This window comes from Plectropomus leopardus, chromosome 5, assembly GCF_026936395.1.
Source record: "Plectropomus leopardus strain MGB_pleo_1.0 chromosome 5, ASM2693639v1, whole genome shotgun sequence".
In the NCBI taxonomy this organism is placed as follows: Eukaryota; Metazoa; Chordata; class Actinopteri; order Perciformes; family Serranidae; genus Plectropomus; species Plectropomus leopardus.
This window is the reverse complement of record NC_142180.1, coordinates 20908760-21916807: the sequence shown is the minus strand read 5'-3', so window position 1 is coordinate 21916807 and position 1008048 is coordinate 20908760. Positions and strand designations below refer to the sequence as shown.

Here is a 1008048-nt window from a genome sequence, read left to right as displayed (position 1 = left end):
ATTTAGATCAGGTGACTGTTCCCTTTTGCTGCGTTTACAGGCTGTAGACTCAGGCGAGTATGTTTAAAACTACATATGATATTACTGGAGATACACACAGCCAGGTGGATGGACTTTCCTTTAGGATGTAGAAACTAAGAGCTCATCCTCCTTCATAAAAAATTTACCGAAAAAGAAAATTCAGAGCTGATTATATTGTGAAATTCCAGTCAGTTTTAAAGCAAATAACAGTTTTTTTCAGTGCATTTGCTCCTTAATTCATTGTTGTTGGTGGTTTTCTTTGTTATTGTTGTTGGGTTTTTTTTTGGCATTGTTTTAGTTCTGGAAACTAATTTATGCATCCTCATAAATATTGTTTATATACCCATATTATCACATGATATTAGTCATTTGGCAAGTTTATGCTATTTGAATTGTGTTTGTTTTTGAATTTGTGTTTGATTTTACTCAAATTGTATTTTTATTTCATTAAATTTTTTAGAATGTCAATTAATTAAAGTGTCATTTATTTTACAATATGCTATTGAAATTGGTTTTATCTATTTTATTATAAAATCAAATAATTTCAAAATTTGTTGAATTTGGTCGTAATTTGTCAGTGCTCTATAAAGAAATATTATAATCATTATTTCAATATTGAAGGTGTAGCATGAACCTCAGCTTTTCAGTTATAATGTTTAATGTCCTAATTACAATATTAATTATATTACAATTTGAATATTTTTGTAATAATAGACCTGTGAAGTGGCATAGCATTTGTATAGTCTTAATAGATGTAAAAGCTTGTTGAAACACCGTATTTATAGAGACTACGTTTCTCTGCGGATGAAGCTGTGTGTTTGAGTAGAAATCAGTAAAAAAAAAAAAATGAATGGAGTTGTGTCACTCTATCATCAGAGGGGCATGTCATTCAGACATGCGCACTACAGACAGCGTCGATGAAGCCGATTTGAAGCCGAACTTCCTGGTCCGGGAAAATCTGACATTATCGCGATAGACAGCCTGTTCGTATGCAGCTCAGCGGCAGGGGCCTGACGCTGGAATGCGAAACTACAAGTTATTTAGTCAAAACAAGACATTGACAAACCTCAGCGCACCATTTTGGAAATATTACAACTCTCTTCGGGACTCAGCGATGGTCCGAGACATGAGGGAAACTCTTAACACACGGTAAGTTTTATAAAGCCGTCAGTGGCTAACGCTCGCTGACTTTAGCATGGCTAGCCTGCTAATCCATCAACACCCAGGCTTGTGACAGCTGACCAGCCAGCAGCACCAAGCTAACGTTAGCATTAGCAAATTTAGCTGGCAGGCAATTGACGAATTGAGTTAATCTTGTTTACACGGGAGACTTGTTTAGGTGATTGTGCAACTGATTTAGTTACGGGTAACATCGGACAACCTCCCGGGAATGGTGATGTTGTTTCCAGTCGTTGCCACACAGCACACCGGTGTGTTTGAGTGATGTACGGAGGCTAACAGATGCTGATAATTAGCCTGTTAGCTAGCAGAGGTATGTCGTCGTTGCTTGGTGCAACAGTATGGCTAAACAAACAACAACAGACTGACAGGCACCTTACCAGCACTCGTGTGCTAATGTGAATGAATACCAGTAAGGCTGGGGTGTTTTCTTTCTGCTAGTGTGTTACATCCCACTAGTTTCACCCCTCTTGGTGGATAAATTATGCTCTCCTTGACAATTCAGGTTGACACACCTCTTAACGACAATTCATTGAATATGTTGCATTTAATTACTGCTGACACATTGGGTGTGTGACAAACATTTGGCAGACCAGCAGTGCTTATAGGATTATTGCGAGCACTCCCATGACATTTCAGTTTTGTCTCTCAACTCTGCATCTTCAGGGGATGAGACGAAACTGGTTATTTCAGCATTTGCAGCTTTGGGCTCGTTGACTCTCTGTGTTGGGTCAGGATGGCGCAGGGAGGCTCTCAGCTTGACTACCACATCCTGCAGGACCTCAAGCAGCGTTTCCCAGAGATCCCAGAAGGGGTAGTGTCACAGTGCCTTCTGCAGGTACACACACACACACACACACACACACACATATCTATTCCTCTATATGCGCAGAAAAGCAGTTAAGAGAATGTTGGAAATTGTGATAGTCACTTGGGACAAACGTTGTTTTGTTTAAGGATTTCTTGCTTTGTTTGCACCATCCAGTATCTAGTATTACTCTTTAAAGGAGAAATCTGCCGTGTTTTAAGTGGATATCCAATCAGCTTTGATTGTAAATGCAGTTAATTGAAGCAATATATTCCTCAGTGCGTGCTTTACTGACAGATAATCTGAGTTTTTCTTCTTGCACAGCCCTTTTTACAGTTTCTATGTGTACATAGATGCAGTGCATCTGAGCTATTAACACTCAACTCCCTAATACTCCCCAAACCTGCCCAGCACATGGAGGTGGAAGTGTCACATGTATCTTTGTTTACAAAAGTAAAGATGTCTGAAATACCACTAACAGTATAAATCTAATGATATTATACTGTAAGGCATGTTGGTTGTTCATGACACCAAAGTGCCTGGAAGCTGTTTATGACCACCGTAGCCAAAAGCTATTATTTTTTTGGCCAAAGCACAGCATCAGGTGGCAAATATGTCAGGTGGCAAATATGTTCACTCAGTTATCTTGTGCCCTCTCGGCCGGCTGGTTGCTTATTCCCCTTTTTCTTCGTGATCCTGAAGAAAGGCTCGAATGAGTTTCCAGTCAGTCACAGTCTGCTCAAAAACAGGTGAAATGTGAAACACTCCCCACTGTCTCTCAGCTGACAGCAGAGCAGCAGCTCTTGATCACATTGAAGGCGGAGGCAAAATTAAATTACAAAAAACAGCTGACCATGTACTCAACCAGTCATCAAATATTTCTCCAATAGTCCAACTGTAGTCTCCAGCACAACTCTGTCCAAGTGAGGAGCAAAAATTTTAAGCATAGTAATGCACACACACACACACACACACACACACAGGCTCTCTCTGGTGTGTAACTGCGTTGGCCAGTACACTGTAAAAGCCAGGTAACATCCTCTGTCTGCACTCATAATAAATTATGCCATTTTCACTGATAGACATGCAGCTAGTTATCCATGTCAGACAAGAAGGAATAGTTGTTTTTGGGTGCATTAGAGCAGACCCCATGGATACCCAGATGAGGAGACTAGAAGTAAAAGTCAAAATAACATAAATTTCTTCTGTGTACCACTGACATCTGTGGTTCCCATAAGCACAGCAGAATTTGAAGCTGCCCCCAGAGACACAGAGAACGTATCAAAACATTATGTTATTTTATATCACCTTATACTCCAAACTTGATAAGATGAAGTTAATTTTGAAAATGGCAATGTTCTCTTCAAAGATGTATCCTTATCTGCACAACTGACACTGCTCTCTGTTGCTGCCTCAGAACAACAATAACCTGGATCTTTGCTGCCACCTGCTGGCTCAGGAGAGTAACAGATACCTGTATGGAGAGTTCCATCACAGTCCAGAGGAGGGGCGGCTGAGTCGAAACCACATGCTGCACATTAGCCTGGGATACCCAGGCTCAGAGGCAAGCAAAGCAAATGGAGGAGCAGCAGGAGTAGGACGATCCCTTGTGCACAGCACCAGTGACAGTCACATCGAACCTCAGCGGCCCAGCTATCCTGAGCCACTGTCCGCCCCCGCCACCATGGCTCCCTCCCCAGGTTACAATCCCTTCTTCATGAACGATCAGAGCCGCTCGGCTAGCACTCCCACTCCCCCACCCACAATGCAGGGCATGTCTCCCACATACTCCCCTGTCCCACGTTACACTATGAACCCTATAACTGTCACGCTTTCACAAAGTATACCCAGTGTCCCACAAGCTCTACAGATTCCCCCTGGGCACTACGCTAACAGCTCCAATACCACACTGTATATCCGACCCTCGCCCTCCCAGAGCCCGCAGCCAGCATCCTGGTCCTCCTCAGGGGCGCCTGTTTATCAGCATCAGCAGTCCCCCTATAGTACACCCACTTACGGCTCACCTTACAGCTCCCCGCAGCATCAGGTCCAGCCCCAACCACAGCCCCAACCGCAACCCCAGCACCAGCAATATGTCTTCCTCCCTATTAGCTCGCCAACTGTTCCCAGCATGCCCTACCACCACCAGCAACAACCCCAGCAACAGCCTGCTGTTTACAGGCCCTACCACACAAAAAGCTCCCTCAAAAACCAGATAGAGATTACCCTTGAGGGTCCACGACCTCGCAGCAACTCACCTGTGCACAACCCACATCCCCAGGGATCGCTTTACATGGCTACCAGCCCCTCGCCAAGCTCCCCTTCGAGGGGTATCACTATGAGTGGACCTCCAGGCCCGGCGTCTTTCCACCCTGGGATGTACCTGCAGCATCAGGGCCCTGCAAGGCCTCGGCCTGCCTCCTCTCCTCAGCCGGGCCAGTCCGCCTACACCTTCAAAATTAAAGTGTCCCCGGGAGGTCAGGCCCAGAGGCCACTCAGCTCACCTCCTGTGGCCGAAGCGGAGTCTCTTCTCAACATAGTAGATCAAGGAGAGCACAACGCTGCCCCTGCACCCATCCTGCCCATCTCTGCTCTGCCGGGGAACATTGTCAGTCAGTTTCAGCATATGCCCCGACGTTCAAGCTCAGGCTCTGATGACTATGCCTACACACAAGGTAGGGGATTCTTCGTATTTCCTATCTATTGCTTTGCATGCTTGTGGTTTTCTTTCCTTAGTCAGGGTTCCCACGGTCATGAAATTCCTGGAAAAGTTATGAAATAAGAAAAACTTTTTCCACGCCGCCTGGAAATGCTTTGGAATTAAAAGAATGTTTTGGAAAAGTTTTGAATAAACATTGTTTTGCCCAGTGGTTAAAATATGTTTATGAAAATCCCAAAACATGTCTAATGTTACGCAAAACACATATTGTTTATTTAAAAAGTGATGCTGCGATGCTGCGATGCTGCATGTTCATCAATTGAATCTTTGGTTTTCTATCCCCAAAGAGGATACGGCCTTGACATTTTGTATATGTGCCGGTCTGGTCTATTGATGTATAAAGTTAGTAGGCATGGATATGGGGCCAAGTATTATGGAAAAGTGTTGAAAATTAATTGGTAAAAATGTGTGGGAACCCTGCTTAGTGTTTCGCAGTTGGAGTTAACATTCGATGTATGTTTGGGGCAGTGTCGTCTAAAATAAAGACTAGACTAAAGCCTTTAGCCTGAGAATAGCTGCTTCCAAGCTTCATCTTAGAAGAAGTCCTACTGGTGTTCATGAAACCACTGTTGAGCAGAGTTTATAGTTGCATATCATCTAAGAATTTGATCACTAGGCTGTTTTGTGTGTTGGTGTTTAAGACATGGACTATATAACTGTAATGTCTCTGGTTTGATTCCAGCTCGGTGTAGTTGTTTTTTTGTCGTACTCCTCTCTCTGTCTTTAAAAGGATCTACGTTGTCACTAATTAGATACCAAAAAAGGCTTAAAAAATAAAATTCACGTTCACTTTACTGATACAGATAAATTACTTACATGTCTTACTTATCTTTTTCATATTTTAACATATTTATACATATATTTGCCAGTGTTTAAGATTTCAACAGTAATACAGAATTTATTGGATACGATCTAACATGTTACTCAGCTACATATTAATTTTTTTTCGTCAGGTGTGAGAGATGCAGGCAAAATCTTCTATCACAGTATATGTTGGTTTTATTGTTTTTTTCTCCAAGTTATGTGTATTGGCTTTTTTGTTCATTTTAAATAAACAGAGCAAACATTCACAAACCCCACCCCACATAATCTTTCTCAGCAAAAGGAAAAAAACCTAGACAAACATAGTCTCAAATATAAATAAGCAAGTGGTTATGAGTAAGGATAATCATAATGATGTAATAAATACACAACAATAACAATAGTAATTTAAAAGAAAAAAAATACACATTTGTTGTGCAATGCTTACAACATACCTTAATACATTCATACCAAAAATCCAATAAACATAATTCTAATTAAAAATCATGATGGTGCAAAACAGTCATCATCCTAATCTCTCTTCATATTACTAACCATTTTACTCTAGCTGTAGTATTTCATCACAGTATATGTACTTCGATATCATATATATATATATATATATATATATATATATATATATATATATATATATATATATATATATATATATATATATATATATTTTGGTAACAGTATTTATCACCATATAGTAGTTGTTCTATGAATTCTTATAACAAATAGTCTAAAATAGCCATACTGTACTTCATCACATTTATTTTCTTTCATTATTTGGAAATTCCATACAAATAGAAAACAAACAGGCGACACTTGAGTGAAAAACAAGAGACTCACCAGAGAAGCAACAATTATTTTAAAGTAAAAGATGTGCAGTTCATGGGAACAATGATTTCAAGTGTAAGAGGTTTCTATTTTTATAACTTCACTCTTGTTCTCCATGTCTGCCCAAATCATGTTACCCAGATGGCTAGGTTTGCATGATCACGAGATCATGCAAGAATCCAGCCCTAATTTGCCACATAGCTGGCCCTGAAGAGCTCCTGTGATAGAAATGTTATTGCTACATCTGTGATGGACACATTTCTATCGTTGCATGGAACATACTGTTATATAGCCAAACGCTACACTTTACATGGATAATGTTTGCTCCTAACGTAATTAGCAGAAATCCTCACCTGCTACCTTTTGGTTTAAAATGTACACATATTTAAAAAAAACACTATGGCAAAGACATGTTGGTTAAGTCTGAAGTTACCATAATTTTTTGTTGTTTATGCACAATCTTGTTGCTTGCTATCACATTTTCCTTTTTCTCCCCAGCCATATAAGCTAGTGTAGTTTGTGTGACTGCTTTGTGTTTGTTTGGCCCCTCTGACTATGTTTGTTGTCTTGTGCAACATGCTGTTAAACTGGTGATGGTCAGACTTCTTAGAGAGCAAACATTGTGCAAGTTTGGCTTTATTTCACAAAGGCTGACTCTGTTTCTGTTTTTTAGTCTTTTCTCATGAGATATTTTGTTCTGGGCTTTTACATTGGTATGGAGAAGTAACAGAGCATGAAAGTGGGGGAATGTTTTATATGATGCTGTATTTTTTTGTCCTTGAATTTCAAGCATTTTATGTTTGGCGTGTTTCCCTCCAGCTCTCCTGCTCCACCAGCGGGCCAGGATGGAGCGTCTAATGAAGGAGCTTCTGATGGAGAAGCAGAAACTAGAGCACCTCAAGGCTGATGTCAACAACATGGAATATGATGCCCTTCAAAGACGCTTTCGACGAGTCAACTCCACCAGTCTGATACCCCGAGTGAGGACTGAATGTGCACATTGTCTCATCTATACAATTTTACTTTTTCACATGCTCACAAAAGTTGATTTACAACAGTAGGGTTAAATCACAAGTTCAAGATTCAGAATATTTTGGACTTTCTTTATCCCATAGTCGTGGAGGCTCAGTACATTATAGCAGCTACATTGCTCCTGACTGACTGGGTTTAAATAAGGCTTTGAACTTAATCATATGTGCTGTCCAAAGGCAGAAAGGACTCAGTTTATTCAAGTTAGTATTCAAGGTGCAATCAAATTGCAGCAATGATTAGAAAAAATGCTCTATACTGTCATGCAAAGTGATGTTTAAAACAATTTCTCACTCATAAGAAGTTTGGACAGAGGGATGTGGAACACTTGGGTGTTTATTTTTGTCTAATATAACTGGGTTGTGTGTTTTTTGCTGGCTGCAGCCTGAAGAGATGACCCGATTGCGGAGTCTGAACAGACAGCTTCAGATTGATATCGACTGTACCCTGAAGGAGACAGATCTACTGCAGTCGAGAGGTATACATACACACACACACACACACACACACACACACACACACACACACACACACACACACACACACACACGAATGAAATGCACATTCCTACACATAAACCTTTGAAGTGTGTCTCTGATTTATTTGAAAGCATTGATCTTAAAAGAACCAAGCCCAGAAGCAGACAGAGTTGGGTCTAAAGTGATGGATGAGGCTCCATCACACTGCATACAGATGCAGTGCTCTAAAATGACCAGCTGGTCTGTGACAGTATCCAGGCTGATCCAGTGTTGACCCTCACTGGGCCCATGACGCACAGTGTTTGGCTGGTGCGTGATCCATGTTGATTATCTAATTGATAACAGCATTGCCTTGATACGCTCCTAATTACAGTATGTGAAAATGAGTTGCAGTGCTTTATTTATTTACCAGGCGTGGTGTTTTCAAAGCAACAGTCTAGCTGGCAGCAGGCTCAACAGTGCGACCGTTTACTTGCAGTTTGCCCAGGGCCGCTGAACATTTGGGTCGTCCTGGAAAACTTAACACGGGCTTTCTCTTGGGTGAACTTCAATAAAGCTGCGAATGGTGGGGCACCCGCATAACAGTTGTTATATATACAAAGTCTCTCCTCTGAGACTTTGAACGCTGTCTTACTTTACCAGTGCCCTTCTCAGCTCTTTGTTTTCAAGGATGGCCTGCTCCGTCAATGAAGAAATACAAACTTGCAGCAAAAACAGCTGCTGCATAATAATTGTATTTTCTGGTCTAAATGTATGCATTTTTGGTGCATTGCATTTATTTCAGTGTAAAGTGTTAAGCAATGCAAGTTTATGTCTTTGTAGGCAGACAATAAATTATGTGTTCATAATTAGGGTTTTATATTGTCAGCACAGGTACCCAACAAGTTATTACTGTTTCTGTTATTTAATTTAATTTAATTTTGTCTGCTTTTTGGTTTTGGTGACCTGCAAAGTATTTCATATTTCGGGCTGTGTCCAGTTTTTTGAATCGCCAAAACTTGCAGTAGTTGTAGAGAATAGTTGAATAGATGGATGTTGTTGTTGTTGTTTGCATTTGAAATATGATGTATAGTGTTGCCTTTGTTGTGACAAACAGCCAAATATAAAGGCACAGCTTGTGTGAGTGATCTGTTCATGCCTCTCAGTGCCCAGCTTTCATACATTCTCAGAGCAGCATGTTGCAAAAATAAATCAGAAAACCAACATCAGCATCTGACTGCAAGCATGTAGTTGTTAGGCTTTCAATTCTTTTGATGCTGATAAAACAATGCATCTAAGCAGACATTGAAATCCCATGTCCATTATTGTGTCATAAATCTAATTTGGAAAGAGTATGCCATTGGCTATAAACACCCAATAAAGACAGTAAGCTTCCTCATGTCATGTTGCAGTCAATTAAAAAATATTTATCTCATATCTAAATGAAGACTTGCCAGAAAGAAACAAGGTTTTATCTCCTGGCAAAATCCTGTTAATGTGTGAAGAGTCAGTGCTTGAATTGGCTTATTTATTGTAGCATCAGTGATTGCCCTAGCGGCCATTTAAACCAACTCAATTATGCATTAACAAAACACAAGTGGCTGCGTTAGTTAGGGTATGTTGCTTTGGGTGCTAGTGAGATGATTAAATACAACCAGGGATGGTCAGAATGAGTAATGGATCCAAAAGTTTAAGGTTGTTAGGATGCCAAACATTGCACAGTGGTTTATAATACAACTCTGGAGAGTTATTCAGCAGCAGTGTCTTTTTTTTATTTAACTGTCTTGAAGTAAACTGTAGGATTGCACTGTTCATGTTACAAAGTAGTCTAAGAGAAATGTGTGTAAACATGCATGTGTCTGATTGGCCAATCTAGTGTAAAGCCAGGTGATGTTTCATTGCGTTTCTGTAAGAATGTTGCCATAATCAGTCTTTTTGCTTGTTGACCCTGCTTTCTTCTCTGTTACTGTCCATCCAAACACAACAGTCAGTCAAAAGGATTCAGTAAAATAGCCGGAAATTGATCAGACTGATTGGACCTCTGCTTGGTATGTGTCCATCTAAACAAAACTTCTGTGTCTGATTTCTGCTTTGCCCCACAGGGAAGTTTGATCCAAAAGCAATGAACAACTTTTATGACAATATTCAGCCCGGTCCGGTTGTGCCGCCCAAACCTGGGAAGAAAGGTGAGAACTTTCCAGCACAGTTTGAGTCATGAGTCATGGGCCATTTTCATAAGGATGAGTAAAGAAGAGGAGAAAGATAGATGTTTCTACGGGGTATAATCACACATTAATCCTGTTACCAGGATACAGATTTGAGTTTCAATGCAGGACCATTCAGGTCATTAATCACTTACAGTAGTTGTCTTATGCCTATTACAAACTAAATGACCTTGAAAATACTTTTACAAGACTAAAGTCTGACGGCCTCTCAGGTCTGACGACAATTTGAGTTTTTAGTCACATATTGTAAGATTATGCAAAGACTAGGGATCTTACAGGTTCAATATTTGTAAGACTACAAGTAGATTCCTTGTTAGATTAATTCCCATCCTGCTCCTGGTGGAAAATATTATGCCCATCTCCCTCTCTCCCCTGCCAATTCAAAATCAATATGACTCATAAAGATAAACTGTATTTGCATACAAGTTTGAATTTTTTCCCCTTATCTTGTCACCAGCCTCTGTTGATTAGCTGTGTTATTTTAGTGGGAGGAGACTGTGGGGATGAGGCAAACCGTTTCAAAACTGAAATTTCTAAATAAAATAAGTGCCAGTTAATGAATTAGGTACCAAATCAAAAGAATAAAAAACTTGTGAACTCTATTCCACGAGTTTCTCCTCCATTTCCACAGTACAAGAGAGCTGAGACTTGTTCATGTTCTTGCGCCTCCGTGGAGTCCTCTCCAAGTCAACCTGCTTCAGTCCTCGTGTGGTTTTGGAGAGAGTGCAGCTGGTGGTTGTTGATGAAGTTAACGTTACTGAGCTTCAGTATTTGCATTAAGTTAAGACTTAAAACTTTGGATTGTATTAAACAGGTTTGATTTTGTCAGAACGTCGAGATGAGAAACAGACTTCAGACAACTCTGAGTTTTATGATCAACTTACCATAAACAATAAAAATCACGCACGCACCATCAGAGGTAAAATCCTCATGATTATACTGTAATGTTACATTGGAAATTTGTCTGAAATAGTGAAATCGCTTGAAAACTTGTCGGGTGTAAGGTCAGCATTATCTGGCCTCCGGAACATTAAACATTTGGGACATTTTTATTTACATTTACATTTACATTTACATTACTGAATGGTTGACGCTTGAATGCATGCCTCATCTGTGTTGAGTGACAGACATTGTTAATTCCTGCGCTTAGTTGATGACACTTAAATTGTTGCATTATGCACTTTATCGCATAAATAAACAGCTTGTGTCATGTAATGCGTCTCTTTTTTTTTTTTTTTGTTAGAAGGGGAGCAAGGTCCCAAGCCAGTGCCGGGGCCCCAGAGGGACGAGGACTTTGAAGGCGCCCAGTGGAACTGTGAAAGCTGCACCTTCCTCAACCACCCTGCACTCAACCGCTGTGAACAGTGCGAGATGCCGCGCTACACCTGAGCTTGGCGCTGCGCAGCGTTGCCCCACCCCTGCCTCTTCTCCTGCCAGTCCTTGGATAGTATAAGCCCCACCCTTCCAAAATCTGCAGAATCTGACTAGAGGTCTTCCCCTGTCAATCAATATATAAGCCCCTCTTACCTGCTGAGGAAGAGCCACTATCCCTCTCTGCTCCCGTCTACTACTCCTGTGCACTTTGACCCATTTTTTTCCATTGGAGGATGATGATTCAGGACAGTTGGAGACTCTTAATCATGGCAAATGTATAAAAGACGGAGTGATACTGCGACTCTGGCAGTGGGTGGGTAGGGGCTTCAGAAAGGTCAAAGCGATCAAGGATTGAGGAGGAGCTACAGTTTACCTAGAGAACATTCCACGCAGAAAGAGAGACTGCCCTGTTTACACAACTGCGCCCATTCCTGAACTCAAAATGGAGGCACTTCCACTCTAATCTAGGACCTGTAACTCCCTCTCTGACAGTGGAGCAATGAAAGCAATGGTATATACATTCTGACTAATGCGAAATGTAGACTGTACACTGTATCTGGCTCTGTATTAGAGCTCACTTCACTGAAAGAAGAACACTAAGAGACATTTGCATATGAGTATATTCCTGGTACTTCTATGCATATTATGCCACCCTGTATTATGTGTTCAGAAGATGTTGATTTCCTGTGCAAACGCCTCAACTTGCTGTACTTAATAAAGGAGCTGATTCTATGTGACTTGACCACGCACAGCTGGCATGTCTGCATAGTTTTTAATGTCGATAGCTGTGAATGGAGGCATTTGTTTTTACGAGTTGTCTGTCCATGTGTTTTCTTTGCAGCAACATCTATATTTGAAGCATTTTCAACTGTCGTGGCCACATATGAGTCTGGACAGACATGGATGTTAACTGCAACTTGACCTGTTTGCAGAGGCATATGAACGGGAAGCTGTAATTCTAGTTTTTAATTTGCAGATTCTCTTTTATTCCCACATAAACCAAACACACTTCTTTGTGTCTTCAGTACATATTTTATTATGTAAGTAATCAAACCTGTGGGAATCAGGAGCACAGCAGCAAATGGCATTGGCATGCACACACTCACTCACTTTCACTAATGTTGCAAGAGGAAGTTAGACCACGTAGAATGAGGTTTGAGAAGACAGCGATAACCACTGCAGATCTTCTGCCGCCACAGATCTCTCTTCTGCATCACACCATCCTTCAGGTTTGAAACTTTCCATTTTCTAATTGATTCCCATAGTCTGCATAACACTATTCATGCACAGCACATTGCACTCTGGCATCTCCTGAAGTACTTTATGAAGGAGTTTCATTTAGATGCAAAACTACTGACATTTTCAATAACTACAATAATTTTCTGCAACAGCCTCTATCTAAAATGTGTCATATTCTTACTGCTGCTTACTCTACATCCCCATTTCCTACAGGGTGAGAAGACAAGGAGGCATCACATGGGACATGTGTGAGCACATGCTGGCTGGTATGATCATGCGCACACTCTCAGCAGACATGGTCATTTGCCATCTTCCTTCCCACTGGTGTTTTTATAATGAATATTACTTTATTATGCTTATTGTGCATACTTACATATAATACAACCATTTTTTATCAAAAAAGCAGGTATACTTTGTGTTATGCTGCGCGTTTACATTAGCAGCCAAAAGTTTTCATTTGACAGACTGCTATTCATTAACCAGTAAATGTTCCTCTCACCAGTATGCTGTCATTTGGAAGGTGGCTGTGGAATGTTTTTACTGTCTTAGGTAGATTCTGTTTATTATCAGTATCTCTGACGCTTTAAATAGACTCAGGACAAGCCATTCCAGCTGTAGAGTATCTCTGGGGAAAAGTAGTATTTCCTTAGGTGTGTCCTGTCTCCCTCACTCTGTCATGTTACTTCAATAGGGCATTTTGCTCCCTGTATCCGTGACTTCCCTGATTGGCCCTAGTTTACAGCATTCTCTGCTTCGATTGGTTAATTATTCCAGCAATTCGTCCTGGTATGAGGTCAGTGAATCCATCTGTTTCCTCCAGATTTTCTGCCCAAATTTAATGACCTACTGGAATTCCACTTAAAGGGGACGCAGAGTTATCTGAGCTGACATTCTCTCCCAAATTAAACCGGCTGATTTCCTTTTCACAGCCGTGTTTGCTGCCAAACCTTCTGAGAGAGCACGGGGCTCTGGTCCAGTGCGTGAGGATCGTCTTTGAGACAACAAGTTCACAGTATCAAATGGAAGAGCCCGTTTCCAGTCCTGAAACTAACAATAAGTCAATTTATAAGCGTTTGTATTTCCTGTTTTTTCTAGTCTGTGGTTGTGTAATGTGTAACAGACAGAGAGTTCCTATTACTGAGAGGACACCGGTGAAACTGAGAGTCTCAATTTCTCCTTTTGTCTCACACATTTTAGTAGTAGTCTTCATAGTTCTTGGGGTTCAGGCAGTAGAGGATGGCTCCTCCAAAAGAGAAGATGGTGGATCCCCAGGCCAGGCCATAGCCCCAGTTGAACTCATGGTACACCCTCAGACTGACCGTCTCGATGAACTTGATGGGGAACAGGACCAAGCTGCACACCTGGAGCACCACTGCAGAGGAAAACGGGAAGAGGAGAAGGTACTGTTGTCACAATGAGTGTGCTAAATACTATCAAACATCTGGTTTAGTTTCAGCTGTTTAACTTGTTCTTCAACAGCTAATATTCCAATGTGCTTCGATTCTACAGGTCCTACATGTATCTGATGACATTTTTCTGTTACCTGCAATTTCTTTTTAAGCTTTTGGATAAGCCCACTATAACATGCATCACAAGCATAGCCAAAATGGCACTGGTTTTAAGAGGCAATTATTTTTTTTCACTCTATTATTAAAAAGCTTGTATAACAATAGAAAAACTTTTTTGCAATTTTTGATAACATTGCTGCTGTCATTTCCTCTCCAGAGACCGATTGGTCAAGAAAGATGAAAAAAAAAAGGTACTTGACACTGGTGTTTACATTCAATAATATTTCTTTCACATTGTACTTTAATTGTATTGCTTTTCTTAAGCTTGTGCTTCAGTCTGTTAGCGGAGACAGCTCTCTACTCAGTTTCCTGTAATATTCTGGTGTTTTTACTGGATATTTGTAAGGAATCATCTGCGTAAAGCATGATTTTAGATGTCACAGCTGCTGGCATATTGCTATTATATAAATTAAAAACAATAGTGGTCCCAAATTGGAACCCAGTGGAACCCCATGTTACATTTCTATAACTGTGGACAGGGCGTTACCTCTTTTCCTGACACCTTTCCTGGATGTAGATTATTTTGGAAGCAGGACAGTCATTGCTTTGTATTTTGGACTGTCCTTAAACTCTTTCTTCTTGTATGTTTTGCTACAGACTTTCTTCACCTACCTGCAGAGAACAGCATGACAGCCACAGGCTTGTAGCAGCGACTCCTGGAGCCGAAGCACAGGGAGATCAGTGCCACGAGAAAGGAGAGCAGGGTGAGGGCCGCTCCCCCCAACAGCAAGGCCAGTGTGGCAATCTGCCAGTCTGAGACACACACACACACACACACACACACACACAGGGACAGAGAGGAGGGAGGAAAGGCATGAAATCACACTGAGATAGAGAATGACATAGGTAGCTAAAACGAGGTTACTCTGCAGAGACGTGTCTGCGCTGTTGACAGGAGGGAGGAAAGTGTTTAGATAAATGAAAAGGGATAAAAGGACAGAGTAGGTCACAGCCCATATTGGTGAGCCACAATAACACTGCCATGCTCAATCTTATACAAAAGAAAAATGCTTCCACCCACTAACGTTTGTAGTGAATTGCCACAGTGTGAACACAAACTATCTGTGGCTTTGGAGGCTCAGACAACTCCTCGTGCATATTCTGAGAAGCTGGCGATGGCTCATCATGTTTTGATGTGAGCCCCAGGGGATCCGTGGCCAGTGGCAGAAGAAGAAGAATGTGAACCATGCGGTGAATAACCCCTTGAACCAAGCGCAGCAGTTTCTGGCTGACAAGAAACAAACAGACACACACACGCCTGACTACGCACGGATATCAGCGGGTTCAGTAATGGATCCTCGATGCAGCAGAAAGGCTTCTGTGAGAGGTGACTCAGATAATGAGTATCCCTCCCTCTTGGCTGATGCCAGCTCAGCAGCTTTCTCAGCATTTCATTCAGATTTACTCCAAAAACAGTCAACTGGAAATAACTACAGGCCCAATCTCGCTTTTTCGATGCTTGCTGAAATACCGAAGCCGAACAAAAAAAAGGACAAAATCGGAATATGTTTATCAAAAATAGAAAAAAACATTATATTTATTTACTTTTTGCACAAAAAACTAAATTCAGCAGAAGACTTTGTTTGATGAAAAAATGTTTTTTAGAAGCTTAATTAGCCATGGGAAGTTAACTGATGGCTGTTGAGAGACACACTATATGTTACTGTTTAGAGATTAAGGGTCCCTTTCGTAGTTTTTCTATGTACTTGCGGAAACAGGAGGTCTATATGTAAACAGGGAGAGGATATTATGAGGAAGAATTTGATTACACAAGAGGAAATAATTTAAAGTACAGTGGGTGGGAAAAATAACATCAAAGCATAAAGGAGATTGGTCTCGGCATAAGTGAGTCAATATTACAGTGTGTGGAAAAAAATCACATTAAAATACTTTAATTTAGAGTATATTTTGTCTCTTTTTAGTAAGAACACATGGTATTGTCTTATATGGAGCCCAGGAAATAAAAATGATGAAGCGTTGCCAAGAATATTTCCTCTCTATTGAGGCAGAAAATCATTAAAACATCCACCAGTGGAGAGAAAGTGACGGAACATAAGCGGCTTAAAACACAGTTCCCACTCTTGTTGGAGGGAAACTTTATTCCAGGGGCCAAGCAGCTCAAATATAAACAAACATCAACTACTTCTGACCAAATATGGCTCAGGATTTAGAGTTTAAAAATGGGCCCTGTCACCACAGGATGTTGGAAAGAGCCCACAAAAAGCAGAGCACCCGCTCCCTCCAGCCCTCCAGCTTGCACAACACGAGGCCCCCTTGAAGACTGACCCCCTCTGCCACAGCCTCACTGGTTTCCTCCCAGAAAAGGACCACAGTGACTTGACCTGCAGTTGTCAAAGCCTATCTTCTCTCGGTCAGTTTGGTGCCTTCAGCTCAGCCAGCCTGCAACCAAAAGCCTTATCAGCGCGCTCACGAAAAACAGGAGGATGCAGAAAGTCATCTCATCTCTGATTTTGGAACAGGCCCTGTTCGCTGTGCAAGAAACACAGCCAGAGTCGGAGTGCTTAAAGGCTTTGACGAGCAGGAAGCGCCAAAGTATTAATCTGAGCCCCACATGATGACAGATGGAAAGGGAGATACAGTACACAAGATCCAATCTGAGCATTAATTATGGTCCAATGTGTGCATGTCAGGCACTGCTCAAGTGTTAATCGAAAAAATCCCGCAGGGCCCCATTTCTGTTTCTTTGTCTGAGACAATGGTGGAAGATCTGTGTCACAGAGGAGCCTCGAGTGTCTCTGCTGGTGTCACACGCACTCAGTCTCACTCTCAGGGCAGCAGGATGGAGAAGTTTAGGAAACAGGAGGATCAACCACAGATTCCTGGTTCAAGACCTGAGCGTCTGTGAGAAAGAACCTTTACAAGCTCTTTGTATCCAACATTGTGCAGTGACCTCCCTCAAAGAAAAGACACCCAAATACAGGATCAATAACGTATTACATTATTAATATGCTTTGGCATCACTGCGTCTGACTGAGTTGGGCTCGCTCACACTCTGGCTCCACATTCGCTCCGTCATCTCACACCAACCTGGCATCCACACACACACTGCTCTTGCATGACCGTTCCACATTCCTAGCCCTGTAAACTCTGTGTCTTTCATACTTCAACTCCGACCTTCGGCCCAAGTGTGTTTGTGAGTGTGAGAGAGAAACTGACAGAGACAAGGAGTCAGTATTTGAGTGTATATTTTAAACACTTCAGGATCTTATCACAAGGCCATATCTCATGTCTGCTTTCCAGTGTTGGGATGTAACAAAGTACATTGACTCAAGAAGTGTGTTTAAGTACAAATTAAAGGAAATATTGTGCTTTTTACACATTTATCTGAGCACTTTAGTTACTTAATTAAAAAATTAAGATTTCTGAACTAGATCAAAACTGGAGTTTAAAATATATGATGTTTTGAAATAAATTAAATTACCAAACAGTTTATACAAGTACAGCTTCAACAATTAGTTGAAAATTTAGGGTTTGTTTTTTTTCCTTTTTAAATGTAAGGTTTGGGGATGTTTGTTAGTTTATTTTTAATATATTTTTACAATATTTATATATTATTATATTTATATATTTATATAATATATTTATTTTTGTTATCTTTTGTGATTACTTTAAGTTTTGTGTTGTTTTTTCTATTTTCTTCTAATAATTTTTTGGGGGTATTTTTTTTTTCTTTTTTTGATGATATAGAGTTTTGGGGTGCTATATTTTGTTAAATTATTCTGATCTTTTTATTTAATTTTTTTTTCCCTAATAATTTTAAGGTTTTAGTTTTTTTTTTTTCATCTTTCCTGCATTGGGTACCTTTACATGTAATACTTTAAATACATTTCCCTGATAATACTTACTTAATTTTACTTAAGTAATAATTTCAATGGAGGGGTTTCACTTGTAAAAGAGTATATTCATAGAGTGGTATAAGTGCTTTTACTTAAGAAAAAATCTTAATACTTCATCTACCACGACTGCTTTCTAATTCAAATTGCATATCATTTTCGGGACACACACACATGCAGGTCTTGCAGAGAAAGCTCAAAACATCTGAGCAGCCAGCTGGTGTTTCACAACTAACAGGATTTGTTTAATGCCCAGAGCATGACACTGAGGAAATATTGGGGGACTGACAAAGGAGGGGAGGGGGGCCAGTAGAAACTGATTACTGGGATTCAAATCAATAAGCCTAGCCAAGCACACGCCTGAGGAAATGGGCAGTTTGCTGTGTGCATTTACGGTGGTATGCTGCTGAGAGCTGAGAGCTGACACAGAGACTGCATGTCTTTATATGGCACCAAAGTGCACTTTGTCTGCGCTGACAGAGGAGGATCGGGGCCAGCGTGACCCACAGTTACTCATCTCTCAGACAGAAAGAAAACATTTTGTCAGACTAACAAAAACACAATTCACCACTCAGCACACAGGAGGAGGTCAGACGCAGCAAAAAAATAAAATATATATTTATATATCAGAGCGCACAAAGACATACACAGAAAAATGAAAGACGCTGGAGTCAGGAGTGTAGCATGAAATACACCTATTTGACATTTGCAGAATAGTTTAGACAAAATTTATGCTGATAAATAAGACAATATTAAATGCTATGAAGCTGCAGAGCGGACACAAGAAAACACCTAGTGACTGTTAGTTATTTATGAGAGGAGAGAAGATGATGTAAAACTGAGGGGGCACTTCAAATCATTTTTTTTTAAGCGCTGGGATGGGATTCATGTTTTTTAATTTTGCTTAGAGGATGGTGTTCATATTTTGTTTTTATTTTGAATAACCTCAATATTATTTATTTATATATCTCCAAAATCCCAACATTTATCATAGCCAGAAACTGTGGAATATGATTTTTTATGGTGGATGAAGGGCCATGCATTTTCCCTCAGTCACTCAGTGATGCTTACGTAAACATATTTGTAGCTCTAAGGAGGGTCATGATATTAAAAATGGAAGAAAAAAAAAACAAAGTCACACCCTAGCCACTCCCCTATTTTGATTAAAAAAAAAAGTACAGTCCTCTTCAAAAAACTTGCAGTTAATACTTTAGGAAGCTTTTAAATTCTATTTTTTCTCATAATTTTTTAGGCTAGTCTGTGGTGTTTTATTGGACTGGATTAAATTTGTGTTCATCTTATTTTGTCGACTTTACAATCTAGTGAAATCTACTACAGCAATACCACAAATTGTGCCCAAAAAAAGTTGAATATGTCTAAATGAAAATGATTATTACAAATTGCCATGCTGTTGTATTAGATTACATGGCATTTTATATTGTACAATGGAGCATAAATAGATGTTTTCCTGAGACAGGAATGATTTTGTTGATGCCGTTTACATGGTGACCTTCTCTCAACCAACTTTCTACCCCTGAATATCTGGCTGTGATGGAAATATGAAATGCATCCAGAAAAAAAAAAAAACACCTTCATGGGGACTCCACAAAGAAGTTTCCTTAAAAGAGGAAAATCAGCATTTCTGGAGTGCTTCACTTGTTCCCCTGGTAACTAATCTCCAGGCATCTGGATCTCTGGGGAGCTCTCTGCTCTGAGTTGCCCTCGCTCCTTGGCCGGTGAAGAAACCCACACAAAGGCTCATTTTGTGCGCAACAAAAGGCCAAATGAAACCCCAGCTGGACCGCTCCTGGCGAGGCAACATTCCCACATCATTCAGTGGCGCACTGGGCAAGTGTTACAGCAGAAAAGTTAACTATTCTAGACAGAAAAAACAAACATGTCTTATTCATCAAACTTAGCAGATGAACTTTTTTTTTTATTTCCCACGTGGAAAGCAGCAATATGCAGCCCATCGTTCAATATCTTATTTCATGTAGAAAAGTTCTCCAGTTTAAATTAACCAGGCAATAGCTAATTATAAAGTAATTAACATTTAGCTCTCTCTTGGGTGATGTTTTATAATTCTCACTCACAGAACAGATTGGTTCGGCAGTGCGCTGTCTGCAGGGACCCTTTGTTATCCCTGAGCTGTGCATCTGACTTTCATTTGAATATGAATGTGGGTGTCTGTCTGCACCCCGAAATCTGCCATTTTAAGGGTGAAACATCCCAAAAACTACAACAGCCCCTCTGGTTTAAAACATCCAAAACAACATGGTGGCGCATCACCCCATCAGCTACAATAAGTCAGAGTGTTTGAGCACATGAGCGTGCGTCTCACCGGTGCCCAGCGTGCTGTTGCAGGACCACTCCGCGGAGCTGACGGGCTTCCAGCAGGACACCCACATGGACAGGTAGTACTGATCATCCGCCGTGACCCACGCCGGGCTCAAGACGGCCCCGACATCCAGGCACAGGGCGAGAAACACGCACACCAGTCCCACCAACTTCAGGGGCGTCAACGCCGACACCCGGACCTCCTCTGTGCCGCTCACGGATGAAGCCATCTCTAAAGTATCTTACTCATTTAAAAAACAAGAAAAAGAAGAAGAACGTGTGTTTGGGGATTCTTTGCTGTTCCTCAAGTCCACAAAAAGAGTTGGGTTAAAGTTGTCCCCCCTGCCCGTGGTGTGGGTAGCAGGATGGGGAGCCGCCGCTCACTCCGCGTCCCGAGTCCAGAGGACGCTGCTGCCGCTCTGCTGACGGGACCGAGCTGCAGCCCGCTGAAATAACACCGAGCTGCACCTGCTGGGTCCTAGTGCCTAAAACTGCTCCCACACTTTACACTGCGTCTCCCCCTCTCTGTCTGCTTGTCCTCAGATGCACTGATGCAAGGCAGTGGTTATACTGGGGGTGGACACATCCCGCCCAATATTCAAATATGCTTATAATGCCCACCTTCCCCCAATAAAGGCTACTTATTATTAAAATATGACCTCAACAAACAAAAAAGACAATTCTGTGAAAGGCAACCATGCACCCCCTGTACGAAATAATAATTCAATCGTGTAGCCTAATCATTCATAATCTTAAAAAAACGTATACTTTTATTTAGTTATTGAAAAAATGTTGGTTACATGGCGAGGGTCTTGCACTGAACTTGTGTAGGCTTTGGTTGTATATGTTGCCTTAATTATCTTTTTTTCCAGAGGTGAGGGACTGGGGTGGGTTTACTTTAGTATTATTCTGATGGTTGTTATTTATTGGTTGATTGATTGATTTATTTACTGTCTTTTCTTTTTGTGCTGCCCTTTTCCACTTGATTGAAATGTGATTTGTCCTGTTTGTTTTGTTTTGTTTTGTTTTTTGGGTGTATGTAATAGGCCTACTTCTATAAACTACATGTTAAAAAAAGAAAAAAGAAAAGAGCTTGAATAGACTTTTAAAATGATGAGGTGCTCACCTTTTTTTCACCAATTTTATTCCTGTGAAGCACTATGTGACCTTGCTCTGTGAAAGGTGCTAAAATTAGCTTGCTTTACTTTTCATTGATGGTTTGTTTTGTATTTGAGCTATGCATCTCGACAATCAATCAGGTTTGCGATTTACGAATGAGGTGCTACGGAAGTGAGATGCAGGAATGTTTTATGTTCTTAACTTACGTTTTCTAAGTGCTTATTCCACTTTCAACAAGACTAAGTATAGGCCAGAATATAATGCAAAAAACTGAAGAACAAAAATGCAGTTCTTCAAATGACCACTTGAGGCTGGCTCCAAAACAAAGTAAATCCCCACTGACCCCCATGTTTAAATGCCTAACTTTACAACACCTATTTCAAAACTAATGACAACTGATAAAACTGACTTTATTGCTGTAAAATTTCAAAAGTTGCTTGAAAGAGACATGGGTTAAGCAAGAGAGAGTGCAGGAGCCTACAGAGACTGCTTATGCACAGGGCCCTGAATTTGGTGCTACATCCCTGCATGTAACTGTATTGAAACTGTATTGGAAAATATGCTGGTTTAGTCTTTTTCCTGCTGTATTTTGGGGAAAAATGTAAAATATATGTGGAATGAAATGGAGCCACCACAAGGCAAAAACATCCATAAAAAACTTTAGGTTGCAGACAAGTAATTTATGTTTTTTACTTACATCTAATATGGACAAACTTAGTTTTCGTGGGTTTACCTTTTAACTACATCCCTGCTTTCCTCTTGTGTCGCACTTTATCCCTGTTTTTTTTCTTCAGGTTGCACTTTGTTTAAAACCCTGTTTTCTATCTTTCTCTCTCTCTCTCTCTCTCACACACACACACACACACACACACACACACACACACACACACACACAAACACACACAGACACACAAACACACATTGTGCTGAGGGAAGCTTACACAGCTCATTTTTTTCCTAATTGAACTTAGCTAATCCTTTGTCCTTAGGGAAGAATCTCAAAATTAATTCATATTGATTAGCACACTTGCACACTCACAAACATGCAGAATATATATATGCACACACACACACACACACACACACACACACACACACACAAACAAGTAATTTTTGAATCAGATTAACTTCATAGTTACATTTGAAAAGAAATGCAAAATCAGCATGAGATTACTTGTTAATTGAGGTTTCTGTAAATTGAAGTGAAAGGTTGCTGGCTGGTTGGTGGAACACCGGATTAAATACAATGTTGTTCATCAAACTATTATTAAGTTTTAGTGAGTTAGTGAGTTCAATTTCATGAACAGAAAAGATTGCTTCTTTTATACGTGCAGTTTCATAATATGACAGAATTAAATACTCTTTTACAGAAGTTTTGATTTGTCCTAGTGTGTGTGTGTGTGTGTGTGTGTGTGTGTGTGTGTGTGTGTGTGTGTGTGTGTGTGTGTGTGTGTGTGCGTGCAGGAGTGTAGGTCAACTGTTCCTGGCGGCAAAGTCTTTCAACATCATTACTGATGATTACAGATTGTAATCAGTACAGACTCGGTGAGTAAAAAACAGGAACACACACACAAACACACACACACAAACATAGTCCTCTCATCAGCCTTAATTCAGTATAACAGTACTGGTGTGGAGTTGCAGCATCTAGTTGCGTGTGTGAGGTACAAAATGTCACTGCTCAAATTGAAAATTTTAAATTGACTGACACAGAACATTAAGCAAAAGTTAAACCGCATGGAAACAAATTGATAACTGTTGTCTCTCCCTCTGCCATCAATAACTGCTGGGCACTGCACCAAAGCTGATTAGTTGATGTGAGCAAAATACAAAATTAAAGCAGGTAAGGAGAAATGTGGGACATACTACCAATACATATATTGTTTAGTAATAAATGATGAAAATTAATTTGCCCTGTCCTCAAAGCCATTAAGATGTCAAAGCTGTGGTTGGATTTAATTTAATTTGTTATTTGTGTGTTATATTTTAAACCTTACTGTTAGTTATTTTTTTATATTTTGAACTGTACTGTGAGCTTTTTCTTATATTTTGCACCTTACTGTTAGCAAGTTTAATAATTTCTATACTGCTAGCAATATTTTTATATTTTGAACCTCACTGTGAACTAGAGCTTTTATTTTGCAACTTTCTGTATAGTAGTTGATATTTAGTTTTATATTTGATATATATTGTGTTTCATATTTGCTATACAGTGCTTTTTTTCATTTTTTTCATTCGGCACGTCATCAGCATCTTTAGATATTGGCTTTAAAATATAATATATCTGAATCTGCCAATGTGTCGATTTCTGCCGACATCACAAACCTTTTTTTTTTTATTGCCAAAGTGAACGGGTACAAATCATCAAACCTAAGTTGAAGTATTTTTCTTACTTTGAACAGTCAATGAATATTACATACACTGAAAAGCATTGTAGGCTATTTCATGTCTCCATCTGCTGGTAAGCCATCACCATAAGAGTATGCATAATAGGATGTTAATTCCACTACAGAAGAGGCTTGATGATCACAAAAATCATGTGGGGAAAAGTGTATATATTTATATATGTATCGGTTATTGGCCAAAGATAGAGTGCTCCAGGGAGGATGTTTTACTGAAGGCAAACCCAAAAACTAACTTCTCCCTGGCTCCCTCATCAAAAAGCCTATGGGATTTTTCCATTGGGTTTTGGATCATTGCAGAAAATTAGCTCTGTTTTAAACAAACGTTCATGATCGGCTACTAACATGTTTTCTTCCAGCAAGATAATCTTCATAAATGAACACTACTTTCAGGACTTTTGACACCTAAATGCAGTCGCCAGAACTAAGAAGCAACTGCTGGGCTACTTAGGGGCTGATCGCACTGAGACATGACGCTAGAGAACCGTCACCAGCATAGGTGTGCATAAAATTTTAAATATTTTCAACTTTTCTGCTCAGTATTTTATGTTCTAGAACAAAATATGAAAGTCTCTTCAGTGTGTTGTAAACACAGACCTTTTGTAAGGTTTCTAACCAAAAAAACAATCACAAAACCCACTGACTTTGAGACGAGGAAACCAGCGCTGTGCGGTGCTGGAATGCTAACTGATTTCAGGGTTTCAGGATTCATTCCTGGGGTTCTCTGTATCAGCATATTTGTTAAAAAAAATCAATTATCTTGCGTCACTAGTTCTTGCCTATTGCATGCTTTGTATTTACGTACCCCTGCAACTGCTGCACAGCAATTTCCCTCATCATAAAGACCTATGGTGCTTTAAATATTCTACAATTCTACAATTCTACAATTTCATTTAGCAGACGCTTTTATCCAAAGCGACGTACAACACAAGCAAGAATTTAGACTTAAGGAAAAAACCCTTAGTAAGTGCAAAAAGTGCTTCAGGTGTGATTGGTCACAGGTATTGCCATCTAGTGGCAGAAGAAGTGCCGCACAGCCCCCCCCCCCCCCTTTTTTTTTTTTTTTTTTGGAAACCAAAGTAATAACCAGTAGCGATCTCAGCATCTGAGATTCAGCAATCTCAGTATCACTACTTACGATGACAATCAACATACAACATCACACAACTTTGTCAGTGCTAGATAATCATTAGGTGCTGGGTTTTGGACCATCTGTCTTACTCTACCCCAAAGGGCGAAGCGGAGAAGAGTCAGGTTAAGTGCCTAGGTGTTCTCAGAACAATTGAGTTTTCAATTGTCTCTTAAAAGTAGAAAGGGACTCAGCAGAACGCACAGAGTTTGGAAGTTTGTTCCACCATTTGGGAACAACAGAAGAGAAGAGTCTGGCTAGCGTTTTAGAGCCGTGCTGGGCTGGAAGCACCAGGCGTCTTTCGCATGCAGAGCGTAGTGGGCGAGAAGGAGAGTAGACCTGGATCAGGGATTCCAGGTAGGCTGGAGTAGTTCTTGTGATTGTTTTGTAAGCCAAGAGAAGTGCTTTGAATTTGATTCTGGCTGCCACTGGAAGCCAGTGAAGAGAAATTAGTAGCGGGGGTGACATGTGCTCTTTTGGGCTGGTTGAAGACCAGACGTGCTGCTGCATTCTGGATCATCTGAAGAGGTTTGAATGAGCAAATATGTTATCTTAACACTGTATGTGAAAGCACATTAGTTAGCAAGTTAGTTTTAATTCCGTTATCCTCATATGATGTGTTTTATAAAGTCATTTTATGATACATAAACTTATTATGTGAGTTATTGTGGTTTGTAGAGCCTGAGTTGATCTCTGGACTTTCCCCTTTAACTAAGGGGAAGGGGCTGTTCATGAGGCCGCTGTGGGCAAACACAGCTGTGCGCATGCGCACCGCGCACAGCAACATTCTGGGGCAGCAGAGGAGACGACGGATCGTTTATGCGCATTTTTGGGACGAAAAGAGGTGAGTTGAAGTGACAAAGTTTATCTAGACACTAAAAGAGGACTTCGACAGGAAGCCAGCACCTTTAATAGTGAGCGGAGGTCCTTCTACCGTTCTCTGTTTCGCGATATCCGGACGTTTGAATCATGTGTCGCCCGTTTATTCGCATCCGACGCTGGAGACGCACTGATCCTGCAAATCATCTCCGCTTGTCAATACACGGGGAGCTAACCAGCCGCACACAGCTGAGCTAACAGGGCTGCTAATACGGACGAGAACACAGCATTAACAGCGGCCGTGAAGCTTAGCTAACATTGTTGTAGCTTGGAGAGGTTGTCCTGTCTCTTTTGTGATTCGTGTAACGGGGCGGCGGCGCTTTGTTTGGGATGTTTCCGCCGGTCTATTTCTGGCAGCTACGAGCAGGATTCCCGTAACACATCCATGTGTAACACTGGCCGCCATTGGTCCCTGTCACTGGTCAAGGATATTATCATACCCACAACACGCCCGTGCGCTGTAATGTTATTATCCATTCATTCTGTTATTACGGTGTATGGATAGTCTCACATGATTTAGTAGATGTTGACAGAAGGATGTGGTGTTTTTACATGAATTTCCTACTGATATGGCCTGCATTGACTCACAATTTCCTTTTTTTTTTTTTTTTTTTTTTTAACTTTATTTTTTTTAGTTCAGATTTTGTACAAGTAACATAGAAGCATCATTGCAACATCACAAGAACATGAAAGGTGACGCTGCATATAGATCCAGTTACATACAATTACACATGGAAGCTGAGAAAAAAAAAACAATGTAAAAAAAAAACCAGTTAGGGGTTACGAGCAGGACACCAAGGACTACAATATCAACTTAGTTTTTATCAATCTAAGCACATCAAATACAAGGGAAGTTATCACCTCTTTTTGCAAAGTACGTCTCCCATTTCTCCCACAAAGCATCACATTTGTCCTTTTGCAAGCTTAAGTCTACTTAAATCTTAACAATTTCCTTTTCAAATGAAGTTTTTTTAGATGAATTTGCCTAAAAGGTGAATTGTTATGAGTAATCGTGCTAAAATCAGAAGTCCCTCCCTGTATTACGTGTTCAAATGTGTGGCATTACCTCCTTTATTTAACCTCTTGTTATTGTGTTATTGCTGTTGTGTTGGATTCTTTAAAAAGCTCTTTAAGAAAGGAGGGACAGTTTTTTAAAGGGAGTCTTGGTGGTTAATTATTGTCTGACTTGTATCAGCAGGATCAAAGCTCTACATTGATGTGTGTTTGGTTTTCTACAGATAAAGCACCCTAAACAGACTCGCAGGATCATGGGGAGTGGTAAGTTTATCAACACTATACTTATGTGCTTTTATCCCTCGGGCAGAGAAGGCTAAATTTCATCACAAACCCTACTCCAATGTCTTTTCCCTTCATATTTGTTGATTTTCAACGTGTTTGTCAAACACAAATTGGTCATTGGAATGTGACTCTTCATGTTTTTTTTCTGTTTTCCTTAGCAAACAATTCCTATTCTTTCCTGAGGGAATTTCCTGTTTTTCTGCATTATTTCTTCTCAGGGTTCTCGCAGATCCTTAAAAAGTCTTAAAAGGCATTCAAATTAATTCATCTAAAAATAAGGCCTTAATTGGCATTAAAATGTCTTAATAGATCAGATTCAAAGAGTGAAGTTTTAAGTTTTGTTTTTTTTTTAATCAACATTTGAAGTGGTTTGTCTGACTTTTTAACTTGACATGTTACAATAAATGTTTCCGTAAAATTGTCCCTAACTGAGTAATTCATGTCACTTCATGTCTTTTTCCTTCAGTGTTGGTTATTGTAAATTTGGTCTCAAGTTGAATTCCGAATGGCATTAAAAACATCTTAAAAAGTCTTAAATCTAACCAGCCTCAAGCTGAAGGAACCTTGTTTTCTGCTTTTCTGGACGTTTGCAGATCACATCCGTTAATTTATGACTCACATGGACGCCATTACTCGTTCATTCGTCAGCACATCAAACATTCCCAGGGCGTGTTGTGACATCTTGCGCTCAGTTTCTGTTTGAGAGTTTATGTTCCCGTGCAGGATGTGTAAAACAGAGGGCCGCTCTGTCTCTCTAAGTTCATTCCTCTAGTTTGTCTTATGTGAAACAGGGATTGATGCCTAAATCAAAGGAGCTTTTGTTTTTATGCAGAAATGTGGGCACTGGGCAGTGCTCGGCTCTCCTCCACTGCCTTTGTTTCAGTCCCCACCTCTCTCCTTTTTTTGGCATCTCTATCCTCCTTTCCTCCTCTTGCTTCACTCCTCTCTCTTTCAATACACTCTCTCTTGAACCCCCCCCCACCCCCCCCCCCATGCTGTTCTGTTTACTGACTCACCCCTACTTTCCTCTTTTTGTCACTTATTTTCTTGTCTCCGTTTACGATCTTGATTTATGCTTTTTTTTGACTCTCACATCTCTCAAACTTACATCCTCTCCCCTTCTCTGCCCTTGTCTTTCTCTTCCCCTCCACTGCTCGCCTCTCAGTGTTCCTGCCGGCGGACGCAGCCCACTCGGTGCTGCGACGGCTGCGCAGGGCCAACTTCTTGCTGGAGGAGATGAAACAGGGGAACATCCAGAGAGAGTGCCGCGAGGAGATCTGCACCTATGAGGAGGCCCGTGAGGCTTTTGAGAACGACGAGAAGACGGTGAGGGGACCAGAGGCACATCACATCAGACCTAAAGTCTGTCCTTTCTTCAAGACTAAATACACACAGGAACAGAAAAGTAGAACACATTCAAAAACCAGCCTCACATTGCTTATGGCTACATGTAGGCATGAAGGGATAGTTGTTCTTTTTAGCTTTAGGTTGTTTGAGTTACTCATCAGGGATGGTAGCTCCCGCAGGGAGTCATGTGTTCAGAGATTTCACAGTCAGCCTGTGACTGATCAGACAGAAATTTACCTCATGGGGCCATTAAAAAAAAATTACCAACAACAGTCGGGTTCACATGATCATGGAAAACCTAGTAAAGTCATGGAATTTCAAAATCACATTTTCCAGGCTGCGGGGAGGTCATGGAAATAGTAAAAATCATTGAACGTTTTGGAAAAATCATGGAAATGTGTTGTGTGTGTGAAATATTACATTAATGTAATAAACAATGACTTCCTTTTTTTTAGGCTTTTTTTTCTTATTTAAAAAATTATAGAAAACTTTTGACAATATAGATTATTTCTTTTTTTTTGCAGTTTTTAAAGACAACTTTTAGGGGATAAAAAAAATGGTTTGAAGATATGTTTTCTTTAAAAAGTTTCTGCGAATTTTTTCTGTTGGTTTTTTCTTATTTTTTTGGAAGGCATGTTTTATTTAAAACAAAAAAACAACCAAAATGACACCATTGATCAGCCAGAAACTGAAAACAGAAATTACCGTTTTATCTTCAGTTTTGTGACGGTCCTTTAACACGCTGAATTCACGTTTTAATCTGATATGTTTGAAGAACATTGGGCCAGTGGGGCAAGAAAAAAAAATTGGTGTCTGGTTATAGGGTGAATCATGGAAAAGTTTTGAAAATGTGTGGGAACCCTGAACAACACAGAAAACAAAATACACAAATCCATGTAGTATAGAAACCCAGTTATCTTTCTGCTGCTTTCTTTTCATAATTAGTTTGTATGTTCACCCTCAGCTGGCTGGAAATCTCTGAACACAGGACTCCCAGCTGGAGCTAAAAGCCACAAATCAATATTACTACTGCTGAGTGACTCGTACCAGCCGCCCTTTGTGGAAAAAAAAAAAAAAATCAAAAGTATCCCTTTAAAGTTCTATTTTGTGGGGTTCATGTGTCCAAAAATGAAACCCTATGCCAAGAGTGGTAGCTTGTGGAATGTGGGTATTTTTCAGGAAGTGATGATTATCAGCAGGAAGAACAGCCGAGTCCATGCTAGAGAGGGAGGAGTGTTTGTAAAACTATTGTGAGAAGCCAGAGAGCAAAGTCACGCAGATGGACGTCCACAATCATGTGGTCGCTTTTTGTTGGGACATTGTTCTCACTGCCTTTGTGTTGCAGTAATCCAGACAGAAAGTATTCATTCAGTGGACAGTGTGTGTACTGTGACCCTGTGTTTTGAAAACAGCTTTGTGTCACTGTGTTTACACCGTAGCCTGTACGAATGTACAGTTGAGTGTAATCTTGAAGAAAATATATTTTTTTGCCTTCTCCGCCGACGACAGCCGTGGCAAGAGGCACTAGTTTTTGGGTGGTCTGTATGTCCATCAGTCTGGGTGTCTCATTCTTGTGAATTCCATATTTCGGCCCAAACGTCCACTTGGACTCAACAATGAACAGATTAGATTTTAGTTGGCTAAAAGTCAAGCTCACTGTGACCTCACAAAAATGTTTTGGGGAATAAATCAAGAATTAATGGTAATGGTGATGGGGATTTATTTTGGTCCTTTTTAACAATTTTTCATGAGAAATGTACATGATAACATCAAGGCATTAAGTCAAAAGGAATAGCAAAACAAAAAAAAGTTAAAAAGGTGTAGGTCGAGGCTAAAGCTTATTATACATATTCTTTGACTTAGAATATTCATGTGAATAACTCGTTTACCACTACGTTTTATTGAAAAATAAAACAAGAAAAAACAACAGAAGGACAAAAAAGAAAAAGATTCTGAAACTTTTCAAAGTAATGATAATACCGTAGTTTTATGTTCATACTTGCAGCCTGTGAATACAGGTACAAATGTTATTTATATCAAGAGTTCATAGCATATTATGACAAAAAAAAATCAAGAAAATGTTAAATTTAATAAAGTGACAATATTTTATATCTAAAAGGTCAGAGGTCAACTTCACTATGACATCATAATGTTCTGCAAAACACTTTTCTGGCTGTTGTTTAATGTTGTAATTAACTGTTGTAACTAATAACTCAGGACTCAACAGAAGGGCAGACATTTGGTCAGATACTGAATTGGTGACACTAATCTTTGACGTCCACCTCCATCGTTAAAGTGTGTGAAGATGCATGTTTTAGAAATGTTTAGCTTTTTTGCAGTTACATCCATATTTAACGCATTGCCAGCTGTCATGGCTACATGAGTGTGGACAGATATGGATGTCAGCTGCATCTCGACAGGTGTGCGGAGGCGTCCAACCTCCAGGAGGTAGTACTGGTTGTCTTTGTTTTCGTTTTGACAACATGTGTGTCTGCCTTTTGATTGGCTGCAGAGACGGTTTTGGGACGAATATGTGCGGGAGAGCAGTCCGTCAGGAGGGCTGGAGACGGTGGTTGGAGGAGTCCACTCTCTTTACTTGATAGTGCCGTTGCTGCTGGTTGTGCTCATCATCGCCGCCGTGGCCATCACTGTGTGGCGCTGCCACTCCCGCAAGCGCTCGCAGCGCAGCCCCAGCCTGGGACACTCGCATCACGACCACGTCCTGTCAGTGGTCTCTATGGACCATTGGGGGAGGGATTATCACCATGGTGACCAATCAGAACTCAGCGTCCACAGCAGCCCTGCTTATCCAGGCTCAGAGCTCACATCAGGGAGAGGGAGCGCCGGAGACCCGCCACCATCTTATGAGGAGGCCGTGGGCCATGCAGACGTCCAAATAGAGACAGAGCCACCTCCGCAGTATGAGGACATAGTCAACACCAGCTCTACTAATGTCAGTGGTGGCCATGGGAAGTAAACTTGTCTCTCACCTTCACCCCAACAGAAGCCCTAACCTACACTGAGACCATCTGATCATTTAGCAGTATTACTGTTGTGATATCACCAGCCTTCCCCGTTCAACACATACAGAAACACTTTTAACTCTCTGGTCAGTGGACTAATGCCATCTTTTGCGGAGCCAGCGCTGTTGAAATTTGCACTAACCTTTCATCAATGAGGCAAAGTGATAGCAGGAAGGATATCGCAATACCAAAATCAACCAGCCTCTGCTGATTTTCCTCGAGTTACAACCGTCAAACTGTAGCAAGTCATTTAACTCAGCAGACCTAACAAATGTTGCATGTGGCGTAAAAAAAAAGGGTTCTGATTGCCATAATGACAGACATTATTCTAAAAGTGTAAATGGGGGTTGGACCGATGCTTAATTGAAGGTTAGTGCCAAGACTTAGTTGGCCAACAGCAGATATTTTGCACCTATTTTTAATATCTTTATATTGGACTTCTGTCTTGTAAAAAGGGAAAAGTGTTTGCTGTTTTGAGCTGTTTATAAGTGTGCATATTGCATAAAAAATTTTGCTTTGCAAGATTGAGAAACGGCAGTTAGCCCACAAAGCAACAATTCCAGACAAATTAAACTTGCATTAAGTGATTTTGGACCTCCAGGGGGCAGAAAGAGAAAAACAGGTTCAAAATTAAGCACATAATTGGTGATGATTTTTCTTTAAGTCAACAATTGTCTGTAGTAATTGATGCTTGGCTTGTCTAGGCTTGTCAACAAAAATAGTAAATATAATTAAATGTAAATAGCTGCCCAAAGTTTGAAAGTGGGAGTTAAAGTGATCATTGAGACCCAAACATTTAGTAAATTATAAGGTGTCAGAGCCAAAACAATTCATCAAAACTGTAATGCGCTGCAGAGTTGCATGCTAATTATTGTTATCAAAATGATCATTTAATGCAGGTTTATAGTTAAATTGCCAAATGAATGCATCAGTCCAACTCCAGTATACACTTCTGAATGTTTTAAAGTTTAAAACTGGGGATAAGACCAGCAGTTATAACAGGTGCTGTTGAAACGTGTTTTGTGTTTGTGTTTGTGTTATTTTGTGCTTATATTTTGGTCATGCATGCAGCTTGGTCTGTACACCTGAGGTTGGATCTGGCTGTGCACTGTTTGTTGATGGTCAGCGCTTGCTGGCCCATGTCTGTCTCTGGGCTGTTGGCAGTAGCTCAGAGCCTGCTTTAACTGTGAAAACCTTTCCCTACGCTTTCCTCTAAAGCAAATGTAACCATGTTGGACATGACTACAGTCTTCTGCTGTGCCACTAACACTAAAAGCACACTGAGGATTCTACAAATAGGTTTGCAGCGACACTAATAATGTAAGTTGTGGAGTGACTTGCACAGGAATGTAGGACAGAAAGCAATATAATCAGAAGCTTTGGAAAAAGATGTATCAGAGAGGAGAAATTCTGTATGTAGAGACACTATGGACAGAGTTCACATTTAGCATGTGTTATGTACCTGTATATAAATATATGTAGTCTATATGTGTGAAGGTCAGTTACAGTGAGATTGCCTTTTACTGCATAGGAGTGCAGTGAATACATTAACACGTGTTTAACTATAATACAGTAGGTGGATAAATGAAGGCACTTTGTGTTTAAGCTCAAAATGAGCTGTGTGATGAAAACTAGGACGGTCTGGTTTGACGTCTTTAGCGTCTTTCTCAGCCATTACGATGTCACTGTAATCCTTGGGGAAAAAAGTGCTCATACTCTATATGCAATGTTGCTGCATACACTCTAAAAACCAAATATATCTGTCTAATGTTCACGGATACTGATAAATGTTACATTTGCTGTCTACACCTCACAGACTTTGAGCACTGATTATCCTTTTTTTTGAGTTGACCTGTGAACCTCAGCACTTGCTATGACCTTGACCTGAGTTGTGCTGGCAGGTTAGCCATTTTGGTTGGGTCACTTTACCTGTTGCAGAGCCCTTTTTTCCTTTTTTTTTTTTTTTTTTACAATGCCTTATAAAATAAACAAAATGTTATATAACATTTAATGCAAGAGAACTTGTTATAAATCCTTGATATGTGCAGAAGCTTGAATTAATTTGTAATAAAACATCAAAAAATGTTCCAATGGTTTCCTTAATTTCATTGAGTAAAAAAAACACACAATACTATGATGTTTATTACATTTTTTTGTGACATGCATACTATGACTTTTTGTGTCACACTATACTATATAACTTTCTGACTTTTTATGACATATCATACTATGACTTATGAATTTATGACATACTATACAATGACATTTTCTGGCATATCTAGCATACATTTGTTGAATTTGTTTATGCAATGTAATATCCAGCCACGCCACTAGGTGGCAGCTACTGGTTGATGCAGCCTGGAGTACGTGGAGGTTCTTGCATGTGTTGCTGAACAAACAGTTTTTGACTGTGCTCAGGTCAAGTTTTTTATGGCTGTATTTATTTTGACTCTTTGTTTGTTTGTTTTTTTAAGTTATACACGAGTGAGAAAATAAACGAATATATAATATAATATATATAATATAATATAATTTAATTTAATTTTATTTAATTTAATTATACATATATATATATATATATATATATATATATATATATATATATATATATATATAATAATTATATATAATAATATATAAAATATTGGTTACGTTTTCTGAGTACACGTCTGACCTTATCAGCAGCCATTAGTGGTTGAAAGTGTAGGACTGTCATTGCAGTATACTTTTCGGGCTGTGTGTGTTTCGGTCATTAGATTTTCCGTTCAAAAACGGATATTATAAACTCAATCTCCTAGCAGATGACATTATTTTATACTGAAAAGATCCTGGTAACTCCCTTTCCAAATTACAAACTATATTAAATACCTATGGTAGTATTTCAGGTTATAGGGTGAATTTGGAAAAAAGTGAAATTATTCCATTGACAAACTTCGACCACTCCAACCTCCAGCGCACGAGTCCATTTAGATGGCCTATGGATGGTATAAAATACCTTAGGATAATTGTAGACAACAACCTCAAAAACCTGTATAAATTGAATTACCTCCCACTGCTCAGTAAGATTGAAGATGATTTACGTAGGTGGATGGGTTTGCCTCTCACCTTGATTGGCAGAGTTAATTGTATTAAAATGAATGTACAACCAAGATTGCAATATTTGTTTCAATCCCTGCCCATTCCATTACCACAATCATTTTTTAAAACTCTCAATAGATATGTTAGACAATTCATATGGAACTGTAAAGTACCCCGGATATCCATGGGAAAGTTAACGTGGGACTATGGTTCAGGGGGACTTCGACTACCCAGTTTTAAAAATTACTACTTGACAGCTCAAATGAGGTTCATTTCATCATTTTTTGAGGGCAGTGACGCCCCCTCTTGGACACACATCGCGCTGCATCCCCTGAGAGAAAAGGTCCACAGTGACTTCATTTATAAACATAATTCTGGAACTATAAACAAGAGGACAGATAACCCTATACTGAGGCATCTGATTAAAATTTGGTATGAGGTTCACAAAAGTCTTGGATTGAAGGTGGGATTGTCACCTAAAACGCCTTTAAAACAAAATGAACTTATAACCATGACTCTTGACAATAAGATTGTGGATATATGGCATCATAAAGGAATCCAACACTTGGAGGACTGCTTCGAGAAAGGACTTTTCATGTCATTTGAACACCTGAAGAGGAAATATAACTTGTCCAATCAGACCTTTTTCTGTTATCTCCAGATAAGATCCTTCTTGAGAACTAATCTTGGTCCCGAAATGACTCTGCCTGTCATGAATGATATTGAGAGATTTCTTTATGAGGGGAACACATATAAATTCATTTCTAAAATGTATCGCCTGTTGATGAATGAATGCCCAAAGCCAGGTTTGCATAAGTCTAGAATGAAATGGGAGTCGGATCTTAATGTCACAATTGATGAACAATTTTGGGAAGATTAAAGTCAGAAAAGCTTGTCAACTACTATCAATGCCCGGTATAGACTGATTAACTATAATATTCTACATCAGTTATACCTTACCCCAGAAAAATTACATTCATTCAAATCTGACCTGTCAGAGATGTGCTTCAGATGTGATACTGAAGGTGGTTCCTTTCTACATTGTACCTGGCACTGTACCAAAGTGAGGCCTTTCTGGCATGATATCTGTTCCACTTTAACCAGGATCACAGGAGTTAGTGCTCCACTGGACCCAGAACTGTGTTTATTGGGGAACTTTACATGTATTCGCGGTTCTCTAAACAATGCACAACTCAAGTTTATGGAGGTCGCTCTATGTGTGGCCAAGAAGTGCATTGCTGTGTCATGGAAATCTGATTCCCCTCTTTTTATTGACAGGTGGTCTTTTGAGATGAATAGTTGCGTCCCCCTGGAAAAAATTACATATTGTCTCAGAAAACGATACAACATGTTTTTGAAAATTTGGCAACCATATTTAGACCATATCGGTACATCTCTTACTCCAAGTACTTAATATAGTTGTTTGTATTGCCTCTGCACACTGACTGTATGTTTTTTTTTTTTTTTTTTTGGGGGGGGGGGGTCCTCTTTGTTAAGGTAAGGAAGCTCACCCTTTACGCCTCACCTTATGTTATGTCCATATACTGTTGGTATAATGGTATGTTTGTAAACACTGCAAAACTGAAAATAAAATAGTAAAAAAAAAAAACAACGGATATTAGAAATAAAAAAGTGGTTATTGGATTTTCGTATAAAAATGAAAAAGTACGTTTTTCTTGGTCAAAGGGGATAAGAGAAATTTAAAATGTGGTTTGATTTTCATTTTCTATTTAGTGTATCAGAAAACAAAATCACTTAGAGGCAGAAACAAAAAAAAGGCCACTTTTTTCACTTTCTGCGACCGGATGTTGTCATAGCGAGAGCGCCAGCAGAGATGAAAATAAAACGAGGGTAAACAGGAGCGGCTTTTCCGAAGTGGCGACAGCTAACAGGACCTGAACAGACTCCAAACCACGGTGAGTTAGCCTCATTTCTGCTTCACAGCTTAACAGTTTTGTAAGTTTGGGTTTATTACTGATATTTATATATGCGCTCGCAGTATAATTTTGTCATCACCACTGCTGTACCGCTTAGTTAGCTCTCTGTTAACCACAGTCTCTGCTATCAAACACCTGCAGTGCAAAAAGCACTTGTTTTTTTGTCTGTTTTGCTAAATAGAAACCGCTGTACGTAAGTTTTCATAGCAAAACGATTTATCCGTCAGGTCATGTGTCTGTCGACATACAGGCTGCGGTTGTTGGAAAACAATGTTGTGCCTGTCACAGCTGTAGTTGTGGCGCTGTCATGTAGTGAAATGGCAAAATACATCTGGTGGTAAAAAAAAAACAAAACTGTCAGATCACACATCTAAATATTTGTGGTCTTTCCACAGGCCCGATGTCACCACCGAGAAAAAGACTGGCCTTTGCATCAGGGATCAAATCCTCCAGCGCCATTTAATCCTATTAAAGTCTTGTTTTAATATTTAACAAACTTTGTGGCATGGTGCACATATTTGTAAATGAACTTACTTTGTATTTTATTTATTTGTATCGGAGCATAATGCACATATTTTTGAATACATTTTTATTTAGCGTTATTATTCTCTTTGCTTATATATATACACTCACCGGCCACTTTATTAGGCACACCTGTCCAACTGCTCCTGAACGCAAATTTCTAATCAGCCAATCACATGGCAGCAACTCAATGCATTTAGGCATGTAGACATGGTCAGGATGATCTGCTGCAGTTCAAACCGAGCATCAGAATGGGGAAGAAAGGTGATTTAAGTGACTTTGAACGTGGCAAGGTTGTTGGTGCCAGACGGGCTGGTCTGAGTATTTCAGAAACTGCTGATCTACTGGGATTTTCACGCACAACCATCTCTAGGGTTTACAGAGAATGGTCCGAAAAAGAGAAAATATTCAATGAGCGGCAGTTCTGTGGGCGAAAATGCCTTGTTGATGCCAGAGGTCAGAGGAGAATGGCCAGACTGGTTCGAGCTGATAGAAAGGCAACAGTAATTCAAATAACCACTCGTTACAACCGAGGTATGCAGAAGAGCATCTCTGAACGCACAACACGTCGAACCTTGAGGCAGATGGGCTACAGCAGCAGAAGAGCACACCGGGTGCCACTCCTGTCAGCTAAGAACAGGAAACTGAGGCTACAATTCGCACAGGCTCACCAAAATTGGACAATAGAAAATTGGAAAAACGTTGCCTGGTCTGATGAGTCTCGATTTCTGCTGCGACATTCGGATGGTAGGGTCAAGAATTAGGCGCAAACAACATGAAAGCATGGATCCATCCTGCCTTGTATCAACGGTTTAGGCTGGTGGTGGTGGTGTAATGGTGTGGGGGATATTTTCTTGGCACACTTTGGGCCCCTTAGTACCAATTGAGTATCGTTGCAACGCCACAGCCTACCTGAGTATTGTTGCTGACCATGTCCATCCCTTTATGACCACAGTGTACTCATCTTCTGATGGCTACTTCCAGCAGGATAACGCGCCATGTCATAAAGCTCGAATCATCCCAGACTGGTTTCTTGAACATGACAATGAGTTCACTGTACTCAAATGGCCTCCACAGTCACCAGATCTCAATCCAATAGAGCACCTTTGGGATGTGGTGGAACGGGAGATTCGCATCATGGATGTGCAGCCGACAAATCTGCAGCAACTGCGTGATGCTATCATGTCAATATGGACCAAACTCTCTGAGGACTGTTTCCAGTACCTTGTTGAATCTATGCCACGAAGGATTAAGGCAGTTCTGAAGGCAAAAGGGGGTCCAACCCGGTATTAGCAAGGTGTACCTAATAAAGTGGCTGGTGAGTGTAGATTGAGAGCCAACTGTATAGAATGTGCATTTATGATTCTGTTCCAACCGTAAATTTGCTATTTACCCATGTATTGTACCCACGTACCTTGTATTTCTATTAAATAAAACTTGAAAATATGTTAAGTGCCACTATTTGTTTTCATAAGCTTCTTCTCCGGTATTACTTTTGAGACATTGCATTCTAGTACTGACTGTGAATCTCAATGCTAAGAAAAGTAGGTCTTTATATTGTTTGCATGTGGTTCAAAAAGCATTGTGATAATATATTATGATAATGTGTTTTATTTATGCAAGTAGAAACAAGTCACTTTGTAGAACAAATTTAATTATAGAATGTTAAAGTTGCACACATTTTAAAAGAATTTGAAGATATACGGGCTGGCCAAAACAATCTATTTACAACACTCTTTACCGATTTCCAGCTCATTACAGACAATACTACTACTGTTATTTTTTGTAAAGAACTGTCCAGCTACATTAACCACCATGATCATGTGTGAGGGTCCCATACTGCCATGTAACACGACGGGACTGTTTGCTTTCCTCCCCTGCATCTAGAGGGTCAGCTAAAGACCCCCCTGCCAGGCGCAAGCCTCCCCCTGCAAAGGCCAAGGTCCTCGGTTGTTTGGTCCACACACCGCCCCAGCTCCCAGTCCAGGGTCACGCTCTCAAAATAACTTTTGACAACAACATTCTTTGCTATGGTGTATATCACCACGCTATTCTATGTCGTTTAATGATGTTTTCAGCAGTTTTTTGGACGTCATTTTTTGATATTTTTGCCATACTATAGCCTTGCATTTCTGGTAGATCTTTCAACATGCTATTTTTTTTGTGTGTGTGTTTTTGGCCGTTTTTGCAACTTTCTTTGCTATGGCGTGTCTCAGCATGCTATTCTGTGTCGTTTAATGTGGTTTTAAGCAGTTTTTGGGAGATGTCATATTTTGACGTTTTTGCCTTGCGTCTTTGGTGGATTTTTCAACATGCTAATTTTTTGTGTTTTTGGCCGTTTTTGCAACATCCTTTGCTATGGCGCGCCTAAGCACGCTATTCTGTGTCATCTAATGTGGTTTTCAGCAGTTTTTGGGACATGTCATTTTTTGACGTTTTTGCCATACTATAGCCTTGCATCTCTGGTGGGTTTTTCAAAATGCTATTTTTTTTTGTGTTTTGGGCCGTTTTTGCAATATTCTTTGCTATGGCGCGCCTAAGCACGCTATTCTGTGTCATCTAATGTGGTTTTCAGCAGTTTTTTGGGACATGTCAATTTTTGACATTTTTGCCATACTATAGCCTTGCGTCTTTGGTGGATTTTTCAACATGCTAATTTTTTGTGTTTTTGGCTGTTTTTGCAATATGATTTGCTATGGAGCGCCTAAGCACGCTATTCTGTGTCTTCTAATGTGGTTTTCAGCAGTTTTTGGGACATGTCATATTTTGACTATTTTGCCATACTATAGCCTTGCATCTCTGGTGGGTTTTTCAAAATGCTATTTTTTGTGTTTTTGGCCGTTTTTGCAACATTCTTTGCTATGGCGCGCCTAAGCACGCTATTCTGTGTCATCTAATGTGGTTTTCAGCAGTTTTTGGGACATGTCATATTTTGACTTTTTTGCCATAGTATAGCCTTGTGTCTTTGGTGAATTTTTCAACATACTAATTTTCTATGTTTTTGGCCATTTTTGCAACATCCTTTGCTATGGCGCGCCTAAGCATGCTATTCTGTGTCATCTAATGTGGTTTTCAGCAGTTTTTGGGACATGTCATTTTTGGACATTTTTGCCATACTATAGCCTTGCGTCTTTGGTGGATTTTTCAACATGCTAATTTTTTGTGTTTTTGGCTGTTTTTGCAGCATGCTATGCTATGGCGCGCCTAAGCACGCTATTCTGTGTCATCTAATGTGGTTTTCAGCAGTTTTTGGGACATGTCATATTTTGACATTTTTGCCATACTATAGCCTTGCGTCTTTGGTGGATTTTTCAACATGCTAATTTTTTGTTTTTTTGGCCGTTTCTGCAATTATCTTTGCTATGGCGCGCCTAAGCACGCTATTCTGTGTCATCTAATGTGGTTTTCAGCAGTTTTTGGGACATGTCATATTTTGACATTTTTGCCATACTATAGCCTTGCGTCTTTGGTGGATTTTTCAACATGCTAATTTTTTGTGTTTTCGGCTGTTTTTGCAACATCCTTTGCTATGGCGCGCCTAAGCACACTATTCTGTGTCATCTAATGTGGTTTTCAGCAGTTTTTGGGACATGTCATTTTTGGACATTTTTGCCATACTATAGCCTTGCGTTTTTGGTGGATTTTTCAACATGCTAATTTTTTGTGTTTTTGGCCGTTTTTGCAGCATGCTATGCTATGGCGCGCCTAAGCACGCTATTCTGTGTCATCTAATGTGGTTTTCAGCAGTTTTTGGGACATGTCATATTTTGACATTTTTGCCATACTATAGCCTTGCGTCTTTGGTGGATTTTTCAACATGCTAATTTTTTGTTTTTTTGGCCGTTTTTGCAACATCCTTTGCTATATGGCGCCTAAGCACGCTATTCTGTGTCGTCTAATGTGGTTTTCAGCAGTTTTTGGGACATGTCATATTTTGACTTTTTTGCCATAGTATAGCCTTGCGTCTTTGGTGGATTTTTCAACATGCTAAGTTTCTATGTTTTTGGCCGTTTTTGCAACTTTCTTTGCTATGGCGTGTCTCAGCATGCTATTCTGTGTCGTTTAATGTGGTTTTAAGCAGTTTTGGGGAGATGTCATATTTTGACATTTTTGCCATACTATAGCCTTGCGTCTTTGGTGGATTTTTCAACATGCTAATTTTTTTGTTTTTGGCCGTTTTTGCAGCATGCTATGCTATGGCGCGCCTAAGCACGTTATTCTGTGTCTTCTAATGTGGTTTTCAGCAGTTTTGGGACATGTCATATTTTGACATTTTTGCCATACTATAGCCTTGCGTCTTTGGTGGATTTTTCAACATGCTAATTTTTTGTGTTTTGGCCGTTTTGCAACATCCTTTGCTATGGGGCGCCTAAGCACGCTATTCTGTGTCATCTAATGTGGTTTTCAGCAGTTTTTGGGACATGTCATTTTTTGACATTTTTGCCATACTATAGCCTTATGCGTTTTGGTGGATTTTTCAACATGCTAATTTTTTGTGTTTTTGGCCGTTTTGCAACATCCTTTGCTATGGCGCGCTTAAGCATGCTATTCTGTGTCATCTAATGTGGTTTTCAGCAGTTTTTGGGACATGTCATATTTTGACATTTTTGCCATACTATAGCCTTGCGTCTTTGGTGGATTTTTCAACATGCTAATTTTTTGTGTTTTTGGCCGTTTTTGCAACATTCTTTGCTATGGCGCGCCTAAGCACGCTATTCTGTGTCATCTAATGTGGTTTTCAGCAGTTTTTGGGACATGTCATATTTTGACATTTTTGCCATACTATAGCCTTGCGTTTTTGGTGGATTTTTCAACATGCTAATTTTTTGTGTTTTGGCTGTTTTGCAACATTCTTTGCTATGGCGGCGCCTAAGCACGCTTATTCTGTGTCATCTAATGTGGTTTTCAGCAGTTTTTGGGACATGTCATATTTTGACATTTTGCCATACTATAGCCTTGCGTCTTTGGTGGATTTTTCAACATGCTAATTTTTTGTGTTTTTGGCCGTTTTGCAACATTCTTTGCTATATGCCGCCTAAGCACGCTATTCTGTGTCATCTAATGTGGTTTTCAGCAGTTTTTGGGACATGTCATATTTTGACATTTTTGCCATACTATAGCCTTGCGTCTTTGGTGGATTTTTCAACATGCTAATTTTTTGTGTTTTTGGCCGTTTTTGCAACATTCTTTGCTATGGCGCGCCTAAGCACGCTATTCTGTGTCATCTAATGTGGTTTTCAGCAGTTTTTGGGACATGTCATATTTTGACATTTTTGCCATACTATAGCCTTGCGTCTTTGGTGGATTTTTCAACATGCTAATTTTTTTGTTTTTTGCCGTTTTGCAACATTCTTTGCTATGGCGGCGCCTAAAGCACGCTATTCTGTGTCATCTAATGTGGTTTTCAGCAGTTTTTGGGACATGTCATATTTTGACATTTTTGCCATACTATAGCCTTGCGTCTTTGGTGGATTTTTCAACATGCTAATTTTTTGTGTTTTTGGCTGTTTTTGCAACATTCTTTGCTATGGCGCCACCTAAGCACGCTTATTCTGTGTCATCTAATGTGGTTTTCAGCAGTTTTTGGGACATGTCATATTTTGACATTTTTGCCATACTATAGCCTTGCGTCTTTGGTGGATTTTTCAACATGCTAATTTTTTGTGTTTTTGGCCGTTTTTGCAACATTCTTTGCTATGGCGCGCCTAAGCACGCTATTCTGTGTCATCTAATGTGGTTTTCAGCAGTTTTTGGGACATGTCATATTTTGACATTTTTGCCATACTATAGCCTTGCGTCTTTGGTGGATTTTTCAACATGCTAATTTTTTTGTTTTTGGCCGTTTTTGCAACATTCTTTGCTATGGCGCGCCTAAGCACGCTATTCTGTGTCATCTAATGTGGTTTTCAGCAGTTTTTGGGACATGTCATATTTTGACATTTTTGCCATACTATAGCCTTGCGTCTTTGGAGGATTTTCCAACCTGCTATTTTTTTGTGTTTTTGGCCGTTTTTGCAACATTCTTTGCTATGGCGCCTAAGCACGCTTATTCTGTGTCGTCTAATGTGGTTTTCAGCAGTTTTTGGGACATGTCATATTTTGACTTTTTTGCCATAGTATAGCCTTGCGTCTTTGGTGGATTTTTCAACATGCTAAGTTTCTATGTTTTTGGCCGTTTTTGCAACTTTCTTTGCTATGGCGTGTCTCAGCATGCTATTCTGTGTCGTTTGATGTGGTTTTAAGCAGTTTTGGGGAGATGTCATATTTTGACATTTTTGCCATACTATAGCCTTGCGTCTTTGGTGGATTTTTCAACATGCTAATTTTTTTGTTTTTGGCCGTTTTTGCAGCATGCTATGCTATGGCGCGCCTAAGCACGTTATTCTGTGTCTTCTAATGTGGTTTTCAGCAGTTTTTGGGACATGTCATTTTTGGACGTTTTTGCCATACTATAGCCTTGCGTCTTTGGTGGATTTTTCAACATGCTAATTTTTTGTGTTTTTGGCCGTTTTTGCAACATTCTTTGCTATGGCGCGCCTAAGCACGCTATTCTGTGTCATCTAATGTGGTTTTCAGCAGTTTTTGGGACATGTCATATTTTGACATTTTTGCCATACTATAGCCTTGCGTCTTTGGTGGATTTTTCAACATGCTAATTTTTTGTGTTTTTGGCCGTTTTTGCAACATCCTTTGCTATGGCGCGCCTAAGCACGCTATTCTGTGTCATCTAATGTGGTTTTCAGCAGTTTTTGGGACATGTCATTTTTTGACATTTTTGCCATACTATAGCCTTGCGTCTTTGGTGGATTTTTCAACATGCTAATTTTTTGTGTTTTTGGCCGTTTTTGCAGCATGCTATGCTATGGCTGCCTAAGCACGTTATTCTGTGTCTTCTAATGTGGTTTTCAGCAGTTTTTGGGACATGTCATATTTTGACTTTTTTGCCATACTATAGCCTTGCGTTTTTGGTGGATTTTTCAACATGCTAATTTTTTGTGTTTTTGGCCGTTTTTGCAACATCCTTTGCTATGGCGCGCCTAAGCACGCTATTCTGTGTCATCTAATGTGGTTTTCAGCAGTTTTTGGGACATGTCATATTTTGACATTTTTGCCATACTATAGCCTTGCGTCTTTGGTGGATTTTTCAACATGCTAATTTTTTGTGTTTTTGGCTGTTTTTGCAACATCCTTTGCTATGGCGCGCCTAAGCACGCTATTCTGTGTCATCTAATGTGGTTTTCAGCAGTTTTTGGGACATGTCATTTTTTGACATTTTTGCCATACTATAGCCTTGCGTCTTTGGTGGATTTTTCAACATGCTAATTTTTTGTGTTTTTGGCCGTTTTTGCAACATTCTTTGCTATGGCGCGCCTAAGCACGTTATTCTGTGTCTTCTAATGTGGTTTTCAGCAGTTTTTGGGACATGTCATATTTTGACATTTTTGCCATAGTATAGCCTTGCGTCTTTGGTGGATTTTTCAACATGCTAATTTTTTGTTTTTTTGGCCGTTTTTGCAATTATCTTTGCTGTGGCGCGCCTAAGCACGCTATTCTGTGTCATCTAATGTGGTTTTAAGCAGTTTTTGGGACATGTCATATTTTGACTTTTTTGCCATAGTATAGCCTTGCGTTTTTGGTGGATTTTTCAACATGCTAATTTTTTGTGTTTTTGGCTGTTTTTGCAACATCCTTTGCTATGGCGCGCCTAAGCACGCTATTCTGTGTCATCTAATGTGGTTTTCAGCAGTTTTTGGGACATGTCATTTTTTGACATTTTTGCCATACTATAGCCTTGCGTCTTTGGTGGATTTTTCAACATGCTAATTTTTTGTGTTTTTGGCCGTTTTTGCAGCATGCTATGCTATGGCGCGCCTAAGCAGGTTATTCTGTGTCTTCTAATGTGGTTTTCAGCAGTTTTTGGGACATGTCATATTTTGACGTTTTTGCCATACTATAGCCTTGCGTCTTTGGTGGATTTTTCAACATGCTAATTTTTTGTGTTTTTGGCTGTTTTTGCAACATCCTTTGCTATGGCGCGCCTAAGCACGCTATTCTGTGTCATCTAATGTGGTTTTCAGCAGTTTTTGGGACATGTCATTTTTTGACATTTTTGCCATACTATAGCCTTGCGTCTTTGGTGGATTTTTCAACATGCTAATTTTTTGTGTTTTTGGCCGTTTTTGCAACATCCTTTGCTATGGCGCGCCTAAGCACGCTATTCTGTGTCATCTAATGTGGTTTTCAGCAGTTTTTGGGACATGTCATATTTTGACATTTTTGCCATACTATAGCCTTGCGTCTTTGGTGGATTTTTCAACATGCTAAGTTTCTATGTTTTTGGCCGTTTTTGCAACTTTCTTTGCTATGGCGTGTCTCAGCATGCTATTCTGTGTCGTTTAATGTGGTTTTAAGCAGTTTTTGGGACATGTCATATTTTGACATTTTTGCCATACTATAGCCTTGCGTCTTTGGTGGATTTTTCAACATGCTAATTTTTTGTGTTTTTGGCCGTTTTTGCAACATTCTTTGCTATGGCGCGCCTAAGCACGCTATTCTGTGTCATCTAATGTGGTTTTCAGCAGTTTTTGGGACATGTCATATTTCTACATTTTTGCCATACTATAGCCTTGCGTCTTTGGTGGATTTTTCAACATGCTAATTTTTTGTTTTTTTGGCCGTTTTTGCAACTTTCTTTGCTATGGCGTGTCTCAGCATGCTATTCTGTGTCGTTTAATGTGGTTTTAAGCAGTTTTGGGGAGATGTCATATTTTGACATTTTTGCCATACTATAGCCTTGCGTCTTTGGTGGATTTTTCAACATGCTAATTTTTTGTGTTTTTGGCCGTTTTTGCAACATTCTTTGCTATGGCGCGCCTAAGCACGCTATTCTGTGTCATCTAATGTGGTTTTCAGCAGTTTTTGGGACATGTCATATTTTGACATTTTTGCCATACTATAGCCTTGCGTCTTTGGTGGATTTTTCAACATGCTAATTTTTTTGTTTTTGGCCGTTTTTGCAGCATGCTATGCTATGGCGCGCCTAAGCACGTTATTCTGTGTCTTCTAATGTGGTTTTCAGCAGTTTTTGGGACATGTCATATTTCTACATTTTTGCCATACTATAGCCTTGCGTCTTTGGTGGATTTTTCAACATGCTAATTTTTTGTGTTTTTGGCCGTTTTTGCAACATTCTTTGCTATGGCGCGCCTAAGCACGCTATTCTGTGTCATCTAATGTGGTTTTCAGCAGTTTTTGGGACATGTCATATTTTGACATTTTTGCCATACTATAGCCTTGCGTCTTTGGTGGATTTTTCAACATGCTAAGTTTCTATGTTTTTGGCCGTTTTTGCAACTTTCTTTGCTATGGCGTGTCTCAGCATGCTATTCTGTGTCGTTTAATGTGGTTTTAAGCAGTTTTGGGGAGATGTCATATTTTGACATTTTTGCCATACTATAGCCTTGCGTCTTTGGTGGATTTTTCAACATGCTAATTTTTTGTGTTTTTGGCTGTTTTTGCAACATCCTTTGCTATGGCGCGCCTAAGCACGCTATTCTGTGTCATCTAATGTGGTTTTCAGCAGTTTTTGGGACATGTCATATTTTGACTTTTTTGCCATACTATAGCCTTGCCTTTGGTGGATTTTTCAACATGCTAATTTTTTGTGTTTTTGGCCGTTTTTGCAACATTCTTTGCTATGGCGCGCCTAAGCACGCTATTCTGTGTCATCTAATGTGGTTTTCAGCAGTTTTTGGGACATGTCATATTTTGACATTTTTGCCATACTATAGCCTTGCGTCTTTGGTGGATTTTTCAACATGCTAATTTTTTGTGTTTTTGGCTGTTTTTGCAACATCCTTTGCTATGGCGCGCCTAAGCACGCTATTCTGTGTCATCTAATGTGGTTTTCAGCAGTTTTTGGGACATGTCATTTTTGGACATTTTTGCCATACTATAGCCTTGCGTCTTTGGTGGATTTTTCAACATGCTAATTTTTTGTGTTTTTGGCCGTTTTTGCAACATTCTTTGCTATGGCGCCTAAAGCACGCTATTCTGTGTCATCTAATGTGGTTTTCAGCAGTTTTTGGGACATGTCATATTTTGACATTTTTGCCATACTATAGCCTTGCGTCTTTGGTGGATTTTTCAACATGCTAATTTTTTGTGTTTTTGGCTGTTTTTGCAACATCCTTTGCTATGGCGCGCCTAAGCACGCTATTCTGTGTCATCTAATGTGGTTTTCAGCAGTTTTTGGGACATGTCATTTTTGGACATTTTTGCCATACTATAGCCTTGCGTCTTTGGTGGATTTTTCAACATGCTAATTTTTTGTGTTTTTGGCCGTTTTTGCAACATTCTTTGCTATGGCGCGCCTAAGCAGGTTATTCTGTGTCATCTAATGTGGTTTTCAGCAGTTTTTGGGACATGTCATATTTTGACATTTTTGCCATACTATAGCCTTGCGTCTTTGGTGGATTTTTCAACATGCTAATTTTTTGTGTTTTTGGCTGTTTTTGCAACATCCTTTGCTATGGCGCGCCTAAGCACGCTATTCTGTGTCATCTAATGTGGTTTTCAGCAGTTTTTGGGACATGTCATTTTTTGACATTTTTGCCATACTATAGCCTTGCGTCTTTGGTGGATTTTTCAACATGCTAATTTTTTGTGTTTTTGGCTGTTTTTGCAACATCCTTTGCTATGGCGCGCCTAAGCACGCTATTCTGTGTCATCTAATGTGGTTTTCAGCAGTTTTTGGGACATGTCATTTTTGGACATTTTTGCCATACTATAGCCTTGCGTCTTTGGTGGATTTTTCAACATGCTAATTTTTTGTTTTTTTGGCCGTTTCTGCAATTATCTTTGCTATGGCGCGCCTAAGCACGCTATTCTGTGTCATCTAATGTGGTTTTCAGCAGTTTTTGGGACATGTCATATTTTGACATTTTTGCCATACTATAGCCTTGCGTCTTTGGTGGATTTTTCAACATGCTAATTTTTTGTGTTTTTGGCCGTTTTTGCAACTTTCTTTGCTATGGCGTGTCTCAGCATGCTATTCTGTGTCGTTTAATGTGGTTTTAAGCAGTTTTTGGGACATGTCATATTTTGACATTTTTGCCATACTATAGCCTTGCGTCTTTGGTGGATTTTTCAACATGCTAATTTTTTGTGTTTTTGGCTGTTTTTGCAACATCCTTTGCTATGGCGCGCCTAAGCACGCTATTCTGTGTCATCTAATGTGGTTTTCAGCAGTTTTTGGGACATGTCATTTTTTGACATTTTTGCCATACTATAGCCTTGCGTCTTTGGTGGATTTTTCAACATGCTAATTTTTTGTGTTTTTGGCCGTTTTTGCAACATCCTTTGCTATGGCGTGTCTCAGCATGCTATTCTGTGTCGTTTAATGTGGTTTTAAGCAGTTTTGGGACATGTCATTTTTTGACATTTTTGCCATACTATAGCCTTGCGTCTTTGGTGGATTTTTCAACATGCTAATTTTTTGTGTTTTTGGCTGTTTTTGCAACATCCTTTGCTATGGCGCGCCTAAGCACGCTATTCTGTGTCATCTAATGTGGTTTTCAGCAGTTTTTGGGACATGTCATTTTTTGACATTTTTGCCATACTATAGCCTTGCGTCTTTGGTGGATTTTTCAACATGCTAATTTTTTGTTTTTTTGGCCGTTTTTGCAGCATGCTATGCTATGGCGCGCCTAAGCACGTTATTCTGTGTCATCTAATGTGGTTTTCAGCAGTTTTTGGGACATGTCATATTTTGACATTTTTGCCATACTATAGCCTTGCGTCTTTGGTGGATTTTTCAACATGCTAATTTTTTGTGTTTTTGGCTGTTTTTGCAACATTCTTTGCTATGGTGCGCCTAAGCAAGCTATTCGGTGTCATTTAATGTGGTTTTCAGCAGTTTTTGGGACATGTCATATTTTGACATTTTTGCCATACTATAGCCTTGCGTCTTTGGTGAATTTTTCAAGATGCTAAGTTTCTATGTTTTTGGCCGTTTTTGCAACTTTCTTTGCTATGGCGTGTCTCAGCATGCTATTCTGTGTCGTTTAATGTGGTTTTAAGCAGTTTTGGGGAGATGTCATATTTTGACATTTTTGCCATACTATAGCCTTGCGTCTTTGGTGGATTTTTCAACATGCTAATTTTTTGTTTTTTTGGCCGTTTTTGCAACATCCTTTGCTATGGCGCGCCTAAGCACGCTATTCTGTGTCATCTAATGTGGTTTTCAGCAGTTTTTGGGACATGTCATATTTTGACATTTTTGCCATACTATAGCCTTGCGTCTTTGGTGGATTTTTCAACATGCTAATTTTTTGTGTTTTTGGCCGTTTTTGCAACATTCTTTGCTATGGCGCGCCTAAGCACGCTATTCTGTGTCATCTAATGTGGTTTTCAGCAGTTTTTGGGACATGTCATATTTTGACATTTTTGCCATACTATAGCCTTGCGTCTTTGGTGGATTTTTCAACATGCTAATTTTTTGTGTTTTTGGCCGTTTTTGCAACATCCTTTGCTATGGCGCGCCTAAGCACGCTATTCTGTGTCATCTAATGTGGTTTTCAGCAGTTTTTGGGACATGTCATTTTTTGACATTTTTGCCATACTATAGCCTTGCGTCTTTGGTGGATTTTTCAACATGCTAATTTTTTGTGTTTTTGGCTGTTTTTGCAACATCCTTTGCTATGGCGCGCCTAAGCACGCTATTCTGTGTCATCTAATGTGGTTTTCAGCAGTTTTTGGGACATGTCATATTTTGACATTTTTGCCATACTATAGCCTTGCGTCTTTGGTGGATTTTTCAACATGCTAATTTTTTGTTTTTTTGGCCGTTTTTGCAACATCCTTTGCTATGGCGCGCCTAAGCACGCTATTCTGTGTCATCTAATGTGGTTTTCAGCAGTTTTTGGGACATGTCATTTTTGGACATTTTTGCCATACTATAGCCTTGCGTCTTTGGTGGATTTTTCAACATGCTAATTTTTTGTTTTTTTGGCCGTTTCTGCAATTATCTTTGCTATGGCGCGCCTAAGCACGCTATTCTGTGTCATCTAATGTGGTTTTCAGCAGTTTTTGGGACATGTCATATTTTGACTTTTTTGCCATACTATAGCCTTGCGTCTTTGGTGAATTTTTCAACATACTAATTTTCTATGTTTTTGGCCATTTTTGCAACTTTCTTTGCTATGGCGTGTCTCAGCATGCTATTCTGTGTCGTTTAATGTGGTTTTAAGCAGTTTTTGGGACATGTCATATTTTGACATTTTTGCCATACTATAGCCTTGCGTCTTTGGTGGATTTTTCAACATGCTAATTTTTTGTGTTTTTGGCCGTTTTTGCAACATTCTTTGCTATGGCGCGCCTAAGCACGCTATTCTGTGTCATCTAATGTGGTTTTCAGCAGTTTTTGGGACATGTCATTTTTTGACATTTTTGCCATACTATAGCCTTGCGTCTTTGGTGGATTTTTCAACATGCTAATTTTTTGTTTTTTTGGCCGTTTCTGCAATTATCTTTGCTATGGCGCGCCTAAGCACGCTATTCTGTGTCATTTAATGTGGTTTTCAGCAGTTTTTGGGACATGTCATATTTTGACATTTTTGCCATAGTATAGCCTTGCGTCTTTGGTGAATTTTTCAACATGCTAATTTTCTATGTTTTTGGCCGTTTTTGCAACTTTCTTTGCTATGGCGTGTCTCAGCATGCTATTCTGTGTCGTTTAATGCGGTTTTAAGCAGTTTTGGGACATGTCATATTTTGACATTTTGCCATACTATAGCCTTGCGTCTTTGGTGGATTTTTCAACATGCTAATTTTTTGTGTTTTTGGCCGTTTTTGCAACATCCTTTGCTATGGCGCGCCTAAGCACGCTATTCTGTGTCATCTAATGTGGTTTTCAGCAGTTTTTGGGACATGTCATATTTTGACATTTTTGCCATACTATAGCCTTGCGTCTTTGGTGGATTTTTCAACATGCTAATTTTTTGTGTTTTTGGCCGTTTTTGCAGCATGCTATGCTATGGCGCGCCTAAGCAGGTTATTCTGTGTCTTCTAATGTGGTTTTCAGCAGTTTTTGGGAGATGTCATATTTTGACATTTTTGCCATACTATAGCCTTGCGTCTTTGGTGGATTTTTCAACATGCTAATTTTTTGTGTTTTTGGCCGTTTTTGCAACATTCTTTGCTATGGCGCGCCTAAGCGAGCTATTCTGTGTCATTTAATGTGGTTTTCAGCAGTTTTTGGGACATGTCATATTTTGCCATTTTTGCCATACTATAGCCTTGCGTCTTTGGTGGATTTTTCAACATGCTAATTTTTTGTGTTTTTGGCCGTTTTTGCAACATCCTTTGCTATGGCACGCCTAAGCACGCTATTCTGTGTCATCTAATGTGGTTTTCAGCAGTTTTTGGGACATGTCATATTTTGACATTTTTGCCATACTATAGCCTTGCGTCTTTGGTGGATTTTTCAACATGCTAATTTTTTTGTTTTTTGGCCGTTTTGCAACATTCTTTGCTATGGCCTCTCAGCACGCTATTCTGTGTCATCTAATGTGGTTTTCAGCAGTTTTTGGGACATGTCATATTTTGACATTTTTGCCATACTATAGCCTTGCGTCTTTGGTGGATTTTTCAACATGCTAATTTTTTGTGTTTTTGGCCGTTTGTGCAACATTCTTTGCTATATGGCGCCTAAGCACGCTATTCTGTGTCATCTAATGTGGTTTTCAGCAGTTTTTGGGACATGTCATATTTTGACATTTTTGCCATACTATAGCCTTGCGTCTTTGGTGGATTTTTCAACATGCTAATTTTTTGTGTTTTTGGCCGTTTTTGCAACATTCTTTGCTATGGCGCGCCTAAGCACGCTATTCTGTGTCGTCTAATGTGCTTTTCAGCAGTTTTTGGGACATGTCATATTTTGACTTTTTTGCCATAGTATAGCCTTGCGTCTTTGGTGGATTTTTCAACATGCTAAGTTTCTATGTTTTTGGCCGTTTTTGCAACATCCTTTGCTATGGCGTGTCTCAGCATGCTATTCTGTGTCGTTTAATGTGGTTTTCAGCAGTTTTGGGACATGTCATATTTTGCCATTTTTGCCATACTATAGCCTTATGTCTTTGGTGGATTTTTCAACATGCTATTTTTTTGTGTTTTTGGCCGTTTCTGCAATATTCTTTGCTATGGCGCGCCTAAACACGCTATTCTGTGTCATCTAATGTGGTTTTCAGCAGTTTTTGGGACATGTCATATTTTGACATTTTTGCCATAGTATAGCCTTGCGTCTTTGGTGGATTTTTCAACATGCTAATTTTTTGTGTTTTTGGCCGTTTTTGCAACATTCTTTGCTATGGCACGCCTAAGCACGCTATTCTGTGTCATCTAATGTGGTTTTAAGCAGTTTTTGGGACATGTCATATTTTGACTTTTTTGCCATAGTATAGCCTTGCGTTTTTGGTGGATTTTTCAACATGCTAATTTTTTTGTGTTTTGGCGTTTTGCAACATCCTTTGCTATGGCGCGCCTAAGCACGCTATTCTGTGTCATCTAATGTGGTTTTCAGCAGTTTTTGGGACATGTCATTTTTTGACATTTTTGCCATACTATAGCCTTGCGTCTTTGGTGGATTTTTCAACATGCTAATTTTTTGTGTTTTTGGCCGTTTTTGCAACATCCTTTGCTATGGCACGCCTAAGCACGCTATTCTGTGTCATCTAATGTGGTTTTCAGCAGTTTTTGGGACATGTCATTTTTTGACATTTTTGCCATACTATAGCCTTGCGTCTTTGGTGGATTTTTCAACCTGCTAATTTTTTGTTTTTGGCCGTTTTGCAACATTCTTTGCTATGGCGGCGCCTAAGCACGCTTATTCTGTGTCATCTAATGTGGTTTTCAGCAGTTTTTGGGACATGTCATATTTTGACATTTTTGCCATACTATAGCCTTGCGTCTTTGGTGGATTTTTTCAACATGCTAATTTTTTGTGTTTTTGGCTGTTTTGCAACATCCTTTGCTATGGCGCCTAAGCACGCTATTCTGTGTCATCTAATGTGGTTTTCAGCAGTTTTTGGGACATGTCATATTTTGACATTTTTGCCATACTATAGCCTTGCGTCTTTGGTGGATTTTTCAACATGCTAATTTTTTTGTTTTTTGCCGTTTTGCAACATTCTTTGCTATATGGCGCCTAAGCACGCTATTCTGTGTCATCTAATGTGGTTTTCAGCAGTTTTTGGGACATGTCATATTTTCACATTTTTGCCATACTATAGCCTTGCGTCTTTGGTGGATTTTTCAACATGCTAATTTTTTGTGTTTTGGCCGTTTTGCAACATCCTTTGCTATGGCGCTCTAAGCACGCTATTCTGTGTCATCTAATGTGGTTTTCAGCAGTTTTGGGACATGTCATATTTTGACATTTTGCCATACTATAGCCTTGCGTCTTTGGTGGATTTTTCAACATGCTAATTTTTTTGTGTTTTGGCTTTTTGCAACATCCTTTGCTATGGCGTGTCTCAGCACGCTATTCTGTGTCATCTAATGTGGTTTTCAGCAGTTTTTGGGACATGTCATTTTTGACATTTTTGCCATACTATAGCCTTGCGTCTTTGGTGGATTTTTCAACATGCTAATTTTTTTGTGTTTTTTGGCCGTTTTGCAACATCCTTTGCTATGGCGCGCCTAAGCACGCTATTCTGTGTCATCTAATGTGGTTTTCAGCAGTTTTTGGGACATGTCATATTTTGACATTTTTGCCATACTATAGCCTTGCGTCTTTGGTGGATTTTTCAACATGCTAATTTTTTGTGTTTTTGGCCGTTTTTGCAACTTTCTTTGCTATGGCGTGTCTCAGCATGCTATTCTGTGTCGTTTAATGCGGTTTTAAGCAGTTTTTTAGACATGTCATATTTTGACATTTTTGCCATACTATAGCCTTGCGTCTTTGGTGGATTTTTCAACATGCTAATTTTTTGTGTTTTTGGCTGTTTTTGCAACATTCTTTGCTATGACGCGCCTAATCACGCTTATTCTGTGTCATCTAATGTGGTTTTCAGCAGTTTTTGGGACATGTCATATTTTGACATTTTTGCCATACTATAGCCTTGCGTCTTTGGTGGATTTTTCAACATGCTAATTTTTTGTGTTTTTGGCCGTTTTTGCAACATCCTTTGCTATGGCACGCCTAAGCACGCTATTCTGTGTCATCTAATGTGGTTTTCAGCAGTTTTTGGGACATGTCATTTTTTGACATTTTTGCCATACTATAGCCTTGCGTCTTTGGTGGATTTTTCAACATGCTAATTTTTTGTGTTTTTGGCCGTTTTTGCAACATTCTTTGCTATGGCGCGCCTAAGCACGCTATTCTGTGTCATCTAATGTGGTTTTCAGCAGTTTTTGGGACATGTCATATTTTGACATTTTTGCCATACTATAGCCTTGCGTCTTTGGTGGATTTTTCAACATGCTAATTTTTTGTGTTTTTGGCCATTTCTGCAATTATCTTTGCTATGGCGCGCCTAAGCATGCTATTCTGTGTCATTTAATGTGGTTTTCAGCAGTTTTTGGGACATGTCATATTTTGACATTTTTGCCATAGTATAGCCTTGCGTCTTTGGTGAATTTTTCAACATGCTAATTTTCTATGTTTTTGGCCGTTTTTGCAACTTTCTTTGCTATATGGCGCGCCTAAGCACGCTATTCTGTGTCATCTAATGTGGTTTTCAGCAGTTTTTGGGACATGTCATTTTTTGACATTTTTGCCATACTATAGCCTTGCGTCTTTGGTGGATTTTTCAACATGCTAATTTTTTGTGTTTTTGGCCGTTTTTGCAACATCCTTTGCTATGGCGCGCCTAAACACGCTATTCTGTGTCATCTAATGTGGTTTTCAGCAGTTTTTGGGACATGTCATATTTTGACATTTTTGCCATAGTATAGCCTTGCGTCTTTGGTGAATTTTTCAACATGCTAATTTTCTATGTTTTTGGCTGTTTTTGCAACATCCTTTGCTATGGCGCGCCTAAGCACGCTATTCTGTGTCATCTAATGTGGTTTTCAGCAGTTTTTGGGACATGTCATTTTTTGACATTTTTGCCATACTATAGCCTTGCGTCTTTGGTGGATTTTTCAACATGCTAATTTTTTGTGTTTTTGGCCGTTTTTGCAACATTCTTTGCTATGGCGCGCCTAAGCACGCTATTCTGTGTCATCTAATGTGGTTTTCAGCAGTTTTTGGGACATGTCATATTTTGACATTTTTGCCATACTATAGCCTTGCGTCTTTGGTGGATTTTTCAACATGCTAATTTTTTGTGTTTTTGGCCGTTTTTGCAACATTCTTTGCTATGGCGCGCCTAAGCACGCTATTCTGTGTCATCTAATGTGGTTTTCAGCAGTTTTTGGGACATGTCATATTTTGACATTTTTGCCATACTATAGCCTTGCGTCTTTGGTGGATTTTTCAACATGCTAATTTTTTGTGTTTTTGGCCGTTTTTGCAACATTCTTTGCTATGGCGTGCCTAAGCACGCTATTCTGTGTCATCTAATGTGGTTTTCAGCAGTTTTTGGGACATGTCATTTTTTGACATTTTTGCCATACTATAGCCTTGCGTCTTTGGTGGATTTTTCAACATGCTAATTTTTTGTGTTTTTGGCCGTTTTTGCAACATTCTTTGCTATGGCGCACCTAAGCACGCTATTCTGTGTCATCTAATGTGGTTTTCAGCAGTTTTTGGGACATGTCATATTTTGCCATTTTTGCCATACTATAGCCTTGCGTCTTTGGTGGATTTTTCAACATGCTAATTTTTTGTGTTTTTGGCCGTTTTTGCAACATTCTTTGCTATGGCGCGCCTAAGCACGCTATTCTGTGTCATCTAATGTGGTTTTCAGCAGTTTTTGGGACATGTCATATTTTGACATTTTTGCCATACTATAGCCTTGCGTCTTTGGTGGATTTTTTCAACATGCTAATTTTTGTGTTTTTGGCCGTTTTGCAACATTCTTTGCTATGGCGCCTAAGCACGCTATTCTGTGTCATCTAATGTGGTTTTCAGCAGTTTTTGGGACATGTCATATTTTCACATTTTTGCCATACTATAGCCTTGCGACTTTGGTGGATTTTTCAACATGCTAATTTTTTGTGTTTTGGCCGCTTTTTGCAACATCCTTTGCTATGGCGTGCCTAAGCACTCTATTCTGTGTCATTTAATGTGGTTTTCAGCAGTTTTTGGGACATGTCATATTTTGACATTTTTGCCATACTATAGCCTTGCGTCTTTGGTGGATTTTTCAACATGCTAATTTTTTGTGTTTTTGGCCTTTTTTGCAACATTCTTTGCTATGGCGCACCTAAGCACGCTATTCTGTGTCATCTAATGTGGTTTTCAGCAGTTTTTGGGACATGTCATATTTTGACATTTTTGCCATAGTATAGCCTTGCGTCTTTGGTGGATTTTTCAAAACGCTATTTTTTTGTGTTTTTGGCCATTTCTACAACATCCTTTGCTATGGCGCGCCTAAGCACGCTATTCTGTGTCATCTAATGTGGTTTTCAGCAGTTTTTGGGACATGTCATATTTTGACATTTTTGCCATACTATAGCCTTGCATCTCTGGTGGGTTTTTCAAAACGCTATTTTTTTGTGTTTTTGGCCGTTTCTGCAATATTCTTTGCTATGGCGCGCCTAAGCACGCTATTCTGTGTCATCTAATGTGGTTTTCAGCAGTTTTTGGGACATGTCATATTTTGACGTTTTTGCCATACTATAGCCTTGCATCTCTGGTGGGTTTTTCAACATGCTAATTTTTGTGTTTTTGGCCGTTTTGCAACATTCTTTGCTATGGCGTATCTAAGCACGCTTATTCTGTGTCATCTAATGTGGTTTTCAGCAGTTTTTGGGACATGTCATTTTTTGACATTTTTGCCATACTATAGCCTTGCATCTCTGGTGGGTTTTTCAAAACGCTATTTTTTTGTGTTTTTGGCCGTTTCTGCAATATTCTTTGCTATGGCGCGCCTAAGCACGCTATTCTGTGTCATCTAATGTGGTTTTCAGCAGTTTTTGGGACATGTCATTTTTTGACATTTTTGCCATACTATAGCCTTGCATCTCTGGTGGGTTTTTCAAAATGCTATTTTTTTGTGTTTTTGGCCGTTTCTGCAATATTCTTTGCTATGGCGCGCCTAAGCACGCTATTCTGTGTCATCTAATGTGGTTTTCAGCAGTTTTTGGGACATGTCATTTTTTGACATTTTTGCCATACTATAGCCTTGCGTCTTTGGTGGATTTTTCAACATGCTAATTTTTTGTGTTTTTGGCCGTTTTTGCAACATTCTTTGCTATATGGCGCCTAAGCACGCTATTCTGTGTCATCTAATGTGGTTTTCAGCAGTTTTTGGGACATGTCAATTTTGACATTTTTGCCATACTATAGCCTTGTGTCTTTGGTGAATGTTTTTAACATGCTAAGTTTCTATGTTTTTGGCCGTTTTTGCAACTTTCTTTGCTATGGCGCGCCTAAGCACGCTATTCTGTGTCGTTTAATGTGGTTTTCAGCAGTTTTTGGGACATGTCATATTTTGACATTTTTGCCATACTATAGCCTTGCGTCTTTGGTGGATTTTTCAACATGCTAATTTTTTGTGTTTTTGGCCGTTTTTGCAACATTCTTTGCTATGGCGCGCCTAAGCACGCTATTCTGTGTCATCTAATGTGGTTTTCAGCAGTTTTTGGGACATGTCATTTTTTGACATTTTTGCCATACTATAGCCTTGCGTCTTTGGTGGATTTTTCAACATGCTAATTTTTTGTGTTTTTGGCCGTTTTTGCAACATTCTTTGCTATGGCGCCTAAGCACGTTATTCTGTGTAATCTAATGTGGTTTTAAGCAGTTTTTTAGACATGTCATGTTTTGACATTTTTGCCATACTATAGCCTTGCATCTCTGGTGGATTTTTCAAAATGCTATTTCTTTGTGTTTTAAGACGTTTCTGCAATATTCTTTGCTATGGCGCGCCTAAGCACGCTATTCTGTGTCATTTAATGTGGTTTTCAGCAGTTTTTGGGACATGTCATATTTTGACATTTTTGCCATAGTATAGCCTTGCGTCTTTGGTGGATTTTTCAACATGCTAATTTTTTGTGTTTTTGGCCGTTTTGCAACATTCTTTGCTATGGCGCCTAAGCACGCTTATTCTGTGTCATCTAATGTGGTTTTCAGCAGTTTTTGGGACATGTCATTTTTGACATTTTTGCCATACTATAGCCTTGCGTCTTTGGTGGATTTTTCAACATGCTAATTTTTGTGTTTTTGGCCGTTTTGCAACATTCTTTGCTATGGCGCGCCTAAGCACGCTATTCTGTGTCATCTAATGTGGTTTTCAGCAGTTTTTGGGACATGTCATATTTTGACATTTTTGCCATACTATAGCCTTGCGTCTTTGGTGGATTTTTCAACATGCTAATTTTTTGTGTTTTTGGCCGTTTTTGCAACATTCTTTGCTATGGCGCGCCTAAGCACGCTATTCTGTGTCATCTAATGTGGTTTTCAGCAGTTTTTGGGACATGTCATATTTTGACATTTTTGCCATAGTATAGCCTTGCGTCTTTGGTGGATTTTTCAACATGCTAATTTTTTGTGTTTTTGGCCGTTTTTGCAACATTGTTTGCTACGGCATGTCTCAGCAAGCTGTTCTATTTAGTTTAATGCTGTTTTCAGCAGTTTTTTAGACATGTCATAATTTGACATTTTTGCCATACTATAGCCTTGCGTCTTTGGTGGATATTTCAAAATGCTATTTTTTGGTGTTTTAATATGTTTTTGCAACATTGTTTGCTACAGCATGTCTCAGCACGCTATTCTGTTTCATTTAATGCTGTTTTCAGCAGTTTTTAGACATGTCATATTTTGACATTTTGCCATACTATAGCCTTGCATCTCTGGTGGATTTTTCAAAATGCTATTTTTTGTGTTTGGGCGTTTTTGCAACATTCTTTGCTATGGCGTGTCTCAGCATGCTATTCTGTGTCTTCTAATGTGGTTTTTCAGCAGTTTTTGGGACATGTCATATTTTGACGTTTTTGCCATACTATAGCCTTGCATCTCTGGTGGGTTTTTCAAAATGCTATTTTTTTGTGTTTTTGGCCGTTTTTGCAACATTCTTTGCTATGGCGCGCCTAAGCACGCTATTCTGTGTCATTTAATGCGGTTTTAAGCAGTTTTTTAGACATGTCATGTTTTGACATTTTTGCCATACTATAGCCTTGCATCTCTGGTGGGTTTTTCAAAATGCTATTTTTTTGTGTTTTTGGCCGTTTCTGCAATATTCTTTGCTATGGCGCGCCTAAGCACGCTATTCTGTGTCATCTAATGTGGTTTTCAGCAGTTTTTGGGACATGTCATATTTTGACGTTTTTGCCATACTATAGCCTTGCGTCTTTGGTGGATTTTTCAACATGCTAATTTTTTGTGTTTTTGGCCGTTTTTGCAACATTCTTTGCTATGGCGCACCTAAGCACGCTATTCTGTGTCATCTAATGTGGTTTTCAGCAGTTTTTGGGACATGTCATTTTTTGCCATTTTTGCCATACTATAGCCTTGCGTCTTTGGTAGATTTTTCAACATGCTAATTTTCTGTTTTTTTGGCCGTTTGTACAGCATGTTATCCTATAGCGTATCTTAGCACTGTATAAAATGTCATTTAATGGGGTTTTAAGCAGTTTTTTAGACATGTCACATTTTGACATTTTTGCCATACTATAGCCTTGCGTCGTTGGTGGATTTTTCAACATGCTAATTTTTTGTGTTTTTGGCCGTTTGTGCAACATTCTTTGCTATGGCGCGCCTAAGCACGCTATTCTGTGTCATCTAATGTGGTTTTCAGCAGTTTTTGGGACATGTCATATTTTGCCATTTTTGCCATACTATAGCCTTGCGTCTTTGGTGGATTTTTCAACATGCTAATTTTTTGTGTTTTTGGCCGTTTTTGCAGCATGTTATCCTATGGCGTATCTTAGCACTCTATAAAATGTCATTTAATGCGGTTTTAAGCAGTTTTTTAGACATGTCATGTTTTGACATTTTTGCCATACTATAGCCTTGCGTCTTTGGTGGATATTTCAAAATGCTATTTTTTTGTGTTTTAATACGTTTTTGCAACATTGTTTGCTACAGCATGTCTCAGCACGCTGTTCTATTTAGTTTAATGCTGTTTTCAGCAGTTTTTTAGACATGTCATTTTTTGACATTTTTGCCATACTATAGCCTTGCATCTCTGGTGGGTTTTTCAAAATGCTATTTTTTTGTGTTTTGGGCCGTTTTTGCAACATTCTTTGCTATGGCGCGCCTAAGCACGCTATTCTGTGTCATCTAATGTGGTTTTCAGCAGTTTTTGGGACATGTCATATTTTGACATTTTTGCCATAGTATAGCCTTGCGTCTTTGGTGAATTTTTCAACATGCTAATTTTCTATGTTTTTGGCCGTTTTTGCAACTTTCTTTGCTATGGCGTGTCTCAGCATGCTATTCTATGTCATTTAATGCGGTTTTAAGCAGTTTTTTAGACATGTCATGTTATGACATTTTTGCCATACTATAGCCTTGCGTCTTTGGTGTATTTTTCAACATGCTATTTTTTTTGTGTTTCAAGACGTTTTTGCAACATCCTTTGCTACGGCATGTCTCAGCACGCTGTTCTATTTAGTTTAATGCTGTTTTCAGCAGTTTTTTAGACATGTCATTTTTTGACGTTTTTGCCATACTATAGCCTTGCGTCTTTGGTGGATTTTTCAACATGCTAATTTTTTGTGTTTTTGGCCGTTTTTGCAGCATGTTATCCTATGGCGTATCTTAGCACTCTATAAAATGTCATTTAATGCGGTTTTAAGCAGTTTTTTAGACATGTCATGTTTTGACATTTTTGCCATACTATAGCCTTGCATCTCTGGTGGATTTTTCAAAATGCTATTTTTTTGTGTTTTTGGCCGTTTTTACAACAATCTGTGCTATGGCGGGCCTTAGCACACTAAAAACGTTATTTGATGTGGTTTTTAGCAGTTTTTTGGACATGTCTTATTTTGTCATTTTTGCCAGACTATAGCCTTGCAGTTTTGGTGGATTTTTCAACATGCTATTTTCTTTGTGTTTTTGGCCGTTTTTACAACAATCTGTGCTATGGCGGGCCTTAGCACACTAAAAACGTTATTTGATGTGGTTTTTAGCAGTTTTTTGGACATGTCTTATTTTGTCATTTTTGCCAGACTATAGCCTTGCAGTTTTGGTGGATTTTTCAACATGCTATTTTCTTTGTGTTTTTGGCCGTTTTTGCAACAATCTATGCTATGGTGTGTCTTAGCACGCTATAAAACGTTGTTTAATGTGGTTTTCAGCAGTTTTTTAAACATGTCATGTTGTGACATTTTTGCCATCTATATATATATATATATATATATATATATATATATATATATATATACACAAGACGAAGAGGTAGATAGCACCTGACCCTGACATTGTTCACACCTACTGGCTAAAGAAGCTGATTGCACTCCATGAGCACCTAGCAGCCCAAATGTGTGCTTTGTCTGGATTGACTTACCAGAAAGACTTACCAATGACTTGATGCCACATTAATTGCTCCAGGAATGATTGGAACGTACAACATCAACAGGACACTCAGAGCCTTCATCAAGAACTCGATGTTATTGTGGAGGACAACCCCAGAGGCCAACTCAAAGCCAGCTGCACAAGTCATCATCTAGTGTGGCATACACCAAGAAGATGCTCTGTCTCAGCTGCTGGTTCTGCATAGGTCTGAAGCCGTTCAGCCAGATGACTATGGGTACCTGTTTCACAGTGGAGAAACCATTAGCCACTTTCTATACATGGATGACATCAAACTGTATGCTAATAGAGAGCGTGACTTTGACTCGCTGATCCATATCACCAGGATCTAAAGCAACTACATCAAGATGTCATTTGGTATGTCAACATAGCGGATATACAGGACATAGCAGATACACAGGAAAGATATACAGGACAGACAAGTACAGTACCTTGGAATCCTGCAGGCAAATGGTAACCATAATGAGGCCTCAAGGAAGTCAGTCACAACCAAATACCTCCACCTAGTAAGGACTAGTGAGCATCAGGGCCAGTGTCCAGGATGAAACAGCCAAAATCCAGGAGTAAGTTAGGAAGATGGCCCCAAGCGTTGACTTGCTAAGTGAATGTCGTGGGCAGCAGAAGCCCACATGACAATGATGAGGAGTTGTCATGGAAGGAAAAGCCCCTGCATGGCTTGTACCACCACCAGACGACAGAAGTGGCTGTTACTGAGAACTCCAACCAATGTCTGGAAAAAGCTTATCTGAAGGAAAGCACAGAGGCACTGAATATGGCAGCACAAGAACAGGTACTCAGCACAACAGCAATAGAGGCCGGGGTTTACCACAACAGGCAGGACCCCAGGTGAGGCTAAGTACTGGCTAGAAATCCCAAGCTCCAAATGAAAGACTCCTCCAAAGGTGGTGAAGAATGACTGTGCTAAGATCCTGTGGGACTTTAAGATCCTGATGAAAAAAACTGGTGATAGCTAACTAACCAGACATTGTAGTGGTTGATAAACAGCAGAGGGCAGCAGTAGTGATAGATGTAGGAATCCTGAGCAGTAGCAACATCAGGAAGAAGGAAATCAAGAAGCTTGAGAAATACCAAGAGCTGCAGGGATAGTGCGATAGCATTATGTGTCACTTCCTTCTCCCATATGCCTTCTCCAGTACTGTGTGGTCTCAGCTCTGGGGTGTACTGGTGCTGCTCGTGCATTACCATTAGCCTGACACTGTGAGTACACTTTGAATGATTGGTTGGCGAACATCCTGTTTACTCTCCTCCCTTCTACCATTCTAGTGTACCTTTTTGTTTGGCAGTCTATGGCATGGACAGATTGGTGTACTTCTTAGGTAGCCCTTTCTTGGTCACATTATTCTGCAGCTCTGTTGGAAGACTGACTTCCCTCTGTGTTGCCTTGATTTTGGCCTCCAGTCTTGCATCCAGTCAAGCATCTCTAGGATCACAGCCGCTGTACTAGGTATCAGCTTGTTGGTCTCTGTAATGGTCTCAGTAGAGACAGTTTGTAGCGCTGCATTCACATCCTCTAGCAGACTTTCAGAGGGTAATTTAGACGTCAGTCATGGTAATCCACCACAGGGTTTTCAGGTTTCCAGCTTGCTTATGATCTTCTTACTCAGGTCAGCCGCCTCTGCATTCAGTGTATCCGTTCCTGGGGCTTGTCAGCCAATCTCTGATTGTGGGGGTGATGACTGTATGACTGGTGATGGCCCCCAGTCTGACCTGTCATCCTGGCTCCCCCTTGCCGTAGCATCATTGTTGTACCGCTTCAATCTATAGTTTTGATGTTTTGATAGCACCTTGCAATTGCAGATATTGGAACACTGAGCAACCAGCTGTTTCTTAGTAAGTTCTTCACTGGTGGATCTTTAAGATTCAAAAGTACATTAAAGGTGAATTATACTGTTTGTAAAATGATCAACAAGAGATTAAGAATGAAGCCAGTAAGACTCTAAAGGTAACAGAACAACATTTTTATTATAATTCTTAGCTATAAATTATTGTTGTTGTTTTGACAAATGTTCTTCATTCTTCAATGAGCAACATGGCCTGTGATTCACATTTATCCTCTCTGTGGCACATGACCCACCTATTGTTTTACCACTGCTCAAACAAACCAGGAAGTGACTCATTAAACACAAATGATTAACCAACCACAACATAAATGAACAGTCCATTACAGTCCGTTATTATTTAGCTTTGAATGAAATAACCCATTGTTGTGAGGAAATGCATCAAAACATAAAAAAACATGAACATTTGATGCTAGTGATGGCACACACATATATGCCATGGATCAGTTTGTCCGTATTTTACCCTCTGGGGCTTTGTTAAAGAAGAGTAAGGCTCAAAAGCTTCAAGCATAGCAAGCCAGATTTAGAACAGTCATATAAAAAAAAGCACAAAAAGAAGCACATCGTCACAGTGAGCGAGATGACCTCAAAGCAAGTACAATGGCCACCTGTGGCCACCAGTAGTAATTCTGTCCCAGTGTGATTCAGTGTTTACACTGATCTGACGAAACATGGCAAACAGAAAGATAAAAGTACCACTGCAGATTTTGAAAAAACTAAAATCTTTAGACAAGTGCAAGGCAATATTCTTTTGGTAAACACAGTCAGCTGTTGCTGATCTTGTCAAACAGGACGTTTTGTTCATATTTACATATGTAAACCTGTGATCACACCCACTCCTTGGGGTTTCGTAACACTTCCAGAATCTCCGCCTCCAGGGTACCTTTGGCAGGCTCATGCATGTATTCCCACCTGAGGATGAAGGGTAAATCCATTACTAAGCAACACAGACAGCTCATTCCTGTCATAGAAGAGCTAATGTTGGTTCAAAGCAGTGTTATCTTACCTGGCAGTGAGGGGGAGCGACATGAGAATGCTCTCAATCCTGGAGCCAGGTGTGGCCAAGCCAAACTTCACACCCCTGTCATACACCAGGTTGAACTCCACATATCTACAACAAAAACACACAAAACCCTGTAGTCACCTAGCTTCATGGGACTCATGATACATTAAGTAGACACCGTTAAAACCTGTTGTGCCTTAATCCAAATAAAAACAACACACAAGAGTTTCTCAATGAAGATTCAAATCAATAACACCATTAAAAACTTGCTTGAGATAATGTAGGTAATCCAGCATTGTGAACATTTAGTCACCTTTGTTTTAAGTTAAAAGTTGTCTTTGCATGGTAATCGAAGTCTTCCAGATTGGTGCATTAATGTGGTGGTGACCAGCTCTGATAAAAGAGTCCTGCCTGCACTGCAGGAATATTTGTAATAAGGGGTAGACAGATCATCAGCTTGGCCGATAATCGGGGTAGATATTAGGGCTGGGTAAAAAAATCGATTAATCAGTGCATAAGATTATCTGTGAATCCCTACAAGCAAGCAAGTTGTAAAGGGTTTTGGGGAGTCTATTTATAGTCAGTATATCATTGATTTGGATGACTTTATCAGCAGTAATGGTATCTACAAAGAATTATAATTTGGCCCTTACTTCTGATGGATTCTTGGTTGAAGGTTAGGTTTATTAAGTAAAGCCAGTTTTAAAAATTGCTAGGGATGCACAAAAATATCAGCACGCCATTATTATCAGCAGATAAAGGAAATATCAGGATCGGCCAACATGTGGATTTCTGCAGATATCACAAACCCATTTTTTTGGTTGACAAAGTCAACATGTACAAAACATCAACTCTACGTTGAAGTATTTTGCACAATGAATAACACTGAAAAGCATTGTATTTCATGTCTCCGTCTGCTGGTGTGTCTTGAAAGCACGCATAATATGATGTTAATTCCACTACAGGAGAGAAGTAATGATCGCTGAAATTAGGTGGACTGGATATATATCGGTATTGGTTATCAGCCAAATGGGTTGTTTTAATGTCAGCATATCAAATATCGGCAAAAAAAATCAATATCACTAAAAATTGCACCTATAACGTGATCAAACAAGTAAAAAATTGAATCCGAGAGGTCCTAAAAACTGTTAAGGCAGTGTCTTATGGTGCTTTAGCCAATGAAAAAGAAAGACATTTGAGTCACTGAACTAAAATGCACCATAAAATACAAAAACCCCTTTTAACAATCCCCTATGTGAAACGTTACATACTTATTAACAGCCACTGCTTCCTCCATGAGCCTCATACTCACCTTCCTCGTCGCACTTGCTGCCAGTCCTTCTCTTCATCGGTGAAGGAGTCGTTGAGGTGTTTGTACACTATAGGCAGGTAACAGGGAACCACAGTGCGGGCACAGCTTCTGACAAAGTTGAACGCCTCCTCCTGACTTGGGGAGTCCAGATCATCGAAGAAGATTCCTCCGATGCCCCGAGTCTCTCCTCTGTGCCGGATGTAGAAGTATCTGTCACACCTAGAAAAAACATACCCAAATATATCCATCCGTAGCTGTTCAGATGTGTGATAGGGTTTTTACGGTGCAACAGTTCTTTTATATCACTGTCATAAGTGCAATAACTGGTGCAATAATTCAACTACAGCAATCCTCTGTGCAATTATTCAAATGTGCAATATTCTTTCAATTCTTGGATGTAAGCTATATTTAAGGAAATTGCATAATTACATACTGTATTATATATATTCTTATCGTTCTTACTAATGTATATATCTGATGTACATTGTAGCATCACACACATATTTTATATTTCTAACTTTACATACTAGTTTTTTTTACATTGCATTGTAGCATAAGGCACGTAGTTCACATTTTTACACACCCAGCACTTTATTCATATTTATAATTTTAAATATTCACGTTTATTATTACCGTATTCCTATTTTAGATTCATATTTTGACACAATTTACATACTCTACACATTACACATAATTATAATTTTTAAATATTCACATACTAGTGCTAATTGTTTTCATTATTACTGTATTTCTGTTTTAGATTTTTACATATTTTGTGCTGTTACTTATTTCCACTTTCTATAAATATCTATGCTTCGCATCACAACGACTGTAATGAACCACAATTTCTTTCTGGGATCAATAAAGTATTTCTGATTCTGAAGTTCATCTTTTGTTTTTAACTTAAAATAATCAGTGAATTTGGGCTATGCAAATATACTATTTAAAGGCAAGATGACAAAAATAATTTAAAAATTAAGTCAGGTAAAAGCACATCTCTAGAGACAGTTTATACGGGAATTTAATAATATACCATATTTTATGACACATAATACTATGACTATTGTTTATTAATTTTATGACATTCTTTACTATTACTTTTTTATGATTTGCTATTATTTTATTTTATTTTAAATGTTATGGCATAGTATACTATAACATTTTAATTAATTTTATGTCATACTTTGCAGTAGAATTTTTCTGAGGATTTTTATGTCCTGCTATATTATGACTTTAAACTTATTTTTTACATAAATTAATTTTTCTGACATGTAATACTATGGCTATTTTATCAATTTTATGAGATTCTGTATGATTATTTTTTTTCTGACATGCTTTAGTATTTTTTTAATGGTATACTATACTAAGACATTTTTTACAGCGACTACAACTTTTTTTGACATTCTATACTATAACTGATATGACATACTTTACTGTGACTTTTTAATGTATACTATGACATTTTGATGAGTTTTTTGGCACATTATACCATGACATTTCTCAGATTTTTATGAAATGCTACATTATCATTTTTAAATTGATTTTATGACATACTATGACATTTTTAAGGCGTTCCATACATATATATATATATATATATACATATATATATATATATATATATATATATATATATATATATATATATATATATATATATATATATATATATATATGACATTTTTAGGACTTATTATTATGATTTAAGGGAGAAACAGCTAGCCTGACTCTGTCCATACATTGAGAAAAAAACACTGCCTTACAGCTCATACCTTTACAGCACAGCTCAAGCTAACCAGCTGCTGTCTGTAGCTTAATTTTTAATGGACAGATATGACGTTCATATCAATTGTCATCTAACTTCTGGCAAGAAAGCTTATTTCCCAACTATTGCTATTAAACGTAACTTCAAATTAACTTGACAATGTACTTCTTAGAAGCCACATCAGATAAACCACACCCACCCCTTTCACATCCCAGTGGTCATCCACTGGCTAACGTCAGGGCTCAACGGTAGGCAGAAACTTCCTCTTATCACCATCTTACAGTGAGGATACACCCTTTGTAATCCACGCACACAAACGCACAAAAATCAGACATGCATACGTGCTAAAGTGCACACACATTTCCACAAATGCAGGACTAATCTCAAATTGAACTGTACCATTTCTTAAAGTCGGGGTAGTACTGCGGGTGGTGCTTGTCACAGGCCTCTTTCAGGGTGTTGTGGAAGTGAAAGGCATCTTCTTCATTAATATAAACTGGAGTCAGGTCTGTGCCTCCACCAAACCACCACTGTTTAGAGCCTGAAACACACATTCACGCACAGAGACAAGGAAGAAAAAACAAGGGTAATCATTCATTCAGGCAGTCAATAGTGTCACTGACACCAAGACACAGCTGCTGACGTCAAGGACTGATACTCACCATCCTCCTCTTCAATCTCAAAGTATCTGTAGTTAAAGTGCACTGTGGGGATGTGGGGGTTCTTGGGGTGGATGACGGAGCTCACACCCATGGCACAAAACGGCAGCTTACCTGAGAGGAAAGAAGAGCATGACGTGAAATTGTATCCATTACATACTACTGAGACTGGATTGACCCAACAAGGATTCACTTTTTAACTTTTTAAATCTGGGCTTAAGTTTAAATTCTGGTGCATCAAACTTTGAAACATTACATTAAAATTGTAACTTTAACTGTAGGTAACTTTAAGCCTACAGTTTAGGAGGTTTAACTTGCTGTCTTTCTGAGATGGATTGCGCAACATAATCAAGTTCCTCAAAGAAAGTTGAGAGACTGACTCAACTCGCTTGTCTTTTATGATAATAAGGATTTTTTGGCAATATACTGGTGCACCAAGGAAACTGTTCTGGAGCTAAACAGGAAGATTGGGTTAACCGTCAAACATGGCAGTGACAGGAACACAGCTGTACCAACAACACTGAAACTCAAATCTTTTTTTTGGTAAATATTCTATGATTTGTGATAATGTTTCATTAATTTAGCCAACAACTTTTTCTCAAATAAGGAAAAATCCGAGCCTCTCTGCAGAGCCTTTTATACTTACTAGATGCTGACAGCATGCTGATTATGTATTTATTCAAGTCTTTATTCATTATCTTAATTTTCATATGATGCTTGTCCCTATTAAACTCAACTTGAATTCTGTTTCAATAAATAAACTTTACTAAACCAAGATAAAATTGTAATGGTGCAACAGAGCCTGAATGTAGGTTTCAACAAACACTATAACAAGCTTTAAGCCTGCATACACATATCAAGTGAACGGAGCATACCATCTTTCCCTTTGAGGACTTTCCCTCTGCTCCTCATCTGCTTGGCGGCCTCCTCCGTCAGGTTTCCAAACACCACCGACACATTGACCCCTGCCTTCTCAAACACCTTTCCATCTTGCATCACACAGCTGATTCCTCCACCACCTGAAACAAAGGGTCAAAAAGGGAAGCACGTGATTTCAGTTGTTTCATTTCCTTACAGTTAAGGCTGTTTTGTTACTTTACGGCAGTGTTCCTTGCCTAAATCTGTGAACACCATACTAAGCCTGGGGAACCAGCATTAAGTGTTTATGCACCACACATCTGGAACAAACTCCAAGAAAACTGCAGGTCCGCTGTAAATCAAGGCTGAAGACTTCTCTCACCACTAAAAATAATATTTATTAATTTCTTACAATGCACTGTAACTTTTATTTTTGTATTTTGCACCTGTCTCAGTCACTTTTAACTTGTTTTAATTTTCCATTGTTATGCTCTCTCTGATTAAGTTTTTAATTGCATTCAAATGTTCTTTTATAATGTGTTTCTTTTAAAGTATGTCTTGATGCTTTTGGTGTATGTAGAGCACTCTGAACTGCCTTGTTGCTGAAATATGCTTTATAAATAAACCTGCCATGCAAACACGTGCACAGATAGACCCTCAGTCGTGTTTGAGTACCTGCCCTTTTGTCCTTTGACTTGATAAGTGCCGCTTTTGCAAAACATGTTTTTCAATATTCTTTTTTAAAAACTTTATATTTAGTATTTTATTTTGAACAGTCCGTGATATAAAACCTCTTTATATATATATACACACACACACACATATATACTTGAAAAAACAACAAAAAGTCAAACAAAAAAAAACAATCAAAAGTACACAGTATTGAGCGTACATTTAAATATGCTAAATCAAATTAATACAAAAGTCAGATTTACAAAAAGAGGAGGCATTTAAATTATAGCAGAGAAGGTTCAGTTTTAATTATCATAACTAGGTATTTAACGTCTTTCTTTTTTTAAAAACAGAATTATCGTAATTTTAAGCACTTTTTCCGCTTTTTTAATTTTGCTTTTTATTTGATTGTTTTTATGGCTAATTTTCAGGTCATTTATTTTGTACTTTTGATAATTTCTGACAGATTTTTGGGTCATTTCTTCTGAAGCTGCTCATTGTCTTTTTCCTATGTTTTTCAAAGAGAGCAAGCCAATTTACCCAGGTTTCAAAGGGTTAAACTTCACTGCAGGACATGCTCCCTCTAAACAAAATGAGGTCCTTGTCTGCCTCATTGTATGGGTGTTTAAATAACAAAAGCAAATGACCCGCCACTGTATTTAACATGATCTTTTTTATTAATAATAATGAGAGGGATGGTCTTTATTTTTGCTTGAGCACCAGGAAAATGTCTGTGCACAGCCCTGTTGCCTTGCATATTGCTTTAGAAAAAAAAATCAACATGCTTGAAATTCCAATACTTTAGGTAGTGGTGGAGTACAGAGTACAGTACATTTATTCATGCACTGTACTTGAGTTTGAATTTGTGGTACTTGTACATTACTTGAGTATTTTCTTCTCACGCTACCGTCTACTTTTGCTACACTACTTTACCTGACAGCTTTAGTTTCGGTACAGTTTCAGTTTTGCTATAAATTTAATTACCTAAAAGTTTTTCAGCTGGTTAGCCATTAGTTGATTAATCAGTTTATTCACAGAAAAAATAGTAACCAACTGTTTGAAAAACATTTAAGTTGTTTGTTTTTTTAAAAAATAATCTTTATTTTTAGTTTTTTTTCCTGTTATAATAATGTTTAGTTTTTATGTTCTTTTTTAATAGTTTGGAGTTTTAATTTTTTAAATATATATTTAAATTTGACGGTTTGTGTGTGATTTTTCTGCATTGGATACTTTTACTTTTGATATCTCAAGTAGTTTTTCCTGATTATACTTACTTTTACTTAACTATTTTATATGCAGGATTTTTACTTGTAAGGAGTATTTTCGCAGTCAGGTATTAGTACTTTCACTTAAGTAGGATCTGAATATTTCTTCCACCACTGATTTTAGGCATTATGGCCAGGATGACTTGGATGTGTTCTGCTCCACATTGAGCTCTGCAGTGTCTTCACCATGTCAGGTGAGGCTTTCTCACCTTCATGCCTCTGCCAGCGGTCCACCTTGAACGTCCCACCGTCCACCTCCTGGAGGGCTTTGCAGAAGTCGGCCTGCGTCTCCATGATCAGCATCTCCATCCTCGTACGCATCTCTCCTTTCCTCCCCTGCAGCACACTGATGTCAGTCACCGGAGGAGACATGAAGCCCCGACATCTCTCCAAGATATCCCCCTCTCGCTGCTTCTCCTCAGCGGCTGGGGATACCTTCGTTGCCATTTCAGCGCGCTGGAAGTGGTTTGCGTTGGCTAAGAAGCCCGCCACCGCCGCTGCTGCTGTGACTGCTGCGGCTCCACTGAGCGCCGCGGCTCCCCTCCTGCTTCTCCCGGCTGCGGTTCTGCCTGCGGTCCCATGGGACATGAACCGTACGCTGGATCCCCTGGAAAACCATCTCGTACCCGGAAGGAGAGTCACTGACGAGCTGTGAGTGCAGGATAACGGCAGACGTGACTCTCCTGAACTACCGAGTCCTTTTAAATGTGAAGTCAAACATCGTCTCGCGGTGGTCTGAGCCGTTTTGTTGACCGAGCAGAAGACGATGGTCGCCATTTGTAGCAGAAGAACCCGCTCTTTTCCCGGTGCCCAGCGGTCGTGAACAGTTATATACTAACTCAAAACATTATCAGAAGTTGTGCCTGCGTGCTATCAGTCGCGTTTCAAGTCAAGGGGCGTGTATTTCCGCGGTAGTGACAGAGGCACCATGGGAAATGTCGTTTTCCTTTGAGCTCTTCACCTAGTGAAAAGCTCTCGCTGAACTTCAGTACCCAGAATGCAGTGCGCCTAAAAACCAATGTTGCGTTGATGGGTCGTCATATGTTCCGTATTTTGTGTACAGTTAAGACGAGTGAAAAAAACACAAAATAAAAAGCAAACAAAACAGAACTACATTCACATTTCATAATGTAAAGTGACATCATATTACAATCACATCATAACTTAAATGTGTTGTTTTTTTCTTTACTTCAGCTAACAGGTTGCTATATTGCCAAGTCATTAAAAAAGCGCAGGAAAGTTAGTTTAATGTCCGACCAAAAAATAAGGCATTCTTGTCTTTTTTCACCTCATATGCTCATTTAAGCAATAGGCCTAAAACTGTAATATTTTTCAGAGCAACAATAGATCCCTGCTAGATCCCATTCTGACAGGTGCAGTAAGTTATTCTGTCAGCTACAAATAACTATCTGAATGAACTACTTCCTGTATAAATGTAGTTAGATGGGGAGTAGGTCATTCTAATAGATAGAGTAGGCCATTCTGTCAGGTACAAATATCATTTAGAATAGATCACAACATGTATAAATGTAGTTAAATAAAACAGACCACAACTTGTATCAATGTAGTTAAATGTGGAGTAGGTCATTCTGATAGGTGGAGTGGGTCATTCTGTCAATAAATATATAAATAATAATAAATATAAATATCTATTAGAATAGACCACAACCTGTATAAATGTAGTTAATTGGGGGGTAGGTCATTTTGATAGATGAGTATATTATTCTGTCAGGCACAAATATCTATAAGAATAGACCACAACTTGTATCAATATGGTTAAATAGGGAGTAGGTCATTCTGTCAGGTAAAAATATCTATTTGACTAGAACACCTTTATAAAAGTAGTTAAATGGGGAGTTGGTCATTCTGATAGGTGGAGAAGGCCATTCTTTTAGGTACTTTTACTCTTAACAGGCTACATTTAGTACTTGTTCCTGAATATACTTACTTACTTTTACTTAAGTAAAAATTTCAATGCAGGATTTTAACATTTACATAGTATTTTTTACAGTTTGCATTTCATATTTGTACTTAAGTAAAGGATCTGAATACTTCTTCCACCACCAGAAAACACTGTGATTCTCATAATTTTTACTAATTCTTAACCTCATATGATACTGTTGCTACTCATAGGTGACAGTGCTATTTATTTAATTTACCTTTTAAAATTCTCTACACGGTTAGCCTATTTAAGATCTTTTTGTGATGGGTTCCGGGAACAATTTGTCTGTTTTCTCTTGTTTACAGTGTGTACATGGAGATTTTATGACTTGTCAGCGAGTTGTGCGTGCGCATGCGCAAGTAGTAAAGCGTGTTGTAGGTCTCTATGGCGACGGGTCTATTAAACCTTTTAGGGAAGCAGAGGGACTAGAAGCAGATTATGTGCACAGGTGTCGCTCCGCAGACTGTCGGCCACTAATGTGGGCCAGATAGATGGCGTGATAGTCACAAAATAACCCGCCTGGATGAGCTCTTTCACCGCGTTTAACTCAACAGGAATACTACGCAAGAACCTGCTGCTGGTGAGTTCATCAACAACCATTATGGACACTATTTTCATCGCTATTAATTCCCAATAGACAAAAAACAAAAAATAGTATGATTTATTTGGGAGCGAACTGTGCCCTTCAAGACAGTCTCTAAATTCTGTCTCAGTCTTGTTTATTTACACAGCCCGCAAAGCTATAAAAACATACAGGACTTTAATCTAATATAGACGCACACTCCGCATTGTAGCCAGTGACACTGCCTCTGAGTCATAATAGAGTCATAGTTACTATTAAACATAACCAACATGTCAGCAGAGCAGAGGATGTTTGTAACAAAAAAGAAAAATAGTTTACTGATCACCCTGCAGTACTGGTCTGTGTCCAGTGGGTGACAACAAATCCCCAATACAAGTACGTCTCAAATATGTGAGAATTAGTGTCACAATTATCCAAGCCAAGGGATACAAAACCCCAAGTAAATGTGCAATATTTTGCTTGTGATTAATACTGTGTGATAATCTGAATACATGGAACCCAATGGGGCACCCTAATCTGTACTGTATGGCCTACTTTACTGTAGGTGAGACTATGTATTGTCTGTTTACATCCTTAGTCATGCAGATCATAGGATTACTAGCAGTGGTGGATGAAGTACCTGAAAGCTATACTTGAGTAAAAGTACAATTAATTATTTGATTTTATTTATTTATTTTTAAGTTTTTGGGTTTTTTTTTTTTAAAGAGAAAATGACTGGTAGAAGTTAAAGCCAGCTATTAGAGTATTACTTAAGTAAAAGTCTTAAATTATCTGATATTTATTTTACTTAAATATCAAAAGTAATTTTATGGTATTAAATATACTTAAGTATTGAAAACAAAAGTACAAGCAAATGCAAACAGTCAGAAGTCAGAGAATAATGAAGCTGATTTCTTTGTAAAATACACCACCTAAAAAAAGAGCATACATTAAACTTTAAGAGAAACTAGGTCTTTTTTTACGATTTAAATGATTCAAAGAGCAAAATCCAGTTTTTCCTCCCCTCCCATTCCCTGATTTGTCTGTCACCTCCTTCCTTCTTCCCTTCTTTCCCAATTTTGTTGTAAATAACTGAGATACCTAGGGGAAATATAGTGGATCAAAAGTATGTATTTTATTTAGTTAATGTCATAGAGTAAAAGTAAAAGTTGATAGAAATATAAAAACTTAAGAAAAATACTTCCATAATGACACGAAGTATTATATATTACACCTCTGATGTCCAGCAGTGCCAAACCTTCTCTGGCTATCATCTACCTTATTGTCATGAAGTGGCAATATTGTGGCAAAAATGTCACCTGAGATGTCGGCATTATGATTCCACTGACAACACATTCATAATTTGTTATTTGTATTGAATTGTTTTAATATCTACTTTAATGTGACTGTCACGTCATTGTATATTTATTATTCACGCAACTGTCAAGTTTTTAAAAAAATTGTGCTTTAAATTTCAAACTGTGCAACTATTAAAAAACTGCTTTTATATGGTTATATCCATAATAGAGTTGCAAAAGTATATATATTTTTTTAATGGTAGCATAACTGTCTCAGAATATATCAAGGTTCAACACACTTATTATTAGTAATATTGTTATTATCAGATACAATGACCTTCAAAGGACTTCAATCAAAACGGTTCTTTATTTTTTTTTTGGTTGAAGAACATGTAGGTTAGCGTCTCCATCTGGTTGCAAAAAAAAAGTCAAACACCAGTGATATATTTTAAAAATATATTATATAAAGACTGCACAGGCCTAAAAAAAAAAAAATCATGCAGTGACCATGAATTTCCAAAACAAATTTGTAGGTTATGTGGTGGTAGACGATGTGATACTGTGTTCGGGATGGACTGATATCACTTTCCTCAGGCTCTGCTGATACTGTGGCGTGAATGTTGACTGAAATCTGTGTCTGATCTTCCTCCAGTGAAGATTATGAGTGAGGTGGTTTACACAAAGGCTCAGGAGGAATATGAGGACGACTTTGAGAAGGATCTGGACTGGCTGATAAGTGAGGAAAGCCGCAGCGAGGACCAGGTAAGTCATTTATATGCAGCGCTCCTACTACTTAGGGCAAGTGGGATTTAAGACTTTTTAAGACTTTATTAATCCACTTGGACTAAAATTTAGTCAAAGACCACTTTGACGGTAGCCAATTAAAGGGAAGAAAGCATGATCTGACATCAATTACAAATAAATATTGTAAGATGAAACATGACTTTTTTGGTGATGTGAATGTGAGTGACATTTAGTTAATTATTATTATACATTCTTAAAAAAATAAAGTTACCCATTTTGAGCTTTTGCAATGCAATGTCAGAGAAAAACAGTCAACAACAAAAACAAGCCTACTTCCCATGTCTGAGCATTTTTAAGACTCCTGAAAGACTCATTTATGACATTATAATGCCAGTTAAGGCCATCTATTTAGATCAGTAGATTTAATGGCTTTTGAAACTTTTTAAGGATCTGTGGGAACGCTGTGTATAAGATTATTGAACAGGCGAATTGCATATCCCCTTTCTACTTTTTAATTTTTAATTTTATTTTTATCCTGCGAAACTAAGCTTGGAGTGCTGCTCTACTTAGTGCATCAGCCCCTGACCCTGCTCTGTCACAGTGCCCCTGTGAGTCGTGTTGAGTTACCCAACCTGGCACAACTCCCTGTTTGCATGCGAAACCCGCTCTATTGACATACTTCCACTGTGCGCCACTGCTGGATGCAATATTGATGAACACACTTACACATGTCTGTTATCACACCAGTGCACCTATTACCTGCCAACTATCAATGTTGCTTATTCATTTACCTTCAAAGCTAATTAATAAATGCAGCGTGTTTGCCTTTTCTGCCCCACAGGGTCCAGACTATGAGGACATAGAAGCAGAAATAGACAAAGAACTGGAGGAGGATGAGAAACAGAAAGGAAAGAAAAGAAAGCCGACAAGCCACAAGGAGGAGAAGCGAGGCAAGAAAGCAGGAGAGGTGGAAGAGGATGAAGAGAGGTGGCCCTCGCCTATGGAGCCATTGGAGTATGATTCAGACAGAGACAGCCCAAATAAGTCACCACCTCTAGTCCCACCTCCTCCTGGGGTGGATGACCAGACAGATGAGGAGAAGAAGTACATTCTGGAGAAGATCCAGCAGGCGAATCGGGAGCTGCAGGACCAGGAGGCTCCGGATATGACGAGACGCAGGCGGCTGCATTTTAAAGAGAAGCTGGTGGACCTGGTGGTGCCTCCGCTGCAGTTTGAGAAAAATGGAAACAGCGGTGAGGTGGAAGGCGGCTGCAAAGATAAATCAAAGGATTCAGAGGCAGAGAGAGAAGTGTCAGGGAAGCTCTCGGAGCTAAAGCTTTCCCCTCGAGAGGAAAGCGTAGGATTTAGAGGATGTGGCAGGGCTGAGGAGAGCAGTGAGGGGGGTGTAAAGGAGGGCAGAGTTCTTGTAGAAAAGGATGGTAAGTTTGACCTGGTCAGCCTGAATGAGGTGGAGAGTCAGGGACTTCTCCCTCCTATAGCAAACAGTGACTCCTCCTCCCCACGTTACAAAGAGCAGACTGTGAGTTCTGGTAAGACTCACAGGTCCTCCTCGTCTCCTCGTACTCGAGCCGGTTCTTCCCCCTTCCAGCAAGGCACCGATCACCTCCGTGCCCCCAGACCTCCAGCTCAGCCCCGGAGCAGGCCCAGCTCAGCCAGCCACAGCCAGAGAGGCAGCCAGAGGAGAGGCAGCAAGCGGCGGGTGCAGTCGGCCACCGGGACACCCTGCCAAGCCACCTACACCCTCTCCCCCCAGCAGAAAGAGCTGCTGCAGAGGATCCAGGAGAGGAAGGAGAGGCTGGCCAGAGAGGTACTGAAATGACTGAATAACATTTCTACTCTGAGGTCTGCTGTTTATTAGGGATGTCCTGATCGGTTAGGAAAGATCGATATCAGGCCTTATCAATGCATTTTTCAATCGATTAGGATCAGTTATTTCTAGCATGCATCTCGCTTAATCATTTGTTTACATCCGCCGTCACACAGGGGGTGTAAACAGAGAGCGCGATTTGCAGCAGATATTCAGATTTTTATTGTAATGCTGCTACTTTGGAAATGGTCCAGCTCAGCTACAACGCTACTTTGAAGTGGAATTGTGATTATATTACTAATTTATGGTGTTCTGCACTTTTGTTACAGTACTACACTAAGTAGATTTAAGAGCTATTTCTAAAGACACATTTTATTTTTACTAAAACAAATGCTGCACTAAGTGGAATTGTGATGAAAGCCATATGAAAATATTTTTAGTTTGTTTATTATTTTGTCAAATTAACAAAAAAGTCTTTTGTTTGGATGCAGGCATTTTTCTAGCACTGCACTGTAGTTATTAAACTGGCAAGCATATACACTGGATTGATTTTAATAACTTTTCATAACTTTAAGTACTTGAAATGTGCAGCTGTATTATGCAGGTAAATACAAGTATCAGATCGGCAGATTCTCGACATTAAATGACTCGGATCGGGAGCAAAAAAAAAAATGTATTAAGGACATCCCTCTTTGTAATTTCTTAAATCACTGTTTTAATCACTCTTGGATTACAATGTCAGGAGGAGCAGAGGAAACAGGAGGAAGAGGAGCAGAAGCGGCAGGAGAACGAGCTGGCGTTTAAGGCCTGGCTGCTGAGAAAAAGAGAGCAGATTCAGGAGGAGAGAAGGATCCATCGAGCCCAGGAGATGGAGAGGATGAACACTAAGGTACGACCACGAGGGCCCGCACCAACCCAACAAAGCACAGATGTACTGCAGTGATAGGGTTTCATTTATGTTTTGATCAGACTTTAACACTGTTTTTAATATAATTTTAACAGTATCTGACAATTATTAGTTAGGAATTAGTACTTATTTTCGAATAAGTAAAGTGCAGCAGTGGAGAATTAGTACGCAGACAACAGAAGAGATAAGACTGGAGTCTGGATTTTTAAAATGCCCAGTATTTACATGATGGGGTCCATCGTCATGGAAAACCTGGAAAAGTCAGGGAATTTCATAATCACATTTTCCAGGCCTTGAAAAGTCACAGAATTAGTAAAAGCCATTGAACGTTTTGGAAAAGTCATGGAATTTTGTTGTGTGTTAGCCCAGTGTTAACCTTCCACGTAATGTAACAGAACGACATAACGTAGCTCTTACGAGCTTCGATGGGTGACAACGTTTTGTTTACCATCATGTGTGTTTCCTCATTTTCTCCTCGCCTTCTGTTTCTGCCTGCTAGGTAAATTTATGTTTCAGTAGAATCTGAATCTGATATGTTCAGTAAGTGGGGGAAAAAAAAGATTGAAAAATTGTTGAATTGAAAGAAAAAATGTTGCAGGTCCTTGAAAAGTCATGCAAACTTTGTACAATAGTGTTGTCAGAAATGCCAATGTATCAATATCGATTCTGAACGGCTGAAATGGTTTCAGTACTCATTTTCCACAGTACTGATAGACCTGTAGTCGACTAGCTGTGGTCTGGCTCCCTCTTACTGTTAAAGTTTACTACAGTCGTTCTGCTGTTCTCTTTTCCTAGACAAGAAATGAAAAGTTGTCATTGTCATGTTTTGCTACATTAACCAATATTTGGAACCAATATGACAAGAGATGAAAATCTTTCTGTCAATATTTAGAATTTGGAATATCACAAACTCCAACATAAAACTTTTTTTAAAATGCATTTGGCAAATGTTTAATCAAGACTGAAACTTTCAACATCATACAAGTTCCCAGCAACTTTTCATTTATAAAGTGAACATTTAAATGAAAAAGGAATAAATAAAAATAGCTCCCTGTCCCATGCTGACATTTTCTTTACACTTTTTAATTAATTACTTTTACTGGCAATCATTAAAATAAAACACCAATATAGATAATCAGTAAAACGCCAAATACGCCGATAATCTGTCGACCCCGATTAAAAATGGTACTGAATAATGATATTTTTCAAAGTATTGTAGGAAGTTACAAATTTCCATATCATGACAACACTACTATACAGAGAGTGCAAAGAGTGTGCTAAAGTTTTAATCCATGTTGGAGTTTCCTCATTGCAAAAAATATATAGATATGGCATTAAAAAACCCAGATTCTAGTCTTAACTCTTTTGTTGTCTGTGTAAGTCCTAAATTGCTGCACTCTACTTTTTCCCTGACTACTGTGCTGAAGAAGAACAGAGGACAGTTTTTAAGGCAGAACTCAACCCTTGTAAACCACTTATTTTCCAATAAACACATCATTTTGCTCACACTAACCCTCTTTAATCCACAAAAGCCAAGCCCTGCTTAAGAATTTAATGGTTCATTAACTATAAATGACTGTATTATTTAGGTTATTATTATTATTATTATTATTTAGAACTACAACTTTTATGATACCTTTAAGAAATTCTAATTTAACTATAATTTATCTCATCTATCTATATCTACAACAGTTTCATGTTAACAACTTTATGCCGGGATGTCAAACTCATTTTAGTCCGCAGGCTACATACAGCCAATTTTTGATCTCAAGTGGGTTGGACCAGTAAAACCACTGAAGAATAACCAATTAACAACACCTCCAAAAAGAAGTATATTCCGAAAACCTCATCCATTCACAAAACACACCATAAAAAACCTGAAATGTCTTTAGAAAAATAAGTGCAATCCCAACAGTAGGTTTTCCACATACAGTCAGTCACTGTCAATACATGAGCATTTTTCCATACATTTCCACTTCTGTGTAATAACGCTGGCGGCACCACAGCAAACTTAAGTAGAAACTATTGAGGAAGCTTCTAAGTCTGAACCAGACTCTTTTGTACTGAAGCTGCTAATTGACGATATTTTGCAGAATGTTTATTATAAATTTGACCACAATAAGTATTCTCTTTTTTTTCAGAGAGCTGTATTTTGGTAAGGGTGGAAAAGCCTCTAAAGCAGCATTTCACAGAAAGCAGGCTAAAAACTGGCACCTTTTAGCACATCACAAGTGAATTATTATTAAGTGAGCAAAGTCATGCAGTGGGCCGGATAAGACCTTTTGGCGGGGTTTGGCACCTCTGACTTAATGCATGAAAGCTTCTGCATTTTGCACTCCATTAAGCTTTTTAGGCATCTGGTAGGGGAACAGTCAAACAGTCAACAAGGAAAAGCAAATCACAGCACTGGTCAGGGCAATTTAAAACGCTGCAATACTAAATGCTTGCCATAGCTAGCTTACCTCTTCACTGATGGATGAATCTCTGCTTCCTCGAGCAGAAAGACTGCAGTGATCCGGAGGAGTCCTTCAAACAGTGGCTCCAGAGGAAGCACGAGCAGCAGCAGAGAGAGAAACAGCTCGTGGAGCTCAAGAAGCTCGAGGAAGACAGTGGTTACCTCCTCCGCAGCCGCGAGGAGTGTGAACGTGCCTTCAAACTGTGAGCTCGCCTTCGCATTTTCAACTTTACAAAGTTTGGCTGTTTTGATGTTGCATCCACACGTAGTTTGCTTACGTTAATCGTGATGTGGCGACAGGGATGTTTGAAAACTCACTCGGTGTGCTCACGTTGCTTGCAATCCTGGTACTCTCTTCCTCAGGTGGCTAAAGCGGAAACGGATGGAAAAGCGCGCGGAACAGCAGGCGGCTCGAGAGCGCTCCCGCAGGTTGGTGCTGGAGGAGCGCCGCGCGCGACGCATGAGGGATTTGCTCTGTACTGTCAATGAAACCAAACCATTCAGATTTACTGAACAGCTGGCCTACCGCTTCTGAACCAAACACATCCAACATGTCTGCAGGATTCACATTACATCACCTCACATCAAAACGCACAGCGCGGACAACACAAGACTTAATGTGGAATATAGGACATAGTGTGAAGTCAGGTAGGACAATTTTTTGGTAGATTACCAAGAAAACCACTACCTTAAGTGTTACTTTTATAACTTGTTATGGTTTTCTACCATATTTCTATGAAGAAAATATGTTGTTAACTAAAATAATTTAAAAACGTTGGCCCTTCAGACATATCAAGAGTCCAAAACTCACTCTAGTGACATGTTCAGGTAAAATGGGACTATCAAAATCTGTTTTTAAATGGTTAAGCCATTTATCAGTTCAGTCACTTTTCATTAAATAATAAGTGTTGTGGTTCACATGGGATCACAGCATCCATCATATTTAATATAGCCTATTTCAAGTGAAATGTGACTAGGTGGCTACAAAAGCATAAGTCTTAATTTTATGGCACATGGTAGACTAAAGACATGCTGGTTTTACTTCAGAAAAATGTCCCATTTTACCCGAATGCATCAAATAGTCACTCCAAACCCTTTATCATAAAAAGTAAAGAGTTTTGTGAAAGTATTTTGATCATAAGTCAGACAGTTGATTAAAAGCAACACCATACAATCATTTTTGTTGTTTTACCCTTATTCTTTTAGCTACAATAGGCTACTGAGAAAACCAACATGGCACATAAGTTTTCTGGCAAGTTCTTGGACAAGTCATTTTTTAACTTTTTGCTTCGCCCACACTATTTTTTTTTTAAATCAATAGAAATGATTGTTTCATGTCAAGCACATTTGAAGCAATGACTTAAGAGCGTGTTTGGTGACTGGCTGCTAATATTTCAAGAGCCCAACATGTAAAACCTCATTACCTGACTTCACCCTAGTTTGTTCTGTGTTCAGTTGTTTTATCATTTCTATTTCTTTGCTGTGTTGAAGCACATTTGAAAAGAAAAAAAAATAGAATATGTTTACCGCAGTGACCTCTACTTAGTGTGATAAAATATAATGAGTGACTGATTTTCTACTTTATTTGTGTAGTGGCAAACGCACTTTACTTTAAATGAAGCTGAACCATTTCTTAGCCGACTGTATGCCTTTTGTCAAGTGTTAGATTACAAGGATACCATCAAGTTTACGACAAGTTACTTGAACAGATGAAACTGTAAAGGAATGAAAATTTGTAAAATGGTACCATGCCTGCTTGTTTCAGAGACGTGAAACAAACAAAAGCACAAATAATTTATAGGGGTGGGAATCATCAGAGGTCCCATGATAAAATAATATCATGATACTTAAGTCACGATACATTGTTATAATGATTGTACACATGTTGCAATATGCTGAGTATTGGAATAAAATGTATTGCGACATGTTGCAATTTATTACTTTTTTTTCAACAACAAATTCTGTCCCCAAGGGAAAACTTTGTCAGTCTTATTAGTTAACAGATATGTTAAGTTTTTAGGCTATTTATCTCATGTCAGTCATTTTTATTACAGCAAAATGTATTTAGTGGACTGAAAAGGCAACCAATTTTATTATTGAAGTAGGCTAAAAAAAAGTTGAATTTGTATTTGCATTAATAATTTAGAATTTAAAAAATCAATACTTAGCACTGGTGTAACAATATTGCCACACAAAAATATCGTGATACTATGCTGTGTCAATATTTTCCCTGACCCCAAGTAATTTATGAGTTTCTTTGGTAATGTATTCTAATTTGATACAAAAGAATGGAAATTGTTTAATTTCAAGGTTTGAAAAAAATAAACAAAAATACACCATTAAATACAGATGTTGAATTTTATATTTTTAATTTATAGGCATGTCCACATACATTTTTTTTTTTGTGTGTGTGCTACAGCATTTCAGAATTAAATATCAGTGAAACAAAAGTGGCCAACCTCACAAAACGACAGGATTAAGTTTCTGGTTAGCAGTTTAAACCTATGTAGGAATTAAAAAAAAAAAAGCTCTTTGTTTGTTGCTTTCCATTGGATTTACAGTGCACGACTCTGCCTATCATCTGAATCAACAACACAGATATAAAGACATAAAAGATAGTTACACATTATTTATTCCTTGAAACAGGAATGAATGAAGTCTTTTATGAAAAAAGTTCCTCATATTTAATGCCGACAGTTACGAAAGCAGCTGTCTATTATTATAAAACACATAAATAAAAGTAAAACATAAACACCATGTCCCTATGTCAGTGGACATGTAAACCAATATATTCTGCTCTGTGTGCCCAGAGAAAAGGGAGTGATTCATCAAACCAACAACAACAGGAAAAGTGGACAAAGTAGGAGACAGAGGACATTCTCAGTTTCAGACTTGACACACGGAGTGACAGAGTGCATGATCATTAAATATTCAGCATATTAGAACATATCTCTTTCTTAAACTCTTTGTAATGTGAAAATCAGGTACCGAAATTAGAAAAACAGTGCACTGTCTACATGGAAAACAGTTATTACTGGCACTGAGAAAAAAAAACATTACTGACTGACATAATGTTAGTAAAAGCATATATAACAGTACCATTTGTAAATTATTTTTAACAAATGACCACTGAAATAGGTATATTTCAGGATAGGAAATAGGTATCTGTTAAAATATCTGCACATAGTGTTTGAATAAGACCCATTAAATATGTTGTCCAGAACAGGAAAAAAAAAAAAAGTCAACTGCCGTTCTTCTCTTTGGCTTCTTCACAGTTCAGTGAGATTACAGATCAATTTTACGTAAAACAGTCTACTTTACCAGGTACAACAAAACAAAGTGAATTGGATTGTGTCTCTCTACTAGAATCTGTCACTGGAGGGAAAGACAAAGAACAAAAGATAAACTCAAGTACTCGTGTGTAAGGAAACATGGAAAAAATACAATTGACAACACAAAAATGACAATATTATTAATCTTGCACTTCAAACAGTACAAAAATAGAAAAGTTCTGATCCAAAGGTCGATTCAATAAATAGTTTAAAATATAGGAGGATTTAAAGGAACAGTGTGTAAGATTTAGGGGTATTTAGTGGCATTTAGTGATGACTACAGATTACAGCCAGCTGAAATTTCTCCTGGTTAAAATTCCTTTAGCGTTCATTGTTCAAGAGGTTTTTACCAGGGGACAAAATTATCAGCAGAGGTGTCTTTCTCTCCAAACCAAATAGGCCAAATGTATTAAAACCACTAAAGCCATTGGATGAAGCAATTTCATGCTAAAAATCAGTGTTTTTCCCAAACTGTTTGGCATGTTGTGGATGTGTGCTCACCTTTATTCTCTGATAACCTAAGATCCAGGCATTTAGGAGGTTTTAACCAGGAGCCAAACTGTCTGCAGGGGTCTCTTCCTCTCCAAAACAAACGGACCTAGTGATTTAAACTGGTAAAAACAATGAATACTGCTCTTTCTAACGTAACAAAAACACGACAATTCTCACTGTCAGGTGATTATAAACTAAAGAAAATATACTTTTTATATTATATTGTATATCTGCCAATATATCACCCTAAATCCTACACACTGGACCTTTAATAGAAGGGGACGGGGTTGGGTGAAGCTGCTCCTACAGTTCATCTTTAGGGTTGATGTTGAGGCCTTGACCCCACACAGCCTGTGTGTCCAGGGCTTGGATCACCTCATCTGCCTGCAGTCTCTCCTAGGACACAAAAAGAAAAAAAAAGTGCATATTCATGTTAGAGAAAAACTTATGTTCAAGTTAACTAAAGCACAGGGATTGTCAAATAATTCATCAGAGGGGATTTCTCATAGAAAATCTACAAGATTTCCTGTGTTGGTCTGTCTTGCCTCCTAAACTGAGTTGGTTTTGTCTTTGGCATCTGGATTACTAGAGTATACTTAACTTGAAAACAATTAGTGAATTTCATGAGCACGTGATTAATACAGGAAAAGTGTGCTATTTTGGAGTGCACTATCAATGTAATTGATATACTTAATATATGTTATAGTGCTACTAAAAACATACTGAAAAACATCTTAGTGTACTTGACTGAACTATTTTTAGACACCAATAAGATGCACTTAAATATATTTATGCACATATTGTATTACTAATTCTTCATGTTTTAAAAATATACTTTAATTCAACTTTGTTTATACTGAAAATATTTTTTAATCACAATTAAGGAGCACTTAAAATACATTAGTCAAATAAACTGTACTTAATTTGTTTTAATACATTTTACTTTCATTATAAATATATTTATTCTATATTCTACTATATCTAGTATAATAGTCATTTAAAATGTATTGAAATATACTTTAAGTGGAGAAAGTAAAACTAAATTGATTATTACCCCTATGGTGGTTACTGTTGTATAACTGAAACATTCGTTTACCAGTTCTCTGAAGAGCGGGTCCAGGGTGAACCACAGAGCGACGGCACATCTCTGCCCGCTGGTGACAGCCTTCACCCCGTGTGGATTCTCCCCTCCTGATGAGAAACCCACCATCCTGCCACACCTGGGCTTCACTGACGCCTGAAGAGGATGGAGAAGGAGCAGGAACAGAGATGAGGAAAAAAAATCACCATTATCTGTTAGTAAGACCAACACTTCACAACTTTATTTTTTTCAGCCTGGTTATTAACGCTTTGAAACCTGGGAAAATTGGCTTGATTTCTTTCAAAAACATGGAGAAAGGGCTATGAGCAACTTAAGAAGAAACAACCAATTTAACAAAATGAGTTGTTTCAAAAAAGTACAAAATATATCTAAAATTTGGAAGAAAATAAAAGACAAAAAAAGAAAAGAAAATGACCTGAAAAAAGTGCTTTAAAGATAATAATTTTGTAAAAAAATAAATAAATAAATAAAATAAATATATAATTCTGGTAATTATAAATATGTTTTTGGACATCTTTCTCTATTTCTTCTATCTTAAAAAAAGTTTTCAAAAGCTACAAATTTCTTGTAATGTGTGGAACAGTTCTTGCCAAGTTGCTCATTGCCCTTTTCCCAAAAAGAAAGCAAACCAATTTGATCAGATTTTGAAGATTTACATACAAGAAAAGTGATATCGATCTAGGTTTCAAAGGGTTAAAGCAGGTATTTGTCCTGATGGAGGCTGCCAGAGTTTAATCCCAAGTAAGCATTACAGCCAACATGTTTAGTTTTTCAACTACAGTGTTTGTGGCCATAGTGAGTCGGATGAGATTACTATGAAATGATTTCTCCCTTCTCATATATACTTTTAAAACTCTTATAAGACCTCCTCTAGAAGAGTTTGTGTGGTTATTTCGGCCAGAGGAGGGGGTCCAAACAAAGAGACTGGCTAAATGTTGGGAGAATCCAAGTGTCTTTCTCCAGCCTTCAAAAGCAGACTAACATGCTGCAGATTTAGAAAGAATTCAGGCTGAAATAAAGTTATATTTTTCGGTTTCTCAACAGTGAGATCAATAACTTAGAGTTTACAATAAACCTTTGTACTAATTCCAGTTGCCTCAAATTTCAATAAGTAACTCATCATCAAGTAACAAATAACCAGCATTTATATAAAGTATGGCTGTCCCTTGTCGGTATCAAACCCATGACATGAGCATGATCACTGCTTTCCTGTGCAATGAAATAACTTTGAAGCGAATCTCACATCTTACCGTGACTGTTTTGGCATCCATTTCTGTGAATATGAACTCCCCCCCTTCAAAATCTCCATTTAGATATAACAGTGCACTGAAAATTAAAAGAAAAAAAGAAAGAAAAAATCAGTAAAGACTAAACATTGAATTAAAAGAGATTATAGTGACAATTATTTGTATTTCACTGTGTAATACAGAGAAGTGAGTTTATGACACAGGAAGGACTACACACCTGTAGTCTCTGTATGTATACGCTGGAGGTTCTTTCCAGCACTCGTTGGCCTCGGGGTCCAGCAGACAGTTGTCAGCATGGATGGGATGGCTTAGGTCATTCCTGTGATCTTGCTGGCCTTTGAATGAACAACCAACAAACAAAAAGTATAAATAAATAAATATCAATAAATCACTCATCTTTTGTGCTTTTCCAGGTTTTTCTTCTTGGGTCTTCTTCTTGAGGTTCTTTATGCTGACCGATCAGATTAGACTGAGCTTTATCGGGAGGGTTGGCTTAAAGGGATAGGCACTAAAACAGAGTATTTCATACAGAGTGTGAATATAGGTTTATTCAGACAGTGTGAGAAATATTAAGTGTTTTTTGAAAACTAAAGCACGTAAACATATTCTTGTAGAAACCCCAAATACAAGTATGAACCTGAAAACAAGCATATGATTGGGCCTTTAAATCTACCGTTACGGTGTTTTCTTTTCTTCATGACTGCCTTGACTGTTATTATCACAGTACTACAACTTAATCTTGTTCTTAAGAGCACCATTTCAAGACAAACTGTATGTGTTTCAGAGTCAAGTGAGAAATGTTTCTGTGTGTGAGCGACCTGTGATGGCTGTCCGGCACACCAAGTGTGTGTAGGAGAAGTGCAGGGTGGAGTTCAGCAGGAAGTAAGACTCCATAACCCGTCTTGCTCGCTCACTGATTTCGTAGAATAGGCGAGCGCTCCTCATCGGCACTCTGCCCTCATAGCCATACTGCAGGGAGGAAACACCAAAAGGAAGACTGTAACATGTAGAGTCAACAAATCAAGATGTGACACATTTTTTGGACGTAGTTTTAGATAAAGCTGCTGACGTGATGACAGCAATCCCCAAGTTTAAAGTTTGACATTAATTCATTTGTCCTCTTTTAATATTTTGCGTGTCCTTCACGATTAATCTTGTAGATGAAGGATGCAATCCTTTGTTTATGTTTAGTAATTAGTGTACCTGCAGGGTTTTGAGTACAGTGGCTCCTTCAAACTTCTCATTGGGAGTGTGCGGAGACATCCTCCCTCGGTAACCGTCTCCTGCCATGGTGACCGCCTGGAAGAAAAGAGAGGACAAAAAGTCTTAATCAAGTTTATTTTTTCTTTTTGTGGACAGCAGTTGATGTTACAGAACATACATCAAGACGGACACAGATTAATTTCCCCTGCTGTTCAGATTTTCCAAAATTTTGGGAAAATGTTGTATAATTTAGGAGAGATAAAATATGGGTTTGAAAGCTCATTCAAATATGTCAAAAGGAAGCTTGAGAAAACATTCAGAATAACACAACATAATAGGGTAATTTATCCAACACCTCCACAAAATCTGTCTGTAAGGGTCTTACATATTTCATCCACTTGGTCCAGAGCCCAATGAACACATTTTTCTTAAGGTGAAGAGAATGTTTTTTTATAACATAAATATAATGTATTGTATCTATTCACTTGTCCTGTGAGGGGTTCAGGAAGTAGCCTGTGCCTTGTGAGGGCTCTTTGCAAGCAGATATCAAAATACTTAAAATATATTTATCAGGACGCTTTGCCTGAAAATCAGCAAGTCGTAAAAAAGTGTGAGAAACTGCAATGGCAGATCAGTATTAAGTATGTTTTTTACTGCTTTGTAAAATTCTGCCCAGAAAGGAGTGATCACTGGACACGCCAATGATTGGCTTCCTGAAATCCACATGGTTTCCAACATTTGGCGTTCCCTCCAGCAAAATGTGCTTTCTACTTTGGTGTGATAAAAAAACCAATAAAACATTTCTACCCAAACTTGCACCACACATGTGCATTTTCATTGGAGTTAACACCCAGAATTAAGTTTTAAAGTTAACATTTTCAAATCTGCATTTTATAAATGTTGTGTAATGTCTTCACATGTGCCAGGTGCCTGAGGTCTGCACACTCCTCCTCAGATATAACATGATCCAGCAGCACTCGCTGGGTCCCGTTCAAGGCTGCCGAGTTCTGCACCAGCTGCACGCTGTCATACACCAAAGGGCCACCTACACAGATCAAAGAACAGTATTAAGGAGTGCAACATGTTATCTCAGCAATGCTGGTCAGAGAAGATTTAGCTGAACACCACTGATTTTCTCTTTAACTCCTGTATCGCCTCATCTCTGGTTGCAGGGAGGTTTACCTTCTTTGAGTTGCTGTGGAGCAGCGACAGAGACGTTCTTCTTCTCTGAGATGGGAACATACTCCATCCAGCCATCTGTACCCGAGGGGATCCTGGAAGAACACGCAATAACGTTTCCAATCTGTCATTAGGGATCAAAATTATTATAACTAACTTTCTATAATTCTCTATGCTTGGCATCTGAGCGACTGTAACAAACCAGAATTTCCCCTCAGGGATCAATAAAGTATTTCTGATTCTGGTTGCTGATTAGACCTGCAAACCCTGATTTTATTGGCCAATTCGGGATGGCAGAAACACACACAATCAAAACCTAATGGTGGTGTACTCTTTGCTAGTTTTACAGATGCAGCGATCTCTTTACCTGTTTGAGTCCTCTCTTCCACCTGTGCTGCTCCAGTAATTCTACAACACATAGAAGGGAAAATCTGTAACCTGCACATTTTTTACTTTTAAAATCTCTGGTGCCAGAAAGTTAATAAACACATAAAGTGAACACCAGACCAGTTGCACTGATTTAAATGATGCTTTATGTGCTGATGCTGCGTTCAGGCATCAGGAAGACGGCAGACAGCAAACTCAATATCATTTTAGTGAATGACAGCAGGGCAGTAAAATTGGGTGAGGCCAGCAGAGAATGACAGCAACATTAATTGTAGATGGCACTGTTGTTGAAAGTTAAAATATGTTAACTTTTTGCCATCCTTCACAACAGAGTTTACAACCAGATGTTGAGTAGCTTCTTTACACAAGGAGGAAACACAGTGAATTATAACCATTACTGGACATTACTAGAAAAATAACAAACACACAAAAAAATAAAAGTTATTCTATTCCATTCTTTGCAAACAATACAGCATTGCCATCACAACATATTGTCATGCATGTTTTGTTTCACTGTTTGTTTTTCCTGTGATATCCAGAATGTGCTGTCTGTCTGCAGTCTACCGTCGGCCTGATTCCATCTGGACACAGTCTAATTAATACCACATGTAATTTTATAAATGCTGTGTGGATAGAAATATGAAATATGACACGCGTCTAAATGACCAGTAGGTGTCGTTGTTGGCTGAGAGGACAGCAGAGGATGGCAGCTGTGCCAGACACCTGTTCCCCTGCTCTGAGTCAGCCAGCAGCAGGCAGCAGGGGCACATAAATGTGTTTACACACCCAGCAGGAGATCTGCTCTGCATCACACAAATGTGGACTGGCTTACAGATAACTGCCTGTTGAATTACACAATCTCTTTTCATTTCTGAGTAAAACTGAGAATTAAAGGGCCAGTAAATTAATACTCATAATCTGTTTTGAGTTTGTAGTTATACATAAGTAATGAACAGGATTTGGGATAATGTTGTATTGTGTTAACTCACCCCTTCTGTAAATTCTGCATCCATGGTTTTGCTGCCGATCAAAAGGAGCTCGAGTTCCTGTTTGTGCCTCCTCATGTACCGTGCAGCTTCCTGCAAACACACAAAACATAGGTTTATGGTGATCAGTTTCCTGAGTCATTAAGGTAAATGTTAACACATGCTTCTGTCCGTGACAGATGTTGGTACGAGGAAAGTAACAACAGAAGCCCAGTGTTTTTAAAGTAAATGTTGCACAGTTGTGCCGATGTTTTAGCTGAGAGAATCATCTTTTAAATCATTACATTGTTTGCATCCTCAAAGTAGAGACAAAAGTTTTAATATTCATCTCTTATGAATTAAAGCTAAGCACCTCAACTTTTCCAAACTCTTACAGTGTATTTTTGTCCTTGATCTTTTGCTTTACTCTCGAAATACCAGGATGAGTTTATCTTTCCCGAAGCTCTCCTCGCCTCAGTGCCAGGACTAATGGAGTGCGATGGCCTCTCTCTTTCTTTGTGTCCTCTCAGAGGGACTGTTTTACTACTTTTTCCTGCCTGGAATAAAAACTTGACTGGAAGCAAAAATGACATAAGCCTTGAGCCGCACAGTAACAACTGGTGCTGTTTTGACTGTGACAGAAAGAGAATGACAGAAAGTGTGTTTGCATCTTCAGGATTTTACAGGATTGACAGGCCATTGCTGGAATATGGTTATATTTAAGAAAAAATGCTCGTATGTATTCATTCCTACATAGACACATTAAATTGAAATTTCTGATTAAGTTTTCTTAAATACTAAGCGGGACATTTTACAGTGGAACATTTAGAGAGTGTCCTCACGCAAAATAATGCCAGAGTCAATTGTACAAGCAGTTTACCGGGATTATAACCTATTTTTACATTTATGCAGTGACCTCTAGAGGCCTCAGTTATTGCGATGGGAGTAAAGCAATGAGGGTTATAAGAGAAGAAGTCATGGTTTCAAATTACGTCACAATATTGGGGTACAACACATGCACAGTGAAACTTGATCTGCAGTTGCCGAAAGGCTCAGTCGCTGGCGCACTATCATAGAACAAATAAGTCTCTAATAAAAGACAATAAACAAATGCTTTCTGTATGCAATGCTCTATTGAATGTTGGCCAACATTAATGTTAGTTTACCTGAAAGTTTTATTGGGCTGAGCGCACCCACGAAGGCTAAAAATAGCTCACCCAAACAACATCTGAGGGGACATTTTCCCTTCTTTTTCTAGCACCATCTGCTGTAACCCTCCAATATCACAGCTAGAGTTACACTGTGCATGTGCCTTAACCACAGACATACAGTCTATGGTCATAACCGAAGCACCCATGGGTCCAAGAGCGTGACTGCCTCTTTCGGCTAGCCTTGGAGCAAAGGAAGAAATAACCAAGCAGTAGCCAAGAAGAACCCAAAAGTCAATGTTGAGTTATTTTAATTTATGTACTTACCTAATATCCTGTTGTCAAGTTATGATGTATGTAAGTATGTTACATAACAACATGTCATTACATACAAATGCAAGTTAGGTCATGTAACATACTTATTTTAACCAAAAACATAATTCTTTTCTAAACCTAACCGCATTTGTAGTGGCACTAATTAAAAAATGCTTCTGTGGCATGTAGAGCTGTCTATTCTCAACCAGGGGCCTGAGGCTCAAGAAAAATAGAGAATAGTTTATTCTCTTTGTCTAATTCTCCATAGAAGTGAGGCCAGTGTTAACAAGAGTGATGAGAGGGACATCCTCCGAGTTATCTCTTCAACTGCCATTGACCTCTAAAGAATTCTGGTCTTAATTATATCTAACAACCACAATCTTTTAAGACGGAGGTTTCTGAAATGAAATCTTATTAAATGGGGGTCAGTGACCTAAAGTGTATGAATTCTGGGGTCCTTGACATGAAAAAGGTTGAGAACCAATGTAACAGTGGGTTGGAGGGCACAATTTGTCATACGTATTGTATCTTTAGCATTTTTGTACTTTGTTTTCTAATTCTAGTTGTTTATAGTGCATGTGACAGGAATAGTACAGTTAATTTGAGTGTAAATATGCTCTAACAGAGCATTGGGGGAGTGAGGCCATCATAATGAGTATTATGAAATTTGAGCATCCAGTAGCATTTTTCTTGCAGTGGTTTTTTAAAAAAAAGAGAAGCCCTCGCTTCCAGCACCCTTAATACAAACAGCCCCAAAATTGTTCCAAAAACTTCAGTGGGCACTCTGACATGACTTTTCCTCCTCCTCCACCGTTCCTAAAAGGCAGGACTCTTTGGCAGCGAGGCAGGTCGGGCCTGGCACCGAGATCTATGGCTCTGTAAATGAGCTCCCTGCGGCCGGAGGGAGAGAGGACACAGAGAGGAGAGGCGATCTGTGGGCCAACGACTGTGCTGAAAACTGACAGGACTGGAAAGAGTTGAGGGCTAGAAAAATGTAAGCTATGAGTAGAAAAACATAAGCATGAGCTGCAACACGTCGGCCTCTCTTTATCTCACACACACACATACACAATGTCAGCCACACACACTCACACATTCACACAGTCCTGCTGGGAGCCTTGCTCACTATAATGAGTACCAGGCTTTCTAGGAAAAAGGGGTTGTGTCACTGAGACTTAAACAAGGCGCTGCTTGACTTTTCAAAGCAGCCGATCAGAGTTTTAGGAAGAACAAATTCTTGATGCTGAAGTAGCTGATGGGTAGCCAGACTTAACAAATTCGATTTTCCTCTTGTGAGCAGACATTCAGCCTTTAATCATTCAGAGTTTTATAAACACCAGGGGGCAAGGAAATAATAAAGAGTACGCCCAGAGGGAGAAATATGTTGTCGTAAACACATTGACGTAGCAGAATTAGATTAGTACTTCCAGCTGGATGAAGAACATATACAAGCAAAAAGCAAACTTTGAGAGGCGAGAGCTGCCAAGCAGCGAGTAGCAAGTTCATCCAAGAAATACAGCAAACGGCCTGCTGCCTCCTGTCTCCTCCTTTCCCCTCAAATCCACGCTTTTCCTCTCAATCTCTTTCCATACGATCCAGAAGAATGTTATTGAACTTACTGGAGACTACACCATCCTTAATGATGTTTAAAGTTCTAACTTTCCCACCAGCTACACTTAGATCTTGTAGTTGTGGTCCCTAAAATCTGAAGCAGCTTTCCATATCACGTCTGCAGAAAAGTTAAATATTTAAAGTTTAGTCTAATTGTTTTAATCTGGAAATCTTTCATTTCAAACCAACTTTTAATATGTCTCACTTACATTTGTTCTTTTCAAATTCCTTCTAATAATTTCCGAGTGAGTTTGAAATTTGCCTTTGAGGTCTTCTACCATTCCTTAAGTGCGCCTTTCAGTCTAGCAGGAAGAATAAGTTTGCATGTCTCCATGGCATTTTTTTAAACCAGTTTTTTTTAAGAACTTAATTGTGTCTAGATAAGAATTTGCCTCGTTGCTGTGGTGAACTCATGGCTCATGGGGTTCGTTTGCTGGCCATCTTAAATTGATGAACTATATAAATACATTTTAGCCAGTCTCAGTCTAAGTTTCAGCCAGTCATTGCTGTTGATCCATTTATTCTTTCTTTCACACAATGATCCATTCATCCTTCAAAACAACCTCATGATAAGACTGCTCTCCTCAGTTAATCAAGTTCAGTTACCCTTCTATCTCTTTGCCTCCAAACCATCTATCCCTCCCCAACCCACGATAACAGTAGTTCCTGACCTCTCTTGGCTTGCCATCATGTCCCAGCACCTCTCTGTAGTAATCCACGTTTTCCGTCATGAACTCCTCTCCCTCATGGAATAACAGGTAGGTCAGAGCGCACTGCAGCGCCTCTTCCAGCCTGTGCACTGCAGAGAGAAACAGAGAAGTTAAAGTCATTTTCTTTGTGGTTTACATATGAACACAATTAAAGTTAACCTGTGGAGTTTTTGACCTATACAGTAGCAACACTATGGAGCTGTTTATTTATAGTTGCTGAGCTATCTACTGGATGGATTGCTTGACCAGCGTGTGCATGTGAAATGTGGAAATGTATCTGTAACGGCCGACATTCTCAAACCATTACTACATTGGAGCAAAAGCTGCACTCTGGTTGACATAGTGGAAAAAGTGCACACAAGCACAAGTGCGCACACACACACATACACACACACACACACACACACACACACACACACACACACACACACACACACACACACACACACACACACACACGGGTGATTCTGATGATTTTATCACTTGCGACAGCGAGGAAGCGAGGCAAACATACAGCAGGACCGCCTTGTACTGTTTTCTTGCTTTGAACACACTTTCACATCTTTCAATCACAGATCCAAAAACACACGCAAACTCATCTGTGACCACACACACACCTTCTGCTCTGCACTGCTGCTGCTAAGTGCACACACAAACACATTCTTTACTGGCTTGTAAAGGTGGAGGGTTAACCAAAGACTTCCTGTCTTGGCTGAAGCGAAGGCAGCGTTTCTGCTGCTGTCAGCTGAGGGTTCCCTGGTCAATAAGAGTCTGGAGAATTGAGCTCAGTCAAACAGAAAAACGTCATTGAGAATTTATTTAGGAAACTTAAGCAGCTAAAGCACAATCTGAGGCTGCTGAGTGATGGCAAACGTCCACCTCTAAAGAGTGTAAAACACAGCAGGTGGCAGTGCTGCTGGGTGTTTTAGCACTCAGATTACTGACTTGTGGCAACTAACTGCCACAGACTTCCAACTTTAACAGAAACAATGCCAGCACTTAAAAAAAAGAAGTAAAAATTGGGCTGCATTCAAATAAATAAAAATGACTGTAAATGTGTAAATCATACAATTTAAATCTCTCCTGGAAAAGGAGGATTCCCGGTAAATATGAAATCAATCGTTCTATACAGAGAGGAAGAATACAAATACAGTAGTGAATGGGTATTGCTGAAAAATGCTTGCAATCTTATTAATATTGTAAAAGGGGTTTGATAGTGGGAAAAAGGTAAATATAACTTTAAATGTAACTTTAAAAACAAAAGTGGATTAAAGAAAGACAGTCAATTCACACGGGCTGTTAGCCCTTTCCACCTTTCCACCAGTAGAACAACTCACTGAGAGACTTTTTCTAAACTCAGGTAACAAAAGCTTTTCAAGTTTCGATTTACAAACAGACAAAAACACAGACTCACGCTGCACACACCCATCAACGGCTGCTGAAACTCAAAGCCTGCTCTCGGTGTGTTTGCACAGACCCAATGATCCACTTTGCTTTATTAGAGCCACATGCTTATGGGTCATTAAGTATAATCTGGTGATCTCACAACCACTCAGCACACTGTCTTTCCCAACTACGCTTTGTTGTTGTGCCAACACCCTTGTCTAGAGGAGTTTTTCACTACTTCAACAACAACAGAAGTCTTGGCCAATCTACTCACACACAAAACACACACACACACTCACAGACACACAAAGAAACAAACACCTGAGAGCCTGACATCAGACTGGATATGCACACAAAAAAGTTGCCCAGACAGACATACACCACATAATGTCATTAAAACTTGTGAAACAATGTGAAACTCTAAACAGGGTGCGGCCGACTGCTGATTGACTCGACCTGCTTGCAGTTATGTGTGGTCACCACAAGTTCTTATATGTACATGCATGTGACTTACAGGTATTATTCATAATTTTTGTTCATAATTACAGCAAACAGAATCAGATGGACGTCCTGTTAGGTAACATTTTTGTTCCCTATGCTGTGCAGTGTAGAAAAGACAGTCTATTAAAAAAAAAGTGGTTATGAATTAAATCTGTAATTCCACTGAAAGGTCTGAAGAAGTTGAACAATTTACCTTGGAAGTAGGCAAACTGAAGGTAGTCGTAGTGCAGAGGCAGGTAGTTCTCCATGGGGGAGAGGCGGCCTGGCCGGGTGGCGAGGTCACGAACACACTCGTGTTCACAGTGCAGCACCTGAGTGTAGTGATCTGCAAAAAAGGAGTCTCAGATCAGATTTCAGATTATCAGATGGACTTTGAAATAGTAAGGCGCTCCTTCATTGTGGCATTTGAATTATTTATTGTCGATGAGTTTTCCCTTAGGTGCTGGATACCGGTGTTCTCATCACCTATATAACTTATACGAAGACATTAAACATCAGTCTGGTAATCCCAGAATAGTCACTTATTTACACAGCCTTAAAAACCTGCCAATTCAATCCCCAGAATGCATAGGTAAAGTGTAGGTTACAATAGCCTGAATGCTGTTTAGACACTTTTTATCTGTGCTTGCAATACGGTCAAAAATTCAGAATATTGTCTAATTAGAACATTAACATTCATCATCATTTTTCCCCCCAATAAATGTTTTTTTTGGGGGGAGTTTTACCTTAGTCACTGTGAGGGTCCACGGACCAACGGATGCCATATGCTGTAAAGCCCTCTGAGGCAAATTTTGATTTGTGATAATGGGCTTTATAAATGAAATTGAATTGAACTGAATTAATGCCATGGTAGCTACAGCCATTATTTTTACAGTCTATGTTGTTAATATAAAACTGTATGCCTCCATGCACCAGTCAAGTTGCATTTAACAATTTCCATCTACATCTGTGAAAACATGGACACTTCACACACACTTTCCCCCCAGCAGGACAGAAAATCTATGAAATCAGCACAGATTTTTGGGTGGACATCAAAGTTTAGTGTCAACAATTCAGTATCTGACCAAATGTCTCCCCTTCTGTTCCTGACTCATGAAGCTGAGTAATGGCAAGAAAAGTGTTTTTGCAGAACATTATGACATAAAATAACAGAACTTCATCATTATCTCCTATTAGATATTAGTGTGAAATTTGAGTGTATAAATTCTTGAGTTATGGTCAAAAACAGGTTTTATGAGGTCATCATTACCTTGACCTTTGACCACCAAATTTTAATTAGTTCATTGCTGAATCCAAATGGATTTGTGCCAAATTTGAAGAAATTCCCTCAAGGTATTCTAAGGACATCACTTTCACAAAAATGGGCCGGACCGCCGGATACCCCAAAAATGTAATGCCTCTGGCCTCGGCTGTTGCTGGACTGGAGGCATAAAAAATAACAAATTAAAAAGTGGTTCACATTTGCACCTCACTTCTTTGAAACTGCATTTGTACATGTCTGAAAATAATTAGTGTTTTATAATCAAAGGTCTTAAAAGTTTTACAACAGTTCAAGATATGGTCTCTTTCATTTAATAACTGCATAATTGCATATATTGTATTTTATAATGAAAACAATAGTTTGAGCAGTTCAACATAGTTCAAACCTTATCTGATTTTCATAAAACCAGAACAGTGGCCACCAGCTCCCAGTACATAGTGTTTACACCACAGTTACAGTTTGCTATATGTCTAACACCACTGGACCTATTGAGTCAGTTAAAAGAGTCTGTGTGGTCTGTTGCAAATTTAATGCACTGATGCAATATGGTCACCATTACATTACGGTCTCGTGCCCAAAGCCATCAACTCCGCTGACATCATTGGTGTGATATCAGCTTTAAGGACCACTTGAGAAAACAGCTGAAAATAATGAATTACTTGTCAGAATTACAGTCAATGTGATGGAAACTAACTGCAACAGCTCATCACACTGATTGCATGGAGTACAGACGGACCTGTTTGGCATTAAGGCATATGATCAAAGCTACATCAAATAGTCGAGAAAGTTTGTGCTATATAGGTCTCCACTGAGCACGAGAGCATAACATTACGTGTCTGAAAATATTGTATATAAAACAGATGTTGAAAATTACTCTTAAAGTGCATCAATGGTGTTTTTTGTTCCCTTTCGTCAAGATTTGGTGTAGTTCTGTTATGGGGGAAAAAACGTTGGAATGAGGACGACTTGATGAGCTGTATCAAATCAAATATGTCCAACATCATGTTTTTCTCTGTCGCTGTGAAGTAGATCAACTTAATGTTGTTCTCTTTTGAACAGTAAAGTGCTTTTCATCATGTCGTCTTCCCTGAAAGATCGGCAAATTCATCACCACCTGAGGAGCAACAGATTTTACAGAGCGCTACATATCATTTCCTTATGTCGAGCCCCAGGAGAAGAGCCAGTAGAGTGGATGATAGCATGCTTGTGTGTGTTTTGAGCATGAATATACAGTGAGGTCACTCGTGAGCAGCTGCAATGCTACTTTCCTCACCCTCACATAGCTGAGTTGCGGTTTGTTTCGATATCTGCAAGAGTCTCAGAGGAACAGAGATATGAAATGTTTCAGGCCAGAATAAAACAGGACTGTAAAGGTTTTCTTCTGAACACTAAACTGCTACACGAGGAAGCCATTCTGTAAAATACTTTCTCGTTTATTAAATTCACGTAACAGATTATTTTACTCTCAAAAATACATATGTACATCTTAACATAAATAAACATCATAATCACAGACTCTACTACAGTGGTGCTATGGAAAATAATCCCCTGATTGTAAGTAAAACAAAGCACGGCCAAAACTAATTAGTCATCTTTTCTGTGTTTATGCAACCCAGCCGAATGTATTTGAGACAAAGCACACTTGTCAGCAATTAAGCTGCGGCTACTGCACAAAACCCGCCTCAATTTCCACAGAGAAAGGCCTGACTCGTGTCATCAAAGGCACCACTGACCAGAGTAGATGTGTATGTATAACAGCGTAATGGCATAATTATGATCTGGCGCTTTGCTGTGGACACACACATCCCTCCACATCAAACATGCCCCATTCTCTGCAGGAAGACAGTAAAAAACTGACTTGGCTCCACACCAGGTTGTAAACAAGATAAAATAATAACAGTATGTAAAATGTGAGTTTAGCGCTCGTTATTCACGAAGGTCATTAAAACTTTACGACTAAAACTTGGGGATGAAATACCACTGAGGCTCCTCTCTTTAACTGCCAGTGTCATGAATGCCAGCTGCTGCTGGGATGAGCTGTAACTGTCTTACAGTGACCTCTGTCGTCAAACTGCTCTGTTGTGTTTGAGACGCAGAGAGCAGCAGAGAGAGGAAGAGAAAACAGAGCTATGGAGACTAGGAGAGGTGCAGTTTTCCCAAAAAATGATGAATATATTTCCCTCCGATGGGTTTTGAATTATTTCCCTAGGGTATTAAATTGCATATTACTCGAAATAAAAAAAATAGATAAATAAAATTGGAAACAGTTGTCTACATTCTTTACGCATTCACACACACACACACACACACACACACACACACACACACACACACACACACACACACACACACACACACGAGCACTTTTACACACTTTTACGAGCCAGATGATGCCTCCTTATGATATCGGTTCATGGCTATGTGTGGTATGATGTGGTAAAATGGTGCACTGTAACATCTGACAAGATGATCTTACTTATAATTATAATTTATATAATTATTATTAATTATCTTGGAAACCGATTGCCTTGAACAAGGATCATAAAATATAACTATTAATCTTGATTTATTTTTGCTTTATATCTATATGTTAAGTGTACTAAAAATTTAGCAGCATTACTCGATAATGTACAGCTGTTGCAACATAAAAATGACAACTGAAATGACCTTGTTCTTTTAAAGTGTTAGCAGCTTCAGTAAACTAAGTTAGTCTGATTTAACTTGATCATCACAAAGAGGAATTTTGCCAATGATGAAGTCAGGATATCTGCATGCTCCATTTTGTTAACATGTTTATGAAAATACGAATATGATCGACTAGTTTACAACCAGCAGAACACAGATACAGAGCAGCACAGTAAACGTGGTTTACTGAAGTTGCTAAAATTTGGAGGATTGATTTTTATTAAACTTGTCATATTTAATTTGCGACAACTTCACAAAAAGTGCCTCGCCCTTGGCTCTGGTACATATTTTTCCCAAACTAAGGTCCCTTGGTGGTCCACCAGAAGGGAGAGACTTCCCCTGTGTAACATTTGCAATGTGTAATAAATGAGTGGAAACATACAAGAAATTTCCATTAAGCAAAGATGCCAAGAAAAAGCCCTCAGGTGAAGACAGGAGGTCAAGTGAGGTTAAATTCAGACAAAAAGAGGCAAAGGTTTGTCTTGTAGTGACTCAGTGTGGGTTTGGGTGTAATCGGGCTGCTATCCTGGCTTCGATTCAGGCCTTTTTCCAGGACTGTTGAAGATGGTAATAGAGCATGTCTACCAAATCCCAGGACTGAAACTGAACACAGCCCAGCTCAGAGAATATCACTCAACACATCGACTCTAAGCGAGGCTAAGGACGATTGTCCTTGAGTTATTCTATATGGTTATTTTTTAAATCATTTGGACAGCAACCACAGATTTCACTGTACTGGCTCTACTCGATTTGTACCTATGAATCTGCTCCGAAGCTTTTGCATAGAAATTTATTAACATCTTTCTAAAAAAAAGTTACATCTTACATCATTCTAAAGTCTTTCTTGGCATTTTGGGCGTTTTTCCACAAAGACTGACAGTAACTAGTAGGCCACCACGATGCCCCGTGATTGAATATTTCTATTGCCACATCTTAATAAGAATACATAAAACACAACTCCCTTCTTAACGGCTGTCATCCCTCGTCTGCCCTTTGACCCAGTGCCAACTTCCATCCAGTGCCAAGCCACTGCCAGGGAGATTTGATCACCTAGTGAGCATGGAGGGTGTTGTTTGGCCTTGTCTAAGCATCCCCAGGCTCTGAGTACAACAAAGCCCGGCTCGGGCTCAGTGCCACGCTGCACAGTCAGACATGTTGGTAGAAAAGTCACGATAAGTTGAGAAAATTTTCCACCACTAAACAATCTAATTTCTTCGATCTAAGACTTTTGAGGACTTTTGGGACTTTTCAGAGTCAACTGTAGACAGGATTTATTAAACTACTGTCAAGGGGCAGACAGTGTATCTAAAAATGAACACGGGAGTTTTTTAGAAGGCAAAGAACAGATTTCACTGCCCTGCATGGAGGTCATTATGTTACAATGTCATATTTACACTAAAACAACTTTGAAAACCCGAAGCCTGATGTCACCTTACTTTTCTCTCTGTATTTGCATGAGTTTTTAAATGAATGCCAGCAATCATATCAACATCTTTTTAATTTTAGCATGTTGTTGTAGATGTAACACACATAGGGGGGTGTAAATAATTTAAACCACAAACCTAAAAAACAAAGACCTGGTCCTAATTAAAAACTAGCAGCTTGTAAAAAGTTCAGTATTTCTCTGATTTTGCTAATTTCAAAAATAAATACAGCTAATTGCACCAACAAATCATATCCCACATCCATATTATGTCCATGTTAATGCTGGGATTTACAGAGACAGTTCCCCAAAATCAGAAATAAATATTTTACATCTTAACTGTAGTGCTGTTTAACTAGATTGTTTTGGTGTGAGTTGCAGAGTGTTGGAGATATCAGCCATAGAAATGTTTGCCTTGTGACTTTACAACCAGATGACACTGGCCTTGTGGTGCTGGAAAGGAATATTGTTGCTGGGTTTGTTAAATGTATTCTTTGGCACTTAAAGCACCACAAGCCCAGTGCCGTCGACTTCCATTATATTCAAGAGAAGACTGACATCTAAATGGCCAATATCTCCAACACTTTGCAAGTCACACCAAAACAATGTAGAGTAACAAACAGCACTAGAGGTGAGAGGAAAATGTGTTTTTCTGTAATGCAATATATGTATATGGCCTTATTTATTTACCTGGTTATCCACATTTAATATGCAACTCAGGAACATTTTTTGTGCTACTTGAGGATAAATGCATGGCAGCAACAGTTTCTGTGCAAGGATTCAGATGTTGGCTCTTACCTGAAACAAGCTCATAAAGGCTGTAGCGGTAGCGGAGGTAGTCATGGCCCTCAAACCTCTGGGGCCACTGACACAGGACCCGACACTCCGTGTCTGCTTTATAGTACTCCACCAAAGCCTCCTCAAACAGAACGATGGCTCCTTCATAGTCGCCTTTATCATACAGCCTCACTGCTGCTGTGAAGGAGCGCTGTGATCCAGCAGAGACAGGGGATCATGAGAGAGAGGAATGATGGGATGAGTATTTATGACCTCCAGTGTTCAGCAAAGCTCTTTATGGTTTGATGGTAGTACTTATCTTTGACATTTATATATAAGCAAATATTTGTTTTTGACTTAAAGTAAACATATAACCAGTTCATAAAAGTTTTTATGAGCCCTTTGGCGCACATCAAGTTTGCTGCAGCAGCGGTGATCATTTGTTTGAAATAAACAGAAGAAGATGGAGGTTGGTTAACCCAAACCATTTCCAGGAAGCACTGTCACTTTTTTCTGAATACATTTATAATAAAATGTAAAAAACATTCATTTATAGTCCTCTAAAAAATTGACTAAGACGTAAAGGGAAGTTACAGATTATCAGTCATGCCTCAAAGTTTAAGGGGGTGGAGGGTGTTTTGCCTTTATTGTGGGACAGCTTGAGAATGACAGGAAAGGGGGGAGAGAGGGGGAGGACATGCAGCCTATATGGGCCACAAACTCTACCAGGTGAGCCAGAGGTCGCCCCAGTGCTTTCAAGTGTAATTAATGTTTTAGTTGCTATGAATGACACATTACAGAAATACTTCACCTGCCAACTGATCATTCACGTATCAGTTACTCACCCTGTGTCACAGTGAATATGGAAAGAAAAACTTTGCTTTTCTCGCATGCCTCCACGGTGAACAAAGAATCCAAAAACAGAGACAATTTTGATAAATTGAAGTCATAAGTGTCAGCATTTAACAACAGCAAAACTATATCAAAACATCTGTTTATAAAATCTCATACAATTTGTGCAATATAATGCAAGACTCATTTTTCCAGCCGCATACTCACTTCCCTAACAGATGCATGTTTTGCCAAAACCATATACTATTTTAGAACTTTGACATAAAAAGGGCAGGTGCGCAACTTTTCTGTGCACGATGCATCATAAATATTATGGTTTTAGCAAAAATGCACATGTACTTAAAAACTGAGCTTACAACTGCAATCCCATATGACTTTAGTTTATCAAGAATTTTCTCTGTTTTTGGATTCTTCGCTCACCATGGAAAAATGAGAGGAAAATAAAGTTTTCTTCCTGAATTCAACATAACACAGGAACAGTTATTGATACACAAATGATCATTTGGGGCTGAATTTTTCATTTAAAGTAATTAGATTTGTACTGAGTTTGTAGCTGTCTCCACAAGGATCTGTGTTGTGGAGCTAGAACAGGGACAGTAAATTTGGCATAGAAAATAAAATTGGGATGAAAAAAGAAATAATAAAAATAATAATTTTAAAATAATTTTATCTTATTTTCATAATTTTTGCATTTCTCAAATCTTCTGATTTTTTTGTCATGTCACTTTTTTTGTGTGTCTGTTTTCAAATTTTTGTCACTGTTTTGAGTGATGGAGACAAGGGATTTAAGGGGAGGCGTTATGTGCATCTGCATACTAAGGAGAGAATATCTCCTCTGGACTGACAGAATGACATAAAGAAAATTTCCAATGCCAAAACTTACTGTCACTGTTCTGGTGTCATACTTTAGTTAATAGCACAAACTTGACTTGAAGACAAAGAGAAAATAGATGGGCAGAGAGTGAAGTGAGAGGGGGTGAAAAGTGGTAAAAAAAAAACAACAAAAAAAAAAAAAACTGTAAATGAATCAGAGTACAAAGGATCCAAAACTCTTCGGTATTCAGGGCTTCACTGCAACCAGCTCTAAAAGGCCTAAATGAGTTTCCACTCATTAAACTGCAAGAACCATTAACACAAAGCTCCCTTCATACAGTGACAACAGCTGTACTTTTCCCTTTAGAAAAGAAGTGAAGTAGAAAAAGTAGTCCCATTACTTAGGGCCAGGACTGAAAAAAAGATGGCAGCAGGTCACACTGATTATCTGAAACATGCTCAGGTGATAGTGCCAGTAGGTGAGAGGCATGAGAAGGTAAGAGAGAGTGAGAAATAACCAAAAAGTTAACCTGTATCTATGTCCTGTCTTACCTGGTGAGGCCGTGCTTCTCGGTCCACAAAGTGTTCCTCCTTAACACCCTGCAGGTCTTTGTACTGCTCCAGGTTCTGACCCATCTCCACGTGCTCTGGGTTGGCCTGGAAATAAGTGTGAGCCGCTGCCGCTGCTTTGTCAGACTGCTTCAACTGAAGAGACACAGAGAGAAGAAAAGAGAAACTTCAAACACTGCAGTTGAGCTTTCTGCACAACTATTCCAAAATCTGTTATTATACAAATTCACCTGTGCAGCTAAAAAAGAGTTAGTTAAAGTTAAAATCAGCCATTACAGGGTAAATAAGTGTAACTGCAAGAAGAACGTGTTTGCTTTAGTTCCAACATAATAAAGTGTGTTATTCTTTCATAACCTTTATTGACAAATGTTCGACGTAAACAGATGGACAGGTCCGTGCTTAAAAATTACCAAAGTTCTCATTACTCTGAATCTGAAGCTGACTGAAGTCTGAAGTTTAACTGCTTTTTAAAGATAAGGAAAAACAGATAATTTGCAGCTGTTCCTCTAAAGCGGCTCCTGTAGGATGAACAGGCTACTCGCCAAAGTACGACAGTGCATTCAACCGTTTCCTAAAAAAGTGATTCTTGGCAAATCAACTGCAATCCACTTGAAAGAAGTAATATTTCTTATTTAGATTTAACAGAAAACAGAAGAACTGAGCCGATTTACAGGAACGCACTGTTCCCATCCACATCCTGTCATTAGAGAGAGCTGTCATTATTACAGCTAACAAGACAGATGAGGTCTTTGCACTCAAGGCATAACAACTTGATGAATGTTGGGAGGATTAAACTGAAATAATCACCACAGTCATTCAAGCCTTTCCCTAAGAAATGTATCTAACATAAACACAAGAGCGAAGAGACAGTTAACTGTTGCGGGCAAGATAAGACAAACACTGAGCGGCAACGAAGCATTTGTCAACCCATGTTTGTCAGTGATACTGATACAGTGTTGACTTCCTGTGTAAATGACTTGAAGATGAAAAGGATGAAAGACAGCAGCTGTTATTTTTTAGTTGGTTGACTAGCAAATGGGAATGACAGAAAAAGTACATTTTACAAACTGGGTAATTACATATACTAGAATATGTTAATAGTAGGGATGATATCAGATATGCTGATATATAATAACTCATTTGGGCCATAATTGATATTGATATCTGAACATGCACTTTTTTCCATACCTAATTTTAAAAATCATCTAGTCGCTTCTGTAGTGGAATTAACATCATATTATGCATACTCTTCTCATGATGTCCCACCAGCAGATAGAGACATCAAAGACAATGCTTTGTAGTGTATGTTATATTCATTCATTGTGCAAAATAAGAAAAATACTTCAACTTAGGTCTGATGTTTTGTACATGTTCATTTTGAATCGGTTTGTGATATCGGCAGAAATCAGCATACTGGCTGATTCTGATATTCCATTTGAAAGTCAATATCGGCCGATACCAATGACGGGCTGACATTATGCTGCAGTTAATGGATGTTTCGTGTAGCAGAGTTGATATATGATACGCATAGGAAATGATTCAACACATCAAAACCATACAAGAGGACATTAAAAAACGGCACAAAGCGATAAGAAGCCCAGAGGAGCTTATCAGGACATCATTAGGGCTGGCAAATACATTTATATTGTACAAGACATTTTCTTAGATTTTGGACATTGTAATATATAAATATAATCTTTGCATAAAAGAGTGAGCCAACGGGACAATGTGACGTTTTGATGACGTAAGAAGGCAGCAGTCGTATCGGGGATATTCTCAATGATTTTTTGTACAGTGGGAGAAAGATGCATTGTCCATCTTTACAAGTATTGGCCCTGACTTATTTAAAAACAAGTTCATAATCCGACATATTTAGTAGAATATTCCCTGTAGTGGCAATCACCTCTGAATTTAATATCTTTCTGAGGTTCTCTAGCTTTCTTGTTTTCGACTCTATTCTCCACATTTAGTTGCTACACAGGTGTAAAGTAATAAAAAAGAAGTGAAAAGTTATTGTAGTTATAGTCCCCCTTCGCAACCATGACCATCAAATTCCTTTAACACCTAAAATATGTAAACCTCTACTCTATTACACAGCATACAATACTACACAGCAAACAAACGCCTCAGTTCAGAGATCAAAGATATCTGGTGCAAGTTATCATGTAGCTTTCTAAGATGCTCTGTTATCCCTCAACGTCATTTGGGAAGAACTCGACCATCAGAGCCGCCTGGTCCTCATCAGATAAGATCCTAATCAAGCTCAAGCCTCAACATGGGCCGCCTGCATAACCAACTTACACAATAAGCCTTCACTGAATGGGTCCATGAACATAACACAGACACACTCAAAAGAAAGACTGCTGAAGATAAATGGTGCCCTGTGACCCTTGTTGCATGTCTACTTTTTCTCCTTTTTCCATTCACTCTCTACAGCACATGAACATCATAAATAACTGATAAAAAATATTTATATAGTTACATTGTGCTTGACAGTAACTGAACTGGGAAAAAGTGAGTTAAGCAGCAAATAGGAGGATGACATGGTGAGAAAATTAAACACAGATTGGTAGCGGTAAAAGTAGACAAGGTTGGAGTCAGAGCTCGCTCTCTTGTGAAGGATTTGAGTATCTCTTGCGGCAACATTATCTCAGTATCTCACAGACATGACAGCATTTATTTAAATCCTTCATGTTCCCAACAGGTGCAAATGTAAAGCAGACTCCAGTGTTTCACAGTTGAGACGGTCAGTCTGGCACTGCTGCCAAAATCATAACTGACTTCGACAGGCCTCCTCCACACACTCAGCTGTCTGTTCTGCTGCTCAGCATTGATTTACTTTTGCTATTATGAAAACCTTTGTATTTTGTTTGTATTGTTTATGGGATGAATTAGCTAGATAAGGCTCGGGAAAGTGATCTTTTCTGCACACAGCTGAATGTATAGACCTACACAGATGCAAAAAGAAAGTACTTTGTGTTCCCACAAAGTCTGCACAATACTTCATAAAACACAAAGTCTGCTCTCATTGAAGAAGCAGAAATTCTTTTTCCCACAAACAACCCACTTCTTTATGAAGAATGACTTCCCTGTGAGACAATATTGGGTCTCTTTCATGTGGTAGCAGAAGAGGCAGGAGAGAAAAGCCCAGCTGGACATGCTCGGTTAGCCGTGAAAGGCCAAAGAGTTGATGTGGCGTCAAGCGCATTCTTGGTCAGATCACCTGGCTAGAGCCACCGGGAGACGCACTCAGAACGCTCGGGTAGGTGAGTGGCACATAAAAGGTGTTCTTGTCCATTCATGTGTGCTGCATGACATGTTTTATGACACACTGTATGTTAACAGCTTAAGAACAAATTTAATACTGAATAAGAACAAAATTCAAACATCATGACAGTCAACAGAACAGATACTTCCTGATTCTTATTGAATATTTGTAGCGTGTGTATCGAGCAAATTACTTTTCTTATTCATATGGATTACCAGACCAACATAGAATATCTGATGCCATGCTGCTAAATTTCCAGTGCAAAAGTGATATTAATTTGAGATTGAGCTGAGACAGCTGCCAAACTGCAGACCACTGTTCAAGACCAACAAAAAAAAACAAGACAAGACATCGAGGCGTCTCCACTAGTATTTCAGGCCCCTAATGTGGGTGTTTTTTTTCGTGACCTCTGGCTGTGTTTCCAATAACTTCTGAAGCATCAAACCCAGGTGTTTAAAGACAAAATAAGAACAATTTTTAACCATAACCGAGTAGTTTTTGTGACTTAACATAGCTGCTAGTTTTTGTCAGTGGTCATTTAATAATGTTGTACCAGCATTCTGAACATAAATATGTGTGGCAGGAGCCTTCTGATCTACATAAATAAGGTAATAACCGCTACTAATGCCTATCTAATAGAGTGAAAACCATTAAAAATGGGTGTATGAGGTCTTGAGTTTGTCATATATTTAGAACTGAATGATGAAACACAGAGCGACGAACCACACATGCACATTCGAACATGTAGCAAGTTAAAACCAACTTGCTGACTGAGTTCTTACTAAATACGCAGCTGTAAATCACTATCAAGTAAAGTAGAAATAGACTGCATGCCGAGGGAAGCTGGGTAAGCCAAAAATTCAGTTGCAACACTTGAGCACACAGTAAAACGTGGAGTGCATTAGACACTGTCGAAATCAGTGTAAGTGTATCTGGGGGTGGATTTTTCTTTTTTTTCCTCTGTAACTGATGGCGCAACCTTGAGCACACAACCCAGATCAATCATGTGTCCTCTGCTGCTGCATTCCTGACAAAGTCTCCCCCAAGGTTATTCAGGGAGAACATCCCCCTTAAAGACGCTATTGTCGTCTTAGCTTTACTGGATTTGATAACCATCTGCTGATATGTTTAGTCCAGACTCCCGGAGACTAAACAGATCACAGCAACTGTGATGCACAAAGGAAGGAAGGGGTAAGTCTGCAGCCACAAACTTGCACTCACCTGCCTCCATCATTTCTGGCTCTGGCCACCCTCGGCCCCTCAGGGATAACCTGGCTCAGGCCTGAGGGTCAACTGGAGGGAGAGGGGAATTACCCCAGTACGCCATCCCAGCACAAACACAGCTGTGGTCAAACACTGCCAGATCTATTGTCCCTAGACTAGACATCCCAAAATCTGGGGAAGCCTTGAACACGGGAGGGTCACTGTGTTTTTCCTCTTTTATCACGGGGTTTTCACAGTAATAGCTAACAATATGTTTTTGGAGGAACTCTTTATTTACACAAATGTACGATGACTAAACCCTGAAATTTCCATTAGATAAGTAAAAAAAAAATCCTCTCCATGAGTTATCTGGAACTGTCATGCAGAAGGAAAAAGACCAGATCTACTGTGTGTTTCAGTGCAAACTCACACTTGGATGATAATTGATTTATGATCATATTTAACAGCACCTGAGCTCACACGTACAAAATGGTCATTACTACTTTATGGAGACAGATAATTCAAACGTGGAGGATTTCTGGGAGTATGAGCACTGTGTCAAACTGTCAAAAACCCAAAACAGTCCAGGCTTGGAGGTTCTGAATTGAAAACATATGCTCATCTATCAAACAGCACAGAGTGAAAGGTTAAAACACCCCCTCAGGATGACAGAGCAGAAATCAATCATGGGTTTAAAGTGAGATTACCGTTATACTGAATGGTGTAATGGAAAACAATGCAGCCTAGAAACAGTCACGTGTGGGTTCATCAAAATAACTTGTCTCCTCTGCGTCTGCCACAGAGGGGAAATGGATACTATGAAAGTAGGTTATTTTCTATGAAAAGCTTTTTTAGTCATTGTGCTCCTTCTCTCCATAGGAGTGTAAGAAAACAGATCTGCCTGTTGCAAACATAAACACCACTTCTCCTCATACTTCCATGTGAACTTAATAATACCACAGATCCAGACATAGATGATAATAGCAGTGGTGGAGGAAGAATTGAGTTCCTGTACTGAAGTAAAAGTACTAATACCACATTGTGAAAAATCTCTGTTTAAAGTAAGTCATGTATTAAAAATGTTACTTTAGTAAAAGTAAGTATAATCAGAAAAATGTACTTAATGTATGAAAAGTAAAAGTACCCAATGTTGCCAACCCAATTCAGGAAATTTTAAAAAAACACCTCCAAAATTCACAACTATTAAAAAAAAGAAAAGAAAGACAATGACTGAAGTGCTTTTTAGAATAATAGCCAAAGAACCTAATTCAGAAAATTAAAAAAAAACATACCAAAAACTCACAACTACTCAAAAAAAGAACACAAAAAAACAAACAAGAAAATGACCTAAATGTTTATCAAAATGCCAATTAATTTTCTACCAATTAGCTAATGGATTGATCGACTGATCAGCTGTATTGAGCTAGTACTAAATGACATGAGTATTTGATCTGAACTCCATAAATGAACTCTGACATTAATTTGAACAAGATTTAAACTCACAGTAAGCCCTGAAACGCTGCCATTAAAAGCAAATCCCTGAACACACTAAGAAGTGTACATTTTGTACCACATGAGTACATTTTTTCCTTTCACATAAATTTCAAAGGAGCACCTGTGGAGGTGAATGACTACCACTCAATCTGAGCCCTCAGTCTGCCCTCCTCTCTAAACAGCAACCTGTGTTCGAGCTGCTGGACCGCCCTGCCACTCTGAGAGGTGCGCTCTTGATGTGGGCACTGAGGAGTGCCAAGGCAAACGCACATTTGCATGCCTTTCTCCTCTGGGCCTCCTACTCGATTCGCAGGTATGTAAATAGGCCTGGGCTGGCGCCACAGATGCAGAAATGATGTTGTGACAAAAAGCACATATCCCATTGCAACGAATGAGCCTGGAAACAGTTGGATCTGTCAGCGGCAGAACTACCACCCAGAAAATTAGAGAGGAGCTGGCAACAAGTGGTCAACGAGTGTCAAACTTGGCAACAGCTGCTTCAAAGAGTCCCTACAGCTCCCAAGAGGTTAGGAAACTCCAATGAAGTAGACAGAGGTTAGTGTAAGGGTTAACACTGGACACACAAACAGCTGCCATAAATCAGAAGACGCCCACATGCAGCGAGGAATCACAAGTAAAAGAGAGTCCTTCAGACCTCCTGGTGCAGGTCGGCGTCAGTTTACTGCTTCCAAAGAGCTTGACGTGTGGATGAACAGTATCTAAAAACCCCCTCCACCCACAACTTTCTTACAAAAGACTTCCATTGGGCTGTCGGAACAATTTTTGTAACTGTAGGGAAACTAACGCACACCCACTTCAACAAAGTTCGGTATCTAAGCGTGCATTTGGAAGAGAGAGTGCGCAGTGGTGCGGTGTCGATTTATGCTGCCTTGTCAAAAATGTTACTGTCGCACAAATGGATAGAGTCTGACTGACCTATCAAAAATTACTAACAGGTCCAGGTGTGTTGTAAGAATAAGGGGATCATATTTTGATTCTGTCTTACAACATCTTTGCTTGAGTTCACTGATATCCCCTGTTGAAAAATGCTCCCACTGCAAAGATTTCTCACTCCACGAAAACTGTAAGAACATGCAGAGTAGCACATCTAAATAGGTACCATGTATCAACAGATCGCAGCCGCTCTACAGGGTTACCACAGTCATGGAAACCCTGGAAAAGTCATGTCATTTCACAATCACATTTTCCAGGCCTGGAAAAGCCATGGATTTGGGGAAAAACATTGAAAGTAACAGCAAATTTATTTTCTGTAGCTGTCAATGTAATGCAGCACTAACATGCTTCGATGTGTGAGGTTTGTTTCATATGTTTCTAAATTTTTCTCCCGGCGTTCTGTTTCTCCCTCCTTGTATGGCTGCTGGCTGAAATTACAATCATAGGCAGGTAGGGTATAGAAAAACAATATTTTAGGTCCTTGAAAAGTCATGGAGTTTTGAAAGTTTTGAAATTTTGTCCATTTTCCTCATTTTCTTTTTCCTCATTATTATCAAACAGAAGATAAAATGATAATTTTGACATCTAATGACCCTTAAAACACATGTATGACTTCCGAGACCATACATTATCTTCTCACTGCCTATTGCACCACATGCACATCATTCCAGCCATTTTTAGTCTGAACTCTAGTTAAGTGCTAATTGCTCCAAAAGAAAGAAAAGAAAAGAAAAAAAAAGTCATATGACTGCAGCTAAATAAACCATTTCAGCCTACTAAATCTTGACTGACCCTTCCTGAAAAGGTGCATTAAATCATTACAGGCTACCTGCAGTACAGTATGGCCTTGCACAACTTTGCATTGAACTTTTTCCAGCTGAAACATCTGCATACAGGATAACAACATCCTTATACAGCCAGCAGTGGTTTCAGGCCAGTAATGTGAGTGAGGTGGTGTCTGCTCTAAAAGGTCCATGTGAAACAGTTGTTTAGGAATGTACTGCAGAGGGACTTTTCAGACATACAACAAAATGTGTTTGAAGCTAAATGTCAAAGTCTCAAAGGAAGAGGATAGAGAGACAATAATGCTTGTTAAATCTTATTTAAGTGGAACTTGGATCTCTGTATTGTAAAAAAAGACAATAACTGCCAAGAGCTCTTACCAATCTGACACTATGGACTTATAAACACAAGGAAAAACATATTTGCTGCACAGCTGGGCCCTCAGCATCCTGGCAATCCGTATGAGGAACACTGAGTCTGTTTATACCAATACCGAGTGTTTAAACCAGAATAATATTTACTCTTCTGTAAACACAGGAGCCATTTTTCTGGCCAAACCAATAGCAACTGTCACTAAAATGTGTCATGAGCTGGAAAGTTTCATGCATATTTGTCTCTCAGGTATTTATCCCCCAAACAAGCCACATAATTACCACCAAGAAGGTCATGCATTTAACTCAGTCTGTGTGTTTGTCTGTTTGTTAGCAAGATAAAAGCAAAACTATGGGCCTGATTTTAGTGAAACTAAGTGGAAGGGTAAGGCATGGGCAAAGGAAGAACCCATTATAATATACAGCAGTCATAGTCCGGGCCATTATTTCACATTGCACTCACCTCAGATGTCATGAGCAAAGAGGCAGGTGGCTGAGACAAAATGGTAGCGACTAGCAGTGCATTGACCTAACAACTGTAACAGTGCTGACAGAGCTGGGGACAGGGGTTGGCTCACAGCCACTGGGGAAGCCAGTGGTGGCGGGGAGAGGGGGACCAGAGAGTTTAGTTTAGTGTATTTAATTTATCAAAAGTACGAGGACTGCCTCCTGAAAGTTGCAGATTCTAATCATCAGTTAAAGACCGCCAAGTCGACTGAGATTCTTCAAGTCATGCAGCTTTGGGGGCGCCTGGTGGCTCAGTGGATAGAGCGCCCCATGTATAGAGGCTGTGTCCTTGTTGCAGTGGCCATCGGCCTTCACTGCATGTTGCCCCATCTCTCTCTCCCCCTTTCACACTCATGCTGTCCTATCATTTAAAGGCAAAAATGCCCCAAAAAATATCTTTAAAAAAAAAATGTCGAGCAGTTTTGTTTGTTTTTTTGTAATTCAGTGAACTGTGCAGTGTACTGCTGTGAATGTTTTGGTCCCCACATTTTGCAATGCAGTTTGCTACGTATTTATTCACAATAACTACATTTTTAAAGTGACAAAGTTCCTCATGCAGTGACTAATACAGATTTCTTGTACTATAAAATAATAACTACAAATTGCACAAATATACATATAATATGAACTACATAATGACATTAAAAAATCTGCACTGATGACTTAAATGACCAAGTCATCAGTGCGGACTTCTCACACTATGAAAAAAAGTCGGTGAGTACGGCACATTATAAATTACATTTAGTGGGTGCTACACTTTTGATACAATGCTATTCCACCACCATGGGTCATGATGGTGTTATCAGCAGTGCTAACAGCCAATACTGTCAACAATGCCAGCAGTGCTAACAGAGTGATCATACACATCTGTATCTACCGTGCTCACTCAGTGCAGGTAGTGCCCAGTGCAGAGCAGCAGCAATTAGCTAGCATGTGGAGACATGAATATTCGTAGCTTGCCACTAAATTAATGTTCTGAATGCCGTATACTGCACCCTCAACTTTGGGAGATAGGGTATTTGGCGTTCTTTGCGTTCTTCCCTTGTAGATATCTATCTGTGGTTCAAAAGCAAATTAAGAATGCATACATCGAACCAAACATTTCAGCAGTTTAGACACAACATGAGATGAATGTTATGATAAGAGAATACGTTTGTGGTTGAGTTTATCAACTGAATCGTGTCAAGACTTGAGAGATACTTTAAGTTATATTGTTGCTTTTTGCTGGGCTGCAAGTTTATTACAAGGGTTGCATATCAAAACTCAAAACTTTATTGGTGCCACTTTAACTGTATTCGAAGCACAGAATAGAGGGCTTTTGAGGGTACTTGTGTTAAGACAAAAGTTAAAGTTTGATAAGTTTGGATTTTGTTGAATAAAAAAAATCAAATGATTTAAGTATTGATGCCAAAATACAGGTATTTTATTCATTAGAGCTGCAACAATTGGTCATTCAAAAAAAATATTAGTCAGCAACTACTTGTCAAACACTGAGAATTTACTGCTTTTCTACTACATTGAATTTACTATTCAATGTAGTAAATTGAATATTTGCTGGTTGGACACACATGACATTTGACGACATGACCTTGTCCTCTAGGACATTGTGGTCTCCTTTGTTTTCTGATGGTCAACAGACCAAGACATTTATCAATTAACTGAGAAAATAGTCAGTGCAGAATAATTGATAATGAAAATAAATAATTAGTTGCAGCACTGGCATTGATTTAATGCATTTAACTATCTTGTTAAATCTTATTAAATAGCGTACTGACATACAATTCATAGTAGTCTTTCTACTTGTATGTCGCACATGGACAATGTGAGTCTTATGGTTTTCGTTAAAGGGTCATTAAATTAATGGGTTTCCAGCTTGAGAAAACATATGGCACATTTAGAGGCTTGCACTTATGAGCATCTGTTTTGAAGGAGGATCAAGACTATTTCACAATACTTGTGAATCATTAGCAAATAGGAGAAGGATTGAGATTACATTTGCCTAGCAATAAGAGCTGCATACAACCAAACTACTGCTATCAAACAGAGCATTTTGTTGCCAGTGATATCTGCAGCAGCTATGCTGAGGCGAGGTATTGGCACCAACGCCTGGCACATAGGGAGTGAGAACGGGTTGCACGAGGAGCTCGCTGTAGGAAAGTTTGTCTAAATGGCTGATTAGCTCCCCATGAGGCAAGCGCCCCCACTTCCTTCCACTCTGGCTCGTTTCAAAGGCACACAGCGAGCACTTTGATTGACGATTCAAAGAACTTCAGAAATTCCTGGAAGTCTGGAAAACGACTTGTGTCTGTTTTTGAGTCTTTACACTGGAAGATCCCTTCTGGAGGACAATATGTCAAAACCTTTATCATACCAGCCTTAAGGGGAATTTACAGAAGATAAAGAAGAGGACATTGTAGTCAACTCAAATACCTGCACGTATGTCCAAACACACACACTCAAACTTGAAATACACACAGGCAAAAGGTGCTCATGATGTATGTGTGACACTAATTGGACAGGAAAACATTACAGCCTCTACAAATTAACCTCTCCATCATTAAGTCTTTCATTAACTCAGTAGCTCTGTTGGACAAAAAGCTGCTTCAGCGCATGCTTACTGTACACACAGGCCACATAATGTCTTCACTGTACACTGGAGGTGTGAATTAGTCATTTGATAATCTCAGCTAAATGAACCAGACAAGGGTTTGTTTTCACTCTGCTGCAAAATCAAATAACACTTTAACACAAGACCTGGACTGTGACTCAATTTTTTGCCACGCCAGTCAGGAAACCAGCCAGCCGCTCAGCGTGTACATTACACGGCTAACACGTTAAGCACATGCTGTGGAAAAGAAAAACAAGGGGAGCCTTCCCTCTGAGTGATGTCATGGCTAAAAGTTGTCCACCTTGATGTCCTCCCTCCATCTCCTCCTTGCTCTCTCCATCACACCGCCCCTCTTCCTCTCATCTGTCTATCCTGCTGACAGCTCTGCACAGTGGCCTCTTTCTGCCCGTCCTCACCCCACCCTGGGCCGAAGCGTGTTCCTCCTATATGGTCATGTCAAAGGAATGCCTGAAAAAGCCTCACCGCACTGTCGCTGCTAAAAAGCCTCTTTCATTACTCTATGATAGACACAGGAGGCATGACGGACCTCACTCCGTCCTTCAGCGGCCTCCATCCATCATCCATCTCAATAAAACCCCCAGCAACAGTGGTGGAAGAAGATTTCAGATCCTTTACATAAGTGAAAGTACTGATACCACACAATGAAAATGCTCTGTTACAAGCAAGTCTGCTTTGAAAATGGTACTTATGTAAAAGTAGGTATAAGCACAAAAATATAGGTAAAGAATTAAAATTAAAAGTGCTGTGCAGAAAAATCTTTAAAAAACTAAAAAAAAAAAGAAAAACATACCCCAAATGATTAAAAAAAAAAGATTTAGAAAAAAAACACCCCAGAAAAAAATCCAAAAAACAAAAAAAAAACCTTTTTAAAGAAAAAAACGAAACAAACCAACACTCAAAATTAATAAGACTAAAAAAAAAACACTTGAATGTTTATAAAATAGTTGGTACTTCATTTTCCTTGAATTGTCTGATTGATTAATCACCTAACTATTGTATCTGTACCTGTATAAACTGTTTTTGGTGTAACTAAAGCTGACATTACTTGAGTAAATGTACTTAGTTGCATTTCATCAGTGGCCGGCAGGCAGGGACTGTACATCGAAAAGAAAACAGAAGTGGAACAATAATAATGCCACTGTACGCTGGAGCGAACTTGCGTGCCAGAGCTGTGTGCTCTAAAGCTGCTGGCTTCGATTAGGAGGAAAAAAGAGTGAATGACCGCAGTTGCCTGAACTCATAGAGAACCCAAAATGTGGAGCAGGCACTTATGATCCAGAATCTATTAGTTATCAAAACACACTGTACGTCTATTATGAGCTAATCTGGATCAGGCAACTTGACCTGTTGTTTGTACATCTGTAGTTGTGTTTGCCCTCTGGCTGACATCATTTGGCTGTAGAGGGAAGTGACTGCTTCCATTATCCTCTCCATCTCCAGTGACAGCCCAGTTAAACTTTATTAAGAGTTAACGCTGAGAGACAACCCAACCTTTTTCTCTAAGCTATCCTAAGGCCATCCGACACCACATTAGCTACTGTATCCTTAGTCAACCATCACACTCTTTCCCATGTCTGATCTCGCTTCCTGGGCAGTTTCAGGACACACAAGGCCAGCTTTGTGTGGAAACCTCAAAAACACAAGGTGTGTACGTTTTAAGCAGTGCAGACGGTGTGGAAAATCACCTATAATGTCTTCCTCCTCCCCTGCCGCCTACATGCCCTCCTCCCGACACCTCTCTCACGTTCCCTCCTGCCCAAAATACAGTTACACACACACTCTTTTCTCTAAGAGACTTCTAAAAACAGCTGCACTGACCTACGTCTTATTTTTACGCTACAATCCTCTGATCTCACACTCAAACAGTTTCCATTCACATAAAGGTGCCTTTTTCAAAACTGGAAAAACACACTGTGACTGGCCCCAGAAATCTGAAATGTGGCTAACAGTTGGGTTTTGTCTCTCTAACTTTGCCTTTGGTTGAGGATGTGGTGTGTATATCGAAGGTGTATACAGACTGGAACTGGAGCACACACGGGATACCATAAATGTTATTAGTCAGGCTTTTCCTCAGAGACCTCTACTATATTGCAATTGCTTGAAAGAACAGTTCGCCATGTAAAAAAATGGACTTATTTGCAAGGCCGCTGCCTTGTAGTCCCCCCACCTTTTTTTACGAACCCAATTTATCACTTTTTGACCCGGATGCCTGAGCAGCTGTCCCCAGTACTGGAGCATAGGAGGGATAAACATATCTGCTGTTCAGCGTCATGCTTGCTGTCATTGCAATATAACCTTCGGCACAAATTCCATTTTTAACAGTTTGTTACAGTATAATACGCCACTGGTCGGGTGAATTACAATATCAGTCATTAGAGCTGGACACAACTTGCCGCAGCCAAACACCACTGAATGGCATCAAGTTAAAACTCTGGCTCTAACGGCATAATGTGAGTTTGGAGGAGGCTCTTATCAAGCAGGCAGGAGGGGTGGTGGATGGGTTCAACAAAACCCCTGACTTTTACCCTTGAGCCCGGGGTTCGCTTTCCATATGAATGTTTTTTCTAAACCATGTGCTTTTGTTGAGGTCCAGGCGTTGGCTGTGGCATCCCTGAATGTCAACAGCAGACGCAGGAGGATACCTATATGCATCTATATGTCCATGCGAAAGTCTACTGCCAAATGGCAATTTGTGACAACTGGAAATGAAAATGTGTTGCACTGTCTCACCCATTTACACTGTTAAATCCAAAATTATGTACATTTGTTTCATGAATATTGTGGGATGTTTACACTGTCACCTAAATATTGACTTCTGTCCCTCAAATTACAGTGTAACAAGTATAAAAGAAACACACTTGTCCAAATTACACCCATTAACATACCTGTAACTGCAGCCTGCAGAGACAAAATTCCAGCTTAACTCTCTGCAAGAAAGCATTTAAGCATTTTTCCAAAAATGTCAAACTATTCCTTTAACATGTTTGTCTGTGAAGTCACCACTATCTCAGAGGAGATAACATGAGACCAAACCACTCCAGAAATCTTGTAGACCTTTTACTCGTTTTCCCCATAAGGCTCCAGAGATGAGGGGATTTCCCGTCTGAGGGGAACATTACGAGGAGCACACATTTGAAGGAAACATTTACGGGCAAGCCACTCAAGAGACAGGGGTCAAAGGTTGCCCTTGCTCTCACATGAGCGTGGGTGCATTCAGCTTTTTCCACTTTCCACTGGAAAATCAGAAAAAAGGTGAACACGTTGTGGTGTTTACGTGTTAAATCTAAAGCAGACAAAAATTTAATATAAACACAACATCTTCCTCACATCTTCAGGAAAGCACAAACGAGGAGGACGCTATGAGGATCTGTGTGTGTGTGTGTGTGTGTGTGTGTGTCTGTGTGTGTGTGTGTGTGTGTGTGTGTGTGTGTGTGTGTGTGAGTGTGCGTGCCCCGGTAGACAATGCCAGCATTCATCCAGCCACTCAGTTCTCACCCAGTCCAGCCTCCACACACCCCAGAGAAATATAAAATATATTTGTTCATGTTGAAATCTGCTTCTAAAAAGCTGCTTCTAAAAGACAAAGAGCATTAAACAATGCCCACAACACTCAACTTTAACAGGGGAGTTAAAAATTAAGAAACTATTTGAAGCAATTAAACATGTTTAATCTACCTTATCTTGTGAAGTTGTTTTGACTGAAAAATAGCAAGTTTATTAAGTCATTCTTTTCAAGTTTTAGCAACTTCAGTACACCAAGTTTACTGTGCTGTACTGTATGTCTGTATTTTGCGGGCTACAAACTAGTGAATCATATTTATATATTCTTTAACATGTTAGCAAAACAGAACTCGCAGATCTAACTTTATCATTGGCAAAATCCTCTTTGTGATGATCAAGTTACATCAGAATAACTTTGTTTGCTGAAGCTGCTAAACACTTAGGACGAACAAAATAATTTCACTCGTCATTTCTAAGTTGCAACACCTACACAAAACATATATTAAGATTAAGTTATATTTACTTTCCTTTTTTCACGGCATTGTTGTAGCATGAAAATGCAACTTTCCAAGTCACAAAAAATGTGAATCAGCAGAGTTGATGATGATGATGAGTGAGTGGACTGCCATGACAGAGGCATCATCTAAATGAGTTAAACTGCTGAGTGTCAGAAGATTTCCCCCGCAGATTAGAGTATGAAAGGTTCAAGTGGCCTGAAGGAGTGTTTCCTGGTTCAAACTTCAAACATGGCTCAGCCTCTGGTGAGGTAATGGATACACTTTTTTTCTGGGGGGCTTAATCAAATAATGGCTGAGCGGCCCTGTCTAATATTTCATCATAAAAATCAACTCATCAATCAAGCCACCACCCTCTGAGCCTTGGAAAAAGAAAAAACTCCCCAGGCGCACTTGAGGCAATGGTATGGAAAAGGTCAAGAAATGGCCAAGAAAGTAAGCAAAAACAGAGAAGCCTGCGTGATTTAAGGATTACCTAAAGGAGAGAAGAATGCACCTCCTTCAGTCTCTTTGTAAAGCCACTGGTGGTATGCGAGCTCAGACTAAAGCCCACAGCAGAACATGAGGGGCTAAAATGACAACCAGGAGACCAATACACAAAGCCGCTTTAAGCCGTTCAACATCATGAAGAACCAGCTCAACAGTTTCTAATGGGGAAATGGTCCTGTGATGGGTCCTTTGCCCATAAGGGCCCTGACACATCAAGCCAACAGTTAGCTGACAGTCAGCCGTCAATCAGCCGTCAGTCAGCGTCTGTCGCGTTCTGCTAGTCTGCCCTTGTTGGCATGTTGAATCATGGCAAAGCAGAAATATTTTTATAACCCTTTGTGCCTAACTTTTTCCTTTTGGTGATTGCATTTAGTTTACCACAGATTTTCTTTTCTGCTACTTCCAATGGAAAAATCCCATGTAGGCTTTTTGAAGAGAGACCCAAGGCGACATTAGCTTCAAGGTTGGCCTACAGAAAAAGGTCATCCCCAGGGCACTCTAGGTGCTAACTGTCTAACTAGTGTCATGAATCTGTCCTGTTGTTCCTCCAGTTTCCCTTTTTGAATGACAATCACAGACTAATGGCACCTGCAGGTATGGACTTATTTCCTCGCACACAGACAGAACATATGTGCAAGTTGCCCGTCGACTGTATTCTTTGCTGGTGTATTTAAGTGCAACTTTTTTGCCAAGACAAAGGCGATGTGATGCAATGCAAAAGTCTGCCTTCATGACCACTAGTTCTTTGATGTTATTTTTTGGTTCCTCCTCAACCCAATCTTCCCATGCACTGAACAGGTAGAAATATTGTGGAGTTTTCCCTCTCTCTACCTCCCCTTGGGTTACACAGTTCAGTCCCCCTGCAGAGACCACCGCCAGAGAGGATGCAACCGGATCCAGGATATGCTCCCCCACTGCTGAACAGTCTGACTTTATGGGGGGGGAGAAGGGGGAGATAAGCTTAGTGCTCAGCTGCAAAATTGAGGCAACTGCAGGCTGCTCGTGTAAACACTCAGCGGGAGGCAAAAGGCAGATTCCAGCTCAGAAGATATAGGCAGTGTGACTTTCAGCTGCAGTGTTTAGAGAAAACTTAACATTTCTCTTCCTAAAGCAAAAATAAGAGACACCTGTTGCTTTAGCTCATGTATCGCTCAGACTGGTTTGCTAGTCATCTGCATTGTTTTACTGATGGTAAGCAAGGCATCCATCACCAGCTGAGACAATTTTGGTTGTTTTTCACTACAAAGAAAATCCAACGGCTTATTTAATACTGTCCTCTGGTTTGTCGTAAATCTGGGACAATAGTGGGAGGCTTTCTGAGTTATATTGTCCAATAAAGAAAGATAAATGGCAAAAACAACAAGAGAATAATTCAAATTTGTGCCAAGTGAATGGAGAAATCTATGATGGCAAATAAATCACTGTGCAGTAAATTCATTAAGGCCTTTTGAGAACGTAAGTATGAAGTAACAACAAAGTTGGGTGTAAATTGCACTGACAGGCTGGAACCATTATTGTGGGTAGAAGAAATTCTCGGCATAGTTGGAAACTCAACCAGCAACCGAGAGATGATTTAAGGTCCAACTGTAAGACTTACACTGTTACATTCACCCACTGGAATATCTTGGCACAGGCCGCGTTCGTGTGACAAAAACTATAAATCAAATTTACTGCAAGTCCATTTTACCAGTCAGAATACACTCTGCACATAATGAGATGACACATAAATCTTCTGTGGAGGTGTCTGGAGAAAAAGCTGACAAGACTTCATTTCAGTCATTTTCTCAGCCCGTCACCACTTCCCTCTGGGGTGCTGTTTGTAAAACTCTGGCCGTGCTGCCGTGTCAGAGGGTCGACACACCGCCGCATTTCATCTGGCTTTTTTACACACACAGCCGCTGCAAGACGGAGTGTGTGGACAGATGTGTGAGAAAACCCAAACCTGTGAATTTGTTTGCATGTGTGAGAGGCCGTGTCTGGTGGCGAGTGTGTAAGCGTGCGGCCGTAACTTTTCGATACGAGAGCATACACACATGTGAACATGAGGAAAGTTATTTTTACTGCAGAGAGCCTTGTGACACTGTTCTCGTGTAGAGCCAAAATTGACATGAATTAAAAAACAATAGGTGGGAAAGGCATCGATTTGGCAACTTACTGCACTAAATTTGATTTTCACAGAAATCCTTATTATAAAGGTGGATGTCATTTGAACATTAGAGAGCCTTCAACTCCAAAGAATTAACTGAAAATAATCTTGCATCTACCATTTCCCACATATAGACTGGTATATATATATATATATATATATATTTTTTTTTTTAAAGAGTGCAGTGTGAAAGGGGAACACACTAGCATACTTCAGACTGTATCTACACACCTTTTTAGAGCCAGATGCAGATAAAATGATGAAGTAAAGAAAAAATAAGTTATGAGATGTACTAGAACCTCATAATACAACGGTATGTCTTTAGATTGCCAATTTTACTGATTAAGTTATAATGGTTTGCAGTCGCTTTTATTTACTTCATTTTAATAATTACTTATGAGTGCTGCATTTATTTAAATCTGACACATCCTTTTTCTATTAATACTCTTTTCTAGGGCTGTACTTGACTCAGAATTATCAAGTAAAATCAGATTTGTCAGTTCAATAAGAATATACCATGATTCATGTATTTTCCATGTAAAGTTCTAAAGTTTGAACAGGATTTAGGCAGTCATTCAGTCATCCAGTGTGACAGTGGCATTCATGCATAAAGTAAACAAGCTAACGGCGCCAATAACAGATTGCAAATGTGCAACAACATTTTCTCCATCACTACATATCAAAACAAATCCAGACTTTATTGTATTAACTTACTGTGAGCTGTAAAGTTACCTGAAGAGAGAAGATAATGTTAGCTAGTAGCCTTATAGTACAGAGTGCACTGCACAGCACATTGACTAAAAAACAACAACAACAAACCTGACTGATATGAGGCAATCTCAGTCAAATGACAGACTGATGATTCAAATCTCTGACTTTCAAAGAGCAGCCCTGCTCTTTTCATTTTATTCTCAGTTTGCAGAGTGTGTTTAACAGAAACACTATCAATTAATTATCTTTCTGATGTTTAATAATGCTGTCTTAGCATAATTGTTAAGCTGCTTTCACAGTAACAGCATCAACATCATACCCCAAAAGCTGCATACTGTAGCAGGATGACAGAATTCACTGAAATGACCCAAGATTGCTACATATTTGGACAATTTTCCAGTCATCTGAAGTCTAGTGGAAACGTCATCCAAGGCCCAGTTTTTCTTCTGGCTACCCTACAAGTTACTGGCGCTGTGTTGTACAACTGTGGATATTCAGACAACAACATTATCAGCTCCTCTATCTTGCTGTCTTTCTGCTTTGATGATGACACCGCCTCCTTCTATTTGATTGATAAAACTCAGGGGACTGCAACCAGAAGTTCAACACTGAGAACTCTGCGCAACAGAGCAAAACCTGTGCATTCAAAAACAGCTTCCCCTCTGCTGCCTTCCCCTCACTGAAATGACCAGAGGCAGCAAGTTAAAGTGCAGTAGTGTGAAACCCTCTATATAGCTGAAACCCTGTTAACTACAGGATGATCCCCAGAAAAATCACGACGATTTCAGTCCCCCATCAAGCTTTTCACATTCTGTCCAACACACGACATCAGTTTATTACTACTTGAGATATCTTAGTTCAAAATAGCGTGACCTCCTTTGGTTAGTCTTCTTTACTGGTGGAGGTAATTAAGAGCCCCCCACAGGGTGATGGGGGTAAATCTCTTCAAAGGCCTCTAGAAGTGATTTGTACTCTCCTCATAAACACGACATGTTCCTGTTGCTGCTGTCACATTACACAAATCTAGTTTTCTTGACACACAGCATGCTGACCGGAATTCAGTACAAATACAGTCTCTCTCTTTCTCTCTCTCTCTCTCTCTCTCTTTCTCACACACACACACACACACACACACCTGCCCAACCACTCCTCCATCCACCCACACACACGCTCGAGATCACATGATATTGATTACCGGACATTTTTCTAAGATATAAAAATTGAGAATTTTGGGACTCAGGTATGTGTATGTGTGTGTGTGTGTGTGTGTGTGTGTGTGTGTGCACGTGTACATTTTTCTATAATCAGATGTTCCCAACAACAGTAAAATCCAAATGATCAGTTTGTACTGTATTTACTTTCAGTAGAAATGTTATTTGCTCTCAGCTTAACAGACTCAGGCATAAACAAGTGCTGTGTAAAAGAAAGAAGTAAGCAAGTCTGCGCCTGTTCACCTTTTCCTGTCTACAGCTCAACTCCCCTGCCCAGGTGTGGACTCCCTCCGCTGTCTTTTTCTTTGATGTGGCTGGTTGTGAGCGGCTGGACAAGGCTGAGGTCAGGGGGTTGTGTTGGGTCCAGGCTGATGACTTAGTGGTGAGACGTCCCAGGGACCAGCATGCCTCACATTCTCAAGCAGTGACGGAAGAGTTAGGGTGTTCAGACGAGACACAGTGCTGGAGGCAGCTACAGCCCACCAACCATGGATTACTACCCACTTGCCAGGCACCAGGTCCCTGAGTGTCAGGGCCCACTCTGGCCTTCACTGGCAAAATGTCACTCAAATTAACAGTTACCAAACAAGAAGAGACTCAAAATGACCACAAAGAGATTAAAAGGAACTCCAGAGAGACACAAAATTACTACAAAAATTAGAAAAACAACCACAGAGTGTCACAAAACCACAAATATATGCACACTCGCCCCTTCCATGGTTGTCTTTCTGACTTCACAAACCTCGCTTCAGCGCTGTTACTACCTTTTTTTCCGTTCACAAGTGAGACAAGTTTGCCCCCCCTTCCCGCAATCTCTACATAATGGCGAGGTGGCACAACAGCATGATATTCCCACCATGAACAGGTACTGTAAAAACAGCTGCGGAGTGGTGCACAAAAAGTGACACAGAAGAGAGGGAAGCAAACAAAGGGCTAAAGTCGAGGGCGAGAGAATGAAAGAAACATGTTATGTGAGATATCACTTTTTAGCCATTGATGATCTCCTATGCAGAAACCGATCCGAAGTGTTTGCTATTGTTCATGACAACACAGTCAACGTCATTTTTTCTTCCAACATCAGGTTGTGTTGTTAATGTGCTAACTGCCTCGCTTCTTGAATCGGTCCTGTCTGTCTTTTGGCTTCCCTTTTTGAATGATGAATACAGACTACCACCACCTGCTGCTATGGAGAGTTATTTCCTCTCACATAGGTGCAGAACGTACCTGCTTGTCGGCTGTAATCTTTGGGTGTATGTTAATGTGCAACTTTTTGGCCGATACATAGTTCTTCAATGTCAGTTTTGTGTGTCTGGGCCATAAGTTATCATCAAGCAACATTTAAATCACCCTGACTAATTTATCCACCACAGACAAGTTCTAGGAACATCTGATACTCGATGTGGCTTTCAGACTCAGTTTCTAAAAGGCAATAAAATACTTTTAACTTCACACTCACAAGAGTCCTAAGAGCAGCCTCGATCTCCACTGTGGAAAACACTGCAAAGGACTTTCCTTTTCTCTTAGTCTTTAATTTTTCTCTTAGTCTTTAAACTTTGGTGTGTTTTACTATACCATCTGGAAATCTGGGCGTAAAAAAGATGTCATTAAAAGCCCAACCAAACCCAAAGTGTGGTTAAGGGGTGAGTACAGTGACAGTGGAACAGCCCAGCACCCTGCTTCATAAAGGAGACTGTGTTGGGCAGGGTAGGACTGTCTGACTGCACTGTGTAATCTGGGGTTGTGGTTTTGTACAACATGAATGAAACAGTCAAGAGTTGGATCATGTAATTTCAGTGATGCCGCTGGCTCGTCTTTGCTGCTGCAGCTTTAGGGTCATCAGCCAAACGCATGCAGCATTTTCTATAAAATTTACTGAATCAGAGGACACCACAGTCAAAATCTTACCTTGAAATGAAAATATACAATATAAAGCCACACTAATCTCCTACAATCATAAATGCTGATCTGGCAATAATATGCTCCATGTGTTTTTCCCTTGAGACCTAAATCTGGCTCCAGAAAGGATTTCCATCATTCATTATGAAAAGCTGCTTCCACTTTACTTCTGCCCTCCATTGTTCTTTGTTACGAGGGCAACCCTCACATGCCTCTGCTGTCAGAGGTATTGGGACTGCTGGCAATGTGGGTGCAGGCTAATAGAAACCAATTGACCCCAGTTGTGCCCAAGTCTGTCCATTTGGTTTTCATTCCATGCCAAATTAAAGAAAAAGTAAAAGCCTGTGTCTCCATGATTGGACCTATTTAGGGAAACTGAGCACTCATAAGCTGCAGGAACTCAGTCCAGGCCTAAATTATCCACTTTGATAAGTAGGAAAAAAAGGAAAGGAGAAAGAGCTGGTCCAGATATGGGCAGTATTTTTGCAGTGTTACACTATTTGCTTGTCTGTTGATAAAATCATTTAAAGTCCATTTCCTGTGTGGCCACACACTGAGAGCTGCGGGTCCTGAAAGTGTGTTTGGGTCACATTATGAGTGTTTAGGTGAATGAGAGAGAGTATGAGATATACAATACAACATAGACTCAACAAGTGGCAGTTTATCAGTGCGACTCAGAAAGAATGTTGTTTTGAAGTTGGAGAAACCATGGAAAAAAAATTAACTGGACAGAACAAAAACAACCAGAGCAGATTTCACTGTAAAAACGTGACCTTTCCAGTTGTTTTTCTTTGTGGTTATAAATCATAGAAGCTACAAAAAAGAAAAAAAGAATTAAAAATGTCACTGACTATTCCAGACCTCACCACCGCCGCAGACTTAGAGCAGCACCTGAGGCCACTTTCAGAGGGAAGCACTGTGGGAGATGAAAATAATCACCTCCATCTCTCTGAAAAAGATCTCATATCCTGTGGAGATAGAGTCTTGAACATACCTTATGAGGACTTTTACCTCTCTGAGACATATGATTGACTGACAGGCATCATATACAAACTGTTATGTGCACTTATTCTGGTATGTATTTCCTAATCAGTATGAAAAGACAGACAAAAGAATTTTTTTTCCACATCTAGTGGTTTAGCTTTCCTCCAACTTGCATTTGACTATTCAAAATTGTCAGCACTGCAAAGACAGCATTATTTAAAAGAAACAATGGTTTATAATAGTGGAAACCACGGGAGCTTGGCAGAGCTATCATTAGTCTGGAGCACAAAAAGAAAATGGAAACAAATCACAGAGTTGCTGTGACTAGTAATTAAAGGGATACTTTGCCGATTTTCAACCTGCTTTGTATCATAACAATGTACGTAGAACGTGTAATGTGGTAAACTTCCCTCCATCTTAACTGTGCCAAGAACTGTGCTTATCTCTCAGCTCAAATTTGCTGGATGACACAAAACTCACTGGCTCTTAGGCTATTGCTCAAACAACAGTTTTTACTTCTGCATTTTTATATTGCTCACCACCACAGACACAAAGAGTAAAGAAGTGGATCTTCTCTCTCTCTCTCTCTAATTCAAATTCAAATTAGGCAGTACTAATTAAACATTAACCAAGATTTTGTTTGTAATGAATAATATATTTTAGTGCACTGGCTGGCTGTTGTATGCAAATTTGTGAACCAGAAGTGGGCTGAAAAACTGGTAAAACTAAGCAGCGCTGATAAAATATGAGCCAAGATTCTGTTACGTTGCCTATTTCTCACCGCAAATGTTTGTAGAAAAATATTTTAGCTCATTTAACTGTTATTCGAGATCATTTGTTACCAGTCAGCTGCCATATTGTTTCGTACAGAAAAATAGCCCAGCTTGTATTACGTCACCCACCAGTGGGATCATTTATTGGTTCAGTGTAGTGCAGTGCATTCTGGTAGTTGTAGGTTTTCTACCTCTAGAGCAAAAGCAAATGCCACAGCCCTATTTCTCTGTTTCCCTGTTCAGGTAGCACAAATTCCAAACAGCCCAGTTTTATCAAAAGAAGCTTTACCAGCAATTCGACACTTTTAAAGGAAACACTTCAATTCAAAGCCTCCAAGCTCAAAAAACAATTTTTGCATATCTGCATACTAACAATTGCCTAATTGCATTCAACACATAGTGTAGCTGAGGAAGATGGGGATGTAATTAGTTATATATTTGGACAAAACAAATTTGACCCAACGATGTGTCCAAATAAAGAGTTGAGGGAAGAGGCCATCAATGTTTGTACTAAACTAACCCTTTCAACAGTGCAGACATTTGGCTCAATACAATAAATGTGAGCCTCGTGATGGCACAAGATAAAAAGTCCAGGCATCACCAGGGTCATTAGGAGTCCTCCTTTGTGCACATCAGATATCTGTAATAAATTTACAACAATACATCTGACTGTGGTTGAAACATCCCACTAAAAACAAGAATGGCAGCTTCATGCTCACACAAGAGGAAAAGTGGGTTAACTAAATTTTACAGCAATCCATCCAATAATTGTTGAGATATTTCAGTCTGGACTGAACTGGTGGACCAACCAATTGACTGCCAAAGAGTCGCGCCACTAGCATGGCTAAAATGGTCTTTGTTTAATTGTTACTCTTTAAATCTTTATTGCTTTTGGTTTATGCTTTCAGCAGAAGGATTTTAAACCTCAGGGTAAAAATAAACAGTCTAAAAACTAGCAAAAATTCAAAGTACTCATCAAGTTTCTAAAATCTGGGAACCCTTTATTGAACATATCAACAGGGTAAAGAAGCAAGCTGGTAACTAACCACAGTGGACTGCTTCTTTGCATTAGACTGCACATTTTGCTTCAGTCTGCCAGGACACAAGGCTCTGTTGGACCATCCCTGATCATGCATGGTCCCATGGATGCTTTCTTTCAGTCTCAATATTCCTATGGACAACCTACTCATAGTATGAACTGACATATACCACAATTACACTTTTTCCCCTTTTAACAAGCAGTGTGTTACCTTCTATTATTAGTATAATTGTTTTTTATTTGTTTTCTTTGTCGCTGTGTTTTTGTCTGATATTCCTTAAGTCTGTGTTTTTGTATTGTTAAAATGTAAAAAACTTCGGAAATAAAATCTTTACAAGAAAATTGAAAAAGTCTAAGTACTTGAATACTGAAGGCCTGCGAGTGCAGCTTCACTGACTGACTGATGGACAGGTTGTCTGGATGACTTCCCATGGTGACAGCACACAATTCATCCTGACACTGTCTCAACAACAAACCCCCCAGCAGGACTCCTTTTGCAATAAAAGTGTTCCTCAAAACGATGAATGACGGACAGCAGCAAAGCCGCCATACTGCCCATCCTGAAATACTTAGAGACAGAAATATCTATCTGCATCTCTCAGTCTGCACGGCGGAGCACCCCACCTGGCAATGGTTTCTGCTACGGTCATGCTGGGTCACAGGCAATAAAATCAACACACTTTCTACTGTACAATCGAACCCCGGCCCCTTCCTCCAAACGGCAACTCAGGAAATAAAAACATGTGCAGAGATTACCTGTCTGGGTTAAACAAGAGTCACTATGAGATCAGCTTTGATTGGAGAGAGGTGGAAAAGATGTGTGTGTGGGCAGGAGGATGCATGTGTCGAGTTATTGCTTGTTGATGTGTCCCACCTGCGTCGGCTTCCCGGCCTGTGTGTGCAGTCTCACATGTGTACACCTCAGGCAGAGGATTGTTTGAGCATCTGTGTGCTCATGCATAAATGTGTGTATCTACATGTCCGCCCATGTGCACACCAATCTCGCTGCTGGAGTTGAGAGTTTACAGGCCCTCCGGCCTAATTTAGCAGGGAGAATAAATAATTATGAGCACTGACCCTCGAAAAGGGCCGCAAGAGCTCTCTCAACTTTTTGCACGTTTTACCCCAGGGATGTCTCTACCTCCCCTGTAGTGCACGAAAGCAGACGGAGACAAACAGTCCTGTTTTTTTTCTGCCAAACATCATAACACAGGCTAAGAGGATCTCCTCCTCCAAGAATCTTGAACATTCAGACTCTGGCAGCTCTCAAAAACTTATTTTCAGGGTTGTGACACTGGCAGGAAACAATGCCAGCTAGCACTTAAAATAGTAAACAGAGAGGCTTCTGGACCTCAGCAACTAGTAAAGTATTTTGAGACATTCATTTGATGGATGTCACCTGTAGCTACAGAGGTGAGAGGTTTAAAGGTCTCAGTTTCAGGTCTGGACTCATGGTCCTGTTAAACTACTGTGAGGAAGTGGTTTGGCAAAGAAGGACACACAGGAGGTCTGGAATTAGACATCTGTTCGTTATAAAAAAAAAAAAAAGTCTGCTTCTATTCTGCAGAAAAACCCTGGTTGTGGCTGGCAGACTGTGGTCAACAGAACCCCCCTCCAACATCTGGCTTTTTTTCACAAACACATACTGAAAATTGAGCTATGAAATAGTCTATTTAACATCTAAAAACACAGCTGATGTGATTGTGCATGAAAGAAAAAAGTAAACAGAGAAATATCTTAAAAAGTTTCCAAAACAACTACAAGTAGCACGTGTGCCACATAATGAAATCCTTACCGATCCCAGAACAGTCCAAAAAAAAAGGCTAATGAATGATTACAAGTAAGTGAGAAACACTAATCCGGTTTTGTAGGCGTGTACCGCAATTGAATTATAGTAATTCGCCTTCAGATTATCTGGTTTGCAAGTGACATTGTCCAAGTGCACCAATGAAGTAAAATAATCTCACAAATGCTACCTGGATTAAGTTTTGGATTAAGGGCTGCCTTTGAAAGTTGGAGGCTTGAATCATCAGTCCGTGACCCTCAGTCAACTGAGATTGCTTCAAATTACTGTACTTCTGGGGACATTTTGGTCTCCAGTTTTTGATGCAGAATGAGTGCTCATGACTGTCAAGTTACTCTTTGCAGTTGCAGACATACAGGGACTGTCTAAAAACATTGTTGCACATTTGCAATCCGTCGTTAGCGCCATTAGCATGTTTACTACATGACGTGGATGCCACTGTCACACTGAACATCCTGCAGAGCTCATTGAGACTTTAAAACTTATTATAGAAAACAAAAAGACTCATCAAATGTCCATACTGACCTGCCAAATCGTATTTGACTGGCATAACTCTGAGTCGGATGTAGCCCTAGATTTTGGTCATATAAACTCAAAAATCAGTTAGAAAAAAAAGCACAATCAGGCCTTTGCTGCATGTCATTCCCTCTGTCTCCCCCTTTCACATTACAACTGTCCTGTCAAGTACAGGCAAAAGCCAAGGTGACAACCAGGTGACAATATTTCAAAAATGATTGCTCTGAAGCCGCTGTCTTTGCAATTTCAACAAACTCTCAGGTTTATGAATAAATATGTGTCTCCTGAAGCCTGATGGGGATTAATTAATAAATTCCAGACTCACATTCTTCACATACACACGCTGATCCCAACATCCTGAACCAGATCTGAGAGGCTTTTGCCCCTGTAATACTTCCTTTACAACACACATGAAAATGAGATCATTGTGCTGAGCTTCAGTGAAGGGGAAATGAAGAGAGGAAAATGTCTGATACTAAAATGGACACAATTCAGACCATGAGTCAGAAGTCTTAGGAACTCAAGTTTACTCATAATCCTGGAGTTTTTTAGGTGCAAACAGCTGTTAACGCTGATGTTTGGAGTAAGGTGTTTGTGCCTCAAATACAGTGAAATATGCTCAAACTTTAAACATTTACATCTCTGTCTTTCACAGCAACTTTCATCATGACTCGAACCCCACTCTGCTTCAGTAAAAGAGCATGTTATGGGTGTGACTCTGCAGAAATAGCATTAATAAGAGTCCTTCTAGGGAGGAGATGAAAATGGCAAACTGACATGTTAACCAAAGTACGGGCCAGGGAGGCCACAGTTCACCCCACCCAGCTGTTTAACAGGAGGCCCTCGGGCTCAACTGGCTTATAGGTCTATCAGCGACCTTCCCTCTGCTGGAGACAGAGTGATGTACATTACCCTTTGGAGAGACCTTGTGTGACACAGAGCTGGCTTGACCAAACTGTTATCTAACTAATCAGAGCTGGGCTACAAGCTAAGGGCGAAGGTCAGGTCCTTTTTAACTGGAGTGTACTTAAATCAAAAGGTAAACACAAGAGAAATCTGCAGGGAGAGTGTTGTCAAGGCATGAGCTCACTCTGTCAGTGATGTGTTAAAGCTGTCTGATCTAGTGTCTGAAAAAACATATTCACAGGTAGAGGATGTTAGCAGAGACTCATGCAGACAGTTTGACTTCATCTGGTATGGTTATGTCAAAAACAAGCACAGTATCTATACAAGTTTTCCCCAAAAAATACAAATACACAAAATATACCACAAACAACACAATCCCTGTATGACAACAAATGGACATTAATTGAAAAGAGAAAGGACCAATATCATCAGAAGTCACCTTCAAGGGACCCAAGAAGATTTTTTTTCTCAATCCTGCCACCAGTTCTGAAGATGTTTCAGTTTGGGTCAAAGTGTGGGACGAACAGACTGACGAGACAGCGTCAGTCGTTTCAGCAGGTACCCGAAAAAAACATATATTTACGTTAAAGTGACAAAGCCCTCTAGTGGCCGCAGTAATTATAACGGGAGCGAAAGAGAAAGTCATATGACATTACCTAAGACAGAGGTGTCAAACTGATTTTAGTTAGACACAGTCCACATACAGTCCATTTTGATGTCAAGTGGGCCAGACCAGTAAAACCGTCAGCTATTATACAGTTTAACAAACTCTGATATGCTAAAAATACTTAAAATTTTCAGTATGGGTGGAGATTGAACTGTCCTGAACTCAAATATTTCACTAATTGTCAGGAATTATAGGGATTTTTTTAGCACCTCAGTTTTTAGAATATGAAAATTCACTGTAAATTTACTAACTCTATGCAGAAGGTCTCTGCTCTCTCCTCCGTGCCACTGTCAGCACGTCTGCAGCTCCGTGTTATCAAAGAGAAAGTCAAGAGCACTCACTCTGCAGCAAAATTTGGGGACCAAAACGACCTCAGAAGTACACTGCACAGAAAAAGATATTTCAATATTACAATCCACATTTATATTTTAAGAAGCTGCAAATTAAATTTAGCTATAAAATAAGCCTGAAAAGCTGAATTTGAAACAGAGGTACTGAGAGTTGATGCGATGGTGATGATATATCGTCACATTGGTGTAAAAACTGTCAGGTTTTCAAAATATTGCATCTCAGCGCATTGTAAATAGTTGCAAGTTTCAACTCATCTTGTTACGAATCTTTGGTCTAAACTGGGCTCCAGTTCTAGGACTGTTGTATTGGATGAACGCTTGTTCATTGGTTTAGTGCCAAATCATTCAAACTCCTCCACACCACCAAATTACCTTGCTACCTGAATTAAATTATTTGTACTGAACTATTTTTCCATGACAGTGATTCAGTTTAAACATATGAACTTTGAATTTTTCAACCCTCACATTCTTCTTAAACCACACAGAAAAACTCACAAGTTTTTCTTTCCACAAAAAGGAATTTTAGAGTTGAGCTGTTATATTAATTCCCCACTCTGTATTTCCTCTTGTCCAGACCTGAGTCATCCCACACACAGCTGCTAAAGTTATAAGAGAGAGTGATTGATTTTTATTTCAATGGTTATATTCTCTAACCTTATTAAATACAGGAACAATGCCGCAAAATGGAACCAAGGTCCTTAATGTGGAGTTTTAGATTAGAAAAATTGCCTACATTAATCAAATGTCGTAATCCAGAGGGAAGAAGAGGGTCCAGCTACTGAGAGCAGGCCTTTCCACTGAGTCACTGCTCAGACAACAGGATGTCCCCAGGGGAGGAGAGGAAATCCCCAGCAATCTGGAGGGGGAAAACTCCTCCAGACCTCCCAAAACAAGAGCTTTCTGGAGAGCTCGACCACTAACACTATAATGAATCAGGTGGCTCTCCTGTTCAACAAGTGCCCCATAAAAATGCATTTGAATGAAGTGTGGTGATTAAAAAGAGCTGAAGAAATGTATCATCATTATTGGTGTGGGCGGTTCCAAACATGTGACTCCCTTAGTGGGGACTGACCTCATTTCCTCCCTTTTCACAGCTGGCTCATACTGAGCCTGAGAATAAAACCAGTCACATCTTCCTGCCTTTCCTTCACCAGGGGCAAAATGTGACATCCAGCTACAACTGCTGTTTTCATTAACTTCATTAGCTTGCAGACCGCAATCCACAGACACAATATTCCAATGACAGCTCTTTTGTTTGGGTTTTATTGTGGGGACAGGAATTCACTGTGATCTTTATTATGCGTGCCGCTGTGAGGAGGAGTAATAGCTGGAAACAGGCAGAAAATGAAATAATCACAGTAATAAAACCTGAGATTGTCTTTCTTCACCATCACGTCATTGGAAAAAGAGACGCACTTGATGGTTCTGATGGCCCGAGGAGGCAACACGCCTATTGAATGCATACGTTAGCAGCCGAAAACATAATAACATGCTGACAAAAGAGAGGTAATTCCCAAAACACAATCCCTGTATGACAAAGTAGGGGGTTGACATGACCAAACTTTCACTGAACAATCCACAAAGGTATGTGCCCACAAACTGTTGGAATAAGCCGCCTGTGAGGCAGTAAATTATACCCACTGTAGTCTTTCTAAGGCCTGCAGGATAACCCAGGATGAAGGATTGTTTTGAGTATAAATTTCTTCACTAAGCCATGACAGCTGTAAGTGGTGGGACTGACAAAACCAAACCAGGCCTGAGAAATTTCTAGAGACCTTCAAACATTTACCTTGCCTTTTAAACTCAAGCAGGAGGGAGAAAGTGACAAAGTACTCTTATTTTCTTCTTGCATAACAGATTGAGGCACAGGGCTAGAAAGCGACCATTGTCTTCTCCATCATACATCCTCAGATATGGTGGGAATGTGTGTTTGCCTCAAGGCGTAGATGAGAGGTTAGAACAAAGGTGAGGGTTATTTAGAGACAAGGCTGCCATGATTGAAAACACGCAAGGGGGGTTATTTTTCAGACGCCTGACTCCGACCTGGTGATCCGCTTTAAGTAGAGAGAAAACCAATATAAACAGAAGCTCTTTCTATCCAACAGCTAATACCTCGTCTTCAGGCACTGGATACTGTGACAGTTCAAATCCAGTTTAATTCAGTGGGCCAGCAACTTTCAAGGTGGAACATTTACTTATAATGTTATTCAATGCATGAGCTGACCATGTGAATCCATCACACCTTAAATTTCAAACTGATAACTATGATAATTCAGTCTGATTTTATTGTCTCTCTAGGATGACATGCATGTTTAGCTATGAGTGGATATTCAAGGGTAATAAAAAAAGAAATTATATTAATTGTGACCGTATGATGTGAACTGCATATATATTTTAATCCGCACTTGGAGGGAAAAAAATGTGTCAGAGTTTCATTCAGTGTGCTCCAGCAGCACTAATCCACCACTCTTGCTTGACAAGGACTCAATGCACAAACCTTTTTTTAAATATTTCGTAGAGAGAGACTCTCACTCCAGCCTGCAGCCCTGTTCTGCGGACGATAAACGGGGCATAGACCTCACTCTGTATCTCTGATGAACAAGGAAATACAGCAAGTTTTTCTATACCGAGCAGTGAGTGACAACAACCCGCCCACATGTCACAGTATTGTCTGCGGTGGAAACACTACAAAGATCTGGGGTCTTGATAGCTCTTTGTAGATGATACTTTTGGTCCCAGAGGCACTATAGTGAAAGCCTTTGATGGAAAAGAAGCTATAGAGTGAGACCAAGAGATTGGCTTAGTAGAGCTGGGTGTTGGTACCTGATACCTTTAGGGTATCAACTGAAATAACCTGGTGCCCGGTAGAAACAAAACCTCTTGTTCTTTTTCACACTGGCTTTTTCACAAGGGTCAGCTTAACTCCTCGCAGGATCAGCAAACTTTCTGCCACTTAAATGTCTGAAGTCTGCGCTTCTCCAGGTGGATGTTTAACTCATTGTCTTTGCAGTTAGCACACGCAATACAGCAGCAGTGTCTCCCATCCAACACAGAGGCGTTAAATGGTCCCAAAAAAGCTCACTCCAACACCAACATGGCTCAACTCTGTCATTAAACCTGAAATAATAGTTGGGTAAAGTTAACTGTGTGATGGTGGACTCTCTTGGCGCAGAGCTCACACTCCTGCAGCAGCTGCTGCAATCCATAGAGTCTGTGGTGTGGTGAAGATGAGTGCAGTGTATTTGACAGAGTTGGCAGTTCAACAAGCTGAGTTGACTCCTAACTTTAACAAGTACATTTATACTACACTCCACTCCTAGTACTCTATTAGTATCAGTATCACGCTAAGTTTACCAATATTTGATTTTAGTATTGTATCATTTTTAAATAATACTCTGTCTTACTACTCAGTATATATCTTGGTCACAGTTCTGACAAAAGTGAAAAATAAGAAAAATATTTGTGTTTATATGAATACATATCATCATTAGATTTCTTTAAACTATCAACAATCAATATTATTTTCAGCCTCAGTAGCTAATATTGGGCTATAATGTCCCAAACATCTAAGTTAGGGCTGGGAAACAAAATCACAAATCAATCACAATATTTTTGTCCAAATACCTTGATACTAATATTGTTACATAAATGACTATTGGTGCTTTTTACAAAATATTCATTTCTGATAAATAATCATCGGTAATATGGATATAATGACCAAGTGGGTAAAGGCAAATAACAGAAAAGCTAAAGCAGTCTGCTAAGTTCAAAAAATTACAAATTACATCACTTTACTGCAATGAAGGCTAAAAAACCACGAAAAGACAAAAATTAAAATAATACAATATCTCCAATCTCATCTTATATCACAATATTGATATAATATTGTAATACTGTGCAGCATTGAGTCCAAGACAAATTTCCCCTATGGCGACAATGAAATGTACCGTATCGTATCGTACTGCCCATCCTTAATTTTAATACCATTTTAAGTTCATACAAGCTCACACATACTGAACTAATAACTGCTCCAGGGTTTGAGTAATTCTGCTCAGACATGTTTGGTGTGAAGATGGCACATCTGTGTGAATAAAAGAAGACAGAATTCATGTTGGGAAAACTATGATTTCACGATACACATCATTCATTCCACACTTAAAATTCTATTGTATAACCACTAACTCACATGAGCTCATCCTGCCCTGGCAGTGATGCGACGTCTGAGGCCAAGTCAGCGCCTGTGCATCCCATTACTAAGCCTCTCGGCTATGCCTCTCACACCACACGTGCAGCCTTTAGCTGAAGCCTCCTACGGGCTGACGGTGCACTAAAACCTCACCGCCTCAACCATAAACCACAGGCAGGCTATATAGTAGAAGCACGTAGCTCATGGAAAACATGAAACAGGGAGGCCTCAGTGTATGTATGACATGTCTACACTTTACTGAAAACCACACTGCACCCGGCAAGTGAGAGGACAAAACGAGGCTGTGTTATTGTTGGCCACTCAGAGAACAGGCCCACACAGGACTTAAAAGGACCAGTGTGTAGGATTTAGGGAGATACATATATTGGCAGTGATGAAATGTAATATAATAAGTACATTTTCTATAGTGTATTACCACCTGAAAATAAAAATCATTGTGTTTTCCTTATCTAATAATAAGCCATTTATATCTACAAAGGGAGCAGGTCCTCCTTTATGGGGATTTCAATGTTTCGCTGCCATGTTTCTACAGTAGCCCACAAATCAAACTTGGGCTCTAAATAGGGCCATTTGAGTTTTTGCATCAACCACCAAAGCCCATCTGCAATAAGCAGTGCCGGAGTTTCACTGATTTGTAACGTGGAATTACTTCAGTGTTTCTAGCTGTTTAGGTCACCAAGTCCGTTTGTTTTGGCAGGGAAGAGACCTCTGCGGATAATTCATCTACCTGTGAAAACCTCCTAAATGTCTGAATTTTAAGCTATCGAAGACAAAGGCGACCACACATTAGCATGGATTGGACAAGCCGCCTGCAGCAACATGCCAAACAGCGTCTGAAATACATTATTTTTAACATGAAACTGATTTATTCTGTGTTTTTACCCATTTAAATCACTGGGTCTGTTTGTATTGGAGAGGAGACCTCTGCGATAATCCAGCTCCAGGTAAAAACCTCCTGAATGTCTGGATCAGAAAAAAGTGAGCACACATAGCCAAATAGCGCCAGAGAAACACTGACTTGTAACAGGAAACTGCTGGTCCATTTGTTTTGGGGAGGAAGAGACCTCTGTGGATAATTCGGCTCCTAATAAAAACTTCCTAAACAATGACCACTGGGCGAACCTAACCAGGAGAAGTTCTAGCTGTTTGTAATCTGCAATCCTCACCAATAGATGCCACTAAATCCCCCTAAATATTACCACACTTTACCTTTAAGGAGTAAGGAGGCAGAGAAGATGGGGAGGCTCATTCATTAAAATAAACTCTCTTGGGGCTCCTAGTAGCTCACCTAGTAGAGTGAGCGCCCCATATATGAAGGCTATGTCCTTGCTGCAGCGGCCGAAGATTCGAATCCAACCATGGCCCTTTGCTGCATGTCATCCCCTCTTTCTCGACCTTTTACTCTGAAGTCTGTCCAATCTAATGAAGCTGAAAAATCCTAAAAAAAAAACATCTTAAAAAAATAAAATAAAAATAAACCCTCATAAAAAATAAGCTATTTGAAAAGATCCTTGATGAAGATGATCTGGTGTTTCATGACAGCAGGTCAAACTGGTGCCAGCTGCCGTCTGGTGGATATTAAAATATGTCAAGACAAAGTGACACGCTGCCAGTTGAGTAAAACCAATAAAACTTTACTTCAGAGAAAGTAAACTATGAAATTCTTATAACTCGTAGCGAGAGTTTCCCACTCAAACTGTGTACAACAAAGAATAGTTGTTTACTGTCCAACATCTACATGATGTCATGAGGCGGTTTCTGTACAACGCTACAATAGCCTTACTGTACAGAAAGTCATATTCCTCGCTAGTCCCAATATGAGTCCATGTTACAGACTCTCTTGGGGAATTAACCGCTCATTTCCTCAACATGACAGTCTCCAAGATTCAGCTTTCTGCCCAAACCATGTATAAATTCCTCTGTAGTGAAGAGATGCTGCGAACCACTAAACCACGGAGCAGAAGTCTCTCATTGGTTCTGTTTGTATCCCAGCTGCTGCTTAGAAACCAGCCCACAAGGTGAGCTCCTGCATTGGGTTTCATTAATTAGTAGCCTCTCAGGAAGTAGTATCAAAAGAATGCCGGAGACATGTAACATTCAACATCTTAACTAGATGTGGTTTAGTTTGTGTGAACAGAAGTTAAAGTGAGGAATTTACTTAATTACAATACACAGTTTGTGCTCTACTTCAGCTGTGCCAAAGCAAAACATCACACCGTTGCTAACCTGTGCCATAAACACGTGAGATATTCTTAGAGCTTAATACCTATAATTAACTGAAACCACTCTAACTGCATGACGCAGCCTGATTTAGACCATTAAAAGCAAACATTTGGGACTTACTTTACAAGGGTTTGGGGTTTGCCAGTAAAGCAACATGAAAGGAAATATTTGAGTAATGTGGATTGAATGCGTCAGCACTTTAAAGCTCTATAACCCCTCCACAGAAAAATGTACAGTACTCCAAAGAAGCCAAATAGAGCTAAAGGTATCCCAACTCATCTGTACTGAAGAGAGAAAGCTTTGCTATCTGCTACACCCAGTAACAACAGCATGGATGGATTACGGCACAGTCCCAGGAGCCACTCTTCACCTGCCAAGAAGTCACTCAAATGAACACGTACAGACCAGAAAGAAACACAAAGAAGATGCAAAGGAACTGAAAAGACATGCAAAATTACTACAAAAAGGGGCAAAGCAACAAAAAAAGTGACACAAAACAACTACAAAGACACATAAAATGACAAAAAAAGACACAAAATTACCTAAAAAACGAAGAGGAGCAAAACAACCAAATAGATAGACAAAATGAGCAAAAAAGACAAAATTTCTACAGACAAAAGAAAAAAAAATACCTCAGAAACACACAATAACTATAGAATGGGGGAAAGCAACCAGAGGCACAAAATGACAACAAAGAAATGCGAAATGAGCAAACAGACAAAATAACCTAAAAAATACTAATTACCTCACAGAGACACAAAATAAGTACAAAAGGGGCAAAACAACTAAAAAGAGACACAAAATGACCAAAAAAGACACTAAATGTCATCAAAGACACACAAAATGACCAAAAAGATACACAATTACCTTGAAAACAAAAGAAAGACCTCAAAACAATTACAACAAGAGACACAAAATGACCAAAAGAGAGAAAAAAAATTACCTCAGAGACACAAACTACCTACAAAAGGGGGAAAGCAACCAAATGAGACACATAACAACCAAAAAACACATAAATGACAATTAAGAGAAAAAAGAAGCAAAATCACCACAAACTCTATGTGTGTGTTACCGGGAGAGGTGGGGGGGGGCTTTATTAAGTCTGTGCCCAGGGGCCCATTGTCTCAATGTCCCCCAATGAACAGCAATATTACACAATAATGCAGTCTTTAACTGGAGGACACAATAATGGATGTTCCCAGCAGGATTTTGTTTTGCAGTCTGTGCCAGTAGAGATAATTAAAAGTTCATCATGATTTTGGAATGCAGTGGTGTAATTATTATTACAAGATAACAGTTTTTCCTGTCTGTCAAATAGAGTTTTATCATGGAGCCAGTGTACCTCAATATCAACTTGGCCAGCATTGATATAATTACCATAGCATCAACTGTTTACTCATTATAATAAACATCCATGGTTGCAACTTAGCAACAATAAACATAGCGCTACAACCCCTACCTCGAAAAATAAACATGCCATGACCATGAACTGTTAGTGTGATAGAATAATGCTGATTAAAAAAATATTGGATGAGTTGGTAACTAAGTAAACAAGTCTTAAACTTAAGTGAAAGTCATGTTTGATCAAGTTTATCTTCCCATGAAGGGAAACGTACTGCCAAGTTTAATACCAACCCCACAATTGCAATATCAGCTAATGCATTGAACTGTAAGAGTCAAAGATCAGAAGATAAGATAAAGTGATGGGAGTATAACATGCAAATACATGTACAAGAGGAGATTTCACAGAGCACAAGGAGGCATAGAGGGCAGCTTTTAATGTGCATGAGCTATTCCATGTTGAACATTATTGACGACCTGCAGCCTGGTTGTCCTCCTGGCACGTACTCCGCAGCAGTGGCCTGATGGCAGGAGTTCAAACTCTTTGTACCAGTCTGGTCTAGACAGTCTCGGATGGCCTTGGCCTTCCAGAGGATTCACATTCTGTAAATACCTCTGAGCCAGGCCGAAACACCTAACACATTTGCTGCTAAATTAAGAAGCATGTCAAGCCTATTTTACTGACCATCTCAAAGTTTCCACACCAGAGAACAACAAAAGAGGATAATCCTGTTTCTATTAAATTCCTATAAACTGGGAATGTCACGGCAGAGGAAAAAGTTAGTTTTTCCTCAAAGAGAAAAGACAGCTGCCCTTGTTAAAATGGCATTTATATTAAAAATCAAAATAGTTGGATTTTGGACCACTGCAGAAAATAAGCTCGTAAGCTGCTTTCTTCCTGCTCTCGCTGCCCAGTTAGCACGAGCACAGCCGCATCAGCGGACAATGAGACAATGAGTTTAACATCCACCTGGAGAAGCGCAGCTTTGAGTTCAGACACTTAAGTGGCGGACATTTTGCTGATCCTACGAGGAGTCAGGTTGGTCCACGATCAAACTGCCAGCACGAAAAAGATCAAGAAGTTTTGTTACAACTGGGCACTGGGTTTTTTCAGTCGATACCCTAAAGCAGCCCTGTTACTGTTTGAGCGTGTGATTTTGTCCCCGAAGAGGAGCTCACATTCCCGCATCACTAGTCTAATGCTAAACACAGAGAGCAGGGCAAGAAGAGGCTGAGTGAATCAATATGCTGCTGGCAGCTCTACATTGAAATTAAATTTTACCCATTATAGTAAAATTTGTGGTGACTGGTAACTATAGTGACGTCGCACAGAATTCACATGGATTTGCTGAATTTGTGCTAATTGTTGCAACAGCAATATTGCAACAGCCTGGAAGAACTGACTAGATCCTACACACTTAACCATTTACAGTTGGTAAGAATTGAGCGAAACAAGGAATCAACCTCCTTTTTGTTTATATTTTGCCGAATCTAAGCTGTAAATAACATCTTCTGTTCCTCTCTCCCAAAAGGCCTCTTTAACGAACAATAATATCCACCATAACTATAACAACAAAACTTGAGCAAACAGAAACCTGAGATGGTACAACAAAGCAGCTTCAAGGCCAAAATGATAAATGATTGTAAACATGCCACACCATTATACAAAGCAGACATATCCAGGATGACACTGGATACCCTCTGCATGAACACCAAACAGTCTGTGAACTTTCTAGAAGTCTCTTTTCCCCAAAACTGAACAGGTCTCTGACCTTGGCTGTGTCACAGTGTTTATGATTACAGCAGGCGGAAGAGTTTATTTTCCTGTATTCATGTGACTCCACAAGTTACATGATTACTTCTGCACGCAGACATTCAAGAAGACTGATGCCTTCCCTCTGTATCGAGTGCATGCGGTCACAGGGTAATACATCGTCTTCAAATGGCAGTGCTGAGGTTGTTTTCTCTCAAAATCACGACTGGAGCCAAAAAGTTTACATTCTTTGCGGGGGCTCTCCCACTGGGTGACATCAACGCTCCTCTGCACGCTTTACATAAGCTGAACTTACAAATCTTCACTTTAATGGCACTCATTACTAAATTGGCAGACAGTGCTGATCATAAACACTCGCCTCAAGCAGAAGCCAAGTGTAAAAAGCTGTTGTAAAATAAATTGAAACTTGGTCATGTAGCGTTAGCGGACAGCAGTCTTCAGGGATTTAAACGAGGCTTACATGGTTCAGGATGGACCTTTGTGAGGAAATCATTTTACATCATCCTGAATGTCTCAAGGTGTATTTGTTACTGTAAGAAATACTTTGCAGAGTGAATAAACCCATGGTTGCAGCTAATTTTTGAAGACATAAGTTGACAGAAAGTGAAAGCACAAGCCAGTGATGATATGTGGTACAATGTATCAGTTTGAATGGGACAAATACACATACTGATTCAGGTGTGGCCAGAGCTGTAAGCTGTAATTAAAGCTTTCAACCCACAGTGCAGCAAGTTTTATCCCCAGAAGAGGATGTCATTATCGTAAAAAGATTACGTACAAGGCAAATCATTTCGTACCACATAAAAGCCATAAAACCATGATTTGTTTGTGTATCCTGCAGCTTTGGTTGATGCTTATCAGAGGTGGTGCCACAAGATTGTTTTTCTCTGTGTACTCATCACAGCCTTCGTTTGGCACCGGACCATAAAAAATACTTAAAAATACACATTGAAACTGTGAATGACTTCTACAATTTTGGGCAGGACACAGAGCGGAAACTGGAATATAATGTTGAGTTAACTCCTTATGTACCTGTTTTGTTAGTATGGTGCTCTCTGAACTTCACCTAAATAGTAGTTTTTTCTAAAGTTTATTTATTTATTTATTTTTTTTCAATTACCTGACAGGTGATGGCGATGTGATAGCAACGATGCAACTTCTTCTTAAAGCGGCTATCATAAATTTATGTATTCACAAAGGACCATATGGCTTCTTGGATGTGAAAGGAGTTGCTTATAGCCACAAACCCACTGAGAATTAATGAGTGATAATAGCTTTAGCTTTATAGCACCTCTCAGCTCATTGTTTTGGTTTTACAGCTGTAACTGAAATGTTTTGGTTGTCTCTCACCACTTTTATTGTTTTCAGCCGCAGCATGCAGCTGTTTTCAATTTTAAGCAAAGCTCTAAAAACTGTGTGCACTACCTGCCTTGCACCAAACAGCAAACAAATGCAGTTAGAGACTAGCAAGTGAACAAAGTGAAGCATTTAGCATCTAGAGGTGCAACGCCATTGTTGTGATGGCCCGATATTCCAAATCCTTATTGGTCTAAAAAGTGTCCCGTTTGACTGAAAGTCCATTTCTCTGACAACCAGATGCCACCACCCCGAATCCATTGTGCTAAAGTCCTGTTTCTCCAAAAATACATAGTCCCTGCAGTTAGTTATCCAGCATTTCAGCAGCGTTTGAGCCGCCAATCACAGATGTTTTTACCCACTTTTTACTGTGTTTCTCAGCGTCATTTGAGCCACCGATCCTAGGTAATGCTAGTCGGTGTGCTGTGCAGTGTACTTCTGGGGACATTTTAGTCCCCAGATTTTGCTGTGGTTGAAGTGCTCTTGACTTTTGATACTTCAGAACAAGCAGCCTTAGTCAAGCACGTCAGCAGCATCATGGAGGATGAGACTCTGCCACGTAAGGCTCTGAGATAACATTACCTTCTCTCTTCTGCTTAGAAATGAATTTATAGATCATAGCAACTTATTATGACACAGTCTCTGGATTTTTCTTTTTTATCGATCTGTCGTTAATGTATATAAACTTTATATGGAAAATAAACAAATAGTCAAATATTCATATTGAACTGCCGAATCTGATTCAGCTGAAAAAAAAATCTGAATCAGGTGCAATCCTCATGTTTTTACCAACACTTCAACACAAGTGGTCCAGAAGGCAAAGTGAATTTTAAGCCAACCAGACCATGTGCTCAAAAAAGAATGTGTCATTATGCCCTCAGGCCGATGTTAATACAGTATGTCTCGGCTCAGAAAACAAACTGTTACACAAATTCTTTTATTCCTTAATCCATAAGGCTGCTTAATACTCAGACATAAATCTTACACCCTTCCTATAGATCTTGGTTCCCAATATTCTGTTGTTTTAATAAACTGTCACTGGCTGGCGTTGATACTGTTGTGATGAGGCTGTTGATGGTGTTTGACTGTGGATGTGTGTTGCTGTACACATCTATTTTTTACTATTTATTTATTTATTTATTTATTTTACTATTGATGGGTTGACTGCATAAATGAATTGCCCTTCTGGGACTAATAAAGTATTCTGAATCTGAATACGAATCATAATGTTTCCCAGTGGTGTTTGAGTAACTGAATCTGTGTGTTTCTCACTAATCCCCTCCAGCTTTTCTGGCAACTTTTTTTTTGCCACCAACTGTGGTAAAAGCCAAAATATGACATTTTCATAACAATAACTAATTGGTTTTCGTGCCTAACCCTAACCACAAATTCACCATAGCCTTGTAACTGTGGTTTACAGAAACAAAAAATGCAAATATTTTTCTGGCACTTGGGCTGTCTATGTGGAGGGAGTGTGTATTGTCAAGCAACAGGACTTTGAGTCGATGAGCATTTAACTTTCGGATAACAGGCTGTCAGAGAAATTAGCATTTAGTCCTATGGGACCTTCCAATCCAAAAAGTTGATTTTCATTGCTGAGTACTCCTTCTGTCTCACTTTTGGTTCTATTCATCAGTTCAGGTAATCGTAAAGGCTTTCTGTAGGAGCCAGCAGGAGATGATGTAGAACCGACCTCACTTTTAAGTCTTTGCAGATGATATACCCCTGCTGCTTGGAAAAGTCCTAAATTTGGAGCAAATGTTCTTTAAGGACATTTGGCTCTTATGAGAGATCAACACTCTGTTTTATTCTGTTTAATCACCATCTAGGCAGCCATGAGACATAACCCCTCCACATGTTTAGAGTCCAAAACTACTTTCAGCTTTCTTAGAGGAATTAGGGGGATTTCTTTTAGAAACAGATGAATTATTTTCTCTAAATAATTCTCTCAGATCAATTTAAGCTGGATGGATAATGAACAACAGTCAAGAGGCAGCTTTGTGAAATAAAGGCCACTTATTAGATCCACAATTCATACATCTAATAGATAAAAATTGAGACTAGCAGTATGTTGATAGCCATGACCTCATCGTCACACTGAGAAGGACCTCTTATTGGCTAAAAATGACACCACTGCAACCAAAGGGGGGAAAAAGCGCCTTAACATCTTTTTCTCCTCATCCATAACACATTGATGAAGAAGATAGGGCTGTCTGTGACTCCTTGTGCTTAATGCTGTTTAACACTGTTATTAGCTGCAATTCATTCCAATCTGAACCAGATGTGGAGACGCTGCGAGGTCAGTGTCGGCCAGGGGTCAGGTCAACGTGGGATCATGAAAACCACTCTCTCCCCTGTCTTCTAATTTGGTGTAATACTACCTGTTGCCCTGCAGAGAAAAACCTCTCAGGGAGAGGAGACGCTGAGATCTAACGACAAAGATAAGCAGGTCACAGAGCGGCAGGGGATAATAGTTGGAAATCCTGGCGTTATGCACCGCTAAGATGAAATATTCTTTGGCAGTGGTAGGTAGAAGGAAGGAGGAGGGGGGTGTGCAAACTGGAAATAGTTCCCTTCTCTATGCCAACTGTCAAAGTTAACTTGGTGGTGTGTAACATAGGGGGGAATCAGAGAGCTGAAATGTTGTCTTTTACAACATTTATAAAACAAGACAGGACATGGCTGAAGTGCACCTCAGGTTCAAACTTGGACCTTTTAATGTGAGGCATATTCTGATATCAAACTATGCACCCAAGTTTTTCACACGCACTGAAACACATATAAACAGTGCCACATAGCCACTCATTTTCTACAGAGTCACCATGGGACCATCGCCCTGCAGGCTGACGACAGCAGAGAGGGCCTGGATAAACAATCAACACTTCTAATTGAATTTTACAGGAAACAGCTGTGGGGTCAAAAAGGCAAACAAACTGCCCTCAAAAGATGAATGACTCTCACTCCTGAGGAGTACTGCAGGATTTGGCACAGGATCCTTAATTTACATTTCAAATTTAGATTGAATTTGTTCTGTGTCAGGGACAACACATGTTAATTACATCAAATTGATGCAAATGCATTGGATTTTGCCAAAAAGCGAATTTTCCTCTGCAGTCCCTGTGGAGGTTTACGTAATACATTAAAAGAAACAGCATCTACCAAATGTAGCGTGATAAGAGTTCACCCATTTTTACATTATTACTGTATTCTGGATACTGTAACTAATGATTTACGATTCATCTGAAACATGTTTTCTTATTTTCTTCATACATTATTTGGTCAGGGCACCAAGTAGCTCAGTTGGTAGCACCTCATGTACAGAGGCTGTATCCTCGCCTCACAGGCTGCGGGTTCGAGTGCGCTCTCAGCCCTTTGCTGCGTGTCATCCCCCCTCTCCCCCCTTTTACGCTATGTCTGTCCTATACAGTAAAGGGCACAAAAAGCCCATAAAAATATCTTTTAAAATAAATAAAAACAGTAAAAAATGTCTATCAAAGTTTCGGCAACCCAGGGTGCGTCTGGAAATATCTTGCTTTGTCTAATGAACAGCCCCAAACCCCAAAGATATCACATTAATTAGCATATAAAACCTTCAATAATTTACATTTGAGAAGGTGTCACCATCTGTAATTCAGCCTTGGACTGCAAAGTCATATAGATCTATGCTGTTTATCTAGGGCTGGGCGATAAAGTTATATCAATAATATATTAGTTTCCTCGATAGTGATAAAATAAGTGTTCCATAAGTCTCCTATTAATCTTTCATTTGCTATTTTATTGCTACTTCAATATGTCATCAAAGTCTGTCTGTTTGTAATGTTTTGATTGAGAAATGGCAGAAATGAATACTGTGGGTGTAAAATTTATTAAGGGATGAGCACAGTTGAGATTTTTGTCTTGTTTATTTACTCTGCTTACACTGTCAGCTCAAACACTTACAATAGTATTTAACTGTCTGTACAAAGAGTTTGACATGCAGCTGACCAGAAATAATATTTATATATCTATTTTTTTTGTGTTATTTATTAACGTTATTTTGTTTAGCTATGAGTGGGGTTTAGTTACTCTTTAAGACTGATGTTTTTAATCTACCTCAGATGTGTTGGATGTTCTACTGTTTGGAAAATGTCTTGTTCTGACGATAATTACTACTTAAATTCTACATTTTTTATTTTTCCTTTATGTTAATTGTTTTGCACCAAAACATCAAGTCAAATTCCTTGTATCTGTAAATGTACTTGGCAAATAAAACGGATTCTGATTCTGATAAATGGTAGTTTAAACTACAGTTAACTATCAGGTTTCTTCAACTTTCACTCAGGAGCAAAAATATGCTTTTAAACTAAAAAATAAACAATGATTTGACTTTTTTGGTAGATATCTATCAATATGAAACTCTTTATCATAGTAACACTTTTAGCCATATCCCAGAGCCCTAACAGTACTCAATAAACAACATTAACACCAGAGCCACACAGCTGTGATCTCCTATTCTGCTCTCCTTCTGCTAACTTGTGTTCAGAGTCCACTGCTTTACACCCAGATTTATACTGATCCGGCCGATGCCACAGCTCAGTTGAGGGCAGAGACCTCAACTCTGAAGCAGAACCATAATATCAGAACAATAGTCCATCAGTTACCCCTGCTTTGAGGGCCCGGTGGAAATATATACGATCACATCATGTGATCAGTAATGTGTGCTTCGCCAAGCCAGTGGAAAAAGGCCATAGGAGACATGTGACCCTGCTGTGGCTCTGAACAGGCTCCCTGCTGCTGGGACCACAGCGCAACGGGCACATACCAAATACCACAAACCTTCTGCCATACAGGACAGAAATTCTACCAATTTTCCAGAGGAGCTCTTAGTGCAATACAGGACCCCAGATCAAATATTTATTAAACTATATTGTGTACATTTGAGCCATTGAAAGACAAAAAAATATAGAAACCTTCTACACTCTAACTTAAAATGAAGGCAGCGTAGAAAACGATTTCATTTTCCAGTGTTTTCCACATCAGATTTGACTTCCCGTACCCTCTACCCTCTTTATGGTTTCCACCCTGAAGCCCACAGCTCTCCACTTCCTAGAAATGATCTGCTGAGGACAGAAGCAACCTGAGACGTTAACACAGTTTATAGCTCACAGTTGTGCAGAACAAGCTGTGAGGTGGATATAGGATACCTCAGTCAACCTGTGGAACATTTTACTCTTTTTGTGGACTAAACGGTTGGCCTCAATATGTGCCCAAAGCCAAATACGTGTTTAGTCACAGTCAGAATAAATTGTGAAAAGGCTACTGGCTTCATTTGAACAAACATTTTGGTAAAATTAACAACACCAATGGTCAGTGTACACTGGCCTTTTTAATCTCCCCTGATTTAACAACTAGTGTATGACACACCCATGGGTGTATGAATAACAACAGGGATCAATGTACACTCCTCATATTCAACATGAAAGCTTCCCTCTCTTTGATGCAACCACTGCATGTTCACAGCAAACTGCTTGTCTGAAGCGGTTTGTTCTCAAAACTGTCCAAAGTTGACTTAAAGAAGCTGTTTATGACAGTCAGAGCATTAATACAGCAGCAAAGAACTATTTGCTGTGTAAATATGTAATAGAGTAACAGTGTCCTGAGTCACCTCTGTGTGTTGTGATCTGATCTTCTCTGTTCTTTGTTGTTATGATGCATGTGTGTTAGTGCATGTGACTCCCTGCATAAGTATCCCACCGCCAAGTTAATCCCCACGCTCTGCAATGCACTCATACGGTAGATACCCCTAAAAACGGTGTCCCGACCCATGGCGTAGTTGTGGAAGTGAGGTAACAACTCTTCGGCTCCCCCCCAGGTTAACACCATTAGCTCTGTCAGCACTGTTGTCATTGTAAGTGCTGTTAGCTCCATTTGCTGCAAGAAACATGCTCAGTCATCTCTATGTTGAAAACCCTGTGCAGACAATCTCAATAAGAAACTGCTTATACACAGAGATCAGGTTATAGGGCTGCTACAACGTCCCTTAGTTAAACTACTTTTGCATTTTTTCACATGACCAAAGGACAGCGCATTATTCCACTCCAGGGTGTGATTTTATACAGCATGCCAGCATTGAGGAAGCATGGAAAGAGGCATGGCAGGTGTGATGTACAGTATAAGACAACTGAGTTGGCCTCTGGTATGAAATATAACATACACATCAGCAGCATTTTCTAAATAATAACAATGGCATAACATGGCAATAACAATCTATTACCTGTTATATGGTGGCTGATTTAGCCATTAACTGCTGCTAGATGCTTTTTAAATCTCACATGGGTTGCATACATAAAACGCCGTCAAAATATCCCACCCATCCCATCAATGGTCCCGTCCTGCCGGCTGTCCCTTTTACTAAGATGTTGTTAAAGTGCTGTTACTACCTCTGCTGCCAGCTTTAAGGCAAGACAACTCTGTCCCCCCTTTCTGTGACTGTACCTTGAATAGGCAGTTTAAAACAGGGCTGGACTCTGAATCAAAGATATGCTCTGAATATCATATACAGCTCCTTTAAGTACTTTTCTCAGAAACTAATTTCTGCTCAGCTTGTGTGTATATGCACGTGTTACAGTTGACTGAAAGAAATATTTTCCACTTTTTCATGATTTCATGGAAAAGCAAAGGGGATTCTGTCTGTTTTGTAGAAGACAACATGACAGAGAAAAGTGGTTTCTCTGCTTGCACCCCCGCAGCAGCCAATGCATAGTTCAAGTCACTAGTGAAGCTGAACAGATGCCTGGCAAACACTGCTTTTTCCATCCCAGCCCTGATTTCTCCACTCAGACACCCAGGAGTCTTTGGCCAGACTGATAATCACCAAACACAAAGATTAATACACACACAACCAGAATTTACAGGCAGAAACACACGCGCGCACACACACACATACATACGCACACGCGCACACTCATATCTAAATGCCGTTCTCCAGCTGGTTGGATCAAGACTTTGAATCTCAGTCCAAATCCTCCTTTTTGTGATATTGTGATCTTCCATAAATTGAGAATACACCGTGCTCAGAATGCAGTCACTGTGATAAATGTTTCTCAGTTAATCAAGAGTTTGGAACTTGAAGCAAAAAAACTTCCTGACTGCTGTCAGCTCCCGCCTCAGCCCGATCTGCTGTTCTTTTCGGCCTCAGCCACACATGCACAGGTGCCAGCTCTTGACAAAGTCACCTCTGGGCCAAATCCGACTCCCTTCCATGACCTGCTGCTGTCTTGTCCCAGCTCACAAACCACTACAGTGACCCATTAGCAGCCTCCTGCCTCCTCCTCTCCTGCAGCCATTTAATTGTTAATCAGGGCGAGAACAATATTGGTGTGTTGCGCCACAGCGTGCCCCCACATTCCTGTAGTGCGTTATCCACTCAAATCCAGTCATGCATAAGGCCTTTGGCACAGCCAAGTGCCACAATGTCTGGCCGTCTGGGCAAAGCACAGCCCTGCACGCTAGGTTAGGGGAGCCAGGAGAGCAGCTTGTTGGCACTGCAGGTGTGTGCAGAGGAGAAGGAAATAGGGATCACTGCTATGGTGATTATACGATAGTATCCAGTGTCATATCTCTTTACTGATGCCCTTTTTCAATTACCAATATCATTTGTTTTTTGAAAGTTTTGATGAGTGTTGATCTAAACTATTTTAATGTTGACGTTTTACTGCCAAGCAAGTACAAGCAGAATATTTAAACCTAAATTACATCACAGAATGCTTTTAATTTTATTATGTTAATGTTAGAAACAGAGAAGTTAAATGACCTTTTTTTGTTTGGCTGAAAACCTTTTTTTGTGCAATAATCCTCTCACTTCAGGGATGAGTCTTTTTATTGTTTCACAAACAGTGAGTGTCACTTAATCCATCACTAGCAGTGTATCAAGTGGCTTTCTCGGGTGTTAGCTTTGTATTTCAGCAGGTTTAAGATACACTATAAGATAATCACAAAGAACATTAAAGAGATAGTTCGACAAATTTAGAATTACTTTTACTTTCTTAACGAGGGTTAGATGCTTTGATTGATAACACGGTCATGTCTGTTTGGTAAATAGGAAGGCGTACACATGTTTTTTGTGCATACACATCATTTATGCATCTGGCCTCAGGTCCTAAAATGTTGAATTATTCCTTTAAAGTATGAGACTTAACTGGAAGCTGAACACACCACAGTATATTATATTATCGCTTCATGCCCCAGATGCTCCAAAAATGTATCACAAACTTAAAAGGATCCTTGAATCACAGTCTTCATTTTTCCCTGTTAGGCACATATTTTTCTAAGATTTCTTTCTGTCATCTGCTCCTGGACTACTTTCTGTCCCGCTCCCAGTCAGTTTACAAATAGGATAACCGCAAAACGACCCTTTGGATACATCAAACACATAAATCTGACTTGGCGGCGAACGCCCGGCCTGCATCTGAGCAAATGGCAGCGTTACTGCTCATTTTATCCAATCCAAAGACAGAGCTCATCCTCCCTCCATCCCATTAATATCAGCTGCAGATGACACCAACACATAATCTAGTGCACAAACACTCACTGCTGTGAGTCCGGTCTGTAAAAAATGTCTTAATTTACCACTCAAATGTTCACTGCGTCCAACATTCTTCTCTAGGGTTCAAGCTAATGTGTGAAATGGAAACAGACATGTCTTCCCATGCTGCTGTGTGCTCGGCTAATGCTGTCAATTTCTCTCAATAAGCTGGAAAGGGAAGATAAAACTAATCACAGCAAGAATGCACCAAAGCGTTGCAATCATTACACTTTACACTCACACACCAAACCTTTAACAACAACAAGGCCAACAGATTTCAGCTCACCACGTGGCCATCTGAAGGGGGACTGTAATTGAGCCACAAACTACCTGCTGAGCTTTAATCAAATCATCACATTCATGAATGGATCGGACTTTAAAGAGAAAATTCCAGAAGAGGCTCACGACATCAGCAGGCCTCAGAGACTTTCCTGACCTACTGTCACCTTTTAACATCGTGCTGGGAGACACGGAGAAGTTCTCAAAACAAAATGTCAATGTGATACTTGTTGAGTTATGTGTCCCACATTCCCAGGACTTGACTATTATGTCAGTGCAATTAGAAAACTTGTGTAGTCAGCTTACATTTGCAAATTTATGGAGCTTGTACATTCTTGTTCTACAGTACAATAATGACTACAAATATCTTAACTAGCCTCAGATGTGGGATTATACTAGACGCACACGATGTGCATATCAACAGGGTTAATATGGGTCATCAATATCTTCCTTAATTACTAGTAACTGCTGTCCCCGTCTACCAAACTCATGTAGAGTTTAACATGTCCAGTCTGACATATTTGGTATCTTTGGGAACTCCCCTAAAAATGTTACCTGATAACATCAGTTTATCCATCAGTCCAAGTGGAGGTTTGAGCCAAATTTAAAGAAAATCCCTCAAGGTGTTCATAAGATTATGTGTTCACAAGAATGGCGCAGATGCAAGGTCACACTGACCTTGACCTTTGACCACCAAAATCTAATCAGCTCATCACTGAATCCAAGTGAATGTTTGTGTCAAATTTGAAAAAAATAAATCCCTCAAGATTTTCTTAAGATACTGGGTTCACATGATGGAGACAAACAAGGTCACAGGGGCCTTGAACTTTGACCTATGACCATCAAAATCTAATCAGTTCATCGCTGAGTCCAACTTAATATTTGTATCAAATTTGAAGAAATTCCCTCAAGGCACTCTTGAGATATCGCATTCACAAGAATGTGCCGCACGGACGGAAGACCAACAGACGGACAACCTGACACATAATACCTCACAAGACTCCATCTGAGTAAAAATAAAACTTACATTATTTGCAAGTCATTCAGTACTCTTAAAACCAAATTTGTTTCTGGATATTTGTATTAGGATTTTTATCTGAGTTTTACTTATTTTTCATAATCAAAATAAATATTGATAAATTTACAGACCACACAGAATGAGTCCTTCTTTCACAATCACTCCTTGGGGCAGCAGCGCTGTGAGACTGATCAGATTAAAGATAAAGGGGCAGGTGATATGATCTCTCCTTGTCCCTGAGGGCAGTTCAGGGCCTTTGATCGCTCTGCAGTTAGGTAACTGTAGTGAGAGCTGCAGCCAGAGCCAGAGATCACTGAAGGCCGTCGGCCCAGTCAGTGGTAGCCACATAAGTTGCCCTTTAATACCTGCAAAAGGTGGCGTGTCTCTCTTTTTTTAGAAAAGCAAACAGACCACAACAGGAAAATAAAATATTTGCCAGGCTAGATGATGGGCGAGCTGGGGACATATGCGGCAGCCTGAGTGCGGAGAACAGTTGGTGACTGTGGAGCCTCTTCTAACAGGCCCAATGGCAGCATTGTGCCAGCGGCTGTCAGGAGGAGGGTGTGTGACGCTGGAATGTGCAGGAATGTTATTTATTTTCGCAAACACCACCCCCAGTACCCCCATACTAACGTACACGTGAGGGTGTCTGCACACATATACAAACACACAGAAGAGTCAGATACTAATGTGCGCATGTACACACTGACTGGTCTGATGTGCTCTGATCCACTCGGCCAATAGGAACGCTCCAGCTCGGCCTCTCCTTACCTGTGGTAAGATAAACATGAGAGCTCTTAGCCTTGATGTGCTGCCATGTACTCAGTTCATTAAGACGTCAGCACGCAAGGACACACAGTGGAGGACGAAAAAAAAGATCTGCTAAAACATTCATGAAAGCCTCAGTTTCTGCTTTGTTGTGGGTTAAAAAAACCCTTTTTCTCTAACAGATGTTAAATAAATCATAATACCTTTACGCAAAACATCAGTAATATTTTGACAGCTGGGCGAGGATCTGTGTGTAAGGCCGCGTCTGTGCTCATGTCTAGACAGGAGCGTGCCCTTTTATGAGAGGATCACATCTCTTTCTCTGCTGATTCAGAAAAAAATGAGAAACCACTTGCCCAGCAGACAGTAACGGGGCAGAATAACTTCCCACCACTTCCGAGGAGGCTGTGTGTCATCACACTGGCATTTAGAGCTGGTCTGCAGTCAGGGACAGTGAAAGTCCACTGAGTCTCAGGTTCATGTGAGGAGATGGTGCCAGTTTCCCATCTAAGCTCCAAATGGGTTAAAGTGTCACTCTCTTGCTCACAAAAAGTTAATAAGCCAAATAATACTCAACCATAACCTGAGTTAAATACTAACATGTAGTCAGCGCTGTGTGATAGTCACGCTTCAAGCCACTGAAACTGCGACTATCAGCCCCCTAAAGTGTCCTGAATTTGATCTTAAAGGTGCTGCTGAAGGACAGAAGCAGAAAGACAACTCCCCTGCAGGAATCATTGCACCATTGTTGTCATAATGCATCTTATTGTCTGCCTGCATGATGAACTGTTTGCAAAGCTCAAGTTCCACTCTTTTCATCTGCCGGAAGTCCACAATAATAGACGGCATAAAAGGAGGTTGGGAGACAATAAGGATGTTCTCTTTACAGTTTCTCCCACATTAAACCTGAATGAATAGATCATTTCATAAAAGGGGAGGTTTCCAACTCTTTCTATATAAGGAGTTTTGAATAAGAAAATCCATCGAGTGGGAGAATAATTGCAAATATTTGACAGACGACTTGCTCCCGGGGGACCAATATAGCACAGAGTCCCACAGAGTCTGAATCAGCAATTACACTTTGTTCCCAGCTCTCCTGTTTTATCTGTCTCTTGGATTGTTCCCACGCCTAGCACTCAACATCGTCCAAGCCGAAAGATGGACCTCATGGGAAATGCTTTGGAAATTTGCATGAATGTATTGCAAACAACAAAGAATTCTAATGTGTAAAAAGTGATGAAAAAAATGCAAAAACGCACTGAATCTACAACCTGACTACACTTTTAAGTGAACCGTGAGTGATGCACTCTCATCTAGCAAGCTTGTGGCTACAACTACGGATGAAGCAGAAGAGAGAAGAGAGCTGCCAAAACAGAAAATACACAAACATTTGCTCAAAAATAACACTGCACACAGAGGAGCCATAAAAACCAGAGCGCGGCTGTCAACAAAGGACTGAAGCAAGTGCACAGACATCTGAAGAGTCAACCTGCTGTGATCGGGCTGCTGAGCCTTGATCTACCTGTAACTCAATCTAATGTCAACAACATAATAATCGTGTGTGTGTGTGTGTGTGTGTGTGTGTGTGTGTGTGTGTGTGTGTGAGATACATGGAAAGAGAAACGCATGTAGTGCACGTTACATCACACTGTTGCATACTGCTGCTGTTGGGACTGAATACGTCACGCTTGCATAATATTAACTTTTAAAGAACTATCATACAAACCTTGTTATTCAGGTTTCTGCACAGTCTGACTGATATCATCAGTCTACTATTATTGGTCAGTATTGGCTTATCACACATATGTATCTGATTCAGATAGATGTAGTATATTCGTGTTTTTTTTTTTATCCTAATTCTATACTTATTTTGCCAATTTATATTTTTTCCTCTCTGTTTAAACTTTACTCTCAAAATTGAAATTAAAATGTATTGTGCTTTTACACACTAACTTGCTCATTCACACGATTCACAATTCACACCCCTTGTGTTTTTGGTTGATTTACATTGCTTATTTTATGTTTGCTTACTGACCCTTTGCTGGCTTGTTTGATTACACTGCTTGATTACATGACTTTTGTATTTAATTATTGTGCTTTTAAAGATGACATTCTTTGTTAGTTCCAAGTGGTTTTCTTAAATCTCACCTGCACAGCTTTTTTTTTTAAATTTTGTTGTTGTATTTCTACTACTTAGTTTTGCACAAAAAAACTTGCAATGTTCAACTGTAAAACATCCTGTTTTTGCTTTGCATAATGTTATTTGGAAAAAATAAATAATACATGTCTTAAAAACTCTTCAATATTAATATTGAGACCTAAAAAACAACATTGGCTGGGCTTTACTCCTGCAGCCAGTGCTGATTTTTCCAGAATGTTCTCAACTTTCAGAGGTTATGTAGGCTGTGTGGCTCATGTATGTGGTTATTTTGCACAGAGGTGAGGCACTGGCACGTGCATACATGCCCAATTTTATATGCACAAATACCACAGTGTTCTAGTAAAGTGGAAACTAAATTGAATTCCCATGAGCAGCAGTTGTTTTCTGCTCGTGCAGCTGACCTCTCATCACTCTGCATCACGTTGCTGGGCAGCAGCAACAGCTGATGAAGACTGTAGGTAATGTGAAGCAGCGAGATAAATAATTCCCCGTGGAGTGGACAACAGTAGAGCTCATTCAGAGCCAGATTGCGGTGTAACTCCACATGCAGACCCCCTCCCCCTACCTTCTGATACGCCAGCTGCAGATAGTTGTAGGGGATCCTCCTGTTGAAGTCCTGCACCACATCCTCGCTGACTTTGTGCAAAGACTGAGTGCCAAGTTTCTCCTCGATGCATGTGTTCATACACGCCGCTCTCCGAAGCACCACGTCTGGGAAGCGCAGCTCCGAGAACGTCCCATCAAAAGGATGCTGGTCCTGGCACCTCAGCCGGCACCGGACCTTAGTGCGTCGGACCTCTGCGTAGCTGCTGAGCGCTGCCTCCATGTAGCGCACCACGTTTGTGTAGTCGTTGTTGTAAAACGCCTGCACGGCATTGTCATATAAAAGGTCGTAAGGCTCCAGGAAAGCAGCTGAGGATGACAACACGACGGTGATCAGGACTACGGAGAAGACAGCAGCCGGTGAAACGTTTCCATCCATCCTCTGCGTAGGTTCAGACGGTGAGGAGCGAGCGGCGGAGAGCAGACCTGTCAGTCACAACGATATCAGCTTCGACTCGTGTTAGAGTCCATTTAAAAGACACTCAGGACGGCACCGGACCAGGGCGGAAATAATGTTGCCCTAGTCGGGGACACACATTTTGTTCTGACCCCTCTCAGGCTCCGCTAACTCCTCCCCTCCAAGACATGAATGGCCGGAGTACAATCACTGCTCCCCCCGCGAGGCTCCTTCAGGGAGTCCCGAGGGTCGCCTCAAACACCAGAAATAACTTTTGATTCACGTCATTTTAACACGATTTCGTTAAGTTTAAAAAAGTTGTTGTTTCGTGACACAAATGTTAAATCTGAGGAAACTGGCAAAAGAGAAATCAGGTTTCTTCTCCCTTTGAATAAATTCACTAAAAAAAATGCCTGAAAAAGTGACTTTCCTCTGATAAACAAATGGCACCAAAGACGGCTCTCATTATAGACCAGTCAGCAATACGTAAGTCAAATTAAAAATTGTGACAGTTTAAAACTATTTTAATAAGATTTTACAACTTTTGATTGGGCCATTAATCCCTTAAAATTTCAGTAAACAGGCTTGATTTCTTTCCAAAACACGGTAAGTAGGCAATGAGCGACGGAAGACGAAATTGCCCCAAAATTAGCAAGACATTAATAAGAATACAAGAACATTTCCTAAAAATCTGCTTTTTGCCCCTTTTTTAACGGAGTTACTCAATGCCTTTTTCCCGTGTTTTTTGCTCTGGGTTCAAAGGTATAAAATACTTGTGAAAGGCATTTGACAGCAGCACGAGAAAACCGATGTTGCTCCAGGTTTCAGAGGGTTAATTATCAATATAGCTATACATTTAAGTTTTCCAAGAAAATGGCACACAGATGATAAGTCTTTGTAATATTAATCATATATTTTTTTTTGGGATGACTTATCTAATATCTGTCCACTACCTACAGAATAAAAATGGCCCCTTGTTTTTTAACTTGCACTCAATCAATAAATAATTAAAATAGCCTTAATAAGAAAACCTTTACATTTTTCGTTTGTTTACCTCACCCAATCTATTATGGCAAGACATACATGTACATATACTTGTACTGCTGGCTTCTGGAAGTTTCTTTTGTTTCGGGTGTTCAGTGTGAGAGTCAGAAAACAGAAAGCACCCATGTAAAGGAGACTGTCTCCCTCTGCAGGCTGTTTCAGTTGCAAGCAGTTTGATCAGACTTATAAAAGCAAAATCTCAGCCCAGACATTCCTGTGAATCTTAAATAAATGAACATGAGGTGAAGTCAGGAAATTAACCTTTTACTTCATTCCTCAGTCATTAATTTATTCAGCCATCAATGTACTTTAACCATTAAAAAAGATTGTCCACAAATTCTTGTTTTCCCTGTTCTTTTACTGCCTGTTTCCTTGGTGCCATATTGTATAAAATGTGTGTGTGTGTGTGTGTGTGTGTGTGTGTGTGTGTGCACGCGTGCTTGCATGCATGTCACCCAACAATCATGGTTTATATCAATAAGGCACAGCATCAAAACCTACTGACAGGTGAAGTGAACCCACAGGACTCAAATGACTCAGGACACCCCCCTGATTGACTGGGATCTGAGGACTCTGGAGGCCAGGTCAAGGCCTTGAGCAGTTTTTGAGATGTGGCATGGTGCATTGTCCTGCTGGGTGGTCACTGCCATTGTGGAGTCCGTTGCAATGTCCACAATATGACAGAGTGGCAAAAAATAGCATAAGTCACTGGTCTTCAACAGGGGTCAGCGACCCCCTTAAAGTTACTGCAGGGGGGCCGCCAAATTGTTCATTCAGTTATTAGCTCACATTCACACTTACAGCCAATTTAGAGTCACCAGTCACCTTTATGTCTTTGTAATGTGGGAAGAACCCGGAGAGAACCCACGCTGACACCGGGAGAAAATGCAAACTCCACACAGAAAGGTTACCCCAGTCCAAGGTCCAAACCCCACCCCAACCTGGTTCAAAACCTATGACTCTCCTGTTGGGTGTCCATATTAGGACATCCTCAGGTTTCAGGGTTCAGAGTCAGACCTTAGATGAAAAGGCATCAGGTCTCAGTAAAAAACACCATCAGGTCTCAGAGAAAACACGGTCAGACTTCAGAGAAAACACGGTCAGACTTCAGAAAAATCAGTCATTAGACCAAACGGCCTCAGAAAAAAAGTTGTCAGAAAAAACAGACTCCTGGGAATAACCGACTGGGGACAGTAAATATGTCATCCAGATGCGACTTGAACTGTACTGATGCAGGCGCCGAGTACATGGAAGAAACCGAGTGTAAGTTTTATTTATTCTCTTTATTTTGTCTTACTTCAGCCACTGTTGAGATATGTTCTTTTGAACGCTATGTTTTTAACATTAATGGTGTAGTGGTAGTACTGTGAGTCAACAGTACTACCACTACACCACTGTGCCATCGCTGCCAAATTATTGTGATAATATTTTAGATTCCTTTGTTTTTCATAAATAAAATACATAAAATAATGAAAATGATTAAATATGAAGATGCAAATTGACATGCATCAAAAATAGCAAAGATAAATTGGCCTAATTAAAAAAAATCTGTCAAACAGGCTGTTACCTATGAATCCTACTGCAATCACCTAAATAATCTACATAAATCTATGTTTAACATAACAACACAATGTATAAATATATTAATCTGACAATAACACTATTTAAATAGCTAAGAATTGTATGTACTGAGGTTTCTTTACACCTAACAGTAGATTACCCAGTAAACCACCTAAAACTCTGAATACTACCTTAAGTGTTACTTTTGTAATGGATCTCTCCTATATTTCAATAAAGAAAATATGTTGCCATGTAAACCACTTCAGAAAATGCGGACTTTCAAGCACATGGAAAACCCCTACCTCACTTTGATGACATGTTCAGACAAAATGGGACAGTTATGTTTGTTTAAGTGATAATATCCATTTATCAGTTTAGTAATAAATTAAATAAATCATTAATGTAACCTGTGGCTACTCATTAAAAAAGATTGTCAAACTTTTCTGCCAAGCTTTCCCAGCTCTTTTACTGGCCATTTCTTTCGTGCTGTATTGTCTTCAAGGGATGTCTTACTTCATTAGTCTATCTTTAATATTAAAAATATATTTTTAAAAAATACTAAAAATGTCTGTAATGTGACAAAGTGGCACAAAAAACATAACTTGTGATTTTATGGGCCCTGGTAATCTAAAATCATGCTGGTTTCACACAAAAAAAAACCTGCACCATTTTACCTGAAAGCATTAAGTAACTACTTACTGAGAATCCTTTCCAATAAAAAACAGCCATTAACTGTTTGATTATGAGCCAAACACTTCATAAAATGCAACATACCTACACCCATTTTGTTGTTCTACCCTTACCATTTTAGCTGCAGTGTTATTTTTTTTTAACCAAAAAGAGAGCATCAACATGCCACAAAGCTCATACTGTGGCCTCTCGCCCTGGGGCCTGTCATTTTCTGAATCTTTGTGTTGCCCGTACTAGTTCTAAAACTTAACCTTGACACAACTATGACTATGAGTATTGGCTATCCGGCTAAAATACTTGAGGAACCTGTAAAACCTCTTTTTAAGCCCTTTACCTGTCTTCCCCCTATGACATTAGCACTCTGCACATATAGAACTAGAGTACCTGGTCTTTACAGGAACTCCACTGACATTTGGTTTCGCACAGGACATAAGCAGCAGCCTTTTGGGTTAATGCTCAGATTTTGTTTGACCCATCAACTACCCTCCCAACCGGCCTGAGTGGACTTTCTTGCAGTTTATACTACAGTAGTTGGAGGAGTTGGAGACTTGCCACATTGGAGATTGTTGCCTCAAGGTCTGTATCACACCACAGCTGGACTGGGTTCTTTCATCTGTAGGGATTCTCTAAAAACATCTGTAAAACCTGTGGGGCACCATAGGCCTGCTATCTGTACTATATAGAGAAACTTGTGCGTAACAGACAGCAACAAAAAGTCTCCAGTCTCTGCGTCTTCGGGATTTGATCACATTTTTTTAAGCTAGATATGGCGGAAAAAGTACAGAGAAAAGATGTCCAAAAACATGGCAAAGGACTAAAAGCACAAAACAGACCTAAAACTCTAGTTGTGCGTGAGTTTGAACCTGCAGACAAAACGGAAGTTCATCGGATCTTTAATGACGGGCTGATGGAGATGGTAACAGATACTGCCTTTAGAGGCTTGAGACATCATCCTGAGAGTCTCCTGCTCTACACTGCTATGACACTTGTATGTTATGTCATAACCGCATGTTGGTGGATGATAGTACTCCTCCCTGTTATTATTCTGTGTGGGCGCTACTTCTACAGCAGACGCGTGATCCATGGTTACCTGGAGCGGGCCATGGGCACAGACATGACAGACATCGAAGGGTATTACATGAAACCACCAGATTCCTGTATGTGGGTGGCAGTGCTCGAGGGCGAGGTGGTGGGTGTGGTGGCAGCAGACGGACAGCAGAAGTCAGAAGGTGCTGTGGAGTTGCGGCGGATGTCTGTTGACCAGGGCTGTCGTAGACATGGAGTCGGCATTGCGCTGGGACAGAAGTTGCTGGAGTTTGCTGTCACTCACAAATACTCCTCTGTTTTCCTGGGAACCACAGCGTACACGCCAGCGGCTCACAAGCTCTACATGCGTTTGGGCTTCCGCTGTGTGGGAGTCACCAACGGGTACATCACACCTGGTACCAGATGGTCCTTACTGGAGCGGATTTTCTACAGAGTCAGCCATCATCACTACAGCCTCCACGTGGCAAATAATAACATCTCTTAATCGGTTCGGATCCTTTTTCTATTCCGATTGGCTGTAACTTCTCTACGATGTCTAGATCTATGATGCCGTGTGCAGGGGCCCTATGCAGAGGCGGTCTCTGTGGGCCCCCCGCCTTTCCTCTCTTGATCTCATGTATTTTGGGATTTTTGGTTGGGTTTTTTTTTGTTTTTGTTTTAAGTCAGTGTGCCTTCTTTCCCTGTCAGTTCTTTCTTCTCTTTTTTGGAACTGTGATCTCCCTTTTTTGGGGAAAAAAGTAACAGTCAATGGTTCTTCAGCAGCATAACCAGTCACTCACTCAAACCAGTTTGTGCTTTTAAGAGGTGAGCGGGGCCTAAAAGGGTTTTCAATATTTTTTTTAAATAAAGAAACTAATATTCTTTACTCATTTATTTGGCCAATATTAGTTTAGTTATGGTAGGAATTACTTAAAATAGTAAACTGTAAACAAAACAAAACTTTTCATGCCAGGTTTTTTGAGCCCCCACCCCCACTGGGTAATCAGTCCCACCCCCACCCCCACTATGACGCCCCTGACTGTCAAATCCACCCAAATGCACAGACTTACTTGATGAGATGTTTTTGAGCCAATCACTGTGTTTCACATCATCTGACATGGACTGCAGGAAAGCCACGCCCCTTTTTAAACAAGCACGGTTGACTGTGAGGCAAGGAGAAAGCACAAGGCACGTTTCAGTCTATTAATCATATTTTTGAAGAACATAATTTGTGTTTAAATCGTTGTTACTTGTCAAACTATCATATGAAAGATTTCTAGCTTTTACACAGGAGTTTTTCAAACACATGATCTGTGTCACTGGAAAATTAATACAGATTTACTGTTCTGATTTGATTTTTTAATGGTACAATCATCTTATAATGCATTGTATTGATTATGTGTGCAGGTTATTAACTTAGGAGGTTTTCAACATACAATTCAAAATATATATGCAGTGTGTTTTAAACCATCACTTTAGTCAATTATATGAGTAAAGCATTCACGAAAAAATAAATAATCTTACATTATTTTGTTGAAAAAAAAAGTCTGGTAAGATCATTTATTCTCATTTTCATTATTTTGTGGTTTCTGCCTTAAGATTCTTGACATAAAAAATAAGACATAATAAGGTGTCATAATTTTTTTAAAAATGTTGCTACTGATTTATGTGCTCTTTAAAAGTAGAAATCCAGCTACAATATTATTTTTTTGTGTGTGTGTTTGGAGCTTATTTGGGTTGTGAATGGGCTAAAATGGACAACACTGACTTAGTGGGAAAGCAGAAAACTCACTTATTGTCTGTACCAGGGAAATTCCTATCATATGTCCTGAAGTACAACCTGTTAGGGCAGAGTTTAGCGTGGCCTTTCAGCAGTTTACCTCTGACTCACACCAGCTGTGGCTTCTTTGAACCATAACCACAAATGCAATTTTTCCAGGAAGTTTTCCATTTACCAAACTATTTTTAGGCCTATTTGTAGAGTTAGCAAATCAAAAGGGCCAACTATTTAGTTAATATGCGGTGTGCTGACAGGAGTCCAGTGTGTGTGAGAGTATTAAAAGCAATTTATTTAAGTACTTTTTAAAAGTTAATTCTATTTTGATGCCATGTAAAATGCCTTAATATGACCCGATGGGCATATATCTCAATAAATATGATATATCAATAAAATTAAAAACAATATATCAACATGTTGACCAACTGTTAACTTAATAATAATATGATAATAGAGCCAAAAAGGTAAAAGCACTTAAGAACCTATACACTCACATTTACAGTAAATACTGTTCTTTGGCTACTCAGCTGTAAATGTAAACACATGATATGATGCATGGATCTTTGACAGGGGGTCCTTTACGTAAATTCAGGGTGGCCACAAAATTATTATTATTATTATTATTTTTCAAAAATGAAATATGTCTGAAAATACACATAAAGATGAATCCAACATACTAGCAAAGATAAAACAGCCTATCCATAAGAGGAAAAACAAAAACAAGCATTTACAGTACACAGCACTGATGACAGGCTAACTATTACTCATGAATCCTTAATTTATAATTCTGTCTATAATTTTTATTTTTATAGTTCAGTTTTGTATGCATCAGACAAAGGGACATTTATATGTGGCTCTTTAGGCCCTACACATTAAAGTAGGCCCAATTTAACTCAATTTAACATGTGGTTGGGGGTCCCTGCTCTGTTTCTTTTTCAGCTGAGGGGTCCACTTTTATGAGGAAGTAATCCCAGGTGTTTATTTTAATCTTCGTTGTTTTGTAAAATTAAATCTGGGACCAAACTTCTCTATTATTTATTATAACTTTTTAAATCAGTATTAGAATTACTAGGACTGATTAGTATTGTTATCATTCTTAGTATTGTTATCATTAATTATTATTATTATTATTATTATTATTATTATTATTATGTCTATGTCCATGTCTATGTCTATGTCTACGTCTATGTGATTGTTTTAACTATCACATCAAGCAAAAGCTTTTCCGGGTAAAGCTTTAAAAACAAAATGAAAAAGCTGCTATATTTAAACAGACCACTGGAGGGCAGTCATTTTCTTTTTCTTTTTTTTTTTAATGAAGGTGAAAATTACACTTTCATGGCACCCTGAATTCTTCGCTGTATTTGGATCAGTGACATGTGATCTATTTACATTTCTGCATCATCCATTCATAATTGTGTTAGCAAAGCACCAAAGGCTGTAGAGAAATGATAATACCTCAGAAAAAAATATGGACAATCTAGGTTTTTAGGAGTTAACTGCATCCAGGTATGGTCCAGTGGAAACATGCAAGGTAACATTTTTGAGAATTTTTTAGCCTCAAACACTTGATTTCCTGTCTTCTAGTGTACCAATTTATGGTGTAAATATCTTTAATTTTGTCTAAATAAAAGTCTTCTGCTACTTTTATGTTTTTATTGGGAGGAGAAAAATGCACATATTCTAATGAGAGGGATGTGACACCTGAATGGGTTTCCGTTTTTGTCGAAAAATCCAAAACACCTTCAAGTAATGGACAAAATAATAGGAATGTCTTGAGGGCCTTGTGTGTGCAATTTAGCGGCATCTGGTGGTGACGTTGCAGAACTGAAACTTCTTCTGTGTGCCAGGCAAGAGCGACCGAGGCCAGAGGCCAACAAGAAAACTATTCTCACCTAATGCTAAAATCATTCACAATTTCAATCTTATTTTCAGCTGATTATCACTACAGGCCAGCACCTCAAAAATGACCACAGCGTCAAATCATCAAACCCTAAATGATACTCACCATAGGATGGTTCCCAACTGCTCCAGCCACCGGGTTCAGGGTCTGCAAATAAGAGAAATTACCACATAATCAGTTTGATTTGACAAAATGTAATAGCACCTCTGTAGGAAAATTAATCACCCAAAGTTTTTTGTAATGTTTTTTTTCTTTTTTTTTTTAAAGAAAACGTGGTTTCCAAACCCATGGGCATGTTTTCTTCAAATTCTGCAAATTCACTGTACTTCAAAATAAAGTGTGTTTTTGTCAAACCACATGGTTGCAAGTCACTTGTGGTCCATTCAGAATGGACCCGCGGCCCACTTTTGGACCAAAACCCACCAGTTGGGAACCACCGCACTAAACGACTGTTGCATTGGACTGTATGTCAAAGTACAAGTCAAGTACACTGGTGATCTAATGACGTCACTACAAAAAAGACAGATCCACCCATGTGTGTTTGTCCAGTCTGCTGTCTTTAGTCCTGAAGGTTTAATTATTGCAGAGACTCCAATAATTGTCTATATCAACAGGGATCTGTGTGTAAATACTATTGTAGAGAGATAGAGATCTGTCACTTGTTTAACTCTGTGGTCGTTGTAATCAGTGATGCATTGTTAAAAACTGTCTGGGTGAAGTTGTACGTGCTCTTTAATCTCGCATCTATGAAACTGATATTCTTGGGGTTTTTTTAGAGAGTGTTTTGGTTGGAATCTGACAGAAATATCAATAAACCTCAGGTCCAGGGGCCCAAAGTGTCACATGACCCCTGGCCTTCACTTGCACAATATAAAATGCCGAATTACCACGTACCAACCAGAAAAGACACAAAATAACCACAAAGAGACAAAAACCGCATACAGAAATGCAAACTACAACTACAAAGACATGCAAAAAACTATGAAGTCAGTGTGTCGGCCCATGCAGAGTATGCAGAGTACAAACATTTTAACACTGTGCACTTTTCTCACAGAGGCACTTGAAAGGTTAATATGTACAACACTATGTAAATACAGCATGATAAAATGTCAAATCTTTGAGTTATTAAAATGTTTTTTTAAGGTTTTCTAAAATGATTAAAAAGGAGAACAAATGTCACAGTGCTTTCAAAGCCAAGTTCAAAAGGAAGCAAGTTACATTTAGCATGTCAGGCTACCTGTTTCTGCAGGTACTTTGCAGAGTGCCATGGCCACAAAACATGCGTCACGCCATTATTTTCTCCCGCTTCACTTTCATTTGTTCTCTGAGAGTTCAGGAAGAATCTGGGCAGCAACGTGCCAGTCCCATGAGATTCCTACAATAGTTTACATCCAGTAAGGACACAACACAATCTACCGCTTATTGTTGTTTCAGCAGAGGAATGATGTCATTTCTTGTTTCAGTTTGTCCCTGTCCAGGATGGCCTACATCAAATTCCTCTCCAATGAGTATCGTTAAAAGATCAAGTATGTCAAACAAGGAATTAAGCCCCTCTCTCACACACACACACACACACACACACACACACACACACACACACACACACACACACACACACACACACACACACACACACACACACACACACACACACACACACACACACACACACACACACACACACACACACCCTGAGACACGCACATGCACTTTGCATAAGGAATGAGATGGTAGCAAACTGTAGTTGCAACCTACTCTGGTGTATAATATTGCAGTTATGTGTTGTATATCATATATGATATATGTGTAGTGTGGGATGCATGTATATATTTTATATAATATATAATAATATACTCACAAACAAAAAGACAACTTGTCAATATGATAAATATGTAAGTAATCAATTGTATTTTGATTAAGATTCATTTATAAGTAATGAGTTTGTATTTTTGATTGATATAAATATGTAAATAATTATATTAATAATTATATATCTTACATTACATAATACGGATATCATATCAGTAATTACTATTTTTTTTGTATGACAAAGATGAAAAGTAATAAATATTTTTATTTAGACAAGTTTAGGAAAATTAGAGCAGGCCTATAGGTTTAGATCAATAAGGAAGCTGGTTAATAAATCAATGACTTATGGAGAAAGGGTGGGATTAAATAAGTTTGTACTTTTCCCAATTCAATCAATGAAATCAAAGTGTAAGACTGAAGGCAAAGGGATTTTGTGGTCTTGACTTCAAGATCTTTTAGAGGTCAAGTTAGAAAATATGGATGTGTTTAAATCATTTATCTATTACTACTTATACATTTTCAGACTTGATTTCTTCTTTTCGCTTGTTTTGTTTGTATCCTTCGTCACAAAATGTAGAGCCACCCAGTTTGAGATAACAATCCTGTTTCCTCAGGCGGATCTCAAACTGACCCTAAACTGGGTTTCTACAGAAAGTGCTGAGTTCATCATAATGGCGGCTATAATAACCGATGTGAGTTTAAACAGAATTTAGAGGGTAAAACAGCAGCAGATATGAGAGGAAGGAAACTGTTTGTGTGTCAGGAAAGATCTCATTACTGGAGCACCAAAGGCAGCAGGATCCACTTTGTCACAGCTAACAGCAATGTCACATATTAAGTTTAAACTGAACAAAATCTCATTTAATGTGGGTTGAATGTAAAAATTGATGACACACTGGATTAAATAATCGCACAAATGACTACAGGCTAAATAAAATTAATTAATTAGCTTAAATTCATTATTTGATTATATAAACTGGAGCCATGAGAATTCCCCATGTTAGCGATTTCTTTCGTTATAGACAACAAAATTAAGCCTAATGATCTTTGTAATATAATTGAACATAAAACCCAAATTAAGATAGCAAAATAATTTTATTTTTCTTTTCAAAATATACATACCCATATTATTCCTCAAACTGCCACAGAATGTGCCACATAACAATAAAGACCAAATTACAAAAACATATGGAAAGAAAATATAAAACTTGTCACATAATTAACAACATACACAAACAACTCTATATTTACACCAATGTGAAACTGAAGAGGAATTAACTGCAAGGCAAAGTACAGTTTAAAATTACAGAAATCGGAGTGTCACAATTCATGTCTAAACTGTAAACTACTGAAAAAAGCGTTCTTCATGGTAGCTGTGAAGAGTAACGTCATAATTTCATACTTACACAGACGGACAACGCTCAGGACCTTTAGAACTGAAAGAAATAATTAATGTGTACTTTTAATGATTGAAATTATTTAAAAACGTAATACTTTTATTTCTAAGAATGGAAAAACAACATCAGCTAACAGTAGCGGAAAACACAGCAGTGTTTTAATGCATTCACTTGAGAAAAAAAATGGCATGGGGAAAAAAAAATCTGCTTTGTTTTTCTGAATTAACGCAGTAACAATCTTATAAATTCTAACTTTCTGAAAGGACAATATTATTATTTTGTTAATTCAGAGAAACAGATTTTTTTTTCTCAAGCAAATGCCTCACACGTCTGTAGCGGTGACTGACCACATCCAGCTAAGAAAGTGCTACAGAAAAATTCAAGCTGTAAAATGGGATTCAAAGTCATGACAAACAGCCTGATCTTGTGTGTAATCCTGATCCTGGTTACCGGCTTGATGTTCAGTAAATAGTATTTATAATCCCACAGTGGGACATGTCCTCACTGTAGCAACACAAACTGCTCCAGTTTGTAAATGCACCGCTGGACTGACTGAGTCAAAGCCTCTCCTCCACTAGACATAGTTGGACTTGGAGTGTGTCGTGGTGGCGAGGAGTTGGTTGGAGCTGATGGACCCGTTCGACTGAGACCGCGAGCATCTCCGACAGCTCAGGAAAGCACCACCAGCCATCGTGAGGAGGCCACCAGCCCAGCTGACAAACACAGCCTTTCCAAACTCATAACTGTGGAGAAAAACGGACACATTTAAATGCACATGAATGTATATGTATGTGCGTGTGTATATGTATATCCGTAGGTATACATGTATGTATCCATATATGCAATTTACTTAATGCACATAAAAATGTGCAGTGAACAACCTGTTTGTCTTATCCCAATATATTATTTTTTGTTTTGTTCTTTTTTTTGGGAAAATTTTCTTTGTAATGAATTGCATGAAATGGGTATTTAAGACATAAAATAAAAATTAGATGCAAATGTAGAGTCAAGTGTGTGCGTCTGTGTGTGTGTGTGTGCACGTGTACCTCTGCAGGCGATGGGATTCATTGAAGATCTGAACAATCATTTTGACGTACCAGGAGGTTATGATGAGGGTCAATAAACCTGGAAAATCACAGAAGATTTGAATTCTTTTATTTGTTTTTTTTTCTTGTGTAATTTTCAAATAGTTTAGAGCATTGATTTTAATATTTTTAATGGTAAAAAAATGACTGCCGAGAACACAGACAGAGAATGAAGAAAATTTAAATGAATGAGGTACTCTAAGATTACTACTGTCAATGTAATCCACTACATTTTTAAAGGATTACCTAAAAGAATTATGAAAAGATTAAGGTAACATCTTAAACCTAACATAGGTGCACTAATGCTCATGTGCTGATGATATTTCTGCTCGTGCTGCTGCAGAAACTCAGCTGCGCTCTCTTCTGGCTGCCGATGTTTTGCAGTATTTTAGCCTCTTGATGCTTTAGTTATTATTCTGAATTAATCTTAGTTACACATACAAAGAACAAGAGCCAGGAGGTCTCAAATTAATGCAAACAACCACAAAATCTTAAAAGTATCATTTAGGCCATTTTTGGGATATAATCTTTTGCGTGATTGCATGAGATGTCACTAAGGATTTCATAACCACTTTTCTGCATTTTAAAAATAAAAGTATTTGTTTTGACTTAAAGAGGTTAGCGTCCAGGCTGCTAAGTTGACTGAATTTGAGAATACAAGTTGACGCAATCAAAATGATTACAAATAAATAATCAAAATGTCATGATACAACTTGCCTTTTCAAATTCAGTGAACTTAAATGTTTACAGCAACGTGGATCTTTTTTGAAGTTGGAACAAATATGTTTTACAGTGTGTTTGGTTTTGTGATGTATTTTTGTGCTTTGAATAAAAATCTATTTAAAAAATGTGATCAAAGATGATGCACATTATTAGCATATTATATCTGACATCATTTAGTCCCTGTGTCAGTGAAAGCCTGTCAGGTCCTGCTGCTACTGAACACACCTGCAACCATGAACATGATTCCTCCAACCATAGCTGTTAGGGATTTGCTCTCTGGTTTGCCGTCCATGAAGCGCGTGCACTTCATTCCCACCGTGGAGACCATCAGCGCCACAGTGGAGAGGATGATGCTGAGCAGCATCACGGCTCTGGTCGCCTGGACCTCAGCTGGAGGAGCAGAGGGAAAAATGTAGTTTACATATATACAGTGATAAATTATGATACATTCAGTGTTGTTGGAAGTGATCACTGCATACAGAACATTTTACTTTTTTCTGTAGGAAAATGTAAAGAAGTCTTTTTGTTAACTCTTTTTGGCTTAAACTTTGTCAACAGGACAACATTGTAGAAAATAAAGAGATTATTATAATTCTACAAAATAAACCTGCAAATTCCACAAAAACCTAAATTCCACAAGAATAAAACAATAAAATCCTACTTGACCCTTTATGAATATCAGACATGCCATAAAGTCAGCTGAGGTCAATCCAAAGAGTTTACACGACAAAGACGCACTTCTGGCTAATTATAGTAACTTATTGTCAGTGGAAGGTATCTCAACGAGCAGTGTCTGGTTTTTAGAGCAGAGGATGCAGATAAAAACTTACTTGGTAGCTTGAGGAGGTACATGTGAAATTCACAGGTTGTTCTCTCGTTGCCACTGCAGCTCATCCACAAGCCCTCGTAGATGCGGTGCGTCTTGCCCTGATATTGCTTCTTCCATTCAACCATCAGCGTTGCGGCCACGGTGGCGGCGAGACCGAAAAGCGCGAGGAAGAAACCGAGGAGCTGCAGCCCGGAGCTTGCCATCGTGTCCAAATCACAGCCGAGCCGGAGAGATGAATTAAAATGTCCGAAAACTTCGTTGTAAATTGAGCAGAAAACCGTAAAAACGACGTGAAGTAGCCGAAGTCGTGTAAACAAAAAGTTTATTTCCTTTTAGATGCCGCCTCAGCTCTGAAGACCGTTATGCATGCGCTCCTCTGCGCGCTCTATTTAAAGTGCAAGGCGCGTGACGCATGTGAGATGTCCACCTGCGGTGGATGATGGGAAGAGACTTTCCCAATACATTCCATAAGATTAGTTAATAAATTGCGGTAAATACAGGCTATTCTAAAGAAGAGGAGGAAAAGGGAAAGTCTGGCTGTAGATGATTGCCGGTCAAACATGTGCCAAAGGTTAAAATAATAATCCGAGATTGATGTCACTGGTCCTTGATGTAAAAACCACGCAAGTGCCGTCCAAATACAAAATGTACCAGTAATCAGAGCCTATATACCGAAACAAACATATTCATATATGAATTACTTACGTCTAAACTAAGGCGACACTTTTACACTTCCGATTCCGATTAGCCGCAATTGATTTTTTTTTATTATCAAAGACAGTAAGCTTACTGCAGCCTACCAGCAACAAATCAATCAATGATATATATACAATTATTTAAGATACAACTTCAGTGTAAGGCAATCCCGTTAGTTCCATCAATTTGAGAATTTCAAAACGACTGTAATAGTAAATAAAAGATTATAAGATTAGGCACTATTTTAGCATCCTGGTGGCCTGAGGGTAGAAGCTCTTCCTGAGTGTCCTTTTTCCACAAACATGGAACAGTTTCCGTCCCAGCTGCAGTACATAATTTGAACTATTGTGAGCATTTCCTCTAGAGATAAATTATTTAAGGACCAAAAAAAGCTGTTTTTTTATTTAACGTGGAGTGTGAATCATGACAACACCAGTGGGCCTGTCATATTCAACAGGTTGGAAAGAGAAAATGGAGAAAGCAACAGCTGAGACATCAACAATGTACAATCTGACAAGTTGATCTTACTTAAAATTATCTTGGAAACTGATTGCCTTGAAAAAGTAAATATTACTATACATCTTAATTTATGTTTACTTTGTATCTAATGTTTATGTTTACTCAAAATTTAGCTGCACTAACTTAATTTTGGGAAACTGTTGCAACTTCAAAATATACTATATATATAGATATATATAGATACCATGTTCTTTCTAGCGTTAGCAGTTTCAGTAAACTCATTTGGTGTGTTTCTTCCTCAGACCAGAGATATGTCTTTTCCGCATGCATTTCTACACCTAGCTTGCAAACTGGTGGCAAGTTGGTTTGCGTATCCATGACAACGTACAGAGCCCACTGTAAACAGATAACAAGCCATGTGTTGCAAACTACAGTAAAAGACACATATTCCAAATTGGCCGTATACATGCCCAAATAACTCTCCTAGAAGCTAAACAATACCAGCATATCAAAAAAGTCTTAATCAGAAAATGCTGTGTTGTCAGCAAACTCAATGACAGTGTTTAAGTGCAATGTAATGTTAATCCTCACTATTGTATTCCAACTGCAGAAAGGATATTTCCTTAACAATATGCTCTTGTTGCTGCACATGGGTCAGTGATGATGGGCTGGCATACAAGCATGAACCCATAAGTTGGTTCTGTGTTTGTCACCATGTGGATTTTGGCCTGGATCACAAAGCTAGTGTGCAAATTTAAGCATAAAATTAAGTAAAATCACTCGCTGTACAGGACAGAGCTTAATGCAACAAGTGTCTGTCATTGTTGAGATTGAGTTTCATGTCAGCAGCAACTTCAGCAAAAAACATGAGAAACAAACGGACAAAAACATCAGCAAAAGAGGAGATCTTTCATCAAAACAAGTGACAGTTAAAATGCTCAATTGTCATTCCTTTCCTCAGCAAATTAGACCCCAAGCTTGTGTTTATGTGCAAAAACAGTCTTCATTTAACCCAGACAATTAGCAAATTATTTGACCATATTTGGTGAAGGGGATGCCAGTTTATAAACACTCTGCATTTGTCTGTCAGATCAGATCAGCGTCCACCCTTTCCTGCAATAAGTCTCCATCAAAATATTATGCTGCAATTAAAGTCACAGCTCCCATCTGAATAAGCCTGAAGTAAGTCATTATGTACCCCCCAGCCCCCCTCCCCTTTACAGGCGCTTAGTTTATTTATTTAATTTCTTTCACAGCCATTGTTTTATATCACTTTAAAGGTCTGCCAGGCTCAAACTTTATTTCCAAGGAATTCCTGCTGCATGTTGGCAGACTGTATACCAGATGGTTAGTGACAATATCAGGAAAAGTGTTCTTATTTCCATGCGATTCTCTTGTGTGGCAAAAAATATCCATCAACAGTTAAAATGGCGAAAATGCACCATTAAAAGAGTAATTAAACCATGCGCTCTCTGTCAGAACACAAACAAACTTCCTCTTTTGGTGCGCTGTGCCAGAGAACTGTCGGCCAGCTTGAAGAAAAGATATCCTGTTGCATCCAGCCAATCTCCTCCCAAATAAACAACATCGTGTTTCTACATTAGCTGTGCCCTCCTTAACGGGGAATCACTGATTCATATCCCGGGAGGATTTCTTGAGGAGAGTTTAGTAAGGTGTGTAAGGTGTATAGTAAGTGTTTCCTCTGTGTGAAAAAGGGGTGGAGGGCAATTTGAAGTTGCTGGTTCACACATTTTTCACTTCTTTGGACTGTACAAGGAAATTCACTTAAACCCCTTTTCCATCAAAATTAGCATGTGTACATTGGTTTTTTAAACATGGGTAAATCCACCAAAAATAGGCTATAGACTGCTTTTCCACTGCCAGCTGACCAGAGCTGTGTACACAGCTCTGCAGCAGATAAGTATGCCCTTGTATGTTTTTTTGTTCTTTTTTGGGGTGTGTCACATTCGAGGTCACGGACAGGCCGGAGAGCAGGTCAGTACACAGAAGAAACCAGCAGGGATGAAGGCTGGAGGTTACTTTTTGTCTGAAAAAACCTCATCTCACCACAAAGACAAATGTTTTAAGTAATGTTAAAATTGTTAGTGAGACTAATCTATTTATGTTGTATGTAGTTCCTGCACTTGAAAAATCCTCGGTCCAGTTGATAACCAGCTTTGTGAGAACGGCCTGAGTGAACCCGGATAATTCAAACTAATCAAACTGACTATTTTAGACTTCATGATACAGTAAACCAAAGAACTGCAAACATCTGTTTGTGATGATATAATTTAAGGACAATCACAATACTTTGAGTGATCATGACAGATGTGGCTGTGAATCATCTTGCATCATCATGTCATGGGCATTATGTTTTGCAATGTGCAACCAAAATTAAATTAAGCCTTAATACTTCCCTTTTAGTTGCCAAAAAGCTGTTTCCCTTGATCTTATTACGGAAATAATGCCAATGAAAAGGGCAAGAGGTCGTAGAGTGTGTGTGGGTGTACAACTTAGTCATCTGTAAAATTAATTATGACACTTTTTATAGCGTGGTTCAAAACAAGGGAGGGGTCACTGTGTGTGTCAGCTCAGATTATGGACAAGGTGATCAGAATGACTGACACCAGGATCAGCAGATACTCCCACTCCCTTTAGACAGACGTTATGCCCGAGATGAAGACATTTGGGAAAAAATTTATTGTGACACACAAACACCCGTGTGTATCACACTGACACAGTATGTGACCCGTTCTATAATTTGTGACTAAATTCCTGCAGAATTAGTGACATTCAGTGACATCAGCCTCAGCATGGTTGTGTTAAACTCTAATTAGTAAATATTAGCATGGGATGCACAATATTGAATTTTTTGCAAATATCCGATATGCCGAAATAACTTTTTTCGTTGATGACCTATAACGATATATATATTTTATTTCCCACCTAATTTTAGTGATCATCAAATCTCTTTTGTAGTGCAATAAACATCATATCATCATACCATATATATATATATATATATATATATATATATATATATATATATATATATATATATATATATATATATATATATAAAATCATCTGATAGATGAGTTTCCAATCTGGAAAATTACTTAAAAAACTCAAGTCAGAACAACAACTCCCCAAACTGGTAGAGGATAAACTTTAAACAGTGCAAAAGGCTAAGATGCCATAATCACATTTTGAACACTTACATTTTTATGAAAGTGAAAATTGATTTGAAAACTGACCTTATGTCACTGCGGTAAAATTCAGAAACCTTATCACGCACCCAAAACATTCCCTGAATTAACCCTCCAAACAAAGAAAGAGGCAATTATTCAGGTCTTTATCAAAATTCAACAGGCTGAGATAATTTCCTGTAACAATTAAATGTCTGGGTGTTTATGTGGCTATGAAATATGTAATGGCCAGAAAGTATAAATGTGGTGCTTAAAAGGCACCGTGCAAGTTGTTTTTCTCAGGAAACTAAAGTCCAGTGAGATCAGTTGTAAACTCTTAACTGTTTTCTATAAAAACTTTGTGACCGGTGCATTGTTTTATAATGTGATTCTACAGTATGTTTGGGTGACAGCATTACTTTGATTGATTTGGGAAGTTATTTCGAATATGAAAAAAAAGAGAATGGATCATACAACCTTGCTAAGCGTGTTAGTCATATTTACAGACAATGAAAATCCTAAAGCAAAAGTATTGTCCAGCACTTGATGACTTAGTTTATATATTTGAAAATAAGTGAGAAGAAGTACAAACTTATTTAATCCTACTCCTTCTCCATAATTCATTGATTTATAAATAACCGGCTTCCTTAAACCTATACTATAATTAATTAAACATATATCCCCATAATATCAAATAATCAATATCTACATTTATGCTATTATTTGCAGAAATAAAGAAGACAAACTAAGAAATAATACATATTACAATACCAAATAAATAAACAATAACCCCTGTAAATACCTGTAAAAAAAAATCCACTTTCAATAAAACGAGAACAGGATTGTTAAACTGCAAATGCGAAAGAAAATCTTTTTAGGTATTTTTTTAACAGCACTGAGCTGTGAAACGTTTTCGCGTTGTGTGTGATTTTCTGTCATCTGTATGATTTGCTGTTCACATAAAAGTAACTAAACCATTTTTCCTTCATCAATGATCTTTTCTATCAACTTTTATCACATCTATCAGCCTTGACAGGAAGTAAAGATCAAACAAAACAAGCACAGAGATGCCCAAAGCTGATCTTTAGGGGAACTGGATCATGACTTTCTACATATCGGTTTACAACTTTCAGTTTCGGGTGCTCAAGTGAACAAATCAAACTGATCTGATACATCATGCCAAGAGAAAGATCAGCCATGGACAGACCACAGCACATCACAGATCATGGACTGAGCACTTTTGAAGAGTTCAGCGGGTACACAGTGGAGTCCAGTTTAGCTGAAATACAAACAGGCTTCATTCTGTGTAAAACAGCACCTGTTTGACTCACAGTGAATACGGTTATCGTCACAGTTCACTGTTAAAATGTCTTTTCCCTGACAAAGTGGAAAAGAATGGATGTCACTCTGCTTGGCTTCTCAGGATTTCTGTGCGTAGTTGTCTAACGTGGCTTCCTGAAAGTGCTGCTTAATGCACTCTATCAGCGCACAAAAGGAGGAAGCAGAAATCAGAGAGGAGCTACAGTGTAATCTCTGTTCTGGGAATAGCAGCGAGCCCTCTAGTTAATTACACCAAAATATTTATACAATTAAGTCGCTAAGTAGAGAGGGCGGAATCAAAAGTAGGTTAAAGTCATGTGCCTTCCTATAATGTCTAAATTTCTAAAGGATGTAACTATAGCAAACGTGATTTCTCAAAGGGGACAGCAGCCAACACCTACTGATACTACGAAATTACGAGGAAGTCAAGATCTGCAAACACAACCCAAGCAAAGCTCACGTTCAGTTTCACAACCTGAAAAGTGCCCCTGAAGACGCATCTTGCCAACCGATCATTTATTTATTAATGCTGAGGTTGGAATTTGTGTCTGTTTGTCATTTTCATCAGACAAAAATCAATGCTGGAAAATATGTGAGATGGACACCATCTAGTGGTCCCTCTTAGCAGGACAACCACAACGAGCAGGTGTCACTGAGGACACATTGAGACACCCAGGGTTCCCACACATTTTTACCAATAAATAATAAATAAAATAAAAATTTTTCCATAATATTTTACCCACCATGACTTTTTTAAAGCATTTTAAAAGGGGCAGGACTAAAAACCCTCACTTCCAAGACATTTAAACAAACTGGTAGAGCTTGCCATTTTTAATCACAAATTAGACATTTAACTCTAAGCAAATTGATGAAATTTCTTTCAGAAACATGGGAAAAGAGGCAATGAACAACTTGATCAGAAACCTTCCACAAATTCCAAGAAATTAGTATATTTAGAAAATTATATTTTAAAAGTTAGTGAAAATGTCTAGGGGTAAAAAGAAAAAAAGGTAGGTAAATGTATCATAATTATATATTTTAAATTATATCTTACAAAATTATTGTCATGCACTTTTCCAGGTCATTTCCCTGTCACTGTTTTTTTTTTCTTTTTTAAAAAAAAAGTTTGTTTTTTTAGTCAACTGTCTTGTACATTTTAATAATTTCTTTTACATTTTTGGGTCATTTCTTCTGTCATTGCTCACTGCCTTCTTCTTCAATGTATTTTGATGACTTTTCCAAAACTTTCTGCTGATTCAAAACATTTCCAGGCCTGGAAAGTAGTTTTTCTAATTTCCTAACTTTTCCAGGAATTTCATGATCGTGGAAACATTAAACACCTGTTACAATTCCTGATGCTGTCGTCACACTGCAGCAGCGCTTTAAAGTTTCTGTCCTTTCTTTACATCTACAACATTCATTACACAAATAACAGAAGTGTGGACTCAAGTCTGACCAAACTCACAAATCTGGTGACTTTGAACAAAACAAAAAGGGTCTTGCAACTCAGCTCAGACCTAAACACCAATAACTCGTGACTTCACTTGGATTTGAGCCTTTTAACTAGAAACCACCTGAGAACTTTTCCCTAAACCCAAGATTAAAAAGCAGCCTATGTTATTAAAAAGTGTGCCACAAATCAATTCATTATTTCTTCAATTCCAGACTCAACAAAAAATATAAATTAACCATTCATTCCCAGGAAGTCCACACTTGATAATCTGCTTTGTTTGAACCAATCTGACAGCATCCAGTCCAGTTACCGAGGAGGAACCATAAAGAACTGATGCTACTGAGAGAAACCTGGAGGAAATTATACCAAAGATAATTTTGTTTGTTTACAAAAAGTATGCAGTGGTTGATAAAAAGACAAATTGCTGTATGCTTAACACGCAACTTTAAAAAATTAAAAAGCATTCACTAGACATTCACTAGGGATGCATGATATTGGATTTTTTGCTGATACCTGATATGCTGATATATAAAGACTAATTTGGCCGATAGCCAATACCAATATCGATATATCCACTTTTTAACCCACCTAATTTTGGGATCATTAAGTCTCTTTTGTAGTGCAAATAACATAATATTAAGCATTCTCTATTGTGATGGCTGACCAGCAGATGGAGACATAAAAAACAATGCTTTTCAGTGTATGTAATCAATCACTGAGCAAAATGAGAAAAGTACTGCAGCTTAGGGCTGATGTTTTGTACACGTTCACTGTCGGTTAAATCAACCAATCAATCAATCAATCAATCAATCAATCAATCAATCAGTTTGTCATATTGGCAGAAATCAACATGTTATCACATACTGATATTTCATTTCAAAGCCAATATCTGCAGATAACTATGATGCGCCAATATTATTGTGCATCCTAATCATTCACAATTTTTATAAATTTAATAATATTACTACGGCATCAGATTCTGTAAAAAAGCTCATTATGACAAGCTCAACGTTTAGGACTGAGAACTTGACTTGAGACTGGAAACTTAGGACTTGCGCAACAATAACTTGGGCCCACCTCTGACAAATTATATATGCATATAGTACCCATGTCATTTTTTTTTTGTCATATTTATACTGCAATAGTAAATTGTTGTTGAGACGTAAAAGTCAATTAATCAACACCTAAACAAATGACTCACAAAAGGCTTTGACTACTGAAACTGTCACTCTTACTTAGTTCTTTTAAAAAAGGTGAAATCAGGTAAACTGAAACATCAGATTAAAAATTAAGGTTTTACATCTTGGCCTCTTTAAGTATTTACAGCGAGTCACCAAACATGTTCTTTAGTTGTTTCTAGAAATGTGCTTTACATGAAACATCATTTTTATTGATTTGAGATAGCTATTATGGGCAGAGCTAAAAGTAAAAAAATGACCGGTCCCAAAACTTGCTTTTTATTAACTGTTTATAATCAGAATATTTGTACAACACTCTTCACTTTCCATGGTTAAGGGTTTGAGTGAGTACCTCAAGAATTCAGCTGTTTTTCTAAAATGAAACCAGCATGTTTTTAGGCTACCAGCTGCCATAAAATTATGAGTTATGCTACTGTGTGCAACTCTTAAACATTTTAGACATTTTTTGTATTTTTGTCCCTCAGAAAATATTAAATGTGATGCTGTGAGTCCATATCTGCCACAATACTTCAGGATTAACCATAACTGCTTCAAACATGCATGTCCATTGTATATAATATGGCAGCACGGAAACAGGCAACAAAAGAAAGGGGAAAGAATGGCAGAAAAGTCGGACAATCTTTTTTTTATTAATGAATTGCCACAGGTTATTTTATGATTTAATGAATTAATGACTAAACTGATAATTGGATTTAACCATTAAAAAAAAACAAACATGATTGCCCCATTTTAGCTGATCATGTCATCAAAGTGAGATCAGGGTTCTCGACACGTTTGAAGGTCCAAAATGTTTAAATTATTTATTTACCATAACAAGTTATAATAGTAGCACTTAAGATGGTTTTCTTGATAATCTATCAAAAAGTGTCCCAAATTACCTGATGTCACCCTACTGTAGTTGCTTGTCTCACTCACACTATTATACAACGATACCATGGGATTAGGTACACAATGGTCACAGTTGGCTGCTGGGAAGACTGGGACTGGCTGACAGTAAGACTGGGTGTAACTATAATTGATAGCAATATGATGGCTCCGGCCCATGAAATGTTTCAGTGCCAAAACTCTGCTACTATATTTAGTTACCATGTACTTCTCCTGAAAAATATCATTGCCGGTCGTGATGAAGCTTGGAAGAGAGTTACTGGTTTGTACCACGGCTCCTGCAGCAAGTTAAATTTAAGACTTCTTGAGACTTTTTAAATGCTTCTCCGTATAAAGTTTAAGACAAATTTTCTAATAACCAAAACTGAAGACGGACCATTTTAATTTTGCCTAAATGTTTAGTATGACGTAAAACACGAAATGTCTCTACCATTGAAAAAGTTAGATTATATACCCTTTTTGAGTGAAGCACATGGAAGACAATGAATATGTTATATTATCATAAAAGTATTTTTTTGTTTTTTCAACCCAAGTGAGAAATATCTGGCACTTTTGAGAGTTTTCTTTGTGTTTTTTAAATCTGCATGTGAGTTTTAACTACTTGGATTTAAGAGTTTAAGAGGAGAAATTTATTAAATTATTTATCAAAAATAAAAAGAAAGATGTTACCAGTTATTTTTAGATTTTACAGCCCAACTTCAGAAAAACAATTCTTAAAATGCTACTTCCCATGTCTGAGCATTTTGAAGAATTTTGAAAGATTAAGTAATTTTAATAACAATGAAGGTCTTATTTTTAAGTAACTTAATGCCTTTTAAGAGTTTCTAGGGATCCGTGGAAACCCTGTGTAAAAATACAACAAGGCTAGTGGATTTAGCGAGGTCCTGATAATCTGTAAGCAGTTTTAATTCACATTTACTGTGTTGAAGAACTGTGTACTTGTTGGCTGAAGTTGCATCTTTCTCTAACATTTGTTTGTGCCACTGACATTTTGTGCCTTTTGCTTTGATATTTACTTGACTGTTTTTGATGCTTTGTGGGGGAGATTTCAGCCTCTCAGTGAAGGCATTCACAAAGTGAGTTTCTGAAAAAACAGAACAAAACAAAACTCACCAGAAGGTCGAAAGTCTTCTTTGTGACTTTGGAGGCAGAACAAAAATAATACCAGATGCATGGAAACCACACGAAAAATGATCATGCTTAATTTTGACAAAGAGAAGATGTCTTCCATTGCAACATGTGAACTCAAAGATGGTGCAGGTTTTCTTCTCCCCCATCTTGAGTGTTGCTCAGCAGCAGTAAAGCGCTCAAGGCTGCCCCGAGTGGATGGAGGAGATTATACAGCAGAGCTGGACTGCTCGGGGTCACCTGAGGTCAGGGAAGCACCTGCCTACACAGCATTTCTACAGCGCATATTTAACAGATTTTTAGGCTACTCAGAAATATAGAAATAAATAAAAAAAAAAATTTTTAGCAGGAGTGTTTGGGGCTGTAGTTCAAACTCTTCAAAATCAAGCACATAAAAGCTGTTTGGTGAGAACTCACAACGTGCTGCCTGTTTGTTAAGTAATTCAGGGACTTAAATAGGCTGACGCATCCCAACAGGACTTTTTTTTTACAGACATTTTGACTTGTCATGGCAGGAAAAAAGTGTTTCTATTAACAATTTTCAAATCATTCCAGTAAGTCATGACAGTGTGACAGTGAGCCATTTATTTTATAATTTACTGTGCTTTTCTTCCTGTATCCATACCAACATGTCTTTGGTGAATAAGACCAATTATTAGCACATTTGATCAATAGGCCAAATGACTGAAAGTCAAGCAAGCTGTCCCCAAGATGTCTGAATTATCGGTTTTACACCTTAACCTTTTGAAACCTGGATGGACATCAGTTTATCTGGTGCTGCTTTCACAAACATTTAAACCTTTGAACACGAAGCAAAAATGTTTAATTATCTTCAAAAACACAGGGAAATTATTTAAGAGAAATTATTTAAAATGTTCATAGAAATAACAGAATCATATTTTCCAAACATGTTACAAAATAATTATAAACTTTTGCAATTTTTGAGCACTTTTTTTAGGTCATTTTCTTGTCACCTTTTTTACTAATTTGTTGCTGTTTTGGGGATATTTCTTATTATGTTGCTCATTTCCTTTCTTCCATGTCTTCTAAAGAAATCAAGCCATCTTGCTTAGATTTAAAAGGGTTAACTGTGATTAAAATTAACCACCATAATTAAAAGTCTGTGCTTAATCTTACAAATAACTGATGCGTTTTCCTACATCCAATCTTTTGCGTTTTTTTTCTGTGGTCCCGTGCTTTTAACTGCAACTGTATATCAGTGGATCAGTGTCGTCAAATAAATTGAGTAGTTCTGTGTCCTTTAGTGCAAGATAAAACAAAACACCAGAGGATTGCCTTGGCATGCATACAAGGGTGACTCCCTGCAGAGATGGGCCGTGGTGCTCCTCCAAACCAGTCCGATGTCATTCCTGCATCAGGCACAGCACAGAGTGCCTCGGGCCAAACGGCCTGTTTAATTTTTACACCTCACGATGGGAATGTTTGCTTTTGTCCCCATGCCAGCACTCAGGAGCCGTCACCTTCTGCAGCTCCATTTTAACCTTTGAAATATGACAGACACTCCTTAAGGACTGTGAGAGCGTCATGTCTTCACTTGATAAAGTTCATTGAAGAAGTTTTGAGCCAAAATGAATTTTAAAAAAAGTGAACAGAGGAGATGCAAATGGATATGGTCTACTTCTGACCAGTATTGTGGAGTATGTAGTCACTTGTAACTAGTAAAATGTAAAGAAATAGCAAAATAAATGTGATTATTATCAGCTGCAATAACAAAAAAAGTGATAACATTCAAATGTGTATAATAAATCATTAATTCTGTTTCTTTGCATCTTTGCATCAGGTATGTACGTACTTTTGTCATAGCCTATTTCCAGACATTTTCTTCACTGTCACATTACACATTACTTTTTTAACATTTGTTACAAAAGTAATCAAAAATAGCTTCCATTACTTTGATTTCATAATAAACCAGTGGCAACAGAGTAATTAGTCATTTGTACTTTTTTGCATTGTTGACAAACTATACTATGATGTTTTTAATGGCATGTTAGGACTTCTTTGACATATTTTAATATGATTTATTTTTATTTTTATTTTTATTTTTTACTTTTTTATGACATACTATACTATGTTTTTTTTAATGGCATATTATACTAGGACGTCTGTGACATGCTATACTATGATTTATTTATTTATTTTACATTTTTGACATAGTATACTATGACCTTTTCATGCTACACTGTACTATGACTTTCATGACATACTATACTATTATTATTTTACATTTTTGACATGCTGTACTATAACCTTTTTGACATACTTTGACTTTTGATCGCACACTATATTAAGACTTTTTGATACATTTTTGACATATATCATGGCTTTTTTTTAATACATTTTTGTACCTGAGGCCTATTTACAATTCAAAAGTGACCTTCCCATCACTGCCTCTGATATTAGCTTGACACAATAAGACTACCTCATATCAAGTGATCTGAATTTACTAAATGTCTTCTTTACAGATTGTTGAACTCTTTCTGCAAATGCAAAACGGATGGATTAATTAATTCAGAAAAAAAGACAGTGTGTGGCTGAAGGTGTGGCACCACATGCAACTTTGCTGATGCAATCCTGTTTGTGCAGGATCCGGAGTGTATTAAGGGTTCAGATTAAAAACAGAAAAGTTGTGTTTCAATTATTTAGTTTGAGTCTCTCTTTTTTTTCGTTTTAATTTACATTTTAATGTGCAACAGGCTATGATGAGTCCCTTCCATTAAAAAAAGGACAGTGTTGAGCTTGGCTCAGTTGAGGGTTGGATCAGTTGAGCGTCTGACAAAATAGCTCTCTGACTACCTGCACCGGTTTTTCCTGAAGATGCGCCCGAGGCCGAGAGAGAGAGAGAGAGAGAGAGAGAGAGAGAGAGAGAGAGAGAGAGAGAGAGAGAGAGAGAGAGAGAGAGAGAGATGGAGAGAGAGAGACGGAGACAGATGCATTAGATTAAACTGACAGGCGTTTTTCCCTTTTCAGACTCATATCAAAGAGTTTGGAGAGCAAACAAGTTTTTATTTTCTCTCTATCACCTGGATAGAAAAAAAACTTGCAGTATGTTGTAATTAGCCTATGTACCTCTCTCTCTCTCTCTCTCTCTCTCTCTCTCTCTCTCTCTCTAATAAGTGGGTGTGTCTTCGTGTCTCAACACGGCGTGCAGCAGTTGATAGACAGCTGCACTCACCTTCTTACCTGCCAGGTGAGACACGCAAAAAAACATTCAGTCCTCAGAGATCATTTCGTTCACTCGGTGAATACAGCAGCTAAAGTTCATCACTGTCGTGCCACCTGATTACCTGGAGGACAGGTGAGTTCATTTTTCTACCTGTATAGGCCTACTTATAGATCTGTTTTGCACTTATGCAACACTGTTGGTTGTGGTGCGTGTCCCCGCGCTCTTCTCTCAGTTTCCAGCGCAAACACCTGTCGCGGCAGTTGAACCAGAGTGTGCACCACAGTGATGAGTCCAGTTAATGAACTAACACATCAAACGAGTTTCAGCAAATGAACATGGATCAATATTTGCTTGTAGTTGTGAGCTGCAGGATTATTGTGTGTATTTTGTGTTGCAGCCAGTGTTAGAGGAGCACGATCCAACACGCAGGCCTGCTAATAAGGACGCACAGCTATGGGCTGTTATTTATTGTTGGTAATAACTCTGGTTTCTTTTCGCAGGATTATTTCGCAGCTTTTCTGTTGCCCGTACAGCTGGAAACTTTGCCTGGGAATTTCTGTGTTCAAAAATTTCAGTCATTGTTTCTGGTCGTGTGTGTAATGTACATCCAAGAGCAAAGAGAGGAGCCACACTGAAGGTTTGGATGGATTTTTTGTTTGTTTTTGTTTTTTCAGTTTTCAGGCTGAAGTGCAAAATAGATGTCTGTGTTTGTTTAAAAGAAGTAAAGAAAGACAAAGAAATTGACACCAGCCAGAAACTGCTAAGCACAGCTGCCTGGGAAGCAAAATCTGCATCATCATTTTAGCCTTGATCAAAATGTGGGAGCTGCATTGCAAATTAGGCAGTCCCAGCCAAATGTTGTTGAACTTCATGACTAATTTTGTCATCTAAGCTTTTTTTTTTTTTTTTTTTTTTTTACAAATTCACCTGATACTAATGCCACCAGGAGTGAAAGAGATCGCCTGTCTGATTTCAACACTGTATAATCACCCAACAGCAGCAGACGCTTTTTTGGTTTTGGAGGTGTAGCTTCCAGTAGTTTGGTTGTGACATATCCCACTGAGGGCATGGCAGTGGTGTTACCACATGCAGACGAGGCATCAGTATGTCAGGTATGTTGGTGAACCAGATCCACTCAGCCGTTCTCAGATGATGGGTGTAACTCTGTATTTTTTCCTTGAGAGATTTATTGAAAGAGCTGACAATAAAAGACAAGCTGATACTACGCACAAGGAAATTAGATCACATTTAAGATGAGTGCAAGAGATTAAGGATCAAAGTGTTTTATATAAAACTCCCTTAAGGGCGAATGTTGCATATTTCTTCCAGTGATTGTGTATTTGTGTTTCTGCAGAAATAAACATGAGAAACAAATGCAGCCGTCAATAGTGTATGTGGGGCGGTTTTCTTGTCTCAGAAGTCTAGGTTTTTGTTAATATTTGTATGTGCAAACAGCTGGAGGTCAACACAGATCGAACAGGTTTCTTCGCACTCATTTGTGATTGCTGAGGTGCAGAGTTAACTTGAATAGTGACCAGCTGTATCACTGGTAACAGGTGAGTGAGACATGATGTAACATTCAGATGACCACAGGTGTCAGCCAACACTGCCACAACTTAAGATGAAAATGTTATTTTTGCTATGTAGATTTGCTCTGGGCCAAAAGCTCCTGCAGATCAGTGGCTGAAGGGGAAAAATGCAGCTGTAGATAACACATAAAATTTATTTTTTTTTGTCTTTCCTGGAAAGCTAAAAACCTGACTTACAGGTTCACAATGTGTATTCTTTGTGTTTAGGTGACATTCTGGCAATTAAAGTGTAAAGTGAAGTATATAAAGGACGTAAAGAAACACACTCATGGTGTTTCCTGAGGGTTATTTGAGACCTTTGATTAACAGGTTGAACTCAACTCACTGAGCAGTTTCTGTGACTTAATGAATGAGTCATATTCATGAACAGTTTGAAATGCTGATACAGTTTATTACATTTTGAGATGCTATAGATAAAAGCAACTTAATTCATTTTACTTAACAAAAAGTTCTGTTACAGCAAGTGTTGATTGGTAGATTGCATACAAGCCCTGGATTAAAGAAAATTTAACAAGAAACGTAGCACTCGATGTTTGATGTAGACAGCACTTGATTCCAGAGTCATGTCTGGTACACAACATCTACAAATACACAAAGACGCATCCTGATCCATTTTTTTCTTCAATTGTCCACACGGTGGTGCTCTCACCAAAAGAATAAATAAGGAGTCCCACCTCAGTGGGTGTGGTAGCTCTGCTACAACCACAACTACTTTAAGCTTCCCCCAATTTTAAGTCCCTGAAAACAATGACAAACATATGGCACAAATCTCATTCTGTCAACAATTAGCACATTACATATTTCAATACCCCCTGCATGTTTGTTTTTGGCAATACAAACATCTCATACGTCCTCTGAAGAGGGAGGGAGTCATTTTGGAAGGCGTTCTATAATTTCAACATTTATTACAACTTGGATACATAAAAAAAAAACAAACAAAGAGTAAACTCAAAAGCTTTGACGTACTCTACATTTTCCTCATCCTTATTATTCAATATGAACAGAAAATAATGGATCCCGGAGTATTAAGAAAATGCTAAAACAGATCCCTTTGAGCAATAATTTGTATTTCAGCTGATGCTGTGTCTGATCTCCCTCCATCCAGATGGTTTCTATTGTGGGAATGTTTTTTCTGCAGGCAGGAAGTGTTGTCTGCCTTTGAGCTGGACACAAAGAGAGGAGGACTGGAAGTGACGGCAGGGGGATGGAAATTTAGGGAACAATCTGAGGAAAGACCAACATAATATTGTAGAAAAATAAAATATAAAGTTCCCTTTCTAAACAAACAAGACGTGGGAGACAAAGATATAGGGACTGAGGGGAGAATTGGGTGTTTTCCACATTGGGGAACATGATTTGGTTGCACAAGTGTTAAAAAAAAAAAAAAAAGAAGAGATATTTACATTTAAATAAAACAGGAGCAAATATTCAATCGCACGTCCGTGCCATAAGCACAAGCATTATTTCAGGTTTGACACCCACAAGCAATGCACATGCATTTCATTTTGGTACTGGTTCTTCTATGGGCCAGTTTTGGTTTGTAAATGACCAGCCGATATGAAACAGTGGTATATGAGCTAAGATATTTTGTTCATTCACAAAGAGAAGATTATTGGCTTTTTGAGGCTTTAGCCCTTTTTGACAATAAAGAGGGAGCCAGATAGTTTGATACTGAGCTGAAATGCAAGTACACAGTTGTACTTTCAGTAAGCATGCACATAGAAACAGTGAGTCATACACAAGAACATCATCCATCCACAGTTTTAAGGGTGATGGGGTTAAAAAAGTGCCCCGGCACAAGCAGAAGACAGCCGAATAAATGTCCATGGATCATCACAAAGCTCCACCTCCTCTGCACTGGAACAAGGTGGTAAAACAGGTCAAAGCCAAAACTACCAGCATCTTGATAAAGGCTTATTTTTTGTGTTGTTTGAATACAGCAACAGAAGCGTATCCCTCCGGGGTGGTACGCTGTGTGGCACATGGACAGGGCCCGTTGAGCCTCGTTGCACGACATGACGGAGAACAGAACTGCAGCACGGGTGTACAAAGCAGCTGCCATGTTGGAATCTAAGACACTGTAGCAGCCAGGCACGTCCCATGAAAGAGTCATGAGGAATTTTGAGATTGCACGGTTATATCCAGCGGAGGCCTTGAGCCCTTGTGATGGCATGGTCCACAGACGGGACGATCAGCACATGATGACCACAGAGGATGAGGGGCCGGTTCCCCGATTTCGGGGGGGGGTTAATGTCACAAGTCTGTGATATTGGCTTGTCTTGATGTCCAGTCAGTTAAAAGAAATAATAATACATTTTCAAATTAAAAAAAAAAAGGAAAAGAAGAGTGGTCTAGCACCCACCGACCCACTTCCTTAACTCAGGGCGAACTTTGGAGGGTATTAAAAAAAATCCCATTGCCAACTCATTAGATTGTCCCAATGCTTTTGGTCAACAGAGTGCAAATGGTTTAAAACAAAAAGATAAATTAAAAAAAGAAGACGGAGGAGGACTGACAGCATGTCTGGACATGGTGGAGAGCCTGAGTCACCGTTTGTAATAGGCACCTGGAAAAGATGGAAGAGACACAGAGATCCATCAGCAGCTTGATACATCACACTACAATCTAAGTTGGATGCTAGTAGTAGTGTTTTTGGAATTGCACTTTTCAGACATCAGTTTATTTCATTTTTTAAATCTGGGCCGTATTCATAAAGCTTCCTGGTACAAAGTGTTGCTCCTCATGGCAGAATTCTATGAAAACTCTTATAATCATGATGTTTTCAGAATTTCCCTTAAAATTAAAACTACATCGTAGCGAAAACAAAAGTTATTCACAAAGCGTCTTAGCCCTTAAAAGAGATCCAGAGGGAAAAAAAACAAACAAAACAGGAGTAAGGAGGAGGACTAAGAGTTTCTTAAATAGAGGAGAAAATAGGGGAAACACAAAGAAGAAGGATAAATATTATACAATTGCTGAATGACAATGATTTAATTTAATGCCAAAGATTAGATGGTGCAGGGATCATGTTTGTGGTCAACCTCATCAAAGATGAGCTCCCGCCTCCCAACGCTGTGACGATAAAACACCAAAAATGAGTGATCACAACTCTAAGATCTCTGGCTACTGAAAAAAAAATGCTGAAGCGCAGCAGTGTGATCAGACAAAAAGTGCTTTCACAGTTTCATAATGTGACACAGTTCATTTTATTTTCAGAGTGTTTGTGAATACCGTCCTTTGAAGATATTTCTGCTGTTTGGTTTCTTCACATAACTCTTCTACTAATGTAAAACAAGCTCTGCTTCTGCTTCAGTGACATATGTCACTCCTCATGGCACCCTGGTGGCCTAAAGGTTAAGGCGCAGATCTGCAATAACATCTCCTGTTTATTTCCCATCTCTCCCTTTGTCCTCATTTCCTGTCATCTCTCAACTGCCAACTCACTAAGAAAACGGAAAGAAAGCCCCATAAAGCCATAACCTCCTGTATGCCACTGGCCTCGCAAAACATCTACTCGACACTGAGTGTTAGAAACAGCAAATGTTGAGTTGCTGTGGTTCCTAAACGCTTCCACTTTGCAATAAAACCATTTACAGTTGATTATATCTACGGGGGAAGAAATTTCACAAACTGACTTGTGACAATGGCAAATTCAGTGAGCTCTTAAGAACAACCTGTTTTTTCACAAATGTTTGTAGAGGCAGACTGCATGGCTAGGTGCTTGTTTTTATACACCTGTGGCAACGGTACTGAAGGAAACTGGATTAAATGGTTAAAGAGCTGTGGCCCAATACTTTTGTCCATGTAGTGTATGTAAGATTGCAAATGTGGGACTTTCGCTTGTAATTAAGTATTTCTATACTGCTGTATTCCTACTTTTTAAGTAGAAGATCTGAGAACTTCTTTCATTACTGGTCCTTAGCCTTTCTTTAGGTGGCTTTCTGAACAAAGAACTACGTTTTGGCCCACAGCCATGTTGCATGCCTTCAAGTTGACATCACTGAAACCTGTCTGTATATGCTACTGGGAGAAGCTGCAACAGCAGAGGGCGCTCGTAGCCTTGTAGAGAGAGGGTGTGCCAGACATGTCATTCACGGGGCTGAAGTCGGTCTGTCTGGTAAGGCATTTCTGCCAGTCTGACTGCGAGGTAAATTCCACACCGCTGCAAACGTTGGCTAAACAGAGGCCAATGCGGAAGTTAGCTCCGCCCTGGTTCCCTTGTCGAAAAGCCTAAAGGGATTTTTCCATTGGATTTTAGATCACTGCAATTAAGCTCTGTGGTGAACAAATGTTTACGATACTTACACATTTTGTTCAGCATGACAATCTTCAGAAATGAACACCACTTTAAGGATTTTTGAAGCCTAAATGCAATAGCCAGAAGTAAACCGCTATTGTTAAGCTATCAACAAACTGCACTATGGTTGTGTCGCCACCACTACGAGGCTGTAGAGCCGTGTTCGTGGCGATGGGGTGTTATTACGTTCTGCAGTTGAAATTTTATATCGTTGAACAAAAACATTAAAGTCTCTTAAGCTTGTGTTAACCACAGACCTTATTTTAGACTTCTTTTCATAAACTCATTCAAAAAATCCATTGACTTTGAGACGAGGGACCCAGATTTGCTGAAATGCTAATACATTTCCAGGTTTTAGGACTAAAAACTGACACTGCTGCAAATGTGCACGTGGATTTCCTGCTTTGTAAGCGCTAGATTTGTGGTAACTGATGAAAATGGATGCATTGCAATTCAGGCTACAAGGTCCATCCTTATGTCGTTTGATAGTACTTCATGCTATATTAAGTAAATACATCCACTCTTTTGCATGGGCATCATACCTTTGTAAGCAGCCTCAGGTCTGGTGGGAGCGCGAGGGGGAGCAGGGTGGTCCATATAGCCATAGCCAGCGTTCACATTCTCATAGTTTGGTGCATGAGGCTGAGGAGGCCTGAGACACAGAAAAACAACAGAGACAGAAAACTAAATTCCTGCTTCTTGACTGACTGGAAATACTTGGTCATATTAAGTAATGGGTCTTGTACCTGGTGGGCTTGTGGTTCTTCTGCCTCTGGTATTCATACTCATCTCGTGTTCGCGGCCGAACTACTTCCTCCGAATTTGGCTGGAAAGCAACAAAAATTATGGTTTTAGTGCCACAGTGGAAATACATTTTTATATAAAATAAAGTCAGAGACTGCAAAAATATTCTAGCCCAAAGCAAATATTTTTAAATGGAGTCTGGTTAGGGAAAATTACCCTGTAGTCTCCCTCTTGCCGCCTTCTTTCCATTGCCATCCTCTCCATGGCCAACCTCTCCCTGTCCCTCTCTCGCTCCTTCTCTTTCTCCCGCTCTCTTTCATGCTCCCGCTCTCGATTCCTCCTGTACTCCTTCTTCTCTTGTTCCATTATCTGTCGGGCGATTTCCTGCCAGAACGAGACATCAGACACATCAGCTGTTAAACAGAACCACAGAAAAACCTCCACACTGGATTCAATGTGAAACGTCAATTTAGTTTCATGGCACTACTTATTTGTACTGTACATGAGATTTGTATTCTAAAGAAAAAAACAAAACAAAAGGAACATGTTGCCATATTTAAAAGGGCATTTTATAAATATAATGTCACTTGTACAAGAGATTATTTCTTCTTATGCATTCCTGCGCTAGTCATGGTTTAGACATGGCTTTATTTACTCAGGGTTATATGACAATAAAGCCAATTTAAGTGGCAGGAAAAGAAAGAATATAATAAGCAAAACAAAAGTTTCCAGACTTCATGCCCACTCACCTCATCCTGCGCCACTTGGGCTGCGCGCACATGCATCTTGCTGGCCTGAAACCACAGAACAATCAAAAAGTCGCATTTTCCCCAGAGTGGAGCACATTGTTCCAATGTTATATAACATAGGAAACGACTGAGATTGAGGCTTTTCAGTATGTTTTTTTCAGGCTTCTAGTCATTTACAGCACAGACTGTCAGAATATATCACTATATCACTTCATTATACTAATTGCAAGCCCCTTACTCATCACTGTATCCTGTGTGCTCGGGTTGGGTGGCTCTTTACAACTGCATAGACTTTTTCATTGCATTCTCTAATTACAAAACTGTTCTTGGCCTAGTTCCTGCATATTTATGTCTTTATTAAGCAAAAAACTGAAAATGGCTATGGTCTCCATTCACACTACTTGTTCTTACTGTCTGTACCTGAGGTACGTAAGGAGTCTGGCAGAAGAGCCTTTACATATGCAGCTCCATATACTGTATGTGAAATCTTCTGCAGAAGGACTTACAGCTGCACTCATTGGTTCCTCTTGGCCAAAGGACTTTTGTATGTAATTTTCTACATGCCAATGTCAGGGATTATCTTAGCTGGTCTTTCAATTTTTTCTTGTTTTTATGTTTCACTTAAAGCATATATGAACAACTTTGTAGTCCCTCCTTTTGGTTACTTATTTTGTGTTCTTGTTGTGTTTTATATCGTTTGTGTTGGAGTTGTATATTTTGATTTTGTATTATTTGCTTAATGTTGTCAGTTTGTAAACTTTTAATGCTGCCCATTTTGGCCAGGACACTCTTAAAAGAGATATTTATAATCTTGAAAGGTTTTTTTTTTTAAATGGTAAAATAAAAAAAGAAAATTCCAGAGCTTCGTTCATCCAGTATTTGCTCCAGATATTGAAGCTGCTGCATCAGTGTAGATGCAATGTTTATTTAAAGATATACTAAGAGCCAATGTACATACTCACACAGAAGTTATTCCTCTCAAACATCATTTATGATCCACTAAAAATTTGTAGAGGTGTGTTTATCTGCAGACTCTGACCCTTGTATAGTCTCCTTCCTATTTTCTGTGCTCTGGACGTTTATGAGTGTGTACCCCCACAGCGCTCAGGTGAGACTCTGGCTTTTTAAAAAGGTAGCAACCAGGTGCCAGAGTATAGTACAGTACTACATATAGTATGTAGAGAAACAGTGCTGGAAAAATGCAAATACAGCAAGGCAAAATGGCAATCAAGAGTGAATGTGGGGTTGGCTTTTACTTTCACTTTAGCTGGAGAGCGTGTTTACACACATAACTGACAACCCTGCATCGTATACCTTTAAGCACGCCAAATGAGAAGTAGACTTTGCAAATCATTTGAGTGATATGAAACCAAAACCTTATGTTTTTCCTTTTTGGAATTTTTCTCATGTGTTCATGCCCAAGAAACTTATTCCATAAAAGCTGAATAACCTCCACCAGACCAAGTCCAAAAGTATAAAGAACTGATATTGTAAGATTTGCACTGAGTCTATTATTTTGATATCAGACTTATTACTAGCCTTCTATCAGACTCTGATATCAGATTTATTAACAGCTCAATATCTAACCTTTTACATCTGACCTGACTTCCCATTCAAGCGTTATCCAGAAGCTGAGTGTTGCTCTTTGTAGCCTTCAGTAAAACCAAGTTAAAGAGTTTGAGGTTGGTATTGGTTTACATGCACAAACAGCGAACAGCGGATTATAGCAGCTTAGTGCAGAAAAAATAGTTAGAAAATGAGTATCTTGAGTGTCTTTGCTTTTTAGATTAATTGGATCTCACCTTGATTTCCTCCTCTTGCAGTTTCCTGGCCACCTCCATGTCCTTCAGCTCCTGCTCACGGATGTCAAGCTTTGTCAACCCCTTAGTGGCCTCAGTCACTCCGAACTCAGTTTCTGCTACCACCGTGCCACTCCCTCGGTGTACAATACGCCCTGCGGATGTTGGCACAATATATTACAAATAAATAATGTCTGCAATTAAGGATTGTTTTCATTAGCGGATAATCTGCAAAGTGTTCAAGACACCTGAAAATCGTGATCAGGATCTATTGTTTTGCGTGATTTTTGGAGGGTAATTTTTTGGGATGTCCCGATCAAGTATTCTTGTCCCTGATCACGAGTCATTTGATACTGAGTACTGCAAACAGTCCTGATTCCATACTTGTATTTACCTGAATAATATAGCTGCACAATTCAAACTTTAAAGTTATTAAAATCAATCCACTGTACATGCTTGACAGTTTAATAGTTCTGCAATGCAATACAAGAAAAAATGTCTGCATTCAAACAGCTCCGTAAGGATTTTTATTTTATTTTTACAAAATAACAAAGTAAACAAACTAAAAATACTTTTGTATGGCTCTCATCATAATTCTACTTAGTGCAGCATTGGATTTTAAACAAAATAATAAACTAAAACTAAAATGAGTCTTTAGAAATTGCTATGAGATCCACTTAGCGTAGCATTATAATAAAAGTACAGAACACTAAAAAATAGTAATATAATCACAATTCGGCTTAAGAGTAGTGTCATAGCTGAACTTTAACATTCCTAGTTACAACAAATAAAAATTGGTAACAATTGTGCTTATTACAGCATTATGGTAAAACTAGTTCACAAAAAATCAACAAAAAAATCAGTTCCACTTAAGGTGGTTTAGCAGCTTAAGTTGAACATGAAAAAAAATCAGTTTCTAGTTACAGTGTTTCAATAAAATCTGAATATCTGCCACAAATTGTGTTCTCCGCTTACCACACCTGGAGAGGCGCATGCTTAAAATAACTGATCCTGACCTTTTAAAAAATGGTTTGATCAGGCCCGATACCGATCTTTCCACTACGATCGGGACATCACTAGCAATTTTTCTTCATCAATGACAAAGTGATTAGAATGATCAAAATAATTTTCTGACCAATCAAGTTATTATTTCTGCACTAATATAGATACATCCATAGTTGGATTAAAGCTATAAGGCATCTATAAGGGCTTCAGTGCTTCTCTGGTGTTTATCGCTGTATGTTGTTAAATGCCTTGAACAGCTCTGGGATAACAAAACCAGCTCGCCAGCCCTGAAACCCTTTGTGAATGCCAAATTTTAGCTCATCAAAATCCATGAAGCTATTCTACTCACACAGCACACATTTCAGTCTCAGCAGAGTAATCTTTTCTTGCTCAATACAAAAACCCAGCAGAAAATACAAGAACGAGCAAACCCCACAGCACAACAGCAACAATTCCAGTAATTTCAAACCATCAAAATCTGAATCACTTAACTCATCAGAAATTAATGTGGAATTGTCATCGTCCTCATGAGAAGAGAAGAAATTAGTGTTGTGATTAGTGACTGTAATGCCAAATCAACCCACCACCTGAGATTGCCAAAGCAAAAAAGCAACAGCAGCACACCACTCAAACACCCCCGCAGAGCCCAGAGGGGGGCTCAGGGCGGTACCTGGATCTTCTCTGGGCTGAGAATGACTGCGTTCCCTGCCAGGACCCCAGCCCTGCTCTTCCAGCTCGTCAAACACTTCCTCTGGGCCGGAGTGGACACGCTGCCGGCCCCCGGCCCTCCTCTCCCTCTCACCATCATCCCCCTCCTCCTCCCAAGAAGCTCTGCCCTCCCTCGGCCAGTCCCTGCTGTGTCCCAGCTCCTCTTCAAGTTCTCTCTCTCTGCTTCTGGTTCTCACTCGTTGTCTGTCTTTGTCTTTCTGTCTCTGTCTGTCTCTCTCTCTCTGTCGGTCCCCACTCAGTCCTCTCTCTCTGGATCTTTCCCTGTCCCTTCCTCCTGCTCTCGCCCCCCTGAGATCCTGCTCTCTGTCTCTCTTCTGCTCTTTTCCCATATACCTCTCCCATTCCACGTCTCTACCCCTGTCTCGCTCATGTTGCCTGTCCAATCTTCTGTCCAAGGCCTTGTCTCTCTCTATTTGGCTCTGTTGAGGAGGTGGCCTGGCTGGTCTCTCCTTCCTCCTCACCACTCTCTCTGTGTCCTCCCACCTGTGGTCCCTGGCTCTTCCAGTCTCTGTGGGCTCATGATGTGGGTACTTGTCCCCATGCTTGGCTCTAGAGGGCAGCAGGTGCTCTGGGTACGGATCTGCGTGCCTGCTTCGCCCTCCTTCTGCCACTAGGTAGTGCTCAGGGTATCTGGAGCGGCTGTGGGGCGCTGCTGGGTCCTGTTTTGGGTACCTGCTCCTTTTGGGCTCTGTGGAGCTGTAATCTGGGGAGTAATCTCGATGGGAGCTCACTGGAGCATACGCATCATGTCGACCCGGGGAATTTGACTTGTGACGAGAACGTTTGTCCAAGTCAAGGGGTCTTCTTGCGGCTGAACAGGGCAGAGAAGAAGCAGCGAGGGTGGGAGGAGGGCAGCGTGGGGAGAATGATGATGATGGTTGATGAGAACATGGAAACGTGGAAGAAAAACAACACAGACAGGATTGGAATAATACAAGCTAGGATGGTTAGTAAGCACTGAGTTAGACACAGCACCTGTGAGGACAGTGATGGTCAAAAGAAAAAGTAAATGCTACAGATGTAAGTGTAGGAGTGTTGGAATTAGCTGCACCCAAAATCTCCAGAGATATGGCCACTACCCTGGCCTTATTTAAACAGTGGCAACAAGTGTTTAATATAAAAATATTAATAAGAGAGTAGTCCTGAAGAATGGTAAAAAGCCCCAAACACTTCAGAGTTTTGATCTGACATATTGAACAAACGTGTGTTTAATGGGGATGGGGACCAAAACCTGGTATGAAATGGGCACCGGTGCCGAATTATTTAAGACTTGACGACTGATCTGTGTTGGAGAAATGAAGAAAATATTTTTCTAATGTGTTTAGGTTACATAAATGTTACCTTTAACAGTTTTCATCTCACCCAATTTGTTTCTAATTTGCAACAAGATTAAAACATTCGTCTATGATGCATTTTCCCTCTGTAATCCAGAGGAGAGCCCTCTGTGTCGAAGGCTGCAGCCTGCTGTGTGTGCGAGGGGCAGGGCGGGGTCAGCTCTGCTACTTTGTCTAACACACACAGGAGCCCCGCTCTCAGTGAGACAAACACCGAAATCTGGTTATACTTCTCAAGAGTTGATGCAAACACTGCTCATTGCCACAAGTGCAACAACAAAAGGGCGTAAAAGTGCATCACATACAGGCGGAGAAATGCATGGTGTACAACTGCCTAGCTCGTAGTTCATATCCCATTACCCCGCCCACCTCAGGTATGTTAGAGTCTATAAAAGTGATTTGCTCAAAACTATGGTATTGCTGAATGATCTGATGATATATTATACTTACATACATAAAAACAAAAAATCCTAAAAAGAACCAATCAGTGTACCATTAAAGTACCAGATCGATAAACAGTATTGGTGAGAGTTGTAGTACCATTAAAATCTTAATGATACTCATTCCTACTGCAGTAACACTCCTTAATACTGTATCATATTTGGATACAGTTGAAAATGAATGTGTGGCACACATCATGGTAACAAAGCAAATGCCGTTTTATAACAAGAGCATAACTGATTTTAAAGGGGTAAACCTGAACAAATTGTTCATCACTTAAAAACCTCCCATTGTGCACGGACTTGTCTTGTGACTGACAAAGGTTTGAATTGAAACAAACGAGCTGAACAGCACAGTGAGGAAGCACACAGCAGAGGCCAATACTCAGTCAGCTCAATGGAATTCAAGTTATCTAACTGGCTGCTTGACGTCTTATCTAATTTGTTGATGTTCAAACTTTTGAAAAAGGAGGCAGGTACAAAGACAGCCTGGCTGCTACCTCCGCAGAAGGACTGGGCTAGCTTAAAGCTACAGTTGGTAACTTTTATAAAAAAAAAAAAACAACCCTTTTTCACATTTGTTGAAACTGTCACTATATTCACACAGTACTAAATGAGAAAATGAGCAATTTCTGAAAAAAAAATGCTCTTCTGCCTACTCCATTGCCTTGTAGCATTTCTAATGGTCAAAGTGCACGTGAACGGAAACAACTCATCCGAACCCTCGAGTCTCTAACGCAGCGGACTATCATGTCAGTCATGACTCGTGAACTACAGTCAAACTGTAACACTAGGCAGTGCTGATCAAATATAAATCAAGACTTTGTTACTACATTGCACATTTCACACCAAAAATTTTCAGAAAACAAAATCAGAAACATATTTTTGTGTACTGTTTAGCTGTAAAATGAGAAAATGTTTGACCTGGCTGCCATGTTGAATACAGTTAAATGGGAGTACTAAGCACCGCCCACCAGTTGGACCAACTTTCCTATTTTACATCTTAAAAGTACACTAAAAAATGTTTCCGAAAACATTTAAGACAAGAATTAGGCAATGCAGTAACAGAATCCTGATTCAGATTTGATCAGTGCTGCCTAGTTTGACAGTTTGACCACAGTTGACGTGCAGTTATTGACATTATTGGAAGCCGCTTTGACTCCTTTGCTATGACTGGTAGTTGCTGAACGTGCCGTGGTCTGATTCTAGCAAATGCAATAAGAGGCAGTGGGATGAGGAGTAAATAAATATGACACAAAGCTATTTTCATAAATGTTACCAACCCTATCATTAAGTGTTTGCCATTTTGTGCTTTCACTTTTAGATACGCTTTCTCACTTCCTCACAATTTTCTCTTGGTCATGTATTTGTCAAGCAGAGACAGAGTCTGCCCCCACGCTGTTTTTTGTGCAACTGTAATCCACTGGATTAAGTCAAACACAGCTAGCAGCCCCTCATTTCCTGAGAGGAGCAGCCAATCACATGGCCAGAAAAAAAGCAACACGATTTCACAGTTGTGTGAATGTATGAGAGGAGGATTTTTAAAAAAAAAAAAAAAAAGAAAAGAAAAAGAGACTGAGTCTCAAAGCTTAACACTCTCTGAACAGTGACAATCCTGTAACCAGCATGAATGTATCTGGTTACTCACTGTGACGTCTGGGCCGCAAGTGTTAGATACAGGGTAAACAAAGGAGCTCAATCTTTGTTCTACTCTGAGTACATTTGCACTGCCAGAGATGTATTCACACACACACTGAGCAGGGACATTATAGGTGAATGATTATGCAACTTGCAAGGCAATACTACAAACATAGTGATCTTGGCAAAGTGCACAGAAAAAATATTCTAGTATAAATAGAGCAGGGCAGAGTTGCACAGTCAGCAAGGACATACTGAGGCGTCATCCCAACCACCTGCTGTGTGTGACATCTTTAGGAAGCACAGCTGGTGATCTATACAGACACAACAGGACAGGCAGCCTGACAGCTGAGGACATTAACGCAGTCATGTTTGTCAACAAAGAGTACACACAGACACTGTACCGTCTAAACTGCGCCTCTGTAGCTGTAACTCTCTGTTGACAACACTGCCCCTCCTTTTGTCCTGTTTTGCATCCCATGTTTAACTAATACACATATCCTGAAAGCCTAAGGAGTGGAAAAACTTTAAACTCCCTTTGAAAGCAGAAAATAATAACCAGGGTTTCCCACACATTCATTTATTTGTGGAATCATCCGCTGGTTATTAGGAGCCCTAATAGAATATATATATATATATATATATATATATATATATATATATATATATATATATATATATATATATATATACAGTGGGATATTTAAAGCGTTTTTGGGGCAGAGACAGAACATCAGGCACTTAACCGTTCATTCTGTTGGGTTTTAAAGTGTACGGTCATTTACAAACTGCTTCTCTGATCCATCTACGTGATCAGCTGTGGATGGATCAACACAATTATCCACCCAGCGAGTGACCAACTGCTGATAAGGGGACAAAAAAGACTCATGCTGCGTTCACGGATCCGCAGTTACCTTTGAATTTAGAGAGAGGTGATACAATAGAATGCAGTCCGATAGCTGAAATCTGATTAAAGTACTTTTGATCATTACTTCTTTTTTTTTTTTTTACCTGGCAACAGAAGAAAACAAGGCGGAGAAAGTACAACTGATTAGTTTTTGTAGTATAAATAAAGTTTTTTCCCCATTCATTACCCATCTAGGAAAGATATGAATGCAGTTGTGTGTTCCAAAACTTCCATTACATTCAAACATGCACAAGGGATGAGGCAGGAAAACTGTATCTGACAGATTAAAGTCAGCAGGCTGACAAAGCTGCAGAGAAAAAGCTGAGCTTTTATGAGTCAGAGGGGGACATTATAACTGTGTGAAATATGCTTTCCTCCTTCATGCAGAGTCACACCTTTGGTTTAAGAACTATAACTGCATTCAGACCCAGCAACACTGTCAGACTGCTGCTATATTTCTGCAGCAAAAATTCTCATGCTGACAAACTGGTAGCACTTTTCTGGAAAAAAAACCCTCATTGAACCTACAATCCTCGACATGGAGATGACGCAGGATCAAGCCCAATCTCGAGGTGAATTGCCTGCACAGGTTAAACAAGACAGAGTAACACTATTTACAAAGAGGCCAGAGAAGAGAGGAAGATTATAAATGAGATGCTGTTTCTCTTTCTGCAGAATATGAACAGACCTCCAGTAGGATGAATCACGCAATCGAGTGACGTGTGCGTAAAGAGACTTGAGACAGATTCCAATATGTGTCACTGGGACAGATATGTTATAGAAGCACTACAAACACAGATTTGTGGGTATGTGAATTCAGATGGCAGATCTAAAGGCTTTTCTCAATTACCCATTTACTGGATATTCGTTTAATATCTGAGGTAAAATCTGCTACCAGAGCACATTCTAGCTGTATCTTTAAAGTGGAGCACTGTTAAACCCATTTCACAGCTGTGTTTTCTCTTGAATGGGAGCAAAATGACGAATTATTTCTCTGTAGGAACATGTAAGCCTTCCTTAAAGGTTAATTATGTGCTTATAAATGCATTCCAAAACCATTGCCTCCAGTCAGCCACACTCTCCAACACTGCAGCATCAAAAGCACACCCTCACACATCCTCAGCGGAAAGAAAATCCCAGTCCACGGAAAGAGGAGCTGCATCTTCTCATGTTTTCACAGACAGGAGATTCGCACACACAGCCACACATGAACATGAGCCACTTGTGCTCTCCCTACCTCCGTGATCCTCAAAGTACTCCTCCTCAAAGTTTGCTTCCAGCTGCTTCTGTCTCCTCTTTTCCTCTTTCATCTCCTTCTCCTGCAGCTTACGAGCTATGGCCTACAAACAAACGAGGCCACAGTAAACACATCATCCCACCGGAATATTGAAGAAAAAAAAGGGTCTGTTTTGGCCAATCTGTAACAAATATGTCACTTTGTTTTGAGGTTTCTCTTTGAGCGAGTTTTCCTTCAAACATATCAGATTACAGTGGTGAGATGCATCATTCTCTGATGTTTGTGCCATACTGGGGCCAATTTGTGTTATTTCACAGAACCAGGGAGAAGAGAGACCCATCACTTCCTCAATTTAAAGCAAGAAATAATCAGTGACATCAGAGATATTTTGGCAGATTTACTAAAATTTTAATAAAAGGGGAAAAAAAGTGAACTGAAGCTCTTTGTCTAATCTCATTGGACACACACACACACACACACACACACACACACACACACACACACACACACACACACACACACACACACCTACCTCTGAAACAGTCTCATTTATCAACAATGCAAAAACATTTACAACAACCTAAAACTGTCTCATACAAACATACTTAAATATCTGCTCTTATGTAGGCCATAAAGATAATAAAAAAAATACAGGTCAGGTAACTATAGACGTCATTCCATAACAACAATGAAGAGGCACAAAGAAAGTGATGATTCAAATGAAATGACCCACCCAGTACCGAGCAGCGATACCTGGAGTCAGTGAAGGTTGCATGTACCTTACATTGTGCTTGACTGGGCAGAAATGTCAGTATGGGTGCGTGTTTCTTACCGCATCCTTCTCTTCCTGCTGTCGTTGTTGCTCTGCCTGTCGGACCAGTTGATCCTGAATCTCCTGGGCGATCTCAATGTCTTGACGCTCTCTGAGGTTCCCAAAGGTTCATGAGTACATGGGGAGGGATTTGGAGAACATTAAAACATATAGACAAATGGTACTAGCTTCAGGATCATGACAGTTAAGAACTAAAAATGTTTAATTAGTAATGTTTGTAAATTATATGGATTGGGAAAATATTGTTGCCAAGATGTTGTTACCATTTCAGGGTTCCTAAAGCTTCAGGAAAGTTTTTTAAGACTTTTAAAGATTTTTTTTATGACATTCAGAATTAAAACCAATTTTAAAATAACCAAAACTGGAGAAAAATAAGCCTGAACCAACAGAAATTCTTAGTAAGGGACAATTTTGCCCACGTGTTTAATTCAATATAAAACAGGATATTTTTATATTCAAGTTAAAATGTTTGGTGATTTAAATCTTTCAAGAATAAAAAATGAAAATAACATGAAATAATGTCACCGTTAAAGTATCCATTCCTTGAAAAAAGCGTGGTCATTTTTCGATTGATTGGATGTTGTAAATGTATATGTGTGTTGTCGGTTCTTCTATCCTGATATGCTTGACATAGAATTAAGTTAATTATTTAAAAAACAGATATTACGAATTATTTGGAATTTATAATGAAATGTCAGAAAAAAATGGTTCATAATATCCTACTTAGCATACCTGAGCATTTTAAGACTTTTGAAAGCCTAATTTAAGACTTTTTAATACCAACTGAGGTCTTATTTATAGATTAATGAATCGAATGCCTTTTAAGATTTTTAAGGGACCGTATGAACCGTACATGAGCCAGGGTTCAGATACTACTTATACACCTGCATAAACATATCATGTAATGTATAAATGCTTTAAATACACAACTTTATTCCTTTATCTTTCTCATACAAATTTATTTAGTTCTTCAGTGTCTCCCTTTTCGAGCATGTCTTGCTGATGCTTTAGTTTAGTTCCCCTAATCCTCAATACTATTATCTCACACCACTAGGTACTTAACATTACATATCCTCATTTCCCACCAAAATTAGCACGTATATGCAAATTTTTAGCCAGGGTTCAACACGTTCTTTCATCACACGCTCAGTCAGGTCAGAAGTGGGTTGGAAATGTTAGTGGGTTTTTTATCTAGTGGGCAAAGGCTATGGGGTACATGTTAGCCTGACTTGCTGTGAGTATAAAGTTAACTCTGGCCCTCACAGTCAGGACAGTATTAATAGAGCAAACTGAGACTTTCAAAGAAAACGAAAACACTAAATAAGTGCAAAACCTCAATTAATCATGAAAACATAAATTCTGTGTTATTATATATGAAAAAACACACAGTGATCTAAGAAGTGCACGACAGTTGAATTAATCATGTAACACCAGAGAAACACAGAGCAGCGGGGAAGTTATCTAACATGTTTTAAGAAGTAGCGTGTTTGCTGCAGGCAGGAACCCGTTGCGATGTTGATCATAACAGCTCACTTTGACTCACTCACATCTTTAAACGTCGTGATTTTGAAAATAACACCATCTGCCTGGAGGGCTGCTAGGCAAATATCATTTCTCGGTTTGTGTGTGTAGATGTTCATGAGTGTAATGCTTTACTTAAAAAGAAGAGTAACAGCATAATTAGCCAGCGCTGCACCTGTATTTGACCCGAGCTTCCAACAGCTCAGGAGGACTTAAGCTGACAAAAGTTAACAGACAGAAGCACCTTAATAAGTCTTTATCAGTACATACTAAGAAACAAGTGATGCTGCATTTCTCTGTGTGTGTGTGTGTATTTATTTGAACGTCTGAGAGTGGGTGTACATGAGGTGGCACTGAAAGTGTGGGGTGGATGGCAGTGTGCAACATGGCAGGCAGCATTGGCCGGCCTGCATTGATGGTGGAGCATCTGGTCTCTCCCTGGGGGTGCAATCCAACCACTACATGTCTGCAGAGCTTTGGACGTGCAGCCGGAGCTGACCCAAACCCCACAGAAAATATAATGATATATCAGGGCTACGGAGATACCACAGAGAGACCACAAAAACTGTGAACTATCTGCTGAGGCTGCTTGTGTTTCTCCTCTGTGTTTATGAAGACAACACATCAAGCTGTTGTCAGGCTCGATACACTTCTTTTTCATTAAAGCTAGACACGTTTATGTTGTGTGATCTTTTGTGAGCACAAACTCTTTGTCACAAAGTGAGATTAGAAATGTTCAGTAAAATACATCTTATATGTGTTCTCTAAATATATGAATCCGTCTTTTCAGTAACCAGAGAAATGCTTATCTTTGACCCGGCTAGCAAAGCCAAACCTTCGCATCTTTGTTCTCCGGTAGTAACTGAATGAAAGAGCATAAGCAAGCTGGTACTGAATGCAAGACATGACTGACTCATTTACAACAATAAAAGGGTTGACTCTACACTGAACAACAAATCAGTTTAGAGTTGTCTTTGGCAGGGACGATGGATCACTTCATTGAAGAAGCATAAATCTGTCTAGGTAGGGTTTGGGAGTATTTAAACAAGATTAAATTAATCTGAAACAGATGCTGTCAGCGACGCAACTGTACATAGCTATTGCAGAAGTAAGCTGGCAACCTAATGAAGACTTTGAGCACCATTTAAGCTCAGAAATTAAACTGATACAAAGTCTGCTCTTAGAAGGATGGTTATAGCTACACCTAAATGATTAAATAAATGTATACTTTTTAAATAAAGTAAACGCTAACTGTCAAGTAATTTATCATATTAAATGAGTGTTTGTGGTTTTATCATCAATTTCTCCCACTGAGATTGTACTTTGATAAAGACATATACTGATCAGATACAATATTAAAACCCCCAACAGACGGGGAGTAGCAATCTTTGCGTCCTGTGTGTGAGTTGGGGTGTTGGCACGATCTACAGCTGCTTGATCGGATTGGGATCTGGTGAATTTGAAGGCCAGGTGGACACCTTGAGCTCTTCTAGCGTTCCTCATCAGTGTGGCATGGCGCACTCTCCCGCTGGGGGTAGGCCACTGGAGAGAGCTGTTGCCATGAGTTGATATACTTGGTCTGCATATAAATGTGTGTGTGTGTGTGTGTGACACCTACATTTCACCATGCTTGTTCTGGTTCTGGACCTTGGCCCTCTGATCCTCCTCCTCCTGCAGCTTCTTTGCCACCTGCAGGTCCTTCTGCACCAGACGGCTCTTATTGACGTTGGACGCCAAGTGGCTCTCAACTGTTAGACATAAACACATAAGCACTGCTCTTAAAACACATGTACACACAAACCAGGAGTAGCTCAGCAGGCTTGGCCGGCTTGGAGTGACGAAGAATTAGATGAGCGACACAGCAGAGCACTGGGGAGTTTATTTACAGATCCACACATTCTTGATGTTTTCTTCTCTGAGGAGCGGTAGTGTTGTGATGGTCAGAAGAGAACAAGATAAACATTGTGGACACAGACGCTTCAGTCTCTGGTAATAAACAGAGAGCGCTCTTAGTCAGTGAGAAATGAATGTTCGCAGCTGAGGTGCCGTTCCAAGGTTGTGTGATGGCACGCTTTGGGCCATAACAGATGATAAATCCTGCTTGCTGACGCACACCGAGCACTTGGTGAGCATGGAGAGCATCACTCACTAGCTCAGCTCTGTTTCACCTGCCTATCGATCTGTTCCCAGCTTTCATGTGAAAAGGACCAAATTACGTTTGGCAATTTACCCGTGAGAGGCTCCATAAAGTTTCTGCTTTCTGAGCGGTGGGATTGAAAGAGGAAACTGTGAGTCACAGCTGCGGCGACCTGATAAAAAGTCAAGGGGGTTGACATTGATTTTTTGGGGGGATGACGCCAATCAATTGTTTGAGTTTATGACATCTCACGAAAAGATATTTGAGTGGAAAAACTGGTGTCACAACTCAAGATAGGGCTATCATTTATCTGCTGACACATTTTTCTACAGGAAAATTGATTCATCTTTCAAGGCAGCAAAAACTAAAAAGTGACTAGACATTGTGACGTTAGTTCATTCAACAAACTCAACCCTGAAGAGGTCTCGCATCATTTAAAGAAAGGGGACTTGAGGTGAGAACGCTGGACTATCTGAACCACAGACATATCCGTGAGGAGCTGCACACTGAAATAGAGAAAACTAATTCCAGAGACAAACACAGCAAATGCTGATACAGCCATAAAGAAATGTTTTCCATGTGACATTTGGATGCTTCATGCTCTGCACTCTGAATGGAGGTAAAAGCCAGCTTTAACTGCACATTATCTTAAAGTGATTGTGCTAAAAAGCCTCTTTTGGGATGGCCATCTGTTGATGTGATCCAGGAAAAAAGGGACATTCAGGGATATTTAGAAAACTGTCAGGCCATGTCAGCCAGCATTTGTCTCAGTGACCTCCAGGGTCAACGGTGAAACAAAGATTTTTCCAGCTCAAAGCAGATCAGTTAGTGTGGCAATAAAGTGAGCAAAGGGAGATGGGCCTTGGTCATGGATCACAAAGGCTCTGAAAGGGTTAATGACAACACATCGACAGGCAGTCAGAGCTCAATTAATCGCAGCTAAAACAGAGCCTAATCTGTACTTAGGGTGAGGCTGGCTGACATCTGGCCTTCTATCTTGCAGAACTTGATGAGTAATTTTAGTTTTTAGGGTGACGTATTTATGGAAACTGAAAAAAACCCAATATTGTCTAGTGCAGATAAGCAGAAGCATTCATGTTTCTACTGTCTACTCTCAAGTCATCCATTCATTAAAATCAAATGCTGAACAAAGAAATCTAAATAATTTCCTGCACAACCTAAAAGCAGTAGCCTCTTTCTTATGGTTCCTGGTAGGTGAAGAATATAAGGAGTTGTGGTGGCTATTAACTATCTTCAGATATTCATTTATGTGTGATTAAATGAAGGCCATGTTATATCACGGTCAGAAAATGTCCTGTCTCCAGCAGGAGATGACCTACAGTGAGAGGCAAGCAATTCCTGAGACTATTTCAACAAGAAACCCAAAAGCAAAATAAGCTTTTGATAAGAGAGAGAAACAAGTTGTAATGTTATTATCATCATGAGATTTCAGCAGTTTATCTTAATGTAACTTACTGAGAAAAAAAATCAGCAGCAGCATGGGAACAAACCCTCTCTAAAGTCTCTAAAGTGCCTTTTATATCATGTGAAAGAGATGCCGGCTAATTACACGCATATGAGCTCACATAAAAGCACCAGCTAATCTAATGAGGCATGCAGGCACAAGCACTTGCACAACATGTACACACAAACACAAGCACGCGTGCACACACACACACACACACACACACACACACACACACACACACACACACACAGTAAGAGACAATAGCATCTCACAGTGTGCTCCCTATAAAACCCCTTGCTAAGCTGACTGTGCCTTTAGCTTCAGATCCAGCTTCTCTGTGCTCTAGCTGCATCACACACATCAGTTTGATCCAAACAAATCACATGCACCAGTCCACTGTAGTCTGCCACAGCCCTGCCCTGATACAGTATTGCTGTGGCATCCTGCACCATTCACACAGTTAACTGTGTGGCTGAAGCAGGCTTTATGTGGGCTTAAACAGGTTGCAGCCACTGACGCTGCAGTTTGTTAGACTTGACAAACTTTCCAGAAGGGAAAAAAAGGAGCATCGTGGACTGCATTCATTTTCTTCTGTCACGCTCTAAAAACCATCTTTCATAGTTTGTTCTTTCACAAAGTAAGCATGAAGTGCCCTACAGGAGGAATACAGCTGGGCTGCTTGACTAAAACAGTTCACAGTGACATAACGGTCTGATGAAGAAAACACTACAACAATAGATGACTTAAGTGTTTAAACAGACCGTCCAGAAAAGGGAAAAGACCTACAGTGTCTGTATGAACACACCAGTTTTTTTCATCTCGATAAAGCATCCAAGCTTTCTCTGACTAAAGTTGATCACAAATCACTGATCAGAAATGTTCAAAGTAGAAAAGCAGGAGGGCAGACATCCCCTGTTTGAGCTAAATAGGAGTTTTCCCGTCTCTCCCGGGAGTCAATCGAATCTATGAGCTTTGGTTTTATTTGCTCTGGCAGATGTGTCTAGTTCCCCCCTCATCTGCTGTGCAAATCACAACCATTCATCCAATATGAGACATTTAAGATGATGGCGATAAAGAGGAGCCTGGTTGAGGTATTTTTGAGAGCAACAGAGACAACGGCAGGCAGCTGATATGGAACTTTCTGTTCAAGCTGCTATCACATCAGTATTGACCAAACTAGGTGACACTTTCTCTAACAAAAGAAAAATCAACTTAAAGCTTTTATTGACTACAAGGATTTTTGCTATACTTCTTTCTTTTTTGGCTTTTTGCCTTTATATTATAAGACAGCTTAAGCATGAAAGGGGGAGAGAGAGGGGATGACATGCAGCAAAGGCTCACAGGTTGGAGTTGAACCCGCGGCCGCTGCGGCAAGGACAAAGCCTTTGTAAATGGGTCTACCAGGTGACCTACCAGGCACTCCATTTTTGTCGAACTTCTGACCAGATTTGGCCAAAGTTATATATACCAACTTATAATAAACCAACTTGCAGTTTGTTTACATATTTCCTTTATTTGGGTGTTTTTTTATTTCCCGTTGTATCAAGTCAGGCGTTCATGTACTGTGATTGGCTGGAACCACTGTGCTCTAGACTGAGCAGACCTGATGAGATAGAACTGATTAATGTAATTCAAGCTTGCCCAAAATCATATGTGAACATTACTGTCCATGCAGGCAGTTATTTTTCAACTGGGGAACACTACCATGGTTTTTACCCTGTAGGGTGACATTGTTGTTTGTTTTGTCAGCTGAAAATGACATGGTTGCTGCTGCTGGCTGACAGATTTCATTCCACTGAAACAGTTTTCCCAGCTATTGTCATTGCAACAGGGCACTTAAATGAAACAGTCCCAGTGCTCCGTAACATGTTAATAACCCCTTGATAACGCCTCTTGGAAATCGAGAATTAACAGAGGTTCCAGACTAATTCACATTTGCAATATGGTCTGGGAGGAAAAGAAAAATCATTTGCTGATTTGTAGTTTCTTACTTTCTTGCTCCTGGAGGTTGTAGGCCAGGCAGTGGTCCTCCAGCACAGCAAAGTCTCGGCACACTGAAGAAAAAAAAGAAAGAAATTAAAAAAGTGATGCTAAGAACACCAAAGTTTAAAATTAGTTTCAACTGTGTGCCTGTGGTTTTTCAGACTCTAAGCTATGCAGCTAGTACAAGTCAAACTTGAGGCAGTTGAGATGTTAGATCTTTATCTGACAATAAGAGCTGTAGGTGTTCAACATCTGGCTGATCTGCCTGCACGTTTACAAAGAAAAAACACCTAAAATTTGAACCAAAATCAAGAACAGGAAATCTCAGTTTAGGTGAGGTTTAATTTGTGAGTATCTTTTATGTACAGTTGCTCTTGTTGTCAGTTTACAATGTAATGTAATGTAATCGAGGCAAAATCAAACAATCTGTGTCACACTTAATGCCCCAAGGATATATGACAGGTTGAATATGAAATAAGACATTTAAAAACTGTACGTTTGTATTTTTCACAGAGAAGAAACGGGACCAAACATTTTCTCAGTCTGATAAAAAGTGTGGACATCTGGCAAGTGGTGTGTGGTTTGGTTATTTTCTGTCTGCAAAGACAAAGTGAAACTATGAATGAGGAACAATCATTCGCCCTTTGACCGCAGTAGGCCAAACAAAGGCTGATGTTGTGGAAATGAGGTCTACTTATTAAACTTCCCCCTAACAAAAAATAATTTGTGTTTATCAGTAAGACACAGACAGAGAAAAATATCTAATTATAGGTTTTCAAAATCAAGTAATGAATCCAAATGCTGATGTAGTTACAATACATTAATCAGCCACAAAGAATGAGTTATCTTATCGAAGCTCCGACCTAATTTATTAGTCAGCATGAGGTCTTTTAGCCTGTGAGACATTTTTCTGCTCAGTTTCCATTTTACGCCATCTTTACTAGAAAATCTAAAATCTACAGCCGACTTTCCATTTATGGTTTTAATATTAGAGATACTGCCAAAATGCTGCGAACACTCATTCTGGAAACAACTGTGCTTACGGTTGTAGGAGGGGAGAATTTCTCCTTAAAAACTGATACCATCACCACATATCCCAATCAACTGTTCTGAAATGAGGCAGCCTCTCTTTCTTTGAATACTCGAGATCCACCAGCAGTCTTCAACTGTTGACACTTTCCTACGTAGGAGACAAGAGAAGCTAAGGGGACATGTAAGACCTTTCTTACAACCTCAGCTAATTATGGAAGCATAGGGCGTATGTACCTTAAAGCATGTAACTCTACAGTTCAGTCAACATGGATTTAACTCCCCTCTGTTAAGCACATCTTAAAATACTGCAGTAAGAAAGTTTTCTCCAGCTGCAAAACCTGAGTAAACATTATCACATCAAATATAAGGACAAAATTAAGCCATAATTTCATCCTGCAAGCAGCCATGCAACACTTTACTATTGGCTGCCGTTCTGTTCAGTGAAGACCCAACTCCACAAATATTTAATTTCCTTTCTTTTACCTACTCTTGATATACGATGACAATGATTTATGCCATTTCGTATCAGTCCTTTCTATGACACTAATCTTGTATTTACTCCTTTGAGCTTTCCTTACAGAGAACAGCCACACTCAACAACCTCACACTGCCAGGCCCACAGCTCATCGTCTGCTCTCAAACATTACCTCATCCACATAAAAAATGAATAACCACCAACAGTCGGTGACTATGTGTTGGCGTGCATTATTGACAAGCACAAAAACGCCCGGGATTCAAACAAAACACTGATGAGTGGTCCAGATTGTCTGGTTTAATATGTTGGGCGGCAACTGTGTGGATGGTTGGGTTTTCAGCAGATGCTGTGAAGAGGAGGGCGAGACCTCCACAAAACCCCCCACTCACTGCCTCCGACCAGTATGGGATTTGATTAACACAGAGCATTTTTCAACCATATGCCTAATCTTCTTAGCCAAGAAACTGAGATTGATTCTGGCTGTTGAAGCTCTATACACTAGTTGTTTGTAACAATTTGGGGTTTGTGGGCAAGTTCCTTAAAAGCCTGTAGAAGTTAACATTTAGGCAAAATGCTAAATTTAACTGAGTCTAGTTTTCACAACAGCTGCTCTGATTTAAGCTCTCGCACCATCATTTGATCCCTTTGTGCTGGAAACAGAAAATCAGCCACAATACACAAATGACCACAAGAGTCGAGTCTTTGTGCTTTATGTGCAGAGGGAAAATGCAAATTACACGCTCAGTGAGGTACACTACAGCGGGACAGCTAGACAGCTCACAATATTTACTATTTTTATAACACATGAGGAATGAAATTGAAAATTGTCCAACAGCTTTCTCAGTCTTTCCCCCTGCAGACCAGCAAAGCGGTGGGGATGCATGTTCCTTCTCTCTGACCAGAATAACAAGCATCCTGCTGAGCAGCTGCTTCACACTAACAGGACAGGTCCTCCCTTCCAGCGCAGCATCCCATCCAAAACCTGCCTCGGTGTGGAAAAACCCACTCTCCACCTGCTTCTCAACTTTACATCAGAAACAGCAGGTAAAGTTTTGAGTGTGTATAAAAGGCATGAGGAAGGGGGCTGGTTCTTTCTTACTGCTCACAAAGTCTTTCAGGATAATGTTTCAAAGCAGTTAGAGACTTTACAGCCAAAAGCAAAGTGTAATCGGATATGTCAGATAAGAAATTTGAAAAGAAGAGGTCCCTTTCCATGCTGCTTTCATCAAAGCATCTTGTCCTCCACATACCTTACTACAGGCAAACACCTGCATGTGTCAGCACTACGGCTACAAGTCACCTGACTATACTTTCCAAAACAACTCCAATCCTATACTTTCCGCTCTACTTCCAAGTCACAGTACGAGACAGGAATGCATCACTAAATCAGTTTTGCATGCACTTATTCCTGTGTTGCCTCCAAAAAACAATTATGGTCAGAGATCCTTCTTTCACACCCAGTTTAACCCTTTGAGACCTGGAAAGACATCAGTTTTCTCATGCTGCCTTCAGATGCCTTTCACATGCACTTAGACTTTTGAAATCTGAGCAAATTGGTCTCTTTCTTTTGAAAATGTGGCTAAAAAGGCAAAAAGCAATTCGGTGACTAACAAGTTACAATAAAATAGGGAAAAGAAATGACCTTAAAATTAGTTTTTAAAAAGAGAGAGCGTGAGCGAAAAAATATTGAAAGATAATAATAAAATAGAGAAAAATGTCCATAAAATTACATTTATTTATAATTATAATTATCATTATTTATTGTGCTAAATTCCTGCTTATTTTCTTACAACATACATATATTTCATATATATCAAGCTCATATAGTATCTACACTAGACTTCCTATGTTTTTATGTCTCATTTTGTGTTTTTATTTTTGTTTGTGATGCTGAGGACCAGCTTGTAGCTGAGTTAAGGCAGTTTTATTGTAACACATCTAATGTTACAGTTAACCCTTAAAACCTTGAGCAAATTGGCTTAATTTCTTTAGGAAAATCATAAGAAGAAGGTTATAAGCAACAAAACCCCAAAAATGAGCAAGAAATTGGCAAAAAGTATGAGAAAATTAACTTTAAGTCAGAAAAATAAATGAATTTTAAAAAACAAATTTAAAAGGAAATGACATGGAAAAAGTGCTTGAAATTATAATTACTCTGGAACTTAATTTTAAATGCCACTATGATAAGCTATAAATATAGTTTTCCCTGGCTTTTTCTTTTTTCCCCGGACATTTTCTCCTAGCTTTTGGTTTTTTTTAGATAAATTTCTTGAAACACTTTTTACCAGGTTGCTTGTTGCCTTTCCCCCCATGATTTTGAAAGAAATCACACTAAACTGCTAAGGTTTCAAAGGTTGAAATACTTGTGTTGCGTCTGAAAGTACAGTGATGTAGCTCCAGGTTTAAAAATCTCTGAGACATTCCCTGTACAAATGAAAATAAATGAAATGACACGTTTCCCACTCTGTATTTCCACACACTGGTGTCGTGTCAGATTGTGTAAATCCACCAGTGTGTCCCCTTAGCTGTGCCCACAAACCATTTCACCAACAATCAAACAGAGGAAAATATGAAGTGAGATACAATGTCCAAACAAGCTAAATGCATGTTTCACCTCCCTGCCTTGACTGGAAACAGACACTGACTGGTAGAAAATCTGTACCCAGTTACTGAGAGGTCTTATCAGTGCTTGCTACCTGACTCCAGCATTAACTCTTTCGACCTAGCATCAACTAGCAGGCTGTGCTAACAACCATCACGCCAAACAGAAACACCTGTGTTAGCATTAGCCAAGCGTCACCTAACTAGCTACGTGTGATGCTAACAGCTAACAGCAGCAGTGTGTCGTGGTCGTTACCCTCTTTCACTCCAGGTAGTTTATTCTTGTCGATGCTAACGTTACATTCAGCCATGTTGTCACCGATAATAAGTCAAAAGACACCGTTGACGTTGAATTACACTTCCGCGTATCACCGAAGGTTAACCGCAGGCTGATTGATCGCCTTTACTCATAAACCCGATTGATGGTTCAGGTGCTGGACGGCGCTCCTGATTAGTTTCGGTGGCCACCCTCTCCCGGTGCGTCGCTGCCGGACGTTAATTGCCTTGCAGCTACACTGCTGAAGCTGGCGTGTCAGGGTTTTCTACGAGCGTCCCTCCCTCCCTGAACCTCCATACAACCTGCACAACACGCCACCGCGGCTCAACGCACGACTTCCGCTCACCCATGTCAAAATAAAAGACTTCGATTTTTCAGGATCAGACTGTGCTGATGTCCTCGTCCCTTTTCTTGTTCTATAATTTGTCGAAACACACTGTAAGTTTTGTGTTTCTTCATTGTTTTATCATTTGTTGATGGGCTGATTTAAGATTTTTTTAATTGAATATTAACAGACTAAATCACACAAAAACACATGACTTTAGTTTATTTAAAAACTATAGTGGTTAAATGACAAATCAAAAAAATCAAGACTTATTGTGTATTTAGTATTTACAGCATTTATTTGTTTATTTTTTACAGATCATTACCAGCTGCCGTGAACGATGCTTTTTAACTTGCGATTTAATTTTGAAGACTGAATTATCATACTTCCGGTAAAATTATAGTTGCTGCTGCTTAACTTGATGCAACTCCCTCCCCAAGGTCCAGTGACTATAGACATCTGCAGCTGCAAGAAGTCTTCAGCACGAAGCAAAAAGGAGCACACCTCCCTGAGCTTAATCAATGCTCCAAATGAATAATGATGCTTCGACGCGCTGCACGCGGCTAAAATCAAATATTGACCACACACGTCGTGTTTGTTTGAATGAAGAGGACACACGTGTGCACATAGACGTGACGGTGTGTAGCAAGCAGTCTATGTGCTCCTCGTGTTCACTCTCTCTTATCTGCACAAACAAATACAGTAGGCTAGTGCACTAGAATAAACATAATCTCTTAAAGGGCTCTGTTGTAGGCCACACACGCACGCGCGCGCACACACACACACACACACACACACACACACACACACACACAGAGAGAGAGAGAGACATACACAGAGAGAAACGTGTCACATGATATTACAGCAGCTGGTATTATTATGTTAATGTAATTGCTCCCTCTAGTGTTCATCATGTCAACCTGCAGGTGTTTCCCACACCTGCACTATGCCTGTTTGAAATTAATTTTCTTTACTGAACATCAGTCATACTGAACAGGTATTAGTGGTCAATTCAACAGACAATCAATGACACTTTTGGTAGACGCCTTCATATTGTGTTCATTCTCAATGTTGCTTTACTGTTAATTCTTCAGTGACATATGAGGTCAACACGGCCCTGACCTCTGTCATTAATGACTGAGTGGACTGGATGGGAGCAGAAACAGGATTAACCACTCTCAGACTGCTCTGACCTCAACACTTTCAAATCCCATCTCAAGACCCACCTTTTAAAATCTGCTTTCAATGTTTGATTTATCCACATTTCATGCTTTTTGTCCTGCTTTTACTGATCTTGTTTTTATTTATTCTGTATGATTTATTGACTTTAGTTGACATGTCTCCGTTAAGCGTCTTTGAGTACTGTGAAAAGTACTCTATAAATAAAATGTGTTGTTATTATTATCATTATTATTATTAATATTAATCACAGCACACATCAAACACATTAACAGAGACTCAAATTGGGTTAATCAGTAATAGCCAACCTACCGCAGGCCAAATCTGGCCCCCAATACAGTGCTGGGTGGCCCCCCAACCATTTTCTACTTCACAATACAAATAAAGTGATTCACACTGGGAATTGTTTTTGTACTTTAAGTATACATAAGGTGCCAGAATACATAAAAAAGCATCAAAATAGAGCATGTTTATCAAAAAAATTGCCAGTGAAAGATCCCCCACACTCCCGACAAATGTCCTAGCGAAGCCCTTGAAGCCGAAAAATCCTGGAAATGTCCTGAAATTCTAGAAATGTCCTAAAATCCTAGAAACAGCCTAAAATGTGGGGCACCTGGTAGGTTAGTGGGTATAGTGGGTGCCCCATGCCCCAGGCAATGTCCTGGCTTCAGTGGCTGCAGGTTCACTTCCAGCCTCTGGACCTTTACTGCATATCATCCCCTCCCTCCCCTTTCATGCTTTCTCTGTCCTTCAGCTGACATTTACTTGATATGAACAATAAGCTCCCTTGTGTCTCTGTTTTGGGGATATGACTGTTTCAGGTGCCTCGTAAATCCATTTAGTTTTACTCTATATGGCTGAAATTACAAATTGCTGATTTGACACTTTGAGGTTGCTACACATTGCTAGTTTGGGTGTTCATCAGACTCAGACATCAGATCAGCTGCTGTGTGTTCAAAAAGTGAAGTGACTAAAGTGAGGAATTTATAAAAGGATCTTGGATGCGAGACGCCAGACGTCACCAGGCTCCTAAGTTAAGTGTGAAGGCCAGCAAGGCAGATTTTATGAGACCTCACCAGCCAAAGTCAGTAGATGCCAGCCAGCTCATTTCCCTAACACTGCACATGCACAATGCCTACTCCACTGGCAGAGGTATGAGACGTGATTTCCTTGATGCACAAAATAGACCACCCTGAATTGGGAGGTGTTGGGCAGTTGGCTCGGTCGCAGTGATGGATGTCCCTTCAGCTCCAAATCAGTCCTGAAGCCAAGATTGAGGATCTCATCTCCGGCTATGATGCACTTAGAGACTGAATCAATTTACTCCCCCCACCACCTCGTTCCCCAGACCAACACACTCCCATGTATCTATTTAAAGAAGCAATTAATATAAAAGAAAAAGACTTGCAAGTGCCAAGAACATCTGATTCTCGTCTCTCATAACCAACAGGCTGATTGATAACTTCCTCGCTCGGTTTGATTCACACATGTCAGAGTGATGTAGGGTTACTGGCTTCGCCTTCAGCGTCAGATCACCATATTTCAATCAGACGCTCCATGGTCCATGTGAAAAGGTGGCCTATTGACGAAACTCCCGATGACTAGCTATTGATTTAATACGCAAGGGGCTGACTGGCCCCTCCTCCCGGCCCCTGAGAGGATAAATGTATTGACGGGATGGACCCAAGGCAGTGGATTGCTTGTCTTGCTTGAGGGAGTGTTCATAGTGTAGCGATAGTTTGGGACATTACAATGCGTACTATGGATAGGGTTACAGTTGTGAACTACTGCTTAGGACTGCTGGGTTTGTTACTGCTGCAGGGTGCGCTAAATGTGGAGGGACGGAGCATATTTAATCAAGGTAAGTGTGCAAAAATTGTATTGTTTTAGATTAAAAATGCTGCTGAGGATTCTGCATGCAACTACTGCACCCCTTAAATTAGTGCTACTGTGGGTTTAATTGTTCAGCTTTGCCAAAGTGCAATAGGTTAAAAGATGACACTGCTCTATGAAATGGGATGGATGTGATTTTCTGTGTATGTTTTGTGATATTCATGGTGCTTAAAGTTGCATTTTTATTTGCTTTATATGTGCAGGGAACCATGTTTTTATTCCAAAAGAAGATGCAGATCCTCAGAGCAAGATTCTCGCACTGTTGCTACACAAGAGCTTAGTTCCTGATGAAAAGGATGATGCTCTAGGTGAGAGATTAAATAAAATGGTGGAACATATGTTAATGAAACAGATGCATCCCTTTCTTTGACGATGATTGGTTTTCCTATCTGCAGGTCTGGAGCTGGCCAACAATTTAGCTGAATTAGAGGAGGTAAGAATATTTACTGATTCACCTTGAAGTAACTTTGGAAAAAAAATCATTATATAATTTGCTAAGTGTTTTTGTCTTGTTATTTTCTCCTCAAAATGTTAATTCTACATAGACATGAGGCTCTGAATGAAAAAGCTGTGAAACTGCTTCCTGAATAGATGGTGTATCGATACTGAGGTGACGTCTACCTGTCGTGGTGCATTTAATCACTCTGATCTCTGCCTGTAGCTGCGGGCGCTGAGGGAGGACCTGGAGCTGGAGAGGGAGCTCACAGCCAATTTGGCAGAGGGCAAATCCATATCAAGGAAGAGGGGTGAACGTGAGTTAGATTCAGTACTTCTGGATAAAAATGCAGAATATAAACTAATTAAGAGACCGTTTGTTATTTGTGAGAGGGGAGGAGGTGGTGCAAAATGCAAAATATTTTTTTTAATTGCTGGGAAAGAAGTGATGTTTCTTGATTTTGGATTTTAAATACCCTCAAAACCCCAGAGCCCATAGGTGGGTTTTAAAGGCGTGTTTTCTTTAAAAACCACCAATAATTACACCATTTACGCTACAGTGTGTGAAATATGGTTATTTATGGCAGTCACTTGAGGAGGCTCAAGGAAAAAAACAGTTGTATCTCCAAGGAGGGTCATGATATTTAAAAAAAAAAAAAAAAAAAAAAATCACACGCCAGCTGACGCCCTCTGATAAATGAAGTACAGTCCCTAATATCTGCAGTTAATAATCTGCATGTAAGACATCTTCATCTCCTTTTGTCTGCAGCTTGCTTCTGGAAGTACTGCGTCTGACACTGATGCATGAGGACGAGGACCACTGTGAAATCTGGCTGCAAAGCCCAACCTAGCCTTAAGACTCAAAACACCAGTAATATAACCACACTGCATTTATTCCAGCAATATAGATTTATGCCATAATCAAAGTCATGAATAAATATTTCCACAGCAGTGAGTTGCTTTCATGAAAGATCTTCAGACTGCAGCTGTACATCTGTAAATAATCAGCTACTCACTGGAAATACTTGAGGGTCACATATGACAAAGTGGACTTGACTGCAAAGACATTATTATTATTTTCACAGGGATTTTATTTGCCTGCTGCTTGTGTTTATGTCGCTCTCTTGTGGCAGAATTGGGCATAACATGTTTTTGTATCGCTGCCAACAAACATCACATCTGTCACTGCTAGAAATGCTGAGCTTTTGTTTATTTTACAAAATAAATAATGTGAATATGTACTTTTCGTTTTGTTATCTTTTGTAAAAAAAAAAAAAAAAAAGAAGAAGAGAAGAAGTATTGCAGATGTTTTGGTCACAGAATGCACACTTTTTAGAGGTTTGAAAAGGAGACAATAAGTTGCATTGCTTTCCAATCAAAAATGGTCACAATATTACTGAACAACGTATCAATAAATTAACCTCTATACCTACTTTTATTCTGTATTTACTTCAGAAATATTTTAAGCAGTCGATACTAGTCAAGTCAATTCCAAACACAACCAAAGTGTTGCACAGAACAGAGCTAAAAACACAAATAAAAGTTCAAACAAAATAAACAAAACATGAAAATCAATGCACACAGCTCATCAGCACATGCACAAATAAATAAAAACAAAACAGCCAAATGAGGAGGAATCAAATGCTGGTGAGTAAAGTATGTTTTGAGCCTGGACCTAAAAGAGTCAATAGAGGGATCAGATCGGAGTGAAACCTCAAAGTGAAGGAATGTGGCACATGTTGCACATCTGCGGTGACGTGTGATTTAATGCACAGTGAGGTTCATTAGACTGGGTCTTTTGGTGGTGGACGCTGACTCACAGGCTTTAGTCCACACAATGTGAGAGCTGCTGTGAAAAGATCTGAATCACACAGAGGTTGATGAAGCGAGAATGTTTCAGAGAAACCAGACTAAATATGATGCACAGCTTTGTTCACAGCAGCATCAAAGAAAATGTTGACATCTGCTTTGAGCCATTGATTCACTGAGCCACTTGCACACAAAAATAGCCAAATGCACACAATTATACTCGGACATTATGGTATAACCCTTTAATAAATATCTAAAGTAGGGATGATGACACATTACTCTGTGCAAAACAGCAAAATAATTTTTTTGATCAGCGAGTGCTACAAGGGCAAATGTCCAAAATTTTCCTTTCTTCAAAAAGGGAAGAAACTAATAAGACCAAATTCCACAGAACAACTGACTCTTCTGTTATTTTCTATTACACACACATATTCTTATTTTCTGTTTTGCATTGTATATTTTGAAATCATGCTGTATAATTAATAATCAATAAAACAATTCATAATTCATTTGTTATTACTTATAATATTTGTTTTGGTACTGCATCTGCTGTTGCAAGACATGCTCGAAGACAATTGCCAGTAAGATGCAATTTAAAGTAAAAAGAAAAGAAATAAAAATTCCAGATCACATAATCACCAATAGGTTCTATTTATGGACTCTGTTTTGAAAATGCAAGACTATGTTTTAGATAATCTTGAGTTAATTCTCAATTTTATGACAAAAGTTCAGCAAATAACAGCAACACACACTCGCTCAGAAAAGAAAAATATGTGAGAAGAACTTAACTTGATCGAGCTAATCAGCAATTAATAACAATTTATTCTGACACAAAGAATCTGCCCGAAATTAACAATTCAGCTTAATCTGCACACGTTGCTCATGCTGATGTGATTATCTTGCCCCTAAATTCAAGGGGGTGGAAGTTGACTCAACATTTAGACACACTAGGCTAACGTGGAACGCTTTTGTCAACCTGTTGGTTTCCAGTAACTCAGTAGTACATCATCAGCGCCTGACACTAGGTTTAGACAGTGAGAGGCTAATTAATCACAAACACAAGCACTTTCTTTATATCTTTAAAAAAACATGCTGAGAGGTGACACATTAAAGAAGCTCTACTGCAGCTGTCAAATCTACACAAATCTATGACAAAGTGACATCTTTTTATTTATTTACCAAAATGTTGTTACTATAACTGCCAAGTTCATACAACCGTTCTGTCACACTGCAGACACAAAACACCCTGACTGACTCGATTTAGAAATGGTTGTTATCTGTTTCAGCTCAGTCCATAAACAGGACCGCAGGCAGAGTGGGGTCAGAGCATCCTGTCAAGATAAGTCAACAGGAAATGACAGAGCATACTCTGTGCTACTCATACGATGGTCAAACCCATGTCAAGTAGAGTTCTTGTACGTCAAAGGCTTAACAATTTTTGACACTGTCCAAGATGAGAAATAAAAACTCTTCAAAACCTGAGCACACAAGTAAAACTAAAGAAACCATGTTAAAGGCAATTCAATACTCCTCTCGTGGGGTGGCAGTAGGAAACTCGTAATTAATGTTGTAACAAGGGATGTCCCGATCGGATCAGAGGGATGTGTATCAGGCCCGGTCAGTGCATTTTTTAATTGATCTGGACCGGTTAGTTTAATTGAGTGTGTGCCCCTCCTGATCCTTCGTTTACGTCTGCCATCACACAGGCATTGTAAACAGAGAGCACAATTTGCAGCAGATATTCAGGTTTTATTGTAATGCTGCTAGTCCATTAAGTAAAAAAATGATTTTTTTCATATTCAACTTAAGCCGCTACACCACTTTAAGCAGAATTGCAATTTTTGTTATTCAACTAGTTTTATTGTAATGCTGCAATAAGTGCAATTCTGACCATTTTGTATTTGTAGTGACTGGAAATAAAAGTTCTGTTATAACTACTACTTTGACGTGGAATTGTGATGATATTACTTGTATAGTGTTCTTTATACTTAGATTTTTTAAAATTGGATTTCAGAGCAATTTCTGAAGACACATTTTAGTTTGCTTACTTTTGAACTAAACTTATTTCGTTAAAAAAAAACCAAATGCTGCACTAAGTGGAATTTAAAGCAATTTATTCCCTTTCCCATTAAGACATTTGAGTTTGTTTACTTGGCTATTTTAAGATAACATTTTAAAAACCCTTAAGGAAGTGTGTGTGAGATAGGGGGCTAAGATCAGTGGTTGGGCAGTGTGAAGGATGTGGAGTGTGATAAATGACTTGTGGGTGGGCATTTTGATGGGGCAGGGTGACCTGATACGCAGGGTGCCCAGCTCTTTATGGAGAAGAGCAATTGTAATATCATACCAACAATGATGGATTCTCAATTCAGAGGTTGGTAGAATATTTAACTTCTTTAAAACTTCTTTTTTAAAATTGCATGTCAGGTTTTATGCTTTTTGTTGTTACTTATCATAATTATTCTCTGAGAATTATGTCAAGAATTGAATTTCAGGTATTCATTAAAAAACTGACATGATGATATTTGAGTTGAGTAAGATTAATGGCAAAACAGTTAAAAACTTTTACTATACACTGCCATGAAGGGTGACGTTAATGAGACATACTTAATATCAGATTAGGGATGTTGCGATATATGGGCTGTGATGATAGCCATGACAATTAAAGTGAAATATTGATATTATGTTAATAATAAAGATCTGATAATACCCTAATAACTTAGCAGCGTTTAATTCCTTTCACTTTCTTTTTGTTCTCACTTTGTCTCCTTCCCCAACACCATCTGGCTTTCCATCAAGTGTAATTTCTCTTTTTCTACAATTTCGTGCAGTTATGGTTACAGACTTTTTCTTCACCACCCTATGCCCATATATCTAGTTTAATTCATTTTCCATTTATTTGCACGTTTTAGTATTGATTAATTTTAAGGTTTTAAATGGTCAGACGCCACTTCTCATTGGCGTATGATTTTCCTTTTACCTGCCCTTGTTTTATGACTGTTTTTTATGTGCACGTGTTCAATTGTGATTATATTTTTTAAGCACTGCTGGGAGGGGCACTCGCAATTTCATTGTATTTTTGATACAATGACAGTAAAGGCTTCTTATCTTATCGGAGCATGAAACCTTGATAGATCCTCCTTTGTGCAGCTCTGTATGTCTATTGTTTCCTTTTGGCCTGTCTCAAAGTTTTGTGCCTGTTCAGCACTTTAGTCAAGTTGACTAAAGTGCTGAACAGGCACAAAAAGTTGAAGTTTTTAAATGTGCTCTACAAAAAAAGTTTGACTTGCCTTGACTTGAGAAAAGGAGAAAAAAAATACAAAATCAATAATGCTAAAGATGATAATTGATAGCATTATTATTATTTTTATTTTAAACTGTCTATAGATATTACAGTGATACTATTATTGTATTGTAGAGTCTTTTGGCCAGGATAATCATCAAAAATCTGATATCGTGCCAGCCCTATATCAGATTTAATCTCATGTGTCTTTATTTCAACTTTGCAGGCTCCATTTGGACGATACTCGTCCTCTTCACACTGCCACACGTCACCTGTAACATGCTTTGCCCCAGCAGTTGCAGGTGTAATTTCATAGGTGCAGTCACGTGTACTGGTGACACCATCACAGATCTACCAAAACAGCTGACTGCTGACACGTACCTGCTGCAGCTTGACAGGACAAGCATGAATGTCATAAATGAGCAGAGCTTGGCAAACCAGGACCTCCTGTTGCGTTTCAGTCTGACCCGCAGCCATTTACACACGATCCATCCTAGCGCCTTCCAAGTTGCTCCACAGCTCAAGTCTGTCAAACTGTCATCCAATGATCTCTCTACCCTCCCTGCTCGGGTTTTCAGTCCACTGACCACTCTGGAACAGTTGCATTTAAATGACAACGAGTTAGAAACCATAAGCTCAGATATTTTTGAAGGACTGGGCGGGTTGCTGAATCTGGACCTGAATAAGAACAAACTGAGGAGTCTTGATTCAGAGACTTTTGATGGACTGGTCAACCTCACCTTTCTGAACCTCGGCAGAAACTTAATAAAGAGGCTTCCACCGACCATCTTTCACTCATTAACTAATCTTATTGAGCTCAATGTCTATAAAAACGAGATAGGGGTGCTAGAAGCTGGAATTTTTGATAAACTAATCAATCTTCAGGTGCTGAAAATCCATGAGAACCACATTACAAGCATTCCACCTCAGGTGTTCTGGTCCCTGAGGAACCTGAAGAACCTCACCATGTCCTCCAACCGACTTCAGGCCATCCCGGAAAAAAGCTTCTACCACATGCCACAACTGATCAAGCTTACCATTTACAAAAACCCTTTGTTATTTCTACCAGACCAGCTAATGGGTCACATGCCTTACATAACAGAATTTTTTCTGTATGCCACTAACCTCACCACTGTGCCTGGAAATTTGTTTGCCAACATGTCTGGACTCATGCAGCTTAACTTCAATGTAAACGAAAAGCTTAGAGAATTGCCCTCAGACCTCTTTTGCTGCCTTCCTGTGCTCGAGAAGCTCTCACTGAAAGCCAATGACCTCCATTATCTACATCCTCAGTTGTTTTCTAGACTAACCACACTGGGCATTCTGCATCTTAATGATAACAGGCTGCAGAGCCTACCAGAGAACATCTTTCAGGGCCTTAGAAGGGTATATTCAGTTGTTTTGAAGAATAACCACTTTAAGACTCTTCCAGGAGATATTTTCTTGTCAAATGCAGCTTTGAAGGCTGTAAGTCTGAGTGGCAACCCTTGGAACTGTACATGTAGTATCAGAGGTATTGCGAAATGGATAAGACATAATGAGGAAGTGGTTCTTGACAGACATGATGTGATGTGTCATAGTCCAACATACCAACTGCTCCGTACTGTTGGCTCCCTGCATGATGAGGAGTTCAACTTTTGCGACGCTCCAAAAGTCACGCCAAGTTATTTTTCGACAAATGAGCCCACAGAACAATTCAAAACCATTCCTACCAGTGGTCAAACATCTGTTGTTGGTTCAACAACCACACCGACCCCAAAAATATTACCCACCACTCAAGGAGCTACCCAAAAAGTCACCACCCCAACAACCATTCCAACCGCAAACCCATCTGCCTTACATACCACAATCCTACCAACAACTCTCCAAACTCCCACCGCCACCCTGCCTAACAAGAAGAATCTTCCCATTAATGAGACTCCCTCACCTCTGTTCTACGACGTACTGGTGATTGAACAGGGGCCGGAGTTTGTTCACCACCACCGTCACAGGGGCTGGGTGTCTGTGTGGTTTCTGCCCTCGGATATGACCATGGCCGGACTCCTCATGTTTTGTCACATCGTTCTTGTGGTCATAGGCTTTTTCCTTATTCTTGGTGCCATGTTTTACATGTATCGCCTCAACAAGACCATTAATGAGCTGAAGGCTGAGTGTACAGATAAGCCAGTGGAACAAAACATGTGATATTAGGCTGGTGCACAGCAGATCATAATCAACTATCCCTTTCCACGGGCTGCAGTTCACAAAAGTAATCCCTCTAGGGCAGGGGTGTCAAACATATGGCCTGTGGGCCAGAACCAGCCCACCAAAGGGTCCAATACAGCCCTCTGGATGACTTTGCAAAGTGTGAAATTTTAACGAAGTCATTATTACAAAAGCCCGACCAATTTTATCACAGATTATTTGGGTTGCTGGAGGTAAAAATGAAATACATTATTCCTGACACTGAGTGGTACATTTCTGTTTAGGACATCTCTGACAATGTACAGACACAAAAATCAAGCATGTTAACTGTATAAATTTAGAAATATTCTAAATTAAAATGCCCATATTTCTTGAAATGTCCTGAAATCTGAAAATTGAGGCATCATAAAAAAAAAAATGAAAACAAATTGCTGCATAGTTCCTGACAATAACTGAAATATTAGAGTTCAGGACATCTCAAACTACACCCATACTGAAAATCAAGCATTTTTATTGTACTAAACTTTGTCAAATTGTAAAATATATGATCAGTTTTACTGGTCTGGCCCTCTTGACATTAAATTGAGCTTTATGTGGCGGCTGAACTAAAATTAGTTTGACACCACCAAAAATTTATATAATATTGTATAATACAGAATGTATGCTTCAAAACAGCTGATGGAAGATTTTTGTACCCCTTTTTTGTTCATAATTTTATATAATCCATATAGAAGTAAGGATTGATCGATTAATCAATTAGTCAATCAAAAGAATCAACCTGCAACTATTTTGAGAATTGATCAATGGTTTAAGTGATTTTATGTCAAAAACAATTAATCGGCAAATTAATCAGTGATTGAAATAATAAACATGCCTGTGTTTGATATAATTAAATAAATGACTTATTAATAATTAGTTGCAGCTCTATATGAAATAAAACTTTCTTTTTGTAATGTTTACTTTGCTATCTCCCCGTCTTAAGGCAGTCAGCTAAAAGTGATACTAATGTCTAACAGTGTGTGTAAATTTTACATATTTTATTAATATGTGTTTACCTTTTGAGAACAAAACCTACGTAGTGGGCAGTGTTAAGTCAAGCCCATATTGTCAATGGTGATCGCAAGTTATTTGTTTCCCTGTAATGGTAAAACTTTAAACTGTGTATAGAGACATCACTCACAACTTAAAAATATTGTTTAGTAACTTATGAATAATCCGCCTAAATTAATTGTATTATGTGCAAATGTCCTTGTTTCTTCCATCATTTTGGTGAAAACAAGATGCTTATTTGTCTGTACAGGTTTTGATTTCTTGCTGATAAGAGAGGTAATAATCATTAAGCTGCAACAATAATGCTATTCCTACCTCGCCCAACCAGAATTACATTTACAGTTTGTTTTTTTTTTGGCATCTGATAATGGCCGCACATTCCAGTATCAATATCATGATTAGGTGGTTAATGGGTCGCACAGTCAGGCGACTAATCTCTCACATGCACTTTTGCTAATTGGTATCTGGTAAAGGGAGCTCAGTTGTGCAGTCCATTTTGGTTGTATTTCAGAATTCACTAAAATATCAATTTCTGTAGGGAAGTTGGTTTTTTTTTGCCTCCAATTCAAATAATTAAGTTTTGAGTATGAGCCAGCCCCCAGTCCCAGATATGGTACCTCTATTTTTTTCCTAGATAGTACAGCTGTGCAGTACAAACTTTAAACAGGCTTCTGTAAAATTATCAAAGTCAATCCAAGCCTAAGCTTGACAATATAAATGAATGATTAACTATACAATGCATTAACAAAAACCCTGCATCCATGTTGTTCCTTACTGTTTTTTATTAATGAGTCTATTTTTATTATCATTTATATATTTTTTTTTAATAAAGTATAAATACAAACTTACAAACTTCTTTTATCTTTTTGTCCTAGGTGCTGTCTCTAAGGGAATATCTGTCTCTTTACAAGAGTATTCTCTAGTGTTTGTCACTTCGTTGCAGCCTTGTCTGAGTTATTTTGAGTGTTTATTTTCATCATCTGCACATCTTTTGCAGGGATTTCACTTCTTAAGCCACATGACGCTTTTTGCTCATGCTTTCGATGCACTTGCAGTGACGTGTAGAGTGTGGCTGTTGTAAACTCTAGTATGTGCTATAACTGAAAGCAAAACACTCTAACACTTAGTTGACCCTGCTAGTCTTTGCAAAAATGGTGTCAGCAATAGTACTTGGAAACACTAGGTTGGGATAGAACTGAAAAGTTTCCACTTTGAGAAAGCATGTGTAACATACTCCAGCATTGCATTGTGCGTTCTCGCCCATTCCTGTAACCACACAGCTGAATGTATGCACAATAAATCAATGAGTGTATTTTAAGTGTGTTGCTTCATTAACTTACTCTAAATCGCTTCTCTGAGTTTCCTGCACAAAATGACAGTGGATGCTACAAATTTCCTGAGGAGGGATTGGACTTCAAAACAAATACCAAACAAAAGAGGATGAGTTCGTGAAAAGAAACCAAGTTCATTGCTATGGCAACAGCTGATCAGGCCTTTCCTGTATGCTGAGTTCACATAACAGTGTGCATACACAGACCTAAGCAGACACACAGACACAGAAACACACACACACTTATACTGCAGGGGTCACAAGCAGTACATCAGATCTCCTAAGGGTGGGACTTCTTCTTGCTTGCTTGATCCCCTATCACAACATTTCGCAAAAAAGAGAAGAAGTACAGTTCAAGTTCTCTTTTCACTTTATAATCAGCCGTGACTGGAGGTAAGTTCAACAAAATGGCATGCATAACGGTATAACTGTAACGAAACTTGTTGAGGACAGTTAGGCAGGAAGATTGCATGGACAAAGCTAAGGATGATGATCAATAAGGTGCTGTGTTAACAGCTAGACCAAACAAGTCAACTTTTGAATTCATTAGCTTTCTACTTCTAATGATCAAATGTACCAGCCAGTATTCCTCTTCGTGTGTGCTGTAAAAAGAGAACAGACTGAGGCGAAGGTTTAAATATGAGAGAAGAAGTAGTAGTATTCATTTTATGAAATAAAGTATAATTAAAGTAACTATAAGGAGCTTTTGACTCGTTGTAAAACAGTCTCAATAAGTCAGAGGGCCCAGCACTAGGTTTTAAGTCCACACTCCTTCTAGCATGCTCACTAGTCAGCAGTTGTGTCGGTACAGCTGGAGATATGGCTGTCAGAAGAATCCAATACGCCAATACAGAAACATGATGGACGGCACACAACATCATATCCAACATGTTGTAAAAGGGGAAAGTTATTGGCTACTGAAATGCTCTATAACAACCACCACAGCCTGCACTAATGACGAATTTGATGACATGCTTGTTGGGGACCTTCAGGATGCATTAGGGTTTACACCACTAAAGATATATAAGATCTTTGAGTGTTGCCCAGATCACCTCTACACTGTGATCACACTGTGTCTTGGTGGGCATTTACACTTAGCTCTGATCATTTTAGCAAGACAGAAAGAGCCTATGTTTACATTTTCCCAGGCAAAGTGCAGTAAGTATTGCATTAGCCAGTGTGGTTGTTTCTTAAGTAGCAATGATGTGTGGAAGATGAAGAAACCTCCGCGGACACTGACTTGGTTGCATAATAATCAATTTATTACAACAAAGTTCAGCATCCACCAGGCACCATGGTCTGCCTGGGAGAGGATTCAGGACCAATGCGAATCTCTCTATTTTACAGCTCATACAAGTCTCTTATATAGGTACAGGCATCAATACATTTGTCAGTAAAGCAACTTCTCACCTGCTGTGATCAATCACAAGACCCCACAAATATGTCCTTTTATGAAAGTAGCCTCATTCCATGTTACTTTTAGCCTGGTGCCAGTATTCTGTACACTTGGCTTCCAGGCCTAACCATCCCTAGACCTTTGACCTCACGGCCTCCTTGCCTAACCGAAATAAGAACCTTAAGAAACGGAACATAATACACCACACCAGTCAAAAGGAAAAGGAGGAAATTTTTTATTTTTGTTTTTATAATTTGTGGTTATGGCTGCATTCTTCTTCTCTTTTCAGATTTGAAAAGAGAAGAAGAAAATAATATACTGAAGAACAAAAAATGAATAAATAAATAAAAAATAAATAAAAAAGACAGCAAAAGAGCATGTGCAGAGAATAGAGAGTCAACCTAGGTCCATTAATTTAAGAGATAGAAAGAATTGTGGGATTCGGCAGATTTTAAGCAGATCCTAAATTGGCTCTCTTCCTCTTTGATAGGTAGCCCATGTAATATTTCAACTCTATTTATGACACCTTGTAAGATGTGGTTTTGCTGACTGGAATTTACTGTAGGTTTGTGGCTAAAAGAGAAAAAATTTAGCTTTATCATTATTATATAAGTTATTAAACTTCCGTAGCAGCAGAGCATGTGAGCGTGAGTGAGCAGGGTGCACAAGTGGGAGGATTTTGGCTTAAGAGCCTTTTATAAAAAAGAGCATCATTATTGTATTTGTTTTCTTTTTACAGTTAATGAACATGTCCAGAGGAGGAATCGTCATTCTTTTTTTGTCTTTATTGTTTGAGTCTTCATCATCTCAACAACAATGCGAAAAGGAGACAGACTGCCCCAAAGAGAACCAGAATGTTTTCAGTTCATCTACGACAGAAATCCCACGCTTCCTGAAACCAGGTGTGACAGAGCTTTTCTTTGTGGATAGCCAGATTCAAACAATCCCCAAAGAAGCCTTTGCTGAAAACCGCCAGCTTGAAAAGGTGGATTTCATGAACACCGGCACGACATCCATCGAGCTGGGAGCTTTTGAAGGTTTGGTAAACCTCAAGCATATTGAGATCTCCAGCACTCCATTAAAGTCGATCCCAGTCGGAGTCTTTAAGGACCTCAGCAACCTCGAAAAGATTGTACTGAAGCTAAACAAGCTCCAAAGCCTGGAGAAAGGCTTGTTTGACGGCCTTGAAAAATTACAAGAGCTCCAGCTGAATTCGAATGCGATCGAAACGATTGAAGACGGGACCTTTGATGGACTTGAGAACCTTAAATACCTTCATTTGGCTAGAAACAATCTCTCTGCTTTATCTGTCGACTGGTTCTCAAAGCTAAACAAACTGCAGATACTACGGCTTTATGAGAATCAGCTGACCACCATTCCTGAAGAGATTTTTCAAAACTTGCCAAACTTGAAAGAAATTGGCTTGCAGGGAAACAAGATAGCAGAATTGTCACCTAATCTATTTCCACATAAAGACAAACTAAACAAGCTCTTATTGGATAGCAATCTTCTGACTAGTTTACCTGAAGGATTCTTCGTTGGCTTCACTCAGCTTAAAACACTGACCCTACACAAGAATACACTCACAAGTCTACCGCCTGTACTTTTTGGAGAAATGCCTAAACTTACACAGTTAAGCTTCAGTCAGAACAATCTCAGCACTCTTCCCAGAGGAATATTCAGCCCGCTGAAGAAAGTCAAGAAGTTAGATCTGTCTAAGAATCAGTTTGTCACTTTGAATGCTGAATACTTTGAAGGCCCTGAGAAGCTCACAGACCTGAATCTGCAGAACAACAAGATAAAGTCACTGGACGCAGATGTGTTTGAAAAGCTACAATCACTGACCACGCTCAAGCTAGCTCACAACGACCTCCAGACACTTCCTGGGGATATTTTTGAGACTTTACCAAAACTAAAAATACTTTACCTCAATGACAACCCTTGGCACTGTGAGTGTAATCTGATAGAGCTTCACCTTTGGATGAAGGCAAACTCTGAAAAGATTGTGTCTCCTGCTGTCTGTGAGTATCCAGAGAATCTTAAAGGGCAAGAAATCAAATTATTAACAGAGGATCAGTTAATCTGCCCCACCCTTCCCCCTACAACCACCATCACCACAACTACTCCCACAACAACCACGACTCTCCCAACTACAGAACCAACAACCACCATTCTTACTACCCCGACAACAACACCCACCACTTTGGCAACCACCACTTCACCCCCCACAACCACCACACTTCCAATGGCAGAACCAACAGCCACCATTCTTACTACCACAACACCACTTTCTACAACACCAGTCATCATCAGACTGCCCACAACCACCACAACTCCACTTTCAACAGCAAACCTAACTACCATTAAAAAGGTACCAACAACCACTGGTCTGCCAATACCCACAACAACTCCTGCCACCATGACCACCGCCACAACAACTTCAACAAGTCCACTAACCACCACCACAAGTGCACCCACAACCATTCTGACCACATCTACGCCTTTGTCCATGACGGCCAGCCTCAGCATACCACCAATCACCAGCCAAACAACAACGCCTCCTTCACAAACCACTCCTGTGATTATCTGCATCGCACTGCTCGCGCTTGTGGTCATTTGCATGCTGGCACTGGCTACGCTCACTTTTTACCGACTGCTGCAGAGAAGAAAGAGGATGAACCAGAGGGTCAAACTCATCAGCATCTCTTACACGACAGAGTTAATCCTTAGGCCTCTATGAGCAGCAGATGTATAGCCTAACATAATATTTAAAGAGTTCCAACACATTTTCATGGACAAAATTTCAAAACGTTTCCATGACTTTTCAAGGGCCCACGATACATTTTTTTTCCCCATTTCCTGGCATTTTTTAAAATATATTGAAGTCAAGCACAATTTCAGCTAGCTGACGTACATGAAGGTAGAGACGGGATGCAGGGAGAAAATGAAGAGATGTATGTGATGGTAAACAAAATGTCACATAAATGCATATCAGAGCTATGTGACATTGACAGCTACACAAAATAGAATTATATATATCTATATATATCTATAACTACAATATAACTATACCAACTTCATTACGTAAAACAAAATTCCATGACTTTTCCAAAGCTCTCAATGATTTTCTAATCTTTCGAAGCCTGGATCGACATTAATTTTTTTTGGGCTGCGTTGAAATGCCTTTTGTAGGTGTTTTGAGTGCTGAGCAAATTGGTTTGATTTCTTCTGAAAACATGGAAAAAAGTCAATCAGCAACTTGGAAATAAATGTCCTGAAAATTGTGAAAGAAATTTACACTAGGGGAAATGTTAAGAAAACCACATTAATAGTTAGCATAATAATCTATTTAAATTTGTGCTACAGAATTATTACTTTTTAAGCATTTTTTCAGGTCATTTCCTTGTTTGTTATTGTTTTTCTTAACTTTCTTTTTTGCTTATGGTTAGGTAGTTTTGTCTTACTTTTTTTTTATTTAGTTGCAAATTTTTGGGTAATTTCTTCGTCTAAGTTGCGTGTTTTGCCATGAATACATGAAATAAAAATATATAAAAATGTTAAAGGTAGGCAGGAGTTGTTGGTTACTGCTTGTAAACATTATCCCCAGCAAAAGTGAAAGTGAAAGCTAACCCCAGATTCACTTTCATTCATTGTATTTGTGCTGTTTCTTTAATGCTGTGTCAATAGTTATACATTCCTGGTATTATTATTTTACTAATGACTTGCTTTAGTATGTTGTATATACATGGGGGATTATCACATGTGGAAATTATCTTTTTGTTTTTTGATGGTAAAACATTTTGTTATAAGCTTCATGCATCATAAGATGATTAAAATTCTTCTACCTAGAAATCTGTCTTGTTATGATTGGAATCCAGGCACTTGGCCACAACAAACACCATCTTACATCAGGGGGGATCCTCGAGACTACATTCTCTGTGTCATTCAAAGAAAACAAGAAACTTTATCTATACCAGGGGAGTCAAACTCATTTTATTTTATGGGCCACATGAAGCCAAATTGATCTCAAGTGTACTGAACAAGTAAATCCATTGCATATTGACCTCTAAATATTAACACTTCCAAAATGTTCCCTTTCTTTTAGTATAAAGTACATTCTGAAATCTTTCATCCGTTCACTAAAAAGATGATGAACAGACTATGGTGTTTCAGAAAACTAAGTGCAAACTGCAATAATATGTCAAAGTTTTTCCACATTTAGTCTACTACTCATCATTCATTAGATGCACATTTTTGCTACATTTCCACTCCTGTGTAATAACGCTGGCATCATGACACCAAACTAAAGTGGAAGCTACAACTGCAAGACAAACCATCTACAAATCAAACGTTTTGGCAGTGCCTTAGCAATAGAGTTTTTTCTAAGAAAGAAGTCGGATACAGAAGCTGCTGATTGACAATATTTCACACAAAGTTCAATATCTTTAAATCTAACATCAAAAAGCATTTTTTAGGGCTCCCACACATTTTCACTGACAACATTTCTCAACTTTTCTGCTACCCATAATATTAATAATAATAATAATAATAATGAAAAATCTGAACCAGAATTCTCAAAACATATCACATTTAACCCCTTTGAAACATGGAGCAACATCACTTTTCTTGTGCTGCATTCAGACACCTTCACAAGCTCCTTTTTCCCATGAAAACATGGGAAAAACGGGCAATGAGCAACTTAGCAAGAAATGTTTCCCAAATTGTCAGATAATAGTAGATTTGGAAAATTATTCTTAAAAAAGCAAGGAAAATGTTTAAAAAGGATTTTATAATTATAATAATAATACATTTTAAATTATTTTAAAGAATTACTATTATTTTTGAGCAGACTTTTCAGGTCTTTCACTTATTTATTTGTTTATTGTTTTTCTTCTATTTTTTCTAATTTTCAGGTAATTTTCTTGCACTTTTTACATTTTTTGTGCCAATTTTTGTGTCATTTCTTAGCAAGTTTCTCCTTGCCTTATCACGTGTGTTGATTTGTTTCCCTCTAGTGGTGAAATCTCCAAACAGCATGAGGAGACATCAGAACTTCAAAACATTGTTTACTGTACCGTTGAGTGATCAGTCTGAATCAATCTCATAATGTCTATGTGTCTTGCACCATATTGGTGGATAGGAAATGCTTGTTTATTGTAGAGCCTGGGTCTTCAACAGGGGGGGTCCACATTCATGTCATTTACATATATGCACAAACACAAATAGTATATATATATATATGTGTGTGTGTGTGTGTGTGTGTGTGTGTGTGTGTGTGTGTGTGAGAGAGAGATAATATATGCTATAATCCTAACATTTACAACTTTCAAACAGGTTCGTGTAAATCTAGTTTATATTTGTGAATTAAAAAGGCCTTTGTGGATCTAATTTCTTCATTTGTGGATTTGCATTTTACAAACAAAGTTTTTAGGCATATTACACACAGAGTTTTCAGCTATTTTTGAGTTACAGTTCACATTGACACACAGATTGTCAATCTCTTAACACATTATTGAGACAAATATATCTCCATAGAAATATTCAGGGAGTTATCTCAACTGCAACTCAATATTGTACAATGCAGTAGGGGCTCCCTGACCCTGCTCTGTCTCTCTTTGAGCTAAAGGGCCCTTGGCTTGACAAATGTTAAAAACTACTACTGAGTTATGGAAAAAGCTGTTATGATAATGTTATTCCTTTCTCTCCCATCAGTAATTCCGATTGTATTTCTTTACATCTGTTATCTGTTTGCATCTAAACCAAGGTTTAGAATTAAATTTTAGCAATGAGAACCTACAGTATAAATATCAGACCCCTTATGTGTCAGAAATTTTGAATTCTGTTGGCCTTATTTCTCCCCACATGCACTTTACACACTGGTATCTGGTAAAAGGACTTCAGTATTTCATTGAAACTTGGTTGTATTTGGTATATCAGTAAAATAATAAGTTATTCAAGTGTTTTCTGAAAGCTTACTGTTATGTAGCCTGGTTGAACACTGCAGTGTGTGGGTTTAGGCCCACTCCTGTGATCTCACAGCTGAAACAATGCACCAATAAATCAATGTCTATGCATGAATCTGTCCTGTTTCGTAAACTTGTACCAGGGCACCAGCTGCTTCTGTAAATATCCCTCTTATCTGAGTTTCTTTATGGGAATGAGGGAGAAATGTAAAATCCCAGAATGAATCTTATGGTGGATAACGGGAAGAATAACCACATCATCTTTGAGAAATCCTTCAAACAGGAAGCTCAGATTTAGTCATCTTCCGGATTTCACAGGTTCAGGGAGGAAAATGACTGTTGAGATGACTCCTCTGCAAAACAGTGCCCCTGTAATTTCACAAGCTTCCTCTATCAAACAAAACCGCAACAGTGAGTCCACTGTTATGATTGCCTTTTATGGAGTCTTCACATACAACATTACTTACAATATTGCCTAGAAAAGGATTAAAAAAAAACACAGTTGTCATACAAGTTTTCATAGAAACGTTTTTACTCAAGAATTTTGAAGAGAATTATAAATGATGCTCATACAGCTAAAGTTACGTTTGTTACCAGCTGTGTTGATAATTGCACTTTAAACCAATAATACTGTTTATCATTATTCTTTGAAACAACAGAGAATGGTCTACCGCTGGTCAAAAAAAGCTTTCAGAGCTTTTAAACCTGCACAAAATGACAGCAGATGCCGCAAATTCCATGAGAAGTGATTGGACTTTAAAACAAACAGCAAACAAAGGAGGATGAATTGGTGAACAGCACCCAAGTTCATTGCTATGGCAACGAGTGATTAGGCCTTTCCAGTACACTGAGCTCACACAACAGTGAGCGCGCAAACATGCACATACACACACACACACACACACACACACACACACACACACACACACACACAGTAAGAGCAGGAGAGCATGGGGAGAGGAAATCAAACTGCTGGAGTCATGACGGATTTTTCATGGTGGAAAACAAGTGGAGATTCTATTCATTGTTCCAACCTTTATTTGTCTGCAATTAACTTACTTAACCTTTTACTCAGAGGGATTTTTTTCACATTTGTAACACTGGTCTTATCAGACTTTTGGCTGCAGTGTTGAGTGATAACCTTTTTACTAACAGGAAGAAGAAAGTATTCTGTCATTAAAAAGGGTATAGTTTGCCATAGAAAGCTACAACAACATCCTTGTAATGTATTTCTCTTTGGTCAGTCTTTTGTTGTTTTACATAAAAAATACATGTTTACATCTATTTACACACAGTGAGTTTTCTAAACTTAAATATTACACTTATAGGAATAATAAAGAACACAAAATGAAACTTAAAGGTCTAGTGTGTAGGATTTATCAAGATATACTGAATGGAATAGAACAAATAAAGTATATTTTCTATAGTGGATAATCATCTGACAATGAGAGTCACTGTGTTTGTCTTCCTTTAGAGTGAGCCGTTTACATCTACATAGGGAGCAGGTCCTCATTTACGGAGATTGCCATGTGTCACCATGTTTCTACTATAGCCCAGAACGGACAAACCAAGCAGTAGCTCGAGACAGGGTCACTAGTGTTTTTGTGTCGACCACTGTAGTTAGAAGCAGATCTGCAACAAGCAGCGCTAGAATTACATTCTTTTGTAACACAAAATGCTTCATACCAAGTTTTTACTGTTTTTATTTTTACTGGTTTAAATCACCAGGTTTGTTTGTTCTGGAGAGCAAGACTTCTCTGTGTATAGTTTGGCTTCTGGTGAAAACCTACTGAATGTCTGGTTATCTCAAAAAAGTGAGCACACATTAGCAAGTGGTAAAAGAGCCGCCCCCACCACCATGCCAAATGGAGTCAGAGAAACACTGATTTGTAACGTGAAACTGATTTATCCAGTGTTTCTAACAGCTTTAATCACCTGTTCCATTTGTGTTAGAGAGAAAGTTTCCTCTGTGGATAATTCAGTTCTCAATAAAAACCAACCTCCTGAACAGTCAGTAGGTTTACATGTACATGAAAAACCCATTTATGAGGCCTATCGTAGTTATGGTTATATTCAGGATATAGTGTTAACATGAGCACAGAGAAATCAGGTTATTCATATTGCATTGTACATGATAAACACTAATGTCACAGTCACTGCCGACCGTATTCTGTTTGTGCAGGCCCAATGATGTTTACAAAACAAACTGTCAGTCTGCAACAGTTTATCTGACTTTCTCACATCCTGTAACTGTTACACTTCAAATAATTTGTGGCTTAAAATGATGTTATTAATATGCATGTACACACACTGAATAAACACTGGAGTAATTGTAGCCAGGAGAAGTCGCTGGTTGCAATTTGCAATTCACTGCTGGACATCACAGAATCCCCCTAAATTTTACACACTTCACCTATAAATATTAAGTCAATGTAACTTAAAATGCTGAAGTTGAATAGGATAAAGAGTAGTTGATTTTAGTTTATTAATTTAAATTGCCACTTCGAAGCTTATTAGCATTTAAGTCAGTTTCACTTAAATAAATTTGTTTTGGTTGATACTTAATTCTTTCCTGGACAATCACTTCCCTCAAAATACTTCAGTCACTTATCCAGGTTTGCAGTGTAAACAGAGTTCTTTTGTTGTAAAACTGAGGTTTAGTCATGCCTTATTTAGCTATCTCATTATTCATCCTTAAATATTTTGTGAAAAATGTACACTTGTTATATTACTATGTACGGATACTGCTGTATCTCGCTCTAAACTCATCAATCTAGTGTCATTACTCACATCAATCTGTGAGTCTTACTCATCTAGTCGCAACACCCCTGGAGCAAATTCAATGATTTTTAACCATTGAAAAGCTCCTCAAATGCCAAGGAATGTACGCGTATGTATATGAGAAGTGTAAAAGCTCAGACATTTAACTCTCTTTCTACTTATCAAACAGGGAGAAATAAAGTATTGTATACTGCCTTATTACAACTTTCCTCAGCTGTCTGCTCACGGCTGCTCTTTTCACCTCACTCAGATGAGGACAGGGAACTTCTGCAACGCTGCAAGATGTTAAGCTGATTTCACCGACAATTTGTGTGACAATATCCAAAGTAAAGTTTGGCAATAACAATATGAACATTATGGGACAGAGGGGGAATGTCCCTCCCTCTTGCTATAGTGAATAACATGTGTGCCAGCGTACTGACAAAAGGACTTCACACTGATCTCATTCAAGATCTCTGGTTGGTATAACCAGTTGCGGAAGTTATAACTTTCATACCAGCAAACCAGCATACTTCCAGTGTGTGACCAACTGACTTTCTATACGTTAACTCCACCCTCACTATCTGTTTTCTGTGGTCAGGAGCTTGTTTGTCATGTGACAGAACAGATGGATTCACTTACAGCAACTCAGGAATGTTAAAAGCAGCATAACACTCCCTGCTCGGCCTTTTTTTTACCCGACTGATTTACTGAAGAACAGACCAGTTCACATTTAAGCACCAGACCTAAATCTCACTGAATTTACATGAACAGGTTGAGAAAAACCAAATACTTAAACTATTTTTTTTAACAAAGAACATTTTCTTAAGCAGTTTTCTGTCATACTGCCTCACCATGTCATTTCATCCAGAATTAGACAATTCTCAATGTTCTTTACACATTTTCCCAAACCTCATTATTAATCAGCACAAGTGAAACTGAACAGATGTTTGCAGGTTGTTTGGTTGCTATTCGGATCATTTTGCAATCTATAATTCCCTAACAGTGGATTTGTGAAAGTCCAAAACTGCAGAGTGCCCAAACTATCGGCTTACAAGCGTACGGTGGACGTCATACCAAAAATATGTGCAGCTGACGTTAAAATTTGCACACCCAAACAGAGAACTATGTACAAACAAAACAATGCTACAAACAAAAAACACAAAAAAACTTCTTTGTCTTCAACCAAACCAAACCTCACCCTCCTTGACCTCCGACCGAAATACCACTTTTTCTTGGAAGGGAAATGTGTATTGACAATGTCAAAAACATAAGCCTGCCCTGAGATGAAGCTCACACATCCCCTTACATGCATTCAAACAACCACAGACACCCATACACTGTAATCACGAGAGGGTGGGGCTTCTGCCTGCTTGCTTAATCCCCCACCACCACGTTAAGCAAAAAATGTGAGCATGAGTGTGTGAGAGGAACAGAGGGGGCAGGGGGTACAGCCGGGACGCTGAGCAGTGCCACCGAAGCCTCAGAAACAGGACCTGCAGATTACATGAGCTCAGGCAAAAACTAAAATCTGGTTGGTAAGGGGAATCGAGTGATGACGAAGAGCAGGAAAATGTGATGGTGTGAGAGTTCAGACGTGCTGGAAACTTTCATCAGAGCATCTGGGAAGCTGAGGAGGAAAGGAGGACGTATATAAAAGATAACCACAGCAGCACTCTGTTCACTCAATCATCAGCTAGCACCAGAGGTAAGTTCAACAAAACGCTGGTTAACAAAGTGCTAATACTGACTTACTTAATTGTAACATACTTTTTGAAGATAATGTGGAAGGAAGATAAGGATAACAGCTTGTATAATCTATGGCAATCTATGGTATTGTAAAAAGTACAACTTTTTATAAATAATTCAACCTTGATTTTGTTAAATTACGTTATGTTTTTTCCTGTGTAAAGTATAATACTGACTTTCTGACTCTAGATTGCACTGAATTTAGTTCAAGTTTTTGTTAAAAAATGTTTATTGTGGATAACTTAAGTCTTAACGCTGTTAGATAAAGTGGTGGTCAAAAACCTTTTATATAAAACAAAAACCTACTTGACTGGCTTGACTGCTGCTCTCTGGCAATACAGTGCCCCACTTTGCTAGTTCAGTCTTTTCATGACAGACAAAGTGCTGATCTTTCAACTCTGGCAAGAGAGAAAAAAAAAATCAAAGCAATTAATGGTGAACTGGAAATGCTTTAGCCATTACAGTGTGCAGCAGAACGTTCCAGGTTGTCCCAGTCAAGAGCAGACAGTGGTTTTAGTTGGACTGGGATGTTATAACATATACCACAGAGGAAACATGGTTTAGCTGTCAGGCTTTGTTGATTTTGTGTCTGGAAGCTGTGATGCTACAATGTGTCTGAAAACTACAAAAGCTGTTTAAAATCTATTGTTCCTGATAGTGTTTTCTTTTAACAAGGTAATGTTTTCACTGCAACACAGGCAATAGGAGAAATTTATAAGAAGATAACACTCAAATGATAACTAACTAGTAGTTTTCAGTTGTTTTTTTAAAATCAGAGACATATTCCTGTCTTAAATATACTGAACAAACATATATATGCAACACTTTTGTTTTTGCTCCCATTTTTCATGAGCTGAACTCAAAGATCTAAAACATTTTCTATACACAAAAGACACATTTCTCTCAAATATTGTTCACAAATCTGTCTAAATCTGTGTTAGTGAGCACTTCTCCTTTGCCGAGATAATCCATCCCACCTCACAGGTGTGGCATATCAAGATGCTGATTAGAAAGCATGATTATTGCACAGGTGTGCCTTAGGCTGGCCACAATAAAAGGCCACTCTAAAATGTGCAGCGTTGCTTTACTGGGGGGGTCAGAACTGGCATGCCAACTGACATCTACTGTTTGTAAAATCCTGTCTATGGATAAATACCCCACATAACCCCACTTCAAAAAATGTGAACTTTCCCTTAAATGTTGCAGCAGTTAAAGGTGGAGCTTATTATAACTACTTTATATGCAGCTGGTAACTTATGTTATAACAGTATATCATAATTTATTAGTTGATTCATGTTATGTTAATAGTCTAAATTTGTATGTAACTAGCGACTACAGTTATCTAACAAATATGGTGCCGTAAAAGTACAATGTTTGCCTCCAAAATGTAGAGTAATATAAGTATAAAGTAAAGTTAAAGTACTTCGGCAAAGTACAAGTATGACAAACTTGTACTTATGTGCAGTATAAAGAACATGTTTTTAAAAAGCACAGTAATAACATTTTATTAACAATGAAAACATTATTTCTCCTCTCACAGGACTTATCCACCACTTATTGAATGAGAGTAAACATAGGAACAAAACAGCTCTGACGCACCTGGATGAGTTTTATGAGCCTCTATCCTCCTCAAAGAAAGAAAGAAAGAAAGTGAAAAAAAAATAAATCTGGTACCTCTGTGGCTGAGCTCATTTTAGGGACATACTGGTCTCTTTAGAAACTTACTTCCTCGGAAAGACTCTCTCTGCACCCTAATACACCTCAGCCTCTGAGAAACAACTCATGCTTGCCAACCTTAGGTTGCAGAACTTTAAATGGATTTGTACGGAGAAGCAGGTCATTATGTTGGCACAGCTTCGCCTTTGGAGCCTGCTGTGCCATCACAAACACTGAGCACAGCCTTTGCCACAGACTCAAACATGTGCAGGCAGTCCCTCATGTTTGGATGCACTGTAGACACAACAAAGAGATCATTTTTGCATGTGGCAGCAAACCAAAGACCATGCCCATATTCAGAGTATACTCTGTGGTTTTGGGAATTTACTTTTTATAGAACAATATGTGGCAAACTTTATATTTCAGTGCCTACAAATGCTGTTGAACCCAAATACTGAATGCATGGTTTTAATCCCAAAAGGCTACTAAGCATGGTGATTATACCAGCCAACCCTTTTGGCAATGTTGATGGGCAACGCTCCTAGCCACAGGCAGCAAAGTACAGCACTGGATCAATTTATGCAAATGTCTCCTTTTCGGTTTAAACAAGAATGCTGAGGCTGCAACATGTAGGCACTGTTACTAATTAGAGTTGCCTTCAGCTTAACTGCCTTATTTTGGTGATTTAAAGTGCAGAGAATCCCGAGTTTGTGGCTGTTCTTTCAGTAAGAGGAGAAAAAAACAAACCAAAGTCTCTCTCTCTTACTGTCTGATCCAATCTCAGAGAGCAGTTCCCTTCATGAGCAAGAGTAGCAAGAATATCCCTAATATTGTAAAACAAGCAATTCTGTGATTTCAAATTTAAATCAGAATCACTTTTCAGAGCTCCAAATATGTTTTTTAGTTAATTTCAGTGCTTTATCTCGAATGTTTTGTGTTACTTTAATTGGACTGCATTTGGAATGCATTTCCTGTTATGCATCAAGATAGCATCTTTTACTACGCACTTCCTGCATGGTAAATGAATGTTTTTCAAACACCACACAACGATTTGTGACACAGACATTCTGTAAAATGTAAAGTAATATCATTTATGTATCTTAGACTTGACTCCAGTCCTCCAGCGCCACCGAGGGCATGAAAAATGTTCACATGCTGAGTGAAAGTACTCCCAGTGACTAGTTAACTGACTTGGACATGTAATATTGATTAAGTATTTAGCATTAAATGAAAATGACATGTTCACAAAGCCGTTTGTCATCTATGTAAATCTGATACAAGATTTATAGCCAACCTTGACTGTAACATAGCCATTTCTTTTGTTCTAGGGTAAATAATGGACCTGACCCCGACCCTTCATGTGCTCCTACTTCTCTGTTTCATCAACGCTGTTGTTCAGGCATGCCCGGATGGATGCAAATGTCATGACACCAAAATACTCTGCAGTGGTCTTTCGGACTTCCCCACAACTGTGCCGTCATCCACCACAGGCCTCTACTTCTCCAATTGCAGTATCTACTTCCTGAAACCAGAGGATCTGGCTGATTTTGCTAATGCCCTTGGCATCTTTGTGATTAAGGACACTGTTTTAAGGGAAGTGCGCACTGGCACATTTGATTCCACTCCAAACATAGGTGCCTTAGCGTTTACCACCACTGAGCTGCAGGATCTCCCCGAGGCCTTGTTCCAACATCTTAAGAGCCTTGAGTCTCTGAATCTGAAGAGCAACAAGCTCCTGGTACTCCGCCCTAACTGGTTTGCCCCATTGACACAGCTGAAACTCCTTGACCTCAGTAAGAACTTTTTCACTTCTGTACCCGTGGAAACATTTCACCCTCTTACTGAGTTGCAGTACCTTATGCTCTCTGGAAACAATATCAGTCAACTACCAAGTGAGACATTCAAAGGTCTTACTAAGGTAAAAACCTTACGGCTTAACAAAAACTCGCTAAAGGAACTTCCCCTGGGCATTTTTGATGACCTTGGAGACCTGGAGGAACTATCTCTACATGATAATCTAATCACTCATCTCCATCGTAACATCTTCTCCAAGACTTCAAAACTCCAAAAGCTGTTCCTCTCTAACAACAGGCTCACATCTCTTCCACAAGGGATCTTATTAAACCTGCCCTTGCTTTCCCAGATCTCTCTGTATGAAAACCAGCTGGAGAGTCTGGGACCAGGGGTGTTTGGGCCCATGCCGTTGCACGAGTTGTGGCTGTATGACAACAAACTGAAGCATGTGGAGGATGACACATTCAGGAACCTGACACAGTTGCGTCTCCTTGTGCTCAGTCGCAACCAGATTAGCTCTGTATCCATAAGGGCCTTTGAAGGGTTGGAGCAGCTGGGAGAGGTATCACTTCACACCAATCTGCTCACAACCCTTCAAGCTGGGACTTTCCAAGGTCTGCCCAGGCTGGTCAACATTTCCCTGGAGCACAACTTCATCAGCTCCCTCCCTGTGGGTTTTCTCAAGGGACTGAGCAACCTGGGGCAGATAGACTTGCAAAATAACTCCCTTCCCAACCTGCCACAGGAGAGTCTAGATGCCCTCAGTGCAGCAAGGGAAGTTCTCTTGCAGCAGAACCCCTGGAAGTGTGACAAGGATATTCTGCCACTAAGAGACTGGCTGACAAGGCACCCATCCAAAACCAACCAAACTCTTGTGGTCTGTGAAACACCTCTCAGTCTGACTGGTGAGGTCATTGCTCTGCTGGCAGATGAGAACTTCCTGCCTCTCAGCTCAACAGAGGAGCCCATGTTGACCTCAACAGAGAAAAGGAGGAAACCCCAAACTCCCCCAACAAGACGAAGTACTCCCTCACCGGCTGTCAAGACCACCCCCACTTCAGAGCACGAGGAGGTCACTGGCAGTGGACAAGGGGAGAAGGGAACAGTTTCTAATGATACTTCAATCATCCTAATCGTCATCGCAGTAGTGGCCACTGTTATCATCAGCACTGTCATTATCAGCTGTGTGTGCTGGAAGAGGAACAAGAAAGGCAGGGGAAATATAGGCCGCAGAAATAAGAACTCTGTGCTGTAGATTAGACCACCCAATATTAGCAACCCAAGAACTTTTAAAGCCAAGGGAAAATGCTCACTGATTACTGTGGTTTACTCGGAAAATGTGGAGCCCAGGATTGATTTTAGAGCCTCAAAGGCAACAGACAGGATCACTTCAGCTCCATTCAGATCAGCTAGAACAAACAAGTTAACCTTTGAATTTGTTAGCTTCTTTAATGATCAAATTTACCAGCCAGTATTTAAATTCATGTATGCTGTAAGAAGAGAACGGACATTGTATGTACTAACGGTAAAAGAAACACCCACATTGCCATCTTGTGGGCAAAGTGGACATTTTGGTGAATGTAAAATCTGATGCACTGAAACAGTGTTTTTTAATTATAGAATTAAGGCTGCATTCAGTATTGGGGTTTTTTTCCTTCATTTTTCAGTATTAATAATTGCAGCTTGACAATGGCTTTTTGTGCTAACAACAATACATTTAGGAGACAGTTTTACTTTTTGTTGCAAAATGGCTATCATTACATAATCAGACATGGTATTTTGACTCAGCTGTAACACAATTCATTCAGTGGTTTTTAACTTGACAATGCAAAATGCTACTGCTATATGTTGAATAAATGCACTACTCTTAGTGGGAGCAATCTTATATTGTGCTAATCATTTACTGATCTAAGTGGAATTACATGCAAGCGTACCCTTATCTACACATTATTCAGGAGGAGGTTATATGAGTTAATCCATAATTATAGATTAGGTTATAACTACAAGTCATCACTGAATGCCTCCACAAACCAGTCAAGCTGCAGTTAACATCCATGTCTGTCCAGACTCTTAAGTAGCCAGTACAGTTGACAATGCTTCAAATGTGGATGTTGCTGCAAAGAGGCTACAAAATCTAAAATGTGGATGCTTCATAGACATCTTCTCCCCAGCAGTTCAGAAGATCTATACAATCACCATCATTTCACCCAAAAGTAGTGCTACCAATTCTGTATCCAGCCACATCACTCCACCTCTGTTTTTGAGTTATGATGCTGAGCAGTGGCCAAAAAGTGTTTTGCAGATCATTATTATGTCACAGTAAAGTTGACCTTTTGGATATGAAATGCCATCACTTCATAATTTTATTCCATAAAACACTTATGTGAAATTTTGTCAAAATAAGTGTTTCAACTCTTGAGTTATGGCAAATTACATGACACAGTGACCTCTGACTTTTCACCACTAAAATCTAATCCATTCTTGAGTCAAAGTGGATGTTTGTGCCAAATTTGAGGAATTCCCTCAAGGCCTTCTTAAAATATCACATTCATGAGAATGAGATGGATACAGGGTCACAGTGACCTTGACCTTGACCATAAAAATCAAATCAGTCTATTGTTGAGTCATTTGAAGAAATTCCCTCAAGGCAATCTTTAGATATTCCATTCACGAGATGGGACGGACAAACAGACAGGCAGGCAGGCAGACAACCCAAAAAACATAATTTCTCTGGTCATGGCTATTACTATGGTGTGGAGATAGAAAAACGTATATTGACATACTGTATCATACCTTAAAAGAAAAGGGAAAAACGACTTCAACACATCTAAAAGTAATAAGATTATGTTAGTTATACGGCATGTTATGGCCTACTTTTTGCATAATGATGATCATACTGTGATCACTGAGAGGTTATTAGCAGTATTTTAAATCACCAGTATGTTTCTGATTATGCTGATTGTGCCAATTCAACTTGTGGGATGTCCAGGAGAACAAAAGGAAGTTTAGACTAAGTAGGTGTTGGTGTTGAATTCACAGAAATCTGAATTATTGTTTTCATAAACTGAGAGTACTGGAGTGATGGTATAAATCCGAGACACTTTTTACCAGCTAATCATCTAACCAGTGTCTACTTTCCTCTCCACTAAATCCATTATATATAAACGACTGCCATCTAATGGAAGGAAGTCAGAATAATGTTCAAAACATCTGGCAAAAATCCAAATACTCCACCCACTGCTTTGCTTGCAATTACTGATACCAACCAAAACAAAATAGTTCGAAATGCTGTAAAGTATGTCTAATTGTTGCCTGACTATAATAATGTTCTTGGAAGGAAGTGAAAAGAAAACATAATCAACAAACTGAAGGTAGACACATGCAAGATAGAGGTGTCTGAATTTCCTGATATGGGAACAGTTGCAAATTTTCAAAATGATGGTTATCAATATTCCAGCTTTAATCTGTTGTTTATATAGTTTAGGTGAATACACTAATATATAACACATTAAATGTTAGTTACTTTTAGTCAGAGGTAAAAACATAATCAAATCTAAAATTAACATTCATTTCATTTGTGTGCAGTGATGGCAGAAGGCACTTGCCTTTTGCCTTTTGAAGGCACTGTATTTTAATCTACATATTCATAATATTGAAAATAAAAAGTTTGTAGATGCTGCTGAAATGTCACTGCTTATAGGAATTGAGATTTTGTTTTTTTTTTAAAGCAACAACTTTCCGTCTGCTCTTATCTGAAGTTGCAGAAGTGTGTTACACCACGCCTCACATGGGATGTAATACATTGGAGACCTGCTGGCTGACATTGATACAAACGATAACTAGTGAGACTGGGCTTGTTTGTGTCTCCTCACTGCTACAACAACTTCCTGAAACAGGAAATAATAAGGTAGGTTTCTGGCATTTGACCGTAAACAGAATGTAGATTTAATGGCAACTTGACATAGCAAAGCATTTTATGGCGCTATTGATACTATTTGATATTGATAATACTATTAAGAGAAAGAAAAATCGTACTGCATTCTAAGTTGTATACATTGTCCAAGTAGAATTTACTCAGTTTTATGAATTATCACTTTTTTTTTTAAGTGAATGAACATGTCCAGAGGAGAAATCATCGTTCTTATTTTGTCTTTATTGTTTGAGTCTTCATCATCTCAACAACAATGTGAAAAGGAGACAGACTGCCCCAAAGAGAACCAGAATGTTTTCAGTTCAACTACGACAGAAATCCCACGCTTCCTGAAACCAGGTGTGACAGAGGTTTTCTTTGTGGATAGCCAGATTCAAACAATCCCCAAAGAAGCCTTTGCTGAAAACCCCCAGCTTGAAAAGGTGGATTTCATGAACACTGGCACGACATCCATCGAGCTGGGAGCTTTTGAAGGTTTGGTAAACCTCAAGCATATTGAGATCTCCAGCACTCCATTAAAGTTGATCCCAGTCGGAGTCTTTAAGGACCTCAGCAACCTCGAGAAGATTGTACTGAAGCTAAACAAGCTCCGAAGCCTGGAGAAAGGCTTGTTTGACGGCCTTGAAAAATTACAAGAGCTCCAGCTGCATTCGAATGCGATCGAAACGATTGAAGACGGGACCTTTGATGGACTTGAGAACCTTAAATACCTTCATTTGGCTAGAAACAATCTCTCTGCTTTATCTGTCGACTGGTTCTCAAAGCTAAACAAACTGCAGATACTACGGCTTTATGAGAATCAGCTGACCACCATTCCTGAAGAGATTTTTCAAAACTTGCCAAACTTGAAAGAAATTGGCTTGCATGGAAACAAGATAGCAGAATTGTCACCTAATCTATTTCCTCATAAAGACAAACTAAACAAGCTCTTATTGGATAGCAATCTTCTGACTAGTTTACCTGAAGGATTCTTCGTTGGCTTCACTCAGCTTAAAACACTGACCCTACACAAGAATACACTCACAAGTCTACCGCCTGTACTTTTTGGAGAAATGCCTAAACTTACACAGTTAAGCTTCAGTCAGAACAATCTCAGCACTCTTCCCAGAGGAATATTCAGCCCGCTGAAGAAAGTCAAGAAGTTAGATCTGTCTAAGAATCAGTTTGTCACTTTGAATGCTGAATACTTTGAAGGCCCTGAGAAGCTCACAGACCTGAATCTGCAGAACAACAAGATAAAGTCGCTGGACGCAGATGTGTTTGGAAAGCTACAATCACTGACCACGCTCAAGCTAGCTCACAACAACCTCCAGACACTTCCTGGGGATATTTTTGAGACTTTACCAAAACTAAAAATACTTTACCTCAATGACAACCCTTGGCACTGTGACTGTAATCTGATAGAGCTTCACCTTTGGATAAAGGCAAACTCTGAAAAGATTGTGTCTCCTGCTGTCTGTGAGTATCCAGAGAATCTTAAAGGGCAAGAAATCAAATTATTAACAGAGGATCAATTAATCTGCCCCACCCTTCCCCCTACAACCACCATCACCACAATTACTCCCACAACAACCACGACTCTCCCAACTACAGAACCAACAACCACCATTCTTACTACCCCGACAACAACACCCACCACTTTGACAACCACAACTTCACCCCCCACAACTACCACGACTCTCCCAACTACAGAACCGACAACCACCATTCTTACTACCACAACAACACTTCCAACAACACCAACCACCACTTTGCCAATCACCACTACAGTCCCAACAACCACCACACTACCAACCACAGAACCAACAACAACCACTCTTACTACAACCACAACTACTACAACACCAACCACTATTCTGCCAACCACCACACCTGTCACCACACTCCCAACCACAGAGCTAACTACCACCACACCTACAACAACCACAACTACCACGACACAAACAACCACTTTACCAACTACAGCTATAACGACCACCTCTTTGTCCACAACATTGTTAACCACAACCACCACAACAATAACAACAACTACCACAGCACTAACAACCACAATATCGACAACTGCACCCAGAACCACACGCACAACCACAATAACAATAACCACACCCACAACAACAATAACAACAACCACACCAACAACCACGACAGCAACTACCACACCAACAACCACAATAACAACAACCACACCAACAACCACTATGACAACAACTCCACCAACGACCACCACCACCACAACTACGCCCACAACTACTAAGACCACGACGACACCTTCAACAACTATGCCAACAACAACCACCCTCCCAACTACCCAAACAACTACGCATCCTCTACAAACCACTCCAGTGATCTTCACCTGTCCCATGAAGCCGGTCACTCAGGAGCCATCACCTTCCTTCATGCATAACTACAGAAACAAAATTCAGGGGTGCAAATCTCAGCTGATGATGTACACCGTATTGCTGGTGGTGGAAATCACCTGCACACTGGCTCTGGCTAAGTTTACCCTGTCTCTTTACCGCCTGCTGCAGCACAGGGAGAGGATGAACCAGAGGGTCAAACTCACCAGCTTCTCCTACAGGAGAGAGGTCATCCTCAGACCTCTATGAGAGGCACAGACTGAAGGACAGCACTTTAGAGGAGTTCACTCTTGTTATGCCAATGATGATAAATAAGCACATCAGCAGCCGTATGACCTGCCAAAGCCTCCCTAAGTAATATGTTGAACACCTATTTGCTCATATAAAGGCTAGCATGTAGCACTTAAAAAGACAGTTACAAGCTGCTCAGCTCTGTACTCACCGACCATATAATGTGGACTTTAAACGTATTTTCAATCTGAGAAGCATTCACTTGCAATGTGCTGTTATGTGTAGTTTTATCTTGTGTGTTTTGTATGTGGTGTGCTTTTTTATGTAGCTGTATGTTGCATTGTCTGTCTTGTGTTTTCTTCTTTATATCACTTTATATCGTGCTATTGTGGGTATTGCTTGTTTTATGTGGGTTTTTTTTTTTTTCTTTGGTGCAACTTTATATTGTCATGTCATTGTGCAGTGTCTATGTTCAGACCTGCTCAGGAACTGCAAATGAAAATTTGCTCCAAGCTATAATCTGGTACAGTGCATCAAATTGTAACATTTATGATTTAAACTGTACATGGCCCCTTTTAAGTAAATAAGTATATTAAGAGATACATGTTTGAAAAAAGTTTGACAAAATATCAACAAAAGTAATCATGTTACTGATCACATGCTTTAGCAGGTTGTATTTACCCTGTGGAAATGTCTCCATGTATCAGTGAGGAAAGATCTGGAATTTTTATTTATTTATTTACTTATTGCCAATGATTTCTGAAATATATATTTTTTGTCAGCGTTAAAAAGTGTAACACGCATAATGCATTGTACAATGATTAAAAATGTTTTGGTATAACTGATATCCAGGCACTTGGTCACAATAAATCCTCTCTTACAGCAGGGGGAGACAAAGATCCACAGGACCTCATTTTCTGTCTCATTCACAGAAAACACTGGGAGCTTTGGAAGCTTTATCTAGCACTATCTGAAATTGGTGAGCAAGGCTCTACAATTTAAATGACATCCTTGTAGATTGAATATAATGCATGAGCATGTTAAGTCTGCTCATGTTCAGATATTAAGTTTTTCTTTTATTTTAAAGAAGGAATCATATGATGTTACTTACTAAATAGTGAAATTATTTCCACAAGTTCTAAATGGATCTTTTAAACTAAAAAAAACAACATATCCCACAGGTCAATTCATAAAGTGGAAAACACTGAGCAGGGGTGTGGGACTGGGATTTCTGTTTGGTAGGGTTTTCTGCCTGATAACTGAAGGTCAAATACATTAATTAGGCCTTTTAGCAGAGAGAGAGAATGGTAGACCAAATTAATTAAGTCTGTGTCAGCATGTGTGTGGGTTTGTATAGATTTGTGTGGGAGATAATAAGCGAACTGAAAACTAAAATTCCCTTAAAACATGGTTTGGAACAGCAGTAGACAACTTGCATCACCAGGGCTGCACGATGGCTCTGAAGCCCCTCTCCAGTGGCTTTGATGAAGAAAATGTATTGAAATGAATAGCAGGTTTTCGTTTTGGTTTTTTTTGCATTTTAATTTTCATTTATCATTGTTGTAGATCTTAAGTTAGTCTCAGTGTGTCCAATTGGAAAAATGTGTTGTCTATAGACTGAATAAAGAAATGTTTAAAGATTTTCAAAACAATAAAGTGTGTATACATCTACATGCATCTACAGCCTGGTGCCTTAACTAAGTCCCAGAGGAAAATAGAGAATTTAATGTGAGTGAACAGATTTGTTTGTTTTTATCACCATCTCTGCAAAGTTTAAGTACCAAATAGATCATAAATAGCCCATTGCAGAGTAGTCACCTTGTGGTAAAATATATAAATGAATTCTTGTGTTGAAGGGGTAATTTAGACTTTGCAGGCTGTGTTCCCTTCATTTATTTGACTTTGGCACTGAAGCGTACCTACAAGGTTAAATGTCAACCTCTTTTTACGGTTTTTACATACATGTTCAATGAACTCTGTTAAAGTGTAGTTTTTAAATTAACTGACAGGTACCAAAAGGGTAAAAAGGCCTTTGATTCCCTACACTGTTCATACCCAAGACTGAAAACCTTAACCTCCTGGTTACTGAATAAAGCCACAACAGTAAAAAACGTATCACTATAGAGTATATCACATAATAACAGCAAACACTGCAAACTATACTTTATATTTTGTTCAACATGCCATCATTTCTGCAATTAACTTGAGCAATTAAGTTTAGTGACTTAATTTAGTGACATTATTGTTGTAGATTGTTCTTAAAAACAACAGTCCTTTCCTTCACTGTAAACTTTATCATTTTATTGTACTATATTATATTTTGTTTTGTGTTTTTTTAACCACACTATTTGTTCATATTGTAGCCAACTAGGGTCCCCCCTCAGAAGAAGTCTAACAGCCAAAATTGTTGTTCCTCAATGTGTTTGATTAGCCTTTCAGGTAAAAAGCATCACAGCAGATTATGTTTCCATCCCCACTTAAATAACTCAAAGTATAACCATACTGACTGAAACAACAGATGGAATGAGGAAACAATCTGAAAACTATAAAGGACAAAACATCAAAAACAATAGTATTAGTAACACTGCAGAAACCTGCAAAAGATATTAATGTCCATCAATCTGTTGCTCCTGTACATGCTGCGAGGCTTCTCTCTACACCGTCTCCCCAGAACACAAAAACATTAATCATGTAATTATTCCAGAACAGATAGTGTAGATGGAAACAACACAACTCACTTAACTATACAATGGCCTGCACATTTCTGTCTATCATGGTGAGAGCATGTACAGGCAAGTATCAACATCTGCTCTCAGAGGGCACTGCATGTTTTCAACTATTCTGTTTGAATGCAAAACTTAACAGCACTAATGATATCACGTGTTTGCCTGAACCATTAATAAACAGCTGTGTTGTAATATTTTATAGAAATAGTTTCTCTGTCTTAGCTGTGTCTTTTACTCATTGTTATTGCTCCTGGAGGCATTGCGTTTTTAGGTTCTACATCCATCTCATTCTCATTAACAGAATATCCCAAAAAATCTGAAGGGATTTTTTTTTTTTTTAATTTGGCACAAACGTTCCCTGAGACTCAGGGATTAACTGCTTAGATTTTCCTGGTCAAAAGTTAAGGTGACCATGACCTCATCTTTCTCTTTCTCATGAATGGGATCTTTCGAGAGCACCTTGAGTGAATTTCTTCAGATTTTCCAAAAACATCCACTTGGACTCAGTGATGAACGGATAAGAATTTTGTGATCAAAAGTCAAGGTCAATATGATCACACAATGTGATTTGGGCCATAACTCAAGAAATCTTATGGTAATTATGACAAAATTTTACACAGATGTCTAATAAGATAAAATGATGAAGTGATGACATTTTATATCCAAAAGGTCCCAGTCAACTTCACTGTGACATCATAATGTTCTGCATAAACACTCAAACAACTCATAACTAATGTCATAACTCAGGAACAGAAGGGGAGACATTTGGTCAGATGCTGAATTGATGACACTAATCGTGGGCGCCCACCATGAAACTGTGCTGATTGTATAGATCATCTGTGGGAAAAGTGTGTGTGAAGCATCCGTGTATTCACAGACGTAGATGTAAACCGTAAATGCAACTTGACTGGTTCCTGGAAAACCGCAAGGTAGTAATTCTAGTCGTTTCCTTGTTTTTGCAAATATGACACTCAGCAACGTGGAGATGCATAGAAAAGATATGAATATCTTCCACTTGAGGGCATTTCTGCATTGGATAAAACAGCAGCTTACATACACAGAGACTAGAAAGGATTTATGGTTTAACTTGTTAAAATGTTCCCAGTGATGTTTCTCCCCTCGCTAAAACTGTTATATTGAATAGCAGAGCAAATTCCAGCTGAAACCAAGCGGCACAGACGAGAGAGTCTGGTTTCAAGTAAAATAAAATATGTGTTCATATTTAATCAGATGGGATCCAGTCTGAGACTACTCCAGACACAGCAACTTACATAAATCCCTTTGGAGGAGTCTTCTGAGAGGGTGAAAAATGTTATGAAGTTGTGCCAGGCAGCAAGACTTGTGAATGAAGAGACTGAATGAGGGTAACACAACTTTGCTTTATCAGATATACCTCAAGGATGTGAGTAGAAACAAACAGACTATGTTACACCAAATATGTTCTGCATATGCAGTAAGTGGAAGATGATTTAAAAAGCACTAATATCAGAAAGGACAGAATATAAAACAAACTTGAATCTATTTATTAATATGAGCTCCTTAATTACTCAACAAGTTTCGACCAGTCACTGAATGTAGAAAACCAGATGTCTGATACTGACACCGACATACTGCATAACTCATAAGAGTTGCATCGCTAAATATTTCATCCCGCTCTGAATTGCAGCTAAGTGTCATGCACAGTTAGCAATTGTTAAGTCCTCTCCTGCGATGTTGCATCACAAAGCTATTCTTGTCTCCCAATGAAGTAAGCGGTCTGATGCCTTTATTATTTATCTCGATTTGAGTGACTGGTGTATTTTAGTCCGCTCTACACTTGCTTTCCTATGTCTCTGTGATTACAGATGAAGTAGCTGCAGTTAGGGGAATTTGTGATTTTCCGAAAGGGCAAAAAAAGGAGACACAGCTGAAATGATCTAGTTCATGACACTTAAATTGTGCCAAAACCTTCAAGTTTTAATTTAAATATGAGAATCAGCTCATGAATACCCACCTTGTCTATGTGTTTAGTTGTAAACTTCAAACAGAGAATAAAACTAGAATAACCACTGCACAGTTGTATGCACCAGTCTGGATGGATGTATGGACTTACAGATGGACAACTCCAAAATATAATGCCTTTGGCCACAGCTATTGCTGGCGCGTGGGCATAAAAAAAAAAAGAAAAAGTAAGAGGATCTGACCTCAGTGTGTCCTTAATGGCATCTTTGACTCTTCCGCGCACTGCAATGTAGAAGCACCTCAGCATATAAGTGTATGAAATGAATGTTTTTTGTAAATATTTCTATAATGTGGGTCCAAAATTAATATTTTAATCCATGCACTCTAAACACAGCAATATGCAAGCAGTTTAGCTTTTCACACATTCAATTTAGCATTAGTTATTATAGAGAAGAAAGACTCACTTTGGTAAATGAACTACAAGCGAAAGGCTACAAGGCTACCCTTCACAACCCCTGGAACCACCATATCTGACCAATCGTCTTTCTGCCTGTGTTCTTTGAGCCAATCACTCTCAGGAACCTAATCTTTCTGACCTGCTTTTGCACCAACCACCACCTCCCCAACACCACCATGACCTCCAGGATGTTCAAAAAGATTTAACTTAGAGTTTCCATCAACCACCTGCTGGCTTCACTCAGCCACCATCAGCATCTTGACTTCAGGGGATCGCCTATCTTCATATGGGCCTCAGCTTAAGAAAGTCTAAATGCCAAAGTCTCTCTCTGACCTCAAAAAACATCATTACACCCTTCAAATTAATCTCTTCTGTCTTAGGCATTCTGGCAGCTCCAGTTGTGTGTTTAAAAATATTTATCTGTACTATTCCAGTGTGTCCATCGAAATGTCCTGTTTTACTTCTAGGAACTTCAAAACAACCATTTATATCCTCGGGTGAAACAACATCCTGGTCCACCAAACCCCGGGGACAAAGGCTTAAACTCTCGGCACTTTAAAAACATGTTAAAAAAAACTACTACTGGCAATTTTGTGTTTGATGTTAGGTTTACAATTTTGTTCTTTCTCAATAAAAACAAAAATCCCATAACAGATGATACAAAGTAAGACTTACAGTGCAGAGGTCCAAGTGTTCCTGATACAAAACAATTTATTTGCAGACAATAACTGACATCAAAAGGTCAGCTCCATCTAACAAGCTAACAGGTGACCTTGCCACGAGGCAGTGGGACCATAATGACGGGATGAGGCTCTGTATTTGCTGAGTATGGAGTTTAATGCCCTGCTCTGAAGGTTATCTAGGTTTAAATGTTTTCAAAGAACGGCAATTGAGCCTCTACTACATGGGCTTACACCTGACAATAAGTAGCTGACCCTCTTTTATCCACAGAAACATAGAATGAGATAGAGGGCATCTTGCACTTTCTAAAAGCCTCCCTGATAGGAGTTTGTCCAGGTGATTTAAAATAAGCATGGAAGAATCTGCAGCAGAAATCCTTTCTGCTACTAAAACAGTGTCAGTAGCCTGAGTGATGAAAGTATGACTTGATATGATAACTTCAAACATGAATTTATCTTCCCTCAGTGATCCTATCTATCATAAGAAAACACACTCAGTTCAGCTCACTTTAATTTCTCACTTTGAAAATAAATGGCTTTACAGTTCTGTAGTTTTAGCTGAGCAAAACGATGGTCTTCCACACACAGAAGAACTTGTCATATCCCTCAAAGCCTCTGCTTTTAGGGCGGGATAAGCCTGCAAGTCCTGCTAATGAGCCTGAAATGGAGCTGAGGAGGTAATTGCGTGTGAAAAGGGCAATGTGCTGAAGAACATAAGAGGCCATAAAATGAGGAGGAGCCCATTACAGCCAAACTAAGACATTTCAACTGGAAAATAGCTTGAAGTAAGACGGCGGATTTTCAGCTGGGGTGGAACACCTGATTACCTGGGGTTAATGACCAACAGAGGCCCATGATGGAGAATATGTGGAACATACGACAGAGATGTGGCTGACTGATTTCCAGCACTCTACCTCCCATAATTCAGAGTATTTTTTTGCTTTATTAAGTCGTAAGAGAAGCTGAGAGAAAGCTTTTGGGGGAGATTCGGTTCTTGATCAACTGTGGCTACAAAACAGAAATCTTTAGGCAGAAGTCAGTTTAGAAAAAAAAGCACACAATGTCTGCTGATGTACAGTTCTGCAACAAGTTCACATCCCCTTTTGTGACTCTTGACAAAAGTCATTCTGGGAAATTGCCAAGTACAAGTGGATGTAGCGGGCTGAGGAAAATTGCATAAAGTAATGACAGTTCTGCTTCAATCACGCTGACCACCACTATTTCATGATAAACATTGGGCATTTTTTACTTTAAAAAACCCCATTTAATAATAATTTCAAGGCTCTATTAAACTGTCATTCATTTTTATTAGTATGAGTAGTGGGATCCCACGTGACCGCAACATTTTCTGTTAGCACAGATTAGAAAGATTTTTGATTTCCGAGTTCTTGTCCTTTCTAGAGACATTACAAATTACGATGCAGCTATCAGAGATTAGTAGTACTTGAATCAAAATCTGATGAGAGCTGTTTGGTTAAGCTGTCAATCACATTGGATCAAACTACACCCCCATAGTCCTGGTGTAGCAGATTAGCTAAGTTTTTAGTGTTAACCCTTTAAAATCTGGACTGGACTGATCACTTTTCTTGTGCTTCTGTCGGATGCCTTTCAAAAGTATTTCAACTTTGAACTCAGAGCAATTTGGGGTGATTTCTTTCAATAACATGGAAAAAATGGTGGAAAACAACAAGATTTAAACACACCGCGAGACAGCTAGATTAAGTATGTAATTATACAAAAGCAAATCACTGTCAAATACGGGAAACACAACACATCGACAGGGGGAACAGACTTTGACACTAACGCTGATGTGCTGATGACACTACCGCTCATCCCAGCGCAAGCAGTAGTGGAGAAAGCAGAAAGCGAGAGAGCAAATTTCTCAAAGAGGGAGAAGGAGTAGAACTTCTACAAGCTCAGTTTTTTTTACTATTATGTGGTAAATTTCAAACATTTTTCAGGGGCATTAATATTGCCCCTGAAATATTGAGAGTCTAATTACCCCCTGCAATGTGACAGGATCGCCAGTGCTGCAGAATCAACACTAAACTACAGCCATGTGCTGCTTTCAGACCGTGGTTTTGGTTGACATGGCTGTCAGGTTGACTACCTACAGCTCTCACCATATAAAACCAAAGGCTGTCACTCTGAACAAACAAGCTCAGACAAACTGACAATATGTTATAGCATGAAGACAAGGTCAATGATTGGCTACTGAATAACATGAAACATCTAGCAGACCCAGACATTATTTGCCAGAATAGGCCAGAGATAAAAAAAGCAAGTGAATACTGGACTTACATTGGAAGGTTGTGACTGTCGCTGTACGGGTCTTGTCATGGCTCTGCTGTCATGAGGCTGTCTTGGCATCTTTCAATCGCATAATAGTCAAATGCAGCTTTAATGGCCACATCACCTGTGGACATAAAGGAAATACTATAGTGACTTAAGAGCTGTAAAACCCCCTTTCTTTAATTTCCCATGCTTTCACAATACATACTGTCTATATTCTGCATTCAGACTTTCTAAGTACATATCTTACAAATAATGGTAATAATTCATGCCTTGAGCTTTGAATGACTGTGTTGATCATCATGTCTTACACATGGACAGACAGATGTCTTATCTTGGCTCAGTGGACTCAGTCCTACAGCTGCCCTCCAGCCTCCACAAGCCTCCTTATAAATAGCCTGAAAGCACAGATGAGATACAGTAAAGAAAATACCAAAGCTCAGGACAATTATTTGAGCCACAAATGATAAATGTTCCCTCAAAATCTCCCTTAAGTACCAGGTAAAAGCTCCCTGGGACTTCTTTCGTTCCTGTGCACAATGGTAAAAAGACAGCCTGGAACAAACTGTCCAATCATTAAGTTCGTTAGATATCTTAGATAACTACCTCCCAGATATTAGACGCAGGGTCTGCAAGGGCTTCATTTGCATATCAACACAAAGTTTACTCTGTGCCATATTTCATAAAGACACAGAACACCTGCCACCCCAAAATCATCTTCTGATGTCTTGCTTCGACTTTTAATCCTCTGTTTTTATCTGTCATCAGGAGGCTGTATATTATCCCTTTGAAACCTTGGCAAATTGGCTTGAATTCTCTTCAAAACATGGAAAGAAGGCAATGAACAATGAAAGAGGAAAGGATCAAAACATGAGCAAGAAATTAATTAAGAGTAGAAGAAAATTACCTACAAATTAGTTGCACCCACACACACAAAAAAAACATAAAAAACAATTAATATATGACCTTTAAAAGAGTGCTTAAAAGTTATAATAATTTTGTAACATGATTTGGAAAATGTAATTATGATAATTATAAATATAGTTTTTCCCAAGCTTCTTTTCTTTTTCCCTACATGTTTCTCACAAGCTTTTTGGGGATCATTTTTACTTTTTACTTTTCTACTTATTTCTACTTATTTCTTGCAATATGTGGAACATTTCCTACAAATTTGCTCATTGCCTTTTTTCCATGTTTTTGAAAAACAAAAAAAAAGTTATACCAATTTGCTCAGAATTTAAAGTTTTTAATAAACTTTATGTCACTCCAGGTTTCAACGGGCTAAACAAAATGAAAATTATCATGATTCAGGCTTTAAATCAGCAAGGACCAGCACATTGTTACCACATTCAAAGCAGCTTCCTCAGTCTTGTATTGTTTTGAAGCAATGGTCTTCATAAGTACAGAGAAATGAGAGCACATATGCACACAAGCAGCCTAACACACGCAGACAGCACTGAGGGGCAGTCCTGGCCTCTGGCGCTGGAAAACACAGCCACCTTGGCACTGGTGTCTCACGCAACCCCCCCCTACCCAACCTCCCACCCGAGGAGTCTCCAGCAGTGCCAGCTGAGTCCAATCTCTGCCTGCCAGCTGCACCCCCCCGGGCAGGCTGCAGCAACATGGAGCTGGGGTCACCATGACACCTTCTTACTCGCTGCTAAAAATGGAATCTGTCAGGTACTGATACTCGTCATGGTGGCACAGTGGACACAGGGAATACTAAATAGTTTTAATACCATATATTTGCATAAAACAATTTGCTCAAGACAAATCTATGAAAGTGATTATGTCCCTCAGTGAATAAATAGATTGGTAAACTGTCTCCATGGATTTCAATGTAACTTAAGTAACCTGTGCAAATCGGCTTGGTTTCTTTCAAAACATGCAAAGGAGGCAATAAACAATGACAAAAGAAATGATGCGAAAATTTGCAAGAAATAAGTAAAAAGTACCCAAAATTACCCAAAATTAAAAAATAAAATAAAAATAAATAACTAAATCACGATGTGCTTAAAAATTAAAATAATTCTGCAACATAATTTAAATAAGTAATTATGATCATTTTAAATATGTTTTTTTCCTAGCTTTTGTTTCCCTAATGCAGTTTTCCCTAGCTCTTTAAAACGAATTTTCTAAATCTATTAATTTCTTGCAATTTGTAAAAAACTTCTTACCAATTTGCTCATTGCCTTATTCCCTTATGTTTTGGAATGAAGTCACCCCGAATTGCTCAAATTTCAAAGGTTAAAATACTTTTGAAAGGCGTCTGAAAGCAGCACAAGAAAAGTGATGTTGCTCCAGGTTTCAAAGGGTTAATGCAAAATATAAATCAACTTATTAAATATTATGTAAAATTATAGATTAGGCAACCCAGCAGTTTCTTAAGCAATAAATTGAGCTCCACCTTACGAACTGCAACATTAAAGTGATGAAGACATTAATGCATCAATAATTACAATCCTATCATATAAAATGCATTATTCTTTAACGGACCATTCTGCATACAGAACACTTTCACTTCTCTTACTTTAAAAATATTTGAGTGCTAGGTTGCAACAGTCGGAGATTTTCATGGTACAAAAACCTTTTCAGAAAATATTGTGGTTTCATGGTATTACAGACTTTTATTATCCTCAGATTATTTGAGAACTTTGCCCACCACTTTACTGCCACTGTGTTAGAAGCACATGGTTGTTAATGATATGGTAGTTGGGATGATTACTGTGTTCGCAACCATGGCTGAACAAAAAAAGTCAAACAGTGGCCCCCGCAGAAACTTTATCAACTGCAAAACAACAACAAATCTGAGGAAAATCATCACACTTCTTTCCACAGTTTTGCTGCGTAGTGAGAAAATATCACATAATGGCTGTACATGACAAACATCAACAAAGCCCACTCTAAGGATCTAACAAATACCTCAGACAAAATAAATGTTTTCTTGCATGTGGCCCACTGATGCTGACATTAAATGTAAAAATAAAACACCACTTTTTAGGCTTTTTTTTTTTTAGGCCTACAGAGGGAGTTTTCCTTATTTTTGCATGTAAAGACCAATTTTCACCCAGAGGCACCCCTGGGAAAATGTTTAAGATACCAACATAAAATGATCAATACACAGTGAGATGTGTCTGTGCACTGAGAAAATGTTAAAGGTGAGAATACAAACACAGCTGATGTGACATGTATGGTCATGTTTGAAAAATGTATGCAAACTTATGCAATCTATAACAACCTATAACTACAGTAATCGCAGCATTTGTAACTACAGAATATAAACAGTCCCTGAGGTAAATGTTGGAAAAAAAGGAAGTGAAAAATGTTCAAGCGCCTGAGCTGATGAGAAGATGAATCTTGGATGATACTTTGAATAACGATGCCAACGACCCAGCTGCCAAAACAAGAAGAAATAATGGCTTCAAATAATGACTTGTCAGGATTTGTATGAGGAAATGAGACCAAAATAGCTCTACTTGAAAAAAAAGAAAAGACATGCCTATTTTTACTCTGTCCTCTTCTGCTTTGTCTAATTTTAGTTAAGAATTACTCTTGCTGGCTGCCCAGGCAGAGGTCTCATCCATCTGCACAAGGGTGTTTAAAAAAAAATTACAGGAACAACTCTGTCATCCACATCTTAACACCTGGAGCCACACAGAATGCTTAGTTTTCAAAGTCGCATTGTTTTGTTTATTTAGAGGTCAGTTTGAGTCACTAGATTAGAGGGAAGTTTAAGATATTTTGGGATATATGATGTCACTCTAAAACAAACCAGTGATAATGGCGTCATTGACTTAATGAGCTGTTTCACCTTTGCTGTACCCCACGTAGGCCTGGATGGTGTGGCATTAGCCCAGCGTACAGGACACCAGAGACCACTTTGCCATTCAACTTCCTGATTCACGGGCGAAACATTTGGCTCTTAATTGGCCATTTGCAATTAGAGCGACTCTGTCTCCTCTATTCTCCTACCCCACAGGACTGCTCTGTGGGTCAACTCTGAGTAAAGGTTTGGGGTTTAATTAGAAAGAAGTGAGCTATATGGCAGTTTTCAACATGACCTATAGATAATTCTATATCAAACTGTGCAGACTGTCAGTATATTTCTATGCTGTGTTGCTTACAGTCACTCACTTTCATAAAAGGCGCAACTTAAAGTTTAAAAGAGCAATTAAGGGCTTGGCAACAACATTTTTAACTGGGGGATTTATATACAAGATTCAAGATTCAAAATTCACAAAACATTATTGTCTATCACATAGTGATAACATTGCCTTTGGTTTGGGGTTCAAACAACTTGAGAAAAAAAAGCATTCACACCTATGAGGCTCACACAAAATCACACAACAGTTCAAAAACATGGCTACATTAAAAAAGTAGTGACTATGTTGCCTTCTTTAAAAAGTGTATTGCTATGGGAATAAAAAAAAGGTTCTTGCAAGTTCTCCTTTTGTGTTCTGATCGGTGGTTTCTTCACACTATGTTATATGCATACACTGTAAAATAATGGATGTAGCCACCATGATGTCACGCATTGGTTTGTGGACTCTAAGCGTCTAGTTTGGCATTGTGGCTGTCACTATCTTGAATTTTTGGAGCCACTGATGACCACATTTGCACGAGAGGAGCTGAGGAGGAGCAAGGGCTGGGTATGACTGAAAACCTGAGGACACCATCAGCAGTCAGCCTGTCCCGAAAAACGGCCACGCCCTTAATAATGTGTACTTAGAGCCTTAAAAACATTTAAATGGGTGAATTATATAAAAATTCAGCCCCTGTACAGTTGTCATCAATGTTGAATTTAGCTATAGAGACCAAAACCATTTCCTGCACCAGACTGTAAACATGTTTATTTCTGCTGTACAGTTGAGATTAAGGACAAAAATGAAAGACTCATCTACTGCGAAGAGAAGTATCCTGAGTGAACATTAATATTTAAAGTGATAAATAAACTGCTAGAAGAGTAACAGTATTAAAATCAGAGATTAAAGTCAATATACATCTTAATTTACCTACTGTATATATATTAAGATTGTTTCTGAAGGAAAATTTGTTCAGAACAACTGCCAAAATAAATCAGTGTAACATATCTTTAAACTACACACATTAAACCTTTATTAACCAGTATTTTGATTTTTAACATTCAATAAAATGGCCTTTAAATCTGGAAGAAGCTTTTAATGAGCAATTTCCACTGAACTCTGCAGCCCTACAGCAATATAAACCTCATTTAGCGTGTTTTATTGTGGGTTTATGGCTCAAATATTTGTTATTTGGTTATATCTGGGGTGTTTTTTTTAGTTTTCTTTAAAGCAGCTTTTACAAGCTCAGTTTCTGCTACATTCTTAGTTAGCAATTAGCTTGTGGAGAAAGTCAAACATCTTCAAGCTGAATATGTAGATATTTGTCTCAGGAGTTCGTGGTGAGCAAACCAGTACAAAGAAAAGTGAATTTTGGGGGAAAAATTGTCAGGTGGACAGAAACACATCATTGCTAATGTCTGCTGGAGGTGCAACTGTGAATATTTTATACCTGACATAAACTGATAATGAGGTGGTAGCTGTATTTTGATATTTTTTGCCCCCTAGTGGCCAAATTATGGTAATTATTATGGATACAGTATTTTTATAAGCATGTGGCAGTTTAATGCAACCAATTTCTCACTTAATTTCTGACAAACACTTATGCAAAGTAAAAGTTAGAACTGTTTATCTTTAAAAATAGGAACCTACATTGCACACAATATATATATATCACCTACAGACATCCATTCACACAGCCACATTTTAATAATAAACAAGCAGGCAAAACAATAGAAACCCTAGATTAAAACAATAAAAACCCTAATGGGCTGTTACATTTGCATTTTACACACAAAACATACACTTTGACACAAAATAAGAGAAAATAATAACTTTTAAAGTGATTTATATGCATTCTCTGTCCTTAGTTGCACTTCCTCATGTTCAAAATGAAAGCTGGACATTTTTAGATAAGAATATCACCATTCTGTCAAATTAGAATCAAACGTTATGAGACGGGCAATGAAATCCTCCAAACAATCCAACAACAAAGACTCATCAGTCAAACTGCCTCGAATAGGACGGCCAGTGCAGATGATTATATCACACTGCACAACGAACATACATGCACGCACACACACACACACACACACACACACACACACACTCACAAACGTGTATAACTGTAGTTAAAATCTCTCATCTTGTGCAGAAGAATCTTTCTTTCTTTCTTTCATAACAGGATGTTTGTTTATAATGTATATCAGAATTTGAGATTCTTATTTCATTAACATCTCTGAAGAGTTGAAATAGGTTCATTACAGAAAGAGGGCACAAATGCCTTCTTTGGAGGTTTGCTTGTAAATTTGCAAGATACAGATTTCCGCTTGTTTCAAAATATATCAGAAATAAAAATATATATTGAAAAATAAAAATTGCTTTGTGCATCCACCAGTCTTTAAGGTGTTCAGGCTCATTCACAAGAGAATCAGCAAATCCTCACATCTAAGAAACAGGAACCTGACAGTGATATTTAAGCTCACCACTATTATTTCATTATCAAAATAGTTGCTTATTAGTTTTAAAGCGTGCTACCTGAAAATGCAAGATGTATTTTCTATAATCTGTTTTCTTGTTCTCATTTGTTGTTTATTAAATGTATCCGTCTTTAGGCTTTTATCCGTCACCCAGGTATCTTGGATAAACAAGCAACTCTATCGAGAAGGTGCCTTTAAGGTTATACAGCTCAGGCCTGATGACGCAGCAGCCTGGATCACAACATCCTCACTGTAAATGCATTTGTGTAGATGTGGTGAGGTGTCACCTCAGCTAGAAATCAATCGTACTGTGCCTCCACTGTAGTCTCCCAGGAGCTGCTGTTCCTCCACCCTGCAGTGCCACACCGCTCGCCCAGCACCAAGGATGAGCGCTGCTGTATCTGGACTATCTGGTAAACTGTTGTATTGATGGTGCACAGAATAAAAAAAAGTATAGAATCTCGTATCAAGTGTAAAAGTGTTGTATCTCTTTTGCACAAACATTTGTAATGATGAAGACATCCAGTTTGTTGCGTGCGTTGTTCTCAGTGCCTCTCAGTCAGTGTGGAGTGAGAGTGCAGGGTGAGATGGAACAGCAGGTGATTTGGAGCCCAGCGGGTGGCCGTCATCAGACAGATTTACAGTTTGGACAATATCAGCATCCACATGATTTGTCTCTGCACGCAATATTCTCTGCCAAAGTCCAGATAAAATTAGTGTGATTGTCAGATTATCTGTTTGAGGAGAACAGGTTTCATTTCAGATGTCTTCTTAAAACCTCAGCTTGAGGAATATTCTAAATCAGCCAACTTCTGAGTTAATTCAATGAATAACACTGCCTGAAGTAAATTTAGTTCAGATTTAATTGCAGTGCCATTTGAGTCAGCCTGGCTGCCAGAAGAATATGTTGAAATTGTATATTTCTGCAAACAGACATGTTACATATGTACGTTTGATACACAATAAATTAATATTTCCAAAGTGACTTCTCTTAGTTTTTATTAGCTGACTTTTGTCAGCTGGAGGTGGAAGGGATGGTGGATGTCTTGCAGCCTAGGTGAGACACCTGCCAAGCTGTAGACCACTAATCAAGACCAACAAACAGCAAAACCAATTCATCTCTGTGTTTTCATTTACTTTTTCATTAAAAAAAAGTTGTTTTTTTTAAAAAAATGAAACATTGCTACGTTTCCTGCTTCACCTGCCTTGATTGTGCCACCAAAGCCATGTCTCTTTTTTCTTTTTTTTTCTAAACCAAATGTTTTTGTGCCTTAATCCAACCACAAGTTAACCACAGCACTGTTGAAATGTAAGGAAATGTTAAGCTTTACATAATCACTACTTGACAATGTAAAAATGTAACATATCCTTGGTTTCTAGAAACAGACAATGCCAAAAGTTATTCTGACAATTGGGTTGTGTGCATGGTATGTCAATCTTGATTTTCGAACATCTTTCAATTCAGCATTTTAAAAGATTCAGATTTTTTTTGTATGGGAGCCCAGTCTATCAAAAAAGGAAGGCCTGTGCCATGTTTTACATACTACATAGAAGCACTGATGTAATACTATGCATGTGTTATACATTAAAAGAAATAATGGTTTTGAATCTATGACCTTCTCTTGCCCTTCTCTGCTGAATTTTCTGATTTAAATTATTTTTTTAAACAAAAGTTTTTAAAGCTGAATTATTTTTGTTATGATGCTCATATTGAATAAATGTATTTCTATTAACAATGTTATGTGAAAGGGTTTATTTGGATAACGCATTTACTCTTGTTTATCACATGAAAAGGGCAACATTAGTTCAAATCCCAAAGAAACTAGCAAAACAGACAAATGTTTGATTGCTCAGTGAACTCTGGTGCCAAATGTCAGCTCCTCAGGAAACTGTGAGGAAGTCTGATAATAAGTGTCAACGCTGACATGATGTACTTTTACACAAAAGCTCTGATAATCTGTTATCCTGGTCTTGAAACCTGGAAACAAACTGAAAAGAGCCTCACAGAGAGTCTGTTAAGCTTTTGGCTACTGATCCTGTAAATACAATAAGATCAAATTTGAATCTTAACTACATATAATCCAGTTTATATATCATCTATGTACTGAAAAAGCAGCCATATATTTTACTCCTACGGTTGTAAACATCGTTGATGTACATAGACTTTTGCCAGCATAAAGATACAGTAAAACTCTGATTGATAGTACATCCCAACATGTTTAAGGAGACGCTTTCCTTTTCTTATTTGGATGACAATTTTTTTTCTTTTAAAGAATCACATACAAGTATTTGTGGTAATAGGATAACTTCAGGCTGTTTGTTTATGTTGCTATCATATCAGTTCCATCCTCCAACAAGCAACACTAATGCCAATAAAATTGCATGCATGCATTTCATACCTTACTCTAAGACAACATCCAGTCTCTCTCATTTGCTATCTTTGAACACACACATGCACGCACACGTACACACACACACACACACACACAAGCAAACACACGCACACACACTCTACCTAAGCCTCCCTTCTCAATGACATTCAGACGACCCATGAGGAGTCGTCTCGGCACACATATCAGCAGTGTCGGCCCAGCGAGGGGCCTGTCTGCTGTGTCAGGGTGCACCCAGAGTTAACCTTAGCGTGAGCATTAAGTAGCAATATAAATGGAGATTAGGCCCTCCAATGTTGAAAAGATAGAGTGCAAGGAAACAATACACGTCTCCAGATCAGTAACAATGATAAAAATGCCACGGAAATGACTGTCTGGATTATGTGCTTGTTGAGTGGATATAATCCTCAGAGTGGATGCCTCTTTTGAGAAATGTGCAGTAATTTCTTGATGTCTATGGTTAAAAAGGACTCTATTCTTTCAACCTGAATGATAGTTGTATTTTTTTACCTGAGGTTGCTGCAAACTCATTCAAACAGAGAGAATTTTGACCCTTTCCTAAGCCCCTCCCCTTTAGCAAGGTACCTACACTGTAACTAACGGCACGCCCTGAAGAAATGCTATCTAATTTGGAGGTGAAATGATAAAATGATTTCACAGAGAAGCACACAGAAAGGTCTACAAAATGTATTTGAAGGATATATCAAGGATGTCCACCTCACTCAGCAGCAAAAACAGGTTAAAAAGATAAAGTTAGAAGCTAAAACGTGCAGATCACAGTGTAACCACCACATCACCACCAAAAATTAAATTTAAGATAAACTGCACAGATATTCAATCAGCTGTGTGTGGCCATTTGTCATCGCAGTTTGTGCAGATAAACAGTGTTTGGCTTACCCCCTTGCCGCCATCAGCGCCTGGTCCTCCACAAGACCCCCCAAGTCCATCAGCTGGACAGGACTGTGATGGCACCAAGCTGGGTGAATATCCGCAAAGTTTCTCTGAATCTTTCCACTGTTCCTGTAGAGCAAGGTAGGACTTTACTCACTGTTATAATCATTAAAAAACAAAAGCAGCATGTGTTTACATTCATGATAGCATGATTTTCTAGGATGACTTCCTCTGGAAATGAGACACCAGTCAGTACAGAGACAAGATAGAAAGGTGCAAGTTGCTGTCTGACACAGCACACAGAGAAAGAAGTGGTATTTGTACTTCTTGCTGTTGACATATGCGATGTCTATCAGTTTCCAACACGTCAGGTGTGAGAGTTCAGAGATTTGCTTTGAGGATGTCTTGTCAGACTTGCTGGCACCGTTCCAGCATGAGAATACAAAAACATGGCACTTTCTGTCCCTTAAATATTGTTACCATATGTCCAAACACAGCTTACAGAAACAAAGAACTTACTGTAGGTAGATACATATTTATAAAAACGTAAGAAAAATCATACTTACAGTTCACCAGCTAAGTCAGCTAGCTAGCTAGTTAACGTTAGCTGCTAACCCTACACCTTTAAGGGTTTGGTTTTGGTTGTGGGGCAGGGAAGAAACATTTATCTCCTTCCAACCTCATGGGGTAACAAGTATAATTATTACATGTAACCCAGTCACAATGTTCAGCTCGAAATCCACAGAACCAGCCCGAAAAAGAAGAAATTCTGACAAAATGACATTAGCGTATAGAGCACAGCCGTGAAGCTGTCGCATCCCTGTTGGTACACTATGATTGGCCAATCTGCCCTGAAGGGCGGGACTCAGCAAAGGGTCAATTAGATATAAATAAATTGGAGTACCTCAAAATTGTACTAAAGTACAGTATATGAGTAAATGCACTTTGTTATTGTACATCACTGCATTCTGTTCATATGAAACACGAACATTCATCCTCATTTATAAACTGCACTGTAATAAAGAGTATGATTCTATGATTTATGATAATATGTGACTCCTGGGTGTAAGTTAAACAGCTGAAACTTGCCTCTCAGCCAGTGTGTGCTGGGAAATGCTCCAGCCCTCTGTGACCCTGCACAGAATAAGCAGGTACAGAAAATGGATGGATGTTTGCTGTTGTTTGTGTGGAGAGGGAGCATGACTCAGTGGTCAACCCCTGGGATCAGCAGGTTAGAGGGGAACCGTCTGTTTACAGAGCGCTCAAACGTCATATAACAATCTCACATCTCAGCCTGCCTGAACCTGCCACATTTCATTTGATGTTTGTTTATCAGACTGAGGTCGCACACCTCCTCCTCCTCCTCCTCAATCATAAAAACAAGACTTTTTCAAGACAAGGTACTCTGAACAATACATAGTTTCAACAAATTTGTTTTTGGTTCAAAACAAAGGGAATCATGCAAATGCTGCTTGCAGATGTATGCAAATCAATTATCACAGCAAGACCCAGTAACAAAAAGAAAACAACATGCATACAAATGAAACAAAAGTGCTGATAGACTGAGAAAGATTTAGATAAGAATAAAATAATAAGTGTCAAACAAGTATGGATCATATGACTTTAAGTAAACTAAATCAAGTGTGCATGTAAATATACATCAATAAATATAAAAACATATTTTGCTGGAATGTGGAGGGCAGCTCTGGAGATGGACCACAGTCAGCGGATGTAACGCCCAAGACACACTGCCTGTGTGAGCAGCAAGTGAGCATTGTGGAACCTGTTGTTGTTTTTTTCAGTGCCCATTGTAACACGTTAAAGCAGCCACACTGCCAGCATCAGCAGCGCTGGTCAGGTGCGTTTCAGCTGCAGCTGACATCTGACATCTAGGGAAGTGAGTGAAGTTTTTTTTCTCGTGATGCGCACGGTTGACACAGAAATGCACAGCATGAATGGTGTATTGATAATTATAGTGACATTATACCACCTTTTACAGCAGTTTGTGCATTGGCAAAGAGAAGGAGAGACTCTGCACTGTTAGGCTCTGAGATAACATTATCTTCTCTCTTCTGCTTAGAAGTGGTGAATTTACAGCTCACAGCAACTTAATATGACACAGTCTCTGCATTTGTTTGATATCTAGTGTCAGAAAAAAATGTTGTTGCACACTGCCAGTCTTTCAATAGCAGCGTTATATTGTTTAGTATGTTACACACATGCCACTGTCACACTGAGCGTCCCACTAAACCAAGCTCAAACTTCAAAACCTTACATGGAAAAACACGAACCATCAAATATCCGTAATGAACTGTCAAATCTGCTTTGACTGATATGATTCTGAGTCAGGTACAGCCATAAAATTAACATACCGAACCTTTAAAGGCCCTGACATACCGGACAATGGTGGGCTGCTGGTGGGCCGCTGGTCAATGTTGGGCCGTGTCCATTTCCCTAGTTGTCAGAATGTGTCCCACACTCTTGTGCATTAGTCAGCTTTTTTTTCCTCCCTGTTGGTTAACTGACAGTTCAGCTTTGCGCAAGAGGTGAGAAACGAAAGTGAGGAATGTAAACAAACAGCTAAAGTCAAGAGGCACTAAGACTACAATAAAACTTGTGGAGGTAAGATTTTTTTAGCCATTAAGCTCTTGAACAGAATTTTTTCCTGATGGTTTGTGTTGTTGTTCACTGGTGCAACATAAATGTGCTTTTTTCTTTAAATATTTCATTGTGTTGTTGATGTGCTAACTGGCTAACAAGCAGATTTCCCTTTTTTAATGACGAGTACAGACTACCGGCATCTGCTGGTATGGAGGGGTGTTTTTCTGTCATGCAGGCGCGTTGGGCGTTGGTTGTAGTCTTTGCAGTGTGCTCATGTGCAACTTTTTGGCTGAGACACAAGTGATGTGAGGCAACACAGCAGGCAGCTTTTGTCACTGCCAGTTAACTGATGTCAGTTTGGTGTGTCTGGGCCTTAAGAGACAATGAATCTCCACCTGCTTACGCCAAATGCGATAATGACTTAAGAGTAGTACATAAATCATGCAGTGGTCCATTAGATGTATTCAAATTTACAAGTCAATGAGCTGTATTCTCTCGTGTGCATCTCATGTGGACAGAACAGTTTTGTTAGTTGTTGATGTGCTTACACAACTAATACATCTCTACTACAGTGGCAGATTTTAATTCTGTCTCACTCCATTTGAATCTACATCCGTGGGTAAACCTCTCTGCTGCCACCAGACTTCTGTCACTCCTCTCACTGCTCTCACTGATACACAGACTAATACTGCACGAGTGTAGAGGACTTTGTATTAACCTGATAACCCTTTTAATTTCAAAAGAAGATGAAAACTTCAGCACTCTTTCTTGCTCACTGCTGGTATATTTATTCATTTCCGATGCTTAAAAATGTGTAAATTAATAAATATACCAGCGACGAGATGCTGTGTGGGAGTGTTTTTATTCAAGCTTTGCTTTCTCCGACATACGTCACATATTCAGGTGAGAAAAGATCAAATAAAATTTTAAACTAAAGTGAAGAACCTTTTTTGAGAATTACACATTTAGTCATGAGCTGCCCAGGATCTGAATTATTTTTTCTTTTGTTTTCCTAAAAAGAATTGTTTATCAGGCTACTTTTAAGCTGTAGATACATCAGTTGTTCACTCACTATAGTAGAAATCTAACTCAATCATTCCCTTCACATTTAGTTTGGATTTTCGTCATGACAATCCCCCAGTGAGAGAGACTAATTACCCGCGATGATTAGTGAAGAAATACGGGCTGTTGTCAGCTCACAGACTGAGGAGTTGCACAGAGTGACAGTAATGTGGCAGAGAAGTTTTAATGGATGAAGAGTATTTAAGAGCTGATGCACTTTGATGCAGAACTACAGGCTAAACAGCCTGATTGTGTTAAAATTCAGTTTGAACTCCTCAAATATTAAACCCTACCATCAACCTGCAGCTCAGTCACTGTGATCCATGCCCAAGATAGGCATGATTACACTTCAAATTCACGTACTGATCTCTTTTTCAGTTGCAGCAATCAGAGTTTCTGATTGAGACACTTGCGTCACAACTTAAACCAGTGGTCAAGGTTTCTTCAGCGTTTGGTGGTTGCAGTCATCTCAACAAGAAAGAAAATGCAAATGAAGTGCAACAACATCTTGAGGCCTTTCAGGCAAGTGCCTGCAAGGTCACATTACTGGTGGTAAGTGGACTACTTGAATTTTCATGAAGTGAACACATTACTGATGTGAGGTCAGGAGCTTTCTCAACGGCTTTGAGTGTATGCCACGGGGATAGCCTTTTAAAACACAGTATGTTTGTTGTTTTATTTAGTATATAATCTCTATTAACAGATTCTGCATATCCCTGCTGTCTCTCTCTGTCTCTGCCGTCCGCTGAGCAGTGGCTCTCACTTGTTTGTTGAATGTAGCCTCTGTATAATACATCATGTTTCTGTTAACATGCAATTAATGGTAACACAGGAAACAGAAAAGAAAAGTTATGGTAATCTTTTAAAAGTACAGACTGCTCTTTGTAAATTGCACTACTACGACTGCTTGTTGACTGTTATAGCAAGACATCACCTCAGTGAATTTGTGACTTATCGCAAATCACTTTGCTTATACAGAAGTTAGCCGGCTACAACGGTTGCTATGGCAACAGTACCCATAAAAATGGTTGCTGCTTTTTTCATAGTGGCCAAACAGTGGAATTACAACCCCCAAATCTGTCACTTTATGCCATTGTGCCCCACAACACTTTGTAAACTTATGTCAATCATTTCTTTGAGTGCTATAACTTCATGAAATGACTTGTTTCACTATCAGGGTCTGATCCATTCAGTCTGATGACATCTGCAAAGTCTGGAAGAGCCACACAATGAAATCCTTTTATCCTCATTTAAGTTATCAGAGTGTTGAACTGGAAGTAGCCAGCTTGGACAGGGGAAGTCTCTTGTGTACTTGCTCTATGGGCCCAACGATGCAGAAGCAGCGCCGACCATTCAGGTAATTCTACACACAACATTTTAACAATTTTGCCCTCATAAGCCACGAAGCAACTTTCATAGAAATGAAGGGGTCCCGCCCCTTAACATGTTGAACAGCAGGTAAACAGTCCATGTGGAGAGACAGAATAGTCTCTAAGACTAAGACACATTAGTTGAAGTTCAAATTCAGAGTCCATCAGCTATAGTCTGACAATGATTTTATATATATATATATATATATATATATATATATATATTATCTGATCTCGGATATTTGTTTACAGAGATTAGCTGAAATGGCAGGTGCATAAAAGTCTAGGCTCAAATATTGTCTGGCTACATCGCATCAGCCAGAAATATTGGCCCTCACCCCCAGAGACTTTATCGCCACTGATAGTCGATTGGTTTTGAGATTGTGTCCTGTGGCTAATACTCAAAATCAGTAAGGTTTGCAACCACAATGCAAGGTGCTTCATCACTTTTCTTTTCTAACTATTAACCGGCTTTTGTTATTTTATCCCCATTAAAAATAAATATGCATATGTACACACACACCAGAAACAGGAGCAAGCTGTTCCCATATAAACCATTTCTATCTGCATAGAATAGCTATGTGTGTATATGTGGATATTTGTTGTTGCTCACACACAGGAGACTTGTTCAGAATGAAGAGAGAACTGTGAATTCCCTTAGAGGCAATACAGCGGACTTGCCAGTGTTACGTAAGGCAGTGATTGCTCCTTTTAAAGACACTGGCTCCTCTGTGCTTTCCTCAACTCCTGGCTCACATTTCTACATTGGCAAAGATTGGATCTATTACATGCTGAGATGTCAGTCGCTTGGCTCTAACTTGGAAACAATGGAATGAATGGACCAGATTTATCACAGATTTTTCTCAGTTCTTAAGGGAAAAAGGACACTCGCCTTTAATCTGTAAGAGGCTGTACCCCTCCTACTGTGAGAGGAAGTAATGTTTATAATCCTTACAGACACAAGTTTATCAAAGTTGCGGTGTTAGTGATGGAGCATCCTCACAGCACTGTCCTTCATCAGAATCAGTTCAGACTAGTTGGAAAGAAAACCCACCCTCAGATGACATGTAGTTTACTTATGATACATAAGCGATCGTCTATACAGAAAATACTAGTGATGTTTTTGGGATACATACTTTCTCTTGATTTGTGTCAGCTACTTGAAGTTGTTCTTGATCGGTCTGAATTCGTAGTATTTTCCAGCGTTAATTCATGCTTTCTTATGGATTCTACTGTTGTGAGCAAAGTCCAACATCTCTCCAAGATTAATATCAGAACCAAAACTAAAACAAACCCACAAACATATTTAACCATAATTTTAAAAATTATTATCCTCAACTTAAATCTTGATCCAGGTCACAGCTCAGGTGGGCATAGGAATACAGAAGCTATATGGTTGAGAAATACAGCACCAAAAAAAGGGCTGTGTGACTGCAAGATCATATGGTGAAAATACTCTCAATAAAGCATGAACTTAGTCTGATATAGTTTTCTTTATGTAGGCCTTTTTATGATGTGGCTAAAATATGTATTGATATCGACTCTCCTATACTGCAGTTTTCCCAGGACATTATACCCTATCCATCCATCCAAAAAAATCCACACTTTCAAGTGGCTTAGAAAAAAAAAACAATTATCTTGTTTGTAAAAGCATTACAGCAAAGATGGCATCTATTGAATAAAACATTGATGTCACTTTCACTGTGTAAAAAATGTGTGTTTTCAATACTGAGCAGCATTTTTCACTTTAGTTGTGTGGTATTTTCTCCCCTTAGGGATTCCCATCCATATTCCAATACACTGTGCTGATCGAGCTCAGTATTGGCTTTTAGTCACCTTATTAAAAAAACTTAAACTTGACTCAGCTTGGCAGAGGCACTGAATGTTGGGGCTGTTTCAGTGTGTGCTGCTGTTTGAACAATTTATTCAGGAGCAGCACACACTGAGATCTTCTCATGTGTCAGCTATAGACTAGTTTTTACATTTCATTAGCTCAAGCCATTTGTCTTTTTTATAAAGTAGAATCTTTAAGAAACAGACAAAGGATAATCTATTATGCTGACATTGGTTATAAGTAATACATTAGGATAAATGAACTGAATTAATAGTCAAGTAGCCAACACATACTTCATATTCATGCCCTGCCCTCCACAGGCCCCAAGCATGAACTACACTGACATGAGACCCAGAGGTGAAGTACATGCACAATAAGGTTTCTTTTCTGGTGCAGTTTCAGTTTTCTGTACAGCATTGCCTGTATCTTTGCCAGACTGTCATGCAACACAGCAATTCCAAGTCAAAGAAGCAAAACCAGTTCATCACGATTTGTTCCTCTAACAGCAAAAGGACATGAATATAGAAGAAAAGAGCAATAATAGTGCCATTCATTAAACATCTGATTCTCCACACTGGCTCAACACAAAGATGACTGTAAAGTATTAAGCTGAATCCTCAGTTCGGAGAATGTGAACACAGTTACAAAAAACAGAAAGTAGATTTTCATTTGTGATGACTCATTTTACTCACTGAAGCTGCACAAGGACAGAGGATTAAGTAATGTAACCGTGAGACTTTCACACAATCTCCTAAAGCCCTCACTTCACTGCATGAGATCGCTGTGATGTCACGTTCACAGGTCACTAAAGGTCACCAGTAATTGGTCACTGATGACTTAGGTGCTTCAGACGGCTAGAGAGACAGCTAATCAGCATGTGATCCGTGTGCGTTCACTCAAGAAAACAAGATAATTTTCTGACTGTGCAATCCTGGAGTAAGATGTTTTTCCCGACTTCGGTGGCATATAAATTAGCACCTGCAATGCTGAGTCACCTGGTGTGCAGACAATACAATGTACAATGACTAGACTAATTTACATATTGTCGTGCTATTTTTAACTCTCACTCCGTTTTAATTAAAAGCACAAAATGCACAAATTGCAGAGAGTGGAAAAATGTGTCAGCAGTCTCACCAGTAAATAACATGGCAAAAATTGTTCAAAAATAAAGGAAAACGTGTGTGTGAATGTGTGATGGGGGGGGGTTCTTACATGCTTGTGTTTGTGTAAGTGATGAAAAAGTACAGGAGGTAAACATGACTACAAAAGAGTGGAAGGAAACACACTCTGTCCCTTTCCCTCTAGACTGATACCTCATATGTTTCCTAAAAGGAGAGAGCACAACAAATACATTATGCTTTTCCTCCTGCTCAGCTGTCACAATGGTGACAAGACTGGGCTCCAAAAAGAAAAGAGACAGACAGGCAGGCAGAGAGAGAGAGAGTAATAGAGGGAGCGGTTCTTTGCTTCATTGCTGGGCTTGCGCCCCATCATTTCTCCATCTCATTTAATTTATCAGATATAGCCTGGCAGGATCACCCGACCTTGGCAGTGATTATGCTCACCTTGTCAGTAATTCTCTTGGGATGTGTCTGTTGAGTCACGAGAGTTGCAGCAATGCCAAGAAAAGTCATTATAAACAAATGGAGCTACATAAAGTATTTGTCAGATAGCTCTCTATAGCGTGGGTTTATTTGGTAATGTTATGTTTCAATAGAGATGCGTCACACAGTATGAGATTAAATATTTTCTCTAAAATTAAAAATAGTGGTTGTATTGCAAGCATTTACATTTTGTATGTTTTTCTAGACTCTAACACACAAGAATAACTGAAAATGTGTTGATTTTAACAGACTGTTATAGCCGTTCTATTATTTGCCTTACCCATTTAGTCATTATATCCACATTACTGATAATTATTTATTAAAAATCCCATTGTGTAAACATTTTGTGAAAGCACAAATAATCAACTGTATCGTCACAACATGAATATCGAGGTATTTGGTCCAGCCATACTCAAGACGAGGTTAAATGCAAAAATTCGAGTGGTCTACTGAAATAAAATTCAAAACAGCACCTAAAACTGCAGCCTTCAATATGACCATAAAGTTGAACTAGAGACCATCTTGCAATGGGATCACTCCTGCAATCTGCAACTTGAAACAAATGTGGGCCAGGGGCACAATGTGGAGGGGCCTCTGGCATCCTCCCTAATTCCTACTCCCCCTACTGCTAGCCCACTTGCTCAGACTATGTCTTCTTCAAACTCGGCCTGATGATCTAAACTACACACCTAAATTTTGTGACTGCATTTTGCATGGTAGTGACATCCTTGCGATGACAAAATCAACAAACACTGCAGACCATAGACTGTAAAAAACTTCTTTTTTTTCTACTTATGGTGCAGACAAACAGACACACTGAAACTCAGGGCAAAAGACACAAAACCTCTGCTATGGTAGTTCCTGCTACAAATTCCTGTTTTGTCAGGACCACAATTTTTGCATCACACACACACACACACAGACTCACAGAGTGAAAACAATATCAGCCAGCTGGTAATTAACACCTCTCTAAAACAGTTTCAACAAAAACTGAACATTATAAGTCATGATTGTAGGATATATTACAACACGGTTAAAATAAACTGCATTAGTTTTAGCTGTGTATGTACCTAAATAACTGGTGTTTATACTGTACATCATGCTGCACAGAATTGTTCCAAAAATATGATACAGTGAGCACAAATTCCCTCCACAACTGACGCAGCATTTAACTGTTGAGACACCATATGGTGACGTGATTAACACATGCTTACTTGCATGTTAAAGTCCCTAGTGTCAATTTATCAGAACAGCAGCCATCTGCTGTGGTGTAAGGGGTCAGCACAGGATTGTCTTGACTCCATATGACACCACACAGCTGCCAGAGTGGGTGACATGATGACACAGTTGGGATGTAGTTTCCATCAGTGGCTGTTATGCCAAGATGCCCTTGAGAAAATGTGAATTTCCCAGCAGGCCTGTTTACTGTTAAGAGCGACTGCAGATGGATGAGAGTCCTATGCAGCTCCCAGATGAGAATATAGATGTAGCAGTGATTTTAAGAGTAAGAGGGCCACCGATGAAAGGAAACAGAATGAAGCCTTCAACCTCTGGCAGCCAAAGCAGGGGTTACCTCTCTACAGCTGAGAACATAAAGACTCAACCTGCTTTGCCTGGGCTGAGAGGGTTAGGCAGGGGCGTGTCGAGGGAGCGATTGGCCACCCCAGGTTAGACTCTATTACCATCTGTCCAATCAGTTTGAACTGTTTGACAAATAAACTGAATTTTCGTTTATAGGTGCAATTGAGTCTTAAACAAGATGACAAATAAACTGATGCAAGTGTTAATAAGTGTGTTCAAAAGAGCTTATTTATTTAAATTCTTTGGCATGTTAAATTTATTGCAACTTTATACTTGCTATTGTACTATGTACTTTTGGAGACACATTTTCATCAGTAAAGTATGGAAGGGTTATTTTGTATTTGTGTCACTCTGTTGTGTTGAGATCAGTAGGTCTATTCATCTTTTAAACTAAACAATAAACAGGAATGTAAAACACTGAGACTGAAATGATAAATTAAAGCTATGCCGACCCATGTGCCCTCTGCAGCGCTGGTATTTCATGCCACCCCTGCATAAGTCAGTGCCCTACTTGGTCTACCCCAGTAAAAAAAAAGTCTGGACATGCCACTGAGGTCAGGGCCAGTTGCAAACATTTAAAATTAATATATAAATAATTAGCTCAGGCATCTGTCTGGGGTTCTGGTGGTTTGACCCATGGCACTATTTCAATTTAAAAGGTCTATTTTGATGCTTTTTTGCACACTTTTGTTTTCATTCAAAGTACAAAAAAACAAAAGACTATATTTACTCTAAAACCACATAACAATGGGAGTAATGAATACAAATCTGATATGAATTAATACTAGGATCATGAAAGATGAGTTCCTATGTGCATTAAACAACAAAATATGACAGATGTGCAATGTTGCCATAATGAAAGAAATGCTGTCCTGAGGAGAAACCCTTGACACTGTCTCCACATCATTAGTCCTGTCTCTGAACACTTGTTCCTTCAGTCTAATATTGACAAATGATGAGTAATAATGTTTTGGGTCTATTGAGTTTTGTCCTTAAAGGTCTCGTGTGAAGGATTTTGGGGGATATATTGGCAGAAATTGAATATGATATAATGTTTCATTTGGTGTATGAACATCTGAACATAAGAACTGTTGTGTTTTCATAACCTTAGCATGAGCCTTTTATATCGACAAAGGGAGCAGGCACTTGTTTATTTTTTTGCACAAAATGGATAAACCAAACCAAACGGACAAACAAACACTAGCTCTAAATAGAGCCAGTCATGTTCTCATGTCGGCCACCATAGTTAGCGGTCCCTCTGCAATGTGTTTTTATCGCTTTTTACCACTGTTTGTTTTGGAGAGGAAGAGACCTTTGCTGATAATTTGGCTCCCAGTTAAAACCTCCTGAATGATGAATATTGAAGGAATCCTGATGGTAGAAGATTCAGCTGGTTGCAATTTGCAGTCCTCACCACTAGATGCCACTGAATCCAACAAACTTCCTCTAACTGTTAGAGGGCTCCGGAGAACCGTCCACTGCGGCCTGAACTGAGCCACGGTTATAAGACTTGTGTGAATTTTATTCTGGGAGGTCGGACTAGGTTATTTACATAGACTGGATGGTCAGTATGAGCAGCAGTGGCTGAAGAGACAATAATTAAAGAGCACCATCTACACTTCTGCCCACTCCCTCTGACTGGTGATCTGTGACTTGCTGTGAATAAAAAACTCAAGACTTGACCTATCAAGCATGATGGGAGGTAGAGGAATTTCATGAAGCAGCTTTAAAACATGAAAACAAAAAAACAGTTTTTCCTAGCTTGTAAGTTGCATTTGGTTTCACTTCACTCACTCATTCTGGAGCTGACCCGAACAAAAATAAAGATTGTTTTTTTTTAATCGTGTAATCTAGAATTATAAATTAGTGTTAGGCTTTAACCTAACCCAGGATGAGCAAAAACACCTCCTGCCAATAAGGAGTGCTTGACTTTAAGCAATACCAGTCGACTGAGAGACGGATTATTCAAATCTCCGACTTTCAAGCAGAACCCCTAAATAGGATATCAATGTTTTTCTCTGCAACTATCATGTTTTTTTCCAAATGATGCACAGATTTTTAGGCATTCTATTATTAAATGGCTTGAAAGTAGTGCATGTAGCTGCTGTACATGGGAAAAAAACATGAGGAAGAATGGTACCGGACCCCCTCCCCCCCAGATGTGGGCTGAACCCCAAATGTTTACAACACCAAGCTCCGCCCTTGAGTTGTACATGAACCCACACAAACTGCTCAGCTCACAAATCATCTCCCCAAAGCAATCCATCTTTAAAAGTAGTCCAATTGATCGAGGAGCACAAGAGCAGTCTTTAATAATCTGAACAGCTGAGAGAGGGTGGGGGATGTGACCCTATTTCTGGGTTTTAATGTGTGTGTGAGGAATGAGGAAATTAATGAGGCTTACTAGGGGTGCATATATGCTGTATGGGATGGTTAGAGCCAACATTGTGTGTGCATGCGTGTATGTGTGTGTGTGTGTGTGTGTGTGTGTGTGTGTGTGTGTGTGTGTGTGTGTGTGTGCCTGCCTCTATTGCACCATACTACAACACTAGCAGTGCCCTCTGACAAGGTGACACTGCCTGACACTTGACAAGGCGTAAGATAGAATTTGCAATGTCTCAACATTGTGTGTTTTACAGTTAAGTAAAAGCTGGGTGATGTTTGCCGCTGAGGACAGAGCAATGACACCATTAAGTGCTGAAAGGTATTTAAATCAATTTGGGGGATTATTTAGCATCTGTCTCTCCCTAAAAAAGCTGAATTATATGTTGCTCTTAGAGGACATAAATACTGTCATATTAGTCGTTATGTTGCTAATCCATTCAAATCAATTAGAACTGAGGCTGAATTCTGAGATAGATATTTTTCAAACAAACTAAAGAGCACACTGATGGCTTCACCACTTGCCTTATTGTAAATATGTTGTTAACCATTCCTCCTTGACAGCCTGAAGACTGTCTCTGAGCTGCAGCATTCATTCTAAGACAAACCGAAACCGACAAATATACATTTAATACTCCTAATTTGTGCTTCACTCCAATCCTGCAGATTTTCATCACATCTCATCAAATACCACCATATGAAACATACCAACAGCATATGTAAACAAAAACTTTTTAGTTTTATTTCCTTAAGTTAAAGCAACGGTCCACGGTTAGGTTAAGAAAAAAACATGGCTTATTTTACAATCAGTATAATTGCTACTAACGTCATGCAAAGTCACGTGATATACGTAACGCGACATATATCGCTACCGCAGCATGCTACACATACCAGCACGCTATGCTGTTATTAAAATAGCTTAATTGAGTTGTGCTTTCACACAGGAAACAAACAGCTGGGTTGGCTCTTGCTGTGAAAGGTGCCTCGGTGTTTGATGCTGTCACCATTGACAAAGTGTTGGTATACAACAACTTGGGTTTGAGAACGGGCTTCCCAATCCCATCCACCATCACTCTCGCTCAACCACACAGTCGCAAATACAAGCTACATGAGCCATGCTACTTTTACAACCATGTAATATACAAACATGTGGACTGCACTTCAACTTGGCCTTGGTCATTTTCACACGCAGCATTTTACAAATAGTTTTCTTCATGTACGCTCATGTCACATGGCGCGTAGGACAATATGTGTGTGGGTGAAGCCATGGGTCCATGTGAGTCTGACAATCCTGTTGTTGAAACATTTTTAAAATCTCAGCTTTTACAATCTTTCAGAAAATTGTGTTCCACCACATCGCACTGTCTGTTTGAATACGATTAATCCTTTATCCCTGATGTTAACCACATAAAACCTCACATGCAGTCTGACTTTTACTGTATGTTAGTCATCTTTGCCACATACCTGCTCTTTTGTTGCATTTCAACAACCTTGGAAACTTGTTATCACGACTCTCCCAGCAGGAAACACAGTCTGGAGCGGGCTTGCACATCGATATTTCAGGTGACGTCTCTTAGCTCCTGTTTGAAAAGAAGAATGAAACCAATGTCAGTCAAAATGGCTGAAATGAAGCTGTCCGCAGGTAACAATGCAAGAGTCAGAAATTTGTTACATAATACATGAATACAGTCCAGCTTCAGAGTTAGAGCAGCTGACAGTATGATCTCACCTAAAGTTTTCAACAAACTCATTGTCTTCATTAGCAGAATGAGTTGTCATGGATACAAAGATGTTTCTGAGCACTTTGAGGACTTCTCATTCATAGTGGCACAAAGGTTGATACTGACATTGATCAAAAGATTTTAACCCTGTGTTCAGACGCCTTTCACAACCTGTTTGACCCTTTGAAACCTGAGCTATTTGGTTTGATCAATTTGGCAAGCAATATCCCACAAAATTGCAAGTAAATAGTAAAAGATGACAAGAAAATTACCTAAAAAATATTTTTAAGAAAGAGGGGAGGATTTTTTAAAATTATCCCAAAAAAGGGAAAGATGTCAAGAAAACGATATTATAAGTATAATAATTTCAAACTTAAAATTATATTACAGAAAAAATATAAACGCTTTAAGATAAATACAATTTCTTTTTTTCTGCACTTCTCTCCGGTCATTTTCTTGTTTGTTTTTGCTTTTTACTTCTTTTTTCTGCTTATTTTAAGGTAATTTTCATACTATTTTTTTTTTGGCTAATTTTAGGGCCATGTCTTGGTAATTACTTTGTTGTCCATCCCCAAATGTTTCTGAATGAAATCAAACCAATTTAGTCAGGTTTGAAAGGGTTTTGTTGAGAAAACCAACATTTTCTCAAAAGAGGTAATCCATCATCAACATGAAAAATCGACATTTTGAGGTTCTCATATTACGCCTGTATGTGTGTTTATCACTGTGACTCTATCCACCTAATTATCCCATGGTGCTCTAACATGTTGGGAGGTCACAGAAGGGTTATTGGCTGTCACCACTAACAGGCGGCACTGAGAGATGATCGCACCATCTCTGTCAGACCCAAAGCCTGAGTATACTGCATCCAGTCAAAACACACACCAGGCGTGCAGCCAACTCTGATGGGATTTACACAAGAGTAGAAAAAAACCCCACTGATGTCAAATCCTTCGTGAGCCAAATGTAATCATTTTTTGTCATGCAGGTTAAATATGAAAATATCTGTCACACCTGGCACAAATGTTACATGTTTTTTGTTCAGAACTAAATCCAGCTCAAAACGCTAAATGTGGGCTTATGTAATGTTGTCATATTAATACACAGAATTTGATAAAGTGACTGTAGATTTTAATCCTGGTCACAAATTCCTGACACTCTCACAATGTACTCTGTCCTATCTTTACCGCCACATCTTAACTTAAACAAGTCCCCAGTTTGAATGCAGCAAATGTTTAATTCCCAAAGAAAAATGCTGGTTTGCAAGCACCTCGCATGTGAATCAGTACAGCTGGCACTAATGGACCCAGAATGGTGGATAATTGAGTATAATGAGGTGTGGTGTCTCTGCACCAGCAATAAGCTGTATCAAAACCTTAAAACATGCCGTTATTTCAGATCAGTAAAGTTTACATTTTACCATAACCTTGCAGCCTCCAGACAGATTTAACAAATCACTGAACAAAAATCAATGAGTACATAGAGGATAACAAATAACCTCAAAATGGAAAACATCTTCTCTGTGAGCAAACAAATACGTAGGAAAGTGTCTGCACCATCCATCCAAATGCAAATAACCTATAATGGATACATAAAATTCACTAGTCCTGCTCCTCTGTTAGAGGAATACATGATGCTGGGCAGACATGCTTGTACATGTGCATGTTTCCAAAAAATATTTAAGCAATTTGTCACAAGAGCCGTGGTTTTTCAAAGATTTTAGAACAGCTAAGGGGCGCTGCTGAGCACAATGCGGAGCAGACTTTAAAGTTGCATTATGCAATGTATCCACAGGATTTATCATTTCCGGTCTTTTCATCCACTGTCTGTAAGCAGCTGTGCAATGCATTCTGGTAGTCTTATGTTGCTTTTCAAGTTAAATCCATGCTACTTATAGCAAATAAAGGGCATCCAGCATGATGCACCACCTCTGAGAACTTTTTGGCTTATTTTTCCCCTCAAACATTTTCAGAAACACATTTAAGTTAACTATTTGTTCTTAGATAACAAAATGAAATATGTAAACAAAACTTTTTCTCAACCTTTTGATGGCTTATTTGTCCTTTGGTGGAGACTAGCTGTTTGTGCCTGCTCCAAGTTAAATTGGACTATAAACTGATATTGATTTTCTCACCTAATTCCTGAGAAGAAAGTAAATAGTCATAGTTCCCAAAAATTTCAATAACGATCAGATTTGTTTTTCACTTAAAATGTTCACTTTCCACTTAAAACAACGTCCTGTGATAATGATGGGGCACAGTGTGCTCTCTTTAGGAGCTCCATACCCACAGAAACGCCGCAGTATATGGGAGTCCCAGTGCTAACAGGATGCCTAATTAGCATCTTAGTGAAACTAAGGTAGTTATGAACCTGCTGCGACAATTAACCACCCTCAGGCTACACACCCCGTCTGCCTCATATCTCATCTCATCATATCCTCATCCCTTTGTTCTGTGGGTATCTAGTCACTATTCATGGGATGGAGCCAACAGATGAGACAGGAAGGTGGGAGACACACAGATCAGATACAGGGACGACTAACTGCTCATTGTTGTGAACAGGGAGCTTGTTTTTCCTTATAAGCCAAACTGACACAGTGACGCCAAACTACCATGAAAACATTGTACGATGTGCCTCCTCTCTTCCTGGCACAGAGGATGAATGCACAAAATACAGATTTAAATAAATGTTTTATTCAGCTGTTGAGTGATTTATCAACTCTTCATAATAATTTAAAAGGCACAGGAGAACATACAGCATTTTTGAACTGTAAACTAAAGTGTCTGGAAATTCAACCATCTAAAGTCCTGGTTAAATTCACGGTCAAGTGCATTTACTGCATCAGTGCGCTGATGAAAGAGTCAAGTAGGCACTTATGATCAGGATGGAAACACGACTCACCAGCCAAGTCCTGCTATGTTTTGGCTGCTTTGAGCTTTCTCCTCAACCGGCCAGCAGGTTATAAACTGGATGACTTATTCTACTAGCGTTTACAAACAGCTATGGTGTTTAACTGCAAGGGATGGGGGGATTGATACCTAAAATATATGTATATATGTAAACACACACACACAGATATATATATATAAAACAGAATTGCAGCTACAACGAAAACTGTATGTATTAACCTGTACTGTCTCAATAGGTTTTTATCTGGTTAAATAAAGGTTATATATAATTTGCTGTACAGTATACAGTTTGCTTGCGTACAGTGATTTGCTCCATAATAGTCGCAAAATTAGGGATGCATTACATTAAATTATACATAATTGTGATTTAGTGTATTGTAAAGTTATAAAAGAATGGACCACATAAATATAATATAGAACCTGTGTATATGTTACCTGTGAATTTAATATGTAATATTAAACATCTTTATTGACATAAACAAATGTTTTGTTTATGCAAACAACAGTTGTTTCATTTTCTTTAAAAAAAATGAACACAATAGAATGAAATGCCATGATGTCATAAAGCACTGCACCAGAATCCAGTGACATCATCATTAAAGTCAATGATGTAATGTTCTAGAATGTTGGGAGTCTATATATTGGGCTGATTCAGTTCAGTTTTTTAGTTCGTGTACTGTTCAGAGAGGATTGACAGCGAGATCAAACTCAGAGAAGATGACACTTGCAGAATTCATTGCATCAACTCGACAAAGAAGAAGATGGAAACTTAAATTAATTTCTATCTCAGCACACTAGAGGAGCAGGCTCGGTGCGAGCTCAATGACAAGTCCAACAGAGGGGAGAGTCCTCCTGAACATTCAGGACTCCTGAACGCTGCCTTCACGTCCTCCGTGGAGGAGGCAGAGTCTGAAGACTTGGGGGAACCTTCATCCATATCCCTGGCAGAGGTCGCTGAGGTACTTAAAAAGCTCCTTGGTGGCAAGGCGCCTGGTGTGGATGAGATTTGCCCTGAGATGCTTAAGGCTCTGGACATTGTAGGGCTATCTTGGCTGAAATGCCTGTTCAGTGTCGCGTGGAGGTCGGGTACAGTGCCTGTGGAGTGGCAGACCGGGATGGAGGTCCCCTTTTTCAAAAAGGTGGACTGGAGGGTGTGCTCCAGTTATCGGGGTATCACACTACTCAGCCTCCCAGGGAAAGTCTACTACAGGGTGCTGGAAAGAGGTTCCGTCCGACTGTCGAACCTCAGATTTAGGAGGAACAATGCGGCTTCCGTCCGGGCCGTGGAACAGTGGATCAGCTCTTCACTCTAGCGAGGCTGCTGGAGGGGTCGTGGGAGTTTGCTCATCCAGTCTACATGTGCTTTGTGGACTTGGAGAAGGCCCTCGACCCGCGTCCCTCAGGGAGTCCTGTGGGGGGTACTGCGGGAGTACAGGGTACTGGTGTCGCTTCTGCGAGCCATGCAGTCCCTGTAAAACCAAAGTGGGAGCTGTGTCTGCATACTCGGTGTGAAGTCAAACACGTTCCCAGTTGGTGTTGGCCTCCGCCAGGGTTGTCCCTTGTCTGACCCTGTATGTGATTTTCACGGACAGGATCTCAAGGCGCAGCCGGGGAGGAAGGGGTCCGGTTTGGGGACATTAGAATTGGGTCACTGCTTTTTGCAGATGATGTGGTTCTGTTGGCTCCATCACACCGTGATCTTCAGCATGCACTGGGGCGGTTTGCAGCCGAGTGTTAAGCGGTCGGGATGCTAGTCAGCACCTCCAAATCTGAGGCCATGGTTCTCTGCTGGAAAACGCTGGACTGTTCTCTCTTGGTGGGGAGTGAGTTGCTATCCTAAGCAAATGAGTTTGGGTATCTCAGTACTTGTTCGCGAGTGAGGGTAGAATGGAGTGTGAGATGGACAGACGGTTTGGTGCGGCGGTGAGTTGGATCAAGTGGCGGGGAAGGCTGCTGGACAACCTGGTAAACCCTAGCATGTAGTGAGGGTGGACTGGGAAGGTCTGGTGGAGGCCCCTGCCTGCGAGATCTTCAATTCACGCCTCCGGAGGAACTTTTCGTGCATCCCGGGGGGAGGTTGGGGACATGGTATCCCAGTGGTCCTTGTTCAAAGTCTCCATTGTGGAGGCGGCTGCTAGAAGCTGTGGTCAGAAGGCCTTCTGTGCTTGTCGTGGCGGCAACCGAAGGAGGCCGTCAAGCTGAAGAAGGAGGCCTTCCGGGCTCTGTTTGCCCAGAGGTCTCTTGAAACAGTGGACAAGTACCGGATGGCCAGAAGGGCTGCAGTTAAAAGGGGTCGCCAAAGCAAAAACTCGGGTGTGGGAGGAGTTCGGGAGGCCGTGGAGGAGGACTTTCGGTCGGCCTCCAGGAAGTTCTGGCAAAGTGAGAGACGTCTCCGAAAGGGGAAGCAGGGCTTGTCTCAGGCTGTCCTCAGCAGGAGAGGAGAACTGCTGACCCGGACTGGGGATATTGTCAAACTTGAGAAGGAACACTTTGAGGAACTCCTGAACCCTGCCTTCACGTCCTCCGTGGAGGAGGCAGAGTCTGAAGACTTGGGGGAACCTTCATCCATATCCCTGGCAGAGGTCGCTGAGGTACTTAAAAAGCTCCTTGGTGGCAAGGCGCCTGGTGTGGATGAGATTTGCCCTGAGATGCTGAAGGCTCTGGACATTGTAGGGCTATCTTGGCTGAAATGCCTGTTCAGTGTCGCGTGGAGGTCGGGTACAGTGCCTGTGGAGTGGCAGACCGGGGTGGTGGTCCCCTTTTTCAAAAAGGTGGACTGGAGGGTGTGCTCCAGTTATCGGGGTGTCACACTACTCAGCCTCCCAGGGAAAGTCTACTACAGGGTGCTGGAAAGAGGTTCCGTCCGACTGTCGAACCTCAGATTTAGGAGGAACAATGCGGCTTCCGTCCGGGCCGTGGAACAGTGGATCAGCTCTTCACCCTAGCGAGGCTGCTGGAGGGGTCGTGGGAGTTTGCTCATCCAGTCTACATGTGCTTTGTGGACTTGGAGAAGGCCTACGACCGCGTCCCTCAGGGAGTCCTGTGGGGGGTACTGCGGGAGTACAGGGTACTGGTGTCGCTTCTGCGAGCCATGCAGTCCCTGTAAAACCAAAGTGGGAGCTGTGTCTGCATACTCGGTGTGAAGTCAAACACGTTCCCAGTTGGTGTTGGCCTCCGCCAGGGTTGTCCCTTGTCTGACCCTGTTTGTGATTTTCACGGACAGGATCTCAAGGCGCAGCCGGGGGGAGGAAGGGGTCCGGTTTGGGGACATTAGAATTGGGTCTCTGCTTTTTGCAGATGATGTGGTTCTGTTGGCTCCATCACACCGTGATCTTCAGCATGCACTGGGGCGGTTTGCAGCCGAGTGTTAAGCGGTCGGGATGCTAGTCAGCACCTCCAAATCTGAGGCCATGGTTCTCTGCTGGAAAACGCTGGACTGTTCTCTCTTGGTGGGGAGTGAGTTGCTACCCCAAGCAAATGAGTTTGGGTATCTCAGTACTTGTTCGCGAGTGAGGGTAGAATGGAGTGTGAGATGGACAGACGGTTTGGTGCGGCGGTGAGTTGGATCAAGTGGCGGGGAAGGCTGCTGGACAACCTGGTAAACCCTAGCATGTCGTGAGGGTGGACTGGGAAGGTCTGGTGGAGGCCCCTGTCTGCGAGATCTTCAATTCACGCCTCCGGAGGAACTTTTCGTGCATCCCGGGGGGAGGTTGGGGACATGGTATCCCAGTGGTCCTTGTTCAAAGTCTCCATTGTGGAGGCGGCTGCTAGAAGCTGTGGTCAGAAGGCCTTCTGTGCTTGTCGTGGCGGCAACCGAAGGAGGCCGTCAAGCTGAAGAAGGAGGCCTTCCGGGCTCTGTTTGCCCGGAGGTCTCTTGAAACAGTGGACAAGTACCGGATGGCCAGAAGGGCTGCAGTTAAAAGGGGTCGCCAAAGCAAAAACTCGGGTGTGGGAGGAGTTCGGGAGGCCGTGGAGGAGGACTTTCGGTCGGCCTCCAGGAAGTTCTGGCAAAGTGAGAGACGTCTCCGAAAGGGGAAGCAGGGCTTGTCTCAGGCTGTCCTCAGCAGGAGAGGAGAACTGCTGACCCGGACTGGGGATATTGTCAAACTTGAGAAGGAACACTTTGAGGAACTCCTGAACCCTGCCTTCACGTCCTCCGTGGAGGAGGCAGAGTCTGAAGACTTGGGGGAACCTTCATCCATATCCCTGGCAGAGGTCGCTGAGGTACTTAAAAAGCTCCTTGGTGGCAAGGCGCCTGGTGTGGATGAGATTTGCCCTGAGATGCTGAGGGCTCTGGACATTGTAGGGCTATCTTGGCTGAAATGCCTGTTCAGTGTCGCGTGGAGGTCGGGTACAGTGCCTGTGGAGTGGCAGACCGGGGTGGTGGTCCCCTTTTTCAAAAAGGTGGACTGGAGGGTGTGCTCCAGTTATCGGGGTGTCACACTACTCAGCCTCCCAGGGAAAGTCTACTACAGGGTGCTGGAAAGAGGTTCCGTCAGATTTACCTCAGATTTAGGAGGAACAATGCGGCTTCCGTCCGGGCCGTGGAACAGTGGATCAGCTCTTCACCCTAGCGAGGCTGCTGGAGGGGTCGTGGGAGTTTGCTCATCCAGTCTACATGTGCTTTGTGGACTTGGAGAAGGCCTACGACCGCGTCCCTCAGGGAGTCCTGTGGGGGGTACTGCGGGAGTACAGGGTACTGGTGTCGCTTCTGCGAGCCATGCAGTCCCTGTAAAACCAAAGTGGGAGCTGTGTCTGCATACTCGGTGTGAAGTCAAACACGTTCCCAGTTGGTGTTGGCCTCCGCCAGGGTTGTCCCTTGTCTGACCCTGTTTGTGATTTTCACGGACAGGATCTCAAGGCGCAGCCGGGGGGAGGAAGGGGTCCGGTTTGGGGACATTAGAATTGGGTCTCTGCTTTTTGCAGATGATGTGGTTCTGTTGGCTCCATCACACCGTGATCTTCAGCATGCACTGGGGCGGTTTGCAGCCGAGTGTTAAGCGGTCGGGATGCTAGTCAGCACCTCCAAATCTGAGGCCATGGTTCTCTGCTGGAAAACGCTGGACTGTTCTCTCTTGGTGGGGAGTGAGTTGCTACCCCAAGCAAATGAGTTTGGGTATCTCAGTACTTGTTCATGGTGAGGGTAGAATGGAGTGTGAGATGGACAGACGGTTTGGTGCGGCGGTGAGTTGGATCAAGTGGCGGGGAAGGCTGCTGGACAATCTGGTAAACCCTAGCATGTAGTGAGGGTGGACTGGGAAGGTCTGGTGGAGGCCCCTGCCTGCGAGATCTTCAATTCACGCCTCCGGAGGAACTTTTCGTGCATCCCGGGGGGAGGTTGGGGACATGGTATCCCAGTGGTCCTTGTTCAAAGTCTCCATTGTGGAGGCGGCTGCTAGAAGCTGTGGTCAGAAGGCCTTCTGTGCTTGTCGTGGCGGCAACCGAAGGAGGCCGTCAAGCTGAAGAAGGAGGCCTTCCGGGCTCTGTTTGCCCGGAGGTCTCTTGAAACAGTGGACAAGTACCGGATGGCCAGAAGGGCTGCAGTTAAAAGGGGTCGCCAAAGCAAAACCTCGGGTGTGGGAGGAGTTCGGGAGGCCGTGGAGGAGGACTTTCGGTCGGCCTCCAGGAAGTTCTGGCAAAGTGAGAGACGTCTCCGAAAGGGGAAGCAGGGCTTGTCTCAGGCTGTCCTCAGCAGGAGAGGAGAACTGCTGACCCGGACTGGGGATATTGTCAAACTTGAGAAGGAACACTTTGAGGAACTCCTGAACCCTGCCTTCACGTCCTCCGTGGAGGAGGCAGAGTCTGAAGACTTGGGGGAACCTTCATCCATATCCCTGGCAGAGGTCGCTGAGGTACTTAAAAAGCTCCTTGGTGGCAAGGCGCCTGGTGTGGATGAGATTTGCCCTGAGATGCTGAAGGCTCTGGACATTGTAGGGCTATCTTGGCTGAAATGCCTGTTCAGTGTCGCGTGGAGGTCGGGTACAGTGCCTGTGGAGTGGCAGACCGGGGTGGTGGTCCCCTTTTTCAAAAAGGTGGACTGGAGGGTGTGCTCCAGTTATCGGGGTATCACACTACTCAGCCTCCCAGGGAAAGTCTACTACAGGGTGCTGGAAAGAGGTTCCGTCCGACTGTCGAACCTCAGATTTAGGAGGAACAATGCGGCTTCCGTCCGGGCCGTGGAACAGTGGATCAGCTCTTCACCCTAGCGAGGCTGCTGGAGGGGTCGTGGGAGTTTGCTCATCCAGTCTACATGTGCTTTGTGGACTTGGAGAAGGCCTACGACCGCGTCCCTCAGGGAGTCCTGTGGGGGGTACTGCGGGAGTACAGGGTACTGGTGTCGCTTCTGCGAGCCATGCAGTCCCTGTAAAACCAAAGTGGGAGCTGTGTCTGCATACTCGGTGTGAAGTCAAACACGTTCCCAGTTGGTGTTGGCCTCCGCCAGGGTTGTCCCTTGTCTGACCCTGTTTGTGATTTTCACGGACAGGATCTCAAGGCGCAGCCAGGGGGGAGGAAGGGGTCCGGTTTGGGGACATTAGAATTGGGTCTCTGCTTTTTGCAGATGATGTGGTTCTGTTGGCTCCATCACACCGTGATCTTCAGCATGCACTGGGGCGGTTTGCAGCCGAGTGTTAAGCGGTCGGGATGCTAGTCAGCACCTCCAAATCTGAGGCCATGGTTCTCTGCTGGAAAACGCTGGACTGTTCTCTCTTGGTGGGGAGTGAGTTGCTACCCCAAGCAAATGAGTTTGGGTATCTCAGTACTTGTTCATGAGTGAGGGTAGAATGGAGTGTGAGATGGACAGACGGTTTGGTGCGGCGGTGAGTTGGATCAAGTGGCGGGGAAGGCTGCTGGACAACCTGGTAAACCCTAGCATGTAGTGAGGGTGGACTGGGAAGGTCTGGTGGAGGCCCCTGTCTGCGAGATCTTCAATTCACGCCTCCGGAGGAACTTTTCGTGCATCCCGGGGGGAGGTTGGGGACATGGTATCCCAGTGGTCCTTGTTCAAAGTCTCCATTGTGGAGGCGGCTGCTAGAAGCTGTGGTCAGAAGGCCTTCTGTGCTTGTCGTGGCGGCAACCGAAGGAGGCCGTCAAGCTGAAGAAGGAGGCCTTCCGGGCTCTGTTTGCCCGGAGGTCTCTTGAAACAGTGGACAAGTACCGGATGGCCAGAAGGGCTGCAGTTAAAAGGGGTCGCCAAAGCAAAACCTCGGGTGTGGGAGGAGTTCGGGAGGCCGTGGAGGAGGACTTTCGGTCGGCCTCCAGGAAGTTCTGGCAAAGTGAGAGACGTCTCCGAAAGGGGAAGCAGGGCTTGTCTCAGGCTGTCCTCAGCAGGAGAGGAGAACTGCTGACCCGGACTGGGGATATTGTCAAACTTGAGAAGGAACACTTTGAGGAACTCCTGAACCCTGCCTTCACGTCCTCCGTGGAGGAGGCAGAGTCTGAAGACTTGGGGGAACCTTCATCCATATCCCTGGCAGAGGTCGCTGAGGTACTTAAAAAGCTCCTTGGTGGCAAGGCGCCTGGTGTGGATGAGATTTGCCCTGAGATGCTGAAGGCTCTGGACATTGTAGGGCTATCTTGGCTGAAATGCCTGTTCAGTGTCGCGTGGAGGTCGGGTACAGTGCCTGTGGAGTGGCAGACCGGGGTGGTGGTCCCCTTTTTCAAAAAGGTGGACTGGAGGGTGTGCTCCAGTTATCGGGGTATCACACTACTCAGCCTCCCAGGGAAAGTCTACTACAGGGTGCTGGAAAGAGGTTCCGTCAGATTTACCTCAGATTTAGGAGGAACAATGCGGCTTCCGTCCGGGCCGTGGAACAGTGGATCAGCTCTTCACTCTAGCGAGGCTGCTGGAGGGGTCGTGGGAGTTTGCTCATCCAGTCTACATGTGCTTTGTGGACTTGGAGAAGGCCTACGACCGCGTCCCTCAGGGAGTCCTGTGGGGGGTACTGCGGGAGTACAGGGTACTGGTGTCGCTTCTGCGAGCCATGCAGTCCCTGTAAAACCAAAGTGGGAGCTGTGTCTGCATACTCGGTGTGAAGTCAAACACGTTCCCAGTTGGTGTTGGCCTCCGCCAGGGTTGTCCCTTGTCTGACCCTGTTTGTGATTTTCACGGACAGGATCTCAAGGCGCAGCCAGGGGGGAGGAAGGGGTCCGGTTTGGGGACATTAGAATTGGGTCTCTGCTTTTTGCAGATGATGTGGTTCTGTTGGCTCCATCACACCGTGATCTTCAGCATGCACTGGGGCGGTTTGCAGCCGAGTGTTAAGCGGTCGGGATGCTAGTCAGCACCTCCAAATCTGAGGCCATGGTTCTCTGCTGGAAAACGCTGGACTGTTCTCTCTTGGTGGGGAGTGAGTTGCTACCCCAAGCAAATGAGTTTGGGTATCTCAGTACTTGTTCGCGAGTGAGGGTAGAATGGAGTGTGAGATGGACAGACGGTTTGGTGCGGCGGTGAGTTGGATCAAGTGGCGGGGAAGGCTGCTGGACAACCTGGTAAACCCTAGCATGTAGTGAGGGTGGACTGGGAAGGTCTGGTGGAGGCCCCTGTCTGCGAGATCTTCAATTCACGCCTCCGGAGGAACTTTTCGTGCATCCCGGGGGGAGGTTGGGGACATGGTATCCCAGTGGTCCTTGTTCAAAGTCTCCATTGTGGAGGCGGCTGCTAGAAGCTGTGGTCAGAAGGCCTTCTGTGCTTGTCGTGGCGGCAACCGAAGGAGGCCGTCAAGCTGAAGAAGGAGGCCTTCCGGGCTCTGTTTGCCCGGAGGTCTCTTGAAACAGTGGACAAGTACCGGATGGCCAGAAGGGCTGCAGTTAAAAGGGGTCGCCAAAGCAAAAACTCGGGTGTGGGAGGAGTTCGGGAGGCCGTGCAGGAGGACTTTCGGTCGGCCTCCAGGAAGTTCTGGCAAAGTGAGAGACGTCTCCGAAAGGGGAAGCAGGGCTTGTCTCAGGCTGAGGAGGCAGAGTCTGAAGACTTGGGGGAACCTTCATCCATATCCCTGGCAGAGGTCGCTGAGGTACTTAAAAAGCTCCTTGGTGGCAAGGCGCCTGGTGTGGATGAGATTTGCCCTGAGATGCTGAAGGCTCTGGACATTGTAGGGCTATCTTGGCTGAAATGCCTGTTCAGTGTTAAGCGGTCGGGATGCTAGTCAGCACCTCCAAATCTGAGGTCATGGTTCTCTGCTGGAAAACGCTGAACTGTTCTCTCTTGGTGGGGAGTGAGTTGCTGCCCCAAGCGAAGGAGTTTAGGTATCTTGGGGTCTTGTTCACGAGTGAGGGTAGAATGGAGCATGAGATGGATGGACGGTTTGGTGCGGCATCCGCAGTGATGTGGGAGTTGCATCGGACTGTTGTGGTGAAGAAGGAGCTGAGCCGAAAGTCGAAGCTCTCGATTTACCAGTCTATCTATGTTCAAATCTTCACCTATGGTCATCAGCCCGGGGCAGTGACCGAAACAATGAGATGGCGGATACAAGCGGCCAGTGAGCTTCCTCTGGAGGGTGGCTGGGCTCAGCCTTAGAGAAAGGGTGAGGAGCTCCGAGATCCAGGAGGAGCACGGAGTAGAGCCGCTGCTCCTTCACAGCAAAAGTTGCCAGTTAAGGTTGTTTGGGCATCTGATCAGGATGCCTCCTGAGTGCCTCCCACTGGAGGTGTTCTGGGCACATCCTACTGGTAGGAGGCCCCAGGGCAGACCCAGAACACGCTGGAGGGATTACATATCTCGTCTAGGCTGGGAACACCTTGGGGTCCCCCAGAAGAAACTAGAAAGGGTTACTGGGGAGAGGGACGCCTGGAGTGGTCTGCTCAGCCTGTTGCCCCCGTGACCCAGCCATGGATGGACAATATGAATATTTCCCTCTAAAAAAATAAATTTCTATTTATTATTATGTTTGTGTGCCTGTTGTTGAAAGGTTGCACTACAGTCATATGTAATATTGAATTTTTTTTTTAATTAACAAATGGGTCAAGCATCAATGAGTTCTCATTTTCTCCCTGTAGTCTGAAAATAGAAGTGTGACAAGTATGTTTAGGTTCAAATATTGCTATTTCGTCTTCGGTTATATGTTGGTTTCCAAAGAAAATAATAATCTGTCAAAGGAGCTAAAGAGTTTAAGAAAAGGTAGGTTTATTTAACTGGAGTTTTATGTTTTATAGCAAAGAAACAAATTACAATATTTGAAAACACACTCAAGACAAATATATTTTTTAGAATTAAATATAATCAGTTAATGACTTGACCCATAGTGTCAGCTAATGGTGGTTCATGGACTTCATGGACAAGGTTAAAGGAGGGAAAAGGGGGATATGCCTGAAAAGAAAATATATGTAAAAGGGGAGAGAAAAAACTCTAAGAAACATTGTTTAACGTGATTGTTGTCAAAAATGTAAAAAAAAACAAAACAAAAAAAACATTACAATGTACAAAGGTTTAGAAAGTTTTCTAAAAATGTACAATATGCTTCAGCATATAACACAATATTTACATATAGAAATACAATATATCCAACATGTGCATCATATGTTAGAAAAATACTCAAAATGCCCTGAAGTAGCATCAGTTTCAAATCTTTTGGTAAAGGTTAAATATCATTTTACTTTTTTTTTTTTTTTTTTTAACCATAGTAATTAATTGTGATGATTTAAATCAGGTAATTTTGCTTCTGATAGCTCAACATTCATTAACTGTTTACTTAAAGGTTAATTTCTAAGGAAAACTAACAAAAACAAAATGACATGAAATACAATATCCCTTTTCTATGAGGAAACAGTGTCCACCTCCAGTCTCCACCAGTCAGCTGGCCACTTTGGGATTACCGCTGATGGACAGTGTTGCTATGGAAACATGGTGGCCACATTCAAGGCTCCTCCACGATTAATAAGCACCTTAATTTTGAACAAAAAGACCCTAAATTTAGCATTGTTAACTACTATTAGCACCACTAACTTAGCTGTGGTGACCCTGCTAACAGTGCTAATAGAGCTAACATGAAAACTATAGTTCACAATGCTGACAGGGGTTTTATATGCTGTTCAAAATTAGGCCCTTTAATTACTGAGGAAACTTGGGGGATAACTGAAGGACGGGTACAATGTTTCCACTGTAAAGCCTTCACAGGTAACCATGTCATTTTTGGTGATTTTTATTTTGATAGACCCACAAGTTTGGGGGATATGTTTTCTTTAAAAATAACAAAAAAAAAAATTAAGATGAAAAAAATAAAGATAAGAATAAAGAAAAGAAAGAAAAGAGCAAAAATAAATAATAAAGTAAAACATTACAAAAAAAAATAAAGGAAAACATGATTGCTAAAAGATTTTACAAAAAAAAAAATGCCAAAGTAACACCTTCCCACCACCATTGAGTTTATGCAGTTTTACCATGGATGTACTGTATTGATCGGAATATAAGACAGGTTTTTTCCCCTTATAGCCGGGTGTGGCAACACATTTTGACACATAAAGGCCTGTCTCAATTAGAGGCCCGATCTAGTTACCATGCAGTTAATTTTTATACAAGTTCTTTGCATGTATAATATCGGGTTGTTGGCTACCTGCTGGAGTTGACCTTGGTTAGCTGCTTAGATTATGGATACTATAAATGTTAAAACTTTTGTCAATGCTACACACGATGTTAGCTTGGTTAACATTTTCTACAATTAAATCAATCAGTTAATTTTACTAAAACCATGAGCCCCAAAGAATGGGCTACAATCTGTTAAAACACCTGTAGTTTATACAGGATTTACTCGCAAAAATTGTTATCACAACCTGAATGACAACACCTAGATATCATCTGTCCTACAGGATTTACACAACATATCTGCAGTAATGCTTTCCTTGGCCAGTGGCAACAATACCAATACACTATAGCCCAAGAGGGTCATGCATTCCAAGAGGATCCTCGCACCAGACGTTGCTTGGGCCGTAATAATACCAATACTACCATTACTTGTTTTGAGTATTTATAGGAGGGTTAGTGACAAATCTGAGATTACGTGTATATAAACTGAGGTGAAAGAAAACATTTTTACATGACTTGAGTGGAATTTGTATGTTCAAGAAACAGGTACTGAGGATTATTGCAACTATCACTATATAACAGTCAAAGGTGAATTGAAAACTTGTAGAGAAACAAATTTAAACACATTATTAAAAACAACATATTGAAGGGATAAGAGATGGTAGAACAGAGAGGGAAATGGGCAAGACGGCACAAGATAGGTAGGTTGCTTTTGATAATGTGACTGTTCTCTATATGGCTGTGTTTGCTTTGTAATGTGTTTGTGTGTGCGTGCGTGCGTGCGTTTATTCAGATTAATCTGTTCTGTTTTTGTCGTAATACTTGTTTGATTTGATTGAGGCAGAAATAGGGAATAAAATTAAGATTGTTTGATAAAACTGAAAAAGGGGGTAGGATTTGAGTATCCACTTCCTCCTACTCCTTTTTGGACATGAAATCAAAGACATCAGGGCATTTCCAGTGATGGTTGGGGCAAGAGAACATCTCTCTTGAATATCTTTTCCTAAGCCTGACCACAGCACTGAAATGTAAATAAACATTAAGGTTTAAAATATCTGCTACATATGAAATGTACAAATGTGGTTTGGAGAATATTTTATTTATATTCAATATTTATTCTGGCGATTGGATTGATAGTACTGATACAGAAAATGAGCCTTTTTTATGAGCACTTTTTTCCTTTCTGCTGCTGTTATGTGCCTGTGAATAGGCACCACTTTGTTATTTCAGAGAATTCACACAACAAAATTGTTATATACCAAAGGTAATACTGTCCTAAATGTCTGGAACATCATTAGTGTTAATTAGAATGTATGCAGAAGTAGCTCTGATTACGTATCCACCTCATAAATCAAAACCTATTGCTCACCCTTACATTATAGTACATTAACTACTTTTAATAATAAAAAGTACCAATGCTGGTGATTCTATCCTTGAATTATTTGGGATTGGAGTGAAATCAAATTTTGTGTTATCACCCACTCCTAGCAATGGCACTGCTCCATCCTTAATATACTCCATCTTTTCCTCGTTCAAAACAGCTTATCCTGTTTAAGGTCACAAGGAGCTTGGAGCCTTTCCCAGCATGCATTAGGTAAGAAGCAGGAGTACTGCATCACTGGACTATCACACATTCACACATTCACCTAACTCGCCTGTATACAAATACACCAGAGCACCTGTCGGTAACCCATGCTGACAGAGCAGGAACATGACCTTATGTAGCGCTTATCAACAAGCACAAAAAGAAGCATAAAAACAAGTGTGTTTCACTTTGCACTGTCCATTTACATGAATATTGCTTTGCTGTCAAAACTGTGCTACATGGTCTGAGATTGTGTTTTCTGCCATGCTGGGAGGAATAAAGCTCACCTTTGGCATGAGCTAAAGACACTCTTTAATAAGATACAAATAATCTCTGTTGCTGCAGTAATTGACCTTGCCACAAACAGTAAAGAGCATAGATAAAAGGAGAGACACTGAGGGGGTCAACATCGTTTGATGGCGCTTGCAGCTCAACAGGCCCGTGAATGCAACCTGCTTTTATCGGTCACCAAACAACCAAATGCAGGCAACTGCATTTGCATTCTAAACACTCAAACAATCAGCGGGTAGTAATATCAAAGAACTCCAGACCCCTTGATCTACTTTGTATTCATCAAGAAAATCCCTGCATGTGCTGATAAATATAAATACTTTTGCATATGAATATTCCTAGTTTGGTTAATCTGGAGCAGTTCAGCTGACATACAAGTGTGTGTTTGCATTGGAGATGAATGGGATTTCTGTGTACGCCTCTGCCCATCTGAGGGAATATTTGAGAAACATGAATTATGAATTCCATGCCGTGCAAAGATAACTGTGGTAATGAAGCCGGCTGAACAACTGGATAGGCTACATATTTAAAGAGGCTCCTTCCTTTGTGGACATGTCATCTGGGCATTAAAGATTCAGACGTTGTGATAGCCCAACATTAGAGAGGGCTGCAGGGTGAGTGGGTTGGAGATGAGAGTATTATCTGGCCGGCGTTATGGGGCTGATGCTTGCAAGAAACCAGAGCTGGCAGGGCGAGGCTGACGTAACATGACGGCACATGGAAGCTTAACTATGAAGTGCCCATAATACCTCAGCAAACACTATAAAATCCTAAATTGTAAATGTTGCACATTTATGATGCTAATTATATTCACATGCTTAATGTATTCAGCATCGGAAAATACACAGAAGAAGCACATATGTGGGATTATCTATGGCTTCAAACTTCAAAGTGTCCACACACAACCTCTTCAATCATATCAGAATAACACTGCATCAAAATACCTTTGTGCGGGTAATATTAACCCCCAAACAAAATATGCCGGTTTCAGTAAGACAGCTGCAGCATGTTTTTACTTCAAATTACTGTCTGTGTAATGAGACATTCCTGTTTTAATGGGACACATCTCTGCCTGCACCATCTAGTGTCTCTCCAGTATTTTGCCCCATGATGCTGATCCTGTCTGTGATACCAGGCTACAGACTGATACGAGGCCAACGCTTGCTGTTTAATCCACGGTTAACCAAAACCTTTTGTTTAATCAAACTCCAAGTGGGGTCAGTTCACTGCAGACACTGATAAAGAAACATTATACCACTGAAAGGTCCTGACTGTCGTTAAAGCACTGACAGAACATGTCAACCTGGTCAGGTGAGCTCTTAGATCCACTTAGCTGGGTGTCTGAATGACTGGTAGCACCTCTTTGTATTAAGCGCATGTTTAAGGTAATTATTTGCCAGCTTGTACTGTGCATTACATTATTATATTATTATTATTTAATCATTACATTACACGAGTCACAGGAATAAGCTTGAGTTTTTCCAAAATAAAATTCATGTCATTTTCTGAAAAACCCTCAAGGTAGTTTAATTGGCAAAACTTGCTGCTCTGAAGGTATTCCCAGAATCTTCTAACCATCTGGAAAAAAATATGCTGTTCATGCTGGCAGCATTGATAGCAGTATCAATCTGCCCAAAACTTCGGTTTTACACTGAAAAATCTCAACAGATATTTGATGAATTGCCAATCAATGAATCCTGCAGACTTTAGTGATTTTGACCTTTTCTCTAGCACCACCATTAGGGGGTTCTAAAGTCTTATAATGATTACAGTATCTTGCTAATGTAGCCTAATGTCTACAGTCTGCAGATGATGATGAATCAAATCCATTACACTAGTTCATGGGTCACATGCCAGTAACAACTTCTGTAATTAGCTGTCACCAACAAAGTATTCTTGAGCAAACTGCCAGCAGGTCAGACCCATACACACACAACAACAGCACGCCATAATTTCCATTTTAAAGGTAAAAAGACAGCTGACAGTTTGATTTTTGAGTGGTCTACGCCTGTAAGCAGTAGCTAATGCTTCAGTCTCCAAAGTAGCTTCAAAGCAAAACTCTGGGTAAGAAACTTTATTATAACTAGCTGGATACTTGCACATGAGCATTAACTTTAATAAGGACATGAGTCACTGCAGTGATGGGAATGAGGCAGGCAGACAATATGTTCATCTAATGTTGAACATGTCATACCCCAAATGCTAATATTAGCATTTAGCTTAATTGCTGCCACACAGAACCACTAGCAAGGTGTACAGTTGATGTTTTGTTCAGTCGTTAAAGTGGCAGTTAATTATTTTTATGTTGGAATTTGGCCCTGTTTTTCTGGAGTTCTGCAGTAAGGTTTTGAAATGAAGAAAATGAATTTATTGCTGTCATTGTTGTTGATTAAGAGATAATGTTGTTTCACTGGTAAATATGCTGAATTTTGATGGATTTAGTCATTTAGTAGTGCTTTCATGCAACAATATTATCATCTGGTGGCGGTAACCCTTTTAAAAAATATAACATAAATACTCTGAGTGAGAGTTCATTTTAAATGACCTACTCCATGCCTTTATGAGTGGAATTGGTATGCTATTCTACTACAGATATCTTATGGTTTTTACCAGGAAACAATAATGGTTAGGTCTGTGACTTAAATGTAATGGTCATACATGAGATGTGACAAGTGGGGCAAAATGAGATCAGGTAAACATACATTGCAGTAAAAGTCCATATGTGTAAAAACGTGGCCAGTCTTTTCACAAAAATGAAAATGAAAATTAGTAATATTATAGTCATACTGTGCATTTACCAAAAAACTGGTGTATTCTTTAACTCATGGCGCAGCAGAGGCTCCAAGGGAAACTTGTCTGCCGGAGTGTAAACTGGTACAAAGTGTCTGCCATTCCAGATCATTTGACATCATTTGTTTGCTCTATTAACTTTTCGTCATTCTCCTCCCCAGCTCTGTGTTTTGTTGGCTCCGTCTTAATGACTTGTCCCCCAAAAAGCAGTTTAGGTGTTAGCGTGGTAGTTATGCCGTGTGCTAAATCAAAAATAAATCCCATTGTGTCTGAGGTGACCTGATGGAGCATGTTGTTTTCAGGTATTGTAGAAAGAAGAAGAGAAGAAGTCATATAAAACTGCAGCAGAGAGAAGTGCAAGAATCAGTTCTGTGGTGCACAACTCATTTTTCTCATTGATCAAGCAGAAAGACAGATGATTCCTTTGAGTATTACTCTGAATAACTACAGTACAAAGGTACCTCTGGTCATATCACTCAAGTACACAATAAACAAACAACACTCACTTCCTCTAATAGATTTGTTTGTGAAAACACACACACTTTCAGATTGCTGGGTGACACTGACTGAAGGTCAGACCTGTCTCAAGCATCGAAGCATGATGGTGACGTCACTGCGCTCTATTGCACCGTAAAAACAAACACACAATGCCCAGATGGAAAAATGGCAAAGGACATAAGCAATTTCCATTTGATCACGCCTTGAGGTACAGAACTGTGTTGACTGACACAGTCTGTGACCTGTCGCTTGTGGAAAAATGGCAGTTACAGGCTGAGCAGGATGCTCCACTGTGAGAAATGCGTGACTGAATTTATATGAGGGACTACTTTGAAGGTCCAAAGTGCTTTGTACTCTCTGCTGTACGCTAGATTGTGTGAACAGTGTAGCAGCCACCTGGCAGAGCTTCAGGGACTATTATACATCAAACATGAACCCTAATTCAGTTCAACAAAACTTGATAATAACTTACATGCTTTGCCCATATGTCCAGATTCAGTGTTTCATGATCTAGAATTAAGCCAACTGTGATGTAACATGATGTACCTAAAAGCTAATAGATAATACATGAGATAAAATGGATATTTAAATTCTTAATCAGCAAATTTGTCTGTTAAATTTGGTATACGTCTACTAATAATGGCCTCATGAAATGTGCCAACTGCATTTATTTCAGTCTTCATTCATAATATTCAGGCATGACTTTGTTTCAAACACTGAGGAGCCTGAGATGAATGTATTCTGACATGTTTCTGAGATTAATGATATTTTTAGAATTCAAAGACCTTTCCTGGGAGGCTATTTGAGAAATGGGCATTACCATCTGTGATCCAGTCCTGAATGCTGACATGTAATGATTGAATTATGGTGGAGTGAATACATGTCACAAATATAGAGCCTACGCTGCAAGAAAATGCTGTTGTGCTGCTCACGTTTTGTTTCCTTGCACAGAAAAAGCCACTACTGACGCAGATCAAAACCAGTGTGTCAATTACTTTAATTATCACAAATTTATCATAATTATTATAAACACTCATCTGAAGTGGCACTATGCATGCACCCTCAGGTGTGATTCTCTCATCAAAGTAATTAAGTGAAGCGTGAGAGTCTTTATGCAAAATCGATTCACACATACTGTAATTTTCATGCTTTCATCATCACTGAATGGAAACCAGCAGCTTTGGTGATTTTAATATTTTCAGACAGATAACTTGCTTGACAACAAAGAGCTGCGAAAAGGCTTGAAATGAGCATAATAAGTGATATTAACTGATACATTAGCTACTCTACTTTCACTTCATCCACATTCAATGCAGATGATCAATCAACATGGTCAACAGGGATCAATCATTTCAGTTTGACTTTTTAAAAGTTGCCGTATGCAACATGGATTGTCTGAACAAAGTTTTCAACATGGAAGTGGAAATTGAGCTCAGAAACAAAAGATTTTTGTCAGTCATCAAATGGCAAGTGAATATCAGAGTACCTTTTTCTGGACAATAACAGTATAACACTACCCAGCTATCAGTCAAAAAACATTACAATACATAGAAGAGTACTTCCTTCTATGTAAACTGCCCATCTAGTATACCCACCTCATCAACTACCACTGCACCACTGAGAGGAGTGTAGGTGGACAGAAATAAAATGAAAAACCAACAAATCCATTTTGAAATCAGCAGGAAAACAAGTTATTCATGTCACCTCTAAACAGCCAGTGGCTGCAACAAACAGGTTATGTAGGTTACACTGATTTACACTGTGATGCGTTCAAGCTCTATTGAGTAAAAACGTGTATTGGACTAAGGTGAATCATTATGTTCTCATGATGTATTCAAATGTAATCTTGACTCTCTCTTATTTTTTGGCAAGAAACTTAAAAAAAAAATACAGCTGTTTGAAGGAAAAATGTGTTGGTTTAAAAGAATTTAAAGAGGCTTTCGACAAACAAAGTAAGGAACAGAAATTCACAGGGACTCACATGCACACACAACAACAAACAGAGAGGTTCGGATTACAGCATACATTCAGTGAATGTGACATCACTCTCTGCTTAAGACACCGTGACTCCACTATATCTTAACGTAGCAAATATTGATTTACTGCTTTATTAATGCTATGAATGTCACACATAGCTCCTTTAACCTGTGAAGCTTCTGAAACATATTTAGAAACCTTTGGATAATTTGCCATCAAGTCTAAAACAAAGCTAACAGTCTACAGCCAGGCTCTACTAAGAATTACTTAGACCGACCAACATTACCATCCCTTGAGCCATGTGGCTAGTCTGCCTACAAATCAAGTTTTATCTCACATAGAAATTACAGCTGGCAGAAATCACTAAGTATTAGGATAAGATAATTTTAGGTTTTGAAAACCAGAGACACACTGTACTGCGCCTGAAGCAAATGTTACTTTGAAAAACAGTCATTTTCCAGTGTGGTCCTGCCCCTGAGAGGAGATATGACTGAAAATAACAGAAGATGGTTGTGGTGTAAGTAAACTGCAATTTTCAATACACTCAATACATTTGTGTATTTCTCAGGCACTATGACAAATTTCATGTTCACAAACTATTCATATACTCCTAGTTCTTTTTGCATGAATTAAAGTCTAGAGATATATTGTAAATGTGTCGCTTTTATTCCAACTAAATTTCAACTTCCCCCATGGAGTAACATGCCTTAACATCTTAACTAAAAACAACCCAAAATAGATCGCTGTTAGTTGTTCTGTAAAGATTACAGAGCACATGTGACATAATACAGACATGTAATGTTTTGACCAATGATGTTTTTTTCTCTCAATTTTCGTGCTCAATATTGATGAAAAGCTGGTACATTTCAATTTGACTGACATAATTTGTCCGCCAGGGAGGCTGTGCAGGTTGTCTGGTCCCTCGTACAGAGAAGCAATTCCCTTGTCTTAACCTTAATTATGTTCGCCTTACGTCTGTCAGCACAAGGAGATGGACGGCTGAGCGAGGGAAAAACAAAAACAGAATCGCAGTCTGATGAAATCTAAAAATAGATTCAAAGGCCAGCATGTACACATCTGTCATCTCAAATCACGTGAGTGTGTAATCATTATTCATTGATAAAACATGTGGGAGTGAATATGAAAGAATGAGAATCTTTTGATACATGGCCTGGCAAATTTATGTCTGTGTATTTCTGGTGAATAATTTACGCAGAAACACAAGGCCTAATAATCATGCTGACTTTCACGCCTGGGGGTTGGATTTGTTTTCATCTGGCGAGGCATGAAGAGTATGAAAACACTGTGGATGGAAAGGGCCATGTGTTCCTGTTGTTGTGCAAAACATAATACTGAATGTTTGTGGTTTGGGTGGTTGCTACAATGCACAGTGTGCTAATTACTGCATTTCTTTCATTTTGCTTAGGTCTAAAAAAAACAGTAAAAGTGGAGAAGAATGAAAAGTTAGAGCTTCACTAACTGATGTTATTTAAATTCAGGCCTTAGACATAGACATGAACTCAGTTTGCCCCTAAAATGTCTGGTGTCAGGTGTGGACACAGGTGACAGTTTTCTGCCTACAAAAGGTGACAGATAAAAGTGATTGGACTCGTCTCTTGACCACAATGTTCCTACAGTTTAAGGAAAGTCAGTTTCAAGATTTTTTAATTTTTAATGCAACTTGGGATCAAATTTAAGACCAATTTTACTAATAACAAAAATTTGAGAAAAAACCTAGAATTATAGCCACATGGTTGCATGCTTCCTCTCACCGGTCAAGTTGCACCTAAAGTTTACATCCATATGAAAACACCGATGCTTCACACACATCTTCCCCCACGGCAGCACAGAAGATCTATACAATCAGCTCAGTTTCAAGGTGAACACCCAAGATTTGTGTCACCAATTTAGTATCTGACCAAATGTCTACCCTTCTGTTCCTGAGAGATGGCATTGAGTAAAGGCCAGAAAAAGGGTTTTCGCAGAACATAATAATGTCACAGTCAAATTGACCTTTGACCTTTCAGATATAAAATATCAGAACTTCATTATTGTATTCTTTAAGACATTTTTGTGAAATTTGAGCAAATTAATTCATGAGTTATGGCCATAATGCTTTATGAGATTTTAATCAGTTCATTCTTGAGTCCAAGTGGATGTTTGCACCACATTTAAGGAAACTCCCTCAAGGCCTTCTTCAGATATTGCATTCACGAAAATGAGACAGATCAAAGGTCACAGTGACCTTGACCTTTAGACGTCGTGGTATACACACCAGGTAAATGTGTGTGTCAAATCTGAAGAAATTCCCTGAAGGTAAGCTCGAAATATCACGTTCAGGAGAATGGGCTGTCCAGCCCAACATACGTCTGTATGGACGTAAAGCCGGACAGACCTGAAAACATAATGCCAACAGACTCAGCTATTGCCGCAGAGATATTAAAGAAAAGAAGAAAAAAAAAAGAACTGATATCAATTCCTTTGGGTAAAAGACAATTTTGTCCAAATGTTTTTTGTAACATAAAACATGATTTTAGTCTCACGGTGAAGACATGGGAAATACCGGGCAGTTGTTGGTGAGTTTTCTTGGTGATTCCGTATTTCTCACTCTGTGTGTGGGATTCTCAAGCCTTGATTCCCACCATGCTGAGTTTGAATAACTTTTTGCATGAAATACACCAAACCTAATTTACATTGCTTTGTACAAGTTTTATCCATGCCGTGAAATCTTGTTTAAATAGCCAATTTTGATTAAAAGTCCACTTACCCATTTGGTTCAGGGTACAGTGACCACTTGACTGGCAGACAGTGGGTCATCTGCTCTGAGCACCTGGAACAAAAAACAAGTTTGAGCATCGTTGCTTCCAATATCTTGATCTGTGTGATGTTAATGCAAGAGGTATTCAGTAAATTATTTAGAAAAAAAAGATCAAAGATCAAGATCAGATGAATTATTCTGAGATTTTACAAAGCAACATCAGAAAAAAACCCAACAATATCACAAATTCTCGCTTTCCATGTGTTAGTAAGACTGATTTGAAACATTTTCATACAATTTAAGGCCTCATTTTTTAGAAAAATGAATTCAATGTCTTTTAAGACTATTTAAGGATCTGGGGGAACACAGCGATCAGGACTGAGCACCTCTTGACAGCCAAAATATACGTGTTACATGATTTCCAGGCAGTAAGGCTCATATCAGTTACCCCTCACTGCCATCTGGAGCCACCAGTGTGAGAAGTTGCAGCTTTAATTTACGTAATCTGTTTAGTGATATAACATCTGACATGTGAACAGTGCAGTAACTGTCCATATGGCGGTCCAATCTACGTCATTTCTCATTGGTTGTGATCCCATGCTACTCAACTACTTGTAATGAGCAGCTGCAAGGTAAGTAAATAGTTAGCATACAAAGCATATGATGACATTGTGTTATAATGGATTTCCTTATTCAGAACAATAAGTGTGAATGGATCACCACATGCTGTTATTCAATGAGGATAAGAATATGAGGTTATTTAAAATGCCTGGAGGCCTGCATATGTGGCGTAAAGGCAGGAAACCATGCTAAAAATAAGTTGCGAACCAAAATAAAAGTATGCTTAAAGCATCTAAAATTGACATTTTTGTATTAATATTAAATGAGAATGCAGCAATAAGACAAAGTGAAAAGGGTCATTTGTCATGATGAACCTATAGCGAACTATCATACTAACTTATCTTCAAACTGATTTTCATCTCATTTATTAGCTGTCCAGGATGGAATTTAAGTGCCTCACTCTCACCGCTTTCATGATGTGAAAGACCTCATTGACGTCTTATGTGCTTATTTATCCAACCGAGAAAACAAATCTTTTCAACAGTGAAAAAAATGTCAAAACAGAATAATGAAACATGGAGTCTGGACATCTGCTGGTGTCCTACAAATGATCTCAACTTTGAGTATTTCAGAACAGCACGTCAGTGTAAGAGACACAAAAGCTAATAAATTCTGGTGTCATGTTGGAGGATAAATAATTACAGCTATCCTGCATAAAACAGGGACCCAGGGATGACATTTATCCATTGGCCAACGAAGATGCTAACATCGCCCTGGTTCCCTCCTCAAAAAGCCTTTGGGATTTTTCCATTGTATTTTGGATCAATGAAGAAAATAAGCTCGGTGGTAAACAAGCCTTTATGATACGTACACATTTTGTTCAGCAAGATATTTTTCACAAATGACAGCAAGGGTGATCTTCACAAACGAATACGACTTTCAGGATTTTTGAAACCTAAATGCAGTTGCCAGAAGTAAAAAGCTAATGTTAGGCTAAAGCTGTGTTCCCCATTGATGACATTCTGTAGACTCATTTTGTTTTTAAGACAAAGAAAAGCTTCAAAGCTTATGAGTGAGGTATTTACTGACAAATTGTATGTTGTAGAACAAAATGTGAAAGCCTCTTGAGCTTGTTTTAACCACAGACCTTATTTAAATCCTCTAACCAAAACTAATTTCAAACCCACTGCCTTTGAGAGGAGGGAACCGGAGGCGCTTAAACGCTAACTGATTTTCAGGTTTTGAGACTCATTCCTGGGTTCCATACATTACAATTTTAGAGAGTTGTGAGTGTGTGTCTGTTAAATTAACGACTGGCGAGAAGCTTTTTTTTCTACTCAGAACGTATGGTTTTATTAACTCAACAACACATTAACGCAACAACATCTCAACATGAGCAGTGTCAACCCAACAAATTCGCCACTGGACATATTTACGCACATATCATTGCTTTGTTGTATCTTCTATTTGTTTTTTTGTTTATAAACATCTATTTAGTTTCTTTTTGTGTGTCCTTACAGTTTTTGCCCTCACATTACCGGTGGATGCTGAACTTTGCTGGTTTGCAAAACTGTTGCAATCGGGACTCTGGACAGTAGATGAAAGATGTCTTCCCATTTTTAAACACTATTTAAATAACCTTTGTTTGCATATACTTATATAGGAATAAACATTGTGTTAGTTGACATGTGTCTGATGTTGATGTTTTTTTGGTTTTTTTTTTAAGTACTGCCCACGGTATTTCACACTCCTGCTGGGTAATTGGTTCTAGTTCTCCTACATAATTATCTGGAACCTATATGGCTTGCATAGTTTTGGTTACATAATTTTGTCTTCCACTAATTGGACTACTGGGAACAACAGCTAATATGTTCTTCACATGCAGCTATATCACTGTTTCAGACACACCATGTGCTGTACAAATTTTGCTTTAAGCAATTAATTACTAATTTGCAAATTATTATGCATAATAATATACAAGAGAGAACTGGGGAACACAATTGTATGTTTCAACAACTGAAAATCCATAAAAATAGGCTGAAAAAAAAGCTAAATTTTCAATAAAGAATGAGAGATACTGTGAACTATTTTGAATAAACTTGCTTTGTTGTTCACAGGGCACAAAGCAAAACATTATGCCTTATAACAGATGGATACTTCATAATTGATTGGAAGGAATGGTGTGTACATTTGACACTTTCTATGTGTTTTCTGAACATCTTCTGAATGTTCTTGTGTGCCTCCTTGTGGAGCACGTCAGCACTGGAGGAGGCACCAGAGGGCTGGGTCAGAGGGAGCAGTTAGCAAACAGGAAAGAGGAGCGCACTATAAGAAGAGAATGAACCCAGAGGAGCGTCAAAACATTTAGACCACGGCCGAGAGAGGTGGAGAGGAGAGAGGGAGACAGAGGCGAGGTGAGAGACACAGAGAGAAACGAGGAAAACGGCAAAGCGTTCAGGATGAAGACTTAAATCGCGGCTGTTTTTTTTTTTCTTCCAACGAGGACTGCAAGGCTTGTACTTGTCATAATCCAGCGTCAGCACACAGTGAGGAAAGGTAAAAGTGAGGTCCGACGTCGCACTCCTCTTGCGCCCGGCACACCTCGGTGTCACCGCGCACAGAAATCCTGGATGAGCGCAAAGTGTCCGCTTCAGCACCTGAGGAGAGGACAGCTCCGCTCCGTGTGCTCCTCCGGACATCCTGTCCGCAAACTCCGCCACAGCTTTAAATGTCAACACTTCCAGTCTGACTCTCTGCTTCACAAGTCTGGAAGAAGTCTAAAGATCCGCTGACGGAGAGATCCGCGACTGACTGTGTGCTCAATATGTACCAGGGGCATTTACAGGTAAGAAGCGAGCCTCTTTTTGTTCATTTTCCATAAGAACGAACTAGTTGTGATGGAACAGATGAAGTGATGTAAACAGGGCGCACTTGTACACGCCGCCTAGTTCATGTCAAGGGCATTTTTTTTTTTTTTTTTTTTTACACAAGGGATATGAGGTAATCACGATTAGTCCGAAGCAAGTAGGGATTTCTGCGATTATGAGGCATGGTGTTTTTGTGAATTGGCAACAAATTTGCTCATTTTGACCTCAACTGAGAGACGTTTGCTTTGATCAAAACACAGCGGGGCTTTAAGCAAATTTGTTTAAATTAATGGGAAGGGATGCATGCACCTATAGCCTACATTTTTTTTCCAGGAGTCACCGAAAAAACACACAGAGAGAAAGAGCTACTGTAGCGCGCCTATTGCACGTGCAGGTGCATAATAAATGTAAACAGCAGATATGCCTATACTGGTTTAAGAAGGGTAGCATTGACACTGGGGCAAACTAATCATTAGTTTATTAACGTGAATGCTTATGTCACATGACGTCATGCATTTTGACGTCAATTCCCATACAGCAAACTACAGTACTAATATACTTTGCGTCACGTGTAAGAGGCTGAAACTTCATTCAGACAGCAAAAATTGGGACAAAATGACAAGATAGCTTGAAATGAAATGTCTGCAATGTATGCAGCCGCTCTCCAGTGCTTCCAACACTGCAGGTTTGATGTCCAACATATTCAAACATTGTCATTTCAACACAATAAGCTCATGGTACAAAACAATAATCCTCCCTCTGTGGTTAATGATAGTCTCTTCTCCATGTTAGAGGCGTGGATTGTTGGTTGACAAAGATACTTCAGCTTTCAGACAGTTGATTATGTAACAAAAGACAACTCCTGAGTCAGTACTCGGGAGCATTAAAGACCAACATTTAATATTTTATGATATATTACTCAAGCAGCAGTATTCATTGAAAATGCATGAATAGGCAGTTGGTAGCTCTTGTCTGTATTACGCCAGTTGTGTTTTTTTAAGGGTCAATGAAAAGCCTGTGATACTGATTAAATGTGAAAGACACTTTTAACATATTATTGACACGTGTATTCACAGTTTTACATGTTTCATCACATGATGTCTCACTTATCTCAAACTTTACATGTTTTTCATCACATGCATGGAAGTCATTACACTGTGCCTTGTTTGGATCACAGTTGAAACAAGATATGGCTCCTTCTCTGCCATTGTATTGGGCTAATTTAGCAGCAAATGTCCAGTGAATGCAAAGCAGATGCTCAATCTGTCTGTAATGGATCTTTTGCCACGACACTTGCCTGCGTAACTGATGCATTTATCTTGATGTTAATAACACTTTCTCCTTGACGTCAAGTGTGCATGTGCATATGAAATCAGAACTGAATTTGTGAATAATACAGCAAGAGCTCTGTCGGACACAGAATAGAAAAAAATGTGTTGCCTGAGTGGGGAATGGGCATGGTTTGTTGTATCATGACAGCAACTGACAAATAAAGAAAATGTAGAACTTTCTGATTAACTTCAGATTCTTTCACTCAAAATTGATGCTCCGAAACATATATATTTTTTGTATTTCATGATTTAAAACCCATCATGACATTTGTGCAAGGTTGCATTTTAAAAAGACATTTCGGTGAGGCTGTGTGTTTTCAAAACAAGTATACTTTTTGAGGAGCTACAGATTGTCAAATGGGCTTTTTCGTATCTTAATGCATTTAATTTGAGACACAGCATATATTGGTTTAAAACAAACTCACTTGAATGTTGAGTATTCCCTCTCAAATCTTCTTTCTTACATATTTCACGTTGTGTATGTGACCTCTAAATGAAGACTTGGGGCATAAATCATTAGAGTTGTGAGTCTCTATAGCTTGCAATTTTAAATGAAGCTAATACTGAACACACTTCTTGAGAGCGATGCCGCTTCAGTTAGTCGTTTTTAACCAGAGCTATCAGATTTCCTTCCTCCAAGTAGATACACTTGTAATTTTTTTCTTTATTACAGGATTGTCAGTCAGCAAGATTTATCAGCTTATGTGTTGCAGTTCAGGAAGCAGTTGGCTGTTGGGACAAGATAAGGATGTCCTATCTCTTTTTGTCACAGTATTTGTCATTTATGGCCTTCTCATTTCTCCCTGACCTGGTGCGTCTGTGCCCATCTTCACATAACAAGAAAATGTGGCCCAAATCAGATTTTTTTTTTGTTCTCATGTGACACATCAGATTTTCTTAGAGTAGTGTGGACACTGAATCCGATGAATATCTGATCTCTGTCCATGCAACAGCTGTGAGAACGGTCGAATCGTGTTTTTCACATGATTTTTTTCAACGACATACTTTACTGCAAAGACACAGATAATTCACCACACAGTGTCGGGGCAGTTTCTTGAAACTCAGAAGGCTGTTGTAGCTATACCACTGGCTGCCCAAGTCTTCAGCCAATAGAGCCTGACTGCAGGATGCTCTCTAACAGGTAGAGCTTTCCTTGCTGTGACAACACTGTTGTCACTAACAGAGATATTGCAACATAGCTCTGGACATCCTAAAAGTTTGGAGGTTCCTTTGTGATCACGGCCTCACTTCTGACTCCTCTCACTGCTGCACTCACACCTCTCCCTCCACACAACTTAGCAATAGCTACTAACAGAGCTAGAGGACCCAAAAGCCCACTGAAAACAAACGTCCACTGCGCCAAAGGGCCATTCCTCCAAAAATATGCTACACGCTCTCCAAAGCAAAAGCATGTGGCTAATTATTATGCAGGACAACTTCATCAAACCTTCCTCTTTTGGTGACTGTTCAGGAGATGAAGCTTGCACAATTTGCATTTGAGGCATTTCAGGGGAGAGCTCTGTTAACACTGATGTCAGATGGAGATCACTGCAAACATGAATGTGAACAGTTTAGGCAGAGAGATCGAATATGGGTAAATCATTGGAATTGAGCATTAAGCCCTATAATGTGTAATAATGTATAATAATCCATGGAACGTAAGGTATTTCCCTGAATACACTAACATGTTTGCATAATTGTTGCAGATCTGCACACAGTGATACAATATTGGGTGGATCAAATATGTTGGCATGTGTTTTTCACGAACAACGCCAAGTCTTGTCCTCATGGTTGGCTGGTGCAGATTGGGCTTCATCAGAGCTTGGCATCACCGGTGCTGCTTGGCAGAAATATAATGCTGGACTCAATTTCTCCAGTCATGATTTTTGTCTTAAAAATACCATAAACAACTGAATAAAATGATTAATGTATCTGAATCCTATAGTAGTTACCAATTTGTGATGAAACATAGTGCGTCCATTTTTGTGACTAGAGGATCATTTTACTGTAGTACTGTAGCAAGTGCTTGGGAAGATTGATACTGTTAAAGGAAAGCAATTCAGGGGTGTGGATGTCAGCCTCGTTGCTCTTCCTGTGAAGGTGCAACTGAAGATGCTGCGAGGTGAGCTGATTCAGCACGGCTGCTCATCTATGTCAAACAGGAAGCTATAAAAGTGTCAGTGTGCTGTATATTTTTGCTTTGATGTACTACATATAAGACAGACCTTGAGATTGTCACCATCCATACTCCCTCAGACTGCACTTTCCCATAACATTTTGACAGTGTAGATTGCAAAGTAATTGTTGTGGTGGTTTCCCTGCTTCGGTATTCATGTTTACAGTGAATCTAATTACGGGAGTGCTTGTACCGTGTGTATAAAAGACATCCTGGATTAATGGAAGTGATGCTCCAAGGCCTTTGGATATTTGCTCTGTTAAGCATAACATGATTACATAATTTGATTACCATATTCCAAGTTCCCTGGGGAGGAACTTGGATGGATGCAATGGTTGATCAGAAGTAGATCAAGTCTCATAAGATCTCAGTTGTACACACCATCTTTTCATTAAGCTCCTGAATTGTTGATACAGTTTGGGTTGTTTGGAGGTCGTCTTCCAGAACTCTGCGAGAGTAAATAGGGCAATGCTATGATTTAAAAATCGCTGAGTTGTTCAGAATTAGTTTTCTCTATTAGCATTTCCTGTTTTTGAATATTTGTAGCAACTTGGTGTTTCCTTTTGAGTTTTTGTACAGTAAAGCTCTAACCGATTTTTGTTACTCTATTCTCCTCCTAACCTGACTCTGACACCGACTGGCTTGACTCTGACACATTAACATGCAGTTAGTTAGCATAATGAAATGTGTTTTATGAAATGCAAAGTAACATGTCACCAGTCCTAATGATTTAAAATATTCCAATTGATGCTAAAAGAAAAAACAAGTAGAGTTTAATGGAGGAAACCTCTTGAAGAGATGAAGATGCAGAATAATCAACCAACAGATGACAAAAACAGCACAGCAATCAGTCAAATCAACCAGCTGACGTAAAAGTCGCCAGGGCATCACAGCACCAGCAGGAGGCCATGCAAGCATGCACCAAACACCACAATACAAGCATTCATCAATCATAGTTGCACAGTGGATCAGGCCATCATTTGTAGTTGCTGACCTCTGGTTTAAGTCGACTAAAGTGCCTACTTTAATGCACTGTTGCACTAAGACTTCTCCCTCAGTCATGGTGGTCAGCCACAGGCATGACAAAGGGGTCCCAAACGTTTTTCCACAGAGACCATTTTAAAGTCTCCTTGATTTAATGAACCATGGTCTTGATTAAGAGTGATTTAATAGGCCTGACTATTTCAGGAGCCAGGATAATGAGTGAAATCAGGTGGTATCCGGCTGGAACGAAAGCTCCACAGACAGTGCCGCTCTCCTTGTTGAAGATATGCAGCAGAGAAGGAAACTAAATGTCTATATGAGACTTAAATGAGTGCAAAGCTGATTTTGGAGAAAGGTTTTAATGGAATTTGTGAGAAATGATCACTACTAAAATGTTAACTAGAGAAATAAACATATTTCCCCACTAAAGGATAATCAGAAAAAGAGGCATCAACTAGAATCAGGCCATTGTTTTATTGTAAAGTATCCCTGAAAGCTGTGTTTGTGGGCTCCAGCACAGCCCATATTTAACTTGGATTTAGGATTTTTGTAGCTTTGGAAAGTTTGGGATCTCTAACATAATTTAAAATTAGTTTCAATGGATCTGAGCAAGGTAAAGCACAGGAGCCATGGATTAGTCCAACAGAGTTTAAGAAACAGTGAAGTTTGCTAAAGAGACCAGATGAACAACCTGAAGGATTTGCACCGTGTCGCTGTGCTCACTAAGGCGGCTGGCATTCAGTCCTCAGTCACTGGTGACAATGGGGGGCATAATGGGAATCTCTCCTTCTCCCTGGTTGGTTGTCTAAGGCTCTATAGAGGCCCTGAGCTGCTAGTGGAGCTCGTAAAGCAGACTAGAGGGAGACTAAGAGGAATTCAAACATACATCAGCAGCAGCAGTTGTCCCATAAGCTGATTGAGGGGTTGCTGTGTTTCTCCCAGAGCATGGAAATTTGGTCAATTTCACTGTCATCTATGCTCTCCGAAAACCCACCCAGCCATCCTATAAAATCATTAAAAATGAACATGAGGACAGCTGTGGGTGTGAGTGATGAAAGGGGATATGAGAGATGGGGATGAAGGCAGAGGAGGGAGGAGAACACGGCATGCATTATTGTCATGCTGCTGGAACAAAGACAGTAATTTTATCTTATGTTTTTGTATTTTATATACGCTTTAATCAAGTCACTAATCTGTCCCTCAGAGTCATCATTTTACATGATGGATTCCTGCTGCCTGACTGAGATGAAATGTGTCTCCGTCATACATTGTAATACAGTTCATTGTAGTCAGAGTTTGACAGTGGGAGTGTGTGTGTCTGTGTGCAGGTGTGTGTGAGACTTAGAGGGAATCATTCTTCACTGCTTGAGAATCTAATCCAGGGTCAAAAAAGTTTCAAAATCCAGAGCTGTGACTGGACTGAAAAGATGACATCTGGCATCCTGGCATCCAACCTTATACAGTTCCGTAAACTATATAAATAACTTATCTTTACTATTACAATGGTTTTCTTGTAGTTTTATGAGTATCTGTAAGACTGTATTTTGGAGGTACGGAACCTTTAAATGCATATTTATGTCAGACTTGTTTTGCTTATTTTGTGTTCAAATACCACGCACTTCTGGGATCTGATGGGTGACAGAGGAAGTGTTGTCTCTGCCACAGCAGAGAACCAACTCACAACCCTTACACAACATTATGAGTCTCAAACTGAATGTCATGGGACTGACTTGGTCTGAACTACACACTCTCTCACACACACACACACACACACGCACACCAAATGTCAACACTGTATCAGGCTTTCTCAAACAAGATGCCTGTATCTGAGAAGGGATGTAATCAATGTGAAGCACCCAAATTCACAGCTTCTCAGCTCTGCATCATTCCCTCTGTTGGTAGATTTCCTCTGGGTATCTTTGCGCTCCAAGTCAGTTAACACGGCAGCCCCACATGGAGAGTCCCCTGAGCTACTGTACAAAGCCACATTTTTCCTCCCACAAAAGTAGGACAAGCCCCAGCATCTTTGTTACTGGGAGCAGAGGGCTGTGAAGAAGAATGGGTAGCCCATCCATCTCTCTCGCCCAACCCATTCATAACAGTCATCCTCCAACTGGGAATTAATTTGCTCCAGAAACCAGGCGTCTCAGCGCCGGAGTGGAGAGAGCATGTGTTTGGTCCTCCGGGGAGATATGAGCTATCATGGATGAGAGCTGTTGATAAACAAATATGCAATTCACAGAGGCAGATGCCAGCAGGATTTTCACCTAGATATTTAAAGGGTCTTCCCAGTGATGAGTTAGCACCGCCCTTCCTCTGTAAATCTACTAAATGCCTGAAAAAACATTACTATGTGATGTTTTCCTTGAACTGTACTTTTATGTTACTTAAATAACTCCCAGTTACAATTATAAATAATAATTAACAACTACTATGCCTATTAATTTCTAGTTTAATTGATAAACATTTGCCCTATAAAATAAAGAAAATAGTAAAAGAAATGACTGTCACAATTGCCCAGAATCCAAAGCGAAGTCCTAAAATGTATTATTATGTCCGGCCAGCAGTAGGGTTTTCCATGCATTCATATATTTGTGCCACGATGAAAACATCTGCTGCCACAAACAGATCTTCTATTTTCAAAGCTGGGCCGTTCATGCTTACCACTATTGGAATATATAAACCATTCTGTCATGTGTTGCATCGCACTCTGGGAGGGCAGAGCACCCTGTTGTTACAGACAAAGCAGCAGAACATCAGACACAGTGAAAGTGAAACTTAACTCTTAATGTTCATTGTGCTGGGTTTAAAAGTTTACTTTGACCTGCTCTGCAGCACCTTCTCCTCTCATCCATCGATCTGATCAGCTCTGACTAGATCAATTATCCACACAGCGATGCTGAACTGCTGCTGAGGGATAAAAATAACTCATGATGAGTTTTCTCTGGACCCATAACACCGTCCAAATTTAGAGAGGGGGCACCGAATAATAACAGAAAAAAGGGACACATGCTCACAGGATTTTAACAAAATATAGTATTCTTCCGCCCCAAAAAAGAGTCGTATGGTCCACCACTTAGGTCCATACTGAAACTTCACAAACATCACAACTGTTCAATAGATTGCCAAAAAAGGTCGTCGGGGCGCATGGTGGCTCAGTGGACAGTGGTGCCCAATGTACAGAGGTTGTGTGCTCGCCGCAGCAGCCGCAGGTTCGATTCCAGCCTCGACCCTTTGCTGCATGTCACCCTCTCTCTCTCTCTCTCTCCCCCTTTCACGCTTAAAACTGTCCTGTCCATTAAAGGCAATAAAAGCCCCAAAAAATAATCTTAAAAAAAACAAAACATTAATGTTCAACCAAAGTCTCACACTATCTGACAAAAAAATCTCAACCGTGGTACAGTTTAATGATTTGGTTAAGTTCCTACCAAAAGCTTTAGGCTATGACGTTATGCCGTGCTTCATTTCGCCACTTTAAGTACCTTAACTGCATCCAGACTGTTTCTTGTGCAACTGCTGACTATGGTCATATCCCAGCCAAATTACCGGGCCACACTACAACAACTACCGTCACAACACAACAACACATGGAGAGGCACACCTTACAGTTTGATTGCTTTCTGCAGATGATGCTGTTGCTGTTGTTGTTCTGTGTGTGAAGACACATTCAACACACAGGTAACAGAAAACATGATGGTGACCTACTAGCAGCAGGAAGAAGAGCCTCTTTGTCAGATTTGGCTGAACAACACAAAAAAGTCAAATAAAAAGACAAAGTGTACGCAATAGCTTAATGAGAATACGGCTAATGGTGATGAATACTTCACATACATACAGTACATGAAACAGGCGTCCAGTTTAGTTCACTATCACATGTCCAGTTGTTCCGCTTGTATAGTATGGCAAGGCAGATGATGAAATGTACATCACATGGATCCACATAGACCCTCACAGCCATTTGGAAAGCATGAAGAAGCCTTAAGCCTTCTTTCTTAATAAATGACTAAAATGATCATACTTTTATTTTAAATAAACAGATATACTCAGGCATGTTATGTTTGGTTCTCTTTTTCTGCTCTATCTGATACAACAGCTACAGTAAAGTTGATAGTAAGAACAAATTTGCGCATTACAAATAAGGTACATCCAAAGGCAGTTGCTACATGGGGAATACAAAAAACACTGCTCTCATCTTCATCACGGCTCATTCACATCACTGCTTTGCTGGGAGAATTTGTTCTTGCACCTCGAGCAAGAGATACTCATCTTTTGATTTGCCGACTCCTGACATCTTGCCTCTGGATTTGAACCTAGCAACTCCATCTTCACCCTCAGCCCTACACTGAAGCTCTCCATCTCTGAGTCGGCGATCTTGTCCGATAATTGCAGGAGAGCACTTCACAAAAACTAAGGTCTGCATATTATCACAGCAATTAGCGTGTACACACAAATACTGATTACCTCCCTCTCATGATCACCACTAATGACAATTTCAACACTCCGTCACAGTCTTGTGCTCACAACCAAGTGCTACCCAGCAGTTTACAGCAGGGAAAAGCAAGCTGTTTGCAGAGAAGTCATAATAATGAAATGTAAACTGAAGCTGCTCAAATTCCAATTAAATTAATTTCAGAAGCTTTTTGCCGCATGAACCAATAATTTGTGTCTATATAGCTCTCTTGTGTAAGGCTGGAGTGGAAATAGGAATCTTTAATGTTATTTGTACACGCTGAATGAAGGATTAAGTGTTGGGTATAATGACACTGTAACTGAAAAATGTGGCAATTTAACAATATTTTCAAAGGCAGATGCAGAAAATTTGTGACTATGTAGTTTGTTTAGTGCTTTGAGGCAGATAGATTTACAGCATTTCCTCTGAGCCAAGAAGTAAGAGGCAAAAGGAGAGGTCAAGTTATACCACTTTCCTTCAGTTGTTCAGTAAATGTATCTCAAATCCAGTGTCTTGTATTTCAGTATCTGTGCGCCGTAACTTTCTGTAGGAGTTTGTCTGTTAGAAGTAGGTGAAATGGAATTGCCTTGCATTTCTATAAATACCTATGAGGCATGCAGTTAATGAATCCTCTGGCAGAAGTCGAGGGCTGGGCTGCAGAGCGGAGCACAGAGTGGAGCTGGGTGTACAGATGGGATGTATGAAGAGTTCAAGGATACACCAGCTGAGAGGTCTAAAGGCAGTAAGGTTTCGTGGCAGAGCACGACCGACTCCTCACCCAGAGCAGTCCCGCAGGCCTCCATCTGACTCTGACTGCGTGTGCATCTCAATTTGTGTTTTTCAGATGCACATAAAATACCTGCATGCTACCATGTGGATGTGTGCATCTGTATATATACCCCTGAGCATCCAGGCATGTTCACACAAGTGTAGGTAACAAGACAAGGCATGGATGTATGATTCATTTTCCTCCACATGACAGGGGCTTTAGCAGCGTAACAGGGAAGAGGTGGAAGGCCCTGTTCCCCTGACTCCCTCACTACACACGGGGAATATACAACACCTCTTGGTAGCCGAGTGAACAATGCTACATGCCTTCGTACAATGATACATCAAATATTGCATAGGTAATCGGGCGGGGTCAATTTACCTCCTAAAATCACCTTCTTATTCTACAGTAACAGAAAAAGACTGAAATATAGTTTCTTGCACAACTTTTGACAGTTTTCTAATTTGTTTAGAAATGATTAATAGGTTTTCTATTATAATCCTGTTTATGATACATGTTGCATTATTGGAAAAATAAATCAGTGAAGAACCTGCCAACAGAATAACAAGGACTCAGCCAACAGAGCTAAAGGATATCTGTGTGAGTTAAAGAGTAACTAAACCCCAGAGAAGTGCTTCTACCCTGGAAATGTCTCTTATTGAAATGACTGGAGCCGGCAAGCTACCACTTGGTGGTGTGAAAGCCACTTTAGCTTTAACTGTCAAAGTTTTTTATCATCATTCGAAGAACTCTGAACAATGCATGCAATTAGCTGCTCGACTAGGAAGGCGAGGGTTTTTAGACCCGTGTGTAGAGTGCTGTGTAACTGTGAAGTGAAAGAGGGATATAAGAAGGGAGAGAAAGAAACAATAGGACTGAATTTTCTTTGGAAGCAACTACCTTGAAGGAGATAAACATATATTTCAAAATGATGTGACATTTAGTTGACTTGGGAACAAATATGTTGAATACTAAAGACAGCAAAACAAAGAAATATCTATGTCCTTTGTTAAAAAATGTACCTATTCATTTCTACAACCGTCATCCCTTGCGGCGAGATGAACGTTGTGCCATTGTATCTTCCAATTCATTCCTCTCTCCGTGTAATCCATCATTGACACAGGCAATGAGAGTGTAGGTGTTTCTGTGCGTCTGTGACTCTGTCTGTATCCGAGGAAAGAGGCCCGTGTGTCAGTTAGGGGCTTGCTCGCTTTGGGAATGTCTAGTTCAAGTAATATAGATACCAGAGTGTGTTGCTATTTTGGGCTGTTCAAGCTTTCCATCCGTGTGTAGTATGTTTCTGTCAGATCATCGCACACAGAGAAAGTGATTAGATTAATTAAGTTGTACGGTCGTCTATGCCTTTTCCCCCTTTGTGACAGCGTAAAGAAACTCAGAGAAACCATGTACAGTAAACAATGTCAAACCTCTGTACCTCAGTTTCTCAGGCCGTCATCACAATTGGCCTTATTTCCTCAGGGGACATTTTGTCTTGACCTGACTGAAATTTTGTAAAGTGAGCAAGATGTCGTAAGATGCAAGTAGGCATTGTTCTACAAAGATTAAAAACAGAGAGGACTATGTCTTCCCACTGCAAAAGTGCCACAAAAAGAAAGAGGTGGCAGTCTGTTGGTGATATCTTGCACAAAAGGAAGGATGTCGTGGCTGTACACATTCATGCTGGATTTTTACTTCTGCCTTCAGGAGTTACAGCATACCTACAGTGGCAACATTCATAGGCTGTGATTCTGAAATGAAATATTGTAAATACAGTATCAGTGGCTCTAAACTGGTCCAGCCACAGCGTCCAGATTTGTCCTTAGTCATTAGTTCAAGGTCCGCACATATGAGAAATGACCACATATTCAATTTTATTTGACAAAATGTAAATAAAATGTGGGCTTAAAACAGAATCAGGTAAAACTTATTGTAAGAATAAAGTATAATTAGTTAAAATGTTAGGGGCATTTCTAGGATTTGAGGACATTGGGGGCCTAGCCTGGACCTCTGTATGAGAAAAAAGAACGAAACCATGCCTACCAAATCTGCGGGCTTGTCTTTAAAAAAAATGTTGGCAATATTTTTGGTGATTATTTTTCTTTAAAACTTTTTGGCAACCCCCCCCCCCCACCCACAAAAAAAATAAAAACCCAAAATATTAAAAAATGTTGGCAATTTTTTCCACTTAAAAAATCCAAAATGAGATCATTTATCACAATCAAAAAACTCTTATTTTTGAAAAACAAAAGCTCTGTGCTGCAAATTGAAATGATCGCAAGTCACTTTTAGTCCATTCAGATCAGACCAATGACCCACTTTTGGACTCCAACCTACAAGCTGGAAAACACGGCTCTATATGGAATATAATTTCATGCACAATACAGCTTAATTATGTACAATACATTTCTCGAGGGCTGCAGTGGTGCTATCTGTGAGTAAAATCTAATGCAGAGCTATAAATCAAAACCTGCTCCATGCTATTTTCTACTGCAGGCCACCCATGAACCCTGACCTTAACTGACCAACTCATACCAACACTTTTGACACCACATGCATAAACCTGTGTTGAAATGAATGGATAAATCCAGATTAAATGGGAATAAACTATAGCACGCTGCCATCGAAGATAAATCTAGTGCACACATTCATCCACCTGGGAGATTCCCAGTATAACCACTGTCCTCTGCTGTTTGTCACCATGGCTGTACCACATCAAATGGGAGTTAAGTACCTCTCTCAAGTTCACCTTGATGTTTTTAGAGTTGGTCTGGAGGTTTGAACCAGTGGCTCTCAAATGAAAAAGAAAAAAAAACCAACAGTCCTCTCCTCGCAGAAAGAGTGCGCAGATGTTAAAGTACCGTGATACTCCATTGCAATATAATCTTACAGAGATAAGTGAAATGACCACATGTTGTCAAAGTCAACTTTGTTGTCAGTTCTGCCATGTGTGTTAGACATACAGGAATTGAAAATACGTTTCTCTCCATACCCATACTGAAAAGAAAAAGAATAAAAAATATATTTAAATAGAATTAAATGACATTAGAGAGAAATAGACATACATACTATATATACACACTGTATATATATTCACATATGTGCAATATGGCGCAAAGTGATGGGTGCAAAAGGCAGAAGGATTGCATTGTACCAGGTAATATAACATATACATGTTAAGCAGCAGAAACAGAGTATATAGCACCGTGCCAATTGAAAAAGGCTCTGTGACAGTGAGGTAAAGCAGTAAAAATACTCTAAATACAGCATCCATTTAAACTGATAGTGATTTTTTTTTCAGGTAGGCTTTTTTTTTAAAGTGGCTAAAATACACTTTGATAACAACCCTTCTATTCAGAAAGGTAATGCTGTGCTTTGGGGTGCAAGTCCTGGATGTTTCTGCAAACCAGGAGCATACCGACTGCCAGTTACTGTATGTAATACACAAACTGTACATAAGTATCTCATACAGCCCTACTTCAAAAATACCAAACTACCACATTAAACAACAAATGATCTGCTCTTGAAAAAGTAGCTGCCTGCAGTTTCAACTCTCATTAATGTCCTGCAGTGTAAGAAAGTGAAGTCCGGGGAACAAATGCACTTAATGCACACCATGATCTGCACAATGTGGAAGCCTCTGGATGGATGGATGGAAATTAACTTTGGTAAAAAATCTTAATCCACATCTATTTCTGGTCAGAAGAGAAATGTACTGTGATTCATCTCAGCAGATGATCATGACAATCATCAGATATATATAGACATTAAAATACTATATAATACTCTCTTTCTGAAAATCTATTAAATTGTTGTATTCTTAATTAATGTAAAGTAGTAAGACAAGATTCACTCAAGTTCATTTAGAGTTGAATCCTTACAAGAAAAGATTTATCTTGTTCCAGCTTACAAAAGATAAGTGAACTGTTGAGATAAGAGCTGCATGTCTGTGGTACTTAAAGCAGCCAGTGAAGTATTTTCTCAGGCTTGGCACTGTTGTTCTGTTCCCAGCTCAACTAGAGAGAAATCTATACAGTCCCATGTAAAGGTCATAAAAAAGATTTGAGCTCAATTAGGTGCAGTCAGGCAGAGAAACATGTTTCTATAGAAGAAATACAAAATGACTTTCCTAAATTGACTGAACAGCTACACTAAAGTGGGTTTAGCCTCAGGCATTGCATCTCACAGAAAAACATTTTCAAAAAGTCTATTTGCAACCTCATTTTAAAGTAAAAACAATGATTACATCATGCTGTAGTAGTTCTGCTGAAGAAATAAGGATGCCTAAAATTAGAGAGAAATTCATGTGTGTCCCATCACTTTTTTGCTCAAGGTTGAAAATGTCTTCTCATGAGTTTAGACGACAAAGGCGACTCAAGAGCGTAACCTTTCTACTTTCAACATTTCTCCATACGCACTCCTCTCCCTCGCCTTACACACCTCAAGACTGCTATCACGTCAATTAAAGCCTATCCTCCAGCTATCATATACCCCAGGGTAGTTAGACAGGCTGCCACAGAAAAGGTCAGTCGCAGCTTTAACAATGTTGCAGGGAGAATAAAGACACTGGAAAGATAGAGGAGTGTGTTTGCTGGGAGTGACAGTCAGAGCTGACACAAAACAACAGAGGGTCAGATAAGTACTCAAGGTTTTACAAAAGTTTGTGAAATTATCACAAATAATGTTTACTACTTTTTACCTCCAAAGGATAATAGCACACGCTGAAAAAACACTTCAAACAGCTTGCTTAAGGTCAGGGGTTGTTATGGGTTTGGGTGACACTTTAGGCTAAGTGAGAAAAACAGCGATGCAATCAATTGCCCTAGAAAACAGCTATTTTTACTATTGATTTATCTGCCAATTCCTTTTTCGTCTGGTCAATTAAATGTCAAAAATAAAGGAAAAGACAGTTTCCCAGAGTCCATGATAAAGTATTCATATTGCTTGTTTTGTGCAACTAAAAACCAGAAGATATCAAGTTTACTATAAAAGAGGACAAAGAAAGGCAGCAAGTACTAATATTTAAAAGGCCAGCACCTGTGAAGTTTTGGCATCCACAGCCATCCTAGCGCCTCTGTGAGACTGTACTTTGACATGGACTGCTGGGCAAACCCAAATCCAGATTTACTGTTTGGCATTGGCCTCGCTCTAATTAAGGTTGTTTTCGGTGCTGTGTCTCTTGGATGTCTGCTGCTTACGGTCTGGCACCTGGTTGCTACCTTTATATAAAGACCCAACCTTCCCTGAGCGTACATGCACGTCAACGTCCCAAGCACACAAAATAAGAAGTAAATAAGAAAATACAGGCAGAGGGCAGAATCTCTGCAGAAAAATACACTGGCATACACTAGTGGGTCATACATGATAACTGTGAGGGAGTACTTCTGTTTGAGTCTCTCTCTCTCTCTCTCTCTCTCTCTCTCTCTCTCTCTCTATATATATATATATATATATATATATATATATATATATATATATATATATATATATATATATATATATATAAACATAATAGTATAATAATTAATAGTATTTAATTTTATTATATTTTTTTAGGAAAATCCTTTATAGTATATCTTTAACATGTATGTTTAGCAGTTAATATCTCCAAAGTAATAAGTGCTTATCCTCTACAGAACATTAAAATCTGTACGTCACAGTGATGCATTCAGTAGTTAACGGTTCATGAATGTCTACCCCATAGTGATGCTCAATGAAATCTCAAAGGGATCATCACAGTTCACAGGTTCATCCTCAGGGCACCATAAATGTCAGTCTAAAATTTCATGACAATTCTTCAAAGTAGCTGCTAATGTATGTAGCTGAAGGGAAAGTATTCACTCAACTGCCATCCTAACAGTCCTCCTTTCATCTGCGCTATTTCAAACTCAAAAATGTCTCCTCTCTCACTTCATATATGCAGATCCTGTAACTTGTTTAAGATCCTGCAGATTCATTACCCTCAATCCATCCTTCTAATAACAGAAACCATTCAGTGATACTGCCCCTTATATAAATGACAGACAGCAGTGGATGCATATTGTAAATTCAAATTAGCAATTCAGAGGTATCCAGAGAGACGTGCATAACATAAGTGAAAACACCAGCAGGTACCAGCTCCATCAATCCTGTTAGAGCATTATTGCACAGCATCATCTTTTTTGTTAATGTAAATCAGTCTGTTGTGCACAACAGAGGATGTGTCCATGCTTTGAAGAGCGAGATAATGCGTGGTACTTTCACTGCACTGTTGGCAGTCTCTTTTATGGCCAACAGCTTTAACTCCAATAACAGACTCAGACTGTAAGAGAAAAAATCATATACTGGAACCATTAGAGACAAGATGGTTGCCTCCTCAAAGCCTGTTCATTATTACAGTTTGTTCCTCTCTGCATTCATTTGCTGAACAAAGTTTTCCAAAGACAGCCAGTGAGAGCAGAGATGGAAACTCTCCATTCTGGCAGAGGGTAAAAGATGGCAACAAACTAAGCTGTGTGACGTGATTACGTGTGCCTCACAGACCCTTGTGTAATCAGAACCACTGCCCACATCTAATCTTGTGTGAAGAGCACCCTCCCCAAGCCTAACACACACACACACACACGCACGCACGCACGCACACACCAGCCCATAGATGACCAGTCAAGAAATTGTCCTTTGATGATGACCGCCTCAGCGTGGTGATTTGAGCTGAAAGTCTGACATTTACATGAGGAAAGCTACGACGGCAGCATCTGTCCCTCATCAAAAATTTCCGCTCAAGTCTACTTCAGTGAGCAAACATCATGCTGAATTTATTATGAGCATTGATGAAGGCAGCTCTTACACTGATTGGTAGGTCATATGATGTTTCCAGTCTGGTATTATCAAAAGTGTCATGTTTTAGCCACCCAGAACTGGATCAAGCAGGTCTCAAGGCTGTTTGATGAAGTAACGGCACCAAAGATTCAGTGACAAAAGTATGCTTGCTTCCGCAAAGCAGTCAAGTTGCAGTTATCGTTTCAGATGTAGCCATTACAGCTGACAATGCTTCAAATATGGATGTTTCAGCAAAGAAGCTACAAATTCTTAAATGTGGATGCTTCAATCACATCTTCAACCCGGCAGCACTGATGATCTATACAATCAGCACTGTTTAGGGGTGGGCACCCAATATTAGTTTCACCAATTCAGGATCTGACCAAATGTCTCTTCTGTTCCCAAGATATGATGTTTAGTTATGGCCCAAAAGTGTTTTATAACATTATATATAACACATAGTAACATAACGTCATAATGTTGCAGTGAAATTGTCCTCGGACCTTTCAATTGTAAAATGTCATCACTTCATCATTTTATCCTGTTAGACATCTGTGTAAAGTTTTGTCAGAATTAGCTTATGAATTATTGAGCCATGGCAAAATACATTTTTGTGAGGTCACAGTGACTTTTGACCACCAAAGTTCAATCACTTAATTTTTGAGTCATATGGACAGTTGTGCCAAATTTGAGGAAACTGCCTCAAGGCCTTCTAATGAGACCGACACAAGTTCACGGTGACCGCGACCGCTGAACTCTTACCTTTGTTTTGTCACACCGTACTTTACTTTTTTGATTTTATCTTGTTGAGTGTGCGTTAATAAAACTTAACATTAAAAAAGAACTCTGACCATTAAAAAGTAATCAGTTCATCATTGGGCCCAAGTAGACGATTGTGCCAAATTTGAAGAAATTCTCTCAATGAGATATTGCATTAACAAGAATGGGGTCGACACTCAAAACACATAATGCCTCCAGTGATGGCTTTTGCTAGGGGTGAGGCATAAAAATTGAAAAGAGCTGTTTTGGTCCTCAGTTTTAAAAATAGGAATCCTAAATTGGCCACACACCTAGAGGCTATTGTGAAATTTGAGTTCTCCTGATCGATGCTCGGGCACAAAGCCAGTCTCAGCTCCAAAATTGCGGGTGTTGTGTTGAGGAATCCCTGCCTTGGGTCCTCCGTGAATATCTGCTTCCATGCAGAAAACATCCTTGTCCCTGATTCATGCAAGCACCTACTAATTACAGATTACCAATTGAAACCATGTGCTTGGTTAAAGGACATCCTTTTGACTGAAAGTAACAATGCTTGTCTCGTCGAATTCCTCCTTTGTTTTAGCAACCAAAGAGGAAGGATTTGGAATAGCCACTCGATTTTATCACTCCTTTGTGCAAAGCTATGAATTGGCTCAATGACACAGCATGTTAATGTGATGCTTTTGTCAAGGACCTCTGTGGATTTTACTGTACGACTACGTCTCAGCCTGGTCTGACATGGAAGGGCATCTGTTGAAGTGGGACTGTATGTGTGTGTGCCAGAGGGTGAGATTAAAATAGATTATCCAAATTACATGTGATGCTAATGGGCGGCTAATTCATTGTTTGACAATGAATGAAACTTGTGCTATCTTGGCTTGCTGGTGTGTCTGGCTGCTGCTGCTTAGTTTTGAAAGGAGTAAGCGTCAAAGACAAACGTCCTGAGGGGAAAGACAAAAAGGGACAGTGTGTCTAAGACGTCAGGACGACAGCAAACAAACCCCAATGAGTCAGTGTGCAGAGAATTAGAAATAACTGGCAATAAAGCTGCCGTCAGTATCTCACCTTGCACAGCTGCTCTGCATGAATGACCATGGTCTCCCGAAAATCTGTTTTTGTGATGTTCGGCTTAGTGCTAGCAGTCATATCCAGACATCAGTCTTTCCCTGATAAAAGGCTCAGGGGGAAAATCCAGCCTGGTCTGAGTTTTGCCAAAAGATAGAAGACGTAACACTGGCACTGCTTTTTGATGCCTCCTTTACTTGCAATAAATGGCGTTAGGCCACAGTGACCCTTGATCAGAGTTTGATTTACTGTCACAAATTTCAAAAGAGATTAACACTGATTTTAAGTAAAGACTCTTAGAACATTTAATCTGAAAAGTGAGATGCCAAGACTGAACAGTGACACATCACCTCCACGCTTTGGCTCTGTGAAATACAGATTCATGGCCGTGGACTGCACTGCGTGTTACTCAGTGATGTCTTGCCATGTTGAGTTAGATGGCATCCTGCTTCCATTGAGATCAATGGTGCTGTGAGAGAACATTTATCTTCTGACGGATTCCTTGTGATTGTGGCGAACGGGTAATGAGCTGCCTGTGGGCGTCTCTCTGTCTTTCTGTCTTTGTCACAGTTTCTATTTATCACACACACACACACACACACACACACACACACACACACACACACACACACACACACACAGGTGCACTATCACTAATCTGTACACCTCTATATCCTCAAACACGCACTCAAACATCCACACATAGATGTACTGAAAGGGAAGAAAATTCCTGTCCGTTGTAAAGCACTCTCACAATAGAGGACCATATATAACAGCTGGCAGTTCCCATTTAAAGCATGCTCCTCTCTATGGGTCATACTTCAGTCTGATAGATTTGTACTATTACAATGTGATGATCACAATGGAGCCATTAGATGGTTGACTGCACCCTTTCTTAATATGAAATGACTTTGCATGCCTCACAGCTGCAGCGTCATTGTCACAATGTCCACAAATTCATTCAGTGCATTGTGCCCCGAGAAACAAGCTATAACTGACAACTCAAATTCAAACTCAAACTCCTGAAATTTTCCACTTTGAAGCGGATGTGAAGTCGTCAGCTTCTCTTAACAGCTCGCATTGAACTGGCTGAGCTAGTCCAGTAAATGCTTTTAAAACGTCAGCAACCACAAATGATTTGCTAAGTGCACAAGGGCTGCCTAATGGTCCCCCTGAATGCATCTTTACATTAAGTTTGCATAATGTTTGAGGCTTTGGCTTCTCCTTGGATCTTAATAATTATAAACTTGGTAATTATAACTCAGAGTTAACTAAAAGTTTCTAAGATGATGAACAGCAGTGTTGTTCCTCTCTGAATTAGGGGGATATTTTACTGTAAATCTCCCATGAAACCTCATATCCTGCATATTCAGCTCAGTTCATGAGATAAAGTGAGTATATTACTGTATATGTTAACTAAAAGGCCCTGAGTCCACAGTCACTGCCAGCCCACATGACTAATGTTGCTTAAACATAAATCGCTGCTAAAAACAGAAACCTTGTCTGACAGCGGCTTTCAAAATCCTGTAATTCATCATTTTATTGAAGTTAAAAAGGCTGCTTTTGATGTTTTTCTTTGGTGGAAATTGGTTCTATATATATCAAATATGTATATTTCAAAAAGGACGCTCTGTTTGTGTATGAAGAGGATATGTGTTACAGAGAAAAATGTGAGGAAGACAGAATTTTTTTTTTTATTAAACAAGAGAAGCTGATACTTGTAGTCTGAAGTGTAACTGTGCCGTGCGTTTACCTAATAGCTTTTGAAATGTTTGCTTAATCACTTGGATCTGTCGACGCACTGGAAGTCCAAAAAACTTCCTGGCTCTGTTTCACTGATAACAGCATCAGCCCAAATAGGCGCTGGTCCAGTTCTTTAGACAAAATGTCTGACTAGAACAAACTGTCAGCTCACTTCAGAGCACAAAAATAAAAGGCAAAGAAATGCCACCGCTTGAGATTAAGAGGTGGATAGTAACTCATTACAATTACCGCACATGAGTAAAAAAGTACTACTTTTGAGGAACCAGTAGTTTTCATGTTCCCTTTTTAAAACTGTACTTCTGCTCTTTACTCAAGTATAAGTTTTAGCAAGTAATCTAAATTTTACTTCACTATATTTGTCATTTATACCTTAGTTACAACTAGTCTGCTGGTCATACTTTTTATGCCCAAATCTAAAAAGTCAATGAAGTGCTTCCTGTTCTAAACACTGAGGTCTCTCCTTATAACAACCCCTCTTCTAACCTCCGCTAATATGTTGCAGTAAGTTGCACATACTGTAGGTGCAAATGTAGTCAGCTAGCTCACATTAGCTATTTTTCATGTTAAATAACAAGTCTGTTTTTTTCATTATTTTGCACTGGCAAGTGCACCCCAAGTATTACTTAAATAAAAAGTAAGACATTCTTTAATTTGTTAACCACATTTTATTTGTGTGTAGATTTTCAGCACTCTACCCACAACACTGTTGAAATTATGGAGGAATTTTTGAGGCTGCCAAATTTTCTGTGTGTCATTTCAAGGAGAAATTCTGAAATAAATCTCATTTAAAAAATAAAATAAAAATCATAAGAACTTTGCCATATTAATAAAAGCACATAGTGATGGAAGAAATCCTCCACGAACAACTGATGAATGATTGCTTTACTGTCACATCCTCAAGTAGTTAGATCTTTTTATGATATGTAAATGGCTGCATCTGAAGAGCATTAATTTCCTCTCACAGCATGGGTGAGCATCCTCAAACAATAAGCCATTACTGGCAGCCTATCTTGTTTGCGCAGCGGGAACTCGATCCATTCCAGTGAAGGACCGGTGAACGAGAGGCAGCCTGGGTGACAGCAGGGAGGTGGGGCTGGGTGCCGGGGCCTGTGACAACGTAGTAATCAGGGTGGGGGTTTGCATGTGTAACGGGGCACCTACACTTGACCTAGGATTGCTCGGTTGTGTAAACACTAAAGTCTGCCTTTTAGTTGTTTGTTTTCCATGATTCAAATTCAAGCATCTGTGGAGCGTACGTGCATTACGTCTTACTTGACAGCAGTGGTAGCCGAAGTGCTTAGATCCTTTACTTATGTAAACGTATTAATACCATACGGTAAAAATACTTTCTTACAAGTTAAAGTTATGCACTTAAAATTATACTGAAGTAAAACTAAGTATATTCAAGGAAAAAGTACTTAAACTATTAAAAGTACCAAATGCAGAAAAATCTAACAAAAAAAACACCTCCAAAACTCAAAATTGTTAAAAAAAAATATAAAATAAAAAAAATAATAAAAAATTAATTAAAGAAAAAAAACATTTAAGAGGAAAAAAAGAACAAAAAACAATCAGAAAAGGTTGGCAAATAATATTTTGTCAATAAACTGATTGAATCATCAAATTATCATTACTCTACTATCATTACATAACTCTTAGGTAAGTTAATTCATAACATAATATATTATTTTATAAACTCTTCCTATGTTTTTAATGCAAAAAATGTCAATCTGGTAAGTAACTAAAGTTTTCAGATACATGTAGTGAAGTTATATTTCCCTCTAAAATGTAGTGAAGTACAAGTAGAAAGTAACACGAAAAGAAAATATTAAGGTAAAGTACAAGTACCTCAAATGTGTACTTAAGGCCAGTACTTGAGTAAATGTACCCTGTTACATTCCTCCACTACTTGACAGCTTTTGCAGCTCTGGAGAGCATCAAAGGTTGAATTTTGGATTTTGATCAGAGCTGACTGTCATAAAAAACAACATCTAAAAATGAAGGATCGACTTAGAAATTGCTCATACCAACTTTAATATTTTTTAATGGAAGGATCATGTACATGAATTATATACAATGGAAGAAATAACCATGAGAATTAGAAACCAGCTCCATATCTTTGAATACATATGGAGAAAATAGATGACATATACAAGACACAATATTTCCAAGGACTCTATTCAGATGCACATACATATAAATATATATATAAATATATATATATATATATATATATATATATATATACGTACATAAATGGCTTCCATTTGACATGTCCTTGTTTTGATAAATGTATCCTCTGACTTAAATTTATTAGTTATTGATAAATTATATGTGATGAATTGAAAGTTAAGTAATAGTAAGTAAGTAATACATTTTTACATACATACAATACATTTTTCATATGAACTTACATATATTTACCAGTTACTATTGTTATTATTATTAGTATTATTAATAATAATCACAACAACAACAACAACAACAACAATAATAATAACTCTAATAATAATAATAATAATAATAATAATAATAATAATAATAATAATAATAATAATAATAATAATAATAATAATTGTTAATCAATGTATTTCTTTTTTATGATGTTTTGTTTGGGATTTGTTTTGTTTTTTTCCCCTCCCTTTTTTTCTTTTCTATTGTGATTGGTAACTCCAGTGTCACTATCAAATATCATTTCTAAAAAATGCAAAAAGAAAGAAGAAAAATTAGTAATAAGCAGGCTGGGAGTTTGAGGTGTTGCTGATGCTTGCACATTAATGACCCGTCCCCTTTCTCCCAACAATTTTCTATTCCTGCAGCTGATGTTTTCAAAGGCTTTAATTGGGCAAAGTCACACAAGGTAACCAGGGCCTCATGGGCCTGTGTCTGGGCAACCTGATTACTGTGTGTCGGTGTCAGTTTGTGTGTGCATGCGCCGGCTGGGTAAAGGTACCACCCTGGGGCCGTGAAGTTAACAAGGAAGAGCTGTAATTGCTTGTGGTAGTAAAATGACTTAAATAAGTCAACTCTTTGCTTTTATTAAAATGCAGTTTCACTGCCAAAATTCTGGTGAGAAAACTTATGCAAGGTAAATTCCTGGCCAGAGTACACACAAATCCAGTGTGGTCATTTGTGGTACTATAATAGATGTCAATGAACCCTCACAGTAAAGAACATTATCCTTGGATGACTGAGAGTGGAACTTTTTTGCCAAGCTGGTGGCATGGCTCTATGAATGGCAGCGACATCCTCTTGATTGGTTGGTTCACCACTTTAGACCAGACTGAAATATGTCATTAACTACTGGATGAAAAACCAAAAGATTGCATTCAAATTTCCATGGTGGGATGACGATGAATACTGCTGACATTGGTGATCCCCTGACTATTCTTTTAGCATCACAATAAGACAGACGTTATGGTTTTAAGTAAAATGTCTCCACAACTTTTGGCTATAGTTTCCTGAAATTTGGAATATCCTTTGCCTTTAAATTTGGAGCTCCATGGAAAAATAATACCATTCTTATCAGCCTCAGCTATACATTGTGCTTTGTGCCAATGAGGATATGTCAATATGCCAACAAAGCTAGCTAAACTATAGACTGTATGATAAATAGGGATGTCCCGATCGGATGGGAAGGATCTGTATCAGGCCTGATCAAAGCATTTTTTAATTGACTGGATCAGTTATTTTAAGCACGCCTGTAAATCATGTACACTGGATTGATATTAATAACTTTAGAGTACTTGAAATGTGAACTGTGCAGCTGTATTATCCAGGTAAATACAAGTATCGGGACTCGAAAATAATCAATATCAAATGGCTCTGATCGGGACTGGGGGCAAAAATCTTGATCGCGACATCCCTAATAATAAAGACACGGCATGGCATTTTCCTAAAAATGAAGCCAAAAGATGACCACAGGGGCAGCTGTAGATCAGAAGGTAGAGCGGGTCATCCAGGTTGGCAGTTTGATCCCAGACTCCTCTGATACTGGAACCCAAATAGCTCCCGATGGCTTTTCCGTCTGTGTGTGAGTGCATGGGGGTCTGTACACTAAGGTGTATCCATGTGTTCTTTTTTTCTAATATGGCTAGTTTTAAGTAGTTTTTGATGCTTTAAAAGGGGGGTCTGACATCATGATTGACAGACGTGTGTGCTTGGGATCAATGGCACTGCTCATGATTGGTCAGTCTGAAACTTGATACCTCGGAGATGGCTACTGTGCAGTCCGACTCCAAATAAAATCATCAGTGCAAGGTGCCAGCAAATGTATCCGTGATATTTTGGCTTCATTCTTGCACAGGGGGAATTAGTGGAGACGTGTTGTGCATTGTTATGTACAGTCTATGGGATAGACTCTTTGTTTTCACTGGATGTCAATAGGACTCTATCAGTTCCTGTCTCTCTTACTTTCTCTCTCACTCTTTCTCTCTGTCCCTCCATAAATAGCTCTGGTCTATTTCAGTACCACAGATAGTTGAGACAGAACAGAAAAATGAGTGGGCCTGGATTGAATTGCAGTTATCAAGATGATAAAAGCCAATTTCTAGTTTAAATCAACTATGTAGAAGGTCGCCTTGAGAATAGCCCTAGCCGAAGTGACAAAATATGGTCGGTGTTTTATTTTGTGCTGTCCACATCGAAGCTATAATTCCCAGTGGCATACTGTACTCAACAACATCATTGTCATGTAATTAAAAGGCAGCTGGACCAGCATCCAATATTGTAGGTGGATAATTAAATCAAAACACATCTTGATGGACTGGAATAGTAATGCATGAAGAAGACAGAAAGCCACGTTTTGCAATTAAAGCACTCAGGGGCAGACAGTGGCCCAGTAGCTGTTAGTACGACAGCTCCTTACAAAGCACAATAATATAAACTCATGTACAGAGAGAAAGACAGCACAGCTGCCCAGATCTAGGACAGTCGGAGGCTAGAAGTGAGAGACGAGTCCACAGCGAGAATGTAATGCCATTTTCCAGGCGGCCACTAGTAATCAGGTTACTGTACCCTCCTGCTCAATGCACAGAGGGGATCCTCCTCCTTTTACTGCCATCCCTCATCATTAGCTGCTGCAAGTAGCGACACAGCTATAGTGTAAGTAATGACTTAGACTGGCTCTGCAAGAGGAGCTCAGTGTCCTCTTTCGCCACAGTTTTGTCTTAATGGGCAGGTAATAGGGAAAGAGGAAATTGGCCACTGGGGCCTGGAGAGGGCTTTTGTTCTGCCAGGATATGAGGAGTTATCAAAGGGGGAGAGAGTTAAAGTGGAGGCAGAGGGAGAGTACAGCCTGAGGGAGAGCGTTACCGCCCAGCCATCATTACCTGTCTTCGTCCTTCAATCCTGCGCTCTCTCTCACCATCATGGCCACTCCTATTATCTGTCAAAGTCACTCTCAGATGTGTTTGTGTGATATCTGAAAGGGTATGCAATGAATTTGACATATTGGATTTTGAGTTGGTTTGTTTTGAGGTATTCAGAATGATTTTTACCTACACAGCAGGTACAAATTTGACATTGAAAACTAAAAGTACGTGTCAAATAATAAAATATTTATATACTACATTTATGCTACTAATTTGCATAAGTAGGTATAGGTATAGGTACAGTAACTACATCCCCAAACTTTCATTCTAAACATATCTGGCAAACATGGACTGACAGCCTTTTCCATTAGTTTTCCCTACAACATCCACTCACTCACCTCAGCAATACAATGGAGTGCTCCAGGGATGGCATTTCTTTTGTTGGCCAACGCAGAAGTTAGCTTTGCGCTGGTCGCTTGTTAAATAGCCTGCAGGATTTTTTCATTGGATTTTGGATTATTGCAGAAAATGGGCTCTGTGGCAAACAAATGTTAATACTTATAATACTTAAATGTTTAATTCAGCAAAATAATCTTCACAAATAAACACACACACTTTTAGCGTATTTGATGCCTAAATGCAATCACCAAAAGTAGAAAGCTAATATTAGGCTACAAACGAACTACACCACAGTTGCATGACTGAACATCTCGACCATAATGATGCTGTAGAGCGGTGTGACGGCATTCTGTATTCTCATTTATTTGAGTGGGGTATTTACTGACATATTTTATGTTGTAAAACAAAATGAATGTCTCTTAAGACCTTACTCAAGGCATCTAACCAAAACCCATTCAGACAGCCCACTGACTCTGAGATGAGGAAACTGAGGATGGTAATATGCTGACTCAAAGTCAGGATTTAGGACTCATTACTGGGACACTCTATATCTGACTGCAATGACCAAAGCACAATTAACATAACTGTTAGGATAGTATTTAGGAACTTAAAGTGCTTGGTTAAGGTTAGAGAAAGATTGTCATCTGAGAGATGGGGTTGCAAATAAATCTAAAATAAAATGAAAACATTAAGTTGTCAAATTAAAACAGACTAGGCATTTCTGAGAAAAAACACATGAAAAATGTGAAAAGTCAGCTAAAATTTGTAAACCCCAGCTGTAGCTCAGTTGTAATCTTTCAGCACTGCTCTGTTCTCCTGTCATTCTTCTCCCTTATAGGTTAATTATAGCCAGAGATGCACAGCAGCGTTTAAGCAGCGGAGAAGACAGAGCACTCTTCTAAGCTATAATGTAGGCTTCTTTTATTGCCGTCCAGCTGGTGGATCTGCTACTGATGGAGGAATTACAACTCCAATTTCAGCACTGACAGACACCCTGCAGGTATTACTAAGCACTGACGAGGGAAATGTACAAGTCAGGGTCAGGTAATGGGAGTTGGGGTCAAGCAGCTATTTTTAAAACTGATGAGGTCAATTAGAGCGACTGTGTGGACTCTGTAATTTCTTCCGATTACAAATGATTCCCTTTATTACAGCAGCATGGGAGGGGTCCAATGTCAGGCCGGATTATCCTAATTCATTAATTAGTTTCCTTTATCCTCTCAGGGCATTTTCTGTCCATCAGGCTCCACTCTATCAAATCAGAGAGATTAGTTTTTTTGTTTGATTTCTGACTCATAAGATGTAGTCTGTGATCTACATTCTTCTTGACTTGACTCGATCAAAATCAGTTTGATTTCAAGAGCAGTCTCTCCACTGAAACTAGACTGTTGTCAATGGCAGAAACCTTGGGCCTTTATCAGCAACAATCCTCAAGAAGAAATTTGCTCTGAAAACACACTTACACACAGTTTTTTATAAAGATTCTGACATTTACCAATATTTCCTTATTTAGGATTTGTTTCTAGCTAAGAACAGAATCTACTTAAACAAAAGAACGCTCTTACTCACAGTTTGTGCTGACATGTTTGTGCAAAATAATGGATTATTGTGTTTTTTGCAATTCTACAGTTGTATTATATGATTTATATTACATCAATAATTTCACCATTCATTATTTTAAAAGAAAGCATTATGGCATTTTAAAATAAACACAACACAAACACTTCAGTTCACACCGGTTACGTTATTGGATACCATGCAATCCAATATTTCGTGATTGCTCACACTAGAAAATATCACTGGCAGTTCAAACAGGTGCGACAAAAAGTGACAAAGCAGCATTAAAAGTTAGTTATTATTATCTTACAAAAATGTTGCATGAAACTGTCCGCCATCAACATCTCCCCCTCTCCCTATGTCTCCCTCTGAATACACACACACACACAAACACACAGTTTCTCTGTCCTTAGCTGTGCTATTGTAAAGCATAAAGTTTGCAAGTTGGGTGTTTGATGAATACATATTTTTAGCATCTCATACATCGTTTTGTGTGACTTTATACCCACTCATGATGCTACATGTGACAGTTGGTTTAGCATTAGGGATTTGTGGGGCATTCACCTATGCTAAACAGGATGAACTAGCATGCGCTGTCAACTTACGAGGACTTGGGATTCATCATTTAAGAACACAGGTGTGAACAGTTCTTGGGTTTAAGACCACGTCATGAATCAGAAGTAGACTTTTCAAAAATACAAATTCAAGAAAAAACTATATTGGTAAATGAGGCTTTCTTTCCACTGGGGTATCTGATCGGATCTGTTCTTGGTCCCCTACTTTTCTCAGTGTGCACCACCTCCCTTGATCTAATTAACCATTTTCACGACTCTCTTGCTATGTTGATGACTTTCCTGCAAGTCAACCAACTGTCTCAGTATGGATCTCAGCCTCTGTGATATTTCAAAAATAGATAAAAAATGATATATGCTGTTGTTCTTCGTAGGACAGTCTCTGTTTGTCAGGCTATAATGCCTGACCCACCCACCCAAATACCCCAAAACAAATTGTTAAATAGATAAAATGTCAGATATTGACCTCATTGTGGCGCTGGAGAAAAACAGAGGAAAAATTACCAAAGGCATTAGGCACCATCATATCTGCAGTGGTGTAATGAAACAAAGTAAAAATACTTTGTAACAGTGCTTAAGTGTTTTTGAGGGGTAATTTGTGTTCAGGGTTTCCACACATGTATTTATTTGTAGCAGCCTGCCATGATTTGCCATCATGTATTTTCTATTTCGGAGCTGAACCAGTAACTAGTAATGCTGTTATAGTATATATATGGTTTGTTTATTCGTCTTGCCACCCACTAGAGAGTTTGCTGATTCTCCCATGCGGCCATGTCAAAAGTACAAAAAATATAAAACAGAAATGCTGCTAGAAAGTCTACAGAAATGCTAGCCACTAGCATGAATAAAAAGCACAACAAACTTTGGGAAATTTGCTTGTTCAAACCTGATTGGCTGTGAAAAACTCTGACCAATTAACTTGCGAGAGACAAGTTGATGGTCCATTGGAGCTGTTTGAGGAGTATGGTTTGTAGCATGTTCATGTGAGAATACAGGAATATTTAAGTGGAGCATTACTGAGAAATGGACTTCAAACAAAAAAAACCCTTGATAAAAAGATACAGCTGTAGTTTGATAATAAAAGAGGGGACCTAAAACCATCAATGTGTGTAAAACCGCTTTACACAAAATAATTGACTACATGAAAACAACACACCTGCTCTATGAGGCGTTCAGAGCAGGTGTGATGTTTAAAATAAAACAAGCCGACACTGCATGTCATTAGTCTTAGCCAACAGAGTGCACTGGGGAGCAAATTCACATGAGGAATTGCTGAATTGCTGGTATTTCACAAGTTTGCCACTTCCTTCAGTAGCTCACAGATGGCTCATGCGCTTCTGAGCGCTGGACTGTAGCTACTGTACAGAGAATGATTAAGGGGAGAACTGACTCACTGTTATTTGCTGAAATAGAGACTTACAGTTATGCGAAGCCTTGCTGCCGGGTCATTTGGGCTTCTGGGAAATGAACAATAAACTCAATATAATAATACTGTATAAGCCAGTGCACCCTTTCATTTAGTACAGCCATCATGTAGGGAAGGAAATAAGCTCCTTTGATCTTATATGTTGGGGTGCCTTTGCAATTTTCCAGGAAAACATATACTATATGCTTCATGGTGCTAACCCGTGCCCTATAAGCGTAGACTGAACACGAGCCAATTACAGTCTAGTTTCTTAAACATACACTGGGTTAAGATTACTTTAGCTTTCATGTTTTCTCTCTCCACTCCAATCCTTTAAAATTCTGTATGTACTATAATCACTTCAGATTTTATCTTAAATTCAAGGCACTCAAACCACACTTATTTTCTATTGTTTAAAACTGGCAGCAGGTCTTTCTGCTGAGCATTGAGTTTATTTTTTACTCTCAGTTCACAATTAGTATACTTCAACACATTCTCTCCCCGAACCTGTCAAATGCCGACGCTTGTTAAAGGGCTCAACAGGTCAATGTATGTTTTCACAGGAAATGTAAATTTGTGCTTGTTATATGCATACAATCACTTTTCAAAATAAACTTTTGGAATTTAGGTATATAACGTTCTTTGCGGATTTACCTATTTGGGAAAACAAACAATAATACATGGTTAGGTTTAGAAAAAAAAGGGTTTCCCATATGTTAAATTATTTGTGACAGGCTCCTCGATCAAAACATTTACAGCCACAAATGAATTAATATATTTTGGAAGATAGACCATTCCTTGGGAGTGCTTTTGGAATATATTATAAAGCGTTCAGTAATGCATTGCACCACACTCTCAAAACCCGGAGCACCTGTTGCTCAAAAGATGTTGAGGAAGAACACCAGGCACATTCAGTGAAAGTGAAACTTAATTGTTAATGCACTAAAAGTTTACATTCACTGCCTCTTTAGCAGCTATTCCTCTCATTAATTGATGTTACTAGCTCTGTCTGGATAGACAGATCAAATCCACCCTGCAACCTAAACTGTTGAGGAAAAAAGAATTCATGACGAGTTCCACCACTGCGTTCACAGACCCGTAAAAAATGACCAAATTAAAATAATCAATTTACCATGGTTTTACACCAGACATAAAGAGCCGTCTCTCCAGAGTTTGTCTGACTCATCCACCTTAATGCAGACCTCTTTGCTCTTTATACTACAGTAGTTGCTGCGTCAAAAACTGCTACTGCCTGGTTCTTCTCCTACAGCCAAGTTTTGCACTTCCCTCTAACGTCAATGTTTCCCAACTGGTCCAGCCACTGGGTTAAGATTTCTCCTTGGTCATTAGTTCAAGGTCCGCATATAAGAGAAATTACCACAAATTCAATTTTATTAGACAAAATGTAATAAAACATGGACTTAAAACACAATGAAATAAAACATATTGCAAGAATAAAGCTAAGTTAGTTAAAACCAGGGGAGGACATGGGGGGGCTTACCGGACCTTTGTAGGGAAGAAAAAAAAATTCCCAAATTTTTTGAATAAAACGTGCCTTTCAAACTCCACGGGTTTGGAATGCATGGTTTCTTTGAAAATATGTGGGATTTTTCCTATTTTTCTTTTACATTTTTACCATTAAAATTTTGGGTAATTTAAAAACTTTATGGGATTTTTTTTCTTCTTTAAAAATGTTTTCTCCTTTTTCCTATGTTTTTTGGCAATTTTCTTACCTTTCTCTTAATTTTATGGCAATTTTTGGTGATTTTTAAAGAAAACATGCCTTCCAAACTGCAGGCCCACCAGAACAAGTATTGCAAATCATGATAACATTTATCAAAGCCATTAACTTCAAAAAAATCAACATTATTGTTGGATTTTCACATTTCTGGCAGTCTTTGAACACATCATGTGGGACGAACACTTCATGCATTTTCCCCGAGTTACTCAGGAAGGCTCAAAGAAAAATATTTGTATCTTTAGGGAAGGTTAAGGTGAGTCATTTGCGGTCCATTTTGGAATGGACCAGTGACCCACTTTTGGACCGCAATCCACCAGTCAGAAACCACATCTTAACATCACTGATAAGTTTGTCTCATAGTAGTTGTAGTTTAAGCTGTGGTTTGTGAAAAGTTAAACTTTTGTTCCATTGTTGGCTGCAAACAATTTGTTTTGTCTTATACTGGTGTCTCCATTGTTTCCCTTTAATAAAAAAAGAAAGAAAGAAACTTGCTTTCTAAGCCAGGATTCTCTGGAACTCATTGTCAGGTCATGGTCTACAATGCATCATCTAAAGTCTGCAGGCATCAGTTGCTGAATTTTTTATTTTACACTTTAAACAATAACATTTGGATTAATATTAAAGAGCATTATGAATTGAACAGGGCATTATTTGAACCTTCAATTACAATTTTGCAAGCACATTATTAACACTATTCGACATGTTTACCCTAATTTCCCTTTCATTTCGACCCTTCTCGTAGGCGTTACAAATGAGGCACCGAGGGGGTCTTTGGCCCTGACTGTAACCATGAACACGATGGCTGAATGCATACTACATGAGGCTGCAGCAGTACAGTGGCAGAGGAAGGTCAGGCTGTAGAACATCAGAGTGAAGGGTCCAGATGGCAGCAGGGAAAGAGCAGAAAATTAATAAGCTCTGCTTTACAAATAAAGAACATCCTGTACAGTAGTTTTCTCATGTAGTACAACTGTCATGTCAGCAATGCAGGGGCATCCCTCAAGGAATGATCTGCGGTTAATCAAAATGCCAAGCCCATGAGAAATGTGATCTTTTGTTGAAGCAATATGTTTGGAACAGCACATGTCTTTTCTGGCATTACATTCCTCTCATTACATGCTCAACATTTCAGCTCCATTGTCAAGATCTCTCCGGTTGTAATTAATGAGCTTTTCAATCAAGAAGAGCAGCATACCATACATGGTATGCTGCTCTGATGTTTAATTTGCAGCTATTCAAAATTGCTCTAAAGGTAAAATAACAGTGAATGTGCGCGGTGGAGTTGTTAATTCCTAGAGTTTATGGCAAGGTGACACTCGTAACACCTATGTAGTGTAACTGCAAATCCAAGATGTCCTTTAGCGTTAATGATTAATAGGTGACAGCATGTTGATTTGCTTGTGTGTTGACTATATGGTCATGGCCGCTCACATGAAAGCCTCATCCCTGTCCTTGTGGCTGACATGGCCATAAAGAACCATCACTGGGTTCTCCCAAAATGGGATAATCAGCGCTACGAGCTGTCGGACTTTACTTTAAAGCTTCAATGTCACTCACGTAACAACCCACATGAGGAGTGATTTAAAAAATCCAGAGAAAGAATCAATCTCCCTCTGCTAAGAAGAGTGGAAGTCAAAACAAAGCCTATCATCTGGTGCCGTGGTACCTGATAGTGGAGTAGTCTCCAGAGAATACAGCTTTAAGGAGGGAAAGAGGAAAGAAGAGCACGTTGAGAGAACAGTAAACATAGCATAGTGCATCTGAGAGGGTGCAAGAGTGTTAACACAAGCTTGTGAATGTGGATAGCATGACACTTACGCAAGCGTTGCAATTAGTAAGATAAAAGTCAACAGAAATACAATCCAAGCACAGCACCGAAGCCATATGAATTCCAGAAATGTGGTTTATGACTGAGATGTTATCATTAATAAATACAAAGAATATGAATGAAGTCAGTTCCTAAATTATTTGCTCACAAAAAGAGACATCACAAGTGACAAACTGCACATTTATTGACAATTTAATTCATTTTAAATCCCATTATCTTCTCCACACATGCCCTACATGCACTGTACCTCGAGTCAGTGTTGAATTTGTGCATGTGCTATATATTACTCGCCTGAGTTACACAATATAAAAAAAAAAAGTTAATATATGCAGTTATAATGAGAAATGGAAGCGCATTATCCACTACTCAGAATGCTCAACCAGGCACACTAGAAACCTCAGCGAAATCCTTGTGTTTTTCTTGCCAAATCGGATTCTCGTTAATGAAATGTTCAACTGCCAAAAAACATCTTGTGTGAGTACACCAACTGGGAGGGGCCCAAAGCTCTCTGTAATAAATACTGCAGGCCACTTTTTACACCGCTGCGGACACTTCCCGAGTCGTTTCTCTCTGCAGTTCACAAGAGTTTTCAGCTAAGTGGATACAGTGTCCAGTGCACATACATATTAATGAGTAAAACATACATCCTCTAGTGTACAAGTTGCCTCTGGAGTCGTGTCCTTGCACAGCGATGCCTAAGTTGAAACTGACATGCTTTTTACATGCTCCGTGATCCAGTGTTAATGTTTCATGAGCAGCAGCCTGTGTTTCATGTTTCAACATGAGCCTTCAGTATCCACAGAGATTACATACACATTGCTTCCATACTAGCTGGGAGGTTTAGTATGAGTATCATGTTGAGGTCTGTCAGTCAACTTGTTTTTTAATGATGTGCGTTTCAGTTCATACCACTGTGTGATGCTTTGTTTTGCATAGGACAGATGATCCTGTTGCAGTGTTCTCCTAACCCCCTAACCTTTGACCGTCGATGATATCTGGGCCAATGACCAAAAATAACTTTGAAATGTTATCTTCTACACCAGGGATCTTCAATATATTTCATGGCAAGTGCCCGTTAGCTCAAAGAGAGATGGAGCACAGACGGAGAGGAGTTACACTCGAGATAATTCTCTGAATATTTTTTGTCTTCTCTCATTTGCGCTTGCCTATAGCTGAAAAGTCAGCAGCAGATGTCGCATGGCTAGGTGAGTTAGTCTCACCCTCTGCACTTGTCTCAGCAGTTCCTGAAGTAGACAGTATGACTGAGTGTATTGCTCGAAAACTACAAAAAAATCCTTTTTGTCGCTCACAGAAAAGTTTGCACACTTGAAATAATAATAAAGCTGGCCGATATATTTAAATAGTAAATAAATATTAGCTACTTCACCTTGCTGTTATGGATATGAGCTGCACAGTGATTTATTGTTAGCTAGCTCACAAGAATGCACAAGGGTTCATGGGTAACAGTTAACCTATCATTACTGTTTTGTGCTGTAAATTACATGGGTTTTCTTAATGATTGGCCCATCTATCTTTGCTTATAGCATTTTGGATTCATTTTATGCATATTTTCACACATATTTTAATTTTTGAATTTTTGATTCACTCATTTAAGCTCATACCAGCTGGCTTTTGGTGTATCCTGATCTTGAGGCTGAGCCAATGTCTACTTAATACCATGTTTGTGAGCTTTTGATTGTATAACATCAGTGCTTATCAGTCTTCTTGCCCATGTTGACTTAAATGTTGAGCAAACTGGAGGTAAGCAAGCCTTATCTGCTAATGTAGACTATGTGATATGCCCGAAAGCTCCGGAATAGTGGTGTCCCAATATACTGGTATTAAATTAAATTAAATTAAACATTATATTAGTTATATTATATTAATAACAGACTTGACTGCTAGCATGAGGGGTTTTATTATAAAGTGTTTTTCTACAGTACTAATAACCCTCCTTATTGGTACAGTCAAACATAATTTATTATTAGCGACAGTGCAATCATATTATGTTGACATGATTGTTAATATTTTATTGATTTAAAAAACTGCGTTTTTAAAAAACACGATTTCAAGGAAGATGCAATTAAAATTACCATTGCATTGTTCAAATGGCTTCATAATTTGATATGTAAGTTTGGATGCATACTGTGTATTGTATTGAATATCAATACTTAAACACACAATAGAAAATTACAGTTAATACAAAAATGATTTCAACATATATCTCAGTCCAGCTTAGATTTCCCGTTCAAAGGTTAAATCATTTAAATTTTGTTGTTAAGTATTTAAAAAAATAGGTCCAGTTAAACATTTTTCATCTTTTGCACCAGCTTGTTTTAAATTCAGGACTGTGTTTAGTCTCACGAACTGAAACTGGAGTTCAAAGTCATCCAAACCTCTCTTAGACACTGAGTGTGTATACGTGTGCGTCTGTGTGTCTGTGTGTCTGTGTGTGTGTGTGTGTGTGTGTGTGTGTGTGTGTGTGTGAGTCACACTAGCTGACAGCTTTTTATATGTTCACCTGATGCACCGACACGATCTAGCCACACTTGGAATAGATAAATCTTATTTGCCTGAGTTGCTCTCCAAACAGAGTCTAATGTGAGCTCACAAATCTGCAATATTGGATTAAAATGTTGAATGCTACACATCATATGAATAAAGAAGAATAATCAATGGAGGGTGATTAATACTGAAAAGTGACTGATGGAGAGAGTGTTGAAAACAGAGAGTGATGGCATTTGAAGTCTTATTTTGCACTAAAGACTAATGGAAGAGGTTCTCAGGATCAGAGTGATTCTTTGCATTCATTTGTCAGTTTGAGTTCAGCGGAGCAGTGTTCAATTAGACCGTTTTCAGGGTCAAGAAATGTCTGGAAACATTACTTTCTATTTCGGTGCATGCCGTTGAATTTCCTAGCAGATTTAGAATAAAATTATATTGAAACCCAAAAGAGACAAATTGATATCTATTTGATTGTTGGCTTGTGTTATTTATTAAATAGATTAATTTTTAAGTCAAGTAATTCAGTTTTAATTAAACTAATCAAGTCAGGTTCAAGTCAGCCATGAAGTGGCATTTTTAAATGTGTTTAATCTTTAATTAGAATTAAAATGCAGGACGTGAGACGTGCTGTCTCAGTCCAGGTTGATTTTTTTTAATTTTGCCACAGGGATGTTTCTCTTCAGTGTGTATTCTGGTAATTTCACAAAAACTTTACAGAGGAGGGGATAATTATAGATGACCACGGCCATCTAAAATGCAGGACAACAACGTTTACACTAAGAAGAGATCTTTTAAAATCCAAATATCCAATCATGTTAAATCTTTTCCTGTTCTGAAATCAATAAAATGATATTTGACGACAAATGTTTAACTACTGTCCTTGGGTGTACTGTTAAAAATCTAATTTCCTCTAATGCCTGAATCCAAACAACACTTTTACATTGACAAAAAAGTATTTTCATTTTGGAGAACAATTACTTTTTATACAATGGGTCCCATAATCCCTCATCCTTTTTTAATGAATAAACTGAGAATATTTTAATATTTCTGGTTCTAATTAAAGTATTATGAGGTTTTAAACACCAGACAACAATGTGAGGTGAGATTTTAAGAGTGGTGATGGCAGGTGTCCAGGTGTTTGTGTGCACCACACTCATAATGAACTGCTCTCTCATACTGCTCTACAGTATGAGATGTCAGCTCTACTGGGACGGACTTGCGCTTTTTAGAAATAACCCCCTCTAAAAAGGTCAAAATTGCGCTGCTACTTTACCATGTTTTTTTTAGTATTTTACATATTGATTAAACTTTAGAGCATCAGTTTTGAGCAGTAAATAAATTAATTAAAGGGTTGAAGATGTTATTATCCATTAAGATAGCCGTCTAATTTATATATAACAAAAAAACAGACAGAAAATAACAGATGTTCAATACTTTCAGAAATTATTTTCTTGTCTTTTTCTTTCCCAGTGCTGTAGTATGTGTAAATGTCTCCAATCCCTTCTTTTTTCTTATAGCCTGAGGTCAAACTGACAACCATGTAAAGTAACATCAGCATGCATAACCTCAAGGCTACCGCACCCTGTGTGCTGCAGCCTCCCATCTGTACATATAATGTGTTCTAACACAGCTGTTCCCTTAAAGTATCTTCTTTGTAAGTGAAGAAAACATTTGTAGGCCGAGCACTGCACTCTATTCACGCTCTCATATTCTGGAAATGTTACGACTGCTGGGTTGCGATTCCACCTGCAGTGTGTATGGGTATTTTGTATGGGTAATTTAAAACCTTTGACCTGATGAAGAAAACTATTGTTACATAAATGTTCATTCAAATACACTTGTGAGGTAGTCTTGCACCTACATATGATGTGCATTGTCTAAGAACTGTTACACCCCTTATAATAAATTGTTTCAGCAGATGAGTGAGAAGATTTGCATGCAAATTATAGTTATGGCAAAAAAAAAAAAAAGATTTCTGGACATGTTTCATTTAAATTCCAAGATCACCTTTCCAAGTGGACTAAAGGCAAAAATATAGCCATGTCCTGATTTTTTACTATGTTCTTTTACATAATTTGTGAAAATTATGCTAATAAGGAAACGTTGCATGACTGCACCATGGTAACGTGAATTTCTGGACATCACAATCATAGACTTAGACCCTTAGATCAACTTTCTAAGTTAATAAAAAGCAACATTTTAGCCATTTCTGTTTTCTTTTTAATTATCATTCATCGTCATTTCTGGGTCCAACATTTTTCCAGTAGACTATATAGAGACCAGTAGCTCAAGAAGGTGATTTTTATGTTGTGAACTCGCAGGTAGGTTTGTGGGTGTTTAGGGCCATATCAGTCTGGCACACCCTTGACAGCCTGATGCCTTTGCACTGATTTCTATTTAAGCCGTATTAGCTCAGCTGTCCTTGGGAGCTGCAGCCTGTAAACACTTTAGGGACAGTTTTTCGCCATCTATCCCCATTATAAGGCATTACAGCCCTCTGCCTTTCCTTAAGTGTCACTTCATTTCTATGAAAGCATTGCCACTGCACATCCTCTCCATAATGAAATAATATTCTGTTGTACTGCGCTGAAATTAGGTTTACAGGGAACCACAGCAGAATAATTAATTCTGTGTACATTAATCAAATAGTGGACAGTTACTGTAGATCTTGTTTGATGATGAAAATGCAGTTAATTATGTCTTAGTTAATAAATCAGGGGCTGCATATAAGATAAACATTGTCAGATCCGCCTTGAGTTATAAAAAGTTGTTCACAGTTGATAAAGTCTAGTATTTTTTTCAGCGTGTGCACAATGCAAGCTTTTCTGTGGATTTTGGTTTTACATTTGGTCCTACAGGCTTTATAAGTGTGAGAGCGTAAATCCCCCTGACATTCACAGCAGAACAAGGTTAAACAGTATTTCAACATAATCCTTAGTGTTTGTTTTAAGCCGCTGCACAGGATACCACAGTGTTTGGGTTTCCACATGAGGACAAAAGCTAAAACTCAATAGAAGAACTTGCATCCAAAAGTCACACTCCTCCTTAATCTAATAAATCACAACTAAATTTAACACAGACGGTTTGAAGGAGCTAATCTTAACATTTCCATGCTGCTTCTAAATCAGCGAGAGTTGTAAAGGTGCCAAAATAATTCTAATTCTGACACCTTATAATAGGTTTATATTGTTTGATGGTATTAAGACTCAACCCAATAATAATTAAATAAGTTATTCAAAGGAATTAGTCATGATGCAGAGTATGCAAAATGTATACAATGCTACACAATGCTCTGCTCCTTGTGTTAATGGTAAAATAGACAGAGGCTAATTTTTCTTTATTGGGATATCCCTATGGGACAACTAAGCAGCAACCTCCCGGGCTGAAAAATAAAGCTATCACAGGAGTGCCAAAAACTGCAGATCCTTTAATTGCCACTTGAGGCTCGATCCAGACGCAAATCAACCCCCACAGACCCTCATGTTAAAATAAAATGTTCTATTTTAAACATGTTTACATTCTGCTATGACAAACGTTTTTGGTCTCTGTGGCAAATTTTTCCCTCCAATGAAAACTTTGAATTTTTCTTTCAGATTATATTAAGGCTTGAAGTTGTGCAGTAATACTGTTGCTCTCTTGATTTTCAAAACAGGAGTCCTTTAACCAGTGGGTGATGTTATGGTAGCTACATCCATTATCTTTACAGTTTATTGGAATAACCATATTAAATAAAGCTGAACATAGGCAATTTTTAAAACAACAGTTGAGAACAATTTGTGAGGATGATTGATGACTCACCTTTAAGGGAAATATTTTGAATTATCAATTTGCAATCATAACAGAAAGTAGGGCTGCAAGATATGCAAAATAAATAAATAAATAAATTGCAATTATTCTGACAGATATTGCAATTGCGATATGAATGGTAAGTGGGAATAGTACTTTTCTCATTTTATTTTCACTGAAAACAAGATATTAAATTGATGATGATGTGAATTTCTAGGGTCTGTATCAAACAAGGATGTTCCCTTATGTCTGGAATATGATTTGCAGGCCAGAATATCTCTGTAGCTCTACAATGGTATAATGGTATGTTGCGACACATTTTACCTTTATGAAAACGTTGCAGCTGCTTTGATGGCACTGGCCATAATACGATAATATTTTGATTTATTGTGCAGCCCTGACAGAGCAAAAAACAGCTGTGGGTTAAGCCTTTTCAATTCTTCCCTGTGACCACCTCACCAATTCTGGTAGTCTCATAGACCAATCTCACCTGTGTGACACCTGAATAAGCAAAAGAAAACTCAATAAAAAAAAAAAACCCTATTTGTCTTGAGTGTGAGTGACAGCAGGAGCCTTACATGCCCTCCAGTAGTTAAATGCTGCAGGTGCAGAAATGCGGCCACAGGGTGGCTTTCAGCGAATCACCTCAAACCTCTTTTGTTGACTGAGGGATTTAAAGCGCCACCAAAGCTTAAATCCATACAGACGTCTGTAACAGTACTATGAGAGACATTCCTGACAGGCAAACACTTTTACACAGATCTCCGGCTGAGCACTGCTGCCCAAGCAATCTGTGGGTGAAAATCTGTACAAATGAAATAAGCTGATTCACTTTAAAGGGACTGAGGAGTTGAAAACGAAGGATGATGCAGAAGTGATTGGAGGGCCTTTGGTCAAATACATCTAATGCTTTTGTTCTAAATCTATTTATTAATATTAAAGCGGCAACCATATAATGTAATCTCACTTTGAGTGGATCAGCCGTTTAAAACAATTTGAGTTCAACCAGTGCTTTCTACAGAATATGAATCTGTGTGTGGCGGAGGCCTATCTTGTTTGTGTCTCTTAGGCTAAGGCAATATCTATGTTTTCATACCTTCACACCTTCCTTGAATTTCACCAGGGTATACAATATATGACAGTATCAGCGCAAGGGGCTGAATTTATCAGTTTTACTCTAACTTTCCAGTTTCTGCTTCAAAATAAAAGCACTCTGACAATATTTCTAGGACTGTGTTGTTGACAATGCAGTAGCTGTACAGCTTAAAAATGAGAGGAGTATGTGCTTTTAAATGTGGAAAAACAGTAGTTGTAATAATAGGCAGCTCTGCAGCAGTGCTGCAACAACAAGCACTGTGAACACACACTGCTCACACATGCAGTGTGGCCCGAGCATAACCTCCAGGGCATGTGACGTGCACTGCATGCAAAACAAAAACTTATTACAGCCTCTCCAGTATAAAGTTAATAGAAAGATGAGGGTCCGTATTTTATTAAGTGTCTAAAAATCACAGCATTGACATTTCCGAATACCCTGGTATAAGGTATTACCATGATACTGCCCATGCCTAATGTGTGTGTCCATTTATTTTATGTCATTCTGTGACCTTCTCTAAATTCTAATATTTTTTGTGGCTTTGTGAATGCAGTACAGGCAAAACCCATCCTGAGCTATTTTTACCCCACAGCAGCAGTTGGTGTTTTGGCACAGATAATATATCTGCTGATCCGGTCAGAGCCGATCAGATCAGTGGATGAGAGGAGAAGAAGAGTGCAGAGTGAGTAAATGCAAACTTTCAGACCCAGCACAATAAACCTTAACTTTCACTTTGCTTACAATTCTGCTACTCCGTATGTGACAAAAGTACACTTGGTGATCCAACAGTGTGGTGCAATAAATAACCGCACAGTATGCTCATTTCAGTAGCACTAGAAAATCTTTTCATGGCGGCAGATGTTTAGATTCTGGTTTAACATCAAAAAACGTAAAGTGTAACCAAATTTTTATTAAATGGTTATCTTTTTATTTTGCAGATTTTTTAGCTTATGTTTCACAAATAATACTTTTCTGTTGGTGTTCATATACCAGATATTTTAAATAGTTAACTAGCTTTTAAAGGAATAGTTCAACAACACACACTTTCTTGGTGAAAGTTCATTGAGAAGATAGATATCAGATTGAGTGATATCAATCGTCTCATGTAATTTTCGCCAATTAAAGTAAATATTTATATTCCAAACTGTCAAATTATTCCTTTAGTTCAATATAGAAATTATTAAGGATTTTGACTTTGCTTTTGTCAATCTACGTCCCTGTGTTTCACCTGTGTGATTTTTCTATAAAACAATCCCAATGAAAATAGTTTAGGCTGCCTGTAGCACAGTGATAATTATTTTCCTATGCTACATTATGCTGCACTAGATCACATTACATCCACACAAGAGACAATTAAAAACAGACAACTTGGCTGCAGCCTCCGCTGCCTCTAATTAGTTCACTTTTGTTATGTAGAAAATAAGGTAACCAAGGAATCAAAAAACTGATTAGAGGTGAGAAATAAATCCTCCATGCTGTTTTTCAGGGTTAGAATTATGTTCGCATTAGAATAATTGCAATTCAATAAGATAATTTGGCCATGAGCACAAAGGAACATTGTTTCACCAAACAAAAAGTGTCTATGATCCTGAGCGTGCTTTTAAACAGTTTTAGGCTTTGAGAGTTAGATCATGTCTAGTGCTCGGACATGTTTATTTGGCTTACACTGACTTAATGTCATATTTTCCAAGTCTTTATAAAGCATTCACGAGAGGGCTCTAAATGTATCCTCAGGAGGTGTAGAGGGCAGTTATTTGTACTCTAACGTAAATATCTCTTGACTTCAGGCTGTAATTCTGGACATGATTTATGTAAGTCATCACCGCCAAAAGACTTGTCTTTGACGTGACACTGCTGCAGGGACTATACAGCAAGCCAATATTTTTGGACAGTAATATATGAGCAGCTGTAAGCACACTTAATTCTTCAAATAATTTTTCAAGAACACATCAGGTTGCATTTTTCAGTGATGTATTACATGCACTGCTAACAAACCCCATTCATTATAGGAAGCAATATCCATAACGCATATGAGAGCCAATAAACAATGGCAGCACTCTGAGAGAAAATCGACTCACAAGTCGCTTCAGTTTGAAATGGCAGCAATAAAACTGAATACCCAGGGTAACATTTACAGGTATTAGCCTAGCTTATCTGCGGTATTAGCACTATTGGAAGTTAGCTATTGACCTTAATTTCTGTGTTCAGGATCATAACACGCTGAGCCTCAGTGTGTGTGTTTGCGTGTGTGTGTTTGCGTGTGTGTGTGTGTGTACTATTGTGATTAAATGTGTCTGACTTGGCATAATTCAAAGTTTCCATGTGAGTGTGTGTCATGTGACGGGTAATGAGAGAATCGAGAGGTACAGCCCATTGTTCAAGCAACAGCCCAAGAGCCAGCAAAATGCCACAGGGGGAGAAGGTTTAGATGGAGGAGAGTTTACCACAGTTTATCTACACATACTACCCCATATTGCTCTGATTCAAAGCTGGTTAAAAATCACGCACTGCACTTTTGGTACTTGTTTTTTGGCATAAAATAATTCTTGCTTTTGTGCCCGCTCGCTGAGTGACCACAATTGCAGCTCTGAACAAGTTGTGCTTCACCTTTTCCAGTGTGTAACCCCTTAATATAAAGTCTACTTAGCATCCCCTCACCAGTAGTGACATTTGTCTAGCAGTTGCTACCAGTCTGAATCATTTTTAAAAGGCCTGAAACACCCAAAAATGATCCAACCTTGTAAATGCAAAGAAAAGTCTGTTTTCCTACCTCACTAATTACCTTGCAACCTCTCAGATTTGACTTTCTCAACCTACTTGAAACAAACATTTTGCCCAAATATAGTCATCAAATGTTTGTTTAAATGAAAAAGCCCTTCTGTTTTCATTTCTTTAAAGTTCATTGTAACTAATAGTAATAACAATTCTATAATATCAAGGTATCCTCACACCACGAAATTTTCTGAGACAGTTATACTGTGAAAATCTCATAACGTTACAATCGAAAATCTCATACCATTGCAAGAGGAGCATGCACTCTGCAGCTGAATCTGGGGACTGAAAGTCCCACAGAAGTACACCGACTGAGAAAAAAAAGGACGCTCCACATGGAGAAACTCAGTTGAATGAGGGCTCTTTATGATTCTATGATTCTATGATTCTCATGCCTAAAATGCCTCAAAAAGAACAAAGGACTTGCTTCACTGAGTAGTACGTTTTTGCACAGAGATAAATTGTTGAAGTTCTTCCAACTCAGCCACTCTTTCCAATTAGAGCTGTTTTTGCACCTTTGGCCAACAAAATTGCATAACATTGTTCCACCCAAAGTCTGTACTATTGATTGCTCTTGTGCCTAGGTTCAGTAATTAGCAAGCTGGAGTGCAGATAAAGCTCTGCTTGGTAGCCTAAATTTTGGTCTGTTCCCTTCACCGAGGACATATTAACTACTATTATGATTTATTTAGACAAGTTCTCTCAGTCCCAGTTAGGATGCAACGGTCCATACATTACTTGCCAATGTATATTGGCGCATTCTTGCCATTAGCGTGCCACATATTTTCCTCTCAAGGGCTCACAGAGCATGTGCCCGTCCGGGACTGTGATCAATTTTCCATCTGCAGAGAGGCATCCCAGCTATTGTTTGTGGCATTTCTCTGAAGCCAAGAGCGATTCATGCAAGAGGTGAGAGGCTAGAGGTCTGCCAGGAGCAATGAGAGACGCATCAAAAACTACACTGCATTATCCCAGCCAGCTGATACTAAAGCATGTGTCCAACCTGCTGAGCAGACTGTGCTCCAGATTCTGACCAGTCCTTTCAATGCAGCGGGGAATTGATGTTATTCAACATCCAAGCATTATGTTTAATATTGCATGTGAGATAAACAAATATCTATTTTTGTTAAAAAAAAAAAAAATTCAGACGTGTCTTTTAATCCCGCTTTTTCTCCTGTACTTTACATAGGTGGCTATTTTTCCCTTCTCACTCTATCTTGTAGGATGTCTCTTCCGTTATATAATACAGGGCTTAAATGTCACCAGTTTAACACCATGAAACGGATCAACAGCAAGGTGCCCTGGTTTTAAGCGGCAGGTATTCCCTCATGAAATCCATCTTTTACATGAACTATGAAGAATTGGGCTGCTGCACAGTCTAGCTTTTGTTAAATAAGTGCTTTATATTCCCAGAAATACATCTGCAATTACTACTTTTATTTTGTAGAAACTGACAAAAAAAACTTCAAGTAAGCATCCGTTTAATCGGAGCAGATACAACATCTAGTTTTACCTTTCATCCTTTCATACTTAAAGTGGCTTACAGAATAGCACCTTCCCACTACATTCTTTATCTCCAGCAACCTGTTTTGACCACTAACCTTGAGTTTAGACATCAAAAAAGGTTCAGCACAGTCGTCTCCTGACAGGTCAAACTCTCATCTTTCCTGTAATCACTCACAGTATTTCATCTGTCAAGAAGTTCAGTAACAAACTTCATTTCCTTCTGTAGAAGCAATGATACGGGAAATTCGGTATAGATTATTTTATTGCTGTCTTGTGAAGGCCACAAAAGATGGTACAATACAGCCGGTGTGCATTAAAAATGTAATTTTACTTATCATTAATCAGAGCTACTGAGTAATTTTACAACTGTTCAGTTTATTAATACTTTTGACCATCTCAGTTTTTCACTGTAAATGGGCAGAAAATTTAGAATATACATAAGAAAATACGAGTGGTGCAGTTGCCACAGCCTGGTGTAATATAAGAAGGGGTGTAACAACACATTGATATGGGTCAATAGGACGATTCATTTGTCAACGATCAAGTATCATCACTGCAAGATGAAATCATTCATACAAATCATAATTTTTAAAATATTTTTGGGATTTTGAAATTCTAATGGCACATCTTTGTCACCATTTCCTTCCAAGATCACCTCTTTCCTAAACACTCAAACAGCGATAACAGCCGAGCACCAGCCAGATAACAGTTAGCAGCCAAGAAAAAGACAATGAGGATATTTACTGATATCTCATATTGATCACAGGCCTCTGAATCAAATTCAAATCATGTCTTGGCAGACTTTGTGACAGCAGTAAATATCATTCATCAGTATCATCAGTGTCATTGGCCAAAGAATCAATACAATATTTTATGATGATAAACCTGCTGATTTACACCCCTTAAATAAGATTATTATAAAAACTTTTATTCATGTAACAAACTGACCATGTTAACTGGTTCATGGGGATAACACAACCCATCAGATTTAGTCTTAAACAGTCCTGCACTGAAAACACAGGGGTGAATGCAGGTAGTCTTTGATGGAAAGTGGATACCAGACCCTTTTTAAACCAGGTCATGAGCAGAGTTGTGACCTGGGTCAGACATGACACCTGCAACACTGAGCGTCAGAATTGCATGTCTAAATAACAAAAAAGCATCACTTTGACAGACAGATGAAGCTAGCTATGTTTTGTATTCCATGGCTAAATGTGCTTTATTCTACAAATAATGTTCTGGGCTTTGAAGCTAATCTACTGAGTAATTCAACAGTTCTTGTGCCAGTGAGGAAAATACAGTAATTTTGAGAAACACTTTTAAATTTGCTGGCAAGCAGAGAAACCCAAGCCTGTTAACTTTGACAGCAAATGTCTAAAAGACTCTTTAAGCACTTTTAAAACAGTCCTCTGAATGGTCAAAACAGGCCATCATTAGCTCCTTAGCTCAATGATTCATCTTTGCTATTTCTGTAGACGGGGACTTTGAAAAAGCAACTCAGACAGGAAGCAGAGAGCAATCAGACGTCATGCTGGCTCCTTCACCCAACAAGGTCACAGCTTCAGCATTAAAGCAAAACTGCAGTTTTCTATAAAGACCATTTTCAAGTAATGATGCTTTCCCCCATAAGAGATAAAACTTATTGTATTTGGAGCAAACTCTCTCCAGACTCTGTACCACTAAGTCTTCAGAAATCCATAAAGCTTTTCATGCTACCTATGAGAATGCCTGCATTACTTTCCAGTAAATGCATTAGTTTGCAGTTATGAACAGGCTGTGGTAGCTGGGATATTGTAAATTGATTTTTCTGAGCCCTGAGATAAATATTAACATTTATGTCCTCTGCCACCTACAGTACTTAATCATTTGATTAAACTGTTTGCATAATGCTGCAGTAAATCTCATCTGCTGTGCAATTTTTTAATTTTTTTTAATTTTATCTTCCACAACAGCTTCCCGGTGACCAAATTTTAAATCAGATGCTGCTGTATTACTTGAGAAAACTATTTAATGACAACCTATTACAGTTGTTTCGGTCAGCTCAGGCACTGAAATTATTTTTTTTTTAACAAAAAAAAAATAGTAATTCATATTTATGTCCTTGGGAGAAAAAAGTGTAATTATCTTATTGTGAGGACAGCGAAGGCTATCAAGTTCCTTGATTACTGTCCACTGTAGTTCGCTGCCAAAAATATCTAATCATTCCTCGATAAATAAGAGCCAGTTCAGCAGAAGTTGACACAAAACAGCACAAAAGGCCGGCCAAGACTGTCGGCCAATACAAACTGACTGCGTGCCTGGTGAAAGATATCCTCGACACTGTTGGCTCGAACAACACCTGCACATATGGCACAGAAGGAACATTCAGCACTTTTTAAATAGCACCATTTGCCATTCATTCACAAAAACAACAGAAAACAAACGTTAAGAGTTTTTCTATGTCATCTCGTCGTGTGAATGCTGCTTTGCTGCTGGTGTCTTCTTGGCTGTTGATGTTGTTCATTTATACTGAGTGAGACTGAGTGGGTGGGCGCAGGTGGCTTTTGGGACTTTATTAGGAGCATTAGGCTTTCAAGGGAACTCTCCCTCATGGTACAGCAAATGCATTTTGTGACATGATCAGCTGTGGAAATCAGTGAAAGAAATGCCTAATTCATTTTCCTGGCAAGGGGAAATGTGGAAGCTCTAATAAGATCCAGCTAAAAGGCTTCCAGTGCTGCTCCATGTGCAGTCTGAACAGGCAGCTTCACTGCGTCTACAAAATGTAGAAACTGAGTGTGATGAATGGCAGTTTGGTCTCTCTCTGGTCAGCAGATTTAATTGCAGCTCTTCTCTGACATGAAATGTGTAGTCTCTTGTGACAATTATAATTCTGCTACATCTGTGTGTCATGAAATGATTAATAGCATACAATATAATCTATCTTCTGTCTATGGGTGAAATGTGAAGTGAATGAATGTCTGAGGCCGGCGGCCATAAAGTCGAAGTGAAAAGGATGACAATAGGCTGGCAGAATCATTTTGACCTCTTACATAATCAATTTTTTTACTGTTATGTAATGTGGCCTTGGTAATTATCGGACAAGCTCTACACACTTGTCTTCTTCTGAGGGGCTGTGGGTGGCAGACGGAGGGTGGGACAGTTTATGTGTGTGAGAGGTTGTCTTTTGGTATAGAGAAAGTCACATTACAGTCCAGATAGCTGTGAATACTGTGTTCACACTGTTGACTTAAAACCTTGTAGTAGAGCTGCAGTTCATAAGTAGGTAATCATTTCATAATGCAACTGCCTTTCAACAAACACAAGTTTCATGGATGTCTAATTATTACTGACTATATTATAACTTGGTAATGCTAGCCAAATATGCGGCATCAATTTACCTGAAACCCTTGTATCCTTTAAAAAAAAGGTCCTCTGGTGTCATTAAGGACAAAAATTTACAATTTTGTGTAAAGAATGCCACTGCTATTTTTTATGGAAAAAAATATTTTCCATACACTGCTTGGCAGAATATTTGGGAGGGAATATTACAGTATGGGATATGTCTGTGATCAGCAACAACACTGATGTGGATGCATTGATATTTTTTGTGTACTGTCAAATTTAACAAAAAAACTCCTTCTTGGTACCTTAGATGACAAAAATGTCCGTGTCAAAAAAACTGCCATAAAAATGTCATATATTAATATCATTTTCCACTTTTCCTGACGACATTCTTTTAACCAACATCAGTCCTGATCATATCTACCAAATACTTATTTATTATCAGAATGTTTCTATCAGAAATTTTTAAATGCCATATACTGAATGCTAGGTGCATTTTTTAGGGAAGGAATATTATAGTCAGGAACATGTCAATGATTAGCACCATTCAGAGTGGTTCAGTATGGTTTGAACCTTTTTTAATTAGCTCTGAGTTGTGATCCCAACATGCCTAATGCACGTAGCTTTAATCAGCAAAACCAGTGATACATTACAACTGACCGGTAGATATGGACATTCATCTGCCATACACTGTACATAATTCTTAATAAATACTCTGGTCTGTGTAATGAGCTGTGTATGATCTTCTGTCATCATAAGCACTTGATAAGTACTGCTGTGGACGACCATGCTCATCACTGTCTACAGTCAACCCTCTACATTGTGCAGTGACCCTCTTTTCATTGCCATAGTCTTGTGGAAATGTCTTCAGTCGATGTGTTGTTACCGTAGACAGCCCCACACAGTATTTCCATCATCATAAGGTAAAGTCTTTTCTGTAAGATGCCCTGGACGGGGGCAAAAAGCACTGAGTTGTCCAACTGTCCTGACACAAGTCATTGTTGATTTCACTGTTGTAGGGGAAAGACTCTAGGGCTGCAGATAAGACTGTTGCCATGGTCCTGAAGGAGATACCAAGTAAGGCGTCATCAGAAGGGAAGCCCCTCCTCACAGTGACTACCAAGGTGGGCAGAACCATTTCAGAAACTCCCCCGCCCTCCCCCCCGCCTCCAAGTGAAACGTCCTCCTGTGTTGGTCATACTGAACAATAGCAAAGCTTTGAGTGTCCTATAACTGACCTCCACTCTTTACTAACTCATTACTTAAGCCTTTTGACTGTTGTATCTAACAAAGACGCAACACATATTTCATTTCCAGCTGCTCTATGGGGTATAAAACCCTACATCACTACATTAACACAAACAGTGAATCATTAGATCAACAGAAGCGGCCAAAAATTGCTGCAATTATCCATACTACTTTTTATCTTTTCAAATTAGCCTCTCCAAGATTTATGGTGCTTTTCTTGTTTAGATTTATTGTGCATTTAGTATGTATGGGGGGGATTAACCAGAGGGTCACACAAATTTCCTCTCCCATTCCTAATCAGGTGAGAAAAAAAAACTCCCACATGAACTTTTTACACCTCATAAGCAGCTAATCCTTAGCACAAACAGCATATGAATGCATTTCCAAAATGCTATGCCACACAGCATGGCATTAAGCTGTTGATTGAGCTCTCTGTGTACAAAATACTGCAGAAAAATGACTATACCCGCTGCTGAGCTTTTCACTCCTCTTTTGCTTTTTACGTGTTGTAGCTGGTTGGAGCCGGTGCTCCAGATGCCAATATGAGTTTTCTTGCTCTGTGCTTGATTGCTTTTTGTACAGTACGTGTGTGTGCGCTGCTGTGTGTGTCCTCTTTTATATCTGTCTGTGTTTTAATAACCTGTAGCATGCTTCATACTTGTTTGATTTTCTAAAACAATGTCTGGCTTTGATAAGCTGTCATACTACCAAGTTAATGCTTCCACTCAGGAGGCTGGGACTTAATTATGCCTTAGCATTTTTGCTGAGTTCACTAACAAGAAATGACTTGTATTTTTTAAAATATATGCTCCATTAGGCTGTAATGTGTAAATCATGATTTGTTATAATTATAATGTGTATAAAATGGCAAGAAAATGTCAGTGACAATGAATTTCTCTACAATAACTAATCTTTTATCTATTAAATAGATGCGGTGTAGTGGAGGGGTATACGCAGGTATATCCACCTCTTTATCTGTCAGTTTAGAGCATACCCAACTATCAGCCTAAAAAGCCATTGGAATATATCGGGGAATATATCCACTTCCTCCTGGGTAACCTACCCATCTACCTAATTATCCACCCACCTCATCAATTACCACTAAACCACTAAAACGCAATAGATGCTATTCCCTTGAGACACTGTAGTGTCACAGAAATCAATATTATGGACACAACAGGTCGATAACTACCTGTTTGTTGCATTTTACCACCTGTAAATATCAATATCTTTATCCTTCAGCGAATCCATTGACAGGATAAACTGAGAAAAACATACATGAAATGAATATGTCCAGATCACTGTGACTAATTCTCCAGCACAGTAGTGATTAAACCATCATCCCGCTCATAAAGGCTTTCAGCATGTGTCAGCGAGGAAATATCCTCTGCTTCACAGGAATGACAGTAATGCGTTTCCATTATCAGAAAATGGTCTGTATGAAATAAACACAGAAAGACCTGTTCATGCAGTGATAGCTACCACAGCTGGACAGATAAAGAAAATGCACCACCTATAAACTCACACTTCATTTGGAAAAGTCAAGCAATATATGAGAGAGGAGCTGCTCCACAAAGTCAAGACATTCTCTGACATTTAGTATCCACTTATTATGCACAGACTACACCGAGTAATATCGCCACCAAATATGTCACGTTGCCCTATGAAGCATGTTAGCATTACCATAATGTAATCACTTCACTTGAGCCACACTTGAGCCATGTCATCACAAAAAGTAAGTCATATCAATCAAATTTTTCATCTTATGGATTTCTTACTAACTTCTACTCGTAATTCTCAAACTGCCTATAAAGTGACTACAGCTACAACAACAGCCGTCTAACCAGAACCAACCTACAAACCAATAGCCCAGGCAAGGAAATTAAACAGGACAAACACAACAGGAGTGAGGCAACACCATACAGGAAACATATGCATTAATGTATAAAAAATAATCACTTACATTTGTCATGTTATCAGGCTCAGTCTAATCATTTACCTTGATATGGATTTTAGGTCACGCTGTATATTGTCCTAATGATGAGAGATGGTAATATATTAAAAATATTTTTAAATCCAGTGTTTATTTGAAGGTTATGCACTATTCTTTGTTACACCAGCACAACAGTGAAAAAATAGAGGTCCGCACACCAGGGAGCTCGCCTTAAAGGATTTTATTCTGCGAAAATAGGTGACGTATTTTGGTTTATCTTGGATCCAGCACCCACTACGGGATGTGTATGTCTTCTGGAATCTCTATACACCAGTACAACAGCACATCACATTTAACAACATTGCATCTCCAACATGGAACAAAAGTAATACCAACCAATTTCCAAATTCAGGGAGAATTTTCGTTTGGCTTGTCAATCTCAGAACGCTATTCACCACAAAGGCGGATAAATGTCTGTACCAAAAAAGTCATGTATTAAACTATGCTGAGAGTCTGCCTTTAGGTGCCACTTATGGGTGCACGGATCCGCTGCACTGATGCTGCTCCTGTGCTGTACCACTCACTCACACATACCTGCACCGATGTGGCGAAACCCAACCATCTTGAGCGCTATTAGTTTTGCCACACTGTTAACCGAATGGAACATCAGTTGATCCTTTAAACTATCACTTACCACCAGTCTGCAGCTATTTAGCACTGCGTGCATACACAAGAATGTTATAAAATAGTAACACAGAGGCCCTGTAGTTTGAACCAATACAGTCGACTCTTTTTTGCCTCCTACATTGTCAACAGCAGCGCATACGCTCCACTTCTTCTGTTCTTACCTTTCACATTAAAAGCCCAAGACATATACACTTCGTCACTGCTTAATCAGAGTGAACTTTTTCACATGCTAAGGGTGCGCTGATGAGTTGTTCAATATATTTAAATAAATTTGCTTCAAAATTTTGTTCTGGCCTTTGCTTTTGACAAAATACATTATTATCTCAATGAAATGTAATGAGACAAATGTTTATGTGAAACAAAAAAGGCAATGTATCATTTTGGTCAGTAAAAAATATACTTTTCATCAACATCTAGGTCAGTGAGTCAAAAAGTTAATTTCAGACACTAATCTCCAAAACTAAGCGTTTTGGGAACAAAGCAAAAAAACCTTGTTTTGAGACAGTGCATTTCTTAAAAAGGCTTTAAACTACTTTTCTCAGACTAATAGGCCATACAATTCTTGTAATCCTTCAACACACCTGAAAACATGGCAATTAACAGCCGCTGCTGTCAGTCCAGTCACATTAAAGCACCTGCAGTATCGCTGTCAAGTGACTGCTCAGAAATGCCGTACGAAACAACACAGCAACAGACTAGGGATGCCTCCAAAAACCAAAAAAGAAGCAGCATGAAACTAGACATCTATCTGTAGCAACAGCAACAGAGACAAATATTATTTTAACAGTTCTTTCCATTTCTTAGTCCCAGTAAGGATGACTCCTAGTGGTAAAATAAAATATGTGATTATATGACTTTTAATTTGCAGCCCAAATACCAAAGAGTAAATGTGCTTTTAACTATGAAACATGTCATTTAATTTGTGCAAAATGAAAACATTTTACCAGGAATTTAAATATAATATCACTTAGTTCTCTAAGCCTGACTTCAGTTGTTAAAACACGTGTTCCTTCATCTCAATAAACATGGACATTGTGGTTTATTCTGAGAAAATACAGCATTGCTCTGGTGCCATAAATACCTACAAAAGTATTAATTTTCAGCTAAAAATATTCCCCAATAATTACACAATTTCAGTAAAGTTTGCAAAACACTTCAGTGCTCAGCTGTGTCAGAAAATTACTGAGCAATTTTTTTTTATCAAATTATCTGTGGCCTGTTTTAAAAAAAAAAAAAAAGCCACTTCAGTAGAAATTAATCAGATCGGGGCTGAGTGCCATAGACAGGGCAGGAAAATTGGAAAATATTAAAAGACAGACTTTTGCTTTGTTGGTTTTGGTCTTTTCTTTGGGTTTGCTGAATATTAGATAATACAGAATAGTGTGACCCTTATTTAAAAAAAAATGAATGCACACAATAGGACAAAATTCAGTCTTTTACACGATTTCATTTCCAAATTTACAGCCTAAGGACAAATCTTGTAAAGTCATTATGATGAGTCATAAAACACCCAAGTAACTGAACTCCAGTATGCAGGCCTGTGGGAGTAAATGGAACAGTTCATCGCCACCCACAACAACAGCTACGATACAGCTGTAATGAGTAAACAACCTGCTGCATTACAGAGAAAACTGCAAAGATATATGAGAATTAAAAAAATGTAAAAAAGCCTTAAAAAGATCAGATTCTGAAGAGCTGAATGAGAAATAATTCCTCATCATAACATACTCCACATGTGAACCACACATACTGAAAGATGTTGGATGTAATTACTTCTCAAGACATGATACCTTATATAGCCTCCAGGTTTAACAACCATTTTAGCTCCTCCGCTTTGATATTGTGTATCCACCTTTCCCTTTATGTAGTGTTCTCCATCCTCCCCACCTCCTCGTGTCCTCACCTCGACCTCCCCGCCTTCAAAGCTCTGACAAGTTTAACTGGTACACGGTTCCCTTAACAGCAACATCTGAGAGATCTCTTGGAGTCAAGCCCAAGCGGCACAATTAGCTCAAGTTTTCCATTACATAATTTTCTACATTATTCCTTAAAGTAAACAAAGTGCCAAAGTGATTTGCATAGGAGAGGAGCAAAAAGGTATAACATGAGGGGAGCAAAGGAGGGGGAAAAAAGCAGATGGGGAAAATGGTAACCTCCTTGTAGAGACTGGAGGGAGTAATGGGCGTACAACTCAGGAAGATGCACTCTTGGCTTAAGAGCCAACCTGTAATTGGCATTTGTGTGCTATCCGCTACCAGAGTGTCTGATGCATCTCCCCTGATGAATGTGGTAGATCCTCTGTCCTATTTTATGGATGATTAGAAGAGTAGAAAATGCAGAGGTGTTGTCATCATGACCATTATTTAAAATTGGCCCCCATGGCAATCACAGGAAGTGCTTTGAAGAACATCTACAGCAATCATGTAGTGTGCGGTAATGATAGCTCAGTGTCCTCCATCAGGAGACTGCCAACAGTGATGTTCAGCCATATCCTTGGTACAGTTATGACTCAATCTTATCTGCTCAAAACTGACAGTGAAATATGATGTTTTTTAAAAAAAAAAAAAAGCTCAAAATTTAAATCTTACTTAGTTTTTTGATTATTCGTAGAGATGTCCCAGTCAAGTTTTTTTTTTTTGCCCCCATTCCCGATCTGGGTCATTTGATATTAAGTATCTGCCCTGATCCCATACTTGTATTTACCGTGATTATACAGCTACACAATACAAACCTCAAGTAATTTTAAGTTATTAAAATCAATCCAGTGTATATGCTTCACGGTTTAATAGCTCTGCAATGCAGTACAAGAAAAACTGTCTGCATCCAAACAGTTCCGTGAGGATTTTTGTACTTTATTTTTGCACGAATAAAGTAAAAATGGCTCTCATCACAATTCCACTTAGTGCAACATTTGTTTTTCAACAAAATAACAAAGTAAACTAACTAAATGTGGCTACAGAAATTGCTCTCAAACGCAGCACAGTAATATAAGTACAGAACACTATACTTGAGTAATTTAATCACAATTCCACTTCAAAGTACTGTTATTGCTGAACAACAAATAAAAATCTGTCACAATTCTGCTTATTACAGCATTAGAGTTCACTAAAAATGAACAACAAAAATTTCAATTCCACTTTGAGTGCCGCAGCAGCTCAAGTTAAACATGAAAAAAACAGTTTCTACTTACTTGAGTAGCAGCATTACCATAAAACCTGAATATCTGCTGCAAATCGTGATGAAATCTGTGTGGCAGCTGACATAATTACAGAATTGGGTGGGGCACATGCTAAAAATAACCGATCACTATCAGTTAAAAAATACGTTGATCGGACATGATGCTAAGCCTTCCGATCCGATCAGGACATCCCTAATTATTGGATATGATCAACAGCGATTATAAGTAACTATGCCAGTCAAACAGTAGCTCTGTCATAATGCCAATGTGTTTATGTTTCACAAATTTCATATTTACAAGTTCCTCATATCAGTGTAGCCTCTGAACATGCAAAGATTTGTTAATTTGCACTAAACACAAGCTGAGGCTGTCATTAGGGAATAAGAACATGTCACAAGTTTTTTCACATAAATGTCTAAATGTCTAAACCACAAATATCAATCCTCTGGTGGTAACAATGGAAAAGAACATTTCAGAGCAAATCATGTTTAGATGTTTCACCCATAAATACTTGGCATAAAGTCCAACACTTTTTAAGCGGCTGTTGGCTTTCACCTGGGTTGTAACCTTGTCAGCGATCCTATTTGTGATATTTATGGACAGAATCTCAATGTGCAGTTAGGGGGCGGGGGGTGTCCAGTTTAGGGAGCTCAGAATTGCATCTCTGATCTTTGCAGATGATGTGGTCCTGTTGGTTTTGTCAGACTGTGACCTCAATCAAGCAGCGGGGCAGTTTACAGCCAAGTGTGAAGCCATCGGGATGAGAGTTGGTACCTCAGGGTGCCCATGTACAAAGGCTATGTCCTTGCCGCAGTGACCGCAGGTTCGACTCCAACCTGTGGCTCTTTGTTTGGTGTCTCTCTCCCTTTCACCCTGAAGCCTTTCTATCACAATAAAGCCCCAAAAAATCATCTCTGAAAGTCAGTACCTCCAAGTCTGACACCATGGTTCTCTGACTTGTCCGCTCTGGGTTGGGAGTGACTTACTGCCCCATGTGAAGGAGTTCCAGTTGTTCATAAGTGAGAGTAAAATGGAGCATGTGATGGACATATGATTTGGTGAAGCGTCAGCAGGAGGGCCGCCCCCTGAAAGCTGGAAATTCGAATCATCGGTCTGAGACTACTCAGTCGACTGAGTGTTTCAAGTCGAGCCGTCATTTTTTTTCGAGTCAGTAAGCTGTGCAGTGTACTTCTGGGAACAGACTTTGCTGTGGAGTGAAAGCTCCTGACTGTCACGCTACTCTTTGGTAGGCTGCACTGGATGTGGTGCAGCGGGACAGAGGAGGAGGGACTCTTCACCACAGAGCTCTAAGATAATATTGTCTTCTTTCTTCTGCTTAAAAGTGGTGAATTTACAGCTCACAGCGACTGAATGGCTTTTGTTTGATCTCTAGTGTGTGCAAAAAATGTTGTTGCACACTGCCCGTTCTTCCTTAGTGCATTTAGCTTGTTTACTGTATAACATGAATGTTATTGTCACACTGAAATGCTAAATCCCGTTCAAACTTTAAAACTTCAGATTTTGAAAAAAAAGTCAAACATTTGTATTTAACGGCCAAATCTTATCTGACTGACATGATTCTGAGTTGGGTAAAGCCCACGTCAGCAGTGACGCATGTATCGCACCGGCGCATCGTGGTGAAGGTAAAGCTTTTAATTTACTGGCCCAGCTACGTTTCAGCCCTCACCTACAGTCATGAGCTTTGGTTAGTAACTGAAAAAATGAGATCACGGATACAAGCAGCCAAAATGAGTTTAGTCAGGAGGGTGGCTGGGCTCAGCCTGAATGATAGGGTGAGGAACTCAAACATCCGGAGGGAGTTCAGAGTGGAGCCGTTACTCTTTTGTGTTGAATGAGCAGAATCAGGAGATTTGCGCATCTACTTAGGATGCCTCTTGGGGGCCTTCTGTTGGAGGTTCTCAGGGCACGTATAACTGATGGGAGGCCACAGGACAGAACCAGAACACACTGGAGGGATTATATATCTCATCTGAACTGGGATGACTCGGTATCCCCCTGGAGGAGTTGGAAACCATTGCTGGGGAATGTGACATCTGGAATATTTTTCCAAGCCTGCTGCCTCCACAACCCAGCCCTGGATAATGAAATGGAAATGGATTGAAGGATGGATATTTCAATCAGAGCTAGTGTAGCGACTGACCAACAAACCAACTAAAAACATCAACCATAAAGCTGCTAGAATGGCTAAAATCTTTACCCGACATGTCCCAAAACTGTATAACCCTAAGAGATCCATCACTCAGCAGCAGCTTCCTATAAATGAGATCCTTTTTTTATAATCCTCATTGAGTCAAGTAAGAGCCAAGCTGGTTGCAATTTTTCACAAATAAGGTTCTCATTTCACAGCTAAACACGATGTCATATTTTCTGAGAATATGCCAACGCTGCCAACTTTCAGCAGCGAACATGACTCAGCAGGGCTCTTGGCCAAGAGGCTGTCAACAGCTCTCATTATTCTCTAAAAACCTCCTGACTATTTAATGAATTTAATGTATTACTTGAAAATTATGGTATTCTATAAATGTCCAGCATGCTGCTCTGCTAACAGCGCTGACCTTCAGTCAATCAGTCACAACATCAAAAACAGTGAGTCTTTAGGGAAAGCTTCAGCCTGCATGCAGAAAACATTTTCACTGCTTAAACAAATAGAGTGTAAGAATCCAAGGTCATCTGTCATGAGGAGGAATTTCCACACAGACCACATGGGTTGAACAGTCCACCTCTGTTTAATGCAGACTGTAACTCTCGGATGTCCCTAATGCTTTACGAGCATCAGAAAGACTGTTATTCACTGACAGATGTTTTTCCAGTTATCATCCACTCAGCCACTGCGAGCATGTGAATTTATGAATGCCATTTACATTGTTGAGAGATTCTCCCCCTCCAGTCCCCAGGTCCCATGTCTCCGCAAGAGAGCACTATATTTATACATCTCAGCTGGCTTTTATGTTGAATGGGCCAGTCAGCTGAGGAGCTGTTTAGATGGAGCTACACTGGATTTGTTGAATACAGGAAAAAAAAGAAAAAAGAATTGTTTCAAAAGAAACTGTATTTTTTAAAATCATTATCTATGATGTACAATATCAATATCGTATCGTACTGTAGATTTTCACATTTCACATTTATCTCTGTGCAGTGATGCACGGTGGTGTATTAGTTCACATTGGATTTCATGAAAAACTAATGTAATATACATTAAGGACACCAGCTAGGGTACATACAGTGTCAGAAGCAATATAAAAAAGATAATTTAATGTTACAGAAACAAAACATCTTCTGTGAGCTTTAAAAATGTAGAACTGAGATTAAAATTAATACAAAACTCCATGAACCCTGCCATAATAATTTCCAGAACTTACTGACTTGTAATGCATTACATACTTTCAAGGAAACTTAAACTACACAAGTAGATGATATGTAAGATATATTACTGCTACATGTCAAAGCGCTAATAAAGATTAAAAACTAGGGGCGTCAATCAAGGCAAATGATCAGGATCTGCGATATTCGAGCTTACAAAGTTTTATCTGATCCTTTATAATGCATAGCAAGGCAGCAAGTGCAGCCGTCGTTAACCTTTCAACTCCCTTTTTTACGTCTCTCCATCACTGGACTGAGCTCCTATGTGTGTGAGAGCAAGATCTGAGGTCCACCGACAGCAAAACATCAGGACATCAATGACAGCAAAATGCAGAATGACACCGTTTATTATTATTATTTATTTATTTATTTATATTATTGTTAGTATTATTACTTTTCTTGCCAGTTTTCTTTTTTATTTCACCTCAATGTAAGAGTCTCTTTCATTTTGCTGGCACTAATGGCGCATTGTGTTTCACTGTTCTACTCCGAGAAGAAAGCGGTGCAGAGTTTACGACAACCGCTCAACACACCACTGCAAATTCAAAAAAAAAAAACAAAAAAAAAAACACAGCTGTCACACCACTGAGCAGAAAGCCAACAAGAGTGATGTTTTAATGTTGCCTACTCCACATAAAAATGTACAAATGATGAATATAAAGATTCAGTGGAACATTGTTTACTTAGGTAGGCACTTAAGCAAGGCTGCACTGAAGCAACAAACACTTGAGAATACTCTCTGAGAGGGACAGAGAAATACCCTTGAGACAACAACAAAAAAAGATTAAAAAGAGGGTTTGTTATTTTTTTTACTTTTTTATTCATTTTTACAAAATAATAAACATTACGGAACAGTTTCGATGCTGATTTTTTTATGAATGGTATTCAATTGTCAAGCAAGTCCATAATTTATTTCTATCAGGATCTCAGGCTAAAATACTTGATCAGGACAAGCCTATTAATAACCTGATAAATCATGATGCTAAGACCAAAAGGACACAGAAGTTGACTGAGTGTTATTTGTCTGTGGGGCTCTATAGGCAATGACAGCTATTTTCATCACTGATTAATTTAGCTTTTAAAAATTAATTTATTAATTAAGTGAAATGTAAAATGTTAAAAATTATTTTTTCAAATTACTTGTTTTGTCCTACTAACAGTCTAAGACCCAAAGATTTTAAATCTACATTTTTTTTAAGCATAAGACAACATGTTGTCATACTGGAGAGGTTTTTAATTTGTTATTAACAGAGCATGTGAGTGCAGCGGAGCAGGAGCAAGCAGGAGGATTTTGGCTGGAGAGCAGAGAGCCTTTGAGAAAAAGCTGGAGCATCACCTTATCTCTGGCTCCATCCCACTACAATTTCACTCCGGTGCCGCTCACACCATGCGTCTAAAGCATGTCTGACCCAGAAAGTACTTAAAAAGTCATACATTTAGGTGTACTATTCCTGTAAAAGTAACAGATAACAATGATATGGAAAAAGAATGTGGCAGCATCGTTTCAGCTGGTAAAGATTCACTCTGGAATCACATTTACCAAAAGTACAAAAATGTATTGAAAAATTGGAGCGTGCAATGGCGTGTGATACGGGTTGTGACTGACAGCGCCAGCAACATGATAAAAGCATTTAACCTCCTCCCTGGCACAGAGGAAGAAGATAGTGAGGTGAATGCGGGTGCCAGCAGCAGCAGCAGCAGCAGCAGCAGCACTAAACATGAGGAAGAGGAGGATGAGGGACCACCTGCACTCTCACAAGTCAAACAATCTAACATTAAAATACAAGGCAGATGTTTTTCTTTTTTTTTTCTGGAGCGAGCACTGAGCGATTTGAGTGGAGCAGGGTGAAATCCGAGTGAAGGGTGGAGCGATGATTAGCGGAGCGGCCTGCATCGCCTCTGAGCGGGCATTAGGCAGAATTTACAGCTCTGTGCCCCAGGAGCGGGAATTCTTGTCACTCCGCTCCGCTCACATGCTCTGTTTCTTAATAAATCACTCATTCAATTAATCAATTAAATTGTTCCAAGGTAATTTTCTGTCAATAAAACTAATTGATTAATCGTTTCAGCTCTGATTGTCTAAAACAAAAGAATAACAAACTCACACAACACCTGCCAGGCATGTTTGTATACGTGACTGAGACAGATTTATATATATTACTTAATATTACTGTTAAATTATTCTAAAAGATAAAAAGAAGCCAGTTTTCTCAAAAAAAATATATAGCCACCTACAAAAAACAGTGAGCTAAACCACTAGACCCATCTCATCATCAACACACACACAGGCGCGCAGGCTTAAAGGGAAAAAGTGTTTTGATGTGGTAAATAATAATAGCAGGGTGGATGAATGCTGCTGTTTTTGTTTTGTCTGAATGACAAGCAGAGCTTCTCTCCTTCACTGCAGTTGGGTCTGTCAGTTAAATCATTCCCACGTATGTTTAAGGTAGCGTTTTAATTAGGTAGCGTTTCAGCTGGATACGGGTAATTAAAGCAGCAGAAGCCATTGGAAATGATTCATTTCTTCCATTAAAGGCCAACAGTTGAGTTGTTATTATTCAGCTTTTATCAAGTTTTGCAGCAAAGATAAAAGGAGACATCTCCCTCTTGACAACACTAACGATTGTAACTGAGGTGGCTCAGCCTTCACTCAGACTCTATTACACTTTTCAAAGCACAGACCGTAAATCACTAGATAAATTCGACCTTTGAAAACAAGTCTACCCCTATATATTCTCATCCTATAATTTGTCGCTGGTGTCCAGAATTGGGGGGAAATGCATGGGCCGGCGGCAGCGGAGGGTGAAATCAGGTTACTTCACACTGTGAGACTTCCCATGAACCAAAGCTTTATTCTGACACCAGAACAGCACAAACTCTAATTACCTATGCTGGGTCAGCGTTCTCGCAGCGCAGCACAAACTCTCCAAACAACGTAATGACCCCTCACTGGATATTATTTATGTACCTCTTTTTTTCAAAGGTTTTCTGCGTGCTGCAGAAGTTTCAGCTTTTTTTGGTTTGTGCAGCAGATATTAAATCTTATTCCAACTTGTGATCATCTTCTACTTTTCCTCATTTCATCTCTTTGTTGGACATCATTATTGTGAAATTTGGACACATTTCTGTTGTTCAAATATGCATGAAGCGAATTCCATATATCTAACTCATCATGATGAAATTAGCTACAGTATGTGTCTTAACCTGGGCCCCCTTCAACAGCTTAAAAAACATACGAACTGTTTAAACACTCTAACATTTACTAATTCCACAAAAAAACACAAATGTAAGCTGATGAAACGTTTCAGTGGAAAAACAGAAACAGGAAATGACCCATTACATCTGTTTGGAATATCAGATATGTAAAACCTGGTTAAATATGATGATATTTTACATGCACCATATCTACAGTATGATTGCTGTTGATTGTACTTTTTACACCACACTATGACTCCCAAACCTATTAGATTTCTGTTATTTTTGTTTTTAAACTGTTTGCTCATAAGAGGTCTAATGGCAAGTCAGTCATTTTCTCGCGTCCTCTTGACCCCAAACATAAGTGGCAATACAATGTAAAATTACATTCTCTAATTTTCTTGTTTGTGAGTTACTTTTTTTTTTTGCAGACCGCCAGGAGAAAAAATTATTAACGTATGTGATGTAAACAAACATCACACACTGAGCAATTTTAGAGCTAAGTTGTGTCAGCAGCTACAAAAAATAAATTTCCCATTATTTTACATCACATTGAGGGAGATAACTGTCAAAATGTCATTTCACACAACAAAATTCCACGACTTTTTTCGAAACTCTCGCTGGTTTTCACCACTTCCATGACTTCCAGGCCTGGAAAAGGTGTTTTTTGAAATTCCATGACTTTTTCAGGTTTTCCATGATTATGGGAACCCTGAAATCACTGTATATGTTAAGTAGACAATTAAACAGGATGTATTTGCTCAATTTAAAAAATGGATCATCAATGCAAAATGCAATAATAGAGGCTCATTGTTGTTCCTCATTTTTAGCTAAAGAACAGTAAGACTGCATTGCTCTCTTTCTCTGTTTCATAATACACTCAGAAGATTCAAAGAAGTAAAAACTGAATTTATTTTGTGATATCTGTTTTCAACCATTTAGGCCTTTAAATAACATTTTTTAATTTATTTGACAATGGTTATGTTTACATCCTTGTAACACTAAATTTTAACCAAATCAAAAGAAAATCTGCAAAAAGGTGAAATTCTTCTAAATGTGTGCTCCCATCCACCACTGCAATGTGAATAGTCGGAGTTGGGCATAGCAAGATAACAGTTGGTTGCACCAGTTCTCATGTGCCTTTAAATTACTGCAGAAGAAGAGGCCTCTATGAGATAAAGCAATAAGTGAGCACAGCTAGACCAAAAATCGTGGAAAACAATAAAGAAATCATGACGCAAAAAGTACAGTATTTCTGTTTGTTTCATGCTCATGTCCATGTATGCAGTATAATGATTTTGTTAGTGCATGAAATATTGTCTTAATTGGTATACATATTTCTTAATTTTGTCACCTTCATCCAATGCACATCTTAGATTGCTTTTTTTCCAACACTTTTTGGATATCAAAGGGTCAAAAGAAAAGAGAAAATATGTCAAGGAATAAATATGTTGGCATAACTATTATTTTTACGCATAAAACAGTGGGATTTGTGGACCCTCGAGCAAAACAAATGAGTTAAATACCACTATAATCACACAGGTGGATGGATTTATACATTTTTAAATGTGAGGGCTCACACAATGGAGACATGGGATGAATACCCCATTCAGTACCCTTTCATATGAAGCATATGGCAGGTTGTGTGCAGCCCATTCCATGATTGGTAATTAAACTCTTAGCACCTTCATTAAGATTCTGCTTACAAACACAGCCTGGAGAGTTACAATAGCAAATGTCATGTTTCCTCGCTGCCAGCATTATATACACTCTACTCTGACAACAGTGGTAGCGGCTTACCCTTTCTACCTTCAATTATGAAGCATTGGTTGGTAAATTGTGGCCAGCTGCACCTGGAGTATTCAGGCTTCAGGGTAACAATAATGAATTGGATGTAACTTATTCTGCAGCTGCACTGGCAAGCCTACAAATTGGTGCATCACACACAAGGTGATTAGCATTTTCATGGTTTGGAAAGTGAAATAAGCAATAACGGTAAAGCAATTATTGTTTGGGACACATCCATCCCATTTCACTAAACCCAGCTCATCTCAGCGGTTCTCTCAATAACAACTATATGACACTGAGTGAGATTACATGCAACTACCTGCTCCTGTTTGTGTGGAAATCTGATTTCTTAAATTTAATGTAAATGAGGGACCTAGTTTCCTTAATTGTGCACTCGTATTTTGATTTCTTTTTTAATATGTGCATTATAAAGACTTAAAACAAAAAGTAACATTATAACTGCAGTGCTAAAGGATGAAAGATGCATGTAGTTCAGTTTTCTTTCATCACAAAAAAAAGAATCTTAAATAGTAAAAGCGCTACACATTAATCGCACAGGTGTTTTCACATATTGTGCCTGATTACAGCTCTTCTGAAGGTGTAGTCACACTAGATTTTACTCCTCATTTATTCCTATAACGAATAGATTGAGAAGTTTCCACTTCCGGCCATGAATGAAACACTAACTGATTGAAATTGCAATCCAATGTCCACACAGAGGATGGAGTGGGATTGACCTCTTATTCAGGAAATATTGATTGCTTTTATTTATGTTTATGTTAATGGATGGCAAAATAAAGCAAGCAGCAGAGAGGGAGGGACGCTGCTTAGCTATAATAAGCACAAGAACAGCGACAGAGGTTGATGTCAATAAAATAATTTGATATAAAGTCACGTAATTGACAACTTGTCATGGTCTCCACTTCCACTGCTACACCAATGACGTCTAGCTCTACATTTCCACTAAATCCATCACCGCTGCAACTCAGTCCACTCTAACTGCCGAACTGAAATGAAATTATGGATGCAAGCCAACTTCCTCAAACTAATCTGTGATAAATCAGACATGATCATTGTCAGGCTCAGATTTCTCACCAAAAACACATCACCATTGATTACTCTACTCCCATATATCTGTAATCTCTGAGTTATTTTTAATAGTGACCTCTCCCTGGAGCACCACGTTAATTAAATCACCAGAACTTTCTTTTCTCCACCTAAAATGCATAGCTCCTCGTCCCCCATCACTATTCCTCTCTGCTGCTGAAACTTAGATCCATGCCTGCATCACATTCACAACTGATGACTGCAATGGCATTCTTTAAGGTACATCACCCAAAGACCTAAAAAACTAAAACCTAATAAACTCCAGTATATTCAGAACTCTGCGGCTTGAATATAACAAATGGAAAATGTTTTTCGGCATATGTGTAATATTTTGACATCTAAATCACTATTATCAGGCGGCAATTCCTTTAATTTTGAAAGTCAATGACAAAAGTTAAAGCTTTGACCCTGTTGTCACATTCATCACCGATCAGAGAGCAGTGAAAGCCCCCACGACCTGCCCCGAACTCGGCGGGCCCACAAGAGAAGACACCCCAACACTCCAGGATCAACAGCTGGTGATTTGACTGACGAGAAGGACTCAAGTGATGAAACTTTGCACCCCGAGGATGAGGTCGCAGCCCACATGGAGTTCAAGAAACCCAAGGGGGATCCTTTTGAGGTTTTATGGTAGTGGAGGGAGCATGTTTACGATGTTTCCCCCATCCTGGCATTGTGCCCAGCTAGTGAAAGAGATTTTACCTCGAGGTAAAATAGGTAATTTGTAACTTAACAACGGAGAATTCAGCTGAAACAAGAGACTGTGGACGATATACTTTATCTGCACAGCAACCTCAAGCCCTAAGGACATAAGCCTAAATATCAGCACAGTGAGTTACAACTAGGCAAAATGTTCTCCTAATGTGAAAGACAGTCCCTTTATTGTGAGGAACTGTAGCCTGTGTGAGTTTAATTACAGGTGCAGGTAGGGCTGGCAGTGGGCGGGTGCGGCTTTGACTTGGAAGTAATGACGGGTAACGTGTCAAACTTAATGGGTATGGGCGGATGCTAGTTTTTATAAATGGACCCATGCAGAACTCTGCCTCCACTGGCTCTCTTTCCAAAAACTGATCCAATTAACCAGACCCCCTCCTACCTTACAACGCGCTCCATCGCCACACTCCCTCCTGCAGCCTCCGATCCTCTGATGCCAAAACTCCTGTCTCCACCACTCAGGACGAAGCTGTGGTCCAAATGCTCCTCCAAATGTTCTGGAAAAAAAGAAGACAAAACCCAAGTCTGTAGGCAACAGTGTCATCATAAACAATAAAGATGCCAGTTTGGTTTTTAAAAAAAAAATGTGTTCAGGGGTTAAGGAGACATCTTTGTGCAGACAAGATGTATGAAAAGGTTTAAATGTAACCAGGTAATTACAGGGCATGTAAAGACACCGTCCAATTTCCTGCCTTACAATGACATTTTCCAATTACCATGTTGTGTGTGCATGCCATCATAATGATGTGATTGTGTGATGTCGATAATTCTTCATTCAGCAATGGCTAAACAGCAGCTGTGTTTTGATGTCTTTCACAAAAGCTGTAAAAAGAAGTTGGCTGCAGCCTCACATTTGGGCAAAATCAGTCACTAATGCAGCAGTCCAACCATATGCCAGTGTTCAGTCATTACTGGCACACACACAGCGAGGACTAAAATAACAGCCATCCATGTCTCAAAATACTCAGAACATGATTAATGTGCTCTTTGTTATATGTATAGTCTCTATACTTTTCACATAAACATTAAAGGGACAGTTAAACTCAAAATTATAAAATACTTTTCTCTTACCCGTAGTGCCATTTATCAGCCTAAACTGTTTTGGTGTGAATTGCTGAGTGTTGGAGATATTGGCCATAGAGATGCCTGCCTTCTCTTGAATATAATTGATTTAAATGGCACTCGATTTGTGGTGCTAAATCACAAAGAAAAAAGAATACATTTGAAAAACTCAACAGCAATGTCTCTTTCCAGAAATCATGATCCAGTTATTAAAGATCATCCACACACCTTGTAATAAGCAGTTTCATGAAGGAACTATGTATTTTCTAGTGAATTACACCTGCCAACCGTATCACAGCACAAAAGGAAGCGTTCATCTCCTGCTAGCTTACAGAGGACCACTGAGCTAGTTACAGCTCAGCTGGGGAGGACGGTGTTAATATCTGCATCTCCTGCTGTCATGAGCACATGCCTCTCCTACATGAAACTTTTTGGAACAAAGTCTGTGGATTATCCTGAGTAACCGTGTCATGATTTGTTAAAAGAGAGTCGGAGACGAGATGTGTATTTACTGTATGCATTTGCATACTGTATTGTATATATGTTTATGTATACTATCTGTATGTATATGAATGTCGAAGAGCGACTGGGGCGTCAGGATGGGTTCTGTTTTATTTTGTTTTTTGTTTTTTGGTTAAGTATGTCTTATTTAGTTTGATTTGATTTTCTTTTTGACTGTGGATCCTCTTATATCAATATCATTTTTGTATAAAGTTAAAAATATATATATATTTGTATGAATGTTAAAATGAAAAAGAAAATAAATGACAAAAAAATAGAAGGTAGACATCTCTACGTCCGATATCTCAAACACTCTGCAGCTCACACTAAACAATCTAGATTGATGAATAGCACTACAAGTACAGAAAAAAAAGTATTTCAGATTTTGGGGTGAACTGGCCCTTTAACACAACCCAAGTAGGAACTCTTGTCACTGTTAACACAGGCTGCAACATCCCTTAAATCTGAGTGGATCAACACACACTTGAATCACTTCAGTGTATCTATGTCAAGATGCTGTGAATAAATGATGTGCTGCAAAAGAGCAAAAATGTGTTATCTTCCTAAAAAGACACACAGACATGTTGAAACTTTTGCAATGCAGGGATGTGGCAGTATAAGGACACTGGTGTCATCCGTATCATGCCCAACAGGGCTGAACTTCTCTTTTTGTTAACATACCAGGGACTCTTGTACTGTGTGATTGGAGTGTAATGCTGAGAGCCTGAACTGTCTTGTCTGTTTGCCCTTACAGCTGGTGAGTGAGCAACAAGAAAGCCGCCCGCTTTTAAGTCCCTCCATCGACGATTTTCTCTGCGAGACCAAGTGTGATGGGGTTTCCCGCCCAGTGACTTCCAACACAGCAGGTATTGTACAATTTCAGTCTGCATAAACACGTCTGTCTAACATACGTAGATGACCCAGTATTACAAGTCATTTTTAGTCAAGAGATGCTAATAGCACCCAGGCATCTACAGCCAACAATGCCATTTGACTTGAGTGGAACAGCTAATAGGGCTATTTACACCTGGCGTATAAAGGGTTATGTCAGAGGCAATTGCACAGATGTCTGTGGCCAGTAATGGTGTAAATCACTAGTTTCATTACGATACAAAAATATATTGATACTTTGGAAAATTATACGATATTTGCCAATATCCCAGTCTGCCACAATGTGATTTTGATTTGATTCGATTCAGGGGACTGGGATCGATATAAACTGATATGCCACCTATTTCTTTTTATCTTTTGGCCCAAAAAAATGAAAACAACAAAATGTCAACAACTGTCATTGGTTAAGTGCAGTAAAGTTTAATTTAAATTGACTCCACAAACACACATCAGACAGCACATTAGATAAGTATACTCTCCTGTCAGAGAGCCCGTTCTGGAAGTTATTTTTTAATTTTAACCCAAACCAACATCTTTTTCCTAAAAATGGAGGAATATCTGGCTGGAATAAAACTTCTCCAAACAGTCATAAAACATGGATTACCAATGAGACCATTTAACAAAAGTATAAAATTCAGCTAAATAATAATTGTAAAGGTTCACAGACAAAAAAGTAATTTTTTTCTGATCACCCATTATGAGCTTAAGCACTTTCACATTGCATAAATTAGCCTAGAGGCACGAGGATTTTACCTCACCTCACAGCTTAAAAATTCACATATATTATTTACACTTTTTCTCACTCAGTGCTGGTTTAAGTGACTCCAGGCTGCATGCATACATTTTTTAAGGTCTAACATTGTTGAAAAAGAGCAGATAATGTTGCCTTGTTGCTGCAAGAAGCTACTGGAAAGAGATGCTCAGACAGGCAGTCACATCATCAAAAATCCCATAACGTCATTGTTTAAATACGATATGTTTTGTCTGTTTACTAGGGCTGTTACTAACTCAGAATAATGCCAGTTGAATCGGATTTGGCTCTTCAATACGAATATTCAACGATTTCTTTTGTTTTCTATACAAAGTTTTAACTTTTGAACGACCTCCGCAGGACATTTAGTGTGACTGTAGCATTTATGTCATCTAATAAAAAAGATAATAGCGTTAACCAACACTAGATATCAAAGAAAAGCCACAGACTGTATCGTGTTAAGTTGCTGTGAGCTGTAAATTCACCACTTTAAAGCAGAGGGTCTCACCTGTCTTCTCCTCTGTGCCACTGTCTATGCACTGCCTTCATGTCCGCAGCTCCAAAGAGTACCGTGAAACTTAAGAGCACTCACTCCACAGCAAAATCTGGGGACCAAAACATGCCCAGAAGTACACTGCATGCTGGCTAGTAGAAAAAAAAGGGAAAGCCCTGCTGTTAACCCTAATTCCCTCCGAAATCTAACAAATATTTCCACACAGCTGATTTATTCCTAAGTTAATTACATTATCCTCGTCTTTTCCGTCGCAGCTTAGGCGTATCATAATGCTGATGATATGGATCGATGTTTTCCCTATGCATTGGCCAAAATTGCGCCATTGATCACTAAATCGGTTTACTGATCCAAATCGATGGATTGTGACACCCCTAGTGGACAACAATGCTAGTGTAAAAGTCCATTGCATCTCACTCCCTCTACGGACTGTACTGCTCTTTATACTACCTCACCTCACATGACTTTGTGGCAGTAGGCTTGCAAAATCTTTCTCACACATTTACCACTTTAATTCCAGAGAATATCTAAGGCTGTTTAGAGCTATTCTTAACCATGACCTCTTTGCCCTAATTCTATCCACTTCCAACCTCTACATGTCAACATGACAAGTACGAGCCATTCACAGCACACAGTGGGATCCATAATAACATGTCATAGGTATGGGTATAAATAGCCCAATAGCTTATATAACAGAAACTCTGTTTTCAATTTGCTGCTTAACAGACTCCACGTCAAAAGAAGAATATGGAATACAAATGTACTCTCACTCTGCAGTATACAGTGGAAAAGCTTTTTTATATCATGCTGTGGTTATTAACGTGAGGGACTGGATGGCACATTGGATGATGCCTCCTGTAAACAACATGTTTTCATTATCCATGGCAACAATACTGTGGAGGCTGCAATCGATTCAGCTGGGTTATGTGTCTATTAAAGACACCATCACACCAGTAATCACTATTAGTAGTACCAACACAAAAAGTATGTTTAAAACATACACAACAAAGAGCTCATAATAACATAATCAGAGCCAAACAAATACATTCGAACCAACATCAAAATGTAATGGAACGCCATTTCTGAAATTAAAAAAATAAAAAAAATAAAAAGGAACCAGGCCAGAAACAACTGGCCCAGGGGGGTTCACATGCACACACACTGCCCTGCACTACACAAAAGAAAACAACTTGTAAAACGCCATGTGCAAGCTTTGATGCTTGCAGTTCTATCGTGTGAAAATGGCCAAGACCAAGTTTAAGTGCAGTCATTATTACATTGTTTGCTGTGGTGAGCGTGTGTTTGATCGAGAGACAGAGAGTTACTGTGGATGCACTGAGAGCAGACAGGTGTTGGCGGTCAGAGCAGAGAGTCTCCTGTGTGCTTCTCGACCATAGTGTGGAAACTGAAGGAGGACGGTTAACATGTTCACAACAGGACTGATGTTCTTTTATTACATTTTATTAAAACGTTTAATGATGAGAAAGACAAGGCTTGAAGTTACAAGTTATAATGTTCTACTGTGATTGGAGATTTTCACAATTCGATGGTTAAACAAAGGCATATTATTCAACTAGTGCATCAGTTCATCTAATTTCATCATAACACATATGCCTACATGTGAGAGCAGTGCATTTTGACTGTATCCAGTGTTGTGTTGGTTATACTATAGAATGATGTATTGCTTTTGTATCGTGAATAATACAAAAGCTATGGATTTTTTTAATTGCATACTTAAAGGCAATGTTAGTCTGAAGAAACACTTTTTTTTTTTTTGGTTTTCCAATATTCAGCCTCATTGCATGGAGGCCAGCACAACAACTCACTGGAAATGTGAAGTGCATTATTAAACAGGATGGATCCTGATATATATGTGTTCATCTTAAAACTGGGTCATCAATGGAAAAATGCAATACCACCTCTAATGGAGGTTCATTTTTGTTTCGTATTTGTCAGCTCATGAATTACATTATCGTTACACGATACGTTTTATCGCCCAGCCCTGCTCTGTCTGTCTCTCAGTTAAGGGTTTCTTAACCTCAAAAACACTAGAGACTCATGATGCAGCAAATGCACTGAAACTTTATTTTCCTTCAAGTTTCAACAACACTGTGGGCAACTGCAGAAGACTAGCATTATATAGTTACAGATAGTATACAAATGTAGTATGCATCAATGACATCAACAGCCTATTGAGTACAAAACCACAGCCATTAATATACAAAGCAGTGGCCCAAACTGGCAGATCAGATTTTCCTTGTAGCTCAATTTATCTGTACATACACAAGGGCAACATCTTGACAGTAGAGAGAACAGTGAAACTTAGATTATTCATGAGTGTCTCTCTGTGTATTGTACAGTATATATATTCATTATAACTCTTTCATCCTGCCACTGAATAAATTAAAATTTAACTAGGTCAAAATCAGTGTTGAGAAATTGAATGTTCTGACTTAAACAGATGCCAAATGCCATCTTGGTTTCCACATGGATGGGACCCTAATCACTGAGCTGTGCCATCTTCTGAATGACGATGATTTGCAGAACCAGATTGCACAGCTGACATGTGTCATCTCCAAACTGGCCACTGACTGTGCTGACAAAGTATGGGCAAATGCTGTGAGAAACTCTCAAACTTCTGTCTCCCCAGTGCCTCCTGCTGCTCCCGTTGACAATGACACATAGTTTGTCATGAATCTCAAAATCCTCCAAATGGTCAAATACTGTCTAACATGTAGTCTATGTGCAATATTGTAGAGGTATGTGCCACATAAATGCAAATCTTTACACAAATAAAATCATCAGCACCATGTGGTTAAGTGTTGTGTTTCAACACTGTAAGCAGTTTTCTCACTCTCCACACGATTACTTCAGTTTGCTCCAGCTGCTCTGATTTCCTCCCACAGTCTAAAGACATGCAGGTGAAGAGATTTTAGGTGTGACTGTCTGTCAATCTGTTTTCACACTGTGATGGACTGGCACTGAATAACACTAAACAGGAATTAGCAAGCAAAGGAAATCAATAATGAATGATAATTGCCAGCTCAAATATGCTAATCCATACAAGACCTGCATCATGGTGTGCTCTCTCTTGCATGCAGTTGTGCTTCCATATGACTTTGAGGTTGATGACTATTTTTGCCCCTTGACGGAACTTTAAAAATCATAAATTATAAATTGGTTTTATGGGTATCTGGGGTTTAGAAACACACTGGTCAATTAAGTGTCTGTTTAAATTTTCAATTCAAGTAAGAAAATAAGAAAAAAGTCTGAAGCCATAACCTACAGTAACTTAATCAGCAGGTTACCTCTGTTGAGAAGAAATTACAGTGCAGGGTCCTTCCCACTTGGTTAGGATATCTATCACTACTCATTTGCAGACGTAGGCTGAAACTCATTTATTCAAGACGAGCCTCTCATTAACACCCCCTCACTGTATAAAATCCCCTCTCCTCTGTTCTCGTGCTCAAAAATCTTTTGTCTCTTTTGTCAGCACTTGGCTTTAACATGCTGGTTCAATAGACACAGGGCTACTCTGAAGACACGATGGTTCTCATCTTTGAATTCACTTGAACACAGCTGATTGTTTGTGATATCAGTGATCAATTAGGATCAATTCCTTCTCTCTTAAAATGTAGTTTAGTAAATGTTAAATTGTAAATCTAGATGTTGTCTTACTGGGAAATGTCCAATTGATGTATGTCCCACCACTAAAAAGCAACCGACCCATTAACATCAGCTCTAGTGAGCAAAACACTGTATTTAGCCAGGTGGTAGCTGACAAAATCACCAGGAAGAATGTCAGCACTGCACATTTCTGCAAACCATGGATACTTTTAATTTGCACATTATTATGTAATGGATATGTTAAAGTGTTAGATTCAGGCACATAAACCATTTGGTTATGGCTCTGAAATGATCCTGTCCTGGCTGTACAAACCAGGTTTTGGGGGCACAATCCCAACCAAAAAAGCAGCAGTGTTTCAGTAAAGATAACAGCTTTTCATGCCCCGCCCGGCAGGTACGGCAGTATGTCTCTGTAAACTCACCACTTTTCGTAGCAATATCCCAGCTGGAAAAACTGGCTGTCACAAAACACCCACACTTGGTGTCAAAAAAGAGTTGGAAACAGCAATTACTCTAAATAACAACCTGTTTTGCTGTTTGTTGGTCTTGAAGAGTTGTCTGCAGCTTGACCATTGTTTTACCCAGTCCACCACCCCGTCCAGCTTCCAATGATAAAGTCAGCTCCTATACTTCATCAGTTTAGAAATGTTGATTTCAGTGTTCGAAATTAACTTTTTGACAAACCTGCGCGATACCTTCCAACTACCAGCCAATAATCTGCCTCTGCACAACAAGTAAGCTCCTGTCAGGCATCACTGCGATTAGATAAGATGAGTAGGCATATGGCTCAATACATGAGCAGCGAAACACTGGTGATGGCTAACCAACCAGACATCGTAGTGGTTGATAAAGAAGAGAAGAAGGCAGCAGTGAAAGCTGTAGCAATCTCGAGTGATTGCAACATCAGGAAGAAGGAACAAGAGAAGCACGAGAAATACCAAGGGCTGAAAGAGGAGCTACAGAAGGTGTGGAAGGTAAAGGCAGTGGTGGTACCAGCGGTGATCAGAGCACTCGGGGCTGTAACCCCCAAACTGGGACAGTGACTCCAGCAGATTCCAGGAACAACATTTTAGATCTCAGTCCAGAAGTGTGCAATCCTAGGAACAGCAAAGATACTTGGCAGGACCCTCAAGCTCCCAGGCCTCTGGTAGAGGACCCAAGCTTGAAGGAAGAGACCGCCAAAAGAGGATAGTGTGAGAAAGGAATTTATATATATGCAGTATATCACTATAGCCTCGGCATGTGAACATGTTGCCTGTTAAGCAGTGTTTAGGTGTTTAAGACACTTTCAGCATAGTCTAATTACATGACTGTTTTGGTACAATAATTAACCTGCCTCTGTGGTAGATGAACTTCCAAGATTTACTCTGCAAATGAAAAATCAACCAGCACTTGGCATTTGGTGGGTGTTAATTTTGGACCCTGGTTGATATGATGCATATGAAAATGTAACATATACTTGGTTTGCAGAAACTTGCAACGTCATCATTTTCTTCTGGTGGCTGAGCTTAAACTGTCAACCAGCGACAGCAATGTTAATTGACTGTAGCCAGCTGGGGCTGATAAAATTCGCTAGTTGTCATTCCAGTCAGCGAATTTAACAATTATTGACGAGAACATTAAACTGCCACTGTTATTGTGGGCTGTGACGGTATGGTTTTTTGTCACTGCAGTGATAGAGCAATGTATTACCCCGGTTTGGAGGTTTATGCAAACCCAGCCACCCCCTCCTCTGAAGGAGTACAGTCCCACAACACCAGCACAGAAGCTTAACGACGTTCTGCTGATTACTATGATTACTGTGTTTTCATTTCATATCACACACCATATGCATTCCCGTAACTTTTACCAGCAAAAACAAGAAAGAAAACAAAATGCAGTGATGACGGTAATGAGCCTAATCCCGTGGTAGGCATCACATAACTGCAGTATTGCGGAAATGAGGTTACCATAAAAGCCCTACTGCTATTACTAAACTTTAAAATGGTTAAATAATGTCTAGGCACTGTTAAGACGGGTTTCTTGGAATCTAAGCAAGCAACATTTCTAATTTTAGAGGTTTAACTCTCAAAGGTTGTATGAATATGTATGTTATTTCTCTTCTCACTACCAACACTATGTTGTGAGGCTGAGATCTAACGACTAATAAAATGCTCAGTAATCATATTTATTTCCTCACCATGAGTCCATTGGTCACCACAGCGCAACTTCATTTCCATTAAATTACTACACAGTATACAAAAATCCTGTTAAATATCCAGTTCATGAGCAAAACTTCTGCAATTATCTTCCAGGTCTCGTCATTTCAAGAAGACCCAAGGGTGCCAAACATTTTTGACATCACTGCCTTTTTATGAACAGCTTGTGTTTCTTTTTGATGCTAAAAACTCTTCAGGCAACCTTCCCCACGAGTGTATCTCCCTTGATTTGTAATTGTGCTTGTCATCTAAAGAGCACAAGGCATGGAAGACAAGCATATTCTCTAATTACGCAGAGATTTCAGTCAACAAATGCTCTCAGTTGGTTGTCATGAAACAGCAGCACGCCAATTATGCAGTCATGTGTCTGTAGTTTTTGAGCTCGCACCGCACAAAAGACACAGTCAGGGTCCTGGGAAATGAGTGTGAAAACTTTGTAGGCACCTAAAATAACCAATTTATAAAAAGACTGTTATACTGGGGTTATGAACTTTCTTATCTTGACATTGGTTTACAAGTCAGGAGGCAATGCCAAATTATTGCGCGTTAAAAACTCCAGAAGTGCTTCATGTACAATTTGTGTATTACACTGACAGTGTATGTAATGGATTCAGAAAATGCATTAATGTTCACCTCAGGGGTAAGAAAGTAACAGCAGCCAGTAGCCAAACTGCAGCCCAGGGGGAAAAAAATCACCCATTTCCCTTCACAATAATATTAAAAAGAAAACTATCACACAAAATTCAGTGCCTTCTTCACCTTGAATAGGGGGTACATGATAATAATATTTGCACATCGTCAGTTTTGGCAGGTATTGGCTTTAAAATGAAATATAAAATATAGGCCAACATGCTGATTTCTGCCATTATTACAAACTGATTTTTTTGTTGATTGACAAAGTGAACCAGTACAAAACATCAGCCCTAAGTTGAGGCATTTTTCTTATTTTGTACAATGAATGAATATTACATAAACTGAAAAGTACTGCATTTCATGTCTCCATCTGCTGGTGGGCCATCATGATAAGAGTATGGATAATGTGATGTTAATTCCACTTCAGAAGAGAAGTGATCATTTAATTTAGTTGGGAATAAAGGATAAATGGATATATCCATATCGATAACCAATATCGGTTATCGACTAAATGGGTTGTTTTCATTTTGCATATCGAATATCAGCAAAAAATCCAATATCTTGAAATCCCAAGCTGAATACTTTTGTTTTATTTCAACTGCACGATGTTCACATGACAGCACTGTAAATATTCCCAAAAAATAACCACTTACTACAATAAATTCAACTACTAACACAAAAATATTAAATAAAAAAGTTGGGAGAGAAAAGTGGCAGTAAATAGAGAAAAGGCTTGTTGCCATGGGAGAACTGAAACTTTTTTCCAAATTACAACCAAAAATGCCAAGTACTGGGTGCACATTTTTTTTAAAAATGGATTGCTGCAGACAATGCGGTACTGTATGGCTTACATTAATAGTAAAGATATTAACTGTGGCAGAACATGAGTAAAAGGAATTGATGAAGAAATTCCAAATACACCTTCATTTAAAACTGCCATTTGAAACATGGCTACGCATTTGAATAGTGTTAGGATGATTTAACACCCATGCTTTTAATCATCATCAAAAAGGGTTCTTCAGAGCCCTTCAGAGAGAACCCAATTGGAACAAGAGCGTATAATAAGCTGCTTTATAATATAATAAATAAAAATAAATCTAAAATCTTGTAGATACAAAAGCATTCTGGAGAAGACTGTAAGAATGCTAACAGACTGCTTTTATCTGAGGTCTTGAATTTATCATAATAACTGTTCAAATTAAACATCCCCTCTTAGTTTTAATGAAACCCAGTTATCAGCTAAGAAGTTTAACACTGCTACAGAGTCTCCAGTCTAAAGCCGGACGACAGCACAGACAAAAGTTGAGCCCCTCGACAGAAGGCTGTGTCCTTCTTTGCCGCTCTAACAACCTGTGATTGAATTACTTAATTGACCAAACTGGAGCTCCTTAAGGGCCTGCCTTATCCTTATCAGACAGTGCAGCGGCCTGTAGTATATTCAGTTTTTCTGAAAAGAGCAGCAGCAAATTTTTTAGATATGCACCCAGTGGACAATACCACTACGGCTTAAGTACCTTTGACAGCTCAACTCGCCATTTCATAAAATGTGTAGATCAAAATCAAAGCGTCATGCAGCAGAACAACTGAAACCTGTCACTCTGTCTTGTTACAAAGAGAAAGGAAAGTCTCTGAAACACAGTATGATACATGTGGAGTGAACAACCTTGACCAACCACAAAATCAAAGCAGAGATATTTGGTATTTAAGAATAAAAATCACCTCGATGACCATCATTCACAAACTGAACTGATATCAAATCTCACTGAATTTCAGAGAAATTCTTTAGAAATTGAAACAGTGTTTTTCCAGCATTAAAGCAAACTAGAGGGATCCATTTATGGCTGAATACGAAAATGTGTTCCAGCAAATTTACCCTGTCCTGCCTCAGAAATGAGTCAGTGTTTGCACTTATTGTACTACGCAGCCGTTCACATTCATAAAATCCCAGATGAAGTTAAAAAATGCTCATGAAACAAAAAAACATGCTGAAATCATTTCACTAGTGCAATCTAAAGTAGCCTACATCTGATGCTTGATGTCCCTCATGCGTGTGGAACATGTGAGCCTGATTAGTGCTCTCTCTCAGATTCCCCAAAAATCCTGGTTATAAATAATGAGCATTTAATTCAACTGAACTCCTGTCATGTCCCTCACAGTTCTGTCTTCAACACTGGACCTGCTGGATCTCAGCGAACCTGGCGAAAGGAGGAGCAGCAAGGACAAAAGGAGCCCCCTGTCGTCCCGGGGCATAAGCCAGAAGAACAACCCTCACAGGAAGAAGACAGATGAGACAGAGCTGATCCAGGTGGAAGTTGAACAGACAGGACCAAGCATGAGGACCCCAGAGAGGGCGTCACTAGACTCAGGTAGAGACGGATTGCAACCTTTGAATTATTCACAATCTTTTAGAAGAGCCAAAGCCGAGATATTCCTAATATGCAATTTATGCGTAAAAAATTCTTCACTGGGACAATAATGCAGGCTAACCAACAGTTACATTGCACTTAAAATTCTGCTACAAGCAAACTGAAACATCTGGCACACAGTAAAAAAAGCATTTAACAACTCACACATCAGAGATAATAGCCTGCATTTAGGGATGGGTATTTTACTTCTATGGTACTGAAAATGTGTCAGAAAACTCCAAAATACTGAAATTTAGCATTGAATATATGACCAGATCGTTGTTTTGCCCATTTTAAACTCTTTGCAAAGTTCTTCTACAGCTGCTTGTATTAAGATCAATTTTAAAAATGTAGCTTCTTTTTGTTTTTTTTTAGGAAAACGTGTTGTGTAGGAAAAAAAATGTTTCTTTCTCTCAGTTGGTAAAAAAGGTTTCAAAGTCATATCACAACCCAATCAGCAGAATCAATGTTGGTATTGTGCATTTCTACAAACCACAGACACATTACATTTGTAGGTAAATTAACCACTGTTTGTGGCATATGATATTTTTGATGATATGCCAAAATACTGACAATATTTTATTATTAATTCTAAGAACATACAACTGTAACCAAATAAGTGGTATAGTTGTGTATGTCAGCACAAATGTAGTTCACCTTCAACAAAAGTCATCTCTTAGATTTTAGTTTGGAAACATAGCAGTGACTCAGAGTGAGATTCCAATTCTGCATAAAATAAATATTACAACAGAAAATTCGATCAAAAAGTACACATCATAACAGTTGCCAAGTATAAAAACCACTGTCTTAAATATATTAATAGTACATACTGTATATAAATGAATAAGTTGTTTTTTCCACCTGGACTTATGCGCTGCTATTTCTCCTCTATTCTTCTTGCTTTAGCATGTGTCACTCAGTGCTGACGATCACATCACAAGCACACAAAGACCTGCATTCATTGTGACAGGCTGTTATGTCAAGATGACTATCACAGACTCATATGCTGCAAGCATCACATAAGTTTACAATAGGACAGGCTTTTGACAAAATTACCTAATAACACCATATCCTGTGTGCACACAGTGAGAGTGGAGAGTGAGAAGCTGAGTTTACGCTGAGCGGTCGCAAAAAGAGTCGGAAAAGTCCGGGGCTGTTCATAAAACATCCAGGATGCCCAGGCCACTGACTCCACACTACTGAAGTCACTCCTGGCCAGTAGCAATCTCGCTTTGTTGCCGTATGTAACAGTATGGCGCCATTATGTCGACCAGTTAAAATATTGACATTATCACAATATGCATTTTTCTCATCATATTAAAAATAAAACCAGTATTACTGAGGATGATTTTATATGGCACACCCTTGTTAGCAACCTTTTTGCCTGTTTCCCGTTGTCCTCCATCCCCTCCACCTCATATACATTCAATTAAAAGTACCTAACATCAGAAACGTTGATATGATAAAACGTACACATATAATATATCCGTGGTTTTGCAGAAACATGCAATGCAGATATTTTCTTCTGGCAACTGGGCTGCTTATCAGCATTAGTTCAGAAATGTCCAAACAACCGACAACCGACATAATGCAGTATTTATACCAAAGCATACATGGTGTTACCTGCCATGCAGCAGTGCATTGGCAAAGTGTACAGTGAGATATTTAAACTGAACAGAAAAACAGCTTTCCTATATTAACTTTACTCAGTGTGTATTTCAGCTGATCTATTCTGTAATGTCATATGCGTCTGTAAAAATAAAACCCTATCATTTCATACAGTCCCCTGCCCTGCTTTACCTTACTGGCAAACCACCTCACCCAGTTTCTCATAAGCTATAAATCTTCCACTACCTTCCCAACAACTCCCACTCTTCCCCTGTGGAGCTGACCTCACACATGTTCAAGATAGGCCAAAGAGGGATCAAGCCAATTTACTGTAATGAAAGGGATCATCTTTAAAGACATTAAGAGGAAACGGCCAATTACTTTCCTATTTGCCAGTTGAAAAGGTTAAAGTCTTCAGTGAGAACTAATTATGCAGACTGAGTCAAACTACAGTGTGGTGAATAAATCATGGCCGTGAGACTGATTATGGCGTCATTTACAAGAAAAACTTGTCCTATGTCCTATTAGAATTTGTGGGCAGATATTTTTGTTTAGACAGCCTCTGAACTAATTGCATGTTTTTAGCTCATTGTTCCATCAGAGAGACTCCATTTATTGTTGTGCTCCAGTGTTAAAAGGTTTGACTCTCAACTAATGGAAAACATAACTAGTTACTTTCAAAAATGATCTTCCCACCCTTTTTCACAAACACATTACTATTATTCATTTGATCAAGGGTGAGGGTGTTTTTGATGCGTAACAAATTAACTGAGTTTGTCCCATTTGTTAGTGAAGCCCATTTCATGATTTTATTATTATTTTATTCTTCATTATTCTGTTACTGTCACCAGTTACCATCGGTTCACCGTTGGACAAATGGGAAGAGCTGAACCCCAACCTTGAGAGGAATGGCAACAGGAAATGGAAAACGGAGAGACGGCATTCTTCTAGAAATTCATCCAATGAGTTTCTTTGGTAGGTAGTGTTTCAGTATCCGTTGGAATTACGCCTGTATTGGTCAATTGGTCAATTATATGCACTTTGGAGACGTTTTCTGACAGATTTCTATTTATTTTAATCCAAACCACGATTTTTTTTTTTCCCAAACCTTAACCAAGAAATCCCATTCTAACAGAATGCCCTGAAGATAATCTTCACCCAACAGCAGCAAATGCAGGAAGTGCAATCAAGGAGGATTTTAATGAAGGTCAAGGAGGTTGGGATGGTTAATGAATGTGTAGCACATCAGACTTTACTGCAGGAAGCTGGAGACTGTCACAGACCTGCAATTTTATCATAACCACAATCTCTCCTGAACCTTCAAGTTAATGAATGTTTTTATATTAACAATGTCAATGTCACATGACTAGATGTATGTAAAAGGGGCTGCATGTAATGATGAACACCTATCGCGTCTTTAAGCTCATTATTTTGGTTCACCTACTTTAATTAGACTATCGTCACACACACAATATTGTTTTTGGCTTTGGCAGAAAGAAAAAAAGCTCTAGAAAACAACTGTAAGCTACTTTGTCATTAACTACATGGGTTTATGTAGTTAACAACACTAAAACTATATAAAATAACAAACAGTAATGTTACATTTTTACTCCACTTGCCACTCCGCTGCTCTGTCTGTGCTTCAAAAGATAAAGAGAGAAAGAGGTGCAGCTCCAAAACTAGAAAATCTGTTTGTGGTGACAGATGCTGATGTTGTAGCGGTGAGACCTGGGAAACCCTGCACACAAAGAAAAGTATCAGAAATGTTTTATTCATATAAATTTGAGTGCAAAGTGTCAGTATCGTGTAAATCAACTGTTTCTCTTCTACTTTAGGTCCATAGACTGTAAAACCCAATTAGAGCCATCGAACAAGAACTTGGACGCAAATACCAAAGTGGAGCCAGAGTCTGCCCTAGCATCTCAAGTAAGTGCTCAGTGTGACAGACGCAGGCGGTAATCATCATTATTGTATGTGCTGTCTGCACTTGAAATCAGCATCCTTTTGAAGTGAGAAAGCGTCACACATCTCAAACATATTGTTGTGACTGATGGTTAATAACGTCATAATAATTTCATGAAATGATGATTTTCACTTGTTAATTCTGCAACTGCATGTTAATGCATGATAATGTAGCCTTAATATTAAAGTATGTTTCTAATAAGACACCCTGTTGTGTAACTGTTTACCCACCATTTTGTCCTAACACCTACAATTCTTCCATTTCAGCTCAACAGGCAGTATATTAGTGGAAGACATGTAAGCCTCCCTATGCATCCTTTCATATGACTTTGAAAGACTTATACATTTGCACCGGAAAATACAGCATCACACCATCTCATAAAAATTTGACTTAAAAGACTAAAAAGAAGAGATTGCCAAAGGCAGCTTTGAGTGAATCCTGATATACTGTTGGCCTTGAGATTGTTGCTTTGTGGTGCTACGAGGTCCAAATGTCAAGCGCTTTCCTCCTGAGTTGATGTCTCTGTGTAGGTCTGCATAACGGGTCTTGTTTCCAGACGCCATTATTAGATTAATAGCCTATGAATTATTCAGCAGCCTTACTCTGAGCCCATTAGTGTTGAGCTCACCAGGCTAGCTAAACATACATCACCTTTTTAGCATTCTGATGAATAATAGATTTGAGATTAAAGATAACCATCCAAGATGGAGGGAAGTTTTCGGCAAACAAACACTCTAATTTTGTTTCACTCAGGAGTTGCATAAAAGCTGACAGAGATACTGTAAAGAGTGGTTTTGGTTTCCTACTTGGAAGGTATCACACACAAACACAGAAAATGCATGCCAAAAACTGTGTTGTATGAGATTTTCATAGACTGAACTAACACGAGAAAACAGCCCTGAAATCTGAGCATTGAGGAAAAATCCACCCTCAGATAATCATGTGTTGTTCGATATAATCAGTTAGAAGTGAGTAATACATTCTGGGAATGGCTAGGTCTTATTTATGCTTTAAATCGAGATCAGAATGTGACATGACAAAAAAATCTCAACTCAACGTCTACTATGAGGCTTTTTGTGATCTCTCAACTGCTTCTCACAGTCCTCATCAGCAAATGAAATTGAAGTGTTTATTAAAACTTTTGAGTGTACCCAATTGACTTTTCGCTAAACCAATTCCTTGAACAGCATATGTCCAACTGTAAACTGGCACTGCAAGCCTGTAAAGCTTTTGATTTTCTGTGTATGACTAACTTCACTAATGTTTTAAGAGATGTTCACACTGAAATCAGTTGTCTATACTCTGAAAGAAAAAAGTCAGAATTAAGCACAATTTAATTTTTAAGGTTAAGCAGTGAAAAAAATAAAGCAGGTAGGAGCCATTTCAACAACTTTTCAAGAATCAGATATATATTAAATGCAGCTGGAATCGTGGCACTTTGCATCAACTATTATGAGCATTAAAAAACATGACAAAAACTCACTAAATAAAAATTAACAAATAATATTTATTGAAAACAATTTGGGGGGGGGGGTTCGTTAGGAAAATAAATATTTAGGAGATGTGTCTAATTATTACACCGGCATTTTCCTTGGGTGAACACAATGGCATAAAATAATAATTTTAATAACTAACAGATTACTATTTCTGGTGCTGACTTGCAAAGGTGATAGATATCTTAGGCTGTCTAAACACAACTGTACAAAAGCAAAAGCGTGAGAAATAGATTAAAGGGTCTGTTTGAAAACTTTTATTTTTCCCTAACAAGTGGAAATCTAATCTGGATGCTATGAAAGTTTGTCCAACATCAGGAACAAAGCTATAGGATAGTGATTTTAAAATAAGTAATTGACAAGACAGCTGAAAACAGCATTTTCAACCAATTCATGTCGATAGCTTAATTATCTAGATAGTTATAGATAATTCAATCTGCCAGCGACAGTTGTTAGTCAGCAAAATCGAAGTCACCAGTAAACTGCTTTTGACTGCTTTTGTATGAAATCAGGTTACAGTGAGGCTCAATTTAGCTCACCGGGCAGATTGTGGACCCCATATACAGTATAAGTCGAGGCCCCTGAAGCGGGCACGAGTTTGATTCTACCATGTGGCCATTATCCATTATTCGCCCTTTCTCTCCAACCTTTCCATTCTCTCAAAGCTGTCCTATCAATGAAGGCAAAAAAAAATACTCATAAAAAAATATTTTCAAAATGTTACCATTTTCATTGTAAACTACATACGTACCCTGCAATACTGTTAAATTGGACAGGAGTAACTAAGGGAGGGAGGGAGAGCGTCAACTAACAATCAGTTTCTCTTAATCTGCATAGTCTACTTCCATTTCCCATGATACCATTCCACGGACCGAAATTACAGATGTGTATTGGTGCTGTTAATCAAAAGGTAGAAATGTGGACACACAGTAACACAAGTTACTAACAGCTGTGATTCAAAACAGGCAACACTGCATTCTGGTCTTTTAAGTCTTGCGTTGGCAAACAAATTGGTTTCAATGCCACATCTTATTTTTAGGGTTCCCACATATTTTTATGGAAATAAATTCAAACCTTTTCCATGACTTTTCATGGACCCAAAGTTTTCTTTTCTAACCATACTCGCCTGACATTATCCAAACATAGTTTCAGCTAGCTGGAATAAACGAAGGGAGAGAAGGAATGTTGGGAGAAAATGAGAAAACATACATGATAGTAAACAAACCTTGTCACACACAGACACATATTAGAGCGACTTTACCATGACAGCTAGAGAAAATAAATTTGCTATTTTGTTACATTATGTAGAAGGTTATTGTAACATTTCATTAAATATGACAAGATTCCATGACTTTTCCAAAACATTTTACTAATGTCATGACTTTTTCAGGCCTGGAAAATATGGTTGTGAAATTCAATGACTTTTTAAAGGTTTTCCATGACTGTGGGAACCCTGAAATTTTACTCTTCCTCTATTTAAGTAAAAATTAAAACAAGCACCAGAGCCTCACAGTAATTCCTCTTTACGGGAACAGACTTCAGAGAGAATTTAAATAAAAAGATACAACCAGAAAGACCAAAAACCATCTTGTTTTTAGTGTTGTTTTTTGTTTTGGGGTGGATTTTTCCTTTAACATCCCTACTGTAGCACACTGCAAAACAGCAAAAAACATCATGAATGTGTTGAGATTTAATTTTAACACTGCAGGCATTTTTGTCTTTGTAAATTAAAAATATGATTAAAACTGTAAAACAAAAAAAATGAAATAAAAATGGATGAGGCAGTTTTTTCTGAGTCCATTAATGCTGAGTTTAAGTAACCTCAATTAATCTTGCATAATGGCAGTCTGTAGCATTGTTACAGGTACTGGCTGGCCCTTTCTGGGGGAAACCACTGACAAGGAGCAATTAATTCCTCAGGCTCTGTAATGGATTTGCTATTCCTAGAATAAATATAGTCGCAGCTATTTACAGGAAAATATAGCACCATGTCACATCTGAGCATGAAATGGTATCTCAAAATCATTTACCACTCGTAGTTAAATGTGTAGATGTCATGTGGAGTCATGTAAACCATGCTGCACTCTAATAACACAAAACCACATGCGTGTAATTGGTCAATTTTCATTCTCAAAGCAGAGCAAGGCTTTAAATGCAAGTTTGTAACTGAGAGGCTGTCAGCATATTTCAGACATTGCATGTGCAGGTGCACGGGAAAGAGAGGGTGGGAAGGTGAAATTGCGAGAGGCTGGATGAGTAGCATGGCATTCAGATGAGGGGTGGGGCGAGATGCTGACAGTAGTGATTCTGCTGGCCTTCCTAAGCATGTCAGAGGCTTTGTCGAGGCAGGGATATTTACTCGTCCCTGAGAAAGCAGAGACGGCTGACCCTGCACACTCTCCCTGCCTGTCTCTCCCTCTGGCTGATTGTGTGTGTGTGCGTGTGATGTGGTGTGCTATGCAGAATGAGTGTGTGTCTGCTTGTGATGTGTTGTGTGAATGTGAGTGTTTGTATGTTTAATAGATTTTGTTTGTGCATATAATATCAATATATGTATATTTTGTGAAACCTATGTGTGTATGTGTGTGTGGCAGGCTCGCCTAAGCAAGGAGCAGCGGTGGGGCAGCGCCCTCCTGTCCAGACATCAGTCCCTGGAGGAGGAGTTTGAGCGGGCCAAGGCTGCTGTTGAGGTAGGCAGAGTGCTACTTAGTGCGCCTCACATCTGTCACCTGTCAACAGAGTGGCATCTCCACTGCTGACTTTTCATAAGGCCTAAAGGTGGAGTCAGCGATTCTGGAGAGAGGGATTGTTGATATTTGAACAACCAAACAAATATGTCATGCAGATTTACCATCCCTCTTGCTCCCACAGCCTTCCCCCTATCCTGTACACAAACATGAACGCCCCCTGTTGCTGATTGGTTGAAGTAGTGTTGTGTGATTCAGTCTAAGACAGTGTTTGTTTACCATTTACAGAGAAAAGGCTGCGTATGAACACATGAACATGAACTTTTTTTTCAGCACACACATAAAACAGACACCTCACAAATGAGAAAAAAATAATAATAACAATTTTTTTAAAGAAAACATGTCTTCCAAACCCACAAGTCCTCCTACAGAGGTCCGGGTCAATGTCCTCATCTTGAAGCATCCCTGGTTTTAACTTATTGCACCTTATTCTTGCAGTATGTTTTATTTAATTGTGTCTTGAGCCCACATGTTATTTAATTAGTCAAATGAAATTGAGTATATGTTAATTTTTCTTATGTGGGGACCTTGAACTAATGATTAAGGACCGAATGAACGGACCGCTTGGGTACCATTGTACTAGGGAGTGGTCCTTGAGTGTCTTTAGAAATATTTAAATAAAAACCTGCAATAAATTGAGAACTCTGTGAACTTTAAGCCAAGAAAACTTTGTTTCAATATTACATTTTCAACATCATTGTCCATGCAGCCCCATAATCATTCCTGCAATTTGAATACATCCACCTGAAGTCCTGTGGAGCTGATTTCCATTTGCACCTTTTAGCCCTTGTCAAATGATCAGTATTATGCTTCCTGCTATGTATACGCCCCTGTGGTGCTAGCTGACAGTTAAATAGTCCATGCTAAATTCCCACACTCAAGTTCACAGGGTGCTTGACCCAGAGAAATATTCACGACTCTGAGCTGGCTAACAATAGAAAGGTAAATAGGTCAGTCATTTTACAGCCAGACATATCAGATACCGGGGGGGATGGCGAAGTAACAGTAATTAGATATGGCTTAATTCTTCACAGGACTGTGTACCGACACACTTCATGTGTTGAGTTGTGAGGTATGCCTGACGTTGTTGTACTATCAGGGATGTGATAGAGTTTGCCATAATGACAGTATGGAAAATAACTTGAAATCCTTCTACATCTGTGAGAGGAACAAGCTTTTGTTTGAAGCTCAAAGAGCTTTCATCAACTTTTCCTCTTTGATGTTACTGTACACAAAGATCCAGCATGAAGTATTTAGGAGGATACAGGCATAAATGGAATATGATATTCATACGTGGCAAAGTTTTCATTAACTTTAATTCAACCCAGTTGTGTTTTCGTTACCTTGAAATGAGCCCTTCAATCTGCATATGGAGTTGGTCCTATTTCTCAAAGTACTGTGTTGTCTCTACAATTCTACAATTCTACAATTTCATTTAGCAGACGCTTTTATCCAAAGCGACGTACAACACAAGCAACAGTATCCCAGAATGAACAATATAATATATAACAATTTAAACAAGATAAGGCAATTAACATTTTCGCATTAGCCACCGTAGTTCTCCTACACGCTCAGGACATGAGAGAAGTTTCAGTTGGATGCAATCTGCAACCTTACTGCCAGATGCCACTAAATCCTTCACACCACACCTATAAAAAAAACTATTTGATTTAGTGATAAGATGGATGGGCTAAAATAAGAATTTCCATCCACACATTAATGAGTTTTTCTCATTTTGCAATAGTTTTTCTTTCAGCTGAAGATATTTTTGAAAGGTTACATAACATAGGCCCAACAACAGCTACCTGAGTGACTAAAAGAACAGTTTCTGTTTGTACCAGAGTGTAGATAACCAGAAAAGTTTGTTTTTTTTACTTCCAATGAAACCACTCTACCACTCAATGGACATCTCCCTCCCCAGAAAATGGCAGTGAACCCTGCACTATTGAGTTACTTCAGCTTTAGAGGGCTCCAGTAGACTGTTGCACACTGAATTTTGTGTAATGGTCAATAAATAATAGAGCAGGGACAGGAAGACAGTGAGAAAGTGAGAGGAGCAGCTGCAGAGGAGTGGACCGCCCGCTCGGGGATCCCTTCCCAAAGTTAGCGATTATGTCACATCTTGTATAAGCCGTGAGCTGCACCCTCCAAAATAATTGCACAGTTTGAGTTCAAGCGGCAGCCAGAGGGCAGGTAAGTGATGAGATTCTGAGATGCTCCTGGACAGGCGTCTGAGCATGGAGCATCGATTGGAAATAGTATCTTGCAGCTTCGATCCAGCAGCCTGAGTGCTGGCCTCCACCCTGGAGGAGCTCTGACGCAAACGGTCAGCCATTTTGGCTTCAGCTGCCAATGTCAAAGCCCACAATCAGATAATTTCCATTTAAGTAGCTGTGCATATGCATACACTTTTATACTTACTAAAGACATGGCGGTAGAGATGGCTCAGATGGCAGAGAGAACATTAAATCAGCACACCGCCTCTCTGCCAATTCATTCAATTTAACAAAGTAGCCAAACGCAAGAAAAGTAGGACCCACAGAGGAAGAAGAAAAGGCTCCCATCAGACTCCCAAATGTTATCCATTTTACAAAGCTGGCACAGATGAAAATGTGTTTATGTGTAAAAAAAAACAGAATAAATGGCACTGGGCCAAAAGAAGCACTCAGCTTTGAATTCATTTACAGAGAGGCTGATAAAGAGATATTTTCAGAGTAGGTAAGTTACTGTCCATCTCTTACTGTCCATGAGGATCCCTCCATTACTCTGAGCTGATGACAATGTAATACTTTTATTTAAAAAAACTACTAGAACAGCTGCAGGGTAAATTGTGACTTCAGGGAACAGTGTTTTGGCTGTGAGGCATGACAAAGCACTCCCACAGTAGCGATAAAGATGAGATGAAGGTGACTGTGTGGCCTCTTGTTTGATTAAAACAGCAGAGGGACAGGTTCACTTTATTCTTGCCGAATATTGGTCTGAGGCAGTTCTAGTTCAGTGAGAGATTGTACAGGCAGTTGCCTAGAAGTTAGAGATTGAGGCTTGTGATCAAAAGGTCAGTGGTTTTAATCTACAGGCCTGCTGGGAAAATGCGGATGGGGAAAGTAAATGAGTGATGCTTTCACCTCCCTCAGCAACTTCCATCAGTGTGTCCTCAAGCAGACCAGGAAACACTGAGAACATGAGAATTAGGGTGTAAAAGGCATCCACCCTTAACCTTGCAAGTGTGAATTCAGGGCTCTGGTTGCTTGGAGGGTGCTTTTATATTGTGTGTGTGCATGTTTAGTTAAGTCCTTTTAGACTCTGAAAAAGATGTCTTTCAAATTCTGGTGCAGACAAAACAATTGCACCAAAACCACTGAAGGAGTCTCTCATGGTGTTTTCAAACCTATAGTTTGTTTGCTCTAGTCTAAATCAGTGGATGGGTTGGTAAAGTTAGTAAAGTTGTTGCATTTTTTTATTTGTTTGGTTTCCTTTCATACAGGAAAAAAATTACTGATCCCCAAATTGCTCACAATGACTGACATCAAGTGTGTAATTGTGTACGAATGTATAAAAACTCAGTAGCAGGTGGCATCTTGCATGGTAGCCTCGGCCACTAGTGTATGAATGTATGTGTGAATTTGACAAGTAGTGTGAAAGTGCTTTGAGTGATCGAAGGCCTACATTAAGTGCTATACAAGTGCAAGTCCATTTGCATTTATGAATGGTACTAGACATGTCTTCCTCAGGAGTGTGAAAGTAAACACCATGGTCCTGACGAAGGTCTAATTTTCCTCATGAAGGCACTTTATTGCTACTCCAGGTCAGACCTGCATTCATTCTCAGGCTAGCAACTTCTGATCATTCGTCCACATCCCGGTATGCGATGCACACCTAGAAAAGCAGCCATTTATCTCAAACACTGTAAAATCTGACAAGTTGATTTTACCTGAAAAAATTTAGGAAACTGATTGCCTTGAAAAATGAAAAAAAATAATAAAATAAAATAAGAAAATTTAAAAAACTAACCATTACACTTAATTTATGTTTATATGTAATTGTTGAGTTTACCTAAAATTTAGTTATATTTACCTCATTTTGTGAAGTTGCTGCAACTTGAAAATGATCTTTTTAATTAAGCCAATCTAAGTTTTAGAAGTGTATTAAGCTATACATCTATATTCTGTTGGTTGCAAACTATACAATCATATTTTCCTAAACAAAACAGAACTTGAAGATTTCCTAACTTAATCATTGGCAAAATCCTCTTTGTGATAATCAAGTTAAATTAGATTAACTTGATTTACGGAAGTTGCTAACAATTAGAAAGAACTAGGTAATTCTACATGTCAATTTTAACAACTTTAACAACAATTTTAACTAACTTTTAACAAATTAAGTAAACACAGCTAAATTTGAGTAAACTGAACAATTACATATAAAGTAGACATACATTAAAAGTAATAGTTATATATACTTTCCTTTTTCAAGACAATCAGTTTTAAGCAAGATCAACTCATTGGATTTTAAACTTCCAGACTGCACCTTTTAATTGGGTAAAATTAAGGTCGGCTTGCGTTTTTAATCACAAACGCTTTAGAGTTTGTTTGTGAAAGGCTCATGACGGCATCCTATAGGCGAAGTATGACTATTCTGTTCAGATCTATGCCAAATGAAGTGAATCATTTGGGAAAAAAACTAGAGCCCAATTTCGATGGATTAAACAATGAAGGTTTAAAAACAGATCAACCAAGGACTGAAAGTGACAGAGCTTCTTGGCTTCTGTTCTGTGATTTATTTCCTGGTGAAATGGAATATTTCAGCAGCGTATAGCAGAGGAGGGATTTAAAGCCAATCTTTCACATTAGATTGGGCTGCTAAAAAGTAGGTGGGCTTAGACTTCAGCACGATACATAGCTACAGTAGAGTCCATGTATTGAGCTCACTGTTGGCTCCACACACACCTCCTCCACTTTTAGATCAAAAGGAGGACAGTGGAGAGATGGATGAATTAGACTTTCACCACACTGTTTTGGAAATGAAAACACAGGTTATGCAAACTGATAGCCAAAAACCACATCTCTTCCTATCTGTCTCCATATAGCTCTGTTAGCTACTACAACCAGAAAATGATGACTTGCAGTTTTATATGTCCGGACCAGCTCACTAGTCATCCAAAGTCTCATTTGATTTGATGAGCCATCAAACATTTGAAACCGTTTTATCTGGTTTTATAGAAAAAGAATAGACAGACATTTTGATATAAAAACACAGTATTGATTTTTTTTTTACATATAATTAGAGATAAATTACAAAATTCAAAGACAGATTATCAGTAAATATAAAAAAATATATTTTTTTTATTATTTCTTTTCATTAAATTAATCCTCTGCATGTTATCTGTTGTTAAAACATCCTCATTAAAAATCTGTTCAAGTGAAATTTATATACATATTATATATTATTATATATACATATTATTTTTTTCTCTGATCAATCAGAAAGTGAAGAATAGTTAAAATAAAGGTGTGTTGTGCCCAATTTTGGCCCATTAAAAATTAGTGAAACGTAAAGACTGCCCTTTTGATATTACAGTTAAAGTCTAAATGAGGCTGAGTTGTAGTCTTGACTAATAGATACTTATTTCTTTGTGAGATTATTGTAACACCAGAGCACATAAATATACACATGGCAAGCAGTAAAGTGCAGCATGTCCAAAAAAAGACTGTCCAATAAATAAGCTTTCTGTCAGTCGATCTGACTTAATGCTGACAGCCCTTGGTCTGATTGTTAAAGGTCAGAGTGAGCAAACTGGACCAGAACTCAAAGGTAATGGTGTATCATTTTTTTCCCTAGGCCCAGTCCAAACTAACCAAACTTCAAGTATAAAAGCATCCTAAATTTATCTCACAATTACCGAGCATCAACACACTTCAGAGCACAGTTCATACGTCATAAATTCATAGTTGACTACAGTAATGCCCTGCACACAGAAGCTCTATGTGTTATCACAGTCATCCATATAGAGTATAACTGCATTGTCTGCCAAAATGCATTGGTAGCACTTTGTCCAGTGAAATGTATTTTATTCTTCTCTGAGTGACATTATCGGGACTCCAGCTTCCTATTTTTGTCCTGCTGACCAAGGACTTGGCCTACACAGCAGAGCAGTCGGTGGCTCATTAACATTAAAAGGCCAGCCTTGCTCTGCACATGAGGAGAGATTTTTTTTCTTTTTTCATTGGAGGCTGCTCCATGTCACTGGTAAATAATGAGACTTTTTTGTAATGTAAAAACCCTGGGCAAAGAGGATAAGTAAACCTTATTCACATGCTTGGTTTCCTCCAAAGGTCGAGTCTTAACTTAACACAAACCAAACTTATAAAAAAAAGAAGGTCAGGGGTCTACTTGAGAAGCACTCACACATAAGCCTCATTCCTATTGCACAAAAAAACAGCTTACACCTGCTAACATCTGGCTTTTTAATGCAATGTGAATGTGTACGGTTGGCATTCGCATCCGGGTCAAAGGACTTTGCACTAGGCAAGAGTTTTTATCACCTCCGGCTCCGATCAGATGATGATGATGGGAACACAACACCAAGGTCAATGCAGTAATCTCAGCACCTTAACCGGTGAGATGCAATGACGCTCCGTCACTCATTACCCTCCATCCCCTCCTAAGCAGCACTAAAACAACAATCCACATTAGTCCGCACTGAGTAAGAAAGAGAGACTAAATAAGCAAGAGATATATACAGAGAAGTAACCACTGAAAAGTTGCACGAACATACCAAAAAAAAACAATCCACAAACACACAAGCTGATATGTTGTTTGTTCACTGCCGGTGAACACACAACACATACACACATTAATTTTTGCTGTTGCTCAAACTACAGACTTTACTTCTGCATTGTCGTATTGCCCGCCACCCATGCCACCATCATAAACACAGTGGACCTCTCTCTCTTTCTCAACTCTGATAAAATGGCAAAACTAGGCAGCGCTGATCAAATATAAACAGGATTATAATACTGCACTACCTATTTCTTGACTGAAATGATTTCAGAGACAGATTTTAGTGCCTCATTTAGCTGTAATAGCAAGAGTTTGAAGAGAGAGTAAGTGTTATACTCTTTCCTGCATCGTGAAAACAAAGGCTGAAAAAACTGAGATAAAAAAGCAGGAATTATCAGCACTGATCAAATATTCAGTAGTCCTGTATGGCACAGTGCATTCTGGTAGTTGTATGTTTTCTATATCTTGAGGAAAAGCAAATTCCACTGCCCTTTTCCTCTGTTTTCATTGATCACGTAGCACCAAGTTTAAAAGTATTTGTGTCTTTCTACTGCATAAACAGGGTAGTTTTATGAAAAGACAATCTCTCTGATAAAATACTGTACTTCTCTGGGATCAAATAATTTTACTGAACTCAAGTATCATATTCTAGCAGCAGAGCAGTAGCTCCAGAAATGTAAAATCCTGCTAAACCAACAGGCATTCAAACATCCCTAACAATTTACAAATCCAACAAAAGGGAGCTGCTTTAATTCATGGAGTCTTAACAATGTTCATTTCAGCAGTACAAATACTGAGTAAGCGGATCATGAAAAATTAGTCACTTTACATGCCTGAAATAGCGTGTTTGATGGTTGCCAAAGGCTATAAAGCCTATAGCCCTACATTTCCCTTTATTCTTTGATTCATGTGCAAAATCGTCTACAGATTTTCATAAAGCTGTGGTTGTGATCTGTATTTGTGCAATATCCAAATTTAAGAGAAGGATAAAGCTTAAATATGGATGTGGAACCAACAGATCTGAGTGCTGCTGATCATGAGTTCTTTATTAACATGTCTACTGATAGAGCAAAATATACAGCTTTTTGTTTTTTCCAGGGTACAATTTGCTATTTTTGTGCAATAGTCTGAAGCTATTGTTTTGTGCCTTTTTTTTCCTGGGGAGCATCAGTTTCTGTGTTTCAGCTGACCTAGCATAAATAAGTTTACAAATTACCTTCATGGCATTTTACATTTATATTCACTGGATTTATTACCTCAGTCCAACTGACTATGACACAACTAATTTGATTCTAGAAGCAAAATATTAATATACTTTTCCCATGAACCCTTTTATTATATGTAACCTCTTCCGTGGTTATCCAAGTTGTCAATAATGTATTCATATGAATCCCCCACCAACCCACAATTAATTTCCAAGCAGAGGTGCCATATTTGGCAGCAGGATTCTTTGGATTCAATCCATTTCACGTAACACTTCATCCGAGCTGCTGAAATTAGAGTCGCAGCTATGAGTTCACCCCAGTCATACACAGGATATAATTAACCATGCTGTATCTTTGTCTTGTTCCACATAATTAAACCGCCAATGCTAGTGTAAAAAGCTCCCTTCACAGCATTATAAGAAATATGACCAGATTTTTTTGTAAATTAAAGATTTTTGAAAAAATATATATTTACTCCATTCAATGCTGTGAGCAATTTGTAGTCACCCATGGTGCAATAAGGAGGCAGACAAGTTACACACCAGATGGGGTTTCACAATGCAAACAACTCACTATGTCTATGAGACACAAATAACAACATGATGGACTGAGGCACAGTGCAACTACAGGCCCAGAACAAAATGAGAAATAATGAAAACAAAAAACGTAGATATAATGTTAACAAGCATAATGGCTGTAGCATGAGGAACGTTCACATGAGCATGAAGCTTAAGATTGCAAGATGCCAGGAGCAGCACTGGGCCGTGCAAAGATTTTGCCACAGGGCTGGAACAGTTGGTCACATAACATCCACAAACAAAGAAAGAGTGTACTGTACGAACAGTTAGTACAAGTTTGAGATATTTGAGTTTTACTTGATCTTTCCATTTTATGTTTCTTTATACTTAACTACATCTCAAAGGGAAATACTGTACACTATAGTTAAGCCATTTTCTATTTCTCCCAAATTACAGAATGAACAAGATTCAACTTTCTTCTTCCAAAGTAGCAAAATAGCAAGTTGCAGTACAGAGAGGTGGTACACAGCCGTTATCTGAGCACAAGTAACCTTTTTTGTATAAAAACAATTGTTTTGATGTATGCATTAGTGATATAATGATATAAAAAATAACACTTAGATCCTTAATCTATCACATAATAAGGCAAGGTTTTCACAAAACTTCTGATACAGCAAAAACGCAGAAATGCCAGAAAATTTCCTTGAAGTTAACCCTTTTTTACCATTGTTCATTTAATTAATTTATTAAAACAAAATTTTGAACAATGATGGAGCTATACCTGAGTGACCCACCTTCTGGGGTGTCTTCTTGGCAGCATATAAAACAAAAACAGCTCCTAATGAGATATAAAATGCTGTTTTGTAGTTATAAACCAATACAATTTTTTTTAGATGTATTAAAACTAAGGTCAGAATTTTGGCTTGTGGTTTTCTGGACAAAGCAGGAATTACTAAAATGGGCTCTTTAAGAAATATCGTAATGTGGCTCACATACATTGAGCATGTCTCATACAACAATGGCAGCAGTGACTTTTCTTACCCTGTCTGAGTCCATTAGGTATGACTACCTAAATGCTGCAGGGATAACATTAGTTTCACCTATTGACACACTAGGCTGATGTTGGCTTAAATGAATTGGCATGTTTAAAGTATCTCCACTTCCCTCAAAAGCAATGGCGGAAAAGTTATTGTTTTCACCGAGATGACAAAAAACGATACCATCACAGCCCTATACTCAAGAGCGTTGCCAAGACAAAATGTTCATGTCACTCATGTAATATTGTCTGCACATAATCAGCACAAAAATAACTTTCAATGAGGCTTCAGCAAAAACCAACACTGTTTCTTCATGTAAATCCCTAAACCCAAGTTACTGCTACAAATACTTACATTTTTGACTTTTCAAGCCCTATCACTGCTTCCCTCCATCTATTTCCTCCACCTCAGGAACACTGATAGTGTACTTCCTGACAGAGTTGACAGCAGAGACTCACCCACAAGCAATGTGTCTGAGAGTCAGCAGCCCGCAATTACCTGCCATCTCTCAGCATCAGGGGCCACACAATGACCTGCAGGTCAATCAAAAGCCTCAAAGATGTGGAGATGAGATGACCTTTGACACATACATACACACACACGCACACATTCGTACAGTAGATCTTTCTGACCCTGCACCCCTCTACAGTGTCACTTGCACACACATATTTACTGTACACAGTGCTCTCGTGTACTGATGGGTTTGTGGCTTTAGAGGACTCAATAAGTCACAGGAGGCTGTTCTGCTCTGTTTGGCATTATTCTTCTTGCTCTGCCTCTGACAGGAAGACAGCCAAGAATCATGGAGTCAGCCAGCTGGAAGAAAACTCACATGAAAAACAGGCATGACGTTAACTGCATCTGTAGTGATGATGCTGTATGCTAGCAGCAAAGGCACAGCTCTCAGAGAACTGTGTGTACATTTTTACTGCAATGGAGAGAAATGAGAAGAACAGAAAAAGAAGCTGCATCTCTCAACCAGTCATAACGCAAGCTGCATCCAAGACTTCAAACTCGATCCCAAGATAACTCAGAAAATGGTTCACTATGAAATTTATAGAGATGTACTACAATGTATGTACATTCAGTAGAAAAATAATACCCTTTACTTCAAGCAGTTTTTGGAGCCATATATAATGGGGGGGGGGGGTCACCATAGGACCCACAACACAATATCATCATAGTTAAGCCATTATTCAATATAATTACAATATATTCAAACCTTTCGTGATATACTGAATATTGCTATATATCTCACATATCTTGTGATATATTGCAATTGTTACCTTTCTTTCAACTGCAAAGTACAATTTTCTCATCGAACTATGTGAACTGTTTCCAACCTGTCACTATCCAAAACCTGTTTATTTACATTGCAGTAGAGACTGTGGAGTAAATAAGTATAAGACACATTTGCTGTGCACATAAGCACTGAGGTTTTTGTGGTCTGCGCATTATTGTGGCTTGATAGTGTGCAACATAACTCCTATTAGAGATGGCGAATAAAACAGATACCTGCTGCCTTCAGACTGCTGTAAAGGGACTCGTGAGAGTAAAGGAATGGGACTACAGGGTTTGCAAACATGGTTGTGGCTCATTGAGGCTTTACTTTAGCATAGTAGTGCTAACATGCTAGTAATGACAATGCCAATATGCTGATGTTTAGAAGATTAAGTGTTCCCAATGGTCCTTGTCATAGTTTGAGAACATTTGCTAATAAGCACAACAAAGTACAGCTGAGGCTGATGGGAGTGAGGCTGGCTCCAAAAGTCAGTCAATCCCCACTGACACTCACGTTTTAATGTCCAACTTTACAGCCAAAAAAAACATGTCTACACCCTGGTAAATAAATAAACTCAGGTCTCCAACATTCATGAGGACTGTGAGGGGGGTTTATATAGCTCACCTACATTTTATTAAGGCTTATCATTAGACACACTGAAGGGTGGGCCTGCTTTGAGTGAGAGGCTTTCTGTGAGGCGTTGCTACCATCTATGAGTAAGATCTCCCCATTGCTAATCCACACTCCACTCTCTCATTCAATTATAATGGCAACGGCCAAGATACCAAACTTGAGGCATTATTTTTTACAGTCTGTAAAAAATGCATTTCTTCAGATGCACCACCATTCTGGTGTCTAGTGTGCCACATGGCAGAATCAGAAATACTTTATTGATCCCTGGGGGAAACTGTGGAGTACATTTTATAGTTAAAATTTTCAGTTATAAAAATATCTGTATAGAGAGAAAAAAAAGTAAGCAATTAATCTACTGTAGAAAAGTCTCCACGCCTTTATATCAGCTCTAAATTAAAAAAAAACAGGTATGCAGTGAGAAGATGGCAAAACAGGATAGATGTGGTGCGGTCCTGTTTCATAGTGAAATCCCTTGATGCAGCTTTTTGAACACACTGAAGCTGTTTCAACTCCTCTTGGCTAAGGCAGCTAAACAGAGTGATGCACAAGTCAAAGTGAGAGGAGATAAAGGCACGTTATAATCCTTTCTGTATCACTAAAATGCATGATGGCTCTAATTTTAGCTGTGCTCCTGAGATGGAAAATCATGGCTGCACAGGTTTTTAGCATCTCTTACAAAACGCCATCAACACACTCCAGATTTTTTAAAGGTGGACTGAATATGAGTTATTCAGCAGACTGAGAACAGGTTGAATCTGGCTGGAAACATAACAAGGACTCTTATCTATATAGAAAAATAGGAATTATTTTCAATTTTCATTACCTTATGTCATATGCTTTATACTATTAAAAATATTCAAAGATGAAAACTGGTTCATAGCTTTGTCATTACTGAGAAGTTAAGCAGGGTGTCATCTGCAAAATATTTAATGTACATTTTATGTTGCAATAATTAAATTAACTAAAGAGCACTTAAACTGTGATACTTTATTTATTATTATTTATTTTAAAAACTAAACTAAGATTTTCAAGTTTCATTTGTGCAAATTAGTTCAAACATAGGCAAAAAGTTGGGTGTTTTACTTTACGCAAGTGGAATTTGTATTTATAGAAACACTTTCCTCAGATTTTCACTATATTTTGCCCAAACAACTTGTCTGCTCTTATCTGGATTTCAGGCCATCATCTTTATCTAGTTAGGCTGATTGAGTCAAACAAATAACACACACAGCCCACACTTAAATCGAATAGAATGCTGAGCTTAGGGCACAGGTACAAATAAACAATTTCTTCAATGTTCTTAATTTATAAAATGAAACACACTCATCATCCAAACAACATTACTGTAATTACAACAGTTGAGTGGTGGAGTGTTAAACAACTCCTGGAAACTGTTTAATGAGGAGGCTGGAAATGTACACTGTTTTGTTTTTAGTAAGTAATAATCATGAATTTGATCATGTGTGCCTTTGTGAGTTTGTGAGAGTGCGTATCCTTCTGTTCGCAGCTAATCTATTTTGTGTGCATGCTGTGATTCACAATTGTTGATAAACCTCTTTCAGTGACTTATACTGTCATTGACTTCTGACTCCTAACTCTTCTTAACGAGCTGGTAGGGGCTGCAAGTTTTCTTGAAAAAAAGCAACAATCCTAAAAATTTGTTGCAGGCCAGATTTTGGCCTTCGTGGCTCAAAAACTGACACGCACCAAAAGATTTATACATACATACATACATACAGATACATACACTTGGTCTATGCTGGTTGTTGTTGTTTGAAAAATTTCAATATATGAGCTTGTGCCAAATAGGTTCATTTTTTCCTTCGGAGAGAAAATGAAAAGCTATTCCAGGAGGTGAATTGGCATATTCAACTGACACGGTATTCATCTATTATAACCTTCAAGGCTTCAGTCAGCTAACTGAAATGTCAACATATAAGAATACAAATGTCAAGAGGTTAAGGCCCCAATGCAACATTTCTTGAATACATAAATAAAACAAAGTCTATTCTCATGCATGGTTAAAAGGTTTGGTTTTGCAGGAGCGATACGAGCATTCTGTGGATTACTTAACTGATTTTACGCATATGAAAATACTAGGCTGTTTTCCTGCTGTACATTTAAAAAAAATATTAATGCATCAAAGAATATAATTAAATACATTTCGTAAATATTAAGTATTCATTTGTTTGCACTTTAAAAGACCTGCCAATCAATGTGAAAGCGGGAGTATGTTCTAAGTTTATGTATTGATTTTTCATGGTGGGGCCACTCATTTGTTTGCATTGCAGGTGCGAATAGCTCCTTTAAGCTCTAACGTGACTTTCAAATGTGATGAGTCATCAGAAGTGTGGAGGTCCATACGTTACACGAAGTGAGCCGGACGCAATTGACATTTCAAACAGAGGGACGGTGGGAAATTACAGGTGGTGTTGTTCTATTGTGGACTAATTACTCATTCTGTCTCCTCTCCTCTCCTCTCCTCTCCTCTCCTCTCCTCTCCTCTCCTCTCCTCTCCTCTCCTCTCCTCTCCATCGCTCTCTCGCTCTGTCTGTCTGTCTCTCTCTCTCTGACGTCTGTAGTCAGATACCGAGTTCTGGGATAAGATGCAGGCAGAGTGGGAAGAGCTCGCTCGGCGGAACTGGCTGACGGAAAACGAGCAGGCACAGATTCCCTCCTCGGTCTCTCCACATGAGAAGGTCACTATCATTACAACATTACAATCAGCACATGCAGAAATTAATCTTGATGTGATAGATGACAGTGTCAGCCTCTGAAGAATAAACAATGCAAGCTTGTTTAGAGTTGTACTACAATGAGTTGTCCAGCATTTTGAAAAATCATATAAATTATGATTAAAGTACTTTTGATATTACAATTTTATATAAAAAATACACCTCAATCATGCATAATGCCCAAAATAAAGAGAGTACACAATCCCACTGTTTCCCTTTCCCCCCAAACTAAAGAAATAATTCAACATTTTGGGAAATCGATACCACTTTCATGTTTGTACATTAGCTAAAATGCTTGAGCCAGGACATGGTTAACTTAGCTCAACATAGAAACTTGAAGTAGGGGGAAACAGCTGGCCTAGCTTTGTCCAAAGTTTAAATATATGGCTAAATTTACAAATTAACAGGTTTCATCTTGTTTGCTTAATCCGTACATAAATAGAGATTTAAAGGGAAACTTTGCTGATTTTCAACCTGCACTGTGTCATCACAGTGTGTTTCAGCCTCTGGAGCAAGCAGCACAGGAAGGGGGACAGTTTTCTGCTTTAAAAAGAAGTTACTAGAGTCTTGTTGTACCAAGTTACTAGCTGAGACTCTAAAATGTGACACAACTCACATACTCTTTTACATGTACTGATTAAACAAATAAGATATGTCTTTCTTTGGAGGTACTGGTAGGTGATTAAGATTGTGGAGGCAATTAACTGAGACTGCTAGTTTTTTCCCCTCTGTTTCCAGTCTTCATGTTAATCTAAAGACGATCATTTCAAGGCAGTAGCTTCATATGCAATGCATAAGGTGAGATGATAGTGTTATCGATCTTCTTATCCAACTCTCTGCTTTCCAAAACAAAAAAAAAAAAGTGACAAATGCACCTGCCAAAATGTCACACTTTTACTTTATACCCTGTTGTTGGATGTGGACACTTTTCTATTCACATAACAATGTCAACCTAACCTAACCTAACCCTAAATACAATCTGAAAAAATGCTTCTATGGTATTCTTTGATTAAAAGCATCATAAAGCTTTCTGGCTCATAAGTGTGAACACTAGCTTTTATTCAGAGCCCAAATTGTGCAGAGCTGCCTTGTGCAGTACTATACTCTACCGTATAGCATTACCATATATGCTATACAGTAATGCTTGTGGGTCTCAGAGGACAGAGCATATGGATGAGCAGTATGTTTTAAGGCTTTTTTTTACCAGCTAGCCCTTTTTTTTATGGGCAAATGATATGAGATCAGACCTCTGGGCTTTCTGATTGATCCCAGTGCAGAACTAGTTCTTAAAGAAAAAGCTGTTTCAAAGTCATCATGCTCAGAAGCAGTCAACAACACACTCCAGGGTAATCATAGTTTGAAAATGCAAAGTTTAACATTTAAAGAGAACAGACCAACCCTGGGGAGCTCAGCCCAGGTTTGAAGTGAAGCAGAAAAGATCAATTCCTGCTGCTGGAGCTTTGCTTAAATATACAACTGCATAGGACAGTTGCCTTGGTTTGCATTTGAATATCGAAGAGAAAGAAACTGACATTGCCACTGTCATTTTTTCTTTTTTTTTTGGCTGACAGGGTTACTACTTCCACACTGATAATCCTTATAAAGACTTGCCTAACGCATTTGAAGAGGGACTAAAGAAGTCTCGAGAGGGAGACTTGCCAAACGCTGTGCTTTTGCTGGAAGGAGCTGTCTTGCAGGACCCTCAGGATTCAGAGGTGAATTCATTTAGCACACACACACACACACACACACACACACACACACACACACACACACACACACACAGTATTTTATCCTTATTTAACCAGGCCCCGGAGACACTCATATTTACAGCTGAGGACGAAGACACATTTATAGCACAGATGGCCAATAAAACTGCAGTCCTGCACCGGTCAACCAGCAGTTGGGTTTTCAGCGCAACGTAATGACTAAATCCAGCCCCAATAACTCTACCTCATGCTGAGAGAAACTAGAGAGGAAGAATGCTTCACTGACCACACAGGCAGTGTGAAGCAGATTTAGTAGGCAGCACCCACGGGCTAGACGCCGATTGCCTGTAGAGGGCAAAGGCTTTTTTTCTTGTTAAAAGAGTTGTTTACTGTAGCAAATATACTCAACTTGTCCAACCTCTTGATGAGAATTTCCATTTGCCCAGTGAGCTGAATAATAGCTCATTCCGCAGGTTTTTTCCCCTTTTCATATTCTCCTCATTTCTAAAGAAGTGACCTCTTTGCAGGCTGAAAGAGCAAAGCCTTCATACAAAGTACTTTCGGAATCCCCTGGAATATACAGAAATGTGCCAGTTATTCCGAGGAGAGGATTATCCCGCGGTGTATGGAACTAATACGATTCCGAAATTCCTCCTAGGGCGCTTAGTGGCTTATTGCCCCACTGTGAAGACCTCTGAATCAGTCAGAAATAATTTCGACCCTCATTTCAAAGAGTGGAACAAAAAAGCATCTGCAGAGATTAGCCTTAGAACAGGTTATTAAGTGTGCCCTTACAGACACAAACGCAGAGGAGTAATCTCATAATCTTACATTTTGGATTTGAGGTTGGCTATATATCATTGTCTGCCCTCTTGTGCTGATCAAGGGTACTCTCCATTTGCATGTCCCTGCTAAGGGCCAACACTGGCACAAAGATCAACCGCAGTGCCTCTCACATAGTCACATTCATGCAAGGGCGTAGGTTTTGTTTCAACATTGAAGGGGGAAGACAACAGAAATGTGGGAGGGTTTGGGGGTCCTCCACTGGAAAATTCTGAGTATCCAACACTTTGTGAATTTGTGTTCATCAATGTGTGTCTTTTCTATTTCAATATCTGATCTAAACGTCTTTAATTTTTTCACCAAAAAAAAAGGCCTCAGCTACTTTTCCCCTGCACCTATTCAAAACTCGATTGGTCTATTAGTTTACTAATTTGCAACTATTTTGATGATCAGTTTATCATTTAAGTAATGTTTTCAGCACAAATATCAAACATTTGCTAGGTCCATCTTCTCTAGTATGAGGATTTGCTACTTCTCTGTCTACTTAATAAAGGAAAGGGTGATTTGTATGAAAAGAAAGAAGTAAAGAAAGAATTTTTGCAGTGTAGTATTGCAGCTTTAATACTCATTAGCTGGTGCTTTTCCCATATTCAGTTTCTTTCGATAAATTTAGTTATGCATCTAATTATTAAACTCTGTGTTTGGGCAAGTGTCATGCATAATGCAGTTGTCCAATCCAGCAAGTGAAAAAAATGTGATTTCTCATGAAATACTACCTAAAAATTAAACTGCATACTGTATAGCTAAAGCTGAGCTTTTCCAGCTGAGCTGCATGTGCATCTCAACACTAAGTGTTGAGATGCACATGCACACTTAACTCTCTGATAATACTGCACACTTAACTCTCTGATAATAATGTCGTATATGCCCTAACATTAAGATTTGCTCTGAACCTAACGCAAAGATTGTCCAAGAAGGGCTCTCGTACATCGTACCCCGCTCAGATTCTTTATAACCCAGCCTTAAACTGTAGTGTCTTTTGAGATATTTGGTAAAAAATACATCCATGATGATAAATCCAACACTGAATGTCTTCTGTGATTATTTATCTTTTTTTCTGATTGAAAAAAATCACCTGGTTACCCAATCACAGTGGCAGAGGGTTCAGGACAAAATGCCACAAAGAGCAAACATCCCATACTGTTCATGTACAAGTGCTAAATAACAACTAACATTATTAGCTGGGAAAAAAGCTTTGGTGGACACATGGCCTTACGAAAGTAACACCTGTGACTGTCCAATCAATCAGAATTTGATCAGAGCCTGTCAACCAATCAATCGACTGACCAACCAGAGGATGTCAACTCTAGAAAATAGTGAAACCACAATTTCCAAGAGGCCATGGTAATGCTTTTAGTGTGCTGTGTTGTTCAACTAACAGTCCAAAACCCAAATATTATTATTGCAAAAATCACTCAGATAGTTCACAACACCTCAATAGTCCCTTATTTTAATTTCCTATTGAGCAAATAATCATTCAGCACTACATAAAATGAGACATTTTGACAGACAAGTAAATTATTACTTAATTGTTTTTAAATGATAAAGCAGTATGTCAGTGAGTCATCTCTGACAGCTTCATTGAATAATAAATGGTTTTCTACTGCTCTGATGATTTAATGTAGTATCTGAGAGTATCTAAGGCCAACCCCCCGAGCTTAACACTTTTTTACACACACATTTTTAGTTATAATTGCATGAGCCCTTGTTTGACCTCATGAAAGTTTTACAATGGATGGAGTTCTAAATGTTAAATGCACCGAAGCTCCTCTGAGTGAATATGTCTGAAACACTGGCGTCATTTGCTCTGTATTGGATCCCACTCATTGTGCCTGACTGATGATGCTGAGCCACTCTAACTATGTTTCAGTCCCTTGAGAATACCGGCTATGGAGTCCAGATTTCCATTCTGTTGTTTACTGTTACCTGTATTTTGTTTCCCTGCAGGCTTGGCAAGTGTTGGGGACCACGCAAGCTGAAAATGAGAATGAGCAGGCTGCGATCGTCTCCCTCCAGAGGTAAGGAGAAACAACTGCATCATATTCCCATTTAAAATAATTTTAAAAAACCCACTCTAAAAACTTGGCGGAGCTGTAAGTGATTATTGCTCAGACACACCATATGTTTGCACAAGTTGGACTTGGTGAAGTTAAAAGATAAAGTCCATTGTATGAAATTTCCCTGAGACGTTTTGATGAACATTGTGGCAGAAGTCTATTCAGCAAGAGGACTCAAAATTCTGATGCAGAGATTTGTTATATTTAAAGTCCAAATAATAATGGCTCTTCACGTCACTGTTTTACTTTACCAACCATCGACTGGGAAGAAACATTCCGTGATTTTTAGTCCTAAAATAGAGACACCCCACATGGATGATGATTGCACAGGGCAAGGGTATGAGTCCTCAATGGGAGGTGGCCCACTTTCATTCATAACACTGCCGAAGCCAGAAATTGCACTTATCTGAGAGTGTGAACACTGAAAACACAGGAGACAGCCATTCAGGAAACCAAGCAACCTTTGTTTTAAAAGTGCGACATAGATGGTCCATTCTGTGAAGTAAAAATAATACTAAGAAATAAATAAATAAAAACATTTGATTGCAGTTTTACGTAAATGGGATTACAAAGGATGTGAATAATTTATTTTTCAGTTCCTGCAAGAATCTCACTTAATCCAATTGACTGATGCATATTCTGAAACCACATTCAGACCTCGAATAGTTTGCATGGTGTACATTATGTAATAGCTCCATCTGTGAGGGGTGTGTTTGGTACGAAGTGAGATTAAATGTTTAACTGGCATTAGTCCTGTTGTTGCTACACTGGCAACACTTCAGTTGGCGAGCACCATGTTATCCTGCTGTATTCGGCTTCTTTTTTTTTTTTACCACTTCATTAAAAATTGCCACACAGACAAAATATAAAATCATGCAATTAAAAATAAATTGTTTGGCTGATGTCTATTTTTTGTGCAAAGAACTTTTGCTTAGTTCACTTTTAATGCTAAAAACATGTGAGCTTTGTCTCTACAGTTCTCTACAAAAACATTTTCTGAAGAGCTGTAGATAACTGAAGTGGCAAAGATGTGACTGATGTGTTTGTGGTTAGTTTGATTATGTACACAAAAACATATTGCAAACATGGGACTTCATGGGACACCTTGTGCACATACAATGCAACATTTTTCACAAAAAACATTCTTGTAAGTATACAGTGGATTTGTGTGGCCTTAACCAATATTTAAATAATCTTCACCTACAGCACATTGCTGTGGGGGACTGAAATAATTTGGTTTGACTGAGATTATGTGGGTTTTAAGGAAGTTGGCGCATCAGCTGTAGCAAATCTGTCTGGAAAACTGTCTTGATGAAATCTTGTTTTGGCCTCTCCTCCAGTTTCTTAACAAATCCAAGTTGTTCATCCAGCACAGTGCTGCTCTTCTCCCCTTTTCAATTACAAAAGCCAGCATAGATCTTAGTGGCGATTGTCCAAGTGATATAACCGGTGACATAACTTTAGCTCTCGCTACAAACACACTTTCCATTTCCAGCTCGTCAAGAGCTTTTTTTCCCTAAATGCAAATCAGCTAACCCTGCTACTGAGGGCACCATGCAGGCCCTGTCCTCTGCTGGAGAGGCAGAGCAGGAAAGGTGCAGCTCACGCATCCTGACCGAGAAATCATTAGCCTTCGCCTGATGTTCCCGTGCTTTGGCCTGTCCCAATTAATGCCTGTCAAATCTAAATTTTCCTTTGAAGTGCACACCTCACACCATGTCTTCTCTCCCATCCCTGGGTCCTGTCTCTCCATCCAGGTGTTTGGAGCTCCACCCAAACAACCTCCCAGCTCTCATGGCTCTGGCAGTGAGCCTGACCAACACTGGTATGCGACATGACGCCTGCGAGGCCCTGCTGCGCTGGCTGCGACACAATCCAAAGTACAAGCACCTACTGAAGGGCAAGACCCACCTTATTGGATCCCCAAACTCCCAACGCAGGATGTCTACTGCTCCCAACATGGGAAGACACGAAAGGTGGAGTACTTAGAATTAAAAGGCAGAAAGTTTAACAATACATTAGACCTTATTAGGTCTGAACAAGCAACAGGGTTGCTCAGATATGAAAGTTTAACCTCTTTATTTGACCTTTATTGCAATGACTAGTGTCCAAACAAAAAATAATATCAAAATATCACAACTGAATTTCAACGTTATCTAACAGTTACAGAGTCTCTAAGTAGCTTATACCACAAAACCTTAAATAAAAGCTTAGTTCCAATTAAACACCCAATCCCTTCAAATATGCGGGTGTGGCTACACATTTTGACAAATAAATGCCTGTCTCAATTAGAAGCCTGGCCTTGTTGCCATGCATTTCATTTTTACAAAAGTTATTTGTATGTATAAAATCAGGTTGTTGGCTACCCACTGGAGATAACAGTAGTTAGCTGTTTAGATCACACATATAAATAGTGGCATATGTTTAAACTTTTGTCAATATGGACATGCTACACAAATGGTTAGCTTGGTAAAATTCTCTGCAATCCATCCGTTTGTTTTACTGCAACCATGAGCACCAAAGAAGACAGCAATACCTGCATGGTAAACAGGACACACGCAAAAAGAGAGATATAAATAAACAATTTAATTGTATTTCCCACCTTTGCTGAGCAACTGTTTTGTGTGATAGGAATTAAAAGCCCATCCTATACACACACACACACACACACACACACACACACACACACACACACACACACACACACACACACACACCTGTCCATAATATAAACCTGCTAAATTCAGTAATTTCAGCAAACAATATCCCAGACTATTTAAGTTTAACAGCATACATGTGCTGCATGTTGCAAACTCAAAAACAAGATCTTAACCAGTCATTTCAGATTATCATTTGTTTAAAATATTATTACTCTCTCAGACAGAGCAAAAACGATTTCAAGGACTTTCAACCACAGCTGGTACTGGTGTAATTTCACTGCTAAGGTAGCATGCATGGAGATATGTGTATCCATCTTGTCTGCTGTAGGAGGCAGACCATCCCTTTTATCTTGATCCAGAAAATAATAGGCTGTTGTATATATCAGATTGAAAAGGCCTAATCACTTTATCAAATCATTAATCGTCTAGTCAATGTTAAGAGGTACATCCCTAGTACTGTGGTCTCCGCTCTAATCCATGAATATCATCCTTTTCATTTCTGCTTCTTCCTCCATCCCTAACTCTTTACATTCATCTTTGCAGTTCTCCTCCCTCCTTTATTCTCTCTCCTCTTACTTTCCTTTATCCTCCCTCCCTTTTATATACTGGCCTTGTGGAAACAACATATAACACAAAGGGCCTGGCTGTATTTCCCATAACTTCTTCAAAATAAAAGCTAGTAAAAATATTTTAATGTGAAGCAGCAACAGCAGAAAAGATTGGGTGACATACAAAGTTTTTAAATTGTTTGCTGGGCTCTTGTTTTGCCCTTAGTGGTAGCCATGTAGCCATGCTCTGAATAAAGGCCTCTTAACCTAATTTAACTGCATTTGTCCCTGCTCCATGCATGATTGCCTTAAGTTTGTTTTCATATCCCATTTATTGACCCTTTTCTTTAAGAGCATCAGCATTTTTTCAGTTTCATACGACAAAGACAGTCCTCCAGCACACCACTACCTTGTTGTCTTGTTCACAAGAAGGAAAGATTCAGTTTGCATTGTTAGTAACAAAAAACAGCTGCAACACAATTGAAAGTAATACAAACCAAATGTACCAAAAACTTATACACAGAGAGAAAAAAAGTCTCCAATATAGACAATTGGGTTTAGCTGCCAACAGTCTCGCATAGCCAAACTTGTTTTAGCACGGTGCCATTGCTGGAGAAAGGTCTGACTGAACCAGGGCCCCAGAAAGCAAACTTGTGTGTATTAGAATAGCGAAGGCACGAGATTGGTTAAAACATCAAGGTAAGCCAATCAGAGGAAGACTGAGGCAGAGTAGGGCCGGTCAGGCCTTCGCTATCCTATGAAACACAAATTCACCCCAAAGAATGCTGCTCAGCCTTGCTTCTAATTTTTTCCCTGTGGCCACTTGTGGTACTGCAGCAAAAAATCCCCTACAGCCCAAAAGCGTTTTCCCCAAAGACCACTGTTATTAAAAAAAAAGAGCTGTCTGTGAAACTGTTGACAGAACACCTCTGACTGCAAACAAGGTCAATTATAGGGTTGGGTATATCATTTCCGATACCAGTGTCACAAATGATTGACTTCAAATTCAGTATGTCTTGACAGTTTAAAGTACACGTAATATTGATTGATACAATGCACTATTTACAAATTGACATAATGCATTCACATTATCAATAAAAATTAAACCAACAACAATAAGACAGACATTTCTCTATTGTCTGTTAAGGAGTGGCTATAGTGAGAATAGCTGGTCCACCTTAACAGTCCACCTTAAGGGAACTGGTCAGTTTCTAATGTGAGGTTAACTTGGCTTGCTGACTTCGGGGCTGACCCCCTTCACTGTAATCAGCAAGTGTGAATGACATGGGAGCTTTGTTTGGGACTTGAGGAGTTGTAGCATTTCTTTACTGACAAAAAGCCCAAACTGTGCACACACTGCACTGTTGTTTTTTAAATTCACCCTCTCTGCTCGAGTCACTGCCTCACTGTCACAGGCACACACATGCTTTCTCTCTCTTTCACTCTCAGCTGCCCACTCGCTGCGCACACACTCTTGCATCCAAATGATGCACGAAATCTACGTCATGATTCAGTCCAGCAGGTACAGCTGGTTTTCAGTACTTAACCCTAACAAATTATGACTCTATTATAAATTTTATATCCATCCTTTCCTCAAGCTGAGAAAAGCTATTCAAAAATGCGTGACTTGGGGTGTCCAGTAGCTCAGTTGGTAGAGGAGGGGCCCCATGTACAGAGGCCACGGGTTTGATTCCAGCCTCGGCCCTTTGCTGCATGTCATCCCCTCTCTCTCCCCCTTTCACACTCAGTCTACGAGCTGAGTGGCAACTCACAGGTGGGGCCAGCAGGTAAAAAAAACAGTATCGCCCATATTCGGGGGCCACATACCCTGGGACTAAACCTGGAGGCAAGAACCATATCTGACCTATGTGGATGCAAACAAGGCGAACTATTCTAAGGTCCCATCCTGGGGTTTGATATCCAGATATACCAGTGCATCACATTGCTGAACCCATTATAATTCTGTACTAGGAGAAAAAAATGCTCCGGGTTGTTTGCATTTCTTTTAACAAATCATAATATTCTTGCAGCGATGGTGCCCTTGCAAAATAATGTGAGGAGATTGTGGAAGGGAAGAAGAATTTCATCTAAAATAGGCGGCCAATGGCAGGCTTTTACACATGATCTACATCCTGTGAGTCAGACTAAGGTACTGAAGACACACCTGAGAGGAGTGGATCACCGTGGACGCTATACCAGCACTGCCTGGGGGCAGATATCCCTTTTGGCTGTGAGGCTGTAGTAGAATCATACTCCATGTCATCACGGTTTGGGGCTGATAAAGTTGACTAACTGAGGTACAGACACTCACGGGACACGTGGAATTCATCATGTTTATCGTGTTATTTTATATTTGGCTCATTTTCTTTATAGTTGATGGAAATTCAATTAAAATAGCGACCCTACTGGCTCAACAAAAAAAAAAAAAAAACACATACATTTTTCTTTTTCTGTTAACACAAAGGACATAATTAATATAAAGTGAATAAATGAACAAAAACAACACTGAATTTTACTTGCCCTGCACTAATTCAATTCTCTCTGCATTTGTCCTTGCTGTTATTTCTCTTTTTTCCACCACTTCATCTCTCCTTTACCCTCCTGTCAATCTCCCCCTCTCTCTTATTTTAACACTCAGTGAATAAAAGTTGACATGCAGTACAATGCACATCATAGCTTTGCAATCTTAAGAGCGCTCACTCAGCAGCTTTAAGTCACACTAATCCTTAGCTGTGTCTGTGTGATCTTTGTGTGTGCATGTGTGTGTGTGTGTGTCCACAGCTCCCTGCTTCCAGAGGTCAAGGAGCTCTTCCTGGAAGCAGTTCAGCACAACTCTGACAGCATCGACCCGGATTTGCAGACAGGCCTTGGGGTGCTCTACAACCTCAGTGGAGAGTTCAACAAAGCTGTGGAGTCCTTCAATACAGCCCTGTCAGTGCGGCCTGAGGTAGGAACTTGGACACACACACACACACGCATGGTCGCATGAAAAGATGCAGATTAGACAGACTGGAGCTGTTGATGTACAAACGCTTGTCAGAGACAGAGATGCTCTGCAGACAGAAACAGATTCATTGGTTAAATCAAGCCTCAGTGGGAGAAACGATGACAGAGAAAACTGCAAATTACCTAACTTGGCAAAAAAAGAAAAAGTTAAAATCTGCATCTTAAATCAATCACATCATTTAATTATAACCCCCCCCCCCCTTGTCACCACTTATGGAACAAGCATACAGTATGCTAACATTTTGAGAATTTTATGGTAATACAACAAAAATCAAAACATAGAAAGATTTCTCATGTCAAATGTATTGTGCAAAACATACATATTGTTTTCTATCTGATTTATAACACAAACGAATGTGTGTCATAAAGTATTATACTGAAACTGGTGTTTTAGATCACCATATTATTAAAGGGTCAGTTTAACCCAAAATTCACAGCACTTTTCCAATTACAACTACCCCAGGGAATGAAAAATTCAAAATAAGATGTCTTCTTTGTTCAGCATAGTCTCCTAGATAATTATAAGCTCAATTTAACATCATTATAAAATTCTGACCATTTTTTCATAATTCCTAAATGCCGCCCCAGAGAAATAACCTTCCTCTTGTCTCAGCCTGATCATTATTAAAGATCTTAAAGTGCTCTTTTTCCTCTCTCACTGCACTAATTTTTATTTGAGGTACCAGGAAGATCCAAAAGAAAACTTGATTGGCTGTTAAATTAGCCTGCACACTTTCAGAATTTTGGCTCAGTGATCAAATTCAAGTCTTAACACGATGTAGTTGGAAAAACAGATCAGAATTTAGCAAACTCCAATAAGTTACTTATTTATTCCTGATAAGACAAAAAAAAAAGACTATTGTGAGCAGCATTTTTTTTCCTCTGGGTGCTGATATCCAGCCATACAAATACTTTCCGAGATCTTAATATTTCTGCTGCCACTCAGTATGTGCTGTGGTCTCACTGGCAGAGATCTGACCAGCTGACTGTTAGCTTGTAAGCTGTGGTTGGTAAACACACGGATGTACTGCTTTCCTTGCAGAAACAACATATGTCTGACAGCTGGTTGACTCCAGCTGGAACTCTATTATGACAATGATGTAAACTCTGCACCTTTCATGAAACGCTAGTAGTCATCGATGATCACAGGCTCATTCAGATATTCACATCCAATACATTTTACAAAACTGCTCATCTCTGCCCAGTTGGACTCCGAGGACGAGAGTTTGTTTATGTATCCTGGCTGGTGTCTGTTGATAGGATGCTATATTACACGGAGTCATGCAATATTTTATGGTATAAAAACAATTCTTCCTGTAAACAATGTAATCAAAGTAATGACTAAAGTAAGATTTTATTCTTCATCACATACTGTTACTCTTATACTTTTCTCAATGTTTATTGTGAATTACTGTAATAATTATGATAATAAAAATGGACACTTTGACAATTGCACAGTACTGTAACAGCTGTAACAGCAGTAGGAGTGCCACACAATTCCAAGATTTGGGTGTTTATTATGCCACATCCCAATTTACTGCTGAATCTAACCATTGTATGGACCTGCATGAGCTATTTTACATGAAGGGGGGGCAAGAAGGAAGATCCAGGCACGGGTTTGATGGAGGGAAATTTACAACTGCTAACTAACACATACCTCCCACATTGTAATGATACAATGCTGGTTCAAAATCTGCAAAATATCCCTTTGAGTTTATAATTTTGGATTTTCATTATGCAAGTTAAATTAAGTTAGTGAGATATAATGGCTATTGCATTTTGTTTTACTTTGTAGCGAGAACACAACGTTATCATAATGATTTACAAAATATGCGCTAACTCCAGCAGTTTAACTGATTTGGCCTCTGACAAACACATTTAGTGTTTAAGATCTGTTACAAACACTCACGCAACACTACGGCGCACACTCGAAAACCATAAACTGTCACACAGCACATGCTCCCATGCAAACATATATAGCCAACATGAAGCCCTCAAGCTTGTACACACCCTTGGAGAGATGGAGCCACAAATATCCAGGGAAAGCTCATGCAAACAAATGCAGTGAAGCACGTCAAAGTGTCACAGCAATATGTGAAATAAGGAGCTGCCAAATCTGGCCTCATGAACTGCTGACTGGCACACATATGATCTTAGAGTAAATCCAGATCCAGTGCACACATTTACGCAGAAACTTAAAGCACGCTTTGATGCAAATTTCATCCACAACAAACAAAATAATCACACACACAATTACAACCACAAACTTTTCCTCCATCTCTGCATCTCCTTCATGCAAATCTGTCTCTGTCCTCTCAGCGCTGTCCCAGGCCGGCAACAATATTACTCACTGTTAAATCCAACCTCCCACATTTGACTTGGTAATATCTGCTCCCCTGCTGGAAAAAATAGCTCTGAACACAAAGGGAGGTAATTATATCCCGCTGCTAGGCTTAGCCAAAGATGAAGGACCCCTATACTGTGGCAGACCATGACCTCTGTGTGTGCCTGTCTACCTGCAGGTGGGAAACAATGGCAAGGACACTGTGTGATGTAACTCAGGTCTCCTTAAAATACCCTTGTTAGGTTACTTCATAGCAGGGAGCAGCGTTAACACTCCAAACAGCTCCTTGTTATTTGTGTATGAAAAATTAAAATACAGAATTATGTCTCTAACGCTGCTTTGTCATGCTGTCTCTGCACATAAAGGTTGAGTGTTATGATGTAGCACAGATTATTTAGCTCTATTTCACTCGCACTTTTCTATTTAACACACTGTCAGCTGCTAGATGAGGTCTCTCAGAGATGGAAAACATTTAAGACTTAAAAGATAACTGAAGAGATGTTGCTAATGGGTTTTTAATTCAAGCTAATGAATTACTAATTAAATACATACTGAAATATTTTTAAATGCAAGCCATATTGTCGAGGCTGACAGCATCTAACAACACACATCACAGTGAAGTTGCCTTGACACTGCTCATCCCTAAACCAACCCCACCACTCGCCCTCCATGCAGGACTACTTGTTGTGGAACCGCCTGGGGGCCACGCTGGCAAACGGGGACCGAAGCGAGGAGGCGGTGGAGGCCTATACGCGAGCCCTTGAGCTGCAGCCGGGGTTTATCAGGTCCCGCTACAACCTAGGCATCAGCTGCATTAACTTGGGGGCACACAGGTGAGTGACCTGGGGCTATCAAAGGGTGGGACAAACCTCCCATGCTTGTTTTATGCAGTGGAGGAGAATTAATTAGGGATGAAAAATCAAAATGGTACTTCAGGCCACTGAAAAAAATAAACACTCTAATGAACTGAGATGAATAAATCCAAACTCAGCAATCCACCTGTAACACAGCAGCAGGCTCAGACCCTTCAACTATGCAGCAAAACAATACACAAATATTCTAACTGGGGCTACAAATATCAGTTACGTGGCTTATTATTTTCTCACTTATGCTATTAATCATTTAATCTACCGTGTCAGAAAATAATGAGAAATGGCTGTTATAATTTCCACAGCATGTGGTCTCTGTTAGATTTCTTGCTGAATTTGCCCAACAGTCGAAACCTTAAACATGATAATGTCAGGACCTCACAATGAAGAGGCAGAAATCACAGAATATTTGGTTTTGCCTTAAAAATGACTGAAAGAACTGACATTAAAATGAATGCTTATACATTTTTTGTCTTTCTATTCTGTCAAATAATCATTCCAGCTTTAATTTAAAAAAAAAAAAAAAAATCACAAAATTTGTGAGTCTCTTAAATTACTAGTGTGGTATGCAGATGACTATCAGCATACACATATGAACATAATGTTGAAAGTCCTAAATGCTTTTGAGTGACATTTCTAAAATGCTTAGAGGATTATAAAACAAAGTGTGGAGAAAATGTTAGTTATGCCAATATTAAAAGCCAATATTACAGAGACATACTTTTATAAACTGGAAAAAACGTTTAAGGAAATACGCAGCAAAACCCCAAATTCGTATTTAGTCATTGTGCACCTGCCAAACCTCAAAATGAAAACAAGCTTCAAAGAACAAATATTACACATACAGTAGGCCAACAAAGAAGCAAAAATTCAAAAATGATGCTAGCAGCCAGCAAACCACAAGTCCAGACAATAAAACTGTCAAGCTGCCATGACAGTCAAGCACGCAAACACCAACTAAGCAAAACAAAACAACATAATATAAAGCTGGTCAGCAAAACAAATACGAAAAAGCTTACCTAGCTTGTCTAAGAGAAGTAGTGACTCTCAGGAAATCTTCATGGAAAAGTTGCCTCCACCCTGCAGACGGTGTTGTATCGCAATGTCCCCCCGTCCAGTAGCGTCTCCCCCCGGTGTTAAGGCGAGTGTCGAGGCTAACAGCCGGTTTGACTCCGTCTTTTAACTGGATATTTCCTTCAAAAATGTTCCTAAAACGGCATGGTGGTTAGTTAGCATGTGAGCTAGCTTATCACAACACAAGGACGCGTGTCAGTAGTATTTAGTAGCGAGTTTATCAAATAATAAGCAACCACATTACAACATTGCGACGGCCGTTACAAATTTGTCCGCTTCCGCATGTCCGCGTCCACGAGGGTGAGGTTTGGGCCGCGTGACGTGAGCGCCGTGCGCAAAGCAGCGCGCTGTCATTGCTGGTTTAAAGGCGCAGAAAACGTTTATCCTTCCTTTTATATGTTGTGTTTTGTTTTACACTTGTTACTTTGTTGTAGTTTTTATCTACTTATTTTTACCATTTGTGTTCCGCATTTCATCTTTTTGGTATAGTGCTTTTTTTTTTTTACCTGGGCTGTAGTTATGCCTGATATTTTGTAGCTAGGCAACATGTTTGGTTTTTCAATCTAAAAAAATCATAGACCATATGAAATAGATAGGCTATGATATACTTTCAGTTACCTATTATTTATAGCTTAAAATTTTAACTATTAATAAATAAATCCTAGAAATGTCCTAAAATCTTAGAAACGTCCTGAAATTCTTAAAATGTCCTAAAATCCTAGAAATGTCCTTAAATCTAAGAAACTTCCTTAAATTCCAGAAATGTCCTAAAATCCTGGAAATGTCCTAAAATCATTGAAAAGTCCTAAAGTCGTAGAGATGTCTTTAAATCTTAGAAATGTCCTAAAATCTTAAATATGAATATCAAAAAATCTTTAAAACATCCACAATTACTGGAAATATCCTAAAATCCTAGAAATGTACGAAATTTAGAGAAGATTCCTACAATCCTAGAAATGTCCTAAAATCCCAGAAATCCTAGGAATGCAAAAAAAATTACTAGAAACATCCTAAAATCCTATAAATGTCCAAAAAAACATGTATGGGGCTGCTGGGACTGGCCCCTGGCCTACTGTCATTTTGCAAAAGTGGCCCCCAAGCAAAGCATTGAGTATCCCTGTCCTAAACCAAACTGTTTCCTATTTGTTATTCGTTCCCTAGAGAGGCGGCCAGTAACTTCCTGACTGCCTTAAGCCTTCAGAGGAAAAGCCGGAGTCGCCAGCAGTCGCACCAGGTAATGTCTGGAAACATCTGGGCTGCTCTGAGGATAGCTTTATCCATGATGGACCAGCCCGAACTCTTCCAGGCTGCAAATATTGGTGACCTGGATCTCCTTATGCGGGCCTTCAACTTAGACATTTGAGGAATGGGAGGTAGTGACATCATCTCTTCCTTCACTTGCTCTTCGATTTCTACCCAACAGCCAAAAGCCCAAAGTGCACACATCAGAGTGGATTGGATCTGATGATAGAGACATAGAGTAGTGTGGTTTTTATGCACGTCAAAATTAACTGCAGTCGTCAAAGTTGTCATATTTTTTCGCCCAAGTACCTTGGAGCAGTTCTGAGGACAGGTTCTTCCAAGTGCTTGAAGTAACTGCTTTGTGATGGATTTGCACCGCAATTTGTGATTTCCCCGAAGAGCACAAGGACGGGCAAAGATTGTACGAGCAATGCCTTAGAGAACACATCAATTAAAAACTGACTCATCCAGTGGAACAGAGCTGAGACAGGAGAGACAGGCAGACGGACAGACAGCTTGAGGATCTCACACAGGAACCCTCACACGCAGAGAAAAGATGAAGTTTTGAGAGAGAAAAAAAGGTTTCGTTATCCAATTATTTTCAAAGACTCAAGTCTGTCTCACTCTCCTGAAGGATGGATTTAGTGAGCAAATGATAAAGACTGCACCGTATGACCTGGAGCTCCAAATTCTGTCCCTGGCTTGTTTTCATCCTCTTTCAGCGGAGAATAATAATACTGCATGAATAAGCATTTTCATAAATGGATTCTTGTTTAAAATTAACATATTTTAGAAGTTTTCCCTTTGCACTTCAGACAAACAGATACCTTCCTCAACCCACGTGGAATGTGCAAGCCAGGTTGTAAAGCCTTACTCAAATGCATGCGGACAACAATATTTATTTACACTATTTTTATGGCAACACAAAAAACACTAAGCCATTTTCAGACTGAATTCTTTAAATAACTGCCATCTTCTGAACTTGAAAGCTTTCTGAGCCATTATTTTTTGTTTCGTTGTTTTTTTCTCGCTCTTTTGGTTTTGGCTCCTAGCTTCTCTTTGTTCCCTTTATGCTGACTGGCTGGAGAAATACACACAAAATCTGGGCAACATTTATCTTTAAAACCTTCATTAGTGTGAAAACTTTCAAATTATCTCACATATGTTTTTCCAGGTCTAAAAATATCTATTCCATCTTCGGGGATGGCTTTAGCAGCCCTCACATTTGATGTAATCACCCGAATCTCATTTTCCCAACTGTATTCTTTTCATTACAGTATAATAATATTACAGGTAATACATGCGTAGCTGCAAGCCAAGACATAAGCAAGCCTGGAGTATTTCCTAATGCAGTCATTTGTGTCTTTGCTGCGCCTCCACAGGCAGCGAAGCTCACAGTTAATTAAATTACTCTGCCTCAGCCATCATGCATGATTTAAATATTTATGGAGGCTCGGGCAGAATGCTGCACATATTTGAAACGCTATTTGTTTTACCATCTGCAAACTTCAATTCACATGAAAACATTATCGTGCATCCACAAAACACATGATTTTATGGAGCCAAGATGACTCCTCTGTATCACCACAGAAGCAAAGCTTTTAAACACGCGTTTGGCTTCTCTAGCGCCACTGCTGCTACTTTGAAAGTGAAGGGAACATCACATTCCTCGATGTGAGTAAATGATCGAATCTGAATAGCTCAGCATCTTGGTGTTTATCAGGCGTGTCCACATTCTTGGTGTGCTGCTTTAGAAAGCAGGTTTTTATTCTCAGATCCTATGCAAAAGGTCATGTTTTATGTTGCCATTCTGAATTGTCAGTTTGTCCCTGTCTGCCTCGGTGGACCAAAAGGAAGTGGCGATTCTGTGCTTTGAGAGAACGCTATCAGGAGAAACCAGAGACCAGTACCAGAGCCATTCATCTTCAAAACTGTACAGCTTTGATCTCAGTCTGTATGAGAAGAAGAGTTTCATTAGGGAGGCTTGGAGGAGAACAAAAACGAGAGTTCTTTTTCAGGAGCATGGTCAGTGGACGCACTAACAGCATCCACCAAAAGTGTAGCCTTCATGTTTTATAACCCCGCGGTGCAGCGATTTGACCTTGCACCTGCCAAAATCATTGACGTACATTAAGCTTTGCTGTCAGATACTGTGTTTTATATCACAAGCCACAGCACATGTTCTCTTTGAAACTAACCCCACATGCACTTTGAGAGGAAAACTCAACTGCAAACTGTAACTGTTGTCAAACCAATCTCATTAATCTCTGCTTTGAGTGTAACGAGTAAGATGATATTTCAGGCTGAAACAGATGAGTAGCAACCGCAGCCAGATACTTAAAAAATGTTGGCAGAGAGTCTCTGTGGCCAGCCATGATGTTTAATAGATCAAGGAGGCAGAGGAGCCCAGTGAGACTCAGCACATATGTGCACGCCACTAACAGTCTGCATCAGAGGGGGGCTGACAGTGGACTGCACAATGGCAAAGGCAATGAGGCCAAAACTGAAGAGAATGCACAAATTTATTCAGATTTTATTATGATAAAAGAGTTGGCTGTGTAGCTTTTTTACTGAAATAATATGGGTGATATCCAGTGGTCCATCAGTGACATCCTGCTGAATATTTCATTATCATTCACTTACTAAAGAAGTTATCCTCAGGAGCATGGATTTATAGATTGAAATGTTGGTCCATCGCTCCAGCGCTTTGGTTCAGACTGAAATATCTCAGCAACTGTTTGCGAAAGATTTAGGTTCAGGGATTCATGTTCACAAGGGGATGACTCCTGCTAACCTTGGTGATCTCAGTCCTTTGCTCTAGCATGAGCATTAAGAGGGAAGGTTACGGTAAAGAACAGGCTCCAAACGGTCCGATCCTTTGGAGCCGATGCCTCCAAGCTTATCAGTTCTTTTTAGCGATGCCAGCATGTTTTTCTGATGGTTGCACATTGCAAAACGATGACGTTATGCACCTATGCTTTTGGAAACTAAAGATGGAGGCATGGTGGAGAGAGAGAAAGTGTGGCTTTTTCCATTAAATGATCATTTCAAATAAGGATGGAAACAGCAGCAAAATATTTCTTTCTACAAAATATTGGTTTAAAAATATACTGTGCAGGATTTTCCTTAAAAAACAGCATATAGACATATAGAAGTAATCCCTCCAGATCATCACTTATGACCCACTAGAGGTGTGTGGCTGTGTATTTCTCTGCATAGACTCTGCCCTCTGTCTATATTTTGGTATTTTCTGTGTTTGGGACGTTTGTGGGTGTGTACCCCCACAGCGCTCAGATTAGGCAGGACTTGACAAAAAATAGCCTCCAGGTGCAAGACTGTAAGTGGCAGGTATCCAAGAGACACAGTGACAAAAAAATAAAAGAAAGTATAGCGAGGGGGAAATGCCAGTCAAGAATGAATCTGGGGTTGACTTTTACTGTTACTTTCGCTGGTTCGCAAACAATAAGCGATCCTGCATAGTATACATTTAAATTCTAGGAATGTCATGTATTTGACATTTATGCACAAATGCAATTGCTTCCCTAAAAAGCAGTCAGTCTGTTACCGAGGGGCAATATCCCAACTTATTATAACATTCATAATGTTATGATAACATTACCGTCATGCGGGCAGATAGTTTATATGACAAAAAAAGACAAAAAAAAATGCTCTTCAAACAGGCTATTCTCCATATATCAATACTGAAAACCTGTGCAGGCCCATTATTTTCCACACAGAAAGAATGATCAGTAGGCTATTCAATAAGACAATTGATAAGCAGAATCTATAATGGCTTTGTTATCAATAAAAATTTTTAATCCCCATCTGGACTATTAGATGGATCATCATGAATGGTGGTACTGACATTCTTGTCCCCCTCAGGACGGATTTTAATAACTTTGTCGATCCCTTTATTTTTTTATCCCGTTTCACCATCATGTTGAAATACAAATGTGTCTAATACTTAGGTTTATGACCAAAAACCTGCAAAACTAATTATGTTCTCATTAAACTCAACTGTACTTTGTTTTTTTAACTGTTAGCACGCTCTCACCCAAACCTATGATGTGACAATGACTAACATTATACCTGTTAAACATTAGCATGTTAGCATTGTTGCAGCCCCACTGTGAAGCCTCACAGAGCCCCAAGTCTGGCTGTAGATGCTCACTTGCATCGATATTACAGCTGCACAGCTACACTTAGCTAATTTTAATTTTGGAGAGCTCCCACTATACATCTGTTTCAGCCAAGCTTCTGTTGACATCCACCTCAGTCTGTGTGATCTAAAACTGCTGGCTAGAGGCTCACTGGGCCAGCATGCTGAGCGCTCTGTCCTCATGGGTGTTTCATTTGTATCAGATCAGAGTCTCTGCACGTCCAAGACAAGCTTTCACCCACTTTCCATAAACCATAAAACCCAATGTACTTGTTATAGTTTCCCTGACAGGTTGTTGTGAGACATGGGAGTTATTCTTCAGGCCAGTAGCCCTCCATTTTTAAATATGAACTCATATTCTGTCCCAGCTGTCTTTCGTGTCAACAGTGAGCTGTAGAAACTCAAAACATGATGTCCGGTAAGTTGTGATTTCCAAATCAACTCTAGTTTTCTTATGAGGTTGTAGGCCTTTGCTTTTTTGCATTTTAAGATACTGTAGTTGTGTTAAAGATGAGAAACTTATTTTTTTAAAGAAACTTTTAATTGCTGGCTAAAAGTCTAAACTGTGCACACCATACTACAGCGCATTGAGATAGGATGCCTGGTGACAGTTTTGTTTTTGTAGAACATACCTACTGTACCTTCTCAGGTGAACTGACCTAGCTAAACGCATGCTCCTGAGGAACATATCGAGGTTGATCGCATGCTAGATCCTCTACATTTATTTGATTTTTGGTTTAACGCTATTTTTCATTTGTATGCATGAAATACATGGAAATGCTTTCTTTTGCGCCCACTAATGTAGAGAAATGAAATATATCATGAGGTTTCCTTGCAATATTTCTACAATGCACTTTGAAAATCTGCAACCTTGACAAAAAGTGATGTATATATTCAGTATATATTCTACACAAGATGCTTTTTCTTGCATAGAACAAATCAGTGTGCAAGGCTTGAGCAGAAAAATGAGTGGGAGGCACTGAAATCTCTTTCAAACATACCTGCACTTGAGCTTGAAAACTGGTACATTGCTACGACTGGGTAATTACAGTTATATTCTGTAGAAATTTTGTAATTATGGCTTCTACAAATTATAAAATGTACTGGTAACACTTTCAATAACCCCAGCCAATAGTGCCATCAATCTGTTGTCACCAAATGCTTTTTAGTGTTGAAACGTGATCATGCTTAACATTATATCCATAAATTGTCATGCATACACTTATGAAGTGAGTGTAAACATTCAAAAGTTATTTAATACATATCACAATGTTATGCTGTAAGCTTCATTAGCTCTAGAAACACACGTAAACAGAGCAAAACATTTAAGTCACAGCTTTGCTCTTAATGCTTTATATATGGAGACCCAAAGTGTTAAAACTTCCATAAAATAATCATATGCATCATAAATAAATACAGACTATGAAGTCTGAAATAAGCCAAAATTCAGTATATTGTTTTACCACAATAACAGTATATAAAGTATGGAAATGTGATGGATAACCAGTAGGGACAATATGGCCTGGAATAATTTATTATTATGTAATATTTCATAGTACTTTCCAGCAGTATGCATTGTAACAATAATTTCTAATGATAATGTAACCTGGACCTGGATAAGTGGGGAAAAAAGGATGGATAAACTGAGAAAAAAATGACTCACTGAAGTTCAGTTAATTTTCATTAAATTTGTCTCTTAACTTTGACACATTTGGCATTTGATCATTACATATTGATATAGAGTATTTGAAATGGTTTCAATACCCTTTTTTTATCGTATCGATACAGGAGTGCTAAAAGCTTTTGTTCCTAGTTTTGTTTAATTTTTTGTAAAATACTTGTGTACCGTTTATGTTCATTTCCCTGTTGGACTTCAAATTTCTTTTTTTGTATCAAAGTTGAGTAGCTGGTGACAACAGTAGTGTCAGTGTTTGCTACAGGTGTTTTAAACATTTATTTCTTGGAGGAAAGACCTGAAAAACCTGCAGGTACCCTGCATTCATGAACTAAATTTTGAACACTTTGGTTCTCCATATTTATAAAGTACTTTTTTATTGCTTTTTGAGTGTGGCTATCACAATTTATAGATGTGTTTAGTCTATATGCATTGAATATCAAGTTCTCACACTATGAAGCATTTATAAAATGTTATGAATGGTATCATTGGTTCGGGTTAGCAAAGATCATCAGTACATGCTGTGTATATTTCTTTCTTCACTCCTTTAATTCAACATGTGTACAAAGGCAGTTTGTTCTGGTTTATTTATTGATGCATCAGACATGTATGAATAAAATGATATTTTGATGAATGAAGTTAGAAATTATATACTTTATATACAGTATGAATTACTTACTGAAACACCTACTATAATATATATTACTCTCCCTGTATAATCACAAGGAAAGCATTAGCACCTTTGAAACGTACAATATGAAAGTAATTTTAAAATAAACAGTTGTTATATATTCTATGCTCTTTGTGTTTTTATTTTCCAAAAGAAAACACTTGAACTGCAGCCACTTGTTCTTTTTTAAAGAGGCCAAGTCTCAACAAAGGTGTAGTTTATTAAATTATCCAAACATCGTAAGTAAACAGCGCCACTGAGTATACTGTCATGACTCTATTCACATACACCTAAGCCACATTTGGATAAATGCATACATTACAAAAGTCAACTTAAAATATTCCCTTCAGGAAATCTATGTAATGAAAACTACAGAATTGGCACAAACTTGTTTGCAAAAAGGCAACAGAGTAAAAACAGGTGAAGAACCTTTTTTTTTGACATTTAGTTAAATGAAAAAAGAGAATACAACTCACAAAAGTACACTTGTACAATCCAAATGACTAAATGTCAACGTCTAGTGCACATGCTGACAGTGAAAAAGCCTTTTTTTTTGACAAATTGAACCGTAACATTTTAATAACGTAGAGAAAAAGAATGGAGGAGACCGAGCTGGAGGGAAAGCTGGAACAAAACGACGATAACGTAATCAGGAGGATGGGAGGGGTTCAGGGGACAAAAGGTGCTGAGAAATAAAATTAATTGCACAGAAAATCTGAAGACATTTATGACCAAACATCATTGAGCAAGACGACAAGATTATGACCCATTCACTGATGATGAAGGGCAGAGACAGTGATCACAGACGGGGTTTGACAGGATACATTTGGTTTCTGACAAAATGACTTTTTACGGGAAGAACGGTGGAAACACAAGACTTGCATAGAGAGACCTTTTAGAATTCCCCGCTGCATAGACAAAAAACACTGCAGCAGTTTATCAAGTAGTATCTGATGAAGATGAGAGGTCGAGATATAATAAAACTGAAGTTTTGCTCAGGGAAGTCCAGGCACAGTGTTGTTAAAGGGGAGCGCTGCTGAAACATGTATTCTGTAAAATTGATATTTATCTGAAAGCTTCCATAAACATTTTATTTTGTCTGTAAAGATATTAACCCTCAAGAAGACACTTGTGACCTTTTACACGTGCACTATAAACCTGCAATTATCTAAACATTACCCGGAGGAGCTGTATGCGAGAACATAAATGTCTGAATCAGCTGGATCAGATACTAAACAGACTTTATTCTGCCAGCTCCCGAATGCAAAGTTTGTGTCATGTATGATTGAGCCCATGTGTGAATAGAGAAAATTATCAAGAGAATTCACCGTGAACAAGAAGTTACATGAAAACATGTGCGGGTAAAGAAAAAGTGATTCAGGAACTTCTGTCAGTAAGGGCTGAAATTAAAATCGTCAGACAAATTCAAGGAATGACAACAGTTGTTTATGACCAAATTAAAAACTGGTTATGTGTAATTGTCACGTCCTGCTGCCTGCACGCTCAATTCAGGCGCCACCCCTTATTTAAACCAAACAACCAGTACCTAAACCAGCAGGTGAGAATGCTTCTGACACTGATAATTTCCTGTTGTGTGCTACATGCGTGAACGGGAAATTCCACAATATGTCTCGAGAATCAGGTGCGAAAACGCATAGCCTGATTGACTGAAGACATTTTACATATGTCTCCACTACCTCCCACAGTTTTTGATGTTTACCAGATATGCATCAAAACAGGTCTCCTTTTGTTTCTTCAGCCCTCTAAGAAATGTCAATATACTCTCAAAGGATCATCCTCTTTTTGAATATGAGCGGAAATGACTTCAAAATCACTTAAAAATGTAAAACTGTAATGCTCAGAAAGTCTATTTTAAGCAGAACTCCCCTTTAAAATATGCACCCAAAAGTGCAACACTGAACATGCCAAGATCACCAAACTGGAATTAAGTGTTTGTGCAGCTGTAAATTTACACATATTTGACAAACAACCACATAATATCTACGCTGAATCTGTCCGGCACAACAGGAACATACTGAGTAGATAAATGAGGAGAGTAGAGTGTCGGTGGATGATAATCCAACATGAGGTTATTTATAGTGACTAAACAGCAAAGGGCCAGTTCTCGTTCACTGTGGTTTTGTATTAAAGCTGAACAGGAGGTTCTGGTTGCAGTGAGCACCATGAAGTTATACATTCAGCACTGCACCACAATCTGTGAGTGGATCACCATACAGCTTTGATCATACAGCAAGTTTAAAAGCAGTTTTGGTTGTGGTTGCATATATTGCTTTAAAAACAGTTCAGATGCATAAATGAATTAACTGACCTGTAAAAAAGTGGCAACAGGTGAGGTGAAAACATTCATTGTAACTTTTAGGTCACAGTCTGAATCTGTCAGGGTGATAAAGGAACCAAAGTGGACCGGCTGCAGCTGAGAGATAAAGTTTTACTATAGCAATATCTTGCAATGTGGGCAAATTAAGAGATCACTGCTCTTGTGATTCGATAGTGATCTTAGAATCAGCACTGCCTTTATTTTGCATTTATTTTACGCACTCTTGTCGTCTCTTCATAGACTAACGGCCACTTCAAGGGTTCAGCAGTACTGAAGTTGACATTTAAGATATCACATTCAATTGCTTATAGCTGGTGAATAAAAAGTTCACTTTAACTGCATCGGTTGCGACAAATGAACTTGTTTTGGTCAGAAAGTGCTTTCAGGGAAGGAAAATACGTCTATCTTGAAAACTCAGCCAGTTTACCTCAGAGAGTTTCTTATCAAACAAAACAAACTTCACCTTCAGGTAGAACTGGAGCAGGTCTGAGCCATTACTCAACCGGTGATACGGTGATACTTTTTTTTTTAACTACAGTCTAGTTAACACCTGTTCACAGCCTCTCGGTGCTCTCCTTCAGTCTGAACTTACAGTATATTAGTGATTTCTCTCAGCGTCTGAAAAAAAAATGGTTTAATTCTTAACGTCTTTTCCGTTTCTGGGGATTAAAAACGTTCTTTTGTATTTCAAAGCAAAATGCAAAACCACCAGCAGCACAGTAATTTCTTGTTGCAGTTTCGGAGCATTTCAGGGCTGGCAGTGAAGCCATTTCAATATACATTTATAAAATGTACCCCTTCGAAAATACTGGCACAACAGCTGAAGGCATAGAGGAGGAACAATGAGATTTGATATGTGACATTATTTTGTGTGCAGAAGTGGAAATTGCACACATCCCTCTGCACCTGCACTGTCAAGAAAACCGTTTCTTTTTCTTAAACATAAACACTGAAATATACATTTAAAGCAGAACGTAACACAATTGCACAAAAAGCACATTGCTTTCCTTTTTCTGACCAGAGTTCCTGGTTTGCTCCTGAATGACATCACAGTAAGGCGAGCAGCTGGTCTGAGAGGTTATTTCCATCGTTTTCACTGTGGCTGTTATTATAGTTGTCTGCCAGTCTTACGGGTGAAAGACTGCGGTTCTTTAAAAGGTTGCATGGTGGAGGAGGCGGTAACTTCAGTTTAACTGCTAGACAGTCGATGGTAAAAGTAGATGTAGCCCAAGTCTTTTGGAGGCCTTTCTGACAGACACACTTTGTGGTCGTTGTAGATCACCCACCTACAGGAAAAAAGAACACTGTGTTTTTGTTTTGTTTTTTTGCAGTGTGAGATACTTACAAAGTGTCACCTGTTTCAAAAGTGACTGAGGTGAGGACAGAAGAGATAAGTCAATTTATTTTTTCCACTCCGTCTAAAAAAAAAACCCAAAACATACTGTCCCTTCAATTTTTAATATTTAAGTGTCAGACTTCTGGTGCAAAAATGTGATAATAAAATCGGTAATAATAATTTAATTTATTTAGAAAAGCTATTATCTGAGGTGAAAACACATTAAGGCGAGACCTCCCTCATAGTGATTGACAATATGCAGTCAGTTTTGTGTCATAATGAACTGAATGGATATGAAGTAGAAAAACTGTGTAACTCACCTTCCCTCCTTCTTGATGTGACAAATATAATGTCCCGACATTGTGGATGCTCCCATGTGACTGATGAAACCAAAGAGCTCATAACCTGAAAAAGGTACGGAGAATATGGCTTTAGATAACAGCAGTGTTTCACAATTACTAAATGTCTTAAAGCATTGGTTCCCAACTGGTCGGTCCCGGTCCAAAAGTGGGTTGCGGGTCCATTCTGAATGGACCAAAAGTGACTCCAGAACATGCCAAGTGTGTAAAAACAGGGCTTTTATTTTGAAGTGCCTTTTCCTGCTTTTCTTCTACTATTTCTTGTGCCTTTGCAGTGTTTTTATGTCAGTGATCTTGAAGCAAATATATGCACTTTTTGGTTGCAGTACTTTTTAATTACTAAGTGTTAAGATTTTTTTTAAGTTAATTGTTACGTTATTTTTTTATATGTATTTCATTTCATTGTGTTCTAGGGTTTTTTTGTGAAATAAAATTGAATATGGTGATTTATCTTATGTGTGGACCTTGAACTAATGACTAAGGACACAGTTTGGACCCTGTGGCTGCACCAGTTGGGAAGAACTGTCTTAAACCATCTGTTACACAGCCTGTTTAAATTAACAGCCTCGGTAGAGGGACCAACACGTCTTCATCCCAGGTCATCAAAAAATACTGATGCTTTTTTTTTTGTTTCTTCAACGATTTCGACTCCACAGGCACCCTTCAGCATCTCTATGATTCACACCCTTTGACGTCTTTATGTGATGCACAGGCAGGGGTGTCAAAGTAGGGGAAAAGTGGGTAGGATTACCATAAACTGAATAAATATTGTACGTAGCTATCATGATGTCACCCAATGGTTTTTGGACTGCCTTTCTGAAGCTTTTAATTTGGCATGTCAGCCAATGAGCCAGAAGTGACCATATTTGTATGAGAGGCCTGACCTGTGGAAAAGCGAGGGGTGGATATAACTCAGACTGTGGTTACGCCTCACAGGCAACCTGTCACTCAAGCAGCCCCGCCCTCAATCAGCAAAATAAAATTTAAATGAAATGTAAACAGGTGAGTTATTTTAAAAAAAATCCTCTCCCTACATTTGTCATGAATTTTGAGATTAGCGATAGAGACCAAAACCTTTTTTTTTGTATCAGGCCGTAAACATGTTTGTTTCTGCTGTAAAGTTGGACGTTTTAACATTGGGGTCTGTGGGGAACGAATAGTTTATGGAGTCAAATGGTGCTGCCAGCATCTGTATCACACATTGGGGGGGTGTGACAAAGCGCTGGTATTTGACGATATGTGAAAGAGGCTGGAGGGACACGTAACACCAGGGATTCATCAGCATACATACAGTGTGAGTCTTGGCTATAAAGGCTCTTTTAAAGCCTCCACACAAGTGTAACACAGCAGGCAAGAAGGGAAGTCGCTGATGGCAGAAATGCCTCCATGTTATAGGTCAAGCGCAGCATAAAAAAATAAGTGAAAAGATAAAACATACAACTATATTTCTTTAAATAATAGCATATTAACGAATTTAAAAAAACAACAACAAAAAACTCTGTCCCTGCTGCAAGAGCACACTGTTCAGGAAAGGACAGCTCAGAAAATGCTTCTGTGAATACTGAAGAGAATTCATGAAAAATAATGAAAACCAGAACATATCATTTTGTGTGGTAGTTGTTTAAACAACATTGACTGTATGCAGATACATTCTTACACTGTACCCGTGAGGAGTGTTAAGAGTTAAAAGGCTCCTGACTCATGTTTTTGTGCCTAATGTTGGATCTGGCAGAGCAGGTCAGAGCCCAGCAGCGACATCAGTGCACTGTTTCTCAGCGTCAGACATTAATTGGAGCTGATAGTAAACTGGCTTTAATTAGAACATAACATCCAGGTGAAATTAAAATTCGGGAAGTAGAAAAAGCCCTCTGACACTTTTTTTTTTTACTCTGACCCCATTTTAATGTCATTGTAATGCAGGTCTCTATGTTGTTTGATTAATATACTAACATGCTAAATGCCTCTGCTGTATCTCTGCCCCGATTACCGAGCTTGCTCTAAATTTGACTAAATAAATAAATTCTACATCGAAAAAGAACAGTACAGTACCTTTATAAGGATCAATAACAAAAAGTCAAGACAGTCACGATCAGTGAAATCAGTCAAGCAGAGTCACTCACGTCCCGGTCCGTCTTTGACCCGTGGGCCCGACGTGTCTCTGTCTGGGGACAGCGTGGAGTCGCTGTGTGAGTTGGCGTTGGAGAAAGCGTTGTCGTTGGGCTCCGTGTCCGCCATGTCTGAGAGGGCGTCACTCTCCTCCTCCTCTGGGTGGGTGAAAATCCAGTCGAGTGCTCGCTCGAGGTTATTGTTCTGAAAGAAAGTTTGAAGTTCACTGTGCGAGTTCATTTGACTTCAAAACCAAAATGCCTCTAAAAGAACAATTTTTCATATTTTAAACTTTGAATGTGTTTGTTTCTGTAAAGTGATTTCAGCCAGTTAAAGAGGACTTATCATGCTCACGTTCATACTAGTGTTTTGGGTTTCTACTAGAACATGTTTTTTAATGTTCAAAACACTGTTTTGCTCATACTGTCTGTGCTGGAAACCTGTATTCACCCTCTGTCTTAAACACGTCCTTATAGCGCCTGTCTCTTAAAGACGGCCTCCTGATAAAGTCAAGTCTGCTCTGATTGGTCAGAGTCTTCTTATCATGAATAATCAACAGTTTACATCCATGTCTGTGAAAACATGAATGCTTCACATACATTTCCCCCCCGGCAGCGCAGAAGGTCTCTACAGTCAGCAGTTTTAAGGTGGACACCCAAGATTAGTGTCACGAATTAATGATCTGACCAAAGACGATGAGTTATGACGTTGAGTAATGACCAGATAAGTGATTTTGCAGAACAGAATGATGTCACAGTGAAGGTGACCTCTGACCTTTTTGATACAAAATTTCATGACTTTATCATTATATTTTGTTAGATATTAGTGTGAAATTCTGTCATAATTAGTGTATGAATTCTTGAGTTTGGCCAAAAACCTAAAGACCACCGAATTCAGATCAGTTTATTTTTGAGTTCAAGTGGACATCTGTGCCAAATTTAAGGAACGACAAAACATTGCTTTGACACACTGCAGTGATACTTCAAATTAATAACTGTATTATTAATTTATTAACTGTATATCTGTAAATTAGCACCACACCCATATACTGTATACCCTAGTGAAATTTCAGGAAGATATGAAATATTACATACCACTCAAGATTAACTGTACCATTATATACAACAGAAAATACGGAAAAGTATAATAGGTCCCCTTTGAGAGAACTTTTACATTTGCTGTTTTAAACAAGCAGGACATTGCCGTTTTCAAGAAAAATCCTGCCCTACACACAGAAACTGATACATATTATGAGTGAAGCAGCACAATCTTTTACTAAATACTAGTTGTACCAGGAAATATTGGCACATAGAAGACATTTGGCCTACAGGTACAGTGTATATAAGGACAAAATCTAGTCTGAGGAGAAGTTTTCACATGTTATCTTGTTTTCTCTCTCTCATTCCCTAGCTGCTGTGTGTTTAAGTAGCTGCTCAAAAAAACAGTCAATGCTGAGAAAATGAGCAGTCATTTATAAGGGAGGTGGCAGGTATCGTTCCCCCTGAGGATGTTTGCTTTTAATCCAAAATAGAGGTGTGAGTTCCTGCAGAACACCAGTCTTGATTGGCAAATAAAGCTGCCTGCTCTACCAGTCAATGCACTGAGGTTGAAAAAAAAGTTCCTCCTCCTAATTTTGGACTAATAATAAACGGGGCTGTGAGACCCCTCTCTGCGTCACACCTCCATCCACCTCATGAGGAATATGTGTTTCTTTTTTTTTTTCTCACTTCAGCAGCATCATGGATAGCAGGGAGTTTGGTGGTATTTGAGGATGACAAACAAGGAAGGCTGGTGTCTATTTCCGTGCCTTAATAACAGTCTGCTGTGCTATTTTTGCTGAGGGGGCAGTTTGAAATATGAAACATGAAAGGTGAGAATTGGGAGCCATTTCAAAAGGAGGGAGAAAATAGATTCGCTGCAGCTGCATTCCTTTTGATTCACACAAAAAAAAATCAATACTTTTGTACTGTGCATTTAAGATTAATTTGTGAGATGGGTTGATGAAATATCCTCCTCCTAAAGGTTGCATTACTGTCCATATGCTGCTGGGACTATTTGTAAACACCACATAGAGCAGGCGTCTTTAATCACTGACATGTTCGACCTATTAAATTTGTAGTTTGGAATGCAAACAAGTAGGTCAGCCAAGTCTGTTCATGACTGACCGAAGTTAGTTTTCTTCATCTCGCCCTCTCTTTGCCCTCTTTTCAGACAACACCTCACCTCACGCCAACCTCCTGCTTTGTTTCTATTGACAGGATGGTCTTCAGCTGTGTCCAAATCATTCACTAATCCCTCTCAGAGACTGAGAAAAATATTCTGACTCAATTAAGCAGTCCCATCAGTCCCATCCATAAACATGCTTATCGTTGGACCATTATAAAATGTTTTTTTTACAAAAACAGTTTTTTTTAATGTATAAAAATTCAGTTGTCATGAATGTTGAAATTAGCTATAGAGGTCAAAAAAGTTTTTTGTATCAAGCTGTAAACATGTTTATTTCTGCTGTAAAGTTGGGGATTTTAACATGGGTCTATCTGTATTTACTATTTGGAGCCAGCCTCAAGTGGTTTTCCAATAAAAGTCAGATTTTGGCACTTTTCTGGCGCTTGCTACCTACTCAATATCAAAGACCTGGGTCAAGATTCAATATTACTTTATTTGTCCCTGAGGAAATTTGTCTTAGACGTAAAGGCTGTCACACAAAAATACAAACATACATAGTGACCTGACATGCATATATAATGATTTATTTTCAGCTTCAACTTATTCAGCTTGCCACTGCTGGGGTCCTGACAAAAACTAGGAAATATGACCACTTTACTCCAGTTCTAAAGTCTTTACATTGGCTACCTGTCACTCAAAGAACTGATTACCAAATATTGCTGCTTGTCTATAAATCACTCAGCGCCCAAATATATCTCTGACATGCTTGTGACACATGATCCTTCGAGGACCCTCATGACGTCTAGGGCTGGCCTACTGACTGTCCCAACTGTTAGAACAAAACAATGTGAGGCAGCGTGTTGTTATCATGCAGCACAAACCTGGAATAACCTCCCAGATGATGTTAGAAAAGCCCCGACCCTGACCAATTTTACGTCAGCTATAAACATTCCTTTTTTATGCTGCTTATTCCAACCGACGACGACACTTTTGCTATTTTTTAAATGATTTTTAATTTAAAAAATTGTAAATCGTTAAGTTATTATTATTATTTTTTTTTAGCTTTTCTCTTTACTCTTTTGTTGTAAATCTGTATCATTCATTATGTTTTATATACTATTGCTTTTAAGCATAAGACTTTGACAGAAACCACCAACACAAGTTCAGAGGGTGAAGCTAATGCAGCTAGCCACGCTACAACTGCTGCTAACTGAGCAGGCCAAGTTTTTTACACAATATATGTAGTAGGGGTTCCCTGCTCCGTCACGCTTTGAGCTAAGGGGCCGTTGACGTGAAAAAAAAAAAAAAAACCTTAAAAAACATTTAGAAGACCCTTGATTTAGGGAGCTCTATGCAGAGGACTACATGGTGAACTCACAACATATAGTGGAGAGTAGTGAGTGATTTCAGACACTCTTCCTGTCTTTTCTGTGGTGTCACTCGGTCGTTGCGGCGGTAAACTGAGTGGGAGGTTCTTTGTACTCAGATTTTCTCTTTTTTTTTTTTTTTTTTTATCCCATGTAACTCTTAATGTCTCTGTGAGTCAGCGACTGAAGAAGTGAGCGCCTACAGAAGTCGGACTCTCTGGAAGAGGTACTGTTTCCTTTTTCAACTCAGTCATGGTGGCCGCCACTGCACACACAGGCTGCACTTCCCTCCTCTGGTCATTTAAAACAAACCATCCCAAACACAAAACATCACTTTGTGTGCAGCGGAGGGTTTTAGTCACAAGAGAAGATGTTTTAGAGCTGAGGTGCAGCAGCAAATGTAGGAACAATAAACAAGCTACTTATAACAAACATTGAGGCTTATGACTCATTTTAGTTGGCCGGCAGTGGAGCTGCAAAAATGACTCATTTAGTTATCAATTACAAAATTAATCGCAAACTAATTTTGACATTTTATAGACCAGTGGCTCCAGCCTGCTGGGTCACGGTTCAACAGTGGGTCGTGGGTCCGTTCTGAATGGAAATCAGAATGAATTCTCCCTCAGTGACTCTGGGAAAATGCATGAAGTGTTCATCCTATATGATGTGTTAAAGGACCATCAGAAAGCTGAAAATTAAAGAATAATTTCTGTTTTTACAGTTTCTGGCTGTGATAAATGATGTCATTTTGTCAATTTCTATTTTGGCGGGCACGCAGATTTGGAAGGCATGTCTTCTTTAAAAACCAACAAAAAATTAAACAGAAAAACAAAATTGCCATAAATTTTGAGAAAAGGTAAACGCTAAAATATTTTATAAAAAGCAGTACCACGAAAAAAATTTAAAAATCATTGGCAAAAATAAACAGTTTTTAAAAATACAAAGTTTTTAAAAATCACCAGAATTTGAAAGGAAAAAAGGGCTTCAGAGGTCTGGACTATGCCCCAAATGTCGTTAAATCCTAGAAACGCCCCTGGTTTTAACTAATTTTACTTTATTCTTGCATTATGCTTTACTTTATTCTGTTTTAAGCCCAAGTATTATTTACATTAAAAATCAAACTGAATATGTGGTAATGTCACTTATCTGCCGACCTTGAATCTAATGACTAAGGAAAACTCTGGGACCAGTGGCTGGACCAGTTGGGAACAAATGCTAAAGACCGAAGAATTAATCAATAAAATCAAGTAAACGATCGAAAGACAATGATAATAGTAGTTGCAGCCCTTGCTGGCAGAAACACATTATTAGAAGCAAAAAGAAGCCTAGAAAAGAAGTGCTGGTGCCAGCTAATGTAAAAAAAAAAAAGGTTATTATTTTTACAGAGTGGAAACATGAACTGAGTGGGCACACAGGACTAACCGTGGCTTTGAGTGCCTGGATGCTGTGAGCGCGGGGGAAGCCCATTGAAGTGAGGATGGCGATGCTCTCCTCGGGGGGCGAGTTGGCCAGCGGGGTGGCACCCATGGGGCTGTCGCTGGTGGAGGGACCGGGATCCATCATGGAGGGCAGAGTGAGAGGTTCTGCAAAGTCTGAGAGAGGAGAGAGAGAATAATAATGAGATGCTGTGGAGATCTCCATTTAGGTTTAAACAAATCTATGAATATATTTGTGTTGGAGGTCAAAGTCGGCAGATTCTAGACATCTGTTTGCTGTTTTGTTGTGGCAGTTAAAGTTTTCATTTTAACACTGAGAGTGCAGAAGTGCAGTTTCAAGTTATACTGTTGTTTTTATTAAACAAGTAAACACATTTATTTTCATCATTTTCTTGTTTGGGAAGCCCACAAATCAATATCTCTGACTCTAGGTGATCCAGTGAGTATTTCTTTCAGGTCACAAAGTATATGTAAAGGTGAAAGACAGATCGCTAAAAATTCAGCTGTGCAGAACAGTGTGTAATGGAAGAACATTACACGAATTAAAATCAGTTCAGAAAACGTCCTTTATATCCGGAACACTGAAAACTTTTTCTAAATGTTCATGCCTTTGCATGAAACATTCAAAAATACATTTCTTGACATTTCCAAGTGAACTGCAAGACAGATTCAAATGAATGTGAAGTGACCCTCAACCTAGGAACAAGGACACTCCTGCTATAATTACTCGACTGTTGGTCGTAAACAAAGCTTTCATTACCGTCCTTCGCCATTAATGAAAATGCGTACCACTTATCTCCCACTCCTGTCTCTATCTCTGCATCCTTGTCTTGTGTCCTTTCGATTACCCATAATACAGCTGTTTTTATGTGACAGCCAGAAGGCTGTCTAGCAGGCAGAGAAAATAAAGATGTAAGTGAACAGCTCATATTTGCACATTAAAGGACCAGTGTGTGAGATTTAGGGGAGTTTAGTGGCATCGAGCAGTGAGGATCGCAGAAGGCAACCAGCTAAAACTAAGAACTAACTGACTAAGAATTCCTTCAGTGTTCATCGTTCAGGAGGTTTTAAATTGGAGCTAAATCATCCATAAAGGTCTCTTCCTCTCAAAAAAAAAAAAGAAAAGAAAATAAAGAAAGATCAGAACACAAAATAAAGCAGTCTTTTGGGAAAGAATATTTGTTGTATCGAGCTGCTAACTTTGGTGGCTGATGCAAATACAGGAAAATCAATTTGTGCAGAATTTTTATGTTTTTGGCTACTGTAAAAACATGGCAGTGCAACATGGCAGACTCCGTGGACGAGGACCTGCTCTCTATGTAGATATAAACGGCTCATTCTAACACAACAGAAACTATTGTCTTTTTCAGGTTATTATCCACTAAAGTACACATACTTATTGCATTTTTTAGAGAATCTCTAGTCTCCCGTTGCTAAGTGAGCCTTAATTGTATCTCATCCATTTCACTTTCCTGCAAATGGTCATTAGCCAGAAGAAGGCTTGGTAGTGAAGAAGCTCTCAGTCCAAGTCAGGTCAGCCTTGCCCTGATACTGGCTCTCCCCCCTCTCTTTGTCAGGCACTTTCAGTTTCATTTCTCCCCTCTGGTCTGATTTGCCACTTGGCACATGCCATCGGTGGGGATCCTCTCGTGGTCTGCTGTGTTCACTCCAAAACCCATACAACTTTCCCCCATGTTGATAAGTGCTTCTCTATCATAGAAAAGTTGTGCTTCAGCAGAAGGGGTCATGGTGTCGAAAAAAAATACAAAAGTATAGCAAAAAAGTAGCAAGGATTTGAGGAGCTACTGGCTGCTGCATCATACACTGTTCAATATCAGTTTTCCCCAAATTCACTCAAAAATAATTACGATAAATAGCATAAAAATTGAGTCATCTTGTCTGCACAGGGCTTTGGAAATGCACCTCTTATAAAAATGTGCCATTTTTTGACCTTTGTAAGTGCAGCAATTTGAGGTTCAACCTCAGTGAAAAAAAAGATTCAGTGAAAAATTTAGTTGTAAAAAAAGAAAAAAAAGGTTGAAGTGATGTTAATGGGAGAGTGATGGAACCAAACAAATGTGGGGGACAAAGAAGAAGCGGTAAGTTTTGTGCAGCAGGCAGGGAGGGACCGTTTCACTGAGGTTATTGAGCCTGAATGCAGCCCATTTTGCAGATGCATTAGGCCCATTTAAAAACTAACAGGCAGGGAGGCTGCTCTAATTTCTCTCCACTGTAGAGGCTCTTTAAAGCGAACAAGGGAAATAAAAGTGACACGAGTCAATGCCTCAGGGGAGCGTCTCTACTGCTGAGATGCACTACAAGAGACAAAGTCAGCTCCAACAAAGTTTCTGGTGATGATCTCACGTACACATACACGCAGAGACAAACACCTGGAGTACACACAAGAAGTCTGACACTTGCAAAAAACAACTTAACTTTAATGTAAGAACTGGAGATGTGATGTGTCTCTCACTTTGAATTACCTTTGTGCTTAAAGGCCCATACAAATAAACTTGCCTTGGCTTTGCATACTTGCGCAGAAATGTTTTGGCAGGTATGCATAGGCAAAAAAGTGCAACACAAGCTTCACATGTGAGCTGACTGGCTTTCTGAACTAATCAAATTCTTGGCCGACCATTGTACTGCCTTGTGAAGCAGCATCTTAATTTCTTTTCTTGGCTCATCCGCCATATCTTGTGCTCACCTCTTGAAGTCTTTAAACTCAGCTTACTGAGATTGTTGGACAATTGTGTTTCTTTCTACTGCTGTCCTGATTATTGGTCAGCAGTATTTTTGGGTTATTTCTGGCTCCAAAAGAACCAAGATGGCGATGGATGAAATGCTGAACTCCAGGCTTCAAAACAGCATACTAGAAAACAATGGGTGACGTCATGATAGCAACACCCAATTTTTATACAGTCTACGCCTGAAACCAGCAACTGAGAGCCTAAACTCTTAGGGGATATGTTTACTGAGACAAAAACTGACAAAAACGTTAAATAAGAAATAGGGTCATTTTTTTTTCTTTATACAACTTAATTTTGCAAACAATGGGGTTGTGCCTTGCTGGCCATTTGGCGGCTAGATACAGTATATGGCTCCGTTTGGCTTCTGTGTAGGATTACAGAAGTTATATGGTTGAGAACATGTAGTGCAGAAGAAAAGGCTGTGTGACGACGACGTAAAGTGATGAAAATACTCTGAATACAGCATCCACTTACACTGATGTTGATTTTTTTTAAGATGGTCCTTTTTAAAATGACTAAAACACTAAGACACACTAAAAAACACTGAAACATTTTGATATCAACCCCTCTGGACAGCAGTGTAATGATCTGTGTGGTGCAAGCCCCATCTGTTTCTGTAAGCTGGGAGCATGTAATACAATGTAATACAATAACTATACATATGTATCTCATAAAGCCAATCTTCAAAAATCACGTTATTCCACATTGGTTTCACTTTTCAGACCCACAGGCTGAGTCTGCTCCTTTTTACCGTCTATGATTACAACCTTTCTGACACCACTGGCATGTAGGTTTAATGTATTGACCCACAAGAACCAACAACTCTGCTGTCACACTCAGTTGTTGAGGGGAGTGTGCTACCCTGAAAAACCACATAAAATATGGCAGATCTTTCTGAATTATGCTACTAGTGATCATCTTCATCATTATCTTTACTTTTACATACATTACTTTTTACCACCTTTTTAGTGCATTGTGGTGGGCAAAAAAAAAGTTTCTGTCTTTATTTAAGCGATGGACTTTATGTTTCCCACAAAAGACATTATCAGGAAAGCCATCCATCCTCTGAATGCCCAAGGTCTCTAGTTTGTGAAGTTTCATGAGGCTGTGATTATCCTAGAGGTAATTTTTTTTTTTTCATTTTATACAATAAAGTCAAGATTGCATAAAACAGGTTTTTCAGGAAAGCGTTGTTTATGTAGATGTTAACCTTGAGTTGTTATTTCTACAGTAAAAATGATCAACATTTGTGTCTGTTTTTGTCTCTGTGCTAATGTTCAATTAAAATGTAGTGATGTTTCCTTACCAGGCTCCTCCATGTGGGCTATAATCCAGTTGAAGGCCATCTCGGGGCCCATGTTGCCTGTGTAGTAGACTGCCTTCCTGCAGGCCTCCAGCGGAAAGCCCATCTCTGCCAGCTGCATTACTGCCGCCTCGTCTATTTCTGGAGCTGGGGACACGACAAACCGACATCAATAACTAAAAACATAGCAGTTGCTGATTCAACACCACCGGTAACCTCCCAGTTTAAACAACCAAACAGATCTGCGCTGGCTCTCTCACTGGGCCTCATTAAACAAAGAGACCGGAGGAGAATCAGCCCTGGGGACGTTTCTTTATCGAGGGATGATTTATCAAGGAGAGAAATGAGCCTGACTGAAACTAGCAGAGCCACGTGGAGAAGGAAAGTTTGTTTGGAAGTGGTGAGCAGCTGCAGCACCTGCTAAAGTATACATGGTCAGAGGTTCAGCATTCATCATCACTGCTTGGTGCTTATAAATACACTTTGCATAGCTTTAATTTATATAAAAGTTAGATATGCATGTACACAGCACTGAGTAACTGAGATCACTGAGTAAAGGAGAAATGTATACTCACAGTCTGAGGAGCCCATGGAGTTATCTGAAAGAGGAGAAGAAACTTATTTCAGGTGAGGGAGATAACACATTATCACCGACTTTGTGTGTTTTCTTAAATTTGCACAGGGTGTCAACAAGTATTTGAATTTAAATTGAATGCTTTTCAAGCTCATCTCTTACAAAATTTAGGACAAATGATCGTTTTCTTACTAAAGCACTGTAGCTTAAATATGAAGGTAAATAATATATATGTAGACCATGCAGAGTAGGTTTTATGTAAAATAAGTGAGTTGAGTTAATCTACATTTTGCCAACAGGTAATATCAATACTACTACAACTACTACTACTACTACTACTACCACTAATACTACTAACAATAATAATACTAATAATAATAACTTTATTTATGAAGCACATTTAAAAACAGAGTTTACAAATTGCTTTGACAAACAAGGCAAAGCAGAAGCAAGAAGGGTTTCTTGCAGAGGCAACATAGCTATAAGAGCCAAACAATAATGCCAAACTGAGGCCAAATTTTAAATTAGAAATAAACAAGAGATCTGAGGAGAAAACATATTAGAAGTAAGACAGATGGTAATTAGAAATTAAGATAGAAACAATGACAAAACAAAACAAACAAAAAACAACCAACAAATCATACCAATACGAGTAAATACCATTCAAAGAATATAAGCAGTTAATACGGAAATAATGGTAATAATAATAAAATTAAAAACAATCAATATGGAATAAATGCATAAATTAGAAGATGAATTAAAAGACAAACTAAAACAGATGAATTAAAACAGGTAAGTGCAAGTGTAAGTTAAAGAGATAGTGTTCAGATCAGTTGAAGATTTGTAACATCATGTTATATATGGATAAATGAAATTAGATAAAGCATTTTTGACAATTAAGACCTCACTAATTCAAATCTAAGACTATTCAATTAAATCTGAGGCCTAATGTTTATAAAATTGAATTTAAGGTATTTTAAAGCTGCAGACAACCCTGTTGTATAAGGTTTCTTGTACTTATTAGAATATTAATTCATTCAAAGATAAATTAATGACGTTTTTATAATTGTGTCATACAAAGAATATGCCCAGACTGCATGGGCTTAGAAAACACCACAAAATCAAATAAGCCAGGTTCAAAGTGCAGCGCAGACATCTTAAAACAACAAAGACAGTGGAAAAAATCGACTAAAGCATCCTTCATAATCAAATCATCTTTGAGAAGAATAAAATTCAAGAACACTCACAGAGAAATTCAATATGTGGCACTGAAAAGTACAAAAACAATCTCTCTTGCATTTTTTTCTGCCAGGCTTTTGAGACAAAATTGGCTTACTTAAAGGCATTAAAATTTAACAACTATTCCAGTTTTTGCTTATTTGAGCACCAGAATATATCAGAGTTTAGTTGAGCCATTTCATGGAACATTAGCTCTCTTAAGTCATTATAGTTTGTATAGTATGAGAGGAAATGGGAGTCACTTTTCACTTCACACAGCTCGCACAATCTGATTTCCTCCTGAATGTTTCTGAATCACCGTAATGACCGGCCGGAGATTACCATCTCTCAGCTGTGCAACTAAAGATTTTGAATGGAAGGTTTAGATAGGTATGTGGTAAACGCAAGCTTAAGAGACTTCCGGGTTTTGTTCTACTAAATAAAATAAAATAGTAATACCCAACTCATGAACTTTGAAGATTTTACGTGTCCTAAAAAAAGACAACTGCTAAAAAATGGCCAAATGGGACCAAAGAACGTCATCGAGCCGAATATACCTTTACAGCCTCGTAGCAGTGGCCATTCAGCTGCAGTGTAATAAGTTTTGGCCTATCAATACCTTTTGACTTCTGGAAAGTGCATTAAGGCTTCAAAAATCCTTAAAAGGGCAAAGTTAGCTTCCGGGTTGGCCTACGGGGCTGCTATTGTTTAATCATACTGGGCATATGTCTTTACAGACAGGGCTGACTCAAGTAAGGATGGGCTCAAGATGTCAGAAAGCGGTTGTGGCGGGGAACTTGTCACCACCTGCAGTGAGCAGATTGATCGGCTCTAACTGTTCACAACAAGACCTGCAATCACAACTTGAGCATTTCCTGCTCGTATCAAAACACAATAAAAGCCCCGCTGTGCCTCTTTTCAAAATCTTCTTTCGCTATTTTTGTCTTTTTGTCACCAAAACTTTTTCTGACAGTTTTTATTAAGTCAGTTGTAGTTTTAGTTTATCTTGCTTTTCCAATTACTTGTATGCTTCCTCCCTTGCTTTAATATTGTCACAGAATTTAGAAAAACAGATCATTGATCATTTGAAATACCCAGTGGGCATATGAAATTGAAAAATGAGTTTTCCAGTTAAATATTGAAGGATACAATCAGAGTAGCAAAACCAGAAATCAATTACTATATGTTTTTAATTGTTTTTTAATGGAAATGCAAAAAAAAAAAGACAAAAAAAGAAAACATTCTTTTCATTTTCCATTTTGTTAATGATCTGGAATAACTGAGTGAATGGATGATACGCAGACCGATGAGAAATAATGTGGCAACATACAGGAAAACAAATTTGTGTGGTGCTGCGTAATCAATGAGAGGCACTGAAGCCTTTTGGAGGCAAAGGGGTGACCAATGATTAATCACTGCTGATGCCAGCCGGGGGGATAATGGGCCAGTGGTTAATTTGCGACCGACAAAACCGATCATATAAATGTGACATAAATAAATCAGAAGATGCATAGAAAACAGCACCTCATTTCCTCTGACCTCTTTTAATTTCACAATTTAAGCAGCATGATTAACACACAGCTGGTCTTTGTTTCAAAGCTCTGCTGGGAGTCAACATGGGACAAAACAGAGATTAAAATTACTCCACCACCTTAAAATTACATTGAGAAAACATTTATGCATCGATTTCACGGTGGCCCTCTAAGATAGCTGCACAGCTTGCTGCTGTCAGGCGTAGATATGCAATGCTGCCCGAACAAGGTAGTAACAGTTCAAAGAAATGACATTTTAATGTGCAAAACTGAAGAATTTTAAGTAGATACTGCACTCTTTCAAGAAGTCAATTTCATGTGTTTGGAGGTCTGAGATAGCAGGTACAGCAGATTACGTTCAGTGCTGAAATATTAAGGCAGACATGTTCAGACCTCAGTTTTGTCCTCTGAGTTTTCTGTCCTAAGAAACATCCAGCTAAAAGACTCTGTAAAAACCCCTCCTGAGTCTATCAATGTGTGAAGCACAGCAAAGGCTGCTTGCAGATGTTACTGCGTCTCTGCACCGGACCCCTTTTTGTGTTTGGAGCTTGAGACGACGCAGAACACTTTGTGCTTCATGCCTGCTAAAATATTTAGGAGGACACTGATAACTTGATGTAGCTGAACTTTGCAAACAACGGGGGGGGGGGGTAGAGGAATGAGAATTACAATCACAGAGGACACAAACTCAAAAAGGGATAATGTAGTCTTGGCTTCTAGGGGGAGAGGTTATTATAGTTAACTAAAACTAAACTAAAAACCAAAATGCTGAAATGAACTGAAATAAAAACTAGGCTTTGGGGAAAAAAAAGTAAACTAATAAAAACAATACTTTGTGCTTACAAAACTAACTAAAATAAATAAAATGCACAGGAAATGTCTTCTTTACAAATTTGCCAACACAGCAAGCATTAGGAGGCATTGGTGCATGTGTTTACTGGGACTGGGATGTCGACATGACTGTGAGTCAACTACCTTCACAAAGTGTTGTGTTTGTTATGTAATGTTTAATTTAATTTGTATTAGTTTTTCTTTTTCCTGTTATCTATTTTTACTTGATTGTGTATCCATGTTTTTATTTGAACTTTTTTTTTTTAACATTTATTATTATTATACTTTTTAATTTATAACTATTATTATTATTATTTATTATCTTTCTTCCCACTTTGATAAATGTCTTCCCACTTTGATAAGTGGCTTATATGCACAGTATGTACATTGTTTCTATCTGCAGGTGAGCTAATGCAGGTGCGGGATCACAGAGATATATGGAGATGCTGGGAACCTGCTGTGCAAATGTATCTTGTTATCATTATTGTTGTTATTATCTTTTTTTCTGAATAATTTGTTATTTAATATACTTTTACCATTTTGTCATCTGGCATCATATGTACAAGTTTATTTGTCATGGTTTAGGCTGCTGTAGACACTGTTTTTTTCTCATGGAAATAAAAAAGCATGACTAAAAAAAGAGTTTGTATTGCAATACCTATTCTGAAATTTTAACATCTTGCTCCTGACGAATACACTTATATTATAATAAAAACTGGAATTAAAAAAAAATATCTTTATTTCATCAATTTATCCTAAAAAATTATGCAAAATTTTGTCATTATCAGTACATGAATTTGGAAATTCCCTCAAGGTGTTCTTGAGATTCTGCGTTCATAAGAACAAAATGAAAGCAGGGCCACAGCAAACTTGACTTTTGATCACCAAAATTGATTGTCTTGATTGCTGAGTCCAGGCTGCCTCCAGCCACAGCTATCACCAGCAGAGAGGCAGAAAAACTAAAAATAATACTGAAACTAATAAAAGCTTAACTAAAACAAAACATGTTTAAAAATAAACTAAAATTAGCAAATCCACTCTGGAAACTAAGTGAAACTACTAAATTGATTTTAAAAACAAAATTTTAAAATAAACTGTTAGAAAAGAGGCACGCAAAAGGCTCAAAGACATTGTAAGTTGGGCTGGAAATTTGTCCAAGCAAACGGTCTGACACAACAAAATCTCAAGAAAAGTAACAACAATACTGTTTGTGCTTTAAAACACACGGCTGGCTTCTGGCAGGTTGTTCCCAGAGCTCAGGGATGTGCATTACAAGGGGATCTTAAAAAATCATTATAACTTATTAGGCTTAGCCACACTGTGAACACAACAACTTTTCAGTAATTGATTGAGCAAGCCTTTCCCGTGGGATTCCACTCAATATGCCCTTAAGAGAAAACTTGGGTGGCTTTGAGCAGAACATCATATTAGAGACAATTTCACGGATCATTTGTCTCTGTCACAAAAATACCCCGCACCTCCTGAAAAGGATGTCAGGTAGCAGCTTAGGAACAACACACATCCGAGGTAGTTCTCAAAGCAACACTGTGTTAGTTTATTGGGAACAATCTGCTACCGTTTTATGCATTTAAAGTGTTTTTAATATTCTGTACACTCATGTATATAATTAGAGTGGACAACATATGTTCGGCTATCTGGTTAAAAAACAACAAACAGGTGCTCGGAGAAAACAGTGCCCTTTACAATCAATAAAAGGACTGTGAAATTGTACGTGAAGGGCCAAAAATGCCTCCAGCAGTTAAGAACGCTGTTTTATTTATTCATTTTCCCCTAAGTAGTCATGCGTGAATGCAAATATAGGACGATGTAGGTGAGTCATGGCAGCTCATGGCCATGGGATCCTTCTCTGTGAATTCTGGGTTAGAAAAATGGAGCAATGTCTGATCGGAAAACAGCAGAATATATCTGAGGCAGCACCAAATGTTGGCACCAATGTTTATTTGTGAATATGCTGACGAGGTGAATGCAGAATGAAATGTCAGATTAAAGCTGCGGTAGGCAGTTTTTTTGTGTCATTGGGAAAAGATTTCATAATAACCTTTCGGCATTTTGTGATTCTACTGGTCTGAGAGGAAACTACACTTCTGCACACAGCCTGATCCCATTCCTAGCTCGTCAAATAGTGCCACTCTTTCAGTGCTTCTGCAGTAAGTGCACAACACCAAAAGGCACCTTTCATGTGCGCATGGAAGGCCATGGGACTGCGTCGTGTTTTTACACGCCAGCGGATGGCTGGATGGCACCTGTCGCATCTCCACGATATGTACATGGGCGGTGTCACACAAGATGGAACCTGTAACGTGCGCAAATATGTAAGGGTGGCATCAGGTTGTAACGCTGTCAGTAATAACGTAATATAAAGAGAGCGAGGCTGCTCATAGTTCAGACAGGAGGAGAGGGGGATGAGTCCGACAAACTCAGACTTTGTTGCAGGAGTCCGATGTTCGCTTCCTCTTTGAATGTGGTGTTTTTTCCTACACCTTACCATGTGCAGCATGTACAGCAGGAGACCACACTTCAAAATAAAATGTGCCTGTGCTGAAAATTCACAGTGTATTTTCATTCAGAAGGGATCCATGGCCCACTTTTGGATCGCTACCCACCAGTTTGCTTTACATTATCGGACTTGTAATCACAGTGCTTTGCCTTGTTTAACAGTAACACAAAAGAAAGTGTCAAACTGTATTGACATACCTCTCAATACATACAACTGTATCTGTACGGACACACACACACACACACACACACACACACACACACACACACACACACACACACACACGCAACCATTTCTACTCTTGGCTTAAAATGGATGTTCTGTACCTCTGGTGTCTTCAGGCAGCACGATGGGAGGCATGAGGTCAGGCAGCTCCTCTTCACTCGCCTGCAGCCCTGAAGCCCGCAGCCGGCTCAGATCCAGAAAGTCTGGAACATCTATGGCCAAGTCTGTGCAGAATTAAGCAAATATAAAACTTTACTGAGCAATGCATTGACATTAATGGGGATCACTGTATGTCTCCTGAAGCTGTGTTTGCAGTTAAGTCCATAGACTTAAAATAGGAGTCCAAATCTTTTTGGTCTTTGTAAGTCTTAAGACACACATTTATACACTGCTCTTGTATCCATGTTATTGGAGTTTTGATGCATGATTTTGATTCCTGATATATATATCTTTTAAGTTTAGGTGGTGCCATGAAATCATAATAAGTACAGGGTCCCCGCACATTTCCAGGGACATTTCAGAACTTTTCCATGACTTTTCAAGAAACCAAAAATTAGCTGTTTTTTGAGGTTCTTTGCTTTTCCTACTGGCCCTGCATTTTTCAAACATATCAGATTGAAACTCTTTTTAAAAATAATTGCAGCTAACTGGCTGAGACTTGGAAAAAACATGTGATGGTACACAAAATTTCACTCACACAGTAACATTAAATTGACAGCTCCAGAAAATACATTTGCTCTTTTATCACATAAACATTATCAAAAGGAAAATTACTGTGACAATTTATTACACAAAGCAAAAATCCAAAACTTTCAGTGGTTTTTACTAGTTCCATAACTTTTCCAGGCCTGAAAAAAGCGTCTGTGACTTTTCCAGGTTTTTCATGATAATGGGAACCTTGTAAGAGAACAAGAGAAGAACTCTGTTGTTACTGTTAAGAGGAGTTAAACAGAGTCCTTGTTGCAGTTATTCAAGTCGCTGCAAGCTTTCTGTGACTGTGGGTCACATAAAATGCCCAAATATAATACTGAAGATCATGATCTATAAATAGCAGTTTAAACAACTGACCTGTCATATGGCTCTATCCCACGAGTGAAAACTGCACTGAGTAGAAAACTTTTAAACCTTGATGCTGCTGACAAAGGGACAAGGGCACATTGAGTTTTTAGGGAATTAAGATGCTAAATGACAAGTCAATTGAATTTGGGAAATTTGGTATTCAGATGACTCTTAAACTCAAGTGGCTCTTTACAGATATGGACAGGATTAAAGATGGGACAGTTTGTGTCCAGAAGTGCAGGTGAGGCCACTCGTGAGTTTACATAAATGTACAGTTTCACCCTCTGTTGTACATGCCTTTGAACTGCTGTTTGATGGTGCCCTCTGCTGGACATTTACAGCACTACAAATACTACAAAACATCTGAACTACAACTTTGGTGGAGGCCAGTAAAAAAAAAAAAAAAAAAAAAACCCATTTCAAATCCCAAGATAAGGGGCGACAGATAATTACCTAGCTTCTTCGGCACCCAGTCAACCCCGAATGTGAACTTCTTGATCTGCACAATCAGATACTCTGGGAAGGAGGCGAAACGGGAAGTTCTGCAGAGGAAAATAACAATTTGTTAAAGCAAAATTTTAAGGAGCATTGAATTAAAATTTTATAAAGATAATTGGTTTTAATTAAAAGATGTGAGGAGATGAAAAAACACTGAGATGTAGAGTGTTCACTCTCGGCCCAAGAACAGGTGGCCCTTTGCTTACTTGACTCCGGCTGACTTGGCTTGCAGTGCAGAGCTCCAGAAGTCCGGGACGTTCTCCGGCTCTGTGAAGGCCTGCAGGCAGGCGGTGAAGGGGATCCTTGCTCTGACCGGCTCAGGAGGAGCCCGCATGTTCTCCTCAGCATCCCTCCGCTTGGCCTCATATGCCAGAAGCTCCTCTGGTAGAATGACAACACACATTTTGAGCTATGCAAATAAGAGAGAGACTTTCAAAATACTTTGTGGGGTGCCTGGTGGCTCAGTGGATAGAGCCACACCCCATATACAGGGGATTGTATCCTTGCTGAAGTGGCCCTAGGTTCAAGTCCGGTCTTGACCCTTTGTTGCCCTCTCTCTCTCCCTCTTTCAAGCTCAAACTGTCATGTCCATTAAAGGCAATAAAAGCCCAAACATTAATCTTTAAATAAATAAATAAATAAAAAAACACTTGGTGAGGTTTTAGTCACACACTTTTTTACTTTTTTACAAATAACAAGAATCTCCCAGAATCACTATTTGCAAGACTACAGCTAGATTCCTTTTGAGATTATTTTCTATCTTGCTCCTCGCGGGAAATATCATGCAAAACTCTCTTTAAGAAATATGACATAAACAATTCCTCAAGAGACACAATAAAATGCATTATTTGTCGACAGTATTCTTATCAGCCCTGCATCAATATAATCCATAGAGATTAAGTGTATTTGCGTACAAACTTTACATTTTGGATTTTGTCGCCACCACTTGCTACCAGCCTCTGTTGATTCACTGCACTATTTTAAAGTGGAAGACAGTGAGAATAAGAGACAAACTGTTTCAAAAATTATGATTTCTCACTAAAATAAGTGCTGATTGGTGGATCAGATAAATGCTGAAATTATTACGGACTCTTGTTGATTCCACAATTCAAACAGTTTCTTCTGCTTTTCCACAGTAAGAGAACCGAGATTTGTAAAAACTCAGTGATTAAATTTGGACACCGGAAATTTTATTGCAACAGTAAAATCGCTTGAGAAGTCATTTGGTGCATGTCCAACATACATGTTAACATCTGCAAAACTCCATAACATTTAGTATTTTTAAGTTCAATTTCAAGTAAAAACACTACAAGTTGCATTTTTACCCTTTGAAACCTGGAGCAGCATCACTTTTCTTGTGCTGCTTTCAGACGCCTTTCACAAGTATTTAAACTTTTGAACCCTGAGCAAATAATTTGTCGCTAATTCTTAGGGGGTGATTTCATCTTTCATCACATAATGCCAGTTTTCTCAGGTTTCACGGGGTTAATAGCACTAAATGATTTAATGTAGTCCAGGTGACTGCTGATAAGACTGACAGCCTTTACTTTGGTCAGCATCAACATCATCATCTTTACCAGGGCTGTGTTTGTTTATATTAACCATACAAGACCTTAAGTAGTCTCTTTTAGAGACAAACACGTTCTTCCTCATTCTAAATCACGCCGCTCCCAGTCTGGCCCGCCAGGACCTTCTGTGGGCTTTCAGAAAGCAACCTGCTGATGCTCCCAGCAGCTGGTGCCACCTGAGCTCAGCCTTGTGCCAGCTGTGCCGACCAGAGGCAGCTGGAGCTTTCTGCTGCAGCACAGCATTGTGTTTGTATATGGGGACACCTTTACCTCGATTGGTGGCCGCCTCAATGGGAGCTGGCAGCTGGATGCAGTAGTCCACCCGCTGAGTGTAACGAACCCGACGCGTCTGGCAGCACTGAACTCGGTCCTCCACCAGGAAGCGGAAGGCGTCACTTGGATTCTCCGAGCCTGCGCTGTTCCTCTGTTAGACAATGTAAAGGGTGGATCAGAGGGTGAAACTGAATATCAACAACAAAAGGCAATCAAAAAACATCAGGCAATGAGATTAGGCACATAAAAAATGAAAAACATGAGTCTGACATGCTGGAGATAATGTGTCTCAGTGGAAGCGAACCATTGTCATATATTTTGGGATTATGCCAAACTGAATTTGTACTGAAAGGGCTTTCAAAAAATCTTAAGAACAGTGTTCAAACATGCCTGAACATGGAGACTATTTTTCTGGGTCATGTTGTGTTTTAGAGGAGAAGCCCTTTTGCTGGCGAATAAAAATAATAAATAAATAAATAAATAGTGGTTAAACCCAGTACCACCTACTTTGTTAGATTGCTACAGAATAATTTTGGAAATATTGAAATGGAAAAACTGACCTTATCTCCCAGGATCCAAAAAAGTAAATTCTATTAATTACGATTGTTATTATTTCCATTTTTTTTTAAAATATTGCAGTCACATTACATTACATTGAAGGTTATCCACAGAAAATTATTGCAACGGTTTCATTATACACAATAAGTCCATCACTTCTCCAGCACTGAAAAATGTGCTTGTGAAATTCCATGACCTTTCACAAACTTTTAATGTTCTTTACCAATTTCTTACCTTTTTCAGGTGATTGTGAACCATAATGACTTTTCCAGGTTTTCTGTGACCGTGGGAACCTGTTCATCAATTAATTTGTGTTTCATATTAACTAGATGAAATCCTTTTGGCAGTTAAGCTGCCATGTGTCCCATCTGTCCCTGACACTGTAATGGTATTGTTTGGTATGCTGTGCTAATGCAGCAATAATCTCATATTAACTTCATTATCCTGTGGCAGTTTAGTGCACTGTGGTCCAAAATCGTTTACAAATACTTTTTAGAGTAGGCCTGAATATTTTAATTTCTATATTTAAAACAGAAGTATTGTTAATTAAAGTACTGTATGTCTACGTAAGAGCTGTGCAGAAGCTTCACATGAACCATGAACATGTTAAGCTTCTGTGACACATGACAGCCTGAGGTCTGAAATGCAACTCTATCTATAAATCTATTCTGTGCTGTGGTCTATTACAGTCTCCTGGCATGACTTCAACCCAACTGCTGTTTGACCTACATCTCTTAATACAGTCATTCATAATGTAGGTGTGACATGTTAATTTAGGAACCGCCTCATCCACCCGTAATCTCCATAACTGAGATTGTTACATCTTTTCAGAATCACAGGCACATTAATCACCAACACTGAGCGGCTTTGAGTCTCCTCATTGCTCCTGAACAGCAGGGGTCACTGAAGTTTACACTGTTTATTTGAAGACTGTGATGAAGGACGGCATCGCGACTTGACGCACCAGTTTGCACTGCAGCCTCTCTGCAACCCAGCCCGTCTATTCTCAGAGGCTACAGAAATACACAAGTTATAATTTTACTCAGGGGCAAGTATGAAGGGCTGACACAGATGGAGGAAAATGTTGCTGATGGTGGAGGCTTTAGTCACATTATCTATGTCTGGATACCTAAATCTGGGTCCGGTTTACAGACAGCTGTAGAGGCAAGTGAGTGGCTTTAAAGAGATAACTTTTTTTTTTTAAACATTTAATTTTGAATTTAATGTTGATTGCAGAATGTAATGGCTACAAAACAATGACAAAATTGCATTAAAATTGGTTTGCTATTAGCCTAACTTAAACTATGCAATTCTGCCTCCCTCCCCAGTATGATCTCCAGGGAAAAAACTGTGCTGTGCTGTTTGTTTTTCCAAGGTCAGCGATAGCTATCGCAGCAAAGGAGTCATTTTGGAGTAAACAAGTTATTTTGCAGTTGTCATCACGGTTCACAATAGTAGTGAAAAACGCCAAGGGTGGAAAGTATTGTAACTGTGGAAATTCTGAATAGCTAAAGACAAAGAGCCCCGTTAAAGGAGACTGCAATTATTATATTTGCCATTAATGTTGGCAAAATGATGTGAAAAGCTGCCACATAGCTAAAATCTTGCAACCATCTTGCATAAAACCCCTACCCTGCAATTTGAACATATATTTTAGCAAAACTATTTCTCAACGCAATTGAATGTAGGTGATCTGCGATGAATGGCGTCCATAGCAACATTCAAAATCAAGTAACGCTGTTTCAGAATATCGATTTCTTTCATTTTAAACAAATAAAATCTATCTAAAATAATTACAAAATTATTGTACCTCTTCATGAACATGTTTTTCTTCTCTTTTCAATGTTGTGTGTTGATGATGTTATTTAGTGCCGCTTGTCTGTGGATAGTTTCAAAGCTCTAGAAGGAAGGAAGGAAAATGGAAAGCCATCCCTCTAGTCTTCATAACAGTGACGTCAACAATAATACCACTTGGAGACACTAGGTGGGGGTAGAACTGAAAAGCGGAAAACTTATCGCTTTTCCATTAAAGGAGCGGATGACGGTCTTTTTTGATTAAATCGAGTCCAAGCACTACAAGATTTGTTAGATTTCTACAGGTAATGGGTCAAATAGGAGGTATGTTGTTGATCCTCACACCATGTGTGGAGAAGGTGTCGGGGTCCAAGTCAGGGCATGTATCATGGCTGAGGCAGAATAGGAAGCATTATCTGTCCTCCCTGTGTAACAGATAGCACTGAGCTATATATATCCTGGTCGAGAAAGACACGTCAGAGCACCCCAAGTGTACGTACCAACCAAGGAGACAGTGTGCTGTGTTTAGTTAAAAACAGACCCTCCCCTCCCAGTCAACTGCCTGTCCATGTGTGTTAGGGGTCACGCGTAACCCAGCCGTAAATGTAAAATTGTGATGATTTCTCAATGAGGAAACTTAATTGGGAGTTTCAGTTTTGTGAGAGGCAGCATGCCATTCTGTTGTGTGTTTGGAGCACTAACTGGAATTAACTATCAAGAACATTCGCATGTAACCGGACGCTCTAACACACATAATGTTTGTATTTAATTCCAAAATTTGACATATCTATCTAATATCCATCCATTCATATCCATATATATTATCTTTTTACCTTGTCAAAGTTAAAATTGGGGCAATTTTGAGTTGGTGCTACATGAAAGGACTCTGGGGACTATAAACATCCAAATACAGCAGTGAATAATTCCTCAACAAAAAAAAAAAGAAAAGAAATAGTTTCATAAACAGTTTAAAAACTGCTGAACTTATTTTTGCATACTATTCTGCCAACACAAGAAATCTGGACTAAGTTTAGATGCAGCATTACAAAGCACAATTTATTATAATTTCTACTTTGTTTTTATTAACTCAACAGCATCTAACACCTCAACACTTCCTCCTCAGGTATAATGTTAATCTCATGATGTCGCATGCATCCTAACATGACCTCTCCAAATAAACACGGTTTACTGGCTGTGGTTTATGTTAATTTACAGTCACCTATTGTACATTTCAGATACTCACTCACCTCCACCAAGTTAATGATGTGCAGGAGGAACTCGTGAGCATCTTGTTGTCTATTGGAGGAAAACTCTGGGTGTCCCCTGCTGACCAGGGCCTTCAACATCCGAGGAGAGACGCCCCTCTGCTGGTGCTGGAATGACAACAAGTCGAATTATTGCGTTAGCCCGAGTAAAACTTGACTTTTAAAATACATGTAAACGTAAGTCCAACTGAAATTGTACTGAATCGAATTTCTTGAAGTTGGACTAACAAACCCAGATAATGCAATTGATAACTGAGCTACTCCGTCATGTAGACACCTCAGTCAGACCTGAACTGGCATAGACACTCTGCGCAGGCTCCTAATGCTGCACCAGCCTCTCTCTGTGGTTAGGAACAGGGACTGTTTGTTATTTATGAGGAGGGAAGGGGTGCTGCAAAATAGGTCAGGCATTAAAAGAAAAAAACATAAGCACTGAGGAGAGACTTGTGTTTTTAATTTTGGCTTAGGTAAGAGACATACTACTTTAAATGGAGTATTTATTTTAAATAAAAAAGTTACACTCCAACCACCTCCCTCCTCTGATAAAGTATAAATATAATATATACTTTATATATATATATAAGTATATATATATATATACTTTGTACTTTATTTTATTATTATATAATATAATAATAAAATAAAGTACAGTCTCACAACACAGGCACGGAAGCTTAGCAAACAAAAGGTACGGTGCATATTTTTTTTACAGCACAAAGCAATTTTAATGAGAATTATTGCAATGGGTAATATTTCCTTAACACAGACTGACAACAGCATGCCAACTCAGGCCCCTTCCCAGCTGTCAATAAGTGTCCAAACTCGACCCCAAACATCACATGTGTAGGAAGTGCAGGATCACAGCTCTGCCCTATCGATTACTGTGGCTGGTAAGGCTTAAAAGCAGCTCGCGGCTTACAGGCCGAGTGCTGGGCCCCATTATTTTTTAATGGCTTTCCTCTCCTAGTTTCTCAGCAACTGCGTACTGTGTGGCTGAAAAAGCGATTATTTCATATCACAAGCGTTCAAATCAGTAAAGCAAAACACACAAAGAAATACCCCCCAAAAAATTTGACTGTTCAACAGGATTTCCACGGATCCTTAATAACTCTTCAAAGGCAATTAATTCATTAATTTAAAAATAAGGCCTTAATTGGTATTAAGTTGTCTTAAAGAAAACTGTCAAGTCTTAAAAATGCTAAAAAGAATAGAAAGAATTGGTGATAAACAACTTTTCAATAATTAACAGAATGCCTTTTGCATTACCATCACACAGATAGGGATGGAGGAACTAACAACACATTTACCACATCCAATCACATGACAAATTAAACCTTTTTTTTTTCAAGACAGACCAAATGGACACTTTTATAATAATGTTTTCCATGTGTTCCACTTTAGAGGGTTTTTATTTTTTTTCCAGCATTTAAAGTAGATCATCCAACTTTTTAACTTGACCAAAAAGGTTGCATTGCATGTTACAATAAACAATTTGATAAAATTGTTCCTAACCCTGAGTAACTGATATGGCTTCATATTTTTGTTTTTCTTAAAATCTTCTTAAATTTTTGGTTATTGTAAAATGGGTCTTAAATAGAATTCGAAGTGGCATTAAAAAGTCTTTTTTTTAGGTTGTAGGAACCCTGGCTGAAGGACTTGACAGATTGCAGGAAACACAAGAAAATCATCAAGAACAGCTAATATTTGTGACTAAATTAAGCAGCAATGTGAGGAGTTAAAAGCAAAACACAGTGTTAAAGCTGTGCTCATAAACAATTCGAGTTGCATATTTAAGACGGCAGCCACAGGATATTTTCAGACTAGAGAAAAAAGGTCAAAGCACAAGAAAACCTGACAATGGATCACAAATTTGTGAATTTGTGATCCATTGTCTTTCTTTTGTTTCTATCAACTTCTGTCTGGCTGCTACAATCACAAAAAAAGCTCAGGTATATTAATAACACAGATTATACTGCGTTTTTAAAGTTGTTTGATGTTTAAATTGGGAAAACATCAAGCTGACAATCTGAAACTCTGTCTTCTTGACAACCCTTACAGTTTGGACAACAAATGAAAAAGCCTCGCTTTGCTACCACTCAGTATTAACATGCTTCTGTCAGTGATGGACCCAGTTTGGGAGCTGGACATACCCAGTTTAATACCTTGTATTCTTCTTTCATCACCTGTTCAATGAGCTCAGATTTCATGGGTGGTTTGGAGTACTGGCCTGACAGCAGTCCGTGTCCCAGTTTAGCCCTGTCGGACAAAATCAAAAGGCACAAACATGACAACATATGGTTAGTCTTTGAGTTTAGTTTGGGTGATTTCTCGAACCATGCACCCTAAGGACACGAGTGTTTCTAAGAGTCAGAGAAAAACATTTAAAAACTCTCAGACAACAAACCCGGGGCCTTTCAATGAGCAACTAATTTGTTATCCTCAGCTTTTTAGGTAACAAACTGTTCTGTATTTTTCTATATCCTTCTGAATCACGTTCAGCTCCAACTTCAGCGGGCAGTGAGTGTACGAACCCATTTCAGCAGGGTTGATGGTTCACCTTCGAGGTCATTTGAACCATGGGCATGGGGTTACAAGGGGTTAAGTAAGTTTATAATACATCTTATTTGTTTGCAATGATGTGTGTGTTTCTGTGTAGTGTTTGCTGTTTCCACTGAGGACCGCTTTAGAAATAAGTGTTTTTAGTCATACTTTTAAGCGCTGTCCTCTGGGAGACTCCTTTGTTGTAATGCTTTTACATTCCTAATAAAAACAAATAAGTACAATCACTTTCATCAGCATCACGCTCTCCAAAAACCTATATTAGGCTTGTTCTAGATGCACTGCACCTCGCCAGTTCGGGCAGCAGCAGCAGGGGGTGGTGACAAAAACCTGCGGTCAAGTCGGACATTTTCCAGCTGCTGTATATAAATCAGCTGAGCAGACCCCCCCCCCCTCGAAGTACATAAACAAATTAAACTTAGTGTTCAAATACTTAGGAAAGAGACACAACACAACAGCTTTCATTAAACATCAGTCAGATACAGTCAGCGCTTCACATGTGTACAGATGTTATTTTAAGAATCCTCACATCCCACTTAACACAAGTCTTTGTATTGCTGAATTCTTCAATAGTTAGATGAATCACCAAATGAACATGACCTTTTACACCAATAAAATAGAATGAAAAAAATTAATGAATTTTAAAAAAGTAGGGGGGTAATTAAATATATAAAAACAATAAAATGAAATAGAGGCTAAAAATATATATATAAATAAATAAGTAGAAAGGCAAGCAATTGGGCACCCAGTAGCTCAGTTGATAGAGCGGGCGTCCCAGGTGCAGAGGCTATATCCTCGCTGCAGGGCTGCAGGTTTGATTCCAGCCTCGGCCCTTTGCTGCATGTTGCCCCTTCTCTCTCCTCCTTTCATGCTTGAGCTGTCCTATCCATTAAAGGCTAAAAGCCCCCCCCAAAAAAATCTTTAAAAAAAAAGAAAGGCGAGCATACTGGATCAAAACATGCACACAGAGGGAGCTGTAGCCTAATCTTTATCTGCAGCTGTGCAGAAACACTGATTTTAAACAGAATGAATAAACATGGGGAAAAAAATGAAGCTTAACATTTGAATGCTGATTAAGCATCTTAGTGCCAGTGTTATAAATGAAGCTTCAGCCTGTCACATACAGCCCTACCAGGTAATATCATTTATTAATTTAAATAGAATAACCCTTCCTGTCCAAGAACCAGGAGGACTTCTTTAACTCTATGCCTTCAGCGCTTTTTAGACAGGAATCATATTTAATCAATCCAGGCCTGACACATAACGAGACACAGACTGTCTTTCTGAATGACCTGATTTGTGTTGACAGGCTGTAAAGTAGAAACAGTGACGGGTATAAACATGTTGATCTGGCAACGTGTCTCAGAATATGAAGCGTTTGTTGCTTCACATACAGTATCTGATATTTATCCCTGTTTGGCTAAGACTCTACTTTCATCGCAGCACCTGACCGGCCTCTTGCAACACGCTGGCTCACATGACAAGTATTTACCAGGACATGGTAACGAAAAAAAGCTTAAAACATGTTTTATTAGCTTAATGAACATTCATAGACAAGACTTTGAGACAGCAGCAGCAGCTCGAAAACACCTTCACTTGTTTGTCGTACTGTAACACAGCATTATGTAACACTGGAGTCACTTACATTTGTGTGGCGAAGTCCTGGCTGGGGTCGAGGGGTGAATAGTCAAATATCCTCTGAAGATTACCCACATACCTAAAGATCAAAATACATGTCACACGCTCACTTCGGATGCAGCACATGGTTACAACAAACAGATACATGACCACTGGAAAGAGCCTGAGGTGGTAATAAGAAGACACCAACACCTTCTGCAGGTGGCCATATAAGTTACTTAAATGCCCAGAGTTGTTTTAAAATAACCTCCATACCTAATCCAGAGCTAGACAATCAACTAACAAACAAAATAAAGATTGTCACAGATAATAACAAGCAAGCGGACTGATGGAATGAGAAATACTTCACAATTACCTTGAAGTAACTAAATCAGGATTGCAAAAATTAAGACAAAGGCGGGTCATATTAGGAAGTCCTTCCTGTTCATTCGAGTTTGTTTCAAACTGCAAATGAAGTGTCTCTTGCTTGATGCTGTTTATCAATCATTGGTTTACTTTGTAAAAATATATTGACCATTGCACCTGAAATTTTGGACACAAATTAGTTGTTAGATGTCTCTAGATGTTGCTTATAGACTCACGAATCAAAACGCTGGCTGCAATAAACTACCAACACTCGTAGACTGGCATTAGGTATTTTTTAAACTTATATCCATGGAATATCTGACATGCTGATCAAGAGATAATAATTTCAATTAACCTGATTTTATTTTGCTCAAATGTTTATTGTTAGATACACAACATTTGTTCAGTAAAGAAGTTGCATTATCAACATCTAATGATGAAAAAATAACCCTTTTTAAAGTGGAACACATGGAAGACAATGAACTTATTATTTTGCATTTCTGGACAGTTTTCTGGATGATTTTGCGTTTCTCACTCTGCATGTGAAATTCAATTGCTTGGATTTCCACCATGACACATTTAAGAAGAGGAATTTATCAAATCATTTAATGAAAATATAGATGTGACCAATTATTCTGAGATTTTACAACGCAAACAGATTCATAAAATCCTACTGAGCATTTTAAGAATTTTGAAAGATTAATTTAGGTCATATTAATACCAATTAAGGACTATTCTTCGATTAATAAAATTCAATGCCTTTTGAGACCTTCTTAGGATCTGTAACAACCCTGTTATTTTGGGGTACACTGCAGAAAATACAATTATTATATTATATTCCATTTCTGCCCATATATCCCCCTTAATGTGAGGGGGAATGCACAGATTATGAACTGATTAACTAGCAAAATTGGAGTTAGACACACCATAAATGCACTTGCCCCATGACCACATGCTATATATTGTTAAAACAGGACCCACAGCGTTCACTGCTGTAAAGTAGAGATTCTGTTAATACGCAAAGTGACTAAGACACACTGAACATGGTCTCTTTGTTTTCTGCTATAAGTGCTATGATGCACATAAATAATGTTAAAAATATATATTAAATAATGTGTCAAAATGATAAGTCTGCATGCCAAATAACATAGATAACATATTCTCGTGAAGTGTGTGTACTTACATCCTTTGAAAGTCAGGGATGCTGAAGAGGACCTGCATCACTGTGCTGAAGTAGCAGCTGTTTCCCAGGTTTTTGATGCCGGTGTAACCAGAACCAAACACCGCTTTCAGCTTCATGCCCGACTCCTGGATCACCTCCCACTCACTGACCCGCGGCCGGGCGTTATTGTCTGTGTGGTGGCCATTTTCTGTCTGAAGAGAGAGAGAGCTCTGAGTGAACCCTTCACTGTGGAAGCCTCACTTTTTGGTTTGTGTTTGTTCACAACTAAGACAACTTACTCTTTTCTGCATCTGTAACATGTCTATTCCAAAGTGTGACAAGTGTTCTGATATGTGGGGGTCCAACACGGCTTCCTCCTCCTCAAATGAGTAGACATCTGAAACCACAGGATCAGTTATTTCACTATGATTGGCCTGGTTTTTAATCAGGCTTTTTTTTAAAAAAAGATTAATAGGTACATTTTCGAATTACAGATTTCAACAAACCATGCACCAAAATATTACTAATTAAATATCAGTGTCTTCATGGCGGACTGCTGAGGTGTTTTATTGGACTGTATTAAATTGTACAGTCCTTTCTCATATCTGACTTATCTAATAAGTCAGTGTACAGTACTGTGCAAAAATGAGGCCACCATATTTATATATATATATATATATATATATATATATATATATACACATAGGGAGGAGAGATAGATAGATATATATGTTCATTTATTTATTCATAGTCTCTTTATTTAGCTTAAAACAAAGAATACAGAGAATATGTAAAACGCAAAAGAAGTCAGAACAAAATGGCATCAATAAATTATACAGTTTAAACGCAGGATTTTATTATATGAGCCACTGTCCTTTTTTTCCTTTTACTTTATAAATTTTGCCAGAAGTTTTATTGTGTTGGTAAAACTAAAATGATTTTAAAGGACACTGACTAACTGAGTAACACTGTGTAATAACTGGGATTTCGCAACAGTTCAGATAACCGTGTCACCGTGTCTCTGACCTGCTCCATCTGGGGTGATGGTGTCCAGTTTGACAGCCAGGGGATATTTGGTCTCTTTGTAGTGCTCCAGAGCGTGGCCGTTTCCTCCGCTCCCATCAAAGAACCACTTCCCACAGAACACGGCTCCATCTGTCAGGTTCAGCCACAGGTTTTCTCTCATCTCGCACTTCTGACACTTCCAGCCACTGATAGCAAACAAACAGACTCTTTTTATTGCTGTGTTGTTGTTTTTTATCCTGCGGTCACACAAACACTCACAGAATGATTAAAAATCTGCATTTTGCTCAGCAAGAAGTAAGACAGACATGCGTAGGGTTGGGTATCATTTAAAAAAACTGCAATACTAGTACCTTTAAAGTGATACCAATACCAAAGAGTACTTCATTCGACACCCATAATATGAATGGAGTGGCACGTGCACCGTAAAACTTTTATTAATTGCCTGAGGTTTTATTTGCTTCAATCACAAGAGACAGAGAAAGAGATGGAGAGAGAGCATTTTACAGCACCCGAGGATTACAGCAGCATCTTTCTTTATGCTCTTAAGACAACTCAGGTGTTGTCCAACATTGTTAAACACTGACATTTGGTTGTGTTTAGGATGTGACGTCGGGTGACGAGAGAAACTAAAGTTGCTGCTGAGTGTGAGCTTTGCACTGGGGAAAGTTGTGAGCTATCTATTAGCATCACAAGGCTTTTTATCATGGGGCTTACATATACTTTTTACACACAAATTGAATGCGTTAAAGCACTTGTGAATTACAGTGTAATGTAATAGTAGTGCAATTGAAAAGAAAAAAAAAACATAATACAAAGAACCTATACATAAAACACAACAATGGACTCTTAAGGTCAGGGTAAGTAAAAAGATATGGAGAAAAAAGTGACAAGATTAAGTGAGATATTATTCCATAATAGCTGGGAATAATGTTTCGGTTGATACCTTACCATACTGATACCAAGCCCTTGTCATGTGAATGGCTGTACAAATGCAACTGTTGTTTTCTACTCAGAAATTTACAAGGCTTGCTGTGTAAATGAAACAGTGGTGTATTTAGCGTTTCCTACCTGGGTGGGATCCTGACCCCATTATCCAGCTGTCTGAGGCTCCTGGCATGTCTGGACACCTGGATCTCCTCCTCCCAGGATTCAGGCTCCTGCTTCTTGTAAGCTGATGGTGCGTTGAGCACTGCGTCACAGGCGATGGTCACCTGAACGTCAAAGGAAACAAGCAGAGAGAGAATGAACTTCTGAGAGTGGGGTTGATTGAGGTCACGCTGAAAAGGGACAGTTCACCCCCAAATTAAAATAAATTTAAAAATAATTAACATAATTTCCCCCCTTACCTGTACTGCTTTTTATTAATCTATATTGCTTTGGTCTGAGTTGTCGAGTGTTGGAGATATGCGCCATAGAGATGTCTGCCTGTATTATGGAGCCGGATGGCACACGGCTTGTGGTGCTCAAAGCAACAGAAAATACATTTGAAATCGCAACAGCAATGTCTTTTTCCAGAAATTATGAATTTAGAAACTTTTTTCTTTTAACTGAACTACACCTGCCAGCCACACCACTCCACAGAAGGAAGTGTGCATCTACTGGTAGCTCATATAGCACCACTGTGCTAGCTAATGTTGCAGCTGGGGAGGTCGCCATTATTTTTACATCTCGCACATTCATGAGCACAAGCCTCTCATCCATGAGTAGATGCACGCTTCCTTCTGTTTGGTGATATAGTTGTCAAATGTAGTTTGGTAGAAAGAAAATAATTCCTACATGAAACTGCTCACAACAAGGCATGAGGTCTATGGCTAACATTTCCAACACTCAGAAACACCAAAATGATCTAGACTGATAAATAGCACAATACTGGTAAGAGGAAAAATACGCATATCTGATTTTGGGAAGAACTGTCCCTTCACATGTATGTCTTAAAAATAAAAGAAAACAAGTGTGAGCATGCAGGATCTATGCAAGGCATTGTGAAGCTGTGCCACGTGAAGCAATAGATCCAGCAAAGGAAGACAGAGCATCACTATGTTGCTATTGAAGTGCAGAAATGAAGCACTTCAATCATTTTTAAAAAAGGAAAGATTCACAGCATTCACAACATCAAATGATACATGCCTAACGACATGCCAACACAAACCTCATTCACTGTAGAAGCTCAAAAAAACAAAACATAACAAAACACAACAGGAGGAAAATGTCTCTCCTGGACTCCATGCAAGAAATAAAAAAAAAAAAAAGCTTATATAAAGCTCAAGTGACACCTATGCAGTGGTTCCCCAGTATCTTTTCTTGGCAGACAGTGGCATACAAAACAGCCAAAATCTTGCACCAAAATCCATCCCAATGTAAACTAAAGCTTGAAAACTGTTATACTCAAAAAATAGTCGGGATGTCTCGATTGGATTGGTATCAGGCCCGATCAGGATATCGGGCAGATATTCAGGTTTTATTACGAAGCTGCTGCTCCGATAAGAAGAAACCAAATGTTTTCATGTTCAACTTAAGCTGCTAAACCACTTTAAGTAGAATCCAATTTTTTGTTGTTCATTTTGGGAATGGTAAAGTTCAGCTACAAGTGGAATTGTGATTATATTACTTATTGATGGTGTTCTGTACTTTTATTAAAATGCTACACTGAGAGTATTTGAGAGCTATTTCTGAAGACACATTTTACGTTATTTTATTAAAAAAAAAAAAGATGCACTAATTGGCATCGTGATATGAGCCATATGAAAAATAGATTTAGTTTGTTTACTTTGTTATTTTGTAAAAAAAATAAAAAAAAATCCACTTAAGGAACTGTTTGGATGCAGATATCTTGTCTTGTAGTGCATTGCAGAGCTATTAAATTGTCAAGCATATACACTGGATTGATTTTAATTATTTTGAAGGACTTGAAGTGTGCAGCTGTCTTATCCAGGTAAATACAAGTATCAGATCGAGACTCAGTATGGGCAGATACTCAATATAAAAAGGCTTGGATGGGGATCAGAGACAAAAAAAACTTGATCGAGACATCCCTACAAAATATATCATTTTCTTAGGTGCAAAGTTAAAAATTTGTGACCACAAAGTCACTGAAATCTAAACCAATTAATGGATACAGACTTCGCAGTTCCTCAAGACAACAACAACCAACCTGTCTGTTCAGTGTCAGGGGAACCACTGAGTGCACCCTCCCCATCAACATGCATGGAAACACACAAGAACCCGTGCAGCACCGACTCACTGACCAGAGCGGGCAGCTCCTCAATATTTGGTAAAGGGATCTCGAAGTGGTCTGGAAAAATGACAAGCTTGGCCTCGTCTTCATATTCATAGTCCTCCCCGTTAAAATCGCGGTTTAGCTCTAAATCTACAGGGGAGGAAGTAAACATTGAGGTTACTTTCGTGTTATTTTTATTTTGTCTTGTCTTTGTGTTGCTCGAGTGTGAGGTCTGATCTGTTTTATGATCTTGCTTCATTCCTTCAGTCAGTACCGTCACAGTCTAAAGATGCACTGAGTACGAACAGAAGAATCCTTGAACAAGAAAACCGCCAACGGCATCTTTTTTTTTTACAACAGTGACAGGGTGACTTCATATGATGCTGATGACTCTTTTGCTCCGACACAATTCATGTGGAGCTAAATTTAGCCATTTATCACACGCCCTCGTCACCAGCAACTTATAGTTACTGGGGAGAACTGAAGATGGTTTTTGATGGTGCAGCTGTGACATCCTCATTTCATTACTGATCAGACTTCATCGTCCAAATTAGGGCAGCAACTAACAATTATTTTCTTATATATGCTTGGTATTTTCACAATGAATCATTTGGTCTATAAAAGCTTTCAAAATAGTGGAAATGTCTATAATGCTTTCCTCAAACTCAAGATGACGACTCATTTTGTTTAAATAGTCCAAAACCAAAAAAACCTGTAGGTACTGAAGCGATTAGTCAATTAATGAAATGGTCGATCAGAAGAAAATCTGAAACTATTTCGATTAATCATTTTAGCCAGCTGGTTTTCTGCTTTTTCCATTTTATATCTTTGTTTTTTTGGGCTTTTTTTTAATACAAATCATATAATCGAGAAGGCCCTGACAGACCAAGCAGATGGTTGGCCGTCGGTCAATGTCAGAACATTTGTAGATGTCTGTCCCCTGTCCCTGTCACCTGTCTCCGTCCCCTGTCCCCCTACTCTTTGCGACCCTCGTCAGCTTTTTATCAGCCGATTCAGCATGTTGAATCAGCATCATAGACGGTAGAGCCTGCCCGTGAACTCAGTCACTCTGATTCGTAGTTCAGCTCAGCGCACGAGAAGAGATGCAGAAGTGAGGGAAGTAACAAATCAACTTAACTCAAGAGGGAGTGAGGTTGAAATAAACTTGTATAAGATAAAACAGTTTTTCTTTAACCACTGAGCTGTTGATCAGAAATGTTTCCTGATGGTTTGTATTGTTATTTACTGGTGCACGGTAGACGTGTTTTCTTCTTTCAGACCCGGATTGTGTTGTTTATGTGCTAACTGGCTAACATTACAACAGTCTTCCAGATTCCCAGTGATGCTTCCAGTTTCCTTATTGCCTTTCCCCCACGTTTTTGAAAGAGATTGCGGCAATTTGCTCAGGTTTCAAGGGATTAATCAACTAATCATTAATTTCTAATCTAAATGATTTCAAACTTCTTGAAGGGAGACAGAGCCTCTTCTCTTAAATCCCTCTCCGTACAGACTTCTGCTCTCCATCCTAAAGTTGTGCCATGACTCATGAGAAATGGGATCATAGCAATCATAGGTTATCCCTGTCATTGTTATTGTGCCCACTGGCTTCATGGTAACGGCTGACATCACCAACTAGCGGCTTAATTAGATCACCGGACTGGTATGGGGATGATGGTGGATACATACACGCCCGCTGTCAAATCAAAGATCCTACATGGACGACAGTAAGAAGCATCTGACTAATTTCTACTGGAGAGTCAGACGTTGACCTAATGTACAGCACTCATCGAAAGGTAACGGATAGTAAAGTCTGTCTCTGGACAATGATAAAACACAAACATCAATTAAACTGAGGGTGAGTGGAAGGAATTCCTCCCCCGCCAGGCCAGCAGTGAGGGAGGGGGAGAGAGACACCTGGTTCCCTCGGAGCAGCGTCATAGCTGCAGTGGAAGTGTGTCAGGGAGGGTGACAGGTGGCGGCAGCTGAGAGGCCGTCGAACAACCACCCCCCTCCCCACTCCACGGAGGAGGAGGGGAGAAGACTGGGCTTTGATTTAGAACAGTTACCAACCACATATACAAATAAATGGGCTATATTTGGAGCGCAGGAGGAGGGGGAGAGGCCTCATCATGGGAAATATCTGACACTTTGGGTAAAGGCCGGCTGGAGGGGCAGCTGGCGGGTCACCACAGAGTAACAAACAATAACAACGGAGGGAAGTCTCTTAGCGGCAAAGGTGTTTCTGACCACACAAATCACATTTACTCTATTATAAAAACACCACGTTTAGCCCAGCCGCTGACCACTGGTGGACAGTAACTGCACATTAAACGCATTCAAATTTTGAGATATGTTTCCACTTAACGCTATTTTTTACTTTTAATCCATTACATTTATCAGGGGAATAGTGTACTTTTTACTCCACTACATTCATCCAACAGCAACAATTACCATTTAATTTTCAAATTAAGATTTTATATTCATTTACACCTACATACAAAAAAAGGAAATTCTTATAAATTACAATGCAATGGAGATTAATCCTTTGAAACTTGAGCAAAGTGGTTTGATTTCTTGCAAAAACATGGGGAGAGGGCGATGAACAACTTAACTTACTAGCACTTCCACCAAAAGAGATGTTTCCCCTCTAAACGTCTCAAATGATTTAATGTTAATAACTTAACTAAGGCCCAAAGACATAAAAACTCTCCAATGTTTTCCCACAAAAATGCAACAATTAGATTAAAATATAAAACATGAGTACAAATGTGTGTCGAAGAACTTTTTTTTTTTGGGCTCCATTTATCATTTCTTACCCCCTAGATTTATGGTGTAACTACAGTCTAAACTATCAAACTGTATATAAAATACTTTAATGCTACTTACACATTAATGCATCAGTGTTAATTCAATAAGGTAATACATAACAAAATATCAGTCACAGAGGACATTTTTTTGCAGAATGAGTACTTTGACATTTGATACTTGAAGTGAATTTTACTGATAATACTTAGAAGTTTCACTTAAAGGTGCAGTGTGTAGAATTTGGTGGCATCGAGAAGTGAGATTGGATACAGAAAACTTCTCTCATGGTGCCAAGCGTGTAGGAGAACCACAGTGCCCGAAACAAAAACAGGAAAACCTGAAAACTTGAAAACACTAATAGCCATATCAAGAGCCAGTGATTTATCCGTTCTGGGCTTCTGTAAAACATGCCAGACTCTCCGCTCGTATGTAGATATGAAGGGTTCATTCCAAGGTAACAAAAATATAATGATTCATTTTAAGGTGATTAGAAACTTACAAAAACATAGTAATGAATATTATATTCCATTTCTGCCAACAGATGCCCCTAAATCCTACACATGGGCCTTTAATAATACTCCGAATGCAGGATTTCACCTGTAATGGAGTAATTTTTCCTATTGGAACTGATACTTTTACTTAAGGATCTGAGTACTTCTTCCACTACTGCCTGTGACTTACCTAGAAACACTTTTCCATTTCTTCGTCTGGGGATAGCGCCTCCTGCAGCTCCTGTGGCTTTCTGTGAGAAACAGGAAGGAAGAGATTCAACTGGATCAAACAACCATAGCCACATTAAAAGCATCTTTTAACACCTTTGATGATTCTCTTTGCAAAATGCTGGAAAAAACGTTTACGCTCTGCTGTGGCAGAAGGTCAAGATGGTTGTCATTTTGTTAGAAATGTATCCTGGATGTTCCAGTCGCCAGGTCGGGTTACAAGGCGAGGGGAAAACCCCGTCCATGACATGGTCAGAATTAAAGAATGATGAATGAAACTGTTTCACTTGGTTTGATTTGTAGACCTGGACAGATATCGTTTACATTACATCATGTGTTTGGGCCTGTCTTTGCCTGTAGAGCTTGTCATCATCTATCTGCTTTTACTGCACTACATTCTGTCCACAGCAGCAGGAAGCTAACATTAAATAATCAATATTTAACAGATTGGTAGATAAACATAATCAGTCTGCAAATAATGGTTTCAGCCCTGATACATGGATCAATCAACAAACAAAAAACAGTGCCAGTGAAAACATAAATCTGCCCAATGACTGGCTGGCAAAACAAACCAGTGCCACGGACTGGTTTCCCATTAGGTTCAGGTGTACGGAATGTCTATTTAAGAATAAATATGCCTATGAAATAAATTAATTAGGATATATATATATATATATATATATATATATATATATATATATATACAGAATGATTTATTTCTTTTACAAGGAAAGTTAAAAATCTGTATTTATTTATTTATTTATTTATTGAACAAGAGGGCGTCATTTTTAAGTATATGTTTCCATCTATTTACAAATGGATTGCCTCATTTATTTATTTCAGGATTTATTTCATAGCCAAACTTATTTATTTCTTGGGTACATTTATCTGTTTATTCATTCATTTATTTCTAAATTTATTTATTTAATATTGGTCTAAATTTCTTTTATCCCTCTCTATATATGTCACTATATATGTGTGTGTGTGTGTGTGTGTGTGTGTGTGTGTGTGTATCTCAATGGATGGCATTCCATACAGGTGACTGCTTCCTGTTTCTGCTGCCGTCCAGGAGGAGGAGGACACGGTGTGGCAGACAGACAGAAAGACAGAGAATGCTGACACACTCGAGACCAAGTGGACCCATGGGGAAAAAAAGCAGCAGACACAGGAGCCTGCAGAATGTGAGCAGCTGTTTCAGGCCAGATCCAGGCATGGAAATAGCAGCTCTTTACAAAGCAGAGCTTATCTGAGGGCAATTAGAGCCAGCAGGAAAACATAGCAGCAGCTAAGGCCTTTGTTGTTCGCCATCAACTTTTGAAAAAGAAGGACTTTTAGAGGGATTTTTATTTTCACAAAGAAAATGCAAGAGTGCTTTGTAGAGTGTATTTTCACACACAAGAGGATGGACAAAATAACAGAAACGCCTTACAATATAATGCAATCCAATGCAACACCACAATAAACTTCAAAAGTTACCACAGAGTTGACTCAAGCTCTGAAAGCTTTGAAAATATTTGTTGCAGGATCGTTGTTTTGGATTGCATTATGTTACTGTCCAACCGTGTACCAGCATAAAAGATTCTTGTTTTGTGTATTCAGTATGATGCTATTGTTTAAATCTCAGAAGAATAAAGCTGTAGCTATTTTTTTTTATAGATGTGTAATATCAAAATATTTTCATAAACATTTCTTTGTCCGTTTTTTGGAAAGCGCTATGTATTTTTTTTGTAATTGCAGTGAGAATTACCTAATACTAAGTGCATTTTAAATTTATTATTGAAAACTTTTACTTTTCTGTATAAATTGAATTGTGTACCTGCCTGTATACGAATTTCATATTTTTGCATGTTCATTATAAGACTCTCTAGGTTTCTCTTGAAATTAATGCTTTAATTATCTTAATTAATTAAAAGGTGTACCAAATGAACACTGTCTCTTATATCTCCACATGATTAGTACCAAATTACCAGGTTCTTTCTGGGAAACTTTATAGGATATTATGGAAACAAGGGAACAATAAAATAGGGCATCATGATATCAGTCCAGGTCACAAGTGTGTCTCTTTATCTGAATCCCCGTTCAGCACTGCGTACTTTTGCAGCATCAGTCACCACGGTGTGAATTTATCCTGCAATCCTGACGGCGCTAATGACATGATCTACTTAGTGAAATACAAACGCCACAAGTGGAATAACAGTGGTAAAACACACAAGTGTGTCTTTAAAATGATGAATGGGTGATGCTTTATTTTAAGTCCTCCTATTAAGCATTTAAAGGCAAACTGCAAACAATAAATAAATGGTTCGTAACACTCTTTAATGAAGTTCTAAGCAGCTATGAGAACATTTTCATATGTTTATTAATGTCAAGTATTTGTCCACAATTATAAATTCTACAAAGACATATTTTATAATTTTAAAAGTGTTTTAAACATCATCATTCATCATTTGTTTATAAGCCAGCCTCCACACAGTGGAAGATATATTATATATACTTATTTAATGTTTATACTGCTTATAAATGTGGGTTAAAGTCAACTGTGGCCAATTTTTCAGTTCCACCTTACTATTTTTCCACATTATGAGACCCCCCCAAGTATGAATTCAATTATTTTAGATTATTTGTATGCAACTAAGAACTCGGACTTAGTTGCACCATCATTGAAACAAAGTTTGCTGTCAGTATTTAAGTTTAATATGACAAAAACATCTGTGCCATAATATTAGAATAATTTGTAAATCCAAGAGGGGAGGTTTCACTAAAAGCTCTTTGGAGTTTCTTACCTCTCTTGCACAATTAATGCCATTTTTGTTTTGACTCTCTGACGAAGGTTTGTATGCTGAAATGCGTAGGAGTGCTTTTAAGGTTCATGCTGACCATGTCATAGAAATAAAGGCATTTTAACATTTCAAGAGAGTGCCTTAGAGTTTTTTATTTGATTGACAATTCATGCCATGTTTGTTGTTATGGGCTTTTGTTTTTATCACTTTCTTTCTGCAAATAAACTAAACTAAACTAAATTAAACATTTGAGGAGTTAAAACAAGGTTTTATGTTTGAGTTAATATACCATTGGTTGGAACTACTTTATTGAGTTCGTATTTGACTTTGCTCATAAATTCTTGATAAATATCTATCAAATTATTGTCTCTCTTATTGCCTTTTGTGTATTATTGCTTTTTGAATCCAAAGGCCTTTAGAAATTTGATTTATAAAAACAATGTGTAATTATTCTGAATGCTACAGATGTTAAAAATCAGTACCCTAATTTAGCCTCTGCTAAATACAAGATGCACTTCATCTGAAATGTTTCACTTGAACATGATTCTCAACTTACATTTTTTTTTAATTACATTTAGTTCAATTTACTTAATTAATTAAGTAAAGTTATTTTTATTTTTCTATTCATGTAATTATTTTTTTGTACTATTTGGGGTGCATAACACGCCTTAAATCTTCAGTCATTGTACTGAGAATTTGTTCATATGTCAAGTTTTTTGTTCTTGACTGTTTGTGTATTTATGCATACATACTGTATATACATGTACTGATATGTGTGTATGTGTATATCACTGCTGCTGCTAAAATCAATAAAGACACTGTTGGAAGGAAAACAAATCAGTACCCACTAAAAATACAGGGCAGGTGTAAAACTTACCTCTTTAACATGTCGTTTGAGGTGCATGTAAACGCTCTGTCCTGTTTTGCGATAATGTCTCTCCACGTGTTCCCGTCCGAAGCCCAGGAATGTGTTCATACACACATACAGGCCTCCCTCTGACTCCTGCAGACCAAAACAAACAGTACCAATCAACATCAACACAACAAAACATGTACAACAGAAGTTCACATTACACAGAAAATCTATACGTCTTTGAACTGGTGTCCTCTATATACTGAGATATTTTCAAGTAGCCGGGAGGCAGTTTTATACTACACACAGTATATTATATATAAACTCACACAAATATTTTTTTAAAAATACTTTTTCTGATCTAATGCACGGAGGAAAGGCAGTATTTTAGCTTTGTTTATGAGTATTTTACAATGAAAATCAGACAAGAATAATTCTCTAAAGGCTGGTGACAAAAACGTGATATCATTTGTGGTGTACTTTGGCCTCATTCCCCCAAAACTTAACACAACATGCACAGCAGAAATGCAAGTGGAGGGGATGTGCCAGTGATTCTGCAAGCACATTTTCAAAAAGGCTTTCTTGCTCAAACAGTCTTTCTCGCATTTTGTCAACAAGCCAAAAATCTGTTCCAGCACTCTCGCACAGAAAAAAAAATCTCACTTTAACGAGAAAATGTCTGCAGCTGAAAATCCTGTTTGTTTTTTTTTAAACTGTAAATCTACAAAATCACAGTCACCTTATACAAGTTATTTCAGCTAAAGAATGTCTAAAAAATTTAATTAATGGCAGATATTTTCTTTTGTACAAACAATTTGATACATCAGAGTTGCTGCAGATGTTGTTTCAACAAAAGATTATGTACATCATGTTACATATAGCTACATATTAATGCAGTTCATTGACAAAGCCTCATGTGCAAAAACACAGTAATCCTATTCCTCATTAAACTGCTGATGAGTGTCTGTGGACTGAGACCCACGCGTGTCACATCTTGGGTTAACTTACTGTATCTGAGACTTGTTACAGGATACAAAGGTATGATCATTTTGTCTGCATGTGACCACAGGCTCACATTTAGTGTTTTAAAATATAAATACAGTAAGACCTCCTTCAAGAGATGGGATTTTTCTGACAAAAGCAACCATTCACACTTGAACTGCCACAGACAAAATACATTGAGAGAACCTCTTTTTAAAACTAACCTAAATCTGCAATCAGTGTAGGTCTTATAAACCCCTGTGAAAACCTTTAAGTGGCCCAGAGTGACATATGAGCTTCAACAGTGCGAGGATAAAAATAAACCGGTCCTCGGGCCAACATGATGAACTCCAGACAGCTGAGTCACCTTTAAAAACGGTTTCAGTCGAGAAAGTAGGTTTTTATGCTGTATTTATAATGTGTTAAGAGCACAAGCTTTGACTTTCTATCTTTAGCAAGTCTTTACAAGTACAGGGAATGCTGAGCTCTGCATCCAGTCTGTAGATTATCATATTTAAAAGTTGTTCTTTTTTCATTCTTAGAAATCAAAATATACTAATATTCAACGTTTTGACGCAATATCACAATTGCCGTAATCACAAAAGAAACAGAAGATGACAAATCAATGTGTCACATGTGTCACAAAATGGGTCATGAAGTTTTCTATGAACTTTCTAGTAACACAGAAACATTAAAACATACTATAAATGTACTTTAAGTCAATCTACCATTATCACAATACCAGCAGGGATAGCATGAGTTTTTGATCAGTCATTGTAACCTCACTATTGAACACAGCAGTGAATTTTAACTGTACATCACACCTCACATTGATTTATATAGTCTACAAAAAGCTGAACAACACTAAAGATTAAAAATATCACCATAAATTCAACATGGTAACCATAACAGCATAATGATGAAAATATTGTAATATTTAGGGATGCACAGCATATTGTTCTTCTTTTAATCCACATCGCAACAAGAAGATACAGTGCAAAAAAATGAAATATTCCATGCATTGCTGAGATTTATTTTAGTTAGTTCAGACACAGTATTAATAGAAACATGCACTTTGAAATGTAACAACCAACAGGCCTATTCTGTTTTCAGTTTTTTCTGTCTTTTTAATTTATTGTTCAATTTGATCAATAAAAATACTGGTAATAATTTACTCTATTTTTCTTTGAATTTGTTGTAGCCTATTTTAGCAGCATAAGCAAGCCTACTGAAAGCAGCAGAAAGGCAGAACTTATGGCCGGGCAATATGTCAATATTATATTGATATTGTGATACGAGACTAGATGTCATCTTAGATTTCGGATGTCGTAATATGAGTGTTGTTTTTTCCTGGTTTTAATGGCTGCATTATAATAAAGTGATGGGATTTCATGAACTTACCAGCCTGTTGTTGCTGTTCTAATATTTGTTTTTACTCACTTGACCATTATTTCCACATTACTGATGATTTTTCATCAAATTCTCATTATGTAAATATTTGTGAAAGCACCAATTATCAACCCTATAATACCTTTGTATTATCCATATTGAGGTATTCTGTCAACAAAAAATTATATTTGATTTTCTCCATATCGCCCAGTCCTTGCAGAACTGTACTTTGCCATCTTATTTATTTTACTATCTTAATATTATATTCATCAACATTTTCACATCGTGCAGCCCTCGAAACTTCGAGCTAAACACCACTGACATTGTTATTCTTCAAGTCGATTTTTAGGCAAATTAAAATTTTCATAAACACCATAAAGCTGTAAACTCTCTCACACACACAAACAGCTGTGTCATACACCACAGCTACAACCTGACATGGCTGCTCCAGCTTTTTGAAATGAATTCAAAGCTCGTGGCAGGTGTGTTAGCTCGTGCAATTATTGACTGAAGCGATAATGTGGCCTGAACTGCACCGTCTACCTCTCCTGCACAAAGGGAAACCCCTCCATCCCTCTCTCCTCTGATGTAAACAACATTTAATTATTTATTTCCCTCAAGTTCACAGGGAAGGTGGCCATGGAGACACACATACACATCACAGCGGATTCACGTGCGTTATTGAGCCAATTCAGACTGACAGTCAGTCCGCCTGCGACGCACATTGATCCCCCGTCTCTCCCCCAAAACAACCGCCTCGTGTCTCGGTATGTGTGTGTGGACACTTACGGGAGAGTCGAAGGAAAAGGCGCACTCGCTCTTGAAAACCCTGTCTCCTGTCCTGGGCACTCTGATGGTGGGCATGTATGGGACCAGCAGCTCTCCGAGGTCTGCAGCCATCTTCGCATTCCTGCTTCTCGCTCCACAGTGCTGCGGAGCCACCGGAGCAGCGCTGTCAGAGGAGAGGATGCTATTTTTAAAGCACTCCGTCTCTACATTCCTCCGGCCAGGGGGATGTGACGCTGAAAAACATAAAAATAAAATGACAGAGGGGTGGAGGCTGGCTGCAACACAGGCGGCAAAGCTAAGAGCATGCAGGCTAATGTTGTTCTTTCGGGTGTTTTTTTTTTTTCTTCCTCGCAAAACGCGTTGACCTGCGCAGAAAATTACATTGTTGACTGTGGTGACGTTTCCTGCACGGGGATGTTTCACCAGACGGGCCCCTCCCACCTCTGAGGATGATTCATAAAGCCGCCCACACTTACTACAGCATGGTTTCTCTTCCATCTTTTTCGGTGCTGTTTATTTTTGTTTTTAATATATATTTTTTAAAATAATAATAATAATTATATATATATATATATATATATATATATATATATATATATATATATATATATATATATATATATATATATATATAAACGAATATGGCTATGAAATAAATCCTTTAAAAATAAATGAGACAATACATAAAAATGTTTAGAATATTCCTATAAAATACATAAATAAATATAATCCCAATATATATATCAGGAAACGCCTCAAACCTCAAAGTCATAAAAAAATAATAAAAAAAAAACCCTAGTACTTAAAATTAAATTCGCTTTTCTCAACAAAAAACCCTCAAAAGAGAGAAACCCATCAATAAACCCTCAAAATCGTAAAATGACAAACAGACAAACAAGCAGATGAGAAAATAAATAGGTAGATAAATAAAAAAGAAACCAAACAAAACAAGAAAGATAAACAGGAGTGTAAACGTAAAAAAATGATGGTACATTCAGTCAGAAGATTTTGGAAAAAGAGCAACATCATTTTCCAAAAACTCAACACTGTTTTTGTTATTATTTGAGCTGAGTGACTTAGTTCCAGGAGAAGATATATAATGTAAGAGTTGACTTGAAGAATTTCTGTTTATGAATAAAAAATTTAGCGTTTAGAATAGCAAAAGTCATTAGATATTCAAGAGCACAGTTGTCTGGATTATCTTAATAACAGGTGATAACCCTGGGGTTAAAGGAGTAGACTTAGTAGATATTTCATATTCAAAAAAAGAGTTGTGTACTACTTTCTATATTATGATGTTTCCACCTCCAGGATTCAGGAAAAATGTGAACATGAGGTGCACTTTGATTTTAGCTGCTGCTTGCTGTATAATGCCCAATAAAATACTTCATTAATCTGTGTTAACCTGCAGCAGCTTTTGTTGTTAAAATTATAAACAATTTTTAAAATGTCTTTTTTTCTCAGTAGTATTGTGCATCCATAATAAATAAATGTTCTATCAGAAAACAATCATCTTGACTGCACAGCTCTGCCACCAGGTGGACACTCTCATTACATGCAAACAATATTAACCAAGGGTGTAGATTTCATTTCAACACAGCGTCAAACACTTGATTTCCTGCATTCTGGTGAATTTTTATGCATTAATTTCCACCTTTCCTGTGTCCATTCAACCCTGTAAATAAAAAAAAAATCGACATCAATTTTCCAGTACTGTATACAATCACAAACATTTAAATATTTAGAGCCTGAACCTCTTTATAATGTCTTTCAAAAACATGAACAAAAGGCAACAAGCAAGAAACTGGAAAAATGTGGAAAAAAACATACGTTTTGTATATATGTATTCTGCGGGTTGCAAACTAGTCTATCATTATTTGTTTATTCTTGAAAATGTTAACAAAACCAAACAGATCTCCTAACTTTATGACTGGCAAAATACTCTTGTCATGATCACGGACTGTGTATATATACACATATATATATATATATATTTAAAGAGAGAGAGAGAGAGATACAGTCTATAAGCCTGTCAAATGATGTCAGACTAACCTGTTTTACAGAAGTTGCTAAAACTAAGAAAGAACAAGTTGATTCCACTTGTCCTTTAAGTAGCAAAAACTTCGCAAAACTAAGTAAACACAGCAACATTTTAAATAAACTTCACGTTACATATAGAATAAATTAAGATTAATACTTACATTTAATCTCCTTTATCAAGGCATTCGGTTTACAAGATTATTTTAAATAAGATCAACTAATCATATTTTATAGTGTGCTCTGTTTTTTCTGTTTACTTATTATACTCATACTCTTTTTTTGTCCCTATAGGTACCCATTATGTTGTATTGTTTGTTTTTGTACTGATGCTTTCTGTTTGCACGATCCCTTTGCTGTTGAAATGTTGCAATTTTTGTTTTAGTTCAGATTTTCTTTCACCGTCACCGTTTTCATTACAACCGTGTTCAAAACACACCTTTAAACCACCGTAAGAGCTGAAAGCACACAAAAATAAATGAGCTCACATACGTGGAATTTAACCATAAATCATGTAAATATATACAAAAGCAAATTACACTATAATTCACCCGAGTGAAACATGCATATTAGCATCAGAGATGTCAACATTTACCGAAGTACGTCAGCAGCCATATTAAGAAAGAAAGCTGCGACATCCAAACACCTCAATTTTCTCAGATTTACCACAATGTCAGTTAAAAACACACAGCCAGAAACAAAGAAAACCTACCAAACCACGACACACCGTGTTCCCATTCCACCCTGGCGCTTATTTCGGCGAGAAATAGTCAGAAACTTCAAACATTTCGGTGTTTCCCTCCATTTTTCTCAGACGTTTGTGCCGTATTTACCCATTTCCGCCCAGACGGCTTCAAAATAAAGGCCCAGCAATATCAACAGGAAATCGGACTTTCAAAATAAGGCTTCAGAGGAAGCGAATTCAACTTTGCCTTTTATCTTATTTACAGAAATGCTTTACCTGTTTAGGGGCCATTTAGTGTGATGAATAAAGTATTATGTTACTATATGCATGTGTCTGTGTCATGTCCATGATTATACATTGACAAACAGGTAAAAAGTTACTGTAATAAAGCAAGTCAATAAAGATAATGGAAGACAAAATATTAGAGTAGATAGATACTTTATTTACGCAAGGAGGGAAAAATGTACAAACAGTGAGATTTAACAGCATGACGTACAGATGACGTCTGGATTAATTGTCAGGTGTTGATTTGGGGCTGTAGTCAACCAGCTCCTTGCTGAGGGTCTCCACGTGGTACCAGGGTCCGTCTCCCTTCTGCCTCATCTGTCGACGCACCTCCAGCTGTGCCAGTCTGTTTACAAAAAGGCAGTGAATTAATTAAGTTGTGAATCTGAGAACAGTGTTACAATACAATTCACAGCCTTTTCACAAAGCCAGGAAACCTTGTATAACAGGAGAACTTGTATATGTAACACAAGAACTTGTATAACATATCCTTTTCAGATATGTCAATCAAATCGTAATGTGCTGTTTACATTTTTCTTGTTTTCTTTTGTAATGTATTTTTAGGTCTGTCCTCTACATTATGATTGTCTTTTTTGCTGTACTTTTTTTTTTCACATGTTCGGGATAAACTACTATTACTACAACAAAAACACCGACATGCCTTTATACAGAAAAATTAAAACATTTTTTCCTAAACAGTGAATCTAATTAGCATCTCTGTGTGATTAAACTAGACTCAAACTGAATCCAAGAATGACTGTGTTGTGTGATTCACTGGTGTCCTTTGTTTTGACAATCCTGCGTGTCTATGAACAGCATTTGAGGCTTTTTAAAAATATATATATAATTTTTTTAAACTGTAACGCCCAGTACATGTTTTTAATGCAGAATTTGTTCCATCTGCATTTGTAAACTGTAGCGTCATGGTCCAACTTTGGGACCAACAAAGAAACACAGATGGTACAACGACTGCAGTTCTGGTGTTAAATGGAAAGTGTGATTGATAAGAAACGTCACATCTCATATTTAGTCCATATTTGGTGCTTGACAAAAAAAAGATTCAGATTGGCAAGATGCATTCAGAATTGTTATCTAACACTGGAATAATAAAATCACAGTTTTATGATTGAACAAATGTCTATGGAAGCCACTTTAACAGCCACAGATAAAACTTCCTTAACACCGTTACTTAAGTTTAAAGCAGATTTTTTGGCAGGCCTGACAAACAACAACCCTTACAAACCTGTTTGCACTATATGCAACATCAGAGCATGGTTGGCTGTTGATGTATAACTTTGCTAACCACTTTTTTCCTGCTTACAACTTTAATAAGTTTTTTTCTTTTCTTTGTCACTGGTGAAGTTTAAGCAGGGTTCCTGCAGCTTAAGGCAGGTTAGATTTAAGACCTATTAAGACTTTTTTAATGACACTGAGACTTAAATTTAGGGACAATATTACAAAAAACAAATCTGAAGAGAAAAAAAATAAGAGGAACATTGAATACATCCACAACTCCCTCATTTGACTTGTATGACGGGTGTTTCTTCACTGTGTTCTGCCCTCTGTGTAAGCGTACAGACAGATGTTTTACGGACATCTGTTGCTGCTGACCCGGGCGCTGATTTTGAGATTTCACAATGCAATGTCAGCAAAAAATAATTCATACAATTCTACTTAATTTTTGTTAGCATTTTTTAAAATGTTTGATTTTTAAGATATTTGATTACAATTGGAGCCTATTTTTTTATTAATGACTTCAATGTCTTTCACGACATTTTAAAGGATTTGCAAGAACCTTGTTAAGGACATTTAAAAATGCTGATATGCCCCTGTATCATGATGGTTTTCTCATCTTCACAACTGACAGAAGGAAAAACTCACCTCATGTCTGCCTTTTCTTTCTCCACTTGGATAGCAGCCATCATCTTTTCATAGTCCTTCACTGGGGAATCGTAGAAGGTCCGTGCAATCCACCTGGTGATGGGGTGCTGCAGCGACACACACGACAAAGTAATTGTAATGGCTGCAAATGTATTTGATCCAAATAAACAGTCACTGATGTTTCAGTTGAATTAAGCACAGTGGAAATCGCTTGTAGTGATCCCGGCTGTATTGATCAATCATTTATGTGGATAACAAAGCTGGGGACAGAATCATTGTTACACGGATGCTGTTGGAATTATAGTGATCATTTTGGGGGTTTTCATACATGACAACATATTATATATACCAAATATCCTGGTCTGCCCATTATTAATTCCCCTCTGGCAGGTTCATACAGTTTTGCAAAGAGTATTCCAGTTGAATAAATACATTTAAATAAGAGAAATCTGGGCACCCTGCCCATAGAAGATGTTACCTCTTCGGAGAGATGTCTATTTGTGTTCCTAAGCACTGCTGGCAGGAAAGCCATAACTAGAAAGTGGCTAAAACCAGCAATACCTATAGTTCACGATTGGAATGACATTATATATGACATCTTTAAGATGGAAATGATTACTTTTGCTATTAAACTGCAACAGATTTTTTTTAAAGATGGGAAAGCTGGATAGAGTATATTCACCTGTATGTTCATCATTTGGTTAAGGTGAATTTTGTTTGTCGTAAAGTGATCAGATTATCATGAAGACACACCCCAACATTTTGGTTCTATCTATGAAGCTCGTTAATCTTTTTTTAATATTAATTTTTAATGTTGATACTTAATTATTGGTCCTATTAGGCTGCTGTATTTTATACTGCTCAAGTTCACTTTTGTATTACTCTCATTTAAAGAAGGTTTGGAAAGATAAGGCTACTGATTCCTATGAGGAATAGCTGTTTGAACTTTGTCTTAAATCAATAAAAAGAGAATTTCAAAAAAAAGAAAGAAAGAAAGAAAGAAAGAAAGAAAACCAAAAACTATTTGGTTATTATCATTGTTCACTTGGAGTGATCAATTTGACCTGGACAGACGTGGTCACTATAAGAGGTTTCATTAGTACTGTGGCTATATTAGATTGATCCTTTAACATTTCTCAAAAATATTTCCCCATGAATTAAAGAATGGTACATAGGGTGCTCTCTGTTTGGGTCCAAACAGCTCTTAAAAATGGCCAAACAATTCACCAGTGGCGATTACAACTGTTTTAAAAGTTGACATTGCAGCAAAGGCTTCGTGATGGCAGGGGTTACTATGGTATCCACATACAATAATGCCAGATTCCATCTTTAATGCATGCCTGAGCTCATGCTTCCCTAAACCAGGGCTCAGATCAGCGGCACAAAAAAACGTCTAATGAGATAATATGCTACAGTTTCTACGTACCTTGTAGTACTCCCAGTGCTCGGGTTCGTAGTCCTCAGGAGTTTCAACCAGCTCCGCCTCACCTTCACAACACAATCACATACATGTTCAACTTTAAAGTAACATATTTAATTTGAATTTATCCATCAAACCACATCTTTAAATGAACAAATATTATCAAATGATCCAAATAAAAATATGTGCTTACCGATGAAAATATTCACACACGTGACAATGACCGCCACAGGAATGCCAGTCAGCAGGATGTAATATTGCTGAAGGGAAAAAATGAGAAGTCAAAATGAAATACTGAAAACTGTTGGTCTGTACAAGGAGTGCTTAATACTGGAAGCCAATATGTTAGGAAAATGTTAACTTTGATGCAAAAGTGGTTAACATTTTATGTATGGCTTTTATTTCATATCATAGCAACTATATGAGTATATGAGTAATTTCTAGACCAGAAATTCTGTCCACTTTTAGCTTGATGCTTGCAGTCCTCATTACTGGCTCCATTTAATGTTAGTGATACAAGTGTGTAAGCTTAATCTAGTTCGATACTGAATTCCTTCTATATTAGTGCATCCTTATCTGTGAAATATAAATGTGACGTGTATGTGCAAACATGCTCTCAAATAAGGGAAATGGTGGCATGTATTCATTTTTTGGATTCAACAAGAGAAGACAGTTTTGAATTGTGATGCAAATACCTTCAGAAATACAACTTTTAAGACTGTTGGGGGGCTGAACTTTGAACAATTACATGACAGGCATAAAGAATTCATGTGCATACTTTGAAACAGTGAGTTAGTAAAGCAGGACTCCACTTCAGTGTTTTGGCTTTCGACACACAGCTGTTTATGAAGGCTAACTGCTGCTTACATTGATCCCATTACAGATTTCCTTCAGTTTAAGGAAAATTAGATTTTACAATAACCACAACTGAAAATAAAAAAAGAACATGAACCCTAATTCACATTGGTTAGCTAGAGTTAGGGATCATTTTGCCCAAATATTTATTTCAGTTTAAACATGATCTTTTTTGTTCAAATTTAAAAACACATAACACACAAGTTTCCATTCCTTACCATTACTACATTTGACTGGATGATGTAAATGTATATGAGTGTTATTGGTTCCTCTCTCTTAAAAAGTGTGACGTTAAATTCGGTAAATTAGTTAAAAATTATATACTACCAATTATTTTGAGATTTTATGACACAATGTCAGAAACAAAAAGATTCATTAAATCCTACTTCACATGTCTTTGGATTGTTAAGGCTTTTAAAAGATTGATATAAGACATTTTAATACCAATTATTTTAGATTAATGAATTTAATGCCTTTTATGACTTTTAAAGGATCTGTGGGAACCTTATTTTTACCTACTTACTGCACCTCCCAAATCTGGGCTGGGACAACCCCTGAATTTTTCATGATAACGGAAAATGAATCAGATGGTTTTGCTGCACTCACCAACGCGCGCAGAAATCTCCTGTCGTAGAAGTCAGTAGGTTTGATGACAAACATCTTCTTCCCATGGCCCCAACGAACAGCCACTGCAAGACAAGTCAGGATATACTGCAGTGAGAGATCATGTATTTCACAATGAAATGTGTCACATCATTAGCATAATATTGAAAGCATTATGTCAAATTAGACAGACTGGGATTTTGATTCTTGTGATAATGTCATGAATTTAACAGGCTGTAATATGTGAGAAATATGAGCAGTCAGTACTTCATTACATCCACATTATTCATGACGATTCCTCAAATGTACCTTTATCATATGATCTTATTACAGTTTTATTCTTACATTACGGTAACTTATCATGATATTTACTAAAGTTTACTCGTGTGGTAAAATGTTTAATGTGTATCCCACTAAATCAAATGACATTTATGGGGTAATGATGTCTGCAAATTACAAATACACACACGTCTCTGGAATCTAAGCTCTAGGATTATTATAAAAATTACTAAAATGAGATGAAACGTTAAAATTCATTTCGGAGGAATAAACTGTAAACCACATTATTCTGTATGAGTATTTATTATTACATGGGAGACGTTATTAAACTGTAATTGAGACACTAAATGAGCAATTATTATTGTTTCACCGGCTAAATGGCAATTTAAAATGCTCTTAGATGACATATAGGAGTGAGCTTCTGTCTGTAACTATTGAGGTAACGTTATAAACCAACTTTGAAGTTTATTGTTGACAGCAGGACAAACCTTACCAGCTAGCTAACATTAGCATGCTAACGAGCCCCGGCGCAAGGTCACAAGAAGAGAAAGGCACCTTTTAGGTCAGACTTCTCACTCTTTAAACCGCCATAGTGTCTCTTACCTTTATCTGTCCGTGGGATTGTTCGAGTGAGCAAATTTGCCGCATTATTTCCCGATTTCAGAGGACTCAGTCTGGCTGCAAAAGCAGCAGCAGACCTGAGAACACTCATGCCCACCATCTTTACTGTGGGACGGCGGCTCAACAACACGACTTCTGATTCGTTGATGAGAGAGTGAAGTGGAAACCGCCATCTTTTACATGGGCAGCAACGTTATTCCTTCCTTTCATACAATTTTTTATTTTGTGGTATTGTTGTGTAAGCATATTTTATACAAGTTACAACGTAAATAAATATGTCTTACTCGAAAAAGTCAAACTTAAAAAAAAATAGATATTAGAAAAATGCATGACGGGTAACGTGGAAAGGACCACGGTAAAGATGGCGGCGTCCTCATCCGCAGGACGCGTTTTGACTCTTTGCAAGCAGTTTCAAAATGTTTTTAGGATATCCTCGTCGATTAATACTCAGCACTGTACTGCTACTTTGACCAGATATCAGCCTCGTCTTTACAGGTAAGATGCTGTTGCATCGTTAAAAACGTGATTTATTATACGCGACGTTAAAGTCAAACGTGTTAACAGCTAACACTGTCTGCTGCTCAGTGACGGTTTGTGTTATTACATTATTATTATTATTATTATTATTATTATTATTATTATTATTATTATTATTATCATCATTACAGTGTTGTTTTATTTTGACAGTGTGGTTTTATTTTGACAGTGTGGTCCTCATGGTGTTGACAAATATAATTGTAGAAGGTTTCTGTATTTTAAGACAGGAAGACATCACAAGCTATAACTAGAACACTAATCTTACAAAACAGCCTTTATATGATTTATAGGTGTTTTTCTGTCAAAACTTTGTTAAAGAAGACCTGGAAGATGCTTTATTTATTTTCCATTGTATTGCAGTGGCTGGTAAAATTGCAACACCCTTTTCTTAATGCAGATTATTCCCGAAAGCTTCTTAAAAATGTGTTTCAAACTGCTTCGTATTATTTATTTGCACTTGTAACGGGACTGTAGTGTTGGTTAAGGAAATATATGATCACATTGTTGTTGTCTGCAGTTATTTGGCTCCTGACATTTTCACCTACATTGTGATATGAGACTACATTGTTTTAGATTTTGGATATTGTATATCCTAAGTGTTGTCTTTTCCTGGTTTTAAAGGGTGTATTACAATCAAGTGATTATTTTCCTTCTAATTTGCCTTTACCCTTTTAGTCATTATATCAACATTACTGATGACTATTCATCAGAAATCTCATTGTGTCAATACTTCTGTAAAAGCACCAATCAAACTTACAATATTGGCAATACTGATATAAATGTATTTGTTCAGAAGTATCTCAATATAGGATTTTCTCCACATCACCCAGCCTCAGTTGTACCGTATAATCATTTTGTCTAAGAATATACGCTTATGTTTTATCTTGTGTTTCATGTTGTGCAAATAAATGAGTGAATAAACACACCAGCAAGCACCAACATCAGTTTCTGGGGCAGAAAGGAAAGGAGAGGGAAGTTAAGGAAGGAGAGTAGGAACCATTTTAAGAGAAGCATTTATTTGTTTTAGATTTACCTAAAACAAGCTTATTGTAATTTAAGATGGTTTATCTCCCATAATGTTTTCATATTTTGCTGCCATCAGGGAGACGTCTCCACTCGCTGCCCTGTCTTGTTACAGTCCCACCAGCCCCGTGGGTCAGTGTCGAGCCCTGCACACGACCGTCTGCAGAAGAGGGCTGGAAGAGTTCTTTGACCTCCCTGAGAACTGGGGACAGTCCGACGTGAAGTCAGGTGAGACTGTGATGTATTCACAGAGCTCATGTCTCCACTATGGCTGCACAGTCTGCTTGTAGCTGTAACAATAAAACATCACAATAGGCATAGTTAGAAACAACAACACGTATGGACATTTAAACACATTATGGTGCTGTAGTGCTATTGTAGCTAAAATTTACAAATTGAAATTTGCAAACATTTTGGTTTGTTGTTGTTTCGTAGGTGCACCATGGACTGCCAAACAGCTAAGAACAAAGAGCAATGAAGATTTACACAAACTCTGGTGAGCAATGTTGAGACACACAGGTGCTTCACGGTGTTTAATCATTATTCGGCGTGTGTGTAACGCTCGTTCTGTCTCAGGTATGTGCTGCTGAAAGAGAAGAACATGCTGCTCACACTTCAGCAGGAGTCACGAAGGCAAAAGGTTCTGATGCCGAGTCCAGAAAGAATAAGGAAGGTTAGTATAATGCTTAAGTGATATCTCCACTACTAATGTACTAATTAATAATGTTTTGAATTGGATAGCTCAGCCTTTGACAGAGCTAGGTGGATGCAGGGTGTGTACCTGCAGTATTGTGGGTGTTTGTTTTCATGTAGGAGCCCTCGCTGAGGTTGATCTTGCTGTCTTCTTCCTCCCAGGTTGAGCGGTCGCTGATCAGACTGGAAACGGTTGTAAACGAAAGAGAGACTGCATTGCGCGTGCTGCAGACAGGACAGGAGAAAGGCAGACCGGGAACTTGGAGGAAGAACATACTTGGATACACCTACTGGTGAGCGCAAATTCTCCGTATATATAAAGTCACACATACAGCTCTGCAAGAATGCAGCAATCTTCAGTCATACTTATTTTTGTTTAAAAAATATAGTATCCAAACAACCTAAACCATGAAAAATAAGAGTTACATGTACATATAATGACAGATGACCAGATGGTAAAAGTATATTAAAGAAAAAAAAAAATTAAAAAAATAAAGACATTTTAAATATTTAAGTAAAATAACTTAATGAATAAAAAACATACATTCACACAACAGGTTCCCAACATCTACATATATCTCTATCTTGACTTATTTGTGTTTGTATTGGACATGTGCACCACTCTTGCCGCACAAATTTAGTGGTGAATCCGGCATATCTGCTGCTACGATACCTGTCACCCGTGTACAGACTCCCCCTGCTCGGCACACTGCAGGCATACATAGGTGTGCTAATGTCGGCACCCTCTTCTCTTAAAAATAAGCGTTCTGATGTGTAATAAAGTGAATTGAACCAGGCTGATTGGTGGTAAATGGGCGTAAGGGGCGAGGCTTTAGAAAATGAAATATGGGAAGTAGCATCACTCACTTGTGTTTTGTGTTTTTCCTTCAGGTATCGATTCAAAGAATATGCCATTCCTTGGTACATGAACAAAAGGTACAAGCGAAAGAGGTTCTACACACCCAAGTTTGTCCAACCACACATCAGGTGAGACATAGCACACACGCAATATGTCCCTCCATTTCTGTAACTGCTTATAAATCCTCTGAAGGGTCACGAGTTGGCTTGAGACAAGTTATTTAACCCTTTGAAACCACAGCAAATTGGAGGACAATACAACTATGGAGGAAAGGCAGCGAGCAACTTGGCAAGAAATGTCCCACACATTGCAAAAAATTAGTAAAGGTACAATAATACCTTAAAAAAACACGACAAAAAACTGGAAAAATGTCCAGAAAACTATATTAATGATTATCTATTTACACAATAATGTATACATAATTCTTGTTTAAATTTTCTGCACTCTTTTGGGTCATTTGTTTTTGTGTGTTTTGTATTTTTATTTTTAAGTTGCCTCTTTCCAAGTATTTTTCTTGTAATTTTTTTTTTTTTTTTACTAATTTCTTGCTAAGTTTTGGGTCATGTCTTGTTAAATTGCTCATTGCCTTCTCCCCTTATTTTTGCAAGAAGTCAAACCAATTTCCTCAAGTTTCCAAGTGTAAACCTAACCTGCATGTCACACACAGAAAAGCTTCAGTCAGTCAGCGGGTTCAAACCCACAACCCACCGGAGGCGTCAGTGCTAACCACTGCAGCACTAAGTAGACTGACAGTGCCACCACACACAATATTGCCCTTTTTATAAGGTGTAAGAGGATGTTTCAGTAGATGTAAAAGAGCGTGGAGATTTTAGTTATGCTATGTAAATGTTTTCTTTCACAAAACAAAATGCTGATTTCTTTTTGTTGTCATGTTTCTTTCCTGCAGGCTGCGCATTGAGAAGGCGCTTCGAGAGAGGGCCAGGAAAGCAAGGTTAGAGAAGGAAACTCAGGCCAAACTCGAGGAGAAGTTTCCTCATATGAAAGTTTCTGCATCATGAAATTTAAAGGGCAGATTTTACAGTGAAAGAGTTTTTGACATCGGTCCAAATACAAGGCCTTCTCAGCATTTTATCTGTTGAGTTAATATGAGTACTCGTCTGAATCAGCTCATGTCAGATAACTGAAGGTGGCCTGAAACTGTTGTCCTTTGTTGATTATGACTGTATTTGTTCAGCTGTTATTTGATCCTATAAGATAAATTAATGCTACACCATCCTGAAATGTTGTGGCCACTGTTTTCATACTTAATATTAAAACTCACATTATGACTGGACGGTTTTTTTTCATCATGTTTGTACAAGTCAGTAAGAGGAATATTTAAGGTTTAGAGATCATGTAACTTTTTTAAAACGCATTTCTGCAGCTTCTTAGTTATTTGATGTTATCTAAATATGAACCTGTGATGCCACACATTTTCATCGACAACATTTCTAAACCTTTCTATGACGTTTCAAGGACCCAAAATAAAATTTCCATGACCATTCACAATGTGTAAAACAAACATTGCTCCTGCTCAAAAATGCAGTACAATTTAAAAGTAGTAGTGGGGCCTTTCATAGGTACATAAACATTTGGATTCTGATAATCCTACATTAAATCACAGTAATGACATTATTTTCCTCTTATTCAAACATATTTTAGACTCAAACTCTATTCAAACAGAGTTCCAGCTCGCTCACATACATGGAAAATAGAAGTATATGGTAAAGAAATGTCGAACATCAACACATATTACAACTAATTATGTCAACAGCAACAGAAAATAAATTTGTAGTGTTACACTACATGGATGGTTATTCACAGAAGATTACTTTAACTATTTCCTTACACACAATACAATTCAAAGACTTACATTTTTTTTAGGGATTTTACTAATTCCATGACTTTCCCAGGCCTGGAAAACAAGAATGTTAAATTCCTCAACCTTTTATAGGTTTTCCATGACAAGGGAACCCTGAAACCTGCTGTGTTTCATGTCAAACTATCAGTCCGACATATAAACAATTAATACAAGAAACCCTCGCTAGCTTTAAAATAATCATGTACATGTTAAAGTGAGCCGTTACACTTTCATCACACACTCATTTAACAAAAACTGACTTTATTTTTAAAAGACCACATGTAGCCAATGACAAGCAAAGTGAAAATTAAATACAGATTTATTTGCAATGCGACTGATAAGTAGAGGCGAGAACTGACTGGCCTTTGCCTATGATGAGTTTACTCACTACACTAAAAAAGGCTTATGAACAAATTACATTTGCCCCAAAGTGTAAGGTTGTTCCTCCACATGCACATCACCTAAATTTTACCTTGTCGGTATTCTGCAGAAGCCTTGCAGAGCAAATTTTGTGTTTATCTGGAGGTTTTTCACATTGCTATCAAAAAGCTGATTTTGAGCCTGCACGCTGATATTTAATGGCCCTTCCATCATGACAGACGGTGTCTAAAGTGGGAAACCAGGCGTGAACGATGGCAAGATCAAGCCGTTCTTCATACCCCTAATTTTTTCGTTTTGAAGATGCAAGGTTTCCACAAAACACCAACAATTTAAAGATAAGGCAACAGACTGAGTGTAAAGACACAAACAAAGGAACCCGATTTCATCATAGTGAAAAGCTTACTTTGTAGATGTTTGTCTGATTTTCACAATAAATTCCAGACAGGCGAGATATCGACAAACTCAAATATTTTTAAAAAACAAATCATACAAAACAAGCGCAACCATCAGTGGGTGTTCCTGAGTCCAGGGTCAGAGGTGAACGAATCATGACGTTGAGCTTGTGGCGGAGGCAGTGATGGAGAGGGCGTCAAATCAAGGGCACTTCCTGTCGACACACTGCTTTCCGCCCTCTTCATACTCCTGTTTGGAGATCCACATTTGCTGGAAAGTTCCCTGGCAGACGCAGAAAACGTGTTTAGTTTGAGTAAATCATGACAAAGCTGAGAAAGGCGGAAATACACACACATATTTAAGACAGAGCTGCCAAACAAAGTAGATTTGTGAATACAGCTCTCACACATGTTGCCATCAATTATCAAATTACATGTAATAAAGGATTTAAGTTTCCCCACTTAAAAGAAGAGTCCATCTATATAAAGTCCCTGTCTCACGTGTTGTCTACTCGTCAAAGGTTCAGAACCATTTTTCTGCACGGAGTGTATGAATGGGATCGATATTCAAGTCAATCTGTACCGCCAAATTTCCCACTTGAAATGCTGGTACAGCTGTGTTGTATTAAAAGTAAAGTGACGCCGCAGGGACAAGCACGTGAAGGGTTACGTCTGCTTTCACATGAAGCAAGCAAGCCAATCAAGAGAGTCCGCTGTTGATATATTTTAATCCACGACTTGTTTGGTTTATGTCGATGCAAATTTGTTGAATATTTAATACGTTACAAGAACACTGGCACCAACAGAAACACCTCGCTCGCCGTGTTCCTTAAAATAATAAGAGCAGTCTGCTGCTGGTTACATGTGCATCCAGCCTTGCCCCATCTTCAGGATTTATGCTGGTTGGTATCCATAAATGTTACATTACAGCCATCGGCTGGACTGTTTGTTGCCCCATCTATTCTGGCATTGCCATGGCATGTGTGAAAGGAAACAAGACAGAAATGTCCCTGAATGTGATGCATACATACTAAAATCTACTGGTATTTCCGAAAAGGTTATCCCAATGATAAGGGTTACAGGGTTCCCACACATTTTTACCAATGAAGTTTCAAAACTTTTCAATAATATCTCACTCCATTTCTGGCATGTCCCATCATGAGGCTTCCCCCATCCAAGTCAATCAATGAGCCAACACAATAGCCAGATATGGCTTATCTGGACATCTATATATATATATGACAACAGCCAAAACTATGTATATTCAAAAATGTTCTAGAACTTTCTATTAATTCCAAATCATTTCCAGGCCTGGAAAACAGTTTTTAATGATTCGATAACTTACAGGAATTTCATGACAATGGGAACCCTGAATTTACCAAACTATGTGTAAGAGAGGTTTAATATGCAACAGAAATAAAGATTTTGGCTTTAGATCCACTGTCACGATAATTAAGAACTCTCATAGCAAGTGTTGATATATTGTTGTAGCACATTTTTTTACTGTTGTGTGTGCTTACGAGTGATGCCAGGATGGAGCCTCCTATCCAGGCACTGAAGCGGCGCTCCACCGTAGTGTTGTTGGCTATCAGCTTCAGCCTCATACTCTGCAAATAACAAACATGTTAAACTCTGGGAGGCAATAGAGTTGAGTTTAATTATGTACTTCAAAAAAATCAGACCACATAAGAAATTACACATAAAGCTTATGTTTGTGAATTAAAATCAAATTCTACAATAATGTTAATCAGTATATAAGTTAATGTGTGGGGAAACGGTGGCGTTGACTCACTGGAGGGGTTTTCTGGGAGAGTTCTCTGTTCAGTCGGTCTGTGAAGCCCTGAATGAGCGTGTTTCCTCCGGTCACCACCACACTGCCGTAGAGACCCTGAGACACAACGTCACAATGTCAGCAGACTGGGTTTTTTTTAATTTAGAAAGCAATGCTGAAAATTTAGGAGCCAAAAATAAAGTGCAACACATAGGCAACTACACTGTCTCTTATCAGATGTACTCTGATTATCTGCTGTTGCTGGACATCAAACAGTGACAGTGAATGGATCCCAGGGGTTATTACAAACACCAAACATACCAAACATTATACTATACATATTTTTGTAGCATACCCAATTATTTGCTAATTATATGCTTTTCAAGAAATTTGTTGATATCCACCAGAGTGGTGTACTTAAGAAGCTGCAATCAGCTACTAATGGCCAAAAGTCTCAGACTTTTTGAAAATGCAAAGGCACTGTTAGCCGTTTAAGAGTGTTTATGAAGCGTTTTAATTGAAGCTGCAGATCGGTCTGAAACTCACCTTTTATGATTTACAAGTCAAACTTTATCTTCAGTAAGACAGTTTCAGCGAGACGTCTTTATCCATTCAGTCTTTTAAAATTCATTTCAATTAGCGACCTCATTTAAACGGATAAAAAATAAACTCTGGTGTCTCAAAGAAAAGGAAAGACATTTCAGACACTGAAAAATTGCAACCCATGTTTAAAACATGTTGATAATCACCGGCCGGATGTCGATGTCGCACATTCCCACGCTGGTTGTCACCACATGGCCAACTCCCAACATGGTGTTTCCAGACAGGCCCTGAAGTTATCAAAACAAACAACACTAAATCACATTTTCATGGTACTAATTTATAACATATGAAAAGGCATATTAAAGGCAGACCCTTTTTAGACTGTCAGACTAACTCAAGTACCCCTTCCTGGGTTCATACAGACAGGGGCATGTCAAAATCAAGGACTTCCAAGTACTTTTTCAAGCAATCATTTTTTATTTTCAAGGATTTATTTGTTTTCTCCACAGCCATCTGTTGCAACAGAATTGTGCCAATTCATGAGTGGAGCAAACACATGCTACCAGGACCTAAAACTAACTTCTCCTTTATTAACTGGGTAAATTATTCAGGCATGTGGTTGGAAAAGGACAAAAATTGCAGTAAAACACCTCCTTGTAACCAAATACCAAAAAGTCTATGCAACAGCTCCACCCTCGACAGTTTCACACACATTGCAGTTTATTTTCTGCCAAATTACAGTTCAAACCTTACACTAAGGGTTGATGCACCTCCTGTGTGACTGTTTTGCAGGCTAGAGAAACATCCTGGAGCTGAATATGTACTGCTTTTTACCTACCCATTGCTGCTTGGAGCTCATGTTGCATTAGAAAATAATTGCAAGTACCGTCTTTCCCGGATTCCAAAATTAAAATTTATCAAACAAAAATAATTAAGCATTTGTTTCTCCCCTGTTATATTCATGTGCTTTTTCAAGGACCAAGTTAAAAATGTCCTTTTTTTAAGGTATTCCAGTATGTAAATTTCCGAGCGTCAAATTCAAGCACTTCAAGCACCTCAAGCACCTTGCATGGACCCTACCCTTTATCGACATCACCAGCCAGGTTCCAAATGTGATATTATTAAACACCACATTCACAGTATTTTTTTCATACAGTTTTTACAATACTTTACAATATTGTGACAGTATTACTTCACACCATTAAAATGTTCATGTTAAGTTTGGTCAAGTTTACATTTGTAATACTTTTGGCAGAAGTTAAACGTTCCATTGCTTTTAGCTATAACTATTTCAACGTGATATTCATTACTTTTAGTTAAGTTAGCCATTCATCCATTACTTTTGTGAGCTTATTATTTGAACTGTAGTCATTATTTTAAGACTTCTCTATTCGCTCTTTTACAACTTTTCACACACTCTTAACTGCAACACATTGAGTCCCTGCTGACTCAGATACGGATAAATATGTTTGTTTTTTTTTTTTTAAATTTTCGATCTGATTTTATTTTTCAAAATTTGTTGACACACACCACAATATTTCCATGCATCCCCTTGTAACTGCAGAAGAATGTGCATCTGTTACTTTCACATGCACGCACCTTGGCATTCGAGGGGTCAAACAGCCCCTCTGGGATCTTCAGCCTCTCAGCTCCAAAGTCACAGTTGTAGCCGTTGGGCAGCTCATAGTGTACTGTGGGCATCTGTGCAGCAACCCTGATGAAAGACAGGACGGGTTATCTGTGAGTAAATTATTTTGGGATGGTCCTTTTAAACATTTTAAGCTTTTCAAAAGATGTTTACTTTTAGCAGGCAAATCTCTGTAGAAGCTGAGGGTTAAGGTAAAGGATCATGTTGACACAATGGACGGATTCATATCATATTGCAAATAATGCTCTTACTGTTCATCATACGGGGAGTCTGAAACCTGCAGCACAGATGCCTGGAAGTCCTGGATCACGCACTGCAGACATCAAGAAAAGACACACATTAAACAAAACACAATACGTACCAACTAAATTTATTCATTCATGCACAGACACAACAAGCAGAAGAGTTCGCTGCTTACGTTACACATGTAGTTGTGCCAGGAGCGGGTGACTTGAGGTAGTTTCTCCTTTTTCTTCCAACTAGCCGGTGATCCCTCCCGCACGCCATCCTGTTATAACAAATACTGAGGTTAACACTGTGTGGTATGAAGACAGATGACAATGAGAACAATTACAATCTGTGTATCTATTAATCAGACTTTATGTGTATAGCACCTTTCATAAAGTGCAGTTAGTCTGTGCAGCTTCACAGATGACTGACAAACCCATAATAAGACAGAACAAGTGTAAAGCGTAAAGATAATAAAAATGACAAAAACAATTTAGTAATTTTAGACTAATATGCAAGCCAATAAAAATGATGAAAATGTAATAAAATTGATTGGAAGCTATAACAACATTAATGAATCTATGACTGAGTAAAATAAAACTAAATTAAGAACTAGATAAAATAGAAAAAAAAGACAAAACTAGAACAAACATGGTTACTATAAAATAGATTTTAAACCAATATTATTATTTTTAAAAAATAACTAAAATTTTAATGATAGCATTTAGAAGTTGTTATAAAATAGTTAAAATAAAAGAGACTAGATAAAATAGATTGGAAAAGGCAACACAAAGTAATAAAACTGATAAGGATGAAGATGTAAACATTAACAACATAACGAATAAGATAAAATAGAATTAAAAAAATTACAACATAAATAAAATACAGTAAATAATTACAAAACTGTAAAAAAATAAATAAATAAATAAAAAATTATGAGTTATTCTAAATCAAAAGCCTGCTGAACAGGTAGTTCTAAGCAGGCACATAACACACAGCGAAGAGAAAAGATAAATCTCCCTGGTAAGATTCAAAATGCCACTTACAAGTGCAATAAAACATAAAAAAACTCAATAGCTGGTTTTGGGCTGAGTAATATAAACTTCATACCTCTACTAGATTATTTAAATTTGCATACGAGATGGTGAAAACAGATTCTTTAAATGTTATCTTACCTTTGATGCAATCATATAAGGGGGGATTATTTCAACATTCAACTCTTGAAAAAGCTCCCTGCACTGCATGCTCATGAAGTCTCCAGCCAGGGGCGATTTGACAATGCCTGTCAGAGAGAATAAAAAACACGTGACTCTGGGTACACAGTAAATCTCTTTCATGTTTACATTTACTAAACTGACTCTAGACTCTGTGTAAACATGCTCATCTCGATTCATTATCAGCCCTTAATGACTCCAAGTTCTTCAGATTAGTTTTCTCATAAATCATTCTCCTCCTTTTGTTTCATTGCAGCTCTGAATCAAATGGCTTTCAGAAAGCGTTATGTTGCTGTTCCACAATATTTAAATATGATTTAGTTTCATCCTGAAAAGTGATTTATATTAGGCACCATTAACACAGAGATTAACAAAAACTTAACTTAGCAAACTTAACATTACAATCAGGGTTACCACACATTCTCATGAACAATATAAACTTTTCCATGACTTTTCATGGACCTAATTATTTTTTCTTGCCCAAATGGCCCCTGCATTTTCTTTTTAAAACAGATTAAAATTCTGTTAAAACATAATTTCAGCATCCCACCTGATGTGTTCAAGGACCATCCGAAATTTGAAAATTTATAGTTTCTGTCTATTATCATACTTTACGGGAAAGACTGAACACGGGGAGAAAAATCAGCAAACTTTCATGATAAACAATTGAACAAAAACATAACATAACCAAAATGTTATCACACGTTGATGCATATTAGAGCTATGTTTCGACGTCAGCGTCAGAAAATAAATGAACCATTATGTTATATTAATGTAATTTAATTTACTACACAAAGCAAATTTCCATGATTTTTTTAAAAAAAAAAAAAACTTTCTATGATTTTTACTAGTTCCATGACTTTTCCAGGCCTGGAAAATGTGACTGTAAAATTTCATGACTTTTCTGGGTTTTCCATGACTGTGGGAACCCTGAGAAGTAGTTCATAATTGCAACAGAAGCTTGTAATAGCTAAGCATTTGTGGGAACAGTTGGCTTATTGGTGAGGCCGAGATGAAAGTTAAAACCAGCAGATGGCAACAAAAATCATAGAAGATAAGCATCAATGAAGATTTATGCATTTTCCATTACTCCTCTTAGGTGATGAATCCCTCCCTGGTTTGTACGTAAACCAAATGATGTCTGCACGTAGATTATCAACTTGTGATAAATGATTTCTATTAATTGTTCACCTTGCTGCAGGACGTAGCCATCGTGCACTGGAATTGCTGTGGTGTGTGTGGCTCCGCTGTCGAGGACCAAGCCTGTCGACCGCCCATTGGCAAAGCTTAGATACTCAGAGTTAAAGAAATATTTTACAGGTCAACGTGTAACAGATGCAGCATTAGGTCAACAGACTTTTCATAAATGAGATAGTACTGAGAGACTATTATCGAACTGTAAATGGACAATTAAATGACTCAGCTCTGTCTCTTATCTTTTCCTGGATGAGGGGAAATTGTAAAGGATACGCAGAAAGCACAGCTGATTTGCAGAGGAAGAAGGCAGGAATGTTGTAATGTTCAAACATCAGTTCTGTTAGTTTCTCTCGTTTCGCTCGCGTGTTCCACTGCAGACACAAAAAAGAAAACAGTCTGCTTACAACAGATAGCGGATGCATGATAATATCGGCACATCATCGGTATCGGCAGATATTGGCTTTAAAATGAAACATCGAAACTGGTGAACATACTGATTTCTGCCGATATCACAAACTGCAAAACATCCTTTAAAATCTGTTTCACATTGGCTCTGAGCAACTTCAGAAGAAATTACCAAGAAATAAGTCAAAAATACAAGAAAATTACCTTAAAATGAGCAAAAACATAAAACAAAAAACCCAAAAAATCAAAAAAATCAGGAAAGAGAAAAGGGAAAAAAAGGATTGAAAATTATAATAATTCTTTAAAATGATTTAAAATATATAATTATGATCATTACAAATATAAAGGTCCGTGGGCATTTTCCCCTAGTTTCTTTTTTAAACAATCTTCTAAATCTACCAATTTCTTGAAATTTGCTTGACATTTCTTGTCAAGTTACTCTTTGCCTGTTTTTTGAAAGAAATCAAACCAATTTGTTTAGGGTCCAATGGGTTCAATAATAATGAAAGGCATCTGAATGCAGCACAAGAAAAGTGATGTTGGTCCAGGTTTCAAAGGGTTGTCCCTAAGTTGAAGTATTTTTCTTATTTTGCACAGTGAATAAATATTCCAGACACTGAAACGCATTATATTTTACATTTCCATCTGCTGGTGGGCCATCACGATAAGAGTAGGCATAATATGATGTTAATTCCACTAAAGAAGAGGCTTGATGATCACTTAAGTTAGGTGGGACAAAGGTGGATATATCATTATCTTTATAGTTTATCGGCCAAATGTGTCTATCAGCATATCGGATATCTGAAAAAAAAAATCTAATTTCATGCATCCCTACAACAGACTATTGTCAGCGTAACACAAACTATGTAACCAATAAGGTGACCAGGACAAGCACTGTGGTTACTGTTTGGCTTTGGTACAATCACAGAATAAGTCGCTGGTGTCGTTCAGACTTACCGATGCTTCTGACATGAGCACTGGATGCAGGCTGGGTTCAGACTTGAAGTGCATCTTATAGGTGTGATCCAGAATGGCCTGGAAACTGTCCCAGTCCTCAACTGTGAAAAGGGACAGAAGAGAAAACCAGGACAAGGCTTTTTAACCATCAAATCACAGTCAGATTACAGCTGATTTACTACAACATGCTCTTAACGTTAGAAAGTAGTTCAAATAAATAATCAAATATTTGTGGAAACTTAAATTAAAAGAGAAAGATTTTTTAAAAATGTGCTTTACACATTTAAATATAACGGGGATGATGTTCACTTTTTGAAATCAATCGTAATGCTTCTTGGGACCTCGGCAGACAAAAAAATGTAGTATTGTCTCCACTGCAAAACAAATGCTCATTAGAGCTGAGCTTAATGTTTGAAATGATGTTGACAATAGAGACATTTTTGATCTCTAAATGACAATCATAATATCTTATGAAGTGATAAAAATTAAACATTGGTTAACAAATATAACATTAAAGTCAAATGCAAATTAACTGTTTCCAACTGTTAAACATAACATTTGATAAAACTGTGTTTAATATTTTTGCATTTTTAAATTAACATTTTGTAAAACAATAAAGTCCTTCTGGTCAATCTCACACTCACAGAGCAAGCTATAGCTAATTCTTCACATTAACACATATGTACTTTTCAACCTCTTAACAGTCCTTTAAATACGTAAACTCCAGCTAAGCTATACCAGGACTGTCTCTCTCCTCCTTCATATCACATATTATTGTCCCGCTTGTACCAACTGTCAGAAATAACAGAGGGATCTGCGTATTCTCTGAACCCCATCATCTTCACTTCTTTGTGTACTTTTTTAATCCTGTTACCTTCATGGGAGCAGCTGTCACTGTTGGCAACCAATTAAAACATTAAAAGACAAAGAGATTGCCAAACTAAGACACGATCAAAGACCCAGTCTTATTTTCATAAGTGAGATTTACTTTGCATGCAACTAGGCAACACCTCAAAAGTTAAGACCTATAATTAAAAATAAATATATGAAGTGCTCGTCCCACATAATGTGTTCAGGGACTGTTGGAAATGTGAAGATCCAATGATAATTTTAGTTTGATAAATCGTGTTATTTAGGTGATTTTTTTTAGGTGGGCATGCAATTTGGACAGTATGTTTTCTTTCAAAATTGTCAAAAAAATTAGATGAAAATCCAAAAGATTTTTTGAGAAAATTAACCAAAACATTTTTCAAGGAAAATGTTTTAAAGAAATTATCCTTTTTCTTGCAATATGTTTTATTTCACTGTGTTTAAGCCCACGTGTTATTTACGCTTTGTCAAATAAAACTGAATATGTGGCAATTTCTCCTATGAGTGGACCTCGAACTAATGACAAATCTGAACCCAGTGGCTGGACCAGTTGGGAGCCATTAATCTAACTGAAGACCTTAAAATATTTCTACAGATACACAGAACCCTGTTTAAGCTCTGCACACAAACACTTTGAGCATGTAGCCGCTATGTTTTTCAAGTGTGTCTTTACTATATTTGTGGCTGCAGGCCTAGAGAAAATAATGCCACAAAAAACATGTATCTTTCATCATGATGATCACGTTCATCATGATCATCATCATCACCGCTGGGTCAGATGGTGGAGAAAATAGAGCAATGATGAGCTTTTTTAGATTTTAATTTGAGCATCAGGCACCAACGTTCCAGGTCAGCCCTCTGAGGGAGCCTGCGGTCCCACGGTGCTGTTCTGCTGCAATTAAGATTGGTGTCACACTCGTCTCTAAATAGCCTCACAGCCAAACTCAGCTGGACCAGATTCTGATGAGAATCATCAGCAAGGTCAGTGCGCCGGCCTTTCATATCCGCTGTCAGCAATACTCTTGAGGTGACAAAAATCAAAGCAAAATTTTGGATTCAAAGAGAACAATTTTGCCCTTTAGCAGTCTGGACAGAGCGAAAATTATTTGACAATTACCTGATCGATTAATAGAGACAAAATAAACTTACAACTGCTCAACTAACTGCTTAATGTTTAAATCATGTATCAAAGACATAAGCAAACATCCAATGGATTCAGCTTCACTAATGAGACTTTTAATATCACTGTAAATGTAACTGTAAGTTATTTCAAAACCTGAGCATTTTTCACCATTTTCTAACTTTTTGTAAACTAAAAAAATAATTGAAATAAAAAGAATAACCAGAAGATTAATCAGTAATTAAAACAGTTGCAGACCTTCTTTTGGACAGCTGTTGTCAAACGGAGAAACACAATACTGTTTAGTTAAATAACTTTGAACAGATGTGACATAGATACCATAAAGAGACTCAAAAAAAGGTCAGAAGTTGGAGACTGAAACTGAGATTCAAACCAAAGCATCTGAAAATAATCCAAGATCCAATTGTGATTTTCTTTAAAATACTTTTTTAAAGGATAACAGGTCCAGTTTAGCTCTAGACATACATCCCACATCTGGCATTGAATGTCCGACACATCCACGATATTGACCAGAACAAACGAGGAAAGGACAATATGATTACTTTCTGGCATGACATGGCGGTAAACCCAAGACGGAGAGTGGTCTGCCTTCCAGGAAGAGCACACCAGACAGGGAGAGCTCATGATAATGAGTGTCTTTGGTCTTCAAATAATCTCATTAATATTCATGATGAACGGCAGTCATCTATACGTCAGTCAGGGTTGTGACGAGATTATCTACAAAGTCGGCTGTAAGACCAAAAGAGTCTAATTATGGATATGAATCAATTAGACAGGATCATAAATATTCATGTTGGAGTTTACGTCACAGATCATAATAAAAATGGGGTCATGCACTTACACACACAACCCATGTATGTTCATATAGGTTGCAAATGCTGACATTTTTTCAGCAGTGAAACCTGGTCCCTAAACCAAGAATGAGGCCGCATCACAAAAACAAAAAAAAAGGAGTAACACTCACTCATGCCATTCTTCAGCGGAGACATGACCTCCATGCTCTCCCTGGGTACCCTCAGCTGGTTGGTATCAATATAGTAGGTGGTACCACTCTGCTTGTTCTTGTCACCATCAGTCTCCATTGGCGTGCTGCCATCCTCTCGGTCAAGGGTCACACCTATGACCGTGGGGAAGTCTGCCTGCACGGAAACAAAACAAGACACAATGCAGGTCAAGATAGGTTCTCACACACCCTGCTTTACAAATATCTAACATACAATTACAAATTCAATGACACCTTTATCAGAAGATCTACCCCATCCCAAAAACTGAATTTCCCACACAAAAACTTCCCATTTTTGTGAAACTAAAGGTGAAGCAATGCTTGTCTGACTTATAAAGACAAGGAGAACAATTGTTTTGAAATCCTCAAAAGTACCTGATTTCCCACTCAAATGTTCTGGCTTGTGCTGACTAATTCATCCTGCATACAATGTCTGACGTCTTTCTTTTACAGCAGTAAATTTCTCTTGTTATAGTAAGAAAAGCACAGGTAATACTAATAATATTATCAATGGCTCTGTTCTATTCAGGTGTCCTAGAAAGTCATGACAGTGAGCCAGCATGAATAATACCAGGACCGTGAAACTGAAGCAGCTAAATGGAATTCAACCCTCATCACGTCAGCTGTTTTCACCTGTGCTGTTCCTGCTGTAACATGTCAAAATGTTTCCTGTGAAAGAGTTCTATTACAGCAGCCCGGTACAAACCAAATATAACAATCAGAGCTGAAACAACTACATTTATTGACTATTCTGTCAAACTATCCGTGTCACAATATGGGCTGAAGCACTGACAAAATACCTGTAGCTAGCTAAAAACAGTTGACATCAGCATGTCAATGGATTATTTCAGCACCTTATGGCTGCCAGAGAGAAAAGGTTACATTGGCAAACTAATAACTATCAGTCTATATCAGTGTCCCTTCACCTTACCTTGCTTATCTGTGAGAAATGATCACATTGACTGGTCAAGAGTGACATACTTTGATATTTGCATTTCATCAAAACATCAGGTAAGATTGCCATTTAAGCTACCAAGATCAAAACCAGGCCTTATATAGCTTATTTAGCTTCAATCTCTACAGTTAGCTGGCCAAATTAACAAAGTGCTTGCTGCATGTTGGCACACTGACTGTCAGGATCCCACAGGTTTCCCATATCTTCCTGTTGAGGTCTTAAATCTTAATGCTTAAAAGCTCAGATATTATGTTTGGCAACAAATAAAAATGTAGTTATGGATTTTATTTCATGTGAGTAGCGCATCCTGACACAAATCAACTTTTAGGTATCTTTGTGTTGTTTGCTTGTAGACAATGACACAGGATGACTTACATGGAATAAAAGTTTCTTGTCATCACAACATTTTTCACGTTTTAACAAGATATTTTCATGTTATTATGTCGCAAACTTGTGACGTGATAGCAACAAACTTTCCTTGTTATAACAAGATACTATTTATCTTGTTGTAATGTGAAAATATCTGTAAAAACATTGTTATAACAAAGGACTTCTCATGTTATTACTGATACTGATCAGGAGTTTTTTTCTGGCTAGCAGCGGCACGCTTACACAAATTATTGAAAAGATTATTGTAACAACTAATTTCAGTACACACAATGAATTCCATGACTTTTACAAAATTTCAATGATTTTTACTAATTCTGTTTTCCGTGGAACCCTGTATATTTAAAAACATGAACATGGAAGGATGGGTGGTTACGTGGTTAGGTTTAGCATGGTATGATATAAAGTATAAAAGAGAACTGATTCTTACTACAGATGATGACCTCAGAGCATAAAACACTGTGATATCTGCTCAAGGCCAGTACGACAGAGATTAGATTAATGCGAGCATGACCATTAGTGCTCATCTCTGACATTTCTCTTGTCAAACTGATATTTACACAATCAAGATCTCCACCTTAAGCACAGACAAATCAAAGCCATGCAAGGACTCCAGAACGATCTGAACTCAATTTATGCCGTCTGTCTCCAGAGTGACAGCCCTCATTTCCTGACACTGGCGAACCCCCGGAGGGAAGATGAAGATGCACAGAGGAAGAAAAGACACATAGTTAATCAGGCCATTTGAGTGATCCACTTACCTTGGGACAGTCTTCTCCTGCGTAGCCGGCTCTCACAGTGTATGAGCCAATGTCGAACACCAAAGCTCCCACCTCATCTGCAGAAATAGGAGATGATTTGTAAATGTATAATTTTAACAATGATCACAGTTAGGGACGCAGTAATACACATGTTAAAATGACTGACATCAACCACTTTTTCATTATATTTGCATTTAGTGTTTGCTTTTACATGCTTACATGTGCAAAACTCAACAAGAGTTTACTTTTTGCAATATATTTTTCACTGAATTGAAGGACATAAATTCCTTTATTCCTTTTTGTATCAGCAAAGTGAAGGATCTCAATAAAGATGCATATGAAAAGTTTAACCTGGTTTTTTTACATATTCAGTACTCATCAGTTCTTGACCAATTAAACTTATTAAAAAAAAACTAAATAATAACTTGCAGGGATGAAATCATTAGTCAAGTTATTAGATCAGCTGACAAAGTTAATCGATTATGATTTTAATTATGAATATGTAGAGTAAAAATGCCAACGTATTCATCAGTATTGGCATGTATGCCAATGCTAAGATAAGTTGAAACAAGATACACTTTTATTTCTCCCCAGCAGGGAGATTTAGATGTTGCATTAGTAAAAGGACAACAATAAAACAGATAAGTATGTAAAGTAACAAATAAATAATAAAAGGTAAATATAAACTATACAAAGGCACTGGACAAAAAAAGTGGCAGTGGTGCTGATAAAGTTACAGGGTGTGATTGACAGCAACAGAGTCATGACGTTTATGTAATCAATTAATATAATACAGTATAATGGCACACAATGATATAGTATGGGACATATAATATGGATAAGTGTAGCAATATAGTGGTATAGATTAAAAAATATATATTTTTGACTAAAACAGGCTCCTCAGCTGAAACTTTAAATAGCATGCCCTTCAATAAACATTTACTATCTTACCAAAATAAAGTATGTGGTGTGAAGATAGGACAGAGAAGTGGGTTGTAACTTAAGAGGAAAATTCAATCTAAAGAAATATTTTGCATAAACAAATCTTAAAATTATGTGTATATCTATTAGACAAAAAAAAGTGTGAAAAAGAGGATTTCTGCAAGATACAGAGATGAGGGGTGGCGACATAAAGCAAGCTGATGCTGGCATTGATGTTAATGGTTTTCTTTTGTGTATTGGAATAGTGTTGTAGATTATATATATGAAGAGCATGAACAGTGGTTTAGGTGTGGGCATTGACACTTGGGCAGAGAGTTGGATTTTGATTGTGTATTAATGGGTTAGAATAGAACAGAGGCAAGACAAGACAAGCATTTACTTCTTCCTACTCATTTTAAGCAATTTATGTTACTTATTTAAAATCTGTTTTATGTGTTAACTATTATAGTTGTTTGTGTTTTTTATTTACTTATTTTTTTTGTAATACTCGAAAAGAAATATATTTAATTCAATTCAAAGATGCAAATTACAAAGTGGCACTCTTATACTTCAAGTGTATGCACATCATTAAATTGCTGAATTTGTCAGATCTGCTTCAGTAGCATAAACTAGTATTAGGAGTAGTACAGTAATAATAGTAGTAGTAATAAAGATACTTATAGCTTGCGCAAGGATCCCGTTACTGAATGCAACTGAAAACGCTTGTTTAAATTTAAGTCTGGGATATAGTATTTATTAAGACTGGCTTACGTGTTTAATTGATGCAACAATATTCAGTGCCAAAGATATACTTAACGAAGTCATTTCAGCGCAGAAAAACATCTGCAAAGTTCTCTCTTATGTGTGTGTCAACAGAAAGGCACAAATATAGCAAACATAACGTCAAATAATGTTACATGGTTGAATTTCTAAGCTCAATCTGTGTGGAAACATTCATCTCCATTTTTGAGAAATCTATATTTATCGTTACACAAACGGAACTGAATGTGTTCACGGCAAGCCCACTTTTCATTCATTTCCTTGCCAGCTAGCTAGGTGGTACCGGGGTCACATGTGTCTGAATAAGAAACTGAGCTTATTCAAACCGACGGCGCACTTTAAAGTGTTTACAAAATGTACACGTCCTTACATGTATGCTGATTAAAGACGTTAGCGAGAAAGTAGCTTCAGTCCAACGCGAAGCTAAACGCTAGCACAGCTAGCATAGCTAGCTAACTGTAAAGCTACAGACCGAGACAACGTGGACAACAGTTTCGTTTAATTTTACTTATAAAAGCCCACTCACCGCCTCCATAAACTCCGCCGCTCATTCTCTATATTATCTTTTCAGCAACTTTCTTGATATATGTTATTAAAGCAGAATCACAACCGCTAACGGTTAATCACAACAAAGGAAATTTGCTAGCATGGATCAATCTAACAAAGCAGGCGCCACACTGCGTCAGCGCGGCTGTCCAATCAGAGCGCAGCTCAGCGACAGTACTTCCGTTTCAGAGGTGACAGAAAGAAAGCGCTTCCCTGTTCTGGAGTGGACGTGGCCCTGCGTACTTTCTATCAACGTGAGTGAAAAACTGATACATAAGTGGCATAAACTTACTTTTAACCGCTATGAAGTAATGTGCAGATAGAGACAGAGCAGGTTTTATGACAGCACGCAGATGCTTGTGAGTGTAAACTGCAGGACCTTGAGTCACGGACGTTAGACTCAACAAGATTGACGGTGATCTCGGCGACCATGTTACTGCACGCTGCAAAAGTAGCAACTCTTAAAAAAGACGTGCACAATACGAAATTTCCAATATGCATACCTGAAATTAACAATTTAGTATACTTTGGTGATATTGTGGGTGTTGACAGTCTTATTTCTAATTCATAAATAAGTTAGTTTCCAAAGCCTCGTGGTTGTCCAAAGTCGAATTATTTGCGCAAGCGCGTAGGTTGGATAGAGTTGAGTAACTTGCCGACCATGCAGTTAAAGTCCGACAAGAGCCATGATAACATAACCCGTTTGAATTACAATACAACTATACTAATTAACCATTTGAAACCTGAGCAAGCTGGCTTCATTTCTTTTTAAAACACGGTAAGAATTGAGCAATGAACGAAAGAAATAGAAAATTACACAGAAGTCACTAGTAAAAAGTACAAAGAAATTACATGGAAATTAATAAAGAATCAGAAATAAACAAGTTAGAAAAAATAACAGAGATTGCCTAGAAAAAGTGCTAAAAATATAATAATTTTGTAACATATTGATAAATGCCTAATTGTAGGAATTATGAATATAGTTTTTTTGCCTAGTTTTTTTCTTTTTCCTATTATATTTTTCAAGCTTAAAAAAGAATAATATTCCAAATTCACTAATGTGCTTAAAATATTATAATTTTGCAATTTTTTCGTAGCTTTTTACAACCAAAAAAAAACAACAATTCTAAATTTACAAATTTCTTGCTATTTGTTAAACATTTATTATCAAGGTGCTCATTGCCTTTTTCCAATATTTTTGAAAGAAATCACATTAATTTGCTGAAGGTTCAGAGGCTAAAATACTAGCAGCACAAGGAAAGTGATGTCACTTCATCTTTCACAAGGGTTTTTTTTTTGATCAATTAAATTATTTTTTCTGTTATATTAACTTTATGCTATAGACAATTTTACATTAAGTAAGTGTTAGAGTCCAAGGTGACCTCTTCAAATGGCAAGAAATTCAGTGACATATTTATAATCAGGAGTTCTCACAGTGTAAAGGACCCAGTGAATTGTTACTATACCTACAATTCATAGAGAGGAAATTGTAACAAACAGTTTCTATTTTTAAACAAACATACTCGGGTCAACACCTGTTGACTTTCTGCATTCCTTGTAGCACATGCTCCTGCAGTGGACAGTAATATAGCTTGTGCAACTTTTAGAAGTTATTTATTAATATTGAAACTAAAAGTTAACTCTTGACCTTGGGAAAAGCAAGTAACGCACTGGAACTGAAATGATTAGCCAACTAATCTACGTGTTTACTGACAAGTGATTGATCAAGTAAAATGTCAAACATTCTCTGAATCTGGCTTTTCAAATCCAGAATTTGTTGCTTTTAAATGTTTTATATCATTTTAAAGCAAATATTATTGAATTTTACTCTGATGCCTTTTTAGAGTCAGAGAAATCTTGATTTGTGTTTTTCACCATTCTCTGAAACGTTAACAACTAAACCATTGCTCAGTATAACCCCCCAAAGTGATCAACAAACTAATCAAGTCTGTAAATAATCATTAGTTGCAACCCTAGACAGGACAAGCTCAATCAAACATTGTAATGAGATTATAGTGTTAATAATTATCTATAAATATTTTTCAAACCTTTTTCAAACTTGTAAAATATTTTTTTACTTCGGCTTCCAGCACCCATGCAGCGCTGCCTCACTCTGACCTTTGGGAGGCACAGCAGGCTTCTCTTGAGAACCAAATTATCATCTGTCCACTGCCAGCCGTCAGCAGCCATGTCAGGTCTCCTCATCAACCAGCCGAAATACGCCTGGCTCAAAGAGCTGGGCCTGTCTGAGGACAACCCAGGTGTTTACAACGGGAGCTGGGGAGGCAGTGGGGAAGTCATCACGTCATACTGCCCTGCCAACAATGAGCCAATTGCCAGAGTAACACAGGCAACAATGGCAGAGTATGAAGAAACTGTCCAGAAGACGAGGGAGGCTTGGAAGATGTGGGCCGATATTCCTGCTCCCAAAAGAGGGGAGATTGTGAGGCAGATTGGAGATGCGCTCAGAAAGAAGATAAACGTCCTCGGGAGTCTGGTGTCTCTAGAAATGGGCAAGATCTATGTTGAGGGAGTTGGCGAGGTTCAGGAATACGTTGATGTCTGTGATTATGCAGTCGGTCTGTCAAGAATGATCGGCGGGCCCATGCTGCCTTCAGAGAGACCAGGCCACGCCCTGATCGAACAGTGGAACCCAGTCGGACTTGTCGGCATCATCACTGCTTTTAACTTCCCCGTGGCTGTGTACGGCTGGAACAATGCCATCGCCCTGACCTGCGGCAATGTCTGCCTCTGGAAAGGAGCTCCTACCACGCCTCTCACAAGTGTTGCAGTTACCAAAATTGTAGCTGAGGTGCTGGAGCATAACAACCTGCCTGGTGCGATCTGCTCCATGACCTGCGGGGGCGCTGATATCGGCACAGCCATGGCGAAAGATGAGAGGGTTGATCTGCTGTCGTTCACAGGCAGCACCCATGTTGGCAAGATGGTGGCCATGATGGTGCAGGACAGGTTCGGACGTAAGCTGCTGGAGCTCGGTGGAAACAATGCCATTATCGTTTTTGAGGATGCTGACCTGAATCTCGTGGTGCCCTCCGCTGTCTTTGCATCTGTGGGAACCGCTGGCCAGCGCTGCACCACCACCAGGAGGCTGATGCTGCACGAGAGTGTTCACGACACTGTGGTTGAGAGGGTCGCCAAGGCCTACAAACAAGTCCGCATCGGAGACCCTTGGGATCCCACCACACTTTACGGGCCTCTGCACACCAAACAAGCTGTGAATCAATATCTGGCAGCTATTGAGCAGGCCAAGAAGCAGGGTGGCACTCTGATCTGCGGAGGAAAGGTGATGGACCGTCCTGGAAACTACGTGGAGCCCACCATCATCACAGGGCTGGCACACGACGCACCCATTGTCCACACCGAGACCTTTGTCCCCATACTGTATGTCCTCAAGTTCAAGACAGAAGAGGAGGCGTTTGCCTGGAACAACGAGGTCCAGCAAGGCCTGTCCAGCAGCATCTTCACCAAAGATATGGGTCGGGTTTTCCGCTGGCTTGGGCCGAAAGGATCCGACTGTGGCATTGTGAATGTCAACATTCCCACAAGCGGAGCTGAGATCGGTGGAGCCTTTGGTGGAGAGAAACACACTGGAGGTGGAAGAGAGTCCGGCAGCGACTCATGGAAGCAGTACATGAGGCGTTCAACCTGCACGATTAACTACAGCAAGGATCTTCCTCTGGCGCAGGGAATCAAGTTTGAGTAAAGCCTTGAGGTGCTTTGTTGTTAAAGCGTTCAATGAGCCCAAAAGGACAACACTAAATGTTTTAGTGGCAGAGTGTTGCCAATCAAATGCTAGACATTTGTAATTGCATTTTTTTGCATCCAGAAAGGTCAGTCTGAATTTTAAAAAGAATTGGATTAATTTTGGATTAGTAATGTTTTCCTTTATCAAATCTAGTATGTTTGCGGTTGCTGCATCAAATACTAATCCTAGTTTGAAAAAAGTTTTGTGTTAAAGGTCAGATACTGTTCCCCCAAATTGTGGTGTGCACTTTTCTACAAGCGCTTACAAAGTGAGTTTAAGTGTGAGGCGATTGTACGAGATGCTTTATACTGTACAATAATAAAAATAAATCTTAGCTTATTTTCTAAGAAAAACTGAAGTCGACTTTATTCATGTGTAGATTAAATCATTATAGGGCAAATAACAAATCAACACAGTCTGCTTAAAATCACGGGTGTTAGCAATGAAAATACTGTCTGCATCTCCTTTACAGCATTAACATACTCCATTTTGCATCTTGAGCAACCTACAAGAAAGAATCACTATGTACTTTCCAGACAAGAAAATAATGAATAAAAGGCTTCATGTTGATGTGAACTTAGTCGGCCTGTTCTTTGTCAATGTTCATAAAGACGGTTGGAAGAAGCAGCAGTAATCCCTAAAACATGGAACAGTAAGACATACACATACACCACATTTTTATGATCCTTAGTTTCCACATGCGTCATTCACGTATAAGTAAAAACCACTGACTGAGGCAAACAAAAAAATTAACATGCAGTGAAGTAATTGAAAAATGGGAATAAACTGTGTTCAGATTCATAAAAGAGGTCTTGCACTCCAAATTTTTTCTCAGAGACTACCTAAAATGAACTGCCACACCCAAATTTTCCCAAGTTTAAAAGACAAAATATAAAGCTGCACTAAAGCAGACCACTAACAGGGGAGGCAAAAAAGTGACAATATCAACAGCAAATTTCAAGCATTAGCAATTGTATTAGAACCAATGGACAACCATTTGGAACCACATGAAGCTGTTAATTCCTGCCGTTATTCTGTGGATATTTGTGGTGCTATTTTCATAATCACAGCTTTGTTCACCTCAAAATGGATAGTTAGAGTTATGCTTAAAGGTGTCAGTTTTACCTACAAATTGATGATCTGGCAGGCAGGCACAATCATAATCTTTTCACTATTTCTTTTTTCCCCACTTTTTTTAGTTTTTACATTTATGAAAACATATTCAAAAGTACAAGAAAACATTTTTTAACCCCCAGAGTAACCAGAAGACAGATCAAATCTAGCATGAAATAACAATGTGTCCCTATAAGGATAAAAAACAAAACAACAAACCAAACATTTAAAATAAAATAAAAATGTTAAATTTATAGCAATGTGTATGTATGTGTGTCAACACGTGTCTGTGAGAGCAGATAGAGCAGATATGTACTGAAAGGTTAGAGTCAAAAGATCTGCATGCTGTGTTAAAAGCTCCCAACTGATTTGAATTGTGCAACGTTTCAGTCTAAGAGAGTTTTCAGGCATTTTTCAAATCATCACAGAGTAAGATATACTGAATACAAAACATCAAAAGTTAAAAAAATCCTCGCTTGTTCATGTAATGAAACGTTGCCATACACTGTTAAGATTGTTTGTACATCCTTGTAGCGCAAACCTGATCTTTTCTAGCTCCAAAAATGGTAAATTTTCACTAATTCTGTTGCAAAGGTTGAGTCCCATTTTATCAAAGGAGCCCTCATTGTCCTACAAAGGCCCTCTCTTAGCAGGCACTGGATTTGTCATGATGGGAAAAGCACAGGTGTAACTAATAACACTAACGATGGCTCTGTCTATTAAGTGTGACAGTGAACCAGCAAACTACCTCTAAGCAGTGTGGTGTCCACTCAAAGGTTACAATATGGACTTTACTCTAACTGTGTACTATAAATGTTTCTAGTAACATAAACCACATTGCAACATGTTTGCCTTAAAGAACATAGGATTTGTGTGAGTTATCCTCTTTAACTACAATATGCAACAAATATACTCTGTCCCTTTAAACAGAAATACTACTCCATCTCCCATCCTCCATGCCCCCCATATGCTCACCCTCCCACTCAGCAGCTCTCTGCCTCATACTCTAGCTCTGTCTTTCACTCTCTGCATTCACTGCTCCTCCTAGCAGCATCTACTCTTGCAGCTGAAAGGAAGAACCGAAACGACAGCGCTCTACAACTCAATCCATGCCATTTAGGACGTATGCAGAAAACGCCCACCTCCTCTGCTAATCATCTGCACTGCAAAAAGGTAGAAAAGCTTTCATTGTTCGACTAAATGTAGATTTTTTGGTGCACATTAGTGTCCTCTGGATTTGTTTATTTGTAATATGCAGCAAAATAACCTAGGGTAAATGTGGTATTGAAATACTTTTTGTAAAATGTCCATTTAGCACACAAAGACACACTGACAGATGGGAAAAATATTTTAAATTCTAAGGTTCAGTTTAAAAAAATGTTCTACAATCTGCATTAGGAGCCTGATTTCAGTTAAAACAGAGATGGGTGTGGAGCCCGAACTAACAGTTGAGCCGCTGCTGCAAAACTACAGTAACAGAGGAAACACTGGTGTCTGTGGTATTTTGGTTCATCAATCTGATCTGTAGCTCAGGCATCAAGGGTTGTCCTCGCTTCTCGAGCAGCTAGGAGGTGATGGCGTGCTCTGGACCCGCGGTGCACCTAAATGTCAAGTCAAAATAATTGTGGGCTCATGATAATGAATTAATGATCATCTGGTATCTTAGTGTTGCTGCTCCAATGGGAGGGATTTGAATGGAACGGCATCAGCACATCAGGGTTGTTCCTCACTTCCTTTAATTCTTTCTCCCATACATGACTTGTGTGATTCACTTCTTTGGAAACTCAGAGCATGTTAGTTCATGCTTTATGTCGCTTGCTGCACCCCTGATTTACAGAAGTGTCAGGGATTTCCCAGGACTGAAACTCTTTCACTTCTTCTCTTTGCACATTTCCTCTGCAGCTTCTTGAAACAAAGGATTATGAGCTTCAGGCCTACTCATTTCGATGTTTATTAACTCCTTTGTGTACCTTTTACACGTGTAACGGGGCAAATTACAATACACACTGACAGGAAACATTTGTGATGTAGTCACAGGATAGATATTTTGGATATTAGATATTGCATTTATCTTTTAAACTTATATGTGCATGTTAATCTAATTTTCTACATGCATGTCAGTAACAAATATTTATGTGCTCTCTCTCTCACTCTCTCTGTTTAGTCAAAACATTCAGTATTTTAATGTTATCACTTCCCAAGGTCAGAACCTTGGTAGACAATAATCTATTTTTTTGTATTCTCTAACAGGAATTTAAGGTTTTTAATCACAAAATGAACACTTAATTTCCAATGCATTTATATAAAAGGCTTGCTGGGATATTATGATAGTAAAAATGGACACCAAGTCAATTCTCTATTCCACATATGCTTCTATAGGTGTAGATTTCAAGGAGATGCAGGCGATATGTTATAGGAGCGGAACTTTATTTTGACAAAATTAAAGACATTTCTGCTATAAATTGATGCAGAAAAGGCAAAAAATTAATGCTTCTAAATTTACCAGTTCACAGGAGATTAATTCCTGGGGAAGGACCCCAAACCCCCAGTGTCATATGTGTCCTCCGTAATGCTGAAACATATCCTACGCCCTTGCATGCTTCTGTCCTGCTGTATTCTTTTGGAAAGCAACAGTGTTAGACCTTTTCCATCAGCAAACCTGACTCCACAATCAGTGTCCCGATAGTGCGACTCCAGCACAACATGAGAGGCATTATCACAGAAACGATGAGGGCTCTTCACCAAGCTGCTGCTGTGACAGTCTCTCATGGCCCAACAGCAGCACTGAGATTAGACAAGGAGCTGACATGGGGACAGAGTAAACTGCTGGTAGTTACGCTCTGGACTTACACATGATCTGAAGTGATCTCTTCTGAGAAGCTACACGTGAATGTCACTGTGGATCCTTGTTATGTGACTGAAAGAATCTGCTAGGGATGGTAAAAGCTGATGTGCTAGCCCCCTTCCTTTAGCTTAGATTGGGTGAGATGCATGTGTTTTGATTTAATACTGTAGAGCAGGGATGTCAAACATATAGCCCGCAGGCCAGAACTTGCCCGTCAAAGGGTCCACTATATCTCTGACATGCGTTCATATGACATATTCATTTTCCTTAAGAGACAAACAAATACATGAATTTACCTCCCAGCTAATTACCAAGAGAGTTTCTCATTCAGGAGTTTCAAATAGGCTGGGGAATATACAGCTGATCTTAAGAAATGTAACTGTCACCTGTTATATATAAATATTTCAAAGTAAATGTCCTGCGTTTCTATCTTGAAATGACTTAAGATCTGTAACTGGAGGTGTTATTGAAAAAAAAACATCAACAACATTGCACTGTAAAAATATCTTCTATATAGGTTAGATATAAAATCCAATGTCAGTCAGGTTCTAGTCATTATGCAATGGTTTTACTGGTCCAGCCCATTTGACATGAAATTAGGCTGTGGCCCCCAAACTAGAATGAGTGTGACACTCGTGCTGTAGAAGAAGCTTTTGCTTTTCACCTGCAATGTGTTCAAATCTTAGACTCAGCAGCACAGATAGCACCGATAAGAGTACCCGTGTTTACTAATGGCATTAAAATGATCCACTCTGGGGGAAAAAATGTATGTCTTTTAAAGACATAGTTCATCAGCAGTGTTTGACTCAAGATGGATCATTTCAATTGGACCAGTCAAGCCCAAGCTGTGCCAGTCAGCAAGTAAAACCCTGAAACTGTCAACATCTATTTTCCTCATCACACACACAGAGAGAGACAGAGAAGTGGTGGCGAGCCCAGCGAGGCACGCATATTTTAAGTCACTTTGCACTCTTCAAGAGGGCCCTTTTTTCAATAATCCATTATGCATAGCAGCTCTGGCTCTCCCTGGTATTTCTCCTACCTTCTTGACGTCAGTTGCCATTTGTGAGGGTTACCCTGGCAACGGCCAGCCTCCCCGGGAGATGTCTGGTGGATAAGACAGCCCTGATAAAGCCTTTTAAGGTTCTACTGTTGCTACACCTTTTAATTGCCTTTGATACAGTGGAAGTATTACATGGGGGTCGTTGGGGCACGTCGCCACATGTGGGCAAAAAATGGGAACGTGCAAATAAAAATAGGCATTGGGAAGCTGCTTCAGATTGACGTCCCATTATCTCCACTTGATTTGATCACCCACGTATTGCGCTCATTTTTGGACATGACAGATCTATTTTTGGTTTTGCTTAATGCTTCTGTTACACAAATCGCAATGTATGACCAATTTTAACCATTGCAGTGATGTAAAAGCTAGATAAGCACCCAGCTCATTGTGATGCTCCTGAACAATATATGGACGTAATCATGAGATAGTATGAAAAGATCACATATTATCTAAGCTGTTAAACCCTAAATCCCCTCTGGCATGCAAACTTGTCCGTGCACATTATTGATTATTATAGCACATTTAAATGAATTGTTCCAGCAATTTTGCATTTATGCAAAAAAAGAGAGATAAAGAGAGATGGCAAACAGTAGGACAAAAAAAACCTGCCGTGCATAAACACCAACCTGTTAGTTTGAGCCTTGTCTACACAGTAATGACGGGATGCTAAAACCACATAACCTCCCTCACATTCAAATAATTTCATCCAGCTGCCTGACTGTGACTACATTTTACTGCACAACCCATGCTGAATTTGCATCAATGCAAACATGTCTTGTTCGTGGGAAACAATACAGTGGAGTTACTGTACATGATACCTGTTCCAGGCTCCAGGAAGCTATTTATAGCCTTACCAACATGTGTGTCTTTCTTTTTTTTTCAGACACCAGGCTATTGATGTGCTATTTTTACAGTGTCAATTTGCTCCCTCCCTCCCCTTTTGGTTGCCAAGCAATGGGCCAAGGGACCTGATTAGCCAAGGATGTGCCTTTGGACACCTTGACTGTGAATCTCAGCTTGCTAATGAATTCGCCTGCTAGAGGCAGAGAGGAGAGTTGACTTCTTCTTTTTGTAGTTTTTGTGGACAAAAAGGCTAAAAATCAATTGACAGTTTTCTGAAGCAAAGTGAATTATTTGAGTGTAACTGCAGTTGTATCATTTTCATCTATTTTTGAGCATTCATTGATACATTTAAGAGATGGTGGTGAAGAAAAACAGTATAGGATAGCATCTGGATAGCATTGATATTTGTGTTATTATTAATGTTTCAAATACAAATTAAACTTTTGGCATCCTTCTAAGATAGTAAAATAATTAATTTCACAGTCCACTTGATAGTATTTGCTACAATAAAAATGACTGAAGTTGGCTAAAAATTGAGACTGAAAACTTTATCTTATTAGATAAACAAATGTTGACAAAGTTTCCCTTTGGAGGCATAATTTTCAGCTGAAAATGTATCGTCATCAAACTTCTCTAAACTTAATGTGAGGATATTTAGCCATATGCAGTGAATAAACTCTCATTTTTAGAACAACTGTCCAGAAACACAAGAGAAACTCGTACTGTACATTGCTGTATTTAATAATGGATCGTATTTTTATAATTGCCAATTTCCAGGCTGCACTAATGACATACCAACAACAACATATGTTTCTGCTATCATGCTAATCCTAATCCGTATAATGTGTTTCGGGGGGAAATTGGTCTGACACACCTAAACTACTGCTGTGTGTGGATTCAATTAGACTTAATCTGACCCCATGCAACTCCGAAAGGAAACCAAGGGCTGGGCAACTTTCATCTTCCCTCCATTGATTGTGGCTCGTGCAGAGATATGGAAAAGCCTATCCCACTGCTCCCTTTCATTGGCCCCATTAAAAATTCATCCCGTCCTAATGGAGAGAGATCCTTTTCAATGAGCCCACTGCAGGCAAACCGTGGTGTGCCGGGGTGAGACATGGCACAGCTGTCCCCTGGCACAATCCGAACCTGACAGCTTTAAGTTTGGATTTTGGCTGGCTTTCAAGTAGCAACTGATTTATCTTCACTGTTCTGTATTCTAGTTACTGGATATAATGTAAATAATTTTGGTACAATTCGATTATCAGGACATCAGGTCTGCAACTCGTGTAATTTTTACTTGATTGATTTGCTAGTTGTTTTATTGAAAAAAAAATTTGGTCTAGAAAATGCTAGAAAATCGTGAAAAATACCCATCACAAGTTTCCAGAGACAATGGTAACATCTTCAAATGTTTTGTTTTGTCCAGCCAACAGTCAAAACCAAAATATATTTGATTTACTGTCACAGAGGACAAAGTAAGAAAAAAAAGTAAAAATTTAAGAAGCTGAAACTATCGTAGTTGCTTATTGATACATGATTTATTGACTTATTATTGCAGTTCTATATTTCTTTTTGTGAGCACTTTAGGGCCGCCACCGACAATTATTTTCTTTATTTACAAATTAATGTATTATTGGTAGTTTATGATTATCTTTTATAGAATGCCAAAAAATACAGACAATGGCCATTATGATATCACAGAGCCCATGGTGAAATCTTAAAGTGACTTTTCATCCCAAATATTACCAATATGCAATGATATAAAACAAAGAAAATCAAGAAAAATCTCCTGTTTGAGACGTTTGAACCACAACATTTAGGGGCAATTTTGTTTGATAAATAAATGAAACATATATTGATTGTCAACTGACTATTTGTTTACCTCTAAAGTGTATGGCTACATGCAAATTTATTGTAGGCTACCTTCTGCTGATGACAGTCTCATTATGAGCTCCTCAACTGACAGCTATGTCTGAGTAGCTGCAGTATTGTCAGCTTAGATTTTGTGTCCATTCTGACATGTATGCTGTCATTTAGGTATTTTGTAGTTATGGGCTGTTTTTATATGCAGAATAACCAGGAAAAAAAGAAAACAACTAACATTAATACTCACAGGTCATAAAGCAAAGTCACAGTTGGCAGCCTGACTGATTACTTTTACAGAATAAACCCTAAAATACTGTACTTTCCTCACCTGCAGCTTCAACACAATAATACAGTAGATTTACAACTCTACTGGTGTATTCAGTGTATTATCTAAATTTGGCAGTACAAAAACACCCATTTACATCACAAATAACTAAAAAATAAATTAACAGACAATAAAGTAAATTTGAACATAATGATTCATACAAAAACTGGAGGATGTGAGACAGGATAGTATTAGCCATAGTGACATGAGCTATTATAACACTAGTGTGGTGCAAATAGGGAGGCCATTATTCAATCATAAGATTCTCTAAGTAGTCAATAAAAGGTTGCCATAGCAAATGTGTATCTCAAAGAGTGGATTTTTTTTTAACCAAAACGTGTATTTGCAAACTTGAGGTGAAGTCCATTTGAATCACTACTATCATCACTACTACTACTACTACTACTACTACAGGCTTTATAGGTCTAATATTTGTTTCCTGTATCCCATTCGGTTCCTTTTTGTTGAGGGGGCTGCCGGACGATACCATTTCGCTCGCAGGTTACACGACCCATTTCAAATATTTTCCCAAGCTATAATAAAATGTTATAAACAATTGTTTCGGAATATTGTGTTATATATGATGAGATATATCAAAAGTATTCTTTTAAAACCTGTTACATTGATTATAAAATGACAAATGATGGATCTATTCACCACCGCGCACCCCTCAGCGTAGGCTGTTGCCATGTTCCCACTTTCATGGGTGTGGTGATTAGTTTGCTTGGTGAAAATTTTTAGTCTAATCCGACCCGAGTCGCGCTCACCCCTGGCCGTTTAAACCGATTAAACTGTCTTAAAATTAACACATCTGCCTTAACGATTTCTCCCACAGCTGGGACCATGGTTGTCGTGTGAAAACGGATCGGCGTGACTCGGACTGGAAGCACGGACAGAGCCAAAAAAGCCCGTTTCAGGTAAGGGACGTGTAGTCTTGTCTTGATATTTTGGAGGCTTTTGGGCTATTTCCTGCTTTGCTCACGGCGAGTTTAATTTGTGTTAGATGAAGGGGAGACGCAAAAATGGCTATGGGTTGTAATACTGACGGTGTTTGAGCAGCAGTGTATCTATTGACATAACTGTTCCCAGACTACTGTTGCCTCAATGCTGTTTTTTTCCTTCTCTAAGCAAAGCTGAGAATTCACTGCTATCCAAACGCGGCCTTTTTAACTGGCTGTCAAACGACTGTCGCGCGGAACTATAGTGGCAAAACCTTTCACCAGTGGCACCTATTTATCTATTGCCATTTCATACATCAGCTTTATCATTTGTGGTTGCACGACACCCTGCGTAGCTTTTTTTCCTTTTTCCATTAAATATACATGCCAGTCCGCCTTCATCCGAGCGGCAACTGGTAGCGTGACGGGGCGCGAGGCTCATGCAATTTGTTGCTTATGTCAGAAATGTATCTCAATTCAAATCATTTGCAAAAGACGGCGAATAAACGTTGATTTTATCTGCAACCTGTGTTTCCATATGACGAAGCTAATGATTTCCTGTCTTTGCCGTTGACATCTGTATATAATAAATCAGATCAGACAGGCTGTGATATATTATATACAGTATGAAGCTACAGTTTGTAAAAGTATACATGCATGTTACTAATCTGCATCTTATGTCATTTCAGTTTATTTCATTTACTGGTTTATGTAAAACAGGGAGGGTACAATTGCATCAGATATAGCACAAAGGTAATTTTCATTAGTTGTCCCTATGACACATAAAAAAGGCAATTTAACATGACATTAACAAATACAAATAACTGTAAAAATTAAAACGCCACACAACCTTTTTAAATACATGCACTTGTAGGACAGACACAGAGGCATTATTGGACAATAATGACAACAGGTCTGTCTGTTCTTTAACCATTTTTAAACATTGATTTTAAACTGAGAAAACCTAATACACTTTATAATATTTGTAGGGAGAGAATTCAATTGTGCCATCACTTAGGGATGGTTATTCCATATACCTGCAGGTTTTGGTAGTTTTGATATGGTGCTCTAACATAATGGCCTATTCTAATAAAAATCAAAAGTGCATAATGTGATGATTGACTGAATATGTTAAATAAAAATGTAAATGGTATGATGGGAAATCATTCAATACACTTATTATTTAAAATAGTCAAATTAAGTTATGTCATCTAATGCAGTGGTTCCCAAGTGGTCCAGCCAGGGGCTCCAGGTTTCTCCTGGTCACTGGTTCAAGGTCCACTCATTAGATAAATTAACACATACTCAATTTGATTTCACAAAATGTAAACAAATTGTTGGCTCAGAACACAAAGGAATAAAACATATTGCAAGAATAACTAGAAATGGCACTTCAGAATAAAAGCTGCGTGCTGGAAATTCACTGTACTTCAAAAAAAAGTGTGTGCTTTTTTTTTTTTTTACAAAGTTGACATGTTCCACAACCCACCAGTTTGGACCACCGATCTAATGTGTTACAGTCAGTAAAACCTGTTTTTTAGTCTTATATCATTGTAAATTTAATATATGGGCAAGACAAGCAGTTTGAAGACATAACACTAGGTTGTGTGGAAATAAATACCCCAGAAAAATGGAAATAAAATGGGAAAAATTGATCAGACAAATTGATAAACAATAGTTGATTGGATCCCTATAGCCAGGAAAAGACAACAGAGAAAACATTTTTACAGTTATCTGGAAAGTGAAAGACAATATACTGTACTCCAAAGGGATGAGCAATCAAAATATTCACTATGTCAATATAAAAATGTGTGGACTTTAATGTGAATCCTATCGCAATTATATTATTGTATCATGTCTTCTGTAATATTCAGCTCTCAAAATCAATGATTCTGAACTAATAGGAATCGAAAACTAACAAAATAAATAACTGAATTTTTTGTTTTACATGTATTTAGAGCCGAAAAGTGGAGCAAAGCTCATTGCATTAGGCATTAATTGAATATTTTATGTGGCTTTGTATATGTTTTATCACATATTAGTAAAATGATTTAAGCCATACCACCTAGCTCCACTATACTGCTACTTCAAGCTCTACATTTTCCTTTTTGTTCAGCCAAACCCAAAATGCCACACCTCAGAGAAAGCAACCTGGCATTAAAGCAAAATAACAACCAGCATATTTTATGACGGGACCCCCATTATTTATAAGCAAGAATTCTCTAAATTTCAGGTAAAAGTGTCATGGCTCACTTCAGATTATGGATGTCGATTAGGCCCCATTTCAGCAAAAACTGTTTCTACTTAATTGGACTACTGTAATTTTGATTAGGAATGATGTTTGACTGCATTAGTAATCCTGTAACTGTGTGGTGTAGGTGTGGTAAAACCTGTGATCAAAGTAGGTTAAACAGTCATCACACATTCATTCACTTTATCCCTGCCACTTCTGTCAATAATGAGCAAAATCAAGTGTTTTTATTACGATGCATTTAAAATATAATATGAACGTGTGTCAGCTGACAAGAAGAAAAACATGTAGCCTCACCTTTATTGGAATCTCACCAGGTATTTCCTCCATTCTGTGGATGTTTGGAATAGTCAGTGGGTTACCTGAACAAGTTTACACCTGGTGGAGCTGCTGCGTCCGGTTCTCACTTTCACACGCCGAGCAGTAATGAGTTTCCTGCCGAACCAGTACAGACACTCATGGCTCCTGAAATTGGCTCTCAAGATAGAAACAGTGAGGGTGCGATCAGTCATAGGTGAATGGTTACTTTTCTTTTGAAGGATGCTTGACAAAATTTAAACTGCATAAGCATATCCAGTGTCCTCCATCTTTCTATACATATTTAAATTATATCAATCAAAAATGCATAAAAGTCATGAGGTTCAAAAAAAGAAAAAGAAGGAAAGAGCTTAGTGGTGGTTGAACTTAAGCCTTTAGATGACACATTTATACAGTTTAAAAAGATCATATATTTAAGAAAAGAGGATCTAAACACTAAAATATTCAAGTCATTCAAATACTCTTAAGGAAGCAAAATGTCTGAATATGTACAGAAAGTGCATAAATCTCGTAAAAAATCAAAATTCAGAGGCTTACAATACGAATACCTGTGCCTAATTTATAGATCCTACTGTAAAACACTGGTATTAAGTGCTCACAAAGGACTACCGTGCAATAATATGATTAAACCCAGCTTTTCATAATGTTAATTCCTTAACTTCCTGGCCATTTCATGTTGTTGGGCCCCTGTGGCTGTGGGTGCAGCTGCGCTGCCTGCACCTCCTGCTGCTCTCTTCACTAGTATTTGTTCACGATTGAGGCAGATGTGACCGACTCTCTACTGTATGTGACCCAGGGGGAGCAGAACGTCTCATTTACAATTTAAGCTCAGTACAAAACATGCTGATGAGTGTTATGATATATTGTGAATTGAAACACTTCTGTACTTAAAGCATTTACTGTCCTGTAGTTGTATTTGTCCTGCTGAACATAAACTGAGTCAGCAGGGACACACACTGAAGCTACAGTGTCCCCTGTAACAAATATATTGTGAGCAAACTTCATTATGGGAACCAGAGACTATAGTTACTTGTGACTGACAATGACCTTACTATGGAGAAGTTAAGGAGATCTCTCCGTGTGTCTCTCTTCTCCCTGAGTGGTATAAAAATGAAAGTGAAAGGTGTGTGCCGATGTAATAAAATCATTTTTACTGTTAGCTTGGATTACAACTGAATTATGATCTGTGCAACAGCAGCTATTAACATATCGACAGCTGAACTACACGTTGTCAAAATATTTCTTAAAAACAATTAGCAACATCTAAAAAACATGCTATTCTTATATATAATGGGCTGCAGCTAATTATTATTGTCAATATCAATTTATCTTCCAATTATTTCTTGAATTTTTTTCATTAATTGCTTGATAAAGATAATCAGTTAACTGTTAGAAAAGATCAGGAAAACCGGCAACGATTCATATTTGAAAAGCTGAAAGATATGAAATTGTAGCTGTTTTGAGCAATTCTTCTAACAACTTCAAACACATCATAGTACATCAAATAAGAGAGTGGTGGCACTTGACTCTGCCTCAGTTCAATGGGCGATACAGGCATTAGTGAATTTGAGCAGTAGTAATAAAGAGATTTGGATTTTTATTTATTAAATTGATGTGTTTACCATTTTTCATCATGGTAAAGTTTTATATTTGTGCAGGTTGCACAAAATCCATTCGGTCAGGACATTGAGTCTGCGGTTTCCCTCACAGTGAAAAGTGCCTAAGTGCAGTCTGTGCACTACTTTTGGGCTACTGGTATTGGTACTTGTAATTTTTTTATTGGCTAGACTCTCCTGCTTGCGGCTGGGAGATCCGGCATGAGGCTGAATATGTTGGTTAAATGGTTGGCTTGTTGGTTGGGTGGTGTCAGAAGGGCTGCAGCAGTTCTAGCCCCTCATGGACGTCTCAGAGACCCACCATGGTGCCAAGCAGAACTATCTACTGTAGCTGGCAGCCTCATACTAAACAATGGGCAACTACAACACACAGCTCTGCCTTTGTCGCCCTGATTCTGTGCCATGCTCTGGGCCTGCGTTGGCCCGACTGGTTGTCTGCATGACTCCAGTTATACAAATCTTGAAAAAAGATACCAGTTCTATGACTATACAGGGTTCCCACAGTGATGGAAAACCTAGATAAGTCATGGAATTTCACAATCACATTTTCCAGGCCTTGAAAAGTGATGGAACTATTAAAAAGTTTTGGAAGAATCATGGAAAGTTGTTGTGTGTAATTAATTAAATTATGTTAATGTAACATAAGTAGGTTTAATATGGATCGACGGGACGGTGTTTTGGTTTTTTGTTCATCACAGAAGTTTCGTCTTCTCCCCGCGTTACAACTCTCCCTTAATGTATGCTCACTCGGCATGTCAAATCATTTTTTAAGCACTTTTGACCTAGAGGAGAGCATACAACTTAAAATGGCTTTATGCTGTATTTATTTTATTTTACAGCTGTTTTTTTAAAATTGAAATCTGGCTATTTTTATAGAAAACTTAAAAACATTTTGGATTTTATTTGAATTTTTTAGTTATTTTTAAGAAAACTATGGTTTTGGAATTTTTCTTTAAAAATAAAAAAAAAACAAAGAGCTGTCAATGAAATAGAAGGATTGTTGAAAAGTAATAGAAAGTATTTGAAACTGTGCTCATGAAAATGTCTGGGAACCCTAAATATAAATGGTTACAGGTAATCTTTATGTAATCCTTTTTAATAGCGACAATTTGTCTGCATTTCAGCTTCTTTTGGCTGTGGCTGATGTGTGGTTAGTTACTACAGCAGTAATAAGTGGCAGGTTTTGAAATGACTATTTTATCCACATGTGAACAAGACAATTCATGATGCACTCCTTCAAATCGCAACCATGGCATGCCTAAACTCAGAGCTGTTAGTATTATCCAAAGTGATTGCAAAAGCACCCCAGCTCTTCACGTTTTACGTCACGTCCCATCATACCTGTGTTATTTTCCACCTCATGTCATTCTTGTGCTCTGTTGCCTTTCACCACACAAGCTTCAGGCTAAAAACATTGATTGAAAAAATTTAGCCGAGTGCAGAAGGTCATATCGGGTGTTTTGGTAGTCCACAAGGCGCCCTGTGTGACGTGGCAGATTTCATACAGTATAATAGATCCATGGCAGTCATAGAGCAGCACCACATCACAGGCGAGCTGACGCTGAGAGCCCCTCAACAGGGGGGTTGCGTCAGCTGGAGGAGAGAGTGACGTCACTCCCGGGCAGCTGAAAGCATTGCAATGCTTGCTGCCTCTGATGCCTCGTTACTGTCAAAGACCTCCTTGGCTGAGACAAGAGTCCTCGATGAGCAGTCCAAACCATCCTCTCCTGTGTTAGTAGAGCAGAGGCACAATGGCCAAAACCAGAAGAATAGAGAATTTAAAAGAGTAGCTTTCCACACATTTGTGGTAAATGCAGTTGTTGCAGTGTGGCATCAAGCCATTGTCTTAGTTACTCATTTGCTTATCAGATTTTCTTTTGTGGTGAATAAGTAACTGTGCCCCAATGGTTCTGCAAAAATGAAGATACAGCACAAACAACCTCCTCTTTACATTGACATGATTTCCTGTGGAGAGGAAGGGCTGGACTCTGTGTAATTGTTGAATTATAGAAAATGGAACTGAAAATTTAATCTCGGAGGGTTAGACTTCTGGACAGCAGACTGTAAAACAGGCTGGAAAAAAATGAGGAGGGGGTTGGGGGCGCGGTCCAAACATTTCTAAGGAGTGTCTAAGTGCTTTGTGACCCACATTCAGGCTCCCCAAGGTAAAGGAAGTGGCAACTCGCACGTGCGCGCATGCACACACACACACACACACACACACACACACACACACACACGAATGCAAGATCAGACAGATAGGATATACCTAACCTAGACATGCATTTATCTTATGCTTATAACACACACATGGATGAGTATATGCACATATGTTCTCTTCCTTATTCTGATGTGTTGTCTAATAAGCCATTCAGATCTGCCCACAACACACACACGCTTACATTCGGGGCTCTTTGGGGCGGGTCGAGCAAACAGCGCAATGCAACAACACAAAGGGCTGATTGAGTCGGTAAAGGTCAGAGCCTGGCTCAGATGGCCTTTTGAACCAGACTGGGGGTGTTTGAAGAGCCAGGCCACCCTCCAGGCCCCCACCCAGCCCCACCCTCTGCAGCACCCTCCTTTGGTCTTAACCGATACAGGATACCTATGTTTGTCTGATGGAAGTCTTCTCATTCGTCACTCTCCGTCTGCCTGTTGAACTCATAGTATTTCTGTCTCTCTGTCTTGCAGGTGTCAGCTGGCAAAGCGTGAGTGTGTGTGAGAGTGTGTGTGAGTGTGTGAGTGTGTGTGCGTGTGTGTGTGCAGGCACGTGTTTTCCCAGCCCAGTCGGTATTTGGAGCGGAGTGTGGCCTGAACACTTCACAGGGGGACAATGAGCGAGCTTGAACAGTTGCGGCAGGAAGCCGAGCAACTACGCAATCAAATCCGGGTACAGCAACATTTTGTGTGCATGTGTTTGTTTATGTTGACTTGTGTGTGTGTGTGTGTGTGTGTGTGTGTGTGTGTGTGTGTGTGTGTGTTGATGTACTCGTGCTTGTACGTCACATGTATGCCACTGTCGGTTCACTGCAAGCTGTGACTCACACAAGAGTTTTAGATGAGGCAGTGACGCACTCGACATATAACTTTTCAATCAGCCACCTCCATGCTCGGGCAGGAATTGTATTGTGGGAACTAACATATAAATGTCAGTTGCTGCTGTGTGATTGTTCTGTGATCACTGAGAAATGTAGTTTCTGTGATTAGCAATTAACTTGTGGCACATGTTTAGACACTTGAGTAGTAATTTTTGCCATTTATTTATCTAAGGTTGTCTTTTTGTTTCTTTATTTGTGTGTTTGTCAGAGCAGTAATTGCGTGTTACGTTAAGTGGTGCAGTGACAGAATAAGCTGAAGTTTACCGGTGGTAAACATGATTATAAAGGTTTTTTTGTGTTGTTGCAGGATGCCAGGAAAGCCTGCAGTGACTCCACTCTGTCACAGGTAAGATTTCCTCTTTACATACAGAAAGTGTTCCCACAGTCTTTGAAAACCTGGGAAAGTCACAGAATTCCACAAACTTGTTGTCCAGGCCTGGAAGTCATGTAATTTGTAAAATCCTTGGTGTTTTGGAAAAGTCATGGAATTTAGTTGTTTTTAAAAAATATTTCTCCCATGAATAACCTTCCAGGTAATGAAACTTGACGGCAAACACATTTTCTGTAGCTGTTGGCATATCAGAATCAGAAATACTTTATTGAGCCAGAGATAAAATTGTGGTTTGTTTCAGTTGCTCTGATGCCAGGCATAGCGAATCATAGAAAGTAGAAAGATGTACCAGCACAAAGTATGTAAAAATATAAAATATGAATTCAAGTTATAGTAAAAACAATTAGCACCAGAAACAATCCTTGTGGCAACAATCACCATGTTTTGCACTTGGAGGAAGTGTTCAAGACATTTCAAGTTATTTGAAATGGCCCGAACCATGATAAATGCATCTTTTAAATTAGTAGAGTTTGCAGACTTGAGAAGACCAGCTAGATTTTCCTCAGTCTGTCAGCATTTAAAAACATATGTTGTCACAGAATTCATATAAATCCTCCAATATGAGCTCCACAGGTTGCCTGTTTTTGCTGCCTCAGCTTGAGTCCACTGTCCAGTTGTGTGGGTTTTTGTGGTGATAAGTGTGTGTGAGCCTGTGGTGACACCGCTGACACTTCTTCCTGTGTTTTGGCAGATCACAGCTGGTCTGGACTCAGTGGGCCGGATACAAATGCGGACGCGACGCACTCTCAGGGGCCACCTGGCCAAGATCTATGCAATGCACTGGGGGAGTGACTCCAGGTAGCATATTTATTCTACAGACAGCAAAATTATTATTCTATTTTTAAGAACAATATATGAAGTTAACCTTTCTATACCTCTGAGGTTTTTGTCTTCTTGCTCAGATTTGTGTTTTTATCAGGGTTCTTGAAGGGGCCATCTATAAATTTTGTAAACAACAGACAATCTGTACTCTATAATTTAATTTAATTTAGCCTAAATGATACAATTCTGCTTATTACAGCATTATAGTAAAACTAGTTCACTAAAAATGAACAACGAAAATTTCCATTCCACTTAAAGTGGTGTAGAAGCTTAAATTGAAAATGAAAAAAAAAAAAATCTGTGTGATAGCGGACATAATGAAAAGATTGGAATGGGCACATGCTCAAAATAACCGATCAAGATCATTTAAAAATTGCATTGATTGGACCTGATACAGTTGATAATGATATTATTAATAATAATAATAATCACCATAGTTAAGCCCGTTTTCTTTTTTGTTTTTATTAGAATTGTACAAACTTTGGAGGTCATGTTTTCCTTAGTTAGTGCTGCTAAGAGACTGTTGAATTTCCAGACTGCCAGTAAGAGCATGGTGACTGTTAACACTACAGCTATAACTGTCAAGATCTTCAGTATGCCAGGGATGGGCAATAAAGTGTCACTGACAGTCTGCAGGTTTTTCTTTGCAGGCATACATGGACACACCTCCAGCCACTGTGGAGGAATTTTACAATAAAATCACCAGTCTGGCATTGGCTTAATCTCTGTCTTGGAAATTTGACCAATCTGCTCACATTTTGACATTAGTAGCAATTCCTAAGTAATACCACCAACTAAACTGTCATTGTCTAGGCTATCAGTGTAACGAAGCTTCATATATATATCGGAAACAAATTGCAACTTTAACTTCTAATATACACTGGTAAAACTGGCTAAAATCTTTGAGGTCCTAATGGCATTTATGACTGGTATTTTTTCTTTCTGTGTTTATTAAGTCTGTGTCACTATTTATCTTTCTCTCTGTCCATCTGTCTCCCAATGCAATGCACTGGGGCAGTGACGGCAGTCCCAGGTGTGGGGCTTTATTACTACCAGTACCACAACCACTGTTACTACTACTACTACTACTACTACTATTCTACTAATATGACTAATACCACCATAATTGACTGTCACTACTGCCACCTCCACTACTACTATACATCTGTCTAAGTGCTAGCACTGTTTAACGCCCTCACTATGAGCACAGTAATGATATAACTCAGGCACAAAGACAGGCAGCCACCATAGCTTATTTAATATTTCCTTAAAGATGCAGTTTGTAAGATTTTGACAATTTTCCAAGTGTCAAGGTGATTCAAAATTAATCAATGAGTCCACAGTTGACTGCAACTGTGGCTGCTTGAATTTAAATTTAAAACTTACAAACTGCTTTTTTAACTGTTTGCTGCAATTATGAGCACCAACAATAATTTCTCAATAGTATGCATGCAGTACACTCTTTTCTATCTGTAGGAAATGAACTGGAAGATGGTGTAGCCAAAAAGTAGCTCCGTTAAGACAAATCAGTTTCATCTGTTTTTTTACCAGCAAAACCTCCTGGTGTTATGTGCAGCTGATGATGCATAGGCTGTTCAATTGTGATTATTCTGTCAAGTGTGCATGTGTGTGTGGGTGTGTGTGTGCCTAGCACCCTTTGGGTGACCCTGCAGGAGGCCAGTGTTTATTTTGTATACAGCGACTGACATTTGAGCGTGATGACTCTCCTCTTAATTGTAGCGTAGCACCGTTAAACCACTTCCTGTCCCTGGAGAGACGGAAACACCCAGTCAGGAAGGGAGGGAGGGGTTCCAGCTGTTTATGCATCTGCACCACCTTATAGTTCTCACTCTTTACCAACTGTTTCTACTTCACCATCTTCTCTGCCTTCCTTTTTTCACTCTCCCTTCTTTTTGCCCCACCCCAGCTTCTTTCTACTGCTTTCCCAACCCCTCAGGCGTCCACCTCCCGCCCGACAGTAGGGACTTTTGCATAACTGGGGTAATGAATATTACATGGAGTGGGACATTAAAAGTGGCTTCCCTGGATGAGGAGACTTCCACCAGGGGGGGGGGGAAGAGGGAAGATGGATGGAAATGGGGACTGGGAGAGAAGAGTAGGGAGCTCACACTGAATGCTTTTTAACAGAGCACCTTCATTAGACAGTATAGCACAGTATTCTGTTAGGTGGCTGCTGTCTGTCATTGCTTTTAATGTTCCAGGTGCATGCACCTTAGATCATGTTGGGTTTTTTAAAAGTGTGAACCGTGTGTCATGCTGCTGTTTTTAACTTGTTTCCAGGTTACTTGTCAGTGCCTCGCAAGATGGGAAGCTAATCATCTGGGACAGCTACACGACAAATAAGGTAAGATTATTGGTAATGCTCTGTAATGGTACTAACATGCTCTGTTAGTACCATTACAGAGCATGTAAAATATAAAATATAAATACAGTAGTAATAAGAAGAAATAATTCGCACTTGTATGTGAATATTTAAATGTATGTATAATGTGCTGATTATTGAAGTGTATAAAAATATAAACACATTCATAATCAGAAACAATTTGCACTAGTGTGTGAATAATTCAAATTATAAATATGTAGAATATGCTGAGTGTGTATAAATATGCCTTTCCAGTTTAAAAAGGAGAAAAACAGCAACAGACAGAGGGGTACTGAGGCAGTGCTGGTTCAAAACAGATTAAATCGTATTAAGAGTGCATTACTATAACTATAACTTTTTTGTAATCAACAACAAAAAAACGGGAATTGTCATGATTGTATGAAATAAAAAAAATAAGTAAAACTTTGCCTTATGCTACCATGTCATGTGTAAAACTACTATATAAAATTACAATTATAGAGCAAATAAAATCAAACTAGAGTGTTAAGTTATGGATATAAAATATGTGTGTGATGCTACAATGTACAACAGATACATTAGTAAGATAGAATGTATAATATGTGCAAGAACAGTTACAATTCATGTAGTTTTCTGCCATCGGCATTGTGCAGCTGCCGACAGGCTGCACTGATTCTCCTCTCGACAAAACGACCAGATGTTCTTTTAAGAGTACACACTATAATTTATGCACTGGCTCTCTTAAACACGATGCTGCTGTCAATATGTTGCCACCATTCAGGTGACCGCTCTGTGGATGTCTAGGGATTCTTTACATATTAATGAAATGAATCTGTCCAGTAAAAGGGTGAAAGTAATTGATGTATGTAATTAGTTAAAGCTGGAGTGTGTAACTTTTGTCTCCCTCCTCTGGCAGTGAGAGTGATTTCACAAACATAGTAGGTGCATGCTTATGCTTATGCATGCAGGTGAGCTTGCGGCATCTTCCACCATCAGGAGTGCTCTCTAAATGTCTCCCTATGCAGATATGTTGTTGGGGGCTGGGGGAACGATAGGCGAAGACATAAGTCCTCATTTTTTAACACATCAGTTTTCAGTCAATGCACCTAAAATAACATGACAATTAGCCACTTTGTTAGCATGCAGGTTGCAGTAACATTAGCAATAGTACCTGGAAAAGAAAGAGTTTGGCAAAAAGGGCATAGCTGTTACTAACTGTTATAGGTGATTTGCCAAGCTCGCTGTATATTTGTGATATGCCTGTTTCCTTTGGCATATATGGCGATTGAATTTTTGACATCTTGCTGGCGTACACATATGGTCGCATATAATGTGTTTCAGTAGCGCTGGACTACTGATGACTGACAAAAGATTAGAGTGAATCCGAGTCATAAAACCATCACTAAGCTTAAATGTCCTTGTCTGAGAATAATTGATTAAAATTAATGTTGATGCATAATGAATAATGTTGGACAACTATTAATTAATTTGTGAGCTAAATGGGATTCGGGGAGTAATTGCTTTATTGCCAGTTTTACCCTTCTCTGTACGCCACATTCTTTTTAAAAAAAAATTTTTTAACTACAGTTCCCTTTTGCCTTAATTTTTATTCAGCAACTATACCATCTGAACATATGTGTAAAAACACTGCTAATACTAATGTTTTGATTTCCAATCCACAAAAACAAACCATCCCGGGCTGTTCTGTGGCATGCTCTTGCATTAAAATTTTAAGTTCTGTTGTCTTCTTTTGTATAATGAAGTAATTGTTACCAAGTTAATCATTGACATGCTTTGCAACAAGTGCCAACCAGACAAATGGAAGAATAAATCCTTGTTTCTCTGACGTGCAGAGGAAATGGCAGAGTTTTGTCAGCAGATGACTTAAAAGTATCGCTCAGCATTTTTGATTAAAACACATTAACCTCAAAGGCCTTTAAGCATTTGTTGACCTTAAAGCTCAACATTACATCCTTTTCATAATATTTAATAAAGAAATTCCTCTCTTTGTCCCCAGATGCATGCCATCCCACTGCGTTCTTCCTGGGTGATGACGTGCGCCTACGCCCCCTCTGGGAACTATGTGGCCTGCGGAGGCCTGGACAACATTTGCTCCATATACAGCCTGAAGACCCGTGAGGGCAATGTGCGCGTCACCCGAGAGCTACCCGGACACACAGGTAGGCACAGGGCCAGCCAAGGATTAATACTTATAATGAGCCACTCAATGGACTCAACAGGACAACCAACTCTGAGCATCTTGCTCGTTATTTCTGTATTAATGAACTTTGAAAGTCACTTTTTTTATCATGTCCTGACCCGAGGTCAGCACTCCAGAATGCCTGTTGTATTCAATATTTGAGGCATAAATATTCACTTAGTGTAGTGTAATAGATATTTATATACTGGCTGTTTTCTTCAGTGAGTCAAACAATGGAAAGCTACACAGACTGCTGGGTTTTTTTTACACTGGATCTCATGTTTTCACACTTATTTATGGTATCTCTCGTGGTGCAAACATCTGTTTGTTTATTTTACTAACATAGATCAGTGTGTGGGTTTTATCTTTCCCTGTAATGTATTCAGCACAATGTAAGCATGCAATTTTGAGGAGGAAAAAGTAAATTTCACTAAAAATGTATGGCAGAACTTTGCTTACAGTACATTTAATTTGTCTCACTTGAAAGCCTTTTTTTGTTAGTTTGTTTTTTAAAGATTATTTTTGGGGGCTTTTTGCCTTTATCAGGACAGGACACCTTAAGCGTGAAAGGGGGAGAGAGAGGGATGAGTGTTTTCTACCACAGGGTTACAGTGCTGGAGAAACATGCCCATTTCTCTATTTATTTTTATTTAAAATCACAGCATGTAATTTGGGGGTGGGGTCAGCTACTTGGGCACAAACAAAATGCAAGTTACTGCTTGAAAGGCCACAGGTGCAAATGCATGTGCACTTTTAAATTTGTACTGTTTTTATCCATGCACTATTGTTTTATTTGTTTGTTTCTGCTGGTTTTAGATTTTAGTGTCCCAATTTGTTGTTGCTTAACTGGTCCTCAGTACTTAGTTTAATTCCCTTTCATGATCCTCATGTTTTGGAAAGACAGTAAACCTTCTTGAATCTTGAGAGTGAAATCTACTGCAAGAAAATTTCATAAAGAGGGAGAAAGAGTTTATATACATCTGGCCCCTTTTCATAGTTTTGTCAAAATATGTGGGAAAACCTTGTTAAACAAAATGCTAACATTAGTATAATTATACTTGAAAACATGTCTGGAGAGGCACTTTAAAGTGAGAAGTGCCTTGCTTAAGGGTGCTGACAAAGCAGGGTAGAGCACTCCTCAGCTGATGTGGAACCCCTGTTTGTCTCCAGGTTACCTGTCCTGTTGTCGTTTCTTGGATGACAACCAGATACTGACCAGCTCCGGAGACACCACCTGGTGAGCAATGATTTAAAGGAATTAAAGCTCAGACAGAAATAATGTTTCCATGTTTCCATGTTTCCATGCCACATATTAAACTGAAGATGCTCCAGAACTATATATAAATATGTCGAGCATTTCTGTACAATACCCATCCTCTCTCTGTCACTATTTTAGCCTCATGTTGCTGCTGTGGAATGACCTTGGTGTGAATTTTACAAAAACACTCTGCTCAGCTCTGGTCTCTTCATCTATAGCTTTAATACATTAGAGTAGATACATACAGCAGACCCATTTTCACTCATACAGAGTCATAATTCTATGCAGGTTTTTAAAGATACATGCATAAAAAATAATTCAATAATGGCTCTAAATCTGGAATAATTAGCATAAATTAGAAAGAAAATTATGTCAGTATAGGAGCTAGTATATCTTACACGCATTTATTTTCTTAGGGGACCCTCATACCTTATGAGGAAAAATAGCAGTGCACATAACTCCAGAATATATTTGACACTGTTAATAAGGTGCACAGCAGAGGTGAAAATCGGAAAAGAGAAATACCACCAGCACTCAGAAGACTCCACTTAAAAGTGATTTGTTTCTTATTAGGCTATACATTTACCGTTGTTTACAAGCATTTATTTATTTATGTTTCTGTAGCCGTTTATTTTCGCTATGTTTTTCTAGTCCTGTCCTGTTTTTTCAAACACCTCAGCCTTGGCTAACAGCTGCTGGTTTTTCTCTCAGTTATTATGGACACTCCTCCTTTTGTGTGACAGGGTATGATTTTGCGGTTCATCCATGCAGAGATAGTTCGTATCAATTAATTATGTATTGCTCAGTCAGATAGTGTTTGAGTCTGACCTGTTTTATACATCATCTGTCATTCCTTTTGGTTTGTCCCGCTGAAGACGGCTTGTTAGCTGAAACGCATTTGTGTCCACATTTGCCCTGAATAAATAAGTAAAGTCTTATGAGTGCCGGTGGTATTTCTCTTTTCTGACCCTCATACCTTACCGCTACCTCCCTTCTTGCAGTGCATTGTGGGACATAGAGACAGGCCAGCAGGCCACCAACTTCACTGGCCACACGGGGGATGTGATGAGTTTGTCTCTGAGCCCCGACTACAAGACCTTTGTGTCAGGAGCCTGTGACGCCACCTCCAAGCTGTGGGACATCCGTGATGGCATGTGCAGGCAATCCTTCACTGGTCATGTGTCTGACATCAACGCCGTCACGGTGAGTACAGGAACTTCACAAACACTTCAACACTGCATCAATGAAGAGTGTAAAGGATTATGATTCTGTATCGCTTGACTCTTGAAAATTGCAAGTTGTAAATTTAATAATGCACCTTTTTAAAGTCTCATGTTTTTATGGTTTGTACTTGATACTAGGGGTGTGCCATATCATATCATTCATGATAATACCGATATAGTTTTAATATGATTTTTTTTTAAAAAACCTGCGACATTGACAATATTCAGACACATTGACATTATGACATCGTACTGTTATGCATACTGTTATGAGAAATGGCAGAGCATGGAAAAATACCCAACTCAGTCTTTTTGGATTTTTCCTAAGGCGAAGGAAATCACCTATTGATTTAATTTGTGCATTTATGTTTGATTTTTTTGTTGCTACACTATTTATATTTTATACAGAATCTGAATGTCACTGAGTTACTGTTGTTGTTTGCTTGATATAGAACTGAGAGATCATTTTTGTTTAGTTTTCAGTGAACGTTTAAAAGCCAACTGTTATGTTTCTGTTGTCATATAGAACTATAACAATTTTTTGTTGCAATTACATGTTCTTGAAATTGGAAAAAAAAAATTAATACCCTGAAATGCTGTGATATAGATTAAGGGCCATATCGTAGACCCGTAATTAATTAATTTGTTTAATTCTTCTTTTTCACTACACTGTTAAGAGCCTTATTGAGTAACAGAATTATATAGATCTACTTCACTTATCATATATATATATATATTATTTATTTATTTATTTATTTATTTATTTAGGATGCTTGCACACTGCTGTTGCTGTTATTAGCAATATAGAAAATAAATAGAATTTGAAATTGTTTCACTGTCAACTAAGAAAATACTACTGTGTTGTGGAGGTTGGGTGTTTCAACCTGACATTGGTAATAAATCTTGGAAAAGGCTGAAGCCCACTAAAAAAAATCTCTTTTATGTTAATTTTATGTTAATTTTGTTTCCAAAACATAATGTGATGATTTACAACATGTCTTGACTTCTGCCTCAATTTGATTTTTCTTCTCCTGTAGTTTTTCCCCAATGGGAATGCCTTTGGCACAGGCTCAGATGATGCCACCTGTAGGCTGTTTGACCTGCGTGCCGACCAGGAGCTGATGATGTACAGCCACGACAACATCATCTGCGGTATCACCTCTGTGTCTTTCTCCAAGAGTGGCCGACTGCTCCTGGCCGGCTACGATGACTTCAACTGCAATGTCTGGGACACTCTGAAAGGCGAACGTGCAGGTAAATGAGGTCTTAAATTTGGTCATGTATTTATTCATTTTTTTTTTTTTTTTTGGTGACAGATAAGCCAGCTTTCTTGTTTTCTTGTTCAGTGACGAGAGAAAAAACGGTGCAAATTCCTAGATTTTAGGCCGTTGAACTCGAACAGAAAAATTTGAACCGAAATTGAAACATTTAAATCAGATTTATTAACTGATAATCAAAATAGTTGCCAGTTATTTTTCTGTAAATCAGCTCATCGATAAATTGACCAATGGATTAGTTTCATCCTAGAAGCACTCACTATCACCCAAGATTCAGATCATCCACTCCATCGCCGTTCCTTCTTGACGTCGGTAGAGACATGTGCAAGAGGGCCTGTTTCAGTAAGAGCTTTGTTCCCTCCGCCATGAGCTCTTAATAAGTAACCTCCTCTTTTTTGTTATGGAATTTCAGTCAGTGGTGTGTCGTATATAATCCATTTTTGTCTCTTGTGTATTAACTCTGGAAATGTGTTCTGTCTGTCTTGCCTATCTGTACTTTGTATGCACCTGCTGTGGAAAAGTATTTCCTCTTTGAGGACAAATCTGTCTCTCTGTCCGTCTGTCTGTCAGTCAGTCCGCAGATGTAGATGAGTAGCGGGTTGAAATGGAACATAATGGTCTGTGTGTGATAGAGGTCGACAGATCGAGGATTTTTAAAAGCCGATATAACAACAAAAGTTTGGCATAGGAAATAGCATGTCATATTACGCAACTTACTTATTAAATTGCTCATGTATTGAGGTCATTTCTTTTTTAAATAAAAAAATTATGTGTAGGTGTATCAGCCGGTGTACATCAGAATAACTAATAATGTATGTATAATGATAGCCAAAAATAGATAAATAAAACATAAGTTAAAAAATAAAAATAAAGATAGATAAAGATAAAAAATCTAATATTTTAACCTTTATCATAATTTTGAAGGGCAAAGGGTGAAGAAAAAAAAACAAACAACCAAAGCCAGTTGTCTGTTTCCCCTTTAATAATGTCATGTTTGAATATCCTTGACTTTGGCTTTGGGTTGCAGATTATTGTCAACACCCTCTGATTTGTTTTCTTTCCCTCCAGGTGTGCTGGCGGGTCACGACAACAGAGTGAGCTGCTTAGGGGTGACAGAAGACGGCATGGCTGTGGCCACCGGCTCCTGGGACAGTTTCCTCCGGATCTGGAACTAAACAAACCTCTTCCCTCTTGTACTCAATCACTGCCTGCCAACTTCCTCCCCGCAACCCCAACTCACATATCCCAACTCATCTGCTGGGCCGGACCTGAGGGGTGCACACTGTGTCAGCCGAAATCCTCTCAACTCACACCCCCGCCCCCCAGTTCTCCTCTCTGCTGGTGACCTGCCCACCTGTGAGAAAGTACCAACTCTTTGTACCTTTCCAAGTGTAGTTTTTTTTTTCACCCAGCTATTACACAGAGATAAGAACCTTTCAGTAGAGTTCATTAATGAAAAAGAAGACATAAGTAATGAAAAACTGAAGGAAAAAAAATAGAAGATTTTGCCCTTAAACCAATTCTTCTCTCGGGCGCGATAAAAGGCATCTTACCGTGACTAACAACAAACAAGATGAGCGTCGGTGTGTAATATGTAAATGTATATATAAAGACAGTATATATGTATAGCATTATGTGTGTATATATGCATCATATATGCATATATAATGTGTATGTATATATTTTTGTAGTTTATTTCCCACCCTTGTTTTTTTTATGATTTGGGGGGTTTATGTTTTATTTTAAATGTACATATTCACATTACTACACAACATAATGCCAGAAACACTTATTTTATCCTGTGTGAGTGTTTAGATACAGCAGCATATTACAATTTTACCTAAAATGTTTCCTATCATTTCTAATAATTTTGGTGCTTGCTGATTTAGTTAAGTCCACTCATCCAGCAACAAAAGGATTTAGAAAGTAAACAAAACAGTTTGGAAAATATAATTTGGCCATGCTAAACTCACTTTCCTCGTTTGTATTTATATGTTTGTGTAATGGTAACAGACAGCGGACCTGCATCCTGTATCTACAAGTTCATGTGAAAGATGGCATTTTGTTTTTGTTTAAACACGACCCCTGGCATTCCTCAACACTGTCTTTTCATTTGGAAGGAAACCGCCGCACAGCTGTGATAATGATTAGAGAGAGCGCTTCTAAGCCTGTGTTTTTAAGTTTTTAGTCTGGATTCAGCTTCAGCTCCAAAGTAGAAACTGGTGAATTAAGGCTAAAATAGAAACTTTATTTAACTGGAGGCCCTGCCTTGGTCTCTTCTCACACAAACTGTGGTTTTTAAATCATCTTATGCTGAGTATCTGAAGACGACGACATCCATTCCATGCAAATTAGCAACTGTGGGATTTTATTAATATAGCAGTCCTAAATAGAGGTTTTGCATCATAATATCTCCTGTGGCCTATAGAATCTACACATCTCCTTTAGAGCTGAGACGAGCATCTCAAGTTGTCCACAAAAAATTGATGCTGATGAAGAAAAGGACATCGCAAAAAGAGACGTGTCCTCCCTGAGCCTGTAATGGTGCTGAGGCCTGTATGGACAAATAGATGAGCGTTCCATGAAAATATTTAAAGGACCATAAAGGACAGCGGTAACTCTGTCGACGGCCTCTGAAGACATGAGAAAACGGGAAAAGAGAAAGACGTCTGTCAGAGCTCGCCGTGTCATTTTTATCCTTTTTTTAAAAATTTCTAAGTGAAGAGTCCTTTTTGTCATCAACAACGTGTGAACTGAGTGACTGCATGGAACTGAAATCATGTTAGCCGCTGCAAAATCACACCAGTGCCACCACAAGCCTGTAAAAAAAAAAAAAAAAAAAAAAGGAAAAAAAAGAAACTTTTCTTTTTAAAGGGATTAACAGTTTTTTCCTCACCAAAAACATGTTATGAACTGTTAAATATTGCTTGTGAAGAAAGTACACTTGGTAGACAGAAATGTACACGTAGTAGAGAGATCTAGACCTGCACTCACAAACTGTAGTACAAATGTAAACCATTGAGCACATGTGACTTATTTACCCATAGAAGTGCTATCTCTGATTTTATTTTCTCATCACACATCTTCAATTATTTTGGTTCTTCTAAAGGCTTAATTTAAAAAAAAAAAAAAAAAAGACAATACACGTAATGTATGTGAGTTGGACCTATCCATCAGCTGTCTCAGGTGCCTATCTCTGAATATAAACATTTGACCCACATGGGCTGGATAACAGAGGGTTTGTGCTCCTGTGAGATGCGGCACTATTGTGTCTCCATTCTGCCTTACGATACCATTCATAATAGAAGGTAATACTAGCATTGACTACAGTAATGTTTTTCTCTGACTATTCATTTCAATAAGAAAGAGATTGCTAATTATTTTTCTTTTCCCAATAGAAGCACATTCTGATACTAGTGAACACTAAAAAGCATGCTTATGGAAAACCACCACGACCACATGCAGCTCCACTCTGCTTCTTAGATCAAGTTTTACATCACTTTTTATACAGTTCTGCTTTCTACTACTACCGTACAGTTTGTAGTATTTATTTAGGTTCAGATAACAATGAAACCCCTCTTTTGCATACCGTGATTCCAGTAACTTTTTTTTTAATTTTTGAAATGTTTTAGCTGCTTCTACCCAGCTTTGCATTAATGAATCCATTTTGAGAGAATGTTTAAAATAACAGTTTTAGTTTTTAGCCTGAGAATATCTTTGAGGTGTGTAGGATGTGATATGTATTGCATATCAGTGTTGAGGTGTGTGTGGGGGGAGGGGCGGGACAGTGGGGTTTATTTGCTGATGTATGTGGATAACATATAGATCTAAGTGTTACTTCCTCATTTGTGCCAATGTTATCCACAGACCCTGAGCTGTGAACTGAAAACTAGTCATTGTGACAAAAAAAAAAGTTGCTCACTTTACTCAAGTGCCAGCCTTCTCCATATCCATCAATTTAAGTCACGTCGGTATCACATTTTATACTCAGTCAGTCTGACAACCCGGTGGACTGCTTATATCTCTTAAGATGTTTTTTGTATCCCAAAGTGTTATTAAAGTTTCTATCTCAGACAGCAGACGTTAGCTTTCTGGAGGTTTGATTAGAGGAAACACATCACTCCTTATATCTATCTGTTAGATATGAGGCTAAACCCAGCAGCCTGTTAGCTTAGCTTAGCACAAAGACTGGAAACTGAGGGAAAGAGCTAGCCTGGCTCTATCTGAAGCTCACCAATTAACATATTATAACTCATTTGTTAAAAGGAAAAAAAAACAGTGTAAAAACGCTGAACTATTTGTTGGCTGATAGCACTAATTTTGTTGAATCTCCATTGGTTGCCTGGCAACTGATGGGGTACATACCCGCTCTGTTAATAGAGAATTATCATTTATTACACTTTGTGTGTCTACATGGAAGCTGAGAACAGTATGCTTGCAAATGTTTTTTCAAATGCAGTTATCGCAAGATGACAAAGCCTTTTTTCTCAGAATGACAGTAAATTTATGTCGATTCTCAAGAGGAAAAAAGTCAGACTTCCAGGGACAACACAAATGTATCACTGTAAAACAGCTTTTCTCTAAGATAATTATATGCAGTCAAGTGAGCTGTTATTTGCATCCTGTGATGACGCAAAACCAACTTTTTTCTTGTAAAAAAAATATTTTGTTACCTTGAGAAATTGGCTTTTTGTTTTCTCAATAAAATTGTAGTAGTAATAATAATAAACTTTTTATATAGTGCTTTGTAAAACTGTTACAAAGCGCTTTACAAAAATTAAAAATGAGAGTTAAAAAAATGAAAGTGGTTTAAAAGTTAACATAAAACACATAAATTAACCTGTTACAAGTTTTATCTGAAATGATAATTTACTTTTGATCTTCGGATATTAGGACGAAAAAAAATGCAAGAATGGCCCCTCTCAGCTTCCATACATATTGAGAAGTAGATATTTTGTGTTAATTAATCAGTGAGCTCAGAGATGTTGACGGGCAGACATTGTTACTATTGGACAATACCAGGCCAGCCGTTTCCCTGTTTCCAGTCTTCCTGATAAGCTAAGCTAGCTGGCAGTTAGCAGTAGCCTTTTAAGTAATTTAACAGACAGACATAAAAGTGGTATCTTCCATAACTCTCCTCCAAAAAACAAATAAGTGTATTTCCCAAAATATCAAACTATTCCAATAAACCCACCCCGTTCATGACATTATGATCTGTGTAAAATTGAAAAAAAAAAAAAAAATACACCATTGCCTTTAACAGCTGAAAAAGGGGAAAGTGTGTATTACTGACAGAGATATTCAGCAGGCAGCCATCGTTTTCGCTCTGTGTGTAATTCAGCATTATTAGCAGCTGGATCCTGGAATAGCAACACTTCTACGTGCCTGTGCAGTTCACTCATTATTAAAAAAAGGTGCTTGACTTCATTTAATTTCACATTATTGTTGTATTTACCTGAAGTCTCCTCCAGTTTATCTTTAGTATACAGCAGATACGGAGCTGCTGAATCAGCTTCATCGGTGTATTGTCTGAAGTACCAACATTTGTGACTTCCTTGAATCATTGGACTGATATGTTTGGCACTATTTGTTTGGCGATCAGTCTAAGTTGTCATGTGTCACCCACAGTGCCATCTTCAAAGAGCAGATGTGAAAATGTCACCGCTGCAGTATTTCAATGACTGCATTTGCACAACGCTCCAAATCTAGTGTCTGGATTTGAGACATTTAAAGTTTCTGATTCAGTGACACCGCACCATTTGAACTGTCACACGATCACCACTGCAGCACCATCACAAAGTAATGCACTGCCCTTTGACTCTACAACCTACTGTTCTGACATTTGGTTTTGGTTTTATTTATTGTTTTATGTTTTAAGCCAGTAAAGACCAGGGACTTGGTGCCATGATAATTCTCTTACAGTGCTATTGTGTGAAATTATAATCACTTGTTATGGAATAATTTTTATAGTCTTTTTCACACCAGACCTTTTTTTTGTATTTGTACAGTGGCTTGGTGATACTGATATGTTGCCATGAGTTATTGTAACCAATAAAAAGCTTCTAACCAAGAATACAAATCCTGGCTGACTTTCTTTTGCAAACAAAAAAGTACAGTATTAGGACATTCACATAAATTTGTAGAAATAAGTTTAAATAAAAAAACAACAACCCAAACTGTCTGAGAAGAAAATGGGTGCCTACTTTTATCAATGGAAAGCACCTGAAATGAGGACCAAAGATGCAAACTGCCTGTGTAGTTTTTATAAGATCAGCTTTTGGTCCTCACTATTTCACCTATTATCACATTCAGACATCTGGCCCCTCTTTGCAGATTAGTTAGCTCTGGAAAAATGACTATTTTTAATGTTAATTAACACCAGCTTATTGTTATTGTCCATCCAACTATCATTTTATTTATGATTTCAAAGAGGTGGAACAAAATTTAAAGAGAAAAAAGCAAAAATAAAAATGGAGTAACAATCACAAATGTTGTAGCAGAATCTGGAAGTTATTATGTAGTATACAGCAGTTAGTTCCGACCAAGCAACTTGGTTATAAGGGACCTTTAACTCCTTATGTATCACTCCGCTTCGCCGCTGTTCTAATTAGGCCTACATTAACGGTCGGAAGTATCTAACTTTACTGTAGACTGTTGCTCTGGAGGCCCTTATGTGTGTCCCTCTGGGGTTGCCATATATTAGGAAACAAAGTAATGGGGGGAACTTCCACTCTTTTGAGGGCTCATGCTTGTGTGAATGGGCAACAGTTGCCGTTGGAGCTGTCACACCATCGTCCGTCCCGTTTATTGTTTTATTAGTCAACCAGTTAGGTGAACCCAGGACGCTCGGTTACACCGGCGGCAGCGGTGTTCTTCAGCAGGCCGCCCTGAGGACTTCCTCCGTGTAGGTGTGGAGCCGTTAGCCGTGCTGTTGTTTTTAGCTTAGCTGCCTCAGTAAAGCTAGCTAGCTAACCCGCGCACGCTGCTTTAATACTGTGCGCGACTATGTTATGAAGATGTGGCGCGCAGAGGAGGATCCTTTTAAACCTGGGGATGTTTGACTGTCGCTTGCCCGGCAGTGACTCTAACCTGCCCTCTCCACTCACTGGCAGCAGGAGCCAGTGTTTCCTCAGCTGGAGACTGCAGTTATGAGCCGGTAAGGATTTTTCCTACTCCCGCGGCAAGTCAAAACAGACGCACAACATTTAACAGACTGGTGTTTCACTGGAAACACACAGAGAAATGTACATGCCACTATGCAGCAATGCACAACATGTAGAGCTAACTAACACAGAGTAGCTGGCTAGATTGAAGGAAAAAAAGTTATGTGTTGCTAGGCAACAGCTACCACATCCAGCTGTTGCTAAACTATTTGTGTCAGCAGAGCCAAAAAAAAAAAAAAAAATCAAAAGATGAACAAACAAGTCATAATCTGTTGTTGCTTATTCCTATTAAGTAATTATGCTTGTGTAACTGTTAACTAAAAAAACAACATCTGGGCTGTTGTAGCCTTCTGTATATGTGATTATCTTTGGCATGACACCATGATTGAATCACAGCCATGAAGATATACAGTACAACAGCACTCCCTCTCATGTGGTATTGCTTAATTATGTAGTTTTTGAGGGGATATTGGCAGAAATGTAATATAAAATTCTTAAGTTGTTTTCATTTGTGTATAACCACCTGAAACTAAGAATCTTATTTTTATTAACTAAGAATCAGACGATTTTAGCTACATACAGAGCGGGTCCTCTTCTCTTCCTCAGAATCCACCATGTTGTTTCTACAGTAGACTCGAACAAATAAACCAAACACTGACTCTAGGTAGGGCCATTAGCGATTTCGTGTCGTCCATCGTAGTTCTCCTACATGTGAGAAGTTTCATTTGGTTGCAATTGACCCTAAGCCAATTGATGCTGTTAAATCCTAAATTTTGTATTGTTTAAATCCATGTTTGTGTGCCAGCAGTCTTCTTCACTCCCTTTTCTTTGTGTAACAGCCACCAACTGTTGATCAGTGGGATAGCATGAAACCATTCACAGAATCCAGTTCACACAGCCACAGTCGTGCACATGCATGTGGTCCTTGTGTGAAATACACACAAAGCATGAAACTGTGTCTTTAACACAGAGAAGTCCTTTAAATAAATGCACAGAAAATCAGTTTTTCAATAGTGATTTAATACAATCAGGCAAATCTGGAGGTATTTCAACACACATCCAAGAAAAAAAAAATTGTACAAATTGCAGACTGGTGTAAATGTTACTGTAAGTCTAATGGGTATAAATAAATCAGAATATTATAAAATATATGAGGATTTCCAAAGCCTTTGATCTATACAGTATGGATAGTTAGAAAATAGAACATGAACCAAAAGTATGTTAAAGACATGCTTTCCCTTTCTACTCAAATTATTTCTTTGTGAATTTACTTAAACTACGTCCTATGATTCAGAAATAATCTGTCCTCTGTTGTTATTAAATATATTTTTTGTTGCTAACATACAGCAGATCATGTGTCCAAACAGATACATATACAATCTTGCAGACACTCAAACTTCATTTGCTCCTCAAAAAATTGTCAAAAAAGGCATATTCACAGTTAGAAGCACGTTAGTGTCAAAATGTAGCACCCGACCGGTAGCCTGCACGCCGACCGAGATTCTATCGAAGCGTCCTCACGCATCATGAGTCCACGTGTTTGTCTTACAGGCAGTTTTGTTTTACAGTTTGTTCACTGCAGTTTCTCCAGCACCTGAAACACCTGGCTGGCTGAGGAGGAGAGGAGGAGGGGAAAATACTGTCGTGTTTCTGGGCCTTTACGTTTCTCTAAGGGTGAAACTACAGATAATTTTCGGTATCAATTAATATTTTTTCTTTTGATTAATCGATTAGTCTACAAAATGTCAAAAAAGAACAAGTTACCAAAAAATGTCTTCAGATTGACTGTTTGGTGTGACACAAAACCAACAACAAAAAAAAGAAACATTTTTACAAACGACACAAGAACCAAATCTTCACACTTGAGCAGCAGCAGAAGTTTGGTATTCTTGCCTGATAAATGTCTAACCTTTCTTTGATTATCAAAATATCTATAGTTTTCTTTTCAGTTGATGGACCAACTAATGAAGTTGGTTTATCTTTCCAGCACTACTGTCCGCACAGAAACTGCGGTGTAGTTGGGCACCGTGAGGCAGCGCCTGGCTGAGGAATGATTGGCTCAACAAGAACCAAACTGTGGAGCGATGAAGAGGAGCAGCTCACTGCTGCGGCTGCAGGTACTGGTTTGTGAACGCCTCCAACTGTCTCTCCAGCTCCGTCGCTTTATGTCTGCAGAAGAAAGAAACACTCGTCACATTTAGACCAACTACGATACAATAAATTACCACAAAATGGAAACAAGTGGGCTTAAAACACAATGGAATAATACATATTGAAGAATGAAGAATTGCAAGAGTGAGGTGCAACTACCTAAAACTTAGTAAATAAATAACACTGCAACCGAAAACGTGCATATTATTGCTTCACGACCAGTGGCATAAAAATGCTGGGAAGGTATAGATTCTTAATAGGCCAAAGGGCAATAAAATGGTCGCTGTACAGAAAACAAAACAAAACAGATAAGCTTTATAAATTAGGCCCTTAACAGTTTGCAGCTCTGTACTTAATAATAAAATGTGTTTTTACAACCGTGACATGTTCACAAGTCACTTGTGGTCCATTATGAATGAACTCGCAACCCACTTTTGGTACGCAACCCACCAGTTGGGAACCACCGTCGTAAGTTATATCTGAATTATGTAAATAGTAATGTCAAATGTTCGTCGTGACTGAACAGCTAACTTTTTGTCAAACATGTACAGTATAAGCAATACACAAACCTTTCAAGAGCAGGAAATATTACCTTTTAAGACATACCTAATCTGCCTAAAATACCCATTTAAGTAACTAAATGGCCAATTTTGTATCAATAATCTAATTTAAAGCAAGCTCTATTTGTTCACAAACATGGGGAGCTCTCTGTTCCTGTAGTATTTCTCATATCCTCTTGGATATTTATTGTCCCCCAGACTAGCCCATCACAAATTTCCAGACATCATCATTTCCCCTCTACTCTCCACTTTTCCACCCTTCACGTTGCCCCCAATGAGCAAAGGAACTGGACTGACCGCAGGCTCTTGGAGTGGCTCTGGACGGTTTCCAGCTGATCTATCTTGGCTGTCAGTTGGCGGATTTCAGCCTCCAGCTCTTTCTGCGTCTGGTCCACCTGCTGACAGAGCCGAGCAAAGGTTGCCGCCATCTCCCTGGCAACACAGAGGGCACACAGCATCGCAGCGCTGATTTATTTAGCTCTGCTACAAAAGGGAAGGCTGGGTGGGGCCCAGAGGAGGGTGGGGCAGGGATTTGTGTGTGTGTGTAAAGTGGGAACATTATGGGGTGTCAGACTTTGTCAGTGGGTTAAATATCATTAAGAGAAAACAGGAATGGTGCAGGGAAATTAGTGCTTGATGTCAACATAAACATTAGCCCTTTTTACACAGAGATCATGCTCGAGTGCCACTACGAAGTCCATACTCTATGTTGCCTTTACATTTTTACAAAGCTGCATTGTGCCGCTAAAATGTGTGATTATAGAAAGCATGCTAGCATCACGGAAGCAAAAGAGGCTTGGCAGGTGTGACGTTTAACACAACAGAGTAGGCCTCTAATGTGACATATAAAATATGTGTCAGCAGCTCTTTCTTAACAATGGCAAAACATGTAAATAATAAATATTTACTGTCCCTGTTGTATGGTGACCTAGCTCTTCCTTAGTTAGGAGCTCCTGAACCTCACTGTTTTCATAATTTGCGGACGTTTATAGCTGCTACTGTTGTTCTTGTTTGAATTACCTGCTAAATGCTGATTTCCCACCGTTGGGACGCACACATAAGACACAGTCAAAATGTCCGACCTGTCCCACCCATGATCCATTCTGCTGGCTGTCCCTTTTACATAGGCCTTGATTTGGCACTGTTAATACCTCCGTTGCTGGCTCAAAGGCGAAACGACTGTCTCCCTATTACATGATCGTACCTTTTATAAAAAGGTTTTATAAAGAATGGTGGGACTGCAAAATGGCATGATATTCCTGCCTTGAACAGGCAGTGTAAAAGGGGCTATGGTTTATGTGCTAAATGTTAAAGGATTAATCCATCCTTAAATACACTATGCATTACTGCAAATGGCTTAGTGTGGATTTCATCCTTATTCCATCAAAAACTAATTGGGAAAAAAACCCAAACATTCAAAACATTATGATGTAGTGCATGAGCTTAATAAATTCAAATTAAATAAATGTAATTATTTTCTTGGTCCTGCTGTAGTGATGAAAATTGCTGTAATCTTATCCAAACAGACTGAAAGAACAACCAGAAAATCATCTTACAGTTGTACTTTGTAACCGTGACACACTGTATATTGAGAACATGTCTTTGTTCTGCTATGAATTTACAGAAATAATACTGTATGATTACTTACTGCTGGACCTGGTGGCTGCAGTTTGCACTAGTAAAGCTGACAATGAGCTGCAGCTTCTCGGTTGCGTAGTCCACAAACTGGCGCTTTAGAGCACGCTCCTTTGCCTTTGTGGTCCAGGTGAGTCTCTCGTACAGGTACAGCATGCCGTACATGGAGGCTGATAGGGCGATCAGCCTCCAGCCAACTGTCCTCCACACCTTAAAAAAATACACAGAAGCTGGGTTAGCTCCCTCGCTGTTAGAGCAGCCTTATCAGGGATGGTAATCAGGACAATATGCAGCAACTGATCAATGTCAAGTTTCTTTACGTACAAATAATTATACCTGATATTTATTATCTTCTAGTGAAAATAATTTCTATACAAGTTCCAACTTTTGTTGCGATAACCTGCAACACACTTTCTTGCGGTGCTTTCTGAGTGGACCAAAAGTAACTCTTGAATGTGTCAAGTTTGTAAAAATACACACTTTATTTTGAATCACAGACCCACAGACTTTGTATCTGTTTTTTCTAGTACAGCAACAATTTTAGTGCCCTGTTCTCAGTATTATTTGGCATATTAACATGCTGTGCCATTGCAGGTTCACTGGATTTAAAACTTATAATTACATCTAAGTGAAATCCAATTAGTTCTACTGTTATGTTGGAGCTAAATACATTGCGCAAAAAACAATTTCAAGATCTTACTTATGAATTTCTCTGCACAGGTCAGGTCAGTTGTTTAATGGGTTTTTTTTTTTGGAGCTTTCGGGCAAATGCTTCATTATTTCAAAGGCATATATTTTTTAAGGAGAGAATAAGTCTTTACCAAACAGAAGCTGAAGACATAATGTATAACTGTACATTCATCCTGGACGTTAACATGCAAGAACAATGTTAGAAACAGCATACCACTCCTCCAACAATGATGACGCTCATTGACGTGCGGGATGTGAGGGATGCCACATTGGTTGCCATGGCTACCATCAAGTCCTCCTGGGTCATGAGGGCTGTCTCATTGTTGGGTGGGGCTATCGTAGAGGGTGGTCCCGAGGAGGGGGTATGGGCCAAGGGCAGCACTGGTCGAGAGGCCTGAGGTACAAAAGGAGTTTTTAAAACTTTCTTCAATGTACGTTTTGTGTTTATGTGTACTAGGCCAAATCACACCAAAAGCAAGAATAACTACTGAAATTAAATACTGCAATAAGAATCAAAGAAACTGCTCCTACTATGTAACCACCTCTCACTCACAGCAGCAGCCTGTACCTGGAAGTTCTGGTCCACCAGTTTGAGTGCTCTCTGTGCGTTGACAGATCCCAGAAAGCGGTGGACTAACGCTGTCCAGCCCAATGAAAACTGAAACTCAATGTTCTCCTGGAAGTCGTTGCAAAGTGTGGCGCAGTTTAGGTCGTAACTCAGGTCAAACTTCCTGCTGGGCAACAGCATGTGGACTTGGCTCTGGGCCGTGGACGGAAGCAGAGGGAGCATGCTCTCTGGAGAGGAGGAAAACGTGGTGCAAGAACATAACAGAAATTAACAGCAGTCATGAGTGACATCATTTGTAGCTTAATTTGTATTTAAACATGCACTGATGCACAAGGGGAAATATGTTCAAGACCTCCCTCCTATGAAAAAAAACGTAGTTTTTAACCTACTTAACATGTCCATATGGTGTATTTTATATGCTACAATGCATATGATAAGTATTTTCTCATCATATGCATTGTGAAGTTAACTTGAGGGTTGGCTTACATTTTTTGTAGGCCAGCCCTCAAGTTAACTTCACCCTGGTTCCCTCAACAAAAAACCCATGGCATTTTTACACTGGATTTTGAAGTATTTCAGAAAATAAGTTCTGAGCCAAACAAAAGTTTCAAGGGTGGAAATAGAGGCATGCACCGATTCCATACTAACAGACTCACGCATACTAAATGAGACAAAGGTGTGGAGTTGCATCTAAACTATTTTTTTTACCCACAGAAAAAGATATAATTTTGATGAACAAAGATGATTTTTTTTAAATCACTAGAGAGGAACTCTCCTGAATAAGAACTTTTTTTATTTTAGTGTCAGCTTATTTTACTGTTGATAATTATGTTTTGGGCACATGGCAACAGAAAATAACAACACAAGAAATAACCACATTATCATCATGGTTTGTAAAGCAAAAAAAAAGTACATTTGATTTGAATGTTTTCTTGATCTCACCTTAGGGAAAAATCCCACCACAATTTCATGACAGCACCTGAGTCCTTTTCATCAGAGGGCACATTAGCACCTTTTCAACATCACTGTCACTGAGCACAGCTTGCATGCGTGCCTGACAGTGACGCATTTGTAGCATAATGGGGCATGGGATGATGGCATTCAGCAAGGAGGTTAAATATAGCAGGGCACTGGGCATTACAGACCATGGCCTGAGGGTTTAACTAAATTTAGCAACACTCTCTAAATGAGTGACTGAGTGAAAAAAAACAATTGTAGACCATGGAGATCAGTGCTGAGGTCATTTTCTAGGAAATGATTATGTCTTTGTTGGCCTTTTCAGCAAGGAAAGGTTCTCAGAAAATTATGATTTTTGAAAACCCACCATTCATTTTACCATTCAGTCTTCACTATTTTGTACACAGTTATGTGTGCAGTTTAATTACCCATCATGTATCTCTGAGAGGACTGGACAGAAACGTTGATGGCATCACTGCACCGGAAGGCCAGGTTCTTGCCCATCCCGTCCTCCACATGAGTAAGCAGCTCCTGAGAACAGCAACAGGAGCCAGAAGTTACATAGAAACCAGTCAATACAAAAAAAGGAGACCAGAATCCATATGTAACCAGTGCAACTTAGATTATTATTAATAGTTAATCTGTGCCTCTACTTACAGACTTGTATATCTTGAGGACGTGTGGCGACGGGTGGAAGTCACTGTGGAACTCATCAACGATGACGTGGAGACGGCAAATCTCCTCTCCCATCGCAGTGGATACCTGGATGAAACACACAGTTATCATTCAGCTACTGCACATCAGCACAGGAGAAGGTAGGACCAGGACTGTTAAATATTTTGAATCAAGAATAAAAAAAGCCAACAATTTGTTGGTTAAAATATTCTTGAATGGAATATTTCTAATTATTTCCAATTTTATGATAATTAATTGAATATATTTAGATTCTGGGCTTTTTGAATTGAAAAAGGTTTCTACAATAGTTCTTACACCATTATTATTCTATGTTACCTTTGACTCCACATCCTCACTGATGGCCTTGATCTTCTTCTTGATGTCATCAATCAGCAAGTTGAGTTGATTCTTTACAAAATCCAGGCGGTCCATCTGATACTCTCTGTCCTCCAGTGCCGCCACTCTGAAGCGCCAACCCACCAACAGGAAATAAAGTCACAAATACAAACTAACATTTGAACGACCTCAAGTTAAGTAAATTAACTGCAACACAGAAGAAAGCTGAATTTGGAGAAAGCCAATAATATAGTATCTCCTACTTAATTTATACCTCTATTATTAAACAAAATGTCATTAAAGTTATGTTACAGCTACATTACTATTTTCTATGAGACCTTCATGATATTGTCAAAAGGAGACAACATTAGACGTGCAGAAAATTTCATTTCTACCAATCTACTCCCACTAAAAATGTATGTATGGAGCAAGATACCCACCTCTTCTCCGCTGCCTCGATGTTGATGGCGTCCATGATGCTCTTGACTTTCTCTGTGATCTGCTTGGCCCTGATAGTGTGCTGCTCAAACTTTGTTTTCACTGCTGACTGCGAGATACACTCCTACGAGGCCATAACACACAAGTTACTGTGACAGCTATAGAGGCTGCTGCTGGATAGGGTGCATGAATGTGCACGCTACCAGGGACGAACAGAGGACAAGATAGACACCTGCTACTTTAACTTAAAGGAAGAAAACAAATGGAAACACAGGTGTGAAAATGACAGCAGCAGTGTGTTTATCTTGCATCCCACAGCCCGCATGTTGTAAAGTCACAGTAATGTGTTGTTTAAACTACAGCAGAAATTATAAAAACATATCAAGTGAACACAATCAATAATGCAAATGAAGGAAAGTTAAAAACAAACAAACAAATAAAACACTGTACATGTAGCAGTAGAACTTTTGTGTCATTGTGGGATAAATTATCAATTGTCATGGTGATAATTCACTATTCTGCTCCTTAATCCACAGTAGGTCCCGCAAAGCAGGCAGATTTTGTAAAAAGTGTTGTTATTATTATTTGACTTTTAGTTATATCCTTGAGATTTCCTTGGCATCCGTTTTTTGATTTCAGCCACTCTAAATATTTACCTTTAGTAATTATCTCTATGTAAAGTAGTTTCCATCGTTAGTGGTGGAGTTTGCCATTCCCAAGTTGGATTCAAATTGCCTTTGCATACGAGTGGGATCCACAGATTGCATAAATGTAATAACGTGTGACTTTATATTATATATATTACATATTTTTGACTAAATACCTCAACATTGACACTGCAACAACATTTTAGGCTTGGCTATGGTTGCTTTCACAAAACTGACAAGATTTTTGATGAGCAATCATGAGTAATTTGGATATAAGTGATCAGTCAGAACAGTCTAATGAGTTCAGAAAATTACATTTCTATATTGTAATACAGCCTTTAAAACTAGTAAAAGACAACGCTTACTTTCCTCACAATATCGATGTACTGCCCAGCCCTTGGCTCAGTGTTTCTGTTAACTCTCCTAACAGCGTAAAGCTACTGCCGAAACAAACTCAACATTTCATGCTCCTCTTCTTCACATTTAAAGATTTAAATTTGCAAGACCATTGGTGCTTTTTTTGTGAAGCAGCCGCAGGAAACACTAGGAATTTGTCACAGAAAAGCTGCACACCTCCAACTCCTCAGCAAGGTTTCCAAATTTACCGTGTCCTGCTGCAATACAAAATCAGATCGTGGTTGCTCTGATTATTGACTGACTGTTATGAAGACAACATGAGTTTGTTTGGCTGCATTGTAAAAACAGACAACAGTTGCTTTCTTTAGTATTTCTGACATCATAGCAGCTCAACAAGTGTTCAGAAAGCATAATATTAAAAAGCACTTGCTGTAAACACGGGTTTTGACGAATCAGCCATGACTGAAATCTTAAGGATTATAACTTTTAGTCTAATGATAATTTCCTCCCAGTATGGACACAATTAAGTTCCCGCCAGTTACATTCAAAACATCTCAAAAAACACAGAAAACCCAACAATCAAAACTGTGACAACAGAACAAAATCAAAGCGGAACAAAAACAAACAGATGTCCTCGCCTAAGTGAATCTAGACTTCAGCAATGAAGACGCAGGTTGATGGAAAAGGCACAGTGATTGGTCCAGAAGGCCCTGGAGCTGCCAGCGTCATATTGCATGGTTGGTGGTGAAACCTAACCACTGAGCCATGTTCGGGTAGTTGACTGGTTGGGTTAATTGTTACTGTTAGGAGTACTGCGTCTTGAGTTGTTTAATTTCTTTCATCATGCGATAATCTCAAATGCACCCCTTGAAAAACATGCACACACACATTCACACTTACCAAGCAACCGAATTTCTAAAAGTAGTATTTCCAAATACCTGAGGAGTTTGTGTGACCGAAACAATGAAGTGAGCTCTGGTTCAGAGCAGCCACTGTCTGCATCTCCGTGTCTGAACAACTGAAAAAATAGCCTCACTTCTCTTTATAGTGACTTCCTTTCTGTCTCTAGTTGTAACTCATTCTCACCAGCAACAGCCAGACAATGTAAAAAAAAAAAATCTCAGCTCCTTATTACACCAACCACAGTGTTTATCAACTTTATCAGCATCCATGTCATCTGCTGCTTTGGCTTGATTTGACACTGGTTTCACCTCAGAGGCATACCTGTTGAGAGGTCTTCCTGGTAGCAAATATATAAGCATCTAATTACAAATGTGCCAAAAATGATTGAAAACGACTCTGTTTTCTTCAAAATCTGTCTGTTAGGGATCAGTCAGAAAACAGATTTTGCTTTAAGAAGTGGGAATAAAATCATTGTAAGATATAGAGAGGACACACACACACAAACACACACCTCAAACCTCCTCTCAAAGCACTGGAACTCCTTCAGTCTCTCCTGGAAGCCTTCAGCCAGGGCTCCACCTGTTGGATGAAATGATCACATTGCATGTAAAATGAAACGTACTTTGGATACAGTGACAACACAAATACACAACTTGCATCAACCTGGAGACCATATGCCATAACAGGTGTTAACATCATTTACATTTACATCATCATTTACATCAGTGTTTATTGACTAATTGTATAGCTTTTAAGCCTTTGTTATTTATTTGGGTTTATTTTCACCTTTGTAATCACTATTTTATGGAGTTTGCTGGCACCTATGTAGCAAATGGGTTAAGCTAAATTTAATTTAATGATAATAAAGGTAATAAATGACTATTTCCCTAATAGGTTAAAAAAAGGTTAATAGAAAACTTTGAAAAAAAATCTAGTGAAGTTCAAGATTTAAAATGCTTTTGCTATTTCAACACAGTTGTTAGGAGCTTGGTTTGGTAAGCAGCATATATCCTGCCTGGTTGTGAAGGACATCAAACATAAAGATATGAACACAGTTTTTCCATCCTCCACAAATACAGCATCAACTATAGTGTGAAGCCTCACCTGTTTCAGGCATGCCCTGTGCTCGTTGCATTCGGGAGTTGAGCACCTCTTTGGCGGAGACAAAGAAAATGCGGTTGGGTGCCTGATCACGGTCCACGACCTTCAGCTCCTCTACCAGGAAGTTCACACAACGGTCTGTGTGCTGCTTCCGCACCTGGAGGAAGAGGTGTTGAATTCTTAGGGTGCACTATGGATAATAGAATCTATACATCGCTGAATAGTTATAAGTTCAGAGAAATATGTCAAGTTAAGTGCTTTTACGTGCTTAGGTTTCCAGCTGATTTGTAAAATTTTCTCTGCTCTTAAAAAAATCCCAAAACATATTGGTAATTTTTACAAAAAAATCTGTAAAAATGATGAGACAGAAACATTCCGTAAATATTACTGCTTCTGATATGAGACAGACACATCAGACGGTTGACTCACATCCTCCATGTACTCAGGTTCGTTTGCTGAGGCGTCCCAGCGGTTGTTGAGGATGAAGATGTTGGGCTTTGACAGACGTTCATTGACTTTGTGGAAAAAGTGCTTTTCCTAGATGGTAAAAGGGAGAAGAGAAAAGGAGATGATCAAATCAGCAAAATACATCAACATTTAATGTCTCTTTTCCTCTCAAAAAATTGTTAATTTTTTATCTTCTGGTAAGCTGCCATGGTGCTACATCAAAATGCATGTTAACAAGATAAATATAAGAGGACTCAAAGTCAGTATCTACATTAGTTGTAAACACTATACACCAAGTGTCTGGCTCTATCCAGGAATACAGACATTCATTTTATTTAAAAAAATAAATAAATAAATAATTTAATGAAACTACCAAGTATATTACAGAAAAATACCAGCTGAAATGGGATGCAGGTTCAGTAAAAAATGTGGGTGTGTATTTAACTAAAGGCCTAGCAACCTTATCCAGCATCAGCTTTGGACTTTTGAACCCCAAACCAAAAGCACATGCCAAAGTTTAAACGCAAGTGTTGAATCAGTCAAAATGAATATTCTGCCATGACTACTGTTTGTATCCCAAACACTACCCCTGGAAGTGAAGACCCAACAGTTCATGGAACAAACTCATATCCAGGTATACACGGAACGGTAGAAAACCGAGAATTAAATGTTAAACCTTACAACTTAAAAAGAACATGGAAGAATCATGCTCCCATGCATACTAGAGTATTATTATACAGTCCATTTAAGGCTGGGCAAACCCATTTATTACTTTGCACACCAGGACAGCAAAGTTGGTTGGCCACATGGATAAAAATGTTCATCATCTGCAGGCTCTCACTGTCACATGATGCGGCTATTTTACTATCTTACATTATTTACATAATGCCTGGGATTTATTTCCACTGAACAGGCCATAGGGAAATGTGTGTTTGCTTTCCCTTTAAGCGCTGCTGCCGGGTTAAGGAGCGCTGTGATTGACTCTGTGTCCAGTCTCACATTGCATGAATGCCTGAGCAGACAGAAACAAGAGTGGGGCCTGTGCGGCTGAGTACAAACACAGGCAGCCACATTCTCCACTCTGTACTCAGCTCAGGATAGAAAAAATCCATGCTGGCTCTTTACGTACATATAAGTGACTGACATAACTGCAAACGTACTTAGCTTGGTATTGTGGTATGTTGTTAATATTTGTTAATTATTGTCCAATCATCCCCTTGGATGGACACTAAAAGACATTTCAAGGAACACTGACCATGTCTGGAAATAGAAATTGTAATATCTACTCATAGATTTACTTTTGTCCAAACTATCCAAACACTTGTGGGCAAAAGACCTAAAAGTAGGAGTAATAATAAACATTTTCTGTAAGACAGTGACATATTTCACAACAAACATACAATCAGTCATTAAATGAGACATGCTTATAAAAGTGCAGGAGTATGCTCAGCACAAATAGCTCATTTCTAATGCAAAGTGATAACAATGGGCAAGCCTAAATTTCAGTATGAGGTGTAAATTTCACAGGATATTGATGAGCTTTATGAGGCTCCGAGGCATTACCGTGTTCATAAGTGTGGATTCAGAGTTGGCCACCAGCACAAAAACATCAGCATCCAGGCAAAATTTGTCAATCCAGCTGTCCAGTTGTGATGTCACATCTGTCCCTGGGCTAAGGAAGTGGACGAGAGGTCAAGAGGTCAAAATGCGTGACATCATATGTCCATTTGAGCTCATCCCACTTTTTTAAAGTCACTGAAGCTGGTAATAAAACTGACTTTCCAGATCTGATTTAAATGTTACCTGTCTACAAGCACCAGGTCGTCTCGAAGCAGAGCACACTTGGTCTTTGGCCAAAACACACGGACGAGACAGCCGGCGTCCAGACTCTCATCCATGTGGAGTGCATGAGCCAGCTGGTTTACAGTCTGCAGAGGAGATGTAAACAAACTGAAGTCATGGCTGTTAAAATGACTTCTGTTTAATGAAAAGGCATTTTGCAGCTATCAGTATTTCTGTTTACATTCCGAAATAAGAAAAAATGAACTACCATTATTACGACATTAGTTTTCTGTTATTGTAAAAACTATGACTTTTTTTTTTAACTCAAGCTTTATGTGGTTGAGTCCTGGAAATTTGATCTGAGCATGAGGCTGTCTCTTTAAACACCTTTTATGAGATAAATAGTTTATTTTATTCAAGTTACTGAAAGGAAGGTTTCCATACTTCTAAAATGTGCAGCATAGTTAATTGTTAGACATTTAAAGCAGGAGGGTATAATTTACAATATGAGCCAATTAGGTAATACTTAACAGTGAAATGCTGGCAGCTTTTATCAGACATGTTTCACACCACTAGGGTTCTTATACCAATAACTAACATTAAGCTTGTCTTAACATTAACAGCTAATAAGGTTAATTTCACTAGAGAGTCACATTAGTTTCTGACTAATCCTGCAGACAGGACCACATAAGAGCAGTCAACAGATTAATGTGGAAATATAAACGAACAGACGGCCACAGACTGAAACCCATGAAGCTACTCATTAAGTTAAACTCATGTCTACATTACTCAGTGTGTTCAAGTTAAGAGAAAGGGAAGTCTCTGACCTCATTTCACACACCTGACACCAGTGTAAGTATCCTGCATACCTAACGTATGTCTGTAAACACGGCTGTAGGCTCAGGTAGCATGTGCTAAGTTAACACATGTTGGGGGTTTTAACACAAGCCAGTAGCCAACTGGATCTTTTTAGTGACCTTTAAATAACCATATTACCAATTTGAAATGCGCATTTTATGAATATATTTACTTTAAAAATATAAATTACTGCTTATAAAACCATTCTATTCTGCCTGTAAAAGAATCAGTGCAATGATATGAGCTTGACTGTTATCACAGGGAGGAATAAAGCTTATCAGCTTGAGAACAACAACACTTCTACAACCGTAAAAAAGGAAAGTGAGGGCTACTGTTTAAAGGTTAAACTTGGGTCTAAGGTTTAGATTTCCTCCCAAAGTGGTTATTAAACTGACATTTACCTTGATGCTTTTCTCCTCATCCGAGCCCTCTGTCTTGAGGTAGGCCTTGTCCTCGTCAGTACCCTCCACACTCAGGAAGCAATTCGTGGTGTGGCCAATCCCGCTGGGCAGGACGCGGTCCCTCAGCATGGCGTTGACTACTGTGCTTTTACCATTACTGGTCCTAAAAACAGACAAAACTGTCAGTGATTGTATGCTACTGTAAATTTAAATTACTCCCAAAAAGAACAAATGTAAGGTCATCGGGCATCATATACTAATTTTGTTGCAACACAAATAGGAGGCCACAATGGGTCGGATTGATATAATCTGGTTAAAATGAATGTTTTCAGTGTAAGGAGGTTAAAGAAACTATAACTAATAACTGAATCAAACAGAAGAAATTCCACTTCTCTGACACACCCTCCCTATTACCCTATTATTGTGTTTTGGATTGAAGGTATTTTTTGCGTCAGTGCAGAGCACAGCACAATTCATTAAAATTAATAATGCACAGTGGTTTTTAACAACAGAAAATGAATGAGGTGACTGAACAATGCTGCATCAATGATACTAGTCAATTTAAAAGTGAAAGCAAAACTGCTACCTTAAGAATTTGGGTAAGGACTAGTTTCAATTACACATTAATACACATTACAACACTTATGACTGCTTCTGTGGAAAATAAAAACATTTGAGAATCACATGAAAAATGTTAAACACAATGTTCTTTAAAAAATAAAATTCAGGCGTGGTGTGTGTGTGTAGACGATTTTACCTGCCAAAAAAGGCCACTTTCATGTGTCTACGTGCCAGCACCTCCTTAATGACAGCAAGTTTGTCAGCATACGCCTGAATCTCCAACTTCTGGTCCTGACTGGCAATGTTCTCCAAAGCTTTATTTCCACAGGTTTCTGTCCAACACACACACACACACACACACACACACACACACACACACACACACACACTAACTTCATGAGCCATTTTGACTGTAACAGCTTACTGACAGATGATAAACTTTGGCATTCATTGATAGTGTTTTTTTTTTAGGGCCGTTACCAATTATTAGTGGTTAACAACCGATAACCGATATGCATTTACAATAAAATTGAAAATCGAAAGTCTAGAATTTGGAACACAACAAATTTCAACACAAAACGTTGTTTAAATCCCTTTAGCAAATGCTTTATCAAAACCGAAACTCATAATATTCAGCAAGACTGTGCTACTGTAAGTGCTATAATCCTGGTTAGTTTCAAATAAAATAAACATAGCCCACCAGAGCTGACTGACAGATGGTAAACAGATGAGCAAAGTATCTCACCCTCTACAAACTCTGAGGTCTCTTTCACGTAGTTGAGGAGTTGTTCAAACACATCACTTATCTTCTTCTTGGCTACAACAAAGTGCTTCAGAGGGGAAAACTCCCCCCGAGCTGAATCTGACCGTCTGAGCGGAGGAGCTGCAGCCATGCTGTTCAATCTAAACACACACACAGAGGGGTCAAAAAGGGCACACAGTTATATCAGCGCACATTAACAATGGTAATTAGCAATGATCATTACATCAGAATGGTCTCAGCAAACTACTCGGTCTAAGTTTGACATGATATTGCAGTGATACAACTTTTTAGCTGCCAGGAACGCTGACTGACTCGTTAAATAACGTTGATAGCTGACATGAAGTTATCCGACTATTTGTGAAACCATCATGTAAGTCCGTAATAACACTATATCGTTCAACTTAAAAACTCGCGATACATTGGAATATCATATTTATGTTTGTTGTCAGTTACTTATGACAAAGATTTGAAGATCGTGTAATAAACGAGCGGACTCGTGTCGGAACCAAACAAGCTAACAGATTAAGCTAGCACACGTTACAACCGGCAGCGCGGTAGGAGACTAGCATTAGCACAGCTAATGACGGTTTTATTTCCTCACCACAGTCCTAACACAGCCAGTGTCCTCTTCTCATAACACAAACAGTATCGATCCGCGACGACGGTGCAGCGAATCCCTTTCTTTGCCTTGAGATTACTTGCTGTCAACCTGGCTAACCTTCTGTTTGTATCCTCTAATAACACCAGCGTGACAAGCGGAACGCATGAGCAGAAGAGCTTCCGGAATACATTTCAAAATAAAGGCACATGTCACCCCACCGGTTGTATGTGACGTGTGTCAAATGGATAAACATTTGAATGTGGCTGTACAAAAAATTAGTTTAGTTGCTGACTTGCATATGCAATATTACGAATAAAGCCATGCTTTGATTTTCAGTATACACTGTAAACTCGGACAAATTAATTTTACTGAAAGTAGTATTGGGAACCGATTGCCTTGAAAAAAGAAAGTAAATGTAACTATTACTATTTTAGTGTATTTTTAATTCATACTTTATATCTAATTGTTGACTTAACTCACAATTTACTTGTATTTACTTAATTTGTAAAGTTAATGCAACTTAAAAATGACAAGTGGAGAGGATGATAAGGACATTTATCTGTTTAAAATCCTTATACTAGCATGTAAATAGGCCATTACAAGGAGCTGGCTGAAACGTGACCCTCAAAGCCTAGGACAGTGGATGGACATTGTGGAGGACCTGTATGCTATGGAAAAAATGACCTTTCATCAAAGGACTAAAGCAGGGACACATGCACAACACTCACACACGTTATTGGTTTTTGATCTTACCTTGAAAGTGAAAGTGTCTAACTTCCTGCTCTGCACAGATACTGTCCTGAGCTTGATGCAGCATAACTGCACTGTAAGGCATACATAGGGGGTGGAGACTGACGAAAAGGCCAATCCATGAGCAAAGAATGCATCCAACCCCTGAGATCTCCTTAGCTGAAGCTGAGACTTAAGTACATCAAGACAGTGGCGCCCAGAGAATTATTTACAGGGGTGGTGACATGGGGCCGCTGAAAATCTTGGGGTAGCACACCGAAACCAATCTGCAGAAGAAAAGAAAAATTATTTTTCTTTACCATTTTACCTTTTTTTGGATTCTTATTTATTTTTTCTTTTCTAAAATGTAAAAGTCCATAAACTCTGATCATGCAGTTCTGCATGTGGTTTGTTTACCAAAGTGGTGTTTCCATACCTCTATGTACTACTCAGATCGGGTAACTCATGGGTAGGGACAGGTAGAGAGGAGAGGTCAAATTTGGTTTAGTGGTGTTAGTAATGGCAACAGCAGCAGATGGAGATAAAGATTCTCCACCAGGTCACCCATGGTCATACCTCAAGTCCATGTTTGAAGTATTTGAGATGAAGGATTATTCCTATCATTTTGAAAGTAGAGTGCACACACATACTGCCAGACCTGTGTCAGAACACTGTTAGGGTCGGGTGGAGAATAAGATGAAAATGACAATGGTTGTCCTTTCAATTTGTGTTTGTATGGACATTGTTGCATATTAAACAAGCTTTTCATTCTACAGGTTCTGCAAGCACGTCAGTGCGTTCAGTGGGTTGTTGTAGAGTCCCTGGGCTCTGTAAATGTATTGTGAGAGTATACAACAATGACCTGAGATTAAAAAATAAAGTACTTAGATAATTTTTAAAGGCAAGTACTCCAGTACTTTAACTCAAGTAATGATTTGACTAAGCAACTTTCACTTGTATTGGAGTAATATTTGACCAGGAGTATCTATACTTTGACTCATGTGAGAGAGTTGTGTACTTTGTGATGACAAGACATATTTTACCAAGCTCTCTGTAGAGCTGTGCAAAAATAAATACAAGCATGTTAAAATTTAAAGAATCAACACACATTATTGAAGCAATGGGGACAATTGACATCGGCTGCTGCACTAACGTCACCTCTCCTAACGCAGAGATCAGACAGAATTTGAATGGAATCAGTCATAAATGTGTTGCCTTTGCAAGCCCATAATAACTTGTATTCAGAAGAGCAGTGTGGCTGCTTGTGAATGGGACAATGGCCGAGAGGAAACGCCTCTCTCTCTCTCTCTCTGTGTGTGTGTGTGTGTGTGTGTGTGTGTGTGTGTGTGTGTGTGTGTGTGTGTGTGTGTGTGTGTGTGACCTTAGCAACTGTGGCAAACTGCCATCAGTCAGAGCACTGAAATACCTCCACCAGGACCTCCAGTTTGGCTTTGGGATATTTGACACGCTTTCATCATCTCAGGAACTTGGAATCTTTCTGTTTTTCTTTTCTTTCTGGATTTTTTATGGTTATGTGCGGATTTATGATGGAGAATTAAAATGGTGAGGAAGAAAAAGCTGCTGGTGTGTGAGTAAGTATTACTCCTGTATGCATGTGTTGACTGTTTGAGCCTCTAACATGAATTCAAATGCTAATGCTATAACAATGGACTTTAAAGGTATCTATGGCACTTTATTTTAATATTGTGAATTATAATAATGATAATATTTCCTCACAGTGTTTTGTATACATGGTAACTGTGGATGTTTTAGAGCACTGCAATATAATATGTTGAACAAAAATAATTACTTATAGAGTTAAGCTGTATGCTTTTTTAAATACAATTCTCCTCTTATCTCTGTCTTCTCTCTTCATGTAAGAATTTTGGTTCGGTAAAATAATATGAGGCTTTCTCTTTTCAGCGTGGCTCCAGCATCATACATTAATGATGAGATGGATGTACTAATTGCTCTCCTGGACAGATATAGATTTCATCCCATCCATGTGTAATTTTTTTATCCAAAATAAGCTATATATATCACTATATATAAGCTATATCCTGGTGGAATTTTAAAAAAAGATTAGAGGTTGTGAAAGTCATATTAATTTACACACTATGGGTGATTATTTCTATGTGAAATAACCTGGGCTCAAACTATTTTTCTGTCAGCTTCCTCATTGTGTTGTTGCTTTTGTGGCAGCACAGGTGACACACACAGAGCTCATGTGTGTATTGTCTGTGTGTGTATGTATGGGCGCCCTTTACATTGTACCATCCTATCTAGCATTCTCTTTCTCTGGGAATTTAGTTATTTTGTCTTTTGACTCTTGTCTTAACTCAAACTCAGCCAGAGAAGAAGTTATTTCTCAGCTCTCAGATTCAGTTTCAGTCGGGTAAAAACAGTTACGTATTTTGTTTGTTTTTCCTATCAGTGTTTTCTTTTCTTTGTAGAATTTGTGGAAGCATGATGTGGGATGGATAAACAACAACAAAACTCTGCTGTAAGTTGAATGACAGGCTGTTACTATCACCTGACATTTAGTGGTGTGTGTTTTTATGATGTCAATTGTTGATTTGTAATGAGTGTGAAGTGTGAATAACCCGCAGTGACCCTGCTGACCTGAGAAAAGGGAAACGTGTGTGTGTCATTTTAAGAGTCTATTTACAACTATCTTTTTTTTCTAAATTGTAACATTAATATTAACCTGACGAGTATATAATAACTGGCAATAACTCGATTTACAAAAGCCTGAAAGAAAATTAAAATTCTAATTTATTTAAGTTTTAAAGGCCTGCCATACTGAATCAGATGTCACTTACTTCTAATATGATTTTTAAAAGAGCGTTTATTTTCAATATTTCCAAATGCCAATCTTATAGTAATCCTAATTTCATAATCAGATGGCTTTTTTCTTTCTTTTTAAAAAAATGAAAGACACTTTTCAGACAAGCTGTGCATACATTTGATGAGAGCAATTTAATGTGAAATAGTTATTTACCTTATATGTATTGCTTGCTATCTTTGTGCAGATGGCCTCTAATGACCCTGACCTTCCTGACCCCTCTGGTGACCCCCAGCCTGGTGACCTCATCGAGATCTTCAGACCAGCCTATCAGCACTGGGCTCTCTACCTGGGAGACGGTTACATCATCAACTTAACTCCTGTTGGTCAGTGGGAAAAACTTGAGTATAACCAGCTGAGCTAAGTTTTTTTTTAAAAAAGAAGTTAAACACACACCCTTCAAAAAATAAGGCTATTATATTTTATATTTATTGTTTTTACAAACAAGAAACATAGAAAATTGCAAATTTAGTCTTCGTCCTCTTCTTTTTTTGTACTGTGCTTTTCTTTTTTTTTCTGTAATGATCTCCACTCCATGTTACACATCAGTGCTCTTACATGTTCTTCATGTAGTGGTCATTTTTCCTTATATTTGATATTTTTTAAATGTCAAATTGGGGGCAGTTTTGGTGCTCCTTTGTTTAAGAACGCCACTGTATTTCAGACAACATAGGTTTGATACGAGGGCGTGGTCAAACATGAACCCTCATCCATCTGTCTAATTTGACTGTCCTGTGAAGACACTAAAGGTCACAGTTTACCTTTCAGTCCGTTGTAGATTATTTTTGAGCACTTTGATAATGTGGGTTCGAGTGGGTTGTCCTGCAGCTTGCATAAGGACGTCACAAAACCACCTTGTAATATCGCCAATTTAAAGATGGTTATGGTTTTGCAGTGGTGAAAAGTAAGTACATTTACTCAAGCGTTTTCTGTCTGTATCTCTACTGTCTCCAAAGGAAACATGCTGGAAATATTTTTCAGGAAAAAGGGTAGTGTTTTGAATGAAGGACTATGGACTATGTAAGGAGGTATTTTAACACTGTTGTATTGGTTCTTTTAGTTTAGTTTTAGTTTATGTTGGTCTTCTTCCAACTTCTACAACTGATTTCACATGAGGTTTTATTGGATAAAAATAAGAAGTAATAACTTTTGAAGCAGTGACAAACCAAAGAGGTGCAGGCTGAAGCCTTAAACTTTTGCACCTTTCTTTTTTTTACCTTAATTGTTTTGTACTATTCCCTTAAAAATTATACACAGACAAGGAACCAAAACAAGCAAAACAAAATATTTGTATAATATATATATATATATATATATATATATATATATATATATACTCAAAAGTTACAAACAAAAGTTCATGTAAACACCCTAGTTTGTTTTAAATTTGTAACCATCTTATTCTTAAATACATTTTTTATGTTTCACTTATGTAAAGAAGCTTAATACTTGTCCCATCATTCTGTTTTGGGTTAAAGCCATTAACCCTCTAGAACCTGGATCAACATCCTTTTGATGGGCTGCATTCAGATGCCTTTCACAAGCATTTAAACCCATGGAACCTGAGAAAACTGGTTTAATTTCTTTTGAAAACATGGGAAAAGGCAATGAGCAACTTGGCAAGAAATGCCCAGAAAAATTGCCAAAAACAAAAAAAGAAAAAAGGGAAAGGTGACAAGAAAATTACTTGAAAGTTAGCTGTTTGGAGATAATTAGATATTATCCTATCCCAAAAAAGGAAAAAGAAAATCCAGAAAACTATATTTATATTTTTTATATTTATATATTCAAAATTATGTTACAGAAATGTATTATTTTAACACATTCTTAGAGTAGTTTTTGCATGTTTGTTGTTTTTCAAGAAATTTTGATGTTAGTTTGTTTCTTTATTTCTTTTTAGCTGCTGAGCCATTTTTTTTGCAGATTGCCTTCTTCCCATGTTTTTGAAAGACATAAAGCCAATTTGCTCAGGTTTCAAAGAGTTAAACTATTATCCCATAACATGAAATACTTGTGATAAATAAGCAACAATCAAAGTGGAAGTGATAGATCATCACCCTCAGTTATAATGCAAGATGGTTTTTTTTTTTAAAGATTTTTTTGGGCATTTTAGCCTTTATTAGATAGAACAGATCATTAGCGTGAAAGGGAGAGAGAGAGAGAGGGGACGACATGCAACAAAGGGCCTTAAGTGGGAGTCCAACCCGAGGCGGCTGCGGCAAGGACACTGCCTTCATTCTTGGGGCGCCTGCTTCATCCACTCAGCCGCCAATGCCCCGTAAGAGGTTCTTTACCCTCAAAAACTCAACATCAGCCCAACAACTGTCTTCTTCACGCTTTAAATCTTTCATCTGTGTGTGGGACTTGTGGACTTGTTTTGAATATATATTGGGATCACATGATCTGATCCCTTTTCGCTGTGGTGGATCTCAGTTTCAACTGATTTGTTTTAAAAGTTAAGCCCTCAAAGTCTTTAAGACAATAATGCTGGTTCAATTTTGATAATGTGACACATGATTATATATCTTGTCTATGTAGCCAGGATCCAAAATTACTTTGGAATCTTTCTATCGTATGTTCTGTAGAACGAAAATCTTTTTATCACACTGAGGCCCTCCTCTTCCTCTCCAGATGAGAACCAGGCAGCCGCCATGTCCAGTGTGAAGTCTGTCTTTAGCCGGAAGGCGGTGGTGCGCATGCAGCTGCTGAAGGAGGTGGTGGGAAGCGACTCGTACCGTATCAACAACAAGTACGACCACAACCACACCCCCCTGCCCACCTCTGAGATCATTCAGCGAGCACAAGTCCTCATCGGCCAGGAGGTGTCTTACGACCTGCTGGGGAGCAACTGCGAGCACTTTGTTACCCTTCTGCGCTACGGGGAGGGGGTTTCCGAGCAGGTCTCTCACTGTTTATTTTGCTTCTGTCTCATCTGTCATCAGGGCAAAATACTCACTCCTCACTCAATTTACCACACTGACTGATGAAATGTCACCACTGATACCGTAAAACTTCAAATAAAAGCCCAGTCCCAGTTAGACATCCTGTCCCTTTAACTAGCAGGGTGTGCTGACACATTTTGACAAATAAAGGCCTGCCTCTATTAGAGGCGCCGTGTGGATGCCATGCAGTTCATTTTTACAGAGGTTTTTTGGTTATATGAAAGCGGGTTGTTGGCTACCCGCTGGAGTTAACGTTAGTTAGCTGCTTAGATCGCGCATACAGTATGTATATATGTTTAAACTTTGGTCGATATGGACATGCTACACACGTGGTTAGCATGGAAAGATTCTCCATAATTCAATCATTCAGTCAATTTTACTGAAACTGTAAGCACCAAAGAAGACAGTATTATCAGCATATAAACAAAAAAGACGCAATTTGTAAAAGAAACATAGGAAAAAATGTCCAGTGAACTATATTTATATAGTTAGCGTATATTTATATAATAATTTTTAAGATTTTTTTAAGGTAATTTCTCCTTTTGTATTGTTTTGTTTTACCTTCTCATTTTTTATTTAAAGGTGTTTTTTTTCTGACCTATTTTCGGGTAATTCTTTTGTGTTTTTCACAGATTTCTTGCTAACGTCTAAATAATTTTTCTTTTGTTGCTCATTGCCTTCTTCTCCCACATTTTTGAAAAAAAAAAGCAAAAACAAAAAAAAACAACAGGTTTCAGAGAGTTAAATGATTGTGTTTCCATCTTTCCTGAGCAATAGGTTTGTGTGAAAGGAATTAAAGGCCCGTCCATAGATGTCTGTCCCAAATTGAAATCTGTTGAGTTGATTTAAGTAAATTATAGCCTGGGCTGTTAATTGAAGCTTTATGGTAGTTTGACTTGTGAGGTACAGGTTTTAGAACTAAACAAAACCCCTATAAGTGAAGGTAAATCTTACCAAAAAATAAACCATACATGTTCTGTATAATGGCCTGTGTTACTTTCTGTAGCCTATTCTAGACTTTTTCTATGTGGACATTTCAGCTCTGTCATTGTGTGGTTGCCAGTTTGTGTAAAGGGACACTATTTTACTTTTTTGTATACCTGGTCAACCCTTTGAAACCTGGAGCAACATCAGTTTTCTTGTGCTGCTCTTAGATGCCTTTCGTAAGTGTTTAATCCTTTGAACCCCAAGCAAATTGGTGCAATTCCATCCAAAACATGAGAAAAAAAGCAATGAGTAACTTGGTAAGAAATGTTCAACAAATTGCAATAAATTAGTCGATTGGGATAATTATTTTTAAGAAGCTAGGGAAGAATGGTTAGGGGGGAAAAGGGAAAAACTATGTTTATAATAATTATAATTACATATTTAAAATTATTCTACAGAATTATTATAAAATTATAAGCACTGTTTCCAGGTAATTTCCTTGTTTATTATTTATTTTCCTTGTCAATTTTTTTATCACTAATTTTCGGGTAATTTTCTTGCACTGTTTTACTAATGTCTTTCTAATTTTTTGGGTCATTTAAAAAAAAAAACCAACATTGCTCATTGCCTTCTTCCCATGTTTTTGAAAGAAATAAAGCCAATTTGCTCAGGTTTCAAAGGGTTAACTCACACAAATAGAGTCACTGGGCACAAGTTTGGAATTGGTGAAGTTACAGCTGCAGTCTGGATATTAAAAGGATACTCCACCCAAAATCTATGTTTTGAATATCACTCACCTCCAAAACCTTGAAAAGTGGCTGAAGAGTACAGCAGCTGTACTGAGGCTGGATTTATTAAGCTTCAACAGTTTCATGACCGGTTATAGGTGGAAAAACTGCTCAAAACATCTATATAAACATCCCAAAAAATCTTTGCCGTTCATTCATGTGTTCAGTGTGTCACAAACACTTGTAACATATTGAACATAATAACACAAACGTATTAATATCTTTAAGATCGTGGGAATCCTCAGTCCACCTCCTCTTGTCCTCCTTGTCTCCTCAGGCTACACGGGCCATTGGGGCCATCAGTTTGGTGACGGCAGCAGCCAGTGCCTTCTCCGTCCTGGGACTGATCAACACACGATCCAGAAACAGGCCTTTCTGACAGCTGTGCTCTTCACTGAAGGGTGTTGTCTCCCAACATTCATGCGGCTGTGATGAAAAATAAATAAAAAAAAATCATAAAAATGCAAATGTCTGTGTTACTTGTTCAGAAACTGGCTTCATATATTTTACACTATATGGTTTATATGGTATGTTTGTTGGTCAAATAACATTGCTTAAATGGTTGCTACAACCAAATTACAAAAAAACACATTACCTTCAGAGGTATCTGGACATGCAGATACTTTTGCATTTGTCATTATGAGCAGTTTTCATAGGGATGAATTATCCTTTAGAAAGTAATTCAAATGGAAACTGTTCACAAAACAGTCTGTGGACTATCCAGTGTAACATGGACACCATTTATGGAGTTCGACGTTCCTTCTGAACTTTTTCAGATGCAATATTTCTATGTGGATATATCATCACAAACCAGCTGATATTTGATGTGGATGAAGCAGCTCTTCACTGCATCATCATGCATTAATCATGCCCCCCCAACCATTTTCTAATTCACAATAAAAATAAACTGATCTACATTTTGATTTGGTTTGTACTTTTAGTAGATAATATACCAGAATGCAAAAAAACACCAAGCAGAGCTTATTTATACAAACATGCCAGTGGAGGATCCCCTGCACCCCCCGACGAGGTCCTAGCTTAGCCCCAAATGTCCTAAAATCCTAGAAATGTCCTAAAATCTGAAAAATGTCCTAACATCCAGAAATTTCCTGAAATCAAAGAAGCGTCCTCAAATCCAAAAAAATTCTTAAAATCCTAGAAATGTCCTAAAACTCGAGATATATCCTCAAATCAAAGAAAGGTCCAAAACTTTTAGAAATGTCCTCAAATCCTAGAAACATCCTAAAATTGTAGAAATGCCATTAGATCCGCGAAACGTGCTTAAATCCTAGAAATGTCCTAAAATCTTAGAAACGTGTCCGCTGCGACTGGTTTAAGATGTTTTGGTAGATTGCATTCTGCGGTACATAAAGCAGGTGGCGCCCGTAAGCAAGAAGGAAAATATCCGAAGACGAAGAAGAAGAAAAACAAGCGTGCTGCTGTGACGTCGAACGTGTGCGCGAGACAACCGCACGTGTTGTTTTCATGGACGTGTGTGTGCTGTAGTGTGAAACTTGTGTGTGAGAGTAAAGTGTAAAAACCACAGCGACAAACATGGGGAAAAAAGTAAAAACCGGAAAAGCCAGGAAGGATAAATTCTATCATCTGGCGAAAGAAACAGGTAGAGTCCCGCCGCTATTAAACAAAACGAGCTCGAGACTGTCGTCGCACTGAGATATAAATTAGCAACATTGCTAGCTAACTTGGTAACCCAGACATAGGTGTGCTGTACAGTGTCAGCTGTCTGACAACATTTTTGTTTTGTCTTTTTCAGGTTATCGCTCTCGTTCATCTTTCAAACTCATCCAGCTCAACCGTAAATTTCAGTTTCTGCAGAAAGCCAGAGCTCTGGTCGACCTGTGTGCTGCTCCCGGTGGATGGTGAGCTGCCTGTCAGCACCCGATTAAATGTTCATTATCATTGGCCATTCACATGTTAAGAGGTTTAAACAGTGGTGGATAAAAGTACACATTTCTTACCAGAAAATGACTAATGCAGAAGTTAACGTCACCAATGAGAGTATTACCTGAGTCAAAGTTTTAAAGTATCTGGTATTTACTGTACTTAAGTGTTAAAAGTAATATAATGGTATCAAATATACCTAAATATTAACAGTAAAAGTGCAAGGAAAGGCTTGTAATAAAAAAGCAAGCAGTCAATTTTTTTAGAGTTAACTTTGTTACTTTGTAACATACACCACCTTCACAATGGAGCATACATTACACTTTAACTTTGTTTATTTTTATATTTTACAATCTAAAGGAGGGGTAAACAGATTATTGGCCTGGCAGATTATTGGTGACGATATTTGGCATTTTGCTGATTATCTATATTGTCATTTTATTTCATGATTGCTGATAAAATTAATCAATTAAAGTGCAAAAAAAGTGTCAGCATGGGAGCAGCTTTTCCTTTGTAAAACTCAAGGAGCTATTTTTATTTATTTCTAATTAAAATTTTCATTGACTTTATAAAAAAGTTGCTGGGAACTTAATGATTAATATAATGTTTAAAGTTTCAGTCTCGATGAAACATTTGCTTAAGGCATGTAAACCAAATTTTGTTTGTGTTAGTTCATGTTAATTTGTTTATACACTCATGATTCAAAATCTCCGTGCAGGTTGCAGGTGGCGTCTAAGTTTATGCCTGTATCCAGTCTCATTATTGGTGAGTGTGATGTCATCATGATGATGAATTGTTTTGATTCTCCAAATGCTTTTAAAAGTCAGATGTAATAAGAAATGTCATAGGTTGTTTTCAAAAGATCTGAATTGCAATCCAGTTTTCATTACTGAGAAACTGTGAGAAAAGTTTTACAAAGTGTTTCCTCCTCAGGTGTTGACCTGGTGCCCATCAAGCCCATCCCCAACGTGGTGGCGCTGCAAGAAGACATCACCACTGACAAATGCAGACAGGTGAGCAGCAGCTGCTGAGTTCAGCACGTCACTAAAGGAAACAGACGTCAGTGTCCTGCATAAACTGCTAGTCACAGAATAACATTTTAAAAGCCCTGAAGAAAAACTTTAATGCTAGATGGCATTAGACACTTGTCATTAGACATCTGTACTGTTTACCAAGCCTCAGATTTGTCTCAAATTACAATCTATATGACAGTTTTCAACATGGATTTGTTAAGGAAGATACTCTCTGTTTCATACACAGGCTTTACGAAAGGAACTGCAGACTTGGAAGGTTGATGTTGTGCTAAATGACGGAGCCCCGAATGTGGGAGCCAACTGGCAATATGATGCCTTCTCACAAGGTAGGTGCCACTAAAGCAAAAGTTTCAAGATATTCCCAGATGCACGTCTGGAAATTTGCAGTAAATGTCTAGTTTGAAGAGGAGCATTCAGTCTCCTGCAGAGGAGGAGAGGCAGCAGAACAAGCTGATGCGTACTGCATCAAAAATCACTGGATGTCAAGTCCTATTTATTCCTAGCAGAAATTTATAAGGCCCGGCTACAAAAGAAAGGCCTCAGGATTTTAAAGGACCCCAAAACAACTAGATTTCAAAACAGTGCATGCCCTGAAGCTGGCTGTCTCTTTTACAGTCAGGATCTAGCACTTTAGGCCATTAGATGGGACTGCTTTTATTATGCACTTATGCACTGTGTGGGTCGCTGATGTTAAAATAATCCCCTACAGTACTGTATTTATTTTTTAAATTTGTTTAATTTATGATTTTACTCAGTTCAGTGATGCTACTGTTTTTATCATTTTATTCTTTTAACGATTTGGATTTCACTCACTTTATGTATTTCTTGTTTTGTTTCCTTGTAATGTATTTGGAGTGAGTGTCTCTTGTCTGGTTATGCAGCTCACAAATTCCAGTCGACTACGTCCATATGGTGATAAATCTTGAATGATTCAGGATTAACAAATGCAGCTATCAGCCATTACAGGCTATCACACTTTGGAATAACACAGTTTTCTTCCATAGTATAGCAGCAAAAATGTGTTCATTAACTGATGCCATGTCTAAAAAAAACATGAATTCAACAATATGGAAAATGAGATGTTCTTATCATTATTTTCTCCAGTGTGTTTTTGCCCTTCCCACATCCTTAAGTAGTTCATTACTGGTTTTGTACAAGGTGCTTGAGAAGCTTGAAGTACTTGAATTTGACACTCAGAAGTTTTAAGTCCTGGAATACCTTGAAAATTAGCTGTATTTTTAACCTTGTCCTTGAAAAAGTGCTTGAATATAGTTTAGAGGCAAACAGAATACTACATTATTTTATGGAATTTTTTAGACAAATGATTTCAAGTTGGACGCGAAGAAGTTGATCAGTAAACACCAGTAAATAGTCAGACCAGGATATTTCGCTAGCCTGCAAAACATTCACTCCAGAGCAATGTCAGCCGAGAGTTTTAGCTGTAATTCAGCAGTAAATAAGCAGCAATTAATACATAATAATTTGTTTCTAGGCCCTGGTAGCGTGTTTGCTCCAGTTATGTATATTCACAATTTTCTTGCAACAGATGCTTGTGGAGAGAACAACTAAATCCTTTAAAATAAAAATGTGTGCTTGAAAAAGTAAGTAAAAGTCCTTGAATTCGACTTGCCCCTGCCTGTACAAACTCTGTTATAAAAAGCACCTGTCATAACGGATCAGATTTGAAAGTAATGTTTTATTTGTTTTCCACTTCACCTCCAGCTCATCTAACCCTCATGGCCCTGAAGTTGGCCTGTGAGTTTCTGACCAAAGGTGGCACTTTCGTCACCAAGGTCTTCCGCTCCAAAGACTACCAGCCACTGCTCTGGATCTTCCAGCAGTTCTTCAAGAAGGTGCAGGCCACCAAGCCGCAGGCATCTAGGAATGAGTCCGCCGAGATCTTTGTCATCTGTCAGGGTCAGTGGCAGCTACACATTACAGTCTGTGATGAGCAGAAAAAATGTTCAGGATCTTGTTTCTCAGCCACTTCTGCAGATTACACCTGAATCTTATATCCTGTCTTTTCCTTTCCAGGTTTTGTCGCCCCAGACAAAATCGACAGTAAGTTCTTTGACCCCAAACATGCGTTCAAAGAGGTGGAGGTGCAGGCCAAAACTGTGAGGGAGCTGATCCCTGTCAAGAAGCCAAAGGCATGTACACTGCATCATATGACTGAATACAAGATGAGCAAACTGTTTAGTCACGAGGAGTACGCTAAACTCAGCGTTCCCATGTAGAGGTTGATATGATGTGATAGCTCTCGCTGACAAATATTATAATGTTGACTTTGGAGTAAACAGCTCATATTTGACTCCAAATATTCTTTACTGACCAAGCAGCTGCACTTCTGTTCCAGGCGGAGGGGTACGCAGATGGTGATCTGACACTCTACCACAGTTTCACGGCCACAGCCTTTCTGAAAGCTGAAAATCCCATAGACTTCTTGGACAAAGCCAGTGAGGTAAAATGCTGGAGGTTAACACAGTTTCTGCCACATCATAGAAATCCTGTGAGATAAAAATTGCAGCTGTTGGGGAAAATGTCGTGAAAATGTAAAGATTCATGGGTTGCCCGGTTGCTCACCCTGTGGAGCAGTGGCTGCGGGTTCGACTCCAGCCTGTAGCCCTTAGGGCTTGATGTCATCCCCTCTTTCTCCCCCTTTCCCACTTGAGCTGTCTTATATAATAAAGGCAAAGGCCTTTAAAAGCCTTAAAAGGCATTGAATTTATTAATCTAAAATAAGACCTTAATTGGCATTAACTGAAATTAATCTTTCAAAATCTTAAAAATGTTCAGACATGGGAAGTGGGACTTTATTAATCTTTTTTTTTCCTGACGTTGCATTTTAAAATTTTGCAATAATTGGTAACATCAATTTTTTGTTAAACAATTTATTAAATTTCTTTTCTCAAACTCGTCATGATGAGAATCCAAGCAGTGGAATCTCACATGTAGATTGAGGAACACAAAACCGCCCAGAAAACAAAAGTCCTTTCTGTATTTCCACTCTCATTCTGTCGTCTTCACTCAGATCACCTTTGACAGCACAGACCTGCAGTCTCACCCGGCCACCAGTGATGAGATAAAGGAGTGCTGTCGTGACATCAAAGTGTTGGGCCGCAAAGAGCTCCGGTAAGTCCGTTTTTATTGCTGATTTTTTTTTTTTCTACAAACAATAGAGATAAAACATGACTCTTTTTTTGCTCCACCCTCACGTCTGCAGGCTGCTGCTGAACTGGCGGTCCAAGCTGAGGAGATTCCTGGCCAAAAAACTGAAGGGGGAGGCCAAACAGCTTGACCCAGAAATCAAGTAAAGTCTTCACGGCACATCTATAAAAAGCCGCTGAAATATTCTCGTGTCTTTGCCGGTAGATGTCAAGCAGATTTTTTTTCTTTGCTTTGTTTCCAGCTTAAGTTCTGATGAAGAAAAGGGCGATTCAGACGAAGAACCAGAGAAAAAGAAACAGGCGGAGGGGGAAGAAGAAGAGGAGGATGAGGAGGAAGAAATGGTGAAGAAACTGGCAGAACTGAAAGCTGAGGAGGTGGCTGAGCTCAAACGGTACAAGATAAAGTTATTCAAGATTTTTATTTCATTTTCTTTCTGCAATTTTCTGCGAATCCTCCTCTCCATCAAGTTCCTGGAAAAGTTTTGAAAAACTGTTCTCCAGGCCTGAAAAAATGAATTTGCATTGTTTGGCCTATTTTTCAAAAGAATGTTCATCGATATGCTAAAACATGTCCCAGAAGTTGTGTATAACTACTTTAAAATCTAGTGCTGTGCTACATGACCATTGTGATGTCAGTATTATCTCGTGACATACATAGACTAAAGGGGCAGGTATTCGTATGTGCCAGTCTGGTCTGTTGGCAAGTGCAGCTAATTTGCGGTGGGAATGTTATACAAGGGAGTGAAGTTAGCAAGTGCAAGCAGTTTGCTCATCTGCAAATGCCTGGGAAGTGTGTGTTTAAAATGGGAAGTCTCATAAAGAAATACAGCCATACATTACTAAACTACATAAATAAGTCATGGAATGAGGTAAAATATTATTGAAAACTTGTGGAGAAGTTTTTAAAATTAATTGGTAAAAATGTGTGGGAACCCTACAAGTGTATATACTTGTATATATACAACAGACCCAACAGACATCAGGCTTTCCCACTTTGGTGCCACATATTGATTTTCCTTTATTTTTTTTTAGCTGGAGCCTTCATAAGGAGCACTGTTTGAATATATTTACCGTTGAGTTATTCATTACATCACACTCTGGGAGCGCGTAGCATACTCTGGGCACAGATGGAGAAGCAGCGCGTCAGGCAATAATTGTGCTGGGTTTAAAAGTTTGCTTTCACTCTCTCTGCAGCAGCTGCTCCTTTTTTTCCTCATTTTGGTATTTATTAAGCGAACAGAGTTTGTAAAACTGTCATGCTTTTCTTAGGAAGAAGAGGAAGCTGCTGAAGGAGCGGAGGAAGCAGAGGGAGAGGGTGGAGTTGAAGATGGACCTGCCTGGCGTCTCCATTGCAGATTCCAATGACTCATCCATGTTCTCCCTCAGCACCATCAAGAAGCAAAAGGTGAAGACAAAAACAGACACACACAAATGCAAATTTCCCTCTAATATTTTGGTTAAATCATGGAAATTTGTGTGTAATAAATAAAATTACAACATTATATTAATGTAACAAAATGGCAAATTTGTTTTTTGTAGTTGCTGTGGGGGTAACGTAGCTTTAATATGCGTCAGTATGTGACAGCATTTTGGTTGTTTTTACTTACTTGGTCATCACAAAGTGTTTCTTCATTTTCTTTCCGTTTTCCATCTCTCCCCTCACCCACTATGCATGTAATATAATTTTTTAGAACTTGTGGCTTTAGCTGAGGGGGATATAACTTTAAACTGCTGTGTTTTGTATTTAATTTACCACCACTAAAATTTTGGGGAACATTTTTGGCAATTTGTAGGGAAAATGTAGAAGATTTTCTTTTTTTAAGGCATCTTTTCTTTAAAAAAAAAATCTTTTTCTTTCTGTCTTTCTTTCTTTACTTTCATCCATCCTCCCTTACCTCCCTTTAGAATTCAAGTTTTCTTCAAAAAATGTCAAAAGCACACTGCTTATCATAGCCAGAAACTGTAAAAAAAGAAATTATTGTTGGATTTCTGACAGTCCTTGAACACAACATTTGGGGATGCTGAAATTATGGTTGAACCTCATGTGTTGTAAAACCGCTGAGCAAGTGAGGCAAGAAAAAAAATAATTTGGGGGTCCTTGAAAAGTCATCGACAAGTTTTAAAATTGTGTCCATGAAAATGTGTGGGAACCCTGTTACATGTGGACTTTATTCTGTTTAGTAAGTTGTTGACATCAGTATGCAGTTTTGGTGCAGATATTGTCGGCTCATCTCTAACACCAGAAAATTACAGTGATGGGAAGACAGACTTATAAAGTTTAAGTCCCTGAAACTTATTGTCCTCAGGGCTAATTTGATGTCTCTTTGGTCTTTACCTGTCCAACAGGCGCTGGCTGATATATCCAAAGGGGACATGCAGGTAGCAGACACCCTGGTGGAGGAAGATGACGACCTCCACCTGTCTGAGGAAGACGAAGAGGAAGAGGATGAAATGTCCCTTGCATCTGATTTAGACGATGAAGACATGGAAGAGGTGGAGCAGAGACAGAAAGCGCTGGAGAAGAAAGCACCAAAGAAGAAGTGAGTGAAGTAATATTGCCTGAAACAAGTCAGTCCACTATTTGAAATTCCTTCCATGTTTTGGAAGTGATTTTAAACCTTCAGAAAAAAAACGACTAGGGTCTTAACCCTCAATAAATACATATTTTCATATTCAGGTTTTGCTAATGTGTGTCTGTTTTCTAGAGTAACGTTCACTGAAGAAGAGGAGGAGGATGAAGGGCAGGAAAGTGGCTTGCTGGTGGAACTGGAGGGAAAAGATGAGAAGAAGGAACGACAGACGGACCTGTGGTTCAGCAAGGTTTGTCCACTTGTACCTGCCGTAATGTACAATGTTACACAAACTGGTGTTGATTTGTTAGCAGCCTCTTTGTTCACGTCATAACTGATCTTTTCATGGCTTACATCTGCAAATGAGGCTCATCCACACTTATAAGGTTTTGCTTTGAAACAGCTTTTTGAAATAAAAACAATCTCAGAAAATATTACAGAGAAAGAACAGCAATGGTAAAAAATGACATGAAAAGAGAAGAATATAAAAGACATATGAGTACAAAAGGCAAAATGATATTATCCGTATTATACATGTCGTCATCCATCCATGTCCTCGAGGGTCCGCATGGACCCTATGCGGACGCTCGTCTGTTTTTTGTGACTGCCAGACTGCAGGCATAGCAGGGGTGCTGACTGAATTTATTTATTTGATAAGGACGATGCAGTTTAACATGGTTCTTATACAGAGTATGAGACTGATGTATTGCATCAAGAGTTTAAAGCTATTGCTGATTTTCAACTCTTGTCCCTAGTTGGGCTTTTACACACAGACCTACAATGTTATTTAAATAGTACTTTTTAAACTTCATAATACACTGTAAACATGGAAAACACAATAAAGTCCATACATAACAATACACATGCTATAGTACATAAACTACATTACATACATCACAACATAAACCACAATACACATACTACCATACATATGCTAAAATACACTACTACAATACACTAATGCACTTAAACTGATTCTCCCTGTAAATTTTCAGCACAGTTAGCTAAGAGTGTGTACAGCTCTGGTTTGCTTTTAGCCAGCACTTGTTGTGAAGGATTTTGAAGTCTGGAATCAGTTTGATTTGCTTTGTGTTAAGTTATGTATTATGTTAAGTTATGCTTTTGTAAAATGAAAACGTAATAGTGTGGATGTAGCCTGAGTTGATATCTGACCTCTGACCCTGTCGCTTTTTAGGGTATCTTCTCTGAGATCGACCTGGAAGGAGACGCAGAGAGTGAGCTGCAACAGACCGAGTGGCTTCAGAACAAACAAAAAGGTAAAAGTCTCCTCATATTCATAAAAAGTCTCTTTTCTAAAATGGATTTCCATGATTTAGTAAAAAAAAAAAAAAAAAAAAGACAAAAGTTAAATATCAGTTGTGTAAGGATACTAGCTCTCCCAAATCTGGGACTGACAATAATGACAGTTTGGGATCTTACATAGAAAAAGGCAAAAAAAGGAAAGCTGAGGAGGAGGAGGAACAGGAGGAGGAGAAGGAAGAGGAGGAGATGGTTCCTCTGCCAGATAAGGAAAAGGCGGGACCTTCAAAGGAAGCTGAAGAGGAGAGTGACAGTGACTCGGACGACAGCAGCGATGATGAAAAGTAAAACCTAAATTACTGCAGCTATATATGCTGTTTTCTGCTTAAAATATCATATAATGGATCCAGTCTGATTCAGACTATTGAAAAGTAAACATACAAATGATTTACACAAATGAATAAATCAGTATTTCTCTGCTTGTTCCAGGGAGATTACCAGGATGAAGCAGGCCACTAAAGGAGCTGGTGGGATGTCAGGAGAGGTCAATGACGATGACTTCCAGGTTGTGCCTGTGGAAAGCATCAGTGAGTTTGACAAATGTTTCATCATCGTGCTTTTATCTGGTGATCTCCAACCTGCTGAAACGCAGCCAGCAAAAGTGTGTCATGTTTTTGTGTAACTTTGTGGTTTCTGTTCTTTTCAGGTAAGAAAGCCAGGATCCTGGATGCAGAGGGTCTGGCTCTGGGCTGTCAGATCGCGACGTCTAAGAAGAGAGCCAGGGATCTGATGGACGGCTCCTTCCACAGGTATCCCACACAAAAAAGTCCTGCTGCTGTTAATACTTGGTGGTGTGAAAATAGAAATACGCTGCATTGTTTTGATTAACATCTTCAGTAGCGGCAAGCTGGCTTTAGGGTTGAATGCCACAGAAACAAAGTAGAAAGGACAATAAGACAATAAGACAGGCCCTTGGGGCGCCCAGTAGCTTACCTGGTAGAGTGGGTGAACAACATGAACAGCTATGTCCTCGCTGCAGTGGCTCTTTGCTGCATGTCATCATTGATGATGCTAAATGAGCTGTAAGGTGCGCTGATGAGCCGGTAAACACCAGAAAATAGTTAGCGCCAGATGTTTTGCCAGCCTGCAGAACATTTGCAACAGATGGTTCTTGGGTGCTTCAAAAAGTACTTAAAAGTCCTTGGATTTAACTTGCCCCTGTCAGTACAAAACCTGTTTGAAAGATGCCTGTACAGTAAACTGATTGTATACTTCCACAGGTTTGCTAGCTCAGAGCAGCCATGGGATGTTCCGACGTGGTTCCTGGACGACGAACAAAAACACCGGAAGAAGCCGGTGCCGGTCACCAAGGAGATGGTGGAGGAGTACAAACAAAAATGGAGGGAGATCGATGCCCGACCCATCAAACGAGTTGCTGAGGCCAAGGCCAGGAAGAAGAGGAGGGTAAGATCAGAGAAAATGACAATGGTGAAACTGTTGATGCACCAAAATGCCAAAAGATGAGTGGACATAAAACTGCTGGTAGATCTAAAAAAAAAAAAACTCTTTAGTGTAAGAAACTTATAAATCAGAAAATGATTTCCGTAGATCTTAATGTGTTAGTTTCTCTGTGGTGTCTCCAGATGCTGAAGAAGATGGAGCAGGCTAAGAAGAAAGCAGAGGCTGTCGTCAACACAGTGGACATCTCTGAGAGGGAGAAGATGGCTCAGCTGAAGAGGTATGACGTCACACCTGTAGGGTCTGAGCCGCACTTCAAAAGAAAGTGATGACTCCATGAAACTAAATACGAAATGTAATCAATAACATAATTGAAATAATTTGTTTTTTCTTTTTTTCCACTATCTCAGTATCTACAAGAAAGCAGGCATCGGGAAGGAGAAGAGAGAAGTAACATATGTTGTGACCAAAAAAGGAGCTGGTAAGAAGGTGAGGCGGCCCGCCGGCGTCAAGGGAGCCTTCAAAGTGGTGGACGGTCGCATGAAGAAAGACATGCGGGGGATGCAGAGGAAAGAGCAAAAAGCTAAAGGGGCCAAAGGAAAAGGCGGCAAAGGAAGAGGACAGGCAAAAGGTGGCAGAGGAGGGATGAAAGGTGGTAAAGGGCGTAAAGGAAAATAAATTTGTCCTCTCACCCTCCTGCATTTCTATTTAACATCACCTGGTCTCAAGTTGCAGGTGAGCATTTATGGAGCTTTGTGAGCTAAGATGCCGGCCCCAGATTGAGCTCCTGTATCGTGTACGGAGGCCAGAATGAACTTTGGTCACTCACATGGATGCCCTCTTTTTAGCAACTTTTGCTGAAGTTGTTTAAACTCCTGGACACTTGAGATATGTTATGTGGGTATTTGAAAGCTGCTGTTCTGTGTTCGTCTTTCTGAAGACGTAGATTTGTCTTGAACGGAGTGGATTCGCTGAACAGTTTAACTGTAAATGGCAGAAAATCAAGTTAAACATTATAACAATATAATGTGTTCTCCAGAAATGTTGCTAATATTATTGTAAATATTATATACACAATTTTACAATAAAAGTTTTGTTGAATCATTCAGTGTTTTTTGTGATTTAAAAAAAGGAGTTTTTCAGAAACAGAATTTCTTGTCAGAAAATCATTGATTATAGTGGATGTAATGAGATATCGTGTTCACAAGAATGGGACGGACGGATGGACGGACGGACGGACAGAAGGACAACCAGAGAACATAATGTCCCCGGCCTCTGCTATCGCTGGTGCGGAGGCATAAATAAACCATGTAGTTTTTAAACATTAAGGCATGTTACCATGTTCTAGTAGAATCCCAAATACAAGCATGATCCTAAAAAAAGTGGATAATATTGGACCTTTAAAAGGATAATTTAGACCATCTTTGCTGAACACTTGTTTTTTTGTTGTTTACAAGATAATTACTCATGCAGAATAAAGCACAAAATTGCATTCTTTGAGGGTGAAACAAAAGTAGATAAATGTTTGATTTTACTAAACTGAATTTTAGACTTTAATCATTGAAATATTATAACTATAACATTGGTTGTAGAGAGAAAGGGACTTGTGTGTACGTACGTCCAGTAAAATGTTTATGCCAACTATTTAAAATTAAACCAGAAACAGAAACATCTGTGATGTTAATGAAGCTGCAGATCATTTATTTTTCCAAGTTATACATTGTGATACTTACTGCCATGATGTACATGATGATGTACAATGTTTTTCAACTTAAAACTTTTTTTTAAAGGATATGTCATAGATCATAGACTTTCTGGTTAAAACTTGGAGACTTTTTAAAAAAAAAAAAAAACAAAACTTTTTTGTTTTATTTACACAAACCCAAACATATGACAGTAAACACCTAGGTTTTGTGTGCTTATTTGAAAACCATTAAATGCATCAAACATAAAATGCAATGGAACTGTTTTGCATAATAGATAACTACATAATTATTTTTATACTTTTTATAACACTTTATAGGTGACATACTTTTTTTGCAATTATTTGTTTTTATTGACAGATGCTCAAATTATAGTGCAATTAGTTCCAAAAATGTCAGATTTCCATTTGTGCATTTGAAATCATTTAATCTTGTCTTTTTTTCATTTAAATGTTTTAAATGCACTTGATCCCACCGATCCAATCCAAGATGCAAAGCCAAGTTTGTACTTGAGAATTTGTTAAAAAACAAAAAAAAAAACAAAAACGCGTGTGGCCCTTTTACTAAAAAACTACTTTTCCCGTGAGCCTGTGCGACATATGCCAGTGTGTAAGTCAAAGCGACTCTGTTTAGATGTGCAGTGTAGACTTGTGATTGTAGCGTCGAGCTGTACTGTACAGTTTGAATAGAATTCGCCGTAATATCATTAAATATTTACCGTATTATTGCAGTCCTCGCGTATCAACGTATCTGCAAAACCAAGCTGAAGTCGGTGGGTCTGAAATCATCATAGCTGCTAAAGTGAGCTTGTTTAGCTAACGTTATTAGCTCAGCTTAGCTTGAATCACAGTTACTCTCCAGTATTTGCTTTCAGTTTTCCTGAATGTTGTTTGGGTGATATCGCCATAGATAGCTAACTTGCAGGTCGGTAAGTTGCAGGGGGAAAGTACCCATTGTTTTTTCCAGGATGCTCCTCATCGTCCTGGTATGCAGCCTGTGTCTGGCTGCCACAGCGCAGGAGGACGACGACGACTGGATAGACCCTTACGACATGATCAACTACGATTCAAGCACCAAAACTATGAGGAAGCCTGCAGAGGTTGGGCGAGGTTACATGTAAACTCTTTATCAACATGCATTGGCTGAATGCCCTGAAAGTCCTGTAAATATTTCTGTTGTGACTGGTAATGTGTGTGTGTGTGTGTGTGTGTGTGTGTGTGTGTGTGTGCCTTGCAGCCAGCAAACTATGACAATGTGCCAACCAAGAGAAGAGAGTACAATCGGGACTCCAATCAGGTGGAGGTGACGCCGTGTAACACCCAAGTAATGGAGCTACAGAGACAGGTGTGTTGTTACAGGACTTCAGGGTATGTATGAGCTAGCTAAACTACCACATAGAAACAGATAATAACAGCAAAAACTGGCAAAGCCATTAAATAAACCTTTGAACCCTGAGCTAATTGGTGTGATTTCTCTCAGAAACATGGGGATAAAGGCAAAGGGCAACTTGGCAAGAAATGTTGCAGAAATTTCAAGATATTAGTAAATATAAAAATATTTTTTAAGGAAAGGGAGGGAAGAATATCTAGGGTAAATTTAAAAAAACAGTGATAAATTATATTCATAATTGTCATTATTACATGTTTAAAATTTTGTTACAGAATTGTATTTTTAAGCAGTTTTTCCAAGTCTTGTTTACCTTTTTTTAAAAAAAAAAAAAAAAAAACTAAAATAAAAAAAACATTTCATTTTCTTTTTCTTTAAAATTTTTTTTCTTTTTCTGATTTTCAGAAAAATTTTCTTGTACTTTTTTTTTTAATTATTTTTTTTTAGATAATTTTGGGATCATGGCTTCTTTTGTTGTACATTGCCTTCTTCCCATGATTTTTTAAAGATATCAAGCCAATTTGCTCAGGTATCAAAAGGTTAAAATTCATCACTGAAGATAGCTAAGATTGCTAATAAGACACACAATAGCCTACTTTACAAAAAAACTAGCCTAGTTTAATTTTGGTCTTAAGTTTAATTCTGAGTAGCATTAAAATGTCTTCAAACATCTTAAATCTGAACTTTCTTAATCTGTAGAATCTCTGATAATGATGATGAAATAATAATAATAATAAAAGCAGAAAAAAACCTCAATAATCCCTCCTTTTGTGTGGAGCTTGCCTCAAAATATTAGAGCATGAGGCTGTGTGAGACATCAGATACCCTTTTTCCAAAGCAATAATGTGAAATTTTGAAAACAAGCATCTTCTCTGCTGGTTGTCCTTTTTAGAGACACTGATGAGAAAACCTACCCTCTTAAAATCTGTTGAACTTCACAAATATTGTTCTTTGTTTTCATTCAGAATGAAGAACTAAGGAAGAAAATCACACTCCTCTCACAGCAGCCTACATGCAATCCAGTGTTCAAGCGATTCCTCACCAGACTGCGGAATGAAATAGAAAAAGTTGGTTTGGTACGTGCTATTTTTACATGTATCATGCTGTGTTGTGTGGCTCGGGTTACATCTTTACAAATCTTAAATGCATTTTACAGAGCTTTTCTTACAATAATCACATGGCTTACATTGACATTACCATTTTAACACTTTTCCTCTTTTCATCTTAGCCAAGTGACTCCACTGAAGTCTTATATGATGCCAAAATCCTGCTGTCCAAACAAACCATGACAGAGATCCAGAATCTTCTGGTTGGTGCAGACAGCTTTAGAACAGGAGCTCTGGACAAAATACTGGTGGATCTCAGACCACATGACTACGAGGCCTGGAAATGGCGTTTTGAAGACACCTTTGGCGTGGAGCTTGACACTCTATTAAAAGTAAGTACATTCATTCATCCGAAATCTTTGTTTATGGGTCTTTACAATACTGAGTTTCCTAAAGGCACACTCTTGTAGTCAGAGCTCTCTAAAATAGTCATTTTTGCTTGTGTTTCATGTGAGACACGAGAGTGTGTGTTGCAAACTTGAGTACCCTGTTGGTGTGTAGAGACGATGAACATCTGTAGCATCTTGTGCATACTGCATAGCTTTTTAAAAATCCACCTGAATTTCAAAATACCAAAAACCTCAAATGTAGTAACAGATCAAAGCAGATTTCTTAAACAAGAGCATTTCGCTGCTTCACTCTCAGTGTATGTTTGTGCTCTTAAGTATCTGGGTTAGTCTCCAGTGAAGTGATTTTTTTAAGATTACATAAAAGAGAAACCTGGGTTCCAAAAATCTTTGTCGGGATTGGAGAAACATGAGATAGATTTTTCCTGGAAAAAGGTAATTTCTTGGCTACGTGTGCCTGTAAATTGCCTGTAACATCTTCACTTGTATGCATGAGGAGGAAAAAGACTGCAGAGAAATTTTCACTATTATAGAAGATCAGCAAAATAAAAAGAGATCATTACATGCAGTAAAATCAACAAAAATGTCTGTGATATACGATTGTATTCAATGTGACATTTTCATGTGAGTTTTTCACTTATTAAAGTGAGCTTTCAAACAATAATAATACTAACGTCCTGTGAAGTGTTTTTACTCTGACGCCAGTGTATTTTTATTAACTCTACATACAGCAGCAGTGTGGTGAGATGTTAAGCATCTACTCTGCGCTGAGCACTGCAGGTTTAGTGGTTTTTTTCTGAGCGCAGAGTGTTGAAAAATGTTAAGCTCTGGGTAAACGTTGCTCATCAATGTCACATTTGGCCCAGACGTCCAATCACAGTGTAATAGGAGCAGGACAAATACACAAAGACCAACCATCACCTCCTACAGGTACGAGTTCTGAAGAACAACAATATTGGAGAAGAAATATGACACTTTAACCTTTGCACATAGTCCTTATCTCAGCAACTTGACGCAACCACAATATCTCAGAAAAAAAAACGAAACCCTGCGCCACCAAAGCACTTTCAAGCGTTCCCAGCTGGGCATTTTTAGAGGACTGCTGGTGTTAAAAAAGGAAAAAAAAAGAAAAATAGGGGGAAAATCGCTTTGGTGGACACAAAGTCTTACAATCCTACTGTCTAAATTGTTCCACATTTTTAAATGCTTTTGGTGTTTTTTGTGTTACAAGTGATTTTCCATCTCATATAACCAGTAAAGTTGCATTTTGTTTTTTTGTGTTCCAGTTGGGGCTGGGTGTTATGGTCATCGTGGTCATCATATGCACTCAGCTGTGGTCACAGGTGTCCTGGTTCATACAGTTCAGTCGCCTGTTTGGTGTCAGCTTCCTTGTCAGTATTCCCTGGAACTGGATCTATCTTTACAAGGTAAAGAAGAACTCTTCCAGCTCCTTTACTCTTGTTTAGCTGGCATTTAGTGCTTTTTTCCCAGACAGAGTTCATAACACCATTACATTTTTTCCTCAGATTGCCTTTGCTGAGCATCAACGCAAGCTAGCAAAAATGAACGATGCTGAATATGCAAAATGCACTGGATTGAAGAAATTTGACTGGAGTGATAATCTGAAAGGTGAGCCCATTAAAAGTGTGGATATAACATATTGTTGCCTTGTTATAATTTGATACATGTTTGGTTTGGTTTGTTTTGCTTTTACTTCGAACATGTAAAGAGAAGTGATACAAGAATGAAAATACAGCGAAATGAAAAATTATACAAAACAAGAAGCACACAAAAGATTGTCAAACACAGTTTACATAATTTGAAAATAGCCTCTTTAATGTTTCTGTCAGCACATCCAAAATCAAATGTGGAGGCACATGGTTTTCACTGCACAGAGATGAAGTGAAGAATATTATGATCTGATAATGTCCATGCTTCTTGTTAAACTCTCTGCTACTAACAGTGACACTATGACTTTGAAGAAAGGTGCCAGTTTCCACCAGACTTTATTTAACTATATTTAGTTGTTTTCTAATCTACCTCTATTTTGGTTGTGTTCTTGCAGAGTGGTTTAGAAGCACATTGACTCTTCAAGATGACCCTTGTAAGAAATACTATGAAAACCTTGACCCCTGGTTACTGGTACCTCCAACCAAGGTATGTCATTATGATGGCATGTACTGTGCCTTGTAAAATATGTTTTTTCATATGTAGTTGCATTACACCATGCAGTTTAAATGGATTTTTATTTGGATGCTCAAAATAGTCAAAACTGGTGAAGTGAAATATGAAAACCCTTCGACTTCTTTTAACAACTCTGGAAAGAAAACAAAAACTGAAAAATGGTGTGTTGATATTTTTCCCCGTCTGCTATTATATCCCCATATAGGATCTGTTGCTACCAATAAGTTAAGCAAAACCTACCTGTGCAATCTGAGTGCAGGGACACATGCCACATCTCTTTCCATCAGGAAAACACAGTGTGCTGAGTGCTACACTCTTGCAACTGCCAAGAGCGTGGAGGGAGGATGTACTTGCATTTCTATGTGCAAGAAAACCACCTCTACATTTCAGCCTACTCAACAGAAATCCCAAATGTGTAGCTGACCCTCTTGCAGATGTTGTTTTTTAAGTGCATTAAAATGTTGCCCGTTGGATAGACGTTATGCTCTGGGAAGCCTTGCACTAAAATAATTAATTTCTCCATATTTACCACATATTAATATTTACAGAAGAAAATACAGATATGTATCAGCTTTGATGACTTATTTTTTGTCACGACATGTGGTGCACTACTGCTGCTCTCTAAAGTTTAATGTTAATTGAATCAGGATGCAGCTGTTGCAGTGTGAAAAACAGGCGCATTGGAACGTCTGCACGTCGTGGAAGCTTTGCTCTCACATGTCTGAATTGACATCAATGTTTGCTCAGCTTGTTTTTTTTTAAACATAAGCTCTAGATGTCCAGTGACTAAAATTCCTCATGTAGTTCAGTTGTAATTCAATTTTATTTCTAAAGCCCAATATCACAAATTACAATTTGCCTCAGAGACAATTGATAAGGAAAAACTCCACCCAAAAAACCCTTTAACAGAAACATACGGTAGAAACCTCAGGAAGAGCGACTGAGGAGGGATCCCTCTCCTGGGATGGACAGATGTGCAATAGATGTCGTGTGTACAGAACAGATTAACATAAGAAAATTCCAGTAATCCAAATGATAAAAACAATCAAGATCTAAAAGGTGTATTTTAAAAATTTGGCCTAAAACTGGATAAAAAGTCAAGTAATGAAAGCTTCTAGCAGTCAACGCAAACAAGCAAGACCAGAGGGACAGGGACAGAGCTCTCTGTATGATAAGAAAGGAGTCGAAAAGGAGAATTGCTGCTGACCGGCATGGAGAAATACACTCCTGGTGTGAACAGCCAGGTGACTGGTGATGGGCCGCTGTGTGACAACAAACATATCAGGGTGCCTCTGCATCCAGTGTGATCCCAGCGTTAGTTCTGATCTCTGTTTGTTGTGGAAGTGACACACACAAAGTAACACATCCCTCTCTGCTTAGGCGTTCGCAGTTACCATCACAACCTTCATCACAGAGCCGCTGGAGCACATTGGAGAGGGGATCAGCAAGTTTCTTCGAGCCCTCCTCAAAGATCTGCCAATTACCCTGCAGATCCCAGTCCTCTTCACTATCGTGCTCGCCATTGTGGTAGGCACTCTTGATAAATTACACCGACACTCATGCATGTGAATAAAATCAAAGTGTCTATGCTGGTGTATTTATTTAACTCTCTTACAGGTATGCATGTATGGAAGTGTGCAAGCAGCCTTCCAGCATGGCATCACTGCACCTTTCCGCCGCCCTCGGAGAGATCCACCTCCTTCACAGCTGGAGCATCGGCGGCCTCGCCTCCAGGAGATCGAGGACATCGACCACTTAGCAGAAGGGGATGCACCACGACGCGCACTGAAGCACCAAGCTGATAACGCCAAATTACACAGGAACCAGGTTCATCGGAGGCGGCCCTACAGACCCAGAGAAGAGCCAGCAAAGGTGGCTGTGGAGACGCTACGCACTGCAGAGCCTCCCCAAAATGAGTACGAGACGGACGCTGCGCCGCCTGGGGAGGAGACGAATCTCTCTGCTGAGTCGGATTCAGAAAACCAGCAGGAGACACAAGAGGAGCTTGAAGGAGCAACTGCTGGTAGTGCTGCTGCTAACAGGACCCAAACAAAAACTAAACCCACTGAATCAGATTCCTCTCCAACAAAAACAAAACCTCTGAAAGTGAATAAAGAGCTTTCTCATGATGAACCAAGCAGAGACGGTGCCACACGCAGAGCTCAGCCAGCAGGAAGACGGCAGGTGAGTTCTTTTTAAAATACACCCAAACTAATTCTAATTCATCTTAATATCCAACTTCAGACATAAAGCAATGCTTCATAACTGTGATTTAACCTTTAAAGTACCCTGTTTGTTTTAATGCTTCAGCTTTTCACATGCACTAATGGGATGGTGAATATTCACATAAATTGGTAAATAAGAATTTTTAACTAGATATTTTTATGTTTCGTGCTTTTACTTTTGTGCATTTATGATAGCTTTTGAGCTCGTCTTGTGTTTGTGAAAGTTTTCAGCCAGTATTTGCTGCCATACCATACCTCTGAAGTTTGTTTCAGTTTTAAAGCTGGAGTGCGGGACTTTTACATCTAAACCAGAGTGTTACATTCAAACCCTTGCCTTGCCAGGGTAAGCTCTGTATTTCGCAGTTTACCAGAGTTATATCATTGTGTTTTTCTCTGACATTGAGTTTGTTAACAGTCTGAGATAAAGATTAAAATAAAGGAAAAAAGGGGGGCGGGGAGATTGATGACCTTATAAAAAGATGGACGTGTCCTACAGGTGTAGGGGCGTGAACTTGATAACACGGCTCCACTTCTCTATTGCAACTGCAACTCCAAGGCTCTAAAAGCATGGCATCTTTTTGCTTAGTTTTTGTAGTGGGAGGAAGTGGAGATACTAAATCCTGAGAAGCGTCCAAGAAAAGTTTTTGAAGTGGATGCTTTGGAAAAAAAAAAGAAACTTGGCCCTCAGAGGAACGTATATAATTTAAAAAAAACCCAAAAAAACATAAAGAGAGCGCTTCAGGGGGCAGGCGAGATGGGGTGAACGTCAACAGTACAGCGCAGCGTTTATGTAATTACTCTTACTGGCAGAGGGGGGAGACAAAAGTTCTGCACTCCAGCTTTTATAACAAATTAAGGTGCAGTGGATTTTGATTGGCATATATGACATCCAAAGTCTCATTTAATTCTTTGAATAAAATTAATTTTAACTGCCTAATTGTTCTTCGCTGTAACCAGAAATATTTTGCTTTTTTCCCCTTTTTCTATTCATGACTTTGATGTTGGTTATAAATGTAACATTTGGGGACAAATAACACTTAGATCTGTCAGCACTCCACTGCAAATGAGTGAATTTAGTCCATGAATATTTTTAGGGTTGGAGCAGCAACATAACATAACATAACATAACATAAACTTCAGTCAGTATAGACATTTTAGGGAGTGAAGTCATTGATAAGCTTAATTCCTTAATCAGTGTAATTACTTAATATACTGAGTTGACAACTTTTGGCTGATATTTTATTAGCTAAAATATATCTCTGAATTTCTTATACCTTGGTTTATGGATGTCTTTTTTTCTGCTACAGTACATTTGTATTTGACCATATAAGCATTTCTGTGTAATAAATCTCTGATGTAAACCTCCTCACTGCAGGACTTGCAGGCCTCAGCAGAAGATAGGACCTCCTCTGACTCACTGCCGTCTGTTGAAACTGTCGGAGTTCCTGTTCAGGAGACATCTCCAACATCAGTGGAGTAGGCCGCCTCTGCATCGTTCAAAGCAGGAGGATTAACGTCATTAGTGTTTGCTGGTTTTGGTTGGACCGTGGATGTTACACACATTGTTTCGATGTGCATGTACATCTCAAAGGTAACCCAGATGGGGAACACGTTCAGTGTTGCCAACTAACTTTGTCTTGTTGCCGTGGGGTCGGCTGAATGTGCCTTTCCCCGAGCAGAGTCAACACCACAGTTTGGTGAATCTACTCATTACTTCATGAGGATTTCGGCTTTGCTGTCTTTCCTTAGTTCCAAAAAACAAATCATTAAATGAACCCCACAGCAGCCAGACAAAAACCATTATCAGGGAAACAGGAATTGAATGCATTAAAAATAGCATTGTCTACTTGAAGGCATACTATGAAGGATTTTCTTAATAAACATATAGACTCACACAGTGACCCGATAGCAGCGTGTGGTGGGGTCTGTATCTGCAGAGAACCTGCCGTCTGCTTGTTATTTTCATGGTTTCCGCAAAATCTGGGAAACCTGGAAAAGACATGGAATTTCACAATCATGTTTTCCAGGCCTGAAAAAGTAATGCCACAATTATTACATTTTTTGAAAAAAAATCATGGCCATTTATTGTGTGTAATGATAATAATAATTACATTTTTGGGTGTACTTTTTCCTTTCAAATTTTTGGTGACTTTTAATGAAAATGTAAAAAAATTGTGAACCAAAAAAAACGAAGAACCAAATGATGGCGGCAACATCCCCCTGAAGTGTGATTTTGAATCGGTTCTGGCATTGTGGGACCAAAAGACGTAATGGACGTGATGTTTTTACACTCTCTTAACAATAACAATGGCATAAAATATCAGTCACAATCATTTACTTTCTTTGTTTCATAGCAGCTGATCTCTGCTCAGAGGACAAGGAGCTCCCGAATCTCGTTGTCTTCCCAATTTGCGGACGTTTACAGCCGCTGTCCCTCTTTGAATTTGCTGCAAACTTCTACTTTTTAAATATCTCACAGTGGATTGCACGCAAAACACAGCAACAAAACGTCACACCAATCCATTACTTGCTGGTGAAAATTGTGCATCATGTAGCAGATAAAGAGCCAGATATTTTCCTCAGGAGCTGGTGAAGATTAAAATAGAACTAAATGAAAAGTAAATATTAAACTTTAATTCATCAGGTTTCCAGGGAAATATCATCATATCATATACAGTATGTTGTGCAGTTTATTTTTGCTTTCTCCAAATGGAAAAATATGTATTTAATAATTTATATCACTGCTCATTTTCTAATTTAGTAGCCAGATGTTATTACAGGTGTGTGATCTTGAGAAGTAAAGTATGTTTCATATCAGGTGTTTCATTTCCACACTGTTACATTAATATGCAATTCTCAAAACAGGTTTTTTAATTACAGTGAATCTATTCAGTCTGCACTTACTCAGCTAAAATCAAACATCCTTCCGGCAGCAGACATCAGGAATATGTTTGGATTCATGCAGAATAAATTGTCCAATTTTCACAACACTCACCCATCAACCCTTTGAACACCAGGAAGACACAGCAGAGACACAGTGCTTTTAAGAAGGTTTTGATTTTTAATAAAACTGCATAACCTTTAAGAATATCCACAAATCTCATTCAAACATGAAAACTCTGTTAAACATACCAGTAAGATCATCGAAGACAATTTCAGTGTTCATTTGACACTGCATTCACAGCCGTTTGTGCGCACAAAGTCAGCAAGCAGTGTTGTCTGTGACCAGAATGAAAACTGCACTGGGAAGGGATAAGGAGATGGAAGGAAACCATAACCTCATTTGTAATTTTTAAGTTAGATTAGAAATGAATGTGCATGTAGAGTTTTTTGGCTCTGAGTTGGACAGCTTGTCATCCTTCCTTTGAGCGTCATGCTTGCTGTTTCAGATATTTTTATTTGACGCATGTGTGCAAAATGTATGCAGAATGGGGAACTCAGTTTTACACTATTGTGCAAAAAATGACATAAAAAAAAGAGAAAAGGAAGTGTAATAGTTGGTAAGCTTGAAGAGATTTATGTCAGATTTTTGCACATAAAATGCCACAGACATTGTTCAAGGGCAAAGTTACACCTTAACATTTAGTGTTGATATGTCACAGGCTGCATTTCTATTTCTACAGAATAACAATGTTAAAGTTTCAACCCACACTTTCTTTAGAGTTTCATGGCCCCAAACAGATGTTAACCAAAACCCGAGCTGAAGAGTGTTTTTGTTTGTTAAATATGACCTGGGAGTGGATTATGTCAGTATTGTAACTTGTGACCACAGCTGTAGCCATCAATGAGGACACTGAGCTCATTTCATTGGTATTTTCCTTGAGTTGTAGCATCCATTGGGGAGTTTACATGCTGAAAACTTAAAAAAAAAAAAAAAAAGCTTTACAGGCTGATTCCAATACTTGTTAGACTCCACATATTTAAACATAACAATATTTAAGCCAATGAAATAAAAGTGTTTCCTTGCCAGAATGTTATTCATAAAATGAGGGGAGACACTACAGGTGAATTTTTTTTTTCATGCATTGCTATGTGTCACACATATCCTTGCTGTGTATCCTAGCCTATATGCCTATCTTGAAACTAAATAATAAAAAGCTGATCACAAAAAAGAGAAAAAGTTTTTCCCTAACTACCTTTAGTGCCTCCCCTTAAAAAGAAAAGCCAAATAATAACAATTAGGAAACAAATAGAGACTACATATTTTTGTGTAAGGACAACATATTCTGTGGAAATTTATGTGATAGAGTCATTCTTTGGCAATCTCAACAACAACAACAACAATAATAGTAATAGTAACAACAACAACAACAACAACAACAACAACAACAATAATAATAATAATAATAATAATAATAATAATAATTATTATTATTATTATTATTATAACACTTTTTTTTCTCTATTTTTTGCCGACCTATTTCCATCCTTTCGGCGACCCCTGGCGGCTCCCCGGACCGTGCGTTGAGAACCTCTGCGCCGCCTGAAACTCATTTCCTGATTGGCTGACTGGAAGGTGCGTGGTGTCTCAGAAAACCCAGCCGCAGGGACTCCTCTGTGCTGAGTGTCTGTCTGTCAGCCTCCTAACAACATACTCGATTAACTGGTGTGTCCACGTGGATAATCAATCATGGAATTATTGGTTCGATATCTGGACAGGAGCAACTCAGTCAGGTAAGGTGTTTATTTAAATAACCAGTGTTCAAAACTAGCTGTACCGCATTTTTTCTACCTTTAAAAACTTGCTAAATAGTTTCAAAATATTTCTGAAATATAATGGTCAAACTGAAACATCGCTTTTAGTCGCCAAAATGCGCAGAAAGCCTTTTTTTTTTTTTTTTTTTTACATGGCCTAGATATTGTTGTCTTACCTTTAAAACAACAGCACCAGTTATTTTCTTCCTCCTAACACGACCTGATAGGTATTTACCATAAATAAATCCAGCTGAAAATAACTGAAAAATGTGCAATTCAACAACAACTGTAAAGATTAATTTCCCAAAATGTTAAAAAGGAGTTTTGTACTCAGTCAGGGAGAGTCTGAGTGCAACAAACTGTTGGGGAAATATAGAAAGTGCCCTCCCTGAGCTAACCTTGGACTTAAACCCAGGCAGCAGCATGAATGCAGGCAGTGTGCTCAGTACACGGAGTCCTTCCTGTTGAAGATGACCAATCTGGTGCACTGGGATAAAAAAAAAAACAGTATTGCTCAAGTAAAATATAATGAAATCACTGCTTTCACTTCTGTTTTTTTGCACTCTGAGTATCAGATTTTGGCCTGAGTCTTGCACGAGTTTACATTTTGTTGTATTTTTTTTGTTTCAGCTCTGTCACGACACAAGACATTATTAAAGAGGAGAACCTGAGAGATGACCTGAGGTATTACTTCATGAGCCCTTGTGAGAAGTACCGGACCCGGCGACAGTTACCCTGGAAACTTGTGGTGCAGATTCTGAAAATCATCATGATCACCACACAAGTATGTAGCTTACAGGGGGATTACTGTTGATAGGGAAAGAAGATCCACCCAGAAAATGCTTCCTGGAACTATAATCTGTCCAAGGCATGTAGTCGTGTGTACTAAAGAAGATAAGATTTCACTTTAATGACAGAAAGAAATTCTGAAATTTGTCTTGCATCCCTAGACGCCAACTTTTTTACATAAATGTAAAAACATAAAACAACATTTAACCAAACAAAAACACAAGTTTACTAAAAACACTACAGATCACATCAGACATTATGAAAAGTGGATGCAGTGCAACATACAGATCATTCTTTTTACATTCAGTGTTTGACCCAGGTACTGTGAATGAATTAATGTTGATATTTGTGTTGACACATTTTGACAACATGGGGAGACAAACGGGGTCTTATATAACCTCTGTGTTATTTTGAAAGGGCAGATGATGAAATAAGTGAACTCCACCCGTATGTCTGAACCTTGCTCCTCTTGCTGTTTGTGATGTGGACAATGAAGGAATCTGTAGTTATTTGTTCTTGTTGCACAAGAAAATCCTTTTTGTTTTGTTTTAGTATTGGGAAAAGTTTAAAAAAAATCAAACAGAAATATTACACTACAACTATTGTTGATATTTTACTTGAGAAGTAAAATGACTACTTTAAAAGTTATAGCTACATGTAACGAAAACATTTCAATCTAGAAAGTCTGTTGTTGTGTGTAATCTTTAAAATGCCAGTCCAAATCAGTGTTGTAAGTTGAGAAATTCAGATCAGATGATAAGTTAAAATGTGTTTTAATAAAAAATAATATTTAAAAAATTATCTTGAAAATACATAAATTATATCGGCAATGATATAACTCTGCCCCTTGGCCGTGGAGCAGGTTCAGCTGTACCCTTTGACCTCCCCTAATGGCGGGCTTGGCGTCAGACTCCAGCCTTCTTTTCCGTACCGGGGGGCATCCCACCTGACATCTACTGTATATAATGCACTGATCATGAATAAGGACATCACACAACCCCACTTCAAAAAATCTCTTTAAGTGAAATAATAAAAAAAAGTTACTGTTTTAGCTCTGAAAATAGTCCAAAAAGTATAATACTATATGGAAATATATGTACTTAGTTACCTTCAGTGAGCATCTGCATGAAATGTTTACTTTCTCCTTGTTGTTTCCTCCGTAGCTCATCCTGTTCGGCCTCAACAACCAGCTGGTGGTGTCCTATAAGGAGGAGAACACGATGGCCCTCAAAAACCTTTTCCTGAAGGACTACAGCGGGGTGGATGAGGACGATTACAGTGTTGCTGTCTACACCCAACAAAGTGTCTACGACAGTCTGTTTCATGTGCTGGATCAGGCAAGTTCAACCCCCTCACCTTACACTCCCACACCCGCTGCTTTTCTTATGTGATTGAAAATGAAATGTTTGTAATGTGGCGTTCATGTCATGTGGGCTGGATAGAAGAGATGATAGAAATTTGCATATGGACAGCTGATGATGCTGATGCACTGACATTTGGCAAAAGATCCAACAAGCTTTGGTTCATTTGTTTTATATATGTTACAACCATTATATTCTATGTATGCGACAAAAATAATCATATGTTTATAACAATAGTGGAAGTATGACTAAAATAATAGCAGTAGTAGTCTGCATCAGTGCAACTACAAACCTGTGGTTTTAGGCACAGCTGCGATCCGAGAAATCAACGAGAGAAGGGAGCACAAATGTTTTTTTCTTTATTTCTTTATGCTATTTATCTGACATCGACAGGGCATATTAGTAACGTTTCTGGAAATATGCCAGAGTTAGCCAAAAAAGCAAATTTTTTATCTTTTGTATCGGCGGCCTCACGATACAATTTTATTTTGGTTTAAACTTTTTGCGATGTTTTGAGTATTGCGATAAAATGAAATGTAATATCTTGCGGGTTTTTTTTCAACTTAAACCTCTTTTTATTTGGTTTTACAGGATTATATGTTGTATAAAAAAGGAAAAAAGAAATACAATCAAAAGTAAAAGTGTAAAAGTGTGTCAACGGGGAATAAAGACGTGTTTTTATTTAGAATCAGGTACCAGCCCTGCCAGACCCAGAACAATAACACACATACATAGTGAGTATATTTAGTAATACTTAAAGTTTGTACCTCTTCTCATGTAAACAACTGGGGACAAAACAAAACAAACAAAAAATATCTGGTGTGTCACCTCACATCCCGTCATAAGATCAACTTTTTGGTCTATTTGCCTCACCTAAATCATTTCACATTTCGCATCACAGAGCGCCACATGAAGTCTTTCCTGTCTGTGGCTATCAAACTGTTCAACTTCTCCTTCAGACTGTCTGACACTCATTAAAATTCCATGATTTATTCATTTCATGTCAGATGTGCAATAGGGTTTTTAGGTGCCATTTCTTTATATCACTATCTTAACTGCAATAGTTGGTGCTATGTTTAAAATGATACACATACTGCATTGTATATATTCTCATTGTTCCTCTTACTCATTTATATATCTGTACATTGTAGCATCACACACATATTTTGAATTTCTAACTTCACACACTAGTTTTATATATTGCATTGTAGCATAAGGCACAAAGATTTATATTTTACACACTTTTGTACACACTTAGCACATTATATATATTTATAATTTGTTATTTGTTATATATTTATTGTTTGTTAATTGTTTTTTGTTATTATGATATTTTATATTTTATATTTTTACATACTTTGTTCTGGTACTTATTTCTACTCTCTATAGTTCTCTATGCTTGGCATCAGAGTGATTGCTGATTCTAATTATTCACTTATATTTTATTACATATTTGAGTGGGCTTTGTATTTCTCTGCAATATTCTGTAAATCACCCTGATACAGTTTGTTTTACCTGTGGCTTCTGATGTTTACAGTATAGCCAGCTGGGTCGGCTCTCCGTGGGTCCCATCAGTTACGCTGAAGATAAAGATAAAAAGCTGCTTCCGCTCAAAATCTGTAAAGAGTATTACAAGAGAGGCAGCGTGGAGTCGTCAGAAGAGGCATACGACATAGACGCCCAGCTAGAGGAAGGTGAGAAGCAGTATTTACTCTTGTTTTTTAAATAAACACAATTTAGTTCTTATTCTGCTCTAAATAGTTCTCCCAACATTAAAATACCTTTGTAATGTTAGTTTCTCATGTATTATGTCACGGTGCATGATTATTGTTTGATTGCCTGTTGAAAAGGAATATTTCATGCATAAAACAACCAAAAAAGTTTATTCTAGACACACAGTGCATTCAACAGATTGAGGTTAGCTTTATAATGGTAGAACCTGATTTACTAAATCACCAATATTATGAGAAACAACATACAAGATCTCAGTGGCGGTGTTCATTTTCTCTGTTCATCTCTCAGTTTGTATTTCACATGATCCAAAGACTGTAAACCAGTGGAGAACCCAGAATTCATCCTTTTTTGATCTGGACTTTTACAGGTACACAGCTCACAGTAATGTTCTGTATATGGCTGCAGCCAACACTCATCATTCACTTTTTTCTTCTAATGTACATTTAAAAATCCACTGTTTTGCTTTCAGGCTAGTTGACATCAAAATAACCTTCCAGCTGAAAGGAATCAACCTGCAGACGGTGCGTTCGCGGGAGTTACCTGACTGCTATTTGTTCAACGTTACGGTATGGTTCTGACATTTTTTCAGTAATTTCTGAATGAAATGAAAAGCACATAAACTGGTGAAATCCTGGCGAACATTTTGATACTTTCCATCACTGAGAGGTGTGTTGACAACTTTCCAGTTTCATCTTTTAAGCTTATTGCTGACACAGCATTTGAAGTACTTATCTTATCTAATTGTTTTATTAATCTGCTTTCCCTGGTCTTGTCCCCTAGATAACATTTGACAACCAGTGTCACAGTGGAAAGGTGAAAATCTTCCTGGATACAGACACTCAGAGCTATGCATGTCGAGACTGGAAGATATCTGGGACAGGTAAGTTGTAGCTGTTTAACCTCATGGACAAGAGTGCAGACACTGTGTATCATTCATATTTCTAATATTCACATATGCATATTAATTGGGGCTGCACAATATGAGGAAATATGTGATATGCAATAACAGTATTAGATATTATGATAATTATATTACTTGCTTTTAATAAAGCAGATATTCAATTATTGTCAGGTGTTTAGTCAGACTTGCACAGCACCTTTGTTTGTGCCACGCTGTTTCTACTGTATCCAAAATATTGCCAGGTGCTTTTTTTTTAAGGCACCAGTTCCTCTGTGACATTTGCACTTTCTTCAACCGTGCAGAGCAGTACGGCAGCACAAGTCTAAAGAAGTATTTTGTGATCTCAGTTTCTTTAGCCTCTGTGTTCACTGTGCAGGAAGCAGTATGGTGCCCACTTCTTGTTCACAAACAGGACATTAAAATATGTTTCTGAAACATTTTAGATATGAAATTTGTGGTGCAGTAATATATTCTTGATTTTTTTGTTCGATCAGCATTGCCTAGATTTACTGTTTGATTGCATTTCGGCCAGCGAAACTCCACCAAATGATGTAAAATACATCACTTGAAAGAAATTTTCTGTTGGGGGAGGGAAAATTCATACATTCTAACTATATTCATAGTGCAATATTGCTATCTTTTGCTTTGATAAAAAACACAATATATTGTGCAGCCCTCGTGTTAATGTTATAAAGTTTAAAGGAAGAACCACACAGTGGTATGTGATAGGTGGCCTGCAAATTTTTCTATGTGATTATCTACAATTAATTTTTTTATATGATGATGTTCAATTCTATCTCCAACGTATGTATTTTTCTGAAAACAGAAACTATTGGCCCAAAAAATGTAAATGCCTTTTACTGTTGACCGTTATTGAGGCGTTTTCCTGGAGTTATCAGTAGGAGTGTGAGGGAGCTCTGTAAAAGATAAACACACACACACACACACTGTCTCTGTTTCAGCTCAGAAGAACACACACTATCTGCTGGTGTTTGACGGCTTCGTCATTCTTGTTTGCCTCACCTCGGCTGTGCTGTGCACCCGCTCCATCGTGCTAGCTGTCAGGTTACTCCAGGTCAGCTGTTCTTTGTCAGATACAACAATTATTTGTATTTTTTCTCTCTGGTTCTCCCTCTGTCAGTCTTTCTTGTTTCTAGTCTGTAGTTCTTTATTTAGCTTCTGTTGCTCAGAACGTTTCAGTCTTTTATCAACTTACTCTCCCAAAACCAGATATCACAGTAAGCACAAAACATTCAAATTATTCTGATATCTAAAATACCATTTATATCACATGTAGACATATGGATGAATTCATCTTGCATTTGCAACACAGTCTGCTGACATTTTGTTGCTGGCATGATAATGTCTTTCTCAAATTTACATTGAGTCATCAGTGATAATTGTAACACTCTCTTTCCTATAAGAGACTGAATTTACATTTTTGTACTTTCAGAGATTCTCCAGATTCTTTTACGAGAACTACAATCGTAAAGTGTGCGAGGATGACCAGGGCGAGTTTCTAAACGGCTGGTATGTGCTCGTCATTGTCAGTGACCTCATGGCGATAGTTGGATCCATATTGAAGATGGAAATACAAGCAAAGGTAAACTGAATCATGCACTTCTGTCTTAGAGATGCTTTCTGTATATGGCCAAAATGGACTTTTTAAAAAAAAAACAAACTTCTAGTTATTATTAGATTCACCACATGTCATTTGGCAAAGAAATACAAAAGTAGAGCCATGAATGTATGTGTTTAAGAAAGTTTCAAAATAACTTATTTCTTTCCGTGCTTTTAAAATAAAGCTTATCAGATCGGGCATAAAAATGAAATAATTAAAGCATCATAATGATGTGGAGCAAAGTGCAGGGCATCACCTTTGATTTTTACATCCTGTGGTTTATGCAGCAATTATAAAATAAAATTCTGGGAGTGTCTCGGTGTCTGCTGGACTTTGGAGGGAATAAATGTCAGTGTGGACACTCTAAAGATCTGACCTATTTTTTTTAACCTGACTACTTGTCCTGTTCATAACCACAATGTTGAGTGTTTACGCAAAGCTTCACAGAAGTAGAAATAAGCTTTTCATTTATTCACACTCCACTCCACACTTTAGTGTGCTCTTAAGGATCACTCTGTCTGGAAATGTGCGTCATTAATGTTACTAATTCCACCTGCTCTTTTCCTGCTGTATAAGTGCAGTATGTAACTCTGGAGAGAGTAACTCTAACTCTAACTCAAGTATTGTCTGTATTTGATATAATAATAATAATAATAATAATAATAATAATAATAATAATAATAATAATAATAATAATAATAATAATGTTTAAAATTATTTATATGGCATGAAATTGTTGTCGATGAAACTAGTGTAGACTTAGGATAAAATAAAGTAATACAAGAGGCAGAATGCAAAATGTCAATACAAATTAATATAAACAAATGGATCAAAAACAACAAAAGCAATAAAAGCAGTAAAATAAATACAAATAAAAGGAAATAAAATAAATAAAACATACTGTAAATAAAATAGGTAAAATTAATAAAAAATAAATAAAGTTGACATTACATTAAAACATGTCTATAAAAACTGGTTTTAAGAAGTGATACGGTCATCTTTTGATTTAACATTGAACAGAGGAAGGTCCGCACGCTTCAGCTTCCTTTACAGGTTTTTTTAATGAGATACTCACAAAACTAAAGGGAGCTGAAGTGTGCGGACCTTACTCTGTTCAATGTTTGGACTTTAATGTGGTTCCAGCACCTTCTTCAGTGTTTTTATGGATGTGCACATTCTTGCCAAAAGGGCACTATCTGAGGATCTAAGGCTGCGAACTGGCTCATATGGGATCAAAATTTCTGTTATGTGTCTTATGTACTATGTAGCTCCACTCAGATGAGCTTTAAAAGTGATAAGTGAAATCTTAAAATCAGCTCTATACCAAGCAGGGAGCCAGTGGGGAGAAGCCAGGATTGGGTTGATGTGATGTCGCCTTATAAAACCAGTGAGAACAAAAACAGAACAATCAACTGTCTTTCTCCAGTATTGAATACCTGTACCTTCACAATATCTGCCATTTTTGGATCTCTTGTAACTTCTCAAATAAAAGCAAAATCACAAAGTCCTTTATTCTTGCCCGTCAGCTTAAACTCTCTAGCACGAAAAACTAAAAATATTCTAAAAAGAATCTGACTGGGGTTTTACTGTATTTTGACCAGCTTCCTTCCAAACTCTTGTAAATGTTTCGTGCAAAATGTCCTTAGTGAGATATTTTTTACCTGAGAACTAAAAAGCAACATGTCACATTATGTCATACCTTAGTCACACATTTACAGGATGTTATAGTTCCTAATTGTACTTTAAACCCTAATAAAATAATCTACACAGATCAGGGTCCCAAATTATACTGGTCTGCTGCAATAAAGTATTTGGTTGTGTAGCTTTAAATTGCGTAACTCATCCTGACTCTGTGTTAACCTGTTAGGTGCAAGAGAGGCTAAATATTAGCTAACTGTACTGTGATTTAATGAGGCCTGATTTCTCAGTAAGACTACAAGCAAACAATTAGTGCTCTTCCTGATTCTGTTTCCCTTTCCTGTAGAGTCTGACCAGTTATGATGTGTGCAGTATCTTCCTGGGAACGTCGACATTACTGGTGTGGGTCGGCGTCATCAGGTACCTGGGATACTTCCAGAAATACAATGTGAGTCTTTCATTTGTCTTTTTCAACCTCTGTAATCACATTCTTTCATGATATGTCTAACAAGGACTTGTTGAATGAATGTCTCCGTACTTTCTGTGCATCTAGGTGTTAATTTTAACGATGAAAGCAGCCTTCCCCAAGGTCCTGCGTTTCTGCTGCTGTGCCGGCATGATCTACCTCGGCTACACCTTCTGTGGGTGGATCGTATTGGGGCCATACCATGAGAAGGTAACTCTCTTAGCTGGTTTGAGGAGAGCAGAGGATGTGAAAGGTCACAGATTAGAGAAGTGAGTTTATGGTGGGGCAGATGCTGGTTTGAATCTCTTCGCTACTCGGCTATTATTGTCACGTTTGTGAGAAATTAGAGGAACCATGAAGGCTGTATCTAGTTACTCCACCTCTTCCTGCTAAACTGCTGAGGCTACAAGAATGAAGTTGCATACAGAGTTCCCAAACATGTATGTTTGCAAATCTTGAAATTGGCTGAAACAGCAATCTGTGATTGAACACAATCTGTGCAGACTGACTCCAGTGAGTATTCATGGTAACTACGCTGATTTCTTTAGGTTAACTGGGAAATGATGGATTTATAAAACATATTCTCTTAATTATAAAAAAAATGTTAATTAATGTGCATCACTATAAATGAACACGGTTTTCTGTACCACATTTACCCTATTTGAAGGTTTAGTGTGTAGGATTTAGAGGCATCTAGCATAGGGGTTGACAGATTATTGGCCTGGCTGAATATTGGGTTGATATTTGGCACTTTGCTGATTGTCTGTATTGGAATTTTATTTTAATGATCGTCGATAAAATTAATTGATTAAAAAGTGCAAAGAAAGTGTCAGCATGAGAGGAACTTTTACTTTGTAAATCCTCAGGAAGCTATTTTTATTTGATCATTTTTATTTAAATTTTTGCTTGACTTTATAAAAAAAAGTTTCTGAGAAAGGCCTTCAAACAAAGTTTTGTGTTGTAGTTTGTTGTATTCCAAATTATAAATATTGACAGAAGAGTTTCATTTTTATTGTAAATGCATATGGTTTCAAATATTGGTTACTGGTCTCATTAACTACTAATAATTAGTATCGGCCCTGAAAAACAAATATTGGCCGACCCCTAATCTAGCAGTGAGCTTGTTCAACCATTAGTATCTATCTGCAGAGCAATGATGGATCTTTCCCCTTATGTCTGTGGTGCAGGAAAGATGGCACGGCCACAAAGGACTGACTCTCACTTGGGCTTACTCTTTATTATAATATAAAGATCTGCAGCACACAGTCTTCATCAACAGTGTTTTAGACAACTGCAAGCACTCAGGTCTGTGTAACAGAGAGTAGAAGGATTGCTGTCAGAAATTGTATCAAACATTATGGTTGGGACCGAGCCAGCAACCACATTCAATATCAAGTGAAACTTATAGATAAAGTTACTACTTCTGCAAGTAAGTGTCTGTAACTTTCAGATTAAATTCTAGTAGTGTTTATAGTCAAAATGCATGTGACAGATAAGAACAACTTAAAAGCTCTTAATATTGAAATAGCGATTGCATTGTAGCTTGCACACACCCACCTCAGGTGCAGAGAAGGAAGCCTGACTGTGCAGTTGCGCTATTAACCCACCAGGTGGCAACAGATCTGCACACATAAAGGACATGCCCATCACTTTAAAAAAAATCATAATGAGGTTATTTCTAACTCTGTTGCATCTGCAGAGGTGAAACTTTTGTTTGCTAAGTGCGCTTGAAAACTGCAGTAGGCAATGTTTGTCTGTCCTGAGCTACTGTAAAAACACATGGCAAACTGCGTGAAAGAGGACCTGCTCCATATGTGAAGACAAACACCTCTTTCAAAGGTAAAGAAAACACATTGATTCTTAGTTTGAGGTGATATTAAACTGATAAAAACATAGTTATGAATGTTATATTTCAGCCAACAGATGCCCCTAAATCCTACATACTGGAGCTTAAAAAGAAAGAATGCAGATTATTATTTGCTTTGATTCAGGTTTTCTCAAAATTGTTTCACAAAAGTGCAACTTTATCAGACTTTCGCTCATGGTTATTTATTTATTTTGAACTGCTCTGATATCAGTATGTCCTGCAAATTGAGGAAACTCCAAAAATGGCTTCCTTTGCCCAGCATCTACTTGTATTTTTTTAAAGACACTGAATAAACCACCACTAGGTATCAGTATAGGTCTTGTCAATAAAACCTCCAGCTTCACCGAGCGCAGCTTTCTGCCTTTACAACTAAATTCTGAAAATCTCAAACTGAGACACAGGATCTTTTCACACTAATATTTATTTCCCCTTATGAGACAGAGGACAGAGAGAGGTGATCGGGAATAAGGGGACAGACATGGGGTGCCCCATATACAAAAGGCCTTTAACTACATGCCATCCCCTTTCTCTTCCCCTTTCTCACTTAATATTCTGTCCTACCTAATAAAGGCAAAAGCCAAAAAAGAAAAACATATTCACAACAAAAAAATATTAAAATAAAATAAGCTAAATAAATAAATAAATAAAAAAGAGAATAATTTTAAGGTTGTTTTTGTGGCTTCTAAAATGAAAAGTCAGCAGATATTTTAACTGTAATCAGGGGACATTTGTATACAAGGAAGACCCACAGCCTCAACTCATTTAGACAGTCGCATTAACTGGGATAACCTCGAAGTGCAAGTGCCATCAGGGAAAATATGTGTGTGTTTAGCGGTCCTCGCCCGTTAAGATAAATTATTTACGGAAGTCTGAGCAGCGGTGGGCGTCTAAACAAGGCAGCACTCGTGCTGTAGGAGATACAGATGTGAGATAGAGTGAGATCAGCTGCAGGAGGCTGAATGATGTCTCACTGACCAAATGTAGTTGTTGATAATCTTAAAGTGAAGAGGAGTTACTACTGTAAATAAGTTGTGGGCTTAGATCACCTGCTCGCGAATCATATCCAATAATGAAGCTTTTTAAATAATTTTTTACAGCTTTTAATTTGTAAATAACAGCGATTGTTACATAAATGGTGCACAGGATTACTTGCTAAGTGCTCTTATTCTTCCATATCCATATGAGAAAAGTTTGCATAGCATTACTCTCCCATTAATCACAGTTTCAGTCGAAGTGAAAGTGACTGTGCTGTTATGCCTGCAGTGGAACTAAAACAGGTTTCAGCTCCCTGTTTGCCCAACGTTACAGTCAACTGAGACTTGGTCACGATATTTACATTGCGGTGGCTGGGGCAGTCCCCTGTCGTGTGTCGTCAGCCCCTCCAGGATCCTCTGTGTATTTACTGAAGGAATAAACAGAGGATGTTCTAGGACTTGCCATCCCACACGTCTTCAAGTGCTGGGATCCATACTGTTGCAGTGGGATGTTGTATTTAGATGCTATCACATTCTGGGGAACTTCTTTCATAACGTTCATGTCTGACTTTCAAGGCTGTCCCTTTTAGCCGTCTGTCTCTTTGTTTGCCTTTGGGTCTTCATCGGTCAACCTTTATTAACCATCATGCTTCTGTCAGTCTTCTGCACCCACTCCTTCTTTGTTACTCTGTGTTTGTTTGTACCACCGTTTTTGAAAAATGTACAGCATATACACACAATATAGTTTTTCAGCTTGTTTTTTTTGATACACTTCAGAGTACTTTTGCATCTTCTTGTGGTTTTCTGGTTCCCAACCTTTTTCACTTGTTACTACAACCCAAATTCCAAAAAAAAGAAACTGGGAACCTGTGTAATATATATATATATATATATATATATATATATATATATATATATATATATATATATATATATATATATAGATATATATATATATATAGATATATAGATATAAAGAATACAGTATTTTGCAAATCATTTTTTAATCTTTATTCAGGTAAATGCACTACAAAGATAAGATATTTAATGTTTCAGCTGATAAGCTTTACTTTTTTTTTTAAAAGAATTTGATGCCTGCATGTCAAAAAGGTTTGGCATGTTTACTGTGTGTTACATTACCATTTCTTAAAATGACATTTAGTAAGCGTTTAAGAACTGAACAAACTAATTGTTAAAGTTTAAAGTGAAATTTCTCTATTGACATTTACAAGCAGGTCCCCCAAAATTTTCAAAAGTTAACGACTATCTTTGTTGAAGGATGGACCAAAGTTTCATCTTAACACAGTGACAGACGAGTTTCTTCACACAAGAAGTATTTTAAAGCCGACGCTACAAACATAAGCTTCTACGAGTATTGAATAAAGTTCAGGTAGCATGTTCAGTACTTATTCTTGTGTTGTTCCACTTTATTGCATTACATTTTTATGAATTGAAATGTTCTGAGAAAAAAAGTGTAGCAGTAATATTTTTCTGTCTTGCTATCGTGTTCATTTCAAAACTTGTTAACTGTTTCTAATATTCATCAAATCTAACGTCCTCTCTTCCATGTCTCTAGTTTGAGGGCCTGAGTCTTGTAGCAGAGTGCCTGTTCTCCCTGTTGAATGGGGACGACATGTTCACCACCTTCGCCCAGCTGAAGGACAAAAACACTTTGGTGTGGCTCTTCAGTCGGGCCTACCTCTACTCCTTCATCTCCCTGTTCATCTACATGGTGCTGTCGCTCTTCATCGCCCTCATCACCGACGCCTACGAGACCATCAAGGTACTACTGCTTTGGTTCGGTTTTAGTAAGCTGAAATCTGTACCACTTTATAGATATGACTTAAAGCATATGAAAGGGAGTTCAGTATCAGGAAATCCATGAGAAATATTTCACACTATTCCTGTTACAATTAATTAATTGATTGATTAGTTGCATGACAATTTCTAAACCCTCCCATGTGTCAAATGTGTTATAGAATAGAATAAAATATCTTTACTGTCATTGTACACGTACAACGAAATTGGATGCAATTCTCATCAAGTGCAAAAAACATTAAAGGGCAAGCTTGATGAATAAATGAATAAGAATTACTAACTAACTAAAACTAAAACTATAATAAAAATAAAGTACAAAATGTAGTTCACCCTCAGGGTGAAGAGTACGGGGCTCAGAGCGCAGCCTTGTGGGGAGCCAGTGTTGAGGCTGAGAGCCGAGGAGATGTGGGGGCCTACTCTCACCCTCTGAGAGCGATCAGTCAGGATGTCCTGTGTTGGTACATGACTACAGAGGGCTCTCTTTATTTTGATTGTTCCATGTTATCCTGATCAATAATTCTCAATTGGTCCAGCCACTGGATCCAGATTTTTCCTTTGTTATTAGTTCAAAGTCTGCACATAAGAGAAATTACAAAATATTTAATTTTATTTGACAAAATGTAAATAAATCATAGGCATAAAAAACACTGAAATAAAACATAGTGCAATAATGAAGTGCATTTAGTTAAAACCAGTGGCTTTTCTATGATTTGAGAACACTGGGGGCTTAGCCCAAACCTCTGTAGGAAAGAAATCATGCTTTTTTTTTTTTTTTTTTACTAAAATGATTTCCCTTCAAAATAAAGGATATTTTTAAAATAAACTTTTGGCATTTTTTTCCTGTACATTTTTTGTCTTTATTTTATTTTTTTTTTTTCAATTTTCACAGCTATTTTATTTTTCTCTAGAAATTGTTGGTGATTTTTAAGAAAACATGCCAACCAAAATTTTAAAAAAGCCAAAAGACAGCATTTATCACAGCAAGAAACAGTAAAAAACAGAAAATATTGTTGGATTGTAAAATTTCCAATGGGCACCAAAAAATTGCTTATTATTTTTTCCAGACCACTGCAAAGGCACAGCATGTTAGAAGGCCAAGTAAAAAAAAATCCCTCACTCACTCTACTGCACTGCAAAATAAAAGCTATATGCTGGAAATTCACTTTACCTCAAAATAAAAGGTATTTTTCACAAACTTGCAGTCCATTCAAAATGGACTTTTGACCCATTTTTGGACCGCGAATCACTAGTTGGGAACCCTGGTCTAGATTTTTCCTCATTATCTGGTATGGAATTAAAATAAGCCTCGAAAGTTTGAAAAAAGGTGTTGCTATGCAATTTTGAACGTGTTTTGAATTACATGTTTGCATTTCTTTGTTTTCAACTACAGAGCTTCCAAAAGGATGGATTCCCGCTGACGGACCTGCAGAAGTTCCTCAGAGAGCAGAAAGATTTTCCTGTTGTAGAGGAGAGCAGTCAGACAGACGTTCACGTCACACACTCTATGTTGTGCTGCTGCCAACGGTATGATCGTGTTTTCAGTCATGTTATGATGCTTTGATAATATTTAATATGTACTCACACACCCTAGTGCACACACACATCACACCTGGACGCTCCGCTGAACAAACATGACTTCCCATCAATGAAACATGAGCGGTGTTATTGTTTGAACGCCTTGCTCAAACTCTTTTTCCTGTGCTTGTTGTGTCACAGTTTATTTAGGATTCAAACAACCTGCTCAGTAATTTCTTCTTTTGGGGTTTCATCTTGTTACTCCACAGAATTGTTTGTAGGCTACGGGAATTTTTCCTTTTTTTGATCAGTTTTACAGCTTTAGGAAACGGCGTCTCCATTGTTGTTAGAATTTGCTCTGATATACTTCAACCGAGTGGTTTGATCAAGATTTTTAATTTTTTCTTTTTTTGAGTAGGCACTCTAATTATCCTGTTAAAAGTTGAATATGTGACATTCAGAGCGTTAAAATAGCCTTTCTTGGGGCACCTGGTGGCTCAGTGGGTAGAGCGGGCGCCCCTTGTGTAGAGGCTGTGTCCTTGTCGCAGCGCCTGCTGGTTCAATTCCAGCCTCAGCCCTTTGCTGCATGTCACCCCCTCTCTATCTCCCCCTTTCACACTTGTACTGTCCTATCAATTAAAGGCAAAAACGCCCCCAAAGATATCTTTAAAAAATATATAATTTCTGTGTTCTGAGCAGGAGATGAAGTCACACTGACCCTGTGTGTGCCGTAATCTGAGCTTCTCTGTGGTTTGCTGTGGTATGCTGGTCCGGCAGCATGTGCATGTTGGTACATGTGTGGATCCCACTGGCTAGCTCAGCACAGTCACTTTGCACTGCGCTCATACAGAGGTTACCACTAATATTGGGACAACTTTGATGCAGAAGCGTGGTGCCATTTTGTATCCAACGCATTGCGTCCATGTGTTGCGTCTAACGTCTATCGCACTGCCTGGCGTGAACTTGCATGTGAACACACCATAACATCCACACTCAGGTTCCTCCCTGTTTAACACAGTTAGCTTTGTCAGTGCTGTTGCTGTTTAGCGCTGTTTATGGAGTTAGTACTGTTACCTGCTTGCTGCCTGCTTAGCCACCATGTTGAGAACCATATGCAGACAACTTGTTTGCTCTAAATTTTGCATAGAGCTCCTTTAAGTTTTAGAGCTTTTCTTTTTTCTGCTGTTGCTGGAAATGTTCTGCACATCTGTCTTTCTCATTGTTGGATTTTGATAGGAAGGATGTAGGGCTGCCACTAATAATTGTTATTATTTTTATCCTTGTTTAATCTGCCGATTATTTTCTCAGTTGATTATTTTGTCTTTAGAACTTTAGATACAAATGTTCTTCACAGTTCCCAAAGTCCAAAACCAAAATATTTTCACGTTACAGTGATGTAAAATAGAGAAAACCAACAAATTCACATAGTTTGAGAAACCATCAGTTGTTTCTATATGTCCTTGAAAATGTATCTATTATTATTGCATATTCAATTTAATCAGATAAAAGTATCATTTAGATTGAAAAAAATCTCTTTTTTCAAGAGCAACCTAGCAAAGAAGGCAGCATAAACATTTTTCAAACAACAAACACAAACAGAGAATAAAACTGCCACACACCACAAATGACTCAGCATCCAGTTAAAATGCAATTAAAAAAAAAAAGTTGTGATAAATTAACAGGTACAGTTTCAGTGACAAATTTACCAACAGTGCTATTTTTCTGATCTTGATTTACTTAAACAATTCATTTATTTTCAAAATAGTTACTGCTTAATTTTCTGTCAATCTGATTAATCAACCTATCACTGAAGCGCTAGAAATATGTAGAGAAGCAAAACTGTGTTACATTACTCTTGTCCCTATTTAGCGAAATGGCTCAAACATTTCTGAGTAGAAAGCTAAGTTTGCTTTGCTTATACCTTGTTGCTACAGCAAGACATCACATTTGTCTATACGTCCCTGTTTTCTGCTCATTCCTTCTCTATGAGCCAATCTCTATCATCAGCAGGCAGCAGACTGGAGTTTCCTCCACGCTGTGGTTTGGCTCGGTCTTACGTGGTCTGAGAGCAATGAAATTAGTGGTGGGAGCTATGTGGACACACCCAGTGATGGGCTGATTACAGAGGAACCGAAGAAACTGAGGCTGTGCACTGGGAAGAACCCCCACACCCCCCTCTTCCACTCCCCTTCAGCCCCCAGCCGTCGCTCCCTCCTCGCTGCGTTGCCTTCCAAATAAACAGGCCACGCTCAGTACTCAGTCAAGTTTTGTCAAAACTCGGTGGTTAGTTAGGAAGAGTGATTTGATTTGTGATTTGTGGTGCAAGTTTAACTCCTGTGCAGCACAAAATCACTCAGTTTCTCTGGTGTATTCAAGTGTGTGTGGTTTTATTGTGTCCTCTCTTTCTTCATCACTACTTATCAATGGTGGAGGAAGTATTTAGATTCTTTACTTAAGTGAAAGTACTAATACCACCCTGTGAAAATACTCTGTTACAACTAAAAGTCCTGCTTTGGTTCCGAAGTTAAAGAAAGTTAGTGTAACTAGGAAAATGTTCTTAAAGCATTAAAAGTAAAAGTACCCAGTGCAGAGGAATCTTTAAAATACACACACAAAAACTCAAAATTATTTAAAAAGGAAGAATTTTATAAACTGTTGGGTAATTTATTAAAGGTAGCGAAATAAGAAGTACAATATGGAGCAGAAGTATCAAGTAGCATGAAAAGGAAATAGTCAAGTAAAGTACAACTACTTCAAATTCATACATACAAGTTCAGTACTTGATTAAATGTACTCAGTTACATTTCACCACTGCTACTTATCCTCGTTTTGTCAGAGGTGTCGTTTTATCAGAGGTCATTTATGAGAATTATTACCTAATATGTCTGAAAAATGCAACATTTAATTTCTCCACATCCATTCTGAAACTGTGGCGAAGAGTTTATGCACAACCTGGTGCTTGTTAAAAGTCATCACTTCCTGTTTTATTGTCTGTTTCTACCAAACCGAGGAAGTTATAATGAAAAGCATCAGCATTACCAGACTGCGGTGTCTTACTTTGGCTATTGGTTCTGCAAGATTGGTAAAAAGGTCTGTAATATATTTTTCAGTTTCCCTGTTTGGACCAGGAAAATAGACACCAGGTTTGGTTTCTGTAGCCGTCACCATCCTTTGACTTTAAAAAAACGTGAGTTTATTTTATGACTGAGGGCAAAAAGATGTTTTTCCCAGAAAAGCAACTACTGTAGTCATTTGTATAGTATTGTGCAATTATTTTCTGCAAGCCAGAGCCTCAGATGTTTGCAAAAATAATTGAGTAATGTATCAGTGGAAAAGAACTGAATACGTTAAAGATGGAAACATTACTTTGCTTCTCCTTACAGTATGGAGTGTCAGTTTTTCCCCTCACGGCTTGTCCATTATTACTGTTTTACCAGACATTAACACTGTGACTCTGCGGTCTGTCCTGCATGCTCCACAGCCGCTTTCTATCACTGAGCCATCCGGTTTTTCTGTTCTGGATGTCTGAGTGTTTAAGGAAGTTTGGTCTCAGTTACAGAGCCATTATGTTATAATGTATAATAGTGAAACGAAATGCAAGACTGGCAATTTAATACACATCTTCTCTGTGGAGATGAGTGTTAATGAGTGTTAAACTGCTATTGGCCTTTTTGGAGCTGGCTGACTTGTTGTCATTAGGAGTACTCTTGTCAGGTTACTCAGATTCTCTAATTGCAGTCATTTGCAGCATCTCAACTGACCAAGTTTCCTTTTTATGGGTTTTTTTGTCTCTGTGCTCACAAAAATTAGATCAGCCCTCTCAGCTCACTAGTTAATGTCTTACTGGATGAAATTTCATCTACATGTAATTTGTTTCTTTCTACTGTTATCTTCTGCTGCAGTAAGTTTTCTTGTTTGGAAAGCAAGTTGAGGACCAGAGACACCCTTTGCTTGGATTTAAAATTTACTTTTGGAAAAGGTTGGCACAATGACTTGATACATTCCTTGAAGATGTATTTTATTGCTGGAAAAATGATGTTTTCATAAAACTGTCTTTGCAGTAGAATAGCAGTAGAATTGGTGCTACATGACCAGAGAAAACAGTAATGAAGGGCTGTGGCATTCGCTTTTGCTCAATAGGTAGAAAAACTACAACTATCAGAATGCACTGTGCTACACCAGACCAATAAACACCCCTGCTGGTCGGTGATGTAATGCAAGCTTGTCCACTTTGACACAGAAGACATATTTGATCAGCGCCACTTAGTTTTAATATTTGATCTGAGGTTTTTCAACCCCTTTTTTATCATGCAGGAAACAGTGTGGTGCCCACTTTCAGTTCACAAATTCTTATAATACAGCTAAAAAGTGCACTACACTGTGTTTCTGTAGGCACTTTAGGCGAGAAATAGGCAAAACAGTAACATAATCTTGGTTTATATTTGATCAGCCCTGCCTAGTTTTACAGTTTCATCTCAGTTCTCATCTTTCTCTGTCAATACACTTCTGTACTCTTTGTTTCCATGTTGAGAAAGTGCTGAAAAATATTTGTAGTTTGAGCAGCCCTAGGGCCAGCGAAAACCAGCTGGAAGAGCATCATCTGGTGAATTTGAGCTGAGAGAGGAGAGATCTGGTTGCTGGTAGGATGGAAGGAAGTTCTCCACAGTTCACATTTACGCATACCATCCAAATCGTTATGATACAAAGCTGGTTGAAGTCACTAAAATATTCCTTTAAGACTTGAATGTATCAGCTGTAGCTGATGAACTGTATATGTGATTACATGGTATACAGCAGCTCATCAGACAAAAGACAAAAGTGGCATTTTGTTTAAACAAGAGTTGAAAAAGGGAGTGCTCAGCTGTGCATAGAAGCAAATGTATAAATACAGGACTGCAGTCTTGGGTCAGTTTTGCTCTCCAAGGGAATGATTGGACACAACTTCCTGTTCTCTGTGAAATACATTCACATCCTCAAACAGCTGCAGCAGTTAGTCTGAGACTTGAAAACTCAGCAGTAAAATGTGCTGCTTGTGGCAGGTCATAAAGATGAAGGAAAAAATATTTAATCGTTCAAGTATTTGATGAAACTGGAATGAATTTAGCTGTTTCTCTTATATAGTAAAACACAAGAAAGTTTAAAGAATGCACAATGATGAGGAGGTCTTTTTTAAAATGGTCATGGAAAACCTGTAAAAGTCATGGAATATCACAATCACATTTTCACAAGGAAAAGATCATTGGAAGGTTTGAAAAAGTCCTTGTATTTTGTAGTGTGTAATGAAATTATTGCTGTAATATTTCTTGGTTAACTTTCCAAGTAACATAACAGGAAATGTATTTTCTCTAGCTGTCCACCTAACGCTCTAATATATGTCCATGTGTGATGTTTTGTTTAACATTACGTATGCATTTCCTCCCCACTTTCCGTCTCTCCCTTCATGTCTGCCTGTTTGCTGCAAATATGTTTGAACAGAGTTTGAATCTCATATGTTTCATAAAATGCCCAACAAGTGGGGCAAGAAAAAAAGAGTCCTTAAAAAGTCATGGAAAAGTGTTAAAAGTTTGTCCATGAAAATGTGTGGGAACCCTGAGCCATGCTTGTGCTGGTGCAAATCATAGCCCTCGACTATGACAATCTGTGTTTGGGATTATCTCAACACATCGATAATGTAGCATGAGTTTATCAAAACCTCACCAGTCTGAACAAGCAGCTATGGGTCTTGCTTAATTTAGTTTGCTGTGTCCTTTGTGACAAATGACTCAAACAGTCTGGAAAAACTGTTTCACACAGAACCTGCCTGACTTATTGTGAAGAAATGTTCTGATGCATCACTTAAGCACCTTTATTATTACCTAAAGTAGAAAGCATGTATGTAAGACGGTGATGTCTGAGACTCTGGGTGTCTCATACTTCTTTTCATGTTATTGCAGAGTTCCTGAAGGTGACGATGTCATACTGATCAGCTGACAGCTGTTTCCCGATTAAAAACGGATCAAGGACGACCTCCGGGAAAAGGACTTCACACGTCTGATACAGGCTTCAAGATCAAGTGATCCACAGCAAAATCCTGTACAGTGTAGAGTAACCAGTTCTGTAATGTGCAATATGAATTACCAAACAAAAGTTCCCTCTCTTGAACATGAAACTGGAGCTCGAGTTAAAGAGCTAGACCTTGAAAAAAAGAAAAAGTTTCATAACAGCATCTATAGAAGTTCAGGATGCTGTTGAGAAGTTTACTGGGCCTTTTAAAGGTCTGTACGTGCATTTAGTCGCCAGAGAAGTGGAGTCAGTGTTTTCTACATTTGACTGTGGCTGCAAACACTGGTGCAATATTATGCAGTGCTAGATGTAATTTATTTGATAAGCGTTGTGGTAAAGATTGCAGTAAAGCGAATCTTTTCATTTGTATGTGTGGAAGTATGTTTCCTGTCTTTGCCGCTAAGTGTGCTCATTCAGTTTTTCTTTCAAATTTTGAGTCATACACAAAATCACATGTCCGCAGGCAAAGCTGGAGACTAATTTGAGTATTTGCATGGTTAACATCCTGGCAGCACTGACAGGAGCTTGATATAAAATACTAACATTACAGCACTGTGCACCATTAAAGAATCCAACCCCAAAGAATTTTCTAAAATGCCTAAAAACCTTCATAGCTGAGATTGAGTAATACGGGAGTTTTGAATGACCAAACCAGGAATACAGTATGAGTCAGTTTTATCACCAAACCTACAAGCAAGCTTAGCTGTTGAGACAAGCTGGAGCACGATTTCTCACTTTGAGCGTGAGTAATTTAACTTGATAAAATCAGAGGCGTTACCTCAAACTTTTCCAACACTTTGGGCCGAATACAAAGAGTTATACACAGCATGGATAAGGCAACACATCAATAAGTGCCACCCCATACAGTATCTTTCCTATGTGATATTATTGGTCTTATTCCTCATATTTGATCTCAAACAGTTAAAAGTGTGACCAGAGTAAATCAAATCCTCTTCAAAGACAAGATCAGGATCATATTGACCCTAAGGATTTTTCTCTCAACAGATTTGTCTGTTAAGTTTGACTCGATAAACATGGGTGTTACTTTTCAACACAAAACCGGCTAAAACAAATGTCAATATGTGCCTGCCTGCTGTCTCAAATCAAACATGCAGATTTGTGGCAACCAGAAGTGAGTGCTACATTGAACGCAGCAATGATTGGGGGTTTTCATGTGCAGCTCCAAAAACTCAACCCTTAATTTATAGGTGAATGGACCCATCTGTGATTTTACACACTCGTTTTTTGCATAAGGGCGGTTCATTGTATGTGAATTTGTCTCTGAGTGTCAAACTAAACTAAATACAGTTTAGGAACTGATTTCTTTGACTTTAGTAATAGTACCAATACAATAACAGAAAAATTCTCTGTTAGGAGAAGATAGGATTTTACTGCTGTAGCTGGTTGTGTTGGAGCTAGTTTTAATGACTTTATATGAAGTTTTGTTGTTGAGTGCAGGGGTCTGGCCCCCAAAGCGTCTCCATAAATTGTAGGAGTGGTGAGATGAGAAAAAAAGTTCTAAAAGAGAAATTCCTCCACACAAGTTGTGCTTGTTTGTTAAATACTGAAGGATTTTACCTCTTTGAGCCTTGCCAAGTATTGGAATAAGAATTTTAGAGGGAAATCTCTTCTTTTTCTTTTCTTCTAACAGCTCACCACCATCTGAAATGTGACAACATGCCCCAACTCTTTAATGTAAGAGGTCATGAATTTAAAAAAAAAAGAGGAAATCACTAACAGTGGGTTACATTTAATAATCTTATCATGTTTTTAAGTAAATCTTTCAAGAAAATGTAAAATTTAAAGTACAATTCCGCTCTAAAATGTTGTATATCATAGAGATTGAGGCACTTGTACTTTTAGTATACATAAGGTGCCAAAGTACATAAAAAGCATTTAAACAGAGCTTATTTAAAAAAAAAAAAAAAAGTGCCAGTGGAAGATCCCCTGCGCCTCTCGATAGAGGACCTCACTAAGGCCCCTAAATCCTAGAAATGCCCTTGAGTACATGTAGGAGGCTGCTTTAATTGGCCCCCGGCCTCCTGTCATTTTTTCAAAAATGGCCCTCAAGCAAAGCAAGTTGAGTATTCCTGCTGTAGGCTCTATAATAAATACATATTTTGATATTTATATTGCTTTGAAATGAAGGAGGAGAGAGATTGGGACAGATATTAGTGATAATTTGAGCTCAATCCAAGCAACAGGTGAAAAATAGTACAATGATCAATTTGATCCCTTTTTGACGAGTTTTGCTGTATGAAATATTTTTATTACAACTATTCATTTCATGGAGGAGACATACCAAAATTATGAAAAAAAAACATGGCTGTGTTTACCTCGGGTAGGGGTATCTGAAAAACTAAAGGCCTTTTGAGGATTTTTGCCTGTATTAACTGTGCTCCCCTCCCTGCCCCCACACCTTTGAAATCCAAATTACGCCCCTGAGCACAGGAGTGGCGTAATTGGAGCAAACACACATTGCAGGTGAGCTAAATTGTGTGGGGATGAGATAAATAAAAATAAATCATATGCCAGTGAAATTGTCTATTAATCTTAAGAAAAACAAAACGTGTAAATCACCGCAAAGGGGTCATTCCTGCCTAATGGTTCCCAGGAAATAACGCTTAAAATTTCATAAAAGAACTAAAATGTCTCTTACAAAAATGTTTTATTACAGATTTGTGGCTTCTTTGTAACACTAAAAAAACAAATACATGTGAAATGTGTTTCAATTCAAATTACATTTAGACATATGCACTCCTTTTTACCATGTCTCCAAAGCAAATGTTCAGTTTCAAAGAGAAATTTTTGAAGTGCGATTAAAATTCTTTGTGTGTCTCTAAAATCGTGTTCCACCCTGTTAGTTTGGGATGTTTTAACTTCTGAACAACAAAAAAAAAAGAAAAATAATAAAGCCAAAAACAAAACAAACAACAAAACAATCAATCAGTAGTTTGCATGAATCTACATTCAGGAAGAGAGATCACGTTTATTAGGTATATTTTAGAACAAATGTGGTGAGTATCAACATTCTGTTGAGCATTATTATCTTAACCTGACTCTTAATTTTCCACATAAACCACTATATAAGAAATCAAAATGAGTTTGATATGTAGAGCAGTGGTTCCCAACTGATCCAGCCACGAGGGGCTAGATATCTCCTAATCATGAGTTTAAATTCCGCTCATAAGAGAAGTGATCACATATTCAATTTTGTTTGACAAAATCCAAGTAACATGTAAGCTTAAAACAAAATGAAATACAACATATTGCAAGAGTAAAGTGCAAGTAGTAAAAACCAGCGGTGTTTCCAGGATTTGAAGACATTGGGGGCTTCGCTTAGACCTCTGTAGGAAAAAAAATCATCATCAATTTTTAAAGAAAACATGCCTTGGTTTCTTTGAAAATTTCCATTTTTTTTCTTTAAAAATGTTTGGCAATTTAAAAAAATAAATAAATAAAAAAGGATTTTTTTCCTTTTAAAAGTTTTAGTGATTTTTTTAAAAAAAAACATGCCTTTCAAAGCCACATGCAAAATAAGAATCATTCAGAAGATACACTTTATCAAGACCAGAAACTGAAAACAAAAGTTGTTTGATTTTCACATTTCCAACGTTCCTTGGACATTATGTGGGACAAATGCCTCAGTCACTCAAGGAGGCTCAAGAAAAACTTATTTGTAGCTTTGGTAATTGTAAAAAACAAAACAAAACAAAACAAAAAACCTCTGTCCTCTGATAAATAAAGAACAGTCCCTTGGATGTAACTCTCTTAGGACTATGTATGAAATTTAACTATTGTACTCGATCCGGCATAGTTACATTGATGCGCTGATATGTTGCTGATATGTTGATTAATGTGCATTGTCCTAATTAAACAAATTTAATATATAAAAAAAAAAATTCACAATTGCAAATTCACAATACGTCAAAATAAAGTGTGTTTTTCACAAACTTGACATGATCGCGAGTCACTCCGTCTAGAATAGAACCGCGACCCACCAGTTGGGAACCACTGCACTAAAGTACAGTTTATGAGTGTCCACTAACTAAAGTTAGACAGAGGGATCGGTCGGTGGGTTTCGATGTCCCCGCTTCACTGCACGGTTACGACCGGAGCTCGCGGGGCCTCGTGCGGTCAAGCGGAGGAATTCACACGTGAGCCTGGGTGGCACACGCCCTCTACGTCACCGAGCTGCAGCCTCAAAGTGGAGACGCTCAACTTTACTGCCTCCACTTTGTGCTCCGGCTCTCTGCTGTCTCTCCACCTCCGGGCTCGTCTGCGGAGGCGCTCTGCTGCAGGGAAACATGCTCAGGAACTCGGCTCGGAGTATTTCGCAACCTGTAGTCTACTGACTCACAACGGACAGCCCTGTACCACAGGTAAACTCACCTGGCTCTTTGTTCTTTTAAGCAGCTCTTCTTTTTTTCGATTATATTTTGTTTTCTGTCGGCCGAAGTTGCTTGTTTTGAGTTTTTTTGTATTTTGTTTTCAAGTATTTGTTTCATTTTGTCAACCTCTCTGTGGGAATGTCTCATTCCTCATTTCTCCTTCGTTGGTAGGCCAAGTAAAGTTCATTGCATCATAAAGGAAAGCTTCTCAAGTCCGCGACAAAACATGGACTTTAGACTGGTTCCCTTAGGAATCTCGTTTTGCTGCATGTCTTTAGTGTTTAGCCAAACCTAGTACAGGTAGAAAATTCTTTGTCATGTAAATTGTGTTGTTTGATTCTCTTTTTATAGTTACCATGGTCACTATCTAGTTCAAATTTAACAATGGAGCACTGTGATTTTATTCAGAGCAGCTTTCTCCAGTACCTAAATGGGTTTTTGTATGTGCTCTTGCTTTTTGGAGTCGATTCATTAAATCTGTCTTGGCCTTGGGAGAACTGGCACTGTTCACCTATCTATGATTAGACTTTTCATCTTTCTTATCAGCTAATTTTACTTTTGCTTTCATTTCAAAGATTGAAATCCCTAGGTATTTATAGATATAATCAGTTAGATGTGTATGTTAATTTAGGACTGCAACTAATGATTGATGATTGATTTCACTCACACTTATCCTGCCAATTGTATTTTTGTCGACAAAACGTCAAAAAAAAAAAAAATTGAGTGTTTTTCAACAATCCTAAATCCCCAGAAACCAATGTGATGCCTTCAAAAGTCCTATTTTGTCCAAACAACAGTCCATAACAGTCGATATTCTCTTACCTATCACATTAGACCAGAGCCACATAATTCAGTAGGTGTATTGTTATATGCACAGTAAAAACACAGTGGTTAACGCCATACAGTGAAATATTTTATTGTCAGTGTCCCTTCACACAAAAACATTAATAAAATCATAATAAAGCTTAGATTAAAATCAAATAAACAGACTGAGAACTGAGTTTAAAACCTGAGTTTTAAGTAAAGTGCACTATGCCTAATACAAATATGATTTGAAATTAAGGGCTCTGTGCTTTATGCAAATATCGCAAACAGAATCAGTGCACTAAGCATTAATGTAACACCGACAGATAAATGCAGCAGGTAAAATGTGTCACAACATATTCTGTATTAAGCACTGTGGTACTACAACGATGCCTTGGCATAAGACTCATATCCCAGATGTAAGGGATCATGCTTGTTTGGTATCAGTCATATCGTGCGGTCATAAGACAAGGAAAAGTATATTCTCACATTTGAGTTGCAGTGAGTTTTGCTTCATAACAACGAATCGATTCATTTTTGCTCCACCTCAATTGATAAATAATTGATAAGTGGTTCTCCTTCCTATATGTTCTCCTTATTCCAGACTCACCTTTAAAATGGCCCAAGTGAACTACACCTGTCACTATAATGAGTCTATGGGCTTCTTCTACAACAACATCGGTGCTGACGACAAATGGGACAACACGCAGCTCATCCTGGTGCAGGTGGTGGGCTCGCTCTTCTGCTGCTTCATCTTGGTCTCCAACGCCATGGTCATAGCTGCTGTCATCACCAACAAGAGGTTTCACTACCCTTTCTACTATCTTCTAGCCAACCTTGCCGCCTCGGACTTCCTGGCAGGCATAGCATACGTGTACCTGATGTTTAACACAGGCGAGGTGTCACGGAAACTTACAGTTAAAGGATACTTCATCCGTCAAGGTCTTCTGGACGTCAGTCTCTCAGCATCGCTGGCTAACCTGCTGGTGATCGCTCTGGAGCGCTACATCTCCGTCATGAACTGGAAAGTCCACAGCAACTTGACAAAGAGGAGGGTGACCCTGCTCATCGTCCTGGTGTGGGCCATCTCCATCTTCATGGGGGCCGTGCCGAGTCTGGGCTGGAACTGCATTTGCAACCTGAGCGACTGCTCTCAGCTGGCACCCATCTTCAGCCGGAGCTACCTGATCTTCTGGTCCGTGTCGAACTTGGTAGTGTTCCTGGTGATGGTGGTCATCTACATGAGGATCTACACCTACGTCAAGAGGAAGACGGCGGTGCTCACGCCACACACCAGCGGCTCCATCAACCGCAAGAGGACGCCCATCAAACTCATCAAGACAGTCATGGTTGTACTCGGTAGGTTTTCGTCATGAAAATGCTGACTGTGCAGCATCATTGATACACTGAGTCAGAATAATTCCTGCTTCAGTCATGTGTCAGTAGTTGTGGCGTACAGCTGTTTGTCTTTCGTCAGGGTCACAAAGTCCAGGAATTTCACTGAGTCACTGCTGAACATGCTGGACTGTAATCTGTTTCCCCGATATGAAGAAAAACCTTGAGTATAATATCACAAACACTTGTGCTTCAGTGAATATGCTGAGTGCTTGTCAGGGATTTGAGGGAGTCTTCAGTGAAAGCAAAAGAGGAGTCATCAAAATGTTTCTTTCTCTGTATCTTGTAGAATTCACAACTTTAATGTCTGTTTTTTGTTAGTTCTCTGCACTAGGTCATAAACGCTCATTTACCCAGGGTTCCCACAGTCATAAAATTTCTGGAAAAGTTATGGCCTTAGAAAAACTGTTTTCCAGGCCTGGAAATGGTTTTTGAAAAGGTTTATAATAGACATTGTTTTGGCTGTTGTTTCATTTATACTCATAAAATGCTCAAAACATGTCTAACAGTATTTAGGATATGTTGTGTTGAAAACATAGTGCTGCGCTGCATGATTGTTGATTGGATCTCCATTTTTCTGTCCCCCAAAAAGAGGCGTGGCCTTGATATTTCTCTGGTGCCCATATGTGTCTGTGTGGTCTGTTGGCATATGCAGCTAGTTGGCAGCAAGAAAGTCCAAGTTGCGAGTAAAGATAGCACTAGCAGGTTGCCTTTTCCCAAATGCTTGGGAAGTGCATGTTCAAAAGCCTACCCATTTTAAACAACTTGCATAAAGACAGTGAAAGGGGGTGAAATATTATGGGAAAGTTCTGGAAAGGTAGTGAAAATGTATTTGTAACAATGTGTGGGAACCCTGTTTACCCATTATTGCTTATTCTGTCATTTAATTAGTTGCTGAATTGATCAGTTATTCAGTTAATAAGGTGATGCCTCTGCCAGTTCTCTAGAGACATCTTTAAATCACTTACCTTGTCCAAGAAACTATCAACCCCCCCAAAATCAATTTACAGGATGTAGAACAGGGAAAAAAGTCCTTGTTTTGAGAAACCATAAACCTTAAACCAGAGAATGTTTGGCATTTTTTGCTATAAATACCTTAAACTCTTACATAAGGAAGTATCTCACTTCTGGAAAAATGGTATGTCTATGACACTGGTCTGTCTTTGCAGTAGGAAGAAGCAAATCTTTTAGAAATTGGTGCTACATGACCTGCAAAAACGGAGAAAAAGGGCTATGGTATTGGCCTTTGCTCAAAAGGTAGAAAACCTACAACTACAAGAATGCACTGCACCGTACTAGATCAATAAGCGTTCCCACTGGTTGGTGATGTAATGCCAGCTTGTGTGTAATGACACTTAAAATCTTGAGTTACCCTTATACAGTGAGTCAAAATATGCTTCTGAAAACACTTGAGGCCAGAAATAGACAACGTCTTAAGAGAATCTTGGTTTATATTTGATCAGCGTGTCTTAAATTTACAGTTTGATTCGAGTTTCTGCTTCTTTACTGTTTGTATCGTTGGTGGAGGGGGTACGTTCATGCAGTACAAGTACAACCTTTAGTTTGAGCAATAACCTTACAGCCAGCAAAATTTGAGCTGAGAGGTGAGCAGGGAGATTTGGACACAGGTAAGATGGAGGAAAGTTTACCACATTTAATGTACACATTCTACCTATATTATTATAATGCACAGCTGGTTGAAAATGGGCAAAATATCCCTCCGTTAATTGACTTATTGTTTTGTCAGTGCTCCGTTCTCTCCTTAGAGTAAGAAAGGCAAGAAAGGCTCAAGTTTTCTTCATTTCGTATAGATTTTCACCCTCCATGAGGCAGTCAGATACTCTGGTCTGATTGTCTTTGTTTAGGTGTTGCAATAGGATACTTTGCAATAGAGGCGCTGTGCTCATATGGTTCCCCTCCCAGCTCTTTCCTTTAATAATGCGACAAAGGGACTGCAACATCATATTCTGCTGGAGCACCAAAATTGCGTGTTAAATGCATATTCTCATGCAAGCAGAACAATTTACATATTAAGTTGCTGTACTATAAAACTAATGGTGAGACATTTCAGAAGGTGCTGCAGAGTCAGAGAAGCTCATCTAAGCATTGAATGTGCTTAGTTTTTGTTTCCATACACTCCTCATGCAGTCATCTAGATAAAAACATGCATGAGATAGTTGTAGTGTAGTTTAGCGGTCGCCCTGCAGCATAAAAGTCTGTCATTGTTCTGTGTCTCTTGGGGCACTCTGCTTGTCGCCCAGGCGGATGGCTCGATACAGTTTGTAGCGTAGGAGCTGTCTGCCTTTGCACACACTTTATTCTAGACTGCTGTGTAATTATCTCTCCCTGCAAGGACACTGCTCCTGAGCCCGTGTGGCGTAATCCACACCACATTGGCCTTCAATGAACGTCCCCTCCTCCCTGCCCATCAAGCAAAAAAAAGAGAGGGAAGAACCTATACTTGAGGACTTTGTCAATTGCTTTCAGATGCTTTTCAGAGTTGCCTTGTACTTGTAGAAGTGTTAGTACACAACTGTCATTGTTAGAGTCCCCTGAAAGGAGTGATTCCTGTCAGGGAAAGGAAAGAAATCTTAATACTTTTGAGGCTTGCAGTTAAGTCCAGCTCCGTGAGATTTATTATTCAGGAAAAATTTTTTTACTTTTGTTCAAGATGAAAAGCTGTCTGCTCAGGTGAAACAGTTAACTGGACAAACCAGTTTGGAGACACTTAGCCCACACATGCTTTGTTATAACGTGTAAAACTGAGTTAGTGCACAAGCACTGGATACGGATGCAGTCAGACATCCAAGAAGTAAAGAACAAATTGTGTAAATTTACACGGATTATTTAGGAACTGTACTTTAATTATCTGAATCGTGGGGTGCCTGGATTGTGACTTCTTTTTTCTTTTATTATTATTATAACAATTATCATGACCTTCCCCGGAGCTAAAAAATGTTTTTACCTGAGTGACTGCAGAAAAGTGCAGGACCCCCGTCCACCAATGATAATATTTTACAATTTCTGGCTGTGATATATGGTGTAATTTGGGAGATTTTTAAACCCACTTATGGGTTTTGGGGTTCTGAGTACATTTAAAATAATAATTTAAAGTTTAATGTCCTTCCTCTAAACTCAATGAAAAGACATAATTGTCTTCCCAGTGCTTTAAATTATTTGAAGTACCTCCTCCTCCTCTGTTCTACACCACCCCCTTCACTCTCATTAATAATGAACTGTCCCTCAGTCACTAAAGAATAATGTCTAGCGTGTTCTTTTTATTACATTTGTACTTCACCCTACATGGCACTAGTCTGATAAATATCATTCTTGTAGCTTAATAACCAACAGCCATATATTTGAAATATATCTGAAAGCATTGAGACCTGTTCGTTAAGGTGAAGCATCAAACTACACATGCAGATTTTGTTTTCATTCTTAAAGTGCAACCACCATAATCAAATGAATACCGACTGAGAAAAGGGAAACATGCTTGAAATGTGTGTTTTTTCCCTGCTGTAGATTAAAGGGGAAGAAAAGTCCATTTTTAAACTTCAATAACTGAAAAACTGCCAATGGAAGACCATTAAATGGGGTCTCATGCAGTTTCACTAACTTTATTTTGAACATGTGGACCATTAAAGAAAATGATGAAGAAGAATGGGAATAAGAATAGAAAATCACTGTTAAATGTGGCAAACTTTTTTTTACTCTCAGGCTTGAGACTTCGATCAGACCCTCTGTGTCTGTGCGCACATGGATCCCTGCCTGTGCGTGTGAGACAAAGGGAGAGAGCGGGCTGTATAGAACAGGGCTTGTTTGTGTTCTGCAGATGCACTGAGGCCACAGAGATGCAGGTAGTACAGACAAGTTGCTGCTTGTGACTTTCTTTCAGTTGCAGAAATCTCTTAGTAGCTCTGTTTTTGTGCCCAAACATGTTTGAAATCGAGTGCTAATTAGCTGCTTCAGTAGTTCTGCAAGCGACCGTGTTATTTACCAAACACAGCTTTAAGCATTTAACACTAAAATGGCCTCACACTCCAAACCTGTGTCTGCCTGTTTTAAGAGTGGAGAATGTCCTCACTCTGCTAATATCCAGTGAATTTTAATGCAAGTTATTGTCTTATACGTCCTGTTCTTTTGCTTCATTACATTAAACCATCAAATGTATTCTGTACAGAACAGAACTAAACTTTTTTTTTTTTTAAAAAATGTCAAATTTCCAGTTTTTTAATTGTAATTTTGTGAATTGAATATCTTCGGGGTTTGGACAGTTGCTCAGACAATACAAGACATTTACATACCCTTTAGATTCTGGGAAATTCTGATTACTTTTTTCACTGAATGATTTATACATGTAATTTATAATATAATAATCATCCGTTGCAGCCATAATTAAACTTGCCCTTAAAGCTACAGAGCTGCTGAAGTGCTGACGGATTTTGGGGTTTTGGGACAGCGAGTTGAGCTGATGTTAATAGGTGAAGGTAAAACACTGCAGACCACTGATTGGTCAGAGAGAATCATCACAGGATATCCTGCCGAACCCACCATTTTTAAATAGTCAAGCCAACATCATAGTGACTTTTGTTAATTCACTGCTAGATGGCTTCAACTGTACAAGGTAAAAAAAAAAAAAAAAAGAAAAAGTGGTAGCCCCCAAAACGTTGCTGTAAAATTGATCAAGTGCAGAGATTCCTAGGTTTGGTTGGATTGTAAAGGAGTCAGTGAGTGTCACGAGATGAAGGAAATGACGACATGGCAGTTTCATGTGGCAGCATTATGATGATCAGCTGAGAATCCTCCCCAACACTGAGGGGGCACTATCTGCAGTGGAAAAAAAGTGCAGAAATAAATGTGAGAAATAAATGCTGTGAAAACCTAACTGTGTTTGATTTATGGTATTTTTCCCTGAAGGGGCCTTTGTGATCTGCTGGACTCCCGGCCTGGTGGTTCTGCTGCTGGATGGCCTAAACTGTACGAGTTGCAAAGTCATGAAATGTAAACGCTGGCTGCTGCTCCTGGCTGTGGCTAACTCCGTCATGAACCCCTGCATCTACTCATACAAGGACGAGGAAATGTGGACAACCTTCAAGAACCTCATGCGCTGCATAGGTAATGGCACGCGGCGGCAGAGGTCAACGAAGGCCAATGCCAGGCCGCTCAGCTCTGCTCAGGATACGGGCAACAGTCAGCCTCCCTCAGAGGAGACAAAAAACGACGAACAGGGCATACTCAAGACCTGAAAATGGAGTTTGTCCAGAAATAACCAGAACATCTGTCCAACTCTGACTGGACGTACCTTATGAAGATGGAGTTGAAGGAGAAACCAGACCTTTTGGTCTCAGGGGGTCATTGTTGTCCTCAGATTACAGGTACTTTCTTCACAAGACAATGCAGGCCAGCTGCTACAGCTTAGAGCTGGTGAGATGGAGATAAGAAGAGACCCTCATGCACTACTAATTTTCCAAATGGATCCAAAGATGTGTTTTCTTTATTATTATTTTTTTTTTAGGATTTTACTGTTTTTGGACACAGTACTCCCATTGATGTGTAACAGGAGATTCCCTTTAACTGTTTCATCTTGATCTTTTTGTCTTCCTCATCATATCCCCATGGGTTATTTAAATTTTTCTCCTCTGCAATGGCTGAAGACAGAATCAAGTATGAAGTACACAGCAGTACATTTCTATTTTTACCTCCAAAAAGGGTAAAAATTATGCAAAGGGTGATCTTAATGTTCTCCCTGATCTAGATTTGTGTACACCTGATCATGTTTAGGTTTACTTCCTGTGTAGCTTTTGAGGAAGCAGTGCTGTAATGGATGATCAACTTAAGACATGTTACTTTGTAGTTTGTAGTCAGGTACTATAAAACTGTAACTTTGCCTGGGGAGAGCACAGTTTTAAAGATTATTTCCAGTTTTAAAAATACTGTAAACTGCTGTATGTATCTACTTGTAAATCCTGTAAAAATGCTTTCAAGAAAAGGTGAAACAATTTCAACTGTTTGACAGCTAACATGCTCAGCATGGTCTGAATGTTTTGGCCATTATTTCCAATATTAAGGTTAGAAAATCACACCCTGCTTTCTTTTGTAAAGTGGGTTTGCCTAGGGGGAAGAGATAACAGCACTTCTTTCTTGTCCCATCTGTCATCTTTTATCAGCTCAGCTTCACAAACGGACAAATTCCCGCCTACAACTCCCCATGGAGGCAAACTTGTTTTCCCTGTAACATTTGTACACATCCGCTTCAACTCACTGAATGGCTGCTGTTGCTCTTGACGAAACAGCTGCTCACCTGACAGGGCAGGGGTTGTAAAATGGTGTTTCGACACACTGGATTCCTGCTGCTTACCTGCAGGAGCCGAAGAGGAGATATGACTGAATAGACACACACAAGCCCCCCTCTCCCCAGACTGCTCTGACTCCTCCATTGCTGAATCATTTACAGGGTACAAATGACTCTTACGTAACCTGCTGTACAGTATTTATACCACTCCTGCTGTAAAAGACATGACGCCATTAAAGCTATTTCATTTTTATCCTGGGAGTGTAGGAATGCAAATGTGAGAGTGGTGAGTGGAAAGGTTTACAGCTGCAGTGGTGGTGTTTGTACCTGAGATAATTCATTCCTGTGTAGTGTGACTTTTTAGACAAGATATTTAAAATCATAAAGAATTGTTTTGTTAAATAACAGCTTTTTTAAAAAAAATTATTTTATTTTTTGGTCAACCATCAAACTTGACAAGGTATATGTCCTGATGAAATGACATATAATACAGAAACAGCAAGCAGTACAAAGGCTGAGTTCACTGAAGAGTTTGAAACTAAATCAAAGTGAAGAAGGAGCAATGCTAATTATATTTATATTGAACATTTCATTACAAGTAAACTCTATGTGCTTTACAAGAAAATTTGGTTTGGTCAAAATAAACCTTTAATTTATCAAGTTAGATGTAAAAACATGCCATTATTCCTTATGGTCTCTCTCTGTTGGCCACTGTCTGTTTACAGTCCTGTAACTTATCACTTACCACCTGGTTCCCAGTGTCTTTTAGCTCAGCTGCCTGTTCTGCCAGTAGAGACTGGGGAGCGCTGCTTCTGCGTGCTGTGCATTATATAATAGAATTAGGAGCACCTGTATTTATGGTATTGAAAAACATACCTTTGGGATTTCTAAATACCCTGGTTTACCATAATAACCGTGATACGGCCCATGCCAAACACCCACCTCATCAACTACCACTACACCACTAAATTAGTAAATGTTAGCATGGTAACACGCTCAACTAAGATGTTCATAGTAAACATTACACTTGCTTAACATGAGCATGCTGATATTGTCATTGTAGGCACAGTAAAGAGGCTGCCGACTTTTATAAATGTTGCTTACACCACCCACTTGGCACCTACGTTAGCCAAAGCAAACCATGAGATTACTTGTAAATCCTGTTTGACTGAGTCAGACTGTCCTCTGATTTTGAATTAAAATGACTGTCACTTGCTGATAATACCTATTGTAAGTCTAAAAACTCTTAATCACACTGCAGTGCAAATGTTAGCTTACTAATAGAAAGAAAACACTGAAAGGATTAACTGGCACTGCCTTTGCATGACTTGTACTACAGTCAACAGCTGATGAAGTACCGCTGCTTGAGAGTTCTGGAGCTCAAGAGGGGGCACTTGATGATGATTTACTCTGTTCGGGCCAATTAGTGAGTGACCTTTACTTTCCATCAAGTCAGGAACATTACTGGCAAAATAGCAGAATTGACTCTTCAGTGGGAGGACCAAGATCCTCCCCTGAATTACCGAAGCACTTGCATCGGTAAAAATAACCACACAGAAGTAGCCCATTTTAATTCCCAGCTGTTTTTATTTCTCCCTCATACTTCAGGTGCTCTTACAATATTTAAAGCCACAGGCTTTAAAGTATTTAATCTCCTAAACTCAACCAAAAGAAAATGTTCCACACTGTACATTGTGCTCATAGAAAACTACTCACACTGTAAAATCTGACAAGTTGGTTTTACTTTAAAGAAAATTAAGCAAACCAACTGCCTGGAAAAATCTAAGTAAACTTTATTAATCTTGATTTATGTTTTCTTTAAAACTAGTTATTAAGTTTACTTAAAATTGTTGTTTTGGTTGTTTAATTTTGTGAAAATTTATAATGAAAAATTAATTAATTAATCTTTCTAAGTTTTAGCAACTTAAGTATACTATACTATAAATCTGTACTCTACCTGCTGCTAGTCAGTCATATTTGTATATTCTGAAACATGTTCTGAAACACAAATATCCTGACTTCATTATTGGCAAAGTTCTTTGAGATGTTAAAGTCAGACTAACTTGGTTTTCTTAAGTTGCTGATGCTCGGAAAGAACAAGGTCATTTCACTTGTTATTTTTAAGTTGCAACAACTTCACAAATTAAGTAAATACAGCTAAATTTCAAGTAAACATATGTCTTAGACATAAAGATAACATAAACTAAGATTTAAAGTTATGTTTACTTTCCTTTTTCAAGGCAATCAGTTTCCTAGATTATTTTAAGTAAGATCAAACTGTCAGATATTATGGTGTGGAATTTAAATAACAATCATCTTATACTTCAGTTTGAGATTTGACACGATTAAAGTCATGTAATTTACATTAGAAACATGCTGTATTGTATCGAGTACTGTATGTCCTCAGTAGAGCCCTCTGCAGACCTGTCGTGACTGCTCTCTGCCACTCTGGTTTTGCATTCCCAAAAACATGAACTGTAAACTTGTGTGGTGTGGCAGGCCTTTTTCAACAGCTGTGCTGTAATTATGCATTCTTGAAAAGCCAATTAAATTTCACAGATGTTCAGAAATGCTGTCTTTTGGTTTGGTCTTAATCGCAGGGCAAACAGATGTAGGCAGAGGAGAAGAAAATCCATCAGTACACAGAATATGATAGTATATAAATATCCTTTGTGCCATGAAGACTTGTAAGGAGGTCAAGTTCAAAGTTAAATTGTGTATTATTTACAGCATTCACTCGTTTCTCCTACAAAGTTCCCAGCTCATTTCCAAGTGAGTGCAATACACACAGTATTTTACCTGGTAAATGGCAGCAATGAGTTTCACTTTAGAAATGAAAGAATAGTGTTGACAGTCTATAATAATGATTGACAGTGTAGCATCACAAATCACTAAATATACAATTTCACCCTTTAAAACCTGGATGGACACCATTTTTCTTGTGCTGCATTCAAACACCTTTCAGAAGTATTTAAACCTTTGAAACTTGAGCAAAAAGGTTGAATTTTCTTCCAAAAAATGGGAAAAGGCAATGAGCATATTGCAAGAACAAAGGGATTTTGATACTCACAAAAAAATATCCACTGATTTACAGATGTCTCTTTCCCTGATGTAAGTCAATGGTAACAAATCTCTTTCGGCCTGTGGACATCACATGACGGACCTGGACAGTGTAATTCCACTTTTGGCCACTATTCAAAATTTGCATCAGAGCCTCGCACACCTTCTGGGTGCTTGACTATTATTAGCTGCCAGTGCAGCCACCTTTATGTTGAGAGCCACTCTGAATAAAAGAGATGACCTGAATGTTGCATGCAGCTCCTTTAACAACCCCCCTTCCACCTTTTCTCATGTGACCAACAATTAGATCATGTGATTGACAGCTGAGCAAAATCTGTGGAAGACTGGGCAATGGAGCTAAAGTGTTTCTGTCAGATAATATTTGAGGAGCTTCTTTTTTGTAATAAAAAAAAAGAAACATGTCTGTAGATCATGCAGAAGACTTAATGAGTAAAAAAATGATCTAGTGCGGAGTTCAGGTGCAGCAGAAACCTCTGCGTGATTCTGTCCTGGAGGACAATGAAGGTGAGCTGAAGCATCTTGTACACAAGTGCATGATGAAACTGAAGAGCCTCTTCTGTTGATTGGGCAATTATGGACAAGGGAGAGATTGGGCCTCAGGAAAAAGGTACTTTAGCTGTGTTGAGGTGACACACACACACACACACACACACACACACACACACACACACACACACACACACACACACACACACAGATTTGTCATTCACTCAGTCAGTCAGTTCAGAGCAGGTCCAGGCACAACAGCAAACCTCTTCATGGCTCTTCGGACGGCAGCATCCCTTTACCTGTGTTTCCTGCTTGTGGTAAGTTTTTTTAAGAATATTACACAACAGATTTAACTCAGGAGGAGAAATGTGGACTTATAGCCACAAATGTTTAAGGTCAACCTGTTATTGGACTGTACAGTGATGTAAGGGCAGGGGTGTATAAATGCAAATGAGCATAACAACATTGGCTTTTATCATTTGATGCCATGTTCCTCATTTCTTCACTTTTACTCTTGTTTTGCTGGTGTGACTTGCACGTAAGGCGAATTGTAATATTGGTCTGTTCAAAAAAAAATTGATACGAGACCTCGATGGTCCGTGTTTCATAATGTTAATTAACTGATGTTATGTCAAACAGGCATGATGTTGAAGCTATGGTATATAACATATAAGATATGTCTTGCCATATGTACCAGCTTTGATAGGACAGTGACCTTATGTAAGCAGTAGACGACCAATCCTGTGTTCTGCCTGACCAAAAAATAACTTCTAACCACCTTTTCACAGTGACAGGGGGGCAATTAAATCTGTATTTATGGAATAATCTCTAAAATAAATGGCATACATAATATTTTGCTACAACCCATCAAATGCTATATGTGTTTTTTCCCTGGGTGCTGAGTGTTTGCAGACAGTTTCTACCACAGGTGATGCATTTTCTCATGACTGTATTTGCACAGAGGCACATATACTGTGTGTATCATATTCACATTTTCATTTATTGCTGAGGTAATCCCCCTGCTTTTGTTGTCTTGTCAGAAACACTTGCTGCTGCAGGCATGTGGTCATGGGCTTGTGGGTTACTTGCCAGCTTCTCCCTGATTTCCTCCCTTATAAAACATTCTGCAATATCTTGAATAAAAGATGAGACTTAGTTTTATTAACTAAAGTGCTTTAGCTATTGATGTTAATGTTAGCTTTTGTTTTATTTTGAATTCTTTATCAGGTTTTATAGAGTTGTGTATTCAATTCATTTAAAGGAACACTTTACCCACAAAATGTCCTTTTGTGTATCAGTTAGTAATGCTGTGTTACCTCACTGCAAACTCACAAGCTGATCTTAGTTTTATAAATTTAGGAAACCGATTACCTTGATAAAGGTACATACATTTAACTATTAGTTTTAATGTATATATATTTCATAGCTAACATTAAGTTTACTTAAATGTTATTTGTATTCAGAAGAATTAGAATCTGGTGTTATTGCCAAGTACATTTACATATCCAAGAAATTTGACTTTGTGTTTTGATACGAAACAATTAACATAAAGGAGGAGTAAAAATATTGAATTTAAAAAGAATAAGATAAGATAAGCAAATTAAAAATAGAAAATTAATAAATAAAATATATAAAGAACACAAAATGTATGCACAACACAAAATGTGTGTACTTACTTATGTGAGGATGTTACAACTTCACAATGACGTGAATTAACTTGTTATTTGTAAGTGATAGCAACTTCAGTTTCTAAGTAAACAAAGTTCGTCTGACTTCACTGAACATTTTTTTTGTATTTTGCAAGTTGGCTAAAGTTGATTGAGTTGATATTTGTGATAAAACTTCATAAGATGGAGTCCTATTAGATCTTGAGTAAAGTTGAAGAGAAAGATTTTATCTGAATATTTGTAGTTTTTTTTTAAATAAGATTTTTTAATAAGACTTAAAAGTGGATTTATTTCTTGACTGTATGATTTATTTTGTTTCAGACAAAAACTTACCTCAGATGTACAGAATGGCATTTTTAAAAAATGAAAATAATCCTGCAAACTAATCATTCGTTTTTGTGCTTACTTACTTACGTTTTCCTGCGTAAAGTAGTGCACCCAGATCTGAATACATCACATGTATGCTGACAGGAGTAAACAAGTAAGCCGTTCTAAAGTGGTCTTGTAAGGAGGTACGGAAGGGGTATTGGATCGTTCATAAAAATCCATAGGCCTACTTTCCCCTGGTGATGTGTATTCTGAGCTGTTAACTTTGAGTGAACTTTTAAGATACATCCTTATCATATTTCTTTTTCAAAACCTAACCATACTAACGTTTTTGCCAAAACCCAGCCTCCGTAACTGTATGTTAACTTCCTATCTGTATGTTAAGGATGTAATGACAGTTGTAGGGCACTATTTCATATGATATCATATTAACTGTTGTGCAGCATTTTCTAAGGATATCATGTGACTCATTTGATGAGAGTATGTTGCCTAAACATGCATTTTTGTTAAAAAAAAAAACAGCCTTCAGTCTTAAATACTGAGGTTTTAAGAAAAAAAGCATGTTTGGGAAGCTCTGAGTATACGACCGGATAAATGAGGCTTGTGTAAAAGTTTGTTTATGGATCTTTTGATACAGTTTTGCTGGTGTTATATGTATTCCCTAATCAATCAGCATGACTAATTTATATACAAATGGTCATTTTGTGGTTGAAGTATTCCTTGAAACATTCATGTGACAAGCCCTGAGGGTTTTCAAATACACACACCAAGACATGCCTTTACATTAAACAACTTCCTGTCCTTGCCTGCAGGGAGTTAATAGCTGGCATGATCTGGACAACACAGAGTACGACTGTTGGCCCATCAATGGTCCAAATGATTACAACATGGTTAGCTGTGGTGGTAAGTTTTTATGTGTGTTTTCGTCTGTTGTTTTGAGTGATTCATTGCAGCTAAAACAGCTAAATTGTTGCTTTGGGTGATTTATTAGTGAGTATTTACTGTAAAGTCTCATGCTTTCCTTCTTTTGCTGAAAAGGAAGGAGATGACATTCACAGCTTTTGTCCAGAATTAATTACAGTGACTTAGTAGGTGGGGCTCAACAGAATTATGTGCAAATACAGCACACAAGATCATTAAGTATCCGCATGCACGTGTTCACTGTGTAAATGTGTTTGTTCATGTGACGAATACATGTGTTTTCATAGGGCTGGAGATGGCCTGGGTGCAGCGTCCTCCTGAGAAAGTAACCAATGGGGAAGAGTTCAATGTCTCGTACACGGTGACGGCCTCAGATTCCTTCTATGAGTACGCAGTCAGGAACAAGATTTTCCAGTTCAGGTGAGTTTGTTACATAAAAACCTGGCATCCTGAACGTCTGACGTGGCTTGAATGCACACACACACACACACACACACACACACACACACACACACACACGCACACACATGCGTGCGTGCACACACACACACACACACACACACACACACTATAGAATACTGGCATATACAAAGGAGTCTCAATACTCTGAAAGAGGTCAGTTCATCAGATACTACAGATAGGGAACAGATAGTACTGACTGATGCACGTGAAATTAAATGACAATTATTTTATCTGCTGATTTCAGTTTCCTCAGATCAGTTTTTTTTTATTTTCAACATTGTACTGTTAATTATTTTTCCTGTTGCTGTTGTTATGCATTTTTTCACTAATTGCAGATTTGTTTGCTATTTAACTTTTTCATTCTTTTTACTGTTTCTATTGCTGTTGATAACTTTTGACAGCTATTGCTGCTAGTTATTTGTTTTCATTGTAGCATTGTGACTGCTATCATATGTCATATATGCTTTTAGCCCACTAATGTCATTTCAGTGCATTGCTGTAAAAGAGCTTAATGCTCAGTCAATGTTCCCTGAATAAACAATGGTTTGATGATGATGATGAAGTTCTAAGGGTGGGAAGTTGATCTGAAGGTCTGTGTTTGAGCTTCAAATGTAAATAGTATCACAAGGTTTTGTGTAAACTAATTTATGTCTAACCACCCATGCTCTGTTCCAGTAATGCGTCAGAGGCAAAGAGATTCTGTCATGAACATGAGTGCCCGACAAACTGGAACAACGCCAATGAGCTGAACTGTTGCGTATATCACGCCAACATCCACTCCTGCCCTCTTGGTCTCATGGTGGGTATTAGAGTTGAGCAGAATACTCCTGTGATACTGGTAACAGGTAAATTTTGCCCAAAAGTTATTTTTTTACCTGGTTTTCCCTTCGGGCTCAACTTTCAAAGCGCATATGTGCACGATATCCTGTTTGATTCTTTTTTAAGATTTCCTTTCCCGGCTTATTGACCCTGAGATTGTGTTTATGTTTGTGTTAAATTATTTGAGATGTTAAACTGTGCTACTCCAGCTTGAGAAAAAAACCCATCACCTCAAAGAAATAATTATAGGTGGAATTTTAAAAAAAATGTAATTGTAGTCCATTTTAACAAAGTGTACAGGCGTTTTTTATTCAGTGACATTAAAAGTTTCTAGAGAAGCAGAAGCACATCAGGTCTATGAGTGAGCCCACAACTTGTTAAACCCTAATATTGATTTTTAAATATTAGCATTTACTTAAAACTGTCTACGTTTTGGAGAAAAACCTCTAAAAGCTGCTGTGATGTCTCTTTGCAGAAACAAGGTGGAATCTGTGGCCCGTGGATTCCTGATGATGGTAAAATAGTGACTCACACGGTCTCCAAAGCGGGCAAGATATCCCAGAAATACTGGACTTCAAAGGTTAGCCTTTAGTTAGTTAGTAGGAAATTACAAAAGTACAGTAGGTTTTTTAATTGATTGATTATTTTGAGCATAAGCCCGATCCTTTGTTCATGTCCACCATCTTGCAGACGTTGTAAATGGAGAGCACAATTTGCGGCAGATATTCAGGTTTTTATCGTAACGCTGCTACTTCAATTATAATACATAATAAAATAATAATACAGTTTCACTATAATGCTGTAATAAGTGGAATTGTGACGGATTTTTATTTGTTGTGACTGGAAATGTTAAAGTTGAGCTGTGATGTTACGCTGAAGTGGAATGATGATTATATTACTGATCTACAGTGTTCTGTACTTTTATTACAATGCTACTCTAAGTGGATTTGAGAGCAGTTTCTGAAGACACATTTTAGTTGGTTTACTTAGCTTTTTTCTTGAATAAAACAAATGCTGTACAAAGTGGAATTGTGATCCATATTGCATTTCAGAGCTATTAAACTGTCACACATATAAACGGGATTGACTTTAGTAACTTTAAAGTACTTGAAGTGTGCATTTTGGAGCTGTATTATCCAGGTAAATACAAGTATGGGATCGTGACTCAGTATCGGCAGATACATATCGAATGACTTGGATCAGGATCCGTGGCGAAAAAACTTTGTCGGGACATCCTTAGAATATAGTTTTGACTGAGACTTACTAATATGCAATACAACTCTTCCTAAGCATGTAATAGTGGTACATTTTTAATCTCTATCATGGTGTGCTCTTGTACAGGTGGTGCTAATCCATGTGGGAGTCACCTCAGTCATTGCTCATATCAAAATTGGTCAGATGCACGCAGCACTGGAATCCAAAGTGCTTGTTGTCAGTGCTCAAGGTCAGTCTACTCAGTTTCTTTTTTGGTGATATGGTGAATCCCTCTGTATGTGCAGAATAATGCTTCTGCTGCTCAGCCATTACACTCTGAACCCGTACAGAAGCATTAGGGAAAAGGTCAGTTTGTGTGTGACCTTGCAGTAGAATAGTCATTGTTTCAGAACAACTGTTACATTATCAGCTGTGTTACAAAAATAAACTTAATTTTGTACTTGCTGGGAAATACCTAGATAGCCAATGCAACCTACTCCCTACGGGAAAGATGCTGTATATGCTCTTTTACTTTATATATCTCAATATATCTTTTACATGTATCTATCTATATCTTTTACATTTATTTGTTAATGTTTCTGTAATTGGCCTGAAGACATCATGATCAGGAGTGGGAATTACATTCAGTCAGTGGTGGAAAGTAACTAATTACAATTTTGAACTTGTACTTGTATTTAAAGTGATTTACCTAAGCACAGTTTTGCAGTAATTTACTTGAGTATTTCCATTTTATGCAACTTTATGCTTATACTCCACTCCATCTAGGAGGCAAATATTGTACTTTTACTCCACTACATTCATGTGACTGTTTTGGTTACTAGTTACTTTACATATTTAGAATATTAATAAACATTTTAATGAACTAATAAATGATGTTATATTTCTAGAGTCTAAGCAACCCAACACTATATAAAGTTATTCAAATGAGTGCCACCTTTACCAGTTGCGTGATGAATACCTTAATGCACCATTAGTTATAATCCATATATAATTATATATATACAAAATAGAGATATAGGCCATTCTGCATAATGAGTCATTTTGCTTTTGGTACTTAAAGTACATATTGATGCTAATACGCTTATATTTTTATCTTGAGTGAAAATTTTGAAGTAGGACTTTTACTTCTAACACTTCTATTTCTACTCTATAGTATTACTACTACTACTAAGTGTACAGAGTAATTCTTCCATAACTGATACTTTTGTACTTTTATGTAAGTAATTTATCCGCTTATGATTTAAATTGACTTAAACCTCCGATATAAAATGTGTGATTCGGTTTCAGTGTGCGGGGATGACGTCTGTGAGCTGGAGGAGAACTGTCTAAACTGTCCTGCAGACTGTGGCATCTGTCCAATGTCCATTACAATCAAGGTGGCCATTGGACTTCCAGTCGCTCTCTTCAGCAGCGGCTTCATCCTTACCATGGTGGTCAGTTTGAACGCACAAACACACACAAACAGGAGATGTTTTTTTGCACTGGTGTTTATGTTACTGTCCCGGCTGCAGTGGCTCCAGTACCAGAAACAGAAGATGCTTTGGGATGAGAGCTGGATCATCAACTACAAGAGCATAATATTTGGTAAAGTGTCTTATGCTGCAGTTGTTAATAGATACTGTTTACAGATACAGGAAACTTTACTTACATGAAAGCTCTAGACTTTTATTTTCTTTTTAAAACTTTAAGTTTGCTTCATGGATAACTTTTATTTTACTTGATATTATGTTACCTGTTATATCTGCTGCGTACTGCATTCTCAAATTAAATGTTAATTTAAGCGGGTCAGGGCTGAAGGTTAATTTATTTAAACACCCTAGATTTTAAGTTTTTAAATTCCTATTAAAAAAATCAGTCATGCATTGATTTAACAACTAATATATCTGACCCTGAGTAGCCTACCTAACTGTCTAGTACCTGCAGGTAGAGTGCGTTGCACGGGCAATGGCAGCACCACCAGCCTGCAGCACATCAAGAGTACCTCCACCATCAGCCGAACTACCGATGTGACTGTGTGTACTGGAGTCAACAACTCCTTCAACCGAGTCTTCATCCAGCCAGGCATCTAGTGAGAAACACTCTTATTTTAGTTTATGTGAACGCATAATAAATCTGAAACATAAGTAAAATTAGGTTATTGTTTAGACCCTAGCTTGCTCTTTAACTCTTCTGCTTAATGGATGAATAAAATATAGACAATACCATATGAATCAGCTCTCAAAGTTTCACAACTGCAAAAGGATGACTAAATTGGTCCCAGGCTGGCAACTGGCATCACAGAAGCACAGAGACCAGTTGAGGGGCAGGAAAAAAGATTTTAAAAAAACAATATGATTGAGATAAACAAATAAATAAAATAAGATTGAAAAATATAATAATTTAAAATATAATTGAGAAAACTTATAAAAATAAAAATGCTAATAATAAGATTAAATAACTAAGAGATGTTTTTTTTTAAGTTATGTAAAATACTAAACCTATGACTAAGTATGTGAATTGTGCAAATATTTGTGCAAAAGATGCCCGGGAGTGCAACTCCAGCATCATGTGTGAACTTTATGGTATATCAGTATAGATCTGAATAATAAGTACAATGTACATAATAGTAATAATACCATAAGTAACTACTATACTATAACATTATATGCAGATGATGCAGGCCTTTTCCTGCCGCCCAAAATATCTTCACCATACCCTTAAAGGTTACATTGATTAATATTTTTGTAATTGGTCATATTATCCACTCTCAAAGGCACGCCTCTATCTCGAGGCACCCTTCTTTATTTTGATCTGCCGAGGGACTGCAGATGTGAATAGGCTCTAAGCTATCATCTGGTATGGTGCATCAAATGGTAACATTTATGTTTTAAGCTGTGCATGGTTCCTTTTAAATAGATAAAATGAAATAAATAAATAATGCAACATAAAGTAGTGTACTAGATATTGTATTACCTTATTGAGTAATTAAAATGAAAATTATATGAATCTTAAAAAATCCTTTATTTATACATATTCCTGGGTAATTTTTTAAAGATTATTTTGGGGTTTTTATTGCCTTTATTACAGTGCAGCTAGAGAATGACAGGAAAGGAGAGAGGGGCGGACATTCTACTCACTGAGCTAGAGGCAAACCCCAATAGATAACTTTAATGTTTATTTGATAAGACTGATTCTCTTTATGTTTAAAATATGCAATGATGAGAAAGATATTCTTTTTATTCTGGACCACAGGAAGACTAGATTTGCTTTAGGGCTAATGTTGATCCTAACAAATAAACAGATATTCTATATTTAGGTAATGAACTTGATGTGATGATCTTAACTGTCCTGCAGTGACGGGAGGGCGGTGGCAGTGAAACACATCCAGAATAAACATTTCACACTCTCTAAAATTATCAGGAAGGAGGTGAAAGAAGTTAGGTGAGTAAAAACCAACATTTTACTGACTTAATAAATTCCTGTAAATTCCTAAATTCTTGCAGCTAATGTAGTTCATGATGCCCTTAGACAACTGGACCATCCCAATCTATGCAAGTTCATTGGCGGTTCCATCGAGGTCCCCTACGTCAGCATCATCACAGAGCACTGCCCCAAGGGAAGCCTGTCTGATGTCCTGCTAAATGACGACATCCCCATCAACTGGGGCTTCAGGTGAGAAAAATATCACATACGGATTTTTCTTTAAACATGTTTACCATTTAGTTACTCTTCTTATTTCTTAAGCAATAGTGGCTGTGGTGGAATATAACTGACTACATTTATGCAAGTACTCCAAGTACCAATTTGAGGTCTTTTCTTTTAACGTTACTTTCTATTTTACTACATTTCAGAGGGAAATATTTTACTTTTTCTACCATTTCATTTATTTTACAGATTTATTATGTGTTTCTTTACAAACTGAGCTTCAGTCATTTTTCATGCAAAACATATCATGGGTCCAGCTTCATAATTGATTTGCTGTTTTTATTTTAGTAACTTAAATTATTGTATTTTTGATAATCATTCTGACCTGGTTATTATGGTTTGAACAAACACTGCAAAGGTCAATTTGGACTTAGAAAACTTGTGACAGCACTGTTTTTAGAATGTTTACAAATCTAGAAAATAATTCTTTATTTATTTAACCTTCACTGAAACAGGGAGAGGCCACTGAGAGCAAGCTCTCTTTTACAAGGACACCCTGATTTCAGTACACATAACACAACAGAGGCTCAAAAAGTTACAGTGTACATCAGAAAGTTATGAAACAATAGAAGAATCCGAAGGTTATGTAAGGACAAGGATATCAGCATAGGGAACAACATCAGTTCACAGAAAAAACATCGCTCTATGTCAGTAAAAAGGAATTCAAACTGATTAAAAAGGGATTAGCTTGTCTATTTTTACAAAATTAAAATAATCAGCAGTTGCAGACCTACAAAAAGTAGCTCAACTAGCAGTAAAATCTGCACTGAGTTATTTAGCTTTACTACTTTTTATACTTTATTGGTACATTATCCTGATTAGACTCACATATTTTTATGTACGCAAGTATCATCCCAGCGCAAGGACGTTTACTTGCAACAGAGTATTTTTACAGTGTGATATTAGTGCATAAAGGGTTTGAATTCTTTCTCCGCCTTCCTCCAGTAGTAGTAGCATGTGCTGTATGTTGCCAATGGTTGCCTTCATTTACCTATTTTAGCTTTTCGTACAGTTTGTGCTCACTTTGGAGCTCAAGATTGTGGTCTGGTGCTTGCTGTTGATTAGATGGGGGATTTTGTGTTGTGTTTCCTTTTTATTTTAATTCCACAGATAACTTGCTCACAGATGTTAACATGATGACAGACAAAAAGCATTTTGCTGAGTAATTCTTCTAAAGGAAATACCAGATTTTGGTGTCGATTCCTCAGATGAGCAATGAGGAAAAGCTCCATTCTGGACTTTTTACATTTGACACCACAATTCAACAACCATGCAAGAGGAAAAAAAATCATAGAAGATAATTAAATATGTATTTCCCCAATAGACCATAATGCAATGCATGACATTCAATACTATATTGTGTTGCGTTTCTTCCCCTATGCAGACTGTCCTTTGCCACCGACATTGCCCGCGGGATGTCATACCTCCACCAGCACAAAATGTTTCATGGGAGACTTCACTCCAGAAACTGTGTTATTGATGACCGTTGGGTGTGCAAAATCTCAGGTTACACAACTTGGGACTGCAGTGACACAACACTTTTTGTCTTTGTTACTGTTTATTCTGTTTTCAGCAATTACACATCTGTGATAAGTCACTCAACAGACACACTCTGAAACAAAAACATCTCATTGCACTACTCAGACACATCCTACACTAGCTGCAATGTTATTATCTAGGCAAAGTGAAAAACAACATCCTGTCTCACTCTCCTCTATGTTTTTCTATGTTTGGCTACAGATTACGGGCTCACAGCCTACAGGAGGGAGGACTTTGAGGCAGCCAGTAATCGCTTCAATTGTGGGGATGTGAATCGTATATACTGTGCTCCAGAGGTCCTGCTGGGAAGCAGCTCCACCATGACGCCAGCAGCAGATGTCTACAGGTGTGTTTGAGTGTCACAGAATAAGCAGTTAACTGAAGTTAAAACAGTTCATTTTGGATTACACAAAAACATTTGGTAAATGTTAAATTAACCATTTAAAACCTGGTTGGACATCAGTTGTCTTGTGCTGCCTTTCACAAGCTATTTAACCCCGTGAGACCTGAGCAAATTGGTTTGATTTCTTACAAAAACATGGGGGAAAATACAATGACCAACTTGCCAAGAAATGTTAACAAAGAAAATGACCTGTTAATGACCTGAAAATTAGATTTAAAAAAGGGATGACAATTATTTAAAAAAATCCAAAAACAAACAAACAAAAAAAAACTACTAAAATGAAAAAAACTACCAAAAAACTATTTTTATAGTCATTATAACTATATGTTTAAAATAATATAACAGGGAATACATATATACAATATATATTTATAAACTTTTTTCACTTTTTTAGGATCCCTTTCCTGATTGTTTTGTTGTTTACTTTCTTTTTTCTGATTTTTTTGGGCCATGTGTTGTTAAGATCCTCACTGCCTTCTGTCCATGCTTTTGAAAGTAATCAAAACAACTTGCTTAGGTTTTATAGGGTTAAACATGTAAAAATGGGGTTATGGTGGACTGCCAGCACCTTATTAACATATTGACTGTTGAATGTTTACTGCACTGGAAGACTCAAGAAAATAATATCCTCTCTCTACTTTTCCCTCCTCTCCTCAGCTACTCCATGATTCTCGTTGAGATTGCAACTCGCTCTGACCTCATTTCAGTGAGTGTGACAGCCTACTCTGTAGATTACAGCCTTCAGCTTTCTTTTGATCTTTGTAACCTGCGGTCCTCTCTGACAGGACCAGGCTGAGGGAGTGAGGATGGATATCATGTGGCGCCCCCCTCTGCCTGAAGTCAAAGCAGGGAAGGCAGATACCGACTGTCCCAGTCAAGCAGACTACAGTGAGGTCTGTCACATGTGCAAGTGATGGAAATCTGATATTGGTACTGGAGCTCTTGTTGAATTGGCTGCAAAAACTTGTTGATGAAATATTAGTATTACATGTCATAGCTGCATAAACTTGTGCTCGTAGATAATGAGGTGTTGCTCTCTTCTCTGGAACACTCGAGCAGCTTATTAAGAAGTGCTGGTGCCATAACATCCCCATGAGGCCCACGTTTGAGCAGGTGAAGAAGATGCTTGACAAAATGAACCCACACAAAGTCAGCCCTGTGGACATGATGATGAACCTGGTAATCACCCACTGAAATATGATAAAATAATGTGAAATAGCATTGGCATAGAGATACATTGCGTGTACTAAATCAACCACGATTATTAAAGGAAATCTAATGTGACACTATTTGGAATAATTTATCAAACAGTCATACTTCAGAGACATTTTCTAAGAAAAAAAGTGTTTGTTCCATCTGGATTGTTTTGAGCTTCAGACACAAACAGAGTTGTTTTAACTGCAGATGGAGAAGTACAGCAAACATCTGGAGGCCATAGTTGCTGAGAGAACACAGGACCTTCTTCAAGAGAAACAGAAAACGGATCGACTGTTATACAGTAAGTCAGGATATCTGAGTGGAGTGATGGGAAAGAGTCACATAGCTCTGATGGTTGAGAATCATGCTATTGGCCAAGTACAGCTTTTAGGAGTTTGTCTTGGTAAAATTGCAGAGATAACACTGACATACAGCATATAGCACAAACAGGACTGAATTTGTAGGTCATTATTTCTTATTTCTTTATTTACACATATAAAAAACAAGAATATATAATGCATAATAAGAAAGAATGTGAAGGAGAAATGCTCAAAACCCTCCAGGGGCTTGAGAAGTGGCATTCAGTGATACAAGAAATATTAACAGTTATAATAATCCATGACAATTTACATGATGGCATTACTTGACAATAATTCTTCAAATAAACACCCATCTGTGTCAAGTGTACAATTAATCAGTCAGTCAACACACATTACCTAATTTAAGGAGTGTACGCAAACACTATTGTTCATAATCTCAGAACCTACTCTCGTGTGATGTGAGTTAAACATTATATATGTAAAGGATTATAAACAGTAAGCCATTAAGTGTGCATATGTGTATTCATTATATACAATATGTGCATGCAGTGGTGCAGCATGTTACAGTTGTCACTGCTGAAGTATTATCAGTTAATCATCAATCTTCACAAGTGTTTATGGACACAGTCAAATGTGCTCATCTGGCGCCACCTAGTGTTGCAGAAGCACCATCTCCATTATTCCTATACATTGTCCTAAAAGACTATATTGGCGCTTATGATTTCTGTTAAGTCATGATATTTCTGTGCAGGTATGCTACCTAGACGAGTGGCTGATGACCTTCGTCAAGGTCGAACAGCAGAGGCTCAGAGCTACTCCAATGCCACCGTCTACTTCAGGTTTGTGTAAAGCAGGTTCATGGACTATTCATGGACATCTGTACAGCTGTAGATTCACTGGAGTAAAACTTAAAATGGTTTCGAAAAGCCTTAAACATCCTGGTTGACATTTTGGTAGAGCACATTTTGAGTCACTATATCTTCATGAACAATTCTTTGAACTGAACTCAACTTGACTGAGCTCTGTCTACCGTTCAGTTTAGTTAAGTTTTGCTAAAAATCCCTCAGGTTGTTGTTGTCTTTAAACATTCTGCATTTTCAGTGCACCTCCTACAGTAATTTAGACTCCAGACCTAAGGGCTCTGTGTGGTGGCATTTCTAAAGATAGACATATTTATTCGACATGTTATAGTTTCAGAGGTGTTACTAAATAGATTTATGTAACTTTACACAAAAAATAATAATCTAATATATGTGAATTAAAAAAAAGAAAAGCATACTGTACCAAACAATAAATTTGATCTTTTTTGTCAAAGTAGTGAAGCTAAACTAATGTGATTAAAATGGACTATTTGCCAAGATTAATTAACTAACTTTTTAAATTAATTTTTTTTTAATTAATTAACTTTTTATCATTCATTGTTGTTAAATTATATATTTAAAGTTATCCATTATATATTTGCTGAAATAATTTCATAAGTATGATTTTTTACTGTCTAAAGCAATGCTTTACTGGCCTTGAACTGGCCTTTATGGTAAAGGTAGTGAAGATAAAAAAGATTACATATATTATTAAATAAAAAAGGGTAGATATTTATTTTTGTAATTTAATATATTTGATGCTATTTCATAATATTTTTGATTAAAGAAATTTTGTCAGCATGATTTTTTTTCACTATTTCTAAGATGTTTTCAAAGTAGTGTTATGGTAAATATCTAGAATAAATACATAAAAATAATACCAGTCCTGGTAATGATTCTAATTCTATGGTCACAGTTTGATATTTGTTGGTATACTAACATATTACAAGTATTTCAACAGTGCAGGGTTTGTAATTGTGGATTTTTCTTTCTGTTTTACCATTACCATGAACGTCCATTTCAACCATTTGGTACAGGCCTATATTTAAGAAAACAATGAGGTCTCTTAAAAAAAATAATGAGTTTTGTTATTATAGCCCCACGAAAAAAAAAAAACTGCAAGGAAAAAAAATTACCATAGCTTTTTTCTTAGTGAGGCCATTAACAGGGATTAATTTACATTGTCTTTCTTTCATTATTTTTCCCTTTGTACATTGATATGTTGCATGTAAATTGTTTCGTTATGTAGGCTACATGTAGAACTAGAAATGTGTATATTTGTTTGTTTGACACCATATGGTTTATGTGTAATCCCTATGTTTTTATACTTTCTGCAACACAAATTGCCCTCTGGGACAAGTAATCTAATTGAAATGAATTAAACTGAGATGACTAACACTGCATTACTCCCTTTGACAGTGACATTGTCGGCTTCACTCAGCTGTCTGGCTCCAGCACCCCCCACCAGGTTGTGGACTTCCTCAACCAGCTCTACACCACCTTTGATGACATTATTGACAATTACGACGTCTACAAAGTGGAGACAATAGGCGATGCTTGTAAGTAAGGATGAAAAACTATATAGTAAGATACACAAGTGATTTATGTGTATGAGTCATTGAATGTTTGTTTTGACATTTGATTTTCAGTGCATCTCTTTCTTCCTCTTCCTTTGTTGTCTCTGCTCATTGAATAATTGAATACTGGATTATCTTCCAGACATGGTGGTCTCTGGGGTCCCTCAAGAAAATGGCATCAATCATGCTGGAGAGATTGCCAGCATGGCTCTTGATCTGGTCAGTGTTTGCCACACATTCAAGATCCCTCACAAACCCAACACACAGCTGAAGATGCGCGCCGGCATCCATTCAGGTACGGTGGACAAATGAACTGATCCTGTGCTGTGATTTTTTGGAGGTTGAAATAATAGATGGCTTTTGGAGGATGCATCATAGTTTTATAATGGTCAAAGGTTGCAGAATAGAAGAGTAACCTTAAACAGACTCTTTACATGTATTAGAAACTAAATGTTGATGACATTAAATGTAAATGATAAGCTGTAACAAGAATTTTAACTTAAAAAAGCGATGTGTTTTTTCACGAGAAAGACCAAAGATATTACATTCCCAAGTTTTTCACATCTGGTCATGATAAAAAATCATGACCAGACTTATCGCTGACCCAACCACTCTCACTACATCTCTGAAGTGTGACAACATTTACTACAGGTATTGTAAGATACTGTAGATGAGAAATTGCCTGGTTTAAATGCAGTAATGTTAAGAACATTGGTTTCCAGCCTGGAGGTCCTGGCCCCCACTAGGGGTCGCCAAAGCTACAACGTATAGGCTACAGTAGTGGTAGTAGATGCTGTATATCTCAGAATGTCATTCATATCTGTGAAGTAAATGAAATTGTTATTTTTTAAACTTTAGACTATTATTTAAGATATAAATTTCACACCTCACTCTCTGCCAAACAGTGTCATCCACATTAGACAAGTCTGCAGCTGAAACAACAAAACAGATAATAGATCAATGGCCAAGCACTAAAAAACACTAAAACTTTCAAAAAAGAAGCCCAGTATGTATGATTTTTTAAAATTAAGAAAACATACAGAATAGTATAAAAAATTCAGGAAAATATCAGAAAAACTCACCTCTGACGAAATATTCACATGAAATAATCTACTCAGAATTCATTCAAATTGCTCATTTTATTTGGGTTAATTGTACAGTGTAACAGTTTTGTGCTTTTATTATTATGCATCGAATACAACATGAAATCCCATTAAATTAGTCTCTTACTCAAGGGTTTTTAGTTTACTCAATGATAGAAAGAAAGCCCCTTGAGGAAAAATGTTGGCAACCATTGGTATAGAGCATTATCACATACCCATTCACACATGCAGCCACACAAAACAATATAATACATTTACTGTCATTCTAATAACACATGCCTATATTAGAAAAAAGCTTATTTTTAATGACTTGAACCATCTCTGTGGGTCTTGAATTTCTGTGCAGATCAGTTTTGACGTCTGACCTTGATGAACCTCCTTTGTCACCAGGAAACCCTGTTTTATGCTCATACCTCTGTCCCAAATGTATTCTTGTTGGGTCAACATTTTAAGTGTTCACGTTACAGTCTTGGTTCTTCAGGCTTTGGATTTTATAGCAAGTTGTTCATGTTTACAATCATTGATTTGATTGCTTCATATATCCATATATGTGGGTAAAATAACAGTAAGATATAGGGTATTCTTCCTGAAAATAACCTTTCTTACATTGTCCTGATTCAGCAATGTCATATAGTATTATCCAACCAAAGTTTGATCTCTGCTGTTTCATTCTGCCAGGACCTGTTGTGGCTGGTGTGGTTGGCACCAAAATGCCTCGCTACTGCCTGTTCGGGGACACTGTCAACACGTCATCACGCATGGAATCAACAAGCGAGGGTAATGAAGGATTAGATACACTGCCTTTGATCCAATTAATGTCTAAAAGTTGAACAGTTTGTCTCAGAAAACATCAGGCTTATTTCAGTTTTAACTTTCACTGTATGAGCTGAACAATGTGACTTCTGTGCGCTTTCTGAATATTGTCCAGAATCGATTCAAATCTTCAATGTTGCTGTTTTGAGTGTCACTGCAGTGTCAGCCTTTGGCCTTTGCTATCACTGCTGCTATCGTGCCAAACAGGATTGTCTCTGTGTTTGCTCACCAGCACAGCACAGTGAAGTTACGAAATGGAGGATAGACGTTGTGCTTACCAAGCACCTAATCCTCTGCATTAATCTCCTGGGATAATGGAAAAGGACTGAGTGGCTGCGTGCTCAGAAGTGAAAAAAACAGCCTTAAGATATAATCTGTGACAAAACTTGAACTAAAGATAGATTTGGGGAGATCATACAGTACTTAGTCAACATGTAAAAGTCAACATATAAAAAAAATATAGAGGTCATATACTGTACGTTATAAAATGTGCAAATTACATACTTGGTTTATGGAATGGGTTTTACATAATTAGAGGCATGCCTTAAAGATCGCATACTGCCTTGTACTTATAGAGAATATGCCCCTCAGTACAGCACTGCATTTTTTTAGAATATGAATTGCACATCAAAACTAATAAGGCACCAAACTACATACACAAAGAATACTGTTTACTGGAAGTATTTTATGAAATTTGCATGAAAGTAACTATAATAATGAGACACAAAATGCGATACATACATGCCTACTGTAAATAGTACATGAAAATCATGTATTTTAATTTAATTCAATTTTCACATATTAACTTTAAAAGATGTGTTTTCAACTGGTTGGTTGAAAAAATGGTTTTTATGGTATGTTAAACTGGCTGGTTAGCACATTGTATCATACAAATGATGTTGATTTATAAACGTTTCAGAAACTGAAGAATAAGGTTGTCAAAATGTGCAGTTCATTTAATGATAGCACAAGATTATAAAAAAAAATATATACAGTATGTTACACCAAATTTCTAGTTTGCATTATTCATTTTATTATGCAATATCTTGTAATGTGTGTGTGTGTGTGTGTTTTTTAAATCATCATAGCTCTGAAGATCCAAGTGAGTGACACCACAGCGGACCTGCTTCACACACTGAAAGGTTACATTCTGACATGCAGAGGAACACTTAATGTTAAGGTAAAATTATTATCATATATTATATGTTATATGGAATCTTTGTTTAGGAATCTTGAGATATTATCTCTCCATACAATATATATATATGTGTGTGTGTGTGTGTGTGTGTGTGTGTGTGTGTGTGTGTGTGAAACAGTAGCAAAGTTTCCTGTTGCTATGCTTTAGTTTGTATTGAGAAAAAATACTTTTCAAGGTTGTATTCAGTACATTCCCGGTCATTTCTGAAAATGTCTCAGCAAGTTGTTGATTCAACTCTATAGTCATGGTCTGTATAAGACATCTCTCGAATTAAACCCAATAATCACATACAAACTGCTGTGCCACCATGGAGAAAGACAAGGGACAAGCGATTTGAAAAGATCACAGTAAATTCAAAGATTCCCTTTCAGAGAAAAGAAACGGGTGTGTCTGGTATTTGCTCTGTCTTTCATGGAAGTATTACATCGTCCAGTTTTTTCTTCTGTTTTCACTGTAACCTAAGACCTCTTTTTGGGTGGTGCCAGTGTGATTATGGGGGAGGGGTTCACTTTTTTGTCCCAGAGGACAGTGCAGCTGACACTTGTGATGTCTTGGTAAGAGGTGGCCTCAGCTGCTGCTCTCTGCCCCCCATCGAACCCTAATGGCTTTATTCAAAATTCAAAGGGACACATGCTTTGCAATATGACTCTCTTCACTCTCATTCACTTTGTCTCTTGTTTTTTTTTTTTTTTACCCAACAGGGAAAAGGGGAGATGAAAACATGGTGGCTTGAAGCAAAGAGAGACGATTACACAGACCCACTGCTCAGACCGCCTGAATCCAGAGTCCCAGTGCCAGTTAGTAACTAGATCTGAATAGAGACTAAAATGTGACAATAACTATAAAAACTGGTCAGGCTTTGTGTTTAGCAATTTGCTTGTGCCCAGTGAGCTATATAGGGGTTAAATGTGTAACAAACAGTAATAGGATGAACTGACTGTTGATTCTGTAAATCTAGTGGATGTTACCAATTAAGTGTTAAAAATTATTTATCATTATCATGGTTCTGTTGTTGTGACCAGAAATAATGATGACAAGCACTTTTAAGATAGTTTATAGAAATAACAAGAAATGTACAGTATCTAAAAATACAAGTTTTAAAATACATGTAATACCTTTTATTATTTTTTTCATAGAATGTGAAAAGAATGTAATATTATTGTTATTAATATTACTGAGTTATTTCTGTCATATATAGCTTTTTTTTTTGCATTTTTGTAATCAAAGGCATTGTTCTTTTTTTGATAAATAAAAATAAAGGAGATATTCACTGCCGGACGATTAGGAAAATCTTAACATTTCAAACATGTCGACTAAGAACTGGCATCTGAATGAGCCTTTTGCACAGGAAAAGTACAGGTGTGTACAAACACTTAGCCAACTGAACTCATTTATTCTGTGAACTATGAATGTACAGTTGTTTGCATAGTTTTTCTAAGGTGTAGCTTACGGTGCTGTGCAATGAGCTGTTTTACTGCATTGTTTATTCGATGGTGTATCAGTTGCATTAAACTTCATTGACAGTTATCATTTTGTTCATTCATTTACGTTCACTGCTTTATGCCTACTATCTAATTGAAATATTTAACACTTTTTAGGTTGTGCTTCTTACAAGTGGTGGAGGGAGTATTCTAATTATTTTACTTAAGTTAAAGTACTAATACCACACTGTATTACTAGTCCTGCATTGAAAATATTACTTAAGTAAATAAGTTTAATCAGGAACATGTACTTAAAGTATTAAAAATCAAGGACCCAGTCCACAAAATATTTAAAATAACAATAACAAAAAGTAACACACAACAACAACAACAAATAACAAATAAGTATTATTAATACAATAGATTAATGTAATACATTAGAAAACAACATGAATTTACCAAAATAGTTGCCAATCATCTAATTGATTAATTAACTATTAGTTTCAGTTGTAACTGCATTAACTGCTAGGTTATTTAATTTGTAACAAAAAAATTAAACCTTGTGGATACATTTTGTGAAGTGAAAAAATACAATACTTATGTCTTGAATGTAGTTGAGTAGAAGTATAAAGTAGTATGGAAAGAAAAGACTCAAGCAAAGTACAAGTACCTCAGATTCTTACTTAAGTAAGCTACAGCACTCAGTAAATGTACGTGGTTACATTCCACCACTGATCCTAACACATTTAAGTGACTGACTGCAAGGGTTAAGACTATTTTATCTTACTTGATAGTAATCACAGTCCAAAATATGTGGTCATAATAGAATAATAACTGAGTAAATTTAAAAATAAACAAACAAATAAATTCTACGCTTTTCTTCGTCGTTGTATTTTAATATCTAGAAACATTTGTCTTAATTAAAAAGGCAATTTAAAAATTTAATTGCCATTAAAGCATTTGAAGTAGCTCACAGCCAAGAGCCAATCATATTGCGCCGTGCTCGGTTGCTAGACAACGAGTCGGCCAATTAGCGTGGTGGTTGTTTTGCTTGCAGTGGTGTGTGTACTGTCAGTTAGACCGACATGGTTTTAGGAGCTGCTGCCTCGTGAAGCGAGAAGCAGTTTGGGAATATCTAACAAACTGCAACGGTAAGTACGTTATCTAGACATTTCGGCATTTGCTTTTTAATAAATGTAACATTTTAAACGTCTGCTTTCGTAACTAACAAGTCGGCTTTTTTGGCTGAGACAGCGAGCCGCTCGGTTTCAATGTCAGGTTGTTTTCAGCTGGCAGTTAACGTTTGATTAGTTTAACACTGACTGGCTGCTTTGTAAAAGACCCACTGAACATTTGTTTTGATTTATTTTAATTACTTCATTAGCAAAACATGATTTCTTGAGTGAACGGTGTCCTGGAAAGCTAACGTCAAGGTTACACATTATTACCGACATACTTTGTTTCACGGTTATCTGTATGCACGTATCTCACAGTAACTTAGAGCTCAAATAAACGCTAGCTAAATTATTTGAAACAACTAGCATTTGTTTCGCCCCTAAAAGTAACGTTAAGGTAATCTATTTGATATATTTACTATTCTCGTTGTCACCTAAGTCAGTGTTTTTACATTTGCATGTCCGTCGTATCGATGATATTCGCAGAGATGTCAGTCGAATTACTTAAACTTTAAAATATTTTCATAGAAACATTGATATTTTGTAAACCATGTATATAAATATATGTTAGTTCATTAGGTAGGCCTACACCTAGCTAAAAAAATGCAGCCTTATACAGTACTGAGCAAGTGCTAGTCTTAGGCCACCTTAAACTTATCTATCAGAAGTCTCTTTACTAAAATACAACTAGAACACATATGAAATATCTATACAGTGTTGAATACGCAATTATTTCAGAAAAAACAACCTCAGCAGGCTAAAGTTAGTTCAAGTATGTAGTGTCACCTCCCTTTCAACTTAGCATGTCTTGAACTCTCTTGGGCAGACAAAATGAGCTTAACAATACTAATCTTTTGGTGTATTTACACCAGATTGCATTCAAGACATGTCCAAAGCTCAGTATTGGTTGTTTCAGATACCTTTTGTTATGGTTGTACAGCTCAAAGTTTCACACTATCAGCTTTAGTCTTAGTAAACCATTTTGTTCAGACTTTTTTTGTTTTTTAATGCATTGTACACGTTCTTTGTGTTCTTTGTTTGTATCTCAATAAAGAGAGTGAGAAATATACATTACTAAACAACAGTTATGCAAAAAATACTACCTAAATGAAGGTCATAATGTCCAGTGTTTGTTGAAACTGTTCAACTTTATAGTCATTTTAAAGGCTGAAGTCTGTGCTGCTGTTGAACTTTTTTTTGCATGAAAGGTTTGCTACAATGAGGGTGACAAAATAGACAGGAAAGGAAACAGAAAAATTAACATTATGACCTCTCTTAGGTTTTATTGCAGGGCTGTTGTATTAGACTGCATTAGATTTAGCCACTTAGAAACTAAGTGTAGGCAGACCAGTCTGAGCTGCCTCCTGTGATCCCATCAAGTATCCCTCATGGTTGGGAATGTGTTTTAAAGTCTTTTACAAATTAACAGCAAATCCTTATACATGCCACTGAGGGACCTCAAACCTTATGTATTCTGTAAATGCTTACTTGGAAATTTCCCTGTGAAGACTTTATACTAAAAAGACATTTGATTAATGAGTTAAAGGTTAACACTTGTTGAGTAGTCAGTCTAAGCGGGGTCTTGGCTTGCTAAGCTTTGTGGCTGTAGGCTTGCCATCTGTCTCGCCAGGCTGATTAAGTATCCCTGAAACCAAAGGGTAGCTTTCCTGAGTTGGGGAGTCACAGCCTTCTTATGAGTTCAATATAGAAAAAAGTGAATTGACAAAATGCTTTTTTGTAAAAGAAATATTCCATTATGACATGCAGTTTTTGCTCATGCTCAGATAGTTGCTGTTATAGAATGAGGTGTTGTAGATGACACCATACGTTTTTAGTGATAAAGTATGATTTATAGTATGTCTATTTGTTTTAAAAAACAAAACAAACATCCCCGTACAGGAGGAGAAATGCTTTTGATTCTGCAGACAAATCCCCATACTGTGTGTCCGGGATTAGTCTGATCAGCTGATTATAAGAGCATTGAGATAAGATACTGGCCTGGTCCCAGCCTGTAACCTGTACACTCCTGCAGTGACAACAGTGTCATACAAAAACTACAACATCAACAAAAACATCACAACAATAACAATATAACAATCATAATGAAACTGTCAAACCATCTCTAAATAAACACACATTTTTAATATATGAAATAATCTTTTTTCAATGTCATTACTGTTGCGCTCGTTGCCTGTGATAGATAGATGAATTAGCCCTTGTCATTCTGCTGTCCTCCTCACACTCAGTTATTTAGGTTGCTGCGTATTTCCACCCCTCAGCGCTGCATGTTTACTTCCGTTGCCTATTAATCCAGACTGTGTTGAATGGACGCTGCTAATCTGACCCTCTATTTCAGGAACACTGACTGTGTAGGTGGATCTTGTGTCGAGATTTGTGTGTCCTGCACATGTAGTAGACGATCCAGACACGTAGCCTGAAGGCTGCACTGCAACAATGCCAGAGTCTTCCCTAGGTGAGTTCAGATTTTGACATCTTTGTAGACCAGTGAATATGCACTGTGAATGAGACATCTTAAACAGTTGGCTTTTGTACTTGTACTTGTATCAGTTGTTCATTAACACTTTCAAATGCGGCAGGAACTGTTAAATGATTTGTAACAGGATTTTGACTTGATGTTGGCATAATCACCAATCCGTTAGATAAATGAAGTATAGTACAGGAGTGCTGTGTGTAGCTATTGTGTAATTTTGACCTCTATCTGGTGCTCTGTATCAAACCTTGTGAGTGAGGAACAGCTTAAACTAACACAAATGACAGACCAATGCTCTTGTTTGTTTTAGTGCTCAGAGTAACCCCAATTGATTTAACATTTACTATATATAAAGTATTCTGCTTTTGTTGTTAAGCATTAACAAAGTAGCACAAGGCCATACTGCATATATTTGACAGACATTTTTTCCCCAGAAGTCAAGGACATTTGCAGCAGCTCCGTTGAATGTAGACCATCTCCCTTGAGGCAGTTTAGCCAATCATTGCTGCCGCTGCACAGGAACTACATGCACAGTACGTTCTGCACAGACAACAATGTGCAGGAATGTCTGTCACACATCAGTCAGGTTTGTAAACTTACAAATGTCTCTTATTAACACATACATTCATAGCCTACTTGTAGTTTAAGGCATATGCAATACGACTGCAATGTTCTGTGTTTGAACCTGGCTGGTCCTCCATATCTTTTCTTTTTCCTTTATTCCTACTTCTACAGGAGGTGTCGTCTCTTGGCCTCCCACCAGTTTGGAAGGAGTCAAGCGGCAGCTCAGAGATGAATGTTGTGGCTGTGTTAAATTGCATGTATGACCTGATTCAGCTGCACCGCAGGAGCCTCCGCACCCTGGAAAACATGGAAGTGGAGCAGCTTAAGACCAGCAGCAATGTGGACTTCCTGCAGCTCACCAGCACCCAACTAAAAGTACAGTAACATTATGTTATCATATTATTCTTCACAACAAATTAAACACAGTGATTCCTTTATATTTGTATTATTTTCATATAGAAATAAAGATAACAGGACAAATGTTTAACCAGAACTAAGCGCCTCAAGAATTGGTTGTCAAAACTTAAAAATACCCAGCTCTCGTGTTAAATGTCCATGCCCATGTTGTCCTTTTATCACAGGAGCAGCTTGAACTATCCAAAAGAGAAAATACGGGACTCCTTGAGAGAGAGCGACAGCTGCAGCTGAAAGTGAAGAGTTTGCAAAACTGCCTGAAAAATGAAAAAGAAGAGGTACTTTCGTTGGACTTACTGCATCAGACAATGACTATTTACATGCACAAAATATTCTGTTTTTTTGCCCTCATTCTTAAAATGACAATATCTCTACTAAGCTGTTTACATGGCTAATGAAAATCAATACTCTTCTCATTAAAAATGGGAATAACTGTCACTTGTGACAGGAGTTTTACACAAGTGGCAGAATTGTTTGACTGTGGAAACACAGCCTCCCTCTTTCTTTCAAATGCTACATTCGAAATGAACCACAATTTAGAATATCCAAAAGGAATATGCTGTATACACGACCCTTTATCAAATTCTGAATATTGTGATATTTTGAATAATAGTGGAATATTAGTGTGCATGTAAGTGTAGTCAATACTGAGTGAATCAATAGAAAGTTTTTTTTTTAATCTTAGATGAATAAGCATGACAACAATAAACAATTGTTTTATTTCCTCCTGCAGGTGCAGAAACTTCAGAACATTATTGCTAGCCGGGCCAGCCAGTACAATCATGAGATGAAAAGGAAAGAAAGAGAATTTAATAAACTCAAGGAGCGCTTGAATCAACTTCTGGTTGACAAAAAGGACAAGAAACAAGGTTAAAGAGAAAACCTGTTCAGCCCTGTCCTTTGCCCCAGCATTTAACATTTTAGATTGAAACCAACATTTTAAAACACAATATTAAAATGAATGTGCCCCTTGTGACTTTTCTAAATTTATCTTTCTTGCTTCCAGCCATTGATGTATTGAATAGCATTGGAAGAGCTGATGGGAAGAGAAGCCTTTGGAAAACTGAAAAGACAGAAGCAAAGTGAGTTTACTTCTAATTTTCCAATTTTACATGTATCACTGAGCCTTGTCTCTAGAGACATTTTAATATGTGTTAATAAAAAAATGGGAATACAGGAGATAGAAATAAACACCATGATCTGAGAAAGTACTACTTATTCTAATTTTGTACATCAGCTCAGTCAGTCAGTTTTCTAGGTGACACAGATTTATTTTGGGAACATGCGTACGCTTCAAAAATAGTGGCACTGCTGAATGCTGTAGCTTTGATGAATTAGCTCTCTAGCTGTGTTATGTATGTGAGATTATGACAGTGAATAAACATAGATGATCATCTCTCTCATTCTAAGGCATGAGGGGGAGATGTATAAGACTCTGCTGAGTGACTATGACACCCGACAGAGGGAGCTGTTGCTGGAAAATGCAGAGTTGAAGAAAGTGCTGCAGCAGATGAAAAAAGACATGGTGTCCATTCTGAGTTCAAGGAAACCAACGTTGAAAGACGACAAACATCATGATGATGACATACATGTAGGACAAGTTGTTTCTCTCTTTTCTGTTTCTTAACTTTCAGCAACAGACAGATGCTACTTTTTCAAGTCACTGCTGTCACTTCATTGCTCTGTATTTCTGATTTGAAAATATGTGATCTTGAATTTATTTCTTAGGGCTTATAAAACAACCTTTTACTCCTTTGCCTCCCAGTATTTTAACAACCTAATAAGGCAGAGAGATTAATTGATTTCAAAGTGGTGGTTCATTTAAAAAATCATAATTTGTGTATCAAGTAGTCACCCTGTGTTATGCTGGATTTGTGAAATCAGTTTTTTTTTTGTCACAAGCCACCAAGGTTAATGAAGAATCCAAAACCAGAGAAGATGCTCGATGAATTGGAGAAAAATTGGATCACTTTTAACAACAGATAAGCTATATAAAAACTAGGGCTGTACATGACTGAGAATTATGCCAGCAAAATCAGATTTGGCTGTTCAATACGAATATTCTGTGATTCGGTTTGGTTTCCATACATTGTAAAGATTGATCGGGCTCAGCTGGACATTCAGTGTGACAGCGACATAAATGTAATATAGTAAACAAGCTAAGAGTGTTAATGATATGAAACAACAGTTTTTCAGACACTAGATATCAAAAGCCAGAGAGTGTATCTGGTGGGTCTGGTGGATCTGGTGAGTAAAAAAAAAAAAAAAACAACCAAAAAAAACTGCTTGGCTTGAAGCAATCTCAGTCGACTCAGGGTCTCCGACAGATAATTTGAATTTCTACCTTTCAAGGGGCAGCCATAATCCACACAGCAGTTTATAAACCAAAATCTCACGCAGGTATAATCCAGGTCTCATTTACCCAGATGTATGCTCACTAATTCCCAAACACATTTTCACTTAATCCTATCATCATCAAAACATTTTTGCAAAAATAGTCTCATTTATGGATGAGTGCTGTGCATTACAGCTCTGCTCAAAGGCAGAGTTTGTAAACAGATGTTTTGATAAAGTTATGACTGAACAGCTGGGTAAAAAGTGACAGTGAGGAACATAGTGTTTTATCCAAAGTTGATGCTCAACTCTCAATGCTCACGAAAAAGAAGCCAAACTTGCAGCAGTCAGTGCAAAATAAACACTCAGCATCCCGTCATACTGCTGGCGTTTGTAGTGTAAAAACGGCGCTCTCATTGCAAAGAATTAAAAAACAAAAAACACTCTGGCCTTAGGAAGAACCCCTTTGTGTACATGGCCCCTTAAATGTGTCATAGTCTTTTAGATGTGTTTGCCATGTGTGCAGCCAATAGATTCAAGAATATTTTTGTTGTCATTCTCAGGCTGACTCAGAGGGGGAAGAGGAAGTGTTTGATTCCAGTAAAGAAAGCGTAGAATTGTATTGCGTTCATGCCCGGGAGAAGCTGACAAACAGTATTCGCCTCCAGTGGCGAAGACTCAAAAGCCATGTTGAAAGATTGGACAGCCAAGGTAGTCTACATACACTTCATACACTGTCACTCTTGACCCTGATACTGTACATGGAAGGAATGTCACGCTGTGTCATGCATGCAAATTTGGATTCTTCTCTAACACCCCAAAATGTGTAAAATATTCCTGTGAAGCATGTTTTCATTACATACTGAAATCACTGGTCAGTACAGCAGTACATAAGAGATGAAATTAAACATAATTGTTAAATTTGATTTTTCGTTTTTTTTTTTGTTCAGCATCTTTGGCTCAGCTGGGCGAGAGGAAAAACACTGATGCTGTTTCCCGAGAGACACATGAGGAGGAGATGGACAGACTGAAGCTGGAGATCCAGCAGTGCAAAGACTTTATTCAAACACAACAGCAGCTTCTGCAGGTAAGACTGAATTCAAATGGACATTTTAGGCATCAAGCTTCTTGCAGCCCAGTTGCCCGAGGAAATGTTTGCAGTATACATTTCTGCAAACCAGGACTACATCACATCTGCAAGTTTGATAAGTATCATATTGACATTTCTTTTGGATGTGCTATGTAAGCTGAATTTTGTTATCAGGAGGTGGACGGGATGGTAGATGGCATGTGACTTTGGCAAGACACCAACCAAGCTTTTTTTACCTGAGCACTTAAACTAAAACCTTGTTTGCATGTTGGAGGAAAGATCCTGTATTTGGTTTGTTGCAACATTTAAATCTTTTATTAATTTCTGGCTAATCAAAACGCCTTTTGCGTCTTTTTCTTGCAGCAGCAGCTGAGCTCTCCGTGTGATGAGGAGACTCACTGCTCACTGCTGAGTGACTGCTTCATGCTGCAGGAGAAAGAGCGCTTCAGGGAGGAGTGGAAAACCCTCGAGGAACAGAGGAAGATCTTTGAGAGGGAGCGGAGGAACTTCACTGAGGCAGCTATAAGACTCAGCCATGAGGTGATTTATAAAACATCCCTTTTTAAAAAACTGAAAAATAGAAATAGAATTTAGGACATACAGCAAGAGGATAAGATGACTCATTGATGTCTGTTTTCCCCTTTTTGGCTGCTTTTGGGATGACTTTTATCTGGTTTCACTTTCAGAGGAAGGCCTTCGAGGACGATAGAGCGACGTGGCTCAAACACCAGTTTTTAAACATGAGTCCATTTCCTGACTCAAAGAAACCCCAGATGTCAAAGTCTAAAAGTGCCTTTTTAATACGTGAGTGTTACAGTTTACAGATTCAGTTCACCTTTGTTTTGATATTAGAATTTTCCACAGTTGATTGTTGAATAATAACTGGAAAAAAACTAAATGTTACATGATTTTGAACACTGCCAATGTAATTCCATTTTAACAACAACTGTGATGTAGTTTTATCTAAACTAAATCACTTCTTTTACATGTATTTTGGAGTAAAAGTATAGGATTATGTTACAATTTGTATATTTGTCTTTTTTTTTTAAAAAAAAATCTCCTTAAATCACTTTCCTGACAAGGATCAGTAAAGTTTCATCTTATATTTGCAGCTAAAACAGAAGCAAGCACAGCCTCAGCTCCAGAAAAGCTCACCAAATGCCCGTCTGGCACATCTTCCCCAACACCCAAATTTGTCCCACCCACCCCAACAACAAACCTTAATCACACACTTTGCCTTACCCCAGAAAACAGGTACAGGTAGGTTTTATTTTCACAAAACATGACATAATGTACCTGTAATTGAATGCTGCTGTCGTGTATTTCTGACTTTTTATCATAATTTAGTTTCAGATCAACCAAACCAAAGAGAAAGACCGAACATGTCGAAGAATCAAGCATCTTTTTAAACGGGAATTTTCCAGTTCAGCACAATCTTTGGAACGACAGTGAAGACTACAGCAGCCACACACTCACAAAGGAAAAGACCAGCTCTATATGAACCCCAAAACTCATAAACTTGAAGCAGAATTCTCATTTAATTTTGGAGAAAAACACCTGAATTGTGAATGCCATACACTCGAAGATGGACCGTAAAATTATTAAATAACAGTCAAAGTCAAACGGGCTCTGATTAGCTGCTGGTGTTCTGTGCAACTGAAAGAAAATCAAATTGTTTCTTTTTTATCATTGTACTGTTTTATTTTTAGATTATGTATTGGATTTATTTATGTGGTGCTGTAAATCTTATTTATTTATCTTAGTCTAGAGCTAGTGTTTTTTTGGCAATGCAGGTGCGCCACAAAAAGTGATGTGTGCCAGTAATGGGATGCTACTTGGCCATCATTAATAGTTGCTGTTGCACCTAAATTTGCCTAAAAGTATATCACAGCTTTTCAGCTTATGTTACCATGTTAAACTTGTGGCACAATGTTTTAGAATGTAATTTCAAATGCTGCTGTTTCACTGAATGCAATAAGAAACTGGGTTAAAAAATAAGAAGTATTTTTCTATAGTCTGATAAAGAAATATGGTTGACAGCATTGTTTTCTAGTTGTAGATACATTAGTAGCAGGTGATGTATGATGTTGAAGTTCTACAAGAAGAAAGGCTGTAAACATAAGATAAATTACATAATATGTTGTAGAACTTTTGACACTGAGGTTAGACCTTCTCATATATTTTTTAATGAATGAATTTATTTTAGTGGCATTATATTGACAAATGCGAATAATTCTTGCCACATTAATGTAACATTATGTATTCTAGACACTCGTCTTTTCTCAAATATTCATTATACTTTGTTGAAACACAAATTTCTTGTCATTTGACCTTTACTGGCCTCTATCAGAAACAAGTATGAGTTACTGACCAACAGAATTGCTTCACCTTTTCCTTCCCATTCATTGGTGGCCTCTAACTGAAGACAGTTGAGTCCATTGAGGTTAACACAGTGAAGCAGAAATTCCACAGGACTGTCTAGTAATGAGGTAAGTGCTTCAAATAAGTGCTTTGTCATTTACTTTTGTGGCCAAATAGTATTGCCCTTGTATGTCTTGGAGCTGAACTGTCTTGCAGTATTGTCAAATGTTGTTATAATTTGATGTATGTATTATGTAATTTGTTTTACATTATGGGGCAGTACAGTACATTATCAAGGAAATTAACTTGATACAGTGGCCACAGAGAGTATCAAAACTTGACCTGTTTATTGGATTTTTTTTTTAAAAAGAGCTATTTTTGAGAGTGATAGTTTTTTGCCAGAGGTGTCTATTGACAGCCTTTCCAACATATATTTGTTAAGTACTCAATAATGGAGTCAAAATGTGTAACCAATTTGTAATTTGAATATCAGGCAAAATTCATTTCCAGTCATTGAATAAAACAAGTAATGGATAAAAATGCAGTAAGAAAAATGCATGGATATCGGATGTTGATAATGATGCTCCCTTTCATTGAGTGATTGATATCATGCAGCTTTGTCAGATCGGGAGCTGCATTAGGCACAGGAACACATAGATCTTCTACTGGTGACTCAATGTACTTTTAACTTTTTCATTAAATATTTTAAACCGGATACATGTATAACTCACTTCAGACTGATGTTACTGTGCTTAACAGCTTATTTGTAGCTACTACAAGCTCTCTCCTGCAGGAGCAAGACACACATTTGTGGTAGTTTTGCCCCTTTATGTTGTTTGTTTTGTATCTCTCTGCAGATGTTATACATCTTTTCGTGATTTGTGTCATTTTGTAGTTGTTTTGTGACATTATTTTGAGTCTTTTTCGTGGTTGTTTTGCATATGTTTTGTAGTTTTTTTGTGTGTCTTTAAAGTTCCCTTCCAACGTTTTGTAGTCATTTTGAGTTTCTCATGTTATGTTTTGTGTTCTGTGTGACACCATGATTTAAATAACTTAAGACAGAAAAGTTGGTTTGAGATGCAGTATATTTATAAAGTTACATTTAAAATGGTACACATACACATGATGTAAGTGATTGGCAGAAGAGAGTTTTATTATTAGGCACACTGAGCAGTGCAGCTGCAGGCTAGGTGGGCCTCTGCAGTTTCCCTCAGGTCCACGCTGGCGTGGTAAATGCTGCTCAGATTCTCGGCAACAGAATCTGCACAAATGAATAGAGCAAAGCAATTAGAAGCTGTGTCATTTCTCTCCACTTTTTCATATTCAGTCACTTGAACCAGCTTTGATTTCTTTGCAGACTCACCGGCAGGCAGGCAGTGGAAGCCAACAGTGATGGTGGTGGTCTTCACAGGGAAGCAGCCAGGCAGGCAACGCAGCACGGGCTCCACAGAGAAGCATTTGGATTCCTGGCCATGGATGTTCACCTGTCTCTCCAGCTTCACAGATTCATGCTTCATGCGGCACTCTGCAGGACAAAAGTGTTAAAAAGTGAGTTTCTAAAGGATTCATTGCACCTTTACATACAAGACTTGTTTAACCATATGTAGTTATATAATAGATGTTTTACACCACGGTGGAAAAGGATGCTGCTGTAAAATATTTCCCCAATGAACTTTGTATCTCACCAGTGGTGTCCCTGCAGGTCTCTGCTGGCAGAACCCAGGAATGAGCAAAGCTAACTGGGCTCTTGGTCACACGTCCGTTGGGTGTGCGGTACTCCTCTCTGACTTCCCCATCGGCCTTTCCACAGAGTCCACAGGTCTGTGCCTTCATCCAGTCCACAACTTTAACCTGCATGGCAGGATCACATGAGACATGACAGGCTATCAAATATAAAGTATCAAATTTATCAAGTTATTAAAATCAAAAGTTGTTATTCTCAGAGGTCACAGTTTTAAGCCTGGAATTGCATGTAATGTTTACAGGCAACAACAACAACAAAAGAAAAACCTTTAAATTAACATTAAAAGATCTTATTTGAATTTTATATCTAATCTTAAATTGTCTGTAGTAAGTATTGCATTTACCGTCCATGAGTTCTTGTCGAAGTAGACTTCATGAAGACCATGGCTAGGAGCGTACACAGAGATGCCTTCATCTTTTGGCCTGATCTGGATTTTAGCTTTAAGCAAAACAGTTGAATATTAGTCACTTCACTCCAATTACATATTCTATTACAGACAAGTAATTTAAAAATGTGTAGTTTGCATAGTTAAATGTTATTACGAGTACAAGATTTTAAAGGTGGGATTAGTATGTATAGGCACCTGTGGGATGCTGGTATGGCAGGTTGCTGATGGGTATTTCCATTCCATTGACCTTCACAATCACTTCAGTGTTCTTCGGGTACAGGTCAATATCGCTAGAAGTGAAGAAATGAAAATATTTCATTTAACTGCTTGTGGATGAATAAAAGAAACAGTTTCACTTAAGTTTTTTTATGGACACTCACATGTCAGCAATTTTCACATTGATGTGGTTCTGTTCAATTTGATCCTTCTTCAGCAGAACCATGAATTTCAGCTCATCGGTGCAGTCCTGTGCCAGAACTTGGTAGCAAGACAACGGCATCACGTTCTTGTACTTCCTGTTGTTGAATGTGGTCAGTGTGTCTTTGATGAATTTACATTCAGCTGCAAAGAATAAAAGAATAGTTTTAATCCAGGGCTTAGATAACAGCCAGTGCTTTTCATATCAAACCATTATGTCATTCTATACCTGCACCAGCCTTGGCAAGCAAGAAATGGGCTTTATCAGCAACATCATCGAAGGGGGTGAGACCTTTGATTTCTTCAAGTGGCAGAGCAATGGGAAGATGCAAAGCCATCTTGTAGACAGTATGCTGCAAACAGAATAATTCACATTTATTAGAAAAAACAAACGAACAAAACCTCATATTTTGGGTGAACTACTCAATAATTCATACTGTTGGTGTTTTCCAAATGATGTCAAGGATCTTGTCAGATGTGGCAACCACGGTAAATGAGAGCTGCTTGTCGCTGTTTTCATCCTTTTCTTTAATCAAGCCAGACATCGCAGGAATGTAGTCATACACCCTGAAAAAAAATCCAAATATCAGACATTTTATGCACCGGTAGTCTTTAATACATGTGATTATGCTCAAGACAGTGCCTCTGATGTTTCATACTTCTTTGCGTAGCGTTTCAGGGCAGAAGGCAGTTCGTTCCAGGCCACCCTGAGGCGAGCTGCAGGGCTTGGACCAAGAAGACCAGTCTCAGCTGTGATCATGGTGTCATACTGCTTGCATTCTGCTCCCCAGGCGACTTTAGCCTATTGAGAGACAGTAGATGTGACAACAAGGCAGGCTGTTTTAACAGTAGCTTTTTAATACTATGTCATAAGCTCTATGATATAATAAATGTCAAAACAGTGTCTTACTGTGACTTTGTGCTTGCTAAGCAGGACTCCATCAGCACAGAGTTTCCAGTTGTCATCTGCAGCCAAGGAAGCCAGAATAACCTGAAGTCTGGTGTTAATTTTGTCGAGGTAGACTGCCAGTTCGTATCCCATTACCTTCTCAGCTGTGACGGCACGGACGATGATGGCAAAGGTAGGAGCAACTTCATCGCTGAGGAATTTTCTCTGAGGGAACAATCATGATTAAATCATGTGAGTGCACAAAGAAACCAATCAATGAACAGATCTGAAGAAGTAATTTTTTTAAGATGACCAAGATTCACCTTGCTATAGATGGCTTCAAAGCTTGAAGCACTGCTCTTGGAAACTGCTTGAGAGGTGAGAGCCTAAAGCAATAATGTATGGAAGTTAGAGGCAGGCAAGAAAAAACTGGAAGACCGTTTAAAAATTTACAAACTATCTAATACATTGTCATTGTTTGAAGCACCATCCAGTTGTACCTGCATCTTGTGGTTCTTCTTGAACTTGTGGGGATAAACCACCCGCTGTTGAGAGAAATATTTTTGTCAGATCCCACACTTACTATGATGTTTAGACACATTCATATTCTTCCATACAGAGAATTTTGAAGCGCTTACCTTTGAGACACGAGCACTGGAGCGAGAGGAACTGGAGCTAGCACTGAAGAGGGATGCAAGGCTAGATGCGGAGCTGGACCTGCTCAAAGATCTTGAGGAGCTGAGTCTGCTGCTTCTGCTGCTGCTGATGCTGCTTCTGCTGCTGCTGCTGCTTCTGCTGCTGCTGCTGCTGCTGCTGCTGCTGCTGCTGCGAAGTTTACGGGCTACATCAACGGCCTTGCTGCTTACACGAGATGAGGAGCTGGAGGAGGATCTTGAGCTAAGGCTTGAGCGAGAGCTGCTGGAGCTGGAGGAAGATGAGGTGACATTCCTCTGACCAGGAACCAGGATTTTCTTGAGCTTCATCAGGGCCGGTCTTCCATTGATGATTTCTTCACTCAGGTTGATCTTTTTAATGAGCTTCTCTGCAGCCTTTGGTCCAATTTGAATCTCAATCTCCAGTCTCTCAATGGCCTCACCAGTAACTGAAAGTATAATTAGATAATGTCATTAATAATGAGCTTTAAGCACAGTGCCAGGACAAAATGAACAAACACTGTGTTCTCACTACTTACTTGGTGTCAAGGAAAGAGTAATAGAGTGCTTTCCGGCCAGTTTGTAAAGGATAATGTCCTGGATGGAGGCAGCGTTTTCAGTGGCAACCTTCAGACAGCCATTCAGTCCAACAGCTTTGACACAATACTTCTTCGCAAACTGAACTGCTCTGGGTGTTTTAATGGAGATGGGAGCTGACACATCCTCGTTAAGGATCTCTGAGGATTTTGACTAACAAAAGAAAGACATATTAATTATTTTGTAAATGTATTCACTTCTGTAACTATCTTAAAAGACAATGTTTAAAGCTCACCACAGAAGTAGATGAAATGATCTTAGATGTGAGTTTCTCCCGGGAGATGTAATCCAAGACTTTGGCAGTGATGATGGGAGTGATTTTAGTGGCAGCTAGATCCTCAATGTTTCTTGCCAGAGCAACAGTCTCAACACTGTGGAAAGAACAGGGACTTAATCAAATAGACTCTTAAGAATAGAAGTGAAAGGAGTTTAATCATTTGTCAAGGGTACACATTGAGTTGACAGGCTTACTTCACAGCTGCAATGTGTTCAGGCACAGAAACAGGCAGAGCTTGGATCTTAAAGTGGCCCTCATTGATGTCAAGTCTTGCAGCGATTTTGGTGGGCAAAATGGTGTTGAGTTTAGCTCTTGATAGCACAGCAGCCTGGAGCATGGCAGTGTTAACTCCCATCACAGCAAATGTGTTCACAGCAATGCTAAAACAAGAGGACATTTGGTGTCACACTTGATAATATGATATACTTCGCGCTTGTTTTCTATTCTAGTGTCATATTTTGTACCTACCTTGGTCTGAGCTCAGTATCAAGCTGAATGTCAGTCTTCAACAGGTGGGAAAGATGGAAGTTCTCTGGCAGAGCTGGTTTTGTGGCGGCTTTGACTAAGAAAACAAATAAACCCATCTGTCACCGCTCAACACAATAATTTTAACACTCTTGGTCCCACTACGAGATGGTATTGTGTTCCATGTCCCATCAGTGCTTCAGTATTGCTATCTAAGACATGCACACTGTCTCTTTTGCTTTGAAAAAGCAATGTGACAGCAATTAGAAGGTCAAGACTTCTAATAGCACAAGATAGGTGGGACCTGTAGCGAGCTAAACTGCGGATGCTTTCTAGCTTCTACTTACCCTTAACAGCTGCAGCAGCCACAGCAGCAGTGTAAAGACTGAGCTCCATTGGAAGACCAGCAGCAGTTGGCAGGATGCGCCTCACCTCAGTGGCCAGCAGAGGCTTAGCAAAGTTGAGGGAAGCACCAGACAACACAGTCTTGATGGCATTCATACCAAATGTCTGAGCAGAAGGTCCAGTAGTGAGCTGTAAGGAAGAATTAATCATAATGGATCATATTGTGGATTGCAAAAAATTGTGATAAATAATTTGGTTTGAATTTGGTCTTGACGTTAACAGATAGGGATTTTAATCATACCGCAATGGCCTGGTCAATCAAGACTTTGTCAATGTTGACAAAGGCAATTTCTTGTCCGAAGAACTTAATGTAGACAGAAGCCAGAGGTGTTCTGGTGGGCAGAGCCCTCCACTGAGAGAGCTGTAAAAATAGGAAACAAACACTCAGACTCACTAGCTTGCTGTGTTTCATCATATGTCATTGAATGTGATTTTATCCTTGTTTTTGCACTTTCCTGGTTTGTCATACTTACAGCCTTAATGACACGTTTCATCTTGGTGATCCTGTCAACATTGTCAATGAGTGCAGGGTTTTTCAGGAGAACCTCCTGGATTCCCTCAGTTCTCACTCCAACCTAAAAAAATTCAAAAGGTAATTTTCAAAGTAAAATACTAAAAAATATATTTCAGTGCATAGGTGTTTTCTCATCCTTTTTACCTCCAGGACATCGGCAGCAGCTCCAGCAAGGTAGGCACTGGTCTTAGCCACAATAGATCTGGGCAGAATGGTGGCAGCATCATTGATGTAGAAAGCGCTGGCAGCAGCACCAAGCATCAAGGGATCTAAAAGAGTTCGATTAGATGCCGTTAGTTTATATTTCAGAAAAAAAATTAACTTGAGTTGAGGCAAATCAAATTGCTCATACTGTTATAGATGTCTGCGTGGATAGCTTTGCTGAAACGCAAGCTCAGCCTGTCCAGCTTTGGGCTCAAGATCTTGACAGCGACGTTGCAAGCTGCAGCACTGTGATTAAAACAGAAAATAACTGAGTATGCAGACATTAGTTCATGGAGATGGATTTGATGATGAATAGAGATTAGGGAGTGCTCTTACAGTGAGGCATGGATAGTGGCAGTGCTCCTGGTCAGGGACTTCATGTGAGAGTAAGTGAAGCTTGCTACTTGCAGATTCGGCTCTGTCTTCACAATGTTGGCAAGAGTTGTTACCAATCCCATTGGAGGCCTTGTCTCAAACAGCACAATGCAAGCAAGCATACGGAGCTCTGGGTGAAGAGCCTTGTCCATGTAGAGCTGAAGAGCCAGTTCCTGGATCTGAAGAGAAAGAAGACTCAGATTGAAGTGCAAAAAAACAGAAAAATTTGAAATACTCTTTGGTGTTGAGAATTCACCATTCTGGGCTCTTTCTTTGCAATGTTCCTCAAAGCCATGATGGCATCAGCATGGACTCTCATGGGCAGAGCTGCAGCAGCAGTGCCGTGGATTGGCAGGATCTTTGTGATTGGCTTAAGGCTAGTAGGGTGGCCAGCGTTACCCAAAACCTTCAGGAGTAGAATGATATTCTGGGTCTCATCTTTAGCAACAGCCTCTGTAAGCAGGTCCTGGATGGGCTGTTGGGGAAAATTAGGAATTAATATCTCCTTTTCTCATCAAAAAATGTGCAGAAGATTTTGAGGTGATATGAAAAGAACAAGGTTACATTACCCTTATAAGTTCAGCAGGGCAGACAATCTTCTCAGCGCAGTGTTTTGAAATCATGGTACCATAGCCGAGGAGGACGATCTCACGTAGAACTGGTCTTTCCACTATCATGTGGTTGACTGCCAGGTCCTGTTAGATAGCAACAATTAGAAATGTTTCACACCTCCATTCTTATAACTGACAAATTAACTTGATTTGTTGTTTACCTACCGCAACCAGCTTGATGGCCTCAGTGTCTGCTGTCACCATGTGAACAGATGTAATCAGAGCCTGAGCAGCTTCAGCAGTTGTTAGTTCATTGGCCAGGTATTTCTCCTTGATGAACTTCAGAGCCACAGGAGTTCCAATGGTGGGGATAGCATCCAAGATCCACTGTCTGGAAGAAGAAAATGGAGTGAGCAGACTGCTATACATATGCAGTACATATATTTTCTTGCCTTTTATATAAATGTTCAAACGCTTAAAGTCACCTGTAGGCAGGGTTGGTTCTGTAGCGGCTCCAGAGCACTTCCAGGTCTTCAAAATGGGCAACACGGAGGAGCTGAATCAGTTCCAAAAATTTCAGAGGAGCATCTTCATGGACTCTTTCCACGTTGTGGATAACCAGATGATTCAGAGTCTCCACAATCTTGGAACACAGAATTAAAGGGGAATTCATTCAATAAGGTTGAGTTTCACACATTTTCTGACATCACTGACGATTTAAAGCAGTCTGTACCTGGGTCTGTACATTGGTGATCTTGATGAGCTGAATGGGTGTCTGAAGAAGCTCAGTGGAGAACTCATACTTGAGAGATCCACGGTGGAGATACTCAGCTGTGATGGGTACAATAGGGGCCCTCTGAATCTCAAGGAAGACCAAGGATTGCCTTGAAGGAAATGCGAAAAAGGTTAATTTGTAACACCATTAAATCCAAACACTGCCATTATTGTATTCTCAGAATCTATTAACCTACTTTGTCTCCATCTGGGCAGCTCCGTTCATCTCAGTGAATGGTGAAAACTGGATCAGCTCATTGACTGTGGCCTCCAGGATCAATATGCCGCTAGGAACAGCCTTCAAGACGTAGTTGTATGCTGTAGCTCCTCTAAGGTTCTTTGAATTCTGTGAACCACATAGTTGCTTAGACAGGCAGCATTTTCTACTTTTTTTTTAGATGTATGCATGACACAAAATGGGTTTGATCCTACCTGCTGACACTTTGCACATTTCTCAGTGTATGCCAACCCCATATCCTTCATGATCTTCTCCTGGCAGTGGTTCAGATCCCTGGTCTTTGTAAGAAGGATACGTTCAGCCTTTTCGTCTTCACTGATGGCATAGAGGGTCTTGCACACACCCTGAGCTCCAGCCTAATGAGAACAGCTCAAGTTAACTAGGAAGAACTTCTTCTGATGGATTTACATCAGTGCCGAAGGATCTTTGACAAACCTCCTGCATCTCATAGACGTTCTGTGTTTTCTTGATGTTGAGCTGAAGGACGTTCAGGATACCTCTGTAGACATTCAGCACCATTGTTGAAATTCCCTCAGGGGCGAACATTTTTCCAACAACACCATTGGCATACTCGAACTTGATGGGAGTCAAGAGCTGAGCTGCCAGGGCAGATGTCAACTTGGTTGCTGGGACTAAAGGATCCTTGGGGTAGATGCCGCTGAACTCATAGAGCTCAGGTTCCAAAAGCTAGAGTGTAAGGATAAGATTTATTACATGGCAGTGTGCATTTCAGCAGAGAAAAGATTGTTGACTGCTAATGCTCTTGAACTTTACCTTCAGCATTAGTTTATTTTCAGCTGTGGCACTGATGAGAACTTTACTGCTGATTTTGAGTCCAGCTCTGGCCAGATCTTTCTCTGGCAGACCGCCCAGGAGCAAAGTCTCATACTTATACACATAGGTCTTACCAGCAGCAAACTCAGGAGCTGTAAGAACAATTGCACTCATTGAGATACTTTCTAACTCATCCCCAAAACCTATTTGAGGTAGTATATGACATCATATGAACCATTAATTATTAAATAGATTGTATTTTAATATAATAGTTCACTTTCATGTAACATTTTAGCTGCACATGTATATATTTATTTGGTTTGTGTGCAAAAACCTTAATATGTGAAATAATTATCTAATATTAGTGGAATAAAAATAACAATATTTCCCTCTGAAGTGTAGTGAGGTAGACATGGATAGCATTATGAGATTAAAATACTCAATTAACATAAAAGTTCCTCAGATTTCTACTAAATACACTACTTGAGTAAATGTACTTAGTTACATGCCACCACTGGTCAGCAGAGGGATGCACAGTTACCAATATTACAGTATTTGAAGCCAATGCAACAAGTATAGTTATACTTCTTTAGCCCTGGAATTTTGAATTCCAATGACTGTTATTACTCTTAAACATTTTCTAAATTTGATTAAATGATTTTTTTATGTAATTTTAAAGGTTCCTCAAATATAAAGCTATTTTTTCCTTGTGTTCGAAAACAATTTGTGGCCTGTGTAAAGAAAAATGTTTTTTTCTTATCATGGTACGAGTGCTCTGGACCACTTGTAAAATTTTCTCTTACTTAATAGAAGAGCAAAAATAAGAAAACATTGGAGAATCACAGAAACCAGTGGGTACTAACAAAATAAAAACAAACTGTAGATATGAACAAAAATGAGAGAAAATGTGTTCGTATATCGTTTCTTGCATGAGGCTCATTGTTTGGAAAAATTAAAGCTGTCTTTTAAATTATAATAAAATACTGAACTTACCAAAGTTATGAGGTTCGCAAGCTGAAATGACAATAAAAAGAAATTGATAATCCATCAAGTAAATGCTAAAACTATTTAATTTAGTTTTTAACATTTTAGCATTTATTAAATTGGGAAAAAAAACACGATACAACTGTATTCTTTTTGGATAAACGCTCAGCATAGAATACAAAATAATGAATATGTTTTTTTATTGTAAATGAACTATTAGTTGCTCCATAAGTTGCTCTAAACCCCTGTATTAAAGCAGTGACTGTATTACATTATTCTTTATATTATATTATAGAAATCTCTCAGGTTCTAATCTGAAACATGTTTGAGTCCTCTGCTGAGCTGTATGCAATGTTAGCTAGTTTGTTATGTAAAAGTTTTACTTTTTCAAAAGCATTATTTTAAGACATCCAAATACAAAAAAATGTACAATAGTTTGCTGTTTCTGATAAAAACTGCATTTTCTATGAAATTCATTGTTCTTTATTTCCTCTGAAGCATCTTTGCAAATGCAGAGATCATACTCACCCACGAAGGCCAGAGCCACGGCAAGCACAACCGCCCTCATGGCTGAAGAGGTTGTGAATCTCTGCAGTCACAGGTCGCCTTTTAAAGGGAAGATTTCTGCTGACAAAGCCAAACAAGAATGTCATGAAGGTATGATACGAACCCTGGTTTCTTTGCTCAGTACACTCTGTTTGGTAGATAACTTATTTCACCTTTCAGATTCAAACCAACTTGTTGGTGTATCAGTGGATCAAAAGTTAGGGTCACCTAAACTTGTACTCCTCAGATATGCCAAGTCAAAGTTAATCATCAGGTTTTTTGTCCATGTTTGCTGTTTCTCGCAATTCATTTTACAATAACACATTAAAAGACCATTACTTAAAAAACAGCCAACTCTTGTATTTGTATTTATGAAAATATGCAGTTTTCATTTTACATTTGAAAGAAGGAAAGGAAACATGTTGTTTTTTGAGTTAATTATTGTGTTAGTTTAGTTTCAGTTTATTTGTACAAAGTATAAAACTGCATAAAATCGAGATGAATACAAATAAGAAATAAGATCTCAAGAAGCCAAAGGCTTATACAAACGGACCACCCCAACTTGAAAATAAACAAACAAACAATCACAAAAAAAGAGAAAACAAACAAAAAAGAAAAATACAACAAAAGATAAATGACAACAATGAGCACACTGAGCTGAAAAAACATTAAAAAATTAATCCAATAAAAAACCAAAAAAATGCATAGAACACACACACACATATACATATATATATAATTTAAAGTAATGGTAATTTACAGTTGTAAAAGATGTAAAAGATAATTTGCTCTTGATAGCATGTACTTTATTATTTAATATCTGTACACCACAATATCTGATAAGAACTGACCATGTGTTGTTTTGTATAAATGGAGGGTGAAAGTAAAGTGAGTAAAACCTTCTTCTCTTCACACATATAACATATGTAAGTGAGTTATAGGAACCCACATTGTTAATTAAAAAGAAAATGAATAACATCTTTAATTAACAGAAGAAAAAAATGATTTATTGATTGATTTGATTTTTCGTCATGCTCCATACTAAGATCTACTGTAGGTGTTGGATTGGATCATTTCTGTCTTCATATATTCATAACATTGCTATTAACTAATTTTATGAATGATGTTAATGTGTTTGGCATCTTTTCATCATGTTCAGTTTCAAAGTTCAGACAAGAGAGCGCCCTGACTATGGCTGTTTGCTCACTTTATTTGTCATGGTTAGGGTTAGGGTTAGGTTAGGTTAGGGCAGGACGACCATTTGATGTCATGACACTGTGTGCTGGACAGTGCTGTGAAATGGTTGTGTTATTGCCATTTATTTACAGAAACTAATGACTGTTCATTTTCTAAATGTTCGTGGGGCTCTATTTCTTGAAAATGCCCTCTTTAAGCTGTAGAGTCCAAACACGTAAATTAAAAAAAAAATAAAGTCCATGTTTGTGTAATTTTAACTATATTTAAAATAGAACAACAGTATACATCTATTCATCATTAGCAAACAATATAGAATATAAATTATTCAAAACCTGGAATGCAAATTATTATTCATTGTGTTTTCAAAAAAGTACATATAACTTGATGCTAAGAAAACATTAAGTTGCACATTTATAAAATAAATAAAAAATTAAATATCTACTGTTTTCTACTGCTTTGTTGCTGTAGATTTAAATCTATAGACCTATGATAACTCTTTTTTTTAAAAAAAGGTTTTTGTTATTTCTGCTTCGGCAGCTTATACAGTCATAGTCACAATGTTGTCTACATTTTTTAAAATCTTTTTTTTTTTTTAGATGTGTCCATATGGTTTCTAAATAATGTAGAAAAATAGACTAAAACACTGATTTAAGTATTAATTGCTTTGTTAGAGTAGAACATATTTCCAAAATAGAAAAAGGATGATTAATAATAAGATAATAAGAGAGGGAAAAAAGGGTGGGTGGGGAGGTAGGGGTCATTTAGGGTAATCGCGTGGGAATGTGTGTATATTATGACTGTGTGTGTGTGTGTGTGTGTGTGTGTGTGTGTGTGTGTGTTTACAATAAGGGGAGAGGATCAGTTGGAAAGACAAAGTGATTTGAAGTGATTTAAAGTGTGTTGAAGGAATTAGATCACTTAACTGTATTGACATAACCATTACAGGGCTCTGCCTTTAAATATATCTTATTGGACTCTCAAATAGTATTTTATTTGGATTCGACCCTTAAAAAAAAACAGGGATACTCATTAAGATAGGAATCTTGGGTTTTTGGACACTTTATTTCTGAAAGTTTTTATCTTAAAACAAAAAGTGACTTACCCTGCTGGGTACCATGTGGTAGGAAGACAGGTGATGAAATATGACATTATCTAATTGTTAAGTTGGCTCAAAATTTAGCTGCATTTACTTCATTTTGCAAAGATGTTGCAACTTAAAAAATGACAAGTCAAATCACCCTGTTCTTTCTAATTGTTAGCTTCAGTGAACCAAGTCAATCGTACTTAACTTGATCATGACAAAAATTAAGCCAATGATGAAGTTAGGAGATCTGGGAGTTCAGTTTTGTTAACGTGTTTAAGAAAATACAAATAGAAATGAATAGTGGGAACCGGCAGAATACAAATATATATAGCAAAGTTAACTTAGTTTATTGAATTTACTAAAATTTAGAAAGATTGATTTCATTAAACGTATAATTTTTAGGTTGCAGCAGCTTCAGAAAATTAACTAAATGCAGCTAAATTTGAAGTAAAGATAATTAAATATAATGTAAACATAAATTAATAGTTATACCAGTTTATGTTTTTCAAGGCAATTCATTTCCTAGATTTTTTAAGTTAAATCAAATTGTAAGATTTTACAGTGTGTAAAAGTTGTTTTTTGGGGGGATGTGCGTGCCCCCTACCTTGCTTGTTCAAGACAAGGATGAGAGCCTGCTCCCAGGTTTCAGTAAACATTTTTTTTTAAATTTGCAAAGGTTTTGAAAACATCTTGAAAAACTGTCAAACCCTGGTGCCTGTCCCAATTGTAAACACTCCATAGCTTCTAAAACCTCTTGCTTGGTTACCTCCCTTTCAAGACCATCCCTAATGGTTTCTAATAATTGAAGTATTTCTTGGCTATCTAGGAATACAATTGTATCCTGCATACTCTCTCCCTGTGAGTAATTAAGAGGTTTGCAGTCTAAAAAGATTTGGTCCATGAGCCTTGGATTGCAAATGGACTGCCAAATAGCAGGAATTCACCTAGCGGTCTCCTCTTCTTTTTATCTGCCATGCTAACAGTTTCCCCGGTTGTATCCCCTTGTTCATAATAATGCTGTTTCAACCTAGCCATTACATTTTCCACCTGTCCTGTTTTAACTGTATTGTAATCCACCTTATTTTTGCAATCAGCTGATCTAAGGTTGCTCATAAATGTGTCAGAGGTTGTTTCTTTAAGAGCTTTAATGTCCATCTGTAAGGCTGAGTTGCACCAATGTCGTCATTGTTTCACTGATCACTCTGCTGATGGAAGCTCGAGACAGACCGAAGTCATCACTGCTGTACTTAAGCATTTTTCCGGTTTTCCAAATGTCTTAGTTCTGTGATCATTCTATCTCTGATATTATTGCATCGTTTTGCTGTGTGGGAAATGTGTGCTTGAATTCTCAATCTCAATAACGTTCAGGCTTGTGAAATAGAAATGTTAGATGAAATGATTAATATTAATATGATAATGTGCCCAAGATGGGTCGGTTTTTTTTTGTGATGATACTGGACGGGCCAGGCTTGTGGCTTTAACCCACACAGGTTGGGTATGGTTTGGGTTGTAATTTTTTTGGTCCATTAAGAACCCACTCTCATTCATGGTATTGAGAATATTTCTCTACTTCTTTGTATTTCTGCCATTTTATCCTCTGGTTAAGGAACTCTTTAGCCTCTTAAAACTCAAACAGTTTTTTATCCTTTAGGAGGTCTTTTAGTGGTTAGATGCTTTTTGAATAACTTTTATCATTATAAGGACTTAGTTGTAACTTTAAGGAGAAATTCTTAGAAAACGTCATAATTCTAAGAATTTTTTCTTACAATTTTGTCACCAGAAGCAACTTTTAGTACTGGGAATCTTTGTAAAAACAGGCTCGGATAAAAAAGACTAACAGTGTTTTGCATAGATATTATGTTGCAAAAGGGTAAAACATTTGATGGAGTTTTTTTTCCTGGTTTTCCGAGGGAGAAAAATTATTGTAATGGATGGTTGATCTCCTCATATATTTTATTTTTATGCTTACTTTATTTTTTGTGCTTACTTAATTGACATTAAGCTGCTGCATCTGTATAAGAATATCAGACAACAAATGCTTAACATGCTTCTGTAATTTACTTTAATATACAGTTCAAACAAAGTGATTAACACCACTTATGGGAAAAGAAGAATAAAACACAGTATGACTGATGGCAATGAGATTAAGCGCACTGAGCGGTGCAGCGACAGGCCAGGTGGGCCTCTGCAGTTTCCCTCAGGTCAATGCTCTTCTCATAGATGCTGCTTAGACCCTCAGAGCCATTCAGGTTAGAATCTACAAAAAAATATAAAGCAAAGCAGTTAGCTACTGTACAAGACAACAAGATGTAGTATAATTCAGTTTTTTGAACCAGCTGTGATTTCTTGCAGACTCACCAGTGGGCACACAGTGGTAGCCGACAGTGACGGAGGTGGTCCTGATGGACGTGCAGCCAGGCAGGCAGCGCATCACGGGCTCGACAGAGTAGCATTTAGACTCCTGGCCATGGAGGACTGCCTGCTTCTCTAGCTTCACAGATTCAAGTTTCATGAAGCACTCTGTAAAAGGGTGAAAAAGCAAGGTAAGCATACACATATGTTTACCTAAAGCAGAAACCAGAATCTGATGCTCATTATTTCTAGATGGTTTTTTTTCCCATAATCTAGCAAAAACCTGGGTTGGTTTGAGTTTGTTATCATCATGTAAATTTCTTGCTATGTTGCATTATTTCATTTTGAGTGCAAATTATATTCTAATAGAGAGGGGTGAAGCAAAAACTTTAAGTGTTACCAGAGGCATCACGGCAGCTCTTTGCAGGCACAATCCAGGAATGAGCGTAGCTGACGGCGTTCTTGGTAATGCGCTCATTAGGTGTGCGGTACTCCTGTCTAATTTCCCCGTCTGCCTTTCCACAGAGTCCACAGGTCTGTCCCTTCATCCAGTCCACAACTTTAACCTGGAGAAAAAGCAAAACAGTTCAGTGTATGCCCTAGGGAGTATAATTAATCAAAAGTTGATTTAAGTCTAAAAGATGTAGTCAGATGTCTTGTGTCACCTTCAGTGTGTTCAGATCAAGGTAGACCTCCTGAAGACCATGGCTTGGAGCATGGAGAGCAATACCCTCACCGCTCTGTCTGATCTGAATTTTGCCTAAAATGAATGGAAATATATATAAATATTTAATTTTCCAAAAATGTAAAAAATACATTAAAAACTCTGGTGTGAGAGTTAAATATGAATTAATTGAGTAAAAAACCTGCGGGATGATGATATGGCAGGTTGGTGATGGGGATTTCTTGTCCGTTAACCTTTACCATAATAACATTGTCCTTTGGATACAGGTCCACATCACTGTTGGAAAACAATTAAAATACACGTATTTTAGTTAATTTCTGGATTTTTTTTTGTCTATTTAGTCTAATTTAAACAAAAGTACTTATTCTTACATGTTTGCAATCTTCACACTGATCTGGTTCTGTTCCTGAGTATGATCCCTCTTCAGCAGAACAATAAATTTAAGTTCCTTTGTGCAATCCTGAGCCAAAACCTGGTAGCAAGAGTGGGGCATCTCGTTCTTGTATTTCCTGTTGTTGAACGTGGTCAGTGTGTCTTTGACCATGGCACACTCAACTACAAGTGGGAAGAAAAGAATGATTAGAAAGTTAGCTATTTATTGATCAGCCTGACTCTTAAGTAAGACCTGTTTAGATGTGTTCACCTGCATGAGCCTTAGTGAGCATGTAGGCGATCTTGTCAGCCCAGTTGCTCTGGTATGGTTCAAGCTCAGTAGCAGTTTCTCCAAATGGCAGATAGATGGGGAGATCCACACCAAGTTTATACAAAGTCCTCTGTAATATTAAAATATCAAAATGGTTAGGTAGATATTAAAATATATATGAGTATGATGCAGACATTTTATGAGTGTAAATAATGGGTTGAAAAGCCACACCTTTGGTGTCTTCAGCACAACATTCAGGCTCCTCTCAGAGGCAACAGCCACAGACAATTTGATCTGATTACGAACGTTTTTGACCTTTGCCAGGTTCACTCCATATTCCTTGGCAAATTGGTTAATGTACTCAGAGATCCTATACAGGCATAAAGGACAAATCATTTTCATTTTGAATGTTAGGAGTGTTGGAAAATGAAATCATGTATTAAATTGCTGCTCATCTACATCCGGGGTGCCTCATAACTTGACTCATGACTTGTTGGCAAGAGTATTCAAGGATTCATTATTGTGTTTTACAGACTGTATAAAACTGAATATAATCTTTGAAATCTTACTCCTTTGCGTAGTGCTTCATGCTCATTGGAAGTTTATCCCAGGTAACCTTCAGGCGTGCTGCAGGCTCTGTACCCACAACACCAGTCTCAGCTGTGATCTCAGTCTCGTATTGTTTGCACTCAAGACCCCAGGCAATCTTGGCCTAAGAGATTTTTGAACCAGAGTTCAAACCTTAAGCATCACACAAGTTTCTAATAACTCTTACCAAAGCACCAAATCACTGTCTTTACCATCAGCTTGTGTTGGCTCAGCATCACACCATCGGCACAGATTCTCCAGTGGTTGTTCTCGGCCAGGCTGGCAAAAATGAGCTGCAGTCTGGCAGTAGCTTTGTCAAAGTAAGCTGCAATCTGGTATCCCTGAATCTTCTGGTCCGCTCTCACGGCACGGATGAGAATGGTCACAGCAGGAGTGATGGTATTAGCGAGGTACTTGGCCTTAAGGTGCAAACCAGGAGATTGACGTTAATAAAAGTTTAGATTTTTCTCACTGCATACAAGAGACAGTAAACTTACTTTTTCATAGATGACCTCAAAGCTGTGGGCGCTGCTCTTGCTGTTGGCACGGGCTGTGGAGATGGCATGCTACAAACAACGAAACCATATATTTAGTCTGCTCAAACATGATGTACATGATGTGTCTGTCTCTTCAGTCTGATGATTACCTGGTGGATGTGGCTCTTGGTAAACTTCATCTCAAACAGTTCTTGCTAAAACAGAGAGAAAGAAAACAGATGAATTCCTGCACATACTGTTTGATTGTACTGCTTGCTTTTACACATTTAGAGGTAATGCTGTCTCACCTTGGACAATGAGCTGGACCTGGAGGAGCTGGAGCTGGAGGAGCGGCTGCTGGAGAGGAGAGATGAGCGGCTGCTTGAGGACTTGCTGGAGCGTGAGCTGCTGGAAGAGCTAAGGCTTGATCGGCTGCTGGAGGAGCTGCTCAGTCTCTTTGATGCCTTGCTGGTTGGAGCAATATCAACGACCATCTTGCTCTTGCGGCGAGAAGAGGAGCTGGAGGAGGACTTGGATGATGCAGAGGAGGAGACGCTTAAGCGGGAGCTGCTGGAGCGAGAGCTGCTGGAGCTGGAGGAGGCTGATGTGAGGTTCTTCAGACCAGGAACCAGGATTTTCTTCAGTTTTATCAGGACATTCTTGTCCTCGAGAATTTCCTCTTCCTCGCTAATGTTAATGACTTTCATGATCTTTTCAGCTGCTTTTTCCCCAACCTGAACCTCAATTTCAATCTTCTCGATGACTGGTCCAGCAGCTGCAACCAAGCAGATAAACAGTTTTTAGCAACTTTTTACAAAACTACTTCTGTCCGTAATTTTATTGTTGTCCATTGCACTTACCTGGAGCAACCTCAACTAAGACTGCATGTTTTCCAATCATGGCATAGAGTGGGCAGTCTCTGATGAAGGCGGCATTGTGAGATTCAATCTCAGTGCATGCCTTGATTCCAAAGGTTTCGATTTCAGTACACATTTTCTTCTCAAAGGCTTTTTTGAGTTTCAGTTTGCTGGCAATTTTACTTGGCAGGTCAACGGGGATGATCTCAGATGATGCTGACTGTAAAACCACAATCGAAGTTACTGCATGAATTTGGAACAAAGTAGATGTTTGTGTTGTAAAAAGTAGATCAAACTCACCATGCCACCAACCAGAGAGGATGCCATCCTAGAAATCTTTGAAGAGAAACTCTCCCTTGACAGACGTTCTGTGACTTCAGCTGGAATCATTGGTGTGAATTTGGCCGCTGCAAGGTCTTCTACATTTCTTGCAACAGCAAAAGTCTCAACACTGCTCGAGAGAGAAAAAACACTTTACAGAAAACAGGATTTCAAAACTGGGTGACACATGTTGGTTACAAGGAAGTACATACATTGCGGATGCAATCTTATCGATGCCCTGGACAGGCAGGAGCTGAAGCTTGAAGTTGCCCTTAATCATGTCAATTTTTGCTTCCACCTTTGCAGGAACGATTGTGTGAACTTTGGCCCTTGACAGCAGGGCAGCCTGGATGAAAGCAGTATTCACTCCCATAACAGCATAGGTGTGCATGGAAACACTGCAAGGGACAAAGAATATCACCTTTATCTCAATAAATACTTTTTTGGGGATAGTTTAACTGATGAGAAGAAGCTTAATTAGTTGTCAAGTAAGATACAGCTGGATTACCTTGGAGTAATGGCAGCCCTCATGTTGATGTCAGACTTCAGAAGCTGGGCAGCGTGGAAGTTCTCAGGCAGAGGTGGTGTCACAGAGGCTTGGACTACAAAAAACAACACATTTTCAGCATCAGTTAAAAAATCTTCCCAAATCAGCAACAGCTAAGGTGAAGGAGTTCATCTTACATTCAACAGATGCAGCAGCCACAGCAGCAGTATAGAAACTGAGCTCCATAGGCAGACCAACAGTGGTGGGAAGGATGCGGCGAACCTCAGCAACCAGCATTGGTTTAGCATAATGCAAGGCGAAACCTGACAGCAGAGCATCCAGAGCCTTCCTGCCGTAAGTGTGGATTGCTGGTCCACTGGCAAGCTGTGAACATAAAATGACTTATCATATATTTAATATATGTATTAGTTAGCATTCAATTGTACAGTAAAATACACCATACCTCAATGATTTGATCGACAATGGCTTTGTCAATGTTGGCAAATGCAATTTCCTGTCCAAAGAATTTCACATACACAGAGGCCAGGGGTTGGCTGGAAGGATGAGACCTCCACTCAGAAAGCTGTGTGAGCAAGAGGACAGTAAATTAAACACTCTATCTATGAAATGTGCTTTGATTACATAATTATTAAAAAAATGTAAAGATCTTTTTGGCATCAGAGTTAACCATAAACGTACAGCCTTCATAACTTCTTTGATCTTTGTCATCCTGTCTGCATTCTCAGGAGCCTCGGGGATTTTCAGAAGGGCTTCCTGGATTCCCTCAGTTCTCACACCAAGCTGAAAAAAAGAAAAGAGAATTTGATGGGTAAGTGTTTTTTTTTTTTTTTTTAAATATTCCTAAAATATAATGCACATGGTGTATATGGACATATTAGCCTAGCTTGTTGGAAAAAATGGTATTTATTCAGGGCACATTCAACAAACCAGGCAATTACAACACAATGAAAAGATATGAATTAGAAGATAGCCATATTTCCTTTATTTTGGTGTTATGATTTGATAAAAGGGCAAAGGCGCTTAAGAATGGGAAGAGTGGGAATTGCTGCCTTCCTGGCAAAAATAATTTGATGCCAAAATCACTGACCGTAAGAGGATTTGACATGCTCACTAGTCACACTCCAGGTTTCAAATGGTTAAATTAAAGCATTATATTTGTCTTTTTAAGGAAAAGGACAACCAGTCTAATTGATAAACAATGTATCGCGTATACTCCCACCGCATTATTAGTCTATTCCCATTATATAATTTATAACATTAACTGTAAAATAAGAAACCAGTATGCATTTCTTTAATTCTCCGTATTGACATAGTTTTCAGATATTTTAAAAGCATTGCTGAATTCTTGAGTTCAGTTATTGCGTTTGGTCTGAGTTTCCACTCAACAACATTTTCACTGGCCCCCTTTTGGCCAACCATGCAAAAATTCTGGGATGCTAACACATGTAAGATGTAAAAGAGCCTTTCATTGTGTCAACTAGTAATGTAGGACATGATTGTTGTACCTCAAGAACATCAGCATAAGCTCCAGCCAGGTAGGTGCGGGCCTTGGCAACAATGGCTCTTGGCAAAACAGTTGCGGCATCGTTAACGTAGAAGGCGCTGGCGGCAGCACCCATCATGTAGGGGCCTGCAAGGCAAAATACAAGAACCCATCAAATCAAGTGATTTATTCTGAAATCTCCAACGACAAATCATAACCCCGTTAAGCTCTTACTGTGGTAGGCGTCAACATAGAGAGCTCTGCTGAAGCGGTAGCTCAGTCTGTCGAATTTGGGGCTGAGGATCTTCACAGCAACGTTACAGGCAGCAGCACTGAAAATGTAACATTTAAATAATCTTATTGCTAGCATCTTTAAACATCAAAAACAAGCTGCAAAATATATATTATATATATTTCTTACACAGAAGCAAAGTCGGGAGCGGTGTTTTTGGTCATGGCCTTCATGTAGGAGTAGACAAAGCTAGCCACCTGCAGATTTTTTTCTTGCAAGAGGGCATCAGCAAGAGTGGTCACCAGACCCATGGGCAGCTTGGTCTCAAACAGAACGATAGCAGCAACCATGCGGAGCTCTGGGTGGAGAGCCTTGTCCATAAACATCTGTACAGCCACATCCTGGATCTAACCCAAAAAGATGGATGTTATAAATTAACTGCACACAACAAAACAAGCGCATTTATTCTTAGAACCAGAAGAATCAGAAGTTGTGGTCTCACCATCTTGGGCTCCTTCTTGGCAACGTTCCTCAGGGCAAGAACAGCATCAATGTGAACTCTGAGTGGCAGACTAGCAGCAGCACTGCCAAAGCCAGGCAGGAGCTTCATGATTGGCTTAAGGCTGGCAGGATGTCCAGCGTTACCCAGGACTTTGAGAGTGATGATGAGCTCTTCAATTTCACCTTTGGCAACAGCATGGACAAGAAGTTCATGGATGGGCTGTGGGAGGAACGGAAAGCGGTTATTGTCACTGGTGTAATAACTGCATTTTATTTCAATAACATATATGTTAAAAAAGAAAAGACAACAACAAAAAAACAACAAACAAGACATACCCTCAGAAGCTCAGCTGGGCAAGTTGGGTTCTCTGCACAGTATTTAGCAACCAGGGTGCCGTAGCCCAGCATGACAATCTCACGCAGAACTGGGTTTTCTTGGACCTTATGGTTCAAAGCCAGGCCCTGAGGAGTGGTGAAAATAAACTGATTATGCGTCCCTGTTCTCACATTATTACAAATACTCAAGAAAACTGATATCTGATAATGTCATTTAATTTGCTTTAGTTTAATTTAATTTAATTTATTTATTTATTTATTTTCTTTATGACTATTATTGCTGCTGTTTTGGTTATTATTAATAATGAAGTTGACAGGAGTTTGTATTTTTTGCACTTCTTCCTTTCTTATTTCATGTAGTTGTGTATGGTTGCTTGTCTCTATGCATGCAGCTTTAAATTATTCAAAAAGCATAAAAAAAACAATGGCCTTGAAGTTATGATATGTACTAAATATTTGTAAGATGTTCAATGAAACATTACACAAGTATATAAAAGTATAAGTAAGTATACAAGTATATAAAAAAAAACTAGAAAATGCATTTCCTGCAGAACATGCCTGTGGATGCTAATAGCTAAAAATCAGTTTTAGAGCATGTTTAAAAATGCAGAAATACATAGCTGAATATGCAGAGACATATTACAAATTGATGCATCCACACTAATTATATCATTGACTTGCCTCAGTAAGCTTGATGGCCTCCAGGTCGGCTGTCACCATGTGCACAGATGCCAGCAGCGCCTGAGCAGCTTCAGCAATAGTCAGCTCACCAGCAAGGAACTTCTCCTTGAGGAACTTCAGAGCAACGTGGGTACCAATTGCAGGGACAGCATTCAGGATAAAGTGCCTGAGGAAAAAAATATTTTATTATCAGAGTATTCATTGCAGTGTTTTTCATGGCTACCTCTGAAAGGAAGTCAAAGTTACCTGTGATCAGGTCTTGCTTTGAACTGAGTCCAGAGGGCTTCGATACTCTCAAAACTGGCCACACGTAGCAGCTGGATGAGCTCAATAAACTTCAGAGGGGCGTCCTCATGGACTTTGGCCACATTGAAGGTCACCAGGTGGTTCAAGACCTCAACAATCTGTCCCGAAACCAAATATCTCTTATATTAAAGTTTGAAGCTACAGGATGAATTCAACAAAAACTCTGAGACAATATTTTTTGAAGTACCTGAGCCTCGGTGTTGCTGATCCTCAGAAGCTGGATGGGTGTCTGGAGAAGCTCGCTGCCAAACTCGTACTGCAGGGATCCACGGTGAAGATATTCAGCTCTGATGGGCTCCACAGGGGTCTTCTCAATCTCCAGGAAGGTCAGGACTTGTCTGTGAATACACACAAGCGCAACATCAATCTGCATTGTGACATTTTGTGCTGAGAATAGTGCTTACACAGTTATTGAACTCATTCATTTATTTATTTTTTAGATCGAAACCACCTACTTAGCCTCCATCTGGGCAGCACCATTCAAGATGTTGAAAGGTGAGAACTGGATGAGCTCTGTGGCAGTTGCCTCCAGGATCAGAGCACCTGTGGCTGCTGGCTTGATGATGTAGTTAAAAGCAGCGGTTCCCTTCAGGGTCTTTCCTCTCTGCATTGACAATACCCAAAATATCATCACAGTGCCCAGCAGAGTATTAGAAAGTGTGAAGTGAGAGAAAAACTGTACTTACAGCCTCACACTCAACACATCTCTCTGTGTAAGCCAGGCCGATGTCCTTAATGATTCTCTCCTGGCAGTGGCTCAGGTCCTTGGTCTTGGTCAACAGGATGCGCTCGGCCTTTGCGTCCTCACTGATGACGTAGTGGGTCTTGCATATGCCCTGTGCGCCAGGCTAGTTCACAAAAATCCAATCACAGTTGATCAGTTGAAGTATTGTGACATTTGTTAGTGGAACAATGAATGAAAAGTTTTTTGTACCTCTTGCAGCTCATAGACGTTTTGAGTCTTCTTGATGTTCAGTTGAAGGACGTTGAGGATTCCTCTGTAGACATTCAGCACAGTTGCAGAGACGCCTGCTGGTGCAAACACTTTGCCAACAACACCGTTAGCGTACTCAAACTTGACAGGTGTCAAGAGCTGAGCAGCCAGGGCTGATGTGAGCTTGGTGGCTGGGATGAAAGCGTCTTTGGGCCAGATGCCACTGTACTCAAAGATTTCAGGCTCTACAAGCTGTAAAGAGGAGAGACAGTTTGCATTAATTAAACCTTGATAAGCTTAATGGAAAATCATTTTTTTTAGTTATTAATCATAAATAAATTGTATTAAAACATTGTAATGGTCTTTACCTTCAGCATGAACATGTCGGGAGCAGCTGCACTGATCAAAACTTTGCTACGGACTTTTACTCCCGCCCGTGCCAGGCCCTCCTCAGGCAGGCCGCCCATAACAAGGGCTTCATATTTGTAGATGTAGGTCTTTCCAGTTGTAAACTCTGGGGCTGCAATAATAGACACGAAAAAAAAGGAGAAATATGCATTTCAGTCAAATTTTAGAATCTGACAACCAGTATTTTTAAAATAATTTTTAATAATGTAGAATGACAACTTACCAAAGTTGACCTGGTAACCCGCTACAAAATAGAAATGAAATATTATTTTGGTGTTCATAAAGGACAAAAAAAGTGTCAAAATAAATTGTAAATTGTAATATTTTTTTAATATATGCATATTTTCCCCCAAACTATATTTAACTGACAAGACAGTCAGTGAAACTGAAGAACCCAATGTCTATTTTTCTACTCTATCATTGGTTATATATCAACTACATTACACTCAACAAGTGCAGTATAAGTTCTCTTAATAATTTCATTTATTTTCTTGTTTGTTTTTTTTTGCCAAATAAAAAAATAAAAACACAACATCAGTGGAGAATTGTTACTGTACTCATCTACATGGCAGTACTCTTATCTCTTTTAATAAAAGCAACATTTTCAGAACTGAAACGAAATTTTAAGTTCAATCTAAGTTGCATACTTACTGGCAAGGGCCAACGTGATGGCTAGCACAAACACCTTCATGGTTGGTGGATGTGATTAACTGCGACCAGAGGCTTCCTTTTAAAGCCAATTTTTGCTGACTGTGTGCCCATCCAAAGAATCATTACCTAAATATCAGCTGTTATTGTCACTGATGTTATGATGCCCTGACCAAGCAGATTAGACAAATAGAGTGCAATACGAATGTCACAGACACTATGTCACAGATTTAACAAGTTGCTGTAACTTTACTCTTGTTTTTCTTGGCACAAACAACCTGATGTCCAAAATTCAAACGCATTTTAACAGATTAAATGAAATGCTTCTTGTAATACATAGTTTTATGCATTTATCCATCAATATTTAACCTACATACATTTCACTACACAGCAAAATTGAACATTATTATTTACAAGTCGTATTATTTAATAATGACCAAAATGAATTTTGAACAATCCAATGACTTAAACCCACATTAAACATGATAAAATAAAATCTCTCTCTCTCTCTCTCTCTCTCTCTCTCTATATATATATATATATATGTGTGTGTGTGTGTGTGTGTGTGTGTGTGTGTATTTAGTGAAATAGGAAATTATAAATATGCTATAATAGATCCACTTTGGTTGCACAAACATGTGCCATTCCAGCCTTTCAATAAAATGTCATTGTGTTATGACCTGCAGTTTTTCACAATCCTGTCAGTTTGATCCTGAAACTGTTGACTCTCCAAACAGCAATTCAACATTTGTTTAAGTTTCTTACACACAGTCTTTCAAAATCATCGCATGGAAAATAAAAGTGTGTCAAAATTGAATTAATCAAATTAAAATCCATATGATAATGATACCTTTGAAAAAAAACCAAGTATTTATTTTCAGGTACTCTTTATTAGGCTCATGTAAAGATTTGTGCCCTGCCAGCAAGAGACGCCATGAATAAATAAATATAAACCAGTCTCAAAATATAGTGCACACATTTTCATATGATATTTGTCATGTTTATTTACAGAGCACATTTAAAAAACTTCAAACATTGACCGAAATGGTTTACAAAGAGTTTGAATAAAACACAGGGATGATCAAATAAAATCAATGTCATATATAAGAAAATATAATCAAATTAATAAAAGCATTAATAACACAAACAGCATTGCACAAACAACAAAATAAAATGCAAACAAATAAAAACCAGGTGTGCTCAGGCATGTCTTTATGGCAAAAGACAAGAGATGGGTGAAAATAATTCAAACAAGTAAGGCATATTTTGCTTAGGCCCGTTTGATTATGATTCGGAATTAGAAATCAGAATCAGAAATACTTAATTGATGCCTGGGGGGATATTGTGGTAAATAATAGTCTCTCTGATGTAAAACATAAAGAATTACAGAGGTAGAAGTAAAGTACAAGAATGAAGTATGTAAAAATCTAAAATACAAATAGAAAAATAGCCAATATGCTACAATGTTAACACTATTATGTAAAATATTTAAAAATATAAACATGTATAATATGCTAAGTATATAAAGTGTGTGTGTAAAACAATATAAAACTATACGTCTTATGCTACACTGCAATGTTTTATATTATGTAGAGTCAGATATAAAAGATGTATATGATGCTGCAATGTACAACACAGTGTATATATAATTGGAAATACAACTAAATATAATATATGCAATACTGAAATGAGTGTATCAGTCAATAATGTGTGACATCAGGTAAAACACATCCATTGAAGACAACATTGCAACAAGGAAACAGACTGCAAAAGAACAGGGAAAGCATGGCAGAAAATTTAGACAAACATGTTTTAATAAACAGCTATAGGTTACATAAATGATTTCATGAATTAATGACTGAACTGATAAATGGATTTAATTATTTAGAAAATAATCAAAAAATGATTGTCCCATTTTACCTTACCAGCTGTGCCATTTTACCTGAATATGCCATTGGACTGAGGTCTGGCTTCTTGATAGGGGTCGACAGATTATCGGCCTGGCCAATTAATGGGACCAATATTTGGCATTTTGCCAATTATCTTTATCATTTGCTATAGGCATTTAAACAAAGTGTTGGAGTATGTTATATTACAAATTCTAAATACTGACAGAAAATACTTCATTACTATTGTAAATGCATATCAGTTCCAAATGTCTGTTATTTGTGTCTACAAGTAATCTATATCGGCCCTGAAGAAATAAATTCTTCCTTCACATGGCCTTTTTATCTAACCTTAGCAATAAATCCCTTTTCTGTAGAAAGCCCTTTAGGAAAACTTCCTCCAATAATTCACATGACACCACAATAATAATAATAATAATAATAATAATAATAATAATAATAATAATAATAATAATAATAATAATAATAACTTTATTATTTATATAGCACCTTTTAAAAACAGAGTTTACAAAGTGCTTTGTTAAACAAAGCAAAGCAGATATGGGATACACCAGCCGTGATGCAACAACAACAAAAAAAAAGCCAAACAGTCCTATTGAACAGAAGCTAAAGGAAACTAGGGTAGAGTTAGGACAAAAAAAACTACAACAAAAAACGGGACAAATAACGTACGATGCAGATGCATAATGTCAGTATAAAATAATTCAAATAAATAGACCTGCACCTACACAGAAACCTGCCAGCATTTACTGCAGGTTCTGTTTGACCTCTCCTAGAATTCTAAGTCTTTATTTATGTTTTAAGTGAAATGAAATACACTTTTTGTTTCATGACAACGTTTTGGTATACATTTGGTTAATGATAGCCTCGTGTGCGCGAAATTGATGAAGCTTGGCCCATGTCAGCCACCGTACAAGAGTGATCACAGTACTAGTTGACAGCTGTGATTCTGTCAGTGTAAACTTCTGCTTCCTGCTTGAAAAATGTCCCACTTTCTTCTGATTTTGTCGTCCATAATCGTGGTCTGCAGGGCCGCCGTGTGTCCGTGTGAGAGTCCGGAGCTCTGCCAACAGATCCGCGACGAGAGAGACTTTGAGGTAGTTAAATCAGCTGGTTGAAAACACGACATGGTGTTGCTGAACCTCCACCTGCAGCAGACATTCACATTTAACCCTTAGCCTGTTGTCTATATTCTACCTTCACAGTATGGTCCGGGTTACATCAACCCGCTTTAAGAAATGTCTTTGCCAGATTTTCAGCCGCATTTAAAATGTAAATAGCTTATCTGAAATTATTAAATGGGTGATTTATCCGTAATTTATGTTTCAGAGAGCAGAATGAATTTATTTTTAATGATTCATTTATGGAGAAGAATATGTCCTACTTTGCTTTACACGTGATCTGCCAAACCGTGAATGACAAGAACCTTTCTGTCTGTAACTTTTAGGATTAATGTATAACCACTTACAACCTTTACAACGACCAATCACTGTCCTCACTGGATCAGGGTTAACCCAAATCACTGTCTGCTAGATCATATAAGGACAGATCAACGACCTCTTGGCACTTACGACTTCTTCCCCTAAAAAACAAAACAAACCAACAAAAACCTAATAGTGATGATAATAATGCTTATTTGTGTTATATTTTCTGACATTGCAGGTGCTTGTGTTTGCAGGTACAGATCTTGTGAAAGTATCACCGTCTGACCTCTTTTTTTATGTGCATCATATATGATCACGCTTTTGCTGTTTTAGTCTTTTACTATTTTTAAATTTGCCCATGACACTTCAAAGACCAGCAGGTGCTTGTCTCAGAGGGGACCTTTGCAAAATGCAGGAGGTCAAGATCCCCCTTTAAATGTCTCACTACTAAGCAGTGAAAATATACACACATATGCATGTGAAGTTTCATGGTTTCAAAATTCCTTAAAAGCACCATTTTCTTTAAATTGGCTGCCACCACTGGTGGTGGATTTAAATCCATTTCATTAGGTATGGGTCAAATTTGACCTGAACAGCCTCAGTGTGACAAAAAAAGTACCATCTGTGCAAAAATAAGATTTTTCATTATTTTAATTTTTAAGCATTTTTTGTAAAAGTCATCAAATTGCAGGCTAAAAGAAAGACATTTTAGTTTTTTTTTTATTTATTTGTTTTTTACTGCTGTCAAATATCAAAATAGTTTAAATTTGATTGAACAACATATGAGGGCTAAATCTGCTATTTATCACATTACAGCTATGCTAATTTACAATAAGTAAATTACAGATTAGCAGCGTAAATGGAAAGATGGTCAAAATAAGATGATACTTGACAGTTGAGTTTCTAGATTAGTATCAGAAAATGTGGAATTACTGTCATTAAAACTCCATTAAACACGCTGCATTCTTGTACATTGATAACCATGTAAAATTTAAATTATTTTTCAAATGTTAAGTCACCTTGCAAAGTTTCATAAATTTTTTGGCATTATCTTTTATACTGTAGCCTACAATGTCTTATGCTAGTTACGGCAGACTGAAAGAGTAAAAATAAAGCATTTTGCTGTTTAGATAAATGGAATAAAATGTTTCTGCTGCCTGCTGTTAGGTATTTTACAATTACATCACAAACCTCTTACATATGGCTCTTGACTATAATAAAATTTAATAACAGGATCTGCGGTTAGTGAGCATAAACTGGTACCTTCACTTATAAAACCTTGAATTTATCACAGCCTATGCATACAGTATTGAACCAAATAGAAAAATCTAAAATGTGAGAGTTGTTGTTACTGGAGGAACTGACAGAATAAAGAATCTATCCATGAACCAACAGATGACTTTAAAAGTTACAGGAAAAAGTAGATACACAGTTCACTGTAATATTTACTGAACTGCATGGCAATAAGTAATATTTACTGAGCTTTTCCACTGTTGTTTTTGTTTTAAGTTTCAAATTGGGACTACAGTTCCTCTTTATGCATGCAGTGTGTGTTTGTTTAAAGGTCGTGTGATATTTGAGAAGGTTCCCCTTTTTTGGGAACATTTGGCCTCTTGGACTTCTGTGAGGTGACTCAGGTTTCTTCAAAACTCACATATCTGAGTGCTAATGTAACGGCCCCGTTTGTGGCTGTGCATTCATCAGTGTTTAATATCTTATAGCTGACAAATACTTCGAACAGACCCCTCTTACAGGAGACTATCTCACTACATAAACCAAAGTAAAACTAATAACATTAATAACAGCTGCATTCCAGTTAGGTCCCTGATTTCATCCTTTTGCTCACTTTTATGACTTACTGTCCTGATTGGAGCAGAAGGATCAGTATCAGGTCTGATCAACGCATTTTTTAATTGATTGGTTATATTGAACATGTAGCCTGCCCAATCCTGTTGTTTATCCTTTGTTTGTTTATGTCCGCCATCACACAGGTGTCGTAAACGGAGAGCGCGATTTGTGGCAGATATTCAGGTTTTATTGTAATGCTGCTTCTGCATTTACTTTAAATGCCAAGTCTACTTCACTTGCTTTTGCCCAGGCATTTTCTTTACGCTGCTATTTTTCCAGAAATGTTATAGTATTGATTGTATTTACATTCTATAAATGTTTCCAAATGCTGGGTTAGCTGAATGTGTATTTGTAGTTATCAAAGAAGAACAGGATGTCAGAGTTATATTGATTAGAAATCAATCATACTGACCTAGTTGAAATGAAAGGGGTGTGATTAGATGTAAAAACAGCTAATTTATTTGCCTGCTGTCAGATTTCAAACATGCTACATTAAAAATGATCAGAGAATCAATCAAAGGCTGATTCAATAATCAGCTGATCATTATAGAAATTATATAGAAATTGCTTGCATTTTTCTTTTCATACTTTCAGGCCTTGTCAGACTATAAGACTTCACTTTTGGCTGTTGTGGACATTTTGTATCTTGGGCAATTTATAGGCTAGACTAAACTATTAAATGACCCATTATCTATTCATTTCTAATAAAAAAAAGTTAATTCTGTCACAGTCTTAAGCCATGATTTGTTTTTAATGGTTTGGAGTTCAGGTTACAGTTTATTGTAGACAGAGAGAAGTGACACTGACTAGTAATACACGGACTCTTAGATGTTTATGTTCGGGTATTCATGAGATAGAGTGAGTGTGAATGGAGTATGAATAGGAGCAGTAGATCTCACAGTCCTGTGCCGCTGTGACCTCTTGTGTTTTTTTCCAGGTGTTTGTGTTTGACGTGGGTGGAAAGATATGGAAGTCCTACAACTGGAGTATGGTGACCACAGTGGCAACGTTTGGAAAATATGATGCAGAGCTCATGTGTTACGCTCACTCCAAAGGAGCACGAGTTGTACTTAAAGGTAGAGTAAATTTCTCACCTCATCGGTATGAATTGCAGCAGTTTTATTAAGGTCAAAGGCCAAAGTTACAGCATTTACATGATGTACTTTTTACTTTTTGTTGTAAATGCTTGGTTATATTTTAAGCGAATGATTTTGAAGCACATAGTCAGAGGATAAATATTTTTTAATTGTTCATTGTGATTTTTGATAAGTGGCACTATAATGTATGAATGTATTCAATGACATTATCTATGCAAAAAACCAAGAACAAAACAAGAAAACAGAGCAGAATGTAGCTTTGATAAAAAAAAAACCAAACTCATACAAGGATAAAAAAACAAAAAACAACCCAGAAATATAACATAACTAAATGAGAAGACAAGATCAACAAAAAAAATCAATGGGTTATGTATTTGTTAAAAAAGAAAACTACTTTTGACTTTTAATTGTTTGTTTGCATGTGCATCTTTCATAATAATAATAATCAGCATCAAAGTAATTTAACCTATTTTTCCCCTTTAAATAGCATTTTTAAACACATTCTGTCAAAAAGTGCTTTACATATAGCATAAAATACTTGCATACAAGTTCAAGAATACACAGAATGAGGCATTCGGCGGGTAAGATAGCAAAAGCGATACAGCCGCCTTTAGTCTTACATAGTACGCAGGAATACAGTGGCTTTGAATGGGCATAGGTCAGTAGTTTTGTTTAGGCATTCTGAGATGGTTTTAAAGATGACAGACCAAAATCTTTGAAAGAGGTTCTTCTTTTTTTTGAATGAATTTAATGTTTTAATCAAGTTTAGCACCTGTTTTCCTCCTGTCAACAGTTCATCATCCTCATAATCATGTCAGTTTCTCTTTTCTTGTTGGAAAAGGTGATGTTCCCCTCTCCTACATTGTGGACCAACACAACAGGACAGAATGGATAACAGAGAAGGTCAACTTGGCCAAGAATCAATTTATGGATGGGATCAACATCGACATTGAACAAGCAGTGGATCAGGGCTCGCCCGAGTATCACGCTTTGACAGACCTGGTCAAAGAGACCACTGAGGCCTTCCACAGGGAGATCCCAGGTTCCCAGGTAAACACGCTTTGACAATAACAACATGCAGCTTGTCTCAGCCTTATGCTTTTTCTTTTTCCTAAATGAATCCTGGAAATGCCTCAAATCCTTCCATCAACCAAAATAGGAATTACCCAGAAAAAAATGACTGAACGAGAGGCTGTCAGCCTTCCTTGAATTTTCTGTGTTTTATTTATCCTATCTCGATCTCAAGGTCTCATTTGATGTTGCCTGGTCACCTAATTGTATTGACAAGCGCTGCTATGATTACGTGACCATCGCTGAATCCTGCGACCTGCTGTTTGTGATGTCCTACGATGAACAGAGCCAGATCATGGGGGACTGTATCGCAATGGCGAATGCCCCACTTTCTCAAACACTGAATGGTTTGTTGTCCAGTTGTTAAGTGATGAATTCAAATAAATCAACTTGTCACTGCGAAACGTATCATCACCAAGTAAAATGCCTGTTATCTTTCTCTAAGGTTATGATCAGTTTTTGAGTCTGAAGATTGATCCAAAGAAGCTGGTGATGGGAGTGCCGTGGTATGGCTATGACTACCCATGCCTAAACTTTTCCCAGGTCAGTTATGCTTATATACAAGATGTACAGTTAAAGCACTGGTTATAGAGGTTATTTTTTGGTATATTTTTTTTGCCATGGTCTTTAAAGGATGATTACAACTGACTTTGGTGATCCTCCAAATTTGAACAAGTATGCTGATCCTTTACCTTTTCATCTAGCGCCATCTTATGGTCAAAAATTCAATCTGCCCTGTACTTACTGAAACATTCATCTGCCTCATGTTAGTCTTGTCATAGTGGCAACTGCTGCTGTGACTAACATTAAATGATATAATAATGCTGCTCAATAGTTCCCCAAAAATGCCCTTTTTAACCACTGTTAATGTAATGTACAGTGCTCAGTAAATTCCTTCAGCTGAGACAAATGGCTGAGATTTATTTAGTTAGTTTCCTTATTTAGTATTGAAAGATAGAGATCGTGTTGCTACTTTCATGGGATTTAATGACATAAGAAAAAAAAGACCCCAGCCTCATGGTTTAAAGCATTGTGTAAAGCACGTTAGATTGCCTGTGTGTGTTAAATACAGACACAAAAATATATACAGGTGAAGATGCATCTCTTTTCCCTATGAATCATGATCTTTTTTTTCACTAGAAAACAATGTTGAAAACAAGGCATGCTACTGCTATCATTATTTATACTTATTATATTATATATATTATATCCTTTGATGTCTTTTTTCCAAAACCAGGAGGGAGTATGTTCTCTAATCGAGGTTCCTTTCCGCGGAGCCCCCTGCAGTGATGCAGCTGGAAAACAGAAACCATACAAGTGGATCATGAAGCAGGTTAACAGCTCATTGTCTGGCAGGCTCTGGGACGACAAGCAGAAAGCTCCTTACTTCAATTACCAGGTATGCTGTTTTTATTATAGTTCAAGTCCTGAGTCAACTGTTGTTGGGTAAGATGTTTTAGTTCTTAGCAACGTTGGCCCCTCTGTCAAGTATTTGATTTTCTAACTAGTTTGAGCTTGAATGACTTCACCTTTTTCACTAAATTAAAATCTGACATACAATACAATGACTTTTTTTTATTATGTTTGTATGACATTATCAAGGCAAATGCTATTTTGAGTTTACAATGAAAACTATGACATACCACCATATAACCATTTTTAGGACAGTTGAATGACATACTGTACTATTACTTTTTGCTGTTACGATTTTTTGACAACTTCTGTATGACAAACTGTACCAGAACTTTTTAATGATAAACTATGCTGTGACTTTAAGTGTGATATTTTTATGACACACTATACTGTTAATTTTTTAATGACCTTTTTTATGACATATTGCACTCAGTTCAGTTTCAGTTTACTGTCAATCAAACATGTTAAAAACATGAAGGAACGAAATTTGTTGCCCAGGTCCAGCAGCATACAGAATAAATAATATCAGCTGAAATAGACCTTATAAATAAATCGTAATAAATAATCTAAAAAAAACTATAATAAATAAAACACAGTTTAAAAGAAACCAAGCAGCAGTGAAGTAAAAGTGCAGAGGACAGACTTGAGGTCAGGCAGTTCATAAGCCTCACAGCCTCTGGGAAGAAGCTGCACTTTAGCCTCGCTGGTCTTGCTTTGAGGTTGCGTGGCCTTCTGCCTAGGGGGAGGGCCGTGGACAGTTGGTGTGCTGGGCGGGTGGGGTCCTTCGTGATACATGAAGCTCTGCTTCTGCACCTGCTGATATAAATGTCCTCCAAAGAAGGGAGGCCACTGTTGGTTATTTTTGAGCAGATATTACGACTCATTGCAGTGTCTTCCTGTCAGCCGCAGAGCAGTTCCCAAACCAGGCAGTGATGAGGATGTCAGTATGCTGTCCAACCCACACCGTTAAAGGAAGTCAGGACAGCAGTCCTGAGGCCAGCCTGCTTCAGCCTCCTCAAAAAGTACAGGCATTGGTGGGCCTTTCTTATAATGCTGACTGTGTTGGTGGCCCACGAGCAGGTTGTTGGAGATGTGCAGGCCCAGATATTTAAAGGTGGACACCATCTCCACAGCTTTTCCTCCAATGAAGAGGGGAGAGGGGGTGTGGCCTCTCCTCCTAATGTCCACAACCATCTCCTTAGTCTTCCCCACACTGATGCAGAGATTGTTTGCTCTGCACCAGTCCACAAGTTCTTCCTCCTCCTTCCTGTACACAGACTCGTCGTTGTTGGAGATCAGTCCAACCACAGCTGTGTCGTCTAAGTTCCCTATATGATTGCTTGGGTATCTTGCAGAGCAATCATGTGTGAGAAGCGTGTACAGCAGGGGGCTTAGGACACATCCCAGTGGGGAGCCGGTGTTGAGTGTGATGGTGGAAGATGAGAAACCATGGATCTTAACAGACTTAGGCCTGTTTGGCAGGAGATCCAGGATCCAGTTGCATAGAGATGGTTTTAATCCCAGCAGCAGCAGTTTGTTGACTAAAGTCTGCAGAATGATGGTGTTAAAGGCAGAGCGTAAATTCAGGAAGAGTAGCCTGACATAGAAATCACTACTCTTTAGATGGGTGAGAGCAGAATAGACAGCTGACACTGCATCAGACACAGACCGGTTCTTCCTGTAAGCATACTGATGGGGGTCCACGTTGATGTTGATGGTGCCCTTTATGTGGGCCAAAACCAGCCGTTCAAAGCATTTCATGACTATTGGGGTTAGGGCCACTTGATGATAGTCGTTCATGCTTTTCACTGCTGAGTTTTTAGGCAACGAAATGATTGTGGACATCTTGAGACAAACAAGCACCACAGCTTGGGAGAGGGAGATGTTAAAGATGTCCATCAACCCCTCTGTGAGCTCCCGAGCACAGTCTCTCAGAACCTGTCCCATGATGTTGTCCGGGCCTGCTGCTTTGCGGGGTTTGATCCTATGCAGTGTCTTCCTCACATCCACAGCTGACACACTAAAGGGCAGCTCACCTGGTGGGAGTATGAGTCTGGTGCTGTGGGAGGAGCTGGATGACTTGACGCGAGCATAGAAGGTGTTCAGAGCATCAGGAAGAGATGTGTCCTGAGGGCATTCAGCATCCCTCCCTTTGTAGTCTGTGATGCTCTTTGTGCCCCTCCACATGCTCCGGGGGTCGTTGGTGAAAAAATGACCCTGTATACTAAGGGCATAAGTAGCCTTTGCCCTTTTGATGCCAGCCTTCAGCTACCTCCTTGCTGATCTCAGTGCCACTGCATCTATTAATCTAGTATTGGCATTTTTATGATATACAACACTTTGAACATTTTTTAAAAAAGTTTTATTATATACTACAGTGTAATTTTTTAAATAATATGCTTATGCTATTCTAAATGTTGTCCTTTATATTAATATGATGTAAAATGATAATATGGATTTTTAAATTATTATTTTTTGACATAAGACACAATGATTTTTTTCATGATATTTTTATGGCATACTATAAAATGATTTTCAGTGACATTTTTATGACGCACTACATCAGGACTTTTTTGAGATTTTGATATACCATACTAGGACTTTTTCATAAGATTTTTGTGGCATACTACACCGACTATTTTTAATGAAAACAACTTTCTGTAATTAAGCTCTTATGACACTTATACTTTATGACATATTATATATATGTTTTGGCATGGTTGGCTTCAGTCTGATGGCAAGTTGGATCACCAATTTCATTATTTGTGCTCAAATTTTTTTTCAAGCTGTATATTAAAAACTTAAAACAAAATGAACATAACAAGGAAAGTATGCATGAACAAGCAGTATATATTTACAAAATAGTAGTACATCATGAGCAAAGTTTGCAAAATTCAGTGCTGCACTTAATTTTTCTTGTCTTTGAGAAAAATTTCACCTCCTTGCTTAGTTGAGAAAAAGTAAATGTATTGGGTTGCATGTTAACATTTTTTTTCTTTTTAGATATTAGTTCTTTGGTTAGTTAGCTAACAAGTGACATTCTTTGCCTTTCCCCACTGCAGAAATTTAAACCTGCAATCCCTTTTACTGGCATTTAAAGGAAAAACAACACTGTCGACATGTACATATGTCCAAACATCTGTACGTCCATACGTCATAGCTCGCTGTAGCTGATTTGGTTCAACAAAACCATGTGCACGGGTTGTTTTATTTGGAAAATTGACAGGATTCACTGCTGTTGTTTCTCTGGCTTCCTGCATGACTTGCTTTGCAGCTTGAAGCAGCAAGCTTCGCCGTCATTGAGGCTTCAGTCTGTGATTGCCACACTAAAACAGTGGATAAAGTGTTTTGAGGCAACTTTAGTATGGCAAAGGAATGACCTGATGACTGTCTGATTGGCTTGCCTAATATTCTTACCCTGAACCTAACCAACTATTAACCATTCCTGCCTCAGCCCCCTGACCGTAGTTGGTGAGAACAGGGGAGATTTGTTTACCTCCGGGACCCAAGTGACTTTGGGATTAACTCCCTTCACTTTGACCAGCAGCTGGAAACCAAAACAAGGGAGCTCCACTTTGTCTTGAGACGCAGCAGCATTATTAACTGAAAACTGTGACTTACATTGCACATCAGACTCATCAGACTGAACTACTACCTGTATGAATGCGGAGTTGGTCATTCTGTCAAGTAAAATATCTATCACAGTGGACTACAACTTATATAAATGTGAAGTAGGTCATTCTGTCAGGTACAAATCTATATCAGAATGGACGATTACCTGTATAAATGTTGCTAAATGTGGAGAGGGTCATTCTTTAAGGTACAAACATCTATCGCAATTTACTACTACCTGTGTAAATGTGGAATCTGTAAAAACATTGTATACTGTGATTTCTTTTTGTAAATTTGGACAACATACAGGACGACAAATTTTTTTCATGATTTTGGATGAAATACTCTATGACGGGTTTTCTTTTCATGATCTTGGTGTCATATTGTATAATGACGTTTTTTTGTGATTTTGGACAACATACTATACTATAAAATATTTTTATGATCTTTGATGATATATGATGTTTGCATGGCATTATTCTATACTGTGACGTTTCTGCGTGATTTTTCACGACATGCTATACTAAGAAGTTTTTCATATTTTCTGACGAGATCCTATAGTTTGACATTTGTCATAATTTTTGACAGTATACTGTACAACCTGTTAATGTGGAGTAGGTCATTTTGGCAGTTACAGATTATTAGAATGGACTACTACCTGTATAAATGTAGTTAAATGTAGTGTAGGTCATCTATCACAATGGACAATTACAGGTATAAATGTGGAATGTGTGTTTTTAACAACATTGTATACTGTGATTTATTTTCGTAATTTTGGAAGATATACAATAGTATGAAACTTTTTCATGATTTTTAATGACATTTTTTGGGATTGTGGGTGATTTTTGACAAAATATTATAGCATGACATTTTTGTGCCATTTATACTATAACAACATACTATACTACAAAGTTTTATGGTAATTTTTTATTACATAATATACTATAATGTGTATAATATACTATTTTGTGCCATTTTAGATCATGTTTGATGACATAGTATGCTATGACATTTTTTTTGACATTATTTTGACATTTTTGAAGACATGCTATACCAGGACATTTTTGTGCCATACTATACTATAGTTTGTCGTTTTTGGGTCATTTTTGACGACAAGCTATAGTATGTCGTTTTCACATAATCTTTGAGTAAATACAATAATATGACATTTTAGTGCGATTTTGGGTCATTTTTGATGACATACTATATTATGGCGTTTTCAGTCATTTTTTCCACATGCTAAAATAGAATTGTTTTGGGACAGTGTCTCGACATGTTATTTTATGTGGTTTTCAGCTGTTTTCAGCTGTTTTTGGGAAATGTATTTTTTTTGGCATTTTTCGCCAAACTATATCTTTGATTTTTCTGTATTTTTTTTAATGATATAATATTATGATGTTTTTGGATGATTTTGAAACATTCTATGCTATAGTGTGTCTTGTCATGCTATTTTATGCAGTTTTCAGCTGTTTTGGGGAAATGTCATTTTTTGACATTTTTGGCCATGCTATAGCCTTTCTTTTTGGATCATTTTTGCAACATCTAAGCGATGAGATGTCTCCTATGAAAGAAATTTATTCCAAAAATGTGAGAATTGCTAATTCTCTGAAGAAAATATGGCTGCAGTGTGATTAATCAAAGTCCTTTAATACATGGGCTCACGTAGAGAAGGCACACAATAGTTTTCAGTTGACAATGCGGCTTGAACTGACTTCTATTCCTGGTGATCTTCCATCACCACCACAAGGAACAAGATCTTGCTATAGCCTTGCCTTTTATGTGATTTTTTCAACATGCCATATTATGTTTTTTTTGTCCGTTTTCCCGACATTCTATGCTATAGCGTGTCTCAGCACACTATTTAATGCAGTTTTCAACTGTTTTCAGCTGTTTTTGGGACATGTCAATTTTTGACATTTTTGCCATACTATAGCCTTGCCTTTTAATTCATTTTTTCAACATGCCATATTATGGTGTTTTTGGCCGTCTTTGCAACATTCTATGCTGTAGCGTGTCTCAGCGCGCTATTTAATGCAGTTTTCAACTGTTTTCAGCTGTTTTTTGAACATGTCAATTTTTGACATTTTTGCCATACTATAGCCTTGCTTTTTGTGTCATTTTTTCAACGTGCCATATTATGGTGTTTTTGGCCGTCTTTGCAACATTCTATGCTGTAGCGTGTCTCAATGCGCTATTTAATGCAGTTTTCAACTGTTTTTAGCTTTTTTTGGGACATGTCAATTTTTGACATTTTGCCATACTATAGCCTTGCTCTTTGGGTCATTTTTTCAACATGCCATATTATGGTGTTTTTGTCCATTTTTGCGTCATTCTATGCTATAGCGTGTCTCAGCACGCTATTTAATGCAGTTTTCAACTGTTTTCAGCTGTTTTTTGAACATGTCAATTTTTGACATTTTTGCCATACTATAGCCTTGCTTTTTGTGTCATTTTTTCAACGTGCCATATGATGGTGTTTTTGGCCGTCTTTGCGTCATTCTATGCTATAGCGTGTCTCAGCACGCTATTTAATGCAGTTTTCAACTGTTTTCAGCTGTTTTGGGAACATGTCAATTTTTGACATTTCATATTTTGGTGTTTTTGGCCATTTTTGCAACATTGTATGCTATAGCGTGTCTCAGTGCGCCATTTAATACGGTTTTCAATTGTTTTTAGCTTTTTTTGGGACATGTCAATTTTTGACATTTTGCCATACTATAGCCTTGCTTTTTGGATCATTTTTTCAACGTGCCATATTATGGTGTTTTTGTCCGTTTTTGCAACATTGTATGCTATAGCGTGTCTCAGCACGCTATTTAATGCAGTTTTCAACTGTTTTCAGCTGTTTTTTGAACATGTCAATTTTTGACATTTTTGCCATACTATAGCCTTGCCTTTTAATTCATTTTTTCAACATGCCATATTATGGTGTTTTTGGCCGTCTTTGCAACATTCTATGCTGTAGCGTGTCTCAATGCGTTATTTAATGCAGTTTTCAACTGTATTCAGCTATTTTTGGGACATGTCAATTTTTGACATTTTGCCATACTATAGCCTTGCTCTTTGGGTAATTTTTTCAACATGCCATATTATGGTGTTTTTGTCTGTTTTTGCGTCATTCTATGCTATAGTTTGTCTTAGTGCGCCATTTAATACGGTTTTCAATTGTTTTCAGCTATTTTTGGGACATGTCAATTTTTTACATTTTTGCCATACTATAGCCTTGCTCTTTGGGTCATTTTTTCAACATGCCATATTTTGGTGTTTTTGGCTGTCTTTGCAACATTCTATGCTATAGTGTGTCCCAGTGCGCCATTTAATACGGTTTTCAATTGTTTTCAGCTATTTTTGGGACATGTCAATTTTTGACATTTTTGCCATGCTATAGCCTTGCTTTTTGGGTCATTTTTTCAAGATGCCATATTATGGTGTTTTTGTCCATTTTTGCGTCATTCTATGCTATAGCGTGTCTCAGCACGCTATTTAATGCAGTTTTCAACTGTTTTCAGCTGTTTTTGGGACATGTCAATTTTTGACATTTTTGCCATACTATAGCCTTGCCTTTTAATTCATTTTTTCAACATGCCATAATATGGTGTTTTTAGCCATTTTTGCAGCAGTCTATGCTGTATCTTGTCTCAATGCGCTATTTAATGGAGTTTTCAACTGTTTTTAGCTTTTTTTGGAACATGTCAATTTTTGACATTTTTGCCATACTATAGCCTTGCTTTTTGTGTGATTTTTTCAACATGCCATATTATGGTGTTTTTGTCCTTTATTGCAACATTCTATGCTATAGCGTGTCTCAGCGCGCTATTTAATGCAGTTTTCAACTGTTTTCAGCTGTTTTTGGAACATGTCAATTTTTGACATTTTTGCCATACTATAGCCTTGCCTTTTAGGTCATTTTTTCTACATGCCATATTATGGTGTTTTTGGCCGTCTTTGCAACATTCTATGCTGTATCTTGTCTCAATGCGCTATTTAATGGAGTTTTCAACTGTTTTTAGCTTTTTTTGGGACATGTCAATTTTTGACATTTTGCCATACTATAGCCTTGCTTTTTGTGTCATTTTTTCAACATGCCATATTATGGTGTTTTTGGCCGTCTTTGCAACATTCTATGCTGTAGCGTGTCTCAATGCGCTATTTAATGCAGTTTTCAACTGTTTTTAGCTTTTTTTGGGACATGTCAATTTTTGACATTTTGCCATACTATAGCCTTGCTCTTTGGGTCATTTTTTCAACGTGCCATATTATGGTGTTTTTGGCCGTCTTTGTAACATTCTATGCTGTAGCGTGTCTCAATGCGCTATTTAATGCAGTTTTCAACTGTTTTCAGCTATTTTTGGGACATGTCAATTTTTGACATTTTGCCATACTATAGCCTTGCTCTTTGGGTCATTTTTTCAACATGCCATATTATGGTGTTTTTGTAAGTTTTTGCGTCATTCTATGCTATAGCGTGTCTCAGCACGCTATTTAATGCAGTTTTCAACTGTTTTCAGCTGTTTTTGGAACATGTCAATTTTTGTCATTTTTGCCATACTATAGCCTTGCCTTTTAGGTCATTTTTTCTACATGCCATATTATGGTGTTTTTGGCCGTCTTTGCAACATTCTATGCTGTATCTTGTCTCAATGCGCTATTTAATGGAGTTTTCAACTGTTTTTAGCTTTTTTTGGGACATGTCAATTTTTGACATTTTGCCATACTATAGCCTTGCTTTTTGGGTCATTTTTTCAACATGCCATATTATGGTGTTTTTGGCCGTCTTTGCAACATTCTATGCTGTAGCGTGTCTCAATGCGCTATTTAATGCAGTTTTCAACTGTTTTTAGCTTTTTTTGGGACATGTCAATTTTTGACATTTTGCCATACTATAGCCTTGCTTTTTGGGTCATTTTTTCAACGTGCCATATTATGGTGTTTTTGGCCGTCTTTGTAACATTCTATGCTGTAGCGTGTCTCAATGCGCTATTTAATGCAGTTTTCAACTGTTTTCAGCTATTTTTGGGACATGTCAATTTTTGACATTTTGCCATACTATAGCCTTGCTCTTTGGGTCATTTTTTCAACATGCCATATTATGGTGTTTTTGTAAGTTTTTGCGTCATTCTATGCTATAGCGTGTCTCAGCACGCTATTTAATGCAGTTTTCAACTGTTTTCAGCTGTTTTTGGAACATGTCAATTTTTGTCATTTTTGCCATACTATAGCCTTGCCTTTTAGGTCATTTTTTCTACATGCCATATTATGGTGTTTTTGGCCGTCTTTGCAACATTCTATGCTGTATCTTGTCTCAATGCGCTATTTAATGGAGTTTTCAACTGTTTTTAGCTTTTTTTGGGACATGTCAATTTTTGACATTTTGCCATACTATAGCCTTGCTCTTTGGGTCATTTTTTCAACATGCCATATTATGGTGTTTTTGTAAGTTTTTGCGTCATTCTATGCTATAGCGTGTCTCAGTGCGCTATTTAATGCAGTTTTCAACTGTTTTCAGCTGTTTTTGGAACATGTCAATTTTTGACATTTTTGCCATACTATAGCCTTGCCTTTTAGGTCATTTTTTCAACATGCCATATTATGGTGTTTTTGGCCGTCTTTGCAACATTCTATGCTGTAGCGTGTCTCCATGCGCTATTTAATGCAGTTTTCAATTGTTTTTAGCTTTTTTTGGGACATGTCAATTTTTGACATTTTGCCATACTATAGCCTTGCTTTTGTGTCATTTTTTCAACATGCCATATTATGGTGTTTTTGTCCGTTTTTAGGTCATTCTATGCTATAGCGTGTTTCAGCACGCTATTTAATGCAGTTTTCAACTGTTTTCAGGTGTTTTTGGAACATGTCAATTTTTGACATTTTTGCCATACTATAGCCTTGCCTTTTAGGTCATTTTTTCAACATGCCATATTATGGTGTTTTTGGCCATTTTTGCGTCATTCTATGCTATAGCGTGTCTCAGCACGCTATTTAATGCAGTTTTCAACTGTTTTCAGCTGTTTTGGGAACATGTCAATTTTTGACATTTTTGCCAGATTATAGCCTTGCTTTTTGGGTCATTTTTTCAACATGCCATATTATGGTGTTTTTGGCCGTTTTTGCAACATTGTATGCTATAGCGTGTCTCAGCGCGCTTAATGCAGTTTTCAACTGTTTTCAGCTGTTTTTGGAACATGTCATTTTTTGACATTTTTTCCATACTATAGCCTTGCTTTTTGTGTCATGTTTTCAACATGCCATATTTTGGTGTTTTTGACTGTCTTTGCAAAATTCTATGCTATAGCGTGTCTCAGCGCACTATTTAATGCAGTTTTCAACTGTTTTCAGCTGTTTTTGGAATATGTCAATTTTTGACATTTTTGCCATACTATAGCCTTGCCTTTTAATTCATTTTTTCAACATGCCATATTATGGTGTTTTTGTCCGTTTTTGCGTCATTCTATGCTATAGCGTGTTTCAGCTCGCTATTTAATGCGGTTTTCAATTGTTTTCAGCTGTTTTTGGGACATGTCAATTTTTGACATTTTTGCCATACTATAGCCTTGCCTTTTAGGTCATTTTTTCAATATGCCATATTATGGTGTTTTTGGCCGTCTTTGCAACATTCTATGCTATAGCGTGTCTCAATGCGCTATTTAATGCAGTTTTCAACTGTTTTTAGCTTTTTTTGGGACATGTCAATTTTTGACATTTTTGCCATACTATAGCCTTGCTCTTTGGGTCATTTTTTCAACATGCCATATTATGGTGTTTTTGTCCATTTTTGCGTCATTCTATGCTATAGCGTGTCTCAGCACGCTATTTAATGCAGTTTTCAACTGTTTTCAGCTGTTTTGGGAACATGTCAATTTTTGACATTTTTGCCATACTATAGCCTTGCTTTTTGTGTCATTTTTTCACCATGCCATATTATGGTGTTTTTGGCCGTTTTTGCAACATTCTATGCTATAGCGTGTCTCAGTGCGCTATTTAATGCAGTTTTCAACTGTTTTCAGCTGTTTTTGGAACATGTCAATTTTTGACATTTTTGCCATACTATAGCCTTGCCTTTTAGGTCATTTTTCCAACGTGCCATATTATGGTGTTTTTGGCCGTCTTTGCAACATTCTGTGCTGTAGCGTGTCTCTATGCGCTATTTAATGCAGTTTTCAATTGTTTTTAGCTTTTTTTGGGACATGTCAATTTTTGACATTTTGCCATACTATAGCCTTGCTTTTGTGTCATTTTTTCAACATGCCATATTATGGTGTTTTTGGCCGTTTTTGCAACATTCTATGCTATAGCGTGTTTCAGCTCGCTATTTAATGCGGTTTTCAATTGTTTTCAGCTGTTTTTGGGACATGTCAATTTTTGACATTTTTGCCATACTATAGCCTTGCTCTTTGGGTCATTTTTTCAACATGCCATATTATGGTGTTTTTGTCCATTTTGCAACATTCTATGCTATAGCGTGTCTCAATGCACGCTATTTAATGCAGTTTTCTACTTTTTTCAGCTGTTTTTGGAACATGTCAATTTTTGACATTTTTGCCATACTATAGCCTTGCTTTTTGGGTCATTTTTCCAACGTGCCATATTATGGTGTTTTTGGCCGTTTTTGCAACATTCTATGCTATAGCGTGTCTCAGTGCGCTATTTAATGCAGTTTTCAACTGTTTTCAGCTGTTTTTGGAACATGTCAATTTTTGACATTTTTGCCATACTATAGCCTTGCTTTTTGTGTCATTTTTTCAACATGCCATATTATGGTGTTTTTGGCCGTTTTTGCAACATTCTATGCTATAGCGTGTCTCAATGCGCTATTTAATGCAGTTTTCAACTGTTTTTAGCTATTTTTGGGACATGTCAATTTTTGACATTTTGCCATACTATAGCCTTGCTTCTTGGGTCATTTTTTCAACATGCCATATTATGGTGTTTTTGGCCGTTTTTGCAACATTCTATGCTATAGCGTGTTTCAGCGCGCTATTTAATGCGGTTTTCAATTGTTTTCAGCTGTTTTTGGAACATGTCAATTTTTGACATTTTTGCCATACTATAGCCTTGCTTTTTGTGTCATTTTTTCAACATGCCATATTATGGTGTTTTTGGCCGTTTGTGCATCATTCTATGCTATAGCGTGTCTCAATGCACTATTTAATGCAGTTTTCAACTGTTTTTAGCCATTTTTGGGACATGTCAATTTTTGACATTTTGCCATACTATAGCCTTGCTTTTTGTGTCATTTTTTCAACATGCCATATTATGGTGTTTTTGCTGTTTTTGCAACATTGCATGCTATAGCTTGTCTCAGCGTGCTATTTAATGAGGTTTTCAACTGTTTTCAGCTGTTTTTGGAACATGTCAATTTTTGACATTTTTGCCATACTATAGCCTTGCCTTTTAGGTCATTTTTTCAACATGCCATATTATGGTGTTTTTGGCCGTTTTTGCAACATTCTATGCTATAGCGTGTCTCAATGCGCTATTTAATGCAGTTTTCAACTGTTTTTAGCTATTTTTGGGACATGTCAATTTTTGACATTTTGCCATACTATAGCCTTGCTTCTTGGGTCATTTTTTCAACATGCCATATTATGGTGTTTTTGGCCGTTTTTGCTACATTCTATGCTATAGCGTGTCTCAGTGCGCCATTTAATACGATTTTCAATTGTTTTCAGCTATTTTTGGGACATGTCAATTTTTGACATTTTTGCCATACTATAGCCTTGCTTTTTGTGTCATTTTTTCAACATGCCATATTATGGTGTTTTTGGCCGTTTTTGCAACATTCTATGCTATAGCGTGTCTCAATGCGCTATTTAATGCAGTTTTCAACTGTTTTTAGCTATTTTTGGGACATGTCAATTTTTGACATTTTGCCATACTATAGCCTTGCTTCTTGGGTCATTTTTTCAACATGCCATATTATGGTGTTTTTGGCCGTTTTTGCAACATTCTATGCTATAGCGTGTCTCAGCGCACTATTTATTGCAGTTTTCAACTGTTTTCAGCTGTTTTTGGAATATGTCAATTTTTGACATTTTTTCCATACTATAGCCTTGCTTCTTGGGTCATTTTTTCAACATGCCATATTATGGTGTTTTTGGCCGTTTGTGCGTCATTCTATGCTATAGCATGTTTCAGCACGCTATTTAATGCAGTTTTCAACTGTTTTCAGCTGTTTTTGGAACATGTCAATTTTTGACATTTTTGCCATACTATAGCCTTGCCTTTTAGGTCATTTTTTCAACATGCCATATTATGGTGTTTTTGGCCGTTTTTGCAACATTCTATGGTATAGCGTGTTTCAGCGCGCTATTTAATGCGGTTTTCAATTGTTTTCAGCTGTTTTTGGAACATGTCAATTTTTGACTTTTTTGCCATACTATAGCCTTGCTTTTTGTGTCATTTTTTCAACATGCCATATTATGGTGTTTTTGGCCGTTTTTGCAACATTCTATGCTATAGCGTGTCTCAATGCGCTATTTAATGCAGTTTTCAACTGTTTTTAGCTATTTTTGGGACATGTCAATTTTTGACATTTTGCCATACTATAGCCTTGCTTCTTGGGTCATTTTTTCAACATGCCATATTATGGTGTTTTTGGCCGTTTTTGCAACATTCTATGCTATAGCGTGTTTCAGCGCGCTATTTAGTGCGGTTTTCAATTGTTTTCAGCTGTTTTTGGAACATGTCAATTTTTGACATTTTTGCCATACTATAGCCTTGCTTTTTGTGTCATTTTTTCAACATGCCATATTATGGTGTTTTTGGCCGTTTGTGCGTCATTCTATGCTATAGCATGTTTCAGCACGCTATTTAATGCAGTTTTCAACTGTTTTCAGCTGTTTTTGGAACATGTCAATTTTTGACATTTTTGCCATACTATAGCCTTGCTTTTTGTGTCATTTTTTCAACATGCCATATTATGGTGTTTTTGGACGTTTTTGCAACATTCTATGCTGTAGCGTGTCTCAATGCACTATTTAATGCAGTTTTCAACTGTTTTTAGCCATTTTTGGGACATGTCAATTTTTGACATTTTGCCATACTATAGCCTTGCTTTTTGTGTCATTTTTTCAACATGCCATATTATGGTGTTTTTGGCCGTTTTTGCAACATTGCATGATATAGCGTGTCTCAGCGTGCTATTTAATGAGGTTTTCAACTGTTTTCAGCTGTTTTTGGAACATGTCAATTTTTGACTTTTTTGCCATACTATAGCCTTGCTTTTTGTGTCATTTTTTCAACATGCCATATTATGGTGTTTTTGGCCGTTTTTGCAACATTCTATGCTATAGCGTGTTTCAGCGCGCTATTTAATGCGGTTTTCAATTGTTTTCAGCTGTTTTTGGAACATGTCAATTTTTGACTTTTTTGCCATACTATAGCCTTGCTTTTTGTGTCATTTTTTCAACATGCCATATTATGGTGTTTTTGGCCGTTTTTGCAACATTCTATGCTATAGCGTGTCTCAATGCGCTATTTAATGCAGTTTTCAACTGTTTTTAGCTATTTTTGGGACATGTCAATTTTTGACATTTTGCCATACTATAGCCTTGCTTCTTGGGTCATTTTTTCAACATGCCATATTATGGTGTTTTTGGCCGTTTTTGCTACATTCTATGCTATAGCGTGTCTCAGTGCGCCATTTAATACGATTTTCAATTGTTTTCAGCTATTTTTGGGACATGTCAATTTTTGACATTTTTGCCATACTATAGCCTTGCTTTTTGTGTCACTTTTTCAACATGCCATATTATGGTGTTTTTGGCCGTTTTTGCAACATTCTATGCTATAGCGTGTCTCAATGCGCTATTTAATGCAGTTTTCAACTGTTTTTAGCTATTTTTGGGACATGTCAATTTTTGACATTTTGCCATACTATAGCCTTGCTTCTTGGGTCATTTTTTCAACATGCCATATTATGGTGTTTTTGTCCGTTTTTGCGTCATTCTATGCTATAGCGTGTCTCAGCACGCTATTTAATGCAGTTTTCAACTGTTTTCAGCTGTTTTTTGAACATGTCAATTTTTGACATTTTTGCCATACTATGGCCTTGCTTTTTGGGTCATTTTTTCAACATTTCATATTTTGGTGTTTTTGGCCGTTTTTGCAACATTGTATGCTATAGCGTGTCTCAGTGCGCCATTTAATGCAGTTTTCAACTGTTTTCAGCTGTTTTTGGAACATGTCAATTTTTGACATTTTTGCCATACTATAGCCTTGCTCTTTGTGTCATTTTTTCAACATGCCATATTATGGTGTTTTTGGCCGTTTTTGCAACATTCTATGCTATAGCGTGTTTCAGCGCGCTATTTAATGCAGTTTTCAATTGTTTTCAGCTGTTTTTGGGACATGTCAATTTTTGACATTTTTCCATACTATAGCCTTGCTTTTTGAGTCATTTTTTCAACATGCCATATTATGGTGTTTTTCGCGTTTTTGCAACATTCTATGCTATAGCGTGTCTCAATGCGCTATTTAATGCAGTTTTCAACTGTTTTTAGCTATTTTTGGGACATGTCAATTTTTGACATTTTGCCATACTATAGCCTTGCTTCTTGGGTCATTTTTTCAACATGCCATATTATGGTGTTTTTGGCCGTCTTTGCAACATTCTGTGCTATAGCGTGTCTCAGCACGCTATTTAATGCAGTTTTCAACTGTTTTCAGCTGTTTTTGGGACATGTCAATTTTTGACATTTTTGCCATACTATAGCCTTGCTTTTTGTGTCATTTTTTCAACATGCCATATTATGGTGTTTTTGGCCGTCTTTGCAACATTCTATGCTGTAGCGTGTCTCCATGCGCTATTTAATGCAGTTTTCAACTGTTTTCAGCTGTTTTGGGAACATGTCAATTTTTGACATTTTTGCCATACTATAGCCTTGCTTTTTGTGTCATTTTTTCAACATGCCATATTATGGTGTTTTTGGCCGTTTTTGCAACATTCTATGCTGTAGCGTGTCTCAATGCACTATTTAATGCAGTTTTCAACTGTTTTTAGCCATTTTTGGGACATGTCAATTTTTGACATTTTGCCATACTATAGCCTTGCTTTTTGTGTCATTTTTTCAACATGCCATATTATGGTGTTTTTGGCCGTTTTTGCAACATTGCATGATATAGCGTGTCTCAGCGTGCTATTTAATGAGGTTTTCAACTGTTTTCAGCTGTTTTTGGAACATGTCAATTTTTGACTTTTTTGCCATACTATAGCCTTGCTTTTTGTGTCATTTTTTCAACATGCCATATTATGGTGTTTTTGGCCGTTTTTGCAACATTCTATGCTATAGCGTGTTTCAGCGCGCTATTTAATGCGGTTTTCAATTGTTTTCAGCTGTTTTTGGAACATGTCAATTTTTGACTTTTTTGCCATACTATAGCCTTGCTTTTTGTGTCATTTTTTCAACATGCCATATTATGGTGTTTTTGGCCGTTTTTGCAACATTCTATGCTATAGCGTGTCTCAATGCGCTATTTAATGCAGTTTTCAACTGTTTTTAGCTATTTTTGGGACATGTCAATTTTTGACATTTTGCCATACTATAGCCTTGCTTCTTGGGTCATTTTTTCAACATGCCATATTATGGTGTTTTTGGCCGTTTTTGCAACATTCTATGCTATAGCGTGTTTCAGCGCGCTATTTAGTGCGGTTTTCAACTGTTTTCAGCTGTTTTTGGGACATGTCAATTTTTGACATTTTTGCCATACTATAGCCTTGCTTTTTGTGTCATTTTTTCAACATGCCATATTATGGTGTTTTTGGCCGTTTGTGCGTCATTCTATGCCATAGCATGTTTCAGCACGCTATTTAATGCAGTTTTCAACTGTTTTCAGCTGTTTTTGGAACATGTCAATTTTTGACATTTTTGCCATACTATAGCCTTGCTTTTTGTGTCATTTTTTCAACATGCCATATTATGGTGTTTTTGGACGTTTTTGCAACATTCTATGCTGTAGCGTGTCTCAATGCACTATTTAATGCAGTTTTCAACTGTTTTTAGCCATTTTTGGGACATGTCAATTTTTGACATTTTGCCATACTATAGCCTTGCTTTTTGTGTCATTTTTTCAACATGCCATATTATGGTGTTTTTGGCCGTTTTTGCAACATTGCATGATATAGCGTGTCTCAGCGTGCTATTTAATGAGGTTTTCAACTGTTTTCAGCTGTTTTTGGAACATGTCAATTTTTGACTTTTTTGCCATACTATAGCCTTGCTTTTTGTGTCATTTTTTCAACATGCCATATTATGGTGTTTTTGGCCGTTTTTGCAACATTCTATGCTATAGCGTGTTTCAGCGCGCTATTTAATGCGGTTTTCAATTGTTTTCAGCTGTTTTTGGAACATGTCAATTTTTGACTTTTTTGCCATACTATAGCCTTGCTTTTTGTGTCATTTTTTCAACATGCCATATTATGGTGTTTTTGGCCGTTTTTGCAACATTCTATGCTATAGCGTGTCTCAATGCGCTATTTAATGCAGTTTTCAACTGTTTTTAGCTATTTTTGGGACATGTCAATTTTTGACATTTTGCCATACTATAGCCTTGCTTCTTGGGTCATTTTTTCAACATGCCATATTATGGTGTTTTTGGCCGTTTTTGCTACATTCTATGCTATAGCGTGTCTCAGTGCGCCATTTAATACGATTTTCAATTGTTTTCAGCTATTTTTGGGACATGTCAATTTTTGACATTTTTGCCATACTATAGCCTTGGTTTTTGTGTCACTTTTTCAACATGCCATATTATGGTGTTTTTGGCCGTTTTTGCAACATTCTATGCTATAGCGTGTCTCAATGCGCTATTTAATGCAGTTTTCAACTGTTTTTAGCTATTTTTGGGACATGTCAATTTTTGACATTTTGCCATACTATAGCCTTGCTTCTTGGGTCATTTTTTCAACATGCCATATTATGGTGTTTTTGTCCGTTTTTGCGTCATTCTATGCTATAGCGTGTCTCAGCACGCTATTTAATGCAGTTTTCAACTGTTTTCAGCAGTTTTTAGAACATGTTAATTTTTGACATTTTTGCCATACTATAGCCTTGCTTTTTGTGTCACTTTTTCAACATGCCATATTGTGGTGTTTTTGGCCATTTTTGCAACATTGTATGCTATAGCATGTCTCAGTGCGCTATTTAATGCGGTTTTCAACTGTTTTCAGCTGTTTTGGGAACATGTCAATTTTTGACATTTTTGCCATACTATAGCCTTGCTCTTTGTGTCATTTTTTCAACATGCCATATTATGGTGTTCTTGGCCGTTTTTGCAACATTGTATGCTGTAGCGTGTTTCAGCGCGCCATTTAATGCGGTTTTCAATTGTTTTCAGCCGTTTTTGGAACATGTCAATTTTTGACATTTTTGCCATACTATAGCCTTGCTTTTTGTGTCATTTTTTCAACATGCCATATTATGGTGTTTTTGGACGTTTTTGCAACATTCTATGCTGTAGCGTGTCTCAATGCACTATTTAATGCAGTTTTCAACTGTTTTTAGCCATTTTTGGGACATGTCAATTTTTGACATTTTGCCATACTATAGCCTTGCTTTTTGTGTCATTTTTTCAACATGCCATATTATGGTGTTTTTGCTGTTTTTGCAACATTGCATGCTATAGCGTGTCTCAGCGTGCTATTTAATGAGGTTTTCAACTGTTTTCAGCTGTTTTTGGAACATGTCAATTTTTGACATTTTTGCCATACTATAGCCTTGCCTTTTAGGTCATTTTTTCAACATGCCATATTATGGTGTTTTTGGCCGTTTTTGCAACATTCTATGCTATAGCGTGTCTCAATGCGCTATTTAATGCAGTTTTCAACTGTTTTCAGCTGTTTTTGGAACATGTCAATTTTTGACATTTTTGCCATACTATAGCCTTGCTTTTTGTGTCACTTTTTCAACATGCCATATTGTGGTGTTTTTGGCCATTTTTGCAACATTGTATGCTATAGCATGTCTCAGTGCGCTATTTAATGCGGTTTTCAACTGTTTTCAGCTGTTTTGGGAACATGTCAATTTTTGACATTTTTGCCATACTATAGCCTTGCTCTTTGTGTCATTTTTTCAACATGCCATATTATGGTGTTCTTGGCCGTTTTGCAACATTCTATGCTATAGCGTGTTTCAATGCCGCCATTTAATGCAGTTTTCAACTGTTTTCAGCTATTTTTGGAACATGTCAATTTTTGACATTTTGCCATACTATAGCCTTGCTTTTTGTGTCATTTTTTCAACATGCCATATTATGGTGTTTTTGGACGTTTTTGCAACATTCTATGCTGTAGCGTGTCTCAATGCACTATTTAATGCAGTTTTCAACTGTTTTTAGCCATTTTTGGGACATGTCAATTTTTGACATTTTGCCATACTATAGCCTTGCTTTTGTGTCATTTTTCAACATGCCATATTATGGTGTTTTTGGCCGTTTTGCAACATTCTATGCTATAGCGTGTCTCAATGCGCTATTTAATGCAGTTTTCAACTGTTTTCAGCTGTTTTTGGAACATGTCAATTTTTGACATTTTGCCATACTATAGCCTTGCTTTTTGTGTCATTTTTTCAACATGCCATATTATGGTGTTTTTGGCCGTCTTTGCAACATTCTATGCTATAGCGTGTCTCAATGCGCTATTTAATGCAGTTTTCAACTGTTTTCAGCTGTTTTTGGAACATGTCAATTTTTGACAATTTTGCCATACTATAGCCTTGCTTTTTGTGTCATTTTTCAACATGCCATATTATGGTGTTTTTGGCCGTTTTTGCAACATTCTATGCTATAGCGTGTCTCAATGCGCTATTTAATGCAGTTTTCAACTGTTTTCAGCTATTTTTGGAACATGTCAATTTTTGACATTTTGCCATACTATAGCCTTGGTTTTTGTGTCATTTTTTCAACATGCCATATTATGGTGTTTTGGGCCGTTTTTGCAACATCGTATGCTATAGCGTGTCTCCATGCGCTATTTAATGCAGTTTTCAACTGTTTTCAGCTGTTTTTGGAACATGTCAATTTTTGACATTTTTGCCATACTATAGCCTTGCTTTTTGTGTCATTTTTTCAACATGCCATATTATGGTGTTTTTGGCCGTTTTTGCAACATTGTATGCTATAGCGTGTCTCAGCACGCTATTTAATGCAGTTTTCAACTGTTTTCAGCTGTTTTTGGAACATGTCAATTTTTGACATTTTTGCCATACTATAGCCTTGCTTTTTGTGGCATTTTTTCAACATGCCATATTATGGTGTCTTTGGCCGTTTTTGCAACATTCTCTGCTATGCCATGTCTCAGCACACTGTTATATGTGGTTTTGTGCTGTTTTCAACTGTTTTTGGGACATGCCAATTTTTGACATTTTTGCCATACTATAGCCTTGCTCTTTGGGTCATTTTTTTTTAACATTCCATGTTATTATGTTTTTGATGCTATGAGACGTCTGATATCGGAGAAAATTCTTTCGAAAATATGAGAATTGCTATTTCTCTGATGAAAATACAACTGCAGTGTGATGAATGAAAAACATTTAATACATGAGCTCATGTGCAGAAGACATACAGTAGTTCTCTTTTGACAATGTGGCTTGGACTGACTTCTGCTTCTGGTGATCTTCTTTTACAACCACAAAGAACAGGATCTAAATAAACATTCCACCTGACAAATAATACAACAACACAATAAACATAGAAAACACAGTAACGGTTTAGGGCAAACAGATAACAAAACAGTGATAAAACAGCACCAGGTGGGAACATTTCAAAAGGACAGTCACTGCACCATAAAATTTCACAGAAAGGATGCACAGCTGCTATGATCACAGAAATCAAACATGCCTAAAAATCTCTCATGCTCAACACGCTATTTATTGCGGTTTTCAGCTTTTTTCAGCAGCTTTTTGGACATACCACTTTTTGACATTTTTGCCATACTAAAGCCGTGCTCCTTGGGTCATTTTTTCAACATGCCATATTATGGTGTTTTTGACCGTTTTTTCGACATTGTATGCTAAAGCCTGTCTCAGCATGTTATTTAATGCAGTTTTCACCAGTTTTCAGCTGTTTTTGGGACATGTCAATTTTTGACATTTTTGCCATACTATAGCCTTGCTTTTTGTGTCATTTTTTCAACATGCCATATTATGGTGTTTTTGGACGTCTTTGCAACATTCTATGCTATAGCGTGTCTCAGCACGCTATTTAATGCAGTTTTCAACTGTTTTCAGCTGTTTTTGGAACATGTCAATTTTTGACATTTTTGCCATACTATAGCCTTGCTTTTTGTGTCATTTTTTCAACATGCCATATTATGGTGTTTTTGTCCGTTTTTGCGTCATTCTATGCTATAGCATGTCTCAATGCACTATTTAATGCAGTTTTCAACTGTTTTTAGCCATTTTTTGGACATGTCAAATTTTGACATTTTGCCATACTATAGCCTTGCTTTTTGTGTCATTTTTTCAACATGCCATATTATGGTGTTTTTGGCCGTTTTTGCAACATTCTATGCTATAGCGTGTCTCAATGCGCTATTTAATGCAGTTTTCAACTGTTTTTAGCTATTTTTGGGACATGTCAATTTTTGACATTTTTGCCATACTATAGCCTTGCTTCTTGGGTCATTTTTTCAACATGCCATATTATGGTGTTTTTGTCCGTTTTTGCGTCATTCTATGCTATAGCGTGTCTCAGCACGCTATTTAATGCAGTTTTCAACTGTTTTCAGCTGTTTTTGGAACATGTCAATTTTTGACATTTTTGCCATACTATAGCCTTGCTTTTTGTGTCATTTTTTCAACATGCCATATTATGGTGTTTTTGTCCGTTTTTAGGTCATTCTATGCTATAGCGTGTCTCAGCACGCTATTTAATGCAGTTTTCAACTGTTTTCAGGTGTTTTTGGAACATGTCAATTTTTGACATTTTGCCATACTATAGCCTTGCTTTTTGGGTCATTTTTTCAACATGCCATATTATGGTGTTTTTGTCCGTTTTTAGGTCATTCTATGCTATAGCGTGTCTCAGCACGCTATTTAATGCAGTTTTCAACTGTTTTCAGGTGTTTTTGGAACATGTCAATTTTTGACATTTTGCCATACTATAGCCTTGCTTTTTGGGTCATTTTTTCAACGTGCCATATTATGGTGTTTTTGGCCGTTTTTGCAACATTCTATGCTATAGCGTGTTTCAGTGCGCTATTTAATGCAGTTTTCAACTGTTTTCAGCTGTTTTTGGAACATGTCAATTTTTGACATTTTGCCATACTATAGCCTTGCTCTTTGGGTCATTTTTTCAACATGCCATATTATGGTGTTTTGGGCCGTTTGTGCGTCATTCTATGCTATAGCATGTTTCAGCACGCTATTTAATGCAGTTTTCAACTGTTTTCAGCTGTTTTTGGAACATGTCAATTTTTGACATTTTGCCATACTATAGCCTTGCTTTTTGTGTCATTTTTTCAACATGCCATATTATGGTGTTTTTGGCTGTTTTTGCAACATTCTATGCTGTAGCGTGTCTCAATGCGCTATTTAATGCAGTTTTCAACTGTTTTTATCCATTTTTGGGACATGTCAATTTTTGACATTTTGCCATACTATAGCCTTGCTTTTTGTGTCATTTTTTCAACATGCCGTATTATGGTGTTTTTGGCTGTTTTTGCAACATTGCATGCTATAGCGTGTCTCAATGCGCTATTTAATGCAGTTTTCAACTGTTTTTAGCTATTTTTGGGACATGTCAATTTTTGACATTTTGCCATACTATAGCCTTGCTTTTTGGGTCATTTTTTCAACATGCCATATTATGGTGTTTTTGTCCGTTTTTAGGTCATTCTATGCTATAGCGTGTCTCAGTGCGCTATTTAATGCAGTTTTCAACTGTTTTCAGCTGTTTTTGGAACATGTCAATTTTTGACATTTTTGCCATACTATAGCCTTGCTTTTTGTGTCATTTTTTCAACATGCCATATTATGGTGTTTTTGGCCGTTTTTGCAACATTCTATGCTATAGCGTGTTTCAGCGCGCTATTTAATGCAGTTTTCAATTGTTTTCAGCTGTTTTTGGAACATGTCAATTTTTTTTACATTTTTGCCATACTATAGCCTTGCCTTTTAGGTCATTTTTTCAACATGCCATATTATGGTGTTTTTGGCCGTTTTTGCAACATTGTATGCTATAGTGTATCTCAGCGCGCTTTTTAATGCGGTTGTCAACTGTTTTCAGCTGTTTTTGGAACATGTCAATTTTTGACATTTTTGCCATACTATAGCCTTGCCTTTTAGGTCATTTTTTCAACATGCCATAATATGGTGTTTTTAGCCATTTTTGCAGCAGTCTATGCTATAGCGTGTTTCAGCGCGCTATTTAATGAGGTTTTCAACTGTTTTCAGCTGTTTTTGGAACATGTCAATTTTTGACATTTTGCCATACTATAGCCTTGCTTTTTGTGTCATTTTTTCAACATGCCATATTATGGTGTTTTTGGCTGTTTTTGCAACATTGCATGCTATAGCGTGTCTCAGCGTGCTATTTAATGAGGTTTTCAACTGTTTTCAGCTGTTTTTGGAACATGTCAATTTTTGACATTTTTGCCATACTATAGCCTTGCTTTTTGTGTCATTTTTTCAACATGCCATATTATGGTGTTTTTGGCTGTTTTTGCAACATTCTATGCTATAGCGTGTCTCAGCACGCTATTTAATGCAGTTTTCAACTGTTTTCAGCTGTTTTTGGAACATGTCAATTTTTGACATTTTTGCCATACTATAGCCTTGCTTTTTGTGTCATTTTTTCAACATGCCATATTATGGTGTTTTTGTCCGTTTTTGCGTCATTCTATGCTATAGCATGTCTCAATGCACTATTTAATGCAGTTTTCAACTGTTTTTAGCCATTTTTGGGACATGTCAAATTTTGACATTTTGCCATACTATAGCCTTGCTTTTTGTGTCATTTTTTCAACATGCCATATTATGGTGTTTTTGGCCGTTTTTGCAACATTGCATGATATAGCGTGTCTCAGCGTGCTATTTAATGAGGTTTTCAACTGTTTTCAGCTGTTTTTGGAACATGTCAATTTTTGACATTTTTGCCATACTATAGCCTTGCTTTTTGTGTCATTTTTTCAACATGCCATATTATGGTGTTTTTGGCCGTTTTTGCAACATTCTATGCTATAGCGTGTCTCAATGCGCTATTTAATGCAGTTTTCAACTGTTTTTAGCTATTTTTGGGACATGTCAATTTTTGACATTTTTGCCATACTATAGCCTTGCTTTTTGTGTCATTTTTTCAACATGCCATATTATGGTGTTTTTGTCCGTTTTTAGGTCATTCTATGCTATAGCGTGTCTCAGCACGCTATTTAATGCAGTTTTCAACTGTTTTCAGGTGTTTTTGGAACATGTCAATTTTTGACATTTTGCCATACTATAGCCTTGCTTTTTGGGTCATTTTTTCAACGTGCCATATTATGGTGTTTTTGGCCGTTTTTGCAACATTCTATGCTATAGCGTGTTTCAGTGCGCTATTTAATGCAGTTTTCAACTGTTTTCAGCTGTTTTTGGAACATGTCAATTTTTGACATTTTGCCATACTATAGCCTTGCTTTTTGGGTCATTTTTTCAACGTGCCATATTATGGTGTTTTTGGCCGTTTTTGCAACATTCTATGCTATAGCGTGTTTCAGTGCGCTGTTTAATGCAGTTTTCAACTGTTTTCAGCTGTTTTTGGAACATGTCAATTTTTGACATTTTTGCCATACTATAGCCTTGCTTTTTGTGTCATTTTTTCAACATGCCATATTATGGTGTTTTTGTCCGTTTTTGCGTCATTCTATGCTATAGCGTGTCTCAGCACGCTATTTAATGCAGTTTTCAACTGTTTTCAGCTGTTTTTGGAACATGTCAATTTTTGACATTTTTGCCATACTATAGCCTTGCTTTTTGGGTCATTTTTTCAACATGCCATATTATGGTGTTTTTGTCCGTTTTTAGGTCATTCTATGCTATAGCGTGTCTCAGCACGCTATTTAATACAGTTTTCAACTGTTTTCAGGTGTTTTTGGAACATGTCAATTTTTGACATTTTTGCCATACTATAGCCTTGCTTTTTGTGTCATTTTTTCAACATGCCATATTATGGTGTTTTTGGCCGTCTTTGCAACATTCTATGCTATAGCGTGTCTCAATGCGCTATTTAATGCAGTTTTCAACTGTTTTCAGGTGTTTTTGGGACATGTCAATTTTTGACATTTTGCCATACTATAGCCTTGCTCTTTGGGTCATTTTTTCAACATGCCATATTATGGTGTTTTGGGCCGTTTGTGCGTCATTCTATGCTATAGCATGTTTCAGCACGCTATTTAATGCAGTTTTCAACTGTTTTTAGCTATTTTTGGGACATGTCAATTTTTGACATTTTTGCCATACTATAGCCTTGCTTCTTGGGTCATTTTTTCAACATGCCATATTATGGTGTTTTTGGCCGTCTTTGCAACATTCTATGCTATAGCGTGTCTCAGCACGCTATTTAATGCAGTTTTCAACTGTTTTCAGCTGTTTTTGGAACATGTCAATTTTTGACATTTTTGCCATACTATAGCCTTGCTTTTTGTGTCATTTTTCAACATGCCATATTATGGTGTTTTTGTCCGTTTTTAGGTCATTCTATGCTATAGCGTGTCTCAGCACGCTATTTAATGCAGTTTTCAACTGTTTTCAGGTGTTTTTGGAACATGTCAATTTTTGACATTTTGCCATACTATAGCCTTGCTTTTTGGGTCATTTTTTCAACATGCCATATTATGGTGTTTTTGTCCGTTTTTAGGTCATTCTATGCTATAGCGTGTCTCAGCACGCTATTTAATGCAGTTTTCAACTGTTTTCAGGTGTTTTTGGAACATGTCAATTTTTGACATTTTGCCATACTATAGCCTTGCTTTTTGGGTCATTTTTTCAACGTGCCATATTATGATGTTTTTGGCCGTTTTTGCAACATTCTATGCTATAGCGTGTTTCAGTGCGCTATTTAATGCAGTTTTCAACTGTTTTCAGCTGTTTTTGGAACATGTCAATTTTTGACATTTTTGCCATACTATAGCCTTGCTTTTTGTGTCATTTTTTCAACATGCCATATTATGGTGTTTTTGGCTGTTTTTGCAACATTGCATGCTATAGCGTGTCTCAGCGTGCTATTTAATGAGGTTTTCAACTGTTTTCAGCTGTTTTTGGAACATGTCAATTTTTGACATTTTTGCCATACTATAGCCTTGCTTTTTGTGTCATTTTTTCAACATGCCATATTATGGTGTTTTTGGCCGTTTTTGCAACATTCTATGCTATAGCGTGTCTCAATGCGCTATTTAATGCAGTTTTCAACTGTTTTTAGCTATTTTTGGGACATGTCAATTTTTGACATTTTGCCATACTATAGCCTTGCTTCTTGGGTCATTTTTTCAACATGCCATATTATGGTGTTTTTGTCCGTTTTTGCAACATTCTATGCTATAGCGTGTCTCAATGCGCTATTTAATGCAGTTTTCAACTGTTTTCAGCTGTTTTTGGAACATGTCAATTTTTGACATTTTGCCATACTATAGCCTTGCTTTTTGGGTCATTTTTTCAACATGCCATATTATGGTGTTTTTGTCCGTTTTTAGGTCATTCTATGCTATAGCGTGTCTCAGCACGCTATTTAATACAGTTTTCAACTGTTTTCAGGTGTTTTTGGAACATGTCAATTTTTGACATTTTTGCCATACTATTGCCTTGCTTTTTGTGTCATTTTTTCAACATGCCATATTATGGTGTTTTTGGCCGTCTTTGCAACATTCTATGCTATAGCGTGTCTCAATGCGCTATTTAATGCAGTTTTCAACTGTTTTCAGCTGTTTTTGGGACATGTCAATTTTTGACATTTTGCCATACTATAGCCTTGCTTTTTGTGTCATTTTTTCAACATGCCATATTATGGTGTTTTTGTCCGTTTTTAGGTCATTCTATGCTATAGCGTGTCTCAGCACGCTATTTAATGCAGTTTTCAACTGTTTTCAGGTGTTTTTGGAACATGTCAATTTTTGACATTTTGCCATACTATAGCCTTGCTTTTTGTGTCATTTTTTCAACATGCCATATTATGGTGTTTTTGTCCGTTTTTAGGTCATTCTATGCTATAGCGTGTCTCAGCACGCTATTTAATGCAGTTTTCAACTGTTTTCAGGTGTTTTTGGAACATGTCAATTTTTGACATTTTGCCATACTATAGCCTTGCTTTTTGGGTCATTTTTTCAACGTGCCATATTATGGTGTTTTTGGCCGTTTTTGCAACATTCTATGCTATAGCGTGTTTCAGTGCGCTATTTAATGCAGTTTTCAACTGTTTTCAGCTGTTTTTGGAACATGTCAATTTTTGACATTTTTGCCATACTATAGCCTTGCTTTTTGTGTCATTTTTTCAACATGCCATATTATGGTGTTTTTGGCTGTTTTTGCAACATTGCATGCTATAGCGTGTCTCAGCGTGCTATTTAATGAGGTTTTCAACTGTTTTCAGCTGTTTTTGGAACATGTCAATTTTTGACATTTTTGCCATACTATAGCCTTGCTTTTTGTGTCATTTTTTCAACATGCCATATTATGGTGTTTTTGGCCGTTTTTGCAACATTCTATGCTATAGCGTGTCTCAATGCGCTATTTAATGCAGTTTTCAACTGTTTTTAGCTATTTTTGGGACATGTCAATTTTTGACATTTTGCCATACTATAGCCTTGCTTCTTGGGTCATTTTTTCAACATGCCATATTATGGTGTTTTTGTCCGTTTTTGCGTCATTCTATGCTATAGCGTGTCTCAGCACGCTATTTAATGCAGTTTTCAACTGTTTTCAGCTGTTTTTGGAACATGTCAATTTTTGACATTTTTGCCATACTATAGCCTTGCTTTTTGGGTCATTTTTTCAACATGCCATATTATGGTGTTTTTGTCCGTTTTTAGGTCATTCTATGCTATAGCGTGTCTCAGTGCGCTATTTAATGCAGTTTTCAACTGTTTTCAGCTGTTTTTGGAACATGTCAATTTTTGACATTTTTGCCATACTATAGCCTTGCTTTTTGTGTCATTTTTTCAACGTGCCATATTATGGTGTTTTTGGCCGTTTTTGCAACATTCTATGTTATAGCGTGTTTCAGCGCGCTATTTAATGCAGTTTTCAATTGTTTTCAGCTGTTTTTGGAACATGTCAATTTTTTTTACATTGTTGCCATACTATAGCCTTGCCTTTTAGGTCATTTTTTCAACATGCCATATGATGGTGTTTTTGGCCGTTTTTGCAACATTGTATGCTATAGTGTATCTCAGCGCGCTTTTTAATGCGGTTGTCAACTGTTTTCAGCTGTTTTTGGAACATGTCAATTTTTGACATTTTTGCCATACTATAGCCTTGCCTTTTAGGTCATTTTTTCAACATGCCATAATATGGTGTTTTTAGCCATTTTTGCAGCAGTCTATGCTATAGCGTGTTTCAGCGCGCTATTTAATGAGGTTTTCAACTGTTTTCAGCTGTTTTTGGAACATGTCAATTTTTGACATTTTTGCCATACTATAGCCTTGCCTTTTAGGTCATTTTTTCAACATGCCATATTATGGTGTTTTTGGCTGTTTTTGCAACATTGCATGCTATAGCGTGTCTCAGCGTGCTATTTAATGAGGTTTTCAACTGTTTTTAGCCATTTTTGGGACATGTCAATTTTTGACATTTTGCCATACTATAGCCTTGCTTTTTGTGTCATTTTTTCAACATGCCATATTATGGTGTTTTTGGCTGTTTTTGCAACATTGCATGCTATAGCTTGTCTCAGCGTGCTATTTAATGAGGTTTTCAACTGTTTTCAGCTGTTTTTGGAACATGTCAATTTTTGACATTTTTGCCATACTATAGCCTTGCTTTTTGTGTCATTTTTTCAACATGCCATATTATGGTGTTTTTGGCCGTTTTTGCAACATTCTATGCTATAGCGTGTCTCAGCACGCTATTTAATGCAGTTTTCAACTGTTTTCAGCTGTTTTTGGAACATGTCAATTTTTGACATTTTTGCCATACTATAGCCTTGCTTTTTGTGTCATTTTTTCAACATGCCATATTATGGTGTTTTGTCCGTTTTTAGGTCATTCTATGCTATAGCGTGTCTCAGCACGCTATTTAATGCAGTTTTCAACTGTTTTCAGGTGTTTTTGGAACATGTCAATTTTTGACATTTTGCCATACTATAGCCTTGCTTTTTGGGTCATTTTTTCAACATGCCATATTATGGTGTTTTTGTCCGTTTTTAGGTCATTCTATGCTATAGCGTGTCTCAGCACGCTATTTAATGCAGTTTTCAACTTTTTTTAGCTATTTTTGGGACATGTCAATTTTTGACATTTTGCCATACTATAGCCTTGCTCTTTGGGTCATTTTTTCAACATGCCATATTATGGTGTTTTTGGCCGTCTTTGCAACATTCTATGCTATAGCGTGTCTCAATGCACTATTTAATGCAGTTTTCAACTTTTTTTAGCTATATTTGGGACATGTCAATTTTTGACATTTTGCCATACTATAGCCTTGCTCTTTGGGTCATTTTTTCAACATGCCATATTATTGTGTTTTGGGCCGTTTGTGCGTCATTCTATGCTATAGCATGTTTCAGCACGCTATTTAATGCAGTTTTCAACTGTTTTCAGCTGTTTTTGGAACATGTCAATTTTTGACATTTTTGCCATACTATAGCCTTGCTTTTTGGGTCATTTTTTCAACATGCCATATTATGGTGTTTTTGGCCGTTTTTGCGTCATTCTATGCTGTAGCGTGTCTCAATGCGCTATTTAATGCAGTTTTCAACTGTTTTTAGCTATTTTTGGGACATGTCAATTTTTGACATTTTGCCATACTATAGCCTTGCTCTTTGGGTCATTTTTTCAACATGCCATATTATGGTGTTTTTGGCCGTCTTTGCAACATTCTATGCTGTAGCGTGTCTCCATGCGCTATTTAATGCAGTTTTCAATTGTTTTTAGCTTTTTTTGGGACATGTCAATTTTTGACATTTTTGCCATACTATAGCCTTGCCTTTTAGGTCATTTTTTCAACATGCCATATTATGGTGTTTTTGGCCGTTTTTGCAACATTCTATGCTATAGCGTGTTTCAGCGCGCTATTTAATGCGGTTTTCAACTGTTTTCAGCTGTTTTTGGAACATGTCAATTTTTGACATTTTTGCCATACTATAGCCTTGCTTTTTGTGTCATTTTTTCAACATGCCATATTATGGTGTTTTTGGCCGTTTTTGCAACATTCTATGCTATAGCGTGTTTCAGCGCGCTATTTAATGCGGTTTTCAATTGTTTTCAGCTGTTTTTGGAACATGTCAATTTTTGACATTTTTGCCATACTATAGCCTTGCCTTTTAGGTCATTTTTTCAACATGCCATATTATGGTGTTTTTGGCCGTCTTTGCAACATTCTATGCTGTAGCGTGTCTCCATGCGCTATTTAATGCAGTTTTCAATTGTTTTTAGCTTTTTTTGGGACATGTCAATTTTTGACATTTTTGCCATACTATAGCCTTGCTTTTGTGTCATTTTTTCAACATGCCATATTATGGTGTTTTTGGCCGTTTTTGCAACATTCTATGCTATAGCGTGTTTCAGCGCGCTATTTAATGCGGTTTTCAACTGTTTTCAGCTGTTTTTGGAACATGTCAATTTTTGACATTTTGCCATACTATAGCCTTGCCTTTTTAGGTCATTTTTCAACATGCCATATTATGGTGTTTTTGGCCGTTTTGCAACATTGTATGCTATAGTGTATCTCAGCGCGCTTTTTAATGCGGTTTTCAACTGTTTTCAGCTATTTTTGGAACATGTCAATTTTTGACATTTTTGCCATACTATAGCCTTGCTTTTTGGGTCATTTTTTCAACATGCCATATTATGGTGTTTTTAGCCGTTTTTGCGTCATTCTATGCTGTAGCGTGTCTCAATGCGCTATTTAATGCAGTTTTCAACTGTTTTTAGCTATTTTTGGGACATGTCAATTTTTGACATTTTGCCATACTATAGCCTTGCTTTTTGTGTCATTTTTTCAACATGCCATATTATGGTGTTTTTGGCCGTTTTTGCAACATTCTATGCTATAGCGTGTTTCAGCGCGCTATTTAATGCGGTTTTCAACTGTTTTCAGCTGTTTTTGGAACATGTCAATTTTTGACATTTTTGCCATACTATAGCCTTGCTTTTTGTGTCATTTTTTCAACATGCCATATTATGGTGTTTTTGGCCGTTTTTGCAACATTCTATGCTATAGCGTGTTTCAGCGCGCTATTTAATGCGGTTTTCAATTGTTTTCAGCTGTTTTTGGAACATGTCAATTTTTGACATTTTTGCCATACTATAGCCTTGCCTTTTAGGTCATTTTTTCAACATGCCATATTATGGTGTTTTTGGCCGTCTTTGCAACATTCTATGCTGTAGCGTGTCTCCATGCGCTATTTAATGCAGTTTTCAATTGTTTTTAGCTTTTTTTGGGACATGTCAATTTTTGACATTTTTGCCATACTATAGCCTTGCTTTTGTGTCATTTTTTCAACATGCCATATTATGGTGTTTTTGGCCGTTTTTGCAACATTCTATGCTATAGCGTGTTTCAGCGCGCTATTTAATGCGGTTTTCAACTGTTTTCAGCTGTTTTTGGAACATGTCAATTTTTGACATTTTTGCCATACTATAGCCTTGCCTTTTAGGTCATTTTTTCAACATGCCATATTATGGTGTTTTTGGCCGTTTTTGCAACATTGTATGCTATAGTGTATCTCAGCGCGCTTTTTAATGCGGTTTTCAACTGTTTTCAGCTATTTTTGGAACATGTCAATTTTTGACATTTTTGCCATACTATAGCCTTGCTTTTTGGGTCATTTTTTCAACATGCCATATTATGGTGTTTTTGGCCGTTTTTGCAACATTCTATGCTGTAGCGTGTCTCAATGCGCTATTTAATGCAGTTTTCAACTGTTTTTAGCTATTTTTGGGACATGTCAATTTTTGACATTTTGCCATACTATAGCCTTGCTCTTTGGGTCATTTTTTCAACATGCCATATTATGGTGTTTTTGGCCGTCTTTGCAACATTCTATGCTGTAGCGTGTCTCCATGCGCTATTTAATGCAGTTTTCAATTGTTTTTAGCTTTTTTTGGGACATGTCAATTTTTGACATTTTTGCCATACTATAGCCTTGCCTTTTAGGTCATTTTTTCAACATGCCATATTATGGTGTTTTTGGCCGTTTTTGCAACATTCTATGCTATAGCGTGTTTCAGCGCGCTATTTAATGCGGTTTTCAACTGTTTTCAGCTGTTTTTGGAACATGTCAATTTTTGACATTTTTGCCATACTATAGCCTTGCTTTTTGTGTCATTTTTTCAACATGCCATATTATGGTGTTTTTGGCCGTTTTTGCAACATTCTATGCTATAGCGTGTTTCAGCGCGCTATTTAATGCGGTTTTCAATTGTTTTCAGCTGTTTTTGGAACATGTCAATTTTTGACATTTTTGCCATACTATAGCCTTGCTTTTTGTGTCATTTTTTCAACATGCCATATTATGGTGTTTTTGGCCGTTTTTGCAACATTGCATGCTATAGCGTGTCTCAGCGCGCTATTTAATGAGGTTTTCAACTGTTTTCAGCTGTTTTTGGAACATGTCAATTTTTGACATTTTTGCCATACTATAGCCTTGCCTTTTAGGTCATTTTTTCAACATGCCATATTATGGTGTTTTTGGCCGTCTTTGCAACATTCTATGCTGTAGCGTGTCTCCATGCGCTATTTAATGCAGTTTTCAATTGTTTTTAGCTTTTTTTGGGACATGTCAATTTTTGACATTTTTGCCATACTATAGCCTTGCCTTTTAGGTCATTTTTTCAACAAGCCATATTATGGTGTTTTTGGCCGTTTTTGCAACATTCTATGCTATAGCGTGTTTCAGCGCGCTATTTAATGCGGTTTTCAACTGTTTTCAGCTGTTTTTGGAACATGTCAATTTTTGACATTTTTGCCATACTATAGCCTTGCTTTTTGTGTCATTTTTTCAACATGCCATATTATGGTGTTTTTGGCCGTTTTTGCAACATTCTATGCTATAGCGTGTTTCAGCGCGCTATTTAATGCGGTTTTCAATTGTTTTCAGCTGTTTTTGGAACATGTCAATTTTTGACATTTTTGCCATACTATAGCCTTGCTTTTTGTGTCATTTTTTCAACATGCCATATTATGGTGTTTTTGGCCGTTTTTGCAACATTGCATGCTATAGCGTGTCTCAGCGCGCTATTTAATGAGGTTTTCAACTGTTTTCAGCTGTTTTTGGAACATGTCAATTTTTGACATTTTTGCCATACTATAGCCTTGCCTTTTAGGTCATTTTTTCAACATGCCATATTATGGTGTTTTTGGCCGTTTTTGCAACATTGTATGCTATAGTGTATCTCAGCGCGCTTTTTAATGCGGTTGTCAACTGTTTTCAGCTGTTTTTGGAACATGTCAATTTTTGACATTTTTGCCATACTATAGCCTTGCCTTTTAGGTCATTTTTTCAACATGCCATATTATGGTGTTTTTGGCCGTTTTTGCAACATTGTATGCTATAGTGTATCTCAGCACGCTATTTAATGCGGTTGTCAACTGTTTTCAGCTGTTTTTGGAACATGTCAATTTTTGACATTTTTGCCATACTATAGCCTTGCCTTTTAATTCATTTTTTCAACATGCCATAATATGGTGTTTTTAGCCATTTTTGCAGCAGTCTATGCTATAGCGTGTTTCAGCGCGCTATTTAATGAGGTTTTCAACTGTTTTCAGCTGTTTTTGGAACATGTCAATTTTTGACATTTTTGCCATACTATAGCCTTGCCTTTTAGGTCATTTTTTCAACATGCCATATTATGGTGTTTTTGGCCGTTTTTGCAACATTCTATGCTGTAGCGTGTCTCAATGTGCTATTTAATGCGGTTTTGAACTGTTTTCAGCTGTTTTTGGAACATGTCAATTTTTGACATTTTTGCCATACTATAGCCTTGCTTTTTGTGTCATTTTTTCAACATGCCATATTATGGTGTTTTTGCCCGTTTTTAGGTCATTCTATGCTATAGCGTGTCTCAGCACGCTATTTAATGCAGTTTTCAACTGTTTTCAGGTGTTTTTGGAACATGTCAATTTTTAACATTTTTGCCATACTATAGCCTTGCTTTTTGTGTCATTTTTTCAACATGCTATATTATGGTGTTTTTGGCTGTTTTTGCAGCAGTCAATGCTATAGCGTGTCTCAGCATGCTATTTAATGAGGTTTTCAACTGTTTTCAGGTGTTTTTGGAACATGTCAGTTTTTGACATTTTTGCCATACTATAGCCTTGCCTTTTAAGTCATTTTTTCAACATGCCATATTATGGTGTTTTTGGCCGTTTTTGCAACATTCTATGCTATAGCGTGTTTCAGTGCGCTATTTAATGCAGTTTTCAATTGTTTTCAGCTGTTTTTGGAACATGTCAATTTTTGACATTTTTGCCATACTATAGCCTTGCCTTTTAGGTCATTTTTTCAACATGCCATATTATGGTGTTTTTGGCCGTTTTTGCAACATTGTATGCTATAGTGTATCTCAGCGCGCTTTTTAATGCGGTTGTCAACTGTTTTCAGCTGTTTTTGGAACATGTCAATTTTTGACATTTTTGCCATACTATAGCCTTGCCTTTTAGGTCATTTTTTCAACATGCCATAATATGGTGTTTTTAGCCATTTTTGCAGCAGTCTATGCTATAGCGTGTTTCAGCGCGCTATTTAATGAGGTTTTCAACTGTTTTCAGCTGTTTTTGGAACATGTCAATTTTTGACATTTTTGCCATACTATAGCCTTGCCTTTTAGGTCATTTTTTCAACATGCCATAATATGGTGTTTTTAGCCATTTTTGCAGCAGTCTATGCTATAGCGTGTTTCAGCGCGCTATTTAATGAGGTTTTCAACTGTTTTCAGCTGTTTTTGGAACATGTCAATTTTTGACATTTTTGCCATACTATAGCCTTGCCTTTTAGGTCATTTTTTCAACATGCCATATTATGGTGTTTTTGGCCGTTTTTGCAACATTCTATGCTGTAGCGTGTCTCAATGTGCTATTTAATGCAGTTTTCAACTGTTTTTAGCCATTTTTGGGACATGTCAATTTTTGACATTTTTCCCATACTATAGCCTTGCTTTTTGAGTCATTTTTTCAACATGCCATATTATGGTGTTTTTGGCCATTTTTGCAACATTCTATGCTGTAGCGTGTCTCAATGCGCTATTTAATGCGGTTTTGAACTGTTTTCAGCTGTTTTTGGAACATGTCAATTTTTGACATTTTTGCCATACTATAGCCTTGCTTTTTGTGTCATTTTTTCAACATGCCATATTATGGTGTTTTTGGCCGTTTTTGCAACATTCTATGCTATAGCGTGTTTCAGCGCGCTATTTAATGCAGTTTTCAATTGTTTTCAGCTGTTTTTGGAACATGTCAATTTTTTTTACATTTTTGCCATACTATAGCCTTGCCTTTTAGGTCATTTTTTCAACATGCCATATTATGGTGTTTTTGGCCGTTTTTGCAACATTGCATGCTATAGCGTGTCTCAGCGCGCTATTTAATGAGGTTTTCAACTGTTTTCAGGTGTTTTTGGAACATGTCAATTTTTAACATTTTTGCCATACTATAGCCTTGCTTTTTGTGTCATTTTTTCAACATGCCATATTATGGTGTTTTTGGCCGTTTTTGCAACATTGTATGCTATAGCGTGTTTCAGCGCGCTATTTAATGCAGTTTTCAATTGTTTTCAGCTGTTTTTGGAACATGTCAATTTTTTTTACATTTTTGCCATACTATAGCCTTGCCTTTTAGGTCATTTTTTCAACAAGCCATATTATGGTGTTTTTGGCCGTTTTTGCAACATTGCATGCTATAGCGTGTCTCAGCGCGCTATTTAATGAGGTTTTCAACTGTTTTCAGCTGTTTTTGGAACATGTCAATTTTTGACATTTTTGCCATACTATAGCCTTGCCTTTTAGGTCATTTTTTCAACATGCCATATTATGGTGTTTTTGGCCGTTTTTGCAACATTCTATGCTATAGCGTGTTTCAGCGCGCTATTTAATGCGGTTTTCATTTGTTTTCAGCTGTTTTTGGAACATGTCAATTTTTGACATTTTTGCCATACTATAGCCTTGCCTTTTAGGTCATTTTTTCAACATGCCATATTATGGTGTTTTTGGCCGTTTTTGCAACATTCTATGCTATAGCGTGTTTCAGCGCGCTATTTAATGCGGTTTTCAATTGTTTTCAGCTGTTTTTGGAACATGTCAATTTTTGACATTTTTGCCATACTATAGCCTTGCTTTTTGTGTCATTTTTTCAACATGCCATATTATGGTGTTTTTGGCCGTTTTTGCAACATTGCATGCTATAGCGTGTCTCAGCGCGCTATTTAATGCAGTTTTCAACTGTTTTCAGCTGTTTTTGGAACATGTCAATTTTTGACATTTTTGCCATACTATTGCCTTGCCTTTTAGGTCATTTTTTTCAACATGCCATATTATGGTGTTTTTGGCCGTTTTTGCAGCTTTCTATGCTATAGCGTGTCTCAGCACGCAATTTAATGCGGTTTTCAGCTGTTTTCAGCTGTTTTTGGAACATGTCATCTTTTCAGATTTTCGCCCTACTATAGCTTTGCTTTTTGTGTCAGTTTTTTAAAAATGCCATATTTTGGTGTTTTTTGCTTTTTTGGAACATGTCGTTTTTTGACAGTGTTGCCATACTATAGGTTTGCTTGTTGGGAAATGTTTTCAATTTTTGCAACATTCTATGCTATGACACACTGTTTTATGTGGTTTTCAGCTAGTTCAGCTGTTTTTGGGACATGCTAATTTTTACATTTTGACCATACTATAGCCTTGCTTTTTGGGTAATTTTTTCAACATCCCATATTATGGTGTCTTCGGCCATTTTTTTCTACATTCTTCTGTATTGTGTCTTTCAGCACACTATTTTATATGGTTTTCAGCTGTTTTTCATATTTTGACATTTTTCGTCATAGTATCGTATGGCATTGTTGTTCATTTTTTCAACATGCATCCCTCTTTTGTACACATTTATCTGTTGGACAAAAAAATATTCTGAGGGTTTTTTGGTCATAAAATAGTCAGAATCACAGCCGTGATGATTTCCAAACACAACATCACTCCCTCTCTTGTGATATTGCTTAAATACACAATACCAAAATGTCATGGTGTCATGGTAAATCCATAATGGTATGGTTTTGCCTCAAGGCAACATTTTCATTTTAACAAGTTTCTATTAGTTAATTAGCAAATAAAGTATATTAAACTATTAGAAATTAAGCTTTAGTCATATATTGTTTTGAATATTTTTTTTCCAGACTGAAAAAGGCCAGGAAATGACATTTTCTGATGATTTTTGATTACATACATACTTTTTACAATAAAGTTGATACTAGGAATTTTTATGAAGTACTTAATATAATATTAATTTTAACTTCAGGATTCCTGCATATACCCTTTTTTTTCTACAGGACCTGCAAGGGCAGATTCATCAGGTTTGGTATGATGATCCACAGAGTCTTTGTCCCAAGGCAGAATCAGTGAAATCTAAAGGTCTGAGGGGCATTGGCATGTGGAATGGCAACATCTTAGACTACAGCGATGAACCTGTCGCCAGGCAGCAGACAGAGATGATGTGGAATGCACTCTTAGGGTGCTAGCTGGTATACACCTAACACTGCTTAAGAAATTTACATCTACCCTCCTGTTTATTGCTAAGATCGAAACTCTCGTTTCAGAGTTTATTGTGGCTTTTATTGCTGTTGTCGTTGAATGTAGTTACATCTCAGCCATTCCTCTGGGCTAAGTGAAATAACAGTGATTCTCTGAAAGAAAGGCAAAAAAAATTAATGCGACACGAGTATTTTTGACTGACCTATACTGAGCTTACTACGATACGATTTGCACTTGTGCTTTCCTAAATAAACATTTTCTGATGAAGTTACATGACCAGTTTGGAGTTTTCTTTTGAACTAGCTTACAGCACCTGAGAAATTTGAGAAGACAAGTACAAATACAAAACTATTTCACAAAATAGTAAGACATTTTTTAAAAAAAATCAAGATCTATTGCTGTCCCAGCAAAGTTAAGGCCAGACAACATTTTTGCTTAAAGTTCTGTATGTATGGGATTAGATGGAGGTGCTTTGCGCTTGCTGTCTGTCCCGTGTGGTATTTCCAAAGCTCAGAGAGGCCATGGGACCAGGGTGAGAGGTCTGACTCTTCTTCTGGGCCAGCTCAGCCCTCAGGGCCCTCAGCTCTGTGGCAGCCTGTTTCCTCAACTACGGAGCCATTCGTACAAAAGAAAAAAAAACAAACATGGTATGTCACCATATTACACCGGATAGCCCACTAGTAAGTAAGTACATTTACTTAATTACTGTACTTTAAGATACAGTAGGTAACTTTAAAAACAACAAAAACTTTTGTATTTGCTGAAACTGTCGCTGTATTCACACAGCACTGAATGAGACAGATTATCAGTGGGAAAATAACTCATATTCCTTTGCCTACTCGAATACCTTGTAGCACTTAATATGGCCTTACAGCACATGAATGAAAACAACCAGTCAAAGCTGAGGAGACTCAACTGCTGTCAGTCACACCATGAACTGCAGTCAAGCTGTAAAACCAGGCAACACTGATCAAATGTGAACAAGATTCTGTCACACATCGACTACTTTTCGCCTGAAATTTTTCAGAAACATGTTTTATCATCCTGTTAATCTGAAAAATGTGAATTTGGATACAGTGAAACAGAGTACTGAGTGTCGCCCACAGCAGGACCAAGCTTAATAGTACACTAGAGTATGATCATGAAAACATTTGAAGAAATAGGCAGTGTAGCAACAGAATCATAGTTATAATTGATCTGCTACGCAACAGTACATTGAAAATTCAAGTTAGCGCAACCTTAACCTTTTACCGCTTTGGTTCTTTTACTTTTGATACTTTGAATTTTGCCGACAATACTCACACCTGTTTAGCTATACTTAAATACATTCACTTATGAGAGGTTTTGAATACAGGACCTTATGATGATGTATTTTCTCAGTGTTGCGGTACCACTGTACCACCACTTTAGTAAAAAATCTAAATGCTTCTTCAACCACTGCTGTTAGACTATCAAGCCTTAAAAAAACTCCTTTGATATTAAAGTAAATATTATCAAAAGGAGTGCAGTAAAATCTGCATTTTTAGATTTTAAATAATTACATATTTTCTGTTCAAATATAATGAGTTCATCTGCAGTTCTCACTAGTGATCATGTGTGCCAATAGTAAAGAATAACATTTTTATAGAATAATTATTTATGAAATAAGAGTGTCAGGAGGTTTAGCTCAGTGGGTAAATCAGGTGGCTAGTGTGTCTGAGGTTGGTGGTTCAAGTCTTATCTAGGACAGGTGACTTTTGGAGACTTCTGTCCAAAGCACAGAGCTGAAGGGCATGTCGAATACATGAAGTTAGGGCTGAGAGACAGGAAGGACAGTCCGATATATCAGCCAATATTTTATTTTATTTATGCCATAATATATAATTTGGCCATAGATTCATACGGTTTATACCCTGATTGTGCTATTGCAGAACAAATAAAGGCACGTAAAGTTGAGTGATATATTGTTTTGGCCAATAATTTGGGTGAAGTTGTCCCGAGACAGGTAAAATCAGTTTTGGCAGATGTGTCTGTCGAAATCAAGGAATATCTGTAAAGAAATGTCAAAGTAAAATCTGAGATGATTTAGAAACTGTGATGTAATGACATACTTTGTCCATTAGAGAGTACTGACATGTTTTAATATTCAAGTGCATGGTATTTTGTTTGTTTGTTTGTGTCACAATTGTCTTCTTGGCTTGTATATGTATAGTTTTTGCCGTTTCTGGCGTTATCCATTATATTTCAGCCATGGCTTTTGTACTGTTGTATAACTACTTCGTTCGTGAGGCTTAAACTGTCAACCTAGGTCAACTTTTGGACAACAACCTTTACAAGTCACCTGTCCCGAATAAGGCTCAAACCCACAACCTCAGAGACACTAACTGGCTGTCTAACCCACTGAGCCAAACCTCCTCACACTTTAAACAAGTTTGTAAAAGAATGTCAAAAACAGTTAGACAGCAGTCTTTAAAACATGCCTGTCCTGGATAAAGTTCAATATCACAACCTGAAACACACCTAGCTAATGACACTTACTTATTACTTCATAGACTATTTTTGGCATTTTTTTTCTCTCTGTGGTTTGGACAGCTGCTTGTAAAAGTGCTGGATGAGATTTGAATCAAGGATCTCACAGTGTGCAGGCAAGCCCTCTAACCAACTGAGCTAAACCTTCAAACTTTTCAACTGTGTTTTAAGTTGCACTTTTCTCTGGTAAGCGGCCTGTAAAGCTTATCTGCCCTTGATAAGGTTCAAAATCAACAATCCAAATATGTTTTTTGTTTAAATATGAATTAATTCATTAAGTCACATGAAGATTTCATGGTTTGGTCTACAAATGATGTACACCAAGATGATGTGGGATTTATGTGCCCTCCAGTGCCCTCTAGTCTGCGCTGGAAGTACAACATCATGTGAAATATCTAACTCCAGGGTCCAAACTCTCTGTGTGCATTATCCGACTTTCACAGAAATAAACGGCCACTTTAGCTGGCGTTCACCAGTACCCCGACATACGTGGGGGGGCCTTTCATCACTGCTTCCAGGTTTAATATTAATATTACTTTGCAGTCCAGCATGTTAGCACACATAACAATATTTGAAGGGTATTGAAAAGGAAAATCAATGTATGTTACGCTGCCATAATGCCTGCCTCTCAGATATGTCTTTTGGTCACCTATTTATGACCTTCCCTTGTTGTACAACAGCTACTTTTGTTATAGAGACATTTGGAAAGATTCACAGAATATAATTTACCTTTATCTCCGTTACCAGCTTCATCTTGGCATCCTCTACTTTCCTCTTTAGGTTGTCGATCTCATGGCTCTCCGTCATGATATGAATAATGAGCTCATTCTGAAATTCATAATTTTTCAATCAATCATTTATTTTTTATAATTTTTCCTGCTACATGTCAAATGCAGTCAAAGTATATTGGCAATTCAAAATATAATTTAGTGTATCCAATTACTTTGGAAACTATATAATATTTGGACTCAATCTACTAAAAAATAAGGTTAAGGAATATTTTGAGTTGTTAACTATTAATCAAATACATGCTTTACCTACTGTTTTTTTTTTTTACAAATATTAGTAAGAAAGGGTATTTAAAATCAAGATCAATTCCATTTTACCTTTATGGAAGATCTGCCCTGTCGTCTTGGCTTCCCTCGGTTATCTCTGGCCTGGAGCTGGTGCAAGAGTTTGTTGTAAAATGTCTCCAACTCTTGTTTTAAGTTTCTCAGGTTTTCCTCCAAAGGTGCTGTGGCCTTCTTGGTTTCAAAATATTTCTTCTTCCAACTGTCACGTGCTTTAAGTTGAAAGGGGGAAAAAGCAGATTTTAGTTCCCTTTGACTCCTATTAAAATACACTCAAGTAAGGTCAAACTTTATATGTAGAGTACATTTAAAAACATCAACAGATAATCAAAGTGTTAAATAGGCACAAAATACCAAAGGATGACTATTCTCCATGCACATACAAAGAATTACAATTGTCTGAGAGGTGCTAAAAGCAAAGTGAACTTTTACTTATGTCCTTGAGTTCGCAGACTGTTGGCAAATTTGTATTGATTCCTTAAAAAATGTTGGCTTTTTACTAAACAGTATTTTGCTGCTCACCTTGGTTCCTGCGGTGTCTGTTTTGAGCCAACAAATCTTTCCCCTTTCTAAGCAACTCTTGCCTCGTCCACTCCAGCTGCTTTCTCTCCTCCCTCACCAGCTTGATTTCCTCGATCAGTTCCTCTCCTATCAGAAACAAACCACACTAGTTATGTTTTAAAAAAGTAATGATCATTAATAATTTGTATTTGGCCAAAGTGACAACTCACTGTTTGTATGAAAGACAGTAGGGGCAGTTGTTTTTTGAGTGACAAAGGCCACATCTAGAGAGGTGAGCCCAACAGCCCGAGACACAGCTGCACTTTCTTCTGCCTTAAAAAAAAGCAATAAATACAACAATATGAGTCTTCATTTTAATGGATTTTTATGGACTTATGGACTTTTATGGTCTGTATTCAAGTTCTTTGTTCACTTTAAAGACGTCACACACTTGACCAGACCCACCCACTGGCACTGGAATTTGGACTGATCATTACAAGTAATTTGCAAGGAGCTGAGCATTTCCTGTTCGTTTTAAAAGCCCCGTAAAAATCTTTCTCGTAGCTTGATACTCAAGAAAAAAGACTGAAGATGACACGCTGAGTGTTTTAAGGCTTAGTCAAAAACTGCTGGTACATATACAGTATAATGCTATACATTACTTCACTTGTTGGTTTATTCCTGATGGACTTTGGTGCATGTGCATCTTTTGATTTCCCGAGCCTGCAATCAGATATACTGTTAGAACAACCAGCAGAAGTAGAAGTATTCACTGCAAAGTACAAATATGGCACCAGTTAATGCTGCACAGTACCCATCTGTGAGGGAGAAGCCTGAATCTCGGTCTTCCAGGGACTCGGCGACTCCTGAATTTCTGATCACTCTGTTCTGTCTGTGGTACTGTCTCTTTTGTCTGCAGGTTTCTTCATTCACTTGCGACTCCTTCACCTGAGCTGAGTCAGCTTCACAGCGTTGTAAGGCTGTAAATATACAGCAAGTGAAGAGCTTAAATAATATTCCTTTTTAAATAATGTGAAAAAAAAATGTTGGAACAACTTTAATTTATGAGTAATTAACTGTGCTTTTTGTTTCGATAACATGGAAAACATATTTAGAACAAGTTAACTCGTATGAGTTATCAACTTAATCACTATAATTATGAAAAACTTTTTTTAAGTATTTAATGACCACAATTATGAACACTTTTTTAAGTTGATTCCTCATACAAATAGTTTTTCACTTTATTTAAGATACATTTTTAAATGTTATATACTGTTGCCATAATTATGAACACATTTTTAAGTTTGACTAAATTAAATTGTACCAACAAATCTTTCCACATTATTTAAAAGTAATTTTAATTAATACAGCAAAGTGAGATACAGAGGATTAGTCTCAAAAAAAAGGCTAAAAGTGTCATCGCTAAGATTTTGGGGGGCAGATTTAAAAAGTTTTTTCACCAAAGCAAATTGATTGTGGTTAAAAAATGCTAATGCAATGTTTACATTAAAACAAATAAAAACTTTGTCATGCATAACTTTTGTGTTTTTGTCTTTTTGCCTGAAATAGGCTTTTCTGTGACATACAAGACTGAAATATCATTTTCATGTTTACATCAAGGATGAGTCACAAGATAAGTGACAAGTGTTCTGTTCAGGTCCAGTGTGCAGGATTTAGGGGGATATATTGGAAAAAACAGAAACTAATATATAGGGTTCCTAAACATTTTCATGGATAAAATTTCAAGACTTTTCCATAAATTCTCAAGGAGCAAAGGTTTTTTTCTTTTCCCACTAGTCTGGCATTTTTTTTTTTTAAACAAAACTGATTCAATGTCTATTCAAGCATAATGTTAGCTAGCTGGCATACAGGAAAAGACTGAACATGGGGAGAAAGTGAAGACTCATAACATAACAGAATGAAACATATGTGATTGTAAACAAATCTTCACACGTCAACATAAATTAGAGATATGTTACGTCGACCACTACAGAAATGAGATTTGCTGTTATGTTACATTTCGTGGACAGTTATCAGTGTAAGATTACTGTTATTATGTTTGGACACACAACAAAATTCCCCAAACTTTAAAGAATTTTTACTAATTCCATGATTTTTTTCCATGTTTTCCATGACAGTGGGAACCGTGAATATAATATGTTTTCTTTAGTGAAAAATAACTTTAAAATAAGAGTTATGTTTTCGTTACTGTAGCGAATGAGCCGCTTATATCTACATATCTCCACCATGTTTCTACAGTGGCCCAGAACAGACAAATCAAACCTGGGTCTAGATAGGGTCATCTGAATTATCACATCGGCCATCACAGTTAGCAACCCTCCATGATGAGACAGTCGCAGAAACACTGATTTTTAACATTAACCTGCTTTACTCAGTGTTTTTGCTGCCTTTAATGACCTGGTCCATTTGTTTTGGAGAGAAAGATCATTCAGCTTCCAGTAAAAACCTCCTGAACAATGAACACTGAAGGAAATCTAACAGGAAGGAGATTCAGTTGCTAGCAATCTGAAATCCTCACCACTGGATGCCACTAAATTCCCCTAAATCTTACACACTTCTCCTTAAAGTCACAGAAAGTCACTTGCATTTTCATCACATTGGGTAACTGCACAAGCGTCAGGCTTCGAATTTATACAACTAGAGCAGATAATGCAGTATTTGTTGTAGTTAATAAAAAAGACAAACAAAAAAGTTAATATATTGTACCTTTATTCTGTGAAACAGGCTGTGGCGCTCTTTTATTCTGAGGCCTCCTTGGGCAACGTTGTTGCTCTGCCCATTTGTTGGAAGAGAGACCCTCCTCTTCATTGTCTCCCTCTGCCTCTGAAGAACTATAGCTCTGCTCCTCATCTTCCTCCTCCTCCTCCTCCTCCTCCTCCTCCAGGCTGGGGGTGGGAGGCGGCTGATGGGAACACTGGGGGATGAGGGGGAATTTAATAGGCTCCTTTGTTCCTGCTGGCAGACTGCACGCCTTGGGTGGGTGGTAATAAGTCTGGTGGTCTGGGGAGCTGCTGCTGGTGTCTGTGGTGACAGACTGGGAGCAAACGCTGCTGTCGTTCTCCACGGTGGGCAGCAGGTAAAGCTCCGGCTGTGGGGCCTGCCGACAGATGACAACGAGACATTAGAGGGGTTGAACTGGTTCACAATGCAGCAAAGTAAGTGGTGTAGCATCTGAAGATCAACAGATAATGCAGAGCTATAGGGCTTATAGATAGGATGAGTACATACAGGAAATCACTTAAGTTTATAACAAAATTAAGGGAGAGATTAGCAGCCTTGATGACACAGCAAATACAAAATTGAAAGCCTAATGGCAACAGCTTACATTCATAATCCAGCTGCTGTGACTGGGAGCAAATGAGTATACTGGGGATTTTAGACAGTGCCTGGCAATTTTTAAAACCAGAGGCCATATTCACAAACACTCAGAGAGCTCCTATCTTAGCCTAAAAACGTCTAACCAGGAGTCCTGGTTTAGGAGTGATTTTTAACAGATGTGATTGGTTGTCACAAACATGCCCTTTTGTGGGCCTGCAAGGTGTGGACACCCAGTGTAAGTTAAATAAAGTGTGTCGCAATATGAGACAGACATGAGCTGTGCATTTGACCATGCTGCTGCACTGTTCCATCTTCACAGTTGCAAAATATAGTTAAATTGTCATCACTTTTTTTTGGAATTATATCTTCATTACATTGGGTGGGAGATATTAGTGCATCTTTAATGAGATTGGCCACAAACATTATCCCTGCACCATCTAATCTGTGGCATTACATTAAATCACTGTCATTCAGTATTTGTGGAATTTTTATCCTTCCTCTTTGTGTTTGTCCCATTTTCTAAAGCAACCTAAAAGTCCTCCTCCCTACTCCTTCAGTTTTTCATCTTAGGAGTTCTCTTAAGGGCAGAGACACTTTGCAAATAACATTCATCTTACCCAGCTGCTAGTCTCAACTTTAAGGGGAAAATCTTAGAGAAGGTCAAAATTCTAAGAATTTTCTTAGAATTTAGTCACTAGGAGCAACTCTTTATACTCTGTGAATACGGCCGCTGAAATACTATTATTTATAATACAGAAAAAGGCATAATCTCACCAAAAATGTTAAGGACTTGTTAAACTTGAATTATGTTGATTGTTTTGTTAGTGGTGTATAAAACTAAACCAAAAAAACAACTGTTTACTGTCAATATGGAACATGGATTTTACATACATACGGTGGAGCGAATGTTTTCACTTTCAGATCCGTCTCCTGTTTGCTCTTGACCTGTAATAGCAAAGAATTTGGTTGTTGTAAAAGGCAAGGCAATAAAAACGCTCTCTAACACACACACACACACACACACACACACACACACACACACACACACACACACACACACACACACACACACACACACACACACACACACACACACACTTTACACCCTTTACACCCTTTAGTGTAAGCAACTTGAATGGTGAACTTGTTAATCAAACTGTCTGCATTGTTTCTTTCTACTGTCTGCCTGCTGAAACAAAACCAGCTGTAGAAAACTGCAGTAAACAGCCAGCTGCACTCACCAGTGCCAAACTGCGCCCCACACATTTCAGGAAGGAGAATTTGTCAATGTTCCTCTCGGCGCCAAGAAGAGCTCCCAACTCGCCTCTCAGAGTTTTCAGGGTGATATCAGGATAAACTCTGACAAGAAAAGAGATGAAAAGGAGATTTTAGATTATTAACGTAAGATATAATCATAAGAGCGTAAGAGTATAGGTAAAATAGTTCGTAATCTGGGTTTCAGTTGGTTTTAGTTGCCTGTTACAATCTGACGCCGTGACTGAAAATCTGGGGAAAAAGTTTGATGTTTCATGGAATTAAAAAAAAAAAGCTTTGCAGAGCTTCAGTTATAGTACCATAACCATATCAAGCTTTTAAAACAATTATTACAGGGGGAAAATAATAAAGCACATTTATTTATGTGCTGTACTGTACTGACACCTTTTGAGTCATTGGAGATTGTGAGATTATTTTATCGTGATGCTCAATTTATGGCCTGTGGGCCAATGTGGCCCGGGTTAGGGTTCAAGGTGGCTCAACAACCATTTGCTAGTTTACAATGAAATGAAATGGTTTCTCACTGGGAATTTGTTTTACTTTCAATGTAAATAAGGAGTCAGGTTGCAGAAAAATGCATCATAATAGAGTTTGTTTATTGAATAAAGTGCCAGGATCCTCGCTTCCCAACAAAGGTCCTAGCTAAGCTCCTAAAGTCCAAAGGGGGCCAAGTGGAGACCCAAATTTTCCTCAATTTGTGTAAATGGCCTCAGACTCCAGTCATTTTGCAAACGTGGCCCTGGGCAGAGTTGAACATCCCTGCTCTACGGTTTCACTCCACCAAATTTTAGATGAATTACAGTTGTTTTTACTTCACTGTGTTTTCCTGACAGCCGTGGTTACTTTGCAGATTCGGACAGACCATGTTAAACATAAAGTTAGTATGATGCATTTTTTATAGGTGTAATGGGCAAACCACCAATAAGCTATAGCATTATATTACCTACATGTTACATGCAATAGTAATAATTTAACACTCTGGAGGTTTTGTTTAAATACTCCTTTACTTTAATTTATATTTTTAACTCAGTTTGCCATTTTTACTGAAGAAGAGAAGCCGCAGCCGATCACACCCACATGTTTCAGTCTTGCTCGAAGCTTAATACATTCTGGTCTGAATTTTTCAATACTCTTTGAACTGCGTACAACACTGTTATTATACCCGGCCCTCTTGTTGCCTTGTTCGGAGTTTCTCTACAGTCAAATTTTTCTAGAGGCACGCAGCAAGTCCTCATCTTTACCACTTTGTTGGCAAGATGGCTTGTGCTTCCCTAATGCAAGCATGTTCAACCTCCTACTCCTTTTTTTAGATTTTACTGTCCATCAGACTGGAGAAACTTAGATTTTCCCTGAAATGTTCCCTTTATACATTTGAAAACTTTTGAGACCTCTCCTAAATTATATCGATTATTTGATCTCCCTGCCTAGTTGTGACAACTGAGTTTCCTTGTTGGGTTTTTTTTTTTGTTTTGTATAGTTGTTTTTCCATTTTATTTTTTATTTTAGTAATTTTCATCAGATTATTTATTCATTGTCATTATTGTCTATGTCGGTTATGGTCTCTCTTTGGGGGGGCAGGAGGGTAAAGGGAGAAAACACTGGGGGGAAAAAATCAAAGAATTCTTTGTTGCTCTGTGATTAATATGCATCCATTGTTCTTCCAATAAAAAACATAAACCAAAATGATGAATTTAAATACCCCACACTACTGAATCTCTACAATTTAACACTACTTAACTCTTCTTATTTTGGTGTCTCAATCAAATTAGACATTTGCAGCAGTCTCACCTGATAAACCCGGCAGATATGAAGGTCTCGATGGCTTCAGCAGGGACTTTATTGAGCTTCACGTTCCACTGGTCATCTGGCACATACAGCACATGGAGCTCCACAAACTAAACAAAAAACACAGATAACATCATGTTTCAATGTGCATTGAAGCATCATAAGCAAGTGACAGTAAACTGCAATATTTCCCTACCTTAAGCCAAAAATAAAAAACACGTCCCTACTGAATGCTTAAAAAATATTTGACATGACTCCCCTGTTTTGCACCAACCCACCCCCCTGATAAATGACAAAGATTCCCCAAGTAAATCTTATAAATTCCTGTACACAACGCACAAAGACCTTTTGCAATGATGCATTAATTCCCCATCATACCTTGCAGCTGGACGGTCTTCTGTCCTCAGGATATCTGACTGACTCACAAGACAGCTCCATTATCAGTCCAGCTCAGCATGAGGAGAAAGAGAAAAACTCAAGAAGAGGGCAGATTTCCGTTAGGTTTATTCGCAGGAAGCCTTTTTTAAGGCTATGAAGGCGTGGACTTCTCAGTAACAATCTAGTGCAATCAAACACAGTCAGTCGCCCAGTGAAGTTTCTTTTATGAGAGTGCCAACAGTGGTTGCTCTGGTGCTGATGGTGTCAACTGCTGCAGAAAGACACATCTTATCCCATCTGTGGTCACCAGAGCCGACACTGTCTTGCAAGGTATACTCTGATTTAATGATGATTAAATGTTATTTTAATTTCAACGGGTTAATCCTAGTTGGGCAATTATGGCATTTTAGATTACGTTTTCTCAAAGCGATGCATGATGTGGTTTAATTTTCTTTTTTCACACGCCATATGTTTTTTAATTGTGTGTTTTCTGACTGCTTGCATTTTAAAAGGTAACTTCAAAAAAGCCAAACATTATTTTGATAACGAATATCGAGAGATCTCCGCTGTCGGAGTATGAGTGTAAGATGCTCTTACACCACCAGAGGCCGCAATTTCTACTGATCTGATGCTGCTTTCGCGTACACTGGAAATTATCATAATTATTAAGTTTTAACGTGAAACAACTATTTTTTTTTCACCCTCATTGCCATTTTTTTTTGTAAATGCGAAGAGACGATTGAGTATGTTTTTTAGACTGTCATCTCTTTTGGATTTGATTTACAATGGTACTTTTCAAATTTTTAAAACATTTTTTTTAATACCAATTACTCAGCTGATAAAAATATGTAATTAATTTGATTAGTATTTAGGCAAAATATTATACAGATAAAATGATATGGCTAAAAAAAACTATCCTCTATTTTTAGAGATACAGATTTTAATATATACGCTACAACAATTGAAAAACTATTAGATTATTTATACATTTCAGTTTAATTCCATCTTCATAGCTAACCCTGAGGGTTTAAGTTTTTTTATGTTTATCTCCTCTATATTCTATTTATTGTGCAGTTGAATATGTTTTTATTATGAAATATTGTTTTATATTTATTTTGAAAATAATTGCTATGTTTGTTATATGTGTCAAAAAAGTTTGAGTTGATTTATAATATCGTTTTTAGAGCAACCAGAAACACTATAATCCAGAACAGACCGCTTCAAGCAAATAATTGCATAAAGCACAAATCATGTTAAAACTACGCCCTATAATTTACTGAATTTAAAGCCTAAATACTTCTGTTAATTTGCAACTAAAAAGAAACTACTTTTATTTATATATTCATGTTAGTATTTTGGGGCATTTCCCATGTACCATAATGTCAGGGGAAAACGGTGGAAAAAATATCTGAGTTTTACAATATTCCCTGAAGGCAGCAACAGCGGACACGCCTTTGAAGAAAACCGGAAACTCGGTGATGAGGAAGAAGTAGTAAGCGAGCTATCGACAGAAAAAAAACAAGTTTATATTCGTCTTTATAACGCCTACAGTCCTTAAATATCTTGAAAATGTCGGGATCATCGAGCATCTTGGCGATGAAGAAAATCGTCCAACAGTTACGCCTTGAAGCGGGCATCAACAGAGTGAAGGTAACGGCTACGATCGCTAACGTTACCATACACTTTAGGGCGTGTTGTCTCATTATATGGCTTTTTTCTTTCGTTTTAACATCGATGGTGTTAATCAGCTTTAATTTTAAGTTGCAGAAAAATAGGTCATACAAAAAGCTAACTTTTCAGGACTGGGTTGTCCTCCACAGGTGTCTCAGGCCGCGGCGGACCTGCAGCAGTTTTGCCTTCAAAACGCCCAGCAGGACCCGCTGCTCACCGGCATGTCCTCCAGCAACAACCCGTTCAGACCACAGAAAGTCTGCTCCTTCCTATAGCAGACACCCCGACCGACCCTCTGCCTCCGTGAGTACCACCACCCACATCTGCCTCCCAGTAAACTGCTCATTTAACCCGCTCTGGGTTTCACGACTCTGATTTCAGTCACATGCATCTATCGTGAGTAGTACAAGTATGCAGTTCTTTCACTTAAGTCAAAGTACTAATAACACACTGAAAATACTCACAGGTAAACGCCTTGCAGTTCAAAACTGTTACTCAAGTAGCCTGTAAGTAGGTAAATCACGAATATGTAATCAAAGTATTAAAAGTGAAAGTACACAATGCAGAAAAACCTAAAGGTAATAGTAATACAAATGAAATTTAAATAAATTAAAAAATGACCAAGTAATTTAGAAAAAGACTTAAAATGTCTATTATAATAGGTGGCAATTAATTTTATGCCAGTTGTGGACAACTGATAATTCAACTAATCATTTCAGCTGTTCAGCTAATCATTTCAGAAGTTTGGTAATTTAATAACAAAACATCAGAATTTTTTATATTTTTTCAATGCAGAAATCTTAATTTGTAAAATAACTGGGAACTAAAGCTGTCGGATAAATATAGCATAGTAAAAAATATATTTCCCTCTGAAATGTAATGGAGTAAAAGTATAAAGTGGCTTGAAAAGAAAATACTCAAGTGCAGTACAATACCTCAATTGTATACTTAAGTACAGTACTTGTGTACATGTACTTAGTTACTTTCCACTATTGATTGTGAGGAAGTCTGTGTAACGTTAGCATGAAGGCACACTACAATATTGAACTATGAGGATTTCCATGCACAAACTGTTTCAGCAGACTTCATTTTCAACACCTAAAACTCTTGATTTTCTTCCCAAATTCCCTTAAAACCAGTCCTTGTCTACACTGGAAAGTGGTGAAAGTATTATTCAGTTCCTTTACCCAAGTAGAAGTACTCTCTAAAACACTCTGTTACAAGTAAATAAGTCCTGGATGGAAAATGTTATAATCAGTAAGTATAATCAGGAAAATGTACTCAAAGTAGTAAAGTAACCAATGCAGACAAGTCTTTAAAAAACAACCCCCAAACCTCAAAATTAAAAAAGAAAAACAGAAAAAAATACCCCAAATCAGATTTTTTTTTTTTTTTTTTAAAAAAGGATTTTAAAAAAAATCCCCAAAAACCCTCAAAACCATAAAGAGAGAAATAAACAATCCCCAAAACTTTTGAAAAATTATTTTTTAAAAAAAAAAGAAAAAAAAAGAATGAGTTGTATCAAAATAGTTTGCAATACATTTTCTGAGTCAACTGATTGATCAAACAATTGATCGTTGCAGCTGTACTTGTGTAAACTGTTTGGTATTTATACCAAAACATATTTGTAAAACCTTTATGCATAAATCTTTCTTTGTAAAGTCACAAAAGCAGTCGGATAAAACTAATAAAAACAGTGTTTCCCTTTGAATTGTGGTGGGATAAAAGTATGAAGTGACATGAAAAGAAAATACTCAAGTACAAGTACCCAGTAAATGTACTTTGTTACCTTCTACCACTGACACTGAGCACAAAATCACTTCATATATTTCCTCAGCTTTTTCAGTATGGTGTTTAGACTAAGGATTCGAATACTTTAGGGACTGTTTTTTATGAACGGGTTGTGGGTGGCGCCAGTTAGGGAGGTGTTGGGAACTGTGGACATTGGTTATTCATGGTGAAGGGCTGGTAATGAATTTTCCCTCCGTTATGCAGGGAGGCTAAAAAAAAAAACAAAAAAAAAAAACATGTAGCTCTGGGGAGGGTCAGGATATAAAGTGATGAATTTGATATGTTAGTCGCTCTGATTAATAAAAAAAATGATTAGAGTAATAAGTAACTAAAAGTAAAAATTAAATTAATGGCATTGGGCTTCAATTTTCACACCAGTATGCAAAATATTTATAAAATAAATAAATTGCATAATGTGCTGAGTATGTGAAGTGTGTAAGAAATATAACATGTGCCTCATGCTGCATGTAAAGGTTTACGTTAAATGACCGCTACAGGCTTTTATGGCTGCAGTAACTGGATTACTGATCGTGCGTGATTTTATCCACATTTTCCCGTCATTTTAGTATAAAATAATGTCATATGGGTTTAAATGATGTTTGGCTGCGTAACATGAGCTTTTGAAGGTGGCTCTCCCGAGAAGTCTGGCAATTTAATCAACCAGTGATTAAATGAATTCGAATTATCAATATTTGGCCAGTTTGATGATTGATTAGCAACTGATTGAAAGCATCTCTGTCTATTGCAAAAAAAAAAAAAACCCATAGAAATAAGCAGCTGAGCTTTTGCATCAATATTATTTGTTACAAGATATATCATTTTTAAACTGCTAATCCGTGTGTTCTCCACTCTCTAACTGAAGAGGCCATAAACTATAACTCGAACTCTGAGACGAGGTCAGCGGTGCAGTAACTTATGTTGCCATGGCTTTTTAGGTCTAATACATTGAACATTTCTGCAGGTTTTGGATGTTGTGGTGCCTTGTGGACCTGCGCTGTGGACTGGACTCGTCTCAGGAGTGTTCGGGAGTTAGGGGACGAGCAACTAACTTAACTTTACTTTTTTTTTTTTTACTTTTGACTTTGTAAAATCTCAAACAAACACATTTCCAGGTGCTCATGTGGTACCATATATGTCTTAACCTACTTGCTTAAAAGTAACAAATCCATATCAACACAAACACGTGCCTTTTGAATTGTACATTTTTCATGCCTCATTTTGAGTAAATAAATGGTATTTCCACATTTTAAACTTGCTGCCACTTTTTTTTTATTAAAATGAGTATATACACATAAGAATCTGTGACTGTGTTCAATGCGTCATCCATAATTAATTTTGAAAGTGTTGTCACATACAGAAGCGGCTGCACTGACACAATCTGAACCATTTAACCTTTTCCAGACGCTGGCTACTGTTCACTGCTCCTTGTATCATTACCAGGATGTAACAGGTGTACGTCTGCATGCTGGGACCAGAGCAAGCTCACAATAACTTTTCATTTTGGGCCACATTCATTCAATATGTGGAGATACATTTTATAGACCCTACATCTGAAATTTTTCAGGTTACTGGGATTAATGTGAGGAGTCTGCATGTCTCCTCTGGTCTCCACTAACAGCTAACAGAGAGGGTAAAAGTCTTTGCCAGGAGCTACAGGCTCTTGTACCACACTTACGTCTGTCGAGGGTACTGCGGATGCAGCTTTATAGAAGTCATTTTCAAGGTGAGTGTAAATCTACAGCAATGTGATCCCCTGAAATCCTCACCAGTACTGTTCTTCCACAAATAATGTGGAAATTAGCTATTCAGTCCATTTGTGTAAAGCCACAAACATGAGTAATATCTTGGATAATAAACAAGGTCGTCCTTGCCTGACGAAAACAGCTGGTTGTTGTTGTTTTGAATTCAAAGCTGGAACTTCCGCCTGCAGGCATCCATCTCGTGGCGCTGGAAACAGAAAATGCATTTTTTTTAGTTAATCAGAAAAAAAAAACCTGGGACATAACTCCTATAGAGTAATGACTCCTAAATTGTGGAAAACATTAGCATTTTAGCCACTCTGGTTCCCTCGTCTCAAAGTCATTGGGGGCTTTTGGTTGGAAATCTTGGATAAGCTATAATCTTGAATAAAGCTTCAAAAATCCTGAAAGTGGTGTTCATTTGTGAAGATTACCGTGCTGAACAAAATGTTCAAGGATCGTGAAAATTTGTTATTTTATTTTCTGCAATGATCCAAAATCCACTGGAAAAAAATCCAATCGACTTTTTGACAAGGAAACAAGGGGACGCTAGAGTCATATTTCAAAAGTACTTTTAACACGTTTAGGCAAACGCTGATTTACTATGCAAGTGACACGACGCAAAACTGTCATGTCAGACTACATTATTCAGATAAGGTAAAGCACTGAAAGATATACCTTAAGGACCCATTCATACTCTCCAAACTTCGAGTCGAAGGTGCCTTTCTGTAGTGAGCGGAGTTTGAGGGTGAAGCGAGGTCCCAGCTCCTGAATACCGACTTTCTTCTCGTTTTTGAAGATGTACCTTCAAAGATTCAAAGATTTATTTACACCTTTTAAATTTAAGATGCAGTGTCTGGCACAGTTTTTGAGAAGGAAGGGTTATATTACAAGGCATCATATCCACAGTGAAGATGCTCACCTGTGGAATCTGAAAAAGATGAAGTCTCTCTGGTTGTGGAAGGTGGCGACTTGTCGACCCACAAACTGAGGATCTTGTGGGAAGAGGGCAGCGAACAGCCGGCCGATGCTGTGTCCCAGACGTGTGGTGAAATTGTTGAGGATCACCTCTGGATGGTGTTCGGTCGGATCTTTGCCTCGTCTCTGCAGAGAGAAAATACTCTCTGATAAGATGACCAGTCCCTTTAAAATGCTGCAATGTTGCGGTGATGTCAATTTTTTTCAACTAATTGAAACAATCCATGCGAATTCCTCACAACCTACTAGATTTGTCCAATCGGTGCAATTATTTTTTTCAAATTTTCCTCATCATCATAGTTCCCCATGAGTCTTACCGATCATAGCCGCAGCTGTTTAATGTCAACAAACTCCCCTCCTTGTTTCTTGTTTTCTTAACTCCTTTTTCTATTCCTTAAGATGTAGCAGGAATTAAGGATACATTTTAATTTCATTTTTCAAACGCAGTTGAAAAATCTACTTTGTACCTTGTGTATTCCAGAAAGTAGAATAGTGAAAACTCTAGTTAACCCTGACATGAGGGAAACTCTGGGTTTTCATTTCCAGAAAGAGCAGCAGTAACTGACTCTGTGAACCTAACCTGCTCGGTGGCAGGCTTTCTTAAAAAAAGCGTCTTTTTCATAACACTGCAGCGGTTTTCAGTATGTTATAGTTCGACTAAAATATTAATTGCACATAATGTGTTTTCGCAATTTAAATTGCAAAAACAGTGTGAGACTTTTCCTCACATGGGATCAATGAATAATTATCTGCATCACTCGTCACGTGATGAAAAATAGTCGAACATAATTCTAAACTACTGCATCCAATTACAATCATTTCTCTATGTTCTTCATTTACTTTTTATAACTGTATACATTTCAAACCTTCCACTAGGCTAAATTTTTCATCTTCGGTTGTCTCCCTTGTGTTTTGTCTGCATTAGACTAAAGCTGAATCATTAGGCTATATTTAAAACGCGATGTAGCAGCAGTAATGATAAATGGATGCAACACTGGATAAATCCTTTTTGTGTGTTGACTTGTGTGGTTGTGAAATTGCAGACATGAGTGACACAAACATCTCACATTTACCTACAAAAATGACTGCTTGGGACCAAACAAGGCAAATCCCTGATGTTCTGCAGTAAACTGTTCAATACCACGAACAGCATTGTGGTAAAACACAGCAAGACCGACTGACAAACACTTTACAATCACAACACACACCCAGAGAACAGCCGAAAGTCGAGGACAACAGACAAAGTAAATCACCACCAACACGGCTGTAGCCAAATCTACAGCACCTGCTGAAAGAGTCAAGGTGAGCTACGATTAAATACGCATGGTTAATAACATGAGTGTACTATACGTCACAAACATAGAATAGTACGGTTTTATTTTCACTGGAACAGGCTGCCTTCAAATTTAAGAAATTATTTTTAAAAATCTTGACTAATTTGAAATTTTCTCTTGCTTCCAGAATTTCATTGCCATTTTTTTAAACAGATGTGGTTGTGAAATCCAGATTTTTAGGCCGCAAAAAATCAAAAGAGCCAGCATCACTTGAGTTATGAATGTGCAAAGTTGGCAGTATGTTTCAGTTCAATGAGGGAAAGCAGTTTCTTTTAGGCTTAATACATCATGTATATCTTCAGAAACCCGCTGTTATCGTCAAGGTATGACATTCATCCCCTTTAATCAAAACAAAGACGGGTAAAGAGCATAAAATGATCAACTTGCCTTCATCTCCTTGCGTAGTCGAACACTGCTGACCTTGAAGTGTGCAGTTGGTCCATCAGGAAGATGACAGAGAACCAACCCGTCTTAAAGTCATGGTTAAGGGAACTAACATTAAAAAAATGAGTCCTGTGCAACTTTTTTATTCCTCGCTGACCTTTCATCTGATGAAAGTGATCTCTGAAGATGGTGATTTCAGACTCAGTAAAAAGCATGCAAGCTGCTTTGACTTTAAAACAGAATTCTCTTCTTTATCCAGATTACAGCAATATCAATAAATACTGGATATGAATATTTAGCTTCACACGTTGCCTCTCAACTGACTCAGCTTCTTTTGAGGATACTAGGCACTTTGCGATCCTCGTTGATGACCATGAGGTAGGTGAAGTTCCTAGCGACGCACTGAGGAATGATCCTCTTCAGGGCCAAACCTCTTCTGTAGTACACGTGGGCGTTTGGGATTACTGTGGCCAGCTGTTCACAAAACTTCACCGTCCTCTGCAAGACAAACACCAGACAACGCTCAACGTGCTGAACAGACAGCGCTTGAAGAGTGAGAAGAAGCCTCAGGAGAATTTACATCAGGACAATTCATACAGCTTCTATACAAATGAAAATGACACACACTGAACGTGAAACTGCCTCAATATTTCATTATTTACAGCGTTATCCTTATTTCCGTATACAAAGCTAATTAAAAGACACAATGAATTATATTTAAATCCAGAGAGGAAAAAGCTTTTACAAAAAGTGTTAAAAAAAAAGCCAAGTATCAGAAAATCTACAAGTGGAGCATCAAAATTTGTAAAGGTCGGTTTGCTGATATTTAAAGGTGACATATTCTGGAAACTTTTTATGACATTGTGAGGAAAAAACAAAAACAAACATGTTTTATGCCGAGCAGCAGCCACTCACCCCTCTTGGTCTGTCTGATGTTGTGATGAGCACTTTGGGGTTTGTTATCCCGTTAAAGTAGGAGGAAAATTCATCAGTTCCCTCGTCAAAAGCAATCTGTATATGACAGGAAAATACACACATTAAAGCAAATACACAAACACAACCTGAAATCATTTGAACGAGCTCATCCATACCTCTTCATCTTCTGGGTCAACCGTTGTCTCGTCGTAAACCCTCTGGTTCTCTATCGTCTTTGGGACCTCTTTTGGAGGTGCCTACATTAGGGACAGAATTCGTGAATGCCCAATATTAACAACTTTACCTTGTTTAATGGTAAAATTCATCCATATAAGATAAAACGGATTACATTTTAGTCTTTAGTTGATCACTGAAACATCCCAGACAAAACACAGAGAAAAGAATCTCACCTTGTCACCCAAAGCATCCCTTTCTTTTTTCTTCTTTTTCTTCAGCTGCATCTTTTGCTGAAAATGAAGACAGAAAAATCATAACAAATAAAATTCCAGCCAGAGCATGTAGCATAGTATAGAGTAGAGTAGCAAGATATACAGTAAATATGTAAAAATGATTTTAGTAAAACTTTTCAGTGAAAATGAATTTTGATGTGAAGAACAGACTAGAAACCATCATTTAAGACGGAAACAGATGTTGACAAAGTCTGCACTGAATTTGCAGTTAAAGAAAGAAAATGCATCTCAATATATGTTATCACAGTAATCAGCATACTGCAAGACATTTAAAATCACAGTAATATTGTATCTGACCAGAGGGCTCTGATGATTCCCACCCCTAGTGGACTAAGACAGGTTTCCTGCAGCTTAAGGAAAGTTAGATTTAAGACGTTTTGAGGGTGTTTTTTTTATATGTCACGTGGAATTAAATTTAAGACTGTTTTACAATAACCAAGATCGAAGAAGAAAAAAAACATGAGCTGACATCAGTTACTTTAAGCTACAATTTTACCCAATCATTTACTGTATCTTAAAACATGACTTCTTTGGTCCAGTGAAAAAGTGAGAGGATCTTCAAATATTGAAAAAAAATGTGTAACACTTTCTTCACTGGAACACATGAAAAATGACAACATTTTTATATATATATATATATATATATATATATATACATACATATGTATATATGATTAATATAATCCTATTCAAGACACAAAAACAAATAAGGCCTTAAATTTTGGATTAATAAATGCAATGCCGTTTAAGAGTTTTTGAGCATCCGACAATACCGCCAAGTATATTTTTATCTGAGTTGCAGAACTGCAGTACAGTAAATATATACTGTATTTGGTTGTTGACAAAACATAAGTTTCAAATAAAGTACATCAATTTTGCACTGAAACCAACCTTACAATGACTCTGTAAATGTTTCGTTATTGTAGTTAAACTCCAGTACTCATGAGGGTAGACTAACTATTAAAACACCAAAAAAAAAAGTTGAATCTACACCTCTCAAAAACTTAATTTCAACAAGTCTGAAACTTAAATATCTTCATGAAGACAGGACTGTCGTGTTAGCCTGCCTTAGCTTTAGCTTAGTGTAGCTAACAAACTAGCGGCTAAGCTAGCTGTAACTAACTTGCGAAGTGCCAACTCCTCCAAGAATACTTTTCTTTCTTTACCTTTCTTTTCTCCTGCTTGAGCTTCATGAACATGAGGTGTCTTCGCTGTTTGTTCTTGATTTCGGACACACTGAAGGTAGGAGGAAAGGCAGCTGTCGAGGGGTCGCTCTTCTCCATTTTCTCCTCCTTCGTCTCAGCCCCGCCGTCTCCTCCATCTCCGCCCGGATTCACAGTCTTCTTTGGCTTCTTGTTCTTCTTTTTCTTACCTGTGTTGCCCTGACTTACGGGAACTTCTGTAATGTCCATCTTGTGTCAGCTGTATGTTTTGGCTAAAGTTTTCACGTGTGTGGCGCTAGCTTCCTGTGCTCACGACCGGAGAACGGAAGTAAACGAGTTGTGGTGGTGAATGAAAATATGAGGACACCTAGTGGTGAGGAGGAGAAAGCCTGCTGCCCCCACTGCAGCTCAGCTTCAACATGTTTGATTTCAGCGAGTGAAATAAGTACTTAAAACCCATTGAAAGCTGGAAAAAATGGATTTATTTCTATCAAACACATGGCATGAAGGCAGTGAGCAACTTGGCCCGACCAAAAAAAGCAAAAGGTTACAAGGAAATTACCTGAAAATTAAAAAGACACTCTCCTAAAGACAATAATAATGACAATCACTAATTTCTGGCAATTTTTGCCTATTAAAACAAAATTCTTCTGTCTCTTTCTCTCTCCTTTTCTTTTTGAAAATTAATTTTCAAGCTTTTCCTGTCACCTTCACCAATTTCTTCCAATTGGCTCATTGCCTTTTCTCACATTTTTGAAGATAATTAAACCTTTAAACCCTTTTGTTCAGGTTTGAAAGGTTTAAAAACTTGTGAAAGGCATCTAAATACAGCACAAGAAATATATTATACACATACATTAAATTTGTTTTCATGTTTCTATTTTGTTTTTTGTTTCTACTAGAAATTGTTCACATAGTTAAATGTAAAACACATAAACACACAATACACATACATTATTTTTCTCATACTGTCTACCTGAATGTACCTGTATTAACTCTCTGTCTGAAACACTTAGAATATATCTTAGCCGATATCTCCAATACTCACACTAAAACATTTTAAACTGCTAAATAACACCAAAGGTAAAAGTAAAATTTGTAGATTATTTTGCTTTTGGAGTGAGTTGCCACTTAAACACCTAGATTTTGTCAAGAGTCTTCTTGTCAAAATCTAATTTTGAGATTTGAATTACTTTAGTTTTGTGCATATATGTTATATATTCCTGAACAAATGCATTAATGTAGAGCCAGAAAATATCCCAGCAGTGAGAGACTGTACACACTACACAGAGAGTTAGAGTATTCTAAAGTTTTTTGAGGTACAAATATGATTTTTACCTATGGACCCCCAAATCGTTTAATCCGTCCACAGCTGACACAAGGTCAATTGCCCACTAACAGATAAACAGCAACACAAAATGTGTGTTTATATTAATATAATTATGAATTCCCATTTATTTCATGTGGAGTTATAATATAGCAGATAATGCTTTAGGCATGATTATAAAAATAAAAACGTTTTTCATTGATTAAAATAAACAGAACACAAAAGACAGGAATTAACATCATACATCAAACTGTGAGTATTACTTCTATTACTTATAGTCTGGAGATTTATTGGTATAATTAATGCTTTAAGTGATATTGGGTTCTTTTCTTAGTTTTTGGTATTACAGCTACACTTTTCTCTAGATTTTGATGAAGTGCAGTGCCTCTAAAGATCTGAGTGTGGAGCATCAGAGGATGACAATTCATCTCTACATGGTTCAAAACGTGTTATCAGGGTATAAAAAGCCTGCCCAACAGTAACATCATTGGTGCATATTGCTCCTCCACCTCTTTTCATCTGACTCGTTTCCCTGTTCATATCAGCTATGCAGGTCCAGCCACCACCAGGAGTCACACACCACTTGGAGTGATCGACAGTATCACTGACGGACTCCCCGGACAGGAGTACTTCTTTCACATTGTACACATGATGAGGGATGCTGGTGCTGCAGTTAGAAGGTAGAGGACCGCGCATCTTTCCCCAGCTCCTCACATACAGTTCCTGGTCTGTATAGTTTACAATGAGGCCGGAGTACAGATCTGTGTAGGGAAAAAAACAAAACACAATACTGTTATCTATGAAAATAGGTGTGTACCCTTTACAAAAACACACAGAGACAAAATTCCAAAATACATTTCATACATGCATAACAAAAAGCAGTGGCGTGTCCAGACTTTTATTTTACTGGGGTGACACTGACTTATGCGGGGTCGACATGTAGAATGAGTGCTGCTGCAGGCATACTCTTTGGCATAGTTTTAATGCACCATTTTTGTTTTCACTACCCACTCTACTAACTTACATTGCAGTGTCTTACATTCTTTTTTATAGTTAAGTTTAAAAAATAGTAATAATAATAATACAACTGTCACTGTTGTATTATTATTAGTAATGTAAAATAAATGTAAAATAAAGCTTTCATACTAAATTGTTCCTCCAAAAGTACATAGTACAATGGTAAAGGGCTGACAAAATGTAGGTGTCAGAATAAATAAATAAATAAGTCTGCTTGAACATTCTTTCTCATAGTTGCATCACTTTATTTGTATGTAAAATTAGCTAGGCTAAACACTATTCTGCCACATTACTGCCTCCCAGGATCAAGACTGACTGGGTAAATAGCCAATCATAATGTGGGGCACCTAGGGAGGCCAATCAGATTTCAGGGATGGTCAAAGAATGGACAGACACTCTGTCAAAAATAAAAAATATAAATATAAATATAAAATATAAACATGTTACAATGCAGTGGCATTGTAAACATGTTTATATTTTTGACCTTTTTAAAAAAATGTGTTGGGTTTATCATCAACCTAATGTCAAACTTTAAAACTTGAATCTCGATTGACTGATTGCAAACACTCACCATCCCCAAAACGTGTGTATTTTGCAAAGCTGGTGAAAATACGTCCGTTCAGCGAAGTTAGAATCTTTACACGAAACCAGGGTTTCTGTTTTGGGTAGCAGGCTCGCTGTGCAACACACTGTAGCTCATTGTAAAAGGTTGTCGAGTCATATGGATAAGCATGGATGTACTTGAGCTGAATACCTGTGAATAATAAAGTTTTTACTGCACTGTGATCCATTTATCTTATTTAATCTTCATTTGATAGGGAAGAATGCAACAGGCATTAACTTACCTATTTCATTGAATTGATCATAGGAGTAAGTTACACACATAAATGCTTGAGAATTTGCATTTCCACTGTTTGGCCAGAAGTCTTTATTTTGATATGTTGGAAATCCTGGTGTACTGTGTGAGAGCCAAACTCCTGTGTTTTTGTCCAACATCACGATTCCTTTAGGGAGGAAAATAAGAGAAAAAATAAAAAAGGAACAGAGCTTGGTTAAAATATATCTTTGACTTCGAGCAAAAATAAGATGGAACATTGCTGCACCGACCTTTACTGTGACCAAATGATGGAGGAGCTTTGTATGGTTTAGGAGGTTGATCATTATAGAGCATGTATTGAAAGCCTTCAGTCTACAATAAAACAAAAGAAACTCATAGTCAGTGTCAAGGTTTAAACACTGTGCCATACAAGAGAGACACATGTTGTCATTTACGTCACCTGTCTGTCGTAGAAGTCAAGAAGAGGTTTCAGGGTGTTTGCCAAAGTACCGGATTTACTGTTGATTTTCTCTTTGCTGACTTTCCATCCATTGGTGCTCTCATCCATGTACAGATACGACAAACCGTGACCGTGTGTATTGGGCAACTTGTAGAGAATATACCTAATGATACAGAGACGAGTATATTCTATTATATATTCAGCAGGCATTGAGAATCAGTGAAAATAAAAAATACTCCATCACAAAATTTCCACCAACCAGTCAACCTCGTTTCCTTTGTCATCCCTGCATTTCACATCTGAATCACACCGTTGAAAAAGGATCCCAACAATCAAGAAAAATCTCACCATTTCTCTCTGAAACAATCAAACATAATTATGAGAGAATAACAAGGGCAGGAGTCCTATTTTCACGCATTAATCACCTATTCGATGGCCTTTACATCATGCCAAATTTTCTAAATATGTAGCAGGCCATTGGGGTAGTGATGAGAAATTAGTCTTGTATGTAATTCATCCAGAGTTTAATAATCACAAAATGTCTAGAACAATATTATTGAAGTTTTTTGTGACTATCTATATAAACATCCAGAGCTTTTATCCTTGTATCTTTAAGCAGAGACAGAGATTACAATGTCGCAAGTTCATTATTTCAGTCACACGACAACTTGAGTGTCTAATGAAGGTTATGAGGTGTGGCTGAAAGCTCGAGAAATAGCTAATAGTTGGACCTTGAGTTACGTTTTTTTGTTTGTTTGTTTGTTTGTTTTTTTTGGGTCAAACCACTCTTCTTGACAGTCTTGCAATATTTAAGATCTAAAGATCTAAAGACCATTTTTCAATGGTCTCAGTCTTGGACTTGACTGCATTTTTTTTTGTATCGTCTTAGTCTTGTGTCTCAAACACACACTGGTCAAGACCACAACTGTTAGTCTGTTTTGCCTGCTCAGAGAAAACAGAGAAAAATTCCCATTCATAAAATTCACCTCTGTTTGCCTTTTAATTATTTTATCAAGACTTTCTCATTGTACACTCATGTATAAACACATATGCACAATAAGGCAATAAAAGAGCTGAGTGAAGAGGAATCTCTTTTTGTTTTCTGTGGGTGTTTTTACGAGAATTTGAGGAAGTGCCTATGGTTTGCACTAGCCGGGATTCACAGGGGTCCAGTTTCGGTCTCTATACACTCTGATCTTGGTCATGACTGGGTCTCGGTTTAGGTAGTCTTGACTACAAGACTGGTTCTTCAGGTCCAGAATTAACTTTCATGCTCAAAGATTAAATATATTTTTTAATTTAGCAATTTTGCTCAGTTGGGTTACCCTTGCTACACACTCTGAAAATTAACTGTGACAGAAACAGTACGCCAGTAAGGTTTTTGGTAAACCCAAGTCCACAGAACAGCCTCAAAGCTTCAGTCTGATTAGTCTCTGAACCCTCTTGGATGGATAAACACCTTTGTTCATTAAGACATTCTCATTTTGTGTTTTGGTGTTGGAGGAGAAGATTCTTTATGTTTTTTCTTTTAACTTTTAAAACTGAGAAAATCTGACACCACCACCTTGGATGTCAGGGCTCCTCTAAGAATTTCAGCTATGATTTTTAAGCAATGTGGCAGAGTTATCAGGGCTGTAAAAGCTGTGTATTTCTATACAGCAATTTCCTGAACCTAGAAGATAATACGACCCAATGTTGCAACACAACTGGTTCCATTTTCAAGTACTGAAAAGTAAAAACATTAGTTGACATTTTAATCAATTTACAGTTCTTTCATTATATCCACTTTCTGACACTGTATTCTTCTTGATAAGTACACTTATACACGAAGGAAATGCACGTTTAAACTATTTATCACACTTGCTTTTAACTTAATAATATCTAGAACATGTAAAAATCAGCATGTTTCCAATTTTAAATTTTAACTTTTTGTTTTTTTAAGCATCATTTCTAAACATGTAAACAATTTACTTACATATGTAGCCATCGTCATTTCTCTTCAAAGTCAAATGTGTATCTGCTTTGCAAACCTGTTTTAATATCTCACTGTTAAATGGAACTAACACCCACATCTTCTACACATGTCATCTGCTTCCTCATTTCTTTGCTCAGACACTACACTGAAGATGATTCATTGATTCTGTGCTTCACACCAGAATGTTGATCTGCTGGTTATCAGGTGACGACACGTTTATCTGCCTTTCCAGTGCAGCAGGACCCAGGTTGAGTGGCTGCTTTACTGGAGACGGACATGACACTGACCAGAATAAGAGACTCTTCAAACTGAACACTATTATCATAGATCAAAGAGACATGTTCTTAGCAACAACAGAAAAACACGTGGATCCACAAAGAATAATGTATTATTGTAATTAATTACCAAATTAATACATTTCAGTATTAAGGAAACTGTTTATTTAATTTCTATGAAACAGTCGTCATTATGAAAGTGAAATGTAGATTGACACCCATCTGCCTCAGACAAGGTGTTACAACAGATATGAGCAGACCGGCACACTGAAATAACTGCGAACATATAGGACCTGAAGGAACCTAACAGAACAAATTATGTTAATAATATTTTTTTAACATTATTATTATTATCTCAACCTATATATATATCTATACATGCATTAGTACATGTAGTGCACGCTCTACCAGTTGAGGTACTGGGACTGTATAAACTCTCTGTGGCACTCAGTTTCTTTAGTTTTGCATAAGCTTGTCAGACTTTGATGGCTCCATGGATGAGGTAAATAAAGCAAATAACTTTCAGGGATTCAAATTTCATAAGCACCCATAAGTAAGTGTGTGTGTGTGTGTGTGTGTGTGTGTGTGTGTGTGTGTGCGTGTGTGTGCGTGTGTGTGTGTGCACGCACGTGCAGCAGTTGGAGACGGACTTAGCCCAGAGTCAAACCCCTCTGTCAGACCCCCACTCACATGTTATGTGAAGAATACAATATCAGCATTTGCCATCAAACAGGAGATTTAGAGTCCCACAGGCTCGATTGAACAGGTTGAGAAGCTTGTTTGTCCTCAGTCTGTCAAACTATTTAATCAAATTATGGCTTCTAAGTAGCCTCAGTGTGCCTGCGCCTGGATCAAACACAGAATGTAACAGGGAAGGATTATTATGTTTCACTGCATCCACTTCTCATAATGATTGACATGATTTACATGTGATTTTGTTGGTTAAATGTTGTTTTGTATTTTTGTATTTATGTTAAATAGTTGACACCCTGGGATGCAAGATGCCATTTTTTTCCAGACAATTAAGCATAATTAATCGATCAATCGATCAATCAATCAAACAGTGAGTGATAAAAGAGGTGCAAAACCAGGAACCAGATGCACAGTGTTACAATCAAAACCTGAGGATTCAAATTGTGATTCCATGTTGCTAGCAGTGTCTTGTTTCAGGAAATCTGTTGAAATTATTGTCATTTAACAGAATAAGACTAAAGTCTTTATTACATAGTGTCTATAGGTGTCAAAATTAAACTAAAAGTTGGGTTTTTTTTAGGATTTTTAACTAAATTTAAGACTGACATTTGGACAAATCATCTTTTAAAAAACAAACCAAAAAAAATTTAGTTACACATGAAGGTAAAAGTGTATAAGTGGTTCTGTGAAAAGAAAAGTTTTATGTAGGAATCTGATCATTATTCTACATTTTGACAACAGTTAAATCAAAGTTGTAAAATTTGTAACCAGTGATGTAATGTAATAAAAGAAATAATACTGTGTGACAGCACTTAAGCATTTTTGGGAGTATCTGTACTTAACTTGAGTTTTAGTATTTCTGTCAGCTTTCACTTTTATTTCACTACATTTCCTCGAAACATATTAGTTACTTACTATAAAACAGGGAAGGAATTAGGAAGGGAGAGAGAGGCAGGATGACAAAATAAGGAATGGGGAAGATAAAATTAATTTTGTTCTTTTAAGTTGTGAAGAAGTCCTCATGCAGGCTCGTAATGCATAATGCGTAATGCATGCTCAGTTTTTTTAGGTGGTGTATCTCCAAAGAAATGAAACTCAGAATTCGAATTGCTTTCACTACTTACTTGCACTTCTACTTTCAATGCTTAAGTACATTGAATGTTATTAAATTACTATTAATACTTTAATATCAGATACTTTAAGACTTTCATTGAAGTAATATTATAATAGGTGACTTTAACTTCTACCAGATTTTCCAGTAAGATTCATTCATCCTTTATTTAAATCTAAATCTAAATTAAGAATATGACATGAGTGAAGAAAACTCCACAAATAAGTTGAGGAGTATTGAAAACATGAACTGGTCTTCACACTGTGACACAATTCTTGATTTGTTTAAGGGAAATAAGAATTTAGGATGCAATAAAGGGCTACATGTAAAGCATAGTATTCACAGTTGCATAATGTACAATGAGAAAAATACACCACTGACCACAAGGTGACACTGTTTACCCAAAACACGTCATACTGAAGTTATTCACCAGGTGTATCTTCTCAACAAGGCAACACTTACCCATGATGATGTTGATGGGCCCGTCTCCACCTGCATAAAATACAAGAAAACATTTAAAAGTTAGAAATTACCAGCACACCACAGCTTGATTTGCAGTTGGCTACTGGGCAGGTCCACTGGGGAAGTTGGAGGTCATGAGACCTGCTGAAAGGAAGGTCTTAGGTGGCAAAAAGAAAGGGGCCTTTCACCTGAAGTGACAATCCTTCACTTTCCCAAGCTTTATCCAGTTGTGGATCGTTTAAACTGGAGACATATTTAGAATCAGCAGTATAATTTATATCCGCAGTTCCTCAAAATAATTAAATAAATAAATAAAAATGTATAAAACGTAAGGAGATAAAAGTTCTTATAATTACATAAACACAAGCAAATTAAGAATGAAGATGAAAATTACACACCTTACCTAAATGTGAGCCAGGTCTGACACTGAAACACTTATTTCTTGCATATCCATTTATTTAAAAGATGGGTACATAAAATAGACTACTGACAACTTTGGGGTCCTGACCCCCATTACTGGTCACCAAAGCTTTGAGGGAAATCAAAGCCTTCTTGATTTTTAAGGGTGTAAAAAAAAAACTTATTTACAGCAAGCCTGTATCTTAGCATTTCATATATTTCTGTGTCTAAAACTGAATAAAATTGTTATTTCAAAGTTTAGGTTATTATTCAAGACATAAACTTCATGAAAAAATCTCACAGGATAAGGGCACAGTAAAGACCAGAACAAAAGCTACACCACTATTACTACTACTACTACAAATGAAAAGTGTATATGACTGTTAAAAAATATGGCAAAACATGAAAACATCAGGAAAACTCATTTCTGACGCAATATTCACTGAAAAATAATCTGCTCAAAATTCATCCAAACTGCTTGTTTTACACAAAGTTGCTGCAGTTTTTGTGCTGACTATTAAGGTTAAATGTACAGTTTATAATTTATTCTGTGCTGTTATTGTTATGCTTTCAGTATAACAAGAAATATCAATTCAGTATCCAGGGGTTGCCAGTTCATCCAATTAACTTAGTATAAAAAAAGAAAAAAAAAGACAAAGAAAAGGAGAACCGTTTTCATACAAGATACAAATTCACACAGCTGGTAAAATAAAACCATATATTCTTCCAGTCAGTAGATTATCAAAGGCTTGACATGTTACTACCAATGAAACTGATAGCTAATTTGAAACGTTTGTGGTCCGATGGTTGCATGCCAGCAGCTTTAACTCTAACAGGATCCACCTATACATTTAATCTCGTAACTTTCAAACAGATTTAAACCATGCCGTGTGAGACTAATCCAGTCCCCTTCATCCAATCGTTCGCTCTCTCGCTCAGCAGCCAATGTACCATTCCACCACCTGTCTGAAGGCCTTATAAATCAAGGGGTTGAAGGTGCAGAGCAGCCCCCCACCACGCCACATTTGGGCCTTCTCCCTGTTCAGATCCCCCACGCAGGTGACCTGGTCCTCGTAGGCTCGCGACACGCACCACTTTGAGTGGTCGTTGTAGGACTGGAACCGGACTGATCCAGGAAGCCGAATTCTCTTGATGTTCATGGTGTGTTTGCGCAGGGAGCAGTTGGAGAGCAGCTCGTGACCTTTTGTCTGCCAGGACTCCACCAGCAGGTCGGCATCCAGATCCTGAGCCACCCAGCCCGTGTAGATGTCTAAATGAGAGCACAATAGGGGTTTAGTTCAGCTGCATTATGAAGAAGAATAACATTTAAAAAAAACAACACAGCAAATATAGGTACACTCACTTATTCAAAAGCACAAGAATAGGTTAAATGTTTTATTAATAATATTCCAACAGTTTTGTTATTTATGTTGCTTATTGGCCCCCTCACTGGTAATTTAGTAAAGACTGACTCAAAAAGTCTTGGTGTCCTGTCTGAGCAACATCTGAACTTCAAATCCCGTATTACAAAACTTTTTCAGTCCTGTTTCGTTTGGATAAGTAATATTGCAAATGTCAAACCAATACTATCAGCAAAAAACTTAGGGCTTATGGTGCATACTTTAATCCTTTCCTGTTTAGCCTTGCATGTTTATGTGTAGATTTTATTTGAATGTGAACCGCTTTGTAACTGTGTGTTTTAGAATGTGCTATATATAAATAAAATGTTATCATTTATTATTATTATTATTATTATTATTATTATTAGCTGCATAAGAGTATATCTAGAGACTTCTTGGAAACAACTGGGAAATATTTTTTAATAAATGAACATTTAAAAGATCTGTAATTAGGCTTTAATGAGTCTGGGGATTCATATTTTAAATGAGCTCTGTAATGTTTTACGCACAAATATAACCTTCATGTTCAGGGCTCATAATCTTTACAGAATATTTTACTCTCTCAAAATACAAGACAAAACAGGGGTGTTTAAAAAGCCTATGAATGACACAACCTGTGTCCAGGTAAAGGCTAAGAAATGTAATGAGGATGGTGAGTGCTCGTAGGGTAACAGAGGTAAAAAACAGAGGGTACTTTTGAAGGCCTTAGGTGGGGCGTGTTCAAACGGTTCTGAGATGATAGCGTGTCTGCACCTGATAATGAATGACTGTAGCAGACATGTGAAATATGCAGACAAGACAGTAACAGATAGAAGTTTTGGTTAACTTGTTAAGTTGTGTAAAAATGAACGGCTGCAGTTTTGCTGTGATACTTTCTGTGAAATTTTGTTTCAGTAAATTTATAGATATTTTTTGCACAGCACCAAAGGAGCAAATAAACATCGAAAAAGCTAAATATAAATAACCAATGGCACACAAGGGATACATTACCATCCACAAAGCTTTCAGATTTGACAAAACTGACAATCTTGTCCCCTCGGATTGAGAAAAGTTGCTCCACACTCTTATCTGAGGCCAGCGGTAGTTTGGAGCCTTCACACAGCTGAACCAGCTGCGGCAGGTCGGCCAAGAATGCAGCCGGTACAGAGCAGTTATAGAAACGTGGGTAAAGGTACACCATCTGTTTTGCTGGAGGAGGAGAGTGTATCACAGAGAGGAGAGAAATAAGAGATGATGTATGTTAGAAAAATAAAAAGTGCACTATGGGAAGTTTCTGGTGGAAGATTGACAGCCTGAAAACAGAGAGCTGGTTTAAAAATGCTTATACTTTACCTAATAGGTATGAACAGAGTCATTGTTTTGCTTGTATACAATATAAAACTAATATCAACTTTATTGGGTATATTGGGTATATCTAATTGTGTCTACAATCTCTGATACATGGATGTTCCTCAGTGAGATCAGAGCTACATCCACTCTTTCCATGTTTATTTATTGTCCAGGCATGCATACTTTTTATTTTACAGTATTTAAATGCTTTATGTATTTTAGAGTTTCCCATACCAATTCAATGCTTTAGAGGGCCCACTGGTAGGGAGGCTGCAGAGATCTGTCTCATTGTTAAAGGAATAGTTTGGATTTTTCAAAAGTGAGGTTGTATGGTGCACCAGCAGCTCTCGTAATGGTATTTCGTTTCATTCTTTGTAAACAAATACTCTGAGAAATTACAATAAAACAAATCTTCAATCTAACATTGATAAATAAAATCATAAAAACGACATGTACTCCTTCTCCCTCATCAGCAGTCTAACCATTTGTATAATTTTTCTTTTTAAAGTTTAACTGCTGGATATAAGATGTCTCCCACTTTACTGTCTATTTTCAAGTTGCTGCAGATTTCAAACTTGACTACAATGTTTTAAAGGGGGCTGGGGGGCTTAAAAACAATTTCCAGGGTTCATTATATGACAGGAGACCCTTTAAACATTACCTGACAAACATTTGGCATGTACTGGGGGCCCTCACATATGGCCTTGACACTGTGTTAACGTTTTTGGCAGATAGAGAATTTTTTTAGTTGAGGTCCTGGATGTGCACAGAGCTGGATTAAGTCCAGCGCTGTTGCATCATGAGTGTTCACTCACCTATTTGGAGCAACTGATCATAACGGTAGGTCACGCAGAAAGCAGTCTGGCCATACACTTTGCCAGAGGAGGGGTAATGGTAGCCTCTCTCAGGGAACGAGGGGAAATGGGGAATGCTGTGCGAAAGCCAGAAACCTTGAGAGAGGTCAAAGAGCAGCGCCCCTGCAGAATTCACACAAACAATGCTCAATGCACGTACAAAAACTCATGCATGTAAACCAGCATGAATCCTTGCAAAACATTTCCATCAAAGTCATCTCAGGGAAAAGTCAACATCAGTTATCAGACGGATGCTCTTTGCCCGTTTCCTCCCCCCTGACACCAAAAACCATATTGATCTGTTCTTTTTTGCAAAATCATAGCATTGCATAACAGCCTGGAAACACAACGGTCATAAATTATTATCAACATAAAATAGTACACAGCTTTTAGATACAATCATGATTCATCACATACTGAAATCAAAGCAAGTCCTCAAAATTAAAGAAAAAAATTATAAATAAAAATAAATAAATAAAATTTTAGAATTAGAATTTAGAAATAAATTTTCATTCTGCACAATACCTTTAGTGTGTCCGTATCCCTGTTTGTAATCCAGGATCGGTGGTGCATCATTGTAGAGGGCGTAGACTGAACTGTTAGACTGAGGGATATACTTGTTTTATGAGTACAGTACATTTGGGGATGTCAATTTTTTCCAGTAATTTTGTATATGCAATATCTGTTACTATCTAAAAGGAATAGTTCAATCAATTTGAGAAAGTTTTTTTCCTTTCTTGTTAAGAGTAGATGAGAAGATCAAAATCTCATATATGTCAGTTAAGATGCAACCTACACTTTTATTTAGTTATTTTAATTACTTCAGTCAAGTTACTAATTTATGTTGTTACAGAATACTGTGAAAAGTTGCAGGCGGACCAGAGAACATTGCTAAAAAAGAAAGCAGGGTTACAAATATAAGGCTACAGCCAGCAGACGGTCATCTGAGCCCAGCATAGTAAATATGCAGGTGCAGCACAGTAAGCAACTGGTAAGCTTAGCCTAGTATAAAGACTGGAAACAGGGGGGTGTCTGTCTCTGACCAAAGGTAACGGGTCCCTGTTATTAGTCCACTGGTTTCCTGGCAAACTCACAGGGATGACGAGATTTCGGAAGTTGCAGATTCTGGCCAAAAAATAGTTTGGAAAATACTGTTGCACATATCCACATATAAGAACTGTGCAAGGCAGATGCTAGACAAAAAGAACAGCAGTAAACAACATCAAAAAAGTCAGCACACCGTAGCGCCCTTATATGCAGTTTATTGACATATCCACAAGTGAAGTTTTGAGCTTCCACTCTTCTTCAGACTTAAAATAGTTTGGCCACACATTTGACACGTATCAAATGATGCTTCTATGACGCACTGCAGACATCAGATTTGAAAAGTCAGCATCACAGAATCACCTGTAATTTTGGAGAAGGTCACCATTTAGGCAAAATGTTTGTATATTGCAGATACTCCTATTGATTTTCTTTATTTTACTATTTAAATGGCATATATTTAACTCAAACACCACATTAATCAGCAGTATTTTGGCAAAAGGTGGCTGTTTATATGTAGGCATAGATAGTGTATTTTTCTTTTTAAATATTTTAGCTTTCTCCAAACAAGTGTTGAAGCTGCACAAAAACCACTTTTGGTCACTGGGACCTCATTTGATGATCCAAAATAGTAAAAAGGCCAAAGTAGAGGGCATCAAAGCGTTTTGACATTTATTTTAAAGCTTTGAGTGCGTCCTCAACCATTTGAAATAATAGGTGTAGTTTAAAACCTGCACGTTGGACACTCTCAGTGTATCTGGGCCTTTACATTTCAGTTTTTGTATGGGTTAAACTCATGGTACTCATTAATGCGTACATTAGGTACTTTTGAACAGAGCCAGGCCAGTTATTTGCCTCTGTTTCCAGTCTTTGTGCTGATTTAAGCTAATCAGCTGCTCTCTGGGCTGTAGCTTTATATTTGCCATACACATGCGAGAGGTGGATTTATCTTCTCATTTAACTCTCAGCAAGAAAGTGAACAAGAAGACTTTCAACACTGAAAATTGCCATTACATGCAACACAAAGTAAACGGTGTGACAAAGGACTGTTATTTACGTCGTCTTGCTGAGGAAGTTTTTAATGTCCAGCCTGAGCGCAGCTCCCCAAAGGACACAAAAGTGTGTCTACTCAGCAAGCTCATCAGCTGTGTTAGGTATGATTAAAGCCACAAAGGTCTCTAACCTCCCGTACACAAGAATGAGTGAAACTACTTTAAGAAAAGGGGCAAAATCTCACCTCGTAGGCCTTTCCCATGTAAAGCTGGTTCAGTGTGTTCGCCATGGCCCCCTGACTGGTGTTAACCATGAATTTACTCATCTGCCAGCTCCCTATTGAGGAGTCCATGTACATGTAGTCCACCCCACTGCCAACCTCGCCAATCTTATAATTGGGCAGTTTGTAGATGATGAACCTGCAGTGGAAGGAGAAAGAAACTTTTTATTTAGTATTAACAAAAAAAGACATTTTTTTAAAATAATTTTTGAATAGATTTTATATTTATTCCATGCCAAAATTTATTAGAACATTGTGCCAACAATATGTGCCTACTCTCCAAATGACACAGGAAATTTCAAGTAACATTACATGAAACTTTTGAGTTGTCTCTGCTGCAAGGTATAATAGCAACTCACCAATCAATAGGCTCACCAGCTTCATTTTTACAGGAAATGTCAGCACTACACACTGCGCAACACAGAAATATGATTAGAATCTGTAAGCAGAAACTGAGGACTGGGTCCATGCTGAAGTGCAGGCGAAGTGAAAAAAAAAAGGTTATTTTAAATCTTTTGTCGAGTTGTGTGCTTCACGGTTGAGTGAATACAGGACAGCTGCCTGTATATGCAAAACAGGAAGTCATAAGATGCGGTCACATGACGAGGGAATATTGAAGGGAAAGTGAGAGGTTACAGGGGCAGTATTATATTGAATGTTTGGGTGCTTTTACCAGCTTTTAATCTGTGTAAATACACTGAGTCTACATTATGTAACTTTGCTTATACAAGTGATAGGCTTCGTGTTTTTCAACACTGTTCTTGACATTAAAAGTGATGAAACTGTTCGCACCTGGAAGCTTCTCAGTGCAACCACAGTCATCTTTTATTAGCAATGAGGCCGCTGATTGCTGAACTGAGAACCATCTGGGCAAACTCTTTCACACTGTAAGAAAGAAGTGAAATCAAACATTTTCATTTAACTTTAAAAAAAGTTAACCATTAAAACTTCAACACCCTCATCACAAAGTACCAGTGCCTTAGCTGGTCTCTTTCGCTCCTCCATTGTACTGTTTGATCATTTACCTCCTGGGAAAGAGTGCAGAGTCAAATCCATTTATAAATAACATGTAAAAATTTATAACTGACCGATCCATGCCTGCTTGATAAGACAAACATTTGTAAAGGCAAGCTTGATGTTTATCAGAAGGTGAAAAAAATACTAAATACATATTTATCACTTACAACTGCAGAACTGATGGCTTATTAGTTGACAAACTCACATTTACTTATAATTTAACATTGAACATTTACAGACACAAAAAACAAAATGGGGAAAACAGTCTGTATTTATGACAGAATGGGAACCTCCAAACTTCTGTCCAAGTTTTTACTGTAAATGTTGAACATACACCAACAGCAGTAAAATAATTTTCTGCATGATTCATGAGAGCAGCAAATGCTCTCACTTAATGAAGGATACACAGGGCAGATAAATTAGAGGGGATCTGTGTGAAAAGAAATTATAAAATCAAATATGTATGGATCAAAATCCCTATATTCTTTTTCAAGAGATCATTAACCTACTAAATAAGTGGCCCACCACTGGCATATTTACAGCTAAAAATGATACACAACAGAAAGTCAGTGCAACCAGGAAATGAAATGAAATGGATGGATGGACCTGCACTTATATAATGCTTTTGATCGCTCGTTTGATCGCTCAAAGTGCTTTCACACTACGAGTCACATTCACCCCTTCACATTCACATACATAAACTGCTGGCTGACATTACTCTGTAAGGTGCCTTCTACTATTTACTTTTTAACCATTAATGCACAATAACACACCAATGGAACAGCCACTGGGAATAATTTGGGATTCAGTATGTTGCCCAAAGATACTTTGACATGCAGACTGAAGGGGCCATGAACCAAACCACCAACCCTTAGATTAACAGATGACCCGCACAACCTCAGCTTCCCCAGTAAAACAATGCGGTCTCATCATCATATATATCCATGATCTGTAACTGCTTAACCGGTGTCCCATGCCATGGTACACTGAGGACAGGTCACCGGACAATCACTGTAATGACACACAGAGACAGAAAACTATCCATACTCACATTAACTGTCAGCAATTCCGAGTAAACATTAATCTAACCTGTGCTCGGAGAAAACCCACACTAACACAGGAGGAGGGGCAAACTTTTCGCAGGACAAACACTCTTGCTGTGAGGAGGCAGTGCACATCTGCACAGCCCCAGCACTGTAATGTGCCAACAAACAGTAAACAAAACTCTGTCTAGAATTAATATTATGCATTAACATAGACATTAAACGAAGTGTACAACAAAATATGCTCAACTCCATTGTTTTGTCACAACCTGGCAACCCAAAAGTGATTTATAAGTTATCTCTGGGCCATTAATAAATAACATTTAATAAAGCTATTAGTAAATAATTACAAACCCTCTATAAGGGGGTCCCTTATAAAGACAGTGGTGCTAATATAAGGACAAGAATCACATTCATTGGGGTAAGTGCTGAGTAATAATGTCTTTGCCAGGTGTCTCAGCTCTTGACTCTCAAAGTATAACCTGACTGAGTGGAACTATGATGTTTTCCCCACCACAGGTCAGATAGTTCACTGATAAAACAACAGTTGGGTCGCAACACAACAAAAAGATCTGTTTCTATTTTATGCAATTTGGGTTCTCTCTGTGATCCTACATGCGCATGTTAAGCATGAAAAATTGAGTTGTTATGAACATTTACTTGTCTGAGAGTATAACAAGAAAAATGGGTTCATCAAATATGACTGTAGCCAAAGTGCAAAGGTAGCACCACCCTCACTACAAAATCCTCCTCCATCGGTAGAGATATCTGTTACTGAGGACAGGAACTGAGGGCAGACAGACAGGAGAAAAAGGAAAGGAAGAAATCATGGCATCCTCTTCAGATCAGGTAAGCATTCATTATATTATACAAAACATAAATAACAAAATGCATCTTTTAGAGGACACATTAAATGACTCAACAGTGGAGTTTCTAATTTTTGGGGTGAACGACCAGTGGGGCTAAGAATGGTCTGATGAACAAACCTGCGTTTTCGTCTCACAAAAATAAATAAAAACATCTAAATCATAAACTGAAACCCTAATGCTGTAAGCTTACAGTATACACCATATTTCTCTCAATGCAGATTGTTTAAAGAGTTCAAATTTATCTTGAATAAATCCATCAAAATAAACCTGCAGATTTTCTCCTACATTAATCCCTATAAATTAATTCAAATTCAGTATTTTTTGTTGTGTATTTTTTTTATGTTACCACCAGCAGACTGGTTTTATGAAAACATTACAGGCACAAAGGAATGTTGAAATGTGGTGGAAAAAAACAAGCTGAGGCAACCATTCATGAACAAGTTTCACTCTAAACGAAGCGGCATGTTGATGGTATTACATGTGACACACTCATAGATAAATCATCAAACTCTCATAGCTTAAAATAAAAATCAGATTTATCTGTTAAAGGTAACAGATCAATCTAAATTATTAAAAGTGCTCTATTATCATGGCTCATGCAAATTGGCGAAAGACTACAAAATGACCCAAGACCAAGTTAAAAGAAAATAGATAAACTCGTCCGAATTCACATTGTTAGCGTTTTAATTAATGTTGTTTATGTTGGCTTTTTGATTGTTATGTATAATGCAATCCTTTATTCTTTAAAGAGGTTGTTTCTTAGCACTGTTAGGCAATGTCATTTTTATTAGTTCCCTGCCTACATTGTATCTACTGTATGTCATTCTACGAAAAAATAACAAAAACTACAAAATCTCAAAAAAAAGCAAGAAGATAAAAAGAATGCAAAACAGTAAGTACATCAAGTTAAGTTAATGCAAATTTAAATACCTGCAAATATATACCAATGGCACAAAACATCAGTTTACGTTATCTTCCAGAGTGCAACATGTCACTAATGTGTGCATCTGTGTGTGCAGAATGTGGAGTTTGTGCGAACAGGCTACGGCAAGAACACAGTGAAGGTGCTGGTCATCAGGCGACAGGGCAGTCAACACTACATCATCGAGCTAAAGGCCGATGTGGAGCTCACGCTCAAAACACGCAAGGACTATCTTACTGGGGACAACTCGGACATCATTCCCACCGACACCATGAAAAACACCGTCCATGCCCTGGCCAAGCTTAAGGGGGTAGGTGACCATCCTCGAGACCGTCCACTGCACTCCATCCACTTTCTACTCATCACAACAACTTCTGTCACTCCACCAACAACAATGTGTCTTCATAGAAAGCAACAGAGAGGAAATTAATATTTAAATGCAATGGAAATATTTTTTTCAGAGCAATTTACAAAAACAATTGATTCCTGAATCGATTCATGAAGATATTCTACCAAACCACTAAAAAACAGCTTAACGAGTTTAACATTGAACAAATACCGTTATATAGATTCTGCAATGAGGAGGAGTTGCATTTATTTGTCTATTATGTTGCAACTTCATGGACCAATATCCAAAACTGACCTCTAAAAGGCCTCTCAACATTTATTTTTAACTCAAACCTTTAGACATTACGTCAGGTTCTCTGGATGAAAACTGTCCGCAGAAAATGAATGCAATGATTCTATTGGGTAAAATATTTATATCTAAAGCTCACTAAAAAACGAATCTGAACTCAAGTTTTCAGAAGAATACATTGCAAGGCCAGTTTCTTTTGGAAATAAAATGCTACAAACCATTGAGTAGTATCAGAAAACAACATGAAAAAGGCTAAAAATGCTCTATTGAAGAGTGGGACAATATAAATCTTAAAACAATTTGCCTTTCATATGTATAATAAGTATCTAAATGTACTGGTATTGCCAATTTAATTATTTAAAGCATTTAGGGGATCCTTGTAATTTTATTTTGTCTTTTATTTGCACTTTTTCTGTGAGGTTATATTATGGGGGGGGTTATTAGCCTGTATTAAATAAAGGTGAGGAGAAAAAGAAGTAACGGAGGGCAGTTAAGAACAAAAGGGTAATGTTGTTGCCATAATTTTTCCTAATCGTGAATGTTAATCATATAGCCTACACGCTATCTCAATAAACTTTACCAGCCAAAAAAAAAGAGAAGAGAAAAAATCTTAGCGGGGTACATTCATTAATGTCAGGTAACATCTTATATGTTACAAGGTCCATAACAGTTCATTGGAAGCCAGCGGAGGGAGGCGTTACCAGAATTAGCATTTCTTTGAAAAAGCTGGATCAGAGAAATGGACATTCTACATCAAGTACAATCATACTATGTCAAACTTAACATAACGGTTTTAGTTTTATTAAGGAGAAAGAAGGAAGGAAGGAAGGCAGAAAAAAAGACAGAGAGAAAGAAAGAAAGAAAACCAAGACAGACAAAGAAAGAATGTGTTAGATTGCTCTGGGGCTGTTGCTGGCCTCTGACCTACCCGTGACCCAGGTTTGACGATAAAGGTCTTCTTCTTGCGTTTCCTGTGTAGCTCCTTGACGTAGTTCCGGAGCTGAGTGTAATCTGCGGGGAAGATCCAGGTCTTGGGTACGAAGCTGTACTCTTGAAGAACAAAAGAACGAATGAATGAAAGAACGAAAGAAAGAAAGAACGAAAGAAAGAAAGGAACAGATATAACACATTACACCATTACATGTGCACAATATACAAGTTACAATGGTGCAAATAGACCAATAAATGATATTAATAATAAAAGAGCACATTCTGCAGAACTGCAGTGTTTCTCGTTCATTGCCTGTATGGCAGAGGAATACAGGACTTCATATAAATGTTCAGACTGGTTATTTGGACCCTAAATCCAAGTGAGCAGCTCAAATTGTGAGTGTAAAGAATGTGAGAAAGTTCATCCAGATAGATACAACTACATGAATCTGCGGTGATTACAGATTGAACAAAACTAATGACAACACATATTAATTATACATCCCCTCATTGCGTTTTTTAAAAAGGTAAACTTCTCTGCACTGAATGCATTTCATGATTTAGATTAAGGATTTTAAAGGGATCCTCTTTTGTTAAACTGGGAGACTTCTAATGCGGTCATTATTTTACCTCACTATACCAACTCAGGTGACCTTTCCTTTGTCAACCCTCAGATAAAACACACACTGATCAAATAAAGTCAAAGGTTTACAAACCCTGTTGAAATGTTTGTCCTGTTACGACTCATTTCAGTCTGCACTTCCTCTCATGTCCTATTAATTCATGAGACTTTTTTGACTTTCTCTGCTATATGCATCTGTTCAGGTAAAGACCATCGAGCAGTTCTCCCTAGATATCTGTCATCATTTCCTGACCTCCTTTAACCATGTGCTGAGGGCCAAAGTTCACATGGAGGAGGCTCCATGGAGAAGGTTGGAGAAGGTAAAAAAACACCCGGTTCAGTGATCCTGGAAATAAAAGTTTGTCTTTTTGATGTTTGAAGATATTCTGCTGGTCACGATGTGAAAAGCACAAGTGGAACCAATGATATCAAAGACTACTTTAATTTTTTTAACCTCTTAACACTCACTGATGCGAATGTTTCCTGTCAGTGGTTCACATACAGGAATTGAAATTCAGCTATCATTAATATAATCAGTTACACTCACATGCTTCCTGTAACATGCCAAAACATTTGTCATAAACAGCCAAAAAGATGAAAAAAACATTGCAGTTCATCTCATCTCAATACAGAGTGCCCCAGGAATGAGGTTTTCTTGTCAAAAAGCCCATGGGATATTTCCATTGGATTTTTGATCATTGTAGAAAATAAACTCTGTGGTGAACAAACGTTTATAATACTTTTTTTGGCACAAATGAACACCACTTTCAGGATTTTTTAAGCCTAAATGTAATCATCAGAAGTAAAAAGCTAACAAATGACACGTCAGCACCACTATAAGGTTGTAAAGCCGTGTTCAGAGCGGTTCGGCCTGATGACAATCTGTATTCTCATTTGACCATGTGTTAGCAACTGCTTTTTTTAAGACGCAGAGATGCTTTTAAGTTTGACTGACGTATTTTATAAAGTAGAACAAAACATGTAAGACTCTTAAGCTTGTGTTATCTAAGGCTTCTAACCAAAAAAACATTAAAAAACAAAAAAAAGATACTGACGTTAAGACAAAGGAGCCAGAGGTACGGAAATGCTAACAGCTTTCTAGGACTTATTACAGGGGTACTCCATAAGCAGTGTGTACTTTATTCAAACTACTTTCAGCACCATAAATCAAGTACATCTCAACTTGTTCAATTATGTAAAATATCCCTCATCAAACACCCATTTTGCCTTTTTTTCTCAGAATGGGGTAGAGCATGCTCATGCATTTATCTTCAGCCCAGAAGCTTTTCACTTCTGTGATGTTGAGCAGAACCTGAATGGTAAGCACAACCAACCTCACACTTCCAATAGTTCATCTGCATTTGCATAAACCAAGATTGCACTTAAAGTAGATTTACATTTTGAGCAAAGCACATACCTCTGAGATCTGTTGGTGTTTTCCTGAAGCAGCCTCACTAGCTCAGAAGTTTTGAGAAAAATAAGGTATAATACAATAATACAATAATTGGATGTCCAGGTTTCATCTTTTTCAGTAGCGAAATGTAACTAGGAAAACAAGTACTGTACTCAAGAACAAATTTGAGGTATTTGTACTTGAGTTTTGTTTTTTCATATCACTTAATACTTTTACTCCACTACAATTTAAAGGAAAATATTGTACTTTTTTATTTCATTATATTTACCTGAACGCTCTAGTTACTTTACAGATGAAGATTTTTGCATAAAAACGCAAGAGTTTATAAAAATATGTTTTATTACAAATTAAATTACCAAACAGTTTGTTTAAGTGCAGCTATAAAAATTACCTGATTAATCAATCAGTCATTTGTAATATACCGAATTACCAACTGTTTTGATAAACAAGTCTTTTTCTATCTCTCTTTATGTTTCAAACTATTTTGAGCTTTGTTGATGTTTTTTGGGTCTAAAAAAATGAATAAATAATTTAATTATGTGGTGTTTCTTGTATTATTTTTTCTCTTTAATAAATTTTAAGTTTTGTGGGTGTTTTTTCCTTTTTGTTAAATAATTCTGAGTTTTTGGGGTGCTTGTTTTTAAAAAATAATTTTGAAGGCTTTTTTTGATTTGATTTTTAATTTTGGGGTGTTTTAAGTGATAGATTTTTATGTGCTGTATACTTTATGTTATACTTTAATTACTTTTTTCCTGAATCTACTAACTTTTACTTTCAATTTTTCAATGCAGAACCTTTACTTGTAACAGAGTATCTTTATAGTGTGGTATTAGTATTTTTATTTAAGTTAAGGATCTGACTACTTCCTCCACCACTGATCTTTGTCCAGTTTTAACTCTAGAGTCTTGTTGATCAAATCATTTGTGGTTTGAAGGCGGTGCAAATATTATAAACTGAGAGATCTAAAATTATAGCCAAGCCCTGGTGCGTACCACTAATGCTGCTGCTGAGCGGTTTGTGACACGCTCAGTTTTAGATTTTAGAGTGTCCACTGTGAGGCCTGTTGTCACATGATGTGTGCCCATTTGTGCTACTGTGCAAAATGTTTCTTTATTTTTCTGATTACTCACCGACTCTGTGCCCCAGGCATCCCTGTGGTTCACAGTGGGTTACAGAACATGAAGGTGCTGAAAACCACCAAGTCTGGTTTTGAGGGTTTCCTCCGAGACCGTTTCACAACTCTGCAAGAGACCAAGGACAGGTGTTTCTGCACCTCTGTCTATGCTAGGTGGCTCTACAACAATATTCAGGATGTCGACTTTAATGCTGCATGGTAATTATCTACATTCACCAAACAACCTAGCTGCGGGTATCCATGCTGGAGTCTGTGACTTCATCTGCCAAAAAGGACAAATTACAAGTAAAATACATACTTTCTGCATCTAATGATCATCATATCATCGTCTTCATAGGAAGCGTGTGAAGGAGACAATCATTGAGAAATTTGCTGGCCCCTACGATCGTGGAGAGTTCTCACCCTCTGTGCAAAAGACCCTGTACGACACACAGGTCCTGGTCCTGGATAGAATTCCTCAGGTAGGTCCCTCTATAAGATTTTTAGCAAATCTAAAATCTGTTTTAGTCATAGTAAGAAAATACAGCTAAAATGTAACAGCACGTCTTCAGACCAAGTGATTACTTTCCATGTTAAAAGTCACTGCATGGTACAGAGGACTGAATGAATCCTGGAGGGCAAAGCACTGTTTGTGTAACAACCAATAAAAAATCTGAAGTTAAACATTACGCCACATGCACAGTTAGCTCGTTCAGACTAAAAACTCAGGGCTTGAAATATTCTGTCTTTTAGGTGGAGGAAATCGAGATGGTCATGCCCAACCAGCATTACTTCACCATAGACATGACAAGAATGGGCCTCACCAATAAAGACGAAGTAGGTTCTGTTTTTACAACTGATCTTTCAAGTTACTTAGTCATGGATTTATTTAGTTACTGACCTGTTTTTTTTCTCATCACAGGTTCTTCTTGCCTTGGATAACCCTTCAGGCAACATCACAGGGACAGTGCGCAGGAAACAGCGAGCCAGGCTGTGAAGACACCTACACATTCGGGAAATGCTGCTGCAATCTACACACCAATCTGAGCAAGCTACTGAACAAAAAAGTCAATATGATACAAAGTTCTGAGGAAAAATATTACCTTTTAAGTTCAAATTATCATTCAAGATTAAAGCTTTGACTGTTTAAGGAAGAAAAAAAAGAAAAGTAAAACACTATCAATAAATTCCTAAACTGATATTGTTCTTTGGTGAGAAAAGAGCACCATTTATTGCAAATCTTTGATTCAGATATTCAAACTCCAGTGTTATGTTGCACATATACATTGGTCATACACACTTCAACACAGTTGTCCTTGCGACAATGCTGAAAGCACCACAGGTAGGAACAAAATAAGAATATATACACATAAATATTTTTATATCAAGAGCCTTGGGCCTAGATAACGTAGGTGTGCAGGAACAAAGGGGCTTTCAGTTGGCTTCTTGTGTCTGGGAAAACAAAATGCTTCATTGTTACATGCTAAGGACGATTCACTGACTCAGCTGCACAGATCAGAGCATAAAAACTGATTTTAGGGCAAAACGGGATGCACCAGAATCTGCATGTATCAAAGTGTTTGGATACAACAACATACACAGTTTTCAACTATATATCATCTTATATACAAATACTTATTTTAAACCAACATTTGTTAATTCACTTTGCTTTCATAGACACACACACACACACACACACACACACCCACAAACACACACACACCCACCCACACACACACACACAAAAATCATACCTGCACAGTATCGCCCAAAATTTCCTTCCTTTAAATAAAACACACAAAAAAATAAAATACATTTCTCAAGCAGCAGAAAAAAGAATGGCTGAAAGGGTAAACAGCTGAGTGGACTTCAAGTGCAACCCATTTTTGGGGTCCACGCCTATAAAAACATACAGCATTCAATTCCTGTTAAGGTGCCGCTGTGGCCAAAGGAGTCTTTGTGAAGTGGCAGCTAACCTGGGGTCTCCTGACACGATGATTGTCACTGAGGTGGGTGTTGGGACGGCCTGCGGTGCTACGAGGCGTTGCTCTTCAGGTGTTGAGTTTGCAGCGGCTTCACGTGATACTCATAGATTTTCAGCGCAGGGCCGAGCTTTATCGACAGCCCCGTCAGGACGTCGTTACGCGTCATCAGGAGCAGGGACTTGCCATCGATTTCCTGTCAGGTGGGAAGAGAAATATTTGACTGACATTCTAGTTTGTTTTCATCATGTGACGGGAATTTTGAGCAGGAAGAGCACTCCAACCTGATCCTGGAAAGCTGTGGCTTGCTCCTCAAACCCTGTTGCTTTGAAGTAATTGACGACGTCCGCGACCCCCCAGTTAGCAGGGTCCGGCAGCTGACCGTTCTCCACTGGGCTGTGGGGTCACAGTGAATGCTTTAATCTTGCTGTGCATGCACACTCTACGGTAGCAACAGGATTTTCACATGCAACAAAAATATCGGCAAAAACTACAGGTGAATGCGGCTCTGGCCTTTATAAATGTTATTAATGTTATTAACTTACTAGTAAACTCTTTTAACAATGCATTTTAACTATTAAAATGGAGAATCATATGAGAAAACCAGACAAAATGTCATACAGAATAACATTAAAGAACTCTCAAAATATCATATTAAATCTTTTTCAGTCAATAACACTTAATACATATATAAAGAGATACAGTCACCAATATTTAGAGCTCAGAAAATACAACTTGCATTGTTCTCAATACATTTCCATATAATTGAACAGAGATAAATATATTCAATAAATGTCTGTATTTTTTAATACAACATTACTTCATAAAGGGCTTTGGACATTAAACTTGCATTTCACTTCATAGGACAAATAACTGTTAAAACACATTCTCACAAATCCTTTCAAGAATAATGTCTTTGAAAAGTTGTAAATCATACCTTTTGGTGTCAACAGAGCCATTTGCCTTGTCTTCCATGCCGGCTGTAAAAAGACAAAAAGGAGAATAAATAAATACAATATTAATCATCAAATCATAGTCCACTTGTTAGCTTTTTCTGAAACTTTCAACAAGTTAACGACTCAGAAAACTATGATTTGGAAGAGATTGTGAGCTGTCAGTAAGACTTCAGATTAACTCTACTTTTACATTCACTGTAAATTATACAGCTGCTTGTAACAGTTGTTAACTGAAGCTATGGCACAGTTTGAGAGTGAAATAAAATAACTTTAGTTTTCAACAGTTTGCACATCATTTTCTGTGGATAGTCCTGGCATTCAGCTTGACGGTTGGTATCTTAAGAAACCTTTGGAGAAAAGTTAGACCGATTAGGTGATTAATAAATTAGACAATCAAATGCTCTCAATAGTCCCAACAAATTGTATGTGAACCAACAAACAGACAAAACAAGCTAACATACGTTTTACACGAGCCCGAAATACACTGCATATTCCGAAGTTACTTCCTCGAGCTACTGAGTAAAATATTCAAATTTAAAAAATGTTTTTCTTTTTTTGGAACATATACATTATCTTATCTATTTAGTATCTTAACAGGAAAGCTTCTAAGAAGAGTTTAGACAATTAGGCAATTAATCAATTAGACAATCAACAGAAAATAGATAACAAGTAATCAGTTAATTGTTAAAGTCGCTTATCAAGCAAATTTCCAGCTGCTCAAAAGTGAGGACCTGCTGCTTTTCTCTCTTTTATATCATTGTAAATGACACATATTTGTGTTTTGAACTGTTGGTCCAACAAAACACGTCACCTTTTTTAATATTGTTGAGTGTGGATAATAATTATTAAATGCAGTCCTACAAAACACACAATACAGCATCTAGCAAGTTCAAACAAATAGTCTCAATATTTCCCATAGATTGTACCAAAAATAATTCCTAATTAACAAATAAAATAAGTTTCCATAGGTTCGACACAAGCATGAAATACACCACATAGGCAGAGGTTGCTTGGTCAGGCAATTTAGGTATATTATTCCAATTTAAAAAATGTTTCTTTCGGGTTTTTTTGGTAACATACATAGTATCTTAACCTTTAACATCTTATTAGGAAACCTTCTAAAAGGAGTTTAAATGATTAGACAATTAATCAATTAGACAATCATCAGAAAGTGGATAACAGGTAATCGGTTAATTGTTTAACTTGATTATCTAGCAAATTTCCAGCTTCTCAAAAGTAAGGATCTACTGCTTTTCTCCATGTCATTGTAAAGTTGTTATGTTTTGAACTGCTAGCTTGACATAACACAACAACAACTCGCCTTGGACATTTTTCAGTATTTTCAAATGAGGACAATAATTGTTAGTTGCAGTCCTACAAAACAGCCAATACAGCATGTAGCAAATTAAAACTAATAGTCGCAATATATCCCCATAGACTGTACCAAAAACAATTCCTTATAAACAGGTAAGTAAAGTCTCCATTGGTTTTACACAATATGTAGTGTTTTATCTATTCAGTATCTTAATGAGAAACCTTCAGAGAAGAGTTGAAATGATTAGGGAAATAATAAATTAGACAATCAACATAAAATAGGAAACAGGCAATCAACTAACTGTTTAAGTCAATTACCAAAGTCGCACCTTATCAAAAGTGAGGCAGTGCTGCTTTTCTCATTTTTTTCATTCATTGTGAAAAAAATATATTTGGGTTTTTGATTATTTCTTGTCTGATAAAAAAAAGACACCATGGACATTTTTAAATATTTGTTAGATGCACTACAACACAGGCAGTGCATAATGTGGACACTTTAAACAAACTACAGGTAAAGCCATTTTCCATAAGTTTTACACAAGCATGAATTACACTGCATATACTGAAGCTGTTTTCTTCAACAATTTAAGTATAATACTCAAATTCAACAACATTAATACATCAGATTTAAGTTTTGTGCATCATTTTATACAATTCTACCTGCAACTACACTGGCATGTTTAATATACATCTCCACATTAGATAAGTACATACTTGATGGTGCAGAACTTTGTTAAATGATATCTGACTGATCATTTATGAAGACCTCTCCTTTTCATTTTCTCAGTTACTGAGCTGTTTTTAGTTGTACTGCTATTATTTTTGAACTGTATCAAATGTTTTACTGACTATTTAGAGTCATGGTACTTGTAATTGACGTAATTATTGTCATCAACTGTTTTTCCCCATTTTTTAAAGTTGTTTGTTTTTAAAATACAATTTTCTTGTTCTTTGTTTCTTTTTGCCTTGGATTTAAAAATATTTTTTTTTATATTATTTTATGATGTAATTAAAGAGTAGTTGCTACTCTGGTGGGGGATGATGGAGATCCAAATAAATAAATAAACATGAATTCATTTGAGGACTTTGAGATGAGCTTTTACAATGCTTGGTCACATAGCACAGGTTCAACAAGAAGCTGTCAAAAGGCCGGGGGTGAAGAGCAGCACTGGAAAATCTAACTTTTGCTCATAAGCTTCTTGACAACACGAGCTGTGGTTACTCTCAAACAGAAACCATGCTGTGGTCAGACTGCAGGTGACTAATGAAGCTTGTGCTTTCACTGAGCTCATGCGGTTTTCCGTTTAAGCACCAATTTAGCCATAATAGGCTAAATGAGTCTCTTACAATCGGTAACGTTGCAGTAATTTTTCATCAGATGTCTTCACTCGGAGAACTTAGTGAGTTGGCAGCTCAAACACCATCATTGTTTCTCTTTCGCATTCACTGGGTGTCTCAACTGCAATAACAGTAAAATATTACAGTTGTTAAAACAGTTAGGAGAACATTTCTAATCAAAACATTGCTAAAGACAAACAAGCCTGCGTTAGCACTGTCAATAACTGACAGCGGGGAGAGATGCAGTGAGTGAAAATGACGACCCTAACTCACGTTGTTAGCTGGATTAGAAACAGCACAATAACGTCACACAAAACATTAAATTGCCTTAATTGGCAAAAACATAGAGTTAAAAGGAGCATTTCAATACAGCAAAATGTCGAAATTACGTGACGCCAAATGACGATAGCTAATATTTAATCGCTGCCTCTTCGTATTAAGCTAACAGTGATAGTTAGCTGGGATCGCTAATACAAGATTTAACAGTTACCTTATTTGAGATGATTCCTGGTTGACAACAGCAGTTTGTCCGAGATAAACACGTACTTTGGATGATAAAAAGTTTTCTAATCACTGAAATATTTTACAAGCTATTAAACGGCGACATTCATGTGATAAAATCAAGATTTAATCAAGTGAAGGCAACTAGCCTCTCTTCATCCGTTTAGCTTCCTTCACCCACATGACAGCAGAGAATCATGGGAAGTGTAGTCCCCCCCCCCCAGTTTTAACACCAGCGTTTCTAGTTCTGCAGGATCAGCCACCTGCTGAAGTACATCACTGTTACCAGACACACAGACACACAGACAGAGAGAGCGATAGTTCTCCTCAAATTGAATACAAACAGTTGTAGTTTTTAATAAAAAGAATTTATTATAGTGACATATCCTTTGTTACATAAAATCTGCTACAGCAAAGTACTATATTCCCCTTGCAAACACAAGTAAATATGGGTGGGAAAAAAACGTGTCAGCCTTCTAAATTATGTGCAAAATATCCCACAAACTAAATACAGACACATTTCAGATTATTGATCCCATACTGGCATGTGTGACTAGCTACGAAGAACTCATAAACTGATTTCCTTCAGTCTGGAGTGTGAGGTGGCTCAGGGAAAAGTGCCATCATTTACATCAAATATGACAAACATTATTACACACATGGGGGATAAATGACACATAAGAAGAGCTGTGGATTTCCTACACATTTTTATGGGAAGATTTACACACAGGCAGTTTGGATTGAAACATGCTGAATCCCAGGTGTAGTCTTCAAAGTTTGTCCAAATAAAAAAAAAAAAAAAAAGTCGTTAATTCTGCAATTACATTCTGGTCACCCTTCAAACTGGGAAAATTATGTTGGGTCCCCTTAAATAAAGTTATTTTCCTAAGGAAAGAAATGAAACAAAAAAAGGTTATAAAATAAGTTAAATTGAAAAGCTACAATTTTAAATAGGCATGAGAGGCATCAATGTGTGTTAACTGTGGTAAATATTATAATTTCTATAAATGTTTTATTTTCAATAAGGGCAAATGAAAAAAAACTGGAACAAATAAATAATCCAATATACTCACTGTTTATAACACTTTTGTGAATAAAACAGTTGGTGTCTCCTCATATATACCGAGAACTATGCAAGTTTAAACATTTAAAATGCAACTTTATTAGACATCTCTAATATAAATAAAAACAGCATAAGAAACGGTTGTGCCTTTTGAAATGAAATCAGGGCAAAATAAAATGTCATGTCATGTGCTCAATATATGAACAAAAAAGTTTAAATTCAGGCATAGCCAATATCAATATACAGTACATCAGTACCTTTAAAAAAAGCATTCAGTCACCAAACCTTTTTCACATTTGGTCGTCTAAGATTGTTGAACTTGATTAAATTGCATTGTTCTCATCTACAAACACTTGAGCACCATGTCAAATAATGATCGAAACTTCAGAAGACTTAAGAGATGTTGATTGGAAAGACTGTCAGCAATGTGTTATTGTTTCCAACAGGACGAAACATGTAAAACTTTAATTTACCCACAGCCCTGAGTGTCCGACCTGCAGAAATGACCTCAAACTCTGACCTCCGTGTGGACGGCAGAGACAAACTTCCCAACAGGGAATCAAAGGATCACAGAGACAGGAGCAATCAGGTCTTTTCTGACATCTGAAAGATCAACAAGTGGACACCTTGGTGTTGTAGGTATTGAACCTTTGAAATACAGATTCTAGGATCACATGCTGAATACACGTCAACCTGTCACGCCAGTGAGGAGTTTGCGGAGACCACATTTCAGCAGCAAGGACAGGCAATGTGTCACAATTAATGGGAAGTGAATGGTGCTCAGTATTAAAAAAAACCTTGTAAAACCTATGTTTCTCTATTAAATATGTGTAGACAATAACTTAACAGAAGGGATTTACGATGAAAAAATAAAATGTTCTTCAAAAGTCAAACTCTTGATCTTACTCCCTTTGAAAATGTGTAACAAGACCAAAACATTTTTATCTGTTAACTTTCTCTAACTGACCTGACTCAGCCTGAGCAATTTTGCGAGGAAGAATGAGCAAACATTGCTCCATCACAGTGTACAAATTGATTAAAAAAAAAAATGCAAATAGACTACAAGCTATAGTTGAGGTAAGTATATGTTTCAACCAAGTGGTGACCAAGATGAATGAATACTTTCAGGTTATGATATTTCAGTTTTGTTAATTTTTCATGGTTAATGGTTTTGCTTTCGTGGGGTTATGCGGAGGAATATGTCACTCAGATAAAAATTGCCTACACCTACTGCACCAATGTTTAAAGGTAACAAAACACAACAAAAAGAAAGGTAGGAACACTTGCAGGGCACTATTAGCTTGATGTGTCACAGCTGTACAAACGTAACAAACATGCAAAAGTAAAAATGAGAAAAAAAACAAAACAAAACAAATATGGCAGTTAAACAATGTCTTCCGAGTGCTCTGCTAAAGCACAATTTGAAAGCAACCCACAACTGGACAAAATATGCCCATATGACCAACACTGCTTTGCATCCACAACAACGTTCTCTCAAGAAAATCGAACAAAGTGACCTCTCAGCTATTGAAAAATGCCATGTCAATGCACTTCATACATTTCTGGACATACCAAAGACAGATGAGCTGCTGAGTTGAGTGACAAACCCTTTCCTTCCTTGTGAAACAGAGTTGTACCTGAAAAATATATTATCTCATTCCTTATATTTAACACCATACCAAGTCTGAGGTGTGACCAGATATGGATAAAACAATGCTATGACTGAGTTTAATACAGCAAAGACAAGTTTCTGCTCCATAATAACACTCTTCACTGTTAATCCTTCTCTTCAAGAATTAAATGCCTGAGTGCTCAAATTCAGAAACTTCAATAAGTCATCAGTGCTGCTTTTCCTTCACTAAACACCTTTTTTTTTTTTACATTTTGGTCATGCTTTAAAAACGCAAAGTGTTCGAAAATCCTATGCCTCATATATGTATAATTCTATATGCACAAATACACGGTTCTAAGTCTTAAGGATATCAGAATGATGAATAATGGTTAAAGTGTTCATGATTAATGAGTAATACACTGAACCATAAAACACACTCAGGCATGTAACAGACGACAGACAACTGGCAAAACTCAATGTTAGAAATATAACAAAAAAAATCCCTTCTATCTTCCCAAAGCTTAAATCACAACATGTGCAACACCAGTTAATACAATCAGTCACTCTTTGTGTCGTTTAAAAATGGGCATATTTGTTTACAAGTTGCTTTTCAAATAAGTATTTTGACTGAAATAAGGAGGGAGGCTATTCAAAAGTGGCAAACATAAAAAAAAGACAAAAGATAACGTGGTCTAGTATTTTTGTGTTGCAGCACGAAGGGTGTCTGCATAATGTGCCTGTGTATAGGTTAGTGCTAACTGCACGCAGGATCATGGCAAGAAGGACCTCATTCAGCTGTGTGGAATGAAGGAACGAGGCATTTGTTTTTTGGACACGTGACGGCCTCAGTTCCACCTTAACCCTCAGGAGAGTGCAAATATCCCAAAACATGTGAGCCCTGATGGGACTCTCGCCCACTCACTAGAACTCAGCAAACTCTTTTGCACACTTTTCTGTTTGTGAGACACGAATGTCCTCTTCCTCGTAGTCGTCAAAGTTGCTTGTGTCTCCTGGTCCTCTGCACTTTGGCAAGAAGGGGGCTTCAACCTACAAATGCAGAGGAAAGTAAGGAATTGTTTTCTGCTTATTAATTTAAATATGCCAAACAAGGGCAGGTATTTACATAAGCAAATTATTTTAACAAATACTACAAATTGAGTTTAATAATAATCATCATCATCATCATAACTATTTATATAGTGCCTTTTAAAACAGAGTTTACAAAGTGTTTTAACAAAGAAAAAGTAGAAATGGGATAGCCAAACAGTCCTACTTAACACAAGCAAGATAAAACTACTGTAGAGTTAGGTTCAAATTCACAAAAGGGGACAAATAATGCAAGATGCAGGACGCAAAAGGTCAAAATAAATTTTACAAATAGACCAGAAACAACAAAAGCAATAAAAGTAATAAAACCACAAATGAAAGGAAATCACATAAATAAAATAGATAAAATAAATAATAAATAAAAAGACAAAATTAAAAAACAAAATCAAAAAGACAACATCACATAGAAGCAAGTCTATAAAAATGTATTTTAAGAGGTTATTTAAAAGTGACTGTTTCTGCGAGCCTCATCTCCTCACGCAGCTCGTTCCAAAGCTGAGGGGCCCTGATGGCAAAAGCACGGTCACCTTTAGTTTTAAGCCTTGACTTTGGAACGGCCAGAAGGGCCCACCTGAGGATCTCAGGCTGCGAACTGGCTCATACGGGGTCAACATTTCTGTTTTTTAGCCTGGGCTCAGACCCAGACAAGCTGATCAAACTCAATGTTCCTCCAATTAGGCAGATATCTAGATCTCTGGATACTCTGACCAATTGGTTATAGGTTGGTTGATGTTTATAAATGTCTTAAAACTCACTCATGAGAAAAATACATGTAACATGTTGTTTTTACTACCCGATCCATCATGGCTGCTAACAGAGAATATGTTTGCCTGCCCGACACAAATTTACGAAAAAATGGGCACACCTACCTTTCTCTCATAGATGGCAATCCAGTCTGTTGTGGAGAACCACTTGTGATTTTTTATGTCATTCACACCATTCTTCAGGTTGCCAAATCTCTTCGTCAGGTCGACCTGGAGCAGGTTTCTCAGCAGATCCTTCAGGTCAGAGCTGAAGTGAGAAGGGAATCGTACCTACAGGAACAAAAAAAAAAGAAAGGGAGGAACGCTGAATTACCAGTTACAATTAACACAAATACGTGTGTTATTCACCCATTTCATATAATATGCTTGGTTACAGTATATAAAGATCATAAAAACAAAAAACACTGCAGAAACAATGCCATGGTCATGCTTGTGGTGTAAAAGGCATGTAGAAAATTAAAAACTGTAAGATACTTGTAACTATCTCTGCAAACCTTGCCAGACACAATCTTTTCATAGATCTGGATAGGCTGATCAGCAAAAAATGGAGGGTAACCAGCAGCCATTTCATAGATGAGAACTCCAAGTGCCCACCAGTCCACAGCTTTGTTGTAGCCCTGGAAGAGTCAGAAACAGAAAAATAAATAGTTTTCAAAGGCTGTAGGTTGGTTTCTTGGCTCGAACTTCAGCAAGCAAACGTTGGATAACGACTGATAATGACAGTCAGAAAGGCTTGAGACATACGGAGCAGTCAGACGGCTCTGTGCTTTGCTTTAATTTGTGGTGTTTTGCATTTATCATATGACTGGTGTTGTAATTATATCAGTGTTTGAGCAGTGCCCCAACTGTAGGACACAAAGGAGATGGACAACTTAGCAAGATCCTTTTGCATTCAATAATTGACTGATGAGTACAACTCAAACACATCTGCAGACACACACTGTATCTTCTTTGGTAGCGTCTGCTGGGCTGACATTACAGCCAGCTTCAATTCTTGCTTTTTTAGAAAAAAAAATTCAAAAACTTAGACTTGAATCTGGTCTTTTTTCCAAGTTGAGCTGAGTTAAATTTTACAAAAATATATTGCTTGTCTTGTCAGCCCATTGCTTGTATTGTTTCTATGTTAACGACCACTGTACTACAGCATTGTTATTAAAGTTGGTGTTGCTATGCATAAAAAAGGAGTACGACTCATTTAAACATTTCTCTCCAAATAATGCAAAAAAATGTGAACGTCATTGTTGTCATCGTTTAATTTGAAATGATGCTTTAGTTACCAACTTGGTACTTTCTAACTTTAAATTAATAACATGTATGTGGGCTGTATTGAGTATAAGCTGTTCACCTTGCTGAGGATGATCTCTGGAGCCAGGTACTCAGGAGTGCCACACAATGTCCAGGTCCTGCCTTTTACTCTTTTGGCAAAGCCAAAGTCTGTGACCTGAGGAAATAACAATAGAAGCATGATAAGAAAAGTAACTACGTTAGGGCAAAGTAAATGCACAACACTTGTGACCGTTGCTATCAACAGAAACCTACATCTGTTTGGGTCGAACCGACTAAATGTGTTAATTTTCTATCTTTGTGTTGTCTTTATATTCATAAACAGCAGGTCCACATACTCTTTCTTGGATGTTTTCTTCTAGCAGCTGATTTTGATCACTTTCTCAGTTACATCTAATAGTTTACAGACAGAACTTGTTGATGACTTTTTACTTTTCTATTCAGTTTACTTTTCTATTATGACCTTTCCATGGACTTTGTACCTGGATATACCCATGTTGATCTATGAGCAGGTTTTCAGGCTTCAGGTCTCTGTAGATGAGGTCTAAGGAGTGAAGGTACTCAAAGGTGAGTACTATCTGAGCTGCATAAAATCTTGCATGGTGTTCACTGAAAGAAAACGGGGGTGGAAAGTCAGACACTGGTGCAACACATGAACACGAGTCTCTTCTGAGTGATGGAGCAAACTCAATCATTCACTGTATGGCCACCTTAAAATGATGTCAGACCAAAGTGAATGAAGTGAAAACTGTCCAGCTTTGTGCAGCTATTAGTGGCTAATACAGCACTCAGAATAAAAAAATAAAATAAAATAAATGTGCTGTTATGTTATATTTTGTGGAAAGTTATCCATGGAAGATAACATGCAACAAAATTCTGTGAATTCTCCAAAACATTCAATGACTCAATAATTTCAACTTTCCATCATTTCATGAGTTTTCCGTGCCTGGAAGATGAGATTATGAAATTCCATGACTTTTCCAGGTTCTTCATGACTGTGGGAACCTTGATAAATAAAACTATATAACAGATGTAGTGAAAACTTTAAGAGAATTAATAAAAGGTGATAAGTGTATTTTTGGGGGCAAAACATTGATGCTTCACACACTTCACCAATTCAGTATCTGACCAATTGTCTTCTCTTCTGTTCCTGAGATATGACATTGACTAATGGCCTTAAAAGTGTTTTCTAATGTTACAGTTGAGCTTTGACTTTTTGGATGTAAAATGTTATAACTTTATTTATTTTATCATTTTTGACATTTGTTGGAAACTTTGTCATAATCAGCGTGAGAATTATTGATTTATGCACTTTGACCACCAAATTTTGATCAGTTAATTCCTGAGTCCAACTGGATGTTTGTGCCAAATTTGAGGAAATTCCCGAAAGGCGCTCCTGAAATATTGTGATCACGAAATTGGTACGGATGGATGAAAAACCTGGAAGTATTACCCTCTGTCCTCTGCTGTTGTGGGCGCAGAGTCATATTGAAATAATAAAAATGTACACCTTACCTGAACCTTCCAATACGTCTGAGGTGTGAGAACATCTCTCCACCGGGCACATATTCCATCACCATGTAGAGGTTTGAGTTGTCCTGTTAGTCAAAACAAGAAACCTTTAAGCAGAGGCATAACAACTCATCCCGTTAAATGACAAGTGCTCTCAAAGTAGGAAAAATTAAATGACCCAATTAGATTAAATGATGGTACGTTATGGGGTAGAAATCATTGGTTAGACACAAAAACACTGATGTGGTAACCATGTAGTTGGTTGCGAGAGGGGGGTGCGAGCATGTACCTTGAAAGCGTACTCCAATCTGACGAGGAAGGGGAAAGAGACGGCCTGTAGTATTCTCTTCTCATTTAGTGTGTGTTCTATCTGCTTCAACTTCACCACCTGGAAAAAGAAGGCACAATATAAGTACCTTAAGTATATTAAGCGAATCATGCTCTTCATAATTGAGATGAAGCAAAGTTACGAATACCCAACTTTTTTTTGTATCTGATAAAGGCTACATGTAATTCAAAAGTGAAAGTACACAGATATGTTTTGCATGTTTTTGCCCAACTATGAGGCACTTCAGGTACTTCATCCACCACTGCTCTGTTGCTTGGTTACAATCATTTGAAACGTCCGCCAGTCTGGTGCACATGACTTAGTGGGAAGCATGGTCACACTAGATTTAAAAGTCAGGTGTTGAACAGGAATGCATCCACAAGCCATTTTATCAGACAATCAAAGGCAGAAGACTGACAATAAGCAAGTAGCAGACACCATGGAAAAGGTGCGTCCTAAATTGCTATGTCCTTAGTTTAGACATTGACTCATTTCACAATTCCAACTGCTTTACCACACAATGATATAACACCTGGCTATGACAGTTACTGTGATGGATTACCTCCTGTAGCTCAAGCAAGTTTCAGGACCCTGCAAGTTCATTTGCGTACTGTATTGAAATATCTACATGAAAAACAATGACTACCTGTGAGGTAGTAAAAACACATTCACAAACCTGTAAATGCATGGCATGCTTTGGTAAATGTTAAGTAGCAATGTGAAATGTTCTTTATTATGAGTAAAATGTGGGATAAAAAATACAGGAAAGTGTTTCAGACGTGCAGCTGAAACAGAAAGTCAGACAGGTTTACCTCTCCAACTGTGTGAAATTCAAGGGAACAGTGTACTGCTGCATGAGCAACACACCGTGGACCTGCTAACCTCCTCCTACGAGTCTCACATCAGTATTTAAAGATCGAAACTCTCATGTGAAGTGCCTCTGAGGTTTTCAAAGATAACATGCTGGCAGTGCATGAGAGGAAGCGTCCCATTTCCTTTTACGACACGCATAGCACTAACGTAGTTACAGCATTTGTCAAGCTTGCAAGAGTTTGCTTTTCACACACTATCCTGATTTACAACACTAGTTCTTATGAGACGGGTAAACTGTTTTCCTTCAAACTGTACACTTACTTTTTGTTTGTCCAAGATCTTCATGGCGTAGAACTGGTTTGTTTCTTTATGTTTGACAAGCATAACTCGCCCGAATGAGCCAGTGCCCAGAGTCTTGAACCTATCAAAGTCATCCAGGCCAGTTGTGCTCTGAGGAAACATAATCAGCATAAGTGAAGACATCAAACTGATGATTGAAATGCTTCATATCTGCTTGTAAATTTGGTTGTATTGCAGCTTTTTTAGATGCAATTGGTAATATGGCATTTTGTCTCCATGAAGCTCAGAGTAAAAACACATAAGATGGATTGAAATGTTTTCACAATAAATGCCTTAGTGACAGAGTAAAATTGCACAACCAACTAGCAATCAAGTCAACAGCATGTGAGCCAGGAAGTGGCTAGGCGCTATCAAACAAAATGTCTATCATTTCGCCTCATGAAAAACAGCTGAGTCCAGCGAAAGTTTTAGCTCAATAAAGGAAAGTACTCACAGGAAACGACTTACCTGTGGTGGACACTCCCATTTTCTTAAAAAATCTTCTTTGGCTTTAGCTAAGAACTCTTTCACTATAAAAAGAAAGAGAGGTGTGATTTAAAAATTTGCATTTTGGTGCTCACACAAGGTCAGTTAACAGGCTGAGGGAAATAACAAACTGGGGCAGTTGGTTCGGGAAAATAAACAAAGGCAGTTCACATGTTTAGGAAAACAAATGCATTTTAAGGTCAGGCAAGTGCCAACTACTGGGGATGCAGGGATATTCTTGACAAAACAGCAAAAAAATACCTCCTTAACAAAACTCAAAACCACACGTCTAAGCAGGAAATTTTAATTCATAAAGTGATGCAAAGAGCTCTTGTGGACTTTACAGAACTGGCCAATTCAAATAAAAGCTATTCTGCATCTCTTTCAGAGGAAGGTGAGAGTAAAAGGGGGAGGCAGTAATAGTGGGCAGAGAAAAAAGACAAAATGCAGAACATAACTGACACTACAGTGCAAGCATTAGAAAGACAGTGAATTGTGAAAGTCACAGCAGACATGAGATGTCCAAAGTCACAGAGTCATGGCAGTATCTAATGTCTAGTTGGTATGCAGGTGCTGATTTTAATGCATACCAGGCACTGAAGGACTATGTGGGAGCTATATGCCATCAGACTAATTAGCCTCAGTCTTAGTCATGTTTACATGTGGCATAATACGAGCCTGGTAGGCCTCAGCTGCTGAATAAACTTTCTCTCTGTGACTTTGGATGGCTCATGGAAAAATGAGCATACCAAAAGTCTCTACAGTTCACCAAGGGTTTGCAGGAACATTCACCCACATGGATGGAAATGATGGAGAAGAGAAAGAGAGGAAGAAACATTTATGAAGTGCTGAAAACAAGAACATTTGAGATTCAAGTGGTTTAAATGCAACACGTGACAAAATGACACTGAAGAAGACACAATGTAAGGCATCCCTACCACCTGACTGAGGTTAAACCTGATCAAAACGTTCAAGATTATTTTAGTTGGAGGACTTATTTCTTTAATTCTCGATGAAAACTAAAACCATAGCCAATGGTTTTAAGTAGGGGTGTCCTGATCAAGTGTTTTTGCCCCCGATCCCAATTAAGCTGCACAATGCGCATTTCTAGTACTTTTAAGTCATTAAAATCAATTCAGTGTATATGTTTTAACTGATTAATAGTTTTTTTTAATCTTATTTTTACATAAATAACAAAGTAAACAAACATTTTTATATGGCTCTTATCGCAATTCCACTTAGTGCAGCATTTGGGGTTTTTTTTCAACAAAACAAAGTAAACAAACAAAAATGTGTCTTCAGAAATTGTTCTCAAATCCAGTTAGTGTAACATTCAAACTACAGAACTCTATAAATGAGTACAATAATCACAATTCCACTTCAAAGTAGTATTACAGCTAAATTTTACCATTCCTAGTCACACAAAAATATTTAAAATCTGTAACAATTCAACTTCGTCCTTCATCAGAAGGTAGAAGGTAGGTTTAGTAGTCATTTTTTACACAAAGTTTAAAGCTCAATAAAAAAATTGTGTTCATCAGGCCTGATACCAATCCTTCCACTCTGATCAGGACATCCCTAGTATTAAATTCTTTAAAATTAAGCAATAAGTATATATTTCTGTTCACATAGGTTGATTTTTTTTTACTGTGGGTATAGTCTCAAATATGTAAACCTAACTTTCTCTTTCTTTCTTTCTTTTTTTCTTTCTTTCTTACCAGTGTTGGAGTAGGCTTTCTTACACTTAACAATACATTGTTAAACTACAAACATCTGTCATAAAGACTATAAAACAACAGCGACTGAAAAGACATTGTAAAAAGCACACATAAAACACATTTCATACTTGAAAAACAGTAAACACAAATGACAAGACAGAGATATTAAGATGATGCAAGTGACTGAAGCACTGTGTCTCTGGGGAATCTAAAATAGGTGTTTTAACTTATAGGACCTGAAAAACTATTATACAACTGCATACCTGAAAAAAAACATACAGAATCAAACTTAAAGGTCTATCATCCCCATAACAAGCCACGTACAATGCAGACTAACACATCACTTGGTTTATTTTATAAGCTTAATCTAAATCAGTCTCTTCTACAGACAAGAACTCCAAAAGCAAGCTTACACTTGTCCTGTTTTTTTATTTATTAAACCTTTATTCAAACAGGAAGTCCCTTTAGATCAAAATCTTTTTTGTCAAGGACGACCTGGCCAAGATAGCACATCATTACAAGGTTAAAAAAACTATAAAATAAGAGTCCGTTTCAGCGCTGCAAATGGCGGCAGACACATTTTAAGTGTAAAAGCAACAGACTACACTTACTGAACTTATCCCACGAGATGGTGAACTCAGAGATATGAGGCACCTCACTCTCCATTGCTCTCTGTTCTTGGCTACTTTTACGGTGTCTATGGAAAAAGCGGCTGGTGAAGGATTGTTCCTTTCCCTGGGACATTTTGAGACAAATTTTCTTGATGCTTGAGAAGAAAAGGCTCACTGACAAAGTAACTGTTTTCAGACTGAGACCAATGAGTGATATGAACTTCCTGTATGCAGCCAACAGCACTGCAATGCTTGGCTAACCACATAAAGTCAAGCTTCCTGTTCAAGTGCTCTCCTTCAGTTTCAGCGGTCAACTACGTGTCTACTTTTTCTATTTGGTGTAGAAAACACTTGTTGGTCTCCAATGCAAATAATAGTGTTGTTCTGACAGATGTTACACAAAGTAAGCTGAGGACTTAAAAGGGGCAGCCTCTCATGGTTATGTCAAAAACATTGCACAGCTGCAGAGCATTCAGAGTGCTGATAAGGAAACTGTAAGCCTGTACCACCCACTGACTGACTTAGAGAGAAGTTATCTCCACGTTATCATGCTCTCTGGTGGTAAAGTTTAACAATGCAGTTCTTCAGAGAGCTTTCCAATGTGCTTAAAGCCACTTTAATGAACAGAACCTCATGCTGCATACTTCTTTAATGCTAGTGCACTAGAAATGTGGGTTTATTTTGGGGTTACAGCAATCTGGGCTCCTCTCTTTGCTCCTAAAATGCAGAATGAAGGTTTTTTTAACGGCTACCACGGTGCACAGAGAAGGGCCTTAATCGAGGCCACAGGCCAAAACATGTTGGTCTTGCAATTAGTGTTGCAATGGTATGAGATTTTCACGGTACGATAACGTCTCAGAAAATATCGCAGTTTCACGGTATCAAAGAATTATCATTATTATTATCAGTCAGAATGTCATTTAAAGGAATGAAAACAGAGGGTTTGATTTAGTTGAACTACGTTTTATTACTATAACTGAAACTTGAAACCTTTTTTCCACAAGTATATGTAAAAAGAACTAAATTTAAGGTGAGATTCACCATCCAGTTATTTTTTTTCCCCTCAATATCCTAAATAAGCAAATGTGCCCCGTGCAATAACCATCAACTTAAACTATCACAGTCCACCTTAAAACCATAATATCGCTGCATTCCTGCCAGCAAAAACGCTTTTCTTAATAGTACAAGTGTGGCGAGAGCGTCATCCTCTTCTGATTATGCCAACAGAAAGCTAAATGACACCAACAATGTGTTAACACTGTGCCTTTTTAGCTTGCTGTTTTAATCATAGTGTTATTGTACACAACCTTCAGCCCCTCCCAGCAAAAAAACTACAGGTGGCTCGAGTAAAAAGGCTGTGAGACTGTATGGACCACTGCCAATCAGAAAGCAGGTCAAGATCAGTGCTCTCCAGACAGACAGTTTAGTGGATTAGCCTGGTCATCACCTTTATACAGTCTTTGGTCACTACTGACAAATGCACAGTAAACACAACAGAGGACCCTCTGGCTTTCAAGTTATTGATGGAGCACTTCAGATTGCAAAATTGCTATTCAACAGGTGCAATTTGACAAGGAGGAGAGCTACCTCTCCTTGACGTTATAATATCAACACAACAGGTTAACCTCCTGAAACCTGGAGTGACATTCCTTTTCTTGTGCTGCTGCTTGGTTCGATTTCTTTGAAAAACATGGGGAAAAAGCAATAAGCAAAAAAAAAAAAAAAAAAAAGAGAAAAAGCAAGAAACAATATGTTTACAATTGTTATATTTACATATTTAAAATAACTTTACATATTTATTGCAAGTTTTGTTTGCCTTGTTTTTTTTAAACTTTCCTTCCTTTCTTTCCTTTCCTTATATAAAACCTGATTTAAGTAATTTTCATGTACATTTTGCTAATTTCTTGCTATTTTTTTCACTCTTTCTGCCCTCTTCCCATGTTTTCAAATAAATCGAGCCAGTTTGTTCAGGTGTCCAGAGGTTAATGTCACTGTAAGAAGGCAGGGATCAAGGCATGGCATTTTGATTTACAGTAAACTTGTTGATGGCAGACCCGGGCACACCAGTAAACAGAAAATGTTTCTAGCCAATCTGCAGCTCTTGTTTGGAAAACAAAGCAACAACACTTGTTTATTACCACCATTAGCCTGGTTTAACCACATCAAGTAGCCATCTGGTCAACTTGTCTGTTATCAGGTACTTGTTGTTGGCTGTCACTAGGCCTTGTACTGCAGCTTTAGTAGAAACCAGTGTTTGCTGATGTTATCTGGCAGCTGATATTGGCTCTTTGGAAATTAAACACGGTGCCTTTGTAACTCAGTTACAGCGTGAACACTGAGACAATATTTCATTTGCTTGACTCAAGGATTTCTCATTGCATTCACTGCTGTGTGGGAAAACCTTCAACAGGAAATGGTCAGGACCTCACTGTCATCTGCTGAAATGTCACTTTGAATAATTGGCTAGCTGCATCATCTGAAGCACTGTTTCTAAGTGAGATAAGCAAACAGAAACCATTATGAGGGAGCCAACACACCTTGTAAACTGCTCTACCAAAGATGGTTCTTCTCTGCAGCCCATATGACTGTACTGTCTGCTAACAGGGGGCTGCTAAAGGCTGCTCTCCACTGACTTTATGATAAGCAAGCTGCACACTAGCTAACGTTAGCTGGCTAACAGGCTAGCTGGATGGTTTTTAGGTACTCACCGCTTTCTTGCTCATTGCCTTTCTTGGCAGTTGCTGCGTTTCCCATCGTAGGAAGACAGGGCGATGCACAGCTGGCTAGGAGCGATGATGGTGGCGGTTAGCTAACAGGGTCCTCCGTTAGCTAGCTAACAAATTTCAGCTTGTGCTAGCTGGTTGGCTAACAACAACATCAATGTGTTGTCTTTGTACAGAACCTCGACGTGCTCTGCTAACCGCCTCGTTGATCTTTATTTACAATGTCCTTTGTCGTTCAAGTATGCCTCCGCTGGAATGAAAACATGATCCAGACTTTTCACCTCTGCCTGCTGTCGTTTTGTGCTGCGTTCAAGTCATGTAGGAATAACCAGAGAGCAGACCTGATGGGTGAAGTGCTGCGTTCAAGTTCCGGTCGGAAATTATTGTTACTCGTACGTCACGTCCATTTTAATGATTAGGCTGCGTAAATGCTTAACCCTTAATTGATCAGGCAAATATAAATATTTTTGAAAATTAGTTAATTGCTATTTTCTTATGTATCTAGGCTAAAATAGATGATTTTTTTTTTTCAAATACGACCTTTAGTTTCCAAACGAGTTTGTATGTCGTGAGATACATTGCCTATTTACGGTATTGTTAAGCCACAAACTAAAAGACTCTTTCCCCTTTATTGAATATTTATGTGGCACCTTTTAAAATATCTTATAAACAATTAATTAGCTATTAATGCTTTGCATACAAAACATAAAAACTATGTTTCTCATCATTTAAAGTATACCCACTTAATGCACCTCCAACCTACAGTGTGCCAAATGACAAAATCTAATAATAATAACAATAATAATAATAATAATTATTATTATTATTGTTATTATTATATTATCATCATCATTATTGTTGTTGTTGTTTAATAGTTACTGACATGACCCAGTGATTTTAAATCTCCATAAGACAACACTTGTGAGAAAGATTAAGTAAAAGTTTTTTATATTGATTTGAGTATATACAGTCATATTTAGCAATTATTTACGAAATACACTCCATCACTTTGACTAATGATCATTAATCACTCGGGGTAAAAATCGGACACTTAATAAATAAAGAAATGTAATTACTAATACTACTACTACTATTATTACCACTACTAATACTACTACTATAATAATAATAATAATAATAATAATAATAATAATAATAATAATAATAATAATAATAATAATAATGATGATAATAAATGATATTATCAATTGTTAATGTTGTTGTTTTTGTTATTTAATAATAGTTTAAATCTCCATTAAAAGACATCCATGAGTAAGTTTAGGATTGCTGAAAGAAGAAAGAAGAAGGAAATGTCTAAAGGCAGCCTATTCACACCAAACTGACTTGAGGCAAATTCAAATATAATAAGTGATAAGAAAACAGAAAAAGGATCACATCATTAGAAAGTTTTTTTGAAAACTGAAATCTGAGACAGCATGACTAGCTGTAACAGGTGTATATCCTTGTAATATCACATAGTAGCCATTAAAGAGGCACAAAAACAAGATGATGTCTTGATTTTCACAATATTTCTCATGCTGTTTGAAAACATTTATAACAAATGAATCAGAATCAGAATCAGAATCAGAATCAGAATGCTCTTTATTGTCATTATGCAGTGTATAACGAGATTGGAGAGCTTCTCCATTCCTTCAGTGCAAAGTACAAAAGCTTTTTACAGAATTAAGTACGAGATAGAAATAATGGATGACCAGCAGGCCATGAATAAATGCAGCATAAGCAATGGCTTTCAACTTTTTCAAAATACCTTCACTTTGGACATTGTTCATGAGTGTTAATGTATATAATACCAGAGTATCTACCACAGCAAAACTATCCATCCAACTGTCACAGTTAAGAATTCAGATCACAAAATGAAATGATGAACATCTTTCATTTGTGTCAAAAGTGTGAATTATGGTTTCTGTATTTTTCTTGAGTCAGGAATGCAGCATTTTTGACAAAACAGTTGTTAAAAACCATAGACTAGCAAACACCTTTGCAGCTACAGGAAGTGATGTTATTCAAGCCACAAGACTACAGAATTACTAACCCTACAATGATCAAAACTTAACAAAGCCATAGCCTACACCTGAGAGACATTGTGTCAACATTAGTGTGGTTAACACTTTGCATTGAAAGCCAGTTGTTCACAAGTTTCTGTTTACAACTTAATTGTCTTTCAGGTGTTGAAAATAATCAGTAGGCTATGACTGAATAGCTGACTAAAATAAGTGTGAAAAATAAACACATCTAAACAAGCTACTGAAACAAGGAAAAGTGCTTAATGTAAGGCAGTGGAACTCAACTTGCAGGCCCATGGGCCAAATCTGGCCTCAGATGGGGTGTTGTGAATTTTCTAATTCACAACAAAAAATAAAGTGATTCACACTGGGAATTGTTTTGTACTTTTAGTATACACAGGGGGGCAGAGTGCATAAAAAGCATCAAAATAGAGCTGTTTCTCAAAAAAGTACCACTAGAGGATCCCCTGCACCCCTCAGCAGAGCATTTCTAGGATTTTATGTCCTAAAATCCTAGAAATGTCCAAAAATCATTAAAAGGCCTTCAAACCTAGAACGGTTGTAAAATCATCCTAGTAATGTCCTAAAATCCGTGAACACATCCTAAAGCATGCTAAAAACCCGGAAACATCCTAAAGTCCCAGCAACATCCTAAAATCCTAAGAATATCCTAAAATCCTAGAAATGTACTAAAATCCTAAGAGCATCCTTAAATCATAGAAATGTTCTACAATACTAGAAATATATATGAGGTTGCTGTCACTGGCTTCTTGCCTCCTCTCATTTTGCAAAAGTGGCCCCCAAGCAAAGCCCAATGAGTCTCCCTGATCTAAGGAAATGCCTTTGATTGCATAACACTGATGCTGGCAAAGAAGCATTCATGAAGTGGAAGGAAATGTCATAAAATAAATGATGCATTCAATCAAAGACAAACAAATAAAGAAAAAATCTAAACCAATCCTTTAAACTTGTTTAAAACGTTGATTTTAGATCTCAGTTGACTGAAAACTTGAAAAATACCGAAACCTTCGCACGTCACGACAATTTGGCATAAACTGATCTTCGGAAAATTACATAATTCGCTACATATGAGCAGGACAACAACAGCCTTTTTCGTATTTTGACGAATATTTCCACGTTATTGCTGCTATAAATACAAGAAGTGTATGACACGTTAATGACCTCTGAGCGGGACGCACCCATAAATTGGCAGGGTTGTTTTTTAGCACCATGGCCAGCGACACGGTTGCTAGGTAGCTTCCCTGTGTTTGTATCAGCGACTTGTAGAGGAAGCACCGAAACCTCCCTCAAATAACAACCGAAAAGGTGTACGAAACGTAACCCGCAGCTTTGGTAAGACTTTTGTAGTCAATCACAACTAATTGTAAGGTTTAAATAAAATTTGCTGACTTAACATGTACGCCCTACAGTACACCAAACGCCACACTGGTACCAGATTGAGAATGCAAACTTCAGCACTTCATTCAGCCCAACCTCCCCCCTCTCAAAAAGCGAATGGTTTCGCCCATGGACTCGCTCCAGCACTCATAGCACACAAGAGGACTACAAGATACAGATTTTTTTGTCTGTTAACCAACGTCAGATTTCAGTAGTAACGCCGTTACACAACATAAACACTATTATAGTCTTAAAAATACCCTCGGGACCGGACAGTTTCCCTACAGGGACCCTGGTGTCTCACTTAACGGCGGCTGTGTCGGTCGGATGAGACCAGCAAAAGAGCTGCACTGCCAGTGCCTGGAATAAATAAGGTAACGTTAACGGGCTACTTCGCTTCTCCATCCTTTGCTAGGTAGCTAAGATAACTGTAGAGGGTCATTATGTTTCATTTGAATTAATATCCAATTCAGGAATATCTTATTTCATTTTGAAGCTAAAAGGCCTTCATACACAGTACAGTTAAACATTAGCACGTTAACTGGATAGTAACATTGCCAGATTGTTTCCTTGTGTGGTCCTTCCACCTGACCTATACAAGTGGTTAGCAACATACGTTAGCTACCGCTTGTTAGCAACTTGTTCATAGCAATAATGCCCCTGTTGAGACTTTGTAATTGTCTTGTATTAAATTGTAACTTTAATTTGTTAGCCAGTTCCTAGAAATATTCTAGATATCACATGCGACGTTTAAGAAATCCAGTTTGCGCTAATCCTGAGATACAGAGATGTGTTTAAGGGGGTGGCCTACTATCCCCTCAGTGATCTGGAAGATACCATATCGACTGTTACGCTGTGACAAGCACAGGTCCCCTCTTTGTAGCATAGCTTCCTAGCTTAGGCTAGCTTTGCATGCCCCTTAAAGACATCTGCCTTGGCATGCAAGACTATTTAGCTTTTGATGCTCAAAGCCTGATTAAAAACACGAGAAATATGTTGTTAAGGGAGCTATTTGATTTAGTGCGGTCTGTTTGTAGTCCAGTGTGCCACTTAAGAGACCACATGCTGATAGAGCACCCTGGAGATGACCATTCCTAAAAGAGCAGATGGATTACATAATAATAACAGCATAACATATGAGTTCTGGATGGCATCCTGCCTCCTGGACTTATCCCAGAGATAAGGCTATTAAGAAGGATATGATATGTATAATCTTTTATTTTCATGCAGGCTACAGTTGGCATCCTTAAGTTTTTGGATTAATGCAGGATATTTCAGCAGCTGCATTGCAATTGGGCTTAGTTGCAGTTTGATACAGTTAACGTTTTTAACCCTTTGAAACCTGGAACTACATCAATTTTCTTATGCTGTGTTCAGAGGCCTTTCACGTGTATTTAAACATTTGAAAATTTGAGATTTGATTTCTTTTGAAAATATGGCTAAAAAAATGTACTGAGAAACTTGGCAAAAGATGCCCTGCAAATTGTGAGAAATCAGGAAAAGTCAAACTCCTGAAAATTAGTTTAAAAAAGGAGAGAGAGAAAATTATTTGAAGATAATAATAATAATAAAAAATGGGTGAAAATGTCCAGAAAACTATATTTCTTATTATAATTATAGTAATTATTATTAACTAATTTATCTATATTTTCATCTATTATTTTGTTTTGCTTTTAAAATGTATTTATTTATTTAACCTTTTTTGTTGTTTTGAGTTTTCCTTTTCTTTTTTTCCTCTCTAAATTTCAGGTGATTTCTTTTAACATGTAACTTTTCCCCGTGTTTTAGAAAGACATCAAGCCTGATTTTTGAGGTTTCAAAGGGTTAAATCACATGCTATACGCACAACAGACTGTGTATTGTCTATGTCAGCAGCTGCTTTGTTTTTTCCAGATAATTAATTCACCTTGTAGACTTCACTAGGAGTCCTCCCTTTGTCTTTGAGTCCTCTCATATCTAACTGAGTTTTCCGACTGTAGACAGCTTACTGAAACCTGGTCTTTTCTGGCAATAAACAGGCAGGATTGGGTACAAATTTAGAGCAAAGTGTTAAAGTGTTGAAGCCATATTTGTAAGGTGTAAAAAGCCATATTTGTGTTGAATAGATGTAGAGCTTTGTTACAACAGTGCCGTGCTTGTAAACAAACATTTGCTTGCAAATTGTTTCAACCAGACCTTATTTGCTCCACTTTATCTTACAGAAAATAAGGTCATGCAGGCAGACTTGTAGTTAATATCAATGTTTAACAGCAATTCTAAGGCAGTGGCTGAATTTTGCCTGCATCATTGTTGATTCTCTCTGATAAAGTTAAGCTTAGCATTCAGCTGTTTGTTGGTGTATTTCAGTACCCTGTGGGCTGACAGCTCCCACACTTGTTCCTCCTCATATCTGGAAGAAGGCATGAAGCCAGAGTTGGGTCACTGGTTCGGGCTAATTTTAGATCCACCAGCAATTCTAAACCAACTCCTCCTGTGAGAGTAGCCCGAAAACTCAGCTATCATTTCTCCTTGGACGACAATGTGATTTCATCAGCCAAATAAATGGTATAAATTATTTTTACAGATGCGATCTTGCAAATGTACTGTGTTTTTTAGACCTTAAAATGTACACAGTGACACTGGAAATGCGCCTGTAGGTGTCAGAATATGTCCAATGAAAAGGACTTATACTGTTTGTATGACAAAAGGCTCATCTTTACTTAAAAATGATTTAAGTTTACATTTGCTTTTCAGTCGTGAATGTGCAGTAGCACAACATGTCTCCAGTGTCTCTGCCCTTTTGTATGGTTATACATACCCTGAGGTCCCTGCATTGCTGTAATGGCAAGACCGGGGCATACTGCCTGCACAGAAAAGAACTTGTGTCTGCAAATCCTGCTGACATAAGGCTAAGTGGTGTTTCCCCGAGCCTCTCTATTGATTCTGTATTTGACGACTGCTTTCTGTAGTTTCATGTAAGGCAGGGAGAACATAAAACAAACCCTTAAGGGAAGCTGCTGATTGTTGAAGGGACTTGTGTATTACGTGTGACACTGCTTGTCATGAATAAACAGTCTACCACTTCGGTTCAGCTTTTACTTTTGCACGCTTCTTGTAAAGCTATTTGTGCCGTCCTTTTGGATTTGCTTTTGATATAAAGGGGAGCGCTGTGTTTTTGAAGTGCCATTGCCTTTTGATAGTAGGATAATTTCAATGTGAAGATGAATTTCTTAGTAGAGTTTTGAAGACTAGACTTATTTTACCTCCAGATATTACTTCAGTAGATGCTTGTGATGTAGCCTGAATGCTGCAAACAAAATGTATATTCTTGAGAGAGACGACGTATAGTAATGTGACACGTGCATTAACAACTAGTGCTGGATAATTAGGGGAGAATTCTGCATAACAACACCCTGAAGGACAGACATGCTTTTGTCATGCATTGAGGGCCTGTGAGACAGAAAGTCATGCAGATGAGCAGCATGAAGAGCTGACTCTCTACAAAGAGGCCTTTCTGTGTTGTGTATGGCAAAGGGGGAGTGTATGAGATCAGCACCCATACAGCCTCTGCCTTTTCAGCGCTGCTCTACTGTGGTGGCCCTCTGGCTCACTCTGTTGGATAAAATTTGTCACTGCACCACAGGATTAACCGTAGATATCCTGCTTAGTAGAGGGGATTTAGTGAAGATTTAATACTTCACTGACGGATTAATTGTGATGATGCTGGCAGTAAAACATATTAAGTAATTCTCTCATGTTGTATTCCTGACAATCTTACGAAAAGTAACCAGAAGGTTGATAGAAACTGCAAAAATCGGGGAAAAAAGACAGCAATTCACTGATGTTTCAGCATACAGTAATACAAGGCAGCAATATAGTAAACTATATAGGAAAGTGTCATAAAATATGTTATGTAATTCTCATATTAAACCTAATTGTCGATACTGTCTCCATCTGAATATTGCGTCTTTTCTATTTTATTTTGAGGGAAATAAAATAATAATAATAACAATAGAGATAGGAGTTGTGTGGCAGGTGATAACAGTTGCTGAGCCCAATTCAAACCTGTGACATCACAACAGGATGTCCTGCTTGAGTCTCTCTATCAGTCACTGATAACAGTGACCGTAATCTGGTGTCCGATTACACTGAAATCCCACTTCTACCATCATGTGAATGCAAGTAAAACAAGGCCATCTTGTAGCTGATAACCACCACTACCACAAACACAAATGAGCAAAACACAACAGAGCTTCTCTTTGCTGGGTCATCCATCAGTGTGCTACCAAAGCACCTCAACTGTGACTTCATATGATAGTGAGGAAAACAGGCCTAGATTGAAATCTGTGTTGACATTTTACACTAAGAGGAAAGAAATTCAATCAAATAATCAGAGAGGACATTTGAACAATAAATTTCTGTTTGTAATCGTGCCGGTCTTTCAGTTATCGTGTGACTTAACAGTTTTGAGTCAAAGCTTAATGCACAATAGTAGCACATCTGAAACTGTGAGGTTAACACCGTTCATAGTTCTTAATGACATAAATAGAGAAAATGTCCCAAAAAATGAGCAAGAAATTAGTATGTTTAAGAAAATTACCTGACACAGAGTTAACAAAAGATAAAAGACAAAAAAAAAAGAAAAGGACTAAAATTTCTGGAAGACTTCTTACCAAGTTTCTCATTGCCTTTTCCCCCATGTTTTCCAAAGAAAAAATAAACCAATTTGCTCAGGGTTCAAAGGTTTAAATACTTATGAAAGGCATCTGAAAGCAACACAAGAGAAGTGTTGTCCCTCCACGTTTCATGTGATTAATTTAAAAAGTCTGCCGTAGCCTACAACGCTGATATTCAATGTCCATAAAAACCCTCAAAAAGATGATAAATAATTGTTCCTCAAATTATGAGGATTCGTAATCCTGCAATATTGCTCAGAATAATTAGGATTAACATCACAGTCATTTTCTGGGGACTGAGTGTACTTTTCAGAGATTACTTGCATTAAGAGTATGCATGTGTGTTCTAGTTGTATGTATGTTTGTTGGTGTTTGGTTGCATAATATGTGCCTGCCAGACCCCCCCCCCCTTGTTCCTGAGGGATTACATGACACCGGTCCACTGCTCCTATAGAGACAGTGTTTCCTGCCTCCTGTACAGAGAGCCAGTGCACCACTGGGAGGTGGGGGCAGGTTGTCAACAGCACAGCTTGCTTTACTTTATCACCCTGACTCTTTGTTGTTTTTCTCCTCCCTCTGTGCTGATCTCATTCCAGTCTCAGTCCTCTCCAGGATCAATGTCTTGTGCTTACCACAGGCAGACCAAGAGGCTGACAGTGAGGACGACTGAATGATCGAATAATGCGATTGGACTGTTTCCCGTTTCTAATTTGTCAGGAAGATGCTGAAGGAAACGATAGGGTTGCTTTTTAGGTCTCTGTGTGTGCAAATCCTCTGAAGAGCACATAAGTGTAAATGTGAAGAGTAAATGTGAACCTACAGGCGTATCTGTGAGTGCATGGACAGTAAACATTGGTAGGTAGGAAATGGGCTTGTTTGAATATTCTCACCACAAGAGGCTACTGTTGGTCTCTGTATGAAATGAAAAAGAGGCACCATACACCTGTTTGCTGTAGATTTAGCCTAACTGAAGTATATCAACTATGGTTTATATTTAATGAAGTCATATCTATTACTTTACTTCATGGATTGATATGCTGCCTCATTTTTAGTCATATTTTTGATAGTGACTATTTTCCCCATTAAAAACAATAACATCTTCAACTGGGCCAGGGCAATATGGATATATCAAAGATCCTAATCTTTTTTAAGTAAGTAAGACCATTGGCACTTGCACAAAATATTTATGTTGTGAGATTTTATATAAAGTAATCATCAGTCAGGTGAATATAATGACTTAGTGGGTAAAGGCAAATAATAAAACAGAACAGTCTGTTAAGTTCAGGAAATGACACAATTTCACTGTAATTTAGCCTTTAAAACCAGGAAAAGACAACACTTACGATATTATGATTTTCAAAATCTAAGACAATATCTATCAACATCATTGTGCAGCTACATGCACTATATAATTTGCGAGGATCACGTAGATTCATACTGTATGGGCAGTATGGAGTCCAGTCCCCCTATATGCTGCTTTGTCTTACAGAATGTGTGCTATCTAGAGCACCAGGCACCAGGCCCAGTAGTTTAAATGTAATCGGATTGAATTTCAGCTATTGGATTGGATCATATCTTGAAAATGGGTTGTTCAAAGTAAAAGAAAGCAGTCTGAAGTCAGATTAGATCACTTAATCCAGAACCTTGTTTCTGTTGTTCAAAACTTGGACAGGCTTAGGATACCTTTGATATAAAAAAAAAAATCAGGCTGTATTCAGTGTGAATTTCAAGGACAAAATCTGTATATATACATACATATATACACACACACACCCACACATATATATATGCATTTTTATATTTTGTACTTGATTAGTTTAACCTTTGCCATGACCAAGTAGATAAAGTAGACATTAGACTACCTATTAAGCCTTTTAAAAAAATGATTGAATGATTTGATTTGAATTTTGTAGTTTCTCCCTCTAATAATCCCCCCAAAAGTTTAAAATATTATACAAAAAATATTTTAAGTTATAATAGCTAAGATCTCTTTCTCTTTGGCGGCACCCATTGGAATAAGCAGTAACTGCAGTGTGTATACTGGCAGAATAAATTTTGAAACCAGGCTTAAAGTCACCCCATCATGGCTATTCTACCTGTTCTTTACATAGCACGTAGCCTACATTGTGAAATGAAATCTCATTTGGAGCACTGGTAATCTGGATTTGGTCATCTTGAAAAGTTAATATCTGGATCAGGATGATCCCATCGAATGTTGCTTTGAAAAACTGGTACTAAAGTAAGATGGATAAGCTGATCCTGGATAGCAAAACATTGAGTTCCCAAATCCGGATTATTTTGATCCAGATTAAATGTTTTGAACAACTGGGCCCAGGACCTGAGAACCCACAGTGACAAAAGGATCACATGCAAACCCCACTCAAAGAGAACAGAGACTCAAACTCCTCTCTTGCTCTGAGGCAGCAGTGCTGCTGATTCACCACGCTGCCCCAGCCAGCAAAAAATTAAATGTGACAGGGCATCTCAGCACTGCTTGATTACCCCCAAAAGTAGTTTGAAGACAGACACTCTCCGACCACAGCCAAACAATAACAGAATTTGGCTGATGACTGGTGTTAATTTCCCACACCACTCCATAGCCCGAAGCATCCCTTTAACAAACCACTGTAAAGATGCCATCTGTTTGAATGAAGTGACCTCTCAGCCATACGATGAAACCCAGCTGGCACAAACATCAGACACAATGAGATTCTGCAAACCCTTTACTTGACAACCACATTAATATTTCACAGTGGTTCCAAGGAATACCAATTAGTCCAGCGGACGTCACACAGCTTTAGATTATTTCATTAGTAGGACTGCGGTGTCAGAGCTCTACAGAGTTCTTGCTGAACTGATATGCTCGCTGTCAGACTGACTGATGTTGCCTGTGATCGGCCTGTGTGCTGCTGTGTTACATTCAAAGCAAGTCCATTGCATCCTAGTCCAGTGAGAACATACAGATTCACAGTGTTCACTGTACAGTCAAGTCAAGTCAATTTTATTTAAAAATTTTCCAGGGCTGGAAAAGTCATGGAATTATACAATCACATTTTCCAGGGCTGGAAAAGTCATGGAATTTATAAATGTTATTTTAAGTTTTGGAAAAAATCCATGGAATAACATTCCATAAATAACCTTTCATCTAATTTAACATAACGGCAAATTTATTTTCTATAGAGTGTCACTATAGCTCTAACACACAGTGATTTGTTACATGCTGTTTACCACCACTTTTTCTTTTTTCCTCCCTACGTTCCATGTCTACCTTCATATATGCCAGCTACCTGAAATTATGTTTGAATCTGAGATGTTTAAAAAAAAAAAACAACAAGTCTGGCAAGAAACAGAAAAATTATTATGCGCCCCTGAAAAGTCATAGAAACATTTTGGAAATTTTGTCCATGAAAATGTGTGGTAGCCCTGACTGTAGTTACCCTCTGCAAAGTCAGCCTACTACTGCTGTTCTACTGCTGTAAAAAATCTTTTTTCCTCTCTTCCATCCCTCTGTCCACCCACTCCCTCCCTCTCTCCTCTCGGGGCTGTAAATAAGCTGGGGCTGTGTAGACCCTTGAGAGGCCCTCCCCCTCCCACTCTTTCCCCCTTTTCTGCCCACTCAGGCTCTGCTGCTGCTCTTTATGTTGCTGAAAGGCACCAGGGAGATGCTCAGATGATCCACTGGACCATCCTGAACCACATCGTCCATACTGCCCAAGACAGGGAAGACTAACTACTGCGAGTGTAAGAGAGCCCTTGGGGGGTGCTGCGAGTACCCTGTGAGGCCCGCCCTCCCGCCAAGCCTGGCACAAAGCTTGGCTTGCCCCTTCACTCCTCCAGCCCCTGAGATGCCCTCCCCTCCCAATGAAGGAGGTGAGTAAGAGAAGTCCAGCTCTCTTTGACAGGACTGACAGGGTTACTCTGTCCAATGTCTAGTCAGATAAGGCCTGCATATTTCTTTACACACACACACACAGATTATGATAAAAGGATCATGATGCATGCAGCTACAGAAAACTCGACGCCTCATTCATTTACACCCTCGCCCCATAAACAAACCCCACTAAATCCCCTGCAGATGTGAGTAAAATATATTACAATACTCCAGAAACTTCTGCTCCTCTCCCTGTTTAGAGCACAAGCTGTGACTGTATCTCGTGTTTTTGTATGTCATTTCTTCCTCCAGAGGATCAAGGAGCGTCCCCCGTGAACGTGCCATCTGTGGGCTCCTACCAGAGCAGTGGGAAGAGGAAGGTGCGCACCAAAAAGAAAAAAGGCACCATCACCGCCAATGTCGCTGGCACCAAATATGAGATTGGTACGGCAGCCTATTTATTTCTGATGGTTTTAAACTGATTTTGAAATGACAGTAACCACAACAATGCATACAAATATGAAAGACTTTAGATTAGAAGGTTTGAAAAAAGAGAAAAAAAACAGGCACTACAGAAATGCCAGTCTAAGATAAGATACTTTTTTGATCACAGCGTTCATCTTAGTGGATGAGATAGTTTTGAATGAAAAAAGGTTTTCTTTGAGATGGGTGATGAAACCACTATCCTAGTACTGTATTTATGTTTTATGTCAGAAAAAAAGCAAGTTGCCTGAAATGGTTTAGCAACAGTGTTAGTGGTTGTAATTTAAGTCGTCATGTAAGTATAACTTTAGTTATTCTTTTTTCTAAGGTTATTTCTTACATAGACATGTTGGATGCGCTATTAGCCTCACTCACATGATGCAGACTGTGCATATATGCATGGCTGCCTGTTTCGGATGGAATTCTTCCCTTCCTCTATCTGTTAACATTTTGTAAGGGCACCACCGCTGTATAAATTATTGTTTTTTTAAAAAATGCAAACACCCAGATTTTTCCCCATAGTAAGGAATTATGATGATTACAAGCAGACCTATCTTTAGCACTGGCACAGTGCTAAAACAATGTGTGGAAATAGATCTGGCTATTGCAGACAGTTAAAAAAAATCGATTCACCAAAGTGTTTTTTGTTACTGGTGTTGTTTTGTCATTTTTTAAAATGTATTTATTTATGTTTTTTAAATGTGTCAGTGGTAACTTTCATTAAAATAACTTTTTGTCATATTTGCTGAAACTGTCTCTGTATCACACAGCCCAAAATCAGACGTAATCTGCTAAGTTTTAGTGCTTCTAATGACATTACCACATATGAATGAATCTAAAGCAGCTGTCATGTTAATCACCTCTTGTGAACTGTGGTCAAAATGTCATATTAGGCAGTGCTGATCAAATATAAATCAAGACTTTGTTCTTGTATTGCCTAGTTCTTATATCAAATGTGTTTAGAAATATATTGTAGTGTACTGTGGACTATCTGTCTCATTAAAATATCATGACAGTTTCTGCAATAAAACAAAAAGTTATGACATAAAAAGTACCTGCTGTAGCTTTAATGCCTGAATCGGTTTAATTCAAACCTGGAGAGAGGTTGTCACTTTTATTGTGGTCATCTTTGAGTAACATGACGTCATATCTGTTTTAAGAAAAATAAAGCCGATGAAGCAAGAAAGTAGAAAAGGGCAGATAGTACCAAGACATCAACCTTCAGTAGCTGCTGGAGCAACTCCAATTTATTCAGCAACAGTTAACTCCCTGCCAGGAGGCAAACTTTCTGTTGCTGCCATTACACAAGGTTAGAACTAACCCCCTGTGACCCCAGAGCTGAGGTGCAGCTGCAGCCGCGACTAAAGGTTCGTGTACAGAGTGTACGCTCGCTCTACTCCCGGCCGCGGGCCGCACTAACTTGCTAATTCTTTTTTCTCTGGTCTAATAAACAGAGAGGGAGAAAAAGAGCAAGTACAGCTCTACAATTAATTACGATTTTACCCATTTAAATAGTAAAAAAAAAAAAAAAAAAAAAATCAGTATGTGGTGGTCAGGGCTAATATTGTGGCTGCCACCACAAATAAATCCATGTATGGGAAATTCAGCATAAGCTTGATGAGCAGGCCAGCTAAATTATAAGTTTACTCAGATCTAACTACATTGTGTATCCAAAACTACAAAGCCTCAGATTTCAAGCATCTGAATATATATTTTGATTTTCTTTATGAAAATTTCATAAATGAGCAAGACCAACATTTGGGTGGTCCTACAGGTACGATTAATGAACTGTGACACAGCAAATTGTAAATTCATTTTGGAAATAGCTCTCAGTATGGCTCACTGTGTCCCTTAAAACACAAAAATCTAATCACAATGTTGTCTCAACAATAAAACAATACACTGTAGATTTTACTCCCAACAATAAAATCTAATTTGCTGTGGTGGATTGTGTGAAGGAGGCCGCTGTTATTTAATGTCTTAAATTAAACCTAATAGAGTTGCAGTCCAGCAACAGTTCACACAGAGACTGCTCGGCCTTACATATACATAAATCTTTATTGAGGTAATTTAACTTGGCAGTGAGGTTTTTTTTTTTGAGAACGGCAAGCATAGTAAGCACTCCTCACATGGTCAGTATATGCCAGTGTGGCGGCACAGCTCTCAGGGGTGAACTACAACCTATGAAATTAAGGAGTCAGCAGCAGCGAGTAGAAGTTGGGGGCTGCCCGGATCCTGTAGGCAGATGGGAGTCTAGCTGTGAGTCAGTTTGCTTGCTGTGACGAGACCCTCACAGTGGCCATTCGGAGAGCAGTGCAGGGCTATTGTGAAGGAAAATTAACACTAAGGGCCAGATGGATGGCTCATTTTTGCTGTTACCTTTTTTGCAGCTGTCTTTTTTTGTTTCAGAATTGATTGTATTATAGGTAAAGGTTAAAGGTCATGGAATATAGACCTGGAAATTTGCTTTACACCCACTGAGAAGTGCGTACATGCTGACATAAGGATGTCTGTTTTTTGAGATGTGTAGGAAAGGATTGATTATAGCTTTGTACCTAAAGACTCGACCAGTAACTGTGAGAAGAGACCCGCTGTGATATAAACGCTCCCAGTTTCAGTTAGCAAAACACTGTTAGCATCTACTAACGTCTGAAACACCTTTTTCCCATTCAAGTGCCATCATGCAACATTAGGCAAGCCTTCTCCAGGTTTGTGAAGGCTTTCAAGAAATTAATTAATACCTCGTTTCGTTAGGGCATATGAATTTTTCATTACTTAATGAATAATGAATAGTTGTCAGATTAATGTCCAAATGGGCTTGCCTCCTATCTCTCATACTATGGGGTTTCCAGTGGGATTTGAATGCATTACAGACAATTAATTTATCTTTTTGAAGACAGGCATTACGATTGGCTGCTCTGCAACCATTCCATGAATGGTAAATATTGCTGTGAGCTCTATGATCTATAATCTCACAGACTCATTTCTCATGTAATGTCTGCAAAAACAGAATTTAAGCCTGAAATATAGATCTGCACAGTAGAAATAGTTGATTTGTGGTCACATCTTGCTCTCGTTTTGCATCTGTAACGGCAAGTTTCTTTGTGATCATGAATATAAAGTTTATTTAAATGACTGAATAGCAAATTTTGTGAAAGGAATCTAAATTGAGTGTTTGTCCACAGTTCGTATAGTCATCAGCGAGGTGGACTTCATCAAGACCCGGGAAGATGACGACACTGCCAACCTCATCTGGAATGACTCGGCCGTGCAGCATGAGAAAATCGCTGAGCTCAGGAATTATCAGGTACACTGCATGGCTACCATGTCAAGTCAGCACACTTTGCTTGGGGCACCGTAGCCTAAAGGTTACACAAGAGAGCTTAAGAATAAAGGTGTCGGATCCAATTTCTGCACTGAACAGGAAAAAAAAAAAAGACCTTAACCTTTACAGTATGCTCTTATAAAGCTGCTCAGTGGCCAGCGGCCTAAGACCGTGTGATAGTGATCAGCTCTTAGTGGATGTATGTAACTTTAAAAGTTAAAAGTCTTGAGCTGCAGCTCTGAAAAAGACGTTCAGCTGACTTTAAAGGTAAACCAAACGTTAAAAACAAAATAACCTGCCTCTGATGTGTGTATCACTGGTAAGGTGAAGAAGGATTTTGCCCAAGGATTCCTTGCGAAAAAAGAGAAAGACTCTGAAATGAAACAGTGCAGTGCACCAGGAGTAGGGGATAAAAAGCATGAAACAAACATAACAGCTACTGTAACCCTCCCGTGAGAATTGAATCAAAATGATTTTCTTATAAAGAAAAACCAAATCCCTTCCTTCAAAAACTCCTTTGTTTAGAGTTGAATAAACATGACATGATTTTCTGCAGATTTCATCGAATGTATTACAGCACAAAGCATTCCTAGATAAGTTTTTTACACTTTTGTAGCGAGAACAATCCATTGAACCAGTGTGATGCAAGGCCTTCTCCCAAGCCTTTAAATATTTTGCAATAAAATGTGATGAAATCTCAACTTTAACAAAAGATGTAATCACACTTATTGTCAAAACTGAAATTGCATTGAGAGAAAAACAATTACACCTTAAAGTTATCACAGTCATATATTCTGCAAGCATGTGCAATGCTGATAAAGCATACAAATTTTGTTTCATGTCTGCAAAGAGGTTTATCAAGAAATTAAAAAACACATTCTCTTTGTAATCGATACTTGAAGTGTGAAAATTTAATAATTAGCACTGACACTTTTGGCAAGTCATATAACCTTTTACCAAATACCTGACCATGTAAAGTTTAAAGTCGAATGAGACTAATTAAAACAAAAGGTAGATGTTTTAAAGTTCTGCCATAAAAAAAAACCCACCTTGCCTTACACAAAAGTTCAGGAAGTTCTTTATAGAGACATTTGGGACAGATGGAGCTGGGAAAAGAGGATTAGGTTGAAAGAAGTAGTAAATGACAGAATTAAATAAAAAAGAATAAAGATACAGAGATCAACTGTCATTGTTCAAGACAAAGAAATTATAGAGCCCTTCTTGTGCACAGCATATGCAGCAAAATAAACATACAAAATGAATAATAAAATAAGAGTAAATTAATAAATGAATTAAGCAATTAAAAAAAGGCAGGTAAACATCAATTAAAGTTAGAGAGACAAAATGTATTTCAAAAAATTGAATGAAAACATTGAAAGAAATGAAAAATAAAAAGATAATAACTGAAAAAAAGAAATATATATGTATATATCATGAAAAAAATGGAAAGAAATTTAAAAAATAAAGATGGACTGGAGCGGTGAATGTGCCCATCTGCTTTCCATCAGACCCTGAGAGGTAAGAGAAAGACAGCAAATAGGAAAGAGGGGTGAAGTGGGAACAACAGAGCTCACACACAGACAGATATGTGGATTGACAGGTAGACTGACAAGTTGTGAGCTGCAGGGGGTGGGGGGCTGGTTTCAGATGTCACTCGTGATGTGGACAAGACAGGCCTAAACAACAAGGGTTGCTCCGAGTTCTGTATGCCAGTCTGAAAGTGATCTTACCTCTGTTTGACCTCCCTGTCCTGCTGACTGAACTGGCTGCTACTGCTGCTCCCCCTCAGCTCTGAGCGTTAGCCATCCATCTTCCTGAGTGCTTATTTGATTAGACTGGGCACTAATGATCGATTAAATCACAGGCTAGAAAGAGTATGGCTTGTTAGGACAGGGGCGGCAAGAGTTCAACTAAGTAGATTGAATATTCCAAATACTGTAACAGCTTAACTTGTTGCAATGTGGCTAATGTTTTCTCATAGAACGGGTGATTTGCTGTCAATTGTTTTCACTTGCTCTCTCACACTGCTGTCGTGTTTCATGAGATAATTTCTCAGTAGAAAAGTAGAAGTCCCTCAACAATTGGTTTTGATTTCCCCTCACAAGCCACGTCGTCTCGCGGCATTGGCATAATTGTGCAATCTCTTCCGAATCCCTAATTACGTCTGTCTCGTTTGGATAATAATCACGGGATCCTTTTACGCTCTGCGTTCTTGTTTTTTTCCCCCCTCTGATTTCTCTCTCTCCCTCTTTTAATTCTTCCCTTTTTTCCCTTTAGTGATGTACTGTGAGAGTTTGCTGTCAAGTTTCAGTTCATACGAGCCTAATTAACGCCCCTGTTCAGGCTCATTTGGTCAAAGAATACAGAAAACCCAGAGTTTTTCCTTTACCCCCCACCCCCCTTTCAGCGCATTCAAAGCAATTCATTCAACTGTCACTGCAGGAGCTTGCGATGCAGAACCAATTACCTCGGCCCCTCGGAGTTGAGATTGATCGTTTTTTTTTCTCGCCTCTTCCCTCCCCAACCTTTAAAGTATTAAAAAAAAACTCGGAAAACTAAATAAGGGTTGAGAAAGGTCTCAGCGTCACCTTTTTGTTTTGAGTCCGTAATTGGGCATAAATGTCAGAACATTGTAAGCTCACTTCAGGTTGCTGCCTTTAATGTGCTCATTTTTATGTAGGGGTGGGGGTGGATATGAGTGGCGTAATGGCCCTAACAACATTATTATGTCTGCCTGTCCCTCTGCAGAGAATTAACCATTTCCCTGGCATGGGCGAAATCTGCCGGAAAGACTGCCTTGCCAGAAACATGTCCAAGTAAGTTTTCAATGGAGAGCACTTTGGTTCAGTTGCAGATGTTCAAAAACAACAGCATTTCAAAGCTCAGTGTTTATCCAGATGGCACTCTCAGAAGTCACAACCGGGTACTTGTAGCACTCCACCATTACCACTCAAATAAGTAGAAGACACTGATGTAAAAGCACAAAATTCAAATTTACTCTGCAAAAAAAAAAAAAAAGAAAATTGTGTAAAAACAGTTTTTTAAACAGTAGTTTAAAAAGTACAAATACAAGACCACAGATGTTTCTAAAAGTATACAATTGCTTTACGCCCACACACCCCCTTTCTTTCTTTCTTTCTGTCTTTCTCCAGAATGATCAAGTGCCAGCCTCAAGAGTACAGCTTCATACCCAAGACCTGGATCTTTCCCGCCGAGTACACTCAATTCCAGAATTACGTCAAGGAGCTACGCAGGAAACGCAAGCAGAAGACCTTTATCGTCAAACCTGCCAACGGAGCCATGGGTCACGGGTAGGTCAGAGGCCACCAAGTGTCCCAGAGCAATCTAACACATTGACTATGAGACATGACAGAAGGAGCTGGGGCGTGAAAGAGAAGGAGAGAGTGACTGAAGCAGAGGATAGAGAGCAAGACAGTGAGTGAGTGGAGGAAATTAGCAGTAGAGCAAATAGAGGACGAGCACAACAAAACAAGGTAATAAGAGGTTTGTGACCCTGACATGGGTGTCTATGGAAATAGCATTATGGTCGGGACCAGATTGAGTATTTGAGCTGAGAGGGTGTGGTGAATCTCATTGTTGGCCTCATTGTCCTCGATGGTCACACTCTCCATAAATCAGAGGTTATCGCTGCCAGTGGAGGGGACACACAGACACACACACACGGTCCCTGGCAGTTACTGTAGTCCCTTCCCTGAAGGTCTCTGCATGTGATTATTGGATTCCTTTATGAGGCACCATCAGCAGAGACCAGTCAGAGTAGAAAATGGACCAAGATGGCTGCTGCAGGGGACTCTGTCTCACAATGGCATCTCTTTATCAAAAGATGAGCAGGCTGTGGTACCTGAATGCATATTTCATACCTGCAGTCCCATGGGGTGAAAGCCTATCTCAGGTTTTAAAGTCACATTTCTATGGTATGTTTTCACTATACTGACAGTTGAAATCATGAGATATTTAGAGAATCAGCAAAGAGACGTGTTGACATGACCTCTGTGCTTTTACATTGACTAATTTATTAGGTACACCTGTACAATCTGAAGAAATCAGGTGTAAAATTCCAGCAATCAGCACGCTTTTGGCGAAGCTTCTGTCCCCTTAGTATGGGTAAATATGGGTGGACAAAAACGTAACAAAACAAAGCTTTCCAAAGAGGTGGCTTGACTGCCCTCTGACACAGAGTCAACAAAACTGAACATTATAATCCTGGGCGAACATCGGGGCGGTGTTGATTTTAAAGCTCCTTTGCTTCGAGAAGAGCCAGTTGAGCTGGAATGTCCACCTAAAACAGTTGTTGCTTAACTTTTTTTGTGTCAAGAACCCCTAAATGGATACAGATTAGGTCACAGACCCCGATTTGATACATTTTCACTTCAGGGACCGCCATCTGAAAAGATTTTAGTCATTAAGACCAGATTTAAGTTGTCAACTACATTTGAGGAGATAACTTTGGAGGAAGCGAAACCCATGATAAGAAGAGCCACTGTTATGGCTCTTAAGTGACACTGAGCTCATTTCTATAGCAAATTAAATAGCGAAAATAAACTATTCCCCATTCCTTGAACTATCTCAAGGACCCCTTAGAGTCCCTGGACTACTGGTTGAGAACCACAGATCTGGTAAGAAAGCTCTCATGCTTTTGGAGGAGTTTGATGGACTGGGAGGAAAATTGATGAAAATTAGGAAGCTAGCTGGGGAAAGGGACATTTAGGCTTCTCTGCCTACCATTACCACTAAGTAATGGCCATAATAAGTGACTTAAAAGATGAATGGATGGAACAGAAGTGGTCAACACAAGTTTTCTAAATTGTCTCTAAAATAAACCCAGTAACTGTTTCCAGTGTTCTGTTAAAACCATAACCAACTCATTTGACAAAATTTGACAGAAAATGAATTGTCCTGCTTGCATAGACAAGAAACCATGAAATTCCAGGTAGTTTCAGCCTTAACATTTCAAGTGTAGTTAGTTATACAAATTACTCTGCTTTATACAATAAAATATAAACTTAACAACAGGTTTGGCACAGTACAGCACACTTATACCATCATATACAGTATACCCCTGTGAAATTACAGGATCTATTGAAGGTATGAAATACAACATACTGCCCAAGCCCAGTCTATACCCTTACACCTTTGTCTTGGCTGTCTTTTTTAACTATCCATGTTTGGGAACCAAGAAAAGAAGGCTGAATCACATGACTAAGTCTCAGTACAATGTTTTTGTGACATGGCCTTACTCTTTCACACAGAAATAGATACGCATGCACCTCATTTAGCTACTTTAACCTAGAAGGGCTAAAACAATCATGGATTTCCAATACACAGGCCAAATTGTGAATATTATGATTTGTCCAAAATACAGGGTCCTTTGAAAAGGATAAGTTCTCTTCACATTGCACATTCTGTGGCTTTCTTGAGCACTTCAGAGTATGTTAAAACTGGTCAGACTGAGAAGCATTGATTAAGTACTATTTTTGACTTCTTATTCTTTGAAAATGTTATCCTTGAATTGCATGTGTGAAGAAGTGCTTTGGAGTGCATTCATCAGTGGCACCAATAGGTGGGGATATTGAAGTACAAATAGCTCAGCGTGCTTTACCTCTCCCTCTAATTCTCTTTGAATTTGTCCTTTCTGGTATAATGTGAGCATTACTTATAACTCCATGCTGCACTAAGCCCTTATTTATTAAAGAATAAAAGGCAGCAAAGGCTGAATTATTGCAATACATTAAGAATATGAAAGATGATGAGTTTAGCTCGACCACTCAACGGCAGGCGGCTCACAAGATTAGATTTTTCTCTATTTTTTTTGCATGGTGTGACGCGGCAGGAAATTAAGTTATATCTACCCCCTGTAATTTATTTTTCCGTCGGCCGACTAAATGAAGTTATTGTTTGTGTCTGAAGCGCAGCTTGTTATAAGGGAAACAAAATAAAAGCGCGTGCAGGGCTTAAAAAGGCGAGATCCCCTCCGGTGCCAAATTAAATAGGCAGGGGAGAGTGGGCCGTGATTATCTGACACCCCGGCTCATCAATCATGTCGTCTTCTCCTCAGCTACTCCTCCTTGACTAACTAACACCGTTAACCCTGTCCTCATCATTCAGCTTGCTGTCTGCCTGTTAGGAGGGCCCTTCACATCATCGGTCAGCCTCACATCAACTTCTTTTCTTTTCAAGCAGTGTGATAAGCAGGCCAATGAAGTGCACGTCTATAACACGCCACTATTTTAGTTAGCAGGAGCAAGTTGTATTGAGGAGTGATTGATAAATCCGAAAGTAACAACAACATCACACCAACGCAAATCTGCAAGCCGGGAAGGTTTTATCAAACCTTTGAAGGGAGTACTGCTGAACTAAGACCTTATTTCATCATAACATGAAAGGTATTACCCGATCCCTGACTAGACTCACACTTAGAAGCTCATCAACAATACTGAAGTGTTTTTGGGTCATTGGAGTTAACCACGCAGGTGAATTCTTTGCTCAAGTTACAACAACACAGACTGCACTGTTCCCAGGATACTGTATGCTCTGGCTGTGATTACAGAGCAGAACAATGTTTGCCCTCTGGTGGCTCGGTGCCACAATATCTTAATACCTCAAACTGTACTTTTTGAACAATCAAGTCTTTACCTCTTCGCCAAAAATTGTGTGTGTGGCGTGCCCGCTTGCATGTGTATAAAGGAGCCTTCCAGCCTGTGCATGTAACCAATTTAGGCCAAGTTGGCCTTAACCATGAGTGATGGTGATATAGGTCAATCGTGATTCTTGTAAATAGTGGGAGATTGTTTAGAAATGACCCCCCCAACCCCCGACTGCACACATGCATACACCCACAGACATACACACTTTCACACACACAAAGTTTTGAAAACATCGCCCCTCACCCCTGCGTAAGCAGTCATATGGATGCACACAAACGAACACAGCTTATTCTCGAGTCCAGCTAGCAATGGCCTGCGCACTATAAGGCCTGAGTGCCAGTGACATGAGACCAAAGCAAATGAATCAGAGTGAAGTTTGAAACGGAGCGCAGCGTCAGCTCCGATTAACCTGGCCACAGCTAAAAGAACCTGCCACGGCATTTGATGCACTGTGCCGTTCAGACAGAGCGGAGTTTGGCTGCAGAAAATCACAATATTCTCCAGATGCTGGCGGAGTATTTCTCAGACAAACCAGCATTTGTGTTGTTCCTGTCTGCTTTTTGTACATTTATTTTTCAACTGTCTTATTTAGATGGCCAGGTAATGAAGAGAGAAACAAAAGTTTTGGAACGTTCAATGCCCCTCAGAGCCAAACAGCTTGTCCCGCTCAAACTAGACCTGAGGCACGCTGAGCATTTACAGATGTTTTCAGTGAAGGCTCTATAGCAATGGCAGGTCACATCAATACCATCCAGGCACAGCTGCTCTGACCCTTTCACTCCTAAGGACTGAACCTCTTAGGTATGAATATTAAAGCAAAGTTGGGACATTACCTTCTCCGTCTGAATGCATCTATTGCCTCTGTAAAACATTACACGTATTATCCATCGCTTTAAAAAACAGAAGCAGGGCAAAGTTCCTCTTGGGATGTGATTCAAAGTATTACAATAACAGGCACATGTGGCACCCCAGTAATTTGTCCCCAACACTTCTGATGATTTGAAATGAAATATTGTGTTGAACCCTGTTAAAAACTGTATATTGTTTGGCTCAGTTTTTTTCTTTCTACAGATACAGTATATCAGACAGTGCCAATGTCATCAGTCATGTCCACGGTCCCTGCTATGCTGCCATCTATCATTTTTTTAATTATCTTTTTTTGTCTTTACTATGCCATATTTTATTATGCTGCTGACGACACCCCAATTTCCCCCCGAGGATTAATAAAGTTTCTGTCTATCCAGGATCTCGCTTATCCGTAACTGTGAGAAGCTGCCAGCCCAGGAGCACTTTATAGTTCAGGAGTACCTGGACAAGCCCTTCCTGATGGAGGGCTACAAGTTTGACCTGCGCATCTATATCCTCGTCACTTCCTGCGACCCACTTCGCATTTTTCTCTACAACGACGGCCTGGTTCGCATGGGCACAGAGAAATACCACGCACCCAGTGAGGCCAACCTGGTGAGTCACACAAAATAATAGTACTAATTCCAGGTTTATCACAGTAATGAAATTCCTGGAAAAGTTATGACGTTAAAAAAAATGTTTTCCAGGCCTTGAGATGGTTTTGAAAAAACAGAGTATTTTGGAAAAGTTCTGGCTATTGTTTAAAATATGTTCATTAAAATTCCAAAACATGTCCAGCTGCATAGTGTCATGGCCATATTAGATTCAATTAAAATATTTCATCGAATCACCAAGTATTGTAATCCAGAAAACTACATGTCTGAATCACAGCATTTTGGCCAGTGTGTTGGGTCATAGAACCACTGGGACAAGAGAGGAAAGAAGTGACATGACAGCAATCATGATTAAATTATGAGGATATCGCAGTATCATTCAGGCAAGGTGGCAAAAAAATCATTAGACAAATCTGTAGTAGAAACTTTTGTCTAACCAGGAATAAATGCATACCATAACTACCGTATCCTTGGTGTTAAATCTCCCAAAAAGGGGCGAGGCCTTGATGTTTTGCTAAGTACCCATTTTTGCATATTTGCTGGCCTGGTCTATCACCAGGTTTCGCACAGTCATGAAAAACCTGGAAAAGTCATGGAACTTAAAAATTGGCAATTTCCAAGCCTGGAAAAGTTTTAAAAAACTAAATATACCCTAAGGTTTTAAGGAAAGACATGGAATTTTGTTTCACAAACCTATATAATAAGCCGTGACATTTTTTAGAGACTGTTGGAAGTCCAGTGATAATTTCTGTTTGTACAGTTTCTGGCTTTGATAAATGTGATCATTTTTTCTGATGTTTGGGCCTGCGGGTTTGGAAGGCATGTCGTCTTTAGAAATCACCAAAAATTTAAAATAAAAATCTTCAAAAATTTAAAATCAAAAGAAAAATCACTTCACAAAGTTGCAACAAAGTCATGGAAATGGGGTAAAATCTCTTGGAAAAGTTAAGGAAAAAATATTTTCAGAAATATTGGTGGGAACCTATTAAAAATAAAGGCAGTAGCATTTATTTGTGTAGGATTTTTCTAAGTAAAAATACTTGCACAAAGTGTTTCACAGAACTTGCACATAGACTTGGAAATGGACTTATGGTCATAGACACATATCTTATAACAGGACATGCATCTATATTTGTGCACCATCTGTGCACCGGGCCAGTACATACACGCAACTGTTCATGAATTTATATTAGAAAGTACATTCAGTACCTAATGTGTTGCCAATCAGGCGAATCAGAAATGCAGTACAGACAGATAGTAGATTCACATAACAGTGTGTCTGCCATGCACAACGCAGCCGTGGGCTTGTGCAACTCAACATAATCGAATTAGACACACAAACACGCAGGAGGACAGAGGTCGGCAAACGCAGTGCAATCTCGGTATGATCACAGCAATATGCATGTACTGTACTTATACACACAGTCAACAGTGCTCAAATGCAGACAACTGTAAGGTTGATATTGTTCACAGACACAAACACACAGAATGGGCAGACATACTGTATGCACACAGCTGAGCATAAATGTCCACATGCCAGATGTCTTTTGTAATATCAAGCCGCTCATATTTGCCTTGAGGTTCTGCACCTGCTGAAGCACAGTCTGTTGCTGATGATAGGACACACACACACACACACACACACACACACACACACACACACACACACACACACACACACACACACACACACACACAGCTTCCTATCGAGCATGATGCTTATCTACAATATGAACACACGCTCACAGACACGCTGGACCCCTCCTGTGACACAAATGTGTATTGTCTTACCAAGTCTGCGACACATGATGGAGTGAGTCATGTCATGGAGATGGATGTTCAATTCCACAGAGAGTGGCTCCCAGACAGCCATCATGGGCTGGAGGGGCCCCCAGTCACAGTGTTATTAACTTGTAGGCTAAAGACAAGGATGTATTGTCTTCGAATGTGAGGGATAGCGTTTAAAGAGAGGGACACTACAAGGGTTACACGGTGGCTTGTTAATATCAACTACTTAATGACGCTTTTTAGCCATGCTCTGTTGAAACTCTGTGGCTCTGACTCCTCTTATCACTGACTGCTTGAGATTTTGGTGATCTATGATTTCAGCTTGTTCAGTTGTTAGTCTCATTATGTGCCGATCCCATAAGAGTGTATCAAGCATTTTAGAGCACTGATGATTCCCATACAGCACAGCAAGCTCTTTACTTTCTTACTGCACTATTTCTTACCATATTTAGTTGTTGCCAAGGGACGAGTTTGTGATTGTTTAACTTTTTTTCTTTGATCTTGTTTCATATTGCTCTGGAAAAATTGTTTTACATTAAAATGTGGTTATGTGCACTGTGGGGATAAAAGCATCGCTGTTTGCTGTGATGATTATCATCACTGACAAAGCTATAATTACAGTAGAGAACACTGGCACAGGTATCACAACTATTTAATTAAGCATAATAGACAGTATATAACCCATGTATTGAAATAACACATTACTGTATTGCATGTGCTAACATGGAGTTATTTGTAACCATTAGTGTTATAGTTGTCCTGGGCAACTCTCAGCTATGAATGCATCTACCTGGGAGAAGGAAGCAGATGAAAATGAGCTTATTTCTTTATCAGCTCAGTAATAAAATAATACAAGAGAAAGAAGAAGAGAATTATTTTAATGCAATAACAAACAAAACAAGCCATCTGGTGTAAACATGGTCTGCTGTTGCGATGGCATTTGATTTCAATGTAAGCACTGACAGCTATTATATTATATACTATTATATACCACTCTTTGACGATCATGGCTTGATTATTCATAAAGATCATCAGATTTCAAATTCTTAAAAAAAAAAAATAGCCACCATGGTATTAAGTTTAATATAACTGCAAGGTTTTTTTTTTTTTATCTCGCTAAGGCTACATGGTCAAATTTAAATCATTTATTTTTAATGAAATAAAAATACCTCAATTCACTATTCAATTAGGAACAAAGTGTTTAACAAAAACAAAAAACAAAAAAGAAACACAAAACAAAAAGAAGAGCCACTAGGTCAGAGTACTTTACAACAACTTGAGTTTCTTCACCTGCAAAAAGCCTCCAGTTCTTTTCCTAATTGAATCTATTTTGTATGATGCTTGAGAATTAGCCTGCGTTATTTGTTGTATCGCCCCTACAAACTGTAGTTTTTGTGCCGACGATGCATTAATAGTTTATATAATCATTGGGAGGACAAAAAGTCATCCCAGTCCATAGACTTTAATAATACGTAGACAGCAGAAGAACAATGGCACCTATGCATTCCAGTGGAGTTGCTTTCCTGGTGCATATGCCCAGACTGTTTTCAAGCTTCCGGGTTTACATTCACGGTATGCAGCACTGGATATGCACAGTAGTGTTCCTCTCAATGGCCCCGCCCACGAGTTCTCCCTCTGCTTATAGACTTTACATTGTGATGCGCAATTGTGAATTGCTTTTCTCAGCTCCAGGAAAATTTTACACATATAAACCCACAATGGCTTAAAAATTCAGAATACAAAGATTAATAATTGACCTTGTTTGCAGTTCCAGATGTCCTGTCAACAGTTTTACAGATATGTCTTTTACAATGGTGGCTTATGGGGAAAATGCTTTCTCGGCCGCAAGGGATTTTTTTCACTGCAATACCATAAGTGGCAACTGAAAAAAATTGCATGCTTCAAGGATGAACGGCTTTCCAGTGGATGTCTGGAAAAGAGCAGTTGCAGGAAACGTTATGACACCTTTGTAGGATTGTTTTGTTTGTTTTTTCCTTTGGACGGATGCAAGTAGACGATGATGAAAAGAAAAAAATGCTGGTAAAAGTGCTGATACTTCTTTTGTTTACGAAGGTCGAAATCAAAAGCTAATCTGGATGGATTTTGGATTTAAGATTAAAATCGTGACATCCCTATCAGATATGCTGTATTTAATTTCAGCAAAGGACTCAGCTTGTTTTGTGCTATTATTTAGATGATATGTAGTAATATGTGCAAGTATCAGTACATTTAGCCTCTAAAATCACGTTTCTCTCTGCTCTGTGTTCCTGTGTAAGAGCTACTACATGTAGCTGTTGCTCTGCTATCAAATTAAATAAAGCTAGAAATATTTAGCCAGAGAGATGAAAACGTGTTAATGTCAAATGCATAAAGGTCCCCCTGACTCCTCTTTGTCTCCACAGAGCCAGCTCTACATGCATTTGACCAACTACTCAGTCAACAAACACAACGAAAACTTTGAGCGAGACGAGACAGTGGACAAAGGCAGTAAGAGATCCATCAGCTGGTTCACCGAGTTCCTCCGCAGCAACGACTACGATGTGGCCAAGTTCTGGGGAGACGTCTCTGTACGTGGGTAGTCCACCCAAACAGACACAAACACAGTTACATGCAGACACGTCACAGCAGATGTGTACTTCTGCAAAACACAAGGATGTGCAGTATGATAACAAAACACGCCACAAATGCAAACAGCACATGCATGCATCCGTAAGTGTAACCTGTAATCGTACGCTCATATATATATACACACGCTCTTCCTGCTCACCAACACAAGTTGCACACAGAACAAAAGCGGACTGGAAAAAGGTTTGATATGATTTGTTATGACAGTAATTCAGTGAGTTTCTGAGCTTTGTTTAATTCCAGGAAGAGCTCAGTGAAAACATCATTCCTGGAGGGTGAGCTCTCCCGATCTGGCACAGCTCTGAGCTCGTCCAAACACCTTCACATCGTTCATTTTCTTTCATCAAAGTGGTTTTGGAAGATTCTTTTACCTCCTGCTACTGATTCATTCACTGTCCAACTTATACAGATCGATTCTATCAAAAGCGCATGTCTTTCTGTTACTACTCTTTTTCTAACTCCTTTATTCTACCTCCTCCGCCTGATTCATTCACTTTTTATCTTACACAATTGCATTCACTCAATACCACGCCTTTCTGTTACTACTCTTTTTGCAACTGCTTTCTTTTCTATTTTATTCTTATTTTCTATTTCATTCTTCTTTACCTTGACTTTTTGTCCCTGTGTCCAGGGTCATTTGGGTTATCCGGTCCCTCAATGTTCTCGGTTTCCTTGTCTGTTGTCATGCTACAGCCTAAGAATCAAATCCCATCAGTTATTATACTCTCCTCAAGGCAATCTTTTATTCCTTCTTTCTATCCGCTTTCACTTCTCTTCATGTTCAAGTTAAGTTGGCTTTTGATAATATTGTAGGTGTTCTGCTTTACCTTGTGTGCTTGTTTAGTGGTTAATGTTTCCCTTTCTCTATTCTTCTCTCTTATATATCTTGTGTAATCTCTCCATGAGCGCCATGTTGTCAAGGCTTTAAAGTTCTTGATTTTTATTTCACTTTTCTTTGCTTCAGTTTCTTTTTTTCTCATCTTTCTTGTCCCTCAGTGACATGCCAAAGTGTCACCCTCTGACTCAGTCAGACCGTCCTCTTCTCTTGCTCTCTCACCATTTTTGTCTCTGCTCTTTCGTCAGAAGTTGCACCACTTTGGTGTTGGTTCTGTCCATTCGCACTTGCACACTGTGTTTTGTTTCAACTCTGTGTTCATGCTCTCCGCTCACTCTCCCCTCTCCTTCTCTTTTCATCTCTCCTCTTACATTTTGTTCCCGTACAGACCAAGCAGGCTGCCCTGACTCTTCCCGCCAACGGTCACGGTCAGAGTCAGAGAGTCTGTTTGCCAAAAGATTGTCTGTGGGGGTTTAGAATATCTTGTTTGTGTTTTTTTTTTTTATTCCATGTTTCACCGGCATCTCTTTCATATTGAGGCATTATTGATGCGCTGTATGAGGCAGAGTGTCCAAGGTTTGACCAGCAAAGCCGCAGCTTTTTTATGTGGATGTAATTTTGAGATCAGTGTCTGACTACAAATGGGCTAGTTATCAGGGCCACAGCTAGACCACTGCATGGCTCTCCAGCACCCAGCGGTTGTGCTGGACTGGGAAAAATGCAGGCCAGCAGCACTGCATGGAGCCTGACTGGTGAGGGGAAGCGTGGTGCAGATGGTGTGTGTGTGTGTGTGTATGTGTGTGTGTGTGTGTGTGTCTGTGCCAGCACGTCAGAGTGAGCGGATAGTATTCAGTACAGTTAAACAGTTGCACTTTGTCCACTCGGATGGTACTATTAGTGATATTAATGCTCCTTCTCTGATCATGTGAGGTCTATTGATTTTTGGTGCACATTCAGAAACAATAAAGGTTACACTTTTTTATGCCACTTGAAAAAATAAATGCAAGTGATCGTCTTTATCCTATAGTAGACATAAATGATCATTTCAAATGCAAAGTTCCAGAAAATCGTTTTTATGAGTTGTACTGCATAAATGTACATTATCAGTACATCTCACTTTAGTGAATGACAAGAAAATTAGGCACATAAATGCTTATTCCAAACAGCTCATGCTTTCCAGTTAAGTTTGGTTTATACGTTTTAACTCCATTTTTACTTGAGAACAAACTTACTGTAACTGAATTCTTTCTGTAGCCTAAATATCAGACATCCTGCTGTCTCAACTAGGGATATGTGCAAGTTGACTCACCGATTACACGTTGCTACCCTCGCCAGCTGGCAACAGAAACACTAGTTGGTTAAACTTGTGATAATAGATACCTAGAAAAAACAGGATGATCATGGATCATCATACTAGACTAACCAGCAGCTCTGATCATCAACGGCTCGCCATCTCTTTCTCTCTCTCTCTCTCTCTTTTTCTCTCACACACACAAACACACACACACGCAAATTTACACTTAATTGATGGAAACAAGTACACGACTGCATCTGTGTGACAGGTACAGGTCTGCAGCTGTCTGCTGAAGTTCAAAGTATGTCTTAGCCACACGCACACTTGCACCAGCTGGAAGTCTTCACACTAGGCTGAATAAATGTTATTTGTTAACTTTTATGTAATACATTTTTTGTCACGTTTTGTAGGATAATGTGCAATGTAAACAGTGCAAAGTGTCACAGAATTCAACAACATTTAAAATATGATTTGGTTACAAAAAATGTAGCGGTTTTAATGGCTATTACAATATATGAAAAAAAAAATCTTGGTAAATGTTTAACCTTGCAGATTAAAATAGTGCTCAATTTTCACTGATTTCGGAATATTTCCTTACTTCAAGACAAGTAGACTCGACTAAACTTAAACTTGCCTTTTCACATCAGGGAAATTAAATGTTAGGAAGATCCTGGTCTCAACTACACTGAGAGAGAAAGAGAAGTGAAAGTATTAAAACACAAAAAAGATAAACGAATTACACATGCATAAAGAAAATAGCTAAAATAATATACAAATGTATGCAGGTGAAAGGAAAACAATAAAGGCTAAAAAAATTCAAAGAGGCTTATAAAACAATTTCAGCTCAAAGCTAACAAAACACAGGCACACATGCACACAGGCAGTGGCCAGTGCTGGGGGCTCAGGATAAGGAGGGAGGTGATGGGACAAAAAAAAAACCAAAACACACACACACACACACACACACACACACACACACACACACACCAGCCAGTATTGGGGACTTCGGGCATAAACGGCAGTAGGGGAAGCAGGTGTTTGTGCTGGGCAGCCTGTGGGTCAGACGGGTGGATGGATGGACAGATGGATGGAAGTGTGTGAGCGACAGACAGATTGAAAAGAGAGGGGGTCTGTCGCCTTATCAGGCCAGGGCCAGACCACCATACCCCTCTCCCGCACCCAGCAGTCAGACTGGACTGGGCAAACTGCAGGCCAGCAGCACTGCGTGGGGCTTGACTGGTGAGGGGAAGCTTTGTGCCGTGTGTGTGTGTCAGAGTGAGCATGTTTACCCCAGCTGCACAGTGGGAGTAGGCAGTCAGGTAGCAGCCAGCAAACATACGTGCACACGTGAACACAGGTTGGGAGCCACTAGCCGCACAGATGGACCGCCACCAACATCGGTGAAAGTCTGTGTGTGGGTGAAATTCAGAAGCTTCTGTGCCAGCGACACTTTCTGTTTCTCTTCGGCTTTTAAATTGCCACAGTATCTTGAGACACAGGACAACTGGATGCAGTCCTACCTCTTTAAAGCAGCTCTGTAGGCTGCAGGTCTAGCATGTGTCGTGATCGCTCCATTGTCAGAGTTTCATACTGAATTTAGCATTTGTCTGCAGTTGCAACCTGCAATTACAGTGAGACTCCTAATTGCACCATTTTCAGTTTAAGTGGACCTTTAATAAGCTGCTATAAAAAAATGCAGGCGATGGCTTTTTAAGATGAATGCAATAAAAAAGAAAGCAAGATTTATGTTCTCTTTGTCAGCTCAGCTTTGTGATTCTCCCTCTCTTTCTGTTTTGTGTGTGTGTCCTGCCAGGAGCTGGTGGTGAAGACGTTAATAGTGGCTGAACCCCATGTGCTGCACGCTTATCGCATGTGTCGCCCCGGCCAGCCACCAGGGAGCGACAGCGTCTGCTTTGAGGTCCTGGGCTTTGACATCATCCTGGACCGCAAACTCAAACCCTGGCTACTGGAGGTACTACTCCGCACGTGTGTGTGTTTGTGTGTGTGTGTGTGTGTTTCTCACTTTTTTCCTACATTTGTTTTTAGATTTTAAATTAAAGTCATTACAGAAAATAAGTATTTATACAACATCAACAGTTATAATAATTACAAATACAGTTTTATGGACATTTTGTCTTGCCTATTTTCTTTTTTATAAATGATTTTATTATAATTTTCTCTCTCTCTCTCTCTCTCTCTTTTTCCCTTTTTATAAAACAAATTCTCAGGTCTTTTTTTCTTTTCCTAATGTCTTGCAATTTGCAGGACATCTCTTACCAAGATACTCATTGCCTTTTGAGCCATGTTTTCAAAAGAAATCAAACCAATATGCTCAGGTTTCACAGGTTTAAATGCATGTGAAAAGTGTCTAAACGTAGCACAAAAAAACTGTTTCAACCACGTTTCAAGGAGTTAATTTATTCATTTGGGATTTTTAAATTTTAAAGTAATTCTTATGCATTTCCAATTTTTGTAGTATATTATGTCAATCATAATGTGTTTAAATTTCAAAACATATTTAAAAAAAAAAAAAAATGAAAGTGCAGTAGGAGATTTATGGGAGGATGATTTATGAAATTGCGTTTGTGTTTGAGGAGAGCTGCAGACTGCGCAGTCTCACCTGTCTGTGCTGCTACCAAAATGACAGCAGCTCCTAAACCGAAGTAATGTGGCATCAGCAGGAGAGAGGGAGACGTTGCCCCGCACTGACAGAAAGCATAAACACGCGCTGATTTTGCTTACACACTCCCATCTCTGGTGCACAGAAACACACACAAACGCCCACGCACTCTTAAGTATGTATTTATGCACCTCTGAACACAAGCAGGGACACGTCGCCCATGTAAAATGAAAGGAACGTACACAACCACAAACATGCACGCACAATTACATGGATGTGTGCATTCACACACATTCATGCATACAAATAGAAATGCATGCATACGCAGCTGCATATAAGACAAGACAAAGACCTCCTCTTGCTTGTACAAAGGAACACATGCAGGGTAGAAAAATTTAGGTCAGGACGGCAGGTTTACTAGCAAGACACCCGCCCCTTATTCTCTCAGTGTCAGTCTCTAAAGTGTCACTCATTCAGGAGATGGATTCGAGTTCAGACTCCACTCCAGGATTTCTGTCTAACCATTCTGATGTCAGCCAGTCAGTTAAAGCGTGACCTAAATCCTTTAACCCAAAGTGGCTGCACCCCCCCCCCCTTCCCACAAATTGACTCAAGGATGGGAAATGCCTGTGGGATAATTGTTTGTTTTTCCCCATCATGACAACCCAAAATAAATCTTGCGATTTCCAAAAGCCTCTGATTTGGAGAAAAGTGGCATTTGATAGTTGGTGGGTGTCAGAAGAGTCATCGTGGAATTAGGGTGTTATAATTACCTGACTTTTTTTTGTGTGGTTGAACAGTTGTAGCTACTATATGACAAAAGGATGTACAAGAGAGAGCAAGATGATGGTGTTCCTTTTGACTGCTGGTGCACTGTGACAGTATGTGCGTGCACTGTGTGTGTTTTGTGTGTGCGTGTGTATGAGACATGGCAAACAGCCGTGAATGCAGTTGTTCCACTCCAGCAGTAATGATCCCCCCTGTGCTACTAGCAGCTCTCTATAACTCTCATCAATTAACATCCCGCATACACACACACACACACATACACGCACACACGCACTCACAACCCTGCTTCTCTTTCACGCAACATTTACAGCAACAATCATTTATTTCCAAAATTCAACTGATTAGTCAGGGGACAGTTGCAAGCAGAGACCCCTTCTCAAATCCTCACTGCGTACGCTGTCAAGCCTGAAAATAACTTTATTACCACGTTTTAGTCTGTCGACGTTCATTTCTATTCTGCAGGGACACCACAAGCAGCCTGGCCCATAGGCTGGTTGCCACAAACGGTACCCTATGGCAAGCCCTCAGGTCCAAATTTAATTTTTTAGCAGATCATTTTGCAGCATTTTGTGCTAAATTGAATGTATTGCACCACATTTCACCACTTTTTTTTCTGTCACCCCCGAGTCCCAAAATGCAAAAAAGTTGTCAGGAACTGAAACCCAATCTAGGTCTCACAGGTTTGTTTTGAATTTGTGGACTTCAGCTCTCGGGTTTCTTTATTGGTGTCACTGTGAATTATGTGTGCCACGCCTCGTTGGGGCTTTACCCAGACTGCTGTTCCGACAACGTCTTCCTCTCTTAACTCTTTAAAACGTCAGACTTGGTTGTTGGACATGCAAACACGCAGCCAGGAAATGAAGGTTCAACCTGTGTAAACTCAAAGCCAGCCGGATACCTGAAAGCTAGATGGTATCATATATAAGAAGCTGTCAAATGGCATTAATCCTGCCCTTTGTATTTGTATTTTTGTCTGCCATTTCACTGAGTGTGTGTAGGAGGCTGGGGAGGGAAAAGGAACATGATTGCCTCTCACATCCTCCAATTACGCCTCCAGAAAATAGCAACTGTTTGTTTGTTTTTTTCAAGACAAGGTATTCAAAATAGTGCAACTCCAAACTCCCGTGATTGGAGGACACACTCGCCTTTATCTTGCCATTGCAAGAAAACCTCTGAGGAAGATACAGAACACTGGGTCTTTGTAAGCGGACAAAGAGAAATCATTGCAAATATACTGATAACGAATAGGGATGCTCTGAGGAACAACCCGCAGACCAGCGCACACCTGCTAAATAGCTTGTCACAGGGGTGAAAACAGAGAAGACAAGAGTGATGCTTCTCAAACTACGGCCAGGCATCAAACAGGCGCATTGTGCTCAGAGCAACTATAGAAGGGGGAGAAGAGAAAGTAAAAAAGAGAGAGACAGGCTTTTGTGTGATCCTTATCTTAATTCAGCAGGGTTTTCAACACAAGTTTTACCTCCTATTGACATTCAAAACATCACCATGACATAGACGCACACACAGACACACACACTTGCTCAAATGGCGTAACTCGAGATGTTCACTTTCATTAAACCAGCCCAGACAGCATCTGTGTCTCGTATAGGAAAGGCGTTTCATTGAGCCGTGATCTTCGCTTCAGACACACAAACACACGCGCACACGCGCACGCACGCACGCACGCACACACACACACACACACACACACACACGCACACACGCACACACATGCACACACATGGACACACTGTCTGCTTCAACTGTGGTTTGTATTGTCATTGCCAAGGGTTTTGCTTTGAGGACTTCATTGAGTGTTTTCTTTGTCTTTTGAAAGCAAAAAAAGCAAAACACAAATACTGGAAAACATAATCAATGCAGAAAAAAACAGACATTTAGCTTAGCTCAGGTACCACATCATAATACAGGCTCATAAATACTACGTGCACATGTGGTGCCTTAAAAATTGGGGTGCGTGGGTCAAAGAGAACAGCAGCCGTCTCCAAATCCAGCGTGAGTCATAAGGAGTGCATTTACTCAATGGCAAAATATAGCAATGGGACAGCATTATCACCCCTGCATCCCCCTCCTCCCTCAAGTTTATCCAGGGCCCATGTGCTGTAAGCCGGCATGACAAATAACGTCAAATGGAGTGAGGAAAATGGAAAAAAAATTACTAGGGGTTTGGTGGGTGACGGGCGAGGACAAGAGGATTTTAAACACACACACACATAATATATTCCTTTAAATACTCCCTTATATGTGAAACAAAACCCAACAAAGAGCACAATTCATTGTTCTCGTGAGGTCTGATTGGTGTCCATGGACCACAACACAAGGACGGGTGGATTGAAGCCCAACCTCATTACAGGCTCTGGCTCACTTCATTCTTTTTTTTTTTTTTTTTTTTTTTTAGTTGGGGAAAAAAAAGCTCATGCTGGTCAACTCTAAATGAGAAGAAACAAGTGTTTGTAGTGAGCACGAATAATTAGAAACCTTCCTGGTCTGCTCTCTAGTGTCCGGCTCCAAGCAGCTCAAAGGCTGGTCGGCCTGCTCGTTAGGGCCACAGTCATAGTGTGTGTGTGTGTGTGTGTGTGTGTGTGTGTGTGTGTAAATGAATGTGAGTGTCAGTGTGTATAGTGTTTGAATGGGTTAATACTGTACACACTCTATGTATGTTTGCACTATAAACACTCATGCGCTATGTAAACCACCACATGCAACTAAGGGTGTTTCTGTACCGTGTGTGTGTGTGTATATCTGCATGTGTGGTCCTTCTGTAATGTGTATGTATGTGTGTGTGTGTGTGTGTGTATGTAAGTGTGGTTGGCTATTCTTATCTGTCTACCAAACCAACCCCTACCTAAGGTCGGGTAAGAAGCAACAAATCCTGGACCCTATGCATAAGCAGTCTCTGTGGGACCCCCACCTTTTTTCTTCTTCTCCATATCTCTCTTTTGTACCCTTTGACCTTTGAATTTATTTATTTATTTTTTTTACAAATTCAGTATGCTTTCTTTCCCTTTCCTTTCTTTCTTGGAACCCCAATTTATCTTTTTTGGGGAAAGACTTGATAGTAAAATACAGCCCCTTTTCCACTGTAAAAACCCCCACTAACGCCCACCAGCATGCAGCTTTTGTATGTAATGGTAAAGGTTAGAATCTGCATTCACATCCAGGTGAAATGACTCTGCAGTAGTCACAGGTATTCATTAGCTCCAGCTCAGTGACAGAAATTAACAAAAATCAAAAATCATTCCAATTTAGTGTGCATTGAGTTTGAAAGAGAGACTGAATAAATGAGAGATATAACAAAGAAGTAACCGCCATGAAATTTTCACTGTCCTCCATGCTGCCTTCTACTGTTTACTAACCTATGTTTCATCCAGTCTGTGATGTCGACGTTGAAACACCTCTGTAAAAAACAATAACAAATAAACAACAAAACAAAAGGCATCCTCATCTGCTGCAGAGTCTTGTACACAGCGCTAGCCTACTGGCAATGGGAAGTTAGTATTTTTAGCAGGTTTTCCCAAGATTAAAAACCTGCATACACATGCTTATTTTAGTGGAAAAGGCATAAGAGTTGGTGCTCCAGCAGCATAAGCAGCCACACTAGTACACATTTTTTTTTAGCTTTATGAGGTGAGAGAAGACACAGAAAACTTCCACTATTTTTATACAAAGTTCTTTTATACAAAAGTCTTTTAAACTGGATGATTAGGCAATTTTAATTTAGTTCGGGCACTAATTACTCGAGAATAAAAAATTGCAAACAAAGCCCAGACTTTTCATTCCAGGCGTTTCAAGGGCCTTCTTTCTAAAGGGGACCTAGTTAATCAGCCCCACTTCCCCCCGCTAAAACACCCCTGCCCACAGTTTTATTGTCCAGCCAGAGAGGCATTGAGGAAAAACACTGATTCAGTGTGTAACAGGAAAAAAAAAAAAAAAAGCTTGTTTTTCAACTTTTACTGCGTTTTCCATGGTCAGTATTGAGATGCCATCGGACACAGGAGCTTAGGCAGCTTGATTATTGATGGCTGCAACTTAACTACCATCTCCTCATCCATCTCTCTCCTTTTCTACCCCCCTCTGCCCCCCCTTTTGCAGAGTGATTGGCAGCTAATGAGGCGGGCATGGTTAGGTCAACCGTGGCACTGGTTTGTTTGTGTCTCAGGGTGTTTGTGTGTGAGTGAATGGGCATTACGACAACAGACCAACAGACTGCAGCTGGAATGCTCCCCTAAGGGCGGTGATTCTTCACCCCTCCTCTCCTCTCCCTTCACCCCTTCCTGCATCTTTCCTCCTCTTTTTGTGCTCTGTCCCTGATTGCTTCAAGATGAGTTTGGTTTGCCTGTCCATCCCTCAGAGCCAACATAATCCAGACTTCCTTTTCTTTTGAGTACAAGTGTGTATGTGTGTGTGTTTGTGTTGGGGGGCTGTGTTTGTGGGGAGTAATCTGTGCCGGCAAGTGTAAACAGATGCCACGATACACGTAGCAACAAACACATGGATATGTTTTTACTCTGACATGCCCAACACACATAAAGACTACAAATGAATTCCTGAAAATACTGTTAATTTCCTGTGTGGAATAAATAATGCCTCACACTTATGAACGCTTTCAATTTAAATTCTATTTCATCTGCAAAATGCAATGAAAATTTTACGTTCTTATAGCTTTACATAAATTCTAAAGAGTGGCCACTCAAATGTGTTTTCGTAAGGAGTTTTGGTAGAAGGATTTAGAGGTTAGCATGCCTTTCAGCTGTTTCCTCAGGAAATCTGAGAAGTGTTTTCTAACCCCTACAACAGCCGGGGCGAACATTATTGTGTATTCAAGGTGATTAAGGAGGACTTTACTTGCTACCTGTGCTCTCCAAATAATTTTCATCCCCTCATGATTGAATTTTCTATGGTGAAAAATGATCCAGGAGAATACATACAGTTTGATATACTCAATTATCTCTCAGTCTCCCTTGCACCCTTCCACCTTTCATTCTCCTTTTGCCTTTGATTAATCTTTGGCACTTAGTGGGATTCATTCTCATTTGAATGTCCATAGATGTCGTCCTTAGCTCTGAGGGCGCGTCCTTCTCCCTGTGAACTCTAGGTGGCAGTAGTTACCTACAAGCTGCTCTTCGGCTTATAAGAGGTTTATTAAAGAATAATTAGAATGATGTATGGGACTGTCTGTCTCTATCCACATCCATTTTCCCCCAACATGACTATTTCATGGAATAAGTATCAAATTAGGAGCGCACAAGCCTCGTATGTGGGGCAGTTGAAAACACACCCCAACATTTAGTCATTTATCATCAGGCATGTATGGCAGCAGCAGTGACTGTAAGTGTGTGTGTGTGTGTGTGTGTGTGTGTGTGTGCGCAGCATGTGATTGAGGGGAAAGATATATATTGCGTGTTTATGAGTGACATATGGAACTGTAGTGTGTGTGTGGTTGAGTGTGTTAGAGACTGGAAAGGAAGATATAGACTCCTGCATATTTATGACTGACAGTCTCAAACCTGAGGTGGGCTTTGCTGATGTATTCTGGCATATTTGTACGTACTTAAGGTGGGAGTTTGTGTGTGTTTGCGGCTGCATAACTATGTCCACTTTTACCTTTTGGTGCACTTTTGAAGCACCTCTCACTTTTTGTGTCTGTATCTCTTCAAAAAGAAAACCCAACAAAAAAAAAGCAACACTCCCTGCACCCTGCCAGCCAGCCAGTCAGGCAGGTCGGGCTGACTGGTGGCTAAGCTAAGCGCTGGCCCGCTCCCTCCCAGGACCTTTACCAGCAACTCGGCATACTCAGCTAGAGTTTCCCCGTGTCTGACTGGACCACTAAAAATGCCACAAAAAGAACAAAACAGTGATTGATAAGACGGCTGAAACAAGAGAGCGACTTAACATGGCGGCCAGCTGTCTGTCTTTCTGTCGCTCTGCTACTCATGCTCTCCCTCTCTGCCTCCCTCTCTCATTCCACCATTGTGCGGCAACAAACACTCCATTCTGACAGCGGTTGAACTGTGCCGATACCCTCGAGTGTGCGGGGCAGAATGGGAGGCTTGTCAAAGCAGTGGTTGTTTACACTCTGCAAGGAATAATAAGAGGGGGTCGTTTTTCTGAACCGATTAATCACGAGCAGCCCTTGCACTTGTTTGACGAGTATTTCAGACGCAGAATGGATGTTGATGGGGGGAAGCAATTTGTTGCAGAAAAAAGGCAGCTGATTGTTGTTGATCCATTGCTGTTGCTATGTTATTAGGGTCGGTGTGACACAGCAGAGGCCACGGGCGCAAATTGTTTGATGCCCACTACGTTTTCAACAATGAGGGAATCATGCGATTATTGTAAGGATTGTTGTTGTTTTTTTTAAACTGGGTTAATTCATAATTGAAATGAAAGCAATGAATTGTTAGATGGAGTTGGACTCTGAGTCATTGCCATGCTAAAGTGTGAACTGAGATTGAGTTAATTCTCTCTTAGGTGTGCAGAGTGGCCTGTGGCTACAGTAATAATAGTGTTATTGTTGGAGTTTGATTTTGCTGTATGGCCATTACTTACTTATTAACTATCCTTGAGCACTACACCCCCACGGGGGGCCAAAAATTATGAGACTGACCCTGCATCTAAACCAGAGGGTAAAGAGAATTCCCCACTTGGAAATTAATAAACTATATCAAATCAAATAGGGCATGTAAAATGTGCTGGTTGCACTTCTGCCTCTCTGTACTTCAGGGCCTGCAATAAAGATCTGTAGACATTCCTGCAGTTCACAGACAATTCAAACCAAATGGATAGTTGAAAAAAATTTAATAAGCCGCCCCCTGAGCACAAGCTTTATTTGCCTTCATAAACACTGGCGGGTTGTCTGTGTGTTACAGTCACACACCTCCAGGTGCAGAAAATAAAAGACTTACATGTCCTGTGTAGGGTATGCTAATGATTTACAGCTCGGCCTCTGATCTTTGTATGTTTAATTGGGTGATCAGATGATGATAAACCTGTCCTGTGAAAAATTACCTTTCTTCCCCTACATGCTCGTTCTGCTGTTTGACCGAGTGATATTTGGACTACATTGATGCGATGCTGATGCTGAACCGAATCAAAGCATGAGTAAAAAGGAGCTCCTAATCTTTTCATCTGACATTTTTATTGAATGCGTCTTGGAGCAACCGAGGGCTCCTTTAAGACCCTGCCAGAGTCACTTAAGGAAATCAGAGTGGGGGTTTTGGGAGCCTGCAGGGGTTCATTAGGACCAGACTGGTCCAACTTCCTCTGCCAGAGAGGAAAAGGAGAACACAGAAACACGGAGAAAGAAATGAGTAAGAGAGGTAACGACCAAAGAGCGCGGGTGAGCAAGCGTAGGGAGGGGGGTGAGTGACCAGACAGAAAACGGGGTGAGAGACAGGAAGAAACAGAGTGGGAAGAGAAACTAACCAGAAGAAGAGGGCGACAGGCAGAGAGTTGAAGGAGAGAGACGAAAGATTGAGGGAGAGCAAAGAGAGACAGCGAGTGCCGCAATGCCAGTCTACTCTGTGACAGCTTGACACCACAAATCAAACTAAGAAATGAAGACAAGTAACGAGACAACCGTCGCCAGGATCACTGCCAGTCTGGCTGTTACCTATAGGCTACGGCGCTCTAAAGCCATACTCTTTTCATTGTGGCTGTCATATCGGGGAGTGCTCTAAATGAAAACAGACCTCTTTCCTCTTTTTCTTTTGTGTTGTTGTTTTTTTCTTTAGGCAAGGTACTGTAGGTTGAAGAGGAGCTCTGTCCTTCTCGGCACACAGAGGGATGTATTGTAGACTTCTCTCTATTGAGTGAAAGAGTTGGATAGGGTCCTTGGTCCTTTTTTTCGTCTTTACACTGGAGGACATTCATCACCCACACCCCACCTCCTTCTGATAAATGGTTGCCGTGTAGAGAAACGCACATGTGGGTGCGCACACACACTTACGAAGGCAACCCCCTATAAACCCATGTCATGTTGGTGCAGATTTAGCAGCTCACTTGTGGTATTTGTGGATGTATCCTCTGAAGTAGTCGAAGAGACCCGAGCAGTGATGCCCCAACAGGCTGAGAGAAGGTTATTAAGTTGCCTCAAGTTAACACAGACAGCTACAGCTCGGGATTCATATCCTTGGCATGCTCTTGTTCACATATGCTCAGCTTCACGCGGCCACATGCACTTCAACACGGAAGCCTCCTTGTACAATAATATTCATTTCGTGGGAGTTTCAGGTTTACGTGTCTGACTAAAGGACAATTTAGGAGTGGCGGCTGATGCAGGGAACAGCTTTACTGATTCACTAAATCCTGCCCAGATTTTCTTTTACAGCTGGCTCATGATCCAAATGGACAGTCTTTGAGGAGTTACTGCTCTTTTTCGGGCTACGTGCCCCATGGCTGGCAAAACAGTCGATACTCGGCTCTCCCATTTCCTTCAAGCCTGGTTGTGATGTAAATATTATCTTACAGCACTGTTCCCAAATCTGCCACAATGCAGTAAGCACCTTTGTGTCAGGATTAGTAATGGCTAGTTCAGAGGAAGAGAAGAGAAAGAGGGATGGAGTTTGTGAGTGCTACCCCTGCAACCTTTGAGACGCTTCGCACATCTCTGTAAAGGAGCTGTCGGGTTTTTGTTGCTGATTTTTAGCCCAAAAATCCTTACGCTTCCAAATGGCCTGATGTTGAACACCAACCTTTTTTCTCATTGGTCTCTTTTTCACTATTCTTTACCTGAATTTGTGATTGGTGCATTGAATCGACCTCTATTGCGCTCTTAAACCTCCCATAGGCTCAGTGCTACTCTGGTGCTGAAATCCCGATTTGTGATTGGCTGCCGTGCTGCTCTGATGAGTTCAAGTGTATCCAACTGATTTTTTCTAAAGGAAGATAGGAACAGGAAGAATAACGTCTTTGACACAAATACTCACTGCGACTGCAGATTATGGTTACTGGAAAGGATGAATTTCCAGCTGCACTTCCAGCACTATTAGCAGTGATTTTTATCTGATTGAAAATGAATGCTGCTTTTTTCGCCAACACATGCAGCCATGCTGGGTCATAGTGCGGCAGTAATCGATTTCACACTGTGAAGGACGCCATATTTCATTCAATATAGCTTAGTTAACGACAGTTAATTTCCACCTCACAATAACCTCTATTTTTTGTACACTGTACTGTAGTTTTAAAAGAGTACTTTTTAACTATAATACCACAAATGTTCTCAATCAAAAAAAAAGAACACCGTTATCATAACTATTACAAATATAATGATATCAAAAAGTGCTGAGTGTACTTATGTATAGGCGATTTTGGAATTTGAACTTTACTGTAGGAGGAGATATGACTTATCTCAACAATCAAAGTTTATTAACCCGAGCCAGTCTTTCGTCACCCCCCCCTCATAGCAGGACACCTTTCCAAACCGGGTTGCCAGTTCACTCACCCTCCCTTCACATTTCTATCCATTTGCTGGTCCTTTTGTTGTTTCACAAAATCTCTTTTTCACCTTAGCAGAGAGACAGAGGGAACATAGAAAGTAAAAGGGAAGAATTGATTTGTTGTGTCAGGCATAATAACTGATATCTGAATACCTTTGCACCGGTGCTGGAAATTGTTCTGTTAAGAAAGTGAAGCTGCTCTTGAGTTTTTTTCTGGGTAATACTGGCTTTTGTACCTCAAATCACAGTTGGCTTATTGTGTTCTCACTTAGCTGACTCGCTCTGAACACTCTTGATTGTATATGATGGGACTGAACTGAGCGCTGGTAATTCGCTGATGCTCACAAAGAGATTATTGGTGGCATGAGTGTGTTTTGCAGTGCCTGGCATACTTAAGTGTCACAGACTCATGGACTGCTGGCTGTGTTTGGCTGAAACGGGCAGGGTCACTAATCAAGCGACAGTTTAACCTACACAATCTGTTCATATGTGTGCACTCATACACACTGCAGGCTCGTCTTTATGCAAAAGCAGACACATCAGTGTCAGACAGGATTTATGTCCAGGCAAAGGCTAAGAGTTCCAAAGTGTCCTTCAAAGAGGAAAAAAACCCTCCCTTCCCATCTCCGTGTCCCCTCTTCTCTCTCTTTCTTGTGGCAACAGATTCCTTTTTTTTCCCAAAGATGCCCTAAATCCACTCCTGTAATTGCATAGCATTTCTGTCTGATGAATTGAGAAGAAAGAACAAAACTGAGATGAAGTGGGGAAAAAAAACACAGAATATTCTTTGAATGTTTCTCTCCTCTCCTCTCTGGCAGATCAATCGAGCTCCGAGCTTTGGGACCGATCAGAAGATTGATTACGACGTGAAGAAAGGGGTGCTGCTCAATTCTCTTAAACTCCTCAACATTCGGTACTGCTCTCCACCTAGGTCACACACACACACACACACACACACACACAGACACACACAGACACACACAGACACACACACACACACACACACACACACACACACACACACACACACACGCTTAGATGGATAGAACATGAATTGCATCTAAGGGCCCATTAAGTTTCACGTGCAGATGCAGGCAAAGCTCACGTCAAATTTGATTTTACAAGGCTCTGAATGTTTTAAGGTTTAAATCCATTCTTTCCATTTTCTTTATTTGGCAATGCTTAAAATTATATAATTACTTTGGTGTACGGCAAAATTTGTCTTGTTTTGTTTTCGGACTGATGACACAGTAGTGACATGAGTTTGAAACTAAAAGGGGGTTTGAGCTGTGGAGCAAAAAAATCGCTGCACTTCTAAATTTGTGTGTTGGTGCTGCTGTGGTGGATACAAAGACGGATAATGGCCGAGGTACAAAGCTGTGCTTCTACTGTGCGCTTTTGTGCTCCCTTCAATCAGACACACTGTGTGTATATGTGTGTGTGTGTGTGTGTGTGTGTGTGTGTGTGTGTGTGTGTGTGTGTGTGTGTGTGATAAGAACAGGAAAACAGTAAGTTGTGCTATCTGTATTTCAGAGTCTACATTGTTTACCCTGCTCTATATATTTGCATACTGTGTTGCTTTTTTACTTTGCTTTGTGGGCGTGTTTGTTTCCTTGTTTAGGTTACACATACTGCCATTCTTGTTGTGTACTGTATTTATATAGCGTGTGTGTTTGTGTGTGTGTGCTGACATGCTTTTCAGTCCCCTGGCTGCAGCGAGCCTGTCCACTGATTGATCATCGTACACCAGACCTCTGGATCTCTGCTCTCTTTTTCGCTTTCTCTCTTTGTGGTTGTGCTCCTCTTACTGCTCTAAATATAGTCTCAACTCTACTAGTCTCACACACACACACGCACACATGCACGCACGCACACACAAACACACACACACACACACACACACACCAATGGATCAATTACATGCAGCACCGTAGATCTAGTTTGGCCAAGTGTGGTGCACGGTGCAGCCATCCCACATGAAAACTCACTCCATCCTCCTGCTCAGCTTCAGTCGACACAAACAAATCTCTTATCAAAATGATTTGTTTCATGGCTGATGTTTGCCGTGTTCCCACAGATTAAAAGGGGAGATTTGATTATTTCATGACAAATAAATTGTAGGAGGCCTTGAAAGGCGGCGGGGAGTTCTTTCCACTGGACAAACTGCTTATGTTCATGCTGGAGTGAATGAGGGCTTTGTTCTACCTCGCTCGCTTTTTCCTTATATAGTAATGGCTTAGCTTCCCAAAAGGGAGGGCTCAGTGGTGTGTAGAGGTAGGGTCGGTTCTCAACTCGGCTCACAACACCAACTGTATCAACGTGGGATCAATTCAGACCCGGTTGGGCATGGACATTGATAAACCTCAGCCCCCCAACAGCACTCAATATCCAATTTAAAGGGCCAGCGATTGACTAAAATGAATTGCCCTTTCTCCAGACCGCAATGGCCCACTTGTTTAGAATTAGCTGTCTGGTCCTGTTCATCCTGTTGTTGTCACTTTGTTTGTGCTGTGGCTCTGTCTTTATCTCTGTATTGTTGAATGTTTTCTCAGGGATTTTTTTTTTACCACAATAATGTGAAAAGGCAAATTCAGGTCAGTCCATCCGATTGGGATGAGACCCTCATGCCGTCATCATTGTTTACAGCACTCAAGAAAACATTTTTCTGCAGATAACAACTGTTCTTTACTGTGATGTAATGATTAAGTAAGTCTTCTGTATTCTGAAAGCACTATTACGGTTTGTGGGTGCAAAATAGAAATGACAAAGAGAAAGAACATTTAAACGGTAAGTCGACAGGAATTCAACACCAGCGCATTTGTTTTTCAACAACAGCTAAACCTTGACAAGAAAAAAATCGAAGAAACAAAGTATTATTGGAAGACAGAAAGAGATGTCAGAGCTTCAGTGAAAAAACACCCAAAATGCACTGTAACACATGTATTATTTGTAAATCTATTTGAATGGTGCTGCACGAATTCCTCATGCTTGAATTTGTGCATTGTTTTGACTCTGTGCTTGTTTTATGTTGATCCAGAGCCAGTGATAAGAAACGAAACCTGGCTCAGCAAAAGGCCGAGGCCCAGCGACGGCTGTATGGACACGGTTCCATGAAGAAACTCTCAGCTGCTTCCTCAGACTGGGAGAAACAACGTCACACACTGGAGCGTAGGAGAGAAGAGCTAGTAAGGCACTACTTATTATGTGGTTTAAACCTCATTAGAATCAGAAATCAGAAATAGTTTGTTTTTGCCAATGATGCAATAATGATGATGGTAGGATGTGCAATAATGTATTGCTTAAAGGGGACCTATTTTGCTTTCGGGGTTTTTCCCTTTTCTTTATTGTTTTATAGCATTTTTGTGCTTGTAAAAAGTCTCCTATGTAATAAAGCCCCAGTCCAAGCCAAAGGGAGCTCTCTCTCCCTCAGAAGACACTGCTCCGAAGCTGCCTGAAACAGCTCGTTTGAGATTCAGTGTTTACTTCTATAACTTGGTGACATCACAATGTAACAAACAGAATGGACTGTGCATAGATAGAGCCAGCTGACCAATCAGAGCAGACGGGGCTTCTGGGGAGGCGGGACATAAGACTGTTTCAGACAAAGGTGCTGCAGCAAAGGGACACAAAATGTGTTTTTTGAACATAAAAGCATGCAAAGACCCCAAAAATACAAATATAATCCCCAAAATGAGCATAATAGGGCCTCTTTTAATGTCAGGAGTTTGTCAGGATAACAGTGAGGGACCGCAGCCTTGTCGATGAAGCCAGCTACAGTTGGGACAAAACTGTTTTTGTGGCATGATATGGGTTTGCTGAGCAAGATTGTACTTCACCATGATGTAGTTACACAGGTAAATTGCTGCTCACATACTGCTCACAGTCAGGGCTGTCGCCCACTGAGAATTATGTCAGTTGGATCTGATTTGGCAGATCAATACAAACATTCAACAATTTGTTTTTGTTGATGTTGCTTGTTTTTTTACAAACTTTAAAAGTTTGAATAGGGTCAGCGGGACATTCAGTGTGACAGCGGCATTCACGTCAGATGGTAAACGAGCTAACGGCAATAACGACAGGTCATAAATGTGCCGCAACACTATTCGCCGACACAAGATATCAAGTCAGAGACTGTAACGTATTGAGTTGCTCTGGGCTGTAAATTCACCACTTCTAAGAAGACGGTCTCTCCTTTCTCCTCCTCTGTGCCGCTGCTTGCATGCCAGTATCAGCTTGTATCAAAGAGTAGCGTGAGAGAGCATGTACTCCAAAAACTCCCCAGAAGCACACCGCACAGCACACTGACGAGTAAAAAAACAAACAACAAAACCCAGACTGCTCGACTTAAAGCAATCTGAGTCGCGTAAGGGTGTCCAACTGATTATTCGATTATTCTTTCTCTTCTGTGAGAGCTATCAGCTTCTTACTTGGAGATTATAAATTTCTCAAATGTGCAAACATATGAATAGTGCAACAGAACAGAAACAAAAAAGAAGTGCTTGCTTTAAAGCATGAGACACTTCTGTTAACGACCAAACAATATGTTTTCGTTTTTGTTAAGCACTTTTTTCCAGGATTTAAACAAGAAGAAAAGCCAATGCAGAAATTCAGTTTCACTTACTTCCAACTCTACGTCAAAGTTTTCTGAGACAAGCATACCATTTAATTATTTTCTCTTTGAAATGAAGGAGTCAGGGGAGTGCTTCTCATACATATGGGGAAAAGTGGCAGCTACTAGTACTTTACGCCTTCCGCCCTCTTTGATTGGCCTTTTGATCAGCCACGGCAGTAATCAGTGGGAATAAGGAAAGATGGCACAGAGGCACTACTTTGAAAAGGGCACTATCTCATGTTTGAGTGCTGTTATGGCTCAAGTGCGAGACCAGGTTCAGGTCTATTGAAGGCACATATTGCTCAGAGCTCAATGATGCTGCAGTGTGAAAAATTGGCCAACTGAGCTCGACAGTTATACCTTCATAATGATAATAAAAGGGTTGATGGATAAATGCCTCTTAATTATGAGGTATTATTGGGTGAGACGACATGCTTCTAATCTTCTCACCTCTTGCCTTCTTGTTTTTAAGACTTTCTTTTTTCTCTACTCCTAATGAAATGTAAGGTGGGGGTGGCAGTGACTATCACCTGAGATTGAGTCCTTTTTCCTTTGGTTTTTCTCCCATTTCTAGAAAGAGCGACTGGCACAGGTCCGAAAGCAAATCTCAAGGGAGGAGCATGAAAAGCAACATCTGGGGAACTACAGGTAAGGTAGAGAGACTCTTTCTCTCAATGAATGCAACCCACTATACTGCTGCCAGCTTCAATTACATTTATGGGGTCATCTGCAGAGTGCTGAGCTCCCTGGAGAATAAATAATGCTGCTGCAGAAAGAACAAACAAAAAAAACAACACCTAATGTTTTGAGCGGGTGAGGTAGAAGAATTAAGATTGGGAGAAAATGTTAAATATACAGATGTCCTGAGCAAGTTTTTTTGCCCCCGAACCCAATCACAATAATTTGATATTGAGTATCTGCTAATACTCAGTCTCTATCCGATGCTTGTATTTACCTGGATAATACAGCTGTACAATGCACACTGCACATTCATTAAAGTTATTACATTCAATCCAGTGTTTATGCTTGACAGTTTAATAGCTCTGCAATGCAAGACAAAATATTTTTATATGGCTTTTAACACAATGCCACCTCGTGCAGCATTTGTTTTTTCAACAAAATAACAAAGTAAACAAAGTAAAACATGTCTTCATAAATTGGTCTCAAATCCACGTAGTACAGCATTGTAATAAAAGTACAGAACACTATAAATAGGTAATATAGTCACAATTCCATGTCAAAACAAAAATGACCAACAAATATATCGATTCCACTTAAAGTGGTGTAGCAGCTTGAAGTTGAACATGAAAACAATCTGTGTCTACTTATTCAATAAAACCTGAAAGTCTGCAGCAAATTGTGTTCATTGTTTATGCCACCTGTGTGACAGCAGAGTAAACAAAGGATCGGGTGGCACACGTGCTCAAAATAACCAACTAAAAAAATGCGTTGATCGGGCCTGATACCGACCCTTCCCATCAGATCATGGCATCCCTCTTTAAATAGAAGTGGAAATCAGAGGTAGTGTGTAATGACAAGGTTCAAACTGTTACTTCTACATGCACAATGTTTTCAGCATTTCAGAAATTCAGATTAGCATGTTTAAGTTGCCTGACTACTGCCAGCCATTCTCCAGCTCCTCTGCACCTCTACTCTTTTCTCCTCAAAGTCCAGCTGGGACTTTGGAAGACACCAAGTGTGTCAATTTTTAATAGTCACCTCACATATGGAGCAGATCAACCTCAGAGCATGACTCAGCAACACCAAGTTCTGATTTGCTGCTTAGCCTTTGCAAATTGATAACACTCCCTCAGTTTCTCTTCATGCCTCTATGTATTTATCTGATATGTGCGCACGCACACACACGCACACACACACACACGCACGCACACACACGCACACGCACGCACACACACACACACACACATTTCCAGGTCTTGATTTTCTCACACACAGATAGACACACGCCCACACAATTGGCTCACACACACGCCCTTCTTGCTGTCTCCCTGAGTGTGAGTGACTTCTTGACTCATCACTTGACTGAATGGCGAGTCAGAATACTGATCCCAGCCTGCATGAAGTGCTGTCACCTCCTTCCTCTTTTCAGACACGCAGTCAGACAGTCAATCAGACAGGCTGAGGTCTGTCTGGAGCACCCCCTAATAAAGACCTCTTAGCATTCAAATGGTGTCCCGGCGCAGCACTGGAGTCTGATTAACACACTGCTTCTCATTACACGAGTTCGGCTAATGAACTTACTTACATTCGGCTATTAGATGAAACTTGCATCAGTTACAGATGAGCCAGAACCCCGTGGCATCAGAGGGAAACCCAGCTGCTTGATCCCATTGTTGATGTTCATTTAACATCATTTACACAGTTGGAATCAGGAGGCTTTAGAGACACTGTTGACCAAAGCAAAGATACTTTGAAACTGATATAAATGAAATATGAATATTAGCTTTGTCTATAACTCAAATGGGAACACATGGAAGGAAAATGCCCCAGCACGAATATTTTTATATAAAAAACACTGCAGGGTCATCCCCAAATAAAAATGTCCATATGTTCAGAGATGGAGGGTGCCAAAAAGAGGGAGCAGTTAACACCCACTATTAAAGTGTTGACCTTTTGCATTCAGTCAAGTGATTTATGTTGCTCTTTGATGACTGACAAGTTCTGGCTTTTTTCAAATGTTATTATTTAAATTCAGTTAACCCCTCTGTGATGAAGAGTCTTTTTCCATATTTCTCTAAAGAGGAGGGAGAAATCTGGTCCACATACCTTAAAGGTGGTTCAAAAGTATGGCAGTTAAAGAATCTCATATAGGATGGTGCCAAGGGAAGGTGATAAAGTGACTGGTTCATCTCGGGTCTCTCAACATTCAGTAGATGCTTGAGTTGAACAGCAGTAACTAAGGAAATGCATAGAATTGGGTCAACTTCTCAACAATATGGAAATCATGCACCCAGAACAGCATCTCTGCATAAAGTTGTTAAATGGCAGATGGGGTTCAGTAAAAGTTTTAATGGTGAAACTATAAAATGTTAAACTTTATTTAGCACTGCACCTTCACTAAAACCTACAACTCAGGGGCTGGTATGTGTGAAGCTTTATATCAGGGTAAAGCAAATCAGCGATTTCTTTGCAAACGCATAATACATGTTTAAAAATAAAGCTTTAAAAAGTTTGCCATGCTCTATATTAACACATGAATAAACATCTTTGTTAAATTCCACAGTGTCCACTACCTGCCCCACCGGCAGTTACTACTCACTGCTGTGGGTGTGTGCTTTGTGCTAACGTTAGCTGCTATAGCTGTGCAGCCGCTCTCTTGGCTCAGAGTGTGTGTGCTGTGCTATCAGCCCGTTCTCAATCCGAAGTCGTCAAATACCGCTGCTTAGCAGTGTTTTCATTGTAAGATCCCGATGTCAAAAGCCACCTTTGCGTTTGCACAATACACTGCTGGATGTCATCAGCTGAGAACGCGGCCACACAGAACTGTTCATGGTATTTTATGTTACTGGACAGCCATGTGGCGGGACGGCCGGACAGCACCCGCTATGGCTGCATGATACGCGGATGGTCTGTGTCAGTTGAGAATGCAGAGGGATGAAACCTGCTGGTATAAATAAGGATCAAAAAGGTCTCTGTTGGGTGGGTGGGAGGAGCGGTGGATAGATCCAACCTTCATGTGCGAGGCCAGGGTTTGGTTTCCGTCTGAAATTGGTGGGGTTTTTTCTACACCTTACCATGTGCCCTTTTGCCTAAATCTAACCATCAGGGCACTTCTTGCTTAATCCTAACTATCTGTGCCAGCATGTACTTTTGTTGACATCCTGGCGTTGGTTGCCATGTGCTTGTGTTTTCTAAACATAATCATGTGCAACGTCATCCCACCATGTGCATTTTTTGGCATCATGGTAGTGGCATCCTGTAAGGTCAAAAGCAAATGCAGAAGAATCCCGAGCTTACATGTAAATGTGGAATTGGCGAGATGTGCCACCCATGATCCCGTCCTGCCAGCTGTCTTATACAGCTGGTCGTGCGTTATTATACAGAACAGCAAGGCAGCATAAACAGTGCAATATTTCCAACCTGAACAGGCAGTGTAAACAGGGCCTGTGTGTGACAGGCCCCAAGCATCTCAGAGCATTTTTTTTCACAATTTTAAAATCTTATTTCATACCTTGGTAAGTTTTTTTAAATATTAAAATTTGACTGGGTGAACAATATATTTTTCTGTGGTGGGACAAACTCATATCTACTTTTTTCTATACCTGGACTTTATTAGTAATGGCTTAGTAATCTATATTCAGAAGAATGTAGACAATTTTATGTTGCTGCATATAAACATTACATTCAGCCAATACAACTATGTCTTTTTAAAAAGGAGGCCAGTTCTTTAACTCCCTTAAACGCCTTGCTGATTCAAAAGAGGAGTCAGGCTCTAAATATTTCTGTAAAGAAAATATTTCCCTGCTTTTCCTCTTCACGCTGGCCAGTGTTTTTTAAAACTCTGTCATTGTTTTGATTTGATGGCTCTAGCGATGACTTGAGGGGAGTTTGGAGATGTATTATGAGGATAACCAGGCAGTGGTTTATACATTCACCTAATCCCCTCAGGCCTAAGACAAACACTGAGCGCTGTTAAAACTAAGCAGAACTCTGCAGAAGGTGTGAACGGGCAAACTAGCAAAGACTGCAACAAAGTGCACATGTCACTGAGGGTGAGTGTACTGTATGTGTGGGAAGCGGTTGTGCATTAATGCATTATGCCATGTGGAAAGACTGAAGTTTGTACAGTTTCTTGACTCAAGGTCTCCATTAATACTTCTTTCTTTCTCCCTCTGTCTTTTCTCTTTGCTCCCTCAATCCTGCCACTCGCCTTCCATTTGTCTCTCCATCATTTCACACCTCTCATTGAAATACTTATAATTTTCCCCTCCTGCTTGCTCTCTTTTCTGTCCGTCTACCACTCTCACCCGCTGTGCCTCGACCTCTCTGTACCTCACTCCATCCACTCCTCCCTCTTCTTTCATCAAAATCTCCCCCTCTTAATCTTTGTATTCCTTTTCTATTTCTTTACTGCTCCCTCTCTTCATCTCTCTATCTCTTTAACGACCCTCTTTCTCCACTCTTTTCTTACCCTCTTACCCTTTCTTTGTGTCTTTTATCCGTCACGGCTCCCTCCCTCTCAATTCTGTCACCGCCCCTCCTCTCACCTCGTTTCCCTCTTTTGCTGAAACCCCAATCCCCCTCTTCTTTCTTTTTCTTCACCCGATCACTTCCACCCTCTCCTTTGTGAACCCAACCCTGTTTTTTTCTTTATCCTTTTCTCTATTTCATCATTTCTTCCATCACCCTTCTCATCCCCATTTCCCCTCTCACTGATGACCCTCCTTCTTCGCCTTTTCTTTCTCCCTCTTTCTCCACTCCTCCTTCTCTTTCCTTGCTTTCCTCTCTGTGTCTCTGCGGCCTGCAGACGTATTTACCCCCCAGACGACAAGCTGCTGCTGGAGAAGTATGAAAGCCTGCTCTCGGCCGCCTTTCAGACCTTCCTCGCCGGGCGAGCTGCCTCACTTCAAAAGGAAATGAATAATCCTCTGAAACGAATGAAGGCACGTACGTCAGTGGCAGACTGTCAAGCACACACACACACACACACACACAAGCACGCACACACACATCACAGGAACCTGCAGAGACCCACACACAAACATATACACACAATATGCAGACACTTGTGGACAAGCGCATGCCAAAGAAAAGAAACACACAAGCATTTCTATTAAGATTCTGCCCACAGAGACAAGAAAGGATGCGCAAATAATGCGGAAAGTGTGCCGCAGTCCTTCAGATTTGTTAGAACGTCTGACAGAGTGTCCTTCTTCTACTCTATCTGCCTCGCTTTCCCTCTGTCATTCACTCCGTCTCTCCACAAATATTTATTGTGCTGTGTACATGAGCTTTTAAAAGCAAATCAAATCCCACACAACAATGTCATTTTTCTTTCTTTACAGTTAGACACTCATCACTTTCTCTTGTCCTCATTCTGCATCATACTGCTTTATTCTTTCTTTCTGCCAAAGTTAGACGTGGAGAGGCTTCAAAGTTGATTACACGTGCTGCCCACGTATTTCAGTGTACATAGCTATAGGTTAATTATTTATTTCTAAAGACTCAGGGATATACATTGAATATATACATGAGAATGCATGCACACACAAACTTGCGTGGCCGTGTGCTAAGACGTGCTCATGTTTGTACAGGGCTAGAAGTCATTGTATGCATATAAATGCCAATGCCTCTCTGGTACCAGGAGGGATGTAGCTTCAGCTAAACTTTGAAGGTAAAGGTATGAAGAGACTTTGCAAAGGAGAGAAGTCGATTTCCATACCACACAACTTTACTGTAGAGACAGGGAGAGAGGGGGGAATAGAGGGGGATATGAAGTGTTTAAATGGTGGAGAGAGCAGGATGAGTTAAAAAAAAACAAAAAAAAAAACAGTATAAAGTAAAAAGAGTATAAAGATTGTGAGTTGCTAATAGAGATAGTCGTTATGTTTTTTGTAAAATACTTTTAAAAGTATCGTGACAGATTTCTATTATGAACAGACTTTAGGAATGAGGATGATTTCTGTTGAGTACAAAAAACAAGGAAAAGAAAGAGCCAATTTTCCGTTTTCAAGTCTGGTTATGTATTCAGAAAGAACACATCAATTAAACAAAAAGACACAGCGGAAGGCATTGTGGGTTATTAAAACACATGGAGGGAAGAAGCATTAATAAGTAGAAAAAGATGCAGATGAAACAAAAAAAAATCCAATGCATTGGCAACTGAATAGTAATAATGAATACTGAATATATTTGACTGAAGTATTGACATTACAAATTTATATCAAAGCACCGGGGGATGTCATGTGCAACTATTGCAGCTTTCTTAGAAACAATCCTACCTAAACAGCCTCTAGCCGCTCACAGTTTGTTTTCAGAAGGTTATTGTGTGTCCTTTAGAGAGTAGAATCTCTGCAGAGTTTTTATAGAGATGTCAATCAAAGATCAGGCAGAGTCGTACACCAGGCCGAGGTAAGTTTAATTTAGTCAACACAAAGAGATGTGGCTCTTGTTCAAAGTAGGAAGGAAGAAAGATAATAAGAACAAAGGGACGCTCTAGAGTTTTTATCTAATAACACGATCATGAGTGACAACTGGCCTGTCCTTTTTAGTGGGCAGAGTCTGAGAGATACTCATCTTGGCAATTTATGGTAAAGAATGGTTGTTTTTGAATTTGAATATAATATTGAATAGACCAGGGAAGAATAAGAGAGCTTTTCTATTGGCACTTTTGGCCACGTGGAGTCACACAGTGCCGCTTTGAGCTGAGTTTCCGTGACCAGTTGTGGCGAGTTGCAGCAGTAGACTGTATTTAAAGATGGACGACACACCCCCACTTAACCCCGCTGAAGTGAGGTTAATATATCCAGTATACGGGCATTGCCATTTTGCGGCGGTGATGTCATCGAGAGTCGTATCTGCACAGTAGCGATTTCCGTGTTGGGGGAGTTCCCGCCAAAGCACCTGTCTGGCCAATTGTGAGTAGCTCCGTTGAATGCGAGCACACGGATTGGCTGTCACGTCTGTCAATCATGGCAGAAAAGCCCCCTTTTGTTTAATTTAATAACTCATTAAAACTGAACTTATCATAAAAACAACCACCTGAACAAACATCAGACTGATCAGAACTACCTTCAGTGACAGAAACCATCATTGGGAAACATTTATTAGACATGTACTTCGAGTTTTTAGTTTCGGCTATGTCCAATTTGCTAACATGAAGGGGCGGGCCTTATGACCTGTACTGCTGTAAGACACCAGGGGACAACTGAGACTGAATAGCCTCACTTTCGGCAAGCTGCCATGTCTTCCATCTTTATATACAGTCTATGGTTGCACCTAAGATGGACCATGTCAGGAATAGGGTCAACAGTGCACCAACTGCCTCCGAAAGCATTGCTGTGTTTCAATCGTATTTTAATGCCCTGTTTAGCTGTAATAGCGACAGTATGTAAAGAGAAAGTGGGCGCCATACTGTTCCCTGCATAGTGAAAACGGAGGAAGATCAGACAGTAAAACTAGGCAGTACTGATAAACCAAGATTATTTTACTGCGTTACCTATTTCTCACCTCAAAAGTTTTCAGAAATATTTATTTACAATTTTAGCTTACTGTTAAAGTTAATACGAAATTGTTTGTTAGCAGCCGGCTGCCATTGTGTCAAAGGGGCGAGTTTGCATTTTGTCAATTAATAGCAAGAGCATTTATTGCAATGCATTCTGGAAGTTGTAGGTTTTCTACCTCTTAAGTAAAAGCAAATGCCACAGCCCTTTTTCTCTGTTTTGTCTGGTCATGTAGCAAAAAAGGCCATCTTCCCAGCCATGAATTACTTATTTAAGGTTTATACCTAAACAACAATCAATAATCTGATAATAAAGTATAGCCTTTAATTTTGTGCACTAGTCACAGGGCTTTGGTCTATAAACGCGAGTGGGATCCATAAGTCATCATCTGGCATGCAATGCCTGTTTGGCTAGTTTTTCCTCCTGCAAGGGGCCAGAGGCCATTTGCCAGAGTGCCAACAACATATCCGTCAAGCCTGACAGACATTGTACCCGCAAGACTCGTGTTTGCTGCCTTTGTGGGCTTCTCAGGGCCATGAATTGAAAAATGTCATGGATTGTCACACTATCAAAGAAAATAAAACTTGTGCTGTAATCCTAGCGATAACATGCTGATACACTGCAGAGCCTGGCTTCATTGCTACAGAAAACACACCCACGGGTTACACTGGTTTCCACGGAGTTTGCATCACCCTTCTCCCCACTTCTATTACAGTTAGGTTGACAGGTATGCATCAAATTGTTACTTCTGTTGTTCGCTATCTGTGTTTTCCCGCTTGCTCAGCCGATATTTTCCCATTCCTCCATTTTTCTCACATGGATACTGAAAACGAAAAATAAAAATGTTGTTGAGCAGGTGCTTGCTCAGCTGGCCAGTAGCACTCTGCCAATATAATAAAACTGCAGAAATACACAAGTGTGAGGGAGCACTTCACCGTCAGTGCAGATCCTATCAAAGTGGTCTGCAAGCTCTGAAAATGTACAGAGGGATACATTATGGTTCTGTACGGGTCTGTTGGTAGTGTACTTTAAAAATAGTAGATAGCTTTATCTAGAATCTAGCTTAATGTAGAAGTTGTATGTCCTGCTGTAAGAAGACACTGTTCAGTACAGCGTGTGGTTCACAGGGTACTCTTGGTGAGAAGAGCTCGACATTTGCTTCAGTGGTTGACAGTAAAGAGGAAAATAGGGACACGACACCAATGAGCTACTGATTATGTTGCACATCAGGCAGAATTTACAACACATCATTTATGCAAAGTGCCTGAAACCAGCATCAGCCATACCCCTTTCCCACCAAATCAGCTCTGGCTCTTAGACTGGTTCCCTTCGGGACTCTTAGAACCTTAATGCTATCTAGCGAACCAGCCTGCATTTCCACCAGTTTTGAGTGGAGTCATTGTAATTGAGAATGTGTCATCACCGATGGGCGTTGCACAACAGAACTAAACAGTAGTAGAGAGACGATGGATCAACATTGATTACCTGTGAGATTTTGTTCTCGTACAGATATTTGTTTTTATCCAACAATAACCATGGGCCAATAATTATTGACACCACTGCACACAAATTTCTCGATGATTTCCTCGCTTAACTTCTCCATTGTTGCCTCTTCCATCCTCTCTTTCCAACCTGTTGGCTTTGAATCCAATTTTGGTAGTGGCCAAACAGTTGAATTACAGGTCATTTTGCCGTGCATCCCAGTACGAGTTATTACCAAAGACTGACAGGGTGAAGAGATGTCTGTAAATCAGTGGATTCATTTTCCTGATCAACCCCTGTAAAATGACTCATTTTATTTGGTGGAATTACTCTGTTTCAAGGTTTGAAATTGTTGGGGATAGCAAAGATTGAGATTTGAGACTGTTAGGGATAGCAAAGATTGAGATTTGAGACTGTTGGGGATAGCAAAGATTGAGATTTGAGACTGTTGGGGATAGCAAATATTGAGATTTGTGCAATAAGAATTGAACCCATGTCACTTGGATGGAAAAGGGGTATCAGTATCGTCCATTGCACTGCATTTGGCAGCAATGGCACAGGCAAAAAAAAAAAACAGCAGCAGATTACAACTTCAGATGGACGCCATCTACAGGCAACCAAAGGAACAGTTCCTGCTCTTGCAACACATGCCACCTACATAATGCATGTAGGCAATATCTACAGCTGCCGTTTGTTATTTAAAATCTTTTAAAAAACTGGAACATATTTTCTGCTGAACTAGTAAAATGTCACTGTATCCTCTCTACATAAAGCCTATCCTCACTGCTTTGAAGAAAGAAAGGGAGGATTTTTATGTGTCTAAAAGAGCTAGTCCAGTTTTACCTACTGAAGTTTTCTTCTGGCTTAGATGTATGTGGGGGCTTTTTTACGATGAAAGAAAGTAAATTCCTAACCACAGAAATGGACGAGACAGTGTCATCTGTCAAACAGCCAAGAAATATGAAGTCATAGTAGAAGTAGTAGAAGCTGCCAGCAAATATATTACTGCTTTTTCAGCAAAAATGGATAAAAATACAAAAGCTAGCTGGATGGGAATACACACTCAGTCCTCTGGTGCCAAAAAAGTACTTTGTTTAGACAATATAGTTTATGAGGTGACATGTACAGAGACTGTTGGCGATAGCAAAGTACTCTAACAGGCAGCTACATATTATGTGGGCTGACACACACACAGGGTATAAAATGTTTTAATTTGTTAAGTGATCATTAAAAATCATGACCTAACAAAGTTGGGAAGTATTCATTTGTGACAGCCAGCAATTGCTAAAAGGAGCTCTTTCCAACCTATGGAGCAGCACCATTTGATGTTGACTCACTGCGTTATTAACACTTTTAGAGAAATTTAAGTTGCTTTCAATTAATCTGTAATTTCTTCATATGTGTCAAGTTCTTGTTTTCTCCCATGCTGTAAAGCATGTCATAGCATCCATGCTATCTGCTTTGGTGCAATTTAACAAGGTAATGGGCCTCCGGTGGTTCTTAAACTGCGGTGGGTGGTGAAGTTTTCACCTCGTGAAAGGTTACTGAGTTGGCAGACTTTTGCTGAAGTAAAAATGCCGCTATTTTCTAAATAATGTCTTCAACATGAGGCAAAGCACTGTTTTCTCATAGCAAATTGGGGACAAACACTGCAGTAGACAGCTGATACTAATTTTGCCTAAATGTAGGCCACATTACTTAAAACCGCAATTATTAATATACTTAAAAATACACATAGAAAGTTGGATAATTTAAAACCCACTCTAACTCTCATCTACTTTATTATTTCTTCTTCTGATCATCTTAAAATATGAGGTCTTGCATCTAACACTGGCTCGACTGTCTGAACAGGCTGACACATTTACAAGGTCACAACATCAAACACATAAACGCCTGCATAGTCACTTAAACATAGTGAGATATAAATACACTAAATAGGTAGTAAGGTAGCCACTATTTAGATAGAAGGCTAACAAACTCACAAAAATGGTCTGAACCAATAAATGTGTACTTCAATACTTCCAGACATGCAAATATGCCACTGCATACACATGTTCATGCACACCAACGCTCATGCACAAACACACCAGCACAGAGAGCGCCAGGGGCATAGTGACCTTCCCGACCCCAGAAAGCAGCTTGATGGCTAATCTGAGAGAAAACAATCACTTTTCATCTGTGTTTTAGCGTCAATTGGGAGCTTTTTATGTCCCAGCCGTGAAGCAACATTAATCACCTTTGCTTGCATTTTAGCTACGGCCAAATGGCCAAGGCCCCAGCATATTGGCGTTGGCCGTGACGCTGCCTTTTCCAAATTCGGTCTCTATGAGTGCTGCCAAATAGCAATGCATGTTCAGCCAGGGCCTTTTTTTCTAACCTCCAGATAAGGTGCATATGCCTGTGAAGTCAAACTTTTTCATCCCTCCCCTTTTTAAAAAATATTTGAAGTTTATTTTCTCGCACCTAATTTTGACGTCAAAGTAATTAGAGATATGAAACATCAAATCATTTTTAATTATTCCTTATAACTGTATCGTCAAGATTGAACTACTTTGTTGCTGATGTTTGATACTGTTATGTTCCTGATGTAACATAAATCATCACCTTTGGCATTTTCTCATCTACATTGTATTTCTGCTGTGTTGGTGTGTAGGAGGAGGACATCTTGGACCTGCTGGAGCAATGTGAACTGGACGACGAGAAGCTGATGGGCAAATCCTCCAGGCAACGAGGCCCTAAGGTGAGTGAGAGTGAGAGAGACGGTGGGGAGACACAGACACCTAGAGAGCACAGGGAGAATAAGGGCCACATGCCTCAAGGGAGCGAAGAAAAAGTGCAAAATAGAGTGTCAGAGAGAGAGAGAGAGAAAGAGAGGGGGAGGTGGAAGGCAGGTAGGCAGATGCCTGGAGCTAACGCCCACAGAAAGCATATAGGACGTGATTCAGAAAAATAAAGAGAGGGGAGGCGGGTTGGGCGAGAAAGAAAAGAATCAGAAAGAGGCCCAAAGAAAAGACCCAACTCCCCAAGGGGACAGCTGTCAGGCTGTCTCTCTCACTCTCTCTGTGCTATCTTTCTTTCTGTCTATCTCCCTCTCCCTCTGTCACATACACCTATACGCCCCCTCGATTTCCCACGACAGCACATTACTCCCTCCATCACCTTGCTTCACTCCCCTCCCTTCACCTTTCCATCCCTTTTTCTCTCCCTCCGTTCCTGCACACCTACATCCTTCCCTCACTCGAGGGCTAAATTGGCTGGAACACTCAAAGAGTGTGTTAGGGACTCGACAGGGCAGTTCAGCGCCTGCATTAGAGAGGCCTTAGCTGGAATGAGGACTTGTTCAGACACAATCACTGTTGTCCAAATTAATTTGGACCCCGTCAGTTTCGATGTTGCCGAGTGTGCTGAGAGAGACATTGAGAGCAGGGGGAAAGAAAGAGCTGTGACGGATAGATTCTCTCCTTGGGGTGTTGCGCTCGCAAGCCATCTGGTGCAACTGAACCAGCGAGTGTGCACAAGCTACGAGAGAGGAGTGAGGCAAAGGGATTAGAGACAGGATTTTGAGGGAAGGAAGGGCCGCTAAGGTTTGTTATCGCTGAGGAAATGTTCAGACGCAGAGGACGAGAGGTTGAGAGCAAGGAAGGCAGGAAGTGAAATCGTGAAAGTGCCTTTAGATTTTCTTTTTGTTTCTTTTAATGTCTTTTTGACTGCTATCTTTCCAATTATATGTACTATATCACATTTGTTCCCTGTGGACCCCTCAGCTCAACATTTAGCCTGACTTTACCCAATCACTCAAACTCCGTCATCCAGAGTTTCTTTCTCTCTCTCCTCATCTGTTCAGTGTCTGGCCTTCTGTCTTTGTCTTACTCTCTACTGTTTATCCACTGTCTGTTCCTGTCTCCTCGTCTGTCTCCACTCTTACTATGTTCACTGTCCTTTTCTTTCTCTCTCTGCTCATTTCCGTTCTCCTCGTCTATTCAATGCCTTCTCTCTGTCTCTCTCTGCTCCTATACTCAGATTCACCTTATGCTCCTCTTTATTTCTCTCCCCATCAATCTGATGTTCCCATCTTCCCTTTTATTCTCCCCTCATGTATTTAATCTCTCTCTGTCTCTATCCTCCTCGATCACTCACCCACACAGCTACCCAGCGGTGACTGTGTAAGCCCTGTGATCACTTCCTGCCCATTAATTTGGGTGGCCTGACAGCGCTGCCCGAGCTAACCGTTGAATAACAGATGTATAAATGCTTTATTAATGCTATCAGTGCGTCCCCTTCCAGGATGTGAAATAGACAAGACTCTACTTAATGAACTCCTAACTGAGAAAAAAAAGCTTTTGTGGATGTGTTTAAGGGCTGACGCAGATGATGATTTCTAGTGAGCAGAAATCAGCCACGTGTATTTAGCTGTGATTAAAAGTGCTCAGTAAAGTAAACACATGTAAAAGTAATCCCTGTGAGCAGAATCATCAGGCTCCAGACTGTTCTGAATCCTGCTCTACTGTACTTTCAAGACAAGCTGAAGCCAGCTTGTGACAGATTTCTTTATCTGCTCCAGAAGCGCTACTACAATTATCTACATTATCATTATCTGTATACTGCTTCATGTGGCCACAAGTAGCTACATGCTAACATTAGGGAAACACGTATACTTGGTTGCTTGTTTTCTTGGTCAAGGTCCTTTTTGAACAGGTCCAATTAGGTTTAAAAACTTTTATTGGTGATTTTTCACTGTAGAAAGTAGGGATGTGCCCGACTCACAATTATGTCAGTCGATTAAGATTCAGCCGTTCAATATGACTATTTGTCGATTCGTTTTATTTTCCATATGAAGTTTTGAAGTTTCTTAAAGATTTTTTTGGGGCATTTTTGTCTTATTAGATAGTACAGAGTGATAGCCTAAAAGACACAGGACACAGCCTTCATACATGGGGCGCCTGCTCTATCCACTAAGCCACCCAAAGTTTTAAAGTTTAAGCGGGAGGTTCAATGTGACAGTGACATTTGTGTAATACAATAAACAAGCTCTTAGCACGAACAACAGATTGCATATGTGCAACAACATTTTTGCTGACAATAGATATCAAACAAAAGCCAGAGACTGCGTCAGTTTAAGTTGCAGTGAGCTGTAAATTCACCTCTTCTACGCAGAAGAGAGAAGAAAATCTTAATTACAAAACAGAGTCTCTCTTCCTCTGTGCCGCTGCAACCTCTACCAAAGATTATCGTGAAAGTCAAGAGCACTCACTCCATAGCAAAGTCTGGGGACCAAAACATTTCCAGAAGTATGTGAAGTAAGCGTTTCAGACAGAGGGTGAATACAGGTGTTCCAACATAGACAGTATGAGGACAATTAAGTGTTTTTTGACAATTAAAGCATTTCAACATGTTCTCTTTGAAGCTTTAAATACAAGTTTGAGCCTCAACATGAGCATAATAGGTCTTTATGCTAAGCTGTAAATACAAGATGCAACTATGATTTAAAATAAAAGCTTCACAGTATATAAAATATCTAACATTTAAAGAAACTTTGGAACTTCTATTTTAAAATTTTACATATTAACCGATCAGGTCAGATTTGTTCAAGCCATCCATATGCGTGTTTGTGGTTACTGCCAAGCTTATAAAAGAGTGCATGTGTAATTGTGTATCTGTGCATAATGAGCCTGCAAGCAAACATACACTCCTGCGGGCACGTGGGCTAGCCGTGTCACCACCAGGACTCCCAGTGACAGATGGTAATGGGCTGAGGGTGAGGAGAGGCTGAGAGAGGTTGACAACATCTCAGTGTCTTTTATGTTTAAGTGTGTGTGTGTGTGTGTGTGTGTGTGTGTGTGTGTGTGTGTGTGTGTGTGTGTGGGAGGGAGGGAGGGAGGGAGGGAGGGAGCATATGGGCATCTTCATGTATGTTTCATCTGTTTAAATGTGCACAAATCCAGCTTATATTTGGATCTATGTGTTCACATTCTGCTCGTAATTATAGCATGTCTTATGCATATCCGTGTATCTGTGTTTGTCCCCGCCAGCCCATGACCGCCATGCCAGAATGCAGTCAGACACCGAGACGACAACGACCGGACTACTTGGCTGACTTCACCAGCGGCAGCAGCGCCGACAACTCCTGCACTTCCTCAGATGAAGAAGAGGAGGATAGAGGGAAAGCAGGAGGAGGAGGAGGAAGAGGCGGAGAGAAGAGAGAGAAGAAAGTTTCCTATGACCTTGGGGAGAGCAAGGAGAAGAACTTGGCTGAGCGCTCAGGTAAAGCGGCAGGATGTATAAAAATGTCTAAGAATGTCTTCATTAGGAAGCCTGAGCGTGGGGGGTTTCACAGGGACCTTGTTTCCTGCGATCTTTCATTCTTGCTTTGTTTACTTTCTTGTTTCTTTGTGTACTAGTTTTCTCCTCATTTTGCTTGTTCTCTCTTCATCCCGCCCTTTCTTTTTTAGTTGGAACTGCTCATCTGATAACAGCAGTTAGCTTAATTACTAAAACAAACTTGTTTTTCACATGTGCAAATGTGCAGTCACACACTAAAAAGACATTTTTAACATCTCTTGTCTTAGACTTTGTGTCTCCGTTTTCATCTTATCTGACTGTGACAGGGAACAAATTGCAGGAGAGATAAATCGTGAATGTACAGTATATAATGATGCAATAAGGAAATTGGAACTGATCCTGTGATGCTACAGCCATATGTCGTACACTCTAACCTGGTACACCTTCCACGTTTATACAGTTCGAAAAATATTCATAGCTGTACAGAACACATTTCCATATACATGCACACACTTTTTTAAGTACAAATGCTGAGAGTTTTGCTTTGATCAGTGCGAGTGTGTGCGTGCGTGCGTACACACACACACACACACACACACACACACACACACACACATACACACACACACACACACACACTCTCCATCAGCAGCACCAGGCAGGTTGTGATGATGTGAGCCAGCAGGGGCTACATTGCAGATGTTCATCAGCCCGCCATTATTTCTATGCCTAATTGATGTGATAAAGTGGTAGTAGGTCCTTGGATTTAAATTAAAGTGTAAACAGGGTGATCATAGCCTTTGACTTGTGGAAAGTGGGTCTTTGTTGGATTTTCTTAGAAGAGAGTTCTAGCTTCACACACAAACTGGACACACACACACACACACACACACGCACACACAAATGTTAAAGCACTGAAAAGCACTCGAGGAACGAAAAGTACCCTGAGCAGTGCAGTTCCAGTGAATGGAAGGTGACGGCGGAGAAGGAGGAATATAATTTGAAAGAGAAAGGGAGTGGAAAAAAAGGACCCCTTTCGTTGTTTACCTTGAAAACACCTTGACTTTAATGCCGAAATATTCACGGTTTTATAGTGAGAGTGATAAGTCTCAAGTATTCCCACCTATTCGCAGAAGTCACATAACTCAACTCTGTGAAGTGAGGAAGAGGGCACCTATCACAGCAGTCTGTGTGCCGACCTTGAAAAGAAAAAAAAAAAACTCTCCAGTTGCATTGTGGGCCGACGATTTTACTGCTCAATAGAGAGGACCCTTGCATGAGCTCATTCTATTTGTCACAAAATAAGGGACAAAACCATGAAAAAGCTCCACTTTTGGATCTGTGTGTGTGTGTGTGTGTGTGCATGCGTGTGTAAAGACAGACAGCAACCCTGCCAAGCCCTACTCCATACCAAGCCACCAAAAGGCTGCTAGGACTAAGCCCCGTAATGCTCTCATTTGGCAAAATATCCAAACCTCGGAAGGTTCACCAGCCACACACACACACACTGAACAACACAGACACATATAATCACCTGTGTGCGCACTTGGTGTCAGACACACACACTGCACGGATAGAAAACACACACTAATACACTGACTGGTATACAATCTGGAGGAGTTTCAAGGGTAACGGAGAGTGTTAGTGTGGGTTTTCAGGATTTATTTCCTCTGAGTTTGTGTGTGTGTTCACATGTGTTGTTCTTGTTTGTGTGTACATGTGTGTGTCAGAAAGAGAGAGCTGCTCTTTCATCCATCCCCAAACCAGACAGGGCTACTGTTTAGTTTCTGGTTTTGACTACACATGCTGCGGTCGTTAATAACACACACACACTGGGCCACTGGGTCAGTGTGCCAGAGTGCGGTGATGGAAGTTTTTAAAGCCACACTTCATCTCCAAAGCCACCTGGCAACGGCTGGAAAGCAGAGAGGGAAGCTCGACAGTGACTGAGGCACTGAGACAGGATCAGGGAAGAAAAGAAATTCAAGTGTGACAGTGAGTCAGTGCCCCCCCCCCTCTCCCTCATCACTCTCTCTCTCTGTTTCCCCGCAGGTCGCATGCACTGGAAACCTCCACTCAAGTCACTCAAAACCAGCCCTGCCTCCTCTGCTTCCCCAACACTTTCTGGTCCAATCCGGCGCTCTATCTCCTGCCCTCGCTCCATCGCCTCCCTCTCATCGCCCAGTGAGGTGCGGGCTTTGCCCACCAGGCCTTCTCCCACAGTTCCCATGGCCACTCCCCTCGTCAGGCCGAGCTCCGCCACACTTCGCTCTCACTCGCTGAGCCGTAGTGGCTCCACCCACCGCGTTCCTCACAGCAACAGCCTTGGGACCATCCACTCCAACATAGTAAGATACTCAACAAACACACAAAGTCCGGTTTTCCTCTTTATAATTCAGAATGTGCCAGATAGTCAGTTACAGAAAAGGATAAGAAAATTTCTTTTCAAATATTCCAGCTGTTGTATCACTCAAAGGGGAAATCCTCTGTTGATCCACCTCCCCCAAATCAAAAATACATTTTTTACCTGTACCTTTCCTGTAGTGCTCTTTATTAATGTAGATTGTTTCGGTGTGAATTACAGAGTAACGGAGATAACAACCATCTCTTGAATATAATGGAACTAGAAGTCACTCAGCTAGGGATGCTCAAAGCCAAAAATACATTCGAAACTCTCAATAGAAACTACGCATTCATCTACTGCTAGCTCAGCTAACATCGCAGCCGAGGAGGACGGCATTAATGTTTCTGTCTCACGCTATCACGAGCACAAGCCTCTCCTCCATGAGTAGATGAATGCTCTGTTTAATGTGTTGAAAAGGTTGAAAGGTGTAGTTCAGCAGAAGGAAAATAGCTCCTTCTCAAAACTGCTCACAACAGTTTCATGTAGGAATGTGGATTATCTTGAGTAACCGAGTCATGATTTCTGGAAACTGCTGTTGAATTTTTTAAATGTATTTTTTGGTGCTTTGAGCACCACAAGCCCACTGCCATCTAGTACCATTAGATTTAAGAACAGGCAGACATTTCTACAGCAGTATCTCTAACACTCAGCAACTCAAACCAAAACAATCGTGATTGATAAATAGCACTACAGGTAAGAGAAAAAATATGTATTTTCAATTTTTAAGGGTGATCTCTCCCTTTAAAGTAAACAGTCAAGACTTTTCTGTTTCTATTTAACCAATGTCTGTCATTGTAGATTTTTTCCTTCCTGTGGCATATATTGTATTCTGGACCACTAGGAATCTCTTAAGCAGCTCCTTCAATACTGTATAGGCCTACTGTAGTCTTCTATTATGTTGCCATCTGTTGCTTTCTGCCTGCCTCCTCCATTCCCCTTCCTTCTTTACAAGTACGCAGTACAGTGGAGCAAAATGAAATGGTGCAGAATACTTTTTACTGCTGAGAATAGAACTGAGTGGAAAACCTTTGTACCCATAAAGGCCATGGAGTGCACTGGTTATGTCACTGTATCCTGACACACAGGTTTACAAACTGGCAGGGGAATTTCCTTTTTTTTTTTTTTTTTAAACCATCTTGCACACTAAACTTCCCTGTGGGAATCACACACAGAGAAACGTGCATGCTTATACAGGATATCTCAAACTGGATATAGGTCCGCCAGTGAGTGCAATGCCCTAGCAGTAACAAAATAGCATTAAATTAGGCAATTTTATAATTACCTGGATGCACTTTACTGATACGGCTCTGTGCTAACTGCCACGTAAAGAAAATAATGATCTATGACTATAACAGGTGGCTGCAGGATAACAAATGAATGAGCACTCAGGGCAAAAATGCACGTTCATAAAATGCCAGTGAAATTGTAAGTATCCACTGATAATTTGGAATAACAATGATTAACATTCATAATACAGTAATAACACATCACACCCCGCTCATATTGTTTTGATGTGTTAAAAAGCACTTATGTGTGAATTAAACATTATACTTTGTTGAGCCTAGGTGATTTTTAGGAGCCTCCTTTATAAATTAGGACTCACAAAATGTAAAAATATGATGTCAATTTGCCTTCATTGTCTGAAAAAAATACCATTAATTAGTAATGAAAATGAAAATAAATTGCATCCCTTCAAGTAATTACATCTCAATATACTGTGCTCCAAAAACAGAAATTTTCTGATAACTTAATCAGACTCACGGCATCTTTTACCTGATTTAAATAAATTTCTCTTCCATTTCTGTCACTAGCATGGTGTATGTGTTTACAGTCTGTTTGGATCTGACATACGTAGGTGCAAATGACACCTTTCTGCTTTATTAATGTGTAACTGAATACCTAATTAGATTCTCACTACTTTTGTGTGTATGTGTGTGTGTGTGTGCAGGGTGACCCGCTGATAAACCTGAGAAGTAAAGAGCAGGAGGCCGAGCTGGTGCGTCAGACTCTGGCCGCGCTCACCGCCATGAGGATCCGGTTTCCAGGCAAAACTGAGGAGGAAGCCGAGGCTGTGCTGGATGAGGTGTGTGCACTATTTCTTTTTTACTACTACAACTATTCCTACTATTACAATTACTACTACTACTACTACTACTACTACTACTACTAATAATAATAATAATAATAATAATAATAATAATAATAATAATAATAATATGAATAACTCTATTCATACAGCATCTGAGGCCAGACAAATTTTAAAGTAGAATTGAACAAAATATCTGAGGTAAAAACATATTAGAAGGAAGACAAATTCTAATGGAAAATAAGACATAGAAACAATTACAAAACAAACGAAAAGCAACCCCAACAACAACCCATGCCCATATATATATATATATATATATATATATATAAATTACAAGAATATAAACAGTAAACAGGGAAATAAAAGTAACAATAGAATTAAACATGATCGAGACAGAATAAAGAATAAATTAAAAGAAAACTAAAATAGATTAATTAAAATAGACAAAATCACATCAATGCAAAGTGAAGTGGTGATGTTATGTCGTCTGTTAATCAGTTTGTGTGTGTGTGTGTGTGTGTGTGTGTGTGTGTGTGTGTGTGTGTGCGTGTGTATGTGTAGTACGGTGTGTATCAAAATTATTCAGAGGCAGAAAAATAGTGTAAAAAAAATAGAACAAAGTTACACAAGAAAAGGAAAAGAAAAGTAAGAGGGAGTAAACATAGAGTAAAAGTTTTGAACTGAAATTTGGGACCACTGTATTCCCAGAGCCCCCTCTGTGGCCAGGTGCGGTCATTCCACAGCCCAACTAAAAGTGACCCTTTTTGCCTCCCTCCACAATAGCCTGTCCGCTCTGGCTTGGCTCCCATTGTCTTTCAAATGACCCCAGTGACAACCTGTCGCTCAGTTTGCAGTCCCGCACTATTCCCCACTGCTCCTCTGTATTAATCAGTGCCTCCTCTATTTCTGGTCAGATCACTGTGTCCTTGCATTTGGTGTTTTTTTTTTTGTTTTTTTTTTGCAAAAGTTATTGCCTAACTTTATGTTGTTGTACAATTTGTACAAACAGCGAAAACGTGGCTCATATGGTTGACTTATATGGATGTAAATGATGTTTATTACATATATGCTATTGAAGGCAGGCAAAAATTTAACAAGAGCAGTGCAGTTAACTAACAGCTATAACATCACTTTAAGGAACAACACCTATGTGTAACTATATTGTGGGATGTACAGAAACACAGCAGCTGTACTTCAATCAGTCATTATCTCAATGTCTATTCAGAGCATATACATTTTAGAAAATTTAGAAATTCCAATAAAAGAAGCTGAAATGGATATTGTGTTTTGCCAAAGCAATAAAACAGGAAAGAAATCCAAAGATAGGCAGACTCTCACCTTCAACTCACACCAGAAGCAACACATTAGTGGCACAAAAGTACTATGAAAGCATCCATCCGTCCAGTCCACACTGACTCTGACCTCTGTTTGGGCCATCGCTGTCCTCAGAACCAGCTGTCTGTTCAGCACCACAGCTCCCGTGGTGCTGAAAGGACAGCAGCCAGCCAGACTCTCTTCACCTGGCTGACTAATGACAGACACACCAGCAAAACAACATGTTCAATGGCCCAAATAACCAGGGTACTTGAGAAGTACACAACAGAAGCTGTTTACTTAAAGGGGACCCATTATGTTTGCTTTTTTAAATTTTCTGTCGTATAGTATATAATGTTACAATGTCGGATGTTCATGTTAAACGCAGACAAAGTGTTAAAAATGACACAAACTTATGGAGAAGGAATCCCGGTGAGCAGAAACATCAGGATTCAGAACATTCAGAATACTCTGTTTCAATTTTTTTTACTTTCATCCAAAGCTAATGTCAACTCATGACAGATTTGTTTTTATGGTCAAATGCTTTAGGCACGCTGCTGCAAGTGCTTACATTACATACCCTGCTACATACATGCTAACTGGAGAAAAATGTTTTATCTTGGTTGCTGATGTTTGTATTTTCTGCCCAATGTCAGTCAATATTCCTGCTGAAACATGTCAGGTTGTGATGATATTCGTCTAAAAGCTTTTAATGGTGATTTTTCACAGTAGAAAGTGCAGCTAAATTACACTCCCCTGACTGCAATGACAGAACACGGATGCCCAGATACTGAAGATCCACAAATGCTGACCAATCAGAGCAGACTGGGCTTTTTGGAAAGGTTGCCTTTAGAAACAGGCACTAAACTGGAGTGTCTCAGATAGAGGGTGAATACAGTTGTTTCAGCACAAAATAATATAAGGAAAATTAAGTGAACATGTAAACATAAAATAAAATGTAAAAAAAAAAAAAAATTTAATTAATTCATTAAAAAAATAATAGTTTTAAAAAATAATTAAAAAAAATAAAAAAAGGCATGTGAAAAATAATTGAAAAAAATAAAATAAGCAAATAAAAGTAAATTAATAAAATAAATAAATAAATAAAATAAAAAGCAAACAAAAAAACAAACAAATAAAGTGAACCTGTTAACGTGTTCCACTATAAACCAATTAAGTTTATTTATGTGATATACTGTCAGTTGTCCCTCTGTCTGTTAGCCAATTTAAGTAGCTGGGAGCCTTGTAGTCTTGTGCAGCTCTGTGTTCAATGACACATGTAAATTAACAAAATGGGCAGTGATTCAACTGATCATCAGTGTTTTGGGGGCAACCCTAAAATCTTAACATGCAAAATCTTGGAGTCAACCATTATTACATTTCAAACATATATGTAATTTGGTATTGTCATAATGCCACAAGAACTGATAATATGTTATTACATGCATTGTAATGTGCATGGGATCCCTTATATTGATTTAATTATGAACATTTCTTAATAAAATTACAGTAATTTTAAGCCTCTGTAACACTTAGGATAAAGCATGCAATTGCTTTGATTAAGGTTAAGTCAGGGCAAGCCACTAAGTAATTAATGTGAGCCATAATAATGTCCTCACAAGAGCAGCAAAAACCATGCATGTGTGTGTGTGTGACATCTGGGTGTGTCGGGGTCGTGAGAGGCAATTATCACCACACCTGTACTGTTAACAAACCCTAATGAGAGCACCATAGAAACGCAGATGAGCAACTGCACCTGTACGGCTCGCTCTTTGCCTCGGGAGAGGAAGGAGTGTTCACTTGGCATGAAAACAATCTTTGGCAATTTATGTTTTCCACGTTAAAGTTGAGGACTAATTGGGCTAATGGTGCGTTTCTATCTGAGTAATTGCCTCTTTTATCTTTCACTCAAAATGCGCTTTTTTGTCGCAGAGGGAACCATTGAAAGGTGTGATGTATGGAGTGTGTTCTGTTGTGCTTTAATTGAGGGTAATGTGTGTACGTACAAAACAAATATGACAAAAGGGCGTACATCTTACCAGACAACGTTCATAAGGTTCCTGTTGAGAGAGAACACTAAACAAGCAAACAAGCAACTTTCTGGAAAGCGAACAAAAGTGTTCACTGTATACCTTAGCTCTGTATCTGTGTATCCCCGTGGATTGCTATTTGTGTGCACGTGTCTGGGTTTTTGTGTGTGTGAGTACATATAAAGTTTACACTGGAGCTTCCCAATGGGAGCACTGTTTGCAGGGGATCTAACATGATACGTGAGAGGTTTATGTGCACCAGTGGGGAGAAGTAGACTAAGTCAACAGAGCAACAATAACAGTGCCTGTAGGTACACAGTGATGTTGGCACTAGGAGCAACTGCACGGGAATATCCAGCACAGCTTTTGAGCATAACTACACATGCCCCAAGGATTTCTGACACACCCGCAAAACTAAGGGTTTCTCTGCTCAAGAACCAAAGATCACGGCTGGATTTTTCTATTATCCTAGAGTTGTGCTGCAAAAAAATACCACACACGTCTGGTTTAGACAAGCACTGTATTCTATAAAAGCTTACCACATTTCACAAACTTCGAAAATCCTCAAGTCAATTTTCCACAGAAGGTGGACCACCTATGAGCTAATTAACATTTCCATAAATTTGTTATGACATTACAAAAGAAATTAAATCAAAGTGATGTCTCATTATTGACTATGTTTACATCAACAAACATAATGTTTTTATACTGTTTCCCCTTTTTTGAAAAAGTATTCCTACTTAGCTATTTCCACGGCCAATGAAAATGGTGAATGCACTATCACACCTTTCTAGTCTTCTGACCACTAAAGCGCCTTTTACATGACGGTCACATTCACACATTCACACACATATTCATCCACTGATGGCTACCATACAAGGTGCTACCTGCAACTCAGTAACCATTCACACACACTCACAATTTGGTGTTCAGTATCTTGCCCAAGGACACTTGAACAATGTTAGACTTCTTTTTTGTTCTTTTTTTTTATAACTTTTTTTGACTTATTATAACTTTGACTTTTTTCAACATGCTAAACTATGACTTTTATTGGACAGATGGTGCCAGGGATCGAACTTACAATCTTCCAGTTAGTGGACAACCTTCTCTAGCTCCTGAGCCACAGCATACCTCAATTAACATGCTCTAACCTGATGTGTATCAAAATATGGAAAAGTGGAATGGCTGTTGTACTGGGATTTTTAAAAAAGTTTTCCACTGGCGGCAGACTTGTCGAATGTACAAACACAGCCTCCATGTGTCATTACTTCAACCACCTTCTTGAAAAAGTCGGTATTTTGATATTTGCACATATCCAAAACAGTAGTAGCAAACTGTGGAGTTTCAGTCAGGACCAGCAGTAATGACCTGACCTGCGATCCCCGCCCACACCCACAAACAAACACACACACCCCTTCACAGCAGTGACTGCCGACACTGCCAAACACAAAACACAGCATCACGCTATTTGCACCACTGCATCAACACCAACACGAAAACTGATTTTAAAAAACAGCAACACCATTAGCAGTGATTACAGCACCACCCTCACATCATGCCACATGTCTTCAAGCAACCAGATTGCACACCAACACAACATGGCAGAAAAAAAGGTTCCATACAATAAATATTACCATGATATTATCACTGCACGGCCTTCAGTTCAATAAGAAAAATGAAATGTGCAATTTACAACCAACAATACTTATCATATACAATCATAACAATGCACAATGTTGCAAATGTAATGCAATGTTATAAACCACAATACAATAACTTTATGAGAAAAAAAAGTAGCACTCACCCATCAGTTGTAAATAAAAGCCATCTTTCGATCCTTTCTGATGAAACGTTCAATGACCTCCTCATGCAGTTGTTCTTCCTGCTTTAGATGAATGTGCAGCTCCATCTCTACAGAGATAGAAGCCAGTGCAGACAGTCGTGTTTGTATAGTTGTATTCCTTGTGTATGTTTTGATGCGTTTGAGAGCCGAGGAAAATCGCTCATTTGAGGCTGTGGACACTGGGATTGTTACGATCAAGCATATGAGGGCATAAAGCTGTGACATACTGTCTGCAAGCCCCGTGCTCCTCAGAAATGTCAGCAGATCACTTGGGCTCTTCCGCTGAAAGTTTGTCATGTTATACATCACTTTGAGCTCAGCTCGGAGTCTGGGAAGGTCAAACTGTGCTCCGTAGCTCTCATGCAGGCTCCTGAGCTATGACTCGAGAAATGTCTGCTTGAATTGTGGGAACAGTTGCGAATCAAGCAATGCAACAAACAGCAGCCTGTTGTGATCTTCAAAACGATTCTTAATTTGTGCAAGGATGCTGTCCATCACAGCTGTGTGCAGCTCTCTGTAGTGTGCGAGGGTCTGGTCTTCCTCTGGATGCGATTGGCTGTCCCACGGCCTCCGCCGTCATGTCAAAGATGCCATCAAATATTCCTCGCTCACCTTCAGTGCTCTGGCAAAAGTCTGCAAAACAACAGCAGACAGTAGCAACACCAGCAAAATCAAAAATACCAAAGAGGGCAAAAAAAAAAAAATAAATAAATAACAGAAATCAAAGCTTCTCTCTGTGTTAAGTGTCCTGATGCACAGTGTAGGCTACCGTTTCACGGTCAAAACCCTCAGCGTGGTTAAGGATGTGCTGGAACAGCTCAACTCTTTTATCATGTACCGTACACACGAACATGGAGTTAAGGTCCCACCGCACCTGAGAGGCTCCTGGCAGCCTTCTCTCGCAAAATTAATCCAGTAATTTGGTGCGTTTGGATGAACGGGTAAAAATGCAAAAAAAAAAAAAAAAAATCCTACCAGATTTGCAAAAACTCTTACAGTCTTTAATCCTTTATGCTGGGATGTTACTTGTGTGCAAAACGATGCACCAAAGAGCCTCGATTCTTTCACACAGCCTGCACTCCCTTCAGCCCTGATGCCATTAGGGCAGCTTGATCTTAACGCCGAGCTGCTAACTCTGTTTTTGCTGTCCCCAAAAATACTCAATCAATAAGCCGTTTCAAAATGTCAAGATTTATTTTTTTAACCCTCTCCTTGTGCAGGCTTGTCTTACGTCTCCACTGATCATTCAGCTGTAAATCCAGACAAAGTCTTCAGATGTACCACTTTCACAAGACAAAACTCAGAGGCTTGATGTTTGATAGCTGCGCTGCCGCGTCCCCTCAGTGCTGTTCAACAGCTAAATAGCTTGTTCCGCTCCGTGCTAGCTGTTAGCCACTCATAGCTCACAGATGCTGTGGGTGAAATGCCGCACAAAAACTTTGCTTGCCTTGGTAAGTCCGTCCAGTTTAGGTCTCCCTCTTGTAATTAGTTCTTTCTTGTCGGCGTGAAGTAGAACGTCAACGTGAAGTAGGTCGACAACAAAGTCGCTAGCAGCTGTAAATGCAGCGGCCATTGTGTTTCCCCATCGGTATGTACATACCTCGTTGCTAATGTCAAAACCCGCCAGGTGAAGCGCAAAGCTGATGACGACACCAAAGGCTCGCGCAGCCATACACTGCAGGCCCCCAGGGCGCGCTGTCACTAAATATCAAAATCTGATTGGTTGATAATATTGTCACTCAAAGTTGTGATCTATTTGCAGGTCTGGTCTGAGGAGCTGTGATGCATTTAAGTGACATAGGAAACCCTAGGGTGTTTGTGTAACAGCCGGAATGAGCTATAGGTTTTAGTCCATATATTCTTATGGTTTTAAAACGCTAGAAGAAAATAAGAGAGTTTAACTGTACTCTTAGCTTGGCAGGTGTCTTTCTTGCCAGATGTATTGATTTAATTTTTACCATGGCCAGTACTTGAACTTAAAGCGCACTGTAGGAATACTGCAGTAACGCTGGGTTTTGACAGACTGCTGGGAAACAGCAGATGTAATAACATGGTAGTGGAGTAGACCTGCAGTTTTATGTTTGGTTAAAAATGATACTTTAATATAATGCAGGGGTGTTTTTAAACATGTCACTTGATTGTATTTTTACTCAGGTTTCCTACAGCTTAAAACAAGTTCAACTTGAGACTTTTTCATACTACTTGGTTGAAACTGAAAACCAATATTACAATAGCAAAAATGTAAGAGAGGAAACATGAACTCACATCAATCACTTAGGGTTTGCAACAATTTTGTCCAAATGATTATACAGTTTATAAAATGCAACTGTTTTGGTCAACTTAAGAAGTTGAATAAATTACTTAAAATGCTGAAAAAATAAACCCTTTTATAATGGAACAAACCAAATGGATACATTTGTATCCATTCGGTTTGCATTGACAAAAAAAACACAAAATTGTCATTTGACTGGATATGGTGAATGTCTCTATTCTTATCTGTGTGATGATTCTTTTAGTTATTTTCAGGTTTTTTTTGTTTGTTTTTTTTTACAAATTATTCACAAAGCAAACAGAAAAAAAACTATGTTAAATGTTTCTGTGTCTTTAGGACTTTTGACTAATTGATTTAAGACATTCTAATATCAATGAAGGCCTTATTTTTGGATTAATGAATTTAATGCCTTTTAAGACTTAAAGGATCCGTGGGAAGCCTTTCATACTTCTTAAGGAAGTCTGTGTTAAAATAAGTTTCATGCATTTTCAAAAGTTTATTTTTCACATTTTTCACCCCACCTTTTCTTCCACAGATTCTGGACAACTGGAAATACCATAAATCAAAGGTGGCCTCCTATTGGCTAGTGAAGCTGGACTCTACCAAACAACGTAAGGTGAGTCATAAGCTGAAATCAGATCACAAGATATCTGAGCCAGTTCTCCTCTGACTTTCACCTCTATAGAATTGGAGGAACATTTGGGCCTCATGTCTTTGTTAGCTACAGATGCTTGGCAAAATCTCAATCCAAAATTTGCACATCCTGAACTGCTTCAAGATACATTTAGGGCCACCTGATAACGTCAAACCTGTTATTAAGTAGAATCTGGTCAATGCTTCCTAAGCAGACTAGATGGTAACCCCAACAGACAATGAAAGACAATTCTACAAAGAAGAGAAAAATTGGAAGATATTCAAAATAGAAAATGCAAAGTTGTATCCTGGTTTAAAGGAAAGGCTTTTAGAAACGTTACCCTGAGCTGCAGAGATCAACCTGCTCTCAACAGTACCGATAGAAAAGGAAGATCTAGCAGGTACGTGTGTTTGGGAAAAAGAAAGAGCTTACAGGAGTAAGAATTTTCAGCCAACCCCTATTGTTCGGCATTTGATTGACCGTAAATAACCGCTGATCAGCCGGCTCACATCTATGCATCCACATCCATGAGATACTTTGCATTGATCATTTACAGCTGAATGTGGGCGTGTGGAGGGTGGGATATAAGGCTCCATGTGCGAATTGCAAGTTGAATTGGAATTAAAAAAGGATATTACACATTGGCAGGCGTACACATGGTTTTATAAATCAGAATTTTTTTTGGCATAAGCACATTTTGTCAAAAGTACATACACAAACATTTAGTGTTGATTCTCAGCAGGTTTGAAAATAAATACACCACCACACTTTTCAGGGGGGTCACAAGTGATGATCAATGGGCTTTACTTCCTTATGAGTCAACACATTGTTTTTTAGGAAAATCCTTTGTAGTGTATCTTCAACCCTTTGAAACCTAGAGTGACATAACTTTTCTTGTGCTACTTTCAGACGTCTTTCAAGAGTATTTAAACTTCTGAACAGGTTTAAACACTCTTGAGCACATAAGTGCGGTTTCCTTCAAAGACTTGGGGAAAAGGCAATGTGCGACTTGGTGAGAAATGCTGTATGAATTGCTAAAACTTTGTAAGTTTAGAAAATTGTTTTTTTTAAAAGCTGGAGAAAATTGTATCGGAAAAAAAAAGCTAGGGAAAAACTACTATTTACAATTATTATATTTACACATTTTAAATGCATTCGCAGAATAATTATAATTTCTAAGCAGTTTTTCAAGGTCATTTTTTTAAATTCTTATAATTAATTAAAAAAAAAAACTTTTCAGGTAATTTTCTTCTATTTCTTACTGATTTCTTGCAAATTTTTGGATAATGTCATCTTTCCTTGCTCATTGCCTTTTCCCACGTTTTGAAAGAAATCAAACCATATGCTCAGGTCTCAATGGGGTTAACTTATTACAATTCATAATCAGTTAAATTTTCAGAGATTATCGTCTGAGATAATGCTTTACTTTTGGATATGTTTTCCATATGGACCATCTTATCTTTTGACACTTTGTAAAAGTTTCCTGCCTTTGCCCTTACTCCACACTGTTTATATGCTCACCCCACATAAGATGGACGTTGTTAAAACCAGTGAATATGACATTTTGTCACTGCTCCTACCTATTCCTTTCAACAACTTTTAAAATACCAAAATAATCCCCAAATAAAACTTCAGAGAAAAAAAAAGCCAAGCATGAAGATCATTATCATGTCAGACAGTGAGAGGTAGAGACACCAAATAGGATGTAAACAAAACAGAAGAGGGGGACTAGACGTGGAATGGCATCCAGTAGGCGTGTCAGTAATGATGTGATCTCTCAGCCGCTGCTTTCTGCACAACTGTGCTCGGCTGTGTTGTGGGCTGTGGCGGTGCGAGCCGATGTTTTATTTGGAGTGGAGCAGCCTAATGAGCAGCAGGCAGAGGTCAGGAATGTAGCGCCCACCGCTCTGCCATCTGATTACCATACCAAAACATATCTGTGTGTGTGTTTACTCATCTATCAGTTTGTCTGAGCGTGTATGCGTGTGTCTCGCTCGCCTCATATTGCTGTGGGGAAATCTTGCCTCTTCGCATCGCAAACACACATGCACGCACACACAGTCAAGACGGGCATGTCAGTAATGAGGAGCGAGGAATCAAAGTTAAAAGAGCCACAGCGCTGCACTCTGAGCGGGGTGAAAAGAGAAAGAACAAGTGAGGAAGAGAAGGCAGTGAGGTGGGTAGGGATGGGGGAAAACGAATAAGGGGAGATGGAAGGCTGGCGCAGGTGTCCTCAGACCGCCCGGGAACTTCTGACACCTTCTCTCCAAGACTGACGTCGGTGCAGCAATTAGTCCTCTCCCATGCTCTCCACTGTCTGCCCCGGCATTTTTATTTGTCCTGCTTCTACCACAACCCTCCCCACACACACCACATATGTTTCTGCATGCTTTAATGTGAACGCAGAGATAAACCTGCTCAAATCCTCCCTACATTTGTACAAGGTCTAATTAAATTAGTTTTCATATGTGTTAGTGTACTTGTGACTTGTGTGTGCGCATGCATCCGCCTGTTTATGCATGAATGCCAGCTTGCTCTCTGTTGCTGAGTGAATGCATTAGCCTCTTTGATTGCTAATTTTAAGGTGAGATAAAAATAAGAAAAAAAAAATCTTACAGTTGGAACAAATGCCAACTCACGCATATCAATTAGAAATTCTGACACCTTTTGTCATGCAGCATTAATTTTCCTCATTATCACATGCTTGATTTAAACTGTTGTTGCTCTTTCGTTTCTTTCCTCACCATCTCCCTCTCACTTTCTCCGTCGCTCAGGTGTTGGACATTGTACGTACCAATGTACGCTCAGCACTGCAACGGATCTGGAGGGAGCCGGACATAGAGAGTCTCCACCTCTACCGGCTTTTTAACCGCGTCTTCAACCGGCTGCTCTGGAGTCACGGACAGGGCCTGTGGAACTGCTTCTCAAATACTGGGTAGGCCAGTCTGAGCGAGGCTGTCACCAAAATTAGCTTGTATAAGTGGGTTTGAAGACATGAGAAAACCTGCTAAAAATAGGTGATAAACTTATTTGCCATTGCCAGTAGACAGGAGCTGTGTACACAGCTCTGAAGCAGACTATGCCTTTTCATTGTGTTTTTTTTGTTTTTTTTACTGGAGTGTCACTTTCGACATCGCGGACAGGGCGGAAAACAGGCTAGTAAACATTAGAAAGCAGCACTGAGGCCAGTGAAAATGTTATAAATTAAATTAAATTAAATTTGGAACGATGTTCAACCACTGCTTGGGCAGAGAAAAATGGTATTTTGTGGCGATGTGTTATTGCATCACACCAGCAAAAGGCTAAAATTAGCGTGATTGCCTGGGTGTTGTTATTCACCATTTTACAAGCCATCTGACCTATGAGATACCTGAAAATCTGTAGACCCTTCAGTAAAAACATGATAGGTGACAAGAAAAAAAATTATCTTGTACAAGCTAAATTATTTTTGTATCTAATAACTCTCCACCTTTCTTTATCATTCTAAAAAAATAACAACAAATGTTGAGGATGACTAACGTTTTGCTCCTGCCATCTAGAAAGAGTCACTAATTGTGAAACCCGTTTTTGTTAAACCATGCTGGAGAAGAGTTCATGGAATCAGTGTTTAGCTGATACATCTGCTACATTTAAATCCATGCCAGAAAAATTGGGGCTGCTGCAAGTAAATGCTGTCTTTAATACTCAGAGAACAACACAGAATTCTGCCAGTCGAATCAGATTCAGCAGCTCAATAGAAAAACTTGACAATTCATTTGTTTTCCATATAAAGTTCTGAAGTTTTTTATGTGGCTCAGCAGACCGTGACAGTGGCATTCATTGTAATGGCACTAACAACAGATCGCAAACACCCCAAATTTTTCTTCTAACACTAGATATAAAAAAAAAAAACAGAGACTGTATCCTGTTAACTTGCTGTGAGCTGTAAATTCATCGCTGCTTGTACCAGAGAGTAGCACAGAAGTGTAGAGCGCTCACTCTGCAGTAAAATCTGAGGACTGCTAGACTCGAAGCCATCTCAATCGACCGAGGTATCTCCCACCGATGATTCGAATCTCTGACTTTGAAGGGGCAACCCTACGGTCACAATAGCGTTCTCTTAGGAATAGCACAGTATATTGGCATAAATTATTATCTAAATGACATAAAGTTGAAGGTATTTCAAACAGCTTCAATATTAGGGACTTTTGAGAAATCATTCAGGACTGGAGTCCCAAACGCCACCCCCCCCTCCTCCCTCTACTCTGCATCTGCATGTCACAGTCCAAGGTGAAGCATAAGGCCTGCTATCATAGCGCGAGGAAAGGCAAAGAAATGAATGTAAGACTGTAATTGGTGAATTAAACCAAGACCAAACAAGCGAGACAAAAAAATCAAAAGAGACATTGAATATCTGCTTCAGAGTGTCGCAAAGAAAACCACTGAGAGGTTCATGGACACTAATTCTTCAAATCAACACAAACAAGTGATCACACTACAGGCCAATTACCACTCTATTCATTTCATAACGCCACTCTTTCATCTCCATGACTAGAAGTTTATGCACCATGCGCAATTTCCCCATGTCCTTAAGCCCAGTGTTCGTCAATATATCATTTTCACTGACAGCAGAGACAATTTGCCATTTTTATTCACTATTTATTCAGAGGAAAGCAACTGCAGCTGAATGACAACGAATGAGTGACAGACCAACCAGACCCTGCTGCACTTTCCTGAAAGCTTTCGGGGATGAAAGAAACATGTTACTCTGGGGAGACAGGGTGCAAATTAAGGTCACAAATCTGGGCTGTTAATCAGGGCTTTTTCACAGGTGAGAGCAAGAAAAGGAGAGAGGAGGAATGAAAGCAGGAAGAGGGTGAATGGAGGCCTCTTAGTTCTTTTACTATGGTTTGTTATCAGATACTTTGAAGTTTTCATTTGGCTTCTTTTTATTTATTTATTTCTTCCGCCTCCTTTTTTGATGCGACCGTAAGTGGCTTCCTACAAGATGAGTCACTGCAGCTACAGCTAACTTGATCATATTCCTATAGAAACCCCCAAAACTGCAGAAAAACACAAACAAACACCTGCACACGCACGTGCACACACAAATCCGTCCGTCTGTGGTTTACATAGACTTTCGGAAACATGTATTTCACTTCCTGAAAGACAAAGTTGGTTTCCATACATCTATTTCATACACATTAGCACACTCAGGCAAAGCCATACATGCAGCAAAACACACACACACACACACACACACAGACACACAGACACACAGACACACACACACACACACACACACACACACACACATATTTATATACAGTTCTGCGGACAGCTGCTGTGCTGGTAGCTTTCATCTTGTCTGTGATGAAGGTGTGACCTTCTCGCATCTCCTCCTCTCCATATTGTTTACAGTTCAGTTGTTCGGTGGCCGTGTCTCCCTTGACGCAGATGGCTCAAAGGGTGTAACTGAAGTCGCTGCCCACAGCTCTCCTCCTCCCTCACTTCCTTGGCAGCCGTAATTGAGGGAGAGTGAGGGAGGCAGTGAGCGGGCGATACAGATGAAGAGCATAATAAGCAGAAGGCAAGAAGGGGAGGAACCCAGTGACAGAGAAAAAGCGGAGAGGAGAGTGATTGAAAATGAGACATCGGAAAATGGTAGAGAAAAGATTGGGCGGAAGGGTGGAGGCCTGGGAGGATTAGACTAGCCTAGCCTCTGCTACCCCCAGCATGCTGCGCCCCATGCAGCTTTTGTCTGACTACAGCCTGCCCCGGATGATCCAGCTAGCTTGTTAGCCTATCTTCCAGCCCCTCCCTACAACAGGCCGCGGCCCAAACATGGATGAACCCAACAGGGGGCCCCAATGTCACGCAGCGACAGAGAAACGGTGCACCTCAAAAAGCACCCCACCCTCTCCTCCCCGTCTCTTGTTTGATATTTTATCTAAGGGACTTAACAACAATCAAACGGCCTAGCAGCTATTGTGGGCGATGAATTCAACAGGCTTTGAAAACGACTTAGAGAAAGAGAATGGAAACACAGACAGTTTTGAACCCTTTCAGAGGAAGCACCCCCCACCTCCCAAGGAGTAAAAGGGGGTAGACATCAAACGTACCCCCCGGGGTTGTGTGTCTCAGTTGTTGAAGCTCTCTCACAGTGAGGGGTATGTCCGGGGTTGTTAAGGGGGTTAACTGTACTTGGATTTGTTTCATCCATCCTCTCTGTGTGCCTTCCTGCACATCTGCCAGTGTGTGCGTGCGTAAGCAAATCTATATGCACACATGTACAGTAAAGGCCACACATTAGAGAGCATATCTACATACATATGAATAAATCTGACTTAATCTATTTAACTGAATCTGTCTGCGTGAATCGTGCACACACACAATATACTGCTACTGTATACTTGTGCATATTAATGGCGATGCTAATCTGAAACTGCTCACTTTATCTTCCCTCCGTGCCTTCTGGTTTGCACTGCAGTTCATCGTGGGAGACCATCTTCAGTAAGAGCAGCGAGGTGGTTTCGCCCCAGGAGCTGCAGTGCTGCCGACGCCTGGTCCAGCTGTGTCGAGACTGCCTGTTGGTTGTCTACAAGTTTGTCTCAGAGTCCCGTGGCTCTTTGACCGGACTCAGCCCCGAATGGGACGACACCAGGTGAGAAGGACACCCAACTCTTTGATGTCTTCCCACTGAGCTCTTTATTTTTGAAGGATTCTTATAACTTTCCTGCTGCAATAGACAGTTCGTTATACAGTAGGGTGGCTGGATAAGATTCAAGGATACGATGGGATTCAAGAGTCCACTGGTAGGTCCAAGGTTAAAGCTGTACTTGGTGTTCTTGTGCAAGACATTGGGCTCTGGCTCTGGAAATGGCATCAATCTAAATGCCCGAAAAGTCTTCAGACCCATATGAAGATCTTATTTTGTCCTAGTTTACAGATTAAACCCGTGTGCTGTTTATGTGGTCGTAACAGTATCAAGACACTACAACACTACACATACCTGTGGCAAGATACTGAATATTGCATAAGCATTAGCACAAGAAACCCTTGGTGTTTTTATTTTAGTGTCTTCTTCCAGATGAAATTTAAGTCCAGATAGAAACTGGTGAAGACTCTGACTTTGTAACCCACTGAAACCTGAACAAATTGGCTTGATTTTCTTCAAAATATGGGGAGAAGGCAATGAGAAATTACCCAAAATTAGCAAGAACACATTAGAAAGTTGCAAGAAAATTACTTGAAAAATGAGTGAATAAATAAGAAGGAAAAGGCTCAAAAACGAACAAACAAACCTAAAATAAATACTATAAAAAGACTTTTTATTTTTCCCTTAAAAAAAAAAAGTTAATATATAACAGAATTATTATTTTTTAATCGCTCAGCTTTCAAAGATTTAAATGCTCGTGAAAGGTGTCTGAATGCCACTCAAGAAAACTGATGTCGATCCAGGTTTCAAAGGGTTAAAGCTGCATGAACCAGAGGGAGGAATCATAAACTTTGTAAAAACTTCAAACTAAGTTGAGTAAATAAATGAACTAATAAACTTTGACATACAGTCAAGAAAACTTTGATTTCCACAGCCATCATCATTAAACCTCTCTCAGGAAACATTTCCCCTCTCTCCTCCATAGAGACTCGGAGCCATCATCTTCATCACATAACCCTGATAAAACAAACAACAAAAAAATATCAGTCTCATTCTATTTTTAAGGTCGATCCCCGCAGGAGACAGCAGCTCAGGTTTGTAGAGAGTGAACTTTTAAAGCACATATGCTTTGAGCTGGCAGACAGGGAGGGAGGAGGGTGGGGAGCGGGAGAAAGGGAGTGTGCTGTTAACAGGAAATAATGGGCCACAGATTAGCGCTCAGGTTAGCCCGGGGCCCCCCGAGGCCTGCTTAATTCAATTAGAGCCCAGATGAGCCTGTGCAGCAAATGACCTTACGAGAGAGAGAGAGCTCTTTTTTTCCTGGGGCCTCGCTTTACATGATTCATAACTCTTGCGCATATTTTAACAGGCTATCACTTCCAGTATAAAAACCAGAGCTGTTAAAAAAAAGTATGTACAGTTGCAGAGCTACTTCTGTGTTGACTAATCTGACATTGTTGCCACTGACTGTTTTAAGTTTATTGCTATGTGGGGACTTTCAGACAAAACTGTAATTTAATACTCAAGCTTGCACAAAATGACACACTGGTGTATCCATATGTTAGAGTAGGTACCGTTTAGAGTCCATTTAAGCATGCATTGGTCTGTCCTTTCTTACTTCTTCTGTGTCTATATATGTCTGTGTAAAAAAGCTTTCCATTTGCTGCTGGACCAGCCTCTACCCATGGCTCCACCCCTGCTGCTGTCGCTGCCGCTTCTTCTTCCTCTTCCTCCGTCTCTTCGCCCCTCGATGCAGGTCTCTGCTTGGTTTAGTTCTGCTAAACCCCCCATCTTCCAGCACCGTCCCCTGCTTCCTGCTGCTCGCACCACCTCACAGCTAACAAAGGCTTGGTCCCACCTGCCCAATGATGGTTGCTTTGGCTGCAAAACCAACAGTCTAGCATGGCCTCCTCTCCTTTCCCTCACTAATATTTAAATAAGCGATGTTTGGATTGGTGCATAAAATATGTTTCAAACAACCTGATGTCCAAAACTCTAAACAATGTATTTGAAAGGAAAGAGACAGGAGGAGGAAGCGTATTCAGACTGTTTGGAGCACTGTTTGTCCACACCGCAACCATTTGGCCAGCTTGCCGCACATCACCCTGCTGCTTCATGCTTAACTATGCCTTTCACTCAACGCTTTTATCAAGAGCATCTTACCCTGAGTGCATTTTCAGTACGAGTGGCCTCAGTGGGGAGCTGAGCGCCTTACCTGCACCGCATCAGCGCCATGATCAACCTAAGCACCGCTCTCTTCTTGTCACAAGAAGACAAAGAATGGCTCGGCTTGCATCGTGTGGTTTGCAGTTTCACAAACACAAGCAGTTCACATCTGTCCATCAGGCATGCGGGGAACAGTCGCAATCCGCCGCCACTTCAGATAGACGAGAAGCAATTAGGATTATTTTCTCATTGATGCATAAGCTTTCTATGAGAGGGTAAATTGTGTGTGTATGAGAGTGTGTGCATGCACATGTCATGCGACTGTTGTGCAACAATCATCTGTCCAACCTCAACGTCGAATTAACTCGAACTATTTCTGACGAGCTGCGTCCACATCCAACTAAAGGCCGTGACACACCAAGACGTCATCACAGAGCTAGTGGCGTCGAGAGCCCCCTGCTACGTTGCCCTTGTGTCGCCATGTGCCGGCCAAAAAGTTGCACAGGAACACACCAAACCTACTGCCAACATGTATATTCTGCACCTGCATGAGAGGAGATACCCCACCATACCACAGTAAACAGTAACAGTAAATCGGAAGACTGCCATGACGCTAGTTAGCCAGTTGGCACATTAACAACACACTATTGACAGAACAAAGCATATTTACTGTGTACCAGTGAAGAACAACACAAACCATTGGGAAACGATTCAACATGCTGATTCGCCTTCAAATAAGCCAATGAGGGTCCACGTGGGCCAATGGTGTGGGACACACCGCGGCAACGAGGGATGCGGGCGCTCACTGTCCACGTCAGCTGTCTGCCTGGTGTGTCACGGCCTCAATAAGTAGATTTAAGGGATGATCGCACCTGTTTGCTCACATAATCATATGCCCATATGTACACTGAATTTACATTTTAGCTTCACTGCAGCTGAACTTTATAATGCCTTCTTGCATGGAGGGAGGATTGTGGATTTTGTCCCCCATGTCGAGTTTGTCTGTTCACTGCCTTTTTTTGTTGAAGCCTGCACCGATCAGACAGGGCGCTTTTGCAGCTTGAAGCTGAGAAGTAAACTCCCAGATCGGTACCTTAAAATCTGCACAAAAAATGGATAGGTGGAGGGCACTTGCTCTGATTGAGGGTGCGGGCCAAATAGCACATTGGTCATCCATGTTGCTATATGAGACCCTCAGAAAGAGGAGAAATCACAGGGAATAACAACAGGTGGTCCAGGAGCTTCGCCCGAATGACAGTTAGTTCTATTACTTCGTGTTGGGACAATTCGACAATTTGCTGTCAATCGTTGGGCCTAATTACAGTTAGTAAAGCACTGACAACTTTAAGGCAAAAAAAATTTGTTATGTCTTGCAGCTTGCTTAAGTTGGCGCTGAAAGTAAGTTAACGTTACTACTACTTATACATTTATTAGCCGTAACTGTGCAAACCTCTTAATGGTCACGAAGGGCTGGAGCCCATCCCAGCTGACATTGGGTGGGAGGCGGGTTACACCCTGGACAGGTCGCCAGACTATCATAAGGCTGACACATAGTGACAGAAAACCATTCACGCTCTCATTCACATCTACGGTCAATTTAGAGTCACTAATCAAGCAGGCGAACCTGGAGAAAACTCATGCTGAACGTACAAACTCTGTACAGAAATGTCCCCTCACCCAAGATTCGAAGCTGAGGCTCTCTTGCTTTAAAACTACTCCTTTTTTATTTTTTTTGGTCATTGCCACAGCAAAAGGCCCATCTCTCATTTGGAAACAGGAGAAAAGACAGATTACCTCAGGCATTTTTTCAGGGTGTTCCCTGCTGCAAAAACACAAAGTGCATATAGCATAAAAAACATGAGGTGATCAGCAAAACAAAAGCAGTGAGCAAAATGCTTCACTGTCATCGAAAAAACAACTACAAAAAGTCGCCCCATGTTTTGTCGCCAAAACTCTGTCTCTGCCTGATTGGATCTTCACTAAAGACACCAGTAATAATTACTGCAATTAGTAACTTTCAATGCACATATGGGCATGTGAGAAATATGTGAACCTATCCTTTAATCTTGTTAATAAAAGATGGAATAATAAAAGATAATTAGGTTTATTTTATCTGGTCAATGTCACAACTTCACTGAACTAAACTGAATGTCACACAGAAGCCACTGGAGAAAAAGCAGGTCAAGAGGTGATTATGAGATTGTTTTAATATCTTTATGCACGAGCTGTATTCAACGTATAACATTTCTAAAAGGCTGAAGTGGATGGATATTTTTCGGTCTCCAGTATATAATTACACACAAAACACTGCTTGTGTGGAAGACCAGTCTGTAAAACCTCCACCTGCTGACTACTTGAACTATTTCACACATTGAAATCAAAGTTAATATATGCAGGCAAATGTACACACACATGCATAACACATACACTCACAGAGCTCTTGGCACGTGTCAAAGTGGGCCTGTTGGCCTGGGTCTTTGGGGTCTCCATTGTTGACCACACCTGCCCGCTCTTGTTCAAGCATCCTTCCTGTGTCAAGTGCCCTGATCAGGTGTGTCAACAGCCCCATGGGTCTTAGCAAAGTCCTTCAGTCTGTGTGGGCAGATGAGAGGAAGTAGCCAAATAGCTCCACTAATGACTTCCTTGTAAAGCCTGGAATTACTGTCACTACCCAAAGACAATTTTCCCATGATGACAAAAGTTTCAGATTCTATTAACTTTCATCTGTCTGAAAAGTGTGGCAGTAATTAGGGTTAATTGGGGTGTTGAGCTGAATGTGGGTTGCAGATAACCTTCAAGGCTCTTTGTACCTCTTGGTTTATGATTGCGTCAGCTATCGCGGCAGTCTTACCCTCCATCCTTAGTCATGGTATTTCGTCTTGTCGGGCCTCCTCTTAATTTGCTGTGGCAGTTGCATCTCGATGGACGACTTAGGAGTAGCATGGAAGGCCTGTCAGTGGGAACAGTGGTGGATTGTAGCCTTACATGTAAGGAGAGGGGCAGGAGAGTATCTCTCTGTCTCCCCTGTCAGCTGATGGATTGAAGCAAAGCAGAGTGCAAAGTGCATGAACAAGCCTCCCTCTGGCTTTCAAACATGGACGTTGTTGCCAAGACCTTCATGATCAAAAGGAGGACGAACCTGGAAGATACCGAATGAGAGTCCAATTAAATATAGCCTGCAGAGACAGCGGCCGCTTGGACGTGAGAAGCCCTCGTAACCCACCCCTTGCCACTATGAGCACTATGATGCTTTCTAGGAGCAGAATATTCTCAAAGTGAATAGCAGAGGATCTCTGAAGAACACACACTCGGGCCCCCAATGAATGTTCAATATTTGATTATCTTTTTTTTTTTTTTTTGACTGCCATTTCCATGCCTGGGCTAGGGGTTTTCAGTGAAAGACTTATGGAAATGGAGGATAGAAAAAGAAAAAATTACACTACAGATCCATGAACAGAATCCCAATGGATGAACAGAATATAGAAGGAACAAAGTGCTGAGCACTGCTGCTGAGAAACATAAGAAATGATTCAGAGAGTGACACAAAATCATGGTATGGAATCACTAATGTCACCTCAGAGATGTCACTTAGAAGCAAATGTGAGAAGCTTACAGCAAAGCAGATCCTGCCCTCCTGTTCTCCTGGGCTCGTGTGAAAGGAGTTTAAGATGTAGAAGACTGAGCTCTTGTTCACCAAGTCCAGTCAGAGTCGAAGACAATGTGCTGGAGGGATACCTACGGCCCACTTGAAGCTGCTTCAAGGACACTCTCGTCGGACTAAATGAAGCTAATTTGAAACCCTCCTTACTCTCCTGAGTCTGGGGCTGTGTTGAAGCGGACGCCCTCAGCGACATGTGCTTTTTCCGGTCGACTTTAGAAGAAACCGCTTGGCTAATTTATCCAAGAGCTATTTCACAAGGAGAGAGAGCTGTCAGAGGAAAAGTGTGCTATCTCTGCACCAGCTTAAAAGAAGATATTATTTCCTCACTCTGTAATCCTCAGTCCCAGTGGCTCCCTTTTGATTAGATTGTCACATCTTAAACACTTCTACAGGGACTATTTCTTTTGTCCATTGTACTCGTTTAACTAAACGAGCGTTAGATGTATTTTTTATTAGCTAAAGATTCATGCTGCTGATGTGGCATTAAGGTCACATAATGTACAACATCACAATATAACAAATGTGCCACAAAAGCCCATAAATGTGAGTAATTCTTCCAACTGAGCAGTCTGGAAGAATCCAAACTTTCCCCCCCGTCTCATGTCTTCTGAACAGTGCCCCCAACATTTGCATAACCTTCAGTTAACCTTGTACAGGAGTTGATCATCTCATCTGACATTGCTCTGACAACCATATCTGACTCATTTCCAGTAGCTAAGGAAAATGGGAGCAGGGTTCAGCCCCTCCTGACTCTTATCTCAACCTGACGCTGGTCTCATTCTCAGGTACTGGAACGCTGTTAGCAGGAGCTGCCTCACTGCTCTGTCTCGGTGGAAGGTGTCATAGAAAAGTCTTAGAAAGGTACTGACGCCTATGCCTCGGAATGATAGGTGAGGATTTTCTGTTCATGATACCAAAAATATAAAAAGGGTCAAAGTTGAAAAATACAGTTGTCCTGAAAGAAAAAAAAAAAAAGATCTGCGTCTGTCAGTAGAAGTAGGTCCATAATTTATTACTCTACAAGCTCCTACATAAATACTGCATATAACCTAATTAAACTAGACAGTAACTGATAGTGGTATATATGTATATATGTGTAATGATTGAATGATGATTTTATGCTTTTCTTTATCATACATGATAATAAATTAAACAACAGTCCAAAACTAAATACATACTCAAACAATTAAGACATTCGAATGTGTCACATTGGTCTTTGGGGAATTATAATTGTCATTTTACATAATTAATGGAATTATAAAGATGAAACTATTGATTAATCACAGTTGAGCCCCATACAAAATACCCCAGAACAGTGGTTCTCAACCTTTATTGTGTCAAGGAAAACTGAAAATGATGCACATGCACCACAAACCTCCATTTGGTCAGATTTCTCTTCAGAAACCTTCATTTGAAAGGATTTTGTTTGTTAGATATGATTAAGACCAGAATTTAATACTTGATACCTAAGTGATACCTAAGATCAGAGTAATCACTTATGATCAGGATGTACGATAATATCAGCACATTATCGGTAAATTTTGATATCAGCCAACATGACATCATAAAACAATGCTTTTTTTCTGTTGACAAAGTGAACATGTAAAAAACATCAACCCTAAGTTGAAGTTTTTTTGGGGTTTTTTGCACGAAGAATGAATATTACACTGAAAAGCATTGAATTGTATGTGTCTATCTGCTGATGGGCCATCATGACAAGAGTATGCATAATATGATGTTAATTCCACTACAGGAGACTTAAAAAAAAAAGGCAAGGAAAAAAAGCAGATGTATCTATATCAATATCGGCTTAATGATCTGTTAGATATCGGCATATCAGCAATAACTTCAGTATCGTACATCCCTACCTAATGACTTTTACTGACATCAGGCGCACCTCTATGGTGAATCAATTAGTGAAAATAAACTATTCATCATTTTTCTGGGGACCCCTCGACACTCCCTCGAGGAAACCTGAGGGTTCCCAATCCCCTGGTTGAGAACCACTGCCCCAGATCATACAGCTCTCACAATTTAAGCGTCAAATTTTGATAATTTTTTTCCTCATTTACAAGGGGAGGGTGATGTCACCAGACTTTTATTAAAGCTGAAATGTGCAAACGGAGACGGCTATAAAATGGTAGAATCAATATATGAAAAGCGTGCCATGTGTGGTTTCAGTGCCGAGCACTAATGCGCCCTGACCTCTAAATTGTGACCTTTGCATATCTAATCCTCTCATTATGTTCATCCTTTCCCCCTAATCCCTCCGTCCCTCGTTCTTGTCCGTCTGTCCAGGTATCTGCTGCCAGTGACCTCCCAGTTCATCATGAAGTGGCCTTCGTCCAGCTTTGGCCGCATCTCCTCGGCCGTGCCACGCTCACGCAGCCTTTTCGCCGCCAGGATGGGCCACTTCTGAGGTCACCGTGGCAACCCTGGCTTCAGACACCTCGCCTTTTGACCTCGACCGCCCTCCCCTGACTCTCACCCAGCCAAACTCCGATCTCAGCAAGTTGGGTCTGAATTTGAGGCAGCTCTGGACACCAGCTAAAGCCTCAAACCTGGCCAAATCCCTCTGTGGAAGACCAACAAAGAAAGGCCGGATGATCTCGGATTTCTGAAGGGCCTCGTTCAATTTAGTTTAGTTTGGACCTGCCTAGACCAGCAGACCACCTGTACCCTCGACCCCTACCTTTACCCTCAGTAACACCAGACAATGGGTTCACCCGTTGTCTCTCATTGTAATTGCTGTATTATACCTACTTACTGTACAGTTACAAGTCATGGTACTGTAAAAGGGAAAAATAACAAATACTAAACAATGCAAGGATTATTTATTTATGTACTTAATTATTTTGTAAGATATTCCATGAATGCAGATGCAGAATGCAGATATGGAATGATATCAACAAAGCTATCCCTTGTTTGAGAAAATGGATGTAAAAACAACAACAACAACAACAAAAAAAGCATATATTTTGCTGGTTGTAATCAGTTATTTTACGTTGGAATTTTATTTATTTCATAACTTATATCAGAGGCTTTATAAATGCGTCACTTTATGTTCAGTTTTTACAGCAGTGAGGTGGCACCCGGAGAACCATTTAACTTTTGAATGCTAATGCTTCATGTTTTACCTGTGTGATATTAAGTGCAGCGCTACTAAGCAACACAGTGTGTAGAATGTCATTGTAGTAAAGCCAAGCCTCTTCGCCTCTTAGAGAACGAGCTGGCTTTGACGCCACGACGAGCCAAACTTAAGTCTGAGAGAGCACCCAGTTCTTATATGCACTTTGCAGTTTGTCACAGAAAGAGAACGTGGGTGCACATTTCAGTAGTGTTTGCATGCCTAGATTTTAGTCCCTCACCCAGATGTAGTGGTTAGACCGAGGAGCTGCGTTTTGGAATATACTTGAAGTTTTGTGTTGTCATTATTAATTATTGTGTCTTTGTGTCGGCTGCACTCAGAGGGAGACACTTCACTTTTAGATCTGTCGTCTGGATGCGTTGAAGATAATACGGATGTGTTGCATCACTTACAGATTGTGCGGTATGTTGAATGACTCGGCTCATCAGCCTAAATGTTCTGTAATGGCGATGATTTGCCTGGGATAAGCAGCTGCAGCCTTTTTTTCCCCGCCGCACTGTTGGTACAAGTGCCAGGGAGATCATGGATGTGCCAATAATAAGTGCATCTACTTCATGTGTTCAGTTGGGTTTTTATTTAAGGTTACAATGTCATGAAAATACTGTAGGACCTCAGTTAAATACAGTATTAAATGTTGATAGGGAGAAATGCAGTGTTATATGTTTAGTGGTTTACTTGGCTCTGTGTACGACCCCATGAGATGATACTAGACGTTTAAAGATGGTAGCTTGTTGGCAGAGTGTACAGTGCAGTGTGCATTTATAACATCCATCCTGACTAACAGGTGTGGAAACAACGCTGTGCTAAATCTGCTCAAATTTAATCCCCCCATACACTGAACATCACGTCACAATGCCAAATATATTTATTTTGCCTGATTTTATTTGTGTTATTTAAGAGTAGTACTTTTTCATTGGAGGTATGAGATTTTTAATTTTACATAGCAATAAAATGTTTAAACAAATGCATTTATACTTTTTGTCATTTGTTTTCTTGTTGTAAAATCACTGATACTTCTACTATTACTACTACTACTACTACTACTAATAATAATAATAATAATAATAATAGCAACAACAATAACAATGATAAAAAAATACTACTAATAATAATAAAGGAATCACAATATTGGATTTTTGTAGATATTTTATAACTAATTTTGGCTGATTGCCGATGTCACTATCAATATTCACATTTTTTTCCTCCTAAAATATAGTGAACATCAAGTCTCTCTAGTGGAATTAACATATTGTAATTTTGATGGCCCACTGGTGGAAGATGCAGACATAAAATACACTGCTTTTAAAAATGTACACATTCAATTGACAAAACAAGAAATCTAGTTAACTCAGGTTACATATAAAACATGCCATATTTATTCTTATACAACTTTCACTTTAACAGGCTTGGATGATGCTCTGCATAAGACAATAGCCAAAAACCGGGGCAAATCTTTTTTTTTTTTTATCTAATGAAAGTCGCTTAATTAAAGCGTCATCATATTGGTAGGAATGTTCATTTCAGACTGATGTCAATATTTAATTTTAATTCCATTATCTGCCATAACTGATGACATGCCAATATTACCATGCATGCCCAATAATAATAATACATGAGGTCTCAGACGCTCTACATATTGTAATATGTATATATCAAAAACAAAAAATATATTAGATATTAGAATTGCACTGAGGTCACTCAGGCATAAAAACATTGGGCAGGGGCAGGATTTAAGGGAACCATGAAATGTCCTAAAATAATTCATTATTTTAAAATTGAGGCCTTAATTGGTATTAAATTTCTTAAATCAATCTTTCAAAAGTCTTAAAAATGATAAGACATGTGAAGTAGGACTTTATAAGTATTTCCTCTGACGTTTTATTGTGAAATTAAAAAACTCATTTATTTATTTATTTTCTTATTTCATAATTTCCCAAATGCCTCTACTATTAATGTCACCACATCAGGATAGCAGAAACGGCAACACACACGTTTGGTTTGTAGCTGGGATGCTCAGAGCAGACGATCCACAGCTAGCTGTCACTCGACTCTGGACCACACGGGGTAGAGCAAATTTAACAAAACCTGTTTAACCAAGAATTCACGGCAAGGTTGAAACTTGTACAAGGCAATGCATACAAGGCTCGGTACATTTTATGCAAAAAGTTTTCCAAACTTGGTATTATGGGAATTGAGGCATATTGAAAAACACAAAATCGGCAAAAGAAACTCAGCAACAAAAGCCAGGTACTTCACCATGAGACAAAAAAAGGTTGTCTTTTATGTTGCAATAAGCATTTAGGAAAAAAATTTCCCTAATCCAAAATATATTATGTCAGTTAATATTTTTTTGTTTTGTTTTTTCTTTAATTTTATTTTTAGCTTTAAAGTTTATTCTTAGTAGCATTGAAAAATGTTGTAAAAACTCTTAAATCTAATTTTCATTAAGCAGTAGTAACCTCACTATAGTCTGTTTTCAAAACTGACGATTTTCTTGCTCTCTATTTTTCCTCTGACAAACACAAATGAGCCTTAACTCAGTAAGAAACAGAGAAGGGCGAATGTACAGAAAATGACCCAGATATAAAAGCGACACTTTTTTCCTACAATGTACAGCTGAGAGAAAATGAGGACAGACGTGAAGCGGTACGACAAGCAACAAAGGTCCCTGACTGGAAATAAACCAGAGGTGTTGTGGTTGTATAGTATTTGCCTTCACAAGTGTTATTACAATGTAAAGTAATTAATTATTTCGAAATGAACAATTTTTCTCTTTTTTTGTTTCAGGTTCAAGTTCAGGTTATTTTTTTATACACATATGTAGATTTGTTCTGCAGTAAAAAGAGAAGGACAAAATCCAAAATTACAACACACACTGACGAAAGACAAAAAACGATGAACCATGACAACAAGCGCTCAGATGTGTTATCATCGACAGCAGATTGGGATAAGGTCAAAAATCACAAAATGACACTAAATAAATAAAAATGTGCATGATTTGTTCTTAATTTGTCATTTTCCATTGATTCCAGGGATTCACCAATGTTTTATTATTGTTATTAGTTAGTTATATTTTAGTTTTCGTTAGTATTTTTGAAATAAATGTATGTACATTTTTCTGCATTAAGTATTTTTACTTTTAAAACTTAAATACATTCTCCTGATTGTACTTACTTTTACTTGAGGAAATTTTTCAATGCAGGGCTTTTACTTATAACAAAGTATTTTTACATTGTGGTATTACTACTTTTACTGAAGTAAAGGATCTGAACACTTCCTTCACCGCTGCTGCTGACACGGCATGTACGGCATTACAAATGTTTTGTCATTGCTGTTTTTATTTTTTTTTTAATTTATTTTCCTGGAACACAGGAACTGACAGTCAGAAAACTGTGTTTAATTTAAGTTTATTAGCTTTTTTGGTGGCATCTCTCCAATTTTTGAATATTTGCATACAGCACAACACTTGCCCTTATATAGGGGTTACCACACATTTTCATAGACCTGATTTCAAAAGTTTTCCATGACTTTTAAAGGACCCATATTTTTTAACTTACCAAACTCATGTTTTTCAAACATATCAGACTTAAACTCTATTCAAAGATAATATCAAGTAGCTGGCATACACGACGGCAGACGCAGAACGCAGAGGAAAACTGCAGGTGATGGTAATTCAAATGTCACACATCGACACATAGCAGAAAACTGCAGAAAATAAATTTGCTGTTATGTTAGATTACGTGAAAGGTTATCTATGGAAAATTACTGTAGCAATTCTATTACACACAACAAAATTCCATGATTTTTCCTAAATTATCAGTTGTGTTTACTAATTCCATGACTTTTCAATGCCGCAAAATTCAATTTTCTAGGTTTTCCATGACCGTTGGAACCCTGTATGTAGCGTTTAGACGGTGTTACCTAAATTACGTTGGCTTTGTATTTTTTATCTCAGCAGAAAATTAAGTATAAATATGAGATAAATGAAGAGAATTTTGCTGCATGAGGCCCATTATGTTGAGCAAAGTTCAAGATAATGACAGCAAAAAGTCTACAATAGGCCATGGACTTATTCAATTAGTCAGCTTCTTCCACAAAAAGTTTTTCCCTTCACCCATCTGCAAATGTTCTGTAACAATACAGCAAGCAGCACTTTGTCAGGGCAACTTTGATAATCTTCAGTGTTCAATTAATTACCTGAGATAGTATCAATAAAAGTAGGAGCTGTGAAACAAATATATAGAGAAAATCAAGCGGAACTAATTAGAAAAATTAAATCGATGTGCTGTCAATCTCTAATGGGTTTTAAAACTTCCTGTCCACCTGATATTCGTCACTTAAGCGGCTATCAGGCGATCTGGGTCAGCCGCAGAGTGATATCACATTTCACACCAGAGGCCCCTGTGGACAGGTGACACTCCTGAACGGTCACTCGCCTCCGAAATGAGAGTGTGTACCCAGCAGCCCTTTCTTGTTCTAACTTGACCTGAATGCCGCCCTGCACGGATGACCGTGTGTGTGTGTGTGTCTGTGTGTGTGTGAGTGTGCACCTACGCTCAAGAAGAACGAAGTCAGTTTTATTTAGCGCTGTAACAGCACCGCTGTGTCCAAGTTCTTGTGACCTCTCCACCCCTCCATCCCTCTCTCTTTTCCCTCTTTCTGTCAGCAGAAGAAGTGCGGGGCGCGACCTTGAGGCTCTACGGCCTCCGCCTTGGCCGTGGCCCCTGCAACCAGACGAGAGCGGAGGCTGACAGTCTGGCGCTGTGACCCCGGCGTGCTGTCCAAAAATATCCCCCCCAGCAACAGGGCTGCGCTGTTCTGTCCTGACCTTTCCACTCGTCGCTCTCCTCGGCGCCATCCCATCATTTGCTTCATCCCCTCTCTCCCCTACCTGCGCGTGGTCCAGCCAGCTTTGCAGCCAGTGTCCAGGCTTTTCTTTTTTAAATCATCACCCAGATGACCCAGTTTCAGGGCCCTGAGCCGACCTCTCCGGCTTGGAGAGTAAAAAAGCGACTGGGAGCTGTGTGAGAGAGGTGGATGGTTCAGATGAGATAAGGAAGCAGACACACACACACACACACATACACACACACAGACACAGACACACAAGCTCTTGCAGCAAACACAGATGGCCGAGCCTCAAAAATCTGCTTTTTTGTGCTCTTAATCCACTATTTCAAATGACATGGAGGGAAAAGAGCAGTGTGATTTGTTCTGTAATTATGACTGGCTGAGTGAGGTGTCCAGAGATTCGGCTGCCCTCCTTTCCCCTTCTAGCGAGGCTTTAAAAGCGGAGCCTGTAGTGGTTTGTGTGCTTTCAAATGACAAAAGTGACCTTTCTTATCAGACAAATATTGCCTGTGTACAGCCTGTGTTTGAAAAAGTGTGTGTGTGTGTGCAGGATTATATATCTCTCCTACCCACTGTGTGTGTGTGTGATGGCAGCATGTACTGTGCTTGTGTGTGTGTGTGTGTGTGTGTATAGTATGTTCACATATGTTCACTGCTGTGTTTTATTAGTTTTTCAGGCCTCACATCTGCCTCTGTAACCTGACATGTTTGTGTATTTTATGTGTATTCTCAAAGGGACACATTCAATGACACCCGCTGCAATACATTATCTGTGGTGCCTCGTTTACAACATCTTTGCTCTCAGCAGGGGTCCTGCCTGTAACTGACACATAAACCAACACATAAACATATGCACACTGAGGAGCCTGGATGGTCTTCACTCAGCTGGTCCCAGTGGCTCGGGTTATTTACCGCACACACTTTCTGTTTACTCTGCAACACACTGAAAATTCCCAAACAAAGGCTTTTAAGTCAAATTTATTTTGCTTGTGAGCGGATGTTTAAGGCACAGTTTGAGTGTTGGGGTGCCCCCCTGCCCATTTTTATATTTTGACGTTTGGTGTTTTTTTTTCTCTATCTGTATATTTCAATAATTTTGAATTTTTGGGATATTTTATTTTCTTTAAAAAAATAATTTTGAATTTTTGGGATTTTTTTTTTTCTATTTTCTTTTTTTTCTAATAATTTTGAGTTATTTGTATATGTGTTTGTCTTTTAAAGATTTTTCTGCATTGGATACTTTAACTCCACTTTCCTGATTATACTTAAGTATACAAGTACTGTTTTCAATGCAGGCCTTTTACTTGTAACAGAGTTTTTTCACAGGGTGGCACCAGTACTTCTCCTTAAGTACAGGATCTGAATACTTCTTGTGATGTCATGTGAGGCGATACACATAAGGTGTCAGTGGTTAGATTTATGCAACAAAAATACCTGGTTACAGTTAGGAAAAGGTCGTAGTTGATGCCAAAATAAATCCATAAATAAATTTGTCTTTGAGTGCCACAAACACTGCAACCAATGTGTGTTGGTCTCGAAAACCACTCTCCTGAGTCAGAAGCTCAGGACGCTCTTTCAACAACATCCACTGCGCTGAGCCACTAATAATGACGTAGACGGGTTTATGTAGAGCTGGAAGAAAGCCCGGTGTGTCTTACACAAACATAAAACTGAGCTTAAGCGACATATTTTTAAAGAATTATTAGATTACTCATACTCTAAAACAGATCAGTAACAATGAAACTGATAACATTTAATTCAAGTTTAGAAATTATTTTTATATCAAACATGGACACTGTTTGCAGGTTCCAGCTTTTCAAATGTGAGGATTTGAAGATGTTCTTGTTATATATGATAATAAGCTGAATATCTTTGGATTTTGGACCATTTCTAAAAACAAACCAGATATTTGTATCCTTTGGCTCTGGGGAATTACAATGAGCATTTCACTATTATCTGACATGTATAGACTAAATCAATCAATTATTTAATTACATTTATGGTATAAAGTCCAAGAATGACCAAAACAAAAAAGGCACAGCTGAAAAAACGTCTCAACACAACCATGCCGACTACATTCCTGTTGTTGTGTTAATTTCTTTTTTTTTTTTTTTTTTGCTTTGCACGCGCATATAAACACACACACAACACTCACACAGAAACCGCTTGATATGGAGCTAATTCAAGGTGAGATGTGTTTACTCATGCAGAGGTCATCATGATTCTGTCTTTCTTCAACACGCACAAAAGGCAACATTAATCAACAAACTGACGAGGAAATGTTGCATCCTGTGTAATGGAAAAGAATAATCTTTCATTATATTGTTTCATAGCCAAACACACACACAATCACACACACGCCAGTCACTGTGTATCATTCTCCATACCCTTGGTTTGCCCTGCTTGAATTTTAATGGTAAGCCGGCGCTGGTCTGGTCCGAGTGTGAGTCCTCCAGTGTTTCGTCTTTGATCCACCCATCATGATTTTTTTTGTTTTGTTTTTCTACCTCTATTTATCGGGGGAAAGGGTTGTGCTGAGCACACATGCTTTCACAGCTCCGCTTTGTTTCACATTCACATATTAACACACGTTTACACCTGGGAGCTGTGCAGTGACCGCTGGCTGCTGCTGGCTGCAGCGCCGTCACATGACGTCTCACAGTGGTCGCTCGATCAGGGTAGCGAGTTCCTTGTTCACCTTCCCTGCCAGATTTTTTCACACACTCTCACACACACACACACACACACACACACACACACACACACACACACACACACACATAAATTCAAACCGCTGACCTTCTACCTATAAACCCACTTCACTAACCTTTATGGACGTGTCGAACTTCTACGCAGAGCCACCAAATCAGACTGCACTGCACCACTTCCAAATGTTAACCTTGGTTGCAGCACTCAAGGAGTCTACTGTACTTTGTTCCAGCCACAGGGGGTTATAGATGAGCACAGTTCTGCATATGGCCATCATTCACAGCCCCGGGCTCCCCCTGAGTGTGTGTCTTGAGTGTGTGTAACAAATGGAGCCGAGCAGTAAAGGTATTAATGTGAAGGAACGAGCCCTGTGGTGGAAGTACAGCAGGAAGTCACTTTCTCTCCCATCTGGCCTCTAACTAGATGGAGAGGCACAGGCAGGTGCGAGCGATGGTCTGCACCTCCGCTGGCTGGATTAGCACTTCTGATGGGAGAGAAGAGAGGAAGGCGATCCTCGGCGTACGGCTGTCATTCTCACTCCATCCCCTCGCCCGTATATCTCCTCGCCTCCTCTGTGATCACCGCTCTCTGCCCCTCGCTCTGCAGCGAGTGTGAGAGGGGAGACTCAAAATGAGAATAAATGAGGTGTGGGGAAGGTTCGGGCAGTGTGCCTGTTTGTGTGCGCCTCCTATCGTGTTCAGATCTCTTCCTCTATCTGCAATGTCTAGCTGTGGAGCCAAAAGACCGTCCGGGGACTCTTCATCCACTTGCCGCTGAGCGCCCCGGGGGATGGATTGAGCCTTGCAGGCTGGGATATTATCAATACAGCCCCTCCAGGCAGCCTGGGAGACAGGAGACGGAGCCACTGACTCGCTCTGCCTATTAGTCAACTGCTGAGCTTCGGTGTTGGGGGGGACAGCTGGTTTGACTGGAGCCTCTGCCAACCAGACCTCCATCTTTGCTTCATCTTCAGTCTCTCTGCCTCGCCACGTGTCTCTTTTTGTTTGTTTCTTTGTCCATAACAACCAATTTACTATCCCTCCTCTGGCCTTCTCCTCACACATCTCTTTATAATCTTCACACCATCACTCCGCTCTCTTCTTGCTCATTCGCTTGTCTTTGACGGTGCCAAGGTGCGCCCACACTCGCATCGTGCCGCCTGCTCCTGTAATTACATGTGCCCTGCTCTTTTTAAGAGCTTTGTTTCACGGGGAATGCTTTTTGCTCAGTCTCGTGTCAGTGTCACTCCTCTGTACTTTAAATCTCCATCTCCGCTTTGTTTCACAATCGTTTGATATTCCATTTGTGTAATGAGGAGGCTGACCTTGTATTTGCATTTCTGAAAATTGCTAATCGTAGAAGCCATCCACGTGTTGAACGGAAGCCAGAAGAACTCAACGAGAGATTTCTCTGGAAAATGGTTCACTGTGATTGTTTTAATACCGTCATTGTGGATCCATTGTCTGTTCCAAAAATCTTCAACCAAACAGAGACTCATGCATACATATTTCAGCAGGCGGTAATTTATAAAATATGGGCCCAATGAAGATTTGAGGGTAATGGATGCATCACTCACTGAGATACTGTCTAATGTTCAACCTTTGGTCATTTTTTAAATTTCCCCTCTCGTGGCTGCCAACTACACAAATGCCAAATCATTCCCAATCTTCGCGTTAACCTTGATGATTCACAGGGACAGATCTCTGGCGGATCAGCTCTCAGCGCCTGCACGAAGGAAACTGGAGAAACCCTCAACAGAAACCGCAGCTCAGTCTCCGGAGCCAGCAGCCATTTTGATTCCCCCTCAGATGGCTTAAACAGCCATGATGGTGACCTCATCCCTTTTCGAAAACAAGAGGAATTTAAAAAGGGTGACCCTGAGAACCCTATAAAATCTGTGAGCTTTTAACCCCCTCTTATGTCTAAAATCCTTTCGTTGCCTTTCTGAGTCCACTTCACGTGTCTGTCTCTGTTACGGCTCTCGGTTCCATTTGGTCGCAGCCATTATCCTGCAACAATAAGCCGGACACAGGTCACTGCTGTTAATGACCTCTCCGGCGATCCTTTGGCTGTCCTGGTCCACTCTAGTAAAGTGAAAACAAACATGTCTGGTGCGGTACATATCCCAGAGGGCCTCACAAAAAAAGAGTTTTTTTGCTCATAACTGCCAGAGTATGATCTAAAAATCTTGTTTATACGTCTGCAGTCACACTCGAAACCTGATTTGCCAGTTTGTGTAACTCCTTTCACGGAGTGGACATGTTGTGATGTTCTGCCTCACAGCTTTTTGCTCACTTAGACTAAATGCACATTTAAACTGACTTTTTTTTTTTTTTTTTTAAACCTGGAGAGGCTAAATAGCATGGTTTGGTGAGATTCGACTTTCCAGATTTAGTGGAAGATTCGTCTGTCAGATGTAGTGTATGTGCATTTATGTTCTGGAGTGTTTATGTGTGTGTGTGTGAGGTTGCTGTGTGTATTGTGTATTTAGGCAAATCAGTGTTTGTGATTCGTCGGCAGTGTGGTAATATTGCATGAAATCACTTAAGTAAATATAGCTGTTATCTTGCTCCTATTATGTCTCAGAAAGCCAGCCTTTTGAAACTGACATTTTAAATATACGAACCCGCAGGAAGAGGCGCACCACTCAAGGTCCCTCAAACTTCTGTTGCCTTTCAGCGGCGGTGAAACTCGTGTCGCAGCTGCTCGAGATACTTTTGAAGTTAAGGTGGTACATCAAAGTAGCTTACGTAAATGGATGACTAAAAAACAAACTTTCTTTCAAATGTAAGGCTGACGTTAATTAGCCTAGGTACTCAATGGGTGCAAATTGTTCTAGAGTATCTGCAGCTTTTCAGCAACTGAACAAGCTCCGTTTTCGATAATTAGTGGAGCATTCTCACAGCCTCTGAAACTGGAAATAATTGGCTTCTCAGACTGCTGGTGTCTCTGCAGCTCTCAGCTTGTACAGCTTCATCCTTGAACCTGATGCTTTGCCTGCGCTACGTCACGCTGATAATAACTGACATGACCACAGTGTAACAGCATGCGTGTCCAACACCTACAAGTTCAATCCAAATATAGAAAACACTGGAGAAATCGTCCTCACGAAGCCTTCAGTAGCGTCAAACACAAACCTGTAAGATCTAGTTTTGTGTTACATGCATGGAGACTTTCTTTTGATTTTACACACAGTGGTGGTACAATAACCAAGTACATTTACGGAAGCGCTGTACTTAAGTACAAATATGAGGTAATTGTACTTGAGTATTTCCACATTACTTTATACTTCTACTCCAGTACGTTTCTGAGGGATTGTGCTTTTTATTTTACAGCAATACTTACTTCATACACTGATACTTGTAAGCAAAATATATGATCAGTTTATGCTGCATAGTTAAGATTTAAAAACCCAGTAGCCTATATCAACTACTCGATCATCTACAACATTTAAGTTCTGCTTATTTTATTATTAAATAAGTATTTCACCAATATAAAGCGAGTCCTTGCATAAAACTAGGCCATCTCTGCAGCAAAAAGACGCAAATACTTTTGAAATTGGTGCGACGTGACCAGAGGAAAGGGAGTAAAAGGGTAACTTTGCTCAAGAGGTAGAAAACCTACAGCTAGCAGAAAGCAGCTCGCCTGATCAGACCAATAAACGGTCCCACTGGTGGGTGACGTAATGTGTCCTCATCCATTCAACACAACGGCGGCTGGCCGGATCTCGTGTTACTTTAAGCAGTTAGTTCAAACATATTTCTGAAAACATCAGAGGTGAGAAATATGCAACTCAGTAACCGAATCTTGGTGTATAGTTGTTTCTCTCTGTTTTTCCAGCCTCTATTTTCACCGTGCAGAAAGCAGTATGACTTCCTGTTCACAAACTCTCGCCATTACGGTGAGACAGGGTATTAAAGTATGTTTCTGAAAACATTTTAAGTAAAAAATACTTGTAACATAATGTAGTTAAATAATCGTATTATATATTTGATCAGCACTGCAGAGTTTTACTGTTTGAACAGATTTAGGTCCGACTTTGAGAGACAGAGAGAGGCGTGTCTGCCTCTTGATGCAGTCCTGCATGCTTTGTGTGCTCGGTTTGCGACAGCATCGTTGATGGGTAATACAAAAATGCGGAAGTACAGTCTGTAGTTGAAGCAACAACCCCAAGAGCCAGTGCAACACTTCCAAATCACCAGCATCCCAAAAAATAATAAAAACAGATGGCTCTACTTCTCGTTCTAACAGGAACTGTATGTGAAATATACTGTAGATTAGTAAGTATGCTTTTTTTTTCTTAAACTAAACCAACTAAACAAAAACAAAGCCAGAAATGTTTGATCCATGTTGTTGATAACTGGACTTTACACAGTATTAACTTTGTCTGGTGGTTTACAGTACAGCAAAGCAGGAAATAACAACAATAAACACCGATGAAACAGACACAGAAAGAGGCCATTTAAATAAAAAACCTGCTTGCACACTTATAGCAGAGACAGAAATATCAAGGACAAAAAATCAACATGGCTGCATGTTTACAGAACTGGACAGACAAAATGCTCCGTTTCTCAAACACTGCCTGTGTGGTGTGACACATGGCGGATGGAGCAAAATCGGGTTGCAGCCCTGGCAGCCACCGCAGCCAGGCCGCAGCCAGGCCGCAGCCAGGCCGCAGCCAGCTGGGCCCAGCGAGGGTGTCCCTCCCACCTCCCTTACAGTCAAGACAGCGGCGAAGACAATAAAAAATGTGTATTATTCATTTCTTATCATGCCTGACTTCAGTGAATCATAATATAGCAACATATAGTAATGTAGTTAGAGCAAAACAGCTATTTACAGACACGCAATTAAAACTGCTGATGATAATATACCTTATTAGAAAATTAAGTCCTGAATGGTATTTTTGAATATTTATTCCTCCACATTTAAGAGTGCCTAACACAGCTTTCAGTGTAATTACTTATGATCCGATCTTTTAAACAACATCAACAAGCAGCAACACTGGTGTAGTGTTAACTCTGCAAATTACAGACGTAATGGACACAGACTATATTTCAGCTTTCAAACAAACTGCCACACACACACGCTGGAACTTATAATTAAGACGATCAATTAAAAACATTGCTAGTTTGTTTTGGAGGATGCCTAATATTTTACAGCAGTAATCCACTGACACTACAGCATAGTAAGAACAAGTGCAGATGCAACACATGAGAAAGTAATGAAGTATAGGTTTCATTTTATTATTTTTCTTCTAATTCCATAAGAAAACCAAAACCAACAAAGATTTGATCCTACTATGATGTAGCTTATTCCTCTGTGCCGTGGAGCTTAAAAACAAAGACGTCACACTGTTGCACTGGGTAACATGTTGCCTAATTACAATGAACACACTTTTTTTGTGTAAATCATGCATACACTGTCCTGTTACCATAAATGCTACCTTGAGCAGCAAATGTGTATTACTTTTGAATTAGCGGTTAGTTTCACTCTATCTGTGGTGTCACTCTAATAGCCGACGTTTTTGCGGGTCCGTGAATGCAGCGCAGCAGGCGGTGTTATTTTTATCTCCTTCGCAGCTGAACGTCAATCCTGAGGTGGATAATTGATCTGTTGATACGTTCACAGCTGATCAGATCGATAGATGAGAGGAGGTATTTGCAGATTTTTGTATGTGAAAGACAGTTTTAGGCCCAGCAGAATGAACAGTTTCACTTTTAATGTGCCTGCATCTCTGGTGCTACTGCGCTACAAATAACTCAACAGTGTTTTAATACAGCTCTTAATGAACAGTCCAGCTCCACTGAGACCATGGCGGGACAAATTAGACTATGGCGGCCTGCCATAGTCTCTGTAATTAATGGTAAACACTGGTGGGGCTGGAGGGCGGACGGTCTGTGTGCGCTGTAAAATTACACTGTTGATTGGAAAACAGTGGAATTGGGATTTTATCTTCCTGGGCGGGTCTCAATTTACCTGAGCGGCCACCCAGGAAGAGTATATGTATGGGAAACACTGGGTTTTTAATGGGCTCAACAACAGATATTAGCAGTTTCAGGGACAGCGTGAGTTGTGAGCTGGGACTGTTTAAAGTACGGCTGGACGATATGGCTTAAAAAAATCATAATATTTTAGGGCTATATCGGGATACATAATGTATATTTCTATAATGTATACAAAATGATTGAATGAACTGCGGTGACAATAAAGTTAAATAAAGTAGCTACTGTTATATCATAAAGTTGAATATACTACTGTTATAATAGCAGTATCATGTAAGTAAGACCTTTAATGTACAGTGAAGTATTTGACCCCAAAGCTTTTTCAAGCCTTTCTCTTGACAGCCTACCTGACACTGCTGATTTATTGAAAAATAGAAATATTTTTCTAATACTGTGCCTGTAAGTTTTGAGGGACACTGGAGATGAGTAAGTGTTAAAATCCGCTCAGGATTCAGGAATCCACATGGATACGATGCCAGGCTAATGGGTAAGAGTGTCAGAACAACTATAGCCCGAGGCTGCTGAAGCCAACCTCTATCAGCTGTAGGTGCAGATTTCTTGTGAGAGTCTGTCACTGGAGGATGGATGACCAGATTTATAACCTATTTCTGTTCTCTTCTGTCATCGAGGAATATATGCTCTTGGGCTACGGGCTCTGCAGGTATAGGAAGTGATAGTCCTGCTTTGTGGAGTTTGCTGCATGAAATAGACGACAAGTAGCCGCATCTCCGCCGCAGCGCAGAACTACAAATGAAGACGAGTGTGACGATGAGGGGGCGAAGGGGGAAGGATTGCAAAGGGAGAAATTTCAACTTGTTTTTAAAATGAGCATTCCTTTGCTGTGCCATGATTTCAAAGGCATCGCACAGATTTAAACGTTACAGATCACCAGAGGTTTTCTGGGGCTTCAAACTCCCTTGATGGTGGAAGGCAAAGAGAGAGAGCTGCCTTGAACCATGCTCTTCAAATGTATGCAATGATGGATAATTAATCCCAATCCTCTTCTTTTCTTTTTAGCATTATGAATGACCAACTGCAGTCTTTCACTATTTAAACAGAAAAAAAAGCAAAGTCTCGGAGAAAGACACAGAGACAAATAGTTGGCTTCCTCTGACAGACAGACCGTGAGACAGATGGGGAGCAAAAGATTTTTTGGGGGGGAAGTAAGCACGCCAACACACAAGTAATAAGCATGACTAGTACCACCATGACGATGCCAGCAGCAGACTCTGAGCATAAAAACCCCACTTTGGTGTGTCATGTTTAAAAACCAAGTCGTGTGAATTATATCTCCTTCCTAAAAATCAGAGCAGATCTCTATAACCCAAGCAACTTCCACTGACCTAAAGGAGCTCTGACATGCCAAACGTTAGCTGCTGCCGTGGCAACGTCCCACTGCACTGCATCGACTTTCTTCTAGCTGACGGGATTGTCATTTTCCACCAGCTGTAGGACCGCTGCCATGTGTCATGCGGTGTGTTTGTGTGTTTTTGACGTGTAGCATTGTGTGCTGAGCATGTCGCTGACCTTCCAGAGTGTCAGTCAAGCTGGGGAACACGGAGGAAGTGGGAGGGACGGATAGACAAAGAGGGTTAAAGTCATTAGAGGTCATCGAGGAGGTACAGCGGAGTGTTTGTTACAATAATGACAAACTTTGGCCTTGGCACATCTCAAAACCTCCAAAAATTATACAGCTTTTATTGGTCTTTTCTGACCCAGTGTTTGTTTTTTATCTCTCATCTGTTTGTTATTGTCATATTTGCTGTTGGATTTCACTGCTGTAAAGACAATCTTTTTCATAAAACTGGACTCTCTATGTAGTAGAAAAATGCAAATATTTTTGAGACTGGGGCTACATGACCACAGAAAACCGAGCCAAAGGGATGTGGATTTTGCTTTTGCTCAAGAGACAGAAAAAAACTACCAGACTGTGCTGCTCTGCACCAGATCACTAAACGCTCCCGCTGGTCAATCTTGCTGGTAGAAATGATATGATACAAACAATCTCCAATTACAGTTTAACGATAAGCTAAAATATGTTTCTGAAAAATTTAAGGAGAGACATAGGCAACACAGTAACATTAACTTGGTTCAAATTTTATCAGGACTGCCTGGGTTTACTGTTTAATCTCATATTTTCAGCCTCTGGTGTGTCATGTTATTGGCATCACATCTGGATATTTTACAATCATTTGTGAGAAATCATTTTGTGTTTTATCCATCAGTTTTGTAATGGCTCAAAATACTACAATACCCATGAGCCTCAGCTACTGTTACTACAGAGAAGAGGCCAGTCAGAGACAGAGTCAGCCATCCTCATCCAAAACTGATCACTAATCTGAACCAACACTAACACTAATCACTAATCAGACTTTTTAACTTCTTGCATAAGAAAACAGTGTCATTGGACTTCTTTTTGGGGAATTTTACAGCTTTGTATGCCTTTTATTAAACAGACAATATCAAAATATAGGGCTGCCTCTTGAAAGTCAGAGAACCATAAATCAGAGACCACTCAGTTGACTGAGATCTCTTTAAATTGAGCAATAATTGAATTATTTTTTAAGCTGGTCAGTGTGCTGTGCAGCGTACCTTTGGGGACATTTTGGTCTCCAGAGTGAGCGTTGCTGACTTTCCTGCTACTCTTTGGTACAGGGAGCTGTGGACATGCAGGCAGCAGCACAGAGAAAGAAAGAAGCTGTACTGTTAGGCTCCGAAATAACATTATCTTCTATTTTCTGAGTAGAAGTGGTGAATTTACAGCTCACATCAACTTAATACAACACAATCTCTGGCTTTTCTTTGATGTCTAGTTTCAATAAAGAATTTGGTTCCACAAAATTCTTTCATTAGTGCTGTTAGCTTGTTTATAATTCCTTGTGTGCCTTTTCAAACTTTAAAGGGGGAAAAAAAATCTGTAAATATTCGTATGTTACCGATGAATTTGATGAAACTGATGTAATTCAAAGTCAGGTGCAGCCCTATTAAAGTAATCTCAGAAAATGATGGGCAAGAGAGTGAAAACATCCAACAAAGGCCATATGCTGGACTTGAAACAAAGACGTTCTGGTTCATTGTTAGCGCCTTAATCCTAAGCACGCTACTGCTATACCTAAATCCAAGCCTTGAAAGTGCTCCAACTGCCAGTCACCAGACTGCCTGTACACATAATGCAGCCAAAATAATTCCACCCACTTTGCAGCAATGAAGTCTTTTAATGTCACAATCTTAAATCTATAAATGGCTTTTATTACTGCATTCAATTGCAGGAAAATTCTCCATTTTGTCTTTTTCACAGTTTTCAGTGTCACGAGAGACAGAAGTTAAATCCTTTACTACTTTTCAGACAAAACTTTAAACCACCACACAAACCTCTAACAGCTCCGACATGGCGGAGGCATGTGACTACTGTCTTGCCTGTGGCGTCATATTAGATGTGAATGTGTGTCTCGACGAGTGATTTTGCCGGTGTGTGTACCTGAATTTGCATGTACATGTGTGTGTGTGCTGTGTCACTGTATTTCTGTGTGTGTTTCAGTGAGAACAACGTGCCCTCTCAGAGAAACTCAAAGTGGATGAGCCCGAGGGGCCCGTAGGGGTTGGTAAAAATAGCCCCGAGGCTGATTAGGAGCGAGGCGGCGGGGGGATTTTAAAAACCTGCTCATTACAGCACCTGTAAGGCCTCTTTAAGTAGCCCTTCTGCAGAGCCCAGCTGCTCACATCTGCCAAGAGCTGTTCGCCATGCGCCCGTAAACTCCTCTCACGCATCCTCCAGGGGCGGGACATCACAATGCGAGACAACGACAATGGTGGGTAAAAACTCTGGCCTGAATACATCCCCCAGCACAAAAAAGTAACTTCATCTATGCTACTGTGGCATGCTGCTTGAATTTTTAATAACATCCTCATTTGGCTATTACCATTCTCCATATGGAACAGGAAAGTTTCATGTTTAACCTTCAAATTAAAAACTAGCTTGATCTAATTTCCCCCCCATTTCCCGTATGGAGGCCATAAATGGTGCAAAGCTGTGAAAAGTTTTATGACCGACCGCTTTCCCCGCACACCTAAATGAAAAACTGACACAGTCAAGAAAAAAGAAATGACTTACTACTCCTTTAAAACAATAACACAAACAGCTCAACCATGGTTGATTAAAGTTGTCCTCTATAAAGGGTATACGAACTCCCCGAGAGCGATGCTTGCCGCCGTTATTGAACCAGCAATCTGTGGGGTCTGAAGAGGGTACGCCCCTCTGTCAAAGCACTGCTATGAAGTCTCAGCCTGCCCTGACCCCGGTTGACTCCCATCAGCCCTCCTGCTGGGACAGTAAAACAAACGAACCCCCCATAGACAGGCTGTTTAGAAATGCGCTGTACTGAAGCCTGTCCCCGGATGCCTCTTAGAGGGAGAGACACAGGAAAAGACAGATACAGTAAGAAAACAGACAGACACTGTGATAGCTGGGAGAAAATGCAAAACAGTTTTTATCACTGATTACACATGTGATCAAACAATTCGTGTTTCGCTAAATATCAAATGTTTTCGAGTTACGATGCCAGATGAGGAAAACACAGAGCTGTGTTTTTCCTGTGCTTGAATTTGAACCACTTTGTAGCGACAATTCATCAGTGATTTATTTTGTTTCTGATGTTTGGACGTCGGTTGATGTCAGCTCTGTAAGTGAAATAGCTGGATATTTGGTTCCTGGCACGAGTTTTGGCAAACAGCTGGGTTTGGATGGAGTTCAGGATGTGGTGGACTATTTGACGCTGCTGCCATGTTTTCTGCTGTTTGACTGCTTTTTTCCAGGCATTTTAATTTTTCTTTTAATTACTGTGATCCAAGTGCTATCTGCAGACACACACCCTCTGAAAGTAAGTCTGGTATTTCAGCTCGCAGAATGTGCTTGGTCAAAATAGGAAGTTTTGGCAAAATACAACTTATATGAAATATTTAATTGGTATCAACTTTCTTGTGACAACTGTGACACAACTTTGTTTTGACAACACGAGTAGGCACATCTCTGGTTTGATGCAATAATCTTATTTAGGGGGATATATTGGTAGAAATATAAAATGATAAGTATGATTTGTTTAGTGTATAATCACCTGAAAATAAGAATCCCTGGGCTTTTGGGAATGACCTGCTTATATAAACATAGGGTGGAGGTCCTGGTCCACAGAGTCCGCTATGTTGCACCAACATGTTTCTACCTAATCTCAGCAAATGTAGCTAGTAGCCCCTCTGCAATCAGCAGTGTTGAAAAAAACACAATTCTTCAAATTTTAAACTGCTTTATTCAGTATTTTTACTCGTTTTAATCGCCTGGACTACTTGTTTTGGAGAGGAAGAGATCTCTGCGGATAATTCAGCCCCTGGTAAAAATCTCCTGAACATCTGGATCTTATCAGAGAAAGAGGGTGAACACACACTAGCAGGTGCCGGGCTCGCGACCCATCTGCAACAAGCTGAAAAGCAACGGAGAAAAAAAATGATTTGTATCGTGAAACTGCTACTGATTTAAATCACCTGGGCTGTTTATTTTGGAGAGAAAGAGACCTCTGCAGACGATGCTGCGCCTGGTGAAAACCCCCTGAGCAATGGAAACTGAAGCAGTTCTAACTGGGAGAAGTTTCAGCTGGTTGCAATCTGCATTCCTCATCACTAGATGCCACTGAATCTGCATAAATCTTACACAGCGCTCCTTTAAAGTCAAGACACATATTGTCCTTGGGTGAGTTTGCACAGGTACTTGTAAAACCACAAAAATGTGCATATTTCACATTTTCACATGTTTACAAATATCTGTATTCATACACTGAAGGTCACCCGCGCATCATCGACCTCATCCAACACCCAGAGTCACATTCAGACTTCCTCACATTCATGACTGAAACCTGCCCAGTAAATTACAGTCATCTTCTGTTTGCCAGCGACTAACCTGTGGCCCCTCCACATACATGTACACACGCGTATGTGGGGGTACGCATACATATGCGCCTCCTTGCATACAAATGCCAAACACAATCTTTTCCATCCCTCAGTCTACCACCCATCCTTTAATCTTTTGTATCCTTTCTTTCTCCCTCACACACACTCGAGCCACAGCTGTAGGTTTTCACCTAATCCTGCTGTCCTCTTATGTTATAACAGCTCTGAACTCGAGCCCTCGGAGAGAGGGGGCTCGCCCACACCGTGTTTTCACAGACCGCAGCATCTGGGGCCTGTAGACGTCACTCCTACGGTGTCCTGTTTGGGGTCAAGGACACATTGGAGGATCAAAAACGAGTCGACTTATATCACTTGTTAAAGAAAATATACTTTGGGAGAAGTGGATGAATGAGTGATAACGTAATAAGATGCTGTGCCGAGTGTTTTGAGCGCTGTAGGCATCCTGTAGATTTCACAGTTTCAGGAATCACACCTTTGTTTCTACGACCTAATATTAGTTTGTTTTTGTGTTTAGTTGCACAGCAGACATATAAAAACAGGAAGTATACAGTATATTGGAGAAATTACTTTCTGTCTTGTTGATCTTATGCCCTGCTTCAAGTCCCTCTTCTCTTGCCTTTTCCTCCACGTTTATTTTTCTTTTTATCTCCTTATTTCATTGCCTCCTCCATCTCTCTCTCTCCCCCCTGGATCATAGCCCTCCTGACCTGCTTTGTCCAGAGCACACAAACATATTTTCTGTGATGTCTGCCAGCTGCCTGGCTTAGCTTGGCTCACCCCAGCTCAGCCACGGCTCCAGTTTTTCCTGTTGGCCATGCTGAACCGTCCGGCCCTGCTCAAACAATCATATGGTCCCCAGCCTTTTCCAGGCATTTCCTGGGTCACCTGAGCAGCGTACAGCCCTCCCTCCCTCACATCCTCCCGCTCCCTGCCCCTCGCTGGCTCTTCCTGCATGGTTTGGAAGGTCCTGAGAGGGGTCAGAGTAGCCTGGTGCGCAAGTGGGAGCCATACTGCGGATATTTATTATTTCATTTAAGTCCTCTCTTTGCTCTGGAGAGTAGTGGGACCACTGATGTCTAACGGAGGTTGAAGGATAGTTCACAAGGTGACCATGTGAACTGTTGAACCCCAGAAGCAGGGCTGTGTGTTTTTATATTTTGTGCGAGTGTGCGAGAGTACACAGCTCTTAAAAAGGCCCCCTGAAGAGTTCAGCAAGTATGAGATTATGTGACATGATAAATTCAGAGGAGAGCACGTGAATGAGCGGCCACACACAAACACAGACACACACATGGTCACAGCTGTGCAATTTGGGAGAGGGATGTGTAGTACCTTTTAAGTAATTGCATCATTTATTTTATGTTGTTTGGCAACAGTAACATGTACACCTTTCCACCCACTCTGTTCCCACAGTGTTATCAAAGGGAGATTCTAGTTTCATGAAACAGGGTCTTATTTTTGTAATTTGGCCTTTATTCCTTTTTGTATTGACACATTTGTACTCACAGTTAATTGCTGGGATCTGGGAACATGGTGACAAAATTAAAAAACAAGTTTGATAAGGTCAGAAATATGAGCAGGCCGATGATCAGATCATTTAAACAAACTCCCTGAATACACATATTTATTTGGAAGAGAAAATGCAGCTGATACGTAAAGTTAGATCCCCAACCGTCAGGGTTTTCTGGGTAATCGTAGGTCGTTTGACGCCCTCTCTTCATCTGACTGCTCCTGGTTTTAACCCTGCGTTGTAGCGAGGTTGCCACATTCCCAGACCTCAGCAATTATTTTGGTAAGTACAGTGCTGTCATAACCTCTAGAAATGATGGCCACAGAAAGAAAAAAAGTTAAAAACCAAAACGTTGCTTTTCTCCTGCTTTAATCTAAACTCCTAGTTAAAACCCTAACAAGCAAGCAATCTGTCAGTGAATCGGTCACTATAAAGTCATGCTGTGCAGCCAAACATCGCTCAAACCCACAGAACTATCTTGGATTCTAGTTACCAAAGTTTTCAAAGATACCAAATATGTAAGGCTGATTTGCAGGGATGTTTGTATTAAATGTTGCATCAGACATCCAGAAAAATTTGCACATGATGACATGGTGCAGCCATAAAAAGTATGGAGTATTAGGTTTCAAATTTACAGATGTCTTATGCTCATTTTCATGTTCATACGTAAAAAAAAAGGCTACTGTCTGCTGAAAACACTCAGCTTTAGTACCGGCCTCTTTATGCCCCCTTCCCAAAAACTCCAGTCTGCTCTAACTGGACGGCATTTCTGGGTCTCTCCTGCATCTAGGCATCTCCTTGATGTTAGCAAATAGCTACATGCAGCAGTGTACTTGCAGCTGCGCAAATGACTACAACATAGTATAGCAGCACTTTCTACCCCAGCAAAAAAAGCAATAATAATAATAAATGCTTCTAAACCAAAATCTTTCTCTGGGAGAAAATACCCATTAAATACCCATACCCATATTCACAATTGGACATATTATAATATAATACAGTAGAAATGTTATCCGAACTTGAGAAGGATTACATGTTTACATGTATCTACATGTGGAAGTTTACTTTGTGCCAGAGGAATGACTGTAATAGTGTATGATGGCACTTTTTACCCTTAAAACAGTAACCGGTTAAAAGTTCTAAACCACAATCTTAACCGGGCTTGTTCCAGCAGGTATATGATCTGAAACTGGGGAGAAATTAACAAAGTCTGCAACCAAGATTACATGTTTGCCTGATGTTAGCATACAGCAACATGTAGCAGAGTATGCTCTTTAATGTAAACACATGCAGCAACGTGCCTGGAGCAGAAGACCATAGTAATAAATCTGTCACATGCTGACACCAGCTTGTCTTGAGTGTAGAAAAAATAGCTGGTGCGGCGATGGTGCACCGGAAGGAAATATCTATATGGACACTATTACATGGACAATATTGAAACACTCATATACTGGGGACTATGTGTGGACATTTGGCAGCGGTGCCATTGGAATGTGACAATTTCTTTTTTTCATATCATGTCAATACTTCAATCCTGATTTTCCTTTGTTTATTGTTCACAAGTTCTCTTGCCTATTTTTTTGTTCTGCCTTTTGTTGTAATTCAATTTTTATTTCATTTATTTTTTTCTCTCTCTCTCTCTCTTTTGTCTGATGTTCTGACAAAAATCTGAAATTCAGTTAACTTAAAATAAGGAAAGGCATGACAGGTCCTTTTTAAAAGATGTGAATTTAGTAATGCTTTATATATAAATATCTAATTTGTGAATGTGTGGGTGAAAAAAAAGGTTTATCCTGAGTGGACATGTCACAGCGCGTACCTGCATATTTTCATTACGTGTGTCTGCAGGGTAAACTGAGGTTTAACCTGTTAGGTGAAGTTTCAGTGCAGTCTGGCCAATATCTGCTCCTTCCCCAAAGCCAAATGGAGGCTGATTGGGGAGCCGGAGTGCGACAAACCAAAGCAGCCCAGAGTCCTAACATCATTATAGGGCTGAGAGAGGCAATAAAGCCAAGTCTTGGGAGATTACCCTGCTGCAGCCGGCATACAAACCCACTGCTTTCTGGTCTGTTCGTGTGATCTTTTTGTCTGGTCTTGTACGACAACATGATAGATGATTATTTCTTGAGGCTGCAGGTGAACTCATCCTGGGTTTCATCACCTGGAGAACTCTCTGATACATTTATATGTCACTGCTTATTGCAAGTGCGTGCTACAACCGTGGGACAAAGGAGAGGAGTTTTTTTTTTTCCAAGAGTGACTCCAGGCTTTAATTTCAGGTTGTAACTTGTCAGCATGGATGTAAGCTGCCTCGCTACCAAGATGCAACAGATGAAGGTATTGCTTAGCAGAACAAGACAAGGATGGATCCCATCTGCAACCAGTTGCTCTTGGGGAGGAGTGAGATTAATGATTTTATAAACATGATGAATGGCTGAGATCGGTGATGACAGGCTTTGAGTGACGGGTTACAGGTGTACACCCTCCCAATTCCCAAAACTCTTAAACTCAAGCTCTGCAGTCGCTCCCGTCCTTTCTTCTTCTAAGGAAACAAGTGTGACAGCCGCTCTTATCCACCACCGCTTTTTTTCAGTGGCCAGCCGCGACGGCGTGCCCCGCCTGAGGCTATTAAGCAATGCATGACCTCTGACCCTTTGTAATAAACACGGTTAGCCGTGTCTATGAAGTCTGGCTGTCGGTAGTCACCAGCCGAATCCCTGGGACTTTGCTGCTTGTTTGCTGCACTCAGTCTTTGCCAAGCAGAGAAACAGTTAAGCTGTCACACATCAGAGAAGACAAGTAGCAGCCTTTTGTGCAACACAGTACCAGTTGGCCTGATTGTTGGGAAGAAAAAGGAAAATCAAAGCGCTGCGAAAACAGCTGCAGATGGGGTTAGAGTTACAAAATAAAGATGACGAGGACCAGGCCAGACTGTGGTCATTTGCGGGAGACCGACTGTCGAAGTTTTACAGCCATTAGAGAGAAGCTGGTATTCAAGTTTTGACAAGACGTCACCTTTCACTAACTTCTGCCAACAACAGTGCCTCTGATCCGGAGTGGCATCAAAACCGAGGCGACGACTGAGAACACACTGAAAACCTTATTAATGCACCCCGTCGTTTCATTTATAGTCGCTTCTCAATGCAAACACCCCCGCTGTTATGACTCCCTCTTTTGCCACCACGTATAACATTCCTTTATGGTCACTCCTGAGGATTCATTGATTGGCTGTTAAATGGGTTGCTTCTACTTAGAGTTGAAACTAATGATTTTTTAAGCAAGCTTCATTAATTGTGCGGTCAATAATTACATCAGAAGATTATAAAATATAGCAAACACAATCTCTTTAAATCTTGGTTGACATCTTTACATTGATTGCTTGACCATCAGTCCAAACACACACACACACACACACACACACACTCGGTTTAATATCGCCCAAGAAAATATTTAAATCCCTACAACTGAGATGCTGAAACTAGGAAATGTTATTATCAAACTTTCAGATAGTTACAGGGCAATTGTTCCATTGATCAGCTAAATGAATCATTGTTTCAGATCTGATTTTACAGCGACTCATGTCTGTTACATATATCAGATTTGGAGGATTGGTGTAGGTTTCAAGAGCACTTTTTGAAGGTCGCAGTCTCTTCTTGGATTTTACTGCACTTTTATTCAGTCTTGTCTCGGGATTTCACTAAACTGCTCTTTATTGTTAATTTGTTTCCTACATATAAAATCCCCTACTACCCATGCCTTTTAGTCATTTTATCAAGACATTTCTCATGGTACACTTATACATACACACATATATAAAGTATGGCAATAAAAAAGGTGAATGAAGAGGAATCTTTGTTTTCTGCAGGTGTTTTCATGGTAATTTGGGCCTTTAAGATTAGTTTTAGTGTCTGGTTTGAATGTTTTATTGTCCATATATATATATAATTTATGAAGATATTTTTATCACTACCTAAAGCTACGAATTGTGTTTTTATTAACTAAGAATGAACGTTTATATCTACATACAGAGCAGATTCTCCTCCACAGAGTCCCACATGTTGCTCTGTAATAACCCAGAATAGGCAAACCAAACACTGGCTGTAGGTTTTTTTTTTGTTTTTTTTTGTTTTCTTTTTTTTTACATTTGTGTGTTGGCCACAGTAGTTCTTTTAAACGCTCAGTGAACAGGAGACATTTAAGTTCTGCGCCCTCAGCGCTATTTGCCACTGCAACCTATACACAGGACCTTTAACATTTTTTTGCAAATATAATTTGTAAAGGTTTAAAAAATGCCATGGTACTGAGCATTATACCCAATGATAAACACTAAAAAAAAACTGCAGTATAAATCCATCTGAGCTCCTTTTGGCTGTGAACCAATAAATTAACCCATACATCAAACTCAGTTACTGAGTCACTGATTATCATATTTATTTATTAATGAGAAAACACTTCATCCTAATGGCCAGCGGGTGGCTTTTGACAGGTCTTCTACATATGTTTGGTGAATGCTGCAACATATTCATTTGTAAGGACAGGACTCGGGAAGAGCTCAAGGTTAAAAAGTGCAGAGAAAAGTCTGGGGACTGGACAGATGAAGGGATCGGGCAGAAGTGAAAACACTGTTCTTCTCTTATGAGTTCCCCTGCAATGATCCTCTACACATGCTTCACTTTTTTCCCTCTGAGTCAAAATGAAAAGCAGCAGCAGGGAGTGCACAGGCCTGAATCCTAGCACTCTGTAAACGGACCTGACAACTTCTGATATCGCATCCTCTTTTTCCTCTTCCCCGCAAGGTCCTCACTTTCTCCCCGCTCACTCACTCTCCCTCCGCTCTTCTTTCTGGGGCCCTGCAGCGTGCAGAGGCTGCTCAGTAGCAACTCTTTTGGAGAATTTCTGTCTAACAACCAGATAAGCAGGATGTTCATACAACCACAGTAACACTCGCTAGATCACATTTTTTCAACACTAAAGGACAAGTTATGAGCACACCCTATCTATATGGCCAAAAGGTTGTTGAACAAAAAAAGCTCTTCCTTCTTACTTTCTCACCTACTTTTCTCTCTATCTCCCGTTCTGCATTTGTAATGACTCGCAGACAGTGAGTAATATGGCAGGGAATTACACAGAAATGTCCATTTCTCTTACATGAGAGGATAAACTTGTGGAAAGTAGGACGCTGGTGATCAGAAATGCCCCCACCCATTCTTAGAAAGAAAAAAAAAAAAAAGACAGCGGTCACCTTGGATACAGCAAATCTTACCCTCCAATTTTCTTTTGCAATCACACAAACACAGGCACACACACCTGCAAACACACTTGAGCACAAAGACTTGCTCTAACTCAAATATACTTTCTTTCTCTCCCCACAAACACGTACACACACCCACTGGGAGGCTTTACAGAGTGCCCGCCTCGATGTCCAACCTCGCTGTTGCGCAGAGCTCATGAAATCTGGCTGTCATGCGTCCGCTTGACAGGTATCCTTGACAAAGCAAATCCCAATCTATATGCAGCGTGGCAGGCGGGGACCTTGTCAAATGCTAATGCCAGGGACACTTTAGAGGTTGTTGCCCTCTGTGGCTATTTTTACAAACAGTGCATCTCCCTGGTTTTCCTGTTGGTGGAGCAGTACTGGGGCGGGCCAGCTGGTGGCGGTATCTGCACTCGCTTCATCAATCACTCCCTTTCGCTTTCTCTCTCCTCTGCCCTCTCTTCTTGTTATTCATTAAAGCGCCTCGGAATAATAAGTCCCCAAGAAACTGGGAACATGTGATGAAGTCGTAGTTAATAATGTATACACCACCCCCTCCTCCTCCCCCCTCCCTCCCTCCCTCCCTCCATCTTTTTATCCCCACTTCTCCCTCTGCCTCTCTTTCTTAACTCTCTCCCCATTCAGCCCCCTCGCACCACACAACTGCGTGCTCCACCACACTCAATGCGCCCATGCCCTTGCGGTGAATGGGGGTAAACATGCATTAACATATTTATATCTTAAGCCCCCATCTGAAAAAAAATTGTGACAACAACGCTGATGTAAATGGGCTCATTTGGAGGCCTTGAGAACACAACTCCTTTCACACTTCAACGCAGCTCTTTAATTATGCCGTCTTAATGTGTCGGTGAACCTGAACGCGCCAAAAGTCTGCTCCTGGAATGGTCACTTGGATGTTTTGGTTGTTGTGGTCGCCAAAAAGAGAGGTCCTGCTGAAAATGAGCACACACAATCTGTCTCGTGATGTGTGTCTGAGGAGACATTTAGGTGCTGTGATCTGTCTGAGAGGCCCTGCTGCGCTTCTCTGTGATGCTCCCAGTGACGTAGCAAGCGGCGTGTTTGTGAGCTCCATCTCATGTTGACCGCTGCACTCTTTGAGCCTCTTGCATATCGCATCCCACCTCCGAATGCAACTTCAAACACAGGCGGAAAATGTGTTTAAACCATCAAGGCGGTTGTATTTTCTTTTTCACCCCCCTCTTTTCTCCATTTTCTCTGCAAGAAATCGAACCTGAATCCTAAAAAATAGCCAGGTTTTGATCGGCATCCAGGCCGTGTGGTTTGTGGGGGCAGACCCGGGGAATGTCCCCTCCGTCTGAGTCAGAATCCATCCACACTGCGCTGATGCCGTGGTAAACGTCACTAGTTCCCACATGCCTACAGGCCTCTGCTTTTTTTTCCCCGTGACCAGGCCTTAAGGGAGATGCACTTTCAACGGCACAAATGGGAACAATGGGGACGTCATTGTTCTGCATTGGCGGCTCAATTATTGAAGCGCAAGAATCGATAGTGTAGCTCCGGAGCATTTTTATAAGGAGCTGAGTAATGCATACTGCTCATGACACTGTCACAGGAAATAGAGGATAATACTGTGTACACTGTGGAAAAAGCAGGCTCAGGAGAATCCAAATCGATTTAATTCAATTTGGGTCAGCCTGTCTTATTTCAAGGTGGGTTTTTTTCACTCACAGGCAAGAAAAAGAGAATCTGGACAAAGTCTGTCTTAAATTCCCGCCTGCTTCCCCCCTTTTTTCTCGTCTTTCTTCTTTTATTTGTCCTGGGAAAAAATGACTTGGGTTACAGGATAAATTATTTATTTCAAAAATTGACTGTATCCTTCATGCTTCCCTCTCATTCTCTCTCCGTCTTTCTGTCTTTCATAAGCTCCAGATGCAAATGTGACTGTGTCCCTTCCCTATAAATAGCAGCCGCCAGAGGGATTCTTCCAGGAGTCAGCCACAGTTTCTCCACCGTACCAAAATAACCAGGGGAGGGGAGAGTGTGAGAGCAACACTGTGGCAATACAGCCCATTCTCACATTCAGTCAGAATACTCTATCAGCATGGAGATAAGTAAGGAGGGGAGAAGAGAGGAAAAAAAGTTTTGAGTGATTCGTCAGCATGACCTGGAGCAGGCTCCTGATAGGACGGCTGTCTGTCGGTGCTCTGTGGTGATTGGCTGTTGCAACGTGCCCCAGTTTGGTGCGTATCTTTCCCCCCACGGTTTGAGACTGGAGTTTAATGAATCTCACAACTGTCCATGATGTTGATAATAAGAACTTCACAATTAGCCTTTAAATGATGGTCTTGTGTATTGAAGTGTCATAAATGCAGTGCCTCGCAGCGTTATTGGCACCCTGATGATGAGCTAAAGAGAGGCAAATTTAGAAAATTGAGAATATTGCATCTTGTTCAGTTGTGATTGCTCAGTAAATTTATTTTGATTTATTATTATTTGCACAGCAAGAACTTTTTTTTTTCCGCACTGAAAAAGTGTCGATTATTGCCTCAGTGTTCTATGTGTTTGTATCTGCTGAGCCTCTCTGTCATGCCTTCACTGCTGCAGCGTTACTGAATTATTCCAGCGGGTTTTCAGGTATACCGAGCAGGTCTGCTGTTAATGTTTCCGTAGCAGCCACTACATGGCTGAATACATGATGTCAAGATGTCAAGATACGAAGGGGGAATGTGAACCACCAACAGTAACTGATTTACTGACTGTATTAAGACGGAAATACAGACGGTTTGTTTCCTCTAACTGGTTTGCCATTAATCTCAATGACGAAACATTAAAATAATAACTATTTTCTTCTGTATTTTAATAGTACTACAAACAATGTAATAGTTTATCATAAATGGCGATAGATCAAATCAACTGAGCTCACAAAAAGCAGTAAAACCAAATGGTAAGAGTACACCTCAATCTTAAACGCATGAGTACAGAGATCATCTACTCCCCTACTTGTTAAGATAAATTAAAAGTATTTAATTAAAACGTTAATGTGATAACAAAAATATAATAATAGTAATAATAATAATAATAATAACAATAATAATAATAATAATAATAATAATAATAATAATAATAATAATAATAATAATAATAATAGGGCTTTTCTGTTGTTTTTTTGTTTTTGTTTTATACAAAATTCACTGAAAACTCCTCATCAAAATTCAGGATGAAAATATTATAATTACTACTATTATTGTTATTATTTTAAATTTATTATAAAACTGTATTGTTGGATGAAGTCTATTTTGTGACGTTAATTTTTCAATGGCAACGACTGCTCTTGCAATTGTCTTACTTTTGGCAATAATTGACTTTGGATATAATTTCTCCAATTTCCTGAGAGAGGCTTGTTTAAGAAATGTTCTTTATAGTTCGACTTTTTTGGTCGTCTCTAGCAAAAGGCAGCAAAAGTTGTTTAAAATGCCAAATATGTATTATGTATGGTTAAGTGGACATTATTCATGAAAAAATTTGAAATATTAATCGATATTCTAAATTAATAAATTAATTTAAAATTTTGATTTTTTTTTTTTTACAACGAAAATTAGTGTTTCTACAGTGCTATTGCATGCTGTTAGCCTATTTTTTCTTTTAAACTTAAAACTGCATTTTCTGACAACCAAAATGGTTGTGCTCTCTGTGTGAAAAATATCTCACCCAGAAGGGCACCACTTCCACCATCTCTCATCACAAATGCTCACAATAAATAAACTTCTAATCTTTGATGAGACTTGAAAAATTAAATTCAACAGCACTCGAGTGAGAATTTAAAAGGAGATTCATTTGGATCTTTGCCTGGAGGATGGAGGAACGGCGATGCAGACTTTTTGATTTATGAAAACTCTTGTGGAGGATCTGAGCAAATGTGACACAAGCCCTCTCAATACGTACTCTCTCTTTCTGATCCCCTTCACTTTCATTTCAGGGGCACAACACAAGCCGACACACACATAAATATCACGCAGGTACACAGATGCACACACAGTCCCTGCCTCTCTGTCCTCATTAGGGAGCCTGTATTGTTTCACAGCTGATTGTGAGGACTGCACAAAGTGATCCTGATGAAGTCTTTATTTTCCATCCCAGCTAACTAATCAATTTCATATTCCCCCCCCCCACCCCCCTCTCTGTCTATCCCCGCCTCTTTCTCTCTGTCTCTCTTCCTAAAAGCCTGACACAGAGCCAGGAGTGAGACAAACACCCATGGAAATCATTTCAATAAAGACTGCCATCATATATCTGTGCTGCTAACACTGTGATAGCAGGACTCACAGCAATTCAATTAACTAAAAGGAAAAGGGGGATGGAAATATCTCTGCTTGATAATATTCGCTTTATTCGCCAAGCATTGAGTCAAAACACACAAAAAAAAAACAAACAAAAAAAAAAGATAAATGTGTGAGAAAACCCTGCTTTTCAAGCAAAACACAAGTTATTTATGAAAATATGCATGCGGTTCTAGTTTTCGAGATCTCGCAGGCATGTGATTGCACGGGTTTATTCATTCATTCAAATCTGTTTTAGAGTGCTTGAAAAAAAAATGAGGTAGGGTCACTTCCATGGAATGCAATTGGCTGAATGAGGATGAAAAAAGTGTGGATGAGAAAAAAAAAATCCAAATGCACACAAAGCCATTTTGGTCGCGTAACCAGAGCGCAGCCATGCACAGCCTAAACACCGACTATACAGCACAATCTAAATAAATGGCTGCCCCTTGTTACTTAATGTATTCATTCAAAGCAACCTGAATTGAATTCCCTGTGAATGATATCACTGTTGAAAATGCATGAACACTTGTTTGCAGGCCCAACCTCTCAGAGTCTGCAGTGGCTCTTCCCTGAAGAGACTGTACTCTTGAATTGTTTAAATCTCTCTCTCTCTCTCTCTTTCTCTCTCTGTCGACAATTCCCACAACATGACAGAGGCATGAGACCCGTGTCGCCAAGGAGTCAAGCCGCCTGAGTCCTGAGACAACGGGCTCTAATCCAGTGGTGTTTTCAAAGCAAGATGAAGGGGCAATGGAGTGCACACAAGTGCAGATTTTAGTGGAGCAGCTAAGCTATGGTAAAATATTTGGACCCAGCAGAGCACGGATTTAGCTTCAGAAACAGCACGCTCCACACCACTAGACGCCATTTTTAGGGTGTCTGAATATATGGATGACACTGACTTTTATCAAATTGGATTCGTGCTCATTTCAAATATTTTGCCTGTTAGAGGGAGAAAACGCAAGAAAAATCTACACAATGAGAGGCAATTCTGACAGCGAAAGAACAAACAAAATTACTACACACCAAGCACAAGACTGCCTCTTTTTCTAAAAGATAAAATATATTTAATACACACATTGCTGCAAATAACAAATATTATACTATTTATGAAACTATATACAGTATTTTAGAAATACAGATTGTCCAGTCGTCATGTTATGGCTATCTTTGAATTATAATGTTCTATCTGCGTTCTCAAAGGTTTTAAATTATTGAGCCTCAACGTTTTTGCATTCAGAATAGCAAAAATGATATGAAGCTTTTTGTTTTTTAAATATAAAGTCTAAAATGGCATAGATCTTAAACACAAAACTCAAATAATGTTAATAGGTTGTCATAGAATATGAAAACATGAATAACACAATTTTGACAAAAACTGCAAAAAAGAACCTTGTAATTCTAAGGTGACGGTACTTTTAAAAGATTTTATTACTTCTCCTATGTTGCTATTTCAAAAAATACTGTAGCCCGATGATAAAATAATTATAAAATTAGAAGAATAATACTTTTAATAATAATGGCAATAATAATATTATTTTGTGTTTCTGCAATATCGTGCTTGTTTTCTCTTCATTCCATAAGGGAAACTAAACTAAATGGATATCTGAATCCACTCTGCCCACAGAGGCTGCTGTGTGCTCACTGCCTGCCATTTGCAGGCCTCTGTAGCTCCATTAGTTGGCTTGGTGAGCTCCAGCTATGGTACCTCACGGGACAGCAAATAACAGCTCTGCTGAAGGCTCTTTGAGAATGACCGATTGTACATTTGTGGGAGAAAGCCCACCGCCAAAAAAGAATTCCATTGTGGTTGTCCACATTCATTGAAACTGAGGCTTATTCTTTCCCCAGTTTTGACTTCCGCGACATATTTGCAAGTGATGAAAATGAGATTGTGAACTCCAAAGGATATTTCTGTGGAGGGGCAGGCGATATTTATCTCTTTGGGTCTGTTTACCTTTTTCACCGGCAGGAATATTAACAGGAATCCAACATTTAGTGCTGCAGTAATCCCAGTGATTAAGACCTGCTGACAGTTGAAGGTAAAGTTTATTGTTACTCTGGGACCCGGGGTGCGCTGCCATATTAAAAACTGGCTCTGCATGCAGAGTTGGCCGTGAAAGCAGACACAAGAGACGAGGCGAGATCAAAGGGCTGCCCAGTGAGGATCTCACCACTACAGTGGTACTGTTCAGCTGGGGAATGTGTGTTAATGTGTGTGTGTGTGTGTGAGAGAGCTGTGTGAGCGGATCTGTACTGTAATATAGACTCAGTTGGAAACAAAATAGCACTGTGAGAGCAGTAATGCAGAGGGAAATAAAGATGTAGATTAAATATGACCTTGAGTTCATCATATTAATACATGAAAGCGGACAGTATATAGATACTTAAAATAATAAGACTTTAAAAAAATCAAAATTTTCAGAGTCATCAGATTCTTTATGCTCTTTTGACTTCGAATAATTTTCTGCTGCTTAACTGTGAATTGGTGTCACATAAAATTGTTGAGTAAACTACATTCTGTACAGTATAATAAACAAATACATAATTATTTTGGTGTAATTCCAGTACATTTATTGTACAAGAACTGTGTCCAAATACTCACACAAGAAGCACTTGGGACATGACCTTCACATCGCACAAACGTTAAAAAAACAGAAAAACAAAATAAGAAAAGAGAAAAAGAAACGAGTGGTTCGAGGGCACAAAAACAGGACCCACACTGCCACACAGTCCATTCCAATTGCACTAACATTTCAAAAAAAAGCACTGCATCCATTTTTTGGCTCTCCCACCCAATGTCCAATCAGATGCTCAGGTTGGAAGATGAAAATGCCACTTTTCCTGCAGGCAGCCCCAGGCATGTCATTAAGAGAGGAATTTGATGCCCTGTACAAGCGCTTGGAACTATCAAGTGCAGTGAAAGTGAAAACTCATCAGTTTTTCTCCAAATTTCACCATGTCCTTGACTCAAGTGTTCGTGGGAGAGAGAGAGAGAGAGGGAGAGGGGGAGAGACAGAGAGAGGGCCTATAGGATTAGGCCTTTAGGTGTCACTGTACTTTCAAGAATCTGTCCTGCCCCCCTCACGCAAACACATGCACTCACACACTGTAACAAAATGGTGTCACGTTGGGGCATCTATTGTTCAAGAACGCTGGGTTTGGCTTTCAGTGTGTCGTGGCAGCACAGAGAGGGCCCTGTGCTCCACTGAGTTCTCCTCTCCAGGGACGGGTGATTAATGGCCGAAGCAACAACTTTGGAGTTGTTCACAAAATCAAATTTCTCACCGAGACGTCAATACAGACCAACTTTGACTTGAGTTTTGTTGTCCGCAGTGAACACATTTAGATCTTTTATTTTCTCCCTCAAACTTAAGTCTCATTCTTTATTTTTTAAACAGTAAATGTTCGCATTCCCACAACCGCAGGAAATCTGCAAGACTGCCGGACATATCGAGCAACGACTAGGTTTGTAAGGTGTAATTGCAACAAATTATACTGGCGCTTATTTGTAATATACCTTGTAATTCCTTTCTCGCAGAGTAAAAAGCCTTTTTTGAAAACGCAGAGGAAAGTAGGAAAAAAACAAGAGATGAAAAGAGGCTTTTTAAAGTCTCAACATAACACATTCAACACTGCAAGAACAAAGCCCTGCCATAAATACATCCATATGCTCTCTGTTTGTGGCTACGCATATTTCTATTCAAGGAAAAACATGCGGTTTTATGCTGAAAGACTTACTATTCAGAAAATAACCTTTGTAGATGAGAAGATTTGAAACAGTTTTTCCTTCCCTTCCTCCCTCCTTCTCTCTTTTTCTGTGCTTCCTCTCTCTCTCTCTTTCACCCAGCGTGATTTTACTGCTGTATCACCCCAGATAGAGATCTGCCGTCTATGCTGCGTTCAAGACTAATCAGCCCTAGCATTGTTATGTTGTTAATATTCAGACAACCCTCTGCCAAAAAAAAAAAAAAAAAACAACAGGCATAATCACAGGGCCTGAGCAACAGCAACGGCAAACACAGCCCCAATGACTACAAATACCAGCCGTAAACACATGCTAATAAACACAACACAGACTGTTTTGAGTCAGTGATCTGAGGAGGCAGGAAAGGCAGACCTAGTTAAACGAGGTCTCTAAAATACAAATGTGTGTGTTTATTTGCCGAAGCCGCTCATGTCGAGGAAATGTCACCTCGGGCGGCTGCTGTTGTCATGGTGTCCTTCTCACCTCGTTAGGATTCGTACGGGCCACTCTTTGTGTGGCTGAGAGCAGCCCGTGAAAGCTGCAAATGGAGCTAAAGGACCCGTAGGAGTCTCACCGGGGAACATTAAAAATATAACGAGAGGTTAACAGTTCTGGGCAGGATGGACATGCGCTGTCTGACATGCTTGATAAACAAATCTGGTGCATGCGGAACAGTATGCAGCTGGCTATTCCCAACATGTTAATTACATGAATGAAAATTTCCCCAACCTGCTTTTTGCATCACAGCCGCAGTGCTTTCTTTATCACAAGAAAAGCCAATGTTGTTTTGGGACAAACAGCTCTGCCTGCTGAGCTGAGACGAACACTTCTGACAAGATTTGGGTAAAGTGAGGACATTGTGCTCTGCCCAGCTCTGTTTGGGATTTTGGTGCAAGCCTTCAAAAACATTCAGCGAAGATGGTAAGCAGCAAGCAGAAACAGCGGTTTTTCTCCCTTTGCATCCTCTCTCCCTCCCTCGTTATTCCCACTGTTGTTTTTTTTCTTCTTCTTTCTTCTCTTTCTACTTTATGCTTCTGTTGGAAATTAGCTGGAAGACAAAGAAGCCATGTGTTGCAACATGGCATGCTTACTGTACCGGTGTTGGTTGGGATTTCCGGTGCACGACCTTCCAGGCATGGCTGCACAGGTAATTAAAACTCATTTGGATTCTTTCTACATCTCTGCTGACAGGGCTGTTTGGGGCGAGACTTTAGGAGACAAAGGTAGCTTGGCACGTTTTTGCGGGGTACGGGGGCCGATGTGACTCCAGCTGTGCGTGTGTGGGAGAGAAAGGAAGTGCGAAAGATGGGGATGTTCAATGAGGTGGATGTGTGTGTGTGTGTGTGTGTGAATAGAGCAGTCAGGAGAGTTTAGGGGGCAGTGTGTTTAAGCAGAGATAGGCAGCAGTCTGTACAGGAGGCTTTGTGACCTACATTGAGGAGGGAAGGGGCGATAAACAGAGAAAAGGTGTGAGAGACAGGGCAAACAGGAGAGAGGAGAAAGGTTAGGGAAAGAAAAACGAAGAAAGGAGCAAGTGAGAAAGAGGTAATAGAGAGAGGTGAAAGAAAGATTGAAAGATGGAAGGAAGAAAGGTGGGAGGGAGGAGTAATCCTAAAGAAAGAAAAGGGCAAAAAAGTGTTGGGTTTCAAATCCAGCGCTCCCGACAGTGGCATGCCAGATGACCTTGGGCATGTCACGCTGCCATCTGTTCCCTCTGTCTGGCCTGTCAACATACCTCTAACTCCAGTTAAAACATGACATTCCAGCTTCCTTACACACCGAGGGGCAGCCGTCATCACCCCGAGTGAGCGGGATAGAGAGACACAGAGAGAGAGGGTGGGAGTGACGGAGAATCCGGGGAGGAATCAGGAGACGGAGGGAGGGGAGAGAAAGAGAGAGACAGTACGGGTAAGAAAGGGAGTGACCTTTTCTGCAACAGCCCATCTTTATGAGCTGATATTGTTATCAATGTATTACTCCCTGGATGGCCACTAGAGCTACAATAACGCCATTGAACCGACAGTCCATCATCATAGGACAAAGAGGGGCGCTAACACTGACATCCTATGGGGCATTGGGTTGCAACTGATTGCACTCATAAATGAGCGTGGCTCTCATAAAATCATGTGGTAACTGCTTAGCGGTGCACAGGGTGATGTCTTTTGTTATCAACAGCTCGAGTGCCACGCACGCTGCCTGTTTGTTGCAGCGTCCGGGCGGCCGGGTCGTGTTTTCAGATGTGAAGTTAATCATGCATCCATTGAAATGTGTTATTGCAACACGGATGATGGGAGGAAGAAGGGAGCTTTTTTTTTCCTCCCCAATTTTTGTTTGCATTTATTTCATTGTTTTTTGATATGAGAATTTTCACCGACAATATTTTTTCCTCTTATTTTAGTTATTTCGCTCTCTTCTGTAGGATTTTTTTCATAGCTGTGCTCTCATAAAATTTATTCTGGCAGCTGGAGAGGACAGAGCTCTGATGGGTTTCGATCTTAGCAGGGCAGCAGGCTTCTGAGGTGGCGGACCACGTAACTATCCCTAGACACGTGTTTATCGTTTTTTTTTTAATATGTGCCAATAAATACTCCCTAATTGTTAATGACATGGGCTGGGTGTGTGCGTGGCAAAGGTTGGTGCCAGAACATGAAATGCTGTGTATCAAAATTAGAAATAAACAAAAATAAACATGAAGGAATATCAAGGGAGACTCTAGGACTCTGATGTTTCTCTTCTGCCCTTGGATAAGTTTTCTTGCATAAAAATGAGCATTCACTGCTATCCCCTATAGCTTGAGCATGGTTCATGTTCCCAAATATTGATTGAACTGTCTTGGGCCAGAAGTATTAGATACGCAATCGGCTTTTCAGTTAATAATACTCATCACTGGAGGGCCACCAATTATGAGTCAGTTTTGATGAGCCAATATTGGCTGTCTACCTATGCCCTTAAGCAAACATTTTGGGGGCTGTGGAATGACAGTCAGAGTCTAATTTACAAAAAGATGGAGGGATTTAGATTTTAATGGTTAATCATCACAGTGATCTACAGAAATGTATGCCAAGCAGGGAGCTCCTCTACCCCAAAATGCATTTTGAATTTGGCAAGAGACAGAGAAACTCAAGGATCAAGCTACTTTTAATGTATTGGCAGCAGAGTTTATGCTGAGGAGTTTATATCCTGTTCGGATATTCACAGCACCACTGTCTCCGAATACAGAGCGTACTCTGGGCACAGATGGAGCAGTAGAACACCAGGCCGATGCAAGTGAATCTTAACAATTTTTTGCGCTGGGTGTAAAAGTTTGTTTTCACTCACCCCTGCAGCAGATGCTCCTCTCCTCAATCTATCTTACCTGATCAGCTCTCATCAAATGAGTTATTTATAGCTGCGCAGTGGGGTTTTTTGAATTGGTTTTTGGTAAGAAAACTTCAATAAAGTCTGTGGTTAACGCTAGCTTAAGAGACTTTCACAATTTTGTTCTACGACATTTAATACATCAGGAAATACCCCACTAGCAAATATGAAGCTTTGATGGATCTTAAAAAAGACGGTTGCTAACAAGTGGCTAAATGAAACTACAAAGCATCATCAAGTTGAACCACCCCGAGCACAATTTTGCAACATCATTGTGGTGGCATCAAGACCATAGTATAGTTTGTTTTAACCTAGCAATAGCTTTTTACTGCTGGCGGTTTCATTTAGGCTTCAAAAAAATGGTGTTTATTTTATTTTCAAGATTATCTTGCTGAACAAAACGTGGAAGTATCATAAACGTTTGTTTACCACAGAGCTTATTTTCTGCAATGATCCAATGGAAAAATCCCATAGGGTTTTTGACGAGGGGGAACTCAATCCCTGGGGCACTCTGTAGCGCTCCTAATGGTTAGTCCAACTCCAAAAATGTATTTGTGGCCAGAGATGTTTTAGTTGGCCCGCCACAAATAAATAAATGTGTGTGAAACCCTGCGGGATGCCGTTGAAACAGTTGGCATACGCCGATTAAGCTAAACCCTGATTGATGGTATTAGTCCTGAACATGTTAGATTAAGTTCCTGAAAGCCTGAAAGTGCCTGTGGCTGGTTTGGGTGAGTGGCACTGGCTGTCACACAGGTAGGTTTTTTTTGGTATTCAAAGCAACTCATTAAATGACCACACTGCGATGAATATGGAGTATGTTTGGACTGCTACCTTTCTTTGGGATTCAAAAGCCAACCAGATAGACAAAGTAAGCAGAGATGAGCCCATTGGAGGCCTGGTATTTGGGTCAAGGAAAAACCTTTCTGAAAAAAAAGGAAAAAAAATCAGTAAAATAATCCCTTCCACCGCAAGTTCCTTAAATCATTATTGAGCTCTTTTCAGGGCAACGTTTAACTTCCACCCTTAATGTATTCACTTTCAGTTCCCAAGCAAAGCATCTCTGTTCACTTATTGCTGCCAAGTGAGGTGAGGTGACGTGCTGACGTTAGAGAACAACTTAACGAAAGCATTGTGGGACCTTGCCAATAACCAGAAAGATAATGACACCTGTGAGAAAATTCCCCACCAATTATGAATGGAATAATTACATTTTAAGTTGCAGGCTGAAAAATACAGTCTCTGTAGCTTTCACGTTTCCCCTCACATAACCTCACGGCCTGCCAAACAACTGCATACTTTCCTTGCAGCGCTGACACTCTGGGATTAGGGGAGGTAATTCTACAAAAACCATGCTTTGCGCTCTCATCCTCATCCTTCAGTGACTGATACGTAAGGGAAGTGGGACCCTGACCCACTCCTGACTTAGGGAAATTGCTGTGACCTCTTTGCGTTTTTTGGGAGGAAGCGAGACCTGGCACATACACACTGGGGTGCTGTGGCCGCCTCCTCTGACCCCAAGGACCTTTAGCTAGCCTACCCCCTTCGGCCATTTATTCACACACACAGACACACACACACACACAGCTCCTGCTGGACGGATTGGATTACCCTTTAGAAGCGATGTCTGCCTCTGTTTTGCATCCTCTCCCTGTTTTTATCCTGGGAGCCGAGGAATGCTCCAGTCATTAACACCAGCAGCCTGCCCGTACCGGCAGCTAAAAGGTCTGCATTCATCAGAGCCATCCTGGAAACCAGATGTGCTAGTGCTGTGAGAATATGTGTGTATTTGTGTGCATGTGTATATGCCGTGGCTGGAGATATATTCCAGCAGATCCAGGCCGTGTGTGTGCCTGAGCCCCCAGGGCCATAGTGGTGCACAGGTCACCCCAGAAAAAGTGGAGGTGGGGTGGGAGGATCACACACACTCCTGCACACTCTTGGGAAAACAGTTATGTGCATTTAACATTTTATCTACTTAATATGAACCTCCAAAAACGGGTTGCAGACTGGATGACCTTGCTTTGTAATTTTTCCCTTTTTTTAATAGCATTTGCTTCTTCTTTTTAAAATAGATATTTATAAAAAATACAAATTTAATAAACAACAAATTAGGAAAAAAAATAACATATTTTCCCACTTTCCCAAGAGTTATCTAGAGTCGTATTTCTTTTCAGTTTCATTTGCCAAAGTTTTGAGTTGTCATCCACTGAGAAATCCACTAGAAAATAGTTTCTAATGAAAACTGTTGAGAGAAGAGTCTGCGGATTGTATGAAGCAACCAGTTCTGAAAATAGACATTGTTGATCAGATTTTAAAATATAATATTTCAACAGGGTGGCGACAGAAGTGGCAAACAGCTCAAAAACTCAGCAAATAAGCCAACACTGGCTTGTTAGTGGGGAAATATATTTTCACTAATTTTGGTGAACTAACCCCTTGTAATCACAAAACATGCATGCATATATTTTGACTTGGTGTGAGTTGAAAATCTAACGTGCAGGTTTTGGTCTACCCATCAGACTTTATCTATTGGTCTTCACAGGGTGTGCAATATTTATAATTTCCAACCAATATGATTTCCCTAAATTTAGTCTGTGGGAGACAACAGGGCAATCTTCCCGAGCAAAATATCATACCTGGGAAATACAGATGAACGTAAGTTATTAAACACACCGTAGGACGTCGTGAAATACTGTCAACAGCTCTAATTAGGGAGTTTTAATTCTTGTCTTTAATTCACTTTTCCCACACAAATCCATGACTGAAGACACCAAATGCTGCCAACTAATCTTTGCCACCCACAGAAAAACAACACCGCTGCCAGAACTAAGACAAAATGAAAATACATTGAATACGTTTCAGAGTCAATTATTTTCTTCCAGTGAGAGCCTTGCTAACACTGGGCAGAACAGTCCCATTTTGAAGTGGCAATCCATTTTGGCTAAGTGATGTCATGCAGCCTGTCACGTTAGTCTGTGTGAAGCAGTGGGCCTATTCCTCATCTCAGCGGCCGCTCGCTCATGGTGGGGACAAACGACATTTCTTTCTCATTTGGAAGGAAATAACGGGGCCAGAAACTGCGCTGGCAGCCAAACAGAAACTGCGCCCAGAGCTACACTCAACCAAGGACGCCAGCCAGTCTTTGTTTGTTTTTTATTCTTTCCCTCTCTCTCTCTTTTTTTTTTAGTAAGACTAAACAGGCTGTGTCGATGTGCTTGATATTACTGGGGTTATTTCATTTTTTGAGTTGCTCTTAGCAGTTTCAAGCTGGCCTTGTGTTCACAGCGACTGGGCAGTCGTATCCACCGGACACCACAGAAACAGTAGCAGCGACTTTGGTTAGGGAATTGCAAAGCCCTTAGCCCATTTAGGATTGGTACAGTCACATATCTATTCCCTCTGTTCCAATTTTCATGACCTGCACACAGAAATCCTTACGCCAGAGACAGCTTCATTATTGGCGTGCCTTGCACAGAGCTCAATGGCAGGATATTGCATAGAGAAGCATATAACAGCCGAGTAATTTGAGTTGCGCAGCTGGGCATGCAGGTATTGTAATTTTAATTCCCCTCCCAATTCCCACGTCCCTGTACAGTGGGGCTGTTGTTCTTCTCAAACGAGTTTGAGGTAACATTTCTTTGAAAATGCTCTGTGCGCTGAAACTGCGATGGAGATGTGATTTCACAAAGTATTTTGTTCAAATTATAAAACACTTATGGCGTTCCTGATTTCCACTCCACACGCTTTCGTGCAAACGTTCTATAAAAATGTCAAATGTGTCACATACGGGCCGTGAGAATATAAGAAATAACGAAACGAATACCTGCAGAGTGTTTTCTACTGTGGCAGAGTCAACTTTAAAAATAATTACCTGGCAACCAATCCATTTCTGCAAAGGTAGAATTTACAAAACTCACTACGAAGTACGAAGCAAACAAAAAAAACAGCATTTTTTTTTTTTAATCGAGAGTATAATTCAAATACATGATAGCTTCTGCTTCCATCACCACATTTGTGGAGTAAAATGCCTCCCTGTTATCCGCCATCTAAATGGCCATTAGCTGCACTAACCCAATTAGCGGAACAAGATCTAACACAGCCTTCCATTGTCCTTCCATCACAGGAAACAGTAGAGGTTTGCTGCATTCTGATCAAATGTATGGTGATTAATGACTGCGCCCTCACTATGTTGACAGGCTGTAACGGCTCCAAAATCGAGCCCCACGTTGGCGCTACACATATTTGTCTGTATAACTGACACTTGAATGAATAAATTGGGCAATAGCTCCATCACCAACCTGACTACCTATACCCAAATTTTTTCCCCAAATGAACAATAGGAGTGAGATGCTGTCAGGCCCACGTTTCGTCCTTGACATGCCACATCTGTGCATCTGGAATAACGACCAGGCTAAAAATATTAGAAACTCAGCAGCAAATTGCTTAAAGGTCGTTTTAATTATACGGATGGGCTGTCGAGCAGTCACGCTTGACAGGAAATGGAAACAAATGATGTAATGGCTGAATGAGGAAGTGGTATTCGCCAAAGGCTGGGTGATACAGGAAGCTCCTGGATGAGGTGATAAAGTATAGAAACATATATGAAAAATATATTCTATCCAGAAATTCAGACCCGCATCCATGTGTAAATTTTTCTCACACTCGCTCGGGAGAAAGTAAAGGGAGAAAGTTCTGAGAGAGTTGTTAAAATCTGAGGCGAGTGAGTGAAATGGATTAAATGCGCAGAGGCAGAGCATGTCTGCGTACAGTATGTGGGTCATTTTCTTGGCCTCAAACATGTTTTATTTACAGTTCTCTCAGCTCAAAACATTTGTGCGCTGTGGCAATAATGCAGTGTGAGCCTTTTATTTTTTTTACCCGAAGTGAGAACACATGAGCTTGTGAGCATGACTTGAAAGCTTACATACGTCAGAGAAGAGAAAGTGGTCATGTTATGCATTTGTTTTTCAAAGATAGGAAGCTGAATTGCATTAAAATGTTAAATGTGTGATAAAAAAAAAAATCACATCCACAAGATAGCAGGGGAAACCCTGAATGAAATAAAAGAGGGGAAAGCAAAGACCAGAGCAACGCAGTAAGAGAAGCAGATGAACAGGAGAAAGAGAGAGAAAAACTCTCTCTGCCTGTGAGGTGTATTTAAATGATCCCCATTTGAAAAAAAGAAAAGTTCGAGGCACTTATCGAGCAATAAATCTCCGGCCCAGGAATTAAAAAAAGTAAAAAAGAAATAACAAACACCAAACGTCATGCTGCTTTGAATGTCTGCCGTCTTTCCCCCACACCGCAGGAGTTCAAAAGAATAATAACTTTGCCCTCACTCATCACCGCCAAGAGAAGCGTTAGGGCAGCTCATAATATTGTTTTTTTCCCTTCTTCTTCTTTTTTTTTTTTTAATTAGTAACTCTAATCTGATCATTAAGGGCAGCAAAAATCAGCACAGCTATAGTACAACTGTGAACCAGGCTAGTAATTGAAGTGACGGCGGCAGCGGAGTTAAAAAAACTCACATCTGTCTGATGACACTTTGTGCCATCTCTACCAGATCACGTGCTGTGACCAGAAGGCAAAAGGGACGTTAATTGAGAAACATTGCGTAGGGGGGGGGGGGAAAGTGTGACAGAGTGCACGCAAGTATTTAGGATCAATATGTTGGTGAAGTTTTAGTTTAGCTGCGGGAGGAAAAAGCTTCAAAACAGAGGCTAATAGTCAGGGTCAAAAATTTGAAGCCTCTGCCCCGGCTGGATGTAACAAATCCTGCGGTCTGCAAAGTGCTAAGTAAATATCAGGGAAAAAACTAAAATCAAAAAAGGGAGAGCCCGGCCACAGAAGGTTAAGTGATAGTGAGAGCGATAGCCAGAAGGGAAGAGGATGGATAGTGGTAAAGTGGTACTGTAAGGTCGCTGATGGAGAACAGATGGAAGGGGGGCAGCAGGGGGTTGTGATTAGTGCTACATGGGGACCGGGCCTCTGCAGTGCTTAGTGTCTAGTGGTGGTTGGCCCTTAGGCGGCGTCCTCAGCACTCGTTCCCCTCCCACAGTACCACCGTCACTGGCCAGAGAATCCCAGCATGCCTGCCTGTTCTTCCATCCACTCAGCGCTGTGCAACACCGAAACCATTTCTCAACATTCTCGCTCTGGCATAAACAAGACGTCCCGTTGGCATCAAAGTATCCCTCAAGGAATTACACGGTTGGTCTCATCGTTTTACATCTCCTCCATGCTGGATGAGTCCGAAATTTACTCGGAGATTGTGTTTATTACGATGCCGCGCGTTTGTCACATTATTATCACAGATATTGCCTTTGTTTTGCATTTTCATGTGTCTATTTGTTTTATTATTATGATTTTTTCTTTCCACACCCGATTCAGTGCTGACCCCCCTCCTCTGGCAGCTTCAATTCAACCATCACTCAGCACAGCACAATTTCAGCGAGAGCCTCAGCCGGCCGAATTAGGGTAACTTGAGCTGCTCCAGATTGTAATCAAAGCGAAAATAATGAGTGCAGGACAAAGACCGGCGCTATTACTCTAGCTGGCTTAACATTTCTCTCCCTTAACTTTTTTCTTTCTTTCTTTTGCTCTCTCTGCCTTGTTCTCCTCCCTCAGAGTCCAGAGAAACACAAACAAACAGCAGAATAGAAGAGAGGGAAAAAAGAAGGGAACAAGCGAGGCTGGTAGAGAATAAGACAAACAGGGTAAGGGCTAAACTGAGAAAGGCAGCGAGTGGGGCAGCGGGCCTGCACTAGCCTCCACAGCCGGGGACTTGCAAATGAACTAATCACCTGAGGGGATTCTTCTCAGCTTACTTAAACAACCAGTAAGTTAAACACACATGCTTCACAGCCATCGCACCCGTAGATTTCTCTGTGTGTGTGTGTGTGTGTGTGCCCATGTGTCCTCGTGGGTATGTGAGCATTTGTGACCTGCTGCCCAACTGACTGAGGCAAGCAGCAGGCCGTCAAAATAAGAAGGCATCTGTTCCAGCAAATCCTGGCAGAGGCAGAGACAGTTAGTGAGATGAACTGGGAGGGAAGCCGGAGCCAGGGATGAGATCAGTGTACGGTGGCCCCCATTTGAGGTTTTCTGATTGTTTTTCTTTGCAATAATACAGGGAAACTAAATGATATGTGACTGCAATTTGTAAAGCAAACATGGGGCCTGCAGCAAATTAGGCATGCTGCAGCACTTCCACCTCTTATGCCATGTAAATGTAAGTGGCTTTGGGTTGTGACAAGGAGACAGAAAAGGAAAACAGGGTAAAAGGAGAATAGAAAAAAAAGTGAGATACTCCAGTGTTTTTTTTATTTTTTATTTTGTTCATCTTTGTTTCTTCAAAATTTTGGCTCTGCCAGTATATAACAACTTATTAGGCCAATAACCGATACCAAAATCTATGTATCTTCTTTTTTTCTCCACATAATTTTAGTGATGATCAAGTGTCTGTAGTGGAATTGCCATCATATTATGCATACTCTGATCGTGATGGCCCACAGCAGATGGACACATAAAATACAATGTTTTTCAGTGTATGTAATATTAATTTATTGTGCAACATAAGAAAAATACTTTAATGTAGGGCTGATGTTTTGTACATGTTCATTTTGTCAATAAAAAATAAATACTGGTTGTCATATTGGCAGAAATCAGCAGGCTGGCCAAATCCAATATTTCACTTTAAAGCCATATCTGCTAATACCGATAATATGCCGATATTATAATGCATCCTCACTGATTTTAAAGGTGTTTCAAGGTCACTTTTACTTTAGCTGCACTGACAGAATTACATAAGTAACTAAAAGACTAATCACAACTTCACAGAACAAAAATGATACTGTAACTGAAGTCCAATCACGCATAGAAAAATCATCGTCACCTACCAATTCAAGCATATTATCTGCATTGTGGTATTTTGTACCAGAAGCTTGCAAAACATCACATCTGAATTCTTCCACTGCCTCCATCCAGCCCTCTAGTCTTCTCTCAGAGCTGCTGTCTGACAATACCGTGGTGCAGGCACAGAGGCAGCTGCACAACCAACATAAGAAATTCTGTAAATTTCACACTCTGTTGCCTGCCAAAAAACCCTGGGCCCAGATTCGGTGATTTGGCCTCTCGAGTCTCATTCCAATCTTCCCCCCGCCTGCCACCAGCAGAGGACCCGGCTCCTGCTGCTTCTCTTGTTTGGATGCAACTCCCAGAAAACATCTTGAAGTCGGCGACGACGGGTCACTTCAAACAAGTCGGAACAAGATCTGATCTGCGGCACTGTGCGATGTGCATTGTGCTCTGAGAGGAAACCAATTACAAGATGTGACTAAGGAAAAACAACAGTAAAAAAAAGGAAAGAATCAAAGCAGTGTTAAATCTAGAGCCAACGTGTGGAGACATTCCTCTGTTAGTAATGACAGGTGTTATCATAATATATGTTGAGGGCAGTTAGATTGGGACTGGCTTTTATACGAGATCTATTATTGCACAGGCCTTATCTAAGAGACTGCAGTATTTCCACGTAGGTGTCTCATGAGTTTGTCATCTGCTGAACTGCCAAGCTGCATTTTCTTCTCTTTGTTTCTGTCTCTTGTGATGCCATCTCTCTAACAGCGAAATCATGAAAATATTTTTTGCCAAGAAGAATAAAAAAGACTCCCCTTTAATTCTATCTGGCCAGCATTTACTTTAGAGATGAGCTGTAGGCTGCTGACACTATCAGGGGATTGTTATGCATTTTGATGCTCTGATGCCTTGAGGGGGCAGAGGAAATGTATTGATGGGAAATAGAGGTCCTGAGTCAAGCAATTTATAGGTCCTTCTCTTTCCCATATGGGAAAAAAAGTTAAGTGAATCTCAATAAGCACTGTGGTGTGCAGAGTTTCCAGCTGGGGCTCTGCTGCACGCCTCTGTGAGAGGTGTTTACGAATGCTTGTGTTGGATACATAGTAGAATATATATTAACTGAATTAAATGTAATGAAAAATGCATAAAACAACAATATAATTGTGTTGGGATTTAATGCAATTTTGTGCAATTAAATGAGTAAATAAAACAGGTTATAAAATAATAAGTGAGTCAATGAGTGTGTGCTGTGTCAGAAAAAAATATAACAGCAAACAAGGATATAAAGATTCAGAGCACTTATTAGGGCTGGGAAATATTAGGGGTGGGGAGAAAAAAACTGAAATAGTATAGTGTCGTGTAGTTTGATTGATCGACTAATATTGCAAATACAAATGCAACTTTTAATAGCCTATTAGAATAATAGAATCAATTGTTTTTCAGTCCAATAGATAAATTGTGCTGCAATAAAAATGACTTGTGTGTGAGATGGACTGAAAACCTAATCTTATTAGACAAGAAAGATGTTGACAAAATTATCCTTTGGGCACAAAGTTTACAGTTTAATTTTAAAAAAGAGGTAATAAATTGCAATATGTTATCACAATACTCAGCATATTGAACCACTTTAAAATTTCAAAAGTATTAAATCGTGGCTTGAATATCATAACTATATTGTATCATGCTGCCTGTGCTTCCCAACCCTAGGCGATGTGGAGAAAATTAAATATCACAGCATTTTGGACCGATACCATGTATCAATTTTGTGGCGCACACAATATAGTATAATTGTGCTTTCATAATATATTTACGCAATAAAAATTTTATTCCCTTTGACTCTGAAATTTGTTGTTCATCAAAAGTGTTTCACATAACTTTTCATAAAAACAAAAATTCAAAACAACACTTTTCGATAAACAATAATAATAAATAATAAAGGCAAACAATAGAGATAGATCAGTCTTATAAGTCATTTTACTGTAATGCAGCCTGTTAATCCATTTTACTATAATCTAGGACGATATCTAGTCTCATATCATGATAACGATATACCAATAAATTGCCAGCTCTGGGTCTTATACTATATTGTGTGTGTGTGTGTGTGTGTGTGTGTGTGTGTGTGTGTGTGTGTGTGTGTGTGTGTACGCATGGTATATTTTTTTGCATCCCCCCCTTTTTTTTTTTCTATCTACCACTTAAGTGAAATAAATACCAAGTTTTCCAACCAAGCTTTAAGATTATTTGCTTTTTTAACAGCATAAGCATTTTCCTGCTGTACAATTTTCAATCACAGGGAGACCACTAAACATGGCATCCCACAAGTGAATTACTTCCTAGCCATTGGGGAGTTAATAGCTGGTTACACGTTACCAATACACGTTATGTGACATATTTATTGTGCCACCGACTGCACAACTGCAAAAAAACACACATCAGTGCTTTAAAGCTGGAGGGTCAGCAAACCACAGGTTCAACACTGTGAATTAAAGATGGATTCAAATTTTACCTCAACCTAGAAATAATTTTACAAGCAATATAAGCTAAATCTGAGCTGCTTTCAAAAAATATTACGGAATTATTTTTTAATACAAAGGTAAGACAGACAGGACAACACATCATGTTGCCACTCTGAATGTGCATTGTTTTCTTGTCGGTCAGTGAGCAAACCCTTCCTGCTTTCATTTGGATGACGGCAGCGTCTTGTAAGGGCAGCCAGTGGGCTTCAATCAGGAGCTGGATTTGTTTTGCAGCATCCTAGTAATTAACTGATTGATAATTTCTGGGTTGGTTTCCCTTAATTACGGGTCTGATTGTAAATGAACATGGTGATCCAGTGAATTGGAAGCGACCTACAAAACGTGAAACACCTCTTCCAGATTTCTGCCATGTCTGGTCACCGCCCACACTCTGTTGTGGCTGCCCAAGTGACGTTGAAGAAATCTTCCCCCTGCGTGGCCCCCTTTACCACACGTATATTATCCTCTTAGAGATTCACGGCAAGCTGGGTTTTTTTTTTTTTTATGCAGTCTAAACTTTATGTGTAATTATATGCAGTTAGGGACTGTCAAATATTTTTTTAAACACTGAGGATTTATTTATTTATTTGTTTTGGTCAAGGGGAGGGACATACATCTTTAAATTGTTGTATTTTGCATCGATTATAACTGAACACAGAAACACCCTAGCAAATTTGAATGGCATGTTTTAATTTTTTTTTAAAAAGAAATTGCCAAAATTGTATCATTTATCACAGCTGAAAACTGTAAAAAAAAACAAACAAAATACAATAGTTTTTTTTTTTTGTTTTTTTTTTTTTGAATTTCCAATAGTCCTTGAACACATCAGGTGTGACACAAAAACTTTGTCGGGAAACGTAACCAAAGCCAAATTTCATGAAAATTGCTTTAATATATATATTTTTTTAATTAAAAAAATAAATCAATGACGTCAATGGCACATGCATAGCATTGGCTACAGTACATTTGGTGAGTATAATAAGTGGTAATGTAGTAATGTGGTTATTTATGGTGGAGGAAGGGTTATACATCTTCCCCCAGTCACTCAGGGAAGCTCTGGGAAAAATATTTGTAGATCTGTGGAGGATCAAGATAAAAAAAAAAAAAAAAAAAAAAGGCCCACAACTGCCTCAATGGTTATAATTGACCTTTTAAAAAAATTCTGATTTGATTTATGTATCGAAAATATATCCAAAATGTATGTACGTGTGTAAGGAATTCTTTGGAGACAGGCATTGTCATTTGTATAAAAGCAGAGCAATTAAACGAATGTGGGCATAAATAAATCTATATTTTTAACCCAGCAAATTAGTGTATGAGCAGAGTCTGTGATGGAGTGACATTTTTTCAACAGGGGGAGCCACCCTGCTGTCACGGATTGGGGCTTTAACAAGACAACATGACGATCTGTCTAACAGTTAAACGTGCACATTATGGCTTTTTTTCAGCCGGTTCAGAGAGAGATTAGCAGGTTGACTAGAGAGATTCAGAGACAACCTTGGGGCCGTCTCACCTTTTTGTGATTTCAGGGGAGCACTTTAACACATGTTTGTTTGGACTGCATTAAATGTGCCACTGTTATTTTTTTTTTTTTTAAGCAAACAGATATGAAACAAACCACAATGAAATAAAATTCAAAGTAATAAATATAATAAAGTCAATATAATTAATACAATATTTCATGGTACATTTCCATGAGAATACTAAATTTTCAGGACGTGAAACATTTCATGTGACAGCTTGGAAACTATAACTATGTGTCACGGGGGAGATTTTAAAAAAATATTTTAAGTGCTTTACATTATAGTTTTACTTGGCACGTTTAAGGAGAAGGAGGACTACAAGTGATATACATTGACAAAATGGTCTGAGGGGATGGCAGGTTGTATATGAGCCAGACAGATGATTGAAGGAGTTCAAGAGTCATGCTACCATGTGGAGGAGTGTTCTGCAGCAGCTGCAATCAAGGCCTTTATGGCGGCCATTACTCCAGCTGATGGGGAAAGCGGAACCTCCTCATTATGGCTGCCTGACAGGGATCAAGGCCAACAAAACCTCCACAAACCTCTGAGCTCCCGATGACCCAGTTGTTCACCTTCCAGTGACATCAACACCACGACAAAGAGTGGGGGGGGGGTGTGAGGAAGAAAAACAAAAACAAAGATGGCATTCTCTACACACACTCTTCACTGAGTGTTTCCTTTTAATCCCCACAAATGAGAAGCAGTTGTAAGCCAACGGTGTTTGTAATAGCTGGTAATAGAAATATCAATTTCTGCACTTGTGGTACTTCTGAGGTATGGAGCTTCTTTTGTCAGGGGATTGCTCCTTGGCAAAGTACCGGTGAGCTATGCTTCACAGGATTTTCTCGTCTCTTTATTTCAACATCTCCTGGAAAGGTATGTGGAAAATCTTTTGATAAACAGAGCTGAGGGGGAAAAACTAAAATTCAGACCAGGATAGTGTACAGTGCAGCATATGTCTGCAATTCAGTTTTAAGTCCAGATGAAGTCACAATGGAGTTTTGTTTACTGTATCATCAACATTGGAGCATGCTTTGGCAACGCTTGCACAACTGCAGAACGATCACATAATCTGTTTGCATGTGAAAGTGTTTTTCTATATCTGAGCGAGGGGGGAAATTTTCCAAATGACTCATTGTTTATTGTCTGAAATAATGAGTCAAGAGCTGAGGAAGATTTCAGGCAACCTATATGTGCTTTATCTTTTAAGATGCAACGCTTGAGTTGAACAGAGCAAGCATGTTGCAGTAATAGAGTTTGCTTGAGAGTGGCCCCCAAATGCCAAAAATTTACAAAATTCTGAAGCTGAAACAGCTTTTTTCCAGACAGCGCAGCATGGACAAAACACATTTACTGTAAACCTGTATCTCCTTGAGCTGCTGCCTTAATCTAAAAAAGAAAAAAAAAAAGGGAGAAAACTTCCACTGCCTCTCTGTTCTACGAGAGACCAAGGAGCCATCCATCACTATTTTCCACAGCGCTTTACCGCCCAAACTGCTCTCTCAACATAGAAATGAGCACTGTGGGTCTGGACAGAGCTTTCTGGCCTCTGAAAAACTGTACACAGCGAGGTATACTAAACATCCATTACTGCATTGTTCTCTGATGAATGGGGATGCAGAAATAGTTTTTATTTATGAAATGTATCAAGATTTATGTGAGATTTAAATAAAGTAAATAAACATCATTTTAAATAATATATTTCTTAATTGTTTTTAATGCAATCATCTTCAATAATTTAAATAAAATTATACGGTCATGTGAAAGTACGGCTTTGCTTTTATGTCACATAAGGTCACATTTTTCCAATGACTATTAAAATACACTCTATACATGGTTATACAGTAATGCACAACCACCAGACCTGTCAGTTGGAAATCATGTGATTTATTCAAAGCTCTCCATGTGAAACAAAATGGATGAGATTTGATTTGAATGATAAAAGAGCGCAAATAAAACAAAACCAACAAACCCCCTCCAAAATCCCTTAATTTTGTATTCATAACATCAAATCCGACCAAACCCTCATAGGTTAAGTCTCGGTCAACATGCTCTCCTTTCAGCGTTAACAGAATCAACAGTAAATTATACATGAGAAGCAAGCTTCTACCTAACCCATTAAAAAACACCCTAACCTGCAGGTCAGGCAGCAGACAGCAATAACAGAATCTACCGTCGCACCTTTCCTCGTCATGTCAACTGAGATAATAAGGGCCTCGGCTGGGGGCATGACACGAACACATTCTGATACTGCAGCGGAACAAAAGTGGGGCCACTGAGCGTCCCTGTCAAGTGCCAAAGAATAGAAATACAGTCGTTGAATAGCCATGCAGCCAAATCCAGCACCACTGTGCCGTCAGACAATAGGTGGGGTGCTAATCCCCCTTCATGGGGTCTGCATCCCCTGTCATGCCCAGTGGTGAACCATGCTGAGACGCTGCGTTGGAGAATGACACCTCAACAAAGGCGGCGTCCCGGGCCACTGTTGGGCCTGTGTGCTCTGCACTGCTGTGCATGGAATCTGCATTGGGGGGAATAAAAGAGATGAGCAATGTGTTAAACAATAAGCTGCCTGGGTGCCGAGACCCCCGTCAAGAGGCTCGGTGTGGCCACCCATCAAAAAACCCTCGAGCCCAGCATTCAAAGCTGGCAGGCAAGTCCGGCCCACGCCCACCCCCGCTGCCATCCACCCCGATCAGTCTTGTGTCTGGGCTGGGCCTGGCCGGGCCTGCGCTTCTGTCCTCTGCTCTGCTCCGGTGGATCTGACAGCTGTTACCGGGGAAGGTTATTCACTCAGCGCATCTCTTCATACACACACAATGACCCCATAGCCCCCGCCTGTCTAGCCAACCAGCTCTTACGCTCCGCGATCAACAGACAAGGTGGAGAAAACGAGCTGACAGTGTCACTCGTCCGCCACTTGCATTTCACGCTACATATGCGCCCGGAGACGGCTCTTTTTCGCCCCCCAAATAACTGAGCTGACCGAAATACAGTGACACTGTTTGTATGGTTTTCTTCTTTTACACATAGAAGGCAAGATGGCAGAAAAATAGGTCAAACACCACGCAGATGTGGTTCAACTGAAAATGGCTGCTGCGGAGGGCGTGTTCAGCAGAATGGAGGGCTGTAATAGCGCCGAGCAGAGAAGGGTGGCGCTCCTACTATACTTACAATACACCCTATCATCACACAACAATGTAAAGCCTCCTTCTGATTTGTAAAAAAGGCGTCAGTTTCTTTATTCTCGTATTAATATCAATTATTAAAAAACATTTTGTCGTTTAAATCAATGCTCAGCTCACATACAATAATCTGAAGCCTTTAGAAGACTCGTGGAGCTGAATTAAAGGTAATACAGTGAAAAAAGTACGATCAAAATCAATGTTCAATCATCTCTAGCCTTTACAGCCCAGTATTGGTAAGTCTGTATTTTCATTTTGTCCTGGTGAGTCTATTTGGCCTCTGTGCCATCACTTTGTGTCTGTGAAACCTGTGCTCACCAACGCCCTTTAACTCAGATCTCTTTGTTTCAACCACAAACACACTCCTTTGCTAATTCACTGTGACAATACTAACCAGCCTGTTGCCATTATGCAGATAAAAACATGCAGGGTCAGTTCTCCGTTGCCCTCCTCCTGATATTTCTATTCTGGTTTTGTCACGCTGCAGAATTAATGCAACTAATTCAGATATTCTCTTATTTTCTATCTGGGCTCCCAGCTCTTGGTATGGCCTACCATAGCCTTCATTATCTGTAATGCATTTTATCCCAGCTCACTGGGATTGTTTCACGTGCTGTGCACTCGCAGTGATCTATCCTTTGTGGAGTCTTTTAGTGCCTGGTATTGAGTTTCTAGTTATTTACAGATAAGAGAGCAGATGTATTTATGGTATGGCACAGTCGTTGATCTTCCTGTTCCGTGCTGATGTGGTGTACAGTTTGCTAATTGGAAAATAATGAGGGTAATAATGGCTAACCACTCATTAAAATTCATCTGTTGAGCCTGTTTTTTTATAGCTCAGTATTGTGAATGAAATGACATGGAGAAAGAAGACAGCTGAATATTATCTCATATTGGCACACTTAATTATATGGAAAAAAGTCACAGTTGGTGTATGACATGAATATCTCTATGAAAATAATGAGCATGTAATAATCTCCTCAGCTGAGCCATATAGTGGCTTTACCATACTGGAGAAAAATACATTACTGTACCAGGAACCGCGTAATACAATACTAATAATGTGCAGAACACTGCCTCCATAAATTTAACGTATTCTTAAAAAAAGGACTGCTATGGTTGACCTAAGGATTTGCATACTTGATGAGAAAGTCATCATGCTGTTTTAGAAATTAAAAAAATAATAATAATAACAAAATTAACAAAGATGGTCATATCTGAAGGCCATCCATCATTTTGATTCGAATGCTGACGTCTATCTAAAGTTAACTTTAAGTAATTAGCGTCACTGTCCAATTAGTGGCATGTGCATATTCATTAGCTACTGTGTAGACTTGTCTTCGATCTCACATATAGCCGCTGACTTTAGCCTTTGCACTGGAAGCAAATGTGTGAATCCTAGGATAGTGAAGGAATGACCTCTCTTACTCCCCCTCTGAGTGGCTATTGCTTGTTTCTTTGGTTGGATGGATTGGTTAGGTTTATGCAGAGGCAGAGTAAGGCCAGCCATTCCTTCGTCATCACAGTACTCAAAAATGTTTGCAGTGAAAGTCTTCATCATTACAATACAATCGCAAAAGGTCATGCCAGAGTGTCCGAAGTGTCTATTAAAATCCCCAAAACTGTGAAGGTATTGATGAATAAAAGATAAAAACAGGTATTGATAAGGTGGAAAAAATCTGCTTTGTGTGGTTCTGACATGAAAAGTCACTAATAGTCGGTGTCTCACTTAATCTTTACTCTCCATACCCATAGAAATGCATAATTTATAAGCTTGTTCTGCATGTACAAAAATTAAATGTTATTAAATATTTCTTATCATCCTAAAGAAATTAAAAATTAAAATGTATGTTTATTAGAGAGTATGACCCAATTTTTACAACCATGTCTGCAAAAATGACAACAAAAAGCCTGACAAGATCTCTAATACAACCTACTGAAAAGATTTTTTTCTGCTGCATACACATTTAATGTTATATTGAAAATAAATACTGCATACAGGATGCAATGTGAGTAATGACTATTCTCCATTTGCATGTTTCACTCATACACAAAAACAAATGCAAGAGAATATTCACACATGCATACAGTATAAAAACATGCATGAACATTATTTATACTGAACAGCAGTAAATATGAATATATTTAGTCAGAACGATGACAATCGATATTCACAGCAATCACCATTCCAGTTATCATCGTCATGACCGTCATCATCATCTCTACCATACAGACTGCTTTTTCTTGGAGAAGCATCATTACCGCATTCAGTTTCTTCAGCTCAGTCAGCTGAGCAGACACACACACAGAAAATAGCCAGACACACATACACACATATGCAGCCATAAAAACACACATAGCCTTCTCTCTCAAATAGCAGGGCCGGTCGCACATTGCTCTCTCTGCCTCTATCCCTGACGGCAAAGCTGTACTGTCAGTTTACCTTGCCCCAGGACATCCATGGGACAGCCTATCAGCCTTCTCCCCACTGCCAAAGACATGTAGTCCTGTTTATCACCTAATTGACTCTCAGAGGAAGGCTAAGATTGACAGTGTCGCTCCCACATCACTTAAGTCCTTTTTAGCCAAGCAACCCCTGTTCGCCGTCACCTGTTAATAATACATTGCGGCAGACTTACTTTACTGATAAGCACCACTCCAACTGGCGCTTTAGTCAAATACAGCCAAGAGGAAAGTCGTTAGAAACCAATCACGTCCTCTCATTTAAGGAGATGACTTTCTCGGGCACTTTTTCCCCAGTTCTGTCTCACATCTATGATCAGAAAGCTCAGAAGCCATTGAATTTTGGGGAGAGGCTAGCGGGAGCAACATGTCCTGGCGTGACAAACCAAAACAAGTCTGGGGGTTTCACTTGTTTTGTATTCCCTCCAGTTGTGATCAAATGAAGCAGCGATCACTTTGTCCGGCGTGGCAGGACAATTACAGCAAGCCGCTGCTGCCAACAGCTGACAGAAGTGTTGAGATAACATATATTGTAGAGCGTATTTATCATGCGCTGACGGACGGGGAGACAGACTGGAGTTGTTACAACAACTCTAAACAGAAACGACGGGATTGATGAGACTAATTGACAGCATGAGAAAGTAGCAGTGGAAAAAAAAAAATCATCAGGGTGATGTGTTTAATTTCTCCTCCCCTGCCACTTACTTGTCATCACCTGACAGGAAGCAACTTTCCTGTTGGCGATACACGCTGTGCATTTGACACCTCTCCGAAAGCCCAGCCTGCCTCTTGTGATGGCAGAGGATGGGGTAAAAGGGCATCGGGTGGGAGTGCGAGCCAAGATGGCCCTTGTCCTCGTCTGTCGGAGATTATTTCGTGGGTCGCGACTGGCGTGCTGGCGGTTTGTCACGCGCCACTTGCTGTGATGTCACCGAGGCCACCCTGGCAGAACTTTGGCCAGCTGGGTGCCGTCAGCGAGCCTCATCATGTCTCAACTAAGCAGTCCATGACTTTTTAAAACCCTGCGGGGGGAGAGATATTAAAAGAGCTGCATAGTTACATGATCAGCAAGGATATTGGAAAATCGCTGCATTAGAGGGTCTGCTCTAGGCAGGTAAACAAATTACCCAGGGCTCCCAGATAAAACTCCTGGCTGTCAGGATGAGACAGAAAGAGGGAGAGCTGGCGTTTAATCAAGGTTTTAATGAATACGTAAGCTCCACACATGCACAAGAGTGAATCACCTCCCTTTTATCACTTGTTTGATATCCCTGTACTCTTTGTCTTTTTTCCCAAGGGTCTCAGGCTGTCTTCCAAGTTTGTAACGAGGCCGCTTCTGTCCTACGTTGTAATTCATTCACTATCACTACAAGCAAATCAAAGCCTCTTTCTCTCCTCTATGATACTTGTGTTTGTCAGTGGCTTACAAAAAAAAAGGGTGTTTTTCATCCTGGAATTATTGTCGGGGCTGAGACTCTTTGTAGGTGCTGCTCTCACATGTCTGGAGCCTGGTGAACATGTAACTCAGATCTTCAGCATGCGTCCTCATAATAGGAGAGATCTGCTGCACAAGAGAACTATCAAGACCCAGAGACAGGACTGTTGGGGTGCCAAAAGGGTTTATTAATTCTCTTAGCCAGCCTGTTTGAGGTGTGCTTTACTTCAAACATGCACAGAAACAGAGGACTCACCTGGGGAGAAGAAAGGTTGTCTGCAGCTGAGAGCATCTGATTTCCACCCTCTCGTATCCATCTCCTTAAGCCATCACTTATTGAGGAAATCCTCCTCACTGCCCAAAGTACTTCAGCTCATTATGCACTAATGATCCGTCTGCTTTTTTTTTTCAAAGTGTCCACTTTGATTACACAAGTACAGACACAAACTTCTTTGCGCAGAACACATTGAAGTACATAAGAATTAGTTTTCACTTCTGGCAAAGAGCTAAGTTTCTCAGTGGGCAGGAGAGCAGGAAATAAGCCAAAGAACATTCTAACAAGACCTTCAAAAGAGCCACAAGATTTCCTTTTTTTCCTGCGATTAAAGTGAAGTAAAATATGTAAAGGTAACCTGCTGCGTCACACACACACAGACACACGCACACACTCAGCTGAAAACATTAGCCCGACCTAGAGCAATTTCTTCCTTAACTTCTGATGTTGTTCTCTCAGCTCCAGTAGAGCTACAGTGGCACACTGAAAATTCCCCTGTGACACTTAAGTGTGTGGGTTTCTGTGCAACTGTGGAGGTGTGAGTGTCCGTTGGAGGGGGAGGGGGTAATCTCATTCTCCTTTTCAATCTGGTAATTAACCTGACAGCATGACAAATGGACACGATCAGCTGTCTGCCTCCATCAGACACAAATATGCCGTATTACACGCTTCTATGTGGGATTTCACTCTGCAAAAAAGACATTAGAGAATAGCCACTCAAATAGAATCAAATTGGGTTTTGTCAGATATTTAGAGTTGTGTTTCAAACAGCAAGACACAGCACAAATGAACGTCTGTACAAACTCAGTTTTGGGTCATTTTGCCTTCAATAGGCTGGAAACCATTACTTGGTTAACTAACCGCTTAATTTTCAAAGAAAAAAAGACGTGAAAAATACAAGAGGTTTGTCCTTTTAAGCATTTCATTGCCTCATAGAGCTTCAGTGCTGCATTTCAAAGTGCCATCCATTCAGAGGTGGTAAAATTTTAATGTTTTGTGATGTGTAACTGGTCGTGTTCTGCATCGTGTTGATGTGCGATGTGTGTAGATGAAGAGGCCAACAGGATGTCTTTGAATGCAATAACTGTGTATTCTGACAAAATACGGAATGACAGAATTCTCCGTCAATCGCCATTTATGTGACTTGAGCCCGTACACAGCAAGTTTAAGCTAGCAGGTAAACTTAGGAATGTTATTAATGTAGTTCAACAGAAGGGCAAAAACACAGATATTTCTATGACCATCTCCATCACCATCTGGTACGCTGCAGCCACTGCCAAGGACAAGCGCAGGCTGCAGCGTATCATCCGCTCTGCTGAGAAGGTCATCGGCTGCAGTCTGCCTTCCCTCCAGGACCTGTACGCCTCCAGGACTCTGAGGCGTGCAGAACCTCACGCCACAAGAACAGTTTCTTCCTGTCTGCCACCGGCCTCATAAACAAGGCCCAGAACCCCACTGACGCACTCTCCTCATAGACTGTACGTTACATTAACGTGTTCATTAATGCACATCACCGACACTGCTGCTGGTCATGCGGCACATCCACACCATAAAGTTGCACTCAAACCTGTATAAATGTGAATTCCAATGTAAATATCAATATATATCTTGCACTCCAAACATTCTTGTATATAACTTTAATTCCATGGTTCTGTTTCTTGCACTGTTACACTGTTACTTGTGTTACTTGTTTTGTTTTGCACTGTAAGACTCGTACTTTTTATATTTTATATTTTATATTTGTATCTTCTATTTTATCTGTTTTCTTTTTCTATATTTATGTTGCACCAACCCACCAGAACAAATTCCTCGTATTGTGTTAACTATACCTGGCAATAAACCTTTTTCTGATTCTGATTCTGACCATAGTGTCGCTTACCTCACGCATGGAGAACAGCGAAACGGCAGAGGTAAAGGCGAAACAGACATATATAGGGAGGACCCCTAAAAGTGAACGTAGGGGATACAGCAACTGAGTCTCAGAAGTATGTAACTGAGGTATGGACAATAGCAACATGAAGTGTGAACTATGTAAACACATAAATAAGATGGAAGTGAGCTAAGAATAGCTTAATAAATAACACAATGCCAATGAAAAAGTCTACAAAGCTTTAAAGAATGTTTCCATAGCAACACTGTTGGGTTGGGACGGTATTATACAAGTGGAACTTGTAAGCTTACAGTTACAAGAAGTTGTGAAATGGTTAAGTCGTGCTAGGCAAGAGCAACATGGATGCTACTGTCGGCGTCTAGAGGCTAATGATTTATGAGTGAGTCAAGCAGGAAATACAGAGTGTCGGAGGAAAAAGATTAGACCATTGGGAATCTCATCATTTTCCTCAGACATATTTTAAAATTACAACTCTATACAACTAAAATGGTAAGACATTTATTGAAAATCTGCAGAAAAATTAGCGCCCATGACCTGTGCCATTTCTGATAACGTCAGCAAATGCATCACAACTTGTGAACTCGGAGCTTCTACAAAGTTTCCGCTCACGAGGTTGTAAATACCACATGAGGGTGTCGTTCAAATGGACTCGTCCTGAACACGACCCCAAACAAACACACCATTACTAACTGTAACCGCTGAATGAGTGACGCTGCTAACTAACCATTTCCAACCACACCCAAGTGGTGTACAGCGCAATAAACTGAAAAGTACCAAATGAGCTAAAGACCAACATGTGTAACCTGTGAAAAAATATTCTCAGCAGTAACCAATTCAGTTAACCATTGACATCCCTTGTCCAAACACATGCACAAACACACAGTGGACACACACTGAGGCAGATGTTTATTTGATAGCAGTCCACTCTTTTACTTCTACACTCTCCCACAGTCTGCCCCCCCCCTCCCCCCGTTGGGCCTAATGGCACAGAGGAGTCGACTTGTCTAAGTAGAGCCTTCTGTATATCACTGCACTGTCTCTCCCCATATCTGTCCCTCCCTCCCCTCTGCTCGCCCTCCATCCCCACCGCCATTAATCTATCCCTCCATCCCTCTATCTTGAATACCTGATTTGGCTGAGAGCTTTGCACTTCACTACGCCGCTGCCTGTTCCTGAGACTTAGTGCACAGTGGTTCACAGTGCACCAACTTAAAAACACATACGCATTATTGGAGACTTATCCAATTATACACACACATGCAGTATACACAAGAAGGAGCTCTAAAAGCATGGACTGACCTGTGGTGGCTTTCTGTCTAATAGCAAATATGATGTGTCTCATTTATATCCCATTTTCGGGGTGCTGTAGCCAACAGCAGGTCCCTGTAGTTGCCGTGTCACCTGTACAGGGTGTCACAATAAAGTAGACATGAAAACTCCAGGTAGCCAATTTAATTTGTGCAACTCTACGTTAAAATAATACCGCATCATAGCATCCAGAGACGGCGTCTCCTGATAATGGAATGCATCAGATATCATCTTGAAAGGATATTTTTTGAGAGCATTAGAACAAAATAAATACACAAAATAATCCCTTCCTGGCAAAGCAAGCAGGCGTGCTCCGGTTACTGATATTTACACAGTACAAAATAATAACAATGCTAATGTCAATAGAAACACAATAATGTCCCAATTTGATTACGGAGCCCGTGTGTGTATGGCGAGTAGAAAATTAAATTTGAAATTTGAGAACTTGCCTCTGTCTGTAATGTATTATGGGTGGGGGTTGGATGGTGAAGGTGGGGGTGGTGGTGGGGTGGAATTTAATAAACCCGCCAAAAAATTTTAAAATGCATATTGGCCTGAGATAAGGAGGAGACTGTCCTTTTTTCTAAAGTAATTATGAGATTTTATTCATTTCTGTCATTAGTCAAACTGACAGCTGGTCCCTGCAGGCTGGACTTGTCCCATTCTCCTCTGTTGCTCACCTATCTGGGAAGGAACCCCATAATGAATGTTTACAACACACAGGTAACAGAGTAAATATTGGACTCATCAATTATGGAGGGTGAGGGAACTGGCAATCAAATCCCATGATTATTGTTACCGTCGGGGGCAACATGAGCCCTGACAGTGGCTGGTGGTCACACATGACGCACAGTAGCAAGCAGAGGCACAAACACACACAAATAAACACATGCACAGGCACACTGAGGACAGATAATAGACACGCTCGCCCTCTCACCTTGTCATTTTGTGGAACTGTCTCAACCCGCACCAGATAGGGCAGAAAAGGAGCTTGTTAACATTGTGTTGGGGGAAAACGGAGCGAACGGGAGAGCGATAATGGGAGAGAGAAAACAAGGGGAATGGAGAGAAAAGACATTTAAATGATACTGTTATCATCAAGGGCAGTTGCTCTCAAAGCAAAGGTTGGTAAAAATTTATATAGTTTACATTTCCAAAAAGAGGTATAAATATTTATTACCTTCACTGTGCCTGGGTGAGCGATGATTACTTTCAAAATAAACGACAAACAAGGGGCTTTGGTTCCTTTGTCAATGGCGGTGCGGCCCTTTGCTGTAAAACTTAGTTAATCAACGAGCTGGAGAAAAATTGCTAGTGTTGCTATTGTTACTGACTCAGTAAGCGTGTGTGTTTTCTTTTGCTTCATAATAGTCTAGAGACTTCATTTGTGTGGCGCTCAAAAGAACTGCATGTCTAGGCATGGCGACTTGGACTCCCTCTCTCCAACTTTGTGCTGATGTCTGCGCCTATCGTGTTTTGACAGCACCTCTCTCCCGCTATTCCACATTTTGGACAGCGGGACCCACAGCTCAGAAACTGTAAACTGACACCATCTCCCAGTTTCCCAAAAACTCCCTCATTACAGCAAAGGATTACTGATGGGGCTTTGAAAGCAGCCATTGGTACAAACAAGGTGGGGATAGTTGTACAGGCGCTCCCCTGTCCCCGTGGCTTTTTTGCTTGGTCAATTAAAATGTTCCAGCGCGAGCAGGACCTGCAGGTGCTTACAGACAATGATAGCAACACTATTTGTACTTTTTTGTTTTGTTTAGGTTTTTTTTTTTTTTTGCTCCCAAAACACAATAAACATGTCTTGCAGATTGCATTTTGCAGGCTAAGTGTCCCCTAGCATCTGTTTTAGCCTCTGAAGAAAGCTGAAGGGAGTTGGGAGCAGAGCAGGTGCCGACAGTATGTAAAACTTATCTCTACGTTTTCCACTGTTTGAGCCTTGATCAGACGGCTGCTTCTCAACTCGCCACACAGCTGAATACAGGAGGGGGGTCATTAACATGTAATTACACACGACCAAGTATTCACACACGCACATCCAAAACTACAGCACTGGCAGCACTGCAGCATAGACTCAAACTCCTCCCCCCAGAGGGACCAATCTATGTTTTTATGTTCAACACCTGTTACCTACTGTGCATGCCTTGCATAGTCCGTGTCGCACACGCAAACCAGGCAGAGGAGCCGCATTACACCATCGCTTCAGGTTAATGTAAACTAAAAAACTGTGGACCACAAGATAGTCATCCAAGTTTTTGAAAAAAGGTTTGTCTGTTATGGTCAAATTTGTGAATTAACTGGAGGCACAACGTGGATGGCCATAATGACTCCATATTAGAATAATGGTACAGCTGTGACTCAGCCATTGAGTTTGCTAAGCTGCCAAGGGCTGGAAACACGCACTCTCACAGGCACTCACACACACATGCATGCAAAGAAAGCTAATAAATTGCCCTGACACACCCTTTGGCAGCAGCACAACCCACCACAACCACATCCCCCTCGCCCACACCAGTCTAACTCCTAATTTAGCCAGGTTTTAAAGTGAGACATAGTCTCCCCCAATGCAGACTCCATTTCCAAGGCAGGAAGCAAGAAGCTGGGAAGAGAAGAGGGATTGTCATACACTATGTTAAAGGATCTGGAAGTTGGATTAAACTCTTTGCACTTTTGGAAAGCTCATTTGGCCTGAAACTACTGGGAGAAGCTCAGAAAGCGGCTGCAGGATATCACACAGACACAAATGTGTGGCGTTAGAGCAATGCAGTTATGTGCACATACTGTACAGTATATCTGCTTTGTACTTTGGTTAACCTGCCATAATGTGAGCTATGTTGACGTGTATATATTTGGCTTTCTTCATTTTGACAACATTGCAAAATGGAAAAAATTAATAGCACTGCACCTCTTATAAACATTAAGACTGGCAGTCTTTCAAGACGCTGACTTCAACATGCAAGGAGCCAGATGGCTGATGTTTATCAAAGTTGGAGCAGCAGTGGTGTAAAGCAGTTGCCCCTCCCTTGTTACCAGCAATGTGCCCTTGAGCCAGGCACTGGATGGTGTGTAGTTGCATGGGGAAGTGTCAAGGTGCATTAAATGTTCAGCACGTTTAACGAATTAGTTTCTAGGTTTTGTCATACAACCACACCCAATGGCAAAGATGTATATACTCATTCAGAAAGGCCAAACTCAAGGGCAGTCCACGGGGCTCTGCATGATGTGAACGTCATCATCTGATCAAGTCCACAAAAGTCTCATGTGTGGACATGGACTCACCACCCAAACTTGTGCACACTTAAAAAGAGCAAATTGGACAGTTGTTTTGTTTACAGTACTGTATGTATGTGCTATAGTCTATTCTTTCTTGTTGTTCAGCCAAGAGCAACAAAGAAGCTCTTCTTCTGTCAGGATGCCATTGTGTTTTCTAGCACATATAGGTTGAAGGCATTTGAAGAACGCGTGTGCACACACAGAACTGCGATCGCAGTAGAAGTGTCTGCCGAAGACAAGTCAGCAGTGGCCCGCATCTTTTACTGAAGTATGTTCAAAGCTTCACTGCCTTCCTGATCTCTCTCCAAATACTCATTGTAGTTTTGATTCGATGTATTGTACAAATCGGGATTAGGGCCACACTTTTGCACAGATTCTCCTCAAAGGCACTTCAAAGGCAGTGCTGCACTTGGTTGTTCACACAAAAAGTGATGAAAGTATCTGTGTGAAGAATGAAAAAGGAGAGCCTGAGAAGTTCTTTTTTTTTTTTTGTTTCCGGAAAAATGGAGTTGGACGCTACTCACTCAACTGATGTTGGACAGGGGATTTCACTGGACAATGCGACAGGTACTTTTTCTGTTAGTGTGGAGCACAATGTTGCTGAGAATATATTAAAAGTTTGACTCAGGAAAGCCACAAGCATTCCAAGGTACAAGGTACAAGGTAGATTTATTTTGTCATTCTTCTAAAACGTGGTTTGAGAAGAAATGAAATTAAAGTTTACCCTAAATCTCAGCTCAAGCAGAGGTCTGCAACTTTCCTGTTACCAGCTTGTAACTCCTACACTTGTCAGTTGAGCAAGGAGACTGACTGATTAGCAAAGCCTCACATAAGCTGTAGAAAATCTTGGTTGTCTGATATTCTACTCTAAAACCAATCGATTGGTCGAAGGGGAAAAAAATTAGCATTTTATCTTTAGGTTAACTCAGAGTGCACTTTATCTGGTTGTGTTATGTGTCCACCAAAATGTTTTTCTTTGTTTGTTTGTTTCTGTTACACAGCAAGGAAAGTGTGTTCAGGTAACTGTCTACTGTGATTATTTATCCGTTTTCCAATTAAAAAAGCGAGTTTAAAAAATGTTTAACATCGGGTTAAATGCTGCTCTCATCATTGTCATCAACTGTTCCATCCCAATGGAGGAGGCGCAGGACGACAGAGACCAACCGTCCCAGAGGACAAATACAAGTGCTGAACAACAATAACTGCAGTTTTTTATCCAGGAAAATAAAGTCTTTGGTGGACACACCGCCTTGTTAAAATAACACCAATGATTGTCTGCGCAATATGACTTTGGTCGAGCAAGAGGGAATCGACCAACAGACCAGAAGTTTACATTCCTGCACGTAGCTAACTACGTTGGCTGTGGTATACAGATTTTATTCCCCTCCTCTATACTTGCGCCATGGATATAAAAAAGAGAACTGGATACAGTATTGGAGAGGGCCTCATTCATTCCAATGAAAGCTGCTTACTGCTGCATGAAGCCAAAAAAGTTAGACTTCCCGGGTGTAAAATTACCCAGATTTCCCGTATCATTGGGCTGATCGAGCAGGTACACTGGAGGCTTCCACCAGCCAAGCCAGCTACTTGTGGTTTAACCCTTCACTAACCTGAATGGATATAAAATGATTTAATCGTGTGACTCTCAAGACTTTCAAAATGTTATCAGACACTCAAAAAAGCATTCCCACTGGTTGACGTCTCTCAATTTAACTATGTGGGAAAAGGTCTTCTTGGGCCCGATGGTATCAGGTAAAGGATGCGTAAGTTGTAGTTACATGGTGTCAAATTGGCTTTAACATCCAGCACACTTTCTGGGGGCCATGTGTGTAAACATGGATTTCAATGCACAGAAAAAGAGTGCCCAAGTGATGACGCTTTTCTGTAGGTCCACCCAGAATCTACCGTCGCCCTGGTTCCCTTGTCAAAAAGCCCATGAGATTTTTCCACTGGATTTTGGATCATTTGTGAAGCTGTGTGGTATTGGTATAAACTAATGCTACAAAGGTTTTATGTTCTTCTGAGTAAGTCAGTGAATGAAGTCAAGGCATGTGTGTTAAGCTGCACAAGTTGAACTTTTGAGACCCAAAAGTCGAATCATCAGTCTTACATTCTACACAAACAGCGTTAACATCTGTTGACATTGGCTGTACATCTGTGACGTCACATGGCATCATTAGAGCGGAGCGGGGCAGCGCAGTGAGAGTTATTAACCCCTAGGGATGTAAAACTGAAGTGAAACTGGTGAGGCGTAAGGCTATCCTGAACGAAGTCTGCCTGAATTGAGATTCATCTTATTTTTCTCAGGCTCTCCATCTCTCCCATCTCTCTCTCTCTCTCTCTCCCACATACACTCACACATACACTCACACATACACTCACTGCACTTCTCTGTTTAGTATGGCAAGGTAGGGTGACTGTGCTCAGGGGGACATTTTAACTAAATTGTAAATGGCCCGGGTGCAGCTGTTCTAGTCTGAAAGAGTTAGCAAGAAAGGAGGTCATTGAATCACCCCTCATTCTTCAGCACTGACAGTCTCTGTAAGGCAGCATGGAAGACGTCCATCCTCCTGAGACTTCAGTTTTGACAGACTCATTAGAAAGCACACACACCACTCGACTATATGTTACCATTTATATCCCTTCACCTCAGTGCTGGCCATGGTGTCAATAAGAACTTAACAGAGTCATGTCAAATGTCAAGTGATAGAACGAGATTGAAGGGTTATTTGAAGGCTCACCGTGTCTTGAAAAATGGAATTATAAAGCACGAACAGACTTATACATGTGCACACACACAATGTGCACCCTTTCTCAATTTATTTGAAGTGACAGCTGGGTAAGTAACACCACCAGGAGCGTGGACACCACGATGAGATCCAGACCTCATGGGCACCATCATGTCTAATAAGTTTATCATTAATTGCAGCCTTTGGGGACGTTTGTTCTTGAATTAATTAGTCTTCAACAACTAAGGGCTCAGCAAATGTGAGGAAACACAACTCACTTAGCGAGGCGTGGTGGCCTGTCTCTTATTCTACGTTGTTTCTTTACTTTACATCACTCCGCAGACATCACTGTCTAGTTCACCATTATCAATCTGCCCACTGGCTTGTCTTTATAAAAAGTCCCCAATGAACACAGCAGCATGGCAGGCAATGTTATCTGACAATGTACCACAGTAGCCTTTGATTATATGTGAATTGTTCCATCGTTCAAAAATGTCAGCCTACAGACAGAAAAAAAAGAAGACAGAGGGACCATCACTCTATCCCTGTATGTCAAATATTTAGCTTTTCCTGTAGAGGAGACCTTGTTTTTCTTCTCTTTTTTTCATGACTGCATCATAATAACACAAGATCGAAGCAGGCTAACCACACACAAACACAGAAACAAACTTAAAGATTGAGAGGAAACACAGCAAGGTGCACCAACAAGGACCAGTCCCATACCGCCATAAAAAAGCACTGTGATATACAACCTAAAGTTGGATCAAGTCCACAGCCGAAGGAAAAAACACTGACACAGTGATCAGGATAGGACAGTTCTGTGTGCTATAGTTGAGTGTACAGAAACAACACTAACAATGCTCGGGTTAGGGCTTTGATGTCCTGTGGGGTCCCTCCTCGCCAAATAAATGAGAAATGATTCTGCAAGGTGTGTTAATAAAGGACATCATAACACCAGATTCTGTTTACAAGAGAGATACATAACAATGCACCCCTATTTAAATAGTTCCAAATATATAAGGCTATGCTCACATTACAGGGCTTAATGCTCAATTATTTCCCCCCGATATGATCTTTCAACCTAGATTGTTCACATTCATGTTTGGACTAACCTATGTCTGAGACACCTCCCGTGCAACCAATAATATCACACATATGCATGTTGAAACAATAAAAAACAACATATGTGCAAAACAGGCATTTTGGGGGAAAAAAACGAACAACATGGCATATAGGCAAGCTGTCCCTGTCAGAGAGCAGCGGACAGTTGGGCTCTATTGGTTGGAGACTGGGACAGTGTACCAAAGCAGCGATACAGCTATGGAAGCCTACCGTAGTTTCAGAGGACTGCTTCGACGCTGTATTTTGAGGTGTCACAGTAAGGTATCATGTGGTTAAACCATGGATGTATGTGGAAAAAAACATAGGAATTAAGACAAGACAGTAGTCACATGTCCAGTGATGTGTCAGATTTACGACCGCATATGAAAGCGGCTCAGATCTGTTTGGAAACAAAGTCTAGTTTCTGTCTCCACAGTACTCTGAAAAATCAAATATGTATCAAATGAGAGAAAAAAAATCAAATTTGAGCCGCATTTGCTTGTAATGTAAGAGACACTCGTTAGCAATAATCATTTTCTAAAAAATGACCTTTTTGAGCTGCTGAGCATGCGCAGAGGCTGGTAAAGGGAAGCAGCTGAAGTCAGAGGAAAGCCTAAAGTAACCCACACACTCTACAGCAGTCTCTTTGCTGGCCTTCAGCTCCTATTTAAGATTAATTTGTCAGGGGCTTTTAGTTGGTTTTTTAGCCGACCGTACACTGTTTTGCTTGGAAAAACAGCAGCTGCTGCAGGCCCCCTGAAAGAGTGTCAAGTGGCACTTTGAAAAGTGAGGCTAACCAGAGACCTACTGTAGCGAGATAGCTAACTGCATTTGATATTGTTTTTGTTAGGATTTGACACAATGCTAAGTACTCCCCGAGACAAGGTAAAGTTTCTCGCGCTGAGCAGAATACAGACACCCAAGAGAATTTGTCGTATCAAGGAAACATTCGAGTTCATTTGAAAGCAAAGTCTTTGAAACTATACATGTGCATTACATAAAAGCATCAGGTACAGCTGTTTTATGCATTCAACTACTTCCTTTAAATTAATACGAAGTGGAGGTGAGCTGATATTGACATTTAAGTGTGACTTATCTGAATGAGACAAATACAGTTTTTAGCCATGGCAAATCCTAAATGTAGAGGCCATTTGTTATGGGCTGTAATGTTATATGCACTGTCTACCAGGAGCATATTTGGCAGGAAAGCAGAAATACTTTTAAACTGTAATAAAAAAGGACTTGACACAAGCTGCATTCAGGTCCGGTATTAAAAATATGAGTCTTAGGAAACTAGTGACTACGTAACCACGTGATCAGGAGAGATATTTCTAATTAAAGGACAACTTTGCTGTATTTCTGCCTTACTTTAATCTTTGTTAATTAGGGATATAGTGTGACAAACAACAACATGTGTTTTAAAATATTCTCTGTGTCTCTGGGGGCTGCTTCAAAATCTGCTGTCTTCCATAAAGCAGTGAAGTCATTGGTTCTCGGAGGAACTACAGGCTATTACAACTTGGATATCTAGTCTCCGCCGCTGGATATCCTGCACGTATTAGATGCTGCTCATAAACAAATCTTCCTTCTTATGTCACTTGCATTGCAAAGTACAGTTTATTTTGGGTCAGATATTCAGGCAGGCTATTTAATTGAGTCAGAGTTTACAGCTGAAGAGATGCAGCAGAGAGGATAAAGCAATAAAGTGAAGAGCATCCAGACTGGATCCTGCCAATGGGAAGCAGAACCTGAGCTGCTGAGAGCAAACAGCGACCAGCGGTGCCGTTGCTAAAATCGCCCTCAGATGCAAAAAGATACGATACAACAAGGAATGTTTGTTGTTGATAAAACTGGCGTTATTCAATTTGTCGTTTTTCTGGTGCTCTTGTCAAACAGTGAAGTGACAATTTCAGATGCCTTTGATTCTTGTAAATGTGTCACATTTAAAGCGCTACCTCTAAATGCTGGGCAAGGTTTGGAAGATATTGCAGGTTGAGCATCCAGAGTTTTGGCAAAATGCATCCCAGTGCATGTAGGCACTGAAATATCAGGTTTTGCAAGAAGGAAAACTTAGAAAAAGTCAACTTCCTCTGTCAATACAACACAAACTGATACATTTATTGCTTAAATCTGACTGCTCTAAACATTAAAACTGATTGGATATCCATTTAAAACATGGCAAATCTCTCCTTTAATGTAGACAACCAGTGCAACCATTCTTTCAACAGAGAAGTTTGACATTTGTCCAAAAATCGTACATCCCGACAGAGATGGAGCAGAAAACAGTCATGTATCAACGTGTTCAACAAAGAGAAGTAGGCACATGTAAAAATAAACCTGGCAGAAACAAGTAGTTCAAGGGGAGAATAATAATGGTTAAAAAAAAAGATGGAAAGTCAAGCAAGTGATATGTGAAAGTTTCCTTCCTCACCTCCGTTTGGCACAACCACTTGGGGCGATCGCCTGCTGAATTCATGCTCGGTCAACTTAGGATCGGCAGTCACGTCCGTCCTTTAAAAACCAGCACGCCAAACATGGCTATCAGCTTTCCTTCAGCTGCTGTCTATCAATGTCATACTGGATCAACAATGCAGAACCTTTTCTGACTCTCTGCTCCCCTGCTGCACAACTGCAGCCCCTCCACCTCTACACCCCGTCTCTCTCTAAACACACACACACACACACACACACACACACACACTCGGAGTATTGTCAAGGGCAGGTTGTGAACTCAGTGCAGTGTAGTTGACTTATTTATTTTTTTGTGTAACAGGCGCACAGATCAATATGAGTATTCTGCTGCGAAATAAGGCCAAAATGTCAAGAGACAGGTAAGGGCTGACATAGCTCGGCCCTGCTCAGCTACCCCTTCTCGCTAGGTTTGTTTCAGGTGCACAACTAATCATGCATGCACAGCACACACATGATAATTAAGAGAAAACCTAAGTGTATATTCCTAATGCAAAGCACAGCTGAAATCAAATACAAACATAATATACATTTATGCATGCACACACATCTACGAGTTTGCTGACAAACACTCAGTTGCAAGGTCATTAAGTACATCTAGACAAAACTAATACAATCTAATATGACAGCACTCCAAAGAAGCCAACCCTCAGGAGAATTATTATGTTTAGTTTTTCAATGTCTGTTTTCTGCTGCTGTTGAACTGTGTTGCTTTATTTTCATCTACAACTCAAGAGTCACACCAACTCCCAGGGATCTTTGGCACTCAGTTTAAATGAGATTCAAATCAAACCAACTTACATCTTCGGCCCACACAAAGCACATTTTTCTGGTATAACAATGTAGGTCTTGTCATATAGCAAGGAAAAACAGATTCAGATAGCCCACTTTGAAGGCAGCACTGTCAGCCTAACCAACACAGACATGACAAACACAAATTTCTTGACACTTGAGAATGCATTTAATTTATTTACACTCCCACAAGAAAAACGGCATTCTGATGAGTGCTTCACATTCTCCGCTTTCCAAACTTCACCCCCATCTCCAGCCCCAAAACTCCCAGTGTTTTCACAAAACATTTCCTTCCCTGTCTTGATATGAAAATGTAATCACTTTGTTCTGACCTTGACCCTTCTGTCATGCCAGTTTAAGAGAAATAGTGGAAAGCAAAATAAAAAATAAAAAAAACTTAATTAAAAGATATCCCAAGTCATTAATTTCATGTTTTTTACAAGTGAACACTAAATCTAGGGAGGAAAATAAAGTGCACCCATAAAAATAAAACAGCAGTATTGAAATTCATTTGTCTCATACATTCATTACAAATGTTCAAATCATTCAACAAGCTTAAACTTTGTGAGGCATTAAAACACAGCAAGGCCACAGAGGATGAAAGTACTAAAATCATGACATCTTATGTTTTGGGTTCACCTTCTTTTTAGGATGCAGTTAGAGTATCCTCAACAGAGGAGGTAACATGAAAAAGAATTTATGGATGTGGTGGAGTTGGACAACACTCGAGTATGAAGATTGCTTCCCACTAGGAGTGTAAATCACTAGTTTCACTGCATCATAATACTATATGGAATCTCTGAACTTCAATACAGTATTTGCTGATATCAAAAAGTCTGCCACAACACACTTTTGATTTGATTCAATTCGGGGGGGATGATTTATATGAGATGATATCATCTGCCCACTTAACATGATCAGTTACAGAGGAGGCTGCCCCTCTGTCTTTGTTGCTTTTGTTTATAAAAGATGAAAATAACATAAATAAATGCAGTAAACTTTAAACTGACTCCACTAATGCACATAAAACTTTTAGCACTTTCTTCAAGAAAACCCTTTCTGGAAGAAATCTTCTCCTTTTAACCCAAACCATGACTCCAGATAGCTTTAGGGCTATCTGGCTTTAAGCCCCGAAGGCAAACGCTTCCCAACAGCCAGAAAACATGGATTAACAAGGTCATGTAACAAAAGTTAAAAAAATCTAGCTCAATAATGACTGTCAAAGTTCATGGACAAAACAAATGTTTTTTGCCAGTCAACCATTAATAGCTTATTAAATTTTACACTGCATAATTTTGCCTGGTGGCTATCAGAAAAATGACATGTATTATTTATTGTTTTTCTTCGAACTGTTGGTTTAAATTGCATTAAGTTTTATTTCCTGAGAGAAAAGCGCGGTTGAGATTCAGCTGTCATGAATGATTTTTCAACCCAACATTGTTAAAACAAAGCCACTCATGTGGCCGAAGTAAGAAGTCTGTGGAGCGAGATGACCGTCAAGGCCGGTTTGTCGTGTTTCCTGAGTACATTATTTCTCTGAAATGCAAAATATTTCTGCACTGCTGGTTCCTGACGTTATCCTTATCATCTTTTCCTTTGCAACCTCCCACCATCTGACTGCCGCTGTTTGACAACGCTGTTGTGACGCTTAATTTATAAAAAAAAGCCTATCCGAAAAATGATGATTATGGATCAATGTTTTCACTTTGCCTTAATCATATCGGATCAATGAATCAATAAACTGATCAAAATAGATGGATTATGAGACAATCACAAGGATTCCAGCATTTATAGTGTTTTATCTCACTCCCCCATGATACAGAAGCAAAAAAAAAAATCATATTTCAAACACCCGACACCCCGTTTCTTTGTTCACTTTGCAGCGAATGTCAGCCACAGTGTTACTGTATAAACTGTTTTATTGACGAGGTGATTTGGATTTGAGACTCAAGGCGTGGGAGAAAGACACGTCTCCTGTCTCGATGCTGAAAAGTCATTTTGCTCTGGTTGATACCATGGGAACCCAAACACTCATATCAAAGTTGAAATTGGCAGCTGGGAATAAAGGGGCCATCACCGTGACCCCACGCCCCCTCCATCTCCCATTTTGCAGGAACACCTCTCAGTTTCACTTAGAGTGCAACTCCCATAAAATATGGGCTCCATCATCACCAAGGACGACAGGCCAATATGTTGGACGCCACTCTCACCGGAGAGAAGCACCGGTTCTTCAACGACCCATAACAATACCCTCCAAAAACAGTGAATTCTGAAGGGACGGCGTTTAAGAGGGGAGCTGACTCTCTTCAAAGCTCTTATTACACTTTTACATTAAATCTCAGCTTGAGTGTCACATGAGTTTCCAGCCCTCTCCTGACACAGCTAGACAGTGTGCAGAAAAGAATAAGAGGGGGAGTGAAAGAGACTGCATAGGTGTCACAACAGAAGAAAAAAAAGGGCAAAATAAATGAAACTAGCAACCACATTTTTTTTTCTTTTTTTTTTTTTGCCAGCACACTGGCACACTCAACCATCTCCATTAAATGGGACTGTGCAGAAGAGTTATCCCTCTGGCCATTCTCGGGTGAAGGCATTCTGCCGGAGCCCTTTGCTTTGACAGGAAAGGAACAGCATGTTATTTTACACTTAATTGCAACTGTCAGCAGCTAACATCAGTTCTGAAAGAACAGTAATGTGACGTGACTACAAAATAAACTCCTTTCCCCCCATCCTTTGAAGGACATCTGTAAGGCCCATTAACATACTGTATGGTAAGCAGTGGAGCTTTGCAAACGGCTGGGAGTATAGCACTGCCAGTGCCACCTTTGAAAAAGACAAACAAAATATATTGCCTGCGCTGACGAGGGATGGTAGGTGCACAGAGAAGCATGTGTAGTAGTTAATGGTATGTCACTGACGGGGAGGAGAGGTCAGACCAAACAACTGCACAGGGAAGCTTACTGCCTCACAGTAAACCCCCACCCCCACCCACAACAAAGCCTGGTGTATGTCATCATTTTAAGAGAGTGTGGAATAAATTCACTGGTGGCCAGAATGCCCATAGCTGGGCCTGGTCACAAAAAAAAAGAGCCTTGGTGAATCCATAAATAAAACCTGCTGGCTGGTCTTTTTTCTCTCCTTTCATCAACTACTGTGTTATGCACATCTTGCCTTTGAAAATGAGGAACAGCAAAGTAAAAAGATGAATAAAGGAGAGTGTGCACCCAACTTATTCCCTCCGCTACTACATCATTAACTACTAGAACAGCAAACAGGGGATGAGCCTTGGTTACTTTCACTGAATTCAGAAAAATGAACACACAAAAGGAGCTGAATCAAAGGTTCGCCGTGTAGTAAAATGTGCCTGTGTCACCATATGAATTCCATCCCTGCATGAGAAATTATTCAAGACTAATATTCTCTTAGATGTTACAGCCATTTAGCGCTTCAGTCATCACCATTACAGAGGGGGAAACCAGTGGGCATTGCGGCTCGGCACAGAACAATAGATTTATTGTTTGCGCTGATTTCCCAGGGTTCCATATTTCACCCCTCTGATAACTGCAAATGACAGAACCACCCATGTTATGTGTTACAGTAAGTCAGGGTTGAAGTCTTCATTTGACTGATTAAGCATTTTAACAATGATTGTCCATCTGTGGGATTTCACTCATTAGCACATTTGCTTTCACAGAGACAGGGAGAATGTGTCGAGAGATCCTGAAGACTATAATAGAGTGAGTGTAACTTTTGTCTTGTCGAGATGGATGAAACAGTATCCCACAAGAAAGAACCACAAGTTCTCCTTTCTCTCAAAGTGGTGCCAGAATAAGATCAGATGATACATTTTCTCTTGCACAAATAACTTGGTTATTTTTTGCTACTTTACCTTCAACACTGTGGGGCAAGGACCTGACACTTTATTGTGGAATGTAATTATTTCATTAAAAGCAATCGTGAACTCTCGAATCTGAGATTAAATAGGTGTTAATTGTGTTGGAGGCCTTGTCATCAACTTTCGGAAACATCAACAACTACTCAGCTCTTCCCTGCTGTTTCCTTGCCTTCATTTTCTTTCTTAATTTCCAGGTCACTCATAGCACGGCCAATAAAGTATGGATAGAGAAAGTTTGCAAAAACAGACTGCTGCTCTTCCCTGAGTTTCACCTTTTAGTCATGATTCTGAATGCTAGATGAGATGTATGACTGTCAGCAGCAACTGATATCAACTCAGCAAATGTTTACCAGTATGCTGCGTGACAACTACAATGTTCCTACAAATTTTCAGTTTCAAAATTATGATAGCCAGCGCTCAGAAAACATCCACAGTGTGGCCATTCAGTCCAAACTCTTACACAGACAGCTGGAAAACATTCCAAAAATGCCCAAAGAGAAAGTCAACCAAGTGATGCTAACTATACTATTATATTTTTTTGTCTCTTTTCTAAATAAGTTAAAGAGCTCAAGGTGAAGTTATTTAATTTTCACAGCATCTGTGTAGCATTATTTATTTGCTGTTTCCCTTTAGGGGAGGTAATCACAAGAAGCCACACGATATCATAGTATGGTAATACTGATTCATAATACAATTTTATAAGGTTTCAAACATTTTGAAATATTCTGGGTATTACTTATATTGCAACATATTGCAATTTATTACATTTATTCAACTGAAAATAATGTCTCTAAAAGGAAAACTTTGTTAACATTTGTTTTATCTAATAAGATAAAGTGTTCAGTCTGTTCATCTCACAAGTCATTTTTACTGCAGCGATATGTTTTTATTGGACTGAAAAAGCGACTGATTCTGCTATCCTCATAGGTCACCAAAGTTTGATTTGTATTTGTAATATTATTTCTATAATTTAAAAAAAGTAAAAAAAAAGGGTACTTGGCGTCTGTGTATTGATACAATATTGTCGTGCTAAATATCGTGCTACTATGCGGTATTGTTTTTTTCCTTTACCCCGAGCTTTCTTTTGCAGAAAAGCTACATCACTGCACAGCTCAATGTATGAAAAGCTTAAAATTTGGTTATTTGTCATATAAATGTGTTTCAAAAATACTGACAGATTTTTTAAAACTAATTTGGCAGCAGATTACCACATTTGATAGAGTTATAAGGCACTTAAGGGCAGAGCTGTTTTGCAGCCATAGAGGTAGCTCTGCATAGCAGTGTGCATTTAGTTGCATGCCATACATCTGGCCTTGTGTTCAACGTCATCATGCTCGGTCTGGCCGCAGTCTCTTTCTTTTGGCTGCACTGGCTAACTGCTCCAAACACTATGTAAAAACACTTTGCCTTCATGATCAGTTTAATCTTAGACATTCTGAATTTTATATTTTAGAAAGCAGAATAGCCTGGAAAATATTTTTCAGAATTTTCTTCTTTCCATATTTTTTCAGACATGGAAATTACAGAAATCTAATTTCATAATTTTCTATATCACCTGAGAAACCTGCAATAAAATCTATGTCAGCAGTGCAGATGTTGTTGTTAAGAAAACAGCAGCACTGAATGGACCCAGTCAAAAAGGCCATCTTACTGAGAAGAATTCGCTTAATGGCAATGGTTGTACTTTTTGCTCGTTCTTCATCAGTATTCACCCACACACAGTAAATTAACTTAACACTGACTTCCTCGTTGTGCTGAGGTGTTTAGCACCTCTTGCTCCAAAATAGAGGCCTACAGTGTATGTGGCTTTGCGCCACAGTTTGGCTGCCAGTGTCGCCTAGCAACACCAACCACATTTGTATCTGTGTAATGTCTTGCGGTTGTTTGTATTATTTACGTGGCCTTCGTTTCATCTGCATATGAAAGGAACACCCCAAACAACCTGTTTGTGAAAAAATCTAGTCTGTCTAAACGCCAGGCTAAATTATTAATTTTAAACCCTACAGGTGCATGTTACAAAAAGGAATATTTAAAAACAGATTTTTAGACGTTCACCATTACTCATTATTTCAAGCCACATGGGGGTAAAGCGATATGTTCACATGCATTTGTCCTGATCTAAAACAGCAGTGTCTGACAACAGCTTATAACAATGACTGGGAATACTGAGTAGATCTTGTCCCAAAAACTGTTCATATGTATTTCAAATATCTACATCCGACTGATCAAAGGAGCTATCCGTATTTACCGCACATTAATTTTATTGATATTTTCTTGCAGAGATCAGTAATGCTACACAAAGTGCACACCTTCAGACTTTGCTGTTGTCTGGCACTAAAGGGTAAAACATACACATCTCCACCTTGACACATTTACTTATCATCTCAAAGCGGGTAGGTGGATCGCGATTCCTGTCTTGTTAGCTCTCTTGTTTCTCCTCCCAGAGGAGGCCATTGACGTCCACAGCAGCAAGGCCTCCTGCTGCACTCGGTTACTGCAGGCCATCTGGCCTCAGTTCAAAGCCTCACAGATAGAGGATAGTTTCTTCCAGGCTTTTACTACACAATGTGCAACAGCCATGTCTTAATATCACTAAACCCCAGCAGGACAAGCGCTTCTGCAGCCCCATTAAATAAAGTGTTTCGCATTAAATACCTGGAATAAAATACAGTCAGTTTTCCCACCAAAATTAGCGCACGTATGTAGGGTTTTTTCATGCAGGAGTACCCTAAAAAATGACACCACAGTACATCACAGCTGAGTACACTGCTCTGCGGTAGACGAGTTCCTTTTCTTTCCCACTGGTGTGGCACATCTGATGTTACAAACATGCCATAAAACAGGTTAGTACATGGTAGACAGCAGCATGGAGGCCAGTGAAAATATGACCTTTTTTTTTAAAATATATCTCTTACTTATTCAGTTTCTCTTTCAAACTTGGTGCTGACCAATTTGAAACAGTGTTTGAGTGCTGCTTGGACAAAAACAGATGGAAATTTGTGGCAGTGTGCCCTAGCATTGAGACAGAAAAGACGTAAAAATTAGAAAATTGACGTGGGTGTCATTTCACCACCACTGCTGATTGGAGCCAGAGCTGATAAATATGGGTGACTACTGCAGAGTGGAATAAGTATTGATTGTAACCTTTCCCACCAAAGTCAAAACCCAGTTGTCAGTGGGTGTTAATGGGCTTTTTGTACAATGGGAAAACTGGCTTTAGAGACAGTAAACCTAAATAGTTTGCTGGGAAATATTTCCATGACAAGCAGAACTTGTTCAAACATTAAATGCTGAAAGCAACTATTTCTCAGATGGATGAACTCCACAAAATTAATGGCAACACATTAACATGAAATAAAATTTATTGTACTGCCATATTTTTGGTCAATAAACACAGTGGGTCTCAGTCCTGAAACGTGAGCAGAACAACTTTGTGTGTAAAGTGTCTGCAGAGAGAAATTAACATTTATTCTGGCTTTCATTAATATGTCAGTAGCTCTGATCTTTTCGTAGGTACTAACAAAATCTACATCTGCCTCTCACCATTTCTTTTGCTTGTGTTAAAAAGAAATGCACATAAATATTGCCTGTCAATATAAAAAAAAAATTACAATTAAACACGATAAACATATAAATTAAACACGACAGGGGTAAAAAATTAACACTTAATTAGCTAAATTATTTGGCAATTAGCAGATTCAGTGAAAAAAGACCAAAGCCTAACATGAGTAGATTTGTAAATCTACTTATTGCCATTTCATGAATGAGACCCAGTGTTAGAGCAGAATTTAGGTTTCTCTGAGTAAAGACAGAGCGCAGTGCTGATGGTCGACATGTACTGGCAGCACATTCACAAACACATGTACTTCCCATTGTCTGAGGCAGCCGCACGCTGATAAGGTCTTGAATTGCACTCTGGTTCAAGTCAACCACAAAAGGCTTCCTTTCTCTGCTTTCCAACCTCCCACAGTGAGATGAGAAGACCAGTAGACAGTTGATATACAGGGAGGAATTCTGGGAAAGGACATGGTGGAGAGGTACACAGTAGGTGTGCCTCCTATTTGTGAATACCATATAGAAGCAGACACGCAGTGACAAGTTTAGAGAGACTATTTCTTCCATCTGGTCTCATGTCTGCTCAGAGTACAATGTGGTTAGGACAGTTAATGTTTTAAAGGTGCAGTGGTTAGGATTTAGAGGGATATATTTGCAGAAATGAAATATAATAAGTATTTTTTCTTTAGTGTATTATCCCCTGAAAATAAGAATCGTTGCATTTCTTTATCTTAGAAAGGGCAATTTATGTCTACATGGGGAGCAGGTCCTCATCTACAGAGATCGCCACATTCCACCACCATGTTTCTACACTAACCCAGAACGGATAAACCAAATACTGGTTCCAGATAGGGCCATTCGTGTTTTTGCATTGGCCACCGCACTTAGAAGCCATTATAGATAGAGATTTTTTTTTAAAATATATACTGTCTTCTTTAATGTTTTACAAGTTTTAACCACATGGTCTGTTTGTATGGAGAGGAAGAGACCTCTGTGTAAAAACCTCCAGAACGTCTGGATCGTACGTTATCAGAGAAAAAAGGGTGAGCGCATTAACAGGTGCTAGGTTAGCGGCCCATCTCAGACATGCCAAACGACGTCAGAGAAATATTGATTTGTGAGGTGAAACTGCTTTATAAAGTGTTTTCACCATTTTTAATCTAATGGAGTGTGTTTGTTTTGGAGTACAGAGACATGTGCGATTATGTGGCTCCAAGTAAAGACCTCCTGAAGGATGAATAGTGAAGGAATTTTATTCGGGAAATGTTTCAGCTGGTAGAAATCTGCGATCCTCACCGAGAAATGGCACTTAATCTCCCTAAATCTTTCACACTGTTCCTTGAAGGCTATTGCAAAGGATTACTTTAAAATGAAGGTGTTTCTTTTATAGTTTGCCAAAACTTCAGTGGTGTAGATTTTTACAAAAATGTTTTTAAAAAAAGTTTCTCTATATTAATTAATTTACTTAATTGTATTCATGTTGTGCTCGATTGCTTTACATTTTACTGTGTTTTTTTGGTCACTCACTGTTTATTGCCTGTTTTTTTAAACCACAGGTACTTTCCTTGATTGTGTTATTAAATGAGCTGCATCTAATGATTATTTTAGTTATTTATTAATCTGCAAATTATGATATGATTATTTTCTTGATTAACTGAATAATAATCTGGCGTGTCAAATGTCAGATAACAGAAAAATCCTATCCCAATTTCCCAGAGTTGACAGATTTAAAGGTTTGTTGTGTCTGGCTTAAGTCCCAAACCCAAAATTATTCAGTTTACTATCAGTCTCTATGGTTTCACCTTATCTCTGTTTTAATATCTTATATGTTTTTAGTTTTTTTAAATGACTAAAATTAATTAATGAAAATGTTAATTTTCATTGATTGACTCACTGATTAGTCAACCAATGGCTTCTGTCATTACCATCATGTGTTAATTCAATAAATGAATTAAATCAATGGGGCCAAGTGAAACACCAATGTATGGCCTTTTTCCAAGTGAATTACATTCAACATACACTTCCCTGCCCCCAGTACTATTTGCACACAGTCTCTTACAGTATTGACTTTAACAGTGATGTATTGCACAGATGTCTGGAACATGACCTTAAATCTCCTCCTTCCCAAAAGTACTCTACCTTGGGGTTTATAAAATCTCTTGTTTACACGTGAACTTGTGGTTGGACAAATGCATTTCCCATACAGTCACGTTAAAATATATTATATCCCTAGGGAAGGGTGTGAGTCCAATTCCTTGAGCAGCTGCCATCCCTTACTCCTCTTAGCGTTATCATCAAAAGAAAACACGTCATTTACAGTAGTGAATGGAATAGTCATTTTTAGGATTCCTCCCTTGTGAGAGGTAAGCTCTTTCTGAGAGGACTGTCGCAATGACAGATCAAGACGATTTTTAACCGTGAAGTCAGTCGCATATCCAAAATCCTCTAAATAAATGACAGCTATTGTATTAAAGGAGCAGAAAACCAAGGGAAGAGGTATGTTGAGCTTCCAAACCAAATCACATATGAGAGACTCCCTTTAAACTAAAATGCACCATTCTTCTTCATTTCCTTTTAAAAGTCATACGTCTAGAGTGTAACATTCGCAGTGCACAAAAATTACACTCCAATCACTGTATCATGCATGCACAGTTGAGCATGTGGACGGAGCAATACACATTTCTGCTGTTGGTTTCACAAAGCACGAGTGACAGCTGATGGTGGTTAATCATCAAAAGAAGAAGCAATGCACCAACAGTGGCAGAGAAGATGACGACAGTAAGCAAGCAACCATGAATGTAAACAATGCACACATTCAAAATATTAAAGGAAATAGACTCTGCAAATGATTTGCAAGGATGGAAATGCGTTCAACACAGGCCTAAAGAAAACACACAATGCATTATGGTGAGTAACACTAAATCTATACATAACTGTTAGAAAGAAAACTCCAAAGGGCACCCTTATAACAACTACAACAATCGCTGCAATAAAGTCAAAAAACCTTCTTTAAAGCAAAAGTAACATATTCACATCGGCCACCTTATCAGGTGCATCTGTGCAATCTAACACAATTCCGTACAATCAAATTTGTTCAAAGTTGCATACTCACTGAATACTAAGTACTCAATGAAGCTTTCACCAAACAAGCAATGCAGAGTAGTGTTGCAAATCCTAAGCACTGTCCTTAATCCATTATTGGCAAAATTAAAGATTGATTAATCGATTAACTGCTACTTGAAAGAAGCGTTAAATTTTGCCTTTTTCAAACAACACCAAATGCGTTTTTATCTCAATCGAAGCTCACAGCAACACTTTGCTTTTATTCTGGCAACATTGCACAGCCTATCGATTAACCCATTTAATTTCACATACACAAATAAATTCTTAACAACTAATTAATTTATCGTCTATTAATCGTTATCATCCCTACTGCAGAGTACAAAGTATGGGAAGGCGTTTTTTGTACACGTACACCGTTGTCTTGCTGCTAGAGATGAACTGAGGATTGCTGGTTTTAATGCTTCATATTTCCATTGGTGAGTAAGAGAATCACAATCTTTGGTCTGTGACATTTCAATATCATTTTGACCAACTGGCTCAGAAACACACCAGGACACAGATGTGTTGACCACTATGAATGTCGTTATTGGTCAAGCCTACATGATAATCACCAACAAGAGACAGACAAAATAATATGCCAAGTTAAACTGGTTTTATACGTCTATAGTGAATTGATGCCATACCTTCAGCATGGGCTCTGTGCAAAGGCAAACTCCATGCCATAGCATAACGTGCCCCTCCCCAGAAATGTAAATACACATTGTGCAGATGCATGCATCCTATTTATTTTTCTAAACCTAAAACCATCAGTGGAAACTAAGCTTTTATTTACTTTACTTTCAAAGATAAGGGGAAATCTCTAGCTCACCAGGTAGATTGTGCTCCCTTTTTTGGCTGAGGCAATTGTACAGTAAAAAGAGGGAGGCAAAGTATTGAGGCAGAGCATTGCCATAACCATAAGTCCCTCTAAACCTTGCCTTTTACATTGCTACTTCACAGAGGGTTCTGTGTATGTTTATACACAGGTAACTGTGTCTTTCTTTAAATATCATTTAGTTTCATTTTTACTCCTTCCTTTAATGATACTGTGTTTCATTCTGCAGTCCTGTTTTGTATAAAGACAATAAAACTGAACTTTAAAGCTTGAGTCACATCACATGCAAATGGTGTTGCTGACCTATGTTTTCCTTTATATCTCCCTTGAAAAGAATAAAAGCAAGCAGTTCTAGTACGCGTAAAGGACATGTCTGAGAGTCTCATATGCAAGTATAGTATAATTCTGATCTAACACCTTTATGACCTACAGCTTGCTTACTGAAAAGAGGAGTCTTCTGGGAATTAATAGGGGATATGGAAATTAATCTTGTATGGCAAGATGAAAACTTCCTTGAAAAATAACCACTGCCCTGATGTCTCTTCACAAAAGTTTAGCCATTATGTTTCTATGATGAACCTTCAAAAGCTCATGGTTACAGCTATGTGTCTACCTTTAAGCTGCTTATACATATGAAAATAAGTCAATACAATCCTTTGAAAATAGTTTGTGGAATCGCCATTTATACTGTTGAAGCAGTCCATGTGAATAATAACCAAGTCTGAACCAGTGAACATACTTCCATGTGTTTAGCCCTGATGGAAGCTTGCAGGAGTAATTTAGTAGGTGTATTTAGCTGCTGTTATTGGAGAAGATAATGTTTTTCAAGCAGGAGCATGTGGAACAATCACATGTGGCGAACATAATGCTGCTTGCATATACAAAGTCTCCTCTGCTGTGTTGCTACATTGAAACAACACCATTAAATCCAATGAGAGGAAAGTGCTTTGTGGAGAACTTCTGGTTCCCACACATGCTCCATTTGCACAAATGGGGCATATGAAAAAGAGGAAATAGTTGCTCAAACAAACAGAAGAAAAGCATTAAAGAGTAGTAGGAACAACCAACAAGTATGTGCTTTGGTCCTTGAGCCGTAAATGTATTGATGTAGTGAGTGTGGTATCAGGCTCACCATGGCTGATTACATAGCTTAATGGTCTTGGCTTCACCTCATGTTTTACAAGCCCAAATGGTCCCAGTGGTCTGATAAATCATCAGCATATCGAGTCAGATTGCTCCAACGAACTGTTGCCATTCCCAGGTTCCTGACTAGGAGAGCAGACCGTATAGCAGGCCAATGTAAATAACCCTTTATCCTGTATTGGTCACATTTGAAAAAGGCTATTTTTTCTTCTTTGTTTCTGACTTGCGAAACATAGCTGTCAGCTTGAAATTTTCTGTCTTTTTTTATGGAGACTGAGTCTCCAAACGGCTGAATAAAAGGCATGATGGTTCCGCTCTGAATCTTTAATAAAGCATGATACAATGCCAAGAAAACATCCACTGCTCTACAGGTGGTCTGTGTGAGGGAATGAAGCTGTGAAAAGGTTACTGCTGACAGCTCTACACACTGCTCGTTATGTGTGTTTTTGTCTGAGTCCTCCTCTCATACTAAACACTATCAGGAAATGTAAACATTAGGTGCTGCGGGTATTGTAGTTGTTATTATGGCTACATTTAAACTTGTCTTAAATTAAGGAACATTTTGAGACTGGAGCAAGACAACATTGTGACACAATGTTTCTTACTTCCTGTAGGGAAAATTTTGTTTAAACTCTGTTAAAAAAAACTACTTTCTGCCACAGAAAATAACTAAACTAAATGGTAATATATACAGCACTAATGTCAGTTATCGAAGGCCTGTGTCCGTCTTTATAAATGCATGATATGGATGTGCATGACTGAAAAGGCTCCTATTTTCAGATCAGATAATCTGGAATTCCAGATTAAAATATCACAAACCTGGGTTGCACACTTACAACCTGTATGCATGACACATCACAGTGATTTGGCGTGAGATTTTCCTTTGCGACATGAGTGGTGACACAGAGCCCACAGTGTGAGAGTCGCGCCAGATGTGTGGGAGTTGGCAACCCCGGCGGGGAAAGGATTAACTGAAATTTTAAATAACTGCTATGGGCAAGACTACGTCGGTAAGAGGTGGTGAATGTCGATTACGATTACTTTGCGATAAATTGCCCAGCCCTAGAAGCTAGCACTCTAAATAATTAAAAAGTTGTCAACTTCCACTTTAAATGACCATTATAAGCTTAGTGAACGATGTCATAACAATGACTTTTGAGGTGTATAAAAATTCCTAGTATCTCTATTTCCTAAAAACTTTTCTTTTGAATGACTGAGTGTGTAAAGGTTTTTTATGTATGTATATGTTTATGTAAAATATTGAACTGAAAACTAAAATTACAAGTAATTGTTTTCCAGCCAAGATGACGACATTCTACAACATAGGCCGTTGCACTCAGCTTGGTCTCATGGATGTGAACGTAGTAAAACTATAAAAGGCATTTAAAATGAGCCCCAATAGGGCCCTTGGACAGTGGAGCTATTTCCATGTACAATATTCTGGATATCATTTGATATGGATTAGCAGCCATGCAGAACGTTCAGGAGTCATCAGTCCCTCCACTGCACATTTCGGCCAGAGTCAGATGTGAACTCAGTCTCTGGCAGCTGACTTCAAAGTGTTTCGGCAAGTCAAGAAGAGGGATTTAAAGACAACCATGATTCTCCTTCGAGCTCCAGTAGTGTAAACAGAAAGTTCCCCAGCAGAAAGCAGAATGAAATTCAAGCCACTATTTAAGATATGTTTTGTAGCTCTGTGGACTAACTGAGCTTGACGAGACTCACTCTTCTATGGGAGCATTTGAAACTATTTACCTTACACTGCTCACAGTTTTTCCCTATCAACACTACGTAACTAAGTAAACTATTTATCAAGCACATTTCAAAGAGCTTTGTAAAGTGAGACAAAGAAAGAAAAGAAAGATAAGACTGCATTAAATAGACACAAACAAAGCTAAAACTATGAAATTATGAATTAAAATGCCAGTGAACACAAGTGTGTTTTAAGGAACAGGAAAACATTAGCGCAATCATTGAGGCTGTGAGAAATCACATTGGTGGAGGAAGCAAAGTAACATAAATTTGCAGAATGGCCAAAGGCAAAGAAAGCAGAGAATGTGCAGTCTAATTCTGAGCTTAAATCTCAGAGAATCAAGACCAATTTTAATGATATGTAATTAAGCCCTAAACAAATTTTCCCCAACGGATACGATTAATGGGGAACTTATTACAGCCTATGGCACCCAAGGGGGTAATACATTCATACTAATCTCATGGCTGTCAGCCTAGGGGCTTCATTGCAATTGAAATGCCTTCATATTAAGGGCAAGAGTAGACAGGAGGTAGAGAGTCCAGGGAGTTAAAATTAGAGGTACGATAAATTAGCAGCGCTGTTGCTTATAAAGTCAAAACAAATGACAATCGAGAACTGCACAACAACATGGAATAGCAGCATGTTAATTATATATAACATGCAGCAGCAGGGAAAAGCTAGTGTTTGACAAAGAGATAAAAAGGTTAAGTATGTTTGTGCAGGGTCATTTTAGCTCCATATTGCTTTACACAAAAGCAACCACAATGAAGACACTTAACAGTAAGCAAGAAAAAAAAAGCAACGCATATTACAGGAAACAGAGCTGCATCTTGTGCATTTTTTACTTGTGTCTGTTTTATTGTAAATGTGGGAATGGGAGTACCGGGCAAGACCATAAGCAACCCAAGGACAGACAGAATCACAACATCAACCGAGGCTGGGCAGTTTAGGAGCGTTACATTCCATTTAATGATTATGTATCACCGGTGTATGACAAATCACCACTTTTGGCATTGTGGTTGCATTAATTGCTTGCACACAACCAGCTCCATTACCCCGGCTGGGCGGAGTTAAAAGCGTGCAAATAAAAAGTGCCTCTCCAATCTTTCAGTCTGCAGACAAACTGGAGACAGTGGCATTGACAAAAAAGTTAATGTCAGAAGAGGGCCGGTGATTGATGATTTCTTACCTGAAAGCTTCAAGTGTGCCTATAGCACAGAAACATTCTTCACATGGGGAACAGAGCACACACATAATAATGAGATACTGCAGCTAAATGCTTTGCATGTCTGATGTTTGATTCTGTGGGTAAACGGAGGCACCTCGAGCAAGAACGTGCAGGATCTTCATCCTCAACTGTAAATCCATTACTACTCCAAAATAACATAATCATCTGGTCACTTAAGACAAGTTGAAAATGCCTTTTTTTCTAGTCACAACCCCACATTTAATAGAGATGATCATCAAATGCATACACTAGTTCACTGCCTCTGTTAAGTGGATAAAATGGCAGAAAACACTTCAGTTTAATAACCCCTGAGTAAGGGAGGTCTCAAATCAAAAGTGCAATAATTGGGATCAGTTTTCGTTAAGCTAGCATGAAGTCATTAAAACGTTCACTGACTGTGGTATGGGCAGGGGTTTGCAAAAATATTTTGATGATTTTCACTGATAAAGTAAAATAATAAAACGTAGTGTGTTCTTGGGAAAACTGAAAGAAGATTCGGTAACGCTAATGACAAATGGCAATCACTGGGGCCACGCCACCGACTGAATGCTTATTTAGCAGAGTTGCCAGTTAATTTCACCCTCTTCTTACTTCAAACCACCCAAAAGAATGTTCTGGCTCTTTGAGTGTTTTTATACTTTCAGTTTAAATGGTATATGATGATCACTTCAGACGTTAGGAGATGAGAACAAGATGTTTAAATGCTCATAAGTGCCTTAATATGTTGCTATGTTGTATGACCTTTGTTTCTCAGGAAATGCAAATTTACCTCTTTCAGTCATATCGGTCCTTAAGAGTGACAAGAATTAATCTGATATTTATCTTAACATATAACTCTACTGATTCCAAGCATAGGGGTGCCTGCCTAATGTGTATTTTTTCTAGGTTCTATTAATGTTGTGCCTTTAACAGACAGACTTGCAGTTAGTCATTTGTGTGTATTGTTTTTATAGACTATCGAACTGCATTCTTAAACTAATGAAACTAACATTAGTATAATTTATATATCCCACCCACCCCTCAAGGCACACAAACACATGCCAGCAAAACACAAAGTGTGACAAAGACAAAAAAAAAACAAACCTCCTGTGCGCAGTTTAAATATAGCACTTAGTTGACTTCACAAGACATGAAAAAACTGATGACTAAATTGCAGAGTTCGCACTTTCTCTCCTTTTTGGAAATAATTTGCAGATGCTGAAGTGTTTTACTTTTGTTTTACTGTCAGACTGTCTTTTAGACTGTCTTTTTTTGGGGGTTGGTTTATAGTGCAGGCAGTTGTTACCAATGCTAAAATAGCAACTTTCTCTGCAGGATTTTCTGCCGTTGAATCAGACTGTAACCGTGGAGACGTGCACGTGCATCTGCATTGGTAGAACATGCTTCATTCCCTCTCTCTGAAATGACCTGTGATAGATGAAAGTCTCACCTCACACGCTAGATTGTCAAGCCTAAAAACATAGCCAAGAAGAGGGGCAGAAATCTAGTTTTCTCTCAAGATTTCAAACTCTTGCTGCTTGTGGCTCAGCATCAAATATATCTCTGACATGCTTGTGACATATGAACCCTCGAGGACCCTCAGGACATCTGGAGCTGGCCTGCTGACAGTCCCAGGGGTTAGAAGCAGCGTTTTGTTATCTTGCAGCAAAAACCTGGACCTACCTCCCACATGATGTTAAACAAGCCCTGACTCTCATCACTTAAGCTAAAAACATTCCTTTTTTACACTCCCTACTCCACCCGGTAATGACTGCAAAATTATTCTTAAACTCATTTAAATAATTTTGCACCTCTTGTCTGCACTTCTGCTATTTTTTTAATTGTTTTTATTTGAAAAAATGTTAATCTTTTAGTAATTAATTTTAACTTTTAGATCTTACCTTGTTACTCTTGTATTGTAAATCTGTATCCTTCACTATGTTTTATATATTATTGCTCTGCAAAGCAAAAAATGAATGAATTGAATTGAACTGTTGTATGAAATGTGCTTTTCAAATAAAGCTGCCTTGACTTGCCTTGTCTCTCAGTCCACCTAAATTACAATATGCTCAAAGTTTATAATGAGATCTGTGCCTGATGAAGTCAGCGTTAAAGTGCCTATCTCAGCTTTATTTGGTAATTACTCTTTACCCTTTAATTGAACTGAGCACAGCTCGTGCCCATACTGAGGCCATAACTTTGCTTTAAAGGATCACACTCTAGAAAGGTCAGGAATCAAGACTTGTCCAAGAAAAACTACGCTTTACTGAGTACTGCGCTTTAAAAGTCACTGTGAAAAGTAAAAAAAAAAAAACCCAAAACATTCAAGGAGTGGATTTTCAAAGAATCTCTATGTTTTAGTAACGGTATAGACCCCGGCTGTAGTTAATGGTAACATAAAACAATAGTTCAACAGAATAAGTACCTTACTAATTACAGAGCTTACAGTGGTGAATGTAACCCCGGCCAATTAACCTCATGGAGATCTCCTTAAACGTTTCCTCCTGCTCAATGAGCATTCACACAATCCCTCCATACATCCTGTTTGTTGTTTGCATTATTGTCAGAAATGCTCCGTTTCCAACACAGAGAAAAACTACCCGCATTATTAACAAACAAATTGCTCCTAAGTTCCGTATGGAGTAGATGCACATGGTTTAGTTGGCCTCCCAAACATCAAGCTAATGGGCTAAATTGCTTTCAGATTGAATGACCAGCATTACGTCTAGGAAGAGGAAAGAAACTGGATAGATGAGATGATGGTGGAGACGTGTATTTGAATTTGTCAGAGCCACAATTACGCATGCAATAATACTATTACACAGGTAAAACTCCACTTGTTTGCCAGGGACTGAAAATGCCAATATGCAGGATACCATCACTCTGTAATGTGTGAATGTTGGTTCTGGGCTCAATAAGAGGGAACACTAGCCAATTTTTGAATAATAAGGAACACACTTACACACACACATTCAAGAACAAAGGAATGAAAATATCTGCTGAGGGCCTCATGTATGCTAGTGTGTTTGTAATCCTCTGAGAATTGCCTGTGGAGGTGGAACAACATCGGAGGCACACTGAGATCATAAGGGATATCCCCACTTCTTCTTTTGCCTTATTGCTAAAGATATAGTAAGAAGAAAGCTGCAAATGTTTAGAGTGTTCGGTGGTGTTTGATTGCTCAGAAATGTGGAGAAGACAAAGGCGAGACTGGATTTTGCTTTCTTTGACGGGACTTTTTTTTGTGGTGGGGGAACCTCCCGCAGCTTGACAAGGGGATCAACACCAAGGCGCCATCTTCCAAAACAAATAATGAAAGTGATTCTCCACAAGCCACATTATTATTAGAGAGTGTCCAGTGATTCCATACCAACAAAGGTATTTCGTTGAGGAAAACGAGGCAATGGTATGGAGAAAAATCAAGAAGCATCCTTTGGTGGTTACACCACAATCCTCAAACAGCTTTGTCTTTGGATGAAGGGACATGCTGGCTTTTCCATCGCTAATGTGTTTTCCACTGCCTTTGTGACAGACCCAGCATCTGTGTCAAATTATGCCCACAAAAGCAAAGCAGTAGCATTGTATTTAAGATGGAGGTTTACTTACCGAAGCACTTTGCATATTCCCATGAAGCCTGTAGAGTGAACCCTGCAGCCGATGCAAGCCCAATCAGAAAACACCTAATAACATTCACTGACAGTAATCAGAAGGATATGTTGCAATCACTGCTACACAGCGAGAGTCCTGCTCACAGGAAGCAGCATGAGGTCCAGCTATCGCACAGCGAGAAGCTCACCCTCCACTGTCAAAATCAATGCTTTTTGACTTACTTATTAATAAACATGGCCAATTAAGATGCAGAAACTATTTGCCAACACTTTGTAACAAGTTGCTCTATAACAGTGCACTAACATTTCAATTGTTGTAACACAATGATGATCACGTAATATCATTAGACAATATCTAATCAATATTTAATCATTTTTGTTATGACAACTATAACAATCTTGAAGAGTATGTATAAAGTCAGCGAACTCTGCTTTTTGGTGGAATTTTGGTTTACAAGCTGAAATGTTTGACTTTTTCACCAAGCTTATTGTGGGTCTAAGACTGGGGATGTCCTTTCATTTTTCATAATGTGGAAATTGATTTACTTTACTGTTTCACTGCCACTTCTTAAGTTTTGTTGATAAGGGGATCAAACCACTTCATGCAGGCAGAGACAACAAGACAATTGTTAGTTTTTTACTATTCTGTCTGACTCTTGGGAATGATTGTCCCCAAGCTGTAACTTTAAAATTTGTCACTTAATATTTTCAAGTAGTCTTCCCAAGGCGAAGAGCAGCAATAAATACACACAGGTACCGGCAAAGGCAGCAGCACTTTATAAGCCGTCTGCCTTTTCTATTCAGGTAGACAGGCTCATCTGTCTCTCACCAGATCCGTTTCAAGTGCCAGCAGAGAGGAATAACAAGCAGTTAAGTATTTTCTTCTGCTTGACCCATGACATGTGGCTCCCAGGCTGAAATGAAGGCAAAGAAGGGAGAAATCTCAAGGCCAGAGCACCAAACCATTGTCCTGTCAGCACACCGGTTGTCTGAGAAGTCCCTGGCTTGTCAGCATGGAGCTTGGGAGCGGATGATGTTGCCGCTACTTTAAAGGAGATGAAGAATGACTGGTTTTTGTCTGGCGAATTTCTGAACGCCAGTCACTGACACAGACATTGTTTCACTGTCTGGTGTCTCAAACATTGTTCAGACATTGTACATAATAAATATATATATATATATATATAAATATATATATATATATATATATATATAATTTATTAATTTTTATATATTTTTTTCTTTTAATACAAAACTTTGGGGGCACTTCTAAAAAATTATTTGTGCATAAATTTGCTGTTTTGGCTTTTTCCTTTTTTTAGGGAGGACAGCTAAACAGACGTGAAGCGGGGACGAGAGGGAGGGGGTGAAATGTAGCAAATTAGGGGCAACGGGTCGGACTCTGCTACAGACTTGATGTAAAATGAGGCCAGATTAAAATGCATACAGTAATCAGCACCTTGTACCAACATCAGTAAATAAAAAGCAGATTATTGCTGTTCAAAAGAGAAATGTGCAATCATCTTTATGTGTGACAGAAAGCAGGAGATGGTTCTAACTATTTAGGCTTTTATTAACTGTTTAATGGCCTTTTTACTATACATATATAAATATATATGTGTGTGTGTGTGTAATGCGTTAGTTAAAAGATATATTAAAAACTATGAATCTTTGAAATAGTTTATGGCCTTCTTTAAACCTTATCTTTAGAAACTATAAAAAAAAATAAGATTTCTTAATTTTTTTTAAAGGCATTGTTTCAGTTAAGTCCTGCTGACATTTTTAGCATGGATGAAATAAAATTACAGACTTACAGATACATCATGAAACAAGCTTGCTTTCCTTGGTGTATTGAGCTCAGCAGTTCAGACCAAAGATTCACAACGAGACATTGAGAACATTGCAGTGCTGTGCTGCTGTAGAACGAAAGCACGTCACATGTTTCAGCAGCCAATCTGCTTGTAGTGTAGTAGCTGCAAGTTTCAATTTGTTTCAAACCTTTGGTCTGAGCTGGGTTTCAGTCAGCAAGATTCACATTTTGGCTGTAACATTAGCTGGCTGTCAATAACTGCAAACTTTCAGACACTTTTAGTTGACATGAAATGACAACTTAAAGAAGAATCAGAAAATTTGCCTGAACTGGTACATATAACTTTTCTTTTTTTTTCGAGGTATTATGAGATATCTTTGGGCATTTTTGGTCTTTCCTTTCCTAATTTCCGACACTGCTCCCTGATTTCCAGCTTTGGTATAAAAATGTAAACTTGGTGCTTGCACATTGTATTGTGATTCTGCTGCGCAATCATACTGTGAGCTGTCACTGCAGAATTTTTAAAGATGCAATACTTTTATGTATGAACTTTGCCTTGTGAAAGAAAGAAAATCAAAGCCATTGTTTATCTTTTAAATGCCGCCTTACAACTCAAAAGAGGATGTAAAACTGTCCTTTTTCTTCCAGCTCTCAACATACACACACACACTGCCATAATGCATCTTTGAAAACTTTAAGCAGCTTTCATGGAGGCTGCATTTACAAGAGTAAAATTTACAACATAGCCTTTTTGTGTATGAGATGGTTTTGATTACACAGCTGTCATTTTCACTAAGAACTAAAAACCCCAATTAAAGGTAAATGAAGCAAATCAGTGCTGTGTAATGTTTTTCTGATGTGTGAAATATGTTACCAACAGAGCTGGAACACCAACAAAGATTGTTATGATTCATTTTCTGAGGATAATTGCTACAGTATGTCTTACTTTTATTAATCTGCTTTTTTTTTTAATTTATTTGGAACAGTGGAAACAATTAAATTATCTTCTATACAAGAAACATGTGAGAAGAGAAAAACATTTGTAATCAATAAGCTTGATTATATGGTTTGGTGGTTTTGCTATGGATTATTTCAAGCTGTCTCACAGATGCACGACAAACAGAGCAGGTCACAGGAACTCATGACGTATGACTTCATTGTTTCACATGGCGGTGTCCAAAAAAGTAGCACAAAGAGCAAACGAAAATCATACACACTACAGCTCATGATCATTATTTACAGGAGAGGAATATAAGATTCCCAATTTGTGGTATTTTGATTCGTGTAAAGCCTCCAGCAGACTGTGACATTTTTGCAATCTTAATAAACTTGGGTAAGACATCAAGTTTGACACATGCACTGTACGATGACATCACCTACTGAATCGCAGGCGACAACATAGGCCCATCGATGCCAGTACGCAAGAACAAAATGTCACTGCTGTGCGTCATACATTTACACCGGTGTAATGGTAAAAGCAAAATTTAAACAAACGAATCAAACCCTCGCTATAGTGGCATTTATGTGTGTTGGAAAAAGTCTCAAGAAGAAGAGAAGAAGAATTTGGAAGCCATTGTGGCTGGGGAAAAGAGGCCAACTTGGCACACCAGTTTTGCAACGAGAGCTCATAAGTATTAGCATTTAGCACGCACTAGCAGAGTGGTGCTGATCAGTGCGTCATTTAGTGCCGAATTCCTATTCGTTGGTTAGATGACATAGGTCTTAACAGCCGTCACGCAGAGCGATGGTCATCGCCAAATTTCTGACACTGTCAGAATCTTATCCCGGGCCGTTTTTGATCACAAGACCGTGACAGCGGCCATCCTTGAGCCTTTCTCACTGTGCGATGTAGGACCACCATTTTAGAGCCACGATCAAAGATATGATGGTTATCTTTTGTCCGAGCCAGTCCAAAATCACACAGTGTACGCTGGGCTTTATGCTAAAGTTTAATAAAATGGTTCTGGGAGAGTAAAACAACCCACCAAGCTCACCTTTTTGTTCTCATTCAAAGCTAATTTAATGAAGTAGATGCTATAGCTAATCTTTAAAATGTTACTGTGTGCAGCATCAACTAATTGGCTTATATATTCTTGGTTTTTAAGTTTTATGAATTATTAGGGATCATACTTTGAGTATTCTGAAAACACAGTTACTCTACTCTCAAGTAATGTATTAGATTTTTTTCAGGCCTCTGAAAATACCAATTACAACATTGTGAAAACTAATTTTAATACATATTTCAAATACAAGTTTGGGTTTGGCTCATGCCAAACTTTTTTTTAAGTTAGTTTGATCTTCAGATTTATATAGTTCTGAGTCTGATATTCAGTGAACCTGATTTATTTATTTTGGTATTTAATATTTTGACTGAGGTGTGGTGCAACATTGGCCAGTTAATCAGCTGTTGTCTTTTTCTGTCCCAAGCTGTTGTTGTTAAATTGTATACGTTTATTTCATCTTTGGTATTTGTTTATTTGTTTGTTTTTGTTTTTTTTCCCTTGGCTACACTCTTCTACTACTACAGGTCAATTTTATGTGTGACTTAAACTTATCCAAAAGATGTATAATTTTTGACCGTAATCTTTTCAGTACAATGGAAAGCGTATGAGCTAAATCACCATTGTACTTGCCATGCTTGTAACTGTACCAGGCAGGAGTTGTGTGCAGCCAATGGTGATGTCACAGTATGACAATTCATAAACACACTGGCTGCGTCATGTACCGTCGTGTCATTAAATGCCTGTAGCAGACACTCGACACGGCATGCAGACAGAATAATAGTCACTGTATAATAACCAGGGTGTGTGCATCTAGGGAGCGAATGTGATAAAATGACTATTATTTTGGAGCGCTGATGCATGGTGATGCTGGGAAATAGGAGGGTGGTGTATCTTGACGCTGTGACATGTATCAACCTGCAATGACACACGTCATGACGCCACGAGAAATCAGACAGCGCAGGTGTTTTGACACATGTCATACACTACCTGGGTGTGTTGCCCTTAAGAGGCAGCTGAAGTATACAGAATTACACATTGTAATACTAGATCCACAAGAAAAATCCAGTTTGACCGACACTCAGGATATCCAGTGGAGTTGAGTGAGATATTTTGTGGCTCACAGCTTCTCTACTTAAAGCCTTTTAACTGGCCTGCACAACAGCATCCACGGCTAAGTCAGACCACTTTGGTCGCTGGTATAATTTACCCATTTCCGCGGTTTTTATTATCACCCTGGTCTTGAACAGTCACTGAGAGCAAAGTGAAGACACCATTTCAATTTATCATTAATCTCCAGAGACAGACAGTGAGAGGGGCAAATGAAACTGAAGTGAGAGAAGGAGATGGTGAGAGGTGGAAATAAGACAGAGGCTCCTTTTTTCCATTTCATTCCAGTCCATTTCACAAACATCCACATTTGAAATGTAGGGTGAAGGCAGAAGCTAGGAGTACAACATCTATCCACAGAGCATTAGGAATGTGCTGTAGATACAAGAGATCATAAAAAGATGGGCAGAGGCTGGGGAGAAGCCATTGTCAGCAACGGTGGAATTTATACTGGAAACACTTCCATTGTTCTGTGCACACCAGAGGGTGAGGTGAGGGTGATGTGTGTATGTGACTGTTAGTACATTGGTGCTCGTATGTGAGGGAGAGGTTGTTTCATACATTGGCGTAATGTGGTACATTTCTGTCAGGCATCCAGACAGCACGCTATCGCCGGCTGTCATTGCGTCTTTCTGCTGCCATTCTCCTTTTGCACTGTTCTGATGCATTTTTAATTCCAGTGGTTACCATGGAAATGCAGGGCTTCTTTTTTGTCAGCTGCATCGTGAAAGGCAGGTGCATGGTGGGGACCCAAGGTGACAGTAGTTGAAACGTGTTCAAATGTTTCACCAACTGCCAGGGGCCAGAAGCAAGGTCACAGCTTTTCTATTCTTATTCTGAAGGAGCGAACCTTCTTTACAACAAACATACTTCTTAGACCTGCCAATTCCAAAACTTAGTTTGAGCGTACAGTTATTTTGTCTGCTGTGAAATTATATTTCATTGTCTGGTGCTTTAATCAAAACTAGAATCAGTGAAAAACCCATTTCATTCAGTAATGCAGCTCCTATAGATACCATATCAGCTTGGTATGGAGATATATTTGTCTCAGTATTATTTGTGTGAACAGACAGTGAACACAATCCCTGTGTTAATGTGAAATCTGTAAATATGAAACACCTACCACAAATAGAAGAAAAAAAAGATCTGTAAACTCACAAAAATATTTTGCAAATATAAAATGGATCTGTAAATACACAAACCAAATCCAAAAAATAAATAAACATCTGTGAATACACTCACAACTCACTACACTTACAACTGTAAAATGGGTATTTGTGAATCCAGGTTCTATTTGTGAATCAAAAAAGTATTTGTGGATCTCAGTTTTTCATTTGTGGATTTGCATTTTACACACAGTTTTGAGACGAACTTTCTGTCGGTCGCAACAGGAATCCGCATATGACAATCAGATATTTTCATATAGCACGTGATCACCTGGTAATTGAATTTATTTATTTTATTCATTTTTTTATTAATACATATATTTCTATATATTAGGTTTTAATTTTTAGCACTCTAGCAAGTAAAGCAATTTGAGCTGCATTTTATGTATGACAGGTGCTATTCAAATTAAGATTATTGTTATTATTATTATTGTTATTATTATTATTATTATTATTATTATTATTATTAAGGACGTTTTTTTCCAAACTACCCAAAAAAAGCTTATTGACTTGGATTTTCATTGAGAAAGTTTGTCTCAAACTCTTGTGTGTAAAATTTAAATCAATATATGAAGAACTGAAATTTACAAATGTCTTTTTGATTTACAAGAAGAACCTAAATTCACAAATATCTGTTTGAAAGTTGTAAATATTACAATGATATTTACAAATGCGTTGTATTTATTTTGTAAATTATTTGAATGTAGTCACAGATATTTTCTTTTATCTATTGATTTCATTTATGAATTTACAGACCCATTTTATATTTCCTAAATATTTTTTGTCAGTTTACACACCTTTTTTGGTATTGGTGGGAGGTGTTTTATATTACAGATTTCACATTAACGCAGTAATTGTCAAATATAAACAAATAATACTGAGACGAATATACCGACATGTGCCCTAAATTTTACTGAAACTGCACATATAATCTGGGCTCTATGATTTCCACAATGCAGAGAACACGGACGGAATCAGGGAATCTAATAATAAAAATTAGCAGTTTATTGTGGAATTTGCCAAAATGTGGATGGAATTTATAAAGATCAGTGTTTTTCTGACTATTGTAAGCACTTGTTCACAGCACCAAAGCAGAATGAACAAAAAAAAACAACATTTTGGTGTACTTCACAGCTGAGTGCAACATGCACCTCTAGGTCTATTCTGACCTTTGACATCAGCCTAAAAACTTTGAAACTGCCGAGGATACACCTACAAAATAAGATGGTAATACAGTGTAAATATATACATAGAAATAAGATTAATTGGATTGTATAAACAGGAAGTATAAAACATGCTACCTGCATCCATTAGCTTATGATGGGAATGACTGACAATAGTACAAAAATAGTGCAGTGCAAAATATTTTCTTATGTCATTGTGGAAATTGTATATATCTACCACATGATCAGACATTTTTTCTTGGGACATAATGTGCTAAAATCACAAAACAAAGAAATTCAAATTAATTGAAACAGAAAATATAGAATTTGGGGGGGGGGTGAAACAGAGTCTGGAAAATTTTATAGGTCCCTAAACAATGTTCTTTGTTTCATTGATTTATCAAGTTCACACCCTTGAACACTGTGCACAATGAATCATCTCAATATATTTTGACCAGTGAGACAAATGACCTGGTTCAAAGGTCACTGATTGTGAACCTGGAGTGTGAGGATAAAACTGCAAGGGTAGTGGAACATAACTAACACTCAGCACCTGAAGGACAAGACGAAGAAGCACAAAGTGATCTTGGCTTTACCGGCGCGCGGTTATGAAGATATGTCTCTGAGAGGCGAGCGTGCTGTCTGGGAAAAAGGGAAAAAAACATTCCTTTGGGTCTTCCAGCAACAATGCTGCTTCTGACGAGGTGGCAGACCCGAGTGTCAATGCTAAAGATACAGACTTCCCATTTCCTTTTCAGGTTTTATTTTCGATTCGGCTCCAGAATTATTGGCACCGGTGTCAGCTGAGTGTTTGTTTTGGTGTTGCGCCAACAGCATCCAAAAGTGTGTCTGAGAAAAACGAGAAAAACATCACCAAGGAGGACAAAGCATAACTCCACTAAGCCTCAAGGGTCCCTCAGGCCATATTTTAAGGAGGCTAGAGGGTGAATATAGCTGTGTATACTCCGCTTGTATCTCCGTTGTCTTTCACTGGTTGGAAATGGCTGACTAGATGCTAATAAGCTTGCTCTGTCATGCTTAGACTGTCAGACCTGGTGCAACTGCATGTTAAGATAAAGAGCCTACATTTGGTAATGCCAAATCCCAAAGGTCCTAGATCCCACTTGAGTTTTAGCATATGAATGAGCATAAGTAATGCAAATATATTTCCAGAAAACTTTGCCTGTCCCTTCTCTCAGACTATCGGAGAAACTTCTACCTAAACATAAATCCATCTACGTTTCAAGCTGGTGTTTCTGCCTGCAGATAGCTTTTGTTCATGGCTGGCTGGCCTTACATTTTGTGGTTGGTGATTGGCAGTGTCCAGCGGGCCAGTTCCTTGAAGACTCCCCCTGTACTGTCTAGAGGTCCTCTGCTATTGATTTCCTGCTTGCGCTCGCTGCTTGACCTGCCAATCAATGGTCAGAACAGTGGGATGTCATTGGGAGCAAGTTGACGACGTGTGATGCTTGGCAGACGTGTAACTGATGGCACTGAACGAGCAAAACATATTGGGGGGGGGGGGCAGCGAGGGGAAAGAGACAGCCAGCAGACAAAGGGGAGCATGCACTAAACCCTCGTCTTTGTTAGAGGCAGAAAAAGTGAAGTTAATCTTAAATTAAAAAGCAATGAGGTGCTTATACATTTGGTGGGAGGGGGTTTCTCTGAAATCCAATCACTTTGGACTGAATCACCTCACGCCAGGCGATGATTCAGCCGTAGTTATTTTCTTTTTCTGTAAAGTGCAAGCAAGTGTGACTTACTGTACTCATTCGATCCAAGTAACAAGTGATTAGCTGTGAAGAATAAATCTTCAGAGAAATTCATTTGAACTGTGAACAGTGGAGTGGAAACTATTGAGAAACATCACACCCCCAGAGTTTTGCTGCGTGATTTTGGAGATGGACTCGAGGGGAGGCCCAGAATAAATAAATAACATTTTCTTCTAAGGACCACAGTGTGCGGGACTACTCTTTCTAATTCAGTGATTTTGTGGCAGAGCCACTCAGACTGCTCTTTGTGTGACAGAAAACTTCATGAGACACTGGCAAGTAAATTCCTGCAGCAGTGATTAAAATCACTTGGACTGCCACATGAATTCCTTTACACTTGACCAAAACACTTTTTTTCCTCTTTTGCTTTTATTTTTTTCTCTCTTATTGGGTACAAAGAAAGCTGTGGCAAGCGGGGTTGGCCTTGCAACATCGCTTTGAATTAAGGGTAGCTCGAACCTTTGACATTATTTCAGGAGACATGCCACTTTTACTCTTACATTAGATCAATGTCGCCTCCAAAGTTTCAGATTCAGCAAAGCAGAACTCGCTTGTGAGGGTCGAGTTTCAATTTGACCCACACAGGGCAGATATATTGACACACAGAACACACACAGTAACTTAAGAATAACGCTGGTAATGGGACCCAAAAAAGGACAAAACTAAGAAATATGAATCTAAATCTCAGATAACTAAATTGCTGCTTTATCTGTTGAGAATGAAAAATTATATACACATGATACCAAAATTATATCGGCGAGTATATAAAATGTCCTTAGAAATTCTGTAATTGCAGAATCAAAACATTTAAGGCATTTATGTAATCTGCTTTTGCCCTCAAGAAGATTGTTCACTGAACAATGTTCAAAATACCTTTATTCCCACGTGGTTTGAAGTTTTAGCACATTAGGGATCTTTTACTGATACCTTCAAATGTGCGATTGCATCCTTTAAAACACTTATGAGTAATGAACATTGTGAGTTACAGACTTTATAAAGTTTTAATTGTATTGCAGAGAAAGATTGAGTATGTTATGCCTACAGGAGAGCTCATGTTTCTATCGCTGACATGATTTTTGAACAATTCAGTATAATTTGAACTGTAACTGTTGTCGCTAATTACCGTCTGACATAGTTAACAGAGTTAAGCAAGAAAACATAATCAATTTTTCATCAGCTTGTTGTTGTAATGGTTGCTTCTCCCCATTAATGTGTCCCGCTGTAATCCTTATGGACCAGTCAGCATGAAATATATATCTCCATGAATACTTTAATGTTGCGCGGATGTCTGCTTTGCTCCCCGCAGTTCGAGAAACATCACCCCTTAAGTTAGTCAAACGAGGATTTGTAACCTGCACTAAATTAAGACAATGTTTGATAACTGCAAACACCAACATCCAGATATCAAAGTGGGTTCATTCTCTCACTACTGACTGCGATATTCTTTACAGTCAAATAGGCACGCAAAACTTGTGAAACTCATTTCTCAATAAGCAATTTAAAACTTTTTTCAATAACTTTGCAAGGATGGCCAAGGCAGACGTTCAGCTGATACAATGCTATTTTGTTGTCAAGGGTACTGGCGTCAGCAGAATCAAAACGTGCCGGCGGTAGACCTAGCATCAAGTTGTCTGCAAAGGAAACACTTTACCCACAGCTTCTCTGACAGTTATGAGAAACCGCCATTAGTGCATTATGCATAATTGTACATGCACTACTATCAAGTGTCAGTGAAAGACAACGGGCAGAGCAGCTCTCTGTCGACTATGGCACATTTGTTATTGTGAACCATCAGCATTTCTCTATGTAAATGGAGTTGTTACAAAGGGCCATTTTCCAATCTGCTGCCATGAAATCACTCTACCTACCAGTGGTAATGATCAACCTTGGAAGCGGATTTCCACTCAATTTATTTTCATGAAAGACAACAGTAGGTGAAATACAAATCTCTGTCCAGGACAAAGGGGTTTTTATATGAAGATTCATCTTTTTTTTAATATTCTTTGAAATGGAGACTATATATACTCTGCCTGTCTTAGAAATGATGGATTGCCTAAAATATACAAGTGAATGTATTTTTTGCTATGCTCATTATACTCATTTTAAGTGTATGAAGTTTTTTAGTTTTTTCTTCTTTTCCTGGTTGCATTTTATTTCAGTCAGCAGCTGTTGAACTAATTGAGACTATTTAACAAATTCTCTGCATGTCTCTTTATAGCTGCAGAGCTTATTGATTGCCTGTGGAGAGTGTGCACCCACACACATGTCCCCGCCAAACACACCTACCCTGAGCCTCCCTCTATCCCATACGTGTGCATATGCATAGATGGACACTCTTGAAGGCACGAGGATTTATTCACACACTCACAATAAAAAGAGCACCATGTATGGAGGACTCATCTTCAGGGCATCAAGGTCATCTTGAGGGGAAAAATGTGATCTCACAGGAATGTGCTCCCTCCCCATATTTCTCAGTCTTTTTGATCAGGTTTTTTCTGGTTTCTTTGATCAGCTGCTTATCATCAGTGATTGGCCGTGATGTGTACTTGACAGTCCAGTGTGTGATTAGACAAGGATAGAGAGGCATAGTGGAACATGGGAGCTGGAGGGCTGCGGGGCACCCTTCCCATCAAGACGTGCTCCACTGTAATTAGACATTAGCACCCAGCAGGAAGCCTGCTAACATGAGCTGAACCCCGATTAGAATGATTATCAGAGATAATTCACTTTAATAAGTACATAACAGACCACCGGACTCATGCAAGTAGAGATAAAACTGGATGCTTTTGTAATTACTGCTTAATTGGTGCATGCAGGGCAGCTGATTTTAATGCAGGATTTGAAAAAACTGAAACAACCTTAGCGTTTCATTAATATTATTAAAACCCTTCATTAAAATCTTTTACAGCCTGACACTAAATATAACTAGGATGATTATTTTAAGAAACCATTTATTTATTTTTTTAAAGATACACAACACAGGACATTCCTGTAAAACAGTTTACAGACTCATACAGAGGTAATCATTCTTAATAATCACTTATGACCCACGTGCAGTTTGTATGTGTTTTTCTGCAGGGGCTCTGCCCTGAAGTTTAAAAAAAACACTGTCCTCGCATTTTCTGTGTTCGAGATATTTATGAGTGTTTACCCCCACAGGTGAGGGTGAGACCTTAAAAAAAATGTAGAAACCAGGTGCCAGAGCACCAGGCATTTCGAAATGCTGTGTCAAAAAATGCACATATAGCTAGGATCAACGCCAAGCAAGAGCAAATCGCAGGTTTTCACCACACCTTAAATTAAAAAAATCTGCTGCCACATACTGATTTTACATTTTCAGAGATGGAGCGCTCATTAGGAGCACTTCTGGAATAAGTATGCTGTTCAGTTATTAATTTCACCATGCTCTTGGAGAACAGAGCATACTCTGGGCTAGAGCTGGGCGATATGGACCAAAAGTCTTATCCCGATATATTTAGGCTGAATATCGATATACGATATATATCCCAATATTTTTTCCGCAAAGTGAGAGCAAATGTTCAGTCAAGGTCAAAGCTAAATATGACATGTCACAAGTAGTTTTATTGAAACCGGCTATTTCAGTGAACAGTGGCAAAATCAAATGAATAAATAATAAACAGGTTTCTTCACCTGGTTCATGAAAAAAATGCTCAGTTGTTCAAATAATAAAATTTAAACATAAATACTGTATAACAACAGGAGTACCTTTTTTGAAATTAAAGCTCTGTGCACATTTAAATAAAAATATATCTTAAATAAAAATAGCCTATAAAATAAGTAGTTGCGACTGGGAAGCTCATATCTCGGGTCCATAGTTTTCAGTAGCTTTTTGAATCCGACTTGTTCCACAGTTGCAACAGGGACCATATCTTTAGCAATGTGATAGGACACCGCTTTCGTTATAGTACGCCACTTGTCACTTTTCTTTTCATAAGGCACACTGTGGGAAAATGAGGCTTGCAGTGGGCTTTGTTTCAGGGCTGGAGCTTTTTCGGGTTGTGGATGACTTGCGGCTGGGGTTTCTGCAGCGCGCAGCTTCACACACTCTTCGTACTGCAGTTTGTGCCACTGTTTTAGGTGGTGAAAAAGATTTGTAGTGCTTCCACCCCTGGCTGTAACTTGTTTACCGCACTCCCTACATATAACGTGATTTTGTTGCTCATCTGCTACTTTAAAACCGAACCATCCCCAAATTACTGAGCCACTGCTTTTTCGTTTACTAACCAATTCCTCCTTCGCGCGCTCTGCGGCCGTTGTTGCTTCCTCCATGCTTGTTGAAGAGTGCCGGAGTGTCTCTCCCTGCCCCTCCCCCCTCTGTGCACGAAAGAGGAGGGGCGGGGGCGCGCGGAGCAGTGCAGAGAGCTCCGGGTCATCAGCGCAGCAGAGCAAGGATCACAGCGCAAATTTGAACTATATCGATATATACGATATAGTCTAATTCCATATCACATTTAAAAATATATCGATATAATTTTTATATCGATATATCGCCCAGCCCTACTCTGGGCACACACAGAGCAGCAGAATGCAAGGCTCTTTGAAAGTGAAACTTGAGCGTTCATTACGCTGGGGATGAATGTTGAAATTATGAAAGCTGAGATAAAAAATAACTCATGGCAAGTTCCGCCTAAGCCACGTTCACAGACCTGCAAAAACATCCGAAGCTAGAGTAGGGAAATGGCATAATAAAAAAGGAACACACACACACACACACACACACACACACACACACACACACACACACACACACACACACACACACACACACACACGATAACCCAGCCCCGACTCGTCCTCAGTTAATGCCACACAGATTCTAATTCGGCAGAATACAATGAATCAGGGGCTGCCTTTTACTTCCACTAGCGAGCTAACACTAAACCACAATCCTGTGTAGTATACCTTTAAAATGAAATCGACTTCTACATTTTCATGGATTTTATTCATTTAAATATAAAATACAATATTGCAACTGCAATGTATTACAGTATTCCTATTGTCAGGATGTTTTTAATAAAGCTACATAAAGGGCAGATAGAGTGAAATACATATCCAGAGAGATAAAGAGTACAAACATTGCATTCGGGTGGAAGTGCATTCAGCTTGACATGGTAAAAATGCTCACAATATTATGGCAAAGAGTGTCTTTGTTGGAATGAAAAGAAACCTGTCTCCCCAAATGGCCACCTAAGAGATAGTGCTCTTTAATATCAGAGACAGCTAAGCGTAGCTTGAAGCTACAGACATTGACAAGCCAGGCCTGTGGGGACCAGAGGAGATAAGCGTGGCACACAGACAAATACAACACTTGACTTTTCCTGCTCGTCAGCTACAGTTGCACAGGGATTACAAAGTCAATGGTTGTTCTTCTATTTGAATACAATATCTATTTAGGAGTAAGAAAAAGAAAAACATTCCACTCCCACTAGAGTGGGATCAATCATCAACTAATTTTACTGGACTGCTCATGTGAGACGCAGTTGGGAGTCCAGGCTCCCCAGACAGGCCTTAGTGTGCTGGGCTGCTGCTCTGAAACGCTGCATTAGGGTTTGCAGGCATGATTAAACTGTTTGTGTTTTACAACACACGCCAATGTACACACGCGCTCACACACACACACTCTCATACAGAGTAAAATATGAATGCTGCTAAAATATAACAGAGTACAAATAATAGGTTAGCTGCTATCTCACAAACCTTTGCAAATAATGTAAAACCATTAAAAGTTTTCAAAAGAACCAAGAATTATTTAAGCCTGTATTTGCTTTTTTTTTCAGAATTTCAAGCTACAAAAGGACTACAATAAAGTTCAAAATAAAAAGGATATATCAGTAAAACTCTTTAGGTGTGAGTTGTTAGATTTTTCAAGTCTCTTCACAGTCCACCTCTCTCACCAGCAGCAGCATCTGATAGTGCCTATAAGGACACCTCGCAATGGTTTCTCCCCAGGGGGCGGATAATACCTGCTGCCAACTTTCTTTTTGTTCCTTACTTCTACATGTTGGGTCACAATGTCATTCTTATACTCTCATATACTGTATGTGACTTCCCAAGGGCTCAACACTTTCTTATCTCATGTTTCCAGTGCTTGTATATTGTACAAAACATAATGGCTCTTTATTAAATTAAACTTAGGGGTGGGCGATATGGCAAAAATTATTATCACAATAATTTTCCCCAAATTGATCGCTATCGATATTTATCACAATATATAATTCGATAATGCTGCCAGTTTGAAAAGTATTCTGATAATATCCAAACAGCGGTCAAACAGAGCTGTATTCACATTGACCAAACCGTATTGCCACATTGTTTGTCACAACATTTAAGTTCCCTGTCCTAAACCACCCCACTGTGACTGGAGTCTATAAACCTCTTTAACTCTTTCCCCGCCAGACTATTTTTATTAAGTTGCCAGCCAGTGCCAGCATTTTTGGTCATATTAACCAATCTTTCAAGACCTCCAGAATACTTTGTGATTTTAATAGATGAACAATTAATACATCAAGATAAAGAACAGATCTGTGAGACAAGCATCAGAAAGTATTGCTTGTCTGTGCATGTGTTTTATTGGGAGGCTGAAAATGAAATCTTTCCACCCAATTACTGTATGCCAGCAGCATTGAGCACCTTGACACTGCTCGGACTCTTGCTACCTCATACACACGTTTGAATGCACACATACATGCACACATAAAACCATAAAATTTGCTGCTCAGGCACATTGGTGGAAGTAAAATCATAAGCAGAAACCATACGGGCCTCAGTGTCGGCAGGCCCCAGCTGTCACATTATGCATGTTGCTAATGATTCAGTGCTGTAGCTCTTTACTCCCCACTGATGAAAGAAGTTACAAAGCTGCAGAATACACTTTGCTACTTTGCGTATACTGAATATTACCTTGGATTTTTTTCTTTAATCCCAGGAGTGTCAACATGTCTACATTTGCATCCACCAGTACTATATAAATCAATTCAGTCCAATATATTCAATACAAAACATGACTATTTAGCTGTCTGTCTATTGCAATTTATTCTGTTTGAATTCAGATTTTATTTTGGAAGATTTTTTGTTGGTCTCATTTCACAGCATTCTGTGCATTCTGTCTTGTTAATTTTGATCCATATTCCTGAAGGTAAATATTGCCTTGCATCAAGAGGAGACGCAACTGTTGAAAAGTTCATCTCTGGGAATAGGAACAACCAAGGAATAAACTACTTGAAACCGACGAGCAAGAATATATTACTTTCCATTTTGACAGCTTTTGGAGGATTAACTTGACTTTTAAACAGCCTTATGAGCTGGCAGCAAACATTCAGCCTGTAGGTCTAAGAAAATGTCTGTTACCAGCTAGACCTGTCAAACTGTGATACAAGTCAATAGATGTACTGAGCACCTGTCAAGGTGAGAGGATAAGGTAAGATGATCAACAGGACACATTATTCTCTTACCTAACACCTGTTTAGAGTGGCATCTATTAAGTTTGCCTTTTCTTGGGAAAAAAAATTCAAACTGAGTAATTTCTGCTTGGGGGTGCTCTTGTACAATTTTTGAGCCTCAAATACACTATCTGGCCCTACTAGTAAAATAAAAGGAGTTTCAACATTTTGTAGTGCACAGCACGCACCACCAGAATTCAGTCTCTAGTCTCTATTGGTGAAACAGGAAGCTGAGCTGAAAGACACTGCAGCACCTAATGGTGGAGGGAGAAGTTATAGGACTGTTAACAGCTGGCGTCCTGCAACGGCAGAGAGACCTTGGGGAATAATAGCATGTTTTTATACATCTAACTTGGTGAATTAAGGATATATTTTAAACCAAACTACAGCGAGTGATTGTTGGAAAAACTGACTTACCTAGATCACCAGCGAGAGTAACCATGGCAGTTTATTCTGTTTCTGTCGAGTTTTAATTAAGTGTGTATTACGATGAGTTTATGATGATGCATTTAAGACCCTTGAGTCTTCTGTGACCAAGAAAAGGTTAAATTTAAAAGGTGTAATCCATGTTCACAAGGGGCAGTTTCTGCAAGCATGATTCCAGCTCACGGCCCTTTGCTGCATGTCATCTCCTCTCTCTCCCCCTTTCACGCTATCAATCTTCTGTCCTGTCTGATAAAGGCAAAAATGCAAAAAATAATAATAATAAAAAAAAAACTCTAATCACATTTTGTAAATCATGCAAGACAAGTAGACCAAATTACAGAAATCCTCTCTGACTGAAGGATGTTAGCTTAGATGGACCCTAAGAATCCATTTGCCTTTTAAAGCAGGGTGTCATTATTGACTTTATAGTGAAATTTGATTACCAGCACTGTCCCGAGTGACACGGATTCCTGTCAACAAAGAAGAAAAGAGGACACATCTTCTGTTGGGAAAACCTAATGTGCCACAACTGTTAAAGTTGACATTTTTGTGCTGTTATATTAAAATAATGCATCTTTTCCCACCTTTTTTAGAGGATTTTCGCATAAGAAAGTACTATTAAATCGCATCGCAAAATTTGACAATAAATTATAATAATATTTTTTTTGACAAAAACTTTTCTTTTTGTTTGTAAAGATTTATTTAAGAGTTAAAAATGTAATCAAACTGCAGCCTATGCCCTCTGGTTGAGCGGAAACCTCCAGTAAGCTTGTTTATTTCTCTCTGATATTTTAAATAGTAAAAGCAAATTTTCCTAGCAGATTTTATGGTTCAGTGTAAAAAGGGGGTTAACACTAACACAGGCAAAATGTTTTGTTTGTTTGTTTGTTTGTTTGTTTGTTTAAAAAAGGCCATAGCTGGTATAGTAGCGCAATCAGTGTGGCGAGTGATGAACCTGACATACAGCTGAGCACTGGGGTCTGACTTCTCTGCATTGAAGAACATCCATATCTCATGTGTATATGCTCAGTATGTGGCTGTTAACTGAAAGGGGTTATATTGTTTCTCAGCTGCAAAGATGTGTTTTTAGCTTTAGCTGTCGTCTATGAATGTCAGTATTAAAGGCATATGTGTAGCCCTGTGTTGACTGAAGAGAGCACTGCTGCACTGCCCACACATTCTACATTGGCCTGCATTTTAATTTTCTTTTTCCTCATTTTATTATACAATACCCTACCTAATTTGCACTTTTCTTGACATCCGAGTTCACATGGGCACATAAGTTTGCATATATGCCTACAAACATTGTGCATGCTATCCATGTTCTGATAATGGATGACAAAAGAAATAATTGCAAAATTGAGAAGTTGCACAAAGGTAACTGTTGCTGCTCTTTTTTTTATACAGCTATGAATACATTATTTTTCTTTCTGACTTTGCCAGTTCTACTTTTATTCAATGGACAATTCCTCACACAGCCACTTTTCCAGACATTTTGAAATGTTTGATATATTCCTACAATGCTTTGACATATTACACTTCCTGCTACAAAGTCACAATTTTCCATAGGGATCAGTACTGTTTTGCCTTGTGAGATTTATCTGACTAGATTTATAATCTCGGCTGACTGTTAACAGACCATTGTGCTGTCACCATAGATCCTGCCCTTATTGCTGAACATGCATTCTGTGCATCAAGCGAGTTAAATTACATATGTTTGCGCATTAATATATATATTGTGAATAATTTTCTACTAATAGGCTGTGAACTACAACTAAAGAGATGCTTTAAAGTTCCCTTTTCAGAAGAAAACCTTTCTCTTCAAAAAATGTGTGCAACCACCCACAAATATCTAAGATTGCATTGTTGTTTGCAAGAGCCAGAACTTTGAAGTCTTTTAGTGAAAGTCTCAAGTCATGCCACAGGTCCAGGAGAGCAGGTCAAAGTCATGTCTTACATAATATCTAAACAGGCTGCAGAGTGAAAGCAGCCCATTAATGGAGCAGCAGCAGCAGCAGCAGCTTCAGTCCTCTATCTGTGTCTACACAAGATGCATTCAGGCACAGTGTCGAGTGTAGGTCACCTGTGTAGGCAGCACTCAGAGCCCAATACACAATCACTATAAACTAGTTGTGGTGTAAAACTGATGAAAATTGAAGCATTAACATGCGCTGTAACTTATCTTTTCTTTGATTTAATGTGAGCAAAATGGCAGAAATTTTGTGACAGGGCATGAGTAGACAGCTGTACTGATTTAAAAAGAAGTACATCAGGCTGACCACTGAAAAACATGACTGAGACTACTTGTGTATAGAAATGCTATCTAACCTCAAAAGCATGCAGTCTATTTATTGAGTTTTCCTATTTTGGTCCTAGTCTATGGTGAAGGTCTATTATTAGAGCGGTGTGAAGGATTTAGGGCTGGGGCGACGCGTCGACATTCGATTAGTAAATACGTCGATTCAAGTAACGTGCGTCGACACGTCGCACCGTTTCACACAGCGAGCGTTACGAGAGCGTGAGCAGCGCTGGGCGTGTTGTTTTTTGTTTTGGCGCTCATGTTACCAAGTTAGAGTGTGCACACCGCGCCCGAGCAGCGCTTGTCAGGCGCGTCTGAGCTGCATGTCAGCTGCAGCACATCTACAGAAACAGTGACTCGACGTTTTTTTCCGCATGAAGCTCACGTTTGTTGACTCGGTACCACTTTATACTGCAGTTTGAAGTCTCTCTCCATCACAGAGATGAGAAATACAATTCCATGTTTGTTTTACTTCAACTTCCTTGCTTCCCTTTCAAAACAAAAGCTATCTGACTGTGTCTCTGTGGACAGAATGCCATCAGTTGCTGATACAATGCATTTTACTTTGAAACTTTTACAGGACAGGATTGTCAGCTGTGCAGGAGCTCGCACAACTTCATAAATGAGTGGAATATGTGCTTATAAATATGAAAATACAGCACTCATATCAGCAGGCAGTGAAATGCCTTAAGGCCCAGTTAAGGCTGGACTATTTTGATGCAGAAGTATATCTACGAGTTATAATTATTTCTATGAGAGATAAGATATATTGTTATTCAAATTGCACTAATTTTACTGTAAGATGTTTTGTTGGGATGCTAGATTTGAGGTTTGTTACTGTAACAAAGAGTGATTGATTTCAGCTGATTTCAGCTAATTATTTCTAGCTCTAGTCCAAAAAAATATTAAATATTAAATATCTAAATATTTTAGCTCTGGTGAGACCAAAATGGCATGCTGATTATGAATATATGAACATGAGAGCATTTTTGTTATTTCTTAGGATGTGAAAATCCCACTGAAAAAGAAAAAATAGAAGGTGATAGACGAAGGTGAAGGGCTTCTACAAGAGCTGTTGAGGGGACGCAGTGTTTACTGACAGCAAAAGAGAGAGAGAGGATGAAGCTGACAGATATTATGTCGTCGTCAAACACTCTCAAAACGTGAAGTCCTCCACAGGTGATTGGTTTGGCAGAAGAAAGATGGACAGATACAAAAAGGAAAAATTGAAGTACGGTGTAAAGAATAGACATTTTTGCAAGGACGCATGACACATTAGGGCTGCACCTAACGATTATTTTTTTATTGATTAATCTATATTTTATTTATTTTGCAATCTAACAGCAAAACAAATAAAACACTAAAGTTTTTTTTAAAAGATTTTTTAAGCTTTTTTCACCTTTATTTGATAGGACAGAGTTTATATGTGAAAGGGGGAGAGAGAGAGGACAACATGCAGCAAAGGGCCAAGGCCGGAGTCAACCTGCGACCGCTGCGGCGAAGACTCAGCCCCTGTAGATAGGGCGCCCACTCTGTCCACTGAGCCGCTGACGTCCCAAAATTCAAATCACTTTTAGGAGGAGTAACAAAACAGTTACTCTTTTATACAGTAACAAACCCAAACACAAGCAGTCCAACATCTTACAGTAAAATTAGTGCAATTTAAATAACATTATAACTTTTCTCTCATAGAAATAATTATAACTGGTACATTATTTCTGCATCAACATAGTCCAGCCTTAACTGGTCCTTAAGGCATATCACCGCCTGCTGATATGAGTGCTGTATTTTCATATTTATAAGCACATATTCCACTCATTTAACTCATTTATGAAGTTATACAAGCTCCTGCACAGCTAACAACCCTGTCCTGTAAATGTTTCAAAATAAAATGCATTTTATCAGCAACTGTCCACAGAGACACAGTCAGATAGCTTTTGTTTTGAAAGGGAAGCAAGGAAGTTGAGGTTAAACAAACATCTTTGCATTTCCTCATCTCTGTGACAGAGAGAGACTTAAAGTGCAGTGTAAAGTTGTATAGAGTCAACAAACGCGAGCGTCACGTAAAAAAAAACGGCAAGCCGGCGTTTCTGTACATGTGCTGCAGCTGACAGGCAACTCAGACGCGCCTGACATGCGCTGCTCAGGCGAGCAGCGTGCACGCTCTAACTTGATACATGAGCGCCCAAACAAAACAAAAAAACAACACGCTCTGCGTTGCTCACGCTTTCATTACATGCGCTGTGTGAAACGGTGCGACGCGTCAACACACGTTACGTGAATCGACGTATTCACGCAGTCAATTACGTTGATTACATGGACACGTCGCCCCAGCCCTAATGAACATAAAACCATCTGAAAAGCAGATAATTCCATCACTTTTTCACAAGGATGAAGACATCTTCCCCTGACCCACACCCTTTATTATCCTTTGCTTAAAGTGTCAGTATCACAATGGTGACTGTTAGACATGACTCCAGTGCATATTGGCAGTCATCTAATGCCTACTCATTTTAAAATGCCCTCATCTGCCTGCGCTCATTTAACCTTATGTATGTATGTCAGTGTGACAAGAAGTTGACTGGCACTGGAGAGGGCGAGTGACAGCAGTTTAATTAAAATATCACTGCCTTTTTGTGCCATGAGGCTCTTCATATGGCACCCTCATCTGTGTCGTAGGGAGCAGATAGTTAGCTCCTTTATCCAGACGCAGTCAATATGACCCGCCTATTAACAGATGGCTTTCATGCTCCACCTGGTGTCATGGTTCACTGACAGCAGCAGGTGTTGAAAAATCATATTCATGTATTATTGTATTACATGCATTGAAATAAAAAGTATAAAATCTCATGACACGAGTCTCTTTGTCATGAAAATGTCATTGGGCGGTGGATTCTGAAATTCAATGGCAGAATATACCGTAAAACAAAGATTTGCATTCAGGCGCTGACACACACCTCAGGCTTCATTCAGCAAGTCCGTCAGTCACATTCAAATGAAACTGCAATTTGTCTCCTCATCTACAAATGATTGCATTTCATTTACCAGATATTGCCTTGCTGTGGAGGATTTCTAGATCTCATACTTGGAAATGGGACAATCACTTCAATGTATGTCTCACTAGTTTGCTCGATTTCCCCGAACACCAAGTAGCATATTACATTCAAACTGTTAGAATCTAAATTGCTTTTGAAAGTAGGAGGACACATTTCTGGGTCTCTGCTAGAAGCCAGATTAACAGTTTATACTGAATTTGGGATTTATTGATCGATGTGTGGATTCACTGTTTGAGTCTACCATCTTGAGATCATGTGGACGTGGTTTTCATTTGGACATTGTTAAGTGTCATTGCACAAGTTATGTCTTGTGATTGTTGTACCTTCAATGCGTTTCACGCCCGTTATACACTGTGCGATTTCGAGATGTCCCAGATGAAAGATGACCAAAGTGAAAGAAATGTGGTGATATCTTTGGTGGTGGCACTTAAGCAGTGGTCCTAACTTGCACAGTCAGAGAGGTTTAAGGTTGGCCGTTGTCAAAGTCTTGCGATCAAAGATATCCTGGGATAAAATTCTGACACTGTCAGAAATTTGGAATGACCATCTTACTGTGTGAGCGCTGTTACGACCTACATGTACTGACCAACCAATAAAAATACAGCATAAAATGAAGCGCCGATCAGCTAATAAATGCTAATAAACGAATATTTTGAGCTCCAGCTGCAAAATAAGCATGCCAAGATGACCTCCCCAGCCACAACCCTGTCCATATTTTCCTCCTTCCCCTCATCTTCAGAATAGGAATGCACCGATCAGATATTAAGATCGGATATCAGTCCCGATTTAATTAAAATAGCTGGATCACATATCAAATAATTAGGCAGATCCATGGGGCCGATCCAGCAGTGCCTGAACAGCGATGAACCTGCATCCACTGCCTGTGTATGCAGCGCTGCTCCGGGCGTGTCTCAGCTGCCTGTCAGCCGACAGAATCCCATTGGTAGTTTACACAAGGCATTTTATTTTGAAAAAATTGCAGTTTATAAATTCAACAATGGTACTGGGTTGGTATCGGGTATCGACCGATATGCAAAGCTCAGGTATTGGTATCAAGACTGAAAAAGTCCGATCAGTGCATCCCTACTTCAGAATTTTTTCTTACCGCTACAGCAGCGTAGATGGATGATGCATATCAATGACACTTTGTTCTTGCTTACTGACATCACTGGACGTACATTGTTGTCTGCTATTCAGTAAGTGTTGTCATTGTACAGTCTGCGTACATCAACTACTAGATGTCGTACCCAAGTTTATTGGAGTCATGCTGCGCAGTGTAACTTGCACTAAACTTATAAGGTTGCTAAAATCTCACCGTCTGCAGGAGGCTTTATAGATAAGGAGTAGGGCTGCAACTTACAAGTGTTTGAATTTTTTAACCCTGTTGAAGATTAGGTCTGACACAAATGCTTCAAAGCTTGGATTTTTGCCACTATAATCAATGTTAAAATCAGTGCTGGAATGCTCTATTTTTTCCACATCAGTGGTTTTTTACTGCATTGCCACACATTTCCTACACACATATACATTTCTAGAATAGCAGCCCCAGTAAAAACAGCAAAAGAGGACATTTCGCTTAACTGGATAAGTATTTTCTCCATATGATTGCGGGAGGTAGTTTAAAAGACCCATTATAAATCACAGGTTACCAGTGGGGACTTGTTTTATTTGTCCAACGGTCCAAAGCTCAAATGATCTTAATTTCACCATTATATATGTCAAAGACGAGCATCAAAACTCAAGTAAGAGATGTTGGAACCAGAAATGTTGAGCAATATTGCTTGTAAAAACAAGTAAAATGTTTAGTTCACTGTGGAAATAATCACAGCTTAATTTTCTTACAATAGATTAATTGTTTTTCAGCTCTACATACAATAAACAAAAGCACAAAATAGCCGAGAAATATGAAATTGCATAAAATAGTAGAGAGCCTAATTAACTGAGTAACTAGTAAAAAAAAAAGTCCAATATTTGACAAGCCAAATACAACAACAATATATTTCTCAGAAACTGGAAACCAACCTTGGATAAAAACAGCAATGAACATCAGACAGGTGGTGAGAAGCGAGATTCCAATGGGATGCCCATGTTGCTTTCTGTCAGCTGGATGTAAATTTAGGCAGACGTTTGCTAACAGAACTTGATAAGCCAATAAACTATCAAGTTATAACAGGTTCACCAGGTGTTTTGCGTATTTAAATACCTTCAATTGAGCAGATAAAAGTATGCTTAACACTTGTTTGAGTCTTCTCCCTCCAAAATAGCTCTTTTTGACCCTCGGTGGCACATCTAATAGATTGTGTAAGAAAGGTGAAAGAGGGAGGCAAAATGAGAAATGACTCATATGTTTAACATTTACAGATTGAATTTCTCCACCAAAGTCCAACAAGAATCAAGTGGTTTGAGAGTTTATACAGTGGACCCTGCTGTCATTTCTGTGTACCATCGCAAGACAGAGCAAATGCAGAACAAATAAAAATCAAAGTCTTCCAATTGATATGCATTGGATGTTTTCCCACTGTTCTGATAGAGATGCCTCTCCAAACAGTGGTTTGGAGATAAGAGGCCGGCCTGGCTGTGTTTGCCCGAGTGGTGGAACAGCAGCAAGGGACGGAAGGTCACCGTATTGATATGAAACTTGACAGGTCTCGTCCCTGCCATTGCTTTTACTATCCAAGACAATGTAGATCCACTGAGAGAACGACAGAGAGAAAGACAGAGAGAGAGAGAGAGAGGGCGAGGGATGTTGGCTCATGTGTTAGCTGCTAATGGACTGTTATAGTTGTGTATGCGTGTGTGGGTGGGCGCACGTGTACTTGCATCGCAGAACGACGGGGACTTGGTCCAGGACTGATGAGATGCTTCAGGGATAATGCCAGGCGTGGAGTTGATATGTGATTTGGGAGAAGGCTTTATGCAATTTTTTACTCATTATTCTTAATCACATACTTCAGCGTTTTCTTCACACTCCCCTTCCTCTCACCACCGCCGACCCCCCCCACCGCTCCCATTCTTTCTGCCGCCTTCTCATATCCTCAGTCTGGAGGCTGACAGTGACAAATAGAGGAACACCACAGCAGTATCTCCACACGACTGGAGGGACAAATTATTACAGGTTATTTTCCTCTTCTTTTCAAAAGCCAGGGTTATTCATGTGGGACTGCAGAATATACAGAGGCTTTCATTCTAAGATGCTTTATGTCAGTTTATGGATAACGCATTGTTAGCCCACTGTCATTGCTCAGTATTTCCAGATGATTACATCCGCTTAATATCTA

General features: G+C 38.9%; 41 protein-coding genes, 2 long non-coding RNA genes and 1 pseudogene across 73 annotated transcripts; 25 read left to right on the top strand and 19 right to left on the bottom strand.

Annotated features, from left to right (window-relative positions):
• Positions 1–963: 963 nt before the first annotated feature.
• On the top strand, positions 964–12206 carry tab3 (TGF-beta activated kinase 1 (MAP3K7) binding protein 3). The gene is made up of 7 exons (XM_042516531.2): positions 964–1170; positions 1867–2038; positions 3426–4683; positions 7191–7351; positions 7785–7878; positions 9961–10044; positions 11327–12206. The coding sequence occupies exons 2-7, from the start codon at positions 1937–1939 to the stop codon at positions 11470–11472; spliced, it is 1845 nt and encodes a 614-aa protein (XP_042372465.1). The 5' UTR covers positions 964–1170; positions 1867–1936; the 3' UTR covers positions 11473–12206.
• Positions 12207–12466: 260 nt separating this feature from the next.
• Positions 12467–21002, bottom strand: tmem47 (transmembrane protein 47). Its single transcript, XM_088077732.1, has 3 exons — positions 20460–21002; positions 14877–15017; positions 12467–14068 (listed from the first exon to the last, which is right to left on the bottom strand). The coding sequence occupies exons 1-3, from the start codon at positions 20683–20685 to the stop codon at positions 13890–13892; spliced, it is 546 nt and encodes a 181-aa protein (XP_087933858.1). The 5' UTR covers positions 20686–21002; the 3' UTR covers positions 12467–13889.
• Positions 21003–25830: 4828 nt separating this feature from the next.
• On the top strand, positions 25831–33744 carry prrg1 (proline rich Gla (G-carboxyglutamic acid) 1). The gene is made up of 4 exons (XM_042516602.2): positions 25831–25949; positions 27223–27262; positions 28449–28609; positions 31143–33744. The coding sequence occupies exons 2-4, from the start codon at positions 27253–27255 to the stop codon at positions 31605–31607; spliced, it is 636 nt and encodes a 211-aa protein (XP_042372536.1). The 5' UTR covers positions 25831–25949; positions 27223–27252; the 3' UTR covers positions 31608–33744.
• A 2810-nt stretch (positions 33745–36554) lies between these two features.
• LOC148189566 (uncharacterized) lies at positions 36555–38648 on the top strand. Its single transcript, XR_015776538.1, has 2 exons — positions 36555–36647; positions 37064–38648. It is a non-coding gene; the product is annotated as an uncharacterized LOC148189566 (long non-coding RNA).
• Positions 38649–63797: 25149 nt separating this feature from the next.
• Positions 63798–72149, bottom strand: cpox (coproporphyrinogen oxidase). The gene is made up of 7 exons (XM_088077730.1): positions 71436–72149; positions 69307–69450; positions 68435–68545; positions 68172–68313; positions 66008–66226; positions 64699–64803; positions 63798–64604 (listed from the first exon to the last, which is right to left on the bottom strand). Exons 1-7 carry the CDS (start codon positions 72001–72003, stop codon positions 64520–64522), a joined length of 1374 nt encoding a protein of 457 aa, XP_087933856.1. The 5' UTR covers positions 72004–72149; the 3' UTR covers positions 63798–64519.
• Positions 72150–73550: 1401 nt separating this feature from the next.
• On the top strand, positions 73551–82276 carry ccdc181 (coiled-coil domain containing 181). 2 transcript variants are annotated; one of them, XM_088077729.1, is made up of 6 exons: positions 73551–73748; positions 75686–75790; positions 76614–77600; positions 78343–78489; positions 81008–81165; positions 81326–82276. In XM_088077729.1, exons 1-6 carry the CDS (start codon positions 73692–73694, stop codon positions 81495–81497), a joined length of 1626 nt encoding a protein of 541 aa, XP_087933855.1. In that variant the 5' UTR covers positions 73551–73691; the 3' UTR covers positions 81498–82276. The 2 variants fall into 2 exon arrangements, with proteins under 2 accessions (XP_087933855.1, XP_042372483.1); XM_042516549.2 differs by having other exon boundaries at positions 73591–73748; positions 75681–75790.
• A 1038-nt stretch (positions 82277–83314) lies between these two features.
• On the bottom strand, positions 83315–158533 carry p3h2 (prolyl 3-hydroxylase 2). Its single transcript, XM_042516497.2, has 15 exons — positions 157894–158533; positions 104904–105056; positions 102708–102897; positions 96734–96865; positions 94615–94742; positions 90894–90983; positions 89885–89925; positions 89521–89612; positions 89256–89383; positions 88339–88434; positions 87954–88104; positions 87353–87470; positions 87139–87214; positions 85883–86023; positions 83315–85182 (listed from the first exon to the last, which is right to left on the bottom strand). The coding sequence occupies exons 1-15, from the start codon at positions 158308–158310 to the stop codon at positions 85090–85092; spliced, it is 2046 nt and encodes a 681-aa protein (XP_042372431.1). The 5' UTR covers positions 158311–158533; the 3' UTR covers positions 83315–85089.
• Positions 158534–162020: 3487 nt separating this feature from the next.
• LOC121937863 (N-acetylaspartate synthetase pseudogene) lies at positions 162021–163631 on the top strand (annotated as a pseudogene).
• A 5584-nt stretch (positions 163632–169215) lies between these two features.
• Positions 169216–172560, bottom strand: LOC121966530 (claudin-19). Its single transcript, XM_042516613.2, has 4 exons — positions 172173–172560; positions 171568–171732; positions 170581–170659; positions 169216–170277 (listed from the first exon to the last, which is right to left on the bottom strand). The coding sequence occupies exons 1-4, from the start codon at positions 172372–172374 to the stop codon at positions 170109–170111; spliced, it is 615 nt and encodes a 204-aa protein (XP_042372547.2). The 5' UTR covers positions 172375–172560; the 3' UTR covers positions 169216–170108.
• Positions 172561–187637: 15077 nt separating this feature from the next.
• On the bottom strand, positions 187638–214792 carry ccdc50a (coiled-coil domain containing 50a). Of its 2 annotated transcripts, XM_042516515.2 has the most exons (12): positions 214457–214792; positions 210101–210163; positions 206123–206252; positions 202984–203074; positions 202152–202254; positions 196537–197406; positions 194865–195016; positions 193063–193107; positions 192530–192697; positions 192316–192395; positions 192112–192221; positions 187638–189838 (listed from the first exon to the last, which is right to left on the bottom strand). In XM_042516515.2, the coding sequence occupies exons 1-12, from the start codon at positions 214509–214511 to the stop codon at positions 189819–189821; spliced, it is 1887 nt and encodes a 628-aa protein (XP_042372449.2). In that variant the 5' UTR covers positions 214512–214792; the 3' UTR covers positions 187638–189818. The 2 variants fall into 2 exon arrangements, with proteins under 2 accessions (XP_042372449.2, XP_042372455.1); XM_042516521.2 differs by lacking the exon at positions 196537–197406 and having other exon boundaries at positions 214457–214788.
• A 2782-nt stretch (positions 214793–217574) lies between these two features.
• Positions 217575–219615, top strand: uts2d (urotensin 2 domain containing). Its single transcript, XM_088077731.1, has 5 exons — positions 217575–217842; positions 218078–218182; positions 218270–218307; positions 218536–218626; positions 219079–219615. Exons 1-5 carry the CDS (start codon positions 217734–217736, stop codon positions 219102–219104), a joined length of 369 nt encoding a protein of 122 aa, XP_087933857.1. The 5' UTR covers positions 217575–217733; the 3' UTR covers positions 219105–219615.
• Positions 219616–222367: 2752 nt separating this feature from the next.
• Positions 222368–227947, top strand: LOC121966403 (uncharacterized). Its single transcript, XM_042516505.2, has 2 exons — positions 222368–222492; positions 223628–227947. Exons 1-2 carry the CDS (start codon positions 222438–222440, stop codon positions 225583–225585), a joined length of 2013 nt encoding a protein of 670 aa, XP_042372439.1. The 5' UTR covers positions 222368–222437; the 3' UTR covers positions 225586–227947.
• Positions 227948–228195: 248 nt separating this feature from the next.
• On the top strand, positions 228196–233232 carry LOC121963568 (uncharacterized). The gene is made up of 2 exons (XM_042513853.2): positions 228196–228358; positions 230101–233232. Exon 2 carries the CDS (start codon positions 230104–230106, stop codon positions 232099–232101), a length of 1998 nt encoding a protein of 665 aa, XP_042369787.2. The 5' UTR covers positions 228196–228358; positions 230101–230103; the 3' UTR covers positions 232102–233232.
• Positions 233233–239488: 6256 nt separating this feature from the next.
• Positions 239489–245168, top strand: lrrc15 (leucine rich repeat containing 15). Its single transcript, XM_088077728.1, has 2 exons — positions 239489–239792; positions 242818–245168. Exon 2 carries the CDS (start codon positions 242826–242828, stop codon positions 244536–244538), a length of 1713 nt encoding a protein of 570 aa, XP_087933854.1. The 5' UTR covers positions 239489–239792; positions 242818–242825; the 3' UTR covers positions 244539–245168.
• A 1887-nt stretch (positions 245169–247055) lies between these two features.
• On the top strand, positions 247056–250703 carry LOC121938520 (uncharacterized). 2 transcript variants are annotated; one of them, XM_088077724.1, is made up of 2 exons: positions 247056–247190; positions 247448–250703. In XM_088077724.1, exons 1-2 carry the CDS (start codon positions 247071–247073, stop codon positions 249818–249820), a joined length of 2493 nt encoding a protein of 830 aa, XP_087933850.1. In that variant the 5' UTR covers positions 247056–247070; the 3' UTR covers positions 249821–250703. The 2 variants fall into 2 exon arrangements, with proteins under 2 accessions (XP_087933850.1, XP_087933851.1); XM_088077725.1 differs by having other exon boundaries at positions 247121–247190; positions 247391–250703.
• A 17066-nt stretch (positions 250704–267769) lies between these two features.
• On the bottom strand, positions 267770–424943 carry LOC148189563 (uncharacterized). 2 transcript variants are annotated; one of them, XR_015776611.1, is made up of 5 exons: positions 424404–424943; positions 375151–375265; positions 306226–306288; positions 281637–281752; positions 267770–267867 (listed from the first exon to the last, which is right to left on the bottom strand). It is a non-coding gene; the product is annotated as an uncharacterized LOC148189563 (long non-coding RNA). The 2 variants fall into 2 exon arrangements; XR_015776610.1 differs by lacking the exons at positions 267770–267867; positions 281637–281752 and adding an exon at positions 302562–304457.
• Positions 309059–431703, top strand: pex5la (peroxisomal biogenesis factor 5-like a). Of its 3 annotated transcripts, XM_042516559.2 has the most exons (15): positions 309059–309622; positions 358557–358661; positions 377086–377197; positions 387099–387308; positions 389807–389930; positions 390791–390881; positions 391185–391214; positions 395006–395101; positions 409196–409312; positions 410920–411063; positions 413848–413918; positions 415715–415933; positions 419947–420112; positions 423191–423348; positions 425620–431703. In XM_042516559.2, the coding sequence occupies exons 1-15, from the start codon at positions 309602–309604 to the stop codon at positions 425819–425821; spliced, it is 1866 nt and encodes a 621-aa protein (XP_042372493.2). In that variant the 5' UTR covers positions 309059–309601; the 3' UTR covers positions 425822–431703. The 3 variants fall into 3 exon arrangements, with proteins under 3 accessions (XP_042372493.2, XP_087933853.1, XP_087933852.1); XM_088077727.1 differs by lacking the exon at positions 358557–358661; XM_088077726.1 differs by lacking the exon at positions 391185–391214.
• Positions 431704–432406: 703 nt separating this feature from the next.
• Positions 432407–484401, bottom strand: usp13 (ubiquitin specific peptidase 13). 4 transcript variants are annotated; one of them, XM_042516409.2, is made up of 22 exons: positions 484288–484401; positions 481539–481771; positions 478404–478529; positions 474709–474769; positions 471251–471372; positions 469074–469216; positions 468006–468190; positions 467279–467376; positions 467001–467191; positions 465480–465551; positions 463426–463531; positions 461258–461383; positions 457656–457809; positions 456024–456198; positions 455773–455861; positions 454362–454484; positions 447938–447961; positions 447366–447509; positions 443299–443468; positions 438358–438547; positions 436199–436283; positions 432407–435828 (listed from the first exon to the last, which is right to left on the bottom strand). In XM_042516409.2, the coding sequence occupies exons 2-22, from the start codon at positions 481647–481649 to the stop codon at positions 435732–435734; spliced, it is 2592 nt and encodes an 863-aa protein (XP_042372343.1). In that variant the 5' UTR covers positions 481650–481771; positions 484288–484401; the 3' UTR covers positions 432407–435731. The 4 variants fall into 4 exon arrangements, with proteins under 4 accessions (XP_042372343.1, XP_087933849.1, XP_042372349.1 ...); XM_088077723.1 differs by lacking the exon at positions 484288–484401 and having other exon boundaries at positions 481539–481888; XM_042516415.2 differs by lacking the exon at positions 484288–484401 and having other exon boundaries at positions 463438–463531; positions 481539–481701.
• A 280-nt stretch (positions 484402–484681) lies between these two features.
• Positions 484682–490355, bottom strand: ndufb5 (NADH:ubiquinone oxidoreductase subunit B5). The gene is made up of 6 exons (XM_042483853.2): positions 490187–490355; positions 489308–489390; positions 488040–488106; positions 487853–487914; positions 486427–486533; positions 484682–484891 (listed from the first exon to the last, which is right to left on the bottom strand). Exons 1-6 carry the CDS (start codon positions 490302–490304, stop codon positions 484771–484773), a joined length of 558 nt encoding a protein of 185 aa, XP_042339787.2. The 5' UTR covers positions 490305–490355; the 3' UTR covers positions 484682–484770.
• A 184-nt stretch (positions 490356–490539) lies between these two features.
• Positions 490540–494610, top strand: mrpl47 (mitochondrial ribosomal protein L47). The gene is made up of 7 exons (XM_042483834.2): positions 490540–490699; positions 491844–491992; positions 492200–492260; positions 492341–492437; positions 492620–492750; positions 493349–493444; positions 494224–494610. Exons 1-7 carry the CDS (start codon positions 490566–490568, stop codon positions 494333–494335), a joined length of 780 nt encoding a protein of 259 aa, XP_042339768.2. The 5' UTR covers positions 490540–490565; the 3' UTR covers positions 494336–494610.
• Positions 494611–495421: 811 nt separating this feature from the next.
• Positions 495422–511421, bottom strand: actl6a (actin like 6A). The gene is made up of 14 exons (XM_042516389.2): positions 511258–511421; positions 509031–509107; positions 506889–507063; positions 503914–504014; positions 502825–502922; positions 502546–502640; positions 501316–501422; positions 500331–500420; positions 500164–500225; positions 499864–499978; positions 498471–498551; positions 497743–497838; positions 497471–497557; positions 495422–496233 (listed from the first exon to the last, which is right to left on the bottom strand). The coding sequence occupies exons 1-14, from the start codon at positions 511280–511282 to the stop codon at positions 496153–496155; spliced, it is 1290 nt and encodes a 429-aa protein (XP_042372323.1). The 5' UTR covers positions 511283–511421; the 3' UTR covers positions 495422–496152.
• aldh7a1 (aldehyde dehydrogenase 7 family, member A1) lies at positions 511390–515619 on the top strand. The gene is made up of 2 exons (XM_042516378.2): positions 511390–511531; positions 513368–515619. The coding sequence occupies exon 2, from the start codon at positions 513373–513375 to the stop codon at positions 514999–515001; it is 1629 nt and encodes a 542-aa protein (XP_042372312.2). The 5' UTR covers positions 511390–511531; positions 513368–513372; the 3' UTR covers positions 515002–515619.
• Positions 515620–517013: 1394 nt separating this feature from the next.
• On the top strand, positions 517014–546934 carry LOC121966258 (guanine nucleotide-binding protein subunit beta-4). 2 transcript variants are annotated; one of them, XM_088077722.1, is made up of 12 exons: positions 517014–517029; positions 517208–517329; positions 523937–524018; positions 530916–531114; positions 531630–531668; positions 532405–532511; positions 534837–534900; positions 536915–537077; positions 538268–538334; positions 539357–539558; positions 540616–540832; positions 541924–546934. In XM_088077722.1, exons 4-12 carry the CDS (start codon positions 531058–531060, stop codon positions 542028–542030), a joined length of 1023 nt encoding a protein of 340 aa, XP_087933848.1. In that variant the 5' UTR covers positions 517014–517029; positions 517208–517329; positions 523937–524018; positions 530916–531057; the 3' UTR covers positions 542031–546934. The 2 variants fall into 2 exon arrangements, with proteins under 2 accessions (XP_087933848.1, XP_042372304.1); XM_042516370.2 differs by lacking the exon at positions 517014–517029 and having other exon boundaries at positions 517148–517329.
• A 2083-nt stretch (positions 546935–549017) lies between these two features.
• On the bottom strand, positions 549018–564613 carry mfn1b (mitofusin 1b). The gene is made up of 18 exons (XM_042516838.2): positions 564450–564613; positions 563831–563988; positions 563282–563417; positions 562525–562687; positions 561287–561411; positions 561047–561155; positions 559466–559573; positions 559040–559193; positions 558447–558514; positions 556031–556152; positions 555591–555717; positions 555237–555341; positions 555008–555110; positions 553623–553849; positions 553269–553448; positions 552378–552574; positions 551027–551161; positions 549018–550187 (listed from the first exon to the last, which is right to left on the bottom strand). Exons 2-18 carry the CDS (start codon positions 563976–563978, stop codon positions 550118–550120), a joined length of 2277 nt encoding a protein of 758 aa, XP_042372772.2. The 5' UTR covers positions 563979–563988; positions 564450–564613; the 3' UTR covers positions 549018–550117.
• A 1970-nt stretch (positions 564614–566583) lies between these two features.
• plaat1 (phospholipase A and acyltransferase 1) lies at positions 566584–573140 on the top strand. 2 transcript variants are annotated; one of them, XM_042484213.2, is made up of 5 exons: positions 566584–566770; positions 567632–567681; positions 568211–568349; positions 570655–570923; positions 572958–573140. In XM_042484213.2, exons 2-5 carry the CDS (start codon positions 567655–567657, stop codon positions 573057–573059), a joined length of 537 nt encoding a protein of 178 aa, XP_042340147.2. In that variant the 5' UTR covers positions 566584–566770; positions 567632–567654; the 3' UTR covers positions 573060–573140. The 2 variants fall into 2 exon arrangements, with proteins under 2 accessions (XP_042340147.2, XP_042340149.2); XM_042484215.2 differs by having other exon boundaries at positions 566596–566741.
• Positions 573141–574103: 963 nt separating this feature from the next.
• ftsj3 (FtsJ RNA 2'-O-methyltransferase 3) lies at positions 574104–585175 on the top strand. 2 transcript variants are annotated; one of them, XM_042484165.2, is made up of 21 exons: positions 574104–574301; positions 574455–574560; positions 575301–575347; positions 575516–575595; positions 575843–575942; positions 577339–577533; positions 577651–577766; positions 577973–578077; positions 578648–578748; positions 578840–578926; positions 579026–579175; positions 580053–580188; positions 581130–581323; positions 581489–581603; positions 582549–582630; positions 582804–582957; positions 583103–583200; positions 583320–583422; positions 583894–584077; positions 584257–584351; positions 584482–585175. In XM_042484165.2, the coding sequence occupies exons 1-21, from the start codon at positions 574235–574237 to the stop codon at positions 584747–584749; spliced, it is 2583 nt and encodes an 860-aa protein (XP_042340099.2). In that variant the 5' UTR covers positions 574104–574234; the 3' UTR covers positions 584750–585175. The 2 variants fall into 2 exon arrangements, with proteins under 2 accessions (XP_042340099.2, XP_042340098.2); XM_042484164.2 differs by having other exon boundaries at positions 582798–582957.
• A 1192-nt stretch (positions 585176–586367) lies between these two features.
• Positions 586368–595836, top strand: clcc1 (chloride channel CLIC-like 1). Of its 3 annotated transcripts, none has more exons than XM_088077721.1 (12): positions 586368–586546; positions 586714–586873; positions 587011–587118; positions 588126–588236; positions 588389–588598; positions 589900–590040; positions 590140–590242; positions 590679–590770; positions 592178–592324; positions 592415–592981; positions 593108–593151; positions 594398–595836. In XM_088077721.1, exons 2-12 carry the CDS (start codon positions 586742–586744, stop codon positions 594534–594536), a joined length of 1794 nt encoding a protein of 597 aa, XP_087933847.1. In that variant the 5' UTR covers positions 586368–586546; positions 586714–586741; the 3' UTR covers positions 594537–595836. The 3 variants fall into 3 exon arrangements, with proteins under 3 accessions (XP_087933847.1, XP_087933846.1, XP_042372262.2); XM_088077720.1 differs by having other exon boundaries at positions 586368–586575; XM_042516328.2 differs by lacking the exon at positions 593108–593151 and having other exon boundaries at positions 586369–586873.
• A 145-nt stretch (positions 595837–595981) lies between these two features.
• On the top strand, positions 595982–618812 carry mcoln2 (mucolipin TRP cation channel 2). The gene is made up of 14 exons (XM_042516337.2): positions 595982–597696; positions 598348–598501; positions 599670–599843; positions 601405–601561; positions 601890–601968; positions 602071–602167; positions 602382–602481; positions 603465–603577; positions 603956–604105; positions 606108–606209; positions 606315–606437; positions 610645–610851; positions 612277–612410; positions 618335–618812. The coding sequence occupies exons 1-14, from the start codon at positions 597653–597655 to the stop codon at positions 618369–618371; spliced, it is 1671 nt and encodes a 556-aa protein (XP_042372271.2). The 5' UTR covers positions 595982–597652; the 3' UTR covers positions 618372–618812.
• A 3786-nt stretch (positions 618813–622598) lies between these two features.
• On the top strand, positions 622599–633895 carry lpar3 (lysophosphatidic acid receptor 3). The gene is made up of 3 exons (XM_042483891.2): positions 622599–622825; positions 624243–624997; positions 629951–633895. Exons 2-3 carry the CDS (start codon positions 624256–624258, stop codon positions 630277–630279), a joined length of 1071 nt encoding a protein of 356 aa, XP_042339825.1. The 5' UTR covers positions 622599–622825; positions 624243–624255; the 3' UTR covers positions 630280–633895.
• A 1244-nt stretch (positions 633896–635139) lies between these two features.
• LOC121963470 (atrial natriuretic peptide receptor 2-like) lies at positions 635140–654491 on the top strand. 2 transcript variants are annotated; one of them, XM_088077279.1, is made up of 23 exons: positions 635140–635212; positions 637702–637792; positions 638098–638230; positions 638948–639071; positions 639567–639671; positions 640433–640535; positions 641594–641739; positions 641818–641890; positions 642230–642374; positions 643640–643726; positions 643814–643957; positions 645375–645496; positions 645731–645875; positions 646590–646638; positions 646718–646825; positions 646992–647111; positions 647337–647430; positions 648201–648288; positions 649729–649868; positions 650029–650181; positions 651668–651766; positions 652891–652982; positions 653702–654491. In XM_088077279.1, the coding sequence occupies exons 1-23, from the start codon at positions 635165–635167 to the stop codon at positions 653807–653809; spliced, it is 2517 nt and encodes an 838-aa protein (XP_087933405.1). In that variant the 5' UTR covers positions 635140–635164; the 3' UTR covers positions 653810–654491. The 2 variants fall into 2 exon arrangements, with proteins under 2 accessions (XP_087933405.1, XP_087933404.1); XM_088077278.1 differs by having other exon boundaries at positions 642221–642374; positions 653702–654490.
• Positions 654492–655479: 988 nt separating this feature from the next.
• Positions 655480–664804, top strand: ssx2ipb (synovial sarcoma, X breakpoint 2 interacting protein b). Of its 3 annotated transcripts, none has more exons than XM_042483688.2 (14): positions 655480–655572; positions 657953–658069; positions 658525–658673; positions 658823–659026; positions 659233–659343; positions 659799–659934; positions 660072–660147; positions 660476–660656; positions 661963–662110; positions 662350–662486; positions 662853–663029; positions 663176–663293; positions 663602–663743; positions 663837–664804. In XM_042483688.2, exons 2-14 carry the CDS (start codon positions 658051–658053, stop codon positions 663988–663990), a joined length of 1752 nt encoding a protein of 583 aa, XP_042339622.2. In that variant the 5' UTR covers positions 655480–655572; positions 657953–658050; the 3' UTR covers positions 663991–664804. The 3 variants fall into 3 exon arrangements, with proteins under 3 accessions (XP_042339622.2, XP_042339623.2, XP_042339619.2); XM_042483689.2 differs by having other exon boundaries at positions 658522–658673; positions 662856–663029; XM_042483685.2 differs by having other exon boundaries at positions 658522–658673.
• Positions 664805–665755: 951 nt separating this feature from the next.
• Positions 665756–675476, bottom strand: LOC121963459 (vitellogenin-1-like). Its single transcript, XM_088077327.1, is given in 31 exon segments — positions 665756–666097; positions 666188–666375; positions 666536–666701; positions 666938–667032; positions 667178–667272; positions 667363–667543; positions 667629–667752; positions 667837–667966; positions 668059–668201; positions 668310–668513; positions 668612–668674; positions 668789–668833; positions 668927–669390; positions 669481–669691; positions 669774–669909; positions 670010–670195; positions 670284–670377; positions 670628–670814; positions 670927–671046; positions 671159–671260; positions 671344–671468; positions 671552–671649; positions 671740–671957; positions 672035–672253; positions 672348–672463; positions 672527–672720; positions 672815–673213; positions 673301–673449; positions 673536–673697; positions 673777–674028; positions 674116–675476. Coding segments are annotated over 31 exon segments (5130 nt in total). The 5' UTR covers positions 674290–675476; the 3' UTR covers positions 665756–666007.
• Positions 675477–679965: 4489 nt separating this feature from the next.
• LOC121966198 (vitellogenin) lies at positions 679966–686124 on the bottom strand. 3 transcript variants are annotated; one of them, XM_088077717.1, is made up of 21 exons: positions 685862–686124; positions 685035–685136; positions 684799–684918; positions 684533–684719; positions 684357–684450; positions 684061–684246; positions 683828–683978; positions 683531–683747; positions 682979–683445; positions 682841–682885; positions 682692–682760; positions 682407–682613; positions 682176–682318; positions 681838–681976; positions 681607–681736; positions 681335–681518; positions 681145–681239; positions 680944–681038; positions 680679–680844; positions 680285–680446; positions 679966–680183 (listed from the first exon to the last, which is right to left on the bottom strand). In XM_088077717.1, the coding sequence occupies exons 1-21, from the start codon at positions 685976–685978 to the stop codon at positions 680071–680073; spliced, it is 3189 nt and encodes a 1062-aa protein (XP_087933843.1). In that variant the 5' UTR covers positions 685979–686124; the 3' UTR covers positions 679966–680070. The 3 variants fall into 3 exon arrangements, with proteins under 3 accessions (XP_087933843.1, XP_087933844.1, XP_087933842.1); XM_088077718.1 differs by lacking the exons at positions 683828–683978; positions 684061–684246; positions 684357–684450; ... (2 more) ...; positions 685035–685136; positions 685862–686124 and having other exon boundaries at positions 683531–683820; XM_088077716.1 differs by lacking the exons at positions 682841–682885; positions 682979–683445; positions 683531–683747; ... (5 more) ...; positions 685035–685136; positions 685862–686124 and having other exon boundaries at positions 682692–682775.
• A 128-nt stretch (positions 686125–686252) lies between these two features.
• LOC148189562 (vitellogenin-like) lies at positions 686253–689755 on the bottom strand. The gene is made up of 10 exons (XM_088077719.1): positions 689198–689755; positions 688830–689081; positions 688582–688743; positions 688351–688499; positions 688083–688233; positions 687836–687993; positions 687590–687755; positions 686909–687034; positions 686574–686792; positions 686253–686478 (listed from the first exon to the last, which is right to left on the bottom strand). Exons 1-10 carry the CDS (start codon positions 689294–689296, stop codon positions 686257–686259), a joined length of 1704 nt encoding a protein of 567 aa, XP_087933845.1. The 5' UTR covers positions 689297–689755; the 3' UTR covers positions 686253–686256.
• A 2948-nt stretch (positions 689756–692703) lies between these two features.
• ctbs (chitobiase, di-N-acetyl-) lies at positions 692704–736369 on the top strand. 2 transcript variants are annotated; one of them, XM_042481872.2, is made up of 7 exons: positions 692704–692889; positions 696002–696140; positions 697003–697211; positions 697408–697579; positions 697678–697775; positions 698470–698631; positions 699549–703001. In XM_042481872.2, the coding sequence occupies exons 1-7, from the start codon at positions 692776–692778 to the stop codon at positions 699576–699578; spliced, it is 924 nt and encodes a 307-aa protein (XP_042337806.1). In that variant the 5' UTR covers positions 692704–692775; the 3' UTR covers positions 699579–703001. The 2 variants fall into 2 exon arrangements, with proteins under 2 accessions (XP_042337806.1, XP_087933839.1); XM_088077713.1 differs by lacking the exon at positions 699549–703001 and adding an exon at positions 735897–736369 and having other exon boundaries at positions 692707–692889.
• On the bottom strand, positions 736363–748253 carry spata1 (spermatogenesis associated 1). Of its 2 annotated transcripts, XM_042481179.2 has the most exons (12): positions 746955–748253; positions 746580–746686; positions 744758–744875; positions 744408–744461; positions 742905–743295; positions 740992–741157; positions 740840–740900; positions 740408–740510; positions 740199–740324; positions 739713–739888; positions 739336–739434; positions 736363–736705 (listed from the first exon to the last, which is right to left on the bottom strand). In XM_042481179.2, exons 1-12 carry the CDS (start codon positions 747012–747014, stop codon positions 736556–736558), a joined length of 1611 nt encoding a protein of 536 aa, XP_042337113.2. In that variant the 5' UTR covers positions 747015–748253; the 3' UTR covers positions 736363–736555. The 2 variants fall into 2 exon arrangements, with proteins under 2 accessions (XP_042337113.2, XP_087933838.1); XM_088077712.1 differs by lacking the exon at positions 746955–748253 and having other exon boundaries at positions 744412–744461; positions 746580–746683.
• A 140-nt stretch (positions 748254–748393) lies between these two features.
• Positions 748394–751667, top strand: LOC148189561 (guanine nucleotide-binding protein G(I)/G(S)/G(O) subunit gamma-5). The gene is made up of 3 exons (XM_088077714.1): positions 748394–748604; positions 748775–748928; positions 751378–751667. Exons 1-2 carry the CDS (start codon positions 748524–748526, stop codon positions 748898–748900), a joined length of 207 nt encoding a protein of 68 aa, XP_087933840.1. The 5' UTR covers positions 748394–748523; the 3' UTR covers positions 748901–748928; positions 751378–751667.
• rpf1 (ribosome production factor 1 homolog) lies at positions 751661–757735 on the bottom strand. The gene is made up of 9 exons (XM_042481188.2): positions 757403–757735; positions 756177–756233; positions 755943–756023; positions 755767–755862; positions 755196–755349; positions 754855–754937; positions 753078–753259; positions 752834–752960; positions 751661–752363 (listed from the first exon to the last, which is right to left on the bottom strand). The coding sequence occupies exons 1-9, from the start codon at positions 757646–757648 to the stop codon at positions 752322–752324; spliced, it is 1068 nt and encodes a 355-aa protein (XP_042337122.2). The 5' UTR covers positions 757649–757735; the 3' UTR covers positions 751661–752321.
• Positions 757736–757858: 123 nt separating this feature from the next.
• On the bottom strand, positions 757859–763156 carry LOC121941218 (deoxyribonuclease-2-alpha-like). Its single transcript, XM_088077711.1, has 7 exons — positions 762996–763156; positions 761280–761377; positions 761021–761183; positions 760851–760932; positions 760589–760747; positions 760315–760497; positions 757859–759487 (listed from the first exon to the last, which is right to left on the bottom strand). The coding sequence occupies exons 1-7, from the start codon at positions 763011–763013 to the stop codon at positions 759114–759116; spliced, it is 1077 nt and encodes a 358-aa protein (XP_087933837.1). The 5' UTR covers positions 763014–763156; the 3' UTR covers positions 757859–759113.
• Positions 763157–765970: 2814 nt separating this feature from the next.
• Positions 765971–777671, bottom strand: dnase2b (deoxyribonuclease II beta). 4 transcript variants are annotated; one of them, XM_088077707.1, is made up of 7 exons: positions 777252–777671; positions 772195–772246; positions 771800–771974; positions 770044–770122; positions 769480–769641; positions 768326–768523; positions 765971–767205 (listed from the first exon to the last, which is right to left on the bottom strand). In XM_088077707.1, exons 1-7 carry the CDS (start codon positions 777532–777534, stop codon positions 766871–766873), a joined length of 1284 nt encoding a protein of 427 aa, XP_087933833.1. In that variant the 5' UTR covers positions 777535–777671; the 3' UTR covers positions 765971–766870. The 4 variants fall into 4 exon arrangements, with proteins under 4 accessions (XP_087933833.1, XP_087933834.1, XP_087933835.1 ...); XM_088077708.1 differs by lacking the exon at positions 777252–777671 and adding an exon at positions 772628–772720; XM_088077709.1 differs by lacking the exon at positions 772195–772246.
• uox (urate oxidase) lies at positions 774639–781602 on the top strand. The gene is made up of 8 exons (XM_042516276.2): positions 774639–774744; positions 775784–775996; positions 778079–778195; positions 779116–779194; positions 780436–780622; positions 780762–780885; positions 781157–781240; positions 781326–781602. The coding sequence occupies exons 1-8, from the start codon at positions 774724–774726 to the stop codon at positions 781398–781400; spliced, it is 900 nt and encodes a 299-aa protein (XP_042372210.2). The 5' UTR covers positions 774639–774723; the 3' UTR covers positions 781401–781602.
• Positions 781603–781604: 2 nt separating this feature from the next.
• samd13 (sterile alpha motif domain containing 13) lies at positions 781605–786697 on the bottom strand. 2 transcript variants are annotated; one of them, XM_042516294.2, is made up of 5 exons: positions 786484–786696; positions 786003–786114; positions 783323–783365; positions 782670–782781; positions 781605–782581 (listed from the first exon to the last, which is right to left on the bottom strand). In XM_042516294.2, exons 2-5 carry the CDS (start codon positions 786028–786030, stop codon positions 782438–782440), a joined length of 327 nt encoding a protein of 108 aa, XP_042372228.1. In that variant the 5' UTR covers positions 786031–786114; positions 786484–786696; the 3' UTR covers positions 781605–782437. The 2 variants fall into 2 exon arrangements, with proteins under 2 accessions (XP_042372228.1, XP_042372234.1); XM_042516300.2 differs by lacking the exon at positions 786003–786114 and having other exon boundaries at positions 786484–786697.
• A 143-nt stretch (positions 786698–786840) lies between these two features.
• On the bottom strand, positions 786841–801167 carry prkacba (protein kinase, cAMP-dependent, catalytic, beta a). Of its 2 annotated transcripts, none has more exons than XM_042516259.2 (10): positions 800840–801167; positions 795785–795846; positions 795299–795427; positions 794126–794224; positions 793840–793922; positions 792807–792933; positions 792386–792481; positions 791535–791657; positions 791146–791310; positions 786841–790216 (listed from the first exon to the last, which is right to left on the bottom strand). In XM_042516259.2, the coding sequence occupies exons 1-10, from the start codon at positions 800883–800885 to the stop codon at positions 790091–790093; spliced, it is 1056 nt and encodes a 351-aa protein (XP_042372193.1). In that variant the 5' UTR covers positions 800886–801167; the 3' UTR covers positions 786841–790090. The 2 variants fall into 2 exon arrangements, with proteins under 2 accessions (XP_042372193.1, XP_042372177.1); XM_042516243.2 differs by lacking the exon at positions 800840–801167 and adding an exon at positions 798132–798437.
• A 3224-nt stretch (positions 801168–804391) lies between these two features.
• ttll7 (tubulin tyrosine ligase-like family, member 7) lies at positions 804392–893859 on the top strand. Of its 5 annotated transcripts, none has more exons than XM_088077705.1 (23): positions 804392–804650; positions 812485–812801; positions 813115–813246; positions 816471–816592; positions 819359–819426; positions 819763–819921; positions 824520–824736; positions 828926–829090; positions 833091–833249; positions 844960–845054; positions 847179–847326; positions 849328–849401; positions 854242–854377; positions 861072–861158; positions 864448–864679; positions 866750–867045; positions 869050–869184; positions 877185–877265; positions 880058–880218; positions 883753–883926; positions 885573–885676; positions 890533–890608; positions 892046–893859. In XM_088077705.1, exons 2-23 carry the CDS (start codon positions 812777–812779, stop codon positions 892164–892166), a joined length of 2967 nt encoding a protein of 988 aa, XP_087933831.1. In that variant the 5' UTR covers positions 804392–804650; positions 812485–812776; the 3' UTR covers positions 892167–893859. The 5 variants fall into 5 exon arrangements, with proteins under 5 accessions (XP_087933831.1, XP_087933828.1, XP_087933830.1 ...); XM_088077702.1 differs by having other exon boundaries at positions 890533–890637; XM_088077704.1 differs by lacking the exon at positions 885573–885676 and having other exon boundaries at positions 890533–890637.
• The last annotated feature ends 114189 nt before the right edge of the window (positions 893860–1008048 follow it).

Excerpts from the sequence above, each read along its gene's own strand:
- mcoln2 (XM_042516337.2), top strand. The coding sequence starts at position 597,653 with ATGGAATTATTGGTTCGATATCTGGACAGGAGCAACTCAGTCAG. Across the intron at positions 606,438-610,644 it reads TGGGGCCATACCATGAGAAG|TTTGAGGGCCTGAGTCTTGT; the intron begins GTAACTCTCTTA and ends CCATGTCTCTAG. Across the intron at positions 610,852-612,276 it reads ACGCCTACGAGACCATCAAG|AGCTTCCAAAAGGATGGATT; the intron begins GTACTACTGCTT and ends TTTCAACTACAG.
- ssx2ipb (XM_042483685.2), top strand. Across the intron at positions 660,657-661,962 it reads ATCATGATGATGACATACAT|GCTGACTCAGAGGGGGAAGA; the intron begins GTAGGACAAGTT and ends TGTCATTCTCAG. Across the intron at positions 663,744-663,836 it reads TGCCTTACCCCAGAAAACAG|TTTCAGATCAACCAAACCAA; the intron begins GTACAGGTAGGT and ends ATCATAATTTAG.
- prrg1 (XM_042516602.2), top strand. Across the intron at positions 28,610-31,142 it reads TTGAGAACGACGAGAAGACG|AGACGGTTTTGGGACGAATA; the intron begins GTGAGGGGACCA and ends GATTGGCTGCAG.
- LOC121938520 (XM_088077724.1), top strand. The coding sequence starts at position 247,071 with ATGGGATGTAATACATTGGAGACCTGCTGGCTGACATTGATACAAACG. Across the intron at positions 247,191-247,447 it reads CTGAAACAGGAAATAATAAG|TCTTCATCATCTCAACAACA; the intron begins GTAGGTTTCTGG and ends TTATTGTTTGAG.
- tab3 (XM_042516531.2), top strand. The coding sequence starts at position 1,937 with ATGGCGCAGGGAGGCTCTCAGCTTGACTACCACATCCTGCAGGACCTC. Across the intron at positions 4,684-7,190 it reads TGACTATGCCTACACACAAG|CTCTCCTGCTCCACCAGCGG; the intron begins GTAGGGGATTCT and ends GTTTCCCTCCAG. Across the intron at positions 10,045-11,326 it reads GCCCAAACCTGGGAAGAAAG|AAGGGGAGCAAGGTCCCAAG; the intron begins GTGAGAACTTTC and ends TTTTTTTGTTAG.
- LOC121963568 (XM_042513853.2), top strand. The coding sequence starts at position 230,104 with ATGAACATGTCCAGAGGAGGAATCGTCATTCTTTTTTTGTCTTTATTG.
- LOC121966258 (XM_088077722.1), top strand. The coding sequence starts at position 531,058 with ATGAGCGAGCTTGAACAGTTGCGGCAGGAAGCCGAGCAACTACGCAAT. Across the intron at positions 537,078-538,267 it reads AGAGCTACCCGGACACACAG|GTTACCTGTCCTGTTGTCGT; the intron begins GTAGGCACAGGG and ends GTTTGTCTCCAG. Across the intron at positions 538,335-539,356 it reads AGCTCCGGAGACACCACCTG|TGCATTGTGGGACATAGAGA; the intron begins GTGAGCAATGAT and ends CCCTTCTTGCAG.
- uox (XM_042516276.2), top strand. The coding sequence starts at position 774,724 with ATGGCATCCTCTTCAGATCAG. Across the intron at positions 775,997-778,078 it reads CCCTGGCCAAGCTTAAGGGG|GTAAAGACCATCGAGCAGTT; the intron begins GTAGGTGACCAT and ends GCATCTGTTCAG. Across the intron at positions 779,195-780,435 it reads TGTTGAGCAGAACCTGAATG|GCATCCCTGTGGTTCACAGT; the intron begins GTAAGCACAACC and ends TCTGTGCCCCAG.
- samd13 (XM_042516294.2), bottom strand. The coding sequence starts at position 786,030 with ATGAAAAATTACTGCAACGTTACCGATT. Across the intron at positions 783,366-786,002 it reads TTACTGCAACGTTACCGATT|CCGGCATGGAAGACAAGGCA; the intron begins GTAAGAGACTCA and ends GTCTTTTTACAG. Across the intron at positions 782,782-783,322 it reads GGCTCTGTTGACACCAAAAG|CCCAGTGGAGAACGGTCAGC; the intron begins GTATGATTTACA and ends GTGACCCCACAG.
- ccdc50a (XM_042516515.2), bottom strand. The coding sequence starts at position 214,511 with ATGGCTGAATGTAACGTTAGCATCGACAAGAATAAACTACCTGGAGTG. Across the intron at positions 210,164-214,456 it reads ACTACCTGGAGTGAAAGAGG|TGTGCCGAGACTTTGCTGTG; the intron begins GTAACGACCACG and ends TTTTTTCTTCAG. Across the intron at positions 189,839-192,111 it reads ACCTGAGGCTGCTTACAAAG|GTGCCTATTACAAACGGTGA; the intron begins GTATGATGCCCA and ends CATCTTTTCCAG.
- LOC121941218 (XM_088077711.1), bottom strand. Across the intron at positions 760,498-760,588 it reads TGATCAATTCAATGAAATAG|GTATTCAGCTCAAGTACATC; the intron begins GTAAGTTAATGC and ends TATTATTCACAG. Across the intron at positions 759,488-760,314 it reads ATACACACGTTTTGGGGATG|ATCTGTACTCCGGCCTCATT; the intron begins GTGAGTGTTTGC and ends TTCCCTACACAG.
- ftsj3 (XM_042484164.2), top strand. The coding sequence starts at position 574,235 with ATGGGGAAAAAAGTAAAAACCGGAAAAGCCAGGAAGGATAAATTCTAT. Across the intron at positions 575,348-575,515 it reads TGTATCCAGTCTCATTATTG|GTGTTGACCTGGTGCCCATC; the intron begins GTGAGTGTGATG and ends TTTCCTCCTCAG. Across the intron at positions 584,352-584,481 it reads AAGATGGCTCAGCTGAAGAG|TATCTACAAGAAAGCAGGCA; the intron begins GTATGACGTCAC and ends CCACTATCTCAG.
- LOC121966530 (XM_042516613.2), bottom strand. The coding sequence starts at position 172,374 with ATGGCAAGCTCCGGGCTGCAGCTCCTCGGTTTCTTCCTCGCGCTTTTC. Across the intron at positions 170,660-171,567 it reads AATCATGTTCATGGTTGCAG|GTTTATTGACCCTCATCATA; the intron begins GTGTGTTCAGTA and ends GTGATTTTCCAG. Across the intron at positions 170,278-170,580 it reads GAATCCCATCGCCTGCAGAG|TTATGAGTTTGGAAAGGCTG; the intron begins GTACACGTGCAC and ends TTTTCTCCACAG.
- LOC121963470 (XM_088077278.1), top strand. The coding sequence starts at position 635,165 with ATGGCTCTTCGGACGGCAGCATCCCTTTACCTGTGTTTCCTGCTTGTG. Across the intron at positions 638,231-638,947 it reads AACAAGATTTTCCAGTTCAG|TAATGCGTCAGAGGCAAAGA; the intron begins GTGAGTTTGTTA and ends GCTCTGTTCCAG. Across the intron at positions 642,375-643,639 it reads TTCATCCAGCCAGGCATCTA|TGACGGGAGGGCGGTGGCAG; the intron begins GTGAGAAACACT and ends ACTGTCCTGCAG.
- aldh7a1 (XM_042516378.2), top strand. The coding sequence starts at position 513,373 with ATGCAGCGCTGCCTCACTCTGACCTTTGGGAGGCACAGCAGGCTTCTC.
- cpox (XM_088077730.1), bottom strand. The coding sequence starts at position 72,003 with ATGGCGACCATCGTCTTCTGCTCGGTCAACAAAACGGCTCAGACCACC. Across the intron at positions 64,804-66,007 it reads CAGCAAGTGCGACGAGGAAG|ATATGTGGAGTTCAACCTGG; the intron begins GTGAGTATGAGG and ends TTTTTGTTGTAG. Across the intron at positions 64,605-64,698 it reads TCGCTCCCCCTCACTGCCAG|GTGGGAATACATGCATGAGC; the intron begins GTAAGATAACAC and ends CTTCATCCTCAG.
- rpf1 (XM_042481188.2), bottom strand. The coding sequence starts at position 757,648 with ATGGACATTACAGAAGTTCCCGTAAGTCAGGGCAACACAGGTAAGAAA. Across the intron at positions 754,938-755,195 it reads CGAGGATCGCAAAGTGCCTA|ACGGGTTGGTTCTCTGTCAT; the intron begins GTATCCTCAAAA and ends CATGACTTTAAG. Across the intron at positions 753,260-754,854 it reads GACTACGCAAGGAGATGAAG|AGACGAGGCAAAGATCCGAC; the intron begins GCAAGTTGATCA and ends TTCTCTCTGCAG.
- actl6a (XM_042516389.2), bottom strand. The coding sequence starts at position 511,282 with ATGAGCGGCGGAGTTTATGGAGGCG. Across the intron at positions 500,421-501,315 it reads CTTATATGATTGCATCAAAG|GATGGCGTGCGGGAGGGATC; the intron begins GTAAGATAACAT and ends TTGTTATAACAG. Across the intron at positions 500,226-500,330 it reads GGCACAACTACATGTGTAAC|TGCGTGATCCAGGACTTCCA; the intron begins GTAAGCAGCGAA and ends TGATGTCTGCAG.
- tmem47 (XM_088077732.1), bottom strand. The coding sequence starts at position 20,685 with ATGGCTTCATCCGTGAGCGGCACAGAGGAGGTCCGGGTGTCGGCGTTG. Across the intron at positions 15,018-20,459 it reads CAACAGCACGCTGGGCACCG|ACTGGCAGATTGCCACACTG; the intron begins GTGAGACGCACG and ends TGTGTGTCTCAG. Across the intron at positions 14,069-14,876 it reads TGTCATGCTGTTCTCTGCAG|TGGTGCTCCAGGTGTGCAGC; the intron begins GTAGGTGAAGAA and ends TTTCCTCTGCAG.
- mfn1b (XM_042516838.2), bottom strand. The coding sequence starts at position 563,978 with ATGGCTGCAGCTCCTCCGCTCAGACGGTCAGATTCAGCTCGGGGGGAG. Across the intron at positions 555,718-556,030 it reads ATCGAGGCAGCGGAGAAGAG|AGTGGCGGCACTGGAGGACA; the intron begins GTGGGTATCTTG and ends TTGGCGCTTCAG. Across the intron at positions 553,449-553,622 it reads TGGTGGACCAGAACTTCCAG|GCCTCTCGACCAGTGCTGCC; the intron begins GTACAGGCTGCT and ends TTTGTACCTCAG.
- LOC148189562 (XM_088077719.1), bottom strand. The coding sequence starts at position 689,296 with ATGGGCGGCCTGCCTGAGGAGGGCCTGGCACGGGCGGGAGTAAAAGTC. Across the intron at positions 688,744-688,829 it reads ACGTCTATGAGCTGCAAGAG|CCTGGCGCACAGGGCATATG; the intron begins GTACAAAAAACT and ends TTTGTGAACTAG. Across the intron at positions 688,500-688,581 it reads GATGTGTTGAGTGTGAGGCT|AGAGGAAAGACCCTGAAGGG; the intron begins GTAAGTACAGTT and ends TTGTCAATGCAG.
- clcc1 (XM_088077721.1), top strand. The coding sequence starts at position 586,742 with ATGCTCCTCATCGTCCTGGTATGCAGCCTGTGTCTGGCTGCCACAGCG. Across the intron at positions 590,243-590,678 it reads CTGGAGTGATAATCTGAAAG|AGTGGTTTAGAAGCACATTG; the intron begins GTGAGCCCATTA and ends GTGTTCTTGCAG. Across the intron at positions 590,771-592,177 it reads TACTGGTACCTCCAACCAAG|GCGTTCGCAGTTACCATCAC; the intron begins GTATGTCATTAT and ends CTCTCTGCTTAG.
- ccdc181 (XM_088077729.1), top strand. The coding sequence starts at position 73,692 with ATGAGCTCTTTCACCGCGTTTAACTCAACAGGAATACTACGCAAGAAC. Across the intron at positions 73,749-75,685 it reads TACGCAAGAACCTGCTGCTG|ATTATGAGTGAGGTGGTTTA; the intron begins GTGAGTTCATCA and ends CCTCCAGTGAAG. Across the intron at positions 78,490-81,007 it reads TGGAGAGGATGAACACTAAG|AAAGACTGCAGTGATCCGGA; the intron begins GTACGACCACGA and ends TTCCTCGAGCAG.
- p3h2 (XM_042516497.2), bottom strand. The coding sequence starts at position 158,310 with ATGGATGGAAACGTTTCACCGGCTGCTGTCTTCTCCGTAGTCCTGATC. Across the intron at positions 89,384-89,520 it reads TCCACAGCAACTCAAAGAAG|GTGGCCCTTTGGTGTATGAC; the intron begins GTAAACCTCCCT and ends TGATCTGTGTAG. Across the intron at positions 88,105-88,338 it reads CTGTACTCAAAACCCTGCAG|TATGGCTATGAGGGCAGAGT; the intron begins GTACACTAATTA and ends TCCTCCCTGCAG.
- ndufb5 (XM_042483853.2), bottom strand. The coding sequence starts at position 490,304 with ATGGTGGGCATGAGTGTTCTCAGGTCTGCTGCTGCTTTTGCAGCCAGA. Across the intron at positions 487,915-488,039 it reads GTGTGTGAATATTTTCATCG|GTGAGGCGGAGCTGGTTGAA; the intron begins GTAAGCACATAT and ends TGTGTTGTGAAG. Across the intron at positions 486,534-487,852 it reads AGCACTGGGAGTACTACAAG|CACCCCATCACCAGGTGGAT; the intron begins GTACGTAGAAAC and ends GTGTCGCTGCAG.
- ctbs (XM_088077713.1), top strand. The coding sequence starts at position 692,776 with ATGTCCCACTTTCTTCTGATTTTGTCGTCCATAATCGTGGTCTGCAGG. Across the intron at positions 697,580-697,677 it reads ACTTTCTCAAACACTGAATG|GTTATGATCAGTTTTTGAGT; the intron begins GTTTGTTGTCCA and ends TCTTTCTCTAAG. Across the intron at positions 697,776-698,469 it reads CATGCCTAAACTTTTCCCAG|GAGGGAGTATGTTCTCTAAT; the intron begins GTCAGTTATGCT and ends TTCCAAAACCAG.
- usp13 (XM_042516409.2), bottom strand. The coding sequence starts at position 481,649 with ATGGCTGCAGACCTCGGAGAGCTGCTGGTCCCATACATGCCCACCATC. Across the intron at positions 455,862-456,023 it reads GCCAAGTCAGCCGGAGTCAA|AACTTCCCGTTTCGCCTCCT; the intron begins GTAAGCAAAGGG and ends TTTCCTCTGCAG. Across the intron at positions 454,485-455,772 it reads CTGGGTGCCGAAGAAGCTAG|ACTTGGCCATAGATGTTCCA; the intron begins GTAATTATCTGT and ends AATTCTGCACAG.
- dnase2b (XM_088077707.1), bottom strand. The coding sequence starts at position 777,534 with ATGTGCTCTTTTATTATTAATATCATTTATTGGTCTATTTGCACCATT. Across the intron at positions 772,247-777,251 it reads TCGTCAAACCTGGGTCACGG|TGTGTAGTGCTGACATTTCC; the intron begins GTAGGTCAGAGG and ends TGTGTTGCGCAG. Across the intron at positions 770,123-771,799 it reads ACATGGGAAAGGCCTACGAG|TCTAACAGTTCAGTCTACGC; the intron begins GTGAGATTTTGC and ends TATATCCCTCAG.
- pex5la (XM_042516559.2), top strand. The coding sequence starts at position 309,602 with ATGTACCAGGGGCATTTACAG. Across the intron at positions 389,931-390,790 it reads TCATCCAATGAGTTTCTTTG|GTCCATAGACTGTAAAACCC; the intron begins GTAGGTAGTGTT and ends CTTCTACTTTAG. Across the intron at positions 391,215-395,005 it reads AGTATATTAGTGGAAGACAT|GCTCGCCTAAGCAAGGAGCA; the intron begins GTAAGCCTCCCT and ends TGTGTGTGGCAG.
- LOC121966198 (XM_088077717.1), bottom strand. The coding sequence starts at position 685,978 with ATGATGGGTGCTGCCGCCAGCGCCTTCTACGTTAACGATGCCGCAACT. Across the intron at positions 684,451-684,532 it reads GGCTGCTGCATCTGTTGAAT|TCCAAGCCTCTGTGACACCA; the intron begins GTAAGATGAACT and ends TGTTTTTTGTAG. Across the intron at positions 681,039-681,144 it reads GCCATATCATCATCCCGCAG|GCAAAATTCAGATCAGACAG; the intron begins GTTTTTTACTCA and ends CATTCATTTTAG.
- uts2d (XM_088077731.1), top strand. The coding sequence starts at position 217,734 with ATGCGTACTATGGATAGGGTTACAGTTGTGAACTACTGCTTAGGACTG. Across the intron at positions 218,183-218,269 it reads TGAAAAGGATGATGCTCTAG|GTCTGGAGCTGGCCAACAAT; the intron begins GTGAGAGATTAA and ends TCCTATCTGCAG. Across the intron at positions 218,627-219,078 it reads ATCAAGGAAGAGGGGTGAAC|CTTGCTTCTGGAAGTACTGC; the intron begins GTGAGTTAGATT and ends TTTTGTCTGCAG.
- prkacba (XM_042516243.2), bottom strand. The coding sequence starts at position 798,264 with ATGTCCCAGGGAAAGGAACAATCCTTCACCAGCCGCTTTTTCCATAGA. Across the intron at positions 791,658-792,385 it reads CAGAGATCATCCTCAGCAAG|GGCTACAACAAAGCTGTGGA; the intron begins GTGAACAGCTTA and ends TGACTCTTCCAG. Across the intron at positions 791,311-791,534 it reads AAAAGATTGTGTCTGGCAAG|GTACGATTCCCTTCTCACTT; the intron begins GTTTGCAGAGAT and ends TTGTTCCTGTAG.
- plaat1 (XM_042484213.2), top strand. The coding sequence starts at position 567,655 with ATGGATAAACAACAACAAAACTCTGCT. Across the intron at positions 567,682-568,210 it reads AACAACAACAAAACTCTGCT|ATGGCCTCTAATGACCCTGA; the intron begins GTAAGTTGAATG and ends ATCTTTGTGCAG. Across the intron at positions 568,350-570,654 it reads CATCAACTTAACTCCTGTTG|ATGAGAACCAGGCAGCCGCC; the intron begins GTCAGTGGGAAA and ends CTTCCTCTCCAG.
- mrpl47 (XM_042483834.2), top strand. The coding sequence starts at position 490,566 with ATGGCGGCGTCCTCATCCGCAGGACGCGTTTTGACTCTTTGCAAGCAG. Across the intron at positions 491,993-492,199 it reads ACAGTCCGACGTGAAGTCAG|GTGCACCATGGACTGCCAAA; the intron begins GTGAGACTGTGA and ends GTTGTTTCGTAG. Across the intron at positions 493,445-494,223 it reads TTTGTCCAACCACACATCAG|GCTGCGCATTGAGAAGGCGC; the intron begins GTGAGACATAGC and ends TCTTTCCTGCAG.
- LOC121966403 (XM_042516505.2), top strand. The coding sequence starts at position 222,438 with ATGGAGAAGAGCAATTGTAATATCATACCAACAATGATGGATTCTCAA. Across the intron at positions 222,493-223,627 it reads GATGGATTCTCAATTCAGAG|GCTCCATTTGGACGATACTC; the intron begins GTTGGTAGAATA and ends TCAACTTTGCAG.
- lpar3 (XM_042483891.2), top strand. The coding sequence starts at position 624,256 with ATGGCCCAAGTGAACTACACCTGTCACTATAATGAGTCTATGGGCTTC. Across the intron at positions 624,998-629,950 it reads GACAGTCATGGTTGTACTCG|GGGCCTTTGTGATCTGCTGG; the intron begins GTAGGTTTTCGT and ends TTTTCCCTGAAG.
- lrrc15 (XM_088077728.1), top strand. The coding sequence starts at position 242,826 with ATGGACCTGACCCCGACCCTTCATGTGCTCCTACTTCTCTGTTTCATC.
- LOC148189561 (XM_088077714.1), top strand. The coding sequence starts at position 748,524 with ATGTCGGGATCATCGAGCATCTTGGCGATGAAGAAAATCGTCCAACAG. Across the intron at positions 748,605-748,774 it reads CGGGCATCAACAGAGTGAAG|GTGTCTCAGGCCGCGGCGGA; the intron begins GTAACGGCTACG and ends TGTCCTCCACAG.
- spata1 (XM_042481179.2), bottom strand. The coding sequence starts at position 747,014 with ATGGAGCTGTCTTGTGAGTCAGTCAGATATCCTGAGGACAGAAGACCG. Across the intron at positions 744,876-746,579 it reads ATATCTGCCGGGTTTATCAG|AGTTTATCCTGATATCACCC; the intron begins GTGAGACTGCTG and ends TTTTCTTGTCAG. Across the intron at positions 743,296-744,407 it reads AAACATTCGCTCCACCGTAT|GCCCCACAGCCGGAGCTTTA; the intron begins GTATGTAAAATC and ends ATCTGTCGGCAG.
- ttll7 (XM_088077705.1), top strand. The coding sequence starts at position 812,777 with ATGCCCTCCCCTCCCAATGAAGGAG. Across the intron at positions 819,427-819,762 it reads CTTGCCAGAAACATGTCCAA|AATGATCAAGTGCCAGCCTC; the intron begins GTAAGTTTTCAA and ends GTCTTTCTCCAG. Across the intron at positions 847,327-849,327 it reads AGCGTAGGAGAGAAGAGCTA|AAAGAGCGACTGGCACAGGT; the intron begins GTAAGGCACTAC and ends TCCCATTTCTAG.